The sequence below is a fragment of the Chrysemys picta genome, chromosome 2, assembly GCF_011386835.1.
Source record: "Chrysemys picta bellii isolate R12L10 chromosome 2, ASM1138683v2, whole genome shotgun sequence".
Lineage (NCBI taxonomy): Eukaryota > Metazoa > Chordata > Testudines > Emydidae > Chrysemys > Chrysemys picta.
In genome coordinates, this window is record NC_088792.1 from 210,382,209 (window position 1) to 211,516,246 (window position 1,134,038).

Genomic DNA, 1,134,038 nt, shown 5'->3' on the forward strand with positions numbered 1-1,134,038 from the left:
CTCCAAGCAAGTGGGGCCCATGTCTGCAGACTTCATGGAGCCTAAAGGCCAGCTCTGTACAAAAGGGCAGAGGCAGTTCCTGCATGTACATCATGACAGGGTGACACATTTCATGGCTTTTGGACAAAGTGATGTATTATTTTAAATGTGAAATTATTCCTTCGCTATATGCTTCTTTGTCCTCTGGTCACAGGGCTGCTGACGTTGGACCGTGAATGAAGAACTCCTTTGATTGTCTCAGTGAAGATTAAATGTGGCGTTTGCATTTCTTCCTACTTCAAGATGTTGACAGGTTGATGCAACATTTAAATCTTCATGGTAATGAAGAGCCATACCTTAAATCCTATCCTTTTCACACACACATTGTATACAGTGCATTCCACTTATAATGAAATGTGGTTATTACAGATGAAACAGACAATTGCACATACAAAATCCATCCCTGTACTATAAACTTGATTAAGGTTTAAGCTAACATTTCACCTTGACATTAGGAATACATGTTTGTGAGCATTGTTTATGCTGTCAGGTTATGTCTGAATACATGCTACTGAAGAACAAGGGTGCTATTGATTTTTCGTTATTTTCAAGTATTTGTTTTGTATGGTTCAGCACATTCTGTTTATTTTGGCACAAGCAACAAAGGAACCAAGGCAAGAGACTTAATTTGTTTTCTGAAAAGATTTAAGACTGCACAGACATCATTTCGTGAAATGATGTCTGTGTCTACAGTGGCCAGTAATGTAATATTATATCTTGGTTAATTAGTTATTTTGGGGTTTACTTTAATTTTATGCCTTAATGTACCATCAAGAGTACATATAAACGTAGTCGGTGTGGTACCTAACAATAGCTTGATCTAGAAAGAAAGAATCTTATCAGAGTACCTGATAATCAGCTTTTTCGTACCTTTGGACTGAGGCCCAGTCATCTAGAAGAACGTCCCACAATTCTGAGTGAACTCTATTTTTTACTGCAAACACATGAAATTAAAGTGGGATGCCATTTGCACAATTAGCTAAACTGAGTAGTCATCTGCACATGTATGGTGCTGTATGAATAATCACACTGGGTCACAAAATAGTTTTAGTTATTTTCATCTAAAGCGCAGAATTTGAAAATCAGTGTTCTCCTAGTAGCATGGGAAGTCACCCAATGCCACTGATCTCCATAGGAACCGAGCATGTACTTCTGAAGGTAAAATTTAGGCTCCAGTGATATTGGGATAGTTTCATGCCTTGCAGTTCCCAGGAAGAACAGGAAAAATCTGCTAGCCAGGAGCTCTCTTTGTTGCTTTAATGCCCTTTTTGTGTTTAAATGATTATTAGTAATGATACTATATTGAAATGAACTAAAATATTAAGAAGTGTTCTATTTAGAGTAAATAACAGAATATTTGCTGTATGAAATTATATATACTTTTCAAATTCTAACTGCATTGTTTGTTTTTGCCTTATTCACAGTCAACATTTTCTCCATTCATTAGCTTTGAAGTGGTTTTCTCAGTCCTGATATGTAGCTACACTGCCACCTAGTGGTGAGGATGCATAAGAGACAGTGGACTAAAGATGGCAGGTTAATTATAGGAATCTGAAAAAACTCCATAAAAGTCTAGGATAGTTTAACCCACTGGCTAACTCCAAAACTGCCCCCCTTCTGGGAAAAACAAGAGTTTGGTAGAAAAAAAGAGGGACTCCCAAACATTTACCCAATCTCTTTCCCTGGGACATACCCCTCTATTGGGGTATAACAACGGTGCCCTCTGGTGGGCCCTCAAAGGCATAGAGGAGCTTTCTCCCTCTTTCTTCCATGAAGTGCAGCCATGAGACCCTAAACAGCCAGGCAGCCATCTGCTCCATCCCAAAATTATCCAACTCTCCCGTCTATTTTCTGTCCTCTATTGAAGATACGCCAAGAAACCCTCCTGTTTTCAGCTTCCTCCTTTTACACCTCCTAGGTCTTTTTTCAGGACCCTCTGTAGAGACCCATAGCCTTCTCATTCCTAGCTTCTTTCCAGTCTCTCTACCAATGTAACCCCTGAAGGTTGTCAAACCAGAAGGCAAAGTAAAAGCACCCTAAACCTAATATTTTGTAACGCTGATGGTTTTTTAAGCCAATCTTGTGATTTTGGGGGCTTGACTCGTGAGTTTTGAATGCGTGGAGTTCACAATAGTCGACATGTTTGGTGCGGGAGAAAGGGGAGGCTGTCATGGAGCCAGTTACAACTCCTTGAGTCTCAGTTTGCCTCAGCCTTGAGAGAACAGCCTGAAGCATCATAAGAGATCATATGCCAGCTGCAAATTGCCGAGTAGAGCTATGTTCCGCTCTATCCCCTTTTTTTCTTTAAACACACCCTACGCAAGGGTGAGGGAACAGTTGGCATAGGAGCTGCATCTTCCAGAGTTATACCAGCTGACAGTTCCTCCCTGTTCAGAGAATTCTCAACCAAGTAGCTGGAGCCAGCTTCCAGACTCTTTTCAGCAGAAAGGGGCTGGAACCAAAGCAAAAAACCTGGCCCTTATTTAAGATAAGCATCTAAACATTTTATATATGTGTTTGCATCTGGAGGCAGTGATTCTGAGGGTCCAGATATAGATTCATATGGCAATAACATTGCTTCTATAAAATCTATTCACCGGGGTATTTATATTGTTCCCACCATAATGGTGTCTGAACTCCTATGCACTCAGAATGGGGTGCCATAACGAGCTTTTACTGCATATTGTGTAGATAATTTTAATCCTGTATAGGACTGAAGAGTGTATACTATCATAAATAAAGAGCACTATTAACAATCTAATCAAAGGGGGGGGAAGGTGTAAATACCACATATACTGTGGAAAGGGGCAATCTGGAAACTGGGGTGCAAAATCAGTTTACTTTAATAACAAATCTTTGAACCTTGCTACTTTTCAAACCAAGAAATAAGCATGTTCAAGCCATTATCAGTGCTGTATCTGGGATTCTCCTCTGTCCCTCCTTCCCTGCCAGCCTGAAATCTCAATATCACAGCCTTTAAACAAAAACATGTCCTTTTTTTGGTGACTGCAGAATGTGTCTAATAAATAAATAAAATACGAATCCATTTGTTAGATGCTGTAGAAAAACATAGGATGACACAGTCCCTGCCAAAGAATTTACAGTCACTTAATACAAGCTGCAACAAGTTGGTGTAACAAACAATAGGAGGGAACAGTAAAGATACCTGTAATAGGCTCACACAGTTAGTTAGGCTAGCTATGTGCGAATCTTGATGCCTGCTCATCATTAGGCCAGGATTTTCAAACGGCCTATGGGAGTTTACTTTCCATAGGAGATGAACTTCTTTGAGGCAGGGATCATGTCGCCCTATGTGTTTATACAGCACCTAAAAGGGGGGCAGACTGTGAACCCTTTGCTCATATTAGTGAGCACTGACTCACCAAGTAGGTCCCATTAAAGTCTGACCCTTAAAAAAAAAGGGGGGAGCTGTTTCTTATTGAAATAGATGGGGCAAAGGCTTCTCAATTACTGATACAGAAAGAGTTTCTACAAACCAACAGCCACAGAGATTATTGATTGGAGAATCAAAGCCCAAAGAAAGCACTGGTCTCTAGGGGAATTTAAAAATATTTTTTTCCATACAAGGTTCAGGTGTGAAAAACTTGCCATATGCAAATTTGAGTTTATAGACCTGACTCAGCAATACCTGTATCCCATGCTCTTTGCCATAGATTTTTTCCCCGCATGGGCATTCATCAGACGTAGAAACAGAGAGAACCATCACAGAGGATTCTCCCCAGTTGAGCCACACACCCCCATACTGTGGAGGTATGCTCCCCACCATCCTGGAAAACCACATACTAAGCAGAAAAAATGTAATCCACAAACTCATGCAAATTGCCTATTGCAACAGGATCATTAACTTCTCATGAAAGAGACCAGCTAATAGCAGCCCAGAAATGACAGAGAATAGCATGGCATCTTGCCCCAGTCATGAATAGATGACATCATAGAAAGGAAGAAGAAACAAGAAACAAGGGAATAGTGGGGAAACTAGAACTCACCAGCCAAGCACTATTTAAGCATAAACTGTGGGAACTATTACTCACTTTGTGTACATGTATTGTTTACAGTCCAACAATGGTTGAAGTTTATAGAGTTACATATTCATTGAATAGATTGAATTGAACCTTGCATGACTATATTGTGGGACCATGAAGCTCCCAGCAACAGCTTCTGTGGAACTCTAGCAAATAAGACCAGAGATAACATTTCTTGAAAAAGACTATATATATATATATATATATATATATATATATATATATACTGTATTAGCAACTGCAGTGTATTTCCAGTCACAGAGGATGACGCAGTCCCAAAGAGAGGCTAAGGGAGGGAGGACTGTGCAGGGATACAACATACAAGTAAGGTGATCAGGATTATGATAGTCTAATTTCTTAACAGAAACCAAGTTGGTTTTGGTGGTGCTGGTGGGGCAGTAGGTTAAAATAAAAACATTGAGCCAGATTTTCTGGTCCCATGTAGGGTCACTTTGTGCCATGTAAATGTAACAGGCTTCGGGAAAGCATTATATTAGAGAAAATATTTCTTTCCCCTTTCCTGTACCTCATCTTATCTCTGCTGAGGTACAGATCAGTTTAGTCCAATGGTCTCCAACCTTTTTATGCACAAGATTACTTTTTGAATGTAAGAGCAACCCATGATCTACCCCGCCTCTTCCCCGAGGCTCCTTCCCTTCCCTGAGGCCACGCCCTGCTCACTCCATCCCCTCCCCCCGTCGCTCACTCTCCCCCACCCTCACTCACTTTCAGTGGGCTGGGGCCGAGGGGTTCACAGTGTGGGAGGGGGCTCCGGGCTCAGCCTGGGGCAGGGGTTTGGGGTGCAGGAGGGGGTGAGGTATTCGATCTCTAGGAGGGAGTTTGGTTGCAGGAGGGGGTGCGGGCTCTGGGAGGAAGTTTGGGTGCAGGAGGGGGCTCCGGGCTGGGGCAGAGTGTTGGAATGCAGGAGGGGGCATGGGGTGCTGGCTCTGGGAGGGGGCTCAGTGCTGGGGAAGGGGCTTGGGGTGCAGGAGGGGGTTCAGGGTGAAGAAGGGGATGTGGGGTGCTGGTTCCAGGAGAGGAAAGGGGGTTGGGGTGTGGGCTCCCACCGGGCAGCACTTACCTAGGGCAGCTCCCGGGCGGCGGTACAGCAGGGCTAAGGCAAGGTCCCTGCCTGCCCCGGCCCCATGCCATTCCTGGAAGGGGCCAACTTGCCCCTGTGGCCCCTGGGGGGGGGCATGTGGCTCCTTGCGCTGCCCCTCTCTGCAGACACCATCCCCGCAGCTCCTATTGGCCACAGTTCCCCGTTCCTGGCCAATGGGAGCTGTGGGGGCAGTGCTTGCAGGCAGGAGCAGCACGCAGAGACCCCTGCCCTTCCATCCCCAGGGCCACAGGGGCATGCTGGCCACTTCCAGGAGCGGTGTGGGGCCGGGGCAGGCAGGGACCCTGCATTAGCCCCGCTGCGCTGCTGGACTTTTAGTGGCCGGCAATCACAATCGACTGAAAGAGTCTCCAGAATCGACCAGTCAATCGCAATTGACCGGTTGGTGACCACTGGTTTAGTCTTTTCAGAAATTTGATACGTATCTATATCAATTCAAATTATACAAAGTTAAATCTCTGAAAAAACAAAATATCTAAAGGAAAAATGTTTACTAAATCTAGATATGTGGTGGGGGGGAATGTGTGTGCATGTACTTGTAACCTATGAAACAACTGTGCATATAATCAATAACTTTTACAGAAGCAAGGTGGGTGAGGTAATATCTTTTATTGGGCCAACTTCTGTTGGTGAGAGAGAGACAAGCTTTCAAGCTTATACAGAGCTCTTTTTCAGGACCTGAAGGACAGCTCTGGGTAAACTTGAAAACTTGTCTCTCTCCAACTGGTCCAATAAAAGATATACCTCACCCACATTGTCTCTCTAATATCCTGACCCCAACACAACTACAACAACACTGCGTGCATCTTTTAAGCATAACACTTCCAGGGGGCTTCCCCCCAAATTTCAGTACATTTTCTACCACATGTTCAAATGCCTAGTATAATCATGTACATGCACACACACATACATACACTCCCTAGAGCCAGAGGCGATGAGTGTGGGGGGAGGGCGTGCGGGGTTAGGCGGGGTCACGCAGACTGAGCATGCTCAGTAACACTGCTGGAGCCAGCTGCCCTCACTCTGCCCTCCCCCACCACACTATTGGCAGCATGGGTAGTCTCTACCTAGAGCTCTTCTCTGGGAGGATTTACCCATCTCAGTCTCTGTGGAATGGTGTCCAAACCCTCTGTAGGGCATACCAAGTCCTTAAAGTTGGGGGAAAAGTGATTGGCCCCCAGGCTCATTCAACCTCCCACTGAGTCTTTGCAACATCAGTCTGCAATTTGCATAGCCTGCAATTGTACTCTTGTACAATTGTACTCTTATTCTTCTCTAGTGGGGTGAGGAAGCCTGAAGTCTAATTCAACAAAACCGGAGAAATCTTTACAGCAGACCATTCTGGTGCTTACACTGCTCCACTGTTGAGTCCTCCAGTCTGGTACCGACTCCTCCTCTTTATAAACTCCTCTCCCCCCTTTCTTTCCAATTGGTTCCACTTTCAAAGAGTGACTCCAGATGTGTCCTGCCAGGCTGGTTGCCCACAATGGAAATCACCCAAAATTGCTTCAAGCAGCTAATGAGCATTCCCAGTGGCCACCAGACCCAATTTCTGCATGATTCTGGCCCATCCAGCAAAGTTTCCCTGCCCAGCTCCGGCAAGTCTGCAGGCACACGGAGTCCCCAGGGAACAAAAACAAGAACTATGTATCCTCCACACTGTTTCTTCCCATATTTACATCACTAAACGGAGTAACACAAGCATGTGGGCTACATAAGCAGCACAAAATAGCTGGAGAGGGCAAGAGCAGAATTACCTATTGCGGAGGAATGTTCTGCTGGTGGAAATCTGGCAGAAGCAAGCTCCATCACTTCCTGTGCCACTGCCCCTGAAATCCACAGTAGAGGGAAGGAGAATGCTGGAGCAGAGTTCCACTGTGCCAAATCCTCTAGTGCTGTAAGAGCCCTGAAGGACCTTATGTCCTAACTTGTGCCAGGACTGGGTGACCCTGAATCAGAAAGCCCTGCTAATGCCTTTATAGCTCCTTCTCTCCACTGCATCTCAGCAGAGCTCAGCTCACTAATCTCCCCTCCCCCCATCCTTTCTCCACACTTTAGCCCACTCTGTGATGGGGTGTTCACCCCTATACCAGCAAGGAAGGAGTTAAAAGCAGCCTAGGGAAGCTGCACAGGAGGCATCCAATCGTAGAGAGGCTGCACGGAGCAACCAATCAGAGCCCAGCAGGTCACATAAAAGGAAGATGGAGGGCAAAGCAGGGTCAGTTTCTGCAGGGAGCCCAAGGGAGAGGATGGGGTTCTTAGAGGGCTGCAGAAAGGTTGCACATTGCACAGGATAGCTGCTAGCAGAGACTTAGGGGAGCTAGTGAAAGCTCCTGGCTGGCTGCTGGGCTTGAGGCCCTGAGAAGAGGGTGAAGCAGGTGCTGGGGGTGCAGGGAAGTGGCCTAGGGAATTGAAGCAGCACTGGTGGAGAAGTTAAGGAAAGGCTGGGACCTGGAGTAGTGTATGGGCCCAGGTCTCTCCCCTTTCCCACATCCCACTTGCCACTGGGGAAGTGACTAGACTGGGAGATACTTCCCCTCTGGAAGCGGGAAAACATGGACAGTGACATAGCAGGAGGGCTAAGTCAGGAAGAGGATTCTGCAGTACTTGGACTGAGGTAGGTCTGCAGGTAGAGATGATGACAGGACACACACCACCAGGAGAAGGTGCACTGCCTGAGAGAGAGCTAATCCCCAAGACTGCCACCAGGAGGTGCTGCTATGGTGAGAGAACCCTATTACACACCCATTTTCCTTCACTGAAATATGCAGTTTTAGTTGCAGCCTCTACCCATCCACCTTTCATCCCACACTTGATCCCTCCCTCCATATGAATGATCCATTCACTGGTAAGATAATGTGACCTCTTTTTGACCTGTGTGGCTAGTCAAATTTTGAGGCCTGTTTGGGAGTTGAAACTGCTGATGGAGTCTGGTATTTTCTTTCATACGGCCTTACTTATCTAAAAGTACAAACTCCTGCTTCTCCAAATGCAGGAGGAATCAAATGCAAAAGGACTAATTTCTTAGCTTACACATCCAAGCATCCTTTCAGATGACCCAAAAATCTGTTTCTCTTAGGGTCACACCATGCTTACAGGCTTCTGCTCGGATTCCTTCAGACTGTCATTCTCTAGTTCTGTCTTCAGTCTTTCCCCTTGTTTACTGTCAGACTCCCTTCTACAAACACACCTTCACCCAAAACAATCAGCTGAAACCCCTCTGCTCGTACAGTCCAAATCTCCTGGGCAGATTCACATAGCCCTTGTGTTTTTGGTGGGGGACTGTGGTTATTACTAATCCTTGGTTACATTAATTGAAGGGTGTGTTTGCACCCACTAATGAGGTTTTAAATCAACCCATAACAAGGTTTCACCCATCTCATAACATCTAAATTGAAATAGATTAGTAGATGACCCTAATCATCCAGGCAAATATTTTTAAGTGGGAACCTAAATCTCTAATAGGCCACCTAATTAGGTGTCTTGATTTTTAAAAGTGCTGAGAACCCAGCAGCTTGTATAGAGGACATATGTCCCTTTGACGTTAATGAAAACTGAGCACTTCTGAAAATCTGGCCACATTTACATGCATAAACATGGACATTAGGCTCTTGTGTTTTTTAAAATCTCATTCATAAATTCTACCTGTACATAGTCAAAAACCCATCTGTCCTAAACTTGCACTTGGTTTTATGCACAAATAGGGTTCACACGTCATTTTTGCTAGTCATGCATTTAGAATGACCGTGCATAAATTATATGTGCACAAATAGAGGTCATATGTCCCCACAGAAATTAGTGCTATTTGGAACTTAGCAACCACCAACCATAAACTTTCAGCCAGAAGTAATCAACCAGCAGAAGATTCAGAGAAGATAATGGATTGCACAACAGGATTGTAAGTCTGGGATGGGGTATATAAACACCTTACTGGGACAGAAGGGGTTAAGGAGCAGTTCTGGGCCTAAGTGACTCCACCCTGCACAACCTGCTCCAGCTGGAAGAGGAGCTTCCAAGGGAGCCAAACAGCTCAAACTTCTGTCCTTGTTCTGTCTGTCCACCCCTATCTTGAGAGCTCCTGAGCAAGAGCAGAAGTCCTTACTGCAAGCAGTAGCTACCCCAGGCCATAGAAGATCCAGGGAGAAGACCCAGGTGAGAGGTAGCTGGGAGTTCTCTCTTGGTCTGAGAGAAGCTGGGGGACTGAGTCCTGAGCTGGAAGGCTGATCAGGGACTGCAGCCTGCCTGAAACTCTGGATAGAGGGAGAGTGCAATAGATCCCAGGCAGGGACAGTGAAACCCAAGAACTTGGCCCAGTGTGAAGCTGGGACTAGCCTGCAAGGAAGGAGGCTATAGCTGAGCCCAGCTGGGCTGAAGATTCAGGGTTTTTTCTATTTTCTGCAGGACTCTGAGACCTTGTGGGAAGCAAGTGGTAGGAAGTGGCCCAGTGAGAGACCCCCAAATCTCTCTGGGGTGTTCATTATCACAACCTCTTGTAGGGCCTTGGGTCAGCTCAGTGGACAGGGAGGGTCTAGGCTTCCCTACCAACCACCCTTTTCATGGAAGAGGCATAAACCCCTCTCCCCCACATCTGAAGTATGTCTACACTGATGCCGCTTTTGGCAGTGTATAGAGTACGTACGCACATCTCCTTCTCCTCCCCCCACCCCCAGCATGGATATAAAAAGCAATGTAGCCAGTGAGGCCCAGCTTAGGCAAGTAAAGACGAAAGGTGTGGGTATGCAAATACAGACTGTACATGACTCTCTACTTGTCCAAGCTGTCATGTACTTCTGTACCAGCTATGGACTGGCTACAAAGCTCACTTATATACACCAGATGTGTTCTTAGCTTACTGATTGTCATGGATATTATTAGTAAAAGACACAGACTGGTCACAGCTAAAGAGCAATTCACAGAAGCCCATGACCTGTCCGTGACTATTAATAAAAATATCCCTGACAAAATGGGGCTCTGAGCCACACCACCTGAAACAGGGCAACTGCACAGGGGCTAGGAGCTGCCTGCAGCAGCTGGGAACTGCAGGGTGCCCCTGCAGCTCCAAGGGTGCCCCTGCTGCCCATGGGGGCCAGGAGCTTGGGGGTTCCCTGCCACCTGTGGTGGCCAGGAGCTGCAGGGTACCTCACTGCCCATGGGGGGGGAATCTTGGCACTACAGGGATTGCCAGAGACAGCAGGGGTACCCCGCAACTCCCTTCCCCCATGTGTGGGGGAGGACCCTGCAGTTCCTGACCACTGCAGGCTGAAGTCAGAGGTTGCTGGAAGTCATGGATTCTGTGACCTCCGTGACTAAATCGTAACCTTAATCATCAGATTCTCTAATGCTCTGCCTGGTATGGCTGAGTTCAGTTATAGTCTCTTATGCACAGTGCCATCTAGTGGCTGAACAGTAGAGTACAGTTTAGCATTCTATTAAGTTCTGCATTCCTACCATTTACAAATTATACGCTATCACGCTATCCTTGAAGTTCAGTATGGATCAGTCTGTCTCTGAATCATAATGGTTTTCCAGTTACACAACACAAAAGCACAACAACTTTCTCATCTGGCTGTCGATTAGTTGCACCAACTGGCTGTGGTTGCTTTGGATTTTTTGAGTTTTCTTGTTCTGCATCTGACCTCTGTAAAGTTATTCTGTTCTTTCTGAGGAACAAACTGCCGATATCTATGGTTTCTGTTGAACTGTGCACTGTTGGTCTCAATTGCATATGATTTGGGCACTGAATTATTTTTCTTTGACAGCTGGAATTGTCCATCCTTTCTCCATCCAATTTGACACCAACATGGTCATCTGGGGGTTCTAGACCTGGCAGCTCTCTAACTGAGCAATGTCTGTTGTAAAAATGTTCATAAGCTATTGTAGCCTTTTTTAGTTTTGTCTGGCTACTCTCCATGTCTGGCCACTTTGGAAACAGGTTCCCTTTCAAAGTTGGAACAGGAGTTCTGAGTTGTCTTCCCATAAGGAGCTGTTCCGGATTATATCCAGTAGCTGCTATTGGTGTTGATCTGTAACTCAGAAGAGCAAAGAATGGATCTTCTTGCTGTAGGATTTTCTTGGCTGTCTGTACAGCTCTCAACTTCTCTAGTCACTTGTGGACAGGGCCATAATTAGGGTGGGATGAGTGGGGGCAGGAGCACAGAGCTCGTGGGGGGCAAAAATGGGGTGGTGTGCAGGATCAGGCCCAGCAGCTTCAGCACCTCCCAGGCAGGATCAGGCCCCGTGACATTGGCCAGAGCAGGTTCTCCCCAGCACTAGGACTGCAGCAGGCCGGCTGAGTGCACTGCTTGGCTCATACTGAGCATGCTCAGTAACATCTGCTGAAGCTGCTGCCCTTGCTGGGGATTAATATCTGCTTCCTTTCAGAGGTTAAAAGTGGGCAAAGGGAGCAAATTGGAGAGGGGGATGGGCAGAGTCTGTGCTTGGGCAGCAATGACTGCATGCGGGTGTAAAACAGCTGGAGGCAGGGGCAGGAGATGGGCTGAGGGGCAAAATCAGAGCGAGGGTAGGAGCTGGGGTTAAGCCCAGGGATGAGGCGCTGCCAGATGGTGGTGGAGGGCAAAACCCTGGCACAGGGAGGGGCAGAGGGGGTAACAGTTACCCCAATGGGATGAGCTGCTTGCAAAAATAAGGTGTGGTGGAGAGGGGCTTTATTTCCTCTCCCTCAGGACAGTAGTCTCAGCACCTGCTTCTCAGGGCTCTGTTCTTAAAGGCACAGGTATCCCAATGCCTACACAAGGCAGCTCTTCTCTATCTGATGTAACATACTGAGGATGCTACAGGAAACTTGATTCAGTGAAATATTTTGACATACACCGCTCAAACTGTCACACATTTTGGTTATTTAAAAGAATTCCTTATCAGTTTGTCTGTATAAAGTCTCCAAGCAGTTCACAAATTTGTCTTTGCTGCTGTGATTCCCTGAATTGCCCTCCCTTTCTTGTAATCCATTTTAAATATAGTTTTGCTCCTCCAATTTGTTTACTTTTTTAAAATGTTTTTATTACTCTTAGCACTTCATCATTTACCTCTGTCAACATTGTGTGGCTGGATGTGATTGTGCCATTTAACTTATATTTTAATAGCAAATAATTGAAAATATTTAAGTAAATAGTTGCTAGTAATTTTAGCAATGACATCTGTTAGTATAGCACTTCCTATATTTTACTGTGAGTTTTTAATTTTGAATGTTTAATTAAAAAAAAAAAAGTTATAGCACAAGTTTCTGTTGGATCATGTGACTTCCAGGTGGACTGATTCCTAGCCTGGATATGGACACCTAGAGCATGGGGTTTCATCCCTGACCATCTTGGCTAATAGCCATTGATGGACCTATATTCCAGGAATGTATCCAATTCTTTTTTAACCCAGTTATCATTTAACAACAACCTACAATGCCAAGATTGCTTGACAACCACAAGAATTCAAAAATCATGAGTCATACATCCAAGTCATGAAAATTAAAAAAAAAAAAAAAAAAAAAGGATATTGGGTTCTCATGTGCATTTTTTGTTCCTGAGTATTTAGCGTGCAGGAGGCCCATATCCACAAAAGTAGGAACTGAAATCCCTGTGTGAATCTTGGCCTAGCCTCATATTTTTGCTGTTACTCTCCCAAACAATTCATATACCTAAGGCCATAGCTACACTATAAACTTGCATTAACTCATGTTACATCAGCATACAGTCTCAACAGTTAGTATGTTACTTGTGCATGTTCCTACTTGGCTCCTTGTGTCAGTGGTGAGTATTTACCAGGGGCGCTTGTATTAATTCAGTGTGGTGCACTGTGGTTATATCAACCATCCACCACAATTTGCTACCTCCCATTTGTCACCCTCTGGACTGGGGGTAGCAAATTGTGGTGATTGGTCCCTGTCACAATTTGATACTACTGGACCAGCAGATTAGAAAGGTGAGTGGTAGCAAATTGTGACAGGGTAGCAAAAGAGAACATCCTCAGATGTTGCTAGTGGTAGCCAACTTTGAGAGTAGTGGTTTTTGACATTACACTCTGGCTCCTGGCAGCAGGTGGCAGTTTTCACACACACCTCAGTTTGAAAACCTCTGTGCTAAATAGAAACAGAAATTGGGTGTATGGGGGGGCCAAGTGACTATGCATGCCCTCATGTGTCCCCTGTAAGGTGCCCTAATATTCTTAAGTTTCAGAGTAGCAGCCGTGTTAGTCTGTATCTGCAAAAAAGAACAGGAGTACTTGTGGCACCTTAGAGACTAAAATTTATTTGAGCATAAGCTTTCGTGGGCTACAGCCCACTTCATCGGATGCATAGAATGGAACACAGAAGGTATTTAGCCATACAGAGAACATGCAAAGGTGGAAGTAGTTATGGCATGTTCTATGTATGGCTAAATACCTTCTGTGTTCACTTCTATGCATCCAATGAAGTGGGCTGTAGCCCACGAAAGCTTATGCTCAAATAAATTTTAGTCTCTAAGGTGCCACAACTACTCCTGTTTTTGCTAATATGCTTAGTTACAGTTACATGTGGACTGCTAATAATATGATCAATAGCATATCTTGTGCAGAATTACTTGAATTCTGCTGCAGTAAATTGTGGTCCACTTGTCCATCAGTCATTCTGGAATACTGAAGTCAGCAGAAGTATATCAATAACAGTGCAACATGTTATGTCTTTCAAGTATATGTCCTATATACCTGGAAAAATAGTTCATGACCACCAGGTATTAGGGTCTTCTGAATTTACATAAATCTGCAGCTAGTCTCTTCCAAGGTCTATCTAGTAGGGATATTTGTACACTGTATGGTTCAGCATTCTCTCGTTGATTTGGACTGAACCACCTTTCAGAAGTCCAATATCCTTAAAGTTCTTCTACCTTTATCACTAGGCCCATTCTGGCTGCCATTCTGCATCTGAGAAGGCTGCTAGTCTTTGAACCTTTGATCATGTGCACTCTGAATGCATAGCTTTGTCTTTGTAAGTTGTTTCTGTGGTGAACTGGCCCATGCAGTTCAGAATACCTCCAGGGCTAATCAGAGCTGCGTCAGGTGACTTCAGCTCTGGGAGGGGATTGAAGGTGATTGTAAATCCTTTCTGAGATGACTGACATCAGCTCCTGAGTTGACTTTAAAGTCAATAGTCTTGTCATGAATATTCAGTTTCACTCTCCAAATGGGCTCTATACCATCAAGTAAAAGATCCTAGAAACAGTGTCTGTAATGAGTCAACTCCCTGAGTCCTTTGGTGCAGCAAACAGCTGCAAAATGTCCATATTTCATGCATTTATTGCATTGTGTACCTCTGGCTGGACATGCATCCTCTCTTGATGACTTTTTTTCACATCTTGTGCATGTAAGCTGGAATTTGTCCCTATTAGCCTAGGAGTTCTCTCCTTGCCTCAGGAGTTTTATGATAACTTTTAATCAAGCGACTGTTTAGTTTCTAAGCTAGCTTCTCAAATTTGTCAAGTAGCTCTAAGTTTTGCAGTTTCACCAGTTCAGATGGCTTTGCCCTCTGTATAGCTGTGGCTAGGGTTAAATCTCTTCAGTTGTGGCTGCTGTGAAAGGTTTTCATCCATTATCCCATAGCCCGTCTCTGATATTTTCACAATTTGCATTGCCAAAATCAGTTTTCAGCCACTGTCTGCAGGGCTTTTATAAAACATTCAGCACTTTCCCCTGGTTCTTGAATTCTCTGGTGAAAACAAGCTCTTGCATAAACTGCATTTCTCTGAGGTATAAAGTACACATCAAACATCACCAGAATCCATTCATAGTCATCTTTGTGATTGACTTAAAAATAGGCTCTGCCTTCTTCCCTGTAGCATAAATTAAAGTTACCTGTATATCTCCAATTTCTTTGGAGTTTGTTTGCAATTTGAAATCTTACAAAATACAGTTTCCCATCTGTCCATTCTGAAGGGTTGTTAAAGCTGAAGTTCTCTGGAGTATTGAAGACTTGCACACTGACAAGATCCTGCAACATTTGTTGCTGTTATGTTTCTTTTCTTAGTTTACTCCTGATACCACGTCATGTTCTTCTATACCAGATATGGACCAGTTACAGGGCTTGCTTATATACACCAGATGTGTTCATAAGATCCTTCAGGGCTCTGCCAGGTATGGCTGAGGTTTGGTTCAATAAGGTATTTTAATGCAGTGTCCTCTAGTGGCTGAACCATAGAATACTGCTTAGCATTCTATTAAAAGCTGTGCCTCTCCATCTAGACTGCTATTTTTAGCAGTCATGTCATGATGCCTTCATGATGCTGGAGCCTTTCCCCTCTGCAGGAAAAGACTACCAGAGCCTTTCCTTACTGGGGGAGAGGGGAGAGAGTGCAGAAGGGTAGCTCCCTGCCAGGGGAGCATTTCTTTCCCCCCCCCCCCGCCATGAGAAGCTCTAGCAGAGGGGAGGCAGCTAGGAAAGACTCCAGCAAAAAAAAAATGGAATTTATGCTAACAAATGAGAATCTACCTGGTATTACCAAAACCTGGTGGGATGAGCAGTATGATTGGATTGGGGGGGGGGTGCGGAATTAATGGTTCCAATCTATTTAGGAAGGATCAGGTGGGCAAAAGGGGAGGGAGAGTGGCACTCTGTCAAAAATGGCATTACCAGTTTCCAAGTTACTGATAACTCAGAAGAACATGATACACAACAGAAAAAGCACAAGATGGGGTATTAGTTGGTGTCTGCTTCAGACCACTAAAGCACAGAGAACAGGATGACCAGCTCCTTATACACCCATCAATGTGTAGGCAGAAAAGTTGCATGTTCATGGGGAACTTCAGTTTGAGTGACATGCTAGAGGTCTCCTGCTGTCAGTACTAAAACATCCTTGAAATTCATAAACATAGATTTCCTAACTCAAAAAATGTTGCAGCCAGCAAAGGGGAATTCTGTATTAGACCTCATCTTGACTGATAGAGGAACTGATCACAGAACTAAAAAATAACGGTAGTGTAGCTACAAGTGATCATGACTTGATCACATTTATAAGTGCAAACAGAATAAACTCCAGACCAGTAATATAAATACTTGGTGCGTTAAAAGGGAAAATTTCACAAAGCTGAACTACTATGAGCCAAATCAGCTGGGAGGAAGCTTACCTGAGGAGGTTGTGAAGGCTAGGACTATAACAGAGTTTAAAAGAGAACTGGATAAATTCATGGTGGTTAAGTCCATTAATGGCTATTAGCCAGGACGGGTAAGGAATGGTGTCCCTAGCCTCTGTCTGTCAGAGGGTGGAGATGGATGACAGAAGAGAGATCAGTTGATCATTGCCTGTTAGGTTCACTCCCTCTGGGGCACCTGGCATTGGCCACTGTCGGTAGACAGGATACTGGGCTAGATGGACCTTTGGTCTGACCCAGTACGGCCTTTCTTATGTTCTTAATCAGGAAAATGTGAATAATAATTGGGAATTGTTTAAGAACACTCTACTAGATACTAAAAAAAAACACACACAAGGAAGAAGTCTGTAATGGTTTAAAAAAAACTTGGTTTAGAGGGGAAATGATATATAGAGATATATATGAAAGATTAAATTGATAGCAATGAATATACATCAGAAGGTATGGCAGATAAGGGAAGCAAAGGGAGATGAGGAGAAATCTATGGTCAGCAGAGTTAAGAATGAGGAGTTTTAAGTACATTAAGAACAAAGCATCATAACAAGGGTATTGGTCAATTACTAAATGGAAATGGTAGAATTATCAATATTAATGCAGAAAAGACAGGTGTTCAATATCTTGGGAAGGAGTGATTCTGAAAAAGATTTGGGGGTCCTGGAGGATAATCAGCTGAACATGAGCTCCTGATGTGAAACTCTGGTCAAAAGAGCTAATGCAATCCTAGGATGTATAAATAGGGAAATGCTGAGTAGGATTAAAGGTTATTTTACCTTTGTATTTTGGCACTGGTGCAACTGCTGCAGTACAGCGTCCAGTTCTGAATCAAAAATTCAAGAAGGATGTTGATAAATTGTAGAGTTCAGAAAAGAACCAGAAGAATGATTAAAGGATTAGGAAACATGCCTTATAGTGATGGACTGAAGGAGCTCCATCTATTTAGCTCAACAAAGAAGGTTACAATCTATCAGTACACTAGGAATAAATATTTAATAATTGGCTCTTTAATCTAGCAGAGATAGGTATAACACAATCCAATGACTGGATGTTGAAACTAGACCAATTCAGACTGGAAATAAGGTGTAAATGTTTGATAGTGAGCGTAATTAACCATTGGAACAACTTACAAAGAGTTGTGGTGGATTCTCCATCACTGGAAGCTTTTTAAAACAAGACTGGATTTTTTTTTTTTAATCTGCTCTAGGAATTCCATTTGCAAAGTTTTAGGGCCTGTACTTTACAGAAGGTCAGACTAGATTATAGCAATTGTCCCTTCTGGCCTTAAACTGTATGAATGTTGACTAACTTGTCCCTGTCTATGCTGACTGCAAAATAACATAAGAATGGCCGTACTGGGGTCAGACAAATGGTCCATCTTGACCAGTATCCCATCTTCAGTGACCAATGACAGGTGCTTCAGAGGGAATAAACAGAGCAAGCAATCCTCCTCTGCCATCCACTCCCAGCTTCTGGCAAACAGAGGCTAGGAACACTCCAAGCATGGTGTTGCATCCCTGCCCATCCTGGCTATTAGTAATTGATAGACTTATCCTCCATGAACTTATCTAGTTCGTGTTTTTTTTTTTTTTAAGCCCTGTTTGGGAAGGCCAAAACTATAACCTCTCCTGGCAAAGAGTTCCACAGGTTGACTCTGTTGTGTGAAGTACTTCCTTTTGTGTGTGTGTGGGTTTTTTTTAGCCTGCTGCCTATGAATTTCATTGGGTGATCCCTAATTCTTGTGGTGTGAAGGCGTAAATAACACTTCCTTATTCACTTTCTCTACACCAGTCAAGATTTTATAGACCTCTATCATATTCCCCCACCTTAGTTGTCTCTTTTCCAAGCTGAATAGTCCCAATCTGTTTAATCTCTTCTCGTACCGAAGCTGTTCCATTACCCTAATCATTTTAGTTGCTCTTCTCTGTACCTTTTCCAGTTCGAATATATTTTTTCAGAGGGAGGGAATGACCAGATCTGCACACAGTCAAGATGTGGGTGTACCATGGATTTACACAGTGGCATTATGATATTTTCTGTCTTATCTATCCCTCCTAATTGTTCCTATATTGTTGGTCTTTTTGACTCTCACTGCACGTTGAACAGACACTTTCAGAGAAATATCTACAATGATTAAAGATCTTTCTAGACTGGTAACAGCTAATTTAGACCTCATTTTGTATGTATAGTTGGGATTGTTTTCCAATGTGCATTACTTTGCATTTATCAACATTGAATTTCATCTGCCATTTTGTTGCCCAAACTGTCTGTCACCCAGTTTTGTGAGATCCCTTTGTAAGTCTCTGCAGTCTGTTTTGGACTTAACTGTTTTGAGTAATTTTGCATCATTGGCAAATTTTGCCATCTCACTGTCTACCCCTTCAACATATTCATAAATGATCTGTTAAAACAGTATTGGTCCCAGTACAGACCCCAGGGGGACACCACTATTTACCTCTCTCCATTCTGAAAACTGACCATTTATTCCTATACTTTGTTTCCTGTCCTGTAACCAATTACTGATCTATGAGAAGACCTTCACTCTTATCCAATGTCTGCTTACTTTGCTTAAGAGCCTTAGGTGAGGGACCTTGTCAAAGGCTTTCTGAAAGTCTAAATACACTAGATCCACTGGATCAACCTTGTCCAGTTTGTGTACCCCTGCAAAGAAATCTAATAGATTGGTGAGGCATGATTTGTTAGGTAGTTAACATTATCTAATTTTTGAATGAAGACAAGTGTTCTGTAAACTTGGCCATATCTCATTGTCTCCCTTATGTTCCAATCAACTTAGCTGTAAAATTAGATAACAGGATCTTAGGGAGGGGGGAGATGCTAAAGCTGATGTCTTTCATCAAGGAAAGATTCAAACACACACAATTGCTACCTAGGCTTGTAAATTCAGAGTAACTGATTCACTGATGAATAGCATAGAGGAGGAACTTTATCTGAAGTATGAATAGTTTAAAAATAAACTTTGAAAGAATTTGTCTCCAGAGTCGCTCATGACAGCATAAGGCATACCCAAAGAGTAACTGATACTGTGTAAACAAAGTGAAGAAAATGCCATGATCCCATCACTATTATAATATTGCATTCTGATTTTAATTAAATTCATTGACTAAACTTGATTAAACATTAAGCTCTTTTCACAATCTTTTGGAATTTAAGGCTAAATTGACCTAAGTCGTGCCAGGGCCAAAGCAAGGGCACAAAGATCCTTCAATCTAACCATTGAGATGGAGGCCAAGATATTCTTGGCCCTTGTGTTCCCAAGGCCATTGAATTCAATGGGCATTTTTCCATTGACTTCAAAGGGCTTTGGATCATATCTCAGTGAGCTAAAACTTCAGAGGATTGAGGAGGCAAAGGATGAGGGAGGGACAATGACTCCTCTGCACTGACTAGTGGAGTTGAGCCAGTGCATGGAGTGTGGTTGGGGGAATAGTGCACATGCACCATTAATGGAAGGATCCTTAGGCCTTCTTACCCATTGCTTATCCACTCCTGCAGCACTAGGCACAATCTAGTCCCAGCCCTCCAAGACAGAACCAAGATTTGAGAGGGTCTTCTCTGGAATCCATATCACCACCTTGATTTGAGAATTCTGCTACTTTTCCCCAGATCCAGCAATCCTTTTCCCCAACAGTCTCCTGTTACAGTTTATATTTGCTAGTTTAAAAATAAAGGCTAGACACTGCAATCCAAGTGAGACTTATTCAGACAACTCCCACAGAGTTCCAATAAAGGTGTTGCTTGAATAAATCTTGAGCAATGACTGCTGGATTTGGCCCAGTGTTCAACTTTGTTTTGTTTGCTTAGCTTTAAGGATCTTGTTTTCCTTAAGGGCAAGCACCTGTGTGACCAGTTCTAATACCCAGCCAAATTTATGAATGCAACTGAGACTGGGTTGCTTGTGATGGCAGGGCTTAACAGCCAGAGGGCTCATTTCTAGCTTGTGTCCTAAATTCCTAAAGCTCATGCTTCAGGGTTTCAGCCAGCCACTAGCTATGTCAGGAAGGGATTCCCCCACCCCTCCTTCAACTGAAGCTTCAGGGATGGCCATGTCTGGAAATGAGATTGACAATGAGAGCCAGGGCTTTGAAGTGGTACAGACCATTCTCTCTCTGGTACTAGGCTGGCTGGTTCTTGCTCACATGCTTAGGGTTTAATTGATCTCCATGTGTGGTCAGGAAGGAATTTTTCCCCAGGTCGGACTGGCAGTGACCTTGGGGGCTTTTCATCTTCCTCTGCAGCATGTGGGTAATAGTCACTTGCCAGGATTATCTGGGCATCTCACTGAATCACTTCCCTGCCATTACAAGGGCCTCTTGATTCCCTCCTATTCTTAGCCTGTGGCACATATCTCCTATAATCCACAGGAGACAATACTTCGGTCTAATTTTGGTTGTTGGATTAGTGTGCAGGTGGCTGGGTGGTACTAGTGGCCTGTTCTAGACAAGAGGTCAGACTAAATCTAGTGGGTCCCTTCTGGCTTTCCTAGGCTGGAGCTCTCCAGATACCTGGTTAAGCTCCCTGCAGCCAGGCCCTTCTCTCTCTGAATGCAGAGAGACTGTCAAGCTCCTGGCTCCCAGCCTCTTATACAGGCCAGCTGTGGCCTGACTGGGGTGTGGCCCAGCTGCGGCCACTTCCCCAGTCAGCCCAGCTTTTAGAGCTGCAGCCCTCTCCGGGGTTGCTTTCAAGCACTTCCAGGCAGGAGTGGGTTCCACCCCACTACACACCTGTAAAAACCCATTAAGACAAATGTGTTAGAGTTTGTAACCACAAAACCCTTGTGCCCAAGTAGGTTTTCAGATGTTTAAAAGTTGCATGTGTATGTTTGCCTGGGCAAATGCAGAGGCACTTGCAGAAACTTGGTAGAGTCACAACCTAAAATCTGGTCCTAGACCTCAATTTAAAAGTCACATAACAGTAGGGCGAGGTTCAGCATGCCTCTGTCTTTACTGGTCACCAGAACTGAGCTTTGGAAGATGATGATTCAGTGAAGATGTTTCAGAACCTTTTTGTCTATTGCTTTAATTAAACCAGCAATTTCAGCCTCTAGTCATAATTCTCTTACTATCATTATAGTATGTTGTTCAACTCCCTGCTACTGCTGTGTGCTCTGTGTAAGAAGTTGGCTGACTCTCTCTGGCTGCTATTGAAGCACACAATACCAACATTAGCTTGTGAACATCTTACTTTTAACTCCTGGCAGAGCTCTTCTTCCCACTCACAATGCTTGATGTGTGGTTTTGCTTGTTAACTCAGCTAGAAGAATCCACTTCCCCCCCAGTCCCAATCACATTCATCAGTCTAACTGGCACTGTCACCACAAGACTTACTATGGTTCTTCATCTTGACTGCAGACAAATTTCTTTAAAAAAATCCTAATTGTACAGTAGGTAAAAGACTAAGGTTAAATGCTGTACAGAGGGAGAGAAGACCGTGACAGAACAGCACTCAGTCGCAGAACCGTTTCTCATTTCAGTGAAAGCATCCTTTGATTGTCTGCCTCAGTGTTGTCTACCCTATGTGACGCAGTGCAGTGCTCCTCAGCACTTCTGTTTAAAAGCTTCTTAAAAATCACCAGCAGGATCGTTACTCATCAATCAAAAAGCATTTCAACCAGGACCTGGAATCCGGAGGCACTGCATGCAGAGGGAATTTTGTCCACCCTTCAGATTTTAGACTAAGGAGTTTTTTGGCTTGGCTTTCCATCCTTGTGTATTTAATCATTACACAGCTCTGCTGCATTACTTTATTTAGCATTCTATTTCCTGAAATGCCATTAGTGAGAAATACAAGTTTTTTTTGTTCTAGTCTAATAAAAACACAAGCTATTTAAAAATATGTATTTGAAAAGGACTAAAGAAAATGGAAATGCATTTGACAAGGTTCTTTTCCACTAAGCTTCAGGCAGGTGGCTTCTTCCAACTTCATTGAGCCGCACTGACTTCAGGGGTCTGCCCATGTAAGACAGTTTACAAGATTGGGGGGGGGGGGGCTTATAACTTGTATCCTAATGCTAATAATCTCTTACAGCATTTATGTAGCACTCTTTTATCTCTCATCTTGGTTTATTGCTGAGTCTAATCTTGCCCCTAAAAGCCTTGGAGGCCTCAGCTTACTTTTTAGCAATTAGGAGTTTGCTCTCAAACGGCTCCAGATTGACATCCCAAGACCTGCAATGGAATCTCCTAATGTAGGCTCTGCACAGGTGCAGGGGACTGCATTGGCAGATCCCATGGCAAGATCAGGCCCCTAGACACTGAAGTCCACCAGAACAGATGCAGCAGTCAGTAGAAATAAAAATGTCTTTTAAATCTCCTTAAACATAGTCTATTGTAGAAAGATTAATTCTGAAGAATAAGGGTCTGGGGGAGATTCAGTCCCAAAGCCAATACAGTGCTTGGTCCCCCTACTTAGAGTTTGTCTTTACTGCAGTGCTAACTGGAGCTATCACTCAAGTGGTGCCACTAACTCAACTCCCATCTGCACAAGTCTCTAGCTCAAGTGGTGCTTAATCTTGAGCTAGTAAGTAGGCCAAGGAGGGTGTGTTGAAGCTCAAGTGCTGCTGACACACACAACTAGTAATATTGTGGGAATATAGCTGCAGGCTACTTCTTGAGTTAGCACAACTCATAAACTGCTAATCCGATCCAATCACTCTGTAGCTCCAGTGTTTGGTAGTCTGGCTGCTTTCACTTGAGTGAAGTAACTCAAGCTGACTATTGCAGTGAGAACAAAGCCTTATTAAATTGTCTCAGGAATAACAAGTTTGGAAACTGTATATTTTTTTGTGTTCTTTGATTTGGACATCTGTTCATTAGCAACTGGACTGAAACCCCATTTCAAGTAATCAGAAATCACTTTTTTTAGTGACCGTTGACTGATTCAAAAACTGATACTGGGAGTGATCCAGACCCCATTGGGAATCTTTCCATTGACTTCAATTGGCTTTGGAATAGCCCCTTAATTTGAACGTGTGAAACAGGGTTCTAAAGGTGAAAAGATTTGTAGCCCTTAGCAGAGGCAGATTTACAGTGAAACACAGGGTGCCCTGGCACAGGGCACCTCAACAACAGGGGACCCCAGGGGCAGAAGCTTGGTCCTGCCAGCCCTGGGGCTCCTGCTGCAGGCTCCACACCCACCGGCAGCCAAGTTCCCACCTTCTCCCCAGAGCGTGCCATGTTCCTGCCCCTCCCAGTGCTTCCCTCCCCCCACTGCCAAACAGCTGTTTGCTGGGGCTCAGGTTGCTCCAGGAGGGAGGGGGAGGAGTGGGGCCACAGTGTACTCAGGGGAGGAGGTGAAGGGGCAGGGTCTTGGGGAAGGGGATGGAATGGGACAGAGCAAAGGCCCCCGCATTCCCCTACACGTTGAGCTGCTCATGGTAGGGGGCTGGGAGCACCCTCACACTCCCCAGCCCCTGCCCTCCCTGACTCCTGCACACACCCCCACCTGCACTCCTAGAACCAAACAGGAGCTGCCCCAGGTAAGTGCTCCATGCCCCAGACCCTGCACCCCAACATTTTTTTTAAATTCTATATAAAGTGCTCTTATCCAAAGCGCTTTACAATAGTTAGCTAATGGTACAAACAATATTTGGAAAGATCATTAAGTGGTCGGCCGAGACCCTCAGCAATTTTCAAGTGGTCTGTGGAAAAATGTTAAACTACAAAAACAATCACGGTACCTCAATTTATTTTCATTTGCTTCTTATTATAGGAGGAGGATGGGGGGGGGGGGAGAATTAAAAATGGGGGAGGGGAGAGAAGTGTGGGGTTTTTTGTTTTGTTTTTTTTCTTGGCTGGGTCCCAAGGAGGGGCCCCAAAAATGAAGTTGAGCACAGGGCCCCGCTAACTCTAAATCTGCCACTGGCTCTTAGCAGTCCCCTGAGACACAAGGCCACATTCACTGCTTGTATAAATTGGCACAGCTCTATGGAGCCAATGCAGCTCCACCAATTTATACCATCAGAACTTTGGCTCCCAGCCCTCAGAAGGGACTAGATTTGAAATACACTGATCCTGGCTCCAGTCTCTCTTATTTGGGGAATACTGAATATACTGAGAAATAGTAAGAGTGCTAACCTACTCCAGAGAAAATAAGTTATTTAAGGATGAAGGTGGTTCATACCAGCCCTTCTTTGCTTCTGCACAAACCACCTTTTTTTTTTTTTAAATCAGCAGTGGTGACTTTCTTTTAAATTGAGTCTACAAACCAGATAATTATCAAAACCTGCCATTTAACTTACTGAGCTATTAAATCATAGAATTGTCCTACCTCTGTTAAAAGCTGGCATCTGTCTGCCTATTTAACCTACAAAGAATTAGAACCTCCCATATAATGGATTTCATTCATTTAGAGTGTGTGTGTATTGCGAGGTATCTTAGTTGCTCTTTACATTTTCCTTTGGATTATTTTCTCTGCTTTTAGGTATATGCTTCTGTCACAAGTCACTCACCCACTTTCTGAACTAATAAGCCCTGTTAAGGGGACTCCTAGCTACATCAACTGATGGTGAACGATGGTAGAGCCAAATTCAACAGCATTGTAGAAAAATAGTTTGACTATTCTCCAGCAAAGTCATATTTTTCTTAATTATTAAAATCACACACCAGAGGTTCAGAAACTCACTATTATGAGTCTAAATATTATCAGCCAGCCTCACCATAAACACTTCAGAAAAGAGAGTTCATGAGGCCCCCTCAGCCATCCCTGTGTCACCCACCCTTTAACTATATAACTGCTTAGGGGTGTGTTCTTGTTCCTACTGTCAGGGCCATATCTTACCCTATAGTGTCTGTGCTCACTTACTTTTGTAAGTGTAATGTGTATACTATCCATCCTACAAAGGATTGGTTTAGATGCTTTTATTTTCTCTTAGAATGACAAAGTTTAGAAGACCTAGTTTGGTAGTTCCATAACATCCCTAATGAAAGGCATTGATTTTAGGAATGATTTTAGAATGTGGCAGGTTACCCATCACATTTCATTATGGTATCAAAGTATCAGCATTAAAAATTCTATACTGTACCTAGGTTAGGCTGTAGACTCTTCAGGGCTAGAGAGGTGTCATTTTTTGTGTTGTGTTCATCTAGCATAATAAAACCTCAATCCTGCCTCTGGGAACTAATAACAGCTAATCTCTGAAAAGGGCAAAACACTTCATACTTTGGCTGTTACTTTAGAGACTTAAATATGGGAAAAGGCAAACAGTAGTATCATTACATGTGTAGTTATTTACTTCTACTTTTTTGCTATTGAAACTTCCTCTGAATCAGTACATTTTGGGGCAATATAAACCTGCATTTTCTTTTGTGAACTTCATACATCTGCATCAGTAACATTCAAACGGAAACCAAACTACTTTCCCAGCATTATTGTTGGCAATTCTCAAAGATAGGACTGGAAGCAGAAAGAACGCAGGAGTCAAACCTGTCAGGATCAGAGTTCAAAATTCTTATTTTAAATTGCAAAAGAGGAAAACAAAGGGGAAAGGATGCATCTTACTGATTTTCATCAGTTTGTTTAATAAAGGAGCACTTGGAGTTGATGTCTTGCAAGTGGCAGTGGCTTGATCTGCGTAAATCAGTCACAGGACTAGTTCCGCATGGCTAATCTGATCTTTGTTTTTCTGCAGCCTCTAGATCAGGACAGGTTCTTGTTATAGAAAACCATAGCATGTGCTTCCCCTAGTGTCTTTTAAAATAACAGTCGGGAGTAGAAGTTTCTTAGGTTCCAGCATTCTCTTGAACTAATAGTGTCCTGTTTGTATTTTTGTGGCTTGCTTAATTGTTCACAGGTCTATATAACAATACATTATATATGTGAGTTGTCTGATTAAAATATAATTATGCAAACAGTTGTTGCTACCACTGTTATATAATTGCAATGAATCTCGTACAAAGTGGAATATATGGCCAGAAAGGGTTAAGCAGCTTGCAGGCTAACCCAGAGCCAATCTGTAGAGACATGTTAGAAATGGTCATTAGGGCCATTCTATGGTAGATAGGCTAGAACTTTGAAATGCAAACCTATATTGTTAGCATCACCCCTAACTTCTAATTGAATATGTGTACTCATAAATGCCAACAATGTAATTAAACAGTCCCTGTCTATGCTGTGTTCTGTTAATTCAGAGATCAAAAGAACATCTTAACACTTAAATGAACTGTAAACATAGGATGTCACTGTCTACTTCTCTCCACCATTCACAGATTTGCTATACATTTTCAAAGAAAAACAGGCAATTGCCTTATGTTAATTCATGTACCTAAGTACCAGTGATGGACCTACTTCAAAGTTGCCGTGATTGCCTATTGTAAGCCAAGGGACTCTGACCTGTCAAAGAAGGCCTGAAATTGTATAAAAGCTCCTTGGGTCCTGATCCTGTCATCTCAGATCTGCTTAAGCTTCATCGGGGTAACAAGACTGAGATACCAGTTAAGCTGGAATACCCTGAATATGATATTGGACTATAACCATGGACTATTTCTAAAAATTCTTTGCAGCTACACTTCTGCTATGAATCTGAACCCTCCAGAATTGAACTCATGTCTTTATGTATACTGGTCTTATAACCATACTCTCTCCTTTTTTTTAATTTTAGTTTAGTTAATAAGAATTGGCTGTAGTGTGTATTTGGGTAAGATCTGGAATATTCATTAACCTGGGTGGGTAATGTTCTTCCAATCCCAAAGAATTGGACATTTTTTTTAAGGTTTTCATTAATCCTCATCATATCTGACTTGGGTGCCTAAGTGGAAGCCTGACGCTGGGTTACTTTAAGTAAGGGAACTCTGTTGGCTTCTTAGTAACCAGTGAGGTAATAAAGAAGCTGTTTTGTGTTGGCTTGGTAAATCTAAGTATCATGGAATATCCACCATCTTTGGGGATTGTCTGCCCCATTCTTTGCAGTTCACCTTAATTGAGTGACCTCAGCTGGCTCCCCTGGGAATCTGGTCACAATATATCTGCCTTCCAGCATATTTGTACCCCTACACCTTGTCTACTGGGAGAGAGGATTGCACATTGTTGAGCAGGTCTATCTTCCCCAGGGACTAAATAATAGTATGGAAGCTAAACTGTGTGTGAGCTCTCACTTGCTTTTCCTGCCAGTATGGCTGTATCCTCCGGGGTAGAGCAGGAGAAGGCTCTGCTCCTCCAGTGAGTTCTCTGGATGTAATGGTGGGCTAGTTGAAGATTGTTTGTTGTCTGAAGTTACTTAAGACCACAGCTGGTTTAGCAACTGATATGAGCCTCATTCCTGGGGTGCCTGCAGGCTTGTTCCTCCAGGCTGAAGGTGCTTTGAGTAGGGAAGCTGGCCTGGGAAATGTGGTGGAGAGCAGGGAAAGAGATGGTGTTAAGGGCCAGGCACCAGTAGTACACACTCTTCAAAAGAGAATTTGTTTTTCAGCTCCCTGCTGTTGAGGAGCAGCTGCCAGAGGTGCTCCTGGTACAGATGTGATAAAACTGGGTTCCCTTACTCTAGGAAACAGTTTTCAGGGTGTGTCCTCCATGTCAGACTCTTCAAGGCATAGGCTCTGACTCCATGGGTGCTCCAGGGCTCAAGCACCCAGGGAAAAAGTAGGGGGTCTGAGCACTCCCTAGCCACAGTGGCAGAAGGAACTCATGGGAGGGTGTGGGGCCTTGGAAGGGGGTGGAGCAGAATTGGGGAAGGGCAGGATGGGGCCTTGGGGCAGGGTTTAGGTGGAGTACCCACCAGGAAAAATAAGTCAGTGCCTGTGCTTCAAGGGGTCTCAAGAAGGGGCAAGAATGCCATGGAGCTATGCTACAGTTGCAGTGTACCAGAAACACAAAGCTAGTGGGCAGTTTAGCTGCTTCCCCTTCCCTGAAGGGGGGATCATACTGGGCTCTTCTCGGTGACAGGGACTCCATTCAATTTAAGAGATTCCACTCAGGGGATGATTAAGTGTGTGAGGTGACTGGAGGGAAAAGTGCCACCGCACCCCCTCCCTGCCCCCAAAAAGCTGCTCTTAAGAATCTGAAGTTGAGTTTTGTTTTTCTTGACCCTGAGGTCTTGGCAACACAAAGGGAAGCCCCAGTGCTGATGAGGGAGCACAGATTCCTGTTGTGAGGTGAGCATGTGAGGGGAAAAATAGCAATAACAAAGGACCTGAGGTGTGTGTTTCCAGCCAGGGGTTTCCCAAGGGGCCACCAAGAAAGAAATCCTATGAAGCAGTCGCTGGTCCAGATCAAGCCTCCAGCATGATTCTCCAGTGGAAGCACTTTCCTTGGCCACCTCAGCAGAGAGATGTGATTCAGCTGAATCACAAGGGGATGTTTGTACATGTCCCAGTGTAACCCTTCTGCCCATCTAAGTTGGCAGCAACAAGGGCCCCGTTCTGTATCTAGGGGTTCCGTTTCAATAACGCAATGCAAAACTGGCTAGAGCCCCCACCCAGTGACCTGGGACAATTACATACCATCCCCTGGGCACCTTTAATACTTCCCCTCTCGCAAGCACAGAGTCTGAGTGTAGCAGAAAATGTTTAATAACACGAGGTAAACGACATCAGCATTAAATTGGAAAAAACCCACAAACAGGATTCCTAACACAAACCATGAGCAAAAGACCCACCCTAGCAAATTGGGCCGTGTCCTTTCCCTTTGGTTCTTGAATCCAGCAACCCAAAAATCATCCAGAGTCCCCAAAGTCCAACAACCCCCAAAGTCTCTGTCCCTGGTCAGTGCAACCCCAGAGTAAAAGGGGGGCACGGAGGGTGTTAAGGGGCACCTTACATGATCCAAGGCCGACCGGCCATCTCTCCGTGGGGTTCCGCCGCAGCCTTCACCACGAGCCAGTCCACTTCCTGCCGTCCCACAAACTGCTCTGCTCTACGAGCTGCTCCGCCCCGCTCACCAACCTGTCAGCCGCTCCAGCTGTCCCCGCAAACAGCTCCGCTTGCCGTTCCTTGGGCCCCACTCCAACTGTCCCCGCAAGGCTCTGCTCCTCCAGCCGTCTCCGCAAACTGCTCTGCCAGCCGCTTAGCAATATAGCTTCAGGCTCCCCCACTAGTTAACACAGCACTCAGTGATCTCAGCTCTTAGTAACTTTAGCTCTTTTGTGATTTCAGCTCATAGTAGGGGAGCCCCAGTGCTGGTGCACCATTGGCCCAAAGTGAATTCAGCTCAGCAGTCTGTAACTAGACTCCTAATGGAATCAGTTAGCTCTGACATTCAACAGTGGCGAGAGGAGGTGGTGCAATTGGTGTTTCAGGCCCTCAAAAGAGGCCCATACCATCCAATACAAATATCTGTCCCCATCCTCTCTCAATTCACTGGGTTGTGGAACCCATGTCCCTTGTCTAGCGAGTGCTATTTAGGTGATGGTGAGATCCTCTGTCATAAAACAGTTTCATTGTCCTTGATTCACGTAATCAGGGTAACAACACTTTATTCCTCCTGCCCCAATAACAGAGAAACTGGGGATCCCACACCATCCAAAGTAACCACTATCAGTTGTTTTTGTCTCATGCCAGGCAGGTGGGTGTGCTTATGCAAACAAGATCAGCCCCTGGAGTTCTTTTCCCCACTAGCCATAATTCACCACCAGATGTCAGGGTAAAACTCATCCTGACTCTGCTTACATCAGTAAGGACATTGTTGGGACTTCCTTGTTCAAATCTTTAGGATTCTTTCCAGCTGTGCCTTCAAGATAGCAGAGAATTCATTATCCCCTTTTACTCTTTCAGTGAAATGAAATTTTTCAGGGAACAGTTTAGAATTTGGAAGGGGACCAGGGGTTTGGGGGAAGGGGGGGAGATATTGTGGCCATTTCTTTATTTCAACCTTCTATTAAGACTGACTCTTTTTCCACAGTGAAAAGATACCTAAAACAGATGTTCTGGGTTGGGTTTCTTGTTATGCTAAAGTGTTGTAGCCTCCACTAAAAGTTTGATAGATTTTTTTTTTTTTTTTTTTTTTTTTTTTTTTTAGGCTTGAAATGGTGAAGTTAAAGGCTTCAGTGAACTTTTCCAAGTAAATAACTTAATGCAACCTCTCCCCAACATCTAACTGCATCTTTAATCCCGCCTCTGTGGTCTGCTCTGGTAATGCCCCTCATGTCTCAGGCCTCTAGCCATCATCTCGCTGTGGGCAGGACTCTAATCCCACTCTCTTCTGACCAGCAGTTTTAGGCTGCAGTCCCCTTTACACTTCTCTCTGACTAGTCCCCAAGGAGCTCTGACCAACATCCAGCCCTGCTTTTACTCCAAGGACAATGACTGGTCACTGGTAAAAATACTGACAGCTTTCATGAAGCAGAGTACATTTGTGTAAGGACAAAAGCATACAGAGAAACATATAAAGACAATAAAAGGATCTAAACATACCAGACCTCCCCCATCATCCACATGGGTGAGTCTGGCAGGCCAATTTCCTTCCAAGCCTTGGGCAGGGTTTGGGTCGACCCTTGGATGAAAGGTCATGTCCATCTGCTGAATCAAAAAAGATCCCTGTGTCAGGCTAAACTCAGCCTTTTATTCCAAAGGGCTTGTCTAAACAGAGTTAGTGTGCATTAAGCTGGGATGTAAATCTGCAGCACACTTGCCTGCTGTGCACTAACCTAGGGTTATCATACATCCGGATTTTCCTGGACATGTCCGGCTTTTTGGTCCTCAAATCCTCGTCTGGGAGGAAATTCCAAAAAGCCGGACATGTCCAGGAAAATAGGGAGGGGTTGTGGGGCTTGGGTCCGGGCCGGAGCCACTCGGACAGAACCGGGGCCCGAGCCGAGCTGGGCCAGAGCCACTGGGACCGGGGCTGGGGGTGCTCGGCCGCCAACTGGCGCTGCTCGGCTGGTGCCGGTGCCCCAGGGCCCGAGCTGAGCTGGAGTTGCTAGGGCCGGGGCCGGAGCCGCCGGGGCGGGCCAGAGCCGCTCAGCCGGGGCCAGCGCGCTCGGCCGGAACTGGGGCCAGCGCCCCAGGGCCCGGGCCGGAGACGCCGGGGCCGGCTGCCAGACGGAGCCGCTCGGCCGGGGGGGGGCCGGACTGGGCCATGCCTCCTTGCGCGCCCCCATGCCACCACCCTAGCTTACCTGCTGCCTGCCTGTTTCAGGCTTCCCGTGAACCTTTGATTTGCGGGAAGCAGGGGAGGGGGAGGAGCCAGGGGAGGAGGGTTCAGGGGAGGGGGCGGAGTTGGGGCAGGGCTGGGGCCCCATGGAGTGTCCTCCTTTTTGTTTTATTAAAATATGGTAACCCTAACTAACCAGCCTTGTGGGGGCTGCTACTACACACTAAGCGTCCACACACTGTTTTAATCTACTGCAGTTTGAAATGGGAGTAGACCAAAACATAGGTGCTGACTCTGTGGGTGCTCTGGGGCTGGAGCACCCATGGGGAAAAATTAGTGGGTGCTCTGCACCCACTGGCAGCCAAGCTACCCTCATCCCCAACCCCACCTCCTCTTCTCCCCCCCCCACCCAGCACACAACATCCCCGTTCCTTCGCCTACCTCCCAGCAGGGAAGAGGCAGCGCCAGGGCAGGGATTTGGGGAAGGGGTGGGGCGAGGGGTAAAGGGGGGGGTTGGCACCTATGGATCAAAGCACACTATGGAACTCGGAGTGGCTGCAGTTAGCTGTTCCTGGTCAATGGGAGCTGCGGGAAGTGGTGCAGGCCTCAGGGACATGCTGGCTGTCACTTCCCACAGTTCACATTGGCCAGGAATGGCGAACTACAGCCACTGGAAGCTGCGGGCGCCCATGCCTGCAGATGGTTAAAATAAACAAACTGTCTCGTGGCCTGCCAGCGGAGTACCCTGACAGACCGCAGGTTGCCCACCACTGCAATATACACTACAGCTTAAGTCGGTAAAGTTATGTTGTTCGGGTGTGAGTAAGCCATCCTCTGAGTGACATAATTTACACTGATACAAGTGCCACTGTGCACAGTGTTATGTCAGCAGGAGAGCTTCCCCCACCGCTATAGCTACCCCAGCTCGCAGGGGCTGGAGCAACCCTTCGGCTTAGAGCGTCTGCACTAGCAGCACTACAGTGCGCAGCTGCATGGGTGAAGCTGCGCTGCTGTAAGCTCAGTAGTACAGCCATGGCCTCAAACTTTAAGGTCAGAAGGGACCTTCATTACGCTGCAGGCCACAGAACCTCACCCACCGACTCCTGTAATAGACCCATAACCTCTGGCTGAGTCACTGACAGAATCAAATCATGATTTAAAGATGTCAAGTTACAAAGACATCATTTACTCTAGTTTAAACCTGTAAGTGACCCATGCTGCAGAAGAAGACGAAACTTGCTTTAGGGTACATCTCCTACAGGCAAATTCAGGCATTCCAGCACAGTGACTCATGGTTTAAAAAATGACTATTCCAAAGGGTCACTAAGGAATAGCTTTTAGAACCTCAGATAGTAGTATTGAATTGTCTCAGTTGGGCATTGTTGAGTCTTTGAAATTATAGAGTTCCCTTCAAGTACAGGGATATATGGTGATAAAATGTGTCAGAGGCAATCTTAGAAAGGAAGCACATAAGAGATAAAGGCTGCTCTGGATCAGAGGGGACTATGAAACAATCTTTTTACTATACTTCTACTTTGGTGCCTGTACATGGGATCTGCTGGGATCAAAACTGAGAGGCCTGACTTAAACTGCATGTGGGCTTCTTCAGAGACCAGAGGATTCTGCATCTAGCTCAATAAGAAAGGATAGACTTTTTTTTTCTTTTGAGACCCTCACAGTTAAAGCAGTAGCTTTATATTGCCTGTGACAGAGCTAAAGTTTGGCCGGTTTTCAGGAACAGGATGACTCAACTGAAAGCTGAGTTTGAATGATGTGTGGTCATTCATTTGCTAGCGATGGCTGAGGAAAAAACAAATGAGTTTGGCAAAATGGCAGTTAGCACAGGTGGCTGTGATATCTAATTGATTTTAGCTTTCAAGATAATGGTTTTTAGAACATGGAGGATTGGGGTGGGGACTGCATTTATGTACTGTCCCCTTTGTAATTTCTGGTTACTATTTTGAAGTTTTCATTTCATAAACGTGAACACAGAGCAATCATATTCCCCTCTTTTGGAAACAGTCAAAGAATATAAGTCTCTTACTTTTGCTTTGGGGTAAGCTTTTTAACTCTTGCCATCAATCATTTTGTGGGGTTTACATACACTATCAGAGGAGTAGAGGAGGGGAGCAGAAATGTCCAAAAACATCTGAATCCAAAACCAAATTTCAGTTCAACCATATGCACAACCTTTTTGTGTTTACTTTCTAAGAACATTTCAGGAGTTGTTTGTACTAGCATGAATACTTTTGAGAAGTGAATGTTAAGCTTGAAAATTTGCCAAAAGCAAACTTGTCAAATGAGTTATTTACTGTAAAATTCAGCATTTGAAATTTTTACTTTGGCTAGCTATCCACTCCAGGAACAGAACCGGACTTGTCTGTCTAACCAATACAATGTTAATTGCATCATTTCAATATCAGATATTCATTATGAATTGTTTGCAAGCTGTTCATATAAGGACAATTTTCATGAAGGCATTCATGAATAATTTCAAACAAAATTCTGTGATCTGCCTTAGATTTCGCTTACTTAAAAATTACTCAAAATTAGTTATGAATTTTCTCAGCTGTGGTAGAGAAATGTGATCATTAAAACTGGGTAATCTGTTTCCTATTGCCTTTTTTTCCTGCATTGGTAGTCAAGATGATAAAACCTCAAGGCAGAAATGAACTATTAGATGACAGACTCCATTCCCCTGCAAGCACAAAACATAGTCCTGCAATAAAAGATGCATCAGATACCGTGCCTAGCACAATGGTTTTCTGGTCCATGACCAGGGCTCCTATGCATGATATTAATACAAAACATAAACTGACTCCACACTTCATTTCAGTCATATCTATAGGTTTCATTATTTTTACTGATTACCAATTCGACAAACTGCTGTTTATATAGAATTGGAGCCTTTTGCCGGTAATGTACATAAAATCCCGTCTCTCTTAGCTACATGAATTACAAAGTACCTAAAAACTGGCAGTAGTAATGACATGTAGCAGCCCTAGATCTCACTCTGTTTTTACACCGGTATTGCACCATTGATTTCAATAATTATTCCCAATTCCCACCAGTGTAAGTGGGATCAAAATCGGGCTCAATCAATGTTCAATATGTAGAATGTTCTGCAACTACCGAGTGGAGAACTGAGGGTAAATAGGAGAGTTAGACAGCTGAAGAGGTTAAGCGGGATGTTTTTTGAGGGGGTGGGGGGAAGAGGGAAGCAGAGTTTATAGATTAAAATTCTCATCAACAACACTTTAAAGCATTAACTCTTCAAAACGAATGCTCTATCAACAAGATTATTCACTTGTTTTTATTCCATTTTATGTTATCTTTAAATTCAACTTTTAATATTTTTAATTCATTTTAATATCCTCCACGATAGTTTTTAAATTATCTACTCTGTAAAAACTGAATTATAGTGTTTGTTAAACTATAAAGATACATTTTAAGACCCAGTTTTATGACTTAAATAATGAATCATAAGAACAATGCGAGGTCCTTTAATGATTTAAAAATGTTAATCACTGTTTATCGAAACAGTGATTGTTCTTTATAAAATATTTAAGGTTCCAGAATGGGATTTGTAATTGATATGTGCAAAACCAAATGTATAATTTTATATTGTCTTTCTTGGACAGTAGGATTTCCATGCTAACTTTTTACATTTTCTTTGAGCAGCAGAGATGGCCAGTGCTTCCTTCTAAGAGGGGATTCTGCCCTATTCCATCCTAAAGAACACACACATTGGTCTAATCAATAATAGCTATTGATATTTGATGATCTTGCTAGCTATCACCCTGAACTGAACCGCCCTTTCCTAAGCAAGCTAATGACAGTCATCTGCTATACCAGGGGTGGCCAAGCTGCATGCAGCTTTTTACAGTTAAAATGCAGCTCACGGAGCACCCCCACCCTATTCTCCACCTACCAGACTGGGGCAGGGGGAGCTTGGGGCTTCAGCCCTGTGGCAGGAGAGGTCTTGAAGCTTCAGCCCTGCAGGGAGGGGAGGCTTGGGGCTTCAGAAGGAGTGGAGCTGAAGCCCCGAGCCCCAGTAAGTGTGCCCGGCTCTCGAACTTCTGAAGATTATCGTATGCGACTTGGAGCGTCATCAAGTTTGGCCACCCCTGTGCTATGCCCTTGATCCCTTTCAGTCAGGGTTCAGGCTCAGAGGTGGTATAGAGACAACACTTGTTGCTCCCATGGGTGGCCTCCTCTCGTCTTTAGATGAGGATAACACATCCATGGTCATCCTGGACGACCATCTATGACATTCAATACTGTTGATCACTAAACTCTCTTATCACAGTTCTGTGAAATGATAGGGATGCATAGAAATACACCAAAATGACTTGAGTCCCTCCTTTAAGACCAAACCCAGAGGGCTAGTACACTCAATGGCAGACTCCCATCAGCTCTAATTATTCTTATAGTGGCTTCATATAGTTAACTAGATGTCATGGGCTCAACTATCAGTGATACACAAACAATATCCAACTGCATACATCTTTCACATCCAATGTAAATAGCACCCTGCTCCCAGCTTTCCCAATACCTGAGAGAGCAGCTGCTTGATGCAATGGGACCCAGGCAAGACCAAAGTAATATTGACAGGTAGAGGAAAGCACTTTGAGAAACTTCTTCATAACAATCCTTTTGATCAAAAGCACCTTCCTATTGATTGTAAGGTTGGTTTAGAGCCTCAGGGACATTTGTATTCCTCAGTACTTTGGAGTGCCAAAATAACCACAACTGTAGAAACTCCCACGTTCACAAGTTTTCAAACCTTGATGTAACCATAGTGATTCACAACCTCCAGGCTCAATTAGCACAACTTAGTCTATTTGGGAGTGAAACCAAAACAGACTGAGAGCATTTTTACTGGTACAAAATATAGTAGCCCCTTCCTATTTCATTAGGATGAGTCCAAAGAGTATAACTAAGGGAATATTGTTGTGTAACTTAGCCCATCCCTTAATGCTTTCCAAAACATCTGATGTAAAGGATATATAGATAGAGAGCCATGACTGACCTCCTGGCATTGGCCACTGTCAGAAGACAGGATATTGGGCTAGATGGACCTTTGGTCTGACCCAGTATGGCCATTCTTATGGCACTTTAAAAATTATGCCCACTTATTAACACACAAGTCACCATCTCAGTCACCCAAATGCTCCTCTCAGACCCATACTATTCCAAATGCAGTCTGTGAAGTTGCATCAATGTACCTGTGAGTAGGATTTGGCCCAGTGTGTCAGTAAGTCTATAATACACAAGGAAACTACAGGCACTGGAAAAATGTAATTTTTCCCTGTCTCTTAAACAGTGGAAAATTAAAATGTCTTTTGTCCATGAGTAAAAGTTAGTTTTCACCCCCTCAAAAAAAAAAAAAAAAAACTGTACCCAATCAACTAGGCTACAGATTTGATTCCAGCTCCAAACCAAAACAAATTCTGTGCAAATCCAATTCAAGGCCCCGATTCAGCAATGCATTAAGCATGTGCTGAACTTTAATCATACAAATAATTGGGCTGGATTGGGGCCATAACTAGTTACCTGCCCAACAACTAACAAGTGAGTTTTGCTTTTTTCTTAAGCAATTTATAGTATGTTGGTCATTTTTTATCATTACTGCTTTTTTTTTTTTTTTTTTTTTTTGATAGGAGTTTTGCTGTTGATTTAAATGGGTTAGTGCATGGCATAGGTCTTCCATTTTTACCTTAAGTAAATAGATTAATCTATGTGAAAATGAAAGCTGCTGTGTTCAGGCTTTTTTACTCTAACTTAGGTGTAACATGTTGGCAACTCAGAGACAAGAAAGGACAGGTGACAACAATCCCTGCTCAGCACTATTGTATTTTACCAAGTTATGTTGCCCTAGTCACAACACTTGGAGGAAGTTCCACACAAACAGAGGAAGCAGAATTCGTTCTGAGAAGAAATTAGTAGCTGCATTACTACCCTCTCAGCACTGATGCCTACAGAAGATAAAACCTGGGAAAAGTCCTCGGGTTCCTATTCTTTATTGTTGCTGCCTGGGATTTAACTTGTATGTCTGAACTATGTACATATTTCACTGACTTTGGTGGGGCGCCATTAGTGCATTTACATGGGCTGAGACAGTGACAGGACTGCTGATGTTTACAGTAACAGGTTAGGCCTACTATATGCCAAAGTATTCTTATTTCTTAAAATAATTGGTGCAACCCGACCCCTTTTCCCTCTCTCTATTGTTATTTTGTCTGCTGGGTTTGTGGAAGAAGGAAGCAGTAAATTACTAAAGAAAATAGCTTTTATCTTGCCAGGACGTGTTGCTTTGAACTTGGATGATATCAACATATCAATCAGATTCACTGATATGTTAAACAAAGTTGTCCCTGGTTTATGGCTTGCTGAGGTTGGAAGTTGAAATGAGGGCTTGTCTGCATTAGGAACTCTTGCTACAAGTGTAACTACACCAGCGTAACTAACTCTCTCTCTCTCTCTCACACACACACACACACACACACACACACACACACACACACACACACACACTGTGTAGATACATTAAGTGGGGCAACTGGTTTCCTTTTCCTTAGTCACACTGGTACGAGCCCATTTTACAGAAGTGCCATACATAAACACTGGGAATTTGCTATGGTGTAGTTGTTCAGTATAGCTACAGCAATGCAAAATCCCTAATGGGGGCAAACCCAGAAATCAGAAGATACTTGTTCTCCCATATAAAACACTCTTTAGAGTGCACTTACAAAAGGCAGTATTGTGAGATTAGCTGTCCAGGGCACATCCAAGTCTTGGCCAGTGAGGTGGAAAATGAACTAAAAATAGCTGGCATTGGTTGGACTTTGGTGAAGTTACTAATTCCAAGCCTTTATGTGGCTTCAAAGAATTGTCAGCTCTGTTTTTTCTGATTATGGCTCTTGCATTAGTTCATGACATTTTAGGCCTGGTGCGGATTGTTTAACTGCATTAAATGCTATTGCTTTCTTTGTGAATGACAGCAAGTTGTTGGTGGTGGTTGTTTGTTTTTTTTAAATGCTAAGTAGCCAAACCAAAGTGGATACTCAGTTGAATTGGTCCAGATTTGCCATGCAGAGAAGTGACATGCAGGGATCAAATTGGTTTAAAAAAAAAAAAAAAGTGGAGGTACTAATCCAAGCTCCTCTCATTCATCATGTCAAAATAACATGCCTAGGTCTGCCAGTTTTGGCTGGACGTGTTCCTGGAGGCTTCATCACATGACCATCTTTAATTAAAGATTAATCTTTAATTCCAGGAGACTCCAGGACAACCTGGAGGGTAGACAACCCCATGGATATGCCACTCAGAGTAGATTGTACTGACCTTCAAAGTATGATAGCCTTCTTCCTTCTTGCATATTTTGATAAGCAGTAAAATAATTAAGAATGCTGATATAATTAAGCTTCAGAGTCAACATCCCAGTGAGAGAGAGGGAAGTTTATAGGTCTGGCAGAGTTGTTATTTCAGGCTGTCTGTAGACATCACAGTGATTTATTGTCATATTGCATTTTACAGCTCCTTTCTCAATTGACAGCATTAGAGACTTTGGGCCAGATCCTTCTTTAGGATAATTCAGTGTAGCATACTTAATTTCAGGGGAACTATGACAATTTATACAAACCAATACTACAGATGGTGGGAGGGGGTTTTGTTTTGTTTTTTTTTTTGTTTGTTTGTTTTTGTTTTTGTTTTTAATGAAAACTCAGCTTCTGGAGCACTGTGTAGTCAGCCACCAAGGAAAATTCAGTGCAGGAGGTCATCTAGTCCAACTCCCAGTTCAAAGCAGGACCAACCTGTGACGTTATTGACATAAACTGGGACCATATAGATCATTGTTGCAACCAAGGTCCTGTAGTGGCACTCAAATCTTGTCTAAAGGGGGTCAAATGGGGTGTCTAAGACAAGGTTATGGTTTACTAGTTATGATTATGCTGTCTATATGTGTGTATCAGTTTTGTAGTTGAAGTTATGAATATTGGCTCTATACTGTCTATATGGCAAATTTATGCTATGCTTCTGGGTGACATCCCAGACAAGCTGGGATTAGCTCTGCCTAGCCTGCTTGATGGCCCATTTAAGGACCAACAGCTATACAATGGACCCATTGAGAGAAGGCAGATATGCCTTGTAACTCAAAGTATGCAGGAACTGGCCCATGTGACTCCAGACTCCATTTTGCTGTAATTTTCCACAGTAAGAACAAAGAGGTGTTCTTACACCTGGAAAAGACTATATAAGGCTGATGCCTCATCTCCATTTTGTCTTCAATCCTGCTTCTTACCTCTGGAAGGACTTTGCTACAAGCTGAAGCTTTGAACAAAGGACTGAATGACCCATCCCAGCGGGGGATGTATTCCAGAAACTTAATTTGAACCTGCAGTTTATTCTATCACTGCTACAAGCCTGAACCAAGAACTTTGCCATTACTGTATGTAATTGATTCCATTTAACCAATTCTAACTCTCATCTCTATCTTTTTCTTTTATCAATAAACCTTTAGATTTTAGATTCTAAAGGACTGGCAACAGCGTGATTTGTGGGTAAGATCTGATTTGTATATTGATCTGGGTCTGGGGCTTGGTCCTTTGGGATCAGGAGAACCTTTTTTCTTTTATTGGGGTATTGGTTTTCATAACCATTTGTCCCCATAACGAGCGGCACTGGTGTTGATACTGGGAAACTGGAGTGTCTAAGGAAATTGCTTGTGAGACTTGTGGTTAGCCAGTGGGGTGAGACTGAAGTCCTCTTAGTCTGGCTGGTTTGGTTTGCCTTAGAGGTGGAAAAACCCCAGCCTTGGGCTGTAACTGCCCTGTTTAAGCAATTTGTCCTGAGTTGGCACTCTCAGTTGGGTCCCGCTGGAACCGCATAGTCACACAACCCTAACTAAATCATCCCAGCCAGGGCTTTGTCAAGGCAGGCCTTAAAAACCTCCGAGGATGGAGAATTCCACCACCTCTCTAGGTAACCCATTCCAGTGCTTCACCACCTTCCTAATCTCCAACCTAGACCTTCCCCACTACAACTTGAAACCATTGTTTCTTATTCTGTCATCTACCACTACTGAGAACAGCCAAGTTTCATCCTCTTTGGACCCCCCCCCCCCTTCAGGTAGTTGAAGGCTGCTATCAAATCCCCCCTCACTCTTCTCTTCTGCAGACTATATAAGCCCAGTTTCCCTCAGCATCTCCTCGTAAGTCATGTGCTCTAGCCCCCTAATCAGTTCTGTTGCCCTCTGCTGGACTCTCTCCAATTTGTCCATATCCTTTCTGTAACAGGGGCCCCAAAACTGGACACAATATTCCAGATGTGGCCTCACCAGTGCCAAGTAGAGGGGAATAATCACTTCTTGATCTGCTGGCAATGCTCCTATTAATACAACCCAATATGCCATTAGCCTTCTTGGCAAGAAGGGCACACTGTTGCCTCATATCAGCATCTCATCCACTGTAATCCCCAGGTCCTTTTCTGCAAAACTGCCGCTTAGCCAGTCGGTCCCCAGCCTGTAGCAGTGCATGGGATTCTTCCGTCCTAAGTGCAGGACTCTGCACTTGTCCTTGTTGAACCTCATCAGATTTCTTTTGGCCCAATCCTTCAATTTGTCTAGATCATTCTGGATCCTATGCCTACCCTCCAGCATATCTACCTCTCCCCCCAGCTTAGCATCATCCACAAACTTGCTGAGGGTGCAATCCATTCCATCATCCAGATCATTAATGAAGATGTTGAACAAAACCAGCCCCAGGACTGATGCCTGGGGCAGCTGGTATCAAGCAGAGCACCAACTAGACATCAAGCCATTAATCACTACCCATTGAGCCCTGATGATCTAGCCATCTTTCTATCCACCTTAGTCCATTCATCCAATCCATACTTTTTTAACTTACTGTCAAGAATACTGTGGGAGACCATATCAAAAGCTTTGCTAAGGTAAAGTTATATCACATCCACTGCTTTCCCCATATCCACAGAGCCAGTTATCTCTTCATAGAAGGCAGTCAGGTTGGTCAGGCATGACTTGCTCTTGGTGAATCCATGTTGACGCTTTCTGATCACCTTCCTCTCCTCCAAGTGCTTCAAAATGGATTCCTTGAGGACCTGCTCCATGATTTTTCCAGGGACTGAAGTGAGGCTCACTGGTCTGTAGTCCCCCAGATTCTCTTCCTTCCCTTTTTTAAAAGGTGGGCACTATATTTGCCTTTTTCCAATCCAGGACCTCCCCTGATCACCACAAATTTTCAAAGATAATGGCCAATGGCTCTGCAATCACATCAATCAACTCCCTGAGCACCCTCAGCTGCACCAGATCCAGACCCATGGACTTGTGCGTGTGCAGCTTTTCTAAATAGTCCTTAACCTGTTCTTTCACCACTGAGGGCTGCTCACCGCCTCCCCATACTGTGCTGCCCAGTGCAGCAGTCTGGGAGCTGACCTTGTTTGTGAAGACCGAGGCAAAAAAGCATTGAGTACTTCAGCTTTATCGACATCAACTGTCACTAGATTGCCTCCCCCATTCAGTTAGGGTCCCACACTTTCCCTGGCATTCTTCTTGTTGCTAACATACCTGTAGCAACCCTTTTTGTTACCCTTCACATCCCTTACTAGCTGCAACTCCAATTATGCTTTGGCCTTCCTGATTACACCCCTGCATGCTCAAGCAATATTTTTATACTCCTCCCTAGTCATCTGACCAAGTTTCCATCCTGTTTAGGAAGCTAACCAGGGATTGCCAAAGGGCTATCTAGCAAAACCTGACCAGGGATTCCTGTGACAGGTTGGGCCCCCCTTCTGGGATGTCACTTGATATACTGGGATTTCACTGAGCCTGCCTGCTCCGTTAGCCTGGGCTCCCACTCACTGTTTTGCTGAATCAGGCCCTCCGACCTCTGGCAGCACAAACACACAGGTAGGGATGCACCAGCTGTAGAATCACAGTCTGCAAACAGCTCTCTGAGGAGATTCAGCTAAGAAATCACCCAGCACTCAAGTGAAGCTCTCCTCTGGAAAGTACACCCAAAATAATATTGTCTTGCGTTGTAAAGAAAGCTATTCAGCGTAAGCTCATAAATTTGTTCCCTCCCTCACTGTGGAGAAAAATGTGCACAACTTCTTCCTCCTCCCCCCTATTCCCCACCCTCCCGTTATAAATTGCACAAACTGGGTCTAATAAACTAAAAGTTTATTAACTATAAAAGGCAGATTTTAAGTGATTATAAGGGATAGTAAACAGAACAAGGCAGATTACTAAGCAAATAAAACAAAATACGCATACTAAGCTTGAGATCTTAGAGACTGGTTTCAAGAAGTAATTTCTCATCCTAAATGTTGTTTTAAGCAAGTTGCTGAGTTTCTGTACCTTAGAGTTCCAGTTATTTCTCTTTACAGACTAGACTCTTGTCTTAGTTGGGACTCAGCCATTGCCTTTCCCACAGCTCAGTTCCTTTGTCTCTTCAGGTACTTTCAGCAGTCTTTCTTCCTGGGCAGGAAGGCAATGGAGAAGAGTCCTGTTTGCCTTACTCCCCTGCCTTAAATAAGATTTACATAAGGAAGGAATCTTTTGTTTCTCAGTCTTGACCTCCCCCTTCTTTTAGTGCAAAATTACTAAAAGTCCAATATGGTGTTTAGTGTCAGGTGACAGGACCACGTGACCTGGTAGTGTCACAGCTACATCCTAGGACACCTCTCAGGAAGGAGAGAGATTGGTATCTTCAAAGTCTTACTGTTTCTTCCTACTGGCCCATCAAGGCTGATGGCCTTTTCTCTGGTGGGTGTTGCTCAAATACACACACACACACACGTGTAATTGTTACATAGTCAATATTCCTAACTTTAGATACAGAAATGATACATGAATACAAATTGGATAATCGCATTCAGTAAATTATAACCTTTCCCATGAAACCTTACAAGACCCATCTTGCATAAAATATATCTGTTATGCCATATCCATATTATAAGCCTATTTCCATAAAGAATATGGGGTGTAATGTGTCAGTTCTCTCCTTGGTAATAGTAGTAAAGATGAATAAATCCAAGAACTGCTAAATCAGAGGACAGACCATAATAAACCAATGAGATTTACTTACATTCTGAAATGCACACAATCCCCTTCCTAGTTTACACATCCACCTCACCCACATTCATGATAGTACCATTGGACAGAGTATGAAAAAGAACAGGAAATTCACAGTAAAATATCCTGTAGAAGAGACCAGACCAAAATAAGGCAATCTGGAGACACATGCCCTGCCCTCCCCCATGACCCAGCTCCTGTGCCTTTAAATTGCCTCTTCTTGGGCTTGCAGGAGGCACCCACACAAGAGCAATCAGTTGGGCAGATGGGAGACCCACCACTCCTGTTTTAGTGGGATGGGCCTTCCCCTTCTCAGACCACTGCTTCTTGCCTGAAGTTAGGAAGGGGCCTGCTCTTGGAGGAGATTGGGGTGGGGGGGAGACATGGTCAAATAATTCTGTGTGGAAGGGCTCCTACTGACACCAGCCCAGCAGAGCCATGATAGGAAGGCAACAGAAAGGCCTCTTCTCCCACAGAGTATTTGTCTGGCGTGGTATTCAAGAGGATCTCCAAGACCAATGGATTTCCATGTTAGCAACCCGCTGAGGTTTCACTTCTTAAAGCTAGTGTTTCAAGCACCCATCACTGCATTGATTGCACTGGGGTCAACTTTTCACAACTAGAAGGGCTGGAAACATTGTTGTTTTTTAATAAAAAGAGAAGACTCTGCTTAAGGGACTTGCCCCAGTACTCAGGTGTCCACGTCCCTTGGAGTGCAGACCCATAAGTGTATTGTCTTGCGCTGCAGAGAAATCTATACAACGTAAGCTTATACATTCACCCTCTCCCTCAATGTGGAGGAAGATATGCACAACTTCTTCCCCCCCCCCACCTCCCCATTTAGAAATTACAGAAACTGGGTTTAATAATAAACACAACAAATTTTATTAACTATAAAAGGCAGATTTTAAGTGGTTAAAGGGGTAGCAAACAGAACAAAGCAGATTACTGACCAAATAAAACAAAACATGCAAACAAAACTTGATTGACTAAAGAAACAAGTTACAAATGCAGAGTTTCTGTAGCTCAGAGTTCCAGTTATTTCTTTTTACAGACTGGACCCCTGTCTCAGTCTGGACTCACCCCTGCCTTTCCCTTCAGGTTCTTTCAGCAGTCCTTCTTGGGTAGCCATGGAGGAGAGTGGAATGCCTTCCCTCCCAGCCTTAAATAGAATTTACATAAGGCAGGAAGCCTTTTGTTTCCCATACTTGACCTCCCCCTCCTTTATAGTAGAAAGTGACAAGAAGTCCAAGATAATGTTTAGTATCAGGTGACAAGACCACCTGATCTAGTAGTGTCATAGTTGCATCCCAGGACGCCTCTCAGGAAGCAAAGATTAGTATCTTCACGGTCTTGTTGCTTCTTCCTAATGGCCCATCAAATTTGATGGCTTGTTGTCTGGTGGGTGTCTTCCTAATACACACCCAGTTGTAATTGTTACATAGCTCATATTCCTAACTTTAGATACAGAAATGATACATGCATACAAATTGGATAATCACATTCAGTAAATCATAACCTTTCCAATGATATCTTACATGAGCCATCTTGCATAAAGTATATCTGTTATGTCCTATCCATATCATAAGTATATTTTCATAAAGAATATGGAGTGTAATGTCACAGTGATGTAAGGCTTTTGACGGAGACTCCCATGACAGTCTCACAAGAAAACTAAGGAAATGTGTTCTAGATGAAATTACTATAAGATGGATGCACAACTGATTGAAAGACAGTACTGAAAGAGTAATTATCAATGGTTAACTGTCAGATGGGGAGAGTGTACCTACTATGGTCCCAAAGAGATCTATCATGGGTCAGATACTATTCGATATTTTCATTAGATATTGAAGTGGCGAGTATGCTTATAAAATTTGCAGATGACACCAGGTTGGGACAGTTGCTAGTACTTTAGAGGACTGGCTTAGAATTCAAAACAACCTTGACAAATTGGAGAATTGGTCTGAGTTAAACAAGATGAAATTCAATAAAGACAAGTGGAAACTACTTCAATTAGAAGGGAAAAAAATCAAATGCAAAACTACTAAATTAGGAGTAACCGGCTAGGTGGTAGAACTGCTGTAAAGGATCTCGGGGTTATAGTAGATCACAAATGGAATATGAGTCAACAATGTGATTCAGCTGTGAAAAAAGCAAATATCATTCTGGGGTGTATTACCAGGAATGTCATATGTTAGATAGGGGAGGTAATTGTCCTGCTCTACTTAGCACTGGTGATAAAAAGTTTAGAAAATCTGACCCATGAGGAAAGGTTAAAAAAAAAATTGGGCATGTTTAGTCTTGAGAAAGAAGACTGGTGGAAGACCTGATAATGGTCTTCAAATTATGTTAAAGGCTGTTATAAAGAGGACAGTGATCAATTGTTCTTGATGTCCAGTGAAGGTAAGACAAGAAGTAATGGGCTTAATCTCCAGCAAGGGAGAGTTAGGTTAGGATTTTTTGGAAACCCTTTCTAACTATAAGGGTAGTAAAGCAGGAGAGGGGGTGTTGTGTGACCTACCCAGTGCTGATCATGTATGTGCTTCACAATTAAACCCTCCAAAGAATTTTGAAGATTTACCCATATCAGGGGGAGGCTAATTCTTACTGTGGAGATTGTGAAACATACCTGCAGGAGTGTTCATGTGCCCAGGGCAGCATAACTATCTCTGGGGGGACAGGAATTGGGGTCACTATCCTGTCATCCTCCAACTTTGAATGGGAGGGAGGTCCAGTCACCATCCACCCTTAGCCTGGCAGGTTATGGCAGTAATTAGCTCTCGCCACAAGGAAAAGGGATCCCCAGAGTACAACCTGAAACTGGGGTACTGCAGTGCCCCCTTAAATCTCCAGTCTGGGCTGTCTCTCACAATGCTTTGCTAGTGACAAGCAGTGCACCCCTCCAGGTGCTGTTATCACTGAGCCCCATCATGCGGAGCCCCACACCCAGCTAAATTACGTGAATGCTCCCTGAGCCACTCACAAATCACACAGAGAAAGGCACAAGCAAATGGCCCAAGGCCCCAGCCTTGCACCTCAGAACTATACTATTTTGCCCTGGTCAGAAGCCTTATTACCCAGTCTGCTCCACCCTTGATGTGGTGAGGAGACACACTAGTCTTTGTAAACTGAGCTGAGATTTCCCAAGCACTTCAACCAAAACACACTGTTTTAGATAAAATATAAAACAGATTTATTAACTACAGAAAGATAAGAGATAGATAGTTACCAAAGAAAATAAAAGGTAAGCAGACGCTCTAAATCTTAAACCTTATTAAATTAGGCAGTATTTGGGATCAAGCAGTTTTCCTCACCCCACTGGATGTTGAAGGTCAAGCCTTAACTGCCGAAGAAGAGGAGTTGGCATGGATATCCAGCAATTATCCCTCCATAATGCCAACTATAATAAACTTCAGAGCTAAGGGTGAACCATTCAAGAAATATATTTGTTGATGTTTTAAAGAAAGTCACACCAGTGAACTGGTGGAAGTCACTTAAGCACTTGGATTCAGAGACTGTTGAAGTGATAATTTCACTTTTAACAGCAGTAGCTTCTTCTACCGATATAGAAAGAATATTTTCTTCCTTTGGACTAATTCATTCCAAATTGAGAAATCATTTGGGACCTGAAAAAGTAGGAAAGCTTGTTTTTCTTTTCCAGATTATGAACAAACAGAAAAATGAAGGTGAAGACAACTGAGTTAGCTGCAGAAGCCAATATTTTAAGTTTCTCATGTTGACCTGGCTGACATATTTCATTTAACTATTTTAGTTAAAATCAGGTTTTGTTTTTGTTAAACATTCAAGTTTTTAAAAAAATTTAACTAAATTCAAAAATTCATATGTGACTTTCTTTAAAACATCAACAAAAATATTTCTTGAATGGTTCACCCTTAGCTCTGAAGTTTATTATAGTTGGCATTATGGAGGGGCGGCAGAAATGCTGGAGCTGGCCTTGGTAATAGTACCCAGTCACCTAGGAACCCCCTTGTTTCTTCTCCCTGTCTGACCCACCTGGTCAGGCCAAGCCAGGGGACTAAGAATTCAATACACAACTTCCAGTTGCCCTAACTGGGGCTTGAAAACTTTCAAGCCCAGCCATATGGAAACTCAGCCAGCACAGAACATGTTATGTTCACAGCCTACACACAGAAATTAGATGAAAACATCAAATATTTTTGCTGGAAGGTTGCAGTGCAACACTATGTTTATTCTTAATAATCAGAACAATAACTCTCAGTAACCAAAAACAGAGAGAGAGAAAGCAGGTTGCTCTCTAAGGCAGCATGGCACAACTAACCCATCTTGCTTTAAGATGGCTCTTCCCAGACTGACTTCTCACATGCTTTTGCTACAGAGTACTCCAGTTTGCAAGCAGAACCCAGAAATCTCCTTGCTCTTAAAGTGAAAGCCTGGAACTCTTGAGCCTGCAACAGAGTCCTCAATGCACTGCAGAACCCACTCAGGAATTTGCCACCTGCCCAGCTGGGAAAGTTGAAGGCAGAATCAGCTTGTCTCCTCATTGATCTTCTGAAAAATGGAAGGTTTCAGAGTAGCAGCCGTGTTAGTCTGTATCCGCAAAAAGAAGAACAGGAGTACTTGTGGCACCTTAGAGACTAACAAATTTATTAGAGCATAAGCTTTCGTGGACTACAGCCCACTTGATATGCATCCGAAGAAGTGGGCTGTAGTCCACGAAAGCTTATGCTCTAATAAATTTGTTAGTCTCTAAGGTGCCACAAGTACTCCTGTTCTTCTTTTTGAAAAATGGAAGTTACACAAAAAACAAAATGTTTTTTAAATATTTTGCACTTCTACCAACCTAGTCATCATAGAGCCTGGTCTTTTGTAGTACACAGCATGGCCTCTCCCCATCCACTTGCTCTGAATGATAAGGCATTGCTATCTATCATCAGGAAGGTTATGCCCTCTCCCACACTCAGTCAACCTGTTGATATGGTTTGGACACTTGCCAGATAGTGAATTCTACTTTCTAGATTCAATACAGTAACTAGTTCCAGCTAGCATCCTCCACCTGTTAACCTCATGGGGAATGTGACGATGTTTTACCCAAAGAACTCAGCTCTTGACCACTATTCTTATTGCAATCTCTTGCGCACTCAGAGAATGTGGAGTGAGGGAATTGAGTTTATAATTACTGAAAGTAAGCCAAATAAGAACTTGATTGTTCTTGTTTTCATCTCATGCTAATTTCTCTCCCTGTTGGAATTTCAATAGAATTGTTCTGCCAAATGTCTCCTGTGTGTTTGGACTCCAAGGGCCTCTATCCCCTGATCAACCCCACAGGTCAGTCTGACAGTTTTGTTGGAAGATAGCTCTCTTCAGGTTGGGAGGTACCATAATTGAATTCCTGTATGTAGGAGGAAAAAGGAGAATTGTCCATGGTGGCTGAGAAAGCAGAAAACTAGCAGACTCATAAAGCCTGCAGAAACCTCCCTTTCACAGGGACTTAGAACCCAGTCTGCCCCGACTGTCTTATCAAGGCCTTACCTGAGCATAACTGACTGCCCTAAGTGGCTAATTAGCAAACAAGAACCAGGACTTAATAAAGGCTACCCAAGCTCAGTTGCTTGGAAACTCCAAAGGGAGACAGGAAGCTCCTGTGAAGAAGAGCTCTCAAGGGAAGACTGATCTAGAGTGTTGAGCAGGGAGCCTACAGGGTGAATTCTCCAGGGAAACCACCAGAATGGGGAGCCTGTAAGAGGTGCCCCTGGAGAAGGGAACTCCTAGAGAGAGGGCTGCAGTCAGCAGACATCTAAGAGGGCCAGTTTTCAGCCAGGGGTCTACCAGATGCTGTTTGGAAGCCCAGCCTGGCTAGGATCACCTGATATCTGTGGAAGAGTCGGAGTGGATGGACCTCCCTGAACTCCTGACTCCAAAGAAGGACCTTACTCTGGTAGGGGCAAGAGATCTATCACCAGGGGCAGAGATGAGAACTGAGAGCACCCTGGGGAAAGAGCCTTGGTAGAAGTGAGCACTAGACTCAGGTGGGAGACAGAAGGACAAAGAATGACCTGAGATGTTGGCGTGAAAGTTTTGTTTATGTTCTGTGTTGGCTTTTCTATTAACAAATGAGACCCTCCACTGACTCACTGATGCCTTGGATGAGGGAAGAATCAAGTTAGATCTCACCTGCAACACCATGTGTACCTGTAAGGAGGTGTGCTGAGTCAACCTGGATTGATTACATCCCCTTACCTAAACTCTGAGTCTTCTGCTCTCTCTACAGCAATCCCTCCCAGCCAAATTCCTAGTTACTTTCACAGGCCCTGCTCTTTCAGCTGCAGGCCCAGACAATCTCCTTAAAACCCTGAAACCCCTATTCTCCCTCTGAATCAGAGCAGATAGAACTTGTGCATATATTTTTTTATATTCCCTTTTTTCTTATTTCTGTGTGTGTGTGTGTGTGTGTGTGTGTATTTATATGTGTGCGTGTCTTCCATCTAGCCTCAATTAGGAAAAAATCCCAAACTCTCATTCCCAGCACCAGAAAAATTCCAGGATCCCTGGAGCTCCAAACATCATGTTCCTAGCTCTCAAGCAATGGGACAAATCTACATAGCCTCCCTAACTTAGGGATTTTCCTAAACTTGTTTGCCTGCTCTCACACTAATATGTTTCAGAGTGGTAGCTGTGTTAGTCTGTATCAGCAAAAACAACTAAGAGTCCTTGTGGCACCTTAAAGACTAACAAATGTATTTGGGCATAAGCTTTCGTGGGCTAAATGCATGGAGTGGAAAATACAGTAGCAGGTATATATACACAGTACATGAAAAGATGGGAGTTGCCTTACCAAGTGATGGGTCAGTGCTAACGAGACAATTCGATTAAATTGGAAGTAGGCTATTCTCAACAGTAGAATACCAAGGGAGGAAAAATCACTTTTGTAGTGGTAATGAGGGTGGCAGATTTCAAACAGTTGACAAGAAGGTGTGAGTAACAGTAGGGGGAAATTAGTATGAGGAAATTAGTTTTTTGTAATGATGCATCCACTCCCAGTCTTTATTCAGGCCTAATTTGATGGTGTCCAGTTTGCAAATTAATTCCAGTTCTGCAGTTTCTTGTTGGAGTCTGCTTAGGAAGTTTTTTTGTTGAAGAATTGCCATTTTTAAGACTGTTATTGAGTGACCAGGGAGATCGAAGTGTTCTCCTACTGGTTTTTGAATGTTATAATTCCTGATATCAGATTTGTGTCCATTTACTCTTTTGCATAGAGACCGTCCAGTTTGGCCAATGTACATGGCAGAGGGGCATTGCTGGCACATGATGGCGTATATCACATTGGTAGATGTGCAGGTAAAGGAGCTCCTGATGGTATGGCTGATGTGATTAGGTCCTATGATGGTGTCCCTTGAATAGATATGCGGACAGAATTGGCACCGGGGTTTGTTGCAGAGTTTGGTTCCCGGGTTAGTGTTTTTGTTGTGTGGTGTGTAGTTGCTGGTGAGTATTTGCTTCAGGTTGGGGGGCTGTCTGTAAGCGAGGATTGGCCTGTCTCCCAAGGTCTGTGAGAGTGAGGGATCGTCTTTCAGGATAGATCTTGTAGATCTTTGATGATGCGCTGGAGAGGTTTTAGTTGGGGGCTGTGGGTGACGGCTAGTGGCGTTCTGTTACTTTCTTTGTTGGGCCTGTCTTGTAGTAGGTGACTTCTGGTACCCTTCTGGCTCTGTCAATCTGTTTCTTCACTTCACCAGGTGGGTATTGTAGTTTTAAGAATGCTTGATAGAGATCCTGTAGGTGTTTGTCTTTGTCTGAGGGATTGGAGGAACTGCAGTTGTATCTTAGAGCTTGGCTGTAGACAATGGATTGTGTGATGTGGTCTGGATGAAAGCTGAAGGCTTGTGGGTAAGTATAGTGGTCAGTAGGCTTCCGGTATAGGGTGGTGTTTATGTGACCATCGCTAATTAGCACTGTAGTGTCTAGGAAATGGACCACTTGTGTGGACTGGTCCAGGCTGAGGTTGATAGTGGGGTGGAAATTGTTGAAATCCTGGTGGAATTCCTCAAGGGCCTCCTTCCCCTGGATCCAGATGATGAAGATGTCATCAGTGTAGCACAAGTAGAGGAGGGGCGATAGGGGACAAGAGCTGAGGAATGTTGTTCTAAATCAGCCATAAAAATGTTGGCATATTGTGGGGCCATGCTGGTACCCATAGCAGTTCCTCACATTAAAAAAAAATTATCTATTCCCAGGGACCCTCTTTTTTTTCTTCTTCTTCTTCTTCTTCCCACGTTGCCTGCTAAATATCTTGTTTATATTTTTTAATTTCTATTTTTTCTCTCTCTTCCTGACTATCCCTTGTGTGTTTCCATTGCTATGGTCATGAAACTGTGCACTTAACCACTCTGTCCCAATCTGCTGTACTGCTGTGTCTCTTCTGGCAGGCTTTATTCCCCTCCCCTAGGTACAGTGCTGATCTTATCCCTGACTTTGCAGTGCTGGGCTTTATGCTGATAGCATAACATCACCGACTCCTTCTCCCAGGGAAGAAAATACAGTCTAACTCTCACTTTCAACTGAAGTCTTTTTCTAATAGATAATACAAAGAAGTCACTTCCACACTCCCTGCATTCTGGAGCAGGGGAGCAGACAATGTCTCTAATATTTTTTCCTCTGTTGCCTTAGTCTCACAATTGTCTTACTCTGGGTTTCCACTACATGTTGTCTTCCAACTTCTTCCAGTTTCTGATTGTGTGGTTCTGCTTTTTTTTTTCCATATCTCACTGTGCTGAGAATCTTCTTGTAGGAAAATTCTGGTTAGGGACTTGTGGAGATCTCACTTCTTGTGATTTCTGATCTTTTCCATTATGAGCCAAGATGGGTGAGGTAATATCTTTTATTGGACCAACTTCTGTTGGTGAGAGAGAAGCTTTTGGGCTTACAGAGACCTGAAGAAGCGCTCTGAGTGGCTCGAAAGCTTGTCTCTCTCCAACAGAAGTTGGTCCAATAAAAGACACACCCCCTCCAGACACACACTTCTCTCTCGAATATCCTAGGACCAACGTGGCTACAATAGAACTACCTATAACTTTTCCACAATGGTTATTTTATTTTCCTTTTTTATCTTTGATTAGTATTTTGAAAATTGTTTAATTCTGAGGTTTGAGTGCTGCAGAAACTGTCGTGTCCTGTCTTAGCATCAATCCCATCATGCACAGCCTCAGCAGCCGGACAAATCTTCATCAGCTTACTGATTTAGGATTTCCACAATTTAGCTCCCCTGTTTGCACACACATGCACAGTGAGAATCCCATGTCAGTTGTTCAGCAGAGGAGTTGGCACTTACTATATCTGTTCTCGGGAACGCAATGGGTTCGTCTCTACGCCACATGTTGCCTCTTGAATCTTTCTATTTTTTATTTTCTCTTTTCTTTCCCTCTCTTTTCCCCCAGGTGCACCTGTGGTCATGAGGACTGTATCTGGCTACTTTGTCCCTTATATGAACACTGAACAGTCCCTTCTGGAAGGGTGGTAGGCTTCATCTCCTACTAAGGCACAATGCCGACCTCTGGATGTGAGTGCGCCACAAAAATTTAATGACTCTTCACAGCACCCTTGTCAGGTGAGGAGATATCGTTAGTCCTACATGGGAAACTGAGGCACAGAGATTAAGGCCAAAATTGTCAAAAGTTCCTGGGTGCCCAATTTGAGATACTTTGAAAAATCAGGCTATAGGTTTTTATAACACTGGAGGCTCAAAGCACAGCTCCCATAAATTGTAGTTTAGAATGCTCAGCGCTTCTGCAAGTCTGGACCCAGGTGTCTCAAATCAGACATTCATAAATTGGTTAGGGGCCACTTGTGATTTACCCAGTATCACACAGGAACTCTATGGCACAGGCAGGGATAGAATCCAGTTATCCAGGTCAGCATTCAACTGCCTTAACCATGAAACTATCCTTTCTCCTCTGGTCGTTCCCTGATTTATTCACTACTCATCCATCTTCCAACTTCTGCAACAAATAAGGCAGGGATCTTACAGACACCAGCCTTCTTTGCTACACAACCCCGATTCAGTCCCAGTGCACAGTCCTTCAGGTGGAGGCAGGTCACTTCCTGTTGGGGCGGGGGATGGTAGTGGGAGGAAAGTAAAATAATTAAAGACTGTATTATAATATACAAACAAAGGGACTGACTTAAGATTGCACAGACAACCTTAATTCTGGTATTTCGTAATTTTCTGGTGCTTGATTTTTGCAGTGTAAATGATCTTTTAATGTAATTTTAATATGTAATTTCCTACTTTTTGTTTTTAATCAGATTGCTTTCAAAACTCTGATGGGGGACCATATTGACCCCAGTATGGGTCATCAGCAGAGTTCAGACTTTTAGATCCACAGCACAGACCTTTATGACTCAAGTTAATGGAGTAATTACACCTCTACCCTGATATAACGCTGTCCTCGGGAGCCAAAAAATCTTACTGCGTTATAGGTGAAACCGCATTATATTGAACTTGCTTTGATCCACCGGAGCGCTGAGTCCCGCCCCCCTGGAGCACCGCTTTACCGTGTAATATCTGAATTCATGTTATATCGGGTTGCGTTATATCGGGATAGAGGTGTAGTAGCAGTAGAATGCTCTCTGTATGGACCAGCCACAAGGGGGTGATAAGAGGCACACTTACCAGCATATTTCACAGCTATTTCCTAGACAGCAGAGGAATGTTAGAGTCAGGAAACCTGGGTTCAATTCCAGGCTCTGGAGGGGACTGTGACTAGTGGTTATAGCCCCGGAAGCCTCTGTTCCCTTGACTCCTGTCTCTGCTCCTATTTCTCCTCTGCTCCAGGTTGCCCACCACTGCTGTAAGATCATCCCCAATCTTACAATAGGAGGTCTTAGGTAATCCTAACTACAGGTGTAGCTACCAGTTGTGCCTATATTCAAGAGGATAAATTCTCAATAAAGATTGTATTATACTTGATTTATGTTCTTGTACTATACCCATCACTGGTGTATCAGAGGCTTCTAGTCAGCAAAGCGTTTAAACATGTGCTTAACTTTATAGTGGCTTAAGTCCATCCTTATTCAACAAAGCACATGTTTAATTTTAAGAATTTTATTAAGCCCCAATGAAGTTGAGGATACTAATTGCATACCTACATGTTTTGCTGAATCAGGACCTGAGTGCCTAATACTACATGTATATTTGACACTGCCAATAGTTGTACATAAAAAATACAGTAATTGTATAATAGATACTATTTCCTTTTTTCTTTTCTTTTTAATGCAGGAAGGTTTTCTTTTCCACTTTAAGTTCAGCTTACTAAGGATTTTCTTTTCCATTCTGTTACACCTTCAGAAGTCAAATAAGCTCAAATTGTTGAATGCTGGTGTATTCAGACACATAATAGTTACTTGTGTGCCAGGTCTCCTCCTCTGTAAACTCTACAGTTTCCATGCACACACAGTGGATGATGGCCTAAAAAAAGTGTCCACTGCTTTGTGCGGGCTTTATGCTTTTGGTACACTAGATGGCAGAAGTATCTTTTTGTGAACCGACAATAACATAACCAACCTAGAAACAAAGCTGAAAATACACCACCCATAGCTGTCTATTGCTTCTTTGTTTAAAGATAGTGGTCCATGGGAGAAATATAGATCTGTCATGGTTGGGGGAACAAAAGATGAATGCACAGGAGTTCAAAATAATAACCTAATCATAGTTAATGCCTGCAGCATTTATTGTATTACTATCAATCCTGGTGAATTCTTTGGGTACTAATGTGAACGTTGGTAGCAATTCAATAGGATTTCAACTAGACTTCAGTGTTAATTGCATGTATATTTTGAAGTGTTAGCAACAAGTACTATCCAGCATGCAATGCCTACTAACCATGGAGAATTCCAGTTTGGAACAGTTCAGACTTTGGAACGGGAGAGCTGAGAAAAGGAGCTGACACAGCAGGGCAGGCCACTTTCCAAAAGAACATGCATGCTCAGGCAGGCTAAGAGGACTACACAATGCAGGCAGTTGCTGGTAGATGAGCAAGTCCCCTCCTTTCAGAGATGAAGCAGCCAATGATTTCCTCAAGACAAAATTGCCAGGCCCACTCCTCTCACTACGACCTCTTTGATAGTCACTTTAAAATTTTGCCCCCAGAGATACCCATCAACAGATAACGAGCTATTAAAATAAGGAGCAAACAAATAGAGTTTGGGGATTTGTTACCCAAAACTAATACCAGAAAATGATGACGAGGAGTTGTTCTCTTCCATGTTCATCACTACCACTGCAGCACAAGAGGGAGAAATAAAGGAAGAAACAAAAGGAGAGAAATAAATGGAGAGCAGGCCTGGCTAGTAAATTGAATGAAGTGGCATGTCATCCAGCTAACAACCTACATTACATCCATTGGGTCCTACAAATGCCATACCCCATGGTATCCTAGCACAGATTTCCAGTATGGATTAAGGCAATCATCTTTAAAAATACAAGGTTCTGTGCTGTTATTTTTAGAGTCTTCTACTGTAGATTCTTCTTCATGGTATCAGAGTTCCACACTGAAAACATACAAGATGACTTGCACTAACAATGTACCTTACATGTAAGTTCTTCCATTCAAAATATGTTTTTTCTGTATCCAACAATGGATACAAGCCATTAAAGTCTTAGCATCAGCTTAGCTCTTCTGTAAGAGGCTATCTACTCCAATCAATTTAATTTCAGCAGCACTATATTCTCTCTGCAGATGACAGTAATGAACATAACTGGGAATTAGATCAAGAGGACATGTTACAAACCCTCAAATTTCAAGCCCATAGAAACTGAAATGCTAGTGAAAAAGGTAATAAATTGCTACCAGTTGCTCTGTGACATTGGATACTTGCAGAATCAAGTAAAGTAAGATCCTGAACCTCAACAGTGCATGAGTACTTTACAGGGCAGGATGTGTCGGGGGTGGGGTAGGGGGACAGTAGAGTTAACCAGAGGAACAGGTGATTTTCTTTGTATTTTTCATATCTTTTAACCAAACATAATTTCTAAGAAAAGCAGAGGTTAATGGAGAAAATAAAGACAAACCTCAACCAATACTTGTTCTGCACAGTGGACTGCATAAGAAGAGGTGAGGTTTGTGAAAGGACTCACCCAGTAATGAAGCCAAAGCAAAGGAGAGCATGAACTACGGTATCTTCTTCCCAGCAGCCAGTTACATAAATTCTCCCGGGCTAACCTGACTTGTCTGGAAATGTTCAAACTTTTAATTCCTGTATCAGGAATTTATGTATTTACTTTTAGTTTTGCCCCCATCCCCAGTATTCATTTCAGGGAGACTTCTAATTGGATTCCACTCATCTAATGCTAACTCTTCTGTTTGTCCAGCAGCCCCAGGCAAACACAGAATGGTCTCAGCTTTTTGCAGAGTATGCCAAGATGAGCCTCCTGCACAGGGTTATTCTGCAAATTGTGTGTGCTATTGTCTCAAACAGAAGAATGATGTATTCAGAGAAGTGTTTCATTTTATGCTGCTTTTAATCTCTTTCCGTGCATTTTTTTGTAATGGCCCAGGGTCTTAGGAGCCATACACACAAAACACATATATCAGCACTGTCCATACACATTTTAACTAACCTTGGTTGTCTTCTCTTCCACAACTGAGCTAGGATGAACTGTATAAGGTAAACTGCTGTTATAACAATATCACAGGTATGATGGTCTGTTGCTGCTTTTTTTAAAAAAAACCAGTAATGCAAGTTAGCTGTTGAGGTTGTTGGGTCTCTCTTACCTTTTGCTGCAAAGTTTCTCCTCTTAATGTGAGTGAAAATAAATGCCCACATGGGGGAGGATAAACTTGTGGCTAGAGCAAAGGAATGGGGGTCAGGACATTTGCCTTCTACTCCTGGCTCTGATGTGGCCTTCCTGTCTGACTTTGGACAAATAGCAATCCTGTGCTTCCATGATCCTATTTGTACGATGGAGCTAATATTTTCCTCCCTTCCAGGGTACTGTGAGGCATGGTGTAAACTCTTTGGGTCAGGGAACATCTTTTGGGTCTATGTTTGTACAGCACCTTGCATGATGGGCTCCTGGTCCATGCCTGGGGCTCCTAAGCATTATGGTAATATTCCTACTACTACTAATAATGCATAAATACTTCATTTTTATTTGCAAAGTGCTCTGAGACACTTTCATGGGAGGGTGGTCTAGTGTGAATAAAACACATTTATTTCCTCCACCTCCCACACCTGGTTTCAGGAAATAAAACCACTCTAGAGATCATTATTATTAATGATGATGATTTGATTTGCATGGTTAAAAGCCAATAATTTTGAGGATGCAAATTTAATCACTCATACTGGTAGGTTGTGTTCTTGTAGCTTTAGCTGTCCCAGGATATTAGAGGCACAAGGTGGGTGAGGTAATATCTTTGATTGGACCAACTTCTGCTGGTGAGTGAGACAAGCATTCGAGCTTACACAGAGCTCTTCAGGTCTTCTTTGTCTGAAGTAGAAACTTAGCTCATGTCACTAGAGGGTGCTAGAAGTACTGAAACACACACACACTTTACTACTATTTTATAAATATTTGACTAACCCTGTGGGACTATTCTAGGCAGCTCCATGTTTTGACTAGGAGGTCACCGGAGTGGCTATAGGCTGAGCACATGGCACACACCAGTGGCTCCTGGCACCCATTCACTCCACACCACGATCTCCCCCTCCTGCAGCATCCTCTCCAGGGCTTGCACCAGCTTACCAAGCAGGTGCTTGGGGTGGCCACTTCGGAGAGGGGTGGCACGTTCAGCTGTTCGACGGCAATTCGGTGGACGGTCCCTCACTCCTGCTCGGAGCCAAGGACCTCCTGCCGAATTGCCGCTGCAGATGGCGATTGCGGCATTTTTTTTTTTTTTTTTGGCTGCTTGGGGCGGCCAAAGCCCTGGAGCTGGCCCTGATCCTCTCATCCCCCTCTATTTCAGGGACTCACTGCAACTCTCTTCCCTCATGACTGGAGCTCCGTGTTTGTCTCTTCACTTCTCCTCTCCCCATCCATGGCCCAGGCTCTATGTTCCCCCATTCCCTCCTCCTGTACAAGGGTCCCCCTATCATCCCACCATCCCAGGGATTCTGTCTGCTTCCCATTCCAACCTTCCCCATGCTGGATACTCTGTGTGCCCCCTTTCTCCCCTCTCCACATACCAGGGTCCCACAATCTCCCCTGCTCCTGGTCTGGTGTTCTATATCCCCCATTTTCCCCCCTTCTCCTACTAGGATCCCCCATGTCAGAGGCTGTGTGCACACCTCCTTTCCCCCACTTCTCCCACCTCCCCACCATTATTCTGTTGTCATTGTCTTGTGCCACAGTAATCCTATCGGGCCATGAAGCTTGAGAATGAATTCGGCAACTCTTGTAGGGTCCTCTGTAAGGGCTTGATCTAAGGAATCAAAACCAATGAGCATCGTTTGACTTACAATATTACATTTAAAAAGTGTGGGCAGATGTTAGGCTGCTCCCAAGGCATCTTGCAGAGTGGCTATATCTTGGTCTCATCTCTATTGATTTTCATTCCTGCATGTGCCCTGTCTGGAATCCCACGATAGTAAGATTTATTAGTATAGATAGTATTTTCCAAGATGTTTTGATATCGATCAGAGGATCTTTTATCTTTCAACCATTTATGTCAGCTAATATTTCCCTTGATAGGATGTCAATATCCTCAACTGTTGTCATTCCTACCTGAGTTTTCGATCCTCCAACTTTGGTTAGATCATCCGCTACCTCACTCCCATATATGCCAATGTGTAATGGAATTATTGTGAAGTCGATTGCCTCACTCTCAGATACTCTGAGCATCCTTATGAACTGCATTGTTGATAGCATTCTGATTTCCTTAAGAAGAGCTGAGGATTGCCACCTGCGAGTCAACAAACAGCACAACATCGATCTCTACTTCTGCTCTGTTTATTTCTTGCAGTGCAATGAGAATAGCTTTCATTTCAGATATATCCCCCGACTAATGCTCTTTCTTGTACTCTCTCCATTAGGCCAGGGGGTAAAGACACCACAACCACCATTCCTGAAGGATTTTGAGCCATCCGTGTACACATGAATCTGTTTGCCGTGTGACCCTCACTGTGGTAGTGGGGTGTTCCCACAGGAACTCTCTGGCTACCACATTCCCACCATATTCTGAAGCGGCAGAAGAGAGTTTGGAAACATGAGCATCCTTATCCTTCCTTTTGTCTGGGATAAGTCATTCAGGGTATCAGCATGTTCAGCTGTATTGGGAAGATAGGCAGAGATGATATGGGGCATTGTTATCATGGAAGTTGTTAATGGGTGCCATCAACCAGTTGGTTGATTTATAGACCATTGCAGAGATGCTTGAGCATGAAGCTATACTAAAGAGCTCACAGAAACTTCATGTGTCCTTCATTTTACCCCTTTGGACTTTCCAGTTTTCCCCCAAATCAATAGGGTTCTGGCCATTGATTCCTTGAACCTTCCCTGAAATTTTGGAATTGATCAGACGTCCCATTCCAAAATGATCACGTGACAGACAGATAAACACACATGCTGTTGAGTGTAAAGGCAGCGAGTTATTGGGCAGTAAGCTAGGGTGTGAATCTACAGTAAGCACTGTAGCAGGGGCCATGTGGCAAGTTACTGCACGGCAAGCTAGTGCTACCGTAGAATCATACTCTGGTTTGCCATGAAGTAAGTCGCTGCATGGACCAGCCCTAAAGCCTTTGCAAGCTTGATCACTAGTTAAGTGAGGTTTTTTTCATTATCGTTCAATGTGCTGCCCAGAAGAGGTGCAAATATGCAATGAGTAGGGTTACCATATTTTGTGCCTCCAAAAGGAGGACACTCCACGGGGCCCTGGCCCCGCCCCCAGCCCCGCCCCCTCCCCAAAGTCTCCGCCCCCTCCCCAAAGTCTCCGCCCCCTCCCCTGCTTCCCGCGAACATTTAATTCGCGGGAAGCCTGGGCAGGTAAGGGGGGGCGTGGGGGGAGGAGGCGCGGCCCAGGCTGGCCCCCCCGGCGGCTCCAGCCTGGGTCGGCTCGGGCCCTGGGGTGCCGGCCCTGGCCCCCGACCGACCACCCCCGGCCCGCCCAGCACTGCCGGCCGGCCCCCGGCGGCCCAGCGCACCCCCCCGGCTCCCGGCCTCGGCGGCCCAGCGCACCCCCCGGATCCGGCCCCGGCGGCCCAGCGCACCCCCCCGGCGGCCCGACCCCGCGGCCCAGCGCACCCCCCCCGGCGGCCCGGCTCCCGGCCCGACCCCCCGGCTCCTGGCCCCGCGGCCCAGCACACCCCCCCGGCGGCCCGGCTCCTGGCCCGACCCCCCGGCTCCCGGCCCCACGGCCCAGCGCACCCCCCCGGCGGCCCAGCCCCGCGGCCCCGGCCCGGCTCCCGGCCCGGCCCAGCGCACCCCCCCGGCCCCGCGCACCGGCCCGGCTCCCGGCCCGGCCCCGCGGCCCAGCGCACCCCCCCGGCGGCCCGGCTCCCGGCCCGACCCCGCGGCCCAGCGAACCCCCCCAGCCCCCCGGCCCCGCGCACCCCCCCGGCAGCCCGGCTCCCGGCCCGACCCCCCGGCTCCCGGCCCCGCGGCCCAGCGCACCCCCCCGGCGGCCCGGCTCGCGGCCCGACCCCCCGGCTCCCGGCCCCGCGGCCCAGCGAGGCCCCCTGGCCCCGCGCACCCCCCGGGCGGCCCAGCTCCCGGCCCGACCCCGTGGCCCAGCGCACCCCCCCGGCGGCCCGGCTCCCGGCCCAACCCCCCGGCTCCCGGCCCCGCGGCCCAGCGCACCCCCTCGGCGGCCCGACCCTGCGGCCCCGGCCCGGCACTGCGCCCCTGGACCCCGGCCCGGCCCCGCGCGCCCGGCCCCGCGACCCCGGCCCAGTCCTCCCTCCCGATTTTCCCGGACATGCCCGGCTTTTGGGGATTTCCCCCCGGACGGGGATTTGAGCCCCCAAAAGCCGGACATGTCCGGGAAAATCCGGACGTATGGTAACCCTAGCAATGAGTTTATCTATACTCAATTATTTTTGCCAGAAAACTAACACTTAAAGCTAGTTAAGAGCAAGCTGCCTTGGAGAAATCCATGTGAGATGTGCTTAGAGGCTTATTTCTGGCTGTAGCATCACCATCTTTGGACGCTTTTCTCACTCAATGTGCAGGAGCAATCTGCTTCCCCCATTGAAGTTTCATACTGAAAACTCAACCAAAATGGGATGACAAACTAGAGAGACTATCTATGAAGGCAAGTACAAAAAGGAAATCAAATGATCCAGTGGCAGACTCGTTTTCTTACAACAGGCAGAACTTATTACTGCTTGGAGAGAGTAAGGGATTGATTCTCTGCAATACACCCAGCAAAATCAGGCACAGTATATAACCATTGCACAGGATGCTAGACAAGAAAACATGCCATCTGCCAGCTAATTTTCTCCCATTGAAGTCAATTGCAAAACTCCCAGTTTCAGTTTTTTATTCTATCATTCAGTTTGCTCACAATGCTATCTTACATTTAGATAGCACTTTTCATCCTTTGGGATACAGAAGTGCTTAATTACTTATGCACTTACAGGTATCACTTTGCCAATCGCTGACATGCAGCCACTTCTGGGATTGAAAGGAGCATATAATAGGAACACAATATGTTGCACAGCAGAGCTCTGTGTTTGGCTCACATTTGGAACTACAGTAATGGCTGGAATCTTTAGTTTCAGTGCAAGCAAGACTGAAGTTAACAGGACCCTTTCTCATTAATTTCAGTGGCAGCAATTGCAAGGTCACAGATTTTCTGTTATTTGGCATCTGACACCTTAAATTTAGAATAAACTAATGAGGACACTAGAAAACTATCATTATGGTATAACAGTGAGCATTGGCTCTGATCCCCGGCTATGCATTTGACTTCACCCAAATTACTGTGGGTTTAAAATCTGGCTATGCTAGTACAAACCCATGCAAAGGAAACTGTAGAGAATTCCATTTATCTAGTTTTGGAAGGATGAAGGGCCAAACAGTTCTTTATGGGATTAGAACCTGTGGCATGCCAAATCTGAAGCTTAAACTATCCTTGGATAACTTGCCAACAGTTCATCATTTTAAAGTGTTGTGATGTTATCATCTGCTGAGAAAAAATGTGTACAGATAATAATGTATAATAAGCACCTGTGCAAAGCATAGACCTAGTAGGCTATTTTGTAATATTTGGAAGTAGGCACAAGAAATAGATACCTTACAGGTACAGTCCCATGCACAAAATAACTATAGACTATGCATTAAAAATTCTCACTTCTGTTTGCAGAGGAGAATTTTGCCCTTAGGGGCAAAGCCACTCCTTAGCACCCAGCCTGAGCGTCTCCCTAATGCCCAGCCAGGATCCTCCCCCTCACGGGGAAGAATCCTCCCCCTGAGGCTGATAAGCAGGAGTGAAGCAACTCCGGGAAGGCTTTCTTTTTTTTTTTTTAACCTAAACATCCTTGTGGTAGGATACATTGCAGAGCTTTAAGATATGTTGCTTTTGGATAGAATGATCAAAATGAAAACTTGATCAAAATTCACGTCTAAAAAAAAAAGAGACAAACACACAACTGTGTTTCAGAAATCCCTTATTCTGTTTCGGTAAGTCTGATCATGCCACTCCTTGATTCATTAATATAACATTACCTGGAGCCATGTCATGCCATCAGCTTTTAAGCAGAAATCCTTATTGAAGCCAAGAAGGAATTCTGCCTACAAAGCAATACCATAATATGACTCATAAAAATAAATTTATGCTAGGTCAAGCAAAGCCATTTTAAATAACAGCTGTAATGATCTGCGTTCAAACTGAAAAACATTCACTCCACTGAAGTATATTACTATTTTTTATTTAAATATGTTTTGTTTAAGGCCAAATGGAAGAGTTTCCCAGCACAGAACAAAAGAAATATATGCTACATAGCATAAAAAGTGCATCATGCCATTTTGCATATTGTAACTAGAGATATACCAACAAAACACAGGTGAAAACTTCTTTGCAAATAAGTGTGTGTATAATATACATTTTTCTGCACAAATTACTCAGCAGAAACTCCAAAGCCCTGTATTTATCCTTGCTTTCCCCATTCAGTGTTTTCCATGTCAGACAGTGTAGGACTTATCCCTTTACAGTACATCATTTTTTTCCCCCCAAGTCATTTTTTGTAAGCTGCCTATTGAGCCATAAACATAAATAATTCCTAAGAGAAGCCCCTTTAGAAAACATATATTTTTATAGGAGATGTGAATGTTTTACTTGGCAGTTTGGTCCACTTCCTAAATATTGCTCTCTTTATTGTTTATTAGCCTGCTGCAAACTGTAAAGTGCATTCATACTCTAAAAATAGTATTGTGGGTTTTCATGTTTATGATCTCCCAGTGACTCCATAACAGACTCAGTTTAAAAGTAAAAAAGATTATTTTTCTAACTATCAGTGTTGCAAGCTCAGTCTGGGATCTGAAAGTCAAGCTGTGTTTTTTCTGGCTCATGTATTCTCATCTCAAGTAAAAAATTATATTGACAATCAGAGAACCAGACTGGGATACTCTCATTCAAACTGAATAGTGGCAACTTACATCATGAGCAGTGACATTCAGTGGAACTTCTTGTGATGTAAGATACTGGTCAGCATGGGTAAAGGGATCACAGTCTGTCTCAGAATTTTTTGATGATGTATTAGCCAGAAAAGAATCCAGCTCCCTCTCCCATAGCTGGGCAAGGTTGCAATACTTGCTGAAGAAAAATGAAGCAAAAATGTATTTTTGTGAGAAAACTAAACACCAATTAGTCTGATCATGACACAAGATTTGTTAAGTAAGAAAGTACCAATTTTATTTAATCACGTGCTTACCTCCTATCCTATCCTATTCTATTCCATATAGGTTTTTATACCACACATCACCATAATATCTGAGTATCTTCCAATAGTGCATTAAGTGATTCCACCTCTATCATATGTTGTTTATTCTTTCATCCTCTCCCCAGAGGGAGAAGCATTTAGAGAGGAGTGTCTTGTTTTGCTCGTTTGTTTGTTAAATATACCTGTTGATATGTGTTTATATTAGAGAAGGCAAGGTCAAAGAAAATGCACCTTCCACTTAGAGCAGAAAATGATGAGACTTGTGGTAGTTCTTAGTTCATTCCTCAGTCTCAGAACACTCCCAGAGAAAGTGCTGTCTCCCACACAGACAAGCTTTACTCCTATTGTTGGGAGTTCCATTGTGTCAGAGGAGCGAAATTGTCAACCATGGTCTTCATCCCAGAGCTTTAAATAGTTTTGTAGGTGTCCTGGGCCAGGATATGGAATGCTTTGAAGATAAAGACTGAGACCTTGAACTTGATTTGAAAATCTGTTGGAAGTCAGCGTAGACAGCAGAGGACAGGTGTGATGTGCTCATGGTAGCTGAGTTGCTGGGCAGACATGCTGCAGCATTGTACAGTAATTGGAGTTTACTAAGTGCTGAAGGTTTTATACACCGGTATATTGCATTGCTGTAGTCCAGCCAAGAGGTGATGAAGCTAGGTCCTCCTCTGCCAGGATGGAATGAAATCTCCTAGCCCACCAGACAGTAGAAAGCATTACACATGGCCATTGTGATATGAGAGCTTAGCAGCAGCAAGGAATCCAAGACTATGGAGTGAACTGACCAGTTGTGCATGTGCATCTTCAGTCAAAAGAGACTGCACCATAGCTGCATATTCCTCAAAATATTTCCCTCTATTTGGCTTGAGTTCAGCTTCAGCCAGCTGTTCTTCATCCGCCATGATAAGAGTTTCCCCCTTCCCTTAATACAGCACAATTTATAAGATCTGAAAGAGGTCCCCCAGCCAGGAAAAAAAAGGACTTGACCAGTCTGCTTTTGCTCATGTTTTCTTGATTGTTCTCAGATACTGAGTAATATGCCAACACTTTTTTCATTTTTAGTGAGAAAGCAGAGTGGCCTTGAGCCATACCGATGACAGATAAAAATTGTGTTAACTACACTTAACCCATAATATTTATTGTTAACAATGGGTAAAATCATGCATTGGTCTTCATTTGGTACCATCTCCTGACTGTTAGAGCATTTTCTTTTGCCGTAAGTTACTTTTTCTTTTCAGCTAATTGTCTTCAAGGTGCTTTGCCCAGGGTAACTAAATAGACCTCACAAGATTCCTATTGCGATAGGTAAATAAGTCATATTTACACTGTTCTATAGCTGGGGACACTGAGGTGGAAAGATTATGGGTCAGACGGTGACCTTCTTACACAAATCGGTGAGCAGCTATTCACATAGGTCATCCCATTGACATTAACTTGGATCTAAATGAATCACCATAAAGAGAATCAGCATCAGAGCTGTGATTTAGAATTATGGGATTCTTTGCTGAGACCTTCTTAGTCCATATCTCTCTTCCAACTCTAGTGCATACCTCTACTCACACACAAATTCTCATCTCTTTTCCCCAGCAGCATCCCTTCACCGCTATTTACTGTCTTTTTACAGCAAACATAACACTGCAATACAAAGAGGTCAGATTTGTTAAAGGTTTATGCTTCTTCTTACCACCATGCTGCTGCAATTCAATGACTCTAGACAGACCTAGAGTCCTAGTGTTAAGGAATGCAATTTGAGCCGTTGCGGGCACAGGCATGTCACTGATGCTACTAAAAGAAAACTTGAGCTAAAATTCACTTCAAGTCTTCACTTGCTTGCAGTGGAAAGTTTGCTGGCAGCTGTTGTCCTCATTAGCCTTGTGGCTATGTTTTTTTTTTCTGAAGTGTCTTGTGTCTCCTTGCAGCTTAAAGCTTGTTAAATTGGGAGGGGACTTTGGTCATCTGCCAACAGCAAACAATAAAGTGTTCTTTTCTCCTGTTGTAACAGAGTTGTAAGTTTTAGTTTATGGATAATGGAAGCTACATACGGTAAATTAACATAAAAGAAAACAGCTGGTCTTCTAAGCAGTCCTCTTAGCCCATCATAGATGCCCCCAGAATTTTAAATATAGTTAAAAAAAAAAACCCTATTTTTCACCATTAAATATTTTATTTTCCTGTTGTTCTGCCTGTGGGATATGGATTTCTCCCTTCCCGGTGCCTTTGCTGGGATTTATATATGCCTCTTTGTCCTTAAGGAGGGTTTAGATACATTGTCATTTTATACAGTCAACCCAATTATTTTATTAGGAACACCACCACCCAAGGAGCCAGAGCCCTGAGATCTTCTGGCATAAAACAACATACCCCATGGCTGAATCAGGCCATCAGCTGATTATGACTGGGGTATATGTCCTTTGGTGCCCCTTGAAGAGGGTCCCTGATGCCCCCTGCCCCAGCTGTGCTCCTAGCAGGAGTCTCCACCAAGTCAGACTGTGGCCTGGGGATTTTGAGATTAAATTCCAGCTTCCTACTGTATCTGAGATAATAGTTAAGCTGAGAATCTCAAGAAGTAACTGGGCTCCTTTCAGGAAAAAGAGACAGGGTGTGCTGATTTGAATCCAGGACAAGGAGTGATATGCATTGCTCTGCATAGTGTTGTTTGCAGTGCTGTCATAGCTGTTGTGTTGGTCGCAGGATATTAAAGAGACAAGGTGGGTGAGGAATTATCTTCTATTGGACCAACTTCTGCTCGTTAAAGACAAGCTTTCAAGCTACATAGAGCTCTTCTTCAGATCTTGTTGCTCTGCATATGTCATTTTCATTGGAGGTTAGCTTGTTTGTCTGGATGATCAAGCTGCAAGCTGAAGGGAATGTGGCCAGATACTCTGGTTGGTGACTGATCTCTGGCCTGGTAGGGGATGGAGGATTAGGAAGCCAGGGGAAGTGTGGGGAGGGCAGATGGGGAGAGGGTCCCCTGCCACAGGGGGTGGAGAAGACCAGGAGAGGATTGCAGGGGACAGCTGTGGGGAGGCTCCTTATTAAAATTAATCTCTTTACTCTGTTAGAATGTGTTTCTCCTAGCTAGACGATTCACTGATAATCCCTAGCTCCAATGCAATGTTTTGACTATGGGAAACCGTTGTCAGACTGACCTGACCAGCCAGTTACATTGGGTTTATGGAGTGGTCCAAAAGTAGCTGGAGCGTTCCACTGAATCTTTATGGGGTAAGATCAAACCCTATCTGAATAGTGTGTGCATCTTAGAGGCACTTAGAAATGTCATCTGTAACATCTTCAATGATATGGAAGCAGACATACTATAAGTGTCCGATGCAGTAATATAAAATGGACTAGGTATCATGATCTTTGAAAAGTGCTGAGGATGTAGCCTGTTCTTTCTGTTTCTTTTCTTTATGCCTGGCACTACGGAGCCTTGTGTTTGGTTTCTGTCACAGAGTCCACATTTTCAAGAGTGTTCTGTATATTTCTGACAACTCTTGTTTGCATTCAATGCCCAACCGTGGTGAATGAAAAGCAAATGTTTTTGTGCTCAAATTGCAAAGTTTTCCATGGGGGGGGGGGGGAAATGTGGGTTCATATACAAATATTTTAGGCTTGATTTCCCCCATTGCATTACTGCACTTTCTCCATTCATTTAGTTCCTGAAGATGCACCAACTTGAAACTGGAGCAACATAGTGGTGACTCAAGCCCCCGGCCTTTTTGACTAATTAATTACATGTGTGCTTTGGACGTGCCTTGCTACTTAGTTTAAAGTTTGGCGTATAAAAGCTGAGTTACGTGTGTTTTATGTTGATACCGGTATGTGTATGTATTTCTAATGTGTGAAGTCTCATAACTAGTGTTGCACCCATCACATGCACGCACTCATCAATTAGATAAAATTTACTGGTAAAATGTTAGGTTTGGAATATAGGTGCATTATCGTATGATGACGCCACACACAAGATAGATTTTGGAGACTCTCATGCGTTACAGAATTACCAACTTGGGATCATTTCTGCAGGGCTCCTGTACTATGAAATTTAGCACTACATCACTTTCAGTGAGCATTTTGCATAAATGTGTAACTAAAACTTTTCAGTGTGTAGATAGCTTGCATATTGTGTTTGTGTATTTACAGATAAGTTCGATATATTCTGATGGCAAAGGTAAGTACAATTTTAGATTTCAGACTTGGGAAGGAGATCCCTAACCTATTCTTGCATCAGGGCCCTCTGGGTCTTGCTACACCCCTGTTCAGGAAGGCAGAATGTAATTAACCAGTTGGAACTTGGCCATGACTCCAGATTTAGAACAGATTACCCCTCAGCTATAAGACACGTAATCACCATGTAACTGCCATTTTATTTCCATTGTATGCTTCAAAGTATAGGAGAGGAAAAAGCAGCGTGTCTGGAACAGACAAGATGAAGGACTCTGCTAGGCCAAATTCTTTTCCCCTTATACTTCCATTTTTTTAGATAACATTCTCCCTTTGATTATGCAGCACATAAAAATTTTAACTTCCATGTTGGTTTCTGACAGCAGTACTCATGCCACAGGCAATGGCATATTTATGGGCTACATGTGAGCATAAATTCTTCTCAGTCATGATATAACAGCCTTTATATAACAGAGCAAAATTTGTCCATGTCATGAACCAATTTAAGTAACCCTGTCATGGTAATCCTGAAATCTCAGATCTACTGGAGGGCAGTCTAAGTTATCTGATTTTTTTCAAAATTGTAGTCTTCTATCAATATCTTTGCATTCATATTGGTTCCTATATGTTTTAATTCTGGAAATACTTCAGCTGATATTCCCATCCTGGAAAAACACATCACCAATTTAAAAAAAAATTAATCCTTTGTCCAATTATACTTATTTCTTCATAACAATGAAGAAATGTTATGTATCCTTCCCTGGGAGGATGGGAATTCCTATCTTGTGGTCTAATTCTGCAGCAGCAGCAAACTCACACTTGAAGTCAATAGGATGTGGGGTTGGGTTCTCATGACTTTAATTAGTTCAATCAATGTGTATAGTCTAATTGTTGACTAAAGCCAGGATTTTTCAAACACAGGTGCCTAAAGCTAGGCTCCTGCATCCATACTTAGATGCCTAAATAAGTGGCCTGATTTTCAGAAGCGTTGAGCACCCAGAGAAGCCATCTGACCCCTTGAAGCCAATGGGAGTTATTGAGTATTCAGCACTTTTGAGGCACCCAATATAGATTTAGGAGTATGATGTCTTAAAATCCTGGCCTTTTAGGTAGGGGCAAGTTTATCTAAGACTCGGATGGCTTTATTCTGGTGCTAACGATCTGTAGGCAGCAGTTAACATATGGATTTCAAACATCAGTCAGTGCTGTAAACACAATGAACAAAGAGCCATCAGAAAAGGAGGAAAGAACTCTGAGCCAAACTCTTTCAGGTCATATGCCAGGTGGGATGACAGTAGTTCAGACTGTTCATTTGTCCAAATGAAGCCCCACTACCATCTGCCCACATATTTCCCTCTTTCCGGTGTAGTTGCCACAGCAAGCCCTTTATTCTTTCAGCAAGCAGCCACCTGAACTATTGTATGTGTACGGATTTGGTTCATTTGCTGCCTGTATGATTCAGAGCATCATTAATCTGATACAGAGAGCACTGTGAAATGCTTTGTGTACAATATCAAATGTCACACTGGGCTCTCGAGTACAAAAAGTACAGATAGCACAAACTAAAGGGCCAATTCACCCCTGGTCTAACTCTAGAGACTTCACTAGCATAGTTATAAGGTGACTTCACAGGAGTTAGACCAGGGAAGAATTTGGCCCACAAGTTTAGTAGTAAGAGAAATGAGAACAAGCTGCTTGGTTACCTAATAAGGATGTTTTTAGGATTTTTTAATGACTCTACTTAACTGATAACATTGCAAACTGTGGTGATTTAAGAAATGCTGATATATACAGTTTTAGATACTTGATTTGTTTGACTTCTCTGAAGCATGTAACATTTTTAGCAGAGGGTGACCATCACTTCCTCTACACAGACAAGATGAATTTGTCTTTGGAAACTGAACCCATAAGCTGCTGATGATCAGTGAATTGATGCTTCTGTTAGTACTTTTTAGGGAATGAAATAAACACCCATGAAAACTGTTGTATTTTTTAAAATCATGGAGCAATGACCATTTTCAGTCTTGGGAAGAAAAGCTTTAAATCTTTATTTGGACTGCCAAGCCCCTTGTTCAGGCTCTCATCATCTCATGCTGCCCTCGACTACTGTAATTTCCTCCCCCCAAGTCCAAACCCTGCTGCTAGGATCAGCTTTCTGGCCTTTCAAGTAGTGGCCTCACCAACACTCATTTAAAGATGGCTGGTAACCTTCTATCACTGATCCCACTGTGAGGTGTTGCTGTGATTGTTGTGGTACACCAGTCCCTTGCAGATATCTGGCAGTATGGTTTGTGCACCACAAGCTCAGAGGTAAGCACTGTCAGTGCTTCAAACACTAGGCTCTGTCCCTTCATGGCTCCCCATTACACAGTCACACATGTCTAGTAAGGAAATGAGGATTATTTTACTGTGGCTGTCAGAAAAGAGAAGATGTCAATAGCCGAGGCACAAGGGCTTGAACAGTTACAACAAAGATCAAGAAAGACATTCCTGACCTAGCCCATAAGCAAAGCAATAGAGGGGGACTGGGACAACAAGCCCCAGCAGAGCCCCTCAGTCAATTATCTGGGCTGCTCATTCTTCATTTCCTGACTAGGGCAATTAAATGCTGACCCATAGGTCCTACCATCTGGAGCTCAATCCCATACTCTATGATGATATTATGAGTCTCTCTGACTGTCCTCATGGAACATGCAGCCGTCTCATGCCATCCGCTTGCAGGCCAATGGCAAGTGTAATAACAAGACAATAACATACAATTTAATGCCCTAAACTGATGTCATCACCAAAGAGAAGCCTCCATCCCCCACCCTAAGAAGTAACATCAAGAGGATGAGAAATGCACTAACAATTTTTTGATATATCTAGGCAGACCCTGCTGAGACAGCAAACACTGGATATGCTTAAACCAAAGTTCATTCCTTTCTGTGTGCAGGCTGCCGTATCTTTTCCTGCAGAACTGCAAATTATCCAGGGTGGGGTAAAATATTTTATGACTATGATGAAGCTAAATATTATTTGAATTCCGTATTAACCTGTCTTCCTGCCCCTAGGGTCCTGATGGAGAGCTTGATGCATCTTCCAAAGAAGAGATTATTGTAGACTCTTTCCTACTGAGGTTTTGCTAGTGGCGTCTCTTACATAAGAACAGCCATACTGGGTCAGAACAAAGGTCCATCTAGCCCAGTATCCTGTCTTTCAACAGTGGCTAATGCCAGGTGTTTCAGTGAGAATGAACAGAACAGGCAAGCACTGAGTGATCCATCCCCTGTTGTCCACTCCCAGCTTCTGGCAGTCAGAGGTTTAGGGACACCCAGAGTATGGGGTTGCATCCCTGATCATCTTGGCTAAGAGCCATTGATGGGCCTATTCTCCATGAACTTATCTAGTTCTTTTTTTAACCCAGTTATGGATTTGGCCTTGAAAGGTTTACGTTAGGGACTACCTCAGAAGGCTTAATTTCATTTATTACACTGTGATTCCCACTAATTTACTCATTTTTATATTAAATAGGACATCTATATTTGAATATAGACTATGGGCCAGATTCTGCCTAGCCCTTATGCAAGTGTGCAGTGTGAGGATAGTGTACCAAGAGCTTGCCACCTCTTGCACAGCCCATATATGGGTCAGGCACAATTCTGAAAATGACTGTTCAGAGCAGTGGTCCCCAAACTATAGGGTGTGCACCCCTAAAGGGGTGCAGAGGAGTACTCATTGGCTGCAGCAAGGCCTGGGCCAGCCCCCACGAAGGATGGGGCAGGAGCACCATCCAGCCGTGTTCTGCTCCCAGCTCCACTCTAGCCCTGCCCTCAACCCAGCCACAGGTCCAGCCCCAGTCTTGGCCACTGGCTCCCAGCCCTGCTCCCGACCACAGGCCTGCTCCTAGTCACAACTCCCAGCTCCTAGCCCCGACCGCAGCCCCAGCTCCCGACCGTGCCTCCCAGAGGAGCGCAGACCAGGTAAGGGGGGGGCGGTGCAGACCAAAAACTTTGGGGATGACTGGTTCAGAGTAACTTTCTCTATTACTTTCCAACAGAACAAGAGTCCTACAGCAACACGTTGGGTGATTTAAGCATTGTTCTAAGCTAAGATTTAAGCACTTCTAATGCTAAAGAGTGAAAGAATGTTTACATGGGGGAATATATACGTTCTTTGACATCTTGGCATTAATTTCTCCTGTTGTTGTAACTTAGGGGAAAAGATAACAGAAATGTTAAACCCAACATCTATAATACATTAGAGCATCTTCCTGGAATCTCTAAGGTCTTAATGTTTACAGCTTCTCGTGGCCATTAGCACAACCTTGAGTCTGCCAAGTAATAATGAAACAAAGATTGTGCCATTTTAAATTACACTAATTTTCTGGGGGAGGGAGGAGAAACTCAGCAATATACTGACTGATTTTATTTCATGGACTGAAGGAAACAAATTAGTAGATTCATTGAGAGGAAAAAATTGAGACATCAACTCCAGTTCTGATCTAACTCTAGTGTTATACTGATATAATTCCACTGACTTGAATGGCATTATTCCTGAATTTACACCTATGTGTGATGAAAATCAGGGCTACCAGATTCTGACTAGAGCTGGTTGAGAAAAGGGGGATATTTTCATGCTCTTTTAAAAAAATCTTTCTTTTCCGCCCCATATCTTTCCATAGGTCAGAACCAGGCCCCTGATGTTTTGGGCAAACATGTACTAGTTATTGTGTCCTACCTCTTGAGATGTTAAAACTACAAATGGATGTACTGAACTGGTTTAGACTATATTTTTGATGGACACACAGAAGACTATGGGCTCTATTCACACACACATCCATCCCACTAGTGGTAGAAAGTCTTACCTGGGTGGGACCCTCACAATGGTGCAATTTGCCCTAAACCCTGCTTCCAGGAAGTGGTTAGGGAGCAGGTATAGCTAGAGTGATTAGAGGATGTGGTATGGTACTATGACTGTAAATTAAAGCTGCCCTCCCCTGGCAGAATAGTCAGGCACAGGGAAATACCACTTATGTTTTGAATTCGTAAGTGTGAGTATTCACACTAGAAACTTGATTCTAAAAGTCACACTTATCCAGTAGGGGAGCAGAATCATACCGCCGGTGTAAGCAGGTAAATCAGGGAATTGGGCCCAGAAAGAAGGAGTATGTCCATGGCATGTTCCCACTTCCCTTGGATTTCTCAGAAGCTCCTGCATACCTGAGGAAATAACAATACTCACATTGTGACTGTATTGCACTTGATTTTTTGATCATTAGAGCATTGAAAACATTGTAGTGTTATGTACAGCATGGTAACCAAAGAGCATAAAAATACTTGACTAGCAACATGTAATAAAGAATCACTTCAAAGTTAATTCTTTCCAGTGCAGGTGAGGAGTTTATATTTTAACCATCCAGCTTTCCTCATGGAGGAAAATAAATCAGACCCATAAGGAATAGTTAAATTGCAAATACTTTTGTGTGTGTGTCTTTTAACTGATCTGGCCTCTTTAGTGAACTTAGATAAACAGGCTGGGGAGGGAAAAAAGTATATTATACCATTTATATATGTAACCAAATGGTGCATCTACATTGTTTCTACACAATGTCCTTGAGTAAATAAGGCCTAAGCAACATTAGAATCACAATTTTAAAAGAGTTAGCTGAGGAGCTCACTAGACCAGTAATGTTGATTTTTAATAAGTCTTGGAGCACTGGGGAAGTTCCAGAAGACAGGATGAAAGCTAATGGGATGCCAGTTATTAAAAAGGGTAAACGGGATGACCCGGGTAATTACAGGCCTGTCAGCCTGACATCAGTCCCAGACAAGATAAGGGAGCAGCTGATCTGGGACTTAATTAATTAAAGAGGGTAATGTAATTAATGCTAATTAACATGGGTTTATGGAAAATAGATCCTGTCAAACTAACTTGATATCTCCTTTGATAAGATTACAAGTTTGGTTGATAGAGGTAAATGTTAATGTAATACACTAAGATTCTGTAAAGCATTTGATGTGGTACCATACGACATGTTGATTAAAATCCTGAGAAGCAGTGAGACTGAAAAAGATGTAGGGCTTATGGTGAATAATCAGGTGCGCATGAGTTCTCAGGGTGATTCTGTGGCCAAAAGAGCTAATGCAATATAACAGGGAATCTTGAGTAGGGATAGAGAGGTTATTTTACTTCTTTATTTGGCACAGGTGCATTCACTGCTGGAATACTGTGTCTAGTTCTGGTGCCCACAATTCAAGGAGGAATTTGATAATTTGGAGAGGGTTCAGAGAAGAGCCATGAGAATGATTAAAGGATTAGAAAACATGCTTTATAGTGATAGACTCAAAGAGCTCAATCTGTTTAGCTTAACAAAGAGAAGTTAAGAGGTAATTTGATTACAGTCTATAAGTACCTACATGGGGAACAAATATTTAACAATGGGCTTTTTAGTGTAGCAAAGACAAATATAACATGATCCAATGGCTTGAAGTTGAAGCTAGACAAATTCAGGCTGGAAATAAGGTGTACATTTTTAATGGTGAGAGTAATTAACCATTGGAACAATTTACCAAAGGTCATGATGGATTCTCCATCACTGACCATTTTAAAATCAAGATTGGCTGTTTTTCTTTAAGATATGCTCTAGGAATTATTTGGGGGAAGTTCTATGGCCTGTATTATACAAGAGGTCAGACTAGATGATCACTGTGGTCCCGTCCAGCCTGGGGAATGTATGAACAGGAAATATACTTCTAATTATTGTTTAAGGTCAAGATTTTCAAAAGAAGTCAACTCCCATTTATGAAGTGGCCAGATCTTCAAAAGTGCCCAGCATAGAGCAGCTCCCACTGAGCCTTTTATTTTTAAATGGAAACTTCGGTTCTGAATCTACCCTCTGTGACCACATAAATACATTAAATGGCTGGGATTTGGCTCATGGATTGCTTTTTTGACACCTCTGCTCTAGTAAGATCTTGAATAAGCAATAGCACTCTCTTTCCTGCCCGGGACAGTCTGCAATTTATCTAAGCAAGTGCCATTTGTCCATATAACATGGTAGTTTGAACAATGATTTGACCATTGGGTCCTCAGCATACTTCAGAGAAATATACAAAAGCGGTAGTTTGAAAATCAACAACAGATTCACGAACTTACATGTATGACAGCTAAACTTTTTATCTGACACTGTAATTCATAGAAGTCGGTTTTCCAGATCCACTGCTCAGATTAGAAACATTCAGATTTACATTTTCTGTGTTTTTATTTAATTACACTGCACAATAGGGAATTTAATTTCCTATGCAGTTTATATGCTGCTCTCTCCAGCTTGATAGATACTGGTAGTTAACTGATACCTGAAGCAGGATGTAGAAGGAAAAGAGTAGCAGGTTGTTAAGTCAAAAGAACAAGCTGCCCCATTCAATCTATTTCAATGACAGAAGTTCTGGTCAGAATGTCTTTCTTTAAAAGTTATCCTGAGACAGTTGAAAGCTAGATACAGATTTTTCAGTGAAGACACAACTATATTACAGTTGCTAAATAAAAATGGTTAATAATAAATGACTGAATAAGTAGGAGTGGGGAGGAAGGTAGGGGGAAATAGCCCAAATTCATTCCTGGTTTAACTCCACTAAATGTAATGGTGTTACTTGAGAGATTAATTGAGCCCACTATGACTATGCCAAGGCTTAGGTTATGGTCCGTGTAGTAAAATAGGACTAGTGAGTGCCCAATGAAGAGGCGACCAAACTGAATTCACTGTATGTGAGGCACAAGGATAGACTAGATTTATTGTGAAATAAATAATGGCCACCAAAACTTAAATATACCTCACTCTCCAAGCAAAGAGCAAAAGTTAATGTTGTGCAAGCAGAGCCTGTTTTCTTTTTAATTTCCATGAGAAACACAAAGAGCATTGTTCAGGAATGGAACACATGAGCTAGGGAAATGCCAGTTTCTCCAAGTCTTGTCTGGGTTACTGTTTTGTTCTGAGAGTGACGTGTTTTTGAAACAACGGTGATTAGCTGTGGGTTTAACAAGCCCACCTGTAGTGACATATAATTTAAAAATATTAGATTGTGACTTGCAAGGTTGGTTAAAAGCAGATTAGCAGCTTTACAGATAGGGTACAAATACTGCTTCATCAAACTTATTTTTACTACTGTATATATATTTATTAATCCTTGACAAATTACTTTCATTTAGCCCTACAGAAATGGTCATTGAAAAGCAGACGACAAAAAGCAGAAAACAAAATGGAGAAATAAATTATCAAATTTCAACATGGCAAAAGGCTAGCAGTGGGATTCCTCAAGGTTCCATACTAGGACCAGTGTTGCTTAATATATTAATGATCTGGAAAAAGGGGTGAACAGTGAGGTAGCCAACTTGTAGGCAACACAAAAATATTTGTTAGTCAAGAGTAGAGAAGACAAATAATGGCCAGTTATTAACCTTGATCATTTTTATAACAAATACCTGGCTTTCTTGTAAAGATGAATTATTACAAGGAGAAGATAAATCTTATAAGCAACAAGTTTTAAAAATCTACAGAAGGAAGCACTAGTATTTGCAGTCATATCACTGCATAATAAGGGTTGGGGTGCTCTGATAAACTAAGGAAGGTCAGATCTGGTCACCACTTGGATAGGAGACCCTCAAGAAGATCTCATCTCCTTTGAAGGTGGAAAGGGCCTTGGAATCTCATTGGATTAAATCCTCCAGCCCTGCTTCTCCCCCATTCCAAATCTGCCTTCTCAACAGCCCACAGGAACTCCGTGCTAAGCAGGGCTTGATATCACACAACAGTGCATAAACTCCCCAGACCCTAATTTTCCCCCTTTGATAGATAAACTGCATTGGTTCTGCTTAGGGTTACCATTTTTTTCAGTGTTGAAATGAGGACACTCCATGGGGGCCTGGCCCTGCCCCAACTCCGCCCCCTCCCCACCCCTGGCCCTGCCCCAACCCCGCCCCTTCCCCAACTCTGGCCCCTCCTCTGAGCACCCTGCATTTCCCCCTCCTCCCTCCCGCTCTGATCTTGGTTGGGGGTTGCTAAGTGCTTCCCTGCTCCCCACTCGCCCTGCAGCCCCTCCGCCCCAACCAGGGCCCAACCCAGTTCCTGCTTAGAGGAGCACCAAGGTATATTCATTCCCTGGCCTACCTTGAGGAATCTCCTAGCTGGCAAAATTTCCTATAGCAGAGGGTTAGATCCACTTCATTGCATCACCCAGGCTAGGGCTTGGCCCATTTATCAGTTTATTCTCTATAGTGCAGTTTGCATCAAAATTCTCTTTGCCCTTACCCTGCCACATAACCTGTCATGAAGAGAGAGATGTTAGCTAATTCTGATAGGGGTATTTGTGTGTGTTATCTGAATTTGTTCATGAAAGGACTGAGCAGCTTTTGATAGCTACAGGGAGGTATGTTGTAAACTCTCTGTAATGAATACTTGCAGATATGAATGTGCATACTTTTACTATAAGAGCAAGTCTGCACCTGCACCATTTAGGTTGTTTTACTTTAGATTTGTGTCACTTTTTGAGTCTTTTATCCGTAAGAAGATTCTCTGTGAATGTTACATAAACTGGAAGAGCTTACAGATGATCATTAGTGTGGCTTTTAAGGAGCGAAGCTGGGGGGTGATAAACAATTGAAGGTAATTTTTTTTCAGCTGCAAAGAAACATAGCAGCCTGTTCAAGTTGAAGCAGTATATCTCTGTGATGTTCCCTTACAGTAGGCTTCTTTATTACAAAGTTCATCAAAACTGACCGACTGGCTAAGCATCAGTTCTGTAGAAAAGGACCTGGGGATTACAGTGGACAAGAAGCTGGATATGAGTCAGCAGTGTGCCCTTGTTGCCAAGAAGGCCAGTGGCATATTGGGCTGTATTAGTAGGAGCATTGCCAGCAGATCGAGGAAAGTGATTATTCCCCTCTTTTTGGCACTGGTGAGGCCACATCTGGAGTATTGTGTCCAGTTTTGGTCCCCCCACTAAGAAGGGATGTGGACAAATTGGAGAGAGTCCAGCAGAGGCAACGAAAATGATTAGGGGGCTGGGGCACATGACTTATGAGGAGAGGCTGAGGGAACTGGAGTTATTAAGTTTGCAGAAGAGAAGAGTGAGGGGGGATTTGATAGCAGCCTTCAACTACCTGAAGAGGGTTCCAAAGAGGATGGAGCTAGGCCATTCTCAGTGGTGGCAGATGAAAGAACAAGAAGCAGTGGTCTCAAGTTGCAGTTGGGGAGGTCTAGGTTGGATATTAGGAAACACTATTTCATTAGGATGGTGGTGAAGCACTGGAATGAGTTACCTAGGGAGATGATGGAATCTCCATCCTTAGAGGTTTTTAAGGCCCGGCTTGACAAAGCTCTGGCTGGGATGATTTAGTTCATGTTGGTCCTGCTTTGAGCAGGGGATTGGACTAGATGACCTCCTGAGGTCTCGTCCAACCCTAATATTCTATGATTCTATGAAAAGTGAGTATCTGAAATGAGAGAGGGGATATCTTAGGTTTCCGTGTTTTCAGGATGAAGCAATTGTGTTGCCTTCTTTAGTAGGGAAAAAAAATCAAAATCTACATCACAGAGAACCACAAGCACAATGTAACCTTGTAACATTGATTCCCGACAATATATTTTAGAGACCTGTTGTAAATTCGTGGGCTCAGAGGAAAAATCAGGTAATTGATTTCACAGTTCATCTTTAATAATCCCAAGCCACCATGACCTCTGTTTTATGTTTTGACTGAAATATGGCAGTACCCAATGCCTCTATCATATATGGCATTGATTCATTACTACTCAGTGAATCACTAAATCACCAAAACCACTTCCTGCAGCAGATTTACTGGTAAACCTCTTATCCAAGTACTGACCAAGCCCAGCCCTGCTTAGCTGTATGAAATCATAGCCTGAGGTTGTGTGACTGCAACCATAAACAGTGCACAGCTGTCATTTCAGCTGAAATGTACTAATCTGGTTGCCTTCTTCACAGTTAGCTCCTACTTTCCAAATCCTTCACAAAACGTAGTCTCCCATTCTGCTTCACCGTCTCACAGGAAAACAAATATTTTAATGGGTCTCATGCTAACACGTCCGTTCCTTTCTCTTAGCTATCCCGGTCTATGATTAAAAAAGGCGGGGGATACCGTACACAAGGCTGGTTAAAGGGGAGGGTAATTTCCTCTGCACTAACCACTAGATCTCTAATAGCTATAATTAAAATTGACAAAAATGGGGATCTACGGCAGTCTAAAGAATAGCAGGGTTAGATCACATCATGAACAAACACACATCTGTTTCTAACTTAGGCCAACATTTTTGTCAGAAAGAATAGGGTGACATTTTTCAAGCCAGGATGCCTAATGTTAGGCTCCTAAATTAAAGGAGCCTAAGTATGTGCTTAGAAGCCTAACTTTAGGTACCAGTGGGCTAATTATCAAGAGTGCTGAGACCCACAATTCTCATTGATTTCTATGGAAGTTGAGAGTGCTCAGCACTTCTGAAAATCATGCCACCAGATTTGAAAACTATGACCCACGTTCTTACAGGGAAGAAAATACAAGTTTATAAGGACAAGATTCTGTTGAGGAAAATCCTGGTTCCCGCCTGCAGCTTGAATAAATATGACGTGCTCAGGGCAATTCCCCAAAGATCCTTGGTCCCAGGCCATGAAGTGCCTGGCAGCAGTGCAACAGCCCATGAGCTACAGTACCACTACCAGAGTCTGTGCCCCCTATATGGGAGGAGGGTTGTGTTTGGCAAGTAGTTCTGGATAGTTGTGGACACACTGCCCATACCTTGCACCTCCTCTGACCTGCCTCACCTCCAAAAAAAAAAAAAAAACCCTGCAGTGAGGCAGAAGAAACCCAGCAGACACAGCTCCCCAGACCCCTGTGCAGGCTCTGAGCATCCTGTCCTCCCATGTGCAAAGGAACTACTTTGGTTCCAGTACACAGGGTAGAACTCATGAAGGGGTCTGACTCTGGAGAGTAGGGCAGGATTTGACCTTAGCATCTTGTTTGTGCTAAAAATTTACTGTCATTTAATTACAATTAGCCTGTGTTACTTTTGCTTTAAAATAAATGGTTTTTTCCCCTGTTTCTCTGTGCTGATGCCAGTGAAAGGCAAACCTTTTAGACTAGTGCATCTACATATGTAATGAAGGAGAATTTACAATAGGATCTTGCTGTATGTGACACAGATATATCATTTCCCCACCCCTTGGTAAATTATTTTGCTGGAGGCTACATCATTCTATCAAAGTAGTAAGTTGGGAGTTGATGGAGGCATGAATGATTCACCATGTACAAAGCCTAGCTGAACTGAGTTGAGCTGCAGCATGTTGGGCTGCCCTTTGATGCAGACTGGTTGGACAGGTTCCTGGTCTGCTGAGGAACCGGTTTGACAGGCCTGTTATGCCAACAAATTCTGGTATGATTCCATGTTCTACAGAATGTAGAAACCTGCCCAGCCAGTTAAATGAAAGGCATATTAGGTTATCCATTGCACATTGTATGTATCTTAGGTGCAGCAGATCTCTTCTCAGCATTCTCTAGTGTGGTCCACAGCAGCTTCCTCATTTCATTTATGCCTGTGGTTTATAGCTTGAGAGAAAATCAGCAGGAAATATTCATCATCCCTTATCGAGAACAGAACTTTTCACACTTAAAACAAAAGGGTGAGTTTTAAAAATCTTTCTTTAAATGTTGAACTTGTTTAAGAAACCTACCTTAGAAAATCAATGTTTCCATACTTAAAGATGTAGAGTTGCTGTTTCTTTAATGTATCTATTTATTAAATAACATTAATTCCAGCTTCTGTGGCTGTTGGTGACATCATTTTTGAAAGTATAATTTTTGGCACTTCTGTATCTAGCTGAACATCAGCTATTCTGTCTATAATAATATTCAATGGGGAGCATAATCTACTAGACTAAGCACAGGAGTGGGAGATGGGTACTCCTGAATTCTAGTCTAGGCTCTGCCATTGACTTGGTGGGTGAACTTGGGAAAGTCTCTTAACTTCTCTGCCTTCGTTTTCTTATTTGTAAATGTGATAATATCTAACTCGGGGCTGTTATGGCAAAGTAAAGTGCTATACAAGCACAAAGTGCTACTACTGTTATATTTCTTCTTAGACCAACTTTTAAAAAAATATTCAGTTTTATGGAGTAAGTTAATTCACAAACCTTGAGTTAGCATAACCATAATTGACTTAATGGTCAATGTTAAGAAGTCTGCTGTTTCCTAGATGTAAGAAACTTACTTTAAATATGTTTTGATGTGTAAATACGTAATTCACAGTTGCAATATGAATAAAGCCCAAATCAGAACCCCAGATCCATACAGCCCTGAAAATTGTGAGTGTCTGGAATCTGAATATATTCACAGGTACAGTGTCAAATAAGAATAAAATAGTATAGAAAACAAAGGCTATGGAATTTGGTAACTGATTAACTACTGGCACTCAGAAGTACTTGAGCTGAATAGAAAGGAATGAAGACAGGTTTTATCATGCCTGTTAGAACAAATAACTCTTAAGCTGAAGTAAATGTGAATCTTCCTGTCATCTATGTAACTATACTTTTGAAAACAATCCAATAACCACTTCCCTCTCCCCAGGAAGCTTAAAGTGTATCTTTAGAGAAAATAATTACAGGTCTTCTGTGAGATGTAGAGAAACATTCTGTACCTAGTGGGTTATGTTTTAGAGCAGCTTGTGGGAATGATGATCTATACAGAGTATAGGAGAATTTAAGATAACCTCACAACAGGAAGTCTCATCCCAGTGAGTACTTACTACATTGGCATTCCAGGTTGATGTAAAAGTGAACAGTTATCTTTATTACTCTCTGATAGAATGCCAGTAAATAGGCCTCCTGAACATCATAAAAATGCTGTGAATGACGGGCTGAACTGACCTTCTCATTGGCAGCACTGTGTCTTCTTGATAAAACAAGATGTTTTCTTCAAAGTGTGGGGAAAAGGAAAAGAACAAAAGGAAAGGTTTTTCACTCTTATGGAGACTAAGAATACAGTTCAGAAAAATTGGTTCATTTTTAGGGCCTAAAATCTGTGATTGTCCTTTGCTGCTGAAAATTGTAAAATATTAACAATCTACATATTTTAAAGAATATTTTTTTTCCAAAAAAAGGAAATATAAATATTATACCTATTGTGTCAGATGGTAAGTTTCATTCACAAAAATGTTTCCTGTATCAGTATTGGGAAAAGTGCATTTGTGTATACAGACAGGTAGATCAAATGCGTTTGACCCAGTATTCTAATTTATGGGAATTACAAGGCATTGTTTTCTAGTAGACACACACCCTGGTGATGGGTGCTATAGACAAACCAAAATCAGAGAGAGGGGGAATAAGAGTTAAGACTCCTGGGCCTCCAGCTTTGACAGTGGCTTGCTTGTGCCACTTCGGACAAGTCAGGGCCCAAGCTTGTGAAGGGCTGAGTGCCTTTTGTGTAGTACTGAGCATGCTCAACTTACATTACCGTCAGGATCTAGCCTTTGTTTCTTTGTGTTTAAGTTCCCCATCTGTTAAATAAAGGTGGTAATACTTTCCAGGGTTGTTCCAAGGCTTAATTAACTAAAATCTCCCAAGCATTTTCAGATCCTTAGATGACAACCACAACAGAAGTTTAAAGTATTATAATTATTATTGTGTTCTTATCATAGCAGTGTATTACTTGTATATGCCTGCAGCCCTGCTATATTGAAAGGGATATTGTCAAGCAGTGTAAGTCCAGAGTTTGCTCTATTTTATAATATACTCTATAGTCTGGCAGGGGACACGTTGTAGACTATAAATTACTCCAGTAGCCCTTCGTTTTCTAAATCTAGGGGACTGGAACACAGTACATTTTTAAAATTCCAACTCTATAAATCAGACTTTCAAATACTACTTGCCCACTCACCCAGAGTGACTTTTTTGTTTGTTTGGTTTGGGTTTTTTGGGGGTGGGGTGCGGGGTGGACAGGTAAGTATTACATGGGGGGTTTGTTTGTTTTTCTGTTAAAGTCCCTTCATTCATCACAGTAAAGGATGATGGTAAATGTTCATGATGATTTTGCAAAGCTGGAGTAAATCAAATCTGCCATTAAAACAGCTACACAATAAGATATTTTGCACTTTTGGTTCCTCTCTCTGATCTGTCACTGATATTAACATACACTATTCCCAAATCTGTTACTAGGCACGCTTGCCAAATATTCCAAGTTAAGCTCCAGTGGTAAGACAGAGGATTAATAACTGTGTAATAAATGAAGAGGATCAAACTGGTAGGGAAAAAGAATTTTTTTAAAGGGCTGATCTACCCTACTGCTTAAGTCGATGCAATGTACACCGCTCATGGGTGTGAAAACGACACCTCCCTGAGCGATGTAAGTTAAATCGACCTAAAACAGAGTTCATACCACGCTATGTCAGCAGGAGATGCTCCCCCTCCGACATAGCTCCCGCCTCTCGCGGAGGTGGAGTAATTATGCTGACGAGAGAGCACTCTCCCGTTGGCATAGCGTGTCTTCACCAGATGCACTACAGCGGCACAGCTGTAGTGAGGTAGTGTCAACTTGCCCTTTGTTTTGGAAGTAACTATGGAGCTGGTCCGTCTATCAAGTGTAGTTATTACTACCTTAAGTAGTCCCATTGAAATAACTGTAATAAGCTCTACAATTGGTAGTCAGTATGTGCAGAACTGGGTGCTATCTAACTATAGGACTGTGATGCTAGCTATCAGAGCTAGTATCATAGTCCTATGGCTCATGTTCCTTAAACTGGCATGATGATAACCCTAAGCAATCTGGAGAGGGAGCCCATTCAGCCTTCTCTCTCTCCATGTTTGTCCACTGTGCTAGAAGAGAAGAATTGATGCTGACTTGGCTTCAGAAGTGGTTGGGGAAGCTGGTTTAAGGCGTGTTCCTCTGAGTAGAACTAGAATCAAGTGTTGGTGGAGTTAGTCCTCCCACCAGGAATAACTGTTTTCAGCACCACAGAGCTGTAGCAAACTCTATCTGCTCCCCAGCAGAGGGGATGGGTGGTTCGGGGAATTGCCAGTTTCTAGTCTGTTTGTTCAAATGTCATCTAGTGTTTCCATCTCTTGGTGGTTTGGTGATCTCAGTCCAGTGCTCTGTGGCAAAAGACCTAGTTACAAAAGCACCATTACAACTAAGGCTAACTGACATCCTTATTGGCTGTCTTAACAGACAGACCGAAGAATTAATGGGCTTGGAGAATGAACTACACATTTACCCGGGAGGTGGATCTTCCAGAGTTCAGAGAGGTCATAAACACACTGGGCATGCAGTGGGGAGAAATGTACTTTACTTGTTATGTGGATAAATAGGGAATTTCACTTGCTAGAGCGGTTGAGCCAGTAGCTCTAAAATGCATACACACGTGTTTTAGAGTAAAAAGGAAGCGTTTTCCTCATCCTTTTGATAATAGGGCAAAATAAAATTCAAATGTAGATTTTCTAGGTGATTTTTAAGATATGTAACTCAACATTGTTTTTAATCTTTGCATCTAAATTAAGCTAATAAAAGCACAGAATTCTGAGTTACCTTCTTATCTGCCCTAGCCCTATTGCACCCATGTATATGATCTATAGGATCACTTAATGTTCTAAGAATGCCTACTATACATTGATGCAGCACCTAAGCTACTGGTGCAATAACAGGCTTTTCATTATCTGTTCTTCTGGGAGCACTGCAATAATAGTAATTCAATCAATAGCTTGACAAAATTACTGGTAAATAATCCAGGTCACCCAGTAACAAGGACGTTAATATTAACCTATAATTGATAACTAACAATCCATACTAACAGCAACCCTTACATTGATTTAACCAGACTCCACCTCCTGTTTCAGAGTTGTTTTTAGATAAGTATTCTAACACCAAGGTTAATGAGTCAGGTAAAGGGTTTCTTTGAAATCTGGCCATGAGCCATGAGTCCACAGAAACTTTTGAATTTGTTCAGCAACAATGCCAGTCTTTTCCCACAGTTTTATTGTATAGGTGTGGATATTTACTCCTGTTAAAAGAATGATATGGTGTTCCAGTTCAATTAGTAAACTTAAATATCTAGTGTAATGAATGTGGAAGAGCATACTTTTCAATAGTTCATTAGTACATTTAATTAGTCAGGTAACTCAGTAAGTTGTGGCCAAGTTTGTCACCATGAGTCAGGTTTTTCTGCAGAAATTCAAATAAATGACTCCTTAGTGGAAAGTAGGTACAAGAGGAAAAGTTCACTGTAATATGATTTTCAAACACTATTATACTTATACTAGTATTAATTCCTGCAGTTTAAATTAGGAGTAACCCCAACGAAGTCAGTGGAGTTACATTGCCTTAAAAACCAATGACAGAATTGGGATCATGCAGTTTATAGGGAAAACAATTGCCGAAGTGTTTGTAATTACCGATACTAATAAAGTAGTGATTTGTTCTGTGTGTATTGCAATGCTTTTTGCATACCACCATATCATACTTCTCATCATAAACTTAGCAGATCAATTTATTTTATTTATATTTTTAAATCTTCTACTGGACCACCTAGATTCCTCATTGCAGTATTAGCTCATTAGCTAAAAATACATATTTGGAAGTAAAATTACAATTCAGAATTAACTTTGATGAACTTTACAGCTCACACTCTGTAACTGAACTATAAGATTAATGGCTATTAGCCAGGATGGGTAAGGAATGGTGTTCCTAGTCTCTGTTTGTCAGAGGGTGGAGATGGATGGCAGGAGAGAAATCACTTGATCATTACCTGTTAGGTTCACTCCCTCTGGGACACCTGGCATTGGTCACTGTCGGTAGACAGGATACTGGGCTGGATGGACCTTTGGTCTGACCCAATATGGCCATTCTTATGTCCTAAGATGTAGGGTTTCGTGCAAATATACTAGGAGTGTCCTATTTCCACAAACTTTGAGATGCATTGAAACCTGACTACCTGTGAGAAAAAAGTTGTTTTCTCATGCTTAGGAGAACCAAGACATAATTAATTTTACTAAGCAGCTAACTCCTAAGAAATCTGAGTCCAAGCATGGTGATGTGTATAATCTCTCCTAGAGCAGCTTTATAGACCAAAATATGAGTTTGATTCATGGTAGCATTACTGACCTAGCAACTTAGGGTGAGGAAGCTGCAAGCCAAGTCTTCCTAGTCCTGAACTCTCAAAGCTTGAAGGCTTCAAAAGAAAAATGTAGGAGCATATTTTAGGTTTTCAGATGACACAGAAGTCACAAAAATCTCTACAGTAACTAACTGCACTTCTGCTTTAGCTGATGTGCTAAAGTCAAGTTTATTTTTGTTAAAAAAGTGATTAAACAAACAATATTGAGGAGTGAGAAGGAAAATGGGCTAAAAAGATTTTCAAAGCCCTTGTTAGTTATAGGTATGTACCTAACTGAGATTTGTAAAATCTTCAACATAAAGTGTATGCACAAGTCTGCTTTGATTCTAATCTGACCATATTTCAGAAAGCTTTTCTTTATATTTTAGATCTAGTTGTGATTTAGAAACAGTTTATTTCTATCTTTACTTTCTAGTGCAGTGATACTCAGACTGAGACTCCTGAGCTGCAAGTGGTTCTTTAATGTATCTCCTGCAGCTCTTTGCAGCACATGACAATAAAACAGTTATTGGTGAAGTTATTAACCAATCAAGATGCTTTTACTATGTTATTAACTCATTGTAGTTGATAAAATAATACTTGTTCAATCATTTTGCTGTATTTTATATATATATATAACATTTATATAAATATAAAATTTTCCCCGCATCATACCGTTTAATTATGAATACATAGTACTATAGTAAGAGAAACAATGAATTCACACTCCTATTTATTAGAGCATAAGCTTTCGTGGACTACAGCCCACTTCTTCGGATGCTGTAGTCCACGAAAGCTTATGCTCTAATAAATTTGTTAGTCTCTAAGGTGCCACAAGTACTCCTGTTCTTCTTTTTGCGGATATAGACTAACACGGCTGCTACTCTGAAACCTGTCACACTCCTATGGCTCTTTTGGGTAATGTTGATGGCTAATTTGGTTCCAGAACAACTGAGGTCTGAGTATCACTGTTCTACTGACTTTAAGCATTCAAGTATGTGACTAACTGAATAGTCTAACAAGGGGAAGGTGAAATAGCAAGTAAGACCTGATATGGTAAACATTAAAACATATAACTCATGTACTAATGTGAGTAAAATAGCATGTGTTTGTAGGACTGGCCCATAGCCAAGCAAGGGCATGTCTTCCAAGCTCATAACTATGCCATATCTACAACATTCTTAATGTTTTTGTGTGTATACAATGGAGCATTGAAAAGGAAGAATATAGTTAGTAGAAAGTTGGATCTGATCCTTCAGTTTATACATACGTAAACTTCCAAATTAAAGTCCCTTAGTTTTGCTTCCCTGCAGAGAACAGGTTTGGGCTCAATAAGTGTTTCTCTGTAGTTTGGGTGAAGATGTTCTATGGGCTAGCTCCTCAATAGAGGTTAATAAGTAGAACAGACTTGAGTAGAGTTTACAAAGAGAATCTGGCCCTACATGTTTATACCCTTATATAAAACATAAGCATGTACCTTTCCTGGGCTCTAGGCACTTCAGCTATACCAAACATAAATACAGCAGCCTCCCCAAAACCAGGAAGGAAAAGAAAAAATACTCTCCAACCACAGCTCTCAACCCTCATTATACAGATCCCAGCCCTCAATGCACCCTTCCCTCCCCAAAAGTCTGAGGAAAAGATGGATTTTGCACCATGACCCGATGAGAAACAGATTAAGGCTCTAGCAGCCGAAGGGAATTCCAAAGCTTGGGGCCTTTGATGTTGGATACCACCGGGGTGAATTTGTTCCCTTTTCAGGTAGGGCCTTTTCTCGTGGATTACATTTTTCAATTAAGGTTAGGTTCCCAAACTGCACCCTCATTTCCCCACCATGGATTTACACGTGCGGCACTCAGCGCTGTCATGAGCTAGGCGCTGGCTCCTGTTCTGCGGTTTCATGATGGTTCCCGCGCCGCCAGCTCCGTGATTTTTCTCTCGCTATATGGTGTTTTCCTTTAAGCCCGCGGGGCTGGAATGCAGAGCCCCTCACGTGGGGATCTCACAAACCCAGGGGGAAATCCAGAGCCCGCGTGGGGCGCTCTGGGACAGGGACCCGGATCTGGGAGCCGGCGTGGAGCGCTCTGGGGATGGGAGCCGGAGCGGGGCGCTCTGGGACAGGGACCCGGAGCTGGGAGCCGGCGTGGGGCGCTCTGGGACCCGGGACTTTCTAACAAGTAGGTTGTGGGGAACATGAGCGGCGCCCTCCAGGCCGGTGCCAAGACCCCACCACTCAGTTGCAGGCTATGGCACCCCATGATGACGGGCTGGGGCAAGGAAGTTCTGCTTTTTGCCCTACGGCTGCCTGCCCCGCGGCACGCGCGCGTCACGCTGCTCCTCAGAGTATCATCACTCCCAAAAACCCCCCTGGGCCAGGGATTCTCGCGAGAGTGCAGGGGAGTCTCGCGAGAAGTCTTCGGCCAGGGGCAGCGCCTGAGGCGCCCGGCAGGGGGCGCAGAGCAGCGCTTTGCTCCGCCCGCGTTTCTCTTTCCCGCCGTGTGCGCCGAGTCGCCGGAGCCCAACCAGCCCCCGCCAGGTAACGGCCCCCGTCCCTCTCTGGTAGCGCGAGCCGCGCGCAGCTCCCGGCACCGTGTCGCAGCCAGGGCGTCTCGCCCGCCCCGAGGCAGCCGCCGTCGGGACCCGGGCGGGGCAGCCCTGCCGCGCGGCCAGCGGGCTCGGGGGAGACTCGCGGAGAGGCGGGGCCTGGGCGGCCCCTTCCCAGAAACAGCTCCTCTGTGCCGGCCCCCGAACAACCGCCCCCAGGTGCCACCCTGGGCTCCCCAGCCCCGCCCCACAAGAACACGCTCCCCCCCCCCCCCCAGCAGCCAGCTCAAAATACCTTCCTGGGGTCCCTGAATCAGCCCCAGCCCCTCGATACTGCCCCATGCCCACTGCTCGCAAACCCTGCCCCGCAGTGCCCCCCCGCCCCACTGTAACTCTGCAATCCTCCCGCTCAGACCGTTGTTCTGCTAGTTTGTTACTGACCGTGACAGTCACTGTAAGGAAGTGAAGATGAAATCGGGCTGCAAACGCAGCTGTCCCTTTTGGGCTCCTGTGAAAGACCCACTTCTCTCAGCCTGGAGAAGAAGTGATGCGTCCTCTCTGGGCAGCTTTGGTGGCTCTAAACTTGCCTGTGGCCTTAAAGCGGATGCACTCAGAGTAAGGCTGTGTCTATTCCAGGGTTTTTTCCCCAAAAGTATCTACTTCTGGGAGTCCTGGTATAGGCAATTTTTTGTGTGGCTGCCTGCACTTTTAATAGTTGTCTGGAGTGTCAACAGTATCATGGTGTTCTGAATGTTACTGGCTGCAAGAGCTTTTCTTAAGCTAGTGCACCCAAAGTTGGTAACAGCTAGAGAGCAGCACCAATACAGCTGAGTGAAGGAACTGTCCTGTTAATCTCAATGAAGTGTTAATACAGACACTTAGTTACAGTAATTAAATTGTTGATCTAGTAGCTGCTACTGTTGATGAAAACATGTAAGAAGAGATGGACAGTATCTTACAAAATCCTGCGCAGTGTACTGGGAAAGACCTCTCATTTTGATACCAAAATGGATAGTGTTTAGGGAAGAAAAAGCATTGGTATTATCCCAATTTGAGCTATAAAGCCAATGGGCTAGAGGAAAGGGTTGGAACCCAACCACATGCGAGGTCCAGGGAGCCAATTCTGCAAACACAGTGGGGCATCCAAGCCTACCCCAAGCAGCAGGCCTTTTCTTCTTTAGAGCAGTGGGTGGCATCAGGCAGCTTTCTCCTGCTCCTCCCTCTGCTGGGAGGCAGTCATGCATTCATATACCTTCAGTTCAGTGTTTCAAACTCTTTTTCAGAGCCATGAAGGCTGTTTTAGAATCAGTTCTTAATATCCAGACTCAGCTTTGTTCATTTTTATAATGTGCCCATTGTGCTTATGCAGCTGCCCAGCCTTGTCCAGGGATGTTTCTGAAGACTGACTGCTAGAGGCAGGAGAGTCAGCAGAGTATGCATGATCATGTGTTGAACATTTGCCATGAGTGGCATCTCGTTTTGGGGTCACAAAGCTGATGGAGCTTAGGACAATTCCACTACTTTTTTTTCTTTTAATTTCAGCATTATGTACCACTGAACATAAATTTTGTGGGAAACTTGTGGAGGAAAACCTTAGAGACAATCCCCAAAAGTGGAAGAAAATTGTAGAATCACATGCCCTCCAACTGAAAATGACAGACCCTAGATGTTCAAATCTAAGTCTGTAAGCAAGGGCGCATCATCTGATCTCCACTGTCCTGACTGCTCATAGAGAGAGAGGTGATTTCTCAGGCAGCTCTATTTAAAAGCTAATGAAAACAAATGTCTAAAAGACATTCCTAATGTTATTAGGCAATGGGTTCCACAAAGAAGCATTGTATGATGGCTCAAAGTGACGCATTTCAGCTGTGAAGATGTATGGAGACCTCTATCACGACTTCAGTTGGTGACCAGTAGTTATCCCTAATTCCAAAAGGTAACTTGTTTTCTGTTGAGTTGTGTTTAATATGAGAACCTTCGCTAACTTGAAACTTATAGCCAGTGCAATAAGTCACATAATTCAATCTCCAAGAGCCAAAGCAGATTCAAGCATATTTGGGGCTGTCTGATGTCTGTTTTCTGTAAGGTGGGCATTTTGAGCCTCCACATAGTCTCTTTTATATGTATTTATCCTCAAACACTGCTGTAAGATAAAGAAGTACTAATATCCGATTTTAGTGATGGGGAAGTGAGGCACGGAGAGGTTAAGTGGCTTGCCCAAAGTCATACAGGAAGTATGTGATAGAACAAAGACTTAGAGCCAGGTATTCCTATTGTTTGTGAGAGAAGTTGCAGCCTCAATAAATATGTTTAGGTAGTTCATGGATTTGTATGTTAGGAAGTACAGCTGCTTGGTTACTCCTAGGTCTTGCTGGGTATGAGGAGAAACTTAGCATTTTACCTCAGAAACTCAGGGAGCCCTTCCAACTGCAGGTCTTAAAAGTCAGTCTCCAGCATGCTCAGTCAGAATGGTTGTTTAAGAATAACTCAAAAGGGCTGGGGGATTATTCATGTACTTATTTATTATTTGTACTACAGAACAATAATAACCAAGATCAGGACCGATTGTGAGTAGGTACTATGCAAGCATATAAGAAGAAACAGTCCCTGACCCCAAAAAGTTGACAATGTAAAGCGGCTGGGAGAGAGGAAAGATAATTAACCACAGTTTCACAACTGAGGGACAGATTGCATGGCTTTTCCAATGTCACACATCTGTGTCAGCACCAGGAATTAATCCAGATCTGAGTTCCAATGCAGTGCCCTCACCACAACACCTTGCTTCCTCTTAGAGTACCTGAGGAGGAGATCCTCTGCACTGTGGAACCCCTCATAAGGCAGCAGGAGCAGCAGCAGTAGGTGGGGAATTTCCTTGCAGTGTGACTCCATCTGAGTCATATTGCTGGAGTCTGAGAGGAATCTGACTCAATGCAGAGACACAGGACCCTGTGACTTTGATGGATCCCAAGATCCTCATGGATTTTGGGGGATCTGCAAGTTCTGGGACTAATCTCCTATTCTTCTGTGATGAGACAATCCCATTCCTGGTGGCAGAATTTAGAGGAAAACTACCAGGGGAAACCTTAGTGTTCCTCTTCATCTGATTTCCTCCTTTAGGAATGAGCATTCTTGGCCTGTATCTAGAATTATATGCATAAAGAAATACATGTGCACACCCTGTGGGTTTTTTTTACCCAGTTGGTCCCTTTTACAAAATTGTATTGAAGCATTTTCAAATTGTAAAATGTGTGAATCATAATGTAATTTTGGTAATCAGGAATTAGATTAAAATGTTTTCAAACATGGAAAAAGTGAACGATCCTTAAAATCCGTTGTCTAATTTGAATTTGGTAGCTTTTTTTTTTTTTTAAATAACAGCTTTTACTATACAATAGTTTTTAGCTTTCGGCAAGATAATTAGAAATTAACAAACTTTTAAGGTGAATGATTGTCATTAAATAAGCACAACTTGACAATGACAGGCAGTGGGCTTTGTATTTCATCCATGGCTGCAAGTCATACTCTGATACATACAAATGTAAATGTTGTCAATCTGTCATTACAGGCATGCAGCTGTCTTCAGAAACAAACTTCATAGCCATGTAATTTAAAACTAAAAAAGATAGAGTGAACAAGTACCATAGATAAGCGAAAAAAGTTACATTGGGAAAGACAAAATGAATGCTTCTGGAGGAAGTTGTGGAAGCCCTAGCTCTACTGAATCTACTGGTGACATCTTCAAGGATCTGTGGTCCAAACTAAAAGAATGTCATGATAAAGATGTACAAGGTAAATTATTCCAACTGATGCTGTATGTTGATGGAGTTTGATTTATATATGACCAGGATTATATGAAGGGGTTGCCTGCGATAGCAGGGGACTGGACTTGATGACCCAGAAGTCCCTTCCTGTGCTATGCTATCCTGTAAAATGGTAACTGTTACCGGTAGTATGAAGAAACTTTGTTTACAGTTAGATTAGGAGGCTATTTGTAGCGGCTGTGCTTGTTTTTAGAAGTAAAAACTCTAAGGCCTGGTTTACACTAACCCCCCAATTCGAACTAAGGTACGCAACTTCAGCTACGTGAATAACGTAGCTGAAGTCGACGTACCTTAGTTTGAACTTACCGCGGTCCAGACGCGGCAGGCAGGCTCCCCCATTGACTCCGCATACTCCTCGCGCTGAGCAGGATTACCGGAGTCGACGGGGAGCACTTCTGGGTTCGATTTATTGCGTCCAGACAAGACGCGATAAATCGAACCCAGAAGTTCGATTGCCTGCTGCCGAACCAGCGCGTAAGTATAGACAAGCCCTAAGGCTCCAATCTTGCAGGTGAGCCAGTACAAAACTTCTCTTAGTACGATGGCTTGTGTTATGCAGGAGGTCAGATTGGATGATCACAGTGGTCTCTCTTGGCTTTAAAATCTGAACATTCTTGCAGGGTTGGAACCTAAGCAATCAAACTCTATAAATGAGCTCATAAATCTACCAAGTAAAGTTACTTAACCTGAACTGACAGTTACAGTTGCTTTGGAGGCACTTAGTGCTATTTTGCTAATAATGCTTCGTAGTTGAAAGTCACTATTTTTAAAGGAAAAACAAGTTACCAAGCCCAGTGTTTTTTTCCTCCTTTTTTTTTATTTCCCTTCTTACCTCTTCAGATACATAAAACCAATGTACTGTATATATATATATTAACACTAGTAGTTCTGACTTGAGAAAATGCCAAGTGGTAATGCCTCTAGTTTTAAATATTCACAATGAAATTTATAATAGAAGCTATTTATTCTTTCATTATATTTTTCAGCTTTTGTGCTACTGGTTGTACCATGATTATGGCTCGTAGAAGGCATTGTACATCTGTATTCTTGAGTATTGGGGAGAATTAAAAACATCAAAAAACGAGAGGAATTATCACAGCATATAATTTTTATATTTTATCATATTTCTTTAAACGATTCACATGTGTGTTTTTTCTCTTTCTAAAAATATGTGGTCCAAACTTAAAACCTGGTCTCTCAAACCATAAATCACATGAATAGTTGTTAATGCATGATTAGTTCTTTTGAACTGATTTAGAACAGCATTTGTCTTGAACTTCAAAAAATGCATTGTTTTACATTAAAGACTATACAAATCACTTTGGAAGAGAAGCAGATGACTTATTAGGAATTAAAGTAGGCCCCAGTCATGCAATTAGATCCTCGTAGGCAGATGGTTCCACCTATGTGGAGTCTCACTGATTTAAAAACGCATACAGGGATCTGTCTATGGAGGCCTGATTGCAGGATCAGTCCTTAGTTTTCAAATACCTAATGGCCCAATCTTATAAGATGCAGCTGCCCTCATAACTCCCATTAATTTCAGTGGGATGTTTAATTCCACTCAGCAACTTGCAAGGTTGAACCTTGAGGGTTTGTGTACATGGTCAAAAACATTTGTTAATTTGTTGTTCGCTAAAAGGAAATTAATTTGACATTAATTAAAAGAAAAAGATTTACCAACCAATTGCATTCTGGTTACTTAAAAAAAAAAAAAAATCTTAGTTTGTATCCTGCGAGATAAAATAAGTTTATAGAATGTCCTGAAAAACTACAACATTGTGTTTATTTCTTAAAATATTGTCTTTACTCTGGTTGATTTGATTCAATCTTCAGCCGGGTTTCAGTAGTGGATGTGATGTCATCAGCAGATCATATGTTGGAGCATCAGAGTGGGATTTGGCAATCCATGGCATGTCTAAACATGAACCCGAAAAACAAAAAAACTAAGACTTATGGGTAGTGTTGAATGCCCCTTTCTGTAGTTATTTGGGACATTCAGTGCATATTTCTAAAGTTTGGGTTTTTTTATACATTTGCATGTTCTCTTTAAAATGTGTATTGGGCGGTAATTTTGCCACTAGGCAAACTTTTTCATGCCTAGCCCTTTGGTACTGTGTCCCACAGTGTTGGGTAAAATTAGATCTTCCATGATAACATCAAAGACATGCCTGAAGGATAGTTAATTTTTTCAAAAGGTAGGGAGAAGAGAATATTTAAGACACATCAAACACAGACTTGCCTGGACTTTGCTTGTTTCTGAAGTCTATAAATAAGAATTAAAATTGATTCATGAGTTTCAAATCTAGATGTCAGCAAAAAATATATTACATATGGTTATGTTTAGGAGAAATGGAGTGTTTGCTCAAGAAGTGAAGTACTTTGTGTGTGCTTGTTCTGACTATCAGAGGACTGTTATTTCTGTTACAAATTCTGCTTTCTAGGGATTTGCAAATTAACATTAGTTATAACTCCTGAAATTTTATAAAAGTTGTAATTTTTTTAGAATGCTTTAAATTGGTTACGTTGGATTTTTTTTAGTACGTTGCAGAAAAAAATGTGTATGCACTCTCCATTGTGTGCTTTATCACACTAAATGAAAAACAGCTATTTTTTAACAAATGTAATTTTCCAGCTTCTGTACTTTCGATTTAGAGGATAAATGGAGGCTTTTTCATTTTTTATCAGGACAATTTATTCACCTTTGAAAAGCTGCTTCTCTGCTGACAAAATAGCTAGTAGTTTCTGCCATGAACTTCCTGTGTGACCTTGAGCAAAGCCTAATTATCAAACGGGCTGTGCACCTTTAGTTCCTATTGACTCCAGTGGAATTTGTGGTGCTCAATACTTCTGAAAATCGGTCAATAAATCTGCCTCCGTTTCCCATTTGTGAAATGTTCATGGTAATTAATTCTTTCCTACTTCACACAGGATATTATCTAATACTAATATTTGTCCAGAGTCCAGATCCCTGTACAGATATTAGTACTTACATATTAATTACAAATTAGATACGTGATATGAATAGTCTCTAAGTAGGTGTAGGATTTGTCCCTCATCAACTTGGTATCTGAGCATAACCTTTAAAACTAAATCTGAAGCTGCATATTAGAGGAAACAAATATACCTGTAACACATTGAACAAACAGAAGGAGGTTTTTGTAGAACAATAAAATAAATAATCCAGTTCTTCTCCATTACACGCATAGAAAAACAGGAGACTGTGATAAAGAAGATGTGAGTCTTAGGACAGATAGGATCATGAAAAATAAAACACATTTTTGCATTGAAGGATCCTTATAGGAGATGTGTAGGTTGAAGACTATGGAAAAAGTAAATACAGTTATATTGAAATTGATATCTTCATGCTCATCATTACTGCATTATATCCTTACCTTCAGCATTAACTTATCCTCTCATCCATTCAGAGTAAATTTTCTGTTTCTTAGGTGCTTCATAAAAGATATTTTTGATATCTTTAGTAGTATTTTCAAAAATTTGTCCTGCAAAATTTAGCAACTTCAGTAGAATAATGAAAGATTATTAGAAATATAACTTTTAAAATTACATAGTAGAGTGATAGGTAATGAAACTGCAGAACTGGAATTAATTTGCAAACTGGACACCATCAGATTAGGCCTGAATAAAGACTGGGAGCGATTGGTCATTACAAAACCTAAACCTAATTGCCCCAATACTGATTTCCCCCTACTGTTACTCACACCTTCTTGTCAACTGTCTGAAATGGGCCACTCTCATTACCACTTCAAAAGTTATTTTTCCTCCCTTGGTATCCTGCAGTCAATTGAATTGTCTCGTTAGACTGACCTCACACTTGGTAAGGCAAATCACATCTTTTCCTGTGTTTATACCTGCTCCTGTATTTTTCCACTCCATGCATCTGATGAAGTGGGTTCTAGCCCACGAAAGCTTATGCCCAAATACATTTGTTAATCTCTAAGGTGCCACAAGAATTTCTCGTTGTTTTTGCTGATACAGACTACCACGACTACCACTCTGAAACCTTTACACTGAATGTCTTCCATACGTCATTTTAAGATAACATAAGACACATGGAAGTCTTCAAAAGGTTTTCAGCTATCACCTGTTTTCTCATGTGGGAAAGGTAACTGTAATATATGAGAGAAAGCAAGAGAGAAGGCATTTACCACAATGATGAAGTTTGTGGGCCACACTCCTTTCTATTACCTCCTGTTACTTAAAATGCTTGGCTTTTTAGGATAAGAAAAAGGTGCTATGAGGAAACTGTATGTATAATGGAATTTGGAACCTTTTCCCTATTAGGTCACTGTTTAAAACACAATCCATGTTAGTAAAGAACAGAAATTGTCACCATATGACACATGTGGTCTCAGTACAATTGTTTCTGGACACGCATCTGCATAATATAATTATAGCCCAATCAGCCAATTATAACCCAATCAGCCTATAATCCCTCAGATGGAAGCCCCAGAACACACTAGTCCCATAAGAGAGAGAACTGCATTTCACATTCCAAGAACTTTAGTTCAAATACATTTGTTTGAATGTAAAACCGCATACATTTGAATGAACTACTATAACTTTTTTTCTGGTTTCTCTTAACTATTTCCATTTCATTTTTTTTTCTCAGACAGTGGAGTTAGATGCCAAGCCATATGCTAATGCAACGTTAATACTGAAAACTTAAGTACACAGGTCAAGAAATTAAAATGCTGAAATTCCTGTAGCTATGATAACTCTACTGTATTGAAATATTCATTAAGGTATAAATAAGACACAATCCTTAATGAAAAATATTACATATATGCATAATGTAGCCTAGTTACAAGTCTCATAACATTACATTTTAAATGTTGAATGTTGTGTATTTATATTAACCTAAATGTTGATTTAAAAATAGATTTAAAACATATAAAGAGCTTTAATAAATATTCATCGTCACCTACATATTGCACACGTTAAAACAGTTAAAGCCTAACATCCCAGCAATAGATGCCCTGCACCAAATCATCCACCTGCTTCGCAAGAAGGTATCTGGAAAGGAGAAACTAAGTTGTTGTGATTAAATTGAGGATTTTTTTCCACTTTAGACAAATATTTGGTTTGCTATATGTTGAATACTGGAAACATAAAACTTTTTTGGAAACACAAGCATAGTCCTATTAATTAGTTCGGTCAAAGCTTCCTGGTACCCTGAAAGACAAAAAGGAAGAGATTATGAGTAACGTTAGTAATTCTACACTCTCAGATAAATGTAACAAACTGGATTCCTGCCTTCTCATTGTAGTCATTTGACTTAAAAAAACCCTTTTAAGTAACCAGTTTAGTTCTTCCTGAATTCAGGTGAGAGGGGAGATAGTGTTACTTGTAGCATAGTACTTGGCCTTTTGAGCACTGCCTCTTCAGTTGGCGGCTCAGGTTGCCAATGTTACAATCTTAAATACTTTGCTGAACAGACTACCTGTTCATACAGGAGCCACATTGTTGTGCAGCCTCATTCCTTCTGATGGGTGTGGAGTAGGATTAAAGCACACTTTATAGGGGTTCTAATTGCTGATGTCTAATTGACTTTATGAATAGCAACCACTTTAAAAATAAATAAATAAACCCTCTTTCTGTGCTGCGTGACAGAACATAAAGTCTCACAGGTGTTGAGTGCTTATGAGATAAGAGAAGTCTTTACCTATGTCCCAAGAACTTTCTTTTGAAGTAGTCTCCATGCATTTTCTATCTCGTTGTTACCTCATCATCTTGTAACAGTCTATAGTGTGTATTCAGTGAATCTTTGTCTTGACTATTACTTTCCAAGTGGAAGCCTGAATACTGGAAGGTTTGCCAGAATAAAGACTAGCATATATGTCAGCAAGTAAACTTTCTTATTCAGCTATTCCAGGTGGGGGGGAAGGCAACTTCTCGACAATCCCAACCTCTACTTCTCCAAGCAAGGTCGCAGTTTTTATTTTTGTGTTTTTGTTATGTCGTTTTTATGTTATGTTATGTCGTTACTATGTCAGCACTTTCTTAATAAGGATTTCATGAGATTATAACGTTAAAGAATATCCTTTTTTGTGAATGGCATGCTGGCACCGGTATTTTTAGTTCAAAAGTTTTTTAAAATCTGAATAAAACTGGTCAGTCTTTTTTTTGGTAGTATGTTTGAAGAAGACATTGGGTGGGGAGGAAATTTCCTTATTCATTGGCTTCACATGTTTTATTTTCCCATTCTTAATTTTCTTTGTCATGTACTTAGCATCTGATTATCCCCAACAGTTACATTTGGAGGGTCCCCTACATGTGTGAATCTTCCCTCTCCTACATAGAGTAGATGTCTCGGATCCTCTGCCGGACATGGATGACTGAATAGGAAAAGAGTGAGGAAGGCACAGAATGATGTGCATCATTCCTCAAATCATCTTAAAGAGGCTTTCTGGGAAGCTTCAGCCTGAGGAGTCCCCAGCAGCATGGCTCCATTATTGCTGGGAGAATAGTAGTAGCCCCAGAAGCGTGCCCTCCTTGTGGACTTAAGGGACCACCGCTTAAGGTTCCTAACGTTGCTGCTTTGTGTGTATCCATGATTCTGTGCTTAATTACATGACCGGATACTGTAATATTTGAAAATTAATGTCGGAAATCTTTTCTACAACTTTATATATCCACTTAGTACTGTGTACTACTCCATGTCTGCAAAGTCCAAGAAATTGTTTATATGAATAATACACAATACCCCCTACTTTTACAGCATAGTAGAGGTGAAGTATATTTTTTACAAAGGAGAAATTTCGATATTAACTTAAAAGGGAAGCAGGTGTTATTTATTAAGGATCCTGAGATAGCCAATAATGGGATCTTCATAGCTGTTCCTGAACTCAGCCAAGAACTAATTCAGATATCATGGCAAGGTCCAAATAGGCCCTACCCCTCTTAGTCCAGGAGTCACTACTTTCCTCCTCCTCCTAGTTATGTTGCAGCATTTTTTCCTCTTTCACAGATGGCAGGCAAGCATATTTCCATAGAGATTGACACCAGGAAACACTCATGGAACCAAATGACTTTTGCATCACATACACCTGAATAAATCACATCCCTCATGTGACTAAAACCCACTGGAATGGAAAAATGGAAACTGAGGCCATTTCCAAAGTAGGGCTTTGCAAACAACAATGCTGCCTCCTATCCGATGGGCCAATTTTAGAATGAGTTATAAATTACCTGTGGACAAGAGAAAAGGGAGTGGTTAAATGTTATGAATGATTTTTAAAGCTTTCATAACTGAAAGGACAGTTCAGCTATACAGTTGTTTTAAAATGAGTCAAAAGATAATCCATGTTTTTTCTTTTCACTTTCCAGGATTACAGTTGAAAATATCCAAACTGAAAAAGGAAAGGTGTTTGTAAGTACCTATTCGTATGCCAGACAGATCTAATTCATAGGAGGAAAATTTTAATATAGTTAATAAACTGTAATTCCTACATGATGAGTTGAGGACTCGAGGCCTGATCCTGCAGACATCCATGTGCATAACTTGACTCATATGAGTAGCAATGTTGAAGTCAGTAATATACATGTATAAACATTTGCAGGATCTATAACCTGAACTCCAGTTCTCCATTGCTTGCATGAGTGGTTGGTGATGCAGTCTTCTATGGTATTTCTAGGGTGCCCATCAAGGATGTTGATAATTCAAATATGAAAAAAAATAAGTAGGAAACCTTTTTTTAAGGTGAAGTCGCTTCTGTACATTATAAAGGAGCAGCAAGTGGCATAACCATATTTTAAAAAAATTTTTAGCTTAGTAGTTTACCTTTAAATGCTGCCTCCCCTAAGCTGGGTCATAGTGATTTGTATAAAAAACTCCAGCCTGAAGTAGAGATGTAAATACTGTTTAAAAAGTTAACCGTTTAAACATTTAAAAATGTTTAAATGGTTAAGCGGCTGGGGCCCCTCAGGCCGGGTGGCACAGCTGGGGGCTGTGCGGCCTGCCAGTGCGGGGCAACTTGGACCAGCTGGCTGGCTGGCCCAGGGATAACAGTTAAGGCGGGTTAACCTGTAGGACTAATGCCTACCGGTTAACTAGTTAACCTTTTACATCCCTAGCCTGAAGGTTTATGCACTCCTGTGCTGTGCAAAATTTATTTTTTCCTCTTTTTTAACAATATTGAACATAGCTTATTACACATTTTCTAGTTCATGTGTCTATTTTAACCTAGATAATAGAAGTAAACATAGTAAAATCCATGTACTGTGTTTACAAAATTAAAACAGCTTGTTTTTAGTTCTCACTCCAGATTCTATAATTCAGTTAAATGCCAAATCCTATATTAATTCAACATTCTGTTTGCAAATTTTAACTCCAGATTTCAGGAAAGGAAAAATGAAAGTTTCAAGAACTTGACTGCATTATAAGTAGTGTATACTAATGTTTGCTATATGAAAAAATGTCTTTGATGTATGTTATAGTTTTCTTTCCATTTTTGGGGGGGACTTAATTGCATTAAACACACTAAAGAAGTTAGGTTGTACTATTCTAACCAGTAATCAAAATACTCCCTATGTGCAATATGGTCAAGATGTACATTCTTTATTTTTAAATATGCAACTATAATACTCTTAACATAGTTTTCTGTATTCTGTTTCTTTGTGCTCTTCTAAAACAAATTATACCTTATGAATGTGTACTTATGTTAACTAGTTTTCCCATTGTTAATTTCAGCCACTGCATTTTTCCTAGTTATGCCATTTTGAATAAATAATTCCTCTCCTTCCTTTGTAGTTGCACCTTTCAAATACTTTTTAACAGATATGAGCCCTCCCCAACATTGTCCAAATATACTCTTAGTCTTACACTTATGTATTTATTTGTACAATAACTCCCAGAGGTGTCATCTTTCTGGTGGCTCTTTTATGACTTCCTCCAATATATGTATCATTATGGTAGTGAGGTTCTTGGAGATCAAGGCAGATTTCCACAGCAGCTGTGCACCAAAGCCCTATAGTATGGAATTATTACTTCCCTTTTCTGTGGTGTGAAATCTTTACATGTATATCAAGATTACATTGCCCTTTTGTGCTGTCCTATTGCATTGCGAAATCCTATTTAACTTGCTGTCCACTTTCAGAACTACTACTTTTCAGGTATTTGCCGTCTATTAAATTTGTTACTTGATTTGTATTTCCCCAGATTCATTAGCTTGCATTTTTCCAAATTAAATTAAGTTTGATTTTTGGCTATAGGCCCCTGTGCATTTTGTCTGTCCTCACTGGTGTTTGCAGTTCCTACAAAATTTTAGTGTTGTGTGCATATTCCGGCTAAACACACCCCACTTATATTCTCTAGTTGTCATTATCCTCATGCTGCCAAATGTCAGGCATTTCAGTTTTGTCACACATTCCCTTTTCTTAGCTGGGTTCTTGCACATCCATCGGAGCTGCTGTCCTATGTTTTGGCCACCTGGTGTCAATTTGGCACCTGCTGTGTAGTCATCTGCCTGCTGCCTCTCTTACCATTCCCTCTGCTGGATCAGGACCTGAAAAGGGCAGCTAGGAGGAGTTAGCAGTGGCATTGAAGGAGAAGGCAGGACAGCAGCACAAGATGAGGGACATATTATCCTCAAGCTCCCACATCTGCAGCCTGCCCATCCTCTTCAGCACTCTCTAAATCTTCCCAGCAACCCACAAACCCTCAGCAGTACCAACAGCCCCAGTAACCACACACACCGCTACCTCTTAGCTTCCATCTTGAGCACTCACCCAGCTTTGCCAGCCACAGTTGCCAAGGTTTGTGCAGCTGCAAGTCCTACTCCCATCTCTGATTGGACAGAGTGTGTTGACTGTCAGCTTAGGCTTCAGTTTATAGTACATGCAAACTATTTGCAAACATTAAATTTGTATAAAACATAATGCATGGAACAGAACAAAATTTGGCAGATTGGGCCATGGTTTTTTAGTCCTTCAGCCAGTTTTCAGTCCATTTGACATTGGTATCAAAATTAATTCGAATTAATTTTGAGAGTAGGGTTTCATGAAACACCCTGACAGATGTTTTGTGAAAATCTAAATAGTGTATATCTAGTTTATATGTCAGGAATAAAGTAGCTTTGGCAATACAGTGACTGTGTAACTTCACAGGCAATAATGGAACCAAGCTTGAAATCAAATCAGACTTTTTACACTACAACACTTGTGTACCGTCAGTTTTAGTAAATGATTTTCAGTTAAGTTATTTCTTGCTTTGTGTAATAGTCACAAATATCTTGAAAAATCAAATGAAGCACCACCCTTTTTATTTATTATTATGTACAGCTTCCAAAAAGATATCTAGATGTGCTTCAGTTCCAGTCTAAAATTGTCAGATTGCTGTTACTGACTTAATCCTGAATATCCTGACCTGTTTCTACAACCATGTAAAATGAAAAGTTTACATTCTTGGGCAGTTTGGTCTCTAGAAGATTTGTATTATTGATGATATTTTGTTGTGATTTAATACATATCAAACCAAATGGCGTAATTATTGTTTGCTGGAGTCGTTCTACAAGTACCACATTGTAGATACAATAGTCTTACATAGGGGTTTTTATTTTCCCTGATGCTTTTGAATAGCTGAGGTTTAATATTTCAGACTTGATAACCAGCCTGACAATGAGCTCCTTATGTTGTACCCTGGTTCAGTGTTGGAGCTAATGATCTTGTAAATGCAGGGTCAGAGACTATTCATTACAAAGACTAGCTTCTTAGCCAAATTGTCAGTCACTTTGTCAAGCAGTACCAAAATCCTGAAAACTTCTTCCTGTTCCTTCCATTGTATTTCTTTAAAACATGAACATAAAGTTTAGGATCAGATCACTAAATTTACTGAGTTTTAAAAGGAGATGGTAGTGTACCTTTATATATTCTTTTAAGTATTTTTTATGTAAAACAGGATTCAAGTCTATAGTTTGATAATTTAAAGATGACCTATAAATGACTTTTAAAAATTGGATTTATTCCTTTTTTGCATGTTTATGAATCTCATAGACTTTAAAGCTAGAAGGGAACATCATGATCATCTATTCCAGTGGTCACCAACTGGTAGATTGCGATCAAGTAGTTGATCCTGGAGCCTCTGCCAGTCAATCTTGATTGCCAGCCGCTAAAAGTCTGGCGGCGCAGCAGGACTAAGGCTGGCCCCATGCTGCTCCCAGAAGCAGCTGGCACATCTCTGCGGCCCCTGGGCTGGGGAGGCCGGCGGCTCCGCGCGCTGCCCCTCCCCTCCCCCCCCCCCCCCCCCGAGCACCGACTCCGCAGCTCCCATAGGCCAGAAACTGCGGCCAATGGGAGCTGCGGGGGCAGAATTTGCAACCTCGGCAGTGGGAGGGGGCAAGCAGATAAGCACCTCGCACCCCCTCCTACACCCAAACTCCCTCCCAGACCCTGCACCCTAGCCCGGAGCCCACACCCAAACACTTGCCCCAGCCCAGAGCTCCCCCATGCACCCAACTCTTTCCCAAAGCCCGCACACCTCACCCCCTCCTGCATCCCAATTCCCTGACCCAGGCTCAGCCCAGAACCCCCCCCACACTCTGAACCCCTCGGCCCCTGCCCAGAGCCTACACTTCCTCCCGCACCCCAACCCCCTCCTCCAGCCTGGTGAAAGTGAGTGAGGGTGGGGGAGAGCGAGCAATGGAGGGAGTGGGGAATGGAGTCAGCAGGGTGGGGCAAATCCTGGTTTGATCTTAAATTCAAAAAGTGATCTTGTGCATAAAAAGTTTGGAGACCACTGATCTAGTCTGACCTCCTGAACACTGCAGGCCACAGAACCTCACTCATCTACTCCTGTATTAGACCCATAACTTCTTGCTGAGTTACTGAAGTTCTCAAATCATGATTTAAAGACTTCAAGTTACAGAGAATCCTCTATTTACACTGAAAGTGACCCATGTCCCATGCAGAGAAAGATGGAAAAACCCCAGGGTCTCTGCCAATCTGACCCAGGGGAAAATTCCTTCCCAACTCCAAGTATGGTGATCAGGTGGACCCTAAGCATGTGAACAAGACCCACCAGCCAGAATTCTCTGTAGTAGCTCAGAGCCCTCACCATTACCAGCCTTTGGAGATATAGTATTTGCCACTAGCAGTTGCAGATTGGCTACATGCCATTATAGGCAGTCTCCTCATACTGTTCCTTCCATAAATTTATCAAACTCAGTCTTGAAGCTAGTTAGGATTTTTGCCCCCCAGTACTCCCTTGGAAGGCTGTTCCAGAACTTCACTCCTCTGATGAGTAGAAATCTTCATCTAATTTGAAGCCTAAACTTGTTGATGATATCCATTTGTTCTTGTGTCAACATTGGTGCTTAACTTAAATAATTCCTGCCCCTTCTTGGTATTTATCTCGCTCATGTATTTATAGAGAGCAATCATAATCCCCCTCCATCTTCTTTTGGTTAAGCTAAACAAGCCAAGCTCTCTGTCTCCTCTTATAAAGTAGGTTTTCCATTCCTTGGATCATCCCGGTAGCCCTTTTCTGTACCTGTTCCAGTTTGAATTAATCTTTCTTAAACATGGGAGACCAGAATTGCGCACACCATTCCAGATGAGATGTCACCAGTGCCTTGTACAATGGTACTAACACTTCCTTGTCTATACTGGAAATACCTGACCTGATACATCCTATGACTGCATTAGCCTTTTTCAAGGCTGCATCACATTGGCAGCTCATAGCCATCCTGTGATCAACCAGTACACTCAGGTCTTTCCCCCTCCCCTGTCGCTTCCAACTGATAAATCCCCAGCCTACAGCAAAAATTCTTGTAATTCCCAAAGTACATGGCATTGCACTTTGCACTATTAAATTTCATCCCCTTTCTGTTACTCCAGATTTCAAGGTAATCCAGATCTTCTTTTATGATACTCCGTGTTGGCAATACCTCCCAATTTTGTGTTGTCTTGAAATTTTATTAACACACACCCACTTTTTGTGCCAAGGTAATTAATAAAAATGCTAAATAAGATAGGTCCCAGGACGGATCCCTGAGGAACTCCACTAGTAACCTCAATCCAGCCTGACAGTTCACCCTTCAGGCATGAGCCGTTGTAGTCTCTCCTTTAACCAGTTCCTTATCCACCTTTCAGTTCTCATATTAATCCCCATCTTCTCCATTTTAACTTAAAATTTCCCATGTGGAACTGTATCCAATGCCTTACTAAAATCCAGGTAGATTAGATCTACTGCATATAGTAGGCCTGAAAGGTGTGTGGGGGGGTTCCCCCTGAAATATGAGGATTGTCTAGACTACTCGTCCCTGGCTTTTCACTCCACAAGGAGATGAGAGTCTATATTAGTGCTTCTAGGGGCACTTGCAAGATCAGGCACTTCAGACCGTAAACTCCTTACACAAGAGGATCATTTAATTGTATTGTAAAGCACTATTTGGATCTATGATAGTGATTTGAGTAATAAGTGAAGTCAGAAAGCATTCAAGGTATTAATTTATTTTAAAATTCTAAATCAATAAAAGAAAAAAATCTGGGTAGTACACTGCAGAAGCATCTTCCTACCACATTTGTGAACGCCAATCCCGCAGCCCAAAATCAAAGAGTTGTAAAATGTATTTGAAAACATCTAGAGGGACGGCATCAACCTGAAAATGGTATTCGTCTAAAAAAGCCCCCAAAACGCTATATTGACTAGTTACAGGTAGCCCCCAAGATAACAGAAAGAAGTTAGCAAAAATGTTTGTTTTTTATTTACCTTGTGCATTTGGCAGCAGTTTGTTTTTAGTCAGATTTGATGTTTCCCTGTATAGTCAGTCTCTCTGTTCCTTGAATAAACCCTTATAGGCATTCTTTAGACTATAAGGAAGGAAGTGTTTGGGGTTTTTTTGTTTTATTTTGTTTTAAAGCTAGCTAACATGTTTTCAAATATTACCGAGCACATAGATTAGATAGGGTTTAATACCTTTAAAATGTGTTCCCAGGCTGTGGTCGGTGCTAAGCTCTACTTTAGAACCCATGAGAAGGGTAACTCTCCCCGCCCCCCCCGCTCCCCCAAAACCAGTCATGTTGTGTTGTGGGGTAGGAGATTGCAACATCCGCAGGGCCGGCTCTACCATTTTTGCCTCCCCAAGCAAAAAAAAAAACCAGTCACTTGGACTGTGCCGCCCTAAGAATGGACGGAAGGCCGCCCCTTAGCATGTGCCGCCCCAGGCATTTGCTTCCTCCGCTGGTGCCTGGAGCCGGCCCTGAACATCCGTTCAGGATGGGGGGAAGGGTAGTAGGAGAAAACGGGGGATCATTGGGAATTGAACAGCCAACCAGGCATAATGCTTTTATAGCGTTCTAATCCTTGGTGCCATAAAACTTCCGCTTAATCCTAGTCAAAAGGATTTAAAAGAGAGAACAAGCTCAATGAGTGCACACAGGCTACCGTGGCAGAATGGGTAACTGTTACTATATAATATCTGAGAATTCAGTACCTTTCTATTAAATTAGTCAGCTGTTCATCTTTTAATTGATAAAATAAAATGGTAAAAAGTTAATTTGTTTATGAAAATTAAATGTTTTTTGTTCATGTTCTATTTACAAAGTGCCTCAGTCACTCAAATCAGCACTTCCCACTCTATGCTCCTTTATAGTCCTCTGATTGTTCCATTCCATGATCCTCAGCAGTAAATAAAGAAGAGGATCATAGAAGAAAAGGATTCAATAAATTGTCTTTGCAGTTTTCTTTAAGTAAAATACGTTTTTACTCCACTCTTTTTATGTTAGTCACCCAAATATTGGCATACTGTGACTGGAAGAGAGAAGGAAGAACAATTGTCAGTGTGTAGACTTACTGCTCTACAACACCCAGCACTCTCATCTGAAATTTCTTTGTGAATTGTGTTATACTTACACTTACTTTTCACCCCCACCCCCACACAGTTTGAAAAGTTATTGTGGGCAAGATTTGCAATGAATGGAAGCGGTTATATTTTATCTTTGAGGTTACAGGCAAATTGCATCTGTCTCATAATAGTTAGCAGTTGCTGGCTGACATTTGTATTTCAGCAGTGATATTTGGTTTATAGGTTAATGTTTATAAATTATAGCTTTAAAAAACACTGCATGTTTAAAAAAAAAAGTAATTGAATTCTAGATTTTTAAAGGTATATAGCATAAATTAGTTTTCCGTATTTAAGATGTTGACAAAAGTGCCCCCCACTCAGAAAAACGCAAAAAAAAAATCTGCTGGGGGAGACGCACCTCTTCCCCAGCAGTCCAGGCAACGCGTCTGTTCCAGCATGCCTGGAGTAGCCTCAGAGGCAGGAGAGGGGGCTGGGTGTGCGTGCCTGCATGGTTGATCACCATCGGGGGGGGGGGGGGGGGCAGGGCTAGGCATACAAACAAGAGGGACAGATTGTCTCTGTCCCTCTCGCTTGTTACTGCAGCTTGCTGGCGTGGAAGGGTAGGGCTTTTTATTATGCAGGAGGCAGGATAGAGGCAGAAATGTAGCAGCCTGCCAGCTAGTTAATTGATCTCATTCTCTGAGGCAGAAATGTAGCAGTCTGCCTTCGTAGTAACATTGTTAATGTTCCTATTGTTAACTGTTCCCATGCTCAGTCAGTTCCCCCAGGAGCATAAAACCTGTGAAAGTTTTAAGGCCTCTACGTTGCTAGAGTGATGTAAAGGAGCCTTATTATAAATGACAGTAAGGGAATTTTTAGCTAGGAAGATCTATGTGCTTTTTCACTTTTTTCCTGTGCAAAAGTGCCACAATGGGGTGTTATTACATCTCAGGATTTATTTTACTTACCCACTTAAAAAAAAAAAATTACTGAGGGCAAATAAAACATTTACCAAGCAGTCAATAAAATGTCAGGACAATCAGAACCAAGCACTTCCTGAAGTACCCAGCCAGTCCAGGACAATGATTAGCAAAACTGTATGATTTTCATGTGTGAAAGTCTGAGCAATTTAAAATTACATTCTACTTTTTTTCCCTTCTCTTTGGTTTTCTGTAATGTAATTTAAATCCAGGGTTATAACTGGAATGCAGGGTATTAGTTACCAAGTGTTTGTAACTTAACTTTCATGTGTTTTGGAAATGCTGAATAGTTATTGAGACTTTTTTTCTGTATTGTAGTTTAAATAAAATACCAAAACAAATGAAACTGGTATGATTATATTGCTTTATTTTGACAAAATATGCAGAATTTTGAATTTTTTTGGTGCCAAATTTGGATTTTTTGGGGGGTGCAGAATCCCCCCAGAAGTAGTATTTAGGGCGTCATAATTTGGGTGACTTTTGTCTGATTTATTTGGAGATTTGTAGAAAAAATTGGCTTTGGCCCCAGATCTAACCTACCACTTTTAATGGCTCTTTTAGTGGCATAACTCTTTTTGTGGGTTTAAATGGGGGAAGAATCCAAAATCAGACATTAGTGGAAATTCAATTGCAATGTGAGCTATGGAGTACCTACTATTTCTGTATAATTCAAACATTATATTAAGTTACCAGCCATTCACAATAAACACATGCAAGTGTTTCATTTATTGTCTTCAACTTAATATTTTTGCTGATTATCAATCACACTGCTCAGACAGAAGAAACATTACAGAGAGCAAAGTCGCCACAACCATAACAGAATTCTCTATTGGAACTTAATAGATTTTAGTCAGAACTGAAGAGAGATTTTTTTATCTATTTCTAAAAGCATTTACCTGTTTCTCCTTTATTTTAGGGATGCAGAGAGGCTTGAAGAGTTTTATACCAAAAATCAACAGCTGAGAGAGCAACAGAAAGGACTTCATGACACTATCAAAGTTTTAGAAGACAGGTGAGTGAGGTTTTGTTTTGTTTTTGTTTTGCTGGGGGGAGAGGCGAGAAGGGCTGAACCAAACTTTTTTCATGTATACTCAAAACATAGTTAAAGGGAGAGGTAGCAAGTGCAAATCCTCTTACATAATTGTATTAGTTCCCAGGTACCACAGTGCTTGGTGCAATACAGATAAATAGAAATGAAAGAGATCAACCTGGAAACAATGTGGCAACTTCTAAACAAATCCATATCCTCTACAAAAATTGCTGTAAGAGGTGTAAATTAAATAGGCAATTGAGAACTTAGCACGTTTGAAGATTGACAAAACTCCAGAGCAAGACAAGATCCTGCCAAGGATTCTAAAGGAAATGGCAAAATAAACTAGAAAGCATTTATTAGATTACATTTTATATTTTAAAACTCTTGTGACAACTGATTAGACATCCTTCCAGTAGATGATGATTTTCAGGGTTCTTTTCAATCTCCTTTAAGCTTTTTGCTTTTTCCCCAATCTTTTCTCATTCTCAACTGTTCACTGATCACTACTTGCTCCATTCTGTTTTTTTCTTTAAGTTTGGATGCCACGTGGCTTGTTGTTCCTATTTTTGTTTAATCTATTAGTATTGAACAAAACTAGTATGCATAAAATTATATCAAATCTCCTATTCGTCTTTAAAAGTGTCTGGGACCAGTATTATGTTACTTGTATATAAAACTCACTACTAAAAGGCTTTTAGAATGCATTGAAAGCAGGAGTTCATAATATATTGGGACTATTTCCCTACCTTGTCTGCTAGGTGAAAATCCACAACAAGGTAAAAGCCTTATAGTTTGCTTTATACCTGGAAATTCTTTGTGAAGGGGAATAGGACCATTGAATAGTGTAAGGTACTGAACTTTTGACCCTGCATGAATAAAGTAAAGAGACACAAATGGATGAACTTGCATGGTTACTTAGCAGACAAAGTACTCTTGTTCTGAAAAACCAAGAGTATTTAAGACTGTTTGATTCAAGGAGGACAACTGTATTACAAACCTCAGTTTTAACTCTCAGAATACCACGTGTTTAATGTGGTTATGATAAGAAGAGAGACTACTAAAACATCCTTTTTACAGTAATTCTCCATTGCTATAGTATCAAACATAATCAGTTTAAAAGCCAAGATGATTTTTCTTAGAGACAATGCTCAACCTAAGATCTGAAAATTCAGCTGTATTCTTTCTGCTTCTTAAGTTACCAGGAATAAATTCTTACTGCAGAAATACAATATTAACTGGCAATTATTTTGATAACCTAGGTAAAACAGAATCCAGCTCTGTGTTCCATAACACTTTTAGTTCTTCATTGCTAACAGTAGTAAATAAACGCTTGGTTTTGCCTACAAAGTGAACAAATATGACGTAATAGGGAGAGAATCTCTGAAGGCAGCGCCCCACCAGCAGCAGTGCAGAGGTTAGGGTGGCAATACCATACCATGCCACCCTTACTTCTGCATTGCTGCCTTCAGAGCTGGGTGGCCAGAGAGTGGCAGCTGCTGACTGAGGGCCCAGCTCTGTAGACAGCAGCACAGAAATAAGGGTGGCAATACCATACCATGCCATTGTTACTTCTGCGCTGCTGCTGGTAGCTCTGCCTTCAGAAGTGGGCTCCCAGCCAGCAGCCGCTGCTTGCCAACTGCCCAGCTCTGAAGGCAGCGCCACCGCCAGCAGGAGCACAGAAGTAAGGGTAGCAGTACCGCAACCCCCCCTAAAATAACCTTGCGACCCTCCCCACTAGGACTCCTTTTTGGGTCAGGACCCCTACAATTACACCACCATGAAATTTCAGATTTAAATAGCTGAAATCATGAAATTAAAACTTTTTAAAATTCTATGACTGTGAAATTGACCTAATGCACTGTGAATTTGGTAGGACCCTATGTATGACATTCTTTCTAACAGATGGAAAATTTATTTTTTAATTTTTCACATAGATTAAGAGCAGGATTATGCGATCGCTGTGCAGTAACTGAGGAGCATATGAGAAAGAAACAGCAGGAGTTTGAAAATATCCGGCAACAGAACCTTAAACTCATCACGGAACTTAGTGAGTGTTATCTAGTATAATGGTCCCCAAGACAAAATGCAGTCTGTTGTAAATGTAAACTGGTGATTATACACCTTGCTATAGGTTGAGAGAATTCCCATATTGTAGCTTTTAATAAGCCTGAGAAGTTCAATAAAGCAAGAACACTCCCTTCTGTGGTCTTCAAAACAAAATAAATAAGAGACAGTTTTTAGTTATTTTAATTTCATATTAACATGGAGTGAAATCCTGTTGCTCTAATCTCATTGTATGTATTTCGTTTTTATTCTCTCATGGTTATGGCCCTACCAAATTCACAATCCATTTTGATCAATTTCAAGGCCAGAGGGTTTTAAAATTGGTCAATTTCATGTTTTCAGATGTTTGTCTGAATTTTCAGGCTGTTGTAATCCTGGAAGTCCTGACCCAAAAGAACAGCCATTGGGGTCACAAAGCTGTTCTGGGGGGGGTCGCAGGATTGCCACCCACAGCTTTGTGACACACACACACACACACCACACACACACACACACACACACCATGATCTCTTTTTGGGTCGGAATCCCCAAGGTCACAACACCCTGAAATTTAAGATGTAAACATGTGAAATTGACTGATTTAAAAACCCTCTGGCCTTGAAATTAATCAAAATGGACTGTGAATTTGGTAGGGCCATAACCATGAGAGAATAAAAACAAAATAAATACAAAGAAAATATATAAGAAGAAAAAGGAACAGAAGCATGACAATAAAGAGAAAATGAACAGAGGAAGGTGGGACCTGGCATTCCAGCAATATGGGGTATTATGGGAAGAGGCATGGAGATGAGACTCCGTGTGTTCTAAGTGCGAGGTATTGGCAGAAATAGGAGAGATGGAAGAGATGAGGTCAGAGGTGTAAGTCAGCGAATTGTGATGAGTCTTTCTAGTTTTAATTTCTACTATTACAGCTTCCAATAGCATAGTAATGTGTTATTGTTTCTCAGACGATCTGGTTACTTTGGGGACCAAAAAGTAAGCCTTGATTATGTTGTTTTCATAGTCTCTCTGTCCCCAGTCTAGGCAATTATGTCAGGGAACCCAGAATGAGCTGTTCAGTTTGACTGCAAAAAACTTACATCCAAAATTAAAGTAACTACTAATTACATGGAACTAATTAACATTGTGATCCAGTAATTTGTAATAACTTTGCTGTAAAAAATTAATTTACAACAATGACTCACTTGAATACTTCTGTTTTTGAATGTCAATAAAAGAGTAGAAGCTTACAGTTTTACAATTGTGTAATAATCTCTCACTCCCTAGTCATGTTAGAGGAACTAACAAAAGTCAAATGCAACATAAGATTAGTGTGTGTGCTGACGTTTCACTATATATTGCAGTGAATGAAAAAAACAACTTACAGGATGAAAATAAAAAGATATCTGAACAGCTTCAGCAGTTGCAGAAGCAGATGGAGTAAGTTCCTTTTTCTCAACATTAATTTCAGAAAATATTACGTCTGTTTAATTCCTCAAACTTGAGTCAGATCTCTTAATAAATTGTCCAATGAAAGTCCACTTTCATTTGGAATTAAATAAAGAACTAAAAACAAATATCTTGCTATCTCAATATGCAGCATTTTCCCTTATTTTATACTGTGTGTGTGTGTATGTGTCAGAGGGAAAGAATTTCTGTAACCAAGTGATTGGACTTATTGATAGCTTTAAGAGACCGTGGTCATTTTAAATTATCTTGGTCATTATGAATATGGATTTTAAATTCATATTCACTTATACCAGTGTAGATACTCTGGTTATTCTTTCTTGCCTGGATGAGATTTTAGAAAAGAGATTTTTAAATTAGATATTTAGTGAGAGGGGGAAATCTCTGAAAAGCAGTACATTTTGCAAGAGACCCCAAGTATAAATGCAATCCAATGACCTACATATTCTCCAATGTAATATGATGGCACATGTAATATTGTACTTAATACAGAGATGATGTTGCATTGTGGGAGAGCGAGCTAGTTTTCTTTCATGTAGCTGTGATGCAAAAGCACTCGAAATATTTTGTTCAGTTCTGGTCTTTTAGGGATCAGCCCTGTGATGGCAGGAACATAGACTAGAGGAACTAATAGGTCTTCTCCTTTTCAAGCATATATAATGAAATTAGATCTTTACTGCTTGGTTGTCCTCCTAGCAGGGCTAAAACTGTCTAAAATTACTATTTCCAAAGAGACTTATGAAGGTATAGGGGAAGGCAGTCTAGATTATAGGAAAACTGTATTGTGTGTTCAAATCCTATTTTACTAGAGGTCTTTCTACCATCCTTGGATAGAGAGATCAGAGACTTCCATGTTCAAGTATTTTGGGTGGTTTCTGGGAGTCTTTCCATATTTCAGGAATTATGTATTTGGTGTATCTTTATGGACACTCTATATGTTGGAGAGCCTTTTCAGCAGTTACTGAACTGAACTTTAGACCCTTCTTCTCTGGCTGTTTTATGTTATACTATTTTGGAAGTCTATCTGAAATAGATCAGGAGAATGGTGGAGAAAAATATATTTCTTACATCCTATTTCAGTTTCTCAGTTATCTTGTACAAGACTGAGTAGCCTACTAATATTGAATGGAGAGTCCAGCAATTAGTACATGTTTGCAGGATAACTGAATGGATAAAAGTTGAGAAAATATGTAGCCAGTATTACTGCTTTCGTTGCTGGTTCTTGATAGTACTTAGTGAATTTCATATGGAGAATTTCAAGTCAAGCAAAGTCTGTTTGATAGGTGGCATAGCTCTAAGGTTTCGGTATTTTCTGTGACCACCTATTTGAAGAGAAGCAGCATAACCCACACATAAGTACTCACCTTGAAGTGTTCAAAGAAACAAACTTAGCAGGTAAAAAATATACCCGAGTTGACACTTCAGACTTGTCTTACTAATTAAGCCTAAGTAGCTCAATCATTCTTGTTGATTGAGCTGATTTCTACATTTTTTTCATTGTATTTCCAGCTTCTTTTACCGAAGCCATTAGAAGTTACCTTAATGCAACCACAACATTTTTTTTTTCCTGTTGGTTTGATCAAAACTTGCTGTGTGACTTTACACAACTCACTAATCTGTGCCTCAGTTTTTGTGGGTGGTGATAATTTATCTTTGTAAAGTATTTGAAATCACCAGTTTAAAGGCACTATAAACATACAGAATTTTATTTCTTCTTTTGTTGTTTTATTTTATTATATAGCTAGGTAGTTCCCTCAGTCATTGAAGAGGATTTTGTTTGGCAGTTTCTCCACACTTCCTCCTCCTCTTCCTTTAGATCTAAGTCCTCGCATCCTACTTTCTAAAGACAGGAACGTGGTCTCCAGTCTCTGGTTTCTCTTGAGAGGTCAAAAGGAGAAGTAACATTAAGGAAAAATGACAAAGGCAGCCTGACTGAGTTTGATTTCCTTAACTCTTTGTCTTTTCCCATGTGACAGTGAAAAGTACTTCCCGTAAGAGGACAAAAAAGGATAAAACATTCTGTTTATCTAGTTCAGAGATCTCTAATTAGAGCTTGTTCTTTCCCTCTGTGATCCCTGCCACTTCTAGATATGATTTCTTGGGAGAAAAGGTTTACCACTTTATTAAACCAGTTTTTGCACATCATGTGAGTAGGCTCTGAGACCACACAAAATAGGGCCAAGTGAACTTCATGCTTACTGATCTATGCATTTTTAAACGTGTTTCAGGTGACTTCTTTCTCTAAAAGGTGGCACAGCTTGGGGTATAGGGCTCTCTTAGGAGTTATCTTAATCTTCTAAAACCAAATTAAATAAAGGCCTCTCTAGGGCAGTCAGTAAACCGTAGCATGGAATCATATCTGAGGGAAGATTGTCTCTGAGCAATTTTAGTAACATTAAGGAACTTTAAACTTGCCTGTTAGCATCTCTCTTATTTTCTTTGTTCTTGAGGAATATAGGAATTGCCATAATGGGTCAGATCAGTGGTCCATCTTCTTCTGGATCTTGTCATCAAAAGTGACAAGTACTTGATGGTTCTTACTGCAAGAGATTGACTTAAGCCCTGAAGCATGAAAGTTTATGAAGTTCACAGGATGATCTAGCCTTTCTGAATTTCTTGTTAGGTCTGTCTCTTCTAATAGTCTGGAGTCATGATGACAATACTAATTCTATATCGTGTTGCTCTTGGCTATATATTTTGAATCTGTGATTGTCATTTTCTTAAGCTGATTTTCATAAATTTCTTAAAATTAAAGATTTAGCTCTTCATGTTGCTGTTTTTAGGTTTTATTTTAGCTCTGAATTCTGTCCTCAGGGGGAGAGAGCAACAAGCAATGGAATTGGAGGAAGGGGTCATTCCAGATTCACCGGTTCAATCTTTTTCACTATCGGTGGTTAATCGTATCCGAAGAAAGAAAGAGAACAGGCATGTCCGATACACAGAGCAAACACATACAGATCTGGAGCATTCTGAAAGCACTAATGGTAAGAGTGTTTTTAGTCACCTTTTTCTATAGTGGCTTTTCAAGATTTTAAAGGGGAAAAGAAAACAAAAGCCACATTTATTTTGAATTCAAAAGATTTAAAAGCTTTCTGTATACAAGTTCAAAAAAAGTGAATTGGTTATGTATTGTAATAATTGTGCCGGTGCTCTAGGGTAAAAAGTTTTTGATTTTAAACATACCACTAGCATATTGGTTAATGTGTGTCCTACTCTCCCAAGGTTTCTGAATTCCCATATTAGTATATGATTTTGGCAGACAATAGATTTTTCTGAATCTTACCCTTTTTAGAACTCCTAAATAATAAAAAGAAATTGAGGGGCTGAATCCAAATCTTGTTCAGATAATTAACAAATGTGATAATGTACTCATTGTTATAATAGATCAATTAATTTACATTTTAAATGGAATTTATTTTAAAAGTAATTGCAAAAAATGGCCTCATAGGGATACATGTTTGGGTTTCAGTGACTTCAGAATCAAACTTGTTCAGTTTGTAAGCAAAAAGATTATTTTTTTCTCAAATCAACTCTGAAAACTGCCTAGGAATCATAAATTCATAGACTTCTTTTTTTTTTTTTTTTTTTAAATCCAGAAGGGATCATTATGATGATCTAGTCTGACATTCTGCATAACACATGCCAAAGAACATCACCCAATAATTTCTGCCTCAAGTCTATAACTTCTGTTTCAGCTATAGCATATCTTTTAGAAAGACATCCAGTCTTGATTTAAAGACAAGTGATGGAAATTCTATCATATCCCTGGGTAAATTGTGCCAATGTTAATTACCCTCACCATATAAATTTGGAAGTCTAGCTGTATTCTTTCCTTCACACACAGCCTTGCTAGTAATAGTTTATTTAGTAAAAGCTGTACCCTCAGTTAACAACTATACAAACCAGATGTTACTTATTGTTAGATATTTGTTAATAGCCATTCAGGACTTCACTCTACCATCTAGGCATCCCTGAATTAGTTTCTTGGAGTAACACTTACCTGAAGTTTGGAATTGCACTTTCTGCAATATGTGTACTTGTTGCACCACCTAGTGGAGAACAAAAGAAAAGCCAATCTGCCATGTTCAGTTATTGCAGAGAAGTTGCATCAAAATTAACAAAACAGCCACCTGAATAGAGCAACTGCAAAACATGTTTTTCTGCTATAGGAATTCTGCTTACATTTGTCTTGTACGCAAACCCATTAGTACTGCAGGCATTTGGATTAATCTAAACTTGGTCTAAGATATTCACTTAACAAATGTAAGCTACTTTAATAACAATACAAACTATTTTTAGGTGCAGTAAGATTTCCTGCATATATTATAATGATACACAGGATGCATGTTAGTAGATTTGAATATTGTATTCCAGACGCTCATACTATGTTAATTTATTTCTTGTGAAATAAGAATGTATCCTGCAAATATAGAAGCCTCTGAATAGTTATAAATATACATTTTTAATAGGTTCTTTTCTTTTCAGGAATAAAAATAGAAAATATTAATCACAAAGTTTATTAACTATTCTTACAGGCTGTTGGTACCATGCTGGAAAAGGTTAACTACGTATCCGTGTATAACCATACAAAATGTCATGCTTGTAATCCAAAGTGAAGTTATTCACTATAGTCGTCATTGTCTTAACTGACCTGCTAGTGGGACAGCTGAAAATTATCCCCTCTAATAGGAAAATTTTTAAGCAACTGCCTCCCCTTTCAGCTGGCAGGTGTACAGAACATAGGCTTTGAGTAAATGGGGTCTAACTGTAATGTGTTACATACATAACTGTGATTTGTTGCATCAACATAAATGATAATTATGTCAGAATATCTTTAGTGTTATTTGGCTGGCTTATTTTACGCTTTCATGTTAAAAAGTACTTTTCTTGAGCACAATTTCATCTCAAGAAATGTAACTTCTATTTTGTTGTTATTTTTGTTTGTTTTTTTTCCCTTCAAGTCTTGATCATGGAAACACTTTAATTTTAAGCATGTGAAGATAATGGGACTGCTCACATACTTAAAGTTAAGTGTGTGCCCAAGTGTTTACAGGATTGAAACCCTAGTCTGTACCTATTCATAATTATGAAGCCAGGTCATATCCAATTTAACTTTTATTTATATTCCTTTATCTAGCATTTGGAAAAGTTCCATTGTCGTCATCCACTCAAATTCCTAAGCACTGTGGAAAGGAAATACTAGTGGCAGACACCTGTGACCAAGAACTGTCCCCGATAGCAAGTAAATACTAGGTTTAATCATATTTTTTCATAAGGGAAAAAACACAGGCAGTTATGGGTAACCAGTAACTCAAATTCAATTTGTAGTTTTCAATTTGAGCTCGGGAGCCAGAAAAAAGGAGTAATCTTAATCCCATAATTACTGTGGATATTTCCTCAGTGAGCTGGCATACACTCCTGAGATCTAGTTCCCATTCTTGTCACTGAGTTCCATTGTCATTTTGGGAAAGTCTTTTAATGTCTATAAAATAGATTAAAATACTGTAAGTGCTAAATCTTACTATTCTTATAGTCATCCAGCAGTGTCTCCAGTACAAGAGGTTATAACTAAAATCCTTTCTCCCATTTGATTCCAAATGTTTAAACTTGGTTTCTGTTCCTGTATTCTTGGCATAATCATGAGTTGGTGTAGCTTTATTTTTTTCTCCACTTCATGTTCTTTACTTTAGAAACAAGATGTCAAGCTTGTAATTTCCAGAAATTTCAGTTTTCTGGATTTTTCTGGGAAATATTTAATTAGATGACTAGAGATAGCACTGTTTCAGAAAGTATTCCTGTAGGACTCTTTAGTGTTTGTCACCTGAAAGCCCATTATTTCCCCCTGATTTAATGAACTGAGCTGTTCTACAACTCTGTAAGAAGGCAAGTTTGCCTTTCTTTATTTCCCTAATCTAAATCTTAGATGAATAACTTTAAGGGGAAAAAACTAAAAGTATTGAATGGAAATATGCATACAGTCAGTTCACTGTTTCATATAATGCATTGAATACATTGTGTAAAAATTTTACAAAATTGTGAACATTTCATATTCCATATATGCAGTTAAATAATTAGAAATTATGTAAAACCATATGGCATTAAAAATATTTAAGTTGTCAGATCTAACAGGCACCTGTTTTAGAGCAGATCATTCCCTCATGTCTGCCGCCATGTTTGTTTTTAGCAGACAGCGTAGATTTCCTTCAATGTGGGATTATTTTTAAAGTAATTAACTGTCTAGAGCAATAATCTTAGTTTGAATTTTAAATTCCTCTACATTAGAAGCAGATAGTAAATGTTTTAGAGAAAGCAAATATTCTAAAATATGTTAGGACAGTTAGAATAAGGTCTTTCTTTTAACCCAGTTGGAGTAATTTGCCCATAGATTAATGGGCCATCCTGAAATGCTGAGTTTCATTGGCAGTAAGTTTACTCTGGATAATCTTTTCAAAATGGAAAAATTCTTCACTCAAAAGAAGAATTTCCAATAAAATGTGAAATAACAAAATGTTTTGAGCACTATGTAGCATAACATCATACTGAAATGAAATATAATAATTAAATTTAATTATCAGTTTTTAAAAATCTGATGTTAAATAAGCCTGGTAAAACTGCGTTACTGTGGGCCAAATTTTCCAAAATAGCCAAGTTGCATGTTCCTAATTGGCATGGTCGGGTGCAGATAATTGCATGTTACACTACCTATTTTGTGCATGTAGCTGCACACTTTGGCCTGCAGTTACCTATTTGCATTAGCAAATGGGTATTTAAATTTACAGTTTATGTAGCTAATTCTAAAATCTTTTTCAATTAGTTAATTAAAGAGCAGACTGAAGATTACCGCCAATTAGTGTATTATCAGGTGCTATGTCTTCTGCAGAAATTTAAAATTACTGTGGTTGGTATAGGTGTAAAGGATATCATCATGTATCCCAGCATCCTTAAAAAGTCAGTATATGACCATATAAAAACTGTGCTATTATTACTTCAACGTACTTTTCCTAACACCACTTCCTAAACTCAATTTTCCCTTGAATTGAGATGAAAGTACTTAATTTGGTACCTGGGAGTAGAGTTTTGGGGGCTTTTGTCACAGAGGCATGATTATAGCGTATCATCTGCTTTCCCCACTCAGGATTTTTCTTCCTTTATGCTCGACAAGGAGGGGTTTTGGGGACAATGAAGAAATCAAAGGGAACCCAATCCATTCTTTTGGGTCCATTTGCTCTGTGCTTCTATGTCTGTTTGGATATTGCTGCTATGCTCAGCACTCTACTTGTTCTGCCTGGCTACCAGAATAGAAGTGTGTTGGAAAAGGTAGCCATTTCCAGATATGCAGAGACTTCAGGAAAAAAAATCTGTGACAGTTTGTGAAGCATAGTCTTTGAGGCTAGCCAAAGGCAATGACTCTTAACACATTAGTTTGACTGGAATCTTAATATTCTTATTTTCTGCTGTCTACGTAACCACTAAAATCAGATCAAATATATTTAGTGCTTAAGCCTGTAGTGAAATTTTACAGTTTATATTTTATAGATGTAATCATTAAGACTGAATTAATTAGGTATCTTAAGTACATCTTAAAAATGCAGTAACTCAGAAATAACCTTGCATAGTACTCTGCCTCTGTAGGTAATGTTCCTCTTATTCTAAAGAATGTAGAATGTCATGCTTTACTTCAGTCTTCCCAGTCACTGAGTGTGAAATGTTTTATAGTACGTGCAGTGTTAGAAAAGTTAGACTTTAAAAAGTTTACATCTTCTACATTTACTTTCTGGTGCACTGTCACCATTGACACATACGTACTGCGCCAGTCCACTTGCCACTATCATGGAACTCATACTGTAGATGGGAAGCTTGAAAGGGTAATTTCTGCTCAGATTGTCTCTGTACAGTTTGATTTTGGAGGACTGCATATGAATAGAAGGACTATCTTCCCTTCTGTATAGACAAGAATCCCAAGTTTTCACTAAATTGACCATGTCCCAAACAGCTCAGCACACTTCTGTCACTTTGATGTGGTTTTCAATTTATGGACTCTTTTTAAATCTGACTCAATTTACACAGTCTCTGTGTAAGAGTAGAATAAAATTATCATGTATGTATAATGTATTAATTATGTCTTTTTCTATCCACATAGATAAACAAGGGATGGGAAGCTATCCTGTTGCAAAGCCATCTTTTAACTTGGCTGCAGTTGTTGCAGAAACAATTGGACTCGTTCAAGAAGAATCTGTAAGTAATGTTCCTGTATTTCTCAAAAAATAAATCTTATAAGCCAGTTATTGTGTAATGCGATGTTTGTCAAGCTATGTAACTGACCTTGTTGGGGAACTGCTGAGCTCCAAGAAGGTAAAAGTCACCCTAAGAAGAAAAGTAATTATTTTTTGACTATTTTCACTTTAAGCAAAAGCCTTCTGAATAATACATTTTTTTAAGGGTATGTCTACACTACTCGGCGGGCAGCGATCGATTCAGGAGGGATTGATTTATCGTGTCTAATCTAGACGTGAGAAATGGACCCCCGAGCCCTCTCCCGTTGACTCCTATACTCCAGCGCCGCAAGAGGCGCAGGCAGAGTCGACGGGGGAGTGGCAGCTGTCGACTCACTGTGGTGAAGACACCACGGTAAGTCGATCTAAGTACGTCTACTTCAGCTACGTTATTCACATAGCTGAAGTTACATAACTTAGATCGATCTCCACTCCCCCTCCCCCACCCCCAGTGTAGACCAGGGCTCAGTATTCTAAATACTGTTCTGTTTTTGCTTACTCCTGATGTAATGGCCTAGCAAGAAAGAGAAAAGAACAGGCTTCCTGTCCACAGGCTTTAAGTAGCTTTATAAAATGTATTATTTCCCCCCTACTTACAACTCTTCATTTGAATAAAACAATGAGTTAAGTCCACAGATCTGGCTAGCCTGTGCTCAGTGCAGAAACTGAGGTGATGGACTGGAGGAAGGGTGGTTCTAAGTCGCATTTATAGTTCCCCTGGTCTTCAGGGCTGTCTGGGGATTGAACCCAGCCCTCATTGTAACTTGAAGCTGCCACTAGAATAGTCCCTAAAGGACCCAACTGCCTGGGATCACCAGAGTACAGCATACTTTTTCCCACACAAAACTTGTGCTTTGGGGAGTAGGAGGAATTGTTGGCATAAAGGTGGCTAGGGTGGCTTCATGGCACCCCCAGAATTCAGCTACCTGTTCAGTTAGATTTCTGGCCTTGCATCATTGGAGCAGTCAAAGGGAGTGGAACAGGTGGCCTCAATCTGGCCAATAAATTCACCTTTTCTGATAAATAAACTTTTTAATTGTAGTAACTGTATAAATTATAGTGGAACAATTGAAATTCTCTGTTTTACTTCTTAAACCAAGTAGGAGCTTAACGGAAAAAATCATCCTAGAGATCTCTACACTCACTAGCATAAGGGTAACACTCATATGTAATGGAGACAGAACTTTCGGGAGCTGTTCCAAGACATTGGAACAAACTCCCACAGGAACAAAGGACAATCACAAACCACCTCATCTTCTGTTCCACTGTTTTCAATCTTCCCTACTCTGACAGACACATAGCAACATATACATTTCAAAACAAAAAAACCGAAACCCTACCAAAACCGTGCACTGCACATGCAATTCTTCTTTTTGGGGTGGGGTGGGGGTGGAGGGGAGAAGGGAGAATGAGCAGATGTTGTGTAGTTCTGTATGACATTAGTCACGTTCACTTAAAGAACTATTGGAAGGCATGTCTATACTGTAGTGTAAGCCCATACTCGGGCTTCTACCTAATGCCCCCTTCTGTCTGCACACAAATCTCTTGGACTCGGGCTTGCACCTAGGGTCCTAGGACCCCACAAGTTTGGAGGGGTCAAGCCAAGACCCAGGGTTCAAACCTGGATAAACACAGGCTCCCCTGGACTTGGGTCCTGAGAGTCTGCAAAAAGTATCCCACAATCCCTTGGGCTGACATTCTTTGAGAGAGAGGAAAATCGACTTGAGGGAAACAGGAGCAACCCCCTTGTTCTAGTACAGCAGCTCAGCAAGTTGGCGTTTAGCCCTTCTGTTTTATTCTGACCACCGAACTGCAAACACAACTTTGGAGAACCTTCTGCATTTGCAGTGGACGCTGACCAGGAGTAGTCCTTCGCAAAATGCACTGCTTCATGGTTGTGGGAGCACAGGCAGATTTTGGTTAATCTCTCCAGTGAGTCCAGCCAAACAGTGGATTTTAGTAAGAGTACAAGGAATGACCACGTATAACACCAAATAGCGAAGAAGCTGGCAGCGTTGGAAATTTACTGGACCAGTGATCAGTGCAGAGAGTGAATTAAGTGACTCAAGACTGAGTACCAGAAAAAATAGCAACAAGAGCTGCATGTCAGGCAACCCGCCAACAGTCATGCCTGTTTTATGATGAGTTTGATCAGATGCTATGTGCTGTGTTGAGCATGGAGCCAATGGTGGTGCATGATGACTTGGTCAGCCAAGATGGCAACCTGCGTGTCCCAGAGTCCAGCATGGAAACAAAATGAAGTCAGCAAAGTGACTGCTGCTGACACCAGTTCAGAGGAAGCTTTGCCACAGGAGCAGCTGCAGCTCATCTCGGGGCTGTACTCAGAAGTTTTTTTTGCCCCATAGAGGAACGGCCTGCCACGGAGCCTGGTAAGTTTCCAGCTCCATTTTAATGTTTATTAATATAGAAATGGGAGCGATTTCTATTCTATGAATGAATGCAAAAGTTAGTGCTAGCCCTGGGTAGCGGTGTGTATCCACTAATGGCAGATGGTATGCCAGCGCCTCGGTGTTCACCACCAAATGGAATTCAAAATTAAGACCATGAAATGCAAACAGTTAAAAACACATTTAAACGTGAGTTGTTTCTGGAAAGCCATACATTTTTGATAGCACATTCCTCTTGCTAAAAATAACAACTTTACATTGCCATCCCCATAAGTACACTGCTCTGTAACCACTCAACAGTGTAATGAGGCACTTGGAAACAGTGAACTGGGGGGATTATGAAAATGTGTTCCGTTTACAAATCTGGTCCATTTCAGTTACATGTAGTTCATGCAGTCCATAGGTGGCTAAATCATTTCTCCCAAATACAACTGGGGTTTTAAGTTTGGTCCAGAAATGTGCCGGGGATGTGGGAATGGCTGTGGAGTTCTGGGTATTTTCATGCAGTAATAACAGGCTCAGTCATTTGGATGCTTACACAGCATCTTGTTGATTCCCTCATGAATTCTGACCCAATCCCAGGTGCTGATAGCTGCAAACTTTTCCCATAGCAGGAACTCCAGATAGGTAGTCATGTTTTGGGGAAGGGCATATTTTCCAGAGCCATTTTGGTAGCTGACCATCCCACTCCACTCGTAGAGGCGCTGTTCAGTCGCTACTTTGCATATTTCATTGGCAGGCATTGCTGGTTTCCCATGGGCAGCTTGCAGTAACACCTCTTATTTGCCAGTTGGGGACCACAAGAACTGGTATGTCCTCCAAAATGTGGAATGCCTGAAATGATAGAGCAACCTTTTGTAGAACAGCCACTAACGTCCCTGTTGCCCTCCCACAGCCCAAGTTGTTCTGCAATTCTTGCGGGAGGGGGAGAAAGCAGCTGCGATTTTTAACTTGCCATTGTCTCTGTACTTATTACACTGCGATTAACCTGGCTGTGTCCAGGGAGCTTCTGTGGGCTGAAGCGTCCCCCTCACAATATATTGAAATTCAGTTTTTAAAAGTAACATTTTATATCCTTGAAATTCCGTAAGGATTTTTTCTGTGCTCCTGCACTGAGCTATTTGAGACAATAACCCTCTCTGTCTTGCCTTATTCCAGGCCCCTCAACTTCTACAGGCTAGTACTTCTACAGCGCAGAAGAAGCCTGTGTCAGGGTACCTTCATGGACCGTTCAGAAAGGAAGCATTTCTGTGATGAACTTATAGTTGTAGTTCTGGACAAGGCCAACAAGGAGCTCCGTTACCTAAGAGAGAGGGACTTATGGCTAGAGGAAAGGCGTGACGAGAGGCAAGCAGAAAGGTTCAGGCTGGCTGTACAGCTTGAGGACAGGGTTGCAGCACAGGAGCTGACATTTGCTTCCTAGTTCCTAAAAAAGAACAGCAGCTAAGGGAGGATGACAGAACTCAGCAGAAAGAACTATTTGAATGGCTGCTGTCACTAATGTCCGCATGAGTACTGGCTCCTGCTGCACCCGCATCATGGCTTGAGTCCCCTTTGCAGTACTCTGTGCTGCAGGCCAGGAGCAGCTTGGACAACTCTATGACTGGGTGGCCCATGCAGTAGGGCCCCATCAGTGGCTGGGCAGGGCAACAGTGCCCCAGTCAGTCCTCTGTACTGACATCCTCCCCCATGGATGCCTTTACTGCCCTCCCCAGTGTCTAGCGCTTGGCAAACGTGGGAAGGGAAAGGAGATTGGGGAGCTGGGGGACATGCAACAGTAGGGGGTTTCTGTCTTGTAGATGGTTTCACTGTTTGTTTGTAAGGTTCTGTTACTGGTGTTTTGGTGTGGTGCCCTGCCTGGCAATGTGTTAATGTTGTATTTTTCTAATAAATGTTTCCTGATAAAGCTTTTTATTTTAGTAAGAAATGTCTTTGCTATCACTGCATCACATCATATAATGTGTGTTTCAATAAAAAAGGTAAATAAATACATGATCAGAGATAATTGGGAATTGGTATACACCTCTACCTCGATACAACGCTGTCCTCGGGAGCCAAAAAATCTTACCGTGTTATAGGTGAAACCGTGTTATATTGAACTTGCTTTGATCCACCGGAGTGCGCGGCCCCGCCCCCCCCCCCCCCCCCCCAGAGCACTGCTTTACCACGTTCTATCCGAATTCGTGTTATATCGGGTCGCGTTACATCGAGGTAGAGGTGTATAAGTGCTATTTTTCAATACAGTTAGTTACATCAATACATACATCAGTCACTTCCTTACATCAGTGAATTAACCTTCCCTCATCTTCCATTCAATAAGCTTTCAGGTCATTCATAAGTACATTTCATGGCAATCAACGCCTCTCCCTTACTCCCCCCTACAAGAATATTCATAAAGGGACTATTCTCCCTCTTCATTGGCCCATGCAAGTCTGTAATGTGGGAGCACAAAGCATCCCTAACTTCTGTTGCCCATGTGCACCCAGATCCATCCTTGGTAGGTGCACTTTTCTGGCTGAGTATACCAGTTCAGGAGTCCATTCAAGGGGAAATGGCTCACCTTTGGCATCACAAAAATTGTGATGAACACAGCAAGCCACAGCATGAGCACAGCATTGATGACATTGGAATCCAAACGGGTCTGTAGACACCTCCCAATAGGATTTCTATCTGCCAAATGCACATTCAACAACCATTCTGCACCTGCTAAGAGTGTAATTAAACCTTTTGCCAGGGCCTCTGATATCAGGGTACAGTTAAGCCAAGGCCAACAGGGACATGTGGGGCCCCAAGAATGACAGTAACTCCATTTATGACAATGTCATTTGGTGGGAATAGTGTCATAGTCTGTCCATGAATGTAGGCTCCCCATCAGCAGAAAACCCTGGCATCATGATTTTTTCCAATGCAGCTCATGTTGATGTTCATAAATTGGCCACCGTGGTCCACAAGTGCTTGCATAACAACGGAGAAGTACCCTTTGAGGGGGGCAAAGTATGAGCACGTGCAGCCCATCAGTGGCCCCGGCACAGCTTGAAAACACCATTCTCTCAAAGCCAGCAGTTATTTCCAGAATATCTTTTATGCCCATCACTGTGGGGTATATCGCATGCCCGATTGCCTCAGAAACCTCTCCCACCACTTTATCCACAGTTGACTTTCCAACACCAAACTTGTTGGCAACAGACATATAGTATTCTGGGGTAGCCAGCTTCCAGATTATAGCAACTCGTTTCTGGACCAGTCTGGCTGCCCTCATGCATGTGTCTATATGGTGGAGAATCGGGGCAAGTTGCTCACAGAGCTCCAGAAATGGAGATTTCTTCATGCAAAAATTCTGGACCTGCTGCTGGTCATCCTAGATCTGCAAGACAATGGGATCCCAGCAGTTTGTGCTTGTGGCCCTGCTCCCAGAAGTCAGTCTGTGTAGAAGTTAGCAGCAGCTATACCAAGTGTCATGAGCAACATCAGCCAGTTCAAGTCTGCCATGTCTGTGTTCTCCTGCTCCATCATTAGCTCTGTCAGGTGCCTTCAGTGGGTCAGAAATGTCCACCAGCATCTCATGGAACCTCTGCCTGTTTCCTGTAACAGGAGTAAAAGTGCATGTGAGAGAAATTCTTCAAATGGCGCCTTGCTGCCTTTGGTTGCTGGGAGCATGCAGACCAAAATGAGAGGTCTTGGCAGATAAATGCTTGGCAGGATGTGTTGGTGGGCTGTTCAAACTTCCTGTAATGTGTAGGGTGGACAGTCAATGTTTCCTATGCTGTACCACAAAGAAAGGGCTAGAGCAATTACATTTCAGGGGAGTGCTAGGAAGTCTGGGATATGGTTGGTTAGACTTGGATCTGCATACTGCAGTGTGGATGCTAGAGCCCTGGTTTTGGGCCTAGGGTTGACAATCAGTGTAGATGCTCAAGTCCTGGGTCCACGACTCAAGTCCCACTAACCCTGGACTTGCATTGAAGTGTAGGCGTACCCTTGGATTCCACCATGGAGAGGATAGTAAAAGAATCTGTATAGAATTGTGTTTTTCTTAGGAGTACAAAATGAAACGAGTTCTTTACTGGTTTACATGCATGAAACATGGAAGCTAACTGTCTTGAAAAAAATTTTAAAGCGCTTTTTTTAGGGCTCATTTAAAAGCAGATTGTTACGGTAGTATAATAGCTGGCTGGTAAACTTCAGCTACTTATTCTCAAGACTTTCAAAATTGAACTATTTAGTTTGGGATTTTTGGTGTTCTAATTTTCAAGTCTAATGTTTATAATTTTTTAATTCTTTTCTATTATTTCATTCATTATTTTCACGGCATTCAAGGAGTCCCAGAGTGTACTGAATGCTCTTAGAAGTGACATTCCGATGACCCAGGTGCCTCAGAGCCCACAGCAGGAAGATTCCAGAAAACAGCTAGCTCATGAATCATCAAGAAATAATGACAACTTGGGGTGAGTTTCTTTTTAATTTATAGCAAATAAAAATTAATAGCGGTAAACTGGCTTATATCAAATCTTAGTTTTGATAGAATATGGTGTCTGTCTTTAAAGTTACGACTCTGCAAAACCCAGTAGTTTCATTTTATGTGGGCTTCATAGACCCGAACAGGTCAGTGTTCTAAAACCAAACAAAATTCCTTATGACTTGGAGAGATTTACAAAACCATTGATTTTTACTTCTTTCTTACCAAGATGACATCAAATGTTTGAGGGGGAAGTATCCCAGTGCAATGAATCCCCACTTCTGAGATTTCCTTAGCTATTGTGTAGTGCCTTCTGGGGCACCTTCAACCTCAGACTCTGGTAAGATAGTTGAGTGGCACCAGGAATTCACTTTTGCTGAAAAGAGACAGGCATGTGGGCCATTCCCCTTAATTTCTTCTCTAAGGTGGCATGGGTGGAAGTGACCCATTTTGTAAGTGAGCTGGCTGCCACCTGAAGATCCCAAGAGGGAACCATTGACTGCCCCACAGACATTATTGAGGAGGTTATAGGTCTAATGCTGTTGAAACAATCAGTTAAAACAGTAATATGGTTCATATAAGTACCTAGATAGGCCTCTCTCCCAGAGCGCCTCCACCTTCCATCCTTTGAATAGATTGAAAGCCAAGGCCTGTTGGGTGGAGAGATTTCTATGTCAGGTTGACTCCTCTTCCAGATTTGAGAGAACCCAGGGGAGGACTCAGGGTCACATTGAAACAGAAAACCAGATCTGTTTTTGCCTAGTTTTGATCCTCTGGTTTTAACTCTGATCATTGACCAGATCTCATATGCATACAAACAATGTTCATTTCTCATCTTTCCTTTTTATCCAATAAGAAATACAGCCAGGAATAGTGTTGTATTACAGCTTTCAGGGAAGTAACCCTTTACTAGTACTAACTACTAAAATTGTAGATAATACTGTACTAACAAACTAAAGCCATTACAACTTTTTAATTTTCTGTTCAGCTACTAGAATACATGCTGGTAAGTGTACATAATTTCCCCCTCAATTTGTACAGTTGCTGCCTGACAATTGCTGAATAATGCTCATATTTTAGGGGACTGAATTTTTAAAAAAATCATTTTTCCCAGTGGCACAAGGAATGTCTTTCATCTCTCAATATGTTCAGACTTTCAGATTCATCTCAGAACACTCTACCAGATGTAGACTGGGATTCTCAGGTAGCTTCTCCTGTTTTTGGAGCATCTAACAACATGAAGAACAGCCTGACTTCAAGTCTTTCCCCTTCTGTTTTAGAAACAGGACTGAAGTCCAATGCCAAAAAAGACTCCTTCAACAGTACTTTCAATTCTAGATCTCACAAAATTAGATCAAAATCTGAAGATGTTGCTCTTGTTGCACCACTTAATCTTGGGACTGAAGTAAACTCTGTTATCAGCCAGGCCTCAGCCAGTAGGCAGATGGTTGTGAAAAGGGATGTAAATGAATCCATAACTTGTATGGGCAACTCTTGCTCAGGTAAAGAGATGATCAAGAATGACTTCCTCCTTGCACCCCACAAACAAGTGGCAGACAGGTGTGCTAAAAGAAAAAAAACAGAAGATGAGCGTGTGACTAGCTGTGAAAAAACATCTTTCAACAAAGAAAACTCTTTCCCTTTTCGAGCAGACATTCAACCTGTTAATGGAGATCATATAATTGATAAGCCTCTGGACCTGTCTGATCGTTTTTCTGCTATTTGCTGTCAAGAAAAAAGCTCAAGAAGTGATGAGATCTGTAAAAATAGACTAAGACAGGTGACACTGCATGATGTTTTTTCACAGCTGGTAAAGCCCGTTCCAAAGGGTTCTTCATCCATCCAAAATACCAACAATGGAAACTATTTGTCAGGAAAAGAGTCACAAGAACATCCCTATGTACAGGAGATGATTCTCCAGTCATGTGGCAAAACATGCCCAGATAAAAAACCTTTGATGCAAATAAAAGAAGAAATCTCTGCTTTCAAAATCCCATCATTGCCAAACACAGTGGAGACGGAACTACTTTTTGATGACATGAAGGTATGTTGCTTCTCTGAGGGAAATGTGTATTTTATGTTTTTCCTTTCCAAATGTTGTGTTTAAAGCCTGAGAAACGTTAAAATTGTAGTATATTGTTAGGTTGCCAGTGGCCATGACCCAATTAGAAAGAAAACCAGGACAGGACATGGAGAATGTGAGCTGGCATCTGTGCTTCAACCAAACCCTTGTAGAATAACAAAAACTAAACCACTGCAAAATGAACAAGGTAACTTATTTTCTTTCTTCAGCCCATGCCTATAGTTTAAAGGAGTGGAATGTTCACATTTTCGTTCTTGTGCTCCTATTGTTGTTCTCTTCCTCTAATCCTGCTCCTAACTTCATATCCTTTGATATGCCACCTCTTATTCCTAGAATTTCCTCTACATTAACTATCCCCATCCTCATTTGCCTCAAATCATTTTTTAAAAACATACCTGTTTCATGAAGCTTTCATCAATAATGTCCCCTGTCATTCTGTGTTCACTAGACAGTATTTGTTCCTGGCTTTAGATTGTTAAGGGCAGGAAAGATAATTTTTTTTTTTATCTAGCTTACTTTACGTTGTAACTGCACATAGCACTTTGCTGCAGTATATGAATAAGATGTTGAAACAAAATAAGTTTGATGTTTTATTGTACATCAACTTTCTCATATATAGATAGACATTTAAAATTAATGATAGCTGGCTATAAGTCTGTCTGAATGTTTGTTTGCATTCAGCTCAGTGGTTTGAGCATTGGCCTGCTAAACCCAGGGTTGTGAGTTCAGTCCTTGAGGGGGCCACTTAGGGATCTGGGGCAAAATCAGTACTTGGTCCTGCTAGTGAAGGCAGGGGGCTGGACTCGATGACCTTTCAAGGTCCCTTCCAGTTCTAGGAGATAAGATATCTCCATTAATTTAATTTAATTTCTAAGAAAGTCCTGTTCTTTAGTAATGGAGAGCATTACTACCAAATACCCCTATTTGCAGGAATTATATTATATATTTTCACTTTTCTAATTAGAATGTCTGAATAACTCTTCATTCAGCAGCATTCTTTTGGAGCCAACTCTGAAACAAAAGAACTCAGACCACCAGTGTAGCTATTTGTTTAGTAGTATCTTTACTTTTATGGTCATCATCAGTATTGAATAGATAGGATGAGCTGACAGACCACGTGAAACTTTTTATTGTAATATTATTTAAGACCACCATATTTATATGTACTATACAAAAGAGAGAGTGCATCGTTACAGTAACAGTGTATATAGTGAATGTACAGAAGAATCTAAAGGATTATTTTAAAATAGCCAAACTAAATTATATCTGAACTAAATTATATCAAATTAGTGTACTTACTCTACACTATTTCAATCTTGTTATGAGAAAAATCAAGCCTAAAAGAAGAATGAATAGCTAAAAAGGAAATACACCTAAGGTTGGCATTATATGTCAGTAGTTTGATTCTGATTTGTCTTTTCTCTCTTGCTTCCTGTATCCCCACCTCTAAGATAAACCATCGTTAGAAAATATGCAGTGGAGTATAGATCCAGGAGCAGACCTTTCCCAGTACAAAATGGATATTACGGTTATTGACACCAAGGTAAGCAGAAATTTGAGTCACACCCTCATATCCCATAAAATAAATAATAAACTTAACTTTTTTTTAAAAAGAGTAAATTAGGCTAATTTGATAATAAGCTGCATATCTAAAACGTGGTTTAGAAAAAATTGAAAAATGCCAGAGTAGGCTTAAACATTACAAATACATTTTACTTATTCTTAGAACAAAACTTTGCAAAGCAGATCCTCAATTTATCTCCCAAAGCTTTTCATTATCCATTACAAAGATAGTGCCACATTCTTTTGAGTGCTTTCCCGGTAGCTGTGGAAAAGGGAACAGTCAATACTAAAATGTTTTGTAAAAAAATTAAAGAACGTTCTTAATTTCACAACTTGTCTTTTGTAAGTGTTCACTGTGAACTCTATTGTAAATAGTTGGAGACTTACAAGACTTGACTTTATTAACTTTATTTGGATCACTGACATTTAGTCAGTTAGGAAGCATGGCCTTGTTGAATGTTTTCCTGAATGGTAATTGTTTTTGTCATTCTTGCTTGTCTTAAAGGTTAATTTGTTTGCAAATGTATTGATTCTTCATGTAATTGCAGGAATTATTTCCATGAAATTTGACAGTTTGATGAATTGCTTTATATATCCATAAATAAATTTTCCTTTCATAAAACTTTACAGAAGGTACCTGTAGAATGTGATCTCAGTGACTAGTGATGTTCGCCAGATTACCCCAATTTCAAATCCAGTTGTATAACCTGGTATTAGCAACAAGTTTCTGTATCTCTGCCATGCAGATGTTACTCTCTGAAGACAACTGTGGAAAAACTTATTCGTAGATTCTTAGTTCTGGTAGTGGGGAACTTGTTAAATTTCTTTGGGAGACTTGTCTGAATTGTATCTTAAAGGAACTTCAGGTACCTGATATGAGACTGAAATATGTCAATTAGTTGTAACTTTTAAGTGTGATTACCATTATTATACTTCATTTATTCAGGAAAGCTCTCAATCAAGAGTAGGAGGAGAGACTGACATGGACTATACATACGTTAGTGAAAGCATGCTATTAAAAATGAAAACTCAAGAACAGAAAGGAGAAAGCAGTCCAAGTATGTATTTTTCTCCTCTTCATAAATTGATTGAAAATTGGCTGATGTTACAGTATAGTTTGTTTTGTAGCATTACTGTAGCATTGCAGTAAAGACTACAGGTTTATCGTGATGGCTTAATCCATTTCCTGTTGAAGTCAATAGAAGACTTTATATTGAGGGCAAAGACTTGGCTAGGGTTCATAGTTTATGGCTGAGATTGTGCTTCCTTTCTACACTTCTATAAACAAATTAAATATACCTCATATAGTACTTGTAGTCTAACCTGAAATAAACATGTTAAATATTTAAGTACTGTCATCACACACAAAAAATACCCCATTATTGACCCTATCAAACTTCCTTTATCTGTAGAAAGATCTCATTTTAATATACTAAATATATACAATTTGTGTGTGTGTGTGTGTGTGTGTGTGTGTGTGTGTGTGTGTGTGTGTGTGTGTGTGTGTGTGTGTGATTTATTTCATGTCATATGTAAATCAATTTGACTGTATTTAAAATACCTAAGACGGATGGAGGTGGATTGTCATTCACCAGTAAAGAAAGCAGATATTTGTGTTTGGATAATTCCACAATAGTAGCTATCAACAAAATACCTCTATTCATGCAGTGCTAAGGTTGAGGATTTATTATTGTGAAATCACTTTGCATATATACACTTATATCAATCAAGGTATCTTTCTGAAGTAGGAAAGCATAATCCATATTCAAAAGATGAAGAACAAGGCACACAAAAATTAAGTGAGTTGACCAAGCTGTTGTAGTGAGACAGTGACAGAGCTGGAAGTACAGTATAACCCTGTTCTTTTGATTAATGTTCCACCGAAAACGTATGTTTTGTTGAAAGACTGATTTGGATGTTTGTTCTGACCTTTTTTATAGAGGGAGAAAGAAAAATGAATGACAGCTTAGCAGAAATGTTTGATCGGACATCATATGAAGAATATAAATCTTGTCTAGAAGATGATAGTCCTTCAGCATGTGATGAAAAAGAAAATCCTCTTGAGGAAGAGGAAGAAAATGAGGACGTCTCATCAGCAAGCAAACTAACGAGTAAGTAGTATACTTGGTTTTTCCTTTAATTATAGTGTTAATACAGTAACTCCTCGCTTAACGTTGTAGTTATGTTCCTGAAAAATGCTACTTTAAGCGAAACGATGTTAAGCGAATCCAATTTCCCCATAAGAATTACTGCACTGTATCTATTGCCTCAAAGCTGATTGTGTATTTCATGAAGCTTGATCTCAGTACTGTCATTCAGCACATTAGAGGACAAATAGATAATTGTGAAATATTAAAATTGAGAAATCTGTATATGGTTTTGGTTCAGGTAGATAATGGTTAACTAAAATAATTTAATGCTAAATTTTTAAAATTATCACTGTTGCAATTTATTCAGTATATCTCGCTCAATCATTTTATGGTCATTCTGCCTAGGCAGTTCATTAACAGACTTATGGCATGTTTTTATTTATTTACAGAGCATGAGAATAAACAAGATAAAACCAAGCAGAAAGCTTTTGTGGAGCCATATTTTAAAAGTGATGAAAGGTAATGCAACATTTTTATTAATGTAAGAGGATTGGGTTTTCCCCTCTGAAGAGACATTATCCTTTCATAAAATAAAACTGCTAAATCATTCCATACAAAGAAGCTGAAGGTGTACAACTGGAAAATCTCTAAATGAATTCTGGTTATTATTACAAAGAAGGAAGATGAATCGGAAAAAGAAACGACAGAACATTGGAAGAGAGGAATGCTTGTCACTTTTTAATAAAGAGAAGGAAATGTTACTCTTTTACTAAAAGCATGCTTCTGTAATCTGTGATATTTTTCCAAAACACATAGTAGCTCAAGTTATGTATTATCATGTTTATTATGGTAGCGCCTAAGGGCCAGCTAAGAATGGGGCCCCATTATGCTAGGCACTATATAAATATATAGAGTAGTAGATGGTTCCTGCCCGAAAATGTTCACAATCTAAATGGACAAGACAGACACAGGGTGGGGGAAGAGATACAACATACAAAAAGAGTAAACAATGTGATGGTAGCAAACATCAGGTATGTTCCATGACTGGTGGTGGGGGAGTGGTACTTAGGAAGGGATCAGCTAAATGGAAAGAAAAGGGAAGGAGAGCAAGGGGGGACAGGGCAGGGGAGAAGGGAAGGAGTGAAGCTGTGGTGAAGAGACTGGAGGGTGGGTAGGGTTGGTGTAAACAGGCTATCTGCCCAAGGAAGAGAAAGCAGGGTGACCAGATGGACTGTCCCTATAAAATCGGGACAGTCCCAATTTTGGGGTCTTTTTCTTGTATAGGCTCCTATTACTCCCCACCCCCATCCCAATTTTTCATGCTTGCTGTCTGGTCACCCTAAGAGAAAGTCAGAGAACTTCCTACAGTTCTGAGTGGAATGTCCAAACCTGGAAAAAAGTCCCTACTTTGGCTGCTCCTATTTCTACTTCCTGGAGTCGCTGGCTAGCTTCTGTATGCAATTCTTCTTGAAGGCCAAAGAACATACAGATTTCTTATAAGTGAGGGTTTTTTCAGTGTCTCAATCTTTTTGTTTTGTATCAAGCTTTTTGAAATTCCTGTGGACATTAAATAAGGAACATTCAACAGACCACTGTATATCTTAGTGCTTTTGCCATTCATCTCCTGTTTTCATCATAACCTCTTAGTCTTCATTTCATAATACCATTAAGCACTCGATTTACCGGCTGGCTCACACATCTATTCTATACCCAGCCTGTTTTAACTTTGCAAAGGAAAGAGACTGACATTGTGTCTTGCTAAAAAGAAAATGCAAAGTTGAAAAATCCCATACAGTTGGAACAAACAGGTAGAAACATCATGGCACTCATGAAGCATTTACTAAAAAAAACCCCTAAAACCTTAAGTTGGGCAGGCGATAAGTTAATACAATTCAAGATTTTTAAGTAGAGATGAGATGTTCAGCAGTTCCTCTTTCACGGAGGAGCATAGATACATGTAAGACAACTTACTTTTAAAAACAAAAACAAAACAAAAAACACTGCAACTTCTTTTGGCTACAGATTATTCCTTTATATTCTGATGTTAAAGATAGCTTTTTATATGCCAGTTGTCAGGAAGCTGAGATTTTTTCAGATAATCTGTTAGCTTGTCCCTGTGAAATCCTATTATTTCCTTGCTGCTGTCTGCTTCATTGGGTTAATAAACACTTTAACTTACCAAAGAAATACATTATCAAGTGAAAACCTAGGCTATGTCTGCACTGTGCGACAGGGCAGACTATGGGAGGGTAAATCAGAGTGCACCAGAATGTTGCACTCTACTGCCCCATGTGGATGCTACTGACGTGAACTAAAAGGTGCCTGGTTTGCATTAACATAGTCCTGTTTGAAAGAGTTGAATGGGGGTAGTTAGAGCGCAGAATTTTGGTGCGCTCTGCAGTTAACAAACCCTGTAGTCTGCATTGCGGAGTAGTATGCCCCTAGTAACTTTTCTTTTTGCTTTTCAGAAAAAATGCTGTGTTAGGTTTTCCTCATGTTGAGGTTGTTCGGAAGAGAGAAGAGAGAAGAAAATTGCTGGGCCATACCTGTAAGGAATGTGAAATAGTAAGTAAAACTCTTAAGTTTTGGTCAGTCTTGCATTATTTTCACTTGCTTGGTACCAGAGGCCTGAAATGCTTCTCAAATTAAAAACATAGAAGCGTGAGTACTGGTAAATCAAGTGGCAAAGAAGTCAGTTGTACTAATGCTGTTGGCCACGGTAGAGATCCATAATAAAAATTAGGTACTGTAATAATGGAAAATAATTAGATAAAACAACATCCTGGAATGATAGCATTGGCATTTACTTATTTATTTTTCCTGTATCTACTAAAAGGAGTAGGCATTGCAAATCCTCCTGTCAATGAGGCCTCAATTAACAAAAATAAATCAACTACCCCAGGGATTCTCAAACTGGGGGTTGTGACCCCTCAGGGCGTTGCGAGGTTATTACTGGGGGGTCGCAAGCTGTCAGTCTCCAGCCCCAAACTCCACTTCATTTCCAGCATTTATAATAATGTTAAATACAAAAGATGTGTTTTTAATTTCTAAGGGGTGGGGGGGGGTCACACTCGGAGGCTTGCTGTGTGAAAGGGGTCACCAATACAAAAGTTTGAGAACCACTGAATGGTTGATCCACCAGTATCTCAGCAAGAGAGTGATAGCACTACTTCTGCTAAAGCTGAGATATCCAGAATTGGTTCCAAGATAGAATTGTAATGTTAAGCTGCACTTCATGGTATATTCTTCATGTTTTGTTTTTTCTTTCTGAATGTATATACAGGAACAAGTATTCAAATAAAATTGCACCGGCACATGCGTGTATCTGTACAAATGCGTGCAAAACTTGCCTGTCAAAATTGCAGATACCTTTTATAAACCAGATTGAAAAATTAGCCCACCGCAACTGCTTGTCGTCATTTTGAAAATAACATGATTTGTCAGTACCAACTGTTACAGTATAGTTTTGCACATTGACTGTCAGAGCAGCGGTCTGACTCTTAGTGATATCCGGTTCATATCTGCAGTCCCCAAAACTTATACGTGTAATGTTGTATAACTCACCAACATTTTAGACTAAGCAAAAAGTGTAATGTAAAGTATAATGTAAGGCAGTGGTCCCCAAACTGTGGGGCGTGCCGCCCCCCATCGGGGCACAGAGGAATGTTCAGGGGTTCGTGTGGCAGGGTCAGCCCCCAAGGGAGGCAAGGAGGAACGCCACACTTCCAGCCCCACTCTGCCCCAAGACCATCTCTGCCCCCAACCCTGTTCAGCCTCCAGTTTTGCTCTGCCTCCAGTCCCACTCTGCACCTTGATCTGCCCCCAGCCCAGCTCTGCCCTCATTCCCTCTCCACCTCCAGATCAGCTCTGCCTCTAGCCCCAGCTCCTTTGCTATCCCCAGTTCCACCTCCACCCCCGCCTTCAGCCCAAGCTCCGCTGCTGAGGAAACCTTGGCTGTGCAGTAATGGAAAGGGAGGAGGGGTGTGGACAGATTCCCTTAATGGTAAGAGGGGGCGGGGGGCAACTGGAAAAGTTTGCAAACCACTGATGTAAATGGTAGAGAAAAAAGTTGTAAAGATATTTTTACATTTATTTTTCTCCCTTTCAAGTAATTGAAATGCTTTCAGGCACATTATATATGTGTTACTCTTATTTTATATAATAGACTATACTTCATTTGGTCATTAATATACTTTTCAGTCTGCTAGAGATATTGAGCTACAATCTCATACTTCACAACATGTCTGAGGTGTGAATTAATGAGCTAATAAGAGTTCCTGCTGAGTTTTATTGCTTAATTTCCACTCTTATTTAGAACCAATATTTTTCTTAACATCCATTCTGTCCAACTGATAGCTAAATTTCTCCAACTGAATAATGTGGCTTATTAGTATGTTCTTGAACAAGTTCATGAAAAATCCCTTTGATAAAACCTTCACTAAAATGTGGTTTTAATGCAAATAGTCTTATTTACAGCTGACTGTAAAAGTAAATTCTCTATTCCAAAATATGTGAAATCTAAAGGGTTTGAATGAAAACAGAGCATTAAAAAAAAAAGCACCTCTATTCTGTTTCTTGTGCCAAGAGCCATGCATTAACAATTTTAATTTCCTGTCTCTGCATGCTACAAGACTTTTCCTCCCAACGAACCCAGTTCTCATTATATTTTGGCAAGTAACATCATGGAAACATTTGTAGACTTTATTTCGTAATGTACAAGCATTAGAATTCTGTTTTTATTCTAATTATTTTTGAGGAAAGATTTTTTTATTTTTTATTTTTTTTAGTGTAAACCATCCAAGATTGTACGGAATGCTTGGCAATAACATTGCACTAAAATTACTGGATTTGAAAAAATTCTTAACTGAAGCTACCACTTGGTTAATTTTCTGCATAGGTCTGTATACTTTGGTCCATTCACAGTTCCAAAAGAGAATCAGTATTGAAAATCATAGTCCTCATTAGATGAGAAGCCACTTCCATATCTGGTTCTGGCACCTAACACTACAATATATGTTAACATCAGATTTTGGCTCTCATTTTTACTCAGTATGTAGATATCTATAAGAGCTACTCCAACAAGACTGCTCCCAATCAGAATTTTTGCAAGTTAGTGGTAACTCCCTATTATATTTTTTCCTGATGATACTGCATTCTCAGTCATGATGACTTTATACACAATTTTTAATGAAAATACATATTTTGTGTTTGAAATGGCATCCTTAATAGGACACTGACTGCTTCTTTATACTTTTTTTTTTTTCTATCCTTTAGCTACACTGTCACTTTAGAAACTTCTGTCAATATTTTCTTCTTCTGTTTGCAAATATTCACCCCTGTCCCCAGTGTTCTAATGGAGCTAAAATTTAAAAGCCTTACTTTCTGGTTCTTGCAAAATGATGACAATTCAGTTTGTTACTGTTGATTATTTGTTTTTTAATTTCCCCAGAAAATAGTACTGTAGCTTTTAAATTGTTTTAATCCCAGTTCACTCCATTCCCCAGCAGTTCAGACAATTTAGTAGTTTAGGCCTAAAATTTGTTTACAACAAGCCTGATAGAGGAAAAATACAAGGTTTTTAATATACTGTTTAAAAATTCCTAATAAACTGTTTTAGGACAGTTTAGGATTTAGACCTATTTCTAATTATCCTTAAGTAATATTTAGCTATCATTAATCTGATTGGCTGATGTGGATTTTCTTTTTGAACAGATGTACGATATCTCTTATTAATTTAGTTGGTCTGCTTTTTAAAAAAAAAATTTATTCTGATATGTTTTCTAACATTGGCCACTGAAAGCTGACTGTACAAAATAATCATTACCTGTTTGCTGTTCTGCTTTTCATCAGCCTATCTATAATCTCAAACACATACTGCTAAACTTCTTTTGTGGATTTGTGTGGTGGGGAAGAAATTCTAATCTAACTTTCTAAGCATAGTACTGTTTCGAAGTATGTCAACGTGTTCTCCAAATGGAAATGAGCAATGTCTAATTTACATACAGTTATACAAGTTAACAAAACCAATTTTATAGCACATATAAGACATCTTGGCTGGATGGGAGGGGCAAACATCTTTGCATCAGTAGAGCGATTAAGACACGGGTAGATTCCTGATGTTTAAGTGCTTAGGATTTCTCTTGGCAGACTTTTTACCAAAACCTCTGTTCAAAGCAAAAAGTAATTTTAAATTAATCACGTCTGCAGATCTAGCTCTTCTGTTTAACCTGCAAATCAGGAGTCTTGCAGGATAGAAAGGGGAAACTCTGGCCATCTTGGTACAGCCTATTAAAGAACTGAATCTCTTTAAGACCTCTTGCTTCTTTGATGACCCAGAAAGCCTGCATGCTACCAGACGATGAGAATCATGTACTAACTATGACATTTAGAATTGATTTTGTTTTGCTGTCAGATCGATGCTGGATAACACCAACTCAGCCTTTTATATCTTCTATAATAGTTTATATTAAAGTACATCAGTATCAGGCAGGCCTGCACTTATCCCATACTACAGAAACAGTACAATCAAATCAATCCTCTCTTCATCTTACTGATGTCGTCTCTCATTAATAGCCCTCTCGCAGTGCTTTGGTTGTTTTGCTGTCCACACCATTATCGCTACTGACATCCTTTCTTTTTTGGTTTTTGACTGGTTTATGTTTCCCCACCAAATATTGAGAGAATTAGTTTGCTAGTATTCTTTAACATTCCCAGTAGGCAGGCCTTGTGTGGCATCTTACTAGCACTAGATGGAGATGGGAAACAAAACAAAACTTTGAGGCATCCCATTAATAAAAGCAATCCTGTACTGGATGAGCATTCCATTTCTTTCCTGTCTCTTACTCCAGATTACTTTCTGCCTGGCTGGACTAAGATTTTAACTTGATTTTCTCTCTTCTGGTCATACCATTGTAGTATTTTGGCAAGATTACTTACTCTTTTGATGAGCTCCAACTATAAAAGTTTGGATAGCACAAGACTGTTGGATTGCTAATTGAATTAAATCATATATTCAAGCTTTGGAAAGACAGTGCTGGATGCATAAATACTGCAGTACTTTATAATGTCTAAATTACAGACTGGCATTAGCAGGAGCTTTTGGCCAGAAGCATGGTCTATAATGCTAGAAGAAGGATGAAAATTATTCCCTTTCATGCTGCACATTGGAACCACTCTAATAAATGACTGAACCATGTAAACCAGACTCTTTTAAAAAAGTTATTTTTAACTATTGTATTACTCAGGGTGTACTGGAATATATTGTGTTCTTTCTGAAGTCAGTGACATTGCAGTAGTGTTAGTGAAGGCAGAATTTGGTTCAATGTATGTAGGGCAGATTTTCACCCTGATCTAATTCTTTTGAGTTGTTAAGGTAGCACAAACGGAATAGAGAGCCATAATTCTCCTGCATGGGATTCTCCCTGTGAGTGGGGAGTTTCCAGCTGACCTAGAACTAACTGCTATGCCTCTCTCCCTGCAGCCCATAGAACAGTTGTTGGGGAGGGGAGAAGAGGAAACCAGATCACTATGTACTCCAGATAGTTCATCAGGGATCATAGTTGGTGGGCATAGGTTAGACCATCTTCTTAGCTGCTCTAATTTGTGCCTTGTGTTTGGCTAGTAAATCAGGGACCCCTATGGCTTTCCCCCTTCTGTGTTGTAACAACCATTAGCTAGATACAGCAGAGAATCTGGCCCATGGACTATTTGTGTTTCATTAATACCTGAAAACGCAATAATTTTAATCTGAATATTACTACTTTTATTGGTTAACTTTGATTCTTCTGTTGGTCTCTGTCTGTATTCCAATCTGTTTTAAGCCCCAATTCTGCAGAGACTTATGTACATGCTTAATTTTACACATGAGTAGTTAAAAGTGTGAGAGTTTCTATATTGTTAGTTTTATACACTGTAATATGAAACAAAACAAACACAGTTGCTTGTTTAGGGTGCATTTTTAAAGTTATAGTAATGAGGATGAAATATGTAATAAGTCAAGTTTAAGAAACTAACACTTGAGGTCAGGGACATGCAAACCTAAATCTGTAATTTTGGCCAGTCTCACCAATGTGTATGTATTTAAGCACAATAATCAGTAGTGATAGTGTGATACAAGTAATGTAATTACTGCTTATATATCATTGTTCATTTTTATGACTTATTACATATTTTCCAATTTCTGTTTTTAGTATTATGCAGATATTCCAGAAGGGGAGAGAGAAAAGAAGCTAGCTGCTTGTTCAAGACATAGATTCCGCTACATTCCTCCTAGTACACCAGAAAACTTCTGGGAGGTTGGATTTCCTTCCACTCAAACTTGTGTGGAAAGAGGTGAGTATATAAAATTGTTATTGGAAAGTTTGTATGTTTTTGTTTTTAAACTTGATACTGAGAAAACTGAGGTATTAAAAAAACACTAAGATGCTCATTTCATAATGAAAGATTACCTACACAGCTCTGTCAAATTCCATTTGACCACCTTCTACTAAGGTCCAGAGTAAATGTTGCCATTTGTTCAATGACTTCTGGGATATTGGGAATGTGAAGAGTATTCCTAAGAACTGGGATAGAGTGAGAGGCTATTGGAAAAATTCCCACAGAACTAAATTAAGACAATATTTATTTCTAACCTAGAGCTAGACTTGAACTAAATTTTCAGAGGTGAAAATCTGGTTCATTGTGTTACTTAAGGCCTCAAATAACAAGATGAATTGATATGTCTTCATAGCTCTCTTAGGTACCACAGTGAATGGGGATGTATGATAAAATGGCTGCATTGTCAACAGTTATCTGTGGTTGCCTTCTGAACATTGTGGTTTGTTCTTTCTTATGCATATATTCTGGTTTATTGCAAAAACACAAACTGCTCTTAAGACTTTTCTTTACACAGATTATTCTTTCTTTGTATAAATAGTTTTAAAGAAGCCATTGTAGGTTGGCACAATAATGAGTTACTTAACACATGGGTCTACTGTTTGGATTAAAAATGTGTGGATTTTTTTATTATGCTGTTCTAGAGTAATGGTGCTTCAAAATATTTCATGTTTCAAATGCTCTAGCCTTAAAACCAGATTTTGCAGGCAGCTTGCCTTTAGAGTGGATCCAACTACTTAGATATTTTGAGTGGAAAACAATGAAGTAGTTGAAAGACTTGTTTGACAAGTTTGTGTGCTAGAGTTTTCACTTTGATTATACCAAACAATCCCACCATTCCTTGAATGGGGTAATGGCTTTAAAAATGTACATTTTGAAAGGAGCTGCATCTATATCTTTAAAGGGACTGAAATTCCGAATTAAGAGCCCCATGCATTTCTGAACTCTTTATTATCTAATTACAACAGTACATATACATTCTAAATTTTAATAAATTATAACATAATTATAGAGGTGTGCAGAGTTATCTGTTCTCCAAGGTTTTAAGGTGGATTGCAGGAAAACTTGGCCAGGGATAATTGGTTAAATCCCCATGTTTTCCAAGTAGAATGTTAGGCAACATATATTATGCATACTGAACATAACATTAATATGTCTTACACATTATATCATGTATGAACATTGGGTAGTTCATGCTAAGCTATACCAATGTCAATTGTATTATGCTTTTCCTAGAGTTCTGTTCACTCATACAAAAGTATATCCCATAACACTTTACAACAGCACAACTCTGCTCTTGGCACAGGCAAATACAAAACCTGTCAGAGAAAAGATGTGTATATAGAGTGTGTTCTGATGCAGTTGGTAGGCCATGGAGGCACCTCCTGGTATCTGGAATGTCATATCCAATGCAAAGATAAGGAAGGTAGAGGACAATACAGAAAAACAAGACAAAAAACTGGTACAGACTGGTGGGTTGAATCTTGGATGATGTACAGAGAAACAACTGTAGTATAAATATAGGTAGTCGAAAATGCATACATTTGAAGAAGACCTTCTGTGTAAGGTGAACGCTGCAAGACTGATTGTCAGTATGTATGTCTCCTTTTCGTATTGTATTACTCTGTCTTTGACTAATTAACTGACTAAGCTTTGCTTGAATATTTTCAACATTAAACCACAAGTGTAATTAAGTGACTGGCTATACCTCGTCAAAAAGTGCTATGGGATCTTCAGCCCACTCTTAGAAGAGATGGAGTTTTGATCAATGTTCCTCCTAATTTTTTACATCCATGTGCGGAATGAATTTTGTTATGTGCACTAATATGGAGGTGAATGGGGGGGCGGGGGGGAAGAGTTTGGAGTGTGGGAGGGCGCTCAGGACTGGGGCATAGGGTTGGTATGCGGGGGGTGAGGGATCCGGCTGGGGGGGTGGGCTCTGGGGTGCAGCTGGGGATGAGGAGTTTGGGGTGTGGAAGGGGGCTCTGGGCTAGGGCAGAGGATGAGGGGGTGAGGGCTCCGGCTGGGGATGCAGGCTCTGGGGTGGGGCCGGGGATGAGGGGTTTGGGGTGCAGACTGCCCCAGGGCTGTGACGGGGAGAGAGGACTCCCCCCAGCCCTCTCTCACTGCAGCAGCCTGGGGCCGGGGGAGAGGCGCCTCTCCCTGCCTGCACGGCCCTTGATAGCCTGCTGCATGGCCGCACAGCTTGGAGGGAATTTAGGTTCTTCTTCGAGTGCTTGCTCATATCCATTCCATTAGGTGTGTGCGCGCCGCGTGCACGATCGTCGGAAGATTTTTACCCTAGCAACACCGGCGGGTCGGCTGTGGAGCCCCCTAGAGTGGCGCCTTCATGGCGCTGAATATATACCCCAGCCGACCCGGCGCCCCCTCAGTTCCTTCTTACCGCCCCTGACGGTCGTTGGAACTGTGGAGCGCTGCTTAGCTGTTCTCCACTTTCCCTAGCTTATCTTGTTGTATCATAGTTGTAGTTATAGTTATAGTCCTAGAGTTTGTTGTAAATTAGTTAAGTAGTTTTAAAGTTGTTCTAAGTAGTCCAGGGGATTAAGGGGGTCGTCTCCCCCCTTTCTCCCCCGGCCGCGGGGCCGGGCTCATGCCCAACGCTCCCGGCTTCAAGCTGTGCGCCTCCTGCGCTAAACCTATGCCCACGAGCGACCCGCACGACTCCTGTCTGAAGTGCCTGGGAGAGTCACACCAGACAGACAAGTGTAAAATCTGTAAGGCCTTCCGTCCGAGGACCAAGAAGGAGCGGGACTTTCGGCTCAGGCAACTTTTGATGGAGGCGGCTCTTAGCCCGGACACTCCTTCCACGAGCAAGGCCCCGGCACCTAGCACCTCGGTGCGCAGTGCCCCGGCGGCACCGGCTGCGACGACCACGCGAGTGGCGTCAGACAAGCCTCCCCGGCACCGGACCTCGTCGGCACCGCAGACACAGCAAGTGCCTCGGCGCCGGTCCTTATCCCCAGGGCATAAAAAAGCCCATAAGACGGGGACATCTGTGCCGAAGACGCCAGCTCCCCCAGTGCCGGGGGTAGAGCCGCGTCCGCCAGTGGAGCAACGAAAACAGGTGCCTCCGGCACCGTCGACTCCGGCGCCGAGGCCGTTGAGTCCGGTGCAAATAGCGTCTCCCCCCAGGCCGGCGGTGATACAGTGCCTCCCGTCGACTCCAGAGACCTTCGCGGCGGCGAGAGACTTAATAGCTCTCACGGAGCCGGCACCGCCTCAACCACCCGCACCGACTGCACCGCTGACTCGCACGGTCCAGTCGAGGGGGAAACCTGCCTTAATGCGCCCGCCATCACAAGGGCTGGAACCTCGGCACCGATCCAGGTCCCGAAGCAGGTCCCCACGCCGCTCGCAGTCCCGGCACCGAATACCGTCTCGGCACCGGTCGTACTCGCGGCCAAGATCTTCTTCGCGGCACCGCTCTTCGTCTCGGCACCGATATGATCGTCGGCACCGATCAACGTCGAGACGTAGCTCTCGGCACCGCTACGGTCGACGCTCGACGTCGAGGGGTCGCTCCCGGCACCGGGCATACTCCAGGTCCTCGTCGAGGTCCAGATCCGACTCCCGGCACCGACGAGGTCATCGGCACCGGTCGCGGTCCCGGCACCGATCGCCGGCACCGCGCAGAGATAGGTCATCTCCGGACCGGCACCGTGCGGCACCGCAGCCCACCGGGATGGTTTCATCTCTCTCGGCACTGCCATGGCCGTCAAGATCGGTGTCTCGTTCCTCGGAGGACCTGTCGAGATCGGCATACCCCCCTCAAGGGCACGCCGAGGAACAAAATTTCGGCCACTGGCAAGAGATGGCAGAGGACCACTCTCATGGACCATCTCACTGGTCGTTTTGGACCCCGTGGGCGTACCACCAAGAGCAAGGGGCTCCAATACCATCGACCTCTCGCTCGGGTCACTCCGTCAGAAGGGCCCCAGAATCCACCATCTCTCGGCCTCCGCCAGGAGGCATGGAGGCTTCGGTGTCCACGCCACCCGACACCAGGGACCCAAGTGCAGGTGATGCCCCGGCCCAAGAGCAAGGGGATCAGGACCCCCCCTTGGATCCGGTACCACCGGAGGCATCCTCTTCCTCCTCTCCGGACGAGGCAGTGGCGGGCACTTCATGTACGGGTCCCCCTCCGATAGATCTTCGGGCTCACCAGGATCTCCTGCGTAGGATGGCCCGTAATATGGACCTGCAGGCGGAGGAGATAGTGGAGGTGCACGACCCGATCGTGAACATCCTTGGAGCAGATGCCCCATCGAGGGTGGCGTTACCTCTGATCCGCACGATACAATCGAATGCGGATACGATATGGCAAACTCCTGCCTCCATTCCACCCACAGCGAGAGGGGTGGAAAGAAAATACTTTGTCCCCTCTAAGAACTATGGGTACTTGTATACCCACCCCCAACAGTGTTCACTGGTGGTGGAATCAGTGAATGCACGAGAGCGCCACGGCCAGCAGGCTGCAGCGCCTAAATCAAAAGAGGCTAAGCGGCTCGATCTGTTTGGCCGTAAGGTTTACTCAGCCGGAGGGCTACAACTTAGAGCGGCGAACCAACAGGCGCTACTGAGCCGCTACAATTTCAACTCCTGGAACTCTATGGGGAAGTTTAAGGAGTTGATTCCCCAAGAGTCCAGGGAAGAGTTTGGAGCCATGGTAGAGGAGGGTAAGAAGGTGGCTCGGACCTCCTTGCAGGCCTCCTTGGACATTGCAGACTCAGCTGCGAGAACCCTGGCTTCGGGTATCGCTATGCGTAGGATCTCCTGGCTTCAGGTTTCGGGTTTGCCTCCGGAGCTGCAGCAAACCCTACAAGATCTGCCTTTTGAGGGTCATGGATTGTTCTCAGATAAGACGGACTCTCGCCTGCAGAGCCTCAAGGACTCGAGAACAATCATGCGCTCCCTCGGGATGCATGTTGTGGGCCCTCAGCGCAGGCCATTTAGGCCGCAGCCTCAGCGCTTCTACCCCCCCCCGCCTCGTCAGAGACAGGACTCGGCCCGGAGGCGAGGGCGAGGTGGTAGAAGAAGGTGGACCGGCCCTCAACCCGGCCAGAACCAGGGGCCACCTAGACCACCTTCAGGCCCCAGGCAGAACTTTTGAAGGTGCGGTCGAGGACGGCGCCCCAGTCATCCCCCAGGATCCAGCCCCCTCCTTTCGGGATCGCCTCTCCCACTTCCACCGTGCTTGGTCCCTTATAACTTCGGACCGTTGGGTCCTCCGCACGGTGGAGAGGGGATACGCTATCCAGTTTTCTTCATTTCCCCCCTCCTCCCCCCCTTCCCCGTCCCTCTTCAGGGACCCTTCTCACGAGCAACTTCTTATACAGGAAGTCTCTACGCTCCTCGCCATGGGGGCCATAGAGGAGGTTCCGGTGGATTTAAGGGGCAGGGGATTCTATTCCCGTTACTTCCTCATCCCCAAGTCCAAAGGAGGTCTGCGACCCATCTTGGACTTGCGCGGACTCAACAAATTCGTAGTAAAGTTGAAGTTCCGCATGGTCTCTCTGGGGGCCATTATCCCTTCCCTCGATCCTGGAGACTGGTTTGCCGCCCTCGACATGAAAGACGCATACTTTCACATTGCTATTTACCCGCCTCACAGACGCTTCCTCCGATTCGTGGTAAACAGGGTGCACTACCAATTTGCAGTCCTTCCCTTCGGCCTATCCTCGGCCCCACGGGTGTTCACGAAATGTATGGCTGTCGTGGCAGCGTACCTTCGTCGGCAAGGGATACAGGTGTTCCCGTACCTAGACGACTGGCTGGTACGCGGTCGCACCAAGGAACAAGTTCGCGATCACGTCCACATAATAGTGCGCACATTCAACAAGTTGGGTATCCTACTCAACAAGGAAAAATCCACTCTAGAACCTACCCAGAGAATAGAATTCATCGGTGCGGTTCTAGACTCCAGACGCGCACAAGCCATCCTGCCAGACAATCGCTTTTGCACCATCACGAGCCTCATCCAAGGACTCAAGGCCTTCCCAACTACCACGGTGAGGTCGTGCCTTACCCTCCTGGGTCACATGGCTTCCTGCACGTACGTAACCAGGCATGCCAGACTTCGGCTTCGCCCACTCCAGACCTGGGTGTCATCAATATACCGCCCACATCGGGACAGCCTGAATATGGTGGTCACAATCCCGAACTCGGTCCTGACCTCCCTCACATGGTGGCTAGATCACAGTGTAGTTTGCGAGGGGATGCCGTTTCACGCCCCACAACCCTCTCTGCACCTGGTCACAGACGCTTCATCTCTGGGTTGGGGCGCCCATCTCAACGAGCAACATACCCAGGGCCTGTGGACGGCACCTCAGCTAGCCCTACACATCAATGTTCGGGAACTGATGGCGGTGCGCCTGGCGTGCCAGGCATTTCTCAATCTCCTACGGGGCCGCTGTGTGTTAGTTCTCACCGACAACACCACGGCCATGTTTTACATCAACAAGCAAGGAGGAGCACGTTCGTCAATTCTATGCCAAGAGGCCATTCGCCTGTGGGACTTCTGCATTGCCCACTCAATCCATCTCACGGCATCGTTCCTCCCTGGAGTCCAGAACACTTTAGCGGACCGACTCAGCAGGTCCTTTCAAACGCACGAGTGGTCTATCCGTCCGGACATCATACATTCCGTCTTCCAGAAGTGGGGGTTTCCCCAGATAGACCTGTTTGCATCTCGAGACAACAGGAAGTGCCACGTGTTCTGCTCCCTGCAAGGTCGAGCCCCGGGCTCCCTCTCGGACGCGTTTCTCCTTCCCTGGAAGGACCACCTGTTTTATGCCTTCCCTCCGTTTCCTCTGGTCCACAAGGTACTGCTCAAATTGCGCAGAGACCAGGCACAGGTAATTCTGGTCGCTCCAGCGTGGCCGAGACAACATTGGTACACCACGCTGTTGGAACTCTCGGTTCAGACACCGATCCCGCTTCCGTTGTATCCGGATCTCATCACGCAGAACCACGGCCGGCTGCGTCACCCCGACCTGCAATCACTCCACCTCACGGCGTGGCTGCTCCATGGTTCACCCAGGCAGAGCAACAGTGTTCACACTCTGTCCAACAGATTCTGCTGAGCAGTAGGAAGCCCTCAACACGGACCACATACTTGGCCAAGTGGAAGCGGTTCTCCTGTTGGTGCGAACAACGAGCCACGTCCCCATTGCACGCACCTATTCCTCTTATTTTGGAATATCTCCTCTCCCTAAAACAGCAGGGGTTGGCGATATCTTCAATTAGAGTTCACCTGGCCGCTATATCGGCCTTCCATCCAGGGGAACTCGCGTCTTCGGTATTCTCTAACCCGATGGTCGTTAGATTCCTCAAGGGCTTAGACCGGATGTACCCACAACAACGTCAGCCCGTTCCGACGTGGGACCTCAACCTGGTTCTCTCCAAGCTCACAGGTCCTCCATTCGAGCCACTGGCCACCTGTTCACTTCTGTACCTATCCTGGAAGACAGCCTTCCTCGTAGCCATCACCTCAGCAAGGCGCGTTTCTGAACTCAGGGCGCTTACATCCGAGCCCCCTTACACAGTTTTCCATAAGGATAAAGTGCAGCTTCGTCCACATCCTGCCTTTCTCCCTAAGGTGGTTTCTCCATTTCATATCAACCAGGATATATTTCTCCCGGTCTTTCACCCTAAACCACATGCTTCTCGCCAGGATCAGCGTTTGCATTCTCTGGACGTACGCAGGGCCCTGGCCTTCTATATTGACCGCACAAGGCCCTTTAGAAAGACGACGCAACTCTTCGTTGCAGTGGCCGACCGAATGAAAGGCTCACCGGTCTCATCACAACGCCTATCCTCCTGGATTACGTCTTGCATCCGGACTTGCTACGACCTGGCAGGTGTCTCAGCACCCCACCTCACCGCTCACTCCACGAGGGCCCACGCTTCCTCGGCGGCTTTCCTGGCGCAAGTTCCGATCCAGGACATTTGTAGAGCTGCGGTTTGGTCGTCAGTCCACACGTTTACAGAACACTATGCACTAGTGCAGCAGTCCAGGGACGATGCTGCCTTTGGTTCAGCGGTTTTGCACACAGCAATGTCTCACTCCGACCCCACCACCTAAGTCGGGCTTGGGAGTCACCTAATGGAATGGATATGAGCAAGCACTCGAAGAAGAAAAGACGGTTACTCACCGTTGTAACTGTTGTTCTTCGAGATGTGTTGCTCATATCCATTCCAAACCCGCCCTCCGTCCCCACTGTCGGAGTAGCCGGCAAGAAGGAACTGAGGGGGCGCCGGGTCGGCTGGGGTATATATTCAGCGCCATGAAGGCGCCACTCTAGGGGGCTCCACAGCCGACCCGCCGGTGTTGCTAGGGTAAAAATCTTCCGACGATCGTGCACGCGGCGCGCACACACCTAATGGAATGGATATGAGCAACACATCTCGAAGAACAACAGTTACAACGGTGAGTAACCGTCTTTTTTGATGTGTAAGGTCTTATGCAATAAACTGTCAAACAATGAACAGCAGTGCTAATTAAGCTACTTAAAAAGGATAAAGGGCTAAGTCAGTCTTACTGAAATTTGAACCTGTTGTTGTAAGGAATTTCAAACTTTTTGGGCTCAGACCATTGATCCTATTAGTAATCATAAGTCACTGCTGCGTTCCCTAAATGGAACACTATATATAATGTGATATTTGGAATTGTTGTTCAAAAACAGAATGTCCTTATTTAAATGAGTGGTACGTTATGGCTAGTCCTTGGCAGTCCCTTGAAGTGATTTTGTATATTTTAATTGTGGGTCACACAAAGCATTTCACCAGTTGCAAAGAAGGAATCTACCAGTAAACTTGATTTTAATGAATTTAGTACTTGTGAACAGAGCAAAGTTGACAAATATGAAGGCTGAAGTCCTGTACTTATCTTAAAAAAAAGGCTGTTGTCTCTGCTTATTTTTGTGGAGGCCTGTGTTCTGTTAAGTATGATACATGTGTCCAGAGAAGTTGTATTGAGTGCATTTGATAAATTAGAATGTGGCAAATATTTTCAGGAACAGATTTCTTGTGTTAAATAAGACATAAATTTTACAGTATTTCTATATATCTTACAGAAATAACTTATTAAAATAAAATATAAAAGCTTCTATTAGGGAGGACAGTGAAACGTGTAATGAGTTGCAAAATAGTTGAACATTTGATAGCCTGATTTCTCGGTAGACCTTCAGTATATTCAATCCATATTAGCTGTTAGGAAACTACTGTAAATCAATAACTAAATGTTTAATTTTTTAATAGATAATGTTTTTCATTGGCTGAGGGCATTCTAAAAGATCCCTGGCAGGGTCAGACTAGTTTCCAAAAATGAAAAATACTTTAAACAAAAATCTTTGTGGTAGGCAAAACTTAGTGGTCTGTTAAATGCATTTTACTTTGCTTTCATACTATACCATTTCTCAACCAGATTGTTTTGAAATCTTTACCCTGATTTTATTTTTATTCTTTTAAGGCTATATTAAAGAGGATCTTGCACCCTATCACCGTCCAAAAAGAAGGCAGCCTTACAATGTGATGTTTTCTCCAAAAGGCAAAGAACAGAAGACATAAATGATGGGGAAACAAAGCACATAAATGTGGGGAAATGGTTTCCTGTCATTAGATATTTATAGGTAATATAAACTTGAAATAAAAATAAAAATACTGTGGATTTTTCCAAAAAGATAAATCATTTCATTAGATATGTAAATCATTTCCCTCTTAGAAAGCTCATTTGAAAATCTGAAGTATGTATCAGGAAACGCTACTATTTAATGTATGTTTGTTTCATTTTGTGTTAATGTTTTGTCTTGATTTTGCACCTTTAAGACAGTGGGTCTGCTCCTGTTTCCTCCCATTGAAGTCAATGGCTAAATGCCCATTGGACCATATCCAAACTTTTAAGTAAGGTGGGTGTGACTTCTTTGATCTCAGTGGAGTTCTACCTGCTCATTCTAAGTCTAAATGTTGCTTATAAATTTCAGTGGGAGCAGGACTGGACCTGGTGGGGTGCTTCCATTTTGCACTGGATAACTTAAAGGATTTATCACCTTCCCTTTTTTGTAATAATTGTGATATATCTGATTGCAATAAACAAAGTAGTATTTATTAATGATTTCACCACCTCAAAACTTTCTCCAGCAGAGTTCCCCAATCATAATTTCTTGTTCCACTGATGCATACCAAAATGGTACTTACATCCTCACAATTTCAGTGGTTTAAGTTGGAATCTTAAAATTTTTTGCTCCAGCTTATCATATATGGCTGTCTTTTTAAATTTTAATTCAGTATCATCTGTATACCTTTCCTTCATAGTACCCAAAGTTACAGTGTCTCACCTATCGCTAGGAATGTCTGAATTGAGGGAAGAGCATCAATACCATTTGAAATGTATTGTGCCCAGACTCCTAAAGATCTTCAACACTATCCACTAGACTGAGTGGTCTCTTAGGACATGTATTCTAATGTAGTCTTGTAAATTTCTGTGTTGCACAACAAGGTGCACAAGTTGATACCTCACTATATAGTCCAACTGTCTCAGTACTACACTAAATTAAAAGGTGGAATGTAGTATTGTGAAACATCGTTAAGATGACAGAGCTGCAATATTTAAACCTCAGCGGAATGTGTGTACAGTGCCAAAGTGAGAGATTTTTCTCGTTTAAAAATACTTCCTATATACAGCACTATAAGGGAATATTCCTTCCACTCAAAAAGACTTTTATCCAACTTGTGTGAATAACAAAAGCAAAAGAATATAAAGCAAATGGTATTTTTTACACAATTACTAAAACAGCTTTTATTTATGGCCACTAATCACAACCATCTTTATCAATTGAAAAGCTATTTTGCGTGTACTATGTTATGCCTGGGACATGTCACTTACCTCCATTTTACAGAAGAAAGTTAATACCTACCTCAGAGCAGTGTTGTGAAGACATTTTTTTTAATGTTGGCAAAATGCTTTCAGATCCTTGCATCAGAAGCTGTAAGTGTGGAGTATGTTTCTAATTGGTTTCAGAAGGGCTCTTGGATGGTTAGAGACGACATTATTAGACACCCATTATAGTAGGCACTGTACGTATAGATAGGAAGACCCCATCCCTGCCCTGGAAATCTTGCGGTATAAATAACTTGAAATACCCAGACAACTGTAAAAACACATGTTTATAAAAATTTAAGAGACAAACTGTTGTGCTAGAGTTATTGGGCCCAAATCTCATATATACTAATTCTTTACACTTACCTGGCAGTGTAAAAGGGGCCTTTAGTGTAAAAAAAATCAGGCTCATTTTCTGAAACATTTAAAAATTATTGCACTCTAACAAAGTTTTACTTTCTCAGTATTTGCAGATATATAATAAAATCTTAATATGCAGTGCTTTAATTTGTTATTTGGTTGCCATAATGGGTATGCTTTAGTTTCTCTTATTTTCATCAAAATTTGGGGCGTGCTATACTTGCTTTAAATCCTGCAATTTAAGTACTATTGCCTACATCTATAAAGTTGCTTTTGTAACACTTTTTTATACTTTTTATAAAATTGTGAACTTTCAAAAACTTGAAACTAAATTATTTTGGAATTATTGGTTTAGTTGTTCCTCCTCAGATCATTATAGCCATGAAATATTGTGACAAAGCTTTTATATAGTTGCTGCTGTTTCACTATAATGGTTACTCCTGGGGCTGACCCAGTTTTTGTGCTGTGTCAGGGTTGGGTGCAATCTCACCACCGAATCCGGGTCCCAGGTGGGGGGAAGCTGTACAGTGATTTCCCACCTCTGAGCAGCCAGTGGCCTGTGCTCCCAATGCTATGCTGGAGCCTCCACATTTATTTGCCAACATTTGCAGAATTTTTAGGTGCAGAATGCCCTCAGGAGTAAATGTTATCTTCACAACCATACTTGTTTACTGCTCACTAATGTGGTACTTCAGTGTTTACTAAATTAGGTTCTTAATTTTAGGATGTTTTCTTTACAGCCAAATTAGCCCCCTAATGACCATCACCTCCACACGTATTAGTTGAGATGTCAAACACATTAATAGTTTAAAATTAATTTGATTAAGAAAGTAAGGATTGACAACACTTGACCTTGTAAACAAATATTTGTTTTCCTAAGGATGCTATTAGCAACAAAGACTGAGGGAAGAGAATAACTGAAAATGTAAAGTATAGATGCCACTCAGAAACAATTATAAGAATAGCTCATTTAGGACTTGATCCTGGAGTCTTAACCCAATCTTGAAAGCTTTGCCTGGGTACTAAAGAGTTTGGCTTCTCCCTTCCATGCATCCAGTTAGCTTGTACTTCTGCAGATACCATTGTCCACCATTCTGTAGTGATTCTTGTATTAAGAAGTGACCAGATGTCTGTGGATTAACTAGAAAACTGGAAAAAGTGTGAAGGTGGGTGCTTTATTTTCCACTTCAACCTTCATGCATAGAAATAATATGGTTAAAAAAAGAGTGTAGCAGGAAAGGGCTTAACTCCCACTGACCCTGTTCCCACCCAGAACTATTTCTCATTTCTATGTCTCTTTAGATGTGAGACGGTTCGTGTCTGCTAGTACTATGTCCAGTGGCAGCTCCAAGCACCAGTGCGCCAAGCGCGTGCCTGGGGCAGCAAGCCGTGGGGGGCGCCCTGCCGGTCCCTGCGAGTGCAGCAGTCAGGCTGCCTTCAGCAGCATGCCTGCAGGAGGTCTGTCGGTCCCGCGGATTCGGCAGCAATTTGGCAGCGGGTACGTTGAAGCCGCGGGACCAGCGGACCTCCCACAGGCATGCCGCCGAAGCTGCCTGCCTGCAGTGGTTGGGGCGGCAAAAAAGCTAGAGCCGCCCCTGACTGTCTATCAAATGTTCACAGTGCCAGCGAGAGGCCTCAGACAGTTCTCTTGCTAGGGCATAAATGTTAGAGATACCTTTCCTATCTCTGGGAAATTCCTATATGTGCATGTGAGGTACTAAGTCGCCTGGTCTGTGCACCAACACAGAAATATGTTAGACAACTAGAGTTAAGGTTTGCTGCATATTCCCCCTATGACACTATGCCCCCTAAATCTTTAGCTCTAATACTTAATCCAATAATCAAATACAGGGATGTTTCAACATTATCTGCCACTTTTTTAATAGTAATTTCTGCTTATTTTAAGATCACTAGTACATCCGGTGTTTCTAGTGTTGCTTAAAAAGCAGAAGGGGAGGGACCCTACATAATTCTTCAATACATAAATGTCTTCTGCAATATAAACCCAGGTCTCAGTTTGCTTTAAAAGGCAGTTAATTTCTGTGAGGCTATTACTCCATTAGAGGACAGCAAGGATCTGCTCTCTATTAAAATATGGGGAAGAAACGGCCATTGTAGTTCCAGTTAACCAAATCTTTTAGACTTTAGTGAACTCTGGGCAATTATTCAGAGATTTGTTTTTTAACACTTTGTTTAGAAAAATAGAAATGGGAGCTAACTATGTCGTCTTCTCAAAGCCCGAAACCAGTGAGCATGGCTGAAAGTTAATGCTGTTGTAAATAAGGCACATTGCATGTGTTAAACTGCCCCATTGCATTAATCAGTTTCGAGTATTTGATGATAACCAGAAGTACAATGTTTTGATAACGTAGATTATCTAAAATGACTGACCTGACAGAATTTAAGTTGCAAGTGGAGGAATGCTGGTCAACCAAGTCAAAGGATTCAAAAAACAGACTGCGTGAGAAATATGGTAGATAAATGAAAATAAATATGCAGTATTCTATTGCTGCTAAATTCTTAATTTTAGGACAACTGAATTTTTTTTAAAGTAATTGAAATATCCAAGAGAGCACGGAAACCACAGTACTTGGGCAAGTTTTATGTAAACAATAAAAAGACCGGAATAGTTAAATTATAAATAGTATCCAGTAAATGTCTTTTTGTTAATAAACTTATCTATGTAAGACATTTCGGGTCTCAATACAAAACTTTCCCAGCCAAAGGAGGGGGAAAATCAATGCTTAAATTCTGATGCTGATGTATATCTCCTGCTGTATTCATGTGTTAAATCCTATTGATATTCTGTCATGGAAAGATGAAATACTATCACATAAGTGCACAACTGGTTGAAAATCCGTACTCAAAGGTAATTACCAGTGGTTCACTGTCAAACTGGGAGGATGCATGTAGTGGAGTCCTGCAGGGGGCCTGTCTTCTGTCTGTTGCTAGTCCACATTTTCATTAATGACTTGAATAATAAAGTAGAGAGTATGCTTATAAAATTTGCAGATGACAGCAAGGGACTGCAAGCACTTTGGAGGACAAGATAAGAATTCCTGACAAATTAGAGAATGTTTGAAATCAAGATGAAGTTCAATAAAAAGACAAGTGCAAAGTACTCTACTTATGAAAGAAAAAAAATCAAGTGCACAAGTACACCATGGGGAATAACTGGGTGTGTTGTACTTCTGAAAAGGATCCAGGGGTTATAGTGAATCTCAAATTGAATGAGCCAACATTGTGATGCAGTTGCACAAAAAAGGCTAATATGCTGAGGTGTGTTAACAGGAATGTTGTATGTAACGTAAGAGAGATAATTGTTCTGCTTTACTTGGCAGTGGTGAGGCCTCAGCTGGAGATGTGTGTCCAGTTTGGGGCACCACATTTTAAGAAAGCTAGGGACAAATTGGAGAGAGTCCAGAGGGAGAGCAACAGAAATGAAAAATTTCAGAGTAGCAGCCGTGTTAGTCTGTATCCGCAAAAAGAACAGGAGTACTTGTGGCACCTTAGAGACCAACAAATTTATTTGAGCATAAGCTTTTGTGGGCTACAGCCCACTTCAGATGCATAGAATGGAACATATATTGAGGAGATATATATATATATATATACACACACACACACACACACACACACACACACACAGCATGAAAAAGTGGGAGTTGTCTTACCAACTCTGAGAGGCCAATTAAGTAAGAGAAAAAACTTTTGAAGTGATAATCAAGATAGCCCAGTACAGACAGTTTGATAAGAGGTGTGAGAATACTTACATGGGGAGATAGATTCAATGTTTGTAATGGCTCAGCCATTTCCAGTCTCTATTCAAGCCTAAGTTGATTGTATCTAGTTTGCATATCAATTCAAGCTTAGCAGTTTCTCGTTGGAGTCTGTTTTCGAAGCTTTTCTGTTGCAGAATTGCCACCCGCAGGTCTGTCATTGAGTGACCAGACAGGTTAAAGTGTTCTACTGGTTTTTGAATGTTAGGATTCCTGATGTCAGATTTGCGTCCATTAATTCTTTTGCATAGAGACTGTTCCGGTTTGGCCAATGTACATGGCAGAGGAGCATTGCTGGCACATGATGGCATATATCACATTAGTAGATGTGCAGGTGAACGAGCCCCTGATGGTATAGCTGATGTGATTAGGTCCTATGATGATGTCACTTGAATAGATATCTGGACAGAGTTGTCATCGGGCTTTGTTGCAAGGATAGGTTCCTGGGTCAGTGTTTTTGTTCAGTGGTGTGTGGTTGCTGGTGAGTATTTGCTTCAGGTTGGGGGGTTGTCGGTAAGCGAGGACAGGTCTGTCTCCCAAGATCTGTGAGAGTGAGGGATCATCTTTCAGGATAGGTTGTAGATCTTTGATGATGTGCTGGAGAGGTTTTAGTTGGGAGCTGAAGGTGACAGCTAGTGGTGTTCTGTTATTTTCTTTGTTGGGCCTCTCTTGTAGGAGGTGACTTCTGGGTACTCGTCTAGCTCTGTCAATTTGTTTTTTCACTTCAGCAGGTGGGTATTGTAGTTTTAAGAATGCTTGATAGAGCTCTTGTAGGTGCTTGTCTCTGTCTGAGGGATTGGAGCAAATGCGGTTGTATCTTAGAGCTTGGCTATAGCCCACGAAAGCTTATGCTCAAATAAATTTTAGTCTCTAAGGTGCCACAAGTACTCCTGTTCTTTTTGAGAAATGAAAAAAGGTTTAGACAACCTGACCTATGAGAGAAGGTTAAAAAACTGGGCATGTTTCGTTTAGTCTGGAGAAAAGAAGACTCAAGGGGAAACCTGATCAATCTTCAAATGTGTTAAGGGCTGTTATAAAGAAGACCGTGCTCAATTGCTCTCCATGTCCCCTGAAGGTAAGACAAGTAGTAAATGGCAGCAAGAGAGATTTAGTTTAGATATTAGGAAACACTTCCTAATGTAAGGGTAGCTAAGTACTGATGTAGGTTGCCGAGGGATGGTGTGGAATTCCTATCATTGGAGGTTTTTAAGAAGAGGTCGTTAGACCATCCTTGACAGGTGATGTCTAGGTATAGTTAGTCCTGTCTAGTCCAGAGGGGTGGTGGACCAGACCACCTCTGAAGGTACCTTCCAGCCCTACGTTTCTATGGAAGTTGTTGTGCCTATTGTCATGATCTCAGTTGCAGCTGTTCTTTGGAAAGTTTTTTTTTTTTTAAGTCTCCTTTTTACTTAGAATTTAGTCAAATTGCTTTTAAAAAAAAAAACTCTGCCTTCAGTAGCCAGTGCACAAACTAGGGTTTTCCATACAATAAAGATGAGTTGCACAGCTGTCATTTGTCATGGGGTAGCTTTACACTTTTTTTTAAAAACGGTGTATGTTTAAACAGTGAGCGATCAGGTTTCCATCACCCTCCAAAAGGCACAGTGCTGCAACCATTTATAAATTTCTAATGATTTAAGAAAGGTTAATAGAACATCAACGTTTTATTAACTATTTTCCATTACAAGTATCAGAGGGGTAGCCGTGTTAGTCTATATCCACACCGCGCTTCTCGTTTTTGTGGATACAGACTAACAAAACACCAGACTCTTCATTACTTTCAATTAGTTTTTTAATTATCATTGAAATAAATGTTTTTCCAAAATAAAAGTTCTTACCGAATTCCTGCAAAGTATTTCAAAGTCAGCAAAGAAACACTATCCAAAAGTATACCATAGAGTTTTACATTCAGAAGTGATATTAAGTATTTTATTTATATTCTGCTAGTGCTCAAGAACTAAAGGTCAAGTTAATGATGATAAATAGATTATCACATTGAAAGTAATTTGCCTTGCATATGTGAGAGATGATCCATATAAAAAGCTATTGAGATCTGCTGACACAAGTGACAGCGATAATCAATCCAGAAGAAGTGGTGCAGTTGAATTAGAGTTAAAGCCAATCCATTTTTGCATTAGCTTATAGCAAGAATACTCAAACTTGAGAGAAATAAGTGATTGGTTAGAGTATTTGTCAGTGTGGCTCCCCCTCTAGGGTGCATGTGCACCTCAAATGTGTGAGCTATGACTCTAAATAGCAGGGTTTGTTAGACTGCTCCGGTGCTGTGAATGTCCTTGTGCCTTGCCACCTGATCGCATAACGGGCAGCATAGCCACAACCATCCTTCATTTCCCTCTTACAGCAGCAATTCAGAACTAGTCTGTCTGCCTGTTACCTCTTAGGGTACATCCACACTGCAATGTAAGCCCAGGGTTTGAAGTCAGGCTCAAGCCTAACTTCCCTTCCATCTACACACACACAAATCACGCTAAGCCAGGGCTCGGACCCAGGGTCCCTTGCCCCCATGGGAGAGCCTGAGAACCCAGGGTTCAAGCCCTATGACTTTGCAGTGTAGATGCAGCTTCACTGGACTTTGGGAGTCTGCCAAAAGTATCCAACAATCCCACATGCTGACTGTCTTTGTCCTCTGAACAGTCAAGTTTCCCCACGCTGCACCATGAACAAGTAGCTAGAGTGGCCACATTTTGAGAGGGCATCAGAAAGTCTGGGATATGAGTTGTTGGACTCAAGTCCCCATAATGCAGTGTAGATGCTGGCATGCCAGGTTGGCACCCAGGGTTCAACAATCCCTAACCTGTGGTTACAAATGACTGTAGCTGCTCAAGCTCTTCATTAACAAACCCCAGGTCTAGGGTGACCAGACAGCAAGTGTGAAAAATTGGGACGGGGGTGTGGGGTAATAGGAGCCTATATAAGAAAAAGACCCAAAAGTCAGGACTGTCCCTATAAAATCGGGACATCTGGTTACCCTACCCAGGTCTGCTAACTTGAGTTCTACTCAGCCTGGGTTTACATTGCAATGTGGACATACCCTTACAATTTACTTCTAATGAACAATCCAGGTAAAATTTCCATAAAAATTATTTCAGCTTTAAAAAAAAAAAAATCCCTATTTGATTTTGGTGCCCCACTGCTTTAACAGTGGCTTCAAAGTCTTCAGGATTTAAACCCTCCACCTCCCAGGATGACCTCATCTCACAGTCCTAGCTGCTGCCTGGTTTGTTCAAGTGAAAACCAGGTGCCCGACCACTGTTCCCATCTGCTGGTACATCTTATCAAGAACAAGAAAATCCACAGACAAGGCTGAAACTACATCTTCCGGATAAATCTGAGGGGCACTTCCAACCAAGAACAAGCCCTATATCAGGACCTTTTGTCTCAAATTCTCAGTCAATTCCCCTGTCAGCCAGGATGCTACTCTCACTGCTGGTAGGAGATCTGATTCAGCATCAACACAGAAGCCCTGGCCGTCAAAGACCAGCTGAGCACCAATGGCTGCCCTGACACCAATTCTTCCATTCCGAGCCAAGGTAGATCAAAGCACCAGACGGATCCTTCTCTTCCATGAAAGGGAAAATTGAGAGGTCTAAGATGAGCTACTTGCCTTCCCTCTTTTCCCAGGAATTAATCAGAAGGCCTTTCCATACTGCTGGGGCACGTGATGAAACTTCGGCTCCTGAACCAGCACAGAGTAGCAGCAAGTCAACCCCAGTACCTACGTCCAGTACCAACTACTCAACACAGCGACGACTGGTACCTGCAACAGTGCAGGCTCCAACAACTGAAGCCTGTGTCATTCTGGCTGACTCAGAGTTGGAGGATGTCACTACATATCCACTACCGTCCACGGTACCAAGAGCTCTTCAGTAAGTATCAGCCTCAATTTCTGAAGTAACTTCATGCCCTTGTATGGGAGCACGAGGAGGTACAGAGCACATGCAGGCCATCCTCCGCACCCACCTCACACACTGCTATAGAAAATCCCAATGACACTGTTATGCATGAGGCACATGTACATCTACAGTGGGATCTAAATGGACACCCACTCCAAGAAAAAATAGTTTCCAATCACTTAACCCAATTTAATTCACTAACTCAAAAGTAATTGTTTCTTTAACAGTGCCTGTGTATAAAAAGAACAAAAATAATGAAGCAGGAAGCAGACCATATGATGATGGATCACGCCAGACACCTGCCAGGGACGCAGGTTACAGCAGAAAACCTCCACCGCTCGTTTTAGATATTTTATGTATTTTTTTTAATCCAGTATGTGATATCCTCAGTTTTTTATCAGGGGGTCTCAAAGATCTGATTTCTCCTTGTTAACCGACCCAAAGAGATCAGCCTTGTTTTCTCATCCCTGTTCAATAAATCAGGTTCATGCTCTAACCCACAAATCAATTCAGGTAATAATTGGAAAGAATAGACTGGATACATACAAAGGCACTTGTAATATTAAAGTCAGACTGTTCATGCCTTGCCCCCATACAGAAATGATGCAAAACTAAAATCAGAACACTAACACTCTTGTACAAATATCAATAGCTACACAAGGAAGGGGGCAAGGCAGTGGAGAATCACACCCAAATTCAGGCTCTGTGGAAGATGTAACTAAATGATTAGATAGGAGAAAGGTCTGCAAGGTAAACTGTTACTAAAAGTGTTCCTGTTCCTTTGGTTTACGCTCTCCGAGAGCAATCTGCATCCTGTTCGTATACAGGACATGGAAAAATTATGCAGCTGGAGATGATACATATTCACGTCCCATATGAAACATTTGACAGGTTTCAAAGTGGCATCCCACTATAGCCTGGGTTAAACCACTACACTCCTATGACCATGGAGTGCCTTAAATATACTGTGACAGTGTACCCCATAAGGCTTTATGGGGAGGGGGTGCTTATAAATGTATGTATGACATAACTGGAATATGTTTTGTGCTGCCTGTGCCATGTAACATATCTCCGTAAGGGTTATGGTCTACTATATCTATTCACCCTATTTGTACATATATATCATTTTCTACTAGAGGTTAAGAATATGGGCTGTATGCTTGCCTGATTTCTAAGTAAGCTTTGTGAGGCATTTGGTCAGCTTCTTTAGGAAGGAATTTGCCAGGTTAAGTACCTGATCAGGAGACACTTAGGGAACAATGCATCTTGGAATGCTCCAATCCACATGAGAAGTCTTCCTGGAGACATGCAAGATGCCATGTGGACAATGGCGTCGGCCTGCAAAGACTGAGTCATGCAGGGGCATGTGACTTGCCCAGGTGACTCCAAAACTCCATCTTGGAGCTGGGCTTTGCATAGGAGGGAGGAGGAGGGTCTCCACCCACAAGAGAGTCTACTTAAACCTGTGGGAGACCCCTCCATGTTGTCTTCAGCTGGCTAAAGAAGGAGCCTCTCCACCCCCCCCCCCCAGGATACTTGAAGGAGACTGAAACAAAGGACAGTAACTGCAGGGGGTGTGAGTGATTGCTGGACCCAGGCTAAAAGGAGATTAGCCTGTAAAAGGGAGCACTCTGGAACTGGTGAGGAAATTATCTGTATTCAGTTTGATTAGGCATAGATTTGCGCATTTTATTTTATTTTGCTTGGTGACTTACTTTGTTCTGTCTGTTACTACTTTAAACCACTTAAATCCTACTGTCTGTATTTAATAAAATCACTTTTTATTTAGTAATTTACTCAGAGTATGTATTAATACCTGGGGGAGCACACAACTGTGCATATCTCTCTATCAGTGTTATAGAGGGCGAACAATTTATGAGTTTGCCCTGTATAAGCTTTATACAGGGTAAAACGGATTTATTTGGGTTTAGACCCCATTGGGAGTTGGGCATCTGAGTGCTAAAGACAAGCGCACTACTGCGAGCTGTTTTCCGGTAAACTTGCAGCTTTGGGACAGGAGATTCAGACCCTGGATCTGTGTGTGGAGCCAAACAGGAGTGTCTGGCTCAGCAAGACAGGGTGCTGGAGTCCTGAGCTGGCAGGGAAAACAGGAGCAGGGGTAGTCTTTGCACATCGGGTGGCAGCTCCCAAGGGGGTTTCTGTGATCCAACCCGTCACAGTGGCGTAGTCGAGCAGGGTCTGTGCACAGTTGATTGCTTTGAGATACTGGTAGTGATTTTAAGTGAGTTTTAAGTGTGGTGGCTGGAGAACAGACAAAGTGGTTACTGGTTTGTTATTTTCTGTTTGCTTATTTCGGGCAAGGGAAGTAGGGACAGAAAAGGAAGCTCTCTGTTAATTAAGAATCCCCTGAGCTGAGTGCATCTCAGTTTCAGTGAACTGCAGAGGGGTTGTGGCCCAGCACAAGAAAGCAGGACAATGAGTACTAGTGATCTCAGTTCCAGTGAACTGCAGAGTGGTTGTAGCCCAGCACGAGAAAGCAGGACAATGAGTACCAGTGACGCTGCTATTAAACTAAAGCTGGCCAGGTTGGAAGCAAAAGAGAGAGAAAGTGAACATAAGAGACGGCTGGAACTAAGACAATTAGAAATTAGTGCCATGGAGGCAGAACATGCAAGGGAAGAGGCTGCCCACAAGAGAGCTATGGAGGTCGAGGCAGCGAGGGCGGAGGCAGAGGCAGCGAGGGCGGCAGCGAGGGCGGAGGCAGAGGCAGCGAGAGTGGAGGCAGAGGCAGCGAGGGAGGCAGTGAGGACGGCAGCGAGAGTGGAGGCAGAGGCAGCTGCCCACGAGAGGGCTATGGAGGCCCAGAGGGAGGCCCGGAAGCATGAACTGGCTATTATGGAGGCAAAGAGACGAAACCCTCCCCCTGCTGGCTCCACTTCCCCAAAAATCCACAAATGGGAGCGGCTATGTCCACAGTATGATGAGTCCAGCGATATCGCCGAATATTTCATCACCTTTGAGAGACTGTGCACCCTCCATGCCATCCCTGAGGATCAGAAGATGACCACATTGATAGCAAAATTGACTGGCAGAGCTCTGGACATATTCAATAAGATGCCTATTGATGATGCTTCAAACTATGGTAAATTTAAGGAACTGGTTTTGAAACAGTTTCAGGTTACACCTGAAACCTACAGGGTTAAATTCAGGAGCCTTAAGAGGGGATCTGGATTAAGTAATGTGGCTTATGCCAATGAAATGAGAGATTTGGTAGATAAATGGGTGCGGGGGAGAGGCATTACCAGCTTTGAAGGGATGTGTGATCTAGTTACTCAGGAACATTTCCTGAATATGTGCAGTGATGAGGTAAAACAGTATTTGTGGGACAAAAAGGTAAATGCAGTGGGTGAATTAGCTGAGTATGCTGACTCTTATGAACAAGCCCAAGCTGCAATCAAACACAAACCACTGGCAGAAGGGTATAAGGTTGGGGGAAAGCAGAATCACCGTTTTACCCCTGGGTCTGGGAAAAAAGAGGCTGGGCGGTCACCTCCCCATTCCCCTGGTACTCGACCCAAATTTCCTGTGCAAGCAGAGGAGCCCAAGAGGTGCTATCATTGTAAGTCCACTGAGCACCTGAGGAATAAGTGTCCCTTACTGGGAGAAGCTGCGGCTTCTCAGAGCCAGGCTGTGGCCTCTTTCCACACAGGATTTGTAAAGCTTGCTTCCACACAACCAAGCAGTGAGCATATGCATGCTGTTAAATTGAATGGTCAAATGCTTCTTGGATTAAGGGACACGGGTGCTGAGATTTCTGTGGTCAGGAGGGACCTGATCCAAGAAAAGGATTTGTTGCCAGGTAAAATGGCAGAATTAGAGCTGGTCGGGGGTTACAGAGTCCTTGCACCTTTAGCTAAAGTACACATGCAAACTCGGGATTTGCAGGCTGAACTGACTGTTGCAACGGTGGCACACAATTTTGCACCGTTTCTACTGGGGAATGATTTCTTTAGTGTGGCAGAATCTGTCCCAGGGTTGGTTAGCAGTGAGAAGGAATCTTGTGCCAAAAGCCCCAGAGGGGGGGGCGAAGTCACACAGACTGCTGGGGGAATAGGAGGGTGTCTCTTAGATTCCTCTGCAGCAGTAAAGGATGCAGCTTCGGGGGCAGGGCTGATTGTAGCCGGTTCCTGTAGCTCTGGGGCTCAAGGGAAGTTCCAGAGGGAGGAGCTGGATGAAGCCAGCTCCTGTCCCCTAATCATCCCCCCGGGGGAGGGGGATGTACCACCTTGTAGCAAGGAGGCCACCACAGCTGCTGACTGCCAGGAAGTTGCAGGTCAGCAGAGGGCCGGGCCTGCCCTGGGGTGCACAGAGGTGTGTGTCCCAAAGGTGGAAGTTGGGGTCCTGGGGACCACTGTGGTGGGAACAGGCCCCAAGGACTCTATAGCTGAGTGCCAGCCCAACCCGAGTGGAAGGGGAGGGATTTTGCGGGCCAGTGAGAGGTCTGTTGTAGCTGGTAGCTGTGAGTCCACAGCTGGGGCAGGAGCACCTTCCCTTTCAGGGGACACAAGAGTGTCGGACCCAGCGGGGAGCCCAAAGAGGGAAGCCCAAATGGAAGGTCAGGGGGGGCCAGAGAGTCCACCCACCTTTTGTGGGGAGGGGCTTTCCCAGGAGGAGGGTGAAAAGTCTGCATTCGAAATGCCAGCCCCCTCTCCTGTGGATCAGGTTTTAAGGGAAACCTGGGGGTCAGGTCTCCAGGATGAGGGGGTCTATCCAGCTGACCCATTGGAAACAGAAAGTGGGGTGCCAAAAGGGGTCCATAGCACCCCAGGGAAAGCTGCTGTTCTTGCTACACTTGCAAGAGATAAAACTCTCTCTCCAAGACAGGGGGGGGGAAATCTCTTCATGGGAGGAACTTCACGAGGGAGTGGGGCCCAGCCCAGAGAAACTCCAGAGGGAGGGGCCGAGGACAAGTATGGTTGTAGTACACCCTTTCCTGGCCAAAGACCCAAGCACATGCCCGAACTAGAAATCTCCCCCAAAGAGGCAGAGGAATCTGCATCAGAAGGTCTACCAGAGGGCACAGAGAACTGGGAAAATGCAATAGATGCTAAACAAGTCAAATTGAGTGAACGAAGCCTGTCCACTGTAGGTTTGCTGTTAACCTTGTGTCTTTTGCTAATTCACCTATGGGTTAAAACAAAAGAATTCACACTAGTGGTAAACCCTTTAAAGATGTGGAACATATTTGATTTGTGGAATAAGCTGTTATACATGCTGGGGATGGTGACAGGACAGCCCCACCAGCATGTTACTTTACAGCCCATACCTGTAAAAAGCAGCAAAAGCATAACAGGCCTATGCTGCTGTGTAGAAGGGGAAACTGAGGCACACCGCCTCATGGCATTGGTGGCTAAATGCCAAGATACCTCCACGTTAATGAGTATTGCTGCCTGCATTCTGTTAGCAATACTACATCCCTACCTGTTTGCAAGCATCTGGGGACCAGGGACCCCAAAACGGGCTAGAACCCCCAGGAGTGACATCATATGGTTTCAAGGTACTGAAAGGAAGTGTGACCAGAAACAAACAGAAATTTTACAGGTACTGCCTCCGCCATGGACAGTGTCCAAGTCTCTGGCAGTAAGTTCAGGGGGAGGGTGTGACAGTGTACCCCATAAGGCTTTATGGGGAGGGGGTGCTTATAAATGTATGTATGACATAACTGGAATATGTTTTGTGCTGCCTGTGCCATGTAACATATCTCCGTAAGGGTTATGGTCTACTATATCTATTCACCCTATTTGTACATATATATCATTTTCTACTAGAGGTTAAGAATATGGGCTGTATGCTTGCCTGATTTCTAAGTAAGCTTTGTGAGGCATTTGGTCAGCTTCTTTAGGAAGGAATTTGCCAGGTTAAGTACCTGATCAGGAGACACTTAGGGAACAATGCATCTTGGAATGCTCCAATCCACATGAGAAGTCTTCCTGGAGACATGCAAGATGCCATGTGGACAATGGCGTCGGCCTGCAAAGACTGAGTCATGCAGGGGCATGTGACTTGCCCAGGTGACTCCAAAACTCCATCTTGGAGCTGGGCTTTGCATAGGAGGGAGGAGGAGGGTCTCCACCCACAAGAGAGTCTACTTAAACCTGTGGGAGACCCCTCCATGTTGTCTTCAGCTGGCTAAAGAAGGAGCCTCTCCACCCCCCCCCCAGGATACTTGAAGGAGACTGAAACAAAGGACAGTAACTGCAGGGGGTGTGAGTGATTGCTGGACCCAGGCTAAAAGGAGATTAGCCTGTAAAAGGGAGCACTCTGGAACTGGTGAGGAAATTATCTGTATTCAGTTTGATTAGGCATAGATTTGCGCATTTTATTTTATTTTGCTTGGTGACTTACTTTGTTCTGTCTGTTACTACTTTAAACCACTTAAATCCTACTGTCTGTATTTAATAAAATCACTTTTTATTTAGTAATTTACTCAGAGTATGTATTAATACCTGGGGGAGCACACAACTGTGCATATCTCTCTATCAGTGTTATAGAGGGCGAACAATTTATGAGTTTGCCCTGTATAAGCTTTATACAGGGTAAAACGGATTTATTTGGGTTTAGACCCCATTGGGAGTTGGGCATCTGAGTGCTAAAGACAAGCGCACTACTGCGAGCTGTTTTCCGGTAAACTTGCAGCTTTGGGACAGGAGATTCAGACCCTGGATCTGTGTGTGGAGCCAAACAGGAGTGTCTGGCTCAGCAAGACAGGGTGCTGGAGTCCTGAGCTGGCAGGGAAAACAGGAGCAGGGGTAGTCTTTGCACATCGGGTGGCAGCTCCCAAGGGGGTTTCTGTGATCCAACCCGTCACATATACCACCATACATTGTTTAGCCATGAAGCGTGAAATGGCAGCTGCTGCAAGAGGTAGAAAGTAAGGCTTTGTGAAAGAAACTAACTTTACTTTTAGGTTGGAAGCAAGAAAATTAGAGACAACTTTATTTAGGACATGCAATTGCAAGGGAAGAACACAGCTGACAGAGAGCATTTTTGCCTTAGTTTTTTTTGAAGTACAAGCAATATGACACAAGCATTTATACATTTTAGTGGCATGCATTAATTAAAAACATTTGCAGTTTATCTTATGTTTTGCCCATTTTTTTATTTTTTTACTTTTGTTTTTAAAACATTGCTATTTTAAGGCGGGGTTACGCTGACTTTACTTTGCTGTTGTTTTACTGCCTTAGTTACATAGCACATTACATTATAACTAGTACATAAAGTAGACACTTTATAGGCTGTATGAAAAGCATGTTTTTTAATTTGATATATTTTGAAGCACATGGATTTGACCCTGTAAATTAGAAATTTTTTGAAACTTTGGTAGGAGTAAGCACAAATTTTGAAATTGGTTAGGTATTAAAGTGGTTTAATTAAAAGCATTTGATTGTAGGGCTGGTTTGCAATAAATGTGATTTTTTTTTTGCAGTGATGGTGAGATTAAAATGCATATTTAGCAAAGAGGTGGCCTTAATGTATACACAGCTATTATTAGCTTGGAACAGTAACTCTTTTGTTAGGGTAGTTTTTTGTTTTATATTTTTTTAACAAATGTTGTTAAACGTTGTGACAATTTTTTTTTTGCTTTAATTTTTTTATATACTAAAGCTGCGGGGGCTTTTGGGGCCAAAATGTTTACTGATTTTTTTTATTTTAATTTAAATATTAGGTGTTATTTTAGGAGCACTAACAACAAATTGGCTAGGCATTACCAGGTGGTTTAATTTTTTAGATATTCCAGTGAATTATTTAATTTTACATTTTTTTATGGGCCTGGCGGGATTTGGTATGTGGGAGCCCACACCCCTTTTACCGGCCCATATGCTTGGAAGGAGCTCTGCGAGAACTTGCACATTTATTTTGAAAATGTTTAAGTATGTTTTTATGGCCACAAATTAGATGGCATTTTTGAAGCACTGTAAGGGCAGTAGGCCACGCCTGATGCTTGAGATTACATTGAATGGCCATTAGCTGGTTATTTAGGAAATTTTGAATTTTTGAACATGCTAAATTTTACTGCAATTTTTTTTTTCCTTAGTGATTTTTAATACCATTTTTGTTAACAGCTTTTGGGTTATTGAACTAAAGGTGGAAATAACATGTAATTTACCAACTTTAGCTTGCACCTAGGTTAGCTGTGCTTTAGTAATAAGACCATTGGCCTTTTTTAGTTGCCCTAATTTTTTATTATGTTGTTAGCCCTTAAGAATATTTTAAATTGCTGCTGCACTATTTGCACCATTTTATAGTGTTTAGCTAAGCCTTTTTATAAAGAGGAGACCTGTGCCCTTTGTTGTGCTAGCCAAATAGCAGCCCCCTTGAGCAATTTGGATACATGAAAGTGATTTGAAAGCTGGATGGGGCAGGGTAAATTTTACAGTTTTTAATGCGGCATTAATTATTATTTGATATTTTAGTACATTTGGGGGGGGGGATAGCATTATACCACATTTATTGTTTAAATATTTGTAGGTACTTTTGAGAGGCATTAACATTAATAGCATAGGAAGGGGTATATTGTAATATGGTACAGGTTAAATTATTAGTTACTGGGTGTCTTCCGGTGGCCCTTATTTACACTGGCACACACACACACACACACATACACACACCAAGGCCTCTATTTTTTTGTACCACGATGCATCTGGGTTTGTTTTTGTTTTTTAACCTGAGGGTGTTACCACAACTCCTCTGTTTGGACTGAACACACCAGTGTTCTTTTTTGAGGGTATTACCACAACCCCTTAACTTAATAGGTTTGACCTAAGCCACACGTTGTCTTACCCTGGGGCAACAACACATTTTTCAGCCCTGCATACGCATATTACTGACCTTACATGGGGCAATCAATTTTTCAACACCGTTCTGCGTCTGATCTTGTTGCATAAGCAAAAGTTCGCATGGTGTGAGCCCAAAGGGACAGATGGCCCCCCGATCAGCTTTTTTTCCCAATACCCCAATAGAGATTACAAAAGGTCTCTTACCTCTGGCTTGGTACCTGGGGTTTGAAGGGGAATGGTCCGTAGTAGCAGTTACTGCCTTAGCTGGGCGTAGCCATCCAAGTCACGGCACCAAATGTTGTGGAAGAAACGAACTTTACTTTTAGGTTGGAAGCAAGAAAATTAGAGACAGCTTTATTTAGGACATGCAATTGCAAGGGAAGAACACAGCTGACAGCATTTTTGCCTTAGTTTTTTTAAAGTACAAGCAATATTACACAAGCATTTATACATTTTAGTGGCATGCATTAATTAAAAACATTTGCAGTTTGTTTTGCCCATTTTTTTTATTTTTTTACTTTTGTTTTTAAAACATTGCTATTTTAAGGCTGGGTTACGCTGACTTTACTTTGCTGTTTTTTTTACCCGCTTTTAACGTAAGCCTTGCTTTTACAGGTTTTGCAATATTAGGCTAAAACTTAGCATAACAGTTGCTTTGTTTTTTACAACTAAAAGGCCTATATTTAAATCCTTTAACCCTGTTTCCACAGTCTTACATCTCTTCCCAAGGTGGTAGCACAAACTAGTTTTCCTGAAACACACTTTTGTCAAGCATTTCCATAAATTCAGTGGGCCTGCCTGGACATTGTTTTGTCCATTGTGTGTAGTCCTTTAGCCCTGCTTAGAATGGAGGTGAAGTGTTACCAGCTCAGAACCGTAGCATTTTATACCCACTGTCCACAAGCATAAAATGACTTCACAAGAACGAGGCAGTGCAGAATTGGACCAGAACAGATACTAAAGTGATATGCCTTTTAATCTTAACCAGATGTCCTAGAATTGATAAATTACAAATAATAATAAAATTTTGAATTATAAACAAAAATTATTTTGAGGAATTGCAGGCACTGTTACTATAACTGTACTAGTGAAATAATATTAATCCTCACAAGTAGGCAAGTAAGAATTACTTCACAATTTTATCATCATCTTAAGTGAGTTCCTATGTTTCCCACGGGGAACCCAGGGCTTCCTCCAGGGATCATCCCTGCATTGTAGGAGTCACCTTGACAAGAGTAGATCGAAGGAATATAGTGCCTGATCTAGGACAATTGGCCTTTGGTATCATACTAGCCCCATCACTGGCCCTACTGGATACTGAGGGGGATGCCTCTGGCATCAAGGCCTCGTCTCTGCTGTACTACAGAAATCAATATCAGAGAAGAAAAGTTTCCCTGCTTGGTGCAGATAGTCAGTCCAAAGTCAGTACCAGGCAACTACTACACTAGCCTTGAGGGGGTAAGTTTCTCTACCTGATACCGATGGGCAACTCGATGTTGCTACCGAGCTCCTGTGGGGCACAGAGGATTGGGACTACCCATTACCTGCTTTGGACAGGCCTACTTTGACAGTTCAACACCAGCTTCAAGAAGATTCTAACATGCCTCCTTTGAACACCTCGTCCTTGTCACTGGATGAGGCCCTGGTAGCAGAGACGTCTCTCCCGATACCAGATGACTTTAAGTTGTACCAAGAGCTCTTGAAAAGTATGGCTATGTCCTGGGGACTACAGATAGAACTTGTGGCGGAGAATCAGATGTTTTACACTTGACTACAGCTGGGAAAGTTGCTCCCTCTATAAATGAGGCAGTTTTGCAGCCTATAAAGTCTTTATGGCAAACCCCATCATCTATCACGTTGGTGGCAAAGCGCAAAGAATACAAGTATCAAGTCCCATTGCAGGGATACTAACAGTAAATAACCAGCACCTATGCACATCTGGGATGAAAGCCTGAACCCATGAAAATTAATAGGAGTTTTGTCATTGAATTCAGTGGGGTCAGGATTTTATCCCCGATGAAGGAGCAGTGTGAAATCAACAATATCAACTGGCTTCCTAATTACAAGCCAGCAATGCACTAGCGGGAGCGCTCAAGAGCTCCTGGAAGCCTCTCGTTCAAAATTCTGCCACCTAAATTAAAGGTAGAGATGATTTCTCTGCCTTTAGCTTAATTGCCGCCTGCTCTGAATTCTGTTAGCTCACCTCTGTGAGAGAGGGCTTTTATCCTAGGGCTCAGAAAAACGTCTAAAGAGCCAGGGGAGGGGGTTCATTTGGGGGGCTTTGGAATGTTCCTGATTGCACAGAGCGTCTGGTCATTTAAAAATGAATTCTCACCCATGAACACTTTCACACCCCTTGCACAGATGGATTTGTTTTTGTACATAAGTTGAGCACTACTATACAGGTTGTTATACTCTGTGTACGGTTCAGGAATAAAATTTAAATGTTTCCAGCACATGGCATTTACTTAGCAAGTGGCATTGGCTGCTTTCTTTGTGATTTGTTGTTTTTCTTTTATTTAATGATTTCCCAGCACCTCTACCAAGCTCTGCGCCTATAGAACATAAGCCAAGCCTACAAAAAACCAACTAGTGGTTTTGGATGCCCCCATTTTTTGGTACCCAACTTGACAACTTAAAGGGGCCTAGCGTCCAAGGGTGGGGATTCTGCACTTTCTGGAAATAGGGTCCCTTTAAGGTACCTCAAAAAGGAGCATGCAAAAAATTGAGGTATCCAAGGTCACAAGTCACTTTTGAAAATCTTGGCCACAGGTTTTGTCACTGGCAAAGGGAACATATTTTTGTGGGTGCTACAGCTGAGTGAATTTTTATTCAATTGATAGTTTATTTGCCAAAAATGCATTTCTTTAAAGTCAGTAGCATGTTTTATACACAAAGGGGAAGACATGACCGTTGGAGCAAACTTTTTGAAAATTTCATTTTTTTTTTCAACCGGGGTGCCCTTATGGTTTTTCATGTGTAAAGTTTAGAATAAATTCTCACCTATGCCCTTTTATATAATAAAAGGGGGCACATCACAAGTACAAAAATAAATGAAATTTTAAAAGTAACCATTTTTGCTTCAAAAGTTTCCCCTGTACAAACACTTGACCAGTGCCATGCAAAGAGAGTTCAGCCAATTCCAGTAGAACCAGGCCCAGGCCCAGAAAGGGCCCCTGATATTTTTGTGGGTGCTTTTGTGTGCTCGCTCTTTTGTTCTGTTCTGAGGCCCTAGCCATCTCCATTTAGTGCCCTGAATGGTGTAGTCAGGGCCCCATTTAGTGTGTTGTAGATTTCATTGATATGCACCATAGACGCTGACTTTTATTTTTCCCCTGTGGTGCTCCACCCCCACTTTGCCCCAAGGCCCCAATGCCACTCTGACCTTTCCCCCAAGGCCCCACCCTCACTCTGCCTCTTCCCGTCCCCATTCCCCCCCTCCCTCACTCCGCCCCTCCTCAGGGCCCCACCCTCTCTCTGCCTCTTCACACCCCCTTCCTGAGGCCACTGCCCACTGCTCTCCACCCTCCCCCCAAGCCTCCGATCAACTGTTTGGCAGCGCCCCTGATTAGCTGATTGGGGGCGTTGCCAAACAACTGATTGGAGGCTCCGCTGAACAGCTGTGGCTGGTGGGTGCTGAACACTCACTGTTTTGTTTTGTTTTTTGTTTTTTCCCATGGGTGCTCCAGCCCCGGAGCACTCATAGAGTCGGCACCTATAATATGCCCACAAGAAAAAGGGATAGTAGTACAGTGGGTATTTTAGAGAAGTTGCAAAATGACAGTTCAGATTTGCCTGATGTCCTAGATTTGTTCCTTGCAAACAGAGCTAACGTGGCTGCAGCACAGACAGGATCAAAAATCGAATTCAGCAGGTAAATTAGTACACTTTTCATTCCCTGTGCTGCCCATTCACTGAATCTTGTTGGAGAAGCTACCACAATGGTTGTGCCCTCCGTTGTTCTATTTTTTGGAATTGTTTTCCACTTCTACTAAGCATTGAGATGTGTTACAAAATCATACTAGCCTTACATTGATGTGCCAAAGCATGACAGGGAGGAAGAAGGCAAGCTGCCCTCTACCAAGTCAGGTTGAGGGTGTTCATCACGTTTTAGACAAGATCAAGGCTTCACGCACTCTTACACGAGAGCTTAAATCAGAAGCTGATAGCTTGCAAACAAACCTTTCAGCGTTTTTGCCAAGATGTGGCATGCTATCTCATCAAAAATTAATGTTTTGAGCAAAAAATTGCAGAGTCCGGATCATGACAGTCAAATGGCTCGCAGTTTACTTGATGGCCTTTGAAATGCTTTATCAGAATGACAATCTTCTGGGTTTGTTGCATGTAAGGAAGTAGCTGCTTCCCAGGTTGAAATGGTAGGAATAACCATGCAGTTCAAAAAGACATGATCTTGAAGGAGAAAAGTAATGCCAGGCGATCCTGCAAAGGATGAAAGGTCATGAGATCCCAAAAAAAAAAAGGTTTTGAATGGGAGGTTTTCAACCCCATTTTAGATGCAATGTTAATATAAATGGACCATAGGATGCATAAGCATGATGGAGTTGGAGAAAGGTTTGCTTTTTTGATGAGCCAGAAACTGCAAAGTCTCAGTAGCAAAATCATAACGCAGCATGCTCAAAACTTAGCAAGAGCTATCCTGAGAATTTAAACTCAACATTTTGAGAACAAAACTGAATTCTTTGCAAATTTTAGCAAGCAAATCTTTAAGGATGATTTGGAAATGAAGGTGCCCATTGATCTCCTTAGCTGCATTCACAAAAAGGTTTTAGATACAAGTTCCCCTAACACAGAAACTGCACCATGTATTTGTTGTTGTCTTCCTGTAACCATGGCTGCTAATGAAAGGAGTTTCAGCAAGCTAAAATTAATCAAGAGCTATCTAAGAACATGCGTGGGGCAGAAAAGGTTAAGCTATCTGGCAGGCATTTCCACAGAGAACTCCGCAGCAAGGCGGATAGAGCTAATTAATGAGATTGTTTCAGATACAACTAGGAAGGTCACTTGTAAAAGTACTTAGTGATGATTGGGGGCGGGGTGCGGTTTGGTCAGAAGACAGGGGAGGTGGGCGCATTTGAGTCTTTGAATCAGACCTGGCACACCCTTGCATGGCACTACACTTGACCGCCATGCAGGTGGCTTCAGATTTGTCATTCTTTCAAATGGCAAGATGATTGACTGTGGAAAATCTAAAGCTATAGCATTACAAGTGATCCAAAAGGAGAGTGTTTCCCAGAGAGGATTTTGTGCATCACAACAGTAGCTTAGCCCACTGACTAACCTACTTAATTTTTAAAGCTTTGCTGTAGAGAAGACGTTCATTCGTTACTTAACAGCGGCCTACGTATGTTGAGAAATCCCTGTCCCATAAGGCAAATCTGAGACATTGCCTGGCCTCCTCCCATCTTTTTTAATGTGTCGCTCTCTGTGTGCATGTTAAGTTTGTTGTATTTATTCATTTGCTCATTGTCATTATTGTGTTGGCAACTCCGATGAATATCACACTATTTATTGCATTTTTTAAAGCCCCTGTTCCAAGAGTCAAGTGATTGCATGAGCACCTTGGTTTTCATTTTGAAAGATTACAATGACTGATGGGAACCAAGATTGCTGTGGCAGGTGTAATGTAACTTCATGTGAGCTGAAGTATAGTTGCCTTGGATCAAGGTTTCTGCTGTGCCAGAAGCAATGGGAGTGAGTGTGCATTATACAGGAGGCACTGAGACCTCTATTATCTGAGTTCACAAATTCACCTCTCTGCAGCTGACCTAGCAGAAGGTCTATGTGCTACTTCAGCCTTCAACATAAGGTTTGAGTCCAATTCAAGTGGGGCATATGCTGGACCCTCGGCACAGAAGTGACTTTCACCTGCAATGCAGCGGTAACTCACATCCCAAAAACACAAGCTACCACTACACCACTGTGACGCTAACTTCTTCCACCTTTTCTTGTCAGAGAGGCCTCTACTCAATCTCCAGATGTGCGCACACAAATGTGTAAAGCTTGTGTTTGTACTGTAGGAAGTCCAATTCCTATGCGTACACCTTAAAGTACTCTAATAGCAGTGCACACACATGTTAGTCTTTGCACATGCAAAATCCTTGTCTGTACACAGGCATCCAACTAAAAAGTGCAGCTGGGGATATAAGTGCGGTGCAGGAGTTGGCACATACGAAATGCAGCTGTAATGCCGACAGACCCCAGTCTGCAGCAGCAGGGATCAAACACAAGCGTTCTAGAGCTTAATACATAAGCCTCTACTGCCTGAACTGAAAGGCTCAGCTCTCTCAGCCAAACCTGTAGCAGGCTCATCAATCTCTAGCAGATCTAGCCACCACTAGAGGGGGACAGATGCCACTCCAAGCAGGCATGAGTTACACAGGCACAGATATGGGCGCACACTGCTGGGCACATCCATCGAAAAGCTGCTGAAGAAATGCTGTTGTTGGGGGATGTTTAATGTAATAGAGGAAACTTGGATTCCTTTTTGTGCTGGCAGGGTCTAGAGTATCGTTATGGTAGTGCTGTTTGTATGACTTCCAATCATGTTTTCCAATCATATTTTTAAAACAGACGTCAGAGGCAGCTACTGTGTCCATATAAGCATCTCTTGTAACGGTTTTTATAAATCTAAATATGATTACTGTGCACAGAGGAGGAGGCCAGTGGCTGAAAACTTAGCCCTAGATGTCACTAAAGTGGCATCTCTCAGCCCAAAGCCATAGGCTGGCAGGCTCTACCCAAACTCCTTTACAAATAGAACAGACAAAGAAATTGTGAATGAGGGTACCTGGGGCTGGATAGTACAGCTATTGTAGTCAATGGGAGTTTTGCCATTGACTTTAGCTGGAGCAGGATCAATCATTTGGCTGTTTGTCACTATTCTGAGCCTTACTCCCTCGCTGTGTGCAGCTTAGACAACTCCAAATCAAGTTAATCAGATAGAGGACTTGAGGCTGCAGATACCTCTTTTGCTGTTGGCTGCCTAGTGTTATGTGGGAACTTTCCAATAAGTGATCCCCTCCCCTAGAAAGGCCAGGAAGGTGTCACTGATAACAGCCACCCCGAGAGGAACCATTTCACATCCTGTGCTACACACACTAGTAAATAATTTTGAACAGCTTCTAAACAAGAACTAGAGAACCCTTATTACATAAAGGGCCTGTTTCCACAATGCTACGCAGGCACAACTCCCACTGATTGCTGTGGGATCTTTGCCCAATCCTGGTCTGCAAGATTGGGTCCTACATAAAGGAAGTTGTTTACGTTATTTAGAGGGTTAATTCTGCTGCATAGCTCTGGATAGTGTGGTAGGGGCGGACCATTCTGATCATTCTGTTTTATTCAAGTCTGTGAACACCAGGTTGTTTCTAATGAATATACACTCATGAGTATGAAATAGTAAAAAGCTCAAGAGAATCTTTCTGAAACGCAAAAAGCCTGGAAGGTATTTAAGAAAAAAATCAAACTAATAACTGTTCACCTTTAATTTCCTGAGATAGCGTATCAAGCTGTAAACTCTGCCCGTATTTGGGACAACTGATCCAACATCTGAGGTAGACTGTCAGCATTACAGGGCTGATAGCTCTGTCAAGCAGCCTGAAGTGGCTCATGAACATGGGTGCCAACGTCAGGGCCGATTCTTACGAACCAGGCCACATCCCCGCAAATTGGTTGTGTGCTTTATAATGAGATTTCACCAACCAAATATAAAGTGTGAACTCTTCAAGCCCCATAACAGCCTTGACATAGAGTCACAGATAGACCAGAGTGCTCAAGGGGGTTATCTCCCCACACAGACAGGGCCGGATTAAGGTTACGAGGAGCCTACGTAGGAATTACATATTGCCAAAAAAATTATGAAGTCATCAAACATTTATCTACGTACATATTTATTTATGTAAAATGAACAAGTTTGTTCTACTCTCACTACACTCAATGCTTCAAACAGATACTTCTGAATCAGAGGTAGCATGAGGGATGCTACGCTGTCCTTCTCAGGCCTCCTTCCTCCAAGTTAGGGGAGTGCTACTCTGTATGAGGATGAACACTGCAACGTTCCCCATCCTGCTCACCTCTTTCCACCTTGTGCTTCTACCCTCAGCTCTCCACGTGGCGCAGTGCAAAGCCAAGCCCTGCAGGTGCTTCCCCCAAGCTATGGACTCTATACCATATACCCTGTCTCACTCACTGCACAGTCTGCGAGGCAGCCAGCTTTTATTATGTAAAAGAAAACTACTCAGGTGTAAAATCCACTGAAGTAGAGGAAGTAGTAGTGGGGAAATTACATTGGGTGGCATTGTATTTTAGGCTGTCTTGCTCTGAAAGCTCCCTCCCAGTGTTTCACTGGCTGAGGACAATGAATTACTATTTTCACATTGAATCCAAATATTTGTGGGATGATACCCAGTTTGTGTAGTTAATTTCCAGTGATTCACCACATCAGGCCATTCTGTCACCAAGCTCTTCCACAATTAGAATTATAGAATAGAATCATAGGACTGGAAGGGACCTCTAGAGGTCATCTAGTCCGGTCCCCTGCACTCATGGCAGGATTAAGTATTATCTATTCTAGAATGTGTGATCAGCAGCTCTGACATGAGGTTTTTTAAGTATGAGTTCTGTGTGCACCAACCCCCTATGGGTTGCATTTGTTTGTTTTAAGCTTTCTATAAGAAAAAGATAACAGCTAGAAGTGACACAGATCTTTAGATGGTTGCCCAGTCATAATATTTAGCACTTCTGCATTATGTTAGCTCTTCAAAATCACTGTACAAACATTAAACAAACTTAATCTAAAGCCTTTCAGCTTTTGAATGACTAGGAGTATTGGTTGATCACAGGATGGCTATGAGCCGCCAATGTGATATAGCCATGAAAAAAGCTAATGCGGTCTTGGGATGCATTAGGCGAGGTATTTCCAGTAGAGATAAGGAGGTGTTAGTGCCGTTATACAAGGCACTGGTGAGACCTCATCTGGAATACTGTGTGCAGTTCTGGTCTCCCATGTTTAAGAAGGATTAATTCAAACTAAAATAAGGTACAGAGAAGAGCTACAAGGATGATCCGAGGCTACATCTACACTATGGGGGGGGGTCGATTTAAGATACGCAAATTCAGCTACGCGAATAGCGTAGCTGAATTCGACGTATCGCAGCCGACTTACCCCGCTGTGAGGACGGCGGCAAAATCGACCTCTGCGGCTTCCCGTCGACGGCGCTTACTCCCACCTCTGCTGGTGGAGTAAGAGCGTCGATTTGGGGATCGATTGTCGCGTCCCAATGGGACGCGATAAATCGATCCCCGAGAGGTCGATTTCTACCCGCCGATTCAGGCGGGTAGTGTAGACCCAGCCCAAGAAATGTAAAACCTTTCTTATGAAAGGAGACTCAAAGAGATTGGCTTGTTTAGCCTAACCAAAAGAAGGCTGAGGGGAGATATGATTGCTCTCTATAAATATATCAGAGGGATAAATACCAGGGAGGGAGAAGAATTATTTAAGCTCAGTACCAATGTGGACACAAGACCAAATGGATATAAACTGGCAATCAGGAAGTTTAGACTTGAAATTAGATGAAAGTTTCTAACCATCAGAGGAGTGAAGTTCTGGAACAGCCTTCCAAGGGGAGCAGTGGGGGCAAAAGACATATCTGGCTTCAAGACTAAACTTGATAAGTTTATGGAAGGGATGGTATGATGGGATACCCTAATTTTGGCGATTAATTGATCTTTGACTATTAGCGGTAAATATGCCCAATGGCCTGTGATAGGATGTTAGATGGGGTGGGATATGAGTTACTACAGAGAATTCTTTCCTGGGTGTTTGGCTGGTGAGTCTTGCCCACATGCTCAGGGTTTAACTGATTGCCATATTTGGGGTCGGGAAGGAATTTTCTTCCAGGGCAGATTGGCAGGGGCCTTGGGGGTTTTTCGCCTTCCTCTGCAGCATGGGGCATGGGTCACTTGCTGGAGGATTCTCTGCACCTTGAAGTCTTTAAACCATGATTTGAGGACTTCAGTGGCTCAGACATAGGTTAGGGGTTTGTTGCAGGAGTGGGTGGGTGAGATTCTGCGACCTGCGTTGTGCAGGAGATCAGATGAGACGATCATATTGGTCCCTTCTGACCTTGAAGTCTATGAGTCTGTGAGTTGACAAAACAGAACTATTCCCTTTTGTGTTCTCTGCCCCCCTGAACAAAAAGACTTCATTGAAAACGAGCCTCTTAAAAGAACCATTAAGGATCTTTCAAAAGAACAGTCCAACCAAGGCTGCTGTAGTGACACCCTTGTTACATCAGGTCTAGTGTTTATTTAAGGCTGGTATAGAATGAAGGGAGAGCCTCCTGTTTCCTTTGCATGTGTAACTCAAGCAGACCTTGCTTATTTTTTTTCCTTAAGTGCTCAGAGTTTAGGGGAGGAAAGTGAATGAGATTCTGCTTATACCAGGTGTGAAAAAGTAGAAGGGACCAACATCTATTCTTGTGCGAAAATCCGTTCTCTCTGAAGTCAATAAGGCTACACAGGTATAACTGTCAGCAGGAATTGGCCTGTGTTCTCATTCCTTTCTCGAATCACACACATTCCATGCTAACCCAAAGAAGTCAGTTTGAGTTGGGGCAGAAAAATGAGGACTAACTTCAGGTTTATTTAGCTTTAAGATTTTGGAATAAAACTCAAAAGAGGTTCTTTTATGATGGATTGAATTGCTAGAGAACCAGCAAATGGACAGAACCTGCCTTTTTAGCCTATTCAGCCAGTCTTTCTATCATAGCCTGCTAAGAAGTGGATTTAAAATCCTTGAGCGAGTGTGACATTATCTGATTAAAATATGACCATATAGATCATTGTTGCAACCACTGTTATATATTTGCAGCAAATCTTGTACAAAGATTGTCAAGTGAGGTGTCTATAAAGAAGGTTATGATCTGCTGGTTATGATTATGCTGCATGTATCATTTTTGTATTTGAAGTTATAAGTATTGGCTCTATACTTGGATTTCAAATGTTTGTTCCTGGGGTACCACCCACAAGGTAGCTAGCCAGCACACCTTGGAGGGACTATTCAAATTGAGTGGCTTATGGAAAGAACATTTAACCGACAATGGACCGTGGGAGATGCCCATCTACACTTAATGGAATTTCCTGCAATGACTGAGAGAAATTGGGCATGAACATGTGACTTGCCAATGTGACTCCAAACACGATCTGGTCACCTGTGATTCTCCACTAGCTGTTCTGAAGGCTTTGTTTTGAAACAATGGGTGTCCCTCCACATGGCAGAAGAGATAAAAGACCCTGGATCTCCTCCATTTTGCCTCTATCCTGCTCCAGCCACTGGACTTACACTAATGGGAGCATTCTAAGCAAGGGACTGAGGTCCTTCCAATGATTTGGAAGCAACCAGAGACATAACAAGCCAGCAGTGTATTCCATCACTGCTACAAGCCTGATCTAAGAACTTTACGATTATTGTATGTATTTGATTCCTTTAACCAATTTTAACTCTCACCTTTCTTACTTGTTTCTTATGATTAAATCTTTCGATTTTAGGTACTAAAGGATTGGCATCAGCGTGATTTTTGGGTAAGATCTAAGTTATATATTGACCTGGGTGTTTGGCTGGTCCTTTGGAATCAGAAGAACCTTTTATTTGAAGAGGTTGGTTTTAAAGAACCACTCATCTCTAAATCCAGTGTTTTTGGTGGTGATATAAGGACGGAATGCCAAAGGAAACTGCTTTTATGACTTCTTGTTAGCCAGTGTGATGAAACAGAAGTTTACTTTTGTTGCTAGTTTGGTATATCTTATGGAAGAATACCACCAGTTTTGGGTTGTTTGCCCTGTTTTTGGCATTCTCAGTTGTGGCCCACTGAGGCACGGTTACAGGGAGAAATCTACAACATTGTGTGTTGAGCTTCCTCCAGTGCTTTTGCAACCCCTTAAAAGTACAAAGATGCATTGTCCTGTGGAACTAGGCTGAGCATAAGGAAAGAACTTGATTGCCTGTGCATCCCAGTAAAGAAAATACATCAAAGACAAAAATTGGATTTCTTTGATTTTTAGTACAATTCATTATAGTATTGAACACGGTGCATCATAAATCTGAAGCCCCTCGATGGACGGTACTGTAAAAGTTTAAAGTACAGGTATGCAGAATGGGATGTCTTGTTTTGTTTTTCCTACAAATGTGTGGGAATTGATTCCTTATCCATGGGAGGGGCAATAGTTCTGGCTGGAGCTGGATAGAGTGTGTGCAGGTTCTGTGCAAGCTTCCCACCCTACCGCGCTGGTACTGCCTCTTTCCCCTGCCACAGGCACTCACCAGTTGTCCAGAAATGGGACCCAGCACACATAGAAGATGATGGTGACAGGCACTAGGACCCAGTAGTCAGCGTCCTGGAGCTGCCTGCCAGCCACAGCCAAGGAGAAGGACAGAGGGAGCTTCTTCCCTCCCTGACAGCTAAACAGAGGTCTGGAGAAATTCGGGGTGGGGGGAGCAGGGGAAGACAATGCCTGCTCAAACTACACCCACGACTGGCATGGGTTCCCATGGTAACTGGATTTTTAGTGTCCGGTCACCAGTGTTAGCCGGATACCTGGAAGTGTGTTTTTCCAGTGTGGGGAGATGCAGACAGAGGGAGTGGAAGCAACTAGCTGCCGGCTGAGCTCCTTCTAAGCCACAGGGGGCTGCTTTGCCTTTCCTGCTGGCAGGAGCGCTCCAGCAGGGCTGCGTGAGCAAGCTCACTCCCCCTTACCCAGCCCTGGCCACGCCCCCTGCCTGACCAGTAGGGCCTAAAAATAGGAGGGCCTAAGGCTATAGCCTTATTAGCCTAATGGTTAATCTGGCCCTGCACCTAGGCAAGCTGGTCTTTTTAAAAGATGGTCCCTTACACCAAAAATCACAACAATATCCAGGTTACTTCCGGTCCCAAAGAACCAGTCACTTACCCCAGGTCAATTGTACCTTAGATCTCTCACCAACGACAACACTTGTGGCCAGTCCTGTAATAAACTAACTAAAGAATTGTTGACTTGGAAAACGTGACTATTCTCCTTTCGAAGGATTTATTTTGTTTCAAAACAAAAAGTATCCACAACTGGACAGCTGACAACCGCATGTCCCTCTCTCTCGGTCACTGTGTTGTCATCTCCTGTTTGTTCTTAGTCAAGGCCCAGAGCCTGCACAGGCAGAACCCTGCATCCATGCAGAGCCCTGTGATTGGGCCCAGGAACCCATCTTTAGCTACCTATCCAAGTACTTAAAATGGCCCTCACTCCCATAGTATCATACCATTCCCATCTAAGGTGCTAGATCAGTAATAAATAACAGCCCACTACAAAATGCAAATCTCTAAGCTGAGCCCACAAATAAATTACACTGCCATTATGCAACTGTCAGACTGACTTGCAACATTTGTTTGGACTCAATTGCCTTGTGGCCTGTGAAAGTCCAATATGGCCATTCAGAATTAAAACTACCAACACTCACAAGACAATGAGACATACATCTCTCAAAACACTATGCTAATTTTACCCAAACAGATATTGTTTTAAAACTTACACCTTAATAAGCAGTTTGTTGTGACTATGGATTACCTCAATGGTGCACTATCGGGGCTCCTTCGGGATGTGGTTCTACTCCATTTAAAGTCAATGCTACTTTTGTCACTGAGCATGGGAAGAAGGCCTTTGAAGATGAGAGAGGGTTGAGGGGAAGCATCAGGGCAGGACCAGTAGGGTTGCCACTGCACGGATCCAAGGGTCACTGCCCCAGTGGTCACTCTCCCCCCACATTAGATTACCTATTGGGACTATGGTCTTTCTACAGAAACCTAACTGTGCTATTTCCCATTGCCAAGATGGACAAGGTTGGTGTGAGAGCTGATGGGACAGAGATTCCCGGTGTATATACACAACAAAAAAATAAAGCATGCTGTATCTGAAGCCACCACACGAGAGTGGAAGTGAGTGAAAATACTGATTAGATGCTTGATGCAAAGCTAGGGTTGCCAACTGTCTAATCACACAAACTCAAACACGCTTGCCCTGCCCCACCCCTTCCCCAAGGCCACGCCCCTACCCCGCCCCTTCCCCAAGGCCCCACCCCTCTCACTCCATCCACCCTACCTCCGTCGCTCACTCTCCCCGACCCTCACTTACTTTCACCAGGCTGGGGCTGGGGCTGGGGCAGGGTTCGGGGTGCGGGAAGGAGTGCAGGCTCTGGGCTGGGACTGAGGGGTTTGGAGTGTGGGAGGGGGCTCCAGGCTCAGGCTGGGGCAGGGGGTTGGGGTGCAGGAAAGGGTACGGGGTACAAGATGTGGGAGGGAGTTTGGGGGCTGAAGGGGGCTCAGAGCTGGGGCAGGGGATTGGGGTGCAGGAGAGGGTGAGGGGTGCATGGTCTGGGAGGGAATTTGGGTGCAGGAGGGGGCTCAGGGCTGGGGATTGGGGTGCGGGAGGGGTGCGGGCTCTGGCCAGGTGACTCTGACCTCGGGCATCTCCCGTTCGGCAGCGCAGCAGGGCTAAGGCAGACTCCCTGGCCCTGCACCACTTCCAGAAATGTCTGGCACGTCCCTGTGGCCCATGGAGGGGGGGAGGCAGAGGTCTCCAGGCGATGCCTGTGCCCTGAGTGCTGACTCCACAGCTCCACAGTGTCTGCCTTAGTCATGCTGCATTGCTGCCCAGGATCTGCCCGAGGTAAGCAGGGCCAGGGGGCACTGCACGCTGCCCCCTCCGTGCACCGCTCCCAGAAGCAGTCAGCATTTTCCTGCGGCCCCTGGGAGGGGGGAGCAAGCGGCTCTGCGCGCTGGCTCTGCATGCAGGCACCACCCCTGCAGTTCCCATTGGCCAAAGTTCCCAGACACTGAGAGCTGTGGAGTCAATGCTCGGGGCGCAGTTAGCACATGGAGACCCCCTGTCCCTTCCCGAGGGGCTGCAGGGATGTGCTGGCTGCTTCCAAGAGCAGCGCAGGGCCAGGGCAGGCGGGAAGCCTGCCTTAGCCCCACTGCACCACCAGACTTTTAACGGCCTAAAATCTCCTCATTTGGCTTCAGTAGCCTCAGGAAGATAGAGCCCAATTCCGGGAGCCTCCTGGAAAACCGGGAAGGTTTGCAACCGTATCCAAAGCCCATGGGGAGAGCTTCTCTTTGACTTCAGTGGGCTTTGGATCAGACCCCATATTGGGCTTATATGGCTAATGCGGTACTAGAGATCAGCCTACCACAATCACATTCACAATAACTGAAAAACAAACAAACAAAAGGTCATTGCCCTACTCGTCTGCAGAAGTACCAGATTCTGAGCATTTTTCTTTTATGCACATTCTTAATCAAGGCTCCCAATTGGGCTCTTGAAATACCAATGTTCTAAATGTGCTTAAGGCTAAATCGGAAGTGTTGTAACCCAGGAGAAATTGCAAACAGCTAGTTATGACCTTTAGGATGATACATAATTTTTGCACAAACACAAGAAGCTCACATATGCATTTCAAAGTATTCATTTTTAAATATAATTGTAATAAGCATTGTAGAACTGTTTTAAGGTGGAATTAAACTGAAGCCTCATCTATCCACTGAGTCATTCTGGGATTGATTTTTATAGTATCTGGGGAATTAAATTTAGAGGGAGGCACAGGCTGAAATAACTGGGTGACCAGTGCAAGACAGCTCAGTATCTGAAAACATGCAGGTTGGCTACTAGCTATAGGCAGAACCCTTTCCAAAAAGTTACTGCCCTACGGCAAAATATTATTTTAGATCTACATAGATCCACAGGGAGCAATAGCTAGACATCACATCACTGGGCATTCCATGCATGTAAGGCAAGGGTGGGCAAACTTTTTGGCCTGAGGGCCACATCTGGGAATAGAAATTGTATGGCGGGCCATGAATGCTCACAAAATTGGGGGTTGAGGTGAGGGCTCCAGGATGGGGCCAGAAATGAGGAGTTCAGGGTGCAGGAGGGGGATCAGGGCTGGGGCAGAAGGTTGGGATGCGAGGGGTGGGGGTAAGGGCTCCAACTGGGGGTGCAGGATCTGGGGTGGGGCTGGGTATGAGGAGTTTGGGGTGCAGGAGGGTGCTCTGGGCTGGGATCGAGGGGTTCAGAGGGCAGGAGGGGGATCAGGGCTGGGGCAAGGGGTTGGGCTGCAGGGAGAGGCTAGGGGTGCAGGCTCCGGGCGGCGCTTATCTCAAGTGACTCCCAGAAGCAGTGGCCATGTCCCCACTCCGGCTCCTATGCAGAGCTGCGGCCAGGTGGTTCTGTGCACTGCCCCGTCCACAGGCGCCACCCCTGCTGCTCCCATTGGCCACAGTTCCTGGCCAACAGGAGCTGTGGGGTGGCGCTCGGGATGGGGGCAGCATGCAGAGCGGAGACCCCTGGCTGCCCCTACACGTAGGAGCCGGAGCGGGGTCATGCTGGACCGGTGGAGTGGGGCCATGCCGCTGCTTCTGGGAGCCACATGGAGCGGCCCCCAACCCTGCTCAAGCACCGGAGTAGGGCAAGCCCCAGACCCCACTCCGCAACAGGAGCTTGAGGTCCAGCTTAAAATGGCTGGTGGGCTGGATCCAGCCCGCATGTCGTAGTTTGCCCACCCCGATTTAGGGAGATCAGCATATCAGAGTCCAAGGTCAGCCATCCAGATACAAGCTAGAAGAGCAGAATTTGGCCTGTAGGATGGGTCGTGTATGGCCACACCCCCACTTCATGAAGAAGAGACACATTTTAAGAGCTGCACACAAGAAGCTATTTGCAGCACAGAGTAGTTGTATGGGTACTATAAAATCGAGGAACTATGCTACATATTCTTGAGCGCCATTTCCTGGCTTCCTTTCTATTATGCATCTATCTACAAACATCTTTTTATGGAGCACTCCTGTGACACATCCCCAGACAACCAGGAGGAAAAGGCAAGGGAGAGAGAGGGAGGGTAAGGTCAGCAAGATAAACACAGTTGTTTCTCATTAAGTCTGAGAAGAAGATAATATTTCCAGCAGTTCTTGTTGACAGGAAAACCTGACTAACTTAGGCCTGTATCAAGTGGGAATACAGGATGGTGCGAACGGATGTACTGGAATTAGGTGTGCTGGGGGTGCTTCTGCACCCCATGGCTTGAAGTGGTTTCCATTATATACAACATTTACATATTTGGTTCAATGGCTCTCATTCCTGCTATGAAAATTGTTCCAGCACCTCTGTGTGCGAAATAAATACATGCATGGGAAGCCTTTTGATTTACAAAATCTTTGTTCCTTTTCCTCAAGCTTAATTTCCTTGGATCTTTAGCTAGGTTTTTGGTGTTCCAGAGCTTTACAAGTTTGATTGCCTAGATGCAAGAGCTCAGTTTCACTGGCATGATTTCATCATACTGCAGTCAAACAGCTCTCTGTGTGTTTTCATGGCATAATAACATGCTTCACTGGACTGGGATTTTCAAGTTCTAATGTTAGCTTGCCTATAGCCACCAAGAGAATACCATTACACCTGCAATTTGCTTTGTTTCTTCACCTTTGATAGTTGCACCTTTTGTAGGTTTCAACAAGATTAAAAAGATGTAACAATGGGAGTCTTTTCAGAAAGTTAACAATTTCCCATTCTATCTCAAAAATTCTGACTTTTAACGAGTTAGCCCTTATTTTCGAAACTAGGATGGGGCTTATTGAACTGTATGTTACCTAACAATTAAAGTGATAAAAGCAAACCGTGAGCCAGATTGTGTCTTTGAATAACCCCCCACCCCACTCCACCCCACCCCACACACAGAAAATGGAGCAGGAAAGCTGGAGATTATTCCTGGGTAGGTTTCCTTAGATCATCTATTGACGGGCAGGGGTCTGTGGAGCAAGCAGATGATTCCACTCACAGAAGCTATGGATGCCTTGAAAGATATGCACAATTTGGAGTATCTGTCTGAGGCACAAGCACAAGGCTATCATGGCAGAAACCCTGTGCCTCTGCACCAGCCCAAGGCCCCTACTTCTTGTCCTCCCTCCAATTCCTTCACAATTCTGCTCCTCCACGGAGTACAGGGCCAAAGGACAACTACCAAAAGAGTGGCTGCTGCATGCCCTTCTGCAGGGGAAGGTGTGAACCTCCTTGATAGTGCTGACACCTGAGCTCCAAATCAGCCCCACCTCCAGTCCCTGTAATTGGATGCAACCTCTGCTGGAGAAGGGAGGAGATTATTTCAACCTGTTCTCTCCCTGAACCGTTTCCTTTGATATAGATTTCCTCTGGCATCTTGGATTTGTGACATCAGCAAGGTGGTGACACAATTAAAGCCCTGCAGGATAAAAGCCCTTTATTCCCAAAGAGATTTGAAGCAGACTGTATTATCTCAGACCATTCTAAACATCGCTATTCTATGCACAGCAAAAAATCAGGCAAATAGAGGAGGTTATTGGTAGAGCTATGCAGAAAATAAATTTCTTCCCATAAGAAATTTTGACTTTTCTAACTTAGTTTCCGTTCTGACTCTGAACAGGACGTCAAAACATTGAATAATTTCACGGAATAAAAATATTCTGGAAATTTTGAATCTGAAATGTTGAAACAAAATAACTGACATTTCCACTCGAAACTAAATGATTCAATTAGTTGACACAGCACCTTTCATTTTCAAGTATCAGGGGGTAGCCATGTTAGTCTGTAACTACAAAAACAACAAGGAGTCCGGTGGCACCTTAAAGACTAACAGATTTATTTGGGCATGAGCTTTTGTGGGTAAAAAACCAATCCATAAACTGAAACATTTCATCAAAACTGACTTTTTCCATGGAAAATGTCAACATAGATGAAACCACATTTTCTGACAGGAAATTATTTAATGTGAAAAACTTCAACCAACTCTACTGACAATAGAGACCCCCAGCAGCTAGTGTCTTCAAGAAAGACTGACTTCAGACCGAGGGCTCAAACATGAACAGTCAGTATTTTAATGCATAAGACATTGGACTTTCCCTGCTTCCCGTCAATGAGGGGTTTTGCAAGGGCCCAGCTTTCCCTCCTGATGTCCCAGATTTTCAGTGAGAATCTACTTTTGTGTTTCTGTCAATATTTAAAGTTTGAGTTGCTATCAAAGGAATTTGTAATGGTCCTTTAAACACTCTTTTGAAATAGTGAACTCTGTTTATTGTGGGCCTGAGTCAGTAACTCTTACTCATGGCGGATGAGGAGAGGATTTAAATTCACCCCTGGGCAGAGAGGCAGCAAAAAGCCTATGCACCACTAAGTCTCACATAAACCTGTTTAAGTTGTATAACCCTGATGCAGACCCTTTTGCACTGGGATGAATTACACCCATTGAGTAACACTTTGAAGCCAATGAAGTTATCCACGTGTGAGTGAGCGAGGCTGCGGAATCAGGCCCGATATTGTATTTTGAGCGGTACCAGTGCCGGCATTTATTTATTACCTATTTTGCGATTCTAAGATAGGGGTATTTTTCTATCAACTGAATCAAAAAAGAACTAGATAAGTTCTTGGAGGATAGGTCCATCAATGACTATTAGCCAGGATGGGCAGGGATGGTGTCCCTAGCCTCTGTTTGCCACAAGCTGGGAATGGGTGACAGGCGATGGATCACTTGATGATTACTTGTTCTTTTCATTCCCTCTGGTGCACCTGGCAGTGGTTACTGTTGGAAGACAGGATATTGGGCTAGATGGACCTTTGGTCTGACCCAGTATGGCCGTTCTTATGTTCTTTTGAATATACTGACAATATTAAGGTTTTAAGGATTTTTCTTTTCCGATTCCTGAGTTAGTAATACCTTTATGTATTCTCTTTGACTCTCCTAGTGAGGATTCCCCAGGGATAGTCTTCTTTTGCAGTTGTGGCTCCAAGGAAGTGGAAATTCCTGAAGAAGGTCTGCCAACCAAAGCCTCTGATTGATTATTTTTTTAAAACAGGCTGAATTGGGTGGGGAAGAAAAGAACACCTCTTTTATGGGATTTATCCCCAAGGTTCCTCCCTTCACACCAGGTTATCTTCTTGGGTATGATTAGACCTACTAATAGTGAGAATCACTTTAATAATGCTCGATAACTTGATTTTTTTAAAAGGATGTAAAACTAGAGGAATGTCATAATGTTATCACCTACATGTCAGAATGTCATAATTTTGAAGAATTGGTGGATTGTTTTAAAAAAAGATCAAATGTTAGAAATAACAAGCACCAACTAAAATGGAATTTGATAATCCTAAAATACCATGTAAAGTCAGGGTGAGGTAATTTTTTTTTTTTATTGGACCAGCTTCTGTTGGTAAAAGAGACAAGCTTTTGAGCCATACAGCTTTTTTCAGACTTGAAGAAGAGCTCTGTGTAGCCTGAAAGGTTATCTCACATGTTGGTCCAGTAAAAGAAATTACCTCAGCCACCTTGTCTCTCTCATATCCTGGGATCAACACAGCTACAACAACACTACAAACACATCATATGTCAGTAAGAATTGTAATTTTGCAACAGAAATTGGTATGTTTAAAAATACCATCACATGCATTTAAGTAAAAATAAAAAAGTATTAAAAAGGCAAGTTGGGATAACTTTACCTGATTGATATAGTAGAACAACAGCTGGAAACTAAATTGAATCTATCTGTAGGAACAGAATCTGCATTTAATTTGTCAAGCTCTTCAGCCTCATGTGTAACTAAAGAAGCTGTGGAGAAAACATTTGTGATGGAAAGTTGTTGTACTCTCGTTGGGACTTTACAGTTTGTGTGTGGGAGGGAAGAGAGGAGAAAATTATGACCTCAACTAAACAAAAAAAAAAGTCCTATTTCATGGGAAATGAATTGTGATGTTTCCAGGTATATGTAAATGGACACAAGAAAAATGACTGAGGTTTCATAGGTAATGAGATAGTACTGGTGACGATGGAAAGAATTAGATAAATATTTGTAGATTTTGATGAAGCCAGGAATTTATTTATTTGTTTAAAAAAGACGCCACAATCATGATCTCCCAACACTAACTCACATGAGTAACCTTCATTCAACTCATCAGTGAAATTCCCCACAGTACAGAGAACCAGTAGAAAGTCCTTTGCACCATGTAAGCCCCACACAGGTTCTGTGTAAAGGCAGCTGGCTGTTGATTGGTTGCACAGTGGTACCTGAGGATCCTGTGTGGTGCAGGTGAGGGTCATAGACAGGGCAAAAAGGGTGGAGGAGAATAAGGATGACAAAAAAAATCATTGAGTTTCTCAGTAAGGCATGTACACACCTAACTGCTTAGACTGAATGGCAGAAGTGAATTTTAGGAGGGACTTAAATGCAGCAAGGAAGGTGGCTTGGCACACAGGCTTAAGGATGGAGTTTCAAACTTAAGCGACAGCATGGAAAAAGGTGTGAGAGAAGGAGACAGAGGGTCTATTGAGGCCAGAATCAGGGGAATGAGGAAGGCAGCAGAGTAGAGGGCTTCTGGGGAGAATGATGAAATACTGTTGCATGGAGACTGTGATGCTGGCAGGCCTGGTGTCAGCTCATGCTAAGGCCCCATGCCTCACAGTACACTGACAAATGCATAGCTGCATAGGCACTGACTTCCACTGTTCCCAGTGGGTGCTCAACCCCACCCCCACCCCTGCACAACCCTCACCCCACCCCCATTCCACCCCCTTCCCCCAAGTCCCCGCCCTTACACCACCTCTTCTCCGCCTCCTCCCCTGAGCAATGCGTCCCCACTCCTCCCCCCTCCCTCCTGGGAAGTCCTAAGCACCACCAAACAGCTGTTTGGCGGCGGGAAGTGCTGGGAGGTAGGCGGAAGAGCGGGGACACGGCGCTGGGGGTGGGGTAGGAGGTTAGGTGGAGCGGGGGGTGAGGGAAGCTTGGCTGCCGGTGGGTGCAGAGCACCCACTAATTTTTCCCTTTAGGTGCTCCAGTCCCAGAGCACCCACAGAGTTGGCGCCTATGCATAGCTGGGAACCAGTGTGGCTTACCTGTGGGTTAGTATAGCTAAAACTGATATTAGTGTTATAACAATGTGGGTAGTGTTTAGACATTATGGAATGCTTCTAGAATGCTGCATGTGTTAATCCTACTTATAATATCTGTATTCCATGTTATAAAGTTGTATTTAGAGTTTGCATTGTAAACCTCTGTAATTGTGTATCACACCAAACAGGAAAAGAAGCATTAAGTGTGGCTTCTCCTGCACACAGGATGGCCCCTTTAAGGCAAATGGGGTATTGTGTAGCGTCAAAGGACACAGATCTTGTTGATTGCATTCTTCACACCCTCCAGGAAGTGAACTCATCCCATCAGCTTGGATTCTGGCTGACAAGGAGAAACTGGGTCTCTTCATGCTGTCTGGACTCTGAGGGGCAAAGATTCGGAAACACAAGCAAGAGATCCCCCTACTGTTTGACCTGGGACAGCCCTAAAGGACATGTAGAGCGGCTTATTATAGAAGCTTATATTACCTTTTTAAATCTAAAGACTGTAAGTCATTTGTGTGTGTGTGTGTGTTTCTTATTTTAACCCTGTAAATAACTCTCATTTCTTTTCTTAGTTAATAAATCTTTAGTTAGTTTATTACAGGATAGGCTACAGATGGTGTCTTTGGTTTCAGATCTGAGTACAATTGAGCTGGGGTAAGTGACTGCTCCTTTGGGACTGGTAGTAAACTGAATATTGCTGTGATTTTTGGTGTGAAGTGACCATCAATCACATAGTCCATCTTACCTGGGTGTCAAGATATCCTGGAATACCCAAGGGGACAGTCTGTGACTCCATAGTAAAACTGTTACAGTGCTTTAGGAGTTCCCACTTGTTACTGGATTGGTGAAATCTAATTACAGAACATATACCCAGTTTGGGGTTTGTGCCCTGGTTTTTGACAGTCTGCCCTGGCATTCATGGTCATGAGCCACTCGAGGCAGCATGACAGAGATACAGGACAGAACTGCATGAAACAGGACCTTGAAGGTAGCCAGATCCTCGGTTGGCGTAAAATCAGCACCTATTTGATCTGGCCCAAGAAAAGTCAACTCAGTGTAAAGGAGCCAGTGATCAGGTGGGGCAACATGGTTGAAGTGAAAGGTAAGACATGGTTTTGGCAGCAGCATTTGCAGGGAGTGGGGCTGATGAGGTTAGTCGCCAAGGAGAAGGCTGTAGTAAAGGCAGGAAATGATTAAATCATAGACAAGTGACTTTCAGTCCAGAACAGAAAGGAAGGGGCTGAAATTTGTAAATATTGAGGAGAGAGAGAAACAGGACTGGGCCTCAGACACAATAGTCAGAAGAGATGTATCATGGTGGCTGTAATTTTGGCTTTTACTGTTCATTACTTGCATTGTGGGTGCACCAAGAGGCCCCATTCAGGATCAGAGCCCCACTGCACTAACAGACTGTATGATGCAAGCCTTCTCCCCTTCAAAAAGAATTTGTTGACTCAACATAAACAAGAAGAGTGAAAGCTGAATGGCTCATAGCCTAAGCATAACCCGAGCTAACAAAAAGTATAACTATACTTTGGGGGAGGGATAGCTCAGTGGTTTGAGCATTGGCCTGCTAAATCCCTGGTTGTGAGTTCAATCCTTGAGAGGGTCACTTTAGGGATTTGGGGTAAAATCAGTACTTGGTCCTGCTGGTGAAGGCAGGGGGCTGAACTCAATGACCTTTCAGGGTCCCTTCCAGTTATAACACACACAGAGTTCAGGTGTACTTTCCTTTTTTACACCTCATGGGTACCAATAATGAAGGACAAGCACTTAATGTGAAACAATTGTATTCATCAATACAATAACTTGCTATCCTTTGGGATTTATTTACAGTCTTCTAAAAAGGTCTTCCTTTTGATACAAATAGGGAAGTGTGGGCATTCTTAAGAGAGTATTAATTTCTCTCAAATTCGTTAGTTCTGCTGTGAATTGTTCTCTCTCTTACTGATTTTAGTTAAACAAACGCTTAAGGGAAGCATAGTCTATTGGACCAAGGACAAGACTGAGAGTCAGGCATAGCTATGTGCTCTGATTCCTGCTCTGGCACCAACCTCTGCTGTAGCCTTGGGCAAGATATCTCCCACCAACTTTAGCAGGTGGTGTGAGTGCTCAGCACATCTGACAATAAGGCCCTACTTGCCTTAAATTGGGCAACCAAAAACAGAAGCACTCCAAATCAGAAGGCACTTTTGAAAATGTAGGCCTCAACCACTCTCTCTCTTTAACAAATAGTGAGATAATGCTCACCCTACCTCATAGACCTGTAGGATGAAATTCACCGATTTGCCAGCATGAGGCCAGATAGGGTTTAAGCAGTGCATAGCCCTTGTGCTGGCCCTCTGCACAAAGGTTAAAATTGGGCCTGTGACCAGGGTCCTAGTGGGGAGCCAGCTGTGGTCCCTAATTGAGCCGCTAAGCCTGTCTGGGGTTCTGTCTGCCGGCCCCGCTCAGTCCGCTGACGGTCTGGAGTTCCGGCTGCCAGCCTCTTGCCAACAAGGGTCTTGGCCGCCGGCCCCGCTCAGCCCACTGCCAGCCTAAGTGAACAGAACCCCCGGCAGGCAGCGGCTGAGCGGGGCCGGCAGCCGGGACCCTGACTGGCAGGAGCCAGCGGATGGAACCCCAGACCGGCAGCAGGCTGAGCCACTCAGTCCGCTGCTGGTCTGGGGTTCCGGCTACCGGCCCCTTGCCAGCCGGGTCCCAGCCATCAGCCCCGGTCAGCCCACTGTGGGCTGGGATACCAGCCGCAAGCCCCGCTCACCTTGCTGCTCGTCTGGGGTTCCAGCCGCCCGACCCCCTGCCAGCTGGAGTCCAGGCTTGCGTCCCTGCTCAGCCCTCCTGCCAGCCTGAGGTATCGGCAACCAGCCCAGGGCTCTGCTCCTGGCCTGGTCCCAGCGCTCTGCAGCCCTTATCAAAAATTACACTACAATTAGCTTAAAAACTTGAAAACTTAAAAACTTTGTATATTACAATAATCGTTAAAACATGTATAATGTTAATAAATACATAGGTTTGATGAAACAAAGTAGTTGTACTTACGTGCTGTGTTTAATTTGTGTTTTCGATAATTTACCTTCTAAAAAAATCTTGCATGTCTCGCACTCCCAGAAAGGGCATCTCGCACCCCCAGGGGGTGCGTGCATCCCAGGTTAAGAACCACTGTACTAAACTGATAAGATCTGCATTTTAATTTAACTTTAAATGAAGTTTCTTAAACATTTTAAAAACCTTATTTACTTTACAAACAACAATAGTTTAGTTATATATTATAGACTCATAGAAAGAGACCTTCTAAAAATATTAAAATGTATTACTGGCATGCGAAGCCTTAAATTAGAGTGAATAAATGAAGACTGCACACCACTTCTGAAAGGTTGCCGACCCCTGGTATAAAAAGACCCTTGGGCCTGATTCTGTCATCTCATCTTTTTAGACCTCATCAGGGGAAGTTTGCGTCGCAAGCCTGAAGTCCCAGTTATGCTGGTACACCCTGAATATGAGATTTGGACATTGGACTATGACCAATGAACTGAATTCTAAAGGAATTCTTTGCAACTACGAAGCTCACCATCTCTGTTGTGAATCTGAATCTCAATGAATTGAACTCATGTCTGTATGTATATTAATCATTTAACCATAAGCTCTCTCTTTTGTTTTTTAATAAATTTTAGTTTAATTAACAAGAATTGGCTGTAGCGTGCATTTGGGTAATGAAATATTCATTAACCTGGGAGGTAATGTGCCTGATGCTTTGGGATTGGTAGAACCTGTTCTTTTATATGATGAAATAAGATTTACAGAAATTTTCATCATATTTGACGTGGGTACCTGGATGAGGGCTTGAGGCTGGATCACTTTAAGGGAACTGTGTTGTTTGGACTTCTGAATAACCAGTAAGGTAATAAAAAAGCTGTTTGTGCTAGTTTGGTGAACCTCAGTATTGGAATATCCACCAGCTTTTGGGGGATTGTCTGCCCCATTCTTTGCAGTTCACCCTAATTGAGAGATGCTCAGGCTGCTGCCAGTCTGGGGTTCTGTCCACCAGCTCCTGCCAGCCGGGGTCCTGGCCACCGGCCCTGCTCAGCCTGCTGCCGGCTGGGGGTCCGTTCACCCAGGCCGGCAGCGGGCTGAGCAGGGCCGGAGGCCGGGATCCTGGCTGGCAGCAGCATGCCAGTAAAAATCAGCTTGCGTGCCGCCTTTGGCACACGTGCCCAGGGCCGGCTTTAGCAAGCGTGGGGCCCAATTCCTGGGGCGGCACTTCGGATTGCCGGCTGGGGGAGGGGGGGCTGCAGGGCTTGCTGCGCTCCGGCCGGCGCTCCAGCCAGGAGAGCGGGGCTGCGGGTCTTGTCGCGCTCTGGCCGGGGTCGTGGGGCCACGGGGCTGCCGCACTCTGGCTGGCGCTCTGGCTAGGGGAGCAGGGCCCCCAAAGATGACTGCCGCCAGGGTGAGTGCGTGGGGCCCGATTCCGGGGAATTGGGCGAATCGGCCTAAAGCCGGCCCTGCGTGTGCCGCAGGTTGCCGACCCGTTTTCTGCCAGTATTCTAGCATCCACTTGACCACACAGTCCTGGTTAAACAATAGGCTTTTGATGTAACCTTTTGCTTTCTAAACACCACCAGTAATTAGTTACACAAAGTAACATAGGGCAATTTATCCATTAGGCAGTCTATTAAAAACTTCAAAGAGACATACAGACAATGACATTATTTTACTCAAGGTTCATTCAAATGTTAATATTCCCGTTTGATCTCTGAATCAAGAGTTATAGTGACAGACAGGAACTGTCTGTTTACGGGGCGCATCTAAGATACACACAATTAGTATTACTTCTAACAATATAGGTTTGCATTTCAAAGTTCTAGCCTATTTAGCATGAATGGCCCTAATTATCATTCGCATACCTTTCTAACATGACTTTAAAGGTGGGCTTCGGGCCATTCAGCCTGCAAGCTGTTTAACCCTTTCTAGCCATGCGTCACAGGGCCAAATTCATCACTGGTGCCGCACCAGGGAAGTTCACAGGGTTGCAAATTTGTTCCAGTATTTGATACTTTGCAGAAGCAAAGCACTGTATGAGTAAATGCTAAGTGTTGTCATTACTCATAATGAAGCTGCAGACATTTTTTTTATTAACTTATGAGTGATGATCTCCTCTGACATTTTTATATATAAAGTGTGTATGTATACACACACACGCCCATGCCCACATACCTATTCATAATTTACACACTTGAATGACAGCCATGGAGATTCACTGAAAAAATCTTGCAGCTAGGAAAATATATTCCCAGACTAACTAGACATAGTCACAGAAAGAAAACTAAATTAATGTGTAAACACAATGTTCCACCAGCGTGACCCTGAAGAGCAGCGCACAATGAGGCAAAAATCACATGTAGCAATACAATCAAACTTTTGGATAACAAAACCCTCCACTGACTCTTCCAGAAAAATGCCCTTGAACAACCAACCCAGGGCCATCCCAGCCACTGACAAAGCTAACAACAAAATCAAATAGAGAAACATCTAGACAGAATTCAACCTACCAAAAGAAACCCAGCTTCCAAAGCGCAGGAGAGCACAGTCAAACAAGTTGAGATACAAAAGAAACTATAAACTATTATTGACCATGAGACAAATTAGTAAGAGATCACACTGTATATTAGCAATTCACACTGAAATGTGTTGGAAAGACTTATTCAATGAACATATGTCATGCAATCATATACTAAGAAACATTTATATGTGGAAGAGTAAACTTACTATTTCAGTGTTTTATTCACTCACACTGGATCTATGGAAGAGTGTGTGGGTTTTAAAATCTGCAGTATCTACGTGGTATTTAAGAGAATAAATTAGGAAAGCATTTTAAGCATACAATTCTCATTAAAATTGTCACCTGTCACCCCCTCTCTACAGATTACAATAGAGACCTCTTGGCCAAGATTTTAAGAAGTGACTCATGATTCTGAGTGCTTCAATTTGTAAGTCCAACTTGAGACAATTTAAAGGGCTTGATATTTAGGAAGTGCTGAGCATCAGCCCTTCAAAAATTGGATTGGAAACAATTAAGGTGTCTCAAGTTGAGCACCCAAAATCACTAGTGTTTTGGAAGGTTTGGGCCCTAATTTTCAATTTTAAATATCTAATGTGTAAATTTAGTACCTAGGAAAGGCTCCAGAATGACGTCCCCAGCATAAGAAACCTTCTATACCCAGAAAGAACCAGTACAATAGGGAAACTAGCATGCAAGCTTCCCCACGCCCAGAACCTGCTCCAAAAGAAGCATTACTATTATTATTAATTATTTTTAATGCTGTAACTCCTAGGTAATGGACCAGAGCCCTGTAACTCCCAGGTAATGGACTGGGTAACTCCCCAGTAATGGACCAGAGTCCTGTGTGCTAGGTGCTGTACAAAACACAGAACAAAAGCCTGTTGGAAAGTAATTTAGTCTGCACAGCTGTTCATTCCTTGGCCACTCTGTTGAAACTACCATGAAGGGTTCCAATAAGCGTCTATTTCAGTAATGGTGATATGTAGACCCCAACCACTAGGAACCCCACTAAAATAACCGGCGATCAGGACCCAAATGGAACTGGTGACCTAAAACTGAAGCTACGCCTAGCCCATTGCCTTGAACCACCACATTTTTCCTTATCACTTCTATACAACAAATATATTATTTTATGGTCAAATTGTGCGGGTCTTTTCTCAGTTTTGACTCCATCAAACTCAATAGGAATTTGTCCTAGGGGAACCCAAAGAACAGGCTTAAGGATTTGGTTCAAATCCTTAAATCCTAAAGCAGATTAAAAACAAACACACGCAAAAACATATGGGAAAGAACTAGTTACACAAACATATTTAGTCAGCTACATATAAATACCAGCCTACTCTCATCAGGTAATGTTGTTGCCTGAATGTATCACAGTATGAAACTCACCTCTGTGCAGAAGGCTAGCACAATGACGATGCACCACTAAGTCCTCAAAATAGGGCTTAAGTGAGATTTAAGTGGTACATAGGCTGTGTGCTTGCCTGCTGCACAGGGGCAAATTTCACCCATGCAAAGGAATGTGGAAGGCCTTGCAGAGGGGACAACCCTAAGAAGAGTAGCACAGAAAGTATCAGAAAGATCAACAGTAACAATATCCTACTACAGAAAGCTCCAGATAGCATGGATAACCATCAGACTATGCTTAAATAAGTTAGAGTTTCCTCTGAGTTGAAAGGTCTCACAGAGACACTGCTTGTTTTAATAGGTTAGTTGAAAAGTCACTGGAAAAACAGGTTTCAGGCCTGAGAGCTCTATCAAATTTCTCCAGGACCAGCAAGGGTGGAGACGCTGTGCCCTCTGGCATCCTATCCTGCCAACACACCTCTGTTCCATAACAAAGACACAGGACTGCAGAAGCCAGCACTATGTGCTGCACCTTGTACTATCAATAAAAAACGCCACCAAAGCAAAAATATATTTTACTCAGTCAGAACACGTGGCAAAAGTCGCACTGATGGACTTCCAATGGAGTCCACTAAATTCACATGCCACAGACCAGGGGACAGGTGTTGCCTTCAAAGAAAAACCCATGGGAAGGTGAAAGCACTCAAAGTTCTTCCAAGTTAGAACTCATAGAGCTCGCACTCTGTGTTCCCTCAGGGCAAAGGGTTTATAGCCTAACGAAGGAATAGGTAGCAAACCTCACAGTTCCAAAACCCAGCCCTACAGATCCATCCGTGGGAAGAGACAATCCCTCTATTATCAGGGGGTAGCTATGTTAGTCTGTATCCACAAAAACAACCAGGAGTCCGGTGGCACCTTAAAGACTAACAGATTTATTTGGGCATAAGCTTTCGTGCGTAAAAAACCTCACTTCTTCAGATGAGAAGTGAAGTTTTGTACCCATGAAAGTTTATGACTAAATAAATCTGTTAATCCCTCTATTGTGCTCCCTGAGTCTCCTTTCTCTCATCTCCCTCTTGCATCTGCACTCTTTCCTGCCCTAAGAGGAGGCGTAGAAGGTGCAGCAGCGTTCAAGCAGATTTGAGGAGTATTACTACTACATGGAAGCCATTGTAGCAGTTGAGTAGAACATACCACATAGAGTAGCTACTTCTCCCAAATCCAAGGTGTCTAACCCAGGCGAGGTTGCATGGGGGACCATAGCGGTCTCAAGGAAGAGGGACAGCAGATGACAGCACCACCAATCCCTTTCACAAGCTTTTGTGCAGACTGGTATTATCTAAGGCAACATTAACTGACATCCAGGTTTGGTCTAAGAGCCACCTGTAGTGGGGAAAGCAAACAACTATCCACTAAACTCAATTCTCCATTTCAGAGGAAAAGTCCAAATGCAGGTCTCTCAAACACCACTTAACTCCTTCCCAGGACAGCAATATCCAGGCCATTTGTGCCCTAGCCAGAAATGATACTCCTACTAGCTAAAAAGAGCCTCTTGATGCCGACCTTAAAGTATAGTGATAATAATAATTCTTGGCACCTATCTAGGTGCCCTGTATCTTCAGAATGCTGTACAACCATTAGCTAATTATGTGGTGAAGAAACACCAGTCAGGATGGGAAATAACTTGATTAATTTTGTAAAGGTTATCACCAACCATGCCACCTCCCTGAAGGATGCCATTAAGAAGGGAAATGGAGGCACACCTCAGCACCACAGTACTGAAAAATTATTGTCCTCTCCTCTTAGTAAGTAATGCTGTCATTAAAGCAAACTCCACAGGGAATGAAAGCACACACCGCAAATGCCTCATCATGCGACAATAGCGACATCACAGAAAGAGTCATTTTTTTCTAGCACTGAATGAGAAACTTTATTAGAATAAACAAAAAATATAGTGTTATGCCTAAAGCTACAAACTCCCTCCTGCTCTTGGCTTCCCAGCACAGCTAATACCTGTAGTAGGAAGCCAGATTTAAAGAAACAGTAAACGTTCTTACACCCCTGGAAGCCCTTTAAAACTGTCTCAAGTTCCCACCTTTATGCTCATTTTGGGGTATGCCAACCCACCCACAGATATCAATGTCAACATTATATGTATTGCCGAGCTTAAATTTGAAATCCATTATTTTCTTTGCAGATTACCAAAATCATCCACTGCTCCGATATGCCATTTCCAAGCCACACCCCCTCACATATTGAAAAGATGTGAAATTCTATTTTAGCATAGGACAATGCTGGTGTTTATCTGATTATTTGTACTGGGAAATATATGGGCCAGAGTCAGAGTGGTAGGAGTGAGATCTGTGCCAAGCATGCTGAAAGGCCAGTGCTACATGCTGAGGTTCTGAGTTTCTGTGCTATCCACCTGGCACCAGTTTACAATCCTGAGTGCCTGGTGCCACACCAAACTAGGTTCCTCCTAAAATCTGACCCTCTTTCTCCAGATCCACTCATCATACTACGGGCCCAGATGTTGTCAATGCCTGACTGGAAGGGGGTAGGCAAATGGGCCTCAGATCCATTTCAATGCTCTCTCTGATCCCCAGAACTGCTCTAAACTCTATGCCAACTAGCGCCATTCTGGGAGCTGGGGGATCCCTGGGACTTAGCAATGCCTTGCTCACACCCCGTTGCCACATTTCCCACCCCCTCAGATGTCCAGGGCCACCGTAAATGTGACTCTGTGATGCCTAAAGTTTCACGTAGGCAGGTACAATCCAATCCTCAAGGTGCTGGATCCTTTGGCTTTATGGCCACTTTGCACCAATGGAGCATTATAAAGCAAGTGGAGCAGGACCCAGTATATATCTTTATCATTAGTTCACTGATATATTTGTGTATTCATGCCACTGTGATGCAATAAGGCTCAATGCATTATTTATTGAAACCTGTAGAAGGGGGCCAGAGCAGGCCCTGGTCTAACCCCCTCTTAGCCACAGCTACAAATTCCACAGAGCCCCTTCTACACAGTACATGCACAGAAGAGCATCATGTGCTTATGAGAGGCAGTGTGTGAGGTTCCAGACTCTTATGGAAGAGCCCTGTAGAATTTAATAATGATGAAGCTTGTAGGGTTCCACATAAATGTAACTGGGCTCTAAAGAAATTGCTCTCAAAAGTTACCGATTTTTTACAGAGAATGAGATCCTTTCCATAGGTGTTTGTAGTATCTGATATGGAGAACAGTATCCCTACTGTAGAATTCTATGTGGTGGTTTAAAAAAAGAAAGACGTTTATTCTTCATTATAAGATGTAGAAGTTTAGAGTAACTGCACTAGGGTTCTACAGACATGTAACAGGATTCTGTAGATTTCATCATCATTAAATTCTGTCAAGCTAGAGGTGGCATGCCCTACCGCCATGTGAGCCCTCTTTTAACAGAGGGGACATCCTGGGGCCCTGCTTAATGTAGCTTTCAGCCAGGAAAATTAAATGAGGCTGGCAAGTTTCACTTTTGCTGCTAGCCAGTTTCTAGTGCATTTTATGTTCTAGGTTTCATTAGCACAATGCTGGTGTGTTTAGTTTCACACCCCTGCAAGGGAATGTTCACACTGTAAACAACGTAATCCCATGAAAACATTTGTCTTCATTTTGGAGTCCCATTCACTCCCCTGCAGAAGTCCAGCGCAAGATGTGTGTGCTGCTTGAGTTGTACTGAAGAGTTCAATCCTACACCATTGAAATCAATGGGAGCAGGCCCCAAGTCCACAAAATAAATGGAACTAAAGTGGTGCCTACAGCTTGTGTGGGTCTGCTGCACAGGAGTAAATTTCAAACTGAGTGTTTTGTAATGCACCCCCTCTGAACATCTACATTTTGGGCCTAGGATTAGTTATCTGGGTGGCCTGTAAAAACAACAGTTTAAAAACAGGGGAGATACTTAATGTAGAGAGTTTGTTCGGTGAATTTCATTTACCATGTTTGCATTTGTCATCCTCTTTGCTTTTGCAGTCCCTTGTGGTCTTGTCTCTCTTTAGACCCCAGTTATATTTCACTCACGGTAATGAAAGAGAAAATCCTTCTTGACTACCTCGTTCCAGTTTTCAGGCAAGTATGGGAAGCATTCAGACCACATTTCAACAGCACGCTGCTATTCAAACAAATGTATGCTTGATAAGACGCAAAGAATTAACACACCCATGTTTACCACTTGGTATTATTCTCTTGGGAGCTATAAGAATTGTCCTGAAGAGTGCAGCTGCAAAATCCCTCTAACTATTTAAGTGTACAGTACACTCCATAATATGCTAGCAATACAGTAAACATCTCTACTGAGATGCTGGTTAGAAGGATTTTTAATTGATCAGCTAGGATGATGAAAGAACAAAACACTGAGAGGTGACCAGAGATCATCTATTCACAGGCTGTAGGAAGTTTAAACCAGGAAACGTCTGGAGAATTCGAAGGAGGATTTCAATACTGATAACAGCAACAACAACAACAACAATGCTGGGTTTCTAGATCCTATTTTCCCCCTTCCCCATTGTCCTTTATGGTTATCTTTTTTATTCAGAGAAACCAAAGGGCTCACACAAAGCTCTCCACTCTACTTAAGCCTGGTTGTGGGTGTGACATTACCCAGGGTACAATCTGGACTGATGAACACTGTGTCCCCTCAATTCTCCAACCTGGGATGCCTTGTACACTACTTTGCTGTGAGAGCTACCACTCATGGTCCACTCACACACAGCCTCCAGCATGTAAGTCACTCCCAGCTATACTGTATGAGTGCTATAGCCAGCCACTCATGAATTACACTGCAGAGCAACACCAGTAAATTCCTAGTCCCAGACTTTCCCCCAGAAATGTGTGTCTTGTATTGCCCAGCCCTCTCCTGGACAACACAAGCTCATATAAAGTCCATCATTTTATGAATAGAAAATGACATGCACAAATCCTGTTACCCCAAATGGAGTTTCCCAAACACTTCAGTCCAAACACACTGGTTTAGATAAAACAAGTTTATTAACTACAGAAAGATAGATTTTAAACCATTACAAGTAATGAGGCATAAAAGTCACAATTGGTTACAAGAAAATAAAAGTAAAACTCAACTAATGGCTAATTTAGCAAGTCAAGTGGATTGAGAGCAAAGTCTCTCTCACCACACATTTCAGCAATCATACTGGGAGAGTCTCTTTCAGTCAGGATCGCTCCCCCAGTCCACTGATGCTTCCTTTGTTCCTTTGTGTTGTCAATGCCGTGGGTGAAAGATGAAGGGAGATGATCTTTTGGGGTGTCTGCTCCCCCTTCATATAGTCCCTTCTTTCTTACCCTTCTTTTGTTTGAGAAGCATCCCCAGCTGAGGTTCAGGAGACAGTAAGTCTGTACGGACAGGAATCCCCCAACTGTTTCTTTGTCAAGATGTAGATTTTCACCCACATCCTCCTTCCTGCCAAAGAATGGCCACTTTATGAGTTTTCACAAGGCATACTTTGTACAAAATTTATCATAATCTTGTAAAAGGGGTGAGCATAGGGGTTAGGGTGACCAGATGTCCCGATTTTATAGGGACAGTCCCGATTTTGGAGGCTTTTTCTTATATAGGCTCCTATTACCCCCCACCCCCTGTCCCGATCTTTTACAGTTGCTATCTGGTCACCCTAATAGGGGTACAGACTGTCACAGTAGGGTCATGCAAAGGGGTAGCCTGTGGCAGTAAAACATCTGTGCCTTCCCTGTGGATTGCAGAGGTGATCTCTGGATCCATATAATTTGCTAGAGCCAGGGCCGGCTCTAGGCACCAGCGTTCCAAGCATGTGCTTGGGGCGGCACTTTTAAAGGGGCGGCACTCCGGCTTTTTTTTTTGATTCGGCGGCGGCAAAAAACCTGGAGCCGGCCCTGGCTAGAGCAACAGTCGGAAAAACCAAGAATATCGCCAGTGTAGGCGTCAGGGTGCTTCTACACTAAACAGTTCTGTACCCATAAAAACAGAACCCCACTTCCAGGGAAATTTGTTTGAGTACTGACTGAGCATAAACTAAGGAATAACTGAGTAGGGACCTCTTGATTTGCCCCAATAATAATTATAGCAAATAAATAAATTTCTTACCATGTTCCCATCCGCCTCAGTTGTTTGTTACCCGCACCTGTTGCATCTGGTTTTAAATGCAGCTTATAAATTCTTTGAGGCAGGGACTGCCTATTGCTATAGATTAGTACAGTAACTGTTACAATGGGGTCACAGCTGAGTGTGGCCTCTAGGTGCTACTGTAATATAAATAATGATAATACAAGATGTCCAATTGGACAGCACCCAGGGATCAATCCTGAGAGGTGCTGAGCATGAGCAATGATCACTGAAGTCAATGGGAGTTGCTGCTCCTTGGCATCTCTCAACTAAAGCTCTAATGTAGTTTTTATAAACTCCATTATAAGACACTATTTTAGCAACTGCAGTACCAGGAAAATAACAGGCAGAATTAGAGGAACCTTCTGCTTGTGCCGAGATGCTTTGGCTGATTGAGCTGCAAGTCAGGTTTCCTAAAAAAATTATGCTGCTCTTGAGTGTAATATACACAAGTCCATTTAAAATTTGTAGTGAATGATGGTGGTACACATTTTTAATAACAGTTATTTTTTACAACGCACGGCTTCTCTGCTACATAGCTCTGAGAATCATCAGTCACAATCATGTTTTAGGATCTATAGAGAGCCCACAAATATGTAGTATGTGAGTATGAAATGACTAGGCCTAAGGTTTTATTCACATGCATACTGTAGATGTACAGCACACCTAGCTTCATTATAGCGCAAACTGAATCATTACCTGAATTCTAAACTTGCCTATTGAGATTCCAGTTCCATTCTCTGTAGTATCCTCTAATAAAGTACATGTCATTCACTGGCTAATGCTTCTGGGTAAAGCTCTGTCTATTATAAAAGGAGTTGAATCTCCTATTTAAATAACGGGCTAGAAATTGCCACTATAATAACAGGTTGGCATGAGAACAAAAGAGGGTTAAAATAAACTGAACACATGCGATACACAGTGGTGCAGAGCACAAGTGCTCATAGGAAGAAACCTGCTATTTACGTACTCCATTTAGTTTCTGACTGATTTCCAATATCTAGAATCCCTTCTCTTCACTCACACTCAACGCAGTTCTCTTAAAGCTCCAGAGTTTTCTTCTGTCAGAGTTGCTTCTAATATAAATAATTACAAAGACTACAAGCAATACAGGGCTTGTCTTCCAGAAGAGCAAATATAGATCAGACTCCAAACAACCTCTCCTGACATAAAGCCATTTCTGATACCCGTACTCAGGTTGATTAGTATCTTAACCCACTAACAGTCCCACTGAAATCAATCCAACCATTTATGCAATAACATGCTACTCTACTTGAGTAAGGACATCAGCAGCTGGCCCCTGGAAAGCAGGGACTTGCAAGGTTCCACAGAGTGCACAATCAAGCTGCTACTACTAAGGATATGTTAGAACCATAATTGAGACTAGCACATCTAAGGCCTTGTCTACACTACGAGAGTAGTTCGATTTTACTTGCATCGAATTTTTGTAATCGATATTGCAAAGTCGAACGTGTGTGTCCACACTAAGGACAGTAATTCGACTTTGTGCGTCCACACTAACGGTGAAAGCGTCGACATTCGAAGCGGTGCACTGTGGTCAGCTATCCCACAGTTCCCGCAGTCCCCTCTGCCCATTGGAATTCTGGGTGTAGCCGGCAATGCCTTCTGGGTAACAAAATGTGTCGAGGGTGCTTTTGGGTAACTGTCGTCATCCGTCCATCACTCCTGCCCTCCCTCCCTGAAAGCGCCGGCGGGAAATCATTTCGCGCACTTTTCCAGTCATTGACAGCGCGGACGCCACAGCACTGTGAGCATGGAGCACGCTGCGACCATCGCTGCAGTTGTGGCCGCTCTCAACGCCTCGCAGCTTATCATACAGGTTTCCCTGAGGCAGATGCAGAAAAGTCAGGCGAGGAGGCTACGGCACCGCGGTGATGTCCTGAAGTCTGAGAGTAGCACGGACCTGTCAGAAAGCAGGGGACCCAGCACCGAGGACATCGCGGTGGCAATGGGTCATGTTGATGCCGTGGAACGGCGATTCTGGGCACGGGAAACAAGCACTGAGTGGTGGGACCGCATAGTGCTGCAGGTCTGGGATGAATCCCAGTGGCTGCGAAACTTTCGCATGCGGAAGGGAACTTTCCTTGAACTTTGTGAGTTGCTGTCCCCTGCCCTGAAGCGCAGTGACACCCGGTTGCGAGCTGCACTGAGTGTACAGAAGCGAGTGGCCATAGCCCTCTGGAAGCTTGCAACGCCAGACAGCTACCGGTCAGTCGCGAACCAGTTTGGGGTGGGCAAATCTACCGTGGGGGTTGTTGTGATGCAAGTAGCCAAGGCAATCGTTGATGTACTGCTGCCAAAGGTAGTGACCCTGGGAAACGTGGAGGCGATCATAGATGGCTTCGCAGCGATGGGATTCCCAAACTGCGGTGGGGCCATAGATGGAACTCACATCCCTATCCTGGCACTGGACCACCAGGCCACCCAGTACATTAACCGAAAGGGCTACTTTTCCATGGTGCTGCAAGCACTGGTGGACCACAGGGGACGTTTTACCAACATCTACGTGGGATGGCCGGGCAAGGTTCATGACGCTCGTGTTTTCAGGAACTCTGGTCTGTTTAGACGGCTGCAACAAGGTATTTACTTCCCGGACCACAAAATAACTGTTGGGGATGTGGAGATGCCTATAGTCATCCTCGGGGACCCAGCCTACCCGCTAATGCCCTGGCTCATGAAGCCCTATACTGGCGCCCTGGACACTGAAAAAGAACTCTTCAACTACCGGCTGAGCAAGTGCAGAATGGTGGTGGAGTGTGCTTTTGGCCGTCTCAAGGGGAGATGGAGAAGCTTACTGACTCGCTGTGATCTCAGCGAAACCAATATCCCCATTGTTATAGCAGCTTGCTGTGTGCTCCACAATCTCTGTGAGAGCAAGGGGGAGACCTTTATGGCGGGGTGGGAGGTTGAGGAAAATAGCCTGGCTGCTGATTACTCACAGCCAGACAGCCGGGCGATTAGAAGAGACCAGCGGGAAGCGCTGTGCATCCGGGAGGCTTTGAAAGCAAAGTTCCTGAGTGAGCAGGGTAACCTGTGACTTTAAAGTTTGTGTACTGAGAAGCTAAACCTGCCCCCGTTTCTTTACCCAGGTAATGTTGACTATCCTATCCAGTTACATACCCCCTTCACCCCCCTTCCAACACACGTTTCGAAATAAAAATAGTTCTACTTTGTTAAAGCACACCGTTTTCTTTAATACTGTTTTCGCGGGAATTTTTTAAAACTGGGATGCAGACTGTGGTGCGGAGCGGGTGTAGTGTAGTGACGCGAATGCAGCTTCTAAACTCAAGGATTGACAGGCTCCGCTGCGGTGGGATGGTTGTTTCAACGGAGCCTGTCACCCCTCCTGATCGGGACTGTGTGTATGGGGGGGTCTATGTGACTTTGTGGCAGGGGGAGGACGGTTACAGATCCCCTGCTGTGTGGCTCTGTGATCCTGCCTAAGGACCGCCGCTTAAGATCTGTAACTGCCCTCCCCTGCCACAAAGTCACAGAGCAACCCACCCCCCACCACATAACATGAAAACAACCTCCCAGACTAACCAGGGTAACTAGTCACTGCATCACTGCACTGTGTATGTGCCCTGCTGCTGTGCCTGCCCCCGACTATGTACCCTGCCAAAGGTGACTGTCCTGTCCAATTACCAACCCCCTTTCCCATCCTCCTCCAAAAGAACATGATTGAAACAGTAGTTTACAGAAACGTATTTTTTATTATCAACTACACATGGCATTGGGAGGTGAAACTTGGACGGGGGCTTGTGTCAGGCGGGAAGAAAAGAACTTTTCAAATTTTGGGAAATGAGAGCCTTCTGCTACTAGAGCTCTCTGCAGGGGTGGAGTGAGACTTAGCAGGGACTCTGCCGCCTCTCCTTCTTTGCACTTTGGGTGAGGTGGGTATGGGACTTGGTGGCAGGGGAGGGCGGTAAGAGATGGACTGCAGCGGGGCTCTGTCCTCCTGCCTCCGTTCCTGCAGAACATCCACAAGGCGCCGGAGCGTGTCCGTTTGCTCCCTCAGTAGTCCAAGCAGCGTTTGAGTCGCCTGCTGGTCTTCCTGCCGCCACCTCTCCTCCCGATCCATGTTGGCTTGGTGCATTCGGGTCAAGTTCTCCCGCCACTGGGTCTGCTGTGCTGTCTGGGCTTGGGAACAGGCCATAAGCTCAGAGAACATGTCCTCCCGTGTCCTCCTCTTCCTACGCCTAATCCGCGCTAGCCTCTGGGAGTGTGATTCCAGGCTACGTTGTGAGACAGTCGCAGATGGGGCTGTGGAAATGGGAAAAAGGGAGTGAATTCCTCAGAAAGAAAAATGTAGTTGTGAACAAAGAACATAGTCTTTCTCTGTGAACAAGACCATGCACAGCACCTATCACATGCGCACTCAGCACAAGGTCGAATTTTCGGCCTTCGCATTCAGTGCCTGGGGTCTTGCACAGCACATTTGAGAAGCGGGGCAGCACAACGGAATTTCTGTTGCAGGCAGACATGGTAAGCCGTACACTTGTGGCAGTTTAAAACTTTTAGATTACCACTGCCCTCATTTCACATTTAAAGCTATGTCAGTTCCTGCAGCCAGCAATCCGGCAAGCGGGAACTCTGCCCCTGTCCCACCCCCTCGCGGCTGTCCCCGGGAACGATCCCTTTCGGCTGCCCCTCTCCCGCCTCCACCGCGTGGCTACAAACCAGCGGTTACAGTTCTGTCAAGGAACGGGAAAGCAGTCCCAACACTAACATTCCCCTACCTAATTAAAAGCAGGTCACCATGGGCGACATCACCCTGATGAGGATCTCTGAGAGCGACAGACAGAGAATGCTCCGGGAAAGCCTCCAAAGACCAGGGCCGTATGCCGCCCTGCTATGCAGAGCAATGATTCCCGAGTACGTGATAGTCTCGTGGCGCGGCAACGTCTCGTACTTCGGAGGACCCAATAAGGCCGCTCTCCCCAGGAACCTCATGCAACGGCTTTCAAGTTACCTCCAGGAGAGCTTCATCGAGATATCCCAGGAGGATTACTGCTCTATCCCTGGACATATAGACCGCATTTTACTGTAGCTGCAGTAGCAGGGAATAAACAGTAGAGCGGCTTGTGCAGGACAATCACTGAAAACCGGACATTGCTAGATTTTTTTTCAAAACTTGCACTGCCCATGACTAAACCGTTAAGCGCATAGGGCACACTAATCATGAACAACCCATTCTTTTAATTGTTAATATTCCTGTTTTGTTAAAAATAAATGTTTAGATGTTTACAACACTTACTGGCTGATCCTTCACCAGATTCTGTGTCCGGGGTAACGGCTGGGGACGCTTCGTAGGGGATCTCTGTAAGGGTGATGAAGAGATCCTGGCTGTCGGGGAAATCAGCGTTGTGAGCGCTGCCGACTGCCTCGCCCTCCTCATCTCCTTCCTCATCTTCCCCGTCCCCTAACATGTCGGAGGAACCGGCCGTGGACACTATCCCATCCTCAGAGTCCACGGTCACTGGTGGGGTAGTGGTGGCGGCCGCACCGAGGATGGAATGCAGTGCCTCGTAGAAACGGGATGTCTGGGGATGGGATCCGGAGCGTCTGTTTGCCTCTTTGGTCTTCTGGTAGCCTTGTCTCAGCTCCTTGATTTTCACGCGGCACTGCGTTGCATCCCGGCTGTATCCTCTCTCTGCCATGTCTTTAGAGATCTTCTCGTAGATCTTTGCATTCCGTCTTTTGGATCGCAGCTCGGAAAGCACGGACTCATCGCCCCACACAGCGATGAGATCCAAGACTTCCCGATCAGTCCATGCTGGGGCCCTCTTTCTATTCACAGACTGCACGGCCATCACTGCTGGAGAGCTCTGCATCGTTGCCAGTGCTGCTGTGCTCGCCACGATGTCCAGACAGGAAATGAGATTCAAACTGGCCAGACAGGAAAAGGAACTCCAATTCAAATTTTCCCGGGGCTTTTCCTGTGTGGCTGGTCAGAGCATCCGAGCTCGCACTGCTGTCCAGAGCGTCAACAGAGTGGTGCACTGTGGGATAGCTCCCGGAGCTATTAGCGTCGATTTCCATCCACACCTAGCCTAATTCGACATGGCCATGTCGAATTTGGCGCTACTCCCCTCGTCGGGGAGGAGTACAGAAGTCGAATTAAAGAGACCTCTATGTCGAACTAAATAGCATCGCAGTGTGGACGGGTGCAGGGTTAATTCGATGTAACGGCGCTAACTTCGACATAAACGCCTAGTGTAGACCAGGCCTAAGTGCATCTAGCGTTGTTCACCGTTAGGAGTGTGAGTGCTCTGAATTAGCTCTGAAAAGTGGGTCACTCCACACGCTATGAGAGTGTTTGCAAAACTGGTTCAACTTTGTGCTAGTGTGGATAGGATTCTTTAATCAGAATTCATCTATCCATTCTCTTTCTATAGTAGGCCTCTTGCCATGGGGAAGCTTGTGCCCAGATGAGCATTTCCCAGCAGTTATACTCCTGTGACACATGGGTGGTTGAAATAGTTCGAAAATACCCTGACAGAATAATTCTGGTAAATCTTCATTCTATTTTCTCTAATTTTGGGAAATACTTTTATGTCACATGCTGGGAGAACTAGCTGAAATGACTTCCCAAACACGGAGAAAATAAAATGCTAGCATAATTCTCAGGGGATGTTTCTGTGTTCCCTTTCAACAACCACATGAGGCAACAACCACCAAGGAAATTGCAACAGAGTAAAAAAAACTGCTCCTTTTTAATATGGCTAGGAATCCACCAGTATCAAACTTTCAAATAAAAAGAGTCCTACTTGTGAAATATCTAAAAAGAAGCTTTTAGAAGAGCTGTTTCTATTGGCTATATTGTCAATTATTTGTTTTATGGTTCAGTTGTTTGTTGGCCCTTGACAGTTTTATTTGGAAATTCATTAAAAGGGATTCAGCAGAATTTTACCAACATTTACTTCCACTAGTTTTAACGGATTTGCCTTTTCTTTGAGGCTTTAGGAGGTTGTCCTCTTGATTTCCTTGTGGCCTCAAAGTTGAAAACCAAAAGAAAGTGAATGGCAACTGAACTTTTCTTCTTACTTTAACACTTAAATGCTTCAATTATTTAAACATAGTTGGTCCAATTTTCTATGATCTCTTCCTGTTTTGTGGATGGTGTATATGTATCTTGATCCATTAGCTACTTTCAGTGTCATGCAAGTAGAGTCTTTTCTTTAGAGAAAGCACCAATGGAAAAAGGCATCTAATTTAGAGCAATTTTTAGCCACCTTTATTTTATTATATATACATATATAACATGATATACTTATTTAGAACTAGACTTTTTCTCCTTCTGCCATCAGTATGCAATCAGCTTCCCCAACACAACCCTCTCCAGTCCACGAGGCTAAGGTAATCATCATCCTAGCCCACTGCTCTGCCCACTTCACCCCACTATTTGAATCCTTCCACAGGCTGCCTATTTTCCACTGCATCAGATCAGAAGTTTCTTATCCTCAGCACACGGACTCTTCACAAATGTGTTGCTCCCTATTTATCTACTCTTATCTTTTTTTAGATCTGCCCCCTTTGTTCCACCAATAGGGCCAACCACTAAGCTCATATTGTTTGGTTCTAACACAATCATCTTCAAACTCATGCTTCATCTTATGCATTAAAGGTCCTCTCTGAATTAATCCATAAAGCTCCTACGCCTTTCCTCCAGCCCCACTTCTGCTCTGGTGCTTACTAGAAGCCAGCCAACCAATGAGGGCAATCAGGGATACCCCCATTTTAATTTATATATTAAAAGAGAAAAAAAGAAACAAACTTTTCAATGAGTTGGAACCATCACGCTGTGTAACTGCTAACCTATGAGATGGCATGATCTCCTCCCCCACCTTATTCCCAGTATTTGTCACACTCAGTTGTAAGTAGATTCAAATTAGTTTGTCAGCTTTTGAGGGTGGGTACCCTGGCCGTGAGTACATTCTGCTCTGTGTGCATTCCCATTTCCCCCATCCTTATTTCTTTCCTTTCTGTCTGGGAAATAGGTCACTCAGAGTGTTTTGGCCAATATATGCTGGGTAGCATATAATATTAATAATATGCACCATATATACATTAGTATGCATTAAGCACAAATAGTATAGCAGTTATATAGGCTAATTTGCCCTATATGTTTATTATAATCCTGTTCTCTTATGCTCAGTATCCCATAACACCTTGCATTAGCTGAAGTGAGTTTTGGCATAAGCAGATAGGAAACTTGTCAAAATCAAGATACATTTGTTCTATGTCTCAATCCAAGCCAGGGGAGTACCGTCACAGACCAGTACCTGAAATGCTAGTATCCAAAAAAAAAGATCAGGAACAGAACAAGTTAGGGAACTGGAACAAACTGGTTGAATTTTAGTGACATAAAAAGATGTGTAACTTGTAAAATCCTTATATAAATACCATCAGCTGACATGTGTAACTTTGGGAGCATACTCTCCACATAAGGTGAATGTAACATCAGTGCACAAGACGGCTTTCCGGAGGCTGGTATCATATTGGACCTTTTTCCTGTACTGTATTATTATTGTTATGAAAATAAACCTGACTGACATTGGTTATTTGATCTTTTGGAGTATGTTTCATAACAAACCAAGCTGTGGTCAAGCAATTACCTATACAAATTATCAACAGGTGTCAACATATTTAAATTGTATTGGGAGGATGGGCAGAGCTGAGATGGGGGAGGGGGAAGTATTTTTATTCTGGAAAATATTCATGGCTCAAGCAGTTCTTTGATCTACAGACAATTGCAATGGTGGTTGAAGCTGGAGGGTCTGCTAATTCAATGCAAAGGGCTCCATGTATCCCCACTTCCCCCTTCCAGATTTCACCGTAATCAATAAGGTTCTGCCCATTGATGCCTAGAATGCTCCCTGAAATTTTGGAATTGATTGGATGCAGCGTTCAAAAGTTATCACATTACCAAAGGATAGACAGAAGTGCCATCGAGTTGAGTCTAAGACTTGGCTTTGCTCGGCCCAAAGTTTTTCATCTGTCCAGTTCATGTCCCTTAACCTCACCCTACCTAGATTTAATATTTTCAAAAAAGAAAGCACAATTTTGAGCTCCTCTTATTTGGGTTTAAAGCATTTCTAGACAGGCTGAATTAATATCAGGGTCTCACAAGTGAAATATTTTACCAGCAACACCCAGCAAGTCTGCCTCTGAAGTAGAAATTTTTATTTCTTTAATTTGTTAGAATAATTGAAGACTGGATCTCAAAAGCTGTCAACAACATTTTCACTCTAGTACAGCTCTACAGTGCTCTGTGTCCTATGAATGGGAGAATTTTCCTCCCAGAGGCAGCCCACATACTTAAAAAGGTTTGCTCACATGAATGTTTCAGAACCTTGCAGTACATTTTAAAATTAAACTTCCTGGGATGATTAAAATTTAACATAAAAACACCATAATGATGGAACTCTTCAAGCTTTCCTTTGAAATCTTAATACCCAAGACATCCTATAGCTTGATTCCAAATGGTCTTGAACTAGGAAAGAATAACTTACACCATGGCTGACATTTCATGGAAAACTTTGTAAACGTATATCAACAGAACTGGCTCCAAATATGTCTTCTGTTTTATTCTTTCATTTTGATTTTATTTTATTTTTCCTGACCACTACTACTTTAAGGATATTCGCAGGAAGATAGGATCTTTGTCTGCTCCTGACTGCTTGCTGATTTCCCACTTGAAGTCATAATTCTGCATTTCTAACATCATAATTATGTCAACAGCAACTAAGTACGATGTTACAAACAAAAAGAGAAATATGATTTCGAAAGAGAAACAAGCAATAAGAGAACGAAGAACTCCTAAGCAACAATTATACTGTTTTTGTGCAATTGTCCTCAGTAAAAACAAAATAATAAACAAATGCAACTATGTGGCTATGTTTTTATAGTTAGCGCACACAACTAGGACCAACAACTGCCACATACCAATTACCATTGTGACATTGCTACCTTTATATTGGAAGTTCTTTTGGGGAGAGTCTGTCTTTTGCTATGTGTTTGTTCAGCATTTAGCAAAATGAGCCCCAGTTTTAGCTGGGGCCTGTAGGTGCTGCTATAATACAAATTACACACAAAAAATGATGTTAAAATCATTATTAAGGTTGCAAAGTCAAGCACTCAAAAGTTAGGAAGTGCCAGAATTGAGGTTGCCTGTGCAACCTTCATTTGGCCACTTTGTGAGTCTGTATTATGATACACTAGTTAATTACATGATCACATACTATTTTGACACAGGACCGTGGCCTCATTCAGTGCACAGGATGGACAGCGCTCAATTAATGAGCTGCTATTCAATATTTTATTTAATCATCATTGTTCCATGTCTGGTCCCAGGTCTTACTTACTGCACACTATTCAAACCTTGCTCTGAAAGACAGAATTACTAATTTCCTCATGGATAATATAATGATTAGCCATAGAAAAGCCCAGGTGCTTCACAAATATTTAATTTATCTTCACAGAATCTCTGTGAGGTCAGGAGTGATATTATTCCCGTTTTACAGATGAGATGCTGAGGCACAGAGAGATTAAGATCAAAAGTATTCACTAAATTTGGGAGCCCAATTTGAGACACCGAGAACCTGATTTTTCAGAGTACACCTCTACCCCGATATAACACTGTCCTCGGGAGCCAAAAAATCTTACTGCGTTATAGGTGAAACCGCGTTATATCGAACTTGCTTTGATCGGCTGAAGAGCGCAGCCCCACCCCCCCGGAGCACTGCTTTACCGCGTTATATCCGAATTCATGTTATATCGGGTCGTGTTATATTGGGGTAGAGATTTAATTAGCATTATAAATCCTTTACATATTGAAGCATAGCTCCTGTTGACTTCAGTTACAGTTGTGAGGTGCTCAGCACTTCTGCAAATCAGACCTCAGGTCTCAAGTTGGGCACCCAGAAAATAAGGAACCCACAATTAATGACCACCTGTGAAAAGTCTGGATTAAGTGACTTTATGCTTCACACAGGAACTCTGAGGCAGAAGCAGGGAGAAACTCCAGGGCAACATTCAATTGCCTTAACCATGAGACTCTCCTTTCTCTTCCTGCAATACCCTGCCTCATTCACTACACACCTTCCAACTTCTACAAGAAATGAGGCGGGGCCTACACACAAGTCTCCTTTGCTATACAACCCTGATTCATGGAGCAGATCCATCCTGTGCACTGAATGAGGCTGGGCCATGGGGAAATATAGCACTCTTCTTATTCTCATGTCCTTCCACAACAAACAATCATAGTTTTCTCAGTGTGGGGCAAATGATATAGCCTGGTCTGGAGCCCTTGCGAGATCATGACGCGTAGTTCCTCCATGAGCTGGCAAACCAATGGATGTTCCATGGTTTGTGTTTCACTACAATCACATGTGCGTGGGTCATGGGAATAACTCACTTCTGCAAATTGTCTTTGACCAGACAACTCTTGTTTAGAGGTGATTTAAACGTCTCCAGGTCAACCAATCCTTCTCCATGCCTGCGTGAAGGCACTTGGTACTGTTTATGTACATTTTGACATCCTCATCGAGTATTTCAAGCCGTGTGTACCACATTTCCAGTCATGTAACTCTCAGTGATTTTTTTAAGCATTTCTGTTGCAGGTAGGAAGCTTTTCTGCAATTTCGGATGGCTAACTGCTATGGTGTGCCCCTATAGCACGTCTGATATCTTCAACCTTTCATAATTGTTCCCTTTTGCTTGTGACCACTCTCCTAATATCCAGTGCAGCGATTCCAGCAAGCACATAAACGCTGTTTGCATTTCTTGGTTTTAGTCATCCTATAATGTAGTGGCAGCTGTCATTCAGCACAGGGTCCAGCTTCTCTGCATGAGCTGATCTTTCCCACACTGGACATGAGTATTCGGCAATCAAATAGCAAAGTGCAACTGCCAGGGCCGGCTCTGGCTTTTTTGCCGCCCCAGGCAAAAAAGCCTCCGGCCGCCCCCCCAGCACGGCAGGGGAGGGCGGCCGGAGCCCCGGGGGGAGGGCGGCAAGTCCCGGTCGGGGCTCCTCCCTCCCCGGCGGCCAGAGCACCAGGGGGAGGGCGGCGGGCGGCGGGCGGTGAGCCCGCCGCGGCTCCGCTGTCCCTGGCGGCCAGAGCGCCAGGGGGAGGGCGGCGAGCCCGCCCGGGGCTCTGCTGTCCCCGGCGGCGAGCCCGCCATGGCTCCGCTGTCCCTGGCGGCCAGAGCGCCGGGGGGAAGGCGGCGAGCCCGCCGCGGCTCTGCTCTCCCCGGCGGCCAGAGCGCCAGGGGGAGGGCGGCAAGCCCCCCGCGGCTCCGCTGTCCCCGGCGGCCAGAGCACCGGGAGGAGGGCGGCGAGCCCGCCCGGGGCTCCGCTGTCCCCGGCGGCCAGAGCACCGGGGGGAGGGCGACGAGCCCGGTCGGGGCTCCTCTCTCCCCGGCGGCCAGAGCGCCGGGGGGAAGGCGGCGAGCCCGCCGCGGCTCCGCTCTCCCTGGCGGCCAGAGCGCCGGGGGGAAGGCGGCGAGTCCGCCCGGGGCTCCGCTGTCCCCGGCGGCGAGCCCGCCCGGGGCTCCGCTCTCCCCGGCGGTCAGAGCGCCGGGGGGAGGGCGGCGAGCCCGCTGCGGCTCCGCTGTCCCTGGCGGCCAGAGCACCAGGGGGAGGGCGGCGAGCTCGCCCGGGGCTCCGCTCTCCCCGGCGGCCAGAGCGCCGGGGGGAGGGCGGCGAGCCCCGGCCGTGGCCCTGCTCTCCCTGGCGGCCGGAGCCGGAGCACCGCCCTGCCCCCCTCCAGGTGCCGCCCCAAGCACAAGCTTGGTGGGCTGGTGCCTGGAGCCGGCCCTGGCAACTGCAATGGCTCTTAGTGTTGCTGGGTTGGTTGCCCATTTTGAAATTCCAAACTTCCTATGTATGTTGTTCCAGATGCTAATTTGCCTTGATGGAAAGAGAGCATGGTCTAGCATCACTCCAAGGTAGACACAATTCCAGCTGGGGTCATTTGATACCAGATGATGCTGAGTTGTCTATTGGCCTCACAACTCTGAAGATGGACAAGACTCATTTGTGTTTTGCCTGGGTAGGTGCACGATTGGTTTCAGGTGTAATAGTCTGAGAGCCCAGACGGCACCAATGTTAGCATATCTTTGATCTGGAGGAGATCCTTGGCTTGGGCAGCGACGCATAGGTCGTTAGCATAGATAAGACTTCTTGTCCTGAGATTGATTGGTTGATCATTCATGTAGATGTTGAAAAATACTGGTAATAGTACACTCACTTGTGGTAGGCCATTTTTCTGTTGCCACCATCAACTCCATTTTCTGCGTAGTTCAAAATAAAAATGTCATTTCTCTAGTAAATATTGTATCAGTTATATGAGGTGGTGATCTTTTGTAATGTTGTATATTTTAAAAAGGAACCTTTGGTGATTCACTGTGTCGTATGCTGCTTATAAGTCGACAAACACAGCACCTGTTACCATGTCCTTTTCAAAGCTATCTTTGAGGTATTGAGTGATATTTATCACTTAACTGATGCATGACTTGCCTGGGCAGAATCCAGCTTCCTCTGGGATTAGGTGCTTTTCAACGAGAAGTGATAGGCGGTTTAAGATAAGACGCTTTGCAAGTGACATAGCAGTAGGTCTGAAGTTCTTCGACTCCATTGCATCCTTCCCCGACTTCAGGAGTGTCACAACATGTGCTCATCAGATCTTGGGTATTCTGTATGTGGCAGAGCATGTATTAAACATCTTGATTAACCAGTTCTTTGTTGGAAGGGTTTGATTTGTTTGGTACGAATGTCATCTAGACTGGCAGCTTTCCCATTCCTATGGGCGTTAATTCTGGAGGTTAATTCGATCATTGTGTACTGTGCCCTAAAATGATAAGTCTCCTGGTCTTCTTGCTGCTTAAGCCATGTCTTGGGTTGTTTGATTCCTTGCCATTTTCTAGGAGTTGGTGTGTGACTGGTCTGCAGTAATGTTGTAGTGTTGCTCTGCTTTTTTGGGGCCGTAGTTAAGCTTCCAGATGGTTATCCATGCTTTCTCACTGCCGTGGTGACAGCCACGCTCTCAGTAAGATTCTGCCATGACTTCTGTTTTTCCTCCTTTAGGGCAGAGACCAGTTATTTGCCAGCTGTGATGGTATCCTCAATAAATGGGTCTGCTTCAAACTTCTGCTTGTATTTTGTGTACTGATCCAATAGCTTAGATGTCAGTCCTGGCACATAATTTGTTCTGCAGCCTAATGGAACATGCTTCTTCTATGCACTCCATGTTGACAAACTGGTCATAATTTTCTGTATTCGTTCAATTTTTCTTAGAACAGTATCAAAGTTGTTGATGAGGCCCTTCCATTCCACTTTCTTAAAATTAAAGCAGCACTGAAATGGTACTGAGTTCAGTATTATGGCCCCATAGATAGAGTGTGAGCGTGTAATTAAAAACTGTATCATAATACATATGCATGCCAGCTCCTTGTCTCTCCTCCCCGCTGATTCCTTGTCCCTGTCTCCTTGTCCAGCTTTTGTCCCCACCACATCCAAATAAAGACGGGGAAATCAAGCACTTCACCCAGCAATGGCCATCTCAGAGCACAGAGCCCAAATGCTGCAGCACAGCCATAAAAAGAGTTCTGCAAGGTCCAGGAATAAAGGTGAAGAATGCCTTTGAGAAATACCTTCCACTCCTGTTCCCATCCCCAATAAGCTGAGATTTCACACACGGAGACAGAGGGGATAGCACCCCGTATTACTTGCCAAACTTACACATCAGTAGGTTGTTATGAAGATATACTAGTTACTGTTTGAACATATCCTGCAATCAGGGCCAGCTCCAGGCACCCGCTTACCAAGCAGGTGCTTGGGGCGGCCACTTCAGAGAGGGGCGGCACGTCCAGCTGTTCCGCGGCAATTTGGGGACAGTCTCTCACTCCTGCTCGGAGCAAAGGACCTCCCGCCGAATTGCCATTGCGATCGCGGCTTTTTTTGTTTGTTTGTTTGCTTGTTTGTTTGTTTTGTTTGGCTGCTTGGGGCGGCCAAACTCCTGGAGCCAGCCCTGCCTTCAATTATGTAAGAGCTAAGTATCATTCTTTAAAAAAAGACCAGAAGAAAATATGTATCTGCAGATTTGTATCTAACAGCCTGCCAAATGTGGTGGCAGTAGATCTTTAAGCATTACTACCAAGACTTGACATTTTAACAAGCAAAACAAAAATACCAATTGAAATGTAAACACTCAAGATTTAGAAGGGATGTCAATGTGAGCAGCAGCAGCAGCTCAGCACTTCTGAGACTCAGATCACTTTTATATACATTAAATCTGGGCTTCAACATTTTTGGCTGTGGTGAATAAACCATGCATTTCAGTCTTCCATTTTCTTTCTTAACTACTACTACATATTTCTGAGATTATGTTTTAAGTTTCTCTTCACTTTTATCCCAGATCATTTTCCTGAGCAGTAAGACTTTATATGCAATTTTCCAAGACTACCTTCATTGCTCTATTTTTCTCCTTTTAAAGTGTAGTTGTGTGCTGAAAAGTGACTTTAAAAAACAGGCATTGTGCATTTGTACATTTATTGTCTCTGAATACACTTGCATATCAAATGTACTCAGTAGAACTTTTGTCTAACTGCCAACTCAATCTGGGCTCTGAAAATCGAGCTGGGTACATTCTCTCATCGGATATCATCAATAATCAATTATTCTTTCAGTTACACCCGTGCAGAAGTATTTTCATCACACTGCTCCTTCACTGACATCTGCGCAACCCCATTATTAATCTCATTATCTGACTGGTCCTGTCACTGGAATTTAGTAAACAATTCTGTTGCTGTTGCACAAAGAGAATAGAACCAACTTCATTCTCTCTTAGCTGTGGTGGCTGTGCAGGGCTAACAAGAATAAAAATTCAGGCCTTATCTACACTACACATGCTTTGCCAGTGTAGCTATACGAGCAGCCCCCCCCCCACCCCCACCCCCACCCCCACCCCCGCAACCTAGATGAAGCTTATGCCAACAGGAGTTTTTCTTTCAAATGACATTACCTATGCCAACAGTTGGCAAAGCTGCATCTACACTGGGGATTTTGCTGGTTATGTTGACTAGAGGTGTGTTTTTTCACACCCCACTGACATAGCTATGCTAAAAAGCCTTATAGCGTAGACCTGGCCTTATTTTTGTCACTAAAGACAGCAGATATTATGAATGCACACAGGAAACAGATTGGTGACTCCAGGCTTGTCCTCACTGCAGGGTTAACTTGAGTTATCACTTGAGGGTTGCCCCTGACTTGAGTCTCATCCACACACAAAACCCTTTAACTCCTGGGCAATAGCAGATTTTTTACTCAAGTTGGCTGGCAAGTCAGTAGGTATTATAAGCTATGGCTCATGTTAACACATTTCATCAGCTGCTAACACAAACACCTGTGTAGCTCAGGTGTTATTCGGCTAATTTAAGAGGAGTTATTTTAGTTTATCTACATTAGAGTAAACATTGCACTACAGAAGGTGCCAGTTTTGTATAGTCACGTTTCAGACCAGATCCACACTCTTAAATTGCCTGAGCTGCTTATTTGGCTATATCTTTAATTTTCCAGATCTCTTTAAATCCATACTCCCCTCTGTATTGTATTAACTGACCCACCACATTTCAGGTTCTCTCCAAACATGCACATGGCTGCCTAATGTCTCCTCCAGCTCATTGTATTCAGGGTGAACAAGATAGATCCCCCACAGCAGCCTCTTGAGCATACCACTTGTTACCATCTTACCACTTATATCAGCCTCTGGTCTCTGTTATCAACACTTTTTGTTTCAATTAAGCAGAGCTGGTCAGTTGAAAAATGAAGAGAGAAAAATAGAGAGTCACAAAAGTTATCAGAATTATTCCCGCCCTCTCTTGTTTTTGAAATTTTCCCCACTCAGACACACACACACACAAATAAAAAGACCAGGGGAGGGGGTGAGAATGTCATGAAGAATTTCAAAGACCACTTTATTTTTTTAATTTTTATCAAAATTTTCTGTGCAGCTCTACAGTGGAGGATGTCTCAATCCATATATACTAATAACCATATTGATTGCAGTATACTACTACATGAAGGACCAAGCTTTCAAGTTTCACACAGTGAACTCAGTTTGGTTATCTTTTTCAGATCAGACTCTGGCAAACAGAACAGACATCATGCAAGTAGTCTTATGTATTGAGTCAGACCATGGACTGAATGGACATAATTTATACTTTGCAGCCAGCTGCATGGTTTCTTCCTTATTTATAACCCTGAGGGGAACACACTCAGAGATACTTTAAATGTGAATGCAGACACCTGAGATTTTAATTTGCAACTAATATAGCATGCTTGGATACTTATGTACTTCTAACACACCCATCATGTTAATAACACGGTGCCATACACTTAATTAAGAGTATCATTTCCATCTGAAAAAGGACTATATTCTTCTTTGTTTTATGCTGCTTTCTTAAATGAGTTTATTCCTGTATGCAATAGGAGAAATGTCAGGTCATCCTGCAGTCATTGTTGAAGGCAGGCCTGTACAGAGAGAATCCTTACATAGACAGGAGGCCTGTCTACGTTAGCAACATTTGCACCAGTTTAACTACATTGATGTAGTTACTTTGAGGCAAACCCCTACCCACAGATACACTGAACCCAGGCAAAATGACGCTTGCACCAATGTGATTTACCTTATTAGAGGCTTGTGTAGATTAGGGAAATTTGAACAAGTATAACTACATTTGCCCTTGTGCAAATTTCCCTAATCTAGACAAGCCCCTCGGCTCATCACCCTGAGCCCTGGTGGTGGGGAACCCTACAGCAAGGACTTTCCAGCCAGCTGTCAACTGAAAATTGTTCAGGCAACTATAACTGTTGAGTTTGCTGCTGTCTCTCATCCTTGACACTGTCGCCATTTTCAATGTTATGTCAAAAGAGGAGTAGTATGAATAAAAGAAATCCAGACTGAGTCACCATCACATCAAGGAGCCCACTCTTGAATTGTTTGGGCATTCAAAGCTCCAATTTTACAAGGAATGGAGGCTAAGGCCCAGGCGTACCTCCCATAGGTCAAATTTAAACTCGTTTGTTTTCTGTATTTGTTACTAATCATATTAGAAAATATTGATAAAAATTGTAAAGCAGAAGCATCTCATATTTGCCCATGGTTCGCAATTGGAAATAACATGTTAGCCACCAGTAAATGTAACCTGAAACTAATGCAGATCACGTTATACTAGTTATACCTCTGTATGCAGCCTTAGGCATATGGCTATCTGACAACTGCACACTCCTGTGTGTGTGAGATCCAACCATTTCTTAAGCCATTGATGAAATTATCACCAGAAGAAAAACACCTGTAACAGGTTGAATTAACAGAAATAAATGAGGTTCAAGACGGTACTTCAGACACTATTCTGGTATCACTAGCTGTGCTCATTGAGGACTGCTGCAGAAAGGGAAAGTTTGAAGACATAAAATTCCATGGAAGATGATAATTAACATAGGAAGAACACGTACTTACATTTCTAAGTGTGGGGTAAACTAAAAGACTGTAAACCAGTGGTGGGCAACCTGTGGCCTGCGGGTGGCCCAGCAGGGTAATCTGATTGTGGGCTGCGAGACATTTTGCTGACGTTGACCGTAGTTCCGTTGACTGGCCACAATTCGCCGTTCCCAGGGCTGCGGGGGGCCGTGCCTGTGGATGGTCAACGTCAGCAAAATCAGATTATGCTGCTGGGTCGCATGCGGCCCGTAGGCCACGGGTTGCCCACCACTGCCATAAACCCAAATAAATAATCCACTCATCATTCCTGTGTGGTAGATAACTTCTACAAGAAATGCTTGGAAATTGTTTTGTTTTTATATTTCAACAAAATTTTGAAAATAGCTGGTTCCTCCTAACTATTATCCTCATTTAGGGGATGAGAGAGGGGAGGATGGTTTGTGGTTAAGCAGAAGAGTGAGAGTCAGAGGGTCTGGGTTTCACACTTGGCTGTGCCACTGACATCCTGGGTGACAATGAGCAAGTCACCATAGGTCTACACACTGCACAACAAGCCCTGGTCTGTGGGATTCGGACTTGTGAACTTAAGTGTTTTTAATCCCATGTTTCAGTGGTCACACTAACACTACTCTGTAAACTTGGGTTTACCATTGCTGGGATCTGGGTTTCACAGCTGTGCTAATGACAGTGGGCCTTGTGCTCTGACCCACTACCCTCGCAGGATCCTAGGACCCAAGCTGTGAATGCTTGCAGAGCTGAGTTAGACTAATTTCTGTGTGAACAGAAAGTGGCTTGGGCTCAAACCGGAGTCAGAGCCCAGGCTGCGTGCAGTGTAGATATAGTGCTCTCTCTGTGCCCCTACCCCACCTGTAAAACGAGGTTAATAGTAGGGCTGTAAATTAATTGCAGTTAACTCAAGAGATTAATGCAAAACAAATTAACTAGATTTTAAAATGTCACGATTAGTTGCAGTTTTAATCACACTGTTAAACAATAATAGAATACCAATTTAAATGTATTATAAATATTTTGGGATATTTTTCTACATTTTCAAATATATTGATTTCAATTACAACACAGAATACGAAGTATAGAGTGCTCAGTCTATATTATTATTTTTTATTACAAATATTTGCACTGTAAAAAAGATAAAACAAAAAAACAGTATTCTTCAGTTCACCTCATACAAGTGCTGTAGTGCAATCTCTTTATTGTGAAAGTGCAACTTACAAATTTAGAATTATTTTTTTTACATAGTTGCACTCAAAACAATGTAAAACTTTAGAGCCTACAAGTCCACTCAGTCCTACATCTTGTGTTCAGCCAATTGCTAAGACAAACAAGTTTGTTTATGTTTATGGGAGATAATGCTGCTGGCTTCTTATTTACATTACCTGCGAGTTAGAAAGGCATTCACATGGTGCTGTTGTAGATGGTGTTGCAAGATATTCACCTGCCAGATATGCTAAACATTCATATGCCCCTTCCTGTTTCAGCCCCAATTCCAGAGGGCATACTTCCATGCTGAATTTAAATTGGTATTCTATTATTGTTTAACAGTGCGATTATAACTGCGATTAATCGCAGCTATTTTTTTAATCTCATGATTAACTATGATTATTGTTTATAATTGTTTGACAGCCCTACTTAATAGCACTGCTATACCTTATGGGATGTGTTGTGTGGATAACTACATTGAAGATTGTTAGATACTCAGATGTAATTTTTTTTATTAAAGTTAATGTTTAAAATTAAATATACACAAGTTAAGAGGGAAGGTACTGTACATCTGGAGTTTCTACAGTCACACCGTAGACAGATGTTGGTAAAGTCCTTCAAATTCTTTGGGAGGAATGTGCAATAGACAGGGTTTACAGTGTGGAAATGAAATGCACAAGGATTAAGCGACTAGCTCCAGACCACCCAGCGAGTCGCTGGCTAAACTGGGACTGAGGTCTCTGGACATCCTAGTCCACCAGCCATCTCTGCAGACCACGCTCCTTCTTCGGGAGCCATGGCCTGGCAGAGGAGCCTGAGGGTTACCCACTGGGAGCCTGTACGGACTTATGTAACCACCTCAGGACCATGTGCTGGGCACTACACCCAGACTCCACCTTCCGCCGCCGCCTCTCCCCAGCGCACAGACACAAGGAGGAGGAAAAAACAGAAGGGCTGAAAGGAGGGAGCTGACTTAGAGCCAGCCTCCTCCTCCTCCTCCTCCAGCTGCTGGCTGGGGCTTTTGTTTTCTTCCCAGCTCGCTATTCCCCACACGTGATTGCTGTGTTATGGCAGGGCGAGTGCACCTATAACGACTGTTAACACTGCCCGAGGAGAGGGGGGGAGAGGTAGGCAAGGCAAAGGCAGCGCGCCATCCATGCACACACAGGCAGGGGGAGGGAGGCAGGGAAGCATGCCAGGCAAGCCACCGCTCCCTCGCCCTGCCTGCTAACCCTTCTCCTCCGCAGCCTGCCCGAAAGCCGCTGCCTCGCCGCTGCGACGGCCTGGGGGAGCGGGAGGAGAAGGCAAGGAGCGAGCCACAGACAATGGCGGCGGCGGCTGCCACCAGCAGCCCTGGCAGCGCTAGCAGCACGTTGCAGCAGCCGCCGCTGGAGCCCTGCTTGAGGAAGCCGCAGCCGCCGCCGCCGCAGCGCATGGACCCCCGGCGCAGGCAGGCAGCGCTCTCCTTCCTCACCAACATCTCGCTGGACGGCCGGCCGCCGCTGCCGCACGAGGAGAGCGGGGCAGAGCCGAGCGGGGGCGCCGCCAAGGCGGCAGCCGGCAGCGCCAGGACTCGGCACAGCCTGGGCGCCTTCCAGCCCCCCGCCGCGGCAGCGGCTCCGCAGCAGCCGGGGGGCCACTGCGGCAGCGGCCGGCTGTCGAGCCCCCCGGGAGCGGCTGGGGAGCCGCCGGAGGAAGAGGAGGAGGATGCCTTCGCCAGCGTGCAGGTGCCGGCAGCCGCCTTCCTGGGCTCGGGGACCCCCTCCGGGGGGGCCGGCGGCAGCAGGGGCCGCCTCAACTCCTTCACTCAGGGAATCCTGCCCGTCTCCTTCTCCAGACCCATCCCGCAGGGCTACTGCTGCCTGGAGCAGGGCGGCCCCGGCGCCTTGGAGCTGCAGAGGTCCCGGTAAGCGAGCCCCGTGCACGACCCCCCCTGTCTGCCCCGAGTCACAGGGCACCGCGCGGGCCGCTAGGTGACACTTGCAAGCGGGTAGACGACACTGACCACTAAAGGTGGCAGCGGGGACGGGGACCCGTCTCCCGGAGCTAACTCCAACCAGGGTTAGCAACACCCAACCTCCGGGGGGGGGGGGAGGGGGCTGCGCGCTTTTGAACTTAGTCCAGGTCACCTTGGCAAACCCATTAGTCCTGGTTTCAGCTGGGCCAAGATCGTTCTGTTTATACAACGCCCCCTTCCCCGCTGAAGTTCTGTCTGCTACCCATTAAAATATGTGCTTGTTTCAGGGGCTGGTGCCCCGTGCTCAGGAGACCCGTCAATGCACGTTTCCTGGCGCGTGTGAACATCTGTGCAGGGGCCAGGTTAGAGAGAGAGCAGATCGGATACAGGGTTAAAAATAGCTGTTGATAGACTGTGTTAATCGTTAGGGTGTCATTGGGTCTGTGACAGGAGAAAAGGCCTGTCTGCTAAGTTATTGCCTCTCCTTTTTTCCATTAATGGGTAGCAGGCATTTATCTGTTCTTAACATTAATCTGGCATTTTTAACAAGCTGACCCAAGTAGCAGTGTTAGTTTGTAGGGTTCAGACACAGATCTAGATTTTGAAATATTGATCGGTGAGGTTTACCTCCGCGGCCTCCAGTATAAGCATTCTGTTTACCTAATAGAAAGATTAAGAATTGCAGTGTTGTAGTAACCCTGATGAATAAATGAGCCATACGTGACAGTTCTGCACAGTTCTCACTTTAAGCGAACATCATTCCTTTAACCTCCGTGAACATTTTCAGAGTTGAAGCATTTTCTTTTAGCATGCACATTGAGCAGATGCTCAACAGTTTAAATATTATCATTTGACAGTGTCTGGGAATCAATAAGGTGAGGGATAATGATCGTCGTACTGGTGTAAATTGCAGTACCACAACAGAATAGGTAAACTTCGTGTAGTTGTGGCAATTTATGTCCCATTAGCTGGAGCCACCATAGAGAGAACAAATAATTATTTTAGTATATGAATGTGGATATTTATATAGGTGTACTGTGGATTTAGCTGTGTCATGCTGATTAATGCTGGTAAATTAGCAGGCAAGTTTTTCAAAGTTTCACCCTAAATGTGGTTCAGATTTAAACTCATATGTATATTCTTGCCAGATATCCTTTTTTTATACTTAGTGCAACATTGGTTTTCTTATTAATAAATCCAAAGTCTTACCCCCTTGTTTTCTCATTTGTGTAACAATGGACTGAACCTATCATTCTGAGTGCTCTCCAGACAGACTGCTGACACAAATACTATTGAAAGACCCAGCTCCAGAGTCCACTTTCCATTGACTTCAATGATTGGATGAGGGCCAAAAATACATGAAAGAAAAGAGACTTGCTAACCCCTTAAGCAGGCCCTTTATCTACAGACACCACTTTTTCTTATGGTGAATGTCTTACCACCTTGTGCCACTGATTATTAGTTTGCCCTTTTAATGGACTCTCCCAAAGAGAAAAATCTCGCTTGCTTAAATATTTCTAAAGATGTCTACTAAGAATACTCAACCATGTACAAATGTATATATGCATTATGGAATAAATGTACCATAGTTACACAATAATCATCATTCACTTAATATGCTTAGGTGTCACAGTGGGATAGGGAAGAACTGGAGGCAGAACCCGTGCTTCTCCAGACCAGCATAATTTGCCACTCCTACATTCCCCATTTGTCACACTCACTTCTTCCTATTTCTCCCAAAGACTTAGCTAAGTAGATTTTGACTCTCATGCTTCAACAGCTTATAAGGATAATTGATCATAAAAGTACTTTAGGCTGCTGTAGAAACAGCCTTTTAAGGGTTAGCTTTAGTAGAAAGATTGGAGTTCTACCAAATGAAAGTTGCCTCAATACTGTATACCCCCTGTCCTTGATTTGATCTGAATTGTAGTCATAGCTTTCTGAGGCCCCTTTACAGATGTTGATGCTGAGGTAAGCCCCCAATAAAATAGCTGCTGGTGATGTACCCTATCAAACCCAAGTTTCAGTCTAGTTCTAGTCTTCATCTATAGTTCCTCCTTTGATAAGAGTTCCTCCATTTTTTCAAAAAAGAGATGTTCTGAGCAGTGCTCTGTTACTGTTCAAGAGAAGATTTTCCCCTCACCCCTGTTGTTCTCCTTACTGAATAATAGTTGTATTAATAAAAGGAGTACTTGTGGCACCTTAGAGACTAACAAATTTATTAGAGCATAAGCTTTCGTGGACTACAGCCCACTTCTTCGGATGCATCTGAAGAAGTGGGCTGTAGTCCACGAAAGCTTATGCTCTAATAAATTTGTTAGTCTCTAAGGTGCCACAAGTACTCCTGTTCTTTTTGCGGATACAGACTAACACGGCCGCTACTCTGAAAGTTGTATTAATGCTCTTGTAAAGGCTTACTGGAGTCCTAAAGACCCTTATTTTTCATTACATGCACATGTTGGTCCTATATGGATAGCTCAGTGGTTTGAGCATTAGCCTGCTAAACCCAGCATTGTGAGTTTAATCCTTGAGGGGGCCATTTAGGGATCTGGGGCAAAAAAATATATAGTTGGGGATTTGTCCTGCTTTGAGCAGGGGGTTAGACTAGATGATCTCCTGAGGTCTTTTCCAACCCTAATATTTGATGATTCTTCCTCCTGGCTGAAGAGATCTGGATGGGACTTCTTCAGATCTCATCTGTCACTAACCGGACTCCTCTGATCTTCCTGCCAATCCCTTATCCCTGTTGTTCTGCAGTGTTACCCTTCTCATTTCGGTGCCTGCTTGGTTGTTTTGTTTCCCTCCCCAGTACATACAGCTTTTTATATTAGCTTGCCTGGAAAAGTTGGAGATATAGCAAATGAAAAATTGTCTGTTGGCTGCATACTCGCTTATTCAATCTGACTTGTAGACTGCATTATCTAATCTAATAAGCAATCAAGATTTCTTACGCTAGGGGGAATCCCCACAGATCAGTGTTTCATAAACCAGCTCAGTTTTTAATGCTGCAAAAGCACTGGTTATGAGGCACCTTGTAGGTTTCACTTTATTCTGCATACAAACAGCAGAGTGGATTATTGGAAAGCTGAGTGAGAGAGAGAGAGATCTGAACAACAGCTCACCCAATATACAATACCAATCAGGTATTGGCCCTCTCTGAGTTCTCCATGTGCTTATGTGGTTCTGGCAGTGCACTCAGATTTGTAGATTTGAAGTTAGAAGTGTTTTCTCATGCAGTTGCTACTTCTTGGGCTAAATTAAGCTCTGGTATAAGTGGGATGCCTGGTAAATTTGGCCCTGAGCTTTGTATCACTTGTGTGCTCTTTAGTGGCAAATTTTCCCTTCAGTTACACCTGTGCAACCATTCTGACTATAGTGAGATTGCATAGATGTAATCTAGAGTAGAACTTGGCCCACACTGAATATATTACCATTATAAAATGCACAGGGCACCTTTCAAAATATCTGGTAAATAGATACTATAATTATAAAGCAGCACCAACTTGAGTACTCTAGCTTGCACACAGTGCATAAGGTGTCCTTTCAGAGATCTTATATTAGCCTTTGGGCTCAAGTATACATTATGCACAATGAACAGCCATTAGACTATCCCTACTTACAAATTATCCACTAGGTCCTAGTCTTACAAGAGAGCTACAGATAAATCATAAGCATGCACATTGCTGACATAAGCGCAAGGACAGAGTTCGAGACCTTCTGCTATTCAGTTAATAGGGAGGAAAGAGCCAAATGCTCTGCATATGGTCTTCCACTATGAGGATGACACAGAGGAAAAAAAAAAAAGCTGAAATTGCCCCAAGACAGTCATTAGCGCACCTGAAGGAGAGTCATTAGGCAGTATTTATCAGTGATGAGAGTATAGGGATTAGAAAGGAGTGGAGGAGAGTAAAATTAAGTGTTCAGAGAATTTCTTTGTATTTGCTTCTTCCCTCTCCCCTTGTGGCAGACTTTGAGTTTGATCTGTCGTTTGAAAGACTAGTCCTCTATGCTTAGACATGCACTTTGTTATATAGTAACATGAAATCATTTTCTATTACAATATCATACAAGACATGCTATATGATGTTTTTGTTTTCAATTAGTTTCCAGAAGCCATTGTGAACATATAATTAGAGTTTCCTGCCTTTTTTGTTTGTGTTAGCAGTTTCAATAATTGCATACTAGTTTATATTTAACAAGGTTATCATTAATGTGGTTTGGGTTTCTGCTGTACATTTATTCACAAGAAACAAACTATACAAGAACATGGAGCTGCTTGATGTTTGGAGGCTGATATATAATTATGTGTATACAAGAAAAAAACTCTAACCCTGATTTTAAAGTTGGCACATAGATGCTGAAATTCAGATTAACTTTGTCTGGTGCCTAAGGTATTATTTATTTTAAATGATCTGTTAAACAGATGACTAAAAATGGTAGACCATTTGAGATATAGAGCCAGATACTGCAACCCTTACTCATGTAAGAACACCTCACTTCTCTGTTAGTCCCATTGGGCCTGTTTATGGAGTAACATGAATAAAGGTGGTAGAATCTGCTCCTGAAACAACAAATGTGATTGCTTTTCACCTTACAGCTAGAGCATTTACCTCCATAGTTATTTATGAAAAATAAACATTGATATTTTGTTCGGTGATGTTGCCCTCTGTTTTGTTAATTTCAGTGGAGTAATTGGGCCAGACAGTAGGGCCCTCTCATAGTCAAAGGCAAAACCGAACCCTTTTTGGGGGCTCAAATTGTAAGAGACTAGCATATAGATTTTGTTATTCTTGAGAATTGCTGGCAATAATGACCAGGTTTGGGGTTTAAACTTCACTTTTCATCACATTTGCATTTCTCATCACAGTAGGATGAGGGTAAGGAATCACTTCTTGGACAACTGATACTGGAAAAGGAACAGAATGGAACAGATGCCAAGTAATTGAGCATTGTTCATTTAAAGAGATGCTCAAGTAGTTCTGGCCTGAAATTCAAGACAGTATATTGTCCAACTAAAGAAAAATCACATTTATTTTCATGTTTTAGTAGCTATCTGAATTAGTTTTCTAACATTAAAAATCTAGTTTACTTTTCATTATCTGAAGTTCACCAATATTGTTTATCTTCCAGCTCACTCAGTTTGGACAATGCCGAGAGGAGTCACTTTCACACTCAGGTTCTCATGAACTAGCATAGTGCTGTGACGTTTTGGTAGCAAAGTCATGAAGAGGGAATATTTTAAAAACCCAAACAAAAACAGTTTAAAACATGAAAATGTTTATTAATGATGACATTGGTCATTTTTAATTTACAGAACCTATTTTGGGCTTCCACTGAGTAATAGTCCCTTAAAAAAGATGGATAACATCCTTAGAAATTTAGATACCAAAAAAAAAAAAAAAAAAAAGAGTGCTAGAGCTGCAACAACCCATTAGGGGGCTGTTCAGGAGCTGAATCCTGGAGTTCAGTTTGCAAAGGGTTGGCAGTGAACCAAACCTATCATGTTTGCTTGAAGGTTTGAATTAACTTAACTTGAACCTTGCAGCGGTTCTCAAACTTCATTGCACCGTGACCCTCTTCTGACAACAAAATTACTACACGACCCTGTGTGGGAGTGGGGGCAGAGCCAGAGCCCAAGCTCCACCATCCTGAGTGGGGGAAGAGGGGGTCCCGAGCCCCACAGCCCCAAGTGGGGAGGAGCTTGGGCTTCAATCTAATTTTGGCTCTGGTAACCCCATTAAAATGGGGTCATGGCTCACATTTGGGTTCTGACCCACAGTTTGAGAACCGCTACTTTAAGGAATCCCATAACTCCTTAGTACACCTTACTTATCATTGCTGCATTTGAGGGAAGGTAGATTTTCTAGTGGGCTCCATTTCCCCAGGGTGAATGGCTTCTTCCTCCTCAGTCTTAAAGGAACAATGCTCTTGGGGTTAAGGCATAGACTTGGACACAGGAAATTTGGTGTCTGTTCCCAGGTCTGTAATAGACTTGCTGTGTATCTTTGGAGAAGTTCTGTGAAGCCTGATTTTCAGTAGTGCTGAGTTCACATAGGCCCTTTACCTCCATTTCCTCCTCTGTAAGATGGTGATCGTACTTGTGTATGTCACAGGATAGTTGTTTGATTAAATAAATATTTGCAAAGTGCTTTGAGGCTCTGGGATGAAGTGTGTTATACAAGTGCAAAGTAATATTTGTTGCACCTTTGGCTGAAAACCTCCTCAGGGGTTTTCAGGAAGGAGTCACCCCACTTCCTTGTCTCCATAATCCTGGGAACACTTCCTATCCCACTGTAGCAGCTACAAAACTAAGACCAGGAACAGGGAAGGTACCTCTGAAAGTTCCAGAGCAATTAAATATAGAAGTTTGAGCCCTATAATAAATGATTGCTAGAGAACCCCTCTGAAGTAGTTGATGGTCACTATTTAGGTACTGGCCTCAGCTGAGCTACAGAATGGAAGAATATTTCATAATGGCACTGCTCTCTACCAAGGTTAGTCTTGAGGACTTTCATTGCCAGAGAAGGCAGTAATGGGATGTAAAGTGACTGAAGACAGCAACCATGTATACATAAACTTGAAATTCTCTTTTGATGTATAGCAGTTGAAAAGCTGTCTTTAAATTTGAGTTTCATCCAGGAGTCTAGGAGAAATAAAAATCAGTCCATCCATAATACACATTTTGTAACTTCCTTTCCCTTCCATATTAGGGGACAGCTAGGGGAAAGTTAGGCAAAACCCTCCCATTTTATTATGCAAAACAGTACTATCAAGTCAAACAGTTGTGCTGTTCTACTAATGAGCAGCAGAGTTTATTTTAGTATAATAACTATGATGCCCCAGCTGATATACACTGCAGGGGTAACGGACTATATCAGCTTCACAAATGCTAATAAGATAAAAGACTGGAAATTAAGGGAAATAACCACATCCTGTAGAAAAGGCTCCACTCCACCAAATTCCAAGGCTTTATTAGGGCACTTAGTAAGGTTCAGTTGTCAAACAAAAGAATGACAAAAGACAGGAAAAATGTACAACACTCAGTTACTGAACTAGAACAGATTGTAGTAGAACTGGAACCATAAACTCCCTGAACATTAAATCTCACCAAATGAGGGTCAATCCATCCTCATCATCATATCCACTCATTATACTCCACACCTGAACATAGCCACTTTATGAATTTCATACCCTCCTATCTCAATGTCTGTACTTTGACCCATCAACCTTTTATCCTCAATCAGGGATATTGCAGATTATTTATTCCTTATGACACGTGGTCTTAAACCAAACTTTGCACCCTCGATAATCTGTATGTTATTCCCTGATAACCAAAAACTTCTATGCTTAAACTCTGTGCCATTCACTTTTTTTTTTTAACATCTTAATAAAAATTTTAAATATGCAGCCATTATAAATCAGACTGATCTCTTTATTTAGCCATTACAGATCAATAAAAAAAATCATGGGAATTTATATTAATTCATTTCTAGATCATTTAGAATTAGGTCTGTCAAGTGATTAAAAAAATCAATCATGATTAATTGCACTGTTAAACAATAATAGAAAACATCCAAAAATATTTAAATAAATGGTATTCTACATTTTCAAATATATTGATTTCAATTACAACACAGAATACAAAGTGTACAGTGCTCACTTTATATTTATTTTTGATTACAAGTATTTGCCCTGAAAAAACAGAGTATTTTTCAATTCACCCAATAGAATCATAGAATATCAGGGTTGGAAGGGACCTAAGGAGGTCATCTAGTCCAACCCCCTGCTCAAAGCAGGACCAATTCCCAACTAAATCATCCCAGCCAGGGCTTTGTCAAGCCGGGCCTTAAAAACCTCCAAGGAAGGAGATTCCACCACCTCCCTAGGTAATGCATTCCAGTGCTTCACCACCCTCCTAGTGAAATAGTGTTTCCTAATATCCAACCTAGACCTCCCCCACTGCAACTTGAGACCATTGCTCCTTGTTCTGTCATCTGCCACCACTGAGAACAGCCGAGCTCCATCTTCTTTGGAACCTCCCTTCAGGTAGTTGAAAGCAGCTATCAAATCCCCCCTCAGTCTTCTGGAGACTAAACAATCCCAGTTCCTTCAGCCTCTCCTCATAAGTCATGTGCTTCAGACCCCTAATCATTTTTGTTGCCCTCTGCTGGACCCTTTCCAATATTTCCACATCCTTCTTGTAGTGTGGGGCCCAAAACTGTACACAGGACTCCAGATGAGGCCTCAATGTCGAATAAAGAGGAACGATCACGTTCCTTGATCTGCTGGCAATGCCCCTACTTATACAGCCCAAAATGCCGTTAGCCTTCTTGGCAACAAGAGCACACTGTTGACTCATATCCAGCTTCTCGTCCACTGTGACCTCTAGGTCCTTTTCTGCAGAACCGCTACCTAGCCATTCGGTCCCTAGTCTGTAGCAGTGCATAGGATTCTTCTGTCCTAAGTGCAGGACTCTGCACTAGTCCTTGTTGAACCTCATTAGTTTTTTTTTTGGCCCAATCCTCTAATTTGTCTAGGTCCCTCTATATCTGATCCCAACCCTCCAGCGTATCTACCACGCCTCCCAGTTAAGTGTCATCTGCAAACTTGCTGAGAGTGCAGTCCACACCATCCTCCAGATCATTAATAAAGATATTAAACTAAAATGGCCCCAGGACCGACCCTTGGGGCACTCCGCTTGAAACCGGCTGCCAACTAGACATGGAGCCATTGATCACTACCCGTTGAGCCCGAGGATCTAGCCAGCTTTCTATCCACCTTACAGTCCATTCATCCAGCCCATACTTCTTTAACTTGGCGGCAAGAATACTGTGGGAGACCGTATCAAAAGCTTTGCTAAAGTCAAGGAATAACACATCCACTGCTTTCCCCTCATCCATAGAAATACTGTAGTGAAATCTCTGTCATGAAAGTTGAACTTACAAATGTAGAATTATGTACAAAAAACTGCATTCAAAAATAAAACAATGTAAAATTTTAGAGCCTACAAGTCCATTCAGTCCTATTTCTTGTTCAACCAATCGCTCAGATAAACAAATTTGTTTACATTTGCAGGAGATAATGCTGCCCGCTTGTTAACAATGTCATCTGAAAGTGAGAACAGGAGTTCACACGACACCGTTGTAGCTGGCATTGCAAGATATTTACATGCCAGATGTGCTAGAGTCATATGTCCCTTCATGCTTCAACCACCATTCCAGGGGACATGTGTCCATGCTGATGACGGGTTCTGCTCGATAACAGTCCAAAGCAGTGCAGACTGACGCATGTTCATTTTCATTATCTGAGTCAGATGTCTCCAGCAGAAGGTTGATTTTTCTCTTTTGGTGGATCGGTTTCTGTAGTTTCTGCATCAGAGTATTGCTGTTTTAAAGACTTCTGAAAGCATGCTCCACACCTCGTCCCTCTCAGATTTTGGAAGGCACTTCAGATTCTTAAATCTTGGGTCGAGTGCTGTAGCTATCTTTAGAAATCTCACACTTGTACCTTCTTTGCATTTTGTCAAATCCGCAGTGAAAGTGTTCTTAAAATGAACAACATGTGCTGGGTCATCATCTGAGACTGCTATAACATGAAATATATGGCAGAATGCAGGTAAAACAGAGCAGAGGACATTGAACTCCTTGGGAGATAATTGTGTCACAAATTTAATTAACGCTTTTTTTTTTTTTTAAGAAGCGTCATCAGCATGGAAGCATGTCTTCTGGAATGGTAGCTGAAGCATGAAGGGGCATATGAATATTTAGCATACCTGGCATGTAAATACCTTGCAGTGCCAGCTACAAAAGTGCCATGCAAATGCCTGTTCTCACTTTCTGGTGCCATTGTAAATAAGAAGAGGGCAGCATTATCTCCTGTAAATGTAAACAAACTTGTTTGTCTTAGTGATTGGCTGAACAAGAAGTAGGACTTGTAGGCTCTAAAATTTTAGATTTTTTTTTTTTACATAACTGCACTCAAAAACAAAACAGTTCTACATTTGTAAGTTGCACTTTGATGATTGCACTACAGTACTTGTATGAGGTGAACTGAAAAATACCATTTCCTTTGTTTACCATTTTTACAGTGCAAATATTTGTAATAAAAATAATATACACTTTGATTTCAATTACAAACACAGAATACAATATATATGAAAATGTAGAAAAACATCCAAAATATTTAATAAATTTCAATTGGTATTCTATTGTTTAACAGTGTGATTAAAACTGCATTTAATCACAATTAATTTTTTTGAGTTAATTGTGTCAGTTAACTGCAATTAATTGACAGCCCTATTTAGAATACATAAGAATCTGATAGAAGCATTGTTGATCAAACAATGTTGGTATTTGGTATAACTACTCAAGTATGTATTCGTTAGCTGACAAAAGTGTAACAGCAGGGACTTGGCAGGAGCTGTGTTTATACTGTATACCTACGTTCTCAGGTAACTGTAAACCTTTAACCTCCAGCCTCAACTCTCTGAAAGTTTGTGGCTATCCCATATAATTGCTTAGCATATCAAGGATTAGTATGTGTGTGAAAGTATGAGAGGTATCAGGGGAAGGGAGGGATAATTAAAGAAGCTTTGACAGGTTTGCATATTTAGCTTGCGTCTGGCGCTTCCATTCCCACTGGTGAAGTTCCTCTTTGCCCTCCTCTTAGCAGCAGCTAGGCTGGTTCTCCTTGTTTCCAGATGCTTCTTTGCAATGAAGAGCCTGGAGATTGGTAGAAACAGCTGGAAATGAAGAGTGGCTAGTACCATGGGGCCAGTCAGCTCTCCATGGACCACAGTTTAAGAACTGTTGTCTTAAACTAACAACATCAAAAGAAGAACAGGAGTACTTGTGGCACCTTAGAGACATCAAAAGACATCAAAAGAGTTATAGATGAGGATGATTTTTAAAACTTGCTCACTCTAGTTGAGAATATACCCTAATATCTTTACTATTTGCTAAAATATATATGAAATTCACAATTTTCCCTTTCTAAAAAGTTAATAATCCTCTATAATCCAGAGAGTGCCTTGTTTCTAGGAAATAATACTCAAATTGGATTATATCTGATCTTTTTCCAGATCAGTGAGAAATTTGGCTATAGGAAGTCAGAGTGGAAGAGGTGAAGTATTTCAAACTAAGATTTTAACAAGTCAGCCAAGTCTTGACTTCCTTGACTTCAGCTGGAAATCAGTGGGACTTTACCTGAGTAAGGACTAAGAGACTAAATCAAATTTAATCTTACACCCCTGCATTTAACTGTAATACTGAAATTTGTACACACACCAACTGATCCCATGACAGACATGTCATTACATACAGTGGGCCAGATGCTATGCTCAGTTACACTGATATCAGTGGAATTAATCATAGATATGCATTATGTATCCAAGAGTAGAATTTGGTCCAGCCTTGCAAGTGCCCATTGCCTAGAGCTCCCACTGAAGCAAGGGGGAATTCCACAAGATCAAAGCTAGTAATACAACAGGTGCAAAAAGAACAGGAGTACTTGTGGCACCTTAGGACTGGTCTACACTGGGGGTGGGGGGGGGAAATCGATCTAAGATACGCAACTTCAGCTACGTGAATAGCGTAGCTGAAGTTGAAGTATCTTAGATCGATTTACCTTGGGTCCTCACGGGGCGAGATTGACAGCCGCGACTCCCCCGTCGACTCCGCTACCATCACTCGCTCCGATGGAGTTCCGGAGTCGACGGGGAGCATGTTTGGGGATCGATATATCGCGTCTTAACGAGACGCGATATATCGATCCCCGATAAATCGATCGCTACCCGCCGATACAGCGGGTAGTCTGGACGTACCCTTAGAGACTAAAAAATTTATTTGAGCATAAGCTTTCGTAGGCTACAGCCAAAGTCTCTAAGATGCCACAAGTACTCCTGTTATTTTTGTGGATACAGACTAACATGGCTGCTACTCTGAAACCTAACAACAAGTGCAGTTAAAGAAAACCAGACATGTTCGAGTGTAACACAGGTACTACTAGCATGTGTCAAGACTATGCGACTTGCATTTTTCTCTTCCACCCTGTTGTTACAACTTTGGCCACTTAATTTTATAAACTTGCACTTTGGATAAATGTCTTAATCATTGTGTGATTATCTGAATAGGTCTCAGTCTCCAAATCTTTTGAGATTCATCCTCCACATCTTAAAAATAGGCTTTCCTAAACATGTCTTCGGTGGTGTAAGAAGATTAGTCTCTTAAGGCCCATATCCTGCAGACTTATCTTTGTGCTTAATGTTACACACATAGCAGTGCTCCCTTGTGTAGAGTTAAGCACACAGGTAAGTCGTTGCAGGATTGGGGCCTTGCCTGAGAATACCCTGCCAAATAGAAAAACTTGGTGCCTGTATTGTTCCAAGTTAAGACTCTAAATAAAGAACGATAAAGTCATTTTTTAAATTGTTAATATTGCATTTTGATGGTTGTATGCTAGTAGTTTGTAAAACTCCTAATACTTCCTAAATCAAAGACTATTTCAAAGGAGTAGGCTTTCAAATGAACACTGTTAGGATAAATAAGAGGAACATTCAAGACAGTAGTGCATAGATTTTCAGTTTGAAGGCTGTTTTCGTATACAAAAGAGCTAGAAACATTAATAAAGAAAACTTTAGATTTTACATAACAGAGGAAAATCTGTAGGACGACATATTACTCATTTCTATTGCCTTGCCTGCCACTTTGGTCATGACATAAGATACTTGAAAAAATGGAGAAGGGCAAAGTTATTTAGCCATTCTTTCTCCTTCACTAACCTGCAAATAGGACATAGAATACTAGGAAGTTTTTTATACTTAGTTGTACAACTCAGTTTACATCACCTGCCTGTGAACAGCAGTAGGTTCCAGCCACCCTCCAATTTGTACGTGCAGCTTGCGGTCATGTTAGTATGGGACATATCCCCAAATTCTTTTCTCTGCAGGGATACTTAGAGCATCAGAACAGCCTTCCCTCGGTGTGCTCACTGTTGAAGTAACGGGTTAAATCACACATTACATTAGGACAGTATAAAAGTTCCTGTGTTCTCACCATGGCATTTTTAGTGCACAAACAGCACAATTATGGCCACCATGCTACAATGGGTTACATGTGATGTACCTGCTTATTTTGGTTGGGCTTATTAGGCACAGGCCTAAGTAGAGGGCAATGCAGAGTCTCACCACTCTGAGGAGCTCTGGGAGATACTGTGCATCTGGAAGGTACAGATTGTTCACGAATCCCACAGTACGCAGGCTAAGCCATCCAGATGGTGTCCCCTGCTCCATCCAGTACACCTGATCCACTGTGTGTGTGTTTGAGGGGGGGGGGGAGACCAAGAGGCTCCTGTTTCTCCTCACCCCCAAAACCAATCTACACCAGTTGGAGGCATATAGAGGGTATTGTCCTTATCCCACCCTATATCACCCACTTCTAAGAAGGTGCGGTAAAGAACATAAATGTAAAACAAAAGGTAAATTGAAGTTCTGTTTTGAAAAGCTACTCACCAGCTTTGCTTCCCATACATTTTTAGTCATATCTGCTTACTTAAATGCCAAAAATAATTTACTTTTTACTTATGTTAGCCCTGGAAACCCAACATAGCTAAGGGAAAATAAGCTGCATTTGATTCCTGCAGGCACACCATCTGCAAACTAATTTACTAATTTTAAATCATTTACACCTGTGTAAACCCACTCAGCAACAGAGTTGCTCATGTGCCATTGAGAGTATAGTCTGACAAAGGGCATACACAAGTGTTACTAAGAGCTTGTTTGGTCTGCAGAATCTTTTTTCTAGTATTGATGCATGGAAGGAAATAACCCAGTTTCACTTTCAGAGCTCAGGTGAAGTTTGCAGAACTGGTAGCTAGAAAATGAAAAAACTTCATTTTCCCCAGAAGTGCTGAGAATAATTAGACAACGTAGAGCAATAAGATACTTTCCCAACAGAGTAGGGAGACAATAGAGGAATGGTCTTCAGATGCTGCAGTGAGGAGTATGGGATAAAGAACTCTATAGGTGAGTCCAAAATGTGTGCTAATGAGCCAGATATTAAAGATATGAGGGGCTTATTGTTTGCTGTTAATAACTTAGAAAGAGCTTATGTTAAAATTCCTAACAAAGGCACAGGTATGTTTTTAAAAAGTAGCTCAGATGACTATTGAGTGTCTTTCACCTTCTCTGTGTCTTTGGAGCCCCTTAATTCTGCCAGATTTACTCACATAAAGCAAAAACCAGGTTTGTATTTGAACAGTACTTCAGTCTCATTCTGGAAGGGATGTATGAATGATTAAGAAAAACCTGATATAGAAATGGAAATTGTTAATGGCCTCTCAGGCTGCCTCAAAGAGCATAATCACAATAATAAGTATCCCAAAGTGACCTTTCTTTCTCTTAGATAAGTTTGAAAAATCCATGTAATTCTTTGTGACCTTACATTTGAATTAAGTGCTTTCATGTTTTAAAATGCCATTCCCAGCACCACAGAACTCATGAACAACCTTCCAAACAATGAACTATCTGCATACATTTGATTTAAGGGGAAATTTTGATAAGGGGCTTTTTTATTTTTTTTTCAATTTAGGGATCATAATTAGAGGACCAAATTTTATCATTTATACTTTTACATCCCTGTTGGTACAAGTCTTAATATAGTGAAGGTATTGACCTGGTATAACTGAGGGAGGAGTTTTAATGAGTAAGTTTAAAAATAAAAATATATATTTTGACCATCCCTTTAAATGGGCACTGTGAAGGATGGTAAGACAAAACTGTTATTTACTAACCTTGTGTTTTGAGTTAAGATTGTAAGCATGATGCAGATGGACAAATACTCTTTGTGTGTTATTGCATACAATATATTGACATTTATAAGAAATATTATTCTTCCTGTGGGGTTCAAAGAGCTACTGTTCAACTTGCTGCCTGCACCCATGAGGATCCCCATGCATGTGTGGGGGCTCTCATTTGGATCAGGTTGCAGGACTGTGGTCTATATATTGGGGCACATGCTAGTATTCAGGGAGGAACCCATACCATTTTTTAAAAATAAAGTCACTCAGGATCATAAGTGAAATTTAAATGTAGTGCTTTTGGGGTAATGGCGCGATGGAAGAAGCCTTACCAGCAACTCTCTGTTGCATAGACCCGGACAGTATGAAAATACGTATACCTGGCTCAGGTGTAAATGAGACTAGAATTTGGCCTGCTTTTTTAAAGCTGCAGTAGGTAATATTTCAGGCCTCCTAAAAGACTGCATATCTTGAATATCTTTTTGTATAAAGGGATATGACAAGATTTGAGGATTAGGGTATTTTTCTTGTATCAGCAGCGAGTTTGTAATTGAGGTAGTTATTTTGTACCATGCCTAAGAATATTTCAACTCTCACTTAGGTTGTTTCCTGTTTACTTATGCTTTAGAAAAGATGTAGCTCTTGACAGACTTCCTGACCCCTCAAATCTTCATTTCCAGCTGTAGGCAAAATGCTGGTAGTGATGATTTGCTGTCACTTTCCCACCCTTCTCCTAATTAGGAGTGCACTTTGTATTATCAAGGCAAAGATATCAAGGAAGGGGAGCAATTAAGGCTGGAATCTATCGGACTTAGGAACCCACAATTTGGGCACACCTAACACCCCAAGTATCTCTGAAAATCCCATCCTAAACCAACAGACATCTTTTCTGCACCCACTTATCCACTTGCCATCCCATAATGTAACTGGAATTTCATACGTGAGTAGCTAATGGTGATGACGTAAGCTTGATCCTGCGCTCATTGAAATCAACAGCAAAATTCTTGTTAAAAACAGGGAATAGGCTGGCCCTGTATGCTGTAATGACTTATGTGCTAGCCTATATATCTGAGAATTTTCAGAAGGGAAAAAATATTTATATCAGTAGGTCTTTAAAATTATGATTTCAAGAATTTTGTCAGCCAAATTTTGAGGTGATGTGTATGGTGGTAAAAGTTTGATTTCCATAGATCTACTTGCATTAACTTTCTGATGTGTAAGACAGTTTAAAGCTCGGGTAATTTACACACTGGAGGAGTGTGATGGGTTCCCTAGGGTGCAACCTGGAACTGGGGTACCACTGAGCCCTCTGTCTTACCAACCTGGGCTCCCTCTCACACTGTGATGCTGTAACAAGCTGCAAACCCTTCCAGATCCTGCACTCTCACAGCCATCCATAGGCAGGGACACACCCTGCTGAGTTACATGAATACTTTTGCCAGCCACTCATGAACCAACACTAGAGAGGCTCCAACCAATTCTCCCCAGCCTAGGACCCCAGAGCTGTACCATCTTGCCCTGGTCAGAAGCCTGACCAGTGCAAGTTTATTACCCAGTCCGCCCCTCCCTGAATGTGTAGAGGACGTGCACCAGTTTTTGTTCACTGAGCAGATTTTCCATGCACTTCAAGCAACACACTGTTTTAGGTAAAAATATAAAACAGATTTATTAACTACAGAAAGATAGTAAGCATACAGATCAAGCACTTAAAATCTATTCATAAAGTGGATTACCTAAGAAAGCAAAAATGCAAGCTGAGTTCTATTACCTAGACAGGATTTGAATCAAGCAGTGTCTCACCATGATAGACAATACGAGCAGGTCACAGATCTTTCATACACAGGCTGGAAATCTCTTCAGCCTGGGACCACCTCTTCAATTCAGTCTTTTTCTCCAGATGTGTTTCCAGGTGTTGAGTTGTGGGGGGAGGGAGGACAAATGATGATGTCACTTCCCCTTTTATACCTTCTTCCAGCTTGCTGGAAAGATCTTTTGCTGTGACATGAGTCAAACAGCATCCATTGTGTACATGTTATCTCTGAGAAGTTTCCATTGCATACAGTTCCTGGGGTAATCCTTGTGAGTGTGTGTGTATTCCCCTTAATGGGCCATCATCCATTTCTGGCTGCCCCATTGTTGTACCTGAAAGACTGGTTGTTGGTGTTTCTAACTTTACAGCATATTTTGGTAACACATAGAAAAACTTCATAACTTCACATACAATGAAAGCATATCAGTGTTCAACAGATCAAGACTTTTAGAATGATACACCATAAAGAATACTTCATATCATAATTGTATCACCATGGTAAGTATGGGGGTGCCAGGGTGTTGCTTTGGGTGTACAGAATGTCACAAGGGGGAAGTAGAGATGTAAGTTACATGCTGATAAATTAATTTGGACCTGGCTCTTTGTGTAGACATTTACTCATGTTCAAAATTAAGCAGAGTAAGGCAGCAAACGGGGAAAAATTCTCATTGGAAAAGGTTTTTACTTGCTTTGTGCAAGTATCTGGGACTGCACGAGGTGCAAAGGAGTGAAGAATCAAGCCCACTTGGCCTGATTCTCTGTTGCCCGGCACATTGTGTAGGCATTTGCATCAGTGCAAAGTGACAGTATTTTACACCCATTTTCACTGGTGTACGTTGTCACACTGTCTGGAGTAACTCATGAGCGCGAGTGCCAACCTCAGGGTAGGGCACAAACCCCAAACTGGTTTTATGTTCTATAATTTGATTTCACCAACCAAGTGTGAACTCCTAATGCACCGTAACAGCCTTAACATGGAGTCACAGTCTGGGCACTCTGGTCTATCTTACCACCCAAGCAAGCTGGTCTTTGAGATAGACGGCTCCTTTATACCAAAAGGTCACAACAATAGTCAGGTTACTCCAGTCCCAAAGGACCAGTCACTTGCCCCAGGTCAGTTGCACCCAGATCTCTCTGGGACAAGGCTTGTAGTCAATCATGTAATAAACTAAAGATTTATTAACTAGGAAAAGGGGAAAAGTTATTTACAAGTTTAAAGCAGGTAACCCATACGCAAATGAGTGACAGTCTTAGATTCCAAAAGAGAATAGAAACTTGTATAAGCAAATTCCATACGTCTTTTAGGGCTAATGCAGGCAAAACCGCTGGAGGTCTTTTGCTTATGCTTAGTGATTCTTGCCCCTTTGGAGCCCAAGCAGCAAAAAGAACCTAGGTTCTCCTGGTCAGGGTTTTTCAATCCCCTTCACCCCAGAGTCCAAGCTGATGGGATAAATTCACGTGTAGGTCTCCCTTTCCTGGAGGGGGGTTGAGAAGTGCAATTAATACTTTTTTCTTTTGATGTCTCAAAGGCATGTTTGGTTTCAAAGGTCTTCTCATTGGGAAGGACTTAACATCTTCTGTAGGAAGATAGCATTTGTATTAGAGAAGGCTTCTCTGCTGTTTGAGTTACACAGAAGTTTACAGTGGAAACTCAATACAACTTTATACCAGGGGCTACAGACATAAGTGAGATCAATACATGTAGCATCCTACAAGCATTTAGTCAGGTCTGAACATATTCTTATCAATTTAACATCTATTTTAGCAATAACATACAGATGAACCAGCCTGGTTTCCAGGTATGCATTTGTCAGTGTCCAGTAAGACCTGAGGCCTTGACATGAGCTGGCACCTGGTCTGCCTACATGACTACATGTAGTGCAGGGCACAGAGAATCAGGTCTTTTGAGTCTAGGGAGAGTCTGAGTTCCATGTTGTGGGGACCTGAAGGACTAAGTTACACCATCTTAGACCTCCTTTATTCTTATTTATTTATTATTATTTTAGATTCACTTCTGGATTTTGTCTCATGAGTGTGGGTACAAATCATTTACCTTCGGTATTTTCTACTGGAAGTCACTGGTTGTCTTCTTCCCCAGTGGAGCGCTTTAACAGATGCTGAAAGAAGACCTTGGCTTTTGCCTGTCAGATTCGAGTATTGTGCATCTATTTTTAATGGTCCAGACATTACTCTTCACATTTTCATTTGATAGTATGATAGTTTGAATTTAAATAGAATCTCATTGTTCCAGTCTTTCATGAGAAAGAAGTTCTTCCTATGGGATTGTTGTGAAGGATGAAACAGGAAAGAAAATTCAGGAATTTTTGGATCACATGATGCTGGTGTCAATAGAAAATTTTGACTGACATGAAGGCTTGTCCTTGAACCCAGCACAATTTGAATCTTGTCTGCAACTTATAGAAGAAAAAACATGTAGAACATGGAAAATAATGGTCTCTGTTCTTGATGGGTTTTTAGCTCTGGTATAGTATATCAAACTTCACTTTCAGGGGGAAAAGGGAATTAAGTGGTCAGGCAAAATTCTGCCTCTATAGACAATATTTTTATATATTCAAGGAGCACATAAGGCAGAATTCTCTCATTTAGTCAAAACCAAAGATCTTCAAGAAAGATGAAGATACAGGTTTCCAAGTGTGGCAAATTACAGTACTGCCTCCCTTCCAGCCACTTCTGTTTTACTAACACTCATTTATTTACTTTTTAATCCCTTTTCCCCAGTCAGATGTAAACTGAGGGTACGTCTACACTTACCGGAGGGTCCGGCGGCAGGCAATCGATGTTCTGGGATTGATTTATCGCGTCTGGTTTAGACGCGATAAATCGATCCTGGATCGATCCCGGAAGTGCTCGCCGTCGACGCCGGTACTCCAGCTCGGCGAGAGGAGTACGCGGCATCGACGGGGGAGCCTCCCTGCCGCGTCTGGACCCGCGGTAAGTTCGGACTAAGGTACTTCGAATTCGTAGCTGAATTTGCGTACCTTAGTCCGAAGTGGGGGTTAGTGGGGACCAAGATTGGCAAGTACATTGATGTTTGCTAGTGTTGTATCAACCAAAGAGATTTTTTTTTCTTTTCCTGCAAGTAATGTCTGTTGTGAACCTCGTCTTTGTTCCCAAGTTAACTGCTTTTGGTTTGGGTTTTAAACTTGTCTTTATTTGTGTACTTTTTTGGGATGGTTAACATGAAATAGACTTTATAACGCAGCAATATATTAGATGTAAGTGTTTGTGATGATGTATGCTGTAGACCACTGAAAAGAAGTTTGTTTTTCAAGGATAATGTCAACTAAAATTCACACTCCTCTCTGAAAATGTTTTACCTATTATTTATTTATGGTAACATCTTGGAACCCCAATCAAGGGTTAGGGCCCCATTATGCCACACACTGAATAAACAAATAGCCAAGAAGACAGTCCCCTGCCTCAGACAGCTTATAACCTAGGAATCAAAAGGATGCAGCAATTGGATGAAAAAGACATTTTGGTGAAAAAACGAACAGTTCTGCTTTTCTGTTAAAGTTTTAGCTCACCGCACGGCTAGCCAATGCCAAAAAGATTAGGCCCTAAAATAATTTTTACCATATCAAAAGCAGATACTAGCTATAGTATTTGAGTGCAGTGTGACCATTGCGTTTTGTCTACACAAACACAAGCTCATTACTTGTTGTAAAGGACATACTCCGAGAATGAAGGCACCACATAAAATTCGCTCCTTTCAGAGCCAGAAAAAGTTCATTCTTGTTTAGACCCGAACTTGTGAAAATAAAGCAGGCAAATTGAGTTTCACTGTACATTGTAGGGGAAATATTTATGTTGAGCTTTTCCTCTAATTTGAGGCAACAAGAATTTCCTCAGACTGCAAGGAATCAAGATCAGGAAAGAAAATGCTATTGAAAAAATTGTTTTACTTTTTCTAGTTAGCAGCTTTAAAAAAAAAAAAAAAATTAGCCTGTTTTGTTTTTAAGAGAAAATAAAGGCTATTACAGACAGAAAATTGGAAGTTTAGAAACAGCAATTACCAGAAAATACCCAAGAGGGAGGAAATCTCCAAATTCTTTTTATAACCCTGGCAAAAGTAATTGAGATGACAGTCTATTAGCATCTCCCATTTTATTTTATTGAACTTGTACAGCCTATTACACTGGTGTCAGGACCAAGTTGTCCAATATCATTTTCCTTTCAACTTCAGTGCTGAGTGCAGCTAGAAGAGCAACTCATTGCTGTGTTTCAGAGTAGCAGCCGTGTTAGTCTGTATCCGCAAAAAGAAGAACAGGAGGACTTGTGGCACCTTAGAGACTAACAAATTTATTAGAGCATAAGCTTTCGTGGACTATAGCCCACTTCTTCGGATGCATATGCATCCGAAGAAGTGGGCTATAGTCCACGAAAGCTTATGCTCTAATAAATTTGTTAGTCTCTAAGGTGCCACAAGTCCTCCTGTTCTTCTCATTGCTGTGTGAATGCATTTGGCATGTAGACAACAGGTGGTAAAATCCAGGGATCAGTGTACAAATTCTTTGTCCCTCTGCCAGAAGCCTCTCTTTAGTCCTTTTGCTGATACTTGCTCTCAATAATGAAGCCTGATTGCTGGCACATGGCATATTTTGCCATCAGATTTTTCTTGTTGACATTTTCCTAACGACACTATTGGAGTCTGAACAGCTCTGCAGAATTTCTTGGAGCATGTTGGCAGGACCAGAGTTGTTACTGTAAGTTTTTTATTTATTTTACTTCAAACAGTGCTGCATATTCACACTGCATTTTGACCTTGTACCTTACAAGCAGGGACATTTGTTACATTAGTAGGTAACTAGGCACAGCTGATAAGGCTTGCTAGCTGCTAAAACCAATTTTTGACTCTGAAACATTATTAATCCCAGTTCAGATGCCAAGTAACTTTTCTAATGAGCTACCCTACAATAAAGGGTGGCAAGTTTGTGGATATATATGGGATATCTAATTGGAAAAAAGTGTTAAGTTTCTCTCCCCTCCCTTCTCCACAGACAAATTGTTTTAGCTAAATAATCCATATAATAGGCCTCATTTTACCCCCATGTTGGTATAAATCAGGAGTAACTTTGTTCAAGTGAAGTGTGGGTGAGAGGTAAATAAAGTCCCACTGCATTACTGAACACAATCCTTTATATGGTGTAATAATGCCTGCAGAATATGCCTTTTGTCCTTTTACTTTTAAACAATTACTCACATACATGGATATAATTTCATAATGGATTGAAAAATAGGAGTAACCAAAAATCTGCGCTACAATCATGTAGCTTTTATACTTATAGAGAAGAGGGACACTTATAGAAGGCAAAAGAACACAAATTATCTTTTGGAAAGAGTATTATTTGATTAATTGCCTACTTGACATCCTTTGTGCAGATAATGTATATGCAACAAGAGTTCATGCCCTGTACAGAGTTTTTGTTTGTTTGTTTACTATTTCTCATTAAATTGTGCAATCAGTGCTGGCACAGGTAAAGGTCCAGCTTGTGTTTGACTCATTGAGATGGTATTATAAATAGGAAACTAGGCTTTGTGCGCATAATCCCATTAAGCAATATTTTTGTTGTCCAAAAACTTTCCTCCTTACCACAAAGCTCTCGTGCCTGTGGCGAAAGCTCCTATGTCTGGGGTGAAGTGTTTTGTGACACATTTAAAATGGACCTTTTGCCCTGTGCACAGTTTTTATAATGCTATAAGCTTTACCAGTGAACAAGTGTCTCTTTCTTTTCTGCCTGTGTTTATTCAGCTTGAGTCTGTGAAGCTGAATACACTGTTAGAGACACAAGTCAGATGATCTAAGCTGTGTGGCGTTATAAAATAGTTGATTTTTTTATATGAAGCATATAACTGAAGATATAGCAGAATTGTTACCTATACATTGCGTGGCTGCAATGTCTAGTTTTGAGTTTTAATTATGTGTAATAAACATAGGCACACTTTCTTTATTTTTAAAAACCTGTTTCATAGTACTCAACAGATCACTTTTAAACTCAGTTGTTTTGGGGAGAGGGAGGTGTTAGTTGTAAGTTTGTTGAAAAATATTTTATAAAAAACAGTTGTGCAAAAATCCTCCCCGGACAGGTAACACATTAACTGTGCTCATGTCAGTAGTCCATTGACATTCCCTTTTTAAATTAGTCTGACTAATGTAGGGCCTTAAAGTTAAGCAGCTGCTTAACTGTTTTTGGATCAAGGCCCAACTCACTAAAGTTTTAAGAACATGAATACCTGAAGTCAAGGGAATAAAGATACTCACATAAGTCATTGCTGGTTCAGGCTAAAACAACAACTTTTTCAGTAACTTCTAAAATGCTTTAAAACCTTAGAGTTTGGAGTGGCACCATCTCATTTGCTGCTTTGAGAGCTCAAAAGAGATCATTCTACCCAGCCTCCAAAAGAAAAAGAATCTAACTACTATAGATATTAATACATACAAGACTGAACATGGCCAGTTTCCTTTAATATTACACTGATATTTAACATTAAAGAAAACAGATTTTACTATGGTATTACGAAATTATCAGAATATTGGACAATACCTAGCTCCCATGGAAGTCAATGGCAAAACCTCCCTTTATCTGAAATAAGAGTAGGATTGAAGTTCTTAAAAGAAGTGGTAGAGGACAGAGAAAACGAGTATCTTGACTCGTCATCTCTCTAATGTGTTAACATTTAAAACAGATACAAAGAATTGCTATGGTAATGTTTGCAAATAGTTCTTCATTTGCTTTAGGTATTTATTGTCTGATGCTCCCTATTTAAAAGAGGCTTTTCTATGTTATTCACAAAGGTATGAGAAAGCACTACCTCAGAATTTGGGGCGGGGTGTGATGTTTGTGGAGTAGTTAATGAGGTTATTGTTGTTAGGGTTTCAAAACTAGGCCTCAAAATACTTTCTCATGCAATAATCCTTACTCAAGCAAGCAGTCCTTTTGCAGGATTAGGCATCTGATATTTAAACACCTCTCTTTCCCTTACACACACCAGTATTCTTGCTTTGCAGCATGTTAAAGGTATTTTGTAGAGCTCTTTTAATTCTTTGCACTCTTTGCTAATCATCTCAGAGTAAAGTTGTACAATATGTAGCTACTCTGTGTGCAGGAATAATTGTTTCCACATTTTCCTTTTTTTAACAAGTGTGTTTTTATTGTAGCAGTTACCTGGTAATATGCACAAAAGTTAAGGTTGCACAGCCGTTTCTATTATAATCCCATCTTCACGTGTTCACAACTTTCTGAAACATCCATCTTTTAGGCTTAGTGGAATTAGAGCAAAATCCTTTCAGTGGTTGTGAGGGAATGAAATGGGTTTTTTACTTTTAATTTCTAATTGCACCTCTCTCTCTCTCTCAAAAAAAAAAATAATATATATATATATACACACACACACACACACAAGTCTACAGAAAAGATGGCTATTTGAAATTTGACATAAACACAGTCTTCGTTGAGGGTTAGTGTTTATGCTTGTCTTGGGAGGAAAAATAAAAATATAGTGTAAACACTGGAAAAGTGACTTCTGAAGCATGCTCAGAAGTCAGCCAAGATTGTAGAAGGACTTTCTGAAGCCCCATGACCTTTGACAGCATAGGGCAAATTTTCCATGTCACCTGGTCTGATCAGGGGATGGTGCAGGGAACAGGAACTGCTGCTCAAACTATTTGTAGAAGGAAAGTGTCTAATACAGTATTGCCAACTGTCAAATGATGCACTCACTGCTGCTGCTGGCACCTTCTCTGGTAGTGTCTCTGCCATCATCCTCTTGCCCTACAGACCCTTTTCACTCCAAGAACTGCAGCCTCTGCTTTGTGACTTGGCCCTCCGGCCAGGTCACCATACATGTTCTCCTTCTGGGAAATGTAACAGTCTTTCCCAGACAAACTGTCCCAGGCAGTCCGCTGCGTGGCCTGTGCCACATCCCCAGTGGCTGGTAGGGAAACCCGGGCCCACCTTCTACTCCGGGTTCCAGCTCAGGGGCCCTCCAGTTAGCAGCCAAGGCCAGCACTGCTATTCCCCTGAGCCTTCTCCTACCTGCCCCCCTCTCTGGGTTTGCCAGCCTCCCAAAATCCTCCTTCCAGGGAGCAATTGTGGACAACCCTAGGGTTACCATATTTAACAAATAAAAAAAAGAGGACCCTCCACGGGGCCCTGGCCCCGCCCATTTCGCACCCCAGCCCTGCCCCAACTCCACCCCTTCCCCGCCCTAACTCCGCCCCCTCCTCCCTCCCACTCCCAGCCACACGAAAAGGGCTGCCCGAGCGCTACTGGCTTCATGGTTTGCCGGGCAGCCCCCAGACCCTGCGCTCCCGGCCGGCACTTCCCCAGCGTAGCTGGAGCCCGGGAGGGGAAGCGCCCAGCCTGGGGCGCAGGATCTGGAGGCTGCCCGGCAAACCGTGAAGCCGGTAGCGCCTGGGCTTCGGGCAGCCCCTATGCCTCCGGACCCTGCGCCCCCGGCCGGGCACTTCCCCTCCCGGGCTCCGGCGGCGCAGGGTCCGGAGGCATGGGGGCTGCCCAAAGCCCGTAGCGCTCGGCTCTTAAACAGAGCCGAAGGGTCAGGGGAGGAGCAGAGCCGCCGCGGCCGGAGGCTCTGCTCCTCCCCTGACTCTTCGGCTCTGTCTAAGAGCCGAGCTGCCCGAGCGCTACCGGCTTCGAGCAGCCCCCATACCTCCGGACCCTGCGCCGCCAGAGCCTGGGAGGGGAAGTGCCCGGCCGGCGGCTGGGGTCCGGAGGCAAGGGGGCTGCCTGAAGCCCATAGCGCTCGGGCAGCTCGGCTCTTAAACAGAGCCGAAGAGTCGGGAGGAGCAGAGCAGCCGCGGGAGGGGAAGTGCCCGGCCGGCATTTTCCCGGACATGTTCGGCTTTTTGGCAATTCCCCCCGGACGGGGGTTTGATTGCCGAAAAGCCGGACATGTCTGGGAAAAACCGGACGTATGGTAACCCTAGACAACCCTCTGTATCCCAAACACACCTCCCTGCAGGAAGCGACTACAGCCTGCAGCCCCCTTCTTCTGCTAGCTCCTGGGCTTTACAATAGGCCTGCCTGTTCCTGCCCAGCTAAGTCTGTTCCCAATCAATCCCCCTGCGCCTGGCTCCTCCTCTAGGTGCAGGCTGTGGAGTTAATTAGCCCATCTTAACCCCTTCCAGTCTTGCTGTATTTCTTAAAGCCTCAGTTCCAAGAGTCATGGGACCGAGACTCAGTTTTCACTTTTTTAAAAACACAAAGCAAGTTTCTAGCCTTCATGGTTGCAAAAAAGCCTGAAAAAACATGAACCACCAAAGACTCAGATAATAGAAGGCAAATAAAGCACCCAAACATTTATAAAAATCTTATTTTTACAAATAATTAATTTGGGGTTCTCTTTCTTTTGCCTATGGATTTCGGAGCCTCTAGATTGCACTCCATGTTTTCAATTTTCCTCTGCAACAATGAGGGTTAGAAACTTACTTTTGTTTCCGTATTTTGTATGTCCTAATAGGGTCAACTTCTGCCATCAGATACTTATGACTAGCCAGATTTCAGAGTGTTAATCTGTATCAGCAAAAAAAAAAAAAAAAATCAATGGCTAGTCATAAAAAAAACCAAAAACAAACGAGGAGTCCTTGTGGCACCTTAGAGACTAACAAATTTATTTGTGCATAAGCCCACGAAAGCTTATGCCCAAATAAATCTGTTAGTCTCTAAGGTGCCACAAGGACTCCTCGTTTGTTTTTGTTTTTTTTTATGACTAGCCATTGATTTTTTTCAATCTGTGTTATGGTCAAGTATTGTAGAATTAAGGTTCTAACCATCCAAGTATTAACTCCATAACTTCAGCTTTTGCAGAACAGGAGAGTTGGAGGGAGGTTAGTTATTCGCTGTAATGGGTGATGAGGATTTATTATTGATTTCAGACCAGTTTTTCATTTCTTATACACATTCTTTATAAAACTATGTGTACATGCACCGAGAGCATTGAATAGGTGTATTTTAGATATCAAAATATTTATTTTAAAATAATGAAGGGCTCAGTCTGGCAAAAACTTAATGCATATTTAGTTATTCAGGAGTAGATGAATGATCTATGAAATAGGTGTTAAAAAACAAACACTTAGAATGAAAAATTGCTCTGTCAAAAATTCAACAGTCCAGATGAAGGCTGACAAAGCTTCCCCTCCAGTTCTCTAATCCTTCATCAAAACCAGGGAAGACAAGAAATTACATTTTGAATGTTAATAAAGCAAGAAATGCCTTTTTTCTCTCCCCTGAAAAAGCTTTCAGGCCTTATTTAAAAAACAAAGACTGAGGGGGAGAGAACTTTCAGAGAAGGTAAAGTAAGGGGGGAAGTGGAAGGGATTTTTTTCTTTTTATTATTTATTTCCAGTATCTCAAAAATTGCTTAAATTTTGCTCAATTTGGGCAGAGACCAAGCATGGAAATTTTCAGATGCAAAGGTGAGTGTTTAGTAAGTTATGAGCACATGAAAATATAGGGGAATGGTAATGGAATGTGTTTTTTCAACCTTAAGTACAGCGTAGCAGCTGCTGTCAGAATGACTGCTCTAGAAAATGCCTCTTATTTGATGCTTGTCAGGGTGTTAGTTTATTATGTAATACAGCAGAAACCTTCTGTACATTTTCTGACTTTTTAAAGAACTGTTTGTGAATTGTTACTGTTTATTTTTAGGAGTAGGGTAGGAGATGGGTCTGGCACAGGGAGCACCAAACTGACAATGAGAATCATTATGTGAGAAAACAGGAATTTCTGCTGTTTGAGAAACAGACTGCATATTATAAGATTGTAAATTAAACTGAGCAAGTTGTACAAACGTACGTCAGGCTGGGTTGGTCACTTTTTTCACAAGCTTGTGGAAAATAACCTAAGGAATTGGATTCAAAGTAACTCTTCCAAAGCAAGGCAGGGAAGATAGGGGAATACATTGTGATGTACTGACTAATGTATGGGTATACCACTGGGTGGAATGAAGTGTGTCTGCTCATACTGTCTTTTAAAACCCAGTCTACAAGTGGAAATTGAGTAGTTGCTGAAAGTTATTTTCAGTAAGAGGTCTGAACCAGGTGTGACATTGACATGAACTATGACCGTATCGATCATTGTTGCGACCCAGGTCCTACAGTGGCACCGAATCTTGTACAAAGGAGGTCAAGTAAGGTGTCTAGGAAAGGTTATTTTGTGTTTATGATTATACTATCTGTATGCATGTATCAGTTTTGTATTTAAAGTTATAAGTATTGGCTCTATACCCTGTTTCCCCGAAAATAAGACATCCTCCGAAAATAAGGCCTACTTACAGTTTTGCCTCTCGTTGTAATATAAGGCATCCCCCCGATAATAAGACCTCCCCGATAATAAGGCATCCACCGATAATAAGGCATTTTTCATTTCTGAAAAATAAGACATCCCCTGAAAATAAGACCTAGCGCATCTTTGGGAGCAAAAATTAATATAAGACACTGTCTTATTTTCGGGGAAACAGGGTACTATCTGTATTTCAAACTTGTGCTATGCTTCTGGGTGACACCTGAGACAGTTTGGCATCAGCACTGCCTAGCCTGCTTGATGACCCATTAAGGACCATCCGCTATACAATTCACCCATTGAGAGAAGGCAGATACACCTTATGACTCAGCAAGGCATGCAGGGACATGTCTATGGAGAGAACTCTAAGGCTTTCAAGCCATGTGCTGGGCAGCTTGTGTTTGAAACAAAGGAAGCACAGGCCACATGGCAAGAGGCGATAAAAGGCAGCTGCATCTTCTCCATCTTGTCTTCAATCCTGCTTCTTACCTCTGGAGGAACCTTGCTACGAACTGAAGCTCTGAACAAAGGACTGAATGACCCATCCAAGCTGTGGATGTACTCCAGAGACTTGACTTGATCCAGCAGTTTATTCCATCACTGCTACAAGCCTGAACCAAGAACTTTGCCATTACTGTATGTAATTGATTCCATTAACCAATTTTAGCTCTCATCTATATTTTTCTTTTTAAGAATAAACCTTCAGATTTTAGATTCTAAAGGATTGGCAACAGCATGATTTGTGGGTAAGATCTGACTTGTATATTGACCTGGATCTGGGGCTTGGTCTTTTGGGATTGGGAGAACTTTTTTCTTTTACTGGGGTATTGGCTTTCACAACCATTCAGCCCCATAACAAGTGGTGCTGGTGTGATACTGGAGTGTCTGAGGGAATTGCTTATATGACTTCTGGTTAGCCAGGGCGGTAAAACCAAAGTCCTCTCTGTTTGGCTGGTTTGGGGTGCCTTAGTAATTGAGGAATGCCAGCCTTCGGCTGTGACTGCCCTGCTCTAATCAATTTGTCCTAAATTGATACTCTCAGTAGTGTCCCGCCAATGGCCACTTTGTTACACCGTGCTTGAGTGGTTGGGACTGAAGGCTGAGCTGGCTGCTTGCCCCACACTTCAGCAATCACCTGCCAGTGCCATATGTGGTGGGTGGATCCTGGAGGAGCAGTTCATAAGAAAAGACTTGGTGATACACATTCAGAGGGGAGTCTTACAGAAGTAAAGACACCCTGGTCCCTCTACTTTTTCAACTGGGCAATTTCTCCACCCAGTGGTAATGGCCTGCATCCACTGAATAGTTGTGGCCTCCTTGCAGTCCCTGTTGAGGGGGATCATGACACCTTCCCTTCCCCCCACCTTGCTCCACCAAAATTCCTAAAGAGGAGCCCCTCCTGCCTTGTTGCAGCTTCCCTGTCCATCTGCATCATCTCGAGGGACCCTCCACACCATCTTCCAGGAAGAGCATGCCACAGTTCAGTGAGAAAGTGCCCTGTGAAACACAAACCCAACAAGAGGATGAAGTCAAAGCCTCTCTGGCTAGTCAGAGTCCAGCCAGAAATCAATTCTGACCAAGGAGAGACTGGAGTATTAACTCCGGTTTTAGGGGAATCTTCTTGTTCCTTTCTCCACAGAATGGGATTACTTCAGACTTCTGGTTGTTTTCTGTGGTGAGGGTGGGTTATGTCATAGAAATTTCTATCTTCCCTTCCCACCTTAACCTCAATCCTCTGTCCTTGGATCAACAGAAACAGGACTGTGTCCTACAGACCACCACATCACCTTGTGGTAGAAGCCATGTCTTATATCCCCACCCAATCAAAGGAGGCAGAAAGTTTGCTCTTAGTACTTGATGATGCACAAGTGGTCAGGAAGACAGAGACTTGTTTACCCTTAATTATTAAACCAGTTTGAAAAATATCAGAAAAAGCACTTTTTCTACATTGCATAATAGTTTAGTTTAACTCTGCAGAGAAAAGGAGGCATTGTGTTTGTGATGGAGTCTCTTCCTCAAAGTTTTTAGCTCCTAGTTGATATTTGAAAGAGCCATCATTCAGTAAAGGTAAATTGAGGAGTGGTAGATGATAGATGAGGACTATATATAGTCCAGATGTCCTCATATGTATGAACAAAACTGCTTTACCAGTAAAGGAGCAAGATTAGCTCTTTATGGTCTTCAGTGTCTTTATAATATTGGGACATAGGCACAAAAGAAAAAATAGTATAAGTGAATATTATTTAAATCTGTCATTAGTCAGTTAGAACAGTTTGTGAAAATCAGCATGCATTTCCAGTCATTCAGATTTATGCAATCCTTTTAAACCTCATTGTACTATGACAGTAAGACAACTAATTAAATTTACTATACAAGAATTACTTTGGAAAATTAATATTTTAAAGAGCATTTTAATGGAAATAGTGTTCCGTTAGATAATTTATTATAACTGCCTGTTAAGCATCCCCAGCCAAACACCATGGTAAATTTTCTGTTGGCTGTATGTAGATCAACATGGACTAGGTCTTACTTATCTGTGAATAAACTACAGAAAACATTCAGATGTTTAAAACTTTCTTTAATAATTCATTGTACTTTGTTTGAAGGAAGATTTCCATGTACAGTAGCCATGTGTTGTGCAGTACTTAATTCAATATCTAATTTTTCCTCAAGAAAAATCTTCCAAGATATAAAAAGTTTCAAAGAGTTCTGTGATGATGGCTGAAATGAGAGTGGTAGTGTCTTGCCCTGCACAGGTGCAAGCTGGTGAACAATTGAGACCATAATGTTTCCTGCAATCTAGGCAAAACCCATTGCTTCTGCCACTGTAGATATGGTCAGCGTAGTAGTCTGCTTGGGTTTAGTTAGCTCCATTGAGGGTTAGAGCACACACCTTTGCAAAAGGGAAGAAGCACAGTGGTGCACTGGTACAGCCCAGAGGTTCAGCATTCAGGTCCCAGTTCTGTACTCCTTGTTCATGTTGAGTAACACTCAAGCAAATAGTCGTGCTGACTTCAGTGGGCTTGCTAGTGTGAGCAGAGGTTCTAGAATTGGATCTTAAATTAGGAACTGAGGGTGACGCACAAAGCAACGTAGAGGTAGGCACCTAAGTCTGTGTGTGGCACCACTGTGATTCACAAAGTTCCTGCTTGGCTGCTGCCTAACCCTGTAGTCACCTTGCCTAACTTTCCACTGTAAAAGTTCCCTAGGTGCCTAAATTTTAGATCCTGGGGCACACATGTAGCCGCTTCCCTCTAGGCATCTGGATGCCTATCTCCCACCTAAGCCCCAGAGTGATTCATGAGCTGGGAAAGATAGATATTTGGCTGCCTGCAGGGCCCAATCTGGTAGGCAACTGGCGAGCATGCCTACCAGAACAAGTCCCATTCAAAATCCATACAGAAGAGAAGGAGGTGGTGCCACCTTATAACTTTTAGCCCAGTGGTCAGAGCTCTCAGCCGGGGCATGGAAGATCTAGGTTTGATTCCCACCGCCAAAGTGGGAGGAGGGATTTGAACAAGAGTCTCCCACGTCTCAGAAGGGTGCTTTAACCACTGCACTACCAGATATTCCAAAGCGGGGCTCAGTCAGCCTCTCCCGTTGAGCAAATAATGTGAACAAATAATGAAAGTCATTGGAGCAGGGGAACTGGATGGGGGGGGGGTCCTCACATTTCCAGGGTGGGTGCCCTAATCATTGGGCTACAGTCTCTCTCCTCACTTACCTACTCCTGTAACAGACCCATGACCTCTGGGCTGAGTTACTGAAGTCCTCCAATCATGATTTAAAGACTTAAGTTACAGTGTAAATGGCAGGTTCTCTGTATCCCACACTGCAGAGGAAGACAAAAAAACCCAGGGTATGCCAGTCTGACCTGAGGGAAAAATTCCTTCCCAACCCCAAATTGATCACCATGAGCATTTGGGCAAGACCCACCAGCCAGACACCTGCGAAAGAATTCTCTGACACTCAACATTGCAACACCTAAGTACCTTCATGGATCCCACCCTGAGAGCCATAGAGAACCTGTTAAAAATGGGAAGTAGCATAACTGCTTTGTACAACTGGCTGAGGACCAGTGGTGTACAGTGATGTTACATCTACTATCAGACTAGGTCATTGAAGGGCTTATTGCAGCTCAGAAAGTTAGCACAAAAATAGTCCTGATTAAAACGTCAGTGATGTAAAAGCTATTGAGAGGAAAAGATGTACAGGAGAAGTTAGACATTCTGGATATGCATAGCTCTTGAATCTAAAGAAAATATATGCTACCTAATTTCTCTTAACTATCCTGTCTAATAAAAAGTCAATCAAAATGATCCAGAAATAAATTGTCCAGAATATAATCCATAATTAGTCAATTTATTCACTTTCTAAATTTTGGAGTTTGCAAGGAGTTGCATTTGTTCTAAGTATAAAAATGACAGCCCTTCAGTTTAAATTATCATGGTCACTGTTTTATCACTTACGGCCTTCCTCCCCTGCTCTCCCATCCCTTCCCCTGCAATATTTTAATATTATGGCTCATTTATCCAGAATAAAAATAATTTCCCTTTGTTGAATACACTGCTCCTTTTGATTAGATCAAAAAGGGGGCCCCTCCTAAGCCCTTCACTCCCAGCTATGAGAGTCTACCAAGTAGGACACACTCGAGTAGGCAACCTGAGGTCAGCAGTTCTTCCTGTGCAGAAGATTATCATAGGCTAGAATGGATTAATTGAAATTATTCTGGCAATGAATAAACCTCAGATAGGGCCAACTGAATTCCTTTGACTGTTTACCAAAATTCTCAAATTGATCTGAAGCTAATTTCCTGATCAGCACGGTAATTAGAATTCTGGATGATAATTATATTTACAATAGAGAATATGTATTAATAACATATCCTCTGAAGATTCCAAATGAGCTATAAAAGAACCAAATCACTGTTTCAGAGGGTGACAGCAGTAACATTAACTGGATAAGTTACATCTGATAATGGTCTGGTTTTATTTGCATGAAGCTGTCAGCTTGAAGTATTGAAATGTAGGAGATAATGTGAAATTCCTAAGCCTGAATTATAGTAGTTGTATCCTCATCAGGGTACCGTTCAAATATACATTAGGGGGAAAAAAGCAAAGTATTACATTTAATGTCTGATGCTGTTGGATCTTTTACTTCAAAATACTTAGTTCAGCGCATTCAAGAATAGAACTTGTTTGAAACAACACAAGGTCTGCAGTGGGGCGAGGGGGTGAAATCTGTTGAAGATTGAAAAGAAGAATGATAGTTACTTGTTTTGTTCAACTAATTTGTTTCAGGTTGTAACTAGGCATTTCAGTTTCACCATTGGTTTTACAGTATAAAACAGAACCTTCAAAATTGAAAACCAACTTTTAATAAGGTATATAAAATCTGAGTATCAAAAAAATCTAATGGAGTTCTCTTGAACTAAACAATCACTCTAACAGATAAACATTTCTAGTACTGAAAAAACAAAACAAATAAAAATATATGTAACAATTGAGTGTTCAATACCATACCAGGCTAGGGTGACCAGATCACCCAAGACAAATATCGGGACGCGGGGGGGGGGGGGGGGGGGGGGTGATGCGGGGGGGGGGGCGTGGCGGGGGGCGGGGCCAAAAAAAAAAAAAAAACCCTTCCTCCGCAAGTGCTGGAGGGAGGCCCAGGAGACTCAGGGGAAGCGCGGGGCCGGGGTGAGTAACAGTCCGGCCTGGCCCCGAGCAGGCAGGACTCAGTTGGGAGGTAGGGCGAGGAGGGGGGTGGCCCGCGGGCCCAGGCGGCGGCTGTTCTCCCCCCCGGGCAGCGGGACTCGGGAGCAGCCGCTGCTGCAGCTCCCACTGCCGCGGGGGCAGGAAGCGGCCATGGCGCTCCGCGGCTGCAGCTCTGGCGCCCCCGAATCCCCCGAGCCGGGGCCTGCTGCGGGGACCCAGCAGCGCGTACGCTGGGCCCAGCCCCTGGCCAGGCGCGTCTGGGCTGCTGCCCAGCTGGTGCAATCCCGCGGCGGCCCCGGAGTGGGGGCAGCCGGCCCCAGCCCCCCCGTCCCGCAGGGGAACGAACGGGGCTGGGCTGCCGATGCCTCCGCCCCGGGGCTGCCGCGGGATAGCACCAGCTGGGCAGCCCAGACGTGCCTAGCCAGGGGCTGGGCCCAGCGTACGCGCTGCTGGGTCCCCGCAGCAGGCCCCGGCTCGGGGGGTTCGGGGGCGCCGCAGCCGCGGAGCGCCATGGCCGCTTCCTCCCCCGCGGCAGTGGGAGCTGCAGCAGCGGCTGCTCCCGAGTCCCGCTGCCCGGGGGGGAGAGCAGCCGCCGCCTGGCCCCGCGGGCCGCCCCGCCCTACGGCCAGGCCGGACTGTTACTCACCCCGGCCCCGCGCTTCCCCTGCGTCTCCCGGGCCTCCCTCCAGCGCTTGCGGAGGGAGGGGGAATGGTGAGCCCGGGGAAGAGGCGGGGATTCGGGGAGGGAGCCAATCGGGGGAGGAGGGGGCGGAGTCGGGGCGGGGGGGGGGTGCGAGCACTTCCGGGCTCTAGGCTCGGGGCATTTCCTTGTTTGTCCAGTGTCCCGACCGCATGTCGGTCGGGACGCGGGACAAACAAGGAAATATCGGGACAGTCCCGATAAAATCGGGACGTCTGGTCACCCTATACCAGGCTCAAAGTTAAGCAGAGATCTTGTAGGTAACTAACTTAATTTAAATCCCTGTTGGTCCTAATTAAAATTACCTGTAGTGACATCCTAATTCATTAGCATTCCCAAGGAGTGATTATCTCACCCTTTATATACTGCAGTTACAAATCATATTCCCAGAGGAACACCCTTCTAGCAGGAGTTAGAACATACATTCTTTTGCTGGTTTACTAATCTAGACCTTTAAAAATTTCACTCCCAAGCTACTACATCAAACTTCCTACTGATCTAAAAATAATTTTGAGTAAGACATGTGGGTAGAACAATTGAAATATGTCCTCTTAAAATGAGGAGCACTTTATGTATTTCATTAAGCAAAAGCAATAATAAAATATCCCCTTTCAAGTGGGGAAACGGAGGTTAACTGACTTCCAAAAGACAATGCCCCCAAGTCTATGGCAGAACCAAAAGTAGAGCCCAGTCAACAAAAGCAATTGTATTGAAATTATCTGAGATGCTGTGCAAGAAACTCAATTCACTCCCAGTTGTGGTCTCTCACTGAGCTGGGACTGCTTGGGAGGCAGAGCACTCAGGCTCAAAGTGGGAAGGGAGAAAGCCATATATCAGAATATAGCAAAATCCTCCAAACTATGAAAAGAAGCATTCACAGAAGGCCTCCTTTGCTGTAAAGAATGGGAGTAACAACATAGAACATTTGAGAGGAAAAGGGAATTAGAAAGACATAGTGTCACGGAGTATTGGGGGACTCAGGGCCCTGCACCCCCGGCCTCCTGCGATTCACCATGACTCTCAGCCAGCCAGTAAAGCAGAAGGTTTATTTGGATGACAGGAATACAGTCCAAGACAGGTCTTGCAGGCACAGACAACAGGGACCCCCTCAGTTAGGTCCATCTTGGGGTCCCAGGGCATCCCAGCCCCCCTTGGGAGGTCAGAGCAATCTCTGCCTCCCCACCATCTCACCACCCAGCTTCCAAGACTCTGCCTTCAGCGACCCCTCCCACAGCCTTTGTTCAGTTTCCCGGGCCAAGGTGTCACCTGGCCTCCAACCCCTTCCTGGGTTCTCATGTTACACGCTCAGGTATTCGCCTTCGGGCAGACTATCCTAGCCACACTCCCCTGTCAGCATTCACAGACCACAGTAAGAACAGTCCCAGTTCGTCACACATAGGTCTTTGGGGAAAAAAAACTTTATACAGATTAGTTTGTCCATGTACACTTTATCCCTAGTTTCCCCAACATTAGTGAAATTGCTAGATTAGGGGATTGTTTTGAGCAGGTAGATGTTTCATTTTTATAATGACTTCAGAAAGTGACTGACTATGGCCCTGATCCTGCCAAGTGCTTCACCTACATCTGTGCTAAGCCCCACTGGTAATAAAAGTCCATCTGAAAGCAATTTGCAGGATCATGAGCTACATTTGTCTGTCTATAATCACAATAGGGATTCCCTTCCCCCCCATATTTATTACACATCTGCAGGGGATACAAAGACGCAGCTCTGTTATACAATATTAGACTCTAGAAGTGTGGCTTTAAAAAAAAAAAAAGTCAGGCCTGGACCAAATTCATTGCTTGTGGAAAGAGCACATCTCTATTTACCCCTAGAGTCCAAAAGGAATATGGAGCTAAATGGCTTCTCACCTATAATAAGTGCATTTTATTTTAAGGTAGTTGTCAGTTCTGTGCAGCCTGATCAGCCTGATAATTGTGGGTTACTTGATTTTTTTCTACATATGTTTTGGGTAATTTGCTTTTTACACACATTCTTCCCCCCCCCCCAATCATTTATATTTCCTACACCAGTAATTCCATCCATAATTTTAAACTGCTGTTGTACTCTGATAAGTAACATTATAGGGCTCTCTGTTTGCTAGACCTTAGTGTATGCCAAATAGAGAATTAGGGGGTAAAGTTCATCCTTGTGTAGAAAACCATAACAAAACCTAGCTAGTTCAACTGCACTCCATGATTTGGTCTTGTATTTTCCCATTATTTTGCAAAATGGGGTATATCTGCCTTGCAACAATAGGCTATTACCCCCTAGGATGTTATGGCCCCACAACCAAGTCCAAATAACCACTCTTCTCAGTGCAGCATGACCAAATGGTCAGAAACAGTAGAGCTGTCCTTAGATTCAAGGCAGCATGGCCTAGTGGCCCCCATCAATGAGGTAGCTCTGTAGGTCAGGGCAGCATGGCCCAATGGCCAGAGTCCAAGGTGGGGCGGGGGGGGGGGGCTGTCCCAGTGGCCAGAACCAGCAAGGCTACCCCTCAGCACAGAGTGGCCTGTCCCAGTGTCCAAGAAGGTGGTGAGTCATCACCTAGGGGTGGGTTGGCAGCCAGGCCCTCCCTACTCCACCAGGTCCCAGCCCAGGGACCAAACATGTATCCAAAACACCAAAACATGTATCCACCACTGGGTCAGTTGGGATCCTTCCAAAACACAGACACACTCCATTCTCAGCTCCACAATCAGATCAAGGTCTGATTCCCCTGGGCTACTTCCTACCCTATCTTCTTGCTCCATAGTCCACAGGTCCTCTGGTTCTCCAGGGCGGTCAGCAGATAAAGTTCCCAGCAACTCCTTCCCCTTATGGGCCTCCACAGACAGCTGGGTCTCAGCCTGCCTGGCCTCTGTGGTCTGGGGCTCTAACTGCTCCCAGACAGGAGCCTGCAACACACATCCTCTCTCCTCTATGGTCAGTCCTGAGTGAGCGGAGCTGTTCCTTTTTATACTGTGGTTCCAGTTGGGGCATTCCCAGCAGGGCGGGAGGGGCAAGTGGCATGGCTTCCTTAGCCCAAAGTATGAGGTTAACCTCTTCCTGTCCAGTGCAGGGCAGGTATGCCCCATCACATCTATGTAGGTGTCTGGATTAGTTCCTTTTCAATTATAGTTATGAAATAGGTGACTAGCCTTAAAATCACATTGTGGCATTAGGATGCTAGTAACAAGAATTCCATTGTGTTATTTTAGAGACCAATTTAAATATGAAGCAGTCATCAAAAGTTTTTGGGAGAAAGGAATGTGATTTAACTTAATTTTTCTCCTAGGTTTAAAACTTAGTTGACAATTGATCAGGTAATCTATACTGGAAAGTTGATGTTGGGGCTGTTTGAGAGATCAGATAAAAGTAACATAGTCTTTTGCTGTTACAGCTTTGAGTGTTTGTTTACACTGGTGCATGCTAACTAAATTGTTTTTCAGTGTATTTCTGGAAGTTTTAGATGGATCAATTCTGCTGTTACTGGCATGTTTATTGGCTTTTCTTTTTTACTTGTGAAAACTATTAAACTCCATATATATGAATTATTTAAGGTTCTTTGTATCTAACTATATACGGTTTCTTATGAAATCCCAGAGTTACTTTGGGAAAAGATAATATGGAGTGCAACTTTCAGCTGTGTGGACTTACATAGTTTAGTCCTGAGTTTTACCTACTTAAAATTATTATAATTTGGCAAGAAATATGATCTGTATTTGATTTTTTTTTAAATCCACCTTTACTTACATGTGAAAATTAGCCCCTCCCCCTCCAAAATTGCCTTAATGTGTTTTGAGGCATACTAAAAATGTTTGTCACTGTACTGGGTACCTCCATAGCTTTTGTTTTGATTTCATGAATAGCAGCAAGTGTATTACAAGCATTCCTTTCATCAGTATAGCCAAGCTGGTGTTTATATCAATGCTAGACTGTCTCAGGGCTTTGATTCTTCTCTTACTTACATTACTGTAATTCCATTGACATCACTGGAGTTACTGCTCACTGATACACTATAGAGGGCTGCTGCAGTCCAGTTTTAAGTTTTGGCCAGCAGTTACCAACAAATAAATTGCACCACTGCCTAGCTAGCTGTTAAACTAATGCAAACAAGAAGCCTATCATTTCTTCACAATGAAGTAAAGTTCAGAAAAAGAATAGTGCACTGAAAACCTCAGAATAAGCATGTTTCTGGAGAGGCCTTCCTGAGGGACAGTCCTAAACCCAGGCTCTGAGCATGGAGACGAGGAACGCTCCATGTGAAGTCTGCCTGACGTGAAGAGTCCTAGAATGAATATTCAAAAGTAAAACAGAATTTCCCCTTTCAACCTCTTCGTTTTGTTTGAAAAATACAGCATATGCTCTCCAAATTTACAGCACTTACTCTTTGAGTAAAGAATTATTTTTCTGAGCATTTACAAGTAAATCTATATTGCTTTAAATTAATTAATTAAAATTAATTAAAAAACTGTATTCTTTAAGAAATTTAGCATCCATGTCAGTCGTTTATTTTTTTCCAAATGATCATAACTATAGAATAACTGAGGCTCTTCAAACTTTCCATGTACTTAACATTAATTGAAGTCTTGTGCATAGGCTGTATTTGAAGAAATTAGGTTGTAATTAAAACTATGATTTATAGCTTATCTAATATTTTTGGGTATTACATAGGCGACAGACAGGGTCAGGTCAGCAACTCAGGTAACTCTTAAATAGTACAGTTCTGACATGATTGGTTGAGTTACCAGTAATCACCCTTCCTCTATAGCTAATTTGCATGCAACAGTTCTATTGGTTGTAACAACTGGTATAAGGAAGACCAAACATGTATTAAGAATTCTCAGTGGTAGACTACTTGGCCAGTTATCACTGCTGGGGTTTCATGACTGCATGCTATATTTGGGCATCAGTACAAGATGTGCTCCCCAAGCTCTGCTGTCTCAGGTAGACAGCACACAAAGGTAGCACTGCCGAGGAAGACTGATGCAGTGGTTGCCATCAAAGTACATAGACATTGGGCCTTTGGCACTGGGTTCTCCCTGTCCCCCTTTTACATTGCGTCAGACCTAACGCAACCCTTCAAAGCAATATATCAATTGTATATTAAAGGCCAAAGACAAAAAAGCTACATTAAGGTGGACTTAAAATTGAGAGAATGTGTCAGTAATTTAAGGATAAAAAACATTACAGGGATTTATTAATTTTTCCCAAACCAGGGAATTCAGAATTAAGGATACACTTTAAAGAAATTTGTTATGAAATGGAAATGCTCAAGAAAGGTACCCAAAAACTGTAACTCTATCCTGTAGTTAAGGAACATGCAAATTGTTTTTAATGTGTTTATCAAATCAGTTTCAATTAATCTGGACCACAAACACTAAAATTCCCTAATCATAAAGTTAGGCATTACTACAGGGCAGAGTTAAGGTTGTTTGTCTTTCTTAACTGTGCATTTCTTTACCTTAACATCTGAATTTCTGTCACATGAGACCTTAACTCTTAATTCTATTCTGCCATTAATTTCTTTAATTTTGGCATAAGCGTAATCATACTGAGGTATGTATTTCAAAGTTGCCTCTACCTACTTTGGTGTCTTAGAACCCAATCCTACAAACTCTTACTTAAACAAATAGTTCCACTGATTTCAGTTCAGCTGCTGTTCTTAGAAGGGGTTCTCAGAATCTGGCTCTTAGGTTATAGTGCAACTTCTGAATAACATAAATTCTCATCCTAGTACAACAGATAATGATTAACAAGCAGATATGGCACAGGGAAAATTGGTTTGATTTTGCACTGAGAGAGGCTATTCTAGTAAAACACGGACCATATAAAAAGGAAATAAAGATGAGGGATTTGTATATCCTTTACAAAGCTATTGTTTTGGAAATAGGAATGGTGTTTATAGGACAAATGATAAATCATGTGGTTTTGCTCCTTTTGCTAGCTTTGAATGTCTTTGACGTCTGCGCAGTGATGTCTTATTATAAGATGCTGCATGTTTTGTAGTAATGGCTGTTCTGAAAAAGACAGCCATGTTAATGTCTTGAGCGATCTAAAATGTATCTTTGTACAAAAGCTTGCCTAGTAGTTCCTGAAGAACTAGCAAAGGGTACATAAACCAGTGGCTTTTTATTTAGTCCCTGTCACAAGGTGGCTGGCCAACCCCAGTAAAAGAAGTAGGTCCAGCGCCCCTGTGCCAGAACAGGTGCTTCCACTTTGGCCAATTAAGAGGGCAGGGCAGTACCCTGGATATGGGAAGGGAGGATCTGAGGGAAGAGGAGACTAGTGTGTTGGAGAGACTCAGTGAGTCAAGGAGATTCAGTCAGGAAAAGGGCAGGTGAGAGCTGTCTGAGAGTCAAGATAGGGTCTCCAGGGAAAGCTGAAGTGAGTAGAAAGCTCGCGGCAGGCCCTCGCTGGAAAGGAGGAGGGATTATCAGGGAGCCAGTAGAAGTGCTGGCCTACTAACCTTCTAGAGCTAGAGCCAGTGCTGGGAGGCTGGAAAGGGCTGAGGGCTAGGAGGCCAGGGGAGGGGCTGGTCTCCTGATCTTCCTGAGCCAGAGAACCATGGCCAGAGAAAGCTAGAGAGGGCTGAAGGGTGAGAGCAGCTGAGGGAGATGCCTGCTGGCTGTCTGAGCTGGAGAACTGAAGCCAGAGGGTCAGAGAGAGCTGAAGTCTGGAAGTGAGGCATGGCAAGAGTTCTTGGAGCTGTCCTGGAGAGCTGGGGGGTGATGAGAGTAGCCGGAGCTGTACTTGGTGTGTTGCATGTATTGTTTGGACAATGCTGGGTAATTCTGGCCTGTGATTGTGGGAGATTTGTTATGATTTATGTGCACAGGACTTTGGTAATAAATTAACCCTGCAAGTGAGTGAGTGAGAGAGAGAGAGAGAGAGAGAGCGATTTCAGAAAGACTTAATGGACTATTTCTGGGGACTCTGAAGCAGGGAAACTAAGACAGGCATGTCATGTTGCAGCATGCAAGAGGAAGGTGCTCCAGTGGTACTGCCTTCTTACAGTCCTGTTTAAATTATTCAACAGACAGTAAAATAAAATAATTTGTAGAAGTGAATCAAAAATGCTTTTGGCTGAATAAATGGCCAACTGTATGTAATGTGTGATATACATTTTAGGGGGTTGAGGGACATTTTTGAGCCTCTAGCCTCTTGTACTGAAACCCTATCCCTACGGAGTGCTGTTATGTCTTATTACAGTTGGGTCATGGTCAGCAGTAGAAGGATGGGTAACAGAGGCTACTGCCTGCAGAGAAAAAATAATAGGCTTCACGCAGGGGCTAGGGAAGATAAAAACAAACTAGGCCCCAAACCCAACAACATTTTGAGTGTCCCTTCCACCAGAGCTGCAGGACCCCATCTTACCCAGTGAGAAACTTCCTCCCAGACCCCCTGCTTCAAACACACTTTTTTTTTTTTATCCCACTTGGACCCAGAACCACACTTCTTTTAACACGTCTGAGGCTGAACTGATGAGCAGAAGAGGCCAGTACTGTTTTGAGCATCTCTCACAATTCTACCATATCTCTCTTCTGTTTACCAGAACCGTTTATGTACTCTGTGTGTGTAAGAAACAGAATCTGCTTCCACTGTCTTCAATGGAGTTACTCCTGATTTACCCGTGTGCAAATTCGAGAAGAATCATGGTTGATTTACCCTTAAGTTAGGCTGACATAGCTACTTCTGTGGGGGGGGGGGGAAATCACACCCCTGACTGATAATAGCTATACCAACCAAACCCCCACAGTAGCCGGAATGATGTTGACAAAAGAGTGCTTCTGTCGACATAACTAACTTCATTCAGGGAGGTGGTGTGCCTACACCAACAGAAAACCCCCATCCATCTCTGTAGGCCGAGTCTACGCTACAGGGCTATGCCAATATAGTCTCCATAGTATAGACACAGCCTCTGATCCATCTATCAGACACAGATGATTCTAGTTAACTGGGGGGACTTGTGGTACAATTTAATTATTGTAATGTTTTGACATTTCACATATGTTCATCTAGTGTTGTATTTAATAGTGTCTTTTGTTTGGTTGGTTTGGGGTTTTTTTTTGTTTTTGTTTTTTTTACATTCCTTCTTTTCTGTATTTCTTTTCTGGCACTGTATTTGTGTATTTTATATCTATATCAGACAAACAACAAATCTTGATACAGCCAACAAATTCTACTAGGTCTTCCCTCCATTTATTAAAATCTTTTTATGTCTAATATAGATGTGTTTAGTATGCTCACATATTGTACATGAATGGGTTCAGTCCATTATGGGTTACTATGATAGAATTTTGTGAGCCACTTCAAAGCTTGTGTCTAGCCGTTCAACACTGGGAGAGGATGAGGGCTAGAGAAGGAGAAAATGGTTTGGATTGCAAAGTAGGTGAGGTGGCAGGCTCAAGCAGGGAGAATGTTTGGGAAGGTCCCAGCTGGGAGAAGCATTCTTATAAGCGGGGGCTGAGGTCAGTTCTGTCTCAGCTGTTTCCCACCCTCTTCTTTTAAACTGGAAAGTCTCAAAAACTTGCCCTGGAGGAGATAGTGGAGACCAAACAGGAAATCGCACTGTTGAAATCATCTCCAGATTTTAGTATACAGACAGTTAGGCTAATCTAGTTTTGCAATGCGTGCCTCAACGGGAACAGGTTGTTGAGTCAATGTTGGGCATTCACCACCACAGTCGGATAACTACTTTCTCTTGAATCAGAATATCAATGAGACCTCCTTAATGCCCTGTGAAAAAGTCATATTCCAAACCATAACTTCATCCTGCACAGAGGTAGCTATTAAGCGGAGTTATCTTTCAGAGCATCCTTTTTTGTATTCTGTGGTTTGAATTACTGTTTCTTAATTAACAAAACAATTGATGTATTTTTCAAAATACGCTGAAGGTTTTTGGTTTTTTTTTTTAAGCGCTCAACTGCAGCTGCATTCCAAAACTATTAAACAGTTTTAAAGATCTGAAGCATTCGTTGGATTTCTTTCCAGGCTTTACAGAGAAGGCAGCTCTTTGTAGTTTTTATTACATATAATTAATTACAGCTCTTGCATCAGCCTGTCCTGTTCCTTCCTATCACTTTGGGTGCCTCCGGACAATTCTCCTTTTTTTCAGAAGCTTATCCAGGATTTGTTTTCCTATATTTCTCTTTCTGTAATGTTAGATGAGCAGAGACCAAAAACTACCTTTTATTATATAATGATGCAGATACCTGGATTTTGTGAAACTTCCTGACATGTTGATAGTGTTTATTTAATGGCTCTTCTCCTGTTCTTCAAAATCCTAGGAGCTAAAAGTGTTCATCTAGTGTTAATGTCTAAGTCAGCCTTCTTTAATTGAGAACACCTCTTCAGTGACTTTTTGAGTACTCACAGCAGAGGGTAAATTTAAATCAAACCTGCCATGTCTCCTAGGAAATCAGGCTATTTTGGTCCCTCTAAAAGTCCCAAGATACAATATTTTAAACTCTGGTATAAACAGTAAACAGCCCTGACAGTCTAACCCTGCTGCTTCTCTGGGACTTGTTCTTTCATATTGGTTCTGGTCACTGCAGAAATGAGATGAACATATTGGACACCTGAACTAAGACAATCTCAAATTGATATGATTTCTTGACCCTTGACCATTTTTTTTATCATTGTTAATCATTTGAATACTTGCTTATTGGGATACCTGCAGCTCGGCTATGGCTGTTGTACCTATGGTGGGATTTCAGTAGCAGTGAACACCCCAGACAAGGATAATTTTATGAATAACAAATTATATACATATTTGTTCATACAAAGTCCGGCCTTTTTTCCCCAATTCATATATAGCTGTTGGTTTGGGGTAAGATGCATTAATCATGGATTCTGGAGGAGCTGTACCTGCACCTTTTGTAAGCTCCTCTGATACCAGTTTAAAAAAAAACCCTAGTGTCTGATCATGCTCCTTTGAAGTCAATGAGAGCTGCACCATTAACTTCAGCAGGTGTAGGATCACACCCGTAGTGCGTGTGGTCTTCACCACCAACTTGTGCAGAATGTATACTTCTGTTATATCCCCAAATATATTAATTTTGTTTTGTAGCTGGGCTAGAAACCAAGAGAGTGGAATTTTTCTTCTTTAGAGCTACATTGCCATTCTTATCTCTTAGTTCAGATCTGAACTTCATGGCCCAATGACATCTCTAGTGTTGCTTCTTAAGGTTTACTTGTACATCTGATTGATTTAATTGATCTGTGTATATTGCAGCAATTGACTACTCAGCTATTTTTCTGAGAATGGTAAATTGTGTAATGAATCAATTCATGCAATGTACTCGCATTAGCCTTTTCAAGTAGAGTGAGAAATTGACTTTACTGGGAGTTGTGAGCAGAATATGGCTCTTTTTTTTTTTTTTTTTTTGTAACTGATTTGCTCCCTTCATGTACATATTTGTATTTGTTTTAGTTATTGAACAATAAACTTAATAACTCCTATTTTTTTTAAAGAATTAACCATGTTTTGGGTGGGGACAATAGACAAGATATTTTTGGTTTAAACATCTTTATGTGGAATCAGGCAGCTAGTCACTGATTCATCCAGAGTGCAAATGGGGCTCTGAGCAATTTTAAAAATGACAATATAAAACATTGGCCAACCAAACAACTTTTTAGTATCTTGCCCAGATTTAGTATGCTCATAGATTTATAGTATCAGAGGGGTAGCCGTGTTAGTCTGGATCTGTAAAAAGCAACAGAGAGTCCTGTGGCACCTTTAAGACTAACATGTATTGGAGCATAAGCTTTCGTGGTGAATATTCACTTCGTCAGGGCATGCGTCTGACGAAGTGGGTATTCACCCATGAAAGCTTATGCTCCAATACATCTGCTAGTCTTAAAGGTGCCACAGGACTCTCCATAGATTTATAGATTCCAAGGCCGGAAGGGACCATCATCTAGTCCAACGGTTCTCAAACTGTGGGTTGGGATCCCAAAGTGGGTTGTGACCCCGTTTTAATGGGGTCGCCAGGGCTGGCTTAGACTTGCTGGGGCCTGGGATGCAGGCCGAAGCCTGAGCCCCACTGCCTGGGGCCAAGGCCAAAGCCCGAGGGCTTCAGCCCTGGACGGCAGGGCTCAGGTTACAGGCCCCTTGCCTGGGGCTAAAGCCCTTAGGTTTTGCTCCCCTCCCTTCCCCCCGGGGCAGTGGGGCTTTGGTGGGCTCAGGCTTCGGTCCCACCTCCTGGGATCGTAATTTTTGTTGTCAGAAGGGGGTCGCGGTGCAATGAAATTTGAGAACTCTTGAGCTACTCTGACCTCCTATATAACAAAGGCCATAAAACTCCCCCCCAAATAATTCCTAGAACATATCATTTAAAAAATCATCCAGTCTAGATTTAAAAATTGTCAGTGATGGAGAATCCACCACAACCCTTGGTAAATTGTTCCAATAGCTAATTGCCCTCTCTGTCAAAAATTTACACCTTATTTTCAGTCTGAATTTGTCTAGCTTCAACTTCCAGCCATTGGATCATGTTATACCTTTCTCTGCAAGATTGAAGAGCTCGTTATTAAATATTTGTCCCTATATAGATACCTATAGACCGTAATCAAGTCACCCATTAACCTTCTCTTTGTTAGACTGAGCTTGCTGAATCTATTTAATTTATCACAATCGAACATGTTTTCTAATCCTTTCATCGTTCTCGGGGCTCTTCTCTGAATCTTCTCTAAGGGCTTGTCTACACTGGCACTTTACAGCACTGCAACCTTCTCACTTGGGTGTGAAAAATCACCCCCCCCCGCACGCAGAAAGTTTCAGCACTGTAAAGCATCAGTATAGACAGTGCACCAGTGCTGGGAGCCACGCCCCTCGTGGAGGTGGGTTTTTTTTAGAGCGCTGGGAGAGAGAGGTCTGCCGCTACTATAGTGGCAGCGCTTTAACGTTTCCAGTGTAGACTAGCCCTAATTTATCAACATCTTCATGAACTGTGGCCACCAGAACTTGACACAGTATTCCAGCAGCAGTCACACCAGTGCCAACTACAGAAGTAAAATCACCTCCCTGCTCCTACTTGAGATTCCCTTGTTTATGCATCCCAGGATTGCATTAGCTCGTTTGGCCACAGCATCACACTGAGTTCATGTTCAGCTGATTATCCACCATGATCCCCAAATCTTTTTCAGACTCACTGCTTCTGAGGATATAGTCTCCCGTCCTGTAAGTATATTTATATTTAGCTGTATTAAAATGCATTCTTTTGCTTGCACCTAGCTTAGGGTTACCATATTGCAGTCCTGGAAAAAGAGGACATTCCAAGGGGCCCGCCCCCACCCCAACTCCACCCCTTCCCCGGCCCCGGTCACTCCAGTCCGGCTTGGCTCAGGCTCCGGTTCTGGACGAACGGCTCTGGCCCAGCCGGCAGCCAAGCACCCCGGCCCCACCGGCCCCGGCCGAGTGGCTCCAGCCCGGACCCAGCGCTGGCTGAGCAGCGCCGACCAGCGGCCGAGCACCCCCAGCCCCTGTCCCAGCGGGCCCGGCTTGGCTCGGGCCCCGGTTCCAGCCAAGCAGCTCCGGCCTGGCCCTGGCCGGTGGCCGAGCACCCCCAGCTCCGGTCCCAGTGGCTCCGGACTGGCCCGGCTTGGGCCCCAGTTCCGGCCAGCAGCGGCATCCGAGCTTGCAGCCGCCTCCTCCCGGACTCCGGCTGCTGCTGGGCTGGGGAGAGTGGCGGGAGCAGGGAAAGTTGGAGCCCGAGGAGGAGGCGGTCCCCTTACCATGCCTCCCTATTTTCCCAGACATGTCTCGCTTTTTGGAAATTCCTCCTGGATGGGGATTTGAGGACCAAAAAGCCGGACATGGGGAAAATCCGGACATATGGTAACCCTAGCCTAGCTTACCAAGTGATCCAGATTCTTCTGAATCAGTGACCTGCTTTTTCATTATTTACAGTCCCTCAATTTTTGTGTCATCAGCAAACTTTATCAGTGATAATTTTATGTTTTTTTCCAGGTCATTGATAAAAATGTTAAATAGCTCTGGCCAAAACTGATCCCTGTGGGACTCCACAGGAAACACACCCACTTGATGATGAGTCTCCATTTACAGTTCCATTTTAAGACCTATCATTTAGCGCATTCTTAATCCATATTTGTCATTTGTAGGCTGATGTAATGAGCTGAGAGGGAATAGGTAGCAAAGAAGATTGTTTCAGACAAATGTTTAAGGGAAATTGCTGCCATGTGTCAAAAGTCAATAGACCGGATATCAGCACTTTCTGCTTAAATGGGATTCTGGGCAGCAACATTATAACAAGGTCTGGATTTCAGAACTATGAAGTTATCCTCCTTCAAAAATGGATATGAAACCCTTAATTCCAGGCAAGTGAATATGGTCCACTCAACTACAAATGGCAATATTTACTTAGGCCCCATCACAGCAGCATATTTCTATGGGAAAAATTTGGCCAGCTAAATCGAGCAAATGTGTTATCTTGCAGCTACATTAGAGCAAATGACTGAGTTTAGGTCAGGCTTAGCTAGCATATGTTAGCTAAACCAGAACTAAACTCGACCAATTTTCCTAGTCAAGAAACCCTTTAACATTTTAACTAATGTATTTTAATACGCAAGTTTTAGACAGAGCAAGTCATATTTTAGCATGAGTTTGCCAGCAGAGGTGAACCTATGCTAATTTTAAACCATGTTAACTAAAGGCTGGTCTACACACAAACTTGCACCAAAATAACTAAATCTGTTTAATTCACACACTGTTGTCATTTTAGGCAGGTGTGCATTTGACCATTCTTACTTCAGAATAAGTGTCCTATTAAAGTTTTTCTTGAAATAGAACATTTTTATTCCAAAATAAGTATCTGCATACAGTCTTGCACCAAAATGACAATGTGTGAATGAAAACAAATTATTTTTGATGCACATTTGTGTGTCAACCAACACCAAAACAACCTGTTAACAAGTTTAAAATACACCTTTTTAGTTTGTACAAATAAGCTCTAAGTGTGAGAACTCAGAGGAAGAAAGTTCTAATATTAGAAATCAACATTAAAAAACATAAGTACAGGTGATTAGAAAGGCTTTGTCAAACAGAATTTGACTTTATTTACCCCACTTTCAGCATTATTTCTATAGTTTACTGTTTCAAAAGCTTTATTCCTAAAAAAAAAAAAGTTCTTTTATAATGTTTGTGCAACACAGGATGTGGGTTCGTTCACAGTAGATACGTTCCTTAATTGGTGTTTCTAGTGTGACATTCAGTTGTGAAAAGGCTTATCATGTTGGCATTTAAGTGATCATAATTAGGCTTCAAAAGTACCCCCTTCCCCTGATGAATTGGAGGAGATTCACACTCAATGCTATTGTTTCGGTCTGTCTGCTTACAGACTCAAAGCAGTACATCTTCTCAAGGCTACCTTCACATCCAGACAAACTACGTTTCTTCAGTGAAAGCTCCGATTCTGGAGTATTCTGCTAGGGAACCCATAATCCTTGGAATTTCTTTGCTTGAGCATTTGTTATACATAATATTCTGCTGTAAATGTAAAGAATGTTACTGCTGTAGCTCATAGTTTGGCTCACTTCTTTTAATCTCTCAAATTACTCTGCAAATTACACAAATGCACTGCACTGCAAACAGCAGGGAGCTGCATTCCAGGACAAGTATGAGCAGAAGCGACTTATTTGCACAAGTAGGGTAAAGCAGTAGGAATAGTCCTCCACACTGGACAGAATTCAGTTGCAAACTTTTTATTCTCAAGAACACAAAGTGAAAAAGCACTAGCAGTGGGAAGAAAATGGACATGTCTATTGCTTTGTCTTAAGTAGGGTTTAATGGTATGATGTTAAATCATAGCTCAGTCTGACAGAGGGCTTATTAGAGCGGGGGCCAGGAGGGCCATTTGGCCTGGGCATCAAACTCAAAGGGGGCCTCAAATTTAGACACTTGTTAATTTTTTGGTATTTGGTAAGTTTTGCAACTTGTTTTTATGCGCATCCCTATCGGACCAAAATGTGACACACACACTCAGCTTAGAGCTGCAAATTTAAGCAAATGAGAGATATGATTTGGTACAAGACATAATTTTTTTGTTAACTGATATAGATTTTGTCATATTAAATAGTTTAATATGTTCATAAATATTAATAAAAATATATCGGTTCTGATGGCACAAGATTAGACCGTGATGAACATGTCCTCTCAGATCAGCTGATTATATAAACAAACCACTACTAGTGGCTGGTGCTGGATCAAGTGTGTGTTGAAAGGTAGAGAATTGTTACATTTTAGTGTCTTTATAGTTTTACATCTAGTTGACTAAGGAATTATTTGTGTGTGAGAATTCCTCATTATTATCTTCATATGGTAGCTAAAAGAGATGACTGGTTGGTTGGTTGGTTGAGCCCTAGCTTGGTAGCTTGGCCATCATCATAGGCTTTCGTAGTCTATAGGCCCCGATTCAAGGTGAAAATTTGTGATGACAATCTTGTACAGTGAGTTTCGTGAGGACACACGTTTGAAATTTTTGGACATTATCCCTTTGTCTGTATCCGTGTCTGTGTTTACTATGTATATGTCATCCCTTTGTCTTCAGCTTAGCCTGTTATATTATACATTGAGTGCTTGAGTTTTGATTCAGTGAAAAGGATAATAACCTGTCTGACATGTTGAAGCAGGTAAAGAACTATCACAGTTCAACTACGGGACAAGAGCATTTGAATCGGCTCGCCATGCTTAATATCAACTGTGACATTGCACAAAAGCTAGATTTTTCCTCACCCTGCTTTTTTGTGACTCTTTTTTTGGTGCCCTATTTTGTTTTCATGTGTTGTCACAGTAATTGGCTGGCTAAGTACTCTAAAATTGTACTCAAGATTGTCTTGAAACTTGCAGTACCTCAGGGGGTGCAGGGTAAGATTAGATCATATTTGGGGTCATTTAAGCTAGGCATTCCCAAAATACAGATCTCCTAAACTTTATGTATTTATAAAGTCACCCGGTTCTTAGAACTCCCCCTCCACCTCCACACACATATGGGGCTCAGGCTGTTGTTCTGATCCTCACCCACTTGGCATTTGTTTTAGCTAGTGTATAGTACCCACTGCCCCTTTGGGGAAGCAATATTTTAAAAGTTATTGAGGGTAGAGTGACTGCTACACTGTGGGTCAACCCAGAACCAATGAACCTAATAGAGTAAAATGTGTATGTGCAGCAAGACTGGTGCTCTGTCGCAAGACGATGATTTGCTGGCAGATGATTTGTGTGTCACATTTTGTTGTCACAGTAATTGGCTGGCTCAAGGTGATGTGCTCTGGCCATTGAACCTGAGCTGCATCCATGCACTGAGTTCCAGCTCAGCTGGCAGCTTTCACTGATGTGTGATGTGCGTGTTCCTTGTTTTCTGCCAGCATGCTACTGGGTCTCCTTTTGGATGCCTAAAATTTCCAATTTCAGAGCAATATTTTAAAGTGCTCTAACATCTCTAAAGTGCAGACTCTATTTCTAATTGAAAAGTATTGTCAAGGAATTCAGCATTAATTAAACAGAGAGAAGATGAAAGATTCTAGTAAGCAGTTAGAGTAATGTAATCATGATCTTCAGCTATTTCCCGAACAATGGGATTGAGTGCGATCAAAGGAAAGCAAGTCGCTAGGTCATTTGACCAAGGGGTTGCCTGATACACAGTATCTGCCTTCATGAACTACTCATAAATATTTTCAGATTTTTGGGGGTTTAAAGATAGGGACTATTGGGGGTGGGGTCAGAGCAGTGTGGGGGGGATGCTGAGGGTGTTGGAGTAGGGCAGAGGGTGTGGCGATTAGCAGGGTGCAAAGTGGTGGTCTCTGCCACCTTGCCAACCTTTACCACTTTGATCTGTGTTCTGGCACAGCTACTGAGGGGGCAGCGTATCCTAGGAGATGACTATTGTTAGCGTAAGGGATCATCCAAACACTATGGAGTTTTTTTTCAAAACCCAGTTGGAAGATTAGTTTTCATGAAGAACTGGGTTTCCAAAAACTGGGTTTTCAGTGATCCCTTGATGAATAAGGCATTGTCATCAAAGGGACCTTTACTCTCTGGGAGCTCAGAAGTGCTGGTGGAGCAGAACCATCATGGAGGAGGAGGAGAGGGAGGCAAGGGGGTGGAGAGTTGGGCACCTTCCCTTCAGTGACTTAGGAGAGAAGAGAAGTGGTGCCACCTGGGCCTCCTCCACAACTGCTCCCATCCTTCAACAGGTTTCAGAGTAGCAGCCGTGTTAGTCTGTATCCGCAAAAAGAACAGGAGTACCTGTGGCACCTTCGAGACTAACAAATTTATTAGCGCATAAGCTTTCGTGGACTACAGCCCACTTCTTCGGATCCTTCAACAGTTTCTCCACATGGCAGCTCCACTAGGAGCTCCCTGTTCAGGGGAAGGACCCAGAATTCCCTTCCTTCCCTGTGCTAGGGGAAAGAGGGAGGTCAGAGAAACGTAGGGAGAAAAGGAAGGGGGCAGAGCTGTGCAGTGGGTGCTTTAGCTCAGTCTTCACATCTCCCCCTACCCCCATTTTTGTCCCTCATTCAAAACCTGCCTCCCACTGACATTATACCAGTCCCTGCGCTGCTCCTGCATCCTCTCCACAGCACCTCAATCCAGGAGGCTTGGAAAGAGCACTGCCCTCGTTGGCCCTAGTAACTTGATGTCTGTGCAGCAGCACTCTCCTTAATACAGTATTGGGGTTTCCCTGTGCTCCCTGTCCCACTCTTATTTTCCTTCTGACAAAAACAACACTTCTCACCTGTGCTGTAGAGTAAATCCTGTCCTATTAAACATTAGGTCATGATATTTTTTCTTTATTTTAATCTTCTCATGATAAAAATACAGTTAAAAAAAACCTGAGAGTAAAGGAAACAATATATGTCATCTTGACAACTGCATTTCATCAAAGGGGTGTCTGGCTCAACAGAGAGAACCTCCTTGCTATGTATAGAACATCATAAAATCAACACCAGAAGAGGATAGATTAATGAGAGCTCATTTTAAACTGCTATTTAGCACCCACTACTGCCAGTTTTACAATCTTTGAACTATATATTAGGATCCACCCCCAACAGCAATGAGACACCAGGGGACAATAATTGCCTATTCATGTGTGAAAATTGGAGGAAAATAGTGTTTGGAGGGAGCGGAGTGTGAAGAGAAGTATAATGAAATGCATTCCTTAGAGCAATGTGAATGATAGGAAGTCAGGTTTGGTTCATGGTGATATGGATATACGTCTATGCTATCTGCAACAAAATAGATGAGATGCTGTCCTTATGTAGATATTGAAACTGGAAAGCAAAAAGCAAATTTGGGTATAAACTGGGGAGAGTGCTGTGGCATGAAATCTGTGGTTGGCAACATAAAGATTCAATTTTTGTTTTGATAGAAAAGCTTTTATGAAATGGTTTACTTATGGTAGGAATCAGTGTGGATCTCGAAGATAAGTAGGACTGAACAGAATGAAACCTGTCTAATATAAAAACGTGGTTCAGTTCAACTGTGCAGCATGTTGCCTTAAGAAACAAGAATTCTGATTTTTATTTTTTTTTAATCAGTGGTGATTTCTTTTCTCCTCAGGCGTCGGTTGATCTCCCAGCGCTCTTCTCTGGAGACTTTGGAGGACATCGAGGAAAATGCTCCACTACGGAGGTGATTTTATACACTGTCTGTATGTCCGTTTGCGTGTTATGTATAATAGGGACAGATTATGCCGCCCTTACTCATATTGAGCAGTAGCTTGCTCAGGGAGTAAAACACCCAGGATGAAGAGTATCAAAATCTGGTTCATACTGTTTATCCTCTTTTGTAGTACAAGGTGGTAGATAGAATCTGACTCAAAAATTGCCTGATTTAGACAGTAAGACGTGACAGTATAAATTGGCTGGGTAGAGAATGGAAGGGCACTTAGAGCTGTGATTGTCAGTGCTAGGATTCATTAGAGCCTTAACGATAATGAAATCATAATTATTTAACAGACACTTTATTTTTACAAAATTAAGTTTAAGCTTTTTGTCATTCTCTCTTTTTTAATTATTTATTTTATTTGTGCATGTGTATTTGGGGTTTTGTTGTTATTTTGAGGTTGGTGGTTATGATACTGCTTGTTCTTAGGTGAAAATGCTCAGTTGTGCTCTTTCATTATCCAGCACACTGGCTTTTATCCCTTAAGGAGTCTGTCCCCACCCCTTTGTATCTTCCGCCTCATCACAATGTTAATCCTGCAGCCAAGAAGAGATGGCTTCTTTTTGGAGACTGCCATGTGATTGTACGACTAGTCACTAGGCAGTTGGCCAAAGTGATGCAATCTGCAGCGCTAGGTTTAAAAATTAAAAGTATATAAAGAGATCCAAGCAGAGAGTTAAGCTTCCAGTTCAGCTATTCAGTGAGGCAAAAGTTTAATTTTAAAGTTCTGTTTACCTGGGGACCCAGGAATATATTGGTATTTACCACATTACCTTGCTTATCCATGTTTTGCTAATATGCACGAAAAATAGCTGCCTGTCCCCACCTCCCAGCAAAAATTTAGTAGTAGAGGCTGTAGCAAGTTGGCCTATTGCCAGTACTTCTTTATTTTTACAAAGGACACTTCCTTATAAAGTGGTCTCATAAATGATTCAGATGGAAACATAATTGGCAAAAGAAATAAACAAAGTGCATTTGGTGAAGTGGGATTTTATTTACTTGCTAATTCACAAAATCACCTAGGGCTGTGTTACTTTTGCAATGGAATCCCTGCCACAGTGGGGATTTTCCCTTTCAGTGGAGAGTTAGGGGAGATGCTGGCATGGGGTCAGGGTGTCTCTGGAACTGTACTGCCAGGGAGCAGGTGGAGAAGCAGTACAGCTTCTACAAAGATGTGTAGTGTGTGGCTGGGCCCTCTGGCCTGTTCTGCAGGTGGAGAGCTAACTCCCCCCACGCCACCATGCCCTCTAATAGAACGATCTACAGAAATTCAGTGCACCTCACAGCAGTTCATCTCCAGATGTGCTGGGTATTTGGCTACTAACTCCACTACTAAAAATCATATGAAACTTCTGTTGAAAGTTCAATCCTAGACTCTCCTGTGTGTGACAGACATTGCCCACGTATCCTGGGCATACATGCACCGTAGCTGGCTGTCCAAAATACTGTATGTACAGGCCATGTAACAGAAGACAGGATAGAACTCTTAAGGCAGATCCCACTCTCCTGCCTCGACTGGCATGGAGCTCTCTTCCTGGAGTGGAAGCAACACAATTCCATTGCAAAGGGAGGGAGGATTTCTGGATCTCAAATGGGTTTACTCTCCCTCCCCGCTGAGAAGCAGACCTCCCTGCACATTTCCACGATGCTGGGATTTGAGACTGGGGACAACTGTAGGCAGGGCTGGTGGATCTGCTACTACTACATAGATACAATGGCCATTCTTTCCCTTGTGTGATGGTACAGGCACCATGGAGGCAACTCCAGCCTGCAGGTAGAGAATGGTTCTGCTGCTGCTTCATCATCAGGGAAAGATTCCTTTCTCCCTAACTCCTGAGGAACAATCCCAGTGCATAGCCTGGCTGCTCAATTTACGATTTGGGCCTTAATGCATTCATTCCGGAGAGTGAGAGTCTACATAAAATAAATTGGTAATTAAAACACAAATCTACAAAATGTACTGCTGTTTCAGTCCATAAAGGAGTGTCATTGTTTATTTTTTCTCCTATTGCACTTTATCTTAAAAATTACCATTTTAAAGAAAAAATGTTAGACAAAAAATTGGTTTTAGAACTTCTAAGATATTTTTTCCTAAGCAATTACTTTATCTATTGTTCAAATGTTTTATAACTATCACAGAAATAACTGACCTCTTGAACAAAATGAACAGGAGAATCACTCCAGTAACAGATAGATGGCAGATTGCTGCACCCTCTTTTTTAATTTTAACTCTAACAAACTTTTTAAAGTGGTTGAGGAGGACACACAAATGAAAGTGTGTATATTGCATCTTGAGTAATTCCAATTCAGCTAAAGAGTTCTAATTACTGATCATTTCAGAAAACTGTGTCAAACATACCTCAGCAAAGTCCGAGAAGTTGTATGTTGCTGGGTTTTTGTGGAGTTTTTGTGTGTGTGTGTGTGTTTAATTTTACGCCTTCTCATTTCCAGACTTATTGTCTTCATCATTCCTGCTGACTCCTATAACAGGGTGACTTGAATCATTTGTCTGGTCTTTCCTTCCTGTCATTGTGTTGAGACTTCTCAGCTGTCCAGTAGGGAGCTGACTAAATTTTTTTTAACTGATTTATTTTTCAGATGTCGGACTCTGTCAGGTTCACCCAGACCAAAGAATTTTAAGAAGATTCATTTTATCAAGAGCATGCGGCAACACGATACCAGAAGTGGCAGGTACTGCACAAGCCATGTTCTGTTCAGAAGTTTGGGGTGGGGTCACAAGAAAGGTTAGCGTACATTTAGCACCATTACCCAGCAAAGTTAACCTTTAGAAATTACCATGTAACACAGTCAATAAAAACCCATTCAGATTAAAATTAAAAAGTTACTCTCTAAATGAAGATGCACACTAGCTTCAAGTGAATTACTAATCGATTGAATTGCTAGTCAGTGGATTTTTAAGACCCCATCTACTTTTCAAAAGGAGTTGTGTAATAGGAAAGTACTTTTAAAAACATTTTTTTACAATGGTTTAAAGTTAATCAGGTTTTACCATCATGTGGGACTGAGCAGAATTTGGTTAAAACTGTTCCTTAAAACCATTTTTGAGACTAGAGCCAGATTTTTGGGTACACCTAAGCTCTGCTTGATACATCTAAGGGGGGAGGGATAACTGGGTTTCCAGACTGGTCCCCAGCGCAAGTTACAGGAGCCAGGGGACAGGAGGAGGGGCATAAAGCCAGCTGGCCTGTTAGGGCAGTTCTGTGGAAATGGGGCTGAAGTTGCTAGAGACATAGGATTCCCAGAGAAAGAGAGATCAGGAGAACTGGTAGTCTAGGAGATAGAGATCCTTTTGCGTGGGTAAGGGAGTTGTTTAACTTTGCAGGGGAGGAAAATGGTGGAATTGGAATTTCTGGAGAGGAGACCAAAGGGAATTGATAAATGGAATGTGAGTAGAGAGAGAGCTCTAAGAGGAGGTAAAAAAGGATAGAAGAGTATTGACAGTATTCTGTCAATAGAAGAGAATACAGATAAGGGGGTGAAATATAGTGTTATTGCCTCTGTCAAACTAAACAATAAATATGACACGTTCTGTGTCTACTCTGATGGGTTCAGGGCAAGACTGGGCCTCCTGTGTTTGAGATGTGCAGTAGGGTAGGAGCACCTGTAGTGGCTGAGTTAAAGGCAATCTGAGGGAATCTCCCTTTACATGGCAGATGCTTGGAACTTTGTTCAAATAAACACTGGGGGAGTGTGTCCAGTAGTAGCCTTCACTGCCGCTTTGTAAAGGCGCAGCATGCACGCATGCCCACACCATTCCATATCCCAGCACGAGTATGGGGAGGGACAGAGCTAAGGCCACGTACCCCCATGACTAGTCAGAGTCTCACCCTATGCTCCAGGGAGTGCTGGATATCTAGTGTGGGATGCTCCTTTGAACTTCTGTAGGGATGGTAATACAAGAGGATATGGTAAATGTACAGAGATGATCCTGACTTTCACATTAGCAAAACATGGACCTTTATTCCAATCCCTTTCATCCAGCCCACATGGGAGATGAATTTAGCCAAATGGAGGACTAGATAAATGTAAATTCTAATTTAATACTGATTAGTGTGATCGTCAGCCAGAGTTTGATAGCTTTACTCACACTGAGTAACACATTTCTCTGCAACTAGTCCCACTGAAATAAGACTACTTGTGATGTAAAGTGCTACTCAACATAAGTAAAGATATCAGAATTTGGCTATGTGTGTGTTATAGTTCCTTTTAAACTTAGCTTTTAGTGCAGAGACTATATGGTATAACAAAAAGAACAGGAGTACTTGTGGCACCTTAGAGATGCATCCGAAGAAGTGGGCTGTAGTCCACGAAAGCTTATGCTCTAATAAATTTGTTAGTCTCTAAGGTGCCACAAGTACTCCTGTTCTTTTTGCGGATACAGACTAACACGGCTGCTACTCTGAAACATGGTATAACAAAGTTGTTTTTGCAGGCTCTTTGTTAGTGTCAAACTGGCATCTGTCATTTTATGCATAAAGTAGTGCACTCCAGCAAGATACATTTTTATACATGCAAATTAGTAAAGTGCCTGAATACCTGTGGTGTGCATGTAAATTTTGTATCCCTGTTATGTGCACACAAAAACTTAGCATAGAAACTCGCCTATGAAAGAGTGAAATTTGGTCCACAGGCAGTAATCTACATCAGCCTGTATTTTTTCCAACAATTGCTAAAGGGTATGTACAATATGTATGTAGTATTTTATCTTAGTGTATACACCAATAACATGTCTGATAAGAAAACTGAATATTTTTCTTGTTACGAAAACAGTAAGTTTTGTTTTTTGCATACTTTCTTATCTTTATTGGCAGATGCAGTCTTGCAGAGTATTTCCATAATCATATTAAAGATCCCTTTATCTAGAGAGCACACACAGTAAACAGAAGATGCATGATTTTTAAAATGCTGTACTACATACAGACAAATAATCACAGAGATATTGGTTAAAAATAAAATGTTGCGTCAACACTTTCAAAATTGGTTTCCTCAAGTTGGGCAGCTAGATCCCCCTTTAGGCATCTAAGGAAATGACCTGATTTTCCAAAAATGTTAAGCACCTTCAACTCTCATTGAAATTAATGGGAGTTCTGAATGTAAAGCACCTTTGAAAATCAGGTTGGTCGGTCCATCATACTCATCTTGTTCTCATCGCTGTAAAATTTTTAGATCTGGGCACCTCATAGTCTTTAATGTTATATATTCATCATAGGCACTGACTTTTGTTTTTGCCGGTGGGTGCTTTTGAAGAGGTATCTGTGTTTGGGGAGGGAGGGGGGCACGCCCTCAGTTTTGCGGGGAGGCTATTTTCAGCATATTTATACATTTCTTTCATATTCTAGTTATTGAATGTGTCTGTCATTGGTATCTTTACTATTTTAATAATGATTCAATTGTTATGAACTACATAATTATATTATCATGAATTACAGTATATTAAGATCTTTGCCATCATCTATAAGCTGTCTTCACTAACGTCCTAGTTTAAAGACCTTATATCTCACTGTAGCTTCCTGGATGAAACTGTCAGCAATCTTATTTACATCTAGGTTCCCTGGTATTATTTTGATGCACGTTAAGGACAGCTACATTATTCAGTTGTGTCTGCCCCATTGATGACTGGAGATAATTTTTAAGTCTTCTGAAGCAGGAGAATTTCCATTCAACAGTTCAGGATGATAAAGGCACAGTGAGAAGAATTCTTATGAATTTGCAGTAGTCTGGAAACAGTGCTTCCAGAGTACTGCAAATGACTCCAATATCTCTTTCTTGATGGGTAACAGCTAATTTAGGAACCATCCTTTTATATGTATAGTTGGGATTATATTTTGCCATATGCATTACTGTTGCATTTATTATTGAATTTCATCTGCTATTTTGTTGCCAAGTCACCCAGTTTTGTGAGATCCCTTTGTAACTCTTTGCAGTCTGTTTTGGACTTAGCTATCGTGAATAATTTTGTATCATCTGCAAACTTTGCCACCGCACTGTTTACCGCTTTTTGCAGACCATTTATGAATATGTTGAACAGCCCCAATCCCAGACCAGTACAAGCCCTTCAGGGGATACCTCTATTTACTTCTCTCCATCCTGAAAATGAACCATTTATTCCTACCCTTTGTTTCCCATCTTTTAACTGGAGTGCCTGGGAATGCTTTCAGGATCATGTAAGGATCCTTAATTTAATTTAATGACAAGCCTTTTGTTATCTTAATCACCCTGCCTCTGTTTGTAAACAAACTCCCTGCCCCAAGGGCAGAAGTTGTTAGCAGCACAGAACTCATCACATTCCACACTCAAGCTCTGGCTCCTGGGTGCTGAGCACCCACTCTTTTTTTCCGTGGGTGCTCGAGCCCCAGAGCACCCACGCAGTCAGCGCCTATGATATTCATCCTCACAACATCCCAAGAGGTGGGGAAGTGTTGTTATTCCTGTTTTACAGATGGGGAACTGAGGTATAGCGAGACTAAGGGCTAGATTCACAAAGGGACTTAGGTGCCTGACTGCCATTTTAGGCATTTAAGTCCAACATTTAGGGCATGGCTACACTTGCAGATGTAGAGCGCTTTGAATTAAACCAGCCTTCGTAGACACAGTAGGGAAAGCGCTGCAATCTGTCCATAGCTGCAAGCGCACTGGCATGGCCACATTAGCAGCTCTTGCAACGGCCACAGAGAGCAGTGCATTGTGATAGCTATCCCCGCATGCAAGTGGCTGCACTGTGCTTTTCAAATGGGGGGGTGGGGGTGGGGTGGAGTGTGACAGGGAGTGTGTTGTGTGTATGTTGGGGGAGAGAGAGTGGGTTTTTGGGGGGCTGAGAGCATGTCAGCATGCTGTCTTGTAAATTCAGACAGCAACAGACCCCCTCCCGCCTCTCTCTCTCTCTCACACAGCATTCCACAGTAATGGTTGCTTTGTCTCAGAGCAGATAAGCAGCCGGCTGTCAGAAACGGAGCCTTCAAAGGGCATATCCGCATTCCTGCAGCAATTCCAAAACAATGAGAAGAGTGGCCCCTTGACTTAAGGGGATTATGGAGGCTGATTAGAGCGCAGTAATGCAACACCTGGTTCACACTGATGCCCGGGCGTTTCAGCCAAGGCGCACCAAGCGTTAATCTTCTCGCCGAGGTGGAGTACCAGGAGCGCTCTAGCCCTGGAGTCAGAGCGCTCTACGTGCCTTGCCAGTGTGGACGGGTAGTGAGCTATGGTGTCCGGGGCTGCTCTAATACGCTCTAACTCGCAAGTGTAGCCAAGCCCTTAGGCACCACTGGAATCCTCAAAACCGCCACTCAGCTGCCCCCTAACCCTGTAGGCACCTACATTACCTGCATGCCTAAAGTTTCCACTGGTAAAATCCCTGTGGTGCCCAAGTTTCCACCTCTGGGCATGCGCAGAGTTGCTTGAGTCCTGGTGTGTCCCAGCTGCTCAACACCACAGCTGATAACTAAGCCCTATCTCGCCTGTGGGCCCCAAACCAGTAGATGGACTCAGAGCACACCTAACCAACACAGATGGCTAAGGAAGGCAGGTGGTGGGTGGGTGGCTGTACCAGGATACCCAGAAGCCCAATGCTTAGGGCAGTCATATTAGGAGGCCAATTTTCAAATCTCCACTTAGCCTGATTTGGGGCAGGAACTTGACCCCATATCTCCCATATCCCATGTGGGTGCCCTAAACCCCAGTTATTGATTATTCTGGGGCTGGTCTCTCTCGCTCTCCTGTTGAAGCTGTTCCACTTTGTATCAATAATGAAATACTCATTGAAGACAGGCTCTGTAGCTTGATGGTTAGGGTACTCCCTGAGATCTGGAAGTCCCAAGTTCAGCTTGGGTTCCAAACCAGGCCGAGCAGGGATTTGAATACTCGTCTCCCACCTCCCACTAAGGGCCTGCCCCTGGACTATTGTATATAATAGGTAAGCCTAATGGGGAGCCTCTCTCTCTGGTTTTTCTTGAGGAAGGGCTGACCTGGCTTAAGCGCCGAACTCCAGGAGAGGGTTCACTGCTGTGAATCCTGAAAAGAGTTAGGTGTCTGACTCTTTTGATGAGCTGGGGCTAGGCTGCAACCTTCTCCTCAGCACTTCCTACTGGCTAGAATTACTGTCACAATCCGGGTGCAATCCGGATCATTGAGGGTTGTCACCGCCTGCCCTGTAAACCTGAGTGCTTCAAAATGCATGCACTGAGTGTCTTTAAGCAGCTCTGCCTCAGCAGTTCTGATTCTTGTTATGCCCCTGCCACACTCTGGCCTCCACTAGCCTTGGTTACACCTGACAAGGTGAAACTAACACCCCCCCCAGTCCTGAATTTCCCCAATACCATGTCTCTGCAATGTCCAGCCCTCTCCTGGACCAGTCAGAGAGAGATTGAAGTTCATTTGTTCCTTTTAGAGATTTACTACTGAGCAGCTTGCCATATTAACTGGAGTTAACAATCAAGCACAGCACTGGTTTGGTTTAGATTAAGAGTAAAGCAAGTTTATTATCAAAAGGAGATAGGATTTTAAATGAGTTCAAGTATAAAGAGGGCCCTACCAAATTCACAGCCATGAAGAACACGTCACAAACCGTGAAATATGGTGTGTTCCCCCCCTCCCCCCCCGAAATCTGGTCTTTTGTGTGCTGTTACTCTATACTATACCGATTTCATGGGGGAGATCAGAGTTTCTCAAATTGGGGGTCCTGACCCAAAAGGGAGTTGCAGGGGGGTCGCAAGGTTATTTTAGGGGGGATCATGGTATTGCCACCCTTACCTCTGTGCTGCATTCAGAGCTGGGTGGCTGGAGAACGGTGACTGTTGGCCATCCTTTCTTCTGCATTGCTGCTGGCAGTGGCTCTGCCTTCAGAGCTGGGCTCCTAGCGAGCAGCTGCTGCTCTCTAGCTGCCCAGCTCTGAAGGCAGTGCTGCCACCTGCAGCAGCGCAGAAGCAAGGGTAGCAGTACCACAACCCCCTTACAATAATCTTGCGATCCCACAGCTCCTTTTTGGGTTGGGACCCCTACAATTACAACATCATGAAATTTCACATTTAAAAAGCTGAAATAATTAAATTTACTATTTTTAAAATCCTATGACTATGAAATTGACCAAAATGGGCCATGAATTTGGTAGGGCCCTAAGTATAGAGCTAGAAGCAAATAAATGTTACAAGCAAATAAAAGTGAAAAATGCTTTCTGGAGGCTGAGACTTGGAGAGCACTCTGGAGAATAGGCACTGCAGGAAGTACCGCCCACAAGACCTAGGGTAATGGTAGCCTGCAGCCATCTGATTGGCCAAGTGCCCCTGCTTAGCCCCAGGGGTTGCCCCAGGAAGTTATTTGGGCAACGAACACAGACCTTGGCCTGTTACTGTGCCGGACTTTGCCTCGATTCCTGATCTCTGACTCCATCCTGACTTTGATGCTGACTCCTGCCTCATGGTCCTAACCTGGTACTGCCTCTGATCTCCAGTCTCTGACTCCAGCCTGACTTTGACCCTGAGTCCTGCCTCTCAATTCTAACGTGGTACTACCTCTGGTCTCTGACCCCAGCCTGACTCTGAGCCTTACTCTTGTTTACGGCACCCGGCCTTGCAATTCCTCTAACTCCAGCCCGGTGACTGCCATCCCTGATGGGAAGACCTCAGCACAACTGTGATTGCTAGGCAAGACTGCCTACGCCCCAGTCCTTTACACGCTTACAAGCACCTCTTGCATTGGGATGCTGTTAGGTTACAATGACCTGGAAATCCAACGGCTACTCACTAAATAAACATGAGGTGCACCATCAGATTCTTGTATCCCATGTTCCTGTAGTTAGCTGTAACCGCACATAAGAATCTGCATAATGACATCTAATCTAAGCTAGGAGATGTGCAGTATCAATGGTGAAATATCAAGGCAGAAGAAATCCGGGGTTTTGCTGACCATCATGAGACCAAAGACTTCTATGCTGCTTTGAAATACACACACACACACACACACACACACACACACACACACTTTTATGAGTATGGATGGCTTAACACTGACCACTTTCAAAGGAGAAATCCTTCAGAGGTGGCCACAGCATTTCAGTGATCTTCTGAACACACCATCCAACATTACAGATGAGGAACTAATAAGAGTAGTGGATCAGCCAACATATTACAACATGGACACAGACCCGTCCCTCGATGAAGTCCGCACTGTAATTAGTGCCATGAAGAACTGTAGGGCTCCCAGATCAGATGGCATTCCTGCAGAAATATGCAAGTGAGGAGATGAGAGCTTGCTGAGGCGACAGCATGGACTATTTCTCAATATATGGAGTACTGAAGATGGACTGGAAGCCTTCAAAGACGCCACCATTGTCACCATATACAAGAGGAAAAGTAAAAAGTTTGACTGTGGCAACTATCACGGTATCTCGTTACTCTCCATCGCTGGAAATGTTCTGGCCAGGGTATTCCTATCGTGTGCTATGCGATGTCGCTAATTGCACGCTATTGGCGTCGCAATGCAGTTTCAGGACAACGTGAAGAATGGCAGACATGATATTCATAGCTCATCAGATGCAGGAGAAAGGCAGAGAACAGCAACAGGACCTTTACACTATCTTCATCAACCTGTTTAAAGCATTTGACATTGTCAGTAGAATTGGACTTCAGCAACGATTATGTAAGTTTGGTTGTCCAGGAAAATTCTCCAACATTCCGACGTTACTTATGACAGAATGCTTGGACGAGTCTGTGTAGAAGGTGTTCTTTCTGACCCGTTTCCTATCATTAATGGTATTAAGCAGACCTGAACAGGCCACAATCTTCATGAGCTCTTTGAGAAGTTGTTCATGAGCTGCTGTATGCCGATGACTGTGTTCTCGAGGTACATACTCAAGAAGAGATACAATGGATTACAGACAGATTTGCAGAGTCTGCAAAAGGGTACTGGCTGACAATCAGTCTGAAAAAGATAAGTCATGTATCAACCAGCACCAGGGAAACCCTACACAAAACCAGAAATCACCATCAGCAACACACAGCTGAATGCTGTTATAGACTTCTGCTATCTTGGCAGCACATTGTCAAATGATGCTACTATAGGCAAGCAGCTGACAGGATGCATCAACCGAGCCAGTTCATTATTTGGCATACTATCAAGCAGCGTCTGGCAGCAACAGGATATTAAGCTTCAAACCATGCTAACTTTTATAAACGGATTGTGCTGTCCAATTTGTTGTATGGGTGCAAGACCTAGAGCTGCTATAGGCATCACATCAAGCTTCTAGAACATTTACATGTATGACACCTGTGTGGCATACTCGGCATTAAATGCCAGGATAAAGTTACCAGTAATGAGGTTCTGGAACACGGTCACTCCACAGAGATTGAAACCATGCTCATTGCTTCATGTTACGCTGGGCTGATCATGTGCTGAGGATGGATGACACCAGACTGCCAAAGCAGTTGCTGTACGGAGAACTGAAAGTGGGTAACCTCACACACGCTGGCCAGGAGAAACACTTGAAGGACACACTGAAGCATAATTGGAAGCAGCACAACGTTGACATCTATAGCTGGGAGTCATCAGCAATAGTTAGATCATGCTGGTGAGCAGCAGTCAGTGATGGGATTACTCAATTTGAGATTAATCTCCATATGGATATTGTGGTGCAGAAGCTGAGTGACAGAGACACGGCAGATTCGGTGGCACAGACTTGAATCCCTTCCCTGATATCGAGTTTCATATGCACTCAACGCAAAAAGGACTGCCATTCACTCATCAGCCGTTTTAGCCACTGTCATACTCACAAAATATACTACCATCATCAGTGGTCATGAAGGACACCAGCAACAACTGGCTAGCTTAGGTAGCTCCCCGTTGCTTGCTGGCCTTTGTGATTCCTTTTCTTCGGTGCCTAACTCTCCCCATGCTTTGTACAGGGAGCTTAGCCACCTCACTCAGGGCTAAGGATTCCACTGGGTGGCAGGGCAGCTAAAAGTTGGGCATGGCCAAACTCACACCTGACTTCCAGAGAGTCACACAAGAACACCTGTGGTGAGTCAGGGACTTGAACCCCAATCTCCTAAGTCATAGGCTATTACTCTAACCACTGGACCATCCTTCCTCTGATGTGATTTATTCAGGTGCCTAATGATGTATTTAGTCACCTAGCTTGAGGACTCCAACTTTGAAAGTGCTGACAGTGGCTTTAATTTTATGTTTATGGGGTTAATTGAAAACACGAGGTAAATAAAACAAATTAAGTATTGAATTTAATCATATTATTGGTATGCGACTCCTGGTTTTATAGTGAAAATATATATCTTTTGATTAAAAAAGATGGATGACTACCTCACTCGCTGTATAGTCTTAGTTACCTGGTCCCATTATGGTTGGAGGCATCTGATTCTGTCATGGGTGCTGAAGTGTGATTTATCTATCTCTTGTAGCAGTGAGAATGCATTTTTTTTCCATGGACAGGAACACACACTAGTGGCAATTTACTTACCTAAGCTGGAGGTTGAACCTTGGTCTTTGATGTTCCAGTGCAAGTGGTCTACCAATTGTGTTTTAAAGGAATATTCTGCTAGCTCAACATAGAAGAGAGCCTCCTGTACTGTATACAGCACCTTCCCCACAATTCCTTAAAAACTACCCAATGACTTATGTGTTAGTCAAACCAGTTTCTACAGATTTATAATATATTTCTCATTAGAGGAAGTGGACGGTTAGATGTTCATAGTCTCAATCAAACCTGGTTGGAAATTTTGTGGACTTCTTTTTTTTGACAGAAAATGGCAATTTGTCGAAAGTGAAATTGTTCACAGGAACGGGGGTGTCTCAACAAATTTCTCAGTTCAAAAAATTATTTGAAAAAAAGTTTTGTTGAAAAATCTTGTTTTAACATTTTCTAATCAAATTCTGTTTTTTAGTTAAAAATGACTTTGTCAGATTTTAAGCTAACTATTAGTAAAAATGCTGTTTTAAATAAAAAAGGTCAAATTACAATTTTCATTTACTGGAATCATATTTTTTTCAGATTTTAACTTTTCGTCCTGATTTGGGATGGGATTTTTTTTTTTTTAATCTTGAACATTTTCCCAAGATGGGAAAATAATTTCCCATCCAGCTCTAGACTCAAACAATTGTGCATTGTCAAAGCAGTCTTTGCAGCTGCTCTAAACTGTAGCAATTGGTACCATTTTTGTGTGAAAACATAAGAATTAAAGAATGAAACCATCTCCTTGTTGTTTGATCCCATAGTTATAAGTGGTTGGGTTGTATTGTCCTTTGCACAGCAGGCTCCTATTAGTGCATTTATAAACTTATGGCCCAGAGGATTCATTTTCATATTAGTCATATGGGGAGGGATAGCTCAGTGGTTTGAGCATTGGCCTGCTAAACCCAGGGTTGTGAGTTCAATCCTTGAGGGGGCCACTTAAGGATCTGGGGCAAAATCAGTACTTGGTCCTGCTAGTGAAGGCAGGGGGCTGGACTCAATGACCTTTCAAGGTCCCTTCCAGTTCTAGGAGATGGGATATCTCCATTTATTTATTTATATCTAGTATCTAGCAGAAAAGTCCATCAAAACAGTGATATCAGCTGTCTAGCCCATTAATATTTCCCTTGGCCTTCCTTGTCAATGAGACTAACAAATAATGGGAGAGTGGAACATGCCAGAAAAGCATTATGTCAGTGTGGAAATGAAAATTGCCAAAATTCCTGAGGGAATTCTGCACCAAAAAAATAAAAAATCTGTGCACAATATTTTAAAATTGTGCAAAATTTTGCAAATTTTATTTGTCGATAAACACGGAGGTTCCAGCATGGCAGTGGGAGTACAGGCCACTGGCTGCACAGAGGAGGGAGATCACCCTGCAGCACCCCCTCTGGGACACAGACTCGGCAGTGAGGCTACACCGAACCCTGACACAGCTCAAGAGCTGAGCCTGCCCCAGAAACACTCCGGGGCCTGCCCCTCTACACCAGGCGCTCCAGGTGTGTGCAGGCAGGCTGAGCCCATCAGGATCCAGCAGTGGAGGTGCTCCGTTCAGGGGATCCAGGTGTGGGGTGAGAGGGTTCTGTTTGGGGCAATCTGGGTGCAGGTGGCTCAGGGGGAGGTTCAGGGAGAATCTGGTGGGGGGGGGGGGTCTGGATGCTACCCTTTCCCCATTGTCTCCTGCCCCTATACCCCTCCCCTCACTCCCACATCCCCCTCTTCCTGTCCCATTGCCTATGCCCTTCTCTTCCCCCTGGCCTATCCCATCCCCCTTCCTTCCCCACTGCATGTTCCCACCATCCTACCCTGCCCCCCTTGCCCTGCCCCACTCACCATTGTACAGAAAACAGAAATGTGGCCATGCAGGGCACCCAGCACACATAGAAGGAGAATATGACAGGCACTAGGACACAGAGGGCGGTGTCAGCGAGCCAGAGCAGCCACTCTCCCTCACCCAGCAGGAGAGAAGCTGTTCCGTTCCACCTTCTCCACTCCCTGCCTGGGCCCAGTTTTCAGGGAGAGGGCCAAGCAAGCCAGAAACATGTTGGGGGGAGGTACAGCGTGGGCACCACTGAGCTCCCCTGGGCCCCGGCAAGCCGAGCAGCGCAAGTTCTGGGCAGATTGGCACTCGCAGAAATTGGGGGAGGGCAGTGACACATGACCCCATGTACCCCCCCAAACTACACCCATGGGTGTCCACAGCCCTGCCTCCCTAACCCCCCCCATGATTTACCTCTCCACCAGCTGCTCCGAGGGCAGGAAACGATGCACCCTCATTGCTGGGGAGGGGCGTGTAGCTTCCCTTTGCTTCCCCATCAGAAAGTCATTTTTCTGCGGGGAAGCAAAGAAATCTGCGGGGGACATGAATTCTCAAGGTGTGTAATGGTGCGGAATTCCCCCTAGAGTTAAAAAAGACTACTTTCTCTCCCTTCTTCCCCCCCCCCCCCCCCCCCGCATCCCATCCCATCTCTTTTAAGATTTTGGTTTGGGCCAAAAGCAGAACATCATAAATCCATAACCTCTTGGAGCAATAAAGATGTCATAAAACATGTCATTATTTACAAACATATTACATAAACATAAAAATTGCTGCACTCTAAACTTAGCGGATAAATATATATGTATGCTAAGAGGTTGTGTTCCTCTTGGTTCAGTGTCCTCCACTTTTTTAGTAAATGGAAGAGCTGGAACCACAAAGATAAGCCACTTAAGGGGAAAACACAACAGCAAAAGTCCAGAATAGAGCAACACAAATAATAAAAAGTTTAGAAAAATCTGACCTATAAGGAAAGGTTAAAAAACTGGGCATAGTTAAGCTTAAGACAAGAAGACGGGAAGGGATCTGATAAGGCTGCTACAAAGAGGATGAGCATCAATTGCTCTTCATGTCCATTGAAGATAGGACAAGAAGTAATGGGCTTAATCTGCAGCAAGGGAGCTTTAGGTTAGATATTAGGAAAAACTTTCTAACTATAAAAGTAGTTAAACTCTGGAATTGGCTTCCAAGAGAGATAGTAGAAGGCTTTTAAGAATAGTATAGACAAACACCTGTCAGGTATATTATACCCGGTCCAGGTATATTAGGTCCTGCCTCAGCACCTGGGGCTGGATTTGATGACCTTTCGAGGTCCTTTCCAGCCCCTACATTCTATGGTTCTGTGAAAACCTCCCCAGACAGCATGGCTCGTGTGTCCATCCGTTGTTTTTGTATGCAGGGCAGCAAAGCCACAACAGTTAAACTTAATGAACGGGGTCTGGAATACTGGACTAAGTCTAAGTATATATCACATGGTTCAGCTTCCTAGAAGGTCACAGAATTTTGTCAACACAGTAATTTCCCTTGGCAAGCGCTTGAGAAAGAGAGAAACAGATTTTAATTCTTCCTCTTCTTTAAGTCAGCTGAGTTACATCCCTTCTTGTCCAGAAACATTGCTGCAAATTTCACCTCTCTCAAAATATTTTCTCCTCAAACTCAGAGTTTTTCTGGGAATAGGATAGTTGCCTCTACACCTTCCTCTCCAACTGCACATTTATGGGGGGAAATAAAAGTCATGTCCCCTTCTTGCTTGGGTCATCAGACAGATCCAGAAAAAACAGGATTTTGTTGCTTTTGAAAATGGTCTCCTCAGCAGCTTTGGCTGTCTTTATACCTGCTGCTTATATCAGGACGGTCACCTTGTGAAGTGGCCAAGGGGTTACACACCCTGGGTAAAAGGCAGAGGCAAGGGCATCCCAACACGGTGAAGCTCTGGAACCTTCAGGGAAGTGAGCCTCATTCCTGTGGAAGTACTAGCCCTCCACACTGCTACTGTGGCCTCCCTGGTAAAACCCCCTTGGCAGCTGTGCAGTGGCAGCTATGGAACAAATTCAACAAGAGTTCATGCTGCTTCAGGCAGCTCACAGTCAGATTTATGTAAGGAAGTGTCCAGGGTAAGCAGAGAATGACACTTGTGGGAGTAGCTGTTCATTGCTGCTTCCCATCCAGTCCCAAAACCCTGCAGTGCACCAACTCCATGAAGTTCTGGTAAAGGAGCTTCCTTGAGGTCTCAGATAAAAGAGGCCATTACCCTGGAGACAGAACACACTCCTTCTATTGTCTCCAGGAGAGCTTTGTGGGATCAGGGTCCTACTCTGTTTATGGAAGGAGAGGTGACACCTGGAGCTCAAAATTGAGTGGGAAAAGTAGTTGTTTTTTCCCCAAGTTGCCCTGGAATTACTGTGCTGTTACCTGTTTTCTTCCTTTTTGATCCCTAATTACCCTTGGGGGGATTCTGCATCACTGCGCATGCGCAAAATTCATGTCCCCCACAGACTTCTTTGCTTCCCTGCAGAAAAATGACTTCTGATGGGAAAGCAAAGGGAGCCTGAAGAGCAGTCACACGCCCCTCCCCGGCAGCACAAGCAGGTTGGTTCGGGTGCCCAGAGCAGCCAATAGAGATGTAAATCACTGCCGGGGGTTGTACTGGGCAGTCATGCATGTGTGTGTGAGACAGAAAGAGAGAGACACTCTGTCCCTCTCGCTCACTATTGTAGCACGCTCGGTGTGGAGGGGCAGGGCGTTGGGGTGTTTCTGAGGAGGTAGGCATGGGGCAGGCTCTGTCCCCTTAGGCAGAGTAGAAAGTAGCAGCCTGCCTGCTTAGTGAATTGTTCCCATTGTCTTAGTGAATTCCCCCAGGAGTATAAAACAGGTGTAAAAATGTTAAGGCTCCTTTACATTGCCAGAGTGGTGTAAAGGGCAGTATGGCCTCATAAATGTTTATGGTGCTTTAGTGATTAGAACTGGTCTAAATTTTTGGACTGAAAAAATTTCTTATCAAAATGTGTTCCATGAACTGTTTGCTACTAACCTTTCTGGAAATGGTCAGTAGCCAATACTGTGAGTTTGATTCTCTAGTCACACTGAGCATATGGCTGCATATATTTGTTGACTAATAACTAGAAATAAAGGGCCAAACCTAGCTACATTACTATTAAGCAGGAGGGTTTGGGGATTTCCTCCAAAGCGCCCCACTTCCATTCTCCATCCATTGTACTGTAGTTTAAATAAATTACAAAAGTAATTGAAACCAGAGTGATTATATTGCATTATCTTGACAAATAAAATATGCAGAATTTTAAAATATTCTGTGCACATTTTTTAATTTTTTGGTGCAGAATTCCCCCAGGAATACCTAATATATATATTAAGTTTTTCTTGGTGAAATCCCATTGTATAATAGCTATCTCTACATGTGGACATGTGAAGGCACCAGTTTGGTTTTCTTTTAATATCATGGGATTTTTCAGGGAGGAGTAGGGCGTTGGTGGAAAAAGCTGAATTTTCAGAAGCAGCTGGGGGCAGGGAGGCAGAGTATGTCTGGGGGGTATTGTGGTTTTCAGAATTCAAAGATGTTTTCTGATGTCAGCCTGAAAAACGGTGCCAAGTTGCGTACATCAGCAAACAAGGCTTTCAGTGAGTGAGGGAACTGCTCTGAGTAATAAAATCGTTTGGCAATAAACAGTGGTGAGCAGAAAGTGAATCTCATGCCAGCTTTTGTGTTTGTTGACTGTCTTTCTCAAATGTGAAAAACACATCCATCTTGCTTTATAGTTGACTTTAATACCATTAAGGCATCTTATAGGGTAAAGTGCTGTCTTGGTGACAGGTTAGATAAGAAGTATTTTGGCACCTAGTCAAAGAATGAGATAATACTCTGATGCTGTAAGAAGTCCTCCCACTAGTATGTAGTTGGTTATTATTAGAAAACATTTTTGCATTTGCTTATTATTGCAGCATAAATATTCTCTTTACCAAAGACTTCTTCAAATACATTTTTTGTAAAAGAAGAAAATATTCCTGCTATAATGGAATGTTCCAGGAGAAAGAAGACTAACTTCTCAGCTATAGGCGCTGACTCTGTGGGTGCTCTGGGGTTGGAGCACCCACGGGGAAAAAATGGTGGGTTCTGAGCACCCAAGGGCAGTCCCCCTATCAGCTCCCCTCCTCCCCAGCACCTCCCGCCCCACGGATCAGTGCCTCCCCCCTCTCTCTCCACGCCTCCTACCCGCCGTGAACAGCTGTTTCATGGCATGCAGGGAGGCTGGGAGGGAGGGGGCAGAACTGGACGGGAAGAGACTGGGTGGGAGTGGAGTGGAGGCGGGGTGGGGCTTTGGGGGAAGGGGTGAAGTGGGGGCAGGGCCTGGGGCAGAGACGGGGGTCGAGCACCCCCCAGCAGTTTGAAAAGTCAGCGCCTATGCTCTCAGCTATTCAGGATCCCCCCGGGTGAATGCCGAGAGCAGCATGAAGCAACTCTCTGGGCAACATAAGTGTGCTTCGGAATATTGGGGAATTGTGGATGCCGTTTGGCTACTGTGGTGGTGATGCTTTAGAGTAGCACAATTGCTGAGAGCTTAGCTGTAATTTTAATTAAAATGTCTTATGTTGTAGCCCTGTAGATGTACATGGTACTTTACTGACACTGAACTAAAAATGGTCCTTGCACTGAGCTTACCACCAGTGTAATGCAAAGAGTAAAAACGAGAGGTGAATTCCTGCCCCCACTGAAGTCAGTGGCAGATATGTAAGATAGGGGATCAGGGTTTGGAGTGCAAAGCACCAGAGTGATACGCTTGTGGAAGCCAGGTTGCCAAGTAGGTGTTGGCAGCATTCTGAACCAATAGGGAATTTTTAAGGTCAGCATTTTATTCCTAGGTATAGTGCATTGCACTAATCAAGCCTGGAGGTCATAAGTGCACAGACCACCATGACAAACTGAAAATGTGACAGGATGAAGCACAGTCTGCTTGTAAACCATAGTCCGGTTTGGGACTATGTAAATGCAAACTAGGTACCTTTTAGAGCACACCAGCAGGGTCCACCCATGGCAATTAGAGTGTGGCCCGTTAGAGCATTTTACAAATCACACCCTTCTAGCATGCTTTGCCAAGTGCCATACAGGGAACCCCTCAGTGTCCAGAAGCTGTAAATAATCCAGCATTAGTGAGGAAAGTGGAGACATTAAAAATGCCAGCTGTTTACTGTTACAGTAGTTTGTGTAGTTTTTTTCCTGGTGAAAATGATCTTCATTGATCCACTCCCATCTCCTTCTTCATTACCTTCAATAATTAATTAATGCCAATCAATATAGGTTTATGGAAAATAGATCTTGTCAAACTAGCCTGATATCTCTCTTTGATGAGATTACAAATTTGGTGCGAAAAGTAACAGTGTTCATGTAATATACTCAGACTTCTGTGAGGCGTTTGACTTGGTACCACATAATGTTTTGACTGCGACTCTAGAATGATCCGTAATCAACATAGCACATATTAAATGGATCAATAACTGGCTAACTGATAGGTCTCAAAATGTAATTGTAAACAAAATAGTCATTGAATGGGTGTGTTTCTAGTGTCGTCCAGCTGGGATCTATTCTTGGTCCTGCTATGCTATTTAACATTTTATCAATAACCTGGAAGAAAACATAAAATCATCACTGCTAAAGTTTGCAGATGACACAAAAATTGGGGGAGTTGGAAATAATGAAGACAGATCACTGATACAGAGCAATCTGTATCTCTTGGTAAACTGGGTGCAAGCAAACTGTACATTTTAATATGGCCAAATGTAAAGTCACACATTTAGGAACAGAGAGAGCAGGCCATACCTCCAGGATGGGGGACTCTATCCTGGGAAGCAGTGACTCTGAAAAAAGACTTGGAGGTTATGCTGGATAATTAGTTGAAAATGAGCTCCCACTGTGACGCTGTGGGCAAAAGGGTTAATGCAATGTTTGAATGCATAGAGAGTGGAATCTGAGGTAGGAATAGGGAGTTTATATTCCCTCTGTATTTGACACTAGAAGTCTCTGCAGTTCTGGTGTCCACAATTCAAGCAGGATGTTCATAAATTTGAGAGGGTTCAGAGAAAAGCTGCAAAAATTGTTAAAAGATTGGAAAACCTGCCTTATAGTGATAGACTCAAGGAAATCAATCTATTTAATTTATCAAAGAGAAGGTTAAGGGTGACTTGATCATAGTTTATACCTACATGGTGAACAGAAATTTGATTATAGAGGACTCTTCAATCTAGCAGATAGTGACATAACAAGATCCAGTGACTGGAAGTTGAAGCTAGACCAATTCAGACTTGAACTAAGATGTAAATTTTTTTACAGTGTGGATAATTAATCACTGAAGCAACTTAACAAGGGTTGTGGTGGATTCTCAATCATGGAAATTTTTAAATCAAGATTGTATGTTTTTCTAAAAGATATGCTTGAATTCAATCAGAAATTAATTCAGGGAAGCCGTACACCTCTACATCGATATAACGCTGTCCCTGGGAGCCAAAAAATCTTACCGTGTTATAGGTGAAACCGCGTTATATCGAACTTGCTTTGATCCACTGGAGTGCGCAGCCCCGCCCCCCCCCCCCCCCCCCGAGCACTGCTTTACCGCGTTATATCTGAATTTGTGTTATATCGGGTCACGTTATATCGGGGTAGACGTGTATATGGCCTGTGTTATACAAGAAGTCAGACTAGATGATCACAAAGGTCCTGTCTGGCTTTTTAATCTATGAATAGTTGTCTGAAACTTTTGTGTCTTGCTTCTGATCAGTGGACCTAAATCGGTTTAAAATTAATTGTTTACCAGTCTTGAACTGGTAATAAAGGATCATGTTAAAAATGCAAAGGAGTGCCTTACTATTTTTTTAAACAAGAATAATTGCTGATGTTATAATAGGAATACATTTTTAAAAATGTTATGAGGTTTTTATACTTCTCTACTGATCTCTCTCAAAGAGCATTGTTTTTAAACTTATTTGAAATTGCCTGAACTATGATTTATAACTTGACATGTCTAGGGTAGATTGATTCAACCAATACCAAGTATATGCATTTCATATTTTATTACAAATACAGCCTATCATCAAACTTCCTTTTCTATACAAGTGAAATTATTAAATAGACCTCAGTATGGAACTTGGGAGATTCAGCTCTGTTAGCTGTCTATATGATGGGTAGGTGATGTGAGGCAGTGTAATTCAGGTTTCCTGTAAATCATTCAGTTGTACAGTATTTTTCTATGGTACACAGCACCAACTTCTACGAAGAGAAGAAGGAGGAAATTGTCAATGGTAGAAGCTTTTAATTGCTAAATGCCTGAATGCTAACGCTTGTTGTTGTTTGCTTTGTTTACTGCTGTGAGATTTTTTTTTTTAATTTTAGTCTTTGATTTTTGTTTATTTTTTTAGAATAGTCCTTATCAGTGGCAGAAGATCCTTCTGTAGCATATTTTCAGTGCTGCCGTATCGAGACTGTACCCAAATCGGGTATGTATATTTATGCATACTACCTCGTCTCTTTGGGTCATAACAGCATATATAGTACTGAATACAGACAATAGGGCTGTCATTTTTTAAATATCTACCCCCAAAAGAGAAATATTTGATTTGTGGTATAGTATCAGGTTAAAATCATATTTTTAAATCACAGATTTCCTTATCTTTGTTATAATATCTTAGATTATTAAAATGGAAAGAATTTTAAAAATCCAGTTTACTAGTACAATTTACCATTTGTACTGTTTGTTTTTCATGCTTCACTCATCTTGGACAATGCAGATATTCTAGACACTATTACTTTATATATAGTCAGCTTTCCCTTTCTGGTTCTCCTACACTAGAACAATGCTACAGTATCTAGATTCCAGCACTGTAGAGAAATGATTGAATTCAAACAAAATACTGTTAATTTAACTATTTCATTAAAATGGTTTTAAAAATGGTATTCAGTTACTGAAAACACCAATTGTAAAAATGGAGTCAAATAAGTTATAAGCCATGGGCCAGATCCTCAGTTGGTGTCAGTGTCTTTAGTGGAGCTATGCCAATTAATACGAGCTGAAGATCTGGGCCAATAGGTTTGTAATTTTCCAAGATACAGAACGTTCAATGCCCGTTAGCATTCCAAACTGAAACCACGTAAGTGAAGACATCAAATTAGGATATGTGAAGTGGGGTAACAATGTGAAAAAGGACACCCACAGATCACTTTGGGTCAAATTCATCCCTTTTCTAATATCACTAAAGTACATCAGGGATGAATTTTGCCCATTGTTTTCACAGTTAAGTTTTTAGCATTACTGTTCGTGTTTGAGTAATTCATAGCAGACTGTTTTGTGTACAAAAGAAGCAGATACCATATGGTGAAATTGGTTCAATTATCCTGTCTTGGAGTAAAAAACTTTTCTATAGCTAATTAAACTGGAAAGATGCATCAAGCAAATCTTGAAACATTAGCAGTTTACATCTGTAGTGCATTGCAGTGCATTTATGATCACTGGAATGTGGAATTTAACTGCTATCTCAGAGAGTTGAATATGCCTTTAAAAGACTGAAAACAAGGGTCTATTCCTTCTGAATTGCAGTGATAATGAGCGAAACTACATCCCCAATATGATTTCAGCATGTTATGTCTTGCACAACATTTGTAAAGCAACAGGGAGTGGAATGAGGAGGCAGAAAGTGCTACGACATATTGGTCCAGCCCTGCTTCCATTGTTAGGAAAGCAAAGACAAGAGATGCCCTCTGTCTATCAGCTGAAGCAACAGAGAAGGAGGAAAACAATTAATTAACGTCCCCTTCAAGTAATGGCTGTTGTGAACACAATTGAAGCAGTGTATTCATTGACTTCATTACCAATTTGCAGACTATTTGTAATGCTTGATTATTGCAGCGTACTTTGCATGGTAGAGTGATGATGAGACACAGGTACTCTTCCGTGACAGTATAATGATAGCATCCCCTTAACTTCACTTTTGTGTATCACTGATTAATATCCATCTCTGGATTTCTAATTCATCCATACTCGTAGCCAGGTGCTGCTGGTGTCCTGAATACTTACTTTGTGTAACCATTGCCAAAGGGCATTAAAACCAAAACTAATTATTCCTGCAAACATTTTAGGTATTTTCATTTAAAACCAACCAAATTCAAACAGGAATGAGATTTCTGTGCATGTGGTGGAGACAATTTCAGCACAAGAGTTGCTGTGATGAGAATACAGCAGTATTGCCCTTCCTCGCTACCTCTTCTCAGACTCCCAGGCTGTATGGGCAGAGAGAAATTCTGGGCACAGTTGTGTTTTGGGGAGGGTGCCAGTCCACGATATTGAAGGCAGCACAGAAGAGCTCTACTGTATTTGCACTGGCACTTAAACTGTATTAGCAGAACCATTTAAAAACAGGATTGAAAAGTTGTTCCTTCTAACACAGTTTCAGGGCTCTTTGCCTAGCCAGTGTAGAAAAGGCCTAACCGTGTTCAAGAATCATGTTCTAGACTAGGGCTGTCTTAACTAGTTTTATAACCAAGTGAAAGCAATTTAGTAGGAAGCCTTGTAAAACCATGTTTTAAATGGTAGAGCACTAATACGGTTGAGCATCCGTGTATATGGGGATCAGAGAAAACACAAGAGGATGAAACCTGGGATAGCACCCCACATCACCACCACTAGCTCTGTTGTGCTGCTCCGAGCTAGTAAAGACCATGAGACACACGTGGTTTCTGAAGGAAGACTGTTCTAAAAAGAAACCAAAGGGTTGACAACATTACAAAATAGTCTTTTCACAATCTGCTACTTCGGGAAGCAAGTTACATTGTAAGTGCTGGGGCTGAAAGAGGGAGAGTGCATGTTAGGGAAATGGATTATCTCCAACTCTTTATGTTTTGCCGCAGGGTTGTCAGAGTACTTTCTTGCTTTCCTCTTTTTGCGAATAATGCTCCAGAAATAATATTTAGGGCCTTTTGTCCTCAAAGCATTTTAAAAACATGAAGGGCTAGATTATCACTAGCCTTAGCCACAGCCATGCAGGGGAATAGGTGGGAGTAAAATCTCTCCTCCCCACTCAGGAGCCTACTTAAGTTTGCCCACATCTTTGCTCCTTTGCATGCTGGATGCTCCTTTACCCCTATCTCCATGAGCAAGTGAGTGGGGATTGGGGAAGAGCCATGGCTCCCCTTTTGCCTCCATGCCAGGGCCGGCTCCAGGCACCAGCCCAGCAAGCAGCTGCTTGGGGCGGCCAACGGAGAGGGGCGGCACGTCCAGCTCTTCAGTGGCAATTTGGCGGCGGGTCCCTCGCTCCCTCTCGGAGCGAAGGACCAGCTGCCGAATTGCCGCCGAAGTCTGAAGCGGCGGCGGTAGAGCAGATCGCGACTTTTTTTTTTTTTTTTAAGCTGCTTGGGGCGGCAAAAACCCTGGAGCTGACCCTGCTCCACGCACCAGTCAGGAGAGCTACTCAGGTGAAAGGGGAGGCGCATGCTGTGCCCTGGAGAGTTCTGAGAGGTATTGGGCCTCTCTACACTGTTGTTTATGTCCAAGCAGTCTTCTCTGAGATCTTTCCTGTCCCACAAGCAAAGGAAGATGGAAGGCAGAAGATTCTGGAAGTGAATCGCTGGCTAGTTAAGTGGTGTAGAGTGGAAGGCTTTGGTTTTGTGAACCATAGGTCCACCTCCTACAGGGAGAGGGGGCTGTATAGATTGCATGGCCTCCACCTCAGTAGAAGGGGGACCAATCTCCTTGGGGACAGGCTGGCTAGAGCAGTCAGGAGGGGGTTAAAGTAATAACAAAAGGGGAGCGTAAAAAGAGGGAAGACATGAACATTCAGCACAAAATGGAAACGTGGAGAACAAAATTAATCAAAAACCAAAAGGACATGAGGAGCAGAAAGTCTTCAGTTGCCTATACACTAATGCTGGGCTCCTGGGTGACAAACAAGAAGAATTGGAATTGTTAATTTGTTAGCATACATTCAATCTAGTTGGTATTACTGAAACCTTGTGGGATGATTCACACAATTTGAATCTTAAAATCAATTATTCTAACCAATTTAGGAAGGATCAAATGAGCAGAGGGGGGGAGTGCCACTCTGTCAAACATGGTGCTACCGGTTTCTGAGTTACTGATAACTTGGAAGAAAATTATCTTGAATGCTTATGGATCAACATCCTAACAGATAAAGCACAAGACGGGGTACTAATTGGTGTCTGCCCGAGACCACCAAATCACAGTAGGGAACAGGATGACCATCTCCTTAAACATTTATCTATAATGTGTAGGGGGGAAATGAAGTTCCCCATGGTCTCACAATTTCAGTGACTCATACTGCCAGTACTAAAATATCATCCTTTTATCCTTGGAATTTCTAAACACTATAGATGAAAATTTCTTAACTCAAGAAGTATATTGTAGCCAGCATGGGGGAATTCTATATTAGACCTTGTCTTAATAGATAAAGAGGAACTGATCACAGAACTAAAAGTTAATGGTAGCTTAGGTACCAGTGATTATGACCTGATCACACTTACAATGTGCAAGCAGAATAAAGTCCAGACCAGTAATATAAATAGTTGGTGCTTTAATAGGGCCAAATCACTAAGTTGAAAACAATTATGAGGAAAATTAGCTGGGAGGAAGAATTTAATCAGAAAAATTTGAATGACAATTGAGAATCATTTAAGAACACCTTTCTTGAAGCCACAATACCACATTAGAGGAAGAAGGCTATGCTGGTTAAAAAAACAATCTGGTTTAAAGAGGAAGTGAAGGCAGCTGTAAAATAAATATATATATAATAAATGAGACGTTAGGAATCATGGAAAATTGATAAGGGAAGGCAAGGGACACGAGGAGAAATCTATGGCCAGCATAGTTCAGAACAATAAGGAATTTTTAAAAATATATTAGGAACAAAAAGAATCCTGACAATGATATTGGTCCATTACTAGATGGAAATGCTAGATTTATCAATAATAATGCAGAAAAGGCAGAATAAATATTTCTGTTCTGTATTTGGGGAAAAAAACATGTTATACAGTCTTATCATATAGTGATAACACACTCTCTATTCCATTGTTGTGTGTGGAGAATGTTAAGCAGAAGCTACCAAAGTTAGACATTTTTAAATCAGCTGGTCCAGATAACTTGCATCCAAGACTTTTAAAAGAGCTGACTGAGGAGCTTGCTGGACCATTAACATTGATTTTTAAATAAGTCTTGGAGCACTGGGGAAGTTCCAGAAGATGAAGAAAGTGAATGTTATGCCAATTTTTTAAAAGAGTAAACGGGCTGATCCAGGTAATTATAGGCATGTCAGCCTGACGTCAATCCCAGGCAAGATAATGGAGCAGTTAATATGGAACTCGATTAATAAAGAATTAAAGGAGGGTATTGTAATTATTGCAAATCAATATGGGTTTATGGAAAACAGATCCTGTCAAACATACCTGATTTTTTTATGAGATTACAAGTTTGATTGATAAAGATAATTGTGTTGACATAATTCACTTAGACTTCTGTAAGGTGTTTGACTTTAGTGCCGCACAATATTTTGATTAAAAAAACTAGAATGATATAAAAGTCACATGGCACATATTAAATGGATTAAAAACTGGCTAATTGCTAGGTCATAAAATGTAACTGTAAACACAGACTAGTCATTGAGCAGGTCTGTTTTCAGTGGGGTTCCTCGGGGATCGGTTCTTGGCTCTGTGCTATTTAACATTTTTATCAATGACCTGGAAGGAAACATAAAATCATCACTGCAAGTTTGCGGATGACACAAAAATTGGGGGAGTGGTAAATAATGAAAAGGATGAGTTGCTGATTCAGAACAATCTGGATTTCTTGGTAAACTGGATGCAAGCAGACAATGTAGTTTTAATATGGCTACATGTAAATGTGTATATCTGGGAGCAAAGAATGTAGGCTATACTTCCAGAATGGAGGAACTCTATCCTTGGAAGCAGTGAGTCTGAAAAAGATTTGGGTGTCATGGTGAATAATCAGCTGAAAATAAGCTCTGAGTGAGATGCTGTGGCCAAAAAAGCTAATGGAATCCTGGGATACATAAACAGGGGAATCTTGAATAGGAGTATGGAGGTTATTTTACCTCTGTATTTGGCACTGGTGCAACGGCTTCTGGAATACTGTGTCCAGTTTGGGTGCTCACAATTCAAGAAGGATGTTGATAAATTGGAGAGGGTTCAGAGAAGAGACACGAGAGCTCAATCTCTTTAGCTTAAAAAAAGAGAAGGTGAAGGGGTGACTTGATTACAGTCTATACATACCTATATGGGGAACAGATATTTAGCAATATTCAATCTAGGAGAGAAAGGAATAATACGATCCAATGACGAAGTTGAGGCTAGACAAATTCAGACTGGAAAGAAGGTGTAAATACTGTGAGAGTAATTAACTGTTGGAAGAATTTACCAAGGGCAATGATGGATTCTCTATCACTGACCATTTTAAAATCAAGCTTTGGATGTTCTTCTAAAAGATCTGCTCTGGGAATTATTTTGGGGACATTCTATTGCCTGTGCTATACAGGAGGTCAGAGTAGATGATCACAGTGGTCCCTTCTGACCTTGGAATCTGTGAATTTCCATGGGCTCAACTACGTGCCACAATCTAGCCCAAAGTAAAATAATCTGTAGAATACCGCTGTGAGATAGCTAAGTACTGACTAGTGGCATGGGTCACCCTCACTAATGTAACATCAGCATAACACAGTTGTAATATACTGGGAATATTGCAACAATGTTATTACTTCATCTGAATTTTTGAATAATAAACACTCTATTTCCCATGATAATTATGGGCCAAATCTGAGAGATGCTTAACACCCACAGTGAAGTTAATGGGAACTGCAGGAAGCTGCATTGCTTGGGGTGTGTGATTGCACTTAATATAAATAAAATTACAGTCAAAGTCAAAGAAACCATATGTCATAAAACTTAAAAATGAATGGCCGTTGCACTATAAAGCACTGCATCTGTTTGGTGTATAAATCTACTCCTGTCTAGTACCACAACAAACTTGTTGTGCTTGTTACATTTCAGCTTCAGAAAGGTTCTTTATGGTTAAAGTATTTATGATCGTCATGTTTCTGCAGTAAGAAGGAACAAAATCTTGCTCTTCTGAGCATGATTTATACTGACATCATACAGACTTATTTGGAATGGCTGAGATAAACATGCATGTCTCACAGACAAAATATGTACATTAAGAAAAATATGATAGTGATCTAAAGTGATCGATTGGCTCTCAAGCAGAGCTACCACTTGTATGTCTTCCTAAACTGGAAACTGCACCTCCTGGCTGCTGTGTAGACGTAACCTAAAGTTTCTTGTGCTATTTTTTTCCTTTGTCAGAACTTGGTATGCAAGGCAATTTAGATGAAGTCATCATCAACCTCAGGCACACATTTCCTGAATGTTTATCATTCTGTAGACATGGTGAACAGGAACTCCATCTATTCTTAGAAAGTAAAAGAAAAAGATAAATGCTCCTTGCTTTACTTTACCCTACCTCTCCCACACAACAAAAAAACTAATAATAGTGCTGTGGAAAATTACAGATTCATAGGCTTTTTTCCCCTCATATTAATTTTGTTCCCACATAGTGAGAATTTTTCAAAGTCTACAGATTATTTAATGTCAGAAGTATAAGCTTCATTGTTATGTGTATTTTTGGCATGATATTGAGATTAAGCAGGAAACCTCATTAAGGTGGTAGGATTTATTTTTCTGAGATTTCTCTTATATTAGGTAAAATATCAAGGCAGAAGCTGAAATGCTGAGTCCTTGATGTGCTTAGTGAGAGTACACGACACAATTGTAAGGGACTTTGTACCAGTTTCTCAGATTCCTCTGCCAATACACTGTAGCCATAGTTCTTGTTCCAGTAATAAGTGCAATTAGGAAGTGAAAAACTGGAGCCCAGTTATGGTGGGCAGACTCAGTCAACATGTCAAGGAAAGGCTTGTTGTTGGTATGTCTGGCATCTGATCCTTGCCAAAGCTGTAATTACCCTTATCCCTGCAACAGAGTCAATAAAATAGGAGTTCTTCACTGTGAAGGATGAGAACAATATTTTACTTTGGATTCCCATGAATTTGAAGTGCTGTTGTTTTCAGGCTAGTCTTAATTAATCTGTAATGGTCTGGGATCATAGAGTATATTTACTCCTAACCATATCCCCCGAAGAGTTTACATTTCCAAATAAAATTAACTTACCAGGCACCTGTTGTTGTAAATAGACTTTTTTTTTCTTTTTAGGTTTCTGGGAGTCAGGTTAATATTTAATTGACTTTTAAATAATTCACAGAAATGTTCAGCTAGTGTTGTCATTTAAAGAGCAAGTGCACAGCAGGAATCTTGCAGTGGGTTTTATAGGAATCCATTTTAGAATCATTCAAGAAATGTTTCATTACTGAATCCAATAATGTGTGATTTATGGACTGCTATTCCATGCTTAAAATGCATGTGGTAAGAGTTCCTGCTCTGATTTTTGTTTATTCTGATTGTTTATTCTTTCCTATATAGGGCAGAAATAATCAAAACCAGTAATTATCCTATAATAATTTTGCCATGGTATCACAAGTCACACTCTGCTGTTCCAGGAAAAATGCCGTGGTACTGCAGTAAAATGCAGAGAGAGAAAACAGCACATTTTCACTACTTTCACTGTAGCTCCCAAATAACCAGCATGTTGAGCGCTGAACCCTGTCAAAACTAATTTTTTACATACAGTAGGTAAATAGCACCCACCCAGTACCGCATTTCCTGATACAAAGTGCACAAATAAAATGTTTAGGTCCTGATTTTCCTGTAACTCTTATGTAAATCTGGGGTAACTGCATAGAAGTGAGTGGAGACAAAAAACAATGCATGAAGAGAATCAGGACCTAAGTGCATTATTATCCACTAAGGTAATGTAAGAGACCCTCACCCTGACATGGAAGGTAATAAGTAAGACTTTTATTTTAACAACATCTCTTGTTTCCCTTTCCTTTAACTGGAGAGAGTCTTTAAAAGAAATCCCCCTCTTTGACAGTCTCTTATATGGTATGAACGATAGTGATAACTGTCCTTGTGGGGGGAAAAGAGAAGAAGGTGGTTGAAATGGTTGGAGCTGTTGTTGTTTCCAAGAAGACACAAAAGAATTGCAAAGATAGAAAATGCAGCTTCAGGTGTTGACCTTCATTTGCAATTGCACTGCTGAAACAAACACAGGCATAGCACATCCTTTTATCAGCCACTCTGAGACCTGGCAAACTTGTACCGGTGTCGGGCTTTTTAAGTTTCATCTCTACTCACAGGCTTATGACAGTGTTGCAAAATATACAGACTTAGCTGGCTAAGCCAGACTCTCATTATAGAACAGAAGGCAAAAGAAAGAGGGACAGGAAAGAGAAGAAATAAGGTGGGAAAGGAAAAGGACACAATGGGGCAAAGTGACAAAGTCTCACATCCCAGATGGTGTTTGGGATTTAGCCAGAGCCCGTGGAAGTTGCAATGTTATCTGGGTCCCCTCTCTGGTCTGGTCTGGTCAGGTCAGGATCTCTCTCGGGTTCAGGCAATGAAGGCCCAATGGTATCCTGGTAAATCCCAGGGTCTCAGAAAATATGGGGGGATGGCAGCAAGGATGGTGAAGGTTGCTCCTTTCTGTTCTCTGATCTTTCAGTCAGCCAGCATCAGGGTAGCCAGCTTTCTTCCCCACCCCCCAGAGTTTCTTTTTGAGGACCCCAAAAGGGAGTGATGGGTGGAACAGCCCATTCTTATTATTTTGTCTAGCAATTAGGACTAATTTCCGACACTCCAGTTTTGGTTACCGGTCCAACACTTTTCTTGTTTACAGGTATAACCCTAATACAATCCTTGAAGTATATCAGTAGCCTCTTTGTTTGGACTAATTCAGTCTGTCTCCCTGTGGCACTTTTTCCACAGCCACATTTATTGTTAGAGGTTATTGTGAAATTTCATAAATTCTTTATCCACTTTCACACAGTCAGGCTCACAAGTGGGTTAGACCGACCAGGCCGCAGTCATTACAATAGTGCTACCACACTATAAATAATAAAAACACAGAGTTTGGAGCCTTAGAAATAATATATATAAGATCGTCTGGGGGCCAAACAGTGGCAGTTAGCTGCTGAGCAAAGTAAAGAAGCATCCCCTGAGGAACAGAGCCTTAACAGTTACAAAAAGAAGAACAGGAGTACTTGTGGCACCTTAGAGACTAACAAATTTATTAGAGCATAAGCTTTCGTGGACTACAGCCCACTTCTTCGGATGCATAGTCCTTCGGAAGCTTTCGTGGGCTGTAGTCCACGAAAGCTTATGCTCTAATAAATTTGTTAGTCTCTAAGGTGCCACAAGTACTCCTGTTCTTCTTTTTGCGGATACAGACTAACACGGCTGCTACTCTGAAACTTAACAGTTACAGTCTCTCTCTGGTACACAGGGGTGTTGCAGAAACTGCGCCTAAAGAACAATGGAGTCTCTCTCCCCTGGTGTGACTGGCCACTCAGCAAGCTGTATAGGAAGAAACAGACATGTTCCAGCTCCTCCTCTACCTGCTGTGGGGGCCCATGTAATCCCCAGGTGTTTAACTGTGCTCTCCTGAATGCAGGGATTGCAACTGTGACAGGTTGCTTGCTGAGTTATAGTGGGGAGAGGCTCCTTGCACACGTCCCTAGTTCTCTGCATCCCCGTACAATGAACTTCTGCAGTCTGGCCCTGCATTAATAGTTCCAGAAAAAAGGTAACTACAGAATGACTTTGCCTAGGCTCCAAAAAGGCTGTTCGGTTGGTTGGTTTTTTTAAATGCGTCTGGCTCTGCAGGGAGCCCATGTGAGTCTTTGGGGCCTCCTATGCCATTCGGCCTGGCCCACGCACATAAACTTGGATTGCTTTAGGTCTTGGTAATGGGCAAAAGAACAATAGTAGAGTGTAGACCAGGCCTGAGAGAATTACATGCTCTGAGTAAGCACTGTTCTCCACAGTCCTTTATTATGTGGGAGAAGGATGTGCCTGCACTAAAGTGGTCTCTTCATTTATATGTAAAGAAGAACATGCCCAATATTTTAGACCAGTCCTCTACAGGAAAAGGAATTAAGTTCTTTCTAGCCCAAGGGCGATAGGTTCCAAACAATAATATTTTACCACTATGTTTTACAAAGAGAGCAGGCAGATATTACCTACAAGTATAGGCTTTGGGAAAGGAGAAGACTGAAAAGTGTTTCTAGGTGGCACTTTCAGAACAGTACTTAATTTTGAGTGGAATGAGAATAAATGCACTGTAGTAGCAGGGCCCCAGGGATGTACGTTCATTTCAATAAAGTAAAAGTGACAGAGAAGATTGAGGCACCATTCCTCATTAAACTTCAGCTAATGTTTAGGAAATGTAGTTTGTACTCTTACTTGTCAGCTGCCCCTGATCTCACCAACAGAAGAATCAGTTCCTTTTAAGTCTTCATAGGCTACATTTCTGAAAGACTGCTGTGCTGATTTTTTAAAGTATGCCCGCTTGCTCCCTTTTGAATGTTAGCAAAGATACCTAACTTTGGTTTTTCCCTTTGATTGCATTAAATAAAAACTGTTCCTTGGGTTTTTGTTTTGTATAATGGCATAATTTCCTCTATAGTCTCCCTAATCTTTTTAGGAAGGAGACTAGAGTACTTTCATATTATTTCAAAGAATTAATTTAGCATCTTGGGAATTTTTTAACGTATATTAATTTCAAATGTATTTGTTTAGAATAAAGTTTTTATGTTGTGGAACTAATGCAGTAGGGTGTTAAATATCGTATGTGGTATCATTTTAATGATTTTTTTTCCTTTTAATAGAAAGTGTTCCTTTAAACCTCTTATTCCCCAAGTGCACAGAACTTAATCTGGTGCTTCTGCTAGAAGGTTATTTTTATATAATTGTTCTGATCGCTCAGTAAAATATCAGGTAACAAAATGAGAATGTAGCATTGTACTAAGTTAAATTCACTTAAAAATTTACATTTTTACAAAGGGTTAAATACCCAGTACAAAGTCTTGTTTTATTATAGAAACACCTTATGCAGAAGGTGGATACATTTTGCTGTTCATAAAAGTTTATTGTAATTTATGGAGAGCTTCCCTCCCCACCCCCCTTCAGCTTTGAGGGAGAATAAACTGAATGACAGTTTGCATTGTGGACAGAAGGAAGCAGGACAGGGTAAACTCCTGAAGATTCGCAAACTAAGGCCCCAATCCTTTAGTCGCAAGTCCAGTGAGATGCCTCACAGTGTGTCTCATCTTTAACACCGCTATGGTGACTTTCCAGTTGTTTTGGGCCGAAGGCCCCAACCCAGCAAAGGACTTAAGCACATGCTTAACTTGAGTAGTCTCATTGAAACCAATTTGATTAGGCATGTGCTTAAAGTGCTTTTCTGAACTGAGGCCTATAGTGCCCTTCCTGAATAGAGATGCTTAAGCATGTGCCTAATGTTAAGCACATTTTAAAGTTCCATTGTAGTTAATGGGATTTAAGCATGTGTTTTAAAGCTAAGCCCATGCTCAAGAGGGGAGGATTTAAATATGTGCTGACGTGTTTTCAGGCCTATGTAGGGATCAGGTGGGCAAATCCCAGAAGATAAATCCTGCAGTTGCAGGGAAGCAGTCATTTGTGGATCTCCTTACCCTACTCTTTATCCTCTTCCTTTCCTTTTGGTTATGAGACAGATGTGTTATGATTCCCAATTCCAGTATGGTGCACCTTTCTTTGACTCACTTGGGGTTGGTTGGTTTGATTTCTGTTCTGTATGGGTAAAACATAAACTATAACGTTTTATAGAATGTATAGCTATAAAGTATTTTCAGTAGTATAGTGCAGTATGTAGAAGTTGTCTGATCTGAACTTTCTGTATTGTATGTTTTATTAATTTTATTCTCTTATTTCATCGGTCTTTGGTGGAGGGTAGCAATAGACAGTGTTTCTGCTCCCATCTTAGGAAAAATGTGTTTATTACTGGCTTCTGTTTTCCAGAGATATGAAATTAGAAGGAGGACGTTGTGTGCCTACTGGAGGAGTGTGTTTAAAAGAGATAATTGGTCTTGAAGGCGTGGAACTAGGGGCTGATGGGAAGGTAAGAATGTTAGCTTATTAGATCTAATTTTATGATGAAAATGTAAAATAACCAAAGCCAAGTGCAAATTACATGTTGCATTGTAATCTACATAATGTAAGAGAATAGGTTACAATGCAGTACATACTGAATTATTATAAAATGAATGGAAAAGAAAGTGTGCAAGCGGTCAGTGCAAACCAACTAGTTTTTTCCTGAAGAAATCATCCTCTGGTCATAATTAGGGCTACAGATTATTAGTAAATCCAATAGCACTGCTCTGTCCTCAACATATCACTTCATAGTGTATTGATTGGTGTTAGAAAATCATGTGTTAGGTGGTATTACAAATAAGCAGCATTACAGCTTCCCTTTTTATTTTAGTGAATCTTATACGTGAAATATAGCAGTAACATTACCTTTGTGCTGTGTGAATGCCTCAGAAAATCCACACATATTTGTTTGAATAAAAATATTAATTCTGAAGCTTTGGGGAAACAATTTTTAAGCATAGAGAATATATGACTCAAATGCAAGTATTTGTGCTGAAAACCTAGTTCAACTAGTTATACTCATCCAAGGAGTAATAGAAACAATACCTTGCTATTTATTATTATTTGTATCGTGGTAGGGACTAAAGGCCCCAGCCTCACTGTGCTAGGCATTGGACACACACATAGCAAAGAGATGGTCCCTGCCCCAGAGATCTTACAATCTGTGACCTATATGCCCAATCAAAACTAAACACTGCTCACATTTTGAATTTGATATACACACAATGAACTGCTTATAAACCATCAGCAGACTAAAAATTATTTGTTGAAATTATTCCATGATTAATTTTGAATAACAAATACATTTGTAGAGCCCTGCAAATCTGCGGATATCCGCTTTATATCCATGGATATCTGCATCCGTGGACCATTTTTGGGGATCGAATGCAGATACAAATTTTGTATCCGCGCAAGGCTCTATACATTTGAGAAAATAATACCTGTTTCCTGTTAAATGCATAAGTGGATAAAAAAGGAAATTAATCAAATAAACTATTCACTGCAAATCCTTCATTCATCTTTATTCCACGTTGATAGGCAACAGACCAATTGCAGCATACTAGTGTCTAATATCTCCCACACTAACTAAAATGTTAGGACTAAAAAGTAGCTTCAGAAACATTTAATCCTGAAACAACTGATATTACTGCTCAAGCAAATTCACTCTGGTCCCAGCTGTGCTTGAGAACCGGTATATAAGAATGCTGTTTCAGTAAAGAAATTGTGGAAAACTGCTACAGCTTTCCTAGGAGTAAAAAATACAGGTGAGGCCTTATCTAAAATCAACTGAAGTCAATGGGAATCTTTCAGCTGACTTCACTGGATTTAGAATTAGGTCCTTCATTAGGATTTGGTAAATATAACATACTGTATCTGCTTGTTTACAAAGGGCATAACATGTATGCAAAAGCTTTTTAGCATGGATGAACTGATCACACTGAAAGGAAAACAAGTGGCTGGTATTAATCTGTGATTAACTCAAAATCTGAAACACAAAAAATTGAATTTGATGGTAAATGCCAGCCACACTGCATGGCGTCCCCAATTTCAAACCCAGTCACATCAATCGGATCCTATTAAGGCTGAGTTGTGTGATTAACTGTGTGCCTATTCTGGCTTTTTCTGTCTAGACTGTTTCTTACACACAGTTTCTATTTCCAACCAATGCCTTGGGAACACGGAGAAACACAATTGACTCCACCTCCTCCTTCTCCCAATTTCGCAATGCAAGCCATCGTAGCCTTTCCTTGGCAAGAGCTAACAGCACGCAGGGGAGCATTGACACAGGTAACTTCATAGGAGTTATTTATTTTAATATCCCTTCTCATACTTGCTATAGGAAGTTCTTCACACTGTTGTTTGCTGGGAGGAATTTTTTTTTTTTTTAAATGAAGCAAAGTTCAGTCTCCAAACAAAGTAATGGGTGATGTAGATTTTGGAAAAAACTTTTTCTAGTTGCCTATACTTTGCTTAGCCAAATTGGTATCAAGTTCATAGAATCTCAAATGAATAATATTACTGTGGCATGTAGCCCATTACCATCTTCCTACCCACCACTCTCACTTACTGTGACTCCCTCAGCGGCTGTCTATTTTTTGATCATCATACATAAGGGCCAACTTTGTCTCGCTCTAAATTACTGTGGAAGAAACAAATGTTGGTATCAAAGTCATAGATGTAAAAATCTTACTTGTGGCTTTTTGCATTATGAATAATGAAGGTTGCATTTTCAATATCAGAACAAACAAGGCTTTTTCTCCCACTCCCCCAAAAGTAGTAGCTAAAGCACTATATATTTAGAATATCTTTACATTTTACCTGAAGCAACTCAAAAGGTCTGTATAAATAGAAGAAAAATCAAGGCAGATGCTTTATCATATTCACTTGCTGATTAAAAAAAATTGAAACTTTCCTCCATGTCCTTGATCTGATTTTACTACATGTACCTCTCATCTAAGTATGAAGGGGTATGTATACTGTAATATAAAGATCAACATTTAGATGGCAAACTTATGACTCACGGCTACACTATGTAAATTCACAAAGAGTTGTGAATTCAGAGCTTGGAGAATTGCAAATTATATTGTCATTGAAGCTTGGGGACTTTACATGCACAACAACTTTAATGTATCCAAGGGTTTCTTACACACGTCTGTGGAAGGGATACTTCTGTGTGTTTAAAAGGAATGGCAAGCAAGAGAGTTTATGATTTTCAAAGGCCTAAGAGAAGCAGGCACCAAGCTACTATTCAATTTCAACAGGATTTTGTTGCCGCTATCTCCCTTAGGCTCCTTCAGAAGTCCCAGACAGAGGTAATTTTGTCCATTGACTGAAAACTTGCTTGCTGCATATGTTAAGTCTAAGACATCTCTTGATGCAGTTCATTGTTCAATCACTTTTTTTATATGTTCTTTATAGGCAGTGACCTGGGAGACTATATTGACTATGACCCAAATCTTTTAGATGATCCTCAGTGGCCATGTGGCAAGCACAAGCGGGTTTTAATATTCCCTTCATATATGGTGAGTAACACTTGGTAATAGTTAGTAGGTACAATTTGATCCTAGTGCTTAGGACTTTGAAATCTCCTGCTTAAAATCATCACACACCATTTATACCTCCTAACAGCAGCATTTTGGAATCCCTTGTTCTACATGACAAGGGACATGTAAAAGTAGGTCAGTGTGGGTGTTATAAAAGTAAAAGCTTTTATTACTGCTTAATTTCATGGACATTTTAGATGTAAATCTTGTCAGTTAATAATGCATTTATTCTGTTCTGTCTTTCAGTGGGTTACCTTTATTTCCTCTCCTTGGCACTTATTTCTCGTGTAAATGTGATATCTGTTGCTTTTAGTTTTGTATGAAGCTGCACAAACAGCGCTGTGTTTTTTGATTCCTGTCATCACTAGGACAGAACTCTGGTTTCCAGCAGGTTCTTTATATTCTTTGAAGGTGTTGTACAGGCTGCTGTCTGTTTTGGCATGGGTTGCTCTTTGTAGTAAGAAGGAAAGTCCCATCACTAGCAAAAGCCATATATTTTCCATGATGTCCAAAGCTGTAACAATTCAGGCTCACAATTCTGCCCATCTCAATACTTTATGCGAGAAGAGAAATGGCTCTGCAGCCTTCTATTTGTTTTTAATTGCATCAAGTTTACATTATCCTTCCTAGAATTTGGTGCACATCTTTTGATTGAGGGGGCAGTCTTACAACATGCATTACATAAGAGTGTGCGCGCACATGCACAGTGCATCCAAAGAAGGTGAGAGGTATTTTGGCTTGCACCTCATGGCTAGTAAAATTGAGTGGGGAAAGAATTTAAGGCCAGAGGGATCATTAGATCATCTAGTCTGACCTCCTGTATATTTCAGGCCATAGAATTTTATTCCATTATCCTTGCATTGAACCCAATTAACTTGTGTTTGACTAAAGCAGACAGGGGTGTGCATGGGAAAAAAATTTGGCCACTTTTGGAGGGGCTCGCTCTCCCCCGGCAGCCGGAGGAGCTGTCATCTCTGGCCCCGGAGGAATTCTGTGCCCCAACTGATTGGGGGGACTGTATCCCTGCTTGTCCCCTCTTGTGCATGCTCCTGAAAGCAGATCTTCCAGAAAAGCATCCAGTTTTGATTTGAAGACCTCAAGAGATGGAGAATCCATGACTTCCCTTGGTAGTTTGTTCCATTGATTAATTATCCTCATTGTTAAAGACTTACACTTTGCTTCTAATTGAATTTGTCTGGCTTTAACTTCCAGCCATTGCTCCTTGTTATACTTTTCTCTGCGAGATTAAAGAGGCATTTAGTACCCAGTATTTTCTACTTACCAAGGTACCAAGGTAAGTATCCACCATAATCAAGTCACCTGTCAGTCTTCTTTTTGATAAACTAAACAGCAAAGGCTAATGCGGGACAGTTGTTCATCTTCAGAATTCTGCAAGTATTCTGCTACTTGCTGCTTTACATTTCTGAAGCCACTGTGTGAAACGGGGAGATAGTCTGGCTGTAATACAGCATGCAGCTGATATACAGCTCTCAGTCTCTTCAAGAATGAGCAGTGTGTTCTCTCCCAGGCCGGGCAGAGTTATAGACTTAGGTGAGGGCGTGGCCAAAGCTTATTGTAGACAAGAAAGAGGTGATGCCAAGTGACGCATATAGAATTATTTTGGAGGGGATTCACCTAATTTATGTCCAGGAGGCTCACAATTTGGAGATGCTCTTGAATTCTCTGCTAATACAGGTACCCAAAAGTGCCTTTATACACAAATCTGTAAATGGTGATGATTGCACCTGTTTGTCTAACAATGGCCTTGCCACAATTATGAATACCAAATCAATAAACAGGATTACTGCAGGACTGTTTATGTGATGCTAGCACTGAAGACTGTTTAGAAGCTACAGTAGCACAGACTTCAGCTGCTTGCTTGGCAGTGTGAGCTGAAGAAAGCATATCACACCAATTCTGTGATGACTGCATTGACTCTCTGCAGCCAAGCCTAATTTGGGACATTCGTTCTGCTATGTAAAGCCTTACAAGTTTGAGACCTGGATACCTAAGGGACTGACATGGCCTCTCAGTACACCAGCAGAGCCATTGGAGCACTCAGGCGGGATTCCTACCTTTAAAGGTCAGGCAGCAGGACATTTTCAGGGAAAAGTTGACTATTCTTCTCCTGGTATTCCTCTGTCATCTTCTTTTCCCCCACCACTCAAAGGTCTATGTGAGAGACAAGGCTGGTGGTGAAAGGTGCCCAGGTCTAGTGGCGTAGTGTTAAAAAAGAAAAGAAAAGAAGTAGGTAACTTAACCTAAATTAAATTCCATATTCCCAAATGAGAAGTAGGTAAACTCGGTTTACTCAGGTTTACCGTCAACTACACTATTTCCTATACCCTATAACCCCTCTCTCTTCTCCTAGCAGCAAATCAAAAGACTGCTGGAAAAAGAATAGAGACCGGCTGACTACACATCAGCTTGATAGCAAGGAGAAGGTGATCAGCTCCTCAGGGGCTCTCTGTCTCTTACTTTTACTTACACACACACACACACTTTCCTGCTCGTCTTTCACACCTTCCATCCACTCCTTGTCTCTGTCCTCTCTACCTCCTTTTACCCTCCTGCCCCCAAGACTATCCAACAGTCTTTTCCAGGAGGGACACAGGATCATTCTCTCCTTCTCCATGCACCTTAGGTAGCTGCTGTTTTCTTCAAGCAGCCTGTGCTGCCCTAGCTCCTGCTGGCTCTATCCCCTGTTCCTGATGAAAAGAGAGGGGGTTCCTACCTTCATCTGACAGTGGGAGGGTTCCAAACATCTAAAAGGAACACTAGAATAATGTGAGGAGGAACACCATTGACCATTACGCATATTGACCCTGGAGGGTTATTTTTGATTAAAGTGATGTCAGTGGATATAAACGGCTCTTAAGATTGGAAATGGGGTTTAGGGCTATTAAACTAGAGTCTTCCAGAGTGTTGCAAACTGTTGGATGCTGGCATTTTGCTAGGTAGAATTCCAGGTAAAATATTTTCTGCTATCCTGTTATATGGCCAATAGTATTGGAATCCACATTGATATTCAGATTATGCCATCCTGTAAGCCCAGACTTAAATATCTGTAGGACTGGGGTCATGAGTGCTTCTGTAACTTTACTTACATGAGCAGCCCCACATAAGTCAATGGGTAAAGTTATGCATTCCAAAACCATTCCCAAAACTCTTGTTTTTTGTTATGCTATTCTATAATGTCTTAATAGTATAGTTCCACTTTAGAACAAAGCAAGCAGAATTTGACTGGTAAGTGTCTTTGAAGGGCATTTTGCTTGCAATAGGAAGGTGCTGTTCTAATAGATGTCAATTTCATCTTCTTCATAATTTTGTTCTGGATTTGCAGAACACTGGCTCCACCCTAGAGAGTGAGTGAGTGGCTTCTAAAGATGCGGACATGATTCCAAAGATATTGATTTCTCTTAGAACAGCGTAAAACTGTTGTAACTCCATCAACTTCAGTGGAGTTACTACTAATTTATATCACCATGAGTGGGTGCAGAATCAGGGTCTGTTAGATAGTTTGGTTGCATAATTGTTTCCAGTTAACTTTCTTCCTCCAAAATGTTTTGTCTGCAAATCACCATATGGTGCCATTAAAGCAGATTGCAGCTGGAGCTCTGAGAGATAAACATGCAGTTTTCTGAACGTGCCTAGCCATTTTAATATTAATAGAACACTGCAAAGTGACCACAGCAGTTGCAGACCTACTATGTACTGATTCCAATCTGTTTGCAGTCCTGAACGGAATGCAGCTTTAATTATTGCTTTTCACAAGTGCAGAAGTGGGAGGAGCTGAGGGTGACCCTGGTGTCAGCAATGGACATTTTGTTCAGGATGTGTTGAGCTCGGGTTTATAATTACAGTTTTATTAGTTGGCAGGCATTTAGCATTAGAGTTTAGCAGCTGCAAGCTTGCAGAATTTTCCCCCTTTATGGACGTGAAGATCAATTAATAGGGGGAGCGAGAGAGGGAAGGTGACGAGATGATCTGAACAAAGGGAAATTTTACACATATTGGGCCAGATCCTGAGCGGGTGTAAATGTGCATGACTTCACTAACTTCAGACTATAATTATAACCTTGTATATTGTTCTTGTAATTCTAGTTTTCTGATTTAAACCATATGGGCCATAGTCCTTACTTGAGTAAAACACTGAAGTCAAGGGTAATTTTGCCCTAGTAAAAGACTGGGATTTGGCTCAAGATATGAGAGACTCTTCCTGACCCCTGTTTGTTTTGTTTTTACACTGAAATATGTGGGTTTGGGGCTTGATCTTGCTTGGCATGGAGTGTCCACAACTCCTGTTGAGTCTGACTGTTCACACTTACACTGACTTTATAGTAGTGTCGCTCTCGGTTTCAGTTGAGCTACTCTTGATTTATAGAATTAGGCTCATTGACTGGAGGCCCTCAGTGCTGGGACCTAGGGGGAGAAGCTCAACCTTAAGGAGAAAGATGCAATTGTAAGGCAGATTTGTAAAGTGATGCTCAAACTTCGCCTTGTAGGGGAAGATTTTCAAAGGCACAGATGGTAAGTGCTTAACTCCTGTTGATTTTCAAAGACTGAAAATCATCTCTGTGAAGTCTCTTACTTTGAAAGGGAGTCCTGTAGCGAACTCCCCATCCTCCATGCTGAAAATGTGTCTTTTCAAATTACTAAGGCACCACAAAGTAAATTTTGTACTTAAATATAAATAAAATATTCTATTTTAGGGAGGAGGTAGAATAAATCATGCTAAAATAAGTGGTAACATCCTTCCTTGACCTATCAAAAAACAGTATTTCTTGCAGAGTCTGAAAAAATCTTTAAGCGCACCAAAATAATAGCTACAATAGTGTCAGAAAAAATTCCAGCTCCTCTGCTAGAGACCCATCAACACTGCACTCCAGGTTTGTGTACATTCACTGGCCCCTCTGATTGTTCCTGTCTCTCTCCTAACTACTTCCATTCTTCTGAACAGGGACAGTACTGAAACTAAGAATGTAACCAAAACATATTCTGCACAGGCAGAGAAAAAGAAAAACTCTACACGAAGGTTCTCAACCTTTTTCTTTCTGGGCCCGCCAACATGCTATAAAAATTTCATGGCCCACCTGTACACAACAACTCTTTTTCTGCATATGCAGTAGATTAAAAGCCAGGGCTGGCATTAGGGGGTAGCAAGCAGGACAACTGCCTGGTTTAGCTGTTTGTCCCGCGTCCCAACCGATGTCTGGTTGGGATGCAATTTGTCCCGATATTTCGTTTGCTCAGCAGGCAGCACTTGGCTTTTTTTTTTTTTGCCCCCTGCCCCCCGCCCCCTGCTCCCCGGCCTCCCAGTGTCCCGATATTTTCTTCGTCTGATCTGGTCACCCTACACATAACAGGGGACCTGCAAAGCTAATTTGCTCGAGCTTCGGCTTCAACCTAGGGTGGTGGGGCTCAGGCTTCAGTCCCAGACCCCAGTGAGTCTAATGCCAGCCCTGCTTTCTGGTTTATTTTGGCAGACCTCCCTGAAACCTGCTTGCACCCCACAGTGGGCCCCGGACCCTTGGTTGAGAATCACTGCTCTACAACACATGCAAATTTTTTTTTTTCTGGTGCAACATAAACCACGAGAGAGATGTTTGAGTGGTTCATGTATATTGCCAAAACCTGCAGTTAAAAATCTAGTTTGATAGTATCTAGAGCTTGAATGGACTCTTCTATAATACTTTGGCCTTCGTTTTTCCACTTAGACCAATGAAGTGAGCATTAAAATTGCTTTCAGGAATTTACATCATTTTCATTGCACTGGTTTGATTTTTTTGGTATCAATTTCTAAAGCTAACATATCATTTGACATCACTAATGACCAAGTATCAGATTGTGAACCTGTCTTCTTATGCCAGGCCAACCAGCATATGAAATAATCATTATTTGGGAAGTACATCCTGGAAATGTGCGTATGGATGCATGCGAGGAAGAAGCACAATGGATGCCATATTTGTGCTATGAATCCTCATGGAAATGTTTGGAGTGAAGAGACAGAACTTGGTCTTTGTGGACCTGGAGAAGGCATATGATCATTTACCAAGAGAACTAGTTTGGTGGCGTTTGTGGCAGAGAGGTGCACCAGAAAGATATGTCCATCTTACCCAGGATATACATGATCAAAACTAAATATATATATAGCAGAGAATTTTCAGTAAACGTTGGCCTACATCAGGGATCAGCGTTGAGCCCCTTTTTGATTGCAGTTGTCACGGAAGTGAGAATTTATGAAGCGAGCAGCCTTGGAATAGGTTTTCACTGATGACTTAGTGATATGTGTGGTAGATTGACAACTTTGAACTGGCAACATAGTTTTGAGCAGGGGCCCAAGGCAGAAAGCCCGAGCCCCACTGCCCTGGGGCTTTGGCTTCAGCCCTGCTTAGCAGGATGCGGGCTTTGGCTTCAGCCCTGTGTGGTGGGACTTGGGGTTCAGCTTTATACCCTGAGCCCCAATGAGTTTAACGCTGGCCCTGGCAACCCCATTAAAATGAACTCGCGACCCACTTTGGGGTCCCAACCCACAGCTTGAAAACCACTGGCTTAGAGTGAATGTTGCTTACAGACAGCCCCCCAACCCGAAGCAAATACTCACCAGCAACTACACACCACACAACAAAAACACTAACCCAGGACCTATCCTTGCAACAAAGCCCGTTGCCAACTCTGTCCACATATCTATTCAAGGGACACCATCATAGGACCTAATCACATCAGCCACGCTATCAGAGGCTCGTTTACCTGCACATCTACCAATGTGATATATGCCATCATGTGCCAGCAATGCCCCTCTGCCATGTACATTGGCCAAACCGGACAGTCTCTACGTAAAAGAATAAATCAGATGGCAAGAATTATAACATTTAAAAACCAGTTGAAGAATACTTCAGTCTCCCTGGTCACTCGATTAGACTGTAGCAGGGTGGACACCTGCTCCTGCCTGGAAGGGCCTGAGCTATCCCAGGGAGCAGGCAGCGTGAAGGCTGAGCTGATCGGGGGAAGTGGCTGCAGCTGGGGCCACGCCCCAATCAGGCTTCAGCTGGCCTGTATAAAGAGGCTGGGAGCCAGGAGCTCAGTACTCTCTCTCTCTCTGAGTGCAGACAGAGAAGGGCCTGGCTGCAGCAAGCTAGAGACAGGGTACCTGAGTGGAGCAGGACTGGGGACAGGCTGAGGAGCTGGGGAGCTCCAGCCTGGATAGCCCCAGGCTGTGGCCTAGCGGAAGGCCAAGGGGTACTGGGGGTTGCAGAGGGCAGCCCAGGGCTAGTCCAAGGCAGCAGGTCCAAACCCCCCTTGCCAGTGATGAGTGGCCTATACTGCAGTCTGCCCCAGGGAGCGGGGGCTAGTTGGTGACTGGCAGTGGCCTAGTGCTGAGGCAAGGTGGGGATAGTGGGTGGGGGTTCCCCAGGGAGGGGAGACCCAGATCTGTGGGGTACTGCCAGGGGACAGCATCCCAGTAATAGGGGCACTGGGTCCTGGGAGGGACACAGGGGCCAGAAGTAGGGACACAGCGGATCACCAGCCTGCAGAGGGCGTTCCAGACGCTGGATGAGCTGATTCCCTGAAGCAACCATGAGGGGGTGCTGCAGGGGTGAGTCCACACCCTTACACAGACCTAAAAGTTGCAATATTACAACAAAAAAAACTTCAAAAACAGACTCCAACGAGAGACTGCTGAATTGGAATTAATTTGCAAACTGGACACCATTAAATTAGGCTTAAATAAAGACTGGGAGTGGATGGCTCATTACACAAAGAAAACTATTTCCCCATGCTTATTTTTCCCCTACTGTTACTCACACCTTCTTGTCAACTGTTGGGCCATCCTGATTATCACAACAAAAGGTTTTTTTTTTCTCCTGCTGATAATAGCCCACCTTAACTGATCACTCTTGTAATAGTGTGTATGGCAACACCCGTTTTTTCATGTTCTCTGTGTGTGTATCTTCCTACTGTATTTTCCACTGTATGCATCCAATGAAGTGGGTTTTAGCCCACGAAAGCTTATGCTCAAATACATTTGTTAGTCTCTAAGGTGCCGCAAGTACTCCTCGTTCTTTTTGTTGTAAGACCGAGGCTCTGAAAACTGAGGGAGAAGAACTCTGCCTGTGATATTCTTTATGGTGAGAGCTTAGAAGAGGGAAACAATTTAAATACACCTCTACTCTGATGTAACATGACCCATATAACATGAATTTGGCTATAACGCGGTAAAGCAGCGCTACGGGGGGGTGGGGCTGCGTGCTCCGGCGGATCACAGCAAGTTCGATATAACACAGTTTCACCTATAACATGGTAAGATTTTTTTTTTTTTTTTTGCTCCCGCGGACAGCGTTATATCGGGGTAGAGGTGTGCCTAGGATCAGTGGTTGTTGATGATGGTGTCCTCATGAGTGATGCCTGGCATTGTACTACAGCTGCTTAGTGCAAATGGTGGGAGCTGACCCCAGTTTCTGTGACGAAAAGATGCCGATAAAGATAAAAAATAGAGTGTATAAAACTGTAATTCAACCCATCTTAATGTACAGAACAGAGACTTGACCAGTCACAAGGAAGGAAATTAGTATGCTCTCCACCAGGGAAAGGAAGATGTTGAGGTGGTCAGATGATTGGACACTCCATGGGAGAAAATGAAACGAGGGGCCTAATGCAGGTTGCCCCAGTTGAAGACAAGTTAAGGGAGCCTAGGTTATGTTGGTATGGATACATCCAGCAGAGCCCCAAGAGTTATGATGCTAGGATGGCTCATGAAATGATTGTGGACAGAAGACAACCAAATGGGAAGACCAGAAACTTGGTATATAGAATCAATATCAGTGGACCTTGGAGAGACCAATCAGCACAGATGCCTGGCCTACTATCATGAGTTTTGGAAGAAGGCTATAAAAGTCGCTGATCCCGAATAGGGAAGTACCAAGAAAGAAGAAGAGGATGCCTTGATACTAGATAGCATCAAAGAAGAGGATGCTTTGATATTAGATAGCAACACAGTCCACATAGTGCAGCAATGTGTTTTGCTTAGAAGAACTATCTATCCTGTTCTGGGGGAATGTGCTGGAACATCAGTATTGATCAGAATCCTAGCCCAAGCAGAGCCTGGATCAGAGGTACGGTGAAACTTCAGGCATTCAAGATTGGCTGTGTTTCTAAAAAGTTCTGAGAAATGTGTCTAGCCTCCTCCCACCACATATATTTGAAACTGCAGAAAATTCCTTTTGGCATCCTTCTTTTCCTCTTTCCTTTTACTCATTGCTACCGTTCCCCACTGTGTTCCCCACAACCTGCTTCTGATTCAGCTGTATGGCCTCTATTACTATTGCCTGTCGGGGTTTTGCCTCTAAAACTATTGACTATCTAAGCCAGTGGTTCTCAAACATATTTGATCATGCCCCCCTTCTGTGTATCTGTGGCCGTTTATGCCTCCACACACATACTGCTGTCCAGCCAGAGTGGAGAGCAGCGGCTGCTGGCTGGGGGCCCAGCTCTGATGGCAGCACCGCATCAGCACACAAGTAACTCTTTTCACAGCAGACTTAGCGCCACCGTTACTTGTGTGCTGCTGCTGCCACCCTGGGGCTGGCAGCTGGAGCCCCACCACCACATCCAGGTGAGGGATTTGGGTAGGGAGGAAGGAGAGCCTGAGCCCAGGTGAGGGACTGAGTGGTAGGGAAGGAGAGCCTGAGCTGCCTCCCGGTGAGGGATTGGGTGGGGGAGAAAAGCCCAGGCAGGGGGGCTCCAGCTATCCCCTTTATCCTCTCCCCCTACCTCCCAGATGTGCATGGCCCTTCTGCACAATCCCTAGCCACCCGGGGCTGACAGAGCACTTTAAATAAAATAAATAAGTAAAGTGAAAGCACACAGCTTGTGCCTCCCTTGACACATTCCCATACCTCCCTTTGGAGGCACGCCCCATAGTTTGAGAACCACTGAGCTAAACACATGTCTTTCATTAGATGGGCCTTAAACTTCTGTACCTTGGAAATTCTCATTGCACCACTGGAGCAGTATCAAATAAGTAGCTTACCAGGCGTGTGTTCTTTGGTAATCAGGACCTTAGTTTATACTTTAAAATTGCATTTTCCATCCCTTTGTTCTTGCAGCAGAACCCAGACAGTAAAGTCCCAATGGTGGAGAGTCCAGCTGCATTGCTGGTTGGGGTGGAATGGGGAATGCTATTTAGCATCTCTCTCAGAAGTCCCCATCAGCAGACTCTTCTGTTGCCCAGCCATGGTTTACGTCTGGCCCTCTCTGGCAGAACTCCTGGGATATGGATGTAGCCGTATTGCTGTCTACTCTCCCCTGGAGCTAAATCTCCTGAGTGCAGAGTCCCCTTAGATCTGAAGCGGTGGCCGAGAAGGAGTTCTGCAATTTTAATTCTGAAGGGTGGTTAGTTTAGTTATCTATCATGGCACTGACAAACAGAGAGCTAGTGGTCTCTGATCCATTGGAGCCAGTACTATTTGTTGAATGTGGTGATAGTATCCTGTTATCTTACTTAGGGATGGCACTCGCTGGTTTTCATCCTGACGATTTAATGATTGTGATCAATGTCCAGCTTGAAGGAACAATTTTCTGGGTTTTTTCTTATTGACTGAGCAAGATTGGCAAGTCTCATTTGATGAGGTGTTTTTTCTGTATCCAATTCTAAAGCGGAGTAGCTACCCATCTATCCTTGAATACTTAGTTTTGGCAATTAAAGAATGAAAGTTAAATGATTATTGGCAATCTGCCCCTCAGCAACTGAAGGAGTCAAAAATGCTGAGGGTATGATTTGTCAATACAGTTCTGTTCTGCAGAGGTGGCCAGAGAAAATGTAACTTTTGAGGGAAATGTGGCCCTGTACTACCCTCTTCATTCAATAGGGTATTCTGGTCCACAGTATCTATGGGTTCAAGCAAGCAGTGCTCCATCTGGATCTGAGCAGTCATGATGGGGTCTGGAGTCCCCACGAGCCACACTTCCAAACTAGAAGTTGGGAGCAACTAAAATCTACTGTTCTAAGCAAATTATAAACAGCCCTCAGTCCCCTTAGTGAAGAGGGTCAGGAAATCCTGACCTCAACCCAAGTATATTATTAATTAGTGCTGAGCTACGTTATTTTCGACAATCAACTCTCATGATTAAAGCAAAGAGAATCAGGAATTCTGGGCTCTATCGCCTATCCTATTCCTGACTTGCTGAGTAACCATGCACAAGTTACTTACGCGCTCTACCTAATTTTTCCTGCCTGTAAAATGGGTATAATATCTACCTGAAATGATTGTGGGTCATACTTAATTCTCTAAGCAGTTTGGGCCTGATCCAAACGTCTGTGGAAGAACTCCCATTGAGATCAGATGAAAGATGGACAATTGTCAAATATTATATCACATTTGGATGTATTTGGGTTTGTTTTCTTTGTATAAAGTGTGCCATATAGAAAATAAAAGTGTGTCCCTGGGGCATAGCTGATAAGGCTTATAAAAGAAGGTTCTGGTGAGTGGCTGCCCTCAACCTGTTCTAAAATTAAGTCTGCATACTGTGCAGAGTCCAAAACTCCGCTCTCTACTGACTTCATTAACAAAAAGCAATAAGAAAGTTCAGCTCAGACCTTTTCCCCTGGCTTGGCTGCTTTTAGGATTTCTCTCCCCTCTTTGCAGTGCTACTCACACTTCACTTTTATCCAGGCATGGATAAATGGCCGGAAGCTGAAGGTAGACAAATTCAGATAAGAAATAAGATGCACATTTTTAAACAGTGAGTGCAATTAGTCTTCGGATCAACTTACTAGGGATGTGGTGTATTCTGTTACTTGAAATCTTTAAAAGCAAGATTTTGATGTCTTTCTAAAAGACCTGCTATAGCTCAAACAAGTTATGGGCTTGATGCAGGGATCACTTGGTGATATTCTATGCAGGAGGTCAGACTAGAGGAGGATAATGGTGTTTTCTCACCTTACAATCTATTAATAATAGAATGGGCATGTTCCCAACTGGGCCAGCACATTACACATCTGTAGCACTTTATGGAAGGTCAGCATAGCAGACACCTTACGGTCAGTGGCGTAGCCAGGTTTTAAGAGCAGGGGGAGCAAACATAAAAAAGGCGCCCCCCCTTGGCTCCTCCTCTGGCCACGCCCCCCTTGGCTCCTCCTCCGGCCGCCCCCCGCCCCCCCCCTTTGGCTGGCTCCTCCAGACCCATTTATTGCCGGCCCCCTGACATCCCCTCACCCCCCGGGCCAGGCCGAGCCACGATGGGGTCTATGTCCCTTTAAGAGCGGGGCTGGGCTGAGCCAAGCCGGCGGGAGGGTGGCTCCACTCCCCGCTGCAGGCTGATGCCGGAGCCTGGGCTGAGAGCCACGCTCGTCTCCTGCACCAGCTCCGGGTGGGGCTTTGCTGCAGCTCCCCAGAGGTCGGGCCACCCCCTTCACCTGCACAGTAGGGGCGGGTTGCATGAGGGCAGGACCTGATGCCATCCCCCTGGCAGGCCCTTGGGGGGCACTGGGCGAGATGGGGTGTTGCGGGGGGCATCGGGCAGGGGGATGGGGCACTGGGCCCCAGGCCGAGCGCCCAGCGAGCATTCGGTCACTCACCTTCCCGTCCGGGCCTAAGGGGAGGGACTCTCAGCCCCTTCCCTGACTGGGAGGGCGCGGGGTCCCACTGGGTCTCCGCTGCCTCGCTTGGCCTCGAGGACGCGGCAGCGGCTCCATGGAGCTGGTAGTCCGGCCGGCGGGGCTGCTGAACGCCCGCTCCTCCATCTCTGCCTCACCCCAAGCACAGAGCACGCCAGGTGCGAACCCCATCCCAGGTTAGTCCCCTGCTGGGGCCGAGGGCTGAACAGGCCTGGCAGGGCAGTGCGGGGGCTGCTGGAGCCTGGAGGGGGAAGCTGGGGAAGGGATGGCACAGCCTCAACCACCTGGGGCTGCCTGCCCCACGGAGGAGGCAGAGGGGCGCAAGCCGCAGCAGGACCCCAGCCCCCCGGGAGAGGGGATCTGGGGCCAGCCCGGGGAGGCAGGAGCAGCCCTGGGGGTGCAGGGCGCCTGCAGGGCAAAGCCCCGGGAGAGCCCCAGCCCCGTGGCGGGCAGCGCTGCAGAGGAGGAGCCCGTGGCGGGCAAGGGGCAGCTGGCAGGCAGATCCCCTCTCCCCAGCAGCTTCCTGCTTCGGCCCGAAAGCAGGAAGCTGCTGGGGAGAGGGAAGCTGCCCGCCAACTGCGGAGCGCTCGGCCGCCGAGCCCTGAGCCACCGCAGGAGGCAGCTGCGGTGGCGATGTTGGGGCCGCGTGGGGTGCGATGGCCGAGGAGCCGGCCCCTTCGCTCCTCTGGCCACACCCGCTGCCGCCCCGCAATGGCCCCTCTGGAGTCCGGCCGTGCTGCCTCCCCCCCCCACTTGCCTGCAGGACCCCAGCGGCGGCCCGGCAGGCGCCGCTTTTGAAAAATTTACTGAGGGGAAGCGGCTGCTTCCCCCGAACTCCCCTCGCTACGCTACTGCTTACGGTACATATGAGGCAAGTTTGCAAACCTGGCATACAATTCAGGCAGTAACTTTTCAAACAATGAGATGTTTAATCTCTGGTGTCCCAGAATTAAACTATGGTATGTACATAAAGGGGGCAGGGATAGACAGAGAAGATTTATTTGATTTGTTTCTTTGGATCCATCTTGCTGGCAACTTGATTAGATGCTAAAGGTGCGTGTTGGCCTAGAACCTCCCTAGTAACTTGTCTCATTTGTTGGTCATGCAGAAAAACTCAAGATTGGCTTAATGTGCCACACAAACACACATCCTGGAAGGTTTCAGAGTAGCAGCCGTGTTAGTCTGTATCCGCAAAAAGAAGAACAGGAGGACTTGTGGCACCTTAGAGACTAACAAATTTATTAGAGCATAAGCTTTCGTGGACTACAGCCCACTTCTTCATCCGAAGAAGTGGGCTGTAGTCCACGAAAGCTTATGCTCTAATAAATTTGTTAGTCTCTAAGGTGCCACAAGTCCTCCTGTTCTTCTTTTTACACATCCTGGAGTGAATGTGTGCACGGTTCTCAAGGTGATTGCAGGTTTCTGTTGTGCTTGCTCTGTCTAGCTGAATGGACGATTGCCTGCCAGGGTAAATAGCTACCATTTCAAATGCACTAACACCAGCACATCTATAAGGGTTTGCACTAACAATGCATAATCAGTCGCTTAGCTTCCACTACGGTAACTCTTATCTTCCAAAATTTGAGTGGTGGGGATTTAAGGGAGAATATGTGGAGGTGGTGTTGGGGGGGGGGAACGGGGGGGGACAGTAATTGGAAGACTTCTCAATGTGCTTTTTCTTTTTAGTTCCCATATCTATACCTTATTCCTCCTTTATGGCTTCTAAACAAAGGCAGGAAAGATTACTTCTTACTCCCCTCCTTTCTACTTTAGAAAGTGTAGTGAGACCAGAAGGGCATGCATGGCTTTTTTCTAGGATTGTTATGTTGCCCTCTATATCAATAGCTGATTAGAAATAAAAGGATAATTACATTTTCCCCCATACCACTTGTTAGTTATCTGAAATTAACCCACATTTATACTCCTCTTCAGTGGGTTTAGGCTTCCATAAGGCTAGAACACTGCTAGGCTTAATCTTTTAAATAATCCTCATGGGCTGTGAGAACCAAAACAGGTTTACCAATTGTGCCTGTAAGTGGTGCTTACCTGTTGTGCACTTTTTTCCCCCCTAGCATTGTCTGGGGAGGAAGCCAAAGATTAATCCATTTTATACAAAACAGGAATTAGAAAAGATATGTTACCACTGGCTTGATTGGGAAGCAGACAGGACACACTACGTGGAATAATACATAAGTGATCTGTATTATGCCTTGGTGGGGTAATCAGGCAGGAGGCCAAGTACCTGTAGCAACCAAAGTACAGTTTTCTCACAACAGATGCATGCCCTGGATTGTATGTTTTGTACTTTTATACGTTTCTATACTTGACTTTGAGAGCAAATAATGAGACTGGCCGATCAGGACCAGCCATTCATTGCCCCATAATTGCCTGAGTTAGAGTTTCTCTCAATCATATCCATTATGCAAGTGAAAACAGTTAAAAAAAATAATAATAATAATTAGGAAATCTCTGTACTTTTCCAACATGAATGTTTGAGCATTACTGCTTTGGCAATTTTTGGCCAACAAAATAGTGGGAAGATCTTTAAATAGGATATCTCCATTAATTTAATTTATCTCCTAGAACTGGAAGGGGTCATTGGGTCCAGGCCCCTGCTTTCACTAGCAGGACCAAGTACTGATTTTGCCCCAGATCCCTAAGTGGCCCCCTCAAGGATTGAACGCACAACCCTGGGTTTAGCAGGCCAATGTTCAAACCACTGAGCTATCCCTCCCCCCTTAAAGACAGGAGGGCAAGAGGCAGTTTTCTAGAGTCAAGAGTTCTTTTCTGTCACATAGAATCTCTCACTGCTTGGGCTCTAGGTTACAGGAGAACTCCTTTAATAACAAAAAGGAGAGGAGATCTCACCAAAATGAAGCTGTCACAAAGATATTCTTAAGATTATGTACATTGACTAAACATTTCTTTTACCTGCTTATTAGCACTCTAAGCTAAGTTATGCAACCTCATATTACATTGAATTCCCTGCCATTTAGGCTTATGAATGTGTATATTTAAAGAAAGATGGGATATACATTTCTAACAAAATAGACAGTTACAACATGGACTTCAAAAGGGTACTTCTGGTGCAAATTCTGAAAAGGCAAAATAGTTAAACTTGAAAGAAAATTAGCACTGTGCTTCAGAACTGAATAGAGCCATGCACACAAAACTCAAGTGCATTAAATCAATTACTGTTATGACCTAGGTCTTTGCTTTGTCCTAACAAGAATACTTATTAACTGGGCTCCATCCACCCACATATTTGGAACTCATTTTCAACATGTCATTTGAAAACTGATCTTAACATGTATTTTACTATTATAGCGATTTGTGGTTGTTTGCTCTGAGCAGTCGTCATTCTAGATTTCAGTTCACTTGTTCTGACAGAGCAATCACACACTCTGTTTTGCTAATTCAGATTATTTCCCCAAGACTGACATACAAGTCGCCATTTGTTTTTTTGGAGTGATCTGTTAGAGATTACGATAATTAATCCATTTCTTCTGATCTGTTGCAGACTACCGTAATTGACTATGTGAAGCCATCAGACCTCAAAAAAGACATGAATGAGACCTTCAAGGAGAAGTTCCCTCACATCAAGTTAACTCTCAGTAAAATAAGAAGGTACTGTGCAGAATGACACACGATTTAAGCCTGCCACAGCATGCAACTACACTCACATTTTCCTGGAATTGTTGTTGCCATTGTCCATTAAGGAAATCACAATAGTAATTGATTTTCAGAAACAATGACCTTCAAAGGCACAGAATAAATCAGGCACTTGCTTTGACTTGTGAGCAGAGTAAATAAGATAGGGAAGTCTGAGAGTCTGTTTCTGGATATAGAATTCTTGCCAGTTAAGTGTTTAAAAAAAAAAAAACCCTAAAGGGATGGTGGATGTGAGCTGGACAGCCACTATATTATGAGGATGAGGACAGAAAATCTCAGAGCTCATGGTACTAAAAGCTTAGTCAGACTTTGAGGAAGGGGGAGATTAGATTGTGTGTGTACTCGAATAATGCAGCTACAAGGTAGGATCGAGTTAGGAAACGTTGAGATAACAGACTGTGATAGATATGACCCAGCACTTACCGTTTTATAGATGGGGTTTCCCTTCTATTCAGCGTTGCAGTGAAGATGTAATACGGAATTGGTGCTTAAACCACTATTTCCAACACAGCAGGCTAGAATTATGACTTCACCGTCGGATGCAGCTGAAGGAGCTGCTCATTTAAGAGGGAAACACTTTCATTTGAACCTTCAAATTATTATTATTTGCAAGTCCCCAGAGTGTACTTGATGCTTTGCAGAAGTAACTAGGGAAGCAGTACTGGAGTAGTTTGAAGAGCTTACCAATTAAATGTGACAGGATACAAAATGTGTCAGACAGAAAAGGGGAAAGAGGAGAGGAAAGGGCAATGATTACAATAATTTGAACGCAGGTATTCAGTAAGGCATGTGTATCTTAATGGTTCTGCTACATCATTTTTAGTGACTTAGTAACTTGCTTCTCATAGCTGAAATGCCAGAGTGAATATTTATTGGGGGATTTGATTTATATCAGATAATAACAAATAGAAACAGAAAGTTACCAACCATGTAAATTGCATTCCCGCACCCACCCACCTCCTGTTTGCTTGCGCATGAAAGTATCTCTTGCTTTAATCTGTGAATTCTGGGTCAGCTCACATGTCTGTCTCTGTGTTCTCTTTCCTCAGCCTCAAACGAGAGATGCGCAAACTAGCTCAAGAAGAGTGTGGTTTTGAGGAACCCACTGTGGCCATGGCCTTTGTCTACTTTGAAAAGCTTGCTCTCAAAGGGAAACTAAACAAGCAGAACAGAAAGCTTTGTGCTGGAGCGTGTGTCCTACTAGCAGCCAAAATTGGCAGTGACCTCAGAAAACATGAAGTTAAACATCTTATAGATGTAAGTATCCTTCAGCCACTAGTGTTTTCCACAGCAGAAGTTCCCAAACTGTGGTTCTCAGAGCTGGATAACAACATGGTCTTGGCAGTCCTCGTGGCTTCCAATTGCTAAACCAGATTCAAAGACCAACTAAATACATCCTTAATATACGTTGTGTGTGTGCGTGCACACACAATTGTGATAGTTGCGCCAAGGAAATTACTTGATCACAAGAGGAAGGGGGTGGTCAGTGCAGTCATAACTGGCTGAGAAGGTTAATCAATGTGACTGAATGGCTGGGAGGTCTCCACGAGACACTAAGACAACATGGTGTGCCTGATAAAGAAGTTTGAGAATCCCCCAATCCTGTAACTCTGGTTTTATTCAGCAAATTCAGTTTTCAGGTGATAGAATGCTATTTTCATCACAGCACTTCATGCATGAATCACCTTTTCCAGAGTAAAGTGTTCTGTCTTCTGACCCTTTCCATAACTAGGTTTTAATTAAATGAGAGGGAAGAAAATGTTCTAAGGCTCTGATCCAGCAACTACTTAAATGCTGAGCTTGTATAACTACAGAAGAGCTGAACTAGAGGTTGAGGGCCAGATCCTTGCCTTCAGCCAAATGACATATGGTGCTTGACCCAAGGGAATTCAGGAGCAGGGGGGCAGAAGTGGCTTAAACCGTCTTTTATGCCAGCCTGATTGGGAACATTGAGCTGGTTTGGCAGTCCACTTAAGTTAGAATAGGGCAGCTTGAAAAAAAGGACTGCAGCAGCAGCTGAAGATCTGGTCCTGAGACGACTACCCCTCTGACTGAGTAGATACTGAGCTTCCCTTCAAGCTTGGCTGTTCACTCTATCATCAAAGAGTCTACCACAGAGTCAACAAAAAGTGAAATGGGCAGGTCAGAACTGGAAAAATAATCAAACCTCAAAACAATTGACTGCATTCCACTAGTGTACAAATCCAAAAGAAACAGCAGAACAGACAAATTATAGCAGAAAGCCACCTATGAAACCAGTATCTTCTCCCCTTGAGGGTAGTGCAGCTTCCATTCTTCACTGTTCAATTATTGTTACAGATGTCACCTTGTGCCTCTGAGGTATTAAAAGGTTCAAACAGATCTAATATTAACATGGGAATAATTTTTTTAAAATTCCTTTTTTCTCCCCACAATAGCATAGTACAACATACAGTCTCAAATCACAACAAAAAACCCACAGTCATCAGCTGAGGACCCCTCTCGTGAATAGATGTAATTAATAAATCATCTGGCAGATGTAGTTATTCTGTTAGGAAAGTCACCAACATTTGTGTCAAGCTCTTGAGAGGGAGTATGTGAGAGCAGTTGTGCCTTACCTCCCTCAGAGCCTGATTTGATAGTTGTTCATGACTCAATAGTCACTGCAAGAAAACCAGATTTAAGTTTTTCTGCTAAAAGAAAGAAACGGAATGAATGAAAATGCCACTTGTGCACCATCTATGGCTTATTAAAAAAGCCACTTGTTCAGGTGAGTTTCGTGAAGTGAACAAACTGTCCTTCGAGTAAGAAATTAGTATGATTTGTTGGTTCTGGTAGCTGGTTGCCTACTGACCAATTTGGGGCTTAATAAATAAGGCCACTTGACACATACAGATCCTGACACGTTCAGATTAGTTTAATAGGAACACATTCTTTTCAGTAGGCAATGTTGTCATTACGAGAAAAAATATAGTGTTCGATTTGAGAACTAGATTGTACCTATTAGGCACAGGCCCAAGTGATGGTGCAGAGCCGCGTTGCCTCGGGGACAGTTCTGGGAGGCATTGTGCACTCCCAAAGGGAGCCAGAGTTTGCTCTTCCACTCATAGCCAGCCAGCTCTTTCAACCAGTACAGAGAAGATACAGGCCTTTGCCCCCCCACCCCCACCCCTTCTTCTCTGCTGCTTTTGGAATGGCGTGTGCCTGCTGGAGCACTACCAGAGGAGCAGGCCCTGCACTCAGGAGAGCATAGGGACTGAAGTTACAGATGGCTTCTGCACTGGTGGCACAGCTCCTGGCATTCTCCCAAGACACACAGGCCAACCCCAATCTGTTCCATGGCTAGCAAGATCCAGTACTAGATAATGCAAATGCCCCAGCTCTCTCTCTCCAAAACTAGACTTCAATAGGCAGTATGTTTGAGTGAGAGCACAATGTTTACTGGTAAATATTTTGAGTATTGCCACCAGTAAGACGATACAAGAAACTGGTATTCTAATGCCCCAAGACTTTTTTTTTTTTTTGTAAACTTGTCTGTGTTACAGAAACTGGAAGAGAAGTTCCGACTGAACAGGCGAGAGCTGATAGCCTTCGAATTTCCAGTGTTAGTGGCCTTGGAATTTGCTCTCCATCTGCCTGAACACGAAGTGATGCCACATTATAGACGTTTGATCCAGAATTCCTAGCACAGGCTACCCTTCCAGGAAGGGGTCTTAAGACTTTCTATTCAGCATTATCGAGCTGCAGTTACTACTGGAAATGCAAAAATAGGACTCAATACCAAACTTCTCTCTCTCTCTCTCTCTCTTCAAATACACAATTTTTCCAGCAGCATATTGGGAACACTGCATGGAATTTCCTAAGACTCTCAGACTAAATGAATTCATGTAGTGTTTACTACTCAGAGCAGGTGAAGAACTAACAACTGATGCCAGAACTGGGGGAAAACAGACTCTTACCACTGGGACCAAAGGAGTAAAATTAGTTACCCATATCAGTCATGCAAGAACAAAAATTAAAGAGCCTCCATTCTCATCTGTCTTACAATCACTTGTACACTTTGCAAGCTAGTCAAGTGCATTCTTGTAGTCCTCTGCTACAGACTTGCTCTGACTTACAAAATGACTTATTAACATTGTGGAAAAGCTTTTAAAAAGGTATCTTCACTGTGTCAAAAAGAGCGTGCCAATTTATTTTTGTACCTGCTATTGGAAGTGCACTTTTTCCTGTGGGGTGCCTGTGTGTGTGACATTAATTTGGTTTTGGTCTACGTGGGCTGGTTTGGCTATTTGAGAGGATATCATTTACTGATGCTGAAGACCAAGGGGACTTTCCATGTTTACTTCTTGAAAACATAACTACTGGTAAAGTAGTAAATGGGATCGTTTTTGGACACTTGTTTTTTTATCCCTGATTTTTCAACATCTTTTACCTTTCTGAAGATTACACTACTACTGCAAGAGATGAATCAGCAGCTGACCATATGTTTTCAGTCTTGTATATGGTAAAGATGAAAGCCTTTAGTTCGTGATTTACATGTAATAGTTTTTAAATGTCTTGTGTTAAGCCACATGCATATTTTTAACATTCGCACTTTTCCCACTGTGGAGATGGTTGGACTTGCACTTTGTAGTGTTGTATTTCTGTGCTCTATGTTAGAGTGCATAAGCAGCACATTTATTGTGCTACATCTTAAACAGTATTTTATAAAATCAAGAGTAGGGCTGAGCAGTATAATTGGTGTCTTAAGGCTTTGAGGGTGAGATGCCTCACGTTGGTAAATTTTAGTTTTTAAATATAATTGACTGCAAAATGTAATCGATGGCCATTTAAATTGTTACATACGGTCCAGTACCTTTATAGACATTGCAGTACTGGAGTTTTAACAGTTTGTTTCCTGGAATTTATATGGTTCTGGCTGGACAACCAGAAAAGCTGGACAGAATCACTCTAGCTCTCCAACATTATATATGCTATGCTCACATGCTGAAGGATGTGTATTAGAGTAAAGAATTAAATTATTTTTATATATCTATCTATAACCTACTCCAATTGCTGATCCACTTGATCCCCATCATGCCTGAAACAAACTCCAATAAAATCAAATACTTAACCTCTGTGGTGTATAAAAATTAATCTGAAAACAAATCTCAGCTAGGAAACTCCAACTGCAGCTTTATCTCTATACGTTGGAGAGGGTTGTTCATGGTATGGAAATGACAAAGGAGAGGGACAAACAAAGATATAAACACACTAATCGTTGCTTTCACTTTTATTTCAAGCAATTTGAGGGTTTCCTCAGCTATACCAGGAATCACCTCAGTCAAAGGTCCTAACAGAAATGTGAACTCAGTCTTTTTTGTAGCCCTATCCCTTTAATCCTAGCGTGGCAACAACAACAGATGCCTGAAAGATTGCTCTGTAGAATGTGGAAAGGTCGTGGAAAGAGAGTTTGGATGAATGGGAATTTTTTGCTCCTTCTCCATTTTAAAAGGGTTACTTACAAGTATCTCAAAACTACAATTAAACCTCCTCTCTGTATACTTTTATTTTTATAAACTGTAATTAGATTCCAACCTGATTTGGAGGGAGGGGGAGGAGAGAGAATGAAATGGTGCCTCCAAGATGTGCTTCAGCGTTGCTGAAATCCCAGCATTGCTCATTCACTGGAAAGACATGGCACTAGGTTCTCCCATCAGACATGCTACTGTTCCTTGATTCTGCCAGCCTGCTCCCTTCTTCTAAGGAGGCAAAGAACTGAAGAATGCAAAAGGCCTGTGCAGCATTTATTTTGTAATGATTACATTTCAATACCCTGCCTGTTTAGTCATGTAGCAGAAGACCAGTGTCACATGCACAGGTTCACAAACCAAAACACAGCTGGCATGTCTAAAATTAGTCCTTCCAGCCTTGTCTGTGTCCCTTTAATTTAAATCATGTATGTAAATTCCAGCTTTTTTCATTAAAGAGCTTTGTTGTTAATAATGGGACTGTCTAAAAATATAAGGAAGTTTTACCTGTGTATAAAAACTTCATTTGCCTTGAGTTTGGTTTTCATATTGCTTTATAGTTTGGCTGGGAGAAAGGGTATCGTAACTGCAAAGTACTGACTGAAGGATGACAGATGTTTTTGAATCATACTCTCATCACTATTGTCTTCGCTATTGCTACCCAGCCCGGAGCTGCAGTTTACATAGGTTTCTGGGATGAAATCTAATTGCTGGAGACTTTCTGCTGTTATTTGGAATAATGTTCAGCTACAGTTTGAATGTTGAATAAATATTTAAAAGATAAAAATGTTGCACTGTTCACTTAGGAACATATAAAGCCATATTGATACTAAACATCAAAGGACCAAGCTTGGTCAGTAGAATGATGTTAGGATAGGCCTGTGAAAACACAAACTGAAGTGATAAAGGAAATCTGTACCAAACAAAAAATGATGATTGTTTGCCTTTGTCTTGTACGGAAATGAGTTGATTTACAACGTTTTAGTTTTGAATTAAAGTGGATCAGGAAATAGTTCATTCCATATAATTCATAATATTTTGAAATTATGTAACACTTTCCCATACAGAGGTTTAAATAAATAAAAAAGCAGCTATGTTCCCCCAGTAACAGCAAGTAAAACTATTCAGTGCTATCACTTTTGTGTTGGAGAGGGTTTTTTGTTGTTGTCTTCCTCTGGGACATGTTCCATTTCTGACTATATTTATGATTTGTACAAACTGTGAATTTTCTGTTCTTCTATAACTTGCAAGAAGAAGGGGGCGGGGGCGGAAATCAGTCGCAATTAACAAAACCTTCAACCCCAAACCTGTCATCAATGTAAGAACATGAACTTATGTAAGCCCTAATGCTGAGCTTCTTCCAGACAGGTGGACTTCGGTATCTGTTGACTTCAGAGGGGCTCCAGGCTGGCACAGCGATCTGCTTGCATGGAACATGTAGCAGGACTGTGGCCTTAATGGCAGTTGGCCATCCTTAGCTCTTACTTTTTTACTTTAGTGTAAGGAGTTTGCGTGAAGAAAATCCAGTGTACTTCAGTATACAAAAATCCAGCCTACACCTTTGAAAAAGGAATTTATTACTGTAATAACCCATTGAGGGACATTAACATATTTGTGAATAATGGAGATCATTAGTAAATGCATGGATGGCAGAGCTGTGCTGCTAAAGAGCAAAACCTGGGTTTTTAATAACAGGTGTTAGCAAAACAAGACTAAAGGGAAACTACACTATGAAAAATTGCCAAGTGTTAGTAGAGCAAAGAAAAACTCCCAGAGGGTAACAGTGGGAAAGAATCCTTCAGAGGGCAACAAGCTGTCAATATTTACCAAGTAGGAGTGATTGAGAACGAGTTTGAGATGGTTTAAATGGCTTTGAAGCGGCAAATGGGATGGTTCTAGTTCAACGGGAAGGTAAAAAGGCTCAGACACAAACAAATCTCTCTTAGGCTCCAGCTCTCATCTGAACTAGCACACTAGTAGTAGTAGTAGTGTAGTCACAGTAGCATGGGGGCGGAAGCACGTGCTAGCTGCCCTGAGTACAAACCCCATGGGTAGGTGCTCGGGGCCGTTAGCACGTGCTGCCATCCACGTTACCGTGACTAAACTGCTATTTTTAGCATGCTAGTTCAAATGAGAGCTAGCACAAGTATGTCTATGCAAGCAGGGAATCACACCCTTAGCTCGTAGTGTAGAGTCTAGACATAGCCTTATTTCACCCGTGTGACCTATAGTATGTCTTGTATTCATACCCCCGAAGTCCATAAATCCTTAAACTCTTGTGGCAAAGTGGATAATGTGAAGTGAAAAATGTATGAGGCCTGATCCAAAGACTACCATTGAGTTCAATGGGCTTTGGAGCTGGCACTATATCTACACAAGGCTGCCAAGGGTCATGCGTTTCCATAGCTCAGTTGACTCTGCACACATTCAGCTGCACTGTAGGAACGAGCTGTAACTGCATCTCACGGCCATCCGAGGCTGCTGTGGATCCTGCCTGGTTGAGCCTGCCTGACCCACACCTGCTGTGCCTGGCACAGAGGGGCAGGGCCCCAGGGTGTTTCTGGGGCAAGCCCAGGCCTTGTGCTCTGTCAGGGTCGGGTGCAGCATCACTGCTGAGTTAGGGTCCCGAGGGTGTGGGGGCTGCAAGGTGATCTCCCACCTTTGTGCAGCCAGTGGCCTGTGCTCCCCACTGCCATGCTGGAGCCTCTGCATTTATTTACTGACAAATAAAACTTGCAGAAATTTAAAATATTGTGTGCAGAATTTTAAATGTTTTGGTGCAGAATGCCCTCAAGAGTATAACATGTTGTTTCTCCAACTCTTATATACTGTGGAGCAGCTCCCCTCTTGGTCTGAATCTCACAGCTTCCCTACAGCAACTCAGTGATGTGCAGGAAGCAGCAACCAGGAGTCCCTTGTTGAAGTGCCAACACCAAACTGCCAAGAAGACTGGAATGATTTCCTCCCCTTCTGGTGATACTGCTATGGAGAGAAGGATATTTTAAAAGGGTAGAAATGTCATATCTTACTAGCAAGCAGACCAGTTTCAAGAGAAGCCTTGAACGAAAACTAGGGGGTTGGCAACACCATTGGACTGGACTAATTGCACCAAATTGCAAAGATATTAAAAAAAGATTTCCAGCAGAAGATACCTCTGGCCCACTTCAAAAGCCTTCATACCATCCTACCCATGTTTCTAATTGCACAAAGCGAACACCATGCTATGCTATCCACATGTTCCAGGACAAAAGTTGTGTGTAAGGTATGAACTCGTATTAAGTACAGTACAACAAAACAAGAAGTAAAAGCCTGTTGCCACCTCGCTATGGTTAGGAGAAAGATATGTTTAAATTGAAATACAAATGAATAGTCCTAAAATTCCTCCTCTCTGCAACACATTCCTTCCTTCCCCTCTGGGACACGGAGTTTGTCACAGGCTATGGGATGAGGAATTTGCGTGGGAGTCCCCTATTAAAATGTTGACAGCATGTTACAGTGGCAAACATTAAGCGCAGAGTATCCGCTTTTCTGTTTTATTGTTGGTAACCTATTGCAACAACGCCGCATGCAGAAACATGCAGCATGACAAGTATGAGCATATATTTATGAACTGGCCAGGGAAAATATTATCAAATGCTAAGTTTGAGATATAATGTATGCTGGTTACATTTATCCAAGATAATTATACCAAAAAATGGAGAGAACTGCAAAATATATGACTTCAATTAACAGGTGAATTCTATATGAGCTAATTTAGAGTGACAGTCTCCTAAAGGGGATGGAAGATTAAGTGCCAAGAACATGTGTAGAAAAATTGCAGAAATTAATATTCTGAACCTTTGGTGGGAGGATGTCTCAAAAAATCTTCTCTCTAGATGAAAACAACAGGAGTCTCTGCATTTCCTGTTCAGATTTTATATTTGTAATAAACAGGCCTGTTTGATTTTTCTGAATTTTTAAAAAAATTAAACACTGATGTAGAACCATAATAGCTGTAAAGCTCAAAAAACGATTTCTCGAATACTCAATAGCAAGGGGGAATTGATGGCTCAGGGATTGGTCACTGGATATAAAGCTTTTGTTTCTTAATTGTTCTTATGAGTGAGCGGTTGCCATCTTGGGCTGTTCAGCAGTCTACATGATATTATTTTGGTGGTCTCAGTCCATTTCCCGGTGGACAGGTCATATAAAAATGCGCACACAGGAATGGCACTGGTTGGCATTCTTAGCTGAGAGACTCGGCCAAGAGGTGTCTGGGCATGGAGAGTGAACCATCCTCTCGCCTCGTGGTGACCCTTTCAGAGCAGGAATTTTTCACGTTAGTGGGGAAGCTTGTAATACTGCTAGAGCTTCACTTTTCTGTCAATACACAGAATATATCACTCTCCAGGGTTAACAGTACATTGCCTCATAGCTCGGTATTAGTAGTGCTAAATCGCCATATGCAGCCCTTGCTGCCCATTGGACAAGATAGTATCAGTTTGGATCTGTGATGCAAAGGTGTAGGCGGACTGTATCTCCCCCTCGTCAAACAGCATTCCACCCACACAAATGCCAGGAGTTACATCTGTTGCAGTGACCAATCTTTTGCTCTGTCATAGAACCTTGGCTAGCCAGTTTGCAGGCCCCACCTGTTAATTTCCAGAAACAAGTGATTCCACTATGATATGCTGTCTCCTGTGTTCAGGGACACTGGCATATAATGAACCGTCCCCTCCTTCTAAACAAGTTGCATTTCTGACTGGTACTGTCCCCTTACATGTAGTTATGGGGAAAGGTACTGTCCCCATATGTGTAGTTATGGGGAAAGGGGGGGAAATGCTTCAAAATCACCCCTTCCCAAAATTTCAAGAAATCATCTCCCATGCGCCGCCATCTCTTTTTCAGGTCACATGTCGGGCATCATAGTGTTGATGCAGCCAACAGCATTAGAAGGAATTTTTCCATTACTGTAGAAACACTACCTACCTGAGTGAGGGTAGTGAGGTAGGTGGAAGCATTCTTCCTTTGACCTACCTACACCTACACCAGGAGATAGGCAAGCATAGCTACAGTACTCAGAGATGTGGATTTTTCACATCCCAGAGCATTGTGCCTATGTCAACCTAAATTTTAAGTGTAGACCAGACCTCATTCAGAGGTAGGAGAAAAGGTCAAGCCTCTGTACTTCCAGACCCTCTTTCTTTGCTCCATCTATGGACCAGTCAAAGAGAAAAGCCAACCCTGTTTAACAGATTACTGAAGCAAAATCAACAGCAATTTAGCTTCCGCCTCTGAACTTCAGAAAAAATTCACATATTCATACATTGAGCCATGATGATCACCTGGTCTGATCTCCTGCATAACACGGGCCATAGAATAATGGCACACAGAACTTCCTGCATCAAGCCTATAAATTCTGGTTCAGCTAGAACGTATCTTTTAGAAAGACACCCACTCTTGATTTAAAGATTTCAAGTGACAGAAACTCTGTCACATCCCTAGGTAACTTGTTCCAATGATTAATCAACCTCACTGTTAAGATTTTGCACCTTATTTTTAGTCTGAATTTGTCAGAGTTCTAGGGGATTTCAACACAATTCTTCAACTGAAATGAATGGAAGTGATGTCTAAATCCCCTAGCCTGCTTTGAAATCTTAACATAGACCACATCTATGCTACGGGGACTATACCAGCATAGCTAAGTGTAAACCAAACCCTAATCTACTCCTGCAGAAATCCACCTTTTCTCCAAGCTGCCTTGAGAGATCCTTACCCAAAGAATGACAAAGATACAAGCCCTATAGTGGGAGAGAAAAACACTTTCTATTTGAAGAAAGTAGCAGTTCAATTTATACAGCCTGAAACAACAAGGCACTGACCTCCCACTGAAATCCCTGAGACTGGGAATCAGAATTTAAAACTAGAGTCATGTGGATGGATCAAAAGTAATCAGGCCTTGTTTACTGCTTCATTCCGTGTCAATCATTTTTTTCCCCTTACTACCTCATTTTAAGCATTTGTCCTTTAATTCATTTTCTTTTTGTTATTGTTTCAGTAACCTAGAGATAAACAGAGAGGACATGGTGCTATGTAGGGAGTCGCCCCAGTCAGACTTTTTAATTTAGTGCTTCCAGAGCTGTGGGCCTCACCCGTCTAGCATTGTCCGATTTATTTTAAAAACAAAGGCTGTGGCCTTTAATGGAAAATTGAGCTTTATTCAGATCCCCACGGTGTCAATGGATAGGAAAATGGAAAGTTTCCATTTAAAGCTGCTGGAGGCCAAAATGTGAATGTTTAGTGAAATTAATTGATGTTTGTCCATGCTAATACCAAGGAAGTTGTAGTTTGTGACCCCGAGACGCCGCTTAGCTTGAAAAATAATGGAGGGTGGGATACAGATCTCTGAAGGGAAGGGGCTGAACTATTATTTTCTAACTGCATTAAGGACGTTGGAAGAGACAGGTTGGCTTTCCCTCTACAAGGACAGCACATTATGCCCCGGGTACCATTGGCCTCACGAATTTCCATCTTACAGTATTTTGTGGGCAAGTGGAATGTGCAGCCTTTGATGGGAATTTTGATTTGAGGAGAATACAACACCTAAACTGGCCTGTAAATCTCAGCCTGCTCTCCAAGGCTGAAGAGCATGTGTTGGACTATGCTAGCTGACTCTTTATTCACCTCCACAGGAGCTTGTGAAAAACAGAGCAGAGCAGCGTGGATTCCACCGTGCTCTATCTTACTAGAATGTGGGAGTTAACTCTGGAGACCCTGGGGCCAGACTCTACCCAGGAGTGGGGGCGAAACACCCAAAAACTAGCTTTATCAACTAACTGAGCATTCCACTGTATAGGGGACTCTCCAGTGGCATAGGTCTAATGTAGTGACTACTATGTCCTCCCAGTCCCCACCCTCAGCATAGCTAGGAAAAAAGTGGGCATGACCAGGAGTCACTATTTACAATAACGAGCTGCTGGCACAGCTCCTGCCCCCTTAGAGGTATGGACAGTTACAGTAGTGTTCTACCCATGAACAGAAGAACAAGTAAGGATGCTCTAAGTAGCACCAGGGGCAAATCCACAACCACAGCCAGCTACAGGACTGGGGAGAAGTTAACCTGGCATGAGTTTCCTTGCCATCCGATTCGGTGCTGAGTACAGCTGGAATTGTCTCCAACAGACCTTTCAGAGTTGCTGTTTTATGGAGGATTTACATGCCTGTGGTCTACAGACTTTAAAATTATGGGCAAGTTTTCTTAACATTCTACTGCTAGAACTGCTGAAAAGGCACGACTGTGTGTATTGCTTTCACCTGCAACCCAGGATGCCTTTAGAAACAAGAAGCCCGGTTCTATTCTGATCTGCGCTGATGTAAGTGAGATGTAATCCCATCCAGGCCAATAGTATTCCGCAGGTGTAAAAATCAGTGTCAGAGGGGAAGCATTCCCAAGATGTTACATCACAGCGCCTCCTCATTGCTTTAAGCAAAATCCATAACCATGAAGTGTTTTGTTTTGAGATTTGTTCTATAGCTCTTTATAGATAATCTAATCTTTGATAAATGTTATGTTCTTATTGTTATCAGGACATCATATAATTCATGGAGGTTTAGAAAAGCTGGTGTTTTAATCTACCCACTTGGCAATAAGCACTAACACATAGATCAGTTGTAAGTTTATGTGGCATGAAAGCTGACAAGAAGCATTTCAGAAAGATAGAGACGTGAGCCATTGCCTTTAAAATACATTACACTGACATATGACAGGGCAATAAGTGCCTTAGAAATGCCTTAGGCATTCTGAGACTGATCTTAAGTAGGGAGAACAGTGATAGAAGGGCCTTATGACCCCACCTGAGTGACCCCATTCACTCATCCTCTGGCCTTATCTAGGATAGGTAATTGGGGAAGCTGTTGGTGCCATTAATATTTATGCTGGCTAATTTCACGCTTTTTACTGTGAATTTCCCTGCATTGTTTCTCCCCTTACAGAATGAAATTCATCGTATCTGCTAGTACATGTTTGCTTTTACAAGCATTCTCCTGAGATGTGTAGACATTTCATCTCTTTTCCTTTGATTGCACTGACTGCAAGAAGTTCAACCACCACTTCTGTTTTTCATTCCATCACTTGATATTCAGACACTTTGCAGAACTGATCTTTTGAAATAAGATAAAAGTTCTTCTCTATTCATAGATTCATAGACTCTAGGACTAGAACGGACCTCGAGAGGTCATTGAGTCCAGTCCCCTGCCTTCATGGCAGGACCAAATACTGTGTAGACCATCCCTGATAGACATTTATCTAACCTACTCTTAAATATCTCCGGAGATGGAGATTCCACAACCTCCCTAGGCAGTTTATTTCAATGTTTAACCACCCTGACAGTTAGGAACTTTTTCCTAATGTCCAACCTAAACCTCCCTTGCTGCAGTTTAAGCCCATTGCTTCTTGTTCTATCCTTAGAGGCTAAGATGAACAAGTTTTCCTCCTACCTCCTTATGACACCCTTTTAGATACCTGAAAACTGCTATCATGTCCCCTCTCAGGGTATGTCTACACTATAAAATTAGGTCGAATTTATAGAAGCCGGTTTTATAGAAATCAGTTTTATACAGTCGATTGTGTGTGTCCCCACATAAAATGCTCTAAGTGCATTAAGTCGGCGGACTGCGTCCACAGTACCGAGGCTAGCATTGACTTCCGGAGCGTTGCACTGTGGGTAGCTATCCCACAGTTCCCGCAGTCTCCGCCGCCCATTGGAATTCTGGGTTGAGATCCCAATGCCTGATGATGCAAAAACAGTGTCGCGGGGGGTTCTGGGTACATGTTGTCAGGCCCCTCCCCCTCCAACAGAGCAATCGCAGACAATCGATTCGCGCCTTTTTACCTGGGTTACCTGTGCAGACAACATACCATGGCAAGCATGGAGCCCGCTCAGCTCAGCATCACCATATGCCATCTGGGTGCCGGCAGACGTGGTACTGCATTGCTACACAGCAGCAGCTGCTAAATGCCTTTTGGCAGTAGACGGTGCAGTATGACTGGTAGCCGTCATCGGCTATCTGGGTGCTGGCAGATGTGGGGCTGCATTGCTATACAGCAGCAGCTCCTTGCCTTTTGGCAGTAGATGGTGTATTACGACTGGTATCCATCATCGTCGTATTCCTCAGTGAGTTCAGTCAGAGGCACCTGGGCAGACATGTTTTGTCTCCTGGAGACTCAGTCCTGCCGGCAGTCCTATTGAACCGTCTTGACGATGATGGCTAGCAGTCGTAGTACAGCATCTTCTGCTAAGCACCCAGAAGATGCCGATGGCTATCAGTCATGCTGCACCGTCTGCTGCCAGCCTAAGATGTAAAAGATAGATGGACCAGATTTGTTCTGTATTCATTTGCTTCCCCATCCCTCCGTGAAATCAACGACCTGCTACAGCCAGGGTTTTGAGTTCAGTCTTTAGGGGGGGCCATTCTGTGTGACAGTTGTTTGTGTTTGTGGTTCTCCCTGATGCACAACTGCCTTTGTTGATTTTAATTCTCTGTAAGCCATGTTGTCACTCGCCCCTCCCTCCGTCAGACAATAGTTTTGCGCCTTTTTTCAGCCCAGATGCCATAGCACTGGGATCATGGAGCCCACTCAGATCACCGCGGCAATTATGAGCACTATGACCACCACGCGCATTGTCCTGGAGTATATGCAGAGCCAGAACATGCCAAAGCAAAACCAGGCGAGGAGGCGATTGCAGCGCGGCTACAAGAATGATGAGGAAATTGACATGGACATAGACCTCTCACAAAGTACGGGCCCCAGCAGTGTGCAAATCATGGTGTTACTGGGGCAGATTCATGCCGTGGAACACCGATTCTGGGCTTGGGAAACAAGCACAGACTGGTGGGACCACATCGTATTGCAGGTGTGGGACGATTCCCAGTGGCTGCGAAACTTTCGCATGTGTAAGGGCACTTTCATGGAACTTTTGTGACTTGCTTTCCCCTGCCCTGAAGCGCCAGAATACCAGGATGAGAGCAGCCCTCACAGTTGAGAAGCAAGTGGTGATAGCCCTGTGGAAGCTTGCAACTCCAGACAGCTACCTGTCAGTCGGGAATCAATTTGGAGTGGGCAAATCTACTGTAGGAGCTGCTGTAATCCAAGTAGCCAACGCAATCAAAGACCTGCTGATATCAAGGATAGTGAGACTGGGAAACGTGCAGGTCATAGTGGATGGCTTTGCTGCAATGGGATTCCCAAACCGTGGTGGGGCGATAGATGGAACCCATATCCCTATCTTGTCACCGGAGCACCAAGCCACCGAGTACATAAACCCCAACGGCTACTTTTCAATGCTGCTGCAAGCACTGGTGGCTTACAAGGGACGTTTCACTAACATCAACGTGGGATGGCCGGGAAAGGTACATGATGCTCGTGTCTTCAGGAACTCTGCTCTGTTTCAAAAGCTGGAGGAAGGGACTTTCTTCCCGGACCAGAAAATAACCGTTGGGGATGTTGAAATGCCTATCGTTATCCTGGGGGACCCAGCCTACCCCTTAATGCCATGGCTCATGAAGCAGTACACAGGCAGCCTGGACAGGAGTCAGGACCTGTTCAACTATAGGCTGAGCAAGTGCTGAATGGTGGTGGAATGTGCATTTGGACGTTTGAAAGCGCGCTGGCGCAGTTTACTGAGTCGGATAGACCTCAGCGAAAAGAATATCCCCATTGTTATTGCTGCTTGCTGTGCGCTCCACAATATCTGTGAGAGTAAGGGGGAGACATTTATGGCGGGGTGGGAGGTTGAGGCAACTCGCCTGGCTGTCGATTACGCACAGCCAGACACCAGGGCGGTTAGAAGAGTACAGCAGGGCACGGTGCGCATCAGAGAAGCTTTGAAAACCAGTTTTGTGACTGGCCAGGCTACCATGTGAAACTTCTGTTTGTTTCTCCTTGATGAACCCTCCGTCCTCCCCCCCCCCGCCCCAGTTCACTCTACTTCCCTGTAAACTAACCACCCTCCCCTCTCCCCTTCGAGCACCGCTTGCAGAGGCAATAAAGTCATTGTTACTTCACATTCATGCATTCTTTAGTAATTCATCACACAACTAGGGGGATAATTGTGAAGGTAGCCCGGGAGGGGTGGGGGAGGAGGGAAGGAAAAGGACACACTGCAGTTTAAAACTTTAACACTTATTGAAGGCCAGCCTTCTGATGCTTGGGCAATCATCTAGGGTGGAGTGACTGGGTGGCCGGAGGTCCCCCCACCACGTTCTTGGGCGTCAGGGTGAGGAGGCTATGGAACTTGGGGAGGAGGGCTGTTGGTTACACAGGGGCTGTAGTGGCGGTCTCTGCTCCTGCTGCCTTTCCTGCAGCTCAACCATACGCTGGAGCATATCAGTTTGATGCTCCAGCAGCTGGAGCATCGACTCTTGCCTTCTGTCAGCAAGCTAATGCCACCTATCCTCTTCAGCCCGCCCCTTGCTCTCTTCAGCCCGCGATTCAGCCCACCACCTCTCCTCTTGTTCATATTGGGCTTTTTTGCACTCTGACATTGTCTGCCTCCACGCATTCTGCTGTGCTCTGTCAGCGTGGGAGGACATCTGGAGCTCCGAGAACATATCATCCCGTGTCCGCCATTTTCTCCTTCTAATCTTCACTAGCCTCTGTGAAGGAGAAACATTTGCAGCTGGTGGAGGAGAAGGGAGAGGTGGTTAAAAAAAAAAAAGACACATTTTAGAGAACAATGGGTACACTCTTTCATGTTAAATTTTGCTGTTCACATTACACAGCACATGTGCTTTCGTTACAAGGTCGCATTTTTCCTCTTATATTGAGGGCCTGCCGGTTTGGTGTGAGAGATCACTCACGCAGTGCCAGGCAACAGAATTTGGCTTGCAGGCAGCCATGGTAAGCCACAGTCTTTTGGCTTTTTTAACCTTCATAACACACACAAACCCAACTAACCCCCCTCCCCGCACACACCCAATTCTCTGGGATGATCACTTCACCCCTCCCCCCAACCGCGTGGCTAACAGCGGGGAATATTTCTGTTCAGATGAGCAGGAACGGGCACCTCTGAATGTCCCCTTAATAACATCACCCCATTTCAACCAGGTGACCGTGAATGATATCACTCTCCTGAGGATAACAAAGAGAGATAAGGAATGGATGTTGTCTGCATGCCAGCAAACACTGGGACCATACGCTGCCATGCTTTGTTATGCAATGATTCCTGACTATGTGCTACTGGCCTGGCATTGTAAAGTGTCCTACCATGGCAGACGGGATAAGGCAGAAACCTTTTGCAAAGGCTTTGGGAGTACATGAAGGAGAGCTTTCTGGAGATGTCCCTGGAGGATTTCCGCTCCATCCCCATACACGTTAACAGACTTTTCCAGTAGCTGTACTGGCCGCGATTGCCAGGGCAAATTAATCATTAATCATTAAACACGCTTGCTTTTAAACCATGTGTAATATTTACAAAGGTACACTCACCAGAGGTCCCTTGTGTGCCCTCAGGGTCTGGGAGCATGCCTTGGGTGAGTTCGGGGGTTATTGGTTCCAGGTCCAGGGTGATAAACATATCCTGGCTGTTGGAGAAACCGGTTTCTCCGCTTCCTTGCTGTGAGCTATCTTCCTCGTACCCTGAACCCGCTTCCCTGTTGCGTGATTCTCCATTGATGGAGTCAAAGCACACGGCTGGGGTAGTGGTGGCTGCACCCCCTAGCATGGCATGAAGCTCTGCGTAGAAGCGGCATGTTTGCGGCTCTGCCCTGGACCTTCCGTTTGCCTCTCTGGCTTTGTGATAGGCTTGCCTTAGCTCCTTGATTTTCACGCGGCACTGCTGTGCGTCCCTGTTATGGCCTCTGTCCTTCATGGCCTTTGAGACTTTTTCTAATATTTTGCCATTTCGTTTACTGCTACTGAGTTCAGCTAGCACTGATTCATCTCCCCATATGGCAAGCAGATCCCGTACCTCCTGTTCTGTCCATGCTGGAGCTCTTTTGCGATCCTGGGACTCCATCATGTTTACCTGTGCTGATGAGCTCTGCGTGGTCACCTGTGCTCTCCACGCTGGGCAAACAGGAAATGAAATTCAAAAATTCGCGGGGCTTTTCCTGTCTACCTGGTCAGTGCATCTGAGTTGAGAGTGCTGTCACAATGAAGCACTGTGGGATAGCTCCCGGAGGCCAATAATGTCGAATTCCGTCCACACTACCCCAAATCCGACCCGCAAAGGCCGATTTTAGCGCTAATCCCCTCGTCGAAGATGGAGTAAAGAAACCAGTTTAAAGGGCCCTTTAAGTTGAAAAAAAGGGCTTCGTCATGTGGACGTGTCCAGGCTTAATTTGATTTAACGCTGCTAAATTCAACCTAAACTCGTAGTGTAGACCAGGTCCCAGTCTTCTCTTTTCCAAACTAAACAAACCCAATTCTTTCAGCCTTCCTTCATAGGTCATGTTCTCTAGAGCTTTAATCATTCTTGTTGCTCTTCTCTGGACCCTCTCCAATTTCTCCACATTTTTCTTGAAATGCGGTGCCCAGAACTGGACACAATACTCCAGCTGAGGCCTAACCAGCACAGAGTAGAGCGGAAGAATGACTTCTCGTGTCTTGCTTACAACACACCTGTTAATGCATCCCAGAATCACGTTTGCTTTTTTTTGCAACAGCCTCACACTGTTGACTCATATTTAGCTTGTGGTCTAGTATAACATCTAGATTGCTTTCTGCCATACTCCTTCCTAGACAGTCTCTTCCCATTCTGTATGTGTGAAACTGATTGTTCCTTCCTAAGTGGAGCAGTTTGCATTTGTCTTTATTAAACTTCATCCTGTTTACCGCAGACCATTTCTCCAATTTGTCCATATCAATTTGAATTTTGACCCTATCCTCCAAAGCAGTTGCAATCCCTCCCAGTTTGGTATCATCTGCAAACTTAATAAGCGTACTTTCTATGCCAATATCTAAGTCACTGATGAAGATATTGAACAGAGCCGGTCCCAAAACGGACCCCTGCCGAACTCCACTCGTTATACCTTTCCAGCAGGATTGGGAACCATTAATAACTACTCTCTGAGTACAGTTATCCAGCCAGTTATGCACCCACCTTATAGTAGCCCCATCTAAGTTGAATTTGCCTAGTTTATCGATAAGAATATCATGCGAGACGGTATCAAATGCTTTACGAAAGTCTAGGTATACCACATCCACCGCTTCTCCCTTATCCACAAGATTCATTATCCTATCAAAGAAAGCTATCAGATTAGTTTTACATGATTTGTTCTTCACAAATCCATGCTGGCTATTCCCTATCACCTTACCACCTTCCAAGTGTTTGCAGATGATTTCCTTAATTATTTGCTCCATTATCTTCCCTGGCACGGAAGTTAAACTAACTGGTCTGTAGTTTCCTGGGTTGTTTTTATTTCCCTTTTTGTAGATGGGCACTATGTTTGCCCTTTTCCAGTCTTCTGGAATCTCTCCTGTCTCCCATGATTTTCCAAAGATAATAGCTAGAGGCTCAGATACCTCCTCTGTTAGCTCCTTGAGTATTCTAGGATGCATTTCATCAGGCCCTGGTGACTTGCAGGCATCTAACTTTTCTAAGAGATTTTTAACTTGTTCTTTTTTTATTTTCTCTTCTAAACCTACCCCCTTCCCATTACCATTCACTATGTTAGGCATTCCTTCAGACTTCTCGGTGAAGACCGAAACAAAGAAGTCATTAAGCATCTCTGCCATTTCCAAGTTTCCTGTTATTGTTTCTCCCTCCTCACTGAGCAGTGGGCCTACCCTGTCTTCGGTCTTCCTCTTGCTTCTAATGTATTGATAAAAGGTCTTGTTTCCCTTTATTCCCGTAGCTAGTTTGAGCTCATTTTGTGCCTTTGCCTTTCTAACCTTGCCCCTGCATTCCTGTGCTGTTTGCCTATATTCATCCTTTGTAATTTGTCCTAGTTTCCATTTTTTAATATGACTCCTTTTTATTTTTTAGATCATGCAAGATCTCGTGGTTAAGCCCAGGTGGTCTTTTGCCACATTTTCTATCTTTCCTACCCAGCGGAATAGCTTGCTTTTGAACCCTTAATAGTGTCCCTTTGAAAAACTGCCAACTCTCCTCAGTCGTTTTTCCCCTCAGTCTTGATTCCCATCGGACCTTACCTATCAGCTCTCTGAGCTTACCAAAATCCACCTTCCTGAAATCCATTGTCTCTATTTTGCTGTACTCCCTTCTACCCTTCCTTAGAATTGTGAACTCTATGATTTCATGATCACTTTCACCCAAGCTACCTTCCACTTTCAAATTCTCAACGAGTTCCTCCCTATTTGTTAAAATCAAATCTAGAACAGCTTCCCCCCAGTAGCTTTTTCAACCTTCTGAAATAAAAAATTGTCTGCAATGCAGTCCAAGAACTTATTGAATAGTCTGTGCTCTTCTGTGTTATTTTCCCAACATATATCTGGATAGTTGAAGTCCCCCATCACCACCAGATCTTGGGCTTTGGATGATTTTGCTAGTTGTTTAAAAAAAGCCTCATCCACCTCTTCCACCTGGTTAGGTGGCCTGTAGTAGACCCTTAGCATGACATCACCCTTGCTTTTCACCCCTTTTAGCCTAACCCAGAGACTCTCAACACTTCCGTCTCCTATGTCCATCTCCACTTCAGTCCAAGTGTGTACATTTTTAATATACAAGGCAACACCTCCTCCCTTTTCCCCCATCTATCCTTCCTGAGCAAGCTGTACCCATCCACACCAACATTCCAATCGGGTATTATCCCACCAAGTTTCGGTGATGCTAACAATGTCATAGTTGTACTTATTTATTAGCACTTCCAGTTCTTCCTGCTTATTACCCATACGTCTCGCATTTGTATATAGGCATCTAAGATCCTGATTTGATCTTGCCTCCCAGTTTTGCCCTGACCCTCCTTTCTCTCTGCCATTATAGCCCACGCTCCCTCCTATTTCCGACCCATCTCCCAGGTCTCCATGTTCTCCACCTACCTGTGGGCTTTGCTCACCTGTCCCCGTCAAACCTAGTTTAAAGCCATTGTTTAACCATTAATTTGTTCTTACAATGGCCATCGGGATTTATTCAAACTATTTTTTAAATTGTCCAGCTTCACAACAAGATGTTAATGGTATTAATGGAGGTCTTAAGCTGACCACTATGTAGCTATCATGCCTCCTTAAATCTGTAAATCTATTAGAGACCACTAACATACTGTGGGTTTTGAAGCATGAATGTGAATAGATCCCAGGACACGGATTAGACTCAGACTTTAAAGGCCAGAAGGGACCATCATGATTATCTAGTCTGACCTCCTGCACCTCACAGGCCACAGAACCTCAACCACTCACTCCTGTAATCAACCCATAACGTCTGCCTCCTGTCTTGTGGGGAGAAGCCCACAGGACTTGTCTACACTAGATTTTTCTTCTGAAAACTTTCCGCCTTTACTATCATTGGTGTAGCTCCATAGGTGGTATCAACAAGTGGAAGTCCTACTGTAGACAAATCACAGGGGGCTGCCAGCACTTTAACCATAGTGTGATGCAGACCTGCACTGATCCAGGTTTTAACAGACCCAGCTGCTGACACCTTGTCTACACTGGGGCTTCAACCATTGCTACCAGCCATGGGGCAACATGAATGTTAGCAATAGTTATTAGAATATAAAGCTATTAAAGGGAAAAAACCTAGTGTAAACCCCATCAGAAGTACTGTTGTTGAAGAGCCCTATAGAATTTAGCACAGGACAAAAACAACGTTGTTCTGTGGAAGTTTAGCATGGTTCACACAAATTGCTCTATCTACCTATAGAATTTGATAGGGAATGCTTAGGCTCCTCTCCTCCCCCCTTTAAAAAAACCAATCCCATTCAATTCTATAGCAGGGGTACCATTTTCTATTCTATTCTGGGACGGTTAAAAAACCAAACTCTAGGGGGAAAAAATGTACATTTAAGTTCTATCAGATTTTTCCCACGAGATCAGGATAGCTCGAGCTCCAATTCACCAAGGAATTTGTCATGAAGTTATTCCATCAAAGAAAAAAAATCGTTGAAAGACAGGCGTTCACCTCTATGGCTCTTTAAAAGAAAGCTGCTCTCTCCCTTTTCCATAGGCAGAGGTGCAAGGACTTGCAAAACTTTTCAAAGGTTTCATTCCCACACTGGTGAAATTACTGTTAAGGGGGGGTGATACGGAGGCACAACGCAGTTCCCTCTCGTCAAACAGCATTCTTTCACTACCGTTTCAGCTAGGCTGGGCAGAGTAATGACGTTTGCATTAGTATGAACATCTCTTTAAGAGAGAGAGTTAATTGCTTTCAAAGCACTTTACAAAGGCGATAACTTGGACAACAGAGTGGAGAGTATGCTTATAAAATTTGCAGCTGACACTAGCACTTTGGAGGACAGGACTGGAATTCAAAATGATCTTGATAAATTAGACAATTGACCTGAAATCAGTAAGATGAAATTTAATGATGACAAGTGCAAAGTACTACGCTCAGGAAAGAAAAATGAAATGCACAAACACAAAATGGGGAATAATTGGCACTGCAGAAAGGGATCTGAGGGTTATAGTGGATCACAAATTGAATGAGTCAGCAGTGTGATGCTGCTGTGAAAAAAACAAACATGCCAGGCTGTATTAACAAGAGTGTTGTATATAAGACATGAGAAGCAATTGTTCCACTCAACTGGGCACTAGTGAGGTCTTAGCTAGAGTACCTTTTTGGGCACCGCACTTTAAGAAAAATGTGAACAAACTGGAGAGAGTCCAGAAGAGAACAAAAATTATAAGTATTTTGGACTGTGTTGGAATTGCAAGCTATCCCTTTAAGGCTGGGGGTGAGGGGTCTAGTCCTGCTTGCAGGCTAGGGAGCTCTGCAGGAAAGCCTATCAGAGTCAGTCTGGAAAGAAGGTGGGGTGAATTGTGCCTCTCTGTAAGGGACTGGGGCATAGGCAGTTTGACTTAGTAGTCACAGCTGGACTGGTGTCCACAAGTCAAGGATGGTCGTGAGGCGGTAGTCAGTGAGCAGGGAACAGAGTAATGGTTAGAGCCAGGATCAATATACAAAAGTCAGGATTGGAGTCAGGCTGGTGTCAGACAATAGAGATCAGAGGTAGTTACCAGACTGGAATCAGGAGGCAAGAGTCAGGCTCAGAATCAGGCTGGGGTCAAAGACTGGAAATCAGCAAGCAAGGTGAAGCCTGGAATCACAGCAAGCCAGAAATCTGTGTGGCTGCCCAAACAACTTCCTGGGGCACACGCCAGGGTTAAATAGTGAGCATGGGCCAATCAGAAGGCTACAGGATGCTGTTACTCTGGACCCTTTGGGCAGTACAACTCATGGTGTATAATCTCCACAGTGCTCCTTGGATATATTTCTGCATGGGCTCCCAGTGGTGATGTGGGAATGTCAGCTGCCCCAGGCTCCACAAACCCAAGTTCTAATCCTGTAGATCCCTACATGTTGTAGGAATCCCTGTGTTGTAGAATCACCATCATTGGAGGTTTTTAAAGCACAAGTTGGACAAACTCTTGTCAGGGATGGTCTAGATGTACTTAATCCTTCCTCAACACACAGGGATGAATTACATGACCTCATGAGGTCTCTTCCAGCACTACATTTCTAGGATTCTGTAAGTACCACCACTGCAGAGATTACGCTCATTTTATGAATTGGTAAATGGTGTCACAGAGAGGTTAAGTGACTTGCACACAATCGCCCAGCACATCAGTGCAATAGAAACGAAGTCTTCTCCAATTTTGGCCACTCTTGTGATTTTATCATAAGGCTTGCGATATTTGACATCACTTAAAGCCCAATCTTCTGTAGACAAGTTATTACGTGAGCGAATTGCAGCCTTTTTTTTTAAAAAAAAAGCATGGGTCTAGTTCTGGTGTTTGTAGAGAAAAACCTTGAAAGTGCGACCAAGTGCACCCTAAAGGCACAGAAACCAGAAGGAAAATTAAAAAATGGAAAAAAAATATTAGGGGTTCTTTTTATCTCCTGATTTTTGGGGGCATGACTCATGATTTTTTGGAAGTTTGATGTTAGCAGTACTATGACTCCTGGTCCAGTGTCCTATCCACTGAACCACACAGCCTTCCTCTCAGGGACTGTTGGATCTGGAAGGTTCTTTGTCAGACAAAGAGGCGGAGGGGACAGCAAATGGAGTTAGCCTGTGATCAGCTGCAGCTGAGGCACTTTTATAGCTAGCTTACAGCTACCAGCATTTTAAACATGCCCTTTCAGAAAAGAACCCATTCAGCTCTTCACTCCACAATTGTAACATTCCACTTCAAATGTAATTGAACTGTACAGAATCCTGTTGTATAAGGTTCCTTGCCCTCCCTTTGAAGGTAGAGAATTTTCTCTTTTGGTTACAGCTTGTCAAGTCTTGAGGCTACAACCATCTGTGTTAATCCCTGAGCAGTCCGTTCTTATTCATCATCACCAAGGAGCAGCCATGCCGAAGAAGCTCTGTACTGACAAGAAACAAAAACTGCCTGGCTGAGGTTTTTCACTTCCATGTCTCTCCTACATTCTAACTCTTTGGATACAACTAATCGGAGACTTTAAATGAAGAGGTCACAATAGGCTCAGCCCTGAAGGATTCAAAAAAAAAAAAAAAAGTTCAACTCCATTTTCAAATGGGTCTTTGTGGGAATGACTTGCAGCTCGGGCTGTCTGCCAGCCTGAAGAGAGATGGCAGAGAGAAGAATGTTGATGCTGGTTTTTCCATGCTTTAGTTTTTATTGTGGCTCTCACATTTCCAGCCATCCTTACATTTTCCTGTTAATTGCTTTGGCTCATGCATGTTTCTGTAAAGCTGCTATAGACCAGATTGATCAACAAGTGGCAAACAGGCCAAGGCAACACTTGCATATTCAAATGTAGTTTTCCTTCTTTTGCCTGCTCTCTAGTGACAGTGAAATGAAGCTGGCACTTCCGGCATTAGATTCTACAACAGCAAGCAAGTAAATGCCTTAAACCATACACTGAGTTCCTTCAGTTGAGGTCTGATCACAGGAAGTGCTGAATACCTCCTGCGAGTTGCTGAGAATCTTTAACAGCCACCAAAACCTCCGTGTAGGGTGATATCCTTACTGAGAGGAGGGGTTAATTCTTTGGAAATATTGTCAGTTCCTCTACTTACTGCTCTGAGCTGAATTAATTTGATAAGTTCCTGTGGCTTTGGTGCAGCTGCATAGAGCATCCTACATTTAGGAGGCAAAGGCGTGCACTCGTGTCTATAGGGACTACTGGAACAAAGACAGGACTCCTTGTGAGGAATTCTCCATGGCTTGTTTGAACTTGAATCCAAACTGACTGACCCATTAATAAGTAAGCCACATGAGAGAAAAGCAACAGAATTCCTGCAGGTTTTCACCAGCTCCAGGGCTGGAGAGACCTGTTATTCAAATATGCTTTAGCACCTCTCTCCTTTAAAATGAAAGCACAAGTAGCGTGTGTGTTTCATGAGGTCCAGGATTCTCACCAACTGACATTCATAGTACAGCTTCCCCCCCCAAATGCAATCACAGCTTAGAGCAAAAGATTATCCTCAAGCTTTACAATGGGCATCTATAAACCATTAAGACATTCCAAATTAGCAGCTCGGTTCTGCTTCAACTACAATATTCTTCATAGAAAGCTTTAAGCCCATAGCTAATCTGCCTGGTATTAGTGATGTTAATTCCTTTTCCATCCATATACTATAGAAACTGTAAAAACAGTGCTCCTCTCTCTTTCCTTTTGAGTATGTTGTAACATATAAATTGTCCCCCTTTTCTCTTCTTTCTTATGCTGTAAATAGAGATGGCCTTGAACCCACCTCTCAAATATGTAACATCACCTTAACCAAGCAACTGGTATAACTAACCTCTATCAGTCTTCTAGCAGCTATATTAGGGCAGTTTTATTGGTTACAATCTTCTCCTTTTGCTGACTTGGGGTAAAAGTTACTAGATGCAATTCCAAACTACACATACTAGTCAACCCTTCTCTAAACAAACATTAAACAGCTAAGCAGAGCAAAGAGCTACATTTAAATATGCAGCTCTGACATGAAGCTTAACGTTTTATTAACACACCCTTAGAAGTTTCTGTCTGCACAGCACCAAAAGAGCCCTAACTCCACCTCTGGAGTCATGTATTGAGACCAACTTGGAACATGCAACAAGCTACTCCTGCCCATGCAAGCTTTTGAAAACACTTGCATCAGCCACCCAGGACCTCAGTTACCTCATCTGTATAATGGGAATAAGTTTGCTTCTCTCTTATGGGAGTAGTGTTAGGTTCCAATGAGTAAGAGTCATGAAGTACATTGAATTATCAGAAGCAGTCAGTAGAAAGGTAGGAAGAGAACTCAGAACATTCTTGGCTCCCAGAGATGAGGCATGTTGACAGAGAAGATTGATACTCTTTTATCGAGCTTTGCATTTCCCTGAAGTGTTTGGAAAGAGGTCTAGGCCACTTTGGAGTAATTCAAGGGATGAAATAATTGTGCGCGACTCCTCTCCCTGCTGTCTCAAAGACCCCGTTCACTAATTACATGTAAAGTGAGGTAAATGCACATTTCTTTGTTCAGGATACTTGTGCCTGGGCAGGGCTGCATGGTTTTGAACATGGTGCTAAGAACATTATACAGGGGGATTTCATAACTTTACATATCATGGTGAAATGTATGTAGCAACATGATATTATTGACCAACAAGTTATTAGTTTTCAAATGATACCTCACAAGGCATATTTTGCACAAAGATTATTACAGTAGTGTGTAGGGCAGTGGTGGGAAACCTGCGGCCTACATGCGGCCCATGAGGGTAATCTGATTGTGGGCCGCAAGACATTTTGCTGACATTGACTGTTGGCAGGCACAGCCCCCTACAGCGCCCAGTGGCTGCGGTTCGCTGTTCCCGGGCAATGGTAGCTGTGGGAAGCTGCAGCCACCGCGTCCCTGCATCCTGCCACTTCCCGCAGCTCCCATTGGCCAGAAACAGCAAACCGTGGCTACTGGGAGCTGCGGGGGGCCGTGCCTGCGGACAGTCAACATCAGCAAAATGTCTCGCGGCCTGCAATCAGATTACCCTGATGGGCCACATGTGGCCCGTGGGCCGCAGGTTGCCCTCCATTGGTGTAGGGTGTGAATACAGGAGTGCTTTTGGTCACAGTGTGTTGCCATTTTAGCCAAACATAACAGATGTAACATGATCAAATTTAACTGCACATTACATGAGTTTAGCAACAAAGCATGAGCAAAATATACTAAGCTTGCGCAATGTGATTTTCAAAAAGACTTACCAATCGTAAAATTTTACCTTCTTGCGGAAACCAAGCCTAGACAATTTCAGCCCCAGAAGTGAAGTTATACATTTCTAAAATCCAGGGGTTAGTATGGAAGCAGTTCCACAACTTTCACCTTAGTGGACTGTGACCAGTGCCTGGTATAGTCCCATCTTGAAAGGGACTGTAAGAGTCATGTACTTGAGGTGTGCTCTAATCAAACAGACCGTGATCATGCATCAGTTTCAGAAGCAAAATATCTTTCTATCTTGTGGTACAAAACGGTTCCAGTCTTAACTTCTCTCTTCACCATCACCCCCCACCCCTTTCTAAACAAAATGAGCTTGCCCATGTGCTGATCGTCTGAAATGGGATTAACATTTCACACTGATCTGTTGCCTGGCTTACAGATGATCTGCTTGAAAGCTGCTCCTTCAGCTTCTGCCATGGGCTAAACATGATTTGTATAACATTTTCTTCCACCAACCCCCTCCTTCAGTTTACAGACAAAACACAACAACAAAGTAGAAAGGACTGTTCTTCCTATGAGTATTCAGCACAGCTCCAAGTCACTGATTGTTCTGCAATACCACTCCAGCACCCCTTGTGACGCTTTGGGGATTCACCCAGTCCAGCAAAGGGTTGGCTCACCGCTTGCCTTGTAACCCTGGCTGCTTCTGTGTTGTGCAGCTTTGGCTGAGCCCTGACACCAGCACCGTGCTCACAGAACAGTGGCCTCACCCTGGCTGCCACCAGCATGGTTACTCCTTAGACTGACACCAACAGCCCTTCCAGTCCCACGGCTCCCTTGCAGTGACCTCTCACTGATAAGCATGCTGCCTCCAGAGACAGAGCACACGCCAGCCTGCTAGTTTAGCTGAGGAGTCCACCCTTCAGTTTAATACACAGCCCTGAGATGGTTTTGTAATAAAACACATTTACTAACAAAGAACAGATATTTAAGTGATAATAAGCAAGAATAATAGAGACAGATGTGGGTGCAAGGAAAACAAATCAGAACTCGCTTTCTAGCGACTAAAACTTAGCTTCAGCATTACAGTCTTCATTTAAGCAGGTTTATCAGCTAGTGTCAGTTCCAGCTACTCTTGGTTTTCAGGCCAAGAGGGTCCTCTTTTCATGAGCTCACAGGGCTCTGCTCACTCTTTGTCCCCTAAGTGATGGATGCCAAAGTGGCTCTCTCTTTCTGCTTATATATCCCAAAGTCTATTGTCTCTGTTTCAAGAGCCAGGGAGGGTAAGGGTGTGTGTGTGCGTGCGCGTGCGCAGGCTCCAACCACTGTCATGAGCATTAAGTGGTCTAGCCCCCAAGCCAGGCTCATTTAGCTTGATGGCTTTGTTTACCTCAGATGTAGATATACATTTCAATGTCCTCTGAACATTCAGAGAAGGGCTACTACGAGGATCCGAGGAATGGAAAACCTGTCATATGAAAGGAGACTCAAAGAGCTGGGCTTGTTTAGCCTAACCAAAAGAAGGCTGAGGAGAGATATGATTGCTCTCTATAAATATATCGGAGGAATAAATACCAGGGAGGGAGAGGAATTATTTAAGCTCAGTACCAATGTGGACACAAAAACAAATGGATATAAACTGGCTATCAGGAAGTTTAGACTTGAAATTAGATGAAGGTTTCTAACCATCAGAGGAGTGAAGTTCTGGAACAGCCTTCCAAGGGGAGCAGTGGGGGCAAAAGATATATCTGGCTTCAAGACTAAGCTTGATAAGTTTATGGAGGGGATGGTATAATGGGATAGCCTAATTTTGTCAATTAATTCGTCTTTGACTACTAGCGGTAAATATGCCCAATGGCTTGTGATGGGATGTTAGATGGGGTGGGATTTGAGTTACTACAGAAAATTCTTTCCCGGGTGCTGGCTGGTGAGTCTTGCCCACATGCTCAGGGTTTAGCTGATCGCCATATTTGGGGTTGGGAAGGAATTTTCCTCCAGGGCAGATTGGCAGAGGCCTTGGGGGTTTTTCGCCTTCCTCTGCAGCGTGGGGCATGGGACACTTGCTGGAAGATTCTCTGTACCTTGAAGTCTTTAAACCATGATTTGAGGACTTCAGTGGTTCAGACACAGGTTTGATACAGGAGTGGGTGGGTGAGATTCTGTGGCCTGCATTGTGCAGGAGGTCAGACTAGATGATCATAATGGTCCCTTCTGACCTTAAAGTCTATGATTTCCTGGCTCGACTTACATTGGCGACCCAGGAAAATAGGCAAGACAACATTCTTTAGTGTAACACAGGCTGACCTTACGCACTGCTTGCAAAACACCCTTTAAGAATATATTTCCAGCACACACTTATAATTCTTTATACTCCTCCCACACATAACACAATAATATTAATGACCAGCTTGTTACCGGTTTGCATGTGATACCTTACTTGATCCCTTTTAGATACAGATTATGACAACAGTGTGTTGTTGCAATGAGTGCATCAGGCCTAATGTGAGTTATGATATGTTGTGCCCTATGCAAGTTGGCATTGAGGGACTCCTGGTTCAGATCCCTTTAAACGCTTCTTTCAAATGTATATATATATACACACTGGCTTATTGTCAAGGTCCCTTTTTATTTGTTTGAAGCAAATGAAGGGGATTATTGATGGTTTTGGGGAAGAGGGGAAATAATTATATTCATGCATCATGTTGTGTCCTAGGTGAAGTTCCATAATATGACTCTCTGCCTTTCAGTAAATATGTTAATAGGCTCCTTGCTTTTGCAAAATACTTTACCACCATTTTTGTTCAGGTCATTTGCCATGCAGGAGATTTCCAAGTCTGCTATAAACTCATGTTTGTGGAGACTAACACACCCTCACTTCTTTCCCATCAACGGTAACAAGGTGCAAAGATCACTGGGCCATGGGCAGCAATGACAGATTAAAAGAAAACAGAAGTGCTTCAACAGTAGAGATATTAATTTAGCAAGCACATTAGCATCCATAAAGCCTCCTGCTACAAATTTTCATGACAACAACAAAAACAGGTACAGAAAATTGTTTACCAGGAGTGCCCCTGCTGGCTGTATCATAGTAACGTTGTTATATCTTGCCCAACCTCACACAGAAAGTCAATAGCAGAGCAGGAAATTAAACCTGAGTGTCCTGATCCCAGGCTAGCTCATCCTTCCTTTATGAAACCCACAGCACAAGGCAATGGTGGCACCACAATTTGCTTTCCTGATGTGGTGATGCCCTCCCCAGCACAGCTGCCCCGCAGGTGGAAAATAGAGAACAAATTGCACCACCGGCACTGCAGGAGTGAATCAAGCTCATCAGTTTTAAACCAGCCTTATTCTTTAAGCAACCACCTTTGAAGTTCACCTGAGACGTGAAACTTTGCAAGTTGCCTTGTGTAATGGCAGTGTTCTGAAAAAATTACTAATGATCTGTTCTCCCTTGAAGAGCCCTCTTGTACCCCCACATTCCAGGGAGCAAGTGCCCCGTTACTCAGATTGGGGTGGTTATTGTATGATGTCACAACAGGGCAGAATTAGGGTTCTGCATGGAGTAATTTTTACTCAAAAGCTGGTCATAGAGAACAAGAAGCTGGCTACACAGATGAGCTCAGTTCTCCTCCTGAAACCCCCCTCTAACACCACATTCTATACATACATTATAAGTGTGTGCATGCACGCACCAGAGAATGTGTATAACACTATGTCCCTCTCCACCCCACCAATGTGCTGCCCCTTCCCCTTGCTCTTTGTTCCATATGACACTTAGGCCCGGACTCCCTGATTGGGGTTGTCTTTTCCCCTTCCCCAGCAGCACTTACCCATTCCCATGGAAGGCAGCAGTGGGTGTCCTTTCTATCTCCTCTCAGGTGAGGAAGATACTCTGCCTGTACATGCAACCAGCAGACAGGAAGCTAGACTATTCCCTCTTGCTCCCTCCAGTGCAGTCTGCTTTGCAGCAGGTGCTCTGATTTTCCCTCATCTGCTGCTAGAAGTTCCCCAGAAAAGGAGGCAGTCAGTATTGAAGCTGCTACAATAGCTACACACAGCCATGCTTTTGGGGCTAGGAACGGTTTCCATTTTGCTCTCTCTTTCACCATCTGGAAGTGGGGAAGGAAAACACACTGTTGTCCCTCCCATGCTGAAAGTCCAGCAGAAGGGATGTCCTGCTGCAATTAGGCCTATTGTGGGTCTACTTTGAAGTTTCTCTGTAAAATGCCATCCTAGGCTTTCATGTCTATTGACTCTAATTGATCCCTGACTGAAATTTACCACATTTAGGAAGTAAAAAGCAACTTGTTTTTACTGCACATTTAACCCTGGGGTCTCTCCTCTGCAGCAGACTGGATAGAACAGGCCAAATTAGCTCATCAGTCAGTGACACCTGTGGAACATCCCCCCCCCACACACACACACACACACACTCCCCTTCAGCCGGCTGGCACAGGTGTAAGTGATTGGAACTCAGCAAACAATTCTGTTGCTGCAGGAGAAGAGACTTAATCCAGGTCTCCCTATTGATCCTGCAGAGCAATTTTAATTAGTCACTAAAGTGAGCCAATATGATTCTGAAGAAAACAAAGGTTGACATGCAGCCCAGTGCAGCTCTGGAGTTCCACTTAAGCCTATTTTAACTTAAGGACATATAAGGCCTTGTGCTGGCCTGCTGCACAGGGGCCAGTTTCACCCAAAGATAGCAGATCTGTTGAGTGCCCTTTGTAGAGCCCCTTTACACAGCAGAGCCAAATGTTAATATGAAGTACTGTTTTGTTTTTTTTAAACTGAAACTGAGGATTTTTGGGTAGGGTTACCATATTTCAGCAAGCAAAAAAGAGGACGGGAGGAGCCCCGCCCTAGCCCCGCCCCTGCCCCTCCCACTTCCCGCCCCCCCAGAACCCCCAACCCTCCCCCCGTTCCTTGTCCCCTGACTGCCCCCTCCTGGGACCCCTGCCCCTAACTGCCCTCCAGAACCCCACCCCCTACCTAAGACTCCCTGTTCCTTGTCCCCTAACTGCCCCCTCCTAAGACCCCCCCCCCCAACTGCCCCCCAGGACCCTACCCCCTACCTGTACCCTGACTGCCCAAAACTTTCTCTACTCCCCCCCAAAAAGCCCCCCCCCGTTTCTTGACTGCCCCCTCCAGAACCTCCCTGCCCCTTCTCCTGCCCCCTGGCCCCCTTACCCTGCTGCTCAGAACAGGGTGTTGGGCTCTGTGCGAGCCGAGCCGGACACGTGGCTGCGCTCCCCAGCACAACAAAACCCGGTCCCTGGCCCTGCACAGTGCTGCTGGACCGGGCTGCAGGGGAGAGCTGCCGGCTCAGAATGCAGGGCAGATCCGGCTCCTCTACAGCTGCTCCGGAGTCCAGCCCGGGACTTTCCTGCAGCCCTCCCAGCTGCTCGCTCTGCTCTGCCGGGGGAGGGGGGAAATCCCGGACATTTTGAGTGCTTTACAAATTCCCCCCGGATGCTATTTTTAGAACAAAAAGGAGGACATGTCCGGGTAAATCCAGACGAATGGTAACCCTATTTTTGGGTTACCATTCCCATGTGATGTTGGAAACACAAACACAACAGCATGGTGCCAGCACATGGAAATGAAAGTGATTAAACCATAGTGAAAGGAACCAGCTTAGCTTGTTAAATACAAAGTAAAGAACAAAAATGGGTGAGTTTCCCACTGATGAAGACTCCAGTTCAGCAGCCCTAGAGGCTGAAGTCTGTCAGAAACCAGGTTGCACAGGCAGTGGTAAAGCAAGCTTCCCCTACTCTGCCCAGCCCATGGGCCTCCCAGACAACCTCTAGGACTAGATTAGTCTGCAGGCTGACTCAATGCTTAGCTTCTCTACTGAGACAGCCAACAAAGGTACCGTTGTGTTGGGTGTTTTTTGGTGGACCCCTGTCAATTAAGAACTGGACTGAGATGAACAACTCCTTTCAGACAGGACACTATACAGTCATCCCTTTAATAATCAGAGTTATTAGGGGTAAGGTCGAGATTGTGGCTGGCCCTTGAAAGTTGTGTAAGAGGAGATGTGCATAAGGAGCTTTTACCTGTAGCACAGGGTCCAGCCACAACTGCAGCCCCTGTGCTCTCCTGTTATGCAGAGAGCACTCCCTGAAAACCAGCTGGAGCCATTAGCCATTGCAAAAGGAGCAGGGAGGAGGCTTGGCACTAGCACTATTGTCCCCTTTACACTGACCGGCAGAGCTGACCAGTCATGGAGCGGAGTACTGAAAAGAAGGTGCAGAATCTGCATTCTCCAGGAGCTCAATGCCTCTCGGAGCTGCTTCTGGGGCTGTGCAGTCTGCACTGCCTCTAGATCCATAGATTCCAAGGTCAGAAGGCACCAATGGGATCATCCAGTCAGACCTCCTGAAAAGCACAGGCCAGTTCGTAACCCATTTCATGTTGATTTTGTATCATTCTAGTTGCTTTAATCGAAATGTCATGCAGTAGCAAGTCAAACGCCTTCGGGAAGTCTAAGTGTATTAAGACAACACCATTGCCTCTATCAGCCACACTTATAACTTCATCAAAAAAAAAAAAGATATCAAGTTAGTTTGACAAGATTTATTTTCTGTAAACCCCTGTTGCATGGCATTATATTATGCTCTTTTAATTGAAGTCCCATATCAACCACTCCATTATTTTGCCCGGGATCAGTAGCAGGCTGAGAGGTCTATAATTCACCAGGTGAGCTCAGGGTGGGCCCCTCTCAGTTTCTTCTGTTGAAGCTGTTCCAATTTGTATAAATAATTAAATAAGCAAACTTGGGTCTCCCACATGCCAGGAGAGTATCCTAATTATCAGTCAATCTCTCTCTCTTTCTCCCTGTGGCCCAATGAATATTTATTTATTACAAAATGGAATAGCTTTGACAGGCGAGCACCCTCCCCCAGAATATCCAATAGTCTGGTGGTTAGGGCACTCAGATGGGAGAGCCAAGTTCAAGTCCCTGCGCCAAATCAGGCAGAACAAGGATTCAAAGGCAGGTGAGCGAGTGTCCTCATTAGGGGGTGTATTTTGAGACGCACATTCCCAGCCTGGAAAATTCCCAATCTGGTCACCCTTGGCTGCCTTGTGTGTGAGACCCCATCCAGTAGGCATGCTCTGAGCACTCCTACTAGATTGGGCCCTGCAGACAAGATAGGCAGAGGAATGCGTAGTTGAGAATCCTGCTGACACTTAGGTGTGAGTTAGGGTGCGCTCTGCACTGTCATGACTTAGGCAGTTTTGTGCATGCCCTCCAGCAGAAACTTAAGCACCTAGGAGACTTTGGCAGCAGAAACTTGGGCACCTAGGGAATTTAGGTGGCAACTAAGCAAGGGTTTGGAGGATCACAGGTGTGCCTAAATGTTGGATTTAAGGCACAGAACTGCCACTTTAGGTGCCTACATCCCTTTGTGAATTTAGTCTTTAGAGACCCTTAAAAATCTCATCCTACATTTGCAAACATGAAAATTTCAAGCAGTGACTGGGGAATGGAATTATTTCAAGCCTTTTTGGAATTAATTTCTTTCAACTTCTCATGACATTGATTCAAGGTTTATAATCTCTGCTTCCTCTTAAGATAACTTAGAGACAACCCACTGCTAGCAAACAGTACCAAAACAAAACAAAGTCCTCCCTAAAAAAAAATGTACAATGGTCAAGAGAAACCTTGGATAAGGAGGAGAAAAAAAAATACACACACACAAATTGAGTCAGTACAATAGATAGTAAGATTTATTTGTTGATTTCCCATTCAGCAAAGTTTTATCTGTCAATCTGCCACAATTCCAAAAAGGAATTATCTCCAGACGCCCCATGTTCTCACACACTGTGCCAATGCAGACAACGTGACTGGAGACCTGCATGTGGGAACTTGCCTTTTACAGGACAACTTAAACCAAAATCCATGCCCACTGCTATCTGATTCACAGCAGTGCCTGGATTTTCACATTGTTCGGTGTAACCTACTCTCAGCTCTTGAGCATCCAGTGGAGAACACAACTTTTCCTGTTTCTGCAGAGTAGCCGAGGGAGTTCAGTTCCTTGCGTGAGAAGGTGCTGCTGAAAAAGGTTCTCACACTGAGCCGTCTAGAGACACAATACAGTTTTTCCTTTACAGCGTCTATCAGAAATAGCTCTCGTCCTGTACTTTGAGGCAAACGCTTGTAATCATCAGACCAACTATGCTTCTCCTTCACCAGTGCTATTAATAGCATGTTGTTCCCTCTGAAGAAAGACAAAAGAAGAATGACGGGACCTGGTGTTTGATCACATTTTTTCTTTCTCACTGTTGCTGCTTTATTTTTTTTTCATTCTGAGTTTTCTGAGCTTCAGCTGGTTTTTTCCAGTTGGGGGTGAGGGCTTGGAATCCTCATTGTTTTCAGTTATGTGCCCATCCTTTCTGTGTAAACAAGCAGGCCTTCTCCAAGTCCACCGAGCAGAAGACTGTAAACAAAGCAAGGTGTAGCTTTACTACTGATTAAGTACGCACACTTGATAGAAAGGCAAACGGCAGAGCATCAAAGGAAAGGAGGAAGTTTGTTTGCCTACATGCGTGTGCTTCATCAGGGTGACATTACAGAACCCCAGCATTTTTCATGACGATAAATTTTTTCACTCAGAGTGCTAAGAAATGGTTGAAACCAGAAATGGCTTGTTTCTTCAGATCTCATTGAGATATTTCCCCTCCAACATTTTAGAGATGGGTGCATATATGTGTAAATATATAGACACAAATAGCTGCTTTATTTATTTATGTTAAAATAATTACACAGGCACGTATACACTGAAGGGAGGGAGGGAGAAGGAAGGCTTTGAACCTCATCTGGTTATTGATATAAGTGCAGACTTCCCCTTAGCAATTTCCGTTTGTATTCTAACTTGAAAATGGACTCACTGCTTGACAAAAATGGGAAGGGAGATAAACTCTCCTGCTTTTGGGAAATGAACCAACATCTAACTGACAAGGTTGGGAAGAAACTTCCACTCTGGGCAGGTTATGCTGGACTAGCTGACCAATAGAAATGCCTGCATACTTACTGGGCACTTACAGAAGAGCTGGCACACTGAACTGTTCTAACCGGAGCAGTGTGTGCACCAAGGCATATCCCTAACTCCTGTTTCTCCTGGCACAATGATGGCTCTTTCGTTCCCGCTCTCACCCTGGTCTTGGGAGCAGCTAGCATTGGAAGCAGGGTTCCAAAGCTAGCCGAGTTCAATGGAATTGTCTTTGTTTATATAAATGTCAGTCATCAGCCCGTCCATCTTGTGCAATAGCTAGTAATCCCCAAATCTCCTCTGAAATCACATCCAAGAGGAATATGGTGGACTGCTGGCTCATCTCCACTTCCATTGCAACAGTGAAAAACTAAATGTAACGACTTTGCATTTTAGCCTCACAGCTTAGTTAGCTTATGAAACAGCAAAGCTCCTTATTAAACTTTATAAATAAAACAAACTTCTGTACAGGTTACTGGTAAGAAGGCGCTTATTTATTTATGTTATTCAAAAAGTATGTATAGCTGACAAGGTTGTCCGGACATTAATAGTATTATATTAACTTAAATATTAGTGTCAGTGAATTGTTTATAAACACCATGATTCCCGAAAGATGCAAACTTTATATAACAGTTGTACAGTATACTATTAATACAATGATACTATTGTGCAGTATAAAGCCCTGGAGGGGTAACTGCTAGGGAGATGTCAACTTTCACATTCAGAGACAGTCCACTTTTGGGTATGGAACTATCATTAAGAAGCAATGCACTGTTAGAGGTGCAGGCTTTCAAAAGAGGTTTCAAGCCAAGAGCCTGGTCACTTGTAATCATTACAAATTCATGGCACTTTTCTCTGGAAACCATTAGCCTAAGTTTCCCACCTAAATTTCAGCTCCAGTTATTAACATTTATCTGCATTAATTCCTTCTGAAATTACAAGTGGATAATATGTTCTTCTTCTTTATCCCTACAGGAAAATCCTATAGAGTTCAATGGGGATTAAACCAACAGGGTCCCATAGAAATTACACTGAGAGAGAAAGAGTACTTTCTACTTTGTATAGAATTTTTAATAGACAGTTTAATAGAGAATTAGATCTCTTCAAAAAAATTCTATAGATTGACTTAAAAATTCAATAGAGAAGATATCATTCACTATCAAACTCTATTAACTAGGACTTTTCCATAAGGGCACTTCCTGGCTAGTCTACTGTGTTAACTGCTGTAATGTTCTATTTCAGAGGTGGCTGCACTGCAGCGGTCAGTAAAAAAAATGGGTATACCAGGAGAGCTACCATATCTGTAGCATCAGTAGCTGGGTACATAGTAAAGTGATTGTGGGTGGTTTGGAATGAAAGGCATAAATGTGTGGTTTCTATTATGATTTCTCTTTGTGTATTTATGTATTATCACTTATCAGTCTCTATCCTCAGCCATATAACATGATCTTGCTAAGTACCTCTCACCAAGCTTTAAAAATATAGGTACTGTCCTCTTAGGGGGTTGCATGGGAATATAGTAGCTCACTCTGTGTGCTGCCCTTTTACAATCTGGCCATCAACCAAGAGAAGAGGATGAATGTCCTTGCATTCAGGGATGCTACATGTGGCTCTTCCAACCTTGGACAGTGGTTGCCAAATACCCTAGTTTTGCAGTGGTAGCACGGGATACCAAAACATCCACCACAACACTTTCTAACACTGCCATTAATTCACCTGTTGCTCATGCCAGGCACTAACTTCCTTGTGCATGTAAAAAAGACTGGTGAGGGCCACAAAAGCAAGAAGAGTCCAACAGTGTTTCTACAGAGACAGAGTCAGGGTTAGATTATCACGAGACCCTTAACTTTTGAATTTTTCTGATTCTTGGAAAGTTCAATACTTTTTCTTCAAAACTATTATACTTCAGGCTCTACATCCTGTATCTACATCCATTATCCACAGATCCTTTAGTATGCTGGATTTTATCCATATTTCCCCTTCCTGTCTCCCACTTCATCATAATCCTCTGGCTGAGGTTAAACAAAATTTTCTCTGTAATTGTTACCAACACACTGCTTTGTGGATTATCCACAAGAGTTGAGTAGTAAAAACAGGTTAGATCTGAAATCTGCTCCTTTGCTTAAATGTACCAGTGTAATGTATAACCACCAGACCACTGAGCTAGCAGAAGCCTTCATTTGAACTTCAAAATGGAGTACTGTCAAGTAATGTACCCTCAACCCTGGATTTACCTTACATTTAAAATATGGTGAATCCTTTGGATACTGTTAATTAAGGGATGAGAGTTATAAGCACCATGCTGTCACTGAGAAACTAACACACAAAATGATAGCCACTGTTAATGTTGGACCTACACCAAAAACCCCTGTGGTTTGTGAACTTATGATTGCTTTGCAGCTGCCGTAATCTAGCAAACCTTATTCCAAAAACTCTGCTGAAATCCCTGATGCTACTGGTGCACACCCAGTAATGGAAGACAAAAAATATTTTTTTTAAAAATCACCTTTTTGAGTTCTCAGCAATCTGAACATAACTCTGGGCTGAGGTCCCAAGCAAAGTTTCTTTTAAAATATTAATCTGTTACTTATGTATGGTAAACACATAAACTTACACATATATTATATACATACAAATGTATATAGGTTGTCATGTGCATATTGTGTGTGCAATTATGTATGTGTTTATACTATATCTATATGTACACACAGACATATACATATACACTGATCTGTATGCATGTGTATTATATATGTCAGTGCATGCATGTATATATATCATATATATGCAATATACACACACATATATATGCATGCTTGCTAATGTCCTGGGCTGGGTGTGCTGCTGTTTTCAGCCTTTGGCAACACGTCAGCAGGATGTACTGAGCTACGTACACATGGCCACAGAAGTGACCTTTTGCAATTGCAGAAAAATACAAAAGATTTATTTTGGCATTTCTTATAAAAAAAAGAGCCCAGTTTGACTTTAAAGTCTGCTTTCTGCAACTTGTTTTAACCTATGAGCTGTAGCTGAAAAAAAAGCAACATGAGAAATTGTTTGGGGAAAAAGGGTAGAAATGAAATGTCAGCTTTGCATAAATGTATTTTATATACATTTCACTATAGTTTTTCAAGGTCTGTTAGTGAAAAGCTTCATGTACAGAAAGCTTTAGAAGCAATGGATGCATGTTGGTGGAGGAAGAATTTTAATACTTTGACTTTCCATTAAAGAGGTCACATTTCACAATGATTCTCTGCCTTGGTGTGATTAGGCATTAATATATAAAGATAACTAAGAAAGAACCAAATACAGGAAGGAAATGAGTGGTTCGTTGACTTGGAAATTCTTTAAAACAATGAAGGAAAGTCAAGCACAAAGCAAACTGGATTATTTGTGGAAGGAGGATTATTTTTCAGTTACAATGGACACACAATCACAGTTGTATAGTACAGACAAAGAGCTTAGTCCTTTATTCACTGAACCCAATCAGAATTTCTCTGCTGACTTCAGTGAGAGTTGGATCAGATCTTCAAAAATGTCAAGGTAAGATGAGAATGAATATCTACATAATACAGACTGGAATTAATTTTCTAATGTAGTGTCTAAGAGACTAGTTCTGTTTGTGTTACTCACATTGGGTGAAATTTATCCCTTTATGGACAGTCAGCACAAAGTTCATGCACCTCAAGTCCCCAAAATTTGCATGCCCATGTTTTGCATGGCTTAAAAACTCAAATCAGGGTAGTTGTATGCACAGTAGCTTGATTTGTTGCATTCACATGGTTAACAAATGCAAATCTAAGATTTTAAGTGCACAAAATACTTGGTCCCACAATTTTGGGCCTAACATCATTACCACTGATATCAAATCTTGAAAACAAAATACGGTGATTTAATTCATTGCAAAGCAGAATCTCTGTGGCGCCAACCATACTATGAGGAAAACAAGAAGAGTCTGGTCTAAACGTCTGTAAAAGTGAGAGGCTTTGGACTTTCAACAGTATCTCCATTTCTTGAGATACACCTTATTTATTAATTAATAATAATAATAATAATGTTTCTATTGCAGTAGTGCTGAAGTTATGGAACAGGACCCCATTGTGCTAGGCACTATACAAACACAGAACCAAAAGATAGATTGTAAGTATTGGGGCAGGGACTAAGCATTGATACCATTCAATAAGAATTTTGATTTGGGAGATTCTAAATTTGTTAAGCAGACTCTTTATTACCAAATCCCATGTACTGCTTTGGACGGAGGTATGTATTATTTATTGTTATTTCATTTTATTCTTTGTATTCGCAGTCCACGCTGTTAGGCACTGTCCATGGACACCCACAGGAACACATATGACATTGGTCAGAATGTCAGAGTTCCTGAAAATCAGGACTTCTCTGTTCTATTCCAAGCTCTGTCACTAACTCACTGGATGAGTCATTTAACTGCCCTTTGCCTCACTTTATCTAGCTTGTAAAATGTGTATAGTCAACAATATCTCACAGAGGTGTCATGAATTGTAACATCTGTAAAGAGTTTTGAGATCCTCTAAAGAAATGCTGTTCTTTTCAGATAGATTATTATACCATGCCCATCACCATGGTGTCTGAACACCTGGCTCTTCCTCTGTGCAAAATATTTTTGCTACTTGTCAGACTAGCCTTTTAAAAAGCATTTCTGGGTAAAATAATGAGTCTTGTACAGAAATTCAATAGAAACTTCAAAATAACCATACAAATTTCAGGAAATTACTTACCAACAAACTGTTGGTACATTAACAGTCATGCCAAAGACAAATGGTGATAAACCAGCTGTGGTAACCTGTAAAATTAACAAGAAGAAAGGATTTGCCTGATATCATCATTGAAAGTTGCAACATCTTTGTTGAGATTAACTTTGTACAGGTGCACTCACACTAAGTATTTGTTTACCCCCAGGTCAGTAATCCAGCCATAACACAGATGTTCAGTGGGAAGGAGAAACCCATTGGGATGTAGAATCTGCTCATCAGGAAACTACCACTTCTATCAAACCCCTCCCCACTGACTTATGACCCTCTGGGAGGCATGTGCAGGCACATCTCCTTGCCCTGGCCAGTAGAAGGAAGGGGCAAAAACTATGAAAAGAACCTTATCCTGGAAGTGACCTAGCACTTAGGGAAGCAGGGTCCACACGGCAAGCCAGGAGCAGCAAGCACACTGAATACAGCAGAAACCACCGGGGAACTGTATGCAGAGCAGGCTGCAGCAGCAGCCAGGGAATCACAGGTGGAACGGGATGTGACTGTAGGACATTGCAGCTGGGTTCAAGTCTGCACAGAACTTGTGGAAAAGCAACAGAGACTGGGCAAGGAGCCAGTGCTGAGGGGCCCCAACGAGATAGATCACTAACTGATCCTGGCCAGGAAATCTGTATTCTCCTATTTGTCTCTAGCAGAGACTGGACTGGAGAGGCATGCCAGGCACTGGGCCTGAGGAGCCCTAACCCTCTAGCAGACTACCACTGTTTAAGCCACAGTACCTAGCGTATTGCAACCTTCCCCTTCCTGCCAGCCCTAGTAAAGTACCCCTTCATTTAGCCACATGTCCGAATCATTATTGGGACCTACCAAGGGCCTATAGGATGTAGCATCTGAAAGGCCTTCAACTCTTGCCTCTGAGCAGGGGTACACCCAGCACATCACTCGGATCATCAAGGTTTAGTGTGCCACAGCACTACCAGCTGTAACAATTACATCAGGATGGAGTAAAGGTGAACAAGACTTGAGGATGATAGGAGATAGTGCATTAGACATGAATTTACATTGCACTATTGGAGGGGAAAAGGCCAGTGCACTTTTGGTCTGCAAACACAGGAGCATCAGGCTAGGTCCTCCACAGTAAACAAGTTGCACTCAGGGTAGTCTAGGAGGATGAGGTGATTTTATGCCATCTTTGCAGTGGTCTGATTTCAGGGATAGCTGGAAACTAGGCCAGATCCAATGTATGAGTGAGCAGTCTCCAGGCATGTCCCTGTCCCCCCATGGCCCCAAAGAGCTGTTCTGGCAGCCAGGGATATAATGATATCCATATATAATGAATGGCTCCTTGGCCATGCTCTCTTTTCCCCAAACACTCCCCCTACAAATGGGGCAGGTGTCAAAGCTGCTATGCCGGCCCTCTGCCATGTGAGGACTCCCCTTACTGAGGAAGAACCCCCCCACACACACACAGGCAGAATCTTCAGGCAGCCAGTTAAGCTGGTTTTAAAGCTGCTTTGTGTCACTGGTAGAACAAAGCAGGGAGAACAGGCCCCAGATATTGCCCACCATATTATGGTATCTATCCCTGACTCAACAGCGCCGTTGCTACCACAGCTGCAGTGCTGCATTAAGTTCTGGGAACCTCATTGCCAGACCAATAACATAAAATGGAAGGAGTTCTGAGAACAGTGACAGAAGTGATCAGGGAGAAGGAATTGATTTTCAATGAAAGATTAGGATAAATAATGTCTATAGAAAAGGATGACAAGGTGACAGTCTACACATGCAAACATTGACGAGTGAAAAGGATTGTTTAGGGTAGTACAGCAGGGTATAACAAGAGTAACAGGATGAAGCAAAATATTTAGACAGTTATCAGGAAAGATTTCCTGACAGTAAGATTTATTAGCTTGTCTAATTGTCTCTCAAGGGAGTGCTGGAAACCCAGGCTCATTTAAAACTTGACAAAACACTAGCATAAGTGCAACGGGGAGCATGAAGCCATTTCAGAGCAGACTCTGCTTCACAGTAACTCTGAGTTACATTGTTAGCCCATATCGGTTACATTTATGAGATCATTGCCCTTTCAAAAACAGGCTCAGACCCCTGAGTCTCTCTGAGCTGTTCTCAGCACAAGACCAGGACCAAAAGGAAAGGTGGCTCTGGGCCATCTCTCCACTCCCTGTCCTGAGGCCAACTGGGGGCTGAACCAAGTAATCCAAATTATGTCAGCTAGAACAGTTTCATGGGAACCGCGATGCTGGTTGGGAACTATCCAAACACAGTGCACCCCAGCCAGGTCCTCTTCTGCCCCAGCCCACCAAGGAATGCCCCCTACTCCTGCGAGAGGGGAGAAAGGAGAAGAGATGCCCATGCTGGCTTTATGCCACCTAAGAATTGCTGTAAATTAGGGAAAACTCCAGAAATTCCCGTTTGTATCGCTGGAGCAGTGCAAAGGGGACAAAGCCAGGGATGCGCATCTGACCCAGCATGTGTAGCATTGGGACTTCCGGTTTACTGCATGGAATTATTGTAATTAATGTGGCCATATGTATCTCTGACTGACATAATCTACCTGGCCATCTGTCTTAGGTGTTTCTAAAGCGCCGCCCTATACCTTAACATGGGCAAAGCTGTAAAGCATGAAATTAAGAGAATAATTAAGCCGCCTCTCCATGAGAACATTTCACTACAAAACACCTATGTAATGTATAGGTCAAAACTCACTAGTTATCTGTGTTTTTCTCACCTTTATATCCATATGCCAATGAAAATTAAACAAAAAAACCAGGGAAAAGGTCCTAACTATAGCTACACTGCAGGCTCCAAAATGCTGCAATGTTAGCACCCAAATGAGATTAGTGGAGGGTGGCACAGTTCACTGTTCTCAGAGTCACTGCTTGAGGCTATCTGCAGACTCAGGAAGACAGAATGCAATAGTTTGCATGCCATTCACATTTGGAAGGTTATCTTTGCAACCAGCAAGGCTAGAAACTTACTGAAAAAAAAATTATGCTCAGATATTAGAGAATCTGAGTATGTCATGCAGGTCACATATACCCAGCCTGGTTGCTGTATTTATTTGTATAAAATATTTGTATAAAATCTAAGAACCTGCACCTTACCGTAATGGGTTTGATTTTGATCTTACATACATTGGTGTAGCTTTATTAATTTTAGTGGAATTACTCCTGATTTACTTAAGTGTAAGTGAGAGTGGAGTCAAGTGTACTGAGCTTGCATTACACTAATGCTGGGGTAGTAGGCTGAGAAGTATAATGCTCATTCCCAAGCACGTAAATAGAAATCAGTATAGGATGGATGCTATGATAGTTATAGAACTATCTTTTAAAACAGTTTGCTATTCTTTCACTATAAGGAACTAAAGTGTCATTTTTTAAAGTGACCCAAGGTATGGTTATGTCACATTGTAGAGTTGTGTTTACAGGTAACTTGACAGGAGGCCAAAAAAGGGAAACAGATAAATGACAAACTAATTGAGAACTGCCCTTATTAAAAATATTATACTATTCTACAGTAATCACCCGCAAACCGCTGCACAAACACTATTGTAAGCTGTAGCCTTTTGGACAATTACTGTAGAACACTTGTATTGTTTACTTATATAAGAATGTCTTGATGCCAAATAGAATCAAAATGTCTCTGAGAGCAGAAGTACTAAGTGTACGCAAGAAAAAAACAAAAGGAAAAAACATTCTGCACAGAAACTTCCAACTTATCTTTTTCATTTAAAAAAAAGGAAACGTTTGAAAATGAAAAACAAATTTTCAGGGAAATCAAGCTTGTAACTTGCTCTAGGGTGAAATTGGGAACACCTGGCTCCAGTCCAGAAGCTAATTTTTCTTTTACTAAACTTAAACAAAATGTGTTGACCTGTTTTTAATGTACATGTACATTTACTTATACTTATAAAGAAAGCCAGAAAAAGGCACATATCCACATGCTCTAGGTGCCCTTGACATAACTTTAAAAACACATCCTAAGTGTACCAGTTTAGGATTGCTCTCCATAATCTCCCTTTTCCCCTAAAATAATTATGGCACATCTTGTAATACTTAGGAAAGAACAATTTCTAGCCATCAAAGCATTTGCGTCACCTGACACTGTTATTGAAAAATAATTTCAACCCCTATCCACACGAAAAGAAAAAAAAAGTTTTCTTTAAAAAGCAATCACTCTTAAGAGAAATAAGATCATTAGTAACATGTGCCTCAGTAACACAACTTATTTAGACTTGATATTTTGATCAAACCTACCTATCTTAATTCCAGCTATTTCTGTCAATCCAATTGCTGATCTATCTAGATGTAACTTTACATGTAGGCAGAACAAACAGCTCAGGAATAAAGACTACAGTACTATTGGTACATATCACTAAAGAGTGTTTGTCAAGATCTTAACTAAAAACATAGCCACATCCTCTGGAAATGTTGTAGGGGGAAACATATAGGTACAGCATCCAAAGTGCCTGGAAACTACCTTGATTTCAGCATGTTTTTAAGGCCATCACTTTGCTTCCTCCTATGGTCTCTTGTATTCTCAGATAAAATAGGATCATATACGTCAATTACACTTTGTATTTGCAAATCTGCTTTTGTGAATTCATGACCCTTGTTGATTTGCATCCTCACATTATGACCAATTAGAGTTCAGTACTGACTGGTTTTAAAAGGAGCCCCATCCAGTCCTCCTCATCCAGAAAGATGGTATTCATGGCCTGGCAACTGAAGAGTGAAGGTGTAATAACAGGAGCAAATGTGGAGAGGGATCCTCAGAGGACCTTGGTGGTGGAAAGAAACATCCCTACCATTCATAAAAGGAGGTTTTGCTTTTAAAAAGATGTTTCTGTGGTCTCCATCTCTACAGTACTCAGTCACTCCACAAATGTTAATGAACTAGGCTTCACAACCCACCCGTAAAGTAGGGAAGTATTAATATCCCATTTTACAGCTGGAAGAACTGAAATACACAGAGTTTAAAAGCAAGATTGCATCTTGCCCAATGCACCTGTGCTACTGTGATTCTCAGGATCATGATTCATTCCTTGGTTAGCTTCTGGGGCAGTGCAACTAGGTGCTGCCCTTTAGGGTAGATGGTAAATTGACAATCTAGCCCTAAATGACTTGTCCAAGGTCTCTCAGGCAGTCTGTAGCACAGCCAGAAATTAAGCCGAGATCTCCTGGTACCTACTCTTGTGCCTTATCCATGAGTCCATTTGTACATTCTGGAGCAGGAGGGTAAAAGGAAAATCCTTAACCTTCTGAGAATTCACTCCCTGGGCATCAACCCTGACCAACTAGTCAGTTTTCTCTCAATTATCTCTAGGATGTTCTCAAGCTACAAAATTTGGATCTGAATTTTAAATACCCCAAAGTTTACAGATGTTCAGATCCAGGGTTTTCGTTTGGACCATTAGAAAGGTAAGGGCCATTTGCAAACTTCAGATCCATATCCGGTTCAGATTTTACCATCTTACTCCAGAGTTCAGGGGTGTATGCAAGATTTTGGTTTAGACTTATCTGATTATTTAACATGGCAATATTATTTCACTGTAGCCTATAAAAAGTACTTATTTCCTTTAATTCACCATATCTTTGTTAGAAAACATAATGTCATAGTTCTCACCAGCTCTTATAGTAATTGAATATGGAATAATTTATAAAGAAGTTCCCTTAGTTTACTTACCCAAAGCCAATCCATTTAACCTCACTTCCCCAATCTGTCAAAACGTCTATACCCTTTTGAAAATATGTATTTTTCAAAAGACAGTGTTTTGAAACAACCTTTCAAGTTCACTCACTGATCAAAATAAATCTTCCTGTCTATTTATCATCAGTGTCATCTTCTCCATACAGAGAAGACAAAAGCTTCTGTAACTTTTATTTTCATTTTATTGAAGCAATGTCAGGCTCTTTATAGATATGGTATTTGTTTCACCCTTCGTCTGTACCTATTTTTCCAGCCTCTCAGGGCCAAAAAACCATCAAGGGAATGGATTAGTGCCAGTGCCACTGGAAACAGTTAAATCAGGGTAATCTAATATTATCAGCAGTGCAAAAATCACTGCATGCAATATCAATACTGATGACTATTCTTTTACTTCTTCAGGGAGACCCATTGAAATAGTGTCCCAGACTGCAGGATTATTTCCAATGCATGCATATTTGAGCACCTGCCTTTGCATGGGCAGTCAGTTACCTCAGTTATCAAAACAAATTGGATATTTGCACCTAATTAAATACTCGTTTTTATCTAAATGTTGGAATTGCTCACACTCATTTGGGAACAAAAACGTAGAGAGAGACCTCAGTCCTGTCTATTAAAATATTTTATACATGTAGCCCTAAATCATACCAACAACATTCAAGATGTTTAAGACTTCAGCTTCACAGTAACAATTGAAAAGTTAATATACAGAAACTCTTCTCTGGGAGATGCAAATTCTCATCAGGGTATCAATCTTGTAAAAAAAACAAAGAACATTAATGACATTTGTCAGACTTCAACATTTGTACTGATATTCTCCCAAAAGCATTTGAGAGCGTAGGCAGGTTATTTTGCTTGTCGCTTGTCATTTATTCAAAGACTTTCCTGTAGGTTGTTTTATGTTTTTGATGCTTCGTGTTGGGTCAGAAGTTAATTGCAGTGAAAATAAAATAGGTTTATTTTATTTACTCTAGGATTAGTGTCTTACCAGTGCAACTAGGGGGTTTGACTTCCAGACCCTATTAGATACTGGCTGCTGACATTCTTGCCTCTGCGTCACTTTGCATGTAATTAGTTGTGCTTTTAGCAATCTCTTTGAATTCACCATCCTTATGTTAATAATTAATAACGTACGGAGAATGATAGAGCATACAGAAGTAAGGAAAGTGCACGAGAAGGGGGAACAGCTTTTCTCTGCGGGGGTGGAGACATCTGAAAGTGGGTAGGCAAATGTGAAACAAAGGTGCTCAAAGCAAGTTTATAGAGGCAGGTAAAGCTCACCGTGTATGTGACTCAGAACAAGGCATGCCATGACATTACCTACTCTCTGCTCTGCCTGTCCCCAGCAGCTCCTATGTAAGCGGAAGAGGGACATGTGGAGTGGTGAGCTCACACACTCCTTCCTTCCTCCCCTCCTGCTGAGCAACTGCCTAAGGGCTGGGCAGAATCTAGTCATTATGCTGTCAGCACACAGATTTATTACATGGTCTGCCCAGCTTAATGCTGTCGTGTGCACTGAACACAGGCCCGTTTTGCCCTCCAGCCAATCCAAATACCTGAAATGAAACACTTACTACAAGTGTGTTAGTTGCCATCTAAAGACTATACTATGTTTGGTGTGCTGGCATCGGTGTCACTGAGAGCAAAAAATGTTGGGCTTTCCCCAGGTCACTAATACAATGTTTCTAAACCTTTTTGATACCAGAGACCAGTTTGCTGCCTTCCTAAACTGTGTCAGGGACATCCCAGGGACTGGCACTGATCCATGGACAGGCCGTTGAGAAACACTGCTCTAATACATTTCACCTCAGATAACCTGCTTCCCTTGTTTGATCTGCTGATCTTTAAGGACAGAGCCACAACTTCTGGAAGCAATAGTTTCCAATTCTTCAGTGTTAAGGCATCATTTGTATTGCTTATGAAACAGGTGGCTCTCTGATTGCACTCCCTCTTGTCAGAGGATTTCCCAATGCTCTTGATTCAAGGGGCTGCCCCACTAGCTGAAACAGTTGGGTTAAGGGGCATATTTTGCCCATGTGTTTATCCTGGCAGACCAATATAGCCCAGTAAAATCCTTTCCAAGGGTCCTTCCTACTACCTTGGCATAAGTGTTTAATACATCTGGCTCAAAATCCAGGAGAAAGGAGACTTTATAGGGTAGTGTGGAGGTGGAGAAATTCTGCCCTTACAGCCTTTCATCTCATATCTGGAGGGTGGCATTACCATTTTGAAATACTGACGTTAGGGAACCAATATGGCGTGGCTAGCTTCCAAAAGTTTTCCAAATTGTGCAAGAAATGCCCTCTCATTCTGATTGTCCATTTGTTTGGGAGTTTAATGGGAAAACTCTGGGTTTTCCAGTACTTTATCCCCAAATTCTCCCTCTAATCATAATGGGAACTGTCTATCCAAGAGTACTCCTTTTTCTTATCTGACTTTGTCTTGATGTCCCTGGAGAACACTTCTCATGTATCTATACAGGACTGGAGAGGACACACAGTGGCTTTTTCTGGGTTGAGATTTCCCTGTCCAGGAACCTAGAGGAATCTTCCTTGGCTAATGCCTACCCTGCACAACTTTCCTTGGGTTATATTTTGATTGGTGACCATGAGGGCAGGGGAGTATGTGCTATTGTTGTTCTTTCTCCTCTTTCCTTTGTCTCTAAGAGAGTTTATTTGTGTTATCTCCCGGCCCTGCTTGGAAGTGGCCTGGCCGTAACTGACAGACCTCTAGTTCTCTTCCATGCTACCCTTTCTTCTGGAGAAGGACCAGGGTTATATCTGTCATGTGGGACAGGTGCAGGAAGAAATCTGCGTGGGCCTGTGCTTTGTGCTTGGAATATGGAACACTCCCAGCACCCTTGCAACCTTCACACCTCCCTCCACACGACACCCCTTGCATTCTACAAGATGAGGGAGAGCAAGACAGGGGCCTTCTCCCAGCTGCTGCGCTTAGCTGAGTGGCAGCTTTCTTCTCCTCTCCTACTCCACTCAGCTAACCAGCAGTTCTAGGCAGCCTATCAGTGGCTTTTAACAGCCTTCCATCACCAATCTGCTGAATGATGGCTGTCAGACCAGGGGTGCTTCTGTTAGTGAAGCTCTCAGAGGCTTCCAAGGCCTTTCCCAGCAATGCTCATTTTAGAAGAGGTGTTCAGTGTATGTGTTTAGAACACAGGGTTTGAACTGGGGAGCTCCATCTCCTTGTGCTTGGCTGTTGCTGTCTACCAGTGATCTCACTCTGTAGCCTCTGTCACTACCTCATTAGTCTGCTGCTGTAGCTGAGGGATCACTGTAGTACTATTTATACCATAATGATGTGTGATATAAATAGTTAGATAGCAATGCCATTCTGCTGATTTATTATCTGCCAGTCTTTACTTCCCATCTTGGATATTATTTCTTCAATGTCCATCTCTTTGTTTGGTATGTTTCATTTGTTCTCATTACTATCTCTTTGCTCTGTGATCTGTTGAGATAAGTTTGCAATAAAACTAAGGCTCCAGTTCTACACTGCCTCCAGAATCAGGGCGTTAGATAGTTAAAGCAACATTACCAACCTACTCAAATTCACTCAGCATCTTATCTTTTAAGATTTATATTTTATATACAGTGTTTGCTTCTTATTCTGGAAGAGCATTTGAATGCCAGAGAACGGCTCAACTGTTCACTGATTTCACAATTATTCTATACTTCATAAACTAGTTATATAGTGCTGAATTCTGTCTTTATATTTTTTTTAATGCAGCCACTTCTGGGATAGAACACAGCAGTTGTTTAACAGCACACAGCAACACTACAAGTGAGAACAGAAAGTAAAGAATAACTTATCTTTTGAATGTAAATGGCTGATTTGGAATTTGGGCAGGGCACCTCTCCTTTTTAAGCAAAAGCACCCTTATATCTTTAATGGTCACATATGATCAAGAGTAAGATCATACTTTTTTCTCATGTGAAAGTCTGCAACTGTTCATGTATATAGTGTAAATATATATATAAACACACATAATGTGATAATAAGTAACCCATTAATTTTCAGGGTAAGATGACTGAAATATTGCAAGTACGTCATGACTCACTTTAATTACTTCCCCAGAAACAAAAGACATCTTGAGACTTTAACAAAAACCTTTTTTCTCTCATAAAACTCAAGACTTGGTTGAAATTGTGGTAGCTATTTCTTTTTGGACATCAAATATCCATCCCACCCTACCTTCTCTCTTGTGCCCAAACATCAGACGTCCTTTAATAATACAGAGAGAACCAAAACAAGAAGCATACGGTGTCTGCTACTGACGACAATGGCCAAAACACACATTCCCCCTTCCTATGAGTAATGTGATTGGTGGCACTACACCAGACAGCTTCGGCCTATAAAATGAAGACCAGTTATAGAACTAAACTCAATTTTAACTCTGCTTTGGCTTGTGTTAAAAGATTTCTCTGCAATGTGACCACTGCATATGTAAACCAGACAGTGATTTTTTTCACCAGTTCAAAGAAGAAAAGAGAGAACTTTATGCATACAAGTTCTTCATGTGGTCTGCTTTGTTGTATAAAACTGCTTTCAACCAAGATTCAAACAGGTGCACAAGTTTATCCTCTATTAACAAAGCCTGCTTAGCGGAAGCCTAGGAGCACTGGCGAATCCTGGCAACAGTTGAAGTCTTGTCAAATGAGGATAACTGAGGGCACTGAAGGACTGGAAATAGTGAATTTCATTAGGCCCAACTAACTTTGTCTTTCTGATTTTATAAGAAGATTATTTTTCCATTCTTGCTGCTGTTGGTACATGCATGTTAGACCAAGAGATAGATATTCTTGCATTTTGAGACTATGTAATCAATTTTCAAGGGACAAAATTCATATTTTCAATACGTCACTGTCAAAAAACCCTCTCATTAAAGACGGACATGTTGCTATCCCCCCAGTGCTCAGTAAAGGACAGCATACAAGACACTGTTTTTTCTCCACTGTCACTTCAACACCCCAAAATGTCCTGGTTTTCCCCAATTTCTTCCCATTAACCCCAGATGCCTCAAACTGCTGGTGTCTCTCTTCTCAGACAGTTGAGTCCAAGAAGTTAGTAGGGATAACTGATTCGTCCTATTAATTATTATTATTATGGTTATTACATTTGTATATAGTGCAATAGGTGTGCATGAAATGACAGCAACAAAAAAAGTAATATGTTCTATGTGCTAGAATGATAGGAACTACTGTAATGGAACAGACCAATGGTTTGTCTGCTCATGTATCCTGTCTCAGGTACTGGCCAATGTAAGAGGTTTCAGAAGAATGCATCTAGCTGTGCTACAGATGTATTCTGCAGAGGGAGGGAGATTTCTTCTTGACCCTAATTTGTGTTCACTTTTTGCTCTGAAGCATGTGGTTTGCTAGTCCTTGCGCTTTTGTCCTAGAAAGAATGCCATACATACAGGGTCTGGCTCCTGCTCCTATTGAAGTCACTGAGTTCACTGGAGCAGGACTGGACCTGTAAAATGTACAATCCTCTCTTTAATCCTACTAAATTGATTGCCTCAATATCGTTCATTTTATGTCCTGAATGTCACAGGTTAATTACGCAGTATATTGAATCGAAGAAGCATTGCCTTTTAGCTGTTTGAAAATTACTGCCTTCCAGTTTTATGGAGTGACCAGTTTTTCTAATGCTCTGCTGCTGTGCGGTACTGCAGAGAAACACACTTGATCCAAGGCTAAGCCCAGGACCAGCTAGTGTGTTTGCATTCTGAGTGATTCTTCACACCCACACTAGTTGTGCTGGTTTGCCCTCCTGAGGAAGGGGGGAAACTGAGACAGTGTCAGGGTCTGACACTAGAGGAGATACGACCTTGTTACATGCCTCCAAATTTCTGCAAAGGCTAATACCAGTTTCATACTTGAAATGTGCTTTTTCTGCATCCTTTGCCCTCTCACCTCCCCTAATGGTGTTATGGAAAAACTGTGACTCTAGCCATTTAGATCTAAGAAACCCAGTCTTCCATAACAGCATAAACTGGACTGGGGAAGAATGGGAGCCTTGCAGGCCCCTGGATTCTATCTTGCCAGCTTTAGTCATAGATTTAAAGAGTTCTCTTCTTTACCCTCCACTTTTCCTTTAAATGAATAGGGAGCCAACAGTGGTGTCTCCTACAGAAAGAGTTGTAAAGACTTAGTGAAAGGTTTAAGAATGGGGGTGAACTGGTGGAGATGGTGTGACACATTGGGAATGTTCTGTAATATTTTTGATGCCTATGTGTGCCTCGGTTTCCCACTGCAGTTTGCATTGCTAAAAGTGCTCAGTCTGCTCTTTGGGGCAGTGCAGGATATAAGGTGAGGGTGTCACCTTGCTGTCTGGGCTGCAGTGAATAGGGTCGTTAAGGGACCTGCTGAAAGTGATCAGTATCAATGCAGAATCCCAAACGACAATGGAAAAGCCCCAATCGCTAACCACTTACACCAGGAAACAATGATCAAGAGGAAGGAGGTTTCCTGCCCCCATCTCTCAGCAGGAAAGCTGAGCAGAGACCCCAGCTTGAGAGCAAGGAACTGAGATGTGACAGGCAGGAATAAAGTTTGGGCTCTGGAAGAAGCTGGCTGCTCTCTCCTGGGATGGACAAAAGAGAGGGAGAAAAAGCACCTAAGATGGAATCCACTACAGCAGGGGTCACCAACCTATGGCACGCAAGCCGATTTTTAGTGGCACACTGCTGCCTGCTGCGGTCCCGGCCCCCAGCCCCACTCAGCCCCCCCCGGCCCACCGCTCTCCCCTGCGGGGGCAGGAGGCAGAAGCTTGGTCCTGCAGCAGCCAAGCTTCCCCCCCCCCCGCTTCTTCCCTCAGTGTGGTGCTTTCCTGCCCCTCCTCCTCCCCCTCCCTCTCCCAGCCGCCGATCAGCTGATGGCCCTTGCAAGGGGGAGGGGGACGAGTGGCAGCGTGCTCGCTTCTCCCTAGAAGAGGCAGAGAAGAGGTAGGGATGGGACCTTGGGGAAGGGGGTGGAACAGGGCATATCCCTTCCAGCCCCCTGCCATGAGCCGCTCAAGGCTGGGAGCACCCCCACGAGCCGAGCACCCCAGCCCTCTGCCCTGACCCCTGAACCCCCCCACATACACACCCAGCCTTCTGCCCTGCACCTCCACCCCCAAGCCGTCTGCCCTGACCCCTGAACTCCCCCCCACACCCAGCTTTCTGCCCTGCACCCCCACACAGCCCCAGCCCTCTGCCCTGATCCCTGAACTCCCCCCCACACCCAGCTTTCTGCCCTGTACCCCCACACACCCTCTGCCCTGACCCCTGAACCCCCCCACACCCTCACTGCCCTCTGCCCTGACCCCTGAACCCCCACACACACACCCAGCCTTCTGCCCTGCACCCCCACAGCCCCCATCCCTCTGCCCTCACCCCTGAACCCCCCCACACACCCAGCCTTCTGCCCTGAACCCCCCCCCCCACACCCCCAGCCCTCTGCCCTGACCCCTGAACTCCCCCCCAGGTCTTGGGTCCCGGCTGCTGGTCCCTTGCCAGCCGGCGTCCTGGCCGCAGGCCCCGCTCAGCCCATGTCCCGGCCACAGGCCCCGCTCAGCCCGCTGCCGGCCTCGGTGAACAGAACCCCAGGCTGGCAGTGGGCTGAGCAGGCTGGCAGCGTAAGATCAGCATTTTAATTTAATTTTAAATGAAGCTTCTTAAACATTTTGAAAACCTTGTTTACTTTACATACAACAATAGTTTAGTTATAGTCTATAGACTTATAGAGAGAGACCTTCTAAAAAACGTTAAAATGTATTACTGGCACGCAAAGCCTTAAATTAAAGTGAATAAATGAAGACTCAGCACACCACTTCTGAAAGGTTGCCTACCTCTACACTACAGATTGGCTGGTGATTTGCTCTGGCTTGACCAGTATGGACTATGCTTTTCCCTTTATTCCTCTACACTAACTTAATGACTTCCAATGCTGTGCCCCAGGTGACTAATAAGCCCTACTGTTTTGAAAACACTGCATGATGTGCATTAGTCCCTGAAGAGTGTACAAGTCTACCTCAGTTGGGCTGGCTGGACAGAGCTCGCAATGGGAAGCAGGAGTGCTAGAGCCCAGCTGTTCAATCTAGGAGGTAGTGAGGCTGCATGGCCCACCCTGCAGGAGGCAAAGGGACCCCTTGGGGTCTGCCATGCTACAGGAGTTTCTCCAAGAGACTGTTTAAAAGCTGGGGCATGGAAGAGATCCTGTGGATCCATGACAGATGTTAAGGAGGAGAGTGAGTTCTACGCCCTAAGGCCTGCTGTGGCAAACATGCCATCACCTGCAAATAGGTAGACGTCCTCACATTAAAGAGGAAGATTAAGAAGAAGAAAAAATACTCAGCTCATTCCTCTTGTTGTACACATCTGTCCTATGTACACAAATGTTCTTATTACTGCCTCCCTTCACCACTCCTGCCTCCAACTGCTTGTGGCACCCACTTGCCAGGCCTGGAGTAGACCAATGGTCCGTTTAATGAGGTATCGTCTCTCCCATAGAGAATGCATCAGCCTCTCACACTATACCTAGTTATGTTGAAATTATAAGCTTTTTTGCACAGGACCTGTCTTCCAGTCTCTGTTTGTACAATACCTTCTACACGGGGATGCTGATCTTGATTGTGGCAGGTCAAGGTGCTACCACAGCACATACAATAATAATGCAGAGAAGACAAGTCTTTAATTAGGCATGATTCTTGCAGCAGATCTTGTACAATTCATCCTAATACCATTCATGCATGAGACACACTTTTGACACTGTAGGTGGGATCCCTAAAAGGCGAGGGCATTAGAACTCAAATATCCCTCAGGCTGAAGTTAAAGAAGGGGATCACAAACACAGCTGTGGGTCTAGTGGAGGGCTATTCCCATAGCTCTGCCATGTGCAGGGCAAAGCTATAGTACAATACAATTCCTGGTAGGGTTGCCAGGTGCCCGGTTTTCGACACCACAAATCCAGTTACCACAGGTTGGGGGTGGAGGAGGTGCTGGGTCATCAAACCCCCACCAGCCCCTGTTCAGTCAGGGCTGCATCCTACCTGCATCTTGAGGGCAGACAGGCAGGCAGGCTCCATGTCAGACTGCAGCTCCAGAACAGAGGGAGCCCAGGCGGGAGTGGGCGAGGGAGATGCAGAGGATCCAGCAATGAGGAAAGGGAAGGGGCAAGCAGCAAGCCATGAGGGGAGAGGAGGCGAGGGGAGGGGAGGGGAGGAGAGGAGCGAACAGTGGTGGTGTCTGGGAGAGGCAAAGAAGAGCGGGACTTGGAGGAAAGAGGTGGGGTAGTGGCAGGGCAGGAGGGTCTGGTTGTCAACAATTAGAAAGTTGGCAACCTTAATTCCTGGTAGCTACTAGTACTGCAGCCTCACGGTTTAAACAAAGGTTTATTGAAACTGTGGAGCTTATGGCTGTTGAAACTGTCATCTGATATATGACAGTACTGTACTAAACACAGCACCATCTGGGAGAAGGCTGTGTGACAGCCTTCGAGCTACTCTGGCATTTCCATAGTAAGCAGGGTAGGGCATTCAGAATTGGAAGGAGATCCTTCACAGCCTTCCTAGAAATGATTTAAAAATACAGGGCCAAATTCTCTGCCGGCACAACTCCACTGAAGTTGAAGATGTAATGATACCCCAGTCAGAGTTATTCTAGCAAAGAATGTGGCCTACACTTTGTTCAGTTCTGGACCTACACAGACATGGGATCATATTAATTTGTCTGCTGAGGAGTAAATTGTGGAGAAGAGGAAATTGCAAGGGCTAAATTTCACCAAAATATCCATTTTCATAAAATTCCATGAAGTATAATCTTTGGCTGAGCTCTAGTGTGCAAATTCCTTTTGAGAGTCCTTCATCTCTGTACATAATCCTAGTCACCTGTCTAGCTAAAATTTAATTTTCCCAGAATGGAAACACACACCTAATTTACCAGGGACTTTGTTTCAATTTATTGCTATGACTGACATACTCAGGTCAATGACAACAGATATCTGTACACACAAACCTTTGAGCGGGCATATATAATATTCAAAATGTTCTGTGCTTTAAACCTCCACTACACCCTTTGCCACACCCTAACATCTTCAGCAGAGACTCAAAGTGCTTGGCTTGCTTAGCCCAAACAAAAGAAGGCTATGGGGAGATATGATTGCTCTCTATAAATACATCAGAGGCCGGGATAAATACCAGAGAGGGAGATGTTATTTAAGTTAAGCATCAATGTGGACACAAGAACAAATGGATATAAACTGGCCATCAACAAGTTTAGGCTCAAAATTAGAGAGATTTCTAACCACCAGAGGAATGAAGTTCTGGAACAGCCTTCTAAGGGGAGCAGTGGGGGCAAAAAACCTAACTGGCTTCAAGACTGAGCTTGATAAGTTTATGGAGGGGATGTTATGATGAGATTGCCTTACCATGGAAAGTAGCTGATCTGCGACTGCTAACAGCAAATATCTCCAGCAGCCGGTGGTGGGACACTAGATGGGGAGGACTCTGAGTTAGTAGAGAGTGTCTGGCTGGTGGGTCTTGCCCACATGATCAGAGTATAACTGATCACCATATTTCGAGTCAGGAAGTAATTTTCCCCCAGGGCAGACTAGCAGAGACCCTGGGGGGGGTTTCATCTTCTTCTGCAGCATGGATCATGGGTCACTTGCAGGTTTAAACTAGTGGAAATGGTGGATTCTCTGTAACTTGAAGTCTTTAAATCATAATTTCAGGACTTCAGTAACTCAGACAGAGGTTACAGGTCTATTACAGGAATGGGTGGGCAAGGTTTTGTGGCCTGCAATGTGCATGAGGTCAGACTATATAATCATGATGGTCTGTTCTGACCTTAAAGTCTATGAGTTAAATGGGTATGGGCACAGGGTTTTTATGACCTGAAACAGGTTCAGAGATCATGAAAAATATGTATGCCAATCATAATGCTGTTCTTACAAAATATCCTTGGTAGTTAATTCTCTGAGATTCAGGTATGAAGGCAAAAGTAATTTGATACAAACCATTTGCACCAAGATTTGAATGAAAGCTTCCATTTGTATTTTTTTATCAAGTTCAAAGACTTAAAATAATTTTAATCTGTAGTCTCTCATGGGACTACTCATTTGCTTAAATTTAAGCACATGCTTGAGTGTTTTGCTGGATCAGGGTCAGAGTGCTCAGCATCTTGCAATAAGGGCCCCTGGAAGTGGCATGCCCTCAACAAATCCCATCCCCTCCTCCCATTACTGATGCTTTACACACTAGTTGATATCATGAATTTGATTGGCTTGGCATTCAGAAATAATGCCGGCCTCTACAAAGCCACCTGTGTTAAAGAAATATTTTAACTGTGAAAAGCTAGAGACTACGAGCAATAGGGGTGCACTGTTTTGTTTCTGATTTCACAGTATGTATAAACACCTTTCCTGGCTGATGTCAGTGTTTCACAACTATTGAATTATCATATTTCTGCAACACAGAACACTCTTGAGAGAGAGGTCAATGGTATTGGAAATAGCATAAGAAAGTTAAGGATGCATAATCTGGTTTTCAAAAAATCCATTAACCAAAATAGCAAATTTCCATCAACCTCTCTACACTCTCCTGCAAAACACACACTTGGGGATATTTAAATGTGTGTTAAAAGTCCATTTCCTATTATATTTCCCATCTCATGGCTCCTTTGGGAGAACCTAATTCATGAACAAACAATTCCCAGACCAGATAACTAAGTTCTTTGCTGACCTCTTTCCATACAACCCGACAATAAGAGAGCTCCAGTCTCTGTATTACCACTTTCTGGTGGTGTTTATGCTGCTTTACTGTTGATGTAATGGAAAGAAATTAACATGCTATCATCATCGTCATTAATTATTATTATTATGCTAAAGACTGCAAGGAAAAGTTGGGTTACTTGAAAGTTTAAATTTTCCATGAAAAAACAAAGTGCCATATAATCATTGGGTGGGTACAGAAGGTCAAAAAAATATTCTGTATTATTTTATATTATACATTATATATATTTTTTTCCCCAAAAAATGTTAATACAACTCAACTCATTCTGAATAGTGTCTCTCATACACACCACCCCAGGTATATTACAGAGTTGGGACTGAATTGTCCTTGGACTCTTCATGCATGTGAGGAGAGAGACAAGTATGGAGAAAGTATCGTCTTGTTCCAGCCCCCACCACGTTCCCCCAGCAAGGGCTAGGAACAAATGTAGTCCCTGCAATCAAGGAACTGTAAAGATTGTTCCCTCCTAGCACCCTCGGGGGAGCAATTCATTGTGAATGGAATGGGTAGGAGACAGGGACCTACCCCACTCCCCTTCATGTCAGCTCACAGGGCCAGCCAGACATAGGAAAGTGAGCAGGCTGCATACGTCCCCTGTGCACTGGGGATTTCAGGGATAGTTTGTACATCTGGAACTCAAGCCATTCATCCATGCTGACTCTCCGGGGGCCATGTGGCTCCACAGTGACCCCAAGGGGGGCAAAGTACTATAATCTGGTTTCTAAATAATAGAGGGAGAAAAAAATTAAGAAATGCAGGCAAGGGGGTGGGGGAAGGAAGTTTTTCAGAGGCGATTTGGGAGATAGCTGATGAGCCAGAAAGATACAGGAGACTTGTTCCAGGTGGCAAGAGCTGCAACGAGCACTCTCCTACTGACACTGGTGAGGTGTGTCTGAAAAAACAGGTATGGAGAGAGAGAGAGAGACAGACAAGGGGCCTGATCCCAAGAGAAACGGAGTGCCTGAAACATCTACTGAAGTCAATAAGAGATAAGGTCCCTCTCAGGCTCAGGCTTGAAGTCAGTGAGGAAGTCTGGAGAAATTCCATCCTGAAATGAATGGGGAGCCAATGGAAGGGGAGTGTGATGTGGTAGGTTTTGCTCGTTAAATTCCTTTCAAATGTATGTTGTAACTCAGATACCTTTGAAATCTTCAATGTTAGCATATTATTTAGTACTCAGTACTTCATCCATCTGGCATGGATATTAGCAGTGGAAACTATTTCCAAGCCAGTACTTGTCTTCTCCTTGCCACTTACACTCATGATTCATTGTTCAGCTTTATCTCTCCATATATAACTAACTCAGGGAGACTAAATAAAAATGAGGGTGGGTGGGAATCTATTAAGCATAGGAACCAATAAATTCAGTTTCCTCTGCAATTCAAAACCATATCAGCTTCTGACAGATTCTCTTTAAACTGTGTCATTCTCTGCCCTTGAATATATGAAAGGAGACATGGTGTGTATATGGGAAAGGGCAGTAGTGGGGTGGAAGATACCTAATTGTGTCATATTTCAAGCTAGCATCTATGCTCACTGGGTTATCTTGGCATTTAATAAAGTGTGCAGTGAGCATTTCAAGTGGATATGGTTATGGCTAAATGAACACTGACCATTAAAGAGCATCTCTTCTGCCCAACCCTCAGGATTTATGTCTGCTCCTACTGGAGAAGTAACTTACAGTACTGAGCACAGGTTAAAACTTGCACCTTGCTTGTAAGACAATGCTGCACCAAGTAGCAATGTGTAACTGTACTCCCCTACATGCCTTCATAGTTAGCTATATATCAATACCACACCTAAAACCTGTATAGCCATGTGTGTATTTTATATGGCTGCCTACCCGTGTAATTAATTACTTGTACACATCCTTATAAAATATGAAGAGCTTTAAAATAGGTATTAAAATTTTCCATTTTTGAGAGATTTCAAATTCTCAAACATTTCAGTTATTCTTATACAAGAGACTCACTCTTATAACTGTATTTTAAATGCCCAAGGGCCATACTCCATTTAGCTTAATGGTCATGTTATATACTGAAGGGTTGTTATGGAGACTGTTCTGAAGTATTCCTAGAAATTTCAGTGTATAATTAGTGGTGGATGCTACAACACAACTATCAAGTTATCTCCATGGAAACAACCAGAAAACCTATACTTTTTTGGTTGCAACAAGTGATCTGCATCAACACTGCTTTTTATAGACCTTTAAGATACTATTAAGGGCTCACTGATTGCCTTGTTTGTTAGTTAAGTTCAGCTTAAATATACAGGGTAAAATTCTCTCTTTGATCCACATGTCTAGCTCCCATTGATTTCAACAGAAGTTACCTATGTGCCACCACAGATGGAATATATTCCATACAAAATAGATTGATGACATTATCCTTATGATTAGTAAAACTGAGGATGATCTATATGTTAGAGATGGAAGAAGTTAACTTTAAAAAAATCTTCCTATTTTCCCGGAAATCCCTTCTTCCACTCGGCTCTTCTCTGAAGCCTTCAGAGCATGGAAACTCACTCTCTAACTGAAAGTTAGACATGGCTCACAGCAGTGCCACTCAAGGCACTGGGCAGAAGAGTGATACAAGAGTCTCTCTCTCCCCCTGGTGCCAGGCACACCACTACACAGTTCTTCCAGATCAGGGAGTGAGGTTGGGAGCAAGATTCTTATACTTTGCACCGAAGCCGTGGCTAAAGATAATATGCAGTACAGATAAAACTCCAGTCAGAGTTTATTCAGTTCTTGTATAAGCAATTTGATAAGTTCCAAACCAAGGAAGGAAGGGGACTGTCAGCCAAGAGCTACTCTCACATTAGTTTGAGTATACCTGTACACCAAGAGGAAAATATATTTTAATCTCGAACACTGACTGGTCATGTGCAATATAACACAACATTATTTTGTATAGAAGCTTTTACACAAGTGTTCACACAGGGCCAGTTTGTGAACCCTTTAGGCCCACTGGTGAGAAATTTGTTACATCAGTGGTTCTACTGACTTCACTAGGAGTGACCCATGTGCATCCATTACCTTTGAAAGGACTTCTCCTGTGAGTAACTACATATCAGCAGGAATAAGGGGTTCACAACCTGACCCATAATATTTTACAGTGTTAATTCAGCTAGAGAGCTAAACAACAACTAATAGCACAGCAAGAGGAAAATTAAGAGGCACAGGAGTGAGAGAAAGACATTTTAGGGGAGGTTCAAAGACAGTGAAAGGTTGATAAGGCAGAGCGAGTCAGAAATCTTTGTCTTGCTTTCCTTGGTACTTTAGCTGCTGTTCCAGATGGCTGGAACTCCAGCAGAGAATGCCTTTGGCCATTAGATTGTGTGAAGAAATGCAGAGGCAGCCAGCAGAGCTAGATTTTGGACTTCATGAAGCTCATGGCCATGGGCCCCCCGGGTCTGGGAGAATCTTGGCTTTCTTTAAAAAAACAAAACAAAACAAAAGCACAGTTCTAGCCCCTTCCTGTTTGTTAGGGTGACCATATTTCCCAAAGGGAAAATGGGACACTGCGGGGAGCTGGCCCAAGCCCTCCCTGCCCACCCAGAGCTGGCCCAAGCCATTTGCCCGAGCCCTGCCTGTCCCCCACTGAAGCTCTGCCATCCCCCCACCCGCCCCTGTGTAAGGCTGGCATCGCCACTCACCTCCTTGCACATTCCTCCTCACCGCACCCCACTTTTTTGACAAAAGTGGGCATTTGACCCATTTGCTCTTGCCAACTGATCAAATCAAAAAGACAAATTGGACAAATACCCAATTTTGCCAAAAAAGTCAGGATGCCCAAGACAGGCTTAAAAAAGGGACTGTCCCAGCCAAAACGGGATGTATAATCATCCTACTGTTTGCAGATAGCCTTCAGATGTAAACAGATCTAATCCATTTTCATGAATCTGTGCTACACTTCCTCAGCGGGAGTCTGTGAGGGCATAAAACACACGTACAAAGCGAAATTATTCAGTTTGGGGTGCGTCCTAAAGAACCACCTCACTAACCCAGCTTTAGGCTGGCTCTGTGCATAGTGCTAGGATCACACCAGTCAGTTATATCTGAGATGAGGAAAGCAAGATATTGTTCCAGAAGCCCCCACAAAAGTACTAAAGCCATGTCTGGCCACCAGTATTAGCCATAAGAGGGATTGGGGAGGGGCGTAGAAAGAGACAAGGCCAATGAGGTAACCTGTGGCAAATATATCCAGCGATAATAAATAAGGAGCTAGTGCAGTTGTCTGATGACAGGGGTGATAGGATTGTGCTTCTTTTGTGTGTGAAATAGCTAATAGCAGCAGTCTGCATACGCTGCAGCCTGTAGAGTTGGGATCTGGGGAGACCACAGAGAAGGCAGTTCCAATCTTCAAATCAGATTACAGTAACTCTTTGCAGCCAGAGTACAAAAAGCCAGTAGAAGAGCCAATGCAGTTTGACTTCAATTAGATTATATTCGGTTTTTTATCTTTGGGAGGAAGAGAAAGAAAAGGAAGCATCCAAATCTATTCCCCATCCTCCTCTTCGCAATAGACTAATTCAGTAGGGACCTGCTGGGTACAGGCCAAACATACAACAGTTCACCAAAATATTAATGGGATAGCTGTATATAATCTGACATATGCTTACATTCCCATAAACTTCAGAGCATTGATCAAATATAGCACTGAGAAGCAATGACATTATTCCTCCTAACTCAGCAATTTAAACTGCGGCTGTCGCCTAATTCCGAGAGACCCCAACATGTTTAATCTCTCAATACAGATTAGCAGCCCTAATCTAAATAAACCTCACTGACAGCACTATTAGAGCTCATTAGAGTTCTCACCAGATGTTTCAGTTTGTGTATACGAAGGACTCTGGTTTTTCATTCCAATATATGACCCATGATACTAACATATTTTGTGAATTAAAACATGCAGTCTCAACATATCTTCAAATTCTTGTTCTTCTGGGGGTAAGTCAATACAAAGCAGAGACAAAGGATTCTATCTTTGTACATCTTAAAGGTAGTTTTTGTTTTATGGACACTTCTCAATGTTTCTCACATGCCTATACAGCTATGACTAATATACACAGTATTTGCTTTTAAACTGAATGTGCAGAGTGCATTTATTAGTCTGAATATCACAGAGTGTACATGCAGACTGATCCGGAGGTACTCAGCAATGTGTCAACACCAGAACTGTCAACAGCTTTTACAGTGTAGTTGTACCCACGTTGGTCCCAGGATAGTAGAGAGACAAGGTGAGTGAAGTAATATCTTTTATTAGACTGACTTCTGGGCCAGACCTGAAGAAGAGCTCTGTGTTGCTCAAAAGCTTGTCTCTTTCACCAGCAGAAGTTGATCCAATAAAAGATATTACCTCACCCACCTTGTCTCTCAAACAGTTGTTACAGACCGAAGAACCTGAAAAACTCCTGTGGTGACTAAGTTGCTGCAGATAGTCAAAGTATTTTAAAAAACAAGTTATAAATATAAATTAATGGAGATATCCCATCTCCTAGAACTGGAAGGGACCTTGAAAGGTCATCATGTCCAGCCCCCTGCCTTCACTAGCAGGACCAAGTACTGATTTTACCCCAGATCCCTAAGTGGCCCCCTCAAGGATTGAACTCACAACCCTGGGTTTAGCAGGCCAATGCTCAAACCACTGAGCTATCCCTCCCCCCCTAGTCCTGTTTTGAACTGAATGAAAATAAATAGACAAGGGGACCAGATATGTAGATTGCATAAAGAATGTCTAACTGTATCTGTTAAGCAGGATTCTTTAGGGATCATTGATGGTATATTGGTGCATCAATGCTTAAGAAGACATGAAGTGATGGCCGCTATCACAGTATCAGTTCACCAGTCACATAGGTACAAAGCATCCGAATGGAAAACAGATTCTTGATTCTCTGAATCTCCCTCGAGGCCTGGGCTGCTGAGGACTACAGCACTCTCCTTTCTTGGCTAATTCTCAAGACAAACACATTCTGGCCTCAACTGCTGCTTCTTTCCAACTGCTGGTGAAAACTCCAGTCAGTCTGAGAGTTTAAGACGATGACTTGGGGCACAACTCAGTCCAAGAAAAATGCTTGTGTGGGAATATAATGCTGCTGCTGCTGCTGAGATCCAGTGGGGGGTCGGGGGAAGGGGAAAACTTACAACCATGGGCACATCTCCCTCATTTTGTGTGTCTAGTTTTAAATAGTTTCTATTATTTCCTATTTACATTAACTTTCTTCCCCTTTCTCTGTCATTTTTAAAAGAATATTAAAAGTGTGGCTAAAATACATTTTACAATACTAGGTAAAGCTAAATCTGAATCTGGCGCTATGGTATCTTGTGCTGTGATCCACTCAATCCTTATGTGCTGTCCAAGGTTGGACGACCTCCAAAGGACACCTAGCTGCCGCGGAAAGTGGTGTTGGTGATTCGGTAGGTCTCTCTCTTCTGAATGAGTCGGTAGTTAAACCAATGCCCTGCTCAGTGTTGGATGGCAATATGATGCAATAGAAGACATCCTTCAGATGAAGCATCAAACCCAGAGTCCTGATTACTTGTGGTCACGATATATCCCATGACAATTTTATAAGACTTGGTGTATTAACTCCTCTGGTCTGGCCAAATTTCAGTTCAAGTGCTTATATTCTGCCCATCCACCCCTCGCCCCCCACAGAACTATTGGTATAAAATAGTCTTCTCTGCTTCCTCTCCCAAAACTGTTGGGTAATATTTCTATATTTAGTTAATCAGCTGCTGAGCTGCACCCTAGAGGTGGCTGCAATTCAGCAGTGGTATGTATGTATTCCTTACATACTTCAGAAGGGTATTGCGAAGCTTAATACAATGCTTGTAATGTGCTTTGAGACTCTTGGATGAAAGGCATCACAGAAATGCAAAGTACCAGTTGTATCATTATTAACTGGAGCTAGACAGACCACATGTACCTGGTACCTGCGTCCCCTTTATACTCGAGACAAGGCATATAAATGATTATTGAGCAACAGTGTAGACATTGTAATAAAGGTTACAAAAAGGTAAGAAAACTAATTTTCTCCTTTAAAATAGTTATTTTGTTTTGGATAAAAGAACTTTAATGCAAACAAACTTAACCTTTATGGACTGATTCCAAGAAAACAAACGTTAACTAAATGACCATGAACGTTTAGGGCTATATCTTTAGCTAGTGTAAATTGGTGAAACTCCACTGACAACAATGGCATAACCATATTTTGTGAAGGCTACATCTAGAGCTGGCTCTGAACAAAGCCCCCAAATCTAAACATCCCTGAACTTTGGGAAAGCTTTGATCCAGATACAGAGTTTGAGACTCTGAACCATTTCAGATGGGGAAGGCCCAAGTCTGCTTTACAATAACATCTCCCATCGTCCTCCTGTCTTTTGATACTTCATAAACACTACACATAGAACCTCTTCTCCTTATGCACAACATCAGCTAACAGAGTTAGCTATTCCCATGTAGAATGTACCTCTGCCAAGTACATCATATTTTAACAGCAAGCTTTAAATCAATTGACTTGCTACCAATGAACAAGAAGGTTAAGGCACTAAAACCTCCACAGCCAGACTCTTCTAGGAGAAATTCAAGCCAACAAAAATTCCATGGGACTAGCAGAGTTTTACTGAGACAGACTTCAGAAATACTTAGTACAAAAACAGTGACACTCCTTTCCCGCAGCCACCAGAACAAAGACCAAGGAGTCATTTTACTGCCATTTGTAAACAAATGTATTATACAAATCCATTAAAAAAGCAGTTTCATTCATTTTAGTGGGAAAAACTTGAGGACAAACTGCTCAGGGGAGTTGAGGCTTCAGGGTATCACACATGGTAATGATTAAACTGGGTAATTTACATATAGGAAATGGAGTCAAACCAGCCCTTCTGACTTTATATACTGTGAATAGTTTAACAGTTAAGCCATTAACTACTCAGTACAAGTATCACCCATTTCAGGTTGCCATCAAGTAACATTGGGCCAAATTCTGCCCCCATAGAAGCCAAAGGGAGTTGTGACATTGGCTTCTATGGATCCAGGTTTTGGCTTTGTGGTTCTGAAAACCAGTGCTTCTGGGAAGGAAGAGGCAACAAGGGAAATAATTGCTGGCAGACACCGACGTGATTCTCAGCAGCAGTATCTCACAAGAAATACCACCTATGGAAAGTATCTAACTGCAGTGCTTGGAGCCAGTAGGTCAGATTCTCAGCTGGTATGGCCCATTATTTTGGGGGTAGCCACAGGTGACTGATACGGGCTGCCTCAACTCTGCTATGTGTAGAGTATGAAATAGACAGATGTACCTGGTGTCTAATTAGAATGACTGGGGGAAGTACACGTATATGGAGGTTCAACTAGCTCACAGTATACCCACTGGAGACAGAGATCCTCCAAGTTCAGCTGATGGTCTCTCTTACCTTTGCAAGGAAACTCCAGGCTGCATATTGCCATGAGGATGTGATGCTTTTTAGCTTCACTGTGTGCAACATCAGAAAGAATCCCAACAGTCCACTGTAAAGGATTGAAAAAGTTTCCATTAATAAAGAGAATTCTCTTAGCTTCTATTAGCCAGAATCTTACAGGTTTCTTGATATCTCTTTTCCTATTACAAAGCTAAACAAATGTTCCACAGGTAGTGTTATTCAAGAACTGGAGTTGGTGATTTGGTAGACAAAGAACTTATTTTATGTCCAAGAGACCCTGTTTTTTTCCAATCAGGGGCTGCAGTATAAGTAAGAACATTTGATGACCTCATGCTTGGTCTTTAATGGGTGCCAAAATGCACTAGCATAATCCATGCTCTACAGGTGACTGGAAACATGAAGTCAAATTCTGATGTTCCAATGGCTCTCATTCAAATCATTCAAGATTTCAATGGGAGCCAGACGTATACATTTGGCCCATATTCTCACTCAGTCCAACTTCTGTGATCGCTTGAGCTGAAACAACCACTGGAGAATTTCAGTTTCTAATATTGCCATATTGCTTAACCTTCCTAAAGACACAAACTTCAAATTAAAATGTCAAATGTATCTTCAATTATGGTGGATAGAGAATAAATTAATAAATCTGTAGTGTTGGGGAATAAGACGTCCTGATGCTCTTAACTGACAGATTAAGTGAATTCACAGAGCCATTGAGGGTTAACTAGTGAGGGGATTCAAAGAAATGCTTCAAACATACTTATGCAACACATTGTGGCATGACCAGGGGCATAAAGGGTTGCAAGACATCATCACTAGCAGCATGGGAGAGTGTGATGGGGTAATGAGGCTAAGGGTATGTCTACACTACGAAATTAGGTCGAATCTATAGAAGTCGGTTGTTTAGAAATCGTTTTTATACAGTCGATTGTGTGTGTCCCCACATAAATGCTCTAAGTGCATTAAGTCAGCGGACTGCATCCACAGTACCGAGGCTAGCGTCGACTTCTGGAGCGTTGCACTGTGGGTAGCTATCCCACAGTTCCCGCAGTCTCCACCGCCCATTGGAATTCTGGGTTGAGATCCCAATGCCTGATGAGGCAAAAACAGTGTCGCGGGGGATTCTGGGTACATGTCGTCAGCCCCCCCCCCCCCCCACACACACACGTGAGAGTAACGTCAGACAATTGTTTCGCGCCTTTTTTCCTGGGTTACCTGTGCAGACGACATACCATGGCAAGCATGGAGCCTGGTCAGCTCAGCTCACTGTCAGCATATGTCATCTGGGTGCCGGCAGACGTGGTACTGCATTGCTACACAGCAACAGCTAATTGCCTTTTGGCAGTAGACGGTGCAGTATGACTGGTAGCTGTCATTGGCTATCTGGGTGCTGGCAGACGTGGGACTGCATACAGCAGCAGCTCCTTGCCTTTTGGCAGCAGATGCTGTATTATGATTGGTATCCGTCGTCGTCGTACTCCTCAGTGAGTTCGGTCAGAGGCGCCTGGGCAGACATGTTTTGTCTCCTGGAGACTCAGTCCTGCCGGCAGTCCTATTGCACCGTCTTGACGATGATGGCTAGCAATCGTAATGCAGCATTTTCTGCCAAGCACCCAGAAGATGCCGATGGCTGTCAGTCATGCTGCCAGCCTAAGATGTAAAAGATAGATGGACCAGATTTGTTCTGTATTCATGTGCTTCCCGCTTCCTCCTTGAAATCAATGGCCTGCTAAACCCAGGGTTTTGAGTTCAATCTTTGGGGGGGGCCATTCTGTGTGACAGTTGTTTGTGTTTGTGGTTCTCCCTGATGCACAGCTGCCTTTGTTGATTTTAATTCCCTGTAAGCCATGTCATCACTCGCCCCTCCCTCCCTCCGTTTCGCGGCTTTTTTGAGCCCAGATGCCATAGCACTGGGATCATGGAGCCCGCTCAGATCACCGCGGCAATTATGAGCACTATGACCACCACGCGCATTGTCCTGGAGTATATGCAGAGCCAGAACATGCCAAGGCAAAACCAGGCGAGGAGGCGACTGTAGCGCGGCGACAAGAGTGATGAAGAAATAGACCTCTCACAAAGTACGGGACCCAGCAATGTGCAAATCATGGTGTTAATGGTGCAGGTTCATGCTGTGGAATGCTGATTCTGGGCCCGGGAAACAAGCTCTGCAGACCATCCGCTGAGGTGAGTCTGGGGGGAAGTCAGAGCCAACAGTGGGCCCCCAGCAGCAGGGAAAGCAAAGCAGCCCCATGTGGCAGGGGAGGAGCTCAGCCGGCAGACAGCTGCCTGGCTACTTCCTCCCTCCCTGAGCTGCCCAGGCACATAGAATGCCGCTGCCAGGGGAAATGCTGCCTCTTCACTGCTGGACATCCATCCCAGAGGCATCAATCTGGGGGGAGGGCATGTGACTCCACACTGCCGCCCCCTGCTCTGGCCCCAGCCCAGCTCCTCCCCCATCCCCAGTTCCGCCCCCAACTCCATTTTCAGTTCAAGCTCTGCTGCTGAGGAAGCCTTGGCTGTGCAGTATTGGGGGGGGAGGGGGAGGGAAGGGCAGCACAGGCAGATTCCATTAATGGGGAGGGGGCATGACTGGAAAAGATTGAGCACCACTATTCTATGCTGAAAGATTGTAACGATCTCTCAGGAACACTCCTCTGCACCAACAAAGGGAAGCATAGCTATGTGCAATGAGAAGCGCAGGAACATTTCTTCTTAAGTCATCTCTTAAAAACAAATCTTGAGGTAAATAAAATGCCCATTAGGATAAATGGCAGGTATATTGCTGACATTCTGCTTTTAGGCCAGGGTTCGTGTGCCTTACTGTGCAGTTTAATACTCCTCCCAGTTACTAAGACATCACTTGTATCGACTAGTTCTCATTGCTCTTTGTTCACTTATGTGTGTTCCCTTACCCACAATGCAGTCCAAACTGAACTGCTTTCAAATAAATACAGCCCCACTGTGTATTGGTAAAAACTATCCAGCTTACTTTTATTATGCATCTTCTGGGGTCCTTGGCAAGTCCTTCCTGACCCCCTAAACACACACACTTTTTAAAAGGTTGATGTTAACTATTTCACCCCTCCTCCATGAGCTAACAATGGTGACATCTAAAGTATGGTCATGGGCATCTCAGTGAAAGAAATGGGGCAGTTTACACCTCAGAACTATTGTTTCAGGCACTCTGCATGCTCAAGCTGACATTGCTGCATTGTTTATACTTACTTTGCATTTGTGAAGGTTTTCTTGGGAACCATAACAGCTAAAGACTTAGGCTATGTCTACACTGCGCACCTTACAACGGTGCAGCTGTGCCGCTACAGCCGCACCATTGTAAGGTACACAGTGTAGCCGCTGTCCCAGAGATAAAATAAGGGCATGTCTACACTTGCCATTTAAAGCAGAAAAAGTCTTTTTTGCACAAAAACCATGGGAGCATCTACACTTGCCAATGACTTGAGAGGCATACAGCTCTTACCAGTGATGCTCTTGCAGTGATGTGCAAGTGAAGACAGGTTCTTTCTGTTTACACAGCTTTTAGCCTCCTGGAGCTATCCCACAGTGCCTAGGTGACCACTCTGGCCAGCAGCTTTGCTGCTCTGATGCCAGATAAACGGACATCCACCCCTTCCCCTGTAAAGCCCCGGGGAACTTCGAAACTCCCCTTCCTGTTTTCTTGGCAAGTACTCACTTATCTGGCCAGGTAACAATGCCTGTTCCATGGAGCAAACCCCCTGCTTGGAGCAGTGCTGAACTACTGGAGCTGATCAGTGTTTGGGGACAGGAGGCTGTGCAGGGACCCAGGATGCCCCACGATCACCCCTCACCCCCTTCCCACAAGACCCATCGTCAAAATGGAGAGAACTGCTCTAGAGCGCTGATCTCATTCACGATGGAAGTGCTGCTAATGTAAACACTCTCTGATGCCTGAGGAAGTAAGTGAGTACACAAACCAGCGCTTTACTGTCACCAGTTCCCTATCACTGGTGAAACTTATAGCACAAAAACTCTGCAAGTGTAGACATACCCGCAAACCATTCCCAACGAGGGGCGGTAGCTTCGTCGCTGGGAGAGCGTCTCCCGTCAACAAAGTGCTATCCACACCGGCACTTTTCGTTGTTAAAAATTTTGTCGTTCAAGGGGGGGCTTCACACCCCTGAGCAACAAAAGTTTTAATGACAAAAGTACACTGTAGACATAGCCTTACTTTTCAAAAAAATGAAAGTGAGAACTCAGAGAGCAATTGAGAGGTCTGACAATATACCTCAACTATTCCTTTGTGCCTCCACTGTGGTGAAAGCTTCACCTTTTGGAAAACACTGATGTAAAGTACTATTTAACACAGGGTAGGGAGAGGAGAGCCTAGAGCACTGGTGACAAATCTGAGGCTCCTAGTGAGTGAGAGAGTGAGAGTGCATTCTCTAGAGTCTGAAACTGGATCTTGTCTACTGGAGGAGTGACCATGTAGCTGTTGTGGAATAACTCTATGTGGACACTATATCCTGGGAGAAAAGTGACTTGATTACAAAATAATTTCTTCACTCACAAAGAGAAGTAATTATTCTTTAATAAAGTCACTTTTATTTCAGAACCAAGCATCCACACAGGGGAGTTAGTTTGGAAGAGATCATTCTCTCCACTTCAGCCCCTTCCCCCCCCCCCCCCCCCCCGCCATGAAAATAAATTGTAGCATCAGGACTATGATCATTTTTCACATTATGTCAACCCTTTCAATAGGTAAATAAGATCAAGTTAAGAAAATAAGAAAAGTCCCAAGAAACACCACAACTATTTTAGAACCATTTAGCATGAAAGTTGAAATTCAACTTAAGATATTAATGGATCTAGTGGACAAAGAACAGAAGATTAAGAGAAGGCTGCAAGTTTCAACAGAGCAAGGAGATATAGAATAAATAATGTAATTCTCACAGGATAACATTAGTAGGCTGTGAACTGTTGCTACTCAAAATTGTTACAGCCTTCCCCTTTTACACGACTAACCCATTCTGCCAAGTAACAAGATGTACAGGCAAATAAATCCATGCACACTAATATAGTGCTCAAGACTAATGCCTTGTAATCACCACAAACAGCAAGTTTTACAAGGCCTATTCCAATTTGGGAAGCGTTTGAGAGATGCTAAGATAACACTTAGTCCTGCCATGAGTGCAGGGGACTGGACTAGATGACTTCTCAAGGTCCCTTCCAGTCCTACAATACTATGCTTTCTATCAAAGGTTTGCTACGGTATGTAAAACTATTTTAATGGCGGCTGGGAACCCTCATGGCCACACTGCACATACCGATACCCCTTCCCCCTCTGATGAAACAACCCCTGGCAAATTTGAATCTCAGGCCCTCAATGGCATTTCAGAGGAAGTCAATGCTTTGCAGCTTTACTGGCTTGTGCCAAAACAGACTATTGTATCTAACTCAGGTTTTAACTGAGAGTCAAGGTTGGAAGTTGACAGAACCAATTATTCTAAAAGCATTCACACACCCCAGTATGGAGAGGTTACCTGGCACAGCAGCTGCTGTGAAATCTGTAGAAATACAGAAATGGAAAGTCCAAGGCACTGAAGAGATCACCTGAGGAACAAAGTAATATGCTCAGTGGAAAACTGGCAAAAATACACATAGTTACAAACAACTGGGGAACAACAATTAAATAGTTATTACAGTATTAGTTTAACATTCCTTTACAGCTGCCTGACTCTTTAAATTACTAAGTTTTCCACATTTATAATGTTTTTAATGATTCATTCCTGACTTTCTCAGTTCTAGCTGGTTCCTGCCTTTTGTTCAAAAAGGGAGAAAGGGTTGTAGAAAATGTAAAAGTATTCTTGGCTAATATGTTTCTAATGGCACATAAATGATTGTGTTGACACTGCAGTTTCCAATGACCAGGCATGCACCGCATTCGCTAGTTTTACTGGAGGGCCCCCAGGGGTGAATTTGTTTCCACTGAAGTCAGTTAATTCTTTTAGTTCCATGCTGTGCAACAGGAAACATTTACATGTATTGGCTGCTTCCCTCTCTGGAATTTGAACTCTGTCACAAACAGCAAGTCAGGAGGTTTAAAAATGTTCTTCCAAATATGAGCAGAGTAGGGCTGGTGAATATTTGCATTTCCAGGAAGTCTGACCCATAGAGCTCTCAGGAGTACCTAGTGTCTGGAGTTCTCTCACCTCCAAGCTCTACAAATTCTCAAAGTGTTTTCCTTCAATTTTTAAAAATGTGTGCCTATTTCACTGGGCATTTCTCTTTCATAATTCCTGATGGGAAGACACGGCAGGCACAGTGGCTTTATAAAGCACCAAAAGCTCCCACTAGCTGAAGAGCGGTACCTGTTCATTTCTTAAATACTTTTTCCCTTTGTCTTTCTGACTGGTTGAATCTTCTGTATAAAGAAATATGGACAGGTTCCACCGCCACTGCTTTGACTAGTAAACCACAAATTTGCCAGGAACTGGAATGGATCACTTGATGATTACCTGTTCTGTTCATTCCCTCTGGGGCACCTGCCATTGTCACTGTCAGAAGACAGGATACTGGGCTAGATGGACCTTTGGTCTGACCCTGTATTGCCATTCTTATGTTCTAACATGCCTCACCTCCCTGAATTATTACTTATCATTGGCCCTTTGGTCACAGTGAAGGACAAAATCCTACCATGGGCTGTGATGGAGGGGAGAAGTGAATAGTGGGGAAAAAAAAGAGACCCCCTTACTCCATGTGCAAGGAGCAGAGTGAGACCTCAATTTAGCATTGAGAAGAGCATAAGGAAGGAAACCCAGCGTCCAGGCTCGCTGGTAGGCCTTGGTCTCAAGGGATCAGTCTACCAGCTAATCCTTGGGACTAGCCCCAGTCAGCTAAAATGCAAGCTATAGTCTGCAGTATCTGCTAGTCAGGGTCCCATGCTGCTCTTTTGCAAAGGGCGGGTAGGGTCCATATGACAGGCTATTAGATGCAATTAAATATCAGGTCATGGATCTCACAATGATAGGCGCCTTTCCCCTCTCCTTTCTGAACGTTGTATCATGGCCTAGATGGTCCTGATCCTACTCCCAGTTAATTCAGTAGCAAACCTCCTAGTGGTGCAGGATTCAGCCCTGTGGGAGGGCCTGAGACAAGTTTACTACAGTTATTTTGTCATAGCCTTCGTGCAAGCAATTCCACGTGGTTTTCTTGTTGACTCTTCAAGATTTTGCACCAGGATGTAGAGTCTGATCTTAAACTGCATACATTAAAAAAAAAAAAAAAATCAAACCAGAACCCATAAAAAATAAAGGTTAATACATTCTCTATTCACTTTACCTGCTGGATGGGATGCAGAGGCCAAAAGCACCACACTAAAGAAAGAAATGATAAATACTTTACTACAAATTGAATACAAAAGTTATGAATAAAGGAGGGTGCAAACAATCTGCTCACAAATGGACAGTGCACATAACTGTTCATTAATGAGTGAAGTTCTCCCCTATGCAATGGGACAGCACAGGCCTCTGTATCACTTACGTCATCAAAATGGAGCTTAAGTGGGACTAAAAAAATAATAATAAATAAATGGAGATATCCTATCTCCTAGAACTGGAAGGGACCTTAAAAGGTCATTGAGTCCAGCCCCCTGCCTTCAGTAGCAGGACCAAGTACTGATCCCTAAGTGGCCCCCTCAAGGATTGAACTCACAACCCTGGGTTTAGCAGGCCAATGCTCAAACCACTGAGCTATCCCTCCCCCCTATAGTGTGCAAGCCTTGAGCTCGCTCTCTGTACAAGAATTTTGACCTTGTGTGTGCAAACAATGATTTGTGGGCATGATTGGGGTAACTGCATGTGCAAATTAAGCATCCAGTTCCACATGTATGTTTGTGCAAGCACTGTGTGCCCATATTTGTGAGAATCACACTCAAAATGTCACTTAGATGCAAGGAACAAGTATTCATGTTACAATTAGAACATCTATAAAGAAAGAGCATACTAGTGAAACTCCTGGCCTCAGCAGAACTAACAGCATTTAGTTTTCTTTTCTAAAGCTATTCACTGCTGAGTTCCAAACACACTCAACACTGGAAGGGGAATTTTAAAGAATATTTATCAATGCACATTTTCTCGCATATATAAATTATAAAATCAGTCAGGGCCGGTTCTAGGTTTTGTGGCCTTTGAACTAAGATTTGTGAGGCCCCAGCCTGACTTCTAAGACTGACATAACCAGAGCCAACACCACAAAACTAAAGGGTGAAGGGACTCCCAGTCAATACTAATGTCTCTCCTGAAAAGCACCTGTTGTTCAGTTACCACCCTGTCTCCAAGGATAAAAGACTACAGAATTATTGGTCCTTCACCATGCACAAAGATTCTGTGGCTTTATGATTTCAAAGAAGCTATGCTTCCAAAGCCAAGTTCTAGCTGCTTCCAAATTGGAACAAGACAGCTGTCCATGATGGTCACTGGAGGAAAAGCAACAAAGATGGAGGGCAGCAGTTCAGCCAGAGGCCCTGCTTTTTACCTGACTGACCATTGGTAGGCACTGCAGTTATGAAAGTGAAGAGACATGCTGAAGGCATCACAATTTCCCCCAATTAACTGCTACTGTCTCCTGCAGTCCTAGGGCAGATCTAGGATGGCTGCAAGGTACCAACCCAACCAGTAAAGCCATGGAGGCCTACACAATGAGAAGGAGTTGTGGCTGCCAAAGACAGGGCCTGCAGCAGGGTCTTACTAGAGTTCAATGAAGCATGGAGCTTTTCTGGCTGGTGCAGGGCATATGTTGATACTAAGGTCCCAAAGGGTGTGGAGGTGAGGGTCCTGGCTCTGAAACCAGTAGTGCAGTACACAAGGCAAAGGGGGAAATTACATGTTAAGCATATGGTCAAGTGGCTTAGGCTTAACATTTTCTTCAGAATACTTAAACTATATATTACCTGGCGGAAAATGTCCAGTCTCTAAATATCTGTATTTTTAACAAACAACTGTTGTGCCACAAAGACATTAAAAAGTCAACATTTCTAGATTGTTGAACACACAGTATGTAATTCTCTGCTGCTGCCTCCAAACTAGATACCCAGAAGGCGCTTCAGTTAAATAAACCCCAATTCCACAAATTTATGGACATCATCAATTCTGCTGGTAAACCTAGCAAAGGAGGTGAAGGCACGTTGCTTATTACTCAATATGAAACACAACAAGGGAATGAAAGCACAAATGAAGCTGCATCGACAGTGGCTACGGCTGTGCTACAGTCCCCATTTTTGCTTTGTACATATTTTACTGATAAGATTATGGAGAGTAGGAAATGTGTATATGTTTGCCTGGGTAAGAAACTTCATCTGCAAGCAAGGGGAATTGATAACCCTTTGACATCCCAGGCTCAGATCCAAAGGAAACAAAAATCTTAGTGGGGCAAGGGGCAGCCTAAGCCAGTGGGTTAAAACTGAAGTAAGCTGCACTGTATTTATGGTCTCAACTGGACATCTTGTGGCACTGCCTGAAGGACTCCGGGACTTCCCAAAAGACAATTTAGGACACTAGGCAAGGGATAAGGAGTAGAAGCACTAGATCTCTGATTTTCCCAAACCCACAATATTTTATTTTGGGCTGCACCTTGTATGCTTTTCTGTCCGATTATGGGGCAGTTTTGCCAGCAAGAAAAGCAATTTATGCCTGCAAAGCTGGCCTTCATCATAGCAAAAAAATCCAGTGCAGCTTTTTGTGCTCATAAATGAGAAAGCCTAGCAACTCTTCCTAAAGCCACTTCTAATGTGGGTGTGCACTCTTACAGGCTTTACACATATTTCTGTCAACACACTTGAATCAAAACCTGAAAACACCCCTCCCCTTCTATGTCCTAGGTTTCTCTTGGCCAGAGACTACCAGTTGTCTGCACTTCAGTTTCACAGACAAACATCCAATAGATTAAGAGCAACAAACTCAGCCTTTGCTCAGTTTATGGAATTGCCATCATTTCAGGTTTGACAAACATTTGTCAGGTTGGGATGTATTTAATCCTTCCTCGTCGTGGGGTGGGGGAGTGGACTAGATGACCTCTTGAGGTCCCGTCCAGCCCCACATTTCTAGGATTCTGTGTAAGGAGTGGCACACAGCCATCTCTCCACAGGCAAAAACTTGGGAAGGAATTGTGACTCATTGTTTCTAGGAGAAGCAATTAGTGCCACCACTTTCCAGGTGCACATTACTTTGCCCTCACACTGCACACCCTGCCAGCTCTGCTAGTCACAACATGGGATGGGGAGGAGGAGGACGGAACCAAAACTGCACCCAGTCCTTGCCCAATTGCTGTGGGGGAGAGTACCCAGCATGCATTGACACCTCTTTGCCCACCCCTCACCCACACTCCAGCCAAGAGACAGGAAGCACTAGCATCAGCATGTGTGTGAGCAGGACCAGGGCCGGCTCTGGCTTTTTTGCCGCCCCAGGCAAAAAAGCCTCCCGCCGCCCCTCCCCCACCCCAGCGCGGCAGGGAAGGGCGCCGAGCCCGGCCGCAGGCCGCTTTCCCCAACCGGCCAGAGCGCCGGGGGGAGGGCGGCGAACCTGCCGCGGCTCCACTCTCCCGGGCGGCGAGTCAGCCGGGGCTCCGCTCTCCCCAACCGGCCGGAGCACCGGGGGGAGGGCGGCGAGCCCGGCCGGGGCTCCGCTCTCCCCGGCGTCCAGAGCCCCGGGAGGAGGGCAGAGAGCCCGACCAGGGCTCCGCTCTCCCCGGCGGCCAGAGCGCCGGGGGGAGGGCGGCGAGCCCAGCCAGGGCTCCGCTCTCCCCGGCAGCCAGAGCCCTGGGAGCAGGGCGGAGAGCCCAGCCGGGGCTCCTCTCTCCCCGACCAGCCAGAGTGCCGCGGGGAGGGCGGTGAGCCGGCCGGGGCTCCGCTCTCCCGCACGGCCGGAGCCGGAGCGCCGCGCCGCCCTCCTCCAGGTGCCACCCCAAGCACAAGCTTGGTGGGCTGGTGCCTGGAGCCGGCCCTGAGCAGGACTACTACTGGCACTGTTAGGATAGGCCACAACCTGCCCTGCATTTATGTTTCATCCTATGCAAGAACTGCAGATAGTGAAGCACTATCTCTGGAGGGCTATCACACTACATGTCCCAGAACCTCATTGCTATCTCAGATTTGAAAAACTAGGGAAGTTCAAGAGTCTTTTCAAATCTGCAATCTAAAATTATTTGCATCTTGCCTTGTGAACAACAGCAACAGAGGCAGACTGTGGCATTTTGCAGATTAATTCCCTGCGATTTTTCGTCCATGTGCTGATTAAAATAACAAACCCACTCTAAGTCATGACAAAATAGGCCCTATAAAGACTGGGGATTATACAGCTAGTGGAATTAGCTCTAAATTAGTTTTGCTAGTGAACAGAAGACTCAGCATTCCATACAATGTATATAATATTTCCACCATTTTATCAAAGTAGATTCTTAAATATTTAAACTGTATCTATCACAGTCAACACACCACTCATTTTGTGTGGAGGGTATGGCGGGGGGACAATGACCAAAGCCCAAAGACACAATAAATGGGAACGGAGGAACAAAGGAAAAGGAAGAGCAGTAAACACATCTCTTTGCTGGTTGAACCTTGCTATGTCTCTCAGACCTCTCAAAGTGCTGGTAAATTTGAAAGCAACAAGATGAGTTAAAGCCCATGGAGAGGTAGCTGTGTCCTGCTGCTCTACTCTAGAGCAGCAAAATGTCCCCTGAAAAGAACAGGACAATAGACTGAATCAGACAATCCAGTTATGAGGGAAGCCCTCAAAATGGTCAGCTAGAGCACCCAGTCGTTGATATTGGAACCAAACTTCCCAGCTTTTAGAGACAAAAGGTTTCTATCCAGGCTATGTGGCTGACCGATTATTTGCAGACTGGTAAAAGTGAACTTTAATAGGCTTTTCTAGAATAGTTTTAAGAAACATCACATAAATGGTGGTCAACTTTCTGAGAAAGATACTTTAAGTGATGAGGTGTGAGAAATACCATATTTTCACAATCCAGCAAATCCTTCTTCAGACCTATCTAGTTCTGGAAAGTCCACCTCCATGTTTCTAATGCCCACACTAAAGACAGTCTCCTAAAAAATTCATTCCAGATTTTAAACAAGAACCAGTGCATGCGGGAACAGGCGGCATTAAGATATTTAGTTTGTTTCAGTTACACTCTTGGCAATACTAGATGGAGCAAATATTTGATCTTTTAAAAAAAGAACTTTATACTAATATATTAAAGCCATCCAATAGCTTGGGGCAAAATTTTTAATGCTCCATCCAGGCATCATCTACAGTAAAAGTGCAACTCTGTTTTCATAACCAGGCGGTAACGCTTTCATCTGACTCTGTTACAGCAATCACTGTCAAGTTGTGTTCACACGGTGGCTTTTTCCTGCATAGTCAAATGTAAACCATCTGATCAGGGTTAGATAATATGAAGATACAGGTACCAGCAGCATCAGTATGCAGCAGAGGCTGCCCCTTTCCACACCGTCAGTACGCAGCGGAGCTACAATAGTGTGACATTTCATGAAAAGTGCTCAAGTAGACAAGGCCAGTGAGAAGCACCACACATTCACAGAACCTGGCATCTCAGAAGACTGGGGCCTTGTCTGAACTAGGATACAAGGTGCGTTGTTAGCTAACACATGCTAACTAACACATTCTAGAAGTCTGGTATAGACAAGGCAGTGTGTACAACATTCTACATTGGTCAAGCTTAATCTTGGGCTTCCTCACAGGCTTTAACTTGACCATCTTAACTAGGGTGACCACATTTCCCAATGCTGAACACGGGACACCTGGTAAAATTACTTGTATTCAAGCGAGTTCAACAGCAATCAATCAGAACTATGCACTACAAACATTCAAATTAACATCAAGCTGACTGAGCCCCTGTTAAAAAGAAATACTGCGTAGTTGGATTCTTTTTTTAACCTTCTTATCTTTAAGGATTTAGGGTTCACACAGGGAGGGGTGACACACACAGTCCCATACACCTCTCTCACACTGGGGAGGTAACCGACCAACCCCATCCTCCCTGCCCGATGCTGTCTGCCGTCCATGCCTCGCTGGAGCCCCAGGATGGACCTGCCTCTCCTGGTACCTGGTGCCGCATCTTCCTGAGGCAACGCGGGGGTGGGGGAGTAACAGGACATGCAGGGTCACATGCCCCCCTTCCCAGATTTCTTCCAGGGTTCACACCAGAAGATGGCCAGCAGCAGCCTTTCGGCACTGTGCAGGAGGGAAGGGATGGGAGTTGCTTCCAGCCGCAGGGGATGCAGTGGGGAGGGATGACCTGGCTCATATCTTTGCAGAGCTCATCACTTCCCCCATATCGCCTCCCTCCGCCCCCGTGGCTGGAAGCAGCTTGTCCCTTCCTGCCTGCACAGTGTCAAAAGGCAGCTAACATCTCCAGGCTGCTGCTGGCCACCATATAACCCAGCCACCTCCTGTCCCCCAGCTACAGCGTGGGCAGGAAGGGGTTAAGCCCTAAGGATGCATTGTGCATGAAGGCCCAGGGAACCTGACTGCAGGAGCTTCAGCAAACTGGACCAGAGAGGTGGCTCAGCGGGCGAGGGTGCCTAGGGGGCAGAGCAGCCCCGCACTCCCTAGGGGCAGGACCTAGGGCAGAGGGTTGGGGGGGTGAAGAGGGTGCTAAGCCCCTGTCCAGGGGGCTGCTGTGGAGCCTGCAGGGTCAGGGCATGAACAGGCTGGAAATCGCTTCCCTCCCACCCACCCCCCCCACCCCGCCACTCCAGAGCTTAGCTGAGGGGCGGAGAGGCTGCCCTGGCCCAGCGCTTTCCCGGGGCACTGGCCCAGCCAAAGGCAGTGGAGGAAAGAAGGAGCCTGCCAGCCAGGCTGTTGGTGAGCTGAGCGCCCCGACCAGGGCTGGTTCTCTGCACAGCACTGGGAGCAGGACACGCCCCACTGGGGGGGATATGGAGGAGCAGCGGGGCTGAAGAAGTAGGGCAAAGTGGCAAAACAGGGAGAAGACAGTGAGAGGGGAGCACGTAAAGGCCGATGGGTGGGCAGCAGGTGCGATATGTAACCAGCTGCCACCTGCCCACACTCACCAGCCACTACAGCTCACAGCCAGTGCCAGCCGGAAACGGGACGGTGGGCGGGGTCCTCCTGGCCAAGAGCTGGCAGTCAGCGTGGCTGCGCTGATGGACCAGCAGGGGGAGCAGCCAGCCCCATGCACTTCAGCTTGGCCCCGCCACCAGCCTTGTACTTCCACCCCCATCGTCGGCCACTGGACCCATCTCACTCACCGCTAGTGGGTGGGTGGCTGGCGAGCAGGGATCCAGCCACCAGCACAAGCTGCCAGGAGGGCGGGGGGGGGGGAAAAGAGAGACAAAAACAGGCAACTTGTCCCGTATTTTCTAAGAAAAAGTCGGGACACCCACAGGAGGGCTTAAATACGGGACTGTCCCTTAAAAAACGAGACGTCTGCTCACCCTAAGATTCTTAACATCTGTTAAAGGCAGCTGTGCCCTAGGTTGACCATAACTGGCTAACACAGTTTTAAACAGCACTTAATTAAAATGTTCTAGTTAACGCATTTAAAAACAAAAAACCCACTTTTCCCTGGTCTCAACAATGCCTAATTGCCTTGGAACTGAATGTCCCTTAAAAAAAAAAAATCCCACAGAGACAAATCAAAGAAATGTAAGTTTCCAACCACCTGCCTCCCTTCTAATCAAAGAAATCAAAGGAAGTGGGCATTTACCCACAAAAGCTTATGCTCCAATTCTTCTGTTAGTCTTAAAGGTGTCACAGGACCCTCTGTTGCTTTTTACAGATTCAGACTAACACGGCTACCCCTCTGTTACTTGACAGCAGATAATCTGGCCCTAAATTTGCAAGCTGCAAAATTCAGATTTGGATCCAAGATCTGAATCTAAGGTTTGGGCCCATCTGTAGTTTTCAACTAAATGACAATGGAGATTCATAGTTCATGCAAGTGATAATTACAAGGAATAGGATTTTATTGCTTGCTTTACTTTTCCACCTGATCATTAGACAATAGACCCATTTACGATGTTCTAAGCAGAACCACTCAATCAAGAATTAATAGATTATTTTTATGCATAAACACCATATTTGCAGTTATGTGAATGAACCAGTGTTCAAAATTACAACAGGTGTCTGTCTCCTTTGTCACAAATTTGCTTTTTACTTGAGAAACCTAGGAGAACAGATTGATTGTCTTAGGACATGAAACTGCATCATGCAAATGGATACTCATACACTGTCAGTGCATGCTGTATTGCTAGATTTTCTTTGGCACATACAAAACCTGCATTAATAGCCTACTCCAGCTCACTTTATTCATGCAAATTGGAAAGTTTTATCTGACTAAGATGAAGAGGTCTGGACCCTGCTTTTTAACTTTATGTTAATAGAGTTACAAGGTAAAGGTAAAAAGCAACAGAGGGTCCTGTGGCACCTTTAAGACTAACAGAAGTATTGGAGCATAAGCTTAAGCATAGTCTTAAAGGTGCCACAGGACTCTCTGTTGCTTTTTACAGATTCAGACTAACACGGCTACCCCTCTGAAGATAAAGATAGTCAACTAACTGCCTTAGGTCTAACCCACTGATGTGTCTGTATAAGGCCCACTCAGGCAGGCACACACCCACACAACACATTTTCATCTCCAGTCTTTCTTTCATCTGGTTCTGCTCCTACTTCAAGTTCTTGATTTTATTTCCCTTTCAATTGCATCTTTCTCTAGCACCATCTAATAGTGTGCATGCCTGGGGCTCACCAGGGGTCAGAGAGACTCACAAGCAGATGAAGGCTGCCACAGTATTATTTCCCATCCCTCAATAACAAAGCAAAAGTAAAAATATGGACGTACTTTGTGCCTGCCTCTAGATATCACTTGGTGTTTGGCACAGGCAGGCAAAAGGTGACTGGGGTCAGCATGGGTATTCACAGGCGAGCAGGGAGGTTTGATTACAGGGCCCTACATAGTTTACTTCAGATAAGGACTTGCAAAAATCCAGAAACAGCCATGCTCACTGACTCCCCTTGGCTATGATTCGATATGCCCAGTTAATGCCAACAATTAGAGGTCTGAATTATCTGCCCCATATAAAGCACCATTTTTAACAATCACAGTTATTGCCAATGCTTTTTGCATGGGATGTGTCGATACTTAATACCTCCCCTTTGGTAATAACTGGTGTTGCTTGCTCTCCTCCAGGTTTGCTTTCATCAAGTCATTGTGTCAATCTTACCTTGGGAGATCAGTGATCACTCATAGTTAAAACAGTTACCTTTTCAAGTGTAACTTGGCATGTACACCCATTATCTCACCCCCAAATATTCTACTGTTGGACCCAGGCCCTTTTATAAAGGTACATTAGATTTATTTGGTTAGCAGGAGCATCAGCTGTGCTTCTGAAACAAGGCACTGATGAAAATGGAAACATCCAACACCTAAGAACAATCACTGTGTATCAAAAGCAAATTCATTTTACCTGAATACATAGTTTATATATTGTTGGTCTAAATCACTAGGGAGAAAAAAGAAAAAGAGCTCTATCAGTAAAGCAGTTTAATGGCAGCACTTTCTAACTAGCAGTGATTTAAAATATCAATATATTAATTAAAAACATTTACATGGTTTTAACAATATTTCAAGTGTATTGCTTAGTCGTCCGTACTAAGGAAAACTCCCATTAACGTCTATAGAAGTTTTGTCTGACTAAGCATTGGGCGCTTAAGGTATGTCTACATTGCAGTGTAAGCCCAGGGTTCGAACTCAGGCACAAGATTAACCAGCCTTCCACCTACACACAACTCACACTAACCCAGGGCTTGGACTCAGGGTCCCAGGACTCCAGGGGGGTGAAAGGTCTGAGCCCGAGTCAAGCTGGGACCCAGCTCTATTGCTTTGCAATGTAGCTGCAGCCCCACTGGACTTGTACTCTGGGAATCTACCAAAATAATTCCACAATCTCATGGGCTGACTTTCTTTGTCCTCGGGAAAGGCAAGTTTGGTGGACAGTCACATTTTCCCACAATGCACCATGAATAAAGGTCTGGAGTAGCCACCTTTTGGGAGGGTGCTAGAAAGTCTCGGATATCGATGGTTGCACTCAGGCCAACATAATGTAGATGCTGGAGCCCCAGGCTGGGACCCAAAATTCAACAACTCCTAATCTGGGGTTACAAATGAGTGTAGACACTCACGCCCTACGTTAACAAACCCAGGGCCTGCTAACTCGAGTTCTGCTAACCTGAGCTTACACTGCAATGTAGACGTACCCTTCATCTTTAAGCACATATGGCAACCAGTCTGGAAAATAAATTTCAGTCTAACCATATTATAATACAGTTTATACGTACATATCCTGCAGCCACAGGAACCCATATCCATATATGCTACTGCAGACTAATGACAGGACAAATATTCAGGCCGACTTGATTTCAAAGGAGTTACTCACATGAGTAAAATTACACAAGTGCTAAAGTGCTCATAGGATTGGGGTACAATTTTCAGAAGTACTTAAATGATCAAGGCACCTAAATCTCATTGAAAGTCCATGGGTTTCAGGTACCTAAGTCACTTAGGTGCTTTTGAAAATTTTGTCTTGCATCTTGTATAGTGGAGAGAGAGAAAAAAAGGTAAGTGCAGACTCTGCAGCACTCAAGCTTAATACAAGCCAATGTTTTTAAAATAACTGTGCCAGGAATCAAGAGGTATGTTTTTCTGAATTGGGCCATGATTCATTAATGATGTACTGTTTAAAGTGAATTCAAACATGAGTTAGTGTTCATCTTAGTGCTGTATACAATACACTTAGGTGTAACATAAGGATGACAGTCAACACTGTTCATTTTATCAGAAAAGTTACTACTATTGGTCAGTTGGTAGCCATCAAAGGGTACATCTTCACTACCCGCCGTATCGGCGGGTAGCAATCGATTTTTCCGGGATCGATATATCGCGTCTCGTTAAGACACGATATATCGATCCCTGAACGCGCTCACCGTCGACTCCGGAACTCCACCAGAGCGAGCAGCGGTAGCGCAGTCGACGGGGGAGCCACGGCCGTCGATCCCGCGCTGTGTGGACCTAGGTAATTCGATCTTAGATACTTCAACTTCAGTTACGCTATACGCGTAGCTGAAGTTGCGTATCTTAAATCGATTCCCCCCCGCCCCCAGTGTAGACCGGCCCAAAGAAAGTTAATATATCAAGGGTCACCTCACTTATCTTAGAGTGTAGAGGCCTATAGTTTACCTGTCCTCTAAATAAATGTCTACCCTTCTATGATGGCCATGCCTTTCCTTTAAAAAAAGAAAACAAAAAACAAAAAACGTTACCTTAAGGAACTAGTTTTCCACAACTTGTGAATGACTTTGTAAACCCCTGTAATTGAAATGACATGTGTAACTGGTCTAGTACACGATCATTCTGGTTAACGTGCTATATTCATTTGACAGTTGTACTCACAGATATTTGTACTTTGTACCAGCATGGCACACAGGATGCACACATTGCTAACAAAAATAACCTAAAATAACTGTTCTTGAGGGCACAGCTCCCTGGCACAGATCAGCTGAATCACGCTTGTGGGGCTTGGGCTGCAGGGCTATAACATTGTAATGTAGACTTGTGGTCTTGGACTGGAGCCCTGGCTCTGAGCCCCCGCAAGGGGGTGGGTCTCAGAGACCGGGCTCCAGCCTGAGCCCAGATATCTATACTGCAATTTTAAGCCCCACAGCCCAAGCCCCAGGAGCCTGAGTCAGCTGATCCAGGCTCTGAGATTCAGTGCCACAGGTTTTTCATTGCAGCATAGACATATCCTAAAAGTGCCTTAGCGTGCTTTGATCTAGTCCTGTTTCAAAGCAAGTTAGATCAAAAATCACTAGAAAACAGTGCATGTCTGCAGGGTCCATGTGGGCACTTAGTGTCAGCAGACTACTGTGGAACAGGTTGTCACAGGCTGCAGCCCTCATTGCCAGACTGGCACCTCCTCCAGGTCATGCTGGGGATTAGCTTGAGGCCAACCCATCCAGGGTCTGCCATCAGCACTCTGTCTTTGCTCCTGCCTACGGCTCCTCTCGCAGCATCCTCTTCTCAACTCAGCCCTCCAGTAGGTCGTCATCTGTATTTCCCCCTTTCGGGAGGTGGGGGGAAGGGGTATCTCTGTCCAACAGTCCAGCCACTTCCTCAGTGGCAAGTGGGGGGGGAGCAGGGCCTGCCCACTACTCCAGGCCCCAACCCAGGGACCCTGCAAATAGCAGCCTCCTGCTGTTCTACTGTCAATACTGCTCTGTTTCCCTGGGCCACTTCCCCATGGCCCTAGCATCTTCTTCACCCTCACCTCAAGGCACACAGCGGCTCAGTCCCAGGAGCCAGCCACTGCTCTGTCCAAGGTGCTTACAATTCTCTCAGCCCTCTAGGGATGCAGTCCTTACTCTGGGCTCCCAGCAGCAACTGATCCTGCTCTGCCCTGTGGCTCTTATTATATGGGACCACTGGTCCATGACTGGCTGTTCCTTGCAGCCTCTCTCCTATTGGCTGCTTCTTGTGCAGCCTTCCCAGGGCTGTATTAACCCTTTCTCTGCCAGTGTGGGGTGGACGCCCCATCACACAGATTAACACCATAGCTTGTCCCAGACTAGAACAGAGTCTCTAGACACTATACAAACATACAGTAAGAGATAATCCCTGCACCAAAGAGTTTATAACCTTAATAGACCAGGTGGAAAGGAAGTACTATTATCCCCATTTTACAGATGGGGAATTGACACACAGAGAGACCAAGGCCCAGATCTTCAGAGGTATTTAGGCACCAAACAGGAGGATCTAGGTTTGAGGGACTTGCCCAAGGACATACAGCAAGTCTATTGCAGAGCCAAGAATTAGCTCAGGTTTTCTGAGACCTGGTCCAATGCTTTAGCCACAAGACCACCTCTCTAGGGGTGGTGATTTTAAAGATGTAGATGAATCGGAGACTGATTAATCCTGTGTTTTTAAATTTTGTCCTTTTAAAATGTGTATATGTTTTATTGAGTTGTGTCAATTTAAAATTAGAATTTATTTTTATATTTATTTTTTGTAAATGACCTATGGCTAAGACTCTATATATTAATAAATGTATTATTCATTATTGCTACTTTCCTGATCTGCAAATTCTTCAGGCTTGACTGTTTAAACTACCATGGAAAGAGTGTGTCACTGACATCAGCTTTACTATGCCAAAGCCAATAATCCCAGAATTTATTCAAATTACAGAAAAATATCCAAATGCCCATAGAAAAGAAAACCACAGTTTAAATTAAAAAATGCAAGAGGATTGTATACTCATACGAATATAACCCAACATTTCACCACCCTTCCTCCAGGAGTATGTTCTGCACAGATTTTCAGTATTTTAAAATACTATCTGTTAACGGACATTTTAAATGAAATCAGTGTGTGTAAGTAACGCCCAGACCACAAGCTATTAGTAAATGTTTTCCAGGGAAGATCTATTAGTGAGCACAGCATCAAAACCCTGCAAAACATCCACTGTTTATTAAAATTATATGTGAAATTTCTGATCCAGTTACCATTGACTGCCATACCTACTTTCCTCTATTGTTGTTTTCAATTTAAAAAACTATAAAGGCAGAGGGGGCGGGCTTTCCTATTTTCTGCTGTGCAAGGCAGTATGACAATAAACCCTCTCTTATCTTTCATCAAAGTATTTTTTTCTTCTTTCTATTATCAGTTTAAATTTCCCTATCTTCACAAGAAGGCCAAAATTTGCCTGCTTGATGGGTTTATTTTCTGAGACAAGTTTTTCAAAACTTACCAACACAGATCAAGTGAATTAGAGCCCAGAAATAGCCATCTGGATCAAACTGCAACAGAGAACAGCTAAATAAATAAATGCTCATGCATGTAAATACGTCCACAAATACTACTTTTGTATTTGGTTTCACAAATTAAAAGCAATGGGAACTGCACTATAAACGACAACACATTAGGAGAGATTAAAGATTTCTCAAAGACTCTCTTAGAGCCCAGAGGATCATCCTCCCTCTGTATATCTGGACTTTATATTTCATGGACCAGCTCATCAGCTGGTAAAAATCAGTATAGTTCAATTGGCTTCCATGCATTGATTTAAATAACCTGAGAATCCAACTCCCTAATCTCCACTCTCTGCTGTCAAACCCTGGCATTGCAGCTACTCTTCTTCAAGCAGAGGAGAAGAGACATGACTCCCTCAGAAACCTGTCACAACCAATTCTCCTAAATTAGCATAGCAGACGGGGGACTGCTGCGGAGTACTGTAATGCGTTTCTTCCCACAGTAGCCAGTTATTCTGTCTCTCCAAGGGTACCTCTACACAGCCAAAAAGACCTGTAGTAGCATGTCTCAGAGTCAGGGTCAACTGAATCACGCTTGCTGGGCTTGGGCTGCAGGGCTAAAAATAGCAGTGTAGATGTTTGGACTCAGGCTGGCATCTGGGCTCTGAGACCCTTTCTCCTTTTTGGGTTTCAGAGCCCCAGCTCCAGCCCAAGCTCAAATATCTACACTGCTATTTTTTAGCCCAGCAGCCCAAGACCTGCAAGCCCGAGTCAATTGACTCAAGCTCTGAAACTCACTGCTGCGGGGGTATTTTTTGCTGTGTACACATACCCTAGGATTCTCAGCCTCTGCAGGCTTGTAACAGGAGAGACCATATGACTGGATCAAACAAAGATTGCAGTGCAGACCACTAGGCCTACCCCAGACGTGTACCTTCTGTTACAGTATCCACTCTTTCAGTACACAGGCACACACACCATAAATACAAAAAACTTTACTGTCGGGAAAAATTGCCTTAACGCCTACTACTTAGTTTGGGAGCAGGGCCCCATCTGTCTGTTATGTTTGTGCAGTACCTGAATAATGGGGTCCTGGTCTGACTGTCTATCATAGACAGATGCTCTCCATGCTTCTATGGCCATCTTTGTATCTCACAGTCTATAATTTATCCTTACAACACAAGTACTATTATCCCCATTTTACAGATAGGAAACTGAGGTACAGAGAAGCAAAGTGACTTGCTCAAGATCACCTAGGAAGTTTGTGGCAGAGCAGGAAATTAAACCTGGGTTTCCTGAGTCCCAGGCTAGCACCTTAACCCCTGGAACATCCTTCCTCAAGACTGAGTCTCTTAAAAACTACCACAATACAAATAAATAAAATAATAAAATGATCATATACTATGTTATTAGGGCTGTCAAGCAATTTAATTTTTAAAATTGTGCGATTAATCACGATTTTTAAAATCGCGATTAATCGCACAATTTTAAAAATTAATCACGTGATTAATTGCACTGTTAATAGAATACCATTTATTTAAATATTTTTGGATGTTTTCTACATTTTCAAATATATTGATTTCAATTACAACAATTAAAGTGTACAGTGCTCACTTTATATTTATTTTTTATTACAAGTGTTTGCACTGTAAAAAGACAAAAGAAATAGTATTTTTCAATTCACCCAATACAAGTACTGTAATGCAATCTCTTTATCATGAAAGTTGAACTTGCAAATATAGAATTATGTACAAAAGTACTGCATTCAAAAATAAAACAATGTAAAGTTTTAGAGCTTGCATGTCCACTCAGTCCTACTTCTTGCTCAGCCAATCGCTCAGACAAACAAGTTTGTTTACATTTGCAGGAGAGAATGCTGCCCGCTTCTTGTTTACAATGTCACCTGAAAGTGAGAACAGGCGTTCTCATGGCACTGTTGTAGCCGGTGTGGCAAGATATTTACGTGTCAGATGCGCATGCTTCAACCACCATTCCAGGGGACATGTGTCCATGTTGATGATGGGTTCTGCTTGAAAACGATCCAAAGCAAATCGGACCGACGCATGTTCATTTTCATTATCTGAGTCAGATGCCACCAGCAGAAGGTTGATTTTCTCTTTTGGTGGTTCAGGTTCTGTAGTTTCCGCATCAGAGTGTTGCTCTTTTAAGACTTCTGAAAGTGTCCCTACCCCGTCCCTCTCAGATTTTGGACAGCACTTCAGATTCTTAAACCTGTAGCTATTTTTTACAAATCTTACATTGGTACCTTCTTTGCATTTTATCAAATCTGCAGTGAACTTGTTCTTAAAACAAACAACAACGTGTGCTCGGTCATCATCCAAGACTGCCGTAACATGAAATATATTGCAGAATTCAGGTAAAACAGAGCAGGGGACATACAATTCTCCCCCAAGGAGTTTAGTCACAAATTTAATTAACGCATTATTTTTTTAATGAGCGTCATCAGCACGGAAGCATGTCGTCTGGAATGGTGGCCGAAGCATGAAGGGGCATACGAATGTTTAGCACTTTTGGCACGTAAATACCTTGCAATGCCAGCTACAAAAGTGCCATGCAAATACCTGTTCTCACTTTCTGGTGACATTGTAAATAAGAAGAGGGCAGCATTATCTCCTGTAAATGTAAACAAACTTGTTTGTCTTAGCAATTGGCTGACCAAGAAGTAGGATTGAGTGGACTTGTAGCCTCTGAAGTTTTACACTTTTTGTTTTTGAGTGCAGTTATGTAAAAAAATTTTTTTTAAATCTACATTTGTAAGTTGCACTTTCAGGGCAAAGAGATTGCACTACAGTACTTGTATGAGGTGAACTGAAAAATTCTATTTCTTCTGTTTATCATTTTTACAGTGAAAATATTTGTAATCAAAATATACACTTTGATTTCAATTACAACACAGAATACAAGATATATATGAAAATGTAGAACATCCAAAATATTTAATAAATTTTAATTGATAGTCTCTTGTTTAACAGTGGGATTAAAACTGCGATGAATCGTGATTATTAATTTTTTTGAGTTAACCGCATGAGTTAACTGCGATTAATCAACAGCCCTAGTTATATTAAACATAATAGGCCAAGGAGACAGTTTTATAACCCTTCACAAAACTGACTGTGAATTACCTTAGCACACAAGCAAAAGCCATGCAAATATATTCCCCCTGCTTGGAAACAGGACTCCCAAATACCAAGGTCAAAGACAGCTGACAAAACAGAACCCACCTGCATGTCAAACAAAGGAAGGCACCCTGCTGCGATCAGGAGGAATAGCACACTGTGTGAAAGAAAACAAAGACCTATAGTTCGTAACCCAATGCTGCACTCTCAAATCAGATTGGGAATTTCCATTCAATCTCACACTGACATCCCTTCATTTTTACATAGATTATCACCTTTTCCACCAACAGGAAGGTATTTTACCTATTCCCCTTTGTATTTAACAACAAAAAAAGAATTTAAATCAGCAGAAAAGAATACCCGTGCAAAATATACATGAGTTAATGCTGTGGACAAGCTTTGTACCTGAGAGTATTAATCATATTGTGCCAGAATCTCCCTTACCATCCAGCCCCTTTGTACCACTCCGGCAGCACAAAGGGGGGTCAGGTTATGGCAATAAATGGCCAGCAAAGAGTTCCACTTGTTGAGGGGAGTTCCCTGCTGTCATAAGCCCAGCAGAGGTGGCACCTGCACCAGCCACTCCTCCCCCAACTCCTAGCATAGGGAGCACACTGGGGCCATGGTAGACTGAGGGTGCAAAGGAGAGAAGCTCTAATATACCAATCCTCCACTGGTGTAAGGTCCCTAAAGCTCTTACTCACGTCAGGGCTGAGTCAATTGCAGAACCAGGTAGCTAAAACCTGCTCCTTGACAGCACCCTTCTCCCCTGCTCCAGGCAGAGCTCAGATGCAGGGCAGAATTAAGCCTGTTTTCTTTAATTGTTGTAACCCTCATCCCTCCCTATGTATCCCTTCCTTCATCTGTTGGCATCATTTCTTAAATTCACCTAATTCAGAATGTACGCATTTTGGGCCAAAGTTCATGTCTATCTTTATTTCCGCAACACACCATGAAAAGTTAGGAACTCTGCATCAGTAGTAACAATAATGAACAATTGTTTTGCAGTTAGTTTTCCAGGGTTGTGAGGTGTTTTTTGGTTGTTGGGCTTTTTTTTTTTTTTTTTTTTTTAAATGTGGCAGGGGAAAGCAAAACCAAGCAAGAAAAACTCAGGCATGCTTGATGGAGATAATCCAGTGATCAAAACCCATATATAACAAGATCACTGGGAAAAAACACCTGGATTGAAAAAAGTTCTAACACATCAATGAACGTGTTGCTTCTAAACAGCATAAACGTTAAACTAATCTTCTCTGATTAGGGGCAAGGGGGCAGCTGTACTCTCAAGCTTCAAAACAAAGTGGCTAATCCACACTCTAAGGCAGCGTTTTTCCAACTTCGGGTTACAACCCAGTACTGGGTCGCAGCATGTCAGGCACTGAGTCACTCTGATCAGCACCGCCGACCAGGTTGTTAAAAGTCCCATCAGCGGTGCTGCCCAGCTGAGGCAGGCTAGTGGCTACCTATTTCGACACCACGGTGTGCCCCGGAAGTGGCCAGCAGTGGGTTTGGCTTCTAGGCGGGGGGCCACGGGGCTCCGCGCGCTGCCCCTGACCTAAGCACCAGCTCCGCACTCCCTTTGGCCAGGAACTGGCCAATGGGAGCGGGGGTGGGGGAGTGCCTGTGGGCAAGAGTTGGCGCGAAGCCGCTTGCATGCCTCCGCTTAGAAGTCAGACCTGCTGCTGGCCGATTCTGGGGCGCAGCGCAGTCAGCAGTGCCAAGACAGGCAGAAAGCCTGCCTTAGCACCCCCGCTGTGCCACTGACTGGGAGCTGCCTGAGGTAAGTCTATGCCCCAACACCACGCCCAATCCCCTATCCCTACCCCAGCCCTGAGCACCCCCCCACACAAACCCAAAGCCCCTCCTGCACCCCAACCCCAGAGCCTGCACTCCGAGCCCAGAACCCTGACCCCCTCCCTCACCCCAACCTCCTGCCTCAGCCCAGGGTCGTCTTCCACACCCTGAACCCCTCATTTCTGGCCCCACCCTGCAGCCCTCACCCTTGCGCCCCAGCCCTGAGCCCCTCCCACACGCCAAACCCCTCATCCCCAACTCCGTTGGGTCGCAGGCATCAACAATTTTCTTCAACTGGGTCCCCAGAAAAAAAGTTTGAAAACCACTCCTCTAAGGGGTTGTGTGGAAGGGAAGGAGCACTTGGTCTTCTGAATGAATGGCTTTTCTATTTGTTATTCTCCCTCTCTCCTTTTCAGAGGTTAAACTTATAGGGGCAACAAATAAAGAGCCAGATTCTTCCACCTAGCATGAGAAAGGGTGGCAGAATTGGGCCCTATAATTTTCAGAAAGGCCATTCTTGAGCTACTTTAAAGCTTCATTCTTTTGCTGTTTATGATTATCCTTTGGAAGCTTAAACTTGAAATATGTTTCCTTTCCAAAACATTTTTTGCCTCCATCCTGTGCATGTAATGGTTTGTTAGTTATAATCACTGGCCTTCCAGCAATGACATTTAAATTATACAAAGGGGAGGGGGGGAATCTATTTATACAATTGTTTTTAGAAAATATATAAAGATAATTTAATTACATAAATATTCAACGTGGGCCTACTGCGGCCCATAGTAATGTGTCTTAAGTTATACATTGTTTTGGTGTTCCATTACCTGAAGCAAATATAGAAACCAGAGCCAAAACCAGTGCAATTCACCCCATCTGAGTAGCTTAAAAAACTTACCTACAGATTTTTGGGAGAGAGGTCTGCTGTATAAAAAGAAAGAAAATGTGCTCAAAAGATTTAAAGTGACTGATCGCTGAAAAAGTAATCATTTTTTTGCATTAAGATGGGAGATAGATTTCAAACATTTTCTCTGGTGACTAAATATTTGCTATACATAACAAAAATTCAGAACTGATAATTTAATAAAATAAGTTCTACATATGGTGGAAAAGAGTCTCCCAACAAAGAGTTAAAGCCATTATAGATCATCCCAACTGGCAAATAAATTGGTTCAGAGGCTGACAAACAACAATAAACCAGCCATTGTGCTTGACTGGGACACTTACTTTGCAGTAGAATGAGGATTATAGATTGGCATAAACCAATCTCAGAACTGAATTTTCAGCATACTGGCCATCTTAACCTGAAACCAGATATGAATTTCATACCTGGCCTTCATCTTGGAGTGAGCCAAAAGCCTGGATGTCAATACACCCAAACTGTGGCGCAGCTGGATCAAATTATAGACATTTGTACAGTCTTTGAGCTTCAGTTTTTTAGTGGCACCCAGTGCTCGCTGTTTGTCTTTTATTCTACACACCAGAGATGTAATTAATGGAAGATTCCTTTCAAACTAGAGGAGGCTTCATGTGGTGTGAAGTGCTTGCCAGGGCCACTCTACACAGCAAATCACACTGATATCTAATAAGCAGGATCTCCAATACATCTTAAGACTAGAGACAGATCCCCACTCCTATTAAAGGAAATGGGAATCTTTCTCCTGACTTAAATGGGAATTGCACTCTATAAGAGTACAGCTACACTGCGTTTTAAAACACATGGCAACAAGTTTCAGAGCCTGCATCTATAGACATGGACTCATAGTTCTGGCCCTAAAACCAGGTGTGTAGATATTGTGGTTCAGGCTGGGGCTCGGTCTCTGAAGCCCACCCTGCCTTCTTGGGCTTCAGAGCTCAGACTCCAGCTCAAACCCGAATGTCCACACAGCTGTTTTTAATTCTGTAGCGCAAACCCGATGAGCCCAAGTCTGTAGACCTGGGTTCTGAGATTCGCAGCCATGGGATTTAAAAAGCAGTGCAAACATATCCCAGAGCATCTAAAAATGTATGGTTCCTCCCCGACTTCCATGTTCAGATGCGATCAATTCCAGCTGTGTATAGTTCACAAGACTCATATCACTTATCAAATCACTATACACATAGTACCTGCAAGATTTAAGGGGGCCAATTCTCCTGCTATTGAGGTCAAAGGATCAAGTTCTTATATCTGGCAAAAGGAGATGGGATTTTCATTTTCAAAAGGAACAAGTCATCAGGATCAAACCAGTCTTAAAAAAATACAGATCAAATTGTCAATATACATTCAAAGTATTTCCCTAGACAAGAAAAAGGTCAATAGCTTGATATTTGCTGACAGTGACTGCTGTCTCTGAGACTCACTGCAGTGCAATCAGTGCAGACAGGAAAGCATGCAGGACTAATTTAGATATTAAAAGAAATACAGCATCTTGTTATGGTGCAGTTACATTACTGGAACTGGCCTTTCATATATCAATTACCTCTTTCTGCACAAACTTCTGGAATCCACAGGTTATAACTTCTGCTGCATTGTGGACAGTAAGGAACACAGGAATTGGCTGCCACCGGAGGAGGAAAATGACATTCAGAATTAGTACCCTCTCTCTCTACAGTAAGCTGTTATTCATTTTCCTATATCTGTCTATTGATACAGAAACTTGGGTGTTACTTAAGAATAAGGCATTGTGGATGCCATGGTTTTACAGGTTTACCATCAGTTTCTCCTATAGAGAATTGTCATAAACTAGGGAAGTAGTATAGAATAAGGTACTCAAGCAGTACTGGAATTCTACCTTCAAGCCAAAAGGACCCAGAGGAGCCTCTTGCTGCTACTCCAATGAAAGTAATCAAGAAATAGACAACAATAACAGTGATTAATCTGACTCCAGGTGAAGTCAACTAGACTGCAGGTGCTCAGCACTTTTTGAAAATCAGATCTGAGGCGTCTCAGATTGACAGCCAAAAACTGAGGCAACCCAACGTCAGAAAATGTTGATTTTAATTCTCATAATACTCATGTGAGAAAAGTAAAAATTAATATCCACAGATGGGGAAAACAGACCTGGAGAGATTAGTTCATGTTTGTAAAGTGCTTGAGATCCACTTGGATGATAAATGGTGTATGCACCAAATACATCTTAGATTTTATTTTGCAAAGAAGCCTCAAACCATTTTTATGTGTTTTGTTCTTTTTCAAATAGCTGGACAAAATGTCCCTACTAAAACATTCCTAGCTACAATGACAATTCAAATGGAGCAATGAACACATTTACACAATGATTGCTTTAGACACCTTTAAATTAGCAAGAAAATGGGGGAAAAAATCAAGCAAACAAAAGTGCATGTAGGCAGCAAATTGTCAGTTGCTCTTTCACTGGTAATGAAAACCTAACAAGTCCTGACCCCACAGCTGGACTTGGACTTCTGATGCCAAGTGAGAAAGTTAAAATGAGACCATCTAATATAAGCATCTTGAGCTAGACACAATAATAGGAAAATCTAGAAATAATGATATCCAAGGAAAGTTGACACCAGAATTTACGTTCTTCCTTTTGTGGAGCCAATTTACTACTTTTTTTGTATGCTATTGGCTCCTTCTGGAGTCAAAAGAAATGTGTTTTAGAGCCAACAATTGCTCCAATTTGACCAGCTCAGTTAACCTTCTCCATATGTTTATTATCTTTGATGTGAATATTTTTTTTAAATGTATGAGTGGCTTTAGTTCTCATGAACGGAAGGTTTACTGTCTGGGACCAGCCACTGCAATTGGATTCTGTGCAGACTTCCCGACACAGTTCTGTCAATGCATCTCAGTCCAGACGCAAGCAATCCTCTTCCAGTTCCAGACCTGTCCTGAGCAGAGAGATGGACAGTGTTTTTTGTGAAGTGCACAAATAATAATAATAGAGAGCCCAATACAGTAAACAATTATGTGTGTAAGTTATTCACTCATAAGTGTTTGCAGGATTGGGCCCTTGGCATGGCCCATGAAATTAATTTAATTTCTACTTGGGAGGTAAACCACTGGATCCAAGAGCCAAACCTACTGCTGATGAGAGCAGGCCCAACTCCAGTGATCTGTTAAATCAATTTTCCTTACGTCTGTATTATATGCCTATAGTGGACATTGAAGCATGCATTCAGGAGTGAAATTCACTCAAATACATGAACCTACACACCAGTTAGGGTCCATGAACCTAATAGGACTATTCCCATGAGTAACTTTCTCATGTGCCCAAGTGTTTGCAGGATTGGCCCTTAAATCCCCATTTGTCCACATCACGAAACCGAGTACGACTGGTAGCTTCTGTTCAAGAGAGGTTAGGACATGGACCACTAAGATCTGTGCATGGACGGAAACCTCATTGTGTGGATCTCTGCCATCCTGCACAGAAGTGGGCTCAACTCTTCCTCTCCCCCCCAGAAAATATTCCCCTCTTTCCTGGATGTCCATGTATCCAGGCAGTAGGGAAGGAGTGGAAACTGGGTAAACCAAGGGAGAAGTGGGTGAACCAGAGATCTGACTGAGGAGGACTTACTCGGTACCTCCTCCATCCCTATGGAGCGCAGGCAGAGAAGACAATACAGCCTGAAGCCTGAGGATGCTTCATTGTTTCCTTTTAGCCCTTTCTAAAGGATCTGTGGTTAGTCACAGCCAGGAGACGCCAAATGGATCTGCTCTAATGAGGAGCCAGAGAGGCCACCATTGTAGGTGACTGGGGTGAGATTCCATCTGCGGGCAAATGGTCCCAGTTTCCTGAAGATCCACTGTAACCAAAAGGGAATGAGATTGGGCCCCACAGCCTTTTCCATGGCAGTGGGGGGCCCTGCCCTTCACCCTCTCCACCCAACAAGATGAAGCTGAGGTGTATCACTGCAAGCAGATCCTTATGGAGATTACCCTCCCCATCCCTCCTGTGGGTTTTAATGTGGGTGGGTATGATCTGGCCGTGGAGTTGAAGAGTGTTGTCTTGGTCTGGATTGGGATGCATTGACAAAACTCATAGGGTAGTTTGCACAGCATCTGATCACACAGACTGGACAATTCCGATAAAATACTGCTATGGGTTTTTTAAAATAAGGTCACAGGATTTTCATTTTCAAAAATACTGAAGGCAATTTAAACAAATGATATTAAATATTACTTAAAGCATACTTGACCTCACCTAGATCTTCACTGGCCTATTATGGTTTAAATGACTTTATGAATCCATTCAATCCTTTAATCTCTTCCCAAATAGACAATTTGCAATTTATTTTTTCAAACTCCATAATGTGTCAAAAATATCCTGTAAAAGGGACACAAGCCTTTTCCATTGATCTCATTATGTATCTCATTTGCAATAGAGGAAAACAATTTAAAAAACAGAGTTAGTAACTCCTCCAGCAACTTCTGTTTGCATAAGGCAGATTGGCCAGGCTCTATTCTGCAACATGCTGAGCATTCCTGGGAGGTGCTGAGTTCTCTCCGCTATCACTGAAGTCAGTGGGAGTTCAGGGTGCGAGGTACATCTCAGTGATGCTCCACATCTTGCAGAATCAACACTCTAATCTCTAGTAGTGTTAGTAAAACAGCACTGAAATCCTTGCTTGTAGAATATTTTCTTTATCCATGAAGTATAGAGAATCTGATTATTCATTTCCATTGGTATGTTCCTTACCAATCTAGATAATGCCCTGGAACCTGCATAGATAATGCCCACAAAAAGCGCTGAAGCCGGGAGCCATGTCAATACTTCAGATCTGTAAAAAAAATGAACAATACCATTATTTACCACATTCCTTTTACAAATGGCCATTAGCAGTAGTTGTTTATGCTGGACAATGTAAAAGGGCTTTCTCAAGTAAAGCTGTACATATTTAATTCAGTGTTTTGCCCCCACGTTCCCACCCCCAACTTACTTAGGAACTCTCCAGGACAGAAAAGAACAAGTTAACTCACCTAACCCCAAATTTCCCTTTTACTGAAGCAGCAGTTGTGCTCCCCAATATATATCTTCCCAGAATACTTGTTTAACTTCCATTAACAGCAATTGTTCGGATTGATTTTGACAGACATTTTCATTTTAATTGGCATCACTGATGCTCAATAGAAGTTGGAAGAACTGACAGATGAAGGTATAAAATGCCCTGTGTGGTGCATATATATACACACACACACACACACACACACACACACACACAGGATGTACATGTTTATTCCTCAGCTAGGTCTGCAAACATATTCCTCACTTAGCCCCTGTGGGATTTGCCTCTTGAGTTCTCATAATGACATACCTTTGACTAAGGCAAACTCCTAGAGGCAGTTTAACAACTAATACGGGCGAATGAAGTCATTCCAGCTTAATCTAATTTTTCTTAGTCATGTTTTTTGCTGTGGGCTGAAGCTTCACCTTTATGAAGAGTCTTCACAATTTGTTTTCTTCTGCAAGTCTCAGGGTAGGGGAGGAAAAGCACCAAGCAAGTGGTTAACTTCAGTGGGAGTGATATCAAATCCTGAATAAGGGGGGGAAAGGGGGAGCAACTAAGGGCCTGATTCAAAGTCAATTGAAGTAAATGGATTTTTCCACTGATTTCAGCTGGCTTTGGATCAAGCCTAACAGATCATGAAGTAACTCCAGAATATTTATTTTTAAAAAGTGTGGAATCCTAGTTCTTCCAAAGGCAATTGAATACTACAAAACAAGCCCCTGGTTTACATCATGTTCATGAAATGTGGACAAGAGCCAAAAAGTGCAGTCACATGATGCAAAAAGCAAAATAAAAAACTCCATTGAAGAATGTGAAATTAAAATGAGCTGAACTGAGGATATATGTGCAAAGATTTATGCAAATACAATGAAAGAAAAACATAAACATCGTGTTTCATTTCCTTCTGCACATTTCTTTTCATATATGCTTTTGAAGACACATGACTAAAAAACCAGGAGATCTAAAAGTCACAGACATAAAAATCCCCAGGCTTTCTTGGGTAGTTATGATCAGTTTGATAGGAATAATGCACCTTTTAAGGCTATTGACTTCAATTGGAATTTTGCATGGACCAGGATCTGAACCTACTGTAGTGCACTACCAATGAGTTCACATCAGATCCCTACCTAAAGCAAACTATGCCATTGGAATGAAGAACTCTGAAAAAATAAAACCCCACAACTTGAGTACTGGATTCCCATTAGGAACATAAAAATAAAAAAACCCTGACCACCATGTGAAGTTTCAGGAATTCCCAAAATGTTTATATCTCCAATGCAATCATACAAAATGCAGTGAAAAAGAATTTCAAAAGCAGTTCCCATGATGTAACAGTATGTTGGGTACGTTTGACCAAGAAAAAGCCTCAAGTAACGTTTCATTGAATAGTCCAAGAGGGGAAACTGAAGAAGGCTGCCTGTAGTGTGACCCTAGGCCACGAGAGGGCACATGAGAGGCAGCTGGCTGGGTTACACTGAGACCTGGCTTATGCTACAAGGTTAAATTGACATCAGCTGCCTTGCGTCAACCTGTCTATGGAACTGCATCCGACGAAGTGGGCATTCACCCACGAAAGCTTATGCTCCAATATATCTGTTAGTCTTCAAGGTGCCACAGGACTCTTTGTTGCTATCTGTGGAAGTGTCTTCACTTAAATTTGGCTCCTGCCAACGTAAGTGCCTCTCTACACCAATTTAGTAACACCAGTTCTCTGAGCGGCCTAAGGTCACATGGTCAATGTATTTAGGTCGATGCAGTGTCAGTGTAAACACTGTGTTGCTTACGTTGACTGTTACTGGCTTTCAGGAGCCGTCCCACAATGCCGCACACTGAGAATACAATTGATACAAGTGCTCCTGGTGAGGACGCACACCACCAATACAAGGAGCCAAGTGTGCCCCCACACACAAGCGATTTAATAACTGCATGCCGACATAAGTTAGGTCAACATAAATCTGTAATGTAGACATGGCCCAAGTCACTTGTACTAACGTGACTGACAGCAGAACGCAGTGACATGCATACAAGGAAGTAAACTGCTGTAACAAAGACAGGAAAGGCAAAGGCAGCTGCCTGGCTGTTAGGAGGTGATCAAAAGCCCACTGAAGTCAGTGGAAAGACTCATTAATTTCAGTGGGTTTTGAATCAGATCCTTAGGGCTCTGCATTTCTCTTTGAGTGAATGCAATATGAATCATAGTCTCTTACTCCCTGAGTAACTACGGAGATATTATGCATAGCCCCTTAGGGTGGGAACATATCCAACTCTCTACAGAGCCCTTCTTGCTGAGCCAAGTTCCACACAGAGTTACAAATACAGCCTTTTTTGCAGGTAGGAGAATGGTGACTGTGGTGGCCTTGGGAGATGATAAACTGGGGTGTCCAAAAAGCTAAGAAAACTTCTTGTAACCACATGCTTTATATAACTCAGTATCTGCTGCTTTTTAGCTTTTATAAAAGATATTTCTTGGGTTCAAGGTCAGAAGTACACGCAGGAGAAAGGGATATTCCAGTGCAAAGCTAATGGGGCTACATTTTTCAAAAGCACCCTTTAAGTTTGGGTGCCTTACTTGATGCACCTGATTTTTCAGAGGTGTTGAACGCAGCTCCCAGAAGCATCACTTGGAGATGTGGACACTTGGCACCTCTGAAAACCAAGTTTAGCTATCTAAAGATGGGCTCTCAAAATTAAAGCCACCCAGAATTAAAGAGCATTTCTGAAAATTTGGACTTCAATGTCTTACACAAATTGCATTACCTACCTAAGGGTAGAGCAAAATATGAGACTTCATACAAAGACTGGAATATAATTACAGTGCTTTGCAAAATGAGTCTAAAGCATTGGCTATGCCTAGTTATTTAATTTAGTCATTAACTAATAGAGAATGTCTACTCCATAACACTATGGAGAAATTCTCTCAACTGTTCATCTCTCAGGGATTGTTAGTCTCATTTAGTTCCCTATATCAGACTGACATCTAGTGGATGTAAGGCTTTGTTTCCAAAACACACACAAAAGCTGGTCAAAATTTTTCCATCAAAACTTTTCTTTGATAGAAAATGGCTTTTCAACGAAATCCAAAGTTTTCATCTAAAATTTTCTTCAACATTTTTCAAGGTTTTCACTGAAACAAACAAACATTAGAAACAAAAAAAATTCGGTTTAGTTTTGGGTATGGCTTTAAATTTTTCAACAATCCATAAAAACTCAAAGAAAAAAATTGACAAACAATTTTGATTTTGGTTTCATTAAAAAAAAATCATTTCCAAATGAGGCCTACTTTAAAAAAAATTGACAGGATGTAACTTATGCCTGCATCTCTTCTGTATTTCCAGGATATATTAAGGGTAAAGAAAAATAATGCATATAAAATAAAAGTTTGTTAATAACTGTAGTTACCAACTACCACTAACAGAACAAGGCTGTTCCCCGAAGGGTCTGATCCTGTCAATGAGAGTTTTGGACCAAAATATTTCCACTCTATCCAAATTGCTTATAAAAACATATCGGGACAAATTCTGTTCCCATCTACGTCCCTGCAACCTCTCTGAAGTCAGTCTAGTTACTTGGGTATAAGTGAAAGCAGAATTCAGCCCATTACTTGCAATTGTTTGGGTCTCAACACAAAAGTGCTCTATCTGAAAAACCTATCAACTAATATCACCATGAAAATTTCACTCCTTTATCAAATAAAATAGATGTATCTTTTTAATTACAATTAAAAATATGTAAGTCAAGAAATCTTGGTTGCACCACCTTTTACCACTCACTCTTCATGGAAAATTGAACCTCCACATCACCCATAGGCTGCACCTCATGCCTTTGCTAAGTCGAGTTTGTCTGTTTGAAAACCGTACATTTATACTCTGAACTGTGCTCACTTTCATCTGCTCCTACGTGGCAGCTCAATATTTTCCTCTGCAGCAAACCTAACTGTGTCATAGTCCAACAACAAAAAATAAATATTAATGACGTATTGCAGAGTTCACCGTACCTTGAACTGCAACTGATCTCCACCCAGCCCAGCTTCCAGGAGACGTGGAGCAGAAATCCACCAACTAATGTCTGCCACCTGAAACAACACAGAACCCAAAACAGGTGGTTTTTTTAAAAATCACAAACCATATTTCCCATAGCAAAGTTAGGTTTCCCCCATATGTGGCTTGGCATCTTTTCTTGTTATGCCTCCTAGCCCTGGAATGTTACCCCTGAGCCAGTAGAGCAGTGATGGGCAACCTGCGGCCTGCACGCAGCCTGTCAGGGTAATCTGCTGGCGGGCCACCGGACAGTTTGTTTACATTTGCACGGCCGCCCGCCGCTCCCAGTGGCCGCAGTTCGCCATTCCCAGTCAATGGGACCTGCAGGAAGCGGCGGCCAGCACATCCCTATGGCCCACATCACTTCTCGCAGCTCCCCTTGGCCGGGAACGGCAAACCGCGGCCACTGGGGTCTGCGGGCGGCCATGCAAATGTAAACAAACTGTCTGGAGGCCCGCCAGCAGATTACCCTGACGGGCCGCAGGTTGCCCACCACTGCTGTACAGCACGCAGCCCTGCTCTTTTCTTTTAAAACCTTTCTTTTCATTAGCCTTCAATCTCTCCACCTCATCCATCACTCTGGCCACTGCCCCAAATCTAATTGTATTCAAATATACTTTATAAGGAAGGAACTGACCACATTAAAGATTAGCAACCCTGCTCTCTTACATTATAATCTTGGTCCTTCCATATACTCTCCCAACACCGTTTATTTATGGACTCTTGCTCTGGGTTAAAGTAGACTGTAGGCAGGGATCTGTCCATTTATTTGTCTGATAAGCACTATGCATGATAATGATACCCAAATGCTAACTTTCTGTTCCATTATATTACAGAAGGGAGAAGGGAAAAGAAAACAGTTAAATAAACAGGGTTTGGGGATTGAACTTCCTCTTTGTCTTCCCATGTTGTTGGGGGCAGGGTTGTTTTGGTTTTGGGGTTCTTTTTGTCCATCTGCTTAAGTTTAAATCCTGTAAACGCTATTGGATCTAAGGCTTCAACAACTGGCTTCAGTTGGATCATTCCTGGCAGTAAGCACCAGGGATACCATGTGTAGTCCCACTGACTTCACATATCAACTCAAACATGACTATTCATGGTAGCTTACACTAGGCCTGGATTGTAAACTCCCTACGGCACAAACTGTATTTTCTTCTATATAGTGCCAAGCATACTGTCAATAACAATCAAATAACGAATACATAGACTGTACACAGCACTCTTTAATCTGTAGCTTCTAGAGAAAGCTCCTTCATAAAAAGAACAGGAGTACTTGTGGCACCTTAGAGACTAACAAATTTATTAGAGCATAAGCTTTCGTGGACTACAGCCCACTTCTTTATAACTGGCTGGTTTTTTATACAAAATCCAAAACATCCTGGATCTGCCACTATATTGGTATTTCACAACAACTAATAACACTTTACCCTATCAGAAGAGCCTTCTCTATCCTACTAGAGAAACAGCATGTGAGATCATGAAAAGACGGTGAGGGAATTTATTTTAAACTATAAAAAGAAAATCTGTATACTCAGTGTTAGTTTTATGTTGCACATTTCCTTTTCCTTTGGTTTAGCAGAGTCTTCTTTGGGGATGTGGGGTTTGAATACTATTTGCTTTATATTCAGTAAATGTTTAGTGTGCTGTGCTGTAATGTGAAACCATTGTAGCCTGTGTAACTGTTAGGCACAAAGGGTTTGTTTGCCTGTTAGTCCTTTCATTGTGAAGCACTCAATTTAAGCGGTGTGTTGCAAAAAAATAAAAGAAAGACACCATCACATGCAATGCACTCTACAGCAGAGGTGGGCTAACAGTGGCTCACAGGCCACATCTGGCCTGCGGGACTGTTCTGCCCGGCTCTTGAGCTCCCGGCTAGGGAGGCTAGCCCCTGGCTCCTCCCCCGTTGTTCTTCTCTCTCCCCCACAGCCTCATCTTGCCATGCCGCCAGCGCTCTGGGGGCGGGGCTGCGAGCTCCTGCCGGGCAGCGCGGCGGCGTGGTTGGCTCCAGCCAGGCAGCGTGGCTGGCTGCAGCGGGGCGGCTGCCAGTCCTGCTGCTCTGAACAGCATGGTAAGGGGGCTGGGGGTTGGATAAGGGGCAGAGGGTCCCAGGGGGCAGTCAGGGGACAGGGAGGAGGGGGCGGTTGGATGGGGTGGAGGTTCGGGGTGGTCAGGGGACAAGGAGCAGATGGGGGTTGGATGGGTCGGAGGTTCGGGGTGGTCAGGGGACAAGGAGCAGATGGGGGTTGGATGGGTCGGAGGTTCTGAAGGGGGCAGTCAGGGGGCAGGAAGTGGGAGGGAATGGATAGGGGGCGGGGCCCAGGCTGTTTGGGGAGGCACAGCCTTCCCTATCCGGTCCTCCATACAGTTTCAGAACCCCGATGTGGCCCTCAGGCCAAAAAATTTGCCCATCCCTGCTCTACAGCCTGATGCTGGTGGAAAGCAGATAGATTACTGCCCACAGGGAACATTAAGAACAATCAGTGCAGCTACAACAGTTCACTTTACCTTGTTTAGATGAGGGGCATACAATAATGTAAAAGCTGGGTAAGCCGGATGTTCATCAGGGGCTTGATCCTGCTCCCATTCAAGTCAATGGCAAAACTCCCATTAGCGTTAATGGTGCAGGATCAAGTCCCAGAGAGCAAACTCACCTCTGGTATTGAAGATAATCCTACAAGGTGCAGAGCACCCACCACTCCTGTTGAAGTCAATGAGAGTTGAAGGTCCTCAGCACCTTGCAGGAGAGAACCCTACATTAGACAGAGAACACAAGCAATGACAGCAGACCTATGGCAGGGTGTGATGAGGAGGATAAGGCGCTTTTCTCCCCGGCTCACTTACTCCCAAATCTAACGCGATAGCATGCAAAGGCCTTTTAACAGTCAGTATTTACCAACCATTACTACAATGAGATAGCCCACTATTTCCGTGTACTTGGAAAAGGAAATAACTATAGCAACTCAGATAGCACAGTGTGGTAACTGCTAGTGAATGCTGACTTTTAATGAGGACTTACCATATTTGTCTTTCACATACTCCCCTCACACACACTTCATCCCAGAAAAAATGAAGTGTTATTGTGTGTACATTGCCTAGTCCATGACCAGGCCTCTTGGGTGAAACAGTAATATAAAGTAATTTGTACACACATTGACAGTAGAACAGACTCCTGGAAAAAAAATTCATAACTCTTTTTCAGATTAATAGCCCTCACAGGCCTCAAAGAAAATGGAGATTCACAGGGGTTCATCACAGTAAAGCGGGGGGAAAAGACAAAAAAAGTTAGGTAATGGTCCAGGACTTGAAAATATCCACTCTCCATAAACACTATTGGCAGGTCACATATGCCAAGAGGACAAAAATGATGGTGAAATCCTGACCTCCATTAACATCAATGGGCCAGCATTTCACTCAATGTCTTTTATAAATTGATGACAGCAGTGATAGTAAATACAGATAACTTGGGCAAAACAAAAGGCTTGTCAGAGTCACTTGCATAAAGTTGTGATTTGTAACACAGAATTACAATTAAGAAATGGGCTGAGCTTGAAAATAAAGTGCCCTTGTATTTGTGTTAGCCTAGATACAGATTCGCCTTTAATTGTTAGCGTATTGGAAGAAATTAAATAAATCATGTATGCACATAAGCCAAAATCAGTACTTCTTAAAATGGTGTGGGAATCTTATAATTGCTACTTTCCTAGGTTAAAATAACAGGCCACCATGAAAACTAGAATTGACGGAGAGGCTGTTGATTTTGTAAACAGATACTTTACCAGGATGACATTCATATTAACATAGACAAGTTAACAAACACTTTACTAAGGCTACATGGAGTATGTTTTCTAGACAAGAAAAGCCTGTAATGACAGGAGATGCTAAAGTTAGCTTCAGCATGGAACAGCTAGACAATACTGATTAGAGTCGTTTTTCAAATGGTACTTACCCTTGAAAAAGGGTAGGGTAGGTGAATTTCAGGACAGACAGGACATACTGGAAAACAAATACCAAGTTAATGAACATTACACATCCATGGTGTTATAACATTAACAGACATTCACGAAGCAATGGAGTACAAGAAACTTCTACAGAAGAAGAACAGGAGGACTTGTGGCACCTTAGAGACTAACAAATTTATTAGAGCATAAGCTTTCGTGGACTACAGCCCAGTCCACGAAAGCTTATGCTCTAATAAATTTGTTAGTCTCTAAGGTGCCACAAGTCCTCCTGTTCTTCTTTTTGCGGATACAGACTAACACGGCTGCTACTCTGAAACCTTTCATTCTACAGAAGAAAGCATGAACAAGGAATTCTAAAATCAGTGCAATTAGACACACATCCCCAGCGCAGAACTGTTCTTAGCATTTCAGATGTGTTGGACCCTGCCTCATTCAGTGCAGGAGTTACATGGCATTAGAGTAAATAAAGGCTGAGGGCTGCATATTGAACAATGGAGAAAAATATAAATATTGGACAGCTGTCACATTCACTGAGCACCTTCCACACTGCACATGAGGCAAGGATCTGGAGGAAAAAAAATATGTGACAATGTAATTAAAACTATCATATTGCATGCCCATCCTGGGGCTGAGGAAGGGTTGAATGGGCATGTTAACTTTGCCATTTCTTGATGATGAGCACTGCACTTTGCAATTTCAGTGTGGTTAGTATCGTTTTTTTGCATGGAATATTAACTAGTGTTTGGAAAGTGCTTTGGAAATGTAACATGCTACAGAAGAAGCATTAATGTTGTTTCTTTAGAATGTTTTAGCAGATCAGTATGTGTGGGATGTGGATCCTAGGGTGATTTCCCACATATGTGCCTCTGCAAATAAGGAGCTAAAATCTGCCGTCACTTATGCCTATGCAGCATCTAAGTACTTGCTATGACAAGGTTTATAAACACCATCCCCAGCAAAGGGGAGGAAGGAGTTAAACTTTCTCAGAAGGAAGGAAAAATTCCTGCCACACCCATAGATGCTGGAACTAGGGGTGCTGCCGCACCCCCTGGCCTAAAGTGGTTTCCATTATATACAGGGTTTACAGTTTGGTTCAATGACTCTCAGCACCCCACTATACAAATTGTTCCAGCACCGCTGGCCAGCCCTAAAAGGGATAATACAAGCTGTCTGTGCTAAAGGGAGGAGCAGGCAAGTGGACCGTATTATTAAGAAGTAAGGCATTGGATGCTAGCAGAGACATTTATTCCCTGTAAGGATCATACTTTGCTTAGACAACAGGCTAAGTAGACTCTGCCTACAGAGCTCAGCACTGAACAGTATGGAGGGTGAGAGACTCTGATCGTAGTCTGTTCAAGGACTGTGAGTGGCCTTATGTTCCCTGGAATGGCGAGAACTCTTGGGGAAGATTTAAATAAAACTCTTGATTAAGATCTAGTGCTGGTGAGCCTTCGCGTTTGAACCTGAAATTTGGCTGAATCCTAATGATCATTTGGGGGCTTCCAGACCTGCAGTGGAATCATATGGAGTAATTTTTGGCTCTGTGCTAGGACTCCAGCCATGCTCTTTTACAAGTTGCCACTTAGAGCCTCACTGACATTAGCAGGGTTATAAGCATGTGAGTAGGCCCAGTTAATCTCATCTAGTTCAGTCAATCCTGGTTGGGTTTCCTAGCTATATCATTACTGGACATAATGTAATGCAGACTTGTTACTGACATTTTAATAATATAGAGTCCAAAGATGTGTGTCTTTGGTTGAAACCACAGGCTCCAAATTTAACCAATATATGTATGCAAAAGATACCCTCACTTCTCATATACTATTCATGATTCTTATAAATAAAAATTACAAGTAGAATTGTAGAACTTAGAGAAATGAAAATCTATTTAATCATCCAGTCCATTACACTTTCTATCCACATACCCACCTGACCAGTATGTATTCGAATATTGGGTATTGAGAGTTTCAGATGTGTCTTTATGCAGCTTGCCTCGCAGTGAAACTAAATACATACTCCAAGCTAACTTTTCAGTTGTGATGTGAATAAATATGCCTGCTACACATTTTTTCAGATGAGTATGTGAATAATTGCAACAATTAGGTTGTACAGGTGTAAATGAAAGTAGAATTTAGCCCTGCGGATGAAATTTAACTAACAAACCTATTGATGCATGAGCCAGAAAAGAATCCAGTTTGCAGTCTTAACAATAGTTGCTCTGTAATGCCTTCAGGAGTAAAGAGTAGCAAAAACCTATTGGCATAATCTTGGAAGGAGCTGAGCAAAACTCAACACCCATTGCCTTTAATGGGCATGGAGGATGTGAATCTCTTGCAGGAATTGGCCCCTATATTTTGTTACTAAAGAAATGACTTCAATACACACTGGGAGGAGGTCTGAGCAAGAAAGTGGCATTTTACAGATACTCTTCAGAGTTGATATATGCCTTGGTTTAAAGCACAAGTGTCTTTCTTTCTTTCTTTGCTCTTATTCATGCAGTGCCTGGGACAAATGAAAATGCCTTATTCTGATTATCTTTTAACTTTTCTGCATTAAAGTCAAACAATTTTTAGGTGTGTGAGGGAGCTCTGTTTATCTTATCTAAAATATATTTACCCTAGCACTTTCTGCAGCCCAACACCATTTAGATACAACACAGCTGCTGTTTTGGTCCCTTTCAGTTCCTACCTGCTACGTCAACCCTCCTTGACATTCTTAATAGAATGTGTGTGGGACAAACTCAGAAGCGCGGAAGGTGGAGGGGGATTTTACATTGTGTCTTCATGAAAAACTACATTTCTCCATCTCTCCTAAGGATTTCCACACATCTTTGTTGTACAAACAATGGTGTCTCTTCTTGCAAAGTATCTGCACCAGTGCCACAGAGGCACCCTCTGGCAGAGAAAATAAGAAGAGGCTACCATAGTTTCCCCACAGTTATGTGACACTCAAAATACAAACTCTGGGATTGATTCTGATCTCACTTGTGTCCATTTTACCACTAGAATTCCACTGGCTTCAGTGAAATTACCACTAATTTTCACCATTCTCATTGACAGCAGAATCACAGACTTACTGATGCCATCAACCCTGGGCTACAGGCATTCAAAATAAACCTGTGAAACTCAGAATGTGGAATTAAAACTACATAATACACAAACTCAGGTACTTAGCGAACAAATATAACAATTTTGGAATAAGTTTAGGCTATAAAAATTCTCATCCACAGTGTGCACTCTGGCATATTTTTCGTTCTATTTCTTCATGGAACTTCCAATGACATCAATAAGAGAGCACAGTGGAAAGTAGATTTTTGCACTGAATTTACAGCTTAATGATATTAAATCTACAATGGATATTAAGCTTTGCTTAGCTACCATGATCACCCTTTAAAACTCTGGCAGTTTTGTCTTGGATAAGGTACCTTGGTGTTTGCAGTATTCCCTAGTGAATGTTGCAACTACTAAGCTACCATTCTATTTTTAATGGTGGCTACTGTGCCTTCTGGTATACACTTAATCCTATGTTGAAAGCATAAGGACTACATCATATATCAGGTCTTTACCACTTCCGCTTTCTATATTTGCCATGCAACTAATAATAGCCTTACAGGAATATTAAACTAACACTGTCAAAGCAATATAACTACTGGCTCTGTAGCCAACATTTTTTGTTTGCACTGCAAAGAGGCCCTCCCTTCACTCTTGTAAGTAAGCAGGATATTGCAATTTACATACCTTGAAAATGTTGCTTATTTTCACATCTTTGAAAATGGAGCCAGCTGAATGAGCCTCGGATGTGCATGAAATCATGGACAATCATATCCCCACAACAGCAAATAGAAACCCACTAGAGCTTTAGCTGAGAAGCTGAGTTTTCATTTATGTTGCAGCCCTATTTTTGGAGGGACTGGCAAACTTTTACTAATCAGTATAATTCTCAGTTTTGTGCCTTTTTTTACTGCTATCAGTGTTTGTCTGCCTCTGTTAGTTAACAGTTACTATATTTACAAGCCTTACATTGTATTGAAAGGATAATCTCAGATGTCAGAAGCCCAAAATTAGACCCACTTTTTTTTTCTTTTCTTTTTAATTCCAGTAAAAATTTTGAGAGGATTTTAAACATTTCAATTCTTCTTGGGGGGGGGGGGGGGAGGAGGAGGAGAAAATGTCAGCAAAACAGCACTCATGAGCAATACTAGAACAATAATAATGTTTAAGGATTACATTAAGAAACCAGGAGCCTGGTTCTCATCTAATGTACACAGCTATAATTCCACTGACTTCTGTGCAGTTACTCCTGCTTTACACTGGAATTGGTGGAAAGATAATGAAGCCTCATGTTTCAATTTCAAGCTTCCAAATAAGTTTTTAAAAAGTGAGAAGAAATATAAAATGGCAGTCACACTTAAGTGAAAGTACTGTACAGTAATCATAACGGTAATTAATACTTGTTTAATTCTTCCCAGCCCCTTTCCCCCACAGAACCAAACTTCACTCATTTGTCCAAGGCTTTATTCTCTGCCTTACACTAACTTTGTAATCTGTGTATTTACATATAGCCCCTAATGCCGCCTATCACTTCCAGCTTTTCCAGATTTTCCTTTGACCTAACTTTCCCCCTCTCTGCTTTCTGGGGGCGGGACAGAGGTTGGGTATAAGAAGTGAAGGAACTGTTATATTTTATGGCTTCTTGCCGCTGGGCTGTTCTTTTAAAGGGAGATACAGCCGCAGAGATGCATCCTTTTAATATGGGGTTTGGGGTTTCTGTTGGGTGTCTCCCTCATATATAGGGGCTGGAAGTCTCAACAATACAAGGACCTCTTCTCGATTCCTCTGTGCACAAGGACTATTTGCAAGGAGGAAGGGGTTTTGTATGCAGCTGACTATGACCAGCTGGAGTCTCTCAATTCTCAAGAGAAACTGAAAGTGAAATAGCAGCTCCTCCTCTTTCAGCAGGCAAGGAAAGATGCTGAGAGGAGAAAGAAATGCCGTTAGCCTCCCTCCTGTCAGATCTGGGAGAAAATCCAGGGAGGTGAATTTAAAAAGGAATGCTCAGGCAATCAGTCAATACAAACCAACTTACAGCTCCCTCGTCCTCACCTTGTTGGTGAAATAAGAAGCCAAATAGAAGAGACAGAAGGAGAGACCAGCTGCAGGTCTCTTTAAATACATCTGTCACAGCATTTCCCCCGTCCGGGTGAGGAAGATGAGGCACTGGTTCTTCCTGCTGTGATCAACTGGAGACAGTGCTCAGGAAACTGCCACCTGGAGTAGCTGCCATGACAGAGACACGTTGCTCTATGATTGCTCCAATAGGCACAAGAACAACCTCCTGAGGAACTGCCTTCTTAAAGGGGCGATGCTCCCTCTTGCCAGAGGAAACACATTCAAGAGATGAGACACACAAACATGCTCACTCTCCCGCACTGCTGGCACACACACTTCTTACACTTGTGTGGTTCTCACACTCACGATTCTCTCACACTCCAGCTGATTGTGGAAAATAAATGCCTACAGATTTTAATAGCGAATGATAACCTTTCCATGGGTTGTTTTTGGGAAACCATCCTACAGAATGTCTTTGGGAATTACATCCCTGCTCTAGAATTCTATAACGGTTCAAAAAATTATAGAAAAGATCACATTCTCTATTAAGCTTCACACGCTTGTCTACATAATGAAATAAGGTGGTGTTGTTTTTTAAACCAGATTAGTTCAATTAAGTTTACATAGCACAACTGGAAACCCCTTTAACCACCCTTTAACACCTTTACGTGGCTGTATTCTGACATTCCAAACCTCTGAGAAATTCAAACAGCTGCTTTTTAAAAAAAAATAATCCTGCCGCAGAAGGTTTCCTCCTTTTCATCCCAAAAATATGGAATTTCCCAAAATAATTACCCCATCTGAGGCCCAGTGTGGGCAAAATTCAGTCATGGCCCAGTGCCAGCTTTTCTTGAGAGAGAAAGTGTTGGAGTTCTGTATGTAATGGCCCTGATGGACCTGAAATGGGATCATGATCCCAATGTGAAAGGAAGATTCCCATGTTCAAAATGGGGTATGCAGCACTCACTTCTAGCCCTGAAAGAATCCAAGATATCAGACCTTAAAGAAATGACATTTTTACATATAGAAAAGCTATGTTAGGTAGCTTTAGAAGTTTTAACAGCTTCCTCTGAGCCCTGCACCATTGGTTGGACTCATAGGCCTGGATCTACAAAGGGACTTAGGCATTGCAATGCTCAGCATCACAATACCTAACCTTTAGACTCCTAGAAATCACAGGGATAACACTGCAATTCACAACGGCTGCTTTAGAGATCTAACCTCCCTATACAATGAATGGGGGAAGATAGATGCCATATCATGCGATCCACAAAACCCAGCACACTAGTTGGGGACCTGCCTAAGTTAGCCAATGGGAGAAGCCAATACAGTAACTCCTCACTTAACGTTGTAGTTATGTTCCTGAAAAATGCGACTTTATGTGAAACAATGTTAAACTAATCCAATTTCCTCATAAGAATGAATGTAAATGGGGGGTTAGGTTCCAGGGAATTTTTTTTTTTGCCATACAGTACAGTACAGTACTATAGTTGGGAGCTGCCCCCGCTTTACCACACACAGGCACAACCCACTGGCACTGGAGGCTGAAGGTGCTGTAGGCTAGAAGAAGCACATTGCGCAGCAGCAGCAGCTTCCCCTACTCTGCAAGCACCGAGGGTGGGGGGCTCAACCCTTGGCCCGCCCACGCCATCCCTTCCCCCAAGGCCCCACCCTTAACCTGCCTCTTCTTCCCCCCCTCATCCTCCTATACTCCACAGGCCATGTCCTCGCTCCTCCCTCCCCTGGCTCCTGCCCACAGCAATCAGCTGGCTTGCAGTGTTCAGGAGGCAGGAGGGAGTGGGGAGGTGCGAGGACTCGGCGCGCAGGCGCCCCCCTCCCTCCCCTGCCTCCTGCCCGCGGCAATCAGCTGGTTTGTGGCGTTCAGGAGGCAGGGGAGGGAGGCGGAGCCTGCGCGCCGAGTCCTTGTTCCTCCCCCCTCCCTCCTGAATGCCGCAAGCCAGCTGATTGCCGTGGGCAGGAGGCGGGGGGAGGAAGGGGAAGGCGCTGATCCACGGGGTCTGCCGGCAGGCGGGAGGCGCTGTGGGGGGGCATAGGGGAGCTGATAGGGGGGCTGCCAGCTGTGGATAAAGCAGGCAGCCAAACAACGTTATAGCAAAGCATTGCACAACTTTAAACAGAGCATGTTCTGTAATTGAGCAGGGACGTAAGATCGAAACGACGTTAAGCAAGAGGACGTTAAGTGGGGAGTTACTGTACTAAGCCCTGTCCCTCTCTCAGATATAGATTCCTAAATCCAGGTTGCAGCAAGGTGCCTATCTCTGCTTAGTGATCAACAAATGGGAACCCGTTTCCTGGAGTTAGATGGCTTAGGCACCTGTCACTGAGCTTGGGGTGCAATCCAGACCAGTGAGGGATTGTGTCCCACATGCCCTGCAAACCTGGGTGCCTTACAATGCTTTGCTGCTGTAGCTCCCAGCCTGGGATACTCACAGCCAGCCTCTAAGCATGCAGGTCATACCCTTAGTGTCTGTCTGTATGCTAGATACCTCTGGTTCAGCAGCTCTGACCCCAGAAACCCGTCTACAGCCCCACAGCCCCACGCTGGCTTTCACCAGTCTTGGTTACAATCTGCAAGATGACCCCTACACACTCCCAGTCCCAAGATTTCCCAAAACCATGTGCTCTACAATGTTCAGCCCACTCCTGGACAGTTCAGTGAAATAATAACGTTTATTTGTTCCTTTAAAGAGATGAAAGTACATCACAGATTATTACCTTAACTGAAGGTAAATACACCCTTCCCTTTAACCACCGCACTGAGTTGGTTTATAGTAGATAGCTGCCTTCTCTCATATCTGGGAGAGAACCTGCCACAGACCAAAGCATAATATCATTATGTATCCATATTTCCCCATATATTATTAATACATACATTTCACAAGTATATTAATCAGCAGTGTCAGAGGCTTTCATAAAACACCTCACTTAATAAATTTTTATAATACAGTAATATTGTATACAGTCAGTTGATTCAATTACTTATCATGTCAGGCTCAGCCCCCCTGTGTTTATAGATCAGTACGCCTTTGCAGTGTATTCTTTGAAAAGTAAAAACCCAGGCCAAGCTTCTCTCTCCTGCTGGGGCATAGACAACATGCTGCCTCTTCCACCAATTGTTAACTTGACAGTTTTGTTTACTTGATATGTAAATGTACCTTCATTGTCTCTGCCTGATGACCAGGCTGCTGATCAGAGAAGAAAACACATTCCTTTGTTTGTCTAGGGCAGACCTGTTTAACAACTCCCCTAGTAGGCCTGGTTTAAGCACACTTTAATCATAATTCTAGCATCTATCTATACCTCTTAATACACATGTGCATACATCATACAAGAATATTAATGATTAGTGAGTTATTGTTTTTCAAATGATACCTCATAAGGCATATTTTGTACAAAGATTATTACGGTAGTGTGTTGGGTGTGAATATAGGGGGCAGTGTTGCTCAAATGCGGCCGCTGTGGGGGCTTTTCTTGTGGCCACAGCCTCCTAGGCAGTGATTTGTGGGGGGGGGGGCAAAGCAGCAGCCCCCAGACCCTGTCCTCTGGGTGTAGGGCTTTGGGCTCTGTTCCCTGGCTGCACGGTGGAGGGCTCGGGCCCCAAACTCACTCCCCCATCACCTGTGGCCCCCACTGCCTCCCCCAGTGCCCCATCACCCCTGGCCCCTGCTACGTCTGTACCCACCTCCCCATCTAGGGCTTAATTTGTCCCCAGGCTTGCTAGAGCTGAGTAAGTCTGCTGTGAAAAGCGATATTAACAAACATACAAATATCACTTTTCAGAGCAGACTTACTTATAGCTATCAAGTCTTTAAAAAAAACAACCCCAAAAAGCAAAAGAAACACCAAGAAAAAAACCAAGAATGTTCAAAGCACCTTATTTGTGTTTCTATTCTGTTTTGGTCCAGTAAAGTAGGGATACCATATTTTGAGTGTCCAAAAAGAGGACACTCCACAGGGCCCTGGCCCCGCCCCAGCCCCGCCCGTGCCTCCCCCCGCCCCAACTCCACCCCTTTCCCCAAAGTCCCCGCCCCAACTCCGCCCCCTCCCCTGCTTCCCGCGAACATTTGATTCATGGGAAGCCTGAAGCAGGCAGCAGGTAAGTTGGGGAGGGTGGGGGGAGGAGGCGCGGCCCAGTCTGGCCCCCACAACCGAGCGGCTCCCTCCGGCGGCCGGCCCCGGCCCCAGCGTCTCCAGCCTGGCTCGGCTCCTGGGGTGCCGGCCCCGGGCCAGCCCCCGGCCGAGCACCCCCGGCCCGGCCCCTGGCCCAGCACCCCCGGCCCGGCCCCCAGCCCAGCACCCCCGGCCCCTGACCCACCACTGCCGGCCCCGGCCCGGCCCTGGCCCCCAGCCCAGCACCGCCAGCTCCTGGCCCAGCACCCCCGGCCCCGCACAGCCGGGCCCGGCCCGGCCCCCGGCCAAGCACCCCCGGCCCCGGCTCGGCCCCTGGCCCAGCACTGCCGGCCCAGCACCCCCGGCCCGGCCCAGCACTACCGGCCCCCGGCCCAGCACCCACGGCACCCGGCCCAGCACCCCTGGCCCCGCACCGCCGGGCCCGGCCCAGCCCCCGGCCCTGCACCCCCGGGCCAGCCCCCGGCCCAGCACCGCCGGTACCGGCCCAGCACCCAGCCCAGCACCCAGCGGCGCCGGCCCCTCCCTATTTTCCCAGACATGTTCGGCTTTTTGGGATTTCCTCCCGGACGGGGATTTGAGGCCCAAAAAGCCGGACATGTCCGGGAAAATCCGGACGTATGGTAACCCGAAGTAAAGAATAGAGACAACTATACATTATTCTTATTATTGAGTCAGCAAAAAAAAACAACCACAACATAGATAAATTACAATGATTTGGACATGTATATATGCGTATTTATTTGTTTTTCGTAAAGTTAATTAAGTATTTTAGGAAAAATTGTCGGAGTGGCCACCAGCAAGAGTTGAGGCCACCAAAACATTTGTTGTGAGAACCCCTGGCTTAGGGTCATAGCATCTAAGCAGTTTCTTCTGTGAATAAGTTAGGTGCCTACCACTCTCCATACAAACAGGTTTTTTGCCGCCACAAGCAACAACAACAAAGCCGGAGTGCTGCCACCGAAGCAAAAAAAAAAAAAAGGGCCAGAGTGCTGCCCCTTGAAAAGTGCCGCCCCAAGCACATGCTTGGCACGCTGGTGCCTAGAGCCGGCCCTGCATACAAAAAGGCTTGAGAAGGAGGAACAGAAAACCACATTATAACTCTTAGCCATGCGCAGCAGATATAAGATGCATGGGGAGTCTAAGCCTCCCCAAATGGGGAAAGAAATGGAGCACCACCACCCAAAGCGCCGAGAAGTGAAGAGGCCACCATAGGGTGACCAGATCACCAAAGACAAATATCGGGACGCGGGGGGGGGGGGGTGACGTGGGGGGGGGCATGGCGGGGGGCGGGGCCAAACAAAACAAACAAAAAAAAAACCTTCCTCCGCAAGCGCTGGAGGGAGGCCCGGGAGACTCAGGGGAAGCGTGGGGCCGGGGTAGTGAGAGTCCGGCCTGGTCCCTTGCAGGCAGGACTCAGTTGGGTGGTAGGGCGAGGAGGGGGGCGGCCCGCGGGGCCAGGCGGTGGCTGTTCTCACCCCCGGGCAGCGGGACTCGGGAGCAGCTGCTGCTGCAGCTCCCACTGCCGCGGGGGCAGGAAGCGGCCATGGCGCTCCGCGGCTGCGGCTCTGGCGCCCCCGAACCCCCCGAGCCGGGGCCTGCTGCGGGGACCCAGCAGCGCGTACGCTGGGCCCAGCCCCTGGCCAGTCACGTCTGGGCTGCTGCCCAGCTGGTGCTATCCCGCGGCGGCCCCGGAGTGGGGGCAGCAGGCCCCAGCCCCCCCGTCCCGCAGGGGAACGAACGGGGCTGGGCTGCCGATGCCTCCGCCCCGGGGCCGCCGCGGGATAGCACCAGCTGGGCAGCCCAGACGCGACCGGCCAGGGGCTGGGCCCAGCGTACGCGCTGCTGCAGGCCCCGGCTCGGGGGGTTCGGGGGTGCCAGAGCCGCCGAGCACCATGGCCGTTTCCTCCCCCGTCGCCTGGCCCCGCGGGTCGCCCCCCTCCTCTCCCAACCACCCAACTGAGTCCTGCCTGCACTGGGCCAGGCCGGACTGTTACTCACCCCGGCCCCGCGCTTCCCGAGTCTCCCGGGCCTCCCTCCAGCGCTTGTGGAGGGAGGGGGAATGGTGAGCCCGGGGAAGAGGCGGGGATTCGGGGAGGGAGCCAATCGGGGGAGGAGGGGGCGGAGTCGGGGCAGGGGGGGGCGCGAGCACTTCCGGGCTCGAGGCTCGGGGCATTTCCTTGTTTGTCCGGTTGTCCCGACCGCACGTCGGTCGGGACGCGGGACAAACAAGGAAATATCGGGACGGTCCCGATAAAATCGGGACGTCTGGTCACCCTAGGCCACCAGCGCCCGGACCATGGCCACACCCATGCTCTGCCCCAAGGCCCTGCTCCCGCTCAGCCTTCCCCCCCCCCCAGACCCTGCCCTCACTCCACCTCTTCCCACTCCCATTCCACCTCTTCCCCTGAGCCCCCCCGTGTCCACCACTTGCGCCTCTCTGCCCCCTTTCCCAAGGCCCCCCCACCTGCCGGAACAGGGTGGGCCAGCATCACTTTTAAAAGTGGTTCTGCCTCTCACTGACTGGCCCAGCTGTGGGACTGCTGCTGTGCTAATGCTGGAGCAACTCAGCTAAGGGGGGAACGATGGGGGCAAGGGGTGGAGAGGGGCGAGCCAGGCATGAGTGGTGGGTGGGGGGACCTCAGAGGAGGGGAAACGGAGAGAAGTGAGCGACTGGTGGAGGGGCTTGGGGCGGGGCTGGAGAGGAGTGAGCAGCAGGCAAGGGGAGCCCCAGGGTGGTGGTGGAGACAAGTGGGGTGGCCTTGGGGGAAGGGGTGGAGCAGGGGCAGGAAGAGGCAGCGCTGGGGCAGGGCATCGGGGGGGAGAGACTGAGTGGCAGCAGGGCCTCAGGGTGGAGTGGGGGTGGAGCGTGGGCAGGGCCTCAGGGGGAAGAAGCGGGCAGGGCCTCAGGGCGGGGACTCAGGGCGGAGCAGGAGTGGGGCCACAAATGGGTCACCCCCCCACAACTTCTAGAGAGCTTTCAGCACTCGTGCCCAGCCTCAAGAGTCACATGTCGAATATGCTCTTAGCCCAGTGGTTAGAGCATTCACCTGGGATGTACCAAGTCTAATTTCAATCTCCCCACCCCGCTCTGTCAGAGGATGAGAGAAGATATGAACAGGGGTCTCCCACCTCTCAGGTACATACTCCATCCACAGAACTATAGGATATTTGATATGGGGCTCCCTCAGTCTCTCCTGTTAAAGCTGTTCCACTGTGGCTAAATAATGAAAGCGTGATTGAAGGAAGGGATTGGACCCAGGTCTTCCATGTCCCAGGTGAGTGCCCCACCTACAGGCTACTAGGGTGACCAGATGTCTCAATTTTATAGGGACAGTCCTGATATTTGGGGCTTTTTCTTATGTAGGCTCCTATTACCCCCCACCCCCGTCCCGATTTTTCACACTTTCTGTCTGGTCACCCTACAGGCTACCAATCAGAGTCATTGTCTCTCATGCTCTCACTTTCTATCCCAATGACTATTTAAGTATTTTTCCACAGTGCAGCACTATTTGGGCCAGACAGAGAGAGCACAACTGCAAATAACTCCATAGCCCAATGGTTAGGCCACCCACATGGGAGACCCAGCGTTAAGTTCCCCTGCGCCAATTACTCTTTAGTTAGCTTCAACGTGAGAGACCGAGGGAGCCCTACCATAGCTTGGTGGGTGAACCCTTTGCTCCTCCTGTGGCAGAGGGGGCAATTAAATCTGGGTCTCCCCAATGCCAGGTGAGTGCTCTAACCCCTGAGCTAAAAGCTATACAGCAAATACCTTTTACATGTCTTCCTCCAGCTGGATTTTGTAGCTTTATGGAGGCTAAAAGTCAGACTTAGCCACTAAGTCTGGGGTTTAAGCACCTATGTACCTCTGTAGAGGTAATTGGTACCCTGGTAACTAAGGCATCTGGCTTCCTAGTTGGAGGGATGGAAGGCACTGTGTCATAAACAAAGTAAATAGTGTCTTGTCAAGGTTTTCTGAGATGACCAGATTAATTCTTGTGGCTTCAACACTCATGAGAAATGTAGCCATCTCAATCTCATACCATCATATTGTCCCTCAAATATATGTGTGTATATATATACTCATAGCTCAATTGTTTAATGATGCTGTAAGAACTAGGGGAGACATACAATAGTAAAGGGACACAAATGTAAATATAAAAATTATTATAATAAACTTCACAGCTGCTATACTTATCACAATATCTTTGTCCTGAGGAAGTTAGCCTGTGAAATTCCAAAAGGCTTTTGTATCATGTCACATATCCATTATTATATTAAACTACCAGACAGTGCAGTGAGCTCATATGATGTATTAATGCTTGTACTGTTATAGGATGGTCCTTTGTAGTTCAGAAATAATCATGCTTTTTGCAATATGTATGTTAGATTTTTATTGAAGGTAGCAGAAGTACAGTTCTTACAATCCTTTAATTTTTACTGCTACAGTCTAGTCCTTTAAAAGAGTAATGCATAAATTGTTCAGTTGTGCAAACTGGATTCCCAGTCAAAATTACTTTTGTGATATTATGGTTCATCTTAAATGCATCATCCTCTATTTCTCTTATATTGTTCAGGGAGAGATCCAATAGTTCCAAATTAGCCATATTGTCAGTGAATGTTTTTGGTAAGATTTTTATGCCATTACAGCATACAGTTAATTCAATCAGATTTTGAAGGCCTGAAAAAATGGGTGGAGTCTGGAGACAAGTTTTGTCCAAATGCAGAAACTCTAGCTTAGTATTATTTATGAATAGATTTTTGGGAACATTACCAATACAATTTGCAGATAAATTAAGAACTTCCAGCTGCTCCAACCCTGAAGGGAAGTCTGAAGGCAGCTCTGAGAGTAAATTACTAGACAAGTCAAGTTTCCTTAAGGTAAACCTGCCAGCAAACAAGAGAGGTGGAATATTTTGAATTCTATTTTTAGAAATTGAAAAATGTTCTAGATTGTGGAGGGTTGTGAATATAGCATGTGATATCTCAGTAAAATTATTATAATCTAGCAGCAAGTCATTAAGACTCTTCAGGTTGTCAAACAAACCCTCAGGCAAATGGCTTATTTCATTGTGGGACAAAACAAGGATCTTAAGGTTAGGAATGGGATCAAAAACTCCTTGTGGTATGGTGGAGAGATGGTTACCGGCCAGCATTAAGGTATCAAGCTGGGAAAGCCCCACAAACATGGATGCAAGCATCTTCAGCCTGTTATTAGAGAGGTCGAGATAGGTGAGTTTTTCTAGGGAGCTGAAAATTGTACTGTCCAAAAGACCCAATCTGTTTTCAGCTAAGTTTAACCAAACCAGTTTCTTTGTGTTCCTGAACAAGTTTGATGGCAAGTCTGTGAAATTGTTCCCAGAGAGATCCAGAGAGAGGACGCTCTTGCCGATGTTGTCAAACGAGTCATTCTGAAGTGACAGCTTGTTGTTGGCTAAACCAAGGAATGTGAGATTGAGAAGGTGCTGAAACACTCCTGGAGAAATGAGGGTTAAATGGTTGTCGTTCAAGATCAATGTTTCTGTTTTTTGAGCGATATCATGTGGAACTTCATATAAATTGGCACGGCGGCAATCCATTAGAGAAGGGGTGCATAAACACTTCTGGGGGCAGTCTGGCAGGACATATCCAAACAGCAGCGGAAATAGCACAGAGATCATTATTACAGCCTGCAGGGGAACACTGGGGAAAAAAGGGAACAAATCAACCAATAAATGTGAGCTCCTTCATTTGGGTGTGTTTTATTTCTAATAAATAAGGCTATACACATGACAATTTTTCATCTACATCTCACCAACATTGCCAGTCATTTTCAGTAACTAAAACCACCCTTTAACAACATTTAGTGTTGATCTGTTCCTGATCAGGGATGTTTCAGACAGTGCTGCCAAACCTGCCACCACAGGATTCTTAAGGGCTCATGCCACACCCCGGACATGCTGAAATGCCAAAGTGGGGCCAAAGTCTCTGGTGCTACTGTAAATTGACAAAGCTGCACTGACATCAGTGGAGCTGCACCATTTTACACTAGCGGAGCATTTCACTTGTGATGTTTACTGATCATATTCTCCAGTGGTGATTGCTCTGGAACCCACACATATGTGCCAAAGCAGGGAGATTTTTTTGTGCTTACAGCTCTCTCTGGTGATAGTTTGAGCCTCCTAAAAAAATCAAGGTGCTTGCTTCTGATCTCACTTAGACCAATGTAAATCAGGAGTAACTTCACTGAAGTCAATGGGGTTACATCAATGTAAAACTGGCACAAGAGAAACTAGAATTAGGCACAGGATATCTCCCATTTGATTGTAATCGTGGTGCATTCTGTAGGTTCCCTTCTCCTATTCTCTAGCTGCAATCTTTCATCCACTGTTTACCTAATTACTTCCTCATAACCAAAATACCCCAGTTTTTGTCATAGGATATATTTCAGTCTCTCGTCAACTGTCATAGGAGTTTAGAAGACAGGGAAGGGACATTTTGAATCTTAAAGTAGGGAAATACAATTAAATGGCATCACAGGGACTTTGAACTGACTACTTGTAGGGAGTCTGTCTAGTATTTTGCTTTCAGGATTTTTCTACTTGGGAAGTTAAACCAGTGTAGTTAAACCACCAGAATAAGAGTGGCTTTTTCCTGTTTCGCATAAACTGGGAAAAGACACTCATACGGGAATAAGAGTGTCTACATGAGGACTTATACCCACATAACTAGACTGCTTTCAATTCACATATCCATATAAAAACACTGTGTAGACAACCCCTTTTACATTCTCATGATATTCTTTTACTCCCATATTTTTCTTTCCCTCTACATATGCATAACTTTCATTGCCATCCATGGGAGTTCTGTATATGTAGAGGGGACACAGAACTGAGATCCATTATGTAACTCAGAGGCAGAATTTTGCAGTATTCTCCTATTTTGACAAGGTACCAATAAGCGTTGACTACAATATTAAATGAAAGTTATCAATCTGATTTCTGTCTAAATGTAACCACTAAATTTCAACTTAAGAGATGGGCTGTGTTTTCTCTGAAAATAATTTAAAGGTGATTTACAAAGTGGCAAAGAAAAAGTTTGCATCCATATTTTTTTGTTTATGATTTATCAAAAAAGCCTAAAAGGTTGAATAGGATTTTTTTAAGTGCTGTTTTATTCTGCTTTTTTTTTTTTTTTACTACATTAGAAATTCATCTACTCTGTTTTTCTTGGAAGTCTTTCTGGATGACTGAAGAATTAGTGAGATTGATCTCACAAGGAAGAATAGAATGAAATCTTAGCAACTGAGAAGAAATTTTTAACCAGACTGGTCTATAACTTCTTTTTTGTTTTTGTTTTTTTAATTTTTTCTTAATATGTATTTAACTCAAACACCTGGCAAACAGCTGGTGAAATATTCAAACTCACATCTACAACTGAAGGATACTAAAGTTCCCTGCACAGTTCTATGATTCTCCAAACAGTTCTGCAGTAAAAATAGTAAGGACAAGCTTTATATTTCTAAGATAAAAAATAAGATTTTTTTTCCTTTTAAATAAGCAAAGCAAAACCAAAAACCTTTCAGAGCTTCTTAGATCATAAAGCAGTAATAAAAAGGGCACAATGCCATTTTTAAAATTTTCATTTGCAGGTCACCTTTAAGAAAACAAGAAAAAAATCACCCATTTTTGTTGACCACAGATAAGCAGGGTAAAAGAACTAAAATTGAGTACATCTGTGTCTAATTTTAGGTAAATCAACATAAGCATTGTACAAGTTCAAAAGTGAGTTAATATCAGTTTATAGCAAAATAGTTCTAAACAAATGGCCAATATACTCAACCTGAAATGTTCCTTTGTGTTCCTTCAGCAGTCTGACAAATGTAACCAAAGCTAATTTCACAAGCTGTAGCTTTCATTGCTTAACTTATGTTCGTTGGCTTAATTTGTTTATTGAGTAAGACTTCCCAGAAGAAAAAAAAAAGGATGATGAGGAAACACAAGAAAACTGTAAACACTTAAATTTTATAGCACCGCTTAGATACTACAGTGATTGGTGCTCTGTAAAAACTTTAGTCAAGTAGAAAAACAATAAAGGATCTATCCCACCTTGCCATGATTAGCAATCAGCCTTTTGTTACAAGCATGTTTGGACGGCATTCTTGCAAACTCATACCTGTGACTGCACTTTGGGCCTGCACAGAACTCTATTTTGTGGGGGCTGCATACAGGTGCACAGTAGGGTTGACAGCTTTCTAACGGCACAATCCCAAACACCTGGCCCTGCCCCCTGCTCCGCCCCTGCCCTGCCCCTGCTCCAAGACCCCGCCCCTGCTTGCTGCCTCCCCCCTTCCTCTGTCGCTCGCTCTCCCCCACCCTCACTCATCTTCACCAGGCTGGGACAGGGGGTTGGGGTTGGGGTTGGGGTGTGAGGGTGGGTGAGGGCTCCGGCTGGAGGTGTGGGCTCTGGGGTGGGGCCGGAGGTGAGGGGTTTGAGGTGCAGGAGGGGGCTCAGGGACTAGAGCTGGTGCAGGGTGTTGGGGGGTTGGGGGGAATGTGGGGTGTGGGCTCCAAGATGGAGTTTGGGTGTGGGAGGGGACTCTGGGCTGGGACAGGGAGTTGGGGGGCGGGGTCACAGTGGCACTTACCGCGGCTCCCAGGAAGTGGCCGCCGAGTCCCTGCAACCCCTAGACGCACGGGCGGCCAGGGAGGCTCCACACGCTGCCCTCACGCCCGCAGTTCCTGGATCCCGGCCAATGGGAGCTGCGGAGCCAGCACTTGGGGTGGGGGCAGTGCACGGAGCCTCCCTGGCCGCCCAAGCGCCATGGAGTTGCAAGGACCTGGCAGCCACTTCCAGGAACTGTGCGGAGCTAGAGCAGGCAGGGAGCCTGCCTTAGCCCCGGGTCCCTGCTGCACCACCGACTGGACTTCTAATGGCCTGGTCGGCAGTGCCACCTGGAGTCACCAGGGTCCCTTTTCAACCGGGCGTTCCGGTCGAAAACTGGACGCCTGGCAACCCTAGTTGACAGGTCCACCCGTCAGCACTGGAGCCCTAGTTTCATAGCACAGGACAAACAAAGTAGCACAAACACAAGAATAGTAAATATAGCCTAGATAGGGACACCTACATGCCACAGTGACAGATGCATGAGAGATGTCTAGCTAGAGTACACTGCAGATCTGCTATGTAACGTATTGAAATATTGATTTAAAGAGGTCAAAATATTGTTTTAAGGAGGTCAAATCTGTTTACTAAAGACAAAATGCCTTTTTTATTATGCCATCGATTCAACATGAATGACATTTAGTGTATCAAAAAAGATTAAGATAATTTTACACTGGTATCTATGAAAACAGTATAGTGAGCAAGTGATTAAAATATATTTGATTGATGATATAATGATGTATCTTTAGCTCACATAAGGTGAATTCAGTGTCTCTCTTTCTGCTTTCTGCAATACTTTGTTAAGCTCCTATCTTCCAAACCCTTATGCTCAAGGTTAATTTTATTACCATGAGTAGACATTGTGGGATGGCAGTAAAGTTAAGCATGTGCATAAATGTTTTAATGGTTCAGGGCCTTAGTGCTATGTTGTAATAGAAAAAATATAAAAACTAGAAATTACAGATCAAAATCAAATCCTCCTCTCTGTCTTTGCATTTTATGTGTATATGATTTTATTTTCTGTACTTACAGTTGTATGGAGAATTTGCATGTTTCAATATTTTTTGCATCCTTATCTAATGGTGACCATGATGACATCTCACGTGTTCTACAATATGCTGTGTCTTTTGTCAAGGACCTGATGCAATGATATGAAAGATTAAAAAAAATAGAATGAAGTTTTCAATTAATACCTGAGAAATATCAATATCAAAAGGAATACCACTTGTAGTCATTTTTCCACAGGATGTCACAATAAATAAAAAATAACAATTAAAACATTGTACATTTATATAGCAGAGCTTTTCATCACAAAGGATTCTGAAATTTTGCACGAACTAGACATGTAAACCAACTGCATCTACTTCTGGGATGAAAAAATACCCAACCAAATAGTGCATAGCATACTGAACAAAAATGGAGGAAAGAATACTTTTTTTGGCCAAGAACAGCAATATCTTACTTATGAAAAGTGCCACTGTTGAATGACTGAACTGACCCTGCAAAATTGAAACCTGAGGCTTCAAAGAGTCTATATATTCCAAATATATAAATCTAAGTAATGAAAACTTTATTCCAATAGAGTCTGAGTCTTGGGTAATCCACCTAGTGCTCAGGCATTTGTTAAGAATGAGAATGGAAACATGCATAAATGCTGTTCATAATGACTATGTTAAATAATAGGTTCCATCTTTTTACACATATTGCTAAATGTCACGAGAAATACAAGTGGAAGTCTTCTAAAGATATTTTTAAATGTATTATTATCAGGAAATGTTAATGTGCGGCAAGTTCCTCCATTTACTTTTCATTTTACAGAACATCACCTCTTGTTAACACAACTAAGAGGTCAAAGGCAGTTCTGCAGAAAAGGACCTGGGGATTACAGTGGACGAGAAGCTGGATATGAGTCAGCAGTGTGCCCTTGTTGCCAAGAAGGCCAACGGCATATTGGCCTGTATTAGTAGGAGCATTGCCAGCAGATCAAGGGAAGTGATTATTCCCCTCTATTCAGCATTGGTGAAGCCACACCTGGAGTATTGTGTCCAGTTTTGGTCCCCCCACTACAGAAGGGATGTGGACAAATTGGAGAGAGTCCAGCAGAAATGAAACGAAAATGGGTTCCAAAACCCAGTGAATTAAGAGAGGCTGGGGACAGGTATGTGTACCTGATGGTATGAGCCCCTTTTGAGAGCCTGAAACACCAATTTCGCCTCCTCCTCTCTCCACTGTAGAATATCAGAGCTAATTTTGATTCCATTAGGAGTCTAGTTACAGGCTGCTGAGCTGAATTCACTTTGGGCCAATGGTGCACCAGCACTGAGGCTCCCCTACTACAAGCTGAAATCACTAAAGAGCTAAAATTACGAAGAGCTGAAATTGCTGAGCGCTGTGTGGGGGGGCTGAAGATATATTGCCGAGTGGCTGGTGAAGCAGAGCAGTTTGCAGGATTGCTGGAGCGGCTCACAGGACGGTGAGTGGAGTGGAGTGGAGCGGAGTGGCTGGAGTGGAGCATGTTCGCGGGACAGCTGGAGCGGCTCACGGGATGGCTGGAGGAGCGGAGCGGCTGGTGGTGAAGGCTGCAGCAGAACCCCACGGAGAGGCGGGGCAGTCGGCCTTGAACCATGTAAGGTGCACCTTAACACTCCTGCAACCCCCCTCTCCCCCATTTCCACCCAGGCTGGGAGGTAAAATTCTGCAGATAAACTTTTGAACTCTGGGGCTGCACTGACCAGGGACAGAGACTGTTCGGTTGTTGGACTTTTGGGTGATTTTTGGGTTGCTGGACTTAAGACCCTGAGGGGAAAAGGACACTACCAAACTTACTTGGAGGGTGGGTCTTTTGCTCATGGTTTGTGTTATGAATCCTGTTTGTGGTGTTTCCCCAACATAATGCCACATTGTTTCCCTCCTTTATTCAAAGGATTTTGCTACACTCAGGGTATGTCTACACTACAAAATTAGGTCAAATTTATAGAAGCCGGTTTTATAGAAATTGGTTTTATACAGTTGATTGTGTGTGTCCTAGGGTGACCAGACGTCCCGATTTTATCGGGACTGTCACGATATTTCCTTGTTTGTCCAGTGTCCCGACTGATGTGCAGTCAGTCAAACTGGACAAACAAGGAAATGCTCCGGAGCCCGGAAGGCTCGCGCCCCCCGCGCCCCAACTCCACCCCTTCCTCCCCCATTGGCTCCCTCCCCGAATCCCTGCCTCTTCCCCAGGCTCACCATTCCTCCTTCCTCCACAAGCGCTGGAGGGAGGCCCCGGAGACGCAGGGGGAACGCGGGGCCGAGGTGAGTAAGAGTCCGGCCTGGCCCCAAGCAGGCAGGACTCAGTCGGGCGGTAGGGAGAGTAGGGGGGCAGCCCGCAGGGCCAGGTGGCGGCTGTTCTCCCCCCGGGCAGCAGGACTCGGGAGCAGCCGCTGCTGCAGCTCCCACTGCCGCGGGGGGAGGAAGCGGCCGATGGCCAAGCTCGGCGGCTGCGGCTCTGGCGCCCCCGAATCCCCCGAGCCCGGGCCTGCTGTGGGGACCCAGCAGCGCGCACGCTGTGCCCAGCCCCTGGCCAGTCACGTCTGGGCTGCTGCCCAGCTGGTGCAATCCTGCGGCGGCCCTGGGGCGGAGGCATCGGCAGCCCAGGCCCGTTCGTTCCCCTGCGGGACCCGAGTGGGATGGGGGGGCTGCGGCCTGCCGCCCCCACTCTGGGGCCGCCACGGGACAGCACCAGCTGGGCAGCAGCCCAGACGCAACTGGCCAGGGGCTGGGTGCAGCGTGCGTGCTGCTGGGTCCCCGCAACAGGCCCAGGCTCGGGGGGTTCGGGCCCAGGCGCCAGAGCCGCAGCCGCCGAGTTTGGCTTCCTCCCCCCACGGCAGTGGGAGCTGCAGCAGTGGCTGCTCCCGAGTCCCGCTGCCCGGGGGGGAGAACAGCTGCCCCCTGACCCCGTGGGCCGCCCCCTACTCTCCCAACCACCCAACTGAATCCTGCCTGCTCGGGGCCAGGCCGGACTCCCACTCACCCTGGCCCCGCGCTTCCCCTGCGTTTCCCGGGCCTCCCTCCAGCACTTGTGGAGGAAGCATTTGTTTTTTTTTTGTTTTTTTGCCCCGCCCCCCGCCACACCCACCCCACATCACACCCACCCCACCCCCCGCGTCCCGATATTTGACTTGGGTGATCTGGTCACCCTAGTGTGTCCCCACATAAAATGCTCTAAGTGCATTAAGTCGGCAGACTGTGTCCGTAGTACCAAGGCTAGCGTCGACTTCCAGAGCGTTGCACTGTGGGTAGCTATCCCACAGTTCCCGCAGTCTCCACTGGCCATTGGAATTCTGGGTTGAGATCCCAATGCCTGATGATGCAAAAACAGTGTCGCGGGGGGTTCTGGGTACATGTCGTCAGGCCCCTCCCCCTCCGTCAGAGCAACGGCAGACAATCAATTCGCGCCTTTTTACCTGGGTTACCTGTGCAGACAACATACCACGGCAAGCATGGACCCCGCTCAGCTCAGCTCAGCTCAGCTCAGCTCATCATCACCATATGTCACCTGGGTGCTGGCAGAAGTGGGGCTGAATTGCTATACAGCAGCAGCTCCTTGCCTTTTGGCAGTAGATGGTGTATTACGACTGGTATCCATCGTCATCGTATTCCTCAGTGAGTTCGGTCAGAGGCACTTGGGCAGACATGTTTTGTCTCCTAGAGACTCAGTCTTGCCGGCAGTCCTATTGAACTGTCTTGACGATGATGGCTAGCAGTCGTAAAACAGCATCTTCTGCCATGCACCCAGAAGATGCCGATGGCTATCAGTCATGCTGCACCGTCTGCTGCCAGCCTAAGATGTAAAAGATAGATGGACCGGATTTGTTCTGTATTTATTCGCTTCCCCCTCCTTCCGTGAAATCAACGGCCTGCTAAACCCAGGGTTTTCAGTTCAATCTTTGGGCGGGCCATTCTGTGTGACAGTTGTTTGTGTTTTTCCCTGATGCACAGCCACCTTTGTTGATTTTAATTCCCTGTAAGCCATGTCGTCACTCACCCCTCCCTCCCTCCGTCAGACAATAGTTTCGCGCCTTTTTTCAGCCCAGACGCCATAGCACTGGGATCATGGAGCCCGCTAACATCACCGTGGCAATTATGAGCACTATGAACACCACGCGCATTGTCCTGGAGTATATGCAGAGCCAGAACATGCCAAAGCAAAACCAGGCGAGGAGGCGATTGCAGCGCGGCGACAAGAGTGATGAGGAAATTGACATGGACATAGACCTCTCACAAAGTACAGGCCCCAGCAATGTGCAAATCATGGTGTTCCTGGGGGAGGTTCATGGCGTGGAACGCCGATTCTGGGCCCGGGAAACAAGCACAGACTGGTAGGACCACATCGTGTTGCAGGTGTGGGACGATTCCCAGTGGCTGCGAAACTTTCGCATGCGTAAGGGCACTTTCAGGGAACTTTGTGACTTGCTTTCTCCTGCCCTGAAGCACCAGAATACCAGGATGAGAGCAGTCTTCACAATTGAGAAGCGAGGGGCAATAGCCCTGTGAAAGCTTGCAACGCCAGACAGCTATCGGTCAGTTGGGAATCAATTTGGAGTGGGCAAATCTACTGTGGGGGCTGCTGTGATCCAAGTAGCCAACGCAATCAAAGAGCTGCTGATATCAAGGGTAGTGACTCTCGGAAACGTGCAGGTCATAGTGGATGGCTTTGCTGCAATGGGATTCCCAAACTGCGGTGGGGCGATAGACGGAACCCATATCCCTATATTGGCACCGGAGCACCAAGCCACCGAGTACATAAACCGCAAGGGATACTTTTCAATGCTGCTGCAAGCCCTGGTGGATCACAAGGGATGTTTCACTAACATCAACGTGGGATGGCCGGGAAAGGTACATGACGCTCGCGTCTTCAGGAACTCTGGTCTGTTTCAAAAGCTGGAGGAAGGGACTTTCTTTCCGGACCAGAAAATAACCGTTGGGGATGTTGAAATGCCTATAGTTATCCTTGGGGACCCAGCCTACCCCTTAATGCCAGGGCTCATGAAGCCGTTTACAGGCAGCCTGGACAGTAGTCAGGACCTGTTCAACTATAGGCTGAGCAAGTGCTGAATGGTGGTAGAATGTGCATTTGGACGTTTAAAAGCGCGCTGGCGCAGTTTACTGACCCGGATAGACCTCAGCGAAACCCATATTCCAATTGTTATTGCTGCTTGCTGTGTGCTCTACAATATCTGTGAGAGTAAGGGGGAGACATTTATGGTGGGGTGGGAGGTTGAGGCAAATCGCCTGGCCACTAATTACGCGCAGCCAGACACTAGGGCGGTTAGAAGAGTACAGCAGGGCGTGGTGCGCATCAGAGAAGCTTTGAAAACCAGTTTTGTGACTGGCCAGGCTACAGTGTGAAACTTCTGTTTGTTTCTCCTTGATGAACCCTCCCCCACCCCCACCCCTCCGGTTCACTCTACTTCCCTGGAAACTAACCACCCTCCCCTCCCCCCTTTGAGCACCGCTTGCAGAGGCAATAAAGTCATTGTTACTTCACATTCATGCATTCTATATTAATTCATCATACAACTAGGGGGATAACTGCCAAGGTAGCCCGGGAGGAATGGGGGAGGAGGGAAGGAAAAGGACGCACTGCAATTTCAAACTTTAAAACTTTAACACTTATTGAAGGCCAGCCTTCTGATGCTTGGGCAATCATCTGGGGTGAAGTGGCTGGGTGGCCAGAGGCCCCCCCACCGCGTTCTTGGGCGTCTGGGTGAGGAGGCTATGGAACTTGGGGAGGAGGGCTGTTGGTTACACAGAGGCTGTAGTGGCAGTCTCTGCTCCTGCTGCCTTTGCTGCAGCTCAACCATACGCTGGAGCATATCAGTTTGATGCTCCAGCAGCCGGAGCATCCACTCTTGCCTTCTGTCAGCAAGCTGACGCCACCTATCCTCTTCAGCCCGCCACTTGCTCTCTTCAGCCCACGATTCAGCCTGCCACGTCTCCTCTCGTTCATATTGTGCTTTTTTGCACTCTGACATTGTCTGCATTCTGCTGTGCTCTGTCAGCGTGGGAGGACATCTGGAGCTCCGAGAACATATCATCCCAAGTCTGCCGTTTTCTCCTTCTAATCTTCACTAGCCTCTGCGAAGGAGAAACATTTGCAGCTGGTGGAGGAGAAGGGAGAGGTGGTTAAAAAGACACATTTTAGAGAACAATGGGTACACTCTTTCACATTAAATTTTGCTGTTCACATTACAGAGCACATGTGCTTTCGTTACAAGGTCACATTTTTCCTCTTATATTGAGGGCCTGCCGGTTTGGTGTGAGAGATCACTCACGCAGTGCCAGGCAACAGAATTTGGCTTGCAGGCAGCCATGGTAAGCCACAGTCTTTTGGCTTTTTTAACCTTCATAACATGTAGGAAGGGTTTCAAACAGCAGCGCCCTCATTTCCCATACCAAGCACCCGTTGGGTTGGCCATTTAAAATGGGTTTGCAATGTAAAAGGAGGGGCTGCGGTTTCCGGGTTAACATGCAGCACAAATCCAACTACCCCCCCACACACACCCAATTCTCTGAGATGATCACTTCACCCCTCCCCCCCACCGCGTAGCTAACAGTGGGGACCATTTCTGTTCAGCCGAGCAGGAAAGGGCACCTCTGAATGTCCCCTTAATAAAATCACCCCATTTCAACCAGGTGACCGTGAATGATATCACTCTCCTGAGGATAACAAAGAGAGATAAGGAATGGATGTTGTCTGCATGACAGCAAACACCGGGACCATACGCTGCCATGCTTTGTTATGCAATGATTCCAGACTACGTGCTACTGGCCTGGCGTGGTAAAGTGTCCTACCATGGTGGACGGGATAAGACAGCGCTCCCCAGAAACCTTTTGCAAAGGCTTTGGGAGTACATGAAGGAGAACTTTCTGGAGATGTCCCTGGAGGATTTCTGCTCCATCCCCATACACGTTAACAGACTTTTCCAGTAGCTGTACTGGCCGCGATTGCCAGGGCAAATTAATCATTAATCCTTAAACACGCTTGCTTTTAAACCATGTGTAATATTTACAAAGGTACACCCAACAGAGGTCCCTTGTGTGCCCTCAGGATCTGGGAGCACGCCTTGGGTGAGTTCGGGGGTTACTGGTTCCAGGTCCAGGGTGATAAACATATCCTGGCTGTTGGGGAAACCGGTTTCTCCGCTTCCTTGCTGTGAGCTATCTTCATTGTCTTCATCATCATCTTCCTCGTACCCCGAACCCGCTTCCCTGTTGCGTGATTCTCCATTGATGGAGTCAAAGCACATGGTTGGGGTAGTGGTGGCTGCACCCCCTAGCATGGCATGCAGCTCCACGTAGAAGTGGCATGTTTGCGGCTCTGCCCCGGACGTTCCGTTTGCCTCTCTGGCTTTGTGGTAGGCTTGCCTTAGCTCCTTAATTTTCACGCGGCACTGCTGTGCGTCCCTGTTATGGCCTCTGTCCTTCACGCCCTTTGAGACTTTTTCTAATATTTTGCCATTTCGTTTACTGCTACGGACTTCAGCTAGCACTGATTCGTCTTCCCATATGGCGAGCAGATCCCGTACCTCCCATTCTGTCCATGCTGGAGCTCTTTTGCGATCCTGGGACTCCATCATGGTTACCTGTGCTGATGAGCTCTGCATGGTCACCTGTGCTCTCCACGCTGGGCAAACAGGAAATGAAATTCAAAAGTTCGCAGGGCTTTTCCTGTCTACCTGGTCAGTGCATCTGAGTTGAGAGTGCTGTCCAGAGCGGTCACAATGAAGCACTGTGGGATAGCTCCCGGAGGCCAATAACGTCGAATTCCATCCACTCTACCCCAAATCCGACCCGCAAAGGCCGATTTCAGCGCTAATCCCCTCGTCGGAGGTGGAGTAAAGAAACCGGTTTAAAGGGCCCTTTAAGTCGAAAAAAAGGGCTTCGTCATGTGGACGTGTCCAGGCTTAATTCAATTTAACGCTGCTAAATTCGACCTAAACTCGTAGTATAGACCAGGCCTCAGACTCCGTGCTTGCAAGAGGGAAAGTATTGCCTCTTAGAAGTGCCCAGGGGGTGGTATGTAATTGTCCCAGGTCACACACTGGGTGGGGGCTCGAGCCAGTTTTGCATTTTGTTATTGAAACGGAACCCCTAGATACTGAACCCGGCCCTTGTTGCTGCCAACTCAGATGGACAGAAGGGTTACATAGGCTCCTATTACACTGGTCTACAATTTTTGAGAAGTAGTCTGCTTCAGAGATAAAATGTGCTATTTATTATGTATTTTGATGTGCTGAATTCAAATATGACAATTAAAACAACTGATTGGCTACTGTTTCTAAGATATTTAAGTTTTTACATTTTATGTCTATGTATATTGTGTAGATAGTAGAGTTTTAATCATAAATTGTAAACCTAGGTCTTTTCATGTGTTTATGGTTGCTTTACATGATAATATTTCACCTGTCCTGTTTATGTAACACTTTAAAAATCAGCAAAAGGGTTATATAAATAAAATGTATTATGAAACAAAAGGCAAAAAACTATTATGTACATAGTTTAGTCCTATTCAGTGTCTACTCAGCGCTTCTTGTCTTGTCTCTTGTATTCATTAAATGGAGCATCTCTTGTCACTGTCCAGCAATAGTCTGCAAGCACTGATGGGCTCCATTTGCCCTGATAGCGTTTCTCCATTGTTGCAATGTCCTGGTGAAATCGCTCGCCGTGCTCGTCGCTCACTGCTCCGCAGTTCAGTGGAAAAATATCTAGATGAGAGTGCAAAAAATGTATCTTTAGTGACATGTTGCAACCACGGCTTTTGTATGCCTTGAGGAGGTTTTCCACCAACAACCTGTAGTTGTCTGCCTTGTTGTTTCCGAGAAAATTTATTGCCACTAACTGGAAGGCTTTTCATGCCGTCTTTTCCTTGCCACGCAGTGCATGGTCAAATGCATCATCTTGAAGAAGTTCACGAATCTGAGGACCAAGAAAGACAACTTCCTTTATCTTAGCTTCACTTAACCTTGGAAATTTTCCACGGAGGTACTTGAAAGCTGCTTGTGTTTTGTCAATGGCCTTGACAAAGTTCTTCATCAGACCCAGCTTGATGTGTAAGCGTGGTAACAAAATCTTCCTTAATTCAACAAGTGGTGGATGCTGAACACTTTTCCTCCCAGGCTCCAATGACTGTCGGAGTGGCCAATCTTTCTTGATGTAGTGGGAATCTCTTGCACGACTATCCCATTCGCAGAGAAAACAGCAGTACTTTGTGTATCCAGTCTGCAGACCAAGCAAGAGAGCAACAACCTTCAAATCGCCACAAAGCTGCCACTGATGTTGGTCATAGTTTATGCACCTCAAAAGTTGTTTCATGTGGTCATAGGTTTCCTTCATATGGACTGCATGACCAACTGGAATTGATGGCAAAACATTGCCATTATGCAGTAAAACAGCTTTAAGACTCGTCTTCGATGAATCAATGAACAGTCTCCACTCATCTGGATCGTGAACGATGTTGAGGGCTGCCATCACACCATCGATGTTGTTGCAGGCTACAAGATCACCTTCCATGAAGAAGAATGGGACAAGATCCTTTTGATGGTCACGGAACATGGAAACCCTAACATCACCTGCCAGGAGATTCCACTGCTGTAGTCTGGAGCCCAACAGCTCTGCCTTACTCTTGGGTAGTTACAAATCCCTGACAAGGTCATTCAGAGGTGTGGTTCAGAGGAGGAGGATGGGAGAAAATGTGGGTCCTATGACATTGATGGTTCAGGCCCAGAAGTTTCATCCTCTTCCTCTTCCTCGTCTGACTCAAGTGAGAGTGATTCTGTTGCATCAGGAACCGGCAGTCCTTCTCCGTGGGGTACTTGGCGTATAGCTGATGGAATGTTTGGATAATGCACAGTCCACTTTTTCTTCTTTGACACACCTTTCCCAACTGGAGGCACCATGCAGAAGTAACAATTGCTGGTATGATCTGTTGGCTCTCTCCAAATCATTGGCACTGCAAAAGGCATAGATTTCCTTTTCCTGTTCAACCACTGGCGAAGATTTGTTGCACAAGTGCTGCAGCATATGTGTGGGGCCCACCTCTTGTCCTGATCTCCAATTTTGCAGCCAAAATAAAGGTGATAGGCTTTCTTAACCATAGTGGTTATACTGCACTTTTGTGATGCAAAAGTCACTTCACCACAGACATAGCAGAAGTTATCTGCACTGTTCACACAAGTACGAGGCATCTCTGCTCACTTTGGCTAAACAGACGTGTCCCTTTGCAAAATTAAACACTGACAAATAAGAGAGCACGACACTGTATGATTTCTAGAGCTGATATAGGGCAATTTGTTCAGCAGAGTGATGTAAGCTTTGTTATGATTGCATCATCCATGACTTCTAGGAATAACATGATGCAATTCATATCATGTATGACGCAATACCAGCTTCAGATTGCATCATTCATTGTTTTGCCTAAAAAGCAAGTACTGTCCAAAGCCAGTCATAGATTTATTCATAGATCCAGTCAAAGATGTATTTTAGTCATTTCTGGTTTAAATTGAGATCCCTTCCCTTTATAACTCACTTATCCTCCGCCATTTCCAAGTCAAGGGTTGTATATACTGGCCCAATAGCATATCTTGAAAACTAGAGCCAATCAACAATTTTAAGCATCATTTTTGTTCTTAGTGACCCAGAATTAGTAAAGTTTGACTACATTTATTTCAGAAGCATTTTGGCTGTAGAGCAGTGTTACCCCCTACCCCCTGACCCGGTTTTTCACACTTGCTGTGTGGTCACCCTATAGATGCCTAACCCAGGCTTTGTGGCTGGCAGTGTTGTTCCTGTGATTTTCAAGGTGCCTAACAGTTAGTCACCATGACAATCAGTGTTCCACCGCCTAAGTTCTTTTGTGAATCTATCCCAAAGATATTGTCAAAAATTTCTTCTTCTTCTTTTTTTTTTTTTTTTGAGCCATAAATTGAAAAGAAGCTTCTCGTCTCTTGTTCACCACAGCTGATGCCAAATAGGTCAAGATGTTAAGTAAGTTAGAGTAGATTTCTATTTTTTTAAACTATCAAAATCAATTGTATTATTTCTGCCAGCCTTGGAGGAAAGCCAGGTTTTGTGATAGGAACATTTTTAATGTTTTACTTGTAAACATCATGGAAAGAAAAATGCCACGTTGTCAAGCCAGGTTCTCCTATTCATTCATTTAAGCAATGACAATTTATGTGTAATTGATCCAAAGGGAATGTGATGCTTTAAAACAGCGGTCCCCAAACTTTTGAGGGTTGTGCCCCCCCCCCGTCTGTGCCCCCCTCTCGGCCCCGGAGTTGGGGCCGGGAGCAGGGCCGTGGCTCTGAGGGGTGGGGGAAGGACAAGGAGAGAGGTAAGGGGGCCAGGCTGGGGCGACAGCTGGGGGTAGCTCTGGGGCTGGGAGCGGGGCTATGGCCAGGGGCCACAGCTGGGTGGGGGGAGCAGGAGTGGAGTGGCAGCCAGGCTGCGGTGCAGGCCAGCAGCCGGGCCAGTGGCTAGGTGCGGCTCTGCTCTCAGCCTTGTCCCCAGCCTCAGCCCTGGGCCGGGAATGGAGCTGTGGCCAGCGGCCGAGGCTAGGGGCAGTAGCAGAGCAGAGCTGGGAGTGGGGAGGGACTGGGTGGTGCTCCCTCTCTGCCCCCGTGGGGGCTGGCTTAGGCCCCGCCGCACCCCGCAGGATGTTCCTACATGCTCCCCTAGGGAGGTGCACCCCACACTTTTGGGACCTCTGCTTCAAAAGGACCTATAAGCATGGCAAAAGCTTTTGGTAGTCTGTCTTTCAGAGGACAACTTTCTGTTCCCATCCTCTCGCAAATACTTGCTTTATGTTATATATTTGTAACTTTATACTAGTCGTGGGCAACCTGTGGCCCGCGGGCCGCACGCGGCCCATCAGAGTAATCCGCTGGCGGGCTGCGAGACAGTGTTTACATTGACCGTCCGCAGGCATGGCTGCCCGCAGCTCCCAGTGGCCGTGGTTCACCGTTCCCGGCCAATGGGAGCTGCTTTATACGCTAATGTCAACCAAAATGTTCCAATCTATATTTCCCTAAACAGAAATAGTCTCATTTTTCAAAAGTGCTGAGCACTTGCAGCTCCTATTGAATTAATTGGCATTTTGTAGTTGCCCGGCACTTCTGAAAATCAAGCTATTTTAATGTAGGTGATAAATAAGGATTTAGGATCCTAACTCTAGTCTTACAGCCATTCTTACATTCTGTGACCAGCAAGGCACCTCGCATCTATGCCAGCAACTGGAAGGGAAATGGTATAGGACCCACTTTAGTGGCTCTATGCTACCAGAGGATTCCCCTTCCCTCGGGGAAATTGCCAAAGGCTGAGTAAGCTGGCTTTAGAGCAGTTTTGTGTTTGCACAGTGCCATAAAGTTGTCACAGTGTACCTGAGAATCAATCCTTTTTGACTGATAACTAACTATTCCCAGGAAAAGTAGTTTTTATTTAAATACACCTCTACCCCGATATAACGCTCTCCTCGGGAGCCAAAAAATCTTACTGCATTATAGGTTAAACGGCGTTATATCAAACTTGCTTTGATCCGCCGGAGTGTGCAGCCCCCCCGCCCCCTGGAGCACTGCTTTACCGCGTTATATCCGAATTCGTGTTATATCGGGTCACATTATATCGGGGTAGAGGTGTATTTTCCTTCTGAATCTACATCTACCAAATGGCTATTTTGAATAGCTAACTAACTAACACGGCTACCCCTCTGATATTTTGAATTTGTGATTTCTGGTGAGTTTGATTTATGGGGTCAGTGAGAAGTGAATTATTTTCTTTTCTTGGTCTTATCTCTTTTTCTTCTCTGGGTCATTTCCATTTCCTTTAGTTAGAAAGCTGATATTCCTATTTTTCTTATTAGCAAAGCTCTCCTCTTGTGTTTATAAGCATATTGTTATCTGTTTTCCCAAATTATTTTTATCTCTTCATTTCTTTGGATTAGGGTCCCTGATCTGTGATATTTAGTTCAGATAATCACACTTTTTGCTTATTCTCTCATTGTTAGAGTCATTTTGTGGGTGTTGCTAAGCTAATTTGCTGAATAACCTTTCTTAAATTCTATTAATTCCAAATCCTTTCTAGCCCTCGCAGTTGTGAAGAAAGCCTAAAAACATGAGCTGAGTGCACCCGAAAGGCTCAGGAACTGGAAGACAAAAAGAACCCAAAAGTATTCTTTTAAAAAAAAAATCTCATGAGGCCTGACTCAAGATTTTTTAATTCTGAGAGTTTGTTTCGGTCTTCCACTTGGTGATGACAGTAGCTCTTGTAGACTTTTTGGCACATAGGGACAAGGCAGGGGACGAAGAGAAGATAAACAGTTATCTTCTCTCCAACCCCTGCCTTGTCCCTATAGACAAGAACACATAGCAGGGAAGAGCGTGTCTGAGTGGGCTTAGGATGTTTGGTTGCCATGAATAACATCTGAGGCACCTTTGACTCCTTTTCAACCTGTTGAATAGCTGTACTAGTGTTTGCTGTAATGGGTGCGTAACTAAGGGCGTTGTGCTGTGTCCTTCTCTTAAAAAACAACAAGGAGTCCCGTGGCACCTTAAAGACTAACAGATTTATTTGGGCATAAACTTTCCTGGGTAAAAACCCCACTTCTTCTGCGGGCAGAGTTTCTGTTTTCAGGTTCTGGGAAAACACTTCAAATTCCCCATTACTCCTTTACTGCTCTCTACCCCTGCTGCCCCTGCCCTGTACTGAGGGGCTAGCGCCACAGCCCCAAGGCTTAGAGTTCCATAGCAGCTCACAGGGAGGGGTCATACGCCGGAGCAGAACAGTGGGAAGTGGAACGTCGGCGATGGAGAGGTCGATGACATCACCGTCAATAGGCGTGTCAGAACAACGGAAGTACTTTCCTCGACCAATGGGAAGTCTGAGCTGAAGGTCACGGGGAGAGGGAAGTGGGGAGAAGCCGGAAGTGCTGGTTTCATTGTGTGTCTAACGCTGCTGCCGGTGCCCGGACTTCAGCCCCGTTGCCGCCGCCTTCCCCGCGCGCCGTGTCTGTCTCCCGCCCGCCGCCGCCTTCCCCGCGCGCCGTGTCTGTCTCCTCCCCGCCGCCCCGCTCTCTGGATGCGCAGATGGATCCGATAGGAGTCGCCGCCGCTCCCGAGGCCGGCCCGGGCCCCGCCTGGCAGAGCAAGGTGAGGGGCGGTACTATGAGGGTCTCCCCCGGGTGGCGAAGGTCCGTTCCGAGTCCCCTTCCCCGCGGGAAGCCCTGCCCCAGGGGTTTCTGCTGCGTGGGAGGGGAGAGTCCGGTTCTGCAGGGACTGGAGGAGCCGCTGATGAGTCACTGCAGGCGGCGGCTCCGGGCTCCGCTTCCTCCTCAGAGAATCATAAACTATCAGGGTTGGAAGGGACTTCAGGAGGTCATCTAGTCTAACCCCCTGCTCAAAGCAGGACCAATTCCCAACAGCAGGACCAATTCCCGCTTTCTCACAGCTAGCGAGACCGGATTTGACCGACCGCCCCAAGCCCAGGGCTGACCCGAGCCCTGCGGGGAAGGACGGTGTTGGGGGGCCCACGGCCTCCCTCATCGCCTCCTTCTGGGGCTTGCGGATGGCAGCAGAGACTGGTCCGGGCCCCAGGCAGTTCCTAGCGCTCGTGTTTCCAGTGTCACTCCCTGAGCTGCGCCACAGCTGCTCTTCCTCTCTAGGGACAAGTGAGGTTTTAGGCTTATAGATTTTAGGGCCAGATGGGACTATCATGATCATTTAGTCTGGCCTCCTGCACGTTGCAGGCCACAGAACCTAACCCACTCCTGTAATAGACCCATAATCTCTGGCTGAGTCACTGAAGTCCTCAAATCTTCATTTAAAGACTTCAAGTTATAGAGAATCAACCATATACTCTAGTTCAGACCAGTGAGTGATCTGTGCCCCACTTTACAGAGGAAGGTAAAAAAATCTCCAGGGTTTCTGTCAATCTGACCTGGGAAAATTCCTTCCTGATCCCAAATATGGTGAGCTGTTAGACCCTGAGTATGTAAGCAGGACCCTCCAGACAGATGTGGGAAAGAATTTTATGTAGTACTTGAAGCCCTCCCCTTCTGTAGCCATTGGAGATATTTGTTGATAGCAGTCATGGGTAGGCTACATACCATTGTGGGCAATGTCATCATACTATCTCTTCCATAAATTTATCAAGTTTAGTCTTGAAACAGGTGAGGGTTTTTTTTTTTTGCCCCCACTTAGATAACTGTTCCAGAACTTCATTCTTCTGATAGTTAGAAATTTTCATCTGACTTCTAGCGTAAATTTATTGATGGCTAGTTTGTCTTTGTTCTTATGCCAACATTGGTCCTTTACTTAAATAACTCATCTCCCCCACTTGTGTTTACTCTTCTAATGTATTTATAGAGAGAAATCATATCTCCCCTGAGCTTTTGTTATGTTAGGCTAAATAAGCCAAACTTCTTAAGACTCCTCTCGTAAGGTAGGTTCTTCATTTCTCTGATCATTTTAGTAGCCCTTCTCTCCACCTGTCCCCTTTTAAATTAATCTTTCTTAAATGTGGGAGACCAGAACTGTACATAATATTCCAGATGAGGTCTCACCATTGCCTTGTATAATGGTGGTAACACTTCCCTATTGCCTGGCAATACCTCATCTGATGCATGTTAGGATTGCACTATCCTTTTTCATTGCCACGTCACATTGATCACATCATACTGTGATTGATCAGTACACCCAGATCTTTCTGCTCCTTTGTTGCTTCCAACTGATACGTCCACAGCTTATGTCAAAAATTCTTGTTGTTAGTCCTTAAGTGCATGACTGCACTATTAAATTTCATCTGATTTCTGTTTCTCCAGTTGTCAAGGTCATCCAGATTTCTTGTATGATATTGTTCTGATACAATGTTAAGGCAGATGCCCTAAAACCTCCCCTTTCTCTCTCCCTGCCCTTAACTAGGAAGGAAACACCACAACAAAGTTAAATAGGCTGTTGCTAGGCTTGCCTTCAATCTGTGCTGGGAGAAGCAGGGAGGGTATTACAGGTTGCATTTGTGAGGTTTGTATCTGGGATGCTCAGATCTGCACTACCCGGAACAAAGACCATCCTGACAGGTAGCAAAAGACACCATGGTCCTGAGGAAAGGTCTGAGAACCAAGAGCTTCTGTGTCCTAACTGTTGCAAGGCTTTGGGCAAGTCATTTTTCACTTCTCTTCTGACATCTAATGCAGTAGGGTTCAAATTGGATTCATGTTTGCATGGTGCTTTGAATGTGCTAAGTGCCATGTAAGTACTAAGCATGACCACATCTACCAATAGATCCATTTGGTATTTGAGTTAAAATTTGGCATGCCAGTGGTAGAGCCCATTTTAGATGCTCCATTACTGTGTATCTGCTCTGATGGGATTATTAAACTGTTCCCTCATAGAAGTGATTAAATATAGCCTTAGGGTCCACTCTCAGGTGCCAGGAGAGAGGCGGAACTTGTCTCAAACCTGCTGGTGTAGCCTAAAGTGGGACATCTAACTGCTACAGTCATGTAGAAATCATTTTTTGTCTGTGGCTTGAAACCTTTTCCAGAATGTAATTTGGGTATAGTGTGACCTAACCAGCCTTGACCTATTGTATTAAACTCTGAAAGATAGTGATCTACTCTGGCCTTTAATAACTTTGTCCTCACTGTAATGACATATGCTTGTAGACTAAAAAAGACTTAACTATGCCTGCAGAAGGACATGGCAAGACGTATTCAGCTCTAACTCAGCAGACTTTGTGCATGGCAATGAGAAATGCACATAGATGAAATAAACAAACATCTTTTAACATTTTCAGTTCTCAAATACTTTACTCTTAATTTCTTCAGGCAATTTAGAGTATACTCAAATCTTTTCAGCAAAAAAAGGGCTCAGAGTTGGTTGCCAAAACTGATGAGCAGGCTGCAGTGGAATAGACAAAGGTCTGAAGTCAGCAGTGAACTGAAATTGATAAGTTTCTGTTCAGCCTACTGCTTGCTGGCTAAAGTTCCTGTTGGACCCCTGACAGGAGGGTCAGTGCACTCAGACCTTGATTCTGGGCAAAACTCTAGCCCTGTTTAAGTCGGTAACAAAACTCACATTGGATCCAGAATTTAGACCTATTAAATCTTTTTTGGGTACATCTCAGAGATTTTGAAGGAATGTGTTGTCTGTTATAGTTTCCAGAGTCTGGAAAGGAAACCTTTAGTTGTACTTGTGATTATTTGGTGATCCCCACTATCCCACATGGGATTTTATCCTGGCTGCCTAAAAGCTGCTAATATATCTTTCCTCTCTATTCTCTTACCATTTGGCAAACAGATCTTTCCTTCTCCTTGATGCTTCAAAGGGCACTGAAACAAACAAGTCTGCTCTCTAGTTTTCATTTTGTTTCAGTCTAAAAAATACGTTGCTGAGAAATGTATAACACATTCTACTGGATTTTTAAAAAAATAGATATTAACTTCAATGTGTTTTTCCTTAGAGTAAGTTACTGTTTAAGATGAATTTTGCTTTGTTTATACAGTGCTTGGCACGATGTGGACCTGACTTGATCAAGATCTGTAGGTGTTGTGCTATGGCAATACTATCTCTAATAAAACCTCTAGAGTGAGTTGGTGGCCAGCTTAAAAATTGTTCTCCCCGTTGGCGATGAAACACAATTCTTGAAAATAACAGGTTTCTTTACTGGGACACACTATCTTGGATGTAAAAGTGCCTGAAACTTAGGGCCAGATATTCTGAAATTGCATCCACATTCAGTTGGACTGTATTCAGGTGCAAAGTTTATCCTGCATGATTGTATTTGCAGGATTTGGTGCTTGAAGTCTACAAAGGATTTAAACTTGTGAGCTAATTTCTCCCTTCTTAGAGTAGCCCAGCCCCATGGACTTCATTACCAATCAATATGTAACTTTTAATTGTTACCGTTTACTATGACCTTTCAAGCAGTTTTAACTTGGAGACTTGGCTGAACGAATGCATTTTGCACATTTATAACTTAATATTCAAAGATATTTAACTTTTGTCATTCAAATGTTTGAACAGATAATTTTTCCAAATTGGGGGAGGGGAATTCTGAACTGAGAGAGAATATGGTAAACTTCAGCCCCAAACTGTTGTTCACATAACTTTCTCAAAAGGGAGGTTTTACAGAAATTCCCAGTTCTGACTGTCTGCTATTACCAGGTGGCTCTTACAACATACTGTGTTGTGAATATATTCTTTAACAATCCAAACCCTCTGAAGTATTGGCACTGCCCTCTTCCCTATTTACCTTATGGTAGTCACTTAAAGGAGTACTGTTGTACTTTAGTCTAACAGTATTTGTGAGTCTGTGAAGGAAAGAGAAATCAAGACTACATCAGTTTGTGCTGAACCTATTGGTAGTTTAACTGTACTAACAAACAAAGTAGCCTGTATATCTAGTTGCTGTATTTCAACAGAATGTTTCTTTGCAGTGTCCATGGGGAACCCCTAAAAATGAAGCAATATCATGCTCTCTTGCTGATGTGATGAGTGAACAGTTGGCAAAAGAGCTGCAACTGGAAGAAGAAAAAGTTGCTTTTCCTGAGGTGGTTATGTAAGTTAATCGCCTTTGAACTTAAATCCTGGGTTAGTAAACTTGATGATTGCCGAGTCATCGTAGGTCTTCCTACATGGTATCTTAAGTAAAGGTGTGTAGTTACAGTACCATAGTAAGTATTTTCCTCTCTGTCACCCTTTCCTTGGTCCATTTATGGTAGCGCCTCTAGAAATGTATTGTTTAAAAACACCTATTCCAGTGGTTCTCCAGTATATGAATCATGTGGATCTCTTCATGAGATCCCCTCATAATCTTGTTCTCTCCCCAGTTCATACTACTTTTGTGGAGAGGGCTCTTTAGACCAGTGGTTCTCAACCAGAAGTACGCAGCACACTAGCAAAGTCAGTACAAACTAAAATTTCATATAGACAAAATGAGAGGATAAGCAAACTTTCAGAAATAGTGTGCTGTGATGCTTTTGTATTTTTATGTCTGATTTTGTAAGCAAGCACTTCTAAGTGAAGTGAAACTTGGGGTATGCAAGACAAATCGGACTCCTAAAAGGGATGCATTATCCCCTGTTATTTTTAGTAAAAGTCACAGATAGGTCACGGGCTTATGTGAATTTTTGTTTCTTGCCCACAACCTATCTGTGACTTTTCCTTAAAATAACCATGACAAAATCTTAACCTTAACCATAGTTAATTATTGAGAAGTTTTGCATTTAAATGCAGTTTCTCCAAGATTCTGTATTCAGTCTGGAATAAGTTAAGGGGATACAAGACTGTGTGTTTACTATGTTAACAGAACTTTTATTCCCTTTTTTTATTGTGCTTAGTGTTGCCGAAGGGCCATTTATTACAGGAGAAAACACTGACACTTCCAGTGACCTAATGCTAGCCCAGATGCTGCAAATGGAGTTTGACAGGGAGTATGATGCACAGCTTAGACGTGAGGAAAAAAAGTTCAATGGAGATAGCAAAGGTACTACCTTCAGACATGACAGTCTTGTTAGACAAACAAGTACATTTATTTTATGACACCTGTTTGAATTGACTGAGCTGCGAGGTAGTGGTGAATGCATGTTAATTACAAACTTTCTAATTTGTTTTGTTTCCCAAGTCTCCATATCCTTTGAAAATTACCGAAAGGTGCATCCCTATGAGGATAGTGACAGCTCAGAAGATGAGGTTGACTGGCAGGATACCCGTCATGATCCCTATAGAGCAGGTATTGGTTGAATTTACTGTGTGTACAAAATGTACTATATAAGCCAAGATTCTCAAAAATGAGAGCCTGAAATTAGAAATGAGAGATACTGGGTACTTGGCACTTCTGAAAATCATGCTGTTTGTTTTCTATTTGTTTATTCTTTATTATTTAATTTAGGAGCCTAACTTTAGGCTCCTATTTTTAATATATTGGTCTCTGATTACATGTGCCCTTTGTAAAGTTTTTATTTATTACAAATGAGGTTGCCTGTGGTTGTGTATGTGTGTGTGTGTTATCAAGGCAGTGCCTTGTAATGAAGATTTCAATGCCCAATATGCAGCAAAGAACACATTGGTTAGTCTTAATAGCTGGGTATTTGAGGTTACCTGTTTGGAGGACCTATGTGTCTCTGTCATCTATTCCTTCCTAGAGTATGTGCCAGACTGTGTAACATAGGATGTATTATTTTAGAAGTCCACGAAGTGTGCAGGATGCTTCACAGAAGGGACTCTTGTTTGCTTTTTACATTTTTAATTAATTAAATTTATTTGCTTATTGTGGGCATCATGGAATAGCTACAAATATATTACACCTATACTTGTGTATACATAAACTTTGACTTGTATTGTTCACTATCTGTAGATAAACCCACCACTACTCCAAAAAAGGGCTTTATAGGAAAAGGAAAAGAAATTACCACCAAACATGATGAGGTTGTATGTGGAAGAAAGAATACTGCTCGAATGGAAAACGTAAGGTCCACCGTGTGTGTGCAAGCATATGTATAAATGCCTTAATTCAATCAATATTTGGAGGATTTTAGAGAAATGTATGTTTGTGTGCTGCAGTATGTTATTCTAACTGTCCTTTAAATGAAGATTGTGAAACATTTGGATTAATTTTTTGATAGAGGTAAGTATTGGTGGAAAACTGAACTTTATTTCTAAACTGTTGTTCAAGTAATACTGTATGTAAGTGATACAAAAATGTTTATGTACAGAAATTACTTTAGCACAAATATACCAGCAAGTTCAGTAATGGGGAAAATCATCAAGCTTACACTGGTAAACATGCCAGTCATGTAATCCAAATGATTTAAAAAACAGAACAAAAAAACCTTACCTGAGTCAGGGAAACTGAGTCTTAATCACTTAGATTATAAGACAGTGTTCTACACTGTCTATTCACAGCAGTAAATATTTGCAATTTGCATTAACATAGCTGTATCAGAAAATATTGGAAAGAAGGAAATGCACGCCAGTATAATCTTTATAGGGTAAATGATGTGTAATCTACTTAAAGAGTGGGTGAGAGCAATTGCTTAGCTCTTGATTTAAAATTATATTGGAACATTTCGTTAGCACTCTGTAAAACTTGCTTGGTTGAATGTTGACACAGAAGCCATTAACTGAAGCAGCCACTCTTCCAGTTCTGAAGCTAAGCATTATAAAAAATAGTTCTTGAATATTGGAATCAAAATCTTGTTCGTTTGCTGTATCTTTGTCTGTCTCAAGTAGAGTCTTTTTTTAAAATACTTTGTGTGTGTGTGTTTGTAGTTTGGACCTGATTTCCAGGTTGGAGATGGAATTGGAATGGATTTAAAACTATCCAATCAAGTCTTTAATGCCTTAAAGCAACATGCATACTCTGAGGAACGTCGAAGTGCCAGGCTCCATGAGAAGAAGGAGCATTCTACTGCTGTATGTCTTGGTGCTAAGCCATTTTAAATCCCAAACCTTCCATACCAACTTGCATATCATTTTGATACATTTTAGAAAGAGTAATCCATTTTGACTAAACCAAATGAGCAATGTTTGACTAGGAGATTACTGAATAAGTTTGTATTGTATTAACTCCTATAGTGGGAAACTTTGCCTTCATTTAAGCCACGTGTATTGTGCTCAGATAATGTGATCACAGCTGCCATATAAATGCATGCAATATTTTGATAGGCTTCCCAAAATAAGAGTAATCAAGTTATTACCAATTTGCTTGGGTTTTCTGTATCTTTAATACCTTGGAGCTGATCATCTGCTTCACAACTATTTCTGGAATTTACTCTAGAACTTAGTTATAGAAATCCTGAGAAAAGAGGGGATTAATCCTAGATACCTGGAGTATACTACTTTAAATTATCTTCGTAACTAGAGCTTCAGGAAGATAGGTTGCTATTTGAACTCCCTCAACTTGTCATCTAGAAAACCAATTGGTATTCCTGATTGGTTGAAACAGTTGATTTTGGGGGGGGGGGGGGGGGGAGGCGAATTCTAGTGCAATGGTCTTGATTTTTGCCACTGAGTTATGGGGATTTAGAGAGAGGTTAAAAGTGCTGTCCATCTCAGTGTTGTTAGTCAGTAAAATGGGTATAATACCTAAACACCTATGAGGTATTTAGGCTTCATGTTTGTAAAGCTCTTTGAGACTCAAATATGTAATGTGCAATATGAAGTGCTGATAATGCTCTTCTCTGTGCATAACAGAAAAGATGTGGTCCTTGTCCCAAGGAGCTTACAATCTATAAAAAACAGTATTAAGTAAAATAAGTCTTGGGATAAAAGAGTTGTTCTGCTAAAGTGTAGAAACAAGAACAACCTACTTATGCTTTTTCTCCTAGATTGTTCATGAGAACACATTTTGCCAGTTGATTCAAATCAGATGGAAAGGGTATTATCCTCTAAATAATCAGAACCACCACTAGGTTTAAATGAATTTAGATAAATCATTCACATGTTTACTTTGTTTCTCCCTTTCTCCTGTAGGAGAAAGCAGTGGATCCTAAAACACGTTTACTTTTGTACAAGATGGTCAATGCTGGGATACTGGAGACCATCACTGGCTGCATTAGCACAGGAAAAGAATCTGTTGTTTTTCATGCTTATGGAGGAAAGTAAGTGTGTGATTGTCATGCTTTGGAGTGCAATCCAGACCAGCAAGGGGTTGTCACTACTTGCTCTGCAACCCTAGGGTGCCTTACAGTGCTTTGCTGCTGTAGCTCCCAGGCTGGGAGCTCTCTCAGTGAGCATACAAGCATGCAGGTCACACCATGAGTGTGTGTCGGTGCGCTAGACAGCCCTGGTTCAGCATCTTCTCTGCAGCCCCACTCTGGCTTTCACCAGCCTTGGTTACAACCAGCAAGGTGACCCCAACATGCTCCCAGTACTGAATTTTCCCAAAATTGTGTGCACTGCAATGCCCAGCTCTCCCCTGGCAAGTTGAGAGATAAGGTTCATTTGTTCCCTTAAAGCAGCGGTTCTCAGACTTTTGTATTGGTGACCCCTTTCATAAAGCAAGCCTCTGAGTGTGACCTCCTCTTATCAATTTAAAACATTTTTAATATATTGAACAGTATTGTAAATGCTGGAGGCAAAGTGGGGTTTGGGTGGATGCTGACAGCTCGCAATCCCCACGTAATAACCTTGGGTCACGACCCCCTGCTTTAAAGAGACAAAAGCACATTGCAGCTTATTAACTGGGATGAATACACCCTTCCCTCAAGCACAGCCCTGAGTTGGTTTATAGTAAAAATAAAACAAATTTATTAACAATAGGATGTAGGCTGAATGATGCCAAGTAAAAGAAATAAAAATAGAGGTAGTTATAAGCAAATAAAAGTGGGTAAAAATGCATCTACAAGTCTAAAATTTAGTCTAGCAAGGTACAGGCTTTGTTCAAGATGGTTTCTATCACCAGTCTTCCTTCTTCCCAGCCCTGTCTGACTTTCCCTCAATCAGGACCTTCCACAGAAGTACAAGATGCTGGTTTTGCCTAAGCAGGTCTCTCTCTCCTATATATTCAGTTTTTCCAAGGATTTCAATCTCTGCCCCCTTGGTTGAAGGACCCATCCTTCTCAGCTTCCAACAGCTCTATTTCCTTGTCTATCTAGTGATGGATGTGAAAGATGGCTTCTGTCTTTGCTTATATCTCTCAAAGTTCAATGATCTAGTTTCAAGCAGCAGAATGACCTCATGCTGTTCTTCCCTTCCCATCACCCTGCTGATTTCTATGTAAATACGTCTTCCATTGTATTTATTCACACCTGGCTTAATTTAATTGGAGACAGGTAGATAGCTGCCTTCCCTCCTGTCTGGGTAAAACCTGTTTCTCTCTTTGTTTGGACAAAGACTTTAAAGCATGATATCAATGTGTCCTTATATAGTGTTAATACATAGAGCCCTCTTTCCTAGACAGGGCATCTGTCCCTATATTTTCTTTCCCCTTTATATATAAGAAACCTGTTTTTTGTCACTTTTGTCTGTTTAGTCTTCAGGATATATCAGAGAATATCCATAATTTCACCTACAAAGTTGTTACACGCATTTCACAGTGACATTAATGACCTTTGTGGTGTTAGATTTCAAACAGTATAATCACATCACCTTTTAAATAAATATCATGACAGCAGTATGTGAGGTGTAGTGAATGTCAGGTGTGATGAGTTGCTGACACAGAGTGGTTATCAGTTACTAACACTGGCCTTAATGGTGAGACGATACGAAAATAGGAAGAAGCAGCAAAACACTTGAGCAGTCTGGGTTTTCATATTCTGAGATTTTTATGTGTATTTACAATATCATTGTCCCTGTTGAAGTAAGGGATGTAAATAGCAGTTAAAAAAGTTAACCAGTTAAATGATTATCAGTTAACGGTTAACTGAGGTAGCTCTCAGGGGCCTCGTTGGGGTTAACTGGTAAGCCTAATGCTTACCGGTTACCTGTTTAACCTTTTACATCCCTAGTTGAAGTTTATATATAAAATTGTAAAAAGCCAAAAAGTACATTTAAAAAAAATCCCTGCTATTTTCCTTCTCCAAAAATAGCCTAGAAAATTAACGTAAAACTTAAGTATAAACCTTCATAGGCTTGGACATGTGTCCTTGTTCTGGGCCCCCCTTCAGTGTTAGGCCTCATGCCCTTACCTGTCCTTTTTTTTTCTTGCCATTATCCCACTCAGGCTGGGATCTGGGTGCAATACTTGGTCTGTGTCAACCACTTATTTAACCCAACAGGTCCAGCTAGACATCTGCATTTCTTCCCTTTGGGAGCAAGTGGAAGAGTGACCAAACAGTCTTCTTAAAACAATTGTTTTTATTTAGCAATAGAAACAAGGCGTTAGAGAATTTTAAAACTGACATCAACAATCAGGTCTCTTACATAAAGGGCTACCATTCCTGATGGTGACCTAGGCAGTCATAGCTTCTTAAAGGTGCCTGAAGTGTACTTTAACCCTGCCAGAGTTCTGTGTTCTCCTGCATCTGGGGTTTGGCCTTTCCTTGTCAAACCAGTTTCATAGGCTGACTGGAGACAGAACCAGGAAAGCCAATCGTTCTGGCATTGTCCCTTAACTCTTAAATGTTTGCTGAGAAGTAGGTATCTTGAGCCATCCTTCTCCTACCTCCCTGTGTTTGAGAATAAACCAATATATTTATATAACAAACATATTCATATAGTAAACATGATACCAATAACCAGGCCTACAGTATTCATAAATTATTATAGGACAGCTCCATAATTGTCATAAAAGTAGAGTTAAAATTTTAACCTGGGTTTCAACTCTATCCACTGTACAGACAAACATCAACAGAGGGAAGAAAGTAAACTATAAAAAAGGGGCTAGTGGTGATTGGACATACAATGATTTCCACATTTCACCTTTTACAGAGGTTTCATTTAACCAAGTAATATTTAAACTGTATCAGTTCCATTTCATTCTAGAAATGTATAATAAGCCTACTTGATAAACTTTTGGTCTTCATAACTGAAGTCCTTCGCAAGCTATTAATACTATAATTCAGTGGTCCCCAACGTGGTGCCCGCGGGCGCCATAGCGCTCGCTGGGGCATTTATTTGCGCTCACCTAGTGCCAAGCAGGGGAGAGAAGCCATGGCCCCATGCCTGCCGGGGACAGAGAACTCCGGGACTGCAGGCTGCAAGTACCGGTGTTCTCTGTTCCCGGCAGGTGTGGGGCCTGCCTAGTGCCCAGCAGGGGAGAGAAGCCGTGGCCCCAAGCCTGCTGGGGACAGAGTACTCCAGGGCTGCGGGCGCTGGTGTTCTCTGTCCTCGCGGCTTCTCTCCGGCTTCTCTCTCCTCTCTGGATTCATATATTATGGATTATTAAATATGTTTTTTGTATTTAATGTACAAATACAAAATAAGCCTTGAAAAATTGTTGGCGCCCGCCACACTCTTCTGAAAACATGAATGTGCTACTGGCCACAAAAAGGTTGGGGACCACTGCTATAATTGATTTAAGAACCAAGTTTAGCCAGGGAACTCTGCAGTCTTTTCATGGACTTAACTTCAACATTATATGCAGTGTTTTGTTTCTGCATGATCTTAAAACACCTTTTTTTTTAGAAACAAACTCGATTGTGCAGAGACCTAGATGTAGATTAAACATTTAATTTTTGTTCTTGTTTGTTTTTTTGTTTTTTTTTTTTATCATAAGAACGGATGAGGATGATAAGGCTGTACCTCCAGAATGTGCCTTAAAAGTATTTAAAACTACCCTTAATGAATTCAAGAATCGTGACAAATATATTAAGGATGACTTCAGGTTTAAAGATCGCTTCAGTAAACTGAATCCACGGAAGGTTATCCGTATGTGGGCGGAGAAAGAAATGCACAATCTAACAAGGTACAAAACCAGTATAATTGGTATTAGTGTCTGACTTTTTTTTCCCTATTTTTCAAGGAAGTTTTGCTATATCACTGTAAAGTCCTACTTTGTGGGGGCCTTAATGCATATGTTTACTCCAACTCTCACATCTTATTACATATAATTTTAATTCATACAGTTGAGATACTACAAATGTTCAGCTCCTTATTCCCTATATGCTTTCAAGTTCAGGATTGTGTAACTGAGCACATTTATTTTATTTTGTATATTGGGAAATCTTTCAAGTAAAAAAGTGTCTGGTCATTTTAAATTGTTGCCAGACCCCTATTGTAATCAAATCTTTGAAGCCACTAGCATTTACCTCTGAAAATTACAATCTAAAATGAAACCAAAAGGTTTGTAGCCTTCAAGGCATAATGTTTTTGGAATCCTTTGTATGGCTTCCAATGCTTTCATGTATATTTTAGGTGAATTACTACATTGATCCAGAATAAGCTTGCAAAAATGTTTTAGTACCAGAGAAGGGCTAGCATGAATTTTTGACTTACTCTTGCAATAATATCTATCTTCTGATCTACAGAATGCAGAAAGCAGGAATCCCTTGTCCACAAGTGGTTATGCTTAAGAAACACATCTTGGTCATGTCTTTCATTGGCCAGGATCAAGTTCCAGCTCCTAAACTGAAGGAAGTAAAACTCAATAGTGAAGACATGAAAAAGGCCTACTATCAAATTCTTCATGTAAGATGATGCTGATGTCTTTACCCAACGTTCTGGCAACAATTCCTGGGAGAGTAGTATAGATCAGTGCTTCTCAAAGTCGGGCCGCTGCTTGTTCAGGGAAAGCCCCTGGCGGGATCCAGGCCGGTTTGTTTACCGGCTGCGTCTGCAGGTCCGGCCGATCGCGGCTCCCACTGGCCGCGGTTCGCTGTCCCAGGCCAATGGGGGCTGCGGGAAGCGGCGCGGGCTGAGGGATGTGCTGGCCGCTCTTCCCGCGGCCCCCATTGGCCTGGGACAGCAAACCGCGGCCAGTGGGAGCCGCGATCGGCCGAACCTGCAGACGCAGCCGGTAAACAAACCGGCCCGGACCCCGCCAGGGGCTTTCCTTGCACAAGCAGCGGACCGGCTTTGAGAAGCACTGGTATAGGTGACAGTTGTATATATGTATTCTTCACAATATATTAAAACCTCTGGACCTCCATATTAGCAATGTTTTGCAATAGGTATATTTTGTGGCGTATGAATAAACTAGGATAAATCAGAAATGATGCATGAGAGGAAAAATAAGACTTGGAATTTTCTTGGATAGAAAACAAACTTAATGCTGAGTGGTGGCAAAATGGCGCTTGGTAGAAAACCGCTATTCCAGGTCAAAGGTCCCAGGTTTAGGAAGAATTACTCTTAGGGGAATTCTGCGCCACTGTGAATTCATGTCCTCTGCAGATTTCTTTGCTTCTGTGCAGAAAAAATGACTTTCTGACGGGAAAGCAAAGGGAAGCCACAGGAGCGGTCACGTGCCCCTCCCTAGCAGCGTGAGCACGTCATTTCACGTGCCCGGAGCAACTGGTGGAGAGGTAATCACAGGGGAGGGAGGCTAGGGACATTCTGGCTGGTGGCTCCTACCCTGTGCTGGGCTCAGCTGCTAGTCCTGACTAGGCTGGGAGCAAGGGAGGATGGGACATGTTCTTCCCCTGCAAGGAGCCAGTGCTGGGTCAGACCCATCCCCAGAAACCTCTCCTGGCTGCACAAAGATCTTCCCCCTTCCCCGCCCCACTTCCTGCCACAATTGCTCCTCAGTGCGGGGGTGGGGATCACTAAAGGGGACTGATCTTTTTCCCCCCACACACACATCTTCCTAACCCCTGTGCATTTGGCACTCCCACCCTGCTGAGCCTCACCCCCTGCATCCGGACCCTCCACTCTGCACCCAGACAATCCTGCCGAGTCACAACCACCTTCACCTGGACCCCCTGTGCAGAGTCTTGCATTGCCCCTGCACCCAGAACCTCCCAGCAAGCTCCCCCACACCTGGATTCCCCCCACACACACGCTAAGCCCCTCCACACTTGGATCTTGCCAGGTTGAGCCAGCTTGCCTGCCCACACCATGCTGGAACTTCCACATTTATTTATTGACAAATAAAATTTGATGAATTTTAAAATATTGTGTGCAGAACTTTTAATTTTTTTTTTGGTGCAGAATTCCCTTAGGAGTAAAGAATATTAGTGATCTAGTGAGTGTCTCTGTGAATTCTTCTGGTCCTATATAAATACTTGTATTATCATATTTCATCTCTCTAATGTACCTTTTCTAAGTAACATTTAAGTGGCTCCATTAACCAAACTCTCTTGTTGATTTGTTTGGGGGGTGAGATGGAAGTGTGAGGGTAACTAAGGTGGGATGAAAGTTATTCCGGTTTCAAAAAAACAGTGGAGGACTTTACTCTAAGGGTACGTCTATACCCAGCCGCTAGTTCGGCGGCTGGCAATCGAACTTCTGGGTTCGACTTATCGCGTCTTGTCTGGACGCGATAAGTCGAACCCGGAAGTGCTCGCCGTCTACTGCGGTACTCCAGCTAGACGAGAGGAGTACCACGGAGTCGACGGGGGAGCCTGCCTACCGCGTGTGGACCGAGGTAAGATCGAACTAAGGTACTTTGAACTTCAGCTACGTTATTCACGTAGCTGAAGTTGCGTACCTTAGTTCGATTTGGGGGGTTAGTGTAGACCAAGCCTTAAGCCCTTTAACTGTCTCAGCCAGTCTGATATATACCCATCAGTGTGAGTGCTAGAGAATAAAATTTATAGCCATTGACCTGCAATTGTAAATACTTAATTGCTTATTCTCCACTTCAGCTGGATAAAATAATATTTTGTCAGCTGTATGTACGTACTCTCAATCACTCTTATGACTTGTTTTTCTGTAGTCATAGTGAGAAAAGCTAGGTAGAAACTAAAGATTCCTTGCAGTTAAATTCTGAGACTTGTGGAGCTACACATATGTCGTTTAAACTGAACTTAGTCGGTGTTGGGCACTGTTCAATACATAAAGAAAGATGAGGTCATAGCTCAAAGGAACTCAGTTGACATTCTGCAGATATAATGCAGATGCAGAAACCTTGAATGAACAAAGTAAGACTGAATCTCAGAGGTGTCTTTCTCCTACTTAGTGTTGGAGTATTTGGACTCTCACTGTTGAAGTTCAACTTAATTCATTTTGTGTAATTCCTAATGTTATGATTCTGGGAAAAGTCATCAGTGAGTGCTTATCTGTTTGATAGAGGATGAGGTAAAAGAGTTGCCTATACATGCCTATCTGTCTACTGCAGTTGGACTGGTTGACAGAGTTCAGATAAGTTTACTAGTCTTAATGCTTTTCTTTAGCATAACTGTTTTCCTTGAAATTTCGAACATTTAGTTTCTATTTAACAGGAATAAAAGATGTGAAGTCACAATTCCTCACATTAACCAACTGCATGTACTCTTGAAATGTGACTGCTAGTTGGATGGAAAAAATGCTTTGCTTTACCCTGGATGTACAAATAGTGCTGATTAATTACCACTCAAACAAGTATTCTTTGCTTAATTGATAATTTGTCTGACCTCTCGCAGATGATGCAACAGTTATATAAAGAGTGCTCACTTGTTCATGCTGACCTGAGTGAGTACAACATGCTATGGCATGATGGAAAGGTGAGCATATTCTTAAAGTAGAAAAAAAGGTGTATTTAATGTTGAGTGTCTTTATGCACTATGTGAACCAGTACGTTTACCTGTTTACTTTAGGTCTGGTTAATTGATGTAAGTCAATCTGTGGAGCCAACTCACCCTCATGGACTTGAGTTTTTGTTCAGAGACTGCAGGAATGTTTCACAGGTAGGAGTTCTGCAGTTCGTGACCTCTGTTTTTTTTTTCTGCAGTTAAACTCTGATGTAAAAGGCTTTTTCTGGGGATGGGGAACAGACTTTTAAATATATGAAGTTGATAAAATCATCAAATTCAGTTTTGGAAATTATCACTTGTAAATGTTGAGTGATGTGTTTAGATACAGGAAGACCATATTGGAGTGAGATTCAGATTAGAGAGGAATAAAATGGTGCTCCTAGAATTGAAACCTGCTCTTGGATCACGTTGCTTGGTTGTCTTGGGGGGTGGGGAGGGCAGAGGGGAGTCAAATTTAAGTGCTACTTCCATATCTGATTAGTAATTGTAGTTTGTGAAATGCACTGTGTGTACAATTTTATAAACTCATGATTAAAGACACTGTAATACATTCTTTCATTTTTAACAGTTCTTCCAGAAGGGAGGTGTATCAGAAGCACTTAATGAACGGGAGCTCTTCAATGCTGTCTCAGGTTTAAATATTGCAGCTGACAATGAAGCTGATTTCCTAGCTGAGGTAAGATTCTCTCTGTGGGTGATATCTAATGTTAGTAAATTAAGGTCAACTAGCTAGCTAGTGGCCAGCCACAATCCTATTTCTTCAACATTCTTAGTTATATGACTAATCCTGTTAGGATAGCTGGTGAAACTAAAGTAAACATAAATCTCCAGCTTTTTAAATTCCGATTTTTCTAGGTTGAAATAGCAATAACAGAAGCTGATACAGACAAATTACACCAGTTGTAGGTTAATAGCTCTTTATGTTATCTTAATTAAAACAACCTCAGTTATATGTAAGTCACAATGTTTCTTAAACCACTGAATGAAAGGTTTTTTTAATAAAAATACTAGTGGGGTCACGCAAGGACAAAGAAGCTGTTAAAAAAATTATATAACTTTTACTGCTTATTTTCAATAATTTTAAATGCAAAAGATTAGAACCTAAAGATAAAGCTTATGTCAGGGGTTCCCAATATGGTGCCTGCAGGTGCCATGGCGCCCACGCCCGTGTATTGGTCGGCTTTCTTTCTTTTTTTTTTTTTTTTCCCCTCCGCTGGCAGCACTCGGCCTTTTTTGGTGCCCGCCAGACGAAAAAGGTTGGGGACCACTGGCTTATGTGCTAGGATTCTCAAAAATTTAGGATCCTAAAATTAGACTTCTAAAGTCACATTTAACTTCCTGATTTGTTTTTTTTTTTTTTTTAAATCTTGGCTGTAACTCATTTCTTTTAAATGTGTCCTGATGTCATATCAATTACATTCTGAAAAATATCAGATGAAAGGGGAGCTGTCTTGAGGAAGAGGGGATGTGTGTATATATAGAGAAATGTTTAATGTCTTCAAGCATTCTTGAGTTACTAGGTAAAAGGGCACTTAGTAGTAGTAAAGCATTGGAGAGTTGCCCCGATAGGCCCTAGCAGTGCAGACCCATGCTGGTCCCAGCCATAAAGCTATGTATTTCTGTATTAATGCAGAAACATGTAGGGGGTGAGAAATTTAGTTCTAGTCAGCTCCTGGACTGGCTGTGCTACCATTGTGCTCAGCCAAAGGAGAGAAATAAGACACAATGTAACATTCTAGGGAACTGCTACCAGTGTTGTTTGTTTTTCTCCACTCTCAAATGCTGGTAAGTGTCCATGTTTCATTGAGTTGTAAGATGGTTTTGGTGTTCTCCTACAAAATCCTTTGACTATTTTGTTTTATGATTTGCAATAATAGGGAGAGATGCATTAATGTGTGAATGTTGTTATGCAGTCTGATCTTTCAAAGACTAATTTGGATAGCCCCTCTGTAAGCTTCAAACCATAACTTCCAAGCCGTTAGGGACACCAGTGTGAAGCCCCACTATCTCCCTATTTACATTCCTTCTTTTCTCTTCATTTCTTTGTCTTCTCTTCTATAAGTATTAGAGAAAGTAGTGCCCCACACTAGCTCTTTACAGGCTGCAGACCAAAACAGAATAGGACTGTACTATTTTAATCATGTAAAGCACTTGAGTATGACTTTATTTACTGCTCTGCTAGTACCATTGACATGGGAGATGGTGTGGGCTGGGCTGTCCCATCATCATGAGGCTACTCTGGAACTTCCACACCGCTTTTGGGGAAATTCTGGACACAGTCTAGACTCTGGGGACCACCTCCTTCCCCCTCAAAAAACCCTGTCCCTGAACCTGAAAGCATTGTATGCACTTCTGTTCCATTAATTTGCTCAAGGTAGATCCTTCTTAAAATCTCCTAAACTTTGCATATCACACCCTTGATTAAAGCTGGTGTGGCTGAACCATTGAGAGTGTTAGATATTCAGGAAATGGATCATAATGTTTGAACTAGTTTACTCCTGTAAACTAACTGTTTTAACACAATATTTTGAAGCACTTGCTTACAGGCCCAGTTTTTATAAAAACTTCAGAGTGGATTTATTTCTATCTTACAGATTGAAGCTTTGGAAAAAATGAATGAAGATCATGTGCAGAAACATGGAAAGAAGTCACCATTTTCAAGTGATGGAGATCCACCAATAATATACAATGAATAGCACTGAATGCATAACTGCTTTAAAAGAAACAAGTTCACTGCTTCTAACCATGTTAGTGCAGTGGTAAATGTCACCTTCCAAAGACGAGGGAATCTGTGGTTGACTTGGAATACCAAAAAGGAAAACACAATGAGTGTACCCTGGTGCTTGTGTTTTTTATATTGGCCTGCAAGTCAGGCTCTTGGGATTTTAGAATGGCACTGTGAGAATAGAATGTCACCACATCTAATGTTCTGATGATTTAACCAACCTTTCAGTTACATTAGATTATTGTAGCTGAGTTAATCATATTTTGCATGATTTAGAGCTTAAATGTCTTAGGTTTTTTTTAAATTGACAATTCCAGATTAGTAGTGGTTACAGTGTAAATGGTAGGGAAGAGCAGTAGTCCCTATCATCCTTCCCTTTGCCACCCCTAAAACCTAACTGGTTTAAGATTCTGTATCTGTTTATACACAATGTAGGTGTAGCCCATTTTTCCACATTTAAAACAAACAAACAAAAAAGAAAATTAAATTACAGATAGCCATCACAAAAATCTGATTTCTTAATATAACCATCTTTCACATGTTTTAAAATCACTTTTTTTCCCCTTCACATAAATGGAATATGGCTTAAGATGCCTGTCTAAATATATTTGCATGCAATATGGTGGGGAGCAAGCCTGAACTGTCCAGAGGGATGAGTTGGCAACATGTCAGGGTCTCCTGCTAGCTGCGCTCAGTTTACATAAAGTGGAGCAGATAGCTGTAATCTTTATCTTTACTATAGAAATCTTTCAGATTACAGGTTGAATCAAAATGGATCCTTGGCGTTCAGTCTATATTGAAACTCTGGCTTGTACTTTGGACTCTTCTGATTCAACTAAAATTAAATTAGAAATCTTAACAGAACCGAAGCTGATTATCACAATGGAACTGCGGCAAGAAATAAAGATGAACATGTTTTGAGGTTTTTCTCCTACTGAAATAGAAATTAGAACTCAAGAAAGCGCTTATGCGTTTTTCATTGACATTTTGACTAAAAAGTATCTAATCTTTTGCTTCTTATATATTTTATATATAAAACTTTTTAATCCTGTCTAGACCTCACTAGAATTAGTCTGTCAGAAGATTTATTTCTGTGAAACAATGCATTTAGAAGATGAACTGATTGAATGGGGTGGTATGAATTAGAAAATCCTGAAGATGAAATCATTTTCTGTATACTTATTTTATTGCCCTTTGTAATGCTACTTGTTACCAGGCAGGATATATTGTTGCTGTGTGTGACATTCTCAAAGTGTGCTGTGAAAGTGCTCTTCCTGTTGGAAAATGAATGGTGAAGTAAAAACTTGAGATCTTGTGGCTGTATTCTTGTGTAGTATGTTGTTGAGACATTGCACTGACTTGAGTTAGTCCTAAAAGCCTTGTCAGCAACAGATCACTTGGAACTAGTGTTCCAGATGGGACTAAACTGTTTCAGCATCATTACACAAAGCATCATGAGCGGGTGGCTAATACCTCAACCACCAAGAAGCCTAGAGTAATCTCATCTCTTAAACTTGGATTTTTCCAGAGGTTTAGTGACTATTGCCAGCTGCCTCTTCTCTTTCATAAGAACCAGAGCATTGATTACTCCTGGGGCAATTCTGCACCAAAAAATTAATTCTGCACACAAATTCTGCATATTTTATCAAAAGATCACAATATAATCACACCAATTTCAATTACTTTGGTAATTTTATTTCAAAATAGCTGTCAGCAACTATGTCTATAATGATGCAGACACCAAAAAAGTTTCAGGAAATGTCTTTTGACAAATAGATTCCTTACTAAGTATATTAGTACAGAACTTTGCGTAATTCATTTACAATACAGAAAAAAGTTACCTTCTCGTAACTGTTCTTCGAGATGTGTTGTTCATGTCCATTCCAATCAGGTGTGTGTGTGCACGCACGTGCACAGCAACCGGAAGATTTTCCCATTGCAGCATCTGTCGGGTTGGTCTGGGTGCCCCCCAGGAGTCGCACCTTTATGGCACTCAATATAGAGCCCTGCCGGCCTGCCACCCCCTCAGTTCCTTCTTGCCAGCTACTCCAACAGAGGAGTAGGAGGGTGGGTATTGGAATGGACGTAAACAACGCATCTCAAACAGTTACGAGAAGGTGAGTAACCATTTTTCTTCGAGTGCTTGTTCATGTCCATTCCAATCAGGTGACTCTCAAGCCCAAGTTCAGGAGGTGGGGTCGGAGTCAGCCATTGATTGGAGCACTGCTCTTCCAAAGGCCACATTGTCTCTGGCCTGATGGTTGATTGCATAGTGCGTGGCGAAAGAGTGAATGGAGGACCATGTTGCCACTCTGCAGATTTACTGGGTGGGAACCTGCGCCAGGAACACTGTTGAAGAGGCCTGAACCCTGGTGGAGTGCACAGTGATTGAAGGAGCAGGCAACCCTGCCAGGTTGTAGCACTCCTGGATGCAGGACGTGATCCATGACGAAATCTGTTGAGAAGAGACAGGACGACCTTTCATTCTGTCTGCCATTGCCACAAATAACTGCACCAAGTTTCGGAAAAGTTTTGTTCTCTCGATGTAGAATGCTAGCGCTCTGTGGACATCCAATGAGTGAAGTCTTTGTCCCTACCACTTGAGCGCAGTTTAGGATAGAATACCGGGAGGAAGATATCCTGGTTGATGTGAAACTGGGAGACAACCTTTGGGAAGAAAGCCAGGTGAGGTCTCAGCTGGACCTTGTCCTTACGGAACACAGTGTAAGGGGGCTCTGAAGTCAGGGCCTTGAGCTCAGACACCCTCCCGGCTGAGGTTATCACTACCAGAAACACTACCTTGTATGAGAGATGGAGCAGGGAGCGTGTTGCTAAAGGTTCAAAGGGGCAGTCCCAGGAGTCTGGAAAGTATCAGATTGAGGTCCCAAGCCAGGACAGACTGCTGGACCTGCGGGCATAGCCTGTCAAGCCCTTTAAGGAAACAGTAGGCAAAGACTGAGCGGCCTTCTGGACCTGCATGAAAGGCAGAGATGGTGGCCAAGTGAACCCTTATTGATGACATGGACAGCCCCTGCTTCTTGAGATGAAGATAGTTTAATATAAGTGGCACAGAGGCGAGCATCGGGGATGGATGATGCTGCACTGACTGAAAATCTCTTCCATTTAGCAAGGTAGGTAGCCCTGATGGAGGGCTTTCTACTGCCCAGGAGGACTTGCCTAACCAAGTCTGAGCAGGAGTGCTCCATTGGGTTCAGCCATGAAGTTTCCATGCCATGAGATGCAGTGACTCTAGGTTTGGATGTTGGAGACGGCCGCGATCCTGAGTTAGTAAGTCCAGGAGGAGAGGCAAGGTGACTGTAGCTTCCACGGTCATTTGCAGGAGTGATGTGTATCAGTGCTGGCCGGGCCAGGCTGGAGCTATCAGAATCACCAAAGCTTCTTCCCTCCATATCTTGAGAAGCACCTTGTGAATGAGAGGAAAGGGCAGGAATGCATATAGGAGATGGCCTCCCCTTGGGAGGAGGAACGTATCCACGACGGGCTGTGATTCAGGAAGGAGCAAAACTGCTGACACTTCCTGTTGTGTTGTGTGGCGAACAGGTCTATCTGGGGGAAAAACCCACTGATAGAAGATTGAGTTCACGACGTCCGGCTGAAGGGACCACTTGTGACCATGGAACGACCTTCTGAGATGGTCCGCCAACTCATTCTGTACTCCAGAGAGGGTACAATGCTTGCAGGTGTATCAAGTGTTCTACACAGAAGTCCCACAGCGTGAGGGCTTCCTGGCACAGGTGAGAGGAGCGTGTACCCCCGTTTGTTGATATAAAACATCGCTGTGGTGTTGTCTGTCATGACTGATACCCATCTCCCTGCTAGGTGTGCTCGGAAAGTCTGGCATGCCAGGCGTACTGCTCTCAGCTCTCTGATATTGATGTGGAGAGCAAGATCCGCTTGAGACTGGAGGCCTTGTGTTCTGAGGTCTCCCAAATGTGCCCCTCAGCCCAAGTCTGACGCATCCGTTACTAGCAAGAGGGATGGCTGAGGGCTGGTGAACGGTACCCCTGCACATACTACCTGCAGGTCGAGCCACCACAGGAGGCAGTTGAGTACCGGGCGAGGCAGGGTTACAATCCTGTCTAAACTGTCCCGGGCTGCCCGACATACTGATGCCAGCCATGCCTGAAGAGATCGAAGTCTGAGTCTGGCATGCTGTACTAGGTAGGTACAAGCTGCCATATGTCCTAGAAGTTTCAGGCAGTTCCGTGCTGTGGTGGTGGGGGGAAGTGTCTGAGACCTCGAATAATGTTGCCCATGGCTTGAAATCTCACTTCTGGAAGGAATGCGCTGGCATGTTTCGAGTCCAGTACTGCCCCTACAAATTCTATTTTCTGAACCAGGGACAGTGTTGATTTCCCCTCATTCAGTAGCAGGCCCAGTTTGTCAAAAAAAAAAAAAAAAGCTCTTACGAAGGCGACGTGCACGGTAGAAAGGGAACAGTTTGGAGGAAAAGGTTAGGTGGGGTTGATAGTTGTTCTGGTGCGCCATCCTCGCCCGCACCTTCAAAAGGCCAGTTTGGGGCAGGAAGGTGGTTTGGGTTGGCCAGAGCTCTGGCCTGAGGATGGGTGTGGCCTTTTCCTGCCACTCCTGTTCCTTCTCTAGGAACCGTCCTGATGGTTCTGCTGGTAGAAGTGTGGAGGAGGTTGCAGTCTAAAATGTTTCCACTATGTAGCGGGAGTATGGAGGCCCCATGATTTGAGAGTGGCTCTCGATTCCTTTAGGCTATGTAGCCTTTTCTCTCTTTTCTTGGAAAAGAGAGCCGAACCCTCGCATGGGAGATCCTGAATCAAAAATCAGGACAGAGGGTGGGGGATAATAAGTGCCTATATAAGAAAAAGACCCAAAAATCGGGACTGTCCTTATAAAATCGGGACATCTAGTCACCCTATCCTGAATAATCTGTTGGACCTCATAGGGCAGGCCCAAGACCTGGAGCCAGGAGCCCCTTCTCATGGCTGTGCCCATAGCCATCACACGGGTAGCTACATCCAGTGCGGCTTGTAGCGAAGCTCACAAAATGAGCTTCCCCTCCTCCACTAGAGCCGAAAACGCAGCGCAGGAGTCCTGCGGCATCAGCTCCACAAACTTCACCGTTGCCCTGCATGTGTTGTAGTAGTACCTGCTGACAATGGCCTGCTGATTAGAGATGCGGAACTGCCATTTGCCAGTGGAAGAGACCTTTCTCCCGTAAAGGTCAAGTCGTTTTGCCTCCCGATTCTTCAGGGAGGGTCCCTCGAAGCCCTGGTGTTCACATTAGTTGGCAGCATCAACCACAAGAGAATCAGGTGGGGGATGGTCATGTTTAGCCGTAGGGGAAATGAGGCTGGAGTCTACCACAAAGTTTTGTGTTTTCAGAGATGGGCTTTTATAAAAGGCAGGGCAATATGTGCAGGTCTGGAGGGGACAAGGATATCTACCATTGGATCTGCATCCTCCACTACCTCCTCTGTCTGAATGCCCAGGCCCTGAGCAACCTGCCGCAGCAGTTGCTATAGAACACTGCTGTCCTCTAGGGCTGGGGCTGTAGCTGTGTCTGTCAGACCTTCATCTGAAGAAACCCTTCTTGTTACTCTTAACATCTCTTGCTAGCTGCAACTCCAAGTGTGATTTGGCCTTCCTGATTTCACTCCTGCATGCCTGAGCAATGTTTTTATACTCCTCCCTGGTCATTTGTCCAATCTTCCACTTCTTGTAAGCTTCTTTTTTGCGTTTAAGATCAGCAAGGATTTCACTGTTTAGCCAAGCTGGTTGCCTGCCATATTTACTATTCTTTCTACACAGCGGGATGGTTTGTTCCTGCAACCGCAATAAGGATTCTTTAAAATACAGCCAGCTCTCCTGGACCCCTTTGCCCTTCATGTTATTCTCCCAGGGGATCCTGCCCATCTGTTCCCTGAGGGAGTCAAAGTCTGCTTTTCTGAAGTCCAGGGTCCGTATTCTACTGCTCTCCTTTCTTCCTTGTGTCAGGATCCGGAACTCGACCATCTCATGGTCACTGCCTGCCAGGTTCCCATCCACTTTTGCTTCCCCTACTAATTCTTCCCTGTTTGTGAGCAGCAGGTCAAGAAAAGCTCTGCCCCTAGTTGGTTCCTCCAGCACTTGCACCAGGAAATTGTCCCCTACACTTTCCAAAAACTTCCTGGATTGTCTGTGCACCGCTGTATTGCTCTCCCAGCAGATATCAGGGTGATTAAAGTTTCCCATGAGAACCAGGGCCTGCGATCTAGCAACTTCTGCTAGTTGCCAGAAGAAAGCCTCGTGGATGTGGACTACGCTTTGGACAATCAGCTGAGTGCAAAGACTGACTGGGATGCTGAGCTGCTGCCAGCCTAGGAGATGCCTGGAGATGCCTGAGATGAGCCTTGCAGTAGGAAGTAACCCAGAAACGTATAAGAAGACAATGCTTAAATTTAAAGCCTTAACTGGGAATTTCCTGGCATGAGAAAACTGACAGCAACTCCACCACCTAACAGTACTTGCACAGTTTGGGTTGGAGCAGGGATGAAAGTAACATTCAACACTTACCAGTATGGGGGCTGGCCTTAGGGTGACCAGCCAGCAAGTGTGAAAAATCAGGATGGGGATGGGGGGTAATAGGATCCTATATAAGAAAAAGACCCAAAAAGCGGGACCGTCCCTATAAACTCAGGACATCTGGTCACCCAAGCTGGCCTTGGATGGAAGGGGCGGGGCTGGGAGTCAGGCTGGCTGGGGGATACTATCTGCGGTGCCTGGCCCATGCCGCCCGGGCTCCAGCGGTGATTTAAAGGGCCTGGAGCTCTGGCTGCTGCTGCGGTAGCAGCGGCTGGAGCCCTGGGCCCTTCTAAATCACCTGCCCCAAGGCAGCTGCTCCCGTCATCGGCCTGGGGGGGCAAAAGGGTCAATGACATTAAAATGCTTTAAGCAGGATCCTTTCCTGCCGCAGTGCTTTAATGTCAGCTGTGTACAAGCCCCTATCGGTGGCTGCTTTTTACTGGTACACTGTACCGGCCCATATCGGCTTACTTTCAGCCCTGGCTTTGAGACGGAAGCTCTTGCTGGCAAAGGCTGTGCGAACCAGCCTTCTGCTTGCCTTCCCCAAGAGAAGTCTGCAGCTCAGACCTCAGTTGACTGATGTGTAACACCAAAGTTGAGTTTATGTCTGAAAATACTAGTGTGGAGGGAAGAAGATGAACAATTGAGTACATCATGTGTTTAGAAAGTTCAGACATTCTGCAGAAGGGTTGGACATAAACGTCTAGTCATTCTGTACCATTGACACAGTGTAAACACCCAAGAACAGATGGTCCCTACCCTCAGTAGTTCTTAATCTATGAATGGACAGAACCAGGGTAGGGAACAGGGAGGAATCAGAAGGATTTCGCAGCCAAGTTGGATTTGCGATAAACTATACAGCTCTGGGGTTTAAAGAGGGCCTTAAATGTGGACAGGATGAGCCGGGGCCACCAAACCAAGCAGGGGACGAGAGATGGCTGCCTCGAAGCAATGAGGTCAGCAGGGGCTAGGGACGGCGAAGGCGAGGTGGGGGGGGGTGGGGGTGGCCAGGCGGTAGGGGCTCAGGAGTTTGAAATAGCAGGTTTCAGAGTAGCAGCCGTGTTAGTCTGTATCCGCAAAAAGAACAGGATGCATCCGAAGAAGTGGGCTGTAGCCCACGAAAGCTTATGCTCTAATACATTTGTTAGTCTCTAAGGTGCTACAAGTACTTCTGTTCTTTTTGAAATAGCAGAGTGGGGCGAGGCAATGGTGGTGGGATGCGGAGTGAGGTGACAAGGCTGGGGCAGGAGAAGGACTCGCAGCAGCTGGGGAGTGAACGGGCGCTGACAGGCTGCGCTGCCAGGAAGGACGCTAGGTCGGAGCAGGCGGGTCCCACACGGGATGCTTTGCACCCGGCCCCACCCCACAGGTGGCGGGACAGCGCCGAGGCGGGGCAGGGCCCATTCGGCCCCAGGCTCCTCCCCGCGCTCCCGGTCTCCCCCCGCCTTTCGGGGCCAGCAAGTCCCGGATCACGTGCAGGGGGAGCGTGAGCAGGAAGCGGGCGCGCGGCCGGAATCGGATCCGCGGAGGCCGCCGGTCGGGCTGCTCGCGCCGCCATGAGCCGCGGCTGTTACCTGGCGCTGTGCGCGCGGCCCGTGCAATTCGAGAAGGCGAATCCCGTCAACTGCGTCTTCTTCGATGAGGCCAATAAGCAGGTGCGAGGCCGGGGCCCCCTCCCCCCACCCGGCCGGGGCAAAGACCCGCCAGTGGGACTAGCCCGGGCGGGGCTCGCTGCCTGGGCATCGGTCTGAGGCGGTAGCCCACCCGGAGGTGGTAGCCCCGGGGCCCGCTGGGCCGCTCCTCTGCCCCTGCCAAGGCAGGCGGCGCCGCCCTCACACCTCCCCGGGGCATCTCCCAGGCCCTGTGGCCATCAGCCATCGCAGCGGGGGTGGTGCCTGGGCTTGTCCGGTACGAGGCTGGCTGGGCCACGGGGACATCGCCCGCCATGGCCGCTGTGGAGCGACGGCTTAAAAATCCCGCCCGCCCTTGTTAGGGGGGTCGGGAAAGCGCCGACGGCTGCCCCGGCCTTGCAAACCCGTCATGGCAAGGTCCGAGTCGGCGCTGCCTGGGCACAGCTCGTCCTGAGCGGGCTTGTGCCGGAGCGTGGGCTTCCTCCTCCTCGAGATCCCCCGTCCGGCCCTAGCGGAACGGCGCGTTGGGTTGTGGCCCTGGAGACAGGACAGCCCTAGGTGGCTGCAGATGCGGTGTCACGCCCGGAAAATCCAACTGGTGCTCTGGGCTCAGAGTTCTGGTGCGGCTGCTCCCCCTACATGACACGCCTTGATTTATAATTTGAGGGCTAACTTCAAAGTAAAGGCTTAGTAACAATGGCCAGTGCTTGGAAAAGCTCACTCACCTGTGGTGACTAGGCAGTTTACCCTAGTGAATAAGGATGGTGTTACTATATGCAGTGTAGTTGTCTCTCCCATATCCTAGGACCAACCCAGCTACAAGTTCGGTGAGGTAATATCTTTTATTGGATCAACTTCTGTCAGTGAGAGAGACAAGCTTTTTGAAGAAGAGCTCTGTGTTAGCTCGAAAGCTTGTCTCTCTCACTAACAGAAGTTGATCCAATAAAAGATATTATCTCATCCACCTGGTCTCTGTGATGGTCTAAATCAGGGGTCAGCAAAGTTTCAGAAGTGGTGTGCTGAGTCTTCATTTATTCACTTTAATTTAAGGTTTCACGTGCCAGTAATACATTTTAATGTTTTTAGAAGGGCTCTTTTTATAAGTCTATAATATATAACTAAACTATTGTATGTAAGGTAAATAAGGTTTTAAAAATGTTTAAGAAGCTTCATTTAAAATTAAAATAAAAGGCAGAGCCCCCCTGGACCGGTGGCCAGGACCAGGGCAGTGTGAGTGCCACTGAAAATCAGCTCACGTGCTGCCTTTGGCACGCATGCCATAGGTTGCCTACCCCTGGTCTAAATGATCAGTTTCTACATAATTTAAGCTTTCACTTAAAAGAGAAATTTCTAGCTGTGAACTTCAGTCTCCAGTTTCTGCCACTCTTTGTGATCACTAAATTTTTCATATGCCTCTAACTGATTGCAGCCAGCATCTTTGTATCCACCTTTTGATACGGATATCCTGTGCCCCATACTCCTTAATGAGTGCTTTGTTCCAGTTACTTTTTTACCTCACTTCTGACCTCGAGTGAGCAGTTCTTCATCCTCTTCTTTGGTAACAGCCACAAAAGGTTATCCTAATATCAGACTGGTTTAAAAAAAAAAAATCTTAACAAACTAGTTTTTGAGAATAAAGAAAAAATCAAAAGTTAAATGTATTAAATACATTTAATCTAAGGTAACAGTCTTGCTAGATAGGGTAAAATATTACAGTAACAGTTAATTGCAACTTACAGACTGAATATTATAAGAAACAGGAAATATGTTTTTACGTGTGTGGACTGTGCCTAGCGTACTGTTGGTGCTACCCGAATAATACATCTTGGAGATTCTTATGCCTCATCTCCACTTAAAGTTTTACTAGCATAACTATGTGGATAAGGGATGTGATTTTTTTTTTAACATAGATATGCCAGTAGAAAACCTTAGACACAGTTATACTAATAGAAGTCACTTTATAGCAGTATAGTTTAGTTTGCTTTGCTGAACCAGAATAAATTATATAGGTCTAAGTGCTTTTATACTGATATAACTGCATCTGTGCTAGGAAGTTTTCTTGCTTTAGTTATGGTGACTTAGTTAAAGCAACAAAACTTTTAAGTGTGGCCAAGGCCTTAGAGGTTACATGTATGGCCGGGGTTTATACTACCAAGTTTGGTCAGCATAACTATCTTGGTCAAGGGTGTGAAAAAAACATGCCCCCAGATGACATAACTATGTCAGCAAAACCCTCAGACCGCATCTACACTCAAAAGTAAAGTCGACCCTGCTATGTTGCTCGGGGGTGTAAAAAATCCACACCCTTGAGTGACACAGTTAAGCCAACCTAACCCCTGGTGTAGGCAGTGCTAGGTCAACCTACCTGCCTTGTCTGGGGGAGGTTGATTAACTATGTTGATAGGAGAACTCCCTGCTCACTTTAGTGAGTGTCTACACTGAAGTGCTGCAGTGGCTGCTGTAGCATTTCAAGTATAGATAAGCCCTAAGTATAAATGCAGCTATGCTGATAAGAATGCTTCTGTCCAAGTAGCTAATGTCGTGGGAGATGGTGGAGTTGTGTCAACAGAAAAACTCTTTCTATCAGCATAAACTGTATCTACACTAGTGGTTTTTCTCAGTATAACTATATCAGTAAAGCATTTGTAGTGAAGAAAAGGCCTAAGTTTCTGTCCTATTGCTAACATGCTGTTAGGCTCTTTTTCTCAGCTGTGACTCCTTTTATTGTTGCAAACCTTGTACTTGAGGTATTAAGCCTTCTTATTGTCTGACTTTTTAAAAAAAAATTGTACAATAAACTTCGGGACTGATACACAGTTCTCTATTGTGTGCTCCAGTTTTCACGGGATTTGAACTCTGCGTTATTACTAAGCCCCCTTCCTTTTCAGTTTAAACCGATTAAAAAATAAATAAATCCTGGGTTTTACAAAAAGTAGTATTCGTTTTTTTCTGATTTTCACCCTGCTTTTGTATGATTCAAATATATAAAAAATAACTTGATTTATTAGCAAAATACAATACATTGCATGAGATATATATATTACAATAATACATTCGTCTGTGTGTGTATGCAAAGCTGCCTGTTGAATTAAGGCTATGTATTAGTCTAGAAGATATACACAATAAACAAACAGGCACACACGCAAGCCTTTAAGTGCGTGCACATCTGAATGTACTGATTAATCTGATGCTGACCATGTACACATTTCAAGCTGCTGGCAGATAACGGTTTAAAGATCTAACACAATAAAATGGGAAGAAAACGAAAATCGGTATCCGAATACATTTTAGAGCACAAGGAAGTATTCAAAAGTTTAAAAAAAACCAAACAGGCGAAAAGGATGAAGTTGAGTGTATGCGCTGCAAATGGTGTGGCCCAATTATTAAATGTAAATATAGGCTAATAGTTCTAAGTCTACAACAGTAAGCTGTTTATTAAAATTAAAAGTTTTATTTGGGGATTAGAGATGTATTGTTTTCTTTACCTCAGAGGTGGCATTGTGTTTTGAGTTCTGTTTTAGTTCTGCAGTAAACAACATCGAATTCCATTAATCAGAGCATTAATCTACTGAATACTCCCCCCATCCTTCTATCCACCAAAATAAACCCTGATATTTGCCCAGAAAAAATAATAGTTTTTTCCACTGATTTTCACCTGTTTTTGTGATAATAAACACCGATAAATTCCTGGGAAAAATTAAATAAAATAAAAACCGAAAACGAAGGGCACTAATTATTACTTAATAGGGGCTTATTTGATTTTCTTTCCGTTTGGCAGACACAACTTTTCATGGATTCCTTGGAACCTAGATAGATACTAGGTGATTACATTATCCTTTTTACATATCCCTGTATATAGATCTTAACAAAATATCTAAATCCTTTGGATTGCTATGAATAAATGCCTCTTGTTGCTTAAGGTCACTGAATGCTAATTGGTGTCTCTCTTACTGGAGTGTCAAACAAAATATAATTCTCCTTTAGTTGTAATTTTTAAGGTCACTCTTTACTTCCAAATATGACTTCTCTTGGACACCATGATGTCTTGCTTGCCCTTAGGATTGTAGAGAGATCTTTCCGAATGTGAACATATGTACTTGTCTTAGTCTGTGACAGACAGCTCTAGCGTCTCTGCTGTGCCTAGCTTTTCTTAGCCTCAGCAAAGTCAAGTCTGCAAAAGTGATTAAATTTGGTGGTGCAATTCAGCACATGCTGCAGATGTGAAACTGAGGAGTTGTAGCTTTCCAAGTAGTAGAGTGAAATTTTGACCATTAACAGGGGCAGGCACTGGAGCTGTTTGTGGGGTAGAATGACCCAGAAGTAGTGGATAACAATACAACCTGACCGAGTTGCCGCTCTGCCTTCTGTTTGATAAGCTAAAGAGATTTTGTAGGCCAGCCTTAATAGATTTAAGGAGCTCAGACTTGGACTGAAATACAAATATGAATTAAAATGTGTTTAATTATTTTGGTGAAAGTTTGTATGATTTGTGGAAAAAGTGGCATAAGTTGATTTAGCTTTTTATTACAAGTGTCCCCACACAGACTTACACCAAAATAACAAACCTGTTTTAATTCATATAGTTTGTTTTTTCAGTGCAAGTGTATATGTAAACCAGCATTCCTTATTTCTAGATCTCAAATTATTGTTGTAGCTTTCTTCTGAATCCTCTCCACTGGTCAACGTCCATTTTCCAGTGTGGAGACTGGAACTGGACACCATATTCCAGTAATGATCTCACCAGAACTGTAGGCAGAGGTAATATCATCTTCCTAAGCGTATGGGCTATTTCCTTGTTTATACATCCAAGGATTGCACTGGGCCATTTAGCGACACTTGGGGGTTTTGACGTGTGTCCGAATCAAAATATGAATTTGTCTCCAAAACAAAAATGAACTAACACGCTATACTATGTGGTCACAATCAGTGTAGAATTGCTGCTATCTACTCTGCATAAGATGAATTTTTTTAAATTGCTTTTCTTTTTAGAGCTCATCCCTTATATTTGGGTAGAAAAGCAAATGCAGGGTTTTACAGAAATAAGGCTTGTTGAGACCATGATATGACTTTGAGTTAGTTAAGAAGCTATGTCTTAAAATGCATTTTTTAAAAAAAATATGCAATTTTAACTCTTAGGTTTTTGCTGTTCGATCTGGTGGAGCCACTGGGGTGGTTGTTAAAGGCTTGGAGGACAAAAATCCCATTTCATTCAGGTATGATCAGCAAGGTATTTTCATTTGTATTCTGTACTGCTCTAGGATACCATTTGTGATCTTGCAGCTATCTTTCACTGTATACGTCTCTTGGTTGTACTATAGTTTGTCACATAGGTGCAACATCCATGAAGTACTGGAATGTCCTGATCCTGTTACTTTGTTTTAAGAACATATTTTCATTCAATAATAACAAATGCAATAAGTTTACTTATTACCATGTGTGATCAATTGGTTTTTTTCTTAAAACAAAAAACCCGATTGAAGAAAATTGTTAATACTACATTCTGGTTGAAAATTCAAACACACTCAAAACTCGAGAGTTTAAAACAAACAAAAAAGACGTGACTTAGCATAAGTTGTAATTTGACATTATTGGACATTAGCAGTCATATGCACTTACAACATAGGAGGGCCAATTTATGGCAGGTGTGGGAATCATAATTTTGAATTTACCTATTTGTGCATTTAAATTCTCAAGCCATATTTCCTTAATGTAGGTATTGCATTTTAATACAATTAATTTTAATTGTCTAATCTAACTCATATTTCTGTAAAATAGATGGCATCTTTTGCTAACATGCTCTAAACTTCCGTGAATCACAAATTTCCATGTGCCTGTATGGCAGCAGTACCCCCAAAGAAACTACTTATCTGTTCTGTATTTGTGGAAGAACACCTATAAAAATCTGATTAAAGCTCTGTCCTTTTTCGGCCTCCTATTCACTAGGAAAAAATGTATATTTTTATTAACATATCATAAATTATTAAGATAATGGCATCAGAAATAGGGTTACCATATTTCAACAAGCAAAAAAGAGGACGGGAGGAGCCCCGCCCTAGCCCCGCCCCTGCCCCTCCCACTTCCCGCCCCCCCAGAACCCCCAACCCTCCCCCCGTTCCTTGTCCCCTGACTGCCCCCTCCTGGGACCCCTGCCCCTAACTGCCCCCCGGGACTCCACTCCGTATCTAAGCCTCCTTGCCTCTTGTCCCCTGACTGCCCCAACCCTTATCCACACCCCCACCCCCAGACAGACCCCTGGGACTCCCACGCCCCATCCAACCACTCCCCACCCCCTGACAGCCCCCCCCCAGAACTCCCAACCCATCTAAACCCCTCTGCTCCCTGTCCCCTGACTGCTCCGATCCCTCTCCGCACTCCTGCCCCCGACAGCCCCCCCCAGAACTCCCAACCCATCTAAACCCCTCTGCTCCCTGTCCCCTGACTGCTCCGATCCATCTCCCCACTCCTGCCCCCTGACAGCCCCCCCCAGAACTCCCGATCCATCTAAACCCCTCTGCTCCCTGTCCCCTGACTGCTCCGATCCCTCTCCCCACTCCTGCCCCCTGACAGCCCCCCCCAGAACTCCCGATCCATCTAAACCCCTCTGCTCCCTGTCCCCTGACTGCTCCGATCCCTCTCCCCACTCCTGCCCCCTGACAGCCCCCCCCAGAACTCCTGATCCATCTAAACCTCTCTGCTCCCTGTCCCCTGACTGCTCCGATCCCTCTCCGCACTCCTGCCCCCTGACAGCCCCCCCCAGAACTCCCAACCCATCTAAACCCCTCTGCTCCCTGTCCCCTGACTGCTCCGATCCCTCTCCGCACTCCTGCCCCCTGACAGCCCCCCCCAGAACTCCCAACCCATCTAAACCCCTCTGCTCCCTGTCCCCTGACTGCTCCAATCCCTCTCCCCACTCCTGCCCCCTGACAGCCCCCCCCAGAACTCCCGATCCATCTAAACCCCTCTGCTCCCTGTCCCCTGACTGCTCCGATCCCTCTCCCCACTCCTGCCCCCTGACAGCTCCCCCCCAGAACTCCCAGCCCATCTAAACCCCTCTGCTCCCTGTCCCCTGACTGCTCCGATCCCTCTCCCCACTCCTGCCCCCTGACAGCTCCCCCCCAGAACTCCCAGCCCATCTAAACCCCTCTGCTCCCTGTCCCCTGACTGCTCCGATCCCTCTCCCCACTCCTGCCCCCTGCCCCCCCCTTACCCTGCTGCTCAGAACAGGGTGTTGGGCTCTGTGCCAGCCGGACACATGGCTGAGCTCCCCTGCACAACACAAAACCCGGTCCCTGGCCCTGCACAGGGTTGCCGGAGCGGGCTGCAGGAGGAGGAGCTGCCGGCCGGCTCAGAATGCAGGGAAGGGGGGGTGGGAGGAGGAAGCTGCTCCGGAGTCCAGCCCGGGACTTTCCTGCAGCCCTCCCAGCCGCTCGCTCTGCCTGGGGGGAAATCCCGGACATTGTGAGTGCTTTACAAATTCCCCCCGGACGCTATTTTTAGCACACAAAAGGAGGACATGTCCGGGTAAATCCGGACGAATGGTAACCCTAATCAAAAATAAACATATAAAGTTTGTAGATGATACCAAGATGAGAGGGGTTGCAAGTGCTTGGAGGATAGGATTGAAATTCAAAATGATCTGGACAAACTGGAGAAATGGTCTGAAGTAAGAAGGATGAAATTCAATGAGGACAAATGCAAAGTACTCCATTTAGGAAGGAACAATCAATTGCACACATACAAAATGGGAAATGACTGGAAAGAGTACTGTGGAAGTGGATCTGGGGGTTATAGTGGATCACAAGCTAAATGAGAGTTGTCAGTCTCACAAAGTTGCAAAAAAAGCAAACATCAGCAGGAGTGTTGTAAGAAAGACACAAGAAGTAATTCTTCCACTCTACTCCACACTGATAAGGCCTCAACTGGAGTATTGCGTCCAATTCTGGGTGCTGCATTTCAAGAAAGATGTGGACAAATTGGAGGAAGTCCAGAGGAGAGCACAAAAATGATTAAAGATTGAGAAAACATGACCTATGAGGAAAGATTGAAAAAATTGGGTTTGTTTAGTGTGGCGAGGAGGAAACTGAAGGGGACAAACTTTTAAGTATATAAAGTATATAAAGGAGGAGGGTGAAAATTTGTTCTCCTTAACATCTGAGGATAGGACAAGAAGCAATGGGCTTAAATTGCAGGAAGGGAGGTTAGGTTGGTCATTAGGAAAGACTTCTAACTGTCAGGGTAGTTAGGCCCTGGAACAAATTGCCTAGGGAGTTTGTGGAATCTCTGTCATTGGATGTTTTTTAGAAATAGGTTACACTTGTCAGGAATGGTCTAGTTATTAGTTAGCCCTGCCTTGAGTGCAGGGGACTGGACTAGATGACCTATTGAGATCCCTTGCAGTCCTACAGTTCTGTGATTCTATGATAAAATCCTAGTGTGGACAAGACAACTGTACATCTAACACATGTTAGCAGATCAGGATATCTTTCAAGGCCATGAGTGCCTTCAGTTCTGACATCAGTGGGATTTGCAGGTGTGGCAAATTCCAGGAAGTCCTCCGTACCTTGTAGGTTGGAACCAAAATCCATCTCTCTCAGTTGACTGTCTCTCCCCTAGTGTTTAGCTTGACTTGCTGACGCATGTTAAAATTACAACGGCTTTGTCCCCACTAAGATTTTTCTGCTTGTTAGTTAACATGATAAAAATATATCTTTTTTCCGCTCCCAGTGTGGCTGTGCCCTTTTACACTAATTTCAGGATCCACAGGTATCCGAGTGCAGGTCTACAAGTGCTTAGCAGTCTATCTTGCCAATTAGTAAATAGTTTTAGAACACAGAGGCAAAGTTACTAGTCCTGCAATGTCACTGACATCAGTGGGATTGAGAGTATTCAGCACCTTTGCACAATCAGGCACAAAGCGAGCATTCTGTTTTTTACATTACATTGAGCTATAGTTTTCTGTCATGCATTCAGTTAGAATTAGAATATGAGCAAAGTTCATAATTCTTCCTTTAATTCCATTTCATAGTAGCAATAAGACAGTCAAGGCAGAGCATTTCTTGGAAGCTATTGAATCTTGTGTGTGGCTATAATCATTTGTAACTCCATAATAGACTTGATTCATTCAGTAATTCTTCAGGAATATACTGCCTGTTGTATCTTGATGCATCGATATTGGCCCTTATAGTTGTCTTTACTAGTTGTGTAAGTTGTACACAAAAATGTCTGCCTTACATTTTGCTTATCTGTTCTCTTTTTTAAGAAATAGCAGCTGTTAAAATTCTGTAACAAATGATTACATGATAGAAATATACTTCTACTGATTTGTGTGTGTGTGTGTAGAATGGAAGACAAAGGGGAAGTGAAATGCATCAAGTTTTCCTTGGGGAACAAGATATTGGCTGTTCAGAGAACCTCAAAGAGTGTGGTAAGAAATTTTGCTATAAACATAGAAAGCTGGAACTAGAACTCTGGCCCTTCAGGTCCGAAAACACAGGTCTCTGCCATACAAGCTAAAAGAGTTCCTCTGTCTGACAACCAAAGTAATAGTTTCCTGATCCCTTCTGTGACTGAGCCAGGAGAGGTCACCATCCTCACTCTCTGATGCACAAAAAGCCATTCCCCCCCCCCCCCCCCCCCGAAGATCTGATGACATCTGTGGATGCAAGTAGTCACTCTTGCTGTCCACTCTGTGAGGGACAAACCCTTCAGGATCAGCGTCTGACCATTCTGAATTGAAATTTATTTCCTAGCTCTTCCAGGACTTTTTTTCTTCTGAAGGAATGATTTAGCCTTAAAAGTGTAAACTTTTAATGAAAATTGATTTCTTCCCATGAAGAATTGGCTAGGAGACAGGATTATTTCTCCAAGTGGAAAAGAAGCATTGTAGTGTTTTACACTAGTATATCTAATCCAGAATAGGTAGAGATGGTAAATTTACTCATCTCCTGTTTTGTGCTCATCAGATTCAATGCTTCATAGTTGCTAATGTTCTAATATTACTTATTTCAGGACTTTTTGAACTTTATTCCAGACTGCCCTCAACTAGAATATACACAGGAATGCAAGGTATGTTGTGAATTCACTTCTTTAGTTTAAATGAAGTGCTAATACAAAGCTGGCTGTTTTGTATAGATTCTCTGAACCATTGATGCACATGAATAGTGACATGAGTGAAGTGTGTTCCAGGATTCTGTTCTTGGTAGCATCTGAGATTCAGAAATTAGTTCCCTAGTAATTTTTTTCTGCATATGTAACCAAACCCTGTGTGGGCTGCCAGTGAGCATGACTTGGAGACCTTCAGCGCCAAAAGCATCAACCCTCTATTGCTTGATCTAAAGGACTAATGAGAGAGACTCCCATTGACTTCGGTGAATATTGGAGCAGGCCCTAGGACCCTTAGCAGGAAGCAGCAACATGCCATAAACTTTGTATGTGAACCAGCTGCTAGAGGGAGTGAAAGGACTATACTTTCCTAGTGTGGGTTACTCTCCCCAGGACCGTATACTGCAAGGTGGTGAGTGCCCCTTAGCTCTCATATCAGTGGGAACAGAGGATGCTCAGCACCTGGCAGAGTTGGATCCGCATTTCCCATTTGACTGCCCCAAAATACAATTTCTCTTTCCGTTTAGTGCTTCCCTCTGCACTTTGATTCTAATGGAAGTATTTGATAGCTTTTGGTAGAATAGTTAATGGCTGTGACAATATGACTCAAACTGGTAACATTTTACAGTTATTATGGTTGAATATGTTTAGCTCTTACAAGCAGTTGTTTTAGAACTTGCACTAGTTGTCCCCTGAGTGGCGACATGTGCTGCTTCCACAGTATTTCCAGCCTTTTCTGGAGCCAAACTCGGGGGACTGGAACAGGAAATTGCCAGGGTATTAGTAATGCTAAGTCACTAACGAATCCAGACCACTTTAGCACGGTGATCAAATAACTAATGTGAAATGACGGCGGAGTTTCGGTGGGTGTCTCTCTCAATCCGGTCTTTTGGGGACTATTATCCATATTACCCAGACCACCACTATGTTTGGCTCTATTGGACATGGAAGCTGAATCGCATGCTCTCCTACAGTTTGTCTCGCAGTCAGGGTTGTGAGGATAAGAGGACAGCATAAGTATCCCCTTTTTTTTTTCATTGCTGTATCTTTTATGGATTTTTTTACAAAAAGAGGATTTAGTACCTTTATAAATGTAAGACCGTCTCTTCACAATAGCTTTCCAATAATAACAATGAAAGAATGGTTCAGCATGACATCTCTGTAGATAATTATTATAATAATAATAATCCATGTATTACTCTGTGACTGTACAAGAAGATGTGTGCAAATACCAACAGAGAGGCTGAAGAAGTATTTCAGGTAGTACTTGTGAAAGGTGCTAGATGAGGGTCATAAAATAGACATACTACACCTCTACCCCGATATAACGCGACCCGATATAACACAAATTCGGATATAACGCGGTAAAGCAGTGCTCTGGGGGGGCTGCGCACTCCGGCAGATCAAAGCAAGTTCGATTAATTCGGTTTCACCTATAATGCGGTAAGATTTTTTGGCTCCCAAGGACAGCGTTATATCGGGGTAGAGGTGTATTATGATTTGGTACCCTGCATGGCTGTACTTCCTGCAGTTAGACCAATAATGGGTCTACCAGGCAAACCAAAACTGAAATATACTAGGGTAGATGCAAAAGTTCCCAGATTCTTCACTAAAATTTTACTTGTTTATATGGATAGTTAATAAATTTTTACTAAAATCTGTTTATATCTTCTTTTAATAAAAGACCAAGAATGCCAACATTTTAGGATTTTGCTGGACAAGTTCTACAGAAATTGTCTTCATAACAGATCAAGGAATTGAATTCTATCAGGTAATCCAAATAATTGTCTTGTAAAAATGTGCATATTTGGAAATTTCAGCATTACATTTTATTGTTGCTTAGAGGTTAAATGTCTTAATTATCTTGCAGTCCCTGGCTCTGAACTTCTTACCTCTAGGTCTGAACTGTTTAGTATGATTATACAAGGAAACTGACAGCCAGAGATAAGGGAAAAGTGAATGTTTTATCCTGGAGAATTTTTTGATGTTTTTGCTTTTAGAGAGTTGAATGCAATTTTTTTTGGACATTGTATATGTTGTAGTTTTACTATCATAACAACCTATTCATGCTGTTACTGGAAAATATACTCCAGTGAGAAGGATTTAATTAATCTATTTAGCAACTCTGGCTTAGTAAACCTCTTTAATTATAATAAAATTAATATAAATGTTAACAAATTTGAATTTTTTTTACTTCATGCAAAGTAAAGCAGCAATATATTTAAGAGTGCACAAATTCAGTGCTAAGTTTAACAGAGTTAATGCCCATCAGCTAAGGCCATGTCACACCTGCCCATCTCTGACATGTTCCATATACCATCTTAAACCCATCTCCCTCCCATCTTGTCCTAATTCCTTAATTGCTGAGTTCTCCTCAGGCTTTTGTATTTAACTTGTGTGCTGTTGGAGTGACCTACTGGATAAACATTCCTCTTTCTGGTGATTAGATGAATATTTTCTGAAAATACTATTGGAGTGTGTTGATCATGTGGAGCAAGTGATAAGGCAGTGGTTGAATTAAAAACAAATCAAAAACCCATAGAATAAACTTGTGAGCATTGGACTGCAGAACTAAATCATCTATTGTTTCTCACTTGACTTCAGTGAGGTCCCACGTGTACCAGGAGTCTACCCATGTGAAGCAAGCTGTGGGATCACAGCCCACTATTATAAGAATTTTGGAGTAGGGACTGACTTCTGTATGTACCGTCCGAGGTGGATTGATTAAAATCAGTGATATTCATGATTTAAATCAGCAAGCAGGGAATCTTGATTTAAATAATAGATTTTAATCTTGTTTTGTATTTATACTTCTTAGTTATTTTCCTAAAGATAGGTTCATTCTCATTGATTGGTATAACCATTACAATTATTGATTTGCTACTAACTATAGTCTTTCCACTAAATTGGCTGGTAAATTTGGTAACCAGGAGGATATACTATATCTATAGGCATTTATTTAAACAATTATATAGCTTAACATACATTTTATTCTGATTCATACTTTTTACATCTTTTATGTTAAAAAATAGCAAATGACACACTTTTTTTTTTTTTTTTACTCATTGGTGTCAAGCTGCATTTGGATGGAAATTGGAATTGCATTAAAAATGCGCAAAAGCAGTATTGTAAAATTTGCTTTTATTAAATAAAACTGCCTTAAATGTGCTAGATACATAAGAAAAATAAGCTTATCAAAACACATTTTGCATTTAAAACTGATTTATTAAACAAATGAAGTATTAACTGTAGTTAGTGAATTGACAGATTGTTTCTAGTCATCATGGGACAGATTTTCAAAGGTATTTAGGAGCCTAAAGATACAGATATGTGCTTAATTGGTTTTTTTCAAAGCGCCTAAACACCATGGGAGATAGGCTAGGGTTACCATATTTCAGCAAGCAAAAAAGAGGATGGGAGGAACCCCGCCCTAGCCCCACCCCCATCCTGCCCTAGCCCTGCCCCCCTCAGAACTCCCAACCCTCCCCCCGCTCTTTGTCCTCTGACTGCCCCTTCCTGGGAACCCTGACCCTAACTGCCCCCCAGGACTTCACCCCCTACCTAAGCCTCCCTGCCTCTTGTCCCCTGACTGCCCCCTCCTGAGACCCTCCCCCCATCCTAACTGGATCCCTAGGACCGTACCCCCTACCGGTACCCTGACTGCCCCAACCCTTATCCACACCCCCACCCCCAGACAGACTCCCACGCCCCATCCAACCACTCCCCACCCCCAGACAGACCCCTGGGACTCCCACGCCCCATCCAACCACTCCCCACCCCCTGACAGCCCCCCCCGAACTCCCGACCCATCTAAACCTCTCTGCTCCCTGTCCCCTGACTGCTCCGATCCCTCTCCCCACTCCTGCGCCCTGACAGCTCCGCCCCCAGAACTCCCAACGCCCCCCCCCCCGCTCCTTGTCCCCTGACTGCCCCCTCCTGGGACCCCTGCTCCTAACTGCCCTCCAGAACCCCACCCCCTACCTAAGCCTTCCTGTTCCTTGTCCCCTAACTGCCCCCTCCTAAGATCCCCCCCCACCCTAACTGCCCCCCAGGACCCTACCCCCTACCTGTACCCCGACTGCCCAAAACCTTATCCACACCCCTCCATAAAGCTCCCCCCCTGAACTCCCGACCCCCCCCCCGTCTCTTGACTGCCCCCTCCAAAACCTCCCTGCCCCTTCTCCGACCCCCTGGCCCCCTTGTTGTTGGCCTTCGCCTAACGTCTCTGTGAACTTGCTCAGGAACGGCCTGAGCCGTTCATCCCGGCACGCTGGGCAGCAGTGGAGGAGGAGCTCCAGACTGCCGGAGGCGATCTGCGAATGCAGGGAGGGAGGGAGTGATCTCTGCTGCAGGGGAAGCGGAGGAGAGGCTCTCTCTGGCTGTCGGAGCCCCATGTAAGTGGCACCATCCGGCTGGCTGCCCTGTTAGCCGCGCGCGCTCTGCATGGGGCGGGGGAGTCCGGACATTTACAAATTCCCCCCGGACGCTATTTTTAGCTCAAAAAGCCGGACATATCCGGGGGAATCCGGACGAATGGTAACCCTAAGATAGGCATCTAACCTGCTTAGGCACTTTTGAAAATTCCACTAGGGGCTTAAAGGTGTTTGAACATCTGGCCCCACCCAGGTTCTTAAAAGTGTTTAGAACGGGTATGTCTCATCCTCTCCCAAATGTATTTTTTATCCATAGCTTACATATGTATAAGCTTTCCTGCTTTTTTTCAACTCCCAGTCAATTTCTCAACTTAGAACTAGTCCAAATGAAGAAAATAGTTTCTCTGCACCTGCTAACTAAACTGAAACCAAAAGAAATTAAGACAAAAGCTTTTTGCCCAACAGAAACTGAAAGCATTTGCATTAGGAAAAATGTAAACATCAGCATTTGCTGCATTTTAAAGACTGAAAATAATATAGATACTTACTTAATGCAGTACGTGACATTGTCACATTTGTAAATGTTGAGTTGACCTGAAAAGGTTAAGATATTTTTCCCCTGATCCTGTCTATAACTGAATAAACATCACCTTTTAACGACTTAAAATTTGAGGAGGGCTCATTTGATGCTGCATATTTATTTAAATAGATTTTTTAATAGACAATAAGTTTAGGCTTTAACATAGGGTATCATAATTTAAAATTGAACAAGATTTATTTTCAAAAAGAAAAATGTATTTAAATCTATTTTTATTTAAAAAATCATCAATATTTATCCATCCTGGTGGGGCACCTAGTACAGTGTGGCCACTTGCTGCTACTGGAATAGTAAAGGTGCTATTACTTTGTGTCTCCAGGTATTACCAGAGAAGCGAAGTTTGAAACTGGTGAAAAATCAGAATATCAATGTAAACTGGTACATGTATTGCCCGGAGAGTTCTGTCATTCTGCTGTCGACTACAGTCCTCGGCAATGTCCTCCAGCCATTCTATTTCAAGGTAAGGGACACATTCCCAATCTTGAGTTTTGTTTGATACATTGGGTTTTTCAGGTGACTGTCTCCTCCCCCTTTCCTCCCCCCACACCCCTGTGTTGGTCTTTTCTATTTTTAGTTTCCTCCTAGATGTGTAATGGTTCCAGTCCCTCATACAAACAAAAATAAAAAAGCAGACAAAATGAAAACCTACACACCAGTCTTTCTCTCTATGAGTAGAGAAGGGAAAGATTTCTATTTGTAAATACTTGGGAGACACTAACACTAGATAGATCTGCCTTCACAGGGAAGTGAGTTAAGATGATGCTGGATAGCTGACATTAGAGGAGTAATGCAGCAAAAGCAAAATCATTGATACATACATTTTGGTGGCCCAGTGACTTGACAAAAGGATTATGATACCTTTCCAGAAATTACCCTTTCAATTAAATACATTTAAACAGAACTCTAAAATCCAACCCCAGTAGCAACTGTAGTAGCCTAAGCTTTCAATTTCTGCACAATGTGATCTTTTGTTTAAAGGAAAAACTAAGTTTCTAGTTCTCTTGCTTGTAACTGTAACCTTCCAAATGTGAATGAATACATTGTTCTCTTCTTGAGCCTGCAGAGACAACTGCGTAGTTGTTCCCAAGCATCACTAATGACACTGAAAAGATTCGTGTTACTTCTGCAGCTGCTGTTTCAAATCCTTTAGGCAGCATTTCAGTCTGACAAGAATCAGACCTGTTTCACACTGCTGTGGCTTGAGGAAAGCTATGACTATGAGCTCAGCAGCTGGACACTGAAAATATTCATGGGAGAAGGGGGTTCCATGAGGGGTAGAACTGCACTTCTTTCTTCCCCCCCCCCCCCAATCTCCAAAGAAGCAGAAGTCTTTGAGTGGGGTGAAGAGAGCACACCCCTTCCTTCCAGCTGTTGGAGGAGGTAAAATGGGGGTTTCCCATGTATCATGCCTGCTGGCTCCAGTTTACATGAAAGGAACCCCCAAGCAGGATCCTGGGACAGCAGTGTGCCAAGAGTCTTGGCATCTTCCCAGCAGATGGCGGGATGAAGGCATGGGCTTCTGATCAGGGTCTTGCCAAAGACCTTGCTGGCTAATAGGTACCCATTGAATTTTTTCAACTTCTCAATTAAAATGTTAATATTGTTATAACTTCCTGAAGAGACCTTTGAAGATACAAAATTTGAAATAAACCTTTCAGGAGAGGTCAGTTGTAAAAAGAAACGCTTCCATGATCGATGTAAGGCTTCTACCCTCACCTCAAAAAGGCTGAGTGCCTATTGCGTGGTCAGCTCCTCTGAAAATCAAGCCATTCTGGTCTCGAATTCCAGACTCAACTGTAAATGAGTTTGACTATAGATTCTTGTATTAGTTTAATTAATTTGAAAGGGAAGCCTAAGACCTCATTCACTGAAACTGGTGCAGTAGAATGTTAAAGTAATAATTCTGCTGTTCATATAGTGCCTACCAAAACAGGGATGGGGCTATACTACAAATAGTAGTAAATAAATGAGTTGATTGCTCTAAAAGCTTCTCTTCTTTTTGGAACAGTATTGCCCCTTCTCACAACTAGTGGGTGCCATTCATATTATCACAGGCCTTCATAGTTGAGAAACATAGAAGAAACTTTTTCTAGACTAGACTTGACAGACTGAAACTTTTTTTTTAAACAGGGAGGAACAATGTCAAAATTATCAAAGTTTGAAATTGAATTGCCTGCAGCACCCAAGTCCTCCAAACTCAGCCTTTCTGAAAGAGATATTGCTATGGCTACAATGTACGTACCACTGAATAATCAGTCTTTTCCTTCATTTAAAGGGTATTGACAGCTTATGTAGTGGAGATCCAGAGAGGAGGGTAAAGTCCAGTCATGGTAAAATGACTTGTCTGCTTTTTATCTTATAATAGAGTATTGTTAAAGTGCTTGGTACTGGACTGAACGTAAAGGAGCCTAAAGAACTCTTATAAAAAGATAGAACTGATTAGGAAGTGAATGAGTCTCTATCACTTGAGAGATGTAAAACTAAATATTACAAAAGGTTGGTAAATGTACAATAGAGAACAATCTTGTATGGACAGAGCTAGCCTGAATGATAGATGTTTGTCACCTAATTTAGATTCTGTAAGCAACCTGACTTATGTGTAACTTCATGTGAATTGTTTTGTGAGGGGGAAGCAATGTGACCATGACAGACTGGTCAGACACTGCAGTAATAGGATAACTTGCTGTCTTCATTGCAGAAAGGGTCTCCTAGGTGCAATTTTTCTGCTAGTATATTCATTTATTTGAAGAATAACATTTTAATCATGTTGTTTTGTTAGATATGAGCAGCTTTATGTTCTCTATCTGAGGCATCATTCAAGGACTTCCAATAGTACCGGAGCAGAAGTAGTCCTTTATCATTTACCAAGGTAAGTTGTGTTTTGGTTTTTGTTTTTAGATATAAATTACCTTGCTGATCAATGCCTCTTATCTCTGATGTTAATGTTTTCATAGGGAAAGCTCCTGTAAGAAGATGCATATATTAAAGTTGAACAGGACAGGGAAGTTTGCATTGAATGTTGTAGATAACTTGGTGGTAGTTCATCATCAGGACACTGAGGTATGATCTGCCTACAAATTATTTATACCTTGTCTTCAAAGTTTATGCTAGATTTTCTGGAGGCAATGGGCCTGTTCCTTCAAATACTTTTGCATGTGCTTAGTCTTTCCAAGTAAAGCTAAGTGTTTTCAGGATCAGGGCCCAAATTTGTAATTTACAGAGGGAAAAAATCCCACTCCTAATTGTAATGCGTTCGAATGAAAATCATAATTCAGATCTATCTTCTTTTCAGTTTCTCATTTCTCTCTCTCTCTTTAAAAAAAAAAAGGTTGGTGGGCATAAAATGGTCTACTTCTCTCAGCCTAAAGGTTTATATGTCTACAGCTGGAGCAAAGCTGGTTCAGCCATTAAAAGCCCCGTCTCCCTCTAATGATTAGAAACTTTGTATTCTAATAACTCAAATGGTTGCAGCTAAAAACTGATCTTGATTTTTAAGTCTCAAACAGATCTTAAAAAGCCACATATGGGGAGAAAATAATAGTTCACACTAATTTTATTTATTTATTTATTTGTAAAGTGTGTACAAAAGAACTTTTCCATCTCTCTGTTTTGGGCCAGGGGCATGTGTTATACTGGCTTAGTTGCATCCTATAAACAAATTTTATTTTGTAGTATAGTGGATGTAGAGTAATGCCTACTACTATTCAGATTGCAAAACAGCTACCATTCTAGAAGCCTGTCATTTTCATGGTCTTGACTCTCCAAAACATTCATCTTTTTGGAGGCTGTCTTTCTATCTCTTGCTTCAAAAGTGATGCTTATTTTTGAGGAAAGTTTGAGCAAAATCTTTCTGTATATTTTTGAGTTATAGGAGAAGGGTAAAACTACTTCCCTGTTGTGTGTGTTGTGTTGTAATAAAATACACTTTTCTACAAAGCTATAGCAAAAATAGCTGAAGTTTAAAACTCACCATGGATGTACAGGAGAAGATTATCAAAGGGCAATTAAATGGCCAACTCCCATTGAATAGGAGTTGGTGCCAAACTGCCCTTTGTGCCTTGAAAATCTCTCCCATAGTCCCCATTAGATACCCTGCTTGGTTTTGGGAGGAAAAACAATTGGAGATTGCTTGTGATGAGAAGCAAAGTGATATACTTGCCCCAGAGCCTAATAAAACCCTGTCCCTGCCTTTATCATCACTGTACATTCTCACTGACAAGATCTGGAAGCTTGACTAGCCTGCTGCTCTGACAGTTGCTGGAACAATTTGCATGAGAAGTTGTAAATGTCTCATTGAAACACAATTTCAGTACTGTTTAGCATAGCATAAAATACATGCTATAAAATATACAGGATGTGCAATATGCTGAACTAATGTTCCCATTGGAGCCTTAACTGTTTCCTGAATTTTTTGAGCATTAGCTGTGTAATCCTAAAATAAACCAAAAGACATTGATACTAATGTAGGTTTTTTAATTACTTCATAGTATTTGACTGAAGTAGAGAGAATTAGTCTTTTAAGTCAGTGTTTTTCAAAGTACTGGGTCGCGGCATGTAAGGCACTGGGTCATCTTGCTCCGCACCCAGGGACGCTAGCAGCTCTGGTCAGCACCACCTGGGAAGGGGCCAGCAGCAGGTCTAGCTTCTAGGCCGGGGGGCCACGGGGCTCTGCGCACTGCCTGAGCACTGGCTCCGCATTCCCATTGGCCAGTGGGGTGGTGCCTGCAGGCGAGAGCCGCGTGGAGCCACTTGCAGACCTCCACCTAGGAGCCAGACCTGCTGCTGGCTGCTTCCGGGGCACAGCGTGGTCTGCGGTGCCAGGACAGGCGGAAAGCCTGCCTCTGCACCCTGGCTGCGCCACTGACCAGGAGCTGCCAGAGGTAAGCCCATGCCCCAATCCCCTGCCCCAGCTCTGAGCCCCCCCACAACCTGGAACCCCTTCCTGCACCCCAAACCCCTTATCCCCAGCCCCACCCCAGATCCTGCACCCCCAGAGCCCTGGCCCCCTTCCGCACCCAACCTCCTGCCCCAGCCCAGAGCCCCCTCCCACACTCCAACCCCCTCATCCCCAGCTCTGCTGGGTTGTGGGCATCAACAATTTTCTTCAACTTGGTCCCCCCCAAAAAAGTTTGAAAACCACTGTTTTAAGGCATCTGGAAAAGGGGCCTGAGTTAAGGTTGAGCATTAAATTCTTAACATTGGGAACTTCCTGGCACTTGAGTGTCTGACTTCCCAACCTTAATGTTGCATTCAGGCTAACTTTTACTAACATAGTGCCCCAGTCCTGCAAAAACTCCTAGGCAGATGTTTAATCTTATGCACATAGTAGTCCCATTGAAAGCAGAGCTCTTGCAAGATTGGAGCCTCAATAGTTAATCTGTCTGTGATAAAGGACCGCATAGATAGTGGCTAGATCTTTACTTGCACAAAAGGCTTTTGTCTCCTAAATGAACTCCTTCCAGGCAGCTTAAAAAGAGTTTGGATAATATGCCCCATTAGTAGATGTTGCAGAGCAGGGTTTTTAATTGTCGTTTTAGTGCTGTATGTTAATTTAACATTTTGTACTATACGTTTATTCTCCAGTACTATCTGGGTCAAGCAGCAAGTGCTGGTGTACACATGCAGAAGACAGACAGTACACAATTTGAATAGGTTACATGCCGTTAATTTTAAATTTGCCATGGAGTCCCTGTAATGCAAAGTGTGAGATCTCTCTAATACAGGTCTCCCACAGAGAACACACTGTACTTGTGGCAGAATCACACCATCTGTGTTTTTTAGCTAATATTAACAAAATTCAAACTTGGCTTTAAAGTTAGTGGAAGTCTTGAGACATTACATGAGTCTAATTTTGAGGAAAATATACTTCTGGTAGTTTCGAAAAACCTATAAACAAAGTTAAGTAAGTAACATGATTTAATTATTACAAGAGCAGAGGATGAAATAAATGCAAAAGCATTTGAACATGAATAACTTGAGATGTGGTCTTATAATTGCTGAATATCTGCTCATGGGCATGAAAAATGAGGGGCACTTTCTTTTCAATTTTAGACATCTGTAATATTTGATATCAAACTAAAAGGAGAATTTGATGGGACCGTTACCCTTCATCAACTTGTTCTTCCAGCTCGATCAATACAGCCCTATCAGATCCCTGTGGCAGGTAAAATTATTACATGGCACTTAAACACAGTGAACATGTTTTTCAATCCTAGGTACATATACAACCCCAATCAGCATAGTATCTAAGTGCCTCACAGTCTTCAATGTATTTTTCCTCACAACACCTGTGAGGTAGGGAAGTGCTATTATTCCCCATCTTAGGAGGTGGGGTGGGGTACAAGGCACAGAGGGTAAGTGATTTGTCCAGAGTCACTCAGGAAGTCTATGGCAATGCAAGGACTTAACCCAGTCTTCTGAGCCCTACCTGAACGTCCTAATCACTGGAGCACCCTTCCTCTCCTCTTGTGCTTAAACTGTGATTTAAAATGCACAAAAGTAACAATTACTCCTTAAAATAGATACTTATTCACCTACCATTGTACCTTGAGGTAAAATTTAAGTGGTGTGTGGGAGTTGTGTTCAGTGTCAGTGAACTGTTCACGTATATAAAATTCAAGTACTGACTTGTTACTTTAACAGTGTGTCTCCTACTATACAGCTGTGGTGGTGTAAAGCACACCTTTGCACTCCCCCAGTTCTGGAGTTGCTGTATGTAACAGGGTTGGTCCCTAGGCATACATTAGAGCAACCTGAGGGTTTCTGTAATATACTGTAGTTGCTAACAGCCCCCAGGTGCTGAAACCATGGCAGAGGATCAACACAGCATAGCAGTATTCAGGCCCCTTACACTAGCCATGGGTGGAATAGAAACATCTACTTACACAAACTCTGCACCACCTGAAGATCCTTCCTGCACTGGGGTGCTCACCCCCGTAGCACCACAATTACGATTCTACAGGCAGTGTAGTTCACAGTGGCTATGTTAGACTGGACTAGAGGATCTTGTATATATTTTGCCTGAGATGGGATCTTCCAATTTAAAGAGTTTAATTCTGACCTGTTCTTTTCTCTGAAGTCACAATGGAAATAGTGATTCTGGAAGATGTGGTTTGTCAACTGGTGTATATGTTTTGTGGTTATATATGTAACTATTTCACAAATAATATTGTGTAACAAACAGAATTGCTTAATTTCAGAATGCAAAAACCACTGTCCAGTTTTTTGAGGAACTAAGACATACAATGTGCTTGCATTCAGTATCTAGCAAACTGAGCAGCATTATTTTTATTGCGTTAGGATGGGTTATGGCATGTCTTTTCTTTTTAACTGAGTTCTGGAATACTTGTGTGTTGTGTTGAAATCATAACACCCACACTAATGAGTACCTTTAAATTTGAGAAATAAGAGAAATAAGTGAAGAGGCAGAAGGAGCACAGAGCCTCTCAAGAGGCAACAAGTTCTGCAGTCAATTAACAGTAATACGTAGCTTCTTGTTCATTCAGCTACATCAAAGCAACAAGCTACTTACGTGTACATGGTTAAAAGACTTTTTGCAACACTAAGTGGCAAGTTATGATTTCAACACAACACAAGGTGACAAACGCAAGTGTGAATCGTGACACATTTTACTAAGAACTGAGATACCGCATCTTGACAGGGAAAACAGATGGTTAATTTCTTGCATAACAAAGAATGTGTGCACTAATCAGCTAATAAACCTTACCTACTCATGGCAGCTGGAGAAATCCGTCTGTCCTGGGACTTGTTTTTCTTTGTTTCAGATGTTAACTTTTCCTCCCATGTGCAGGTCCAGCCTCCGTGACTAATCAGTCTCCTGTTCCATGTAAACTCTGTATCCTTTGGTTCTATTTTATTCTGGAACTTTGTCCAGATGTAATAGTTTCTCTATGCACCTGCAAATTTAGAGCATTTCTGTTATTAGAAATAAAGTGAAAAGGGGGAATCAAATATTTGTTTTTTTCTTGCCTGTTAGACAGGTCTGTTAGTAGCTTTTTGATGAAAGAATGGAGTACTGGAATATTAGAACAAAATATTTGAAATGTAGTCCCACTCTAATGTGACTAAGATAGCGTTGTGGGGTTCATAGTCTCTCATTTCAGATAAGGCTTCTCTGGGAATTAAATGGTGGTATAAAGCTTTTGAAAGCAAAAGTGTGCTATAGTTGCAATACAGAATCAAAATATGTGTTAATGTTATGAGGTCTAGGAATGAAATTCCTTTAAAGCATTCAGCTGAAATGTCATAGGGAAATGAGGAAATCATCTTGTGACTGGTTCATAAGGGATGATAAACAACAAAGGGGACAGTGTTGGAGATCTGAATGAGGCTGCTTGAATTTGGTCCTAATCAGCAACTTCTGGAGGCTTATTTATTTAAGCTAATGCTAATATGAGATGAGTGGTTTTATAAACAGATATGCTAGTATCAAAAGTAGGGCTGGTGTTTTATTTCTTAAGAATTTTCTTTAACATTTAGATTCCTCCTCCTGGATTGTCTTTCAGCCTGATATTATAATCAGCGCAAGTGAAGGTAAATTGGATGTGATAAGTTTCCCATTAATTTTTAGATTTAAGTACAGCACCTTTATCCTTCTAATTCCAGTTCCATTAGCTTTTTAAATAGTCTAAATCAGTGGTTCCCAGACTTTTTTCCACCAAGGACCCTTTTGGCATCCGCCTAAATTTTCTGGACCCCTTTCATTTGTGATATAGAAGTTTCATGTTGTTGTTCTATTGGTTATGTTTATTTAAAAAAATATATTTGCAATTCAAATAAGACTCAACAGAACCAAAAGTAAACAGTCTGCAATTATTAGAGGTTATTTATTTATTACAACCATTAAACTGTATCAATTTATTACAACCATTAAACTGTATCAAAGTAAGAATGCCCCCACCAGGGTGACCTCTCACGCACTGTGCATGCAAGAACAAAATGGCATCCTCCATGTGGCAAAAGTACCTGCTACAGTACACTGGCTCAAGGGATGGACCCAGGGTGGAACTCCACAAGTTCAGGGATCCCACTTTGGGAACCATTGGTCTAAATGGAAGTGACCAATGTGAATCTCACTAATGGACATCAGGGTTAATGAAGCATTACTGAAGGCGATTACATGCTTGTCACTCAAGTAATGAAACTATTTTGGATACCTCTTAACAAAAGAGGCAGCATGGGAGAAACTAAGGCCTTGTCTACACCACAAAGTTTTGTTGGCAAAAGCTGCCAACAAAACAGGAGGTGTACACACTACAAAGCTATTTTTGGCAGCAAAACTCTGCTGTTTTGCTGACAAAACCAAACCACTTCAACAGGAGGCATAGAGCTTTTTCCAGCAAAGTTAAAGTGACAAAAAGTCAGTGTAGACTCTGATGTTTGTTTTGTCTACATAAGTGGCTTCCACCAGTATCCCACAATGCCTGCTGTGACTGCTCTGCTCACTGTTTTGATCTCTGCTGCCCTGCAGGCATGTGTTGTCCACCCCCCACCCCCCCAAAAAAAGCTCTGGAAAGTATCTGACAGCTGAGCATGCTGCTCTGGGAACTAACCATTAAGGAGGAATGTTCCTGTTCTGCCCTGCACTAGGAACACAGGGCTGCCTCTGCAGAGAGCCGGGAGGAGGACAGGACTGCTGTTTTGACATCCCTCAGCACAGAGCGCTCACAGCGCTGCTCAGGATGCTGCTCCCATCAGCTGTGTGTGTGTGTGTCCCTCTCGATAGGTCGGTCAGCCTGCTGTATCCAGCACCCCAGACACACCACTCTCCTTCTCCCCCCACCCCCCTTTCAGTTGAAGAGCGGCTGACAATCTACTGGGATTCCCATGGAATGGTAGGATTGAGAAATCTGCATCATGTGACACTGTACCTGCCCCATGAAGCATTGCAAACCCTTCCCAAAGCACCCTGCGGCCAGTTGCACAGTGGGATAGCTACCAGAGTGCACTGTTCTCTGAGTCAGTGCAACAGCTGCTAGTGTGGACATGCAACAGCGATTTTTAATTGAAGTGCTTTAATTAAAGCAGCATAACTTTTGCTGACAAAACTTTCTAGTGTAGATCAGGCTTAAGTGTAAAATAACTTGTATGGGTATGGAAGACTGTCATCTTATGACTTTTCATGTGTTAAGTCAAAACTTAAGTGTCCCTCACAGTTGTGTAATTAGTTTTGTTTTACTTAATATTTTTAATAAGGCTTGATGGTTGGCTCTCTCAAATCTAGGTTATCTCTGGAATCTCGAGGTGAAACTTGAGCCTGTGGTTAACCTCTTTCCAGATAAAGGAAAGCTAATGGATTTTCTTCTCCAGAGAAAGGAATGCAAAATGGTTATCCTATCTGTGTGTTCTCAGAGTAAGTCTTGCTCTTACTGATTGTGTGTCTCCATCTCATTCTTGGAAGCATTTTAGGTGTCTTCCTACACTGTCCTCGTTCAAGGCTAGTTTTCCATGGCCTTGAGCTCAGTATCTTATTTTGTGAACTACCAGGGACTAAAATAGGGGAGCATTCTGTGTACCAGTGACTGTACCACATTCTAAATATAGTTTTTCATCAGTGATGTTGCTTATGCTGCCAATAATATCTAAGCCATGTTGCTTTTGAATATCTCCCACCAAATCATTTCTGAGGGCTAGTGTGTGTGCACATGCTTGAAAATGTAAGATGAGTCTGGTTCCTTCTTTGAACCCAATTCTTGATTTCACCAAATGAAACTTCATGTCCTGGCAAAAGGCATTTGCATTCCAATTAAACATAGCACTTACCGTAGTCTACACTTAACATTTATATCTAGCCAAGTTGACACACCTGAGCACCATAGTTCACCTCCAGTGTAGACATGGTTGCACATACAGAAAAACATCTTGTTGATGTGGGAAGTGTCTATGCTACTGGTGCTTCAGCGGCATAGCTGCAGCTGTACCACCCATAGAGCAGACATACCCTTAGTGTAAAGGGAAAGTGGAATTTAGGATGTTCATGGGTCAGTTGACCTACTCTGCTGTGGTTAAGAGCATTTCCTGAATGTAACACTCACTTTGTAAAGAGTCTGTGGTAAAACATTACTGGAGTATATACTCCACTAGCAAGGGACAGACTGTTTTATCAGTATCTTGTCTTTTATGGCTATTGTCTTTCAGTGTTAAGTGAACCAGACGGGGGAACGTTGGCTGTGATTGCCACTGTTTTTGACAAACTCAATCATGAGTATAAAAAGTACTTGGAAGCAGAGCAGAGTTATACCATGGTAAGTAATCTGCATCAGTGGTATTTAGACAATTTAAAAAAATACTAACCCTTATGGTTTTCATCACAGAGATGAAAACTGAATTCAGTTAGCCACAGCAAGAGCACCTCCCCCCTTGCATGTGTACAGAACTTCAACTTCATAGCATAGTAGCTGTTCTGCTCTTATATATACTGTTGCAGAATCATGAATTTGAATTTTCTGACTTGTGTTCTAAATATTTCAACCATATCAGTTTTTTAGGTTGCACCTAACTTGAGTATTTCTGGTGGAACTATTGAGTAGCCAGCTACCAATGGGAATAACGTACACTGCACTAAAGCACCATTCTACATTGTATTTAATATATATTATGGGCTAGCTTGTACAGAACTAAGCCCTACCAAAACTTGACTTACTGAATAAAGCTGAAGATTTTTCATTGTACAATAAGAGTTGGATCAAGAATATTTGTCAAAGTTAAACAGCATGTTCCCTTTAGAGCAGGGGTCGGCAACCTTTCAGAAGTGGTGTGCCGAATCTTCATTTATTCATTCTAATTGAAGGTTTCGTGTGCCAGTAATACATTTTAACGTTTTTAGAAGGGCTCTTTCTATAAGTCTATAATATATAACTAAACTATTGTTGTATGTAAAGTAAATAACATTTTTAAATGTTTAAGAAGCTTCATTTAAAATTAAATTAAAATGCAGAGCCCCCCAGACTGGTGGCCAGGACCTGGGCAGTGAGAGTGCTACTGAAAATCAGCTCATGTGCCATAGGTTGCCTACCCCTGCATTAGAGCAAAGTCAATGGTCTGATCTAAGGCAAACGTATACTAGATTATTTAGGCCTGTGTACATAAAGCCTACTCAGTACAGAATAGCTTCCTGTTAATGAGACTATTCATTTGTCTTCCCTCTGCCTTGTTGTAGGTGGTAGAAACAGGCCAGAGCCGAGGCAATCCCCTTCTGAAACGACCAGTCCGTACGCAAGCAGTTATTGACCAGTCTGACATGTACACACATGTTCTGTCAGTGTTTACTGAAAAGAAGGTTAGTAAAGAAACAACTTGTACATGTGAGTGAATCAAGTGCAAAGAACTGATAGTGCTAGACAGGAAAATTTTCCTAAGAGGAGGGTTGGGTACGTGGGGCTACAGAAAGACTGGTGATACTCACTACAATTCTTCTGAAGGACACACGCTGTCTTTAGTAACAGACTAGTTTAATATCACAATTCAGTAACTTCTGCCAGTACTTGACATGAGAATCTGGTGCTAATCTAAGCCATTAACCAGTATACAAATTGCCACTTCAGGATTTTAACTACCATAATTTTTCCTCTTGCTGCATAGGAAGCACCTCACAAGTTCACTATAGCAGTCTTGATGGAATACATTCGCTCTCTTAACCAGTTCCAGATTGCAGTTCAGGTAAAAGTTCCTCAAACAGCAATAAGGGGCAGTGCCTGCTTATGCTGTTAAATCCTGTTTCCTGTAGAATGACCGGGGGATGGTATGGGCCTTGAGGAGGTTGTTACAATAGTAGAGGTGGGAGATGAGCAGTGTCTCTGGGTTCTAGCTATCAATTCAAAATACAGTCCAGATTTTCAAAAAGCAGGAAAGGAAGAATCAGCAAGCCTTGGCAGCAGCTTGGCCATAAGGGGAGAAGGTTGTCTGGCCTTATGGTGAAGGGTCCAGTCTCTAACCGGCTACCTGAAACTTACTACATCACTGTGCTTCTAAGGTTGCTTTTGGTAGTTTCAGCACCCACAGACCAACGAGAAGCCTGCTGTGAAAGATAAATGCACCATCTCTATTGGCTACTAAAGCTGGCAACCTTAGTCTAATTATTTGAGCAACAGAATGAAGTTTCTTCCATGTTTTATTGAGCCACACTGCTTACATTTAAGTGGGAATAAGGACAAAGCTAGTACTCAAACGGGAAATCTTATGTATGCTTCTAACTAAAATCTTATTCAGTTCCACCTTCTAGAAGATCTTGAAACCCATCAAACAACTGAAGACTTGATATTGAGTCAAACTGCTTTAGAGTTTCTTTCCCTGTCTCTTGCATCCTCAGCATTATCTATATGAACTGGTCATTAAAACGCTTGTTCAGCACAACCTGTTCTACATGCTTCATCAGTTCCTGCAGTACCATGTGCTAAGTGACTCAAAGCCATTGGTATGTATGTTAATATGGATTCCATGACAGCTGTTTTAGGATTAATTAAGGGTAATACTTCAACTTTAATAATACTGTTTCAAAAGTTAGTCCATTGTTACTGTTTCAGGCCTGTCTGCTGTTGTCTCTTGAGAGCATTTATCCCCCTGCACATCAGTTGTCTCTGGACATGTTAAAGGTAAGAATCAGTATGTAAACAAATATGCTTCAGCCATGTCACAGATAGATAGCAGGCATTAAAACTCTACGTTATTGTACCTGATCAGACAGTATATAGGAGAGGTGACTGTAAATAAGGCTGTATTAAATTTGATTTCTGCACTATTAATATAATCAGATTATGGCTTTAATTTTGTCTTGTTACTTGGCTTTGCAGAGACTTTCTACAGCAAATGATGAAATAGTAGAGGTTCTATTGTCTAAGCACCAGGTGCTGGCTGCCTTGCGATTCATCAGGGGTGTTGGAGGACATGACAGTATTTCTGCCCGCAAGTTCCTTGATGCAGCAAAGCAAGCAGATGACAACATGCTTTTTTATACCATATTCAGGTTCTTTGAACAAAGAAATCAGAGGCTGCGAGGGAACCCTAACTTCACCCCAGGTAAAAGGATGGTAAACAATGGAATTACTGAGTTGATAGACCTATTTTACACCTCTGAGCTAGCATCTGACTTTCTTTACTGTAAAATGTGTGGTCCAGTTAGCAGTGGCTGCCGGTTCAGCAGGTTGGGTCCTGGTTACTGAAGATTATCCTCACTGGCTCAAGGTGGGAAAACAGCTAAAATGTTTGTGCTAACATCCCCTGGTTTGACTGTGAAGGGGGCTGGAAAATGGCATGCCCTTAGTTAGCTTCCACAGCCAACATTGACCCTCTTATTAAAAGCTCTCAAGGGGGAGATGCTGGGCGATGGTTCTAACTTGTAGTATCTGTACATGCTGCAAGCAGTAGGGGTGGTCTGTCTTACCCCCACAATGTATAAAATGATTCTAGCTATAGTAACAAGCACTTTATTAACCCTGAATATAATTAGTTTCAATGTGGAAGGCAAACAACTTTACCTCACATTAGAAATTAAAGACCTGTGCTTACATTTGATTAATGCTGGAAGAGTAATGTCTTGATTAGGATCACAGCTGTGTTTGTTCACTAGAGCTCTTGAACATGTTAGCCAATTCCTGTTAAGCATTTGGGCCTGACTAGGATCTAAGTCTTGTCTGCTACACTAGGAAAATGTGCTAAAGATTTCATTACCTTGCTGATATGGACCTGTTTAGCTTGACCACCAACAGGTGCTAGAACTCCAACATGCTGGGGCTACTGTAGAGTTACTTGGGGGAGGAGAAGAGGAGAGAGTGAGTTCCTAGTGTACACATTCCTGTAGTGCTAGTTGGCTCCTAACATTGGCAGGATTTAAGTTTCCATTAGACTGATTCACACCAGCCTTTCATCAGGTGTGTAAAACCAGTGACACTTACCTTGAGGCAAAGAATGAAGAGGCCTGAAAAGACAGATGTCATGACTTCTATTCACTACTTGTAATTTAGCAGATAATTTTATAACTTGAATCACTGGCAGGAGTCTAATCATAAATGGGTGTCCAAATAAGTCAAGCAAGAAGAGAGTTAATTTATAGAAAGGACAGTGTTTGCCTTCCAACCCTAGTAGAGCACTGGACTAAAGATAGACTGGGGTACACTGCCACATCAGCTTGGCACATTTGTACTCTGTACTACAGCTTGAGCAGTGGTGATGCTCCAGCTGTTTGACATCCCTTAAGACAGCAGCTATTGCTTAGAACTTCAGCAAAACATTCTCTGTATCCCATTTCTATTGCTTTCTTTGTCAGCACACACAGCCAAGGTACACAAACGTATAAACAAACAGCTTCTAAGTTTATTAGAAACATTTAAGTTAAGCTCTTCAGTGCCCTTTCCCCAATATCAAGTTTACAAAAGTGTGCATACAGAAGTTTTCAAAATAATTAGTTAAATGAACATTCTCATCAACCTAAAGCTATTTGAAATTTAACGCCACTGCATAAAAAAATTGATTTACACCATCCCTGCTGTCTCATTCCTTGTGTGAAATCACTTGAACATGAGATGGAATTATGGATTAGTGAATAACAAATTTTGGACTCTTAAGGTAACACTCAACCTAAACCCAAAACACAGTAATAAAGGACTAGGTTTCCATTTAACTGCTTTAATACTTCCCTTCCTAGTTATTGCAAAATGTGTGCTGCATGTGCCTCTAGCCTAGTAGAACTATACCCAGATCTTGCAGTTTTCACTACAGGCAATTTTACACAGTCTCACCACGGTGAAAGCACCATTAAAAACAGAAGAAGCTGACACAAATGTCCACTTAAGGCTATTCGTCTAACAGGCCTTAAAATGGAAGTTCACTCTAAAAATAGTAGCTGCTTCTAATGAAAAAAAGCTAAAAACATAAGCAAGTAAAGCAAAAACCGCTTCCATGTAGGAAAAGCTAAACACCACTATTGGTGCAGTTGACTTTGTTCTGAATTTTAATGTCACCCCAACTGTCTTAGCACAAAATCTTATTACATTGTCCCTAAGCCTTTTGTCTTGTCTTGCAGGAGAACATTGTGAAGAACATGTCACCTTCTTCAAGCAGATTTTTGGAGAACAGGCCCTCATGAAGCTTACCACTTTCTGAAAGTGTACTGTTTTCATACAAAATGTATAATTTATTGCATTTAAGTAATGAGATTTTGAACTACAAATTTTATAATAAAGTATATACAGACCATTGTGGTAAATATTACTAAAAATAGTACATAACCTCTAGAGTGATGGCTTGTTTTTCCCTAAAAATAGAGCCAAAAAATTGCATTGAGTTGCATTTAAAAGTAGCGTCAGTGGTTTGGCAGTCCATTCTCATACACACATCACCTTGCTGGAAAAAGCTTTCAACTTGTTATTTCTCAAAAAGATGCAGCCTCTTAAAATAGAGATCCTGTTAATACATCTAGTTTTAGTAATACTAGTTCATGAGTCGCGTGTAGCATTTCCTGAGATTGAAAGCTTTGTCCAAAGCTGCTGTTCGCCTGTAGTTGGATTGGTGCACAACCAGTGGTTACAGTGTGATAGTCATAGAACATTGCTGCAGTTCAGTCTTATGGTGAATGGGGCCTAAGCCACAGTTCATGAAGTCCACTGAACACTGTTAAAAGGGCTAGAAGTAGAGGAGTCTCTCTCGTTCTGTACCTTTGTATCTTTCTTGTGCGGCACGAGTTTTAGCTTTATTTACTGATGGGCCTGAGTAAAAGAAAAAGGAGAGAGTTATATTCTGAAATCCTCCTTCAGTAAGGTGGGCAGTATTGTTAGTCAAAGCAGAACTGGTGGATTATCTACTTTCTAGCAAGTATTTCCTCTAAAGGAAATGCAGCTTTCCTGAAAGTATTCCTTCTAATAGTTAAGAACCAATAATGTTTAAGTGAGGAGATCTTAACACTACAATCTATATGCCAAAACATCAACGTTTAGGATTATTTTGTATACAGCACAACTGCTAATAACCCACTACCAGCTAATATAGACTTTCATAATACAAGTGATGTAGAAAAGCATAGACTGGAGAGGTTTCCCTTTCTAAATGGGTGAAAAGGGAAAGTAGAATTAAGCATTTTTCATTTAACAGCTGTTCTTAACTTATGACATAGCTCTTTTACAGCTAACATTTCTGTACCTACAGTGTAGTAGAAGGAGACTCACTTAAAGATGGAAAGGATACTGTACTGAGGGCTTGAGAAGGGAGACTCAGTAAGACAAATTATTGGAATTGGTAGCACTCCAGGAATGCTACCACAAGATGTGCAACTATATTTAGACACTACTGAAAAGGGATGGAAAGTCTGCTGTAAACAGCTCTACTTTTACAGGACCAAATTACTACAAACTAAACTAAGTGGGTCACAACAGGTGATCCAATGTATTTGAAGCAACTATACCAGGTAGCCGTAGCTGTTTTTAAAGACAGTTTATATAGGTACAGTTGTAGACTCCTTTTCTCACTGAATGGAAGGGATAATTTGGAGCAGAGACTAATTTTAAAATCCCCCTTTAGCAATCAAGTGTATTCTTACCTATATAACTAAGCATAACAGGAAGAAATATTAATCCATGGGTAGCTCCAAGCACCACCATTGCTAGATACATCCTGAAGTAGAAGATCTGAAAGATTTTGGATTTGGAGAAGAACAACACTACAATTCCTCCAAATTTTGTCAGAGTGATGCCACTGAACACCTGGTAATAGAAGATGTTAAAAATAAGTGATTTCATACAAAAATGACATTGTGTCACGTGATTCGCTTATTCAATAGCAAAACAGTGAAAATGAAGAAATACCCCATTCTGCAAGTTTAAATGTTGCAATATTCCTTGAAAGTACAATCATCCCTTATACTGCATAGAGCAGGGTTAAATCTAACTCAGAGCAGCAGTGGGCAAACTACAGCCCACAGACTGCATCTGGCCTGTCTGACCTTTTAATCCAGGTCTCAAGCTCTTGTCAGGGAGCAGGCGCTTGCCCCGCTCCACGCAGCTCCCGGGAAGCAGCTGGCATGTCTCCCCTCCAGCTCCTATGCATAGGGGGCTCCCCACAGTGCCCCACCCCAAGCTCCGCAGCTCCCATTGGCCAGAAACCATGGCCAATGGGAGCTGTGGGGGGGTAGTGCCTGCGGACAGGGCAGCATGCAGAGCTGCCTGGCCATGCCTCCACATAGAAGCTGGAGGGGGGACAGGCTGCTGCTTCCAGAAGCTGCTTGAGGTAAGCATCACCCAGAGTCTGCACCCCTGAGCCCCCACCCTAATCCCCCTCCTGCCCTCCAAACAACTCAGTCCCAGCCCAGAGCCCCCTCCTGTACACCAAACCCCTCATCCACAGCCCCACCCCGGAGCCCGCACCCCCACCAACCTCCTGCCCCAGTCTGGAGCCCCCTCCCTCACCCTGAACTCATTTCTGGCCCAACCCCAGAGCCTGCACCCCAATTTCATGAGCATTCATGGCCCGCCATACACTTTCCATACCCAGATGTGACCCTTGGGCCACAAAGTTTGCCCACCCCTGCACTAGAGGAAGGATAGTAGGGATATAGCTAAAATAAGTATAATTCAAAAGAGGGTAGCACATAATGAAAAAAGGAAATGAGATCAAGAAAGTTAGTCTACTAGGCATCCCACTTGCTAAAGAATCCCCGGTAACACTACTTCATCTCTCACTCCCTTAGTAATTTCACTTTTTAGATGTTACAGAAACAAAAACTAGAAGAGGGAATTTTGACTTGGCTAAAAGGTTTTCTGACAACCATTTCCCCTTCCAATGTGACAGTGTAATCACCACAATAAGGTTCAATTTAATCATGATGTGGCCAGCTGATTTTAAATCTCATTTTGAGCATCATCATGTGCTTGAATTATATTTAAGCCTCTACAGGCCCCTGCTCCAATTCAGTGAGCATCTTCCTTAGAAAAAAGCAAGTCAAGATAAACCAGAGGGGGAGCCTAACAGGTGGAAAAACTGAAAATGGCCTAGTCTTCACTGAGATTTGAACATGTGTTATTCTGTGGGGATTACTTCACTACAGGTTCTTAACTCAGGTTCTTTCTTAGATGCTGCTCCCATCCACACACGGACATCTGACTCAACTTCACTGATGTTTCCAACCCAGGCTAGCTGTCTTTCTTTCTCAAGCCCAAGTGAAACTTGCAAATCAGGCTGGTAACCTGCTCATGTTGTAGTGAGGACACAGGATAAACCACTCTAGTGCCGAGGGAAAGGTATCAGAGGCCAATTCTCTTTGCATGCCCAGGAGGACAGAAGATCTCTCACACAATTCATTGGGAAAGTCACAGCAGCTCAGCTTACTGCAGCACTAAGAACCATACTCCCAGAAGTCCTAGTGACACACATGGGGGAATGCAACACCAGCGAGGACACGTACTTGGGTATTGCTGTGCAGTATGGCTGATCACCCAAGTAACTACAGAGACCCCAAAAAAGTATGTTTATACCATGTGTTAGCTAACATAACTAGCCTGTGCAAGCTTCACTCAGGCTTTAGCCTATAACCAAATTAATTTTGGTTGAAAGCACTGCCAAAGGTTAACTACATTAAAGAGAGTCTAAGAGAAGTCGAAGCTGAAACTGGTTTGTGAAATTTGGAGCTCTATAATGCCTGCCAAACACCTGAGCCAATAAATTGACACAAGCATTTTTAAAATTACAGGCAATGACCTAGCACTGAATAGTCAGATAAAAATGAAATTTTAGAAAGTTTTATAATCAATTTTAAGCATCACAATTTAAAATCAAATCAAACCAATCAGAAGTTATAAACCTTATCTTCAGGCCTATAACAGAAATCTAGACTCATCTGGGGAAATTGTGACTGACACCATTATAACAGCAGGTTAACCATTGCAGAATGACACCCAATATAGGACAGGCAAAGCTGATCCTACAACATAAGCATGTAGTAAGTAGCAAGGTATTACTTGATTAAAGTTGCAGTGATGATAGGAAGCACTGGACTTGAGTTTAAGTCATTTTGTCTACACAGACAAAAGAAACGTATTACAACAAAGGAACAGACACTTACAGAACTGCCCATGCGGGAGAGTGCTTCTTCTGCACGCTCTACTCTGCTACCCTTGGTACTAACAGTGAATGCTCTGGTGACGTGACTGCAGAACTCCACCGAGATACCACAGCTCTGAAAGTAAGAACAGGTCAGTTAATTTCTTGGCACCAAGCTATCACTTCTGCCCCCATATATTAAGCACCAAAGAGGCTATAAATTATTATCCAAGATGCCAGTCTAAAATATACAAGAAAGACAAATTGTATGTTTTGACTTTTTTTTTTTTTTTTTTTTTTTTTTAAAGCTGGGATCATGGCAATTCCAAGGCAAATTTTGAGAGGGGGTTCTGATGACAAAACCATGAGCATAGAGCTCAGTGACTGATTTAAATATAATTTATTAAAGCAGTTAATATGTAAAAAGCAGCAGTGTTTTGACCCTTAGGAAACTGGCTAGTGACTGGATCATTGACTGTACTGGGGGGAGGAAAGACACACACAACTGGTCTTGCTGTACAAACATTCTCTTCTGTAACAAACCTTGACATTTTAATCCTGTGTTTTGATTCCACTCCAAAAACAGGTTCAATGTTTGCAGATAAACACCCACTGAGATCTTATGTCTATCTACATTGCATTATGAAAAATTCAAATGGAGATTGGTAAGTCTGCATTGATAAAGTCATTCAGAATTGTGCTCCCTCACTAGCACTTTTTCTTGTGAGGGTTACATTATAAGTGCGTATCTTTTGCTTTTAAATCCTTCCTTCAGCTGTACATCTAATTTACTCCATCATCAGCAGCATTTTGTAGCATGGACAGGACATTAAGCATCAGAAAATGAGCTGTGTTTATATAGTTTTTGGCAGTCTGGTTCTCACTTGCTTATAAGACACTGAATAAAGCCAAGAAGTTCTTACCAGGCCTTCATTAATTTGCTACCTATTTCTCTTACAACAGCCACTGTTCGGCACGAGAGGGCCAATTACTCTTTTCAAGCCTGCTTTAAAGCATCTCCTAACACAGTCACCAGAGGGCAAACAAAACTGGAGCCTCAAAACACATGGCCAGAGTCCTGAAATGGTTCTCCAAGGCCTATACTAGCTTTTTACTCATTCCCCTTCCATTGCACTACAACCTATATTAGCGATGTTACTGTATCCCTTAACTTAGATTGGCCACAGGCATTTTTACCCTTGGATCAGCAGCCGTAGTGTTCCCAGATCTATTCTGCAGAGGCATCAGTTGGGTAAAACCTTAATCATCATGCAGGGATTAATGGTGTAGAGACAGTATGGCATGTGCATGCACACATAAGACCAGATCTAAATGATGTGGTATGCAGCCTGCTTTTACTACTGCTACTATAGATGGAAGTTGCATCAGTTGTAATGGAATGATGGAAAAGTTAGTGAAGATACAACCAAGCTCTGTTCTTCCCTGTGCATGCACACTGCCTGTAAAAGAGATGGGTTATACACACCATCTCACACTGTACAGTTACCTTTCTAACAGTATCTGTACACATGTGGGACTTTGCATTTCTAAAGCACAATACAAGAGATTAACCTTTTCACTCCTGTCGGAATAGGTCTAAGGCTATGTCTACACTGCAGCCTACATCAGCATAATTTATGTTGCTCGAGGGTGATCCACAGAGGGCAGGAGTGCTGGGAGGAAGGGGGAGGAGTTGATCAGCAGGGCCACCAGCGGACAGGTGGCACTGGGGGGAAAGTTGGCTGCCAGTGGGTGCTAAGCACCCGCTAATTTTTTTCCATGGGTGCTCCAGCCCTGGAGCATCCACACAGTCAGCACCTATGGTTAAGCCAACAGGAGAGCTCTCCTGTTAGCTTAGAGCAGCTACATTAGAGAGTTTACAGTGGTGCGCCACTGTAAACACTAGTGTAGCCATGCCCTTAGCAAGTTTTCTATACAAAATGGATATTAAGTTACAATTGTCAGGATGTACAAGATAACTCCAGTCACAGATTTCAGGACATGCTATGTACATTGCTTTTGCACTGAGAACATTAGAGCCCCTTTAAAACACACATACAAACACACATACCCCTTACCATAACAAGGTTAACCAGTGAAACAGCATTCAGGCTTATGCCCCAAAGCCACATTATTCCAAACATGTTGACTAGTATCATAGCAATAGTAATGGATACCATTGCAGCAGCCCACACTTCAAAACCAAGCAGCACAGTCGTCACCAAGAATATTGATCCCAGGGACACGCAGAGGTTAAAGATGGTGTCATGCACAATTGTCAGATATTGTTCATAGAAGACGTAAAACACACTATGGAAAGAAGAGAGACTGTCATTAGCCATCCATTTGGTTAGACCTATTTGGGAGATGATTCTTGGTGACTTAAGTGTTTGAGTCATTGAGGTTTGTAGGAAACCCCTATCTATTCTTTTTCTTGACTAAGGGCTGATTTACATTGAAAAAAAAAGTTATATCAGCATAACTATATTTCTCAGGTGCATGAAAATCCACACCCTGAGAGATAGTTAAGCTGACCTAACCCTGGGTGTAGACAGCAGTAGGTCAACAGAAGAATTCTTCCATCAACCTAGCTACTGCCTCTCAGGGAGTTGGATTAGCTATAGCCACAGAAGAACCTTTTCCATTGCTGTACTACACTGAAGGGCCTACACTGAAGCACTGTAGCATTTTAAGTGAAAACAGCCGTAGAGTGACCAGAGGAACCAGACTAAAAAAAAAAGTTTTTTTAAAATCCTGGGGAACTATTTTCTTAAGTGTTTTTTTTAATTAAGAACAGGGCAGTAACAAAGAAGATATCAAACACAGATAATAGGCTAAACCTTAAACTGAATTTCATGAAACATTAATATTGTTAAGGACATTCATATTCTTTAAAGTTTTTTTAAGGTAGAGAAAGTCAAAGGAATAAGTTTTACTGCAAGATATTGATTCTAATCAAATTTCGGCTGTTTTGAAGAGGTCTGAGGAGCAAGACATTTCTCTTCTGGGCATTTAAAAGTTGGCTTTTTGTTTGTTTACAAACATGGGGATTTTAGAATGAGGGAAGATTCCTCACAGTTTAGAAAAAGCATCAGGGAAGAGGGTCAGGAAAGTGGACAGCAACAATTAGCAGCAAGAATTTAGAGCACTGAATCACTTGAACTTTTCAAAAGTTCAGTATACTAAGTATACAACACCAAGGGGTTTTAAAGGATGGGGAATACCAGAAGGTAAAATGAAGAACTAGTGGCATCTAAGGAAAATCCCTAAGACCTGCACAAGTTCCTGAATGGCTGTTCAGTCTTCCACAGATTCAGATAGGAAAAAGAAAAGCAGAGGACATACGGCTCAGAAGAGATGATGGTGCAAGAACTGGAGACACAGATAACTCCTGCAAACTGGAGAAGACCAACATTGTCTTTATTGTGGGGTAGAGTGGAAGAATGGCTGGAAGGAGTATGTTGGAAAGGGACTGGCTTCCAACAACAACAAACCCTTAACACAGAGGTTCTCAAACTGGGACCTAGAGATATATGCTGGTGGTCACGTGATGCTGGCTTTCCTTACTTCCAGCTGCTAAACCATAGTAAAAAGCAACTAAAATACTTTAAGATCCTTCCTCAGCTCTTAATACATACATCCAAGTCAACATGAACTTTCTCCAGAATCCACGACTTCTGCCCAAAGCTACACATTCCTAGGGCGAAAAAATCCACACATACCTGTAAGGGAACACACGGTAATTCTTTTCTTTGATGCCCATGGTTTCAGTAATGTTATCTGCTATGATCCGTGCTTTTTTCATAGCATCAATGAAGTCAGCTGAGGTTTTTAGGACTGTATGATAAGTCATAAAGTAAGTAGCTCCAACATCAGAGTTATTGTTTATGAAGTTGATAGCAGAGCTATATGCAGCATGTCCTCTGTAAATGAAGTGCAACTGTATTACTTCATGGTCAAGCAACAACAAGATCAACCACCCTCATTTTGATGCCAAGAATCAGGATTTCTCAATGTTGGATTCCTCTGCTATTTGTGTTACTATCTGCAAATTCTTATGATACAAAACATGGGTTCTACAGTGTTATCAGAAGATATTCCGAAAATACAAAATAGTACCCCCACAAAAGATCACTTATGTTGTTGATCACTTATGTAGGATGTTCCAGACAAGATAACTAGGACAAAAGAAAATCTAATACTTACAACTTTGCCTCATAGAAGCACAACAGGGTTTGCTGTTTTTAAGTGGTCTATATTTCAGTATGTTTTTAAATTAAAATGCAAGTGTGCCCACAGAGGCTTGGATGATGGGTATACATTTCATAAACAAGCGTCACTGTTGGTTCCTATTTCACCTGCTAATTTTCAACAGAGATTAAACTTATTCAGTCTGTAGGCACTTACCCTTTTCCACATTTAGGATTAGGGTTATCAGACAAGAACATTGGCAAAAATTTCATGAAGTCTCCACCCTGAGGCCTCTGCTTGCCTTCTTGAGTCAGTGGACGGCAACGCATGCAGGAAACATCAACAACTGGAAAAAACAAAAAGCAGAAAAAAATAAAAAAAAGCAGTCAATGTCAGCCAGACAGCAAGACTATAGGATGTTGTACTATAGTCAGTTTCACCTCAGTGACCTGGTGAAGGGCTCATCCAACCCTAAAAGAACTAATTCTTTCACTGTTAGAGAAGGTAGCTCTTTATTAATTTTGTGTGTGTGCGCACACACACACACTCACACTCTCCTTATTCTGTCCAGAGAGAAGACCCAAAATACAGAGCTAAGTCCTATATTTTCTGCATCGAATACACCCATTTCTTTGTGCTTGGGATTGCTGTCACATTAGATAAGGCTAGTCCAATACTAAGACTAACAAATAGCGTTACCGACCTCTCTGTTCTGTATTCAGTACCGTACAACAGATCCCAATACATAACACAGTGCAGGCAATTTTTAAGACACGAGGGCAATAAACTGCTGATTGATCCTTATGAGCTCTAGATAATGCAAAGTGGTCTATAAACCAATTAGTTATTTTGGGAACAGTATTGTCCAAAAGGGCATCTTCAAAAAAATGCAGCATTTTAACATTTAAAGTGCATTAAATTTAGTCTCCTTCCAGAAATGGCAATAATTCCAGAATGGGAAAGTATTTTAAAGAAGTACATCTCAGCCAATTTAAAAAAAAAAAGTTGCACAAAGCAGTTTGAACATTGATATTAAAAAAAGAGGGTAGAGTCAAGTCCTTATTTAGAAGAAAATGTATTTGAAAAGCTTTTGTAAATATGATTAAAGCAACACTGGAGACATGAAAGAGAAAACGCGGAGTACCTGAAGCATTGCAGAACTGTCCAGTAGTGTTATAGACTCTGCAGCAGGATGACTGTGGTTTAACCCAATCAAAGTAATCATCAATCCATGAAGAGGGGGGAAAGCCTATCCTTGTGCTGAAACATAACAAAAATAAATACCAATAGATACCAAATAGATGGTTCAAGAGAGAGACAACTGTAATTCTGGCATTTCCTAAAAAACGTTCAACTTCACAACTTTAGTGTTCTTTTAACATAGGAAATTACATACAAACTAAGTTTTTAAAAAACCAAACTGAACAAAAAAATTCCATCATTCTGACATTGACACCCACAGGGTTCAACATCAGGCTTGGAACTTTAGATCCACAGCACAGACCTCTGCCACTTGAGCCAATGGGAGTAGTGGGTTCTCTTATGTGGACCAGCACTAGAGGGGGGGGATGAGAAATTTTGCTGGTGGGTTTCACAGATCTTTGCTGACAGCAGACGAATGGTGAGACACAGGAATCTTGGGTCCCATTTCAGGCTCTGGAGGGGAATGTGTTCTAAGGGTACCTAGTGTGCTCACCCCTGTCCCAGTGCTCTCTCTTCTCACCCTCCAACTCTAGCTCCTCATGCCAGTCCCTATCTCACCCACTCCAGACTCCTCATCCCAGTCCCCCGGTTCAAGGATCCCTGTCCAAACCCCAGTCTCCCCATCCCAGTCTCCCCACCTCCGCTGGGCTCATCTGATCTCAGTCTCCCCCCCCGCCCACCCCAAGTCCCATTCTTCTGCCTCCCAGTACTAGTTTCTTTGCCCAGCCAGTCCTGTCTCTCCCCTGCCCGCAAGCTCCCAGTCCCAATTAGCTCCCTCCACCACACCCCAAATCAGTGATTCTTCTTCGAGTGCTTGCTCATATCCATTCCATTAGGTGTGCGCGCGCCGCGTGCACGATCGTCGGAAAATTTTCTACCCTAGCAACACCGGCGGGTCGGCTGTGGAGCCCCCTAGAGTGGCGCCTTCATGGCGCTGAATATATACCCCAGCCGACCCGGCGCCGCCTCAGTTCCTTCTTACCGCCCCTGACGGTCGTTGGAACTGTGGAGCGCGGCATAGCTGTTCTCCACTCTCCCTAGCTTAGTTAGTTATTCACAGTTATAGTTATAGTTCTAGTTGTTTATAGTTAAATAGTTGTTAAAAATTGTTCATTTGTTCTAGTTGTTATACTAGTTCAGGGGATTAAGGGGGTCGTCTCCCCCTTTCTCCCCCGGCCGCGGGGCCGGGCTCATGCCCAACGCTCCCGGCTTCAAGCAGTGCGCCTCCTGCGCTAAGCCTATGCCCACGAGCGACCCGCATGACTCCTGTCTGAAGTGCCTGGGAGAGTCCCATCAAACAGATAAGTGCAAGATCTGTAAGGCCTTCAGACCAAGGACCAAGAAGGAGCGGGACTTTCGGCTCCGGCAACTTCTTATGGAGGCGGCACTTAGTCCGGACGCCCCATCAACGAGTCAGGCCCCGGCACCTAGCACCTCGGTGCGCAGTGCCCCGGCGGCACCGGCCATGCCGACCACGCGAGTGGCGTCGGACAAGCCTCCCCGGCACCGGACCTCGTCGGCACCGCAAGCACAACAAGTGCCTCGGCGCCGATCATTATCCCCGGGGCATAAAAAAGCCCATAAGACGGGGACCTCTGTGCCGAAGACGCCGGCTCCCCCAGTGCCGGGGGTAGAGCCGCGTGCGCCTGTGGAGCACCGGAAACAGGTGCCTCCAGCACCGTCGACTCCGGCGCCGAGGCCGTTGAGTCCGGTGCAGATAGCGTCTCCACCGAGACCGGCGGTGATACAGTGCCTCCCGTCGACTCCAGAGACCTTCGCGGCGGCGAGAGACTTAATAGCTCTCACGGAGCCGGCACCGCCTCAACCACCGGCACCACCGTTGACTCGCCCGGTCCAGTCTAGGGGGAAACCTGCCTTGATGCGCCCTCCATCGCAAGGGCTGGAACCACGGCACCGGTCCAGGTCCCGAAGCAGGTCCCCACGCCGCTCGCAGTCCCGGCGCCGAATATCGCCTCGGCACCGGTCGTACTTGCGGCCAAGATCTTCGTCGCGGCACCGCTCTACGTCTCGGCACCGCTATGATAGTCGGCACCGATCAACGTCGAGACGTAGTTCTCGGCACCGCCACGATCGACGTCGAGAGGCCGCTCCCGGCACCGGGCCTACTCTAGGTCGTCGTCGAGGTCCAGATCCGACTCCCAGCACCGGCGAGGTCATCGGCACCGGTCGCGGTCCCGGCACCGCGTGGAGATAGAACATCTCCGGACCGGCACCGTGCGGCACCGCAGCCCACAGGATTCGTCTCAACGCTCTCGGCACCACCATGGCCATCGAGATCGGTGTCTCGCTCCTCGGAGGACCTATCGAGATCGGCATACCCCCCTCAGGGGCAAGCCGAGGAACAGGACTTGGGCCATTGGCAGGAGATAACAGAGGACCCTACTCATGGCCCATCTCACTGGTCGTTCTGGACCCCGTGGGCGTACCATCAGGCCCAAGGGGCTCCAATAGCTTCGACCTCTCGCTCGGGCCACTCCGTTAGAAGGGCCCCGGAGTCCACCATCTCTCGGCCTCCGCCAGGGGGCATGGAGGCTTCCGCGTCAGCACCACCTGACGGCCAGGACCCAAGCGCAGGTGATGCTCAGACCCAGGAGCAGGGAGACCAGGACCCTCCCTTGGATCCTGTACCACCGGAGGCATCTTCCTCTTCCTCTCCGGACGGGGCAGTGGCGGGCACATCGTGCACAGGTCCACCTCCAATAGACCTTCAGGCTCACCAGGATCTCCTGCGTAGGGTGGCCCGTAATATGGACCTGCAGGCGGAGGAGATAGTGGAGGTGCACGACCCCATCGTGAATATCCTCGCAGCGGATGCCCCATCGAGGGTGGCGTTACCCCTGATCCGCACAATACAAGCAAATGCGACTACGATATGGCAAACTCCTGCCTCTATCCCACCCACAGCGAGAGGGGTGGAAAGAAAATACTTTGTTCCGTCCAAGGACTACGGGTACTTGTATACCCACCCTCAGCCGTGTTCACTGGTGGTGGCATCAGTGAACGCAAGGGAGCGCCACGGTCAGCAGGCCGCAGCGCCCAAATCGAAGGAGGCTAAGCGCCTCGATTTGTTTGGCCGTAAAGTTTACTCAGCCGGAGGGCTGCAACTTAGAGCGGCTAACCAGCAGGCGCTCTTGAGCCGCTACAACTTCAACTCCTGGAACTCTATGGGGAAGTTCAAGGAGTTGGTTCCCCAAGAGTCCAGGGAGGAGTTTGGAGCCCTGGTAGAGGAGGGTAAAAAGGTGGCTCGGACCTCCTTACAGGCCTCCTTAGACATAGCGGACTCTGCTGCGAGAACCCTGGCCTCAGGTATCGCTATGCGGAGGATCTCCTGGCTCCAGGTTTTGGGTTTGCCTCAGGAACTGCAGCAAACCCTGCAGGATCTACCCTTCGAAGGACAGGGGTTGTTTTCAGAAAAGACGGACTCTCGCCTGCAGAGCCTCAAGGCCTCCAGGACGATCATGCGTTCCCTGGGGATGCATGTCGCGGGTCCTCAGCGCAGGCCATTCAGGCCGCAGCCTCAGCGCTTCTACCCCCCCCCCGCCTCGTCAGAGACAGGACTCGGCCCGGAGGCGAGGGCGAGGTGGTAGAAGAAGGTGGACCGGCCCTCAACCCGGTCAGAACCAGGAGCCACCTAGACCACCTTCAGGCCCCAGGCAGAACTTTTGAAGGTGCGGTCGAGGACGGCGCCCCAGTCATCCCCCAGGATCCAGTCCCCTCCTTTCGGGATCGCCTTTCCCATTTCCACCGTGCTTGGTCCCTTATAACTTCGGACCGTTGGGTCCTTCGCACGGTGGACAGGGGATACGCTATCCAGTTTTCTTCAATTCCCCCCTCCTCCCCCCCTTCCCCGTCCCTCTTCAGGGACCCTTCTCACGAGCAACTTCTTATACAGGAAGTTTCTACGCTCCTCGATATGGGGGCCATAGAGGAGGTTCCAGTGGAGTTAAGGGGCAGGGGATTTTATTCCCGTTACTTCCTCATTCCCAAGTCCAAAGGAGGTCTGCGACCCATCTTGGACTTGCGCGGACTCAACAAATTCGTAGTAAAGTTGAAGTTCCGCATGGTCTCTTTGGGGGCCATTATCCCTTCCCTCGATCCTGGAGACTGGTTCGCCGCCCTCGACATGAAAGACGCATACTTTCACATCGCAATTTACCCGCCTCACAGACGCTTCCTGCGATTCGTGGTAAGCACGGTGCACTACCAATTTGCAGTCCTTCCCTTCGGCCTATCCTCGGCCCCAAGAGTGTTCACGAAATGTATGGCTGTCGTGGCAGCGTACCTTCGTCGACAAGGGATACAGGTGTTTCCGTACCTAGACGACTGGCTGGTACGCGGTCGCACCAAAGAGCAAGTGCAAGCTCACGTTCACATAATAGTGCACACATTCAACAAGTTGGGCATCCTACTCAACAAGGACAAATCCACTCTAGCACCGACCCAGAGAATAGAATTCATCGGCGCAGTTCTAGACTCCAGACGTGCACAAGCCATCCTGCCAGACAACCGCTTTTGCACCATCACGAGCCTCATTCAAGGGCTCAAGGCCTTCCCAACTACCACGGTGAGGTCGTGCCTTACCCTGCTGGGTCACATGGCCTCCTGCACGTACGTAACCAGGCATGCCAGACTTCGGCTTCGCCCACTCCAGACCTGGGTGTCATCAATATACCGCCCACATCGGGACAGCCTGAATATGGTGGTCACGGTCCCGACCTCCCTCACCTGGTGGCTAGATCGCAATGTGGTTTGCGAGGGGATGCCATTTCACGCCCCACAACCCTCTCTGCACCTGGTCACAGACGCTTCATCTCTGGGTTGGGGCGCCCATCTCAACGAACACCATACCCAGGGCCTGTGGACCGCATCCCAGATAGCCCTGCACATCAATGTTCGGGAACTGATGGCGGTGCGCCTGGCGTGCCAGGCATTTCTCAACCTCCTACGTGGCCGCTGTGTGTTAGTTCTCATCGACAACACCACGGCCATGTTTTACATCAACAAGCAAGGAGGAGCACGTTCGTCAATTCTATGCCAAGAGGCCATTCGCCTGTGGGACTTCTGCATCGCCCACTCAATCCATCTCACGGCATCGTTCCTCCCTGGAGTCCAGAACACTTTAGCGGACAGACTCAGCAGGTCCTTTCAGACGCACGAGTGGTCTATCCGTCCGGACATTATACATTGTTTTCCAGAAGTGGGGGTTTCCCCAGATAGACCTGTTTGCATCTCGAGACAACAGGAAGTGCCACGTGTTCTGCTCCTTGCAAGGTCGAGCTCCGGGCTCCCTTTCGGATGCGTTTCTCCTTCCCTGGAAAGACCACCTGTTTTACGCCTTTCCTCCGTTTCCTCTGGTCCACAAGGTACTGCTCAAATTGCGCAGAGACCAGGCACAGGTAATTCTGGTCGCTCCAGCGTGGCCGAGACAACATTGGTACACCACACTGTTGGAACTCTCGGTTCAGACACCGATCCCGCTTCCATTATGTCCGGATCTCATCTCTCAGGACCACGGCCGGCTGCGTCACCCCGACCTGCAATCACTCCACCTCACGGCGTGGCTGCTCCATGGTTCACCCAGGCAGAGCAGCAATGCTCGCACTCTGTCCAACAGATTCTGCTGAGCAGTAGGAAGCCCTCAACACGGACCACGTACCTGGCCAAGTGGAAGCGGTTCTCCTGTTGGTGCGAACAACGAGCCATGTCCCCGTTACAGGCACCTATTCCTCTCATTTTGGAATATCTCCTCTCCCTAAAACAGCAGGGGTTGGCGATATCTTCAATTAGAGTTCACCTGGCCGCTATATCGGCCTTTCACCCAGGGGAACTCGCGTCTTCGGTATTCTCTAACCCGATGGTCGTTAGATTCCTCAAGGGCTTAGACCGGATGTACCCACAACAACGTCAGCCCGGTCCGACGTGGGACCTCAACCTGGTTCTCTCCAAGCTCACAGGTCCTCCATTCGAGCCACTGGCCACCTGTTCACTTCTGTACCTATCCTGGAAGACAGCCTTCCTCGTAGCCATCACCTCAGCAAGGCGCGTTTCTGAACTCAGGGCGCTTACATCCGAGCCCCCTTACACAGTTTTTCATAAGGATAAAAGGCAGGATGTGGACGAAGCTGCACTTCTCCCTAAGGTGGTTTCTCCTTTTCATATCAACCAGGATATATTTCTCCCGGTCTTTCATCCTAAACCACATGCTACTCGCCAGGATCAACGTTTGCATTCTCTGGACGTACGCAGGGCCCTGGCTTTCTATATTGACCGCACAAGGCACTTTAGAAAGACGACGCAACTCTTCGTTGCAGTGGCCGACCGAATGAAAGGCTCACCGGTCTCCTCACAACGCCTATCCTCTTGGATTACGTCTTGCATCCGGACTTGCTACGACCTGGCAGGTGTCTCAGCACCGCACCTCACCGCTCATTCCACGAGGGCCCAAGCTTCCTCGACTGCTTTCCTGGCGCAAGTTCCGATCCAGGACATTTGTAGAGCTGCGGTTTGGTCATCAGTCCACACGTTTACAGCTCACTATGCACTAGTGCAGCAGTCCAGGGACGATGCTGCCTTCGGATCAGTGGTTTTGCACACAGCAATGTCTCACTCCGACCCCACCACCTAAGTTGGGCTTGGGAGTCACCTAATGGAATGGATATGAGCAAGCACTCGAAGAAGAAAAGACGGTTACTCACCGTTGTAACTGTTGTTCTTCGAGATGTGTTGCTCATATCCATTCCAAACCCGCCCCCCGTCCCCACTGTCGGAGTAGCCGGCAAGAAGGAACTGAGGGGGCGCCGGGTCGGCTGGGGTATATATTCAGCGCCATGAAGGCGCCACTCTAGGGGGCTCCACAGCCGACCCGCCGGTGTTGCTAGGGTAGAAAATTTTCCGACGATCGTGCACGCGGCGCGCGCACACCTAATGGAATGGATATGAGCAACACATCTCGAAGAACAACAGTTACAACGGTGAGTAACCGTCTTTTCTCCACCAGGGGTACATACCCATGGGGATATGCAGAGGTCTTCCAGGGGGTATTTCAACTCATCTATATTAAGTGTTTCTTAACCCAAGGGGGCCCCGCAAAACTAAGTTACATGCTTCAGCCCCAGGCAGCAGGCCTCAGGCTTCAGACTCCTGAAAGGGGTATAGTAGTCTGGAAAGGTTGACAACCACTGCCCCAGATGTCTCTTGTCCACTCTGCGTTTGAGTCAGACCACTTCCTCCTCCACGCTGCCTAGACACCAGCGGATGAATCATCGAGAGCACAGGAGAAAGATTCCTCTCTCTCTCAGCTCCTGAGCCCAGCGCCACATGAATTACAGCAGCAATTACAGGGAAAGTCCTGCTCAGCCCCTGCAGTCACAACCTGGAGCATGCTAAGTACAGATGGAATCTTTGGAGAATTTAAGCTCTAACAAGTCTAACTGAGCATGTCTTACCTAAGATTTTTCAAAATTTTTATAACTTGACCAAACGTGGGTAGTTTTTCATGGGAACAGCAAGAGGGCACATCCCTGACACCAAAGAAAACTCCTCATAAAATTTCAAGTCAAAGCATGGAAGCACTATACTTGTAGTGTTTTTTAAAAACACATGTAAAATGAAGCATTTCCCCCCCCAATCTTGTTCTGGAAAACTGCTGAACCATTTTTGCTAAAGCTTTCCAAGAAGTTCAGTACAAGGCAGAATCCCAGCATGGAAAATTTCAGCCCAAGCATTTGGCAAACTTATAAGCAAATGAAACAAGAGGTGTTCCTTGTAATAAGACGTTGCACTCCATAGTGCTTTATGGAAATATGTTTATGAGTGTGACTATAATGTAACTAGAATATGCTTCATGCAAAAGGTCTCTTGTAAGGTATCATTACAAAGCTTCTAATCTACTGAATGTGGTCATCCTATTTGTATGAATGTATCATTCTTGTATCTGAAGCTAGAAATATAAAGTATAACACTGCGGTCCTATTGTAATTATGCGAAGTGTGGGCCATTAATGGCGGTCCAGAATCTTGATGGCTCCCATTGACTAGGGCAATTAATTGTGGATGGTTTACTTAATGTATTAGGCTCAGACTTGCATGTTTTGCTTTATGACTTACTTTGTTCTGTCTATTACTTGAAACCACTTAAATCCTACTTTTTTACTTAATAAAATCACTTTTGTTTATTAACCCAGAGTAAGTGATTAATACCTGGGGGAGCAAACAGCTGTGCATCTCTATCAGAGATAGAGGGTGGACAAAGCTTTATACAGAGTAAAACTGATTTATTTGGGGTTTGGATCCATTGGGAGCTGGGTGTCTGGGTGCTGGAGATAGGTGAGCTGCTGAGCAGTTTTTGGTTAAAGTCTGCAGCTTTAGGGGGCGTGGACCAGACCTGAGTCTGTGTTGCAGCAGGCTAGCGTGTCTGGGTCAACAAGGCAGGGTTCTGGAGTCCCAGGCTGGCAGGGAAAACGGGCTCAGAGGTAAATTCACCATGTCAGGTGACAGTCCCAAGGGGTTCTCTGTGACTGAACCCATCACAGACATGCTGGGCAACTTTAGCTATACTACTTGCTCTAGAGTTCAGTAGGAGAAAAATGTGGCACTTACTAGCTGTCAATTTCTGCTGCAGTGAAGACTTGCTGCACAAGTGAATTGTTATTACATCCCACTCCACCACACACCATGTTCTGCCCCTCCAAAGAGGTGTAGTTGTGCCCTTCTTCTAGGACAAAATACACAGGAGGACCTGCATGCAGGTATTTGCTGAGATAATTGAAGTAATCCATTACATAGGAGTCCTTTAAAAAGAAAACTTGAGTTAAATCTCAAACAGCTCAGTCTGTTGATGTTTCTCATCTGTACAGTACAGACCCGTTTATGCACGAATCCGCTTAACGCGCTGTAGCACCATGCCTCCCTGTGCTACCTATTTAACACGCGAGACTCGTTAACACGCGGTACAGAAACTTGCTATGTAGCGCTACAGATTTGCTCACTAACATAGAAATTGACAGGAAGTGCAGAGCGGAAACATGTTGTACGTCTTTATCGCAACATTAAAGCGCTGCGGCTGCAAAGGACCCTGCAGCGCTTTAAGGTCCCTGCCCCTTTTGCCCCCCCCCCCCTCGGCCGCTGACGGGTGAGGCGGGGCAAAGGGAGCAGCTGCCCCGGCAATTTAAAAGGGCCTGGGGCTCCAGAAGCCGCTACCGCAGCAGTGGCGTCCAGATCCCCGGGCCCTTTAAATCGCCATGGGAACCCCGGGCAGCGCAGACCAGGCAGTCTGGAAGGGCTGGCTGGGGGATGCTGACCCCTAGCCCTGCCCCTTCTGCCCGAGGCACCACCCCTTCCAGGGGCCACAGCCACCCCCACCCCGGTAAGTGTCCTGAGTTACGCTCACCCCTGTGTAGTAGTAGTAGTAGTAATAAATAATAAAAATAATAATTGTTTTTATTAGATTACACATTTGAATTTATATTCTTGCAAAGTGCCGTTAACAGATAGGCCTGCAGTATTTGGGGCGCTGTGAATACGTATGTAATCCTAGATAATTATACATGTATATATAGATCTCTTAAGATATTTCAGCATGGCCCTCTTAACCCACGGTCCGTTAACACGCGATCGTGATGGCTTGACTCCAGATATCTGCGCGTAAACGGTTCTGTATTGTACTGCGTTAATGCTGAGGAATTGTAAAGAGACAACTTTTGTCTAGTCAGAGGTAGGTGACATGTTTCAATTATTTGGTCCTGATTAAATCATTTCCTTCTAAAAAAATATAATTAAATCAACACTTACATCTGGCATTGAAAGAGACTGATCCAAGCCAATCTCTACTTTGTGAGCAACTGCTATACTGAATGACAAAAGGCCCACGAACAAGGATATCTGTAAGAAATGACACACAAGAACAGCTTATGACACACAAGACTTCTTCAGCCCTAAACAGTGACTCCATGTGTTAATACTCCTCATTTTAGGAAATCAATCATCCATTAGATTTCTACCATGCAGTAAAGTTTCAAAATAAGTATACCAGGTTGGACCGGTATGGTGATGGCAGATGCACAAAGAAGAGCTACTTTCACCTCAGAGGGAAGGTACAATCAAAGCCCAAATTAAATACAGTACCATATTACTGACTCAAGAATGCCGGCTACTGACAGAGTTAACCACAGCACAGAACCAATCAGTAGCAAATGAAGTTGGGAACTAAGGGTCTAATCCCACTCCTATTCAAGTCAATGGGAGTCTTTCCATTGCGTTTAAATGGAAGTTGGCTCAAGGATCAAATCCAAAAGAAAAATGTTTATTTTACTTCTGTTTGCTAAAAATTAGGGCTGTCAAGTGATTAAAAAAATTAATTGCAATTAATCGCGCTGCTAAACAATGACAGAATATCATTTATATAAATATTGGATGTTTTCCACATTTTCAAATATATTGGTTTCAATTACAACACAGACAAGTGTCTAGTGCTTACTTATATTTATATTATAAATACTTGTACTGTAAAAATAAAATTGTATTTTTCCATTCATTTAATACAAGTACTGTAGTGCAATCTCTATCATGAAAGTTGAACTTACAAACGTAGAATTAGGTACAAAAAATAACTGCATTAAAAAATAAAACAAAGTCCACTCAGTCCTATTTCTTGTTCAGCCAATAGCTCAGACAAACAAGTTTGTTTATATTTGCAGGAAATAATGCTGCCCGCTTCTTGTTTACAATGTCAGGTGAAAGTGAGGACAGGTGTTCGCATGGCAATGTTGTAGCCGGTGTTGCAAGATATTTACATGCCAGATGCGCTAAAGATTCATATGTCCCTTCATGCTTCAACCACCATTCCAGAGGACACGTGTCCATGCTGATGATGGGTTCTGCTCAATAACAATACAAAGCAGTGCAGACCAATGCATGTTCATTTTCATCATCTGAGTCACATGCCACCAGCAGAAGGCAGATTTTCTTTTTTGGTGGTTTGGGTTCTATAGTTTTCGCATCAGAGTGTTGCTTTTTTAAGACTTCAGAAAGCATGCTCCACACCCCCTCCCTCTCAGATTTTGGAAGGCACTTCAGATTCTTAAACCTTGGGTCGAGTGGTGTAGCTATCTTTAGAAATCTCACAGTAGTACCTTCTTTGCGTTTTGTCAAATCTGCAGTGAAAATGTTCTTAAAACGAATAACATGCTGGGTCATCATCCAAAACTGCTATAACATGAAATACATGGCAGAATGCAGTAAAACACAGAGCAGGAGACATACAATTCTCTACCAAGGAGTTCAGTCACAAATGTAATTAACGCATTTTTTTTTAACGAGCGTCATCAGCATGGAAGCATATCCTCTTAAATAATGGCCAAAGCATGAAGGGGCATACAAATGTTTAGCATATCTGGCACATAAATACCTTGCAATGCCAGCTACAAAAGTGCCATGCGAACATCCGTTCTCACTTTCAGGTGACATTGTAAATAAGAAGTGGGCAGCATTATCTCCCATAAATGTAAACAAACTTGTTTCTCTTACTGATTGGCTGAAGAAGAAGTAGGACTGAGTGGTTTTACATTGTTATATAACTGCACTTACACTTGTAAGTTGCGCTTTCACGATAAAGAGTTTGCACTACAGTACTCGTATGAGGTGAATTGAAAAATACTATTTCTTTTATCATTTTTACAGTGCAAATATTTGTAATAAAAATAATTTAAAGTGTAGAGTGCTCACTTTATATTATTGTATTTGAAATCAATATATTTGAAAATGTAGAAAAACATCCAAAATACTTAATAAATGTCAGTTGGTATTCTATTGTTTAACAGTGCGATTAAAACTGCGATGAATTGCAATTAATTTTTTTAATCGTGATTAATCTTTGAATTAATCGTGTGAGTTAACGGCAATTAATCGACAACCCTACTAAAAATGCATCCAATATCAATTACTAAATATTTAAACAAGTAATTTAACGGCAACAATTATTTTTGGGAATAGTACGTAATACTGTAGAAATTAAACATTAATTCTGTCTTTAAGATAGTTCTGAGTTTTCTTGGATGATTTGTATTTGGTTCAAAAAGATTTTCTTGGCGACGTCTCACTATAAGCAAAGGTGTACATACCACAATTGGTCGCATCCAGTCCTTAAGCAGACATGGAGAATATAAGTCTTTGAAGAACAGCAACAAGATGCTCTCAGAGTGCTGGACTCTACTTTCTTCTTCCCCACCTTTGATACAACACAGAATATCCATTTGATTTCTCTACAAAAATAAAACCGAAACATATTAGAATTAATGCAGTCACCACCCAATAGCGTGCAGAAATTGCAGTATATGGAACTGGAATTAGTGGACTCACCTCTTGTCGCTTAATGTCCAATCCCAAGAGACTTACAAAGCAGGTTATTTGAAGAAGGAAGTCTATGAACACAGCCATTCCAGCAAAAAGGGAGAAAGTGCGGACAGCTGGCATGGTAGACAGAGTCCCTGGAAGGAGAGCAGGGGAAGACAAAAAAAAAAAAAAAAAAAAAAAAAGGAGGATCAGGACATTAGGCCTGGCCCAATCCCCAAATGATATGCACAAACATCCTTATTCACCAGTATGTTGGAGCAGCCCTGGAGCTGAGTTGCCAGTGCAAGGCTACCTAATGCCATTGGATGATTTTCCCAGAATAGGGGGATAAATCAAGTGGCATAGGAACTGCTAAGAAAGCTCTATATGCCACCCTCGCCTGTCCACCCCACATGTTAGAACAACACTTTAGGGTCTGCATATAAAAGATGATTTCAAAAACACCTTCTTGTTAAAATCCACTCCAGTACCATACAGGCAGATGTAACTATTCAGCAAGTAACCATGGATTAAAACTAGTTCAGAATACCATCAACATGACTAAAATATTACTGGTCTCCTCTCTCAGCAGTCAACGTAAGACACTATAGAATGCCTGTTCTAGTCTATTAAAATATTATTTATGCTGATAAAAGCAAAGCACTAGTGGGAATCAGACATATTGCTAGCAGTCACTGGAAACTTCACAATACAATCTTGTGGCTGCACCTAAAATAGGAGCTGAAATAACCCATTGTGCCCAGCCAAGACATTCCTGTTATAGCGCTGTAAAATTGTGCCAAACTCTATGGGGGTTTTGTGATGAGGGGGAATATCTAACTTCTTGAAGACAGAGATTTCTAGATTCCTTATTCCTATCTTCCCGCTTTCCCATCAAACTATACATCTAGCCAGTTTCTCTAATGACTGGGAGAGTTTGTCACTTCTATTTCTAAATCTACCATGTTTTGTAAGTGCAACAATGGGCAAGTCACTTTGAATCATGCGCACCACAGTTTCTCTTTATGGAAATTGGGGCTAATGCCTACCTCACAGAGGTGGAGTTAGTTCCTTGGATGTACTTTTTTAGGCAATACAGTGAACATTCTTACTTGGTTAAGCATTGTACAAAGAGGGTGATGAAATCAAATAAATAATATACACAGCAATAAGTATAGCACAAAATCTCGAAGCACAGAAAAAAAAAGAAAAAGACTAAATTTTTACCTAAGAAAAATGCTACGGTCTCTGAAAAAGAGGAGAGCAATATACTAGGAGCCACATCTCCTAGGATTCTGCCGATCTGTTTATCCAGAGTTTCACCTGGAAGACGCTCATCTCTCTGTTTGAAGGAAATGTAATTCACTCATTAGGGATTAAAGTAGTATATTCAGAGAAACTTCTCAAAAGTATGGAACAAAAGGCATGTCAAGTCAATGTTGTATTTATAGCAAGTCAGTGCTACTAGTGTGCCAGAGTGACAGTCATGGAGACAGAAGCTCTCTCTTTACCCACTGAGTAGTTACAAAGCCTGAACAGCCACAGCATGAGCTTCCCCACACTGCCCTAGCAATGCATTTCAGCCCAAACCCAGAAGGCCCATAGGGATGAAAGGGTAATTCAGTCTCCCATTCAAATGTTTGGTCTTTGCTGAGATGCCACAAGGGTGCCAGTTATTTCTGGTGGGTTTTAGAGACAACTGTCAGCTAGAAAGTGGATTAACCACCACATTTTATAAAGCACGGTCCTCATGCTCAATATTATATAAAACAGACACTATTTCAGCCCCACTATCCAGCTCACATACAGTCTACCAAGAGGATGGTAAAAAGTGTGAGATGATGGTGAAATCCTTCACCACTGATTGCTGTGAGGCCATGAACTGTATATCTGCCTATAATTTACAGTCCAGAGGCCAAAAATAATTTTAATTCTTCCAAAAGTAAAGAGCTGCATTAGCAACATACTTTACACTGAGAAACTGTAAGTCACTAAATATCAATCCTGAATATCATACTGGCTCTTCTCCCCCAAATCAACTCTCAGGACAAACCTCATCCTGCGAGGTGCCAGGCACCTTCAACTTCTAGTGTGTTCAGTAGAAGAGAAGGGTATTCAGCACCTCACAGGATAGAGGCCCTAAAGTAGGAGCTAATATAGTACGTACACATTAAAAACACAAGAGATCGTTATAATACCTGCAATGTCTGAACTATAATGAAGATGTTGTCTACCCCAACAGCCAGCACCAAAAATGGAATGACTTCAATAACAATCAATGTTAATGGGATTCCAAAATAGCTGAAGATCCCCAGAGAACATGCTACTGAACTCAATACGATCAGGATGCCTGCAATGCCCAGAGAGATTTTTGAATCCACCTGACAAAGGAACAAAACAAAAACACACAATATTAACTGTAATGAAAATACATCTGTCAAAGCCATTCCAACCAGAACATTTTGGAACGTATCTCCCATTCTAGGAGTAAACTCTTGACTTGTATGATAAAATAAGTAGTTTTACCAATTACACTGAGGCTGCCTACAGCATGGCCCCTTTTAAACATTCAGGATTACGTTATTTGAAACTGAAGAGCAAAACTGCACCTAATTTGAAAGGTCTTGGTTCAGAAATGACTTAAAATACCTTGTTATTTAATGACAGAAGTTTTTAAAAAAGGGGGATGTGATGATGGAAGGAAAGGGGATCAAATGGGACATGGATTTCCCAGTTCGTTCTCTTGCTTAGAAAAAGAGAAGCCGTTTGTAACCCAGAACACTCTGGTAAGACAGAAATAATGAAAAACTAGGGATGCTTTATAATAATGTTAGCACCACTAGCTGATATTAAAATATTGATCATGAAAACTAGTCAAAGTTGAGATTAGACTATTTAACAAAATAAAGGTGTTACAAAGATTAGTGTTTTAACTTATTTTAAATGCTACATATACATACACACACACACACACACAAAATGTAAGCCGTTATTATAATTATGACATATATTATTTTCAACATAAACTAAGCATACCAGAAATCTTTCGCAGCTTTTGATGTGTCCCAGGGCTATTGAGATGTACAGAAACATGACAGCATAGCTAATTACAACAGTCTTGATATCACTGTTACTTTCACGGTTTATCTCATCTTCAACACTCCGTTCAGCAGAGAATGAAATGGTTAAGTTTGGATTCTGGTAGTTTTTCACAAAGCTGATAAACCTGAGAAGAAAAGCAAAATGTTCTCTTAAAAATACCAAGCTAAGAAAAAGAAGAAGCCACATCTTTTTCAAACTTACATACAGTACACCTACCCCTCAAAAGAGAGTTGAGATGGTAGGAAAAGGTTTAAAAACATCAAGTCAAGTCTTTAATGTTAAGCAGGCCGTATCAACCCCTTCTGCACAAGAGCACATGATAGTTAAGAACACACTTCTCTAGATCTTTCGCTTTTATCATGGTGAACATCTGAAACACTTCCCATTCCCACTAACCCACCACGTAACTGATGGTGCTGTGTAATGAGTGGAAGGCATGACTTAAATAAGCGTATGACAGATATGCATCCCAAAACTTTGGATCATTTCCTAGCACCAAATACCTACCTTTCAGGCAAGTCTACACATAGAGTTGCACCAATTTAAATAAACGTGATGTTAAACCAATTTATCAAAACTGGTACAACTTTGTGTGTGGACATTCATATCACTTTGGCTTGCACCTGTAAGCCAGGTTTAAACCAATGTAAGAGTGCCCCTGCACAAAGTTGCACTGGTTTAAAGTCTCACTTTTAGTTAAAGGAGCACAACATGTGTTTAACAAAGCCCTTTACTCTCCTCTCAGCCCCAGAAATGTGCAGCTGAGTGGAGTTTATGATGCTAAACCATTGGACACCAATTAGAAATGCACTCTACCCCAACCACCCTCTCCATCTCATCTGCAACAAATATAGGAATGCTTTTCTTATAGCTTATTCTCTCACAGTAAGTAAGGAGTTACTTTATCAGTACAGAACTGATATAGTAATTCCTCACTTAACGTTGTAGTTATGTTCCTGAAAAATGCGACTTTAAGTGAAACTATGTTAAGCTAATCCAATTTCTCCATAAGAATTAATGTAAATGAGGGGGTTAGGTTCCAGGGAATTTTTTTTCACCAGACGAAAGACTACACACACACACACACACACACACACACACACACACACACACACACAGTGTAGAAGTTTTAAACAAACAATTTAATACTGGTACACAGTGGTGGTGATGATTGTGAAGCTTGGTTGAGGTGGAGGAGTCAGAGGGTTGGATATTTCCCAGGGAATGCCTTACTGCTAAATGATGAACTAGCAATTGGCTGAGCCCTCAAGGGTTAACTCTCACACTCTACAAGGCAGCAGGAATGGAAGGAGGGGAGACAGCATCGCAGACAGAGAGAGTGTGTGTGTGTGATGCACATTTCCCCTTTAAGTACACTGCCTTGTTAATTAGATCAGCTCGCTGAGACTGCAACTGCTGCCAGCAAGCTCCCTCCGTCCTGAGCCCTGTCGTGTGTCCCCCTACTCTATGGAAGATGGGGTAAGCGGGGTGCAGGAGCAGAGGGGGAGGGGGGACATCCTGACATTAGTCTCCCTCTTCCTCCCCTGCCCCCCACCCAGCAAGCAGGAGTCTCGGGGAGCAGCTCCAAGGCAGAGGGCAGAAACAGCACATGGCAGTGCGGGGGTCAGGGGGTGAGGGGGACAGCTGCAATTGCTAGTCTGCTGGGCAGCTGATACATAGGGAACTTAGGGGAGCTGATAGGGGGGCTGCCGGTCCACCCTGGTTCCAAGCCCCCACCAGCTAGCTGCAACAGGCTGCTCTTCCTGCAAGCAGTGGACAAAGCAGGTGGCTACCAAATGATGTTAGAAGGGAGCATTGTGCAACTTTAAACGAGCACGTTCCCTAATTGATCAGCAACGTAACAACGAAACAATGTTAACTGGGACAACTAAGTGAGGAGTTACTGTACTTGTTTTTGTAAACCCAATCTCAGTCCTTTGATGTGACAATGGATTTAATTACTCAAGGAGAAAGTGAGTCTCTACAAAGAAACAGAAGAGCAATGTTCTCTAGAGTTTGAAAACAAGACTAATTTAATTTCAAATACAGGCAATTGAAAAAAGGTTCACAAGATCAACTGCTACAACTACTGAAGTAAATCTACTTGTGAAACTGAAATAATCTGAACTGAGACAGTTATTTCAGTGAGACCTACATAAACGTTTTCACAAGGATTTCTCAGTTGCCAGACAGCACTTTGCTGACAAGAGCACAGAGATACAACTCTTGGTTTATGTGCCAAACAAGGATCTCATCAGAAACAAAAAGTTATACATAAGTGAAAGTTTATACTTTTGATTCAGCTTTGTATGATCACTGGCACAGTCAGTCAATCTTAAATCAATGTCACACTTCAAATTTATTCACAGAAGCATTCTCAGTGCATGTTTAGAACATTGTTGTCTTTGCTGTGAAGTCTGCTAAGCTCGGAGAAAAAATGAAGTTACTCCAACTGTCATAGTCTAATCGTAATTACAAGAAACTTACTCTTTTTCCCAGGCCAGAGCTCTCATCAGCTTGTGTGTATCATTGTAGTAATTGTGGACAGGGAAGGTAATAACAAGGGCTGTAGCATTATTGTAGTTTTCATCTATATGTAAAAAAGGAAGAGGTTGGAAGGAGAAAACACTAAAATCCACTATGAAAACGTGACATCTTTCTTTGCGAGGAAGATGGGGCACTTTTTGTAAAGTGTTCTCTTTGATTTTAATGGGAGGTTGTTTCAAGCAACTCATTTCCGGTCTCTGGCATCCCACTGAATCCAATCTGCTTAGTCACCTGCAACCACTCCTCAGATTTCAGGAGCACCCATAAACTATTACAGAAAAACTGTCTGCAGGGACACATGGGCTGATGAGAATTTTGGAGTTCATCCAAGGAGAAACATTCTTCATTAGCTAAGTGTGATATCAAAGTATTAAGAAAGGTAATCCTGAAGTAGTTCATAACCTAAATAAAGAAATTCATATTGATATTGTGCCTATATATCTAGCACAGGGGTGGGCAAACTACAGTCTGGGGGCTGCATCCGGCCCTTCAGACGTTTTAATCCAGCCCTCATTCTCCAGCCAGGGAGCAGGGTCAGGGGCTTGCCCTGCTCCACGTGTGTCGTGGCTCCGCATGGCTCCCAGAAGCGGCAGCATGTCGCCCACTCTGGCTCCTACATGTAGGGGCAGCCAGAGAGCTCTGCATGCTGCCCCTGCCCCAAGCGTGGACCTCACAGCTCCCATTGGTCAGGACCCGTGGCCAGTGGGGACTGTAGGGGCAGCGCCTGTGGACAGAGCAGAGCGCAGAGCTGTCTGGCCGTGCCTCTGCTTAGGAGGCAGAGCGGTACATGCCACTGCTTCTGGGAGCTGCTTGAGGTAAGTGCTGCCTAGAGCCTGCACCTCTGACCCCCTCCCACATCCCAATTCTCTGCCCCAGCCCTGATCCCATTCTCCAAACCCCTTGGTCCCTACCCAGAGCACCCTCCTGCACCCCCAATCCCTCATCCCCAACCCCACCCCAGACCCTACACCCCTAGCCAGAGCCCCCTCCCACACCCCAACTCCCAATTTCATGAGCATTCATGGACCGCCATACAATTTTCATACCCAGATGTGGCCCTCAGGCCAAAAAGTTTGCCCACCCCTGATCTAGCGTATAAATGACAAGCATTCCTGTTCACCCACACTCAAATTATGCCACAATAAATAAATAAAATAAATCAAAGTAACAGAGAATACGACATTAACTTGTACACAAACTCTGATCCCTTAGCACTGAACTTCCAGTGAGTTACCATTTATTTAAATGGAACAAGATTGAGAAACTTAGGCTTTCTCTGATTGCCCAGAGTGCACATTTATCACATGTAATATGTTTTTGATTGAAATGACTATGTGATTAGATTCACCTTGACCCTACCCTATCACTCACATTAAATATTCAAAAGGAACACTGTCAAGGTCAATGGGGCCAAATTTTATTTTGGAGGCACCATAGTGTGTTCATTTTAAAAATAATCCCGCTCCTCCCAGTCCTGAGTATCTAAAGACTTCCCTAAAATAATTACTATTCATCATTGTTACCCCATCTCCTCTGCTCTGTTCTAAGTGATCCAAAAGGCCAGAGCACATCACACCATCCCTCAAACTCTTGTCTATGTCATTTCTTCCCTCTAAATCTTTTAAATATTTCCAATAAACTAACACACACATACACAGAGCTTTCATAGGGCAGGTGGAACTCGGGGGACACAGTATGTTCTGTTCTGAATATTTAGCAGGAACTGTAATTTTTTTTTTTGCTAATATGCCACAATATTAATGGTCTTTCTGAAACAGTTTGTTTCCATCCCTCCCGGGTCAAGTCTAGGAGAAAGTCATTACATCCTCACATGACTAATCATTCTTGCAACCAGGCAATTTACCAGACCCCCAACTCTCTGGAATACATTTATACAGCACCATAAGAGGTCCATGGCACTTTACAAGTAAATAGAAGGCATTCACAATGGTGAAGAGACAAAGGGAACAGAGTACAAAGCTGTACAAACCTACAAAGACAGTGATCTAATTTAAGAAGCATCGACCTTAAGTACTTGAACAATATTTCCAGCTCTATTTGCAATTACACCTACCATCATATCCTCCCAACACTAGCCATGGAAAGACAGGTCCACCAAATGTTCCCAAACAGGGATCATGAAGCTCACTTGTATCATTTAGAGATGCTGGGGCCCTGCAAAATATATTCACAATTGATTGATTTTTTTTTTAAATCTGATATTTGGGGTGCAAAGCAGCATTGAAAATTTGTACACTTACCTATCGTTTACAGTGTTATAGCGATTATGCTGGGTATTGGAGTGACAGAGCGATAACTACATTTGTAAACTGAACACAAAGTTTGCTTGTTTTGTGATGTAAACTGAAAGCTTATCTGTAAGTTACTTATTGTGGTTTAAAAATATAATTTTAAGCTGAAAAAACCTTCAAAAAACACAACTAGATTTCTCAGGTAAAGCCTTTTAAAATTGCTAGTACAGAAGTATTTTACTTTAGCTAAACACTTTTCTCTCTAATGCCCTGAAGAAATAATCCAGGAATCCCCATGTTGCTGATTTGAAGCAGAAGAATATCCTGCATTTTTTCCAGGAGGTGGGGCTTGCTCAAGCCTCTGTATGAGTCTCTGGTTCTGCATCCATCACTGACTGTGAAAAACCCCACTGGAGTGTTGACAGACATGGAAATGCAGGAAAAAGGTGCTATACTACCAGTCAAAAGTACACACCCAGATGGCATTCCATCAAATAAACCAGGAAAAAAATTCAGAGGCAGCTGGCATGAATATGGATACAGCATGTCAAATGGAAAAACAAACAAATAAACCCTAAAACAGTTTTTAAGAATCTATCTACACAAATATTTTTAAAGCACGTATTTAGTGGCTCTGCTTACCGGACACAGTACAAGAAGTGAGTGTGATAATCAGCATAGACATAGAACTCATCCCTATCTGAATGGTTTAGAACGGAGTAACTGTTCTGAAAGTAGTTGAGCACACTCAGGATAGTGCAGTTGTTATTGTAGGGAGCAAGAGGAGCCAGGCAGATGTCCTTCAGCATTACAGTCTCATTGTCATAAGAAGCAGTTATGTTTTCAATAGCATTCTGCAAATCTAGCACCTGAAACAAAAAACACTATCACTCAAACAGCACTGTCAAGGCACTTGGTGTAGCGGAAAGAGCATTTTTCTTCTCGGTGTAAGATCAAATACTTTTAAAAGTCATGGGGCATTTTTCGTGGTTTCTGAGCTGGGTACCATGCTTTTAATATAAGCACACAGCAAATGATGAAGCAAAACATGGTTTTTATTCTAAGTACTAGAGGAGTATTTTTCATATATATTGAGGTTCAAAGCAGGTGGGAATGAAGGTACAGGAGCTTAAAAACAGGGGCGGGCAAAGGGGAGGAAGGTGATTAGCCCTTTGCTGCAAAGCAGATTGGAAGTTCTTACAGTCTCTTTGCTAACTCCAGAGGACAATACATTTTAGATATTTATAACAGACTAGTTTTTGGTGGAAATTCACATTACACTTCTACCTCGAGGTAACGCTACCTGATATAACACGAATCCGGATATAACGCGGTAAAGCAATGCTGGGGGGGGGGGGGGGGGGGGGGGGGGGGGGGGGGGAGGGGAAGGAGAGGTGCTCCACACTCCGGTGGATCAAAGCAAGTTCAATATAACACAGTTTCACCTATGACGCGGTAAGATTTTTTGGCTCCCGAGGACAGCGTTATATCAAAGTAGAAGTGTATATGCTAACAACATAGGTGAAACAAAACCCAGCTTCATACTGATAATTAATCCCTTTTAGGGTCCTACAAGTATTGCAAAACACATTGCATTCACAGATCTTCCACATGGATAGGCCTGCAAAACCCGTTACCTGGTATAGGATGTCTTTGTCAAGCGGAGGCCCAAAAGGCACATCAGCTCCTGATGGGACTGGTGAGTAGGTGTGTGGCTTACTGTGTGGGGCTTGGATAATAAGTTGTTCAGTACGGAAGAAAGGTCCAAAGTGAGCATCAAAGTACTGCTTCTCCTTGCGAGCTTGGCTGCTTGGGGCTGACCAAAGGTCTACAGGATTTGTAGTGAGTTTGATATACACCAGGCCTGAACAGCACATGGCAATGAAGACCAGAGACAAGAGAACCACAGGCCGTGGATTTCGAACACAGAAAGCCCCCCAGGACATGAATGTGAGCCGTAAACAGTTCTCAAACCTCTCACCAAGTCTTTCACCACAGGAAGCCTCACCTGTAGGAAGAGGAGATACAAGATCCAAACTATTAAAATGAACTATTTTCTTATCGAGTAATTTCTTTGGATCAGTCAGATGCTTCCAGGCATCCAGACAGAGGAGATCATCTATTGAGTCTAGATTTTTTTTTTTTTTAATTGCCATAAAGCAAAGATAAAGGTCTTATCAACAAAGGGGCTCAAGCAGGAGAAAAACTGCTAAAACACTGTTCTAGCTACAGTAGTTTTTAACAAAGTGGCTAGCCAGTGTGGCACAATTAGATGGAACCATGTTTATAAAAAACATGCTAATAGTAGTAGTCCCACCTACACTTGAGCATACCCATGATTGGCAGGATTAGAGGCATCGGAGCTTTTACACTTATTTGTAGTGTGGATGGGACAGGACATTTGTAGAACATTAAAATCATGTTAGGTCATGACCTGATTCTCTATAATTATGTTGTCCTAATCACAGGAGAAGGTAAAAATTATTCCTAAGAATGCCAAACTATACATTGGCATGGCTAAATTTTCAAGTGTATGTGGACCCACGACGGCCCCATCCACAATGATGAGCCAAATGATGTTAAAAAGGAGTTTGGCTGGGACTGTATTTAAAATGTTACTCCCAAATTCTATTTAAAGTCAGCACAATGAGAGTATGAAGAAAGTGCAGAAAAACTGAATTAAGATGAACCAACTAGGTCAGGAATGTTGGACTAGGTGGTCTTTTGGGGTTCCTAAAATGTCTCAGACTCTTCAGAGAAGGAAATATCTAATCAAACCCTATCATTATGATCCCAGACCTACCATTGTCATGGCGAGAATTAACAGAGAAGGCTATATTGCTGTCGATTGGAGTGTATTCGGAGACAAAATGCCTTTTTCTGTTAAACAAAGACAAAACAGATCATATATTCAGTATGTGGTTCTCTAGCAAAAATCAATACAACTGTTTTCCAGCATTGTACTATTGCAAAAAATACAGTAATAGAGGTGAATCAGGCGATCCAGTCTGGATCAGAATTGGCAAGCATTCCACTTTAGGTCCATCTCTAACCAATATCGTCACAAACAACAATATTTCACTATAAGCTTTATGCATCATAAATTTGTCAAATTTTAGAAACGAAGGGAAAATTATGATATATCTAAACTCACCTTAAACTTAGATCATTAAGATAAACTATTTCTGGAAATTTAGGGTTTAATGTTTTAGACTAAAAAGTTTGCCAATAGTTTTTTTAAAAATGCAAGACTGAAAGACCAGACGCTCCCTCCCTCCTGCCCCCCCCCCCACCTCCAAAACGTCTCTGCATTATTCTCCAACACTACTACTTAGGTCTTCCCTGAACAGACCCATATGGTCACAACTTCTTTAAACCCCTTTCTGAAGGGCCAACTCTGATGTGACACCTGCAAGAAAACCACCAACCCATAATGGCTAAGCTGAGGGACAGCTAGGAAAAGTGTATACATATGAAGCTAAACAAATAGCCAAGTGTACATAATATATACATTTCCTTGTGACCTTAGCCATCCACCCTTCATATGTTGTTCATCCTGTTAGATAACCTCTGCAGGGCAGGAACCACATCTAAATACATTATTTAAACTGAAGACCATGGAAGTAGGTTTGTTTCCACTTGTGACTATCAAAATCATCTTAGCACAGTATGAATGTTAAAAAGCTCTCCTTTGAAAAGTCTAAATGAACTCCACTTAAATACACATAAACTGGGGAAACATAATATTGCAGCATGTCCCAAAAGTCACAAAATCCAGGCTCACGAAAACCACAGGAGGATGTAAATTCCACAGTGAAGGACTGACCCACTACTGAACAGTCACCATCCACATTCAGTTAAATCCATTAGTGAGTTGCTGACTCTCTAATTGCCTTCAGTGAGTCAGCAAAACCCACTTAATCCTTTCACAGCTGTCAGTCAAGATACTTAGAGCTTTGTAACCCATAAGTCAACTGGTAGCCAGTGTAGATCCAAGCATTAATGTGTTTTGTGGTCTTGTCTACATTAGATGTGTTGCAACACACATCCTATCTGAATACAAAGTTCCTTTAAGACTACTGATCATATTCCATAGATATGTGCCAAGACTTTAGCAGACCTAATAGATCACCATCCCTCTTCGTGACAGGTCTTCTGCTGCAGATGGTTATTCTCACAAGCCCCAGCTTTGCAAAGAGAGCTGCCTGTGAATGTACTTAACAAGTTTACACTTGTCAGACTGGCTAGCCTGCCCACACCGCACTACAGGTTTCAATGATTTGATTGTACTGTTGTAAGTACCTACAGTTCTCTAGGGTAGACAAGCCATTTGTGAGATAACACTTAGTAAGCGGGCTATGTTTACCATCAGTTCAACAGCTTTTGTTTTTAGTTGTGTTTGGGGTATTTTTTTTTAGGGATGATATCAACGCTCATGACCATTTGTCACAAGGCAGTTATTGTTTATTACACTTCCCACTGTATCACATTGTTATGTGTCTGTATATTTATACTTCCACAGCTACAACAAGGGCTTTTGTCAAAAGTTATACATGGAATTCTATTATTGCCACTACTGAGCCTTTGGAAAACCAGCATAGACAAAAGTCTCCTGCTGTTGCCACAGCACTGTGTAAACCAGGGGCAGGCAAACTTTTTGGCCTGAGAGCCGCATCGGGTTTCAGAAATTGTATGGAGGGCCGGTTAGGGGAGGGGGCGAGGGCCGCCCCCCCGGGACTCCTGCCCCATCTACCCCTCCCACTCACCCACACGTTCCCTGTCCCCTGACTGCGCCCAGAACCCCCACTCTGGACTGCCCCCTGTCACCCCATCCAACCCCTCCTCTCATTCCTAACACCCCCCCCCGCCCCAAGACCCCTGCCCCATCCAACCACCCCTTCTCCCTGTCCCCTGATTGCCCCCTGCCGCCCCATCCAACCCCCTCTCCTTCCTGATTGCCCCCCCCCAGACTCCTGCCCCCATTCACCCCCCCATTCCACGCCCTCTGACTACCCGGACTCCTATCCATACCCCCACCCCCTGACCATCCCACTGAATTGCGCTGCCCCAGGAACTCACAGCCCCACCGCCCAGAGCATTGCACTGGCAGTGGAGCGAGCTGAGGCTGTGGGGATGGGGGGACAGCAGGGGAGGGGCTGGGGGCGAGCCTCCCGGGCCAGGAACTCAGGGGCCGGGCAGGAGGGTCCCGCAGGCCAGATGTGGCCCGTAGGCTGTAGTTTGCCCGCCTTTGGTGTAAACCAACCGGTGAAGACAGGCCTCTAGAGTCTTTCCTCCACTAAGTTTGTCTACACAACAAGCAAACAACTGCAGATGGCCCAGCTCAGCTAACTCAGGCTTGCAAGCTTCAGGCTGTGGGGGACATTTGGGCTCAGGCTGGAGCCGAGCTCTGGGACCCTCCCCTTTTGCAGGGTCCCAGAGCTCAGGCTCCAGCAGAAGTCTGAATATCTACACTGCAATTTTTAGCCCCACAGCCTGAGCTCTGTGAGTCTGAGTCAGCCGGGTCAGCCACAGCTGTGCCAGGGATTTATTTATTTCCCTGTAGATGTACCCACTTGGCATCTAGACTTTCACTTCCACTGTTGGTATAGTATATTTTAGTTAGCAATGGTGGAAGTACTACTCTATAGTCTAGATACAACGGTGGAGTTTTTTTGAAAAATTCTTGGACACAGGTTTATTTTTACTTGCTTGTAACTTTTCAGAAAGTTCCTCTTCGGGCTTGAAAAGTTTCCAAAGCTTTGTCTCAGTCCACAGGTGATTTATTTATTTTTGAGGAGAGGCAGTAGATAGTAGGAGAGGGCTGAGTTGAAGTTCCTTTAGCCATTTTTGTATTATGGGAGAATGAAAAGTATACAACTTTCAGCATAAAGTGTGTAAGATTTAAGCTCCCCCAAAAACAAAAGACAGAAGAAAAATGCTCTAAAGTTAACATCTTGCTAGTTCTCAACGAGGAAGAGTCTCTGCAAAGGATAATAAACTGATGGTGTAAATAATTTTCAAATTCAAGTTAGTGAACATGCATAGTAGCGATCTTGTGGGACTTCAGCAGGCCTACCAGAGACCTTTGGGATAAGACATATAGGATTAGATAACTGCACATTCTCCCTGCCTGGCCTGGCACAACAGCTGCTGCTACATGCATTAGATTGTAAAACTCTCAATGAAATGCACAACAAGATCTTCCACTTGCCTTTGATCTTTCCCTTGCAGGAGCAGGTGAAAAAAATCAGGAACATGAAAGTAGTTTGTGTAGCCTGCTATTTTCAGCTCTTTGCCACAACTGTCTCAGAATTCCACAATTTTCTGAACATTTTACTATATCCCCCCCCCCCCCCCAAGAATTCAGTTCCCAACTTTTTCTGTTAGAAGTATGCACCATCCCAATGAGAACAGCTGTGTCCAACAAAAATCTAGTGTTCTGGTGCTCTGTTAACCAACCCTTGCTGGAAACTGTCCCCAGCCAAAACAGCAAAGCTGTGAACTCATCTCTCTGCATTCACTTCAGGTTCCAAACTTAATTCAGGTGGGCCATTTAAAGTGATAATGAATACAAGGAATGTCCTCTCTCCCCAATGCTCTTAAAAATGAAGACAACTAAATGCAATAGACTACGCTAATAAGTTTAAATGCACAAAGTCAGGAAATGAAAAGAGATCAAGGATATACAAATGAATGTGGTCATGAAAATATTCAACTGCATATAAATATGGCTAAGTTACTGAGAACTTTGACTTTTCCATTTCTAATGTAATTTAAGATTTTTTTTTTTAAACATACCTATATGGGTAACATTAAATTGTTAACAAGCTATTCCTACACACTGTACATGAAAACAGTACTATTGTTATCACAAAACTGCTTACTTTCCCAGAGTGCAAAATAATTTTTGAACATGTTAACAGAAAAAATAAATGAGTTTATTTGCATCAATATTGAGCATTTTAAATTGCCTGTTTACCTGTAACACCAGACTCCAAAAATGACTGCAAAAAATACAAGTAAAAATCCCATGTAGGAGATCCACATGATGACATACATAGCATCCAAACCAAGCAAAAGCCAAGGTGCAGGAGGTGGAGGGGGCTGAGGCTTGGGACCACAAACAAGGGAACAGTCCTGACAGCTGCATGGTCCTGTAACATCATCCATAGATTCATTACACCCTTTGGTAGCATTGTTCATAGGACTCATTCCATGGAGAGAAATATCTAAAAACAGAGACATTAATTATAAATGTGAAACTCCCATTTCATTTCTGTGTTTCTTTATTTTTAAAGAAGTGGTATTGTCATCCCCAAAATGTTCAAAATTCACAAGTCAGGCCCCACCAAAATCATTAGATATTTGCCATTTGATTTTTGAGCTGTCAGGATGCACTCGCGTCACATTTTCAGAATTTTCTCCACAACCATGAGGACTAGAAACTTACTTTTAAAAATATGAAAGCCGAGATTCTCATATGATCACAGGACCAAAGAAGCTGGGGCTTTAAGAAAAGTCTCCATCATCATAAAACTAGCAATAAAAGCTGTGAACTTTGGCAGTATAGAGGTGATTCTAGTGCAAGCTGTATGAAGTGGTTTTTTAAAGTATATAGATTAAAATCTATTAATTTTCTTTACTTTTAGCACCAAAAATCACTTAAAACACATGTAACATTTTACAGTGTGCAAATTCAACATATTTGGAAAAATCTGTACTCAGATATAAAGGGGAAGGATTGGTTACACTACACTAGTGGTTCTCAACCCGCAGACCACTTGCGGCCCAATCAGCACTCAGCTCTGGCCCACGTGACATCCTCAGGGCCATATAGGTAGTATATATGCATATATACGGCCCACATAACACAGAGAGCTGCATATGTGGCTCACGATGATAAATAGTTGGTATAAGCCAGTGGTTCTCAACCTGTTTCTGATAAACTGGGGGCAAACCCTTCCACACATACTTTTAGCACTTGTCTACACTAGAGAGAGGGGGTCACGGTTAGGTCCACCTTCACTAAAAATGTTAACTAACTTTAACCACTTTTCTCACTCCAAGTGTAAACTCAGAAATCTAAACTATTAAGAAATACTGCAGAGATTTTTAAACTGCTTGCTTTTTAAACAGCTCACCTCTTACTACTGAATCAAAGGATCCAATTAGAAGATAGTGATTAGAACAGCAAATTCTGACTATCAAAAGAGAGAATTATCTACCTTGCTATGTTGTTTCAGTGTAACATGGTGCTTCTCAACAACACTAACATTCATCAAGAAGCCAAGACAATTAAAATCCTCTCTAGTTCAGTATTATTATAAAACTATATAGTTTATACTGCCGTAACATACTATGCTCATGTTAGTTCTAATACATTATTGGATTTTACTACCACCTATACTACCACAACAATGCATACAATGTAAACACTTATGTTTAGGACACAGGCCGTACACAGAAGAAAAAAAGTTCCATTTCTTACCTGAAAAAATAGGAATGATGCTGAAAGGAGTCTGTCCATTATTCTTACTAAACATGTACTCAATCCAATTGGTAGCATTGCAGTCTTTAGCATCTTTCCCACATAGTAGCCCCAATGCTTTAACATTACTTGATGGTGCTTCCACATCTTTGCAGGCATTATACATGGCTAGAAAAAGCGTTATTAGGAAAGTATAAAAAAAAGTCCATGCTATTAAACAAAACAATGCAATTTTAAAAAGGTTTATTTTGCATTTTGAATTCTGGAAGTAAACAAGTCAACATTTAGTTCTTTAAATTCACAGAAGATGCCTTAAGCTTTAAACAGCAGATGCAGAATGTACATCCGGGGGGTGGGGAAGAGAGAGCGTGCGCAAGAACAAACTGATGGAAAACTGATTTTATCAAACCTAATGTACTTAAAGGAGGAACTTCTAGGGATACTCAACCCCGAGTACCTAAAAGACGGAGGATGTTCCAGGAGGCCCTCCTAACTACCACATGAAGTACATTTTTATTATTCAACCTTTCGTTCCAAATAATCTCGTACATAGCATGAACATAAGAAGCTGACTGAGAGGCCAAATCTACCTTATAATTACAACTGAGTCAGGAGACCCACTTACAGTAAGGTTCAAATTTGTAATGTCGATTACAATTAACTGTTTAACTGGGCTAAAGCCTTGGACAGCTCACACTACAAACTGGAATTACGTTAACTCAGTTGCAATTATAACAGACAGGGCACTCCACACAGTTTCCTTTCAGAGAAAATGAAGCATTCAAGTACAATTTAGAATTTTTACACTTCTGTAAGAATAATATTTGTCTTACAAAATGCAATTTTCTATCACAATTGTCAAAAATGAAAGCGCTACACCAAACCTTGAAGCCACTATATGTTCATGCAAGACTTCATTGTTTCTCTCAGACTTGGATGACAATACTTCGTAAGATTTTCATAAGAGGGCTTATTTCTTATTACATGTTGTACAGTGTCTAACACAATGGGGACTCAATCTTGATTGGGTCTTTAGGAGCTACCATAATATAATAATAATGCAGAACCACTTCAGCAAAACCAGAGGTGGTCATTTTATAACTGAAATTCTACATTCATGTTAATATTTTAAGCAGCTTATTATTATAAAACTTTTCTAAGGGGTCTGTTGCTATAGTTTTAAGCACTTGCCTGGACTAAGAAAAAAATTCTAAAGGAGTTACAAGCAAATGTCAAATGATCAAAAGGATAATTTCCGCTCCCTCTCTCCCAGTTCCTCTATTGAAAGAAGTCTATGGTCAGAAAGACAATGTGTTTATCTGAAAATCTAAATGAGTATGAGGAATTCACAATATACCATACTCAAGTAGCATAGTAACTGAACTGGGTTTGCTTACCATTGGCAAAACTCTCTCCAATATAATACTGTAGCTCTGTGATGCTGGTTTTGTTCTCTTTTATGACAGGATCATAATAAGGTATAGTATTTGTAACATTCAAAAAGTCAACTTGATGTGGACTGCAGGTCAACTCACAGAACAGGTTAATTAAATTATAAAAACAAGATGGGCATCTGCAGAAGAAAAAAAGCCAGTTAAACAAACATTGGATTTGATTCATACATGTACACACACACAAATACAAAGAGATTCACTTTGAAGGAAACATTTTACCAGGAAAGGTAAATGTTTCTTACAATTAAAACTACTGAGGACTCAAAATATGAGTAATTCAATCTTGCAAACTACTCTATCAAGACTTAAGCTTAAATTGTGCATCTACTAATTACATAATAATTCTAAGAAGAGATGTCTCTCCTAATTGCAATTCAGCAGTGTTGCGAGGATGGAAGAAAGGAGTAAAAACCAACTCCGAAACAAACTTAGGGAGTTGCCCTGTTACCACCAAAAATGGCAGGAGCTGTAAAGGTGATGTTTAAATTAAATAGACAGTAGAACAAGTCTGGATTGCTCTTTGGGTGGGGCCCAGACATGACAAAAGGGAGCCCACATTCCCTTGGTGAACAATAGAAAGAACCACTGTGCCGGAATACAAGTTTCTCCCAACCATTCCCGTGAAGTTTTCTTCTTGACAAGCTTTTCCCAGTAACACCAATTTCACTAAGTCACAAAAATACTATTTTCTTTTTGTCAGCTCATAAAAACAGCTAACAGAATGTGCTTTTATTCATTAATATTACAAAGTGCTAATCATTTCAAGCTGTTTGTCAGCATACCTGGAGAGAAACTGCAGAGGCAGCTGCAAGTTATTTTTCAAAGTCTGAAGCTGCTGAACATCACAACAAACACTAACGTTATCAAAGAGTAAACCTGGGCAGAGTTCCTTAAATAAAAAAAAAAGGTCACAAAGCCATTAATTATAATCAAGTGGGGGGAAAAAGTAGGATTAAGGCATTTAACAACTTCATACATAGATGTCAGTAGAAAGTAACTTAAGAGAACACTAGTCATTCTGCTTCTGTGACAAAGAATTCATAACATTACCATCTTAATTAGAAAGTTGTCAGGATACTGAACTTGACTTAACATGATTTGTTATGGAAGAGGGGAAAAGATTTCTTCTTGTCTGCAAGGGACTGTTCTTTTTAGAACTGCATGGACACTATCTAGCTCACCAATTCACCCGTACGTTAATATAGTATAAAAGGTACTGAAAGAGCAGACAGGATGGTATGTACACATCCCAACTGGAATGATTTATTCCTGCAGTTTGTTAGTGTACTTTGATGATAAATCTCAGAAGAGATTCCAAAAGGCAAATTTATGAACCAACAGTCCTGGGCCTACCCCCATCAGATATTAAACATGAAATATACATACAAAGCAATTTTGTTCAGACTACCTTGAACACTTGGGTTATGTCTACACAGCAAAAATAACCCACAGCAGCAAGTCTCAGACACTGGATCAACTGTCTCGGGCTCAGACTGCAGGGCTAAAAATAGCAGTGTAGACACTTGGGCTCAGGCCCTGGGTACTCAGACCCTCCTCCAGTCTCAAAAAACTAGGCTCCAACCCTAATCTGAGCATCTACATGGATATTTTTAGCCCTATGAGCCCAAGTCAACTGAAACCAGCCTCTGAGACTCGTTGCCATGGGGTGTGGATTGGTTTTTGTTTGTTTGGCACTGTGTAGACAATCTACCCCGGAGACCAAAGTTTAATCTGAAGATTTGTTACAGAAACTCAGAAATTGTAGTTCAATGATATACAAGGTACTGGCATGGATTTGGCAGGACCTAAATCATACAAAGCAGTGACATGCTTGAAAGTGTGCACCGATTATTTTAGGCATAATGCAGAGTAGTACGTATCAGGGGGCTCACCTAAACACTATTAAACAAAGATGTGAAGTCACTGGTGCCATTGCTCAGTTCCATAATGTGTGCAGTCATTTCATGTTTTAAGGCCCAAGAACTTAGATTATTGCAGAAAATTATATTTAGGTCTTATGCACATCCCAGCCCATATTCTATTTACCTTCTAGTTTCTAAAAGAACAGTCCAAAAGAAACATACCTGCATTAAGTCATATCCATCCTTTGGTAATGGTATTGGTAGTCCTGTATATTTGCAATTATATCTTTTACCTTCAGGATTCATTCCGCACTCCCCATACCAAACACATGATTGTGAAAGTACCTAAATAGAGGAAGTTGTGTTAGACAGTTGCATGGTAAAGAACTATTTAAAACCAAGAGACTTCGTACCAAAATGGCAAATGTTTCAAATCACGGACTTTCAGAGAATTTTTAAATATTTATAATGGATACAGAAAATATAAAGTAAATATTAGGAGAAAGGCCTCCATCTAGACATTTTTCTTTTAATAGTACCAAAAGCAGAGTACTATCAAACTAGAATCATATCAGTTCAGTAGATACTAGACAGTGCAAGCTTTTAAATAGCACATAAGAAAAAGCTAAAACAAGATCAGCAGTCAAGATAAAAATCAGTTTAATTTCTCTCTCTCACACACACACACACACACACACACACACTATCACTTTCCTCCTCCAGCAATACATACACATTTTCCTGGCTTAGCTAGTTAAACACACACACTTGCCCATTTGTATTCCCAGGGAAAGCACATTTACTACCCTGGTGGTACACAGTGATAGGATAGGTGTGGGAAATCACATTGGCAGGGCTATAATATGCAAGGGTTCTAGAGAACTCCCTGTCCCACATGGGTAGTAATTTTCAATCAAATGCTGGGTAATACGGAAAAGCACTTGCTCATACGAGTTAAAATGCTCACAGGTAACATCAGTTTGTAACCATTACTGCTATAAATATTTTGAATCAGGAATGTATTTGTATGCTGCAGAAATGCATCAAATTAATGTGACAAGTTGATTTATTAAGATGGGAAAGCTGAAATACAAGTTTGCCATCAGTAATTTGCTATAATTACAAATTCAGAGAAGACGCAGCATAAACATTACAAAAGAGCAAGGATTATGTAATGCAAAAGTTTATCAAGCATTTCTCATTCATCACATGAGAGTCATCTGGTCACGGCAAAACTCAGCGAGTTGTACTATCCATCAGCAGCACTCCCTTCCCCCTCCTAGCTTAAGCAGATTGTGTGTCACCAACATAAGAGCAGTGCAGCGTTCCCCTATTTCTATAGCTGTACTGCTTTTAATTAGCTATAGAAAGGAATTTGAGGTCACTGTTAGCAATGCACTTAAGAAAGTTTACTGCTAGCAATGAAGAAAGTTTACTTGGTACTAGCTCAAAATTTACACTGCAGTATATTAAGGGGAGAAAAGTTGAAGGGGCCTCTTTTTGGAAAACTTAGCCTGAAATGCACAGAAGACCACATCTGTATGCCTCTCTCCTCCCTTTCATTTTTTTTTTTTTAAAACATGAATACATACAATTTTTTACTAGTCCTTTGGATTCTACCGTATGTAACTGAAACTGTAGAATTTCTGGTCTCTTCTATCACCATCAAACAACTAAATTGACAATTCAAAGTTCATCTACTCTGGCAATTTCAACACATGTATCAATGTACAGTACTGTACACTATCATCCTGTTATTCCAAAAAAGTATTTTAAACAGCCTCTAACCCTTTGCAAAAATACTTGTGCAAATATATAATATAAGCAACACTTGAATGACGTGGGCACCAATGATACTGCCAAGAATGACCTTGAGCGGATCACTGCAGACTACGTGGCTCTGGGAAGAAGGATAAAGGAGTTTGAGGCGCAAGTGGTGTTCTCGTCCATCCTCCCTGTGCAAGGAAAAGGCCGGGGTAGAGACCGTCGAATCGTGGAAGTCAACGAATGGCTACGCAGGTGGTGTCGGAGAGAAGGCTTTGGATTCTTCGACCATGGGATGGTGTTCCATGAAGAAGGAGTGCTAGGCAGAGACGGGCTCCACCTAACTAAGAGAGGGAAGAGCATCTTCGCCAGCAGGCTGGCTAACCTAGTGAGGAGGGCTTTAAACTAGGTTCACCGGGGGAAGGAGACCAAAGCCCTGAGGTAAGTGGGGAAATGGGATCCTGGGAGGAAGCACAAGCAGGAGAGTGCAAGAGGGGAGGACTCCTGTCTCATGCTGAGAAAGAGGGACGATCGATGAGTTATCTTAAGTGCCTATACACAAATGCAAGAAGCCTGGGAAACAAGCAGGGAGAACTGGAAGTCCTGGCACAGTCAGGGAACTATGGTGTGATTGGAATAACAGAGACTTGGTGGGATAACTCACATGACTGGAGTACTGTCATGGATGGATATAAACTGTTCAGGAAGGACAGGCAGGGCAGAAAAGGTGGGGGAGTTGCGTTGTATGTAAGAGAGGAGTATGACTGCTCAGAGCTCCGGTATGAAACTGCAGAAAAACCTGAGAGTCTCTGGATAAAGTTGAGAAGTGTGAGCAACAAGGGTGATGTCGTGGTTGGAGTCTGCTATAGACCACCAGACCAGGGGGATGAGGTGGACGAGGCTTTCTTCTGGCAATTAGCAGAAGTTGCTAGATCGCAGGCCCTGGTTCTCATGGGAGACTTTAATCACCCTGATATCTGCTGGGAGAGCAATACAGCGGTGCACAGGCAATCCAGGAAATTTTTGGATAGTGTAGGGGACAATTTCCTGGTGCAAGTGCTGGAGGAACCAACTAGGGGCAAAGCTTTTCTTGACCTGCTACTCACAAACAGAGAAGAACTAGTAGGGGAAGCAAAAGTGGATGGGAACCTGGGAGGCAGTGACCATGAGATGGTAGAGTTCAGGATCCTGACACAAGGAAGAAAGGAGAGCAGCAGAATACGGACCCTGGACTTCAGAAAAGCAGACTTTGACTCCCTCAGGGAACAGATGGGCAGGATCCCCTGGGAGAATAACATGAAGGGCAAAGGGGTCCAGGAGAGCTGGCTGTATTTTAAAGAATCCTTATTGAGGTTGCAGGAACAAACCATCCCGATGTGTAGAAAGAATAGTAAATATGGCAGGCGACCAGCTTGGCTAAACAGTGAAATCCTTGCTGATCTTAAACGCAAAAAAGAAGCTTACAAGAAGTGGAAGATTGGACAAATGACCAGGGAGGAGTATAAAAATATTGCTCAGGCGTGCAGGAGTGAAATCAGGAAGGCCAAATCACACTTGGAGTTGCAGTTAGCAAGAGATGTTAAGAGTAACAAGAAGGGTTTCTTCAGGTATGTTAGCAACAAGAAGAAAATCAAGGAAAGTGTGGGCCCCTTACTGAATGAGGGAGGCAACCTAGTGACCGAGGATGTGGAAAAAGCTAATGTACTCAATGATTTTTTTGCCTCTGTCTTCACGAACAAGGTCAGCTCCCAGACTGCTGCACTGGGCAGTACAGCATGGGGAGAAGGTGACCAACCCTCTGTGGAGAAAGAAGTGGTTCGGGACTATTTAGAAAAACTGGACGTGCACAAGTCCATGGGGCCGGATGCGCTGCATCCGAGGGTGCTAAAGGAGTTGGCGGGTGAGACTGCAGAGCCATTAGCCATTATTTTTGAAAACTCATGGCGATCGGGGGAGGTCCCAGATGACTGGAAAAAGGCTAATGTAGTGCCCATCTTTAAAAAAGGGAAGAAGGAGGATCTGGGGAACTACAGGCCAGTCAGCCTCACCTCAGTCCCTGGAAAAATCATGGAGCAGGTCCTCAAGGAATCAATTATGAAACATTTAGAGGAGAGGAAAGTGATCAGGAACAGTCAGCATGGATTCACGAAGGGGAAGTCGTGCCTGACTAACCTAATTGCCTTCTATGATGAGATAACTGGCTCTGTAGATGAGGGGAAAGCAGTGGATGTGTTATTCCTTGACTTTAGCAAAGCTTTTGATACGGTCTCCCACAGTATTCTTGCCGCCAAGTTAAAGAAGTATGGGCTGGATGAATGGACTGTAAGGTGGATAGAAAGCTGGCTAGATCGTCGGGCTCAACGGGTAGTGATCAATGGCTGCATGTCTAGTTGGCAGCCGGTTTCAAGCGGAGTGCCCCAAGGGTCGGTCCTGGGGCCGGTTTTGTTTAATATCTTTATTAATGATCTGGAGGATGGTGTGGACTGCACTCTCAGCAAGTTTGCAGATGACACTAAACTAGGAGGCGTGGTAGATACACTAGAGGGTAGGGATCGGATACAGAGGGACCTAGACAAATTAGAAGATTGGGCCGAAAAAAACCTGATGAGGTTCAACAAGGACAAGTGCAGAGTCCTGCACTTAGGACGGAAGAATCCCATGCACTGCTACAGACTAGGGACCGAATGGCTAGGTAGCAGTTCTGCAGAAAAGGACCTAGGGGTCACAGTGGACGAGAAGCTGGATATGAGTCAACAGTGTGCTCTTGTTGCCAAGAAGGCTAACGGCATTTTGGGCTGTATAAGTAGGGGCATTGCCAGCAGATCGAGGGACGTGATCGTTCCCCTTTATTCGACATTGGTGAGGCCTCATCTGGAATACTGTGTCCAGTTTTGGGCCCCACACTACAAGAAGGATGTGGAAAAATTGGAAAGAGTCCAGCGGAGGGCAACAAAAATGATTAGGGGTCTGGAGCACATGACTTATGAGGAGAGGCTGAGGGAACTGGGATTGTTTAGTCTCCAGAAGAGAAGAATGAGGGGGGATTGATAGCAGCCTTCAACTACCTGAAGGGGGGTTCCAAAGAGGATGGAGCTCGGCTGTTCTCAGTGATGGCAGACGACAGAACAAGGAGCAATGGTCTCAAGTTGCAGTGGGGGAGGTCCAGGTTGGATATCAGGAAAAACTATTTCACTAGGAGGGTGGTGAAACACTGGAATGCGTTACCTAGGGAGGTGGTGGAGTCTCCTTCCTTGGAGGTTTTTAAGGCCCGGCTTGACAAAGCCCTGGCTGGGATGATTTAGCTGGGAATTGGTCCTGCTTTGAGCAGGGGGTTGGACTAGATGACCTCTTGAGGTCCCTGCCAACTCTGATATTCTATGACATCACAAACACACATTCAGTACATATTTCTGCAAGCTTTTCCATTCTGAAAGTTGCATAGGACAGTTTTACAGATAAAGATGTGGCAGAAGTTTTCTAAACAACCTTTACTAGTGTTTGTCAAACATCACATGCTTATACTGCAAGGACAAACTCCTATGTTTTGTCCTTGACCATGAATAACTTTGTTCACTAATCCAAGGGACCCCTCATGGTCTCCAAACATAACATCTAAGGACTACACAGAATTACATTGAATGATTCCACAGCATCCAATACACTTAGGGTGACCAGACAGCAAATGTGAAAAATTGGGACGGGGGTGGGGATTAATAGGAGCCTATACAAGAAAAAGACTCAAAAATCCGGACATCTGGTCACCCTAAATACACTAAACATTTCTGTACTGGATGACAGACACAGAAACACACCCAAAAGATGATGAAAAAATAATGATAGGACATTTGTCAAAGGAAGAAAGAAACTGTACTTACATTACAGTAATTTTAGTTCTTTGAGAGGTGTTGTCCATATATATTTCACTGTTGGCATGCAATCGAGTCTAGATTATTTTGCTCAGCAGTGTCTGTTTGGGGCTGCATTTGCACACCAAGTGTCTCCAAGTCTCCAGCCAAGGGCATTAAGGGTGAGGCAGCCCCAACCTCCCCTCAGTTCCTTAGTATCTGGGAACTGTATGGCTATCAGACTCCATAATAGCAGGGAAGGGGGGGTTGATCATGGAATCTATCTAGATATTATGTCTCAAAGACCCACAGTTATTGTAGGTTAAATATCAACTTCTTTTTTAAATGATTGTAGGACGGCCTTACCAAAATTAGGGTCAAATCTGGATGCTTCCACAATAGAGTAGCACTGTACGAACACATATCTTAACACCACATAGCTACTCTACAAGCTCCCAGAATGGGAACGTTTCTGAAAGCAGCAACAGAGGCCGCTTGTGCCCTAGTCAAGTGAGCTGTGACTCTTACAGTCGGGGTTAAAAATCAGTCAATTTCATAAAGTTTGATACAAGCCATTATTCAGTTAGAGTGTATTGAAACAGCCTGTACTTTAATCCATATGCTATGAATGACCTGGGGCAGTGGTGGGCAACCTGCAGCCCATCAGAGTAATCTGCTGGCAGGCCACAAAACAGTTTGTTTCCACTGACCATCCACAGGCACGGCCACCTGCAGCTCCCAGTGGCTGCGGTTCACTGTTCCCAGCCAATGGGAGCTGCGGGAAGTGGCAGCCCATACGTTCCTGCGGTCCACCCTGCTTCCTGCAACTCCCATTGGCCGGGAACAGCGAACCACAGCCACTGGGAGATGCAGGCAGCCATCCCTGCAGACAGTCAATGTAAACAAACTGTCTTGCGGCCCACCAGCGGATTACGCTGACGGGCTGCAGGTTGCCTACCACTGGATGCTCTAAACGGCTTAGTTCTGTTTATACAGAAAGAAAGCACTCTAAGGAAATGTGCATGTGGTTTTGAAAAAAAAGTGGATAATCTGATGTAAATGAAAGACTATTTTGGGTAAGGTCTTAATGACATCCTGTCCTTATGAAAAATGATATACGGAGGCCCTAAGTTTGAAGTTTGCACCTCCTTTGCACTCCTGGCTGATGTTATGACCAAGAAGACTGTTTTAATGGAAAGAAGGAACAGGAAACATGTAGCCAAAGGTTCAAAAGATAGGCCTATTAACCCCTTGAGGGCAGTATTCAGAGCCCAGGGAGAAAGATTCCATAACTGTGTGCCAGAGGGAAAGGGGGAGGGGGATTTGTAAACTGTCATAAACCCTTTAAGTGTAGATTCATAGAGTTTAAGGCCAGAAGGCACTATTAGATCATCAAAAACAACAAGGAGTATGGTGGCACCTTAAAGACTAACAGATTTATTTGGGCATAAGCTTTCGTGAGTAGAAACCTCACTTCTTTACTCACGAAAGCTTATGCCCAAATAAATCTGTTAGTCTTTAAGGTGCCACCAGACTCCTTGTTGTTTTTGTAGATACAGACTAACACGGCTACCCCCTGATATTAGATCATCTTGTCTGCATCTGCCCACCTGTGCTGGAAAGTGGAGAGCTGCAAGATGTACCCTCAACAAGCTCATGGAAAGTTCAAAGTTCTTTAAATTCAGGAGACTGTCAAGTACGTTTGGAATCTATGTTCAAGATTCCAACAACTGGCCTTGTGGCCAGGCCAGACCAGACCATATGGCGGACAACTGTGTAATGTAGACAAGGCCTTAGACAATTATTTACAAATGGACCATCTCTTTAATGTGTTCCTCTCCCAGACATGATAAAGATCAGGTATGCCCATCATTTAGAGGCATTACAGCTTCACATGAAAGGCAATTTTTTGAAGACTGGAGATTAGTGTTCATTCTTAAGCAATTGATCCCAGTACTAGTGGTAATTCACAGGCAAACAGAGCAGCAGTTTCTTTACAAAAAGGGAAGAAAGGAAACACTAGCAAATTACTAACACTAAACCTAATCACTAATTAGGTATTCATTACGTACCTATTTACACAGTAAACAGACCACACCCTGTGCAAAGAAGCTGGTAGAAATAAGTGGTGAGAAAGAATTGAGGGGTAGTTGGGGTTGCTCCACCCTTGATTAGAGGCAGAAGGACATGGGAGGGGTAAGGCATAGCCCCAACAGACTACTCATCAAAGTAATCTAGACTCGAGTACATTGGGGACATGCGCACCAACAGTGGAATATATACATGAACAAACTCTGAAGCTTTGTCTAGGGCAGGGCTGGATTTCCAATTAGGCACAGTAGGTACATGCCTAGGGGCGTTCTAGGAGCACTTAAAAATTCAAAGCTGCTCCCAAGTCCTGGCAGGGGACAGGGCCAGCTGAGGGGGAGACAGCCCCACCCAGCCCTGCTGGTGCGCTCCTGCTAGCAGGGAAGGCGAAGGACACACATACACACACCCCATGGCAGGCAAAGAGCTCAGCAGTCCAACTCAGGGGGCCATGCTGGGCAAGTGGGTCCTGAGGGAGCCTGGCCTGGGCAGGCCCCACTCCTTGTCAAGCCTGGACCAGCCCCGGCCACGCTGCCAGCTCAGCCCAGCGGACAGAGTCACCTCCCAGCAAGGCCAGTGAATGCGGCCACGGGGCACGGCATGGGAGAGTGGGTCTCTGGGGAGGGTTGTGGGGGGTGCTGGGTAGTTTGTTGGGCGTGCTTGGCAGTGCGGAGTGGGGAAGTCTGTGTGTGTCTGTGTGTAAATCCAGCCCTGGCCACCTGAATACACCTCTACCCTGATATAACGTGACCTGATAGAATACAAATTCGGATATAACGCGGTAAAGCAGCATTCGGGGGGGGGAAGAGGGGACTGCACACTCCGGCGGATCAAAGCAAGTTCGATATCACGTGGTTTCACCTATAACGCGGTAAGATTTTTTTGGCTCCTGAGGACAGCATTAGATTGGGATAGAGGTGTACATACATACCTAGGATTTTGAACAGATTTGGGGTTGGAGTTTATTAGAACAATTTGGTCAGCTAGATCATAAACCTGGTTACCCATCCAGATTTCATCCTTCCAAAAGGGAGTAAATTCCCACAAGCTGAAGAACCTCCATCCTTACAAATCTTTATTTATGTCAACAGATAAAGGATGCAAAGAAGTTTCCCTCCATGTGTCGCAAGTATTTTTTTGCGGACTTCATATTCCAACATCTCATTAGTTGTACTTCTTCTATACGAGTATACAGTGAAGTGTACTAAAAGAAAGGTTTCAGAGTAGCAGCCGTGTTAGTCTGTATCCGCAAAAAGAAGAACAGGAGGACTTGTGGCACCTTAGAGACTAACAAATTTATTAGAGCATATGTCCTCCTGTTCTTCTTTGTACTAAAAGAGTTAAGTACAAAAGATTCTTTCATGAATATAAGTTAAATTGTGTGCATATATGGTATTCAGGCAACAAGTGATTGAACCAAGCATCCATGAGCATTATGCATCTTCAGCTGGAAAGTTATCTGGGTGAATTCACAAGCCTTAAAATACATAATAGGTCATGGAGACTGCAACAGGAGGTCCCAGATTCAAGTATAGGAGTATAGTAAAATAAAGGCAAGGCCATACTATACAATGTGACAGCAGAGTTGAGATTTATGTATGATAAGTGGCCCATTCATTGCACACCTAAAGCTCCAATTTAATGGGAACTTTGGTGCACAAAGAATGCAGGATCTGGCCCAAAGAGTTTACAGTTCAATTCTACCCACTCATCATATGTTTAGGATGTTTCTGATAATTTCCAAGTGCATGCTAACCATGGCACCAAAACGGATTTAGCAACCAAAGACTGTAAAGAAAACAAACTATTTGATTGGCTTCATAGTTTAAATACCACCAATGTGATTTTTATTATATTAACTCCAAAATGAGCATAAATTAACCGTGGGACTGGGGGAATCTCAATTTTCAGAAAACGGTACGAAGTAACAAGTGTTACATATATGTAAAACTTAATACGTAGAATTATGAATCAAATACAGAAATTAGTACTTGTATTTTTTCTAATCAATAAAAACAACTTTTATCTATCATTTAAATGGTGGATTATAGTGTTGCTGAATCATGTTGGTCCCAGGACATGAGACAAAGTAGATGAGGTAATATCTTTTATTGGATCAACATCTATGGACAAAAAGGACAAACTTTTCAGCTTCACAGAGCTCTTCCTCAGGTCTAGAGAAAATAACCAGAGTGTCTTAGCTGGTTACTTTCTCCAGATATGAGGAAGAGCTCTGTGAAACTCCACAGCTTGGCCGTTCTACCAACAAAAGTTGGTCCAATAAAAGATATTACCTCACCTACCTTGTCTCTTAAATGGTGGTTGTCACTACTAAAGAATCAAGCACAATTACTCAAAGACCAGAAAACCCATTAGTCATAAATAGCCTGTTCTCCCACCCCAAGCAAGTTTAAATGGAATACAGTCTAACATTTAAGCCATGGTCATGTCTACACCTAAAACACTACAGCAGTGCAACACTACCACTGCAGTTGTAGCACTCCTGTGTATACCCTACATATTCCAATGAGAGGATACTCCCATCAGTGTAGGTAATCCATCTCCCCAAGAGGTGGAAGCTAGGTCAACAGAAGACTTCTTCCATCAACTCAGCACTGGATTTTTCACATCCCTGAGATACATAGCTATACCAAAGTAAGTTTCCTAGTGTTGACCAGGCTTATGTTTACCCTTAAGACAATATAGCAGCGCAGCTGTAGCGCTTCAGCGTAAACACCCAATACAGAGGTGGAAGGGGTTCTCCCATCACTGTAATAATCCACCTCTCCAACAGGTGGTATCTTGATTGACGGAAGAAGTCTTCCATCCACCTAGCACAGTCTACGCCGGGGTTAGGTTGGCTTAACTACATCTCTCGGGGATGTGGATTTTTCACACCAGAGAGATGAAGCTATGCCAATGTAATTGTCATTATAGACCATCCCTTAGAGTGGATATATTTACACTACAACCTGCATTAGAGAGATCCTAACCAATGAAACTAGAAAGAAAAAACTGCCTTTTTTTAAGTCTTGTCAATTCCTTACAAGAAATTTGCAAGGCCATTTGAGAGTAAAATCTCAAACCTTTTTGAAGTTAGTAGCATGAAGACACTTAAAACGTTCAACCATTAACAAATGACTAGCAAACTGAGCATATGATTATTCCATCTAGCTATAATTATGGTAAAGAGGGCTCATCTCCTCCCCATCCTCCATCAATGTTCAAGGGATTTACACAAGTAACTATTTCATTCTCATTGATAAGATGTTGCAGGGAATTTCTCAAGCAAGTTCCACATATGTCAAGGGAGGCCCGATCTTAAGTATTTAAAAAAGAAAAGTTATAAAAAAAGATAAAATACGTTACTCTTGCCTCTGTTACAGGTATACAAACTAAAGGTCTTATTTAATCCTCTGACATTAGTAGGATTTCTGTATGTGCATAGCAAGGGACATACACAGCTTTAAAAAAATAATGTGATAATAAAAAAAATCATTAATTGTCAAGAGCAGGTGTAGTACTTGAAACTACTTACAACTTATTTGAAACTGACCACATTTCAAGTTGACAGTGTACCTTTAATCCTGGAAAAGTCAGACTCATCCAATTAACTAAAGGGGGTGGGGAGTTAAGTCTGCAGAATGCTCTGAAATTAACCAAGTTCATCCAGAGCACTACAGGAATTACTTACTTTTAGAAATAGTGCCATTGAGCTATCTGATACCACCACATGGTCAGGACTTCACTTTTATATCTAATCTGAAATAAACCTTCTACAAGAAGAGCATAGTCTTACACCATGCGGGGGCCTTGGTTGGATATCACTCAGAGAGAAGCACATCCCCTACTAAATCACTACTTCCTTCAGCTGTTTTGGCTGAGAGAGCTGACTGGGTCATAGTTCAAGCTAAAAGAAAATCTATTTCATGAATCAGCAACACAATCTGACTTTACTACACTTTCAGTATTATATATGCAGTGCTGAAATAGTTACCTCAAAAAAAAAAAAAAAAAAAAACACAGGTTAATATTTAGCTCACGTTGACTTAAACATATTTTTCTTCTTACTAATACAAGATAAAGTGCTAAAAGAATTCACCACATGTAAGGAAACTTGTAGTAATATACACTATCCATAATTGCAAAACATACATCCACCAGCCCCCAACCCCCACTCCAACATAAGGTCAGCATTTCTCCCATGAACTAAATGGGTGTCCTATATATCAAACTCAGAGATCAATCTCTTTAATGTCTCAGACAGGCTTTACCACCACAAAACAAAAACTATGATGGATCCCTGAACTTCAAGGCAAACACAGAGAACAATAATTGTGTTGTATGAACAACAATGAGGAAGTATTTGTCATCCTGCACCAAACACTGGATGGTTATCAAAGATCGTATTCAGCTTTCCTTATCTTTCATTTCTAATCTAAAAGGTTTGAAAGAAATTCAGTGAGTAAGTTTACAGCAGCACCAGTAAGAGACAGCTTTATTTCCCTCCTTCTGTGCTGCCTTCCCCCTCCTCTCCCTCAATACACATACAGACCCGGATATGTATTGTACCTGTAATGCACAATCAATACTTCTGTTGGAATTTCTAATTACACCATCCCCTCCCAATATTCATATCTGCTCCAAAAAAAGAACTTTTTTTCAAGCTAACAGGACATTTATTCATTGGGAATTCATTCACTATTAATAGGTCAAGTTTCCCAACACAGACCACAGGATTGGAAATTACTGCCAAGTGTAACTGATAAGCATAAGCGTCACGGCCTTTCAGGGTCAAATAATAAAGCAGACAAAAGTTGTAACTAAAAAAAAAAAAGTCTTCTTAACCTAACTTTAAAGTAATGTAGGCGGGCTAGCAGATGCACGGGGTTACTGTTTGACTGGGGTTTCAATTTGACTTGGTCACAAGTAAAAATTACTTTAGCACTGGGAATGCTGCATGCATATGAAGGGCAGTACATAGCTCCTAGCTAAAATTTGTCTACAATCACAAAAGTACCAAACAATTCTGTACTAGTGGCAGTCCCTGTTCAGATATCCTGCATTTGAGTAGTGGGGCTGTTGCACAACAGGAATGAAGGACACTCTCAGGAGATAAGTAGGAAAGATTGCAGGCAGTTTGCCAGGCTGTAACCAGATCTATTAGGCATTCACTTTCCCAAACACAATTTATACATCACCCCTTGCCTTATAAAAACCCTTCTCTCCACCTTCCACCAGAACACTGCAAAACCCAAATCAGAACCTTAATATACAGAAGCAACCACCTGTTTTTACTGTTTTGTTCTGGAAACGTTTGTCTCTTCAGTGACTCCCTTCGTTTTTACACCCATTTTGAACAGTATGTTTTGACAACTACTTTAGGAATTACTTCCACATTTATATAGAGCTTTTCATCCAAGCATCTCAAATATCTTTACAAAGAGGGATAAATAATGTCTCCATTTTACAGATGGAGAAATGGAGGTATAGAGGTTAAGTGACTTGTCCAAGGTAACAAAGCAGCAACTGGAGAACAAGTCTCTTGACTCAGTTTGTGTTATGAAACACTAAACCAATGGATCCCAAGGTTACAGAAATGTTTATTAAATAATTGTATTGGGAAGAAAGAAATGCAAACCATCTATTCAAAGCACTAAATATTTATTCTGACTGCTTCCTCTTCACACTTCCATGTAAGTAAAAACCATATACCATTAACAAAAAATGGACTGCCACCATCCTCAAAAACCATTTCCTGAAAAGCACTAAGTTTATATCTTCATATACAGACCACAACTAAAGATGGCTGCAATCTGCTAAAAGGAAGGCAAAACGGATCCTTTTTTTACAAAACCAAAGGAAAGCATACAATATTAATAAACAACCTTGATTACGGAGCACATCTATCCATCCGGATTGTTCATTCTTTCCTAAACAAAACTAAGATCATCTGCACCAGACCTCAGTTACAGTGCAGAGTTTTCACTGTAAGCAGCAAGTACTGAGTGAAAGGCCTGCAATTAACATATATCCTCTTTTATTAGAGCTGGGCAAAGCTTGAAGAAAAGCATTCCTAATACCTCCTAGCTTAAGGACTACACTACAGCCACGTCCACACTCCTGAGCGACACAGTTATACCGACCTATCCCCCAGTGTAGACAGCACTGCATCAATGGGAGGGGTTCTCCCCTCAACACAGGTACTACCTCTCATGGAGGTGGCTTAACTTCTCCTTGTCATCGGCACAGAAACGTCTTCACTTAAGTACCCCAATGGTGCAGCTATGCCACTGCAGCATTTTAAAGACCTACCTTAAGTTAGTTTAGAAGTGAAATAATATATAATGAATTTTAGGTTACAGAGGCCATTAAAAATCATTTTGTCTTGCATTGTTTAAAGCTTCATCTTACAGCTTTGGGCTGTGTTTCACAGAGGATCTCTAACCTACATCTGTACCATGACACATTACAAGATGTGAATGATCATATCCTTTTTGGTTATAAAAATGAAAGAGCCCTTAAATGTAAAACAGTGTATTTTAATGTACCTTTTACACAGATATTATTCTGAACTTAATTACATTGTACCCCTGCTAAGGTTTGCGTCAGGCTCCCCAAGAGATTGTTCAGTTTAAGAAGTTCACATTGGACCTCCATATAGAAGTTTTACAATGGGAGAACAATATTCTTTAAAGTTGGTAGAAAGAATTATCAAGAGATAGATATAAACACATACACCAAGAGAGAAAAGATGGTCCAGTGATTAGGGCAGTAGCTTAGGACCTAGAAGATTTAGAGTAGGGGTCAGCAACCTATGGCACGCGAGCTGATTTTTAATGGCACGCTGCTGCCTGCCGGGGTCCCAGCCACCAGCCCCGCTCAGCCCACTGCCGAACCCAGGCTGGCAGCAGGCTGAGCGGGGCCGGCGGCTGGGACCCCAGCAGGCAGCAGCGTGCCATTAAAAATCCTGCACCCCCACACATACCCAGCCCCCACACACCCCATGCCCTGACTCTTGCACCCCCCCCCCCACATTCCCACCTGCACCCCTCGCACCAAATGGGAGCTGCCCAGGTAAGCACTCCACACCCAAACCTTCTGCCCCAACCCTGAGCCCCCTCCTTTATTTTAGCTCCTGGCCAGACCCTACACCCCAACCTGCTCCTTCACCCCCAGCCCTGTGCTCAGTGCATTCCCACCTCAGCTCAGTGCAGAGAGAGAGAGAGGAAGAGAATGGGCTCGAACCAGGGAGAAGGTAGGTACCCATTCTATGTGAGCAGGGCCAGGACCCCAGACCAGCAGCGGGCTGAGCCGCTCAGCCCACTGCCGGCCCCTTGCCAGCCCGGGTCCCGGCCCCTTGCCAGCCCGGGTCCTGGCTGCCGGTCTCACTCAGCCTGCTGCCGGCCTAGGTGAACAGAACCGCGGGCCGGCAGCGTAAGATCAGCATTTTAATTTAATTTTAAATTAAGCTTCTTAAACATTTTGAAAACCTTGTTTAACTTTACATACAACAATAGTTTAGTTACATAATATAGACAGAGAGAGACCTTCTAAAAAACGTTAAACTGTATTACTGGCACGTGAAACCTTAAATAGAGTGAATAAATGAAGACTCAGCACACCACTTCTGAAAGGTTGCCAACCCCTGATCTAGAGAGTCAATACGCCGCTCCATCACATACTTCTTGTGTGACCTCAGGCAAGTCTTTTAACCTGTCTGTGCCTCAGTTCCCCCGCACTAAAAATTAAGGTACTTCCCTACCTCACAGGGATGTTGAGGATAAATATATAAATAACTGTGAAGCACTCTGAAATCTACTTATGCTATTATATATTATTACAGTGGTTCTCAAACTGTGGGTTGTGACTCCAAAGCGGGTCATGACCCTGTTTTAATGGGGGTCACCAGGGCTGACTTCAGCCCGGGGCAGTGTGGCTCAGGTTACAGGCCCCTGCCTTGGGCTGAAGCCCTTGAGCTTCAGCTTTGAGTCCCCTACTCAGAGTGGTGGGGTCAGGCTTTGCCCTCACCTCCTACGTGGGGTGGCAGGGCTCAGGCTTCGGTCCCCCCTCCTGGGGCCGTGTAGTAATTTTTGGCAGAAGGCAGTCACAGTGCAATGAAGTTTGAGAACCCCTGTATTATTATATACTAAGTGCTAGTATATCTGGCTGGAAGTGATGGGATGTTGACAGCAAGTTACTAAATCTATCTTTTATGATGGGAGATATTTACATGGCTCCCAAGAAAACTGTAAACTCAGGCCTGGATTTTGCAAATACTTACACATGATTATCTTTATGACAACTCATGGGTATAAAGTTGTTTGCAGAACAGGGGCCCAAAACATTAAAGCAGCAGTCAAGTCCAATTAAATCAATGGGACTAATAGTGCGAAAATGTTTGCAGGGCAAGCTTGGAGCATAGTCAGTTTCAGTGTTCTCCTAGTATGGAGAGTCAGCTTCTCCTGTTGGGAGACTTCCACACAGCAACAAGTAAGAGAAACTCTTAGCAAGGGAGGGAAAATGTGACTATAAAACCACAAAAAAATAGCAGGGAACAGAAGTGTCAACTTTTAATTTGGCAATGCCTTTTAACTAAAAATGATTTTTACTAAAAACGAGTTCAGTTATCAGATCTGGGTTTGCAGACATGCCGATTTTTGAGAGGCTGGAGAAGAAAAGAAATAATTTGCTCCAACAAAACTCAGATGAAAGTCATCAGGTCTCTCGTCCCAAGTGAAGTCGCGTCTCCTGCCTCAGGTGAGCCCCATTCCACCAACGTGGGGCCCGGCACCACCCCTTGAAACTAAGGCCGAGCCCGGGCGTTGTCCAAGAAACAACAATTATTGTTACTGTCCTACCGCCCAGCGGGGCCCGCGTGGATTTCCACAGGGCAGAGAGCTGCACGTGTGGGAGCCGAGAGCCCACCAGAGCCACAACCGCAGGCTCAGCCCGCTCACGGGACGATGGGGGAGGGGGGGGGGGGGGCTAACGCAAGCAGCGGCACAACGGCCCACAGCTCCCAGCTTAACAGCCCCACCTGGCCCACGTCCAACCGCTTTCACCCTGGGGCCCTGCCTAACCCCTGGCCCCGCCTCGCAGACTGGGGGTATGATGCCGGCGAGACTACAGCAGAGGACGGGACCCAGGGCAGAGGGGAGCCCGGAGCCCTTGCCCGCGCCGCCCTTCCTCCCCCGCCCAAGGGGTCGCCCCGGCGGGAAGGAGCCGGCCTGGCCGGGGAGGCCCCTCGCTCACCTGCACCGGGGGCAGCACCAGCAGCCAGGCGAGCAGGCTCAGGCTGCAGAGGCCCCACCTGGGGCTGCGCTGCTCGCGCCTCATGCCGGGCCGGCGGGGTGTCTCTCCTGGGGGCGCGGGGACCGCTGCTGTCTGCCGCTCCCGTAGCTTATCAGGGGCTGGGGGCCGCCGGCAGCCGGGCCGCTCCTCCCCGTGCTGGGCGGTGCCGGGCTCCCTGCGAGTGGCTAGAGGCGACAGCGTCTCCGCTTCTGCCGGCCTCAGCTTCAACCGCCGCGGCTCCTCCTCCCAGTCCCGAGGCGGGCCGCGACTCCGCCTTTTCCCGCGCTGGGGGAGGCGCCGCAGCCTGTCACGCCACCTCGGGGCGCGGCGCCGCGGCCTCTCCCCGCCCCGCGGCTGCTCTGTCACCCCACGCGCTCGCTGCTGCTGGGCGGCGAGAGCCGAGCGCGGCCATAGGCGGGACCCGCCCGCCGATCTGCCCCCGGGGCCTCTCACGCGCAGCGCGAGCCAGGGGCTGCCAGTCACCCCAGGGAGAGGCCTCGGGCCTGTTGGCGGGCGAGGGAGGGGAGCTTGCCCATCTGGTGCGCTCGCCACAGCGGGGGTCCCGACATCCCCTGGGGTTTGGATGGTGGCAGTTTGTTCAAAATATGCCCCTTAGCCCAGCTGCGTCTAGGGCCCGCCAGGAGCAGAGCTTTTGTGATAACAGATGAGGCAGTTTCGAAGGGAGGGCCTGGGACACAATCACGAACCCAAACACCCCTGAGATGCGGTAAAGGGAGAGCCCAGTCTTGTGGCTGGGCCCTGCAATGGCCAGCTCAAAATCTCAGAGTTAAACACCCCTGAGCTTTAGGGTTCTTTGGATCCAAAAGTTGCACTGTGGGCTGCTCTGTACTGATTGCCTGATTTGTGAGCACACACATAGGCTTGGTCTACACTACATACTTACTTCAGTATAACTGTTGCTCAGGGGTGTGAAAAATCCACATTCCTGAGTGACGTAGGGCACGTCTTCACTATCCGCCAGATTGGCGGGTAGCAATCGAGCTATTGGGGATCGACTTATCGTGTCTAGTGAAGACACGATAAAATCGATCCCCGATGGCTATGCCATCGACTCCGGAAATCCTCTGCGGCAAGAGACGGAAGTGGAGTCGATGGCGGCGCGGCAGCGGTCGACTCGCCGCAGTCCTCACAGCCAGGTAAGTCGACCTAAAATATGCAACTTCAGCTACTCCATTCACATAGCTGAAGTTGCGTATCTTAGGTCGACCCCCCCCATAGTGTAGACCTAGCCCAAGTTATACCAACGTTAACTCCCCATGTAGACAGCAGTGTGTCAACAGGAGAGCTTCTGCCACCAACATAGCTGCCACATTTTGCGGAAGTAGAGTTATTAAGCCAATGGGAGAGCTCTCCCCCGTTGGCTTAGAGCAGTGGTCCCCGACCTTTTTCGTCTGGCGGGCACCAGACGACGAGCCACTGCGCACCGTGGCTGGTGGACGAGCATCCGCCGAAATGCCGCTGAGAAGCGGCAACGTCAAGAGGCGTTGCTGCCGACAAGCAGCGTCATCCAGAGGTGTTGCCGCCGAAATGCCACTGACGGTATTTTGGCGGTGACGCCTCTGGATGACGCTGCTTGTCGGCAGCATTTCGGCGGATGCTCGTCCTCCGGCCAGTACGCGGGCACACATAGATGGCCTGGCAGGCGCCGTGGCAACCCCGGGCACCACATTGGGGACCACTGGCTTAGAGCTTCTTCACCAGATGCACTGTAGGAGTACAGCTGCAAATTTGTAGTGTAGACCTGCCTTTAATTTATGCACTGAATACTGTCAGTCTAAATCTAACTTCTTAGTCCTCGTCCCCAACGGAAACCAGCACAACACTCAAAAGATGAGCATGGGAGCTTAAATTCATATCTGCTAGACACTAAAAATCATGATTTTAATAAAGACACTGGATTTATTACAATCTGTAACCCACTAATCCCCCTTTTTTTAAATTTATGATTACAGTGGGTGTTAATGGGCTAGTTCACTGTAAATGGTCTCTTACAATATGTGTTAACTACTTATGCTAAACAATCTATTCCACCTTGTAGTTAGCTGTGACACTCGATATGTTTATAAGGGGAGAAAAAACTCACAGCTGCCCCCAGGCCAGCTGACTCAGGCTCCAGAGGCTGGGACTCCAGAGCTGAAATTGCTGTGTAGATGTTCAGGCTTTCGCTGGAACCTGAACTCTGGGACCCTGCAAGGGTGGAGGGTCCCAGAACACTGGCTCCAGCCCAAGCGCGAACTTCTACACAGCAATTTTTACCACCACAGACGGAGCCCTGCCAGCCTGAGTCAGCTGACTTGGGCCAGCCACAGCCGTGCCACAGGGCTTTTATCCCAGTATAGACATACCCTTTGAGTACTCTCCTAGACCTGAAGAAGAGCTCTGTGTAGCTCGAAAGCTTGACTCACCAACAGAAGTTGGTCCAATAAAAGATATTACCTCACCCGCTTTGTCACCCTGAATACTAGGAGGTTATCATTAAATCCCTCCTTACAAATGTAAGCAGTGATTTAACAGATCCTGTGTTTCTTTTTCGCAATCTCAGTTATTCTCATTGTGACAGCATAACTGTTTTTATCTGACCTGAAAGTGTTATGGTAGGCTCTGATGCTGCAAAAGCTTGTATATGTGCTTAAATTTATGCATGTGAGTAGTCTCATTGACTTTACGGATCTGCTCATCTGTGTAACTGTTTCCAGCATTGGCCCCCTAGAAACTGCAGAAAAGTGCTGAGTTTATCATGAACTGATGGTGGAATTTCATTAGTTCATAACATTTTAAGGCTTGGACATCTTTTTTTATGAATTAAAGCATTTAAAATTCTGCTTCTTCCTTCTGTGGGGCACAGAAGCGTTTTTCAGATGCTAGATAGCAGAAACAGTGGACATCGTGGTGAATGGTCTGAATTTGTCAATTTATGAGCATCACAAGACTGCAATCAGCTTACTGAGAGGCTAGCCAGTGAGGGACACAGATAAGTGATTCAGAGTATCCTATCCAAGCGTTAAAAATAAAACATGGAACAAAAAAAAAAATCCATGACTCATTTTGCAATCCAAAATGCATACTAGCCACTTTCCCAGTGTACACACCTCGTCCCACATGTTTTATGACATTTTTTTCTATTAGAGGCATATCCTGAAAAGAGCAGCAAACCTACAGGAAAACAGCCTGAGTTTAGATATAGCCAGCAGTACATTCTTATTTTAATTGAGGAGGCTTACTTGACTCCATCTGTTCACCAGTAACCAACCTGTCCATGACTTAGAACTCTTTTTACTTTGGCTGAGTCTATAATCTACCCTTTGTATACTTTGTTTATTGGTTTGCTAAATTTGTAAAGTGATTTGAGACCCTCCAGGATGAAAAATTCTGTATAAATTATATGATTAGGTGTCTAGCTAATGCATTTATTCTATAAATCTGCAAGTTAGTGTAAGTTATATGCTGTACATTACAAACTGCTAAATAGTTTCAAAAACACGACTTTAGACAGGCTTTTTACATTTTTTCATATTTTAATCTCAACCCTGTGCAAGATGGATCAGTGCTATGTTAATACAAACAATATGTTTTAACACTATCTTCTGAAACGAAGTAGCTGAAATTATGTACTACCAAATCAATTCCTTCCTTAGAGGTTTTTAAGGTCAGGCTTGACAAAGCCCTGGCTGGGATGATTTAGTTGGGAATTGGTCCTGCTTTGAACAGGGGGTTGGACTAGATGACCTCCTGAGGTCCCTTTCAACCCTGATATTTTATGATTCTATGAATCCTTAGTGTAACCTGTTGATTTCACTGGCCCACATACTTTCGTTTATATAGGTGAAACATGCTCGTGTACAAACTGCTGACGTCAAAGTGGCCTGATCCATGTTGTAATTGCTGGTTTGGGAAGGAGTATCCAATCTGCTAATGTATTTATAATCTGGTTCTAAGGAAACAGACTGAATAAACAGAGAGTGAGACACACCCACACAGACACTCATAGTCCATGGTTCATACAGCAACTGCTGTCTTGTGCAAACATTTATAAATGATACCCCTACAACAAAACAAAAAGCTTGGTAACCTGACTAACCATCACCATCTGTTGGTGAAAAGATGAGTTGCTGTTTATAAATGCTAAAAGTACAAGCCCCCATCTTATCAACAGTATTACTGGCCCAGAGGGGACGCTTGTGACCAAAGAGGTGGTGGGACCATGGCCCAGTCCCCACTGTGTGCAGGCATGGCTATGCTGAGAGGAAAGTTGTCTACCCTTGTTGAAAAAATTAACAAGTGCCACCACGCAGCATGCTCCTTCCACAGCCCAGGCAGCACTATACTTTGCAAAGACATAATGTGTCTAGGTGCTGCCTCTTGGGTCGTGCATTTCCTTCCCTTCCCTATTGTGGCTTGGTCTGTACAGACACGTAACTGAACCTACAGTTCCCACAAAACCCACAACTGCTTCCCTGAAGTTTCAAAAGTGGAATCAGCTAAAGAAGATCTGCATGCACAGCTGGAAAGGCAGTACATAATCATTTCACATTGATCTGTCATAGCTGCAGCACTCCCTGGCTTGAAGGGGTTTCCATTATATACAGGGTTTAAAGTTTGGTTCAATGGCTTTCAGCACCCCTGAGATCTGGGTAACAATGTCAGTAAAATTTCTGGCTTTCCAGTAATTTATTATTAATATTACCATTTGTGATTTGTATTGCAATAGCACCCAAAGGCCTCAGTAGGAATTGGGGACTACATTGTGTTGGGCTTGTACAAACAGACAGGAAGGCATGTTCTCTCCCTGGAGATCTTGCAATTACAGACAAGATGCAACAAGTGAGTTAGTAGGTTTCAACTAATGTCACACCCACCTCCTACTACAGTAAATCCAAACAGGTACAGCATGTTCCAAGGCTGATTTTCAGATTTAATCAGAATAATGCTGCCAGTCTTGAGAAAATTGGTGTTTGCTAGTTGGTTCTGTACACATTCCTTTTGTAGCCTTGTCTGTGTTATTCTTCTTCATCTGTATGGAAGGGTTACACCTTTTGTTACTCTTTCCTCAGTGTACTTAATACTTTGGTCAAATGCTGTTAGCATCCGAGTTCCTAGCTGGAAGCAACGAGCCATATATTATAGAAGAGAGAGAGCCTGTTATCTGCTTGATGCTGCTAGCAATCACCTGGTTGTATAAGAAGACATAATGGACCAAATCCTCAAAGATCCCTAAATACCTCTGAGGATCTGGGCCATTGCATTTAGGCACTGAAATACCTTCACCTCCCTAGTTTGCCTCAGCCTATTCAGAAATGTATACACCGTTTGCCCAGTGCTGGTGCATCTAATGCTACAATGTGTCTTTGATCACCATATCTGCCTCTGCACATTTCTGTGGCTGTTTCACCACCTGTGTACTGCCCTTATTTACTCATCTAACGATTGCAGGCCCTGTTGTAATTTTTAATCATTTCTTATCTGTGTCTGTCACTGAGGTCACTGGAACGGGATCAGCTGTAGTAAAACGTGGGTGGGAACCACTGTCTAGTAGTGACTGAGGATTTGTCTACACTGCCAATTGAACGCACGGGTGCTTAAAAAAGCCCCCACCCCCGAAAGACAAAGGTTTTGCCACGGCAAGTGGTAGTGTAAATGGCTTGTTATTGGCAGCAGCGCAAACAACGCAAACCCCACTGGTAGGGGGTGGAAGTATTTTGTCGGCAAAAGTCCCGACAAACAGCATTTACACTGCCCAACTTTTAGCGACATGGTGGTGTCGCTAAAAGCTGTGTAGTGTAGACAAAGCCTAAAGCATGGACCGTGGAGTCAGAAGATATAGGTTCTCTTCCAACTCTGCTACAAACCTGCTGTGTGATCCAGGCAAGTCACAACCTCTCTGCTTCAACTTCACCATCTGTAAAATGAGGCTAGTTTCCTTTTTCACAGAGTTGTTGTCATTTGGCCTAAAGTCTATAAAGCTCTGGGGGATTCTCAGAAGGAAAGCACCATAGGAAAACAATGTAGTGGAAGTAGTAGTATAATTTTTCACATCTTCATCAGAGTTTGACTAAGGAAATTCTGCACTTATGCTGCCCATATTGTACACATTCTGTGGATAAAGAACATCAGTCTGAAGTGCTGTCAAACTGACACAATTCACAAGCACTGAACATTTGAGGAAATTCAAACGGAACCCTTGCCAAAACCTGTGAATGGCTAACAACTCCAGGCATTCCTTCAGTTTGCTCCCAGTCCATGGGAGCACGATGAAAAGGATGTGCTTTAACAAGTAGGTGTTTTCCCTGCTCTTTCCTGATCTAGCAGTGCTCTCACACTATGACTGGACTCGTGGTTTTTATACCAATTTTATGGGGGAGATGGTCTCTTTAATTCTTTAGATTGGCAAATCAGAAACTGCTATTGATTCAATAGATTTTAAGGCCAGAAGAGATCATTGTGATCATCTAGTCTTATCTCCTGTATAATACAAGCCATTGAAGGTCACCAAGTGATTTCTGCATCACGCCCATAATTTCTAGTTGAGTTAGAGCATATCTTTTAGAAAGAAATCTAATTTTAATTTCAAGCAATGAAGAATCTACCACTTCCCAAGGTAAATTATTCTAGCAGTTGGGGGAGGGATAGCTCAGTGGTTTGAGCATTGGTCTGCTAAACCCAGGGTTGTGAGTTCAATCCTTGAGGGGGCCACTTAGGGGTCTGGGGCAAAAAACAGTACTTGGTCCTGCTAGTGAAGGCAGGGGGCTGGACTCGATGACCTTTCAAGGTCCCTTCCAGTTCTATGAGATAGATAGGTATTAACACCTTATTTCTAGTCTGAATTTGTCTAGTTTCAGTTTCCAGCCATTGGATTTTGTTATGCCCTTGTCTGCTAGATTAACTAGCCCTCTGTTATCAGAAATCTTCTCCCTATATGAGTATTTATAAACATGAATAAGTCACCTCTTAACTTTTTCTGGGATAAACTAAATAGCTTGAACTTCTTAAGTCTTATTTCACTGCTCCTGTAGAAATATTTGATAAGGATGCATGCAATCTCTAGAAAACGCAATTAATTCCAATAGAAAACTGCTGGAGCACCCACGGGGAAAAAATGGTGGGTGCTGAGCACCCACTGGCAGCCCCCCCATTAGAACCTCCCCCTCCTCCCGGTGCCTCCTACCCACTGGCGGGCCCCGCCAATCAGCGCTTCCCCCTCCCTTCCTGCACCTCCCGCCTGCCACAATTATGTGTTTTACGGTGTGCAAGAGGCTGGCAGGGGGAGGGAGGAGGAGCAAGGATATCGCGTTTGGGGAAGGGATGGAACAGGGTGGGAAGAAGCAAGGCAGGGGTTGAGTGGGATGGGAAGGGGCGGGGACAGGGCGGGGGTGTGGCCTTGAGGGAAAGGGTGGAGTGGAGGCAGGGCCTGGGGCAGAGCTGGGGGTCGAGCACTCCCACTACCCCCCGGCACAATGGAAAGTCGGCACCTGTGGTGTATATGACTTACAGAGTAGCAGTGTGAGCTTATTTCACATTTATTTTTCTTTCCTCTCCCTCCTTTGGGACCTGATCCAAAAGACATTAAAGTCAATGGGAGTCTTTCAATGGTCTTTAGATCAGGCCCTTGGTTTGTCATGCTGAATTTAGTCTGCATGCTCTTCAGGGCGGGAACATTGCCTTTACTAGTTTTGTGGAGTTTCTAACTCATCTCCAGATGCTTGAAAAATACTGAAGGTATAACGAACTGGCTGGAGCAGAATGGTGTTAAGAAAAACAGGACCTAGAAAATCACTTACTGTATTCTATAACAGTTTAAGCTTATTCATATACAAACTGTACACCGCTATTACATGTGGAAACAAACCTACACAGGAGGACAGCAAATAACCCCTGAACTATAAAAACTGTAAAAGAAAGCTGAATATCATAGTCATTTTAATTTGAATGATGGCATGGAAAAGTGTGCCCTAACAAAGCAATATACCTAGTGTAGCATCGTTATATTTCATTGAATAACATAAATATGCATAGGTTTTATAAAATATACGGCACTGCAGGTCAAAGAGAACAGTGGAATTCAGAAAAGAAGGAAAATTATAACAAAACTATGGACCAAATGCGGAGCTGTGATGAGAAGGTACAGCTCCATTTGTTGTACTTAAAGTACTGCACAGGATCTTTTCAGGGGGAATAAGGCAAAACGCCACATTTATTAGTAATACATGTATTCATTAACTCTGTATTATATGCATATAATATATTACACTTACACTCACACACACACACAAACACACTCCGTCTTGTTGTTACCAATTAGTTGCTCCCCTTAACTTCACTGGCCAGGTGAGTTAGATGGGGGAGGGGGTGGAGCCGGGCTTCTGCCGATCCGGATCGATGCTCCCATGTTGACAAGACGAGACCCGGGGTCCTCTGCAAGACACCTCACTTTTATAGCAGCTTTCTTCTTATGCAAATCTATACCAGATTCAAACTCTGTGTCTGTGGCCATTGGTCCTTTGTGCTGCTTTCTTTTGAGTGTTGTCCCAATGCTGCAAAGAGGGTGTTTCCAAAGAAGGTGCTTGCTTCTAACCCCCGAGGCCGTTGGTATGTCTGCTTGTCTTTAATGAGCCCACTTGACACGTTTTATTGTCCTTGGGTCTGGCTCCCAGCCCCTCTCCAACAGTTGAGGCTGTCTGGAGGTGCTGCCTTTCATGCCTTGCTCATCCACACCTCATTCATTCAACAGGGCAATTGATTAAGAGTGGGCGGGGGGGGGGGGGGGGAGAGAGAGCTCTTGTTCTACTGCTAGCAAAAAGAAATTTTCTTCTATCTTATTCTATCCTTAGGGGCTATAATATTATACCAAGGGCAATGCAAAGTTTCTAAATGAGGCTTTGATAAAAAGTCCCATGAAAACAGAGGTCACACGTGGGTAGACCCATCACAAGGTTATATGAAGAGGTACAATGTAAAGTCATATGAAAATTATCAGAGATTTATCTACACATTTATCTCTATGTGTGCACACTGCTGAAAACCAGATCCTTGTGCAGTCTTTGGCGTTGTTCATGTATAAATACAGTACCAATACCTAATGTAGTGCAACACTACAGTAAAACAAGGATTCCAAACGAACATTTTTAAAGTTATTTTATTCCTTTCCCACGTTAATTTTAAATATAATGCTTATCGACCTATTTCTGTGCAGCTTATTTTCTTGTGTAACCCAATAGAAGTGAATGGGACTTCATTGAATCTGGCTTAATTAGGGTTATTTATCTCTTGATTCACATGGGGGAATTTATATGTATAAATTAATGGTCTGCACCTCAAAAGACCCTGATACTTGGGAATCACATTTGTTACGTGCTCTTTTTTTAAATTCAAGCATCATGGCCCAGCTGTTTAAGATCTTTTATTCTAAATAAAGTTTGTGTGCACTACACAAAACATATAGAAAGGCCTTTGCAAAAAGCGTATGGACCAAATTTATCATTTAAATTAGTAGGGTTTCCCCAGAGATCAAGATGGCCCTTTGTATTTGGGGCATTTGTAATGAAATACCTGTGTTAATTGAGGGCCGGTTTGTCGTTGCAGCAGATGTGTGGGCTGAATCGCGTGTTACCACTATAGCTGTGGCTTTTTAAAGGGGAAATGAAACATATGAAAAGGCCAATTTAATTAAAATGAAAGTGCCACAATATTCATTATGGTTGGATGAATAAAGAAAGCTAGATTATTCTTGCAGTTAGGCCCTGACTCTGAGGCAAATTAGCACTGTAGTTAATAAAGTGCATTTACTATGGCCTGCAGCTATACCACCTTGTGCTCTGCTTCTGTAAGCTCTCATAAGCTAAAAAGGGCTGGGCGGGGCCAGTACTTGGTTAGGTGACCTCCAAGGAAGACCTAGGTGCTGCAAGAAGTGGTGGTGCTATGATTCAATCTGTGTAACTGTTCCCCCTGTGTCATTACCAAACATGTCCCCTAGCACATTACTGGGGGCCTTGTGGTGGTGGGCTTAAGTTTATGTGGTCACAGAGAGCTCTATGTGTCCGTGGGCTCCGATTGCACTGTACCAAGTCTGGAACGTCAGCTCTTTCAATGCTTTGTCGCTCTTCCTCCATGCTCATCCTCTCTTCCTTCTATGGTCTGACATTAGTACTTGAAAGGGGTGGTGCTAGAGATCTTTTCCTCCTTTTTTACTCACTGTGTTTGAGGCCTGCTTCCTAGCTTGCACATACTCTAATAGACAGTGCATTCACTCATTGCTGAGGGGAGGTCATGAGGGTGTGGCACCTGAAAAGGTCACAGGTGGAGAGGGGTATTGGAGGGGGCCCCATGAATCTTACTTTGCATAGTGGGCAAACCCAGGCCATTGTACTTCTGTAGATGCTGTCTTTTGGGTGAAATATAAAACCAAGATCCCAAGCACGGGTGGTTATGAGAGACCCCGCGGCACTTTTTATGAGAGTAAGGTATTAGGCCTGAAGTCCTGGCCAAATTTTAATTCAGTTGCCTACCCTCATTCCCACTACTATTCCAGCTGCGTACAGTATACCTTAATGTGTGGCCTAAAATGTTGTGTAGTGCTGCAGTGAGCTGTTACACAGCTGCTGCTCTCTTCCCACCTCCACCCTCCCAGAAGTGAATGCAATTCAGTGGTGGATGAAGTGATTCATATATATCCAGGGGTGAAAGTAACTTAAAGGACTTATCAGTACTCCGGAGTCCTTAGGAGGGGGCGGGACCTCAACCGGAAGAGGCATGGCCTCTACCAGAAGAGGCGGGGCCTTTAAATCTCCAGCCCTTAAAATAGCCGCTGGAGCCCCACCGCCGCCTCCCCAGGGTTCCGGCAGCAGGGCTATGGGGACGATTTAAAGGGCCCAGGGTGGTAGCGGCAGCTGGAGTCCCGGGCCCTTTAATCACCGCCCGAGCCCCCGGCTGCCGCTGGTACCCCCGGGGCTCCGGCAGCGTGGCTTGGGTGGCGATTTAAAGGGCTGGGGCTCCCACTGCCACTAACCTCCGGGGTCCTTTAAATCGCCACCCGAGTCCCGTTGCTGGAGCCCTGGGGTAGCAGTTACGGGGCTCTAGTGGTGATTTAAAGGGCCAGGGGCTCCCGGTTGCAGCTACTCCAGTGGAGCCCCGGCCGTTTAAAGCTCTGCCAGAGGCCTGGGCCCCCTTCAATGGTGATTTAAGGGGCCCGGGGCTCCACTGCGGTGGCAGCAGCTGGAGCCCCGGCCCCTTTAAATCGTCCCTGGAGCCCTGCTGCCGGAGCCCTGGGGAGGGGGCGTTGGGGCTCCGGCGGCTATTTTAAGGGCCGGGGCGGTAGCGGCTGCCACAGCCCTGGGCCCTTTAAATAGCCGCCGGACCCCCACCACCGCTATCCCAGGGCTCCGGGGGACGATTTAAAGGGCCCGGGGTGGTAGTGCGGCAAGTGCCGCCAGGCCCTTTAAATCGCCGCCCGAGCCCCGCCGCCGCTTCTCCAGGGCTCCAGCAGCAGGGCTCTGGTGGCAGTTTAAAGGGCCTGGGCCTCCAGCCACTACTGGGAGCCCCAGGCCCTTTAAATTGCCGCCAGGGGAAGCCGATCTGCCTTGGGTACGGCGCACCGGCTCTTGCCGGTATGCCGTACGAGGGCGTACTGGCTTACTTTCACCTGTGTATATATCTCCCTGCCTACTTCACAGGTACATTCTGAAGCTTATGAAGCTAATAATGTTTGTAAAGTGCTTTACAATCCTTGGACAAAATGTACAATAGCAATACAAAGTAAATAGGATGAAATTCAGTAAGGACAATTGTAAAGTATTTCACTTAGGAAGGAACAATCAGTTGCACATATAGAAAATAGGAAATGACTGCCTAGGAAGGAGTACTGCGAAAAGGGATCTGGGGATCATAATGGACCACAAGCTAAATATGAGTCAAGAGTATAACGCTGTTGCAAAAAAAGCAAACGTCATTCTGGGATGTATTGGCAGGAGTGTTGTAAGCAAGACATGAGAAGTAATTCTTCCGCTCTACTCCGCACTGATTAGGTCTCAACTGGAGTATTATGTCCAGTTCTGGGCGCCACATTCAGGAAACAGGTGGACAGATTGGAGAAAGTCCAGAGAAGAGCAACAAAAATTATTAAAGGTCTAGAAAGCATGACCTATGAGGGAAGATTGAAAAAAAATGGATTTGTTTAGTCTGAAGAAGAGAAGACTGAGAGGGGACATCATAACAGTTTTCAAGTACATAAAAGGTTGTCCCTTCCAGTCCTATGATTCTATGATTGTGATTAATATAACTGCTGACTCACTCCAGCAATAAAGAGAAAGCAGGTCTCCTCTTTGGAATAATCAAAAATCCTATTAGTATATGTGTGTGTTACACTCTGAAGACGAAAGGGGCTATCTAAGTGTACAGAAGTATTATAATACTTTCACTGCAAGGAGGGATGTTTCATCGCATGGGGAGGTATGTTGCTGCAATTTCCAAACCTATCTGCACTTACATTGTGCATCTTTGATTGTTTTCCTCATGGGCATCTGAGCCTGAAACAGCCTCCTTCAGAGGCATGGAGCTCAAATAAATACTCAAAGGAAAGGGCTGGGATCTTTCCTGTTTTTCAGTCCCAGGCTTGCTGAAGTCACTTTCGCCCTGATCCTCCCTTTTTTACAAAGCCCAGTATGGCTCGATTTTAAAAGGAGGGATCAAGGAGACTGGTAGTGCCCTCTCCGCTCAGGGATAAAGTGCACTCTCTGCTGATGACATCTCTAAAAGAGGCCCTTAGGGCTTCCTCATAGCAGCAAGAATCCCGGACATTCTTCAACAGCTGTGTCATTAGAGTCTCCCTGCCCCAACAGTTAGCCAGATGTGCAAGAAAGGGGGAACACACTCAAGAACCTGAAAAGTCCTGTAGTAATGCAGGGAGCAGACACCCATGGAGAGGCCTGGAACAGCCCCTTCCTTGATTTCTGCCCATCGTGGGCAGGACTGGAGATAAGTACTCACTGAGAAACCTGCACTAACTGGCCACCTGAGCTTTGATCTCTCAGTTCCTTTATTCCAGCTGCAGACAGGGCCACTGCTGGCTACTCTATCTCTCTACTTCGACCTGGTGTGAGAAAAGAGGGCTGTCAGTGGCCAGTTCGTCTCTCTTCTGGAGTCAGAGAAGCCAAATATTCCTCCCTTTAGGAGTGTGGCTTGTGCAGTACTGCATGACTAAGGTGTGTTTGTCCTTGACTCACCCACTGAGGCTGGCTATTGAGGGCTTTAAATGATTGCCTGCCACACAACTGGCTTCTCTTTGCATGATCTTGGTTGTCTCTAGTCACTTCCACCAACTGCTCTGAAGAAGCTCTAGGGAGACCCTTCTCTGAAGTGATCTGGGGGGTAGGGGGGATTTACTCCTGAGGGGGCAAGGCTGCCTAGAATCCCTTAACTTCCTCCAAAACAACAACTTTAGAAAACGGCCCCAGAGACCCACACTGGGTTATTAATGAACCCAAAGTTCGAGTCCAGTCCCGTAAGGTGCCGCACAACTCAAGTTCCTACTGAAGTCAATGGGATTTGAGGGTGCTTAGTACTTCCCAGCCTCTTGCAGGGTCAGATCCTGAGTGTCATGGAGACAGCAATGCTTTAAGTATCTTTGCATAATTCTTTAATCCCATACTAGCTTGTCTACAAGATTCAGTTAGGCAAAAGTATTGCTTTAATTCAAGGAAAGCACAGTTTTAATTACCCAACCAAGCAGATTGTTCTGGTAACATCTCATACTCTAACAGGAAAGCATTCAGCTTTCCATTCTAATACCATATATAACAATAGTAGCTTGCAAGCAAAGGTGCAGTCACTTCTTCTATTAAGCAGGACCTGGATTCTCCCCCACCTCCCTTGCCCTCAAGAAAACAATAACTTGCACTGAGTACCAGGTTCCTGGTTTTATGGCTATGATCCATATGTTGGAGGAAACAGTTTGCACGAAAGTGAACTATACTCCCTCAAGCAATAGTAAAGTGACTCTTTTTTATTCAATAAAGGAAGAGTGCAATGATTCAACTAAATGTCAGACTTGCAGTCTAATTTTAACAGGGAAGCAGTCCACGTTTCTTTGGGAACAAAAGCCCTGTCCACACTAACACTTTGAAGCAACTTGCCATGATTTGGAGGTGGGCAGAATGGTTTGTGTCCACATACTGAGTTAGCACCATGTCTGAACCTCACCAAGGGAAATCTGTAACGTAGTTTTGACTAACAGGATTTAGGGTGTGTCTATACTGACTGCAATAACTACTGTATATTGATGTAACATGGTACAGGGCCACAGTTAAAACATGTCAAGGTCCTATCCACATTACAGAACCTTAACCATGCTGTATCAGGTCCCTGTTACACTAGAGGTCTGAAGCACAGCAAGATTAAAGGTTGCAGTGGACTGTTCTACCATTATTTATTAATGCAGCCATTTATTATGTCCACAGTAATGGGCCTGTACTGTATAAACTGGTGTAATATTACTCCTGGGGGAATTCTGCACCACTGCGGATGTGCAGAATTTATGTCCCCACAGATTTCTTTGCTTCCTTGCAGAAAAATGACTTTCTGATGGGGAAGCAAAGGGAAGCCACAAGAGCAGTCACACAACCTTCCCCAGCAATATGTTTTGGGTGCCCACGGCAACCGGCAGAGAGCTAAATCTCGGTGGGGCAGGGAGCAGAACTGGGGAAGACCTGGCTGGTGGCTCATACCCTGCACCAGGCTCAGCTGCTAGTCCTGGCTGGGCTAGGGAGGACGGGACTTCCTCTTCCCTTGCACAGCACTTGAGGCTGGGTCAGACCCACCCTGAGATTTCTCCCTCAGCTGCAGGAAGCTCTGCAATCTCCCCCCACTTCCTGCACCGATTGCTCCTCAGCTGCAGGGGAAGGAATCACTGTACAGAGAGCTGCTCCCCCATCCACCATGCATCCAGACCCCCTCAGACCCAGACCCTCCCATGGAGCCTCACACTCCCCACATCCGGAACCCCCTTGAGGAGCCCCACTCCCCCTGCACCTGGACCACCCCAATAAGTCACCCAGATCCCCACCCCAGCTAGCCCCAACCAGCTGCACCTGGATCGCCACCCCACTGAGCCCTACTCCCCCAGCATCTGTACCCCCCACACCCAGATCCTCCTGCCGAGCTCTATCCCCCCACACCCAGTTCCCCTTGCCGAGCTCTATCCCTTCCAATGCCCAGACTCCTTCCCCCCCCAGAGCCCCAACCACCTTCACCTGGATCCTCCTGCAGCATCCCATTATCGTTGCATCCAGAACCCAACAAGCCCCCCCACACCTGAATTCCCCACTGAGCTGCCTGCACCCACATGGCCCCACACACAGAACTCTCTCAACCCACACCTGGATCCCCCCACACTAAGCCCCTCCATACTTGGATCCTGCCGGGCTGAACCTGCCTGCCCACACCGCCCTGGGGTGTTTCTGGGGCAGGCCCAGTCCTTGCACTATGTCAGGGTTGGGTGCAGCCTCACCAGTGAATCCGTGCCCAGGAGAAGCTGCAGAGTGATCTCCCCTATGCAACCAGTGGCCTGTGCTCCCCCATGCCATGCTGGAACCTCCACATTTATTTGACAAATACAATTTACAGAATTTTGCAGAATTTTAAAATATTGTGCACAGATTTTTTTATTTTTTTGGGCACAGAATTAATTTTTTTGGCGCTGAATGCCCTCAGGAGTATAATGTGCCCACATTACACATGGCCTACCAACTGCTGATGTACCTGCTCATAGTGGCCCCTCTCCCATAATTCCAGGCACAGGTCCCTGGAGCAGCTGCATTGTATAGTAGCTGGTGAACACTAAACCGTGTCATATACGTGTTTGTGTGTACAATGTATACAGTACATTTATAACACCCATACGAGTAGGCTTCACAGCTAAATATATGTTAACAGCATGCTACTTTTGGTTTGCTCAGTGACTATTTCCAATGGTTCTGTTCCGTCCATGGATTTGAGCATATGTTAGGAGCGAAAGGGAACTACATTGCAGAAGGCCACCAGCTGCCCCCATACCCACTGTTGGATGGATTGTGGTACTACACAGATCAGAGTTTACTCTGAGGAGGAGATGAGTTTGCTCTCATTTGCTTGATAACTTTTGGGGTAAATTGTAAAGTTTTGGATCGTTTTAATGAGTTGTTGCTTAATTAACAGCTATCTTTTCTCTTGTGTCTCCCTCTACAACCCAAACAGAGCTATCAAGGCCAGGGGCTGGAGGGAGGACACCCCTCTGAGGTACCCATTGGGACACTGCCAATTTCTCCAATCCTTCTCCCCCACCTCGGGTAGTCACCCCTCTAGCAGATGTTCTGATCCTCAAGGATAGTGGGGAGAACCAGAATTTACTTACCCCCCCCCTTGCTGGTAAGCAAGAGAACTAGGATTTACTTGGGATGGGGTTGGGGTAGCCTGGGATATGTTTTCACTTAAGTCCCTTTTCAGGTGTCAAGCAAATATGAGATACAGATGAAACAGTTACCTCAGATCCATGCCAACTCCAGAGTAAGGTAGTCCATTACATATGTAACTGAGGTTTCTAGTGTGGGTGTGTAGATGCAGTGATGTTTGCGCTCCCTAACTTTTCCCCATTGTGTTGTGGGTTATTTTCCTACTAGCCAATAAAAAATTCCTTGTTCTAATTAAAGTTTTGATTTAAATAGGCTGGTTTGTGTCCTATATTCCTGCCCTACACGTGGCTGCAAACAGGGAAGGAGTTATTGGGCACAGCTGAGACCAGATGAGCACCCCTCAGCTTTCTCTCAGGCCTGCATGGAATGGCAGCAGGGAGGAAGGTGGACATAGCCTGGTCTCCAAACTGCCAAAGCCTGAAGGGTGCGTTGAAGCCTTGTGAGACTGTGCTGAGGAGATTAATTGAACCAGTGCAGCTGGAACATCTGTGCTTCCCACCTACACAAGCTGAATGGTTCAAACTGAACAGGTGCACAAAGAGGCATTAAGACTTGATCTCAGCTGGTGCAGTCATAACAATAGTGGGAATGCCTGCGAAATGGTTGGAGCATTTGTTTGTGGCTATAAGGTGTAGTACACACATTTTAGGATTTATGGGAATGCTGGAATTTTCAAGTATAGACAGGGCTGTGGTGCAAACAGGCCTTTAGGGCCCTATCTTGCTCTCACTGAAGCCCATGGCAAAACTCCTGTTAGGTTTAATGGTGCAAAACTGAAGCTTTAGTGCACCCCCTGCTCTGTGTTGAAGGCTGACCTAGTTCACAGAATGGTATCTTGGACATGCTAAATCAATTCTGCAAACAGATTCAATAAGCCATTTTAAAAACCAGATTTGCTTTAGTGCCAGCGTGGACACGACTCCTCTCTGTCAAACCACATCCGACACAGTAGTTGGGTTAGCTTTTCCTGTGCTTTTCTTTTGCTCGGAGGAGCCGGAGGATGCGTTCATTTTGTGTTAGTTCTGCTGGCAGTTCATTTGCCTGAAACAAGAAACAGCATGATTAGAAAATGCGGGGCAGAATTTCCAAAACATGGAAGCATTAAAGCCTTGGAAGCATGGACCTTAAAAGCATTAAAGTCCTAGAGAAAACGTTGGGCACAATAAATAATCATTTGTGTTTAAATATAGGCTGCACTCTAGCTACTATGGGCTAAGATAAACCTTTAGGCTCAACCCTACGCAACAGTGACTGTGACTCAGTCACAGTTCCTTCCCTGTACGCTTTGAGGAGGAATAAATTACTTCATCCTCTTTTTTTTTATGCAACTTATTTCCCTCCCTCCCACAGGGCTGGACAGCTCCATTGGCTAGCATGCAGCAGAGCTGTGGTTCTACCCATTTGCTCATGGGAGGGGGAGGGTATTGGCCATGTAGCTCCTGTTCAAGCCCCATCCCCACGTGCCGTGCTCTGGGTACCCCTAATGTGGCACTCACCTTACTTGCCCTGTTCCCCCTTCTTTACCTGTGTGGCCTTACTAGGGCTAATTAAAAATCTAGTCCTGAAAGAGTAATCACTATTTCTTTCTTCCTTGTGTTCATTTCCTATAATCCTGCCATATGCTTTTTTTGAAGCCACTTCATCACAAGCTGTTCAGGTTACCCAAGCCTGGTCTACTCTATGGCTCCTTTATCATTTAGTGGACCAGTTTTTAAAACCATTTCAAATTTTAGACAATGTAAAGAAGCCTTAAAAGTGAAATTTTCTCCTGTACAAAGGGGTCAACACAAGGCCTATACAACATGTAAGCTCCACTCAAGTCCTCAAAATAAGGCTTATCTGAAATTTGAACAGCTGACAGGCTCTGCGGAGGAGGGCAGGATTTGGGGGTTCCTATGATGGTCCCATAGAAGCAAAGGAGAATATTGCCATTGAATTCAATGGGATCAACGGCAGATCTTTAGGACATTATCCAAAGCCCACAGAAGTAAATGGGCATCTAACATTTGTACTGTGTGCATGGGGAAAAAACAAAACAAAAAACAAACAAAAACCCAGCAGCAAATGGGCTTTGTATTAGGTTCTTAGTGACCAGGGTATCAAAGATTTTTGTCTCCTACTTTATATCCACTGAAAACAAAAATGATGGGAATAAGACCTGTAGAAATTAACATTTAGATATAATGGAGATAGTTCTTCAGAGTCATGTTCTTGTTTTGGAAATCCACCCAACTACACCAAATGGCATGTTATTTTCCAAATATTTTCCAACGGGGGGGAGGAGGGGAAAGAACTATAGAATAAAGCTCAAGGAAAGGACTCTATCACCCTCTATCCTCTGCAAATAACTGTGTTAGTAGTTGCAAAATCTGGCACATCTGTTTGGATAATATTATCAAAACAAAGTATGAACTACTAATAAAATATAAACTATTGTTTTAAAGAGATTGACTCTGCTTCCATCTAGTGGAAAATGAGAAATAGTATATGTACATTTTATTTCTCTTATTCAAGATAATTATAATTCCTAGTTCTTATATAGGTTTCAGAGTAGCAGCCGTGTTAGTCTGTATCCGGATACAGACTAACACGGCTGCTACTCTGAAACCTGTCATTATGCAAGGCACTGCATTTAGCCATATGGAGTGGAAATCCATCAACCTCATGAAAAAACTCGTACAGATACAGACAGACATCATCTTCCTTTCCAAATGCAAGCAGATGGACATCATACCAAAAGGACTAAAAGTTCTTATATAGTAAATCTTAAAATGCTTTACAAAATCATTATCTTTCCCAATATTAAACCTGTCTGACTACTTGAATATTTTATATGACTATTCTCTTGATTTAAAATCAGAGTTTGTTCCACCTCTGTTTGCAGCCTTTTTCTTCTGTATTTCAGCAAATGAGCTTACTGGGAGGAGTGTTCGAGGAAACAGCATATTTTAAGCAACTGTTAGAGAATACTCAGAAAATAAATGTTGATGAATTCATAAACAAGAATATTTGTACCAGAAACCTGATTCTGAAATGTTCACTCAATCAGAGAACAGAAAACAATACCATGTGACCCGTGTCCAATCACAACTAACCAACCCAACCTGAGAGCAACTACTTGCAACAAATACCTCATGAACAAACTACAGAGGAAGAAACATTTGCATAAATTATGTAATTATGTAAAATTATGTAAAATACTTAATGGAATCAAGTAAAAACTTGTTTGCAGGCAATTTGCAAACATGGAAAGTGCTGAATTCACGTAATCAATTATGGGATCTGAGTGATTTGTTCTGTCTCCCCAATATAATGAATAAAGGGAGACCCAGGAAGCTGAATCTTCTCAAGGACCCTGCTATATAAAGTTTGAAAATAACAAGATATGATTTTAACCTGCTGTTTCTAATCCAAAATTTCAGATCCAAACACATGCAGGCTTTGGGAAAGTTTGAATCCAGACCCAAACTCCTGTGGCTCAACCCAGGTACATAGGTATCCATAATTTATGATTGTCCAAGAACATTAGCTGGTCACAGTTTCTCTCAAATATATAGTTTGCATACCAACACAGAGTTTATGATTTAGTGAGATTGGATAGCTCAGGGGAGCAGTAATGGTATACGGAGCTTTTCACTTCTAGCTGACTGGTTTGAGTTGGTATGATGGAAAGCTGTGACAATTTAATTTTTGGTCTATCTATATTGAATGAGTGCATAGTCCCCATCCAATTCTTCTTTGGTTAATGTCCACATCACAAATACCACTATCCTTAGTGGCACTAATTGGCATTCTTGTAATCAGTGTTATAGAGAAACTAAACAAAGGGCATGGAGAATAATTTCTTTGGATGAGGGTTGAGGCACGTTGCGAAGACAACATGCAAAAGTGAGGACTGCTGCTGTTCAAAATGAGTTTAGTAGTAACATGGAAGAAACAATGTTTAATGTTTTCACAGGTACGTTTTACAAGCTCTGGATAAAACACCAAAATGTACCTTGTTCTTAAGAGAAGGATCTGCTCCTGCTTCCAAAAGTAGTGCTACTGCTTTAATGTTGCCACCCAGCACGGCCGCATGGAGAGCAGAAGTCCCATTCTAGAAAATATAAACATACATCTAAAAATTTATACCAGGTGCATAGGGGAAAACAGAAACAGAAACAGCAGCAAAGAACAGACCTGCGTATAAGGAAAAGAGAAACAACACTAGAGAGATTAGGCCATCAGAGTGATCTGATCGTACTTAAGGACACAGGGCTTTAACAAGGAGTCTCCTTCCTGGCAATGTAAAGGGGCTTAAAGTGGGTATAAATGTAGTTCAGGGTGTGTGAGTGTAAATGACAGTCAGGCTGACATTACCAAATAACAGTGTTCTTTTTATAATTCTATTTTTCAATAAACTAGAAGTATGTTAAATAAACAACAAAAGGTTGATTTGGGTACTAACACCTCCAAGTGACATTAGTTACACCCCAAAATAGCTGCAAAACCATGCCAGTAATGTTTGCACCTGCAATCTATGGGCACATGAAATCAGCTTTTAAAAATCTGCCCCCAAATAGCCAATGTAATTTTCAAAGCCACTACATTCATTCAAAGAGAACTAAATCAAATACAGAATTGCTTTGTCTGGAATAGCACTTTTAGAATTCTAGTTTGCTGTCCAACTTGCTGTGCCAAATTCTGCCCTCGGTAACATGAGTGCAACAGAGGCCAGGATTTGGCATTTAAATTGCATCATAAACATCAATCTATTTATTTCAGACAAAAATAGCAGAAAAAAAAGCTGAATTCTATCTACAGCACAGTATGCATCCTCCCACCAAAGCTTAGTATGTAGGATTTTTAAGAAGAGTTTTAATCATATTTAAAGAATATTGAAATCGAAAGGATATAGATTTCATGTCTTTCTTGCACTCTCTGGGCCTGGATCTTCACTGCCTTCCCTTTGCATAGTCATAAATACACCTCTACCCCGATAGAACGCTGTCCTCAGGAGCCAAAAAAAAAATCTTACCGCGTTATAGGTGAAACCGCGTTATATCAAACTTGCTTTGATCCATTGGAGTGCGCAGCCCCGCCCCCCCAGGAGCGCTGCTTTACTTTGGAATATGTCCAAATTCGTGTTATATCGGGTCATGTTATATGGGGGTAGAGGTGTACCTATAAAATGGTTGTGAATCAGCACCAAATCAGGACACTCGCTCTGCACTGGTGTAAATGAAGGCAGTAGAGAAGCAGGCCTTTTGTCTCTCAAACACTATATGCCAATATCAACATACTTCAGTACATACCTTCAACAGGCCAAGTGCAGGAGAGAATTTGAGTAATTCCTCTATAACGTCATGATACCCTTTGTTAGCAGCTTTAAGTAAAGCGGTGGTACCATCCTTTAATGGAGAGAGAAAGAAAAGGGTTCAGTTATTATGACAGCTTTACATGCTCTCTGACTGAATAGAGGGTTGTCCCCTCCGACTCCATGTAGGGATAGTCCCCTCCATACATGATCTTTGCATATCCACCTCCACAGCATCATTCCATCTGTCTGTGGAATCCATGGTGTGCCATCTGCAGGTCCAGGGATCTTTGAATGGGAAGCAGGGAAGAAGAATGCAGGAGGGGTAAAGCTGGGGACAACGTGCATCATCTTCAGTCTCACTCATCTCAAACACCACAGGGAATTTATATGAACTTTTCTTTCCCTTACCCCTACCCTAAAGAACCCCTACAAAAGGATGGGCCCAGAGACCGAGGAAAAGGGCAGCTCATGGCATCCTGGCTCTACTGGAGCTGCACTGCCTGACAATGAGAGGGGATACAGGGATCCCAAAACTTGCACAGAGGTGTAATGCCTTCATGCAGATGGCTTTGGGGCCCTAGAAGATTCCAGAGGACGTAAGTCCTATTTCCAAGTGTGTGTGTGTGATTTTGAGCTAACTGCAATGTGTTTCTGCCTCAGTTTCCCTAACAGTACATTAGGCATAATTATTTTTGCTTACCTCACCGAGGTGTTCAGAGACTAAATTAATTGATGTATAGTGTGTAGAGATCCTCTGATGACAGTTGCTATAAAAATGCAGAATGTTTTTAACTTGGAGGCAGTCTCCCTTTAAGAATCACTCCAAAAGTGAAAATTACTCACGTTCCGTGTGGCATCTCGATCAGCTCCCCGGAGCAGCATTACCCTCACTATCTCGCTGTGACCCATCTGAGATGCTATCCACAAAGGAGCTGTCCCGTCCTTCAAGCAAAACGAGACTGATATAGGCTTCACTTTGTGACACTGCACGCTGACAGTTCACTGCTAGATTCTGGTTACTGGAAGGAGTGAACCTGGATTCCTTAATAAAATCTTATTGCCATAAAAACAGTGGTCCCCAAACTGTGGGGCTTGCCCCCCTAGGGGGGCACAGAGGAATGTTTGGGGGGGCGCGTCAGGGCCTGGGCCAGCCTCCACGAGGGGATGGGGAGGAAGTGCCACCCAACCCCGTTCTGCCCCCAGCTCTGTCGCAGCCCCAGCTTCTGACTGCAGCTCCACTCCTGGCCCCAGGCTTGGCCCCCGACCACGGCCCTGCCCCCAGCCTCAGCCCCGGGCCACAGCTCCATTCCCAGCTGTGGCTCTGCTCCTGCCCTCAGCCCCCTTACTCCTGTTGCCATGGCCCTGCTCCTGGCTCCATGCAGAGGAGGAGGGCAGACAGGAGTAAGGGGGAGCGCGACCATGAAAAGTTTGGCAACCACTGCCATAACTAGGCACAGATGGTTTAATTTAAGCACCACTTGGGAGCTGAGTGTATTAGGCAGACTTCTCCCATTGTTGTGGAATGGAAGTATCAAACCTAATTCCCCATGCATAATCAAGCTGAACATTTTACACTACATACATAGAACCCTACTTTCCTTTTTATTATTAAATACTTTTTATTCTCAACTGTGTGCACACCAGTCAGCTGTTTAGCACATTTGGTAGAATGGGCAGAACATTCCTCCCATTGGTACATCCCTAGCCTTTACATTTCTGTCTTTTCTGATGCACAGAAAGAGCAAAGATACACCCTAAAATCATGGTTTCATAGTCAAGGCCCAATACACAGTAATAATAATAAAAAAAGGAGCTTTTCTGCTTCTTGCATAATTTCTGTATAAATGTTCTCATTGATATTACAATGGCTGCCCACACCCTATTATACATCCTGTTTACACAGTGAATTTTCTTTGTGATCCAAAAATAAAATGCAAAGGCTCTCTTGTACGCAGAATATATAACTCGAGCTAACAAGTAGGATGGCAAAAACTGTCCATCTCCAATGAACAGTTTTTCCCCCTCTCAATAACTCAAGTGTTTCATGATTATTTTTAAACTTTGTCCAGCAGAGAGCACTAGGATATGGCACCACAGTCATGAGCTGTAAAAGTTTGGAAAAGATCGAAGTCCCATCAAAACAGAGAAATCTGCACATAGAACATGTATTGTGCAATTTGTGGTTCTACTTATATAAGAATTGCAAAACCCAACGAGACAAGTTTAGCACAGGGGACTTGGTAGCTTTTCCTTAGTTAAGGCTAAGTTAAGGTTTTACCTATATGAATAAAAAGAAGCAGAAGGAAATGATAACACTATTATTTATATCGAAGTAGTGCCCAAAGGATCAGAGCACTGATTATGGTAGGTGCTGTTAAAACACATAGTAGGAGACAGTGCATGGCCTGAAGAGCTTATAAGCTAAAATGAGAAAAAACACATGAAGTTAGGGGCAGAGCAGGATACAGTACACAGGCAATTGTTAGCTGCAGCTTCTTCCTCCAAGATTGGCGTCCTCAATGGGTGAGGAGAGTGGTACCATCCAAATACGTACAATATTTACACATTAGGCCAGATGCTTGGCCCCTGACGTGTCTCCCCTTTGCACAGGTCCATGGTGCAAAAAAGACATGAAGCTGCCCTAAAAAAAGCCATCTGAGGATTTCACTTGTATACAGGACTCCTCAGTAGCCTAGAGCCAGCGCAGTGTAGCTAAACAATTTCACTCCCACCCCACAGCATAGTAAGTGCTGCTGCGCTTCAGCCATTCCCAATTGTGTAACAGCTCACAGGTGTGTGTTACCAGCCAGGTTCAGTAAGAGCAGCCATTGGCTGCCCCGGGATTGGCAGAGGTCAAAAGGTGGCTCTAAGGCTAAGCTACCTTTGCCTTTATCTTCCCCATCGCCACTGGATCCTTTCCCAAATAGAGCTTGGTTGGACCTCATGTGGGCCATTATATTTCTAATGTAGAGAATTTTAAATACATTATCTATTTTTAAACTATTTTTATTTTCTTATTTGATTGCAAACAAATAGACAAACTGTATCTGGCTACACCTAACAGACCTATAACCTGTCATCATATCATTCCCTCCTGACATACATTTATGCTGCCCTTTATCTTACTCCACTAATTCAAGAGACCGCTTTGTGGCTCTGGGCTTTACAATATACCAGTATTTGGATGTGGTTTTTGATTTTTAGGAAGGGCCAAATCAAGGTAATAGCCATGGTGTTCATGGCACTGCCACTAAGAAGCCCCATGGCAGATGGGCTGCGTAACTGGCATAGCTCTACTGATGTCAATGGAGCTGTGCCTTTTACACCAGTTGCAGTTCTGTCCCCTTGCTTATAATAATGCTTTCTTGATCCACATGTACAATGTCTGTAGGTTTTACTCTGTGTGTGTGTGTATAATACATACATATATATATATATATATATATATATATATATATATATATATATATATATATATATATATATATATATATACACACACACACACAACATGTTATATGGAAAATAATGTACAAAACCCTTTAAAAGCTGAATTTTCAGAGACTGAATATTTTGATCTTCCCCTGGCATCTCAGACTAAAAACTTGGTGTGATGCAGCATGTCACCCTCCATATGAACCTCACTGGCAAACAATCATCTTGCTTTATTAGTCTTTAAGGTGCCACCAGACTCCTTGTTGTTTTTGTGGATACAGACTAACACAGCTACCCCTCTGATATTTGTTTTGGAGTTCAAGCAGCAAAGAAAGGTAGCCTGTACCATGCTTCAGATGCTGCTCCTAAAGCTCTGTCTAGACCAAATGATGACAAAAGAAGGCCAGTGCAGCCCCCATGGAGACCTTGTCACAACGTCACAAGGAAGGAAAGGATTTCTGTGCAGGCAGAACTTATACTGTTAAGGAAGAAACAAATGAAATTGGTCCCAAAGCTACATTATTAAATAATGTAAATGTTGAGATGTACATTCACGAGAGCAAGGCAGAAAGACGGCCTGGTCGTGAGCGGGGAAAGAGAAGGATGGGGCCTGGTAAGTTTTACTTCACATAGGGACCTACAAAGCCTAGGGCCAGCCTTATATACAATGCAACACAGCACCATGAAATACTTACATCAGAGATGGCAATATAGCAATGTTGTAGTTGCTGGTTGAGGAGGCACTGTTTAAATATCACTCTTGGATGGATATTTCTCACACTTGAACCAAGGCTAATTTTTTCGTGGGGGGGAAGTGACAAAAGCCCATCAAGCCATTTCTTTAATTATCTGAGTGATAACAACAGGCTTTTCATATGTTAAGAAAACTTTTCAGATTAGAGATGGGCCTAAACAAAGACTCCAGACCGTAAACACCACTGAACCACAGAGCTAAACTTAGCAGCTGGCCACTAGGTACCGAACTTAGCAAAGGCCAAAAGGTACCTTGCACCCATCTAGGTCTAGACTGCTAGGGTACTTTTACACTGGAATAAAATATCTGCAATGTAGTGGTGGTGGGTCCGGGTCAGCGGACTCAGGATCGTGGAGCTCAGGCTGTGGGGCTGTAAAATTGCTGTATAGATGTTTGGGCTTGGGCTGGAGCTAGGGCCCCGGCCCCGGCCCCGTAAGGGGGGACAGTCCCAGAGTCCAGACTCCAGCCAAAGCCCGAACGTCTACACCACAATTTTACAGCCCCACAGCCTGAGCCCACCCAGCGATCCTGAGTCAGCTGCCCCAGGCCAGCTGCAGGTGTTTAATTACTATGTAGATGCAATACTGACAGACCCTGATTGTTGGCAGGTGGGATCGAATCTGGAACCTCTGAAATGTAATGCATGAGCCTCTACTGCACGATCTTAACCAAGGCTGTAACAGACTCATTAATCTCTAGGTTGTCTAGGTGCCACTAGAAGTACACAGAGCGCCACACCCTGCAGGCATATAGTGTTCCCTCTCATTTTTCCCCACCCAGGTGCAGAATGAATTTTGTGTGACACATCACCTTCAGATCAGTGCACATAACAAAATTCATGGGGGGGGTGGAGGGGTTTGGAGTGTGGAAGGGGGTTCAGGGCTGGGGCAGAGGGTTGGGGTGCAGGGGTATGAGGGCTCTGGCTGGGGGTGCGGGCTCTGGGGTGGGGCCAGGGATGAGGGATTTGGGGTGCAGGACGGTGCTCTGGGGCTACAGCGGGGACAGAGGACTCCTGCCAGCTCTCTCTCTCCAAAGCAGCACCTGGGTTGGGGGAGGGGGAGAGGGAAAGAGGTGCCTCTTCCTGCCGTGGCAGCTCCGGGGCTGGGGCCACAGGATAGGCGCCCTACCCCTGGCACCAACAGATCCAGGCTGGGGCTGGGTTCAAGGAGGGGTGCCCCGGCTGCGACAGGTCAGGGCTGGGGCTAGGCCATCCCAGCCGCGGCTGGGTCTGGGTCGCCCACATTCGGGCTGGGCTGCCCCAGCAGTGGCTCGGTCGGGGCTGGGCCATCCCAGCCGCGGCTGGGTCTGGGTCGCCCACATTCAGGCTGGGCCGCCCCAGCAGTGGCTCGGTCGGGGGCTGGGCCATCCCGGCCGCGGCTGGGTCTGGGTCGCCCACATTCAGGCTGGGCGGCCCCAGCAGTGGCTCGGTCGGGGCTGGGCCATCCCGGCCATGGCTGGGTCCGGGCCGGGCTGCCCTGGCCGTGGCTGGGTCTAGGCTGGGACACCCAGGTTCAGGCTGGGCCGCCCCAGCCACGGCTGGGTCTGGGCTGAACCACCCAGGCTGTGCTGCCCTGGCCTCGGCTTGGGCTGGGCTGCCGTGGCCAAGTCCGGGCCGCGCTGCCCTGGCTGTGGCTGGGTCCAACCTCGGCAGGTCCGGGCCGCAGCATAGTTGGGGCCGAGGGTTCACCCCGGCCATGGCAGGTTGGGGCTGGAGGAGGGGCGCCCCTCCCCCAGTCGTGGCAGGTCCACGGGCGGGTTTCCTGAGTGCCTGCACGGTGCTAAATAGGCTGCTGCTGAGGCCGCGCAGCTTACAGGGAACTTAGGGCATGGGTTACATAGACATATCCTTAGAGACAAGACAGAGAGACTCGGCCTGGACTAGAGTTTAAGAGTGTGTTATTAGTAGGTGTTCGAACATCTTACTTAGCTGACATGTTAGCTAAGAGTCCAGTGTAGACAAGGCAATGTACACTTTAACATAGTCGAGTTAAAGCTAGGCTGCCCCTATGGCTTTAACTTGACCAGTTTAGCTCATATTAAAGTATACACTGCCCTAGATACTTAGAATGTGTTAGTTACCACCTTTTAACAAATTACAGTCTAGACAAAGCCAGAGAGAGTATAATCACAGGTAGCCAAGGAGTAATTTAAGCATCAGCCCAGAGAACACCTGCCAACCTTCCTACCTATAAAGATAAATCTGGTGGCTGAGGGAGGCTACAGAGAGAGAGAGGAAGGACGGTCTCAATGTGGATATACGAGTATATGAATACCTGGTCCTATTTCCTTGTGCTAAGTAGCAGCAGAGATTTTTCCAGTGAAAAGACACCCATAGCCCTCAAAAAAGCTGCTGAAGCAGTACATGTAGTTCTCTGCTGCCTGCTGTGACTTGCTGGGCTCTTCTGGGAAGGAAGTCAGGAAATATAGGAAAAGCTAGACAGCCTATTCACATGCTACCTTCTGCACTGTATTAGGGCTCTCTCATCCCATTTTCTCCTATTTCCTGATTTCCTATCCAGCTGAAACCAGTAAACCTCAGCCAGCTCGCAGAGACATACATGAACAATGCAAGAAGGGAACATTATCCAAATATTTTTAAATGTACAGGTTAAGTGTGGTGAAGATTGAGGGTAGTTAGCTAATTTGAACTGGTTTAGCAACCCTTAGGTGAGACTCTCTGATGTAAAATCAAGCATTTTGGGAAGCCCCATTTTCTAACATGGGTATCTAAGTGGGATGTGCAAATCCCCATCTGGTAGCTAGGTACATAAATGCTCATTTTACATCTAAGTACTGATTTCAGCATCCAAAGGCAAAAAACTGGCTGACCTATTAAGACTCCCTCTTTTGAAAAGTAGGCCCACTGTGTTCAGATACAAGGAGGCAAAATTATGGATATGTTAGAAACCTTTCATCTGTATTTACTTCCTGATGTAGTTTGAAATGTTTGCATTCCCTTGAGGCCTGAATCAACTCCACTGGACTTTAATGGGAGTTGGACTAGGCCCCCACAGCAGTAGTGTCTGACCCAGTAAAGCACTAAGCACATTGTGTAACAAAGCATGAGAGTAGCTCCATTGTCTTCAGTGACTCTACTCTCATGCTTAAAGTTATGCATCAGAACCTAGAGAGCAACTAAGTGGAAACAGGGATGGCAGTTGTACAGGTACCAAATGTTTAAGGAGGTTAAACTACAATTTACAACTGATTATTACAGTGTGTATAGACAGCATGAAGTAAACTCAGAGTCAAAGGTTTTTATCAAAGATTAACTTTGATACTAAAGACATAGTTGTGGTAGGGTTTTAATAAGTACATACGTCTGACTGGTTGACTTTAGCAGGGGATATGTGGAGTGCTATCTACTGCTAGTGTTTTAAGATGGAATTTCAAAGGGGCCTGAGGACATTAGGTGCCCAGCTCCAATTGAAAGACTAACTCCCTTAGGGACTTTGAGAATTCCAGCCATATTTTTAGCAAGAGAATGTTAATTAAATGCCATCTCTGTTTTGGTAGTGCAATGCTGAACATTACCTGCCTTGGCTGGTTGACCTTTGCTCCTGAAGATAACAATAATCTGATGACATCCAGATAACCTCCTTGGGCAGCCAGAAAAAGTGCAGTAGCTCCATCCTGAGTAAAAATAAATAAAGCTTAATTGATAAAGCTACACTAGATATTTACATCAAAACATATTTCCCTTTCTGTGATATTATGCAACTTAATAACCTATAAATAGCTACACACAAGAAACTCATCATCACCAAAATCCTGAGTTTAGTCTACAACAAACGAGACTGGGTGTGTAGCAGCATTCCTCTTAAGTATACAAATGTAATCTCTATGATCATTGGTCAAAGCTGAGATTTGAACCCAGGGGCTACCATGTTAAGACCCCCAAGTCACCAAAGCACTTAAGCATACACTTAAATCCATCCCTTTGCAGCAAAGTTCTTAAGTGCTTTGCTAAAGAAGGCTGGACTTAACCATGTATTTAATTTAAAGCATCTGTGTAAGCGCTTTGCTGAACTGGGGCCTAAAAGCACTAACTTCTACCAGTCGAGCTGAAGGAGTAACTCCTTTGGCTGGCAGTTGCAGTAGACCCATCTCTGTAGAGCAGCCATAAAAGGAGGACCTACAATATAAACACTTACCAGTCGCTTACACACAGCAAGGTAGTTTGTAGACCTGGTTGGAAAATGGTATTTTCTGTAAAAACTTTTGAAAGAAATTAACAATTTTGGGTTTTTCAAAACATTTCACTGACAGTTTTTGGTTTTTCAACAAAACACTTTTTTTTTTTTTAAATTGTAGATGTTTTCATCTTTTGACACCAAAACATTTTCTGTGCTAGGTTTTCAAAAGTCAAACATTTTTCGGTTCTTCTCTGAAAAAAGGCCATTTTCCAATGACAAAAGGTTTCAAAATTTCAATCAGCTGTAATGCTTTACTTGTCTAGCTAAGAGTGGAAACTTGCACTGGTGTTGGGACAGGCATTCAGATATGATGCAGTCTCTGCCTGCGTAGTTCCCAGTGAAGTGCATATTAAGGGAATTTTGTTTCCCCTATGGTTAAGAGGAAGTGTTTCGGTTTAAATGGGTAAACAAATGAATAAGATGCTAAAGCCCCTCCCCGCTCCCTCCGCAACTGCATGCACTAAGTTTATCACAGGTTAAGGGGAGTATTTTAGCAAAAGCCCTTTACTTAAATGTTGGTGGCACATCACTACACTGGGGCTAACTGCAGTTGTTTATACACAGCTGGGCTACTTAGACTATAGAAGACCTTATTTTTTCCCCAATCACCAGGGGCCTGATCCAGCATTAGTGAGTTGCAGTGGCCCTTGCTTCAGGTCCCAGATTTGAAAAGTTTGCCCCTGATGCCAAGAGGGTTGAGATCTTGGGAATCAGAAAAGGTGTCTGGTGGACGGGATTTAATTTCCCATATTTCTCTTTGGCTGGGATTCTTACACTTCACGTGTTTTAGGGCTTGCTTACATGGCAAGCCATAATATGAATCTACAGCACACAGCTTGCTGTGCAGTGACTTCCCATGTGGACATTGCTAGAGTGCAGTGAAAGTCCCAGAGTGCGGCTGAGGTACTACTACTTGAAAGGGCAATACGCTAAGCCACACTCTGGGACTTTCACTGCGCTGTAGCAGGGTCCGCATAGGATGTTACTGCGTGGCAAGCTGGTGGTCTGTAGATTCACACCATGGCTTGCCATGCAGTAATGTGCTGGGTGGACAAGCCATTGGATTATTATATTCGATTGCACACTGACTTGTTCCAACATACAAGTAATGTATGGGTTACTGGGCGCACTGAAGGCTAGATTGTGTCTGGCTAGTAAGCAGGCGCACAGGGTTGGGTAATTGTGTTTAGCCCCTTTTGCAGGCTTTGTGCACCAGACAGACAACAGGAGTCTCTCTGTTCAGGTTCCTCTTCCAGAACAAATAATGTTTAGTAATCTGAAAACCACTCTTTATTACAGCACTAATCAATGCAAAAAAGGTTTCCTTTTAATTAGGGCTCCTTCTCTTCCCCACACTGCTGACAGTTAGTCAGCTTAAAGACTGAAAGTGAAATCCTGATGCTTTTGGAATAATTGCTCTGACAAGCGTGGGTTTGAACTCCCTCTTGCATGGAAGCTTGCCAATCAAGTAGGCAGCCAGACACCACCACCACTTTGCAAACTCAATTCAGCAGCACCATGCAAAAGAAGCAGAGCTAATACTTGTTTTCCTCTGAATTCTCTTTTATTTTAATTTTTTTAACTGCCTGCATAAGGGTGTTATTGCACAACTTCTAAAAAAATGGCTACGGGTAATCAAAACAAGCTTATAAATACAATTGAGAATGCTGCTCCGTTCCTGGAGAGATGGCAAGAAGGTTACTTTATTGCCTTCACATCTAAGTGCATGCGTTGGGTGTGAGACCTCAGTGGAAATCCCTAGCGCTCCCTACCAGGAAGTGACAAACATGGCTAAATATGGCCCCTCAGGATAAAAAAGTAATCACTATGCAATAGCAAACATGGAACACCCTTCTTTACAGGAAGTCATAGCTAGGTATGTCACACACAGGGGATAATGTGTGTTTAGGGCTTGAAACTGTAAGATGTTAAATACTGCTGTGAAATGAGTGGGGATGAAGGCACTTAGCACCTCATGGGAGCATTCCCCATCATGGGAGTTAGCTCCAGTAGTGTTAGCTGAGAGAACATTATAACCCCACAGGGGATGACTTCCTTTTTGTTTGGGTTGTCTTGAGTTAGGGAAGGGTGGCAGAGGGTGAAAAGCCACACATTTTTGTTTTATTATAGCCCAGCTTATATGCAACTCCACCACAGTAAATCAGATGGGGATTCATCCAGGCCCTGATCAGCCTCTTCTAGCTCTCTGAAAATCCAGATAAATTATGTCCATCAAGTCATTTGTACCAGTTATTTATTTTAATTTGTTTTCAAAGCACTATCAGGTGAGAGAGGTACATTCCCCCAATATCTTCACTTTACCTGAATGTCAGTATGTAGAGATATTAAGAAAATGTAACTGCAGTTCTACCTTTAATGATATCCGCATGTCAAGAAGAAAAACTAAAGGCCTGATCCACCACTGCCTTGCACCGTATGTAGCTATTCACTCTGGTGTGCAAACACTACCATTCTGACACGGTAGCATTTGACACTCTCTTTGAACAGCTGTAAAAATGACACAATGGGCAGGGAGAATCAGGCCCAAAGATTTGAAAGTTTCCGTTTTAGCCACAGTACACCTAAGGATATGTATACGGTAGAAGTGTGTCACTGCTGCAGCATAGACATTTACTACAGCAACGGAAGGGGTTCATCCATCACTGTAGTAAATCCACCTCTGAGAGATGGTAGGTAGGTTAACAGAAGAATTCTTCCGTCAACCTAGCACTATCTACACCGGGGCTTAGGTTGGCTTAATTACATTGCACAGAGAGTGAAATTTTTCACAGCCCTGAGTGATGTAGTTCAGATGACCTAACTTTGAAATATAGATCAACTAAATCTCCTTTCTTGGCTACAACTTTTCTCCCAGTATGATAAGGAGCACACAGTTAATAACAATTACATTTAAAATGTATAAAGAGAGAGCCTTTGGTAAATGCCTTACTGCACTGGTGCTAAGACCATCTGAATTGTAAAACCCCACACTTTGTTTGTTCCATTGACCATGATGTTTATATCTACTTCCAATGAACTCACACAAAGTTGATCATGTATGTTGGCACCATGCTTCAATAGAGTTTCCACCACTCGTGTGTGGCCATACTGACATGCTGCTAACAGAGCGGTACCGCCATCCTGCAAACAAGCAAAGAATGGGCACTATAAGTAGAGAAGGCAAGTGCTATACAGAACGGGTTCGTAAGACTAAGCAAGTGCTGACTACCTCACAGAATTTGGCTCACAGAAGTTATGCAATATCTAGCCAGTAAATTGTTGTAAGTTGTACTTTGAGTCTTTCCCCCCATAAGTTAGACCTTAGCTCTGTCACTAGGAGAATTCTTGTCCTGAGGTATCTTTTGTGAGGAATGGGAACCAAGAAAACTCTGCTCTGACTCTCCTTTTCCTCTCGTATGAACTTACTTCCCTCCCCACTCCTAGTTTGTCCTTCTCCCAAATCTAACACCCGGCTCTACATGGTGACTCCCAGCACACCCTGCCTCTGATCCAATGGACTAAGTTGCTTGCTGCTGAACTCAATTCTAGCAGCCATTAGATCCACCTCAACCGCAATTCTCCTTTAGCCATAGCCTGACCTCCTGATATGCCCTGCCTCCCACTCACTGGTTCCCTGCCTGAGAATTGGCAGCAGGGGAAGTCAGACACACGATTGTGCTGCTAGATGAGATGTGTATTGAACTGTGGAAGCACACACAACGCTCAGACCAGAGACCATAGGCACAAGTCCCTACCACTTCAGCTAAAGGTAATTTCTCTAGGTGTCAGCAATCACAGGTTGTTATAGGCACTGTGAGTGAACCACTAGAGGGAGACATGATGCCATTCATTACATCAGTGTACAAAATCGAGGTATGATATGCTCCCTCACATGTAACTTAACTGCCATCTGAGACAGAAAACAGCTGCAGTGCCCCTAGGACAGAGACTTCACCAGCAATAACTAGCAACAGAATGCCTGGCTTGCCATGTTGTTAAACACTGTTGCCCGTGCCAAAAAAAGGTAATTCCCAGATGTGACATCCCCCAACACCACTGAAATAGCTACCAGTGCAGAAGGTGAGAGCTGTTCCCAAAGCAGAGGGTAAGGGTGTTCCAGCAGCAGCAACAGAAGAGCAGGGAGGGGGAGGAGGCTGCAACCAGGTCTGTCTCTGGGAGGTTATGGGAGAGAGGGTAGGAGGACTTAGCAAATTGGACCAGTATGTGATTGTGACCCTAAGACCAACCCAGTTCAGAGGGCAAGGGGCTCCCCCATATGTAGCAGTTAGGCCTGATGAGCTCAGTATACTGCAAAAACAACAAGGAGTCTGGTGGCACCTTAAAGACTAACAGATTTATTTGGGCATAAGCTTTCGTGAGTAAAAACCTCACTTCTTCGGAAGAAGTGAGGTTTTTACTCACGAAAGCTTATGCCCAAATAAATCTGTTAGTCTTTAAGGTGCCACCAGACTCCTTGTTGTTTTTGTAGATACAGACTAACACGGCTACCCCGATACTTGACATCAGTATACTGCAAGTCACGGTCATAATCTGTATCTAAAATGCATCATGTAAAGTATCATATGTGAACTGGCAATACACTGGTCATTCATATTACTGCATGGAGCACGTAGGGGTGCTATATGAAAAATTATTAATATATGCTGGAAAAATATTCTTAAAAGGTGTTCGGCAGCCAGGGCTTAAATCAAACTGTCCTAGACAAAGGAATGTGGGTTCCACCTGCTTGAATGTGTCTCCAACGTGAAGTGAGCAAGGAGAGACAAATGACATTTACATGCAAGGTAGATCAAGCCATCAGGAGAACCAGTGTGGGGAATGGCCACTTAACACACTGAACAAGGGTGGAAGCTGCATCTCCAGGAAACCTTCCTGCCTCCTCCAGCAAGACTATTAACTTTGAAAGATATAAGCAGAGAGAGAAAAAGCTATGTTGGCATTTTTCACCTGAGGAGACAGAGAAATGAAGCACTTTGGGCTCTGTGTGTTGGACCCTGGCTAAGAAGTGGCCAGCCATGCTGGAAGAAGAACTGTGGTGAGAAAACTGCTTGGAACAAAAGGCTTTAAGTTAGCTTTGAGTCTTACAAGTGTATTTTTACTGTTGCTTGTTTGTAACCATTTCTATCCCAATTACTTCCACTTGGTATCAATTAAATAGCTCTTTGCTAATAAACTTAATCTTGTTTTATTACACAGCCATCCCAGTGCAGTGTTTCAAACTGAAGAGTGAAATCCTCAGCCAAACTAACTGGCTGGTGCAGTGCACTATCTCTTTAAAGGAGCAGCGAACTTGTGAGTGCTCCAGTGAGAGGGACTGGACACTACAAGGCTAGAAGGGCTGTTGGTGTCATCCTGGAAGGGGTAACCAAACTGGTGGCAGCCAGGGTGAGGCCACTGTGCTCTGAGGATGCTGCTCGTGTCAGGGATCTGAGCCAAAGCTGCACACAAGCATCCAGTGTTACAGGGCAGGCAGTGACAACCCCTTACTGGTCTGGGTTGAACCCTAAAGCATCTCAGTGATCAGGTATTTAAAGACATATTGTAATGCATATACACAAAGGGCCCAATTAAGGTTCCACAGACAATCTTAATTCTAGCATTTCCTAACTTTTGAGTGTTTGACTGCAACCATATAATAGTGTTCTTTTAATGGAGTTTTGTGTGTAATTTTATAGATTTAACAACAACAAAAAAAGCAAACTTTCGAAACAAATTCCATCATGTGGGTGTCAGTATGATGCTACATGGGTCATCAGCAGGGTTGGAATCTTTAAATCTACTGCACAGACCTCTGCCCCTTAAGCTAATGGAGTAAATGATAGCAGTAGTAGGTTGTCATACCCTATGTGGACCAGCAATAGAGGGGGATGAGACACACACTTTGCCAGTGGGTTTCAGAGATTTTCTGACTGCAGAGGAATGGTGAGACTTGGGAATCTGGGTTCCATTCCAAGCTGTGGACGGGAATGTGTTCCAGTGGGTACAGACTTTTCACCTCATTTCCCCTAAACTTGACCCCTTCTACTCTGTCCTTTTCAAACTGTCCTTGTCCCAGGCCTGTTTCTTCCCTGCCCCTGGCTGCTTGTCACAGTCCCATTTTTCCTTGCCTAGCCAGTTCCAGTCTCTACTCCTCAGATTTATCATCCCAGTCTCCTTGCCCAGTCAGTCTCCACATATAGCTTCAGAGTCCAAGTCCCAGTCTCACCATCCAACTCCCAGTCTCTCCCCATCCCCACACCTTCTCCCAGTTTCCTTCCTGAGCCACTCCCAGTTCCCTCCTTCCCAGCTCCTTGTTTGATTAGCTTGGCTCCCAGTCCCAGCTCCCTCCCCAGGCTCCTCATTCAGTCTCTGTCCCCACATCTTTTCCTGGGCTCCTTGTCCCAGTCTCTTTGTCCTGCCAGTCCCAGTTGCCTTCCTACCTCCAGCTTCTCATTGACTCATATTATCCCATCTCCCTGCCAACTGTCTCCCAGTCCCCCATTTCACTCTCTGGATCCCAGTCCATCTCCTCAGCACCCAGTCTCCTTTGCCAACATTCCTCCCACTCAATCTCAGTCCCACCTTCATCTGCCTCCCTCCCAGCTTCCAGTCTCCTTACCCAACCAGTCCCAGGGTGCTCCTCCCCTGCCCAGCTCCCAATCCCAGCCTCCCCGCTGGGCTCCTAGTCCCAGTCTCCTTGCCCAGCCAGTCCCAGTTTCTCTCCCCCTCAGTCCCAGTCTCACCAGATTCATTGTCCCAATCTACTCCTTTCCTTCCCCCCTCAGTCTAGCTTTCATCCCCACTGCATTCAAATAAGACAGCTTCTGAGTGCCACCGGAAAGGTTAAGAAGAACAAGGGAACCATGTACCACCCTGGCTTGGAACAGCAGGGAGCAGCCATTACAGGGAAATTCTTTTTGAGCCGCCCACAGCTCTGGGCTGGAGTATGCTCTGTTGCTCTGTGGGGATGACACATGCACAGTCCAGTCACACACAGGAGCTGGGAGGGGATGCAGCATGCTCAATGAGGATGGAATCTTTGGAGGGTTTAGCTGCTAAAAATAGAATAAATCTCTATTGAACATGCATGTACTGCAATATTTCAAAGGCTTATCACCTGGCCAGATTTGGGTGGATTTTCCAAGGGACGGCAAAAGGTGCATCCTTAATAGTAAGGCTGCCATCCTATTTAAATTGCAAGTCTCTGCTCTAAAGCATGAGGGTGAGGGGCTAGAGCTTTTCAAAGAAAAAGTTCCTCAGAACATTTTAACATTCTTTGAAACAGCTGAACGGTTTTGACTAAAAATTTCAAAAAAATATTTGGTCTGAGGCAGACACCCAGCCTGGAAGAGTTCAGCTCAGACAATCAAAGTTTTGCAGCTATAACAGGGTCTTATAAAGTATCAGGCTGCCTTAATAATAGACAGTGCCACCAGCCAACAGTGCAATGCTGAACATGAAGGGGAAAGTTTTCCTGATTTCTTCCATGATCATCCTAAAGCATCAAGCAAACAGATTTAATTACCCCTCTCAACACACAGTAACTACTCATGTAGCTATATTAGACATGATTAACCAGCGCTTTTTTAAATCCAGCTATAGTATTTAACTTTGTAACTTCCTACAGCAGTGAATTCCACAGACTCACCACTGTATTAATTCCATCTATTTGTTCTAAATTTACTTGTCAACAATTTCATTGTGTGACCTCTTGTTCTCATATTATGGGAGGAGGGACTGATCTCTTCACTGCAGCTGTCACAATCTGAAAATATACACTGTAATGAAATGGTACCAAACTCAAGCAATCAAGCCTAGACAATAAAAACTAGCTTTGAATTAATATTTTGCCAGAGGACTGCATTACTCATATAGCTTAGAAAATGTGCAAGCAGGGAAATTCTTTTATGATCCCCTTGCTGTAATGCCATGTTGCAGATCAAGAGGAAACAAGCTAGTAACGCAGAAGTGAATTTTGGAAGTAAAGCAGCCCAATCTCTTACTTTAGTTCTAAATTCAGTAGAGGCGCCAAATTCAAAGAGAAACCTCACAACATCATTGTGGCCTTGTTGTGCAGCAAAGAACAGAGCAGTTGTGCCTGACTGTAAAGAAAAAAAGAAACATATTTCAAACAAACAAATGGATAAAATGTGAATAAAGTAAATACTTCATTTTAAACAGAGTTAAAAATGGATTGAACTTGAATAACTGAACAAGAGCTGGACAGACTCATGATGATCTTTAAGACTGTAGAGGATACAACAGAACTTAGGGGAGGAGGTCATTTCTCATCTCACTGCATTGAAACATCTGAGGTTTAAGGTTAAGAGTCTGTCATGGGTATTTTTAGTAAAAGTCACAGACAGGTCATGGGCAATAAACAAAAATTAATGGAAGCCCACAACCTGTTCCTGACTTTTACTAAAAATATCCCAGTGGGAGGACGGGAACAAACAGACTGCTGCTGGGGCTTACAGCTGCTCCAGCCCTGGTGCTGCTCCTGCGGCAGGGGGTGACCGCTGCTGCTCCAGCCCCAGAGGTCCGCTGCGCCGGCCTGCTGCACCCGGGGCCATCCGCCGGCCAGCTGTCAACCCCTGGGCCAGCTGCCCATCAGCTGTTCCGGCGGCCGCTGCTCCAGCAGCCCAGGGGTTGACAGCTGCTCCAACCTTTCCCCAGAACAAGTCCTGGAGATCCCAGGAAAAGAAAAAAAAAAAAAATCACAGAATCTGTGACAGAATCGTATCCTTACTGATGTTTATTCCACATCCTGTTTACCTGCATAAAATCCATATTCTCTATTCCATTCACATAAATGGGCTTCTTTGTGAAGCCTCTACTATATTACTCATTTCCTTGTCCTATGTGATCAAGTGAGACAAGAAAGCCCAAAGTGAGGTAAGCACGAGTCTCTTTCTTTCTCTCTCTGGTAATATTTGTATCCCAGCTGATTAAATCTTAAAGGCTATTACCATGTCTACTGATGATATTTTACAGTCTATTCCTTCTCCTACCTCACCTTCTCCCCCCCCGCCCCCAAATATATTTTTCCTTTTGAAAAATTCAGGACCAGATTCTCCAGTCCAGTCAGTCACTATAAACAGAGCAAAGTGGCTTGAAACAGGCTGAAGACAAACAGCGGAGAATCCCCCTGTACAGGAGAACTTCCCACCACATCTTGCACCAGGTACCAATCTACCCCCAGTGAAAATATACTCTTTCCAATTTTTACAAGAAGGATGTGGAAAAATTGGAAAGAGTCCAGCGGAGGGCAACAAAAATGATTAGGGGTCTGGAGCACATGACTTATGAGGAGAGGCTGAGGGAACTGGGATTGTTTAGTCTCCAGAAGAGAAGAATGAGGGGGGATTTGATAGCAGCCTTCAACTACCTGAAGGGGGGTTCCAAAGAGGATGGAGCTCGGCTGTTCTCAGTGGTGGCAGATGACAGAACAAGGAGCAATGGTCTCAAGTTGCAGTGGGGGAGGTCCAGGTTGGATATTAGGAAACACTATTTCACTAGGAGGGTGGTGAAGCACTGGAATGCGTTACCAAGGGAGGTGCTGGAGTCTCCTTCCTTGGAGGTTTTTAAGGCCCGGCTTGACAAAGCCCTGGCTGGGATGATTTAGTTGGGAATTGGTCCTGCTTTGAGCAGGAGGTTGGACTAGATGACCTCTTGAGGTCCCTTCCAACCCTGATATTCTATGATTCTATGAAAGGGGAACAAGGGGATGTATTGGGAGTGGAGTATAGGTAAGAGCAGAGAGGCTGCCACACAGCAATGCTCCCCTATACTTTATCCTCCACTGGCGCAAGGTCCCCACCATTGGCATAAGTTAGGGCTGTACAGGGACAATGCTATCCTGCACAGATGCCAGGCAGGCCTGAATCAGGGAATCAACTCCCACTGTCAAACTCAACTCACATACAGCAAAGAATCAAAACCCAAATATTTTCCACACCTAGTTCTGTCACTAAAATACCAGTAAATCAAGGTGAGAATCCATCCTTTAAGACCTAAATTTCTGGGATACAAAAATTACCAGAGAATATTATTATTAGATACCTATTGTGACAGAATATGCCCCTGTGTTCACACCCCACACACTATTGTAATAATTTTGTACAAGGCATGTCTTGTGAGGTATCATTTCCTTTAAAACCTCAATTTGCTGATCAATAATAGCCTGGCAAAATGCATGTAGCAGCTTTACATGTGAAGTTATAAACATAAGCCGAGATCATGACTAAAAGCATGCTTTCCAGAGAAGTCTGGGGAGTGGCCAGACCAGAGACAATGGGTACACTGCTGTCTCAGCCAAGTGTAAACAAGGCTAATGGACCATTACCTGCTAAGTGGCCATTCTTTGGCAGGAAAGAGGTCAGGGAAAAAAATAAATAAAATAAAATAAAATAAATAAAATCTACATTTTAGCAAAGGAACAGCATGGAGTCCACTTCCACACAGAGTGTCTGTTGCCTTGCTTCCAGCTGGAAATGCTCTGGGGGAGGGATCCTGACCTACAGGGTTTGGTCAGTGCGACTGCTACTGCTGAAAGCATGTGTGAGAAACTTTGCTTGAATCTGATATAATTTAAGTTAGATATTAGTGAACATCTTATCTTTATTTTTCTTGTAACCATTTCTGACATTGATTCCTCATGACTTGCACTCACTTAAAATCTCTCTCTTAATAAACTTGTTTTACACTTTAATCCAGTGTGTTTAAATTGAAGTGTCTGAATAACTATTCATAATTATAAGCTGGCATATTGTTCCCTTAAAGGAATAATGGACTTAAAATATTTTGTACTGTCCAGGAGAGAGCTGGGTGGTACAGAATATACATGTCTGGGGGGAAATCTGGGACTGGGGGTGTGTTGGGGTCACCCTGCAGTATAACAAAGGGTGGTGGGAGGCAGAGTGTAACCCAAATGTGGCTGGCAGACTGCAGTTACACACAGGGTGTGGCTTGCACGCTGGAGGGCTGTTTGTGAGCCATCCAGGTGGGAGCTCATTCAGCAAAGCATTGTAAGGCACCCAAGGTTGAAGGGCAGGGGTGACACAGCAGCTCATTAGTCTGGATTGTACCCTGGTATATCAGTTATATAGCACTTTTCATCAGTAGATTTCAAAAGCACTTTACAAAGGAAGGTTAGCATCATTATCCCCAGAAACTCTTGCCTTCCTCGCTTGTGGCTTTCTTATTTCATCTGGAGAGGCAGGAAAAAGGGAGCTACATGTGGAAATTCACTCCAGTGCAGAAGGCCTTTACAAGGCCCTTTGTACCATCCAAGGATCCAGTCTTGCAAAACAGATCCACATGTATGGACCCTTCCTCCTATGCAGCGTCCCACTGACTGCAATAGGATTGCAAGAATACAAGTCTGAGTATGTGGATCTATTTGCAAGATAAGAGCCTAAGTCTTTAATGCAGGGTTTAAACTTCAGCTAAACTTCCTGTATTCCTGTCACCATAGGAACTCTGTGCACAAGGGTGAATTTTGCCCTTTGAGGAGTTCTGTTCCTTTCCATTTCATTATTTGCTGCCTTTCCCAGTTAACATGTCCAAAGTGATGCACAAAAACGAGTTCAGACTGTCCTTTTGGTGTTGCTTTTGCAGCAGCTTGTGCTAAGTGCTTTGCTGGATTGGGGCCTTATTGAAAGTCTACCTGTAATCACTATTAAAGCAATTTTATACCAGTTAAATCAATTCCAGAAAACTGATATCATCAACTGTTACATTCGTTGAGGCAATAATTTCCAGATGTCAGCAGGGGATTTATGTCTTAATTCCAGGTAACCAAGAGAGGTTAGAAATGTATACTGTACACTTACTACAGTGCAGAGAACAATGCCATTATTTTGAGCTATCACTGTGTTCTACAGTCAGCCAACATTACTGCAAACTCTTGTTAAATTATATTCTCTCAGGACTATTAGCCAACAGAGCAATTTTGCTGTATGTCTAGACAGCCCACAAATCAGAATGACTATAGATGCTGCTACTGGAGGGATGTGCACAAAAGCCAAGCCTGACTTAAAGTTATAATTAATGTTCTACAAACAAACTGAAGGCAACTGTATCCTTGCAAAGTAAGGTTTGATTTAGATGTGTGATAGAGTCTATTGCTGCCAACTGAGATCAACATATTACAAAGCACACTGGGCCAGAATAATTCCTGGGGTAACTCTGCCAAATCCATTTTAATGGTTAGCCTCTATAATTTAATGGTAAGCGACCTCTCCTTATTAATCACTTTCTGAAATCTGCATGTTACTGCGTCAATGACTATAATGGTCAATGCATCCTTGGCGTCAATGGGGTTACAGTAGGGATGAAACTGGTCCACTAGAAACTCTTGATGGATTATTTATAAGAGTAGATCCTGCACCTCATTTTTCAATTTAAAATTCCAGAAATCTGAATCCTACATATTCTCAGGAGAACCTAGCAAATAGAGATTGTTTGTACTTATACTGGATAGCAACAAACAGATAAGCAATTGGTAATACCCCTCTATGGTTTCTATCACTCTAATCAGTAATGGTTGCTTTTTCAATCTCTTTTTTAAATGCAGAATGTTTCTTACCTCTCTCTGCAGATTGATATCTGCTCCTTGTAACACCAATTCCCGCACACATTCTATGTGACCATAGTGAGAAGCTACCATCAGAGCTGTTGTGCCAAGCTGGGCATAAGGAAAAACAAATCAGTATGTTAGACTATTAACTTTAATAATAAATCAGACAACAACTTCTCAGCATAACTGGGGGGACACTTATGATAACGGATTATAATTTCCCCAGAGAACAAAAACTGTTCTCCCCTCTTATTTCTTTACATATAATTGTGGGGCGACAAATTATTTAAAAAAAATAGATTACTTTTCAAAGGATTTTCAGTGGCAAATTTTTTAAAGAATCAAATAAATAAATAAAACTAGTTACAACAACATTCACACACTTGCCTTCAGTGCTAAACCCAATCCTGCAACAAGGTGCCCCCTGCACTGAGCCAATTGCAGGATCAGAGTTTAACAGTGTACCCCAAACAGGGTATAATTACTATGCGATGATCTCATGTTATGGTCCCTATTAATAAATACGTAATAATCAATAATACCTTTCACTTATATACGATTTTTTGTCAGAGAATCTTAAAGAGCCTTGCAAAGATACATCAGCATCATTACCCTACTTCATAGGGGAGGAAACTGAGACATAGAAGTGAATGGTATTGCCCAGTGTCACACAGCAAGGTCAGAGACAAAGTCAGGAATAGGACCCTAGTTGTCCTCATGCCTACTTCCTGCATTAACCACCAGATCACACTGTCTCAAATGCTGTAGTGTTTGAAATTATATCAAATATACTTCCATATCCAGAAATCTGCTTTGTGGGTAGAATTCAACCCTGTGCAAAGGACACCCACACAAGCTCAATGCACCAATTAAAGCCTTGTGGAATGTAAGAGGGGTGTACGTGTTGTGCAGAGGCCATTTGCATAGGGATGAAATTCACCCTCCTTCTGAAAAATGTATGCACTGATTGTGCTTGTGAATGTGAGACTTTACTAGTGAAAGAGCATGTAGCCTACATCACATTAAAATATTTTAGTCTAGAAAACTTGTAGTTCTGTTATAATAAACAAAGACCTAATCGAGTTAACAAGCCAGATTCTCAGTGTTTTGCATAAACCTGGATCAAAATTAAGCACCAATTTGATAAAAAATAATTAACCAATAACAGTTCTGATTTCTTCACATTCCATCTGTTTCCAGTTTGACTCTCACCCTGATCTCACCATCCTTCCACATGCAAAATTCTACTTGGGAATAACACACACAGGACTGATCCCTAAAGTACAACATGAAAGATTCTGAAAGGCAAAAGGGCAGTAAGGTCCAACTTTCACTTAAGGTCAATGGGAGTTAAGTACCTAACTCCCTTTTGTGCTATTGAAAATCTCCCCCTAAGCTATTTTCAAGGTGAGCGATGTTGGCTAGGTTTGTGTTATAAACCAGAGTGGCACTAAAATCATCCAATATGGCAGTGTCTCTCAACAGCTCACATTTTTAATTAAGCACAAACTACTTGTTCTATTCAAGTAATGTCTTAACCTTGTTTTTCCCTGCCTTTTCGGAAATCCAAATATAGCCCACTCCTTGTATGTATATTCTGTGCAGAAGCAACAGGACACAGGGCATTTTTGATTTCAGATCATCTCTAATTTCATATCTAATTCCCACTGATGCCAATAGAAGTTATGACCATCCATAGAGAAAAGAATCACATACATATTTGCAGGCTTATCTTCACTAGGAAATCTTATTAAGCCTGATTCTGCATTGCCCTGCACCTTATGAATTATTTACACTAGTGCAAAATCAGTGCAAGAAAGAAATAATTAACAGATTTTGGATGGGGTTAAGACATTTGTGAGCACTCTAAAACCTGCTATTGATATAATTCATCATGTTGTTACAACTCAGCTTTGTAAATTGCTTTCATGGCTGCTAAAGGTTTTAAATCTTGCTTAAGCAACATAAGACACTCAAATGACCGTAGTAAAGCGTTTAAAGCTGTGTAAAGTGATGTAGAGCATATGTTCTTGGCATGCACGTATTGAGAGCCTACGCTGTCTCTGCAGTCCACATCTACTCGCCCACTGTTCAACAACAGCTGAAGAAGAGCCAGGTTTCCTTTCCTTGCAGCCCAGAATGCAGCATTTGCGAGCGGTGTTTCCCTCTGTTAATACAAAAAGGATTGAAATCTGTTTCAGAGCAAGTACAAATATCACATGCTCTCAGTTCAAACCAGTGTGTTATTCTTTTATAACCAGGTTGGGGCAAGAGGGTTACTTTGCTTTGTTAGAAATCTTGGCCTCTATAAATTGCCCTATCTTGTTTCCAATCTGTCCCATGTCAGCACTGACTGAAAGTCATTATACTCGGTTGACTCTTGGTGGCCTAGGTAATGTGAGTTGGTGATCTCAGTCAGTTCCCAGTGAAAAGGAGTCCACATCACAACTAAGTGTGACCAACAGTGACAACTGGTACCCATATGGACAGTCTCAGCAGAGAAGCCAAAGACTGGATCATCATGGAGACTCAACCATACAACTCAAATGTCCCATTGTGGGACTCCCTGGTTTTCAGCCAGTTTCCTGGCCACCTCCTTCCCTGCTACCTATAAGTCCCAAGACGTGAAACATGCTGGTCACGTAACTCCCAGACTACTGGGTTTGCCTGCTCCCCTTAATTAGCACTCTGCTGTCAACTGTGCGCAGGACAGGAGGTGTGTAGAAGAGTAAACTTAGCAGTATGGGAGCTGCATGACAAATGCTACCATTCCACAAAAGAGAGGCAATACTAGATAGAAAGGTGATGGGGAAAAACAGCAGGGACAGAGGAAAGGGAAAAGAGGGAGGAGAAACTACAGTGGATAAAAAGGGATGGAAAAGAAGGGGGACAAAGAGAGGGGTGTGAAAAAGACAAAGAAGAGAGGAAGTGATATTGGCGTCAAAGAGAAGCAATGCAGGAAACATGATGACAATATACTGAAATACATCATATTAGCATATCCCACATTTCAATGGTCTGTGTCTGGGACACTCATTAAAGTACAAACTGAGCAACCCTTTCCAAGCATGGTTAAACATCAGTGGGGAGAGGGATTGTGTGGGCTTCTATCAGTTGTCATCTTTAACACTAATATCTCACTTAAAAACAAATTAACTTAAAAAAATCCCAGTTGTGTGTATTGAAGTCAGGAATGCTTACAGGGCTGTAAGCTGAATTTGAAACCTTACAAAATACTCATTTTAAGTGTCATTCTTCACACTAGGTGATTTTAAAAATTGAAAAAGCTAATTTTCATATACAAACTGCTCCCACTGATGCTTCAAGATCATATTCAGGCAGCATGTATTCGGTTTGAGTCTCACAAGGACACCAGGCTCAGAAAAAATTCCCCAATTTGTCTTGAATACAATCTATGTTTCAAACACTCTCTTCTCTACTCAGCTAGTGGGGCCTGACAGATGTGCAGCTAAGACACAGATTCTCTTGCATGTGATATGTCTTTGAGATGATGCCCCTTAAATATGATGCCCTCATATTTAAGAGAGTTAGAATAGCATTTATTAGACATATATCTGCCCAGGATGTTGCTTTACAACAGCAAAATAGGGATGCTACTGTCAGGGTTCCTTCCCCACTCTGAACTCTGGGGTACAGATGTGGGGACCCACATGAAAGACCCCCTAAGCTTATTTTTACCAGCTTAGGTTAAAAACTTCCCCAAGGCACAAATTCCTTTTTAGCCTTAGTATCGCTGCCACCACCAAGTGATTTAAACAAACATTTAGGGAGGGCCACTTGGAGCCCTACCTTCCCCAAATATCCCCCCAAACCCCTACACCCCCTTTCCTGGGGAGGCTTGAGAATAATATCCTCACCAATTGGTACAGGTGGACACAGACCCAAACCCTTGGATCTTAAGAGCAATGAAAAATCAATCAGGTTCTTAAAAGAAGAATTTTAATTAAAGAAAAGGTTAAAGAATCACCTCTGTAAAATCAGGATGGTAAGTACTTCACAGAATAACAAAAGACTCAAGAACTCAGAGGATTTTCCCTCTAGGCAAAACCTTAAAGTTACAAAAACAGGGATAAACCTCACTCTTAGCACAGGGAAAATTCACAAGCTAAAACAAAAAGTAATCTAACGCATTTCTTTTCTGCTATTACTTACTATTTCTGCAAGACTAGATGCTTAGTTCAGATATACTTAAGAAGATGTAATTCTCCTGCCTGGTTTCTTGGCTGGCTCCAAGAGACACAGACCAAAACCTTCCCCCACAGACTTGAAAGTATCTTCTCCCCTTATTGGTCCTTTTGGTCAGGCGTTGCCCAGGTTATCTGAGCTTCTTAACCCTTTACAGGTAAAAGAGAAATTAACCCTTTACAGGGTAAAGAGGGATTTTAAGCTACCCTTAGCTGTATGTTTATGACAGCTACACAATATAGCTAGTACAGCTGAACAGTTAAAGTACAGATAGGCATCACTTTACAGTAATGATCTCCCTGGGCCTCAATCCTAGGAACACAGCCAGTATCTCAAGGACACCCCATGTCAAGGGCCAAATTATCACTGCCTTGCATGGGGAGAGAGGGTACAGACTACCCATTAATTCCTGGTCACTGTAACAAGCCCATGCAGAAGGCAGCAAAGACGTTTGAGCAAAGCAATGGCAGATTAGTGCTGCTGAGAGTGCTCAGTGATAGGAGGCTATTTAAACAGAAAACCACATCATAGCTCTGATTCAGTTTTCTTTCCTGCACAAAATCCTGCAGACATAAGCTCACTAGTATGCATGTCCTGGATCTGTCACACTCAAAGTATTTAATTAGTTTAGTACTAGCTTGTAAAGGAGTGGAAAGTCACCTTGGTAATCACCTTATGATTGGGTGCAGCACTGCAGGTGAGTCCTGCCTTGATTTCCCTCCACCCAGAGTACAAACAAGTCCAAACCAGCTTTGGGTATTCGAGAGCACTTCCCCCAGAGGCTCTGCTTTGTTTAACAAAGGCACACACCACACCTTCCGAGCTGAGGCACTCACTGTCAGCTGTCCTGAGTTCAGTATTCATCTCCATCCAGGTACTTCCTCTAATTGCTCTTGCCTCAGGTCTCCTGATGCTGCCTGGGTGGAGTCTTCCTCTGACATCATGGTCCATGGAGGTTTCTCAAGGACCACTCCAAATACTAATGGGGTTGGCTGGGCTGTGTGCCTACTGTCACTCTCCCAATAGGGTTCTCCCCTCTCCAAAAGCATTCCTTCCAGGCTCCCGCTTTAGGCTCTTTGCTCTAGGAGTTTATCCTCTGCTTATCCAGGCTTCCTTCCCTAGGAACACAGCTTCTTGGCTCAGGCTCCTTTGCTCAGGAGCATGGATTCTACCTAGCTCAATCTCCCTGCGAGCCTGGCTTCCACCTAATTCAGGCTCTCTACCCTAGGACACAGCTTTTTGCTTGGCTCAGGCTCTCTGGAAACTCCCCTCCTCAGGAATCTTCCTCTAACTGAGGTCCTTAGCCTTTTAGCATGCCCAAGTACTTCCCTGTCTAATTAATTGCCTCTAAATTACTCAACGAGATAAGGTGGATGAAGTAATTTCTTTTAATGGACCAACTTCCTTAGTGAGAGAGACAAGCTTTTAAGCCACACAGAGCCCTTCTTCAGCTTAGAGACTAACAAATTTATTTGAGCATAAGCTTTCATGGGCTACATCCCAATTCTTCGGATGCACAGAATGGAACATATATTGAGGAGATACACACACACATATACAGAGAGCATGAACAGGTGGGAGTTGTCTTACCAACTCTAAGTTGCCACAAGTACTCCTGTTCTTTTTGCAGATACAGACTAACACGGCTGCTACTCTGAAACTTCTTCAGCTTGTCTCTCTCATCAACAGAAGTTGATCCAATAAAAGATATTAGCTCACTCACCTAGGATCAACACAGCTACAACTACACTGCACTCCCATTACTCTGTGAGTTAACTATTCCCAGGAGAACCTGAGTTGCCTCATTTCCCCCTTGTGGGGTCTGTCAGAGGTAGGCTGAGCCCCTGACTCCTTCAGAGGGCCAGCTATGGATGTGAGTGAGAGGAGCAAGATGGCTGTTGAGTCAGGAGGCTCTGCAGCTCTAGGGTGGAGACCCAGGGGCTTTGCAGGAAAGGCTGCAAGGCTCTCATTCAAGGGAAGGGAAGAAAAAGAAAGAGGAGGAAGAAGAAGGGAAGAGGACAGAAGAAGGTTTTGGGAGGAGTTGTAGTAGTGCAAGGGCACAAAAGAGAAGGGTATGGAGAGCAGTTTGGGACAGTCCAGGAGGGCTGAGCCAGGAGAGAAGGGGCATACCTGTCTCTTGAGTCTGTGGATGGGGAGAAGGGCTTCTCTGGGGAGCCTGCCCTACCAAGAGGAATTCTTACAACTAGTAAACCAGAAGACTTCTGAGAGCAGCGAGCAGGTTAGAGGACAGGGGAGGATGTTGTGATTCAGAAGGGCCAATAGTTTGAAGAGGTTGGGGGAAAAGACCTGGTCGAAGGTAAAGAGCTGTACGGCAGTAACAGCCACAGGATCTGGGTGGGCTTCATTGAGCATGGTGGCTGTAGCAAATTCCATAGTGGAGCAGGAAGAGCAACGGAACCAGGCAGAGCGGGGAATGTGGAGGGAGGATAGGGACACAAGCTGGGTCCCCCTCTCTCATCCCTGGTGGTGGAGAGAGAGTCACGAGAACATGCAGTAACAGCTGATGTGGATGACAGAGGAAGCAGCAGGCATGGCAGTGGCAGAGCAGTTCACAGTGCCAGAGGAACAGCAGAGGCCTGGGGTGCAGTGAGCAGCATCCCAAGTGCCTGGTGAGTCACTGGTGACTAGAGGAAAGCCTAGTATGGAGCTGGTGGTGAAGGCAGTCACTGCTCATACGGCGCTTGGAGTGAGAGCTGCACTGAGGAGAGATGTGGATATAGAGTAGAGGAAAGTGAGTGGGTTGGAATGAACCAGAGTGGATATAGAAGTGTAGGCAGAGGAAGAAGTGGGATTGGAGAAGGTGGATCAACTGGACAAACAGGATAATCTGCCTGATTAGGGAACAAGAGTTTCCCAGGCAAAAGGGGAGGATTACTAAAAAATTGAGGACGCAGGAAGACAGGGCTAATGCAGGCAATTCTATTGCTCAGGCTCTCCGGGATAGTGGGACAGCTGCAAAGGTCGGTGTGGTATGAACGCAGCAGAGCAAGGAACTGCCTGGGTCTTCTGAGGAGCTGAGGCCCTTAGCATGGAAAAGAACAATGACAGCTAAGGGGTTGCAATCAGATGCTGCATTTGCTGCTACTAAGTGAGGTGCTGTGTGGTTGGTGTTATCTTATGCAGAGACCTTGAAGCGATTGAGAGGAAGGGATGGTGGTCAACAGTTAGGGCAGGAAGCCGAGTTTGAGAGTATGGGGGTGGGGGAAGGGAAGTATGGGTACAGGGACAACTAATTGGAACTAGGCATGGAGGTATGTGGTCCATTTTTGATACATTTCCCTAACAACACCAATGCCAGAAAGAGATCTCTTAATACAGAAACTTATATTGAAAGGCATGGGGTTTGCGCCTTCGGACCTTCTAATGGCTATTCAGCTGCCAGGGTCGAGGGAGGTTGACCTTTGCTTTTGTAACAACTCTCTGATGGAGAGTTTTTGGAAGCACTGTGGGACAGTATGAGGTGAAGGGCATTGGCAGTGTGGTGGCTGTTTCTTTAACCGCTGCAGACATAAAGAAAGGAACAGTTCTATTTAGAAACAATACAGTTGCTTCTAAATTGATTGAGGATTGGTTAACGCAGGAAACAACAATACTAGCAAGAGGAGTCAGAAGTCAGGGGTAAGAGTGATAATCTCAAGAATGGGGAGCAGAATATCAGGAGCCTTCATGTCAGGGTTAAGAAATTAAAGGGAAAAAGTAGCTGCTGCAAGAGTGAAGACCAATTAGCACCAGATTTTTGCCTATAGAAAGGAGAGGAAGGAGGCTTGGGACATGTTGGGACTGAGAAACATAGAAAGAAGGTATACCAGAGACCCAGAGGAGATGCTGGATGTGATCCAGGTTTATTATGCCAAGTTATTTGGGGGAGTAGGCCAACAACAGCAGACATCAGTATAGAGGGATGGGAGAGCGTGGGTGCCGGGCAGAAGGTTTGTGCAGCCCTATTCAGTGTCAGAAAGCTTTGGAAGCTACTCAAGCTTTAAAGAAAGAGATGTCCCCAGGCAGAGATGGGCTGACAAGTGAATTTTATTGGACTTTCCCAGTGGTTTTTGCTTAGGTGTTGACGGACATGTTTAATCAGATGCTGGGTAGGAGGGAGTTGGAGAGATCATTTCATGAGGGTTTGTTGATCTTGCTGAGCAAAGGGGAGGGAGGAGACAGGATGCTGTTAGAAAACTGGTGACCTCTCACCCTCTTGAATACAGATTATAAGATCTTAGCAAGGGCACTCCTGAAACAGTTTGGTAAGGTGGCTCCAAAACTAAATCCTACCAGCCAGGCCAGTGCCGTCAAGGATAGGCTGCTAGCAGACTCACAGTGAGATCTTCTGGAGGTGTTTGAGGCAGGGGTAGAAGGTGCCTGGCAAGGGTACATTTATTCCCTGGATCAAAACAAGGCCACTGATCAAGTGCAGTGCAAATATCTGTGGAATGTGCCACAGCACCATGGGATCCTGAGTATCTTCACCTCTTGGCTGCAGATGTACAAGGAGGCGGTCAGGCACCCTTTGGTTAATGGTTGGCTAGGGCAGAAGGCTATCCTGCTGAGGTCTGGGGTGAGGCAGGGCTTTCCTTTGAGTCCATTGTGCTATGTGTTCTTGGTGGATCCCCTTGTTGGGCTGTTGGAAGTGGATGGTGGAGTGGCGGTCGGGGCAGGACCATGTTGATTTCTCTTGGCTGATATCGGACCCGGCTGTGAACCATGAGGAAAATTACAGGCTGATGACATATCTCCAGCGGTATGAGCAAGTGTCAGGGACCAAGTTAAATTTGACAGAGTACAGCATTATGGGTGGGGGATAAGGGGAACAAATATGGCAATGATCCAGCATTCCCCCCCTTTGGAAAGGCTGCAGTGTAGACAGCAGGAAGATGTATTGAAGATCTTGGGGGCAGAGTTCTGCTTGGAAGGAGCGACTGTGAGCTGGAATTGGGAAAGTGCCCTGGAGATGGGGGAGCGGGTGGTGGAGCGGGTGGTGGAGCGATGGAGGAGCTGGCATGCACCCTCCATGTTGTACAGAGTGTGAGTGATACATCTGTACCTGCTTCCGCTCTTCCTTTATTTGACCAGAGTGTACATGCTGCTCTTGGCACAGTTGATGGGCAGAGCGATAGGGTTGTTTTTTTCTCTTCTTGTGGGGACAGAAGATGTATCCATTCATTAAGAGGTCTCTGGTCTGTCGAGGGGTGGAACACTGAGGCTTGGGGATGAGACACCCAATGATACTTTTTTAAGACCTTAAGTTTGCATTTTTATCTGCAAAGGATGCAGCTGGTCTTAAGTAACCAATGAGATCACATTCAGCATATGATTCCAGTCTAGGTTCAGTGCCATCAGCAGAGGGATGGTGGGAAAGAAAGCTTGTAAAGCCATGGCAAGGATGGAGAAGTCAGATGAGGAGGCAGAACCAGCTCCCTGAATACGTTTTTGGAGTGCTCCAGTTCTTACGGATATGCAGGATATGCTAAGAAGAGGTGAGGAGAGGACAGACAAGATAGGGGAAGTATCAGCAGGTGTTGGAGGCTCAGGTTTATGAGCTCTTGCAGTTGGCCCGTTGCCCAGATGATACGGTCATTTTGGGTGCTTCTGTGGACGCGGAGGGTCTCCTTTAACTATAAAGAGATGGCCTGCAGGCTTTACCATGGTAAAGTGAGTATGCGGGTAGTATGGAAAATCTTGCAAAAACAAGACCAGCTATGTCCCAGGCAATAGCTGTCTGCAGGCGTGGGGGTCCAGGACCATCTGTTGGAGGAATGCCCGTGGGCTCAGAAGGTGCAGGTGGGATTAGCAAGGGTGCTGAAAGTGCCAATTATTTTAGGACATAAGAGGGGAAGGCCCTCTATCTCATCAGTGTAGCCCTATGTACGTTCCTCTGGAAGGCAAGGTGTGAGGTGACATGGGCTTCCCCGGAGGAGTTGATACACAAAGTACAGCAGGAGCTGGTGGTATTGAGACATGCAGTGAGAAAGGAGAAGGAGAGGAAGTGATGGAGGCACATCCAAGTTTAACATGGTTTGAGTTTGTGTTGGGCCTCTCTCCTCTCAAGGTGAGGGAGGAGCCCACTGCATAGGCCCAGAGGCCTTTGGGAGTAAGTTCAGGACAAAATTGTGAAGGAGTAAGAGGATGCTGGAATGTGTTTTTGCTCATGATATGGTGGGAATTGAAAAGATTATTGTATAGGGAGGGGGAAATTATGTTGGACCAAGAGTATGGTTGATAAATTAGTATGTCAGGGGTCTGCGGTATCAATATTATGTAATGACTGTGAGGATATTGCTATTGCTGTAGATTGATTGTTTTCCTTTTTCTCTGTTTTTTGTTTTCCATGGAGGAACTCATTTCTGTGTATCAAGGAGCTGTGTTTGTGTCCACATTTTGGAAGGACACCAAAAGTAGAATTTTCAGCATATGTAACGGACTCTCTATGGAGGAATGCAGCACCTGTTATGGAATTGAGCAATAACAACTGGTCATCGCTGACTTCTGCTTAGATTGGACTTTGGACACAATGTATTTGGAGAACAGGGCAAGTCTTTAGCGTTGAGGCTCTCTTCTCAAGAGAAAACCTGACGTTGGAAGGAAGAGAAGGGTTGTGCTGTCTTGCACGAGTATGGTCTCTGTTTTTGACTTTTCTTAATGTGTCTGTTATGTTGTCTTAATATTGTTGTTTTGATGGCTGAAGTATTTAAGAAAAGATCTCAGAAGGCCAGCTACCCTCTGACATAGCTATTGTTATAGCTGTTAGCAACTAGGACTATTGGTAACTGCATGAGAAGTTTCATAAATCACAAGACACTTCATAAAGTGGTTTGAACTTTTACATAGCAAGAGATAGATGGCAGGAGGCAGGGAAGGAGCATAGAAATTGGCACAATAGGCTAGGTTTTCTGATCTCGGTTACAATCAACTCACTCCACATTGACACCAGCTGGAATCAGAGTCTGGCTCAAAACTACTAACAGTCTTAGCCTGCCCTGCTAGCCATTGGTGAAGAGGGATGGTCTATCTATTCTTACCACACTTGTGCCATTGGACAATTTTACATAAATCCAGCCAGGTGACCTACACCATCAGTTGATCCATCTTGCCTGTTTCTCTCCTACCTACTAAACAGAGGAAGACATCTAGTTAATTAGTTTTTTAGAACAGTCGTTATGATGTTTATGGAAAATTTATTGCAAAAAGTGGGGCCTGACATTTTGTCCTGAAGGTGATGAGGTTTGTAATCATTCTCAGCTTCTCTGGAAGGGAGTTCAGTGTTGATGGACAATACTCACTGGATTAGTTTTATCATCTCACTCTGACCCTAAATGTTTTGAAAGTCTTTTGGGGCTTGCAGTATGTGCTTCTTATAGGAAGACTCTTTCACCTGCCACAGTCTTCTCACCACTCATAATGGCTGTCTGACTCCATACTACTGTGCCTGACTTCTACAGCAGGGCCTTTATGAATTAGCTAGGATCTGGAATCAGGATTCAGAGACTAAGCAGAAGGAGTTAGAGAGTAGGGTGACCAGACGTCCCGATTTTATCGGGACTGTCCCGATATTTCCTTGTTTGTCCCGAGTCCCGACCGACATGCGGTCGGGACACTGGACAAACAAGGAAATGCCCCGGAGCCTGGAAGTGCTCGCACACCCCCCCCCGCCCCGACTCCACCCCCTCCTCCCCCGATTGGCTCCCTCCCCGAATCCCCGCCTCTTCCCCGGGCTCACCATTCCCCCTCCCTCCGCAAGCGCTGGAGGGAGGCCCGGGAGACACAGGGGAAGCGCGGGGCCGGGGTGAGTAACAGTCCGGCCTGGCCCCGAGCAGGCAGGACTGAGTTGGGTGGTAGGGCGAGGAGGGGGGCGGCCCGCGCGGGGCCAGGCGGCGGCTGTTGTTGTCCCCCCGGGCAGCGGGACTCGGGAGCAGCCGCTGCTGCAGCTCCCACTGCCGCAGGGGAGGAAGCGGCCATGGCGCTCCGTGGCTGCAGCTCTGGCGCCCCCGAACCCCCCGAGCCTGGGCCTGCTGCAGGGACCCAGCAGCGCGCACGCTGGGCCCAGCCCCTGGCCAGTCGCGTCTGGGCTGCTGCCCAGCTGGTGCTATCCCGCGGCGGCCCCGGGGCGGAGGCATCAGCAGCCCAACCCCGTTCGTTCCCCTGCGGGACCCGAGCGGGACGGGGGGGCTGGGGCCTGCTGCCCCCACTCCGGGGCTGCCGCGGGATAGCACCAGCTGGGCAGCAGCCCAGACGCTGGCCAGGGGCTGGGCGCAGCGTACGCGCTGCTGGGTCCCCGCAGCAGGCCCCGGCTCGGGGGGTTCGGGGGCGCCAGAGCTGCAGCCGCAGAGCGCCATGGCCGCTTCCTCCCCCGCGGCAGTGGGAGCTGCAGCAGCGGCTGCTCCCGAGTCCCACTGCCCGGGGGGACAACAACAGCCGCCGCCTGGCCCCGCGCGGGCCGCCCCTCTCCTCGCCCTACCACCCAACTCAGTCCTGCCTGCTCGGGGCCAGGCCGGACTGTTACTCACCCCGGCCCCGCGCTTCCCCTGAGTCTCCCGGGCCTCCCTCCAGCGCTTGCAGAGGAAGGTTTTTTTGTTTTGTTTTTGCACCCCCCGCGCTTGCAGAGGAAGGTTTTTTTTTTTTGCGCCCCCCCCCCCCCCCGCGTCCCGATATTTGTCTTGGGTGATCTGGTCACCCTATTAGAGAGCCTAACTCTCTGTTCACTTACACTGATATAAGTCAGGAATAACTCCAACAAAATCAAAGGAGTTGTGCCAATGTAAAACCAGTTTGAGAGAAGAATCAAACCCAGAGCATTTAACCTTGTGGTTCATGAAATTCCTCATTCCTTCTGCCCGTGAACAGTTTTCCCGGCCCTGCTAGGGAATAAATCCTGCACTAACCCTCCAGCAAAAACTTCCCTATACCTTCTGAATCAGATACAAGCCATGGTAGCATTGTCAAATGTACCAAGGACATGAATCTGGCTTTTCAAAGCACTGCTTCCCAGCCTCAGGTTGGAGCTGCCATGCTCTAGCAATGCACTTTCCTCTCCTCATGCTGTGTAGCCAGATATTCCTTGCAAAAGCTAAGTATGCAATACACCTAGAGCAGTGGTCCCCAAACTGTGGGGTGCAGCCCTCTAAGGGGGTGTGGAGGAATGTTTGGGGGGGCATGGCGGGGCCCAGCCCCCATCGGAGGTGGGGAAGGAGCACCACCCAGCCCCGCTCTGCCTCCAGCTCTGCTCCGGCCCCAGCTGCTGGCCCCGCTCCCAGCAACAGCCTCAGGCCCCAATCACGACCCAGCCATGGCTCTGCTCCCAAGTCTGGCTGTGGTCCCACTCCAAGCCACAGACCTGCTCCCATTTGTGGCCCCAGCCTCTGCCTCCGGCTCCCAGCCCAGCTGCAATTCCAGCCTCAGCCCCAACCGTGGCCTTGTTCCCAGCCCCAGCTCCGAACCACAATGGGAAGGGGTGCAGACAGGGGTAAAGGGAAGTGTGAGGTAAAAATTTTGGGGATCACTGACCTAGAGAGAGCATCAACCATGTAACAATCAGATGAGAAATAATATTTGCTATTTTATGTTCTAAGCTGAATGGAATGTACAGAGAAGATTCAAGCAACCTGGCCAGTGAACAGGACATTAATCCTATCAAAATACACTGTACATACCAACTGGAATTACACAACCAAGTTAAAAACAAAGATCTATACACAGAGTGGATTTGATTTAAATCACGAGTCAGGAAGACTCGATTTAATCATGATTTTCTACATAAAAGTGCATTCTGGTTTGTTATAACCTTAATACATATTCTTCACAACTCAGAGATAGATGTAGGTTTCATTTTTAGAAGGTATACACTATACATTTTTAAACAGTGATCTCCAATTCAACAGGTTAATCATTAATATCTGGAGGATTTTCTTGCCAGGCTGTATTAGGAGGAGAAAATCACCAGATAGACATTTAAATTGTTTTATTTAACTAAAACAATAACATTAAGTATTCTGGATTGTTTTTCTTCAACAGCAAACATATTATGTTTTAACAAAACAAGCATATGTCCCTCTCTTCTCACATTTATCTCCAGACTTCTTCTCCTTGTCTAGATCTATTCCGCCCCCAATAATCTTCTATTCATTGAACATTTTGAAACTTTGAACTTTGAGAGAGGTAAGGGATTGACTCTGTACACAAATTTGCAGAGGGACAATGGAGTTGAGGTCTGTTATTTCTCACCTCGATATATTATTTATTTAAAAACATTTTTGCTGTTAACAAGCATGTTATCTATGGAGACACAAATCCACAATTTGAGAACTGCAAAACTAAGCATTTCTGATGGTATCTTCCAGACTGAGCACTGAGTCCCACTGGGTAGATAGAAAGATTAACCTAAATAATCTATACAGAAGCCTGTGGAACCCCATAAGATTGGGTCCCTAATCCATGAACTATTGGAACTCATTTACAAAACTTTTCTTAAACATTACATGAATATATTGTCTCATACTATAGAATTAGAATTTATGATCCCTATTCCATGATGAGATATCTTTGAACTATAATGTATCTTAATAGAAACTATCTTTAGATAAAATGCTTTTTGAGGGAAAAAAACCTATCCAAAAAAAATCTAATAAAAAAAAAATCTGATTTAAAATTTTTTTTATCCACCCTGTCTATACATCTATGGTTTTTATTTTCATTTTCAGATTATAGGGCAATAGTAACTTTGGAGCAGGGCTTTATTTTGGGATTATTGACCAGCTGGATTTAATGACCCTTGAGCAATGAACTCCTCCCCACTGATCTTTAATCTCCAGGAAATGCCACAGGCTTCGATTATTATTGCTCAGTTCCTGACTCAGTCCTATCTTTATTATTTATTTGTATGACTACACCACCTAGGAGCCCCAGTCAAGGACCTGGACTCCATTGTGCTAGGTGCAGCACAAAAAATATCTGACTTGAACAACTGGTTTTATTCTTTTTATTGTTTTGGTACTACTAACTTACAAGAGATGTTAGATAAAACTGACATATTTATAAAGTTAGTTAAACCCTAGAAAAAAGAATCTTTAAAGTATACAACTAATCCCTAACATTGACAATTGTGACACAGAATATAATAATGGAAAAGTTATCAGCTGATAAATCACATTTTCACCAAAGCTATTTCAATATGTCATTTGATTTGCTCTCCTTTACTTCATCAAGATGTTTTAAAACATTATTCTAAACTATGGCTGTGCTGATATTTTTGATCATGTATGCTTTCAGTAAACTTTAAGGGTGATATGGGGTACTGTATACATTTTAAACTGGCACCCATCATAAGCACTTCTTCAAAAAGAGAAAACACATGGATATTTTCTAGATCAGACAGTCCATTTCTCGATGGCAGTGAAGGAAAAAAGTAAAATAATAATATAATTTTATGTATCAGCTTAGTGGTAGCTAAAAGAAAAATAATAATACTTTTTACATTCTATAACTCTCAGGTTCAATTCCTTGCTCTATCTCTGACTTACTGTTTGTCCTGAGAGGAGACAGATGGGGTGACAGCCGAATAGAGAGGGTGTGTTTCTTAGTTATGGAAACAACAGTGTTCTTGAAGATGGAGAGAAAGAGCCAGAGGACAGAGAGGGGTTGAAGATAAAGGAGAAGATTAGAAAGGGATCTAACCAGACTGGGCCTGATTCAGGGCCCAAAGTAGTCAATGGAAAATCTCCCTTTTCCTTCAATTGCCTCTGAATCAGGCCCATTAGATGCTAGGGGGTTGGTTGAGGGATTCAAGAAGTAGAGCTGGAGACTTGGATCAAGGAGGATACAATGGAAGGTGGGAGTGTGAAGAAGGGAGTCGAGGACTTTGTGAATACCGTCAATGTGGCCCCTAAATACATGTACATCTCTACCCTGATATAACGCGACCCGATATACACCTCTACCCCGATATAGCACGACCCGATATAACACGAATTCGGATATAACGCGGTAAAGCTGTGCTCTGGGGGAGCGGGGCTGCGCACTCCGGTGGAGCAAAGCAAATTCAATATAATGCGGTTTCACCTATAACGCAGTAAGATTTTTTGGCTCCCGAGGACAGCGTTATAGCGGGGTAGAGGTGTATAATATCCCAAGAAGAGAGGAGGGTGGTAGGTGGAGATGCAGAAGTGGACTTAAGCATGCAAAAGTGCAGAGGAGCTGCTCAGAGAAAAGAAGACAATCATATGAAATATTATATGGACAAGAAAATCAAAATCATGTGTAATTCATAGGCGGAGACTGAAGAGGAGGAGGGAGACAGATTACAGCCAAAGAAGAGAGGAGGCACTGCAGCCTTCTGGGCAGGGAAATGGGAGAAGGAGAGAACACCATAAAACAGGGCAGCTACAGACAGCCAGGGAAGGGTGGGGAGAAGAAATTTGCAAGAGTTATATTAGTCAGGCAGTGAGCTAGAGTAAAAATCCCAGAGGGGGCAGGAAAAGGGAAGTAGGGCATGCGAGAGGCAGCTGACAGGAACAAGGTTAGAGGAGAAAAGCCTGCGGGGTAGGGCAAGAGGCAGGACTGGCTGAGATAGGAGAATGTTGGTATACAGGACTGGAATTATGTAGAAGAGCTGTTACCAGCATCCAGGAGAATGAGAGACAGAGAAAGGGGGAAATGAGATGAATATCTGTGAGGCCAGAAAGGAGGAGACGAATTAGCAGAAGGATAAGAAGAATAATGGAAACAGAGTAGAGGGAGGTAAGATGATGAAGGGTTTTGAGGACAACAGAAGGCTGAAGGGACGTGACCATGGAGTTTTCACAGGTATAAAGGTGAACAGCATTGTAAGAAAGGGTATGCTCTTCAGGGTAGGAACTGTGTCTGGAACCCCGCACATTTCAAGCACTATCACAATTAAAATAATTCAGTGGAGCTGCAGAAAGGCAATACGGAAGAAAGGGCAGGTGCTGCAGTTAGTGTGGAGAGTAGGAGACAATGGGGCAAATAAAGGGATTTACAGGAAAGAGGGGAAATGACAACGAATAATCAGTCAAAGCAATGCAAAGCAAAGAATTGGTGCTGAGCTGGCAATCAATAGGTGAAGAAGAGATAAATGATATGAAAATTGCACAACTAGCCAGGAGCTATATCTCCAGAGTAAATGTTTGCCAATGTTATCTATAAATTGCTTCTTGCTTTCCTCCTTTCTTATTGGTCCTTATTAATCTCCTTTTTGGATCTAGGGTTTTCTTTTGTGAGATCAGGTATAAGGGACAGGTCTTGCGATCCTTCTTCATGCATGTTTCCACTGAGATGACTCTGAACAAGGCCTACTCAGGTTTTTAAATATAAACATTCCACTGGGCTATGGGAACCCAATTAAAACATCATTGTTTTAACATTGTTCACAAAAGTGAAACTGACTAGAAACAGAAAATGAGACTAACCAATCTAATTTAACTAACTGAGTGGAATGCAGTTTGTAAACAAATGGCAAAGCTGGGAAAAAGTAAATTCAGTTTTTAAAATTATCTGTTTTAAAATTCAGTGACAGGTTAGGGTTTTAAGATTACAAATAATATATACACAATATACATATGTGTATATTCTGACTGTCCTAAAGCAAATGTATAGACTAACTTAGCTCTATAGTTTATATATAAATATTAAGTTAATAAATTTAATTTCTAGACAAAAAGTTAGTTCCATTAACACCTAAAATAATAAGATTTATGTATCCCATAAACCTACAGAGTTACTTCTTGTTTCCCTTGAGGTCAAACAATCCCAGTTTTTCTTTAAACAAATACTATGGAGAGTTTCATAAAGAGACGGGCTTTTGTGACAAAGTATAAAACAAGTAAAGAGATTTAATGTAAAACAGACCTGATAGCTTATAGATTTGTAGGTGGAAAAATCTAAAGTTAGTTCCTATGTTATGCCCCCTTTCTTGTGCTCTGTATTAAGTATAGCTGTTCTCCGCCACACTCCACTACTACCCCTAACAATCTGCACCCATTATGTTCACGAGTTATCCCATACTCAACTTAATCTCACAATGACTCACCAAAGTCCACATAGATTTAGCCTTTAACCACCACCCTCCTCCTTGCTTCACATACAGGAAGATAAACATATTGTGAAATACAATTACAGCTGTGCCCATTACCCCCCAGGACCATCGGCTGCAGAGGGAAGGTCGTGGGGAGGAAATATATCCATGGCAGAGGGAAACAAGAGCCGAGGTCGTATGCAGAGAAGCAGAGGCAGAGTCGGACTGCAGCCGATCAGCCAGGCCTGCGAAAGCCACAGCATCTGCAGTGCTAACGGGACATGGCAGCGGCAGCAAAAGGAGGAGGGCGGGATGGGATCTCCCCAGCTCAGCAGTGCAGTGAGAAAGCTTACCTTGAAAGACATCTTGCACATCACAGCAGCGGCTCATTCCGAGCTAGTCTGGAGGACGAGCAGAGCCGGCTTTCCTCTTCCACACTTTCTTGCCCTTCGCCCAGGGTGGCGATCAGAGACTCGCTTTGCAGAGTGACTGGAACACAGCGTCTGCAGGGGCTGCATGCTGCATCGCGCCTGAGAGATAGCAGCTGCTCCCAGAGAGCAGCTACACGCTGCACCGTCCACGCGCTCGGGAATCCATACCCATATATGCCGTGTACCCGCGTCACAGCATAGAACAATGCAGGCTTGTGGACCCAATACATACATACACCGGTGCATCATGCAAACCCGTGTGCCTAACGATGGACACTTTGCGAAGTACACACAGATGCCTCCTCCTTGACTCTCACACTTCATACTTCTCAGTGAACACACACACGTACAGGTGCATCACACACATGCAGGTAATACAGTTTTCCCATGTGTGCACACACATGCAGCCTATAAAGTTAGATGTTTAATGATATACACTTCCCAAATATAAATGTATGCATGATCAGACACTATTGATATACGCTAACCAAATGCAGACATATGCATTGTAAAAACACAAACCCATGAAAATGCAAGCATATTGAGCCAAACTACACCCTCCTTCCAAAGGTGGAGTTTTGATATCAAGTGGATGAGCAATATGATGAAAGATAAAACAAGACAATTATTTTTATAATGCTATCATTTTTGTTTTGTTCTAAATCTTAGGCCTAGTCCACACACAGTTTTTACACCAATTTAACTATTTCAGTTAGGGTTGCAAATTTTTTTTTAAACCAAAATAGTTAAATCAGCACAACTACCTAATATGAATGCAATTATTGTGGTACAAAGGTGCTTTATCACACTATAGCTTGCTCCCCTAAATTTACAGGAATAAGCTACATAAGCACCTTTATACAGGTATAACCACTTCCATACTAAGGGGTGTATCATGTAACTTTATAGTGGTTTCAAACAGATATAGTTAAAATGGTACAAAATCTGAGTGTAGACAAGCCTTTATAGATGCACTGATGTCATCCTCATGAAACTTCACTTCTTGACTTCTTTGCCCATTTACATGCCTCAATTCTTTGCTACTCCTTCCAGGCCATGACATGTATTTGAGAGTCTTGGAGTTCCAGTCCTTTTCTTGTCAAACTTCTTTTGACAGAGTCTTTCCATTCTATCCTCCGTCTTGCACATCCTTTCGTGCCACCCTCTTCCTCCCATGCTTTCTTTACTGGCCGGTCTTCCATTTGTAGCCCCCCTCCTTGTCACTGACCCAATATGAAGGTGTTCAACATAGGGAAAATCTGCTTTGTGACTTTTTACACAACTTTGGGAAGCTGGGCCTGAGGTGTCTCTGTGTGTTCTGCATTGTGTGTGTTCACCTCAGACCAAACCCACTCAGACAAACCAGCAGGAACAAGGTTTTAGTCTATTTAAAAAAAAAAAAAAAAAAAGCCATAGAAGAGGATTACAGTTCAGCCTCCTTTCTACTGCTTGTCTCCTGCTCCCAGTTTCAGGCAGTGCAAAAAACTTCCTCCTGGGAGGGGCAGAGGTGACTTCCTAGCAGGAACCAGGAAGCTCTCCCAACATGCCCCAGTTTGTAGTCCACAATTTGTAGTTCCCATGGCAGCTGTTGAAGCAGTTGGACCTTGGGCTACCATACTTATCAATGTCCAGCACATCTCAAATGTGCCCTACCCAGCCAATCACTAAGAGTCCCAAATTCATCTTCCCCCTGATTTCTTCCATGCACATTGCCTCACCTCCACTTGCCAGCTGTTCTCATGCTACCTGTATCTTCTTTTCTTCCATCTCTGTAAGACCCACAAACACAATACACTTTTCCTTTCAGTTTGTTGCTTAATTGCCGGTCCCACAGTACCCCTGCCACTTTTTCACTCCCACCCATGCACATTGCATTCTTTGCAGTTTTCCAGACCTCTTTCTGATTGGCACTAGTTGTACGTCCCAAATACACAAATTCTTTCTTATGCTTCAGCTTCTCTCCTGAAACCTCAATCAACAGCTCTTCTTCCACCTTCCCTACTTGCAGTTTTCTTTGTGTTTACCTTCAAACCATGGTCTTCAAACACAGATGCCCACTCTAATACCATACTTACCAATTCCTCTTTGCTGTCCGCCAACAGGGTCAGGTCGTCAGCATACATTAGTTTTCTCTCTACAGGCTTGGTCCTCCTACTAATTAATTCCATACTAGGATGAAGTGAAGGAGACTCAGAACACTGCCTTATCTCAATCCCACTATCACATCAAAACTCTGAAATTTTATGTTATCTTAGCTTTTGACTCTCAATACAGCAATTCTATCATCTCCATTTCCCCTCCCATCCATTTCAATACTCCAAACACCAGCTCCTGTGGAACCAAGTCATATGCTTTCTCAAGATCAATAAATGCAACACAGGAATTACACCCTCCATTTATCATTCCTTCAAACTTCTATCTCATTGCACATATTGCATCTATAGTAGTCCTTCCCTTCCTAAAGCCATGTTGCTCTGCTCCTATATTTTCCTCCACCTTGTACGTCAGCCTTGCCTTCAAACGACTCTCAAGGACATTGAAATGCTGACTGAAGAGAGTGATGACCTGATAGGTATTTGGATCATTTGCATCAGCCTTACCCTTCCAAAAAGGCACAATCAACCCCACTCTCCAGTCATCTGGTATCCTTGATTGATTCCAGTAAACATATAGTAATCTATGAAAGCCACTTACTGCAGTATCTCCAATACTATCAACAGTTATCACATCTTAACCAGCTGCTTTACCATTCTTCATCTTATTCAGTGCTTCCGATGTCATCCGGTGTTTAGTGTTGCACATAGATTTCCATTCAAATTAGTACAGCTCCAAAAGACCTGGCAGAAGATTTGGGAATGTCTTGTGAAGAAACACAACTCTAAAAAAGGAACTCCAAAGGCGATAATCTACATTATGGTAATCTCCTTTCTCATGTGGATGCACGGGTGTGTAACTCCATTATCTTTTTATGTGAATGATGCACATTCATTGGGGGAGATGACACTCTTACTTAAGGGCTTAATTTTCAATCCATAAAAGTGAGGAATTTTAAAACTAATGCTGAAATACTGTCCATAACATGCCCGATTTTGTCTGGATGGTTGCAGACCTCCTTGGAAACCTATATGATCCAAGACAGACAGAACAGCGTGCACTAAGATTGGAGGTTTTAGAATTTATTTGCTTTTGTTAATTTATGCTAGGCCCTTAGGGATATCGTTCTCCCTTTGATATGCATACATAACTTGCATTCACATTAATGGGAGTTCCATGTGTTTATTGAGAGGAGAGTATATTGCAGTGAGATCCAAATAGCTTATATGCTACATGTCTACAACTGCAGGATTTTCTGCAGAATTTTTTTCTTACAGCAAAATTAAACAAGTCTGTGAATACTGTAAAACAAACTACAAGCATTCTAGATGAAGGCAGATGTATTATAGCCTCATGCTCCAGCCATGCTTCCCCCTCCACCTCAAAAGTATGGCCTGTTGTCAGCCTAACCTTAATCTTGATCAGAGATAGATGTATAGACATGGCTGATCATTTTGGTTCTATCTGAAATGTAAAATGTACTGAATAAAGTAGATCATATAGCTAGAATCATCCTCACTCTGATCCAGCTGATGACTGCACAGTTTTCTTTGCTCACTGATGAGGAAAATACTGGTAATTTGTACAAACTCCCTGCTCCACCCTGGAAAATCCCAGTATTCATGCAATCTATTGTGAATCTTATGCCTGCCAAGAGACATTCAACAGCCAAAAATACTAGCTTTCTGATAGAAAAAAAGCAAAAGAATTCCTCTTGGCTGAACTGCAAAGAAACATGGAGAATATTATGATCCAATCTTTCTTTGTGACTATTGTAAATCTAGATATGGAGGGCCAAAGTTTCAAAGGCCCTTTGAACGTGTGCCCACTAAATCTGCTAGTGCACCATTTGCACTTGCAGTCACTCATATTTGCATGTGCCAAGGTGTATTAGTGTATGTAAATGCTTGTTTTTACAAGCAGGTCTGGTCTTTCTCATTAAAATGAATGAATGTATAAATGTTGCATGTGCTCTTTTGGTGACCCTTTGAAAATTTTGATCCAAAAGGCATTTTGGAACAGTCTCTCTCTTCTAGTGCATCAAGGTACCCTACATGCTCTTTAGGCAAATCCCTACTGTGTGGGCAAGGCTTTTCCTCACACTGTACTTGAATCTAGACAGTTGCTCAGACTATAAGGTGTTTGAATTTCCAGGGATATGTTATCTGTTTGGCACAATTCATCTGTAGTACAACAAGATGCACACTCACAGCATAGTACTTCATAATAGTAATTAATAAGATTAGTTCCTTACTTTGGTACAAATCAAAAGTATCTTTAAAATTAATAACTGAAAGAAATGCACTCTAGTCCTTATCAAACCCAGCTCTTTAGGATCCTGTGTAGATGGACCTGAACACAAACATCCCTGAAATTAGGAGTGTTCAAAGTAGGGTGACCAGATGTCCCGATTTTATAGGGACAGTCCCGATTTTTGGGTCTTTTTCTTACATAGGCTCCTATTACCCCCCACCCCCATCCCGATTTTTCACATTTGCTGTCTGGTAACCCTAGTTCAAAGTTTGGTTAGACCCATTACAGAGATATGGAACAGTTACAACATTAATTTATGGATCTAGATCGGGGTGGGCAAACTATGGCCTGCAGGCCAGATCCGGCCCATCAGGGCTTTGGATCTGGCCTGGGGGATTGCCAGCCCCACGGCACAGTGGGGCTAAGGCAGGCTCCCTGCCTGCCCTGGCCCCATGCCGCTCCCGGAAGCGGCCAGCACTGCATCCCTGAGGCCTCTGGGGGTGGGGGGCAGAGGGTTCTACACCCTGCCCTTGCTTGCAGGCACTGCACCCTGCAGCTCCCATTGGCTGGGAACGGAGAACGGTGGCCAATGGGAGCTTCGGGGGAGGTAGGTGAGGTACCCGCAGGCGAGGGCAGCACGCAGAGCCCTCTGCCCCCACCCCCAGGAATGTGGTGCCAGCTGCTTCTGGGAGCGGCACAGGGCCAGGGAAGTCTGCCTTAGCCCCGCTGCGTGCTGCTGCCACCCCAGAGCCGCTCAAGGTAAGCGGCAATGGGCCGGAGCCCGCACCCCGAGTCCCTCCTGCACCCCAATCCTGTGCCCTGATCCCCCTGCCCTGAGCCTCCTCCCGCACTCTGCACCCCCTCCCACACCCCAACCCCCTGCCCCAGCCCTACATTCATGGCCCTGCAAGCAATTTCCCTACCCAGATGTGGCCCTCGGGCCAAAAAGTTTGCCCACCCCTGATCTAGATCCAATCTTCCATGGGTTTATATGTTGTGTGTGTGTGCAGCTGTATTAGGAAAATGTGTATCAATAAGAAAGTGTGTTTGTATAACTTTTAACAGTGTTCAGAGACCATGGTGATAGCTACAATATAAATGCTTACATGGGTAGCTAGATATGTACGTTTGGGTAGCGTATATCTGTAAGCATGTGTGTCTATGTTTAAAGGTGTTCAGACCTGGGATTGTGGTTATACCACATTTTACATCTATCACAAAGACAATATCAGTCAGTATGTGTCTCACTTGCAAATATGTTTCTGCTCATAGAGTTATCTTCCTTCCTATACTATCTTTTACTGAAGCACAGATTTATTTTTTCCCCTGGTCCTCCTCTGTACAGGACAATGATCATTTAGATAGAGCCCATGATGTTTTTTTACATACATTCTGTTCTTCATTTAGGAATGTAAGAAAGAAATAGTAGAGATCTTAATACAGCTTTATTGGTTACAGCTGTACTTGCATTGTTTTCTTTCCTGTCACATGTAAATGATAAAATACATGTAATTATTTAGATAATCTAGAGTCTAAATGCTTCTGTGGAATATTGCAGAAACATTGATTTATCCAAAAGTATAAAAGAAAATTGATTTTAAAATTTAGAGTAATTTCCCTTGCAGCAGTTTCCGTTACTATCTGTTAAAGCCTTTCTTCTTTCAGTTAGCAATACGATTTGTCGTAAGATGCAAGACATAGGTTGATGGAGTATGCTGAGGTCAGAAATGTGGACTAGGGGTTTGTGCTGAGGACTAGGTTCTGTTTCCATCTGTGAAAATTAGTTTTCTTTTACATTTAGGCACTAATTTAATTTTGTAACAAAGGAGGCAACAATTTAGGATGTGTTTAATTTTATATCATGAAATCTGCATCCTAGTATTGTACATCTAATTCTGGGGTGGCTAATGCTGGAACAATGGAATCTATCTAGCATGCTGTTAATCATTTAAAATATATTGTTTGTACTGCATTGGCTAAATGAGTCAGTCTTATACCAGACTGACAAAGTCACGTAGTTACATCATGCCTATAATTGTGAAATAGTAACCTTTCAAACCATGTAACCAAAGATTAAACCAATTACAGTATGAGATCATAATTAATCTCTTTCTCTTTCCATAAAATACAACAAATATAAATGTCCTGAGAGAACACATTTCTGGGATAATCCGTATTTTCATTACCCCATCAAAAGTAACTCTGATAATTTAGTAATAAAACAGCACAATTTCCATTTGACCTATCAATTACAAACCTTCCATTACAAGACTAACATAATCTGTCAGTGCTGGTGTTTCTTGCGTCCTTAATCTTTATAAAAATACAGAACTATCGTATATGATTAAATGTACTATGTAAACAATTTGCTATTAGCTCTTGATTTTGGGATGTAGTGTTTTAAAAATAGTAATAATAATAATAACAGTAATAATAAACGTTTTGTTTTGGAATCAAACCCTGAGATCTGAACTCAGGCAAACTCTAATTGAAATAAAATATTTATCCACAAAAGGCCTAATCCCATAAACCATGTTCACATGAAGTGGAGGGCTGACAAAATTGGGCCCAAAAAAGGCAAAGCTCAGGCAGCAATAGCACAACTTTCCCTTCATTACCCTAAAAATGTGTCTTAATCCTATTATGGAGAAATTACCTTTAGGATCAGAAGGCAGACCAATCTCTCCCCACCTATTCAGTCCTTGGTTCTTCTGTCAAGACTGCCAACGATAGGACAATTAGTGCCAAACTTGGTGACAGTTTCTATGATGAGGATACCTGGCCACTAGAAACTATATCGATTTCACTAACCCATTTCATGTACGCCATGTAACTGATGTCTGGTTATTTTTTGATGTAGGTTGGACATGAGCTAGTGTCCTAGAAGGGAAAGGCAAATTAGCTCTGTACCTGAGTAAATAACACACAAAATAATTGCCACAAATCTTCATTTGAATTTCTGGATGAATTTGCCACACCCCCTGTTTTGTTTTCTCTTGCTTATTTGCTTTTTACAGATATTTGTGCAATTGAATTTTACTAGCACAAGTGTTCATGGAAAGTGAATTCTGAGCTTGCACATTCAAATGCTCACAGAAAACTACATTCATTTTCCACAAGCACATACGCCAGAAATCTGCATATAGCATTTATGCTTATCTAGTTAGAGAACAGAAACAATGTCAGATTGACTTATTTGACCAATCGCAGCTGAGTAACACAGTTCAAATAGAAAGCCAAATTGAAATACATGAACTTTTATCAAATAAATTCAAATGCATTTGAAAAAAAACCTCACCGTCTGTTTGCAGACCTTCTAGCAACAGAAAAATAGGCAACATTCTTTGAATAAAGTAACTGTTGCAAGATATTTTGTTTAGCTCTACTTGGAAGCATATTACACACAATGGCCCAATTGCATAATATAAGTGATTTCTATTTTGTTCCATGTCATCATCCAGGACTGTGGTTCTGGCCTTGTATTTGCTTCATGCAGCTATTGCTCTGTTGCTGAACTGTAGTAATAATAACTTGAAGTTAGCAAACACCTTTCTTCCAAGAATTTCAAAGACTTTCATAACTATTAATTAAGCCACACAACAACTCTGTGCAGGGCCGGCTCTAGGCACCAGCAAACCAAGCATGTGCTTGGGGCGGCACATTTTCGGGTGCAGCATTCCGGCCATCATTTTTTGTTTTTGCTTAGGGTGGCAAAAGCCTAGAGCCAGCTCTGCCAGCAGCAGCGCAGGGGGGCGCCCTGGGACCGCTGTGGTTCGTGTCGGGGAGCAGCACCCGCACCTTGTGGCTGGGTTGAGCGGGCTCCGAGTGTGGGACACTCGGGTTGAGGGAGCTGCCTGCAGGTGCCGCAGGGCGGCCGCCCCCCAGCGCTGCGGCCGGGACTGGGTGAAGCGGCCTGAGCCGCCTAGGGATTGTGGCAGAGTGGCCAGGAGCAGCAGCGGGGCCATAGTGGGGACCGGTGCCCGGGGCACTGCCATGTGGGGCCTGCGTCCTGCTCTCTGGGGCTCCGCTCCCTCTGGGGCTACACTGCCCCAGCTCCTCAGTCCCCTGGGGGGCGGTCCCCCAGCTCTGACCTCCTGGATCCCGGCTGCTCCTGGAGGCAGGAGCCCTGGTTGGAAGGACCCTGGGCTGAGGCGTGGCCCGGGAGCCCCGCTGCTTACTCCAACCCTGCCAGCGCCGGACCGGCTGGAGTCGAGGGGGGAGCGGGTGGAGTCAGCACTGGTGGGGGGGAGCCCAGAGCTGGGGAGGCAGGGGTGTGTGGGGGGCAGCCAAAATTTTTTTTGCTTGGGGCGGCAAAAAACCTAGAGCCGGCCCTGACTCTGTGAGGTATGTACAATTATCCACCTCTTGTAGACAGAAAAACTGAAAGACAGAGAGGCCTTATCCACACTAGCTTTTCCCCCTCATATTTGCAGCTCCACCAATGGTAGTAATGGTGGGAGTATTTGGACAGACAAGCTGTCGTTTTAGCCTCCTTTTCATCTAGACCTGGTCTGAGCAGAGTTAGACAACATGGTGGTTAAAGAGGATGTACTCTATGTATCTACAGATGTTGCCACTGGTGAAACTGCACCAGTGGGAGTGCAGAAGTGGCAAATCTGTAGAAAAAGGCTATCACAGACTTAGCCACAGCAGTTAAGTGACTAGCCCAAGGTCACAAGATAAATCAATGGCACAGCTGGGAACATAACCCAGAACTAACATCCAGTCTCCAATTTTAAGTACCCACACTCCCTCCTTAGCTTTTGAGTGAATTTCATCCTTAGTATATATGTTCCTAAATGCCTCATTTTAGCATATATAAAGATACAGCTTGTTTAAAAATATTTTCTCTGTCCCCTCCCAAGGTTGGACTTTTTCCTGATGTATATTTTTACGGCGTTGGTACATTGTAGTTCGGGTTGTGACTGCATGCTTCTGCCAGCTTTCCCCTTCCCTCTCGCCTTTGTTCTCTGTATAGGCGGATTGTGTGACTCAGTCTGAAGTGAGCTATTTATCTGTCCCCAGTCAGCTCAGCCAAAGCAGCTAATTGAAGTTTGTGAGTCTTCACTAAGGAGCTTCCTGCTATTGTGTTCAGAGGCTTCCTCAGCAGGGTGAGCCTAACTAAGGCTTGTGAAAATGAACATTAAAATTCCATGGGGAACATATGTTTTGTGGTCTTGGTGGCCAACAAGGGCTGTTGAAAAGTAAAGGCACATTCAAATTAAGTTACACCCTGATCATCTTTCTTACCTATTGTGTTTGTATCTGTTGTGTGGATTGTGTTGGGGAAGAAGGGGGCAATCTGCTTACATAGTGCATTAGTCTGAGAACAATATATGACCTTATGTATTATATGTGCTGGAATAGCTAGGAATAATAGTATCTCAGTTAGGGTCTACTTACTACTCTTTACACAATGTATGTCCTTAACGACCTCTCACAATAGTGGAAATTATGCACATTTTCTCTAAGAAAGAAAGAATAGACTTCTTTTAAGACATTGTGCCAAATTCTGGTCCCTGTGCCAAGCCTGAGTACACAGACTTGGCACAAGGGATTCTGCAAGAGCGATGGGGTTACACTTCTCTCAAGGCTGGATAGCAGCAATGAAACTGGTTTTGTAGCCATTACAGCAGGCATAAGGTTTCTGCCTTTCCACTCACTGTGGTGGATTTTGGATGGCAGAATTATGTAGCTATGGATCTACTGGCCGTGCCTTGCTAACCCCCAAAACCCAACTCCATGACAGTGCAGGAGCTTCTGCAGAGCATAGCTGTACAACATTGGGGCTCCATATACCTTGTATGGGCTCCCCGGCACTAGCTAGTAGAACTGAACTGGTAGATAAGCTTTGTCATATCACAAGAGTGGAAATCCTCAAAGCAAATGACTAGAAAATGCATTGTTTTTAAACATTCACTATAGAGAGGATGAGGAAGCATGAGACTAGGAATGACAGAATGGTGGATTCTCTGTAACTTGAAGTCTTTAAATCATGATTTGAGGACTTCAGTAACTCAGCCAGAGGTTAGGGGTCAATTACAGGAGCGGGTGGGTGAGGTTCTGTGACCTGCAATGTGCAGGAGGCCAAACTAAATCATGATGGTCCCATCTGGCCCTACAGTCTATGAGAATATGGATGAGTTTGACAGGAGAGTGAACGTGTGAGAGGGACTGAATGCATGTCTATGTGTACAGAATATGCTGTATCTCGGTACAGTCATGTATAAAGACATAGATGGTGTGTGTAATCAAAAATGATTAATTTTGTCCCCAAACTCCCCTCTTATGGCAAGATGATGGTCTGAGGTCTACTGCTTCACATTATGTCGAAACTTGTGTTGCAGATGACAAAACTTGACATTATGGCTACCTCACACAGCTTAGGTCAATTTATCCATTTTTACACTATGCCAGTCAAGCCAGTGTGACAAAGTTCCTCCTCTATCTTGGTGGGTCCTGCGCTTATTGGCGGATTTTCTTGTCTCAGAGATTCACCATGTAGGTTGGGGAACAGCCCAGAGACCTTCCCCTCTGGAAGAACCCACAGTCCAGGTCAATCGGGAGGTTTGGGGGGAACCCAGGCATGCCCTCTACTCCAGGTTCCAGCCCAGGGCCCTGTGGACTGCAGCTGTCTATACTGCCTCCTGTAACAGCTGCATGACAGCTACAACTCCCTAGGCTACTTCCCCATGGCCTCCTCCAAATACCTTCCTTATTCTCACCACAGGACCTTCCTCCTGGTGTCTGATAATGCTTGTGCTCCTCAGTCCTCCAGCAGCACAGCCCTCTCAGCTTCTTGAACCTCTTGTTCCCAGCTCCTCATACTCTCCCTACAAACTGAAGTGAGCTCCTTTTTAAAACCCAGGTGCCCCGATTAGCCTGCCTTAATTGATTCTAGCAGCTTCTTCTTAATTGGCTCCAGGTGTCCTAATTAGCCTGCCTGCCTTAACATGTTCTAGCAGGTTCCTGATTACTCTAGTGCAGCTCCTGCTCTAGTCACTCAGGGAACAGAAAACTACTCATCCAGTGACCAGTATATTTGCCCTCTACCAGACTCCTGTATCCCACTGGTCTGGGTCTGTCACACCAGCAATCTACTTATTAAAAGAGTAGAACATAGCCAAGTAACCACAGGGCCATAACTGAATGGAGACATGCCTCAAATTAAAAGTTATACAGATCATGCGTTTTGTCTATATCACAAGCAGAGCCAAGAAGCTAGCAGTATCAGACTCCCTACGGAAAGATCCTGTAAAATTTAATAGAGATGAAACCAAGAGGGTTTTTCAGAAAATATGTTAAAAATACATCTAATTTATAAATAATATTTTTTTACAGATTTTTAAACCATCCTATAGAATTTGAATGGCATGTTATATCCCTGTTATAGAAATCTATAGGTTGGTTTAAAATTTTTATAGCAAAGTTATCATTCTTCCTTAAATTTCCTGGGACTTTTCCATTAGGAATATTCTCTAAGCTCACCAGTTTGCCCATACCCAACAAAGTGGATCTTCACATGGTGCTTTAATGGAATCAGTATGGAAAACACTCTGGGTCAGATCCTCAGCTGGTATAAACTGACATAGCTTTATTGATGTCAATGGAGTCTTCACAATTTATACCAGTTGAGGATCTGGCCCCCATCTTCATTAAATCATTAGGTAGAAAATTCTTCTTTAAAGCTGGACAATTTGAGTATATAGTAAGACTGGAGCAAAGGATGAAGAAAAATAAAGGCAGAATCTATGTTTGTGAAAACAAAGTAGCTGAAAATAACCAAAATGCTGATAATTGCTGCTTTCTGGAAACAGAATGCGGAAATGGCAGAAAATACACTGCCTAGTTTAAAAAAAAAAAACAGACCGTAGGAGAATCTTGCAGAGAATTAAGTGTGTAACTCTGTGGAATTCATATGCCAACTAATACTACCACTATTATGGATGTTTGTTTAAAAAAAAAGGCTGTTTAGGAAGAAATGGTGTGGCGGGGTAATTCTCAGAATGCAGTGGCAAGGGGTACATAAATAGCTACTTTTCCTGACTTTTATGACAAAGAGAGAACATTGGCAGCAACAGAGAAAAAACAGGACGTGAAATACAAGAGATTAAACATTTTATTTTTCCCAGATGTTTGGTTGGCAACTCAGGCCAGGGGACGGGAGTCAACCATAATGAAAATTCGCTTCCCAGATAAAGGAGCAGCTCTACCTACCTGGCCATGATAGTCAGAGAAGAGCCTTTCATGTTTTGGAACTTTAAATCAATTAAACAGCTCCCAGAAAAGGGATGGGAACAAATGGAAAGCCAAGAATAAGAAGGAAATTCATTAAAAAACAAAACAAAAAAAATAGCAGAGCATATAGAACTTTGACCAGTGTGAAGATCGCGTTTCTTCATGTACAGCAGTACATGATTAAAATGTACACACAAGCCAGTATTTTCACACTGGCTATAAAACACTCCTCTTGGGTATAAAAGTACAAACAGAGACTTAGCTTCCAACCCTCTTCCCAGTGGGACCTTTGCCTCGAATTCAAAAGACAACAGGATTGGGCCCTTCAAGGCTATCTAATTATTAATGTCTCCATATTTATGTTCATATTAAAATGAAATGGGCCCAGCACCAGTAAGGCCCCTATTACCACAGAGGACAATCAAGTGTAATTTGTTTATAGAGTCTGTGTGGTGTGATTAGAGATGAACACCAGCTTCAGAATGTGAACCCAGTCCCCCTCACTACCAAAGTTTGTAGCCAGTGGGGTACAGGAGTCTGGTAGAGGGCAAATATACTGGTCACTGGATGAGTAGTTTTCTGTTCCCTGAGTGACCAGAGCAGGAGCTGCACTAGAGTAATCAGGAACCTGCTAGAACATGTTAAGGCAGGCAGGCTAATTAGGACACCTGGAACCAATTAAGAAGAAGCTGCTAGAATCAATTAAGACAGGCTAATCAGGGCACCTGGGTTTTAAAAAGGAGCTCATCTCAGTTTGTGGGGAGAGTGTGAGGAGCTGGGAGCAAGAGGTGCAAGGAGCTGAGAGGGTGTGCTGCTGGAGGACCGAGGAGCACAAGTGTTATCAGACACCAGGAGGAAGGTCCTGTGGTGAGAATAAGGAAGGTGTTTAGAGGAGGCCATGGGGAAGTAGCCCAGGGAGTTGTAACTGTCATGCAGCTGTTACAGGAGGTACTATAGACAGCTGCAGTCCACAGGCCCTACGCTGGAACCTGGAGTAGAGGGTGGGCCTGGGTTCCCCCCAAACCTCCCAATTGACCTGGACTGTGGGTTCTCCCAGAGGGGAAGGTCTCTGGGCTGTTCTCCAACCCACATGGTGAATCTCTGAGGCAAGAAAATCCACCAATAAGCGCAGGCCCCACCAAGATAGAGGAGGAACTTTGTCACACTGGACATATCAGGAGTGTAGCGAGGGGGGTTCAGGGGAAGCAGCCGCTTCCCCTCAGCACATTTTTCAAAAGCAGCGCCTGCCGGGCTGGCGCTGGACTCCTGCAGGCAAGGGGGGGGCCGGCAGCACGGCTGGACTCCGGAGTAGCCATGGGGGGGGCGGGGATGGCAGGCACGTCCGGAGGAACAAAGGGGCCGGCTCCTCGGCCATCGTGCCCCACGCTCACTGCAGCCCCAACATCGCCACGGCCGCCCCCTGTGGCGGCTCAGGGCTCGGCGGCCGAGCGCTCCGCAGCTGGCGGGCAGATCCCCTCTCCCTGGCAGCTTCCTGCTTCCGTTGGCCTGGGCAGCCCAGCATTAGCAAGGGGCAGGGTATTGCTAATGCTGGGCTGCCTGAGCCGAGGGAAGCAGGAAGCTGCCGGGGAGAGGGGATCTCGCCAGCTGCTGCCCGCCCCACTGCTCTGCTCCCCTCAGCTCCTGGGAGAAGCGAGCAGCGCCCGCCTGCCACCCCTTCCCCACGCCCAGCCCCCGCCCCCCCGGACCAAGCCCCTCCGAGGGGGGGTGCAGCATGGCCGCAGCGTGGCTGGAGGAGCCAAGGGGGGGTGGCGCAGCACGGCGCCGCTGGAGGAGCCAGCCAAGGGGGGGGATGCGGAGCGGCCGGAGGAGGAGCCAAGGGGGGCGTGGCCAAAGGAGGGGCCAAAGGGGGGGGCGCCTTTTTTATGTTTGCTCCCCCTGCACTTAGAACCTGGCTATGCCACTGAGACATATCTGGGGGTTGATTTGGACCCTCTCTCTAGCTGGGATAGTTTGGGGATCCCAGGGAACTACTGCCTCTTGATGTAATGTTGTGGCCATTTATGGGTGAAATGCTGGCCCTATTGAAGTCAACGTCAAAACTCCCATTCACTCAGTGCAGACAGGATTTTACCCTATATGATCAATCCTGCAAGGTACTGAGCCTTCTGGCCAGATCCACCAAAGCTCTTAACAGGGGCGTGCGTAAAAATTTAACTTTGAGCCCTTTTGGGGGGACATATTCTGTTCCCACCCCCTGCCCTGGCAAGAACTCGCCCTTTCCTCCCCGCACACTCTGGCAGGAGCTTGCTCTCCCTGCTACCACGGCCTCCGGGCTGGAGGAGTTCTATACTCCTGACAATTATTGGGGGGAGGTGGTGTACCCCTGCTTGCCCCACCTTGTGCATGCCCGTGGCTCTTAAACATATGCATGGTCCCATTGACTTCAGTTCAGTGGAACTGCTCACATGCTTAAAGCTAAGCATGTTCTTAAGGCCCCAATTCAGCAAAGCATGTAAATGCCCGTTTAACTTTTAAGCAGGTGATTAAGTCCTTTCCTAGGGTTGCCAACACTCCAGGATTGTCCTGGAGTCGCCAGGAATTAAAGATTATGTCATGTGATGAAACCTCCAGGAATACATCTAACCAAAATTGGAAACCCTATATCCCTATTCGACAAAGCATTTAAGCACATCATAGGATTAAGCCCATTACACTGGTCTACAATTTTTGAGAAGTCATCTGCTTCAGAGATAAAATGTGCTATTTATTATGTATTTTGATGTGCTGAATTCAAATATGACAATTAAAACTGGCTACTGTTTCTAAGATATTTAGGTTTTTACATTTTATGTCTATGTATATTGTGGTAGATAGTAGTAGAGTTTTAATCATAAATTGTAAACCTAGGTCTTTTCATGTGTTTATGGTTGCTTTACATGATAATATTTCACCTGTCCTGTTCATGTAACACTTTTTAAAAATCAGCAAAAGGGTTATATAAATAAAATTTATTATGAAACAAAAGGCAAAACTATTATGTACATAGTTTAGTCCTATTCAGTGTCTACTTTGCGCTTCTTGGCTTGTCTCTTGTATTCATTAAATGGAGCATCTCTTGTCACTGTCCAGCAATAGTCTGCAAGCATTGATGGGCTCCATTTGCCCTGACAGCGTTTCTCCATTGTTGCAATGTCCTGGTGAAATAACTCGCCGTGCTCGTCGCTCACTGCTCCGCAGTTCGGTGGAAAAAAATCTAGATGAGCGTGCAAAAACTGTATCTTTAGTGACACGTTGCAACCAAGGCTTTTGTATGCCTTAAGGATGTTTTCCACCAACAACCTGTAGTTGTCTGCCTTGTTGTTTCCGAGAAAATTTACTGCCACTAACTGGAAGGCTTTCCATGCCGTCTTTTCCTTGCCACGCAGTGCATGGTCAAATGCATCATCTCGAAGAAGTTCACAAAACTGAGGACCAACAAAGACACCTTCCTTTATCTTAGCTTCACTTAACCTTGGAAATTTTCCATGGAGGTACTTGAAAGCTGCTTGTGTTTTGTCAATGGCCTTGACAAAGTTCTTCATCAGACCCAGCTTGATGTGTAAGGGTGGTAACAAAATCTTCCTTGATTCAACAAGTGGTGGATGCTGAACACTTTTCCTCCCAGGCTCCAACGACTGTCGGAGTGGCCAGTCTTTCTTGATGTAGTGGGAATCTCTTGCACGACTATCCCATTCGCAGAGAAAACAGCAGTACTTTGTGTATCCAGTCTGCACACCAAGCAAGAGAGCAACAACCTTCAAATTGCCTCAAAGCTGCCACTGATGTTGGTCATAGTTTATGCACCTCAAAAGTTGTTTCATGTTGTCATAGGTTTCCTTCATATGGACTGCATGACCAACTGGAATTGATGGCAAAACATTGCCATTAAGCAGTAAACCAGCTTTAAGACTCGTCTTTGATTCATCAATGAACAGTCTCCACTCATCTGGATCGTGAACGATGTTGAGGGCTGCCATCACACCATCGATGTTGCAGGCTACAAGATCACCTTCCATGAAGAAGAATGGGACAAGATCCTTTTGACGGTCACGGAACATGGAAACCCTAACATCACCTGCCAGGAGATTCCACTGCTGTAGTCTGGAGCCCAACAGCTCTGCCTTACTCTTGGGTAGTTCCAAATCCCTGACAAGGTCATTCAGTTCACCTTGTGTTATGAGGTGTGGTTCGGAGGAGGATGGGAGAAAATGTGGGTCCTGTGACAATTGATAGTTCAGGACCAGAAGTTTCTTCCTCTTCCTCGTCTGACTCAAGTGAGACTGATTCTGGTGCATCAGGAACCGGCAGTCCTTCTCCGTGGGGTACTGGGCGTATAGCTGATGGAATGTTTGGATAATGCACAGTCCACTTTTTCTTCTTTGACACACCTTTCCCAACTGGAGGCACCATGCAGAAGTAACAATTGCTGGTATGATCTGTTGGCTCTCTCCAAATCATTGGCACTGCAAAAGGCATAGATTTCCTTTTCCTGTTCAACGACTGGCGAAGATTTGTTGCACAAGTGTTGCAGCATATGTGTGGGGCCCACCTCTTGTCCTGATCTCCAATTTTGCAGCCAAAATAAAGGTGATAGGCTTTCTTAACCATAGTGGTTATACTGCGCTTTTGTGATGCAAAAGTCACTTCACCACAAACATAGCAGAAGTTATTTGCACTGTTCACACAAGTACGAGGCATCTCTGCTCACTTTGGCTAAACAGAAATGTGTCCCTTTGCAAAATCAAACACTGACAATTAAGAGAGCCCGGCACTGTATGATTTCTAGAGCTGATATAGGGCAATTTGTTCAGCAGAGTGATGTAAGCTTCGTTATGATTGCATCATTCATGCTTCTAGGAATAACAGGATGCAATTCATATCATGTATGACGCAATATCAGCTTCAGATTGCATCATTAATTTTTTTGCCTAAAAAGCAAGTACTGTCCAAACCCAGTCATAGATTTATTCGTAGATCCAGTCAAAGATGTATTTTAGTCATTTCTGGTTTAAATTGAGATCCCTTCCCTTTATAACTCACTTATCCTCCGCCATTCCCAAGTCAAGGGTCGTATATACTGACCCAATAGCATATCTTGAAAACTAGAGCCAATCAACAATTTTTTAAGCATCATTTTCGTTCTCAGTGACCCAGAATTAGTAAAGTTTGACTACATTTATTTCAGAAGCATTTTTGGCTGTAGAGCAGTGTTATTCTCCCCTTACTCCAGATGGAGATACAACTTTGAGCGCCTGATTCTGTTCTCATTTAACTTGTTACATTCCATGTAACTAATATTAAACACACATGCATATTTATTTATATGCCAAGGGAAAGTGTGATTTATTATTTAATCTTTGACTAATCTTTCTAAAGAGTTAATTTTAAAAACATTATTCTTATGAGTAATGAGTGCCAGCATCTGCTTCTGGTATCACAGCTGAGATAGTGGATTGATTCATCAGAGGTAAGATGATTCAGTGTGAACATTTCCTTTCTTTTACTTTCCCTTGTTTTCTCTCTTCCAGAATAAATGTAACTTTTCCAAATGAAATATAGATGGAAAATGCTAATTTATACTGGTCAGACGTTGCCCTCAGATCTGCACTTTACATTTAGAATAATTTACTCAATGGAGTTAATAAATTACATTAATGAAAGGGGAACATCTGGTCCATGTGCAACTGAATTAAATTGAAAACAGAAACTGCCCAGACTAGCACAGCTGTTGTTCTGGTTCTTCTAAAAGTGACCATTTGAGACTCTTGCATTGATAAGGTGAGGAAGGATGGTCCAATGGTTAGGGTGCTAGCCTGGAATGTGAAGATCAGGGTCCCATTCCCTACTCTGCTACAGACTTTGGCATGACCTTGAGCAAGTCACTTAGTCTCTCTGTGCCTCAATCTTTCATCTCTAAAATGGAGATGACAGTACTCCCCTCCTCAAAGGGGTGTTGTGAAGAGAAATATATTAAAGATTGTGGGGTGCTATTGGGGGCCATATAAGTACCTTAGATAGATAAAGATTTTCACAAGAAATTTCAAGATATCATGCACCTTAGTGTAAAACAGATCCTTTCATCCAAAAGACAAAGTAAACCATTTTTTTGCTCTCTTTTCCCACCCTTGAAATGCATCTCTACATGCAAGTTTACACCAGTTTACTAAAGGTGTGTTTTTGAACAGATTTAGGTATGGTGGTGCAAGTCTGAGTGTAGATACTCTTTCATTTCAGCTTGAGTGGTTTATTTCAGTTTAATTTTATCCCGTAACGAACTGGTGGAACACCCATTTTACTTAAACCAGTACAAGTCTAGGTGTAGTTGAGGCTTGAATAACAACAGTTTAGGCAGGGCTGGCTCTAGCTTTTTTGCTGCCCCAACCAGCAAAAAAAAAAGCGCCACCCCCAAGCCCCCCGCCGAGCGCCACGCCGCCGGAGCCTGCCCCCCGCCGAGCGCCGCATGCCGGAACCCCCCCTCCCCCGAGCGCCGAGCCCCAAGCTGCTGCCCCCTGCCGAGTGCTGCACCGCCGGAGTGCTCCCCCCCACTGAATGCCGAGCCACGCTCCCCCCGCCGCTCCTTACCAGGTGCCGCCCCAAGCATGTGCTTGGGTGCCTGGAGCCGGCCCTGAGTTTAGGACAGGAAATGAAGAATGATTTATTCATTTGATGAAACTCCAAGACCTAATTAGGGTTTGATTCTTTCAAGTCATGTATTAAAATTCTAGTCCACCTAAGTGTTCAAGGTGGACTTGAACTCCGTGGAAGCTGAGGATTTTCAGCACTTTGCAGGAAGTATTGAATTTTTGGATTGAATTTCAGGATTGAATTTTTGGTAGGACACAGTGTAAATATGTGACTTGACAAGGACACACACCGTGCAATAAGATCATTATTGATCATAAATGGTTAGAAACTCAGATTCATCTCAACTGAAAGACTCTAGTTCAGTGGTTCTAAAACATATTTGTTCGCAGACCACTTGAAAATTGCTGAGGGTCTCGACGGACCACTTAATGATCTTTCCAAATGTTGTTTGTACCGTTAGCTGACTATTGTTAAACATTTTGGATAAAAGCGCTATATAAAAAAACCTTAATAATAATAAACTTTTTTTGTTCTACAACTATAAGCACACAACTCATATTTTAACAACAGTAGTCTTAACTTTCTAATGCAATGGATGTGCCCTCTCTCCCCCACCGTGGCAGCCCCTGAGCTGGGGCTTGGAAAGAGGGGGGGTCTCTCTCGCTCTCGTCTGCCACGGCAGCCCCCAAGGTGGGGCTGGGAAGGAGGGCCATCTCACTCCAGCAGCTGCAGCCCTGGAGCTGGGGAAAGTCACCTCTTTCTCTGGCCACCAAGGCCCTGAACGTCCCAAATTCCCCCCAACCCCTCTTCTCACCCCACAGCCCCCTCACACCTACCTCCTGTTCCCTCTAATACCACCACCTCAACTTACATGTGCGTCTTCTCAGGCGCCAGGTATCTAATTAGTGGAACCACGTCTGCACGGCTCCACTAATTAGGTGGGTGGCCCTAAATTCTCTCGTGTGCGGCTGCCCAGGTGCACACCTTAGAGGGAACTATCTGCGCACAAGCTGAATGGAGCTCAAGGACCACTGATGGTCCACGGACCACAGTTTAAGAATCTCTGGTCTAGTTACTTGCTCATGCATTGGTTCATTACTGTCTCAGAAGAAAGAGTACCACCTACAATATTTAGAGAGGCTATGCAGTGCAATGGCTAAGACAGTAGACTAGGAGTCAGGGATTCTGTTCCTAGCTCTTTCACTGATCTGCTATGAGACTTATGATAACTGGCTTAACTTCTCTATGGCTCAGTTTTCCCCACCTGTTAAAACTGGGGCAAAGTGCTTTGAGATTTATGGATGAAAAATATTAGTTCTTATATAAGTATGAAATTACTCACCAAGCCCACTTCTTGCTGAACTCTGATTTTCACTTGAGGTTTCCTATCTGTGCTCTAAACATGACAAACCCATCTTATGTGATGCCAGCACAAGATGACATTAGTTTCTTTACCCTAAAATAAATAAATATTTATATAATTTTACATACACTAGAAACAAAATTAAACTAAAAATACACCAATTTAATTACTTTGAAACCAACATTTTTCAGTTGCAATATTACATTTGTTTAATATATTTAAAATATAAAATAATAATCACTAAGGATTATCTATACAGAAGCCAAATATTGACAATAAATGAATAAGAACCAAGAAACAAATTCTCGTGTGTGTGTACAAGGCACAAAATTGTTTAAACTTATTCAACAAAGTGTTTGATGGATATAAGTGCACCTAGGTGTGTTACAGATTTAATCCTGGTGGCCAGGAAGATTCAAGGGATCAAGCCAGCTCCTAATGGCTTTGAGGAGAGGTGGAGAAGGAAAAGGAAGGGTAGTGTGATTGGGATGGAGAGAAGAGGGTGTTTTCTGCTCAGAGGAGCACTCTCAAGCATGCTGACTCCCTGAGATGGGGGACCATCTCCCTAAACCACATCCCGTAGTGGTCAGAGCACTGGCTAGCAATAGCAACAAATGGCCTAAGTCCAGGGTTAGCAGTGGCACTTAGTGGCTCAAATGCAGGGGTTGGCAGTATGGGAACCCAGGCCCTCCTGCTCCACCAGGTTTCAACCCAAGGCCCTAGGCAGGCAGTTCAGGTGTACAACCTGGACAAGAGTACCACCTAGCCTATTCCCTGGGTCACTTCCTACCACATCCCTGCCTCTCCAGAGGCACAGTGTAGGCCTGGATATCAGCCCACAACACATGCCACTAGAAAAGGGTCAGGAGGTTCCCTCCTCAACCCATAAACCGATGCTCCACTGTCTCTTCTGCAGTGGCTTACAGTTCTGAATTGAGGTTGCTTCAAGGCAGCATGGGGCTTCTACTGTATTTCTGCAGGAGCTACCCGTGCAGGTTTGCTCCCTTGGTCGTCTTAAAGAAGATAACAGGGCTTCACGTATTTCTTTAGCGTCTGTTTGCAGCAATTTCCGATGGTGACCTGAAAGAGCCTTTTGTCTTTAAAATCAACAAACCTATCACTGGAATCACATTTGTAGGAGTCTGCAAGTTACCCTAAAAGTTAAAAGGTAAATGAATTCCTCCAAAATGTTTATGCAGAAGATCACGGTAAGCAAACACACTTCTCAGTTAAAGGGAGAAACTATTTCCTTGCATGCCAGACGATGTACAGGGACAACATCTTACAAAAAACTGATAGATAAAGCACCCAACCCACAGTATCAAAAAGAGTTTGTAATGATTATGTAATTCTTTTAATTGGGTGTTTCTTTGTGGTCTTGTCACTTCACATCCTTCTCAATAACTTTGTGGTGGGGTTCCATGGAAGCACCAAGCATCTACTTTTCACCAAGTACAAGCTCAGTCCAGATTTTATTAAATTCAGTTTTTAATTTGTATTTACTTCTTGGCTCCATGCCTTCACCGCTACTTCCCAACTCAGGATGTGAACTGATACAAGGCAACTACAGTAGAATGCTGTCGTTAGGTGGTGGCTATGCATGTTAAGGCCACCAAGGTCCTATACTTTTAGATTTCTATTCGTATTAGTGGGTACAAGCCAAGCCTCCTACCAGCAGCAACAAATGAGTTGAAAAGACAATTTGATGCTCTTTAAGATAATATAATATCTCCCCTCTGAGAGAATTTGGTGGTAGTGTCTCCTTTGATGGAGCATTTGAACAAAGAAATGTCAATAATATTTGATATTCCTATGGCTTTTGTGATTCAGACCTCTAAAACTGTTGGACCACATGTAGTCTCATAGGAGCTGGTACATGATGAAGCAATGACACAAAATACCTCCTCTTTCTTTAGGGTCTAAGAAACCTGTAAATTGCTCTTGAACAGTGATACTCAGACTGAAGCTCAGGAGCCGCAAGTGGCTCTTTAATGAGTCTCCTGCAGCTCTTTGTAGTACATGATGTTAAAAAATGGTGATTTATTGATCAACGTATCTAAGCTATTAACCAATCAGGAAGCTTTTACTATTATTGACCAATTGTAGAATATTTGGTCAGTCATTCTGCTGTGAGAATTATATATAATAGTAAATGAAACAATGAATGTACACTACCGTGGCTCTTTTGGGTAATGCCGATCGCTAATTTGGCTCCTCTATCACTGAGTTATGAGAATCGCTCCTCTAGAAATTGTCATTATCAGTGGATAGAAGAAAAGAAGATTTTGTTGTGTTTAAACCCATGACATCCTACATTAATGAATGATAACTTTTTCTGTGCTAAAGATGAAAGTGCTCTCCCATAGATGGGTTTTGGACATCATTAGTGCTAACAGCTACAATGGCACAAGACCAAGGCACATGTGAGTGGCGCTGTTCATATGCAGCTAAAATCATTGGCAGTTGGTTGATGCTTGATACTGAGGATACTCCTGGCAAGTGCTGCATGGCATGTAGCAAAGCCCTCATAAAGTTATGAAATACTTAACTCCTCTTGAATCACTAGTAAAGTATTCTAAGTATGTACACATCACAGATTAAGCATAGGGTTGTGCTAGACTCCTGCAAATGTTATTTGTAAAATGAGTACTGATTGTGTGAGAGAGAATGAAATTAAATTGGAATTAAATACAGCATGGTAATTTTACTAATGTGCTGGAGCCTTTTACAATGATATGTTTTTTTAGTTCCCTCAAAAACCTTCAGTGTTACTCAAACCATGCTCAAAACAAGATCAGAAAAGCAGGGGAATCATGCCTGCTGGATGAGGGATGAACGGGAACAACCTGCAAAGAGCCTGTGTAGGGAGCCTGTGCACCCTCGTGTGCTGCAGAGTGGTGCTCTGTGATGGCAGAATCTGCAGAGCCCTCAGGGAATGGAAAAGACAAGAGTACTGGTGTGCTAGGTGGTCCCTGTAATTGTGGATTGTACAAGGAAGCAAGTCTGAGGGGGATCATGCATGGGACTGGTGTATGTCCATGAGACAATCTCTATTAAGATATGGTCTGCACTATGAATAAGCTTGAACCTCCATGTTTTGTGGTATACATTTAATAAATAGATTTTTGATACCCTTATTTGTAGATTAGACCTTCCTCTACAAGTGTCCCTACTATTTTCAGTGGCACTAATCATCCTGCAGGAAGGTGCTATTCAGTGTGCATTGAGTTGTTAGAACTTGGTCCATAAAAATATTAAGTTACATATCAGAAGCAAAGCAATCATGTGATAAGAGGGAAGGCCCTCTCATGGATCGATAACTGGTTAAAAGATAGGAAACAAAGGGTAGGAATAAATTGTCAGTTTTCACAATAGAAAAGAGGTAAATAGCGGGGTCCCCCAAAGATCCGTACTGAGACCTTTCCCTTATGAATATGTTGAACAGCAGAGAACAAGTCAAAAATTACTTAGAAAAGTTAGATGTCTTCAAATCACCAGGGTCTGATGAAATGCATCCTAGAATACTCAAGGAGCTGACTGAGGAGATATCTGAGCCATTAGCAATTGTCTTTGTAAAGTCATGGAAGATAGGAGCTATTCCAGAAGACTGGAAAAGGGCAAATATAGTGCCCATATATAAAAAGAGAAATAAGGACAACCCGGGGAATTACAGACCAGTCAGCTTAACTTCTGTACCCGGAAAGATAATGGAGCAAATAATTAAGCAATCAATTTGCAAACATCCGGAAGATAATAAGGTGATAAATAACCACTATAATGCAGTGGTTTTCAAACTGCGGGTCATGACCCAGTACTGGGTTGTGGAATATAAGGCATTGAGTCGCGGGGGCTCTGGTCAGCACCTCCAACCGAGCCATGAAAAGTCCCGGCGGCAGTGCTGCCTGGCTAAGGCAGGATAGTCCCTACCTGTTCCGACACCACGCTGCATCCCAGAAGGGGCCAACAGCAGGTCCGGCTCCTAGGCGGGGGGCCACGAGGCTCAGCGCACTGCCCCTGCCCTGAGCACTGGCTCCACACTCCCATTGGCTGGCTCCCGGCCAATGGGAGCTGGGGGGCCAGTGCCTGTGCGCGAGTGCCATGCGCCTCCGCCTAGGAGCCGGACCTGCTGCTGGCCACTTAGCACCCCCGCTGCGCCAGTGACTGGGAGCTGCCCGAGGTAAGCCCGTGCCCCAGTCCCCTGCCCCAGCCCTGAGCCCCCCAAACCTGGAGCCCCTTCCTGCACCCCAAACTCCTCCTCCTGGCCCCACCCCAGAACCTGCACCTTCAGCCCAGAGACCTGACCACCTCCTGCACCACAACCCCCTACCCCAGCCCTGAGCCCCTCCCACACCCCAACTCCCTCGTCCCCACCTCAGTTGGGCCGTGGGCATCAACAATTTTCTTCAACTGGGTCGCCAGAAAAAAACTTTGAAAACCACTGCTATAATGGACCCAACCAGAACCCCCCTCCCTTCCGCTCCCCTCCCAAGCGCTCTGTGGAGTGGGAGCCAGATTCCTCCACTGGGCCCATCTCTGGTTATCAGCCACTATTTGTTGGTCCAACAGGTGAGGGCTGCCCTCCCTCGCCCCTCCTGCCCCCACTTCGTAGCCCTCAGGACCCAAATATTTCCTGCATGTCTCACTCCTCATTACAAGCCAGAAGCCCTCCTGCGTCCGCTGCCCTGCGTGTCTCGCTCTGTGCACCAGAGGGGGGTGTTCTCTCCCCGGCTCCGCACGGGCCGCACACAGCAGAGGCACAGGCAGAGCGCACGGAGCCTCTCACCTCCGGCTGCCCCTGCCGCGTGCGCCCCATCAGCGCCAGGGGACCCCGCTGAGCATGGCAGCGGCTGCGCTGCAGGGGAGCCGCGCAGCTCCCTCACCGCTGGCGTCGGGCGCCGGGCTCTTCCTCGTGGTCTTATCCCCCTTCCTCACCCTGCGCCCCGGGGCCGCCCAGGTGGGGCCGCCCGACTCCGGGGCGCTCGGGCTCAGCCTCCATCCGCCCTATTTCAACCTGGCCGAGACAGCCAGCATCCGGGCGACGGCCACCTGCGGGGAGGAGAGCGGCGGCGGGAGGCCCCGGCTGGAGCTGTACTGCAAGCTGGTGGGAGGACCGGCCGCCTCCCCCGCGGGGCACACCATCCAGGTACCTCCCCTCGCTGCGGCGGGGATCCCCGGCCGGGGCGCTGGACACGCAGTGGGGCCCGGGTTAGCACGGGCTGGGGAACTCCGGGGCATGGCACACGGGCTGCTCGCCCTGGAGAAGCGGGACAGGTGCGCACCGGAGGCAGCGCTGGGCTCAGTCTCATTCCCCTCCGCCTTTCATTCCCCGGCCGGTGGCCCGTGCGGCGCGATTTTTCCCCCACCCGGGAGAGATTTTGCGTGGGGAGGGGAGCGGTTGGGGGTTGAGCTCCAGAAGGGCCAGGTTAGTTTAGGCTTAAAAGCCTAGATGGGCCCGCCTGGCAAAGTGCCCATCAGAATCTCAGCTCCCCCAAAGTCTGGGGGTGTTTGGGTGTGGTGGTGTGCTGGCCCTTCTTTAGGTAATAGGCAAGAGGTGAAACTTGAACTCAGGACCGCACCTTGCCTGCACAGCCTCTGCCCTCAGGGAGCACTTTGTAGTCTCCCCAAAACTTGCAGTATAATTTTGTTTGACCTCTAGTTAAAGACTAGTCCCCAGTAAGCAACTGATGGTGGCGGTTACTTTAAGCCATGTTTCCCTGAATATTTTTAAGTGGCTCAGGTTGTATTGTGGGTCAGGAAGACAAGCCAGGACCCAGTGATCGCATTACTGTTTGTAGGACAAAATATAGGGAGCAGGAGAAGAGGGGCACATGTATGTTCCTGTATCTGTGCTTGTTTTCCCTCAGCCCTCCCCACACCCTTGCTTTGCTGTTTGAAGAGCTGACAGATGTGAAGCTGTAACCTCTGGATCCTGATTTCCTCTGTGCTCAGAGAAGGAGCCCAACTGCCCAATCCCACTTACTCAGTTTTTCTTAATACAGTTTGGAAAGCAATCTCCCTCCACTCCACCAGCCTGGAAAGCTGTTTGGTGCAGGAGTTAGTGGTGCAGCATCACCTTGCTCGCCCAATCCCTCCCAAGCACTGAAGGGTTGGGCAGAGTAGATCAGATGCCTTACGGCTTTCATGCTTGTTCCCATCCCCACTTCTTCAGTGCTGGCAGAGGTGTATAATAATAACTGCTGCATCAGGAAAGGGCCCTCTAGGCTGTGGAGGGGGAAGTGCCTTTTAAAGTTGTATTAAGAAGACCCAACACGTGTTCTGGTTTTTACAAGTACTGAATCCTGAGCCTCATAATGTACCCCTTAAGCTGCCTGTGGGATGATGCCAGAGATTCCTGTGGGAGCGTGAGGGGTGGGGTGGTAGGAAAGGATGATGATAAAGCTGCAGATGCTGATCTGACCTATCTGGTTATGAGACCTAGGTGCACCTTATGACAGCCACAAAGAGAGAAAAAAAAAAGCAAAATTCCCAGGAGTGGGTTGATAGAAATACACTTTCCCCAGGTGGTTTGGCAGAAACTTGTGTGAACTTGTCTGTCAGGAGGGTGAGGAAAAAGTAACATTAACCATTGATCCAATGCAATGGACATGCAGTATCAGCTCTGGCAGTACATTACTACAGGAGAGATGTTGGAGATAGTTTGACAAACATTCTCTAGGACTTTCAAAGGAATTTGTTTTGGGGTAGGAGTGAAGGAGAAAGTTAGAAGAGGGTCAAAATAGGATTTAAAATAAGTTGTTATAGAATTATGGGGTCAAACTGTGACTACAATTGATAGAAGGACTAGGCAAGTCATTTTTATAGGAACTTGAAAAGGGGGTTGTGTTGTATCAGTTTTATTTCAAGAATAATTCCAGTTTGGGGGGAGTTTCTCTCCATAGTTTTTTTCAGGGGAAAGATCAAGAGGAGTGTGCTATCCTCAACAAATGTTGATAGTGCCTTTCTTCCATATCACACTATAATCTATTCTCAATTGACTTTGTATTTCTATAATGCCTTTCATCAGAAAATCTCAAAGTGCTTTACCAATACTAACAAACTGCACAACGTTCTGTTTTACAGATGGGAAAACCGGGATGCAGATTACGTGACTAGACCAAGGTCCCAGAGGAAGTTTGTGATAGGCAGGAATACCTTCGCTCTTAGTTCTGTGCTTTAAGCATAAGGCTATCCCTTCTCCCTTACATATTCAGCTGAACCTTGCTGTTTGATACTTGGTTAACACAGACACCACATAATTTGAACAGAAAATGCAGCAATCTCTCCCTATTAAAGCAGTGCTTTAATAGCAGAATAGTGTAGTGTGATCTCATACTACTAACATTCTATAAAGTATTAGAAGTCATTAAATATAAACTACAAATAAACAAAATCAAATAAGTAAACAAAGTTAATTCCATGATGCAATATCCTTGCTTTCTTGTCTTTTGTCTTTTTATATACTATACCACTTGTAAGTGTGAATTAATGAGGTTTTACTGTATGTAGGGAGAGGATAGAAAGAAGGAGAATTCCCTTTGTTAAATATTTACCTTACAGGTGCTGGGTTAGAAGTCAGTTGTGGTTTGTGCCTGATCCAAATTCCTGGAAGAATTACTGATAGCTCAGACCTGGCTCAAGGAAACATGTTTTGCTTCTTACAGTATTTGTATAAACGTGAATACAGCAGTCTCTCTCTCCAGTTTCAACAAAGCCCCATTGAGATACATAACATGAATACTTCTGTAGTTTACCAGCAGTTGTTGTGATTCAAGAGGGAGTTAGAAATTCTTTCAAAAGGCCAGGGAAATCCAGCCACAGAAAATGTGATAAGAGCACAGTGTACATATTATCAAACTGCTCCACCTCTCAAGTTCAAATACACTTTAAATAAGGGAAGAGAATCTATCTTTGTGGTAAGACTTGCAAAAATGGACAAAAGTGCATTAAATTCCTATGAAATCTTAGCTCATAAGATTTAAACAAACACACGCACACGTACATATAGTACTATGTCTTAAAAAACTCACAGGGAGAGAATCACACTCCTTTATGTAAGGTTGGGGCTGATATTGACAATAGCCACAATAACAAGGAAATTCTAAGTTAAGGTGATACTGTGCATTTAACTCCCTCCGTTGTGCCTTACTATTGAGGTATGTACGGGTCTGGATTGTGGCTGGCCCTACACAAGTTTGTACATGCAAGGGGAGATGGGCCCAGCAGCTTCTCCTAGTCTTATGCCTGGTTCACGGGGTAACCACAAAGTGGATGGGGAGTGGAGTCACTGCTCTATGCTAGTGCCATCACTAGCCTCCCCAAAGAGGATGAGGAGGAGCAGAATGGCCCCAGCTTGCTCTCTGGAGCTAATCTGGCACCCTTAGTGTACACTTTCAATGCATGGCATAGTGTGTAGTGGAGTTTGCGCTCCCAGGGAGCTCCAGAAAGAATTCAGTGTGAGTCATCCACCATTCCTCTTAGAGTTTCCACTGCAATGAGGCCCCTCCACACAACTCAACTACCTGATGTGGGCTGAGCCTAGAAGGCACTGTCCAACCCACAGTATAGCATACAGTCTATTTCCCTTAATCAGCATATTGGTAAGTTGGCCATTCGCTAAATTAGGATGATTTTCAGTGAACAGATTCAGTGCAAAGCTGTGCATTTCAGTTATTCAAAATGATGGATAAATGGCATGTCTGGGATTGGCTGATAGTAGTAGTGCACAGATGTGAATTAGTATTTAGGAGCATACCTGGCCTGCTGTGGGGCACGTAACTATCAGATATTATTATGGTGTAACCAAGACCTGCAATGTGGTTCTTTTCTGTTGTGTAGATAGGACCTTTATCTTCATTGGGTGTAAATTGTGTAGGTTGGCATACTTCCATAGATTGCTTGTTGCAGTTTCAGTTTTCAGACTGAGATCACCATTCTGCACACTTGGGAGAACTGCAGGAGACGAGGATAATTAAATCACTAGCAAATGCACACCTGCCCTGGTGATGAATTCAGGCCAAAATCAAACAATGTCTTGAGGCTCGGTATCTTGAAATTCAGACACGTGCAGTCTACCAGACAGGCTTCAGTGTGGAATGCCTGTAGATATTGCCAGTGGGAAGCAAGGGAGAATGGTTTGTCCAACAATTTATTTTCTTTCATTTCTCGCTCGCTGTTTTGTTGGCAGGTTTGTGGAATGTACTTTACATAACTGAAACTCTAGCTGTTGCAGGATCATTCTTTGAATTATGTATCAGGAAAATTATTAAATCTTGAGTTCAAATCTTCAAGTGCTGCAGTTTCTTTAAAATAATCCATCTCCCAACACATGCATTTTATATTCCTAATTCAGTTTTCTGTTCACTCTCATCTTTACTTTAAGGCTATCACCAGAGTGTAGTTTAAAACTCTGAAACTACACTACCAAGAACTGTGTTAAAACAAGGCTGATGCTGCATAATTCTAGCATGACCAGTGTGGACATGGATTTATTTTAAAGACCCATGCTTCAATATTGTTATAAAACTATGCTCTGGTCACTATTACACATTGTTCTTTCTGGCTGTGATAGAAAATGGTATCACTGACCCTTAGTGCAGTATATGACAAGTTGTGTCTACCCTGGCAAACCTCACTAATGCACAGCCTGAGTTTACAGTAGCATCCTGGTTTACCTTGGTCCTTTGTATATAAGTAAAACCAAACCAGGTTCTAGCATGATTGGAGGAGCATCATGTTATCACATAATCCCTGGATAGTTCATCAGCCTGTGTACATGGGGATTTGGCCAAGCCTTTTTTCTAAATGATCCTTGACATTCTCAAGAGTTAATCCCTGACCCAGGCCGACAAGCACAGTATTGACTGACACAAACTCAGACTCCATTTCTTGTGAAGTCTATAGCATTGTATGCTATACTTGTTCAGTACTTGTCAGAAAGCAGGGCAGCTGCAGCTGCACCGATGTTAACAATGGTTTAAATGCCAGTGTAGACAGGACCAAATCATTTTCAACACTACATTGAATCTTGGATGAAGTCTTCTTGAAATAGTGACAAACTTAACCTTGTATCACAAGTGCTAACCATTTGTTGCACTGTGTTGCTGCACCCTTTGCTGACAGCAGAAACAGAATGTTCTGGTATAGATAAGGCTAAAGGGCTGCCTTTATTATAATCTCTACATATACAGTGACCCCATACATGTTCACAACCCTTAGATACCACAACAGGTGCCTTAGGTTGTGTCTACAGTAGACCTCCTCAGGAAATCTCCAGCTATTGCACCAGCACCAGGGCAGCTTCACCTCTGGTAGCAAAGGTGAGGGCAGAAGAGTAGACATGATGACACTGGTGTTTTTACCACTGTGTCAATTATACCTGAATAGAGTAGGTCTAGATGATATGGTAGTAAAAATACTGGTGAACATGCACTAGTGTCCTGTCTCCACTTTTGCTCTCACTTTGCTATCATCAGTGCAGCTGCTCTAGTTTTAGTGCAATGGTGGGAGATTTCCCCAAGAAATTTAGCATAGTCAAGGCCTTAGAAAATCATTAGAATGATAGATACATAAATATTGGTAGTAGTCATTCTCTCTTATTTAGATTGAGGTAAATTGCGTTGTGTATTTAAGGGTCACGTTGTGTATGTAAGTGTATGGGATACAAGCCCAGGGCTGGCTCCAGGGTTTTGGCCGCCCCAAGCAGCCAAAAAACAAACAAACAAAAAAGCCGCGATCACGATCTGCGGCGGCAATTCGGCGGGAGGTCCTTCGCCCCGAGTGGGAGTGAGGGACCATCCGCCGAATTGCTGCCGAATAGCTGGACGTGCCGCCCCCCTCCGGAGTGGCCACCCCAAGCACCTGCTTGCCAGGCTGGTGCCTGGAGCCGGCCGTGTACAAGCCTCCCTTAAAAAAAATCTTTTCTTTTTCATGACAAAGGTCCAGATTCTGCAAAAACTTGTGCTCAGCAAAGGGTCTCTGCTAGTTTCTCTCTTTAAAGTATTTGGGTCTGAAGTCATACAAAGTTGATCTGGACAGATGTGACTATATGTTTTTGTTTTATTTTAATGTTTTCTCTGTAGATATCCTATAATCCATATGAAGTTGCCAGAATACGTATTTATTTTGTCTGAATCAGAATAATTTTAATTGAAAGGACACCCAAGAGGGAAAAGCTGGTGTGTGTGTGTGTATAGCAAAAGAGGGTTATTTACACTTCCTTGTCTGTCCTTTTTTGCTTTGTGAATTTTTTTTGTACTTAGTTTTGCAGCCAAATTATATATATCAATGAAAAAAACGTTAAAAATCCATATAATGGTCCTGAGTAAAAAGATCCCCATGTAAAATATAGATGAAGTGTTCTGAAAGTGAAGTATAACGGAATTAAGAGGCGAAATGATAAAGTGACACATGAACGAGGGGGAAAAATGAAGAGCAGGCAGGAAGGGTAGATAAAAAATAACATTATTGGAATAGAATGTGATGGGGAGAGAGACCCTTGGAAATTGATTTTACTAATTTTAACTATTTAACAGTATTCGGATAGTAGAATATAGTTTTATTAAGGAAAAAATATAGTTTCGTTAACCCCACTAGCAGTTAAATTAGAAGCCAATTAGATTTTCTAAAGAGTATTCATGATTATTCCTTTACAGTACAATAGGCTTTATATATTATCAGAGAGAGACAGGGGATCTCCAGAACTTGGTTTTAATTATATATTTAAAGGGCTGGATAGCAGCCTCCGTAAATAGATGCTTTAATTGTCTTAAAAGGCATTTCTCCAGATTTGCATGTTCTTTGGTTTTTCTGGGGGTGCATTTTGTCAAAAGTCCATGATTCAGCACCAAAACATATTACACAGCCTGACACGGACAGAACTTGAAGGAAATTTTGAGTATAAGTTAATGTCCACTTTAGGCCTTGTTTATGCCAGTTTTTGCAACTTTTCCCACTTTTGTTAACACCAGTTCACCTTTTTCAGGGCATGTCTACACTTGTCTATAGTCATCTTCAGTGAAGATGCTATCTATGCTGACAGGAGAGCTTCAGCATAGGTATTCCACCTCCCCGAGAGGCAGTAGCTATATTGATGGAAGAAGCTGTCCTGTCGCCATAGCACTGTCTATACTGGGAGTTGAGTTGGTAGAACGGCGCTCAGAGGTGTGGATTTCCCACGTAGTTATACCAACATAAGTTGCTAGTGCAGACCAAGCCTCATTGTTAGCAACATTAAGAACCCTGCTGTAGACCAGCTGCTGACAGTGTTTTGCATACTATGCCATCTAATCTTGTGCAAAGGAAAACTAATTAAAACAGCTCTTAAAATGCTGGTACTAGCCTCTGACCAGTCTAGACTAGGGCTGCCAAATGTTAACAGTGGTGGAACTGAACCTGTGTTAGTAACAGTGTACTCAAAGCCAAAGTATGGCAGAGGAATCTGTTTCTGAGATTCAATGATCTTAGGAAGGGTTAGTACTTCAACAAACTCTGGTTCCAGATGCTTAGGCAGTGATTTCCATGCCAGTTCAGTGGTCTGACTTTCTTGAAAACTTGGCAGCAAAAATGTACTGCTTAATATTACTTTTTAATTTAATTTAAATGACTTTAATAGATTATAATGAGTTTAAGCCTTAACACAGGTTGTCATAATTTCAAATTTAATTCTAAATAGATTCATTTTTTAAAATAAACCCATATTTACATTTTAAAATAATCTGATTTATATTTAAATATCTGATTTTTTTTTTAATGAAAAAAGACATAGATTTTTTTTATCTGCCCTGCTCTCTCTCCAGATTTAGTATGTGGGTTTTGGTGACCTAAGATACACAGGAGGTTATACTAGGTGATCTGGTGGTCCCTAGTGGCCTTAAATTCTATGATTCTCTGTGCCTCCATTCTCTATCTGTAAAATGGGTATGTTAGTACAGTAAAAGATGTTTTATCCGGCACTTCACCAACTGGAAAGCTCTATAAACTGGCATTTCTGATCTTCATTGAAAGTCCAGTCTATCGTCTGGTTGGCACGGGGCTGGCAGGTCATTGGGGTGTGGGAGAGGATTCGGAGTACAGCCTCTGAGAGGGTGTGTGGCGACCTGTCCCGGCTGCTCCTAGGCAGAGGCACAACAGGCGGCTCTGCATGCTGTCTCTGCCCGAAGGCGCCGCCACCGCAGCTCCCATTGACCCTGGTTCACGGCCAGTGGGAGCTGCAGAGCCAACACTTGCGGTGGGGACAGAGCGCAGAGCCGCCTGTCGTGCCTCTGCCTAGGAGCAGCCGCTTGCGGGGAGCCGCCTGAGGTGAGTGTCCCTCGGATCCAACACCCCAAGCCCCCTCCCACACCCCACTCCCCATGCCCTTGAGCCCCCTCCTGCACCCAAACTCCCTCCCTCCTAGTTAACTGGCATTTTAAACTTACCGGTACCCCCATTCTCCCAACATGCTGGATAAAACAGCTTTTACTGTACTTCTCTTGCTCACAAGGGTGTTGTGAGGATTAAAAAATTTAAAAAATGATGAGGTGCTTAGATACAATGTCACTGAGGGCCATATAAGTACCATAGAGCATAGATAAAGAGAACTAACATGTATATAGAGGACTACTTACTTACACGTTGTTGGAGGTGTTCATTTTGAGAGGAGTGGAAGGGCTAGTAGCCATGTAATAATGCAGGCTGTGAAACTGAATCCCAGTAGAGAACTGACTATTTTGAAACACAGATTACTCTGCTCCTGGAGCATGCTGGGAAATGGGGAGGAGTCTTGGGTTTTTTTATAAACAGGGCCCCTTTCTCAATTCTTAGCAGAATGAATGGCGGAAATATGGAAGTTAAAATTCCCATCAGAGATGGGTTTTTTTTGGAGGGAAGGAGATTATGAGAGAAAAGGTGTTGTCTCAGCTATTCCTTGGCGTGTTTTGTATGTTAGTGTTATATTTTGCTTCCGAAGTTTTATTTCACCTTTTAGCAGTTTAGGAATGTTGTTTATTGGTTTTTAATAAAGATTATTTTAAGTGAAAGAAACCAAACCTAAATCTCTGGTCTACTCTTGTCATCTACTACTAAAATGAAAATGGAGAACCCCAAAATACTGTAGACTGTGGTATCACTGGCATAACTTGTACACTTCAGAATCTGCTGCTATTTAGTCATTCGGGGGATGTCTATAGCATTACCCTGTTATCCGCTAACTCAGAAGTCCACATGCAGAATTCAGTATGCAAATAGTTTGAAACCCCTTAAAAATTTTGGCTCCAGTGAATGGATTACAATATTACAAACATGACAGACTTCAGCAAAAGTATAGGATTTGAGTATGTGCTTAACCCCTCATTTAATTTTAAGGCCCAGATCCTCCAAGGTCATTAGGTGCCTAATTCCCAGGGCCGGCTCCAGGCACCAGCCCACCAAGCTTGTGCTTGGGGCGGCACCTGGAGAGAGGCGGCGTGGTGCTCCGGCTCCGGCCACCGGGGAGAGTGGAGCCGCAGTGGGCTCGCTGCCCCGATCTCCCCGGGGGAGGGCGGAGAGCCCGCCGCGGCTCCGCTCTCCCCGGCGGCCAGAGCGCTGTGGGAGGGCGGCGAGCCCACTGCGGCTCCGCTTTCCCCGGCGGCCGGAGCCGGAGCACCATGCCTCCCCCCTCCAGGTGCCGCCCCAAGCACAAGCTTGGTGGGCTGGTGCCTGGAGCCGGCCCTGTCTCTGCCCTCCCCCCGGCGCTCTGGCCGCCGGGGAGAGCGGAGCCATGGCGGGCTCTCCGCCCTCCCCCCGGCACTCTGGCCGCCGGGGAGAGCGGAGCCACGGCCGGGCTCTCTGCCCTCCTCCCAGGGCTCCGGCCGCCAGCAGAGCCGCGGCGGGCTCGCTGCCCTCCCCCCGGCGCTCCGGCCGGTCAGGGAGAGCGGCCTGCGGCCGGGCTCGGCGCCCTCCCCTGTCGCACTGGGGTGGCGGGGGTGAGGGGGGTGGCCGCGGGAGGCTTTTTTGCTTGGGGCGGCGAAAAAGCCAGAGCCGGCCCTGCTAACTCCCATTGATTTCAATAGGAGTTAGGCACATAAATACCCTTGAGATCTGGGCCTAAGTGCTTTCTTGAATAAAAATGGACTTCGCACATGCTTAAATGCATTACTGAATTTGTGTGCATATTTTGAGGTCATCGCAAAAGTGGGCCTGGATAATTTCACTAAAATTTCAGTAAAATTATTAATATCAACATGCTCTACTGTAGTTTCTTTGGAAAGAGGTTTGTTTTAATGATAGTTTAATATATAAGAAAATGAATGCTTATGATGTTTTAATTATGTATTCCATTTTAGTTATTAGGAAAATATTTTTACAATAAACCAGAAATACACCATACAAAAGCAAAACAAAATCTTATCACACACCCAATCAAAGCCCTACCTAAGTATCATAGTTAGCAGTAGAATCCATCACTCATAATTTAATGGAAAGATGTGTCTAATTCTCAGTCAGATCAAACTGAGCATAAATCTTTTGTTCTGTTGTCTTTCAGGGACAGTTTTGTGACTATTGCAATGCAGCTGATCCCAATAAAGCTCACCCAATAACCAATGCTATTGATGGAACTGAACGCTGGTGGCAAAGTCCTCCTCTCTCTTTAGGCTTACAGTATAATGAAGTGAATGTCACTTTAGATCTTGGACAGGTAAGTACGTGATCATTTTATGTGGAGTGTTAATGGGTTTGGCCATATTCTGTAGCAATACAAAAGTCTTATAGTAGCAAGATGAAAATGCTTGAATTAAGAATCTTGGTCTGCCATGTGATTCTTTTGTGGTTTCTGTTCTGTGATTGTTACAGATTTAACTTTACTTAAGTGATTATCTTTTTCAGGTATGTTGACTGTGGGTTCTTGCCACAGACAATATATTGGTTGCTATGAATTGGCGTCACTGGAATCTAAACACAATTCATTAATATAAAGCTGCATAGGATCACTCAGGCTCTGCCTTTTATTCCATAACCTCTTCCCCTATGGCTCAAGGGGAAATTCATGCTGCACACTCTCTTGCTGACAATAGTTGGAAGAGGATTACTTTAGCGATAGGTGGATTCCATTAGCCATCCACAGGAAGCCTTCTGCTCTCTTGCAGACACTGTCTTAGAAGAAGAAAATTATTGATTTAGGGCAGTCCAGAAAGAAAGACACAACAGAGGCAGGTAGATGGGTGTTAATACAAATATTCGGGCTTCCCCTGCAGGGGAGAAGCAAGTAGCTAACACTAAAGACTCTGCATATGTAAATTCAGCTTTTTAGCTATAGGGCCAGATTCTCAGCTGCCATAAATAGGCACAATTTCATTAAAGTAAGCTGTGCTCTGCCAATTTACACCAGCTGAGAATATGGCCCATAGTCTTCATTCCCATTATGTTCTTGCTCAGTCTCAGTCCAGATCTGTCCAATGAGGGGTTTCTTAGAAATGTTTCTTTGAACCAGTTTAGTTGTGGGGTTCTATCACTTAGGCCAGGGGTCGGCAACCTTTCAGAAGCGGTGTGCCGAGTCTTCATTTATTCACTCTAATTTAAGGTTTCGCGTGCTAGTAATACATTAACGTTTTTAGAAGGTCTCTTTCTATAAGTCTGTAATATATAACTAAACTATTGTTGTATGTAAAGTAAATAAGGGTTTTAAAATGTTTAAGAAGCTTCATTTAAAATTAAATTAAAATGCAGAGCCCCCCCGGATCAGTGGCCAGGACCTAGGCAGTGTGAGTGCCACTGAAAACACTGCTCTACAGCCAAAATGCTTCTGAAATAAATGTAGTCAAACTTTACTAATTCTGGGTCACTGAGAACGAAAATGATGCTTAAAATTGTTGATTGGCTCTAGTTTTCAAGATATGCTATTGGGTCAGTATATACGACCCTTGGCTTGGGAATGGCGGAGGATAAGTGAGTTATAAAGGGAAGGGATCTCACTTTAAACCAGAGATGACTAAAATACATCTTTGACTGGATCTATGAATAAATCTATGACTGGCTTTGGACAGTACTTGCTTTTTAGGCAAAACAATGAATGATGCAATCTGAAGCTGGTATTGCGTCATACATGATATGAATTGCATCATGTTATTCCTAGAAGTCATGGATGATGCAATCATAACGAAGCTTACATCACTCTGCTGAACAAATTGCCCTATATCGGCTCTAAAAATCATACAGTGTCGTGCTCTCTTATTTGTCAGTGTTTGATATTGCAAAGGGACACATTTCTGTTTAGCCAAAGTGAGCAGAGATGCCTCGTACTTGCGTGAACAGTGCAGATAACTTCTGCTATGTTTGTGGTGAAGTGACTTTTGCATCACAAAAGCGCAGTATAACCACTATGGTTAAGAAAGCCTATCACCTTTATTTTGGCTGCAAAATTGGAGATCAGGACAAGAGGTGGGCCCCACACATATGCTGCAACACTTGTGCAACAAATCTTCGCCAGTGGTTGAATAGGAAAAGGAAATCTATGCCTTTTGCAGTGCCAATGATTTGGAGAGAGCCAACAGATCATACTAGCAATTGTTACTTCTGCATGGTGCCTCCAGTTGGGAAAGTTGTGTCAAAGAAGAAAAAGTGGACTGTGCATTATCCAAACATTCCGTCAGCTATACGCCCAGTACCCCACGGAGAAGGACTGCCGGTTCCTGATGCACCAGAATCATTCTCACTTGAGTCAGATGAGGAAGAGGAAGAGGATGAAACTTCTGGTCCTGAACCATCAATGTCACAGGACCCACATTTTCTCCCATCCTCCTCCTCTGAACCACACCTCATAACACAAGGTGAACTGAATGACCTTGTCAGGGATTTGGAACTACCCAAGAGTAAGGCAGAGCTGTTGGGCTCCAGACTACAGCAGTGGAATCTCCTGGCAAGTGATGTTAGGGTTTCCATGTTCCGTGACCGTCAAAAGGATCTTGTCCCATTCTTCTTCATGGAAGGTGATCTTGTAGCCTGCAACAACATTGATGGTGTGATGGCAGCCCTCAACATCGTTCACGATCCAGATGAGTGGAGACTGTTCATTGATTCATCGAAGACGAGTCTTAAAGCTGTTTTACTGCATAATGGCAATGTTTTGCCATCAATTCCAGTTGGTCATGCAGTCCATATGAAGGAAACCTATAACATGAAACAACTTTTGAGGTGCATAAACTATGACCAACATCAGTGGCAGCTCTGTGGCGATTTGAAGGTTGTTGCTCTGTTGCTTGGTCTGCAGACTGTATACACAAAGTACTGCTGTTTTCTCTGCGAATGGGATAGTCGTGCAAGAGATTCCCACTACATCAAGAAAGATTGGCCACTCCGACAGTCATTGGAGCCTGGGAGGAAAAGTGTTCAGCATCCACCACTTCTTGAATCAAGGAAGATTTTGTTACCACCCTTACACATCAAGCTGGGTCTGATGAAGAACTTTGTCAAGGCCATTGACAAAACACAAGCAGCTTTCAAGTACCTCCGTGGAAAATTTCCAAGGTTAAGTGAAGCTAAGATAAAGGAAGGTGTCTTTGTTGGTCCTCAGTTTCGTGAACTTCTTCGAGATGATGCATTTGACCATGCACTGCGTGGCAAGGAAAAGACGGCATGGAAAGCCTTCCAGTTAGTGGCAATAAATTTTCTCGGAAACAACAAGGCAGACAACTACAGGTTGTTGGTGGAAAACCTCCTTAAGGCATACAAAAGCCTTGGTTGCAACATGTCACTAAAGATACAGTTTTTGCACTCTCATCTAGATTTTTTTCCACCGAACTGTGGATCAGTAAGCGACGAGCACGGTGAGCGATTTCACCAGGACACTGCAACAATGGAGAAACGCTATCAGGGCAAATGGAGCCCATCAATGCTTGCAGACTATTGCTGGACAGTGTCAAGAGAAGCTCCATTTAATGAATACAAGAGACGAGCCAAGAAGCACCGAGTAGACACTGAATAGGACTAAACTATGTACATAATAGTTTTTTGCCTTTTGTTTCATAATAAATTTTATTTATATAACCCTTTTGCTGATTTTTAAAGTGTTACATAAACAGGACAGGTGAAATATTATCATGTAAAGCAACCATAAACACATGAAAAGACCTAGGTTTACAATTTATGATTAAAACTCTACTATCTACACAATATACATGGACATAAAATGTAAAAACTTAAATATCTTAGAAACAGTAGCCAATCAGTTGTTTTAATTGTCATATTTGAATTCAGTACATCAAAATACATAATAAATAGCACATTTTATCTCTGAAGCAGACGACTTCTCAAAAATTGTAGACCAGTGAAATCAGCTTGCGTGCCGCCTTCGGCATTTGTGCCATTGGTTGCCTGCCCCTGATTTAGTCAATAAGTGTTTTGGTGTAGAAGCCTGTGAATCTTTACTGATGATTAAGACTGCGAGTCTGTCAGAGGTCATGGAAATCATGGATTCTGTGACTTTCCGGGACCTCTGGGACTTCTGCAGCGGCCAGTGTGTCTGGCCCAGGGGTTGCCTGTGCAGCTCATGCAGCCCCTGGGCCCGCCGCACTGGCCGCTGCTGGGGCAGTTTCAGGCCACCACACCCTCTTTCCCCAGGAGCAGCAGGGGTCTCAGGCTGCCGTGCCCCCTGTCCCCAGCACCATAGACTCATAGACTTTAAGGTCAGAAGGGACCATTATGATCTTCTAGTCTGACCTCCTGCACAATGCAGGCCACAGAATCTCACTCACCCACTCCTGTAACAAACCCCTGACCTATGTCTGAGCTATTGAAGTCCTCAAGTTGTGGTTTAAAGACTTCAAGGTGCAGAGAATCCTCCAGCAAGTGACCCATGCCCCACGCTGCAGAGGAAGGCGAAAACCTCCCAGGGCCTCTGCCAATCTGCCCTGGAGGAAAATTCCTTCACGACCCCAAATATGGTGATCAGCTAAACCCTGAACATGTGGGCAAGACTCACCAGCCAGACACCCAGGAAAGAATTCTCTGTAGTAACTCAGATCCCACTCTATCTAGTGTCCCATCACAGGCCATTGGGCATATTTACTGCTAATAGTCAAAGATCAATTAATTGCCAAATTAGACTATCCCATCATACCATCTCTTCCATAAACTTATTAAGCTTAGTCTTGAAGCCAGATATGTCTTTTGCCTCCACTGCTCCCCTTGGAAGGCTGTTCCAGAACTTCACTCCTCTGATGGTTAGAAACCTTCTTCTAATTTCAAGTCTAAACTTTCTGATGGCCAGTTTATATCCATTTGTTCTTGTGTCCACATTGGTACTGAGCTTAAATAATTCCTCTCCCTCCCTGGTATTTATCCCTCTGATATATTTCTAGAGAGCAATCATATCTCCCGTCAGCCTTCTTTTGGTTAGTCTAAACAAGCCAAGCTCTTTGAGTCTCCTTTCATAAGGCAGGTTTTCCTTTCCTCGGATCATCCTAGTAGCCCTTCTCTGTACCTGTTCCAGTTTGAATTCATCCTTCTTAAACATGGGAGACCAGAACTGCACACAATATTTCAGACGAGGTCTCACCAGTGCCTTGTATAACAGTACTAACACCTCCTTATCTCTACTGGAAATACCTCGCCTGATGCATCCCAAGACTGCATTAGCTTTTTTCACAGCCATATCACATTGGCGGCTCATAGCCATCCTGTGATCAACCAATACTCCGAGGTCCTTCTCCTCCTATGTTACTTCCAAGTGATGCGTCCCCAGTTTATAACAAAAATTCTTGTTATTAATCCCTAAATGCATGACCTTGCACTTTTCACTTTTAAATTTCATCCTATTACTCCAGTTTACAAGGTCATCCAGATCTTCCTGTAGGATATCCTGGTCCCTCTCTATATTGGCAATACCTCCCAGCTTCATGTCATCCGCAAACTTTATTAGCACATTCCCACTTTTTGTGTCAAGGTCAGTAATAAAAAGATTAAATAAGATTGGTCCCCAAACCAATCCCTGAGGAACTCCACTAGTAACCTCCTTCCAGCCTGACAGTTCACCTTTCAGTACGACCCAGTGTAGTCTCCCCTTTAATCAGTTCCTTATCCACCTTTCAATTTTCATATTGATCCTCATCTTTTCCAATTTAGCTAATAATTCCCCATGTGGAACCGTATCAAATGCAGAGAGTATGAAAAGGTGGGAGTTGTCTTACCAACTCTAAGAGGCCAATTAAGTGAGAGAAAAAAAACTTTTGAAGTGATAATCAAGATAGCCCAGTACAGACAGTTTGATAAGAAGTGTGAGAATACTTACATGGGGAGATAGATTCAATGTTTGTAATGGCTCAGCCATTCCCAGTTTCTATTCAAGCCTAAGTTGATTGTATCTAGTTTGCATATCAATTCAAGTTTAGCAGTTTCTTGTTGGAGTCTGTTTTTGAAGCTTTTCTGTTGCAAAATTTGTTAGTCTCTAAGGTGCCACAAGTACTCCTGTTCTTTTTGTGGATACAGACTAACACGGCTGCTACTCTGAAACATATCAAATGCCTCACTGAAATCGAGGTAAATTAGATCCACTGTGTTTCCTTTGTCTAAAAAATCTGTTACCTTCTCAAAGAAGGAGATCAGGTTGGTTTGGCACGATCTACCTTTTGTAAAACCATGTTGTATTTTGTTCCAATTACCATTGACCTCAATGTCCTTAACTACTTTCTCCTTCAAAATTTTTTCCAAGACCTTGCATACTACAGATGTCAAACTAACAGGCCTATAGTTACCCAGATCCTATTTTTAAGAAAGGGAAAAAAAGTGAACTACGTTAGCAGTTCTCCAGTTATACGGTACAACCCCTGAGTTTACAGATTCATTAAAAATTCTTGCTAATGGGCTTGCAATTTCATGTGCCAGTTCCTTTAATATTCTTGGATGAAGATTATCTGGGCCCCCCGATTTAGTCCCATTAAGCTGTTTGAGTTTGGCTTCTACCTCGGATGTGGTAATATCTACCTCCATATCCTCGTTCCCATTTGTCATCCTACCATTATCCCCAAGCTCCTCATTTGCCTCATTAAAGACTGAGGCAAAATATTTATTTAGATATTGGGCCATGCCTAGATTATCCTTAACCTCCACTCCATCCTCAGTGCTTAGCGGTCCCACTTCTTCTTTCTTTGTTTGTTTTCTTCTTATTTATATGGCTATAGAACCTTTTACTATTGGTTTTAAATTCTCTTTGCAAGGTCCAACTCTACATGGCTTTTGGCCTGTCTCACTTTATCCCTACATGTTCTGATCTCAATAAGGTAGCTTTCCTTGCTGATCCCTCCCATTTTCCACTCCTTGTAGGCTTTCTGCTTTTTCTTAATCACCTCTCTGAGATGCTTGCTCATCCAGCTTGGTCTACAACTCCTGCCTATGAGATTTTTCCCCTTTCTTGGGATGCAGGTTTCTGATAGTTTCTGCAACCGTGATTTGAAGTAAATCCAGGCACCAGCAGGGGTCCCGGGCCACATCCCGCCCCCCACCCCCTCCAGCACCAGTGGGGGTCTTGGGCTGCCACGCCCCCCAGCAGCAGTGGGGGTCTCGGGCCACCATGCTGCCCCCCCTCCCCCAGCAGCAGCGGGGATCCCGGGCCATGCGCCCCCAAGCACCTGCGGCACCCCTGGGCTACCCCCTGCCCGAGCACCCACAGTGCCCCCGGGCTGCCCCCTACCCCAGAGCACCCAAGATTTAGTCAGGGGTATATAGTACAAGTCATGGACAGGTCACGAGCTGCGAATTTTTGTTAACTACCCATAACCTGTCCATGACTTTTACAAAAAATACCCATGACTAAAATGTAGCCTTACTGATGATAAAATCTCTAACGCACAAAACAAATTTTGAACAGGCACAAATTACTACTACATTATACACTGTATATTAAAAGTAAAATAGCCATTGTTGAGCTTAGGCAAGCTTCTGCCAAGCATTATTTTTCTGATCCAAACTGTGGTCCTGATCCTGAAAACATACGTGAGTAGTTCCATTGAAGTCAATTATATTAGTCTCATGTTTAAAGTTAGAAATGTAAGTTTTTTCAGATTTGGCCCTTAGTTTATAGAAAATTGAATGGGATGAAAAACCAGGTGGGAACTGTTCACTTGGTGTAGAATTGGAAATCGGCCTATTATGCTCTTCTCGTTCTCAGTTATTTCATAATATGGCCATTGTCTGAGTTCTGGAAACAGGCTGATAGCTCTGGCCTGTACTTTTTATATGCACGATTCTTTTCTCTAAGCTTTCCAACTCAGAAGTAGGGAAAACATTCCTCAGTTTTATGCATATCTCCATGTATGAGATTTTGTAATAAAATCTTTAGCAGGAACCCTCTTAATTTGCATCTCCACTGTTTTATATGCTTAAAAAAATATATTTTCATTTGCTTCCATTCAGTATAAAAACAGATGAACATAATATAGACCAAAACTACAAATAGGAATAGAAAATTGAACTAAATATAGTTAGATAGCACAGAAGGCTTTTTTTGGGGACAGAGGAGGGGCGTGGGCATCTATATACCACATCTTTTTGTGATGTTCTGTGTTTCTATCTGAGAATGACTTGAAAGTTTGAGCTTCCAGTTTAAAAAGGGGTCACTGCTTTTAGTTGCCTGAATTTTTGTGTACCCAGTGTGACACAGTTCCTCCTCTATCTTGGTGGGTCCTGCGCTTATTGGCGGATTTTCTTGCCTCAGAGATTCACCATGTGGGTTGGGGAACAGCCCAGAGACCTTCCCCTCTGGAAGAACCCACAGTCCAGGTCAATTGGCCCTCTACTCCAGGTTCCAGCCCAGGGCCCTGTGGACTGCAGCTGTCTATAGTGCCTCCTGTAACAGCTGCATGACAGCTACAACTCCCTGGGCTACTTCCCCATGGCCTCCTCCAAACACCTTTCTTATTCTCACCACAGGACCTTCCTCCTGGTGTCTGATAACACTTGTGTTCCTCAGTCCTCCAGCAGCATGCGCGCACACACACACACCCTTTCAGCTCCTTGCACCTCTTGCTCCCAGCTCCTCACACTGGCACCACAAACTGAAGTGAGCTCCTTTTAAAACCCAGGTGCCCTGATTAGCCTGCCTTAATTGATTCTAGCAGCTTCTTCTTAATTGGCTCCAGGTGTCCTAATTAGCCTGCCTGTCTTAACAGGTTCTAGCAGGTTCCTGATTACTCTAGTGCAGCCCCTGCTCTGGTCACTCAGGGAACAGAAAACTACTCATCCAGTGACCAGTATATTTGTCCTCTACCAGACTCCTGTACCCCACTGGTCTGGGTCTGTCACACCAGGTTGAATGACCTTTCCCCCTGATTCTTCAAAGTTGCTGATTTCAGTTGGAGCTGCAGGTGCTCAGTACTTCTGAAGATCAGGACTAACAGCTCCCATCCTCAAAAGATATTTAGGCAGCTAAGTCCTATTGAAATCAGTGGGCATCTAAATATTTTTGAGGATCTGGGCCAACATGTCTCAGGTTGGGGACCCCACGTCAGTGGCCATTTTTGGAAATTTGTGTATAAAAGTACAGTACATTGTGCTACAGAAGATTTTCTTTTTGACTACAGTAACTATTAATTGACATTGTTCATATAGGCTGTTCAGTTTTTGTTTAATAAGCTTTCAAGTGAATTGATTTTAAGGGGAGGATCATGGTCTACTAATTAAAATAAAGGCTGGGTTCTGTATGCGGCTCTGCCACTGACTTACTGGGTGATCTTGGGCAAATCACTCTCTGTGCCTTAGTTTCCTCTTCTGTAAAATGGGATTAATACTTCCAAACCTCACACAAGTGTTCAAGATTAATTCTGCAATGTTTTTGGAGCCCTTTAATATACTTGTACAAAAGTGGTGCAGAAATGCAAGATGGAAATGGAGGTTTTTCAGTAGTTAAACTAAACTTCTGTGATTTTTGTCATATAGAATTTTTTTTATTTAAAACAAATTTAAATGAATTATACATGTCTCTATTATATCTTGGTTACATTTATCCACTGCACCTCTATAGAGAGAGCCAGAGGTATGGCCCTACCAAATTCATGGTTCATTTTGGTAAATTTCACAGTCCTAGCATTTTAAAAATTTTGAATTTCAGAGTTACAGATATTTAAAACTTAAATGTCACGGGGTTATCACAAGTCATGAATATGTATTTAAAAATATAAATATGCAAAGCCCTTAAGTCAGCGTTTCTCAATCTGAGGATCCTGACCCAAAAAGGGGCCACAATGCTATCGTGGGGGGTTCGCAGTATTACCACCCTTACTTCTGTGCTGCCTTCACAGCTGGGTGGCCGGAGAGTGGTGGCTGCTGGCTGGGAGCCCAGCTCTGAAGGCAGCAACATCACCAGCAGCGGTGCAGAAGTAAAGGCGGCATGGTATGATATTGCCACCCATACTACTGCGCTGCTGCTGCCAGTGATGCAGAAGGGTGGCAATACCATACCATACCATGCCATCTTCATTTCTGCTCTGCTGCTGGTGGTCGTTCTGCCTTCAGAGCTGGGCTCCCAGCCAGCAGCCACCACTCTCCAGCCGCCCAGCTCTGAAGGCAGTGCAGAAGTAAGGATGGCAATTCTGCAACCCTCCTACTTTAGCGAGATTTCTTGGTCCATGATGCGTTTTTCAGGGCCATGAATTTGGTAGGGCCCTAGGCATAGGCCATGTCTTCACTGCAGAGTTAATTTGGTGATTGGCACACAGATTAGCCTAGTCCAGGTGTGAACGGCCACACTGAAAAGCCATATCCAAGTTATAAATCATAGAAATCATAGAATCATAGAACTGGAAGGGACCTCGAGAGGTCATCTAGTCCGGTCCCCTGCACTCAAGGCAGGACTAAGTATTATCTAGACCATCCCTGACAGGTGTTTATCCAACCTGCTCTTAAAAATCCCCAATGATGGAGATTCCACTACCTCCCTAGGCAATTTATTCCAGTGCTTAACCACTCTGACAGTTAGGAAGTTTTTCCTAATGTCTAACTAAACCGCCCTTGCTGCAATTTAAGCCCATTGCTTCTTGTCCTATCCTCAGAGGTTAAGAAGAACAATTTTTCTCCCTCCTCCTTGTAACAACCTTTTATGTACTTGAAAACTGTTATGATGTCCCCCTTCAGTCTTCTCTTCTCCAGACTAAACAAACCCAATTTTTTCAATCTTTCCTCATAGGTCATGTTTTCTAGACCTTTAATGATTTTTGTTGCTCTTCTCTGAACTTTCTCCAATTTGTCCACGTCTTTCCTGAAATGTAGCGCCCAGAACTGGACACAATACTCCAGTTAAGGCCTAAGCGTAGAGTAGAGCGGAAGAATTATTTCTCATGTCTTGCTTACAATACTCCTGTTAATACATCCCAGAATGATGTTTGCTTTTTTTGCAACAGCGTTACACTGTTGACTCATATTTAGCTTGTGATCCACTATGACCCCCAGATCCCTTTTCGCAATACTCCTTCCTAGGCAGTCATTTCCTATTTTATATGTGTGCAACTGATTGTTCCTTCCTAAGTGGAGTACTTTGCATCTGTTCTTATTGAATTTCATCCTATTTACTTCAGACCATTTCTCCATTTTGTCTAGACCATTTTGAATTTTAATCCTATCCTCCAAAGCACTTGCAACCCCTCCCATCTTGGTGTCATCCGCAAACTTTAGAAGTGTATTCTCTATGCCATTATCTAAATCATTGATGACGATATTGAACAGAGCCAGCCCCAGAACCGATCCTTGCGGGACCCCACTTGTTATGCCCTTCCACCATGACTGAACCACTGATAACTACTCTCTGGGAATGATTTTCCAATCATTTATGCACCCACCTTACAGTAGCTCCATCTAGGTTGTATTTCCCTAGTTTGCTTATGAGAAGGTTACTGTGTCTTCACTGTTGCTGCACTCCCCTGTGTTTGTCAGTCACTAGGACTTCTGGGGGCAGAACTCATAGTTCTTTCTGTTGCAATAAGCTGAGCTGCTCTATGATTCTTTCCTAGTGAATAGCTGGAGAACTTGTCTGTCCTTCTGGTGACACGGAGAGGGAATGTAGGAAGGCATTGGAGGACTATCAGCACCTGAGTGGTTTAGCTTGCATCCTCACAGAGTGAGTGAGTGACCAGCCCAACTGAAAGCCTCATTAGGTCTTTAACCTATACCCAAGACAGATCTGCTGCTAGTTTGGGTTGAAAGCACCACCAAACTTGGGTATGAGGGTTTTGTGTGTGGACTAGAGCCAGGTTAGGGACAACACCCGAGTAAGAGCTCTGGAAACTTCTGCAATGAAGACATATTCATAGAAAATTTAGGACTTCTGCTTTGCCTGCTATTGACAACATTGTCTAATAATTTGTCAGTTTAAGGCTGCACAATGGTAACATGATATTCAGCAGCAGGTATACAGCTAATGTTGATGTGTGAGCTTCCTTTACCTTCGGAGGTACAGACAGGATATTTTCACTCCAACATATAAATGCAATAATTAGTTTTGTGAATGTAGGAAATATCTCTTAATTTTGTTCTTTCCTTTATTTTAATGTTGTTAGGTTTTGAATAGATTTTCTCACTTGGGAAACAGTGGCTTTTTGAGACAGTTAGATTCCAGTTGTGGGCACCCTGCAGCATTCTGTATGTGATGTAATGTAGTTTGCAAACTGAACCCTATCCTTTGGTTTGCAGTCTACCAACCTCTTTGTGTTTGAAGGTCTCCAATCCCCAAAGGTCCCAAGGAGCATCCTGCCTATTTCTCATCCTAGGCTCTAATTCCCCAGATGCTCTTTGCTTCTACTAAAAGCACCGGGCCTGCTATGTAACCTTTGCTGTCTATCGAGAATCTGGTGGCAGATGCTTGACCCATGTTCTTCTTTTTTAGATGTTGGATGCACCCCTCCCTTTGTGTTTTGGGGGAAGGATGTAGGCTGTGTGCTCTCTGTCCATCAGACTCTTCAGAGACTACCTGGTATATACTGTTATTTCCCAGTCAATAAAGGCTTTCTGGGTAGAAGGCTATGTTCTCTTTGCTGCTCCAACACACTTGACAGAGATGGCCCCACGCTCCCTAGCATGGGAACTAAGGAACCCCAAGAGCCGATAGGCTGATGGCCTCGGGTCTTGTGGTAGTGGGGAATGCTTGTAGACATGGGGGTATGTAGGAAAGATAGGTTGGTGGGTTCTTTTCCCACTTTATAGACTTAGTCCCACTCCTCTCTGTTGAATGAATTAAACTTCAACCCTAGGATCAATTTGAATTTGAGGTTCACTCTTAGTATTTTGCATGATGCCCACACACCTACTCCACATCAGTCTGATGTGTATAAAACATTCTAATAAAGGCCATTTGAACAGTGCTATTAATGGAGAAGACATGGTAAGGGCTGTGGCCCCATATACAGCAAGGTGCATAAGATCAGGCCTAATTTTAAGCATGTGAGTAGACCCATTAGTTTCAATGGAATTACTCACCTGCTTGTTTAAAAGTGTTGTAGAACTTGGGGGGCTGTAATACTGAAAGGAAGAGGGAAATATGACTAACCATCTAGGAAACAATTGTTCTGCCCTTTATTTTAACACAGTGCAAATCTCCCTGCAGATGAAGTGCACACATTGTACCGCACTCCCATCATATTGACCAAGAATAAGTATATTAATGTATGGAACAACAGCGGCTCAGTTATGAATTGGTCATCAAATACCCACAATTAGAGGAAGCAGAGTTATACATAATATCAAATGCTTTTCAAGTGCTGTGTTCCTGCTATTATACATTTTAAGACTCTCCGTGGAGTCTCTCACTTCCTATGTTAATATCATTGTTCAGAGGACATTTTTCTTATACATCTGTTCTATGAGAATGTTTGAAAGCTGGTTAAAACAGAAAACTACCCACTGGTGGTTCTATTTCACAAGAGACTGAGATGGTTTTGAAAGTCTAAATCCCTCCAGGATCTCAAAATCTGCCTACTGCAGAAAGTAACATTTTGTTATTATGAGGGCTGCCCTTGTGTTTTCAGACTCCTCAATGCAAAAATCCTGCCATACTTTCCTTTCTGGCTGGGTGTATTATAGTTATTTTTTCCAATCAATCACAATTCTCCTGAAAAATAAGACAAGCGTAATGCTGCTTCCTGAGGCAATCTCTCCCTTCTGATAACATGCCTACTTACATTGTGGCTGTTCCTAACTTGTTTTAAGTTTGCTGATATGCACTGTTGCAACCTCACTGTTGCTTTCACTCACGGAAGCAGGCCAGTTTCTTTCAAAATTGGTTTCTGCATCTTTTGTCCCTTTGAATCCAGAATGTCTGGCTGAAGTTCATTGATCTGCCCTTGATTCCCTGGGTTGCTTAATTTTAGCAGATGTGTCTTCAGATTTGGCTTCCAGTGAGATTAAACTCTTCGAGAGCCCATCAGTCACTGCTCTAATATTGTCCCAAGTATCAGTCACTGCTCTAATATTGTCCCAAGTATCTCAAAAAGAGGAGGTGAAAGTACAGTAAAGCAGCATAATGGTGGCTGCTGAGAAAAGGATGTCTGACAACTAAAATGATTTAAAAAAATGATTTAAAAAAAAGATTTATCATTGCTCTTAGTTATGGTTGGTCTCTTTACTGTGCTTTATTGACAGTAATGTAAATGCTCGAATGTCCAGACCCAGTAAGATTTTGTGTACTAAATACAAAATGAGCTATATAATTTCTTCCATTTAATGATCTTTTAAATAAACTTCTATGGTAAATGGAAGTTATGGAGTGGATTGCTATGTCCAAAATACGATTTTTCTCTCTTTAAGTAAAATATGATATATTCTTTAAACCATAGGTTCTTAACCTGAGGATAACAGACAGGTGTCAGTGCCTTCCTTTATGGGCTAGATGGGAGAGGAGTCCTGAAACTCTTTTCTATTGTAACATAGAGCCATGGTATGGAAAATGTTGAGAAACACTGTTAATGTTTTTGCTGATTTATAGTTCATCTGTCAGTGATAATGCTAAGACCAATTCAAAAAATGTTGCTGAGATTCCTTTGTACATAGATGCATATGGGTCAAATTTTGCTTTCCCTTACTCTGTATATTTGCAGTAACTCCATAGTCTTCAATGGAGTTCTTGTGGATTTCAGCTGGCCTCATTGTCTCAGGAATGAACTCTGTGTGCGTGTGTGCCTATGTACACAGACACAGTCATCCCCAAAGTAAAAGGTCAGAACAGCATAGAATATATGAGGAGAAATGGTTTGTGGTGGATCTGAATCTCCAAGAAAAAGATTGAGCACAATGCAGTTTACTGGTTTTTTTTTAATTGCTATATTCAGAATATTACTGGAGCATTTGGCATCTCAAGAAATAAATTCTCATAAAAGTGAGGAATTTGCATCTTGCATGTTGGACTTGGATTTTTTTATTCTTGAGTACATTCCAGAAAATCACTGCATGGCAACCTGCTGTATGACAGGCCTCTCCAATGAGCGGAGAGCGTAGCCCTAAAGTACTCGGTGAAACTAATTGCTTCAGCAAATGTGATGCTCTCATCGAGCAATAGGGATCAGGTCCCTACTTGTCTTCAGATCAGGAAAACATTTTTCAGATTTTATTTTTCCATTATCACATCTTTCTTTACCTTATATGGGCTGTAAACAGACCAACAGCACCATGAAAATGGTTACGAAATCTCTCCAAGTAACCGTGTTGCAATACAGTAGTTATGTATTTACTTTCTATGGTATGAATCCCTTTAGTATGTGAGCACCTCACAAATATTAATGAATTAACCTCACATCACCTCTATAAACTATTACGGTCCCTATTTTATAAAAATTGGGAAACTGAGTCACAGATCTGAGTGACTTGTCCAAGATTACACAAGTCAGTGGCAGAACCACAAGCAGAAAAGCTCAGCAACTGAGATTCAGCTCTTGGTTTACACTATGATTTTGCTTTTATCCAGTTTTACAGCTAAATTTAATGTTAATTAGTATTCACACCTCCCCCAAACTAACCAAGAACCTTAAGCCAGTGGTATGATCTTTGGAAGTCGTGAGGTTTTTACAAGTTCTGCTAATAACGAAGGTTTTAAAATATTTAAACATTACTCAAAACTTGGCAAATCTTGTGAAGTGCTTTTACATTAGGCACTTTTTGTGAGTTGAATCTGTCCTGTATGACTAACCCTTTATGTGCTCAAATTAGCAAGGCTCTGTTGAGACTATTAATCAGCTGTCTGGTTACGTGTTGTGATTTAAAATCTCTTCTCTTAAATCTCTCTTCTCATAAATCTGACACTTTATATTAGTAGTTTGCAGTGTTGTAGTTGTGTTGGTCCCTGGGTATTAGAAAGACAATGTGGATGGACCAACTTTTGTTGGTAAGAGAGACAAGCTTTTGAGCTTACACAGAGCTCTGTGTAAAATAAGTGTCCAGTCTTGCAGTCTTTTTTCTCAGGCGAAGCTTCCATTGGAGATTTGCCTGGTTGATGACTGTAAGATTCACTTCACAAAAAATAATAATTGTCACATCTATAGCACCTTTCAAGTGAAGATTTTAAAGCATTTTTAAATAATTAAGCATCACAACTCCTCTGTGAAATGAGTAAGGGATATGCAGGAATCAATTCACTCACCATGGAAATGCAGCTAGCTCTGGTGTGGAGTGCAGCAGCTCTTTAAAAGCACAGATGAGTTCTATACATAACATTAGGACAGCAGTTGAAGAACAGTATTATATTCTCTTGAACCTGCAGGGGGATTTTCAGATTAACATAATGGGCTACATTGCTTTCTCACAGACCCACATGTAGAGGTTCCTGTGTAGCATTGGCTCGCTCTCTCTGTGGTTGGGATCCTCATGGAAAAGAGTTGGGGACTTTGGGGGCCTGGGAGCAGGGCTGTACATCACTGCCTCAACAGTACCACAGCAATTAGGCAGAAAAGATCATACAAACTTTCCCATCCCCTGCCTCTCACTGCGTAAGGGAAACTTGGTTCTGGGAGCATCAACTTGCAGAGGAAGTTATGGCAGTACATTTCCAAAGGAGCTGTGTTGCCTGGGAGTATGAGAAGAAACACCAGGGGCCCTAGAGTTGGCCTGGAGGCACTCCACAGCCCTCCACACTTGGCTCTTTCCTCTAAGGCAGTGATTCTCAACCTGTGGGCCACTTGTGGCCCAATCAGCACATAGCTGTGGCCCATGTGACATCCTCAGGGCCGTAACTAAGGCATGGCAGGAGGAGCACTGTCTCGGATGGGGTGCCTAAATGGGGCGGTGCAGGATCAGGCCCAGCATCAGCTCCCATGTAGGATTGGGCCCAGCGGAATCAGCCCCCCCATCTCCTGGCTGGATTGGGCCCAGCAGCATCGGCAGGAGGTTGACTGGTAAGTCTGTGACTCTGGTGTTCCTATCCTTGAGGTTTTTCTGTACTTCGCTTGAGCGTTCTGCTGGGATCACATCACAAAGTTTGATTGTACTACAGTAATATGCATTACCAATCATGAGCTCTAGTTTAACTTAGCATTATAATATAAATAAACAGGCTGACCTAACTAAAGATACTATCTGATAATGAACGGTCCATTTATTACTCCATAAGGATAGAGACTTAGACGTTGCAACGTTGAGTGTTATAAGCACCTAACTTTTAGGTGCCTAGAAAATCAAAGGAACAGCATAGTGATCCACAAAGCTGAGTTAGGCACCTAGGCTCCCCATACAATGTATGGGGATAGATAGGCACCGAAGAACGTGATCCACAAAAGCTACCATGCTAGGTGGCTCCCTGCCTATGCTAGCCCATGAGAGACAAAAGTATAAGTTCTGCTCCTTTCTCAGAGATAGGTGCCTAGCTCTGCTAATTATCCATGAACAGGAACCCCTCTCTTGGCTTAGGTGCCTACATAGTTTCTTTTGGAAATGAGTTAGGCACCTGTCCTGCTCCATGCAAAATGGCTGGTCATAGTGTCACCCACCTTCTAACTCTTAGCCAAGTCCTTAGAATTCTTACCCAGGAGTGGGAGATCCAGGATGGGGAGAAAGGATTGGAAGTGGTTAAACACTGGAATAAATTGCCTAGAGAGGTTGTGGAATCTCCATCTCTGGAGATATTTAAGAGTAGGTTAGATAAATGTCTATCAGGGATGGTCTAGACAGTATTTGGTCCTCCCATGAGGGCAGGGGACTGGACTCGATGACCTCTCGAGGACCCTTCCAGTCCTTGAATCTATGAAGTGAAGTCTCCCACCTGTCAGACTAGTGCTCTAACTGTTGAACTATGGGATATTGCGATGTGCGGCTCCTTCAGTCTCTCCTGTTGAAGCTGTTACACTGGATAAATAAATAAAGAGTGATTAAGCCAAAGAGAGAGAGAGAGAGAGACCCTGTAGTTCAGTGGGTAGGGCACCCAGCTGGAGAGTGGGAGACCCTGGGTCAAATGCCTCTGCTCCAATCATTCTTTCATTATTTATTTATCCACAGTGCAACAGCTTCAACAGGTAAGACTGATGGAGCCCCACATCAGAATAGCTCAGCAGTCAGAGCACTCTCCTGAGAGGTGGAAGGCCCCACTTCCAATCCTTTCTCCCCCTCTGCGAGGGAGAGGAGAATTGAAACTGGGGTCTCCCACATCCCAGATGAATACTCTAACCACTGCATAGGCACCGACTCTGTGGGTGCTCCAGCCCTAAACACCCACTAAAAAAAATTACTGGGTGCTTAGCACCCACTGGCAACCAGCTCCTCCCATCCCCCCCCCAGCGCCTTCTGTCCGCCAGTGGCCCCGCCAATCAACTCCTCTCCCTCCCTCCCAGCGCCTCTCACCCACCACAATCAGCTGTTCTGTGGAGTGCAGGAGGCACTGGGGGGAAGGGTAGGAGCGGGGATGGGGTATGCTCGGGGGAGGGGGCAGAACTGGGCAGGAAGAGGTGGGGTGGAGCGGGGTTGGGAGCTTGAGAGAAGGGGTGGGGTAGGGGTGGGCCTAGGGTGGAGCGGGGGCAGGAAGTGGTGGGGCAGGGGTGGGAAGAGGTGAGGTGGGGGCTTGGGAGAAGGGGTCGGTGCAGGCGGGGCCTGTGGCGGAATGGGGGGTTGAGCACCCCCGGGACCCAGAGGAAGCCGGCGCCTGTGAACCTGGACTAAAAGTTATAAGGTGGACGGTGGCACCACCTCCTCCTCTGGCTAGATTTTGAATCGAGTCCAATCTGGACAGTACCTTCTAAGCATGTCCACCGGATAAACTCCATGGGCAAGTTAGGTGGTTGAACGCCTGTCTTTCTTCCCCTGGTTTGTGAATCACTCTTGGGCCTAGGTGAGAGATAGGCATCCAGATGCCTAAAGCAAGTCAGCAGGGCACGTGCCCAGAGGCAGAAACTTAGGCACCTAGGGAATTTTTATTTTCAAAAACTTAAGTGCCAAGTGAGTTTAGGCGCATACAGGGTTCAGTGGGAATTTTGTGCATCTCAATGTGGGACTTAGGCATCTAAATATGGGTTTAGGCATCCAAGTGACTGCATGGATTCCACACTAAGACTATAAATATCAGATACTGCACTGAATTACCACTTATAAATCAATGTAAATATACCCTCTCTTACTCATATACTATCTTTGAAGATGGAGCTGGTTTTATTTTTTCTAAATGCAATAAAACTTTAATTATAAAACCTCATTAACTGTTCTAATATTTCATTACTGTTCTTTTTCTCATGGTTGCATAAATCTGTCTGCTGGCACTGGCATTAAATGTGTATGTTGGAAGATATGAGATTGTTCTCATGTAAAATATACAGAAAGACATTTTTGAATACATGCATCATGACGATCACACACTTCTTGAAATCTTGACCTCCTTCTGCTTTCATGTCCTTGCTCTCTTCTGTTCTCCTCCTAACTATCAGGTGGCTCCTCCAGCATCCTTTTTGGAAGGACTTCCTTTACTTTGACTCTCTGTATGGGTTGTACTGAGCCCTGTCATTCATACCCTCTTGATCTGCATTTGATCTCATTCACTCACATGGCTTTAATTACCATCTTTAAGATGATGACTCATAGCTATACCTCTAGTCTCCACTCCTGCTTTCTCTCCAGTCCAATCCTACATCTCAACATGTCTCACTGACATCTCCTCCTGAATATCTCACTGTCATCTTAAAATGAACATGGTCAAAATGGAACCCCTGATCTTTCCTGCCAAACCTCCTCCTCCCCCCGGCTTTCTGTCAGTGTTGACAAGGCTGCCATTCTCCCTGTCCCTCCAGATTTGAGCCCTCATAAAAGGATTTGTTTTAGCTCCTGCCTGTGGGCTCAGTCCCACAAATCCTTACTCATATGAATAGCTTCGCTGTTCTGTGAAGAAATAGTCAATACGTAAGAATTATTATGTACATTGAGTTTGGTCTCAGTCCAGTTTCCAGTGGAAAAGTGCCTATATGAAAAAACTACATAGTTATAATAGTCACTAAATGGCACAATTGTCAGCTGTCTCGACAGGAAGACCAAGGACTGAATGGGCCTGGATATTGAACTACCCTTTCACCTCTGGAAGTGTTTCTTCCGGAACACGGAGAAGGTTCATTGGCCAAAAAGTATGGGGAACCTTACACTACTGGTGGGATACGATCCCTGTTCAGTGAACAAAGGATTGGGATCTCTAGTGCTGTCAGTCAGGCACATTTCACAAACACTGAATACATACAATGAAATAAAAAAAGACATTATTGTGCTGTAGTTCTTTGCAGGAGTAAGGAGCTGTCATTTACAATCACTGACTTCATTATCTACACCATTACCTGAAAGGGGCTGTAAACCCAAAGCAATTTGTGAGGCAGCTGCTTCTACTTGTGGATCTCTGTATTGGTCTAGCATGAGTGGCTAGTATTAAAATGACATGAACGTTGAAAGCATATTAAGTCTTGTAAATGTAAACACAAGTGGATACTTGAATCCTAATGGGAAGAATTATCTCTTCTTGTGGTTTTGGCAGATGGAACTTGGGTTTTAGAATTCATCACTTCTGGGTAAGCAAATGTGGTAAGAAACCTGGTTCAGCTTGCCCAGGGTTGGGTTTTTTGTACTGTAGTTTCAGCGGCAAAATTTGTGGCTTCGGATTTGGCAAATACTAATTTCCAGCAGTAGTAGTTACCACTTTAGATAATTGTGGTGGCTCTTAGGTCTTGCTGAGATGTTAACAAAGAATGATGGAAATAACCTTGTTTCTATCTCTGAAGAAACCAGATGTTTAATTTTTATCAATATCACAGGATTTGGCAACAGTAACCAAAATGCATGGGATCATAAATTGACTAATTTAAAAGAATAGGCTCATTTTAGAGTGATTCCTGGGTAGTGGTGGAGGTCCTAATTCAGCAAAGCACTTACACATATGCTTAAAGGTAATCATGTGCCTAACACCCATTCAAATCAACGGGACTAGGATGTGCTGAAAGTTAAATACATACTTAAGTGCTTTGCTGAATTAGGACTTCAATTCTTGTTGGTTATTGAGGGCACTCAGCACCTCCCAAAAGGCGCTCATCATTTTTCAGGATTGGGCCCTTATCTGGGTAGGCTACTATATGTGTAGAAAGTCTTCATACTCTTTCCCCTCTCTCACATTCTCTAGGCAACAAATAAAATTAGATCATGTGTCTGCTGGTAAGGAGTTTAGGCTATGCTTTGTAGTCAGTATTTGTAGGATTGGGCCATTAATTTGTATGAGCAGGGTAAGTATCCTGTTGTACATTATGCAAAAAGACAATGCTAAGCACAATAGTCATCACTCAACAAATAATAACAAATCGCTGAAAAGATTACAAGAACAATTGCAGTTAGATTGACAAATTAGCCAGGTTTAGGTCCTCATACATACATAGTATATTTATATATACATAGTATATTTTTCTTCTCAATTATATTGTATGAATTGTATATATTATGTTACATAAATTTACTCTGTTGGATTCTCATCTTGATAACTGGAAATTAGACATCTAACATCAGCATGCCTGGTTTGAAATTAGCTTTATTCCTGCTATTATGTAGACAGCATACCAGGCTCCCACAGTTTTTATTCCTATTGAAAGATAAATTAGTGTTTAAAACTACTTTTAAAAGAAACTAGTGTCTGAACTAGGTTAAAAGAAAACACTTGTTAAACCTTTCTTTCAGGTGCTGTACACAGGCAAAATGCTCATTTGGTTTATACCACATTTTTGTTACATAATAGTTTATCATCAGCATCAAATGATCAAAGCATTTGATTTAGGCTTGGTCTACACTAAACCCCCAAATCGAACTAAGGTACGCAACTTCAGCTACGTGAATAACGTAGCTGAAGTTCGAAGTACCTTAGTTCGAACTTACCTCGGTCCACACGCGGCAGGCAGGCTCCCCCGTCGACTCCGCGGTACTTCTCTCGTCTAGCTGGAGTACCGCAGTCGACGGCGAGCACTTCCTGGTTCGACTTATCGCGTCCAGACAAGACGCGATAAGTCGAACCCAGAACTTCGATTGCCAGCCGCCAAATTAGCGGCTGGGTGTAGACATACCCTTAGTTTTCTATTAAGGGAGAAAGGGCAAGGAGATGTATGCTGCAATTTTTTGGTGAATTTAAAGTATAAGATACTGAAGCAACATATGGTAAATAAGGTCCCAGTTGTGCATACACACACATACTTAACGCTATGAACTTGAGAAGTCCCAATAACTTCATTAGGACTGTTCACATGTATAAAGTAAGCACGGAAGTAAGTTTTGCTGAATTGGAACCTAAGCTTGTTTTGTGCCTGACTTTTTATTATGAGTGGCTTACAGCTCCATAGATAACAAAGAGTAGCATGTATCTGACTCACATTCAGTTCTGAGCTTCCAGACAGAGGACTGCAATTTTGTGAGTAAACTATGTGACTGAAAGAGCAAATGTCTAGTTAGGTGCCTCAGTAAGCAATTTATGCATGTTGTCACCTGATTTACATATGTAGCTGCAGTAATTGCACATAAAAATGCACAATTGTGTGTGCACTTCAGGCCTTCCTTTCTGCCAGTGTGTTTCAATGTGCAAGTGGATCTTGGGAGAGCCTCTACTGAAGTTTTAAAGAAAAAAAAAGATGAAGTCAGAAATCTTATGAGAAGTCAAACGGCCACAGAAAACTTTTAAAAATTGATAGTATTAGGATAAAGTAAGCATTTGGTAAAAAAAAACAAAAAACGATTCATTGTGATTCCTACCCAACTAGAGTTATAACTTGTCAAAGATTCTTGAATTCACCTTTAAGAGACTTTTTTAACCCTTGCTGAAATCTTTCTGTATTTGTAGTGTAAAGTTGGAAACTTCTAACTATGAAGTATCGCTACCATTTCTGAATGAAGAAACTTTGTTCTTGTTTGTGATATGAATGTTTTTGCGTTGTCTGGATATCTGCCAGCATTTCAAAGCTGCCATCTGCATGTACATGTCAAGTTTGAAGGAGGTTTACAGGGAAAGGTCGTATTGTATCTTCCAAGATGACAACTGGTCCCTTTTCCAGTTCCACCTATTCCTTGTGAATCCATCAAACTGGAATCTTGTTTATTTGATTGCAATAGGATTGACCATGAGAAAGCTTAATCTGAATCTTCTTCTCTCTTGTCCTCATTCTCACATTGTCCTCTGCACTTAGTTCAAAATGCTGTTGCTAAAGTCAATTCTTTCACCTGTTGCTCTGACCACATCACCTCCCTGTTTGAATCCCTCCACTGGCTCCTTTTTTCCCTGAGCTTCTAGAGCAAATTTCCTGATCTCACTTTCAAGCATATCCCAGTCTATCCCAGCCTACCTCTCTGCTCTTATCTCCTTCAACATACTTCTTCTTCCCTGACTCCTCCTCTTCGTAAACCACATTTTCCTTGATACTAGGGTTGACAGACATCTGGTTTTCAGCCGGAATGCCTGGTTGAAAAGGGACCCTGGCAGCTCCGGTCAGCACCACTGACTGGGCCATTAAAAGTCCGGTTGGGGGCACAGGCAGGCTCCCTACTCGACTCTGCTTGGCATCTTCCTCTGGCTCCTAGGTGGAGGGTCAGCCATGGGGACTCTGCGTGCTGTCCCCATCCCCAGGGACAGTTCAGCAGCTTCCATTAGCCAGGAACCCTGGCCAATGGGAGCTGAGGGGGCGGTGCCTGCAGGCACAGGCAGCACACACAGAGCCACGTGGTTGTGCCTCCGCCTAGGAGTCAAAGGGAGATGTTGCTGCTTCTCAGGAGCTGTCTGAGGTAAGCTCTGCCCAGTGCGCCCCAAAACCCTGAGCCCCCTCCTGCATTCTGAACCCCTTGGCCCAGCCTGGAGCCCCCTCCTTAACTCCAAACCCTGGCCCCACCCTAGAGCCTGCACCCCCAGCCGGAGCCCTCGTCCCCTCCTCCATCCCAACCCTCTGCTCCAGCCTGGTGAAAATGAGCAAGTGAGCGAGGGTGGGGGGGAATGAGCGATGGAGAGAGGAGGGGATGGAATAAGTGGGGGCAGGGCCTCTGAAAAGGGGCAGGGCAGGGGGCATGGCAAGGGTGTTCGGTTTTCTGCAAATAGAAAGTTGGCAAGCCTATTCGGACCCAAACCCCTGCCCTAGCCCAGAACCCCCTCCTGCATCCCAAATTCAGCACCCCCAGATTTTGCGCGCGGCATCCCAGCCGCCAGCCCCACACACCTGCTGCCCAGGGTCCCGGCTGCTGGCCCCTGCCGCCGGGGGTCCCAGTCGCCAGCCCCACTGCTGCCCTGGGGCTCTGCTGCCGGCCCAGAGTCCCGCTTGGCCACCGGCCTCGGGTCCTGCTCGACCGTGGGTCCCGCCAGCCCTGCACCCGGGGGCTCCGCTGCTGGTCTGGGGTCCCACTTGGCTGCTGGCCCCGGGCTCCCGGCCGCCCACCTGCATACGGAGTCCCCCTCGCCGGCCCAGGGTCCCACCTGGCCAGCAGGGCTCCAGGGGCTCTTCTGCAGGCCCCAGGGTCCTGTCTGCCGGCTCTGCATGCGGGGTCCTGGCTGCTGGGCCATGCCCGAGGCTCCACACCCACCCCTATCTTTGGCCCCAGTCTCCACTGCTTTACCACGGTCCACTTCCCCCCCTTCTGGAGCCACGGTTCTGCTCCTGGCCCCAGCTCTAGGCGGCGGTGAGGGGTGCAGACAGAGGTAAGAGGGATGCAGCTCAGCACCCCTACTCCAAAACCTGTTCCACTGCCACTGCCCCCTCTTGCACCCCAACCTCCTGCCCTAGCCTGGAGCCGCCTCCTGTACCCCAAACCCCTCATCCCCTGCCCCACCCCAATGCCCACACCCCCAGCCGGAGCCCTCACCCCTCTGGCACCCCAGCCCCCTACCCCAGCCCAGAGCCTTCTCCTGTACCCCAACCCCTCATCTGTGGCCCCACCCCTTAGCCCGCACCCCCAGCCAGAGCTGTCACCCCCTCTCTCATCTCAATTCCCCTGCCCCAGCCTCATGAAAATGAGCAAGTGAGCGAGGATGGGGGAGAGCAAGCAATGGAGGGAGGGGGGATGGAGTGAGCGGGGGGCAGGGCCTCGGAGAAGGGGCAGGACATGGGGTGGGGCAAGGGTGTTTTGGTTTTCTGCAAATAGTTGGCAACCCTACTTGATACCCCTTTCTTACCTTTTCCCATTCTGGGTCTATTACCATGGGAACCCCTGTGCATGGAACTCACTCTCAAAGTCCTAGTCTTGCCACTACTGATCTTTAGAACGTGAAGATTTTGAATGATTAAAGGCTTTTTCATATATTTTATTTAGAGTTTATCAGTAATAAAATAAAGCTTTGCATTTATCCAGTGGCTTGAATCATTCAGATTTTTAATCCATTCCCTATCATTTCATTTAAATCCCTCCCTAGAAACTCATTTCTATAGGATTTGCCTATATTCAGATATTAATTAGAACCTCCAGATGGGTTCTTACTACTGTCAGTTGAATTGTCTCATTAGACTGACCTCACACTTGGTAAGGCAACTCACATCTTTTCATGTATTTATACCTGCTCCTGTATTTTCCACTGCATGCATCTGATGAAGTGGGTTCTAGCCCACAAAAGCTTATGCCCAAATAAATTTGTTAGTTTCTAAGGTGCCCACAAGGACTTCTCGTTGGTTTTGCTGATACAGACTAACACGGCTACCACTCTGAAACCTGATCATATCACTGTAATCCTTGTCCTCCCATATTGATTTGGACACATTTCTTGTCTTAAATAGAAAGAAGCTCAAACTATTTATTGAGTAATGAATGTGTGAGGTTACTGACAAACATGCATCCTTTTTTCAAGCATACTTTTCTAGAGCAGATAGCTTATGGATATCAGAAATGATTTTAGCTAGATCGTTTGACCACTTTAATGCAACTTTTTGTGTGTGTGGTTTCAGAACAAACCACGAGACATGGAAGTGATATGAAGCATTTTAATGTGGAGCTTTCCAACCAGTAGATGCTGAAAGATTAGAAGTTCATTCCATCTATGGTGATCTTAAATTATCTCTCTTTGGCAGCATGTCTTAATAGATACAGAGAAATTATACAGTGGCATGTTTTCACCTGCTATGTGTTTGGATTTTGTGCAGATGTTCTGTTACTTCAAAGGCAGCACATAATATCTGGAAAAGTGACATAAAATATAGAAGCTTTGAGGGGGAAAATCACTTAAAATGTAGCTTCTATTTTAATCATGTTCTGTCTCTTGATTTATTAAAAAAATTCAATGTTTCTTTGGATCCTATAATCTTTCGAGTTTTCTTTCTGAAGCTGAAACTGATAAAGTTTCATACCAAAAGTTATCAGGAAAAGGGTCATTGTTGATAAGTTTCTGAGCAGTCCTGATTGGATTTTTTTTTCTTGTAGTGACAGAAATTTGTCTTACAAAGAAGCAAAAGAAATAATTTTTGGAACTTGAAGGAAAGTTGTTTACATAAGAAGATCATACTGATAGAGAATGACAGACTGTTTAAGGAAAGCTGTACTGATTAGGTATTTTATCTTATGGCCTGATCCTTCTTCTATTGAAGTCAATGGGATCAGGACCTTAGATAGTTCAATGTTTGCTAAAAATATATAATTAAATTGAACTTTCAAAATTGTTTTTAGTTGCTGTTTTAGGCCTCACTTCAGCAAGGCACTGAAGCATGGGTCCAGTGCTTAATTTGTAATGAAATAGGTGCTGGGGCTCAAGTAATTAGGTGCTGGAGCTATTGCAATTGTATTACTTTCCTAACTGATGCAGCAAGGCCCAGGTGCTGCGGGGGCTATGAACTGCCCAACCTAGAGACGCTGTGGCTGAGCCCTGGCAAGCACTGGCATCAATTAAGCACTGCATGGGTCTAGCTTAATCATGTCAATAGTCCTGTTGACATCAAGATAGATGCATGCTTACCTCCCATGCTGAGTTCAGGCCTTTGTATTTCATTATGAATGTCACTGCTGTGTCTCACTTACAGCTGCCATTGTACTGTTACTTTCCCAGGAGAAGGTGGAGGCTGATGGTGTAGTCTGAGGAACAGCAAACACAACTCATTGTTTGAATTTATGAGAAAAGCAAAAGGCACTTAAACTGTGTAATTTGTATTGAAAAGTAATCCAACTCATTTTTACAATAATTTTATTTAACAGCGGTGTATTTAAAAAAATAAATAAATAAAAGACATTACCATATGGCATCTTTTGAAAATCTCTTGCTTTTTCTTAGGGCATTCAAATGCTGAGCTTCATTTTCTGTGTGTCATGCTATTGTCAAGGTAGTGGCTTCCTCTTTATTCATTATTCTTTCAGTTGTATGTAAGATCCAATTCTCCATTGTTCTGCACCTTGTGTGGTAGGTTACACCTGTTCAAAGTGGTTACAATAAGTTACCATTTTGGCTTGGTAGCATTTTACACCTCTCACTTGCTCACTCTGCACTAGTATAGAGAGCACTTGGTTGCAGGGCCGGCCTTAGGCCAATTCCACCAATTCCCCCGAATCGGGCCCCGCGCCTAAGAGGGCCCCGCGCCGAGTGGCAGGGCTGCCCAGAGTGGGGGGCAAGTGGCAGAGAATCCCTTCCCTGGCTAGAGGCGCCTTTTTAATTTTTACTCACCCAATGGCGCTCTGTGTCTTTGGCGGCGGGTCCTTCAGTGCCACCGAAGACCCGGAGCGAGTGAAGGACCCGCCGCCAAAGACTAGGAGCGCGGCCCGGTGAGTACAAGCCCCATGTGATTTTTTTATGGTTTTTTTTTTTTAAGTCAACCCTGACGGGGCCCCGTCAAAACTATTTGAATCGGGCCCTGCACTTCCTAAAGCCGGCCCTGCTTGGTTGTGCACTTGTTTGCAAAGTTGGTTGCAAAGCTTCATTTACATATGTGACAGTGGAGTTTTTCTTAAAGTAGTGTGGAAAGATATGTACAGTCTTCTTGATAGTAGCATTTAAATGGTGTTTTCCTTTAAAAGATGTCTCAGGCCTTAATCTTCTGTTTGTAGTTTTTTACTGACAAATATCATGTCCATAGTCAGGGCCGGCGCAACCCATTAGGTGACCTAGGCGGTTGCCTATGGTGCTAACATTTGGGGGGGTGGCGACCGCGGCGGCTGGAGCTTCGGCCGCCTATGTCGGGGCGGCATTTCGGGGGAAGGACCTTCTGCCGCCTCTGTCAGGGGTGACATTTTGGGGGCGGGACCTTCCGCCGCCTCTGTCGGGGGCGACATTTCGGGGGCGGGACCTTCTGCCGCCTAGGGAGGCAAAAAAGCTGGCGGCACTCCTGTCCATAGTATGAAGTACTTTGTATTTTAATTTAACCTTTGGAATAAATGAAGACATCTCCAGGATGCACCTCAAATTTAGTCTGTTGTCTACTGTAAAGTCTTGATGTTTGAAGTTTCATGTCATTTGGCTTTCCCAGGAATTGCTTCATTTCCTCCAAAGTGCTTACAGTTAGGTTTCTCTCTCTCTCTCTTTTTTTTTTTTTTTTTAAGTCTTCTGTGGTCTAACACACTACATGTGTTTATAAAGATGCAGGAGGCGCCTTGAGGTCTGGGGAGGAGACTAGGCTCTATTAGGAGCTCTTCAAACTGTCTTTGGTCTCAGAGTAAGTGGAATGTCATTCACATGACTGCTCCCTATGTTCCTTGATACACACATGGCTGTGGGAAGACTTGCTTCCGCAAGTTGTAAGGTTTACCAGGCACAAATTATCCAGATGTGTCAGTGCAGTGAGAGAGCTGGACAGTCCCTTCATCATCAAGTGGAGCTAGAGAGAGCTACAAAGTAAATGTGAGATGCTGTTTTGACATTGCTTTTTATGGATTTCATTGTGACTTTGCTTGACTGCATCATGATGATGTTGAGTGTCAGTGACAAATATTGCAATGGGATAATCAAGAATGGGGCACTGTGATTATTTTGTGGCTCTATTCATTGATTAATTGAATCTCCAGCCTTTCACTGTTGAATTCTGTTACTCTAACACATCCATATAGTTAAGCATATGCTATACTGAGCTACTTTGATACAGAAAAGATGGCATTTAGCATAATCACACTGCAGCTTTTTCAGTGTGTTGGGCCATAGTGCCAAGTGGTATAGCTCCACTGAACTCACCAGCTGAGAATCTGCCCTGTTTTTGAGGGCACTGAACTGGAAAACAATTTACTTTCTTGCTGTTGTACAAAGACAAGTTGTTAATTAATGTTAGTTCTATGTACTTGATTTTACACAACTTATCAAGGTCTGATGTTTACTTCCAGCATTACTTATGTTAATGTGTATATATATATTTTGTTACCAGCTCTTCCATGTTGCTTACATCCTTATCAAGTTTGCAAATTCTCCTCGCCCAGATCTCTGGGTGTTAGAAAGATCAGGGGACTTTGGAAGAACCTATGCACCTTGGCAATATTTTGCTCGTGAGTATTAATTCTTGCATCCCTGCAGTTTTATAGGAGAGAGGCTTTAATCATTTGTAGAATTTAGAAACAAAAATCAACCTAGTGGTTTCCCTGAATAAAGTATGGTAACGTGAGATGTGTTTGGAAGGGGTCTGGCATAACTGTTAACTAGTTATTTTCAGTGAAGCCCCATTCTTAGCATTCATCAGCAAAATGAACATGACATGGTTTGAAACTTTAGAATCTTTTTGATTAAATTAGCCCAGAGACATACACTCAAACAGGTTTTGTTGCCAGTAATTTGTCTTCCAAAGAGCCATAAGAGGAACTGCTTTATATAGTAGTCCTCTCTACTGAGAGAAGTCTTTGATGAGGTAAATTTTCAAAGCAAGGCAAACTGATTTAATCTGACAACTTTCATTTAAACTGGTAGAGAACACATTATTAAAACCCAATATAGTACTGCAAAAAGGTAAGACTGTCCTTGGGATTTTTTCTTTTATCTTGTTCATGTCTTTTAATAGTGCCTTTCATCCCCCACCCCTCCCAGGTTTCCAGTCTTCTTTATAAACCTAAACTAGTATACATGTACAAGCACCCTACAATGCAGCCATTTTTGTAGTGATATGGGGAAGTTGTTTCAGTGCATTGCCAAACACTAAGAACAGTTTAGGACAGAAAGTGAAGAAGAATGTGTTCATTTGCTTTTAATATTTTTCATTTTTCTATAGTAATATTTCTATTTTCATACAGAGATGTAATTTGATTCAGGGAGATAATCTATTAGAAAGCATGAGGATAGTTCTTTATGGATTTATGTTAGCACAATAATGCATGTTTCAATATGTAAAAAAATTGATTTCTTACTTTACTAGATTCTAAAGCAGACTGTTTGGAACATTTTGGAAAAAAAGTTAGTGCTCATATTAGGAGGGATGATGATGTTATTTGCACTACAGAGTATTCTCGGATTGTGCCTCTTGAAAATGGTGAGGTAAGTGCTTTTCAGAAGACTGGGAAATTTAATTTTTCACATTGGAAATAAACAGTGTTACACAGTGGTTGCTTATTAGTATGTTATTATGAATTATTTGCTATTTCAATAAAACTTGAACTTTTAAGCCAATTTTCAAACTTAGGTGCCTATGTAAATCCATCAGGTATGTAAATCCATATTCAGGCATTTGAGACAATGTCCTAATATTTATAGACGTGCTGAACATTCACAACTCCCATTGAGAAGTGAGTGCTCAGAACCTCTGAAATTAGGCCATTTGTTTAGCTTCATGAATATAATTTAGGAGCCTTACTTTGGGCATCCAAGTATGAAAATTTTGGCTTTGTTTTCCGAGTAGTTACAATGACTGCAATGGGTCTAATTGTGTGAGAATTGCTGATGGAAGTAAAGGTTGCAGAATCAGACCTCTAAATTTCAATGAGCAGTAACTCTATTTTAAAAAAAGAATAATGCTGTAAATGTATCGTATAATATAAGTGTGTCTGTAAAAGCTTACACAGGTCATACTGCTCTGGCTTAGCAAGATGCTTCTTACCACTAGGAAATATGATTTATAGTCCCTTTATCTGAATGTTTATTAGTGGTTGCATTTATCATTCTTTCCAACATAAACTGTTATTGGAGATAGGCCTGTGTCAGATCAAAATCCAAACTTCCTCATTATTCAGGGTTGTTAGAATTGGATGTTATGTGACATGCCACTACAAAGAGAGGCTTGTGATGAAGCTTGTATCCAGATCCAAACTTCTTGAAAGCTTTGGGGATTTGGATCCAGTGTTCCAGTTTTGATTTATAATAGTCTATGAACATTTCTGCAGAGTGGTCCAAAAACTTACAGAAAGATTAGCATTTTCTATTAAATTCTATGGATTTTTTGATTAATTTCTTTAGAATCCTGTTGCATCATCCCCTATTAAATGGTGTATGACTTTTTTTAAAGGAGTTGTGTTGTAGTTGGAAGCTTCAGTGATCCAATCTTATGTACTTACAGTTTATAGTACCCATTTGGAAACATATATCTGAAATCTGTTCAGTTATAAACAAATAAATAGCTTTTGCTCAGTTGTACACACTCTGATTTGTTAATTTAGGGTTCATTTATGATTTCTGGGCTGCTGGCATCAATTTCTTTTTCATAATAAGCATTGAAGCATTTGTTTTGAATTATTATATAAACTGCTCCCGCAGGGAGGGAAATTCTAAAGTGACATCATCTACTCACTTTCAAAAGTACATGAACATACTCTCGGGCACTGTAGCTATTAACTGAAATTTATTCCAGGATTTTTTGTGCCTTAATCCAAAAATTAATGCATGTTGGTAAAAGGGCAATATCCTGAAGTTCTTACTTAGGTAAAACTCCTATGGACATCATTGGCTGCTCGTAATGTATTAGGATTGACTTACTGTTGTTGGTTTCTGTAAAATTGCATGTATCTTTTCAGAACTTTCTGACATAATCCATTCAAGACACATGAAGCCATTCTTATATGGATGTGTAACATGAGTAAATTGTGCCTGAAGTGAATGGGAATTTTTTCAATATTCAGGTTTTGCTCTGAATAATTTTCATAGAACCCGTGATTGCTGGAGCATCCTGCTAAATCAGAGCAGAACGGCCTGTATTAGCGTTTACAGATACTTATAGTATATACTTAAAGCATTTAAATTTTGTTTTAAATAGAAGAGTTACTTCTCACTGAAATTTAGAGGCCTGAGTCTGTAACCTTACTCCCATGAATATTAGACATGGTTAGAAACAAGAAATCTGCAAATTTTTGGATGCTTATATTATCGAAACCTGTGGCTCCCCACTGCTAATGTTAACTGTTTATGTTTTGACAAAAAGATCTTTGCTCTTTTATTAGATTGTGGTATCCTTGGTAAATGGTCGTCCAGGAGCAAAAAACTTTACTCACTCTCCCATACTGAGGGAATTTACCAAGGCAACAAACATCCGCTTGCATTTTCTCAGAACCAATACCCTTCTTGGACACTTGATAGCCAAAGCTCAACGGGACCCCACTGTAACCCGCAGAGTAAGTAGCTTTTTTCACAAATGGATGTTTAATAGTTGCCCTTCATTCCATTACAGTGAATGGAATGACACGAACATCTTTAGTTTGCAAAACAACAAAAAATGGGTATGGTCTTGATGATCCCCTCCAGCTCCACTTGCAGAGGGAAGCTAGTTGGGACAGATCAGAGTTGTGTGGTTTGTGTAGAGGGGAGTGAGGTGCTCTCTCAGGGCACCCAGAACTGTAATCCACTGTGTTATGTCTCTGCGTTAGCAAAAGAGCTTTGCTGGAGCTTAAACTGTGTGACAGCTCCCTGCCATGCCAGTCTTTTGGCCTTGCCAGCAAACCCCTTGAGTCTGTCAGTCTAAACCTTGCCTTGTAGGTAACATCCAGTAAACCCCAGTTCCCGAGTTCCCCAGAGACATCTTTCTGCAGTGCCCAGTCGCTCTCAGTGGACACTCACAGAAATTAACCAAATTCCCTGTCTTCAAAGAGACAGAATATACAACTGCCTGTTAGTTCAGCTGGGGATGCATGTCTTAACTTTAATATAACAGCACTGAGATGGTTTATATTAAAAACTAAGAATAAGTTTATTAACCAAGAGAGATTTATGTGATACTGAGCAAGAGAAAAAGAGACAGGTATGCTTGCAAACAAAAGAAAAACTCTTTCTAGTGCCAGAAATTGAATTCCAGCAAGCGATATCTTTGTCTAAAACAGTTTCTCACTTACATCACATGACCAGCAACTCCAGCTTTTCAGGAGGATCCTCCTTTCACCTAATCAGAAGGTCCTATTCCCTTTATCCCCTAAGAGATGGATAACGAAATGTCTTATGAAAGATGGTCACAGCCAATTTTGCTGGAAAGCGCTGCAAGGATTTTGGATGAGCAATATTCTACAAGACATGAGTGTATCTAGTTAATTAAGTCAAATCTCTAGAATGCATGGTATGATTTTATTTCATATGTAACCATTTGTTTCCAATACTTCTGCTTGCTATTATTTGAATCTCTTTGTTAAATGAACTTAATTTCACTATAAACATATCTAAGTGCTGTGTGTTAGCAAAGCTGTGATCCAAGGTGAAACTGGTAAGCTGGGGTGTACTGCTTCTTTGGAAGCAGCCAATCTGTGAATACTGTGACTGTCCAGTGGACCAGGGGCTGGAGGCCAAAGGGAGATGCTTGGATTGAGGGTTGGGGTGTGCCAATTGCTAGCTTGTAGGGTGTCAGGGAGTCCTGCAAGGTCTAGGGGGAAGTGTTTGTATTGCCCATGGCTGGTGGAGTTGGGGAGCTGACCCATGGCAGGCACAGACAAGGTTTCCTCACACTAAGAGAAGATGGTAGCAAAGTGTGTCTGAATCCTGGGTACCCCTGGGAAATTCCACAGCTTAGAAGTCCCCTGCCCATTCTGTGGGGAAATAAGAGAGGGGCAGATGCTCTGATGGAATAATCCATAAGAATCTCTATGCATTGGAATTTGTAGAGTTTCTTGACCCAGTGTGGTTATTTACCTATCAGTTATACTGCAACAGAACCCAAAGGCTCCAGTCAATGCCATTTGGCTAGGGACTGTACAAATATGTATGGTCTCCTCAACAACAACAACAAACTTATCCATTCCAGTTGCTTGGCAGCATACATTATGTAAGGTTGTAAAACTTAAGTGCAGCTGTAGGATTTTATTTAAGATATTACTTACAGGCTAAAATAAATGGAGTACTTGTTATGCCGCTTGCCAAACACCATAACTTCAGCCTAATGTAATCAAATAGTCTAATTTGAGGGATATATAAGGTAATGTGTTTCATTAACTTGCTGACAGGGAACATGTCAAGACTTTCCATATCAGATGCCCTTGAAAACTAGCAGTAGTTCAGCATTCTAGCAGAGAGCCATTGTGCTAAATCTATTGTATAAACCAAACCAAACCAAACCAGCCCATCCCCTTCCCTCTGTACAAACAACTGCCATACTTCCTCAATTTATGCATTGACTTCATGCGGTTGGAAATTATCTTCAGCACAAGCAATGTGGTATCTGAATTCTGACAATTTGGGTATAATACTGTTAATCCAGTGTAATGCCACAAAATAGGAAGAAACCAGAGATTGAGTTACAAGTAATCATTATGGAGCTAACATATGATGAGATACTGCCAGAGAAAGGGTCAGGGACCATTTTTAATTTTGACCAAGACACTGAAAGCACGGGGAGGGTGTGTGTGAAGAAGAAGAATAAACCACACTTGATGTGAATGTGTGCATCCAAATAGAACTAGTCCAGGAAAAAAAATATGGACTGGATTCTCTGGTCTACTAAGGCCAATTTATTGCACCTATCTGGCACAAAGTAGCCTGCAAGCAGCCAGCCAACGAAGGAGTCCCCCTATGCAGGGAGCTCTCTGCCAGCCATCTCCCCTCCCCTGGCATAAGGAGAGGGAGAGGACATCTCCGAGTGAGGTGGGCTAGAGGAGAGGACACAGTGGAGGAGAGCTCAGCTGTGCCTGGCATAAAGTAGAGCTGCCTCTTTAATGTGCACTGGGGCCAGCCAGCTGAGGATCAGGGAGCTGCAACAGGCTCCCTGCAGCCTTCCCTTGCCACTGAGCAGAGTGGAGAATCTGCTCTTAAGTTTCTTAAATGTACACAGAAGTTACTATAAATAGTGGTATTTACAGTGAGTCAGTCCAAATGACTAAATCATTATCTGCCACTGCCTGGATGACTGCAGGGAGTGGTGATGAGATATGAAGCTTTTCAACTCTAGGTCACTAGTTCAAATCTAGGTCACATCAGTCATAATTGCAAGCGAGCAGGTGGGCTCAGTTCAGTTCCTAGAGTTCCCTTCGCACGATCCTAGCTCACCATCACAACTGGCACCGTTGTTGGCAGTTACATAGCAGAGAGGTCATCAACTTATTAGGAACAGAGATTGAACTATTACTTCCAGGGGCTGTGCTTCTAGAATCGGCCAAGGCACTTTATAAGGACAGCATGGGGAACGGTGAAATACCACTGTCTGTGTGGTATCTGTTCAGTGGGTAACACTGACCTATAAATGGCTTTCATTAATGAATCTGGGCCTGATCCTGCAACATGGATGCCAGTAGGTGTTTGGCTGTTGACTTCAGGAAAGCTGGATCAGGTCCTTTATGGATATGTTTGTTTAATATTCTGATAAGCAAGATTTAATGTGATAAGAAAATCATTACTATGTTACTGTGGCTGCCATTCTACAGGCAAAGGAAAGATGTACACATACCTCTTGATTTGTTTTACAGTATTACTACAGCATAAAGGACATCAGTATAGGTGGACGATGTGTTTGCAATGGTCATGCAGAAGTCTGTAATGCAAAAAGTGCTGAAAACCTGTATCAGTAAGTAAATTGAGCAGCACGCTCATTTCACAAACTATAAACCAATACACAGGTATTTTCAAATTACGATTTTTAATGATAAAATAAGGATGTCTTATAGTTTTCTTTATAATGCTTTTAAAGTGAGAGCTTGGTAAGGCATATATGAAGATATGCTGAGAGGTATTCTGTGTTGATTAAGTTTAACAATAAAAGAGTGTGCATTAGGTCTTTTTAAAATTAAAATGAGGGTTTGCCAGACACTTTGTGTTAAACTGGTATTTCCCAAAAGGTGTGTCTCCACCTACCTATGGATTGTGGAAAAATCCTAGATCTAAAGTCATGGGGCCCTAAGCAAACATACTCCTGGGCTGCTGTGGAGGGCAGGCCCAGGGTGTGGGAAGTAGTGGAGAGTGAACCCAGCCTGTATTTATCCTGCAGCAGCAGTTCCTGTTCCATGGGGCTGGGCCCGGTTCCATGCTCCACGCGTTGAGATTTGGTGCGTGGGGTTGCAGTGCCACTCAGGTTTTGCGCAGTTGCCCCTCCATCATGACGGAGGGGTGACCAGGCCAAACCTGAATGGCACTGTGACCTCGTGCACCAAGTCACAACACAAGAGGAGAGAGTTGGGCCCAGCCCCATGAGACAGGAGCCACCACTGTGTGGGGAGTGGAAGGTGGGCTCACTCACCAGCCCCCTCATCCCTTTCTTCTCCCTCCGCCCCCCACCCTACCCTCTGGCTCGGGATTAAGAGGGAGAGATTGTGCTAGGACAGAAGGTGTATATATGTAAATGATGGGTCACAAAAAAAATAATACAAAATGCAGTTGGACATAGGAACGTAACCTCAGTTGTTGGGTCACCTTAGTAAAAAGTTAGGGAACTGCTGTGTTAAACTCACCTCTTTTGGATACTGAGACCCTGCTGTGAGATCACCAATTTATTTCACATAAGCCATCAAACAGCCACATATAATACTTAGTCCTGCCATGAGGCAGGGGACCAGACTAGATGATCTCTCTAGGTCCCTTCCAGTCCTACGATTCTATAATGGGCTAGCTTCTCAGCGGAGTTACTCCAGCTTTACAGCAGAATAACTGAGATCAGATTCGGACATCAGGACTTTTGATCATTATGTTGAAAGATCCCAACAAGAAAGTAAATGCACTAGATTCTATTACTAATCCCCTTGGCCATCTATGTGATACCTTTTCTGACTAGAATTGGTGACTGTAGTAATATCAAGGAAAAACACAACCTTCTGTAGCAAGGAAAAAACAAATTATATATATAAATTATGTGTAGATACCACTAAGTATTCCATAAGTGTCTTCATTATTGTCACAGACTTTGAAGTAAGTGCTTACAGAACTGAGCCCTTAGATAGGCACTTTGATGAAGTCAAAATAAATACAAATTTTTTCCTTTTGGAGGATGACTGTTAATTTTTATACTTTGGGTTACTTCTGATGATCAAATAGTCCTTAGTTTGCATTATTTTTATGAATAAGATGATGTTATGATCTTAGATATATGAACGGTGCACTGTACTCACCGCTGGGTGGCACCCTCTTCTGGCAATTCTGGGGATTAGCTCTGCCCAGTTCAGCGCTCCCTTTCTTCTCTTCCATCATTGCAGCTCTCCTCCTGCAGTACGGCTTCTTCATGACTTGGCCCTCCAGCCAGGTCATACTGATTTCCCTTCTAGGGGAGTCTTTCAAAGTCTCTCTGCTCAAGCAGCATCAGGCAGTCCTCATACTTGCAGCCCTGACTATGCTACTCTGACAGTGACGCAAGTAGTTTTCCTGTTCACTGCCCCGAGCAGTACCAGGAACCCTGGCCAGCCCTCAATTCTGGGTTCTAGTCCAGGGCCCTATAGTGAGTAGTTAAGGTCCGGGTCTTCAGCAACTCTACTGCTCTCTTCCCTGGACTAGTATCAGGGGGTAGCCGTGTTAGTCTGTATCTACAAAAACAACAAGGAGTCTGGTAGCACCTTAAAGACTAACAGATTTATTTGGGCATAAGCTTTCGTGGGTAAAAACCTCACTTCTTCAGATGCATAGAGTGAAAGTTACAGATGCAGGCATTATATACTGACACATGGAGAGAAGGGAGTTACTTCGCAAGTGGAGAACCAGTGTTGACAGGGCCAATTCAATCAGGGTGGATGTAGTCCACTCCCAATAATGGATGAGGAGGTGTCAATTCCAGGAGAGGAAAAGCTGCTTCTGGAATGGGCCAGCCACTCCCAGTCCCTATTCAAGCCCAGATTAATGGTGTTAAATTTGCAAATGAATTTTAGTTCTGCTGTTTCTCTTTGAAGTCTGTTTCTGAAGTTTTTTTGTTCAATGACAGTGACTTTTAAATCTGTAATAGAATGACCAGGGAGATTGAAGTGTTCACTTACCGGCTTATGTATGTTACCATTCCTGATGTCCGATTTGTGTCCATTTATTCTTTTGTGGAGGGACTGTCCGGTTTGCCAATGTACATGGCAGAGGGGCACTGCTGGCACATGATGGGATATATCACATTAGTGGATGTGCAGGTGAATGAGCCCTTGATGGTGTGGCTGATGTGGTTGGGCCCTCTGATGGTGTTGCCAGAGTAGATATAGGGACAGAGTAGGCAACGAGGTTTGCTACAGGGATTGGTTCCTGGGTTGGTGTTTCTGTGGTGTGTAGTTGCTGGTGAGTATTTGCTTCAGGTTGGCAGGCCAGTCCTCGCTTACAGACAACCCCCCAACCTGAAGCAAATACTCACCAGCAACTACACACCTGGACTACTTCCTCCCGTGCTTCTTTAAGCTTCTCCTTCACCAACCTTCCTAGCCAGACCCCTCTTTCTTAGGCCTACTAGGTAAACCTTTCTTGTGGGTTTCTGTCTCCCCTTCCTTCTCCCTTACCTCAGGGATAGAAACTGCAGCTTCCTTCCTGCCACTTCTGATGCCAGCCTCCTAGTGTTATAGAAACCCCATCTGTTCCTTCACAGGTGATCTTCTTTCTAATTAGTACCCTCCAGCAGCTTACATTTCCCCTGTTTGCAGTTTAATTGACTGATTGGGCTCACCTGGCCTAATTAAACTCTTTCAGAGCTGGTGTGGGAAGGTCACCTCATCATAGAGCTCTGGTCAAGTGTAGGTAGTCTCTTGGTCTATCTAAGGCCATGATCAAGTGTTTTGATGTTTTTGGTCTTGAGATGAAAACCTTGTCTTTGCTTCTGGGACCTTGAAGTGAAAAAATTCTCTGTTATAAAGCTCTAATAATTTTTTTTAAACAAAACATAATGAAAAATTGAGTCCAAAGTGTAACAGTAACAAACATTTTGATATAGTGTAGGACAGCAAGCTTGAGCCTTGGATCAAGAGTTAAAATAAGATATATTTGCAACTATGGCATATTATCCTGGTTTAATACCTGCTCAGGATAAGGTTTCTTAAGCCAGTGTTTATTTAATCCAATGACAAATGACCTCTATAAATCATTTGTGCTAAAAAGCTCAAAACACTGTGAGTGAGATAATTTATTGTGAGGAATGCTAGGATGGTTGTGAAAGGGTTTAGTGTTACGTGTTGACCTCTTTACACTTGGTCTTGCCATTTTCATGTTAGAAGTAAATTTTGGATTGTGGTAAAATAAGAAAAATATATATAGTTTTAAATCCTATTTCAATTAAACGAGAATTTTTTCAATATCCAGGTTTCAGTGTGAATGTCAGCATAACACTTGTGGGGAAACCTGTGATCGCTGCTGCCCTGGATATAATCAGAAACAATGGCAAACTGCAACTGCCAGCAACGCAAATGAGTGTGAATGTGAGTAGCATGAAAAGATGCTAGTTTAAAGGTGACAATTCATACAGATTTTGATGTACAAATAGGAGGTACCTCCAGCATGTATGTGTTCATGCAAAATGTTGGCTGCCTGCAAAGCCCCCAGCAGAACAGAGATTGCAGGTACCTGGCACTGCCTCAAACCTTCCCATTCTTTCACACACACCCTTCAGCTGGATTGCCCAGAATCTTGCACCCTGGAGGAATATGGCTGAATCAATTTACATATGTATTAGCATTTATCTAAATTGTGCCCAGCCCGGGCTCTGAATCCAACCCCTAGATTTTGAGCACTGGTTATATAGGGTTGGTTAGAGGAGAAGGAAACTTCCATAGAACTACCTCGCCTGGTACTATAAGCCTAATTTTGATACCCCTACGTTCATTTAGTGGAACATTGAAATATTCATAACAGTGCATTTAGATCCTTGCTCCTTTTATATTTAGTGAGGAAACAATATATTGAGTTGGAAGGCGAATCAGAGTTATTTACTGTACCTGGCTTTGTGACATAGCCCAGTTGAAAAATCCTTCTAGTAAACCAGGTACTTTAGAAGGAAAACCCTCTTTTGGGGAAGAGGTGTGCTTTCTTATGTTAAGAGTGCCAACACACAATCTAGTCTCTTCAAAAGATTCCTGGATCTTCAATCTGCTCACTCAAAACAAAACTACATAGATGGGAGTGAAGAGTTGTTCTCTTCAGAGCAACACGAGTCACTCTTTCTAGTAACCTGGTCTCTTGACATATGCCTCTGGTAAATGGATGCAGATATTCTGTCTTCTTTTCCTTGAGCTCCTGTGGGCGAGCTCCTTTGCAGCCTAGCTTCCCTCATTTCAGACAAACATTTCATTCTTTTGTTAAGAAAACTGGGACATAGGGAACCACAACCACTAGGGCCCTTTTCTGGGTCTTGAAGAGGCTGTACTGCCTACCATAGACTCTGTAAAAAGCAACAGAGGGTCCTGTGGCACCTTTGAGACTAACAGAAGTACTGGGAGCATAAGCTTTCGTGGGTAAGAACCTCACTTCTTCAGATGCAAGAGTCCATAGACTCTGTGTAACCACATGGCATGAAAACTGTAGCTATGGTGATTATAGCATTTGCTCTCTTTGTGTCTTCCCCTCTTTTGAACACACACAGGATTCTTTTCTCCCATATCATCTTGGCAGGCCAAAAGGCAGATGTTGTGACTTCAAGTTGTAACCCTGCTAGAGTGTCAAGTAGATGTATATTTATATCATTGAAGAAGTGAGGAATAATTTTTTTTAATTTAAAATAAATTATTTTAATCAAAGTTCAGAAGTGATCTGCCAAAAATGTGATAGTAAAAATAATAGACAAAAAAAAGTAGAAGCAGTAGATAGAAACTAGGCATGTTGTGACTTGGTTAATGAATAAATTATAATTCATAAGGTTCTGAGCCAAAAATGTTTAACATTTATTGCCACCTGAAAAAGGGATCCTTTTAGCCTGAAAGTGTGTGTGTGTTTTAAGTTATTCACTGAGGATAGTACTCACCAGCTGCAGACACCCTTCATTTACAGCCTGTGGGTCAGGAGATTAGAGCAACCTTGCAAGTCTTCACAAAATCTCTGTATCCCTTTCTCCTACTGAAAAATCAGTGGGTCCCTGAGAGACTGGGAGATCTGCCAAATCTGCAAATTTTTGTATACGTCCACAATATTGTACTTTTCAGCAAATAGTCAAAGTTTCAAGAAATTGTATTGTGATGTATGAAGACCTGCTGGTAAAAGTGCCATTACTTGGATCAAAGCAGGTAACTTGACCTTATAGTAAGAGACAGTGGATGGCTCAGGATGCCAGTAGCCTTTGGCCATTAATGACATTGAAATTTTTTTGACATTTTCCTTTCCCTTCCTGGTTTTTCTAAGAGCAGGGGAGCCAAAGGTAGCCCAGCCATTTTGGCAGCTTTTGGCACGGTTATTTCCCTCTGAATCTTGTTTAGTTTTCTTGAAGAACTTCATGTATGGACTGGAAAATGAGCTACAAAGGCTCTTTTGGCACAGCTTGTAAATCAGATCTGAGCCCATAAGGTCGGGCTCTGGTTCCTGTCAGCACAACAAAAAGTGGCCCAGGACTTTACTCAGCCAGGTTGTTTCACAGCAGGGATGTGACACGCTAGAGGGGAAAGGGTTCCCGCTCCAGAGACCCTTCAGATATGAGGAATAAGAGGAATATCAGGATATGGAGGATGATCTAGAGGATCCACTCCTTTAACTATACAAACAGATAGCAAGACTGGGTAAGGAAGAATGCATTGTTCCTGGGATGGACTCTCGCCTGTACCAGGCTTTTAATAGGATTATTACTGTTACTTTTTCTGAGACACAAAGCATATGTGGGCAGGCCTAGGGTCCTTAGCCCTTGTTTCTAGGGTTTTCCTTGCAAGGAACCTCTTTGTCGCTAAGACTGTTGTGGGGATCCCCTTCTGCCTAGTTGCCTGGCTAAAGGAAAGGAGACCGCCCCCCCCGTCCCCCAAGTCTGATGCAGAACCAGTGGAATCCTCTAGGAAGATTTCCTTGGAATATTCTTACTTAAGCAGGTCACTGATCCCTTAATATTCAAATGAAAGTGGAAAAGGAGGAAGCCAATATCTTCTCCATCTTCCTGAGTTATTTAAATTGGAGAGGGTTTTACTGTCTTCCTGTTCAGTGAAAAAGATGATGAGATCCAAGTAGGCAGTACTTAATTTGTGCCAGGACTTGCCAGGACTGAGCCCTGCATCTCTAGGCTTGGCAGTTCATAGCCTCTGGGCTTGCTGCATCAGTTATGAATATAAACAACTTGCTTGAGCCCCAGCACCTTTTTAATTAAAAATTAAGCACTGCCGGTAGGGTAAGTAAAGGTGAGAGTAAGGAGCTTGAGTAAGACAAAGGCACAGGCTAGCCTTTGGTTTGTTACATCTGTTTGCTATTCTGGTTAGTCACTACTCTGAATTATGTTACAACTCTGGATGTCTGGAAACTGGAGAAAGGAGAGCGCAAGCTTATAGATGGTTTGATGGAATGAAGATAAGAGATTACAATAGGCTGATATTGTGCCTGATGGACAGATTGGGAGGTGCTGTTCATTAGTTTGCACTGGGGTAACAGGGAAAGAGAAAAGAATTAGATAAGGAATTCCTTATCCATCCACCACCCTTTACCCAAGACATATTTGCAGACACTGTTCAAAGTGTTGAGCTATTTTCAGATTAACCCTTACTTTGCAACCAAGGCAAGAACTTTAGGTCAGTATTGGGACTTAGACTACTTTTAGCAAAAGGCTATGACAAAGTAACAAAGGCTGTTGCTGGATTTAGACCTACCAGCTTCATATAAATGGACCTGTAATATTTTTCAGACTACAAAGAGGCTGATATTCACAAAAGGCTACAGCACATCACCTGATGTACCTCATATTTTTTTTTTCCAGTGTGTGAACAATACATCTAGGTCAGGGAGCTATCCATTGGGCTAATGTTTATGTTGCATATGATGACAGAATATGTAGTCTAGTGGGCCTTGAGAAGTGTTCTTTGATCTTATGCTGTTCACTGCATGGAAAATTACTTCAGTCAGGAAGGGGTCAAAAGTTAGGACACAATTTCTAGAGTTGGACAAGATTCAGAACTGGTGTGAGTACAACTTCATTACCTTTATTTGGCCCAAAAATAAATACAAATAAAGAAACCCTACCAACCATACAGAATAAAAACACATCATATCTGAGATTCTAAACCCATATAAACTAGGAAACTGAGTTACTTATCACAGTCGCCCTACCCCTAATCTTAGATGAAGTAATTTGGTCTTTTGTTACATGATCACCTAGAGCGTACTACTTTAAGTCAGTTGGAGTTTTGCCATGGATGGGAGCAGGATCAAATCCATAATGCTAGAAAATGTGACAGACTTTTTGATTTAAACATATCTGTGCAATGAATAGTCCTCTGGTAATAGACTAGTTGTGTCTGCTGGCATCACTGCAATTAGAGCTATGTGAGTTCCTCCATGTAAGCCTTGTTATACCTAAAGAATTGTTCTTCTGACTGAAGATTTAGCCCACAAGCGTCACCCCAGATGTGAATATTTTTGTAAATAAAAAAAAATAGAATAATATTTGGCTATTTTTTATTTTGAAAAATACTCCACCCAGATTAGGTGATCTGGTCAGGAAACATCTCTATAACTTATTTTAGCCTCAAATATATAGTTCTTTGTTGAGTAACTGCACATGTCCATTCCACTATAGGTGTATGTGCACGCCTTGTGCACAGGTGTTGGAGACTTTTCCCTTAGCAGTACCCATTGGGGCAGCACGAGCGCCCTCTGGTGCCTTGTGCCACTGCACACAAGTATAAAGGGCCATGCTGCCCCCGATCACCCTCAGTTCCTTCCTACCACCAGTGACCGTTGTGCTGAAGCTGTGATCTTTGTTCATATCTTCCCTTCCTTAGTGTAACTAGTAGCTGGAGCATTAGTTTTTAGTCTTGTATATAGTATATCTGAAAATAGTTACTTGTAGGGTTAAGTTTAGAATACCGTCTTATTGAGTTACTGGTGTCAGATTGGGTACTGGGATTGGTACCAAACTGATGCCCCGTTCTCCTGGATTCAGGGCCTGTCGTTCATGTAGTCAGGTCTACGCCATTAAGTGACCCACTCCCAAGCTGCCTCAAGTGTTTGGAAGAGGGGCATTTAAGTGACAAGTGTCACATCCGTAGAAGGCTTGAACCCATTCAAAAAAGGACAGGCTGCCAGACTCAAGTACCTGCTTTTGGAATCTGCACTTCATCCACCGCTGGAATCCTTCTGCTCCGAACAGGTAGCGAGCACGTCTGAGTCTGTGAGGAGTGCTCCTCCTGTTCTGGCAGAGGTCTCTGGCAGATCTGCATCCCTGGTGCCTAGGGAGACACTGCGTAAGTCTCTTGGGGACTCGGTACCAGGACCCTCCGAGAAGAAGTTGCTGAGTGTTCACAAGGCCTCGGAGGGGTGCTCAAAAAAGTCACAACCCCAGGAGCAGTCTGTGAATGAGGAGGTATTGCTGACTCTGGAACGAAGGAAGGGTCCGTTGAGACTAATCCCTGAAGGATCGGTGCATCTCTTGGTACTGCAGGCCCAGGAGCCCTCTCTGATGTCATTGACAAGTTGCGTAACTTGTCAGTTCTGGCTTCTCTCACGATTCAAAAGCCTTGCACAGCACCATTTTTGGAACTGCACACTCCTATAGTCCTGGCTTCCACTCCAGAGCACTGCTCGGTACTGACCATTTCTATACTTGTGATACCCCTATGGAGGACTGTGTCTAGGCAAGCCAGTGATGATTTCTCCAATATTCCATCTCCAGCCTTGAAACCTCTCTCCCCACCTGAGGATGCCCAGCAGCCCCAGTGGGGTGCCTGCCTGTTGTGGTACCATCCACAGTCTCAGCATTCTAAGACCCAGTGGTCTACACTGGGTTGGTCCCCACCTCTGTACCAATGGCCCTTCTGAACCCCTTGAGACTTCCCTCCATGTTTCAGAAACTCTCTGCTCCCTTCCTGCACTTCTACATCAGCTAGGCACAGCTCGGAAGCATCTGCAGGCAGGACTCCATTTTCCTTCCCCCGGAATTAGGATTGGTATCGTGCAGGCAGAGCCGTATGCCCAGGACTCCACTGTGGACGAATTGGAGGAAGGACCTCCTCAGCAACCTTTAGCTTCTCCTTCTTTGTCACCTGATGAGGCAGTAGTGGCTGAATCTGCCTCTCCCCCTCCTGATGATTTTAGAGCACATCAAGACTTGTTAAGGAAGGTGGCTGCAGCTCTGGATATCCAGCCAGAAGAGATACAAGATCACACAGGCTTGTGGACATTTTAGTGTCTGAAGGACCCTCCTCTCCCTATTAATGAGGCTATCCTGAAGCCCATCATGATGTTATAGCTGACTTCTTCTTTTCTGTCCCCCCTTCTCCCCCCGCCAAAAGAGTGGAGAAGAGATATTATATCCCATCACAGGAATTTGAACACTTTACAACCATCTGCTTCCGGGCTCCCTGGTGGTCGCAGCCGCTAATAAAACGGAGAGGCAAGGACACCAAGCCTCTACTCCGAAGGGAAAGGAAGCAAAAAAACCCTAGATCTGTCTGGCAGGAAACTTTATTCCACGGAAGGTTTACAGCTCAGGATTGTGAACCAGGAAGCTCTGCTGCGTCAATGTGATTGCAACCTGTGGGATAATATCCTGAAGTTCCACCTGCTTGTGGATAATTGTTCAGCTTGTTCAAACCCCCTGTCCATCAGGTTTCTAAAGGATTTGTTCAGATTGTACCCTTGGGTTCATAGTCTGGTCCACAGTGGAGTGTATATTTGGTGCGAACAAAGTTGATGGGTCCCCACTTTGAGCCACTAGCAACGTGTTCTCTGTTTCACTTGTCAATTAAAGTAATTTTCCTGGTTGCTATAACCTTGGCCAGGAGAGTAGGGGAACTGCAAGCTTTGGAGCAGAGCCCCCCTATACAATTTTCTTTAGGGACAAGGTTTTCTTTTGGCCTCACCCTAAATTCTTGTCTAAAGTAGTTTCTGAATTTCACATGAATCAAGCAATTTATTTACCAACATTCTTTCCAAAGCCCCATTCAAGCAAAGAGGAGGAAAAGCTCCATACACTAGATGTTAATAGAGCTTTGGCTTTTTATCTGGAGCAGAGTAGAGCATTCAGGTCTTCCTCTGAACTCTTTGGCATGATTTCAGACCAAGTAAAGGGCCACCCAGTCTCCACCCAGAGGATCTCTGCCTGGATTTCTGGCTATATTTGTTCATGCTGCCGATTGGCCAATGTTGCACCTCTGAAAAAGGTGATGTCTTATTTGATGCAGTTGCAGGCGGCTTCTGTGTCTTTTCTGGTTAGGCTTCCCATTTCGGATATTTGTAGAGTGGCAACTTGGTCATCGCTCCGTATGTTTGCCTCTCATATGCTATCTCTCATCAATCCAGAGAAGATGCAAGATTCAGACGAGTAGTCCTGTTCAAGTAGACTCTGAGCCCACCACTAGTTCAAACTGCTTGTGAGTCATCTGTAGTGGAATGGAAATGTGCAGACACTCAAAGAAGAAAAAACGATTACCTACCTTTCTGAACTGTTGTTCTTCGAGACGTGTTGCACGTGTCCTTTCCATGACCCGCCTCTTTCCCCTCTCTATCAGAGGGCACGTCTTCACTACCCGCCGAATTGGCGGGTAGCAATCGATCTATTGGGGATCGACTTATCGCGTCTAGTGAAGACGCGATAAAATTGATCCCCGATGGCTCTGCCGTCGACTCCGGAAAGCCACCGCGGCAAGAGGCGGAAGCGGAGTCGACGGCAGCGTGGCAGCGGTCGACTAACCGCCGTCCTCACAGCCAGGTAAGTCGACCTAAAATACGCAACTTCAGCTACGCTATTCACGTAGCTGAAGTTGCGTATCTTAGGTCAACTCCCCCCTGTAGTGTAGACCTAGCCAGAGTCTTTCTAGTAGGAAGAAACTGAGGGGGATCAGGCAGTGCTGCCCTTTGTATCTGTGTGCAGTAGCACGGGGCACCAGAGGGCGCTCACGCTGCCCCCAAAGGTACTGCTAAAGGAAAAATCTCTGACAACTGTGCACAAGGTACACACAAATACCTACAGTGGAATGGACATGTGCAACACATCTTGAAGAACAGTTATGGAAAGGTAGTTAACCTTTTTTTTGCGAAAGAGGGGGGCACAGCCTCTCTCTCTGGCAAGCCTGGTAGCACATGCTGTCTTATGTTTAGAGATGATCTCAAGTTGGCTCTAGTGTGAAAGGCTCTTGTCTGATTTAAAAAAAAATTATACAACTTTGAGCATCCTTTTTTGTTTATAATAGGTTACTGAATTACAGCCTAATAATGAAAGCTGACTTGTAATATTTCTTCCTCAGCCTGCAACTGTCATGGACATGCTACTGATTGCTACTATGATCCTGATGTTGATCGACGCAAAGGAAGCTTAAACGTCCATGGGTGGTATGAAGGTGGAGGGGTTTGCATTAATTGCCAGGTAATAAAGTGCTTTTATCTCATAGATTATACATGAATGGGACTTGGAAAATGTGCATAGAAGACTTACTTTTCTCAGGCTGATACTTTTGAGATGGCCATTTTGAATAGTACCATTACAATGACATAATCGCTCATGCTCCAGCCAGGAAGAAAAGTCACTGAAAGTAATTCATGTTCTATGAGGCCTGAAAAGGGATCACCTAACTACAACAATCACACTTTTAAAGAGAACCCACTACTGCAGTTCCCTACTTCAGTGATTACAGCAGAGTGGATGAAGAGTGGATCTCTCACTGCACCAGTCAAGGAGGAGAGGGAGTTGTAGGGGAGCAGTGCTCCTCCAAGCAAGTGAGAGGAGAGAGAGGGAGCTCTCCCTCTGCTGTAGTTGAAGAGGGAAAGCTGGGTCTCTTTTGGTTCCTGTTACTATAATGCCTGAATTCTTTTAAAAAGGGTTAGAGACAGACACCATGAAGTCCACTAGGGACTTTGCTATTGCCAATCTATTTTATGCAAAAGGAGCTCAGATATTATAGTGATGAACAGTGGTAAAAAACCCTAAGATGGATGGATAGATAATAACCCCTGCTTCCAACCAAGGCCTGTTCCCTCTCTCATCTCACTGTTGTTTTCCTCATTCAAACCATTGGAACTTGTTTATTAATTTATAGATCACACCTGCTTGGACCAAAATACAATCACACAATTTAAGAACAACATTGACACAGAGTCAAGAAAACGATGCACGCTGTGCAAGTAAAAAGTTTAGTTGCGCTGTCAAAAATTAAGGAACAAGGAAAGGAAATGTACAGTGCAACTATACTTTGAGTATTTTTTTCCATCTTTTTGCTAAAATAAAATCAGCTGCTGCCCAAAAGGCAGTTAGAAGTAAATAAAAGTTCTTTTTATTAAAGAGAGGAAGAAGAGATCTTTGTCTTCCACTTAACATTTCTATGTAGGGCTTTGTTCAACCAATGCTGTAAGATTTGTCATATTGGTGCTTCCTGTTAGCTCTTTATTCGTGAAAGATCATGTTTCCTAAATTGCTCTCAGTATATAAAAGAGCAAACCTGACCTAAATCCATGAGGCTTGCAACTGATAATTGTCTGTAATTTGATTTTGTGGAAATTAAATTGCATTAAATGAATTAACCATAAAATCTAATTATAACATTTTCTTCATAGATGTTTAGGCACATGGATTTTACTTTACTTTTTCCATTTGTGTCATGGAAAAAGTGTTTGAAATGCATGCCTGAATGAAGAACTAATAGAACGTGATGCACGACACATATAACTAGTTTCTGTTTTTTTAAGTCTGACAACAACAGTGCCCCATATATTCTGTACTATATATCTGTGTCAGACAATATATTGCTGTTAAAGAGATTCAGCTAGCGAGAGAGAACTGTGCTTTCCATGTTCTCTCTTACATAAACCCCTATATTGTTTTAAAAGGGAGAAGAGACAGAGATACCCTGAAGTCCACTAAGGACTTTACCCTATGACACAAGAAATTTGTTGTAATTCAAATGAATGAACACTATGTTTTCTGTGAGTGTAAGACACATTAAGATGTTTAAAAGGCTGTCTCCTCTACTTACAGAAACTTTATTTTGTGCTTTTAATTTTATTTCTAGACTGATAGTTTTGCTTTCATTTGACGTTTCTAACCTTAGTTTGAGAGTAATTTAGTCACAAAGATGTACCTTTCAATATGGAAACAGCACGATTCTGTGTGCAGTCAAACAACATATGTATGTATGTATGTAATGATAAAAAGGCAAAATGAAAAGAAAGTTAAAGAAATATCTGATAATAGTATAAAAAATGACAGTGCTTTTTCCCTGATTTAAATTAGCAGAATGTTGATTTAGGGATTTTGTGCAATGTTTAAAATTTACTAATTGTTAAAAATTCCATCTGTTTATGTGAAATTACCCTGCTTCATAATGTCATGCAAAGATCAGACAGGTAAAGAACAAGAATAAAATGCACTCTTTATTGCAGTCTTGCTGGATTTTTCCCATATTGATCCTGACTGTATAGAAGAAGAACCTAAATTACCATCTTTCAGTCCTGTATTTGCTTATGTATCCTTCTGCTTGTTTTTCTTTCTCATCTTATGTTTTTCTCTCACTTTATTCTGCATAGCATAACACAGCTGGAATTAACTGTGAACAATGTGCAAAGGGGTACTATCGTCCTTATGGCATTCCAGTGGGAGCTGCTGATGGCTGTATATGTAAGTCTTTCTCTGTTTGGTTATCTCTCACAGTGGTATTTCCTGTCAATCAGGGCAAGGACTGTGTATTTTTGGATAAAATTTTCTAAAGTGCCGAAGTGATTCAGTCCTATTGACTTTTAGTGAGGCTAAGGCTATGTCTACACTACGGGGGGGAGGGAGGGAATCGATTTCAGATACGCAAATTCAGCTACGGGAATAGCGTAGCTGAATTCGACGTATCTGATCTGACTTACCCCGCTGTGAGGACGGCGGCAAATCGACTGCCGTGGCTCCCCCGTCGACGGCGCTTACTCCTACCTGGGCTGATGGAGTACGCGCGTCGATTCGGGGATTGATTATCGCGTCCCAATGAGACGTGATAAATCGATCCCCGAGAGATCGATTTCTACCCGCCAATCTGGGTGGGTAGTGAAGACAAGCCCTTAGGCTCCTACTATGAGGCAGTTGCAGTAGTTCAAAGACAAAGGCATGGACGAAGGTTTCTGCACAGGTGGAGGAGAGGCAGTGGCATGCAAATACCAATGTTGTCTGAAGGTGATGATAGGAATATATGCAGAAAAATACAGCTCTGAGTTAAGAGATTTGTAAATAATAATACTTACCTATCTCCCAGGGTTAATTAATTTATTCAGCACATTGAAGATATAAAGTAATATGTAATTGTTAATTTGTAGCATTATTTAAATAATGATGCATTTACCAGTACAATTGAAACGTCTGTAGTTACAATGTTATGTTTCTTTGCCAAAGCAACAAATCAGTTAATTTGAAGAAAGCATTTAACTGTTGTTATTTATTTAGCTTGCAGTTGTAATCCAGAGCATTCAGATGGTTGTGAGGAAGGATCTGGTCGCTGTCATTGTAAGGTGAATTTCCACGGCGAAAACTGTGAACAATGTGCTGAAGGATACTATAATTTCCCATTCTGTGTCCGTAAGTATTGAAGTGAGACATATCTCTGTTTCACAGGCTTCTAGTAATTTTAATAGGCATCTATATTATAAGTCATTATACATTACACTGCATGTATATAAAACAGTCATCATTTCGATTCTCAAATATTTACAGACTTTAATAAATTATCACAATACCCAGGTGAGACAAGTAAGTATTATTATCCCTGTTGTAAACAATGGATAAGAACAGAAGTTAAGCTAGAAATCAGAGATTTAGCTACGTTCCCAGATTTTGACATTCATTTAAGATACTTTCGAAGTGGATAGAGCCCAAGTCTTGAAGCCAGGAACTCATGATACCAGCTCTGCCATGGAGAAATTGCAAGGTCTTGAGGAAGTCATTTAACTGTGGTTGAGTTTCTCTAGCTATAAAATGGAGATTTGAACTCACCTGAATTGTACCTGAAGTAGAACATGACTCTTGTAAGAGAAAGAGGGCAGCTTGCCAGGCATTCTCCTTGAGGACCCCATAGTTTTAAAACTTACCCCCCACGGACCAAAATAGCCTTGGTTTGTTAACTTTCTAGGAATTCTGCAGGGCCTGCACATTGGAAAGGCTCTAGTGGGACATTGTGAAGATCTTAAATATATCTTTTCCTGCTAGGTTTTTGCTGATACACTGATTAATGGTTAAAGGACGGGTTACAGGAGTGGTTTATGTCATGGCTGTATATTTAAGAATGGTCAGAAGGTGATTGGAGCAAGGTTGTGTGTATAATGAAAATAAAATAAACACATTAATTAAAAATAATGTGGCATGGAAGCATCTGAATATGTAGAATTTGCCCCTATTCAAAATTGCAGCTAAACTGTGTCTAGATCTATTGTTTTAAAAAAAAATAGGCTGTTACTTTAAAATGGAATGATGAATGTTGAAATAAAGAAGAGCAGTGTACCTCAAAAGCCTCTCTCAAGAACAAATTAAATATAATTCAGAAAAATGTAACAGCACCAGAATTGTGTTTACTGCATAAAAGCAATGGCACTAGGAGCGGATTCCAAAAAAGTTGACCCACTGGAAATGTTTCTAGCCCAAAGGAGAATTGTGTTTCTGGTGGGTGATTACGTATTGCCCTGGATCAGCAACTTTGGGCGTGGTTCACTGCTGTGATATTCCAGGTTATGTTGTAAAATTGGATCTATATGCACAATACAGTAGAAAGAGAAATGTCAGAAATTGAATGCTGATGGAGGCCAATTTCTGCAACACAGTATATCTTCCCAATACAATGCAACTTAGATTATCCAAAGCTCACTTTGTAGGGTCATGTGCCCTGATTTAAGGGGCGCTCATCTCTGGGGCATCTCTGAGTCGCTGGGTGGGGTACCATAGTCCTTTTCTTGCCCTTGGTGCCCCCTGCAGGCTGTTGGCCAACTTTGGTAGGTGTTGAGTGGCTTGACCCTCTGGCCAACAAAGTCCAAATGAACCCCTTCTGGGGTATTAACGAATCCAATAAATGATCTCTTTGCCCTTGCTGGGGTCTTCAGCAGTGGCTCGGAGCCCTTTAAATTAAGCATTTTGTTCAGGTTTCCAAATAAGCCCTGTCCCCTACTTGATGTATACACCACTTTACCTGTAACTGGTGGGGGAACTCAGGCCCGCCTGCTACTCTAGGTTTCAACCCAGGGACTCTACACACCGCAGCTGTGCACTGCTCAACTTCAACACTGCCCTGCTATTTCCCTAGGCCTCTTCCTACCAGGCCCTTTGATCACCAGGCCAGTGTCCTCTGGTCCTTCTCCTCTGAATCCCAGCTGTAAATGCTGTCTGATTGTCAGGCTCCTTTGGCCAGAGAGGAGCACCCTTCTTCATTCCTCTGGTTCCAACTGAACTGCTAAGGCCTGGCTGCTCCTTTTGTCTGGGCCAGCAGGACATGATTGGCTGTTGCTAGCCCTTCTAGCCCATGGAGGACCTGGTCTCTGTGGTTTCCAAAATTGCTGCTCCATAGTGTCCTCTCTAGGCAAGCTTGGAGGACCCACCTTCACTGCTCTTTTCCTCTCTACTCGCTGCTTCTTGGGGCAGGGAGTAGTAGGATTGAAGAGACCCCAGCAAGGAACCGCAAGGGCCAAATACACCCCGTCAGAGTGCTGCTCAGATGGAGCCTAATCCAAAGCCCACTGAAGTCATAGAATCATAGAATCATAGAATATCAGGGTTGGAAGGGACCTTAGGAGGTCATCTAGTCCAACCCCCTGCTCAAAGCAGGACCAATTCCCAACTAAATCATCCCAGCCAGGGCTTTGTCAAGCCTGACCTTAAAAACCTTTAAGGAAGGAGAGTCCACCACCTTCCTAGGTAACCCATTCTAGTGCTTCACCACCCTCCTAATGAAAAAGTTTTTCCTAATATCCAACCTAAACCTCCCCCACTGCAACTTGAGACCATTACTCCTTGTTCTGTCATCTGGTACCACTGAGAACAGTCTAGATCCATCCTCTTTGGAACCCCTTTTCAGGTAGTTGAAAGCAGCTATCAAATCCTTCTTCTCTTCTACAGACTAAACAATCCCAGTTCCCTCAGCCTCTCCTCATAAGTCATGTGTTCCAGCCCCCTAATCAATTTTATTGTCCTCCGCTGGACTCTTTCCAATTTTTCCACATCCTTCTTGTAGTGTGGGGCCCCAAACTGGACACAGTACTCCAGATGAGGCCTCACCAGTGTCGAATAGAGGGGAATGATCACATCCCTTGATCTGCTGGCAATGCCCCTACTTATACAGCCCAAAATGCCGTTAGCCTTCTTGGCAACAAGGGCACACTGTCGACTCATATCCAGCTTCTCATCCACTGTAACAACCCCTAGGTCCTTTTCTGCAGAACTGCTGCCTAGCCATTCGGTCTCTAATCTGTAGCATTGCATGGGATTCTTCTGTCCTAAGTGCAGGACTCTGCACTTGTCCTTGTTGAACCTCTTCAGTTTTCTTTTGGCCCAATCCTCTAATTTGTCTGGGTCCCTCTGTATCCTATCCCTACCCTCCAGCATATCTACCACTCCTCCCAGTTTAGTGTCATCTGTAAACTTGCTGAGAGTGCAGTCCATGCCATCCTACAGATCATTAATGAAGATATTGAACAAAACCGGCCCCAGGACTGACCCTTGAGGCACTCCGCTTGATACCGGCTGACAACTAGACATGGAGCCATTGATCATTACCCATTGAGCCCGATGATCTAGCCAGCTTTCTATCCACCTTATAGTCTATTCATCCAGCCTATACTTCTTTAACTTGCTGGCAAGAATACTGTGGGAGACTGTATCAAAAGCTTTGCTAAAGTCATAACACCTCCACTGCTTTCCCCTCATCCACAGACCCAGTTATCTCTTCATAGAAGGCAATTAGGTTAGTCGGGCATGACTTGCCCTTGGTGAATCCATGCTGACTGTTCCTGATCACTTTCCTCTCCTCTAAGTGCTTCAAAATGGATTCCTTGAGGACCCGCTCCTTGATTTTTCCTGGGACTGAGGTGAGGCTGACTGTCCTGTAGTTCCCTTGATCTTCCTTCTTCCTTTTTTTAAAGATGGGCACTACATTAGCCTTTTTCCAGTCATCCGGGACCTCCCCCAGTGATCATGAGTTTTCAAAGATAATGGCCAATGGCTCCTCAATCACATCTGCCAACTCCTTAAGCACCCTCGGATGCAGCGCATCTGGCCCCATGGACTTGTGCTTATCCAGCTTTTCTAAATAGTCCTGAAACACTTCTTTCTCCACAGAGGGCTGGTCACCTCCTCCCCATGCTGTGCTGCCCAGTGCAGCAGTCTGGGAGCTGATCTTGTTTGTGAAGACAGAGGCAAAAAAAGCATTGAGTACATTAGCTTTTTCCACATCCTCGGTCACTAGGTTGCCTCCCTCATTCAGTAAGGGACCCACACTTTCCTTGACTTTCTTCTTGTTGCTAACATACCTGAAGAAACCCTTCTTGTTACTCTTAACATCCCTTGCTAGCTGCAACTCCAAGTGTGATTTGGTCTTCCTGATTTCATGCCTGCATGCCTGAACAATATTTTTATACTCCTCACTGGTCATTTGTCCAATCTTCCACTTCTTGTAAGCTTCTTTTTTGCGTTTAAGATCAGCAAGGATTTCACTGTTAAGCCAAGCTGGTCACCTGCCATATTTACTATTCTTTCTACACATCGGGATGGTTTGTTTCTGCAACCTTAATAAGGATTCTTTAAAATACAGCCAGCTCTTCTGGACTCCTTTGCCCCCTCATGTTATTCTCCCAGGGGATCCTGCCCATCTGTTCCCTGAGGGAGTCAAAGTCTGCTTCTCTGAAGTCCAGGGTCTGTATTCTGCTGCTCTCCTTTCTTCCTTGTGTCAGGATCCTGAACTCGACCATCTCATGGTCACTGCCTCCCAGGTTCCCATCCACTTTTGCTTCCCCTACTAATTCTTCTGGTTTGTGAGCAGCAGGTCAAGAAGAGCTCTGCCCCTAGTTGGTTCCTCCAGCACTTGCACCAGGAAATTGTCCCCTACACTTTCCAAAAAATTCCTGGATTGTCTGGGCTCCGCTGTATTGCTCTCCCAGCAGCTTTCAGGGTGATTAAAGTCTCCCATGAGAACCAGGGCCTGCGATCTAGTAACTTCTGTTAGTTGCCGGAAGAAAGCCTCGTCCACCTGATCCCCCTGGTCTGGTGGTCTATAGCAGACTCCAACCACGACATCACCCTTGTTGCTCACACTTCTCAACTTTATCCAGAGACTCTCAGGTTTTTCTGCAGTTTCATTCCGGAGCTCTGAGCAGTCCTACTGCTCTCTTACATACAATGTAACTCCCCCACCTTTTCTGCCCTGCCTGTCCTTCCTGAACAGTTTATATCCATCCATGACAGTACTCCAGTCATGTGAGTTACTCCACCAATTCTCTGTTATTCCAATCACATCATAGTTCCTTGACTGTGCCAGGACTTCCAGTTCTCCCTACTTGTTTCCCAGGCTTCTTGCATTTGTGTATAGGCACTTAAGATAACTCGCTGATCATCCCGCTTTCTCAGTATGAGACAGGAGTCCTCCCCTCTTGCGCTCTCCTGCTTGTGCTTCCTCCCAGGATCCCATTTCCCCACTTACCTCAGGGCTTTGGTCTCCTTCCCCCGGTGAACCTAGTTTAAAGCCCTCCTCACTAGGTTAGCCAGCCTGCTGGCGAAGATGCTCTTCCCTCTCTTTGTTAGGTGGAGCCTGTCTCTGCCTAGCACTCCTCCTTCTTGGAGGAGTAAGTCTTTGGAAGTGTAAGTCTTTGGAAGTCTTTCCACGGGTTTTGAATCAGGGCCATGATCAAAGCTGACAGAGGAGAATCTTGTGGGGGCATATCTCCCTTTACTTACCTGGTGGATTTCCAAATGGAAATCTGCCCGGGAGTTATTGCAAGCACCATTATTAACTCCATCTCTTCAAAACAGGGCAGAGGTAGGGGACAGGAACAGAAGATAGAATTAGTGGCAGCACAGTTCCTGAAAGCAATAGCATTGAAGTCAGCACCTCTACCCAGTAAATGGTATCAGAAACCCCTCTGCAAAAGGCGGGAGAATAGGAAGGTACTATGTAGATTTTCCAGCTGATGGTTGGTCTCCCGGGGTTGTCCCCTCTCAAGGAATAATCAGGCCCTGGTTTGGATTTTAATTGGGAACATGGAGGTGAAGGGTTCCAAGTCTTGTTATTACCAGTTCCCTATTGTCAGTTCCTTGAAAACAAATATAAAAGCTGACATGGTTACTGGAGTCATATAAATACCGTATATTATTTATGATAAAAAGCACATGGGTTTTATGGCATGATCTTAAGTGAAAGAAATCTAGGATCTTATTTGTAACCAGTATTGCTAATGGCGGTTTTTTTATTTTAAAGGAATTCCTATTTATCCTTTTACTACTCCAAATCCAGAAAACCCTGTGGCTGGTGGTATTAAAGGCAAGTTCTTTCTTTCTTTCTTTCTTTCTTTTTTTTATTGTTTCAGAAATGTTTGTTCTTGTTATGTTGTCATGTTTGGTGCTATTGCAGTAATGTCTTTTTCAATATTTGTCTTCTTACAAGAAACCCAACATATATTCATGCTTATATTAAACAATTGAATGTGCTGAGCCCAGAATGAAAGATGGGTAAAAATAAGTTCAGCTGGCCGCAGGCAAACACCTGCAGAAGAAGCTGACCTTTTTGCTTGACACCATCATAAACTGATCCATTTTAGGATTCTCTGATATATGAACAGCTTATTAACTGTCTGCCAGTGAAAAATCTCTTACTTAAGGCTACCTGACCTCTGCTTCTGGTCTCTCCTGCACCTGGCAACTACTGTATAATGCCCTTGGCAATGCAGCATTTTGATTTTATAACTGCTACATGTTTCTTATTTAAAGGCCAATGCAAAACCAGTTGAAATCCATGGAAAGATTCCATTCAATTCAAGGGGCTTTGGAGTAAGCCCCAACTCAAGTATATACTTTCACATTACATAACACTACAAATGTGACTCAAGTAAATAAGTATTTAAACTGCATTTTGTTGCTGATAATTAAAAAAATCTAGCACTTTTTTTAAGATCCTAGAAAATGTAATATTTGCTTAATATTCAGTAGCGTTCGCTGAGTTGCTGTTGATGTGTGTGCTGACAAAAGGGCTTTCATCTGTTGAACTAGTGAATTCTTTCAGATATAATCAGACAAACATAAATCCATTTCCATGTTTACAGGTCCTAGTTGTTTTCCTGAAAATGTCTGTAGAGTGCTAGATCCCCCTGTGTTCACCCAAAAGCTTGTTCATTTAAACCCAATCATCTCCTCTTTGTTTGATTCAGCTGGGAGGAATGACACTAGATGTGTGTCCTCAAAAATAGTTTCACCGACAAACCTATGGCTCAGAATTATGGTTTTCTGCAGAAATCTGCATAGCCCTGTAGGTAAATCTTTTTCGTTCATATTTCTAAAATGAAAAGAATAGCAAAGAGTGATAACTAAGTGAATAAATCTACATGGGAAGAAACAGAACTACAATTGCTCAAGTTTTAGCCAGTAGCACAAAAATTGAGGCATGAGAGAAAGAGACTTGTCTCTTGATGGATGCTCCTATGGTTATACAAATTGTAAATTTGTATTCCTGACAATGTTGATTATAAAGGAATTTGGCAGAAAAATAGGTGATTGCTCACGTTTTGAAAATGGGATTTGTGTGCAAGTGGCATGTAAGTAATTGTATTAGTTACAGAGTAATAGCACTGTTTTTTTAACCAGTATTAACCCCGGGTCTGTTATGCTGCACAAAATGTAAAGGGTTTTTATAGGTTTGTGCTGCAGCTTTGTTCAGCTCTTTCTTTCTTCTGTTTATGTCTGAAGATGGCTGCAAACCAGGATTTTTTGGCCCTCAATGCCAGCGTAAGTTCCATAGTTTTTTTTTTTATAGTCTGAACCCAAATTACTTACAAATGCCAACATTTTAAATCCAAATGTAATGTGAACTTCAAGACTGTAACTCAGCAAATGTTTTCTTTTACAAAATGTGCTGTTTAGCTTGCCAGTGCTATGGCTCGGGAGTGCTGGATGGCAACTGTGATGGAAAGACAGGACAGTGCAGATGTCGAGTTGGATTTCAGGGGCTTTCCTGTGATGCCTGTGCAGTAGGGTATTTTCAATACCCTTTCTGTCAGAGTAAGCAACAATACTCTCTTTCTGTCAATTTCACCCTGATCCTGTGGATGCATCCTTGTTCTATGTAGAGTTCAGGGGGGGTAAGGATTGTGTCCTTTTGCAGGACTGAGACTTTAGTAAGTGATTCTGCATAGAATGATAGGAAGCAAAAAGTGAAAAGGTCCAGAAGAGGGTTTTCCCCCCCTAAATCATAAAGGTACCTTCAACTCATTGACTATTATCTAATGCATGATGCATCTATCAGATTCTGATTTGACTATGGATTTAATAATGTGTGATTGATAACAATTTAACAAAAATGGAAAAAAATTCATTACCTTGGTTTTACAAAACCTTAATTTTGGGCCTAGTTTGACTTGACAATGCCCCTTTGATGTGTCAAGCTATGACTGCTACAGTCAGTGATAGAAAGCTGTTTGTTTTTTTAAAATACTTTTACTATACACCTACATACTGGTGTTTGTAATAGTCTATAGATAATTTTTAAAATTTATTTCAGTAGCCCCACTCCAAACTGAGATTATAAAACCAGACCGCTGTTGTTTACTTCACAAGTAGTTTTGAAAACAGTGGAACTACTTCCAGTGTAGAGTACTGCCCCATCTGGCCCTGAATGAGAAAATTGACACTGACATTTGGGCCAGATTCTGCCATGCTTACTCACACTGATTAATACCTTTCTTCACAAATAATCACTTCGAAATACATAGAGCTAATCAACAGCATAAGGATGGCAGAATCTGGCCATTAATACTGGAGATTAGGAAGAAGGGAATGTTTTTAGGAAGGAGGAAGAGGAATATCTCTGCAGCAGCTGCCTCTAAAATTCTCTTCTTGTTTGTAGTGTGTGCATGTAATTCAGCTGGTGCCCTCCCTGAAATCTGTGATTTCCTTGGAAAATGTCTCTGCCGCTTTGAGGTAGATGGACCTCAGTGTGACAGCTGTCGTCCTGGCTACCATTCTTTCCCTATCTGTCAAGGTAAGATTGCAGGTGTTACGTATAGCATTGAACTGGCCACTGAGAGGCTGGGCTGGAATGACCGTACTTTAAGATTCTGTTTTTGCATTGACTGGGGCAGTATTCATTATTGTAAATAGGTAAGGTTCTCTTACATTCTGTATGGTGAAAGTTCATAGTTTCCCCTTGCCCTGTCACTGCTCTTGACTATTTAGAACACTAATTGCAGGCAAGCCTCGAAATCTAGTTATTAGATCTTATTTTTATATTTCTCTATGTTTCATGGACAGATTGAACCCTGTAGTGGAGGTCAACAATCAGCACAAATGCTCTTTTAAAAAATAAAAGGCTACAGCACTAGCAGTATTATTGACATCAGAAGAAACGAAGTATACAAAGATGTGCTATGAAGGATTTGTTTGATTTTTAAGAGGGTCTCTGCTAGCAAGAGCACTTACATCCTTATAAGCTTTCTGTTTTGTAAAATGTACAAAGAAGTTGCTTTTTATTTTGTAAATAAGAATCCATTTTCCCCTTGTCAGTCATTCCATGTGTATTTTGAGAGCAAATGAAAGACCCTGGACCAGTCTCTGTTGTCTCATTTCTATTATGAAAGCCCATCACCATCATTGGAGTTGCACAGTTGTGTCTGAGGGAAGAATTTGGCCCACATATCCAACTCCCACACCCTATGTTACTGCCCTGATGCAGAGAGTGGGTACTGATCAGTACTCATGGACTATACGCTTATACATAAGAACAGCTATACTGGGTCAGACCAAGGTCCATCTAGCCCAGTATCCTGTCTTCTGACAGTGGCCAGTGCCAGGTGCTTCAGAGGGAATGAACAGAACAGGTTATCATCAAGTGATCCATCCCCTGTCAGCCATTCCCAGCTGCTGGCAAACAAAAGCTAGGGACACCATCCCTGCCCATCCTGGCTAATAGCCATTGATGGACCTATCCTCCATGAATTTATCTAGTTCTTTTTTGAACCCTGTTATAGTCTTGGCCTTCACAACATCCTTTGGCAAAGAGTTCCACAGGTTGATTGTGCATTGTGTGAAGAAATACTTCCTTTTGTTTGTTTTAAACCTGCTGTCTATTAATTTCATTTGGTGACCCCTAGTTCTTGTATTATGAGAAGGAGTAAATAACACTTCCTTATTTACTTTCTCCCCACCAGTCATGATTTTATAGACCTCTATCATGTCCCCCTGAGTCGTCTCTTTTCCAAGCTGAAAAGTCCCAGTCTTATTAATCTCTCCTTATATGGAAGCTGTTTCATACCCCTAATCATTATTTTGGCCCTTTTCTGTACCTTTTCCAATACCAATATATATCTTTTTTGAGATGGGGCGACCACATCTGCACGCAGTATTCAAGGTGTGGGCGTACCATGGATTTATATAGAGGCAATATGATATTTTCTGTCTAATATTTTATCCCTTTCCTAATGATTCCCAACATGCTGTTAGCTTTTTTGACTGCCTCTGCACATTGAGTGGATGTTTTCCGAGAAGTATCCACAGTGACTCCAAGATCTCTTTATTGAGTGGTAACAGCTAATTTAGACCCCATCATTTTATATGTATAGTTGGGATTATGTTTTCCAATGTACATTACTTTGCATTTATCAACACTGAATTTCATCTACCGTTTTGTTGCCCAGTCACCCAGTTTTAAAATCCTTTTGTAGCTTTTCACAGTCTGCCTGGGACTTAACTATCTTGAGTAGTTTTGTATCATCTGCAAATTTTGCCACCTTTTTCCAGCTAATTTATGAATATGTTGAATAGGACTGGTCCCAGTACAGACCCTTAAGGGACACCACTAGTTACCTCTCTCCATTCTGAAAATTGACCATTTATTCCTGTCCTTTGTTTCCTATTTTTTAACCAGTTACTGATCCATGAGAAGATCTTCCTTCTTATCCCATGATAGTTTACTTTGCTTAAGAGCCTTTGGTGAGGGACTTGTCAAAGACTTTCTGAAAATCTAAGTACACTATATTCACCGGATCCCCCTTGTCCACATGTTTGCTGACCACTTCAAAGAATTCTAGTAGATTGGTGAGGCATGATTTCCCTTTACAAAAACCATGTTGACTCTTCCCCAACAAATCATGTTAATCTATGTGTCTGATAATTCTGTTCTTTACTATAGTTTCAACTAGTTTGTCCGATACTGAAGTCAGGCTTACCGGCCTATAATTGCCGGAATCTCCTCTGGAGCCTTTTTTGTCACATTAGCTATCCTCCAGTCATCTGGTACAGAAGCTGATTTAAATGACAGCTTACATGCTACAAATAGTAGTTCTGCAATTTCACAATTGAGTTCCTTCAGAACTCTTGGGTGAATACCGTCTGGTCCTGGTGACTGTTTAATTTATCAGTTTGGTCCAAAACTTCCTCTAATGACACCTCAGTCTGGGACAGTTCCTCAGATTTGTCACCTAAAAAGAATGCCTCACATCCTCAGCCATGGAGACCAATGCAAATAATTCATTTAGTTTCTCCGCAATGACCTTATCGTCCTTGAATGCTCCTTTAGCATCTCGATCGTCCAGTGGACCCATTGGTTGTTTAGTAGGCTTCCTGCTTCTGATGTACTTACAGGTTTTTTTTGCTATTACTTTTTGAGTCTTCAAATTCTTTTTTAGCCTTCCTAATTATATTTTTAATACTTCATTTGCCAGAGTGTATGCTCCTTTCTATTTTCCTCACTAGGATTTAACTTCCACTTTTTAAAGGATGCCTTTTTGCCTCTCATTGCTTCTTTTACTTTGTTGTTTGGTCACGGTGGCACTTTCTTGGTTCTCTTACTATGTTTTTTTTTAATTTGGGGTCTACATTTAGTCTGAGCCTCTATTTTGGTGTCTTTAAAATGTTTCCGTGCACCTTGCAGGGATTTCACTTTTGGTATTGTATCTTTTAATGTCTGTTTAACTAACTTCCTCATTTTTGTGTAGTTCCCCTTTCTGAAATTAAATGCTACTGTAGTGGGCTGCTGTGATATTTTCCGCACCACAGGGATGTTACATTTAATTATATTATGGTCATTATTACCAAGCAGTAGAGATATATTCACCTCTTGGACCAGATCCTGTGCTCCACTTAGGACTAAATCAAGAATTGCCTCTCCTCTTGTGGGTTCCAGGACTAGCTGCTCCAAGAAGCAGTCATTTAAGGTGTCAAGAAACTTTATCTCTGCAACCCGTCCTGAGGTGACATGTACCCAGTCAATGTGGGGATAGTTGAAATCCCCCATTATTATTGAGTGTTTTATTTTTGTAGCCTCTCTAATCTCCCTAAGCATTTCATACTCACTATCACCTGGTCATCCTCATTTAATACGAGGCACTCAAGTTCACCCATCTTATTATTTAGACTTCTAACATTTGTATATAAGCACTTAAAATGGTCACCATTTAGGTGTCTGCTATTATGTGATGTAACTGAATGGGACACTTTCATTTGACTGTTTCTCATCAGATCCTACCCATCTTTTATCATCTTCCATCCTCTCCTCCTTACTAGGACATAGAAAATCTCCATTAATAGATCCTCCCCAGAGGGATGTCTCTGTCCGAACCACGTGGTCATCCGCACCTGTCAGCTTTCCCCCAGCCCTTAATTTAAAAACTGCTCTACCACCCTTTAAATGTTAAATGCCAGCAATCTGGTTCTATATTGGTTTAGGTGGAGCCCATCCTTCCTGTATAGGCTTTCTTTTTCCCTAAAGTTTCCCCAGTTCCTAATAAATCTAAACCCCTCCTCCCTACACCATCGTCTCATCCATGCTCTGAGACCCTGCAGTTCGGCCTGTCTAACTGTCTCTGCGTGGGAACTGGAAGTATTTCAGAGAATGCTACCATGGAGGTCCTGGGCTTCAATCTCGTACCAAGCAGCCTAAATTTGACTTCCGGGACCTCTCCCCTATCCTTCCCTATGTCATTAGTACCCACATGTACCATGACCACTGGCTTCTCCCCAGCACTACACATAAGTCTGTCTAGATGTCTCGAGAGATCCGCAGCCTTCGTACCCAGCAGGCAAGTAACTATGCTGTTATCGTGGTCATCACAAACCCAGCTATCTATGTATTTAATGATCAAATCCCCCATTACTATTACTCTTCCTAATAGCTGGAGTTCCCTCCCCTGGAGAGGTATCCTCAGTGAGAGAGGATACCATAGAATCATCTTGAAAGAGGGTCCCAACTATGGGATCGTTTCCCTGTGCTCCAGTTTGATGCTCTCCTTCCCTGAGACTTACATCCTCCTCAACATCACAGAGGCTGTCAGACTGGGGATGGGATCCTTCTACTGTGTCCCAGAAAGTCTCATCTATGTACCTCTCTTTTTCCCTTTCCTCCTCCAGTTCAGCCACTCTGGTCTCTGGGGGCCAGGAGCTCCTTGCACAGAATGTACACACATGCCACTTGCCCATAAGGCAGGTAATCATACATGCTGCATTCAATGCAATAAACTAGATAGTCCCTACCCTGCTGCTGGACTTCTGTCTGCATTATTTTTTTACTCCTGCAACTCTTTCCATTATTGTTGTTTTGTTTTTATCAGGGGGTGTTTATTGCCTTAAGCTTAAGGAATGTTAATGAAGAGTATCTAGCCCCCCCTTCTAAACTCCCTCGCAAAACTCCCCTGTAACTATTTGTGTCTGTACAAGAAACCAGTCAAGTCTCTTTTTGTCACTAGTTTGTGTTAGAGAGTGTCTGCTTCAGGCAAGACGTCTCTATATTGTTTTGTGTGTGAAGTTGTTAATTCAGGATTTAAGTGGCGTAGACTCTCAGCACTGAGGTGAATTTCACCCAGTGAGAGAAAAGGTGATATCTCATGTCACAATACGTTTTGATGTATGCTTGTGTGCACACATGAACATGTTGCATATAGAAAGATACAGGAGAATTTGCTTCCTAGTTGTTGTATCATTGTGATGTTACACAGGGTACAGTCTGGACTATTGAACAGCTGTGTCCCCTCAACTCTCCAACTTGGGGTGCCTTTTATACTGCTTCACTGTCAGAAAAAAACATTTCTGGTCTGTTCACACCCAGCCTCCAGCATGCAAAATCACTCCCAGCTATGTTGTATGAGTGCTCTGGCCAGTCACTCCTTAATTATATTGCAGAGTGACACCAGCAAATTCCCAGTTCCAGACTTGTCCTCAGATATGTGTGTCTTGTACTGCCTAGCAATTTTCTTCCGGACAATATAAGCTCATAGAAAGTCCGTCATTTCATTAATAGCAAATGATATGCACGAACCCCATTATCTCAAATGGAGGTTCCCAATCACTTCATTCCATACACACTAGTTTAGATAAAATAATAAAATAAGTTTATTAACCACAGAAAAAAAGATTTGAAGTGATTACAAGTAATCAGGCATAAAAATCAAAATTGGTTACAAAGACAATAAAAAGTAAAACACAACTAATATCTAACTTATCAAGCTAAATGAATTCAAAGGAAAGGTTTTTCTCACCACATGCTTTTGCAATCATTACTGACTGAACTCTTTCAGTCAGGACTCCTCCCCCAGTCCAATGTCTTTTCAGGTGCTGTTGATGCCCGTGAGCAGAGAGAAAGGGAGGAGTATTTTGGGTCTTCTGTTGCCATTTCTTATAGTTCTCTTTTCCCTTTGAAGATCATCTCCAGCTAGCGTTCAGGAGACAGGAGGTCTGGGGGATGGGAACCTCCCACTGTTTCACTGTTAATATGTAAAGTTCTCACTCACACCCTTCTTCCTGCCAAAGAATGGCCGCTTAACTAGGTGATAGTCCATTTGATTGTGTTGACACCTGGCTGAGATGTTGTCTAGCCTTTTGTCTCTGGGGAACTGGTTTGAAGCTGGTTCCCCAGACTTGGAACATGACATATAGAGTAGAATTTTATAACTTTACATACAATGTTGCCACAGATATTTTACCAGCACAATAATGTTCAGCAAATTATGAGTTTTCAAGTGATACCTCTCAAGGCATACTTTGTACAAAATTTATCATAGTCTTGTAAAAAGGTTGAACATAGGGGGTTCAGAAAGTCACAATCATTATTTTGGATTAGTAAATATAACAGACATCTTCATTATGGGCTTATGTTCTTAATATATACCTGTGAAAGGACTACAGAATTCTTTATGCTCTTTAGAAGAAAAATCCAAAGTACTAGTTTTGAATCAACAAACAAAATGGATGGTGTAAAGAATTACCATATGGCTCTCCCTTTTCCAGATCTGGAGTACATTAAAATGTTTTAATGAAAAACATCAAATCAGAGTTCTACATTGGTACACACAGTTCAGTGGTTTTAAAATACTACGTCCATGCTATAATTTTTTTAAGTTGGACGCAAATCAAATGGCAATCTAGTGTAGCAAATGTAGCCCATATTGAACTGGTTTAAACTTTTAACATTGAAATCTGCAATGAAACATAAAAGGCGTAAGAGATCATGCAAAAACAAGTCACAAAAAAGACTGTAAAAGATAATTAAATATAAAAGAAAAATCTAAAAGGAGGCATGCAGTCAAAGTAAAAAAGGGGGTGATACAGTTTCTTCTTTAACCATCGTTTACCTATGCATGATCATAAAACTGATGTAATGGGACATGGCAGGATGTTTGGAAAGCTTTTTTTTTATCTAGTGCACTGCAGAGTTCCTTGGAAAACTCGATTAGGAGGAGGGGTGAGAAAAACTATTTGGCTTAGTATAATATTATCCATCTGTGTGCCAATCCCACTTAAGATCAAATCACTGTTCCTCGGGCTATACACACTAGCCTGGGCCAGATTCTCCTCTCACTTAGTATTTGATCCTGCCCCATTGAAGTCAATGGGAGCATTTCCATTGATTCACTGGGAGTAGGATTAAGCCCTTACACTGATGTAACTACATTTAAATTAAATGAGAACTTAACTCTCTACATTTAACTTTGTTTATTTGTTTATTGTAATGCTGTAGTGTCTAGGAACCCCAGTCCTGGACCAAGACCCTATTGTACTAGATGCTGTACAAACAGAGAACAAAAAAGATGGGCCCTGCCCCAAAGAGTTTACAATCTAATGTTCAACTGTAGGCATTGGTGCGACTGAAGAAATGTTTTTGGGAGAGGTGGGAAGTGAGTTTGCTTTAGCAGCTCTCTCCCTCACATATTGACTGGGTAGTGAGTCCTGCTGCTTCTCTTAATCCTGTGAAATAAACACAGCAGAGTAAGACAGCTTTGGCTGCTGAACAGAGAGGAACTGAAAGAGGGAAACCAGAAACACATACACAGAACAGGGAAACAACATTTAAAATAGTGGTAACTCCAGTAAAAACACCCAACTGGATAGCAATTATATTCTGACACTGATTCACAAACCACATGCTAGTTCTTATGCATTACTTCACAGCACATAAACTAGCTTTTTTGCACTGTGGCAGCAATTCATTTAAGAGTTTGTTGAACTAAAGCTGGTCAGCAGTTTTTAACATGAACACTGTGTATCAAATTGTTATGCTAATAAATTATTAGCTAGTCATTATGCCATATCAAATGCTGCTCTACTTCCTCAATTCTTACTGCATGAGGTTATCTTTTAAGACTTTAAGTACTTTCCTCAAATAATTTTCCTTCAGTTTTAAGGTGACTTTCTATCCTGTATGTAGTTTGCAAATGATCAAACTAAATCTTTCTTTAAGCAATAAATTATAGCATTGCAATAAGACACTAATATCATGGCTGATCAGGCAATTGTATTCTAAGCCACTGTTTGCAGAAGTTTATTTTTGCTGGTAAAATCATGGTTTGAGCTGAATGTCTTGTGTTTGTTTTTGAGCCAAAGGTGAATTTTTCAGAACATTTTATTTTAAAATAACTACTGCTTTAGACAAATAGCTGCATGAATAATTATTTATTATTTCCCCCCATGCAGAATGCAACTGTGATTCGCTTGGCTCATTGGACAATACATGTGGGCCTACCAGTCAGTGTCGGTGCCATAAAAACTATGCTGGACTTAGATGCAACCAATGTGCTCCAGGTTATTTCAGCTATCCGAACTGCTTGCGTGAGTAACAGCAGTTCCTTCTTTTGCTTTGCTTTCCTTTTGTTTTCTGTTACACAGAGAAAATAAGTTAATTCCCTCAAAAGCTTTTCCATGTAAAATTGCAAGAATCAAAGCAAGAGTGTGAGTCATTTTAGGTGGAAACAGTAAGTGGTTCCCTCCTCTCCCTGATTATTTGGTACACTGTATATAGCAGCTCTGTGGGGCAGGTAGATGAGGCTACCAACTATAGTTCTTAAAAGCCTCATTAACCTCTCAGGTCTCGTCTAGATTGGGATTTAAAGTGTGATGTTAGCACATGTTAGCTAACGTGCTAACTAACATGTTTTAAAAGTCTAATGTAGACATTGCTCTCTGCCTCTAGCAATTCTAACTTGGTCAAGTCCAAGCCAACAGGGAGCCTCAGCTTTAACTCAACTAGTTTTGCGTGTATTGACGTATACATTGCCTTGTAGACTTTTAAAGCACATTAGCATGCGTTAGCTCTCATGTGCTAACATTACATCTTAACTCCTAGTCTACATGAGACCTAAAAGGGTTCGATCCTGCAAACCTACTCATCTCAGTAACCTTACTCACCTGAGCAGTTCTACTGATCAGACCCAAAATGAATTATATGATTGATATTACAGAAACCTAGAGACAGTAAAGTTATCAAGTAGAGTGAAACATTCAGGCCCTGTCTACACTGTAATTAAATTCAGATGTTTAAGTACTTTAAACATGGTTGTTATGTGCGTGGTTATAGGTGTGGTTGTCATGTGCCTGGTACTACTGACCATCATTAAGAGGGATATTTGTTTCCTGAGAATCAGGCTCATTAAAATTTATTTCAGATTGGCAGTACAGAGGAGCTGTGTTGTTTTACATTATGGCTATAACCAATTCTCAGGACAAAATTCCAACAACTTTTAGGGAACCAATTGCTACTGTACAAGGACAATCGTTATTAAAAGTTTCAACTGTATAGTCCGATTCACGTCAGTGGGACTACTCACAATGCATAAATTAAGCATGTGTGTAAGTCATTGTAATACTGGGGTCAGTAGTGTGGACAGGAACATGAAGATGACCACAAATGTGACTGCTCTCTGGGTAAAAGGCAAGGCCCCCTTTTTAGCCCTTCCTAGTCAAGGATTAAAGATCTGATGTTAGAACATAGGTACACCGCTACCTCGATATAATGTGACCCGATATAACACGAATTCGGATATAACGCGGTAAAGCAGTGATCCGGGGGGGTGGGGCTGCGCACTCCGGTGGATCAAAGCAAGTTCAATATAACGCGGTTTCACCTATAACGCGGTAAGATTTTCTGGCTCCAGAGGACAGCGTTATCTCGAGGTTGAGGTGTATGTGCTATCTCACAGTTTTAAATCCTAGCCTAGCAAAGGCCTTTTCCTTAAGATATCTGTAACATTAAACAGAACCAGCAAATGAAAACCAATCCCCACTTCAGTCTGCCATTGGATTGAAGCAAAGAACAGAAGAATGAGTGCAGTGAAGTTCCTGATGATAATTCTACCTGCTTCTGTTAAGAAGGGAAAACTCAAGTCATCATGTAACTGTTGTGTGAAAGAAGGCACTCAGATTTCATATGGATGGGTGCGCTATTAATAAGTACCTAGGCAGAGAGGTTTTTTTTTAACAGAGTCTTATTGCAAAGAAAATCAGGAATGTTCCAGACAAGTAATGTTAAATTTTAAAACTTCACAGTCCTGAAACAAGTTATTTCTTACTAAATGTAGCTTGAAGCTTACCAAATAATGATTTTTTGTTCAGCTTGTCAGTGTTCTCCCCATGGTTCCTATCAGAACACATGTGAGTCAATAACAGGGCAGTGTGAGTGTCGAACAGGCATTACGGGGCAGCAGTGTGACAGATGCCTTTCAGAAGCCTACAGTTTTCCCTATTGCCAAGGTAAGGTTTACGATGGAAAATACTTTATCTTGATGCAAAATATATACATTTTTACCTTTGTGTTCCCCAGAGTACTCCACTGTATAGATAGCTCCATAGAAACTACATTGAAACATGTACAGGACACATCAGGGAGATAGACTGGATGATCTAATAGATCTTGTTTATTGCTCACTTCCATGCTTCATAAACTGCATTGAGGGAATTTGGCACTTTTTAGCTGGTGGCATTGTAGATTTAGGAAAAATACCCTTGGTTATTCAGTGTTTTCTCTCTTTCTTTTCCCATCCCTGCCATATTTTTGCAAATAATCCTGATGAGGTTACATATAAAAGTAAAAATTCTAAACTATGCATTGATGCTAATTATCCTTTTAAACCATCATATTAAAGATTTCAACTCATTTTAAAATATCAAGATCACCCCTGGGCAACCTTATTATAAAAAAGTTTGGAATTCGCAACTGCTCCATTGCTTCATTTAAAAAAATGATCATATGTTTATTTTTTTAATTACATAAAGGAGCAAACAATGACTGTGACCCTGCAGGTACTCTTGATTCCCATTCTGTAAGTATTATATTTTTGGCATTTACAATAAATGTTAAGAATTGATTCACTATATATGTAATTACTGAATACTTTGACTTGGAATTTCTAAATATTATAGATGATGATTTCCTAACTCAAGAAGTGTTGTAACGGACATGGGGGGAATTCTATATTACACCTAGTGTTGATAGATAAAGAGGAACTGTTCACAGAACTAAAAATTAATGGTAGTTTTGGTACAAGTGATCGTGACTTGCACAAAGTAAAGCAGCAACAAAACCTGAGGGAGCTTAGTAAAACTGGCATAAAAGCTAAGCTGTTTGAAATTTTATGTCACTCTATACCCAAGCCAACATAAGATGCTGTGGGAACATAGCTAAGGCTTAAAACAAAAGCTAGCAGCCAAAGTACTGCATCCATTAAATAAGCAAAACCAAAAACTTTTCTTTACTGCATATAATAAACACGCCCCCTGAGTGATGATTCCCCATTTATCATTATTCTACCATTTCCATCCAGTAAGGGACAAATACCATTGTTAGGATTCTTTTTGTTCTTAATATACTTTAAAAACTCCTTCTTATTGTCCTTAATGCTGGAGGCCATAGATTTCTCCTTGCATACCTTTGCTTCCCTTATCAATTTTCTACAACTTCTAGCTTTGGATTTATGTTCATTACTGTCAACTTCCCCTTTATTCCATTGGTAATATATTCTCCTTCGAGAGAGATGTCCCTGTGGGTGCTCCACTCCAGGTGTTGGTGCGTCCCTGTGCCTTTGCTTGGAGATTTTTGTAGCAGTACTCGTACCGGCCACGCATGCGCAGAGGCTGCTCCCCCCCGCTGTGAGTCTAGCTTAATAGTACGCATGCGTGGCCGGTCTCCTCCGTTCCTTCTCCACCGTCCCCGGCCTGAGACGGAGCTCAGCACACTCGTTAGGAAATTCCTTTCTCTTGTTACAATTACCCTTCTAGTTAGTTAGTTTGTTGTTAGTTTGTTGTTAGTTATAATTAGTTACCATTTTTATCTTAAAAAAAAAATCCTGTCAGCCGCAGCCGCTTCAGACATGCCTGGCTCCACAGGCTTTAAACGCTGCTCTAACTCCAAGGAGGCTATCCCGCTGTCAGATGGCCACTCACACTGTATAAAATGTTTGGGGGAGACCCACATTCCTCAAAAATGTGCCCACTGCAGCAAACTTAGCTCCAGAGCACGGAAGGACAGGGAGCTTAGACTGAAACTGCTCCTGCTCCAGAAATCCCTAGGTGCGGCTTCAGACCCAGGCGCTGATTCCAGCTCCGCTGCCCACCACAGCCCCCCCGCCTCAAAGAAACACAAGAAATCTGCAAAGAAGGGCACCTTTTGTCATCTTCAAAGGAAACCCTGAGACACAAGCCCTCCCTGGGCAGATCTACCGCTTCCCTGCCTGTGCTCTCCCGCTTGAGCACATTTGACAAGCCGGGCTCCTCCGGCACTGCGCGAAAACCTCCTGAGGCTGCGGCGGCAGTGCGAAGCTCCGGTGCCAAGGCTTCAGGCTTTCAGCTGCCTGCCTCTCTTCTGGAACCGTTCGGCACCATGACGGACGCGGTGCTGACACTCCACAACCTGCCTGACCCCCTGAAGGCTGATGCTGCCCTCCCGGCCATGGCACCGGCACCTGTGGAACTGATTGGCAGGGAGCCAAGAAGCAAAACCCCGGCTCAGAGGAATGTTCCCTCATTGCAACTCTCTCCTGCACAGCCTTCACCTCACGCAGGAGCCTCACCACTTCAATTTACTCAGGCAAGAGATCTGCTGGTGTCACCTATCCTGCAGTCTCCCCTGCTGAATGCCTGTTTCTCTTCAATGGCAGAGTCAGGGTCTGAACAGCCTTCCTCCAGTGAGGAGGAAACTGGACCACAGGAGGGTTTTTCTCCGTATCAACACTCCCATCCACAGACCCCAGTCAACAACGGTTTTAGAAAAATTACCTCATGCTATTCTCAGGATCCTGCCCCCTGCGGGGTGAACCCCTGGATGGCACCACCTATGCCCTACCCACCACCATGGCAATATTGGGCACCATGGGCATCGTACCCTCGAGAACACACACGCTACGCCACCTCAACCAGGCGCAACACCGGTCTAGCACCACCACCTGACGAACCTGCCAATGACACAAGACACCAGGCAGCACCGTCACACTTGCAGGATCAACCAAGTCCTGCTCCTAGTCCAGTAGAGCCGGAGGTAACGCCTGAAGAAGCCTTACTTCCCCCTCCTCCAACACCGTTGGATGACTACGCAAAATTCCAAGACCTCTTTAAAAGAGTTGCCAGTGACTTGAGAATTAACTTGGAGGAAGTCCCTGAACAACAGCATGGGTTAACGGACATCCTACAGCCCTCTTCTTCCTCTAGGGTTGCATTACCAATCAACGTAGCCCTTTTAGAACCCGCTAAGTCCATCTGGCAGACTCCAGCTACAAGCCTAGCTACCTGTAAACAAGCGGACTGGAAGTACTTCATCCCTTCTAAGGGCTCTGAATTCCTTTTTACCCATCGGGCGCCAAACTCGTTAGTAGTAGACGCAGCGAACCAAAGGGCCAAACAACAATATTCCCGCTCTACCCCAGCCAACAAGGAAAGTAAACGCTTGGACCTCTTTGGTCGTAAAGTATATGCATCCTCGACGTTACAATTTCGTATAGCTAATTATACTGCAGTTCTTGCAAAATATGACCACAGAAACTATAATAAATTCATGGACTTTATTGACGACATCCCAGAACAGAAAAAACAACAATTCACAGCTCTGGTTTCCGAGGGACAAATCATATCATATACCGCTCTTCAAGCGGCCCTCGATGTAGCCAACACTGCAGCAAGATCGAGCGCCACAGCAGTGGTCATGCGCTGAGGTTCATGGCTCTCCTCCTCTTTCTTTCCTCGAGAGGTCCAGAGCACCATTGAAGATCTTCCCTTTGACGGTGAAAAACTTTTTGCTTCCGCCACGAACGACATGCTTCACTCAATGAATGACTCAAGGGCAACCCTCCAGTCCTTATGTCTCCAGACACCTACGACCAGAAGACGGAAATATAGATACCAACCTTACCAACGTCCACGCTATGCCGCATATACACAACACTCCCATAGACCACAGGAGCAACAACGCCAGAGACCAAGATTCCAGCGTCATCGTCCTAATTCTGCGGGGGCGCCTCAACCCCCTCCAGCTAATAGGCAGATTTGAAGCCTTGGTCGAGGGATTAGAAAACAGCATTCCCACTTCAGCCAACGCACATATCTTTGGACACCTCCTACGACCATTCTCCCACCAAAGGCAGAACATTACCTCTGACAAGTGGGTTATAGAGGTGGTTACAATTGGATACGCCATCCCTTTCCTCTCCTTGCCTCCCACCCACCCACCCACCCTCCCTGTCCCTCTTCAGGAACCCTTCTCACGAGCGACTACTCCTCCAAGAAGTGCAACATCTCCTTCAATTGGGAGCAATAGAAATTGTGCCAGAACGACACAAAGGGAAGGGTTTTTACTCCCATTATTTCTTAACAGAAAAGAAAACTGGGGGATGGCGACCAATCCTCGACCTCAGGCGGCTTAACAAATTTGTCAAAAAGCAAAAGTTCAAGATGGTTACTCTCACCACCATAATCCCAGCACTGGAGCAGGGCGATTGGTTTTCAGCCCTCGACCTACAGGATGCCTATTTTCATGTAACTATACATCCGGCCCACAGACGCTTCCTATGTTTTACTCTTGGCTCAACACATTTTCAATACAGGGTTCTCCCCTTCGGACTGTCCATGGCCTCCCGTGTTTTTCCCAAGATCCTAGCTGTAGTTACTGCCTACCTCAGAAAACAAGGGGTTGTAATATTTCCTTACCTCGACGATTTCCTCCTCAAAGCTTCAACGTTCGACGAAGCTCTCCGATCCATGTGGCTTACCGTCGATTGTTTCCTATCTCTAGGCCTGCAAATAAACAAAAACAAATCCACATTATGCCCCACCCAACATCTGGAGTTCATAGGGGCATACCTCGACTCCCGGACGGGATTGGCATCTCTTCCACCCGACCGCTTCAACTCCATAAGCCGACTGGCCACAAAAATTCGCAACAGGTGACTGTCCCCAGGTGACTGTCCAAGACTGTCTACAAATACTAGGTCACATGGCCTCGTGCACTTTCGTCATCCAAAATGCACGCCTCTACCTGAGGTGCTTCCAAGCATGGTTGGCCACGGTTTACAGACCGAATGTGCACTCTCTAAACAAGACTCTCTCCATACCTTTCCGGGTCAAAGATTCTCTACTGTGGTGGTCAGTTCACTCCAACCTCTGCTCTGGAGTCCCCTTTATTCAGGAGGCTCCATACCTCATACTGACTACCGATGCATCTCTGACAGGCTGGGGTGCACACATGTCTCACCACAGAGTCCAGGGGCTATGGTCTTCAACCGAGACCTCTCTGCACATAAATGTCCTAGAACTTCGAGCCATTCGCAATGCGTGCCGTCACTTTCTTCCACTAATCAGGAATCACCATGTACACATAATGACAGACAACATTGCATGCATGTTCTATGTAAACAGGCAGGGAGGAGCTCGATCCCACTCGCTTTGCACAGAGGCTATGAAGCTCTGGAATTGGTGCATTGCGAACAACATCCGGGTATCAGCTGCCTATCTTCCCGGAGTGATGAACACCACAGCGGATGAACTAAGCAGACGCTTTCCCTGGGATCACGAATGGGAGATAGACAAGAAAACCATTCACAACATATTCCGCATTTGGGGTCACCCAACCAGAGACCTTTTTGCAACTGCAAAAAACAAGAAATGTTCCGACTTTTGCTCCAGAGCGGGACTGGGCAAACATTCCCTGGGAAACGCATTCTTGATCCCATGGCACCGAAACTTACTCTATGCGTTTCCCCCAATACCGGTTCTCAACAGGGTCCTGATAAAAATACGAACAGACCATGCCAAGGTGATCCTAATTGCCCCGTCGTGGCCCAGACAACCGTGGTTTCCGTTCCTCACCAGAATGTCGATTCGACCACCAATCTCGTTGCCTCTCATCCCGAACCTCCTATCACAACAACACGGCCGATTTCTCCACCCCAACCTTTTCATGCTTCACCTCAAAGCCTGGTTCCTACATGGTTCTCCCAAAGCGAACTAGATTGCTCTGAACAAGTTCAAAGAGTGCTCCTACATAGCAGAACACAATCTACTCGCACCACCTATCTACGAAAGTGGAAACGATTCACACATTGGTGTTCAGCTAAACAACTTTGTCCCATGTCGGTATCTCTCTCACTCATACTTGACTATCTATTGGACCTTAAGCGATCCAGCCTTTCTTTCAGCTCCATCAGAGTCCATTTAGCTGCTATTACAACTCTTCATGACAAAATTGATGATACTTCTGTTTTTGCTCATCCAATCACCAAGCGTTTCCTCAAGGGACTCCAAGCCCTATACCCAGACATTAAACCACCTACCACCCCGTGGGACCTTCATTTTGTACTATCTTGCCTAACTCAACAACCATTTGAACCCCTAGCCACGTGCTCCCTTTTACACCTTTCGATGAAAACAGCACTTTTAGTGGCAATTTCCTCCGCCAGATGGGCAGGAGAAATAGCAGCTCTTATGGCAGACCCACCATATACGCTATTTTTCAAAGACAAGGTTACCCTCAGATTACACCCCAAATTTCTTCCAAAGGTGCATTCGTCATTCCACATTAATGAGACGATACACCTACCAACCTTTTTTCCAAAACCACATACGAACTCGTTCGAAGCCACAATGCATACATTAGATGTACGCAGTGCCTTGTCCTTCTATTTGGATAGAACCAAACCTTTTAGAAACTCTTCTAGACTTTTTGTCTCCATCGCAGAGCGTTCCAAAGGTACTCCTATTTCTACCCAGAGACTTTCAAACTGGATTTCTCAGTGCATCCGGTTGTGCTATCAGTAGAAGAAGGTTACACCTCCAGACGGCATCAGAACGCACTCCACTAGATCTCTGGCTGCCTCTGTAGCATTCTTATGCAAAGTTCCCCTGTCTGATATCTGTAAAGCAGCCACTTGGTCCTCTGAACACACATTTGTTAAACACTATGCCCTTACTCAATGCCCTCTCTCTGATATACATTTGGGCAGGGCTGTACTATCTACGGCATTCCTATCAAATCCGAAGTCCCTACCTCCTTGAGACACACAGCTTTTAAGTCACCTGGAGTGGAGCACCCACAGGGACATCTCTCGAAGAAGAAGAGGAGGTTACTCACCCTGTGCAGTATCTGACGTTCTTCGAGATGGGTGTCCCTGTGGGTGCTCCACTACCCACCCTCCTCCCCTCTACTTCGGAGTTGGGGTAGCCTCTGTTGTAGAGAAGGAACTGAGGAGACTGGCCACGCATGCGTACTATTAATGGTCTGAAGTAAACAGGATGAAATTCACAGCGGTGGGGCAGCCTCTGCGCATGCGTGGCCGGTACGAGTACTGCTACAAAAATCTCCGAGCAAAGGTGCAGGGACGCACCAACACCTGGAGTGGAGCACCCACAGGGACACCCATCTTGAAGAACGTCAGTTACTGCACAGGGTGTGTAACCTCCTCTTTTTTAATTTTTATAGCTGCCTTCACTTTCCCTCTAAACGAGGTCATTTTTAACCAGTATGGCCTTCTTTCTCAGTTTGTGGGATTGTGACTTCTTGGGCATCTTCTGAAGTGCTCTTAAGCAATTCCTAATTGTCATTCTATATAAAAAGGGAAACAAGGACAACCCAGGGAATTACAGACCAGTCTGCTTAACTTCTGTATCCGGAAAGATAATGGAGCAAATAATTAAGCAATCAGTTTGCAAACACCTAGAAGATAATAAGGTGATAAGTAACAGTCAGCATGGATTTGTCAAGAACAAGAATCATGTCAAACCAACCTAATAACTTTCTTTGACAGGGTAACAAACCTTGTGGATGGGTGGAACTGGTAGACGTGGTATATCTTGACTTTAGTAAAGTTTTTGATACTGTCTCACATGACCCTCTCATAAAAAAACTAGGGAACTGCAACCTAGATGGAGCTACTATAAGGTGGGCGCATAACTGGTTGGAAAATCATTCCCAGAGAGTAATCATCAGTGGCTCTCAGTCAAGATGGAAGGGCATATTGAGTGGGGTCCTGCAGGGATCAGTCCAGTTGTGTTCAATATCTTCATCAATAATTTAGATAATGCCATAGAGAGTACATTTCTAAAGTTTGCGGACAATACCATGCTGGGAGGGGTTGCAAATGCTTTGGAGGATAGGATTATAATTCAAAATGATCTGGACAAACTGGAGAAATGGTCTGAAGTAAACAGGATGAAATTCAACAAGGACAAATGCAAAGTACTCCACTTAGGAAGGATCTATCAGCTGCACACATAGAAAATGGGAAATGACTGCCAGGAAGGAGCACTGCAGAAAGGAATCTGGGGGTCATAGTTAGGGTTACCATACGTCCGGATTTTCCCGGACATGTCCGGCTTTTGGGGGCTCAAATCCCCGTCCGGGGGGAAATCCCCAAAAGCCGGGCATGTCCGGGAAAATCGGGAGGGAGGGAGGGCTCGGCCGGGGCCTCTTTGGCCGGGTCGCGGGGCCGGGCCGGGGTCGCGGGGCCGGGGGCATGGTGCCGGGCCGGGCGCGCGGTGCCCGCGGGGCCAGGCCGCCGGGGGGTGCGCGGGGCCGGGAGCCGCGCTGGGCCGCGGGGCCGGGAGCCGGTCCGGGGTCGCGGGGTGCGCTGGGCCGCGGGGCCGGGGGGTGCGCTGGGCCACAGGGCCGGGATCCAGGGGGCCGGGCCGGGAGCCGGTCTGGGGTTGCGGGGCCGGGGGGCCGGTCCGGGGTCGCGGGGCCGGGCCGCCGGGGGGTGCGCCGGCCGCCGGGGGCCGGCAGTGCTGGGCGGGCCGGGGGTGGTCGGCCGGGGGCCGGGGCCGGCACCCCAGGGCCCGAGCCGACCCGGGCTGGAGCCGCCGGGGGGGGGGGGGGCCCAGCCTGGGCCGCGCCTCCTCCCCCCACACCCTCCCTTACCTGCTTCAGGCTTCCCGCGAATTAAATGTTCGCGGGAAGCAGGGGAGGGGGCGGAGACTTTGGGGAGGGGCGGAGTTGGGGCGTGGGCGGGGCTGGGGGCGGGGCCGGGGCCCCGTGGAGTGTCCTCCTTTCGGAGGCACAAAATATGGTAACCCTAGTCATAGTGGACCACAAGCTAAATATGAATCAACAGTGTAACACGGTTGCAAAAAAAAAAAGTGAACAGCATTCTGGGATGTATTAGCAGGAGTGTTGTAAGCAAGAAACAAGAAGTAATTCTTCCACTCTACTCCACACTGATTAGGCCTCAACAGGGGTACTGTGTGCAGTTCTGGGCATCACATTTCAGGAAAGATGGGGAGAAACTGGAGAAAGACCAGAGAAGAGCCATAAAAATGATTAAAGTTCTAGAAAACATGACCTATGAGGGGAGATAGAAAAATTTGGGTTTGTTTAATCTGGAGAAGAGAAGACTGAGATGGACATAACAGTTCTCAAATACATAAAAGGTTGTTACAAGGAGGGAGAAAAAATGTTTTCCTTAACCTCTGAGGATGGGACAAGAAGCAATGGGCTTACGCTGCAGAAATGGCGGTTAGGTTGGACATTACGAAAAACTTCCTAACTGTCAGAGTGGTTAAGCACTGGAATAAATTGCCTTGGAAGTTTGTGGAATCTGCATCATTGGAAATTTTTAAGAGCAGGTTAGACAAACACCTGTCAGGGATGGTCTAGATAATACTTAGTTCTGCTGTGAGTGCAGGGGACTGGACTAAATGACTTCTCAAGGTCCCTTCCAGTCCTACGATTCTATGATTCACATTTTTCTGATTAAATTCTTCCTCCCAGCCAATCTGTCTCATATAATCATTTTCAGCTTTGTCAAATTGGCCCTTTTAAAACACCTAGTACATATACTACTGGTTTGGACTTTTTCTGTTTGCACATTATAATCATGTTATGACATACCTTGGCAGGCTTATGCATTTTAAAAGTTTACTTTTATTGTTTATGAGGTGTTTTAATAGTTTTTAACTATTTTTCACTAAATGTTTGATTGCAGATTGGTGAAATTTAATAACATTTAGCACATTGATATTATTAAATAATATTTTAATAGATTTAATTTTAAGCTATTAGTTGGATTTGTTTTTAATTTAGGGTGTTTTTTTATATAATTGTTTAGTTTTAATACAATTTTTATGTGTAAAATACTACTATATAGGTTTTTACTTTCTAATATTTTATACTGCAGATAAACAGATTTTTTGGACAAGAATGTTAATGGTTAAGCTTTATTTCTTATATTTACTGATTTTTTTGGGTGCTGGGTTGCTTTTGGCTTCCAAAACACACAGCCATCTGAAAAAGAAAATACAACCCTATTGTGGCTTCTGTTTGGAGCCTTTATAAGATTTTAATTAAATAGCATGTTTTATTTAATTTGTTTTACTCTTTTTATGATATATACTACATATTACATGGGAATGCACTTTCTTCTCATAGTGCACTCTTTACCCTTTATTTGCCATAAAATTGTTAGCCATATTAATTTTTATATGAAGTGCTTGTTTTGTGCTTGTAGAATTTTCATCTACTCCTATCAAAGTGATTGTCTGATTACTTAGAGCCACCTTAAGGTTCGGTGTTCCGAACATTGCTATTCTTGTGAGTACCCCTCCCCTCCCCTCACTTTTCTTTTCTTTTTCTTTTGCAGCCTTTTTAGCTTCTATTTTATTAATCCAGAAGGATTTAGAGTCTCTTCCTACTGTCCTGGTTCTGGCCATCCCTGCCATAGCCACAGCCACATCCTCTAATCCTTATTTTAAAAAGTATTGAACTAACTGTCCATGCACGACTTATGCTTTTCCTCATCTCACGTTCTGGGCTTATTTTGTCCATTGTTAACTTGTTCACTGTAAATGGTTCCCTGGGTATTCACTCTTATCTTAGCTAGTATAGACATGCTGTCTGATATATTACTGACCCATCTGTTGCACATTATTCGCATTCCGTGGAGTTCCATAGTAGGAAGAAATCTCAGTAGTGCCTCATTGTTCAAAGAACATTCTTTTCATTATTTAAAATAATCTGGATCCTGGGATGCCCAATGTTTGATTCTTTTCTGCCATTAGGGCTATTGTCAGTGTCTGCAGCATGTGGAAGGTCCTATATGTAGCAGATGCAAACCACTTTACTGGAATCTGGCCAGAGAAAACCCTGATGGATGTACAGGTAAGATTTCATACATGTATTTCTTCAGGTCATCAAAGATGGTTAAACTCTTTTTATCCATCTTCATCAGCTATAATTAGTGACACAAACCTTCTATGTTGGTTATTGTATGATAACAGCAGATTTTACATACTGCTGACATTTGGTACCAAATTACCCATGATTCTTACACTTGTTTTCAAAACTCAGACCCTATCCTGGAACTAACATTTGAAGATGTTGGCCCAAATTCTGCTCTCAGTTACATTTGTATGAATCAGATGTAATCCCATTGTGACTTCAGAAGAGTTATGCAGACTTTATACCATTATAACTTAGAGCAGAATTTGCCCAAGAGTTTGGAGAAAATGTTCTTTCTCCTCTGATAGTTTATTCTCCTAAGTTATCAAGGGTGAGAAAGCATTCTTACTGGCTTCACAATTTGCACAGCCTGCTGTTATTTATGTCTAAGTAAGATCAGTGTGAGGGTTGCAGCTGGTACTCTGCAGCTGACAGCTGCAGTTAATGAGGATGTGGTGTACCATCTGTTTGTAAATTGCAGAGCAACCATTTTATTTTTAAAGTCCTCCTTCCGTATGTTTCTCTTCTAGTGGATTGCTTCACAGCAACCTCCCAATGGGTGGAAAGATGAGGTATACATCCAGCTCTAGAGCTACCACCACTATCTGGATAGCACTGAATCCAGATATAGCTCAGTCTGTATCTTCTCCCCAGAGACCAGTCACATCACCTCTCCATAGTCCCAGTGGCAGTAGGGGCACTTCCGTGGCGGCACAATGCACCTATGTCAGCAAAGATGGTTCCTGTGATATTTGTCTCATTTCTATTTCATGAAGCATGTTGTAATTGTCCCAAGGATAGCACTGGAAAATAAGGAATAGTCAATCACTCTGGCAGAAGGAGCTTTTTCTCTCTCCACATAAGTACCTCCAATGATCAGAGCAATATCACTCTTGGTCCTGGGTAGAAGGAAGGGCAGACAATTCCTCAGTCTCAATTCAAGCCTGTCTTTGTCAAACCCAAATTGGAATATTTCAGACCAGTGTGTGGATGATAACTGCCCAGTTGTGTACGGGAGAGAAGGACACAAGAAGCCCTCACCCTTTCTCCCTTTCCTTTTCTTCTCCTCTCATCCCATTATCCTCCTGCAATTCAGGGACTGGCCATAGCTGTATTTCCTGTGCTTTCCTGAGGGAAGGGCTTGCTCTGTGCTAGCATCGTCTGGAGGGCAAGCCATCAACAATGTGGCAGTGGGGAGGTAGTGTCATGGCCTGGCCTTACTCTCTTTCTGCCCTCACACTTGCCGTAAAGCAGTGTATTCTGCACTCCTGAGAAGTGGGTGTTCCTCCTTCATGTCTTAGAGCTCCAGAAGGCAGTGTGACTTCCAGAGGAAAATTCACATTAATGCTCAGTGAATCGCTATTTCAGATTCTGTTGCTTTTAGTCCAAAGGCTTCCTAGGAAGATGAAATTCAGGTCAATGTGTCTGTCTTCGCAGAGTGCCAATGTGATGTGACTGGAACACTAAGTGGAGTCGGAGAGTGTCAGCAGGTAAAGAGAAATTAAGTTTGCATAGAAAGGAAGTGTTTTAACACTCAGCAGGGTAGAATTGCTAGAAATGGTTATTGTCCTTGTATTGACAAATAACTGGTGACATTCCAGATATACAGTATTATATAAAACTTCCCCGGCAAGTTTTTTTAGGGTCTTGACCACATATCCTTTAGACTGTCTGTTCAAGGCGACAGATAGCAATAGTAATATCCTGAAAATATCTTATTTGTTCTGGTCAGGATTGTTTTTCCTTTTGAATAAGAAATATTGAACAAAAAGTTGAAACCATCTTGATGAAATCATTTTCTCCGCAGAAGAATGGTGACTGTCATTGCAAGCCTGATGTTTGTGGAGGTTCCTGTGACACTTGTGAAGCTGGCTATTATGCTCTGGAAAACAGGAATTACTTTGGGTGTCAAGGTAAAATGGAAAATGAGTGTTTCCAACAGAGTAATTATACATGGTAATTAAAGTGTCTTTAAAATCCCAAGGGTCACATTTTCAGAACAAGGCCTCTGTTTGAACACTAAACCACCCGGATGTGCATTTTTTTTACACTATCACTTCTGAGTGCATGTCATAAATGTAGAAGTGTAAACTCCAGTTTGAGTGTGCAGATTGAGCTCATTCATGAGCAATTAGTTTTGCTCATGAATATTCTGTCATCTTCCTTAGGGCTCTCTGCACCAGTTAAGTCACCTATTTCCATCTAAAGGGACAGGGAACAGGGCTGTTGTTTCTATAGCATACAGAGCCTCTCTGACAAAGGCTGATACCTTTCCCACTCCACACTTGGAGGATGTTTAAATGAAATGGAAGGCCCTGTGAAGTGTCTCCAAGATGAGGTAAATTTTACCCAAACAAAACATATGGAAAGACCTAAATATCACAATTAAATAGAATTTAAAACAAGATATTTGAAAATTATTTCTCCTTTTACTTTCCTTTCAGGACCTTAGATCAGGGTTATTTGTTTCTTCTGGAAGAATTAATAACATCACTGATGCCTATTAGAACTGCAGCTCCATGCTGTGCTTAGCTGTTTGTAATGTTATCAGCTGCTGCAGGAAAACCGTGAAATGCTGAATTCAGATCCTAGCAGATTGTAAACTGCTTTCCCCCCACCCCAAGATGTACTTGTATGTCATTTTAAGTCTTTTCTGTTGAGGCCTAGCCCAAAATATATTGAAATTGCTGGAAACATCCCCATAGACTTCATTGGGATTTGGATCAGTCCCTTAATGATTTAAGATTTTAAAATATATTTTTAGATCATTTCAGTTCTTTAAGCAATCCCTTCTTCAGTGTGTGGAGTTAAAAATCATGGCCAAAATGATCCAACCTAGATAATAAAAGTAAAGTACCTAAGCAAAAGTGGTCTGATTTTCAAAGGGTTGAGCACCTAAAGTTTCCATAGATTCCAAGGAGATTTATGGATCCTCAGCACATCAGAAAAATAGGCCACTTCTATTTTGATGTGTAAATGTTGACTTAAGAACCTTGAAGCACTCGGCTTTGCATTTTTTTACCTAGATATACTTTTAAGGATGTCCTTATTTTGTGCCCGAAGTCCTGTTTGCTGTATCAAGTCCATAGTTTGTCCAGTATTTTTTCAAAAATTATGTATATACAAATATATGATTATATACTGTATATAATTTTTGTACCACAAATCAAAACATTGTGGTAGCTGTCCCTCAAAACTAAACTTTGTTTTGTACTTTAAAAAAATAAATTGCCACTGTATTCCCACTGCATGCTTATTTTAACCGTCATTATAGAAATCCGTCCCATTGAATAGAAAAACTGAATGCTTATATTGATAAACCTTAATTACAGCAAACAGTAAGCGTGGCTCGTATTTACTATTTAATATTTTGACCAGGAAAAGAAATTTTATGTCATGTTTAAAAAAAGAACCTCTTATGAGAAACCAGAAATAACTGAAATATGTACAACTGTATTAACATTTGTTTGAAAATCTCACAAGAGAGTCTGAAGGGGGAAATTTGCATTGCCACTTAATGGCGGTTTAATTAGAGCAGTGGTTCTCAACTTATTTACCATTATGGGTGGCATATGCAGCCCACAACATGTTATGTGGGCCGCATCCAATACTACCTGTACGGCCTTGAGGATGTCACGTGGCTGCAGCTGTGTGCTGCTTGGGCCACAAGTGGCACATGGGCCACAGGTTGAGAATCACGAATTAGAGGAAGTGAGGTGTGCTTTCTGGTAATGTGTATTACATTTTCTGATGAAAAATGTGGCTTCTGTTCTTTACCTGATAGGCTGCCAATGTGATGTCGGAGGATCTGTCAATCTTGTGTGCAGCGAGCCATCAGGTGCCTGCCAGTGCAGAAACCACATAGTGGGAACGACCTGTCAGAAGTAAGTCTTGCTGAGACCTTTAGGCTACATCTACACATTTTGCTGGGGGTGTGATTCCCACCTTGCATAGACACATTCTTGCTAGCCCTACCCGAGCTATCTGGCTAAAAATAGTAGTGTAGCCATGGTTGCACAGGCAGTGGTGAGCAAAATGCTCGGACCCCTTGGGTACATACTTGGGACATCTAGCCCCTCCCACCACTTGCCACTGCCTGTGCTACCGAGGCTACACTACAATTTATACCGAGCTAGCTGAAGTAGATTTAGTGTAAGTATGTCTGCACAAGCTGGGAATCGCATCCCAGCTCCAAGTGCAGACGTAACCACAGTTCATGCTTCAAAACAATCATTTAAAACTGCCCAGGATTCCTGGGTATTTTTTCACATGATTTGTTGATAAATTAGCTGGTAGGCTGTGGTATCAGCTACTCTGCAGATGCTTCCTGCCCACCACTTTTCTTCATCTTTATATTTATGGCTTTTGGTACTCATTTAATTAACAATCATCTCCATCTTTCGCAATAGCATTACGTATGTTGCTTTAAAAAGTAAAATAAACCAAGTTTCCCTCTCAGTTATGGCAGTAGAGTTGCACCAGTATAACAGAGAACAGAATTTAGCTCATTAACAGAAGCCGTTTGAATCCTTCCTATTATCATACATTCCTGGTGTCACCAGGAATGTATGAATTAACCAGAGTTCAGAGGATTCCACTGTCACCAGCCTGCCCCCCACCTCAGTGCTTCATTTTCTCAGAGGAAAGTCATACAGAGATTAGCTAGTGCCTTCCAATTGCATTGCTGGGTGGAGGTTTCCTGCTATACTGAGTATTAACATGTGCACCCCATCCACGTGGGAAGCTGATATCCAGGCAAATCATTGCAGGTAAACTGATACCATAAAAATATCATGCACCTTTGGCCTAGGTGATGGTATGATGAAAATTGATACAATAATGAATTTGGGTTGGTCTCATTACTCACAAGTGATGAAGTAACACATGAATTTGTCAGATGACCCAAAACACAGTTACTTCCAAAATGATATTTGAGGTGCAGTCAGCAGTTGTAGTTGTATTTTGTTGGTAACAGTATGACTGCTGACAGGGAGGTGTTACCGTTTTTTTTATATGGAGAAATTCAGATATTCAGAGAAAATAAATAGCTCCTCCATGTTTGTTTGTTTTCTTTATGAAAGGCCTGAAAAGAACCACTTTTTCCCTGATTTACACCACATGAAGTTTGAGATCGAAGATGGTACCACTGCCAGTGGAAGAGGCATTCGGTTTGGTTATGACCCCCAGGAATTTCCTGGCTTTAGTTGGAGAGGATATGCACAGATGTCTTCCATACAAGTATGTCATTGATTAAATGCTGTTGGATGAAAATGCAGCCCTTGGGGCTTATGTCTACTTAATATTGCTACCTGAATGTAAAGTCATGGAGGAGGTCAAAATAAAGTATGCCCTTGCTACTACAGTGGTTGAGAGACAGCAGGCTTTACATATTTGCATTGTAGCAAATAGGCCTGTTGATCGTTGAATAAAGCAGCAGCATCCAAGCAAGAATGTGACTGTGCATGAATATTACAGTCTTGTGATTGTTTACAAGTTAGATTATCATGAACAGAGTCCAAGTGAGTAAATCAGAGGAAGAAAGTGCCCATCATCTGCTGTGTCTAGGGCAGGAATTAGAAGAGTTGCACAGAATTCAGAGCAAAGGAACTGGCAGTTATAAAACAGTAAATTTAAGCAATAAAGGCTAGTTGGTGACCATCCTTGAATGTGTGGTTCTGTTAAATTGGTGCAGATTAGATTTACAGTTCTTAGAACATTTTATGTCCAACTTTGGTAGGGTATCTGAGGACCAATGGGGCAACCATAAACTGAAGGGTAAATACGTAACCATTGGGCAAGTCATCATTTTCCTTTTTCCTCTTTGTTCGTTTTTTTTTTTTTTTTTTACTTGGGGGCTCTTTTTGTTAACTTTTTGAAATCACCCACATTCACAAAAGCTACTCTTCGAAGATCTGATTTCTTAACTTCCACTCTATACTGTCCCTCTTTTGTTTCATACCCACTTGACATTTTATGAAGAAGGTAGTGGAATTGCCAGGATGGGCAGGGATAGTGGCTGTAGCCTCTGTTTGCCAGAAGCTGTGAATGGGTGACAGGGGATGGATCACTTGATGATTACCTGTTCTGTTCATTCCCTCTGGGGCACTTGGCACTGTCGGAAGACAGGATACTGGGCTAGATGGACCTTTGGTCTGACCCAGTATGGCTGTTCTTATGAATAATTTAGACTCTGATCCTGTAAATACACATATGCATAACTTTACTTGCATGAGTAAAGCTATACATTTATGCAAGTATTTGTATGATTTGAGCCTTAGATAGTTGTATCCTTGTAGGACAGCTGAATTACCTGCACACTTCTTATGTCAAAGGGCATTCTGGATTTTGACATAGCTTACCCATGTCTTGCAGGGAAATGAAACAATTATCCCAGCATTTTTTGGGGGCTGCCACATTGTTACGTGATATACTAATGCTACGACTTTTGTGGAAGGAGACAATCTAAAAGGTGGCAATGTTGTCATTCAGATGAAATAATTAGTCATTGTGTGTCCTTAGCAGGAGCTGCGAGTGCACTGTCATGCCACTAATGTGTTTTAATATACTTCAGTGTGACACCCACATTTTAAAATGTTGGCCTAAGCAATCTGGCCTATGTCAGACCTTGGTCTAGCCCCACCTCCCCAACTTTACCTTAAACACAAGACTGTCCACCCTTCCCCACAGGTATCTTCCTTCTGTCTCTTCACTCTTGCTTTCCTGTCTATACTCTCAAACCTTCCCATCATGTCTCAAACACTATTCTGTCAGTAAAGCTTCAGGCTTCTTTTCCTTTTGCCTTTTCTCTGTCAAATATATATTCTTTCAATATTTCCTCATCTGCTTCTCTCCCAGCCTCACTCCTCTGAACTATCACTCTCCTCCCTTCAAAAATAGTTGTAAAAGCTTCTCCTATTTTTCCATATTTTCTGTTGAACTTTCCTTTCTGCTCTCCTATTTCCTTCTGCCCTCTGTTCTACTTAAAGTATTTGTACACGTGCCCTCTATAGCTCTCCCATTTCTAGATTCCATTCTGCTCTCCTGCTTTCCTTTTTATTTTAATAAAGGGAACGGCTGTATACAAATACTCTTGTTCTCTAATGATGACCAATAAGCACATGCTCTGAAAATGAGCAAGGCCTGTCCTGGTGGCATTAGCCATTAGCTACCTTTCAGAGATCAGAGAAGGTGAGGTCTTTAGAAGGGGCAGCCCTATTGAGTGATCTTTGTTCCAGAAGGTAGGGAGAGTGGAATGTCTGTGTGCTTGAAAGGGAGAACAGACCAAGAAGGTGGTGGTAGTATAAGGGGACAGTCACCTGGGCATGTTGAAAAGGGGGAGAGAGAGGGTTAGGAGGTGTGAACCATGAAGAGAGGAAGCATAAGGCAGAATGGAGGAACCCTTGAGGTCATGCTAAGTCTGTTCATTTGCTATTCCACCACCAATTACTGAACCCCTCTGCCTGTCTGCATAAGTCAGGGGTTCTCAGACTTTTGTACTGGTGACCCCTTTCACATAGCAAGCCTCTGATTGCGACCCCCCTTATGCATGAAAACACTTCTTTATATATTTAACACCATTATAAATGCTGGAGGCAAAGCAGGGTTTGGGGTGGAGGGTGACAGCTCGCGACCCCCCCATGTAATAACCTCGCGACCTCCTGAGGGGTCCCGACCTCCAGTTTGAGACCCCCTGGCATAAGTCTCCCACTCTGCTGCTACTGCTGTGCAAGCTTTACGTAGATAAGGTGCCATATGAATTGTCTTCTGGGGGCAGCACTGCCAGTCAGTGACTGAGAAGAGACACTTGGTTCCAGAAATGTCAGTTCAGCTGAAGGGCAAAAATATAACCAGAGCCACCATGAATGTAACAGGCTAGGAGGTTTGCTGGGGATCAGAAGAAAGTGCAATGACATTCTGAGACTTGTGTGTGCTTTTAGAATTTTGTGTGGGATCCAGCACTTGGATGGGTTATTATCCTGGAATCCAGGAATACAGGGAACCCTTGTTACAATATGTCTGCTTTAAGGCATTGTGTGAGCAATTGCAGGATTCCAACAAAGTACTGTCCACCATTCACAGCGTAGTATCAACATGCACCCTTAATTCTGCTTTTCCAAGACTAGCTGGGTAAGACACTATTCAATATCAGTGTTTTACCTCAGCAGAGTGTTTTGTTCTATATTCTTTCGTACGCTACCATAACTTTTCTTTCCTGTTATGGAGTTTGTCCTTGCTAAATGGTTTCTATAACTTTTCTCTCTTTGGGTGGTAGTGTGTTAAATAATATACTTTCCTTTCTTCCTTTTTTTCTCCTTCTTTTTATTTTTCCCAGCCAGAGGTGGTTGTGCCTGTCACTGTGACTTCCTCTAAGCCCTTCCACCTAGTACTCCGCTATGTCAGCCTGGTTTCAAAGAGCTCTAAAGGGAGGATCTCAGTTGCTGAGGGGAAACATTTTGACACTAATTATACTTGTAAGTGAATTAATTTTCTTGTTAGGCTTGTCTATCTTCGCCCATCATACACCAGAATCGCTGTTTTTGTACATATTTGTCTGTATATGTGCGTGTGTTTATTTTCTCTAGGAATTTAGCATTTTGCTTGCATGGCTTCTAACTGTTTATCCATTCGGCACTTTATGGCTGTTTGTGTTTATTAACTTCCATTTTACAGAATGAAGTGAGGATAACTCTGAATGTGGAGAAATCAAACCTCTACTTATTTCATGTTATCTTGAGATTTATTAACCCTGGAATTGAAATGGTATCTGGCCGCATAACTGCTTACCAATCTCGGTCTGAAACAGGTAGGTAAAACGTAATGGCAGAAGAGAGCAGATGACTCAGTGTTAGATCAGAGAAGCATTTTCATACTTTCAGCCAAGTTCAACTAATAATGTCATTTTAAATGTATTATTTTTAACAACTTCGAGTGCTATGTGTTTTTCTAGTGTGCTTTGCTGTGACTAATGCTGCCTGTGTTTGCATGATACCTATTGACTTCGTTATTAATGATTTTTTTAGATGTCTAGTTTACCAAATTTAATATTTTCAGTACTGACGTAGGTGGTTCAGACTGACAGTTAGGTGAAGCTTTCAGCGAGTTTAACAGGACTCATATACTTTTCGATGCTACAAATATTTTTATTCAAAAGCTGCTTGGCTCCTGTCTTCACTGAGTAACTAATATTTAACAATGTGTCCTGATCCACAAATGTTGGATCCGGTTACAGATGTCAACAGAATTTGGAGTGGTTGGTTTTGGTTCATACCATTAAGGAGACAAGGATTCCAGATCTTCTGTGTCTGGGAGGGGTAGAGGCTAATTTTAGCACCTTAGCGCGAGCCCGAATCTGTAGACCCAGGCTCTGAGACTCACTGCCGCAGAGACTCTGTGTGGCGACACAGCAGCACAGGCTGTGCTGATTGGTCAGGGAGATGAGAGCCAAAAGAAAATACAGGGGGTCCTGTCTGTGATCTGTAGCTTCACTAAAGAATGCTCTTTATAGTCATTGCAATTGACTCCCATTTCTTCTCTTCCCTGAGGGACACTGCAGCTACGGTCTTTCTGTATATTCACTCTGTACAAATGAACAGAAGTCCTCTTATATTACAATTAGTAACTAAAATTTTAGATGCTTATCAGAACCTCTCGAGGCTGCAGAATTTGGCTGGAAATCACATGAGAACAGGCTGTCTCCTAAGATATCCATTACCTGCTGCTTTGGATCAGCTGAGAATTCCACAATGTTGGCCTTTTGTTGTCTTTATTAAAGCAGTGTGAGGCAGATGGAATGAAAAATAAGGGAAAAGGAAAGAAATGTTTCAGAACCTTCCCAAGCTGTGGCAAAAGTTCAGGGGGAAATAGAGGTGTTTCCTGTTTTTCTAAATCACTTCACTTGAGCCTAGTGAGAATGAAGAAGACAATACTCACATAGCTCTGTGGCTTAATATGTACATTATGCAGTGTATTCCTAATGCGTGCTGAAAGAGCAGCGTTGATCAGTTGTTGTCACTCTGATTTTAGTGAATGAAAGCATTGGTCTTAAGCCTTGAGAAAATGGAGTCATTTGACATAATCCAATATTATAATTAATTTATTTTTTGCTGTCAGGGGCTACTCAGAGCAAAGACATTGTCTTCCCACCCAGTAAGAAGCCGGCTTTTGCCACTGTCCCAGGAAACAGCTTTGCAGATCCATTCTCACTTATTCCAGGAACATGGATTGTCAATATTATGGCAGAGGGAGTCCTCCTGGTAAGAAAATGACTGAAATTTTTTTTTTTAACTTTTTGAGAGTAGAATTTATTTGGGAGAGTTTGAGAGAGAATGAAAGGACCACCTCAGAATTAGGTGCCAGGAAGAGCCCTCTAATGGACATGAAACTCAATATCAGAGGAGAGCACGGTGTCATTTTGGGATAAAAAATTGTGAAATTTTACAATTCTGCATTTCACTTCTTTTTCTCTTATTTGAATCTCACCTGCCCTTGTTTTGTATGTATCAGACTTTTAAATATATCTAGACTGTGCCCCTCCAAAGGATGCACTTTTTAAAAAATTCACAGGTGCTTATACAAACCTGTAATCATCACATTTTGGTGCTATCCAGATGTCTTATCCAAAATCTGGGTCAGTTATAATTTGAAACTCTTTCCATAGAGTTAGAGCCCAATCCTAAAAAAGCCTACGAGTCACTTCACTCATGAGAGCAATCCAAGCTTTCATGTGTTTGATGGATCAAACCCTTAATTATTGATGAAGATCCTATGAAAGGGAACTCTCTCAGAGAAAATATAAGAGGAACTCCGCCTTTAATAAGTTGTTTTCTAAACATGCTGTGACCTCCTTCCACTGCCTACGAAACTGGCAAACTATCCATCATAAAGATTCAGAAAAGTTAGTGCAAAGTATGACAAAGGCAGAATGTTTCAAGTGATCACTTATGAAACACCCAAAATATGTATAATCACAATGAAATCATGTCAAAATCAACTTGTATTTTTTAACATTTTTAGCATGAATCAGAAATGAACACCTTCAATCATCAAGCCCATGACTGTACTAAAATATATGGAATAGATGACATAATGACAACAGTACTATTAAACCTTGTTTCTTATCTATAATGGCAATATTTATTAGGTTTTTGTTGTCTGTTCTGTCCATAATTCTGAAAGGGGACTTGCTGATTATCCTAACAAATCATATTATTTATTTTTTATAATAAAACTTTAATAAATAAAAATTTAAAATGAAATAAACATCAGTATATAGATTGAAATTGATAGACCAGTAGAGCCAGAGTTTTAAAATGTGCCTTCTTTTTATGCCTGTTTGACTTTATTTAATTCACTGAATTTGTAGGCACAGTCAGTTTGGTGCACATAGGAGAACCCTTTTTGCATATGTTAGTCAATCACAAGTGTTTTGTGCATGTAAATTTGACATCTTGCATGCACAGGTGAATAGTGTGCAGAAGCAATTGTGTACATAAAGAGGTGTTTATGTAATCCATGCTTACACCATGTGGTACTCTGTCCTTCTCTAGTGGTTTGACTGCGCAGAAGTTTGAGAGTCAGCTGCAGCCGTGAGCTGAGAAACCTGGGTCTCTTACCTCAGTGGCTCTCATCCCTTTCCAAACTACTGTTCTGCTTTAGGAGTCTGATTTGTCTTGTATCCCCCCAAGTGACACCTCACTTCAAAACTAGTTGCTGAAAAAATCAGACATAAAAATACAAAAGTGTCACAGCCCACTATTACTGAAAAATTTTTTACTTTCTCATTTTTACCATATAATTATAAATTAAATCAATTGGAATGTAAACATTATACTTACATTTCAGTGCATAGTATATAGAGCAGTATAAACAAGTCGTATGAAATTTTAGTTTGTACTGACTTTGCTAGTTCATTTTATGTAGACTGTTATAAAACTAGGCAAATATCTAGATGAATTGATATATGCAAAGGTCTTTCAGGGGGTACGTTTTAGAGATGTACATTTTATAATTTTCTTTGTGCTCTTGTATGAATCACATTCTTTGTTTTTAGGATTACATGGTGCTGTTACCTAGTGATTACTATGAAGCACCCATCTTGCAATTACAAGTTACAGAACCTTGCACCTATTCAGGACGTGCTACAACAGATAAGTTAGTATATACACTGTATAATAAGCTGATTACCCTGGACTACTTTAATGATTTTTCTTTAATGTTGTAATTGGTAATTATGATATCACCATGTTTTGCTTTGTTTTAAAGCTGCTTGCTTTATCAGCATTTACCACTAGCCAGATTTTCCTGTGTCCTCGGTTCAGAGGCGACACATTTCTTGCTTGGTGGAGAGTACAGAAAAATAGCTGTCCGACAGCCAACCCCAGAGCATCCAGTGATGTCACACATCAGTGGAATAGAGGTCAGATTCCTGTATCCATACTAACAGATACTAATTATAGTCATGTTTTTATTGCCAACTGTAAATTAGCTAATTGTAAATTTGTTGGGATCGATTCTGCTGCAAATTCATAGCAAGTCCATTAGCCTCCATGAAGTTACTTGGGGTTTATAGAAGTGTAATTTAGGACATGTCTACACAATCAAAATGACTAATCACATAAACAGATTCATATACATACTTAAGTGTTCACAGGATCAGGGCCTAAGGGAATAATGATGAAAATGCTAACATTCAGGAGAATTATACTGAATTCAGCAACAATAAAAGTGTGCAGCTGTATTGCACTTTTCATGCCAGTATCTCAATAAATAGAAATTTAAAAATTTTTCAAGTAGTTCGCTTAGGACTCAAAGGAAAACTTCATGCTTCAGAAAGTGCTGTTGGTTATTTATTAGATAACAACCTTCTTCTCGGCCCAGCATTTTGCTTGAAGAACTGGAGGCTTTTCTTTCAGTTGAGACATAAAAACAATATTGACCTGGCATTAAAAATTCCATGTGGGGAGGAATGATGATAGCCCCGTGTCCTGGCAAAATTTGGGAAAGTACATTCCACCTATAAAAATGCTTTCTCCTGTTATGTCTATTGGATAAAGTAAGATTCTTTTGTCCAAAATTGTCATATAATATTCCTGGCACTAATATAAGGGCGGGTGTTTCCAGAGATGGCAGCATTTTGGTGGCAGGCATAGTAAGCTCTGTATATACAGTTTTATTTCTGAAAAGCAGCTTAATGTTTGTGAAAAGTAATATATAAATGGAGTGATTTTTTCCCCCAATGATGCTAAGCTTCTTTTCTTGTTGAATCTCTAATAGGTTGATTTACACCTGAGACTGAACATTCCCCAAGTCGGTCGCTATGTGGTAGTTCTTGAATATGCTAATGAAGATGATCAATTATACACTGCTGAAGTGATAGTGAACAGTCCTGGGCCTGTCCTGAAGGCCAGAGTGAACATATACAGCTGTAAATACAGGTAGTGATTTCAGAAATAATTATTGAACAGTTAAATTATCAGGTGGAATGGAATTTTATACTTTTTAATCAAAGATTTCTTTGTAATACATGTAAATTGTGGTGTATAGTTTGTTTTATTTTCTAAGGTTTTTAAGTTATCTGAACTGTACGTTTGAATTGTACAGTTTATACAATAACTCCTCACTTAACGTTGTAGTTATGTTCCTGAAAAAAAGCAAAACAATGTTAAGCGAATCTAATTTCTCCATAAGAATTAATGTAAATGAGAGGGTTAGGTTCCAGGGAATTTTTTTTCACCAGACAAAAGACTATACACGCATACGGTATAAGTTTTAAACAAACAATTTAATATTGGTACACAGTGATGATGATTGTGAAGCTTGGTTGAGGTGGAGGAGTCAGAGGGTGAGATATTTCCCTTACTGCTAAATGATGAACTAGCAATTAGCTGAGCCCTCACGGGTTAAGTCTCTCACTCTACAAGGCAGCAGGAATGGAGGGAGATATGCGCATTTCCCCTTTAAGTACACTGCCTTGTTAATTAGATCAGCTTGCTGAGACCGCAGCTGCTGCAAGCTCCCTCTGTCCTGAGCCCTGGTGTGTCCCCCCTGCTCTATGGAAGATGGGGTAAGCGGGGTGCAGGAGCAGGGAGGAGGGGGACATCCCCCTCCAAACTACTGGCCAGCAGAGCTGTGTGAGCATACAGGAGGGGGAATATGCTACACTCCAAAAAGTGATGTATTACATTTCTCACTGTCCCTCAGCAAGGCAGGAACCCTGCACTTCTCCTGGGGTGGCACAGCTCCACATCAACCCTACACAAGGCTGAGCTTAAAGCTTTCAGTAGGACTCTGTGTGTGAGCAGGTACTCACCAAAGCCTAGCCCTATTGACGTTAATCAGTACGGGTCAGATTCCACCACACTTGCTCCTGTTGAGTAGCACCTTACTGTACAAACTGCCCCCTTAAAATCAAGGATCACCTAGCCTTTGTGCACGTCTTTATGGCTGTTCTATGCTGCAGGCTGTGTGTGGCAGTAGAATGCAGCAGCTTTCTTAACTACTGAAGAATGTTGGCTCCTGAAAGTGTTTACGTGGTACATTGTTACCTGCAAGGCCCTTCATTTTCAGTTTTTATTCTGTTTAAAATTTCCTGGGAATTTATCAGTGTTTATTACAAAAATTAAAAAACGGGTGAAAATTGGTGCAAAAAAACTAACTTCATGGTTTTCTGAATACAAGTCAGGGTTAATATTGGGGTACAGGAGGACAGAAAAAAAGCAACAAATGGAGAAAAGTAACAGTAATTCTTCCCTGGCTTCCCACTCCAGAAGGAGAGATGGCAGCTTGGTAACCTGGATGGACCTCAGCAGGACCCTGGCTCCTTGCTCTGAAAGGAGAGATGGTGGCTCAGTACCCTGGGTGGTCTAGGTAACCGAGCCACCATCTCTCCTTCCAGAGCAGGCCCAGAGCAGGCCTGAAAGTCGAAGAGGTGGATAAGGAGAAGGTGTCATCTCCTCATGCTGCTGCCTCTATTTCATCCACTTCTGGGCCTGCTTTGGAAGGTGGGAAGTAAGAGCAGTTAACTAAGTTGTCCAGGTCACCAAGCCATCTCCTCTCCTTCTGGAGCAGGAAGCCAGGGAGTTCTGGCACTTCTTTTTTTAGGACTCAAGCACTAACGTACACATACGCCTGCACATATGTGTGCGTTTGTATTCGCCACTACATTTTTGCCTTGCTTTAACAGACACCCTGGTAATTACAGTTAGACTAACTGATTATTAACATAAACACATCTATCTAATGTAATGTATTGGATTTTCTTACCATAAAGAGTATTTTCATGTAGATGTCCAAAATTATGGTGAAAATCATTAAAAACCAAATAATAGCTTTTGTAAAACCCCGAGAATTATTCAGTAAAAAGCAGCATAAAATGAAAATGAAAGGCCTTGCTTATCTAGCATGTTACAGAGCACTAAAGCTGCTAAAAATGACTAATGTTTGCTGCCCATTTCAAAGCCTGCATACAGTGATGATTCAAGTGGAGACTTGAACTAAAATCTGGGCTTGGGGCTATGGATAGAATATGCCAAAGTGGAAGCAGTGCTTTACACATGACTCCTCTTGCTCCTCCCCTTTATTTGGTCTGTCTACTGAGATGCTGCATTTTTATCAATGACTGAAGGTATTCATTGTCCATTATCCAGGAGAAAAGATAAACATGTTGGCACTAGCATGTGCAATACAAAATATGGCACTGGCAGGAGGCTAATTTTTAATTCTACTTTCTGCTGCAGCTTCCTTTGTCGCAGTGTTGTGGTTGATAATATGAATCGCATTGCAGTCTATGATCTTTTAGCTGATGCAAAGTTACATCTTAAGGCATCACTGATAAATTTTCTTCTGGTAAGTTTCTTCTTGTAATACTTTTCCCAAGAGATAAAGAGAGACTCTTTTATCCTTTTTTTATATGCAGTGTGATTTTTTTAAGTTCTTGAGGATGGTGATTAGGATACAGTTTGAGGATTGCTAGGATTCATATAAGCTCAATTTCAAAGTGTTAAAAAAATCTTCTTTCTTGGCAAAGGCATCACCAACATACATCTGCTTTATTTCATTTACCCAAATTTCTCCTGTATGTATAATTAAAGGAAGTATCTTCTAGTAAAAGCAACAGAGGGTGCCACAGGACCCTCTGTTGCTTTTTACAGATTCAGACTAACATGGCTACCCCTCTGATGCTATCTTCTAGTAGCTTTCATACTTTATCAATGGGCTTATATTTTTCTCCTTACCTTTTAATTTTTTTACTTTTGAAATTCTTCATGGGAATTTCCTAGCTCTCCCTCAGAGTTTCAGGTTGTGCAGGCTTTCATTTTTGAAACACAAGTGGCTTTTAAACATTTTTTATTAGAAATCTTTTGCTGCCATCTTTTGGTCACATGAATAATTTTTTTTCCCCTGGGTTGACTTTTCCTTCCAAGTTGTTTCCTGTGTTTCTTATTTTAGAGACATAGGGCCAGATTCTGTTCTTTGTGAAAATCCAGTGTAAATTCAGAGCAGCTCCATGGATATGTCCAAGGAATGAGAATAGAATCTAGCCTAAGATTGTTATGTACAACATAGGATGGCAGTTGCTTTATATCCTCTTGTTGCAAGGCATTGTTCAGTGTTACCAAATACTGTCTGAAATCTCTGTTAGCTCTCAATAGTGTTGACAAGATTCATATCCAAAAGATGTGGAATAAAACCAATACCTCTTGTGCTTACTTAGAGCAGAGGCTTTTTATCTATTTTATTTTTAATTCTATGTATAATGAGAGTTCCTCTTCCCTGCAAAAAAAAGCTATAATACTTTCCCTATATTTCTGAATACTCTATTTAGCTGCAGAAAATGTGGTTTCCCAGTGCTCAAAGTGAAGACAAAAATGGATTAGTGCTTATGGGTGGCGGTGAGGGGGGCACTCTTGACTGCCAGTACCATGCAGGTAATGCCCCAGCAGCTTAGGAGTTAAAGATGCAGGCAGGTCAGGTATACCAAGGATTGAGATTGGAGAAGCAACACACAATTTTGGAGCACAGAGGGCTGGTCCAAATAGCAAAGACAAACAGGCTTCTCGCAGTCAGAGTTCAATAAATAAAAAACCCAAGGGCTTCTTGCAGCCTGTTTCCTTTTGTTCCACAGTGAGTCAAATGAGCTGTCCCAATCCAGACAGTGAGTAACTGTTAACAGTTTCCTTTATTAGCCCCTCCTAAAGGTGTTATTCACTGCAGTTGAGCCTAGCCCCATTCCACCACTGGCTGGGTTCCCATGATTCCTTACGCTGAGGACAGGCATCTTCAATTGACTCTGCCATATAGAAAGAAATTTTTAACTCTCTACCCTCCAGAGTCTGTATTTCCCATTCAAAGGTGCTAAAACGCAGGCTGTGCTGTCCTGATATTTCTACACTAGACTGCTGCTGGCTTCTTTGCTGCTCATTTGGCATTTTTTGCTTCCTTTTTAAGTATTTCATGCACAAATACATTTTTTTTTCACTTTCGTTTTTATCAGTTTTCTTATGGGAGAAATTAAGTCAGGTTGCCCTACCATATACCTGGAGACTAACTTTGAGTTTTGCTATTGACTTCATTTTAGCAGCTGCTTCTCCCATTTCACTGGGGCCAGGATTTCACCCAGTGTCCAAAAAGTCATAGGACAGCAAATGGGGGAGTTATGGCCTTTCCTTCCAAACTTGTATGGTGTGCTCTCTGGACATAGCTGAAGATCTGCCCATCTTAGATACTACAGTAGTTGGCACTATGTAAATACCAAAGCACTTCACTGTTTTAAAAAAATGCATTTATCATCACAATACCCCTGTGAGGTATGGAAGTTCTGTGAGTGAGGTAGGGAAGTTCTGTGACAGGGCAGAGGCTTGAACCTGGGTCTCCTAGTGTTATAGCTAGTGCCCTAACTACTGGATCATCTTTCCTCTTTGGGCCTGGCCCCTTTATTTGCAGCTGACTAAAAAGATCACAATGTTAACTGGGCATTGTACATTGTAATTGTGTGTGTTTTGCAGCACAAAATTTGCATTGTATCAGCTGAAGAATTTTCTCTAGAATATGTGGATCCTAAAGTACACTGCATAGCCACTTATGGGAGCTTTCTTAATCAAAGGTAATTTGCATGCTTCCTTCCTTTTTTATGAAAGAGTCCTTGAAAGGGCAGACATATGCATTGAGGGGTATTTTAATGCCTTTATGACTGAAACTTTGCTCTGTGACTCAGAGATGATTTTAGGCCACGATATGACAGGGTCGTATTTGATAAAAAGTTTAAGTGTTAATCTTGACAGTCTTTGTCTAGGATTTATTTAATACCCTCAGTAGCAGATTCCTAGCCAGTCAGAACTACTGTATGCTAAACTTTTGGGAGAAATGTGACTATATAAAGTTGCAGCATCCTGGACATCCAGGATGCAGAAATACATTGTTTCTAGCCTGGCAAGTCATGGAATGGTTTTATATGACCATTATTCTGATATGAGTTTTATTCCGAACTTTTATTCACCACTTCATTTCTGCTAGGATTTTAGCAGCTGCTTCCCATGAGCGTAGATATTAATGATGTATGCCATTTCAAGACTTCAAATGATTCTCCTTTACACTGAGGTCTTTTTCTACTCTTTTGACAAGTGTAAAGGGGCCTTAAAGTGAGTGTAACTGTAATTTACAACTCTTCAGAAGGTAGAAAGAATTGTTGACTAAATCTAATAATTCTCAAGATAGTAGCTGCTAAAATAATATTTGAATTGAAGTGGAAGGGAGAAAAATCAGGATGGTAATCAGAATGAAGAGCTTTTAAGGTCCAATATGTCATCTTTCTTGGCTTCCACATGGTGCACAGTGTTTCATTTTCAGCCTCTGCTTATCCTGGAGGGATCAGTCTTTTATAGCTGGGACTAGTTCCTGAGGATTGAATATAGGAAATCTTGGACCTCACAGCAATGTAGTTTTGAAACCCTTGAATCTGAATAAAAGGAGGATTTCAGGTTGGTTGAAAAAATAAAATTAGACTATGAAGATATGATGAATATATATCTTTATTTTTGCTTTTGTGGAAATACATTGTTTTTATGTTTTCATATTTGCTTTAGTTCCAGCATAAATAATTTATGTTACAGTTTTGTTCTGTTGTTAAATATATTATTAGCTGGCTTCATATTTAATTTTGTAAATGGGTTTAATGTTCATGAAATTGAAAGATTAATGGCATTGGCTCAGTTTAGTTATTTTATGAGCAGATGCCTTAAGAGATTTCCCACACAGGCCTGGCAAATGGACCTCAGTTCTGGACTGGAAACAAACCTGCTGTTCCTGTTCTGTGCCTCTCTTGAGCAGAGATTGATGATTGCCTCATGCTTATAAGAAGTGTATATATACCCATGAGTGACTAGAATGAAATTACCGAATTCATTTTCACTTGAAGCCTTAAAAAAGATTTCTTTCAATCCAGATAGTCAGAAGTAAATGAACCTAGAAATGGATAGTTAAACATTTTGGGTGGTCTATAGAGTCCCTTTTGGGGAGCTACGGTATATACTCAGTCATTAGACGGTTCGATTGTAAGCCGACCCCCCAAAATGCATACGTAAAAATAGCAAAAATCGTATGACCCTTTCATAAGCCGACCCTATATTTCAGGGGTTGGAAAACTTTGGCTCCTGGCCTGTCAGGGTAAGCCACTGGCCGGTCAGGACGTTTTGTTTACCTGGAGCATCTGCAGGCATGGAGCCCCTCAGCTCTCTGTGGCCTCAGTTCACCGTTCCCAGCCAATGGGAACTGCGGGAAGTAGCGTACCTCTAGGTAAACAAAACTACAATGTATTAGATCAGGGTTAGGCAACCTTTGGCACGCAGCCTGCCAGGGTAAGCACCAGTTTGTTTACCTGCCACGTCCGCAGGTTCGGCCGATCATGGCTCCCACTGGCCGCGGTTCGCCGCTCCAGGCCAATGGGGGCGGCGGGAAGCGGCGCGGGCTGAGGGAACCTGCAGACGCGGCAGGTAAACAAACTGGCCTGGCCCACCACGGTGTTTACCCTGGTGGGCCGCGTGCCAAAGGTTGCTGATCCCTGTGTTAGATATTCAATTCAATGATTCCATAGAGTTTAAAATCATCATCTTTTGGTGTAGACCTATTTATAAGCCGACCCCTGCTCTTTGATGCGTCACTTTTTTACCAAAAATATTTGGCTTATGAACGAGTATATACGGTATGTTGTCCATATACCTACTTAGGCTCTAATCTTGCAAATACTTGCACATGTGTGTAACTTTTAAGTGTGTGAGTAATCCCATTGACTTCAGTGGAATTACTCACATGTTTAAAATTGAGCATGTATGCAAGTATTTTTAGGATCAGGATATTTGCTAGTATTTTAGATTCTTTAATTTGTAACTAACCTGACTCACTAAAATTTAGTTATGTGTTCTGACATCATTGGTTGTATTTTTGCATCTTGTTTAACAAACATTCAACAGATAAGCTGTTTATGATACAGAAGGTTTGAGTAAATTTAGTTACACATCCATTCAGTGATTTAAATCCATACATCTTCATTTTGCTTAATTGATATCAACTATGTAGAATGCAAAACAGTGACATTAGTTATTAATGTATTTTTAAGTGTATTCATTCTAATGCATTGAGTTTTACCACTCTGACTAATTTTTATTTCGTATTTGTTCTGCACCACTAGGCCTACAACTTTATTATTATTTTACATAAGGAATTCTTCCTACTGCATGAATAATTACTATAATCCTATTTTTAGTGCATCATGCATTCCCTCAGTGTATGAAACTCCACCGGTGGCCTTGCTTTTGGATGCGCTAAGGGATGGGAAAATTTCAGAAGTGCAGAGAAATGTACCATACAATCCACTGAGTGTCCCTTTACCTTCTGCTAACCGGGTTAATGGAGTAACCTTGACCTCATTACAGGTAGTTCACATTTGACTGTATTATTTCTAAGGTGCAAAGTATGTTGTCAGTAATGTTAAGTAGACTGAGAACAACATAAGAATTAAAGCTACATGATGTTTTAGGGCCAAGCTGTTGCAGGGTGAGGAAGTCTGATAGATAATATTCACAAACAGAAACAAAGGAATCAGAACCAACTAATGAAAAACCGTTTTGCTGGGCTGTGCACAGTAATTAACGTATTTTATAATGTAAATAGACTTATGATGACTTGCAGCTTTGCCGCTTAAGTGTATAGTTTTATAGTAAGTATGAGTGAGGGTGGGCGATTGTGTGAGTTGTGCTGTGGGTTTCGTGCTGGTTTTTGTGTGTAACAAAAGAGGGATGTGTGTTGCAGTGAGGGGGTATGTGTGTTTGGGGTTATTGTGTGTGTTGGTTGTGTTGTGTGGGTGGTTGCATTGATTTGTGTGGAGGTTGTGTTGTGCTAGGAGATTTTGGATTGTTTTATGTTGATTTGTGTGGGGGTTGTGCTTGAGGATTTTGAGTTGTCTGGGTGGCAAATCAACCTGTGAAGAACTGTGGCAGTTGGGCCAAGTAATCCACCATCTGTGCAGTCTCCCTCATATCACTGACTTATCACAACCAATTAAATTGTTGCATGCAAATTAGCTGTAGAGTAAGGGTGGTGATTGGTTGAGTTACCTCTGACACCACAATTGTCTAGGTCTGTTGGCATAGACAGATACATGCTTTACTATTATGTATTATTATGTAGATATGAGTATGCAAACATAGGGACAGATCCTGAACGATCCTTTTCCCTCTTGAGAGATGCTGAGCTCCCTCAACTCCCATTGCAGGTAGGAGCAGGCCCATAGTAAAAATGAATTAATAAAACAAATACATAAGCTTAGCTGTCCTTGTTTCTGCAGAACCAGCTTACTTTGAGTGGGAAAGTGCCAAGTTTGGGCAGATATGTAGTTGTTGTACATTTCCATCAGCCAGAGCACCCAACATTTCCTGTGCAGGTGCTTGTGGATGGGGGACGCCTATGGTCAGGTAAGCCATGCTTTATATTAATTCAGCGCTTTTTTCTTTCTCAGCATTTTAGTAAACTAGATTTTAAAATTTCATTTAGGTTCCTTCAGTGCTTCTTTCTGCCCTCACGCTTTTGGCTGTCGAGACCAGGTGATTGCAGAAAACCAAATTGAACTGGATATCCCTGGCCCTGAGGTTTCTGTTACTGTGAAGATTCCTAATGAAAAAACACTGGTTGTGGTAAGGTTGTTATACATCAAAATTTGAAAGTATTCTTTTTACCTCTTGAATAGTAGAGCTTTTCAGGTTCACTATTTACTTGGAAATGGATGACTGTGAATGCAATAGTTTTTCTTAATTTATTTTGTATTTTTTAAAGAGCTAATTGTAACTTAGGGGGCACTTTTGTCTTGTCTTGTCTTTTGGTCCAAATGTTGACCAACTACAAAGCTGATAAAAAAGTGGGGTGAAAACATTCACAACATTTTACACCTTTTTTTAATCAAAAATGTTGATAACAAATTTAGTCAAATTTCAGAGTTTTCAGCAAGCTCTGAATCTGGCTCTCTTTGGTGTTAATCTTCCTCTTCTCTTGAAACAGTCATTTAGGCCTTGATAAAGGGAGGAGCTTAAACATGTGGCTTTTTAAGTATGTGAGTGGTCCCACTGAAATCAGTGGGGTTCAGCATGGCACAGCAGCCTCTGCCCACAAGCTACCAGTTGCAGGATCAGGGCCAGAGTAAGTCAGTATAATCCTCACTCCCCTGACTCTGGTGTTAAATCCACTTGTTGCAGCTTGTCTTAGATTGTAAGTTGCTTGGAGCCGGGACTGTATTGTACTGCGAGAGAAATCCTGCCTCCATTAAGTCAGTAGCAAACTCCTGTTGACTTTAATGGGCCCAGGATTTCACCCTGTGTTTGTACAGCACTGAGCACAAAGAAACCCCATTCTGAACTGGGGCTTCGGGATACTCCTGCAGTACTGTAATAACAACAGCTTGTCTGTGGCACATGACTTTAATCATCAAGTTCTGCTCTTAACTTTTAATATGACTGGTAGTTTATTTTTCTCCACAATACAGTAGGCAGCTATTAGACTGGGGTCTGACCAGGAAAATGCTCATGAGGAAATACTGAGCTTCCACAAATATTGTACCTAGCCATCTTCGCTTTCCTGCCCCTAATACTAAAGGTTCAGACATATACTCCTACAGTCCATAGAAAGTGGGGGACACGGGCTTCAGAAATGTAGAAATTTGTGTAAGAAATCTGAAGAACTGTCTTGTTTCAAGACAGCTGAATTTTGAATACAGTCTTCATATGAATTTGGGAGGAGAAACCCATCATCATTCCAAGTAATTGAAAATAGCTTAACATGCAGCTTATGAAAACAATTGTTCCAATGATTTTTTCCATCCTACCAACTTATTCTACACAGGAGTTTGGATCTTGTAGAAAAATCCAGGGATGATACTGGAAATGCATTTAACTATAGATAAACACCTTAGTTCGTTTCTTCTGTTTTTCTATGAAATATACAGTTTAGTTTTCTTGTTGTTTTAAGGAACACGTTTTAGTTGTTCCAGCAGACAGCTACAGTCATAGCCTACTTCAGAAAAGGACTGTGGACAAGTCGTTTGACTTTATCAACCAGTGTGGAGGAAACAGCTTTTATATTGAGTAAGCATCACTTCTAAGACACTGAACATTTTACAGAAAGTTGTAAATTATTAATATTTTACTGTATACTAAAATACTTATACCATACCTATCACAGTTCTACATGGGCATGTTTTACATGGCTTATGCTGGGCCATTGAAATTACAAAGTATCAGAGGGGTAGCCGTGTTAGTCTGAATCTGTAAAAAGCAACAGAGGGTCCTGTGGCACCTTTGAGACTAACAGAAGTATTGGGAGCATAAGCTTTCGTGGGTAAGAACCTCACTTCTTCAGATGCAAAAAGTGAAGAAGTGAGGTTCTTACCCACGAAAGCTTATGCTCCCAATACTTCTGTTAGTCTCAAAGGTGCCACAGGACCCTCTGTTGCTTTTGAAATTACAAAGGATATTAAAATATGGGTCTACATTTTTCCATGACTGCGCTCTGTTAATCAAATTTAAAGGTGGAGTACCATTGCATATTGTACAAAAAAAGTAAAAGCTGTGCTATCTATCTTTGGTATTGCTAAAGTGCCTATCTTCTTGGTATCTCTTAACAGAAGATACTTTCTTTGAAAAAATTATTTACAAAAATGGATGTCAAATCAGTTCAGTACTAGTGAATTGGTTTAAATATGTCCAAGCTTGTACATTGATATTGCTATTATGCATATGAACAATAGTAGAAATAAGTCTCCTAATTCGTTAAGCTAGTGCAGAATGTAGTCATTATAACTTCCTAATACCAGTTCTTACGTGATTTATATTTTTCTTCCACTAGCCCAGTAACATCTTCAGCATTCTGTAAGGATTCTGTAAGGTCACTAGTGGCTTTTTACAATGATGGAGCATTGCCCTGTAATTGCCATAAAGCAGGTGCCACTAGCTCGGCTTGCAACCCTCTGGGAGGACAATGTAGCTGCAAACCTAACGTCATTGGCCGTCGGTGTAGCCGATGCCAAACTGGGTACTACGGATTTCCATTCTGCAAGTGTAAGTACATTCTGTTCTAAGTGGAAGTATTTTGTGACCTTATTTAATATGTGCTGCAGCTTCATTTTCTGCATATGGGACTCAATCCTACAAGGTGCTGATTAATGTAACTTTGGTCCAGCACAGCAGTTAATCACGCACTTCCCCTTAACACGATTAGTCCTATTCACTTTAAACACACGTGCTTAAAGTGAAGCATGCACTGAGGTGCTTTGCTGGACCAGGGCCAGTGTGCTTATTGCCTTGCTGGACAGAACCCAAATGCCACTCCTCTAGAGTTGAATGTTTTACTCTATACTCCCTAGTAAATAATATTTTCTAATTTATTGCCAGCTGTTGTGTCCCAACTCATGGCTACAAACCCTTTCATAAATAAGCACAGTGTAGCATTAACCTGGTAGCACTGACAGATTTATTGGTTACATGAAGTAACCTTGAATATCTGCCTTTCCTGGATATTATATTATACATTGAATACACTGGTAAAGTGGTGACATTCTCACCAAAACAGTGGTTTGCCCAGTGTGTAGCAAAATTTCCTGGGAAGTACTAAATAATAATATTTGTGTTGAATTTGAGGAACAATTTTGTGGTAAAGGCCCAAGGTCCCAGGCTACTCCTTGAAACTTTAGTTGTTGTTAGCTGGCTAGTTTCCAGGAGTTTGCTTCTCTTCTCACTTATGCTGCTGTATCTGTTGAAGTCGGTTAAATGATACCAGTGTAAAGCTGGTGAAAGAGAGAAGAGAATGAGGCCCCATATGACTTGACTTGAATGGAGTGAGAGTCATTTCTTTAAATCGAATATGATTAATCTGTAAAACATTTCCCCCCAACCCAGTATGCAACTGCGGCCGACGTCTTTGTGATGACATAACTGGTCAATGTATTTGCCCCCCTCAAACGGTGAAGCCCAAGTGTGAAGCATGTGAAAGACAGTTTTTCAACTACCACCCCCTTGTTGGCTGTGAAACCTGCAACTGCTCAAGCAGAGGAATAGTTAATGTGGCAAACCCAGAATGTGATAAAAACAATGGGCAGTGCAAGTAAGTTTGCATTATTGGGTTAAACTTGTTATTATTAATGTTAAAAATGTACATTGGAAAATTCTTGAGGGGTTTGATTCACTTGTCTTTTTACATACTTGCAAGGGTGGGTGGATGTATTCTTATTTTGATGTAAAGAGATGTATGCGGTGCTATCCAGGGATTAGAAGAGGATACAAACTTGGTTTGCTCTGGTAACTGGTTAATGGGAATTAGGACTCCTGAGCTTTATTTCTGTTTTTGCCACTGACTTGCCATATGACTTTGAGTATATCATTGAACCCTTCTGTGTCTTCCAATGGCTTGCCCAATATCACATAGCAAATTTGTGTCAGATTCAGGAATAGAAACCAGAACTCTGACTCCATGTACTCTGAGTATCATGTACTCTAACTACTAGATACACTTCTCATGGATTCACAGGGTCTGGTTTATGTCCCAGCCTGTAACCAGTCCATTGGGAGTGACCCCATTAGTGTGCTGGGCTGCAAGGGTGCACACGTTTCCACAGGGACAGGCCCGTGGCCTCCAAGACTGGGCTTTTGGGCATCAGCGATCCCTGTCTCTCTCCGTGGCTCCCTGCAGAGAATCCAGCCAAGCCAGACTCCCCCTTTGAGGCTTGTACTGTACCCCTGTAGAGTGCAGTACTCCCACTGAGTATTTGCAGTGACACCAGGCAGCCTTTTCCTAACCAGGTAACAGTGTATTGGTCACCTGGCATACAGAATCTGAAAGCCCTTGGGTTAGCACAGAGAGGCAAAGGTTAAGCCAGAGCTCATCCTGGCCAAGCCAGTGCAATGAAAGCTGTTATTGACTCCATCTTAGGCTCTATCTCCCCCTGACCCCTTTGTGTGTCCCAGGTGAAAGCTGCCAGCCTCTCTCAAAAACGAACATTTTATCTCCTGCCTTTCACATCTCAGTCCTTTGTCTCCAGGCTGGGCCATGCTGAGTTCACATCCCCACATGCCTGAGCTTCCCACTGTTCGGTGTTGATCGTTGTCTCTCTATACCCTCTGTTAATCTGAGTTGCATTCTGCCAGTTCCTAAATGACCCGTTCACTGCCGCCCAGACAGCTAGGTGACACCCACACCTCATGTCCTGCATTCCCCCCAGGAACAGACTTAACCCTATTTCCCCCACTCAGTAGCAATGCAAAGGACAGGGAAACGGAGGCAAACATAGGCTTCATAAAAATATTACAGAAAATTCCCACTTTGTAACAATACTCCCTCCATAATTCTTAAAATATTAATTACCTACCTCATAAGGTGTTATGAGGCTTAAGTAATGTTTGAAAAGAGCTTTGAAATCCTCTGATGAAATGTACACTCTGTGTCACTGCATGATATTATTCACTGGGAGGGAGCTGTGGGTGCTAAGCACCTTTGAAATGAAGCCATATGTGTCTGACTGCCAGCACAGTGTGATGAGAATACACTCCTTAGATGTATCCTCTGATTTACATTATATGAAAAACTATTGTGTACAACTGCAACTGCAGTGAATTCTCCTAACTTCTGAAGCCTCTTCAATCCCATTGCAGTCATCATTTTTTTTAGCTGCCTGTAAATATAAGAGAGCCCTTCGTGGCAAGCACAAATCCTTGGAGATGCTGTAGGGTATTTTTCTCACTCTGACTTAATTTTTGATGCAACAAAGGTATTCAAGGCTGGTTGAATTTAACTTACGTATTCATCTGTGACTCCCAAAAATGGAGCATCAGCTTTCCCACTGCACTGTTAATCCCATGAATGAAGTTTACCAACAAAGCCCTCATTTTCCCAGAGTACAAACAAAAGGAAGTACTTCCTCACGCAACACACAGTCAACCTATGGAACTTGTTGCCAGGGGATGTTGTGAATGCCAAAAGTATAACCGGGTTCAAAAAAGAATTAGATACGTTCATGGAAGATAGGTCCATCGATATCTATCAGCAAGGATGGTCAGGGACGCATCCCCATGCTCTGAATGGCCCTAAGCCTCTTATCACTAAGAAATTAACAAATTTCTGCCTGAGGCAAACTCACTATTTTGCCAAAGAAGTGGAATTTTGCCTTTTCCCCCTCTCTCTGTGAAAAGCTTTGTCATCTGTCCATAATGGTGATATTTTTCACTTGTTGGCCAGTTAGGGAAAGCTCGTGAGAATCATAAAATCGTCAGACTGGAAAGGACCTTGAGAGGTCATCTAGTCCAGTCCCCTGCACTCATGGCAGGACTAATTATTGTCTAGACCAATACTGACAAGTGTTTGTCTAACCTGCTCTTAAAAATCTCCAATGATGGAGATTCCACAACCTCCCCAGGCAATGTATTCCAGTGCTTAGCCACCCTGACAGTTAGGAAGCTTTTCCAAATGTCCAACCTAAACCGCCCTTGTCCTCTCTAAATAAGCAGTACTTTATAGTGGAAGATAAATGAGCAATACTTGATGGTATAGCAGAGCTCTCTCTCTCTCGCTCTCTCTCTGCAAAGCACTAATTATTAAACTGCCAAGTTAGCCATTACATGCTGATTAAAATATTCAATTCCGTGGATTACAGCAAAGTCCAAAGTCCTAATTCTATGTGCAAATTTACTTTCTATTATCAGGATATGGGGGTAATGTACTTAAGAGTGTGACAAGCCTCCCCCAGTGTACGGTGAAATGCTTAATTGTGCTCATGTGCTGCATCAAATGCAGCCCATTATATTCAATCCAGCACTTTTAAACTATTTATTAGTTGTAAATTCCCAGTGCTTGGGTACCCACATATTCAAAACGTGGGTGCTGAGAGCCAAAGACACACCCCTGGGTTGCCAAAGGATTTTAAAAACAGTTCCAGCACAGATAAAACCTAGAGATGCAGATGTTAACATTTTTAGACTTTGGAAGTATTTTCCTGTACAAAGAGCCTTTGCTCCCCGGAAGCCCTGCACTGGAGTTGCAGAGGGAGGCTGTGGGAAGAGGCTAGCAAGGAGATGGTGAGGAGGGGGATAGGTCACAAGAGCCACATTTTTGTAGATCCAGTGGCCTCATCAGACTATGCTGGTCCATTCCAGAAGCTGAAGTAGCGGCTATGGAAGAGGAGTTGCTGCTTTCACAAAAGGTGGTGCTCTGCTATCTCATGTCCTGACTTTGGGGTTGGATTTCATCTTATACCACCCTTCACCCAGATAATGCCAAGTTACTCAGGCTTTGTGTCTGAGCCAAGTGGATTTCACCCAGTATGAACAGTTTTGTATAAACAAGGTTTACAGCCCAGTAAGTTATATAATCTTTCCATTGGGAAACCCCATCTTGTTGTTAGCAGCTGGGCGCTTTGGTAAATGGCCACTCACTCTCAGCTCTATAGCTCTTCTCAATGCAGATTCCTGCCTGGGATACAGCATGCTGGTTTCAGACTCCTGTGTGTGCAGGGGGTCCCTCCCCGCTGCAGATGCTGAACAGCTTCAGAACATGAACCCCAACTTCAACACTTGCAGTCTTGAAAATCAAACCACCCCCATTGGGTTGAGTGACCATTGTTAGGAATTGCAGTCCTCCTCACAATTTGAAAAAAATGCTAATCTGTTTCAGTTGAGCCCCATGAGTGGTGTTTAATGACCAGATGATCACTTCAGATCCTTTGCTAGGGTTACCATACGTCCAGTTTTTCCCGGACATGTCCGGCTTTTTGGCAATCAAACCCCCGTCCGGGGGGAATTGCCAAAAAGCCGAACATGTCCGGGAAAAATACCGGCCGGGCACTTCCTCTCCCGCGGCTGCTCTGCTCCTCCCCTGACTCAGACTTCGGCTCTGTTTAAGAGCCAAGCTGCCCGAGCCAGCACTACTGGCTTTGGGCAGCCCCCATGCCTCCGGACCCCAGCCGCCGTCCGGGCACTTCCCTTCCCGGGCTCCAGCTGCTCTGCTCCGGCGGCTGGGGTCCGGAGGCCCGGGGGCTGCCCGAAGCCGGTAGCGCTGGCTTGGGCAGCTTGGCTCTTAAACAGAGCCGAAGTCTGAGTCAGGGGAGGAGCAGAGCATCTGGAGCCGGGGAGGAGAAGTGCCCGGCTGGCGGCTGGCGGCTGGGGGCGGAGGCACAGGGGCTGCCCGAAGCCGGTAGCGCTGGCTCGGGCAGCTTGGCCCTTAAACAGAGCCGAAGAGTCAGGGGAGGAGCAGAGCAGCTGGAGCCCGGGAGGGGAAGTGCCTGGCCGGGTGCGCAGGGTCCGGAGGCATGGGGGCTGCCCGAAGCCCGAGCGCTACCGGCTTCATAGTTTGTCGGGCAGCCTCCAGACCCTGCGCCCCTGGCTGGGTGCTTCCCCTCCCGGGCTTCAGCTGCGCTGGGGAAGCGCCGGCCGGGGGCACAGGGTCTGGAGGCTGCCCGGCAAACCGTGAAGCCGGTAGCGCTCGGGCAGCCCTTTTCGCGTGGCTGGGAGGGAGGAGGGGGAGTTAGGGTGGGGACTTTGGGGAAGGGGCGGAGTTGGGGCGGGGCCAGGGCCCGTGGAGTGTCCTCTTTTTTTATTTTTTAAATATGGTAACCCTACCTTTGCATTATTTTATTCCCACCCCTGTGACACCTTCTCCCTACACAAACAAACCTAAATGTTTCTGTTTGCTTTATTGGTAAAGGTGCAGGCCAGGAATAACAGGGCGACGATGTGATCGCTGCAGTTCTGGTTCTTACAGTTTCCCGGATTGTATTCCCTGTAATTGTAACAGAGATGGAACAGAACCAGATGTTTGTGATCCACAGACAGGAGTTTGTCTCTGCAAGGTCAGATAAAACAAGATACTTGTGCATTCACAAATATCAGTTTCCATATCAGTGGCTGTTTCATATTTAATGGGTCTAATAAAATGAATTTGTTATTTGCAGTTGTTAGATAAGAATTAAATACAGTTATATCAAAAATGCATTGTAGCACTTGCCTGGATTGCAAATAAACTGCAATTAAGAAGTTTGTAGAATACATTTAATGTTGATCTGTTTCACAGAGAAACCTAGATTTATGCAGTACATTAAGGTACTACATGCTATGTGTGCACATATGTGTTGAAACGCTATGTGCATACACATATCTCTGTTTTGCATCTGCAGTTTGATTTTTTTTTTTATATCCACCAGGCTTCAGGCTTTTTTTTTTTTTTTTTTTTTTTTTTTTTTGTCGTTGGATGTAATTGACATTTCAGTGCCCCAGTGTATGCACCATGTTTGCCATTGCTGTGATTTGCATAGACTGAACTCTATTAATGTGAAGTTTCATATGTGACCTTTCACATGTAGGTTTGGAAGAGCCAGCTTGAGGATTTTGGTAAGGAAATCACCTAGTAGTATTCAGAGCTGGGACTGATCAATGTTCATTACTTAACAGTGAGCTACAGTAATTCCACTACATCTTTATACAGATCTAGTGGAAAGGCTTCTCAAAAACGATGTAATTTTTCCATGTGAAATTGCAGTGAACTGTATTTTTATATATATCCAACATACACACTGCTGATATTCAATTGGGTCTGTATACTTAGTAGCTAGAAAGGAGACCTTCCTGTTGTGCATGCAAGAGACAAAGCTATGAATAAGTTATTGGCACAGAAGTTCCCTTTCAAGAGGAGACTATTTCATTTGCATTTGGAATACCATTTACAGAAGACCATAAGTAACAATTTCACATTTATATTCTCTTATATTTTATAAATATTTAAATGTTCCTGTAGGAATTTTGTTTTAGGTGCCTGGTATTTTGCGGGTTGACCAATAACACATGGAAAATTTTAATAACTTTTTTCAATTGTTCTTTAACAGGAGAATGTTGAAGGTAGACAATGTGACATTTGCCATCAAGGATCATTTTATTTGGATCCTTCTAATCCCAAAGGCTGCACTTCTTGCTTTTGTTTTGGAGCTACTAGCAACTGTCACAGTACAAGTAATCGTAGAACTAAGGTATATTTAATGTATATTTTTAGTTACTATCATGTACAGGCATGTATCCCATTAAGCAATTATCAGATTTCTTCCAAATAACAAATTGTATTTTACTGAATGATGAGAATGGGAAATAGTCTCGGGAAACCACTGAAAAGTGTTATGTTTCCCATGAGATGCTTTCTCTGCAAGAAATAGTGCAAATTATGGTGCAACCTCCTTAAGACCCCTGCAGAATCTGAAAGTGCTGTCCTGTGGGAAATGGTCTGTCTACCTCTCTGTTTCAGCTAGAGCTGAAACCAGTCCTCTGTTCTAGGTGGCTACAGCCATCAAAGACTTTGTTGAAGTGAGATATGTAGTTACAATATACTTTTCCAATAAGTTAACGAAGCAATTGATTTGATATCTGGCTTGTAGGAAATACTCACTACAGGTGTATTTGAGACCTAGATAGTGTGCAAGAGGTCCCTTGGGAATATTCAACATGAGCTCTCTATGTGAACAGCCTCTGCCCTTCTTCATTTTCATAGGGAAAAACATGACACAAGAAGGTGGGAGGAGGAGGGAAATTGGGATATACTCATATGATAACATAAATGAATGGGAGGAATATTTAAGGCTGATAAGCATTGAAAACAAGGAGCAACAGCCTGAAAATAAACAAGGGAATATTTAAATTGGACATTACAAGAAACATTTCTAATAACAGACAGGAGAAAAATGATCTAAGGGAAGTTATTGAAGCACTGTCACTTCGCTGTTAGATTGCATCTCTGATCTAAACATCTCAAAGTTCAAATACAGATCCAAATATTCCTGAACTTTGAGAATGTTTGAATCTGGATCTGGAGGTTTGGTTTAGGCTCAGATGTAGACTAGGTGTTATCTGGATTGTAGCACTTTATTATTTAAGCACAATGGGTGAAATCCTGGCCCAACTAAAGGAAATGACTAAGCTCTCATTGGTGTCAGTGGAGTCAGGATTTCACCCAATAACTGTAGTAGCTTTTCCTACGGAAGCCTGTTGTTGAGCGTCTGGATATTTTGATGTCAGATTGTTCTGTGAGTGATTCTGAGACACATGCATTAATTTTTATGTCTGCTATTATAAGTCCATATAGCCATTCTCCTCTGTAGTGTAATGAAAGATGCCACCTATCTCAACCCAAGCAAAAGATAATTAATTCTAATGTTGAGACTTCCAGCTAAGCTGTAAAGGAAGTCAAGGCCTGAAGTATACTGTAAAATAATTCTCCCTGTGCTATTCAAATGATATAATATGATCTGTTTGTTTTTCTTTGTAGTATGGGACACAATCCCTGCAGAGGACATCTACTCCTGTAAAACATTATTGCTCTGGCTTTTGTTTAAAACTGCAAAATAAAAACAGTTTTTTAAAACAATAGACTAAACAAAGCACTGGTGATTTTGGTACAGGGTTAGTGCAGCACTAGTGCAGGAGGTTTCAGGAAGTAGATGAGTTAGGAAGACCTTTTTAGACTTATTATTTAAAGGGGGGAAATTGTTTATGGACTTAAAATATAAGGCCAAATTCTATCCTGGGTTGTATACATGCAGTTTCTATTGACCTCAGTGAGGGTTGTGTTTACATATAACCAAGCCCAGAATTTAGTCCACAGTAACAAATCAAACACCCTTGTGCAGAAGGCAAACAGTAGGCTTATGCACCACTTATGTCCCACTTAAGCCCCTTCTGAGGCATTTTTAAGTGGGACACAAGTGTTGCATAGGCTTTGTGATGTCTGTCTCTGGAGGGGTGAATTTTATCCTCAGTATATTATATAATCAGTACAATATGTCTCATAAATGACGCAATACACTGAACTTGGAAAGGTTTTAATAAATGATTAAACATGCCCTAATTTCCCTTTTATATTTTGTAATTAGTTTGTTGATATGAGGAACTGGCGCGTGGAGACAGCTGACAATAGCATTGATGTCCCCGTAACCTTCAATCCAGGCAGCAATAGTGTAGTTGCTGATGTTCAAGAGTTGCCTACCTCTGTGCACAGTTTATACTGGGTGGCACCACAATCCTACTTGGGAGAGAAGGTAAATGACACCTAACTAATCTGGTGTGATCATATTTGTTCTGTTTTTTCTAATAGATGTTTGTTTTCTTCCCTATGGATTCCTAACCCTCCTCTAAAAAAGTGGGCTGTAGCCCATGAAAGCTTATGCTCTAATAAATTTGTTAGTCTCTATGGTGCCACAAGTACTCCCATTCTTTTTGCGGATACAGACTAACACGGCTGCTACTCTGTAACCCTCTTCTGACTTTCCTGAAATCACAGTACTCGGCTTTTGATGACAGCTTTGAAAGTGCAGTCAGTTATAATGCTGGATTAATCATCCTGTTGGATGTTGGGGAGATGTTTACATGAACTCTGTGGTCAACTCTGTTCCTGGCCTGGCTAGTTTTTGAGAGCTGGTATTCTTGAGGCAATTTCTGAACCACAGCCTCATAGCTTGCTGCTGTCCCATGGTACCTTTTAAGACTCACTGAACATCTTTGGGGAGATTTTCAAAAGCATAAAGGGCAGTTAATTGTTCAACTGCTGTTGAAAACTTCCCCCTTTATTGTTGATATCCTACTGTCAGGAGTGAACAGTTCCAGATGGTGTGAATATTAAATTAATGTATTGTTGTTTGTTTGATATAATAACTTGGATTGTATGGCTGTGTGAAAGTATTACCGTGTTTCCTACTTAGTACACCTCTACCCCGATATAACGCGACACGATATAACACGAATTCGGATATAACGCGGTAAAGCAGTGCTCCGGGGGGGCGGGGCTGCGCACTCCGGTGAATCAAAGCAAGTTCGATATAACACAGTTTCACCTATAATGCGGTAAGATTTTTTGGCTCCCGAGGACTGTGTTATATCGGGGTAGAGGTGTAACTGTGTGCTTATTAACTAATTGCAACAGGTCCAAGCATCATATGAGGAGAACACTATTCTTTTAACCATCAGCTTTTTTGAGCTTCTTTCTGCTCTTTCTGCTTCTTAAGGGAAGCAGCAGATTGCTGTCTATTAAACTTGTCATCATTCCACCTTGGGGATCATGTTGACCAGTTTACACATTGCTGCTGATTGCTTGTAGCTTCAGTGTCATATAACTCTATCCAGCTGCTGTCCCAGTTGTGTTTATAATGGTAGCTGGCTATACAGCAAGTAGATTCAATACTCTGATTGTCAGATGGAACGTGGAATCCATCCACCCCATCACATGTGGGGAGCCACTAGGACAGACATTTGTCGTATTCAAGGAGGGTGCAATTCACTATTCAAGTCCCACTTGGGCCCCATTTTGAGGATTTAAGTAGTGCATAGACCTCATGCTGGCCCACTGCACACTGGTGAATATCACCACAGGTAAGTACTGATTAGGGTGGTACTTATTAATGTTATGAGGTTCTCTTTATATTTATTACAACTTTAAAAAAAAAGAAGGAAGAGAAGAAATATACTATGCTAAATGTTAACATTGAAACCGAACAAGTTAAGAGTCCATGCCTCTCTGAAGAGAATGTCATGGTTAATATTTTTTTTAATATAACGAAAGTGTATTTTTATTTTCACTTTCAAAGTCAGAACTTCCTGGAGGTATCTCTTTTCCAAAAAGAAAATCTTCTTTGGATAGAGACCAAGCATGGAAAATCTCAGCCTAAAAAAGTGAATGTTTTGGAAAGTTATGGGATTGCATTGTAACACTCTGGTTTTACAAACTCTTTTGTCACCTTAACTATAGCGATCACAGCCAGTGCCTACTAAAATACATATTTACACATAAAGGAAGGAAAACTACAGACCAAAAAGTAACTATTTTATTTATAGTGGATGTGTGTGTGGCATGCATAGTTTGATATTGTGATGTGCAGAATAAAAAGTGTGTTTACTCACAAGAGACTAAAACTGATGAAGCAGTTCTGCTTTATCTTGCATGTCTTGTCAGAAACAAAAACAAACAACTGTATGATTAGACAGTGTGGAGTGCAATGGGAATTGGCTGATAAAATGTTGTTGCTAGCTCCGTTTGGAAAAAAAAAAACGGATTGCAATTTAGCAATAGTGCTACTCTTGCCTTTCAGCCAAAAGAGTTTGTTTTGCTAATTACTCACCTCCAGAGAAAAGGGTTTGACTTGTGTAGCAACTAAAATGGATTTATTAGTCAAAATGTACCTCTAGTGAACTTCCATCAATTCTCACAAATTCCTTCCTGCTGAAGAGCAACCCAGAATAAATGGGGTGTTTGATTCCAAAAGTTTTGAACAGAGCTTTGTAGAAAAAGCAGTAAAACACCTGTTTTACAATCTGGACAAAATTCTTCTCTGAAATCTGTACAGTTGGTCATGATTACAATATTGTCCTCTTTTTACATACATTAACATCAGTAGGAGCTCTGTCTGCATAAGAAGAGCTCAGCTAAGATTTCCTAGTGAGGTGTGATGTTTATAAGAGTAGGATGGGCTGGCCTGAGAAAACCACCACTAAACGTGTTCAAACTGACCTCTCCTTGGCCATCTTTCCTCTCTGCATATGGTTGTCTGCTGCCTCTTCAGTTTCATTGTCGGCTTTACTGCTGCTGCTATTGATAAAACCCTCTGAAGATCCTGGGGAAGAAAATGTATGCAAGCCTGTCCCTCCCCACCCCCCAAAAGCATTGTATGAGGATGATATCATTGTGCTGGTGTTTGAGAGAGAAGGTGCAACTGATTTGCAGGAGAATAATGAAAGTGACTACACACGACATAAAATGCACAGAATAAACAAGCTCAAAAATAGAGAAAAAAACATCTCTAAACTCTTTCGGTTATTGTCATCTCAATGGTTACTTACAACAATGGTAGAACCAAAATCCTCAGATGGAAATACGATTTTCAAGTTGACAGTGACCCTTTAAACAAAAGTCATATAAACTGGCTATCAGAATAAGAGACTCCAAAGTGGTAATGATAATTGTTCTATTCATTCCAGATTTTGTTTTCAAACAATGCATATTTGCATATTTAGAGTAGAGGAACAAAGAGAAAGTACGCTATTTACAGTGCGTGGTGGGGTGGGAGGGAGAACAAATACAAAACGATTTTAGTATTTAGCAAAATTGCAGTAAACTCTTTATCGTCTTGAACATTTTGTCATAGCTTTCTTCGTACGGTGGCTACCTAAGTTACCTAGTGAAATCTTTTGGCTTACCTAGTGAAGGCATGATTCTTCTAGATAAAAGACCTGATGTACAGCTAACAGTAAGTATTATATTGTTGCTTTTTGAAATCAGGGAAATACTTCATTTCACATTTAATTTTTTTCAAGAAATCTCAACACAGTGCTATTTTTTCAGTTATCTAAAATGTACTATTGGAAAAGATTGCTCTTTAGTAAAGCATTCTAAAAATGTATACTACCGTGATGCTGCATTTTTACAAGTGTTCTTATTACATTTTGGTCAAAGCCATTCTCATATCTATGTGTTTTGCTAAGGTAACTTCTTATTACACATATCTGACTTGAGTGCAACAAAAACATAAAATGGAATTTTCCCCTTAAAATACACCTGTTAAAAAGATAAATCATAGCCTTGCACATTTGTTACCAAGAAGGGTCTTGATCTTGGAAAGACTTTTATGTGTGCTTTATTTTACATGTGGGATTAATCCCATTCATGTCACTGGGACTTTTCATAATTAAGCATAAGCATTAGATTTTGCTGAATGGGGTAGAAATATACTTCAGGTCAACCAGATTTGAATTTAACTAGCTACGGGCCAAAGTTAGATCCTTAAATTTGTCGTTTAAATCCCCATGTCTGAACCTGGCACAAAACTAGGAGGGGATTTTCTTTTCTGGTTCAAATGCAGCTGAAATCTTACAAGAATATCTGTTCTCGTGAGATTTCCATGCTATCAAATCCAAACTCAAAGTGTACCTTAAACTTGATGGGAATCTGAAAACAGCTTCTTCAGGTCATCTTTAATTTTAATCCAACCTTCTAATGTGTTGGCTGAGAAATATGTTGCATAGGGCATTGTAATATCTGATTTGACTCTCTCACTGCATCAGGATTGAAGGTCAGAAATTTTTCTGGGTCATATTTTGTTTTTACTTCCCTCCCCATCCTCACCCAAAAGTGCATCTTTTTGTTGTCATAGTGAATACCATTAAAGTATGGTAACTTAAGTTGTATCTGCTGAATGACAGAATTACTGTGCTTCAGCAACTTATACTGCATATCAATACCGTAACATTAAAAGTATTCAAATTTCAGCATGAAAGCATTATTCTTACATAGGGTCAGCAAATGAAAATAGTTTACGTGGATCCTAACAACCCATTGCCTGACCGACAGTATTACGGCCGTTTGCAGCTAATTGAGGTAAGAAATATAAATGGAATAGTTTAAGATTTCATCGCATAGGTTATAGTGCATCGGTGTTGCCAAAACAGGCAGCTGCCGGAGATGCGGTTCTCCTGGAGTCACACTGGCTCACATGTTTCGGGACAGTCCCAAGATACAATCCTTTTGGCTAGAAATAGGCAGGAGGATTAATATGATAATGGGTACCTCTTTAAAAATTAGTTCTCGGAACGGTGTTTTGGGTTATATCCCATCATCTTGGAAACCCTCCAACCCATGGAAGGCTTGGTTCTCTAGAGCAGTGCTTGTAGCCAAGTGAGTCATTTTGCTTAGATGGAAGAGCAGACTGTCTCCAGGGATAGGAGCTTGGTGTGGGTATTCAGGGCATACGGGACCCAACTTTACCCCTCTGTGGGCTCAGGGCACTACCCCTCCATGGGCTCAGGGCTAATACCAATTCCCAGTGGACTCAGGTTTCTATGGGTCTATGAGGCCTTTTCCCAATGAAAGAGCCCTCACACAGTGAATATCCTTAAATATATACAAGTATTTATTAACAATTAGCAACAAATCAACAGAATACACACGCCAAACATCTTATGCTCACCACTCCCAATAAAACAGATAGACGTCTCCCGATGGCCAGTCAGGGTTATGTCGTCTGGGACTCTAGCTTCTACACAGTCTGGTCATGCAGGGGTTAAAAAGTTCAGGCAGCTTTGATCTTGAGGTGTATCCTGGAAATAAGTTCCAAAGTGCTTCTTTTCTGACCCTCATTATATAATTAAAATGAGGTTCTCTCTCATCTATGCCTTAACCAATTATTTTACTTAAAACATAGCTATGCAAAAAACACTAACCAATCATTTTCACTATACAGGGGTTCACATGCCTAAGACAGCCTACTCATTAGCTTTTGCATTTTTCGAAGTTAGTAATAACTTCTCAAGGTCTACTTATCTTTATGCTTTGTTAGTGGGATACACTTTCAACAGCAAAACCTCATACTTTTTTATTATCAGGAAGAAACTACAGAAATTCAAGGTTAGTTTGTCCATTCTCTCCCATTCTCTTGACTTTGTGAATATCTATCTATCTCCTGTTAATAGGGCTGCATCTGCAGCTAATGCTTTTCTATCTGTCTGCCTATGCCAAGGCCGAATTCCCCTGACTCTGTAGTTTTGTTTCCAAATTATGGTGTCTGAAATGGCTGTGAGTTATGCTAAATCCATACACAAGATGGCGGTGAGTCATGTCAAGTCCAGGCCTCTCATTACACAGGTCCACTTCCTACAGAGTCTCACTCTACTTCAATAACTCTCTGTGGCGCCATTTCCTTCTACTGTTGGTTTTCAGGCACCAAAAACATCTCCTGTTCCTTGAATCACTAATTGACATTCCCCAACCACCAAAAATGCTTAATCAGCTCCTTTCTTCCTGGGGGGAGACATCCCTACCAATGCTCTTTCTCTGCTGCTTTCCAGCTGATTTCCAGACTTCCCTCACAGGTCTTCTATAGTCATTGGGGCTGATATATAGTCTCAGTTGCTTGGCTAGCAAATATACAAAGTGTGTATATGGGTTTCTTATGTCCCTTCTCGATGTTCCCCCATTCCTTTTCCCACCCTTCATTTCTTTACATACCTGCTACCCACTTTCCTCACATCTATTTCACCCTCCCTTCCCTGAGTCTGCAGGAAGTGGTGCTAAGTGATTGTTTTCTGTTACCATCCTCCCTTTTTGTTGCAGTGTCTGTTTCCACCAAGCTAATTGGAGGTTAACTCACCCCAGGACCATATTTACTTTATATCATTAATGTACAGGGAAACTTCAGACATGCGAGCAACAATAACCTGGTATCTAGAGAAGAACTGATGATGGTCCTGTCTAGACTAGATGGCTTACACATCAGAGGTCTTTACTACACAGAGAGTCAGAGGTTAACCCTGGGTGAGGTTGGGCTGGAAGAAGCCACAAGTACAGGAAGTGGAAGCATTGCATATAATGTAGAGACATGCTCCTGCCCCCCTGACTACGTGGGTGACTCATGTCAGGTAGGAAATTTTCTTTGCCTCCTCATTGTATCATTTTTGATATGTTGTTCACAACCGTATTGATTTAGTTAGAGAAAAAAGATTAATCATTAGCAGTACTGGTTAATTTTAAGCACTTTGTAGGTAAGTTTATGTACAGTTTTGATAGCTAGGGCCCAGATCTTCAGAGGTATTTAGGCACCTAACTCCCTTTGAGGATCTGGGCTTAAAATCCTTTCATTGTGTGAATTAGATACCTTCTGTGGAATTTGTGCTCCTTTTAGCTGCGATTATGCATGTATAAAGTGTGTGTGTTATATGAATAATATTTTCTGTCATGTACAGTGCAAGACTAAAGAAGATCAGTCTAATTAGTTTATCCAAGAGAAGGTTAAGTGTTGACTTGATCGTGGTCTATAAGTACATACATGGGGGGAAGATTTCTGATAATAGAGGACTCTTTAATTTAGCAGACAAAGGCATAATGAGGTACAGTGGCTAGAAGCTGAAGCAAGACAGATTCACACTAGAAATTATTTGTACATTTTTAACAGTGAGAAAAAATATCCACTGGAACTCACCTAAGATTCTCCATCACTTGAGATTTTTACATCAAGACTTGGATGTCTTTCCAAGAGATATGCTATAAAAGAGAGCTCAAACAATTTATGGGCTTAATTCAGGAATTACCAGGTTAAATTCTAGTGCCTGTATTAGGTAGGAGATCATACTAGATAGCCATATTGATCCCTTTTGGCCTTAAAATCTATGAACCTATCTAAGTGGACTATATTGTACCGTAGCAGCAGAGGCAAAGCTTTAAACTTCAAACCTTGACTGGAGACTCAAGAGAGCTGGGTCCCATTCTTGGTAATGATAATATGCTGACTACCCAGACCCTTGGGAACAGAGTGAAATATGTAAGCAAGAAAACAAAGAACAGATTGCACAGAATGTGTAGAATTAGTTACTTGCTCGGGCTCTGTCAAAAATGCTTAAGAGTTAAAGTAGCAGTTACTACACTAACCTGTAAACAATACATCTTAAAATGAGAATGAAAGAGTAGTGAGTGGAGCAGAACAGCCACTGAGAGACTGATTGAACTAGCTGCATTTATTATTGGTCTGGGTCTTTCATTTTTGGCTCCTGGCCACAGTAATAGGGCATTGTTTGCTGAATATCATTTTGGAAATATTTTCAGAAATTATTTCTCATGCACTCAGTGCTCTGCACTACACATGAAATCCAACTGATTAGCACACTGGGGCTTGCATTTAATACAGACTGAAATTGTCCCATTCTCGCTCCACCACCTGCAATGTGCTGTCTTTATATACTAGCCGTTTTTCCACCCCTGCATTGAGGAAAATACATAGCCCAAAGGAAGCAGTCAAACCACGGACTTAATGTAGCTCATAAGCCCTTCACGTTTTTGCAGTATTACTCAATCTATGATTTCCTGTTCTAATCGTCTAGCTCTGTCTGACTGTGTTAGGTGGGAGAAGGTGATGCCTGCCACACCTTACTTTAGATATACATTAACTTACAGGAGTTACAGCATGGTCGTTTAACCTCAGGAACTGTTATTTGTGCTGTACAACCTGACTCATGTATAAAGTTTAAAGGTGGGGCCCATCGCAGCATACAGCCTCACTTATCTGAGTCAGAAGCTGAACAATAAGGCGGAGTATAAGAGAAGGTTTGAGTAGTGAAAGAAAACTGTACGTGAACAGCCAAGCTAAGAGCTAAGCAGAATGACGGCCGAAATACAGAGGCCGAAGAACATAGGATGGCTAGTTGTCCTATTAATAGCTCTGGGGCATTGCTTGGGACAAGATATACAACAGAGGGTAGCATTTCCTCACCTGCAGGGCAGAGGTCAGCAGCAACAAACTCATTTGGATTTTAAACCAAAAGAGGTAATCTTACTTTCTTTCTTTCTCACTGAGTTATGGAGTTCTTGAAATTCAAACAATAAGAATGCATATCTCCTAACCTTGAATTACATTACTACCGATAGTACACGGATGATCTTTCTTGTAGGTTGTTTACCACTGTCCACAAACAGCCGGAGCATCTAACAGCTTCTATGTACTTTTGAGTGGTTAAGAGCTTTTTGTTCATACGAGGTGAATATTGCAAAATGAAATCGCGGTGACAGTTGTCCTCAAATCAGAGTACTTCAGCACTCCAGTGTGTATGTTAGTGTTGTTACAAATTTTAAATGTAAAGAGAGTAAAAATTGAAAGAGGAAAGAGCAGCATAGATTTGTTCAAATGCATGTGGATACACTAATAAAGTAGGTATATTCATTTTTGCTTTGCCTGTAAGGTACTTGTGATAAATAATTCTTGTGAAGCTATATTTCTATTGGTTGAGCTATTTCAAATATTGAGGTGGCTAGTCTCCTCAGAAAGCAGGAATACTGATTGCCTGTTGGCTATAATGTATAAATCCAGGAAGAATAGGTCCCTGCATTTATTAAAATGTATCTGAAAAAAGTCAGAGTGGGACAAATTATGGGTTCAGCCCTTGCTCCCAGTGAAGTCAATATTAAAACTCATGTTGATTTAAATGGTGCAGGATCAGGCCTTATGTACATTTAATTACATTAATCCCACATACCACTGAAAGCGAGGGTGGAATTTCCAACAGATCACAGGTGAACCCTCATTGTTTAAACATCAACAACTTTCATTGCAGTATTCTGTTAAAATCCTTGTGCTGCTGCGGGGCTGATGTTTTTCTCTGCCAAATGTATGTTTAATAAATTTCTAATTCTCATTCAGAATCTTTCATAAATACTCATGCCTAAAGCAACTTAAACTACGATGTATGGCCTGATTCTGCTAACCCTTACTCCCATGAGTGGTCCCATGGAGCTCAGGGCCACGACTCATCTGAGCAAGAATTTGCAGGATTTGTAGTTCACGTGCCAATTATTTTATTAAATATGTTTTGGGCCAGATTCTGCCCTTTAGGCACAGGTCTGATGGGGACTGTGCAGAGCTGTACTGCCTGAGGGGTAACTCCTGGAGGCATTTTGGAAAGCACGGTGTGCCCCAGGTATCAAAGTCCCTACCACCTCTTAGAAGGATGTAGCATGTGATCTCCTGCACAGTCAGCCAGTTCAGCACCCAGTGAGGAGGGGTTGGGGAGAAGGACCATGCCATGCAATCTTTGGGGTGCCTAGTACTCCAGAAGGCCCCCACAGGGAGCAGTCAGAAGAACACAGGTAGTGCAGTTAAGACTGGTCCATGCATAAAGAGGCTCAAATAGTGGAGAAAGCTCTTTTCACCCTCCCTGCCAGGGCCGGCTCTAGGCACCAGCAAAACAAGCTGGTGCTTGGGGCAGCACATTTTTAGGGGCGGCATGGCCGGCACCAGAATGCCGCCCCTAAAAATGTGCCCCGGCCACCCTAGCTCACCTCCGCTGCTGCTGCCACGGCGCGCGGTCTCCCCCTCCCTCCCAGGCTCTCAAACCTGGGAGGGAGGGGGAGATCCTGAGCGGCCATTTCGCGCGCCACTGCTCCCCCTCCCTCCCAGGCTTGGGAGCTAGGGAGGGAGGGGGAGAAGCAGCGCCCGCGCCGCGGCCACTCGGAGTCTCCCCCTCCCTCCCAGGCTCTCAAACCTGGGAGGGAGGGGGAGATCCCGAGCGGCTGTGGCGCGCGAAACAGCCGTTTCGCACGCCGCTGCTCCCCCTCCCTCCCAGACTTGAGAGCCTGGGAGGGAGGGGGAGATGCGGCGCCCGCGCCGCGGCCACTCGGAGTCTCCCCCTCCCTCCCAGGCCCTCAAACCTGGGAGGGGGGGAGACTCCGAGTGGCCGCGGCGCGGGCGCCGCTTCTCCCCCTCCCTCCCTCCTAGGCTTGAGAGCCTGGGGGGAGGAGGCAGGGCTGGGGATTTGGGGAAGGGGCGGAGTTGAGGCGGGGCCGGGGGTGGGGTAATTAAAGAACGGGGCGGCCAAAATTGTTTTTGCTTTGGGCGGCAAAAATCCTAGAGCCGGCCCTGCTCCCTGCTTCTGCTCCCATGCCAGTAATGACCTGATTTCAACATGTTAGTTAGCACCTAAATGGTATAGGCTAATACTGCTGACAGTTGTCTCTTGCTCCTTTTCATTATCTTTCTCCAGTTCAGCTCCTCTGTTTCCCTACTTAAAATTGACTTTGATTGATCTGACATACAATATAAATTCTGCTCACGTGCTTTCAGTGACTGAACAGTCTTTTCATGTGTCATTGCTCCCTAGGACAAGCCTGTACTTTAAAATCAAACTGCTGCATATTTTGGAACCTTGTCTCACTCTGCCTAAACATGGCTTCATATAGCTCCAGGTGGAATAATTTTGGAAATCATGACGAGTTAATATAGAAGTTACCACACTGGAAGTGTTTCTAAAGAATACACTGTAGTTACCTGGGCACTAAGATTTTATGTAACCGCTGTAATATATGAAGCGCCTATAGGCAGCCCTTCCAGACCCTTCTGGTATAAATCTACATTAACGTCTTCTGTGGCTGCTGTTTAAAGGCCAAATTCTAGACCCCTTTGCTTAGCTGCAGGAAATGTCTTGCTCAGAGGTCTTCTGTGAGGGTCAGGACGATGGAATATTCCTGCCGGAGTAAGGGAGCACCAGTGCAGCTACTCAGCAAGGCCTTGATCCTGCAAATACTTATGCTCATGGTTAATTTGAGTACTGTGAGTAGTCCCATTTAAATCAATGTCATAAAGGTGAGAACATAAGTAAGTGTTTGCCGGATCAGGGCCCAAGTGCTTTAACAGTTCCTGGGCTTGAGTAATGGTATTTTCCTCTACCCCCCACCCCCGCATCCCCCGCCATGATTCTATGGTTTGGCCAGCAGATCTCTATAGAAAGCAACCCACTTGTCTATTACCACACCCAACCCCCAAAGCCTGTGTGATACAATCCTACTTTGAAAGCTGCATTATTTTTATAAAATTATTTGAAATGATTGGCCACCAGCTGATACGCAGCTGGAGTCCCTGTCATCTGCTCTGATGCTACTTTATAAGCTACAATAATAATTATTAAGAAAGTAACAATTTGCTCAAAAAAAAAAAGCCTATCAGGAAACATTTTCTACTATAGTTTTCTGAATGTGGCCAACAGATTTTAAAATACTGATCTTTGTAGCCTGTGGAGGCTGTGGAATCCTTCTTTCCCCCACTTTTATTTAACATGTATATTTTTCTGTATACTTAATAGGAATGTAGCCCTGGATTTTATCGTGAGAATAAAGAATTATTTACAGGACGCTGTGTACCCTGCAATTGCAATGGAAATTCAAATAGATGCCAGGATGGTTCTGGAATATGTATTGTAAGTAAAACATTAATATAGTTGAAACTAGTGTAAAAAAGCAGAATATCCACTTCTTTACTGAACTGTGGAATACATAGCATTCCTTTCTTCATTATTGCCACAAAATGATTCATGTGTAACTAGTTCAATTCTTTGACTGAATTATAATACCTGAATTTTTTACTGTGTATGCATTTAGGTCCCAATCCTGCAAACACTTTCACATGCTTAACTTTGCACAGGTCAGTGGTTTCATTCAGTCTTCATTCCACATTTCTCCTGTGCCTCTTCCCACAACTCTGGTTGTCCCATGCTACCCCAGCCCCCTCAATTAAGCACATGGGTAAGTGTTTGCAGGATCAGGGCCTTCGTTATCGTATAGAGTCCAGTCCAGCAAACTTTTACTCTCATATGTAGTCCGTAGCACTATGCACATAAGGGTTTGCAGGAGCTGACCCCATATTCAATTAAATAATTACATTCTTGAAAAACGAAGGCACTGTTTGCTTGCTCACTTTGCAAAACAAATCTTAGATTACAATTACACGGATAATATTTACTGGAGAAGACAGGATTGGGCTAGCAGGAGAGAAGTTAGATAAATTACAAATCTGCAATTGAACTGTAGGTACAGTGGGATGAATTCTGCTCCTAGATAACTATTTTAAGTCTGGAGTAACCCCACTGAAGTCAAGGAACCCCCGTGGTTGTGTGAGCATGAAATTTGGCCTACTGTGTTTTTCTAGTTTATATTCTTGACAGTTAAATAACACCTTAGTTTTTATGGTTTATTCTGAAAAATTCCAACTTGAAAATTTTTGCTAATTCTTAACTGCACCCTTTTTATGTAAACAAACACCTTGCCAAATTCTCTTTCATGATTTATTTTCCCCTGTTTATTTTTTGTAAGTTATTAATTCTTTCTGCCTGCAGTGCATTCCTTTGCAATATGCAATACCCTTTGACTTTGTTTCAACAAATCCTTTTGGTTAAATGTTAGTTATGAGACAGTTCAGCATGTTCCAGGGAATGACTCACAATGCGCTTCACTGGGAGACAGGACAGGCCATGACAGGAAAGCACTGCAGCAGAAAGATAGAGATGAGGATGTTTAGATCAGTTCAAGATAAGGTTGAAAAGTGTAAACTTCAGTTTTTTAGCCTAAAATATGTCATTTAGATGCAAGCACAATTAACTTCTGAATATGTTGAGATAAAACATTCCCTGCCCTAGAGACAAACTATAAGATGAGCAAAGTCACGCAGGAAAGCTTGGTGCAGAGGACACTCACAAAGCCCATTGTAGTTGACAGAAATCTATCCATTGACTTCAGTGGGCTTTAGATCAGGCCCAGAGTTGCCAGCTTCTGACCCCATTGGGTGGGGTTTGTCTGTTTGTAGGGGGAGCCGGGGGCAGACATCAAAACATTTGTGCATTCTCCGTTGTGCTCCCTGAACTCTTCTTCCACCAATTGTTCTTCCACCAACAGCCCACTTTCCTGCCAAAGCCTGCCCACTCTCATTGTAGGGGAGTCTGTGAGTTAATGTTGACAGGGTTTCTGATATCTTCCTCTGGGACTTTCCACTGGAGTTTTAAAGAATGCTGCTGCAAAGAGTAGCTGTCACTCCAGTCACGTCTCCCCTCTACCTGGCCATGCCCCCTTAAATTTTGAGGGAGGGATGATGAGGATGTTGCTGCTTTGGCTTCCCTCCATCATGCTTTAGGGCCATTGGAATAGGATTTTTGTTCCTTTCATCTCCTAGAGACAGGCTGCCAACAGGATGATGTGGCCCATTAAATGTGATCCATGTATGAAATCTATAAAAGGCTCCCCATGCCACAAGAAACCTTTTTTCCTCCATTTCTATAGACTTCTCTTGGCTTCCGCAGTGCAGGGTTTGTCTACACGCTGCATTAGTGCGCACCAGCTGGGGAGTAAATTCTGGTGTACCCAGCATGATGCACACTAAGTGGCCACATGGACTGTACTAGCATGTACACTAAGCTACGGCTATGTTACATGCTAGGGCTGTGATTCCCAGCTTGTATAGGGCTAGAGCTAGTGTGAGTATAGATAGTAATGTAGTTGCTGGTACCATGGGCAGCAGTGAGGGCACAACTTAGCCATGCTGAGTGCAAACGCACCAGAACCCCGTGCTACTGCTGCCTGTGTTACCGTGGCAACACTGCTATTTATACTCACACTAGCTCTCATTGAGCTAGCACAAGTAGGTGTACCTGAGCTGGGAATCGCACCCCCAACTCGTAGAGTAGGGATAGCCAGAACGTTCCCCAGCATGCATTAACTTAGCATTGTTTCAGATGTTGCACATCAGTGCACACTATGGAACTTTTAGTGGGCACCAGTAGGGTCCACATGGCCAGTCAGTGTGTGTCATACTGGCATTCACTAGAATTCACACCCCAGCTGTGCACACTAACGCACCATGTAGACAAGCCCTCAGCAATCAGGATGTATATTTTGCAGGGGTCAGTAGTGACTCCAGAGTTAAGCATGGTTTGAGATTTGAACCTGCAGCAGCATTCAGATCTCTCCTTCACACTTTAACTATTGAATTTAGTCTTCAGATTTGCCACAGTAACTGTTCATGTAAATTTTCCATGTAATTTTTAAGGAAAATATTCATCAACTTTTGAGGAGGCCACATTTTAAAATAGGTCCTTTGAGAAATTTTGGCCCTGACTGTATGTTTATTTGGTTCCCACCAGTTAAAACAGCCACAGTCACCACAAAGTACTACTTCACACATCCATTCTCATAACCTCTCACAAGCAGGCCATATTTTTCATTCTTTCCCTTAAGCACAAAACAAGGTATGGGCTCTTGTGCAGGAGTAGGGTTGAATGGATCTATGTGGGAGGGTAGGGGGAATGAATGAAGATGCGGATGCTTGGGTGGAGAAGGCATGGGGGGCTTGAGTGCAAGAAGAGATGGAAAAGGCAGAGGAGTCTGCTGTCACTTGTGGGGAGGGGAGGCCCTCTGCTGCAAATCAGAGGCTAGAGGAGTTTTGCTCTGAGCCATAGGAGGTTCATGATAATGGAACTGCAGCCTGCCCTACATATGTTTGAACCCAGCCAAAGGTCCACTTCTCCTCCCCACCCCCAAAAGTCCTGCTCTCCTACCCCATGCCCACCCACAGTTCTGGTTCACCCATGCCTCTCAAATCCTCTAGCCTATTCCACTTTTAATACTTATCAATGACTCTGTACTGTGTCATGTTCAAGTAACAGATTATAGACTTACATTATCTATAGACATAGGTATAGTGGCATCTTAATGCAGATGTCAGAGATCAGATTGTGCATTTGACTGTTAGGAACTGAATGTGTACACTGCTGATATAGATTGTACATCGGAGTGGTAAGGGGGTATGGCTGTGGAGCGGAGGAGTATGAGTGTGTTAGAGGTTTATGATGCTTAGATGGTAGGGTATGTGATTGGAGATTAATGTGGATGCAAATATTGGCTTTATTGGTAATTTCCTGGATTTCTATGTCTGCTAGAAAATGAGTTTGAACAACTTCAGCTGTAAATTAACAATTATTTTGTGTATAAGAATTTTAGCTGAAGCAAAAAGCAATGTCCCACTTGCCCACCAAATACACACATGACTCATTGACACTAATGGGAATAAGAACGTCTCTAAAATGAGATTTTATTCTCTGGAGTCTTATCATGGAAAAGTTGGCTACGGCAGTTAGATTTGTTTTCTCAGCATTCATTATTCATTAATTGTTCATTCCAATTAGTAAATTAAATACAAATTACATGCATATTGGGAAAAGTACATGAAATTAAAATCTTAACTGAATCTATTAAGCAGACTACTTTTAAAATTAATTTCCTGGGACTTAGGGAGGAAGTGTGTCTGGACTCAGTTAAATGTGTGTTTTTAAAACTGTTCATAATTTCCCAGATTTTATAATATACATTAAAATGCAAAATTTAAAGTTGCATTCAGACCTAGTGAATTTTTAATGGATTCACTCAAAATATCAAGACAGATACACACGTAAGGGACAACGCTCATTAAGCAACTGCACTGCTGCTTTGAGTATCCTGTTAAAATAAGTTTAATAGTATTTACTTAGTCTGTTTGTCCTCAACTGGTAGTGGAAAAATGTGCTCTCTACAACTAGACAATGGGTGAAACAAATTTTTGTAGCATAGGCCGTTTTGCAATAAATGCGTAACTGTGGGTGAAAAAAATACACCCTCAGAGGTTTAGAACAGATCAGCTTTAATTTCCTAGCGGTATTGACAATAAACCCTACAAAGTTAGGCCACAGTTAATTGTCTTGTTTGTTTTGTTTTTAAGGGCTGTCAACATAATACTGCCGGGGAAAAATGTGACCGCTGTAAAGAAGGTTATTTTGGCGATGCCAGTCAAGGTTCCTGTAGGGTGTGCCCTTGTCCTTACACAAACAGGTATTGTACAATACAGTGTCAAGTTAAAAAAGGTATGGGGGGTGAAAGTTATTTATGGTAAGTAGGTAGAGACTGTGTTTTACTCTGTGCTTGGGGTCTCAGTCTTGGTTGGGTCATCTAGGCGCTAGTGCCATACACTCAATAATAACTAAGTGCTTTAACTTATGTCACTGTTTTTTTTTTAATAAGTTCAAGATTCTAACTGTAGCCCTGATCCTGCAATTGACTGCAGAAGGGCTCCTTGTGGAGCACCGGGGTAACCCCTTTACTTCGGTGGGGCTCTGCACAGGCACAGTGGTGCACCCATGTGCAGTGAATTGCAGGGGTGGGGCCTGTTTTGTTTATGAGCTATATGCAGCATCTGTCCCCTACATATCGATGTTTCCCAGGGCTTTCATGTACAGTAACTCCTCACTTAACGTTGTAGTTATGTTCCTGAAAAATCCAACTTTAAGTTAAATGATGCTAAATGAATCCAATTTTCCCATAAGATTTAATGTAAATGCAGGGGGTTAGGTTTCAAGGAAATTATTTTTGGGCAGACAAAAGGCATTATATACTGTACAGTATTGTACTGTACTGTGGTTGGGAAGTGCTCCTGGCTTACCTCACACAGGCACAGCCTGCTGCAGGCAAGGATGCTAGGAATCACCTTCGCAGTAGCAGCAGCAGCTTCCCCGGAGAAGAACAGGCACCGACTTTGCCTGGGGATGCTCCAGGCCCACCTCTTCCCACCCCCACTCCACCTCCTCTCCGGAGAACGCCACATCCCCGCTCCTTCCCCCCACCCCTCCCGAAAGTCCTAAGCACCGCTAAACAGCTGTTTGGCGATGGGGGAAGTGCTGGGAGGGAGGGGGAGGAGGCGGAGAAAAGGAACTTGTGCAATGCTCCCTTGTAAAGTCGCTGCTCTTCCACAGACTCTTACAAGCAGTGGACAGAGCAGGCGGCCAAACGACGTTATAAGGGAGCATTGCACAACTTTAAACAAGCATGTTCCCTAATTGAGCAGCGACGTAACTTTGAAACAATGTTAAGCGGGAGGACGTTAAATGAGGAGTTACTGTATTCCATTAGCTGTTGAAAACACATGTGTTTTCAATAGGGATTTCTCCTTTGCAATCCATGCCTGATTTCTGTGCTAGTGAAGCCATATTCCTGAGACATGGCATGGAAATTATTTTTGCTGTCCCGTTTAGTGTCCAAACCAGAGAGGAGATAATTGGCTATGAGGAAACAAGCCTTTGTGTGAGTGCAGAGAGATTTAGTGTTCTGCAAGGCCCGCACTCAGAAAAATAATGAAAAGTTGTAAACATCTAAGTGGATTTATGTTGGTCTGACTATATTTGAAAGATTCCAGTAGCTTGACAGATGAAACATACATACACGTGCAAACATGCTCACCAAACTGCAGCTCAGCAAACACTACTGAATGGTGAGAAACAATTATATGTGCTAGGATCTTAAGAATGTTACTAGATTTTTAAAGTCTAGTAACTTTTATTAGTAAAGTGGGCTGTAAATGCATATTGTTTTGAGCCACCTGTTTGTGGTGATTGCTCAGTGCTAAAATGTGAAAGTGCATGTGTCTTCAGGTAAAGAAAAAATCATAGCTCTAATAAAACCCAAGCGCTGTATTGCTAAAAGCATAACACATTATTTGCCAGGTGCAGAAGCAGAGGCTAGATAGCCTTAAGTAAGAGATTTTTCACTGGTAAGCAGTAGACAGGCTTTTCATCTATTAGAGAATTCTCTGATGGATCTGTTCCTGACGGCATCGGCTTCTTCTGCAGGTGTTTGCCTGAGGTCAGCTGAACATATTTTTATTCATCTTTCATTTTAAGAGTGCTAAGATAATTGGAGAAACCATGAAACCTGCATTCGATTCATAAGTCCGTATTGATCTGATAGCTACCATTCTCTGCACAGGGAATGTTCCACCTAGCATTGGTGGAGTCATCCACTTTTCCTCCAAAGTAAGAGCAATATATATTTTTGGAAGGGTGGGTGGGGGAAAGGGTATTTGATTCCAGTCTTTCATAGACCAGATTACTTTATCCAGGCGTTTATGGCCCAGGTGAATGGTCAAAAGATGGAAGGAGCACTAGTAGGCTATCTCCATCACACACACCCCATCCTACAGCCAAGCAATAGTACTCCCTTTACAATGGACCTTGAAGCTAGCTAGGTATGTCAGGAAGAGTAGGCATGGTCCAACATGAATTCTCCCTCTGTGTACTAGGGAGCTCAAGAGGTACCATCACTCCCAGAGCTCCCTTTTGGGTTGTGCACCTCACTACTACCTCGATAGTGTTAGGTACAATTCCTAGCAAGTTCTTAGTTTTGTGGGTGCATTGGACATCTGCATAGCTGATCGGTTTCTTCTTCCTTAATACTCTTTTTAAACATTTCAAATGCAGAGGAAAATTTATAGCAAGAATTATCAATCCCCACTGATTTATAAATTGTTGTTTTAAATAATTATTATACATAAAAATGTCAATTATAAGAAAAGTGAATTTAGCATATGTGGGCTCTAAACCAGTGGTGAGCAACCTGCGGCCTACGGGCCGCACATGGCCCGTCAGGGTAATCCATTAGCGGGACGCGAGACAATGTTTACAATGACCGTCCACAGGCACGGCCGCCCGCAGCTCCCAGTGGCCATGGTTCACCATTCCCAGCCAATGAGATCTGCGGGAAGTGGCGTCCAGCACGTCCCTGCGGCCCGTGCGCTTCCCGCAGGTCCCATTGGCCAGGAACGACGAACCGCGTCTATTGGGAGTAGGGTGACCAGATGTCCCTATTTTATAGGGACAGTCCTGATTTTTGTGTCTTTTTCTTCTATAGACTCCTATGACTCTCCACACCCACCCCCGTCCTGATTTTTCACACCCTGTCTGGTCACCCTTATTGGAGGTGTGGGTGGCCGTGCCTGCGGACGGTCGATGTAAACAAACTGTCTCGCGGCCTGCCAGCGGATTACCCTGACGGGCCGCAGGTTGCCCACCACTGCTCTAAACCTTTCAAGAACAACTGTTAGCACCAGACCCTGTGATAATTTCCATGTGGGGGGAGGGAAGGACAGTATTTTATATTAGAACTGTTGAGCCTTCAATTAAATTACTAGGTTTACATGGGAACTTCAGTACTTTGGGGGGCTTCTTTTCTTTTTTTCTTTCATAGGAAAATTTTGCTATCCATGTTAAGAAATTAATATTGTGATTTTACTTTGAAATCTCATATGAACCTTGACTTTTATATTAATTACATTTAAATCATTTATATGTGAGGTTGTTTAATTTCTTTCATGTGAAATACATTGATAATATTTATATACACCTGGATGTATAATAAACATTGATGTTATCCCTTGAAATTCATTTAAAATAAGATGAAAAGCTTCTAAGCATAAGTATGAAAGAGCTACACAATCAACAAAGAGCTGTTTTAACACTTACCTGTTGGTTCTTGCTTAGTAAAATAATATCTGCATAGACCTGTTTTATTTCACAATCTTATTGTTAAGAAGATTTGTTGTATGCATTCCTTTCCAGAATAAGCTATTTTGTTCTATCTAGAAGGGCAGGAGTGTATTTAAGATAGCCAAGAAGTGAATTTAGTAGAAGAATTTGAAGCATCAATGGATAATTTGCTGTAATTTGTCTTGTGGTTGTTAAACTATATCATTGGTTATTTATACCACCAAATTACCCTTTATTCCTGAAAGTTATTTGGCCCCTGTTCTAACTAATCTGAACAGCTTGATTATGCTTTTGTGAAAAGAATTTTTTTTTATCTTCTCACAGTTTTGCAACTGGCTGTGTGGCAAATGGTGAAGAAGTTCAGTGTTTCTGCAAAGAAGGTTATACTGGAGTACATTGTGAAAGGTAAGTGACTTGTCTCTTAAAGCCTTTTCAAATTGACAGTAAAAAGAGTATCTCTCCACACATGCCTATTTATTTACCTAATTTATTTACTAGAATATTTACCTAAGCATGTTGCTGCAGAATACTGTGTATGTATTTATATATTATGTGTGTAATATGCATGCATGTATAATTAGGTAGCTATATAGACATAAATATCTGTCAGAAGAACTTAAGAACAGCCATACTGGGTCAGACCAATGGTCCATCTAGCCCGGTATCTTGTCAAGTGATCCATCCTCTGTCATCCATTCCCAGCTTCTGGCGAACAGAGGATACGGACACTCAGGCTAGGTCTACACTACCCGTCTGAATCGGCGGGTAGAAATCGATCTCTCGGGGATCGAATTATCGCGTCTCGTTGGGACGCGACAATCGATCCCCAAATCGACGCGTTTACTCCACCAGCGGGGGTAGGAGTAAGTGCCGTCGACGGGGAACCGCAGAGGTCGATTTTGCCGCCGTCCTCACAGTGGGGTAAGTCGGCTCCGATATGTCGAATTCAGCTACACTATTCGCGTAGCTGAATTTGCGTATCTTAAATCGACCCCCCCCCCCGTAGTGAAGACCTGCCCTCAGAGTGTGGTAGTGTACCCCTGCCCATCCTGGCAAATAGCCATTGATGGACCTATCCTCCATGAACTTATCTAGTTTTTTTTTTAACCATGTAGTTTTGGCCTTCACAACATTCCCTGGCAAAGAGTTCCACAAGTTGACTGTGCATTGTGTGAAGAAATACTTCCTTTTGGTTTTTTTTTAAACCTGCTGCCGATTAATTTCATTCAGTGACCCCTAGTTCCTGTGTTATGTGAAGGAGTAAATAATATTTCCTTATTTACTTTCGCCACACCAATCAAGATTTAATAGACCTTTATCAGATCCCTCATTAGTCATCTCTTTTCCAAGCTGTAAAGTCCCAGTCTTTAAATCTCTCCTCATATGGAAGCTGTTCCATACCCTAATCTTGTCTGTATATATAGTGTGCTGGGTACTGTACTAATTGCACAGCTGGGAGTAACTTATACACACTATAGACAACAGAAATAAATGAATAATTTGTCTTTAGCATATATAACTGGTATATACTGATCTTATCAAAAGGAGCAGTCAACCACTTTGAATAGTCTTATTGTGTGTACCATTCGTTGTAATAACAATAATAGCCCCACTTATTTTGTTCTGTTTCCAGTTGGAAAACATTTTCCCTTTTCTTCTTATGCATTAGTTTGTTTACTTCACCTTTCATCTTCAATGATTTAGAAGGAATGTGCACACTTCTCTGAATAGTGTTTGCAACTCGATGGTGATCATGTTACATCTACATATTGCCCTTCATCCTAAATGAGCCCAGTGTGTCTTACTGCAGACACTTCTGGGTTAAAACACTGCAGTAGTTTAGTAGCACAAACTACACAACAATTTAAAATAGGAAGTGAAGAATATCTTATTCAGTTTAAAGTGCTGGGGGAATTTAAGTTTGCAGACTGTAATTGTCTGAGTTGGAATCTGACCAGCACACACGGACTAGCACCCCATCTCTTACAAATGGTGCCAAAGAATCTTTAATTACAAGTAGCCAAGAAATTGTGATGTCTCACCTGAAAGACAGCACCACCAGCTGCATAGTGTCCCTTAACAGCATGCTGTAGCCTTGGTTCAGTGCTGAATCAGAAGCAGGGCTGCCCAGAGTGGGGGGACAAGTGGGGCAATTTGCCCCAAGCCCTGGGCCCACAGGGGCCCCCACGAGAATATAGTATTCTATAGTATTGCAACTTTTTTTTATGGAAGGGACCCCCAAAATTGCTTTGCCTCAGGACCCCTGAATCCTCTGGGCGGCCTGATCAGAAGGAAGGGTACACCTTTGTGAATCACTGGCACCATTTCCTTTAGCTCCTACTTGCAGGTTTCCTGTTCAACGCGATTCTGTTTGGCACATGAGATCTGACAGGATCACAATACCAGGCAACATGATTTGCAGGCATAGCTCCCAAAAAATGTTATATACTTTTGTAATTTTATATATAAAATTTTATAATTTTATGTTTATAAGGAAGGCTAGGATTTTATTAAATGAAAATATATCTTAGAAAAGGGATGGAAGCAATTTCAAGTATTTAATAACGTATCTATATTTCTTTTGTCTAGCTGCGCTCCGGGATATTTTGGGAATCCGCTAAAATATGGAGGTTACTGTCTGAAGTGTAATTGTAATAATAATGGTCAGCTGGTTAGCTGTGATCGTCTTACTGGAGGTATGTAAGGGTAGACAGACAATTTGTTGAATACTAATGTCTGTCTTTCAATGAAGGAATGGAAGAGTTTTGATACAATGGCATGTAAGGGAGGAGGGATAGCTCAGTGGTTTGAGCATTGGCCTGCTAAACCCAGGGTTGTGAGTTTAATCCTTGAGGGGGCCATTTAGGGAACTGGGGTAAAAATTTGTCTGGGGATTAGTCCTGCTTTGAGCAGGGGGTTGGACTAGATGACCTCCTGAGGTCCCTTCCAACCCTGATATTCTTTGAAAACCTATGAGGAATATAGTTCATATTTAATAGCAGTTAAGTTTTGAATTCTTAACGCTATTGATGATCTGTTTCTGCATCCCACACCAAAGGGATGGTTGAGTACATTATTGAACCTCTTTTGACAACCTCAAAGCCAGATCTTGCCATGCTGTATATAAACTTATGAAGCATATGTCATGGAGTAGTCCTAATTTGCCTTCATTAAATGTACCTAGGACAGAATAGTTGTAACTTCAGAGTGTACCTGCCATGATCAAATGATGTTTTATGTCATACTTTGGGCAAATTGTGCCCTGATATGCACAAACACAACTTCTCCTAGTGTCTTAGACATCTGTCTCTTTCAGGAAATAGGCTGTTTTTTTAAACAATGTGCAGTCTTGTTTAGTACTTATGAGTTATATGTGAACTAAAGAAGAGGTAAAGTGAGGGCCAAATCTTCCTGTGTCAGCTACACTGATGTAATTGCACTGAAGACATCCCTGCTACCTTAAGTGGAGTTTCACTAGTATAGCTGAGAGGAAAACCTGGCCCTAAATAAGATAGAAATACACACAAAAGCAATACAAATTGAACAAAGAACCTTCAAAAGACATCTTAGGGGTGGGACTTACTTGTCCCTGGACATTTTTTCCTCACATGTTTGCTTTCTGGACATGAGAAAGAGCACAGTGTGGCCACAGACACAGGAAACTTCATTTCTAGTACTGTGGTTGTGAACTTCACAGCACATGCTACTCAAAGTCAACATATTTCAAATAGATAATGGGTAAAATTTTCAAAAGTGACTAAGTCCCATTTTCAAGTGACTTTGACACTTAGTGAGATTTAAGATCCTGACTGTCAATGAGGCACAAGCTGCTAAAGGACAGATTTACAAAGGTATTTAGGTATTTGAAAGTCAATTAGGCCCCTAGCTCATTTCTTGGGCATTTTTGTATGTCCCACTAGGCACCTATCTATAGAGCCCTGAGCAAATACACATTTATACCCACGGATGCGGGTATCCGCAGCTATAAATCGGTATCTGCGGAACCGCAGGGCTCTCCTGGAAACCGCAGCGGCGAAAGGAGCAGAACGTGGGGCTGCCACTCCCAGGAGTCAGCGTCCCATGCCGGCAGCTCCTCTGGCGCAGCTGTACTGCCCCCAGCCCTGCCCCAGTCCCTTCCATGCAGCTGTCTGCATCCCCTGTTTGGGGCGGTACAGCCATGCCAGAGGAGCTGCCAGCGTGGGGCACTGACTTCTGCGAGCGGCGGCCCCACATTCTGCTCCTTTCACTGCTGCGGTTCCCGGGAGAGCCCTGCAGTTCCACGGATACCGATTTATATCCGTGGATATAAATTTGTATCCACGCAGGGCTCTGCCTTTGTAAATCTGGCTTTTGGGAGCCTATGTCTCAGTGAAGGTCAATGAGATTTAAGTTCCAGCTCCCTAAGGACCTTGAAAATGGGACTCAGAATCCTAAATTGCCTAGGTATTTTTGAACATTTTACCACATCTGTGTATGATGTTTGCTTTATCCATTACCATTGTGGAATAAAGGATTTGATCTTATGCCTTCCAGCCCTTATTTACTTCTGCCTTTGGGACACTGGTACCTGTTCATAGAAAGTAGGGCTTTGTTCTTGATGAGATCTTTGATTCTACCTTATTTTCATTCCTCATTGACTTCTCTCTGATGTCAATGAACTCACACTTCATTTTCTCCCCAAAGCAACTTTTCCTTCTCACATTTTAGCAATGTTTCAAACCAGTGACTACTGAGTTTCCCACTGTTTGCTTCTCTCCAGTGTTGCTCAGGTTGTTATCTGAGTGGCTGAGATGACTGGTTTATTTGTTGGTTCTGGTCTAAGACATTACAGAAACAGCCGGTAATCTGAGTTGCTGTTAGCACCTGGTGGAATTTTTTGTTAGCTAATGCTGGTTTTCCATTTCGTCATTACAGTAATGCCACTTTATTAGGCTTATGTTTTTGATGGCGCTGATCTGAAGAGCATTTATCCTTTTTCCAGCTCTCATTCCAAAGTAAGAGTTTGTGAGGACAAGTTAATTCTTAGAGCAGAATTCAGTGACTCAGTTTGTTTTCAGTTTCTCTCTGCCATTATATTCTGATCAGCCACCTCTTTCTCCACATTGGCATTAAAATCCCCCGCGATCAGCAGCACAGCATGTTTTGGCAGGTTGTTATGTGAGTGACATTCTGCACTTTGCTGTAAAACTCTTTAATTTCATCTTTCTTTTTTTTGACTACTGTAATTGGGCCAGAGACTGTAATAAAAGTCATACTTAATTTTCATTTCTTGGAGACTGCTTGGAATATCTCTAGTGGTGGCTGGATAATACACTGCAGGAGTGCAAGTGTGTCTGTATTCAGAATAAATTCCATCCTTCTCTTGCAGTAGTTCCCTTGTGACTCCTGTCTCCCCTCTGACATTGGTGAAGTGTCCATTACCAATCAATTGAACTTACCAGTGATCTAAGATGCAAATGGTGAAGGAGAAAGTAGACTACTTTAACATTGTAGTCTGGCACATAGAAAGTTGTCATTGACTCTTGGCAGCAGGGAGCCCAGTCCTAAGTGCCTCCTTCAAGGTATAGGGTGCCCTCAATTCCCTTAGATTTCAACAGGAATTGACGGCATTAGCACCTCACAGTAAACCCTTAGTGATCAGCTTAAAGAACCCTTGTCTCATTTATTGCCTGTATTTTACTATGTAAACTTAATTGTGGTCCATGTTTTTTTGTGGAGAGGAAAAATAATGAAAAGACATCCTGGATACTTCTAAATCCCTTTAATTTCACATGAGGTCCAGCACTGGCCTATTGAGGGCATAGGTACAAACTCAACCATATCCCCATGTCAACCAGGAGAAAATACCTGAATTATTTTCATTGGGTAAAACTTCAAGATTTAAGTGAACAGCTGTGTTATAAAAGTACAGCTGCCTTGTGATTTTACAGATCACTAAAGCTTCATGTCAGGTAAACATTTAAGCATGCTGTTTTCCTGAACTGGGGCTTATAACCTGGTTCTACTCTTAAAAGTGACCGTGTAAAAATGACATCATCTTACACCACAGATCTTTTCCTTGTGTGTGTATATTGTACATAGATATTTGTGTCATATTTTCTCTCTTTGTGACAAAAATTTTTTTGTCACGTTTCACACCCATTAAGCATCGAAGAGCCAGTTTAGCTAAGAGATGGTGAATTGGATTCTCTTCCTACCTGTGAATCATCAACAAAATGGTTTCCTGGGTAACATCTGCAGTCATGCCTGTGTACGCCCTTGACTCTCAAATCCTAGGTTGAGTTGCAGATCTGATGATTAGATAAAATATATATATTTATTTTTGAAGTGTTAGCACATTTTTAATAGAAATTAATGGTGAAATGATAAACCTGGAGCCCTACAACGCCATTCTCACCGAGTTGCTTTTCAGCATAGATCCACAAAGGTCAGGTGAATTCTGTGGCTACAAATCAGCATCAGGAGTGAATGATTTCTATTTTACTCTTTTCCCAGCATGGATAGCATACCAAGTTTAGAGGATCTTTATTCTGACAGTCTTAGTAAAGATCATTGAAAACTTCTCATTTTAAAGTATGTGGTACGTGCACATTCATCCCTCTGTAGCACATGAAATTGCAAATTGCTGGGGGAATCACCCCCAAGGTAGGGCAGAGTTGTGTGAAAACTCCCCTTCTTCTGGGGTTCCACTGAAGAAGAGCAGCTTTAAATTCTCTAGGGTGCTCCATAGGAGCCCCACCAAAACATCTCTTACCTTTCTGGCCATGTCCCATCTCTCAGCAGCACGGCCCACTTTGCCTGCAAGCCCCCTGGTACGGTTGAGACTGAAGGAGCCTTGTGCCACCACAACACACACACACTGGCAAACTTTCCATAACTGGGCATGCTGCACAATGCTCTCCACCAGGGGTCGGCAACGTTTGGCACGCGGCTCTCCAGGGTAAGCACCCTGGCGGGCCGGGCCAGTTTTATTTACCTGCTGACGCGGCAGGTTCGGCCGATCGCGGCCCCCACTGGCCGCGGTTCACCAATTGGCCCGGGATGGTGAACCACGGCCGCGATCGGCCGAACCTGCCGCGTCAGCAGGTAAATAAAACTGGCCTGGCCCGCCAGGGTGCTTACCCTGGCGAGCCGCGTGCCGAACGTTGCCGACCCCTGCTCTACACCGATTGAATGAATCTGGCTCTTCGGCTCCTATAACATGCAAATTATTTATCCTTGAAAAACAGATTTGCAGAGTCTGCCCACACATTTTAATGGCCTAGAGCAGGGGTTGGCAATCTATGGCACGCATGACAAAGGCGGTATGCAAGCTGATTTTCAGTGGTGTTGTCAGATGCTACCGGTGTGGTGCGCTGCTCTGTTCAATGTTGATACCAATCGGCTGCGTGCGTGTGTTCCCTCTGTGTGCTGCCCCAGCTCTGCACAGATAGCTGACACAGCAGATCCCAAGAGAACCCCCGATGACCACAGACTCTAGTAAGGTACGAAGGCACGTCGGGCAGGTTTATTGCCTTTAGAGATGCACAGTCTCCAGCTCCCGGGCAAACGAAGTCCAAGGTGCTGCTAAGGTGCGGCTAGCCAGTACATATGTGCTCCCTTGACAATGGACTCAGTTCAGTCAGTGGCAGGACTTTCCACTGGCCCCTAGGCAGGACAAAAATATCCACTCAGGGATGCATTCTTATACACAGGTACAAACAGATTACACATCACTCCTGACGTATTGAGGTGCAACCCCTCTATGTAGCAAGGTACAACCCCTTTACGTAGTAAGGTGCAGCCTTTCATCTTGTACATGTTGGTTTGAACAAAACAACTCTATCCATCATATTACCCTTTTGGCCCTGTCATTGGGATGGGTCAGCCTGTTCCTTGTTATTTGTGTGGAATGTGCAAGTATCCGAATGTTCTGATATCTGGTGTCCAGTACCTTTTAGGTATGTTTCTTTTTGCAGCATCAGCCCTTTCCTTGCCGGCTTCTGTGAGCAGGGCCTGCCTCTGGCTCACAGCTTAACTTTGCTTTATGTTAGCAAAGTCTTGACCATTACTTTAGTTCATGCCTTAGGCCTCATACCGGGCCTCTGATACAAGGATTTATGTCTCAGGGCCTCCTCTTACTACAAATGGCACTCACACTGTCTGGGTCCTGGCCACCGGTCTGGGCGGCTCTGCATTTTAATGTAATTTTAAATGAAGCTTCTTAAACATTTTAAAAACCTTATTTACTTTACATACAACAATAGTTTAGTTATATATTATAGATTTATAGAAAGAGATCGTCTAAAAATGTTAAAATGTATTACTGGCACGCGAAACCTTAAATTAGAGTGAATAAATGAAGACTTGGCATACCACTTCTGAAAGGTTGCTGACCCCTGGCCTAGAGTGCAAAGTTTAAAATTATTTTTTACAAAGACAAAAATTAATATAACAAAATCTTAATAACAATGTCTTGGTTACTGATTGTATTTATCTGATTTCAGAATGCTTAAACCAAGATCCAAAAGATGTGGATCCCGATGAAGATTGCGATGGTAGGTAATAACATGGTGTACTGATGATTGTTTGAAAGAAGACAAACTAGAAAAGGCAACAATAATGGCAGTAACCATGAACCAGTTCAAACAAGAATCAGCCAAGCACTTAGAGATGGGGAAAAAACGTTATAGGGCGAAAATGCCAGACAAGAAGAGAGTCCGGTGGGCGTCCTTATTTCTGGATTTAGTCACTTTCAGTACTGTGACCTTTGCTGTTGCATTTGTTATGCATGTAGTGCCTGGTGACAGAGTATCAAAGGGCTTCCATTACATTCACTGTGACCACTGAAATGTTCTCTGCACAAAATAGCAATGATTCTCATTGTTTTCCTTTGCTTGTGGTATTTCCCTTTCAGCTTGTGATAGTTGTGTAATTACTTTGCTGAAAGATTTGAGCACAATGGGTGACGAGCTTCGGTTGATTAAGTCTCAGCTGCAAAACGTCAATGCAAGCACCCACACACTGGGACAGATGAGGCATTTGGAAACACGCACCAAGGAGTTAAAAGTAAGTGACCTTCAACCAAAAAAAAAAGCCTCAAGGAATAGATTTCAGCTGATGTGTAGACTAGCATCTGAACACTAGAATTTCATGTCAGTTTGTGTCAACGTGGAGTGCAAGCAAACATAGACAAACTGCTGACTCCACAATACATGGCTACTTTTCCCTGGGGGTTACACTGTGGGAGGGCTGCTCTGAGGTCCAGATGGGGTTCTTAAAAACATCAGTGGCCCCTCCCCCTCCTAGGCCATCCCAATTCACTTTGTGGGCTATGCCGTCCAGACCTTCCTGCAGTCCTACAACTTTCAGGCAGTTTATATTCTGCACCACTCACCCAGTTAATTCTTCAGTTGAGATCCCCTCATTGCTGGGGGAATACATTGGATTCAACGGACCAGCTGGTGTAAATTGGTCACCTGTGAAATTAATGAAGCAATCCTGATCTTTATTCCAGATGACGATCTGGCCCAATGTATTTTAACTTTTTAGAAGAAATACAGTCCTTGTGCTCCAGTTCCATACTGTCTCTAGGTGGTAGATTTGGTTCAGTCATGTACACGTTTTTTCTTTATTTTCAGATCTTGTTGAACAGTTATCGTTCAACTGTTCTGAATCAGGGCTCAAAGGTAGATGAGCTGGAGACAGACCTGATCAATCTTAATCAGGATGTAAATGCGCTACAAGAAAAGGTGACTTACTAAAACAAAGTAAAAATAATCATCTCTTTTTATAACAAAATATTAATTTGTCTGCTCTGTGCTATCTCTAATTGTCTGTTTTTCCCCTCTTGTTAGGTTGAAATGAATTACAGGAAAGCCGAGACATTATTTAATAATTTTGGTCAGACTAATCAAAAAGGAAAAGATTTGGTTTCAAAAATACAAACTGTCATCATCAATATTCAGGGTAAGGGTGATTTCTATTGTTATGTGATGTTTTATTTTATAAAATCTCATCACCATACATACAATATTTTAATTAACTTCTGAAATTTGAGAAGAGTTCAGAAATCAACTTTATAAAATAAAAAGTTAGACACAATGGGCATACTTCAAACCTGGTGCAATTCAACTAGCTTCAGTGGCATTACTGTTGATAAATTTCAGTTTAATTAACCTAAATTTGTCTCACTAAAAGTTCCTTAGTACACTTTAATCTACTCCCATTTCAAAGTACAGCTGGGTATACACAGAAACTTAGTTCATGGCAGGCTAGGTGAGGGTAGATTTACACTCCAGCTTGCCACGGACAAAGTGTCTGTGTAGACAAGCCCTCAGTAATGAAGGCCAGATTGGACTTTATGTGCTTAAAAAGAAGAGCTGCTCTGGGATTTGTCTCCCTTGTGTAAATCTAAGTATCTACTCTCTTTGAATGTGGTATTTCCTTTTTTCAGTGCTCGTGGAACAGATAGCTGGCACCAATGGAGAAGGCAACAGATTGCCCGTGGGGGATGCTGCCAAGGAACTGGCTGAAGCAGAACAGATGATGAGAGAGATGCGAAAACGCAACTTTGTACAACTGCAAATAGATGCAGAGAGGGAGAGAAGAGAAGCTCAACTCTGTAAGGGGGTCCTTCTTGAGCTCTTAGCTCATTATTCTGCTTAGTTTAAAATGTTCAAATCTTATGTCTGAAACAAGAAACTACAAATGATGACGCTCAGGGAGTGATATGGAATTTCAGCATCTGATCTCACTTTTGCAGTGTATTTCAGTCATCAGCTTTTGTTCAAGTGAACATAGTGATTCTGAAGGAGGTTAAGAACGTTTAATGTAATCATGAAAGAAGTTAAATTGGGGAAAAATTGAAATAGTGTCTTGATGTCTGCTTTCTAATGCATTATTTGATCTCTAAATGAATCTAAATGAAAAAGTCCTATATTCATATATCCACTAGCTAATTATAAAGCACAGAAACAGTGTAAACATAAATTATATACAATAATATAGTGTGTAGATAGTCCATAAAAAATCTACATTAAGAAACTATTAAAGCAGTATAGTTGAGCACTCAAGGGTCAAGAAGTACAAAAGTTAAGGTTACACCCCAGTCTGGTGTCCTCTCCATGTGCTTCCATATTATAATATGGTCTATTATATGACCGTATGTTATTTCTGAAATAGTATAATCCAATATAATAGCATATGTACTTTTGGCAACTTTTTTATGTGTGCAGTAAAACCAAATTCAAGCCCCACTGAAATCAACGGAAAGTCTCTCATAGCCTTCAGTGGGTGCTGGATCAGGCTTTGAGTGAGGTAGGGCTCAGCAGGATTCCTTATGTCATTCACTGCACAAACTGTACATACATGATTTCCATGAAATCTATTTGTCTGGCATACACAATGTCGTGCATCTGAGCAGAGCATGCTGCACCTACATACAGTATCTAAGGTTGTAGACAAAAATTATGTAATAGGGGCACAGAATTCCATCTGTGACCGTATTTCCCTCTGCCATGATAGGAAGTCTTTGGCCTAACAGATCCATTCTCTCCATGGCTGACGGCTCTATTTCTGAGTTGTGTGTGGCCCATAAGATCCCATATGTCACACTGCTGGGTGGGAATACCTCCCACCCCACCTTCTGCCATATCTACTGGGACATAAGGAAAAACCCATTCTCCCTTGATAACATTCTTCAGATTGCTCGAATTAACAGGTGGGAAGGCAGGGTCACACACTCCTCTGCTAAGAAGGAGGTACAATGGAGAAGAAAGGTAGACATAGCCTCCTTCGGAGGGGTTTTCTCTCCAAGATTGGAACCAAGTGACTGCTGAGGTGCCCTACTAAACTCCTGGTTACACTGTATCATAGATGCACCTTGGGCGAAAATTTGGCCTGCTGCTTGACTTAACCATGACAATGTCCTCTCAGTGCTACATAGGAGTCAGTCATGTAACTCATCCATCACTGGGGGTAGAGTAGATCGTAAAGCCCCAGTTTGTGGCACAGCTTCAGCATTACTTAAATATAGATTTAGACTTTTTGCACTTTTGGAGCTGATGGCTTCACCCAGTTTCACCCTGGCCTTCTTTGGTGATGAAGCTGGATTAGATTAATGTTTTTTTTTTTAATCTAGTATTTCCAAAAGTTCACCTTCAACCATATTTCATTTAGAGCTGATTTGTCATGTTAAATTATCCATAGTATTCTGGATCCCAAAAGCAGCACATTTATCACTGATGGGATGAGATGCCCATGACACACACTGAAACTACATTTGTTGAGAATACTCAGCATCTCAGAAGCCTGGGCTATTTAATCCTAAAGGCAGAACCCCACAGGGTAAAGTTAATTTTGTTTTGCTTCTGCGAATCTTTTTCAATTCTAATCTTGCAGTGCTGGAGCGTGTTAGGAATGAGCTACAAAAGCACCAGCAAGAAAACCATGGAGTTGTTAAAACTATAAGAGATTCATTAAACGAATATGAATCCAAACTCAATGACCTTCGTGAAGCTCTGAATGAAGCAACGGGCCAAACGAAGCAGGCTGAAAACTTAAACAAAGATAATGGAGTGCTCTTGGAAAACATTAAGGTAATGGCACTTTTAAAAAAAACTGGACTTATTAGATGGAAGGAAATATTTCTGTCTTACTTTTGGCCTTCTTGTAAAGTCAAATTCTATTCATTCTGAGCTTGATTCCCATTTGCACTAATGTCTCTTTCCACCTCTCTAGCAGTGCAAAGAGGTCTCAAAATGGGTGTCAACTGTCCTACTTAAAGGCCCCTTCCCACTTAAATCCCACTTAAAGGCCCCTTCATACAACCAAAGTGGTGTAGAGGGGATTTAGTATAAATGAGAATCTGGATACTCTCTGCTCCGAGTATTTCCATCTTCAGCTATAATTATTCATTTTGTCTCCTGTGAATGTAGTAAACTGAGCACAGGACAAAGAGTCAGGAGCTCTAGGCTCAGTTCCTGACTCTGCCACTGTCTTGTTGTATGGTTCTTAGCTTGTCTCTTAACCTCTCTGAGCCTCCATTGCCCTGTAAAATGGGAATAATGATGCTTAGCCACTGTTGTTAACCTGCTTTGATATCTGTGGATGAAAATCACTAAATAGTGCTAGTTATTAATTATTGATAAATAAGCGCTGCCTGCCATCATGCCTCGTCAGAAATGCTGCAGCACTGTTTGTGATGATGCCTAACGCAGCAAAAAGTAAGTTAGACTTTTCACATATTTAATAAGCCCCCGAACTCTTGTAGATGTTATAATGAATAAACGGAACTAGTCGGACATGGAATTAATGCAAGGAATGTAAGCACACTATAGCCTGTATTCTCTTAAACAAATAGTATTTCTGATTCAAAGGACACTGCATTGTTTTATCAAAGCTAAGTTTTCAGCTATTTTGTTAGCACTTCTTGGACAGTAGAATCACTACTGTCAACTGTACATTACAATTGTTCAGTATATTACATGTCAGTGTAAGGCATCACCTCTAATAATACAGCTAAAAATATGTACAGACTGTCTTAAATGGTGGATGTATCTGCTCAGATCATTAATCCATTTTTGCCTTTGCCTCTGCCACCAGTTAAAATGTTTGTGTATTTGTGATAAGATTAAATTTGATAAGATAGATAGAGGGGCAGATGGGTTGATTGCAGACCCTACTATTGGGATGACTTACACACACTTGGATACAAATACCATGTGGCTGTGATTATGATGTGCATTGTCCTGCCACAACCCCAGGGCCATTGTACTTGCTGCTGTAGGACTCTTCTCCCCCCTGATCCCTCCACTGAGCAGGAGATGCTGGAACCAAGCATCTTCATTCATTCTCCCCTGATAGCTTTCCAGAGAGGGCAAGCTGGAAAGCCTTCCCTTTCCCTCACTGGTAAGACCCAAAGAGGGAGTCCAACTTGGAGATGGTTTCAGTCTTCCAGAAGGTTTGGGAGAGGGGGACTAGGTCACTATTGGGTTTCTTGTTTTTATATCCTCCAGGGTTGAGAGGAGAGAGGCCCAGGATGTCAATGCTTCAAGGCAGTGTGAGGAGTTGATTAGGGCTTCTCTAGCTATGTCTATACACTGATAGGCAAACAAAGCTCCAGTCGGCTCCTCGCTTGGCTTGACGAACTGGGCTGTGCTAATATAAATTTCCCCAAATACCTGTGAATATCAGTAAGTCATTAGATCCCCAAAAGGCACCTAGATAATACAGCAACGAGAGCTTTGGAAATGCTGCTGCTAACTAGCTTGGCTAGATGATCATTTGATTTCCCCCCATCCCTAATAGCTGAACTGACCACATGCTTTTCAACCCTCCAATTTTCCTTAGAAACAAATTGAAGTGATGAATAAACAACAGAACGATGTCTTGGTTCATCTCAACTCTGCCCAATCTTCCTTGTCCCAGACTAACAGCATACTTGGATTACTGCAGAAGAGCAAAGAGGTATAGTTAATCAAAATGTGTGACATTTTAAATTAAAAAAATACTGAGTAAAAACTTACATCATTCTAACTGAAGTAAAAATATAATGGGATAGATTATAATGTGATCGATTAACTGCAGTCTGTGAAAAGGGGTTTTCTTTTTTCCCTTGCTCTACACATCTGTGCAAGGAAATGGGGATTACTTCACATGCAAGACTAAGGGCGAAGTGCTGACTATCAGACACTTTGTAATATGTGGAAATAAAAATAAGATTTCTCTTTATAAAACCACAGGAATATGAAAATCTAGCTGCCAAACTAGATGGCGCAAGGAAGGACTTGAATGAAAAACTGAAGGACCTTTCCTTATCAGCCAGCAAAGAGCCACTGGTGGTGAGGGCAGAGGAGCATGCCAAGATTTTGCAAGACCTGGCAAGACAACTGGCTGAGTATGTTCTAATTTCTGTAAATGAACGGTTCAAGTACATGATGTACAATATTGTAATGTACTGTGCATAATTTCACTTCCCTTTAAAGTGACCTGTAAAGATAGAAAAAAATGGGTTTGTCCTTCCTTTTGCTGCTTTGTGGTGTGTAAAGTTTTCTTTTTTCTGCTTGCTTTTTGTCTTAGACATTTAAGTCTTAAGTCTTGGTCTCTTTTTCCTGAAAGACTCTTTCAGGGTCCTGGGAACTTGAGTGCAGTATCTGGCACAAATAAGGCCTGATTGTGATTGGGTCATGGGCTATCACCACAATACAAATAAATTATAATGGGGTGGTCATAAGCATCAAAGGAGTCAAACCTGAATATTGAGAAAGGAAGGAAATTTTAGGCATTTTTAGTCAAACTTTTTAAAATGCCTTTTTTCCTTTTGCTTGATTTTATTGATATCTGTTTAACTCCAGTGCCTGACATACGGTTGGGAGAAAAGTTTTTTCTTTGTTGAAGAATCTTCACCTCTGTCCCTTTATTTGCTCACAGTAAAAGTTCACACTAATTTTCTGGTGCTCCAACAAATCCTCCAGGAAAGTCAGGGCAAAACACTTGATATACTTGATATTTCTAAGGTAAAGTATAGATAGGGAAGGGAGAGACCCTTAAAATAAATAAAGTTTTTGAGACCTTCTGTATATGTATTAAAGAAGCAAAAAAGGACAGAACTCTATTTTGTTTCTTTGCAAATAACTTTCACGTAGCCCTAATACTAACAAGAAAACTCCCCAAAAGTAAAGTAACCTCCATAACATGCCATCTGGATGGAAATGACTTTGCTCAAAAATTCGGTTGTGAGATTTTGGCTAGTTAGAATCATAGAACATAGACTTATAGAGTCATAGGGTTAGAAGGGACTGCAAGGATCATCTAGTCTAACTCCTGCCAAGATGTAGGATTTGTTGTGTCTAAACCACCCAAGACAGATGGCTGTCCAGACTTTTTTTGAAAACTTCCAGTTGTCCGTGCAGCTTGTTCAGTTAGCAAAACAGTATTGTCATAAATATCAACCTGGCACTGCACAGGTGAATTGAGCACAAAGGTTTTTGTCTCTTACATTTCCCTGATTCCAGGGCTGCTTGGCTGCCTCCCAGTGCAAGATAGAGCAGCCCTGAAGTGATTCTGTCTTATGCTAGGCTGTCCGTGGCCCCCCAAGGGCTGTTCCAGCAGCTGGGGATTAACTGGAGGTTGTCCTTACACGGGGACTGTGATGGGGGTGGCACAGAGCTGGCCATGTTGAACTGTCCTGTTGGAATTGCCAGGAAGCCTTTTCACTTAAATGCTGCTTTGCAGCACCAGACTAGTGTAAAGCAGCGTTATTGGAGACCAGAACTGGCCCCTTATGTCAAAATACTATTTGCTGTTGGTCCATTTTTGTTGTAAAACATTTGCATTTGTTTCATCAGCATTAATTAGCAAATATTTAGATTAAATGCTGGTTAAAATAAGTCATTCTTTTTTTAGCCTGCAGTTTTTGCCCATGGTTGTATTTTTCACCCTGTTTTCCACAGAATTAAGAGAAACGCCAGCAGTGATGAGTTGGTGAACTGTGCCATGGAAGCTGCTACTGCCTATGAAAATATTATTAATGCCGTCAACGCAGCTGAGGAAGCAGCCAACAAAGCTGTAAATGCAGCTGATTCAGCTTTACTGGTAAGGGCATTATGTTGTCAAACGATGGTAATTTTGTTACAAACAGGTGATCTTTATAATTAGCTGGGCACTGAAGTTGAACCCGTGCCTGCCTCATTGTACACATATAAGACATATATTTGCACGTAGAAATTATTCTTTTGCAGGCACAATTACTATTCTTCATATTCAGATGTTGGTTTTGCATGTGCATTATGGGTCACAATTTAGGTGCTACCAATGTCTGAATATTGGTCCATAGACAAGAAGATGACAGAAGAGACAGTTTTCCGTTAAGAACAAACATTGTTTTTAAGGACAAAGGGCTGTGTAATACTCAGGGCTTCACCAGTAGCACTAACTGTGAAGGGAGGGGTGTCTTCTTTTTGTTGGAAACATTTGTTCCTTTTATTTTTTAAACTAGATTAGATTATTAATTTTTACTCCTTCTGATTTGTTTTTCTGCTTTGAGTTCAATTATAAAACTAATCTTACAGTACCGTGCTTTATCACCAGACTGTGGAGAGGGAAGACCTATCAGGAAAAGCTAGGAGACTGAACACTGAAAGCAGCAATCTATTAAATCAAGCACAAATGAGACAAAAGACATTACAAGGTACTGTAAAAAGCATGATGATAACAAGAATGTTGATACAGTATTAGAAATTCTCATTTAAAAGTCACTGTTTATGGTTCTGATTTAGCAAAGCACTGTAACACACACTTAACTGTAAGCAGGAGAGGGTAGCTCAATTCTTACCTTTTATAATGGAACATGATACTATGGTTTAGAAGTTCCTTCTGCAAGAGGGTGAGGAGTGGATTCTTCAATTCAATCATGGTCCACACTGTGGGATGCCAAATTCTGCCATTGCCCACTCCTCTACAATTCTCTTCTACAACAAGACCTTATCTTTCAATTTGCTGCGGTCCCGCTCTTAAATTGTTCAGTTCAGCCTTAACCTCCCATTGAAGTGGAAGGGTCTATCTTCACTGCAAAAAGTCAGTGTGTTTTTACATCAAGATATAGCTATCTAGAATTAAGATCTGTGGTCATAGGGTGAGTGAGTTGCCTAAACCCAGCAAAATCAGTACGATTACATTTTATATGCTTTATAGTCTTAGAACTAAATTTGGTTAGTTACCTCAAACTAACGCATTGTTTATATTAAGCCTGGCTTCCTGACACTCCTGCTGATAGAAGCTAGAGATTGAGTATAATTTAAATCTTGTATATAGATTAAAAATTGAATATATTCCTAAAGTGTCATTTTAAATGGTTTTCTATGGGTGTCCCTAAGCCTCTGACCGCCAGATTCTGGACATGGATGACATGGGATAGTTCACTCAATAGTTGCCGTGGTGTGTTCATTCCCTCTGAAGTGTCTGGGATTGGCCACTGTCGGAAGACAGGATACTGAGCTAGATGACCATTGGTCTGACCCAGTAGAGCTATTTTTATGTTCTTAATACTTCTTGGGAAATCCCAGGACATTGCAGTTCTGTAAACACATTTCAAATTGTAATAAGAGCTCTTTAACCAAGAATGCTACAAAAGGGACTGTAAAATATACTGTGGTATTGATAGGATTTGGTCGCTGACCAGAAAGGCAGGGAGGGTAGGCCGTGGGGCCTAATGAATAGAACACTGGACTGGGGCTCAGGAGATATTGGCTCAGTTCCTGGCTCTGTCACTGGCTTGCTGGGTGACCTTAGGCAAGTCACTGTAACTTCTCTATGCCTCAGTTTCCCCTGTCTAGTGTATTGCTTAGTGGACTCTGAATGTCTCAGAAAGGTTGTCCATCTGCTTGCATTTGGTTGAGCATCATCTCAAAGAACAGAATCCTAATACAGTAGGAACATTTTGATCTGGTTAAAACACTTACCTTTTTTTCCTGTTTGAATATTTTAAATGTAAGGCAAGATTTGGGGCTAGTCACTCAAAAAGGTTATATATAATAGATATAATCCACTGACCAGTGCCACTGATCTATAAGCATGCACCTACTTGTATTATTATGGGTGTGTGCAGAAGTGTTTTAAAAAAATCCTTTAGATTGGGACATAAAGTATGAGTTAAATTCACCTGGCCATTGCAGAGGGGCTCCAGGAGGCCTGTGCACTCCTAAATGTGGGCAGCACTAACTAAGGAAGGGTGTGGTCGGGGAGGCGAGGGAATGCACTGATTAACTCCTTCAGCAGCCGTTGTCAGTGGGGCTCTTATGGAAACAAAAGCTACTCTCCCCTTGGGAGAGGCAGAGGGAGGGTGTCTCCATTTCTTGCCCTTATAGTGTAACATCTGATTCTGCAGTAAAGCTGAAACGGGATCCATGTATTGTACATGCTTTTTGTCCCTTTGTTTTATCGGGTATCGTACGTTTCACACACATGCCTGTGGGATTATGCCGTGCACTTCTGTTTGCCAAACCCCTGAATAGCTTAAATTGCACAATATTGACAGGTCTGTTCATAAAAAGCAAAGGTAGGCTTTCTGCGCTGTTATTTTGATCCAAGAATATATTCTGTACTAGCAGTAACCTGAGAAACATTCATAATGGTACATGTTTAGTAGAGTATTTACCCTTTCTGGAATGCAGCCAATAGAGGGTAACATGGTCACACACACTTGAGCACTTCTGATGTCCCATCCTATAGAGATCCTTGGTCCACAGACACATGCACACATACATTCATTGCAGGTGGCCCAGCAGATACACAAGCATACAATCTTACAGTATATAGGTCATAGTATAATATTTCACCCCTATTTTCCATTCCCTTCTTTCATGACTTCTTCTCATCTTTGATTCCCATCCATCATCTCAACAACGACAAAGGGGCCTAATGAAGTCCTTCCATCAATTTCCATCTTGTGCCAACTTCACAGCATTGGTAATCTTTAAACCTTTTTTGGTCTATGTCATTCTTCACCACATCTATCCAATGTTTCTTGCCCTTGCCATTTTCTTATCTCTTCATTTTTTATTTTCTGCAATCTTGAAACTCTGAGTATTTCCCTCAGCAAGTTCATTTCTGCAGTCAAATCTTGCATTCATTGGCTTTCCTCATACTCTCGCACTCCAATCCGTACAGCAGTATCGACATTCCTGTTGTAGTCCTGAAACATTCCATCTGTTTCTTGTCTACTCTTGTTGCACTCATCAACTTGCTGTAGATGCTTTCCATCAGCTTGATCAATATCTCAGGGATGCCATACAGTCTCATAACTTGCCTCAATCCTTTCTGCCAAATGCTGTCAAATGCCTGTTTGAAGTCTGTAAAGTTGTTGTAACAGGTTCAGTTGTGTTCTGTGTACTTCTCTGTATCTGTGTTATCACAAATAGCTGATATATTGTACTTCATCCTATTCTAAATCTGCATGTGCCACTTCCACATACCTCTTCATTCTCCTCTGCAATGTCTTGATAAATGCTTTTCCTGGCACACTCAATAGCTGATTCTTCTGTAGTTCTTGCATTCACTCTTGTCTCCTTTTTTATAGATCAGTACAATTATCACTTTCTCCCATTCACTAGGCACTTGCTCTTGTCTGTAAATCTTGTTGAGTAATTTGTGGATCACTTTTACCACGTGTTTCTTGCCTATTTGCAGCAGCTCTGCTGTTATGTTGTTACTTCCTGGCACTTTTTCTTTTTCAACATTTCTATTGAAATCTTTACTACTTCTTCTGAGAATTCCTGCGTCTGTTCTCCCTTAGGTGTACTTGGAAGCTTCTCCAGGACTGTTTCATCTCTGGAGTTCTGCACATTGTACAGATTTTCAAGATATTCTTTCCATCATTTATTCTTTGCTTGGTTATCCTCAGTTATTTGTCCGCACTTGTCTTTCACCATTGACATCTTCAACTCATGTGTACCACTCAGTTCTATTATCTTGTGTGTTATATTTTTCTTCGCGTATTCTGCTTCTTGACATTGTTTACTTATCCTATTGTTTCTGTCTCTCTTTGCTCTCTTTTTTCTCTCTCTCTGATCAGCCTATTGCATTCATCAACTTGCTGTAGATGTTTTCCATCAGCTTGATCAATTTCTCAGGGATGCCCCATACATTCTCATAACTTGCCACAATCCTATATCCTCCTTTTTATTCTCCTTCAGCTTCCTACACTTGTTACTCAGCTGCAGCATTTCATCCATTATCCATCTTGATTTCTTTTCTTTTGGCCTTGTAGCTCAACACCTGTTCAGCTGCTCCCATAATACCATTTTTTTACACTGTTCAATGTCTCTTCAATGTTCTTTTCTTCTTTCACCATAGACATGATGTTTTTACATATGGCTTCTTTGTATTTTTTCCTGATATCTGTCTCTTTCAGTTTGTCTACATTTTAGACCTTAGTTCTTGCCACTTTTTTGATTGCTCAACGTCATTGAAACCAGCACTAACTTATGATCTGATCTGATCTTGGCCACAAATGATCTGCACAACCACATTTCCATCTGCAGTTCACAAGCACAATGTTCTTCATTTGTCCATCAGGCTTCCTCTGCAGCCTTCTTTGTTGAAATAGTGTGTTCATTGTCACCAGGTGGTTGCTTAGGTAGAAATTCAGTAGATTTTCTCCTCTTTCATTTTCTTCACCTAGTCTAATGATGGTAGAAGCATCTGATGAGCCAGAAGTGCCAATCATTAGCAGTTATCTTTGCTAGCTACCATCACTAGATTTACCATGGCGGCCGAAGGTCTTGGGAGGTGGCATTGCTGTGCACACTCAGCTACTTGGAGCCTCTACTGAGAGTTGAGTGGGACATTGTATTTTTATTTGTGCATCATATACATAATATATAATTATAATGTTTTGAATATGCATAATAATGTATCCCCAAAATCTGTGCCCTTCTCTTAAGCTGCCTTCATCACTATTTTTTTCCTACTCTGAGGGGCAGAATGAGTATCTTCACCCCTAGTTACTATCTATAATACTACCTAAGTTTTTTAACCGGATGGGAAAGGTATGTGCCCAATGCTCATGTGACAGTGCAGAGTGCTGCTGCCATTCCACCAGATGGCCGGGGCACCTTTGTATAACACCTACCAGGCTGATTCATAGTGCACTGTTTTGCAGATATTAGTCCAACTCTTGAAGATATAAAGCAGAGACTGGGTATTGTGGAAGGGAAGAAGAACAGACTGCTGATGAATCTTGATTCTTTTCAAAATGATCTCAATGGGATAAACAGAGGTCAGTCATTTACTAAGCACATCTACTTTGTGTTATTCTGCCGTTGTTCAAAGTATTTACGTAGACTTTTGTGTGTGTGTGTGTGTGTGTGTTTTAGATGACATAGACAGCGTCATTACCAGTGCAAAGAACATGGTCAAAAATGCCAATGATATCACTGCAAATGTACTGGGTGAACTGAACCCAATTAAAGCAGACGTGGAAAAAATAAAGGGCACCTATGGAAGCAATCAGAGTGCTGACTTCAATAAGGCTTTGACGGAAGCAAACAATTCAGGTGGGTGCTGTGCTTGCTGTTTGCTAGTAAGTGCCGTTTAATGCCTCTCAAATTTCTGTAGGAGTAACCAGGTAGACATAGTGATAATAATTATTATTATTTGTTTCTGGTTGCATCCACTGTGTGCAGGGTGCTGTACAAACATAAGAGGTATAGTCATTGCCCCAAGAAATTTATATGCTGAATTTGTTTTTAGCTCTGTATAATCTGAGTCTGATGGAATAAAATAAAATAGAGTATGTGAAATTAACCCCATGTTAATGATGTAATAATAATAAGAGAACAGTGCATCTGAATGAAGGTGGCTTTTAAAACAATAGTGTTATGAGAAGGTGGATAATTAAACCATAACAATGAAAAATATTGTGAGTTTCTGGATGGTGTATTTTATGTACGCACAACTGCATTGTTTGAAACACTGTGGACCAGATGTTCTGCTTATTTACAAGTGTTTTACTCCAGTGTAACTGCTGGCACCAATGGAGCTACTCCTGATTTACACGAGTGTACATGAAAAGAGAATTACAATAGCCAACCGTATGTATAGCAAATTTGGCCAACCCCTAGCATCCAAAAACCACAAGATTGACTTAAAACCATGAGATTTTAAAAAATAATAAATTTGGAGTTCTTTTTATTTGGCTTTTAAGCCTTTAGGCACTTGTGTCACATTTTCAGGCTTTTCTCCACAACCATGAGGGTTAAAAACTTAGTTTTTTAAAAAAAATTAAAGCTGAGATTCTCATGTAATGTTTTCTCCAGGAGCTGGGATTTTAAGGAAACACCAAATATTGTGAGACTTGTGATAAAGACTATCAGAATTGGCATTTTTGGCATGTGTATCTCTCCTCCTTTCCAGTCCTCCAATAATTTTTTTCTCTCATCACGATAACAGTAAAGAAATTAACAAGCAAGCTCCCGGATCTGTTTAACAAGATTGAGAGCATCAACCAACAGCTGATGCCAATAGGCAACATATCTGAGAATGTAAACCGCATAAGAGAGCTCATTCAGCAGGCCAGAGATGCTGCAAACAAGGTCTGTCACAAAAACGTCCGTGATTGCTTGACATTAGGGATTTTTGTACACAAGGATGCTTTCAATCCCCTCTGAAAAAATATGTTGTTATAATATGTATGAAGGATACTACATAAAAATCAAACCACTAGTTTTAGCGAGCACTTTAGATACTGTGGTGGTGGGCACCAGAATAAAATAGATACAACAGTATAGAATACCTTTCCTTCTGTCCCACTCCAAGGTCCCTCCCCTAGCCAAGATCGTCCCTACAATTCCCATTTTGGTATTCCCTCTCCTTTCAAAGGCTCCTTGTTGTGGTGACCTTTTCTCCAGTGAAGGAGGGCTGGATGCTGCTCTTTGAAGCCAGTCACTACTGATCAGAACTGAGGTTCTCAAACTGGTCTGTGATTCCCTGGCGATCCACAGAGAGTTGGCAGATCACATAGTGCTGCTGATGTTTGTTTCTAACCGCTATATTGCACTAAAAGGCAGCTAAATATACATTACTTTCATAGTATCATTTTTCCATTGATTGCTGCGGGATGATGTGATCACAAATAACAGGGCAAGTGTCCATGAGACACTCTCCATTAAGATGTGGTCCACACTGAAAAAGATTTTGCTCAGATCTTGGCCTAAAGAGAACTTCTCAAAAATACTGGTATTGTATATCTTTATTAGCTACATGTTGTAGTACCTGAGAGGCAGTGAAGCTAAGGGACTGAGCAAAGGGCCTGACTTCTAGGGCTTGAGCAAAGCATTGAGACCAAAATTTCAACCCAAGTGTCTAAAGTGAGGCATTTGTATCCATGTGTAGGCATCTGAATAAGAGGCCTGATTTTCAGAGGTGTTGAGCACTGACAGCTCCATTTGACCTGGACTCTTTCTTGCCTCAGCTGTAAAATGGGAATAATAATTACAATACAAAGGTGTTGTGGGGACTGATTAGTTAATGTCTGAAGATATAAAGTGCTGCGTAAGTACTAAGTATTAGTAATAGCAGAGTAGTACCTACACTTGTGTATAATTGTGTTGGTTTAGAGTCAGATCTTGCAGTGTTGTGGCAATCCATGGTTAAGTGGGTACATTATGGCCACCTAGGCTGTTAGTCATAGGTCACTTAGCACAGACACAAACCAGTGTAGTTAGGGAGGTGATGCCTTTTTTAAATTAAAGGTAGAAATGTTTAACCTATTGTATTTGTTTTTCTTGGAGGTTGCTCTTCCCATGAGGTTCAATGGTCGTTCTGGGGTAGAGGTTCGACCTCCAAGTGATCTGGAGGATTTGAGAGGCTATACTTCCCTTTCTTTTTTTCTCCAAAGACCTCTGCCAAGACAAGAGAGCTTGGAACAGACTTCAAATATGTTTGTAATGTACCTGGGCAATAAGGATGTAGGTATTTCTTTTTATTTACTCCAATACTTAGAACAGAAAATGCATTTTGGAGTATGAAGGAATGTCAATGCAGATAACTTCCGCTAGCTTAAATTTTTTATGTGTAGGAATACATTTATTGGGAAGAAACATAGCCCTTTCCTCCACTGGAGGCTTTCAAAAGGAGGCTGGATAGCCATCTGTTTTGGATGGTTTAGACACAACAAATCCTGCATCTTGGCAGGGAGGTAGACTAGATGACCCTTGGGGTCCCTTCTAACCCTATGGTTCTATAATTCTAGTCTTTCTGAACATTTGGCCTATGATGGCTTTGATTGAGGTTTATTGAAATACTCTATTTGGGAGAAATAAAATGCTAATTGTATGGAAGATTATTGCTTCCAGGGATCTCAATAGGAGCAATTGGACTTAATATTGTTTCTTCCATTTTACTTACCTCGCAGAGGCATTGTGAGACTGAAGTAATTAGTATGTGTATAGTGTTTTGATAACCTCAGGTGGAAGGCACTACAAAAGTAGAAAGTATTTTTATTAGTAAGTAATATTTTTGTTATAGTAATAAAAGAAAGAGTTGTGTTTGGACCCCATTCAATCCAAGTGTATACGACTCTTAAATTGATTTGAAATTATTATTATTGAAACAGAGCAGCCAATGAAGCTACAAAACATCCATCCCAAATTAGTAAACTGAAAAAAGTTTCTAAATGCAATGATTGCTACAGTAGGAGGATAGCTTTCCAGCTTTCAAAGCACTGTAGTGTCCCTGAAGTAATCCTACTCTATTTTACCAGCTCTAGCATCAATCATTCATTGATAGTTGATTTGCTCTTCTATTTTTAGGCCTCCCAGGACTACATTGGTATGGCTGTGAGAAATGGTCGTCTCATTTGTGTTTATAACCTGGGAGGCAATGAAGCCGAAATAGAAGTGGACCCATCAGTGACTGAGAGTAACACTGAGGAAGCTACTTTGGATCGGGTGAAGTTTGAAAGGTACAAGACTCTTAAAATACAACCCACTCTATCCCTTTTTTTCTGTATCATATTTAGACATTACTTTATTAATAAAATGTGCTATTCTTTTACTTTTCCCCTTTGCTTTTAGGATTTACCAGTATGCAAAGTTGAGTTACGTTAAAGCAGCCACCTCAGACAAAAAGACTTTTGACAGTAGCAGTGGGAGCAGTCACACACTCCTAAATCTGGATCCTAACAGTGTTGTCTTTTATGTGGGAGGATACCCACTAGATTTTCAGGTAAATGGAAATATCATTCTGGCCTACAAAGGTGTTTAATCATCATAACTAGGGAATTTTTAACCATAGCTAACAGTTTTGATTATTTATACCATGTTATAGTGCTTCTTGGATGGCAACCTGTAGCTTAAACAATATCATTTATTTGCAATACATTTTAATTGTTACAGCATTACTATTTTCATGTCTGTGTAAACATTATTAAATTGATGTTGATGTTTTGATTGGGGTATTTTTATGGCTCTTTTATTTTTTGCAGCCTCCCAGTGCACTAGACTACCGTCATTACCAAGGCTGCATTGAATTAGACAACCTAAATGAGAATGTTATTAGCCTGTACAACTTCAAGAGGACATTTAATCTCAATACCACTGAAGTGGAGCCATGCAGTAGGTAAGAAATAAATACAGCATGTGTTTTAAATTAAGAAATTGAAAAAACATTATCACTGATAAATTAAGATTAACTGTATTTCCTGTTGATGTGACCACTTTAACATCAGGGCAAGTTACCACTTAATAAAGCAGTCACACCCACAGTAACTTCAGTTCACATGCCCTGCCACCCAAATATTCTAATAACCAGACACACACTCAAATGCCTCAGCTCCACCGCATACAATATTTGGCTTCTTTATAGCCTAAAATTACACTAAAAAGAAACATCTGGTCACTAAACTTTTTAAGTGTTTTTCTTCTCTAGAAACCATATCTTAATCTCACTGAGGTTAATGAGAAATTGACTTCAGCGGGGTCAGGATTTGGCATTACTAGAATCTGGTCACCCCTGTTACCGAATATTTTGTTTTAGGCTTTTTTAAAAAATCACATTTATTGTGGTTCTTGTTATGTCCATGTGGTAGCAGTTATTTGCTCCCATATATTCTGATTAGTGATGTTTCGTTGTTACAGATTTAAAGCAGAGTCTGACCAAAACTATTTTGAAGGCACAGGCTATGCACTTGTCACAGCTAGAGAAGCAAATATTCCTCATTTGTACTACGAGCAGGAAATTCAAACTACTGCAGATGAAGGCATGGTGTTTTTTGCAGAAAACGAGGTAACTAATGAAGTGATTCTTTTGAATACTATATATACTTCTTATAATAATTTGAAAACTGAAATTAATTGAGAAAGTGCTCAGAATAATAGCTCTCAAAACTACCATAGCCATCTGTGAAATGGATTAATAAAGTCTGTCCTATGTTTTATTGCTATTGAATATGAATTATAACACATTTTAGAAACAGACATTTAAAGAACAGATGCTGATTATAGCACTGAACAGAGAGTGTGAGGTACTGTATGGTGAAGAATTGTCCCATTACTCACTCGAATGATGGCATCTCCAGCTTAGAAGAAACAGGCTCAGAAGGGGAATTGTTGGTGGCAATGTTGTGATGAGCTGACAAGTTTTAAAGAAGGCTATTCTTGAGGCAATCTAAGCTTTGTCTTGCTTTTAAGAGGAAATTACTATCGTAATGTGCATCCCTGAAATACCCCATACAAATAGAAGATGAAGAATAATTTGTAAGAATCAAATCATCTCACTTCGCCCAAAGCCACTGAGGTAGTGAGAGGTAGTTGGAAATGGAGGATGGAATAGTATTAAAGAAAATGCAATAGATGAACTGCAGTTTTTGCTGCTTTGACCCTTTATATGGCTCTGAAAGAGATCCCCAAAAGAGTAAGGAAAATACATTGTTGTTATGCGTCATGTTACAGATAAATGGCATTTTGGTAATGTAAACCTTCCTTTAAAAGGACTCTGTATACATTTTTCCTTTTCATCAAACCAGTTATTTTTGCGATATTGGTACATGACAAAGGGAATTGTGTAACCCCCAAAAATGTAATAGTCATTTGTGCCTACCTTTCAAAATTATAGGCCAAATTCTGCTCCCAATTACTCCAGTTGAACCCATTGACTCCAATGGAGTTGCACCAGTGTAACTGGGAGGAAAATCTGGCCCTATACTGGTATCTGAGATGAGTGCTTTTTTGATTTAGGTATTGTGATTAGAGCTGATTGGAAAAATTCCAACAAAACATATTTTCATTAGCATTTGCCGATTCTGCAAAATCTGAAAGTTTTGCGGAGATAATTTGATTTTGCCAAAGTTCCAGTGGAAACCCACCTGGTTTCCTGCAGTTTGCTCTACCGCCTCCTTGACAGCTTATCTCCCAGTCAGCTGGGAGCCTAGGCTTCCAGGGTCCACAGCTCTGGGGCTGAATTCTATTTCTTTGGAGAATTTTGAAATTTGCAGAGTTTTTTCCAAACTGAAACAAAACCTAATTTCAAAATATTGAAATCCCACACACCACATGGAATTACCTTTCTCTGCCCAGCTCTAGTTCTGATAAATAACAGAGCAAGGAGAAACTTAGAGTATAGGTGATGATTCCTATAAACTTTGAGGCTTCAGGTAATCTGTTAGGTGCTAGAACTAATGATAAAATTGCCTTATTACTTAATTGTTGTATTACTTATCTAATAAGAATGCTATATACATATTTGGTATGTTTAATATAATAAATCATTGCCTTACTGCTATAATAAAATTCACTAAACTCTGAAATAAAAAAAGGATGCAATCAAAATTTTGTGGAGATATGATGGTATTTTTTTGAGTTGATTCATTTTCGTGCGTTTGAGTTAATTATATTTGTCATTAAGAGTTTAAATTCTAGAATATTTCATATTATCTTTTCTTTTTGCCAAAAACTTTCTTGTTATTATTTACTGTCCTGGGAGGCAGTGTGGCCCAGAGGACAGAGCACTGGATTGGGTTCTGTTTCTAGCTCTGCCATAGGCTTGCTGCGTGACCTGGGGCAAGTCACTTAACTGCCCTGTGTCTCAGTTTCTCCAGCTGTAAACACCTGCTTTGTAAAGCACTTTGAGATCTACTGATGAAAAGTGCTATATAAGAGTAGTAGTATTATTATTTAACTTTATTAAACTTTATTAAAGTAATTCACAAGACAGTAAAAATACATATGATATATTACACAGTGTTTGTTTGTTTTTTGTCCTTATTGCAGGATCATTTCATTAGTTTGAATATTGAAAATGGCCATCTGGTGTTCAGATACAAACTTGACTCAGAACCTCCAAAGGAAATAGCAAGCAATAAAGAAGCTGTAAACGATGGAACATATAAGCAAGTATGTCATTTAAACAAATGATATATTTTAATAAAATATATCATGAACTTCTGAAAATATATAGATCATAATGGCTGAAGCTACACATCCTATTTCAAATTCTTCTGAATGTGAAGTTTTGCCTTTCTTTTTAGATGATTAGGCTAGAAAAACACTAGCTTATGTGTGCAGCTCATATGGAAATTAATCTTTACACTGCCCCATATCATGTATTTCTGTGGGAAAATAATTCCTGGCAGAATAACCACTCAAACAACTTGCTCTCTTGCAAGTGTATTGCTTTAATTAAGGATTATAATATTAATTGTAAATACCAACATTATTTTAATGTTTAGTTTGGTATTTTTATCAGAATTGTTTTAAGAAAAAACTTTTAGCTGACCTTTATGCAACCACTTTTTTTATCTGATCAGCTTAAAAGCAGTCCAGCTATTTTGTGGAGCTATTTATATGAAGTCTGCTGTGAAACACATAATCAAATCCCTTTATTGATGATTATTGTGGCCAAAAGTATAGTTAAACTGTACTGTTAAAATAGACAGATTTTTCAACAATAAGAAAATGTGACTGAAAAGTAAAAATAACAACGGTGTATGTGTTTATGTATGTATAGCTTAGAGCTGGGGAAATATTACAGATAATTATTTGTGAACATACATTCAAACTTTTACATGATTTCGCTTGTCTGTGTCCCTTTTTTGTTCAGCTTTCCTTGGATATTTTAACAACTATGTTTACTGGCAGGAATATATGCCTAAACAGCCAATTTTAGGAGAATATTTCAGAACATTCACAAAAGGCACATCTTGAATTCATATACATGAGTACTTATGCCAGAAACCTAATTCTAAAAGTCACACTCATCCAGTCAAGATGTGACCTATGTATCCAATCAAAACAGCTCATTTTGACTTACAAATGTAAAAGCCAAAAGCAGTACTCCCAGTGAACCAGCTGTAAGCAGTTGGTAGGCAGGGATATGTTTGCATAGAATACAAATGGAATTTCAAATACCATATTAATTTGTAGAAATCACAACTTGTTTGTAGACAATTTGCTCACAAACAAGAGGTCTAAATTTGATGAATAACTTGTTTACTGTGAATAGTTCATGCAGCTTTTGTGTGTGTAGGTGTGTGTAAATGCACTGAGAAAGGAGTGGCTAATTCAAGTTCTGATTGTAGCTGGAAAAACTGCAGAGACCCGAACTTATTAGTAAAATGAAACAGAACACCCTTTTGCTAATTAAGAAACTTAGCGCCTGATTTTCAATGGTGCCAGTCACTCACACTCAGAACTTCATGAGTCAGAGTGATTCCAAACCGTGTGAGTATTCAGTTTTGCCACTCAACTTTATGTGCCATACTTGCTAGAAGGCAGTGGGTTCCAGTGGCTAGGACTGGAAGTTATAAGATCTGTGTTCTGCTCCCTCTCTGCCACTGATTCACTGTGTGAACTTAGAAAAGTCACATCACCTTTCATCACCTCAGTCTCTTTTGCTGTAAAATAGGCATAATGATACTTACTCTTCTCTCAAAAGTGCTTTGAGAACTGCAGATAAAATGCATAATCTAAGTACTAAGTATGATTACATCTATTCATTGCTAGACCACTCATGCACAAAAATCTGCATACATCATTTAAGCATGTATTACTTACAAAATGTAGAGTAAATCGACTTGAAGCAATGCAGTTACTCTGTATTTAAACTGGTGTAAATCAGAGGAAAATTAGACCATTTGTATTATGCTATGTTTGCACATTTTCAGAAGCGATGTGCCGAGTCTTCATTTATTCACTCTAATTTAAGGTTTCGCGTGCCAGTAATACATTTTAACGTTTTTAGACCATCTCTTTCTATAAATCTATAATATATAACTAAACTATTGTTGTATGTAAAGTAAATAAGGTTTTTAAAATGTTTAAGAAGCTTCATTTAAAATTACATTAAAATGCAGAGCCCCCCAGACCGGTGGCCAGGACCCAGACAGTGTGAGTGCCACTGAAAATCAGCTCGCGTGCTGTCTTCGGCACGCGTGCCATAGGTTGCCTACCCCTGTGCTAAATTATTCTTATTTATTTTGTGTGCACTAATTCTCACTATCTGTCCATTTCAGATTAAATTATACATTTCTAGTAAACAAAACTCAGTTTTGATTAATCCTTGGATTAAAGCCAGCATCAGTGTCTTTAAGTTCACCACATACTACCTGGGTGGAATTCCATCTTCTCTGCGGGAACGGTGAGTTACGATTTTAAAAAGTCAGCAGGCCCAACCTTTCTGTAGGGTACACACACAAACCTCCCACTGACATCAGTAGAAGATTTTGGTGTGTATCCTATGGGAGGACTGGGCTCAGATTCTGTATGTTGTATGTGATGTGTAAATATATGTCAAAATCTGCAAGTTGTGGAAAATCATCTGGCTCTTTGTTACTTGGGATATGCTATGTAGACAGGACATGACAGTGAAAATTTGTGTGCAATGAGGGTTCATCTTGGAATCTGCTATTTTATTTTTCTATTTCATATCATTCTATTGACTGACTGTTGTACTATTCTGTGATTGAGGTAACAAATTACTTTTTTCTCTCTGAAACCAGCTTTAATATCTCCACATCTCCATTCCGTGGCTGCATTAAGAATGTGAAAAACCCCATCACTGCGTCTGTTACTTTTACTGAGACCATTGGTGTCAGTAGGAAGTGTTCCGATGACTGGAAGGTAATTTGCAAAGTTGCTTTTAGTATGTTTGTTTTTCACAGATTGATAGAAGGAACGGTTAAATCATCTAGTCTGACTTCCTTTATATCACAGGGCATTAACTTTCAATCAGCCTTGTGTTTGGCTAGAGTATAACTTCCAGAAAGACATCCAGTCTTGATTTGAAGACATCAAGAAATGGAGAATCCACCACTTCCCTTGGTAGTTTGTTCCAATGACTGATCACCTTCACTGTTAAAAATTTGTGCTGTATTTCTAATTTGAATTTGTCTGACTTCAGCTTCCAGCCATTGGTTCTTGTTATCCTTCCTCTACTAGATTAAGGAGCCCTTTTTAGTAACCAGTATTTTTTCTCTGTGAAGGTACTTATACACTGTAATCAAGTCTCCTTTCAATCTTCTTTTTGATAAGTTAAACAGATTGAGCTCTTTTATTCTCTTGCTGTAAAGCATTTTCTCAAGCTCTTGAATCATCTTTACAGTTCTTTCCTGCACCCTTTCCAACTTTTCAGCATCTTTTTTAAAATGTGGACACCTCCTTACTCCTCCTCATTACCCCCCTGTTTATACAACCCAGGATCACATTAATTATTATTATTATATTATAGCCCTTTTCGCCACAGCATCATATTGGGAGGGCATGCTCAATTGTTTGTCTACTGTGACCCCTAAAATCCTTAGTCACTGCTTTCCAGGATGCAGCCCTTCCTGAATGTCTAACTTACCAAGCTACCCTGGTCACTATGTATGACTGTTCTGTCCTCATGATTATTTACCACTCTGCCAATCTTTGTGTCATCTACAAATATTATCAGCAGTGATTTTTATATTTGCTTCCAGATCATTGATGAAAATGTTGAACAGTGTTGGGCCTATTAGTATTGAACCTTACGGAACCCCGCTAGAAATAACCCCACTCAATGATGATTCCCCTTTGACAACTACTTTTTGAGATGTCAGCCAGTTCTTAATCCATTTAACCTGTGATATTGCATAGTTCTAAATTTTCAATCAGAATGTCAGACATACTAAGTCAAATGACTTACAAAAGTCTAAATATATTACATCTATGCAGTTACCTTTATCAATCAAACTTGTAATCTCATCAAAGCATGGAATCTGGTTTGTTTGGTCAGATGTTCATTTCCATAAAATCGTATTGACTGTCCTTAATTGTATTCCTGTACTTCAGTTATTTATCAGTTGAATCCTGTATCAGCTTTTCCATTGTTCTGCCTAGATCTGATGTCAGGCTAACCAGTCTATCGTTACTCAGGTCATACCGCTTGCCATTTTTGAATACTGGCACAGCATTAGCACTCTTCTAGTCTTCTAGCATTTCTCCAGATTTTTAAATTATGAACCTTTAGCAACTGACATTCTTAAATAATCTTGAAAAATGTGACTAGTGGCCCAGTAGCTGTCTCTACTTTGAGGAACGTATTGGGTGATATTAAGTGTGTATGGGGTCTACATAGGTAGTCATCTCTTACTTCCTTTTCCTATCCCTGATGGATCCTCTGAGTTTTTGTCTGCATCCCATGGCTGTCACAACTTCCAACGTGCAAATCCATCCCCAGAGCCCTTTGCCACCACCGCTATTCTCCCTGCTGCAGCCAACTGGGTGGGACTCCCTTTCAACTCTGTGAATGCCACTTGGTTTGTTCATGGTAGCCACTTCCTGTTGAAAGACTCTTGTCACTTCTTCTCCTCCCTTTCCACTGAGGTTGACTCTACTGCCAGTACAGAACTCTTGGCCTCACTGCCTAATGGATGAATGAAAGGGATTCAAATCTGAATGTACTCATTCCAGACCAAAGTTCATTCAGGTGGACACTGACCCTGCCTGCCTACTTTTTGTCTTTGAATATAAAATCATCTGGCCTTTTCTGATAACATAGACAGTAAACAGAGCAGAGCTGTGTATTATACTAAACAGGCCTCAGTTTACTTACACTGGTTCAGATCAAGATTGACTCCATGGATGCCAACAAAGTGTATATACTTGTTCTGTACTTGGAAACTCAGGTACCATACTCTCAATTTGTCTATTGTATGTTTTCAGTTAGAGTCCATTCATGTATATATTAGCTTGAATAAAAGAATGAGAGACCAATTTCATAACTTACCTTAGGCAGTCCTGTAAAAAAAGTGATACATGAAAACCTAATTCATCATCTCTTTGCCTTTTAGCTTGTGAGATCTGCAACTTTCTCCAGGAATGGAATACTGGATTTGAATGATGAAGGTTTCCCATTTCCCAGCAATTTTCAAGTCGGATTTGGCTTTCGTGCGTTGGCACCCAGTGGAACGTTATTAAATTACAATATAAGGGTATGAAACATTCATTTCTGTTTCTGGATAAGAAAACTCATGTCTGTTTGGGACAGGAACATTTTTCAAAATCTCAGTTTCTTGCAGAATGGGAAAACTTTTTCCTGCTCAATTCTACTCACAATAAGATCTGGTCAAAAAAAAAATTGAGTTTTGAAATTTTTCATTGAAAAGAATAGACCTTTTGTGGTGGAAACTGTCCCTTAAAACAGTGGTTCTCAACCTTTCAAGGAGGCTGATTTGTCTTGTGTACCCCAAGTTTCACCTCGCTTAAAAACTACCAGCTCACAAACTCAGAAATAAAAATACTAAAGTATCACAGCACACTATTATTGAAAAATTGCTTACTTTCTTATTTTTACCATATAATTGTAAATTGAGAAACACTGATATAGTACATAGAGAAGTATAAACAAGTAAATGTCTGTATGAAATTTTAGTTTGTACTGACTTCACTAATGCCTTTCATGTAGCCTGTTGTAATACTAGGCAAATATCTAGGTGAATTGATGTACCCCCCTGGAAGAGCTCTTATGTATCCCCGGGGTACATGTACCCCCTGGTTGAGAACCACTGCCTTAAAACGTTCCCATTTTCCAACCATGACTGCACAGCACTCCAACAGTGTGGGTAAACTTAGGTACAGAGAGATTAAATGACTTGCTTGCTAATATGAAGTGGCAGAGAGAAGTGACTCCATTGGAGGGGCAGACTGTGGAAGAAGTTCCTCTGTGCTTGTGCTTCTGGAGGAAACAATGGCATTAAGTAGGTGGGGAGTTTAATCTCTACCTCTGGTAAAAGTCAATTAAAATACGTTTAAATAACTTTTTTATCTTTTTTTATTTTTTTGCATCCCAAAGTCTGGGGTAGGCAGGGAGAATCATAGAATCATAGACTTTAAGGTCAGAAGGGACCATTATGATCATCTAGTCTGACCTCCTGCACAATGCAGGCCATAGAATCTCACCCATCCACTCCTGTATCAAACCCCTAACCTATGTCTGAGCTACTGAAGTCCTCAAATTGTGGTTTAAAGACTTCAAGGTGCAGAGAATCCTCCAGCAAGTGACCCTTGCCCCACACTGCAAAGGAAGGCAAAAAACCCCCAGGGCCTCTGCCAATCTGCCCTGGAGGAAAATTCCTTCCGGACACCAAATATGGCGATCAGCTAAACCCTGAGCATCTGGGCAAGACTCACCAGCCAGATACCCAGGAAAGAATTCTCTGTAGTAACTCAGATCCCACCCCATCCAACAGGCCATTGGGCATATTTACCGCTAATAGTCAAGATCAATTAATTGCCAAAATTAGGATATCCCATCATACCATCCCCCACAGCTCCCCTTGGAAGGCTGTTCCAGAACTTCACTCCTCTGATGGTTAGAAACCTTCGTCTCTTCCCTTCTCCAGGAGCTGTGTTAGCTGCAGGGGTTCTGGAGTCGTATGATTTGGGATATTACCCTGAGAGAAGTACAGTTTTTGGGGTGGCCCAGATCAGTTTTGTGGGAAGGAAGTTTTCCTCCCACGGAGCCATGTTGGATTCCAAGAACTCTTGGGAGCAATGCACGCTGCCACCCTGACTTACCATTGGGAATTGGGTTCATGGTGATATCAGGAAAACCTGAAACTGCCTATATTTAATTATAAGTTTATAGGATTTTTTTTTTTTAGCCTTATGTGCTTACCATCTTTCTGAGAGACGGCTTTGTAATCGTAAAGATGACAGATGAGGAAAAACAATCCAGCAAGAAATATGAAGATGGTTCAATGCATTATGTGTCAGTAATCAAAGATGGCGACATGTAAGTCCAGTTCTGTGTTTGGTTTTTGAATGGACTGCAAGCCTTGGTTAGAAAGAGAAGATTGTAGAATGTTTGCTTGACCTGATGTTTGGTTATAAAACGGTACGGAGTTAAAACTAAATTCTGAATCATGCTAGCAGTGGATATGGACATGCTGAAGCACCAGAAGATTCTTGGTCTGCGTATTTGCATGTCAGTACCTACTGAGTTTCCGTTCAGCTCCTGAACTTCATAGCAACACTGGTAGTCTGAGCTTTCAAACCAAAAGGCTTGAATCTGCTTTTCTGTGCACTAAGTGTCTTTCTCTGTGGTTGGGCAAGACATAGCTTTGGACAGCTTCTCACACACGTAGTCTTCGCATCTTTGAGTGTAAATTGCAAACCTGTCTAATGCAGCTGTTTTACAGGCCTGAGGAGGAAGGGTAATAGCTCTCCTAATGTTCTCAATATCGATCTGATATATAGATTATGAGACAATTTATTAAAATTTATCTAATTTACTGAAAATTAGATGACTTCTAAAACACACTGGTCTCTATAGGGTTATATAAAAACTTGTGCTGGCTAAAAAAGAAGGGTTTGAAAGATAGCCTGTGATTGTATTAAAGCCCTGGGCTAGTGATAACGTTCAGAGTTTTTCTGTAATAGCAGTGTCCAACTTGTCAAATTCTGTTTCCTTTTGGCATAAGGGGTAGAATCCTGGCCCCATTGAAGTCAATGGAAATTGTGCTGTTGACTTCATTGAGGCCAAGATCTCACCCAAAGAATGTAAGGCTATGTGCTGCTGTCATTATAACTGTACTGCACCATTTTAAATATGGTTAAGTCAATGAAGTAGTACTGGCATAAAACCCATGGAAGTGATAGGAGACCAGGCCTGTAAATGCCATCAGAATTAAAATGTAACTGGAAGGCACATGTGTGTCAGATCTTTCTTTAAAAAAAATTCATTTAGCTGGTAGCGTGTTTTTCCTAAATTTTTCACTCTTATTTGTATTCATCTTGTTTCAGGGTCAGGCTGCTGGTTGATGACCTGCCTGTGTCAATGGCTGTTGAACTTCAAGGAATGTCTAAAAAATTAAGTTCTGTAAGATTGGGTGGGGATAATTTTGAAGGCTGCATCTCCAATGTCTTTATTCAAAGGTACTTAACTTGGGAATATTTGTAGGTGCCGACATCGGGGTAGAGAGAGAAATGACCTGTTTTCCTTTATGAGTAATTGGAATTTCTTCTCACTAATCTGCATTTCTTCTAGATACATGAAACCTTGCTGAATGCATAACCTTGTTGCACAACAAATAAATTATTGTATTTGACCAATTCATCATTTTTGTAAGATTTAATGGAGTTTGATCTTTTGATCTTTTGGAAGATCACTCTGAATTGTATTCCTTCACGAGAAGTTTGGTTTAAAAGCATGATTATATTGGAATGGGTATATTGCAAGGCCCAAAATTTTCAAACATCTGTGCCTAAATTATACTCATCAAAAATACATGTGCAGCCAGATAACTGCATGAGCAAGAAATATTTGCATATGCAAAATGAATAATTACATCAACATATAGGAGTACTTGTAAAAAGACCCGATTGCTGGTTTATGTTACCCATTTGTTACTCAGTTTTTTTCCCTCCACATCCACCTGGTGGTAGGTACATCTTTGCAAGCCCAATTTAGAAAAGAAATTTCACCTTAAGTGTTTTCTTTCATTAGATTAATTCCTATCACAGGTATTCTCCCAGCTGGGGCCTGCTTGTTTCCGCTGACTATTGAGTGTTTGAATGTGCATGAGTGTGTGTGGTTTCACAAAAATTATGATGTATTTTTGGTTTGTATATATCTTCATTAAATCTTTGCCTTAGCATTGTGAAGTTGTGCAACATGTATACTAACCTCCCTGTCCATCTGTGATCTACCAAAATTGGAGAGATTCCTTTAACCTTACAACCTACATACAGTATGTGTACATTTATTCTCATTGATTTAGCCTTTGCACAAAGAAAATTGGTATAAGAGTGTTTCTGGCAACAGGGCAGAGTTGCACAGTAACAAACCGATAGCTTTTTAGCCCTCATACTTGGGATCCAGTTGAGTGGGTATGTGGCTGATTTAGCAAGACTGTAGGTTTGACCTGACCAATCCTCTTCTATCGCTAATCAGCAAAACCTTCTTAATCTAGTCCAGAAGGTCTGACACTGCCAGGGTTACTGTATTCCAGCTCCCTTTTCTCAAGGGCAACGGCATTTTTTCAAATAAGTAGTTTTTGGTAGGCTCCTAAATTCAGTTGAGGATGCAACAGCAGTGGCTTACCTCAGTAGTATGGCTGTAGCAGAGGTGATGTTTCAGGCAAGAACTACAAACTCCTTTTGTTTTTCACAAACTTCCCACCCAATAGGTCATGCAGCATCTTCAAGGATTCCCCCCCCCCCCTCCAAGGAAGCAGCTGATACTTTTATTTAGGCTTGGCCTGCTAAAACTGCCAGAGAAACAGTACTAGATGCTATATGCCACCTACTGTATAAGTGGTTGGGATTTCCTGGTGACATCACATGCTAATACAAAATATATGAGTTCTTATGACAGTAATTCTGGATGTGCCTGTGCCAAGAGTTTAGGATCATTAATATAAATCATACTATTGTGACAGGTGAAAATTGGTAGATGTCCCTTGACCAGACTGTAATTGAGAGTAGATATACCTTGTAAGGCTATATGTCCAAACAATGCAGCTCTAGAATACATGGTGGTTTTCATTAAAGAATAGGGATGATAAAGGGTGGTCTCCTATAGCACTCATTGCTCATTCTCATTCCTCGTGTTTATTCCTCATTCTAGGACAGGTCAGCTCCCTCAAGTTCAAAATCTAGTCAGTTATACTGAGAAGTCTGGTGTATCCGTGGGAGCCTGTAGGATATACAAGTCACCCCAGCCAATGCTGCTGAAAGAATTAGCAGATCCTAACAGCTCTAAGATTTTCAAGGTATGTTTATGTTTACTATAAACTCCAGGCTTAGGCTCCACCAACATGAGCTGGCAGGGTTGAGGAACTGATGTTACTCCTTTTCCATCTAGCATCTGGAGCAGGGTCTCCCTTCTCCATATCCCATGCTCAATATATAACTCTCCAGAGTGATAACAGTTCATCAGACACTCAAAGAAGCGTGTTGACTGATTCTGATGGGAATTATGAAATACATGTATTGAATTATTATCTCAGTTATCCATATTAAAGATTTAAATTCTGCCTTGCAGTTACAGAAGGAAAAGCACCTTGCTTACCTGACAGGTGCCAAAGTGCAGCTAGACCAGAAAAGCTGTGCTTTATCTACTCCGCTACATTTCATCAATGGAGCTTATCAGTTTGGCAATGCTCCCAACAGTCATTTGCTGTATACACTTTCTCAGGCATCACTGACAGACAGGTAATGCAACAGTTCTCCACTCAACTTCTAATACTGTATTCTTCAATGAACCTGGAGCCTAGCCTTTAGGTGCTAAGGGTTATGATTTCCCAATGTGCATCTCTTTGGGAGTAATGGGGTGCACCCTGATTGTTCTGTTAAGGGCTTGACAGAGAACTTTTTCTCCCAATCATTATTTCTACAAAACAAAACTGAACAGGTTGCCTGGAATGAGATGTTTGAATTTAGTGCACATTGAGGCCCAATCCAAGAATCTAAATCTGCCGACTTCAGCCCACATTCAGAAATGTGAATGGTGTACCACATAATTATGATTCCAAAAGCCACTATTGTGTTAACAAATTATTCGACTTGTGTTTATAGGTCAAACTCTCCCCCTACATTCCATCATAACAGTTAAGACCAGACTAGGTGCTTCTGTTACTGGTTTCTGGGATGGAACTCTCTGAGACTGATGACTGGGTTTTTCAGAAGAGTGTCCTTGTCTGTCGAAGTTCCTTCTTCTCTTGTATCAGAGGGGTAGCCATGTTAGTCTGAATCTGTAAAAAGAAACAGAGGGTCCTGTGGCACCTTTGAGACTAACAGAAGTACTGGGAGCATAAGCTTTCGTGGGTAAGAACCTCACTTCTTCAGATGCAAGAAGAAGTGAGGTTCTTACCCACGAAAGCTTATGCTCCCAGTACTTCTGTTAGTCTCAAAGGTGCCACAGGACCCTCTGTTTCTTCTTCTCTTGGTTTGCCAAAACTAAATTCAGGACACACTATATGGCCCTTCTGTTCAGAGAGGATTTTTAATTAAATTCAGTGGCTACCAAACAGTGAAGATACGCACTGGCCTTGTCTACTCTATATTCTCTACAGTACTAAGTACATCATCAGCATTCAAATACTTAATAGTAATCTCACTTTGCTGTACTGGTATTATAGGAATATGTATGTTTGTTCCAATTGAATTCACATGTAACTTCCTGCACAGCACAATGACAATAAATATAATGTTTCTGATCACATTTATATCCAGTCTTATACTGATAATTCCAACAACCTCAGTGGAGTGATCCTGATTTACACTGGTATAAGTGAGAGCAGAATCAGGCCCCCTGCATCTTTCAAAAGGGTATGGAAAGAGTATGACAGTAAGCAAAACAAGGCCATATTTTAATGTCTTCTCTGATCCTCTTTCCACTAAAGGTCACATTTTTCAATAGACGTACGGACTGCATCATCGGGAGGACTGATATTTTTTGTGGGAAATAAGCCTGAGAGCTCTTATATGGCTCTTTACATTTCCAAGGGACGTTTTGTCTTTTCATTTGGTGTTGGAGGGAAGAAAATTAAAATCAAAAGCAAAGCAAAATACGATGACGGGCAGTGGCATACTGTAAGTATAACGACAGTTAGGACAGAATTAACTGTGTGAACCATTGCAAAACATGAACCATCGCTTAATATGCACAGTCGTAAGTGCTCAGCATTTTAAAATGCTGAGAGTATATTCACCTCAACCTTGTGGAGTTAGTTCATATGACTGAAGGTTCATGTGGATGACAGGTCTTCATTGTCAAAAAGCTCATGGCAGTGGCCTAGTTCTAATGCAGATAGTATTGTAACAATACTTGTATTACTTTAGGAAAGTTCCCCCAAAAAGGGAACATTAAGGTAGATAGTATGTGTCTGTGGGGTAGGGACATTATGGTATAAGGCATTATTCTGATGCCCATTGGTGTATATCTAGAAAGTCAATGGAATTACTCTGGTTATATACCAGAGTAAGGAAAAACAAGAAACCTGGATAACAGATGTGCAAAATACTCCTAGTTTTTGAACGATAAGGTATTTGAAAAAGCATTTTGCCCACCTACTTTCTTTATATTTTTGCTAGTTTCAAGTGAGCCTCAAAAATGTGTGCTGATTTTAGGACTATACTGTCTATAACTTGATGGATAGGGTTTTCAGAAGCACCAAAATGATTTAGGAGCACAAGTTCCATTGACTTTCATTGGGACTTGTGCTTCTACCTCACATAAGTGATTTTGAAATCCCACCCAATGTGTCTAATGGTAATTATGCTTTCCCCCACAAAGGTGGTATTCAGTATGCATGGGAAGAATGGCCATCTTGTTATTGATGGTCTGAGGGCCAGGGAAGGAAAACTGGCAAGTAATTCCACCTTCACCACTAAGCCACCAATCTATCTGGGCGGGCTTCCATCCCTGAAAGTACAGGTAAATAATGGAGATTTTGAGGGTGTTTTTATCATTGCACTGCAAATGAAGACACTGAAGTATTGTAAAGGGAGGTCATAATGATGAGAGGGATTTAGATTACTAAGGCCATCTATACATGGTGTCCACAAATTCCTAATTATAGACATCCCCCCTTCCCCAATTGTGTGCCCAGCCCTCAAATTATCAACATTTCGGTCTATAAATTGATTGCAGCCATGTGCTGCTCCTGATTCCCCTTTACCTCCAAAAGTCAAATTCCTCTTTTCTCCAAGAGCACCTCTTCCCCTTAGAGCGTTCACTTCAGCAGATACTTAAGGTGTCTCCAGCTAAACTAGATTTAGGAATATTCAGTACTAGAGGGAGGGATTCCCACTTACTAATCACTGTGATTTTAGGAGGGATTATAGATGTAGAACTTGATTCTAATCTTAGGTATGCATTCCCTCTGTTACCTTTAAAAATGACCTGTTAGGTATGTGCATCACTACACAATAGCTGTTTGGGGTGGGTGGGTGGGTGGTTAGTATTTGAAATCAGAATTAGGCTGTTAGATTGTCAACATTTTGATGTATCATTGGAAGACAGCTATTCTACAAATAAGATTTTGCAATAACCCTTTCAAGATTTCAACTTTTCTAGCACGCTTGACTCTTTCGTGGTTTACTGGTATTTCTTTCATGACATAGTACACATTTACACCGTATCAGGGACAGTCTTTAGGTGCATTTCATACTTGGGTACCACCATCAAACAGTGCTAAAGAACTGCTTGGCTGATCTGTTATTAAAATAATAGCCATCATGCTTTAATTTGTTATATTATTATTAATTAATTATTATTATTATTACTCATGTTTTTAAATATGCTTTCAGAATATACCAAGAAAGAGTTTTGTAGGTTGCCTGAGAAATTTTAAAATGAATGGAAAGCTCATGAATACTCCTCATCGGAACACTGGTGTCCCTCCATGTTTGGATGGCTCTTTGGAGCCTGGGATATATTTCTTTAATGAAGGGGGATATATCGTCATTGGTAAGTAGTGTAGCAATCATTACGTGGAGCTGTCTTTATTATATAATCCACATAGATAGATAGATAGATAGATAGATAGATAGATAGATAGATAGATAGATATCAATTTATTATATCATATAGATATAGCTCCATGTTGTACGTGTATATATAGATGATACTCTTCCCCTTTTTAATGTGCTGTTCTAATTATTCTCCTTCCTCCCCTTCTCACACCTGCAGATAACTCTTTTGTGATGGGTTTGGAATTTAAGATCATATTTAACATTCGTGTGAGAAGTCTAACAGGTGTCCTACTCCATACTGGAAACAAACAAGGCAACTATTTAACTGTTTACATGGAGGCAGGAAAGGTGAGTGTAGGGTTTATTTCTGTTTGAATTGTATTACCATAACTAAGAAGAGAGACACCTTACTTTGAACACCAAACTAACTTAGTACAAAAGAAAACCAAATTAAAAATACATTTGAAAACTTCATGATGGTGTCTTATAACCATCTCTGGGGAGCGTGAACCTTAAATTTGCTACCATACCAATATGCGCGGCTTCCATTGTATGCACGCAGGCTTCCATCAGGCAGCTCCATGATAGTCCATGCAGGGTGAAGGGAAGTGTCAGAGAATCCTCCTCTCCTCAGGACAAGGAACACCTGTGGTACTCTGCTCCTACAAAAATCTAGAAGGGTTTAGGCCAGTGGATCATGGAACCATGTGCTCTAACTTCTCCTTTAACCGTCAGGCTGCTAGGAAGAGCGCAACCATGGAGCACTGACTGCTCTGTGCAGCTCCCTGTGTAGTTTCTCCGTAGCTTTCTGCACACACTCACTGCAGAATCTCAGCAGTTCTATTTTAGTATCTTTTTCAATAGCTGAAGGGTGTGTCAGGGGAGTTGAAGGAAACCCGGGGAAGGAGGCAAGGGCGTGGATTTATGTATGTATAGAGTATACACTATCCTCTCTTAGGACTCTGTAAATGGAATCTATCTTCCTTTAAGGAAGACTGTTTGGGAATACAAATATTTTGACTGTGCCTTTTAAAGTGTTGGTGAAATGCACCAGTCAGTGAGTTCAGTAAATTGTTTAGAGTCGGATATTCTTTTGTCACTCCTTTCTTTTCCCTAGTAACTTGAAAGATGTTTTACAGGTCACTGCCTCTGGAAATAATGGTGCTGCAGATTTCCAGACATCTGTCACTCCTCAGCGGTCTCTATGTGATGGACAGCGGCACTCCATAGCAGGTACTGTATCCTCTTGCCTGCTCTTCTGAAACTGGAATGGGTGGGAAGAACAAAAAAGACTGCCGTAGCCCTAAATTTAATGCCTAACCCCTTATACACTAAATAATTCCATTGCTGTTTTTTCTGAGAACACTCTTTAGAGTAATAACAGGTTGTAATTATTTAAGACTGCATGTAGGGAAGAGAACCTTTGGGCTTTTATGTTGAACACTTTCTCATCCCCATAGTATTTTGGTATATGTCAGTTTGACTTGGAAATATAGTGAAATAAAACTTCCCCTATAAATCACACTCCTGCAAGACAAACACTTCTTAAAATAGTAAGTCATGGCTAGTGGATGCTTGACTGGACCAAAGTTACTGATTTACCAAATTCCTTACAGTAACTCAGAAACAGAACATTGTGCACCTAGATGTGGATGCAAAGAGCAACTACACCATTGGATCCTCTGCCTCACTTTCTGCTAACGTGGGTCATCCACTTTATTTTGGAAGAGTTCCAGGTAATATTACTTCAAGTTAATGTTTTGTTGCTCTTCCTGGTGTTTTGTTTCTTTTTGTGAAAGAAAAAAAAATCAAACACACTATGGGCCATATCATCTCCTATAAGGGAAAAAATACTCAGGTGACAGGAGACTTAACTTGTATTATCTCATCATTTTTTGTCAGGTAGGCAGGGTCTTGCACACTTTTTCTCTCTCTCTCTCTGTCTCTCTCTCACTCTCTCTCTCTCACACACACACACACACACACTCTCACTCACTCATAATTTTTTGTCAGGTAGGCAGGGTCTTGCACGCTTTCTCTCTCTCTCTGTCACACACACTCTCTGTGTCTACAGTACAGGCTGGCATAGCCCTGTAGCATAGATGCAGCCTACGCCATTAGAAGGCATTTTTCTGTCTGTGTAGGAACACCACCTCCCTGAACAACATTAATTACCTCAACAGAAGCACTCTTCAGCAACATAGCTATGTCTACACTGGGGCTTAGGTTGGCATAGCTACATCGGTCAGGGGAGTGGTTTTTTCATACCTCAACTTACATAGCTATACCAATATAACTTTCATATGTCAACCAAACCCCCTCCACCACCACCAGAATTGGTAGGAGGTCTGCCACTTGAAACACACAGATATATTATCTTTGGAGGTCAATGCCATCCATTGGGGACCCTGTGTGTTTGCACTGCTTCCCAGCCTCCCCACCACTCCCAAGTCTGCCTGGCTCCATGAGGGTCTGTGCTGTCAATACCTCTCTACTAGCCCTAGTCCCACCGTCAGGGTCAGCTTTTTTGTGCTGCAGGAGTCACCATTCTGTTATGTGAAATTTGGGTCAGGAGAGAGGGAAAAAATGCTAGTGTAAAAATGAATTGGGGCAGCAAGGAAGGCAGAGGTAGCTACAGACCTAACATTTCCTCTTTTCTGCATTCCCCCCTCCCCGCCCCCCAAGCTAGATCCATGAGCCAAGGGAACGCTGACTAGCCACCAGGGTCAAAAGGGGGTAACACTATAAACATTACAGTATTTATATTGGGTCTGATGGCCCCTCTCTGTTTTCACCCAGTCTACATTAGGTTTTCCTCGGGATGTTCCGGTTGGGAGTAAAAACTGATGTTGTCTGATATTTTCATTTATACAAAGTCCTGCTTCTCCGAATGCAGGAGGAACCAAAAGCAGAAAGGAGTAGCTTCTTAGCTTACAGGCCCAAGCTTCTTTCAGCCAGCACCCCCAACCCAGCACTTCTCTCAGGGTCACTCCACGCTGTCTCAGTCACTGCCTGGGTGTGTGTTCCTCCCCCTGGCCCCCACCAAAACAATGCTCACAAAAAGCTGCTCCACCCATATAGTCCAAAACTCCTGGGAAGGTTCACATACTCCTTTTGTTACAGGTGAGGGCTTGAGATGAATTTATCCTTCCAGTTACATTAACTGAAGGGTGCATTCACACCCATCATTCTCACTGAGGTTTTAACTGAATTCATAGCAAGGTTTCACCAGTTCATAACAACAGCAAAACATAATAAAATGTGCAATAATTTCTTTAATTATTTTATTTACCATAGTAAAGTAGTTTAATTCAACTTGGAATGTTGGTATCATATTACATTCTGAAAGCAAAGACTTTCAATACTCAGAGGTATCAAAGGGAACATCTTAAAGCCACCAGCCTGTTGTATTCAGTGCTTTACAAAACAGCTCATATTATTTAGCTGCTCTTTCTTCCTTGTCTTTACAGCAGATTTGGAAACACCCTTGGTTCCTGTTCGGGACTCCTTCCTTGGCTGTCTGCAGAACATTAAAATAAATGACAAACCTGTCTCTGTCAGCAAAATTTCAGAGGTTCATGGTGCAGTCAGCTTGAATGGATGCCCTGCCAATTAACTTTGCCATTACATAATAAGGGAATTATTTGTACCCTCGTTGGGTTGGGACTCCTGATGTACTGTATGAATTACTGCAATATGGGTTCTCCTTCCCTGATCACTGTGTTACTCTTGTCAATTATGATGTTCAAAATGGCTTACAAGTTGATACATCTTCTGGAATGGTGGCCTGTGCCAAAGCTAATTAAAAGTGTTGGCTTTGTTAGACTTCTTATTAAATTTGATTGCTTTCCCGGGTAATTCATTGGGTGTGTGAGATATATATATAAAATAGTATTGTTTTTACACATAGTGGGCCAAATGCTGTTTTCATCCTCCCTGGTGTAGCATTAAACTAACTCCATTGACTTAGCTGGAGTTATTTTGGATTTACGCTGGTGTGAGTGACTGCAGAATCTGGCCTAATATAAAGAACTTTATAAAAATATATACATTTCTTTGGGTTGATGAGCAGTGTTTATACTGAAGTGTACATTAATGTTAATAATAATATAAATGGAGTTTGAAGCACTTTAAAGAGTGGAACTCTGGAAGATTGTTGCTGTGCTAAGAGTTCTGGGGCCAAATAAATGGAATATGCTCTTTTAAAGTCTTCCATATTCTTATTTGGTTGTAAAATTCTTTTAACACGGCTTTTTCCTTAATTTGTTATTCACCGTGGCCAAATTCTGCTTGGTTTATGTGAGTAAGCCCATTGACTTCAAGGAGACAGCTTGCCCGAGTAAGTGGGACTGGGCCCATTGTTTCTGGTCAACAGAATTTAGATATTAAACACTTCTGATTAGGATAACTTTCCCTGTGGCTTTCAGAACCAGGATAGATGCTCTGTTTGTTTTCCTGATGAAATGAAGACAAGACCGATTTATTAACACCGAAGTACTGAGCGCACTGTCACTTATACAGCACAAACTGCAACACTAAAACCAAGAGAATGCTTAGTTTGACATTCACGTTTGTCTGACCATGATCCCTTACTCCACAGAACCCTGTTTGCATTGTTATTATGAATATGGGGCTGGGCTGAGTAAATGCTGTGGGGCTTCAATCACCACATTCATTCAAACCCAGCATTTTCACCCTATTTAAGTATTAGTCCACTCCCCAGTGCACAGCCCCTATCCTTGTCTGAAAACTGCACTCGCTCTGCATCTTCCGAGGCTCGGCAAGTCTCTTTGGAAGCTCTTATGTTGTTCCTAAAGTCAGCCACTAGGTGGCATAAGATAGCAGTATAAACAAACCTCAGGTCCCACAGGCTGTGTGGTTCATCTTCATGATGTGTCCAATGCCTTCCAGGACAAGATTCAGCAGCCCTGTCTATGAGTGTTTAGCACGGCATGCAGTATGGGTAGTAAAACATGCTGCCTAGCACGATGGCCCTTATGGATTTGAGCATTAATTTAATAAAAAATCTTGTGGTTTCAATGCGTGTGTTTGAAAATCAAACCAAAAACCCTCCATTATATCCAGAGCCGGCTCTAGGGACCAGCAAACCAAGCATGTGCTTGGGGCAAAACATTTTCAAGGGCAGCATTCTGGCCATTTTTTTTGTGCTTCCGGTGGCAAAAGCCTAGAGCCGGCCCTGGCAGCAGCATCGCATCGTGCGTGGGGGGCCCCCTGTAGCCGCTGCGGTTCGCGCCGCAGGGGAGCAGCGCCCACACCTTGTGGCTGGGCCGGGCAGGCTTCAAGCGGGGGACACTCAGGCTGGGGGACACCCCAGGGGGCACACGGAGCTGCCTGCAGGTGCCGCAGGGCGGCCGCCCCCCAGTGCTGCAGCCGGGGCTGGGCGAAGCGGTCCAAGCCGCCCAGGGACTGTGGCAGGGCGGCCAGAAGCAGCAGCAGCAGCGGGGCCATAAAGGGTGTGGTGCTGCCATGCGGGGCCTGCGTCCCGCTCTCCGGGGCTCCGCTGCCTCTGGGGCTACCCTGCCCTGGCTCCTCAGCCACCTGCCGGGGCGGTCCCCCGGCTCTGCCCTCCCGGGTCCCAGCCGGTCCTGGAGGTGGGATCCCTGGATGGAGGGACCCTGGGCTGAGGCGTGGCCCGGGAGCCCCACTGCTTACCCCGACCCTGCCAGCACCGGACCGACTGGAGGTGAGGGGGGAGCGGCCAGAGTCATCACTGGTGGGGGGGAGCCCAGGGCTGGGGCGGCAGGGGGTGCAGGTGAGGGGGGAAGAGAGAGCCCAGGACTGGGGCAGCAGGGGATGCGGGTGGGGTCTGGGAAGAGAGCCCAGGGCTGGGGTGGCAGGGGGTGCAGGTGGGGGGGGGGGAGAGAGCGCCCAGGGCTGAGGTGGGGGGCAGCCAAAAATGTTTTTGCTTGGGGCGGCAAAAAACCTAGAGCTGGCCCTGATTATATCAAATCTCTGTGTTGCTCCTTTTTCTGTGGCTATTCTGTTAGGGGCAAAGCCAGCCCTCTCTTTGCCCGTATGGAGGGTTCTGTAGCAGCATAGCCAGTGTAGTTCTGCTGCTCTATGGTGAGGGGTGGGGAAACGGCACAGAGGATGAGCTGTGACAGGGACTAGAGGATATGGTGCTGCATGGATCCACCTGTATCACACCCCTGGAGGTGATCTAATGACCCTTACGCTATTTCAGCAGAGAGCAGGCAGCAGCTAGTATTTATATAGGATGTGTCTTCACACCGTTCAAGAAGCTTTCCAATGGGTAAGTTAGCCAAAACTATTGAAAGGTGCAGTTATTTTACAACCTTAGTTGGCATTAACATTTCCCAGTGCAGGAGAGGAAAAACAGTAAAAGACATGGAAAAATTCTCCAACAATTCCCCAGCAGTATTCCCATAATTCCTACCTGCCAAACTGCTCCCTGCAGCAGATTCTCCCTGACTCACAAAGTAGTGATGAGTCAGTCTAATCCTCCTCTCCACAGCCCAGAAAGGGCAAGCTCTTGTTTTTCAGAAATTCTAAGGCCGTGGGGAGGGGGACCATTGTGATCATCTAATCTGACCACCTGTATAGCACAGGCCTTAGAATGTCCCCAAAATAATTCCTAGTTTTGCGTAGCTGAGATTTAGAATCACAACCCAAGGCAGATCTTGGATTCCAATCCCCTTGCAATTGGTTTCATTTAACCAGGGCTAGTTCTAGTGCTGACTGGAAATATATTTAGAAAGATTTATTGAGTAAGATCTAGTGATTAGTAAGTGTTACTTTAGAAGCTGACTGGCTGTAATATGTATTGTAATTGTGTTGCAAAGTCAGTTCTATTTTTCATCATTTCTTCAGTCATGTTGTTCCCATAATTGACTAGTCACCCCATAGTATAAGATTGTCTTGTCAACTTGTGCCAACAAGTAAAACAATCAAGACCTTGGATATATGCACCTAAACACAGATAAATCTACAATGGGCTGATAAACATCTGCTGAAAATCCTTTAGAGTTTAGATCCCAGCAGTCACTGGGCAAACTCTACTTTACGAAGAAATTTGTTTCTGATTACACTGGTAATTTTAAAAAATCTGATTACAAGAAGAAATTCAGGTACTAAACGGTGAGCTACAGATCATACATTACACCTGATCTGTGTATGAAATATTCTGAGCTTTCCCAAATGAAAACCATCTTCTTTCCCGAAAATGAGGGTTTGTTCATTTGAATAGCTCCAGCTCACCAACTGCAGAGATGATGTATTGAAAAAATTACTTTTGTTTCAGTTCTGCAAGGAATTCATTTAGGTGTAAAAACACCCCCCAAAAACTTTAATTTATTTTATACAAGTCAAGAATGATTGAATCCTATTCTCTGATCAAAAGTTGGCCACATGCAGTACTTGATAACAATCCAGGCCAAGTTTAGTAATGGCATTATAATTATGAACGTTACCAAGGCACTCATACCAAGCCCTCTGCAATTCTCCAAGACAATGAGTGGAACCGATCCAAAGTCCACTAAAGACAACGGCAAGACCTGCTGAATTCAATGGGCTTTGCATCAGGCTCTTTATGGATACTTTTTTTAAAAATACATATTTTCTAAATAACTATTCTATGGTATCCGCCCATCCTCCTTCCAGTTACACATATAGCATTGAAAAATAAAGCTTCCGTATATAAGAGAGCGGAACACAGTCTCCACATAGCTAAGACACAGCAAATATGACTATTCTTACAGAAACACAATTCTTACATTGCCTAAACAACTGATAGGAAAAAAGGTTAAACCTTTTGACTGGCAAAACAAGTAAAAGGCTGCTATTGGCAAAGGAGAGACAAAAAGCAGGTTGAGTAGAGAGACCTTCAGTACCTGGCTTGGAGACTAGGGAGAGGCAAATATGAAAATACAAAGCCCGGTAAAATAACATCCCAGCATCCCATCTTCCCAATAAAGAGGGTGGAACAAGAAGCAAATGTGATATAGCTAATATAACAATCACACTAAACCTGCAACCTCTTCAGCTTCCCTCATTTCTCCCCTCAATTCTGTCCAACACCCTACTGTTAAAATCAGGTTTCTTAACCAGCATCCTGCTTTGTCCCTGCCCTGGCTTCCTATTTCCTTCCACTTCAAATTCAGACTCTCATCTTCACGCTCAAAGCTCTCTCAACTCTACCCCTGCACACAGACCATCGCTGGATCCTCCACATATGCACTTCATTTGCCAGTTCAGCTCACTTTGATGCATCTCTGGTCTCCCACAAGCAATTCCATAGCGCCCCTTATTTCTGTAAGAACTGCCATGCCCCTGTGTGCATAGCTGCCTCATTCTCCTTCATCAAAACCCATTACTTCCTGGATAGCTTTCCATTGCTGACACCCTCCCTGCTCTCTTCCCAATTATACTTAGATGTTCAGATATAAACAAACAAACAAAATCAGTATATGGGAGGAACTAACATGTAATGTGTGTAACAGTCTCATAAGCTTCACTGTTGAATCAGTTCACTAGCCGTGCCCCCTATCTCCACCCATTGTTTGGCTTCCCTTTTATAGCCCTGCTGTGGTATGTCTAATTTAGACTATCAACTCCATGTGACCTGTCACTTTCTGTCTGTAAAGCAAAGCCAGTACACTTGTGGTACTGTATAAATAATAAAAAATAGCAAAAAACGTCACACTAGTCTTCTCAGCATTCCAGCAAGGAGCAGGTCCCAAATGCGCTCATAACCATCGAGGCTGATTTGAGAGGCGTTCCCTCCACCAGTGTAAAACAGTCAAGAAGCCTGAGTCTCCTCTCCCATACACTAATATAAAACTAGTAAAAGGGAGAGGGGAATCATCAGGCCCCTTAAATCATTTTCTAGGACTATTATTATTTATTTGTATTATCATAGAGTCTAGGAGCCCTAGTCATAGACCAAAACCCCATTGTGCTAGGCACTGTACAAACACAGAACAAAAAGACAGACTTAGCCATCTTTCATTGAAGGCCGCATCCCAGGTCAGATTGTCATACACACCCAAAAGTTACATTAAAAGTCCATTATTAAAGTTGCAAAGTGAAGCATGCAAAAATTAGGAAATGCCAGAATTAAGGTTGCCTGGGCAATCTGAATTCAGCTGCCTGGTGTCTAGGCATTAGGACAAAATCTGTAATTACATGATGACATACTATTTTTTCCACAGGACCACTACCTTACTCAGGGGGCCAAATCCTCAGCCAGTGAAAATCAGCCAAGGATTAAGACTTTGACAGCTACACTGATTTATACTAGGTGAGGCCCTGGTCCAATGATTTCAGTGGTGTTACTTCTGATTTACACTGCTGTGAGAGCAGAATCAAGCCATAAGTGGAAACATTTTGAATGTTCAAATTCTTGTACTTCACATTATCTTGCTAGAGGAGGCATCTGTTTGCAAGCATTAGTCGCTAAAGGAGACATATGGCCCTTTGGCATTCTTGGGGGGAAAAGTGATTCCAAATGATTCATGTGTATTGAGAATAAAAACCAAGCACCATCAAAAATTGCTACTAATCTTCACCATGAATTAATTAAAAAGGAATGAAAAGGTTAAACCCTCCCACAGTAGCCTGAAATGCCATCAAAGAGACTGTGGGCCTGAGCCTCAGAGCAATGCTGATTTACACAGGTAAGGATTTGGCCCTTTATGTCCAATCACCTGTTGGGATCCTAGTTCTTTTTTTGGAGATTGAGAGAACACTATATATCTATTCCTCAAAAATATTATTAAAGTGACTTTGTGATGAGGAGTCAAAATAAAAGAACATTTTGTTTAGTCAGGAAGGGCCTCTTGGCCTCCCATGGAAAACCCCACGGACAGGATAAAGTAGTTAGAAAACTCTGCAACTGATACATGCTCCTCTCTAGGGGCAATGAGTTCAAGCTACACGGAGGCAGCAAGGGGCCCAGCCACCAAACCTTGCGACACAGAGAATCTGTGCAAAAATCAGGTTCTGGTCCTGTGACTCTACACTGCTTCCGTGTCCCCCAACAGCCCGGCTGCACAGCTCCTCCTGTTACTGAGCAGCCTTCATTCCTGCCAGTTTTCCCAGCATCAGGTTGTCAGGGGAGCTGCACAGAACAGATTATCTGTGGCTCCACCTCTTCTGTGGCCAGACATTCCCCTGCAAACTCACAGTGGTGTTCACTCAGAGAGGATCCCAGGGCATGGGGGTGAGGGAGGGGAAGAAGGATGGTGTGAAGCTGCCACTCTCCCATATTTTTTTCTGCTTTCTGACCCTTCTTTCTCTTCTTTGCTCCAATTTGAATGGTGGAAGAAAACATCTGGCCTCTAACGACAAATAACCAAATTTACATGCATGCAACTACCAGCTAATTAAACACGTCTGTCTGCAGCTGCAAACAGCAATTAGTCATCCTGAAAGCTTTCCACGCCTCTTCCTGCCTATTTTTCTGTCCCCATTAAGAATGCCAGCTGAAGCACATATCTCCTCTGTGGCACATTGAAAGCTGAGCTCCTTATGTTTCTGAAGAATGTTGTGTGACTAAGCTTAAACCCCATGGTGCAGCTTTGATAAGACTGAACTGAATCTTTGCTTATTTTAATCAATTCTGAGAACAACAATGCTTTTTGTATAACAAGTGATGTAATCAACCTAAATCCAAGCACCATAACTGCATCCAGATCAAATACATGTATTGAAAGAAAAGATAGGATTGGGGCCTTCGGTTTGGTTCCTAATTCTGTCCCCTGACCTCTAGGGAAGATTCATTTCTGGCTCAGAACTTTGTGCCAGACCCCCGTCTCCCTTCATCTGACCAAAACAAAAACCTGAATTCTAGCACCTTTAAACTGTAGGGAAGTTTGGCTCTGGATCTGAATTTTGTACCTCAGATCCATCTCAACTTAAAAGGCATATAACTAAACTGGATCACAATCACACCAAGTAAATTTACAAATCCTACCACTGCCTTCACTGCTGTGCAGTCCACTGGCAATAGAACCATAGGTGCAGTTTGCTGCACATACAGTAGTGGGAAACATAAGGGTGGTCCTCATCCCTTTTGTGACAGAGCCCAGTACTTTGGACAGGTGGAATACGCTTATCAGCTGCAAGTGAAGAAATGCACATAAGAAGCCACCGGCAATGCACAACAAGTTGTATTGGTCCTACAAAACCCAGGTAATATGCAGTGTATTCTTGAGTGCTACCTACTGGCATCCTACCTATTAATAAAGTGTTCCTGCAACAGGGGCCAGGGCAGGCAGTGGGAGGGGTAGGGACTAGGGACAGGCTAGAGAAGGCAGGCCTATAGGAAGTTACAGGGCAACTACAGACATTGGAATGTGGTAGGTTCCATTAAATGACTATTTTACTTTGAAGATGGGGATTATTCATCCTACCCACCTCACATCTGCCTGCTGCACTGTCTTCTTGAGCTGAGCTGGGCAATGGATTTGCCTTTAACTGTGGGTCTGGCAAATATGCAAGCATCTTTACTAAGCAATCTCTAAATGTGTCTGAAATGAAATTCTTCAGTATATTTAGTAACATTTCCATCTGACTTATTTATGTATTTTATTGATTTCTGCTGCCTCTCTCTTGCTCTATTAGGTAGGCCCTTTAAATTATGACAATTGAACAAACACAAATTACATATGCCACTCAGATTAATTGGTGGTTTAAAATCAGAACTACTGCTACCATAACTTTGCCAGCAAACTTTAGTAGGTGAGGATCAAAACAATTCAAGTAATTACATTAAAACCAAACAGATACAGTAAACAAAATCATGGAGGTTTTCATCATGCCCTGAAACATTTTAAAATATTCATAAGATCAACTTTGCGAACAGGGGCTGCTAACAGGGAGTTTCACAAGGGAGTTCTCCAGGTGAAGGAGGAGCAATACAGCACCCTTTTGGGGTAAGTGACTGTCTGTAGTGTGTGTTTGATTGTGTTTGAGGGTTACTTGCTGTGTGCTGAGCTTGTGTTTGTCAGTCTGTTTGTTTGTTTTGGTTGTTTGAAGGACCGTGTGCTGTGGCTGGCAGTTGGAAGGTTTGAAAGCTAGAAGCCTCTGGTAAGTGGCTGAGCCTTCATCAGTGGGCGGGGCATTCATACAGGCCAGGGCTTTATAAAGCAGCGCACAAGCGACCAGGGGCTGCTAACAGGGAGTTTCACAAGGGAGTTTGGAAGGGGAGCAGGAAGGGGGCGAGGGTCCCTTGCCAGTTCCATCTGTTTTCTCTTGATTCCCCTTAATACCTATAAAGCAACTACATTCATAACTTTTTGCTTAAACAACCCTTTCAGCTGACAGGGGGCTGCAGACGGGAGTTTGACAGAGGGAGGCTTACGATGGTTAGGAAGACCCGCAACACCTGTGCCAGCACTGCTACTGTCTCCTCCACCTGTGCCTGTAGCCAGACAGAGTGCCTAAGCATGGATGCCTCTACCCAGATCCTGGTGTGGTTTTGCAAAGACTGTAACTTGCAATTTACACTTACTGATATCCAGGCTGGGGGGACCATCCAATGTGAGAGGTGCCTGCTGGTGGAATCTCTCAGGCAGCAGGTGGGAGAGTTACAGGAGGAGGTGGCTAGGTTGAGGAGCATCCGTGTCCACGAGCAATTCCTCGACAGTGTCCATGTGGAGACAGCTGAGGTAGCTGTCCCAGTACACAGGACTGCTGATACACCACTGGTGGAGGAGGAGATGGCTCAGGGTGGACACTGGCAGCTGGTTACTTCTGGCAGCAGGCAGTACTCCACCCTTGCTCCGAACCCTCCTGCCATGGTTATAGGTAACCGTTATGCTCTTCTCGATACAGGAAAGAAGGAATCACTCCCTACAGTAAAGGAGGAGAAGCCTCGTACCCCTAAGGCTGGAGAGTCTGCTGCCACCACTGCGAATAGGAAACGTAGGGTAGTGGTGGTCGGAGACTCTCTGCTGAGGGGGACGGAGGCGCCCATCTGTCGCCCTGACATTTCATCTCGGGAGGTATGCTGCCTGCTGGGGGCCTGTATCCGAGACGTTACGGAGGCATTGTCGAGGATTATCCAGCCCTCTGACTACTACCCCATGCTACTCATCCATGTGGGCACAAATGATACTGCGCGGTGTGACACTGAGCGGATCAAGAGTGACTACAGGGCTCTGGGAGTACGGGTAAAGGAGTTTGGAGCGCAGGTGGTATTCTCTTCAATTCTTCCTGTCAAAGGTAGGGGCCCGGGCAGAGACAGATGCATCATGGAGGTGAATGCCTGGCTGCGAAGATGGTGTCGCCAGGAGGGCTTTGGCTTCCTAGACCACGGGATGCTATTTGAGGAAGGACTGCTAGGCAGAGATGGCGTTCACCTTTCGAGGAGAGGAAAGACCCTATTTGGACACAGACTGGCTAACCTAGTGAGGAGGGCTTTAAACTAGGTTCGACGGGGACAGGTGAGCAAAGCCCACAGGTAAGTGGGGAACATGGAGACCGGGGAGATGGGTCGGAAACAAGAGGGAGTGTGGGCTATACTGGCAGAGAGAAAGAGTCAGGACAAAACTGGGAGGAAAGATCAAACCAGTATCTTAGATGCCTATATACAAATGCGAGAAGTATGGGGAATAAGCAGGAAGAACTGGAAGTGCTAATAAATAAATACAACTATGACATTGTTGGCATCACTGAAACTTGGTGGGATAATACACATTGGAATGTTGGTGTGGATGGGTACAGCTTGCTCAGGAAGGATAGACAGGGGAAAAAGGGAGGAGGTGTTGCCTTATATATTAAAAATGTACACACTTGGACTGAGGTAGAGATGGACATAGGAGACGGAAGTGTTGAGAGTCTCTGGGTTAGGCTTAAAGGGGCAAAAAACAAGGGAGATGTCATGCTAGGAGTCTACTACAGGCCACCTAACCAGGTGGAAGAGGTGGATGAGGCTTTTTTCAAGCAACTAACAAAATCATCCAAAGCCCAAGATTTGGTGGTGATGGGGGACTTCAACTATCCGGATATATGTTGGGAAAATAACACAGCGGGGCACAGACTATCCAACAAATTCTTGGACTGCATTGGAGACAACTTTTTATTTCAGAAGGTTGAAAAAGCTACTAGGGGGGAAGCTGTTCTAGACTTGATTTTAACAAATAGGGAGGAACTCGTTGAGAATGTGAAAGTAGAAGGCAGCCTGGGTGAAAGTGATCATGAAATCATAGAGTTTGCAATTCTAACGAAGGGTAGAAGGGAGAACAGCAAAATAGAGACAATGGATTTCAGGAAGGCAGATTTTGGTAAGCTCAGAGAGCTGATAGGTAAGGTCCCATGGGAATCAAGACTGAGGGGAAAAACAACTGAGGAGAGTTGGCAGTTTTTCAAAGGGACACTATTAAGGGCCCAAAAGCAAGCTATTCCGCTGGTTAGGAAAGATAGAAAATGTGGCAAAAGACCACCTTGGCTTAACCACGAGATCTTGCACGATCTAAAAAATAAAAAGGAGTCATATAAAAAATGGAAACTAGGACAGATTACAAAGGATGAATATAGGCAAACAACACAGGAATGCAGGGGCAAGATTAGAAAGGCAAAGGCACAAAATGAGCTCAAACTAGCTACGGGAATAAAAGGAAACAAGAAGACTTTTTATCAATACATTAGAAGCAAGAGGAAGACCAAAGACAGGGTAGGCCCACTGCTTAGTGAAGAGGGAGAAACAGTAACAGGAAACTTGGAAATGGCAGAGATGCTTAATGACTTCTTTGTTTCGGTCTTCACCGAGAAGTCTGAAGCAATGCCTAACATAGTGAATGCTAATGGGAAGGGGGTAGGTTTAGCGGATAAAATAAAAAAAGAACAAGTTAAAAATCACTTAGAAAAGTTAGATGCCTGCAAGTCACCCGGGCCTGATGAAATGCATCCTAGAATACTCAAGGAGCTAATAGAGGAGGTATCTGAGCCTCTAGCTATTATCTTTGGAAAGTCATGGGAAACGGGAGAGATTCCAGAAGACTGGAAAAGGGCAAATATAGTGCCCATCTATAAAAAGGGAAATAAAAACAACCCAGGTAACTACAGACCAGTTAGTTTAACTTCTGTGCCAGGGAAGATAATGGAGCAAGTAATTAAGGAAATCATCTGCAAACACTTGGAAGGTGGTAAGGTGATAGGGAACAGCCAGCATGGATTTGTGAAGAACAAATCATGTCAAACCAATCTGATAGCTTTCTTTGATAGAATAACGAGCCTTGTGGATAAGGGTGAAGCGGTGGATGTGGTATACCTAGACTTTAGTAAGGCATTTGATACGGTCTCGCATGATATTCTTATCGATAAACTAGGCAAATACAAATTAGATGGGGCTACTATAAGGTGGGTGCATAACTGGCTGGATAACCGTACTCAGAGAGTTGTTATTAATGGTTCCCAATCCTGCTGGAAAGGCGTAACGAGTGGGGTTCCGCAGGGGTCTGTTTTTGGGACCGGCTCTGTTCAATATCTTCATCAACGACTTAGATATTGGCATAGAAAGTACGCTTATTAAGTTTGCGGATGATACCAAACTGGGAGGGATTGCAACTACTTTGGAGGACAGGGTCATAATTCAAAATGATCTGGACAAATTGGAGAAATGGTCTGAGTTAAACAGGATGAAGTTTAACAAAGACAAATGCAAAGTGCTCCACTTAGGAAGGAAAAATCAATTTCACACATACAGAATGGGAAAAGACTGTCTAGGAAGGAGTACGGCAGAAAGGGATCTAGGGGTTATAGTGGACCACAAGCTAAATATGAGTCAACAGTGTGATGCTGTTGCAAAAAAAGCAAACATGATTCTGGGATGCATTAACAGATGTGTTGTGAGCAAGACACGAGAAGTCATTCTTCCGCTCTACTCTGCTCTGGTTAGGCCTCAGCTGGAGTATTGTGTCCAGTTCTGGGCGCCGCATTTTAAAAAAGATGTGGAGAAATTGGAAAGGGTCCAAAGAAGAGCAACAAGAATGATTAAAGATCTTGAGAACATGACCTATGAAGGAAGGCTGAAAGAACTGGGTTTGTTTAGTTTGGAGAAGAGAAGACTGAGAGGGGACATGATAGCAGTTTTCAGGTATCTAAAAGGGTGTCATGAGGAGGAGGGAGAGAACTTGTTCACCTTAGCCTCTAAGGATAGAACCAGAAACAATGGGTTTAAACTGCAGCAAGGGAGGTCTAGGTTGGACATTAGGAAAAAGTTCCTAACTGTCAGGGTGGTTAAACACTGGAACAAATTGCCTAGGGAGGTTGTGGAATCTCCGTCTCTGGAGATATTTAAGAGTAGGTTAGATAAATGTCTATCAGGGATGGTCTAGACAGTATTTGGTCCTGCCATGCGGGCAGGGGACTGGACTCGATGACCTCTCGAGGTCCCTTCCAGTCCTATAATCTATGACCTATGACCTCTATAACTGTTTGCAATGTTTTAGATAATTTTCAAATTATCAATACAGTAATTAATAGATTTATAACTTCCAATTGCTATAGTTCAGGGATCGGCAACCTTTGGCACATGGCCCATCAGGGAAATCTGCTGGTGGGCCGGGACGATTTGTTTACCTGCAGCATCTGCAGGTTCGGCCGATCGCAGCTCCCATTGGCTGTGGTTCGCTGTTCCAGGCCAATGGGGGTTGTGGTAAGCGGCGGCCAGCACATCCCTTGGCCCGCGCCGCTTCCCGCAGCTCCCATTGGCCTGGAATGGTGAACCGCAGCCACTGGGAACTGCCATCAGCTGAACCTGCGGATGGGGCAGATAAACAAACCGTCCTGGCCCACCAGCGGATTTCCCTGACAGGCCACGTGCCAAAGGTTGCCGATCCCTGCTATAGTTTATCAGTTCGGTTTTATTGGTATCACCACCATTTCTTATAGTAATTTGGGTACAAAAATCCTAAAGAAAATAAAAAATTAGGAAGAAACATATTTTTGAAAACCGGTGTGAAAATAGTTGTATGTTTTATATGGGTGCCAAGAAGTCTGTTGGGAGATCAATAGTTAATGCAAATGCAGTATATGGTTCTTTGGAAGCATCAGTGTCCTTTAACAATCATCAAGAAACCCTGACCAAAGATATTGATGGGCACTAACCAGCACTGTAGTGTTATTACATGTATGGGTAGTTCGAGTATAGATGCACTGAAGCAAGCACATTCCATTACCAAATCCAGGCAAAAATGTTAAGACTAACTTCTAGGAGAAGTAAATTAATTTTTTCATTTGGAACCCTTTGAAAGTTCAGAAATATGCTGACATATCTGAATGAAGGCAAACTATGTAGACACATGTAGATCTGTGCCTGCTTGGAAGTATATGGCTGCATTGGCATGTGCTGATCGACATCACGTACAAGTGAGTTCAGTAGAATTCATAGCATTTGTAAAATGTCTCACATAATGTCTACAGGCCTCAATAAAGCCCTGAATGTGGTGGGCTTCAATTGTTATATGCATAAGGGAGTGACTATAATCATGTGACCTTCCCCCCTGTCGTGGTATCACGGGGATCTACAACACACGCCCATGGTACCGCCTTCTATAATAACACTCAACACTAATGTCATGAAGTCCTACTGTGAATCTATGCAGAAGCCCTCCTCTGCCCACTCTGTTTCACCTAGTTTCTCTTCTGTCTCCACTACCCTTTGTTCCTTTTCTTCTGCCTCCAGGCTCCAGCAGTTCTCTCCTCCTGCTCCTCTCTCGTTCTCCTCTTTCTGCCTCTGATCTATCCAGTTAATCTACTCTCCCCTGCCTCTGGTTCCTCCACCAGCTGCCCTCCAAGGCACCCACCTACTTAGAGCAAGAAGAGAGCAAAATGAGGGGGATGAGGGCTACCTTCATGGCTCCAGCACAGCTGAGCTCCCAATGCACCTGCCATGACAGCATCAGGAAAGCTGCTGTGCTAACCCCTTGAAGATGGATGCATTCTTGGGATAAAATTCAGTCGTAATAAATAATTAGCCTGCTCTAGTACATGACTATATAAATACCTTTCTGCATTGCTGTCAGTGGATCTCAATAAAGGAAGGGGCATGCAAGAGTGAAAGCTATCCTGTTTCCAATTATAAGAGAAACTCCCTATTATTCATATTTTTGTTACTCAGCCTTTTTGTATTGATTTACCTAAGTGTAGTGTGGTTAGCTGCCTGCATCTCTGTGCTGTTGATACAATAGTTCATCATAATGTTAATAAGAGCTCTGGATAGAGGTGAAATGGCTTTCATAGTCCACACCAGTATTTCCCCAGCATCCTTCTCTCAGCAACTCAGTATTATCTTCAGAAATGATCCTCTGTCAAACTCATTGCTGATTTGATGAGTTGGACAGATGAGTGTGAAGTCAATGGGGGTTTTGCCATTTACTTCCTTGAAGCAAGGATTTCATCTTTGGTTCAAATGACAGAATTTAAAAGTGAGATACAAGGTGCGTGAGGTAATCTTTTATTGGACCAACTACTATTGGTGAGAAAGACAAACTTTCAAGCTTACACAGAGCTCTTCTTCGGGTCTAATATCCTGGGACTGACATGGCTACAACAATATTGCATAGAATTTTAATGTCTTATTTATAGAGGTAACTAAGTAGTTAGGTATATAAATTCTGTCATTCGCAACCCAGAGCTGATTGAGGGCTCAAAATTGGAGGTCATTTTTTTTAAAGTAAAAAACCTTTTACTTGCTTAAAAAACCCCACAGCAAGCAGAGAAAAAAAATCATACCTTCATTTACACCAACAGTGCTAAAGAGTAACCGAGGAAGAGTTTAGCCCAAAGTATAGAGATGAAATGTATGGGTCTGATTATTTCATTCAGCAGCAAGAAACGACAGATAAGATCTTTATTTTGCTTAATTTAGTCTTAGAATTTTCTGAATTGAAGTGTTTTTCTGGTTGACCAAACATTAGCTTTCTAATGTGTTAAATCCTCTGTTAAATCTTATCTTTGATGAGGAAAAATGATACCATCAAGTGACAAAAACATTATCCTTACTCTTCGCTTTATAGTTATAGTAAAAATTCAGGGACTGTTGGGTGAAACACTCTTATCAAAACACTTAGTTTTTGATATTAGAAGAGCAGATGAAAAAATGAAATGCATTGGTATAAAGATTATTTAAGCATGATCAACACTACCAAGCTGTTGCCTCTGGCGATTACTATCACTTGATTGTGCATGAATATTATTCTGCTTGAATGCACACATTTAACAGATTTAATAGAGGAAGAGCCCTTCGCTTTGGGCTTACAGAGGGAAATGATGATTCTCTGCACCCCCTTTAAATTATATAGCACAGGCAGTTATTTTCCTGCGCACATGTGGCAAAACTTTTCAGACCACAGCAGTTTCACTGATGATAATCCAGCAACTAGAAACAATAACTTTGACAGTCAGAGAGATCTCCTGCCCCTCGGAGCGTTTTAGGACTTTATTCTGCCTTATGATGTATGCAACAATACATGTTGCTTCTTGGAAAAGTCAGCTGCTGTGTTTTTGTGTGCAAGCCCCAGAGCTGATTTTTTAAATCCAGTCAAGGATGCACAGAACACCACTTACTGGAGGGCAGGATCACATTTTTAAAATGTAAGTAACTAAAACAGACAGGATCTAGGATTTTTGTAGTTCAGATTCCTGCATATGCAAAGGAACAAGCTCACCATCTTTGTCAGCTCAGGCTTATTAAGATGCACTGTTAACAGGACTGTCCAATGGAGGAACCAAATCTCCTATGCACTTTATTTGAAATGTAGCAACTTATTTCAGTGATGAAGACAAATAATGTGGCCACCACTTTTGACAGACTTCAGTAATGTCTGGTTACAAGAAGAGTAAAACTGAAAATAAGTATGGGTGGGGAAAAGGAGGCTTCTCCCAGAAGTAAGTGTCATGAATCACCATGAGAGAGTTGAATTATTGGGATGTATTCAGTAATAAAATATGAAACATGCACATGATTCTTAAAGGAAGCAGGGACAATAAATAAAAATAGTATTCACAAGTTCATATTTAAAGAGTTAGGAACACTAATTTACACTTGTCTACAGTGTCCTCCATCTAAGGATCTTAGAGCATTTAAACATGGAGTAGGGAAGCCTTGCAACATACCTCTGAGGTTGGAAAGTATTATTATCCTGTAAGGACACCCTAATCAAGTCATTGTGGGGAATGAACCTCTGGCTCTAAGAGCATCCGCCTCTACTGCTTGAGCTAAAGAATGTGGTCCATTAGTCTGAAGGAAGAAACATACTGAGAAATATCTTTTATGTGGGCCAGACACTAAAGAGGGATAAAGATCCACACTGGGTTAATGTGAGTTATAATTACCATTTTACAGATGGTAAAATGATACTGATACTGATGCACAGAGAAGTTCAATGCCTGATCCAAGTTCACATAGGAAAGTTGTGCTGGAATCTCTTGTCTGCAAGTCCTGTGCCTTAACCCCAAAACTTTTATTCCTCCCTAGATCTTAAAGTGGGGTTCCCACCTGCAACTATATTTCAGAAAAAAAGAGAAAGGATGTGCTTTTAGCATCTGCCAGGAGAGGAACTATGTATTGGTTGAGGAGTCTTAGGAAAAGGAGGTAGAAGCACCTAGATCCATTACAGAGGATTCAAGGCTCCCGCTTCTTAGCAAAGTCAGTTTTCAGTAGCTCAATGAACCCCTATAACTATCCCCTCAGTCTCTCCCTTCTGTGTACCTCAGCTCTTAAGCTCATTGATTTGACTTTCCTCTCCCAAGTAAAAGGTACGTTTGTGTCATCTCCCTCCTCCCAGCTTGGTCCACAAAGGAGTAATTTGAATGTAAAGAATTAAGCTAGCATGTGTTAGTGTTCCAGCCTAGCAAGGCTGGAACTATGCTATGTTTGTTGACTGACTGGTTTTGTCACAGGCATTTTCAACAAAACATTCCCAGCCCCTTTCTCTAACCAGGAAGAAGAGCAGGTGCTGGGAATACCAAAATCTGACCTCAAAATTAAAACACATAAATTAAAGCAAAAACCCCAAACAATCTCCCACCCAGTGATGTTTCACTCCTTGCAGCCTTTCTATTTCTGTAGAGCAGGGTTGGGGGACAAAATGATGAAAGCATTTGAATATTTAAGATATTATATATGTCTAAATCCCCAAAGTGAGATAGGAAAAGTGTGAATCATCTTTAAATAACTCCCTACCAAATCATATTAATGCATCAAGCTTCATGACAACTGTGAAAATGTACTGAAAAAGTATTGTTAAACTAGTGGAAACATAATAACCCTTAGTTGAAGTGAGCTTATGAGTTATTTATTATGTTATGATCATTATTAGCTATGACCTACAAGCATTTTTTATTATTTTAAACTACATGAACATTTTCAAGACACTAATTTAGACAGAGTTTACTACAGCTGAAATGTTTGTCATAATTATCTACAGCTTTACAGATCATTAATTTTCCATCAGAAGCTTGAAACCATTATGGCACTTTTAAAATGATTTTGTGGGTGTATTTGCAAATGAGAAAAAAGAGAGAGAAAGAGATCTATCCATTCCTAAATAAGGCCAGTCTGTTAACTGGATTTAAGCATTTAGGGTCTTTTGTGACAGAAGCAGCTTAAGTAGGTATTTTCTCCTGCTCAGATGGAATTCTGAGCTCTATGAGAAGTCAGCCTTCTGAAAGTAAAACATTTTAAATTGTCTTTTAAAAATTCTAATATTGTGATGGTGCCTTAGATAAGATTAGTCTGTGTGGGAAAAAGTTTTCCCAAGTAATTTTGGTAAACTAGGTCAGCATGTGGCTGCTGCCTGAATAGAGCTGTTGTTAGTATTTAATACTTGTTTTTCCTTTGTTTTCTCTGGAGTTATGCACATATGTTTGGTGTTGATTCTGAAAAAAAACTGTTATTTAATGTTCTTTAAATAGCAAAAATAACACACCTTCATATGTTACAGTACAAAATACCAGCTGTGTGACTGTGCATATGACAATGAATTTTGTTTAATATTATAGACTTTTAAAAAATATATTATTTGTTACATTTAAGCAGAACAGTCAGTGCCAGAAAGTCTAGAAGCAGCAACAAGTAAATCCATGAATTCATCTCTTTGTATGATTGAGTAAATGTTGGGTCCATAGCAATTGTAAATCTGGAAAAAGCCTGAATTTTGTTAGCCCTGTAGCAGCAAGTAATAAAAGAACCAGTTGCCAGTAGTGGAGATTAGGGACATCTAAGAGTGGCCAGGCAACTCTGAAAGTGTACCCATTTTAGGGTGACCATTATCAAGTGTGAAAAATCGGGACAGGGGTGCGGGTTAATAAGGGCCTATATAAGAAAAAGCCCCAAATGTTGGGACTGTCCCTATAAAATGGGACATCTGGTCACCCTAACCCATTTCCTGTGGATCATCTTTGGCTTTTCTTTCTTCCTCTCTCTGACCTTTGAGAAGGCCACTGAAAAACAGGCCAGGAGTACCTACCGTGACATGACTTGTGGATCACATTTTGTATTCCCACTGACTTCACTAGGTGCTTCATGTGTTCACCAAAGGTCAGGATTTAGCCCTAAAAATGACAACATTAAAAGGAAATTGTGGAGAGCAAGCTATGAAGATTAGTGTGATTTTTGTATTATCATTTGGCTGCTGTGCTTTATAAAAAACACATAATGATAAAAGCTCACCTCATAAATATTTAAGTGATAAGACACAATAGGCAGTGACTTTCATTACTGTATGCGCTGATGGTATATTATGAGGTACAAAACCAAAGACCAAGTGACTTTAGATACTTACAAATGACAATGATTCCTTAGGGGCTTCTCATATCATTCTTAAGAAGTGGAATTTATAAATAAAAGAGGAAAACATTCAAAGTTATAAATTCACTGACTATTACTGACATAGCTCAAACATCCCTAACAGGCCAGTCTGAAAGTGACATCTGTATCCTGAATTCTAACCTCTTTTCAGAATTAACAATTGGATTATATTTGACCTTTAAACTAGAGTGACAAGTACTTGAAAGGATTTTAAAGGCCTGATTCTACACTGTCTTATACCTTGTACAGTTGTGAAGACCATGGGAGATATCTGTATTATTTTTTTATAAATAGTGTGTGTACCTCTGTTTATGTGATTACTATTATGTTGTCTGCTACATGGGGGGAAAAGTTAACTCAATTGTGGGTGGTTTTACACATCTCCAAGAAGACAGACAATGACGCTAACTCAATTGCTGGTGTTTAAATAGACAAAACAGTGAAACCGTTGCTGGACGGCTGATGAGATACATAAACTGGATACCCCAGGTTCAGGTGTCCCAGGACAGAAAAGGGAGCTTGGAAATGGATAAAAATGGCTCGTGAACACAGAGGTGGAGATGCTGACTGAGGGTCAGGCAGACAGAGGCAGCAGCTGCAGGAGTGCAGACCATCTCACCCAGCCCCAGTGCTTGGGAGTGCCTAGGACAAGAGTGACTTACTAAATCTGCAAGGCAAGGCTAAGGCTTAGGTAAGATAGTATGCATGTAGGCCTATGGTTAAATAAATAATACTTTGTTTTGAACTGTCACTGCATTTTCATACTGTTCACAGCTCCTAGAGCGAAGTTTATAGTAGGTGCCAAAACCCAGTAGGACCTCCTGAAGAAACAAGGGTGGTAAACACAGTTATTCTGACAGGGGGACCTGGTTTAAGAGTGGGGTGAATTGTAGAATTCCTTTCTGAGAGAAGTATCAATGTAAGTCCTGTGGTCTGAAATGTTGGAGCAGGGTTCAGCAACCTTTCAGAAGTGGTGTGCCGAGTCTTCATTTATTCACTCTGATTTAAGGTTTCGTGTGCCAGTAATGCATTTTAACATTTTTAGAGGGCTTCTTCCTATAAGTCTATAATATATAACTAAACTATTGTTATATGTAAAGTAAATAAGGTTTTTAAAATGTTTAAGAAGCTTCATTTAAAATTAAATTAAAATGCAGAGCCCCCCGGACTTGTGGCCAGGACCCGGGCAGTGAGAGTGCCGCTGAAAATCAGCTCGCGTGCCGCCTTTGGCACGCATGCCATAGGTTGCCTACCCCTGTGTTAGAGAATAAAGAGCTCTCTATTGTCACCCATTGGTGAAATGGGAGAAGAATGGCTGAGAGCTGCTTAAGACTCCAGATGAGCAGGGGCTCCACGGGGGAGGAGGCTCTCTGCCAACATCTGTTGGAGGGCAAAGGGAATTGATTGAATAGGTATGACAGTTTGGGGCATTTTGGTAAAAGTACAGTTAAACTTTGAGTTTGGGGGCAATTAAATGTTACTGATCTTGTTGGGGAAATACAAGGACTAGACATCAACATTGCATATGCCTGGGGTCACCCTCACTGAGACTGCTGTCATGCATATTTGGGTAAGTGAGCCTGGACAGAGCTGAAAAGAAGGAAAACATCTTCTGTCTTTTGTTGGGTGTGCCTCTCTGGTGATGAGGACTCAGTTAAGGTTCCTAGATGATAGTGGTCCTTCTAAAAGAACTGAGCTGAGACCGCTATAGAGCAGTGGATGGTACAGAGCTGAGGGTGGCTTTGAGGCAGTGGATGGTACCGAGCCGTGGTGGAAGCTCTGAGGCAACAGACGATGCAGAGTAGCAGTGGCGCTTTCAAAGTGATAGATGGTGCAGAGCAGCAGTGGCTGAAGCAGAGCTGAGGCAGTTTGGGTTGATGCTGCAGAGACAGCAGCAGCCAACCCAAGAGACTCTGGTGTGGACCTCCCTACCATGCAATTAAAGCTGAAATACTCCAGCTGGGTTAGATGGTAGAGTTCCCAGTGTAGTCCAGGCAGCACTGGACTGCCAGCGTGCTTGGAGTTTTCCAACCCAGGTCAACTAACTGTGAGTGAGAAGGAGAGAAATGGCTAGACTGCACCAGCCACATTGGGTAATATACAGTACTTTCCAACTTGTAGGCACTGAGTCTAGGGGTTAAAACAAAGAGAACTTTATTAAGGTGAGAAAGAGGGCAGAATACAACAGAATAAACTTGAGAAACCCAGATATTAATAAAGCCACAAATTCTCTGAGGCAAGACTCCAACCCTGTATTGGGCTTTAACAGGAGTCCCAACTTCAGTCCTCCTGGCAACTGTGATGATGCCTATGGTGGTAAATGTAATTTCCTAGGTTTTTGGGTGATGGCTCAAGCTGGCGTTAGTTAAGTCTTCAAGAAAGCCCTTAGAAAATGAACCCAACCTTTTCTGCTGCTGTCAACACCTGGCAGAAGGGTTCCACAAGTGCAGGCCTGTCACTTTAAAGGGGTGTCCACAGATAGTCTGAATGAGGGGTCAAAGATACAGCTCCCCCTGAAGTGTGACAACAGACATTTACAAACTGCGTGTAATAAGCTACCACTCGGATTCTCCTCTACTACACACGGTAGTTGTAAATCAGTCTCATAGCTCTTAAAGGATATGAATAATGTAGCTAGCATCCTTTTTTTTTTAAATAAGCTATCCTGGAAGCTAGAGTGAAAATTGTGGCTAGTTAATTAAAGAGTACAATTCTTGTTTGCTCCATGAATTTTACTAACCTTGAAAAATGTTGGTCCGACAGTTGGAAGGAAGATCTCTGTTTATCCATAAAACAAGTATAGGACAGGCAGCAACATTGCAGGCTTCTTCATACTGCACTGAGGGAGCTCTTCTAAGGAAAAAAGGATAATTTGTCAGGGACATTCAGTGATTGATTGACCTCTCTGTTGAGACTGTCAACATACATGTTAATGAGAGCCAACTGTGATGGTGGCTTTACAGTTTGGGTATCTAGCCACTAGAAACTGGACTGGAAACATAGTATCATTTCATATAGACTTTTGAAGAGCCATCATATGGTAATAATTTTCAGCCATTACCAAACTGGGTTAAAGTTGAATTTGTGACTTAGAGGTGAAAGGCTCCATTATCTCATTAGTGACCCATTTTCATCCACAAAGTTTTAAGTTTACAAAGTTTTAGTTCTGTTTAGAGTTCATTTGTGATCAGTTACTGGAATGTAAGAAAAGTTTATTAGACTGACCTCAAGGTTCAAAAACAGGATATGTGGGACTTGAGCTATGCAAAAATAAAATAAGTCCAACTTCTGATAAAATGTATTTCTCTTCCAGTTTTCTGAGATCCTTTCCCCAAAAATCAATGTTTCATTGACAGTTATTTATAAAATTTACTTCAAATGCATGGTAGCATTAGAAATCTTCAAAGTAAGATGAAAATGATGCAACTATGGATGTGTATCTTCTCTGTTTCTGAAAAAGGGATAATAATGCTACATTGCTACAAATAGGTGTATTGAGGAATAATTAATTAGTAATAAAACACTCTTTAAAAAGAATAATGCTGTACAAATGCACTTCATACGTTATGAACTACTAAAGTGACATTAAGAATGAGTGGCGGTTTAGGGGGAAGGTGGGGTGGAAAGGACACATTAACCAGTACAAATCCCATGTGTTGCTCTGTTCATTTAGGTTTTCTCATTACCCCAGCCCATCTTGTAAACTGAATCAGCAACCTCAATCCATCCTCAGATCTGCTAAAGCCCTTATCACTATGCAACACACAATGCAACTTGCAGCATTGCTGATCTCAACTGCTGATCTGCTCTGCACTAAAGAGCTGAAATGCAGTTTATAATAGAGGCACTATAAAACTATGGCTACTAGGCAGTAAAACTCACACTGCAAAAGTCACAGTGCCCTATCACTGATTTTAAATAGATTACATTTCTCCTTGTACGAGTGAAATGCAGTCTTGTGCTGCAAAACTATTCCATAGACTTATACTTTTCTGAAGTGGTAATTTATTTCCTAACTGTAAGATAGACAACTGGTTGCTGAGTGGTAACAACAGCATTTGGTACAGAACATAGATTAGCAGTAGTAGCTCTGCCAAAATGGTCTAGAGAAGCTAGGTCTGAAGACAAAACTGCAAGGATTCCAAGCTCCTTACACACTGGATCCACAGAACAATAGTGATGACCGCCGAGGGATAGTTCAGTGGTTTGCGCATTGGCCTGCTAAACCCAGCACTGTGAGTTCAATCCTTGAGGGGGCCATTTAGGGATCTGGGGTAAAAATCTGTCTGGGGATTAGTCCTGCCTTGAGCAGGGGGGTTGGACTAGATGACCTCCTGAGGTCCCTTCCAACCCTGATATTCTATAACACAGGACCCTATGCTAAAGTTATTGGGTTATGAATTTAGGAAATAGAGGGGTGGCTGTTTGCTTCTCAGTGGCAGAGGGATTAGCCTTCATTATCTGTAGCTGTCAGGAAACCCACAGACCATGTATTTCTGCATTTCTTCTTGGACTCACTGATTGCATGGTCACGTGGCTGCCCCCAGAATCATACCTCAGAGTGTGATTCTAACTTGGTCAGTGTTATTTTACACCAGGTTGGGGGGCGGTGATGCTGCCTTGATCCCATCCCTTCTAGGTGTAAGGGAAACCAAAAAGCATACTGTAGAGCTGCCTTTTCCTCATTCTGTACCCACCCTGAAGATAAACAGATTTGTATTTTGCTCCACTCAAATTTCTTGGAGGGTTTCAGGACTGTGAAGATGGTGACGTCTTGTATCTTAACAAAATGGAATCCAGGAAGAACAGTCTCTTGTTTAGGGAAGGTGGGGGGAGTTTAACAGTGTGCTAAATTATAATTTTGTAGGTTAGGATTGATACCTTTATGGTAGTACACTTGTCCATAGCTCACTCAATGATCTGCATGATTTGGATTTAAATGAAACTAAAAAAAGGGCTGCTCTGGCATGGACGTTAGCCTTTACAGTCAACTTCAGGGGGAAGTTCCCATTACCACTGGTAGGTGCACTGGTGAGAGGCATAGATGCTGGAACTAGGGATGCTGCCATACCCCCTGGCTTGAAGTGGTTTCTATTATATACAAGGTTTACAGTTTGGTTCAATGGCTCTCAGCACCCTGAGTGAGTGGTGGGGTAAACTCTTATGAGTGGTGCCCATTGGCAGAAGGGCATAGGAAGAGCTGCAAAGGCATTGCGCTAGGACAAACCAAAAACCTTCAGTCTGTTAGGCAGTGAATTCACCCTCTTTCACCAGCAGTAAAATCATTTAAAAAAATGAAATTAAAAAATGCAATGAAAAGTGAACGCTGCAATGCAGAGAAAGGAAAGGCTGAGCTTCCCCCCTAACCAGCTCTGGGGGTTCAGCTGCTGCAGGAGGAGACACTATGTCTCACATGAGGGAAACAGAGGATTCTGCACAAGGAGTTGGAACTATTAATAGCTCTTCTGCTAGCTGTGCAGCTGGAGAGCACGCATGCTGCTGCATGTGCTAGGTGCACCAATGCAGTGAAGAGAGGCAGTGTTGAGAGAAGGACATGAGAAAATGCAAAGGGTGAGGAAGGAAACTCAGAAAGGCTCCAGGTAAAAACTCCCTCCTACCCTGTACATGGGACTCCTGCCCCATCCCCCTCCAAAAAACCTCCAACCCAGCCTGTGCACTGGAGTCCACAGAATTAATATTTTGAGGAAGTTTGCTGGGAGGGGGGATTTCAGGTGTGTGGAAGGGAGCTGGTCCATGAGACATTCTCTTGTGCATGACAGGATGAAAATGCTTAAAACCCACTATGTGTACAATTGCAGTTTTGTACTTGTAAGCGGCCTAGTGGAATACAAGCCTGCCACCCCTCACTGTGCATAGGTGGGATTCTGGAGGGACAAGGTGGGTGAGGTAATATTTTGTATTGGACCAACTTGTGTTGGGGAGAGAGACAAGCTTTGGGGCGACACAGAGCTCTTCTTCAGGTTCCTCTGCCTCTGTGCAGTTAAGGGCCCCTCTGTACGGATCCCTTTGCAGACTGGGTCCCAAGTCCTCCTGCTTATCCTCCCAAGCTGGTGGTCGATCACTGCGGGCTCGGGACCCATTTGGAGGGGCACGGGACACCCGTGTCGCCCAGCTCTGCGCTTTGCGGGCACAGTTCGCTATCGCTCCACGCAGCCGCTGGCTGCACCCCAGGCTGGGAACTGGCGGAGGGAGTTGGAGCGAGCCCAGCCCTTCCCAGCGCCCCGCCGCTGTGCCTGGCAGCGATGCTGCCCTCGCGGCTCCTCTCCCCGGCGCGGCCCCTCTCGGCGCTCGTGAGCCCCGCGCGCGCCCAGCGGCAGCCGCCGCGCGGCCCCTCCAGCCCCGTTCCACCCCCGGCCCGGCGGCTGTAGCAGCCAAAGCGGATAGGCGGCAAGGGCAACAGCTTCGTCGCCCACGCGCAGGTCTATCGCGCATGCGCATTATCAAAGTCTTTGCCGTAGAGTAGGGGGTGCGTGAGCAGGCTCGGCACCGCAGCGAGGGAGCGGCCCAGGCTCCTCCTCTCTCGTACGCGGCGCTGCCGGCCGGCCGGCTCCCCTCCCGCCTCCATCCCGGCGGAGGTGACAGGAGCGCGGGGAGCCGGCTCGGTCTCGCCACCATGGCCGGGTCGCAGCAGCCGCTGCCGCCGCTGGAGGACGAGGAGTCGCCGCTGCCCATCGAGGACGCGGAGCTGGCGCTGGCCGGGATCAACATGCTGCTGAACAACGGCTTCCGCGAGTCCGACCAGCTCTTCAGGAAATACCGGTACCAGCCCCCTCCTCCGTCGGGCGTCCCTGCACCTGCCTCCCGCCCCGAGTCCCCTCCCCGCAGAGCCGGGCTCCAAGCGCAGGGGCTGCTGCCCCCGGCCTCCGCCGGGTACCGCTGGCCGAGCCGCCCCCGCTCTGACCCGGCGCAGCACCTGCACTAGCGGCCCAAGCCCCTCGGCTTCCCCACCGACACCTGCCCCGGCTCATGCCTCTGTCCCCCCGGGTGGCGTGGCGTGGCGCTCTCCGCCTCCCCCTCGGTGCGTGTGCGAAGCCCTCAGTTCTTCCCACGCAGCGTGGACAGCCGCACGCAGAGGTTGTTGTGCGCCCCGCCTGAGCGGGAGAGGCGAACATCCATCCACATGGCGGGTGTCGGGCTGCCAGAGCACTTCCTCGTGCAAGCGGTTACGGCAGGAGGTGGTTTTGTGATGCCGTCAGGCTTTTCTCTCAGTTCCCTCGGGCAGATTAACCGCTTGGCGTTACATTTTGTTCCCCGAATTACTCTGCAAGAAAAAGATTGCCTCTGACTCTTAATCAGGTCCCAGCATTGCATGAGAAGTGAGGATTCACAGATTTCTGTTAATAAATCTTAACTCTAGGGAAACATTTCAATATGTGATTTTTGCAAACTGTTAGTCTGTATCACCTGATTTGACAGAGGCGAACCACCATTTTTTTTTAATCTAAAAACCAGGGGAATTTACCTTTCCTCGATGCATCCGAAGAAGTGAGGTTTTTACTCACGAAAGCTTATGCCCAAATAAATCTGTTAGTCTTTCCTCGATGGGCACTTGTAAATCTCACCGATACTGATGAGTAGTTGTGCATGTGCACAGAAGAATAAACAATAAGATTTGCTTAATATACGTGTCTTCCAATGAAAACATCCTGAAGATTTTTAGCTTTTTAAGCTTATATGTGAGTGAGTTGGACTGAGAGACTAGATAGTGACAGGGGCTAACTTGAATGCTACTGTGATGAAGCCATAAAATAACTAAACAATCTGTACTATGTGTTGTATCTAGATAAAGGAAAAGGTCACTTTCTAGAAATTACTTGAATATAGTTGTAACAGCAGATATTAGTCTATAACTACACTAATTTTAATATAGTTAAGTTTCCTGCGTAGTTGAGAAGAATTAACTCTTTCCATAATGGCTGGAGCTCTGGCATTATAGGTGTTGTTTTCTAAATTTATATGCATCAGAGTGCTATTGTCTATACTGCAGAATATTCATTTAAGACCTACATTGAGTTAAAAACAAGTCTGTGTTGGTGGTATTGGAAGTACTTCAAAGCCTTCCTTATTTTTTTCATTTATAAAAATTAAATTTGATACAAATAAAACTATTTTCGGTGGAGAGGGAAGTGATGACTTAAGAACTAAAAAAACTAGGATATTAAAAATAGTTTTTACTATGCTCCTGTTTCAAAATTTTTATGTATTAATAATTGCGTGTTCAGCAGATTGTTCATCTTGTTATAGGAACCTTTGTTTCTGAAATCTTTCATAAAATCTGTTGATTTAGTTTTCTCGTTATTATAAATTGATTATTACAGTGTAAATATCAAAGGAAAAATCAAGTTACATAAACTTTGATCCAGGCAAATATAGTTTATTAAAATAGACTATCAGTCTTGTTCATATTATGAACCTATATTCAGTGACTGAAATGGCCCTCCTCAGCTGTCTCAATCTGTTTCCCCTTGGGCTTAAAATGAGGTGTCTCATGATTCCATGTCATAGTTAATTTTGACACTCGAGGACTAATTGTGAGCAGCTGGTCAAATCTGATTTATCTGAAAATGGATTATAAGTGGTGTAATGATTCATAGGTTAAAAATCACTGGCCTAGTTGCAACTTTAACTGCAAAAGCCCAGATCTTTTGAAATATTTTGTTCCTGAATAATTTAAGTGATCAGAACTTCATGTAGAGATGAAAATGGGAGAAAATGTCCAAGGCTGACTGTTCAACCATAAACTGTAGATTTCCAGCCTAGAGATAAGATAGTTTAGGCATAAGATATAATTTGTGTTTAACTTTGCAGACTGTTTTCCTCTTTTGTATGTTTGTGTCAGATATGTTCTTGCTAACCAGAACCGAAGAAACATCATTAACTTCCAAGTAGCTATCAGTCATTTAGCAATATATTTTTATCCTTTTGTGCTTGAAAGTAAAGTCTTAGAAATAGCTCCTAATTGGGAGTGCCCTTCCAAAGAACAGCTTCTTTCCGCATTAAGAGACCTGCAATTTGTCACATTTAGAGACAGATGTTAATCTTATTGACATCAGTGACACTCAGAAAGCTGTTTGGAAGAATGTGCATTTTGCATATTAATTTATGCATGTTTCGTCAAATATATATTTTACCTATGGTATGAATTGTTTTATAGCCCTCTTCATTCAGCTAGTTTAAGCTTTTGAAACTGGCCTTTGTCATTTTCAAATGGCTTCTGAAAATGGATTGACTTCAGAAAGAGTGAAGCAGAAATCAGTGTTTCTTATGGAAACTCTCTAGGGTTATTTGAAAATTTAATTATGCTGCAAATGCTTTGACTTCACTAACTAGTTTAAAATTGCTCTTCAGAAATGAAACTATTTCATCTCATTTCTTTCCTCACTTGGCTCCTGAAAGATCCCATGAAGCATATTAATTCAGGTCTGTAATCATAAATTCATAATCAGTTTATGGGAACATGGTGACAGTGTAGATGTGCCATTGAGTATATCATCCCAAATCAGTCTGAATTTTTCTTGCTCCCTCCCTCCTTGCATTCCCCCCCCCCAAAAAAATGTGTGAGCTTTTAATACTGCATATATTTGAAAACTGACCATAATTCAGTTCTTAAGGAGGGAAAATTGGATTGGGAATGAAATCCTAACTGGACCTCCCTGCATATTACCCAGTAATACAGCGTTGGATCTCAGTGAATATTCCCTTTAACTCAGTGGCTCTTAATCTTTCCCGACTACTATACCCCTGTCAGGAGTCTGATTTGTCTTGCGTACTCCCCCTAAGTTTCACGTCACTTAAAAATTATTTGCTTATAAAATCAGACATAAAAATACAAAAGTGTCACAGCACATCATTACTGAAATATTGCTTACTTTCTCATTTTTGCCATATAATTATAAAATAGGTTAATTGAAATACAAATATTGTACTTACATTTTAGTGTATAGTATATACAGCAGTATAAAGTAGTAATTGTCTATATGGAATTTTAGTTTGTACTGACTTTGTGAGTGCTTTTTAAGTAGCCTATTGTAAAATTAGGCAAATATCTGGATGAGTTGATGTACCCTCTGAAAGACCTGAGTACCCCCAAGGGGTAGCCCTGGTAGAGAACCACTGAACTGACTCCTAAGAGAGCTAATTTTTCCTCAGTGTTATGAACAGAAATTTAAGCAAGAAAGTAATAACTTTTTTGTCTCTGTATAAGCAGCCTATATAAATATATATCTACTTGTAGACCAAACAAACTAGGCAGTTGAACTAATCTATCACATGTCAAGTCATGCAAATAACTGCTAGTGGAATGACTGCTTTTGTAAACTAATTGGCATCTTGTTGGGACAAAACTTATGACTTGCCATTTGTTAAAGCACACCTGACAGAGGATGATCATCGAGGCTTGAAAAATGAGTTTGATGTTAGTGAACAGGCAGCTTTCCTGGATGAATATTATCAACTTCTACAGAGACTTTTTTAAATAAAAGCTTAAATTCTAGCCATAGTGGTTGTCATGACAACCTTCTAAACAACCACGAACCAAATATAAACTGATTAAATGTTGTCTTAACTCTGCAGACAGACAGCTCCAGTGCCTCTCTGGGGTACTTGTACAGTAGAATCTCAGAGTTACAAACTGACCAGTCAACCACACACCTCATTTGGAACCGGAAGTACACCTCTACCCCGATATAACACGAATTCGGATATAACGCAGTAAAACAGTGCTCCGGGGGGGGGCAGGGCTGTACACTCTGGCGGATCAAATCAAGTTCGATATAACGCGATTTCACCTATAACGTGGAAAGATTTTTTGGCTCCTGAGGACAGCGTTATATCGGGGTAGAGGTGTATGTAATCAAGCAGCAGTATAGATTAAATAAAACACAGTACAGTACTATGTTAAACCTAAACTACTAAAAAAAGGGAAAACAGCTTTTTTTTTTCTGCATGATACAGCTTTGAAACCTTACTTAGTCAATGTTCAGTTGTAAACTTTTGAAAGAACAACCATAATGTTTTTTTCAGAGTTACGAACAACCTGCATTCCTGAGGTATTTGTAACTCTGAGGTTATACTGTATCTTTGTCAGGTTGTCAGAGAATTAAAAACTCACTGGAGTTTTGTCAGATTTCACTGATGCTGTTCAGAGTTTTTTGAGCAACACTGCAAATAATATAAACAGGTTAATTTTATTCTTGTGCTTGTGAAAGCAACAATGGAAGTAGACCTGGAAATCTAGTTGTTGAAAAAGGGTACCAGAATCAAAGGCTGTGAGAGGAGAGTGTCAGAGTACCAATCTTGCGGCAGCAGATAGGCTTACAGAGAATGATCTTTTCCCCTTCTGCTAGTCACAGCAGAGAGTGTAAGGTTCTGCAACTCTGACTCCTCCTAACTGGACACTGACACGAAAGATGAAGCCTCCATATGGGTCCAGTGACAGCCCCTTGTTAAGAATCCGGCAACCTTTCCAAGACATTTGGCTTCTCACCTGGGTGTTGCCCTTCTTAATCGTTTTGCTATAAGTTGTGATAAAATTTTCAAGCTGTAGGTACATGCGTGGGGAAAGATAAATGTAAGAAATAAGAAAAGTGTGATAGAGAAACTTTATGGGGAGAAGAGAATATAGGGCAGGATGTAGAGAACATAATGCGGAGGAAGATCTAAGGGGATAGCGGCAAAGAGGAAGAAGACACGAAAATGCAGGAAAACAGCATCATGATCAGTGTGGAAAGGAGCTAGTGGAGAAAGACAGAAAGGAAAAGAAGGTTAAAAATAAAAGTGAGATGAGTACAATAGAACCTCAGAGTTACAAACACCTTGGGAATGGAGGTTGTTCGTAACTCTGAAATGTTCATAACTGTGAAGAAAACATAGTTCTTTCAAAAGTTTACAACTGAACATTGACTTAAGACAGCTTTGAAACTTTACTATGCAGAAGAAAAATGCTCCTTTCCCTTTATTTTTTTAATTGTTTACGTTTAACACCGTGTCACCGTGCCTCCGTGGGTCACAACGGAGAATACCAAATTCAGGACAAGCTGCTGGGAAAAAGGGCAGATACACGCAAAAACTGGTGGTTATTCTCCCATAAGATGTACCAATCCAGCAAGAAAAGTAAACTTCTATCTCACTACACTGGCTAACAAGAAGTTAGAAATGCAGCCACCTTAGGTATTCCAGTCCTGGATTCAACACCCATACACTAGATTTAATGATGAGTGGTTATTTAAAATCAATTTTATCAAACAAAAGGATTTTCTGATCCCAAAGGACCAGCCACATATCCAGGTCAATATATAACTCAGATCTTACCCAATAATCACACTGTTGCCAGTCCTTTACTATCTAATATTTAAAGGTTTATTCATAAAAAGAAAGAAAGGTGAAAGTTAAAATTGGTTAAAGGAATCAAATACATATAACAATTGCAAAGTTCTTGGTTCAGGCTTGTAGCAGTGATGAAATAAACTGCTGGCTTGTTAAGTCTCTGGTTGCTTCCAAATCATTGGAAGGTCCTCAGTCCCTTGGTTAGAATGTTCCTATTAGTATAAGTCCAAAGGTTTGAGCAGGAAAGAGGCAAAATGGAGATGTTTCCAGGGTCTTTTATAGCCTCTGCCAAGTGAAGGGAAACCCATTGTTCTCACTGTGGAAAATTACAAGGAACAAGATTGTGTTCGGAATCATATGGGCAAATCACATGTCCATGCATGCTTCGCTTAGTGATAGTAGAGGCCATCCCCCATACTCCAGTTAGAACATTCACAGGAAAGTCCATTAAGTGTAGATAGGTGTCTTCCATTGTGAGTTAAGTGATCTTTGATGGGCCATTCAACTTGAATAGTTCCTTCAAGATGTGTGGGCTAAATACCTTGTGGATGTTACCACATGAGCAAACATTTGAAATACAGGTACATAGTTAATATCCATAACTTCAGATACAAAAATGATACATGCATACAAATAGCATAATCATATTTGGAAAATCATAACCTCTCCAGAGACACCTTACTTGACATACTTTGTACCAGATTTGTTGCAATTATAGAACAGTGGTAGCAACAATGATCTACATGGTCATATTTTATCAGATAACGTCTCACAAACAGTACTGTACTGTATTTGCTTTTTTTTGGGTGGGGTTGTCTCTGCTGCTGCCTGATTGTGTACTTCCAATTCCAAATGAGGTGTGTGGTTGACTGGACAGTTCATAGCTCTGTTGTTTGTACCTCTGAGGATCTACTGTAATTCTACTTCATTACATATTTTTAAAAGTAAAATTACTGATGTTGCAATGAAGTATAGTACACACATCTCATTCTTTTAAATCGCAAAGGCACTGCTTTTGTGGGAGGATGTGGCAACACTGTACGCTTGCTGTTTGGCTTATTCCTTGAGCTAATGGTCTCTGGATTAATTATTCAGACCATTGTAGTTAGAAATGGAAAAGACCTATTGCAGTGAGTTCATGACTGCCTTGAACAGAGCATGGACCATTCTAATCCTTCTTTTCAAATATTTTTGTAAGTCACATGTTCTGAGGCATCTAAATATAGTAGTCTAAAAACTAGTAAAAAAGAAGAAACAAAGCCCAGTAATAATGACATCGTTTAGTAATTCTGGGAAAGGGTAACAGAAGGACAGTCCACAAAAACAAGCATCAAACTCTTCATTCCAGAAGAGAACAGAAGTTGAATTTAAAAGAGCACATAAAGCATCGATTAAGTGTTGAAATTCTATTTAAATGAAATAAAAGAGGGGAAGGGAGTCTAAAGAGCTCAGGCTAAAAGATAAAGAGCCAGATATTTAGAAATGGCAATAGAAAAACAGGATGAATTACAATCATACAATATCAGGATTGGAAGGGACCTCAGGAGGTCATCTAGTCCAGCCCCCTGCTCAGAGCAGGACCAATCCCCAGATAGATTTTTGCCCCAGATCCCTAAATGGCCCCCTCAAGGATTGAACTCACAACCCTGGGTTTAGCAGTTAATGCTCACACCACTGAGCTATCCCTCCCAATAATAGCAGTGAATATAATTGAGATTTTTTTAAAGTGACAATATAGAAGACTGCAAGACTAGGGAATGAAGTGAAGAGGGGAAGGCATATTGATAGTGAAGCAAAACAATTATGAGACTTGCTACATGCTTTTTGGGTTAGGCTGAAGAGAGACTTTTGGAACACCATCATAGGTAGAACTGCAGAAAATGAGGTAAAAGCTTACAAGCACAAACACCAGAATTTTCACTGGGTGAGTAATAGAAAAACTGCAGCTATATTTTAAGATATCTGTAAGATTTAACATGAAGAAACTTATTGTTTCAAGATAACGTAAAGCTTCAAAGCAGTGACAGCTGAATGATGGGGGTTTTGTCCATTGAGAAGACTGCAGTGGCAATGAAGAAAGGAGTTAGAAAAAAAGAGCTTCTCTCAGACTTAAGGTACAGTACAATGACCAGTTGTCAAACAAATAAGTTAAATGTCTTTAATTTTTTAAAGATATTTTTAGCTTGAGTGGAAATTAATTCTTCCTGTTTTTCTCTTTCTGCATAGTTGGCTTTTACTAAAAGAAGAATGACGTCCGTGTCTTTCATCCAGTGTTGATGTGTGGGAGGATGATTGTTTCTGCAATATACACAGTACATTGCTAAGTTAACTGAGAGACATGTACCTTTTCAATGCTATTTATTGCAACTGGTCAACATATGTATGTTACAGAAACTAGGTTCTAGTAGTATCTAAAGACCAGCACTGGAAACAGTAGTGCTAACTATTGTGACTATACAATAAATTACCTTGGTATCTACTGGTCATGAAAAGTAGCAATTGCGTATATGTAAGATATATTCTATAACTAGTACTAAAACAAACTTAAAATTAATTAGGCAAGTGTAAATTAAACACACATCCGACATTTCCTGTTTGCAATTAATATGCCATTAGTAAGGCACTATTTAACTGGTGATAGGACGGTAGGAGCCCTGCCATGTGTGTGGCTCTCACTGAAAGTCCTGGCTGCCCCATGTGGCTGACAGCTGGGAGTCCGTTTTCCCCCTCTCTCCCCCCCCTTCCCTCCCAATATTCCCGTTATCAGCTCTGGGCCCCTGTTCACAGCCCCGGGCAACTGACAGCGGAAAAATCATAGAAAAGTAATAATGGATATTATTATTTGCAGTAATAATAAGGTCCATTATTACTTTTCCACAATTTTCCATTACTTGTCCACAACTCAGCTGCAATTTTTTGACAATCATCCCACATTTCAAGTAGGTCCTTAGTCATTAGACCAAAATCTTTCAGCTCATTAATTCTGACATGAAATTGCTAATACAGCTAATATTGAATAAAGTGTTTAATAGTGTACATGTGTCTGTTTTCTAAGATTATATTTCTATTTGCACAAGCTACATTAAAATCAATTAAAGGATTATTTATTGTTGGCTAAACAGACCAAAAAGATGTATGTATTTTGTTTGTGAATGTTTTGTATTCTTAACTATTTGTTTGCCATTTTGAAAATATGTCAGTAGGTGTTATCCAATCCATCCATAAGTTTAGAAGGAATAATATTTTAATTTTCATTGTTAGCTTAGAAAATATTAAAAATTATTTTCTGGAGCAGATGATACATCTTGTATTTTGTTCATGATCTTCTGGTGCTATTTCATTATTTGAATGCATTGATAAGCCTATTTTTCAACTTCATAATCTCATCAGTCACATTCTAATAGACTCTAGAATATATTTCTAGATACTGCTAAATTAGCAAGGGGGAAAAAGGTCCTTAAATATTGCTGCATGAATATTACTTGAAATTTTGAGCTGAGCTAAAATATGGCAGCTTTTGGAACTTGTGTTTGTGGAAGCAGGGAGTTAGTGGTGTTTTTTTTTAATTCCTGATTTCTGGAAAAGTCATAAAATAAAGATGTACATGGTGCTAGTATTTCAAAAACGATACATGAAATCTTGGTTTCATGTGCATTTTATTAATCACTCGACTGAGATGGGAGGCCTGCAGATTCATTATCCATGCTCATTTCTTTGGGGAAGGATGAAGTATCTCTCATCTCTTGACAATTTATACTCCATGGCATGGAAGACCAGCTGTGGAAAAAGTTGGAAACCTTTCTAAAGCTCCAGGAAAAAAGGGGGGTGGCAATCTGTTGATATAACTGATGATTTAGCAGCTGTCATTCTTGCTAATTTACACACACGTATGCTCTTGTTGGGTCTGTTCAGAGGTTTACAGTCTTGATCAGCGAGACTTGAGTTTAAAAACAAAACAGAGCAAATGATTTTTTTCCCCTGCGTTTGTCCTGCTGACTTTGAACAACATCAGAACAATGTGGAGGGTAAGGTTTCTGGCCTTGATGGTTAGAATTGGTAGCTGCCATCCAGAGCAGCAAAAAAACCCTCTCCTGTAGCAGTAGGAAGAGAGGCAGAGGAAAAGTGCAAAATTGGGGGATGTACTAAGCAGAAAATACAGAATTGAGAAAAGTAGGAAGCTTTGTTTTTGTTTTTTGTTTTTGTCAACAAGAACAGTGGGATGAGCGGTAGAAGTGTAGAATTTCATGGGCAAGGATGTTAGGGAACCAGGCTCTGAGAAGCTCAATGCCCCTGCAAGGATAGGGGAGATGAGGCCTAATTGTGCCTCTGTTATGAAGAGACCCAGAGAAGTGGCTTGAAGATTCTGGTGGAAAGCTGGCCTTAACTTACCAGGAGCAGGGGCTAGCTAAAGGAAGCTGATCCTTCAACTCCCCTCATCAAGGGGTAAATTCACGTTTAGAGAATCTAGGAACTTTTACTTGGACACTTGAAGCTCTCAATTAGGTTTCAAAAATAACCTTGAATGAATGAAAATAGACACATAGTCCACATAGCTGCCACAAGTTAATAGCTTCCCTTCAGCTTCTTTGGAGAAACAGCAAATGCAATGTGAAGTTATCAAAATTATTCTAGGGACTCTTGTTTTAAGACTAATGACACTACGTACTGCATTATGTGCACATAAATATATGTCCTATTCTCTTGAAATCCATATAACAAAAGAGGTGGCTTAAAACCCCCCCAAAATGGAATTCTGTGAACTTCCACAACTGTAGAGTTACTCATTTAGGCTATGTCTTCACTACCCGCCTGAATCAGCGGGTAGAAATCGATCTCTCGGGGATCGAATTATCGCGTCTCATCGGGACGTGACAGTCGATCCCCAAATCGACGCTTGTACTCCACCTGTGCAGGTAGGAGTAAGCACCGTCGACGGGGGAGCCGCGGAGGTCAATTTGTCGCCGTCCTCACAGCGGGGTAAGTCGGCTCGGATATGTCGAATTCAGCTATGCTATTCACGTAGCTGAATTTGCGTATCTTAAATCGACCTCCCCACCCCGTAGTGAAGACGTAGCCTTACTGTACTGCTTCACTGTTGATATGCTGTTGGCCATTCCGGAGGCCACTCACTGGCTTGAATTTTCACTGTTTTCTGGCAGTGGCTTGCAGATTTTACAGCTATCCAAGTTGTCGCTTGTTTTGCAGAGGCAACTGACACTCGAGAGTGGTAGCATCCTTGCATATAATGTGGTACTGTATATAAATACTGTCTAAAAGTGGGTGTAGACTCTGCTGAAGCTATCATGCATTAAACCCACATTTACAAAAGTACTTAATTTCTGTAAGGAGCTATCAAATCTTGCATATAAAAACCAAATGAAATACTTTACAAAATATTTTAACGTACAACAATAGAGTACACAGGTAATGGAAAAATAGTGGTGCACACATCAGAGGCACGTAGACATGAATTTCACTAAACCTAAATCTCATTTTTATGATCTCTTTATTTCTTAAAATGCCTTAATTGTTGCATTATTTTCACCTAAAGCCCCCATTCCTCCAAAAATACTGTTCCTAGTTAAAACTAAAGCAGGAGGGGGAAAGGGTAGTCTTGATCTCTCCCCTGAAGCATTGGAGACAAAATTAGTAAGTAAATAAATAAATATATAAAGTTGCTATTACTAAAAATGAACTGCTGAAGTAAGCAGTATTTACAGTAGTCATTCACATGAAGAAATGGGCCTCTATGTAAATTTAGAATCGTACTACTTCAATAGCAGAGACTTGCATTAAAATGAGTAGAAACAAGTTAATAAAGGGCACTGCTGTGACCTGCTACTTATTAGTCTATGTAGCTTGTATTAGTAAACTCAGAAGTATGAAATCAGTTCTTTGCTAGCTGGTTTTTAACTACGAAAGTGAGGGCAAATGGAGATAAGACTGAAGAGTATATGGCAACATCTGAAGGAAGGACTCTTTAAATGTAAAGTTGGAAAGAAGATTATTAAGTATTGGTATTATCATAGTGCCTGCTACAGTATCCCAGGACTGTAGGAACTAGCTGCATTGGACATGTAACCTAGGAAAGCTGGGTTTGATCAAACCTGGCATGGTTTCCCTTCTTGATGAGCATGGCGATAAGTATAGGATATTAGATTGAAAGGAAAGTCTCAAAAAGTCATAGTTCTAAATATTGTGGAATATGCTTAAGAAAAATAAGGGTAGAAAAAGAGAGAAGACAGTGAATGATGAAAAGAAAACATTGGTGGTCACTTCTGCCTCTTCCCTTCAATTCCAATTTTTCTATGACAAATGCTCTATTCTTTCCACAAACCATGCTTAAAACTCTGATTAACATTAATTATATGAGTTAAATACATACATCAGGGAAGGGCAGAGCAAACACCTCTCTTTCCTCCGAAACAAAATTAGCTATGTTAAGAGCCATAGTGACATGAACTACACTGGCATAATTGTATTGTGGCATCTAGCAGCAGTACTGTCATTAAGATAATGCAAATACTTGTTCATCCTGTTTTTACAGTATTTTACCATATAAACACCTTCTGCCTTGCAGCTAGATATCCAAAGTAATAGTTAAGGATTTTCAAACATGTTTCTGTACTTCTTTAATTTGAAACATGTTTTTGAGGTTTATAGTTGTGTAGACTTTAATGTAAATATGTTGCAAAATATTACTTAACAAATCATCTACTGCACTGATACAACCTAATTTTTTTTCACCTCCATTCAACAAGCTGGGTAAGGATTTTTATAACATGTTGTAAGTAAACTATTATCTATTATAATAAAGTAATTGCCTAAGTAGAATAACTGATGAAGAAAGAAAATAGCCAGTGTGGCAGTATTGATTTAGATATCTTTTTCTAAAGCACAGGGAAGTCTTTAGAAATAACTGATGTTTACAGAATGCATTTGAGCAAACAAAGGGCAGGCGAATTGGTGTAATACTACTGTTTTACATAAGAAAGGTGATAAATGAGATCTAAGGAACTAAAGACTTATTGATCACTAGCTTAGCACCTAGAAAGAGATTATCAACATACTTAATACATGATTTCACTGCAGTAATTGATCTCAAAGACAATTCAGCTATTGGATTTTTTCACTACTTGACATGTTCATCTTAAAATATGGAATTTAAGTAATAACTTCTTACAATAAGTTCCTGTTTTAAGAAATGTTGGAGCTAAAGCAGTTTTAGTGTTATGTTCACTTGAGAAATGTACAGCCACATGAGCTTCACAAGATTATTTTGGAAAAAAATCAAAAGAAAGGGGAATAGAGTAAACTACTGTAGCACAATCCCTCTGCAACTCTTTGAAAATTGTTTAAAGGTGATAGATGTTCACTCCCCTTCATGTCTTTAAGAAAAAAATCATCCCCCCCACCTTATTTGAAAAAAATAACATATATTGATGCACATTTCATTCTAGTTCAGTGTTTTCCTCTTAAATTCCAGGAGAAGCTTAGCAAATAAGGAGATGCACTCTTTTGAAGTCAGTAAATCTCTTTCCAACACTTTACTGGCTAATATTTTTTTATGGTGATCTATAGTTCAAAGCCATAAATCCTCATCAAGAAAATAGCATTGATGCTTGACACCATCAAAAAGAATGGTGAGGATAACCATGTTAATGTACATTGCTGGCTAGGAAACCAGACTAACGGATGCGGCAAAATGAAGTGACAGGCAACATTAAGATGATTAGGAGGCACAAATATCAATGGATAGGATGTGTTGCTATAAAGAGAAAACCCACTGGATAATGATCATTTTGGAAACAGCTGAAGGAATTGGCATGTCAAAGAGGTGGGCAAAATACCCACCCAAACAAAAAAGGTAGAAATTATGAAATTAAAATGTAGAAATTACGTGAGTGCAAAGAATTGGAGAGAATGGGTAAAATACTGTAAGTCTAATCTGATGCAGGATGAATGGGAGGGAGGGAGGCTAGAAGTATTGGTTGCTCATTGAGAAACTAATAATTTAATATCTTGCAGATTAGTGTAAAATTACTCATACTGCTATAAAGACCCCAATTCAGAAAAGCCTCTATACTCAGAAGAGTACTTAAGCAGGTCACTGGAATTTAAGTAAGAGTTTTAGGTGGAAGCGTCACTGAAACACACGTAACGTGTGACCAGGGCCGGCTCTACCATTTTTGCCGCCCCAAGCGGGGGGGGGGAAAAAAAAAAAAAGCCGCTCGGACTTCCGCCCGAATTGCCGAAGCAAAAAACAAACAAACCCAAAAAAGCCACCCGGACTGTGCTGCTCCAAGAATAGACGGAATGCTGCCCCTTAGCATGTGCTGCCCTAGGCACGTGCTTCCTTCACTGGTGCCTGGAGCCGGCCCTGCGTGTGACTGGTTTCTGCTAGTCTGTAACACAGGTTCTCTGTTGAGCACAGTTTAGATACTAAATAACAATGATATTTCTGGTGGCTACTCTCTTTGTTTGCCTGTCAATTACATTCAGGAGATTAAAATATCTAGAATGTTTGTTTGAAGTGTGTGTTTTCCTCTTTGATTTTTGTATATTAGTATATTTATTTGAAAAACCCCACAGCAAGAAGTTTATATTATAAAATATATATGGGTTTATATTTACAAATGTTATATCAAACAGACTATAATGTGTATTTGAAGTGTAGGTTTTTCAGTTCTTATTTTCGTCTCTTATTTCCCTCTCATTCCTTTTCCTCTCTTGCTTCCTCCAAGCTTATTGGCTTTATGGTTACATATAATACATAAAGTAAAACATAGGTAAACTGTGAAAAACCTGCATTTACATCTTGGCTTCCTGAGACCATCACAAACCATGATTTGCTAATGAAAAGGATGATAATATTTACTTATTTTATACATTGGAAAACAAATGATTTGTCCAAGGCCAAACAGTGGATCAGTTGCATTGCTGAGATTATAACAAGAGTTCCTGACAGCTAGCTCTATGTTTAGCCATAGACAGGGTTTTATAGTGATTGTGATTGCAGTGGTCATTCAGTCTGAAACCTGAGCCAAGTACTGAATATAACCTGCCTGTCTGTTTGGCCCAGGAATTGCTGTCACCCTCTTGGAATAGACCTTAATTCTCATGAAACAAGGAAAACCTTCCGTGATGTACAATTTCTTGATTCATTTACTAAAAGTTAATGAGAGAGACTTCTAACCTATTTTAGATTCTCTGGAACAAAGCAGATAAAGAATCAGACTTCTTATAAACTATCAAATTGGAACTTCAGGTCTCCAAGTCGCATTCTTTTTATATACACATTTCTACAGTGTCCATCACCATATTTCCTGAGCGCTTGACTAGATGAAAGACACATTAGATACTTCTAGAAATAGAATACCAGGGAATATTGTAATCACTCTTACAAATAGAAATCTGCTCAGAAGTTGAGGGATAGGAGAAAACAATTGGGCAGTGGGCTATGGCCAATCGCAGCATGGATCACTGAAGGACATGCTGCCGGATAGGTGTGAAATGCCAGGCAGGGAGGTGAGATCAAAGTTGGTCCAAGATCAACAAGGATGCCCTGAGTTACCTTCAGATCTATCATTGGAAGGCCATAACCTCTGCTACTTTTCTGGTCCCTGCTGAGGGATAAATCCAGCAGTAACTGCAAGGTTCCTTAACAGCAGAGTGCTCACCCACCAGAGGGTTGAAATAGTGCAAGGCATCCTCAATACTTGCTCTGTTGGGATGGCTCCAGGCTGGAGAGTGGAGCCCCTAAAATAGGTGACACTGAGCAGGGAAAATGTATGTCTCTACTGCCTCTGATGAATCGTATCTCCATGTCCGCCCCAACCTTCAGGGATCCTATGGTTTTCTGGCCTTAGAACTGAAGTGGCCCTTCCCTAGCAGAACCTCCATGGAGTTCCCCATTTGTCCCAAATTTGCAACTGCATACATGCAGGTGAATTTCTGGCTCATGTGAAGCCCCATTCATTGGATGCAGTTGCAATATCAAGGCTATTGCTTGTCTCCCCGCTCCCAGGGGTTAATACTTTTGGGCCACGGAAACCCTGAAAGACAGAAATTTGCAGTTTCCACCTCGTGTACTAGCAGAGGTGACTCAAATCCACAGAGAATTATGTTGAGTTCTTTCCATCTTGTGGCTTTTTCCCTGGAGAGTATCATGTACCCACTTTTTTCACCCTATCATCTTGCATAAATCAATGAAAAAAAAATAAAAAAAAATCTTCTTTTAATGGAATCAATTAACAGTTACCTGCCAGGACAAGTTTATAATAGAGTATTGTCCCAGCAACCACTAAAAAGATGTGCATTTGAGTACATCAGGCTTATGTAGTTTTTCATGTCATTTAATCAATACTAGATATGTTTTGACAATAAATTTTTTTTTCTTTTTTAAACATACTCCCTGATAAGTTTAATTTTAGATGAGTATTGAAAATCCAATCAAAAATATTTTTTTGAAAGAATATGCTGACCTGTTGTTACAAGGGGCTTAACTTTTGGCTTCCTGATTTTGTTTTCAGGAGGGTATAGTGACTGATTGAAAAACCTTTTTGAGTTCAGAATTTGGTCTAATGAAGCAGATTTATTCCCAGACACAACTCTTATTTGACATCAGATATTTTCTATAGGTGCTTGTTATAGTAAACTATATGTGTACATTTGATAACTACTTTTTTTTTTTTTTTTTACAGAAACCACAGTCCATTAATGAGTTTTGGGGCCAGTTTTGTCAGTTTTCTGGTAAGTGGGTGAACAAATCGAGCAGAGAGAATTCATCTCACTGTTTGTATCATTGTTAATTTCCTTGTGTGTGTGTGTTTGTTTTTTCCTGTTAAGCTCAACTCTTTTAGAATATTAAAATTAATGTAGTTATAAAACATGCATAACTCATTACATTGCATACATGGAATCTTAACTTGTTTTGCTCTTTTATGTGGTTTTAATTGGGAGTAAAGGGTTCTATAAATTCAACATCTCAAATTTATTAAATATTGACATGTTCCATTAAAAGCAAAAGCCAAAGACTGATTATCTTGCTTTACTGAAAAAAGAGTTATTAAAATGAAATTCAGAAATTCAGTTTTGTCCTATAATAAACTGTTAATTTCTAAGTCTCATTTATCATTATTTTAGAATAAAACTGGTGGGCTTCATGTGAAAACATCTTAAATTTGTACCCTTTTTGAAGGTGCAGAGGTATTTGAGGACTAAGAACGCTAATAGACTAAAGGTTATTAATGTGTGATCAGTCACATTTATGAAAATGTGTTAAGTACATCATATATGGAAGAAGAGAGAAAAGGGATGAAAATGAGCTGCTGATCTAAAAGCATATTTAATAGTATATAAGAAAGTATTTGAACCTCGTTTTTAAGTTGACCTTATTGTGACTTGCCTGCTTAATCCTAAAGTGCAACCATATATAGAATAGTAAAATTTAAAAAAAGAAGATAATTTTATAATATTCCAGAAGTGCTTTTTTGTACATTAAATTAATTTTAAACACCTCAGTCTGTGGACTGCATGGCTTGGAAAGTCATATTATATAGGAGGATTTTTCCCTCTCGCCTTAGGCCAACGTGATGAAAATCTCTTAGGTTTGCTCATCTGAGTTGATTTACTGAACCAGTATAACAGCACAGTACAGCATCATTGTACCTTGAAAAGCTTTTGCTTAGTTACTGTTCTAAAGATAGCCACAGCACTTCGCATGCCTATGTCATCCAGTATTTCCATTAGACAAAAGCATCAGAAAAAGAAGTCAGTTATCCTGAGACCCTCTTTTAGCTAGGTTAAATGGAAGCTGAAATGATTTTTTTTTTTTAACAAGAAGTATAGGGATTCTGCTCATTATCACTCATACTGCAGTGGGTTTTATTTGTTCTTGACTTTGAGGAATGTTATTTACGTGAATAAATTATATAAAACAGTATGTGCGCAGACACAAATTGAATCTTGCATAACAGTAATTGAAAGTGAATTTATGTAATGTAATTCATTTTTCAGCTAATGTAATATGACAGTATTTTCAGTTCAACTATATATTAAACATTCAGTTTTGTTGAGAGAAACAGAGTCAGCTAATAAGTTCTGATTTCAGACTCTTGACATTTTAGTGAGGGACACTTAAATGCGGTTGGGCAAGGGGTGTATATATATCTAGCTGTGTATATACACAACGTGAGTCTCGAGTAGCAATTTAATCCTCAAATGTTTTTTAAAGAAACTTATTTAGTTTTTGTCTATAGTTACTGCACCAATAGCTGATGTAAATTTTCTTGTTGTTTTGTTATTCAAATCTTTTGCATTTTATTTTTGAAAGAATGCCATGATGACATTTGAAGAAGAGAAAATGCAGTTGGCTTGTGATGATTTAAAAGCCACAGAAAAACTGTGTGAGAGTGAAGAAGCTGGAGTTATAGAAACAATCAAGAATAAAATTAAAAGGAATGTAAGTGGAGCATCTGTAAAATATTAGCTATTGTGTACTGTGTGCAACCGTTTGTGAAAACTTTCTTCTACCTTTCCTTTTCTTTTTGGCATTCAAGAGGGGTTTTCATAGCTGAGTTGATGTCAGAACCGCTGTTGGGAATCCTTGTGGTTTGTTGTTCTTGAAAATTTCAATTTGCATGACAGTGTCAGCTCAGATGGGCTGGCATATGGAATTTGTAGGTTTAAAGAGGCTAGTTACCACACTGATGGGCATTTTAGAAATTTGAGAGAGAGATTTACCCAGAGTTGAGGACCGCTCCCGTAAGGCCACCCATATGGTTGTGTTTTGCTGGGTTAGATATTCTGAATATTTCAATGCAGAGGCTTTCCCATACCCATATTAGCATCAGAGACAGAGAGTTTAGTCATAACCTCACAAATTTTTGTGGTGGTCTCTGCTGATGAGGCACACCTGGTCTACCCTCCCAACTGGTGTATCTGTCCGGTTACCAAATGCTTTTATCAGCTGTTAGAGAAGGCTCTTGACTCTGGTTCCTCACTGAAACCTGGTGATTTTGGTGTCTGGATGCCATTGGGGTTTAATGGTGAGCTCTAGGAATTGAATTAGTTGGGCTGTGTTGAGATGGAGTTATCTAAGGAGCCACCTGGAGTCTGATTTTTTTATTTTATTTTATTTTATTTTGTACAAGGAATGTGTGACTCTACAGAAGAGCTGTGATTGATGCCAAGAAATATTTTTCCTCTTAACATATACTCTTCAAGGGACCGACCATCTGCTGAATTTCTTTCAGGAAGAATGCAGTCTGATTACTCCGGATAATTATTTGTTTAGTTTATATACATAGTAATATCTTGTGATGCTTCCCAGGGGTAGCCAGGGTTGTGAGGCACTTCAGTACTGCCTGCAGTTAGCATGAGGAAGGCTTGTCTGTGCCTTCCAGGCGTCAGCTCTCCATCCCCACTGACCACAGGCAACACCAGCACGCTAGGCCTATGCAAGCCCTGCTCTCTCTCTCTCTACAGATAGGCAGATTCCAACCCTTGAGCTCCCTGAGCATCTCCTTGGAGTGTCCACCACTGGTTCACAGAATTCACAAATTCACTGCTGTCAAAGGAACAGTACATACCAGTTTACCAGTTTCACCTGAGGATCACCGCTCCACTTAACACACAGCACTTAAATATGTTTAGTAAAAATGTATTTAACAAAGAGTAGAGATTCTAGAAGTAGCAAGTGAAAGTATTGGAAACAAATGCTTACATATAAAATTAAATTCTAATGTCTTCTAGAGCCTAGATTTAATTAACAAGAGACCATCTTGTCTAATGAAAGTTTAGCTCACTTAGTCTTTCCAGTATTTTCTAGCCAGGTTGGATCTGACCCTCTTTCATAAGACAGAACACGCTGATAATTCATCTCAATGAAGGGCCTGGGGTATACTGCAGTACCCCCAGTTATACCCCAAAAAACCATTGCCCTTACTCATAAACAGGACACCCTGTGTTTGTTTTTTTCCTTTAGATCTTTCATGTGACCAGCTAGAGAGAGAAATGTTTACTACCCCCCGCCTGAACAGAACCTGTTTATCACCTTCTAGAGACCTATCTTAACTCCCACACCTTAAGAACATAGTTTTCAGTATAGATACCTAATTCCTTAAATAAAGTCTGTGCATGCACTTTGCAATGATTAGGGTGTCCAGTGTGTTACTGGCTATTGGTAGAGACTTCACATGCCACCCTTTGGTGCATTATTATATAGACATCAGACCCTTATGCACCACCCCTTATGCCCTCTGCCAGTTGGCACTAAGGGGTCCCTTTACCATCTAAATCGACAAAAGGCGAGGAGGAAACAGGCACAGAAATGTGAAGTGATTTGTCCAAGGTCATATAATAGATCAGTGACAGAGAAGGGATTTCAGTGTTGTTACTCCTGATTTACACTACTGAGAGAGCAGAATCAGGCCCTAAATGGAAAAGAGATGAATTTTCAAATTCTTGTAATTTCAGATTATCTAATTAGAGAAGGTATCTGTTTCAACGCCTTTGTGGACAGTGTAGTATGCAGAAAGGTTTCAATGTAAATAAACTGAACATCTTAACCCAAAAGTTATTTAAGAGGAATACATTCCTGTAAGGCTTGGTCTACACTAAACCCCCAAATCGAACTAAGGCACGCAACTTCAGCTACGTGAATAACGTAGCTGAAGTTCGAAGTACCTTAGTTCGAACTTACCTCGGTCCACACGCGGCAGGCAGGCTCCCCCGTCGACTCCGCGGTACTCCTCTCGTCTAGCTGGAGTACCGCAGTCGACGGCGAGCACTTCCTGGTTCGACTTATCGCGTCCAGACAAGACGCGATAAGTCGAACCCAGAACTTCGATTGCCAGCCGCCGAATTAGCGGCTGGGTGTAGACATACCCTCAGAAACTGAGCAAGGAATTTCACCAGCCAAAATGAGCAGCTTTACCTACAATATGTAGTTAAAAGAAAATCTGCTTTTTTCTGCCTTTAGTGGGCCTAGTTGAATCTCAGAAGTAGTAATCTTGTGTGATTTTCTGTAACTCCATAATATATTCTTCCCAAGATGCACCTATGGAGGTGCTTTATCATTACCAGAACTTGTTATGCCATTAGACTTCTTCTTTGAGTGCTTGCTCATGTCGATTCCATTCTAGGTGTGCGTGCGCCCACGTGCGTGGTCATTGGAGATTTTTGCCTTAGTGGTATCCATAGGGTTGGCTGTGGCACTTCCTTGAGTGCCACGCTCATGCATCTGTGTATCAGGCACCGCCAGCCGTACGCCCTCTCAGTCCTTCTTACCGCCTATGGTGGTTAGTCTGAGCACCTTTCCTTGCATAGCAAAGGCTAGTGGTTTCGTGTCTCCAGACTTTGAGTGTTAGGGCCTTGCAAATAGTTGTTTATAGTAATTAGTGTTATTAAGTGTAGTTAGAAGTTAGAGTCCCATCGGGGACTTCGCCCCAAGCGGGGCATGCCCCGGTCTCCAGGGTTTAAGCCCTGCATGGACTGTAACAGGACTATGTCTGAAAGTGACCCCCACAGCAGCTGCCTCAAGTGCTTGGGGGAATCAGATGTGAAGGATGAGTGTTGTATCTGTAAAAATTTTTGACCCAGGACTCAGAAAGAGCAGGATATTCGTTTGAGGGCTCTCCTCATGGAGTCTGCCCTCTGTCTGGCTTCCAAGCCATCCCGCCAAGACTTGAGTCCTACTACCTCGGCCTCCGTGCATAGCTCACCCCCAGCACCGGGCTGCACGCAGCACCACTTCTCATCCCCAGTGCCCAGAAAGAGAACTAAGAAGCATGGCTCCCCAGCATTGGGCAAGAAAGGACATGAGGCATTGGGCAAAGGACACACTTTTTGCCGCCCGGCCACTCCGGAGCCATGTGGATGTTCCTCCCAGTCAGGGCCCTTACCCCCTTAAAGGATCCACCTCTGACTCCCAGGAGCGGTGGGGGATGCAAACTTGTGGCAACATCGACACCTTCCCAAGCTCCCACAACGCTGAGAGAGCAGTGGTCTCCGCCTGTGCCACTGGCACCATGCGTGCCCCAGGAGGCAGCAATGGCTCCCTACAAGGGCAGGCCAGCCTCAAGACCCCCCAGGAGGCAGTGGAGCACCACTGATCCCCTGAGCCAAGGCAGAGCTCTCTATCTCCGCACCACAGATCTCTGATGTCACAGCCCAGATCCTCTTGGGCTCGCCCTCAGTCACCAGCGCCACGTTTGCAGTCCCCGTCATCTTGACACAGATCACCTAGGGGGAGGTGCTGGTCTCTGTACCACCGGCACCGTTCACCCTCCGCCGGTTATCCTCTCGGCGCAGCTCTCTGTCGCCTGCCCCATGGGAGCGCTACTCTCGTGATACTAGTGGCTCCAGCACTGGTCCCCATGACACCGGCACCAATCCTTCTCTAAGCACCGGTCTCTGGTGGCGATGGTTAGCAGGCAGGCGCAGGTGTCGACAGCCCTACCGTGGTCACCAAAAGGGTATTCCTCTGGCACGAAAGGGCAGTTTAACCCCTCGCTGAGACTCCACTGGCACGATTGGACACCTGAGACCATGTCGACATCTACAGCGCTGCCTTGGCAGCATGGCCAGTGGCATTATTGGAGTGCATGGGGCATGCCAGTGATAACGATGCCACCTTGGAGCAACAGTTGACGGCACTGGACTCGGTTAATGAAGCACGCTCAGAGGTCAGGGCAGAGGAAACAGCGCCCACCCCAAAACCCCCTTCCCCTGTGGGGGATGATGCCATGGGGGCTCCCCAGTAGTACAGTTGTCCTCATCCATTGATGAGGCGGTCGTGGGACTCTCGAGGTCCAGCCTGCCAGATGATTTTAAAGAACACCAGGCCCTGCTTTGATGGGTGGCTGAGAACTTGGGCCTAGAGGTGAAGATGATGTCTGAGCAGGCGGACACATTGTTCAATGTGCTCTTGGCATCTGCCTGTGTTGCACTACCAGTGCGTGACTGGGTCCTGAAAATTGCTAAGGCCCTCTGGCAAACCCCGTCGCCCATCCCTCCCACCTCCAAAAGGGCAGAAAAGAAGTACTTTCTCCCGGCCAAAGGATTCAAATAATTTTGTACCCACCCACCTCTGGGCTCCCTGGTCATCTCTGTTGCCAACAAGGACAAGCAGGGGCACACCAGTTCAACTCCCAAAAATAAAGAGGCCAAAAGACTGGACCTTTTTGGAAGAAAATTTTATTCGACAGCCAGCCTGCAGTTCTGGGTGGCAAACCACCAGACCCTCTTGAGCAGGTACAATTTTAACTTATGGGACTCCTTCCATAAGTTCAAGGAGTTCCTCCCTCAAGGTTTGGCTAGGAATTCAGCACCCTGGTGGAGGAGGGTACCTCAGTAGCAAGGTGCTCCCTCCATATGGCGTGGGAAGCAGTGGACTCGGTGGCTAGGGTGGCCACTTCGGAGGTAGTCATGAGGCGCAGTTCCTGGCTTCAGACTGCCGGCCTATCCCAAGACATATGGATCTCCCATTCAATGGGAATGGGCTCTTTGTGGAGTAGACTGACACAAGGCTGCGTGGGTTAAAGGTCACTTGTGCCACCCTTTGCTCGCTGAGTATGTGCACACCCCACAGTCTGCAAGAAGCAGTTCCGGCCGGCCAAGGCCTTGGCAGCCTCGTCAAGAGTCTGCAAGGAGAAGGGATAGAGACACGAGCTTTAGTCATTGCTGCCCTTCCTCCTCCCACTCACCCACACAGCCCAGCCCGGCAAAGCATCCTGGGGACCAGAAGCGCTCATTTTGAAGGTGTGCTCGAGAGTGACACCCCAGTCAACTCCCTGTATCCACCTTGTCCTTTCCTTGACCGTTTTCATACCTTCTGTTTGGTCTGGTCATGGGTCACCTCGGACCTCTGGGTGCTGGATGTAGTATCTCAGGGCTATACCATACAATTTTTGGCCGCCCCCTCTCCCATCCCTGTTCTTCCCTATCCCTCTTCAGGGACCCTCCTCACAAGCAACTCCTCATTCAAGAGTTCAAGAACCTCCTGCACCTGCAGGCAATGCAGGAGGTCCCTCAGGACATGAAAGGAAAGGGGTTCTAACCCTGCAATTTTTTAATCCCGAAAGCAAAAGGGGGCCTCAAACCCATTCTAGACCTGCGTCGCCTCAACAAGTCTCTCAGAAAGTTGAAGTTTCGCATGGTCTCCCTGGTCTACATCAGCCTTTCCCTGGATCCGGGAGACTGGTACACCGCCCTCGACTTGAAGGATGCTTAGTTCCATATTCGAAGGTCATAGGCGTTTCCTTCGTTTCATAGTGGGGGGATATTTTCAATTCACGGTGCTGCCCTTTGGCCTCTCTTCGGCCCTGAGGGTGTTCACAAAATGTATGGTGCCAGTAGCTGCTTATCTGAGATGTTGAGGGGTCCAGGTCTTCCCATATCTTGACAACTGGCTCATCAAGGGCAGGTCTCAGGAACAAGTGCAGAGGAGCCTCGATCTGGTGCGTTCCACCTGTTGTGACTTGAGCCTGTTAATAAACAAGAAAAAATCCACCTTAGTGCCAGTCCAGTGAATAGAGTTCATTGGGGCAGTTCTCAACTCCACGCGAGCCAGAGCCTTTCTTCTGGAAGTGTGTTTTCGGGCCATGTCGGACCTGATCTCCCATGTGAAAAATCACGTGGTAACCACGGTTCACTGTCTGCGGTTGTTGGGCCACATGGCCGCATCCATATACGTGGTCAGTCATGCCCAGCTCCATCTTCGGCCTCTGAAAGCATGGCTGGTGTCAGTCTGCATTCCCAACAGGCACAACCTAGACTGGGTAGTCAGGGTGCTGGATCACATCCGGTTGTCCCTGGATTGGTGGTGGGACCCTGGGTCAGTGTTGAAGGGAGTTCCCTTCGCGGCCCTGTCCCCATCGTTGACCCTGGTCTCCAATGCTTTGGACCTGGGTTGGGGAGTCTATCTGGGCGAGCTAAGCACCCAGGGCCGCTGGTTGCAGGATAATCTGGCCCTCATATCAACATCAGGGAGCTCAGAGCGGTTCGCCTGGTCTGCCAGGCTTTCTTGCCCCACCTGAACGGCAAGGTGCTGCAGTTCTGATGGACAATACTGCTGCGATGTATTACATCAACAGGTAGTGCGGAGCCAGGTTGTTGGCCCTTTGCCAAGAAGCTCTCGGCCTTTGGTATTTTTGCATGCGGCATACCATTTATCTGGTAGCCGCACACTTGCCCGGAACCAAGAACATCTTAGCAAATCACCTCAGCAGGACCTTTTTGTCTCGCCACGAGTGGTCGCTCCATCCGGAGGCAGTCAGCATAATCTTCCAGAGCTGGGGGACTCTCCAGGTGGACCTGTTCGCATCCAGGCAGAACAGGAAATACCATGTGTTCTGTTCATTCTGGGGGATGGACAGGGGCTCCATCCATCCCCTAGAATGAACAGAACATGTGGTTGGGGGCTCTGATGTATGCCTTCCTGCCAGTGCTGCCCCTTCACAGGATCCTTGTGAAGATGAAGCAGGACAGGGCGAAGATTATCCTAATAGCCCCCGCCTGGCCTTGCCAGCACTGGTTCGGCATGCTGCTGGACCTTTCAATAGCTGTCCCGCTGGCTGGATTTGCTGTCCCAAAACCACAGCAGCCTTCTGCACCAGAACTTGGAGGTGCTGTAATTGACAGAATGGCTTCTGCATTGCTAAACACGGGCAAACGGGAGTGTTCGGCAAGTCTTGCTGAGTAGGGGGAAACCCTCCACCAGAGTGACTTACCTGGCCAAGTGGAAAAGGTTCACATGCTGGGTCTCGGAACGGCATATCCAGGCTGCACAGGCCTCGCTGCGCCTCCAACTCCAAGGTTTGTCCCTGTCATTGATCAAGGTCCACCTGGCCACTATCTCAGCTTTCCATCCTCCATTCCAAGGCAATTTGATCTTCTCTCATGACATGACAGGCCAGATTTTGAAAGGTCTGGAGTGTCTCTACCCACACATCCAGGATCCCGTCCCTCCCTGTGACCTGAATCTCATGCTATCGCGGCTCATGGGGCCTCCCTTCGAGCCTCTGGCTTCCTGCTCTCTCCTACTTCTCTCTTGGAAGGTTTCATTCCTGGTTGCGATAATGTCAGCCCTCAGGGTGCCAGAGATCAGGGCGCTTATTTCGGAACTGCCCTATAAAATCTTCTACAAGGATGAAATACAGCTGCAACTGCATCCATTGTTTCTGCCCAAGGTCATCTCCCAGTTTCATACTGGGCAGGACATATACTTACCCATCTTCTTTCCAAAGCCCTGTACGTCAGATGAGGAGAGCTGGCTACGCACCCTGGACGTTAGGAGGGCGCTGGCCTTCTACATAGATAAAACAAAACTGTTCCATAAGTCAACACAGTTGTTCGTTGCGGTGGCAGACATGTTCGCATCTCATTATGCACTTACCAGCAAGCTCGAGATGACACTGGCTTTGGCAGAGCAGTGCTGCAAGACCATGAACTCTGAGCCTACCTCCATTGACACTGTTTGTGAGTCAGCTAGAATGGAATCAACATGAGCAAGCACTCAAAGAAGAAAAAACAGTTACTTATCTTTTGTAACTGTTGTTCTTCGAGATGTGTTGCTCATGTCCATTCCATTACCTGCCGTCCTGCCCTTCTGTCAGAGTTGCCGGTAGGAAGGAACTGAGAGGGCATATGGCCGTCAGTGCCTGATGTACTGATGCATGAACGCAGCACTCAAGGGTGCGCCACAGCTGTCCCTACAGATACCGCTAAGGCAAAAATCTCCCACCATGCACAAGGGCATGCACACCTAGAATGGAATGGACATGAGCAACACATGTCGAAGAACAACAGGTACAAAAGGTAGGTAACCGTTTTTTTCAGATTTGTATAAAATAACTCTTCACATGTCAAGTTGAAAAGTTGAGGGCTATTGCAGAAAAAGGTTGGTTAGCCGTGTTCATACAAAGTAAAAGATCTATGTGCTTTAGAGGGTATGCTATCTTGCCATCTGGTAATTGGAAAGATTTTCAAGGATGAAGGACTGCCAGGCCCAAGTCTCCTCGTTCATCACCTAGCCATTGCATCTCTAGTGACTATGAGAGTAACTGCACTTTTATGTATGCATAAATCAGTAAATAAAGTATTATGCATGCTTACTGCCTTTCTATATTGTAATGTATGTGCAGAGTAACAAAAACTTCCTCTGGTATCTTTTACAACAAAACATCGGTGTTTACCTGAGAAGTCTCTCAAGGACAAGGATCTTGGTCTTGTTTTTGTTTAATATACATTTCTTTCCAAAAGCTCATTGACAGCTATGGTACTATAATAAATTAAAGAAACAGTAGGTCTAAATAGGGAACTTTTGAATGAAATGAAATTTGGTACTCTCTTTAGATGTGCTTTTCAACACTGAGGAAATCTGATATTGATAATAGAATTCATAATGTTTATTTTAAGTGTAATTTTGAATAAATAACATGGTTGAAGTTAATTTAGAAATTCTAAAACTAGTGTTTATATCCTGTGCATTAATTTTTCAGACTATTTAAGGTAATACAGTTAAGCACTTTTGTGTGTGTGGGGGGGGGGGAAACTACAGGAAATGGCTATACTAAGCCAGGCAAATATTGCTATGTGTGTTGATTATACACTAATGAAGTTCTAAAATAAATCTTTTTTCCATATAATTTGGTATGCTCACTGTGGATTATTACAGTTCCCATACAGAATATGTTTAACTTGCTGGAAAATCAAGGTTGCCTGTGCACCAACAGTCAAAATTGAAAGATTTATACAATATAAATTATGTGATTTAATAAATATTGCACAGATTATAGGAGTTTAGTTTGAAATTAAAATAATTTCTTTTACACCCTGCTTTTGTATATTTCAAACAGGCTGATGGCCGAAAATCTGCACCATCCATGATGGATCGACTACAGAGACAGATAATTGTAGCAGACTGTCAAGTTTACCTGGCTGTGCTTTGTTTTGTAAAACAGGAATTGTCAGGTGTGGTGTGACTATAGTAATAATATTTTAGCTTTTTTTTTTTCCATTGGCATGTAGAGTGAGTATTAACTTCTGATCTCTAAAGTGTGAAAATGATTACCGGCACCCACATTGATAAAGATGGTTGCTTTGTGTGAAAGAGAGACATTGCATTTGAAATGAGGGATTAGATTTTTCAAAACTGAATGTGTCTGCAAAATGTGCAGCCATTGTACCCTAAAAACTTATATTTGTTCACATGGATTTGGTATGCGAGCATGCACCAATATTATGTGCAATTATTTATTTGCATATGGAAATAGAAGGTTTTGCAGGTGAAAGGGTATATTTGTGGGTTCTTTGCCAGTTTTTGCTAGGTTTAAAAGTTGGGTCTCAGTAGTGCAAAAATTAGACATTTTAAATTTGTATTTAGGATTAAAGATATTTATGATATCTTTTTACATAAGTATGCATACATATATAGTAGGGCCTTTAAATAATGTATATTTGATTTGTATAAATTAGGGCTTTCTGCCTTTTGTTATACCAATACCCAACATTCTGCTGGTTCTCCCTTATATATACGTGAGAATACTTTGCATATCCTCCTAGAGGCACCTCAGGAATCATTGCAAAGATGTATAGGTGCCTTGTGCATCGAAGTTGTACTGGCTGAAACTGTATGAGAAAATTCTCTCCCGCAAAGCCCAGGTAATGGGGACAGGCTTACGTCCCCCACACTCATACAGTTGCTCGCAATCCTATTCAGGAAATGGGGGAGATAGCAAGAAATTGCTGACCGAAGTGGTTTTGAATTAACAAGTCTAGTGCTAAAGATGGAAAAGCTGACTAAACAGTGTAAACTTCTAATGTGCTAAAGACTCTATTCATTAAAACATGGAGCACGACCATTTCAGGTGCTTGCTTGCCACAGAAATTAATCCTGATTTAGGGAATACAAACCTCTCCTTGTCTCAGCTGTAAAACTGTTTCCAGATTTCATTGCATTGCTTGATCTCTTGCATTATAGAAAGACATTCCTGCCCCCATTAATTTATACAGAAGATGATCCAGATCATGTGCTAACTGAGCATGCTTCCAAGTATTCATTTATGTCAACAAAGACTGAGGGAGGGCTGCTGAAGAAAATCCAAGAAGTAATATCCAGATTACCATTAAAATAATGTAAATATCATTGGTCGAGAACATGGGACCTTCTGTTATGGAAATCCCTATTTTTCAAAACTAGTATTTCTGCAATTTGCTTGGTTCTAGATAAGATATATAAACTAAGGGACTATTGTTTGCTGTACCAATAAGATGAGACAAAAGGTAATATATTTTATTGGACCAACCTCTGTGGGTGTGAGAGAAAAGCTTTCAAGTTTACAAGGTCTCTTCTTTAGTTCTGTGTGAACTCGAAAGTTTGTCTCTCACCAACAGAAGTTGGTCCAGTAAAAGATATTGTATCACCCACCGTATCTGTCTAATATCCTGGTACCGACATGGATACAACAACACTGCATACCAATAAGCTGTCATTTAGGATTTCTTGGCACTCCAAGTGGGTAGTATATGGCTTTCACTCACTCTTTTTGCTCACTATTTTCCCCTTGAAATCTTCCCTCCTTTCAGAATTTATACCATAACTGCATTACAGCATCTGACCCAAAAGCCGAGAGAGCAGTCAGTTTCCTTTCCTCCTCTGGTCTGCTGTGGAGAATGCTGAGGAAGCAGCAGTAACAACTCAGGACAGAAACAGGCCTTACAGCCCTTCTGGGTCTATCCACTCAGGAACAGTTCACTTGAAATCTTTAACTACCCTCCTCTGAGGCTAAGGACCGTCTCTGCGATCCTCCAGTTTCTTGTCAGTAGCAGTGTGAGAGTGAACTTGCTGAACAGTTGAGTCTATCACCCATTAATCATTTTAGAAATCCAGCTTTTGGCCAGATTAACTTTTTGTTTTTATATACATACTTAGTTTTTATGGCATGATGTCTAGATTTTTGTATAGCGAGAGAACCAAATTATTGAGACAAAATCTTCATGTGTAAATTGCTTGGTTCTCAATTGATGGGTAGAAAATCATTGACTTTTTCCTGAACAGTTTGACAGGCAGCTGTATGAAAACACACAGGCTTATGAACAATTTGCCTTTTAGTAGCTCATTGGGCTAATGTTTCTCTCCCACACATACTGTAGCTATTTTCATCTTACTACATTTATAAAACAAATCTGAGCTTTATTGGACTGCTACCTAGGTGCACTTAACATTGCTGCAGGGATTTAAACTTCTTGAATTAATCACTGCAGTCATAGCACAGGTAATCCATTAGCAATTAATGTCAGGAAGTCTCAACTCAAGTGTTATCTCAAAGAGTTAAGTAATCCACATTATGAATAAATAAAGGCTCAGATTTATGATTTTAACATATCTCAGTATACCATATCATGAGATGTGCTGTTTTTGTCAGAAAATTTTCAAAGTATAGTACTTTGGTAAGCAGGAAGGATGAAGTTCTGCAATGCACACATCAGGGATGCAGTGATCTTATCAAAGGCACTAACTGAAACACAGTCTGTGGGGATGAGTGAAATGTGGTTGGTTGGTTTGTTTCCCGTTGCTCTATCCCTACTGCATTGCTGTACAGAATTGTATAAGCACTTGTACTGTGGTGAACCACATAACTGCTGAATATTCTATGCAGCAAAAAAGTGGCCTAATTAGAGAATTGAAATAACATTAGCCTTGCAATATAGCTGAATCATGGTTATGGTTGGAATATTTTATTGCAATAAATAGCTTAATTTTTCCTGTTGAAATAATAAAAAACATAAAAATTCATTTGCAACACACACAATCAAAAAGTTTAACTCCAGGAGGCCTGTTGCAGTCTTGGGGTGCTCTGCTGAGCAAAGCAATGGGGGATGAGAAATCTGATCTCAGTTAAACTATTTTTATATTTATTTCAAAAGAGCACTTCAGTTCACTTTCAGTATAATAGAATTACAGTTTACAAATACTTTATTTAAAAACCAGATCTTCCTTTATTTACCTGTTAAGGCCAGGCCCTCACAGATCTGTTTCCCTTGCTACAGCTCATGGTGTCACCAATACCTAAAACAATGTAGGGAATGCAGTATTCTGCATTGTGTATGGTGCTGATAATATCCATGGTGACAGAATAGAGTCAGAACTCTGTAGTTTGTCTTGGAAATAAAACAAAAAAATTAATTTCACCTTTAATATGCTGTTCTCCTGCAATTTCTTACAGAGCTGTATACAGAATGTTGATTTATTGTTACTTCAGCTGTAAAGCCCACTGACTGAAAATTCCATTACTCTCCATCCAGGCTAGCTCTGGACATTCCCTAGTATTATAGTAGTCTCCCCTTCCCTCTCCCAGTACCCAATATGGGTTATTCCTCTCTCTGCACATGGCTTCTTCTGGAGAGTCCAAACATAATTTTTAGTACTATGATTGTGCAATTAGGTCTCCATGTATAGTCTGAAGTAAGCTTGTGGCTTCATTTCCATTTCATACATCCAGTGTCTAAAAGAGATTGGGCTAGTTGAAAATCCTCTTTCACAATTCCTTCGCCTCTATTTCCTTTTGTAAGTGCAGGGAGTTCTTTTGTGAAGAGCAATACAATAATATACAAATATGCAGAGAAAGTAGATTGGTCTCCATATTCCTTCCTTGTCTCAGGCCCCCATTTGTCTTTACACTCTGTAAAATTCATCTCAACCCGGACACTAAAGTTGTGTCTAAAAATCTGCTTATCCCTGTGCCGACAACAGTACCCACATACATCCTTGCCTACATTTCCTCCCACTTTGCCATTGCATCTCCATTATCATATCACTTCAACTCTTCAGACATGCAATGGGCCATTGCCTACTTTCTCACACTTACAAAGACTGGTGGTGTAACCTCACATCCTTCCTCAAACAACTCAAGTTCAAAACTATTATCCTTGTCCATGCACATGCTGCAACCTGCCTGTGTCCTCCCTGTTACTTGTTGAGGACTTGTCTCTTCTCTGTCCATTCATACAAGCTCCCCACTTTTGGTATTAGACACTTCCCTGCATCTTCTGCTGTCTGAAACACACTTCCCATATGTCTCCTCGGCAACTCTAGCTCTCATTTCAAATCCGTGGAAAGTACTTCATGTTCCTCTTCTTTCATACCTTTTTCATTTTCTTCTCCTATGAGTCACTGTTTAACTGTGTAAAACAATTTTGAATACAAAATATATCTACCTTATTTAAAAAACACTGTAATCTATCTACTCCAGATAAGGTTTTGGTTATTTTTTCCCCATTCTCTATTCTTTCAAAGCCACTTGGAGTTAAAATTAAACATTTTTCCTTGGTGTTTTTTGCTACTTTTCATGTGCCAGGCACTGTGTTCATCCTACTCCACACCATGTGTTTGTAAAGTTGCAGAAGCCAGCATTGTTTACTTTGTGTTTATTTCTCTGTTCATCTGCATCATCCTTGTTGTCTGCCTACTACAGGTAGTAGTTACTTTGTGCTATAAATTGTTTTTAAGATCTTTGGCTAAAAAGCACAGTATAAATTCATCGTATTGTTACTATTAAAGATCTTCCCTAGATTTTACAAATCAAATCAGGTTTTAGATCAAAAATATGTGATAGTATTCCTTTTAAATTTGCCTTTTTAATTAGATAATCTCCAGGTAACAGAATGTCCATTCTGCAAAATCCTGCAGAACTTTTTTGTAGTCATGAAGTGAAATCAGCTTAAATAGAAATTGCAATATAGTATTTGTCATTCTATGAAAGACCATTTATGACTTCTTTTTTTTTAGTTTTTGTATCTGGAATAAACCCTTGAGATATATTTTCTTTCTGTTGTCAGCATACATAAAAGGTGGGTGGATCCTTCGAAAAGCCTGGAAAATTTACAATAAATGCTACGTGGACATTAATACACTTCAGGAAGTATATCAAAAGAAGATAACTCAGGAATCCTTGACTTCTGATGCTGCAAATGATAATCATATTGCTGCAGAAGGTGTAACGGAGGATTCGCTAAACAGACTGAAAGGTGCTGTTAGCTTTGGATATGGACTTTTTCATCTTTGCATATCCATGGTGCCCCCAAACCTGCTCAAAATCATCAACCTGCTGGGTTTTCCTGGAGACCGCCTACAGGGGCTTTCATCACTGATGTATGCAAGTGAAAGTAAGGACATGAAGGCCCCTTTAGCTACGTGAGTAGCTATATTGAAATTCTTTGGTAAATAACTTAGTAGTGAAAGTTAGTGAACTACAAAGAAACAAAAAATAAAATAAAAGCTTGTTGCTTTAAAGGAAACATCAGCAGGTAAAAAGCTTTCAAATTGTTGCTTAACATGCCATTGTTTATTAAATTGATCATATATTATAATGAGGCCTTTTTTTAAATACGTGCCTTCAGATTGTGTTGGTGATTTTATTCTCCAAAGCCTTTTATTATATCATCGAATAGTTCCTATGAATAGGGAGAAATTATTGAGCTTAAAACAGTACTTTAAAGGATATCCTAAAAACCTCAGTAAGCTGAAATATTTAATTAGCTTGCTATTTAACAACTTGTACAGAGGAAAATGTTCATGTCATAAAAACTATAAACTTCTACCTACTCATTATATATACTTATTTTGATATTATGACTTTTTTCTATTTATATCTAATTCCCGTTTGCAAAAGTTTGGGAACATTGGAGCTTTTTACACACAACAAGGATACTCAATATATTGGCCTTTTGAGGGGCATCCCTCATATAACAAGATTTCCTGACTCTTTATGCTGCATTCTGGTATTTTTTGTGTCTTATCTTTCACCCAGTCTCAATTTACTGCCTTTTATGAAGGTCTTTCTACTAGTCAGTGCCACAAAGTTCATACCTTCACTCCTGGGTTTGCCTAGGAACTACAGTGCACCACTGCAATAAGTGTGGAATGCAGTGTTCAATCCTTTCTGCTTGGAGAGTTCTGATCTGATGATCAGTTTTAATATGCCCTGAAGATTCATTCATTAGTCAGTTTGATATAATCTATATTGTGGGAAAATTGAGAATACCATCCCTTCTTGGTGTTTTCTGCACCAATTGGCCCAGGAAGCAGGCAGGCCCTGCTCTTCCCCCACATTAAGTCTGATCTCGGTCATTTATTTGTCAACACTTTGGAAAAGCAGGCTCAATATCCCTCCCCTTCCCCCTCAATCTTCAATTGTTATTTGTTTTATGGTGTTTTTATGAGCTTAATTATTTTAAAAAGTTGTCCAGCTCTTAGTTCTAGAGATTGTAAAAACCCTACTCATCTAATGCTTTGGAAATTGTGAGCCTAATTCTACTTTCGTATACTCTGGTGTAATTTTGAAGTAATCAATTTAAGGCAATGAAGGACACTGACTTAAAGTCAGGGCAAGCAAGAGAAGAATTGTGCTCTGCATCTTTTGTCAGTGCCTCTATAATAGAACTCATCTGCTGTAAACAAACTGTAATCATCGTTCTTTCTGTGTCGTCTTTCAGATTAGCTTTGCTGTGGTACCACACAGTAGTTCGCCCCTTTTTTGCTTTGGACGGCAGCGATAACAAGGCAGGACTGAAAGAGGCTAAGGAGATTCTTCTGAAAAAAGAAGCTGCTTATCCAAATTCTTCTTTGTTTATGTTCTTCAAGGGAAGAATACAGCGCTTAGAGGTAATATATGCTTTCATTCTCCAGATTATTTTTTCTTTGTTGTATTGTAAAGGTTGTTGTTTTGAATATATTACATTAAAACAATACAGACTTCAATAAATCAGACATGAAGGGGAAAAAAATCTTCTTTTGCACCCTTCATGTCCAGAGTCTCAATCAGCCCTATTGTAACTTAGCTCTGGCCAACTGACTTAAATATCAAGATCTGACTCTTGTTGTTTTGCTACGTGGTGTATTTGCAGCACCTTAATAAAAGGAAATGTATTTATTGCTATAAGTCATATTTTCTTGTAGTATTAATAGGTACTTAAGCCTTGAATTTGTCATATTGAAATCTGAATTTAATGTATTGAAAACATGAGTAGAAAACATTGTTTTCCTTTCTGATGTGCTTTGCATGACTCTGTACAGGTAGCCCCTTTCAGTAACTTCCTGAAGTTTAGGTAACTTCCTTTGCTCTTTAGACATCAAACCAGGGTGTTCTTAACTCCCATAGTGAGATATGAGCTGAATAGGGTTATTCCCTGAAAACAAGATTCACTACTGCTGTCTGTGTTGAAAAGGTGTTCTTCGGCTACTGCAGCAGTCCCACATTTTGGCTCTGAATCCTGTCCTTTCTGTGTGCCCATACTAGTTTGAGGCAGGCAAGAGAGCTTTAAACACCCTCTCTCATCTGCTGCTGCTTCATCCATCGGTGTCAGAATATTCCCAGGGCTGCTATAATAAAAAAAAAAAAAAACAGTAGCTAGCTTCATGCATTGTGGCATCTAAGGATCCTAAATGTTCCTTTTGGACAAACAGCCATTGGGCTGAAATGCTCCATCTCAACACAACTGTTAGGGAAAGTTCAGACCTTAATGCACTCATATCTGCTGTGGTTTATGGCTGATTCTCAGAATAGAGCCTGCTGTTTCTGGGGCAGAAGCATGGGTAAAAAGAGTTAGGCATTCAGTCTTGCCTTATAAGACAGATCAGATTTATTTGCATCTTGTTTGGTTTTACCTGGAAATACTCTAATACGTTTCCAATCTGAACTGATTTTGTGCTGTCCCAGGCAAACTACCTTTTTAGGCATTATTTTGATGTTATTTGTGGGTGGGAAAATATTTTAGTTGCCTTTCATTGAATCCTATAGTCATTCCATGTAGTTGAATGTGTTTCAAAGGTTTTTGAAGATATTCAGGTGAAATAGATATAGATATGCAAAATACATACTACAGTAGTTCAAAAAATGTAGAGTTGGTAATGGTTCATCCCAGAATCTGACCTTGTAATTGGAACTATTAACATGTCTGTTGATGTAGGAAAAGGAATATAATCTATAGCTGTATTATCTCTGTAGGACTAATGAGAATAAAATCAGTAAAAACATCTTTGTCAATAAAATGAACCTTTATGACCCTGAATACAGACAGGGTGTGAAAAAGAGGGTGTCAGTTTTACATAGTCACTTTAAAAGTATTTCTCCATCTCAGTCAGTGAGGAGAAAGCACTTGCATTTCAAGGAAAATTTCATACTAGTGTGAACTTGAAAGAAGGCAGAGATTTACTTTATTGTATTCTCTTTGCTATTCTTGCACTTACTTGTTTTTATAAGAAGATTTTCCTTCACAAGCCAGCTTTATCAGCTGTGTCCTGAATGGTATTGTATCCTTGTGACACTGTTGCTGTGGAAATATCAAATGAATATTGAATAACGGATTTGTTATGCATTTAATTAGTGATATCACAAATTCAATATTGTGACTTCAGTATGTAATCCAGGAAGAAGAATGAGCTGGGAAGGAGCAAGCCCTTGTTTAAATGTAAATGTTTTTAAGAAACAACAAACATGGAAAGAAATGTGATGCAACAGAAGTGTATTGGACTTATGCTTGAAGTCGTCAGGACCTGAAAGGGTATTTCATAAGTAGAGGCCTGTGGAAAGCTTGCAGTGTTTAACTCCTGATAAAACTTTAACTGCTGGACTGAATTTCATTGTACATAGACAAATACAACCCTACAAATCTGCCAAGGAGTCATCTGATTTTTAAGGTTATGTTGGGAGACATCTAAACATAAGCCTTGCTTTTTGTCCTAAAGGAAACATGTTACAGTTAGAATGTCATTTATTTTACCAGCAGTGGATATTCAAAATAGCTGGCTGATTACAAAGTACTTTACATGTTCTAAGGATTCAAAATAGCTTGTATATATCTAAAGCCAATAGTTCTAATAGTGGTTGATAGAAAAATAGAATTCATAGGCTTTATATATTAGTCCTGTGAGTAACAGCATGCAGCACTGGGTTTTTTATATTCTTTGGGCCTGTACATGCTCAATGTGTATGTTGTGCAATTTCAATGATGGCATGGACAATTGCATACTGTACTGCATGTGGGTGTTACTTATGTGAAGATATAAAAAGCAAGCAGTCCAGTCTGGTGAACTGAAACCAGCCATCCAAATAAGAGACCGATAGATATGCCAGACTGGACACAGAGAGAGGATCACTGTGGAGAGGTAAATTGAGAGTTTCATGCACAGATACGCAATGGTAGTTGAAGCCATGCAAATGGAGGATGTCCCCCAGGGATAAGATTCATAGATTCCAAGGCCAGAAGGGACTATTATGATCATCTAGTTTGACCTTCTGTATAACACAGGCCAACTTGATTTAAAAATTGTCAGTGATGGAGAATCCACCACAACCCTTGATAAACTGTTTAATGGTTAAATACTCTTACCATTAAAAATGTATGCCTTATTTCCAGTCTGAATTTTTCTAGCTTCAACATCCAGCCATTGGATTGTGTTCTATCTTTCTCTGCTAGATTGAAGATCTCATTATTAAATATTTGATGCCCAGATAGATAATTACAGAGTGTAGTCATGTCTCTCCCTAACCTTCTCTTCATTAAGCTAGATAGACTCAAAGAGTTCAATTGCTGTAAGGCAGTGATTTTCAAACTTTTTGTATTGGCAACCCCTTTCACACAGCAAGTCTCTGAGTGGGACACCCTTGTAAATTAAAAACACATGTTTTATATTTAACACTATTTTAAATGCTAAGTTTATAACCCTATTTAAAATGAATTTACCTTTTTTCACTGCTTTTAAATTAAGACAAACACATTTGTATTGAATTATTAAAAGCAGAATTTTTTTTTTAAATAGTGGTAATGGGAAACTATGTGTCAATATCACTTTTCACAGCAGACTTAGTGTCCCATTACTTCTGCTGGTGCTGCCTTTAGAGCTGGGTGGCTCTGAAAGCAGCACCACCACCAGCAGCGCAGCACAGAAGTAAGGGTGGCAATGAGGTGCTAACTCTGCTGTGAAAAGTGATATTAACAAACATACAGAGATCACTTTTCACTGCAGACTTAGTACCTCATTGCCACCCTTACTTCTGTGGTGCTGCTAGCAGCACTGCTTTCAGAGCCGCCCAGCTCGGAAGGCAGCACCAGCAGAAGTGCAGAAGTCATGGTGGTAATGGGACACTAAGTCTGCTGTGAAAAGTGATATTGACACAGTTTCTTTGTGCGCTTCCCCCCGCCCCACATAGAACCCCTGGCATGCCTCCCACTTTGCACACCACTAGTCTAGCCCACCTTACTCCCCTCACCGGGGAGAGGCTGGCGCTGCTCCTCACTCGTGACCCCCACATAATAACCTTATGTGGTTGCCCAGTTTGAGAACCCCTGCTGTAAAGCATGTTTCCAGTCCTTTAATCATTCTTGTAGAGGATTCAGAGAAGAGCCACAGTTTTTCGGCATTCTTCTTGAATTATGAGCACCAGAACTGGACACAATGTTCCAGCCCAGTCGCACCAGTACCAAATACATGGGTAAAATAACCTCTCTAATACTACCAAAGATTCCCCTGTTTATGCTTCCCAGAATCGCATTAGCTCTTTTGACCACAGCATCATACTGTGTGATCATGTTCAGATAATTAACGACCATGACCCCCAAATCTTTTTCAGAGTAACTGCTTCCCAGGTTAGAATACCCCATCCTATAAAGCCTATGTTCTTTTGTCCTAGATGTATACATTTACATTTAGCTGCATTAAAACACATATTGTTCGCTTGCACCCAGTTTACCAAGAGTTCCAGATTGCTCTGAATCAGTGACCTGTACTCTTCTTTATTTACCTTCCCCCAATTTTAGTGTCATCTGCAAACTTTATCAGTGGTTTTATATTTTCCTTCAGCTCATTGGTGATAATGTTAAATAGCATAGGGCCAAGAACCAATCCCTATGGAACCCCACTGAAAACATACCCACTTGATGACTATTCCCTGTTTACAATTACATTTTGAGACTTACCAGTTAGCCAGTTTTTAATCCATTTAATTTAATGTTTGCCATGTTAGTTGTATATTGTGTTAGTTTAGTAATCAAAATGTGTGGTACTAAGTCAAACGTGTTACAGAAGACTTAAGTACATTACGTCAGTACTATTACCTTTATCAACCAAACTTGTAATCTCATCAAGATGTAGAAAAAAAGAAAAGGGGTCCAAGGACAAAGCTGTGTAAAGCGGACAAATAGCGGGAGATGGGGGGAGGAGGAAGGACTGCCAAGTCTGAGAGGACGGAGGAAAATCAAGAAAGTACAGGGCCATGAAAGTCCAGTTACCTGAAAGTTGAGATGGTGTTAGTATAGCTTGGATTGAAAAAATATACAGCTCACAGGCAAAATTAAACAGTAAGCATTAGGTTTCAGAGTGGTAGCCATGTTAGTCTGTATCAGCAGACACAACGAGGAGTCCTTGTGGCACTTTAGAGACTAACAAATTTATTTAGGCATAAGCATTAGAGCTTCTTTAAGCCAATCATACTTAAAATAAAGGGTTAGTTAGGTCCCAGATGAAAACTTTCCCAAAAATACTGTACTACCAAGTGTGGTTAGATGTCGATAGATGTTTGGCTGCGTGTGTGTGTTCCCTCTGTGTACCACCCCAGCCCTGCGCAAACAGCTGGCACGGCAGAGCTTGATCGAACCGCCCAGTGACCACAAGATCCGTTAAAAGCAACAGAGGGTCCTGTGGCACCTTTGGCTACCCCTCTGATACTTAAGATCCGTTAAGAGGACGAAGGCACCTGGCCAGGTTTATTGTCGATGAAGCACGGGGACTAGTATCCCGCAGACTCTACCAGACCACTAATACATGTATGCCTGTAACAATGGACCAGCCCAGTGAACAGCGGGACTTTCCGTTCCTCCCTAAGGCCACACAAAGATACTCCCTCTGAGATGCATCTTTATACCCTAATACAAACAAGTTAGTACTGCCCCTCTGACATAGATACTGTAGTTACTGTCCCCTGATGTGGCTAGTTATCACTCATCACCTTGTACATATTGGTTTGATCAAAACCTCTCTATTACATACTGTCATCTTGACCTTATCTTTTAGGAGAGGTCAGTGTGTTCTTGTTATCCTTGGGGAATGTTTTTGTACCATTCTTGATATCTGAATGTTCTGGCACCACTTGATATCGGGATGTGTTTGCGTGAGCACTTCTGTGACTAGCACTTCTTAGGAATGTGTATTTCTGCAATATCAGCCCTGTTATTGCCAAATTCTGTGAGCAGGTCCTGCCTCATACCAGGCCTTTAATACAAGGGCTTATGTCTCAGGCTGTCTTTCTATTACACCAAGGTTTACTTTTTAAAAAGTTTTTGAATTATTTTTAATCGAAAGTACTAAAAAAAATGGATTACCTGTGTTCTGGACTATAAACTATTTTTAATAATACATTGCAATCCTAATTTTCAGTAGGTTTGAAGTGATACCTGAAGCCTTGAGAAAATAATGGAGGATTCTGGAATATAAAATCAGAGGAATCCCTCCAGATTTTGAAATCTACACATGGAGTCATCAAACATGCAAGGCAGTTTCCCCTACTTTTAGAGATTGCTGGCCAGCGTCCATAGCTGCTAGTTTGTCCCCTTTAAAACTGACAAAACTGGTTGACAATGAAGGGAGATTGGGTCACTGTGAAGAGAGAATAATAGCATTGGGCCAAGCTAGCTGGCATTGGAGAGGCTCAGTACAATGCTGTGGGGTAAATTTACCAAATTTGGTAAATCTTGGCTGCGTATAAATAAAAACTTCATGCAGGTAGTTGAGATTTTAGAAGTACTAAGTCAAAAAAATTATAGTTATGGTTCTCTTAGTAGTTTTAATTGGCACTATATATACGTAAGGGGGCTATCGATTGTTATACTGTTTATTGTGTAATCTTTCATGCTAATGTGCACGTGCCAAGGGGCTGAGTGACTGCTGTTGTGAGAGCTATAACTTGAGATGTTCACACTCTACAGTCAGCAGATCTAAACGTTAATGTTGCATTAGCTTGTTTTTAGTCATTTACAGTTCCATTGGTTTATTTTTTTAAGCCAATAAATAAAGATTCAGAAGTGCATTTATTTTAAGGAACAACCTTAAGATTGCAAGCAGAAATCAATACCCTAGCATCTTAAAGAAGGGTATTGAAGCACCATTGCAATATCTGGAGGTACTGGGAATTTTAGTTGTGCTAAGGAACGTCTTAAAGACAAGTCTGCTGGGCCTCAAGCACAGCTGAAGTTTATCAAGATCTCAAGGCCCTTACATCGCAAATATTTGTAGGACTCTATCGTACAGCATTAGACTTAGAAATAAATGCAGCCCTATTTATTTCAATGTTCAGTGCTCCACAGGCAGCACGTTTTAGTATAAGTTTAGAGAAACCACATAATCAGCTTAAATCATTGCACAGTGTGTGGTGTTCTGCAAATATAACCTTTCTATTTGAAAATCAAATAATCTTCAGATATGCAAGAGAGGACTGAATCGTTTGTTTTTGTTTTAACACAGCTGTCCAAAAATGTTCAGATTAAATATTTACAAATTTCTCAAATTTAACTTTTGGGATGGGGCTGAAGCTTCTTATGCTTCTTCTAAAGCTTTTTCAGAAGATTGTAAGATCTTGAAAATATAGATTTATTTTGGAAGTTTCTGCCTAACCACAGCTGAAATTGGTATGATTCTATAATGTTAATGTCTGTGTTGCCAGTTGTTTTAAAATATATTATTAAAATGTGTAAGTAGATAGAAGGTATACTACATAAGTAAATTTACTATACACAGACTCACAGGGTCCTTGATGACATCTTGGTAACCTTGAGAGCAAACAAAACCTACCATAACTCACTCATGCAATCTCACTGGATAATTAAATATACTGTCATTAAAAAAAAATTCCTCACTTTCTCCAGAGCATATTCTCTCATCACACCAACAAACATTCTATACAAGAAAACTATATAATGTAGGCTGTGCTTGTTTACACTGTTACATTATCACTGTGGTTTACTCCCACAGGGAGTTACTATATATCACTGCAGCAAACGTACTTTACAATGAAATAGTTCCTTAGCAACTAAAATGGTATTCCCTGATGAGACAAAGAAGCAAATTAAACAAAACCACCCCACCCCATGCCAAATCCATGAAAAGCAATTAACAACCATCTTTTCATTTGGTGCCATGGGATACATAAAATTAGTAAGGATTTCCTGGAAACTATATTATTATACTTGTTTTGCTGCTTTTACTCATTGATGGGTCCCTTTCACTCCTCTGCTTAGTATCAACACTGACTAGTGGAAATATATGTCAGGCTTTTTAGAAGATCTTATCATGTATGTGTGAATAAAAATGGGGTGTGTATGTGAGTCTGTCAGAGATAGTGGTGCTGGGTCATGCTGATTGTGAAGTGTTGAGACGTGTGCCCCTCAGTAAAATGGTGAGATTATAAAAAATCTTTGTCAAAATGTGAATCAGCTCAGCTAAGGAACTTCATAGGGGACTGATTTTGCATAAGATCTTGTCTGCGTACAAACTTACACTAGTTTAGTTAAACTCTTGCAAACCTCTGCGTGGTCACTCTTAAACTGGTTTAGAAATGGCTTTTATCAATTTGATGTAGGCCAATTCAAAACCAATGAGTTAAATTGATAAAAGTAATTTCTAAACTGATTTGAGAGTGTCCACAAAAGAGACAATTCTTGCACTGTTAGAGAAAGGTATGAGACCTATTCAATCAAAGATTTTAGGAAACTGGAGAAGTGGATTGTGGAGAACTTAACTTTAAAATACAAACAGGGTGAAATCTTGGCCCCATTGAAGTCTATGGGTCTAGGAATTTCACCCAGATTATACAGAACTCTTATTACGCTTATGCAGGAAATGACTATTGCAGGGTAGCTTTTCTTTTAAAGCTGTCCTCTAGTAATTCTAAACTGAAACATTTTTCTTGAGAAATAAGTCAGCCTTTTAGTAATTGTTAGGAGCGGTGTGGAGAGGGCATGTAGTTTAGATTACCTCACTGGGTGAATTTTTACTTTCCCCAAATAATAGGAACCTTTTATTGAAATGTGTGTAACTTTAATCTTCCTTTTTACTTAAATATTTTATGATTTTTCCCAATGCACACTTCAACAGTAGATAAATATCCAGGAAAAGTAGATAAATCATTCAGTATGTTCAAACATAACAGAAGATTTATTTCCTTAAAATGAACTTATTTTAAAAGTAATATTTGTTGTCAGATGCTACCGGTGTGGTGCTCTGCTTTCTCCTATGTTGATATCACTCGGCTGCGTGCGTGTGTTCCCTCTGTGTGCTGTCCCAGCTCTGCAGATACTGACACAGCAAACCCGATGAGAACCCCCAATGACCACAGACTCTAGGAAGGTACCTCAGTCAGGTCCTTGGACACAATTTCAGTTCCCCGTAGATTACTTAGTCTACCGGGCATACTACGAGAAAGTGCCTCTTGGCAATGGACTCAGCTCAGTCAGTGGCGGGACTTTCCACTGCCCCCTCGGCTGGACAAAGATACCGCCCCAGGGATACATTCTTATACACAGGTACAAACAAGTTACACATCACTCCTGACGTATTGAGGTGCAACCCCTCTAAGTAGCAAGGTACAACCCCTCTACGTAGTAAGGTGCCGCCTCTCACCTTGTACATGTTGGTTCGATCAAAACAACTCTATCCATCGTTTTACCCTTTTGCCCCTGTCATTGGGATGGGTCGGCCTGTTCCATGTTATCTGTGGAATGTTCCAGTATAGTGTATGTTCTGATATCTGGTGTCCGGGACCTTTTAGGTATGTCTCTTTTTGCAGCATCAGCCCTTTCCTTGCCAGCTTCTGTGAGCAGGGCCTGCCTCTGGCTCACAGCTTAACTTTGCTTTATGTTGGCAAAGTCATGACCACTACTTTAGTTCAGGCCTTAGGCCTCACACCGGGCCTCTGATACCAAGGTTTATATCTCAGGGCCTCCTCTTACTACAATATTTATTAAATGTATTTATTTTAGAAGAAAATGAATGTTATAGTTTGATCCAAAGTGTTTCATTTTTTTAATGAAATTTTTTAAAACATGAATATTAGTTTATTGTAGTATTGGTAAACAATAATCAGTTATACTTTCTTGATATGTATAAAATGAAAACAAAGAAGGAAGAATAAGAGAAAAATGAATAATATATTGAGATGGAACTGAGACAGAATGAATAAGGGGACAAGGATGCCAATGGAGAATCCAGTAGCCAGTGAGATCAGGATCTAAAATTAAATCTGACTCTAAAGGAAGTTTTACGGTTGTCCACATGGACTACCCTAAAATAGTTTGCTGAAAAGCCAGAAATTATATCTGACTCTTGCATTACCTGAGTGACAGGAAAGTTGGAGGATGTAAGCCATCAATTTCTTCAAAATTAAAGCTTATATTTACAAAACATTTTTTCTAGCCCTTAATGTTATGAAAATACATTTCCCAAATGTGAACTGATACATGATTGTCTTCCTGAGTCTGCAGACACACAGATTCAGTACAGTTGCTGCCCATAATTTTCTCTAACAGCATAGTGAAATTAACAAGGCTTTTGATCAGCTTAACTATTTGCCATTCAGAACCCTGTGGACAGCAATGAACCTGACAGGAATCTTGTTAATTTCATTGTGCTGTAACGTAAGAAAATTATGAGCCATAGCATAAAAAGGTACTCTTATTGTATTTAAATAGACGTTAAAGTAAAGTGTGTCAGTGTAAATGTGTTAACCATTCAGTAGCTGAGAAAAGGACATTGTTCAAGTCCCTGAGGGAACCAGGCAGCCCTTGTCAATGGATGCAGTCTGCAAATATATGATCTACATATTCTAACTGGCCACAGCAGCAAAGGGGAGAGTCACAAAGGTCCCACTTAGTCATTTGCAGCTAGGGTGACCAGACGTCCTGATATTAGGGGCTTTGTCTTGTATATGCAGCTATTCTCCTCCCTCCCCCCAAAAAAGTGTCCCAATTTTTCACACTTGCTATCTGGCCACCCTATTTGTAGCACATCTGATCACTCTACATTTGAAGCGACTGAACTTTTCCTACAGATGGCATGGAAAGTCAAAACCAGGTGGCTGGACTGTTGAATCTGTCACAAGATAGGTATTAGCTATGTTTGAACCTTGTTCTTGCCACCTAGTATGCTATCTGGAGGTGACATTGAGGTCCCCTTAGAGGAATTGTCCAAATGGGGTGCCTTTAGTTAATAATTTGGTGGCTTGGTGGATTAGATGCATCTTTAAACAGGGGTAGATGGGCATGTCTTGCACCGTAAGGGACAGATTCTGCAAGGTGACTTGTTGCCTGATGTCCAAAGAGGCAGTGTTGGACAGGACCAGCATCCAAGTCAGACTGGTTGATCTCATAGTACCAATTATTATATGCATAGTTTCATTCAACTGAGTGTCCACTAGTCCTGTGTCAGAGAAGCTGGAGGGCAATACTGTGCTGCAGAATAGCACAAAGTAAGCCCAGAGCTGCTTAGTGTCTACACATTGGCTCTGCAGGTTGAACCAGCTAGTTCACTGATCAGGTTGTTGTCTTAATTTTCAGCAAGGTCTTGGAAAGGTGTTCTTGAATGTCAAGTTGGGGTCCAATGTAACATCTGAATATACAGATTTTGGATCGTGGTCCAGCCTGTGGTCAATTAGGAAGATGTTGAGCTGTTTGTTGGCCTTGGAGTGGTTTAAATGGAAATAGCTGGAAGCTGTTTTTTTAGCACTTGGTTTAAGTCTCCATCTTTTATAATTGTGGGCCATCTCTCTCTGCATCTGCATTCAGCACTTCTAAGTGCCAGTAATCCTGGTCCTGCACTGCCAGAGAGATGTCTGCATAGATAAAATACCTGGCAGTGGTGTAGGGAAGGTCATTTGTGAAGAGGTTCAAATGTGTTAGTGATAGAACTAAATCCTGAGGTAGACAATTTTTTTAAGGTCTCCAGGAACTGGGGTGTGTTGTGGTTTTTTTTTTTTTTTTGGTCCAAGTGAAACTTGGAACTGATGATCTCTCAGGAACAGTTCCACAGCCATGACAATGCACCACAATAGGACCAATGACAGTTTGTATAGTAGGCCTATATGTTGGATCGTGTCATGACCAGCAAGATCTAGAAATACTGCATGTCTTCTGCTTGGTCTGGAAGCCATTCTCAGTCTAGGGTATTGAGTGCCAGCACTTGATCACAGGTACTATGGCGTGGTCTGAAATCTGCTTGATCTGCATGTAGGGATACCATCAGTGTGGGAGGCAGTTCTTAGCAGGATAAACCTTTCAAGTAATTAGTGTACACAACTTAAAGTACTGGAATTATTCATGAGGAAGGTAAGGAAACATGTGCATCTCCTTTCTAGCTACTAAAAGATGGCATTGATCAGACATCTACTAGTTTTAGTTGATACTAAGAATAGAGCCCCCACGCCCGCTTCCCAAGCTATTTCTTCAGAAATCTGCCTGATAAGAGAGAGAAGCACCCTCACCCTTCTCAGCGGATTAGGGGAGGCTGAGTTTTCATCAAGTCCTTTGAACTCTTCTGCCTCTCCCTAGGGTGACCAGATGAGAGGAAGAAAATATCGGGACACCGGGGGCGGGCGGGGTCCGCCGGCGGAGCAAAAAAACCCACAAACTGCCGGCAGAACGAAATATCGGGACAAATTGCGTCCCGACTGATCTCGGGACAAACACCTAAAAATCGGGATGTCTAGTCACCCTAGCCTCCCCCAGTCTTTCATATCAGCCTCTGGACAGTGGGTTTAGTCCTCTGGCTAGATTTTTTTATGTCCTGTCTCACAGCTTTGTCATGTAAATATGATCTGAGGGATGATTTATATATAAAATTTCATCCAGAAGCACACTCCAGTCTATCAGTTTGTATCCAGAGCTCAGACACTTTCAAGAAAATGAAAAATCGGTGAATTCAGAAATCATTATAGATGATATTATGGAAATAATGACACAGGGTATTACACTTTACTTAGAAATTCTTATATCCAGAACTGCCATAGGAATAAATCTCAAACTGTTGTTCTAAAGTAACAAGACTTGTGGCTATATATCTAGTGGAATAGAAAAGTAAATAAAAACTACTTGCCGCTAAATACACATGCCTATGGAAAGCATTCCGAATCCTTATGTTTGTATCTCAAACCAATTACAAAAAAATATATAATGCCAAAATCTGTAAAATTCACATTTCCAGGCAGAAATTATGAGACTCTCTCTTTTGTATGAGTGGTACCTTTTATGTTGCTTAAATACTCTAATCGGTTTGCTACTCCGTCCCTTCTTCCTTTGCCAAGTATGCTGTCATTAATCTTTGATTGCTAACCAACCATAGGCCTCTCTGGCTCCACATGGGTGCAAAGGTCTCCTCACACAGATCCCATTGTTGGCTCAGGACAAAATTAGATATGAAAATAACTTCCGGTTGCTTGGTGTTAATAGTTGATTTAGCTCAGGCTAATGGTATTATTCAGTTGAACAAAAACACCCTCAGGTTATCTAACTAGTCAGATTGTTATTTCAACCAAGCTATTAATATTTGACTAGTTCAAATATTTCATTAATTTCACCTCCTCCCCACTCTGCTCATCAAGGTCAGGAATTTGTCTCGGACTCAAGTCTCATTCAACAGAATATTGTGCCCCTTTCTTTTCCAGCAAACTAGTGACTATTGTGTGAAATATGGGGCCTTCTATTTGCTAGATAATCATTTGTTCTTTAATTGCTACTGATTAATAGAGATTTGTATTTGAAGATTTTTTTGAATTGTGATTATAATGGTACTTGTTCAAATTTGCATTTATTTAACAGTAGTTGTATTATGATCATCTTTTTTTTTTTTCCTCTTAGTGTCAAATCAACAGTGCCTTGACCTCCTTTCATACTGCTTTGGAACTTGCAACAGATCAGAGAGAGATCCAACATGTCTGCCTATATGAAATTGGTAAATATAACTTCAATGACATGTACATATTCTGCTCTCAAATTTTGATTAATTGACACCATTTTATATTCTGGCTCTTTCTAGTTAAGGTTTTTTGATTATTTGATGCCTCAAAAGTTATTAAAGTTTGAGTGTCTTAATTGCATGGATTGTTAATAATGCTCCTTCCTATGATTCCTTAGTTGCCAATTGATTTGTAACATCTGATGACTGCATGATCTTTGAATATACAACATATATACAACCTGTAGTAACTCATGCTTTTCTATGTGTAGAAACCTCCATAGAATTAAGAGCTCAATGCACAAATTAAAGCTCTGCCTTTTCTATTGAGGCTTTAGTGTCCACTCCATAAGACTGAAAGCCTGCTTCTATCCATTGCCGTGGAATCAATGATTCTATGCCAAGGATTAACAATCCTGTTGGAGCTTCAGAGCTCCCAGGGCTTGAACATACATGTCCATTGCCTTCTGTTAACATATAACTGAAGAACAAAAATTTGGAGATCTTACTTTTTTTCTTCTTCAGTGTATCTGCTATGATTAGCTAAACTAAGAGCAAACTACCCAATGCATAGGAAAGATGATAAGTATGGCAAAAGACCACCCTGGCTTAATCATGAGATCTTCAATGAGCTGAAACTCAAAAAAGGAGTTCTACAAAAAGTGGAAACTAGGTCAAATGACAAAGGATGAATATAAACAAATAAAAGAAGTATACAGGTACAGAATTTTAAAGGCTAAGGCACAAAATGAGATTAAATTAGCTAGAGACATAAAGGGTAACAAGAAAAATTCTACGAATACATTAGAAGTGAGAGGAAGACCAAGGACAGGGTAGGGCCATTACTAAATAAGGCGGGGGGGGGGGGGAGAGGGAGGCGAAGGGGTTGGGCAATAACCAAAAATGTGGAAATGGGAGAAATGCTAAATGACTTTTTTGTTTCCGTTTTCACCAAAAAGGTTGTTAGTGATTAGATGTCTAACATAGTGAATGCCAGTGAAAATGAGATAGGAGCAGAAGCTAAAATAGGGAAAGAACAAGTTAAAAATTACATTGACAAATTAGATGTCTTCAAGTCACCAGGGCCTGATGAAATACATCCCAGAATACTCAAGGAGCTGACTGAGGAGATATCTGAGCCATTAGCAATTATCTTCAAAAAGTCATGGAAGATGGGAGAGATTCCAGAGGACTGGAAAAGGGCAAATATAGTGCCCATCTATAAAAAGGGAAATAGAACAACACAGGGATTTATAGACTAGTCAGCTTAACTTCAGTACCTGGAAAGATAATGGGGCAAATAATCAAGCAATCCATTTGCACACACCTAGATGATAATACGGTGACAAGTAACAGTCAGCATGGATTTGTCAAGAACAAATCATGTCAAACAAAACTAATAGCTTTCTTTGAGAGGGTAACAAGCATTGTGGATGGGGGGGATGTGGTATATCTTGACTTTAGTAAGGCTTTTGATACTATCTCGCATTAACTCATAAACAAACTAAGGAAATACAACCTAGACAGAGCTACTATAAGGTGGGTGCATAACTAGTTGGAAAACCGTTTCCAGAGAGTAGTTATCAGTGGTTCACAGTCAAGCTGGAAGGGCATATCGAGTGGAGTCCCGCGGAGATCAGTTCTGGGTCCGGTTCTGTTCTATATCTTCATCAGTGAATCAGATAATGTCATACAGAGTACACTTATAAAGTTTGTAGGTGATACCAAGCTGGGAGAGATTGCAAGTGCTTGGGAGGGTCGGATTAAAATTCAAAATGATCTGAACAAACTGGAGAAATGGTCTGATGAAATTCAATAAAGACAAATGCAAAGTACTCCACTTAGGAAAGAACACTCAGTCCCACACATACACACTGGGAAATGACTATCTAGGAAGGAGTACTGCAGAAAGGGATCTGGGAGTCATAGTGGATCACAAGCTAAATATGAGTCAACAGTGTAAAATGGTTGCAAAAAGAGCAAGCATCATTCTGGGATGTATTATCAGGAATGTTGTAAGCAAGACACAAAAAATAATTCTTCTACTCTACTCCACACTGATTAGGCCTCAACTGGACTATTGTGTACAATTCTGGGCACCGCATTTCTGGAAGATGTGGAGAAATTGGAGAAAGTCCAGAGAAGAGCAACACAAATGATTAAAGGTCTAGAAAATGTGACCTACGAAGGAAGTTTGAAAAAAAAAAATGGGTTTGTTTAGTCTGGAGAAGAGAAGACTGAGGTGGGACATAAGTTTTCCAGTACATAAAAGGTTGTTACATGGAGGAGGGAGAAAAATTGTTCTCCTTAACCTCTGAGGGTAGGACAGGAAGCAATGGGCATAAATTGCAGAAAAGGCCTTTTAGGTTAGACATTAGAAAAAACTTCCTGTGAGGGTGGTTAAGCACTGGAATAAATTGCCTAGGGAGGCTGTGGAATCTGCATCATTGGAGATTTTTAAGAGCAGGTTAGACAAACGCCTGTCAGGAATGGTCTAGATAATATTTAGTCCTGCTGTGAGTGCAAGGGACTGGACTAGATGACCTCTCGAGGTCCCTTCCAGTCATACGATTCTTTGATTCTATGAGAACCACAGAAGATTCTATAGCCTTGGTACACCTGTAAGTACTTAGAAGTACTCCTTACTGAACCTTCTTACGTAAACAAAGTGAGCATAGCAATTCTCTGTTACTAGTCTGAGAACTGAATAAGATAATGCATCTTTTTGCTTGAAACTTTTGAAACCTGTTTGAATTGATACATGCAAGAGTCTGTCCCTAAAAAATGTATTTGTTATCTTGTATAATACAGTGGTTATAGGTAATGAGGCAATTTCCAATAAAGTTTTAGTTATACTTCCCTTCAGATTTTTCAGAAAAGATTTTTTTTTAAATGTTATGGAATTCCTCAGGGTGTCTTAAAATCTTTGGACTTGCCACAACCCAAAGTGTTCACAAACATTAGTTCTTTGTTTATGTAGTTGCCTATACCATGTAAAACTAACATGATTTCTGTCATAAGTTAAAACTGTTCTAATTTTTAGGCTGGTGCAGCATGATAGAAATGAATTTCAAAGATGCATTTGAATCCTTTGAAAGGCTTAAAAATGAATCAAGATGGTCCCAGTGCTATTATGCCTACCTGACAGCAGGTTAGTTGTTTAGTGATGAATGTGTTAAAGTGTAAGTGTGTGTGTGTGTGTATGTATATGTATATATATAAACAAGACTTTGGTCATGAACTTTTGCAATTGTGAAAGTTAATTGCACACTTGGAACTTCATCTAATTCCTCCTTTTATACTGTCCATATTAAAGAGCTGTGGCTCAGATTTTGTTTATGTAGTTATAAGGCCACTGTCACCATAATTATTCAGTGCATCACAAACATTAATGAATTAATCACAAGAACCTTCAAAGACAAGTATAATTATCCCCATTTTACAGATGAGGAACTGAGACACCAAGAAATTGTCTTGTCAGAGATCATACAGGAAGCCTATGGCAGAGCTGGGAGTTGAACACGGTGTGCCTGAATTCCCTTTACTAAAAGACCATGCTTTTCCCCTTTACCTGCATAATGCCCTCTCTCTATTTTTCCCTATCTTTCATATCCTGGAATCTTTAGCAGAATTTTTGTGTGTGTGCGCTTTATTACAGTGTGTCAAGGAGCCACTGGTGATGTGGATGGTGCGCAGAATGTATTCAAGGAAGTTCAGAAGCTTTTCAAAAGAAAAAACAATCAGATTGAACAATTCTCAGTCAAAAAGGTTTGGTTGGCATGGATCGAGTTGCTTCAGTACAGTAACTACAATTGGCAATTGGGTTATCTTTTATTCATGGATTTTGTTCTAAACAAAGTATATATTTTTTCCAGTAGCCAGCTTCTCTAGTGTTAACTTAGTGGAAAGGATTCAGGTGGAAAAAGTGAACAGTGCTTTATAGTTTAATGAACTACCAACAGGAAAAAGGATGGTAGCTCACCACTAAGCTTGGTTTACATAATTTTCAGAGGAAAAAAAATACTGTTATACCAAAGCTACAGCACTAGTCTTTCTTCCTGCTTCATTTCTTCCTGCTTCATTTTACCCTGATGTTAGCTCTACTGTGCATGCCCTTAGCTCATTCTGGAATCTGGAAGTGATGTGGAAAGGCCCTACAAACTTAAGATCCCACAAACTTTTATTGGAAAAATAGTTAGTCCACCACTGCATCAATATTCAGATTGTATTATTTTAAGTTTTTTTTTTCAAGACTTGTTAGTCATGTACCAGATAACTTTGATCTTGATTGAGAAACAATAATTGTACTATTTCAGCAACTTATTTTTAGTCCTAAAGAGCTGCAAGCTAAATTTTCACGCCTCAAACATTTTAACACTGTTACTTGCTTTTGTGAAAACATCAGAATTACTGTTTGTGACCCTTATCTGTCTCTTCTTCTGAGATGAACTTAGCACAGCTATCTTTGCTGTTTTCAGGCAGACCGATTTAGGAAGCAGACACCAACCAAAGAGCTCTGTGTGCTGGCATCCATTGAAGTGTTGTATTTGTGGAAAGCCCTTCCAAACTGTTCCTTTTCTAACCTACAGCATATGAGCCAAGGTAGGATATGTTTCCTTGGCTATCTCTTTCAGTGAGATAATATGTTCTCTTTTTCTTCTGTTTTCTTTTTTCTCTCATGAAGACTAGCTGATTGCAGTAGTATGAAGGCTAAAATATGTGTGGACATTTTATGAGTGAGCTAAATTATTTGGATAGTTATGGGAAAGGGCATGCATTAGGACTCAAATTAACACTTATTTTGAAATAGAGAGTGACACTTGGAAGGAAGAGGCGTTCTCAAAAAAAAAAGTTGACATTCATGACCGCATTTTAATTTAAAATCAAGTGTACTGCAGATAATTGTATTAGTTCAACTTTGTTTAATGACACTTTTAAACATAGCCACAAAAGAAACCAAAAAACACAGCAATCCATTTGTGTTTTAATTGTCACCTAAGTGTACATAACTTCCATTAATATCTGGGGTTAGAGAAATAGATATGGAACTGGAACGATTGTAGGTAACTCTAAATAGCTCAGTGGTTCTGTTGGTATGTACATACACACACACAACTCACAATCCTCTCCCCTCATCCCCAAAAGTGTCTATGGAAGTGATATCCATGTGTAAAATTACAGAGCCATGTGTTAAATGAATTTATCATGCACGTTTGATCACCTCTCTCCCCATTGAACAATCTCCCTTAAGATTTCTGAGCAGCTTCAAATAATCCCCCCCCCCTTTTTTTTTTTTTAAATCCACCTGCAATTGAAATATGTCCTCCTCTTTCTACATGGTGAATTTCTGTGTATGCCACACATGCACTCAATGCATTGCAAATTACATCTGCTTGAGGCCCAGAGTCCTACCCCAGTAATAGCTTTTCTATCTATAAAAATAACTTTAAAATACATTATTCATGCCCCTGCAGGAGCTTTATACAATTGGAAGGGGGTCGATTTAGAGTCTCAATTTTCTAGTCCTGAAAGGTGCTAGAAAGACCTTTTTTAAATAAAGACATTTTTGTGTCTAAAAATAATAGTTTCTTGAGGGCTTTTTGTGGTGGTGGTTTTTTGTTTGTTTTGTTTTTTTAATAGCTCCATCTGAGCTCTGTACATTTGGACTTAAAGAAGGTAAGGCATCTGGTTCTAATATACAAGAAATACGAAAAATAGTTCCTATACAAGTTTTATAAACTCTCTCAAACATTTGTAAAATAGCTTTTCTGTAATTTAGGTGGCACGTACAGAATAAATTATAGTGTTTAGTATTAAAGTTCTTTTGGCATGAGCTTGTATTCTACTCATATTTCATGAATAACTCCAAAATCCTGCTGATAAAACCTTTAGATCACACCGTTACGTATTCCTGTGATATGTAAATATGTTAGTGTTTCCAATGTCTGTTAATTTTTGTAAAGCATCCATAAGATGGACACTCAAAATAAATTGAAATAATAAATACTAGATCTCGTTTCCCTCACATGTTTCCCACCCTTTTGAAAGCTGAACCCTATTTATTTCAGGGGGGAAAAGATCTATTGTGCTCCCTCTAAAAACTTACCATATACATGTTCTGTACATAGCCCTGGCCTACACTGGGAAACTATAGATCTTCATAATATGATACCTCCTCTCTTTTCTTATATGCTTAAGTGAACAGTGACATAGGTTTACAATGTTGGCGTTTAAAGCAGCTGAGTTAGCACCTGTTGAAATGTATGGTGCATATAGTTTAAGCATCTGTGCATACTCAGGTAGATATGTCTGCATCATTGCCTTCAAAACGTGAAGTGAGTATATTCTCCCCGTAATAACCAGTATTGCTACCTCCCAAACATTCAGATATCATGAGTCAAGCCCCCAGAATTCTGAGTTTCTAAAACAAAACAAAAATGGGTTATTTTAATTGGTCGTCTGGCTTTGAGCCTTTAAGGTTCACTTGGGTCACATTTTCAAGTTTTTTCTCCACAACCACGAGGGCTAGAAAATTACTTTTTTTTTTTTCTTTTAATTGGAGCTGAGAGAACATGAAAGATACAGATTACAATATTTGAGACTGGCCATTGCTAGTTAAAATTAAGCTACAGAAGTTAGACACTTTCTAATCTGATTATTAAAAAAAAATCATTTTTATTTTAAAGGGAGTATAATTTGATTAAAAGTTTAATTTGATTTTTTTTTAATTAAGCTTGTCATGAGGTTGATGATTCATCTTCTGTTGGTTTGAAGAATTTGCTTCTTGGTTCCATACATAAATGCTTAGGAAATTCTGAAGATGCGGTTCAGGTAAGTTGTTACAAGGACAATAATGATGTACCCAACTATCTTATAAATAACCCCATTTCTGATTAAGTACAAACTTCTGTTGGTGTTACTGACACACTAGGTGAATGATAGTAGAGGATATTAAGTCTTTTTAAAGTATTCTGAGATAGTATGTATTACTGGATTTCATATTGTATGTCAGGAAAAGGCTAAAACATGGGCTTCAGTGATCTCCCAATTCCTATTAAGGGCTAATGTTTAGCAGATGTATCAGGTGAGGTGGCCAGCCAGGGTGAGAGTTGAAGGGAAAAAGAGGAAGTGGAGAATTTCAAAAAAGAATTGTGCCTCTGGGCTATTAAACAGGGTTTAGCATGTTGACTTTTTTTTTTTTTTTTTTAAGACAGCTCAGCTTCTGTCAGGGATATACTTTGAAGCCATCTTAAGCTCTAAAATAGGGTGGCCAAAATTTGGTCCACAGGACAAAGGCAGCCTTCTGTGTTCTGCCATGTGGCCTATGATCAAACCTTATAATCTATAATTATGGAAGTGTGATGTGCAGTGATTACAGCCTTTATCAAGCAGGACCTTGAGTCAGAGGTGGGCACAGGACCGTCCTGCCCGGCCCCTGAGCTCCCGGCCAGGGAGGCTAGCCCCCTCCCCTGCAGAGCCGTGTGGGCAGCACTCTGGGCGGCGGAGCTGCGCGCTCCTGCCAAGCAGAGCAGCAGCGTGTCTGGCTCCCACTGGCGTGGCAGCCAAACATGTTGCTCTGCATGCTCTGCTCAGCATGGTAAGTGGTCCGGGGGGTTGTATAAGGGGCGGATGGCTCTGGGGGGCAGTCAGGGGACAGGGAATGGGGGGCGGTTGAATGGGGCAGAGGTTCTGGGGGTGGTGGTCAAGGGACAGGGGGGTCGGATAGGCGTGGGGTCCCAAGAGGCCTGTCAGGGGGTGGGGGTGTGGATGGTGTCAGGGCAGCCAGGGAACTGGGAGCAGGGGGGTTGGATAGGGGCTGGGGTCTCAGGGGCGGGGGGTTCTGGGAGGGGGCAGTTAGGGGACAAGGAGCGGGGGGGTTGGATGGATTGGGGGTTCTGAGGAAGGCGGGAAGTGGGAGGGGGTGGATAAGGGGTGGGGACCAGTCTGTTTGGGGAGGCACTGCCTTCCCTACCCGGCCCTCCATCCAGTTTTGCAACCCCAATGTGGCCCTCGGGCCAGAAAGTTTGCCCACCCTGTATTACATTATGGGTTCTGTGGATCACACTTCCAAATTGAGTGGCTGCAATCTGTACAAATTTAGGGCATCCCTCAGGCTTTTGCTATCTGCCAATGCAGCTCTCTCAGTTGGACTGAGTTTGAACACCCTTACACTAGAGCAGTGGTCTCCAAACTTTTTTGATCATGCACCCCATCAGTAAAAAAAATTTTGAGCACGCACCCCCTGCCGCGCCGGCTCTACCATTTTTGCCAAAGCAGCAAAAAAAAAAAAGCCACTCGGACTCCTGTTTGACGAAGCGCAAAAAAAAAAGTGCTCCTCCTGCCGCACACCCCCAAGGATCCTCTTGCGCACCTCCTGTGGTGCGCGCACCCCACTTAGGAGACCACTGCTCTAGATGGAAAATTGAAAAGAAAGATGGTTCTGTGTATTAGCAAATTTCAAAGATCCCTTTTTAATGTAGATGGAATTGGAATTTGTTCTGCAATCATCGAATTCTTTGAACTTGTTTTATTTTTGCAAATGGAACCCAATTCACACAAAGACAATGAAGGAGGTGATGGTTGGTGAACTCTTATTTCTAATTCTGTCCAATTTATTGTAAAGAATCTGTATCCATGACCGCCAATTGTTAAAGAACCATGTTAAACCTGTAATTTTTTTTCAGCTAAAGATATAAAATCTTTGGATCAATTCATAAATTTTTTGGACACAGACCTAACATTTTTCTCTAACAGCAGATGCTGACATGAATTCATATGATCACTGCTGTTAAGGATTCTTTAAGACATAGGAAATGTTGCTCCATTCAGATTATGATTTTGGAGTTGGCTTGTGGTGCTTGATGTTGAGGGTGCTGCTTATTTAGTTTTCCAAAACAAACGAGAGACTACTCTTTTTAATGTATAAACATTGATTTTTCTCTTACAGTTCTTTCAGCGAGCTGTTAAAGATGAACTGTGCCGTCAAAACAACTTATACATTCAGCCATATGCTTGCTATGAACTTGGCTGTCTTTTGTTAGACAATCCAGAGGTAACAGTAGAGTACATCTTACATCCGTGGGGGGAGGGATAGCTCAGTGGTTTGAGCGTTGTCCTGCTAAACCCAGGGTTGTGAGTTCAATCCTTGAGGGGTCATTTGGGGATTTAGTTGGGGATTGATCCTGCTTTGAGCAGGGGGTTGGACTAGATGATCTCCTGAGGTTCTTTCCAACCCTAATAATCTATGATTCTATGGTTTTTGGAAGTGGAAAGGGGGTCAACTGTGACCACTCTAAATAGACAGTGAAAATGTGTTATTTTACAAGTTATCAGGTATAGGAGTTAATTTTAATTACTTTTCCACCGGTGTATAGAGTCCCTTTAGTTTTGTGTCTTTAGTGTGATCGTGTATTATTGTCTACGTGGTGATATCCTACTGTAGAGAGTAGCCTACATCATACAAAGTTTACACTGTGACATTTCCAGGGGCTTTGTGTGTACCTGTGATGGTATAATAATGATTGGTTTTAGTACTGCTCATTTTTACCTATTTATATAATAAATATGGATCTGAGACTGTCCAAGGCAGCTGCACTGAAACATTTCATTCCTGGCCACCAGCTGGTGACACTCTCTAGCAATAAGCTCAGCAGAACCACTCCAAGTCCCTGTCTATTTTATAGCTAAAGTTTAAAAAGAAAAGAAAATCACATAAACAACAACAAAAATTATTGAAGCAAGAATATTGGCGAGCTTAATTAGTTCTGTGTCAAAATAAACATCTTTAAGGATTCCCTATATATATATCCCCCACTCTTGGGATAAGTACAGTGACGCTGGAATATTTTTTACAGTGGGGGGTGCTGAAAGCCAGTGCTCCCTAAACTTTTTACTTCACACACCCCTTACCCTTGTCTGTGCCCCCTTGCCCCAGAGCTGGGGCCAGGATTGGCTGTGGCTCCGGAAGGGTGGGGGCACATGGACAAGAATAAGGGGGCTGAGGCTGTGACCACAGCTGGGGCTGGGAGCAGAGCCCTGGGCACGGGGCTGGCAGCACTGGGACCACAGGCGCAGGGCCGGGAGCAGAGCCCTGGGCGCGGGTCCGGCAGCAGCCGGGACCCTGCATGAAACCTGGTGGTTCTGCAGCACCCCCCGCACCCGTAATTCCCGCACCTATGGATAAATACATGCCTGGCTCAGGAGCTCAGAATCTTCTGGAAAGCTGTTTTTATTGGGACCACCCATTCCCCTATCTCACGGCACAAGGTATAAAAGCTCCTCTTGAGTGCTGAAGATGCAGCAAGTTTGGAACATACTGAAAATCCACTCAGACTGACTTCGCTGCTTTCTGCCTTCTGATGTATGGGTTTCAGTCTTTCTCACAGTTTTTACTTGTAGAAACATCCAATCTTAAGTTAAAAATTGTCAGTGATGGAGAATGTTCCGCAACCCTTGGTGCATTGTTCCAGTGCTTAATTACTATCACTGTCAAAAATGTATGCCTTATTTCTAGTCTGAATTTGTCTAGCTTCAGCTTCCTGCCATTGAATCATGTTATACATTTCCCTACTAGATTGAAGAGCCCATTATTAAATATTTTACACATGTAGATACTTACAAACTGTTGTCAAGTAATCCCTTAACCTTCTCTTTGTTAAACTAAATAGTTTGAGCTCTTTTAGTCTGTCACTGGAAGGTATGTTTTCTAATCCTTTAATCATTCAGATGGCTCTTCTCTGAACCCTCTCCAGTTTTGCATCATCCTTCTGGAATTGTGAGCACCAGAACTGGATAGTGTTCCAGCAGCAGGTCACTAGTGCCAAATACAGAGGTCAAATAACCTCCCTACTCCTACTTGAGATTCCCCTTTTGTTTCTCAGGATTACATTAGCTTTTTTGGCCACAGTATCACACTGGGAGCTCAGGTTCAGCTGATTATCCATCATGTTCTCAAATCTTTTTCAGAATCACTGCTTCCTAAGATCGTTCCCCTATCATATAAGTATGGCCTGTGTTCTTTGTTTTAGATGTGTATATACAGTATTTACATGTAGCAGTATTAAAACACATATTGTTTGCATATTGCTTGCAGTTTACCAAGCGATACAGATTGCTCTGAATCAGCGACATCTCCTCTTCATTATTTACCACTCTCCCAATGTTTGTGTCATCTGCACTATCAGTGATGATTTTATGTTTTCTTCCAGGTATTGATAAAAATATTAAATAGTATAGGGCCAAGAACTGATCCCTGCAAGACCCCCCCCAGAAACACACCTGCTTGATGACAATTCCCTGTTTACAATTGCATTTTGAGACCTATCAGTTAGCCAGTTTTTTTAGTATTTTAATGTTAATTTTACATCATTCCAGTTTTTTAATCAAAACTCATGTGGTACCAAGTCAAACGCTTTAGAAAAGTCTAAGTACATTACATCCACACTACAAATGTGGTTGATAAAGGTAATCTCATAAAAAATATCAGTTGCGTTTGACAGAACCTTTTTTCCGTAAATCCACTTTGAATTGCATTAACCATATTGCCCTCCTTTAATTCTTTATTAATCGAGTCCCTTATCAGCCGCTCCATTATCTTGCCTGGGATCAACGTCAGACTCACAGTCCTATAATTACCTGGGTCATCCCGTTTACCCTTTTTAAAAATTGGCACAATATTACCTTCCTTACAGTCTTCTAGAATGTCCCCTGTGTTTCAAGAATTATTGAAAATCAGCATTAAAGGTCAAGTGAGCTCCTTAACCTGTTATTTTAAAATTCTTGGATGCAATTTATTTGGGCCTCCTTGTCTAAAAATGTCTAACTTGAGTAGTTTCTGTTTAATATCTCCGACGAAACTAGTGGAATGGAAAGAGTGTTATCATCACTATATGATGAGACTATATCATCTATATTTTCCCGAAATACAGAACAGAAATATTTATTTAACACTTCTACCATTTCCATATGGTAATGGAGCAATACCATTGTCTGGATTCTTTTTGTTCCTAATATATTTTAAAAAACCTCCTTATCATCCTGATCTCTGCTGGCCGTAGATTTCTCCTTGTGACCCTTTGCTTCCCTTATCAGTTTTCTACAATTCCTAACTTCCAATTTATATTCATTACTATCAACTTCCTTTTTCTTACATTTGTTATGTTTTTTTTATTTTTTATAGCTGCCAATATGAGCAGCAGATGAAGTATGAATAGAGGGGAACAGGGAGAGGCTAGAAAAGGCAGAGTCTGTAACTTCTTGAGTACACTGTCCTTCAGAACCTGGAAATGAACCCAGTCACTCTGAGTCTTGACATTCCTTTGCTGTCTAGCAAATAGCTATGAAACTCAGGCAAAGTATGTGCGTTTTTATCCCCCTCCAGTGGTGGGTCGATATAAAAGATAACTTGTTACCAATTACTCTTTTAGCCCAAGTAGTAGAGGACTGTGCTATGGATCTACAGATCCCATCCCTGCTGGTGACCTATGTGGGGAGTGATTATGGTGATGAAATTTTTGTTTTTTTCAGTTTTACAAATAACTTAGGGTTGGGTTTTTTAATGTGTTAAAAAAGTGGCAAAGTAAAGAACTCAGACGTTAAGAAATGTTGGATTTATGATCATCTGTGAACCCCCTTCCCATGTCTATGAATTATGATTAGGCTTTGCAGAATTTGGTTTTTATATTTTTATATTTTGACAAATAATATCAATGTTTATTTTAAGCATTTTTTTAGATTTTTATCTATTTAAATTTTCACAGTAGTTCAAAATTATGGGTGTGACGGGTTAGATCACAGAACCCCCCTTGGGAGCCGCGACCCGATGTGCCAAGATTACTCCTACCCCTGCTTTCCCTGCCAGCTCGGGACTCCAGCACCCTGTCTTGCTGAGTCAGACACGCCAGTCTGCTCCAACACATACCCAGGGTCTGAATTACTTGCCCCAAAGCTGCAGGTTTACCTGAAAGCAGCTAACAGAAGTGTTCCTGTCTTTAACACCCAGATGCCCAACTCCCAATAGGGTCTAAACCCAAATAAATCCATTTTACCCTGTATAAAGCTTATGCAGAGTAAACTCATAAATTGTTCGCCCTCTATAACACTGATAGACAGATATGCACAGTTGTTTGCTCTCCCAGGTATTAATACATACTCTGAGTTAATTAATAAGTAAAAAGTGATTTTATTAAATACAGAAAGTAGGATTTAAGTGGTTCCAAGTAGTAACAGACAGAACAAAGTCACCAAGCAAAATAAAATAAAATGTGCAAATCTATGTCTAATCAAACTGAATACAGATAATCTCACCCTCAGAGATGCTTCAGTAAGTTTTTTTCCTCCGACTGGACACCTTCCAGGCCTGGGCACAATTCTTTCCTCTGGTACAGCTCTTGTTCCAGCTCAGGTGATAGCTAGGGGATTCTTCATGATGGGTCCTCTCCTCCCTTTGTTCTGTTCCACCCCTTTATATATGTTTTGCATAAGGCAGGAATCCTTTATTCCTCTCTGGGTTCCCACCCCTTCCTTCTCAATGGAAAGACACCAGGTTAAAGATGGATTCCGGTTCAGGTGACATGATCACATGTCACTGCAAGACTTCAATGCCCACTTGCCAGCACACACGTATACAGGAAGACTTACAGGTAAAATACACCCATCTGCAGACAATTGTTCTGGTTAATGAGAGTCATCAAGATTCCAAACCACTATTAATGGCCCACACTTTGCATAATTACAGTAGGCCCTCAGAGTTATATTTCATATTTCTAGTTTCAGATACAAGAGTGATACATTTATACAAATAGGATGATCATACTCAGTAGATTATAAGCTTTGTAATGATACCTTACAAGAGACCTTTTGCATGAAGCATATTCCAGTTACATTATATTCACTCATTAGCATATTTTTATAAAATTATATAGACTACAACATCACAACGGGTTTAAAGCATTTTTTTCCATTTTTATCTTTTTTTAATTTTCATTTTTGGGAAAGTATGTGGGGTTGTCAGAAAATAAGAGTCGGACAATTTTATGACTGTGAACATTGAGATTCAAAAAGTTAAAGCTTTATAACTGTTAAAATGCAAATTGTCAGCATAACATCAAAATATACAAAGTAAATATCCTCAAATCAAACTTTAATAAGGTCTCAACCAGCATTTTTCTTACTTTGCCTATCTGAAATTTGATTATTATCAATGGAAATATTTATTATCCGTTTGCATGGGTATGGTGAAATTGACATTTACTGACATTTACAAATAAAAATCTAATCCTTCCAAGCCCAATTATGAAATAGTTATTATATGATCACATATTATTTCTTCCACAGGACCCCTGTCTCGTTCAGTGCACAGGACTAACTTTTGAGAGCTTTCAACCTAATGTTTTTAATGTGTTTTTTTGGGGGGGGGGCGGGATTTAAAACATACATCTTCCTACTTTTTTGGAGTCTCTTGTAAAGAGATTTGTGAATTAGAGGAAGTAACTGATTGATGATTGGGGCTGCTCACCATTTTATACCATCCGAACTGAGCATGGTGGTGAGTGGATCCCAGCATACAGTGCTTTCTAGAAGATAGAATTCACAGTCCAGGGGTATGCATATCCCATCAGTGTGGATCATCTTTAGTTACAATATGATTCTCAGAGTTTTAGAACTTGTACAAATAAAAAACTCTGGAAATTAACTTGGGGCATAGAAGAAAAGGATTAAACATACTGAAGTTAATGAATGAAAGATACAGATACTGATTTTGCATTTTCATCATAAAAATCATGACTTTTAATAAAGTATTTCAATTTAATTTGAAGTTATTCATATTTATCTGAGATCAGCATTTCATCTGAATTAACTTCATTATTTTTAAACTCTTCCATTCATTGAGCCCTTCGATACCGTGGTGGTAGATGCTATATAAGAGACTAAGATCAGTTTGTGCAAAACACAGACTTTATGGGTAATATTTTATACACTTTTGAATGTAGCTATACCATTTAAAAATAAAAACTACAAATATTTAAGGTATTTATATTCAGAAAAAATGGAGTAATATACTCATTTGAATCACTCATCTTTCTCAGTATCTTTATTTATCCTTTGTTGGCATACTTGTAGAAGATTTAAAATAAAAAAAATCATATGCATCTTACTGGGGAATAGAGTAGAAACCTTCAAATCCAGTAATAAAAGTTCAGTTGAAAATATCAAATTTTTCATACAGGCTTGAGTAACCTTTGCTATGTCAAGAAAAATAGCTCATTATTGAAAAACAAAATATTCTCTTTTCTTTTCCAAATCATTCTAATAAGGTCTATCTTTATCCCATGATTATTATTGCAGATGGGCAAGTTGTCTGAAGTATGGAAATCTTTTAGTAGTTCTAAAGAGGAGGTTCAAATGAGTAAACTGAAACAGATAAGAAAAAAAAAGTTGAAACTCTTGAGAAATCTCAGTGTATAATTGATGTGTTTTGCAGGTTGAATTGGTCAAAAGAATAAATTTGCTATTCTTAAACTTTAGTTTGCCTATAACTTTAGTGTTTTCACTGTATATGGTAGCTCACTGTAGTGCTTATAGCTAGTGCGCTCTCTAATCTATCTATCTATAGTAGACCGAAGTGTTGTTTTTTAAATACATACAGAAATACATACTGCAGGACCAGTACCAGTCAGGTACCTCGTTAGGAGTGTTTACTACCATGAGTAGTCCCAGTAGACCCAGTAGTATTTTCAGGGTTGAGACCTTAGTTCTTGTTGGCTGACCATTATACTTTAAAAGACTCTTTTTGACCTTTCTCCATGTGTACATTCTTCTAAAGTGATATTTTCTTCTCCTTTTACTAGACTGTTCCAAGAGGCAAAATCTTTCTTCTCCAGGCAAAGGTAACAAATCAGCACAACCTAATCCTGCTGTTAAGTGAATTTCAGAGTTCAGCTTGTGGTGCAGGTTTTAAAGTGTTGGTGTATATCACTGATGCTCTATAACTTTTATATATATATATATATACTGGAACTGGTCGTTCCTTTTATTCATTGCATGCAGCTTGGGATTTCCTGGAGCTTTTGGACATATACAACTTCCCAGTTACTGTGCAAGCCTTTAATAGAGAAGTAGACTGGTCTCTGCTTGCACTTGGGAGGTAGAGGGGAACCTCCTGCACCTTCTTCTAATTGGTGGACTGTGCTGGGGAAATCTCTTTACCAACACCATTGCTTAATTTTGGTAAGGGAAGAGGGTTATTAGCAATTTTCAAGCTCCAAGGGCCTTTTTCCTTGTCCTAGTTACTGTTTTGTAGCTCAGTGACTTCTTAAGCATCCTCGGCAAGTCACCTTGACATCCTAAGGTCAATGAGGTTAATAGTTGTATGTATTTTGTGTTGCAGGAGGAATTCACTGGATATGATTTTGAGAACAGATTGCATGTCCGCATACATGCAGCCTTAGCGTCTCTGAGGGAAGTGGTTCCACAGTGACAGCCAGGAAGTCTTGACATATTCTTTCCCACGGTTTCCGCACTTTAAGATAAAGCAGAGGTTAAGCTTTTGGGAAGATTGGCTTTTCTTCTGAAAACCACTTGTGCCAGAGACACTTTCCTAGAATGTTCAGAATTGGTGTGATGTAGTAAAGTATTACAGTCTTAATCATTAAAAACAAAATAAGTCAGACAGAAAGAGAGGGTTAAGTGATGTCGTATTTTAACTCTGTTTAGTTTAAGCCAAGCTGAAAACGTGTAGTCTGATTGTAGCCTTACCTGCACAATAAGCACATATCTGATTTACCACAACATTGGCTCAGTTTTGACAGGTATCATTTACCTGTTTAAATATGTCTAAAAGATGTTTTCTAGGGAGAACAACCTCGTGTTTGATTAAAATAATACAATATACATAATTGTTGAAAATTGTAAGTTTGCAGAGATGGACAGAACTTTTTTTTCCTTCAAAAGCCAACAAAAAAGAGGGGCACAAAAGAAGAAAATTGTTCAGCCAGGATAATAGCCAGTCTGCTCATTATATTTACTGGGTTAATCCAATGTCTTGATGCATATTGTGTGTCTATTTTAGAAAACTTCCACCCATATTTGTGATAAATTATGAAAATATTTAGGTTCTCTGCTTCTGGTATGTTCCAGACAGATATTTTGTTTTTGACGTTTAGTTACTGTATGGGTCATTTTAGTTTTGTTCTTAATGTTCTACATGGTGCATTGGCCTGCTAGTCTAGATGTTCCAAAGTTTAGCAAATTCTTTTCCACTTAGGTTGCCAAATATTGTAAGATAAGGTAGTAACCTTAAAAAGTAATTTTTAAACCCCCTTATTTTTAAGTAAGGTTGTCTTACTGAATAGTATCACTTCCCTTACTTCCATATATGGTACTCTAAACCTCAGGTGTTTAAAGTATTCATATACCTCAGTCAGCTTAAGAATATTTGCCAGGACCATATAACTTTAAAAACATGGCCAAACGTGTAGTAATACTGTAATCTGTTTACCTGACAATCAGTAATATTCACTGTCTTTTTATGTTGTTACATTCTTTTTAGTATAATATTTTATGGAGATATACATTTTACTTACAAAAAATGTGAAACCTGGCCAGAATGGTAGTAAATTCTGTTGCTTTGCATAATGGATGACTGGATTTCCTTGGAAATGGTTAGCATAAAGCCTTATCTTTGCTCCAGCCAGGTTGCTTTAAATGTTTCCTAGCTCAATTTCTTTCTCTCGCTCTCTCTAATTTTGTCTCTGCAGAATGTTTCCAAAATGTAGTATTTTGCCCACATCTAACCTGCACTGGTTTGCTTCAGGAGTTGCATCTCAAATGAGACCTGATGTGGAGGGGGGGAAGTAATGCTGTATATTCACTAGGCAGGGAGAAAAGATTAGGATAACAACCTTTGCTTTCTAACTAGAAATACAGAATTCCCACCATTAGGGATTTGCTTAGGAGCAGTCCAATCTCCCCTTTTTATTGCAGTCCAAGAGGAGGAGAAAGACTTTGTGAATCCTAGAGGCTATAATGTAGCTTTATTGTTTTATGATCTAGTTACAGTCCATGTAGTGAACATGTTTCTCCTTAGGTTTGATTCAGTAATACTGAGTCACAAAATTCTGGCTTTGTGAGTTCAATCCTTATTTGAATTGGTCAATTCAAACAAGTATTGGATAGAAACATTATACTGTATATTACTTAGAACCCTGACTGTGGTTTAAAAGTGAGCGTAATATACTTGACTTCTTTTTATTTCTGACTTTTTGTTTTTTAATCAAGAATATAGTCCACTCTGGATAAGTAGCAAATAGGCAACTTTACATTACCTACAGATTTCCTGTAGTACACCATTTGAACTGAATGCAAGAACATACTGTCCAGGACACACAACTCCTGCATTCACTTTGTGTTGAGATGTGAAGGGTCCAAATATCCCAGATGAATAGTAGACACATTGTGAAAGTAGGCTTATCAAATGGCCTACTCCTCTCACCAGGTCTGTGGAGTTGGAGTGGCATGGAAACAGCCTTGTCTCACTATGTACTCATACAACACCTCAGCTCTGTGCAAGTTTTAGTTTCTCCATGAAGTCCAGAAAATCATCACTGAAGTGGAACTGTTTCTGTATTTTTCTCCCCTCGTAGGAGAATCTCCTTATTTGTAAATGTCAGTTATTTTTTATATTAGATTATGCCTGTGATGAGAACAATCTCAACTGTATTTTACATAACTTGAATAAGTTTTTATACTTTAGAGCTCGGAGGCATGGTCTAATTGCAATAATGCAATATGCATCTTCCTGGTGAATATGTTTAAGATTTTATCTTCATTGGGTCAGGTATTTTTTGGTTGTTGACACCGTTTTTATCTCATTATGACTCATTTCAAATAAATAACTAGAATTTTTAGATGTCACCAAAAATGAGAATATTTATTGTGGTGTACTGTACATGTCATTAATTTACAGAAATTGCACTTTTATATTTCTGCTGAGTAAAATTAAAAGAAAACATGGACCAGATTGTTCTCTTGCTCTTTAAAATTACCCTTAGTCAGTGGCTTCCCGAATACAAAGATGCCAAGTATTCATAAACTTCCTGGCTGTGAATTGTCTAACAGCCACCAGGTCTAACAGCAGTTACCTCAATTTCTGTTCTTCCATCGTGGTTTTAGTCTTCTGGTTTAGAAAATGGGTTACATATTGAGCTCAGTCATGGCATGGACATGAAGATTTGACACTCATTGTAAAGACCTTAATTTTATTCCCCCAAAAAATCTGTACCCACAGTATTTCTCCATTTTCCAAAAATGTCTCCAGTTTTCTCTCAAACGAGCACATCAATTGCTTCTTTTGCTAACTTGAGATGCTAGTTTTGTATTCTGGCCATGTTTGGTTCTTAAATAAAATTCGCAAAGCCTTGTATTGAATTGCCTGTCCATTTTCCGAACATAGTCCTGTCTAAACAGCTTATTGGGCATTTTTTAGTCCAAAATTGACTCTCTGTAGATATTCCAAATGGGAAGCAGTGTGTTGGTAGCACCATACAGTACACATATTTTAATGCAGAGATTGTGAAGGGGTTGGTTATCCATGAAATAACTGCACAAACCACCTCCCTTTCCAGTAATGATCACAAAACAACATCCCTATAGCAACAGTAGTAGCTGCCTGCAAGGAAAAATATTAGGAAAATGTATGTTTAGATGTCTTTTGTGTGATTTATTAGCTGGAGATAAGCAGCAGCCAGTGCCATCTGACCAGCCAGCTATTCCTGAACCACCACCAAGTGCTCCATAGGCCACAATTTGGGAACCTCCTATGTACTAGACTCCGCTAATCTTAAACAGTAAGAAGCAAGATACCAGTACATTGTCTCTAATTCTCCATGCAGCAGATATTATGTAATGAAAACTGGATAAATATTTAAATGGTTTTGAACAAAACAAAAAGCTGGGATTGCAGCCTTTCTATCTTAGTTATAACTTGAGCAGGAGTCTGTACAACAGTGCCTCACATTGTAATGTTTCAAGGTTATCCAATCAATCATTTCAAGAACTAAGTATACTCTGTGGGCCAGAGCCTCATCAAAATGAATAGAGTGCAAATCTCCTCTAAATCAATGGGATTACTCAATTACTCCATTACAGAGGTCTGATTCTAGCCCATTATGTCCAATGCACAATCAAAACATTGCAAAACAAGTACTCTGTATATTGATTGATAAATCATAGGGACTTGCCCAAGTTCCACTGAATTGCTTGTATCTATATAATTTTCATCTGTGCCAAAGCAAACAAATGTAATAGTAAAAATAACTCTGCACTGAACAACTGTGTCCAGTTCTGGTGCCCACAATTCAAGACAGGTGTTGATAAATTGGAGAGGGTTCAGAGAAGAGCCATCAGAATGATGAAAGGATTAGAAAACATACCTTATGATGATAGACTCAACAAGCTCAGTCTATTTAGTTTAACAAGAGAAGGTTAATGGGTGACTTGATTACAATCTGTAAGTATTTATATGGAGAACAAATATTTAATAATGGGCTTTTCAGTTTAGCAGAGAAAGTTATAACATAATTCAAGAGCTGGAAGTTGAAGCTAGACAAATTCAGACTGGAAATAAAGTGTAAATTTAACGGTAAGAGTAGATTGGTAAATTGTTCCAATGTTAAAGGTTCTGGTGGATTCTCCATCACTGACCATTTTAAAATCAATATTGGATGTTTTTCTAAAAGATCTGCTCTAGCAATTATTTTGGGGAAGTTCTCTGGCCCATGTTATACAGGAAGTCAGACTAGATGATCACAATGGTCCTTTCTGGCCTTGGAATCTATGAATCTGTGAACCGCATTTACAAGATATGCTGGAAAAACAATGCAACCATTTTAAAAAAGACCAAAATCCTGTAACAGTGTATATACGAATTTATATTCTCTCTGAAGGTTAATTCAACCACTGTACCCAATAGTAGTGCTTTTAGGGAAAGGCAACTGGTAATTCTTCGAGTGCTGTCCCTGTGGGTGCTCCTCTCCAGGTGACAGTGTGTCCGGTGCCGTTGATTGGAGATCTTCGGTAGCAGTGCTTGGTTGGGACGCACGCACTCAGCTGCTGTCTCGCAGTCTCGTTAGAGCAGGAGTTCTCAAACTGGGGGTCGGAACCCCTCAGGGGTCAAGAGGTTATTACATGGGGGGTCGCGAGCTGTCAACCTCCACCCCAAACCCCACTTTGCCTCCAGTATTTATAATGGTATTAAATATATAAAAAAAGTGTTCTGAATTTATAAGGGGGGGAGGGTTGCACTCAGAAGCTTGCTATGTGAAAGGGGTCACCAGTAAAAAAATGTTTGAGAGCCACTGCTTTAGAGTCTGCCTGACCGCGTGCATCCCGTGCCCCCCTCAGTTCCTTCTCAACTGTCCTCAGCTGAAGAGGGACTCGGGGCAGTGCTTATCCTCTTCTCTGGTCCTTGAAGGAAACAGTTACAAAGAACATAGAAATAGTAACACCCCAGTTGTTTCCCTTCCTTTAGAATAGTTACTAAGGGTAGGTCTATACTTACCTCCGGGTCTGGCAGTAAGCAATTGATCCTGGAAGTGCTTGCCGTCGACGCCGGTACTCCTCGGCGAGAGGAGTACACGGCATCGACGGGAGAGCCTGCCTGCCGCATCTGGACCCACGGTAAGTTCGAACTAAGGTACTTCGACTTCAGCTACGTTATTCACGTAGCTGAAGTTGCGTATCTTAGTTCGAAGTGGGGGGTTAGTGTGGACCAGGCCTTAGTTTAATTTAAAAAAAAAAAAATTCCTCAAGTTTGTCTCCCGCTGAGAGACTCTCCCCTGGCATTCCTAGTGCAATAATGCCAGGGTCTTCAGGATTCAAGAAATGTGCTTCCTGTCAAGACTCTGTGCCAAGGTCTGATGGACACTCACATTGTCTGAAGTGCCTCGGTGAGACACACGTCCCTGCTAAGTGTGTCCATTGTACAAGCCTCAAAACCAGGGCTTGTTGTGACAGGGACCTGTGGATGAAAATGCTTCTGATGCAGAAATCTTTACAGCTGCCTCTGAAGACAGTCAATGGCAGACTCCCTCACGCTCGGCAGGAAGCCCAACTGTCTCTGGGCAGAGACTTTCACAAGGGTAAGGGATCTCCTGTGAGATCCTTATCCTCAGTGCTGACAGTGCCAAAGGCAGGCACCTCCAACTGTGCCAGCACCTCAGCCATGGCTCCCACGGAGCACAGAGGCAGGGACCCGACTTCCCATGCCGGGAAGGCTCCTCAGCACCTAAAATAGACCCGGTGCCGACAGCGCGCTCTGCCCCAGTGCCGACAAGAACATCGGCACCAAGCCTGCGTGCCACTCCGATAGCAGCAGTGGACCTTCTGCAGGACGCCTACAAGCAACCTTCAGCACCGGGAAAAGCCAAACAAGTCCGTGCACACTTCTGAGCACAGTTCGCGCTCAGTGGAATTACAGCCCGGAAAGCAGCAACAACAGTTCCTAAGTCAGGATGACCTCTCAGTGGCACCTGAGCCTAACTCTCTGCTCCTGGACACACACTGCTCACTCTTTGACCAGCCGCTCTCCCCACCTGACCTGGCTACCTTACTGACAGCGAGCCTGATATGCAGCAGCAGGCAGAGTTTTCCTCACCTGCCTCTTCTCCTCCACCGGAACCTTTTGCACCTCAGGCCATGTCTCACAACCACCAGACTCAGTTTCCCTACTTTGCCCCTCTATGGGCGGCACTTAACTTTTCTTATCCTATGCCTTGGCCTCAGTGGTACCCTTGGCCAGCTCTTACTGCCACTCACCCTCATGCTTCTTCCACCAGACCACAAGCTCTGTCTGTGCCTCTATCTCCAGCTCCATCAACTTCTAGAGCGCCTGAACCCCCCTCTCAAGAGGTGGGCTATGGACCATACCCTGATTCACCAACTCCTAACTCTCCATCAGCTCCAGATGTAGCCCTCATGCCTCTGCCTCCACAGAATGTGGGTGACTTTAAACAATTCCAAGAACTTTTCAAGAGGGTGATACTCGGCCAAGACATCCATTTAGAGGAGGTCCAGGAGACACAATACAGACTCCTCAAAATCCTCCAACCCTCTCCGCCCTCAAAGATCGCGCTTCCCATAAATGAAGCACTCTTAGAACCAGCTGACACTCTCTGGCAGACCCCAGCCTCTATCTTACCGATTTGCAAAAAGGCTGAACGTAAATATTATGTTCCTGCTAAGGACATAGACTTTTTATTCTCTCATCCACAACTGAATTCTTTTGTAGTGGATGTAGCGACACACAGGACGAAACAGCCACGCTACCGGCCCACCCCGCAAGACAAGGACCTCAAATGCCTTGACCTCTTGGGATGCAAGGTTTATACCTCCTCCACTCTGCAATTCAGAATTGCAAACTATTCTGCCCTACTTGCAAACTACAACTTCGATAACTACAATAACCTCTTTGATTTTTACCTCCCATATCCCAGAGGACAGGAGAGGAGACTGCAGACTACTGCAACTGCAGTGGTTATGCACAGATCTTCCTGGCTCTCTGCATCCGGCATCCACAAAGACCTGCAGACCAAAGTGGAGGACCACCCCTTTGATAAAGATCATCAGTTTTCTTGGAAAAGAGTTTAAGTCCTTCACACCATGAAAGACTCTAGAGCAACCCTGCGCACCCTGGGCATTTACCCATCTCTTCCCAGGAGACAGCGGTATCAACCTTATCAGAGGCCACGCACACAACAGTATCCCCAGCCTCAGCCCAGACCATACAATATACTCAGGAATCACACTAGACCTCCTAGGAGCAGACAAAACCAAGCACAAACAGCTACCTTCCACCCATCGGGAAATAAAGAATTTTGAAGTGTTGGTCGAGGGTCTGCACGACCACCCCTTGACTCCACCACCTATTTGCCCATTTTGCCACTGCCTCCAGATTTTCCATCATGCCTAGCAGCAAATTACAGAGGACCGTTAGATCCTGGAAATATTCAGTCAGGTTACTCCATCCCTTTTATACCCTATCCTCCTATCCTTCCCTGCCCATCTTCAGGGACCCCTCTCACAAGCACCTACTTTGCATAGAATGGCTCATTTTCTACAGCTAGGTGCAGTGGAACCTGTGCCGACAACATCGAGGAAAAGGGTTCTACTCCCACTACTTTCTGACCCAGAAAAAGACTGGGGGATGGAGGCCTATACTAGACTTACGCCGACTGAAAAATTCGTAATGGTACAGAAATTCAAGATGGTCACACTGGGCACAATAATACCTGCGCTGGAACAAGGGAACTGGTTCAGAGCCCTTGACCTATATCCATTCACCCAGCCCACACACGCTTCCTATGATTCACACTCGGACACGACCATTTTTAATACAGGGTACTCCCTTTCAGACTCTCCACAGCACCGAGAGTATTCTCCAAGACCTTAGCCTTAGTTGTGGCCCACCTCCACATACACGGAATCAATCTTTTCCCCTACCTAGATTGCCTCATCAAAGGCAACTCATACGATGAGATGCTACAAGCTACCCATTTCGCCATCTCCCTTTTCCACAGCTTAGGCCTGCAAATAAATGTCCCAAAATCCACCCTGACACCTACACAGCAGATCGAATTCATAGGAGCTCACCTGGACTCAATTGGAACCAGAGCCTCACTCCCACACAACAGATTCCTCGCTATCACACATCTCATACACATGCTCTCTGTTAATCTGAGGATACAGGCAAGAATTTACCTACAGCTCCTTGGCCACAGGGCGGCCACATAGCAGCCACCACCTTCATGGTCAAGTACGCCAGGCTGCACATGAGATGTCTTCAAGGTTGGCTCAACTCCAACTACAAACCCAGCAGACACAGCTTCTGCATGCTGCTAACTTCTCCAGTGAACGTACTAGCTTCCCTGCAATGGTGGATAAGACCAAAGAACCTCTGCATGGATGTTCCCTTCCAGCAACGCTTCCCGGCACTCATGCTCACCACAGACACTTCCCTGATCGGTTGGGGAGCACATCTGGGGGGAGACACAGCACAAGGCCTCTGGTCTGCGCCAGAGACATGTCTACACATAAATCTCCTAGAGCTCAGAGCAGTGAGACATGCCTGCCTTCATTTTCTTCCCCTCATAAAGAACAAATCTATCCGGGTCCTAACGGACATATAGCATGTATGTTTTACATCAACAGATGGGGGAGCATGATCGCACTCCCTATGCATGGAGGCCATCCGCTTGTGGAATTGGTGCTGTGACAAGATGGTTGATTATAGTATGGTGGGTCCTGCGCTTTTCTTGGTGGGGGGGGGGGGCTAAAATACCACCCCTTACCCCTGCTCTTGGGGCACCGAGGGCCCCACTAGTGGCCCAGGAAGGTGGTGAAGCGGGGGAGGGGTCTGGGTTTGCTCCTCACTCTGAATCCCAGCCCCTCTCAACCCCTGCAGGTTCTTACCCTCTTCTCCCTTGGGTGGGGTACCTTCAGTCCTTAAACGCTGGGGGAGGGAATGTCCCTCCCCTGCTGGGGCAGGGTCTCCCTTACTCCGGTTTTCTGTTCCTCCAAGTCTAATAGCATATCTCCAAACTCCAGTCCTCCCTCCTTCCCCCTGACTGCCTGAAGCAGGGGGTTTTATTAGGTTTCTAACAGGGCTTTAATTGATTACAGGTGCTCCAATTAACCTGTAGCAACCCTCCCTAGTCTACAGGGAACCACGCCTTAATTAACCTAGGGTTTATATACTTCCCTTCTACCACTTCCCACTGCTCCCTGGCCCTCCTGTATCACAGTGCATACAACACCACATACAAATTACTGTTTCTTACCTACCCGGCTGTTACAACACTACTGCCAATGCACTCAGCAGACACCTCTTCACAGAACACGAATGGGAATTGCACTGATACTACAATAGCTCTTCTCCCACTGGGGCACCCCGTCAATAGACCTCCTTGCCAAAACCCAGAATCGCAAATGCCACCTATTTTGCTCCAGAGCGAGATTCGGGACTGCATCCCTAGGAGACGCATTCCTCATCCCGTGGAACAACTCTCCACGGTGCCTTTCCACTGATCCATATGATACACAGGGTTCTGCGCAAGATCAGAGAGGACAAGGCCCAGGTCATACTTATTGCCCCGGCTTGGCCGAGACAGACATGGTATCCTTTCCTGCTCCACATGTCCACCCGTCCTCCACGGACTTTCCCCAGCAGACCAGATCTGCTTTCTCAGGACAACGGGTGGATTCTTCACCCTCAGCTCCAGAAACTCCACTTCACAGCATGGTTCCTTCATGGTTCCAGACCCACGAACTAGTCTGCTCTGAGCAAGTCCGATATTTCCTCCTGCATAGTAGAAAAGACTCCACTTGTAAAACTTACCTGCAGAAGTGGAAGCACTTCTCCCTGCGGTGCTCACATAAACATTTAACACCCCATACTGTGACCCTCCCTAACATCCTAGACCACCTTTTGAAACTAAAACAGGACACACTCTCGCTCAACTCCATCAGAGTACACCTCGTGGCCCTCACCACTTTCCATGATTTGTTAGATAGGCTATTCACTCTTTGCCTACCCCACCATAAAATGCTTTCTCATGGGCCTACAAAATCTCTACCCTAAGATTTATCCATCGGTAGCTGCATGGCATCTCAATCTCGTTCTTCATGGTCTTATGAAACCTTCATTCGAGCCCTTAGCTACCTCATCTCTTTCTTCACATGTCCATGAAGGTAGCTTTCTTGGTTTCTATAACGTCATCAAGGAGAGATGGGGAAATAAGTGCCCTGATGGCCTACCCTCCCTACACAACCTTTTCTAAAGACAAAGTTACCCTGCATCCACACCTTAACCAACCAATATACTTACCTACATTCTATCCCAAACCTCATGAGACTCCGCACAAGGCGACTCTGAATACCCTCGACGTCAGACAAGCAATTGTCTTCTATTTAGACAGGACTAAACCATTTTGTAAGTCCTCACGACTTTTTGTCTTCATTACCGAGAGTTCAAAGGGTGCAGCTATCTCTAAACAACGCCTTTCCAAGTGGATCTCTGACTGCATCAGATCCTGTTACCGCATTCAGAATGCTCAATTGCCTGAAGGCATCAGAACTCATTCTACTCGAGCTATGTCAACATCCGTTGCCTTCCTCCATAACGTACTTATTCCTGATATCTGTAAGGCAGCCATGTGATCATCTAAACACATTTACTAAACACTATGCTATCACGCAGGATACCACAGCTGCCACCATAGTAGGCCATACAGTACTGTCTACAGTACTCACTGCCACAACTCCAAAGTCCCACCAGCCATAGTGGGTACTGCTTCACATTCACCGGGAGTGGAGCACCCACAGGGACAACACTTGAGGAAGAAGAGAAAGCCATAACTGAGGTTCTTCAAGATGTGTTTCCCTGTGGAAGCTCCACTCCCTGCTCTCCTCCGCTCTACTTTGGAGTACTATTCTGGCTTCTCCACGGTAGAGAAGGAGCTGAGGGGGGCTTGTGATGCGCATGCTTAGGCAGACTCTAATGAGACTGTGAGACAGCAGCTGAGTGCGTGTATCCCAACCAGGCACTGCTACCGAAGATCTCCGATCAACTGCGCCGGGACGCACCGTCACCTGGAGTGGAGTACCCACAGGGACACACATCTCTAAGAACCTCAGTTACTGCAAGGTGAGTAACTTTCTCTTTACTGTGCATTTAAATGCCTACATGCTCAGAGGTTACATCCTATGCTTGGGCTGTACCACTACTTTCTCATAGAGGAATATCCCTTCCAGTTCTGTGTATTCCATTTGCTGTTGGCAGAGTGTGTGTTCACAAAATGCTTGGCGGCAGTGACCACACACCTACATAGGATGAGAGCGGGTATTCTACTGTGATATGACTGGTCAAGGAGAGCATCCTGCAAGAGAGTAGAGGATCCGTATGTTCCTCTCTTATGGCGCGGGAGTCTGTTTCCTAATAAAGTACCCAAATTCTCAGTTTGACCTTCAAAGACAATCAAAATACAAAAGAGCGGTACTAGGTATAGCTCAAACTCAAACCCTTTCTGTCCCAAAGTCAGGATTGAAAACATTATGGATCCTGACAGAGAAGATTTTTCAGAGTTCAGCAAGGGCCACAACTAAAGATGTGTATGTAGACCCTGAGGCTCAGCAGTGTATTGTGGTACCTATGGCATAGCTCCACATGTGACAATCTCAGTAGACTTTGTAGTCTAAGAGTATGTCTACACTACCCGCCGGATCGGCAGGCAGCGATCGATTCAGCAAGGGTTGATTTATCGCGTCTAGGCAGGCAGAGTCAACGGGGGAGCAGCAGCAGTCGACTCACTGTAGTGAAGACACCGCGGTGAGGTCTAAGTACGTCAACTTCAGCTACATTATTCAAGTAGCTGAAGTTGCGTAACTTAGATCGATTTCTCTCTTCTCTCCCTCCCTCCCCCCAGTGTAGACCAGGCCTAAGTGGTATCAAGCAGTACAGAGTCTTATTGCATCAGATGACAGCTGCTGAGCCTTCCCTGGCTTGGCGGCAGACCAGAGACAAATTGCAATTATTCGTAGATTTTTAAGGCCAGATAGGACCACTGTGATCTAGTTTGATCTCCTGCACAGAACAGGTAATAGAATTTTGCCCAGTAATTCCTGCATCAAGCCCATAACCTCTGACTGAGCCAAAGCATCTTTTAGAAAGATGTCCAATCTTGATTTAAAGAGTTAAAGTAATAGAAAATCTGCCAGATACCTAGGTATACGTTATTCCAATGATTAATTATCGTCACCATTAAATTACACATTATTTCTAGTCTGAATTTGGTCTAGCTTCAGCTTCCAGCCATTGCATCATTTGTCTGCTGTGTTAGAGGTCCTCTACTATCAGAAATCTTCCTATGTAGCTAATTATAGAACATGATTAAGTCACCTATTACATTTCTTGGATAAACTAAATAGGTTGTTTCTTTGTTGTCTCACTTGTATGATGGATTTTCCAGAACTCTAATAATTTTTGTAGCTCTTTTCTGAACACTTTCTTTCAATTTGTCGTGGTTTTTTTTTTTTTTTAAGTGTGAACATCAAAACTGGGTGCAGCATTCCTGTAACGGTCTCACTAATTCTATTTGCAATCATAATGCCACCTCTCTACATCTGCGTGAAGTCTCTTTATATATCCAACGATCACATTACTTCTCTTCACACTGGGAGTACATGTTCAGTTGGTCCACCATGACCCCTAACTCTTTCAGAGTCACTGCTTTTCCAAGCTATAGGACAAGAACTAAAAGTGTGACTTATATTCTCTATTTCTATATGTATGATTTTGCATTTGGCTGTATTAAAACATGTGTTCAAGTGAGCCCACCTGACCAAGCAATCCATATTGCTCTATAGAAATGATCTATTATTATTTTCCAGTCCACCAGTTTTTGTGTCGTGTTCAAACTTTACCATCGTTGAATTTATATTTTCTTCCTGGACATTGATGAAGATATTGGATAGCCTTGGGCTGAGAACAGATCCCTCTGAGCCTCCACTAGAAACATTCCATTGGATGGTGATTTGCCATTTACAGTTACTTTTTGGAGATCTATCAGTTAGCCAGTTTAATCCATTTACTATGTACTACATTGATTTTGCATAGTACTAATTTTTTATATCAGAATATCAAGCAGTACTAAAAAGTCTGAGTATATTATATCAAGTTGCCTTTATCAACCAAACATATAATCTCATTAAAAAACTATCACATTTGTTTGATAAGATCTAATTTCCATAAACCCATGTTGATTGGTGGTGGTCCTTACTGATTGCATCCTGTAACAACCTTTCCATGATTTTGCCCAAATCTGATGTCAGATTAACTGGCTTATAGTTACCCAGGTCATCCTGATTATCCTTTTTAAATATTGGCACAATTTTTTCCCCCAGTACTCTGGAATTTCCCCAGTGTTGTAAAATTTCTTAAATATCACCAATCAAGTTTTTTAGCTAATTCTTTTAAAACTCATTGATATAAGTTATCCAACCTTTTGCTAATTTAAAAATATTAGTTACTGCTAGACTAGAAGTATTTCATTAACTGTAATTAGGATTCTCCAATTCACATTGTTGTAATTACAGATGCAGCTTGCCCAGGGTGGAGAGGCCATGTCAGGATTTTCCCCTCCCAAACCCAGCACCTGTACAGCAATTGGTGAGGAGGCTTTGATCACTTGCTTAACTGCTGATATCCCAAAATGGGTGGTCATGATTCAGGCAGACAACCAGGCCACCATGGTTTATACAAGCTACAATTAAGCGTCCTGTGACAGCCCCATAGATGTGGGATTGTGCAGGGTTCCATGAAACATTCTTAATGGCTCCCTTTCTGACAGCTATTGACAGGTGGAGATGATCAGTAATGGACTCATTGTAGCGTTCCTGAATCAAGGAGTGAGGAGGTAGTGAATTGGGTCTTTAGGAGTAGGATAGGAGAGAGAGACCTGGTCATATCACCTTTGGACAATTATCAGCAGCTTGTGCTCTACACTGGTCAGTAGCAATATATTTAGGCTTAGCAGAATTTGATTATTTTTATAATTTAAACAGATAATATTGATTATTTTTAAGCTTTTTTTATTTTTATCAATGTAAACATTCACAGTTGCAGGAAATTATGGGGATGTCAGACAATAATTATTTAATGACTGTAGATGTTGAGATTGTCAACAGCATATGTCAAAATATACAAAGTAAATATCCCTAAATAATAAGCTTTCAAGCAGCACTTTTCCTACTTTTACTATCTGTAAATTTTGATTATGAATGGAAATAATGTTTAGTTGGTTTGTTTGTGTACAGTGAAATTGACATTTGTTGACATTTCTGGATAAAAATCTAATCCTTTCAAGCCTAAATGTATTGGAAACAGATTCCTTTTCCATCCTCTGATGCCATTTGTAGTAAAATTCCAAACCAAATACAAGAGACACAAATGGGAAAATCCTTGTATGCTTCTACCAGCAAAGACAAATATGGTTCCCAACTTAGGGGGGGTGGGAGGCACACACTTTTAGGTTCAGACACTTGCCAGATCTGATCACACAGACCCAACACACCTCTTTACACTCCAACTTAGGATACCATTCCCTGTGAGCATGACTCCTGACAAGGTAGAAGTCTCTAAAACTGTGGTGTTTTTGAAAAAGGTGTCTCATCTCATCCTAATTGCTCAAGGGAATCTGTCAAAAGTTACAAGTAAGAAAGGTTTAGTTACAGGTTGCAATTGGTATCTGAGGATCCTTTTCATGCCCCCCACAAAAACTGCTCATTTGCCACCTTCATTTGCTAGGGTCAGTGTTAAAGACAACTTCAAATCCATTTGGCTGCTGTTATGTTCTTTAATTTAATATACTGAAAATAGACCAGTTTCTCTGCAGTGTCAAGTTGTCAGGTTCATTAGGGCTTGATAAGCTGAAACCCTTCCTATTAAATAGCCTCTGTATTATAGGCTATTAATGTTGTCTTAACTAAGCTGATACTTTTGAATCTCTCTGCACCTGTGAGTTCAAGTTTCTTACACTGAAGTTCATTTTTCTGGGGACAGGAACTTCATCATGTAGTAGTGAACTTCAGGCCCTAATGTCTGGTCCAATTTATACTAAACTCTTCAATTAAAAGTGATGTGGATTTATCCTAGGCTCCTTCCAAAGGTGGTAATGGAGTTCTACATAAATGAATCAGTCACCCAGACAACTTTTTCCCCTTCACTACACATTCTCAACCTGGAAAAGCTGTCTTCTCAAGCTCAATACGGATGTGTCTTTGGTGTGGACTGAAGGTCTTTGAAAACCCACCCAGCTTTTTGTTTCAGTTGACACTAATAAGTTTTGCTTTTTCCAAGAGGACTATGTTTAAACATCGGTTGATTGCAAATTTCACTTTACAGCTTTGCAGACCTGGAACTTGAAAGTTATGTCAAAGTCTCTGCTGTAGGAGGCAGGTGCATCCAGGACACTTGTAAAACAGCCATTGTGGTCTTTTCTGCATACTAAATCCTATTGCTTAGATTTGGCTTCCAAACTGGAATCCATACGTAGACTGCTTTGCCAGGCAGGGGGTTACCTTAATTGTCCTACCTCCCACCCCCATGAATTTTATTTATCTATTATTTTAGTCCTCTATTAGACTTTTAAGATATCTTATTTCTCCATATGTGAAAATAAATCTAGTTAATCTTATTAATCATGGCCTGTTCACTTTATTCGTTGTTTCTCGCTGCCTGTTTCAGTAGTTGGACTTTTTTCTTTTAGAGACGTACTTGGAAATTTAAAATCTCTCACTTTACTACAACAACGATGTTTAAAACACAGCTGTGAAACATGATTGTGGGCCCAGATGTGTTTTTGTTTCTTGTTTGCATGGACATAAACAAGCTATAACTGTGCCAGGAAAGCATGTTCTAACCTAGGTATCTACCAAGGTTAAAACATAGCCCCAACCTTAGTTGGTTTGGGTTTTTTCTGTTCATGGCAAGAAAACCTACAACAATTGTACTATACCAGTGCTTCATATTTTAACATGGTTATTTTTGTGTAGTCCAGGTCTTTATTGTCCAAGAGTGAGAAGCCTTTGAGAGGAGTTTCTTTAGTGAAGAGATAATTAGTTATGTGATAGGGTTTTTTTCAAACAATACACTTCTCAGTGGATTACCATGTCTGGACCTTCCTACACACCAACTTGTAAGTTCTGTGACATTGTATTAATTTTTTATTGGCTCTTGCTAGGGGAATATTTTTACCTCTCATTCAAAAGGAACTGATCGCTTTAGGCAGCCTGAGTACTTCATCAGAGATGGCGCAAATCAACCACCCCTGCATCCAGCAGCTTAGAACCTCAGAGCTATAGCAATTCTAGCCAAGCCTGATCACAGATATAAGGACCCAAGAGTACAACAGAAGGTGTGTAATTACTACTTTTCAGCTTTCATGAAGAATCTTGTATGCCATGCATATATTTTAGCTATGTAGGTCTTTTTCAGAAGTTAGCTTATGAGGTAGTTGAATTTTCCCTTTCAGTGCCTTAATAATCCATTTCAGAAACTCAAATTAAGCAATTAGAATTCAAAATTATCTTGACAAACTGGAGAAATGGTCTGAAATAAATAAGATGAATTTCAAGGCTATTAACATTCAGTAAAGTTTCAAAATCCAGGCCCCTATGGGTAGGTGTCGTGACCAGAAACAACAGTAATAAAATTACAGTATGTGGTTGGATCTGTTACTAGTGAATGAATTCCTACTGAGTTTAATATATTGTATTTAAACTTTATAAAGAGCTTTAAGCAACAAAATAATGACCTGCTTCAAATGTTTGTCTTTCTTAATGGCACTAAAATACTTTGAGGTTTTTGAAATGAAATATACAACTTAGACTAAATTGCTAGCAACGTTTGGGCATCCTAATCTATGATAGGTTTAAAAAAAACCACCCTGTCACTACAGGCTGGTTTTGATGTAAACAGTGATCCAAAGACTTCCTGTTTTACTCTCTACTAAAGGAGCAATGAGGAAGTGCCTGCTAGCGATTCAGTGTGTGCTGTTAGGAAAATGTAGGCCTGTGCTACACTTAAAATGTAAGTCAACATACTATGGTGCTCTGGGGTATGAAAAATCTCTGAGCATGATAGCTATGCCAATCTAACCCCTGGTGTGAATGCAGGTTGGTTGAGGGAAGGAAGCTTCTATTGGCCTACCTACCATCGCTCAGGGTGGGTGTGTGTGTGTGTGTGTGTGTGTGTGTGTGTGTGTGTGTGCGCGTTCCTACAGAGAGAGAAAAACCCCATCCATTGCTGTAGGCTGTGTCTACACTACAGAGTTACTCTGGCATAACTATGGTACTATGTAGCTATGCCATTATAATCCACATAGTGTAAATGTATCTGTAGTTTATATAGATGGGATATTGAAACTACAGAACTCCTTCAGCACCCAGAATGGAGGGGGGGCGGGGGAGGAAGGAACATGAAATAAAGCTCCATGGGCTTGTCTTCACTGCATGGTAGCTTGAGCTATAACGCACGTTTTGTCCCTAATCCAGGGGTGGGCAAACTTTTTGGGCTGAGGGCCACATCTGGGTGGGGAAATTGGATCCACGGCCGGGGCAGGGGATTGGGGTGCGGAGTGTGGGAGGTGGTGCGGTGTGCAGGAAGGGGCTCAGGGCAAGGGATTGGGGTGCAGGAGGGGTGTGAGGTGCAGGCAGGGGCCTTAAGGCAGGGAGTTAGGGGGTGGGATGCAGGAGGGGTTCGGTCACTGGCCTGGCACCACTTACCTCAAGCAGCTTCGGGGTGGCAGCAGCGCGCACCAGGGCAGGCTCCCTGCACGCCTGCCCTGTCCCCAGCCCCGCGCTGCTCCAGGAAGCGCTGGGACCCCTGGGGGAGGGCGAGTGGAAGGAAGGCGCTGTGTGCTGCCCTTGCTGCACCTCCAGGTATCTCCCCCGAAGCTCCCATTGGCCCCGGGTTCCCGGCCAATGGTAGCTGTGGGGGATGGTGCCTGGAGGCAAAGGCAAAGCATGGAGCCCTCTGCCGTCTCCCTGCCCGGGGGCCGCAGTGCCGGCCACTTCTGAGAGCGGCGCGGGACCATGGGGGGCAATCCCACGGGCTGGATCCAAAGCCCTGAGGGGCCAGATCCGGCCTGTGGGCCATAGTTTGCCTACCCCAGTCCTAACCCAACCCCCATCCATGCACAACTTTCTAGCTCAAGTTAAGTGGTGCTTTGAGCTAACTGGCCCTTCAGGGCTACGGTGGACTTGAGTGCTGCTGATGCTGAAGCAGTGCTTAATTTTTGCCAGGGCTGCACCCTAGCACCTCCAGGCTTGGCAGTTCAGAGCCCCGGCACCTCTGTGCTTGCCATGTCAGTTATGAAAGTAAAAAAATTGCTTGAGCCCCAGCAACTCTTTCATTACAAATTAAGCACTGGGCTCAAGCTAGTAATGCAGTGGGGTTATAGCAGCTGAGTTACAACTCAACTACTCATCCAATTACTCTGCTAACCAAATCACTGGCCATGTGGCTGCTCACTTGAACTAGTGCCAAAGGAGTAACTTGGACTAATTCAACCAGAATTAACTGTTGCAATGAAGACAAGCCCTAAGATAGTGAGAGAGGCTGGCAAAGCCCTTGTATATAATGGATTGTCTTCTGCTTCTACAAACAAACCAGAAAATAAGTTGCCCTTTATGACATGGAAATTTGGTTTGGGAGCCTGGTACAGAGGCAGTCATGTTAGAGACAGTCTGGGCTCCAACTTGAAGCAAGTCAGATCTGAACTCACTAGTCGGGTCACATTATGGACAGAGTCCCACCTAGACCCAGCGCAAAGTGGAAAGTCTGAGGGCAGTGAAGGCTAGCACACCGCTAACTCTGATTTTAGGATTATGCTGACTTTGACAGTCTCAGAGTCAAGGAACGTGAAATCTACTGTAGCAAAATCTCCAATCTGTTTTAACTACTCCCCTCTCTTTTCTCCTCTCCTCTTACTGTATATGCAATGGGGATGAGAAACCTTGGTATGTTTAGTTTCTCAGATAAATAGTTAATGTTGTTCAAAGGTGAAAGCCTGAGTTATGTAAGAAAGAGCTAATCCAATCCTGGTTAATAGTCACTACTCCAATTCATTCTCTGCAACATTTCCTCCTGCTTACATGAAACCCTAACAGCAGAGCAGGCACTAGGCATAAGCAGACTAAGCTATTGCTTAGGGCCCTGAGCAGCTTTGTATTATGTGTGGGGGGAGAATATTCTGGCTTCGGGCCCCCACTGGGCTAGCACCGCTCTGCCTAAAAGCTCCAATTTAGAATCAGGAAAAAGCCTAAGGGAGCAGCCTCATCGAGGTGCGATTTGCTGCTAGTTTTGAAATTCTGGCATTTCTGAAACTTTCAAAAATTAGAGTAAACTGGTGGGGACATTTTTATACTGGCATAAAAATGTAAAAGCTCCTGACGGCAGAAGTTTCCCACCTCGCCTCATGCAAGGAAAACCTTAGGCATAGCTCAGTGGTTTGAGCATTGGCCTGCTGAATCCAGGGTTGTGAGTTCATCCTTGAGGGGGCCATTTAGGGCTGTGGGGCAAAAATCTGTCTGGGGATTGGTCCTGCTTTGAGCCTTCCAACCCTGATCTATTCTATGACCTCTAGTTTGGTTTGGAGGAGGTCATTTATCTATCAAGCATTTATTTTCAGACAGTATTTAGGTAACCCAGACTCAGCTTGATACCGATTGTGGAAAGGAAGGAAAAACGAATCTCGCCCTAGTCTGCCAGTTTCTCCCAGGTGTGGAGAGTAAGGAAGCCTGGCTCTGGGAGTAGCGGGCCAACAAGCCTCCACCTGTGCCCTGAAGCCAGATGCTAACAGCTGGAGGGTCAACCCAAGCCTCCAGGGAAAGCGGTGGGGCACCCCCGTTTCTCATTGGCTGTGAGCCAGTGGCGGCCACGCCCCTCTCCATTGGTGACAACCCTGCCTGGGTAGGTGTGTGCGGAGAAGGTGTTGTGACTTCACAAATGGAACTCCGTCACCTTCCCCGGCCCCGCCCACCACGACCCCCCACCTATAAAAGGCCCCGCCTGCTGCGGACCCCTGTAGAGGAGGCTCCGGCAAGGGAGGCGGAGGAGGAAGCTCTCGCGCAGCCTTGGAAGCGCAAAGGTCTGGGCTGGAGCCGCTGCCCCCCGCCCCGGTTGATGGGGGGGCAGGTTAAAGGGTGGAAGGAAAAGGGCTTCTCCGCAGGTGGCAAGACCTGCGCCCGGGGGCGGGGGAGCACGGGCCGGGCAGCCCCGATTTCGCCCCTAGTTTGTTCAATTCCATTCCCGGGGACCGGGGGTGCGTGTCCCAGCCGGAGACCAAACCCCGGGGCAGCCCGTGAGCCCACAGCGCCAGAGGTGCGGCGGAGCCGGTCCCGGCTGTGCGGGACGCTGCCTGGCCGAGCTGAGCCGCGGGGTGGCGACGGACCACGGCACCCACGGGTACTGAGGAAGCGATTAGCTAATCATTGGGTGTAACGCCGCCCCTTTCACCAGGGATCTCGCAGCCCTGCAGCGATGTCTGTGCTAGTCCCACCTTGCAGACGGGGGACCCGAGGACAAGGTTTTAGCTCAGTGTCTTGTAAAATCTGGATTTATGCAATTAGTGGCTAAATGATGTTTAAAATAACCCCAAACAGAAGTTTAAGAATTCAAAATTGCTTAAGAAACCGGTGATGTCCCTGAGAGCTGGTGCTTTAATGGGAACTCGCTGACTTCATTTTGGGCAGTGGCTGAACTTTTTTGAGCCACACATTTGAACGGTCATTCGGGTTTGGGGGTGGGAAGGGGAGTGGGGGCTCGTCTGGGCATTTGAAAACTGCGAGGAAATTGACATTGTTGAACTAGTAGATGTTGTTACAGTGGACAGAAAACCCATTGGTAGTTAGTGTGTCTTGGGGATTGAGAAGGCCCAGGAGAAATCAGCATCATCTGCCATGGTGATAAAGCCTGGAAATAGACAGGTGTATTATGGGAACCCTAGTGGGCTACACACAGTACTTACTCAGATATTTTTCCTTTTAGTTGTGAGAGTGTAATTTGTCTCCAGTTGACGAAGATGCATTCTTCAAAGCCCAGGCTTGTTGTTCCATATGGCCTCAAGACTTTACTCGAGGGAGTGAGCAGAGCTGTTCTTAAAACCAATCCAAGCAATATCACTGAGTTTGCAGCTCTCTACTTCAGAGAGCTAATTGCATTTAGAGAAGGTTTGTTCCTGCTTATATGCTGTGATACACATTCCGTACATTTGAAAAGCTGTGTTATTGCAGAATGCTAATCAAACTGTCCATCTTAATTTATACTTTTACCTCCAGAAAATCCTAATTTGGATATAACAGACCTGATTAGAGAATTTCATTTCACTAGAGGTAAGAAAGGTGTCAAATGCTGCTCTTATTATGATACTATGTTTTAAAATACAGTATATTATGATGATGAGATAAAGCATTCAAACCTGCATGGTCATGAACAATCCCCTTTAAATGATCTTTTGACCATTTTCATTATTAATAGTAAGTTAACATTATTTAGCACCTGTCATCACAATGTGCCTTTACAAAGTATGGGCCTAATTCTATGAGATGTCAAATGCCTTCCTTTGACTCCTCACAGGCTGGGACTCTAAAGTACATACAGGAATCCCTGCAGACAGTCACCTTTGGTGCTGCAGATGGGTAGTGGGGAATACAGGCTCTCGTTTAGGGTCTCATCTACACAATGCTTGTTGTTGGCACTTGACGTGCCATATTTCCATTTAGCAAAGAATTTCTCTGGCAGAGACTGTAACATGACTGTGTCACAAGGGGCCAAATCTCAGTTGTAGGGTACTAGCAGATGTTGCATTAGTGATGTCATATCAGATATTAGTCTGTCTTATTGGCCTGGAGACCCATCAATCATCTGTTTGCATCATCTTGAACTGACATTTTGCTCACCCATCAACTCCATTATGATCCAGTCTTCTGTCTCAGTTTGCTCATCTCTGCCCCTCCCCTCTATTCAGTTGCATGTGACCCCACTGGAGTTGTGAAGGTTGTTGGAAAGGTATTCAATCGTAGGCCACAAAAATGGCAGACTTTTCTCCTCCCAGCTGTTAGAGAAGGGGAAAGGGTGCTTCTCGGAAGCTAAGGGTCTCTTCCCCCCCCCCCCCCTTCAGTATTTTGTCATGATGCCACAGGCCTGGACCAGGTCTCTGAGACTTGCAAGTTGTCTTTGTGACATCACTGGTAGAGCTGTGCAGAAAGTAAGGTTTGAAAATGCACCTGGCTCTAGCTAAAAGGACTCTAAAGCTAGTGTGGTAGATTGGGCTGGTACTCTGTGAGAATAAATTATTACTGGTTCAGTTTCTAAAAATTGACAGGAGGCCAGGTGGTCCAGTGGCTAGATACTGGAGTAGGAATCAGAAGACTTGAGTGCTACCCCCTTATCTGCTACAACTTTGGGAAAGTCACTTTGCCTCTGTGGCTCTGTTTTCGTGTCCTGCTCTAGGTCTGTTTTTTCAGACTGTAGGCAATTTGGGGCAGGGATTGTTTCACAGTCTGTACACTGTACCTAACACACAGACCCCAATCTCAGTGGGAGCCTCTTGGTGCTACAGTAAAAACAAATAATAATGACTGACTGAAAGGTAAGTAAGAACAATGCAATTTATTAAGCAGTGTGCTGCACACCTGGGCATTAAGTACAGGGAGAATGATCCTCCACACTCTGATGCTGTGCCCTAAACTGGTGACTGTCTTTTTGAGAGGATTAGTCAGCTATGCCCCAGCACAGAACAAATGCTCCTTGGAAGGCAAGGGGGAGGGAGGGAAGGAAAGTGCTAAGGACACAGGGCAGCTGTTGTGCCTGGAGATAAACACATGTAAGTGATCTTCTACTATTGTTTCTGCAGCTGGGTTGTAAATGGTGTGTGCATTGAGAGAAGCTGGGTTGCCAGTCAAAGCATGTAATTTAGAGAGAGTTTCTGCTATTAGAGTTTAAATTTGCCATGAATAGAGGGTTCTAGATTTGTTATAGCTCTTCTGCGTTCCTGCTCCTTTCTCCAGAACCTCTCTGGGTGATTTTATCCACACATGACATTAGGTACCAACTCCTTCCCCCTGCCCTCAAGAGCTCTCTCTCTTTCCTGCAGTTTCCCATGCTCCTCCATTTTGTCCCATATCTACATCTGTGCCATTTTTGCATGTGCAGTGGCCAACAGATTAAACACAATAAAAACAGAGCTCCTTCTCTTCTCTTTTTCATGTTTTCAACCTTGACACCCCTGAAAATCCCATCCATTTTTCCTGTTTCTCTTTCCAAAATCCACCCCTCCATCTCTACTGCCCAAACCTTGCTCCAAGCCTCCCACTGACACATACATGCTACTTCTTTAGGTAAGACTCGTGGGGAAGGGTTTATGCAAACACTCCAGGTTATTGGGATTTGTGATGTGTGTGTTCAACGTATTTTGTATGAATCCAAAATGCTTTGATGCTCTAGGTAGGTTCCAAAGGGAATGATGAATTTCTCAGTTAAGTATTTGATTTGTTTTTTCCTATTGACTCTATTTTTTTCCCCCCACTACTTTTTTACTTTTTGAATGCTCTGGGGAAGAAGATGGCTGCTACGATGTGGGGGAAAGAGAGGGTTTAGCACTTGTAAAATTTTACATAACATACAGGCTAAAAGTCATGGAGCAGGATAACAGGCAAACAGAAATCCCCTGTTAAACTGATGTACCTCTTGCATCTAGGATGACCTGACAAATTCACTTTAAAGCAGAGGTAGATTTTTTTTTTTTTTGTTCCAAATGTCTTGGTCAAAGGGCAGTCAAGGTCCAGACTCCAGAGAAAATAAAAATAAATGAAAAGATTTCAGCATCAGTTCAAAGCCTCCAGTAGTCCGAATTTGGCCCGCAATCTGCCTATTGACTACCCCTACTTTAAAGGCTTGATGAAGTGTTAAACAGGCAGGTTGTGCAGAGATTGTTGGAAGCACCTTCTAACTTACTGTCGTGCTGTTTTAATTAGTAGAGGGCTGGACTGATAGACTGCCAGAAAAGAGAGCTGACCTTGGAGACGTAAGTGTGGTGTCTCCACTTTCTGAGGAACCAAAACGAAAGGAAAAATCCACAGACACAGAGGAGGACCAGTTGCACGAAGGCCCTGAACCTGAATATAGCAGCAAAATTACACAATACCCATCGACTCACGGTGAACTTGCAGAAAATGAACCATCCCCTACAGGACCTGAAGCATCCCCTAAGGGACCTGAACTTGCCTATGTCCCAGCAGATCCTGCACAGCTTGCTGCACAGATGTTAGGTAACATTGATTCTGTTCATTCTATGAAGGATGTGGCAACAAGTGTGCAATCTTTTCCTGAACTGTCTCTGAGCTCAGTGGACACAACAGTTGCACCAGTAGAAGGTGCTGCTGAAGAAGCTACACTTACCCCAGCTGCTGAGGGTTCTGCAGAGTCTGTTAGGTTGGAGCCAGCGGTTCAGAGTCAGGCCTCCATTGTCCTAGGGTCCTCCAGCAGTCAGGCTGAACAATCAACAAGTGATGTAGATCAAGCTTCCTCAACCCCCTTGCAGGATGAACCACCACCACCTGCTCCTCCACCACCTCCTCCTCCACCACCACCTCCTAAAGATCCATTACAGGCTGTGCCTTCCCAAAGCGAAATTGAGGTTACATCAACCATTCAGGCTATGCCAATACATACTGACGATGAGCCCGCTACTGAAGGAGAGGTTCCACCTTACATAGAGCAGTTCCCGCAGCAAATAGTCATTCCCTTTTTAGAACAAGTAGCTTGTCTAATAGAGATTCAGCAGCCAATGCCTTCACTAAATACAGGTCAGTTTACATGCACTAAGATCTTAGATCCATCTGCAGATGATGCAGAATTTGACCCGGAAAGAATGGAAACTACAGCGCAAATGGCATCAGCTGAGCAAGGTTTTATTATGTCAGGTAAGAAAGTCGGATGTTAATGAAAATTTCATATTCCAGGTTAACAGTGCTGAAACTCAGTAGCTAAATTATTAAATGCAAGAACCTATGCCAGTGCAAGGCTATGGGAGAGATTGAACTTCCTTACTTTGGGGCACATAAGGAGCTTTGGTTTCCTCTGCAATCGCCTGGCCCCAATGCACAGGTATTAGATCTCTCTACAATTTGTTCCAAAATGTGTGACTAATTGTGAGTAAGACCCATAACTGCTCTTGGATTAGTGTTGCCTGCATCAGAGGAACATGTGTTCACAGCGTCCTGCAAATTGATTTGTTGTGGCATCAGAGGTGCAGACAGCACTTACTCCAGGAGCCAGAGTGGTATGTGGCACATACAAAAGGTAGCTGGAGGTGTTTTGCCTTTGAACAGCCCTGAAAGCGTCTTGCTGAAAGTGAGCCACACAGTTTGAGGCAATGGCAGAGATTGAAGATGTAATACATGTGCCTTGTGTTTGAGGAAGGTCGATGGGGGGGAGGCCAGAACTTTGAATGTGGCCTCACTTTGAAAGATTTAAATCCTAACCATTGCATTAACATAGAGGTTTTGCATTTAAAAAAGAAATGGTGGTGGTTGCCTGCACTGTCCTGTTCTGCAGATGGGTTGAGGTGGGTGGATGAGGCACTTAGCAGGGGGTTCTGCAGATGGGAAGAGGGTCTGGCACTTGTCTTCCTGGTGAAGTGCCACTGGAACAAACTCCTCACCTGACAAGTACCCTACGCAGACTCTCCTCCCAGCTGCAAACCCTCTTTCCATCCTCTGTGACAAGTGCCAAGCCCACCCCCTGCTCCCAGCTGGAGAATTCCCCCCCCCGCCCCCTTCTCCAGTGAGAAGTGCCTGCCTGACTCCCCCTGCTACTGCAGAACCCCTCCTGAGCCCCTTCCAGGCCCCAGGAAAGGTAGAGGTGTTAAGACATATCAAAGCACGTTACCGAATTATTTTGTTAAGCAACACCAAGGGATTTGCATGGCTGAAATGAAGGAATAACAATGTTGTAGCATGTGGCAGTGGTGCTGTAGTTATGGTTGGAGGCAGCACACTTGTTCTGATCCCTATTCAGGTGTTGATAAACTTTCTTTATAAAAACTATTCTTTGAAAACATTGGCAGTAAAATGTAAGCTCCCACGGTACTTTGTGTGGCAGCTAAATAGAAATTGCTGTCTAACTTTGGATGTCCAGCTGTAAAAAAAAAAAAAAAAAAAAAAAAAAAATTACCCTGGGTCCAGATGCATTTTTCTGTTTGGTTTTAATAAACCAAAACATTTAAGTAAGTTTTGACAAAACTGACACTTTTTTTGAGGGGGGGCAGACTGTTGCAATTCCCCCTGTGCTGGTAATTCAGACTCCCTCAGGCCTGGCAGCCCAAAAGGAAAATGTCTAACATTTTAAGCAACTGAAAAGAGGGACTTAGAACAGGAAGAGCTCTGGTCTCTTTGGTCATAACTCCAGCACCAATTCTTCTGCTGTTCTTTTCACTTCAGCTATGCAAAAATCCCCATCTATCTTCTCTAACATGCTTTCTTATGGCATACGTAAATATAGGCGTGTTATATGTAAGAGTTTGCAATAGGATTGCAATTCATAGCTCCTGATACCAGCAATTTTTTAAATTTTTATTTTATAGCAATGGCAACAACCGAAGCAGGACAACCACCACCATATTCTAATGTGTGGACTCTCTATTGTCTAACTGATTTGAGCCAACAAGGTCGAAAGTCACCACCACCCCTTCCTCCTGCTGGAACTGGTGCTCCTTATCCCCAAGCAACCCTCTATATATCTAGTGGGAAGGAGCAACAACCATTCCTACAACAGCAGCTGACACCACAAGGTCCACCACCACCACAAGTATCCTCTCCAACTTATGTGATGATGGAAGAAGGCAAGAGGGGAAATGCACCACCTTTCATTTTAGTGGGCTCTACAGTTCAGAATGTACAGGACTGGAAGTCTATTCCTGGCCATGCTGTCCTTACACAGCATGACACAAGTGCTGTGAGGAGATTCACTACAGTACCTGTACCAGTTGCCAGGCCAGCAGATCTGAAAATGGCCACTCCAAACCCAAATTCTAATTCTGCACAAGAAACTGCTAGACCACCAACCCCCGTTTTTCTTTCAGTTGCCATACCCTTAGACGAAGTAATGTCTGCAAAGAGGGGCTCAGCAGCTGGTGATAAAGCAGGCATAAATCCCTTTGCAGGAAGCTATGGTATAGCAGGAGAGATTACATTTACTTCTGCCCCAGTCCGCAGAGCAGACTCGTGAGAAGGTAGGCCGTTTCACATTGTGCTCGTGTCTGCAAGGGAGACGTTCACAACTTCAGCCTCTGGTTATAAAGTTTTGCTTTAAAGTCAGAGTTTAAGTTTTTGAACTTGGATGCTTAACATTAGGCTCCTAAACTGTAGCCTGGATTTCAGAGTTGCTGAGGCCATAAACTTCCACTGAACCTAAGCTTGCTTGGCTTTGGCTAACCATTCTAGCCACCAGTGTATTTGACTTGAAGCTGGTTTGACAGTGGTTGGGACAGCCTAATTCCTCCTCCCATTCCGATGCACTCATGTAGAGCAACTACACCTGGCATACTCACTACTTTAATTTAGGGGATGGAGGTTCAGTACAACTTCTAATTTTAGCTAAAACTGCTTGCTCCAGAAAGGCTTGGAGCTGGTTTCTCCTCTGTACCTGGCATTTGCAAATCCTGGAAATTGGTAGTTAGGTTTGAATTGCTATTTTCATCCTCTGCCAGATGTTTGAAATGGGAAATCAAAGCAGCAGGCACATGCACTGTGGATTTATACCCCAGGTTACTGTGCACGGTACATGCATGTGCACGAAAGTATAAATTGTAGCTTGAAGACATAGCCCTCCCAACATCCTAGACACTGCTCATGCCTATTTCACAACTGCCTGCTATGGACTGGTAGTCAACATCCCACCTTCTGGAAATATATGAGAGAGAGAGAGAGAGAGAGAGAGAGTGTGTGTGTGTGTGTGTGTGTGTGTTTTGGGGGCTAGGGGGAAGAAAGAACATAATGCTCTCTGTACTTAACCAAATCCTTTTTCTTTAACAGGTTGAGAGGAGATGTCATGTGAACACCCCAGGATGTAAATCTGCATCTTAAAATAATAAATTAACTTAATACAAGCACTCAAAACTAATGCAATCCATTAGAATGCCTTTTTGCATTTCCAGAGTGTTGGCAGAACACAGATTATTGAAGATAAGTATATAATGAAGTGTCCATGGGGGGTAAAAATACCCCACCCGCAGCACAGGCAATAACCGAAAAGAATGCTTCCCCGCTGTAGCAGAGGCATTTGGCTGTGGCCGAGCCCTCTTAGAGATGTTTAGCTAATAGACAAGTTGATCATATAGTATTGTGTAAACATACATCCATCAAAAATTTCAAATTAGTTCCACACAATCCCTTTCCAGAGTAGGTCACATCTTATGCAACAGATCTGTTCCTGGCAATGAGTTTAAGTCCACAGCTTTGACTCTGTAAGCAATGGCCTTATACTTAGAATGTCCCAAAACAAAGAAATAAGTGAGGTGGTCAATGAGATTAAGGGTAAAAAAAATTTCACTAGATGGCTTGCAGATGCTGCCCTGTGCCACACAAGAAGCCAGTGCTCAGTTAAAACCCATTATAACAGACCTTAGAGTTGCTATGGAAGACACGGTCTAGTTTTGCTATAGCTTTGGAGTCTCAAGTTTATTTCAGTCTGTCAGTGGTCACTGGGGTGGGGTGTGTACGTGTGTCATTTTTGGGGGATTTCAGATGTTTAGAGAAGATGCTGATTTTAATTATCCAGTGAAAATTGCTTAGTGTCTGCATCTATTCGCTTAAGAACCCTAGTCTTTACTCCTTGGGAGTTCCCTAGTGCTTGCTCCTTCTCTTGATCTGCTTCCTACTTTTAAAAAAAGAGCAGGTACCATCTCCTCTGTCGCAGCTTGAAAATAAAGGAAATCCCTAGGAGATTGGATTTTGAGTAGATATCAGCTTCTGGAGAAGAAACTTACCTGGGAGGCATACGCCACTCAATGCCTCTCTCTATTTCTATCCAGTAAGCTCTTCAAACAAACATTTGGAACAGTCCTTTCCCTGGAACTTAATAGGTTTCAAAACCCATTAGGTCAGTGTGTGAGCCAGTGGGTTGCAACCTAAGGGTGTCACATGAGGCTGGTGGGGTGGGGGATGATTGCAATAAAACTTTAATATCTCCCAAATGAGGCAAAGAAAAAGTTTCTAGACTCATTTCAGGATAGCAAAACCCTTCAAAATTTGAGACATCAACTTTACTAGAACAGATTACTTGTAGCGATGCATGAGACGCCAGTGTGATTCAGCCTCTGTAGTTGGAAAGCTTCTTCCTTGTTTGCTGAGCACAGTTCTTCCAGGGAAACCACTGACATGACATACTTTATGAACCCAGAACTGCAAGGTTTCAGACACACCAGCCGAAAGCCACACTCAGCAGGATGTCAAGTATCAGAGGAGTAGCCGTGTTAGTCTGGATCTGTAAAAGCAGCAGAGTGTCCCGGGGCACCTTATAGACATATTGGAGCAGGAGCTTTCGTGGCATCTGACGAAGTGGGTATTCACTCACGAAAGCTCATGCTCCAATACGTCTGTTAGTCTACAAGGTGCCACAGGACACTCAGCAGGATGACTTTATAGAGCAAAGGCATCTACCTGGATCAGCTGATGCAACCCCTGGTATTAAAAAAATGAATCTGAGAAGTCAGAGCATTGGAACATTTGAAAGCCTTTATTTAGTAGCAATTAATGTAATTAACACTAACCTCCAGACAGCAATTAAAATAGTATACAAAGAGCAGCTGGAAGCTCTGTAGCCCAGGTCTGTATAAATATGTATTTCCATAAGATTTAATGCACCCCAATTAAAGGGGTAAAGCTGGTGTGTACAGCAGTCTCCATACAGGTGCCTTACTTACTTCAAACCATACTTTCTAGGAGGAAATCTTGTGCATTTGTACAGTGCATACACAGGTGCAGTTTAATTTCTCCAGTAGTTATGTTCTACTGGGTCCTGATTTTTAAACAGTTTCTGCAATTGTACAACAATGGTGCAAAGCACCTATAGTTTCTAGTGCAGTAAACAGATTTTTTTAAACCTCTTACTAGTGTTCAGTTCAGATTTAACTTTTAAATGGCTCTTAATTCCTTAACAAAATGAAGTTGGTAACAAAACATGAAAGAACAAATTCAAAACACTGCACTAAACATGGAATAAATACTTTGAGTAATGTTACCAGTGTAACCTACAACATGACCATTTGGGGGATAATAGTTCTGGAATCACTGACCAGAATCCAGGATTCTTGAGTTATGTTCATAGAAGCCATCTTATGAAAGTTAAGTAAATCTTTACAAAAATAACTTGCCCTCTCCTAGCTTCAAGCACAGAATAGTGCAATTCATACCTGTGCTTTTAAACATGTCTGTGCCACAATAAATCCACCCCAAAGGGCTGTTGTGCCAGCATAATCATTAAAAGAAAGGATTCATAGAACACCTTCAAATGTTCTATTTGCTATCCACCGAGACTTAACATAGATGTATTCAGCAAATATGATAGCACTAACCCATCAGAAAAATGACAGCTCTGAGCAGTTTTGTCTACGTTCCCCTCTCCATAGACTTTCAGATCTGTACCACCATATTTACTGCAGGAGATGCTTAATATACTGTTCAGTAACTTGTCAGTTTTTCCAAGATATGAGTAGAAATAAGGAAAATTAAAAAGGATTAAGACTTAATTTGCATTAGTCATGAGCTCCCTTTGACATTTTAATAAATGTCAGGTAAATTAAAGTAGTTTCTGTCCCAGTAGTTGCCAGAGTAAAGCCAGTCCTGTGCACCAGTGTAGGGATTGGGACCTTGATGGAACCACCTGTAAAAGAGGACAAGATGGCTGTGAGGAGACTAGAACACATTTCAGTGTAACAAAGTTCAGAGCTGCTTTGGTGCATCTTTCACGTTGGTTTTCAAACCAGTCTACTGAGAATTCAGTGCTGCATCCCGCACTGTTTTAAGTCAGTTCAGACTGTCTTGATTTGCTAGACTTCTCCCTTACAATCCCAGAATAGTTTCTGCCTGAAATCCATGTGGATATGTTGTGAGTAGGTAGTAGAGATTGTTGTACAAGAAACTATTTACTTCAAAGCAGTTTTGAATAAGCCATTTTTGACATGCATTTAAGAACAATTTATTACACAAGGACACGAATACACTGCAAACACTGCATTCCTGAAAGCAGAAGTTATTATTTCACCAGCATTCTTATTTCCCCAAGATTTTGAAACCATTATTTTGATAAGTGTCAAATACCACAGCTCACAATAATGGGGATCGGTGATTTGCTTCCCAACAGCAATACAGAGCTCTTGAGGGAACACATCACTCAGAACAGTTCCAGCAAGTTTTTTGCATAGTTATAAAATACATGTGTTTATGTGAGGCATACACTGTAGAGCCATTCTAGGGCATGAGATCGGTCCCATTTGCATCAAGTTATTTTCGTGCTTCCTGGTAGATTCTGCTTGCTTGCCTGTTGCCAGAAATACTATAATTTCACTTATTGTTCAAGTCTGCAAATGTTTCCAGCTCTACAGTATATACACAAACATAGTGATAGTTACACATTTGTAAGGTAAGATGTACTAAGGAGCCATACTATTGATAAGAACACTTCTGATGGTAGCATGGAGTCCCCTTTTATGGGCCGAGCAATACTACATCATAAGATACCCAATGGTACGTGTTCCTTTGTACATTATACGTCAAGAAGCACATCTTACCACAGCCCAGATAAGTCTCAAAGGTATTCCCTCCAATACAAAACACCCCTACTAACATAACATGCAATATGTCAACCTTCTCCCCAGTCTTTATTCACTTTTAAATCTGTGTCCAGTTAGTCATCTCTGCCTCACACCAACAACATATTACACAGCACCAGCCCTCAGAAAGGTGAACTAGATTTTTTTTTTTTTTTAAAGTCTGCGTGCTGTATTTGCCAAATAAACAATGATCATGGCATCTGAGTGCACCTGCTGTAAATTGCTTTATGGTTAACACCTCAGCTTTCTTTTGGAGCTTAATTCACCACCAAACAATCCTTGCTTTGTATACACCACTGCAATTAACACTGTCTCAAGCAGGAGAGACTATTCAGGATCCCCATAAGGTTTCAGAAAGATTTAATAAAATAGAAGTTTAGCATATTGGGGTTGTTTGGTAATTAAATGTTGCCTTTTAAAAAACAGAAAGGCTGATAGTGTTTTATATTTATATATACACAGTGCATTCTATTATGTAATATAGTCTGTTACATAATAAAATGAGGTTGCGAACTGTAGCACGGATTAAAAAAAATGTGGTGACATACATCTACTATACCTTGTACAACATTTTTGCAAAAACCTGTCCAAGTATTTAAATCATTCTTATCCTGTGCCAAGTACTAGTTAAAGGTGAGAGGAAGGACAGTGGAAGATGCAGCAAAACTGTTGCACGACTTGTATCTGATCTACTGCTACTAGATCACACATTTCAAGACCACAAGGGACCACTGTGTTCCTTTAGTCTGATCTCCTGTATAGCACAGGCCATAGAAATGCCCCAATATAATAGCTAGAGCAGATCTTTTAGAAACACATTCACTCCATTTAAAAATTGCCAGTGATGGAGAATTCACCATGGCCCTTGTTAAGCTGTTCCAATGGTTAATAATGTACACCTTATTTCCAGTGGGTGGTGCTGCAGAAGCAAAATTTAGCTTACTGGGAATAGTGTTGTTAGAGTTCATGCCCCCAATGAAGTTAGCATGGAGGAAGCGGCTAAGGTTGTGAAGGATATAGGGTATACTAGATCAACCACTACCTTGGGGTGACTGGAGGAGAAGGGAGAGGAGAGTACGAATATTGCTTGCAACAGCATAAGTGTTCATTGTGTTTTAGTGAAAGACAAGGTCCCTGTGCCAAGGAGCTTAACACAGTCTTTAGACCATTTGCCAAGATTTTCAGAAGTGGACTAGTGACTTTGGGTGCTCTATTTGCTACCTGATTTTCCAGAAACAAACAAACCAACCCTCTGTGATGTCAGGCCCCTTTAAGGTGTTTCAAAACTGGGCACCCAAAAATCACTAGACCCTATGAAAATCCTGCCCATTATGAAAAGTAGTAGACCAAAAGGATAGGGATCTTGCCCTAAGAAGTGCACTTCTCTACAGTGCATAGTTAATGATGATTGCAGACATTAAGCTATGTATTCCCTAAACAGAGGAGCTAACATTCCTGGAAATATGTAGAAGGGTTCATCTCAAAATATGAATGGTTTTCTGCATAATTTTCTTAAACGGAGAGACCATAAAGCAATCTAGCTTTCCAGGACCATACCTTGATCTCATCAGAAGTGCCAAATGTGAATGCCATTGTCCAACAGATGGTTTCTAGATCCTAGCAATCTTTGAAAAATTTTCCCCTCTGTTTTTTGTTTCAAGTAAACTAACCAATTCCTGATATAGAATGAGAATGGGGAAAGTGATAGGAAGGGTCTGGAATGCATGCAGTGCCTACCTATTGCAATTTGTATACTTATAGTAATTGTTAAGGTAAGGAAACCTAGAATACACACTGGATTATTCACAGTCACTGAAACAAATAAGCCCTGGCATTCTGACAAGGGAGAGGAGACCAAGTGTGTCCAGAACTTCACCAGATATTAACTCAGAAGAATTACAAAAACATTGTTCTATGCTTGTCTTAGGGCAAACCAAGCCAAGCACTTTGAGAAAGCAAGCAAAAAAGTGGGGGTGGGGTGGGGGAGAGAAGGAAATCAGACAAGTCCAAACCTGGGACCCTGGGCTGTCAGATGACTTCAGTTGGAAAAGGGAAAAAAAATGCAATTTGAAGTTACAACTAGACATTCTGTGTAAAACAAACAGTATGATTAAGTGGCTTTATCACTCAGAATGTGGGGGTGCGGAAGCATTGGGTTTGCTTACCAGTGGAGAGTTCTCAAAAAGATACTATTTCTAGACCCAACCCCAGAGGCTACGTGGCACTCCAGAAACACGGAGCAGCACCGTTACAACGCTTGTCTTGGAATAAGATCATTAAACATTTCTCAAAGGATGGAATACAGCCCAGCACACCCAACTGTGTGCTAGTTAGCAGAGCTCAATTTCTGGTAAAAAGAAATAGGATGATGAGCCTCACAAGTCTGGTGCAGAGCCCACTGGAAACCTTCAGCTAGATTTTTCTAGTCTAAATTGCAAAGCACAATTGCCTGTGTCAGGTAGGAATGACAGTAAGAGGTTCAGCAAAGATATACTCGGGAAGGCCCATTCCCCACTGACTTTTCTGAATCACGTTGCAAATTCCTTACTCTCAATTCCCTTTTCCCCCGGGGTGGGGATTTAAATCCTCTCATCCTATTGCTTCCCAGGTTCCCTCACTCACGTTTCTTTTGCTGTGCTGTTTTGCACCACTGTCAAATAAATCCCAGTATGGAGTGCAAAACTAATGAGAGATTCGAAAACAACTGCAAAATAAGTTGTTCATGCACAAGGCAAACTGGGGTTCAATGGCAGGGAAGGACTGGAAATAAAATAAGCTGACTGAAATGAGGAATAGGGAAAGTTTGCAGTAGGCTTAGTTTTAGGCTTCATATTCCTGCAGCTGGACTTCGCCTGTCCACTCCACACCTTAGGCCTTGGCTACACTGGCGCTGTACAGCGCTGCAACTTGCTGCGCTCAGGGGTGTGAAAAAAACACCCCCCCCCCGAGCGCAGAGAGTTCAGCACTGTAAAGCGCCAGTATAATCAGAGCCTGCAGCGCTGCACGCTCGCTCGCAGTGCTGCACGATATTCCCCTTGGAGAGGTGGAGTACATACAGCGCTGCGAGAGTTCTCTGGCAGCGCTGGGAAGTCCCAAGTGTAGCCAAGGCCTTAGATATACCTTCCTTCACATCAGAAGAAAGGCTAGAATAGTGGCTGTGGACCATGGAGGGCCACAGTGGAGCTTCAAATTCCAGTCATTGCATCAAAGGTGGCATGCTATTGGACACTGGAGGGGTCGTGGGGGAGGGTGGAGGGGAGAAAGTACAGGGAGGACAACAAGATTGTTAAGCGTATAGGAATCCTAGCACGTAGAGGAAATTGCTCCCCGCTGCCAGAGTATTTCCGGTTTATATAAACAGGCACTTAGTTCTCTGCAACAAATAACCAGCAGGTTTACTATCCCAGGTCTTCAAGTCTGGAAGTAGAGGTGAACTGCAGATCCTGAGGAGCCTCATTACACTTCATGCTGCAATGCTTTTGAAGCTGGTATTAGTTTTCAAATTCCAGGGGGTGACAGGCACTTTAATCTTCTAATCCAGAAGGCAGGGAGCTGCTCAAAGCCTGATAAGACTATACAGTCACCTGACTGGTGATGAAGTGTTGGCACAGCACAGCAGGTGCCCCTTCAAATTATTTGTAAAGTGGCCTTGAGTTATCACAGCACTTAGTGGAAGTTACTCTCCTGAAGCACTATCAAACAAAGCTGAAGCATTTCAGGGAACTGCTTGGTATTGCCAAAGCTTTTTAATGGCTTCCTAGACTCATGCATGAAGAATATGGAATAGCACTTGCAGTAAGGATGTAAGGTGCATTTTTTAAAAAAATGCTGATGAATTTAGGAGCAACAGAAGGAGACAGTGCACAACACTACGACTTTGTAACATGTGTTGACTGAGTCCAGAGATAAAAATGTGCTTTTATTTTTTGCTTTGAAGACATCTTATGTGGGTTTAAATTCTTATCTTGCTCAGCCATTAGTAGACTCATCTTATTCCAGATGGCAGCTGTGACCCCTCCATTAAAAGGGTGTTCCATACAGCTTTTTTATTATTAATTATTATTATTATTATCGGCTCTAAATAGCCAGATGAAGAGTAAGATACATTCTCAGTCCTGGAGGGGGAAGGAATTTGGGGGGTCTGCAGAACTGGAGCCCTATTTTACTAATTTATAAAAAGATTCTAATGACTTGCAACTAGGTTTAGTTGGCAATAGGGTAACAGGAAGCCTATGTGAAACTCTGAAGAGAAGGGTGAGTCTGTGGGTGGCACTTAGACTCCATGTTCTCTACTACATTATGGTTAATGTGCAACCCCAAAAAGATAAGGGAAAGTCAAATGGATAAATAAATGCTCCAATGTCCTTCTGCTTTCCCACATCACCTACCTACAGCAGGATGGTGGTAAGTAAAACCCTTCGGTCCAATAAATGTCAAATGCTGGGAGCCCAAGTATCCTTATGAGGGACCTATGTATTATGTAGGTCACAGAATTCTCAGTTGAGCCTTCTGTTTCTAAATTTAAATTTTAATAGTTTAAGATTTCAATTATTACAATCTGTCTGTATAACGGAACCTAAAAGACACTGGGAGAGCAAGGAGAACCAGCAGAACACTTTCTAAAGCTGTTCTTTATTCAGTGAGGAATTCAAGAGCACACGTATATGGAGTTAGATAGGTTACTGAGGTGGATTTTAAGCAAAGTTAGAAAAAAATCTAGCAGAATGACAGATCTTGACACAGTCTCAAAGCTTTGTTTATACAATCTGCATAATTGGCTTACAAATTATGATAAGGTTTTATGGTCACGCATCTACTATTGACACAGGCTTATGCCTTCAAAATGCTTGGCTTTCCGGGAGGACACGCGAGGTCGGGAGAGACTGTTAACAAGAAAACTTTAAGGTCACACAAACAGTTCAACACCTAGGAATCATGGCCACGATGGGTTGCAAAGTGTTTCTTGAGGTGGTGGGAGGGAAAAAAGTGACATGAAATCTCAGCTCTCATTTAGAATTTTTTCCCAGCCCTTCTAGTTGTGAAGTTAGCTAGATCATAAACAGCTGCAACAGTCAGGTATATGGACCGGCAGCATACTGCGCCAACTTGCAGGAAGCAAAACCAATCATCATGTATAATGTGAGTAGTGTTTTAAATAAATATGCTTGATTGCTTTCCAATATAGTCCAAAAGGAACAATCCTTTGGTTAGTTTTTGGCACCGATGTGCACCCACAGGAATAAAAGTGGGTGGTTTTAGGGAGTCATGGATGTGAAGATACATAACTCAATAGTTAACTGGAAGAATCATTAAAAAGATAGGAGCTCCCTTCCCTCTGGGGCCAAGCACATTGTCTCCTCTGCTATTTTCATCTACTAATAGTGTAGGGAGATCAGATCAAACCAGAATCTTTTCTATTGTATGGCAGAGCACATGTGTATTGGTCAGTTGTACAGCATCACAGACTGCACGTGTCACAGTGAGCGGGCGTCAGTCGCAACAGCTTTGTTCTTGACCGAACAAGTGATGCTCAGCAGGCATGACAGGCTGTTTAGAGACTGGGGGGGAGAGGGGGGTTAAGTGGGAAAATGAAACGGGGCTGATGTTATAGTGAGCCCAGTACATTCCTCACTAAACCAGGCATGACAAATACTCTGACCAAAAGCTCAAATAGCATAGTAACAGCAGAGCTGATGAGGTCATCAACTCTTCTGGTGATTAAGAATAACCTGTGCGTGGACAGACACCTAATCTGAACAGCCAAGACCTTTATCAAATGCACTGACCTTGTTTTCCAGTCTTCCTCTGACTTGGACCGGTTTTTGCGGACAGCCCTTTGTTTCTCTTCTAGCCTTTTTTTCTCTTCACTGGCTATATCTGAAAAGGAACAGAAGTTGGAAAAAAAAATCTTAGTTTCCTGATTACTTTTATTGAAGCCCCTGTTATACTGAAGACTCAACTTGTTTCCAGCACTAATTTTGTCAGATCATGCCAGTTTTAAAAGCCTCCTTTAAAGAGCAGACCCAGCAAAGCAGAGAGGCAAGATTACGAGAATCATTTCTGTTTTAGAAGTAAGGCCAACTAAAGAACAAGCTCTACCAGTCAGATTGATTAATCAAAGACAGGTCTCAGTGTACACCCAAACTGTGGGTTGAGCCAAGACCTAAGGAACCTGAGAATTTGTTGCAGTTCTTGAGAAGAGGGGCTTTAAGATTCCCTTCAGAAGAGAAAATGGTTACATTACTGGACTGGATTAAGACCTGGATTCAATCCCCACCTGTGCCACAAGTGTGTGACCTCTCAAGTTGCTTCATATTTGGGCATCAACTCCCCATGACAGAGACAATCTTCAAAATGATCAGAGTTTAAAATTGTTACCAAAGGCTGATTTACAGCCTCTCTAATTTCTCCAGCTCCACTGGCTTATCGCAGCACTCAGCATGTGGCAGTATGACTGCTGGGCAGAAAGAGATAGACCACCACTACACAGCTTGTAGATATTGATAGATCACTGAATGTTAGTGCATTCTGTACATTAAGAATGTAATACTAAATACTTTGGGTAAATAAGGATGCAACACAGTGTGAGTCACTTTCACTAGTCACAGAATAATCCAATTTACAGGGAAAGGTAGAGACTGATCAGACTGGTCAAAGGAAGCAACATGTCTACAGTATATTTTAAAAAGCCTCAAAAGATCTCATTACCGATCTTTGAGAACTCCTCAGTACCACAACATCATAATGCCCAGCTACTCTTTAATCCATTGATTTCGAAGTGCTTAAAGCAGGGGAAAAGGTGTTATCCCCATTTTACAGGTGCACAGATAGAGGCACAGAGGTGAAGTAACTTTCCCATGGTCACGGTCCAGGCCAGTGACACAGCTGGGAATATAACCCAAGTCTTTAGTCCCTGAGTTCCATCCTCCAGGCCACGCTACTTTCATACAAACAAAGTATGTACTTTTGTTACAAACCAGAGCATCGAGCACCAAACCCACTATACAAACGTCAGTAAACACTGCACTGACACCATGGTGACAGGCATCTTATACACTTCTAGATTAAGAGAGGCATGCAATTTGTACTATTTAAACAGACTTTTAGAGGAATTGCTTATTTCTTCCTAATGAAGTCTATTTTTTTCCTCACCCTTTTGCTGCGAATAATTCTAAAGTGAGCATGCACTTCTTTTGAGGGGGGAAACTTAACTTCAGTAGTTTCAATCACATTACTGAAATTGGTATTTTGGATTGGTTGATGTAATGAAAGAATATTTTTGAGTGGAATAAAGAAAGACTTTGTACAGCGGCAAGTTCTAATCATGGCAAACTTCACAACTTTGCTATTGCCCTTCATAAAAGGTCCAATTAAAAAGCTTGACAAGGCAGCACTCTGTGCCTTCTATCTGGCCTCAGCCTCTTCACTCTAATTTAACAATAAAAAAAATTAATGCTTAAAATGGAGGTATGGGTAACATGCCTGGCATAAAGCTTATACATTTAAACATTTTCACTCACCCCTACAAGGACATATTTCAAAGATATGTTCCACCACCACCACAAAAAAAAAAAAAAAAAAGCTTATCTGTAAAGATGGCTTGTTATTGCTTACGGTAGTATCTGTAACCTTTCAGTTGGAGTTCCCACGAGTCTTTCAACTTTGACAAGTTATTTTGTATTTTTATTTTTAAAAGTTACCTATTTCACCATTTTCCATCGCTCTTATATCTGGCCGTAACCGGCAGTCAGTTTTAGGAACAACACTCTCCATTTCTTTATCCAATTCATTCAAAGCCATAGCAAAGCTAGTGAAATTGTACATCTGAAAGAGAAACAAAAATTAAAGGCTCGCTTTATGAAAGTTTTGGCTGCTAAGAGTCTTCACATATAAAAAGAGAGCTTTTAAAAAATTGAAAAAGAGCACTGATATGTAGTAACGTATAATTGTAGCAACTTTCTAATTGCTGAACTATTATATAGTAGCAATGTTAAGATGCTAGCAAGGTGAAAGTGTGCCAGGTATACGTGGGTGAACCTTTATGCCAGCCGTTCTCAAACTTTTGTACTGGTGACCCCTTTCACATAGCAAGCCCCTGAGTGTGACCCCCCCCCTTATAAATTAAAATAACTTTTTTATATATTTAACACCATTATAAATGCTAGGGGCAAAGTGGGGTTTGGGCTGGAGGCGGACAGCTCATGACTCCCGTGTAATAACCTTGCGACCCCTGGAGGGGTCCCGACCCCCAGTTTGAGAATTCCTGCTTTATGCTCATGTCTAATTAGAATGAGATCTGACTAGCCAAATAGGTTGTTTCTCCCTCCCTCTCTTTGTCCTTATTCAGCCTCCCGGGGCTTTCCTTACCACCTCTAGTAAAGCAACCTACCCTTCTCTCTATATGCACCTACATGACCACCCTGCCCGATTTTCTTTTGGTGCTTCCAGATCTCTCTAGCCACACATCTACTCATCTGTGCTGCTCAGCTGTCTATCCAGCTCAGTAGATCTTCATACACCCACTAATATTATGTAGCCTTCCTCTGACTTATAGGTTCTTGTACTCCATGGTTTGTCTTACATAGCTTTTGCAGACTCTGCTCCTCTATGGACACCTCTGATGAGTTGTCTCATGCACTGGCTGTCCTGCACTAAACCCGCCTCCCAAATGGATGGAAGTACTTAAGTGGCAGAGTGGGATAGTGAATTCTCCAGGCCACCGCTAAGTAGAGCAATTGCCTAACTCATCGTAATCACAGGTTTCAGAGTAGCAGCCGTGTTAGTCTGTATCCACAAAAAGAAGAACAGGAGTACTTGTGGCACCTTAGAGACTAACAAATTTATTAGAGCATAAGCTTTCGTGGACTACAGCCCACTTCTTCGGATGCATCCGAAGAAGTGGGCTGTAGTCCACGAAAGCTTATGCTCTAATAAATTTGTTAGTCTCTAAGGTGCCACAAGTACTCCTGTTCTTCTTTCATCGTAATCAGTGATTCTGTAGAGAAGTTAAGCTAAGCTAGAAACAAGCCAAGCGTGCAAGCTGGTCTGTCCATCTTACAATACAAGGCCTACATATTCAGTTCCACATTACATAGCTCATTACAGTTGGTGTTGGGGAAGTTCAAGATCATTGCAGCAAAAATTGATTTTACTGTAAAAAAAGTTATTTTAACCACTGCATCACGAGCAAGGGAAGTCAGTGATTAAGATGTTAAACTGTAAAATGTACAGTGAACAACAAATTGTCAAAGCACCAAACATTTAACCAGAGCCCTGGCTAACCTGTACTGAATTTGGAGGTCTTGGAGCTATCCTCCAGAGTAGGATACTTCCAGGAATAACATGCACACTTTCAGAATCTGGCAAAGGCATCTCATCGGGTTCTTCAGAATTGCCCACCTATAAGAAGCACAAATACACGAAAATGTATCTGAGTCACAGGCTGTTTGTTTAAACAACCTTAAACACAAACCATAGAACAGTCCTACACAGAAGCTACAGTGAAATGAGACTAAGACATGAACCCATAAAAATGCATGAAACATACCATCACAGAACACACATTCACTGCCCCAGTACTTATTTTGCCCCCCCCTTGGCTTAAGCAATGATTTTAACACCCACTGGCTTTTCTAGATGCATGTCAAGATTAGAAGAGTCATCAACTCCTCAGAAAAATTAAAAACAAAAACCATTCTATTTAGACAGTTCTGCCAATAGTTTTTTTTTACATTTATTCATTCATTCAGCATGCAGCTACTGAGAAATAGGTGCTTTCAAATCCACATTTTGAAGTTACTATTTGTTTCTCACCACCAGAGAGAACACTAATGTTAGGGGTTCCCCTTCCCCATTTAAAATATAAATCAATTTTGGTTTTATTTATGCTGAAAGTGCAGACCATCTTTTCTTTTTTCTCCCACATTAAGGAAACATGCATCCTATAGTCTGTGCATGTGTAACTGCTGCATTATTGACGTTCAGCAAGTGGGGTCTTAGATTCCATTGACATTATGAGGTCAACTGTGAAAACAAGAAACATATTAAACAAATGCTCTTCTGAGAAGAGGCTACCCAATCTAGAAGGCTGATTGTGAAGTCAAGGTTGATGCACACTGGCTAGGATGACAGTACTGTACCATGGTTAATATCTTTCTGGAAATACTGCTTAAGTTTCCATCCAAACTAGCTAGAGTAGTAGAGGATAATGGTAGGGCAGACTGTTCTCCAATTGGTTAAAAGGTGCTTTGGTCCAGCAGCATAAAACTGAAACACATATTAACCAATGCCCTTAAATTATGCTATAAACCTGAAGTCCCAAGTGGTTGGCACGGTTTGGTAACAGCTCAGCCACAACAGGGCAAACAGCTTGGTCAGTCCCTATACTGCTAGACTAAACTGTAACTTGTTATGCTGTGGTACTGGATGACAATTTTTGTCCCAGCGTGTTAGTTTACAGGTTAGTTCTAGATACAATTTGGTTCTACCCCAGCATGGGAAAAGCTTTAGAGATCTTTGGAGATTGTTTAGTAGAAATCCAAGCAGACAGATGAGCACAATGAACACAGTTTCCAGTTATGCATAAGCATAGTCTAAGTCCTCTTGTGAATGAACTTGGTTCTATTATAGTTAGGCCAGGCAAATTGGACAAGGCCAATTGCTGTATCTGCATTTCAGCACACAGAGAAACTTAGGCTAGAGTATGATTTTGAACCCTTCTGACATGACTTGGGCCCATCCACGCTACCAAGACAAACTATTAGAACTTGGTTTAGTAATGAGATTATTTTGGTCTGGTGCTTTCAATATTTAAGATGGCTGCAAAGTAGCCCAGAATATCATGCATAGTAGATTTAATCCCTTGGCTGCTATCAATCTGCCAGTGCAGCTCTCACTTGGATATTCCTAGGCTGTGCTAGCAAACTGATTTCCAAAGAGTTGTTAGTATCCCCCTACAGAATAGAATGATAAAGAAATTGAGGTAAAATGCTACCAGATCAAAAGAAAGAAGCCCCGCATCAATAACAAACTAATCCATAAACAAAGCACCAGATCTTTTATAAATTATACTGTTCCATGGAAGCTTGCAAATAGTTGGTTGTGTGTTTCAGATTGTGTTTCAATATGTACACAAACATCACTGAAGTTACAATGAAGAGTGACTACAAATTAGAAGCACATTTTAGCCATTCTCAGCAGTTCCCAGGACATCATCTCAATTGATGCATAGCACTGAATAACACACTGTTTTTCAACCAGAAGGATGCATATTGCTGGGGGTATGCAGAAGTCTTTCTGGGGGTACTCAACTCATCTAGATCCGTGCTTCTCAACCTGGGGATTGAGAGATGGGTTTAGGTGGGCTTGCCCAGAATCCCATGCCACAGGGGGCCCCGCAAAGCTAAATTACATACTACAGCCATAGGTGGCAGGGCTTGCATTTCAGCCACACCACTCAGGGCTCCAGCTTCAGACAAGGCTCACAACTGAAAAACAGGTTCAAGTATCAAACTGGAGTATAAATACTGTACTTACATTTCAATCAATGTATTTTATAATTATATGATAAAAATGAGAAAGTCGGCAATTTGTCTGTAATAGTGTGCTGTGACACTTCTGTATTTTTATGTTTGATTTTGTAAGTAAATAGTTTTTAAGTGAGGTGAAACTCTGGGTATGTAAGACAAATCAGACGCCTGAAAGGGGTACAGTAGTCTGGAAAGGTTGAAAACCACTGAAATAACATACCCGTCACTACTCTGTATATTAATGACATCATCTTTCTCGATTGTTAAATACCACTCTAGCTTCACTCTGTAGGATTCTAGGACCCCTAAATTCAGTAGTGTCCAGACTTCACTTATCTTATCTGAGGACTGCACCCAACATGCACAAGAAAGCTGACTGCAACTGCCCTCCTCTTTAATGCAGAGGTGCAGTCTGCAGCATGGAATGCTCTCACTTGATCAGAGAAATCTCTTGAGTTTTCAGGATCACAACTGGTCACCCTGGTTTAATGGTGTTACAGCCTTAATATAATGAAGGAGCAGTATTCATTTCATTCCATCTGTTTGTATGTTAATAGGATATCCATCTCTGCATGCATAGAGACAGGTCTAATGTCTCAACATCTTTTTGATGAAAAAGGATAGCAAGTTTTTCCACAAAAATATTTTATCCCTATACAATCAAAGGCTTTATGGGAAGGTCCAGGATAATCTGCCGATGAGACATTGGCCCCCAGCAGCACATCCAAGTAGGTCCCCTAAAGAAAAGGGAAGTGAACCTACATGATGGCAGTACTAAGAGCAGAAGTAGCAGGAAGCCATGAGAATTTGGAAACACTGGGTAGGTGAGGCTTCCCATAGGCTATATATTTTCATGGTACCGAAGCAAATCACTTGAGCATGAAGTGGTGAGACATCTTAGTGTAACCCTTACATCACTTGGAAGCTCAGAGTGTGCTTAAAGCAACCTCAATTCCTTGAAGCACTAACACTGCGTCACCACCATTAGAAGGTGAAAAGTGGGCTGCAGTGGAGTTTTTGAAAAAAGAAAAAAAAAAAAAAAAAAAAAAAAAAAAAGAGCAACTGAAATTCTTTGCAGGCCTTAAGAACCAAGGGGCTAGATCCATGGTCAGACCTAGGCATTGCAACACCTACCTTTTAGGCAGCTTGCCACTTGGAGGAACCCTCAGCCAGGCACCCAGGCTCTCTATGCAATGCATGGGGAGAATGAGATGCCTAAGCATGGGATTCACAGAAATCAGCAAGCTGCCTAAGCTAGCTAGTAAGAAATGCTGAGGAGAGGGGAGAGGCCTAAACTGAAAGGTAGCCAGACACCCACCTTTTTACCCAAGGGAGGCACCTATCTCTAGTCAGGATTCACAGCCATCATAGAAATGTAGGCCTGGAAGGGATCTCAAGAAGTCTTCAAGTCCAATTCCCTGCCCTGAGGCAGGACCAAGTAAACCTAGACCATCCTGGACAGGTGTTTGTCCAGCCTGTTCCTAAAAACCTCCAGTGATGGGAGGTTCCACAATCTCCCTTGGAAGCCTATTCCAGAGTTTAACTACCCTTAGTGTTAGAAAGTTTTTCCTAATATCTAACCTAAATATCCCTTGCTGCAGATTAAGCCCATTACTTCTTGCCCTATTTTCAGTGGACATGGAGGGGGAAACAAAACAAAACAAAAAATCCGATAGCCCTTAACATAGCTGAAGACCCCCCCCCCCCCCATCGTCTTTTCTTAAGACTGAACATGTGCGCCCCCCCCCCCCCCCTTTTTTTTTTTTTAAAGGGTGATAGGTCAGGTTTTCTGAGCCTTTTAACATTTTTGTTACTTTCCTTTAGATGCCCTTCAATTTGTCCACATCATTCCTGAAGTCTAGTGCCTGGAACTGGACACAGCACGCTAGCTGAGGCCTCCCCACTGCTGAGTAGAGCGGGAGAGTTACTGCCCATATCTTTCGTGGGTAAGAACCTCACTTCTTCAGATGCAAGTAATGGAAATCTCTGGAGATTTCCATTACTTGCATCTGAAGAAGTGAGGTTCTTACCCACAAAAGCTTATGCTCCCAATACTTCTGTTAGTCTTAAAGGTGACACAGGACCCTCTGTTGCTTTTTACAGATTCAGACTAACACGGCTACCCCTCTGATACTTGCCCATATCTTGCGTAAAACACTCCTGTTAATACACGCTAGAATTATATTAGCCTTTTTTGCAACTGCATGACATTGGTGACTCATTCAATTTGTGATCCACTACCGCCCACCAATCCTTTTCAGCAATACGACCATCTAGCTAGTTATTCCCCATTTTGTATTTGTGCATTTGAGTTTTCCTTCCTAAATGAAGTACTTTGCACTTGTCTTATTGAATTTCATCCTGTTGGTCTCAGACCAGTTCTCCAGTTTGTCAAGGTTATTTTGAATTTTAATCCTGTCCTCCAATGTGTTGGCAAACCATCCCAGCTTGGTTTCATCTGCAAGTTTTATAAGCACACTCTCCATTCCATTATCCAAGTCATTAATGAATATATTGACTAGTACCAAGCCCACTTCTGGAGTTAGGAGACTAAGCAAGGTTAGTCCTCTTGCAAAAAAAAAAAAAAAAAAAAAAAAAAAAAAAAAAAAAAAACCCACAAACAGCAGAGATCCCCCCCCTCCATTTTAGCTAGTAGCCCAATGGTTAGGGAACTCACTTATGATATGGGAGACCTGTTTTCAAATCTCTACTCTCCCTGATTTGGGGAAGGACTGCAACTCAGATCTCTTTTTTTCCAGGAGTGTGCCCTATATGGTCACTCTCTCTGGCCCAACAAATATTCAATTTATAGAAAATGGAACAGCTTCAACAGGAGAGAGACGGAATCCCACATCAGAATATCCCATAAACTGGTGATTTAGGCACTCACTTGGTGTGTGAAAGACTATAAACTATCGAATATAACAAGGTTCACCATGAATCTGCTCATTCTTGACTATCTTGTGTGGTTTAGGAGTGCCCCGAGCACACCTACTGGATTGGGCCCTGCAGGTGAGATAATGGGGGAAAGCCGTTTGACAACCCTGCCAGGTCTTAGACATGAGATAGGGCATGAACTGCTTGGCAGCATCAGGACTTTGTTGACTTTATGAATGCCACTGGCAGAAACACAGGTGTTTAGGGGACTCTATTAGTGGAAACTTCAGCACCTAGGGAATTTAGGCACCTACAGAGATAGGCAGTGACTGAGTGGGGGGTTCTCAGTGGCACCTTCCAGGCTGCTGTTTGTGCATTTTTTTGTTTTTTTTTAATTTTTATTTAAACAAAGAGAAAGACCTTGCTCTCTCAGAGTCCTGGCAGCTCTAAGACACTGTCCGAAAAAACAGTTTCACTAGATTCTTTGTTTAGTTTCATTTGCCAATTTTCAAAGCAGTTCTAGTTATAATTAACATTCTTCAGCAGATTTTGCATTTTAAGTTCTTATGCCAACTCCCAAGATCAGACAGACTGGACACCTGATCTGGATGTCAAAGAGCCTCTTCCAGTCAGAGAAGTGGAGGGAAAAAGACACTCAAAATTTAGCTATAGAGAACGAATAAAATTCTGAGTAGCAGATTCAGTGAAATGGAGTATAAAATTCTCTTAAGAATTAAATGGTGAAAAGGCAAAGTGGGCATGTATATTTTACTAACTAAAAGTCCATGAGAAGCCAAAAGTAACCTGAAGTTTGAGCTTTGTACACAAAAGTATTTCATTCAAAGTAATCTTCAGTATTGCAAAGGAAAACAAACAAGCAGATGGATGATAACAAGTGTGCAGGGTATATTTTTCTTTTCTCCTCCTCCTCCCAAAGGCTTAGAGATGCAGCCTCAAAGAGAGGGTGGTAAATCCCCCGAGCTTTAGAGCTCTCCTGTACAGCAATAATGTAAATCTACACAGGCATACTTGCCTTTAGAAAGGTTAGAATCTAACAGGGCAAAGGAGTAAAGCAAGCATGGTGATCTTCAATGGCATGGAGGGGTTCTCAGATTTTTAGTAAAAAACGTTTTCTCTAGTCATTTAAGATGAATGATGGCAAGTATGTATAATTACTATAAGAACCTTCACTGTCATTGGTTTAAAAGAGCGGTTTTCTATTGAAAGAATTGTTAAGGAGTAACATAATGGGTTACAGAAACGCAAAGAGTAAGATTTCCTGTGACAGTGCAGACTGTAAAAATCCTTGCAAAACCTTCAGAATATGACATTCCTCCAAGTTATGAAATCCTTCTAAACAGACCCTTATCTATCCTGCTTACAGGTCTGGAAAGCATCAGGTTGGAGTTTATATACTAGATCAGATCCATGGTCCCTCTAGTCCACTATCCCACCTGGTGACTCCAGAGGAAGGTGAAAGAACCTAATAGTAGGCAGATGTGGGGAAATCTGCTCTCACTAAAGTTTCATGCTAATCCTTAATAATTAGATATTGGCTTAAACCTTAAAGCACAAGGATTTTAACCCTTCCAAAACTGTATGGATAATAGCCAGATTATAATTAATCCATATAATACATGTCTAAACCCTTTTTGAATCTTACTAAGTTCCTACTAAGAAAAAGTCTAAGGAAAAAGTATAAAACAGTAACAAGCCTAAAGGCACCTTAGACTGCTAAGTGTTCTATTGTGCCTTTAGCACACCACCTCTTCACATGTCTAATACCTGTTTACTGTTTTTCTTCTCTTCTGTATTTTTCTTGTCATTTTTTTTGTAAGCTTCGAATGTAGCTGGGTCAACACTGTACAAGCACTCAGTCCATTTCCCATAGAGTGCACAAACTTTCTTTTTGCTGTCAGAAAAAGGACTAATTTTAGGAAGAGCTTAAACAAGTTATGAAGTTAGTTTTAGTGTTTTCAGATTTTATTATAAAAAGGATTCTAAGAACAGATTTAACACCGAATCCCCATCTTACTATACATTACAGTTACTAACAAGTTACCCTCACACATACATACATAAAGGTCCTTGGCAAAGTATATTATAACAGTATTTAATTCCAATAGTTCCCACATATATCTGTATTAAATATTTAAGTAGTATTTTATTGAACAGTAGATCTAACTCAGACAGGACTTTTACCTTTTGTCTTGAATGTAGCCTTCAACTTTGTGTAACTCCTTTCCAAAAAGCCCACATGGTTTGAAGTTTAATACACATTTCTCACCAGTTCTAAGGAAGAAATATTTAGCTCAAATTACTTTGCAATAATTTGTTTTAAAACATAGTAGATTAACAAGTCATATTCCAGCTTACTTGTGATTAGTTATTTCTACATTTCCATACTGCTCAATCCAAAGTTTACCCACAATAATATTATGCACACAGCAAGTAGGATTTGTCCATGTGTAGGCTTCATCGTGTCTGGAAAAAAAAGAAGGACAACAACTCCTGGCATAATCACACCTTTTAACAATATACCTGAATGACTCTACAGCAAGTATCTGGCTCTGGAACTTTATTTGTTACTGGCAGCAAATCAAGGAAACAAGATGCACCAGCCATGCATGGTGTGGCAAAAATAGAAGACACTTCCTGATTTTGTTAACTGCTTAGCATGGCAGCTTCAGTGCATCTACTACTGGCATTAAATCACTGGGACTACTTACAGTAGTCAAGTTAAGCACACGTAAGTATTTGCAGGATTAAGGCCTTAATTATCTGAAACCTATACAACTCAGGGGTGCCAGTGAACTGTACAATTCTGTTTGCAGTGGTGTTCAAGCCATTTTGGTCGCAGAATGAGAGCGACAAGATAAATGAGGTAATATCTTATTGGACCAATTTCCAATGGAAGGGACAAGCTTTTCAGCTTTACAGAGCATTTCCTCAGGTCTGGAGAAGGCAACTGGAGTGTCCAAGGTAAATATAAGGCAGGACACATTGTTAAGCATAAGTGGTCACACATGCTATATGAGACCACTAAAAATGAAGTGGGCAATAAGGGTTAACAGGCAGTAGAGTGTGTTATAAATTATTGTAAGGAGCCATAAAAGCAGGAAATATGCAAACTGTATAAAAAAAGACTGTCTGCTTCATCTATATGAAATAGTGGCTATATTAAAAGTCATCTTGCAGCACTGGAGACCATTATATAAGCCTTTATTCTGCACAGCCTCAAAACGAAAGTTTAATACAGCAATCTGACCAACTTACTCAAGGAGTTCCAGAGTTATAGTCCCTTTAGGTTCTGCTTCCACACTCTTGCCCCAGAACTTGAGTTTAGGATAGATTGAGCCATGAAACACAAAATCGTTATTCAAGCCTTCAGCATAGAAAGCACTGATTGGTGGGTGATGACTAACTTGTTCTGAAAGGAGTCTAAACCCAAGATCATCTCTAAAAATAAAAAAAAATAAAAGTTTTCAGGATCACTGTTCTCCGCAGTTCTCTGAAATGCAAATTTTGTGAGTTTCACTGATTCACTACAGTACCAGTTGTAAGAATTTCCTTCAATTTTATGTTTCAGAATGCGTAAAGTTATAGCAATTATGTATGGATCTAGTATTTAAGCCAGCAATTAGTTTAAAAACACTCACTGCAATATAGATCTCGCTCTGTGATGCTGCAAGACTCCAGAGGGCCCTGGTACAAGAATAAGTTAGGGGTCTCTTCCTGATTCTGAAATCCACCCCGTCCTGCTCTCACACAGCCCCAATTCAGCTCTCCAACTCCTTGCTAACTCTCTCATAGCTCCAATCCTGCCCTCCCATCCCACAGCTTCTGCTTAGTTTTAAATTAAGTTTCAGGAAGAGAGGGAGAAAGGAACTTCAAATTGAATTCCTAAACTAGTTATGCAAACAAGATAAAGTTACAGGAATAAAAGATGTTTCTACTATGACCCCTAATCCCAAAAAGTCCAAAAGTCAAGGAAAAATGTTGGCAATGGGGAATGTTTATTCCCACCCTGACTACATGGTCTGGAAATTTTAAGGATCTGAATTAGAGGAAGAAAGCTTCTGAAGAATGAAGAGAGGTGGTTTTAAATGGAAAAATATATTAGCATATTATCCTCCCATGACCATTAGAGCAGCAGGTCAAGGAGCCTTTAGACCAGGGGTTGGCAACCTTTCAGAAGTGGTGTGCCGAGTCTTCATTTATTCACTCTAATTTAAGGTTTCACGTGCCAGTAATACATTTTAATGTTTTTAGAAGGTTTCTTTCTATAAGTCTGATATATAACTAAACTATTGTTGTATGTAAAGTAAATAAGGTTTTTAAAATGTTTAAGAAGCTTCATTTAAAATTAAATTAAAATGCAGCGGCCCCCAGACCAGTGGTTAGAACCCCAGTAGTGAGAGTGCCACTGAAAATCAGCGCACATGCCACGTTTGGTACACGTGCCATAGGTTGCCTACCCCTGCTTTAGGCACTTTCTGTTCCTTGCACTGTACTAGGTGCTGGTACCTGGTGCTTCCCCAGGGAGCAGGGATTCAATACACACAAGAATGGTTCTGCTGGGATGCAAGTCACAAGAAAAGGGTTCTCGCACCTCTAACACTGCAGCTCAGACCCCCACCCCCATTCTTCCAGTGCTGGCAGCTTTGTCTCCATTGCCCCCCACAGCCACAGTACCAGCCCTATTTTGTGCTGCATTGCCTAGGTTCACCCCACCACATTCCTCTTCCCTACCACTGGATGTTCTGCTCCCACACCGCTGCGAGTCCCTACTGCCACTCTGACTGCTCCCTCACCTTAAACCCTGAACCCCACCCCACTCCTCCTGGCTTCCTGTTCCCATCACCAGCATCTCCCTCATCCATTCCCTTGGGCTCCTCCTCACCTGCACCCTGCACTCTATGTCCCGGCCCTGCATTAGTGCCTGCAGGGGCAGCTCAGTGCGGGTAGCTGTGCACCCTTGCAGCACAGTGCATACACCCCACATGACTCAGCCTCCAGGCAAGTGCAATCAGGCTCCTGAACAAGCTTGGGACAGGGGTATCAGCAGCCAGTCACTCCGCAGTGCGGGGTGGGCAGCAGAACAGCACCGTGGGCAGTGTCACCTACCTCAACACTGCCACCAGCAGCAGCATCTGATAGTGGTTGGGCCCTCTATTTCCAGGGCTCTGATGAGACTGCACCACTTGTACCATTGTAGCTATGACATGGTCTCTCTCTCTCAGACACCAGACAAGTTCAACAGAAATACTAACAGACTTAACTATTTTAAAATGACAAATTTTTGACTACACATTGCAGCATCCACATATGTGTATCTGACTGATGAGACCCCAACGTAACAAGTAGGCAAGAGTGGCCCAAAACAGAAGGGGCTTAGTTTATTTTTTAGTTCTTAATGAAAAAGATCTGTTTGTATATATTATCTAAGTTTGTGTAATAGTTTAAAGGACATTTGCACAACAGTAATTGCTTTTCAGGCAATGTGTGTTTACACGGTAAGTCTTTGTTTAGTATAGATCTGAAACCTAGGTTTATACACTAAAAAAACTGATTTTTTCTGATCACTTAGATTATATTAAGGCTGCTTTCAAGTAAAAGACACTTTCACAACTTTTCAACCCAGAGCAATTTTTACAGGCAAGTTAGACTCCCATAAAGGGGAAGTAACAACAGAAATGCTAACAACTTGCAGTGTGAGCACTTGTAACAGTTGCTCCTAAAATGCAGCCAATTTTCAAACACACAAAGCAATTCACAAGCCATACAATGTGTTTACATAAACCCGCAAATTCCATAAAATACACTTTGGTCTTAAATGCAGTTTCTATTTGTTACCTGACTAATTCGTACGTCTCTCCAAGAAGTGGGTTGAATGGTTTTCCGGTACGTTCCCACTGTGAGGCAACAGCAGACACAGCAAATGCAGCTACACACTGTTCAACAGAATATTAACATACATCATTCACCTTGTTGGATTTCCCTTTGATACTTCTACTTTAAATATAAAATTCTTCTACTGCACTTCATCTTTCTCTGTTACTTTACTTTAGTTCTGTCTTTGGCATAAAAATTGCCTCCCAGGTGGGCCTGGCAAGTTTTGCAAAAAGCTAAGAAATATTAAAGCTTTTAAAAATTGAATACACATTGAGTTAACTGAACAGAACTAGTAAAGCAGTTCCATGTGTAGCAGATTACAGCATCTCTCCTCTCCAACAGACTGTTTAACAGGCAGCGGATTCATCACAAATTTCAGTAACTTCTTCACGCAATGCATACTCAGCCTTCAGAACTCATTGCCAGTGGATGTTGTGAAGGCAAAAAGTACAACAGGGTTAAAAAGAGAAATAGCCAAGATGGTCAGGGATGAAACCCCAGGCTCTGGATGTCCTTAAACCTCTGACTGCAGAGGCTGGGACTGGATGACAGGGGATGGATCACTCAGAATTGCCATTCTGTTCATTCCTTCCGAAGCATGCGGCACTGGCCACTGTTAGAGACAGGATGTGGGCTAGATAGATCATTGATCTGACCCAATATGGCCATTCTTATGTCCTTAGCTGAAAGAAAGTTGTACCACAGTCCAAACTGTTCAAACAGACCTCCACAAGCATTTTAAGACATGACTACAGAGTAAAGTACCTGCATCCTCTCAACTGTGCCAGAAAGTGAACTGGCCTGGTGGATGAGGTATGTATGTTCCATATATTCTGTAAGTCGCTGTAGGAAGCTCAGTGGCTCGTTGAAAATAACCGGCATAGTGATCTTGGACAGCTCCTGACACAGGATATAAAGTTGTATTAAAACTGAAGAGATTAAACACAATGAACTAAGTAACAAGAATTTAATTGGCTTATTAGAGAAATAAGTGAGGTTAGCCTACTGGCAGTGCAACATTCCTGGACCTGGCCAGCAAATTCGAAAGAAAGACCCACATCTCTCAAGCCAAGCCTCTCCCTTGCATTGGTGAAAAGATGGCTAAAAAGAGAAGTGTATCTAAATCCCTAATGGGGAAGAGGACTAGGAAGATGGTGGGCACAGAGAGAGGAGATTCTCAGGACTTCTCTTTTGAAAGGCTTTGTACACCAAGATTCAGAAACACTATTTTTAGAACAGGTACTGGCCATCTGATTAGTCAAACAGGAAACCTTGGGTGAGAGGGAGGGCAGGCGGGCACGAGAAGCGATAGGAGTAAGCTTCTGAAATGAACCGTACTTGATCAAATATTGTCACAAGAATCCAGGTCAAAAAGGCTAATAAGTATGGCGTGTATTATGAATAAGTTATGTAAAGTCTTGAAAGAAATCTATAAAATCTGACCAACCTAATGAATCTGGAATATTTAATCTCCAGTTCAGACAATTTATTTTACATAATTGGTTACATCCATTGGGCAGACTGGTATGATTAGATAAAACTCAACTATAGGGTTAAAAAATTAAGGGATTTATTTAACTTTGCTTTAATGCAACAGCACTGTAGAACAATCTAAGACTCATTCTTAGGACAGTTCTGAGAGCATGCAGTCAAGCTTCAGCAAGAAAAAAGGTGTTTACTTTCACTAATGGATCAGTATAATGGTTGTGCTAGATAATCTTTATGTTAGCTGTCAACAGATTAACCTATGTAAATTAACATCTGAAGGTTTTTTGTTTGTAAATCAAGACAGTTACAATAGCAACCTAAGGGTATGTTTTCACTAGCAACGCTAAAGCGCTCTGCGTAGTGGTGGCACCAGCACTGGGAGAGAGCTCTCCCAGCACTGGTGGACTGTCTACACTGCCACTTTACAGTGCTGAAACTTGCAGCGCTCAGAGGTGTGTTTTTTCACACCTTTGAGTGAGAAAGTTGCAGCGCTGTAAAGTGGCAGTGTAGACAAGGCCTACGAAATGACTAACCTTCAACTCCCAAAAAAGAGAGAGGGGGAAAAAACAAAACAAAAAAAACAAAAACATGTTTTGAGGCAGCCAGCATGAAAATGAATAAAACCTAAAAATGTAGTTTAAATTTGGGCCCAAATGAATAAGGAATATCTTCCAAGTTCTAACGATTGATTTCTAAACTAGTCAAGCTTTTAAATTTTTGAAATTAAATCATTAATTTATAAACATACAATAAAATTTTGCTCAGTTGCTACAATAGTAAACTTAACATCCAAGTTAAAACCCCTCTCTCTCAAAGTTTGTTTACTACTAAGTAGTATCTAGAATACCATGTTTCACAAGTAAAAGTATGGAGAAAAGAAACTGGCAAAGAGTATTTAAGTCTAATAAAAATGGAAAGAATAGAGTAAAAAAAGTCAGACGACCTATACTTTGACAGATTTAAATATAAACCTTTAGTGTTGTAACATTTTAGTACATGGTCATTTATTCCCCAAATGCAGTTTTTCCTGCCCTTCAATTTCCTCTCAGCCTCATGCACCACTTGTGAAATTGCCCAACACTACACCTATTTCCAATATGGTGTTCCTACTCTTTGGGAAACACAGAATTGGGAGAAATCTGCCTATCCATGACCAGGACAAACAGATATCTCAAGGATCTTTGTCAGCAATTTGACAGAGCAGAGCTGAAGCCTAAGAAAGCACTGGCTTCATTTTAACTGGTTCCTTCTTCCAGATTACACTGAGGCCTTTTCAGGTGTCTTTCTGTGCACAGCACAGAGGAGCTCATTGCAGAGCAAGCTAGACCTGCTGCCAACAGCCCTTTTTGTAGCTTTCAGGTTACACTTATCTGATAAGAATCATAATGCTTCTTAAGTTGAAAAGCTTCTGTGAAAGTCCATGTGCTCTGGAGTTCAAAACAACTTTCCTGAGCAATCTTATCTCCTGTATGGACTTTCAGTAGGTTTCTTGCATATTGTGTCTGTTTTCTGATTGCAGTGAGAGGGGAACAAGTTTTTGAAGTTAATGTAATACCGATACACAGGAAACTTACTCCCAGAAAGTGCTTTCACCTTGTGGCTATGCAGATTCTCTTAGAAAGGCAACAGTGTAACTTTCAGTTTGGCACATGGCACTTTAGAGAGTGAAACCTAATCATTGTGGCCAAGATGAACCTGCCTACATGGTGGGGTTACATAATGGAAAGAAAAGAAGCCTTCCCAATTAACCATTAACTGGGAGCAGACTTAAGATTCATAGATAAGGCCAGAAGGGACCACTGCGATCATCTAGTCTGACTTCTTGTATAACAGAGGCCAAAGAACTTTTCTGAATGTATATTAAATATTTGTGACTTTGGGCTTGTCTTCACTATGGGGGTAAATTGACCTCAGTTACGCTACTCCAGGTAAGTGAATAACATAGCTGGAGTCGATGTAGCTTAGGTCGACTTACCCCGGTGTCTTCACTGTGCTACGTTGATGGGAGACACTCTCCCGTCGACTTACCTTACTCTTCTCTGGGAGCCGGAGTCGACCAGAGAGCACTCTGCCATCGATTTAGTGGGTCTTCATTAGACCCGCTAAATTGACACCCACTGCATTGACTGCAGCAGTGTCGATCTCCCCGGTAGTGAAGACAAGCCCTTCGTTCTAGTCTAAATTTATCAAACTTCAATTTCCAACCACTGGATTGTGTTATACCTTGATCTACTAGAATGACTGTGGCTGATCTGTCACTGAGCTTCCCAGATTTGATTAAACAGACCTAGTCACTAACCCATCTGAAGTACTGTGGTGAATCTGGAAAGTTTTCTACTACAAGTATAAAATGAGACTGGGGAGAGCTCTGGATGCTACAGGATCCTTGGAGGACTAATAAGAGAAAATGCCTTTGCTCTGTTGAATAAATTGGCTCTTGGAGTCACCCTTGGTCTTTTTGGTTGTGAGCACAGTATAATCAACAAGTTAAAAACAAACAAACAGACTTCTCAGTTCACATTTTGGTCCTCTTTAGAGATAGCCACAACCATAACTTATCACAACTTATATATTTTACTTACCATTCCAATACATTTTCTTAAGATACTCCAAATACTGAAGTCATTCCTGGAAAACATTGGAGATGGCAAGCTTGTTCTAGGGGGGAAAAAGCAAACCACATTTATTTTATTAATCTCCTATCAAAATAATCTCAGTTGTTAACAAGGCTGCAGAATGTATTAAAACTGTTCTAGTTTTAAGGTGCTCAGAACTGACTTATTGATAAGACAGGCCTACACAAGTTAAAAGTGTTCTTTATGTTACAATAGGTAACTTTTGGGAGCTTTCATGAAAAAATTGTTAGGTGACTTTCAATTAGTCCCCCTAGAGCAGTGGTTCTCAAACTAGGGACGCCGCTTGTTCAGGGAAAGCCCCTGGCGGGCCGAGCCAGTTTGTTTACCTGCCGTGTCCACAGGTTTGGCTGATCGCGGCTCCCACTTTCCCTGAACAAGCGGCAGCCCTAGTTTGAAAACCACTACCCTAGAGGACATATGCAACATGATGCAAATACCCCAGTTTTTAGTCAAAGAAAATTGTTTTTCTCTAAAGAAAGCAATAGTTCAAACAAATCTATCAAATGCTGGTGTTAAAGGAGTGGAAAATTCTGTACATCAGTTTCCAGAACAGTGTTTAAATATGATGCTGTCACCATGCTGGTAAAATCTGCCTCTACTTTGAAAATGTATATTCATGAAAGATGCTGACGATAATCCAGTTACATGTGAACAGGTTTCAGTTTTGTAGTGTTATTAGCAAAAAGGCTATTTAAAAAGTTATATTTAGCTAATAAATGACATTTATTACCTGGACTGGAAAACAGTCACAGAAAGACAACAGAAAAGTAATGGAACAGATGAACGTACAACTTTTCTTAGGTAGACAGGGCTAACATACATGCTTAAGCAAGATTTATCCATAGTTTTAGACCAAATGGCTCTAGCATGGTTTGGTGCCTGGTGGGTCATGTGGCCTTAACCTAGATCTTCACAGGGGCGAAAGCTTAGTTCTTTAAGCTGCTAAGACCACATTCACAATGGACAGCTAAACTACAACACTGAACATTAAGCACAGTTTTACATCCTATGTCCTGTGTAAAGGGGGCTTTAGTCCAGATAATCTGAATCAGAAACCTGGTACCATGAAACAATTACCCATATCAGGAAGATAAATCAGAAATCTTATCCAAGGCACTCTCAAACCACATAGTGCTAACACCACCATAACATTTCACTCTACAGTCTCTCTTAAGTCTCAAATTTATGTTATTAACTTTGGCCAAATATTTAAGCACGTGCCATGCTCCTGAACAAAAAGGTTCTCTCTTTCCCCCAAATTAAGGGTTTTCAGAAATTTTTAGTGCAGCAATTTTTTAGTGTTAATTTCTATGAAACTTCATTTGTTGGGTCACTTACCTCTCTTTTGCATGCATCTTTCATTGGTACTTCCATAACAGAAAAGCCATACAAGGGCTGATACTTTAAATTTTCAAAATGTGAAATACTGTTCTCAAAACCAGTAGCTATACATGCATGAAAACATACTGAACAAAGTCTGGCTTAAAAGCAAAGAAATGCCCAGTCTTCTACAAATATATTGGCTCCTACAGTATATAGCAGGGATCGGCAACCTTTGGCACGCGGCCCGCCAGGGTAAGCCCCCTGGCGGGCCAGGCCAGTTTGTTTACCTGCCGCGTCCTCAGGTTTGGCCGATCGCAATTCCCACTGGCTGTGGTTCGCTGCTCCAGGCCAATGGGGGCTGCAGGAAGCCGCGGCCAGCACATTCCTTGGCCTGTGCCACTTCCTGTGGCCCCCATTGACCTGGAGCGGCGAACCGCGGCCAGTGGGAGCCACAATCGGCCGAACCTGTGGACGCGGCAGGTAAATAAACGGGCCCAGCCCACCAGCGGCCTTTGGCATGTGGCCTGGCAGGCCGCGTGCCAAAGGCTGCTGATCCCTGGTATAAAGGAATCTGTGGAAAACAAATTAAATTTTGTACTAATTTGCTACAACTATCCAAAAACATTTATTCACCTTTTGAAGTGTGGGAGTTCAGTGAAAGAGGAAATTGGTGTTAAAGAATAGAAAGCTCCTTTTGGATCAAACATGAAAGGAATCACATATCCTTATATTTTAATAGATCTGCTATTCTAAACTTCAGTAATCTGAAATGAAGTGAACTGGTTGGCCTGAAGACTACTAAGTGTAAACATTTCCTTTGTTGATGCTTGTGTGTGTGTGTCCAGAAGAGGACAGTGTCCACCAAGTAATTAAATTTGATCTATTTGTAGTATTTAATTTAAGAATAGACTGGAACAGAGGCAATCTGTGAAGCGTACATAGTATTTAGCAATGAGCACTTCTGCACAGAAAGCTATGAATTTATTTTTCTAGCTTGCCAATTTATATACGAGGGCAGGTTTAAGAGGAATATTTGGGTACTTTTATTGAAAAACAATCATTGGCTGCTAGCAACGTGTAATCAGCAAGGGATTGTTTTTCAATAAAAGTACCCAAATATTCCTTTCTTAAACCCACCCTCATATATAAATCACCAAGCCGTGGGGGGGGGGGAGGGGGGGAATCATTCTTGTGTGTGAAAGTAATCTTTCATAGATTAAGCCCATTTCCTTCATTGCTTATAATTACATAAGCTAAATTTGAAAGTGATGTCTGCTCTTTTCTCCATAATGTGCTCACATTTATTTTGTTGCTAGAATACCAATTTTGAATGGATCAAAATGTTTTCAGGGGGTAAAAATTACAGACCTATAGATATGGAAAAATAAAGATAGTCAAATATTAGGCCTACCCATATTGACAGTGTCCCACTAAAAACAAGAAGTGTTGTAAACTAGAAGATTACCTTCAGTATCTGTAAGCAGATTTCCTTTCAGAAGTCATTTATAGAAGGGAAACAGATCAAGAAAGTTTCAGAAAGTTTCCTTTAGTTTTGCATAATGAAAATATTTGTTCTAATGTAAAGGCTAACTAGCAGCAATGAAAGTGGCATGATTTTTAAGGGTCGCACCTCACAAAAATCACTTCTGTCTGAAAAGCATTATTAATAGGTAACACAAGATTAATATTGTAGTTACAGTAAATTTATTTTTTCAGCTTGTTTACTTTATGCATTTGACACTGTTAGTTTGTCTATGGGGAGACAGTGGTGTGTGTGAGTGTGTGTGTGAGTGTGAGTGAGAAAGAGAGAGAGAGACCCATGAAAAGAAAACATTTTTAATCATAAGAAAAACAAAAAACAAAACATGGCAGGGACGCTCAGTGGCAGTTGTAACAACAAGCTACTTTTAACTTTTCTTTTCTTTTAAATTTATTAAATTGACTTGATTTCAAGCTCTCCCTTTAAATTTAAGTGACAGATTAGACAATGAACATTTCCAGGCTAGTTATATTTCGGTACCATTCTTTTTGCTATTTTTCAATCTTCTGGGCTGAAATAAGTGAAAAAGGCTTTGAATACATTTTAGCTTGATGAAGTCCATTCATAGATCAAACTGGCACCACACCACATTAAGTTCCCAATTACAATTATTGAGCAGGTGTTCCCTGCTCTATATCAGTATTTGCTATATCACCCATATGCAAATCAGATGGATGCAATGTCACTGAGCAGCATCTTATAGCAAATTATTAGTACATTCAATGTTATATTTGGTATTTTCAAGTAATATGCTACCACCTTTCTAGTGGAGTCAATGACAATGCAAATTTCAACAGCTGGCGCACAACACTGAAGTGTTTCCCAACAGTTAATATTAATAACCTGATTGTATCAAGGAGTAACAGAGTGATCACAACAAGGAATATTCCTCATACGAACTAGCTTTGTTTTTCCATTTCCTCGGCTCACCAAATTTATTTGTATTGCTCCAAAACTGAAACAAAGGCAGATGAGAGCCCAGAATGCTTTTGACAGTAAACAAATGTGACATTGGAGAATGGGCTGGTAAAAATGTTAGCAGGCTGGATATGCAATGTTTGTTCAAGGATCTCCAGCAAGACTTAAGTTGAAAAGCAAACCAGAAAGCAAGCAAGAGTTAAAATAGTAAAACCAAAAAAAACCGAGATACTAGTCTGTACGGTGTCCAATATAAAGGAAATCAGATAAGTAATAAGTGCCAGTAGTTATGTCAAACTATGAAGATGAATCTGTTTAAGCCTTTTAGAGCCCAATTCAGTTCACTTCTCTTTTAAGTATGCAAGAGGAGAAGCTAACAGAGGTTATTAGGTGCTACATATATCTCCTCAAAGCATTCTAAGCTTTGTGTGTTAGTTCGGTGATCACCAAATAAGCTTTTGCACTTTGAGGACAGACTGTATCTAAAGGATATATTCTAAAATAAGCATCCAAGTAGTCTGCATTTAAACAACATTTTGTAAAAAAAAAGTGTGCCTACAGGTCCAGTTACCTAATCTGAACAGAACAGCAGTTCAGTTGTGGTGTAATTACTATATACACACACACACACACACACACACACATATATATATATATACACACACACACATATATATATATATATACACACACACATATATATATATATATACACACACACACATATATATATATATACACACACACACACACATACATACACACATACACACACTCGTTCATAAGCCGAATATTTTTGGTAAAAAAGTGACGCATCAAAGAGCGGGGGTCAGCTTATAAACGGGTCTACACTAAAATTTGATGATTTTAAACTCTATGGAATCATCGAATATCTAATACATTGTCGTTTTGTTTGCCTGGAGCACCAGCAGGCATGGCGCCCCTCAGCTCCCTGTGGCCGTGGTTCGCCATTCCCAGCCCATGGGAGCTGCGGGAAGTGGCGCCACTTCCCGCAGCTCCCATGGGCTGAGAACGGCGAACCACAGCCACAGGGAGCTGAGGGGCGACATGCCTGCAGACGCTCCAGGCAAACAAAACGTCCCGACCCACCAGCGGCTTACCCTGACGGCCGGGAGCCAAAGTTTGCCAACCTCTGAAATATAGGGTCGGCTTATGAAAGGGTCATACCGTTTTTGCTCTTTTTACCTAACCATCTTGGGGGGTCAGCTTATAAACCAACAGGCTAATGAACGAGTATATACAGTGTGTCATGCAGCTAAATGCTTAGCATTGATCAAGAATCCCAAGACCGAGATCAAAACACTGAACAACTTCTTCCCCCATGGAAAGTTCTCTTCTAGGCAAAATTTAGATTGGCAGAGCTCTGCGGGGGAAACCGATTTGCATCACTATATTTGCAGACACCAAATCCCAAAGCGTCGCCAAGGTGCCAGGTAAAGAGCTGATGTTACTATGCAATATACAAGATATATTCGTTATCTGAGCCTTTCTTCAAGCAATGTGCCACAGCAAATTAGAAATTGTTACAAAAATGGTCACAGCTGTACCAGTTTTAGAAAGAGCACTAAACATTAAAAGGATACAGGGCAAGACATGCAGCTAAGGGATGGAAAGGGAGCCTAGTGATCAAAAAGTCTAATGAGAGACATTTGTAGGTGGAAAGTGGAGTAGTGTCAGGGGACTGAAGAATGAATAATGGAGCTTAGAGGCTCTAGTCACCTCTTGTTTACAATTCTGACAATGTAATTTTATAACAAGACTTGTGGAAACTAGCAAAACTGTTGTTTCCTGTACTTTGAGAAAACTGGCTTTCATTTAACCTTTTCCAATGGATTGTATTTACATTCTGTAGCAAACAAATACAGCTTTCATTTTTACAGAGGATCTTAACTTTCCTTTCCCAATTTCTCAGGCAACAAAGGGGGATTACAAGTCTCCATTCTGAAACATCCACTTTCACCTAGCATTTTCCTCCCTCCCTCCAGCTGCCACTACAGGACTTCCACCTGTAACTGGGAAGGTGTAGAGAAGAGATCACCAATAATACTTTATCAGTAAGGGGTCTTAAAGGAACAATATAATCAGTCAGCATCTTTGCCTGACCCTAGTACTCATCACTCCTTGGTCTTTGCTTGGTTTGGGAGGAGCTGATGTTCAGAGGTGGAACCGGACTTCAAGTCTCCTACATTACCATGCAATGCAATGGCCTCTGAGATTTAGTTATAAAATGCAGATGTCCAGTAACTAAGGTACCTCTTAATGCACTTGGGATAATACTTTTTAAGGCAGGCATTAAAATAGCATTTTCGCTCATCAGTTATAGATTGGTACTTTAAAAACATGTCAATGTTGGGACTGGACTGTAATATACACATTAAATTGCCTCTGCACTGAAACTTGAGAATAGTGGTATCTATTACATCTCATTAACTCTGGACCTATTGTCCTCCTTTACCGGCAAAGACATGAACAAACAAAAATGGATTAATTTGACAGCATAAAATGAACCTATGCAATGTACATAAGTTTTAAAATAAAACTGTTGTGTTTAGACTTAGGTTTATTGTGATGTCAAGCTAGCAATATTGCCATTCTTTCTTAATACAAGTAGGGAGATCGAGTGACTGGAAACTTAAAAAGCAATAGGATACACAAATCATTAAAAATACATGATGAAATAAGAAATAAGAGCCAGCATCGATTTCAGCAAGACTTGTTTAAATGAGTTAAAACATGTCCATTTTAAAGCATTCGCTATCTACATATATATATTATATATAAAAATGTATACCCTTGCTTACTAGTCAAAATGGAATGGTATATAATAGTTTACTTGACAATGATGACAGTCTGTTAATGTAGGAGAAAGTCGCTCTGTGCTTTTAATAAGGAATCCTATCTGCTTTTCAGTTCTCATACCCAAGGGAAAAATATCTACAATTATCTTTCACAGGAGTCTCATGGTTTTTGCCTACATGGCAATAAAGTTTACAGTATATCTTTAAAAAGAATAGGCAACATCCTACCTGTGTTTTTTGATGCCGTTAGATAGAGACTCTCCACCACCACAGACCTTTCCACCTCCACCACAGACCTTTTCTTCGGACATGCTGGAGGTTATTGTATTGTTTGACTCCACACTGTCCTCTAATGAGTACGCTGTTACTGTTTCAAATCCACTTAATGATTTTTCAGATTCTGAATCTGTAAGAGAGGAGGTGCATGTTAATGAATATAAACTTCAATGATAGACTTCACAGACTAACAGATACCTTCTTCCTCATACAAAACTCTGAAACCTAAGTAGGTTACTTTGTTCTGATGACAGCAGCCGTCTGGTAACTACTAGTACCTCAAGACTGCCGATACGCCATACCTAGAGATGGATTAAAGGATCCTGGATCTTTTGAGAGGTTTGGGGGGGTGGGGGGGAAAGAAAGGGGAGAAAAGAAGATAGTGGATTTCAGTATCTTTCCTAACACACAATTGAAGTTGCCAGTTTTTAGTTAAAAGTTAATCCATTTTAGCTCTTGTTTAAAACTCAGCGCCAGTGTCATATTAAAACTATTGGCTCAGCCAACCAGAAACTAGTGCTAGTTAATAAAATCTGTATTTCAGAGTTTCATTTTAAACGAACAATTTCTTGTTCTTCCCCTACTCAGACTGCACATGAAGTACTCATTAAATTTATTTGATCTAACTTAGGAGGTGAATTGAAAAATATAATTTATTTTGGTAACAAATATTTGCACTGTAAAAATGATAATCAAAAATAATTTACACTGATTTCGATTACATATATGAAAAATGTAGAAAAACATCAAAATATTTAATAAATTTCAACTGGTATTCTATTGTTTAACAGTGCGATTAAAATCACAATTAATTTTTTTAGTTAATCATGTGAGTTAACTGAGATTAAATCGACAGTCCTATTTTTCTTTTTTTTGTGCAACAGTGTTACACTGTTGACTCATATTTAGCTTGTGATCCACTAGGATTCCCAGATCTCTTTTTGCAGTACTCTTTCCTAGGCAGTCATTTCCCATTTCGTATGCGTGCAACTGATTGTTCCTTCCTACATGGAGTACTTTGCCTTTTTCCTTACTGAATTTCATTCTGTTTACTTCAGACTGTTTGTCCAGATCATTTTGAATTTTAATCCTATCCTCCAAAGCACTTGCAACCCCTCCCAGCTTGGTATCATCCGCAAGTTTTATAAGTGTGCTCTCTATGCCATTATCTAAATCATTGATTAAGATACTGAACAGAACCGGACCCAGAACTGATCTCTGAGGGACTCCACTTGATATGCCCTTCCAGCTTGACTGCGAACCACTGATAACTACTCTCTGGGAATGGTTTTCCAACCAGTTATGCATCCCACCTTATAGTAGCTCCATCTAGGTCGTATTTCCCTCATTTGTTTATGAAACGGTCATGCGAGACAGTATCAAAAGCCTTACTAAAGTCAAGATTTACCATATCTACCACTTCGCCCCATCCACAAGGCTTGTTACCCTCTCAAAGAAAGCTATTAGGCTGGTTTGATGTGATTTGTTCTTGACAAATCCATGCTGTTACTTATCACATTATATTCTAGGCGTTTGCAAATTATTGCTTAATTATTTGTTCCATTATCTTTCCAGATACTGAAGTTAAGCTGACTGGTCTAATTCCTTGGGTTGTCATTATTCCCCTTTTTATAGATGGGCAAATATAGTGCCATTTTGCAGTCCTCTGGCATCTCTCCCATGACTTTTTGAAGATAATTGCTAATGGCTCAGATACCTCCTCAGTCAGCTCCTTGAATGTTCTAGGATGTATTTCATCAGGCCCTGGTGACTTGAAGACATCTAGCTTGTCCAAGTAATTTTTAAACTTGTTCTTTCCCTAGTTTAACCTCTGCTGCTACCTCATTTTCACTGGCTTTCACTACGTTAGATGTCCAATTGCTACTAATCTTTTTGATGAAAACGGAAACAAAAAAAGTCATTTAACACGTCTGCCAGTTCCACGTTTTCTGTAATTGTTCCTCCTCCGTTCATTAAGTAATGGGCCTACTCTGTCCTTGGTCTTCCTCTTGTTTCCAATGTATTTATAGAATGTTGTGACCCTTTATATCTCTAGCTAGTTTGATCTCATTTTGTGCCTTGGCTTTTCTAATTTTGTCCCTACATATTTGTAATATATTTGTTTATATTCATCCTTTGTAATTTGATCTAGTTTCCATTTTTTGTAGGACTCTTTTTTGAGTTTCAGATCATTGCAGATCTCCTAGTTAAGCTAGTGTGGTCTTTTGCCATACTTCCTATCTTTACTACGCAGTGGGATAGTTTGTTCTTGTGACCTTAATAATGTCTCTTTGAAAAACTGCCAGCTCTCTTGAACTGTTTTTTCCCTTAGACTTGCTTCCCATGGGATCTTACTTATCAACTTCCTGAGTTTGCTAAAGTCTGCCTTCTTGAAACCCAATATCTTTATTGTGCTATTTTCCCTACCACCATTCCTTAGAATCATGAACTCTACCATTTCATGATCACTTTCACCTAAGCTACCTTCCACTTTCAAATTCTCAACCAGTTTCTCCCTATTTGTCAAAACCAAATCTAGAACAGCCTCTCCCCTAGTAGCTTCCTCCACCTTCTGAAATAAAAAATGGTCTCAAATACATTCCACTATACAATACACTTGTGATATGCCATAAGACTCCAGAGAGGAAAAGGAAGAGGTAGACTTGCTTATCATATATACACAGTTTGCACGGTTGGTCACTTACAAGGCTATTTTAACCTTTGACCCCTCTCTGGTCTGAATACAGCTCCTCGGGTGCTAGAGTCTCATGCCCTTACCTTGTCTAGGGTGCAATCTTGTGATTCTCCCACAGGGGGCTGTAGCCCAGGGCACAATCTATCGGCCATGACTACTCTGTAGGCCCAACTAGGTTTGGAACCTGTGACCAGTGGTAAACAGTGACCAGATAGACAATACTTTGTTTGGAGAAGTCTATTTACCATCATAAGAATAAAAAGAAAATATGCTTATCTATCTTACCTGGAGGCTTGCTATTCCTCAGCACAGACTCTGAGCAAGTACCTCTTTACTCAAGACCCCTGACTTCTAGGGTCTGAGAGAGCCACTTCTTCTCAGCAACTCTCCACAACCATTCACCCCCTCTCCTTTTATCCCCCCTTCCCACAAAGTTTTGTCTCAGCTTCCAGGACTTTTAGTTCTCCTGTGTTAAACTGGAATTCATCTTAACAAGCTAGTCCACTGAGCTCAACAGGGGGTCAGTGATGGGACACACCAAATGGGTCTACTATTCTCCCGCCTGCATGGAAAGCTATTGTCCTCTATTGCGTAACTGTTGCCAACCCCTCTTGAATTAATCCCTTGTATTCATACAGTAACCCCTCCCTTACAGCAGTCAGATTTGGAGCTACTCTAGTGCTCTTCTGTAAGACCTTTGAATATTATATGTTCTGTCACAAACAGATCGATCATTAGAGAGGAAGGGGAATATTTAACTAGCTGAAAAGAAAGCCAGTCCACATAGTGGAAGCCAAAATTCACAAGTACAAGAGGACTGACCAGGCAGCAGGAAGCCCTTCTAGGCCATGGAACTGTAGCTATGTGACAGTTATATCAAAAAGCACACTGACAGCGGGCGTGGTGAAAGTCACGAAGACGTTAATCAAGGGAAGATACTCCCCTGCCATAACAGGCAGACTAACCCTGACAGCCTAGGCTGAACAAGAGTGCTAATTTCTAGAAAGGGGAATTCAGATAATAAATATGCCTGAATAAAGAAGTGGCAACACACAACAATGCACAAGGAAAGGATTAAACTGAGACCAGATACTAGACCAACACCAAGGCAAGTAACAAAAACATTAGTTTGGGATAGAACATATCGTCTAAGCAGGAAGCTGTTAACCAAAGCTCAATTCTTCAAGTTAATGAAAGCTGCAAATGGAGGGGTTAGTGTACACAGTTTTTAATACTGATTTAGCTATATCTGTTTAAAAACAGTGTGAATATAGTTACATCTTAAAGGTATTTATAGCTAGCTGTATAGTGCCATGTGCATCTTTAAACAGTGTAACCGCAGCCACACTAGCCGTTTGCACAGATCTAATTAAAACCATGTTTAGCTCAGACCTAGAGATTAAGCACTACATGAAAAGATGAGCTAAATCAGGACAGTTTTAGTTTTACCAAAATCAGGCTTGACATTTTGTTTTTACCAGTTTTAGATAGTTTTGCTTTGTGATTTAGAGGCCATGTTTCCCTGCTTACTTGTAACTTTCAGAATGAGGTACATCACTCCTCACACCACAATTTACACTTGTTTAGCCAGTTTCTGCACTGCAGACACTAATTTGTGATTGCAGAACCTCCAAATTTGGACTCAGTTTGGATATGCCTCCTGAAGTCTGTATGGTTACCCAACGCTTATCTGGATAATTCATCTCGCTAGAGGATACCATTAAGCCTTGGAAAATTTTGTCCCCACACAATACTTCTTCCCCATTCAAGCACACTAGCCAGGTTTGGGGGAGTCTACGTTTAATATCTGACTCTGGGATGAAAAGCCATACTGCTGCTATTTAACTTGGTATTTATGAATCTTAGTAGTTTCTGCATGTTTTCCAGTATGGGAGGTTAGAGATACTTGGAAATGTGAGCTCAGTCTGAGAGCTTGTCTACACAGGGACATCCAGGAAAATTAATCCCAATTAACTAAAAGTGTGAATATGAAGTGGATAGTTAAATCACATTAATGCTGAAAAACAGAATCCACATAAGTATTTAAAGTGGCCTCAACTAAATTTCACTTACTTCCAGGATGAATTAAGTGAAACTGAATTGAGGCCACTTTAAATCTGAACAAGGGTGTTCACACATGGGTTTGATGCAGTTTAACCCACTTCAAACTCACTCTCTGTTAGTTTGGGTTAGTTTTCTGGACAACCCTGTGTAAACAAGGCCTGAGTCTTTAACTACTAGAATATATATATGGAGATATACCTATCTCAGAACTGGAAGGTCATCGAGTCCAGTCTCCTGCCTTCACTAGCAGGACTAAGTATTGTCCCTGACAGTCCCATCCCATCCCATCCCTAAATGGCCCCCTCAAGCATTGAGCTCACAACCCTGGGTTTAGCAGGCCAATGCTCAAACCACTGAGCTATCCCTTCCTCCCCCCCACGAGTCAGCCTCTGTCAGCAGAGTGTTCAGATTTACAACAAGCACCATTTAATACACTCCAATGTCAAGGCATACTAAATGAGGAATGTCAGTTTTACCATAAAACAAAGTTAGTCTTGTGTAGGTCAGAGCTCCTTTCAGAATCTGACATAACACCCAATATTTACTGGCCTTCCCTGCTGTACCACTGGATGCACATAAACCAAAAATAGCATTAAGAGAAAAGCCTTACCAAAATGGCATTTCTTCAGTAACTAACCAACATATTTCTAAAAGCAGTACATAGTAAATATGCAAACAAGATTATAACAGTGACTTTCGTTTGTAAAATGCAAGAATGCTGTGAATTGGAAAGTGTTTACTTTAAGTAGTGAGGGCCACAGATTCTAACATGGGTCTCCAGCCTGCTTAAAGCTTTGGGTGGCAAAACGGAGACCTGTCAGTTACTGGCTCAGGAACACATTCTTCATGCAGAAGTGTGAATTGAGATGGCTTCTACAGCTAGGACAAGACTGTGTTGTAGCTAAGTAAGTTAAAAAAAAGAAATACACCTAGTGTCTAGAAAAAACAGTTACTCACCTTCTCATAACTGTTGTTCTTCGAGATGTGTTGCTCATACCATTCCAATTAGGTGTGTGTGCGCACTGCATGCACAGTTCGCCAGAAGGCTTTTCTCCTAGCAGCACCCGTCGGGTTGGTTCTGGAGCCCCCTGGAGTTGTGCCTTCATGGCGCTGCATATAGGGCCCTGCCGTCCCACCGCCTCTCCAGTTCCTTCTTAGAATCATAGAAGATTAGGGTTGGAAGAGACCTCAGGAGGTCATCTAGTCCAACCCCCTGCTCAAAGCAGGACCAACACCAACCAAATCATCCCAGCCAGGGCTTTGTCAAGCCGGGCCTTAAAAACCTCTAACGATGAAGATTCCAACACCTCCCTAGTAACCCATTCCAGTGCTTCATCACCCTCTTAGTGAAATAGCATTTCCTAATATCCAACTTAGACTTCCCCCACTGCAACTTGAGACCATTGCTCCTTGTTCTGTCATCTGCACAACTGAGAACAGCAGAGCTCCATCCTCTTTGGAACCCGCCTTCAGGTAGTTGAAAGCCGCTATCAAATCCCCCCTCACTCTTCTCTTCTGTAGACTAAATAAGCCCAGTTCCCTCAGCCTCTCCCCATAAGTCATGTGCCCCAGCTCCCTGATCATTTTCGTTGCCTTCCACTGGATTCTCTCCAATTTGTCCACATCCTTTCTGTAATGGGGAGCCCAAAATTGGATGCAATACTTCAGATGTGGCCTCACCAGTGCTGAATAGAGGGGAATAATCACTTTCCTCAATCCGCTGGCAATGGTCCTACTAATGCAGCCCAATATGCCGTTAGCCTTCTTGGCAACAAGGGCACACTGCTTCTTGCTGGATAGTCCGACAGAGGGGAAGGCGGGTGGGTTTGGAAGCCTTACCGAGGAGGTGGGGTCAGAGTTTATGGAATAGCTGATTGAAGCACAGCCCTGCCGAACACTGCATCATCCCTGGCGTGCCGGGTGATGGCGTACTGTGAAGTGAAGGTGTGGAACGAAGACCACATAGCTGCTCTGCATATCTCCTGGATCGGTACCTGGGCCAGAAAGGCCACCGAAGACGCCTGAGCTCTGGTGGAGTGTGTAGTCAGAGCGGGGGCAGGGACCTTAGCGAGGTCATAACAAACCCTGATACAGGATGTGATCCGTGACAATATCCTTTGTGTGGACACTGGGAGGCCTTTCATCCTGTCCACCACAGCAACAAACAACTGGTTCAGCTAACGGCTTAGTTCGTTCAATATAAAAGGCCAATGCATGCCGCACATCCAGGGAATGGAGCCTCTGCTCGTGGTTATTGGCATGGGGTTTTGGGAAAAAGACTGGAGGAATAGGTCTTGATTGGGGTGGAAATTTGAGACCACCTTCAGGAGGAATGCCGGGTGGGGTCACAGTTGCACCTTCTCTTTGTAGAAAATAGTACACGGAGGGTCGGATGTGAGAGCCTTGAGCTTGGACTCCCTTCTGGCTGATGTTATTGCAAACAAAAAGGCCACCTTATAGGAAAGGTAGAGGAGTGAGCATGTTGCTAGGGGCTCGAACGGGTCCCGTCCCCCCCAGTCAGCCTTAAGAGCACCAAATTAAGGCCCCAAGTGGGGGTGGCTGCCGAATATGAGGATATAATCTGTCCAACCCCTTGAGGAACTACCGCACCATTTTGTTAGTGAAGATGGTGCATCCATGCTCTCCTGGGTGAAAAGCTGAGATGGCAGCCAGGTGAACCTTTATTGAGGAGTGAGACATGCCGTGCTGTTTCAGCTTTAGGAGGTAGTCCAAGATAAAGGGGACCGACGATTGTGTTGGAAGGATACGATTCTACAAGCACCAAATCATGAATCTCTTTCCACTTGGCTAGATAAGTCGCTCTGGTTGAAGGCTTTCTGCTACCCAGAAGAACCTCCCTCAGGGGGTCTGAGCATGTAAGCTCTAACGGGTTCAATCACGCAGCTTTCAAGCCTTGAGGTGGAGAGACTTGAGATTGGGGTGTTGAAGCCTTCCGTGACGTTGAGTGATGAGATCTGGAACTAGCGGTACAGTGATTGGAGTGTCCATTGATAGCTCCAATAGCAAAACCAATGCTGACATGGCCAGGCCGGTGCCACTAGGATCACTGAAGTTCCGTCGCTCCGGATTTTGAGGAGGATCTTGTGAATCAGCGGTATGGGAGGGAACGCATAGAACAGGCAGTCCTTCCATGGAAGGAGAAAGGCATCTGCCAACGAATCTGGGCTGTGGTTTAGGAAGGAGCAGAATTGTAGGCACTTCCTGTTGGCTCTTGTGACTAACAGATCAATCTGGGGAACTCCCCACTGCTGGAAGATGTTTATTACATCCAGACAGATAGATGACTCGTGGTTATGAAAAGACCTGCTGAGGCAGTCTGTTAGGACGCTTCCAAAAGTATGGAGTGTGCTATGCAGAACTCCTAGAGCATGAGGGCGAGAGGAGTGTGCTCTTCCCGTCTAATATAAAACATTGCTGTTGTATTGTCTATCAGGACCAATATGCACTTGCCCTCCAGGAGAGGCTGAAAGGCCTGACATGCCAGCCGGACCGCCCTGAGCTCCCCTACGTTGATGTGAAGCATCGATTCCTCCTGAGACCAGAGGCTCTGAGTTCTGTGCTCCCCAGGTGTGCCCCCCACCCCATGGCTGAGGCGTCGGTAGTCAGACATAGGGATGGACGGGGTTTGGAAAATGCGACCCCTGTGCACATCAAGTGTGGGTCGAGCCACCAGTGAAGAGACTTGAAAACGTCTGGTGAAAGGGTAACCACCATGTCTAGACTGTGCCTGCTTGGTCAGTACACCAATGCTAGCCAAGTTTGGAGAGGTCTGAGTCAGCCTCGCGTGCTGCACTACATATGTGCAAGATGCCATGCGACCTAGGAGTTTTAAGCAACTCCTTACTATTGTTATAAGGAATTGTTTGAGGTCCTGTATGATGTCGTGAATGGCCTGGAACGCTCTGGACTGTGTTGAGGAGGCGGCCCAATGCATTGAAGGTGGAGCTTATGAGGGAGCCTGTTGATCCACTTGTGTTCTGGACTGGCCCTTGACTAGCCAGTCTGCTAGGTAAGGAAATACCTGAACCTGCCTTTTCCGACTGACATACATTTGGTAAACATCTGAGGTGTCGATGATAGGCTGAACAGTGGTACTATGAATTGACAGTGGGAACTCCCAACTGTAAACCTTAAGAAGCACCTGTGGGGCAGGATTATAGAAATGTGGAAGTATGCGTCCTTCAAGTCGAGGGTGGCATACCAATCTCCTGGATCCAGGGATGGGATGAGAGTGGCCAAAGAGACTATTCGAAACTGTAGTTTTTTCCATGAACCTGTTGAGGTGCACTTTGGTCCCTCCTATTCTCTGCCTCTGGAATATAGTTTTAATCTCCTAAAGACTAATAGTTTGGTCTAATTTTGGTTGTTGGGTTTAGTGTGTGGGTGCTGGATGGTTGGGGGCTTATGATATACATTACTTAGGAGACTCCTTGATTAACCAATATGGATCTGGTGAAATATCAATACCACTGCTTTTTATTTATTTCTTTTGTGTGTCACAGAACAGTTTCCAGGACAGTGTGAAGTTCTTCAGGGCCAAGGAATAAGATGTTATGACACTAGACTCAGAACCAGACTCCTGCATGCTTATAAGGTACCACTACAGGTATGTCCACACAAGCATAAGAGATCACAGCATGGCTGGCCCAGGTCAGCTGACTCAAGCTGTGGGGCTAAAAACTGATGTGTAGACACATTTGTGTTCAGGCTGGAGCCCAAGCTCTGGGACCCAGAGCTCAGACTCTAGCCATGTGGTCCCCAAACTTTTTACCTTACACCCCCCTCGGAGCCAGGAGTGGGGCTGCAGCTCCTTGGGGGAAGGGGGGCACGGACAGGGGTAAGTGGGCTGGGGCTTAGACTGAGTTCAAACCCTAACTATGTTCAGATAAGAATCTAGACACCTTTTTGATCAAGTCTTTCCCTAAGAACACCTTAAAATATATAAAAATACATCCTAGACCCTTACGCCCCAGACAAAAACAGCCATTCTTTAATCTTCAGAGAAACAGACCTATGGAGGGACAGTTGCCATGGTGCTCAGGTGCTTTTAATTAAAAAAATTGCATTAAAATTTCAGCTGCAATATTGACATTTAAGTTATGGGAAGGAGAGGGGGAATTGGCACCTCACAAACACTCATCCATCCCCCAGCCTGTGACTGGGGACAATCCTTAGCTCAATCCATAATGAAACAAAGAAAGCAAACTGTTTCTGAGAGTCATAATGTCAGCTGTAATTGAAAGTTTCTTGGCTTGTGTCTTTACAGAATATCCTTGATAGAAAAAAGTTGCGGAAAGTAGCTATTCTGGTGATCAGCCCTGCCACGATCCAAGTTTTGCAAACTCTGCTCCCGGCAGACAGGAACATGCCACAGTTCTATGCCCAGATTCAGGAGGTACTTAAGCACTTGTTTAACTAAGTAGATGAGAAGTCATGCTGCAGTAAAGCAAATGTTGAAGTACCTTTCCAGACAGGTGCCCTAGATGGTACAACTAGATTTGGCCCCCTCCCATTTTTAAAGAAACAAAATATATAGACATTTGCCACATGTTCAAGTTCTGGATGTTATTTACTTACCTGAAACAGCATCATAGAACTGTTCCTCGCTAAGGATGCTTAGAGGTGGTGATCCTTTAACTAGAGACTGCTCTAATTCATGGTGTTCGGTGGCTAGTGTCTCTAGTGCTTCTGACAAGATCTTGTTTTTCTCCTGCTCATGCTCCAGTTTCAAATTCCTCACCTATAAGTAGACACATGTATGAATAGAATCTATCCTCTAAATAGCTTTGAGCCACACATTCTTGGGAGAGATGAGATTTTTAGCTGGTCTTTGAACTAGTTATTTACAACAGAAACTGAAGTAGCTGAGTTATTTGTGGATTATATGAGCGATATTACAGGATAATTCTGTTCCCATCACATGATTTGTTTTGTCTCAACGTTTTTTTAAACTATTGAAATGTCTCTCGAAAAAAGATTAAAGTTTTATACATCGGAATTCTGCAACTGAATTCAACACACAGCTTCTGATAGGCTAACATTCCAAACAATTACTACGTTTTAAACAATGTTTCCCTGATTTGTTGGTAGTCAGAATAAAAGAGCCTGTTCTAGTGTTTAACCTGGATCCACATGCAGTAAGCCACTTCTACTGTTCTGCTCTAATTTGGGCCAACTTGTATAATTTGAATTGCATTTCTCTGCAGGTGAGAGTTACATAGGTGCTAATATTTAAATAAACATTTTAAAAATTGGAGCACGTTAACCCCTAAGATTACTGTTTGCATGTAAGTTAAGGAAGTGAAAGAGGTGAGAAGAAAGGAGGGGAAAGTCTGACTGGCTGATTTGTCTCTGATGTAATGCTCCTACCACCCTATTGTAAACTGTTCACAGAACAGCCACAAACTGACATGAGAAGGGGGGTTGGGGGAGGGAAGAGGACAAAAGGAGACTGGCGAGCAGATGGGTTTTGTATTTAAAAACCTCCCACACATATTAAACCTTTGTTATTTTCCTGTGGTGCTACAAGTGTCAATCTCTTCTGAACTCCAAGAACTACTAACATGAAAGCAGTAACATATCCCTACTAACCCTCCTCCTCTTTCTTGTGCTACTCCCTCCTTTTCTTTCCTTTTAGGGGAAGATTTACACTTGGACCTCTCCCAGAGAGCCTCCCCCACAAGCCCTCCACCTGCTGCCTTCCCTCCAATCCAAAGACTTCTTCAATCTTTGACTTTCTCCCCACACTCTGTTTTTCCTCCGGATACCTAGTGTAAAGGCATTCAGCTTCCCCTGCTACTGCTTTTCCCTCATTTCCTTCTCAGAGTACCCTTTGTATCCCCCTTTGCAGACTTCAGTTCTCACACGTAGTTAACTGAAACAACATTAGAGAGTTATAGCGACTCAATTTCAGCTTATTTTGTAAGCAAGAACTGCTTATGTACCAACATTACAAATAATCATAATTTTATACATGTATATTACTTGCCTCTGTGCTTTTTGCAGACTTTTTGCAAAAAATCTCTGCTTGAACAATGAAAGTTGATTAGGTCAGTTTCACTTTTGTTTATACCCAAGTCCACTTTCAGCTTCTTTGTGCTACAATCTTTGGGTCTCAAACAAGGTAGCATGTTTGTTTAAAGCCATCTGTGCCCACAATTTATAAAAAGATTCAATGCAACACTTCACTTGGGGATATTTTAACAAAATGTACGTTAGACAGTTCCCTTAAATTTTGCCAGTTGAAAAGCAAGAATGTTGACTTCTTAGGTAGGTGAAATGCTAAAGTTGCAACTTTACCCATGAAAAAAAATATTACAAAGACATCTAAATTTTTATTATAAAAGACAGCAAACTAAAATGTAGCCTTCTGGCTTTACCACAACCATAGTGATAAAGGGTAAAAATTTCAAAATGCACCTACGTTCAATTTTCAAAAGTGATTTCGGCTCCTAAATGCCTGTGTCAAATAGAACGTATGCACTTTTGAAAACTGTACCAAAAGTAATTAACTAAAGCTAATAAAATCCAGGAAGTCTCAACTAAATGTTTTATTGTGAGAAGATTCCCGCAGCACCAAAGGATGACAGTTTGAGGAACAGCAGGTGAAGCTTACATGCCATATGTGCTCCAATACCAAGCCCAGTAATTGAGTTTCTTTTATTTCACTGGTAGAGTCAGAATCTTAAAACAGCTCTTCTACAATCCTTTTGTCTGCTTGGTCATTCATGGAATGTTACTCATAATTGTGTAATGAGTACCATGCCCCAAAAGTGAATTCTCCTTTCTCAAAAATAGCCGGCTTTGCAGCAGTAACTGTCTTCCATAAATTGCCAGGCTTCACAGCTGCTGAACACTTATCCAAACAAATACGTAAAGCTCCTAATACCTAAATAAAAAGTTTCTCCCCTGTGATCCTTATAGCATTAGACAGCAGCTAAAGATAAATAAGTAAACAAAGTGAGGAAAAAATTAGATTAGTCAAGTCAATGTGACTAGAAGTTGAAAATTGAATTCCCTTGTTTTAAAAAGTTAACCAGAGGAAAAGGGAAGAAAAAAAATCAAGTTTAAGATAAAATACGGGCCGTGATCTTATAAGTTTAATAAAGTGTGTAGATACCTAAGCCCACGCAGAGCCCCAGAATTTAAAGAAGTCCATCAGTTTGGAGCTCAATGCAGGACAGGAGCTTAAGTGAGCAAGTCTTAAAGAGGAAGAATGACTTTCAATGAAAAGATTCCAAAAAGCAGCTGAAATTCCATACAACCTATTTTAAAAAGAGTGAAATGCCTTTAAAGTGAAAAAAAATTGGTTCTCCTTCCACTTTTAGCCTCTGATTTTTTTACTCTAAATCGTAGTTCCCTTGCACCGCCGCCACATAATCGATATAAATGCAACCACCACTGAAAGAAACTTCTTTGAAACTTAACAGCCCTCCCCCAAGTAAAAAATGCAATGTATTTATTGGACCATTCATGCTCAGTGTATTTTATTTTCTTCCTACTTGCTAATGACCAGGCATATTATTTACTTCTCCTCTACAAGAGCGTTTCCAGTTCTCCAACATTCACAAACCCACCTTGCAATAAGCTGCTTGCAGAGACAGGCCACTTTTCTTCAGAGCTAAATGATTCTACCAGCAGGAGTTAGAGCATTGCTCCAAGGCAAGCCACTCCTTCCACTACATTCATTAAGTTCTTGCATATTAAAAAAAAAAGAGCAAAAATACATAAAGCAACTGATTTTTTAATAATTTTGAACTACAGCCTTCTGTAAAGAAAGACCATTTCTGCTCGAGTTACAAAATAGCAAATGGGCAATGTTGATTCACAAAACTCAGTCCAAAATTCACATTTTGAGCTGAATGCTAATACAAAATACTGGCTGAGGATCGACAAAAGTAAATTGGTACTAATGACCATCCCTTGCCCCATCAAAGTCTTCAAAAAACAGTCTGAAGAAGTGTCCCAATAAGTACTGATGAAGCAGTAGAAAAACAAGGCAGAACCTCCACTGCAATTTAGAGTTACTTTCCCACTACAGTATCTTCAGGGCCCTGCCTCCCCACCATTTATAAATAAGATTCTATTGGATATTACTGGCATTTCTGTCAATTAGACTTTGCAGACAGACAAGGGAACATACTCAGCATGATACAGTTTCCAGAGGAGTTTCCTTGTATTTATTTGTCTCATTCATTTGCTTCCCTGCCACTTTTTGTTTTACAGCAGTAAGAACAAGTTCAGTAGCTGCTTTTAATGTAATCTCACATTGGGATTGAAATGTTGTTATTGATCTCAGTGTGTGCACAGCTCTGGAAACCCAGTCCAAGTACTAAGCTAAAGTAATGTACCCTACCACGCATTCCCGTCATAGTCTCTGTAAAGTGCAATTTGTGCTAGACTTGTAGCAGGTCAAGAATACAGATCTTAACTATTTCCACTGTTGAATTATGAGAGTTTTGAGATCAGTGAGATGGGTTTAAGACAAATGAAACTATTTCAGTTAGGCTTTCTGTATCATGATATGGAGTACACGGTTACAGTAACAGTTTGTAAATCTGATAGTTTCAACTAGTAACAATCAATCCATCTAGTTTTATCTCAGAAAGAATGACAATGATTTTACCTGCGAGACTATGAACTGTACTGCTCTGTCACTGCAACTGTTAAAGTTTAATACCTACACAGTCTTCAGTTACATGGGTCAATAAGGCAGGGACCATCTTTTTATTTTATGTTTGTACAGTGCCTAATACAGCACGTTCCTCATCCATGACTGGGCTCCTAGGTGCTACAGGAATACAAATAATAAATATATACCCCCTACCCAGTGGGACAGCATAAGGACTCCAGTTACTAAACAGAAAATTCTGCAGCCTTCATTGGACTGAGTTCAAATTACAGCTGTAAGTGTGAAAAGGAAAGCTGCCACAAAGACATTTTCCCTGAAACCTGCTGGTATTTAGAGCAGTTTGGATTACAGATGGCTGTAATCCAGTACCCATCTTCCAATTCATATCATATATCCCAATTCAACAGAGTCAATGCCTTCTGTGGTATTTTATTTTCCAAGTTAATTTAAACTGAGGTCCATTAACAAAGGCATATTCCAAAAAACAGGCAGAATCATACCATTGATGTTTGAGACTTCAGTGCCACAAATACATGGGATCATTATGTGGCATGCTAGCACAGCTGCAAGCAGCCCTATGGAAGTACTGCATATCAACCAAGGTCTGGAAGCAGCTGGAGAGGATGGACAGAGATGGGAAGAAAGAAATCTAGCCTTGTCAGGAAAGAGAACTAGGCCAGCAGCTATTAAAGATGGAGATGAGTAAAATAAAGTTTGAAATAGAGCAAGACTTAATTTTTTTGGCATTTCTGAAATGGCATTACCTGTCTTTATGGAGTCAAGAGGGCAACATGGCTCATTTCATTTCACTTTCTGAAAGAACACAATCTTAGATGAGTTGATAGAAGCTCTACATTTGGACATTCTGAATTGTGAAGAAGGATCTTCTCCTTCTCAAACATAATATTTCCCTGGAATTATCTGCAGTAATGCCCAGCTTCAAAAAGCACATTATAATATTGCACTTTTCCAGGAATTCATTGTCCAATCTGGTTTAATAGTCTACCTAAAGTAGCATAGTCTACCATGACAAAACTTCTAGGTTCTCCACTTCTAGATTCATAGAATATCAGGGTTGGAAGGGACCTCAGGAGGTCAACTAGTCCAACCCCCTGCTCAAAGCAGCACCAGTCCCCAACTAAATCAAGTAGGTTCTCCACTTACTCATTGTGCTAGCTTGGGGGGAGTCTTTCAACTTTTCTTTCATTGACTGTGTAAAAACACCCATCCTATATCAGAGAATAGTTGAGCCCTTCGTGTTTGTAACACACATTAAAAGGCACTACAGAATGGCACATTAGTATTAACAGAATGACTGAAGAAGCTTCACAGCCAGATAGTATTTCTTCAAACAACCCCTTGGGCAAGAGTACCATTTCACTAATAAGCCTCCATTAGCCAGAAAAAATAAATTGAGCCATCAAGGTAATTGTGTCTTCAGTTTCTCCTGAGATCTCAAAGATCTAGCAGTAAGAAATCTAGTGTCTTTTTGGACTACTTACTTACTATAGAGGGTAGATAATCCATGAGCACAGGAAAAAAAAAAATCACTGCCCACTCCGCAAATGCTCTGTAGCAAACACAAAGCATGAATTTTTGATCGCTGCTCAAATGCTACTTATTAGAGTCAGGTCACAATGGAAGAAAAAAAGATAGGCTGCAAAATGGTGATGGAATGGCACAACTAAGGTTTGATATCATGAAGCACCATGACTAGAATCAACGTTACACACGAGTAGATTACCGGCTTTCCGATGGAGGTACAGAATTAGTTTCTAGTTCTGGAGAAGTTCTGGTCTTTAAAACAGGTTGCTTGTTCTTTGGGCCAGCAGTTATTTCTGGTACAAGACCCAGGATTTATGGCAAATCTCAGAGGTTGGAACCACAGTGATGAATTCATGTCCACCCACCAGGTTTTAGAATTTTTTTTTTTAATTCCCTTTCTTCAATCTCCCTACCTTTAATCAATTTTGCTCTGTTGTCCACTTCAAGACTAGTTCTGATTACCAGCCCTTCAACTTGCAAGTTCTGCATTTCACCCTACTGCTGTTTGAGGAATATTATTAATTTACCAAAAAACAAGTATTCCAATAGACTGCATGCTATCATGGACACATTTATAGTATTGCAATGTAAGGTGAAATGTCTCTCTAGTTTCAATTTTTTATAACAAAAGATTAATATTCTTGTTACAACATTTAAAATGAATTTGTAGCATGAGTATTTCACCATATTTAGAACTGCTCATATATGCTTTTTAAGATAAACTTCTAGCTTCAGTTTCCCATGAAAAGCCAAAGAGTTATTGTAGAAGTTTACCAAAATCAGAACCACCTTCTAGAATGAAAGTTCTTGCAGAGAATTTTTATTCTGAGCTACAAAGCTAGTCTCTATTTAAAAAAAAAAAAAAAAAAGTGTTGCAGCCAGCTCCAGTCCTAATATGCATCATGAACTTATGTAAAGCTACCAATACAGGGAGCAGTAGGAATCAAAATAGGGGATTCTTTGACTTGTGATATTTAGCATTAAATACAAGACGACCACCAAGGAAAGTTTAAGAGTAACAGTTTAAGTCAACCTTCAATTGTAGAGAGAAGTCTGAAACATGAACACAACTGTATATTCCAGTACAAAAACAAACCCACACAATTGCTACAATGCAGCTCATTGTTTCCCTAGTACCAGTTTCTTCCCACATAGTTGAATTATTTTGGTCACTACCAGTTTGAACTAGTGCTGAGTAATTTATCATTCTACTACTTACAGCTTCCACGTTTAATATTTGGTGTTACTTGCATCTATACAGTTCTAGCTGTCTGTTCAAACCTAAAGAGTTCAGTTACATCTAGTGACTGACATCTTTCAGTATCTTCCCCATTGATAAGATTATAGGAACCTTCCCAACATCCTCTGAGCAGCACAACTGTAAATATGTGGAGATTTCAAAGATGGCACAGAGTCCTTTCTTGTTAACCAACGTTTCTGAACATTAATAGTCACATAAAGGTGCCCAACAAAGTCAGTAGCATGATGACGTGCTTTTAGATTTACCATTGCATAAGTACATGACTGAGAAAGTTTGGTCTTGGTGTATGCTGAAATGAAAGCTGAAGCCAGTTGGTACATATACAGCAGAATGCAATTATAAGTTTATACTGCAGGTACTCCTGGTTTTAAGCATACGTTTGAGTTTCAGTAAGAGCAATTATTCTGGAAGATAACAGAATCATAGAATGAAGACTTATCAGTGTAAAAAGTTTAGATGGCATAGCAGAATTCCTGGAGTATTAAGAGTTTTCCAATACAGAAAAATACACTTTGAGAAAGCTTTCATCAACTTATTGCTTTAAACCGTCGCTTTCTCATAAGCTAACCCACTAACAGTAAGGAAGATTACAACCCATCACGTGGCCTCACTCTGTCAAAGCAAGACAGCAAGAGCCTTTACTGACTCCAGTAAGTCCTCCTTGTAGCTTTTAGTAAACATTTTTTTCTTCAAACCATTACTGTCATGTTAGTGTAAGCCAGAGCACTGAAACACTGAGCCAATTTTTTTTTTTAAATCCATCATGCTTTGTTGCAACAATCATTTCTTGCTCAGCGAGATGCCTGCTCAGCTCTGATAACATTTACTGTTTACTCATTTCAGAGAGAAATTTATAGAAGGAATAGTTGTGTCACTAACAAGTGACTTATGCTGCTACTAATGCGTACACTTCGAACACACAAAAAAAGATGTTGTGACTAATTAAGGAGGTAAGCTGAGCAAATTGTTGACAGGTAAAATGTTACAGACTGTATTACAAAAGCGCACCTTGGTCTACATCATGGAAATATGGCTGATCGATACCATAGGCTCAGTTCACCACATCGTGCCCAGGATGCTTTAGTCAACCAGACCCAGAAAACTCATTAGGCAAAGATGATACTCCTTTCCCTTCCTGGCTCAAATGCAGGAAATACTCACTTCAAATCGAAAGTTTCTTCATTACATCCACCTAATCTGTAAATCCAGAAACTAATCCAGGGATCCTGACAATCTATCACCTCAGCCCGATCCAAAACTCACTGAAGACACCACAGGCTTCGCTGAGGTGGTGATAGAAACAACAGATGGTCAATTTCACAAGACTCACACTGGAGATTTGCCCCACCAGGCAGCTGACACTTCTGAAACAGCACCCCAAAGCTTCCTGCAGGAACTCTCCACAGCGTCTATCCATACACAGTCTGCCATACTGTGACCTAGAATTCAAGAACCAACCCCTTCCCTTGTGGGGTCCACTTCCATTCCCAGGTGGATAAGGTCTCTCCCATTGTAAACAAGCCACCAGCATAGCCCACACCAGCAGTTTAAAGTAGCCCTACTAAATCCTAAAGTTTATAGAAAAAGTCCACAAGACACCAGAGTGCTATTGATCACTGCACTTACCATTATGCCGATAAACCACTTTTGCCCAGAAATTGCAAGAGGCTCAGACTGGGGCTAGGATGTATCTCAGTCAGCTTGGTATCAACCTGAATAAACTTGAGGTGATAATGGTGGGGTTTAGGGAGGCACCTAGAAGATTTGGCTGAGGTTAGTTAGCACCCCTCCTTCAACTGAGGCCACATTTATGGCCAAAATTCACCACTTAGGGGACTGGTGTATTCCTAGTTTCTAGATTATCAATATTTCAGCAACCAAGATTCTCTCCCCCCACCCCCTCTCAATTTATCTCCGGAAAGGAGACTGTGACCATTCCTCTTGGACATGGACCTTGCTATCATAATCCCCACTTTTCACATTTACACTTGACTAATGCAATATGTTCTACTGCAACTTCTGAACAGGTTTAAGTTAGTACAGAATACAAACTGTTTTGAACTACGTAGCCCTCTGGGAGCATGTGACCACACTGCTCCACAATCTGAACTGGCTGCAATTCCTGTATTTGTTTTGAACTAAAAAGTCATATATGGCCTGGGACCATTCTCTCCTTGCAAGATCCTATTTCAGTTAATATCAGCAAGAGTACTGGAATGTCTCTGGTATACAAGAGGGAGCTGCTGTCCAAGAAGGTCCTATGACTGAAATTCACCCCAACCACCCCTGCAGGAGCAATACCCCCCATAGGTTGTTGAGAGTCAGGGCGAGGCAAAGTCCATCTTCTCCTCTGGGGAAGGCTAAAGTAGCTAGGGTTAGGACAGTGATTTGTTTTTTGTTTTCCTGCCTTGTAGTTGTATTTAGGGGAAGAACTGCTATTGTTTTGATTCTACAGTGTTTTTTGCATTGTATTTCTAACCAATGGTATGGGTGTCAAGTCTGAGATAGGAACTCTTGCATGCTTATCAAAGTCAAATAAATAATCACACAGACCCTTTTCAGAAGGTTTTTTTTAAAGAGAGATTTGCAGTGGGTACACATGTAGCCATGTCCCCCTCCAGAGTATTTTTGCACTTGCCTTTTAGTTAGATGACTGAGTTGTGAGAGGAGAGGTTCAGCAATATATAAAAACTCTAATCTGGGGTTAAAACCAGTGATAGAAGATGCCAAAATAGTGCATTCTGCCCCCATTCTATTTAGTCCAGTCTTTTTAGTCATACACTGATTAGCCAAAACACAGACTCATTCAAAATGAATCAATTTTGTCCATTTCCTTTTAGTATTTTATTGCTATGCTATTTTGAGTTGAACTGAAATCGATAAGGTTAGTGCAACTACACAGTACCTTATGCCAAAAGTCTTTGTACATCACTTATGTCAGCACATCTTTGGGAAGTAGTGCTTTGTTTTAGTGTAACTTGCTGCAGAGCCAGAAGCAAGTTTAAAAAAAAAAAAAAAAAAAAAAAAGTAGCCCTTACAAAATGAGGCCCCTTCCTTCAAAACACTACACCCATGAATAACCTCATGCATCAAACAGTAGCATCAATGAAACTGTTTGCATACATAAGATTACATGTTAAGCATTAAACCAGGTCAAGGCCATAAGCTCTAGAAGATTTTCAGCGATGGTCAGGTGAATAAAAGGGATGCCCGTGAGAATGAAATGTTAACTTTTACCCACCAAGGTGTAAGATCTAAAAAACCCCTTGACACTGCACCTTTTAAACTGGTAACATTTCCTTTTTGATTTTAAGATTTTATAAATTTAATGAAATAAAAGGAGAGAGTTTAGGATAAGCTATATTTCCCTTAATACATTTAAGTTTTCAAAATACCAATGATTGTGTTTCTAAAAACTGCATTTTCCCCTTTCATCCCTGATGAATATGAAACAGTTATGTCCACTTATTTCAACATTACTTGTTGGTGCTTTTCCTGTCCAGGCAACTATCAGGTTCTTTTGCTTATTTTGACAAACTTTTCTTTGTGGGCAGAGAAAAAAAAATGTTGCTGCACAGGTATTTGAGCATCATTACCACAGATGTATTTAAAGTTTTAGAGTAAACGGAGCAAGACTGGCTGCTTTCAATGATATCCTGCCTAAAAGTTTAGTTCTCAACACTACAAGTTCCAGATTCTGAACCTATCATTAGTTACTTATGAAGGCTGGCCAATGTTATAAAAAACTGTTCCATAGCCAATGTTGTATGTTTCTTAATCTTTTATAAAAGTGTGTGTTTGAAAACATTTAGTTGAGGCTTTATTTCCAGGTACAACTTGGTTTTATTATGTATCTTTGGTAAGTAGGGAAGTCTCTGAAGAAAGATCATGTACCACGAGCCAACTGACCATTTATCATAGTTTCAGATACTGTGAATAGTCCATCCTACAGTTACTCTGTAGGAGGGAGTTGTTCCCTGTGAACTCTGGGTGGAGATGGTGTTTTTTTGGGGGCGGGGGGGGGGAAGGGGGAGGAGGGACAGCTCTGGGATGTTTTTTTTACAGCCCAAACAGTCAGCTCATTACTTGCATGAAATTTCCATTGAAGCCACTAGGCATAGCATATGGCAGAGGGCAAAGTTTGGCCCTTAGCCTAGGTGAGGCTATTAGATCTGGAAGACATAATAGCATTCAAAGAAAGAACATTTATAGTTGTATCCCTGCTGTGAAATTTTGTTTGAGCCCTTCAGATAAATCAATTTTCACTTTAGTTTCTAGTCAGTTTCACCTAGTAGATATATTTGAACAAACACCCAAGAAGCTTCAATTAGAGACTAGCTGCAATTTTAACAGAAGAATTTCTACTGGATAAGTGCCACGCCATACAACTACCTCCACAAAAGTCATGTCTATTGGCAGTCTCAGACAGGAAACGGTGGGTGGGCATGGAGACTGAATTACCCTTTAGCTAAAGAGGTGGCCCTTGCAAGGTCAGGGTGGAGCACATGAGCAGAACGGTGTGAGGAAGCCTGCACTGGTATATCTGTTTGTGATGGAGAAATTCTGTCTCCAGAGCTGTCAAGCCAGCAGTTGTCATCAGCACTATACTGAGTAAAGAGAGCCAGCTGCATTGGTGAGTACTCAAATACATCAGATAAAGCTAAATTTACAGTGGCAATGCCCCTCTTATCCTCGCTATTCAGGATATTCGTGACAAAACGTGAATACGCTACTATTTTAAGACAAGACATTCAGGTCATTGCTCATTTGCAGCCATATTCTGCCCTCAAGTTTCACACAACGCAAGTGACATTGTAGAGTGCTGATTGGCTCTGCCCACGTAACGACAAAGCCGTCATCTATCCTTTTGGTGCAAGGCCAAAAAACATTTATTCACAGAAGTGTATGACTTAGTTTAAAACTTAACAAGCAAGTCAAATAAACGGTGGCATAAGTGCCCTTTACAGACACAGGTTTTACAATGTACTGAAAGATAACTGGCTGTTAAAAATACATAAAAAATGTTTTATGAGGGTGATGTGCACAAACTGGAATAGTGATTTTCAGAATTTATACAGTTATATCATTTGTGAGTAATCTAGTATTCACCAGCTATTCCTTTAACAATAGCTGCAATAATGCAATCAGAATTAAAAAATAAAGTTCTCAGAAGACAAGGTAATAAGTTGGAAAGGCACAATTAACAGTAATATTTAGAACTACATTTAAGATACATAAGCCTTCAAGTTTAGTAGTATTCCAGCTGTGACAAAAGTTTTCATCTCCAGAAAGATATATTGGAATTGGAAAAGCTACACAAAGGCAACAAAAGTGATTAAGGGTATGGAACAGCTTCTGTATGAGGACAGATTAACAAGACTGGGACTTTTCAGCTTGGAAAAAGATGACTAAGAGGGGATATGACAGAAGTCTAAAATCATGACTGGTGTAGAGAAAGTAAGTGTTATTTACTCCTTCACATAACAAGAACCAGGAACCACCCAATGAAATTAATAGGCAGCAGATTTAACACAAACAGAAGGCAGTATTTCTTCACACAACACAGTCAAACTGTGGCCCTTATTGTCAGGTGATGATATGAAGGCCAAGACTATAGCAGAGTTCAAAAAAGAACTACGGGCTTTTCTTCATGTACAGCGCTATTGTAGCGATTTAGTGAAGACGCTGCTATGCCAATGGGAAAAGCTTTCCTGGCAGTGCAGTTAATCCACCTCCCGGAGAGGTGCTACCTATGTCAGTGGGAGAAGCTCTCTCATTGACATAGCACGGTCTACATGCAGAGTTAGGGTGGTATAACTGCACCACTCAGGTATGGATTTTTCACACGCTTGAGTGACAGTTATTCAGATGTAGGTTTATAGTGCAGACCTGGCCTAGATAAATTCATGGAGGATAGCTCCATCAATGGCTGTTAGCCAAGAAGGGCCAGGATGCACCCCCATGCTCTGAGCATCCCTAGCCTCTGACTGCCAGTGGACGGATCACTTGATTGCCTGTTCTGTTCATTCACTCTGAAGCACCTGGCATTTGTCACTGTTGGAAGATAGGATACTTGATTAGATGGCCCATTGGTCTGACCCAGTTTAGTCATTCTTATGTTTACTGAGCAATTCCCTCCCTATTTCCCTCATCCCAGCGGGCCACACTCACCATGCCTGGAGCTGTGAGGGGCGCCATGCACAAGCACTCCAAAACAGAGGTGACAGTAAACGTGTCTTGTTAAAACTTCAGGGGAGCAAGGGAAGGGAATTCTGACTCTTAACTTTCACTTTCCATTGTAACTAGATTGACAACGATATCTGTTATCTGTAGCTGCTGCTGCAGCAGCCGTGAGGGGGCTCCCACTCCACACCATCAAATCCCTGAGCCAGATGAGGAGGGGGGAGAGAGGGAGAGAAGAAAAAAGAAAAAGGGGGGGAAAAAAAAGACTCCTCAGGAGGACACATTCTAGGAGATCCTGCATCAGACTATAAGCAAAGGGCTTGGAGGGTGAACACTGCAGATTGCTTTTTCTTCTCCAGGCTGAGAGGAGAAAGGCCCAGATGTCCCATCAAGAAAAGGAAAGGGAGATGCACCAGGACATAAATGGGGCTTCTCAGGCATCAAACACAGAGGCTGCAGACTCTGGTGGCCCTACAAGTTCAAAAATCCCAGCCTTGCCTCCCTTTGCAGTCCCTGGATAACTATTACAGAACCCCCACCTCCCCAAATGTTCCACATAGTATCAGAGACCCCATTCCTACCCCTTCCACTCTACCCCAGGGGACATCAAGGACAACCACAGCTTCACATACGCCAACCTGTAAAAGCTACAGTTGTTGTAAGTATAGGTAAAATGGATGTGAATGTTCTTTCCCCTTATTAAGTTACATTCCATTACATTTCCTGATGTATTTGTGCAATTTAAAAGCATTCTTTGCACTGGTTTGGTTACTGAATAAAATTCTATTTGGAAAATAAATTCATCTTTATTAGTTCACAACATATGCTGCAGCGCACCTGGCAGTTCTGAAAGCAACTACTTGTTACTGTACAGTAGAGGTAGGTAAACTATGGCCCTTGGGCCACATCTGGCCTGCGGGACCCTCCTGCCCGGCCCCTGAGCTCCTGGCCTGGGAGGCTAGTCCCCGGCCCCTCCCCCACTGGCTCCCCATCCCCCACAACCTCAGTTCACTATGCTGCCGGTGCAATGCTCTGGGTGGCGGGGCTGCAAGCTCTTGCCAGACCACAGCTTTGCAGCTGTGCTGTGCGACCCGGTGCTCTACGCTGCGTGGTGGAGTGGCTGGCTCCAGCCTGGCAGCGCGGCTGCCTGTCCTGGAGCTCCGGGCGGCGCAGGTGTAGCGCTGCCAGCCACCGATGTTCCAGGCAGCGCGGTAAGTGGGAATGGGGGGGGGGTTGGATAGAGGGCAGGGGAGTTTGTGGTGGTGGTCAAGGGGCGGGGGTGTGGATAGGGGTCGGGGTGGTCAGAGGGCAGGGAACAGGGGGTTGAATGGGGGCAGGGGTCCCGGGGGGGGACAGTCAGGAAGGAGAGGAGGGGTTGAATGGAGCAGCGAGAGGCAGTCAGGGGCAGGGGTTCTGGGAGCAGTCAGGGAATGGGGGGGGTTGGATGGGGCAGGAGTCCCGGGGGGGCCAGGCCATGCCTGGCTGTCTGGGGAGGCACAGCCTCCCCTAACCGGCCCTCCATACAATTTCAGAAACCTGATGTGGCCCTCAGGCCAAAAAAAGTTTTCCCGTCCCTGCTGTACAGTATAAACAACTCATGTGATAACTACAGTCACTAATCCTAAGTGTAAAACAAGCACTGCAAATTAGGGGCACTGACAGTGTTATAGTCAGATGTACACCAAGCACTACACAATTCCCTACAGCCCCCAAAACAGCAGGGCCAAGTAGAGCCCAGTACACCACAACACATTACTGTGGCTCACTGTTAAAGTGCTCTTTCAAAGCCTCCCTGAGCTGTATAGCAAGCTCTTCTGATAGCCCTTATGTCCAACTGTTCAAACTCAGCTGCTACACCTCCAACCCAGCGGCAATTTCCCCCTCTTTGCTTTGCATATATTATGCAGGACACAGCAGGCAGCTGTAACCATTGGATTTTAGGGGGAAAAAACATACCAATCTTGAGAGTAAACACCAGCATCCCTTCAATCTATCAAAAGTGCATTCAACTATCATTCTGCACTTGCTCAACCATTAGCTGAATCTTTCCCTGGTGTTGTCGAGGTGGCCGGAGTACAGCTTCAAGAGACAGGGGAGGAAGGGATAGTCTGGACTCCCCAGGATCACTATTGGCATTTCAACATTGCCAATGATAATCCACTGGCTGGGGAAAAAAGTCCCTGCTTGTAGCTTTCTGAACAGTCCTGCATTCTTAAAGCAGCAAGTGTCATGCACCTTCCCACCAGGCAACCTTGATGTCAGTAAAGTATCCCCGATGATCCATCAACACTTGCACAACCATAGAAAAGTTGTCCTTTCTGTTGATGTACTCTGACAAGGTGGTCTGGTGCCAAAATAAGGATATGTGCGCCATCCACTGCAGTTTGGGAACCCCACTGCTGTAAATCCATCCCAGATGTCATGTATGTTAACAAAAGTCACAGTCCTGCATAGCAGGAGATAATTAGTGGCCCTGCACGCTTGCATTACAATGGCCCGCACAATGGATTTTCCAACTCTAAAATAATTTCCCACTGACTGGTAGCAATCCAGCATTACGAGTTTCCAGTGTGATCTCCACTCACTTCTCCCCTGCCAGTACAACTCTCATTTTGGTGTCCCTGTTCCGGAAAGGCTGGGGCTAGCTCGGTGCACAGATCCAGGAACGTGGCCTTGTGCAACCGGAAGTTCTGCAGCCGCTGCTCATGATCCCAAGCCTGATCATGATCCCATGATCCCTAGGCAATGCGATCCTACCTGTCAGAGCTTGTTTCTCGTGCCCAGAAGTGGCGCTCCACCATTTGCAGCTGCTCCGTGAATGCCACCAACAACATTTAATTGGTTCTTGCTGTGGACACAGCGATCTGTCCAACAAGAAATAGTCATGTTCCCTGCTGATCTGATTAGTCTTACGGCTCTGCAAATACTGGAGATTGAGTATCCTGTGCTTGCAACGCTTTTGTCAGAAAAGATAGCCAGTAAGAAGGGCTGTGCGGGGTCATGGATTTTTTTTTTTTTTTTTTAAAAAGGTGCAAAAAAATTATGGGAAACAAATATTATGGGATGGAAACAGTTGCATGCTGGAAGTTGATCTCTTCCTCCCAATCACCCCTGTAGGACTCATCTGTCCCAGCATGCATTGTCAAAGCTTTCCCAAAGACAGCATGTTGGATGGTGGCAGGATAAAATGGTTACTCCCCTTCTTGTAACTGTTGTTCATGTCCATTCCAATCAGGTGTACGCGCGCGGTGTGCGGTTGCCAGAAATTTTCCTCCCCGAGCAGCTCCCATTCAGTCAGCTGTGGAGCCCACTGGAGTGACGCCTTCATGGCGTTCAATGTATGACCCTGCTGACCCAACCCCTCTTCAGTTCCTTCTTGCCAGCTACTCCGACAGAGGAGTAGGAGGGAGAGTATTGGAATGGACGTGAACAACATCTCGAAGAACAACAGTTACAAGAAGGTGAGTAACCGTTTTTTCTTCTTGAAGTGCTGGTTCACGTTGATTCCAAGCAGGTGACTCCCAAGCTCTACCCTGGAGGTGGGGTCAGAGTTAAGGAATCACTGATTGGAGCCCCGCTCTGCCGAAAGCTGCATCATCTCTAGCGTGCTGTGTGATGGCATAGTGAGAGGTGAATGTATGCACCAAGGACCAAGTAGCTGCCCTGCAGATATCCTGTATCAGGACCTGGGCCAGGAACACAGCTGATGAGGCCTGTGCAATTGTGGAATGAGCCTTAAGCAGGGCTGGGACCTTGGCAAGCTCATAATATGTGCTGATGCAGGCCATGATCCAGGAAGATAATCTTTGAGATGAGACCGGGAGTTCTTTCATTCGGTCTGCCACGAGCAACTGGTTCGGCCTCCTGAACAGCTTTGTGTGCTTGATGTAGAATGCGAACGCCCGAACATCCAATGAGTGCAGCCTTCGGTCTTGGGTGCTGTTGTGTGGCTTGGAATAGAAGACAGGTAGAAAAATGTCTTGGCTAGTATGGAATTGTGACACTACCTAAGGGAGAAAGGCCGGGTGAGGTCTGAGTTGCACATTGTCCTTGTGGAAGACAGCATATGGTAGATCCGCGGTAAGGGCCTTTGGCCTTGTCTATACTACAGGAAAAGTCAATTTAAGCTACGCAATTTGAGTTATGTGAATAGCGTAACTCAAGTAGATGTAGCTTAGATCTACTTACCACGGGGGCCACACTACGCGATGCCTACAGGAGACGCTCTACCATTGACTCCCCTTACTCTTCTTGATCTGGTGGAGTACAGGAGTTGACAGGAGAGCTATCTACAGTCAATTTAGTGGGTCTTCATCGACCGCCAATGCATTGATCGCTATGCGTCGATCCTCTGGTAAGTGCAGGTAAGCCCTTTAACTCAGACACCATCCTGGTGGATGTGATGGCAACAAGGAAGGCTACTGTGATGCATGCTAGAAAGGATTAAACATTAAATAGCCTTCAAAAAGACATGTAGGGAGATAATGTTTGTGTATTTACATACATATGAGTAGTGTGGACAATGTAATCAACAATCCCTGTCTATGCTGTATCCTGATAATTCAGATGTCAAAAGAACATCCTATCATGTACAGTAACTCCTCACTTAACGTCCTCCCGCTTAACGTTGTTTCAAAGTTATGTCACTGTTCAATTGGGGAACATACTTGTTTAAAGTTGTGCAATGCTCCCTTACAATGTCGTTTGGCTGCCTACTCTGTCCACAGCTTGTAAGAGTCTGTGGAAGAGCAGCGACTTTACAAGGGAGCATTGCACAAGTTCCTCTTCTCCGCCTCCTCCCCCTCCCTCCCAGCACTTTCCCCACTGCCAAACACTTAGGACTTTTGGGGGGAGAGGAGGAGCAGGGAAGCGCTGCTTCTCTGCTCCTGCCTCTCAATCCCAGAAAGTTCTAAGTGCCAAGCACTGGCAAGAAGCGGGGAAGTGCTACGTCGCCCCTCCCTCCCAGAAAGTCCTAAATGCCACCCAACAGCTGTTTGGCAGTGCTTGGGACTTTCGGGGGGGTGGGGGGGGAGAGGAGGAGAGATGCAGCGTGCTCCGGAGAGGAGATGGAGTGGGGGTGGGAAGAGGCGGGCCTGGAGCATCCCCCAGCAAAGTCGACACCTTTTCTTCTCTAGGGAAGCTGCTGCTGCGAAAGTGCTTCCTAGCATCCTTGCCTGCAGTGGGCTGTGCCTGTGTGAGGTGAGCCGGGGCACTTCCCAACCGCAGTATAGTATAGTATATAATGCCTTTTGTCCTTCCCCCCCCCCAAAATTTCCTTGGAATCTAACCCCCCGCATTTACATTAAATCTTATGGGAAAATTGGATTTGTTCACCATCGTTTCACTTAAAGTTGCATTTTTCAGGAACATAACTACAATGTTAAGTGAGGAGTTACTGTAAATGAATTGTAAACACGGGATCTCTCAGTATTCATCTCTCTTTGAAATGTACTATGAATGGTGAAGGAACAGGCAAATTGCCTTCTGTTAATTCGTATAGCTAAGTACTGGTGATGGACCTCCTTCAAAATCATCCTAATTACCTTTTGCTCCCTGAGGCATTCCAACTTGTCAAAAGACATGAAATTGTATAAAAGATCCTTGGGTCCTAATTCTGTCATCTCAGATCTGCTTAAGCTTCTTCAGGAGAAGTTTGAGTTGCAAGACTGAGGTCCCAGTTATGCTGGTATGCCGTGAATGTGATATTTGGACATTGGACTATAAACTATGAATTATTTCTGAAAGAACTTTTTGCAACTACGAAGCTCACCATCTCTGCTATGAATCTGCACCCAAATGAATTGAACTCATGTCTGTATGTATAGTGATCTTTTAAAGATACTCTCTCATTTTTAATAAATTTTAATTTAGTCAATAAGAATTGACTGTGGTGTGTATTTGGGTAAGACCTGAAACATTCATTAACCTGGGAGGTAATGTGTCTGATCCTTTGGGATTGGTAGAGCCTTTCCTTTTATATGATGAAATAAGATTTACAGACATTTTCATCATATTTGACGTGTGTACCTGGATGAAGGCCTGAGGCTGGATCACTTTAGGGGAACTGCGTTGTTTGGACTTGTGAGTAACCAGTAAGGTAATAAAGAAGCTGTTTTATGCTGGCTTATATTTACCAAGTACTGGAATATCCACCAGCTTTATGGGGATTGTCTGCCCCATTCTTTGCAATTCACCCTAATTGAGTGACCATAGCTGGCTCCCCACTAGGGCCCCAGTCACAGTGGCGTAGTCGGCAGGATACACATTACCACAGGTTAATTGGATTTTTGGATCAGAACCACACGTTTGTCAAAAATTTAATTGATATTGGAGAGTTAAGGGTTAAAAATCAGTTACAGTGAGTGATTCATGATCTAGATCCTGACAGAAAAAGCCTGGGAAACTTGTGATTACAGAGAGGGTTGTATTTTAAGCAAAAGGCCCCAGAGCAGGAACTGAAAGATCTGTTAATTGCCAGTGATAAGGAAGCAGACCCAGTGAAAATGCTTGCAGTGAGAAACCAGCAGCTAGAACTTGAACAAAAGCAAAAAATAGCTGATATGGAAGGAGAGGCTGGTGAAAAAGAATGCCTGTTTTGAACATGAACAAAAAATGGCATATATTCGACTGCAGGAACTAGAAGCTAAGGCAAAAGTGGACAGACATGAGCCTCAACTCAAGAGAATAAAGAAACAGGAACTGTATCATATTGAAAAACCAGTTCCTCTCAACGAAGATAGGGATAGAATCGATCCAGTTTGTAACAATGTTGGTATGTCGTTTGACTCTAAGCAGTTGTCTGTGTGTAACCAAATTTACCCCAACTCTGCCATCTTTTATGTAAATGCTTTTACCGTGAGCTCAGGTGAAGGTAACCCCATAACTTGTGAAGAGAATGTAAAAGTCAATGGTAAAACCTGTTTAGGGCAAATTACAGCTTTTAACATCACACTTGTTAAAACAGATTTTGTCAAAGAGGAAGATTTACCAGAGTGTCAATCCTCCATGAGTTTACTGTAAGTGTGCCTTTAGCCAGAATCTTTCTTGATGGAATGGCGTTAAACATGAAGTTACAGCTGGTGTAAGGAAGTTACTGCCGAAGGATCTTTTGATTGGGGATGATATTAAAACTTTGGTTTAAGTCATCAACTTGACTGAACAGTCACATGAAAGAAATAATCCTGAGCCTGTGTCTACTAGGAGCAAGGATTTGCCTATGGAGGGTTTCTCCAAATGTTTGTATGAGAAAGATAGCTGTTTATCTGTGCAAAGAAGCAGCATATATGTGGAAAAAATTCCTAATTGTCTGTCTGGTATCTCAGAAGTGAATCTGGCAGTAGATAAGGCTCAGGAAGATGTTTCTCTAGAGCAAATTAAAGCTGGCGATCAGGTAAAGCCCTAAGTGAGGAAGAAAAGGGTAAATTTTTTTTCTGGGTGATGGAATGTTGGCTAGTAAAGCTTGAGAGAGTCCGCCTGACCCAAGTAAAAGTGTTGTGCTTAAAGTAGCTCAGTGTAATAAGACACTCTTTGTGGAAAACAGCAGTTTATCTGTTAAGGGAGGGAAAGGCAAAAAAAGTTTAGATAAGCATAGGCAGCCTTCTGAGCGGATGGCTTTGTCGAATGAGCAGTTTGGGAAGGCAAGGTTAGTGGAACATGAGTATCCCTATACCTTACCTGTTACCAGTGTGGAGAATTGAGACAGTGAAGGAAATGTTCCTCTGTCTGCTAGGGGTAATGACTTGGAGATTGGGGTAGCTCCCTTCATAGGCAAGCAATTGTCCGTGAACAGCCATGTGTGCTGGGAAAAAGGAAAGGATATCCCAAGCTGTTTGTCTGTTAAAGGGGAATGTTTCTCCAGCTCTTTTCTGTTTGTAGAGCAGACAGAAAGCCTGTCAGCCTATGATGGTTGAAAATTTATTAGTTGACCCAGGAAGGAAGTAATCCTAAATTTATATCTGCTAGGGATAACATTGCAACCAGGTTGCATGCAGTTGATGTCATAAATAACCCCCAAAGACCAAGCAATTCTGGTGCTTCTATTTTCCCTGTTGCTAGTGAGTAAAGATAACAACCTTGTCTGATCAGGGTGATGATATAGCCAGGGCACAAGGAAAGCATGAAGGTGATTTGACTATCTTACCCACTGACAGCGTGGAAACTTGTAACAGGGAAGAGAATGCTTCTAGTTTTGTGACTACGAAGTATAGCAGTTTATATGAAAAGGGTTTTTGCGAAAATCCTCCTGATGGGACAGAGGTGATTCTGGATTTAATTGAAACCCAGAAAGAACTTCTTATTGCTCAGGAAAATGTTCCTTTAGAGCAAGCCTTAGGTGAAAAGGGTAAGGGCAGAATTTCTGTGAAAAATGGGTTATTGCTTAGAAAGATTTCTGAAGAGGAAAATCTTCAGGGTAGTTTTTGCAAGCAGTTTGCTGCAACTGATGGGTGTGGAAGTGATTTGATTGCATTAACTCAGTGAATCACTGTATAGAAGAAAGCAACAGTTTGTTTGGGAGACTTGTTCCAATTCCTAATTGCCAGAGTCTTTCTAAAGCAAAGTCAGTGGATCTATACACCTCAGAAAGACCCAGTGTGGATAGCTTTGAAAAGGTCTCAAATGAAATAAAAATTGTTAGGGAATTTAAACAGCCCTACAAGCTTAACCAGCTTGTTGGGAAGCCAAGATTATTGGAACATGAATGTCTCCATGTTAATTCTTTAAGTAAGCAGTCTGACTCAGGTACTGAGGAAAAAAAATCGGGTTACAAAGATGAAGGGGAGAGCAGGCAAACTCACCTCTAGATATTTTGGATATGACTTGTAGTCTTAGTGAACTTGACATCTGATTCCATATGGAAGCAGAGGTTGGTAAGGGAAGGACAAAAGAACCTTGAGTCTAACATGCTAGTGAAAATGGATGGTATCTCTTTACCAGTTCCAAGGCTTGACTCTGTCTTAAAGCTTGAGGATCTGAAAACTAGTAAACAAGCTAATGTCTGTGTTTATGCAAATTACCTGACTGACCAGCGGGGAAGAAAGACTTGCCCATAGCCATTAGCAAAGAGGATGTACCCAGCTAGCCAATGGATTCCGTTACACAAAAAAAAGAGTTCAGATTTTGACCCTACTGGACAGGGAGGAAGGACTAAACCTTGCAAATAAAAGCCACAGGTTAACCCTAAAATACCAAAACACCAAGGAAGTGGTTAAACTGAAAGCCTATGTTAAGGAAGATCCTGAGGTCAAGAAAAAGCTACAAAGATTCGAAAGGGATATTGAACAAGCTGACCTAAAGAATGATTTGTCTAAACCAAAGGCTTGGCATAACAAAAATAACTGTAAATCTACACTTGTGATAAAATTGATATTATTGCTAATGATTGTAACTAACTTGTTGCTGATACCAAGAACTATAAAAATGTACAATGTGCATGTTTTTTTGAAAAAACCCTTGAACATGTTCGGGGTGATACACAAGAACTCATTATGTTGTAAAAACCTTCTTGGTTATACTGTTTCATTACATAACACACGCTATGTTAAAAGGCCTGGTAATACTGATTTTTCACAGTTAGTGCTGTATCTAATCTTGAAACTATACACAGCAGAAAAACCACTACAAGCTTGAACTACTGTGCACAAAGGGAAACTGAGGTACAACACCTCAAAGCATTCATGGCTGAATGCCAGAGTAAGTGCTCTTTAAAAAACATGAATGGCTAAGTTAAGTTAACATGTAGACCAAACCCTGGAATCACTAAAGTGTTTCACAAAGTATGGGCTAAATTTTTGGCTGGGGCCAAAGCATGCATCAATAATTTGGCCGTATAAAGAATTCAATATAAACACAGTTCATATCAATGTTGTAAGGTCCTTAAGGTGTATCCAGGAGCTCGAATTTCACCCTTCCACACCAGTCTCACGCTGGGGGTGTGACGCATGGCTAGAAAGGGTTAAACATCCTGCAAAATAAATAACCCTCAAAAGACATAGGGAGATATGTAAATACAAAAAACACGAACATATGTATGAGTAGGGTGAACAATGTAATCAACAGTCCCTGTCTATGTTGTATTCTGAATTCAGAGGTCAAAAGAACATCCTATCATGTAAATGAATAGAACACAGGATATCTCAGTATTCATCTCTCTTTGAAATATACTGTGAATGGTGGAGGAACAAGCAAATGGCCTGTTTTATGCTGGCTTGGTAAATATAAGTATTGGAATATCCACCAGCTTTACGGGGATTGTCTGCCCCATTCTTTGCAGATCACCCTAATTGAATGACCACAGGTGGCTCCCCACTAGGACCTTAGTCACAGCTACCTTCCATGACAGGTAGAGAAGAGAGCAAGTTGCCAGCAGTTCGAATGGGGGTTTCATTAGTCTGGAGAGGACCAGGTTAAGGTCCCATGCCGGAAGAGGCTGTCTAACCCAAGGATATAGGCATTCCAGACCCTTAAGGAAACATCCTACCATAAGGTTAGCGAACATAGAGCATCCGGAGGTGCCCGAATGGAAGGCCGAGATAGCAGCAAGGTATACCTTGATGGATGACGCTGCCTGGCCTTGTTGGTTGAGATGCAGAAGGTACTCCAGGATGAGTGGTATAGACTCCTGGAGTGGAGAAGTGTGATGTTGGGCACACCAGCAAGTGAGCCCCTTCCACTTGGCCAGATAAATTGCCCTAGTGGATGGTGTTCTGCTGCCGAGCAGGATCTTCCTTACTGGTTCCAAGCACAGGAGCTCCATTAGGTTTAGCTATGAAGCTTCCAAGCCATTAGATGGAGGGACTGGAGGTCTGGGTGGTGAAGGCAACCGTAGTCCTGTGTGATCAGATTGGGGTAGAGTGGTAACACAATAGCTTCTGGAGCTGTCATTGACAGCTCCAGAAGCGTGGTGTACCAATGTTGGCGGGGCCATGCCAGGGCCAGCAGAATTACTTTCACTCTCTCTCTGCAGATTTTCAGCAGTACTCTGTGCACGAGTGCAAATGATGGGAAAGCATACATGAGATGGTCTGTCCAGGGAAGCTGGAACGCATCCGAGATCGAACCCAGACTGTATTTTTGAAAGGAGCAGAACATTGGGCACCTTCTGTTCCTTTGGGTGGCAAACAGATCGACCTGGGGAAACCCCCACTTTTGAAAGATGGAATATATGACATCCAGACAGATGACCCACTCGTGATTGCGAAATGATCTGCTAAGGTGGTCTGCTAGTTTGTTCTGCACACCTGGGAGATAGCCCACTGCATTCACCTGGAGAGATTCTATGCAGAACTCCCATAGCTGCAGGGCCTCCTGACATAAGGCGGAAGAGCGGGCTCCACCTTGCTTGTTGATTTAAAACAGGGCTGTGGTGTTGTCCATTACCTGTACACACTGGCCCTGGAGCCGGGATAGGAAGGTTAGGCATGCTAGCCGTACTGCTCTGAGCTCTCTGATATTGATATGCAGGAAGAGCTCATCCTGCAACCATAATCCTTCTGTCTGGAGCTCTCCCAAATGTGCCCCCCAACCCAGAGCTGACGCATCTATTACTAGGGACAAGTAGGGCTGGGGGCGAGGGTCGAGCCACCATTGGAGGGACTCAAGTACTTGGTCTGGCACTGTGACCACAGATTCCAGGCTCTTGCGCCCTGGGCGGTATACAGATGCGAGCCATGCTTGAAGTGGTCTGAGCCTCAGTCTGGCATGCCAGATCACATAAGTGCAGGCTGCCATGTGGACGAGGGCTCAGACATCCCCTTGTGGTAGAGGGTTGGGGTACCACCTGAGGCTCTGGATAATGTCGGTCATGGTCTGAAATCGGGTCTCTGTCAGGAGTGCCCTTGCCTGCACTGAGTCCAGCACCGCACCGATGAATGCTATTCTTTCAGTCTGACAAGGTTGACTTGTTCATGCTGAGTTGTCGTCTCAGCCTCTGGGAAGTAGTTCTGACTAGTCAGACTTGAGACTCCACCTGCTCCCTGGTGCACCCCCCGAGTAACCAGTCATTGAGGTAGGGATATACCTGCACCTGCTTCCTGCACCTGCAGAGGAAGGCTGCTACGACCGACATACACTTGGTGAATACTCGGCAGGCTGCCCTCCTCCACAATGACCCCAAACTTGTCCCTGAACTCAGATGGTATTAATTCCTTAAATTTGAGCATGGAGTTCCATGAGTTAAAATTACATCTGCTCAGGACTACCTGCTGATAAGCAATCCTGAGCTGTAGGCCCCCTGTGGAATAGACCTATTTGGTGGAAAGGTCAATTTAAAAAAAAAAAAAAAAAAAAAAAAAAAAAAAAAAAAGAGTCCTTGGACTTAGGTGTGGGTCCCTGCTGCCCTTGCCTTTCACATTCATTAACCGTAGACACCACCAAGGAGCAGGGTTGTGGGTGGGATTATAGATACTTGTAACCCTTGGAGGGAACGAACTATTTGTGTTCTACTCCCTTGGCCATCGGGGGATAGAGGCCGGTATCTGCTACACAGTTTTGGTGTTATTCTGAATGGTCCTAATGAGTGGCAGCGCCACTTGGGATGGACCTTCTGGGGCCAAAATATCTACCATTGGGTCCTCCCGTTCCACCACCTCCTCTGCTTGTAAGCCGATATTGCGCACCAGCCTGCGGAGTAGGTCCTGGTTGGCATGACTATGGGTAGTGGTCCTGAGACCGAAGTTCCCGCTACTGCCTCGTCTGGGGAAGACTACGAGGATGCAGGCAGGGGAACTGGGTCATCCCGGGCCTGTTGGTCCGCGGGGACCTCCTGTTCAACCTGCTGTTCTGGGTCAGTGACCACCTCTTCCACTGTAGGGGAAGGGGTCCGTGACGGTGAAGGTGCTATAGCCAGAATCCCTTCCACACCTCTGGGCATGGGGCAGCTGGCCGAGGCCATCGGCAGCCTGGGCTCAGATACCACTGACTGGGAGCCCTTGGACAAGGTACCCTGGGATTGGTGATATGCCCAGGGAGTCAAAAAAAGGCCATTGTGCTAGTCCTTGCCACTGTACCCGCAGCAGGCTGTCGATGCGCCGACTGGTGCCAGCTCCGGTGTGAGTATCTAGACCCTGCGCCTGATTCTGAGGATGGGGACCAGGATCTAGAGGGCCAGGGCCACAAAGAAGGGGAGCAGAGCCGAGACCTCGATCTGAACAGAGGGGATCGGCGACATGATGATCAGCGCCAGGAGCAGGACCTCTGACGATCCAGAGACCAGTACCGCCAGGACTCAGGATGGCACCCCCTTTCTGGTGCCAGGGATCAGTGACCTGGCGATACGGGCAGGTGCATCATTGTAGGCTTGCTGCGGGACGGGAGTGCCGTTGGCGGTGCCAGGGGCTTGTTGTGGAAAGTCGGGGACCGTGGTGCCATCGGGGCAATGAGGTCCAGCGCTGCCTCAAACATGTCTGGAGCAGATGGTAGCCCTGCCTCCTCCACCATATGGATTGGGGAGTCCAACAGTCCTGGGCTCAATGGTACTCTTTGTGGGTCTGAAGTTCCTGGTGCCGACTCCAAGGGTCTCAGGACCGGGTGTTCCTCTCTGGGATGTGCCCCATTGGCTGAGACTGCAGGGGAGGGTCTCACAGGAGATCCGCCTCTACTCTCCGCTGCTGCAGAGGAGGCGCGCCAAGCAGAGTGGGACCAGCACCGGGCAGTTCCCACAAGCTTAGGTACGGGGGATTGGTGGTGCCGTGAGTCTCTGTTCTCCGAGATCTTCCGCTGCGCCAATTCTGCCACTGAGGAGCTTGGTGCTGGGTCCTGCTGTGCCGAGGCGGACTGTGGTTTAAGAGCTGCCTCCACAAGGAGCTGTTTCAACCTGAAATCCCACTCCTTTTTGGTCCTGGGTCAAAAACCCTTGCAAATCCTGCACCTATCCGCTTGGTGAGCCTCCCCCACACACTTTAAACAAGCGTTGTGGGGATAGCCCATTGGCATGGACTAATTGCAGGACTTCAATCCAGGGGATTGAGGCATGCCCTCAGGGCTCCAAGGGGAAAGGTCGGAGTGAAAACCCCCCCACTCTTAACAGAACTACTACTAATAAAACTAGAACTATAAACTACACTAGAAAGTTGGGGAAGCAAGTAGAACTTGTACGCAAGCCACTTGCAGTTACAACAACTGTCACAGGCAGCAAGAAGGAATTGAGGAGGGGCTGGGTTGGCAGGGTCATATATTGAGCGCCATGAAGGTGCCACAGCTGACCCGATAGCAGTTGCTGGGGGAAAATTTCCAGCAACCGTACATGCGGTGCGTGCACACCTGATTGAAACTGACGTGAACAAGCACTCAAAGAAGCAGCACACTTTCCATGGTGTGCCATTCTGCATCGACAAGCACTCCTGATGAATATGTGCAGCACCAATGCAAGGAGCCGGGTATGGATGTGCACAAACAACATACCAACTGAAGCTGCTTTATGTCAACGTAACACGAGTCAACCGAAGTTTATAGTGTAGGCCTAAGTGTTAATACGTTGTGTGTCTTTGGCCTTCATTCTTCCCATCTAGAGCAAAAAATAGTTCTGTTCACTTCAGAGGAGAGGTTCTCTATTCTACAGATTTTTTAGTCTCTGCTTGCGGAACCAGATTCTCCAAAGCCACATTCCTTAAGCTGTTTGGGCCTTTATGATGTCACAGCTGTACACCAACTCCAAGATTTTGTTCTGCGGTTCTAGCCATGAAGTGCTGTGGAGATATTTTGTTGTTTGTTAATGTGGGGAGAGGAAAGATATTTACCTGTGGCAGCCTGTGGGGAACAGAAGTGAAGCAAGGAGCAGAAGAATTAAAGGCTATATTAAAGAAAAAGGACAGTTTTCAACCATCCCTCAAACTCCAGAGTCCTGTGTAAAGCAGTTCCTAGTGAAACGCTGCATGAATTTCATGGGATTGTTTAATAATGGAATAAAACTAACAAGCCATACTCCATCAGCAATAAGCCACTCCACTATGTGCATTAGTAAGCAACTAACACACTGGAGTGGCTGAAGGCATTTTCCCTTCAGTCTCATCTCAAGTTGATCAAAGCCAGATACAAACTTTCACACAGACTAGTTTAACTCACCCACAGAATTCCACTGCGGTTACACAGCTAGAGATGCTGAATCTTGTTGATACAAACTATATGCAAACACACTACCTATTACAGTTAAAAATCAAATTGCTGAGAGAGGACAAGACTCTTCCCTCCCCCCCTCCCCAATCAAAATTCATTCTTCAAAAAGCATAATGAAAAAATGTAGCATCAATTGTTACCCCCTTGCCAAAAGCTCAGAGTTTGCATTTCAACTATCAAAACAGAAGCATCTCAATTATTTGTACGACAGTAGAACTTAGGTCAGAATCCCATTGTGCTAGGCACCATATAAAAGAAGGATCTCTGCTCCAAAGAACTTGCAACAGCAATAATGCACTGTAAGTGTAAGTCTTTAGCCTCTTCGAGTGAAAAAAAGGAGCTTTCCTATGCTAATACCCTATTTCCCCAATGGAAATTTGAAGTTATCTTGTTGGGCCAAGTAATGCTGGTAGCTATACAGTGTTTTTTTTTTTAATTAACTTTATACAATGTTAAAAACAAGGCAGTAAAGAAAGAAACAACATGCATAATGGCACCAACAGAAAAACAAAAAATATATAATGGTACCAGGCTTTGACTGTGCAATTGCATACTGAACAGGTTGGTCTGTCCACTAGGATACATGGTCTATCAGCTGTTCTGCACACAGCTGACATACTTTAAACCTGGTCCAGGCAGACCAGCTTGGGATCAGAAGAACATTCCTCAACTGCCCTACTCAAGAGTTGGCAGCTTAAGGCCTTGGGCTTACTGGACTTCAGCAGCTCTCTCCCCTTAATTACGTGAAAGAGGAAAGAGGATCCCTCCAACATGGCTCGTTTTCCCTCTCTCAGGACATCCGTGGGAAGAAAAAAAAAATTTAAGCTCTCCTGCAGGGGTGGAAAAGAATATTACATACCATGCTGTCAGGACAGACTTTATAAAAACTTGGAGCCAAAAAGATGTGTGCTCAACTTCACCCTTATGCCTCTTCTCACATGCAGTAGTCCATTTCCTCTCCCTCCCACTCATCTGTCTTTTCAGACTAAACTCTTGGGTAGGGAGGACCAGGTGTTCTTCCAAGTATACATATCCTCAGCACAAGGAGCATCTCCCATGCCTGGAGCCTCTGGGCACTAATAGAATGTGTTAGCGATAAGGTTATAGTAAGGCTTATCTCATCAGTAACTGTCTCCCATACCATATGGGTGTGTCATTCTTTGATGTATGTAGTTACTTTTTTGGTATAACCCAAGGTGTGAATTTAAACCAATATGGTTAACCACGTTAACTGCTTATGTTGCCACACTCATTCTGGTATAAAAAAATATTGTTCAGTTTGTCACTTGAGAAAAGGGGTTTACCTACTTACTGAAAAGAGCTCTAGAAAAAAAAAAAAGTGTCCAGACTGGGATGTGGCAGGGAATGTTATATCAGTATCATTACACTGGTGTAACTAGATTAGTATTACTGGTAAAACTTGCTGAAGCAGACAGGCCCTAATTCAGACTGCAAACCCTAATGGTAGGGACCTATCACCATGCTGAATGCAAAGTTTACTGTATGACATGGACTATGATAGGAAGCACCTTCAGACCTGACAGACAACAGCAGAGAAGCCAGCTGTATACCAGAACATTTTAGTTGTACCACAGGTCCCAGTCAGTGTCAAATGTTTTCAGCCCAAAGAAAAACACTAAAGGGGCAAAGGAGGCACAATATTTACTTTGCAGCAGATTTTTAGTCCTGTTCTATCCCTTTTGCTGTGCTCAGGTGGTGGAAAGAGAGCAGAAGTGACCTGCAAGTTTCCCACTGGGTGCAAGGGAGAAGGGAGCTCCAGAGCCAGCTTCCATGTCTCCTTCATGAAAGATGGCAAGTCAGAGGTTGGGAAAAGGGAATGGCCACAACACACTGTATTCTGGCTATCCCTAGAGGGCACAAGGTCCCTTGGGGATCACAACCAGCCGGTTCAAGTACATCAGCATCCAGACTGCTCTAACCTGAGAGTCAGCTGGAAAAGGGAATCATGGAATCAACTGGTTGCTGGTTCTCACCTTTATTCTGTCTCCCAGATGTCCTGGATGGCTGTGAGGCATCCTTCACTAGGTGCTCTCCTAGGCTCAGAGAGCCAGTTGAGCTTTTATCCTTCTGTCCCAAGGGTCCCACAAGTCTGTCAGGCAATATAGCAACCAGAGCTGCTCTCCTTACTTTCCTGCAATACACTGGGCAGGCAGTTGGGGGAGCTACTGTCCCTTTGCTGCAGTTGCTCACAGTGCTCATGCCCAGGGCATTTGAGGCTGTAGGAGAGGCACCCATACTTTCTCCCCATAGGAAGCAGGGGGGCTGATTCAATACACAATACAAATCAAACTGGGAGAAGTTCAGTTTTCAATTCACAATCAAGTCAGTTACCAGTCACCCTGAAGGATAATTTAGAGCTCTGATTTTCACAACGGGCTCCTGAGTCACAACAGGGACACCTGCGCGAGGAGCTGTACAGGACAGAAAGAGTTTCATGTACTGGAAGAGCATGCAATCCAATTTAAATATAGGAGTGTAAAATGAGAACAGAGTGAGGCAACATCGACAAACATTTACAAGGCTAGCCTTGCGCACAGCTTGAGGTTTCCAAGCTATTTAAAGCAACATGAAACAAATAAAAAGCAATCACCTCTCCACTGGCCTTCTACATAGACATTACACTAACAACTGGTATAAGCACTATGATCATTCAAATTGCAAATGCATTTATCTGAACATATTATGCTAATTATACACGTGACTAGTGAAGTATCACACCTTGATATATCTACCCAAGTTAAATATACTGTGAATGGTTCCTGAAAAAAGTTAGTGCAGAGAATGCAAATAAGGAATGCATTATTCTGGATTATGTACACACCAAACCTAATATTTAATATTGACTAAAATAATCTGCAAAAATAAACTTGCATTTCCCCATTTACCATCTTTAATAAAATCTTTCAGCCATTTATCAGTTAATCAATCATCTTTTGGAACGTTTACCACAGGCAGCGAGAAAGATTCAGCCAAGTTAACTACGGAGAAAATTGTTGAAACTGAAAATAGAGTGCAAGTAATATCTCAATCTTTAAAAAGGAACAATGTCAATTTTAAAATCATGTTGTTTAAAGAGGTTACTACCTTTATTACTAATGCCACCTTTGATCATAAGTGAGTTTTACAAAGATCTAAATTACTATTCAGCATACTTTTTGTATTTCTATAGTGCTAGAGGATGAAAAGAAATTAAATCAGCTTTGATTTTGTTTAATCAAGCTTCTCTTTCAGATTCTTGGTGCTGCAACAAATGAAGTTCTAATACTGTAGAAAATAGATTTTAAAACCTGTTTATATTGAATTTAGATATCAGTCTGCAGTTTTATAATTTTGGGGACATTTAAATAGAGTCTCTTTAACTGTGCTATTGCTACAGTGATACAGTATTTTATGTTACTAACATCATTGAAGTGAAGTGAAGCGAAGCATCTGAAGAAGTGAGGTTTTTACCCACGAAAGCTTATGACCAATTAATCTGTTAGTCTTCAAGGTGTCACCAGACTTCTTGTTGTTTTTGCAGATACAGACTAACACGGCTACCCCCTGATATTTGCCCCTAGATAGTAGTTAGAACGCAAGTTCAGCCAGGATACTAGATCCAGCAAGAGGAAAAAGCTTGCTTTCAACAAGATTTACTAACCTTGTGCCAAAGTCACCACCGGAAACATTCTGAGTTACACTTGTTCTGACGATGGAGCTTCAATGACAAACTAAGCTTCAGTAAAAATTCAGCCTGAAGATAATTGAACAGCTTCCTAAATCACTCTTTAGTCTTTTTAACGGTTTAGTGAATACGTTTTAGACACTCTATGTTGAGGGTTTCATCCCAATGTCAACAAGGAGAGCAATAAACCCATTAACTTTCAGAGGGTGGACGCCAAGGCAGGCACGTTGACAGGTTTGAAGTTGCAAAAAAAGACACTCTGAATGAAGTGACTGTTCGCGGCTAAGCAACTCGAAAGCCGGAGGGTCCAGCCTGTTCACTTTGCCCCGTGTCCCGGCCTTACGCGGAGGGCCAGTCTCCTAGTGTGCAGGGATAAGAGCAGTCCCTCCCATCACCTCCACGACCCGGCCGCCTCACAGGCTGCTGCAGCTGCTCCGCCCCGCGAGCGCCTCAGCAGTACCTCGTGCCCTGGCTGCCGGGTCCTGCAGTGCCCTGGCACGGCTCTCACGACACCCAGCGGGGCGCTGCCCAGGCGGGGCTCTCTGCAGCTGGCGGGGACATGCCTGACACCCGTGCGCAGCGCTGCCAGCTCCCGGCTCCAAATCCCAGCCAGCTGCTGCAGCAGCAGCACCCGGCCCTCCGCGGGGCGGTATCGCGAGAGCCGAGCGGGGCCCGCCGCAGACTCGCCGGGGCGCAGGAGACAAGCCGGTTCCCCGCCCGGCCGCGGAGCACAGGGTCATTGCACCACTCCGAAGTGCCCCGGCCCTGCGCTGCAGCCGCCAGCACGCGGGGCGAGTGGGGAGGGACAGGGCTGCCGGGGCGGCTCCCGCCCCCACCCCCCATGCGGCCCCTTCTAGCTGCGGGCGAGAGCCAGAGACCCGCGGCCGGACGGGTCGGGGAAGGTGATCCCCAAAGCGCTGCAGAGGCTAACGGCGCGGGCTCGGCCATGTTGCTGTGCTTAGTGCAAGTTCCCACAGGGTCCTAACGAGCGCGGTGTTCAGAGCCAGCCCGGCCGGGAGCTGCAGCCCTTCTCCCTAAAGCACTCGTAGGGCAAAATAGCGTGTGCTTAAAAGGTTTAGTCTAGTCATTTTCCTCCACAACAGTCCCTCTTTGAAGGTCCCGCCACACTTTGTGCATCAGTTCCACACGCATAACCTTCTCCTCACCGCACTGCCCCTGGCTTATTCCCAAGTGCCGCCTTAGCTTTCTGACAAGCTGCAGCCAGGCACTGACCGACCTTTAACCAATTCATCCAGAACATGCAACGTTTGTAAAAAGAGATTCAGACTTTCCTCCAAATCAGCTTTACCCTTCATAAGTCACCGTTGCCCAACTTGATATGATTTGTGGGGTGGGCTGTAGGGGCAGGCTGAAGTTTTCTCACAGTACAACCTGGAGTTGGAAGCTGAACTCCCACACTAGTTTAAAAATTCAAAGATAGAAGGCATATGATTTATCATGCTTTAGTAAGGACTCTCAGACACAGGAGTACCATTTGTGTATGTACTGTATAATTATGCTACAACTTCACCTAGGAAGGGGTGGGCTATGGAGAAGAGGACATTCCTTCTTGCTAATTAACATTTTTTTAAAGGTCAAAAACTGGATCCAATATGACTTATACACAGCAGCATTCTAAAAGTTAACTTTGCAGTCTAACAAGTTTGCAAGCTGCACTTTTTAGTACCGGAAAAGGTTAAATTATGATACACTAGCAAAAATCAATTTTTGATTAAAAACTAGATAAACTATTGAGCATGAGATAAGGCATTTCTTTCACAACTATAAATTTGTTGTTTGGCAGGTGGCATTAAATAGATTACTGGCTGCAAAATTCAACAAAATTAGTGCCCAGTAAAATGAGTGAGACAGTGGACATTAGGCAAGGAAGAAGTCTGATCAAGGAGCCCTAAAAAAAGGGCAAGGAACTTGGATCTAGAGGCTATGAAAACAGGTAGTGATTAGGAAAAGAGGCCCAGAGATTGCAGCAGACATGAGTGTCATAGAAGCCCACAACACATCTGAAAGATTGCAAGACCCTTTGAAAACGATCCTTCATGAAAGGAGTTTGACAGTCTAAGTTAACTTTGCTTTTGAGTGCCCTGTTAGCAGAGAGGTGTGTGTGTCAGGAGAAGAATTTTTGAAAATAAGTATCTTGATTTCATGATAGCATTCTTGGAATCTCTTCTGCTCATGGTCTGTCTACATGTGTGTGTTCCACATATAAACCTTACATGAGAAGAACTCCATTGTTTACACAAAAGTAGTGTGAGTATTCAACACCTGCTGGCAGAAGCTAGAAATATGTGGCTAGGGCCAAATCCTTTTTCCAGGGCAGAGCCCAAGTATATGGCATCTGCTGGAACAGGAAGAAGACTATTCATGTAGCATTAATGTTGCTTTTGTTGAATGGAATTTCCAATAGAAAGCTAAGTTGTGTTTTTTAGTAGCAATATTAGTTTAAGTTGAGCTCATCAGGGACAGGAGCTGTCAACTGAAAGTGCTTCTGTAATGCACAAAGCTCCTATCTCCTTTTCAATATTTCACGAGCTTTCTATATTAAGATCTGAGATGGTTAGAGCAATGCTATGAAACTGAACTAGAATTTTCATTGCCTGGGCATTTTAAGATTCTTTATTATGATTACCACAACTATTCAAACACAAAGGGGGGAAAATAGATTACCAACATGAAGTAGTTATAGTGCAATAATGACAACTACTGTCATAAAAAAAAGACACTGCCACCTCTTTCATGGAAACAATTATGCTATCAAGCCCTTATTTGTATCAAACTATAAATGTTACAAATACGAACAATTTAAAGTCTGGTACCCTTTTCTTATCATCATATGGTATTTATAACACTACTTTGCTCATTAAAATAAAAATAGAGGAATGAATATGGCTTCACATAAAGCAGCATACCTACCAAATATAATCACAGAATAAGAACCACCACATAGAACCATCTCCCTCATTCACAAATGGAGTTTTGACATGTAGGTATTGGGTAAAGGAAAATTAAACTAGATCTATGACAAGATAAACAGATCTTTCACCACTCACTCCATTATGTTGTATTTTCACTCATGCAAGTATAGCAGACTTGTGAGTAGAGAAGTAGGTTTGCATTAAGACTTTTCATTCCTATCCAAGCCTTAACAATGGATCCAGTGTGTGTGGCTCATTGCTAAGGAACTGGAAGCGACTCACAACACCAACACAATCTTCCTCATTTTGAAATACAAATGGCTGTTGAAGACAAAGCTGAACTGAAGAGTGTCAGAGGTTAGGAGAACAAGTCTATCTATGGTAACTTGGTTATGAAGCACCCTCCAGAGATCAGTATGAAAAAAAAAAAACATGCAGTACATTTCCACTGAAGTATTGGAATTGCACTCAACAGTATAAACAAACAGGGCACTATTATGGTAAGTCCAATGAGTGGGGGAGGGGGGGGGGAGGGAGAAGAGATCTAAACTAGAAATACACATAAAAGAGGAATTCCCTGGAATAATAAAGGTGCTGTTAATACCTTGGATTTAACCAATTCCAGACAGAGGGAAGAACCATCTGCATAAGGCCCTGCACATTAGTAACAATAAGTGCAATAAAAGGGACACCGCTTTTTTTTTTTTTTTTTTTTTTTTAAACTGTCCATGAAAACAACTGCTTATCTAAATCAAAAAAAGAGACCTGTCCAAACACATGTGGAAGAAGGCAGAACAGCTGAAAAAGACTATCAATTAATCTGTACAATACACAAACAAACCCAAGATTCTCTTTTGTGTTGATTCCTAGCTGCAGAGGAAAATGATTCTTTGACATACCAGATTCCATTAAGGTGGGCAAACTATGGCCCACGGGCCAGGTCCAGCCTGTCAGGACTTTGGATTTGGCCCCCGTGCCGCTCCAGGAAATGGCTGGCACCACATCCCTGCAGCCCTGGGTGATGGGTGGGGTGCGAAGAGGGCTCTGTGCGCTGCCCCTGCAGCTCCCATTGGCTGGGAAGGGGGAACTGCAGTCAATGGGAGCTTCCGGGGAGGTACCCACAGGCGAGGGCAGCGCACAGAGCCCTCTACTCCCCCCACCCCCACAGGGGTCGCAGGGACGTCCCGCTGCGTGCCACTGCCACCCCGGAGCCACTCCAGGTAAGTGGCGCTGGGCCGGAGCCTGCACCCCAAACCCCTCTTACACCCTTCACCCCAACCTCCTGCCGTACCCCCAACCCCCTGCCCTGAGCCCCCTCCTGCACCCCAACCCCCTACCCTAGCCCTACATTCATGGCCCTGCATGCAATTTTCCCACCCAGATGTGGCCCTCGGGTCAAAAAGTTTGTCCACCCCTGCACTAGGAGGTTAGCAAAATGAAAGACAACCCGGCTAGTAAAGGCAGAAGCCTTAGAGGTGTATTTGGTTCAGTGCATTAAGCTGAAGGCCTGAAGAGAAATTTGGGGCCTTGGCACATCATGTTTGCTGGGGTCTCTGCCCTGCTCATTTCTTTCTTTATACTGATGTTGAAGACACTTGGGGGGCTCCAGTACAATTGTCCCCCTTTCCCCTGCCTCCCATTAGTTCTGGCTTCAGTGATGCTCTCAAAATAGTTTATGCAATAAGGATGTGAAGTACAGCAATACATACCCCTTCCTGCTTTGTGAAGAGCTTAAGGCAGTTACCCAGAGCCTCACACGTTTCTTTTGATACTTCAGAGACCACTTCAATTTTCTGAAGAAATGAAGGAGGCATTCCTGAAAGTCAAGAGTACCAAAGGTTAGCTGTTTTAGGAGACATCGTAATGACTGATTTTGCACAATTGTTTACTCCCAAATTGTCAACTAAAAATCCTAACTGAATTTTATGTGCTACATCAATGCCAGAACAGTAGAAAATACTCTGTCTACAATACAGTGCACAAGTTAATATTAGGGGAAGTTTCTTCCCCTTGTCCTGAGCTTAGGAAAGGTTGCAAAAGGTAATTTATTCATAGAGTTGGATACAGTTCCACCACACAGCATGGCTAGGGACACGTGATGGGAGAACTCTGGCCTTCAAGACAAGATTACCCAGCCCTAACCTGGATCCCTCCTTTTTACCCCTTCCCTTGGAGTAAAGTGTGAAGACCTCTCCTGTAAAAGTATTGCATGAACCGTAGTCGAAGGATGGTGTGCAGTTACTGCCATCATGTCACACCAGGAAGCTGAAGAAAAACCAAGAAGCCACAAAAGTTGGACAACCGAGTTACCAAAAACAGAAATCAGCAGAGAGACTGGTAGTAAATATCAAGGGGAAGGGGAAAATCTTTGAATGAAGGCCAAGACAATACCTGATGGAGTAAATGGTACAAACAGCACAAAAATATCCCCACTTCACACCCTGAATATAACCATCTCAAATGGATATGTAACAGGGGGTGGAATCATTAGCACTCAGGTCATTTTGTAACTATAACTGTCAGCCTGTTATGCAGAATATAACAAGACTAAAGTTTCCCTTTGTCCTTGCTGTAATCCCCTTATTCCTGCATATTAAAAATGGAATTACTCATTCCAAATTAGAAGAAATAGGTTTATTTCATCCTAAAAAATAATAGGGTTCATTTAAAAACCACCACCAGCAGCAACTATGTTGTACATTTGGGCAACAGCAAATTAAACACCCATCCATGCATCTGCTGGCAAAAACTGATATACCCTTTACGTACCAAGTTGAAAGAAGAGCATGTTCAAGGCTATATAGTGGTTTGTGGCAAGCCTGGCTTCTGTGTCTGTCACACAAACCATCTACAAGCATTATATTCATTGCACTACTGTTACAAAAGGAGGAAAGAAAGTAGAGGTAAGTTTGAACTAGGTGTCTGAGTTTGCAGCATTTCAAAGAGGTCAGATGGCCTTGATAGTGAATACAGAATACAAGTACCACAATCAGTCTCACTAAAAATGTAAGTACTGTCCTGGTGCAAATACAAGAGTCTGAAAATTCAGTGGTGCCAGTTGTATGACATCCTCCAGTGTCTTTTACAAGCCACACAAGAGCACTTTTACTCAACATGCTAGAAACTACCCTAGATATTACGTGAATGTTTGTACTTTGATACATTGCAAGAAAGTTTTTGGCTTGATTAGACCTATATATATATATTTTGTGTAATACAAGGGCTTCCACCTTCCTAATTAAAACTCAGGATGGACTTAACAGTTCTACCTGTGACCATCAAGTTGGATAGGCACCTTCCAAACTGAACGATACAGGCAATATTCTACTTTTCACCTCTCCTACATTCAGTTGCTTTTTTCCTTACTTGATATGAATGACATGCACCCAAGCTCTTCCTCCAATATTGTTTTGAATGTTTGGCAAAAAAGTTTTAGAACATGGTCCAACTATCGCCAATCTTAGGCTCATTTTAGGCTTTTCCAGTAGTTAGGTCCACAATAGAGGCCATCTTGCAAAAGTCCCATCTTCAGTTCAAGAGTTTCACCTTGGGAAAGGCTAGCTATACTGCCCCCACAGGAGCATGGTTGTCTGACGCAGTCAGACCACAAGTCACTGAAGTCCTTCAAATCAAGACAACACCAATTCAGAGCAATGGTATGTGATCTGAGAACAGGTGCAAGCCACAATGTACGGGTGCAATGCTTCCTGTGGTGAACCACTGGGATTGTGCCCTAGATTGAATATGTGCTGTCTCTATATTTCAGTCCTAGATAAATCAAGTTACAAACAGAAATTGGTAGGTGACAAGCTGGGAGCGGTGCAGGGCTAAAGCTGGTGCCCCCCCAAACCCCAAAGCAGCATGGGGCTGAAGCTGGCAAACCTTCCCCCCCCCACCAAGTCAGAAGCTGGGAGCCACACTGGGAGCCCCCCTTTGCCTATACACAGCCCCTAGCTACCTCCTGCCTGCACCCTGAGCTGTTTTCAAAATTTTTGAACCAAGTTCCCCCATTGAGTTATATTTTTTGGTTGCATCCCACCACAGCCCAGACAGACTGGGTGGCCTCCTGCATGAGTTGGGGGTGGGGTGGCACTCCCTCCCTGGACCCCACTATGCGGAGCTGGTTCAAGCCCCACCAGCTCTTCTCCCCCCCATAGAAGTAAAACTATGCCTATGCCCAATGGTGCCCCCAGCCTGGATCCTCAAGTTCCCCCCCACCCCACCCCTGCTGGGCCCTGGCGTCTTTATAGCATGTTGAGGGGGCCTCAGAAAGAGAAAGGTTGAGAACCCCTCGACTAGATGACCTCTCGAGGTCCCTTTCAGTCCTACAATTCTATGACTAACAACTAGCACTCTAATTTGAGCTTAGTAAATTTTAACCACTGTTAAAAGTAGCAAGGACACAAATATACACAAAGGCCAGATCTGTTTAAAGATTTTTGTTTTTAAAGCCCCCACTTTTCAGATTATAATATAATTTGAATTCTCAAAATTACCAGTTTTAGAAGTTAAAAATCCATTGATTTCAATTTCATATTATGCATATATGTATATACAAGGCACTAGCCCGAAACAAGTGCAAGTCAATATCTCAAGACGTTTGATGTCTGTACGTAATAGCTAATAAACTGGAACTCTGATGTTGTATGCAAGTGTCCAATGGAAAGTGTGTGTGATGTACAAAAATTTGTAAGCTCTCTCCAACCCACTGTGTCCCCTTTTTGGCACCTTTATACAAGGACACTGGAATATATGCCATCTCACTGACCCATTACTTTCTTTATTACATTTAATGCATCCCTATTCCACAAGTTCAGTGCACCACAGCTTTTTTACTACAATGAGCAAATACATCATACAAATCAAGGGAGAAGAGAAACTAGAAGCAGCAGCTGATCTCTTGGCAGTAGGGAGAGTAGCAAGAGGGCTTTTGGTACCTTTAAGGGGACAATAAAAGCTACTGCTCTTGTGTTATTTATGTGGTTCTACAAGTGATTCCAAATCAGGAGGAGGGGCTCACCTATACACTCAATTATCCTGAAAATACTATTTATGATAAGTTTCACCATAGTTTAATCCTCTAGGAAGTTGTATTAACCGCCTCAATTGATGTAAAGCATCAGCAGAACCACTAGCTATTGTAAGTAATAAGTTGACAGTTATTTGAAAACTGAAGTATTCAGTCTCAATTTCTAATTGAAAAGCAGCGGTCCTATACTCACAGGCATCTTATTTTTCCACTTTGGTGAAGTTTTATTTGACAAAAGGATGGACTTCCTGATTTTTTACCAAGTGGCTTATCCAACACAGAGCACATCATGAAACTGCAGAAAGAATTGCAATTGCTAACAGTGTTACCTTTAGTGGTGTTGCACGATTTAATCATTGTGAGGAAGCTGGAAATCTCTTTATCTAGCCTTTGTTGACATGTTTGTGCCTTCTGCAAACAAAGATCAAAAGCTATTTAAAACATGTACTTCTAAATGGAAAAAGTTCACATTCTATTAAACATACTAAAGTTTGCTTATATACAAGTTAGAGATACCTAACAATTTGAAAATTTTCATTTTTCTGATAAGAAAAATGTGATTTTATACGGTAAATCAATAGATGACTGGTGCCTCCCCATGTTGGGGGGCACCAGCTAAATGGGAGGACAACCTCCCCATGTATCTCTGCCCTGCTCCCAGCCTGGGGCCCCCATGCTCTTCTCCCTTCCCCCCCCCCCCCAACCCCACATTACTTACAAGGGGGAGGGGCTCTGTCCTCCCGCTGCGCTGGCTCCCCCCAGCACGTTCGGCTGCTCTCCCTGGCAGCCAGGCCCAGGTGGGGAGCAGGACGGAGCTGCTCCCGGTCATTGCTCCTTGCAGCATCGCCAGCTGCCTGGGAGGGAGCCCTACTGGGGAAGGGCAGCGGCAATGGCAGCCCACTCCCTGCCCAGGCTCAGCTTCTGGGGATGGGGGCCGAGCATGCCAGAGAGAAGGGGGCGCCTCTGGCTCGCTTGGCTGATGTCCATGGAAGCTGAGCCTAGGTAGGGGGCAGCCTGCCACCACCACAGCCAGACCCTCTCCCAGGCAGCCAGTGGGCTGCACCGAGCAGCGTCCCAGCATGGCTGGAGAGGTTCTGGCCCCACCCCTTCTGTTCCCCACCCAGGTAGCTACTGGTGGGGGGGTGGGGGCACTGAACCCTCCATGCCTCCCGCCCGCCAACGAGTCGCTCAATCTGGAGTGTCCTCGGAAGTGTGTAAAAAAGCTTCATGTATTTCTCTCTCAAGAAGCATCACTGCACATTTAAATGGCTATATCCAAAACCACTTTAATTGCAGTATATAAATTCCAATGAACTTTTTAGAAACAATCAAGTTTTGTTCAGAGACCAACAGTTACACAAGCTATTTTCCTCCCAATTTAGTCTTGCCACTTAGGGTATGTCTGCCCTGTACTCTAAGCCCAGGCCTGTAGAACATGGACTCTGTTTCTGAGCCTGTGACTGAGCATCCACTCTGCAACAGAAGCCTGGGTTTGCAGTTGCTGGACCCGGTTCTCACAGCTGTGCTAACATGACCATATTGCACTACGTAGACATTTGACATGGGTCTGCACCTTGACCTGTATCCACACTGCAAAATGACAGGGCTTGGACCTGGCTCTAATCCATGCCCTACAACATGTGTCCTGAGTGCTGCTGACCTGAGTCAGACTGATTTATGTGGGGATAGAAAGGGGGTTTGGGCTCAAATCAGAGTCCAAGCCATGCCTTGGCATGCAGTGAAGACATACCCTCATCACAGGCAGTCTCCTTCAGCGCTTTAGCTGATTAGAGTGGACAAATGCTGGCAAGTGAAGAGTTAAACCCAGAGCTTCATTTTTGGATATCCAAACATACAGGAAGGGGCAGGCACTGCCTCTCAGGATCAGGTCCTTCGGCTCCATTGTAGTTTGGAGGCATCCACTACTTACACAAAACATGCCCATTCCAGTGAAGTCCCAAATAAACTTTGCTTATGAATAGTGATTACAGCATGCATTGCTGTATTTGCAAAGTAACTAGGACACTTGGCATCACTTCAGATTTGATTTAACATGTTAAAGAAAAGAAACAGCCTCTGTAAACTCCCTTTGTAGAGGGAATGTAAAGACCACTCACGAAATTTATAGCTAAACAAAGCATTCTACTGCCAGAGATGCGTCAGTCTCTGGGAGTACAAGTCTGTCAAGGTGACACAGTTAAGAACTCTCAGATTTCACAGCATAAATTTAAGCACTAATGAAGTAAGTTTAGTTTAACTAGAGCAGAATTATTCATTAATCATGTAAGTGACATATGATGCTGTTTCTCCAGTAAAGAGAACAGTGCTCTAGTGCTGTTGCATTCTACAAGGTATTTGGCATAAACTGGTCATAAGACTACATAATATGACATTCAGGCTGTAATAAGTCACTTCAAAGATAAAAAGCATCACATTGTTCTAGACAACATTTCATGTATTACCCTTTGTGACAAGAGGTTGTCGGGGGAGGAGGGAGAGCAGGGGTGAGAAGAGGCACATCAGTCAAATATACTCTTTAAAAGAAAGCCACTGTTTGGGCCTACATGTCTAGGAGGGAAAGGCTACTCTAGAACGCTAACCCAGCACTTCTACTCCTTTTAAGAAAAGAAAAAATACTCACCCCAAGAAAAACCCTACACCCATATTTGCTCAAAGTAAAGAGGGATCAACTTAAGGTAAAGAATCTGTTTGTAGCCTGGAACAGAGAGGGTCCACATGAGCATTTACAAAAGGTGTTAGTTACCAATTCACTCAAGTTACTTTAAGTAGGAGACGTATACACTACTGGCATGGTGGCTCTAAATGTGGTGTGTTCAAACAGGTTAAAAAGGTTAGTAATCTGGTCAACTAACAGTGTGTCAACTCTAACAGAGGGCTAGGCTGGCACAGTGTTGTCTTTATGTAACTTATTTTTGCAGCATGACTAGGACATTAATGATTAACTGGTTTGGGCTGGTCATCTTCTTTCCAACTCTGTGGGGCAAGACACAGCACCACCTGCTGCTGGCTCTGTTTTATGTGCGAATCCTCCAGTACAGTGGCCTCTGACATTTTAGCTACTCTGCTCAAAGAAGATTTAGACAATGATAGAATTCCAGCAGATTTTCTAGACTAGCATTCTCATTGGTGGCAGCAAGACAGCGTGGAGGTTTGAAATAAAGTGCTGGGCATAGCCAAGGAACAATGGTGACCCTGTCTCATTAGAAAAATGAAGTTGTAGTGGAGCAAGCTGTGAGGAGATTAGTTTCAGGGGGTTTCTTCCACTCAGATGTCAAATCCAAGACTGAAAACTACATGGTAAAAAGCCCTGGGACTTGTTTAAAGGCTCTTCAGAGCCCTTGCTGAAAAGTTTTCAAGGAATGAGGAGTTTCAACTATGATTATATACAACTTTATAAGATTAAATATCAGCATGTATATAGTTGTCCTCTCCACCCTCTTTCATCCTCTGCATGTTGCTTCTCTTCAGATTATTCTCTTATAAGGTCTTGAGAGGAGGGACTATTTTCTTCCTTCGTGGACCAGAACACAAATAAGGTTGTGTTTTACCAAAAAGCATGTACATTTCATGTAGTTTTTCTACAGAATTAGGAGTGTATCAATATTAAGGATAGTTAAAATTTTTCCATCAAAAGACTGTTTTAACAGCAAACTGGGTTTTTGACTAGTTATTTGGGAGGAGGAGTTTCTGCTTCCCCACAGAAAAATTTAGACCTTTGTCAAAAATAAACTAAGATTTGGGATTCCATCCACAGTGCCTCTTGGGTAGGGTGGATAAAAATCAATGATTTAAAATAAATTTTAAAAAAATTGGATTTTTTTTATAGTTTTTTCCTCAAAAACATTTTATCTAAAGATAGTTTTAATTAAGATATCTTTGAGCTATAATGTATCTCATCATGGAATAGGGATTATAAATTTTAAGTTTATAGTATGAGACAATATATTCATGTAATGTTTAAGAAAAGTTTTGTAAATGAATTCCAATAGTTCATGGATTAGGGACCCAATTTTATGGGGTTCCTGGGGCTTCTGTATAGATGATTTAGGTTAATCTTTCTGACTACCCAATGGGACTCAGTGCTCAGTCTAGAAGATATCAGATGCTTAGTTTTGCAGTTTTCAAACTGTGGATTTGTGTCTCCAGAGATAGCATGCTTGTTAACAGCAAAAAAATTTTTAAATAAATATACAGAGGTGAGAAATAACAGCTCTCAACCCTATTGTCCCTCTGCAAATTTGTGTACACAGTCAATCCCTTACCTCTCTCTAAAAGTGCAAAGTTTCAAAAAGTTCAATGAATAGAAGATTGTTGGGGGCAGAATAGATCTAAAAGAGACCCAATTTGGGAATAAGAACAATTCAAGAAATGTTTGCTGATGTTTTAAAGAAAGTCACACCAGTGAACTGGTGGAAGTCACTTAAGTACTTGGATTCAGAGACTGTTGAAGTGATAATCTCACTTTTAACAGCAGTAGCTTCTTCTGCCGGTGTAGAAAGAATATTTTCTTCCTTTGGACTAATTCATTCCAAATTGAGAAATCATTTGGGACCTGAAAAAGTAGGAAAACTTGTTTTTCTTTTCCAGATTATGAACAAACAAGAAAATGAAGGTGAAGACGACGGAGTTAGCTGCAGAAGCCAGTATCTGAAGTTTCTCATGTTGACCTGGCTGACCTAGTTGATTTAATTTTGGGTTTTTTTTTTGAAAAAAAATATTTCATTTAACTATTTTAGTTAAAAAACAATTTTAACAAAAAACAAACCTGATTTTAAAAAGCTTGAATGTTTAAATTCAAAAATTCATATGCTAGTTGTTAAATTATAATATGTTTGTTGTTGAAGAAAAAAATACAGACTATAACATGTTTTAGTTAAAAAAACAATTTAAATGTCTGTCTGGTGATGTTCTCCTTCTAATACAACAGGGCAAGAAAATCCTCCAAGTATTAATTAGCCTGTTGAAATGGAGATCCTTCACCTCCCAATGACTTCATAAATATCTGTTTCAATTACCTTTGGTAAATGAAATAACCAATCATTTAGTTTTACAGCTATATCAAAAAATGTTCTGAAAAGTTTCAAAATAAATCAATCATTTTAAAAATGAAACCTACATCTATCCGAGTTGTGAAATATGTATTAAGGTTATACCAACCAACAAGAATGCACTTTATTTAATCATGGATTTCTACAGGAGAGTCTTCCTGACTAGTGATTTAAATCATGATTTAAATCAAATCCACCCTGCTTTGGGGAGCTATAGTTGAGGTGTCATGCATCCCATCTTCCTCTCTGGGCCAGTCTGGCTGAGGGCCCTATCTCCCATGATGCACCACAGCAACTCAACAAAAAGCAAACACTGTGGTACATTAAAGGACATGTAATTTGGTTAGGGAGTGCAGCCCACAGTGAAGAACAGGGCATGAGCCACCATTTCCAAATTGAAAAGTCCCCCCCAATCAGCTCTAGTCAGTATTTAAACTATTGCAGTAAATTGCAGGAATAGAATTTAGAATTCCAGATATACATGGTTAAGTTATCCTGAAAGAAAGGTTTGCTTTTCATTAGTGTAGCCTTCAGAGTTTCCTGTCTAGTAACCTTGAACTTTTCTGTACCCTACTATTTTCCTTTAATACACTAGATAAACTTCTGCCTTCAGAAAACTTGATGGTAGAGCAGGGGCGGGCAAACTTTTTGGCCCGAGGGCCGCATCGGGTTTTGTAAATTGTATGGAGGGCTGGTTAGGGGAGGGGGTCGTGGCCCAGCCCCCACCTCTTATCTGCCCGCCCCCCCGGGATTCCTTCCCCATCCAACCCCACCTGTTCCCTGACTGCCCCTCTGGGACCCCTGCCCCATCCACACACACCCAGTCCCTGACCGCCCCCAGACCCCTGCCGCCCCATCCAACCCCTCCTCTCATTCCTGACGGCCCCCCTGGGACCCCTGCCCCATCCAACCACTTCCCCCGGAACCCCGGCCATCCCATCCAACCCCTCCTTCTTCCTGACTGTCACCTCCAGGCCTCCTGCCCCCATTCAACCCCTGTTCCTCCCACGACCACCCCGACCCCTATCCACACCCCCACCCCCTGACCACCCCCTGAACTCCTCTGCCCTCTAGCCAACCCACCCTACTCCCTGCCCCCTTACCGCGCAGTTAGAGCACCGGTGGCTGGCAGTGCAGCACCACAGCAAGAACTCAGTTTCACAGTAAACTGAAGACCCTCTCGTAAGCAACTTTGAAGTTATGTGAAGTGCCTTGTATTAAGTCAATTCAGATGAGGGCCCTATACATTAACTCTTGTTTCTAAGCAGTATATAAATCAAAACCATACTATATCAGATCAGTATATTGCTGAGGGTTACATACTATAAAGTCTGGAATAGCTTAGTGAAGACTTAAGTCTCAGAGGACACTTAGTCAAGTACTTCAAGCTCCCTCTTCTGGCCAAAAGTGCTCAAAACAGTTTAACTTGTAACAGTTCATTTTTGTGTACATTCTTAAATTACTAAAGACAAGTAGTAGTATACATTCACTATTATATGCACAGTATTGAGCATGAATGAGATATCACAGACTTTATTCTAAACGCCATCAGTGTTTGTGTCCACTGAGAACATCCAAGTAAATATTACCCAAACTAGAAATGGTAAAGCTGCTCTAATATATCTCTAGTATTCTATAGTTCACGAATAGCAAGCACCAATTTATAGTTTGCCAGATGTAAAAGCCATGTATTCCCATACATACTTTCAACGTTTCTTGCAATTCTGCAACAGATACTGTATCATCATCTTCCTCGTCACTCAGCTGTTCTTGGGTACAGTAGTGAGTGCTGTACGCAGAGTGGTCTTCTATTGCCTCCAGCCAGTTCTGAAAATAAATCAGCCATCGCAAGAATTCAGCACATTCATTTTAAAGAGCACACCTCTACTTTAGCAGCAGCTGAACACTGGCACATGTAAGAGCCAACTGGTGCCTCAGAAGAAAGCAACAGCTTAGTTATTTTTTTTCCTTAAAGACTCCTTGACATTGTTAGAAAATGCCTAGTGTTTTTAGATGGTTATTCTATTTTCAAAAAGTGTATAATACACAAAGGAGAATGGCTTGGTTATTAAGTTGCTGGACAGGTGTTATTTATTCCTTCTTATGACAAGAACTAGGGGTCACCAAATGAAATTAACAGGCAGCAGGTTTAAAAACAAACAAAAGGAAGCATTTCTTCACACAACACGGTCAGTCTGTGGAACTCTTTACCAGAGGATGTTGTGAAGGCCAAGACTATTACAAAAAACCACCAACCAATCCACCACCCCCAACATACCCCCACACCCCCAACATACCCCCACACCCCCAACATACCCCCACACCCCCAACATACCCCCACACCCCCAACATACCCCCACACCCCCAACATACCCCCACACACACACACTCATGGAGGATAGGTCCATCAATGGCTTTTAACCAAGATGGGCAGGGATGGTGTCCCTAGCCTTTGTTTGCCAGAGGCTGGGAGTGGGCAGCAGGGGATGGATCACTTTGGGATTGTCAGTTCTGTTCATTCCCTCTGGGGCATCTGGCATTGGCTGCAGCCTGAAGGCAGGATGCTTGGCTAGATTTGGTCTAACCCAGCATGGCTGTTCTTATGTTCTTATGACAGGGACTCTTGATCTGGGTTAGCTTCCTTGTTTTGCTAGACTCCAAGTGACTTGCTGGAGGTCATACAAGAAGTCTGTGCCTCTGTTCCCAATCTCCAAAATGGAGATTATACTTCTCTCATCCTGTGTCTTGTCTATTTAGATGACAAGCTCTCAGGGGCAAGGACCGCTTTGCCCTTTTGTTTGTACAATGCCTGGCACAATAGGGCTGCTTAAGTCCAAGTTGGGCTTTTAGGCACTACTGCCAGATAAAAAGATGTTTTTGTCCCCAGATTTCTTCACCTCCAGAAGCCTTTAATCATGCCTTATAGGTGAAAGATAAATAGTATGTTCAATACATTTATTCCTGTCGCACCTAGGAGCCCTAGTCACGATAGTGCTCTTATTTCTCCCAGCTTTGGGTAGGACATTATCCCTTGTTTAGAACACGTGGCCCTAACCACAGCTTTGAACCTATTTGCAAAAATACACTAATTAACTACCTTTCTTGGTTTGGGATGAGGGATGAGTAAGTTGCAACAGAAGTTTAGGAGCTCAAACAAACAACCTCTCACTATTTAGGCAATGCCAAAAGGCTGAACAGGTTTTCCTATAACCAGCTGTTTCAGCGGTGGAACAGCAACAAACATACAACTATTCTGAATGCCGTGTGTCCATGAGCCAGGTCTCTATGCTACTAGTGAATCCAAAAGTATAGTAATAATATACACAGCACAAGGATTCAGAGTTAGCTCTATGCAACCAAAATTAGATTCTCTCTTCCATCTACACAAAAGTTACAAGATTAGAGACTTAATTAAATTGGTAGTTACCTCTCTAGCCTGAGGAGGAGAGTTTTTAGGAACTTTAAAACTGTGAACACTGTCATCGAAGCATTTGACAGAGAAAAGGCAGCTGTCTGTAGATTTTACCTTTGATTAAAAAAAAAAGAAAAGAAAAAAGTGTTATCGGCAGTTATAAAATATTAGAGCATAGCACTACTCTAAAGTACCTACAAATGATAATATGAGTTATGTTTGCCCTGGTTTTCAATTCAAATGTGCTCAGTTTACAAGCAAAGATGACTTAAACTAGCCACCTGCCACACAAAGAGAGCTTTGTCTAAGCAAAGCTGTTCCTTGCCCTTATCTCATGCATCACAAGTAAAGGCTGTGCAGACCACTAAGTTATTAAATCTGCACATCCAATATCTTCAAATTTAAGTCCTCAGCAACCCTGTGCAACTACTGCTTTCAATGGTTTGCACAGGTGTAGCCAGTTGGAACTTAGCAAGCTTATGGAGGCATAAAAACAGTCATTCAGCTGGACTAAGTAGTAGTAAAAAAGGCTGCTATGACCATCCACAAGAAGCAGACCTGCATAAAGTAATGCGAGTCATTTATCAGACTAGAAACTCACTTTGAAGAAAACAGTTTAATATAGTTTTAAACACAAGCAGTAAGAAACTGGTACTTGCCTTCGCTTCACTGTTGTACAAGATGTATTGCATATGTCCAGAACATTGGCGGTATGCATGCGCTTCATGCACCAGTGCTGGAGAGCTTTTCCTAGCAGTACCCATAGGGGAAGCCACGCTCAGCTCCCTGTGCTGTGAGCAGAGACGCCCCAGTTCCTTTGTACCAGAACCCAATGGTAGACTCTGATGCATCAAGGAAGAAGGATGGTCATGTAATGATGTATGGAACCATCCTGAAAAACTAGTTAAATAACTGTTGTTCCTTCGGGTGCTTGCATATGTTCACTACACTGTAGGTGACTTCAAAGCTGTTACCCCAGGAGGCGGAGCTCACGGGAAGAGGGATGTATGGCCACGTTGCCTGCATTTACATTATATCCCTTGAAGCTGCAGATGGTGCATAATGTCTGGTAAAAGTATGAATCAAGGACCACATCACTGGTCTACAAATGTCCACAACTGGGACATGTGCCAGAAACATCACTGAAGTTGAATGTGCTCTGGTGAGCAGCACTGTGAGCTTATCAGGAGGAGTTACTCCTCTTAACAGTGTAAGCCATTGCAATATACCTGCATGTCTGGAGAGGCAGCCACTGACCTGAGTAACTACTGGTATCCTTTAAAGTCATCTGGTACTGGGGGAATGACATCTCCAGTGAGGCCCTGGTAGCAGAGAAGAGGAAGTGGTTTACAGCGGAGGCAAAGGAGATGGTCTTGCAGTACCAGTACAGGCTGCAGTACCAGTGGTTATTCCAGAGCTAGCAATGGTAAGTCAAATGCATGGGTTGTCAGGTGACTGTTCAGTACCATCACCGGTCTCAGGGTACATCTACACTGCAATTAAAAAAAACCCTGGTTGACCCATGCTAGCTGACTCGGGCTCACAGGGCTCTGGCAAAGGGCTGTTTAATTGCAGTATAGACATTCAGACTCAGGCTGCAGCCTGGGCTCTGGGACCCTGTGAGGTGGGAGCCAGAGTCAGCTGGCACGGGGCAGGCAGGGTTGTCTAACTGCAGTGTAGATAGACTCTCCCTCAGAGCTGGTAGGAGAAGTGTCCCACCTTGGGGAATACTCATATGAGAGGAATTGGTTCTGGAAACTGGAGACATCCGCAACCAATAGGGCCATTGTGAGGGGCTAGTATGGTACCAGGCCCCAGGCTTGCCTGGGGCAAGTGTCCCAATCCCTGGACAGACTGTCTCCGAGCCCCAGCCATGAGAAACAGTGGTCTCTACGCTCTTGGTACTGGGAAACCCGAGAGTCTGGAGAAGTGTTGGAGCACCCGGAGAATCTGGCGAGGTATGGTGCTGGAAGAGGTTCTCCATTACCTCAGTCGGGACCTATGCCTGAAGCACAGAACTGGAGCAGCATGGACAGCTTCCAAGCCAGTAGTACTTGGCGCAGGGGATCTTGAGCTGTCCCCATGGAACATGGCAGTGCTGAGCCTAAGACAAGCGATGCCAAGGACAAGCGACCTGGTGCCTCTAAAAGGCTATGTCAGAGCCAGGTGAGGGTGCTCACATTGAAGCAGAGACGACAGCAATACTGACAGGCATAGCAAGTCTAGCTGCAGCATCAGCCTCCATCTGAGTCTGTACCAACAGGCTGCTGACCCACAGCAATCAGCCAAGACTGCTCTGTCACCACTGGAGAAGTAGCCTGTCACAATGGTCCCTGAAAGGGGACTAGGGTCGATGTCTCAGGGAGTCTGTGCCAGCGAGCAGCAGGTTGAAGGATGCACTCTACCATCAGTACCTGAAGGATCCTTTGTGAAGGAGTCCCATACCCTATGCTTCAAGGAGCCAGAAGTGGACATAGGCTTGTGCTTCGAGGCCAGGACTTAGATTCCGTGGCCTTGAAAAGGACAGTCCTGGAGACTGGGATCTTCTGCAGCCTCTTTCAGCTGACATGACCGGGGAAGCAGTCTTTGAAGAGCTTCCCTTAGATGATAGTGGCTCCAACGCTGGAGCTTCCATAAGACTATAATGGAGGCACTCCTCCCTCAACTTTGTTTAAGTCTTGAAGATTAACAGATAGGTGATCTACATCTCTGATGTAGCCTTCACCCAAACACTTGAGGCAGTTGGGTGGGGGGAGGTGTCACTAACAATTATAGGCTTCCCACAGCCTGGGCAAGATTTCAACCTCTGGGACCTTGGCATAGGTTCCCTGGTACCAGGCAGGTACTCCAGACTGGAAGGACCCCAAAAGAAGGGCTAAATCAAAATGAAAAAAAGGATCAAGACTTTTTTGGGGAGGAGTAATACTAGATAGATTGGCGTTCTTGTGAACGACTCAATGCTCCAGCTACGGATGTAAGAAGGAACTATAGAGGCAGTGCTGTCTGTCCTTTATACTCTGACCTCTATGTGTAGCACTAGGGAAAGTTCTCCAGCACCACGGCACAGGACACACCCACCCACACCGTAATGTACATATACGAGCACTCAAAGCAGTAACGTCATTACTGCAAATAGATTAAATTTTGCTCGAGGCATATATTGAGCACCATATTTCTGAAATTCCACTTCTTAAAAAAACCAAACCAAAACCCAACTTTTATGCTTAATTAAAAAATAATCACAGGTAGCTCCTGGCAAAAAATTTACAGTGAAGAGAAGTCTAACAGTTTTTCACATTCTCTTTAGTTAGCAGGTATAACTAGGTTATAGTTTGTTTTTTAAGATTGCTTATTAAGATTATTAAGCGCTAAAGACAGGAGGATTTTTAAAAAAAAAACCTGATATTGCAGACTTGAGATGTAGGCTCAAAGCAACTGGAATAGTCCCCGTCCCAACTCCTTACACTTATTGCTTATTACCTGAGCTCCCAGAGTATACCCCCTACACATGGCTTTCTACATGTCCAAATAGTGCCTCCCATATCTATCTTGCTACTTTTAAGCTGCGTAGTGTCCTACTGCCTCCCTCTGCCAGAGCCTTTAGCAGCATATAGTAGCGCTGTGCAATGATAAATATGGATGCAGCCTGCCTTGCACTGCGGCATGTACACACACCTGTAGTGCCTGTACTCGGCACACTGCTGTAAGTATAGACGTAGATTTATAGATACAAAAAGGGTAAAATTCTTTACAAAAAGTGTTATTTCATGCCACATATTACAAACAAAATAATGATTCTGTACTATATATTACAGAGAGGCATCACATAAGGCATGAAATATGGGAAGTCATCTAAGCCACAGTGATCTGGAAAAAAGTTGAAGGAACTGAGCCAGAAGCCATATGTAGTGACTTAGCCAAGGAATTCATAGTCTTTATGTGCACAATACCAGTGTATGACTGGTATTTTAGAAGCCCTGCTTCACATCCTACCGTGCAGACAGCTTGTGTTAGGTGCTTGCATCCTTGGCGATGATCATTATTTACTGCATCAGCCCTTTGGAAGATTTAAAAAAAAAAAAGATTTTAAAGTGGAAAGGTAGGGGTTATTAAGATCATTAAGATTCTAATTATCAAGAAATTAAGTGTGACACTTACTGTTTGCGATACCAGGAAAGGACTCCATGTTCTAGTACTACCCAGTAAAGTTTCCAGCCAAAAAACCTTAAACTCTAAAAGAGAATGTTAGTCATTTCAAAGCCCATTGCTACTACTGATAACTGATAGCAGTACTTGGTGGCTAACAGCCTACATTACTTATAGCTTGCAATTTTTTTTTTTTTTACACTTCAAATGTGATCCAAGAGTTATATCTATTAAAACTCTCAACATTAAATCAGCATCTGTTTTTTCAACCATTCTATTTCCTTCCCCAAAAAGTGGGAGAACATTTATAAAAACCAAGTACCAGTTTGGTTGTATCCACAAAAACAACATTTATGGAGTTTTAATAAGCATTGTTACTCAATAGGAAACTTCCTGGTCAATTAAGTTTAGCTTTGTTGTAGTTCAGCACTCAATATGGCCATCCACATATCTGACCCCTTATACTGGAATGGCTGTTAGTACCTACCATAAAGGTTTCTCACATATTACTATAATCAAAGTAACTCATCTAACCAGACACGTGCAACAAAAAATACTGAAGACAGAATGCAGATAATGGGAAGTGACCTGAAGGGTTGCCAGATGCACAGTAGTGTCTGCTTTTAAGAGTTTATAGCAATGTTAAGAGATGCCTAAAAATCAAGTCTTTTAAATCGCCATTAGATAGCATGAGGAGAATGTGCTTTACAAGCTGCAGCTTAATATTTTGGTTTTTAGGATGTAAATAAATGGTTTTATATCAGCAGTTAACCAACTTTGTGAATTATTACACTGAACTTTGATTTAAGCCAAAGTATTTGTAGGATTTTTAAAAATATATATTCTTCAAAAGTTCTTGAGAGAAAGTTGCTTCATGTATTGTACTTAAACACATCTTTATAGGATTGAGAGAAGTTGCATAAAGGATTTTCCCTATAATAAATCGTGAGAGCTAGAACATCTTTTGGGGACTGTACAGAACAGAAATGTTTGTAAGCTTTTATTACCATCTTTCCTATAATTCAGTTTTCAAGGCTGTTAGGAATGGGCTCTATCCTATGGATAATGCTGAATAGCAGTGAGCCAGTAGTCAGATTACCTAGATCTTTATGTGGCCTTCAAAACTGTAGTAGAAGCACAGCCCAATTATTAATGGAGTCGGCTCTTTAAAAGGTAGAGAAGTACTATCCCCACTGTACAGATGGGAACTGTGACACAGGGTAGACGAAGCAAGACTTATCCGAGGTCAGAGGGAGCCTGTGGCTGAGCCAGGTATTGCACCTAAATGTCCTGAATCCAGGACCAGCCTTCCTATCCTAGGATTAGTTTTGGAAATATGTTGTGATATACCAGTCAAGATATCACAGAAAAGCCACCATCCATCAGCCCCCTCTCAAGAACAAAGAATACAATCTGCTGGGATAGACTTTGAAAACAATGTTTGGGTTGTTTTACGTATTACAAAAAGGGAAAGTAAAAGAAAACATACCTTCCACAAGAGACCTTCATATCGTTTCAGGCGTTTGTTGATCAACTATATAAAATAAAATATTTAAAAAACAATAAAAAAAACTTATCCACCGATTGTTTCTTGAACAGTTTAACATAGGATCTTTTGTACCCACCTTCCCAATGCTTCCTGCAAGTATCCGTTTCATTTCTGCACCTTGGGCTAGATCAAACGGTGTCTGGTCTGTTTAATAACCAAAATAAAAACCAGAAGAGTTTGGCTTTAATTAGGAGTTAGATCTGTTGAAGGACATTTAATGCTGTGGATAGGTATTATGTAGTAATTATACTGGTTGCATTTAATATGGCATAAGGCTTCTATCCAGCTCTGAGGGAAAGCAATGGCAATCATTCGCTTGTTTGAACATTATTGATAGGAAGAAGAGCTGGCAGGAGAGCGGTATACTAGCTATGATTCACTTCCTACAGTAAGACACCTTCTGAACTTCCTATGTTTCTACACCAATACTCCTACCTTACAAGATTTGCTCACTTGCCAGACAAGAGCAATTCTTAAATATAATACAATTTATCGGTCAGTTGTTATGCTAAAACTGCAGGCAAGTTGAATTTTGCTAGAATCGGTAAGGAAGAGTTTGCTAGGATTACAGAAGCTTAATTTTACTCTAGTCAACATCTGCCAGTTATTTACTTGTAATTTAACCAGAGTGTTACAGTCAATTTAATAAAAAAAGTGACAAGATAAACTTTACAGGTGGGATTTTCAAGAGAACCTGAAGTGACACAGGAGCATCAGTCCCAATGACTTTCCATGAACTGAAAATTCTATCCTCTGCTTTTACACTGCTATGCTCATCTCTGGCAGAGTCAACAAAAAGTGACTCAGTACCTGTCTACGTGGTGCAGCAACACAGACTGCAAAGGTGTGAATTCTAATGAACGCCAACATGTTGCACACTAACTGGCCCCTGCAGACACTGCTGGTGAGCACTAAGAGCTCCCTACTGCATTTTAATTTAGTACACGAGTTAGAGTGCAATAGGGAACTTTTAGTGAAGACCCTGTTGAGGTACACAAGCCAGTTACGATCCAACACACTGTTGTGCATTAGAACAGAAGTTCTCAAACTGTGGTCCGCGAGCTCCATTCAGGTGGCCCACGGATAGTTCCCTCTAAGGTGCACACCTGAGCAGCCGCACATGAGAGAATGAAGGGCCAGCCACCTAATTAGTGGAGCCGCACAGGCATGGCTCCACTAATTAGGTGCCTGGACCCTGGAGAAGACACACATGTAAGGCAAGGTGGTGGCCTTGGGGGGGAATAGAGGCCAGGGGGGGTGAGAAGAGGGGTGGGTGGAATTTGGGGATGTGCAGGGCTGTGGTGGCCAGAGAAAGAGGCGATTTCCCCAGCTCCAGGGCTGCGGCTGCCGGGAAGAGGCCTCCCCGCACCCTTCCCAGCCCCAGGTCGGGGGCTGCTGTGGTGGGGGAGCGAGGGCACATCCATCGCATTAGAAAGGCAAGACTGCGGATATTAAAATACAAGTTGCGTGCTTTTATTTGTAGAATAAAAAAAGATTATTAAAAGGTTGGGGGGGGGGGTTGTTTTTAATATAGTGCTTTTATCCAAAGCGCTTTACAATAGTTTTAGCTAATGGAATAAACAACATTTGGAAAGACCCTCAGCAATTTTCAAGTGGTCCGCAAAAAAAGTTTGAGAACCACTGCATTAGAATTCATAGCCTGCAGTTCGCATTGCTGCACCATGCAGACCAGCCCTCACACCTAATAGTTAAGCAGTGACTAACAAGTACTTCCATAAAATGACACCAGTTTAGTTCCTTTGCTTCATATTTAAACTAAGAACTTTACTTACCATTTTTGTTTCTGATTTTAGAGTCTGCACCATTTTTTAAAAGTTTTAAGGCACAGTGCTTGTGAGCACGGTATGCTGCACAATGTAATGGTGTATTTCCCATCTGATCAGTACAGTTAATATCAGGAGGCTTTGGCCTGTTCAACTAAAAAAATCCAAAACAAAAAAACCAGAGTGTTATATTTACAGGTTAATTTAGTTTTCCTATTGCACTACATATAGCCTGAGCGATTTAGGGTCAAGTATCTGCTCCCTGCCCCAAAATCTTGAAATATAGACTAGGCACTGAAAAGTAGGGTGACGAAAGGGGGTCGTGCTCTGGGAAGCGCGAGGGCTAAAGCAGCGAAGTGAGAGGTTCAGTTAAAAGTAACTACTTCCCTGTGTTCTTGGCTTAAGTGTCCCCATCCCATCTGCAATGTAGTACAGAACTGGTTGCATTCCTATGGTACTCTTAATAGTTTAAATATTTTGGGTTCCATTGAGAACAGGAAGACAACAGAAATTGAGTTTAGAGAATTCTAAAATAGAGAACCTTTTACCAACAAGGCTTCTGAAGTTAATAAGGACAGTACTAACAAAAAAATATTCAGTGTTCAGTTCACTGTATCTAATTCCAATATAGGTGTGTACCCATCACTTATGTCCAAGATATCCTCATTTTGTTCAGAAGCATGTCTGGAAGGAGTATAAAAAACTCAATGGGAAAACTCTGAAGCAGTTGCTAATAAAAACCCAGTGCATAAAAGACAAGATTTACAGGAAAACCCTTACTCATGAGGGAAGGGATTATTCTATCCCTTGGGCAGCAGAGTAACAAATATCAAAAACAATTTTAGCAGATTCAAGAGAAAACGGATATGTCTTCTGTAACATGGCACATGGGTAGTAGAGAAACTGCTGCCATGAAAGTTCCCTACTCTTTTGAAGCTATTTGTGGTAATACAGTGGCTCTCAAAAATGTATTTGATCAGGCCCCCCTGCTTTGTGTCTGTAGTTATTTATGCTTCTCTCCTAGCCCCCATACATATATTGCCAGCCAGCTCTGAAGGCAGAGTGGAGAGCAACAGCTGCTGGCTGGGCACCCAGCTCTGAAGGCAGCTCCCCACCAGCAGCAGCACAGAAGCGATATTCATCAATATCACTTTTTGCAGCAGACTTAGTACCCCATTGCAACCCTTACTTCTGCGCTGCTACTGCCACCCCAGGGCTGACAGCTGGAGCCCTGCCGCCTCCCAGTGAGGAATGGGGAAGAGGGGGGAGGAGAGCCCAAGATGCCTCTCCTGGTGAGGGATTGGTTGGGGGAGGAGAGCCTGAGTCCAGGTGGCAGGGCTCTGGCTGTCCCCTTTTATCTCCACCTTCTGGGTGTGCAATCCTTCTGCACAAACCCCAGCCACCCAAAGGCGGACAGCCAGAGCTCTTCCAAAACAAAGCACACAGCTCACACCTCCCTTGACACATTCCTGTGCCTCCTGTGGGAGCCCACCACAGTCTGAGAACCACTATGTTAGATTATAAAGCCAGAGGGGAACACTGATCAGCTCAGACATCCTATATATACACACAGGCCATAGAAGTCCATCAGGACTAAAGGCAGGAATATTCTAAGTAATTAGCAGCCCCAGGTAGAGCTTGAAGGGAACTGATTTATAACTGGACTGAGAAGGGTACATGGTCAAGAAAAATACAAGTGGTAGAACCATTTCCTCATTCAGGTAGTGGTTGGAAAGCTCCTTGAGAAGCTTCAAAGTATGCAGTCAATTTATCTTTAATACAATTCTGTTGGTAACCTTATTGGTGGAGGTCACACCTCCATAGATTGTCAATTTATTGCAACATATTTGATGGGGTTTCTGGATTTCAGATGTCATGAAACGTGACTAGTTCAAAGCTTTAAAACAAGATGGACTTACAACTTTCCCAGAAAGATACCATTTGAACTAAGTTTCATGTTTGATATTACTTCGGGAGAGTTGTTTCAGAAACTCATTCTCCCAACCATTTCAGAAAAACCGATGAAAAATTAATATTTCCTAGCCACATATTTAAGACATTTCGATTTACTCAATCTGCAAACTTTCTATATGTAGTGAATGAGTACTACAAGTAATACAAGTTTCACATTATATGTAGTGATTAAAGTTTTTGTTTTATAATCAATTTTAGTTTGCTCTCTCATCCAAGGGCAAGCACCTCCAGCAGTAAAGTGGCTGTTAACCTTAGGGGCATTGGTTCAGTATAGATGTTATGTCCACTAGCACTAAAGTCACAGAGGAGGAGCATGGCCAGACCAGTTTCTCTTGGAGACACAGAATCAGTATCTGTTGTTGGCTGCAAGTACAGCAGACCCTCGCTAGAATGCACATCTTTATAGCGCAAATTCAGTTATAACACGGGACCGTGCATGGATACCAAATTTAATTACCTTCATTGGAATCCATGGTAATGCGGTCCCTGCGTTAACGCAGGACTGCACATGGATCCAAAACCCCGTGTTCTAGTGTGGGTCCGGTGTTTGCAATATACACAAGGGGCTGAATTTGTTTTGTGGTTGAAGATATACACAATGAATCTGAGGTGTTTTTGAAGTCTCAGACTTAGTGTTGCATTAATGCATTTTTTACTCACTAATCTTTGTCATGTACTATACTAATTTCAGCTGCAGCAGGTAATATTTCTCATGGTAAGCCCTATGACTGAGGTACTGTAGAAGTTTAACAAGCATCACTTCACAGTATCCTTTAGCTAACTCAGGAAGATATTAGAAAACACTTGACAATTTTGTATTTATCTGCTGTAATAAAAGGAGAGTTCTGACGGTAAGGAAGCACTGTAGTTTGAACTGTTGCCTGCAATAGGGGTACTGGGTGTGAAGGTAGCATATGTAGCGAACATTTCAAATTCTTACCAGTGCGGAGAGTTTTGCAGTCTCCCCTTCTCTTGCTGCTCCTAAAAGCAGTTCTTCCAGTTTCCTTTCTTGTGTCCTTTCCACTGCTGTTTTCAAAGTGAAAATAGCTTTAGCAACCACAGTAGTATTCTCAGAGGAACACATGTAACATCAGCAAAGTGATATGTTTAATGAAGAATGTTCAAGCACTGTATACAGAGCCTACAGTTTCCCCAATACTTGTTAACTTGAGGGCTATGCCTATCAGACAGGGTGAAATATACTTAGAGCCATGTTCTTCAGAGTCAATTAAATACAGTGCACAAGTCTAAAAGGTGACAAATCACTGCAGAAAAATTCTGAAGTTACTCAAGTTTCACAGGTTTCAGGGTGGTAGCCGTGTTAGTCTACATCAGCAAAACAAACGAGGAGTCCTTGTGGCACCTTAGAGACTAACAAATTTATTTGGGCATAAGCTTTCATGGGCTAAAACCCACTTCATCAGATGCATGGAGTGGAAAACAGGCAAGTATAAATACACAGCACATGAAAAGATGGGAGTTGCCTTACCAAGTGCTAACGAGCCAATTCAATTAAGGTAGAAGTGGGCTATTCTCAACAATTGAGAAGGGAGGGGGGGAAAAATCACTTTTGTAGTGCTAATGAGGCCAATGTAATCAAGATGGCCCATTTCAAACAGTTGACAAGAAGGTATGAGTATCAGCAAGGGGAAATTAGTTTTTGTAGTGACCCATCCACTCCCAGTCTTTATTCAGGCCTAATTTGATGGTGTCCAGTTTGCAAACTAATTCCAGTTCTGCAGTTTCTCATTGGAGTCTGTTTTTGAAGTTTTGTTGAAGAATGGCCACTTTTAAGTCAGTTATTGAGTGTCCAGGGAGACTGAAGTGTTGTTCTACTGGTTTTTGAATGTTATAATTCATGTTGTCTGATTTGTGTCCATTTATTCTTTTGTGTAGAGACTATCCAGTTTGGCCAATGTACATGGCAAGTATTCAAACATTTACCAAGTAGTAGAGGTTCAATAGTGCAAGAAGTATTTGTCCCAAGTTTTTTTTCCAATGAATACCGGGGAAGTTCAATGGTAATATTTGACCAACACTATTTAACCAGCCCTACTTGCATCTTGGATATTATACTTTCTTTCCCTTCCTATAAAAGATCTTCTCTCCCCGCTATTACCCTTCTCTATCTTACCACTAACTTCTGCCCCACAAAAATCTCTTCCTTCTCCAGTTTAACCGGTCAATCTCTCGCAGCCTTCTACAACAAACTACACCCACATACAGCACTAAAAGATTTTAGTCAAGACACCCAATAACTAGCAACAAACTTACTAGGTACAGCATAAAACCGGCGGCCTACTCTATTAAAACAGCCTTCTTAAGAAGCCAAAACTCCGCCATGGCACTTATTGGGATTACTACTAAGGTGCTGACCCTTAACTCTGCTTGAGGGCTTCATCCATTAGCTAGAGTCGGATATGAAAAATAAGCTATTTGAAGCTTCCCACAACACAACCTACTCCCTCTGACCCCTACCATCAAAGGGCTTCTAAAAAAAAGTGCACATTTTCTACTATGCCATCATAAAGTTCTGTGGCTGCATGGGGGATTCTGCCATTTCCCCCTCCTTTCTTCCTGGTGGTAGTGGTGAGGTGGGGAAGTCTTTGCTAGTTTACTCCTCTCGACTGCATTTCACATCCTGCTACATCACCTTTGACAAAAAGAGCTTATCCCACATCAAGCAGTATCAACTGTGATCTGTTGTTGCATGACTCTTGTATGCAGTGTTGTTGCAACCGTATCCTTTTCACAGCTACCCAGTGTTCTGAACAGTAATAGAGAAAACTAATACTGGCTTGTTTTCCTTCTGCTGGTGCTGGTCAGTGCTATGAGCACCAGCACTGGAGCTGACTGAGGACTTGAGATGATGGCACAGCATTGGTTTATACTAGTTACATTTGGAAAGTTCTCTTCCCAACCACGAGGGCTAGGATTTTTCAAGCCCTGATGGGTTAGTGCTGGGGTTGGCAACGTTTGGCACGTGGCTCGCCAGGGTAAGCACCCTGGCGGGCCGGGCCAGTTTATTTACCTGCTGATGCGGCAGGTTTGGCCGATCGCGGCCCCCACTGGCTGCAGTTCGCTGTCCCGAGCCAGGGATGTGCTGGCTGCAGCTTCCCGTCGCCCCCATTGGCCCAGGACGGCGAACCGCGGCCAGTGGGAGCCGCGATCGGCTGAACCTGCCGCATCAGCAGGTAAATAAACTGGCCTGGCCCGCCAGGGTGCTTACCCTGGCAAGCCACGTGCCAAACGTTGCTGACCCCTGGGTTAGTGTCTAATAAGAGCTGATGCAAAAAAGTCTTGCTTTAAACACAATCCAGGCTACACAGAGTTCTCCTCTGGACTGAAATATTCAAGCTTTGCACTCAGATTTATTTTTAAGGCACACTCCGAGAAGAATGGTTTGCTTATAAGGAGCAGTGAAAAGAGCACTATGTATTACTATTAAGGTGATTTATTTACATGCATATGAAGTCAAAAGATATGTGACTGGCATAATCATTTGACAAATTAAGATGATGCTATTGTTTCAAATTCCTGTTATTCATAGAAACCAAAACTGATTTATCTGTATAACAGAAGGAGGTAGACAAGCTTGTCCGTGCTGTAGAGGACAAAGCTCAGGGATTCCTCAATTTACATATTGATATGTACTCCAGGGATTCCAAGTTATGGAGCCAGCGGTTTAGGTACATTTGTATGATTTGGACCTTTTTTCCAGAAATGCTGAGCAACTCACTGACTTCAGTTGGAGATGGGGTGCTTTGATCCTCTCAAAAAAACGCCAGGCCCTTGGTGCATACATATGTAAGTAAAAAGAACAGGAGTACTTGTGGCACCTTAGAGACTAACAAATTTATTAGAGCATATTTATTAGTCTCTAAGGTGCCACAAGTACTCCTGTTCTTTTTGCGGATACAGACTAACACGGCTGCTACTCTGAAACATATGTAAGTGTTTCTACACTATCTCTGTATACAACGGAAGTTTTTGCCATCACATAGATGCATCTTGTTGCCCTAATAAATGTGTCATGGTAAATTCCACTAGTAAATTGGTTTTCATTTACTGAGGACAGAAAAATTGGAACAAGTGTTTTAAGAAGTTTAACTGGATTTAAGGGAAAAAGTAAATCCCCCCTGCAGGTTAATCAGACTTTTAGGAAGTCTTGATTTTCACACACGTGCAGTCAGATTGCAACCATAGCAACAACTGTGAAACTGACATTGTTAGCCAGATTAATAAGGGCTTTAATAAATGCTTCACCCTGATGAGAATTAACAAGTGCACTCATTTTAAGAATTTATCTTTACAGGCAATTATCAAACAGATGCACTAATCTTGTGTATGATTAAGGAATAGCATGTTTTCTGGAAAAGTACTGCTTGGAATGACTTCATTTGGAAATTTTTAGTTTTCCAGTCCTTACTTCTGAATGTAAGAGCCACATGTACCAATCTGTTCAGACTAAAGAATTACATTTGAATTAAGATTGATTATTCATAAAGTCTATTCAGGGTTATGTTGTCAAGAACCCCCATCAAAAAAGTATTCCTGGTGGCAATACTGGGGCTAAGTGATAGTTACTTTCTTACCCTTTGTTTGCAGATAGCATAAGTAGTGAAATCAATACATAAAACATACTTGCTTTTTGAAAGTAGTATTGGTCAAGACTCTAAAAAGTAAATCAATTTTGGGTATTCAGCTTTGGACACCTTTAAGAAGGTCAGACTTTCAAAAAACCGGAAGCACCTATTCTCTGGAAGTCACACCTTTGCTTCATCTCAGGCTGGAGACCCAAAATCACTTGGACAGGGTCTCCATTTTCAGAGCTGAAACAGTCTGGAGCAAGACCTGGTAAGTTTGTGAATGATTCAGTGAGTCTTCTCCCATTGACCATTTTGTACTCAGTTAAATTGGGCAGATTTCCCTTTTCTATTCTCCTGCAAAGATGCCCCTACAACCTACTTGGCCTCTTTGTATGTTAGAATTTGAGAGTGGAGAGATTTTTATTCTCCTCTAAGCATTATCTAGTGGTTAGAGAAGGGGAGTTGCAGGAAAGATCCTCAGCTCAGTTTCCAATTCCGGTGACACCTAGTACAGTCACTGATGTCTGAGCAAGTTTGCCCACCATCTTTGCAAAATGCTAGAAATTACAGTTTGCATCCAAGTGAAGTGGTTTATATCCCAGCTTGTTACACACAAAGCAGCTTTTGTTATCAGCATGTGCTTGGATTACTTCTCCTGTGTAGCACTCAAAGCCCTAGCTTGCTGCATAAAGTCCACATCATTAAAGGGCTCAGAGAAAAAACCTGTGTTGCCTTTAAGGCCCTAACTTTGATCAGAAACAGCATTTACAAACAGGTTAAGGCTTCTTTCAAAGGCACTAACAAACAGCCCTGTTGTACTGATTGGTCAGTGTTCTTTTACACTAGAAGTGACTGAACATTAGTTTTTAACCAGAAGCTATTTTGAAATCAAGTGAACTTGTAGGTAAAGCAGCTCTCTTCAGAGCTACAAATGCTTATGAAAGGCAGTGAAGACAGAGGAAGTTACCTTCCAACATATTTTTGATCTCTTTATCTTGGGTAACGTCTCTTGCAGTCTGTCCACCCCCATTAACAATAGAAGTATCAGCATCATACTGTAAGAGCAGCATCACCACCTCCTGGAAGACAAGTTCAAAGTTATGATGTTTTATCACAGTGGCACTTTCCTAGAATTGGGTTGGTCCACTGTTCTGCAACCCTCCCTTTTGAACCTAGCAGCGTGTAACGGTTCACTGCCACAATGAATTCTTAAAACATGGCAAGGGAAGAGATAGTCCGAACAACACAACAGGACTCTAAGGGGCCTACAGATACTGGACTGGAAGATACACAGCAGTAAAGTCAGGCATAAAGACATCTTACTAAAGAGTGGGACAATGAACACTTGTAGTAAGGAATCTTGTACTGGAGAACTTTAAGTATCACTTCAATCTGAGCAGAGACAACATTCTGCCGTGTAACCATATGGTCATATAGAATCAGTTCTACATTTTACATGCTTATGCCTACACAGTATTAAGAGGCAAATGGAATCTGTTTGAAAGAACAAGTTGTTCACATTAATTAGCTACTGAATCAACTCATCTTAATTCTAGTATTCTATATAGCAAGTGGATAGGAGACCAGTATTTACAGTACTGTTTCTATGGCCTTGGCTAGACTTGAGAGCTCCACCTCTCCGCGGGGAATAGCTGGCAGCGCTGCGAGTGAGCATGCAACGCTGATTACACTGGTGCTTTACAGCGCTGCACTCGCTGTGCGTGGGGGGGGGTCGTTTTCACACCCCTGAGTGCAGCAAGTTGCAGCGCTGTACAGCGCCAGTGTAGCCAAGGCCTATGCTTATTGGATGTAGAGCTTCGTATGAATGAGCACTTAACAAGTGATTTCAATCCCCTTTAGCTATGCATTAGTGTCCAACTAATCCAGACAAGTCAGCCTTAAAAGTCTATAATTAGGAAAGCCAAAAAAAGAATTAAGACACAAACAGGAAAAAAAATGTTTAAGTACATCAGAAGTAGGAAGCCTGCTAAACAATCAGTGGGGCCACTGGATGATCAAGGTGCTAAAGAAGCACTCAAGGAAAACAAGACCATTGCAGAAAAGCTAAATTTGAATTCTTTCATGGGCACCAGGTGAAACCCTGCTTTGGGGAGGCTAGCCCACCAGCCCTGCCCCTTCTACCCCAGCCTCACCTCCCCATAACAGAAGTCCTGAGAGGCCCCCCATGACCAGAGGAGCCCCAGCCTACACACACCCTCATACCCCCCGCACTGGGCCAAGCCACGCCTTCCGCCCCCCCAAGTGCTGGGCTGGCCTGCCAGCTGGAGCTAGGGTGACCAGACGTCCCGATAAAATTGGGACCGTCCCGATATTTAGGTGTTTGTCCCACGTCCCGATCGATCTTCGGTCTGGACGCTGCACTCCGCCTTTTTTTTTTTCTCCCCGCCGGCAGCACTCTGCTGTTCTCGGCTTTCCCCCTCCCTCTCCTCTGACTGCCGGCAGCACTCAGCTGTTCTTGGTTGGGTTTTCCCCCCCCCCTCCTGAAAACCAGAGGCTCCCCCACTGTAAACTGATCCACACATTGCTACCAGTCTGTACCCAGATAGACTTGCATGTCAGAATGCAGAGTGAAAGGAAAAGTTACAGCGGTTGTTACTTCTCTGCTCAGTCATTAGGTATTTACACCATGCTCATCATCATAGACGCTGGAGGTACGCATAGCTAAGGGAGGGTGCATAATCTCCTCTGACTGCCCGCAGCACTCGGCTGTTCTCGGCTTCCCCCACCCCCACCACCCCGACTGTCAGCAGCAACTGGCCACAGAAGGGAATTGGGAGAGGGAGCTGTTTGTGTCGTTACACCGGCAGCACTTGGTTTTTGGTTTTTTTTTGCTCCGCCGGTGACCTCCCCCCTTGTGTCCTGACATTTTCTTCCTGTCATCTGGTCACCCTAGCTGGAGCCTCCTCACTCCCCCACCCACTGCTGGCTCTGTGTCACTCCTCACTCCCCTGTCCCCCCCCCGAGGAGACATGGCGGCAGCAGCAGCAGGCGATGGGGACCTCAGGGAAGGGGCAGGGCCACCGCAGCCTAGGTGTCTGGCGGTGGGTCAGTGGCAGCACAAGACACAGCCAAACCTTCCCTGGGCTATTATACCCACCACCCATGAATTCTTTGCATCTGTCTTCATTGCAGAGGACGTTGCAGGGAGATTCCCACACCTGAGCCTCTTTTTAAACGTGACTTTTCTGAGGAATTATCCCACATTGAGGCCTCAATAGAGGAAATTTGGAACAAACTGACAAGTTAAAACAGTAATAGGTAGTGCCCTAACAAATGCACAGCCATGAAAAAATGTGTCATGGAGCATGAAATCTGATCTCCCCCCATGAAATCTGGTATTGTGTGTGCTTTTCCCCCTATACTGTATAGATTTCACGGGGGGAGGGGGAGAGGACCAGAATTTCTCAAATTGGGGGTCCTGACCCAAAAGGAAGTTGCAGCAGGGTCACAAGGTTATTTTAGAGGGGGGGGTCACAGTATTGACACTCTTATGTCTGCGCTGCCTTCAGAGCTGGGCGGCCAGAGAGGTGGCTGCTTACTGAGGGCCCAGCCCTGCAGGCAGCAGTGCAGAAGTAAGGGTGGCAATACCATACCATGCCATCCTTACCTCTGCGCTGCTGCTGGCAGCCACCCTGCCTTCAGAGGTTGGCTCCCGGCCAGCAGCTGCTGCTCCTCTCCAGCTGCTCAGCGCTAAAGGCAGTGCTGCAAAAGTAAGGGTAGCAGTACCTAAACACCCCCTACAATAACTTTGTGACACACCCCAACTTCTTTTTGGGTCAGGACCCCTACAATTACACCACCATAAAATTTCAGAATTAATAGCTGAAATCATGAAATCTGGGATTTTTAAATTCCTATGACCATGAAATGGACCATGCATTTGGTAGGGCCCTAGTAACACGTCACTAAGAACAGATGGTATTCACCCAAGAGTTCGGAAGGAACTCAGATATGAAGTTGCAGAACTACCAACTGTGAACCTAATCACTTAAATCAGCCTCTGTACCACATGACTGGAAGATAGCTAACACCACCAATTTTTAAAAAAGGCTCCAGAAGCAATCCTGGCAATTATAGGCTGGTAAGCCTAACTTCAGTATGCAGCAAATTTGTTGAAACTACAGTATAGAACACAATTATCAGACACATGGATGAACACAATGTTGGGGAAGAGTCACAGCTTTTGTAAAGGGAAATCATGCTTCTATTTATTAGAATTCTTTGAGGGCGTCAACATACATGTGGACAAGGGTGATCCAGTTGACAGTGTACTGGGACTTTCAGAAAGTCTTTGACTAGGCTCTTAAGCAAAGTAGCAATCATGGGATTAGAGAAGGTACTCTCATGGATCAGTAACTGGTTAAAAAGATAGGAAACAAAGGGTAGGAATAAATGGTCAATTTTCACAACAAAGAGAGGTAAATAGCAGGGTCCCCCAGGGATCTGTACTGGGACCAGTGCTGTTCAACATGTTCATCAATGATCTGGAAAAAGGGGTAAACAGTAAGCTGGCAAAATCTGCAGATGATACAAAGTTACTCAAGACAGGCAAGTCCAAAACTGGTTGTGAAGAGTTACAAAGGAACCTCACAGAACTGGGTGACTGGGCAACAAAACGGCAGATTAATTTCAAGTTTGATATGTGCAAAGTAATACACATTAGAAAAAATAATCCTGATTATACATACAAAATGGGGTCTAAATTAGCTGTTACCACTCTAGAAAGATCTTGGAGTCATAAATAATTCTCTGAAAATATCTGCTCAATGTATTAGCTTTTTTTGACTGCAACTACAATGTTAAAGGAACCATTAGAAAAGGATAGATGAGACAGAAAATATAATGCCACTACATAAATGTATAGTACACCCGCATCTTGAATACTGCATGCAGTTCTGGTCATGCCATCTCAAAGAAGATACATTAGAATGGGAAAAGGTACAGAGAAAGGCAACGAAAGTCATTAAGGGTATGGAACAACTTTTATACAAGGGGAGATTAACAAGACTAGGACTGTTCAATTTAGAAAAGAGACTACTATGGGGGGATATGATAGAGGCTTGCAATATTATGAATGGTGTGGAGAAAGTGAAGGGGGAAATATTCATTATTCACATAAAACACAAGAACCCAATGAAGTCAGAAGGCGGCAGGTTTAAAACAAACACCACCACCACCCCGCACCCTCCCCTCAGAAAGGAAGTACTTCTTCATGCAGTGCACAGGCAACCTGTGGAACTTGTTGCCTGGGGATGTTGTGAAGGTTGAAAGTATAACTGGGTTCAAAAAGAGAATTAGATATGTTCCTGGAGGACAGGCCCATTGGTGGCTATTAGCCAAGATGGTCAGGATGCAATCCCATACTCTGGGTGTCCTTAAACCTCTGACTGCCAGATGCTGGACTAGATGACAGGAGAGAGATCACTCTATAATTGACCTGTTCTGTTCATTCCCTCTGAAGCATCTGAACTGGCCACTGTTGGAAACGGGATACTGGGTTAGATGGACAAGTGGTTTGACGCCATCTGGCCGTTCTTATCTGAAGTCTAATTATTCTTTATGCCAGTGATACTCAGACCGAGGGTCTCGAGCTGCTAGGGGCTCTTCAAATGCTTCTCCAGAGGCTCTTTGCAGCACATGATATTAAAATACTCATTTAATGATTAAACCATTCAGGATGCTTTTACTAGGTTATTAACCAGTTGTAGTTGATAAAATACTTAGTCATTTTGCTGTGAGAATATATCTATATTATAGTCTATTTAAACAGTATGATGGGAAAGTATGGGGGGGGAGGGATAGCTCAGTGGTTTGAGCATTGGCCTGCTAAACCCAGGATTGTGAGCTCAATCCTTGAGGGGCCATTTAGGGATCTGGAGCAAAAATCTGTCAGGGGCAGTACTTGGTCCTGCTGTGAAGGCAGGGGACTGGACTCAGGGCCGGCTTTAGGCAGATTCCCCCGAATCAGACCCCACGCCCTAAAGAGGAGCGCCTAACTTAGGCGCCTTTTTAATTTTTACTCACCCAGCAGCGGGTCTTCACTCGGCTCTGGGTTTTCGGCGGCAGGTCCTTCACTCGCTCCGGGTTTTCAGCGGCGGGTCCTTCAGTGCCATGGAAGACCCGGAGCAAAGACCTGGCGGCACTCCGGGTGAGTCATCCCTGCCGGAGCCCCGTCGAAACTATTCGAATCGGGCCCCGCACTTCCTAAAACCGGCCCTGACTAGAATCAATGACCTTTCAAGGTCCCTTGCAGTTCTATGAGATAGGTAAATATATACATGTAAACTAAATATTTTCCATCATACTGTTTAAATATGAATATATAGTACTATAGAAAGAGAAACAATGAATTCACACTACTGTGGCTCATTTGGGTAATGTTGATCACTAATTTGGCTTCTGAACCACTGAGGTCTGAGCATCACTGCTTTCTGCTATGATTCGTGAGGGATTAATAAGGGGTCTGTCAAGTTGTATGCAGAAACACCTACTTTTCCCATCCCTCCAAACTGGCTTCCATCTGACAACCAGCATTTACAGCTGAGAGGCTGATTAGTGCTATGCTCCCGCACTAAAGAGCTTTACCCTAGGCACATCGCAAGAGTGACGTAGGAAGTGATTGCACAGACAGGCGTGCAGGTAAAGTGCTTCAACAGAGGAAAATGACTATGGGCTGGTCCACACTAACCCCCCAGTTCGAACTAAGATACAACGTAGCTGAAGTGAAGTATCTTAGTTCGAACTACAAGGTACTTACCGCGGGTCCACACGCGGCAGGCAGGCTCCCCCGTTGACTCCGCGTACTCCTCTCACGGAGTAGGAGTACCGGTGTTGACGGCGAGCACTTCCGGGATCCATTTATCGCGTCTAGACAAGACGCAATAAAATCGATCCCAGAAGATAGATTGCTTTTTTCCAAGCTGGGAGGGTAGGGGAAATATCAGTCTTCCTTCTCCATAGCTGCTCTTTCCTTTTGTTCTCCAGGATGTGGCTGGCAGCTGGAAAGGGGGAACATAGGGTATGTCTATACTTACCGCCGAACCCGGAGGTAAGTATAGACATACCCTATGTTCCCCCTTTCCAGCTGCCAGCCACATCCTGGAGAACAAAAAAGGAAAGAGCAGCTATGGAGAAGGAAGACTGATATTTCCCCTACCCTCCCAGCTGGAAAAAAGCAGTTTTCTCTGCCAAAAAAAGCCAAAACCAAATCTGAGGATTAGACAGTCTAGATTTTAGGCACATTAAAATTTGCTCTTTGGTAGCTTTCTGAAATGCACTGCTACAAGGATTTTTCCTACCTCAAGTGCTTTGGCTTCAATGTGTTACTATTTTAAAACCACTTAACATTTTTAGATGCCATTGACACCTTATAGCACCCTTTAGGGGACACAATCTTATGCTGGGGTTGCCTTATGCATCTTGTGAACCACACAGGGTGGAATACAAGTAGTTAGAAAATAGTATATTTTTACCTTGCGTCCAGTGAAGGCTGCACGATGTAGTGGAGTGTCCCCCATATCGTTTAACACGTTCACTTCTGCACCAGCCTGCCAAGACAGAGACAGTTAAATAATGCTGGAAACACAGGCAGGTCAATAGGTTACCTCTACAAAACTATTCCTTCCAGAAAGAACTCAGTGTTACTGACACCTTTTTGTTTATAATCTATTTGTCAAGAATGAATTACATGAATTAGGAGGCTCTCTGTGTGTCCCAGTATAGTTGTAAAGCTCAATCAGTGATAACGTGTGAAGATTTAGAGGGGAGGAAATCTACAACAAGGAGCCCTTGTGAAAGGGAGAAAATTCAAATTGGGGCTATGTCTACACTTAAACAGCTACAGCAGCGCTGTTCTACCGCTTCAGCATAGACACTGCTACTTCCCTGAGAGGGAGTAGCTAGGTCAACAGAAGACTTTTTCAGTCAACCTAGGCTATGTCTACACTAGAGAGTTTACAGTGACACCGCTGTATCAATGCAGCTGCACTGCTATAAGACCTCTAGTGTAGTCGCTCTATAGAAGAGAGCTCTCCCGTTGACATAATTAAACCACCGCCAACGAGTAGTGGTAGCCACGTTGGCAGGAGAAGCTCTCCTGCTGACATAGCGCTGTCCACACTGGCGCTTATGTCGGTGTAACTTATGTCACTGGGGATGGGGGAGTTTATTCACCCCCGAGCAATACAAGTCATATGACATAAGTGGTAGTGTAGACACAGCCCTAGAGCTGTCTATACCAACAGTTAGGTTGGCTTAACCACTTTGCTCAGGGGTGTGAATTTTTCACACTCCTGAGTGACGTAGCTGGGTCAACCTAACTTTTTAAGTGTAGACATGACCTTTGTTTTGCTGTCACTCCTCTCCACACACAAATTGCATACAGCAGCCATTAAAGCTAGTAATGTAATTTCACTCTAGTTGAAAGACATCACACAGTAGTACTATGTATACACTGTAGTGCAGTCTCCTCTTCAAGAGATTACACGGGCCATGACTAGCAGGTTTCATGATCTCTTCACTGGCTCCCTGCCCCTTTCCACATCAAGTGGAAACTCCTCTGTACACCATAAAGGACTGTACCACTGTATTCCTGTCTGAATCTCAGCTCCATTTTCCCCCATTCCTTTCCTGCACTTGAGATCCTTGCTCTCACTCTTCTTTCAGATCCCACTTCAAACACTGCTCCTGCTGAACCCTACTGTTAAAGTGGTCAGAAAGATCAGGACAAGCTGCATATGCAACAGGATTAATGGGACTATGTGGTTTTACTATAGCTGGGAAACTGATCTAGTGATTGAGCTCATGAGGACTAGAGTCAGAGGATTAGGTCTATTCCTGACTGCCACAGAGTACCCTAGGACAGGGGATCTCAACCTTTTCTTTCTGAGGCCCCTCCAACATTCTATAAAAAACTCCACGGCCCACCCGTGCCACAACAACTGGTTTTCTGCATATAAAAGCCAGAGCCAGCATTAGGGGACAGCAAGCAGGGCAATTGCCTGGGGCCCCATGACACAGGGACCCCCGCAACGCTAAGTTTGGCTTCAGCCTCGGGTGGCGGGGCTTCAGCTTTCTGCCCTGGGCCCCAGCGAGTTTAACACAGATCCTGCTTGGCAGCCCCCCTTGGATCTTGCTCATGGGCCCCCCGCAGGACCCCTGGTTGAGAACCACTGCCCTAGGACAAGTCACAATCTATTTAACCTCCATTCATCACTCCATCTGTAAGAAGGGCACTAGAACTCACCCACTTTTGTAAAACACTAATCTATGGATGAAGAGCATTTGACAATATAAACATACTTTTGCTATCCCCCCCCCCCCCTTCCCACCCTGAAGGCTTGCCATTTGTTTACGCTATGTTGTAAGCAAAGTCTTTGGGTCAGGGACCGTATCATTTGTTGATACTAGCTTTCTTTGATGGAATCCTTGTAGAAAAATCTCAGTCTGTTTTCCAGACCAGAATCTCCTGATAATTAGTTAGTTTTTCCATGTTGAACCAGGTCCAAGTTTACCTGGATTTATTCCCAATCAGTTTAAAAGAAGTCACCCCTCCCATTCACTGTGGCTTTCAGGAAAAAAGCAAAAAAAGCCACATTTGTTTTTGGTGCATGTATCTGAATGCTGCAATTAGCTGTACTTTGCAAATAGTTGGTTAGCTTTTACAGAGCTCAATTGCCAACATTGGTTATGCTTAAGGCTGCGAGTCTGTCACGGAGGTCACAGGGCCAGCAGCAGCAGTTTGGGTGTATGGAGGGGGCTCAGGGCTAGGAGCAGGGGGTTGGGGAGTGTGGGGGGGCGCTGACCTCAGGATCCCACTGGCATGCCCCCCCGAAGCTCCTAGGTGGGGGTCTCCGCACAGCCCGCTGCCTGCCCCCACAGGCCCCGCCCCTGCAACTGCCATTGAATGCGGTTCCTGGCCAATGGGAGTTGCAGCAGCCAGCGCTTGTGGCTGGAGCAATGGAGCCCCCACCCCAGCCCCTGCCTCTGCCGCCTAGGAGCTGCTGAGACAGAGCCGGGTAAGAAGCCCCTGCCAGCCCTGCCAACCCCAACCCCACCCCCATCCCCAGTATCAGCAGGGATCCCAGGCCACGCACCATAGCCTGGCCCTCCCCCTCCTGCAGTACTGGGGGGTCCCTTCCCCCCCAGCACCCACAGCCCCCCTGGACCTCCAGCCCACCACAGCCCCCCACCCAAGTTTTGGTCAGGCTGGGTATTTTTAGTGAAAGTTATGGACAGGTCATGGGCTGTAAACAAATTCATGGGCCCATGACCTGTCCATGACTTTTACTAAAAAGTACCATGACTAAAACGTAACCTTGTTATGCCAGAAGCAGCCAAGTTAGCTTTAGGCTTTATCCACACCACGCAGCTTTTAGTGACACGACTGTGCCGCTGAGAGCTCTCCTGCCGACAAAAAACTTCCACTCACAACAAGCAGTGGCAGCTTTCTCAGCAGGAGAGCGCTCCTGCCAGCAAAGCACTGTTCACACCTGCGCTTTTCCTCGACAAAATTTGTGTCTTTCAGCGCGGGTTTTTCTTCTTCTTTTAACCCTTCTGAGCAACAAAAGTTTTGTTGTTCACCTGCCAGCATAGACAAAGCTTTATTTTATGTTAGCATTAACAGATTAAAAAAAAAAGGAGGGTCTCCGCCATAACCTGATGTTTCTAAGAAGTTTGAGCAAAGACTCGTTTAAGCCTTATTACTTGTGCCTGAAGTAACAAACATACACTGATCCTTCTTTGAAAATTTATACACATGCTTATGTGCGTCCTCTGCTGACATAGTAGTATCATTGACTATTTTTTCATTTTATTAATGGCACACATGCCAGTCTCGACTCTTTGGAATTTAAAATTAAGTGTTAAGGTAGCTCAGACTTTTACATCCCATGTGTCTGAAATACTGTGACAAATACTGCAGGTATTAAGTTTCTTAAAAAGACTCAAGGCCTAACTTACTGTATTACCTGAGTTTTATGCTGATGTAACTGAACTCAACAAGCTGGTGAATATAAAACTCCAGTTACTATACTTGATTAGAGCATCATTGTTTTATTCGGTCTACCTAAAGGCATATTTTGTTTCCTAATGCTTGAATTTAAAGTTACATTAGTCTGTTAGCCAACATTTTAAAAGTGGTTTAGTGTAAACAAATACATTATCCTAGGCTTTAACTGAACCAGCTTGTTTACATTAGGCTTCAGAATGTCACCACACACCTGCCAATACCATCCTTCAACTACTTCAAGGTTTTGTCTAAACTAGACTTTAGATTTCTTGTGCCAAATTTTCAAGAGTAGGTGTGTGCAAACATTTGGTGTGCATGAACAAGCCACACATTCAGAAGTATGTAGTTAGCTGCCTTCAAGTGCAATAGTACATAAGCACATAGAATCATAGAAGAGTAGGACTGGAATGGACCTTGACAGGTCATCTAGTCCAATCCCCTGCACTAAGGCAGGGCTAAGTATTATCTAGACCAATGGTTCTCAAACTTATTTGACCAGGTACCCCTTCTTTGTGTCTGCAGTAGTTTATGGCCCCCTCACTCCACATACATACTGCCACCCGGCTCTGAAGGCAGAGTGGAGAGCAGTAGCTGCTGGCCGGGCACCCAGCTCTGAAGGCAGCGCCGCACCAGCAGCAGTGCAGAAGCAAGGGAGGCAATGTGAAAAGTGATACTGATGAATAGCAGAAGTAAGGGTTGCAAGGGGCGCTAAGTGCAGCATGGGTTCAGGCTCTCCTTCCCCCTCCCACTCCCATCTCTCACCTGAAGGCGGCAGGGCTCTGGCTGTCAGCCTCAGGGTGGCAGTAGCAGCGCAGAAGTAAGGGTTGCAAGGGGAGCTAAGCCTGCTGTGAAAAGTGAGAGATTGGGGGGGGAAGGAGAGCCTGAACCCATGCTGCACTTGGTGAGGGATTGAAGGAGGGGTGGCAAGGAGCGTCTGAGCCACCTCCCAGGGGGTGGGGATGGAGACCCAAGCCCAGGCTGTACCTGGGGCTGAGAGCCAGAGCTCTTAAAAATAAGAGCGCACATCTCACACCTCCAGACACATTCCAGCGCCTCCCTTGGGAGGCCTGCCCCAGTTTGAGAACTGCTGATCTAGACCAGCAGTTCTCAAACTGTGGGTCGGGACCCCAAAGTAGGTTGCAACCCCCTTTGAATAGGGTCACCAGGGCTGGCTTAGACTTGCTGGAGCCCAAGCCCCACTACCCAGGGCCACAGCCAAAGCCCAAGGGCTTCAGCCCTGGGCGGCAGGCCCCCGGTTGCAGGCCCCCTGCCTGAGGCTGGAGACCTTGAGCTTCAGCTTTGGCCCCACTGCCTGGACTTTTGGGGCTTGGGCTTTGGTCCTGCCATCCAGGGCAGTGGGGCTTGGGTGGGCTCAGGCTTCGGTCCCCGCTCCTGGGGTCATGAAGTAATTTTTGTTGTCAGAAGTGGGTCCCAGTGCAGTGAAGTTTGGGACTCCCTGATCTAGATCATCCCTGACAGATGTTGGTCTAACCTGTTCTGAAAAACCTCCAAATGATGGAGATTCTACAACCTCCCTAGGCAATTTATTCCAGTTAGGAAAAACTTCCTAATGTCTAACTTAAGTCTCTCTTGCTGCAATTTAAGCCCATTATTTCTTCTCCAGTCTTCAGCAGAGAAGGAGAATTTATTACCCTCTTTATATCAACCTCTCATGTACCTGAAGACTTGTCTCCTCTTCTCCAGACTAAACAAACCCAATTTTTCCACAATGTTGTCTTGATCTTCAATAATTTGTTCTCTGAACTTTCTCCCATTTGTCCACATCTTTCCCAAAGTGTAGTATCCAGAACTGGACACAATACTCCAGTTGAGGCCTTATCGGTGTTGAGTGGAAGAATTATTTTTCGTGTCTTGCTTACAACACTCTTGCTAATATATCCAGAATGATGTGTGCCTTTTTGGCAACAGTATTATGTAATTGACTTATTTAGTTTGTGATCCACTATAAACCCCAGATTCATTTTTGCAGTACTCCTTCCTAGACAGTCATTTCCCATTTTGTATTTATGCAATTGATTATTCCTTCCTAAGCATAGTACTTTGCATTTGTCCTTATGGAATTCCATCCTATTTACTTCATACCATTTCTTCCGTTTGATGATATCATTTTGGATTCTAATCCTGTCCTCCAAAGCAACAGCAACCCCTCCAGGTTTGCATCATCCACAAACTTCATAAGTGCACTCTATGCCATTATCAAAATAATTTATGAAGGTATTAAATAGAAATGGATCCAGGACAGACTCCTGAGTGACCCCACTTGATATGCCCTTCCAGCTCAATTGTGAACCATTTGATAACTAGTCTTAGAAGGATTTTCCAACCAGTTGTGCACCCACCTTGCAGGAGGTTTGTTTAAGCTATATTTCTCTAGTTTATGAGAAAGTCATTGAGACAGAAGCAAAACCTTACTAAAGTCAAGATATATCATCTCTACTGTCTCCCCTATTCCACCAGAGAAGGATATTAGGTTGCCTTGACATGATTTGCTCTTGACAAATTCATGTTGACTATTACTTATCACCTTACTTTCTTCTAGGTACTGACAAATTGATTGATTTGCATCATTATCTTTCCAGATACTGAAGTTATGATGACAAGTCTATAATTCCCTGGGTTCTCTATATTTGCTTTTTATAAACAGGTGCTACTGTATATTTGCCTTTTTCAGTCCTCTCCCCCAACTTCCATGAGTTCTCAAAGATAATTGCTAAGGCTGCATGTCTGTCATGGATTCCATGACTTTCCATGACAGCCGTGACTTCTGCAGCAGCCAGTGCAGCTGCTCGGATTGCCCCAGCAGCAGCTGGCCCAGGGGCTGTCTTGAGCCACTGTGTCCTTTCCCCCCCTGCAGCAGCAGCTTGGGTATGGGAGGGGGCTCAGGGCTGAGAGATGGGGTTGGGGCAGCGCTTACCTCGGGGGACTCCCTGGAAGCAGCTGGCATGTCCCTAAAGCTCCTAGGCGGAGGGGCCAGGGGGGCTTTGTGTGCTGCCCCTGCCTCCAGGCACTGCCCCTGCAGCTCCCATTGGCTGCAGTTCCTGGCCAATGGGAGCTGCGGAGCCGGCGCTCGTGGCAGGGGCAGCACTCCCTCCCTCCCCGGCCATTCCCCGCCCCCAGTACCCCCAGGGTCCCAGCTCAAGTTTTAGTTACGGGTATATAGTGCAAGTCATGAACAGGTCATGGGCCATGAATTTTTGTTTATGACCCATGACCTGTCCAGGACTTTTACTAAAAATACCCATGACTAAAATGTAGTTTTAATTGCTAATGGATCAGAGATCTCTTCAGCTAGTTCCTTAAATATGCTAGGAAGTATTTCATCCACCCCTGCAGACTTGAAGACACAACTTGTTTAAGTAATTCTTAACTTGTTCTTTTCCTATTTGAGCCTCAGATCCTACCCCATTTACAGTGATGTTCACTGTGTTAGTTATCCAATCACAGCTAACTAACTTTCAGTGAAAGCAAACAAAAAATGCCATTTAACACTTCAGCCATTGATGCATTTTCTGTTATTGTCTTTCCCTCCACATTGAGTAATGTGCTACCTGGTCCTGGTCTTCCCCTTGCTTCTCATGATTTGTAAAATGTTTGTTATCCTTTATGTCCCTAGTTAGTTTATTCTTGTTTTGTGCATTCACCTTTCTAATTTTGTCCCTATAGGCTTGTGGGTGTTTTTGTTTTTTTAATATTTGTCCTTTGTAATGTGATGTAGTTTTCACTTTTTGTAGGACACCGAGTTTCAGGTCATTAAAGATGTCTTTTATACTTCCTAACTTTCCTACCACATTGGGATCTTTTGCTCTTGTGCCTTTAATAATGTTGCTTTAAAAAATTGCCAACTCTCCTGAACCTTTTTCTCCTTAGACTTGCTTCCTCCTATAAGATCTTTCCTACCAATTCTTGGAGTTTGCTAAAGTCTGCCTTCTTAAAGCCCATCGTCTTTATTCTGCTGTTTTCCCTCCTACCATTCATTAGAATCAATCTCTATTGCATTTCATGATCACTTTCACCCACTTCAGATTCTCAACTAGTTCCTCCGTTTGTCAGTATCAAAACCAGAATAGCCTCTTCTCCCAGTTGCTTTCCGTACCCTCTGTAACAAAAGAGTTGTCTCACATGCATTCCAAGAATGTTAGATAATCTGTACCCTGCTATTTCCCCATGCAAATAAGTACACGTGCAGCATGTAATTAAATACAAGTATGCACACGACTAGTGGGAAGGATAGTTCATTGCCTTCACTTAGAATTGCATTGCTTCTCTTCAAGCAAACGGTTTGCACTTTCGTAGAAAAACCACTTTTCCTGTTTATTTTGAGGTTTCAGAAAAAGACAACTAGCTATTGGTCACCTGAACAACTTGTGGTATCATGAAAAAAATTAGTATTAAAATAAGGTGGTATCATGAAAAACATTATGTAGGATCTTCAGACTAATTTACAAATAGACAACATTATGTATACCTTCAGCAAATCCTTGACCACATTGCCATGTCCAAAATAGCATGCAAGGTGAAGAGGCGTCCAACCCAAATTAGATTTACTTCTGCCTAAAAATATGAAACAGAACATCAGGTAAACAAATGCTTTTGTAATATAAGACAGTAGGAACAGTTCAGTGTAAACTGTAACATCTTGCCAACGCACACAAACAACAGACATAGTTAGTCTCTACAGTGAGAGCAGCCATTTATAGATTTCAGGCCAAAAAGGACTATGAATATCTAGTCAGACCTCCTGCAGAATAAATAAAATAAAAATTTCCACCCACTAATTACTGCACCAAGCCCGTAGCTTGTGGCAGAACTAGAGCAGCGTTTCTCAAATGCAGCCACTATGGCTGCATGTGGCCACCAGGGGTTTTTCCTGCGGCCACAACAGCCTCTTGTGCAGAGATGGAGGAGGGAGCAAAGCAGTGGCCCCTCCTGGCAGTGCTCAGGGGCAGGCTTCAGCTTCCCCCCACCCCCGGTTCAGCCAGAGGCTCCGGCGACAGGCAGTAGTCCCCCCTCACCAAGCTGCAGCCGCAGGACTCGAGCAGCAGGCTTCAGCTGCAGGCCTCCTGAGGTGGTCTTCAGCATCTCTTTCCCTCCCCCACCCCCCAACTTCAGGGCTTTGGTTTTCAGCCCCCTTGCAGTAGCAGGGCTCTGCCTATGGGCCGGGGCCTCAGCCCACCCCCAACTCGAGCCCTGGGGCTCTGGGCTTCTGAAGGGCCAGCCTTACCAAGCACTGTGGTCCAGAGGCAAGAAGTGGGGTGAACCTGGGGTCCAAGGCCATGGAAGGGAGCCCAAGGCAATGGGGAGGAAGCAGTGGAGCCTGGGGAGGCAGTGGGGGCCAGGGGCACCAAAATGTAACTCTACATTATTTTTACTATGGAGTGTACAAAAAAATTACAATGATTTGATCATGTAAATAGGCATATTTGTTTTTCCTAAAATTGTCAGAGCGGCCACCAACCAGAGTTGTCAGAGCAGCCACCAACCGCACTCTGAGGCGGCCAAAAAATTTGTCATGAGAAGCCCTGAACTAGAGCATCTCTAACAGGGCAACAACCTAGCATTACATTGTTGCTTCCATATTTCTTATCTCTTGTGCTTTGACACATGAATGAAAAGAGCATTCTAAGAACTAGATTTTTTTTTTTTTTTAATCTACGAGAGTCTAAAAAGCCAATTCCGGTTTAACTGGGTCCATTCCTCTTACACAACCCTTAGAGAGCCAGGACTAACCCTTGCACTTAAGAGCATAGGACACACGAGAGGCAAGTTGGTTTATAACCCGAATTATCTTTATGTTTAGGAATACTATGCACTGGCAACAGCCTTGTCATTGGCAAGGCTTTCTAGGTTAAGCAGTTACCAACTGCGTTTGCAATCCACAAGGCTTGTATGTTCAGATCTCACTGGCAGAGTGCTGGAGCTAATAGAACAGTCAGCTGGAAAGACAGAGCAAAGCTCTTGGATAACCACCATTTATTCAGATTCAGAATAGTTTACCCAGAAGTGTCTAGCTGTATTAGACAGTCCCTGAAATTTCAGCTTTTGTTAAATAGCAGTGAATGTTGACTGGTAGATTTCTAGGTTAAAATTATGTACATTACAGTGAAATAAATTCCACTGACCTGGTAACTGAGCTTAGTTTCTCTACTTGCTACACGTAGACAATAAGCAGAGCTGTTCTCACAAAAACTGTATATTAAAGATGCTTTTAAGTACCAGCCACAAAGCTTTTTACTTGTGGGCATGGGAGTATTGAGAGGACTCAGATTAGTGGTTCAATGCATAAATTGTAGTACCATCATCAAGTTCTCCATCTCATGTATGCCTTACAAGTAGGCCTCTGCAGCCCATGCAAGTTTGCCAAAGAGAAGACAAACACTAGTACAGAACCCTACACCTCTCTTTAAAAATGGGTGTTCAAGATGGGGCTCATAGCATAAACGGAATATCAGTTATTTTCCTGTAGTTGCCCTGTTAACAATTTTCAGCATAAACAAACACCATTAAGGGCCTTTTAACCATAAGGAGGTCTTAGTTTAATAGAATAGGTTTTCACCCCTACCCAAATTTTCTCACTTTTAAAGCTTTAAAGATTGCTGACCCCCATCTCAGCTCCAGCTGCACCTTCATTTCAAGTGTCAAGATGAGCCCTCTTATTGTAGGATATTGGCTTACTTTGTTACCTTGTCTTCTCCTTTCCATTTTTGTCCCCACCTCCAGTCTGTCTCATGAACCAGCTGCAGTTTGCTGTAGCCTCAACTGTAAGCTCCTTAGGAAAGGACTCTTTACTGCATGCCTGCAAAATGGCAGCTGAGCCTTGAATATTATGCAAGTACAAGGATAGCAAGTTATTGGCAGAAAGATTCAAAGTCACCTCATTGTGCATCCTCTAATGGGATTATCAGTTGTTCAGAACTTCAGGATTCTAACGTTAGACTAGGCCATGCCAATTTTTGTGTGTGACAACCTTAGTTTGTCCTTTTCACTTTTAAGTGTCCATGCAGTCATCACTGCCTCTCAGCTATCAACAGCTGCATTACATGGAGGCCTTCCTATTATTTACACATTTGCTTGTAAGACAGTGACACAAATGAGCTCCTTATGGTCCCTTCCAACAGTGGTAACCATACTGGCAGACTTCTTGGTTAAGATAACAGTGTGTAGGATAACAGTCTAGGTATGCAGCATTTCAAGGTCTACAGTAAACCAGAGGTGCCAGTATGCTGCCTCCCCTCCTCCAAGACCCCCTCACATATATTTCGGGCCTTCTAGCTTTACATCCCCATGCCTACATCTTTTAAAGATATTAGTAGCTAGAAACACCTAACAGATGTTCTCTAGACTGCATGCAGAGAGCTTTGAAATAACCCTTGTGGCGATCAGGAAGTTCAGCAGTTTGGGCCACAACTAGATCAATTTTTGGTTTTGGTCTACTGTAATGGAATTGTTTCTTTAGGAGTCTCGCCTTTCAGTGTCTTACTTTATGTAAAGTTTCCAAACAAGAATATGACTAAAGAGTGTTGAAAGCACTCAAGATCTTAGTTAGAAGTGGACAAACACATTCAAATGAGAGGCCTAGTGATTGAAAGGTATATCTGATTAAATTTAATATCTCTGCTAAACATTACTGCACATCAGTAAGTTACTCAGACTTTCAGTGTAACATGTTAAAAAAGCAAGTCGTTTCAGAAGAAAGTTTTGATGAGACTCCCATGTGGCCAGTTTTGCTTACAACTTTAGTTTCAGTTCAGATTTAGGCTAGTTAAAGTGTATTTGTTCATGTTTTCATACCAGACTGATGTGGCAGAAAGGCATTTCCCTGCTTCATGCTTTAAAAAGAGGTAACATCCTCAGTCAAGGATAGAAGCAGACCGGTTAGTGATCAGCTATCCTCCACTAAAGTGACAGCCCAGCAGAAATAAAAGTTATATGTAACTTTGGGGTCCCCAATATAAACCCACAAAAGCAAGCACAATTGTTAAGTCTGCCTTTTTATGTTCTGTTGGAAGACAATGCTATATGTAAGCTTCAATAAGGCATGGTAACCATCTTGCGTTACTAGGACTTGTGCATTCTGCTGCACGTTTGCCTTTCTGCTTGTTCTCCCTTACTACTGATTTTTGTCTGTTACAATTTGACATTGTGCTTCTCTAAGGGAAAAGTATTCATTCCTCTAGTACCAAGATATACTGGATTCCATGTTGAATGCTACCAGCAGATTGTATATTAGTCCTGGAGCAACAACTATCAGCCACAACAGGAGCCTACTGAACAGAAGTGCAAGGTCTGTAGGGTTTTATTTTTTTAATGTTCCATTTTCACGATCTAAAGCAGGATCATAATCACTGAGGAGGTAGGAAGAAGAAAGAGCATAAAGGTTGCCAGAAGTCGCATAGTAACCATGTCCTCTTCAGGCAGGACTTGTATTGTTTCCATCTAATCACTTGTTGGTATGTTCAGTGTAGAAGGTAAGTAAATGGACTGCTACCACCTCTATTAAGACAGCATTAAACCTGTACCCAGCGCCCCTTACCATAAACCCCAACACACAAAACATGACATCCATGTCACAGAATTGGTATGCCATGCATGAGAGAGCAGTCATTGATAAGGCTCAAGGGCAGAAGCTCAATTGAACTGCACATGTTGGTCAGCCTTTACCAGAGTTGGACACTCATCAAGAGTGATCCAGCATGATTTTTTTTTAAAAAGGGTAGCAGCAAATTGTGCTGCAATAACTCAAATGCAGAAATATAGTTACAATGTTTGTTTTGAAAGAAGTATATTCTAAAGTCCCAGATGCCAATGGTATGAAAAACCTGGGAGAAAAACCCAATACAAAACACACCCCAATCTCACTTACTTCTACAAGTCACCCAACAGTATTGTGTTAACCTGGAAAGTTTTCCTTCTCTGCACAAGAGAGAGAGTTTCAGGAGTTCAAGGGCAAGAAGCAGCTAGAGCAGGGGTTGGCAACCTTTCAGAAGTGGTGTGCCAAGTCTTCACTTATTCACTTTAACTTAAGGTTGTGTGTGCCGGCAATACATTTTAACGTTTTTTTAGAAGGTCTCTAGGTCTATATTATATAACTAAACTATTGTATGTAAAGTAAACAAGGTTTTCAAAATGTTTAAGAAGCTTAATTTAAAATTAAATTAAAATGCTGATCTTACGCCGCCGGCCCACTCAGCCCGCTGCCGGCCTGGGGTTCCGTTCACCTAGTTCAGCAGCGGGCTGAGCGGGGCCTGCAGGACCCTGGCTGGCAAGGGGCTGGCAGCTGGGACCCTAGAACGGGGGTGCAGGTGGGAATGTGGGAGGGGTGCAGGAGCTCCTATTTGGTGCTCAGGGTGGGGATGTGGGGGGAAAGAGTAAGGGCATGAGGTGTGGGGGGGCTGGGTATGTGTGGGGGTGCAGGAGTCAGGGCAGAGAGCTGGGATGCTCAGCTCGTGAGGGTGCTCACAGCAGGGGGCTGGAGGAGATATGCCCCATCTCCACCCCTTTCCCCACCTCTTCTCTGCCTCCTCCCCAGAGCAGCGAGCATGCTGTGGTTCCGCTTCCCCTCCCCCTCGCAAGGGCAATCAGCTGATCGGCAGCAGGGAGTGGGAGGGGAGGGGCAGGAAAGCACCACACTGGGGGAAGAAGCCTGGGAGTGGGGAGCTTGGCTGCCGGTAGGACCAAGCTTCTGCCTCCTGCCCCCGCAGGAGAAAACAGTGGACAGGGCTGAGTGGGGCCAGGACCCTGGCAAGCAGGCAGCAGCGTGCCATCAAAAAAATTGGCTCGTGTGCCGTCTTTGGCACGTGTGCTGCAGGTTGCCGACCCCTGAGCTAGAGTGAAAAGTTGTATTTTTGTTAAACAACCCACATTAATGATATGACCAAGGGTATCAGACCAACTACTTTCAAACACCGAAACACTAACTTTTCCTAGCAATTCAAATTAGGCGTCTGGTGCTGTCAGCTTCTAGCATTTGTTAGATATGTTCCTACTGAAAAGCCATTCCTCTATAAACTATCTTGGCACAGTTTAACTCACTCATCCAAGAAAGTTGGATCATCAACCCCTTTATCCAAGAGGCCGTGATGCCACAGCAGCAACTGGGTGCTTCAAGTCAAACTGAGTTACGACTCCTGCGACAAGCCCCTGAAACAGATGAACCAGGAATTCACACTCTCCTCCTTGTATCTCTACAGCTCCTATTGCCATCCAGGAGAAAAGTAGAGCATTGTGCAATCTCCTCTCAAATGAAAGTGATTTGAGATTTGCCCAGCTCAACCTCATGCAGAACCCTTTGGTTGGACTCAACAGGCTCCTTATTTTGTGCATCTTTTGAAGAACTGCAGTGCCTTCCGTTAGAGTTCACTTTGACAGTTCAGTTAGTTCTGGTTACTAAATCCTGCCTGCCTGCTCACGTGAGGGGGAGAGAGAGAACGCACTGCTCACTCCAGGAGGTGGTGTTTGGGGGAAAATGGCACTTTATGCATACTAAAGTCTGAAACACCGGGGGGGTGGACACGGAAGGGAGCTTGTCACTCAGGTAGTTTTTAAATGTAGCTTTATGGAATACTGACATGCCATTGAGGCATTTGTACAGAATAAAGGAAGGGAATTCTTAGCAAAGTGAAGCATTAAATCACTACTATAAAAACTAAGTAATTTGTCACTTCTCTACCAAATAAGCCTCCTATAAGTAAGCTTATTAAAAGCCCACAGCAATTGTATAGCACTTTTGAAGCCCTTTAAGGTTAGGGTCTGAAAGCTCTTGCTGCAAGTTACTGTAGTTTGCTCTATTGTAGTGCTTGTATGTAAAATGAGAAGGAAGCTAGCACAAATGGCCTTGAAGTATCATGCTGCATTCATCTGAAGGGTTATGCCATTGTAGCATGGATAAAACTGCTTCACAGAAGAGTGAGCCAAATTCAGCGGGTGCAAGCTGTTGTAACTCCAGTGAAGTCTGGATTCTTATACCCAGACTGAAATGGGTCAGCAATGTTTTTCATCAGACATCTCAAACTGTGTAGTAAGGTATAAACCAGGCGTAGGAAATCTATGGCACGTGTGCTGAAGGCCACGCGCAAGCTGATTTTCAGTGGCACTCACTCTGCCCAGGTCCTGGCCACTGGTCTGGGGGGGGGGGGGGGGGGCTGCATTTTAATTTAATTTTAAATGAAGCTTCTTAAATATTTTAAAAACCTTATTTACTTTACATACAATAGTTTAGTTATATATTAGACTTATAGAAATAGACCTTCTAAAAACATTAAAATGTATTACTGGCACACGAAACCTTAAATTAGAGTGAATAAATGAAGACTCTGCACACCACTTCTGAAAGGTTGCTGACCCCTGGTGTAAACCATCTGTTAGGAGAAGGCTTAGTGGCACACACAGGTAGCCAAGAATGGAGTTGGCTGTCACACCTGCACTTTAAACCTTTGTGTTTTACAAGAAGAGCAGACAATACAAGAAGGTGTCAAGAGGAAAACCCTAGAACTGAAAACCCCAAGCTCTCTTGGTCATCAAATCCTTTGATGTTCAAATAGAAACATTACTTTCAGGAAGTTCTCATTAGCCACCACTCAAAAGAGATCATCCTTCCTGTTTACATTTTGTGCAAGTCACTATATCCGCTACACAGTAGCTAAATGGACAGCAGAAACGTATGAAATTGGAAAGGCAATAACTGGACAGTGAATTTATGTACAACCCACCAGTGTCAGCAGAACTATTTTTCATCTACAGTGAACTCATTTTGTTGGAATAAACGGAGGCAAGGAGTACTGGGAGGGAGTGTGGAAGAAGTTTAAGGAGTCAGACCACGAAAGTGGATAGAAAAAAAAAAAAAAGAGCATAGGATCAAAAGTTAAAGTTGTATCCCTTCTCCACCTCCTTTGTTTTAGGCAGGAAGTTATATAGGGCAGGGAAGTTATTAACTCTACAGTGCCTAGTACAATCTTGAGATTCGTATTAAATATAGATGCCAGGGTTTTTACTGGCTAATATATGTTTATTAGCCTAAGGAAAAATAAGCTGATCTTTCAGTCCATTTCCAATGAACAAGTAGGCACTTCATAAAAGCAGCACCACGTGGAATGATGCTACTGACAATCTCTGCAGAGACCAGGAACTGAACTAGCATGGTACGTGAACCACACCTCAGAAGGTCCTTCAAGAGAAGGGTTGAGATGCATTGGAAGATCAAATTGGGGTTGTTGGCCCAGATACTGCAGCCTCCGTTGTGGGGGGAGGGGGAAGAGAAGAGGAGGAGGAGGAGGAGGGAGGGAGGAGACTATAAAGACTATTTTCTATAAGAGATCCAGCTCTTCCCCCAAGGTGGAGTTGGCAGTGGATTTTGCAGGGCTTACTTTGTTTTTGTCCCAAAATTTAACTCCAAAAATGGGGTAAGCATGTACATTTTTCTCTAATATTATAATAGCATTAGTCTCAATGTTCACGCCTGAAAATAAATGAGAATACCATGTCAACAGTGGATAGATACATGTGTATAACAGAGGAAGTTAATTCATAACGGGTAGTTGAATGGTGGTATATCTGTACCTTTTTGTTATACCAAATCCAGCTGAGGCAAGAATCTTTTTAGTCCATTTGTTTATAGGTGTAAGTTTTCACTGTACATACCGTTGGCTTGAGTCATACACAAGATTCTTCTTTAAGAGAGCTTTGCTTTTATCCTGCCATCAGCCTTAAACAAAAAAAACCCTGCTATTTAAGCCATTTGTTCCCCACTTCCCAGCGAGAAGAGTGGAACAAATGCATAGTCTCTTTCTGGAGATTAGCTAGTTAGATATTTTACAGGTGGAGGCATTAATAAGTGAAGCATCCATGGCCTATTAATGGACAGGAGAGACAACATGGTGCAGGGGACAAAGCACTGGACTGGACTCAAGATATCTGGCTTTTATTGCTGCCAGTGACATGCTGTGCGACTTTGGTCAAGTCAATCACTTCACCTCTCTAAAAACCTCCATTTACTCTTCCACCCTGTGTCTCATCCAACTAGACCAGAAGCTGCTGGGATAGCAACTGTCATGTGTCTGTACAGTGTATAACACAATGGGGTACCTAGTCCCATTTGGGGTCTCCAGGCCTTACTGTAATGTTAACACTACATTATCAGCTATTTATCTCTTCCCATCCCCTCCCTTTCTAGAGTCTCTCTTCCTCTGCCCAAGGTCTATAGTTCTACACTTATCTCAAACTTCTACAGATATCAGACACGTAGACTTCTCTCTCCAGTGAGTTATAAATGAAGTATTGACTGGGGGTGTGCTGTACTACAAAGACAGACGCAAGATACAGACAAGCAGTTACAGCAGAACACGTTCAAGACTTATTAGGGCATGTCCATCACTGGAGATGCTGGCAGATAGCATCAGTATTTTTTGCAAATGGCACCACTTACTCACTGAAGCCAAGAAACTATATGCAGTCCAACATATTGGATTCCTGTAGTCTTTCTGGTCCTTTATATAGTAGTTCACTCCACTTTTACAAGAGAACTTTCAAAGGAGAAGGAGTTTGGAGCACAGGTGATATTCTCTTAGATTCTTCCTGTCAAAGGTAGGGGCCCAAGCAGAGACAGGTGCATCGTGGAGGTGAATGCCTGGCTGCAAAGAGGGGCTTTGGCTTCCTCGACCACAGGATGCTATTCCAGGAAGGACTGCTAGGCAGAGATGGCGTTCACCTTTCGAGGAGGGGAAAGACCCTATTTGGGCACAGACTGGCTAACCTAGCGAGGAGGGCTTTAAACTAGGTTTGACGGGGACAGGTGAGCAAAGCCCACAGGTAAGTGGGGAACATGGAGACCTGGGAGATGGGTTGGAAATAGGAGGGAGCGTGGGCTATAATGACAGAGAGAAAGGAGGGTCAGGGCAAAACTGGGAGGCAAGATCAAATCAGTAACTTAAATGCCTATATACAAATGCGAGACATATGGGTAATAAGCAGGAAGAACTGGAAGTGCTAATACATTGTTGGCATCACCGAAACTTGGTGGGATAATATACATGACTGGAATGTTGGTGTGGATGGATAAAGCTTGCTCAGACAGGGGAAAAAGGGAGAAGGTGTTGCCTTATATATTAAAAATGCACACACTTGGACTGAGGTGGAGATGGATATAGGAGACGGAAGTGTTGAGAGTCTCTGGGTTAGGCTAAAAAGGGGTAAAAAAACAAGGGTGATGTCATGCTAGGAGTCTACTATAGGCCACTTAACCAGGTGGAAGAGGTGGATGAGGCTTTTTTTAAACAACAAAATCATCCAAAGCCCAATCCTGCTGGAAAGGATGGGGGACTTCAACTATCCAGATATATGTTGGAAAAAATAACAGCGGGGCACAGACTATCCAATAAGTTCTTGGACTGCATTACAGACAACTTTTTATTTCAGAAGGTTGAAAAAGCTACTGGGGGGGAAGCTGTTCTAGACTTGATTTTAACAAATAGGGAGGAACTCATTGAGAATTTGAAAGTAGAAGGCAGCTTGGGTGAAAGTGATCATGAAATCAGAGTTCACAATTCTAAGGAAGGGTAGAAGCGAGTACAGCAAAATAGAGACAATGGATTTCAGGAAGGCAGATTTGGTAGGTTTGGTAACCTCAGAGCTGATAGGTAACGTCCCATGGGAATCAAGACTGAAGGGAAAAACAACTGAGGAGAGTTGGCAGTTTTTCAAAGGGACACTATTAAGGGCCCAAAAGCAAGCTATTCCGCTGGGTAAGAAAGATAGAAAATGTGGCAAAAGACCACCTTGGCTTAACCATGAGATCTTGCATGATCTAAAAAATAAAAAGGAGTAATAAAAAATGGAAACTAGGACAGATTACAGAGGATGAATATAGGCAAACACAGGAATGCAGGGGCAAGATTAGAAAGTCAAAGGCACAAAATGAGCTCAAACTAGCTACAGGAATAAAGGGAAACAAGAAGACTTTTTATCAATACATTAGAACAGGAGTCGGCAACGTTCGGCACGCGGCTCGCCAGGGTAAGCACCCTGGCGGGCCGGGCCAGGCCAGGCCAGGCCAGTTCAGTTTTATTTACCCGCTGACGCGGCAGGTTCGGCCGATCGCGGCACGCACTGGCCGCGGATCGCCGTCCCAGGCCAATGGGGGTGGCGAGAAGCACATCGCTCGCCTGCGCCGCTTCTCGCCGCCCCCATTGGCCCGGGACGGCGAACCGCGGCCAGTGGGGGCCGCGATCGGCCGAACCTGCCGCGTCAGCAGGTAAATAAAACTGGCCCGGCCCGCCAGGGTGCTTACCCTGGTGAGCCGCGTGCCGAACGTTGCCGACCCCTGCATTAGAAGCAAGAGGCAGACCAAGGACAGGGTAGGCCGACTGCTCAGTGAGGAGGGAGAAACAGTAACAGGAAACATGGAAATAGCAGAGATGCTTAATGACTTCTTTGTTTCGGTCTTCACCGAGCAGTCTGAAGGAATGCCTAACATAGTGAATGCTAATGGGAAGGGGGTAGGTTTAGAAGATAAAATAAAAAAAGAAGTTAAAAATCACTTAGAAAAGTTAAATGCCTGCAAGTCACAAGGGCCTGATGAAATGCATCCTAGAATACTCAAAGAGCTAATAGAGGAGGTATCTGAGCCTCTAGCTATTATCTTTGGAAAATCATGGGAGACAGGAGAGATTCCAGAAGACTAGAAAAGGGCAAATATAGTGTCCATCTATAAAAAGGGAAATGAAAACAACCCAGGAAATTACAGTTAGTTTAACTTCTGTGCCAGGGCAAGTAATTAAGGAAATCTGCAAACACTTGGAAGGTGGTAAGGTGATAGGGAATAGCCAGCATAGATTTGTAAAGAACAAATCATGTCAAATCAATTTGATAGCTTTCTTTGATAGGATAACGAGTCTTGTGGATCAGGGAGAAGCGGTGGATGTGGTATACCTAGACTTTAGTAAGGCATTTGATATGGTCTTGCATGATATTCTTATCAATAAACTAGGCAAATTCAACTTAGATGGGGCTACTATAAGGTGGGTGCATAACTGGCTGGATAACTGTACTCAGACAGTTGTTATTAATGGTTCCCAATCCTGCTGGAAAGGTATAACAAGTTGGGTTCCGCAGGGGTCTGTTTTGGGACCAGCTCTGTTCAATATCTTCATCAACGACTTAGATATTGGCATAGAAAGTACGCTTATTAAGTTTGCAGATGATACCAAACTGGGAGGGACTGCAACTGCTTTGGAGGATAGGGTCATAATTCAAAATGATCTGGACAAATTGGAGAAATGGTCTGAGGTAAACAGGATGAAGTTTAACAGACAAATGCAAAGTACGCCACTTAGGAAGGAACAATCAGTTTCACACATACAGAATGGGAAGAGACTGTCTAGGAAGGAGTACGGCAGAAAGGGATCTAGGGGTTATAGTGGACCACAAGCTAAATATGAGTCAACAGTGTGATGCTACTGCAAAAAAAGCAAACATGATTCTGGGATGCATTAACAGGTGTGTTGTGAGCAAGTAACGAAAAGTCATTCTTCCGCTCTACTCTGCGCTGGTTAGGCCTCAGCTAGAGTATTGTGTCTAGTTCTGGGCACCGTATTTCAAGAAAGATGTGGAGAAATTGGAGAGGGTCCAGAGAAGAGCAACAAGAATGATTAAAGGTCTTGAGAACATGACCTATGAAGGAAGGCTGAAAGAATTAGGTTTGTTTAGTTTGGAAAAGAGAAGACAGAGGGGACATGATAGCAGTTTTCTGGTATCTAAAAGGGTGTCATAAGGAGGAGGGAGAAAATTTGTTCACCTTAGCCTCTAAGGATAGAACAAGAAGCAATGGGCTTAAACTGCAGCAAGGGAGGTTTAGGTTGGACATTAGGAAAAAGTTCCTAACTGTCAGGGTGGAATAACATTGGAATAAACTGCCTAGGGAGGTTGTAGAATCTCCATCTCTGGAGATATTTAAGAGTAGGTTAGATAAATGTCTGTCAGGGATGGTCTAAACAGTATTTAGTCCTGCCATGAGGGCAGGGGACTGGACTCAATAACCTCTCGAGGTCCCTTCCAGTCTTAGAATCTATGAAAGCATTGTACTGTACCCCCTATGTGAAGCTTGTATACACGCTGCTCTGTATCTACATACATCCACACAAAAATACATGCCTGGTATGTTATAGTTTGATGTTGTACCTTTTAGAGGAAAATGAGGGGGCACTGCATCACTTAAGGTTTATAACCTTAATGCCTAAAAGTTAATCATACTAACCTTTGCAGTTGATGTCAACTACTTCTCCTTTGTCCATGGTTTCCAGTAGTTGTCTAACCTCTTCACAGTTTCCATTTCTAGCATCATGGAGAAGCTGCTGTTCTGCTTCAGTGATCATATCTAATAGATTATAAATACAGACTATTAGTTGTTATAGCTTCATTCCCCCTCTCCTCCCCAGGACAAAAGTTATAGCACAACTTCATGCCAAGATAAAACAGAATATACTATAACTTTTGGCTATGTGCTCACTTTGGCTCATTCTGCTTGGGATATGAATATTTAGTATACTAAAGCCTACACGGATATGGCTTAGATGAAAAAGATGTTCTGCTTACTGGCCACTTTCAGTTCAGATACCTAAGGAGCAAACAACACTATTGCTACAGATGTCATCTATATATAATCAATGACTTTTCCTCCATCCACCTCTTAAAGCTTTGAGACAAGATAAGTAGTTTATACTGTTTAGTCTGAGTGCTTGGCTGGGGATTAATTGGAGTCCTTTTAGCAACAGAAATCAACTGGAGAACAGAGCCAGTTAGCGTTTGTGGGCTGAAAATGCATGGAAATTCCAATTGTCCACTGGCTACCTGAGGTGACAGGAAGGATGAGCCATTGAAATAAGCATCCACAAGAGACTTTAATCCTTTATTTTAAAAAGGCCCATCAGTATGAGGTGAACTAGAACTGGCCCTGCTCAGCACTGTTGGGTGCTCTTTTAGAGGGGCTTGTACTACCAAGATTGTATGATTGTTGTACTCTTAGGACCTCATAAAAGGGACAATAGCACAATGCTAACCCAATGGAAAAATTTAAGCAACTGGGTGGGCAACAGTACCATTTACTCAAATTATTCTCTTAAATGTTGCATTTTTTTCTTATATAAACAAGACTGAGTCCATTTGTTATCCTCACACATGCACATGTTCCATGAATTATACACCAGAAAATGTATTCCTGACTTGCTGCTTACTACAACAAAACTGCCTCAAGATACAGCACAACTCAGAACTACCTGCAAGAAATCCTCAAATCATAAGTGAAGTGTGACCTCTTTGAAAAGAGTCAGGGAGCCGCTTTTATACAATAGCCTGCAAAGAGTGTCCTTTTGCAATATGCAGTAAGCTACTGTTGCCAAGAGCATCAGCAGACTAGCAAGTTGGCAGAGGATAGAAACCAGGTCTTGACAAGACCACTAGACCAGGGGTAGGCAACCTATGGCATGCGTGCCAAAGCCAGCATGCGAGCTGATTTTCAGGGGCACTCACACTGCCTGGGTCCTGGCCACCGGTCCGGGGGGCTCTGCATTTTAATTTAATTTTAAATGAAGCTTCTTAAACATTTTAAAAACCTTATTTTACATACAACAGTAGTTTAGTTATATATTATAGACCTATAGAAAGAGACCTTCTAAAAAATGTTAAAATGCATTACCGGCATGCGAAACCTTAAATTAGAGTGAATAACTGACGACTCGGCACACCACTTCTGAAAGGTTGCTGACCCCTGCACTAGACATGCAAGGATTGCCTACACTGAATCCTGCAGAAGCAAAATCTCCAGTAAGTGAAAGTTAACTTTTTGCCTCTATGGTTGCAAAGAGACTACCAAGTGTTAACCGAGTTTACTATTCTGCATAGTTTTCCTGCCAGCAAAGATCTCCAGTAGTTCTGCTGCTTCTCATAATTTCACTTGGCTGCTTGGGAAAGCTAACAAGACTGATCAGTTACATAACACTTATTCAGAGTTCGGTGAGCAGTGTTTACAGTAGATTGAAATAGGAGGGAGCTCTCACTGCACCAGCCAAGAGGACAGCAATGGGGGACCATAGCCAGAGAAGGGACTCCCTTTGCCTGGGAGCTACTCATGGGAAGGACCCAGAAAGAGGAAGGCTAGGAGAGTTGGGGGTAAACTGTGAAAGTCACATAAAACCACACACGTTGCAGCACCCTAAGAGGCTGGGGAAATATACAGTAGTAGAAGCAAGCCTTCCAAAGACACTGGTTCTGAAGAAGATAGATGAGCAGCTGAGAGGGGGGGGAAAGAGGAATCTTCAGGTTGAATCAAAAGCCTCCTTGATAGAAGCCAGCATGGAAGATTGAGCAACCCCTCTCCCCCAAGCAGGGTCCAGGAAGAGTAAGCTGATTTAAATCCCAGCAGACTGGAATTGTAAGGGGGACGTAGTGCACACAACTTGTCTTCTCAGCAGGCACTGCCACTGGACTTTGCTGGCGGGGCTTTGCCACTCATCTTTTATGTCTATCTCTGACTAACAGGTTTCTGGTAATCTTCAGGCCCTGGAACTAGCCTTTCTTGAACGAGCCCTCTTCAGTAAGGTACTATTCTTTACTTTGTCTTTGAGAACTAATATAGCTGCAGAGTTTCTGTATCCATTAAACACATGCTAGTTGTGTAACACCCATAATACTAGAAACTACATTACAAAACTCACCTCCTAAAGGGAAGGAACTCATAAGCACATGCTAGTCAAATACAGACAATTTAACAATACCATCATACCAGTCTAGGAGTTCTTCCACAGACAAGTCTACCACACATTGAGAACAGATACACACAAGGAATAATGGACAGGTATATTAGGAATACCCAAACCATGACAGAGGTCATGGATCAAAAGCCTTATTTTAAGCCAAGAAAATATGAGTGAAGTGTGATCAGTGAATAGTCTGGAACACTGCTTCTCAAGCTATGAAGCGTGATGCCTTTCCTGGTGGCCCCCAGAACGCAGTGAGAACCTAAGAGGAGGCGGCCATGAGGAGGGAAATCTCTTATGGAGAGGTCAGCAGAATGAAAAAGCAGGAAAGCGACCTGTCCAAACAAAGTCAGTTCTTCAGGTATACTCTCAATCCATTTAAAGTCAGAGGGACATTCCATTGTAATGTCTGTATCACAACATTGCATCATTTGTCAACATCCCTTGTTGACAATGTGCAAACATTGCAGTACACTTTCAACATAAATTGTTGCAATTTTGCCCTTCCGTTTGGCACTATGTCTTCCCTTCCCCTGCCTTCGGACAGTTGGCAAGGGAACCCTGTAAATGGTCCATTTGCTCAGAACTCCTTCGTGCTTATGCAGCAGCAAAAATTGTTGCTCTTTTGATCAGCACTCTGCTAAAAGCCTGTGTTACAAGACCTACTGAGAACCAGCAAGGCTGTGGAGTCACTGGGCAAGCATCACTTGCCTAGGAGAAACCGACATTAGAATTCAGAGTTTGTTTAAATCTTGATTTACTATCTCAAAGTAAACAATTTCTGCTCTTGCAACTGTATACACTGGAAGAGTAATAAAAATATTGTGCTAAAATTAAACAAGGTTTGTTTACTCAGGAACTTCCCTATCTAATTGTTTTTTTCTCCTCCTAGAATGAGCTTTATTATTTATTTGTATTATTGAAGTGCCTAGAGCCACAGTGTAAAATATGAACTGGTGCAGAAGAATGCTGACGGGCTAATCATCATAGCCACTTCAGGGATTATTTATACGGAAAATTTTACACATTTAAGTGAATCTGCCTGTGGTCACTCTTCCAGTTTAAGATTTGAGCTAAATTTGAACTAAAGACATTTATTCAGTTTAGTATGCATGCCCACAAAGCATAGTTTATGACAAGGGACTGAAGATAGGGTATGAAAGTCTACCTAGTTTTAACAGAGAGCAAAGAGTAACAGTCAATACAAGTTACAGTTCTTAGGAGTTTAAAGGCAACCCTGAAATTCCCAGGGCAAGGGGAGGCATGCAAGGAGAGAGAAAGAGTTGTGCTTCCCAAACCCTTCTCACCAAGTTTAGCAGTTGTGAGAAGGTGCCACATTGGCAGTCCTGGTTACTGAAGTTCTCTTCATCTACAGATCAGGTACAGCCTGGCAGGAGTACTAAAGATCTCCTTATAGTCCTCCACCAGACTGCCTTATCCCTTTCTTGAAGAGGCCACCTTTAAGGGAAAAAGGGGAATTTGTATTGCATTCAATCCTCTTTTGAAACTACCAAAATGGCAGCCAGGGTCGGTGTTTAATATGCGCACTTACTAACATGAAGGCTGAGACCATTCACATACAGAGAGTCTTTGAATGGTGGCAGCTTAAGTCTTGTTTACACTGGAGAATTGTGCCACATGAAAGTGAAGTGTTATTAATGGCCCATCTGTACCTGGCACATTACAGGGAGTTCACACCACCAATCCTATTTTGCTTGCATTTATCCCCACAGACACTGCAAGTGCATTGCCTTCTGGAAACTTATCCCACATTTCTTGGCACTATGTGCATTGGCTTGGGGGAAATTAATAGGCCCTTGAATGACTGGTGTGCTACAGGACATTTGTAATACTCTTAGTAGACAACCAATGCTTCTTATCTACATTAGTAACTCATTACAAGAGCACTAGGTAAGGATAACATTTAGGAGTTGCACAGGTCAATAATTTTATTTAATCACACCCAAAACTCCATTGTAGGCGAGGCTGCAATTCCTAAACCAGGTGGTTTAATGGTGAAAAAGCTCAATTTCCTTGAACCATCCAGCCACCTGAAGGCTGTACAATCCAACTGAAGCTGAAGGACTGATTCATAGTTTATTTAAATGTGGATCAACACAGCAAGAATTTGGAAGTTATAACTTAGTCATCCCCCTGTAACTCCCCCCTCCAACATCTACCAACTTGAGAACCAAACTGACTAGCCAGGGTAAAATATGTATGGACAGCCATGCTTACCCACAACTCCATCATACTACCAACAATTTAAAGGATTAAGGCAAGTGTGTACTATCTTTCAGTGTAATATTGCCCATTGATGCAAAAAAGTATTTGAATTCTAGTAGCTATAAAGGCATAAAGGTATTTGCCAAATAGTAATGCAATAGTTTTATATGTTAATATTACAAGAAAGTATTTGTCAGAATAAATTTAACAGATCAGTGGCATATGTCAAATGTTATATCTAATACTACTCAAAACACTCCTACTTATGCCTCTTGCTTTTGGAATTCTTCTTAAGATAGAGGATGGCTTCTTTTCCATGTTTTGTCTTCAATGCCTGTTTCCTACTCTTGCTCCTACATCTCCTTATTGTATTTCTCTCACCTTATTAGAAGCGTGTGTTCTTCTCCCATACAAAAGTCTCTTTATGGACACAACCACCAAAAAAGAAAGTCAACATTCTACTGGTGGCATCTGACTCAGATAATGAAAATAAACATGCATCTGTCTGCACTGCTTTGTATTATCAAGCAGAACCCGTCATCAGCATGGACACATGTCCTCTGGAATGGTGGTCAAAGCATGAAGGGACATATTAATCTTCAGTGTCTCTGGCATGTAAATAACTTGTAACACTGGCTACAACAGTGCCATGCAAATGCCTCTTCTCACTTTCAGGTGACATTGTAAGCAGGAAGCGGGCAGCATTATCCCCTGCAAATGAAAACAAACTTGTTTGTCTGAGCGATTGGCTAAACAAGAAGTAGGACTGAGTGGACTTGTAGGCGCTAAAGTTTTAGATTGTTCTATTTCTGAGTGCAGTTTTTTGTATATAATTCTACATTTGTAAGTTCAATTTTCATGATAAAGAGATTGCACTAAACTTCTTGTATTAGGTGAACTAAAAATACTATTTCTTTTGTTTCTTTTTACAGTGCAAATATTTGTAATCAAAAATATAAAGTGAGCACTGTACACTTGCTTTCTGTGTTGTAATTGAAATCAATATATTTGAAAACTTAGAAAACAGTCAAAAATATTTAAATAAATGGTATTTTATTATTAACAGCACAATTAACCAGATGATTAATCACAATTAATTTTAATCATATGATTAATTGCAATTTTTTTTAATTGCTTGACAGCCCTAATTTGAACACCAACTAGATTCTTCTGTTTCAGAGCTACTGTTCACAACTCTGTGGACAGCACTAGAAGCTGACAAGAATCTAGTTGCTTTTCACTCTGCTGCAGCTTGACAAGACTATGAGCAACAGTGGCACTGAAACTGGCCATTATCACACAAAGGATCTGACCCAGTAACCACTGATGTTATAGGAAGCTTTCCATTTACATCAATGGACAATAACCCTAAAACACTACACTGATGTACACTCTGGTAGATTAACACACACAGCACTATGAGGACCTGACATTTCAAACAGAGAGTTAAGTGAAAGTTAAAGTTCTGTAGATTTTGATGGCACTCACCTACTGCCCCTGCTTTAAAAAAGGACAAACGGAAGTAGTCTACTAACACAGATACTCTAGGGCTGCTGCAGTTGCTACTAGGTATGCAATGGAGACAAGTTTGAAGTGTCCAACTATATTGTATAGCAAGCAATGTGTTCAGTCTCAATTAAAGAGGCTAAAATCCAGAGATGTGCACTTTCATAGCACAGTCTCAGAGTACTCAATGTCGGACTATATAGAAATCATTTCACTCACATCTGAAGCACAAGTAACCTGGGTGAAAACAATGCACCTCTTTGACAGCAATCTCACTGACTTTGCCCAGATATTTAGGTTAATCCCTATACTCTTAAAGATCTACTGGCTCTTTCCACAAATAGCCAGGATGCTTCACCTCTCTGCAGGAAGACTGTTCCTCACTCAGGCCAGTGAGCTGACCACTCTAAGGGCTGGTCCACACTAAGCCCCCAGTTCCAACTAAGATACGCAACTTCAGCTACGTGAATAACATAACTGAAGTCAAAGTATCTTAGTTCAAACTTAAAGGTACTTACTGCGGGTCCACAAGCGGCAGGCAGGCTCCCCCGTCGACTCCGCCTACTCCTCTCGCGGAGCAGGATTACAGGTGTCGACGGCGAGCACTTATGGGATCAATTTATCGCGTCTAGACAAGACGCGATAAATCGATCCAAGAAGATTGATTGCTTACCGCCAAACCAGCGGGTAAGTATAGACGTACCCTAAGGTACTGGTTCACTTCCATGCCATGGGAAGAGTGCCATCTACTGAAGCCACCAGCACTAATCCATGCAGAACCGTATATACCTCTAAAGAATAGCCAAGAATCTGTCCAGCTGTACTACAGTTAAGATCAATCATGATCACAGAAAAATACCTAGCTCTTACATTGTGCTTTTTTCATTAGCAGATCTCAAAGAGCTTTAGAAAGGAGGTCAGTACCATGATCACATTGTACAGAAGGGGACACTGAGGCACAGAAAAGTAAAGTGATTTGCCTAAGGTCACCCAGCAAGCTAATAGCAGAGCAGAAGGTAATACAGTTTGCAAGGAAGTTCAGAGTTGAGGATGTAAAGATCTTCTATCAGTCCTAAAGTAGCAAACTGACTTTAAGCCTTACTTTGGTAGTGGTGTTTCAGTCATTTTGGAAAGATTTATAGTGATCTTTGGAAAATTAACAAGTTTACAGATCACATTAGCTGCAACACACACAGGCATGTTCAAGACAAGACAATGGTCTGTCATGCCCCAAACACCAGCAGTACTGGACACCTCCATCCTGACAGTTCTCCACTCAACAAGTGCATAACTCCTGTTGTTTGAGCTATACAGTGATGGGAGGAGGGATCACTAACTGTACATTCACTTTCTTTTGTATGTGCATATGCAGGGACTAGCCTAACACAGCCAGATACTTCCTGGGGGCCTGAGCATCAAGCAGCCAGTTTAGATTTTTTTTTTTTTACTGATAGCGAGTCTTATGATTTGACAGACCAATACCGCATCACGTTGTGCCGGCATCCTCTCCTGCAACTATAAACGAACATTTAACCAGCAGTATGTTGTAATCAGTCATAGGGGAGGGTATGTTTCCTATTGCAAAGGAACAGGGCTCAGCCTCTGGGGACAGCTCTGCAGCTTGTAAAGATGATGTTCACGTAGGTCATAAGAAAAACAACAACGAGTACTTAAGGTGCCACAAGTACTCCTCATTCTTTTTGTAGATACAGACTAACACGGCTACTACTCCGAAACATGTAACTCAGGTGCTGGAACTAGGGGTGCTGCAGCACCCTCTGGCTGGAAGTGGTTTCCATTATGTACAGGGTTTACAGCTTGGGTCAAGGGCTCTCAGCAACCCCATTATACAAATAGTTCCAACACTTCTGACCTAACTAGGGAAACTGGGCACTTGAGACGCCTAAGGCTGACTGGGGGACGCGCTGGGCACCACAGGAGTAAGCAGTCCTGGAAACCCAGCCAAGCACACAGCTATGCTCCGCAACGAGCAGGCGCTTGCTCTGCGAAGACCCCTCAGCCCCGGGACGGGTCACTAAAGCAGTCCCTCGGGTGGCAGCAAGCGGCGCGGAGAACCAACCCGCCCCTCCGCTTTCACTGCACGCCTCACAGCCCTGGGGCCCGCGCAGCGGCTCTCAGCAGGGGCCGTGGCGGGAGGGCTCCGCAGCTCCCTGCACAATGCGGCTCATCGCTGCCTTGTAACCGCTGCTGCCGCGCCCCCCGGGGAGGGCCACCCACCGCACGCTGGGACACACTGGGGCTAACAACACCGCTGGGGCAGCAAGCAAGCAAGCAAGCAAGCAAGCTCCCCTCCCCGGCCCCGGGCCGCCGCCTCACCGCTGCAAGCAGGCGGGCTCCCTCGCGCAGCCACCGCGTCTAGCTCCCGGCCGGCCTCACGCGCCGGGCCGCCCTCCCGATTGTTTTATACTCAACTACCCCGCACGTGACCGACCGCGGGGCTCGCCCTCCCCAGCCAGGAGGATTCCCACCCCCTGCCCCCGCCCCGGCCGGCTGACGGACACTCCCAACGGGAAGCTAGAGGGGGCAAAGCTCCTCCCAGCGGCTGCGCCTCGCAACGCGCTCGGCGCCGCAGCCCCTCCCGTGTGTGTCCCTTGCGCGTGCTCGGAGCCGCAGCAGCTGGGCCATGGGGTCTACTGAGCCAGGCAGCCGCGCCCCCCGCAGACACACACACACACTCACAGGGATGGGTAATGCCCCAAGGGGTGGTTCTGCTGCAGATCCTGGCAGACTGGGTAACGGGGTCTGATCTGCATCTGAGTCCTCTCCAAAAGCTCTGCGTGTGAACACCCTGGGAGTACTGCAGGGAATGAACTGATAAGAGACCTTGATGTGTGAGGGAGGCTTGGCATACCGACATTAAACGGCCTAGTGACCTTTATAATAAATAATACTTATATAGGATCGTTCATTTGATGAGCTCAAAGCCATTTAAAATTATGAGCATTCCCATTTTATAGAGGGGGAAACAGGGGCACAAAGATGTTAAGTCATTAGCCTAAGGCCACCACGGTGGGGAACAGAGTTACGTTTCCCATCTATCAGTCGCAGACCCAACCATCTATTATCTTACAAAGAGGGCACAATATGTCAGATCCAGATATGAATAGAATTGAAGATACAAGAACTCTGACAAATGTAACCCCTCAAAAAAGAATATAAAGTCATCAGAAAAAATACGCTTTTTTTTTTTGCAGTTACTTCAGCTTATATACAAATACAATACCACTGAAAGGAAATTCTGAGTGACTGTACAGCCATAGGGGCTGAAGTACTACTTTGGTTCAAGAGCCTTACATCCACCACTCTCTTCCCAGATCTGTTCCACTTTTTTGCCCATATTTAATCCCCGTAATATCTGGCAACTTGCAGTTCTGCCTCAGCACTGGAGAATGGTTCCATGATGCTGCTTGAAGCCTTGCAGGAGCATGTGAAATCATTAAATCGTTAACTAGTAGTATTCAGTGTTCAGACATTAGTGACTCTGTATTGCATTTGGTGCAAGGTCAGGAGCTACAAGTGCAGTCAGAAAACCATTCAACCCAATAGGGTGGATCATCGGGTTCCAGGAATGGGCAAATTTAAACCTTAGCAATTATTGTGAAACCAAGATGACATTAAGAGGGTGTAATAAAGCATGTATTATTGTAGATTACTGGCTCTGCTTAATTTATTTTCTATATATTAAAATATGATAATTCTAAAAATGAAATTGCAGCATATAAAAGGAGGAAATATAGTAGTTCCCTATCTATACAGCTGAATAATCAGAATTTGCTGGTCTCGTGTTCTGGTTTGTGTTGTCTCTAATGAGTGAGTTCTTTCTGATCTTAAAAGGCATCATTCTGCAGATGGGCTTTAGCAATGGGTATGCAATAGAGTTGATCAGGAATTTTACAACTAAATGTCAAAAAATGCTGATTTGTCAAAACCAAAACTTCATGGGAAAGGTTTGATTTCTACACATTTTAACATTTTCTAAACAGAAAGTTCAATTTTTTGCTTCAAATTTTTTTTTCATTTTGAAATTTAATTTACAGTAAAAAATTAAATAAAAAGGTTGAAATCAAAAGGAAACAATTAAATTGACCTAACCTTTTTTAAAAAAAAAAAATTTAGTTTGTGAACATTTTTGAGATTGCGATTTTTGTCCTGATTCAGTATGGAAATTTAAAAAAAAATCTACATTTTCCCAGGACAGGATACCCATTTCCTGCCTAACTCTAATATATACTATCTGAAGGGGTTCACTTATTTGCATCCTCACACTGGCCTCTTTTTCTTCCATACTAACTCCAGCCTTTTTCTCATTTTCAGAGCACTCCATAACTGCTCTGCCTGTACCTCTCTCCCACACATCCAGCCACACCTTTGGCTCCACCTAAGCTTCTCTCCTTTTGTCTCCTTAGCCCACTCATGGCTCTGTGCCATCTTTCACAACACTCTGACTGCCTGGAACAGCCTCCCATTAAAGCCAAGCCACCACATTCTCTTTCTTCAAAAAAAGTCAATAATCTACCTCTTCCCAGCTATAATTACCATACAACACAGTGTCTGTAGTGCAGCCAACTAGACTATCTCATGTTTCCAAATTCTTCAAGGCAGAGTCCTGTTATTTCTTCATCATAGTTTACCAGTTTTACAGCCCCTTGTTGTACACTCCCAGCATTGTTATAAAATTATTATATAAAGAATAATAATCTATTGAGTTTTGCTCTTTAAAGTTTGGAAGCAGTGTTACCATGACCATGGGTTTCCCATGATTTAGGCACATCTTTTTCAGGTGGCCTGCTGCAGTTAGTAACGTTGGGGTTGAGTGTGTTGGCAACCACCTTTAGATAAAATTAATGTGTATGATGTGAATTGGTTTTGTCAATGATTTTCTTGTAGCAGAATATATTTTACACCATCTCCTCTGCCGGGATTATTTATCCTGGAAAGGTAAAGCATTGGGGGCAACTTGACTGCAGAATTCAAATTTTTGAACGATCAAGCCACCTCTTCATCCTGCTCCAGAATACAAGACCAAAGAGAGCCTTGGCTAAATGGGTTGTAAATGCAGAATCAATAAAAGGAACTTCTACTTCATGCAGCACATAATCAATCTGTTGAATTCACTGCCGCAGGAGATCAAATCCTGTTACAAGACTTATAAAAGGGTTGGACAATTTAAAATAATAGTGTTAATTACTAGTTAATTTGGATATGGTTTGAAAATAGGAGCCATACAAGGCAAGATGGTGTAAGGGTGATAATTTATCATGCTTCAGGGCACCAATGATAGCTTAGACAGGCAAGGAAGAAGCATGTACACCCTTTATAGCATTGCACAATTGACTAAGTGTACTAATATTTACTTATACGGGAACGAATTGAGGAATAATATTTGGAAAATGTTTTGAACTGAAAAGGGTTAAGATTTACTAAGTATTATATCCCCCTGTATTCTCCACAAAACATCTGCAGTTCTGCTTCCGACACCTCTTCTTCTTTGTGCACTTCTCCAGATCTTGTTCTCTTTTTCATATTCAAACTAGAAAAAAATGTATGTTGCATATATTCACTATTGCCAACTCTACAAGGAACTGAACACTAGTAATTCACTATTGAAATATTGTAATTTGATCTGTTGTACAGATGCTATCCTTCAGTAAAATGTTTTCTAAATGAACTGTCAAATGGTAGTGTGACAAATTGTGCTCTAATAGCTAGTATGTAGCCATTGTGCGTATTGTTCCTGGGAAAGTTATTCCTTTTTTCTAGTTCCCCTTTGCTTGGAAAGCATAGTAGTGAGGATACAAACATGAGGTCTGATCCTCTACTCCAATACGCACATTTTATACCAGTGTAGGGATTTACACTGGCACAACAGAGTGAAGAGTCAGGCCCACGTTCTCCAACAGAACCCTCTATGAACCTTAGTAAAGTAGATCTGAATGCATGCCAACAGGAAGACAAAATGGAAAGGCCTGCTGCATGGTCTATTTGTGAACACTGTGAGCCCAACTTACTGATGGGGTAGGACTAGTTTGTACTGCGCAAAACAGTACTAAAGCAAGCTTAGCCAGCTGCTAGAGGAGGCCTCCTGAAGAGGTGAATCAGGTGATATAGAGCTGTTGGATTGGCTATTATGCCATGCCCTTCCCAAATGACATATGGGCATGGCCAGAGGAAAGCGTGCATGGCCAAGGCTCCTGTACTTACTAATGCTCAGTTGCTGGGGTGGCCCCTGGGGTCCATTGACAGCCACCACAATTTAGAAAAGCTTTCAGGTTTCTCTAAGTTACACAGAAGATTGGACTGGCACACAGATGGCCCC

General features: G+C 42.9%; 12 protein-coding genes and 1 long non-coding RNA gene across 61 annotated transcripts; 7 read left to right on the forward strand and 6 right to left on the reverse strand.

The window, feature by feature from the left end:
• The first annotated feature begins 80,962 nt into the window (after positions 1 to 80,962).
• Positions 80,963 to 153,930, forward strand: RBBP8 (RB binding protein 8, endonuclease). Of its 6 annotated transcripts, none has more exons than XM_065582088.1 (20): positions 80,996 to 81,135; positions 90,951 to 91,074; positions 92,704 to 92,927; positions 100,310 to 100,352; positions 109,660 to 109,755; positions 111,711 to 111,823; positions 113,184 to 113,259; positions 116,101 to 116,270; positions 118,424 to 118,528; positions 121,427 to 121,521; positions 128,285 to 128,412; positions 129,576 to 130,467; positions 130,567 to 130,693; positions 131,958 to 132,049; positions 133,016 to 133,127; positions 134,010 to 134,180; positions 134,609 to 134,678; positions 136,628 to 136,724; positions 142,349 to 142,490; positions 152,023 to 153,930. In XM_065582088.1, exons 3-20 carry the CDS (start codon positions 92,816 to 92,818, stop codon positions 152,118 to 152,120), a joined length of 2,739 nt encoding a protein of 912 aa, XP_065438160.1. In that variant the 5' UTR covers positions 80,996 to 81,135; positions 90,951 to 91,074; positions 92,704 to 92,815; the 3' UTR covers positions 152,121 to 153,930. The 6 variants fall into 6 exon arrangements, with proteins under 6 accessions (XP_065438161.1, XP_065438160.1, XP_065438159.1 ...); XM_065582087.1 differs by lacking the exon at positions 80,996 to 81,135 and adding an exon at positions 88,582 to 88,771; XM_065582086.1 differs by lacking the exon at positions 80,996 to 81,135 and adding an exon at positions 88,988 to 89,130 and having other exon boundaries at positions 90,681 to 91,074.
• Positions 153,931 to 226,191: 72,261 nt separating this feature from the next.
• CABLES1 (Cdk5 and Abl enzyme substrate 1) lies at positions 226,192 to 343,234 on the forward strand. 5 transcript variants are annotated; one of them, XM_042854829.2, is made up of 10 exons: positions 226,192 to 226,912; positions 279,868 to 279,939; positions 282,571 to 282,663; positions 301,686 to 301,763; positions 314,293 to 314,392; positions 316,056 to 316,212; positions 317,344 to 317,447; positions 333,605 to 333,711; positions 334,806 to 335,013; positions 342,085 to 343,234. In XM_042854829.2, the coding sequence occupies exons 1-10, from the start codon at positions 226,332 to 226,334 to the stop codon at positions 342,130 to 342,132; spliced, it is 1,548 nt and encodes a 515-aa protein (XP_042710763.2). In that variant the 5' UTR covers positions 226,192 to 226,331; the 3' UTR covers positions 342,133 to 343,234. The 5 variants fall into 5 exon arrangements, with proteins under 5 accessions (XP_042710763.2, XP_005307236.2, XP_042710762.2 ...); XM_005307179.5 differs by lacking the exon at positions 342,085 to 343,234 and adding an exon at positions 337,281 to 339,780; XM_042854828.2 differs by lacking the exon at positions 342,085 to 343,234 and adding an exon at positions 336,174 to 336,505.
• Positions 340,802 to 446,187, reverse strand: TMEM241 (transmembrane protein 241). 10 transcript variants are annotated; one of them, XM_042854831.2, is made up of 15 exons: positions 445,968 to 446,187; positions 440,853 to 440,899; positions 436,864 to 436,941; positions 432,560 to 432,641; positions 429,380 to 429,457; positions 427,819 to 427,841; positions 425,235 to 425,286; positions 421,992 to 422,040; positions 419,512 to 419,557; positions 417,660 to 417,695; positions 408,494 to 408,528; positions 406,696 to 406,765; positions 401,171 to 401,264; positions 375,247 to 375,311; positions 340,802 to 342,227 (listed from the first exon to the last, which is right to left on the reverse strand). In XM_042854831.2, the coding sequence occupies exons 1-15, from the start codon at positions 446,037 to 446,039 to the stop codon at positions 342,116 to 342,118; spliced, it is 939 nt and encodes a 312-aa protein (XP_042710765.1). In that variant the 5' UTR covers positions 446,040 to 446,187; the 3' UTR covers positions 340,802 to 342,115. The 10 variants fall into 10 exon arrangements, with proteins under 10 accessions (XP_042710765.1, XP_042710764.1, XP_042710768.1 ...); XM_042854830.2 differs by having other exon boundaries at positions 427,819 to 427,844; XM_065585344.1 differs by lacking the exon at positions 340,802 to 342,227 and adding an exon at positions 350,285 to 350,902 and having other exon boundaries at positions 427,819 to 427,844.
• An 8,312-nt stretch (positions 446,188 to 454,499) lies between these two features.
• Positions 454,500 to 458,071, reverse strand: LOC101939137 (carboxypeptidase N subunit 2-like). Its single transcript, XM_005282787.4, has 2 exons — positions 457,944 to 458,071; positions 454,500 to 455,804 (listed from the first exon to the last, which is right to left on the reverse strand). The coding sequence occupies exon 2, from the start codon at positions 455,780 to 455,782 to the stop codon at positions 454,553 to 454,555; it is 1,230 nt and encodes a 409-aa protein (XP_005282844.2). The 5' UTR covers positions 455,783 to 455,804; positions 457,944 to 458,071; the 3' UTR covers positions 454,500 to 454,552.
• A 15,622-nt stretch (positions 458,072 to 473,693) lies between these two features.
• On the forward strand, positions 473,694 to 493,892 carry RIOK3 (RIO kinase 3). The gene is made up of 13 exons (XM_005282773.5): positions 473,694 to 473,953; positions 478,240 to 478,361; positions 479,143 to 479,288; positions 479,427 to 479,534; positions 480,159 to 480,268; positions 481,073 to 481,216; positions 482,276 to 482,403; positions 485,961 to 486,149; positions 486,712 to 486,871; positions 489,742 to 489,822; positions 489,916 to 490,005; positions 490,421 to 490,528; positions 492,447 to 493,892. The coding sequence occupies exons 1-13, from the start codon at positions 473,891 to 473,893 to the stop codon at positions 492,546 to 492,548; spliced, it is 1,551 nt and encodes a 516-aa protein (XP_005282830.2). The 5' UTR covers positions 473,694 to 473,890; the 3' UTR covers positions 492,549 to 493,892.
• A 6,690-nt stretch (positions 493,893 to 500,582) lies between these two features.
• RMC1 (regulator of MON1-CCZ1) lies at positions 500,583 to 532,042 on the forward strand. Of its 4 annotated transcripts, XM_042854841.2 has the most exons (21): positions 500,621 to 500,787; positions 504,542 to 504,584; positions 505,900 to 505,976; positions 510,103 to 510,187; positions 510,772 to 510,828; positions 512,549 to 512,635; positions 516,155 to 516,295; positions 517,966 to 518,069; positions 518,615 to 518,704; positions 518,790 to 518,895; positions 521,887 to 521,998; positions 523,646 to 523,690; positions 524,335 to 524,388; positions 526,079 to 526,207; positions 526,993 to 527,099; positions 528,014 to 528,133; positions 528,436 to 528,513; positions 529,163 to 529,267; positions 529,377 to 529,445; positions 529,644 to 529,869; positions 531,872 to 532,042. In XM_042854841.2, exons 4-21 carry the CDS (start codon positions 510,104 to 510,106, stop codon positions 531,949 to 531,951), a joined length of 1,794 nt encoding a protein of 597 aa, XP_042710775.2. In that variant the 5' UTR covers positions 500,621 to 500,787; positions 504,542 to 504,584; positions 505,900 to 505,976; position 510,103; the 3' UTR covers positions 531,952 to 532,042. The 4 variants fall into 4 exon arrangements, 3 of the variants coding, with proteins under 3 accessions (XP_005282833.2, XP_023955340.1, XP_042710775.2); XR_010598015.1 differs by lacking the exon at positions 504,542 to 504,584 and having other exon boundaries at positions 500,583 to 500,787; positions 529,063 to 529,267; XM_005282776.3 differs by lacking the exon at positions 504,542 to 504,584 and having other exon boundaries at positions 500,583 to 500,787.
• On the reverse strand, positions 531,141 to 590,612 carry NPC1 (NPC intracellular cholesterol transporter 1). 2 transcript variants are annotated; one of them, XM_005282774.5, is made up of 25 exons: positions 590,274 to 590,612; positions 573,544 to 573,666; positions 572,242 to 572,348; positions 571,403 to 571,578; positions 570,006 to 570,173; positions 568,497 to 568,746; positions 564,321 to 564,397; positions 563,155 to 563,525; positions 562,160 to 562,386; positions 561,340 to 561,440; positions 559,206 to 559,308; positions 556,653 to 556,842; positions 555,815 to 555,997; positions 554,844 to 554,958; positions 553,644 to 553,771; positions 553,406 to 553,546; positions 551,079 to 551,168; positions 549,888 to 550,078; positions 541,211 to 541,326; positions 540,283 to 540,412; positions 539,598 to 539,798; positions 537,954 to 538,185; positions 535,898 to 536,011; positions 533,381 to 533,543; positions 531,141 to 532,553 (listed from the first exon to the last, which is right to left on the reverse strand). In XM_005282774.5, exons 1-25 carry the CDS (start codon positions 590,355 to 590,357, stop codon positions 532,471 to 532,473), a joined length of 3,864 nt encoding a protein of 1,287 aa, XP_005282831.1. In that variant the 5' UTR covers positions 590,358 to 590,612; the 3' UTR covers positions 531,141 to 532,470. The 2 variants fall into 2 exon arrangements, with proteins under 2 accessions (XP_005282831.1, XP_042710773.1); XM_042854839.2 differs by lacking the exons at positions 559,206 to 559,308; positions 561,340 to 561,440 and having other exon boundaries at positions 590,274 to 590,547.
• Positions 590,613 to 605,944: 15,332 nt separating this feature from the next.
• Positions 605,945 to 651,976, reverse strand: ANKRD29 (ankyrin repeat domain 29). 3 transcript variants are annotated; one of them, XM_005282777.5, is made up of 10 exons: positions 651,631 to 651,976; positions 635,087 to 635,197; positions 633,040 to 633,138; positions 628,454 to 628,552; positions 623,493 to 623,591; positions 619,789 to 619,887; positions 612,909 to 613,007; positions 612,061 to 612,156; positions 610,764 to 610,862; positions 605,945 to 607,807 (listed from the first exon to the last, which is right to left on the reverse strand). In XM_005282777.5, the coding sequence occupies exons 1-10, from the start codon at positions 651,649 to 651,651 to the stop codon at positions 607,724 to 607,726; spliced, it is 906 nt and encodes a 301-aa protein (XP_005282834.1). In that variant the 5' UTR covers positions 651,652 to 651,976; the 3' UTR covers positions 605,945 to 607,723. The 3 variants fall into 3 exon arrangements, with proteins under 3 accessions (XP_005282834.1, XP_023955339.1, XP_042710780.1); XM_024099571.3 differs by lacking the exon at positions 651,631 to 651,976 and adding an exon at positions 637,204 to 637,385; XM_042854846.2 differs by lacking the exon at positions 635,087 to 635,197 and having other exon boundaries at positions 651,631 to 651,809.
• A 25,006-nt stretch (positions 651,977 to 676,982) lies between these two features.
• Positions 676,983 to 867,834, forward strand: LAMA3 (laminin subunit alpha 3). 4 transcript variants are annotated; one of them, XM_065585346.1, is made up of 78 exons: positions 676,983 to 677,384; positions 687,741 to 687,893; positions 716,935 to 717,052; positions 717,910 to 718,028; positions 719,921 to 720,091; positions 723,356 to 723,453; positions 727,131 to 727,246; positions 735,188 to 735,306; positions 737,460 to 737,550; positions 738,355 to 738,486; positions 744,356 to 744,418; positions 745,837 to 745,875; positions 746,011 to 746,148; positions 746,993 to 747,127; positions 755,044 to 755,178; positions 756,958 to 757,095; positions 757,618 to 757,664; positions 767,872 to 767,971; positions 769,469 to 769,521; positions 769,839 to 769,944; positions 771,816 to 771,915; positions 773,113 to 773,269; positions 776,364 to 776,502; positions 778,142 to 778,284; positions 780,081 to 780,181; positions 780,293 to 780,446; positions 781,304 to 781,464; positions 783,766 to 783,874; positions 786,034 to 786,131; positions 788,787 to 788,955; positions 789,867 to 789,993; positions 790,073 to 790,212; positions 791,537 to 791,652; positions 792,413 to 792,624; positions 793,462 to 793,666; positions 798,254 to 798,398; positions 799,428 to 799,568; positions 801,459 to 801,623; positions 804,720 to 804,821; positions 805,865 to 805,948; positions 807,754 to 807,984; positions 813,187 to 813,300; positions 817,623 to 817,732; positions 821,539 to 821,619; positions 823,804 to 823,910; positions 829,701 to 829,751; positions 830,111 to 830,262; positions 830,835 to 830,945; positions 831,051 to 831,162; positions 831,650 to 831,817; positions 833,596 to 833,792; positions 835,546 to 835,662; positions 835,938 to 836,092; positions 837,648 to 837,789; positions 838,285 to 838,384; positions 842,855 to 842,971; positions 843,069 to 843,248; positions 844,144 to 844,286; positions 845,484 to 845,660; positions 846,504 to 846,655; positions 846,768 to 846,918; positions 847,178 to 847,311; positions 847,830 to 847,977; positions 849,960 to 850,082; positions 852,200 to 852,324; positions 852,686 to 852,806; positions 854,999 to 855,139; positions 856,811 to 856,941; positions 857,952 to 858,083; positions 859,777 to 859,921; positions 860,194 to 860,363; positions 861,554 to 861,743; positions 862,447 to 862,587; positions 863,463 to 863,622; positions 863,845 to 863,975; positions 864,767 to 864,860; positions 865,244 to 865,363; positions 867,098 to 867,834. In XM_065585346.1, exons 1-78 carry the CDS (start codon positions 677,079 to 677,081, stop codon positions 867,241 to 867,243), a joined length of 10,365 nt encoding a protein of 3,454 aa, XP_065441418.1. In that variant the 5' UTR covers positions 676,983 to 677,078; the 3' UTR covers positions 867,244 to 867,834. The 4 variants fall into 4 exon arrangements, with proteins under 4 accessions (XP_065441418.1, XP_042710781.2, XP_023955337.2 ...); XM_042854847.2 differs by lacking the exon at positions 776,364 to 776,502 and adding an exon at positions 776,702 to 776,834 and having other exon boundaries at positions 676,986 to 677,384; XM_024099569.3 differs by lacking the exons at positions 676,983 to 677,384; positions 687,741 to 687,893; positions 716,935 to 717,052; ... (36 more) ...; positions 805,865 to 805,948; positions 807,754 to 807,984 and adding an exon at positions 809,493 to 809,882.
• A 20,594-nt stretch (positions 867,835 to 888,428) lies between these two features.
• Positions 888,429 to 889,788, reverse strand: LOC112058668 (uncharacterized). Its single transcript, XR_006175533.2, has 3 exons — positions 889,648 to 889,788; positions 889,163 to 889,275; positions 888,429 to 888,552 (listed from the first exon to the last, which is right to left on the reverse strand). It is a non-coding gene; the product is annotated as an uncharacterized LOC112058668 (long non-coding RNA).
• A 2,149-nt stretch (positions 889,789 to 891,937) lies between these two features.
• TTC39C (tetratricopeptide repeat domain 39C) lies at positions 891,938 to 960,182 on the forward strand. Of its 7 annotated transcripts, XR_006175531.2 has the most exons (15): positions 892,905 to 893,202; positions 909,471 to 909,519; positions 911,102 to 911,230; positions 920,628 to 920,742; positions 925,609 to 925,963; positions 927,265 to 927,433; positions 940,666 to 940,759; positions 943,806 to 943,913; positions 944,421 to 944,530; positions 945,241 to 945,364; positions 947,496 to 947,593; positions 949,710 to 949,814; positions 952,941 to 953,115; positions 956,611 to 956,649; positions 957,150 to 959,780. XR_006175531.2 is itself a non-coding variant. In XM_042854848.2 (14 exons), exons 1-14 carry the CDS (start codon positions 891,985 to 891,987, stop codon positions 957,237 to 957,239), a joined length of 1,623 nt encoding a protein of 540 aa, XP_042710782.1. In that variant the 5' UTR covers positions 891,938 to 891,984; the 3' UTR covers positions 957,240 to 960,182. The 7 variants fall into 7 exon arrangements, 6 of the variants coding, with proteins under 6 accessions (XP_042710782.1, XP_005282835.1, XP_042710783.1 ...); XM_042854848.2 differs by lacking the exons at positions 892,905 to 893,202; positions 952,941 to 953,115 and adding an exon at positions 891,938 to 892,022 and having other exon boundaries at positions 957,150 to 960,182; XM_005282778.5 differs by lacking the exon at positions 952,941 to 953,115 and having other exon boundaries at positions 892,883 to 893,202; positions 957,150 to 960,182.
• Positions 960,183 to 974,206: 14,024 nt separating this feature from the next.
• Positions 974,207 to 985,545, forward strand: CABYR (calcium binding tyrosine phosphorylation regulated). 6 transcript variants are annotated; one of them, XM_024099574.3, is made up of 6 exons: positions 977,353 to 977,460; positions 978,360 to 978,541; positions 978,650 to 978,703; positions 981,347 to 982,294; positions 983,956 to 984,603; positions 985,406 to 985,545. In XM_024099574.3, the coding sequence occupies exons 2-5, from the start codon at positions 978,394 to 978,396 to the stop codon at positions 984,597 to 984,599; spliced, it is 1,794 nt and encodes a 597-aa protein (XP_023955342.2). In that variant the 5' UTR covers positions 977,353 to 977,460; positions 978,360 to 978,393; the 3' UTR covers positions 984,600 to 984,603; positions 985,406 to 985,545. The 6 variants fall into 6 exon arrangements, with proteins under 6 accessions (XP_065441434.1, XP_065441436.1, XP_042710786.2 ...); XM_065585364.1 differs by lacking the exon at positions 978,360 to 978,541 and having other exon boundaries at positions 977,037 to 977,460; positions 984,454 to 984,603; XM_042854852.2 differs by lacking the exon at positions 978,360 to 978,541 and having other exon boundaries at positions 977,039 to 977,460.
• A 1,543-nt stretch (positions 985,546 to 987,088) lies between these two features.
• On the reverse strand, positions 987,089 to 1,130,255 carry OSBPL1A (oxysterol binding protein like 1A). 11 transcript variants are annotated; one of them, XM_065585349.1, is made up of 30 exons: positions 1,130,039 to 1,130,179; positions 1,121,473 to 1,121,592; positions 1,108,696 to 1,108,781; positions 1,100,674 to 1,100,748; positions 1,094,148 to 1,094,259; positions 1,089,532 to 1,089,617; positions 1,086,627 to 1,086,771; positions 1,084,910 to 1,084,977; positions 1,084,774 to 1,084,818; positions 1,083,297 to 1,083,370; positions 1,083,132 to 1,083,195; positions 1,079,154 to 1,079,252; positions 1,077,431 to 1,077,553; positions 1,075,141 to 1,075,230; positions 1,070,987 to 1,071,068; positions 1,067,338 to 1,067,444; positions 1,030,860 to 1,031,022; positions 1,020,455 to 1,020,632; positions 1,013,573 to 1,013,648; positions 1,010,268 to 1,010,402; positions 1,009,464 to 1,009,561; positions 1,006,884 to 1,007,066; positions 1,005,984 to 1,006,091; positions 1,005,810 to 1,005,899; positions 1,005,393 to 1,005,519; positions 998,485 to 998,601; positions 996,903 to 997,026; positions 994,989 to 995,079; positions 991,215 to 991,238; positions 987,089 to 988,253 (listed from the first exon to the last, which is right to left on the reverse strand). In XM_065585349.1, the coding sequence occupies exons 2-30, from the start codon at positions 1,121,588 to 1,121,590 to the stop codon at positions 988,151 to 988,153; spliced, it is 2,991 nt and encodes a 996-aa protein (XP_065441421.1). In that variant the 5' UTR covers positions 1,121,591 to 1,121,592; positions 1,130,039 to 1,130,179; the 3' UTR covers positions 987,089 to 988,150. The 11 variants fall into 11 exon arrangements, with proteins under 11 accessions (XP_065441421.1, XP_065441428.1, XP_065441422.1 ...); XM_065585356.1 differs by lacking the exons at positions 991,215 to 991,238; positions 1,075,141 to 1,075,230 and adding an exon at positions 1,110,903 to 1,111,043 and having other exon boundaries at positions 1,130,039 to 1,130,205; XM_065585350.1 differs by lacking the exon at positions 991,215 to 991,238.
• Positions 1,130,256 to 1,134,038: the final 3,783 nt, after the last annotated feature.

Coding starts and splice junctions, on each gene's coding strand:
- RMC1 (XM_005282776.3), top strand. CDS start 500,689: ATGAGCCGCGGCTGTTACCTGGCGCTGTGCGCGCGGCCCGTGCAATTC. Junction 500,788..505,899: donor TCGATGAGGCCAATAAGCAG/GTGCGAGGCCGG, acceptor TTTAACTCTTAG/GTTTTTGCTGTTCGATCTGG. Junction 526,208..526,992: donor CCTATCTGTGTGTTCTCAGA/GTAAGTCTTGCT, acceptor ATTGTCTTTCAG/TGTTAAGTGAACCAGACGGG.
- NPC1 (XM_005282774.5), bottom strand. CDS start 590,357: ATGAGGCGCGAGCAGCGCAGCCCCAGGTGGGGCCTCTGCAGCCTGAGC. Junction 561,441..562,159: donor CACTTCTTGTACTGTGTCCG/GTAAGCAGAGCC, acceptor TATATTTTGCAG/GGCCCCAGCATCTCTAAATG. Junction 538,186..539,597: donor TACCGTGTGTTCCCTTACAG/GTATGTGTGGAT, acceptor TTCTTTCCATAG/TGTGTTTTACGTCTTCTATG.
- LAMA3 (XM_065585346.1), top strand. CDS start 677,079: ATGGCAGCGGCTGCGCTGCAGGGGAGCCGCGCAGCTCCCTCACCGCTG. Junction 737,551..738,354: donor AGCTGCTGATGGCTGTATAT/GTAAGTCTTTCT, acceptor TTATTTATTTAG/CTTGCAGTTGTAATCCAGAG. Junction 789,994..790,072: donor TGGGGGACGCCTATGGTCAG/GTAAGCCATGCT, acceptor AATTTCATTTAG/GTTCCTTCAGTGCTTCTTTC.
- RIOK3 (XM_005282773.5), top strand. CDS start 473,891: ATGGATCCGATAGGAGTCGCCGCCGCTCCCGAGGCCGGCCCGGGCCCC. Junction 480,269..481,072: donor ATACTGCTCGAATGGAAAAC/GTAAGGTCCACC, acceptor GTGTGTTTGTAG/TTTGGACCTGATTTCCAGGT. Junction 481,217..482,275: donor AGAAGGAGCATTCTACTGCT/GTATGTCTTGGT, acceptor TTTCTCCTGTAG/GAGAAAGCAGTGGATCCTAA.
- ANKRD29 (XM_005282777.5), bottom strand. CDS start 651,651: ATGTGCAAGATGTCTTTCAAG. Junction 613,008..619,788: donor AGGTCAACCAGCCAAGGCAG/GTAATGTTCAGC, acceptor TTTTGCTTGAAG/GACGGGACAGCTCCTTTGTG. Junction 607,808..610,763: donor ATCCTTCTCTTAAGAACAAG/GTACATTTTGGT, acceptor TTCTTGTTTCAG/GCAAATGAACTGCCAGCAGA.
- TMEM241 (XM_042854830.2), bottom strand. CDS start 446,039: ATGTATTTAAAGAGACCTGCAGCTGGTCTCTCCTTCTGTCTCTTCTAT. Junction 429,458..432,559: donor CCAGGGCATTATCTAGATTG/GTAAGGAACATA, acceptor CTCCGGTGGCAG/CCAATTCCTGTGTTCCTTAC. Junction 417,696..419,511: donor TGGAAAACTAGTTCCTTAAG/GTAACGTTTTTT, acceptor TTTTCTCCCTAG/TGATTTAGACCAACAATATA.
- LOC101939137 (XM_005282787.4), bottom strand. CDS start 455,782: ATGATCTCTGTGCTATTTCCGCTGCTGTTTGGATATGTCCTGCCAGAC.
- CABYR (XM_042854852.2), top strand. CDS start 977,163: ATGCTAACAGCTGGAGGGTCAACCCAAGCCTCCAGGGAAAGCGGTGGG. Junction 977,461..978,649: donor GCAGCCTTGGAAGCGCAAAG/GTCTGGGCTGGA, acceptor TTTTACCTCCAG/AAAATCCTAATTTGGATATA. Junction 982,295..983,955: donor GCAAGGTTTTATTATGTCAG/GTAAGAAAGTCG, acceptor TTTATTTTATAG/CAATGGCAACAACCGAAGCA.
- TTC39C (XM_005282778.5), top strand. CDS start 893,057: ATGGCCGGGTCGCAGCAGCCGCTGCCGCCGCTGGAGGACGAGGAGTCG. Junction 893,203..909,470: donor CAGCTCTTCAGGAAATACCG/GTACCAGCCCCC, acceptor TTTTTTTTACAG/AAACCACAGTCCATTAATGA. Junction 945,365..947,495: donor CCTACAGCATATGAGCCAAG/GTAGGATATGTT, acceptor TTTTTAATTAAG/CTTGTCATGAGGTTGATGAT.
- CABLES1 (XM_005307179.5), top strand. CDS start 226,332: ATGGCGGCGGCGGCTGCCACCAGCAGCCCTGGCAGCGCTAGCAGCACG. Junction 316,213..317,343: donor GCAGGGGAGCATTGACACAG/GTAACTTCATAG, acceptor TGTTCTTTATAG/GCAGTGACCTGGGAGACTAT. Junction 335,014..337,280: donor AAGTTAAACATCTTATAGAT/GTAAGTATCCTT, acceptor TCTGTGTTACAG/AAACTGGAAGAGAAGTTCCG.
- OSBPL1A (XM_065585349.1), bottom strand. CDS start 1,121,590: ATGATCACTGAAGCAGAACAGCAGCTTCTCCATGATGCTAGAAATGGA. Junction 1,084,978..1,086,626: donor TAAAATCAGAAACAAAAATG/GTAAGTAAAGTT, acceptor GTTATTAAACAG/ACCAGACACCGTTTGATCTA. Junction 1,005,900..1,005,983: donor GTAGAAATAACTAATCACAA/GTAAGCTGGAAT, acceptor TTTCTTCCTTAG/AACTGGTGAGAAATGTGTAT.
- RBBP8 (XM_065582089.1), top strand. CDS start 92,816: ATGAATGCTTCTGGAGGAAGTTGTGGAAGCCCTAGCTCTACTGAATCT. Junction 92,928..100,309: donor TCATGATAAAGATGTACAAG/GTAAATTATTCC, acceptor TTCACTTTCCAG/GATTACAGTTGAAAATATCC. Junction 116,271..118,423: donor GCATTCTGAAAGCACTAATG/GTAAGAGTGTTT, acceptor TCCTTTATCTAG/CATTTGGAAAAGTTCCATTG.